The following is a 1,153,433-nucleotide window of genomic DNA, read 5'->3' as shown; positions in this document are numbered from 1 at the left end:
TCTTGTTAACAAGTCTTTACCTTCTCTGGAGGTGGAGGTGGGAGCACAGGGCAGGTAGACTTCAGTCTAGGTATGTTATAACCTTCTCTGAAGAACCTGGCACTTCCTTGCCCTCTTGTCCCTGCAGCTCTCAGAGCCATAGACAAGGGCATAGAGACACCCAGGGACAACTCTGGGGGTATCTGGGATGGTCTAGAGACTACCAATGTTCTAGGACTTTCCACAGTTTTTCAAAGGGTTAGCATATCAAGTCACTCCACTTGACTTGCTTCCCTTAAGACCTGCTCAATGCTTAATACCCCAGACTTGCCCAGACTTTCTTTTTCACTGGTGGTTTCCCAACCTTGACTAGTAAGATCAAAAAGAGATGCAGAAGACAAGTTGTCTATCATAGCACGCTCAGCCCCTTGCAGGACAAGGGCCATGTATCAGAAATTTTATAAAAACTGAATAGTTTCCCAAAATGTCCTCTAGTTTTTTTTTTTTTAAAGATTTTATTTATTTATTTGACAGAGAGAGACACAGCGAGAGAGGGAACAGAAGCAGCGGGAGTGGGAGAGGGAGAAGCAGGCTTCCCGTGGAGCAGGGAGCCCAATGCGGGGCTTGATCCCAGGACCCTGGGATCATGACCTGAGCCGAAGGCAGACACTTAATGACTGAGCCACCCAGGCGCCCCATGTCCTCTAGTTTTAAATGCAAAGAGAGTTTCTTTAAAAAACCCTCATTTATGGGTTTGCTTTGGAACATTCTCTTGGGAAGACTCGGGGGTGGGGGAGTCTTTGTGTTCAGATTCAACCCTTCCCCAGAGATCATAATGAGGAAGGAAGGGAGCAGATGTGCACATCCCATCTGCCCAGCTGAGGCCAGTCATCTTCCTCCTTCTCATTACCTAGCGGATGTCCAACGGCATGGGGCCCATCCCTTAGCAGATGTGCTGACATAGAAATAATGCATTAGGCAGATCTGTTCCTAATATTTGAGGACTGGAGCAAGAGTAAAAAAGAGCCCAAGGCCAAGCTCCCTCTTTGTGCCACCCCTGATTCTGCCTTGTACCTTGAAGGGCCACTAGCACATGTGTTTGTACTCCTCAGCCTGCAGGTCCTAATGCTGTCCCATCCTTCCCCAAAGAGTTACTCTCTGAACCCTCTTTCTGACTAGAGATGCACACACCTGCCATGTGGTCCTTCATTACTACAGACTTGAGGAAGAAGGTTCCACCTAGGATGGTCTAGTCAGGGAATTCCTGGGTCCCAAGAACCTGCACCATGATCTAGAAGGGGAGAGGTGCTGAGTGGGCACATCTCCTGGCCCAGGACTCCTGGAGTAGAATTCTCTAGAGCAAAATGCTGCAGGCAGAGACCCTGGATGCCTGAGTCCAAGGGCTAGATTCAGGGTCCTCTGAATTCAATGATTCCTCCCATGACACATTCAGTTTCATGATATCCCTGGGACAATATCAGCAAAAGTCATATGCTGTGTTTGTACTTTTCATAGACTTGAATGTTGTCATCTTTGATAGCTTTACAGAGCTTTAAAAGTGCTTTTCCAGGTTATCCATTTTTTATGGATTTTTAAAAAAAGTTTATGTCTTTCCATTATGATACAGTTGCCTTGGTTTCCACTGTTGGTTCACAATCTTAGGAGCTCCTCAAGTGAAATCCAAAACTGGTCCCCATACATGGAGAGCATGGAGAGACTGAAGAAAGAGGAAGACAACTCCAGATTGGTAGTTGGCCATTTTAATAAGCAAGGGAGTGTATGTATGTGGCTTGTCTTGATGGCTGCAAGAAGAATAGCTCTCCCCACCCATGAGCCAGCATCTTCAGAGTTTACATAAAGGCCTTAATGGGGTCCAGTCATATACAGTCCAGATAGTCTCAATAACATATTACTCTCTCAAGGTTGCATCCTTAAAGTGGTTCCTAGTGCATCAACAGTGGGCGGAGTGCACATTCCAAAAACAGGGGAGGGGTGAGAAGCCTCCGATTGCCCAGGTCCAGTTCTTGGGTCAACTGGTGATCATGTTCTCTTGATGATCTCCTCCAACATCTCAGATGTCCTATATCCCAAGATGTGGCTCAGGCCACAGTCAGTAGTTTTCAGGGGAGGATGCATTTAGAAGATATTTGTGAATGAGACCCATTCACTTCCGTAAGAAAGGCCTTGGAGAGGCTACCAATGTATTTTCATACTAGCCTTGCCTCCAAATTGTTCTCCTGGCCCCATGTGGTTTGTCCTAGATAGCTCTCTTTATTTGAGCTGTTGACTCTCATCTTTCTGAGTTCCCAAGTACCATGGCTCTTCAGGATGATTACTGAGGTGCCTCATCTATGACTGGCTTCCATGATGGGATTAGACCTTTCTTTTTTTAGGTTGTCCTCTTCCCTTAGATTTCATTCCCTCAAGGTCTACTACTGTGAATGTGTCAGTGGTTGTTAATGATTCTTCCCATAACACATTTGCATTGTCATAAGTAGTTTTGGAATTATGCATTATATCAAAGACATTACTGCTACTGATTTTAGGCATTGCAGTGTAATAGTAGAGAGCATATTATTGGAGAGGGTGGGCCCTTGGTACTTCTGCTACCTGGGATGGAAGAGGCCCAAGGTGATAAATTATTCAGAAAAATACTGGTATATTGCAACTACTGTCCTTCTGACTCATTTCACATCTCTGTAAAGACCTCACTAAAACTGGGATGTGAACTTTGGTCATGCCTCAGTTCTAATAAGGCCACTACATTATTCATCTGGCCAGGGAGTAAGGGTGCTGGTGCCAGGGAAAATTATTATATGGTGAAGTATGTTTTTTTACTTAGTGGATTAACTCACAGTCTAGTTTTGATCTACAGATTTTAACCAGGAAGAAGGAATGAGGCACTAGTATCTCAGAAGCCAGGTTGATTGAGAGGGGAGGGGGGGGGTGTCAGAGGAATGTCACAACGCAAGGATCTCATTGAGGTGTGCTGAGCAAACAGTGCATTAGATCATGTGAGCAGGGAAAGACTTCACTTATCAGCCACCTCAGTGTGTCATTCAGGTTCCAAGTCCTCAGAGAAGCTGGCTCAGGCTGGCAGATCACATGGTCTGTCTGGGTTTTTGTTTTTTCTTAATGGCATTTTTCCCTGGCTTACAAACATAGCCATTCTACCTCAGCAATTCATCCTTCCCAGAAAGGCTGGCTGGAACCAAACTCCAGCTCTCTTGTAACCCTTTAACAGGTCTCATCTGGTCCTAAATTCTAGGCATGCCATGGAACATGCAGGCTTTGACTCTACAATAAGCATTCAGGATTTTTTCTTTTTTTAAAGAAAAGTTACTCTAGATCCCAAAGGTATAATCAGATCTATTCTTAACCTTGCTTTGAGGAAGGACAGGGGTAAAATCCAGGCCAGCAGGCACTTGAGCGAGCAGGTTATGCATCCCACTTGGTACTGCTAAGGCTTTGATGCCCCTGGAATTTTACCTGGTTTTCTTTTGCACTGCATCTTGGTTAAATGCCATACCTTTGAAACCTCTGGGTACCAGTCAGTGTTTGTATTTGTAAGCAACAGAAAACATCTCTGGTTGATTTAAATAAAACTGACCAACGTACAGCTACACAGCCTGGAACAACATCCCAAACAGTGCTGCAAAACTGGTCCCAGGAAGACAGCTCTACCGCCATTGCTAAAATAGATGCTGCTCCTGATTCTGCCAGCTCCAGACTCTAGAGGCTGCTACTTGTACCACTGCTGTTGTGGCCCTGGAATGCAAACTTTGCCTAATGGCCACTCTTTCCAGTTCCATCTATCTGAAGCTGCTAGTTTCCCATTCAAAGTCTTGGGGGGAGAAGGTCCATTTGATTGCAGGAAGTCAGAGCCTTTGCCACAGCTACAAGAGATGGATAGAGAGCTACTGATATCTTCAGCATCAAGAATGTGAGGTAAGCCTGCCTCCCACTGAGAGTCAGAGAAATTCTCTAGACATCGGAGGAAGGTTCAGATATTGGGCAGCCAAAAAGAATAACAGATGTCCACTACACTTTGTCAGATCTTGCCTTGACTGCCATGTACTTATTCCCAGCTTGAAGACATTCATTCATTCAACATACATTTATCAAGTACTTGTTACGAGGCAGGCACTGTGACTACTTTTGGGGAGGAATATACAGGTAAAAGAGAATGATGTTCTTCTCAAGTAGCCCCCAGTCTCGTTGGGAAGGTAAATAAAACAGAAAATAAGAAAAGAACAATAGGTATTCGACATAAGTAAGCACTGGGGTACCTAATCAGAGGATCTGACACATAAATGAAATCTTGAAAAATAAGTGGAAACTGCCAGAGCAAAGGTGGGTAAAGGTGTTTAAGAAAGAGACATTTCACTATGGCTGCATATGGCTGCATGGAGGAACCTGGTAGGGAACAGGAGTGGAGTGACAGGCAGAACAGATCATAAAAGCTTTGCATGCCTTACTAAGGAGTTTGGATTTTATACTGAAGATCATAGAAAATTACTGGGGAATTTTAAGGAAACATCACTTTATCATGGGAAATTAATTGTTCGGGTAAGGAGACCACTTGGGAAGTTCCTATAGAAACCTAGGGAATAAATAATGATAGATTCAATAATGCTATAATTAAGGAGATGCTTTGGAGATAGAATTGATAGGACTGAATAACTGATTAAATGTGGCATTTATAAGGGAAGGAGAAGTTATAGATGACTTCTGGCTTAATTGGTTGGGCAATTATGGGGAAAGTGATGTTATAGATTTGGGAGGGAGAGGATATGTTTGAATTTGGACACGTTCTGATTTTGAGGTGCCTATGAGGCACTAGTGTGGACATGGCTGGGAGGCAGAGGAACATGTAGATATGAATTTTAGGAGGGTAGGCTAAGCCAGAGATAGAATTTGGAAACCATTATTGTCTTGGTCATTGTTGAAGTCATGGAGTGGCTGGATCAGTTAGGGAGAATCTGGGCAGATGGATGAAGAAGGTCCAAGGACACCACCTGGGCATGGACCACCAGCATTTCAAGCACAGGGTAAAGAGACCCTGTGAAGAAACTGAGAGGAGTCAAACTAACAGAGGAAGAAAGAAAACCAGAAGAGTGTGAAAGCCAAAGGAAGAGATACTTTTAAGAGGGAGGGAGTAGAAAGGTCAAGAGACAGAGGACTAAAAACTGTTCATTTGATTTTGGTAGAAAGACATCTTTAGTGACTGTTGTCTCAATAGAGTGGTAGTTGCAAGGACTACAGTGAATCTAGGAGAGAAGGAAGGTTAAACAGTGGAGATGAGAAACATAGAATATTTTTCTGCAAGATTGACTATGAAAGAGAAAGAGAGAGAGAGAGAACGAGCACAGGAACTAAGGAGTGATACAGGATCCAGGGAGGAAATGCTAAAATTTGGCCATACTACCAATCCAGCATTTTATTACCTGGCCAGATACTGATCTCTGAAAGCATGAAATATACTGTCCCTCTTCACTTTCTCTCCCATGATTCAGACAAGGGTGAAAAGAGAAACAACTCATCCAACCTTAAAAAATATTTAGTGAGCACCTACCATATTCCAGGCACTGTTTTAGGTTCAGCAATGAACAAAACAGATAGTAATTGCTATTTTCATTAAGCTAAGGTGGTCCCCCTGGGAGTGTAATAATAAGTAAATTATATAGCATGTTAGTGATAAAATGCTAAGGAATAAAAGAAAAAGTAGTCAGGTAAGGGTGACATGTGTTTGACATTTTATATGGTCTGGTCAGGGTAAGCTTCACTGAGAAGTGACATTTGAGCAAAACCCTGAAGGTGAGTCAAGTCCAGGAAAATTTCTTTTTTTTGTATTTTTTTAAAGATTATTTATTTATTTATTTATTTGACAGAGAGAGATAGCAAGAGCAGGAACACAAGCAGGGGGAGTGGGAGAGGGAGAAGCAGGCTTCCCGCCGAGCAGGGAGCCCGATGCGGGGCTTGATCCCAGGACCCTGGGACCATGACCTGAGCCAAAGGTGGACATTTAACGACTGAGCCACCCAGGCACTCCTCCAGGAAAATTTCTTAACTGTCACTGGACAGGTAGCAGAAATCAAAGAATGGATGGAGGATCACAGTGCCAGTGCTTCTACTGACTCAAAGAAGACCACTGACAAAGGTGCTCTTTTCATTCCCGAATCTCAGTAGCAATGTGTCTTTATTCAGCTAATTTGTCTTGGGCAGTGATTTTCATGTCTTTTAACTTTTGTTTTTAAGGAAAATTAGTGAAATGTCCTTTTCAAAGGAAATTTTATTTGAAACCCCAATACATAAAACTGATAAGAACAGAGCCACTCTTGGGATTCAAAGCTCCCTTTGTTGCCTATCAAGCTCCCTGGGGAAGTGTATCTCAATGCTAGCTCTCTAAATTTGAAGAGCTTCTATTCAGGTCAAGCTTCCCCTTGTTGGTTAAGCTATGTCTTCACCTGGAGATATCCTGCCCATATTACTCAATCCTGTATGGTGCATGTGTCTTTATATTTCATGGACTCAGTTCTTTTTGGGGAGGAAAGGAAGAGTGGTGAGTGGGCTCTTTGACCTCTTTCTCAAAACATGACCATCAGTTTATTAAACCAAAAAAGAAGAGAAGATCAGTTTGGTGGGCCTACAGAGAGAGTTCTTAATTACAACCAAGATCAATAATGCACTTTATTAGCATTAACCGATGTCAAAACACACATTGAGTCTGGTGCTGAGATCCAGGTTCTTTTCACTGTCCAAACTTCTTTGGAGAAACAGTTAAAATATTGCTCAAAGATGATTCTGTAGCACTTGTTAAGCCATACAAAATTTATTCAGAAAGTTGGGGAGTTATGTGTGGAAAGAAGAGGGGAGGAAGAATAATATCAACTTGTCACATGTGACATCAGAAAAGAACTAATAATGCTAGGGTCCAGGTTTAAAGGAACTAGTGGGTTTTCAGTAACTATATTTAAAGAGGACTCTTCTCATGGAATCCGTGTTTGGTGGGGCAGAGGGTGCCCTCTGGTTTTCCTGGAGATACAGAGATTCACATCTCTCTCCACTATGTTTGCTTTTCCTAACAGACTTTTTTGTAGGCTAGTGTGGTGATCAAACTGGATGCTGTCTGACCTAAAACACAGAGCTCCTCTCCTCCCTAGTTCCCTCCTGCCCCCTGGGGGATGGAGCAGACAATCCCCTCTTGTAGGCTCACTCTCCTTCCATCTCCACATCAGAGCCTGGCTAGAGGCATCACTACTCTGACACTCTAAGCTTCTCCTATATCCTGATATCTGGCTTTTGCCTTGTTCCTTGGGCCTGATTGTCTTGACAGTATGTTCAGTACTTCGGCTCCTGCCTTGCTCTTTCCATTCTCTAGTCCAGAGTCCTGCCCCTGACTGGGCACACTGATTCTGGCTGACATATTTTCTGCTACTTCTCTGGTACCAAAGCCATGGGGAGCCCTACCATAGTGATGCCTGGTTGCTGGGAAATCCTCATATCCCATGCTGACTGCTGTTGGGGCTCATGTCACTAAACCGACCTTCATGTCAAGATCTATTAGAATTTTTTTTTTTTTTAGAGAGATTGTGAGTTAGCAGGGTCAGGGAGGGGGAGAGGGAGAGAATCTCAGGCAGGCTCCACACTCAGCGCAGAGCCTGATGCAGAGCCCGACACGGGGCTCCATCTCACAACCCTGAGATCATGACTTAAGCCAAAATCAAAAGTCAGAAACTTAAACCAACTGAGCCACTCAGGTGCCCCTCAGAACTTTTTTTAATCACAAGTGACAGAAAACTAACCTAAGCTTGCTTAAGCTAAAAAGAGGATGATTTGACTTGTAGCTTATTTTTTATGGCAATTTTAGGTTTTCAGAAAAATTGAGCAGAAAGTATAGAGAGTCTCCATATACCATCTCTTACACCATCTGTCTCCTGAATAGTTTTCTCTATTATTAATATCTTGTATTAGTGTGGTACATTTGTAACAACTGATGAAACAATATTGATACATTATTATTAACTAAGTCCATAGTTTATCTTAGGGTTCACTCTTCGTGTTATACTTCTATGTACTTTGTATATAGGAGATATATATATATATATATATATATATATATATATATATATACACTTTGTATATAGTATATGTACATTCTATATACTTTGGCAAGTATATAATGACACATATCCACCAATATAGTGTCACACAGAATATTTTCACTGCCCTAAAAATGTCCTATGCTCCATCGAGTCATACCTTCCTTCCACCCGGCACTTGAATCACTTTATATATAGTTTTGCCTTTTCCAAAATGTGATATAGTTGGAATCATACAGTATGTAGCCCTTAGCCATTTCATATTGGCTTCCTTCACTTAACAATAAGCACTTAAGTTGCCTCCATGACTTTTTGTGACTCTACAGCTCATTTATTTTATACCTGAAAATTAGTCCATTGTATAGATGTACCATAGTTAATTTGTCCATTTACCTTATATTAAAGGAAATCTTGTTTGTTTCCAATTTGGGGCAATTATGAATAAAGCTGCCATAGACATTCATGTGCAGGTTTTTGTGTGAACATGTTTTTAACTCATTTGGGAAAATGAGCAAAATTACTAGATTGTACAGTAAGACTATGTTCAGCTTTTTAAGAAACAACCAAATTGTCCTCCAAAGATGGCTAGCCATCTTTGTACCATTTTGCATTCTCAGCAATGAATGAGTTCTTGTTGCTCCACATTCTTGTCAGCATTTGGGGGTGTTGGTGTTTTGGATTTTAGCTAGTTAGTTGAATAGTCTAGGGGATAGACTAACTTTAGGCACAGCTGGATGTCAAACAGTGTCATCAAGACTCTGCCTTTCTCTTTTCATCTCTCAGCTTTCCTTTCCACTGAGTCAGTTCCATTCTGTTGCAGGGATTTACCCTGTGGTGTCTCAATAACTTTGTATTACATGCCTAAAATTCCAAGTCCAGCATAAGGAGGATACCTCTTTCCTAGTCATTCTAGAAAAAGTCCTACAACTTGAATCATGTATCCCTGAAACAATCCTTGTGGTCATAGGAATGCAATCTTTTTCTTTCATTCATTCATATCGAGCACCTACTATGTGCCAGGCACTGTTGTAGGCACTGACGATGTCTGAAAGGCCTAAATCACATATTTGAGGGGCAAAATCGGTCCTCTATCAAAACCACATGAACTGAGAGCTGAGGAGGTCAGGTCTTCTGGCAATAGAAGAAAGCTGGTTGGATCATGAATGCTAGGCAGGTAAAACTGCTAAGCATGCCATACCCAGTAGGTAGTTACAGTTCTTTGTTCTAGATCATTCCACTTTCTCCAAATCCAATAGTTACATGGCTCCTTTCTGGCCAAATCTTGAGGTAGGACATCATGGCAGATTGACACTTTTGCCATTGAAAGGTGGAAGCTGTTTCCCCTCCCTTTGAATCCAGGCTACTCTGTGATTACTTTGACTAACAAGGTATAATAGTAACATTATTCTACTTCAGGGCATGGCCTCTAAGAGTACTAGCAGGTTTGTCTTGGTCTTTTGGAAGCTACCTGCCATGTTAGAGGTATGAATAACTTGACACCACCATGCTGGAAGAAGTCTAAGGCACAGAAAGGGGCCCAAGTGGAGAGAGACTTCAGACATGTGGGTGAGAAGGCCATCTTGGAAGGGTATCCTCTCGCCCTAGCCACCCCAGCTGATGCATGTGGGTCAGAGTTAAACTGCCCATTCTAAGTCCTTCCCAAATTTCTGACCCCACAATTGTGAGCAAAATAAATAGTTGCTTTAAGCCACTAGTTTTGGGATTGCTTGTTACACAGCAATAATATCCAGAACAGACAACTAGTATAACAACACAATCAACTGAAACTTAGCACACCAACCCATTCAGCCCTAATCATTTGTTAGTTTTAATGTTCAGACACCCAGCAATCACTAGTCCTACAGGCAGTCCTGTAGGTGCTGTTGACCTAATTTTGTATTTTTGCATCTAACCTCCTTTTTCAGATGGTGTGTGACATGCTTCAGGCTACCCAGAAATAGGCTACCACTGGGAATCCTAAGGGAATGTTTTGGGGCTGAAAGGGCCCTGAGAGCCCATCTCATTTTACAGATAAGATTTGAACAGACTAAGGAGGTTAAGGGGCGTGGCTGTGGTCAGGAGAAATAGCCTGGCCTGGAATCCAAGAAAACCATCACTTACGTCACTTTCTAGTCAACAATCAGTTCTCTATACAAATGCATGTGCTCAGTGGTAGTGTGGATAATTCCAACTTTGCTTTGAGATACACTTTGTCTTTCCCTAACTCTCCCTCCCAACAAACTCAATATTCTCACTGCTTTATCTCAAACCTGGGCTCTGGAGTCAGATGTAGATTCAGGTCCGTTTTCAGCCATTTATTACCTTTGTAATAAGTTGATTACAATTCCTGTGTTTTAGCTTCTTTAGCTGTAGAATAGGGAAAATGTCTTTCCTGGTCGTTATACATTTGTATGTATAAATATTGTTAAGTTCCAGCGAGGTTTTGTGTGTAAATTGTTTCTCATAATACTGGCACATGGTAAGTGTCCAAGTGGCGGCACTAGCTGTTGCTGAGTGTCAGGATAATTAGGTTCTCAGAGATAGAGCTTTTGTCCACAAACAAGTCATGTTCCAAAATGTTCAGCAAGTTTTACATCACCATCAGTCAGTGGTGTAAACTGCATTTTCAGGTGGAGAAAAAAGATAAGCCGAACTGGTACCTAGTCTAAGTAAAGTCAATGAGCTAGTTGGAGAGAGCAGTACTCCACAGGGATGGACTGGCCTATTGGCCTGGGGAGCATTTTCAGAGAAGTCTCTTGGTTGGGGAAGATAAACTTATCTTAGAACATTTCCCTGTGGAAATAAAATGCTTTTTCTGATGAAAGGAGGTGATTTTCTTCATTCTTATCCCCTCTCCTCTCTCTCTCCTACTTCCCTGTTTTCCTCAGATCATCCAGACTCCAACTCTGTGATATATGAATAAAAAAGAAACCATATGAGCAAAACAAAAGGGCCTACTGTAAAGCAGAGATGAATGGAGTCTCTTTGCTTTTTCTCAGAGCTCTGACAAGATCTCTGGCTCCATAGTGCTCTGGAAATTCCTCTGGGCTCATTTGCTTTATTGCCTCCTTTATTTCTTCTTCCCTTATTCCTTTGTCCTTCTGTGAGTTCACAGAACTTCATGCTCCTCACTCTTTCTCAGGCAGTGAGGTCTTTCCTCAGGCTGTCAACAGAGCCTTCTGGTGCTACCTTCCTATTTGAGGGCTGGGGGATGACATTATCAAGGCTCCAGTGGACTCCTCTGCAGATTTAAGCCACAACATTCACTCTGTATTCTACTGCCAACATTTCCTATTGATTCATTTAAAATATTTTTAGTTGACCCTTTCAACATTACAGCATTGACTATCCTGAAATAATATTGCATACTTGCAAGTGAAAATAAATCCCAGCAATAGTTACCCCTGGCTGGAGTTAAAATAAATTTTTGGAAATGAACAGTTAATGATTTATGATGTTTGTACCTAGTAAAGGTTTTTAGTGTATCTTGGACTTACAAAATAGCACTGATTTATAGAGCCAGTGAAGGAGAATTGAGTGATAATGGGGTTTGGGTTTTTTATTTTACAGCAGACTTACTGTACTTATATAAAGGATTGTTCAATTTAGTGGAATAGGAAGATTATACAAATAGATAGTCTTAGAATGCTATCCCAAACAGTTTGGCTTGTCCCTTAGATGGTGGGAGTGGGGAGTGGGGACTACTCATATCACCAGAGACCTGAAAATAGGTTGACAAATTTATGGCAAGATATTATTTCTTTTAACTTCCAGAAGCAACACAGTAGAACATGAGTTTTGTATTCTATCATTCATTCATTTAACTATTACTATCTCTTTGCTGTTTTATTTATCCTTCCACTAATTTATCAAACCAATCAATAAATATTTATTGACTAGTGCCAAGTACTGACCACATAAAATAAGTTATATAGGAAGACTCAGTACTATTGAACCACTGGCTGAGCAAGTAAGTCCCAATACTTCTTCAGCTATTTTGGCCTCACTTTCTGATTCAGTTGTCAGAAAGATAAAGATATAAATATTCTTTGGCTGTGTCAAGACCCCCCGCCCCAGTCTCCTCCGAATCCTATTTTCTCCCCACATAGCTTCTTCCCTTTACAATCCAACCTGGATTCTGGGGTATATAACTTCTGGCTTTCTCCTGCCAACACCCTCAACATCCCCATTTCCTGAACAAAGTCTGCATCTACCTGGCAGACTCACAACTTGGATTATTCCAACCAACCATCCTCTTTCTCTAGCTCTACATGTGAGTTTCTGAGAACTGCTGAAGGAAGTGACAATTGGACCACAGCTGTCACTGAAGTCATACATTCATTCTAGAATGCCAGGCATGGTTTAAGCACCAACGTGCAACAAACAAGGCATATGAATTCCCTGTTCTTATGGAGCACACATTCTTGTGCAGAGACAAACAAGAAAGAAAGGAATAAATAAAAATATGATAGCCATAATTTCCCTGCAGAGAATTATACTACATTGTTGTGAAAGCTAGCGACCAAATGGCTATCCCAAATTCAGTGTTCAGAGAAGGCCTCTCAGATGTAGTGACTTTTGGATTGAGATCCGAATGAACAGAAGGAGCTAGTCATGCAAAGATCAGAGGACTAGCATTCTCAGCTGAAGAATAGAACTGGTACCAATGCCCTGGGAACGAGCTTGGTGTATTCAAAAAAGGAAGTCCAGAGGCAGCTGGAACACCATGCACAGGAGATAAAGATTCAGAGGTAGGTAGTGGCCAGATTAAAAAAAACCAAAAAACAAAAAACGGGGGTGTGTAAGTCAGGAAAGGAGTTTAGACTTTATTGGAAATTTGAAAAAAAAGGTTTTAAGCAAGCGAATGATATGATGTGACTTACTTTTCTAAAACTTTGGCTCCTACGCAGAGAAGGAATTAAGGACAAAAGTAATGGGGTAGAAGGTACGATAACAGTTACATCTGGAGCTTGAACAATTAGGTAGGTAGCAGTGGCATTTATGATGTGGGGAAATTCAAGAAAGATAAGGTTTAAGGGGAAATATTGAGGATCTCCCATGGCATAGCAATTCCACTTCTAAGAAAATATCCTATAGAAATGAGTGTTTATAGCCAACAAGAGACATGTATGAGAATGTTCATAGCAGCTTTATTCATAATAATCTAAGCTGTAGTTAATCTAAATGCCTATCAACAGGAGTATGGATAAACACACTGTGATATATTCATATACAGAATACACAATATACACAGCAGTGAAAAAGATTACACAACTGATACATACAACAACCTGAAAGAATCTCACAGACATTAGGTTGAGTGAAAGAAGCCAGACCCAATTTATAAGAAGTTCAAGAACAGGCAAAACTAATCAACAGTGATAGAAATCAGAAAAATGATTACTTTTGGAGGGGCAGAGTATTGACTGGGGAGAAGCATGAAGGAATATTCTGGTCTGATGGAAACATCTGAATCTAGGTGGTGGTTCTACAACAGTATAATTTATCAAGTTACACACTTGATTTGTATTAACTATATAAGCTACATCTCATTTTAAAACATACTTTTTGGGGGTCCATGTTAAGTTTAAGATACTTATTAGACATCCAAAGATGTCAAGTAATCGACTGGATACAGAAGTCTGTATTCTAGTAAGATGTCAGGGTTGGAAATAGAGATTTTTTTTTAAGTTAACTTTACTCAGGTATAATTTATATATGGTAAGATTAACCCATTTTAAGTGTACAATTTACTGATTTTTAATAAGTTTGCCCAAGTTGCATAACCACAGTCCAGTTTTAGAACATTTTCATCACCACAGTAAGATCCCTCATGCCAATTTACATTAACCTGTGTTCCCACTGTTAGCCTCAGGCAACCACTAATCTTTCTATTCACAGATTTATCTTTTCTGGACATTTCCATATAATATGTGGTTTTCTGTGTCTGGTATCTTTCACTTAGCATGATGTTTTTGAAATTCACTCATGTTGTAACATATAACAATAATATCAATACTTCATCCTTTTTTTATTGCTGAGTAATATTCTATTGTGTTGCAATGCCACATTCTGTTTATCCATTCACCGGTTGATAAACATTTGTTTCTACTTTCTGGCTATTATGAATAATGCTGCTATGAACATTCACATACAAGTCTTTGTGTGAATATATGCTCTCATTTCTTTTGGGTTGATACTTATGGATCACATAACCTTACATTTAACTTTTTAGGAAACTGTCAAACTGTTCTTCAAAGTGGCTGCATCATTTTTTATTCACACCAGCGATGTATGAGCATTCCAACTTCTCCACATCCTTGCCAATACTTGTTAATGTACATCTTTTTAATTATAGCCATCCTTCCTAGTGGGTGTGAGCTGGTATCTTATTGTAGTTTTAATTTGTACTTTCTTAATGACCAATGATATTGAGCATGTCTTCATAGGAAATAAAGATTTGAGGATCATGAGCACAGAAATATTATTAAATATTAAAAATAATGTTATGATATTAAAAATCACAAAGCTGGATGAGATCACCTAGGAAGTGGGTAGCTAGAGAAGAGAAAGTGACAAGGACAGAGTGATGAATTCCCCAACATGTTAAGGGTCAGGTGGAGGAGACTGCAAAATCACTGAAAAGGAATGGCCAAAGAATCTAGAGGACAATTTCCTTAGCCTTCTAAAAGGTCTCCAGTCTTACAGCGCACGCTTCCCACACCACTGTATTATTCCTTATGAAATATAAATCTGACATCTGTCTTTCCTTAAAAGTCAACATCAAATTCCTTAGTGTGGCAATGTAAGGTTTTCCATGATTGGTCACACTTACATTTGCAGCTCCATCTCTTGCCACACTCACATAAACATTCTAGGCTACAGTAACACTAAACCACACCCAAGAGTATATTGCTCCTTTATGCTTCTGTGGTTTTGCACATATATTTCCTCTGGTGGGACCTACCCTGTTTATTGTCATCTTGTTCCATCCCTCACACTTAATATAGTTGCTGGCAAATGGTTTGCACTCAGAAATATTTAATGACTAGCTGAATAAATTTATCATTGAATAAAAATAGTGAATGTGGGTGTATGACTTGCCTTCTAATTTTAAATTTTTCTTGGCTTTTTAAAAATTTTACTGTCAGGGGCGCCTGGGTGGCTCAGTCGGTTAAGTGGCTGCCTTCAGCTCAGGTCATGATCCCAGGGTCCTGGGATCGAGCCCCCACATCGGGCTCCCTGCTCGGCAGAGAGCCTGCTTCTCCCTCTCCCTCTGTCTGCCGCTCTGCCTGCTTGTGCTCTCTCTCTCTCTCTTAAAATAAATAAATAAAAAATCTTAAAAAAAAAAATTTTACTGTCAGTCTTACTATCACTATCAATAACTATTTTTTCCTACTTATTTGTTCTTTAAAACTAGCACTTAAAAGTTAAAATGATGTATACAATATTTTTCATAGGGCAATAGGTTAAAATGATTTCTTGATCACTTATAATCAGTTTTATACTCAGGTTTCTGGTAAGAATGAGGTATGAAACTGAAAGACATGAGGATTATAAGGGAGACTGTGGACAAGTGGAAAGAGCAGAGGCTTGGGAGTTATGAGACCTGTGTTTTTGTTCAGTTATGCCTCTCTCTTGACATGTGAATTTGGTCTGATCACTTCACTTTTATGGGCTCATTTCTTCACTTGAAAGTGGGAGAGTAAATTTGATGATCTCTCAGGTCTCTTTTAGCTTCTCCATTTTAAGGCTGGCTATCATAATATATTCTAGAGGCACAAACATGCTTTGCCAAAGAGAGGAATTTTTTTTGAGGACTGCCATCTTTGCTCTCTGGTCCCTCTCCACACTGCTCCCCCTCTGGGCATAACTAAAACCTCTTGTAGTATTTTATTACATTTAAATTATAATCATGCCCTACCTTCCTCCTAGGTTTCCTGTAACAATAAAATATGATAATATATATAATAGTACTTTGGGAAATTAGAGAGTAATAGGCAAATATTAGATGTTAACATTACTACATTTCTGAGGAAGGGATTCTAGAATCCTATTAAGCTAGATATTCACAGATCTGTGGAAGTTGAATATGAATGGCATTTCAGTCCATGCCTTGGTTCAGAGAAGCTTGGCAGATCATTAGATACCCTTTTTCTTTAAACCCTTTGTAAAGGAGTCTTCCCAATCTCCTCTCCCTGAATAATGCACTACAGTGTCTTACACCCTTGCAGTTGAGGAATTTCTCCTATAATCATTCTAAAGCACACTGTCTTTTGCCCCAAATTTTCTTGCTAATTTTTTAATGCTTTATTTCTCCTAAATGGATCTAGAATTCAAGTTATTTTTCCTTTACTGGGCAGACAGACATCCTGAGGAGCCATCAAACCAGCCATCATCTGCTTTCAGTCAAGGCCACCCCTAAATAGCTCCAACAGATGTGTATTTGGCCCATCATGGAAGGCCACTGGATTTCGGGGGATGAATTCCAATTATTTTTCCTGCCAGCACATACAGGACTTCAGAATGACCAACACTGAAATACAACCCAATTTTGCAATACAAGCCTTGAGATAGCAGGTGGGCAACATCTTGCTGGACACTAGCCTGCACGACAGCCAATATTTGCTGGCTCAGGACTGAGCTGACTTGGCAGGTTAGGCTGGGACAGATGGGCTTCCATGTGCCACAGGGGGAGATGATGTGTATTAATTTGTTTTCTTTGAGGGATTTGTAAAACTGTACCCACTATATTTCACTACTAAGGTACCAGAAAATGAACTATTTAAAAGCACAGAGCTGTAAGGAAATGGCCAAGAGCAGGGGTAAATCTACAGACTCAAATTGTTACTCAGCTTGAGCAATGCAGATGTGTCCTAAGCTTTGGAGAACAAGTCCTGCTAATTCTTAATAATCACCTTTACAATCATTTAGTAGATGCTTCTAATTCCCTATTGGTCCAGAAGGGCCAATGTAAGAAAAGTGTAATTGGGCTATAGCTTGTGTATGACAACGTTGGTGTCTGTGAGTGCTCTGGAAACTCTTCATCTTGCCTTTTGATTCACTTTTCCCCCATTGTTCAATAAGCAATAAAACAATGGACCTTCGACTATGTATGGCAGGACATTTATTCTTCTTGTTATCTTAACATTTTAATCTCATTGCAAATTAAATAGTGTTGTTTCCAGTGAAGAAGACTCTATTGAAATGTTTATGTGCGTGTGCCTGAATAAATCTAGTCCCAAATTTATGTGGCTGTGGCTAGCAGTCCATTTATTTAAGTCAATGGCTCAAGTGATGACAACGTTGGTTTAGCACCAGTTGTCCTTGCCAAAGTCCTCTATAAACACCAGGTGACCAGAAACTTTTCAGGGACTGTGATAATTTTATGTGTCAACTTAACTGGATCAGGCGATGTCCCAATATCTGGTTAAACATTATTTCTGAGTATGTCTGTGAGGGTGTTTGTAGATGAGATTAACATTTGAATCTGGATTTAGGAAAGTAGATTATTGCCCTCCCCAATGTGGGTGAGCATCATCCAATCTGTTGAAGGCCTGACCAGAACAAAAAGTCAGAGGAAAAAGGAATTTGCCCCCTTTTCCTGCCTCACTGCATGATCTGAGACATCTCACCTCATCCTCTGCCATTGGGTGAGGATTTAAATCAACCTTGGTTCTCAGGCCTTCGGTCTCAGACCAAATTACACCACTGGCTTTCCTGGGTCTCCAGCTTACAGATGACAGATTGCAGCAATTCTCAGCCTACATAATTGTGTGAATCAGTTCTTCAAAATAGGTTTTCTTTCATATCCTATTGATTTTGTTTCTCTAGAAAATCCTAATATAGGGATATCCATTGAAATTAATTCCAAATGCAGTTAATATAATCAAATTAGACATCTACTGAAAAAGAAAATGTTGACAAACATTGTGGTTTTCTGGAAAGAACATGAACTCCAGAGTCAGAAAGACTTGGAGTTGAATCTTGGCTTGGCTACCTGCTGTTTGATGTTAGGTAAGTTGCACAGCCTCTCTGAGCTGCAGTTTTCTCATGGTTAAATGGGAATTATAAAACCTACCTCCCAAGGCTGTCAGATAAGTGAGCTAATAGAAGCTGAATTTACCAGTTTGCCTTATCATTCATATGAACAAACTTTCTCCACTGTTATATGTATCTACTCTAATATTTCAAGAGCCCCATGATATATCACTTGCTAGTGTAATTTCCTGGTCATGACAGTCAGACTGTTGTCACTATACTCCTTATATAGGAATTAATTTGTCATCATGTGTAAAACAATACTATCTTGGTGAATATCATTTTTGCTTAACATATATTTTTGCTTAACTTTAATCAGATTCGTATGAAACTTGATGGCATTTTGTTAACAAAATACCTCAGCGATCTCTGCATGGGTCTGACAAAGTTGAAAGAAAATGTGATGTCCATTGACAAAACTAAAGTAGATATATTAGATGGCCTCTGGGGCTATTTTATTTCAGAAAGTTGGGTGAGTCTGACTACATGAACTATATCTTATATTCCTTAATGTGAAAGAAGTTGGCATCATGGCTGTGATTAGTTAGAACACTATATGTGATTTCAGTAATTTACTCTACTTCTGAATATCTAACACTATATATTATACAAAATATATTAAATACCAGATTTACTGGGGCACCTGGGTGGCTCAGTCAGTTAAGCACCGGACTCTTGATTTCGGGTCAGGTCGTGATCTCAGGGTCATGAGATTGAGTCCCCTGTGGGGCTCCGTGTTGGGAATGGAGCCCACTTAAGATTCTCTCTTTCCCTCTGCCTGTCCCCTACCCCCTGAGTGCTCACTCTCTCTCTCTCCCCTTCTCTAAAAAAAAAGTAAATAAATATCAGATTTGCTCCTAAATTAAATGTTATATAAAATAATAAATATTTTAATATTACTATACATGCCATCAAAATATTTGTACTTTACACACAGTGTATGTTTCTATCAGTAGGAATCATAATTTGGATTAACCATGTCAATTATAATATAAAATATCAAGTGTATTCTACTTTCATATTTATAATACTTTACATGTGTATGGCACTTTACAATTTAGAGATACTTTCACATATATTTGCCTCTCAAAACAACCCTCTAAAATAGTCCAGGCAGGTATTATTATCCCCATTTTGAAGATAAGGCCACTTATTAAGGCTCCAGCAAGTTTAATGACATCTAGTAAATGGCAAAGCCATCACTGAAAACAGCTCTTGGACTCCTGGTCCAATCAATATTTTCCCACTACACAGCACACTGCCTGCCTGACAAGTTGATTAATTGTCCATCTCTGGGAGAGACTGGTTTATAGAGTGAAGAAATAGATTTGCCTCATTTCCTTGCTCTTGCTCATGGTGTGTTCAGAATGTAGTTAATACCTGCTGAACGATGATGTCTGTGCAGAGAGCTAGCCATTATAAGAAAATGAACACAGAAAATCAATAGTGCGATTGAGGTGGTATAGACAGGGTAGTTATTGTTAGGTCTTCACATAATTTACCATAGAAACTGGGGCACTTTTGAGAGTGAAAGGTGTCATTATTAATAATTACATTGGGACAGCAGAAGTATATTGGTAATGTTCCAGGGAAGCCAGATGTTTGGTCATCTTAGATATAATAGCATTACAGGGGAGCAATGTGGTGAAAACAGTATATGAGTTGAGAAATAATTTTTTTTTGTAAAATTATTGATTTAATTCCTCTGTCCCACTGGACGGAGAGCTCCATAAGGACAGGCATCCTCTGTCCTGTTTTTTTAGTGCCTGCCATCTAGTAGGTGCTCAATAAATAAATGAATTGACTGGTATTTGGGGACCATTATCCTCAGTTTGGATTTTCTCTTGGGTACTTGAAAGTGAGCATGTTCAAAAAAAAAAAAAAAAGAAAGAAAGAAAAGAAAGTGAGCATGTTAAAAAAAAAACTGTAGGTGAATATAAGTAGAGTTACATGATGACTGGATACTTTAGAAAAGGATCTGTATCCTCCTCAGCTGATGGCTTTGCAAGCTTGTCTGTGATTCAGAATTTCGCAAATAAATCACCATGCAGTGAAAGGAAAATATGACCTCCCAACCCAATATCCTAGTCTATATGGATACATCAGGATGGTGAAGCTGTTGACAAAGAAATATATTTCTTAAGGCCCTCAATGATGGATAGCCCACATAAATTACCCCTGCTGGCCCAGCTGGGCTTCCCCACCACTTGGAATTGATACCCTGGGGGTAGTTCTCTTCTCCTTTCTCCTTCATCTCTATTTAGTGTGCTCTGCCTTTATATTCCTCACTGGTTTTACTTTCAAGTTATGACTTCTACCATTGGCAGTTAAAAAGAAAATGTGTGCGTATGCACGGACACACACTAAAAACCACACCATCAAAGAAATAAGCAACCAAAAAGGGAGAAAGATAATTGTTGATTATTCTTTAAGAAAGTTGGTACACTGAAGTTAGTTTTGATCAATGGAAAACCTTTGCTAAAGAAAACAGTGCAAATGCAATTGATCTTAAAGATTTAAATAATAAACCAGGCCATGGCTTTGGGCTCAAATCTCAGACCACCCAGCAGCTCACAAGTGTTGTGTTGGCTAGACATTTCCTTTTACTTTTTGGGTTATTTAGTAAGGCTTCCTTGCTCCATAACTATATGAGGGTGAGTGTGGCAATGAATAAGCAAACAGGGGCAGGAGACACAGAGAGAGAGAGGGAATGATGACAGAGGTTGCCCATGCTTAGCCAAGCCCTCTTTACTTTGGAATTTAAGAGTTTGCTAGAGGGTATTTCATCTTCTTACAACTGCTTGGAGCTTTTAGATGTACCCAAAACTTGCTGTAATCACTTTCACTTAAGTGATTTAAGCCTCTTGCTTAAGATTAGGAAGTGAGGTGGGCTGCTAAGCATGGAGATTTAGCTAAGCATTTTAGTGTAGGTTTTCCCCAGAAGCCTCAGGAAGAGAGTGGGGAAGTGATCCAAGTAAAGGTAGCCTAACACTAAATTAGCCACCACAGTGGACAACTGGAGTTTAATACCGTGGAGAGTCTGGGAACTGTGTCAAACACATGCCTCACCACAATCCCATTGAGGACTGGGGGAACTGGGTTATTTATACACGAACTCCCAAGAGTCATCAGTTGAGAGCTGCTAATGAGAGGTGTTAATTGCCTGGTACCTATGGTGTGCTGAGTCTCAGGCTACAGTATTCTTTAGTTCTAGGAAAAGCCCCATGGCACAGAGATGCAGCTACTGACAGCTGGAAGTCCAGGCTGGAACAAACTGTTATAGTTAAGATTGAAGAAACATGGCTCCGGCACTGTGACCAAAGCCCAAAGCATGATGGTACTATCTCTAGAATAATACATATCTGTTTTTGAAGATCAGAGAATGATCAGAGTTTAAAGGACTTTTTTTATGTAGGAAGGCACAAGATTGCAGCTAATAATTTGGGAAGCCTGAACAGTCATTTAAGCTGCATTGGTCCTTTTGGGCAGTACCTCCTGCGTAGGGTCAAGTCATTTGCAAAAAGTTGTACAGATTTCTAGCTGCCATGCAGGTAGACATGGTTTTTAGGGGGAAGCATGACACTATTGTCATTAACTGCGGAATATTACCCCAAAAATGTACCCCCAAAGATCTAACAAACAACTGTCTTTTCAGTTTGGTTCTATGTTATCCTATGCTGTGGTTTCATTCCTTTCTTCCTTTAAGCATGGTGCAGATATCCAATCCAATCCTGCTATATTTTCCTACTCAGCTCTGACGCAGTACGCAAACCAAACCATTGTACCTGGTTTTTAACAGGAGATGCCTCCCACTGAACATTTTCCTGTGCTCACTTTCTCTTCAGATTTGACTGGGAGCTGTTATGGACAGAATGTTTATGTCCCCTCAAAATTCATATGTTGAAATCTTAACTTCCAATATGATAGTATTAGGAGGTGGGGTCTTTGGGAGGTAATTAGCTTATAAGAGTAGAGCCCTCATGATGGGATTAGTGCTTTTATAGAAAGAGACATGAGAGAGCTTCCCCTCTCTACCTACCCTCCTGCCGCCCCTCCCCCACCTGGACCCCAGCCATGTGAGAATACAATGAGAAAATGGCCATCCGCAAACCAGGAAGCAGGTCTTCACCAGACACTGGATATGTGAGCCAAGTCTTCCCAGTCTCCAGAACTGTGAGAAAAAAATATTTGTTGTTTAAGCCACCCCATCTATGGTATACTTGTTATGGTAGCCCAAACTGATTAAGACAAGAGCATTGATTGAACATAAAATCCAGAGTAAAAGATATTCTGTGGTTCATAAACCTTGCCTTTTAAGGAGTAAATCTCAATCTCTCCTTCTCCACCTCTCCCACCTTACTGTCTTAAGAGACCCCCTAAGTATCTCTAATTTCAAGTAAAGATTCTAGCCTCTAGAAAACCCAACCAAGCTTCATTACCAAGACCAGTGAGCCTGGATCTGCAGGGAGCTAGGATGTTGCTCAGGGCCTGAGAATCTCAACTCTTTCTGCAAGGCTTATGGGTTTACAAACACAAAAGCCCACACAAAGGCATATGGCCTTCAGGTGCTATTTCTATTCCCTCTGTGGAGCTGGGTTTATTTTTCATGGAAATCTAAATTATATGTTCCTGTTTCACTTACACCAAATTCAGAGCAATGTTGTTTCCTTGCAACCCTCTGAAGTTATCAGAGCCCTATACATGGATTCCACAAACGTTTACTTTTGTGATTTCTTTCTCAAACTAGCTTTAAAAATGTCCGTGCTTCATTTTCTCAGGCAAATGACCCTGAAATGGAAGAGACTAGAGTCTGTTTTTGAGCTCAAGGACTTCTCTACTCTTCAGATGTGGATGAGTTTCTGTCATCTTGTCTTCCCCTTTAGTCTTTTTTCTGTCTTCACTAGTACTGGGCTCCTGGGAATTTGTGTAAAGACGATGTGAGGGCTGATTTTTCCTTCTGGGAGGATTCTGGTCGAAACTTCCCATCCTAGAGAATACTCTCCTCCTGAAAATTAAATGTGAGTACATGCTCCAGACAATTTCTAGAGTTGATCCAAAATATCCAGTGGAGCTAGCATTCTGTGTCACTCTAAGAGATGAACTATATGACTATATGGGATACCCGCAAAACTAGGCTCTAGGTCTCTGAGCCCCTGGAGGCTAAGGACGATATTTTACTAACCTTTATGTTCTACTATGTCCATACACTGCCTGGCATATTGTAGGCATTTGATGTTTAAAGAATGAACTGATGACTACCCAGTAGGTAAGAGAAATCCATATAAACATGAATGACTATAAATACATATTCATGCATGTGCTTATGCATGTTAATCTCTCAACATGTTCCAATTAGCCCAGGTTCTAAGATAAATCAAATTTCCTTACCTCCTTCCACTCTTCATCCCTTTCCTTCTTTCCTTCCTTCCTCCCTCCCTTCCTTCCTTCCTTTTTTCTCTTCTATTTAGGAAAAAAGAAGACTTTCTCCCTGTATAAATGCTACTATGGTCTGAGTATTTGTGTCCTCATCAAATTCATATATTGGCAACTTAATGCCCAAGGGCCTTTGGGAAGAGAACAGGTCATGCGGGTGGAGCCCTCCTGAATAGGATTAGTGCCCTTATAAAAGACATCCCAGAGAACTAGCTAGATCTTTCTACCAAATAAGGACAAAGCAAAGAGTCTTTGACTTGGAAGAGGGCCCTCACCCGACCTGGCACCCTGGAAGCTCTCAGACTTCCAGCCTCAAGAACTCAGAGAAGTAAATTTCTGTTGTTGATAAGCTGCTCAGTCTGTGGTATTTTGTTACAGCAGTCCAAATGAACTAAGACAAATGCTCACTGTAAAACAATCCTGATTATATAAATATTCAGGGTTTGTAAAAGTGAGAGAATTAGGATAATGCTAGCCTCTGAAACAAACATTGAACTTTCAGAAGTTTAACAGTAGAGTTTTGTCACTCATATAACAGTACTGATAGAAGAGGTCAGCAGAGCGGTTTCCTGCCCACAGTTGTTCAGGGATCAATGGTGATGGAGGCTTTGCCATCTTTAACTCTCTAGAGGTTAAACTATATTCCATCCAAGAAGAAATAAGGGTATGGAGAGCTCCACAAAGTTTTATGAGCAGCCCAAGAAGTGGCATCACTTCTGTGGACACTCTATTAGTGAACTCAGTTACATGGTGGCACCCAGCTGCATGAAATGTGGTACCTGGCAGAGTGGCTACTTTCCAGTGATAAGTCTACCTTGGGAAAGGGAGCATGTGTTTTGAGGGACGACTATCTGTCTCTCTGGGAAGAGCCAAGAAAAGTTCAGCCCAAATTCCCAAAAAGGATGGTAAGCTAAGTACCCACTTTCAGAGTTAATAAAATCTAAGAGACAAGGGCTTAGAAATGGATCATACCCAGGGACAGTCCATCCTCCCCTCCCCAGCACTCCCAGCCTTGCACACACTGCAGCAGTAGGGAGCACAGGGGTCCATCTTTGAGGTGGTGGGGAGTGTATGTTTGTGGAAGGAACTGTTCCCTCTGGGATATGCAAAGTGGCTCATGCTTAATGTTTCTGCTATTTAATAATATTGAGAAGCAAATCTATAGCACATTATTTTCTCTTTATTTCTAGAAAATGTTTTTAATTGTAAGCTAATGAAAATGCTGAGGATAAAGTAAAAATGCTATAGGCCTGAATTTTCAAAATGACTTTCAATGATTCTTTCTGTGTCCATGATCTCCAAACCCACACTCTGATCTAGATGAATATTCAATAATAAGTGGTAACTGGAAGTGGTGGCTGTCATGATGGTTATTAGACTATAAAGACTTGTTTCTGCTTCCTCAATGACTTATTCTTCATACACAAATATTAAATAACCTGTGGAATGTGAAATAGAGACACAGAGCTCATATGTGGCTAAGTTTGGTAAGTTTGGTAATAATAATAATGATGATAGGAGCTAACTTTTATTGTGTATTTGCCAAGTGTCAGGCACTAAATTAAGTACTTAACATAGATATGTCTCTTCGTAAGTTAGGTATTCAGGATCATTTTACAGATGGGGAAATTAAGGTACAGAGAGATTAAGTAATTTGCTACAGGTTACACAGCTAAGAAAGCATGACCCGAATCCCTACCCACTTCCCACAAATGATTGAGAAAGGCAAACTAATGCCAATTGCTGTGGGATAACAGGAAGAAAACACTCAAGCAACAACAGACTTGTGGCATTAATAAAATACAGATTTTGTTTTACTGCAGTATTTTTTTTCTTTGCTTAAATTTCAAATCTTAGTACTATATATGCTTTATACATTATGGAACACCCTAAATACTTTTCTAAGTAACTTAACTGCTTTGTTCAATCTGAGGGAATAAGCTAGTTAGTGGGAAGAGATCAAATGTGGTAGCTATTTGCTGTCATTTTCATGGAACTAAAATCCATTTGGAGTAGTAGAGACTAAAAGATCTATGGGTTAGGGCAGGGCACAAAAGTGTATTCGTTTAATAAAACATTTTTAAAAAACTAGGAATAGGAGGGAACTTTATCAATGTGATAAAGAGAATACGAAAAATTCACAGCTAACATCATACTCAATGGTGAATGACTGCTCTACTATCAGGAAAAAGACCAAGATGTCTACTCTTGCCACTTCTATTAAACATGGTACTGGTTGTTCTAATAGGGGCAATTAGGCCAGAAAAAGAAATAAACAGCATCCCTACTGGAAAGAAGTAAAATGATCTCTATTTGCATGTGACATGATACTGTATATAAAAAAATCTCTGAATCCACTAAAAAACTACTGAAATTAATGAACAAGTTTGACAAGGTTGCAGGTTACAAGATAAATATATAAAAATAAACTATGTTTCTATACCCTAGCAATCAACACTCCAAAAATGAAACTAAGAAAATTATTCCATTTAATAAGAGCACCAAAAAAATACTTAGCAATAAATTAAACAAAAGAGGCACAACATTTGTACACTGAAAACTACAAAATATCATTGAAAAAAATTAAAGAAGACCTAAATAAATGGAAAGACATTATGTTCATGGATTGGGAGACTTATTAAGATGGTAATACTTCCTGTAGTGGTTTATGGATTCAACACAATTCAAAATTCCAGCCACCTTTTTTGTAGAAATTGACAAACTTATCTTAAAATTTATATAAAAATTCAAGGGACCTACAATAACAAAAACAATCTTTTTTTCCCCATTCCTTATAACTTTAATTTATTCTTTGTGCTGAAAATGACCTTCAACATAATTTTGTGTGGTTTTTTTCAAATTTTTATTTAAATTCTAGTTAGTTAACATATAGTGTAATATTGGCTTCAGGAGTAGAATTTTAGTAATTCATCACTTATACACAACACCCAGTTCTTAACACAAGTGCCCTCCTTAATACCCACCACTCATTTAGTCCATCCCCTGCCCACCTCCCCTCAATCAACCCTCAGTTTGTTCTCTATTATTAAGAGTTTCTTATGGTTCTCTTCCCTCTTTTTTCCCCTTCCCCTATGTTTGTTTTTTTTAAGATTTTATTTATTTATTTGAGAGTGAGCGAGAAAGGAGGAGCGGGGGGAGGGGGCAGAGAGAGAGGGAGAAGCAGGCTCCTGGCTGAGCAGGGAGCCCCAAGTGGGGCTCCATCCTAGGACCCCAAGATCATGACCTAAGCCAAAGGCAGATGCTTAACTGACTGAGCCACCCAGGCACCCCTCAACTGTTTTGTTTCTAAATGAATGAAATTATATGGTACTTGTCTTTTTCTGACTGACTTATCTCACTTAGCGTGATATACCCTAGTTCCATCCATGTCATTGCCAATGGCAAGATTTCATTCTTTTTGATGACTAATATATATATATATACACATACATATATGATATATAATACACACACCACGTCTTCTTTATCCATTGATCAGTCAATGGACATTTGGGCTCTTTCAATAATTTTACTATTTAACTATTGTTAATAATGCTGCTATAACATCAGGGTGCATGTGCCCCTTTGAATCAGTATTTTTGTATTCTTTGGGTAAATACCTACTAGTACAATTGCTGGGTCATAGGATAGTTCTATTTTTAACTTTTTGAGGAAGCTCCATAGTGTTTTCCATAGTGGCTACAATCTTTTTATGAAAAAGAATACAGCTGGAGGGCTCACACTTCCCAATTTTTTTTCTTCTCATCCATGAGCATGGGATATCTTTCCATTTGTGTTATGTTCAATTTCTTTCATCATTGTTTTATACTTTTTGAAGTACGGATCTTTCATTTCTTTGGTTAAATTTATTTCTAGGTATTTCATTCTTTTTGGTGCAATTATAAATGGTGCTGTTTTCTGAATTTCTCTTTCTGCTTCTTTGTTATTGGTGTATACAAATACTACCAATTTCCAGGTATTAATTTTGTGTCCTACAACTTTACTGAATTCACTTATTACTTCTAGTAGGGCTTTTTTTTTTTTTTTTGTGGTCTTTAGGATTTTCTACGTATACTATCATGTCATCTGCAAATAGTGACATTTTCATTTCTTCACCAATATGGATGCCTCTTTCTTTTTCTTGCCTGATTGCTGTGGCTAGAACTTCCAGTATTATGTTGAATAAAAGTGGTGAGAGTGGACATCCTTGCCTTATTCCTGATCTTAGAAGAAAAGCTCTCAGTTTTTCCCCATTGATTATGATGTTAGCTGTGGGTTTTTCATAGATAGCCTTTATTATATTGAAGTATGTTCCCTCCAACCCCAATTTGTTAAAGAGTTTTTATCATGAATGGATGTTGAATTTTGTCAAATGATTTTTCTGCATCTATTGAGATGATCATTTGATTTTCATTCTTTGTTTTGTTGATGTGGTGTATCACATTGATTGATTTGCAAATATTGACCCATCCTGCATCCCCAGAATAAATCCCACTTGATCATGGTGATTGATCTTTTTAATGTAGTATTGAATTTGGTTTGCTAATATTTTGTTGAGGATTTTTGCATCTATGTTCATTAGGGGTTTGGCCTGTAGTTTTCCTTTTTTGTGGTGTCTTTGTTTAGTTTTTGTATCAGGTTAATACTGATCTCATACAATGTATTTGGAAGATTCGCTTCCTCTTCTATTTTTTGGCATAGTTTGGGAAGAGTAAGTATTAACTCTTCTTTAATGTTTGGTAGAATTCACCAGTGACTCTGGTGAATTGGACTTTTATATTTTGGTAGGTTTTGATTACTGATTCAATTTTGTTACTTCTATCAGTCTTCAGATTTTCTATTTCTTCCTGGTTCAGTTTTAGAAGATTGTATGTTTCTAGGAACTTATCCATTCCTTCTAGGTTGTCCAATTTGTTGATTAATTTCTCATAGTATTCTCTTATAATTTTCTGTATTTCTATGGTGTTAGTTGTTATTTCTCCTCTCTTGTTTCTGGTTTTATTTACTTAGGTCCTTTCTCTTTTTTCTTGATGAGTGTGGTTATCAATTTTATCTTTTCAAAGAATTGGTTTCACTGATGTTTTCTTTCTTTCTTTTCTTTTCTTTCTTTTTTTAGTCTCTATGTCATTTACGTCTGCTCTTCTTGTCTTTTACTCACCTTGGGCTTTGTTCTTCTTTCCCTAGTTCCTTTAAGTGTAAGGTTAGATTGTTTATTTGAGCTTTTACCTATTTCTTGAGTTAGGCCTATGTTGCTATATATTTCCCTCCTAGAACTGCTTTCGCTGTGTCCCAAAGATTTTGGGCCATTGTGTTTTCATTTTTATTTGTCTCCAGGTATTTTTTTAAAAAACTTCTTTGAGTGTTTTCTTGACCCACTGGTTAAGTATCATGTTGTTTAGTCCCCATGTATGTGTTTTTCCCAGTTTTTCTCTTGTGAGTTATTTCTAGTTTTATACCCTTGTGATCAGAAAAGATACATGTTTTGATTCCAATCTTCTTAAATTTACTGAGGCTTGTTTTGTGGCCTAATACGTAATCTGGAGAATTTTCCATGTACATTTGAAAAGAATGTATATTCTGTTGGTTTTGGTTGGAATGATTTGTATATATCTGTTATATCCATCTGGTCCAATGTGTCATTCAAAGACATTGTTTTGTTGTTGATTTTCTGCCTGGATGACCTATCCATTAATATAAGTGAGATGTTAGAGGCCCCTACTATTATTGTATTACTATCAATTTCTCTTATATCCACTAATATTTGCTTTATGTATTTAGGTGCTCTAATGTTGGGTCACAGATATTTACAATTGTTATATTCTCTTGCTGAACTGATCCCTTTATTGTTATGTAATCCCCTTGTCTCCTGTTACAGTCTTTGTTTTAAGTCGTTTTGTCAGGGGTACCTGGGTGGCTCAGTTGATTAAGTGTCCAACTCTTGGTTTGAGGCCAGGTCATGATCTTGTGGTTGTGGAACTGAGGCCCACATTGGGCTCTGTGCAGAGTCAGCTTCAGATTCTTTCTCTCTCCCCTTTGCCCCTTCCCACTCACATGGGTGCTCTCACGTGCTCTCTCTCTCTCAAATAAACAAAATCTTAAAAAAATGAAGTCTATTTTGTCTGATATAAGTACTGATACCCTGGCTTTTTTTCTCCTCCATTTGTATGATAAATGTTTTTCCATGCCCTTACTTTCAGTCTGTATGTGTTGTTAGGTCTGAGGTGAGTCTCTCATAGGCAGCAGATAGATAGATCTTGCTTTTTATCTACTGCTACTCTATGTCTTTTCATTGGAGCATTTAGGCCATTTACATTTAAAGTAGTTATTGATAGGTGTGTACTTATTGTCATTTTGTTACTTGTTTTATGGTTGTTTTTGTGTTCTTTGTTCCTTTCTTCTCTTGCCCTCTTTCTTTGTAACTGATGAGTTTCTATAGTCTTATGTTTGGCTTTATTTTTTTGTGTATCTGTCATAGGTTTTGGATTTGTGGTTACCATGAATAACCATCCTAAGTAAAGAGCAGTCTATATTAATTTGATGGTTATTTTTTTCTTTTCTTCAAGAATATTTTTCTTTTCCTTTTTCCTCTTCTTTTCCTCTTTACTCCCTCCTCCACACTTTATGTATATGTTGTCTTATTTTACTTCTTTTTAGTCATAATTTTCTTATGTTCAATTATGATCTTTTTTTTCCACTTAAAGAAGTGCCTTTAACATTTCTTGTAAGGTTGGTTTAGTGGTGATAAACTCATTTATTTTTTGTTTGTTTGGGAAACTATTTATCTCTCCTTCAAATCTGAATGTTAACCTTGCTGGGTAGAGTATTCTTGGTTGCAAGTTTTTGCCTTTCAGCACTTTGAATATATCATGCTACCTTCTTCTGGCCTACAAAGTTTCTGCTGAACAATCAGCTGATAGCATTATAGATTTCCCTCGTAGGTAGTTACCTACAAAGTATTCTTGTTTCTTTCTTGCTGCTTTTAAGATTCTGTCTTTACCTTTTTACATTTTAATTATTATGTGTCATGGTGTGGATTTCCTTGGGTTCATCTGATCTGTAATTCTGTGCTTCTTGGACTTGGATGTCTATTTTCTTCCCTAGGTTAGGGAGGTTTTTGGCTATTACTTCTTCAAGTAAGTTTTCTACCCATTTCTCTCTCTCTTCTTCTTCTTCTTCTGGGCCCCCTATAATGTGAATGTTTGTTCACCTGATATTGTCCAAGAGATCCCTTAACCTACCCTAATCTTAAAAAATCCTTTTCTCTTTTTGCTGTTCAGCTTGGGTGCTTTCCATGATCCTATCTTCCAGATCGCTGGCATGTTCTACTGTTGATTCCCTCTAGGTGTTTGTTTGTTTGTTTGTTTAATATCTTTTTTTTTTAAAGATTTTATTTATTTATTTGACAGAGAGAGTGAGAGAGCACAAGCAGGGGGAATAGTAGAGGGAGAGGGAGAGGGAGAAGCAGGCTCCCTGCCAAGCAGGGAGCCTGATGCGGGGCTCGATCCCAGGACCCTGAGATCATGACCTGAGCCAAAGGCAGATGCTTAACCATCTGAGCCACCAGGTGCCCCTCTAGGTGTTTTTTATTTCAGTTATTGTATTCTTCAATGTTGACTGTTTGTTTTTTTTTCCTATCCCTTTATTGAAGGTATTACTTAGTTCTTCCACTTTTCTCTCCAGCCTGGTGAGTATCTTTAAGATCATTACTTTAACTTCTTTATCAGACATATTGCTTATCTCCATTTCAGTTAGTTCTTTTTCTGAAGCTTTTTTCTTGTTCTTTCTTTTGGAGCATATTCCTCTGTCTCCGATTTTGGTTGACCTTCTGTGCTTGTTTCTATGGATTAAGCAGAAGAGCTACTTCTTCTAAACTTGAAAGAACAGTCTTGTGTTTGGTTGTCCCCTATGCAGGCTGTGTGTACTCGGTGACTTTTGCTGGCTGGCTGGAGTTGTGACTGGCATGTGCTGGGGGTTCTGGGCTTTCCACATAGTGCATGCCCTGTTAGGACAGCTAAAAGGGGGTTCTGTGCACTTAGGGCATCCTAGCAGGACAGCTGAAGCTGAAATAGGTGCCAGCCAGAATGTTCCAGGGTGCTCTGTGCAGGGGGTGCCTTGATGTGGTGGCTGGAGCTAATGTGGTATGTGGGCCAGGAAGTTCCTGAGCTCTCTGCACAGAGAATGCCCTAGCAGAATAGCTGAAACTAAAGTGGAAGCCAGCCAGTGAGATCCAGGCCTCTACATATAGAGGGCACCTAGGCAGGATAGTTGAAGCAAAAGGGGATATAAATGAGGGGATATAAATGTTCCTGGACTCTCCACACTGAGGGTGCCCTGAAGGGGCTGCTGAAGCTGAGGTGGAGTTCAGGGTGCAGGATGTCCTAGGGTACTCTGCATAGGGAATGTCCTGTTAGGACAGCTAAAGCTAAAATGGGCATGGGCTAGTTGGGTCCCCGGGCTCTCCATGCAAAATGTGCCCTGATAGGACAGCTGAAGCTGAATTAAGTGCACACCGGGGTGTCCCAGGGCTCTCCACACTGAGGTTGACCTGGCAGGACACCTGAAGCTGACTTGGGTGCAGGCTGGAGTATCCCAAGGTGTTCAGCACAGCAGGTAGCCAGGTGGCTGGAACAGAGGCCAGCATGGGAGGGAGTGTTCCGGGGCACTCTCCACAAGGGGTGCTCTGGGGGGGTGGCTGAAACCTATGGAGGCACAAGCCTGGGGTTCCTGGGGCACTCCTCACAGAGGGCACCCTAACAGGGTGGCTGGATCTGAAGAAGATGCCAACTGAGATGTTGTGGGGTGCTCTGCACTGAGGGAACCCTAGCAAGCTGTCTAAAGCCAAAGTGATAATGGTCCTGGAGTGTTCTTGGGTGCTTTGTGCCTGTGTCACCTTGGTGCAAAGGCTTGGGCTGTAGCAAGTGCTAACCAAGGGTGTCCCAGTGTACACTGCCCTGTGGCCACCTTGGTGGGACAATTAGGGCTGGTGTGGGCGAAGGCCCAGGGTTCACTGAGATGGCAGGTTGGTTAGGGTGCCCAGACTATGCATTGGCCTGTGCTCTCAAGGTGGAAGGGGAGTATAAACCATGCCCATCTCCTCCTACCTAGAGAGCAAGAGAGCCCCAAAAATGTAGATGGGGGAGGAGCAGAGAATGAATCTGAAAGTGGGCAAATGACTTGTGTGGTTCTCCAGAGCAAATTACTAGTATTTTTGTATCTTTCATACTCTACAAAATATTTATGTTAATGGAAATAATATTAATTTCTTTTAGGTTCTCAGAAGAATAAATGCATCATTGAAGGCAAAGTATTATTATGTTATATTAGAACATTTATAAACACATTTCTAATTTAATTTAAAAATATTTATCTCTTCCCTGAGGACAGTCTAACAAAGTAGGTCAGGATTCTTATTTTAGAGACAAGAAACTATGGCCAAGAGAGAATGTGTCCCTAGCTAAACTGAGGCCTAAGGCCCAAGCCTGAGCGTATGTCATTGCGGCAGGCTTTGTCCAGTGAACATCAAATCAGAGGGCCAGAGACCCTGCTCTGATGCCATCATCTGATTGTGAAGACTCATTCCCTCCTATCACGAGCTAAGTGCCATGGGATGGGAGGTGATGGGTGCTGCACTGGACCCTGAGAAGACTGAACTCTGGTCTTAGTTCTGCACAAACAAGTGTGATTTCAGGAATGTCACTTCATTTTTTGGGGTTTCTGTCTCCTCATCTGTAGAACTGGGAAAGAGAGTTTCAATTCTTCCCACTTCAAGGTTGCTGATCAAAAACAGTAATGGGTGCATCAGGTAGGGGAGGCATACACAAGCCGAAGTTGGCATTATGACTAATGTAATTCATTTACCCCAATAATCCAAACCAATATCATCACAAAAAGCTGTACTGTTTTACTGTGTCCCACATCACTCTGATTTCATTAAAGCCAGGTAAATTATAAAAAGAGAGATAGATGCACTTCGTTTATTGAAGGGTGGATGGGGAACCAATTAGGCCTATATTTACCAGTCTAGTCTGACTGGGGAAGTTTTGACTTAAAGATGGTTGATGACTTCTTGCCTCTCACTAAATCATTCTGTTATTGACTCTGCTGTGAGGTTGGAGATTCAAACATTTTTTTTGGCAAAAGACCTCCCAAGAACTAACAACCAAAACATGACCTTCACTAGCTGAAAAGTTTCATCCAAATCCATACACCCATATACCAGAAGATTCTTCTTATGGGCTCTAGGCAGAATTCTCATCATTATTCAGAAATGATAGAGCACTGCATTCTAATTATTTAGCTGTTGATTAGTGTGGTTGTCCAGAGGGAATTCTGCTGTTTTTCTGAGCTCTGGTTTGGGTTTAGCCAGGACTTCAGAATAAACCACATCCTTTCTATTTTTCTCAAAGCCATCACAATATTAATAACTGGGCATCTACCATGTGCAAGTCACTTTATTTATTCTCAACTCATCAAAACCAGGTAGAGGGGTGCCTGGGTGGCTCAGTCGTTAAGCATCTGTCTTCGGCTCAGGTCCTGGTCCCAGGGTCCTGGGATCAAGCCCCACCCTGGGCTCCCTGTTTGTCGGGAAGCCTGCTTCTCCCTCTCCCATTCCCCCTGCTTGTGTTCCCTCTCTTGCTGTGTCTCTGTCAAATAAATAAAATCTTAAAAAAAAACAAAACAAAACAGGTAGAGTGGCAATATCATACCCATTTTAGAGAGGAGGGAACAGAGGAGAGATTAATTTGCTTGAGGGGGAGCCAAGATTCAGGCCCATGACTGTCTGACATTGGAACCTCACCACACCACTGCCTAGCAAAACTGTGAGTCCTGTCATGACCATTAAGCCTTTCTAGCATTCTCTTCCTGGGTCAGACTTAGTGATTCACTTCTAGCAAGCAGAATGTGATGCAAGGATCAGTATGTTATTTCTGAAAGGCACTGCAACTTCCTACTTGCTCTCTCTCTTGGATTATCTGCTCCAGGGGAAGACAGCTGCCATGTCATGAGGACATTCAAGCAGCTCTATGCAGAGGTCCACATGACAAGGGACTGGACTCCCTGCCAATAGCCAGCAAGGAATTGCCCTGTGAGGGAGCCATCTTGGGACTGACCCTGCTGCCCAGTCAAGCCCTTAGGTGACCGAAGTTCTAGCCAACATCTTCACCACAACCTCAAGACAGACCCCAACCCAGAACCACTCAGCTAAGTTCTGGATGACCTACAAACACTCTGTGAGATAATAAGTGTTTATTGTTGTTTTAAGCCACTACATTTGGGGGTAATTTGTGACATAGCCATAGGTAACTAAAACAGCCTCCTAAACTGATCTTTTTCTTACGCTTTTCTATCCTACTGAACTTTCTCCTTCTGTTTTATTTCCTGTGAGATATCCTTAATTTTATCTTCTGTTCTCTTTTAATTTCAGCTGTCATATTTGTAATTTCTAAAGGTTCTTTCTTAAGCTCTGATTGTTCCCTTTCTACATATCATCTGTCGTTGTTTTAAAGATCTTTTCTCTTCTCTCTGAAGATGTTAAGGATTTATTTCTCCTCTACTCTTTGTATTATCTGATTCTTCTGAGTACCCCCTCCCCCTTTTTTCTTGTTTCTCTCTCACATTGTAAGTTCTCCTCAAATGTCTGCTGAGCCTTGCTTGTCCACTCATATTTAAAAGAGCAGTAAAATGGAAGTCAGAAACTCTTTTTGTGAGATCTGGAGTTTGCCAATTAGTGATTTCACTACAGGACCACCAGCTTTGTTTTTTAAAACACCCCAACATCAATAATGGATGTTCCCTTCTTTGGCTTAGGTCTCTGAAGAAGGGTCCTCCAACCTCCTGCCTTGAGGGTAACTTGGCTATCTGGTAAATGTAGTGGTTTGAAAATTTAACACAGCACTCCACAGATGAGCCAAGAAATGTCATTTATTTTCCATTATTGATCTAATCTGGCCTCCAACACTATTGTAAGAAGAAAATGAAAATTCTCTGTTTTTTTCTGGATTAAGTAGTCCCATTCAGGTCAGTTTCTTTGAATAAATGTTCAGTTTCCAGGTTTCCTCCCTGAGTCTGAGTCTGAACTTCTGGCAGGAAGGGTGGAGTGGTTGGTTTAAGGCTTTGGATCCATGTGCTTTGATTTGTCCTGGGCCTGATGTCTGTTGAGCTGTGACAGTCTCTAATGGCCTTTGAGGCCATTATGTGGCTCCTACAACTGGATTTCCTGGTACCAGCCATTTGCATCTTATCTTAAAGTCCCAGCACACTATCACCTCTGTGTCCTGAGCCAAAGCTACTAGCCCACCAATACTCTGTGCCCACATTAAGGCACGTAGACAGTTGTAAAGTCCTGGGCTAAAAGAGACTGAGGCAGTCCAGCAACATGTCCTTGGGGTACCCCAACAGCCCCCTTCGACCACCAATGCTGAGCTGGCAGCACTCCAGCCCTATGGGGAGATTTGGCTGAATAACCTTCTCCCAGATGATTTCAGGAGCCCCGGAGCCAGTCAACCATGAACCCTGATGTTCTGCTCTTTCTCTTCAACCCATTTAACAAGCCCTGCATCAGAATTCTGGTGCAGAATAGGGAAAACAGAACACCCACATCTGCCTATCCCTGCCCCCCTCCCCTCCAGAGTTCCCTACTCTCTTTCCCTCTCCTCCAGAAATAGCAAATGATTTGCATTATTTCTTCCTGCTCAAAGACTTTCCCTGTGTCACAAATTCCTCCAGCCCTAGGTGGCATTCTCTCCATCCTCTCCTTGGGACCATGAAGGTGAATGATTACGGGGAAATTTTTTGCAGAGTAGTCCCCTATAAAATATTTTCAAAATGTTTTCTGTGTAACACTATACATGCTGTAAAAAGAACATCCTTATAGATAAAGCTTTGCTGACATTTATGGAATTGCAGGGCCAAGGGACATGAGCAATATAGAGGCTTTTGATGCATACTGTCAATTGTGGAAAGGGAGTAACATAATAGCCCATTATCCCCCATTATGACAATGTAGTTAACTTAATATGATTAGCCAGAAGAGACTGACGATTTGAGTGAGATTCCAAACCTGTCTGTAGAGCAAGTAGCAGCAGGGTGTCCACTTCTGGGGGAGGGTTGAGTGGGGGGCAGGGACCCTGAGGCTCAGTAGCCAAGACCAGGGCTACCCCAGAAACCTGGAGTTTAGGAAGAGAAGTCCAAAGAAACAAGAAGCCCTAAAGTGAAAGGGAGGCACACTTCTAGTCTTAGTCACCACTAAGGAAATCCTAGAAACTGTAGCCCAAAGCAAGTATGAATTTTGGACTCAAGTTCTAAAACAAAGCCCTTCCTAGGAACTTCTGAGAAAAAGAAATTTAGTATAAAAGCCACTTATCATCTGAAACTCTGACCATTTTGTTCCTTAAACCTTTTTACAGCAATGATTTAGAAATCATTAAGCCTCAGACTCACTGTACCAATGGTCTTGACTTCCAATCAGTCCCCCTTACTTCTGTGACTTCCTAAAGTATCAGTAAGTATGTGTACTTTTCTAGGCGATGCTGATGGGCTAGTCTGGAAAATCATGTCTTCCTGACTTGGTAACTTGGGGGATTTCTTGCTCTTTGGCAGGAAACTGTGGATTTAAGCCTAAGACTACTTTGGGGAAACCCATGTGTCAAATCAGAATCTCTGGATTGGAGCCTAGTAATCAGCATTTTTAAACACTCCCCTATATATATTTTAAGTTAATAAACTTTTTTTTGGATTAGTTTTAGGTTTGTAGAAAAACTGAGTGGAAAGTAGAAAGTTCCCATAACCCCCCTCTCTGCCCAGCCCAGGTCCTCTAATTAACATCTTGTATAGATGTGGTACCTTTTTAACAACTGATGAGCCAATACAGATACATCATGTTAACTAAAGTCCACAGTTTTACATTAAGATTCACTCTTTTGTGTTGTACATTCCAGGAATTTTGACAAATCCATAATATGTATCCACTATTATAGTATACAGAAACTTTCACTGTCCTAAAAATTCCCTGTACTTCACCTATTTCTCCCTCCTTTAGAAACCCTGGCAACCACTGATCTTTTTATTATCTTCAGAGTTTTGCCTTTTCAAAAAGGTCATGTAGTGAAACATACAATATGTAACCTTTTCAGATTAACTTCTTTCACTTAGTAATATGCATTTAAGATTCCTCCATGTCATGGCTTGGTAGCTCATTTCTTTTTATACTTGAATAACATTCTGTTATGTGGATGTGACACAATTTGTTTATCCATTCACCTATTGAAAGACCTCTTGGTTGCTTCCAAGTTTAGCAATTATGATTAAAACCACTATAAACATTCACATGCAGGTTTCTATGTGGACATACGTTTCCAACTTATTTGCATAAATGTTAAGGAGTGCAATTGATGGATCACGGGGTAAGAGTTTGTTTAGTTTTATAAGAAACTGCCAAACTGTCTTCCAAAGTGGCTGTAACATTTTACATTCCCTCAAGTAATGAGAGTTTCTGTTGCTCCACATCCCCGCCAGCATTTGATGTTGTCAGTGTTTGGATTTTGGTCATTTTAATAGGCATATAGTGGTATCGAACTATTGTTTTAATTTGCAATTCCCTGATAAAATATGCTAAAGTATCTTTTCATGTGCTTATTTGCCATCTGGATATTTTCTTTGGAAAGGTTTCCGTTCAGATCTTAAGATCTTTTGCCTATTTTTAAATTAGGCTGTTTTCTTATTGTTGAGCTTTAAGAGTACTTTGTATATTCTGGATACCAGTGCTTTATCAGATAAATGTTTTGCATTATTTTCTCCCAGGCTATTGCTTGTCTTTTCATCTCTTAATAGTGTCTTTTGCAAACATTTTAAGTTTCAATAAAGTCCAACTTACCTATTTTTTTTTTTTCCATATATACTGCCGGGCTGAGATCCAATGCCCAAAGAAAAGAGTAAATATGGCCTGGCTGCCTCTTGGCTTTACCTCTAATCTGAAAGGCTGCTTCCCTGGGAAATTCAGCTCCATAGATCATGAAATAGGTGGGAATCACCCTAACCATATCCTTTCTGCAGATGTCTATCTGAAATACCCATGAAATCATAAGAGAGGGAAATGGTCACCCTGATCTGGGTTCAAACTTCCTAAGGTTAAGAGACTGGGCAATCATAAAAAGTGACAGCAAGATGGGAAATGGAAGGGAGAGTGGGACACAGTGGGCCTCAGCTGGAATGTTTGTCAGCAATGCCAGGGGCTGAAGGCCCTGCCATTCATAGCCATTAACATGTGCTGTGCTTTCCACAGCCTGGTCTGAATTTGTATTTTTTTTTTTCTCAAAAGCTTGCTGTCTCCTCCACAAGATGGGATTCATTGAGAGACTTGTGAATTTTTTAAAAATCCTAAGTGTATTAATATCTCATTATTATGGTAAAGTGAGAGTAGGGAGCCATGTTTAAGGATGGAAAAAGTAAAGTGATTTTAACAGAATGAAAAATGAAAAAGAAAAGTAAAACAAATATGTGGGCCTCCTACTTACAGCAGTAATATAGCTCCTTAATCTATTCCAGCTACCACAGCTCACAGAAGGGAGGGGAGTATTTGTCCTGGGAGACTGGGGTTCCCCGAGTTGCAATAGCAGCCCATGGAGATCACAGCCCTGAGAGCAGAGCCTTTTCCTTTGCAGTAATAGGTTCACTTCTCTTCAATCTCAGGGACACTCTGCTGGTGATCACTGATCTTTTTATCCTGATTCCAAGTAGAGATCTCCTGTAACTAACCTGGAAACACAAACTCTCTGAGCTGCTCCATGTAATGAGCAGCTAACCCAGAGGTCCAGTCTCTCTGTATCCTTCAGGAGGATCTCATTGTGGGAACAATGAAGGGAAACAGATGAAAGGTAGATGTGACAGCTTATGAACTCACTTAAGAGGTGGCTGTGACAGGATCAGAGCTAGACGGTTTAAAATCATTTTTTAAACTCCTTTATTGTGGTAAAATATAGCCAACTTAAAATCTACCATTTAAACTACTCTTAGGTGTATAGTTCAGTGCCATTAAGTGCAATCACATTGTTTTGCAACCATAACCATCATCCACCTCCAGAACTTCTTCATCACCTTAAACTGAAACACATTACCCATTAAACACTAACTCCCTATTTCCCCTTCCTCCTCAGTCCATAGCAACTGCCATTCTGCTCTCTAAATTTGACTATTCTAGGTACATCATATACAAGAAATAATATGGTATTTGCCCTTCTGTGTCTGGCTTATCTCACTTAGCATAATGTCTTCAAAGTTCATCTGTGTTGTAGCATATGTCAGAATTTCATTCCTTTTTAATGCTGAATAATATTCCATTGTATGTATATGTCACATTTTGTTTACTTATCCATTGATGGACATTTGGCTACTGTGATAATGCTGCTATGAACATGGGTGTACAAATATCTGTTTGAGTCCCTGCTTGCAATTCTTTTAGGTATATACCTAGGAGTGGAATCGCTGGGAAATATAGTAATCCTACATTTGGCTTTTGGGGACCCACCATATTGTTTTTCACAGTGACTACACCATTTTACATTCTCACCAGTAATGCACAAATGTTCAATTTCTTTACATCCACACCAACATTTGGTTTCTTTGATTATGGCCAGCCTAATGAGTGTGAAGCAGTACCTCATTATAATCTGATTTGCATTTCTCTAATCATTTATGATGTTGAACATCTTTCCATGTGTTTATTGGACATTTGTATATCTTTTTGGAGAAATTTCTATTCAAGGGCTTTGTCCATTTTTGAATTGGGTTGTTAATTTTTGGTTTTGTTGTTGTCATTGAGTTGCAGAAGTTCTTTTTATGTTCTGGATATTAAGCTCTGATGAGACATATGATTTGCAAGTATTTTCTCCCATTCAATGGATTGTACTGTTTTGATTTTGCCTCAGATATGTCCAGTTTAATTTTTAACCACCCAACTGGGCCAGATGTCCCCTGTATTTTTTCCCCGATTTTGTCAGGAACCTGTCTCTAGGTAGATCCACTTGTCTGAGGATGGGCTATAATGTCTCAACATTTTTAGAGCAAATAGTAGAGAACCATTTGTTAGCAGATTCTCCCATGACTTCTAATACCTTGTTAGCTATCAGTTCAAACCTGTTACTTTGTTTAGATGATTCATTTATTGTACTTATTTTGCATAGCAATTTACTGAAACCTTTACCATTAGTCTCTCATTATGTTTACAAATTTAGAGAAAATAAAGTGACTGGATTTCTCCTTCTAAGCCTTAATATCTCTTAAGTCCTGATTCAAGGAGGTGGACTTCATTCAATCATTTAATGTTCTTTGAGGATCTACAACATAAAGTTGATCACATCTGGCCTAGGAAAAATGCTGAGCATAAGAGAGGGTCTTTAGATACACACACATACACAGTGATATACATTAAATGTACATATAATATTGTGTATTATTTAACCATGTATTTCTTTGTTCCTTAAGAATATTTTATTAGATGCACTTTCTGTAGGACCGTCATAATTCTTGCACTTACTTATCAGTGTATCCTCTATTCTGCATTTGAAAAGAAGATATAGAAGAGTTATTTTTTTTAATTATTTTTTTTTAAGATTTTATTTATTTGTCAGAAAGAGAGAGAGAGCTCAAGCAGAGAGAGTAGCAGGCAGAGGGAGAAGCAGGCTCCCTGCTGAGCAAGAAGCCAGACGCGGGGCTCGATCCCAGGACCCCGGGATCATGACCTGAGCCGAAGGCAGATGCTTAACCAACTGAACCACCCAGGCCTCCCAAAGAAGTCTGCTTTAAAGCGCTGCTGATAGTATGACAATTGTTTTGTTTCGTTTGCTAAGAACTACATTTGAGTGTGCTTACCTACTCCTTACATCTCTTCAACCCTTCTCCTTAAGGACCCGCTGCGTTGTGCGTCTCAAAAAGCCACCCGAGGGACGAGTCTGTAATGGGCTAGTGCTGCCGAAGGTCACCACCACGGCACCACACAATTCCCTCTTCCCTCACATTTTTTGTTCGAAAAATAATAATAATAATAAAATTCCTTGCTTGGGGTCAGCCATGCCGTCTGGTCTCCCTTTCCTCATGTGTAACCAGAGCTGATGGGCTGGAAGGCCTTTGCCTTCTTCTCTATTCCCACATTCCATGATTCTGCGCAAGACACAAAATACGACGGGGCTGTTGTTACCACTTAAAATGGAGGGCTTGGCCTGGCACGAGGCTTTTTAGAAGCCAATTTGTTAGCTTTACCAGATTAGCGCACTGTCAGGGAATGGAAGGTCAAATTAAGACATTAAAGAATATTTTAACAGCAGTGGCTTCGAATGAGAGGAACTCGGTGCTTACTTCCAGAAGAAATGAGCAGTAGAGGGCAGTTTTCCATGGAAAATATGACTGGATTCCACTTCCGGCTCTCGTGTGGCGTCGGGACGAAGCGCTTGCTGGTTTGGAGCACGTGAGAGAGACCAAGTCAGGAGCGAGGTGGGATGTGGATGCAACTACGTGCGTGGGTGTGCGTGAGTGCGTGTGCGTGCCTGAGTGCCTGCGTGCGCGTGCGTGCGAGGGTGCGCGCTCCCCACGTGTCAGTCACAGCCCCGGAGCGTTCCTGTAATCCACATAAAGGTTGTTAGGCCGCGAAGTTTTTGTGCCCGCTCCCAGTGCCGTTTGTTTCCTTCCTGCTTGTAGCATCCAAGTGACCAGCTGGGCCTATAGTTCATCCAGCGCTGGTGTGATTTCAGATAACTTCGGCTGTCAGAGCTGCCCCTGGAAAGTGGAGGTTATTTAGTCGGTTTCGACATCTGGGAAGGAGAATGTCATTGTTGTTTATGGCAGGAAATGGATGCCCTGGGAACTGCAGCAGATTGTGCATCATGGATCCAGTTCAGGATACAGAGATAAGCTCAGGCTGGGGCTTTGTGTGTGTGTGTGTGTGTGTGTTTTCTTTTTTTTTTTTTTTAGCTTCCACCCCCTTCCTTACCTTCATTTGTATTGTTATTTCAGAATCAGGACATTCATCTTTTTATTGGATCTCGTCTGATGTCAGCACTAATTACTCTCCCTACATTAAATTCTCTGCAGACACTGAAATGTCCCCAGGGCTTCTGTATGGAAGGAAGCCATCCGCTCCATTTTTCTGGAGTTCTGAAAGTTACAAGTCGGGGAGCCAGACGCTCCTTTATCTCCCAAGGTGCCCTAGGGGGTGCCAGGCTTAATGGCCATTCATTGTGATGGTGCTTCCCTCCAGCTTCATAAATTGCCCAAAAAAATGGCTTGTCTTCAAAGAAGAGTCTTTTCCACTGGGGATTATTTCTTGACTCTTGGTTGATTTTCTCCTAGATTTTGCTTGACCTCATTTAGTCTGCTATCTTCCTGCATCACAGTTGTCATTACTGTCTTTTTTTTTTTAATGGACTCTTCGCTGTCCTCCCCACTTACAGACTCTCCCCATGCCAATCCAGTCTGCACACTGTTTCCAGACTAATCTTCTGGATGGGCAATGGTTTTGCTCCAATGTGGGCCTCCCACAGCCTTGAGAATTAAATAAAAAGCCTTAGGAAGTACTCAAACACTCTGCCATGTGGTTCAGCTTCCCCTGCAAATGCTCCATGACCAGAACCTGTGTCTTATTATTCTCATCACACACCATAGTTTCCTGGCTTTTCCTCATAGCATCCCTTTAGTCTGTGATGTACCCATTCTACCTGCCCACCATGTGCCCAGTTTCCATGCTCCAATGCAGACCTATTTCTGTCATCAAGATTTTCCTGGTCCCCCCAAAAGGTATGCTTATATCCTTTACAAAACCTCCACAGCATGTACTCATGCCACTCTTACAGTGATCACATCTGTTTTGTATTAAAGTTATTTGTGTTTATGTCTTAGCCTCAAAGAGGGCAGGGCAATGCTTTCTAATCTGTAATTCCCAGAAAGCTGGCATACACGTGTCTGTTAACAGAATGCAGAAGCAAGTCAGCAGGGATAGAGTGAAATAAACCCCACTCTGAAAAACAGACAGATCTGGAGTTGAGAATTATGATCTTGCTCATGCCCCATAATAATGTTTTTGAGCCCCAGCACGCCCAAGTGTAAAATGAGTATGACAGTATTTTCCTTGAAGGGCTGTTAACATAGGTCATGTGAGATGATGATATATGTGAACTATCTTTTGTAATTGTAAAGTATGATACACATATAAGTGTAAACAGTAAGTATTTGATGAATTAAATTTAAAAGTTTACAGATTGTTTCCAAAATTCTGCAAGGCAGGTATTCTAATAACCCTCCAGGGATTGCATTAGCATCACCTACACATAACATTATCACTTCTTTCTCCTTTTACTCAAATAACTTTTGATTGAGGCTTCAATTGCTAAATTAAAAAGACACAAGGAACTGCCCACAGTAGGTTTCTGCCTCTCTCCTAGCACTTCCACCATGATTTAACTTGGCTTAGGAGTACTACCAGAGGAATGATTTGTTTTCATGGATTTTAAAATCACTATGGACATTATTTTTAATCTTGGTATTTGTGTTTCAAGATCAAAAGTTGAACTGGGGCTGGGCCAATATGTGGCAAATGGCCCCATAGCAATAAAGGTACAAAATTGTAGAAACAGTCTAGATGAAAGTACATTGAGATGGACGTCACAAACTCTATGTACAAACAGTGGTTGCTCACACTGAAGCCCACAGGCAGCTCTTTTTGCAGAGGGATGCAATAGCTTTCAAGGACACCCTTACATTTTCCCCTAGAAGTGAATGCATCGGAAAGTGGCTATTTTCATTTGTCCCTCCTCAGTTCCTCTAAAGCTGTTGTTAGAGGGAGAAAAACAGATTCTGGAACACAGTACTTTATAAAATTTTTGGCACCCAAATTTGAATTTGCCCTATAAATAATTCTTGGGCAGGCATGGCAGACTTTCCAATCCCATGAGTGCAAAGCCCCACATTATTTAAAAAACCTATGGTTCTTGCCCTGGAAATGATTCCAGATTCCAGCCACAGAAAATCTAAAGGAACTTCTCACTGTCATTTCTGGGACTCAGTTGGGCTTGGAGGAGGCAGGGTTGGGGGGTCTAGGATGGGGAAAAGAGGAGGAAAGGAGCAGTCACAAGCAAATGAAGGAGCAGATGGGCCAAGGCAGCCTTTTCCAGTTTATCCATTAAGTGGCTGAGGTATTATATCCTTTCTGTCCGCAGCCTCAGTAGAGGCCTAAGAACAGGATCAGCTCCCTTCCCAGGCTTTGGGCCAAATATTATGACTTTGGAGACTTGTTTTTTCGTTCTGTACTCCCCATCCCTTTCTCCCTCTAGACTGATAATTTGTCAGACATCATCTGAATAAAATTGTTAGGCCGGGTTGAGGAGTGGGCTTTGGAGACACAGTTGACTTGAGGCAAGAGTAAACAAGACAGAGGAGCAGACTGTGACAGTCTTTAGAGACACTAAAGAAACAAATCCCTGGATCCAGTCATGGTGCCCCTGGTTATAGCCGACAGGCCCTTGGTGTTGGGGTCCCCCCATCCCACCCTTCTCTCTCAAGTCTACTGATGAGTTGCAATCCCCATTCAGAACCAACTGCTGAATCCAGGATGGACAGCTTTCTGAGGTTTGTTAACAGGGCACTGGGACCCCTGGATATTTTGTTATGGTAAATGCAGGCAGACAGGCACTGACCGATCAGTAGTTAGAATTCCACTTGATAAAAGGCTTGAGTCTCCAAGCCATTATCAGCTCTGTCTCAGAGACAGAGATTCTCTCCCTCTGCCCCATTTCGTCTAGGTTAAGTTGCTAGATTTCCCCAAAACAACAGAGGATCCATGGGGAATATTGACTGCAACATTGTGACTTTCTTATGGCTCTTTATAGCCCCTGTGTGCTAAATGATCTCTCCAGATTGTTTCTGGCTCCAAGATCTATAACTTTATGAACTATTTCTACTTGTTATTGGTTGTAAAAGTCACTGGCCACATGTTTTATTCCCACTTGGCACATAAAGGATCAGAGAGGTTAATTGAGTAATCTAGGTCCATGCAACGAGGTAACACTCATTCTGAAACCAGACTTGGGGTATTTGAAGCTCAGGGTCCCACTGCCTCACTTTCTTTTATTGATCAGCTACATACAGCAAAGGTAGAGTGATAATTTATCATCTAAAACCACACTTTTGAGAGTGAAAGGGGACACTATTAATAATCATTCCGGGACAATAGCATAAGCCATGATAGATAGGTACTTAAGGTACAGGGGGAAAGTAATTCTTCAAAATTTATGGGTTACTTTAAATTTACAAGCATTTGTATTGCTCGCCACTCATAAAAACCCTCTTGTGTGGTTAGGTGGGTTGCCCCTGTTCTCGAAGGAAGCATAGGTCAAAGCTGCTCACCCCCAGCCCCAGTGTAGCTAATCACAGGTAGAACAGCCTTAAATTTCAAATGCGTCCCTTACCACCCCTCCCATTGACATGCTAAATCTCTACTACCTCCACAAACTAGTAATTATTAGATAGGTCAAAGGAAGCCATGGTCTCCACAGAAGCAAATCTTGGTGCACCCCTGGGTACGGCTTGTCTAGTTTGCCCCTTGACCTTCTTTCTAATCCCAGAGCAGATTGTTAGCTGAGCTCTGATTCTACCATGCAGAATCAAAAGGAGATCCTGTAACGTTGGTTCCCCAGCCCATTTCTCACTGTGCAGATATAATAACAGAGAGTAAGCCAAAATTGCAGGATAGCTCTTTGCCTTCAAACCTGTAATTGTCTCTTATTCACCAGACACTCTCTGGTCTTGGCTGTGAGTTGTCTATTCCTGGAAAAGACGATGCAGCAGAGTAGTGAAGAGGAATGGGCCTTGGATACAGACTTGGGTTTGAATCCAGATGAGAACTAGTACTACTAACTGCTTAATGTTTTAAGCATCAGCTTTCTGCAAAATGAGAAAAACCATGCCTGCTTTATAGGGGGTTCTGTGAAGAATAGATTCAATACTGTACGCAAAGCTTCCGCTGCCCGGCTCATGGTGAGCCTTCATTATCACCATTGAGGCCTTTGGCCCCAAAGCAGCAGACTCACCTCTCAGCAGGCGAGGGTGTGTTACCCATAGCATAACCTACAAAATGTAGATCTGGTACTCGATCGTTCCTTGGACTTTCTCCACTTGCTTTTCTCTTTTATTGACTTGGACTTTGGAGAACAAAGCTAGACTAGAGTATGAACCCTAAGAGTACAGATTGCATCATACTCATCTTCCCCTTGCCCATAGCTATTGAGATCATATTTTATGAGCTCCCAATTAAAATACATCATCTGACCATAACAAAAAATGTTGTAACGGACACTGTCTCATAAAATACAGAAAGTGTGATTTCCTTACCCATTGTCTGTTTCACATAGTTGGCCATCAATAAATGTCTGTGGAGTAAATGAAAAATCAGACTCCATCCCTACCATCACGCATATATGTACACACATATACGTGCTCGCACACACTCATGCATGCACGCTTATATAATTTTTGCATCCTGCTCTCCCTGATATATTTGCTATTTGCTCTATCATTCAAGATCCCAACAGGAAACAGATGGCCCTCCAATTAGAATAATTCAAGGACAGCTTAATAAAGCAACTTTTGTAAAGTGTGGGTGGGATGTAGAGGAACCACAAGGGATACTAGTATCCATATAAGAGCTGTTACTACTCCTAAACCCAAAGCGATCAGGGCAGAGAGGAAGCCACAACAGGAACCTAGAAAAAAGAGCATTTCCTAGAGAAGACTGCCTTGATGGGAGAGTGGGACAAGAGCCTTGACCTGACTCCCCTCCCTCCCACAGACCTCCTGCACCTGGTTCCCATGGACTGAGCCCCGTGGGAGGCCAGAGGGCAAGGGAACCCGTGATTTGTCAGCAAGCGGGTGGAGAACGACGGGGCACATGGGCTATCTCTCAAATACAAGGTGTAAATATACCTAAACATTTTTAAGAAGAGATTGAAAATAAAAAATATCATCAGAGGGTTTTGTATCTTGAAGCAGTTCCCTACTAGGAAAACCACCACCTCCTCTGGCACGTAGTGCCATCTGCCCTGCGAAGTCTTCCTGCTCCTTCGCTCTTGTCACCTGCTGACTGCTGAGTCCCTTCCTCTTTACCCTCCCTAGCACTTCTCCTGTTCTAATGATTGGTTTCCTCCTCCAGGGGGTCCTTGAGGGCCAAGGCTACGTGTTAGTCCTCCTTGTCTCTTCCACACCGAGCCCAGTAGCAAGCACACAGCGGGTACTCAGTCACTGTTTGTTGAATGACTAAATTTCCCCTGAGATGAAAGGAGGCTTGCCTTTTGACGACAATACTTCTTCCCTTGGTTTTCTAGATTAAAGCCCCATTTTGGCCCTTCCCCGGTAAGCACGTCTCTTCTCCTATAGAGGAGTAGGCAAGTGAAGACCCACAGAAATTGGGAGCACTAGGAGGACTGTACATCTGGAGCACGTCTGCAGCGGCTGTGGGAAGCATCCGCCAGCAGGAAAGTGGGTGGAGGGGCGCTCAGACTACGGAGCAACATCTGGAAGAAGGGAAACTCTGGTTATTAATTCCTTGTAAAGGAACTTTGGCCATTGCTTAAGTTAACACTCAAATTCCCAGTAACTCCTCTTCTCTTTCTGGAAGCTCTGACAATAGAGGTCTATCCAGACAGCATGGATCCTAATACGAAGACCAAAGACAGGGACAGGAGGTGTGGCGAGGCTGAGCAACTGAAGCATCTCATTACCAGCCTTATTCCTTGTTGTGCTGTTCACTCTGTGTAGGTTATGTGCGTGTTTATATGTGTGCTTGTTTGTGTATGTGCATGCATACATGTGTGTGTGCGCAAATGTGTATGTGTGCATTTGTGTGTATGTGTATATGTTTATATGTGTGTATGTATGTGTGTGTTTATATTTGTGTGTTTGTGTGTTTGAGTAGTATGTGTATGTGTATTTGTGTATATGTTTGTGTATGTGTGTGTTTGTATATGTGCGTTTGTGTTTATGTGTGTTTTTGTATGTGTATTTAAGTATATGTATGTATGTGTGTGTTTATATTTGTGTGTTTGTGTGTATGTGTGTTTGAGTAGTATGTGTATGTGTATTTGCATATATGTTTGTGTATATATGTGTTTGTATGTGTGCATTTGTGTTTATGTGTGTTTTTGTATGTGTATTTAAGTATATGTATGTATGTGTTTGTATGTGTGTTTGTGTATATGTTAGTGTATATGTGTGTTTGTGTATGTGTTGCATTTGTGTTTATGTGTGTTTTTGTATGTGTATTTAAGTGTATGTCTGTGTGTTTGTATGCATGTGTATATGTGTGTGTTTGAGTTGTGGGCATATGTGTGCATTGGAGTGTATATGTTTGTGTATGTGTGTTCGTCTATGTGTGTGTTTGTGTGTATGAATGAGTGTGTGATGACCTTGACCTTTATGGTCTAGGAGTGGGTCTATCAGGCTTTATCTACGAGTAAGAATTGGGCAGAGAAGCATTTATAGGCAGAGAGGTATGAAAATGGAAGAAAAGAACTCTGGGCAGCCCTTTTCATTTTTACCTGCCCTCCCCCACCACTTGTTCCTTCTCTTGCTGAGTTTTCTGTGCATTCCAAGCAGACCTGCAATTGTCTGTATGTGAGGTCAGCCCACAAGCCATGAATATTCGCTGAGTGACCACTGTGTGCAGGGTGACAGAATTCTGTCCATTTGTGTTGATTTTGTATTTACACAGAAGTGCCTGGGTTTTGATGAAGCAAAAATATACTGACCTTTTTAATTCTGTCTTTCCAAATAACACGAATGTTGAACCTTCTGTTATGTAAGAGAAATCGGGGTGCTTTTCCTGCTCCCTCTCTTATTTGATCTGGAAGCATTGCCATGACATGGGGAAGGGCTGCGTTTCTGTCCATTTTGTTAAGGAGGAAATGAAGCCCAGGGCAGTGTGAACTTGGTCAGCTTCACACAATTATGTGGGACTGCCAGGTGGCTCTTCTGACTCTCATTTCCCATCAGATGTCACTGTCTTTCTAAAATGATGTTAATGAGGACTGGTGGAAGAATATGATTTTCTTCCAAAAATTCTCTTATTGGGACCACAGCCAGAAAGCTGAGAGGTATATATTGAGCCAGGAAAATCCTTAATCCTCTCTGGCTCTGCAAGATCTTTTTTTTTTTTTTTTTTTTTTAATTTTTTAAAATTTAAATTCAATTAATTAACATATAATGTATAATTTGTTTCAGGGGTACAGGTCTGTGGTTCATCCATCTTATATAATACCCAGTGCTCATTATAACACATACCCTCCCCAATGTCCATCTTTTTAAGCATAAAACTTCTGTGAGGGAAATTGAAAAGCCTTGCATTCCATGACATCACTGTAATGAAAATAGCTGATGCAGGGCACCTGGGTGGCTCCATTGGTTGAGTGTCCAACTCTTGATTTTGGCCCAGGTCCTGATCTCAGGGCGGTGGGATAGAGCCCCACGTTAAGCCCCCTGTCGAGCCCCATGTCCCACGTCCAGCCCAGATTGGTCTCCAAGCTCAGCACAGAGTCTGCTTGAGATCCTCTCCCTCTGCCCCACCCATGCACACAGGTGCACAAGTGTGCACGTTCTCTCTCTCTCAAATAAATAAATAAAATCTTTTTTAAAAATTAAAAAAAAATAAAAGATCTGGTACAATTGTATTGAAAAAATGATGTTGCTTTAAAAGTGGTTTTAAGAGCTATGCTTAGTCAGGACCCTGCCTAGTGCTGGAGCCCAGGAGAGGGCAGGAGGCAGGACAGCAAGTCACTGGCTCTGTCCTTCCCTCCCTCTCTTCCATTCTTTAGTTGGCATCAAGCAACCCCAATTTAGCATTCCCCCCCCACCGCAGGATGAAGCTAGACAATATTTTAAGTTCATTTGTGCAATTTATAAATAGTACTTTATGTCAATTCAAAGTTCGTGAAAAGAGGTTGGCTGCTGGACATTGAGTCTAAATTTCTTTACTACAGCTCCCGCTTCCGCTAGGACTAGAAAAATTTAGGTTTGCCAAAAAAAGTCCACCATCACATTTCTACTTATTCTGGAAGGTTCTACAGGAAATCGAAAGAGTTGCTGGGTGTCACTGTCTAGGGTGTAACCTCTGCTCACAGACATAATTCCAGCTTCCGCAAATGTCTTGGCTTAGAATAAATCCTGAAAGTGAGGCTGATCAGGACATGAATCCAGGGCTCGGAAGTCACTCCAGAATTCTCGGGACAGCTCTAAGAACATGTTCATGCTGGTGCAGCATGGGTCTCTGGCAGCACTACTCCTCCTTCTCTGCTTTTTGATCCCTACCAGGAGACCTCCTATATTCTGATCCCTCTGCCTAAACTCTGAGGGTTGGACAAGAGCACTGGAAAGTGTTCCTTTACCGGCGAGTGAACAAAGTGTCTGGCCTTACCTTTCTTTACAGTTGTGTGACTGTGGGCCCAAATTCCTTATGTGGAAAATGGGCATGTGAAATAGTAAGAAAGATATACATAATATTGGTCTCTGCCCCCTGTTCCTGACACAGAGCCCCTAAAACCCTTGTAGATAGGGGTGGTAGAAGAATTTTTGTTCTAATATTTGGTCTTTGACCTGAGTTCTTGACACAGAACTCTTACATTCTTATACTTTCCTAAGTGGTAGGAACATCTGGCACAGAGCTCCTAGATCCCTTGGAATCTCCTGGCTGATAGGAGCACCTTTTGTTCTAATGAGGCAACACTAGCTGAGGTCCTAGATGGGGACTTGTCATCAGAAAGACCAAGCCATGATTAGAAGCTTGGGAATTTCAGCTCCCCACCCCCCACCCCACCCCCAATTCTCCAGAGAGAGGAGAGGGGCTGGAAGTGGAGTTAATAATTGATTATGCCTATACAAGGAAGCCTTCATAAAAATCCCCCAAGTACAGGTTTTGGAAAGCTTCTGGGTTGGTGAACACATCTACCTGCCGGGAAGGTGGTACACACCAGCTCCATAGAGACAGAAGTTCCTGCACTCAGGACCCTTCCAGACCTTACCCTACATACCTCTTCATCTGCTTGTTCATGTATATCCTTTAAAATATCCTTTGTAATAAATTGGCAGTAGTAGGTACATTGTTTTCCTGTGTTCTGGGATCTCTAGCAAATTATCGAGCCCAAGGAGGGCATTGTGGGAACCTCCGATTTGTCACCAAATTGGACAGAAGTTGTGGGTAACCTGGAGACCTACGAGTGGGGCCAGTCTTGAGGGGTCTGAGCCCTTAGCCTGTGGGGTCTGTGCTAACTCTGGTTAGTGTTGGAAGTTAATTGTGAACACTGAGCTGGTGTCAGAGAATTATTCAGTGTGAGAGAAAACCCAAACATCTGGGTCAGAAGTGTTATAACTGTGAGCAGAGGAAACAGTGCATTTTCCCTAGACAGGAAGATAATGCTCTGCTTACCACACAAAGTTATTGAAGGAGTCAAATAAACCATGTATTGGACAACTCTCTATAAATTGAGAGGTACCAGGTGGATATGAGATATTACTAATTTTGTGAACCAATATGGAGACAGACTAAAAACTGGTACCCCGATTTCCAACAGAAACTCCTTCTGTCATTCACAGTATATGTATGAAATCCTTTTGGCACATTCTCTCTCAAACTTGTATCCTCTTCCAGGGTTATTTAGCAGTGTGCCTTCCAGTGATATCCACACATAGCTTCCTGAAGCTCCAGTATTACAGAGAAAAAAAGAGATATTTTGGAAAAACTTTTTCTTAAAAAAATTATTCATTTATGTATTCATTCATTCAGCAAGTGTTTATAGTGTGCCTATGGAGTAGAATTAGATGCTGTGAGTAGCTGAAGAGTTGTAGGGTTCTCCTGTCATTCATTCAAGCTCTGTAATACAAATCTATATGCAGGATGTAGAATAATCCTCAGCTAATCAGGGTCTTAGTCTATTCAGGCAGCTATCACAAACTACCATGGATTGGATGGCTTAAACAATAGCCATGTATTTTTCAGTTTGGAGACTGGAAGTCCAAGATCAAGGCACCAGCAGATTGGGGTCTGATGAGAGCCTGTTTCCTGGTGCATAGACTCCTTCTTCTCACTATGTCCTCACAGGTGGGAGGGGCAAGGGAGCTCTCTGGGGTCCCTTTCATAAGGGCACTAGTCTCTTATAAAGGTTCCACCTTGGGGCGCCTGGGTGGCTCAGTTGGTTAAGCAACTGCCTTCGGCTGAGGTCATGATCCTGGAGTCCCAGGATCGAGTCCTGCATCAGGCTCCCTGCTCAGTGGGGAGTCTGCTTCTCCCCCTGATCTCTCCCCTCTCATGCTCTCTCATTCTCTCTCTCTCTCTAATAAATAAATAAAATCTTTAAAAAAAAGAAAGTTTCCACCTTCATGACCTAATCACCTCCAAAGACCTCACCTCCAAATACCATCATTTTGGGGGTTAGGATTTCAACATATGAATTTGAGGGGGGAACATTCAGTCCTATGGCAACATGTAGAGGCCACCAGTTTTATCACTTCCATTCCCTCAGGAGTCTGACAGTTTATTTTATTTCAACTATTTTTGCAGTCATTATGCAACTTTAAATTTTGGACAAGTGTACTGAATTACAGCCGTAAAGATTGTGTCAAACTTTCTTACGCTTCCGGTTCTGAAGTTTCCACCATGTGACAAATGTTGTTTTGTTCTGTGGTTTTCTTGGCCTGGAGCTCTCTAAACCTTGAAACACACAATGGCGCAGCTTCGAAAGGGCCTTCCTTAACCATGAGGAGCAATTGCTCATTCCTCTGCAATGTTCTTCCTTAGCCAAAGTTCTCTTCAGTTAGTCCTTCCACTAAGTATAGCTATTCAATAACTAGCAGTCCTTTCCATTTAAGATTAAAATTTCTAAAAATAACATCATCAAGGAGGAAACGTGTGGTATTGCTGAGAGACGAGGGGCTCTGACTCAGGCAGATCGTGTGGATTCTTGCCCCCATTTAAAACATGCGTCCTTAGACAAAGTCCTCAAACTGCCAGCGCCCCTTCTGTGTAATGGGGACAGAAATATCAACATTGCAGTATCCCTGACAATGACTTCTGGTCTTGTCTACAGGAGTACTCCCATGTCATGGACTCCGTGTCCAAACTCTTTTGACATTCCATGGTCACCCTAAATATTTATGTCTGTTCTACGTTATCCTTCTGCAAGGTACCAGTTTTGGTTTAATATACAAATGATGTTTTTTCCCTCACAAATCTTTGAGTGAAATGATGCTCCAGAGAGAGGTTTGCATACCTCTAGCATGTTACAGCATACTTCCTAGATGTACCTCTAGTTTAGAAGTGTGGTTTATAAGATGATACTGAGGGCTGAAAATATTCAGTAGGTATACATCAGTAAGAATATGTTGGCTATTCAAACAGTAAAACACTTTGTATTGACTGGAATATAACTGTTCTCCAACCCCTAAGTGGCATCCATGTCCCACATTACCTCTTTCCTTGACCTCTGAACTCTACACAGTCCAGGAACTAAAGGGTTAAGGCCTGTCCACCAGGGTCCTCCAGGACCCTCCCCATTCTCATTAGCTGGTAGCTAATCCATGCAGTTAAATATTTTGAATATCATCTCATATTACACGTAACATACATGAAGCTCCTGGCCCATGCTAGGCACTTAAGAAAGCAGTAGGTATTTTTAGTCCTGTGGCTTTGGAGAATTCAGCCTAGAAGTATATATTTTCAACAGTAATGTGGCCAGTATCCCTTCCTCCCCCACTTCAGGACACAGCCTTCCTTCCTTTAGGGAACTGTGCCTTTCTGTTTTCTGAGGTTCTGGTGAGGCTTCCAATTACAGTAACCGTCCCTCCAGCAGCTCTTGAGATGGGCAATAATATGGGTCTGGAAAATCATAGTCCCCATTCTCTGATAGGCATGTGCTGAGACTGGAGACAAGTATGTGAACCAAGATGGACCAATCAGGGTCTTCCTCTAGAACTCTGAATGTGAATGCAGGGACTAAGACACTCCTTGTCCCCCTTTGAAACAGGAGCTGAAAGGATGTGGCCCCAGGGCTTCTGGTGGTCTTGGCTGTGCAATAAAGTAGCCTGAGAAGAGACACATAGACAGAAATGGACAAATGAAGAGATATTAAAAGAGAGGGCTCCTATGATATTGTCTGAGCACCAGGCCAAATTTCCATCCTTTACAACAGTGATTCTCACACTTGGGTGTATATCAGCATCACCAAGAGAGCTAATCAAATCCACTTAATCATGATGAAAAATAAAATAAAATGATAAAAAAAAAGACAACCTATGGAATGGGAGAAGATATTTGCAAATGACATATCTGATAAAGGGTTAGTATCCAAAATGTATGAAGACATGATATAACTCAACACCCAAAAAACAAATGATCCAATTAAAAAGTGGGCAGAAGATATAAACAGACATTTCTCCAAAGAAGACATCCAGAATAGCCAACAGCACATGAAAAGATGCTCAACATCACTCATCATCAGGGAAATGCAAATCAAACTATCACCTCACACCTGTTAGAATGGCTAAAATCGACAACACAAGAAACAAGTGTTGGCGAGGATGTGGAGAAAAAGGAAGCTCTCTTACACTGTTGGTGGGAATGAAAACTGGTGTAGCCACTCTAGAAAACAGTATGGAGGTTCCTCAAGAAGTTAAAAGCAGAACTTCTCTGTAATCCAGGAATCACACTATTGGGTATTTACCTAAAAAATACAAAAACATTAATTCAAAGGGATACATGCACCCCTACATTTATTGCAGCATTATTTATAATAGCCAAATTATGGAAGCAACCCAAGTGCCCATTCATAGATGAATGAGTAAAGAAGAGGTGATGTGTATATGTATTATATATATGGAATATATATATTGGAATGGAATATTACTCAGCCATAAAAGGAATGAAATCTTGCCATTTGCAACAACATGGATGGAGCTAGAGAATATAATGCTAAGCAAAATAAGTCATTCAGAAAGACATACATACCATATGATTTCACTCATATGTGAAATTTAAGAAACAAAACAAATGAGCAAAGAAAAAAAAGAGAGAAAGACAAGCCAAGAAACAGACTTAACTATAGAGACTAGATGCTTGCCAGAGGGGAGGAGGCTGGGGGGATGGGGGAAATAGGTGAAGGGGATTAAGAGTGTACTTGTTGTGATGAGCACTGAGTAATGCATAGAAGTGTCGAATCACTATATGGTACACTTGAAACTAATATAACACTGTATGTTAACTGTAACGGAATTAAAATTAAAAACTTAATAAAAAATTTAGGCTATGTTAAAGAGAAAAAATAATGAGTCATTAACATGAGAAATTTTAGTCTGATTGTTAGGGAACTTTCCAGACAGTGAAATGAACTGAACTGTAACCATGTACCTAAAGTAAATTAATGAAAGTCCTTTGTATATGACATTTTGGAAACTGGCAAATACACAAGAAAACGGATTCACTTGGGGATGTCAGATGCTCCTGACATCTTTCCATCTGCGCTGTCATCTTTCAGGGATCTCTTTAAGGACCACAAAAGGAGACAAAACACCGGATTTTTAAAAGCATTTGTCAGAGGCGACTGGGTGGCTCAATCAGTTAAGCATCTTGACTCTTGATCTCAGCTCAGGTCCTGATCTCAAGGTCGTGAGTTCAAGCCCTGCATTGGGCTCCATGCTGGGCATGGAGCCTACCTTAAAAAATAAATAAAAGCATTTGTCAGTATTTATCTAAGCACAACTAAGCAGTTGACTATGGTCCTATTCATGGAGACAATGAATGGATACAAGAGCTGACACAAAACTGTCCTTATGTAGTTGGTGCCTTTGCAAGAAGTCACTTCCCTAAAAGAAGAAGCCATCAGCTGCCAACACATGCCAGGCACTGCTCCACTTCTCACCCACTAGCAAACTCACCACACCACCGCTCTCTAAGGGAAGTGCTCATGTAAGCTAGTGTAAGCTAGTGTGAGCTCCACCGTCCCACAAGAAAATGGAAGCACAGGTGACTTCAGGAACTCACTAAAATCCCATGGCTGGTAAGTGGGAGAGCTGGGATTTGTATCTCATTCATCGGACTCCAATGTACGTGCTTATCCACTGTGATAAAACACTATAAATAAAGCACTAAAAAAAAAAAAGGAATCCAGAGGCCCAGTCTTGTCCAAGTGGACAAGGGCCGGATCCTTCTCAGTATTTCTGCCATGTCCTCCAAGTAATTTGGATATACACCCAAGTCTGAGAACTACAGTTTTACAAGCATGGGATCTAATACTTCTCCTTTTTGTTTTTTGTTTTTTGTTTAGTTTTCCTACAAGTAGAGATGAAGAAAAGCACTTAGTGCGCTAGGGCACCACGTAGGCCGTGAACGAACCAAGTCTCTGATCAGTGGACCAAGTCTCTGATCAAGGTCCCAGAGCCTCCCCGATCTTGAGTCACTGAGTGAACTGCAGTGTTTGCTCCTGAAGAATAGCCTCTATGAATCCAATGGTGGCTGGAGCGAGATGCTGCTGTGGTTGGGAATGACACCTTCCATCTTCTTGCGCTACCCTGCATCTACAGTTATCTGAAGGGCATTCCCGGAGGGGCAGCTGAAACTAATAGAAATTTGGCAGAGGAATATAGAAATAAATAATAAACCACAAAATAGGACACAGGGCCACCATTCATCATAGCTCCCTCTCTGCCTTTTGCCTCTGCTTCTCATTGAGCATTGGGTTCATTCTCTTGAGTTCTGTCAGGGTATGTGTCATTAGTTCTGAGGCTCCTTCCTAAGACTGTAAGACATCCACCAACCAAGCTGAGAAGTCCCAGCCAAGTCATGATAACTAGCCTAAATTAAGTTATATCCCCTTGCCTGGATTAATCCTGTGGCCGGGAGGTGGCAGCTCTTACTGGAAGGGCTGCTAGAAGAGCAGAGACCACCCCATCCCACATTAAGTGACTAGTGTGATATTCTTATCTTATTCATTTAACCTTTGCAGCAATCCTGTTAGGACATCAAGTGATGGCCTTTCCTTTTTGATGAGGAAACTGAGGCTCACAGAGTTCCTTACAAGGCAGAGCCAGGATTTGAACCCTGGTCTCCCTAACTCCAAGGCCCACATCCTTCCACCACCCTGTGGGATGACAATGGGTTTTGCTTCTGTCTCCACCCACTTGCTCTATAGTTCTTGGCACATTTCAGAATAGTTGTATCTGCTGCCTTAATTTTTTAAAATGACAACTACATGCCATGTCTTAAAATTGACTAGATGCTTCTACCACCTACGCTGCCTATTGGGGTCCAGAGTCACTTCTTTGAAGGCTCAAAGATTTGTTTAGAGCTTTGGAATTGTGTGTTTGCCCACCCAGAAAGAGGAAGCTAAGGACATGGGTGAGCTTACTTTATTTATGGTACCCTTCCCTCTCTCCTAAGTGCTAATCAAGCTCTTTCACTCAGGTTCTAATATTGAAATTCTCTGTACTCTTTCTCCTACATGATCTATACACTACACCACATGAAGGGGTGGGGGGGAGAAAGTTATTTGTTAGAGTTAGGATTTTTCTTTCCCTAAGAAAATTAAAATCAATGTCATCTGTTTCTCCTGTGGTTATGAGTTCCTGGAGGTCCAAGATGATGTCCTATTCACTGTGGTATTCCGCACATTTTCTAGCAGAATGCCGTGAACATAGAAGTTCCTCAGCAAAGTATATTGATTTAAAGTGAATTTTGCGAAGCTCTACATAGTCAGGAAAGAGCTCTTGGTGAATGACCTCTAATCCTCTTCTTTGTGGTCCAGTGGGAAAAAAAAAGGACATACAAACCAATTATTTGTTTACACTAGGGGAAAAGGAAAGGTGCACAATATATATTCCCTCTGCAGCAGGCATTGAATAGATGCTTTACATATTTTATCCCCACAACAACTCATGGACATAGATATTGTTATCTCCATCTCCAGATGAGGAAATTTAGAGAGAACAAGTCATTCCGGGTGGAGAGGTGGTTATGAGCATAGATTCTAGACTCAATTGGGTTTTTTTTTAAGATTTTATTTATTTATTTGAGAGAGAGAGAAAGAGGGAGAACACAAGCTGGGGGGAAGGGGCAGAGGGAGAAGCAGTCTCCCCACTGAGCAGGGAGCCCGATGCAGGGCTCAATCCCAGGACCCTGAGATCATGACCTGAACTGAGGGCAGACCCTTAACTGACTGAGCCACCCAGGCATCCCTCAATTGGGTTTGTCTTCAGGCTCACTTATTAGCTGTGTGACTTGGGGAAAGTTCCTTGATTTATCTGACCTCTTTAAGTTTCCTCATCTGTAAAATGAGGACAATAATATTTGCTAAACAGATTGTAAAGCTCTATGTTACATAGAGAGTTCAAAATGTTAGCTTAAAAACACTCACCCATAGGGGAACTTGGGTAGCTCAGGTCGTAATCCCAGGGTCCTCAGATTGAGCCCTGCGTCGGGCTCCCTTCTCAGTGGGGAGCCTTCTTCTCTCTCTTCCTCTGCCTCTCCCCCAGCTTATGCTCTCTCTCGCTCACTCTCTCTCTCAAAAAATAATAAAATCTTTAACAACACTCACCCATAATTAGGATTTCCTTTTATCATTATACCATATTTCTAAAGCATTTTCAATGCATCAGAAACATCCAGAGGTCATTTAAATAGCAGATAGCAGGGCCACACTCCAATTAGGGTGATCAACTCATCTCAGTTTGCCAAGACTTCCTTAGTTTTAGCACCAGAAGTCCTGCATCCTGGAGAACCTCAGTCCCAAGCAAATCAGGATGGTTGGTCACCCCAAACCTCATACGTAGCAAATCAGCATCTGGACTGGGGCCCAGGCACCCACAGTTTTAACAAAGGAGAAGCATTAGTATTAAGGAGGGAGTTTAGTATAGTGGTTTACATCATGGGGTTTGGACCCAGGTAAACCTGGGTCTAAATCCCCTTTTGGCACTTCAAGGAAATGTTACTTTGGTTGTGTTGGTGGGTTCCTGGGAAGCTGACTCTGAAACGGAGAGTAGCACCTACAAGATTTATTAGGGAGTGCTTTGGGGATCAACTCTTGTGGAAGGGAAGAGAAGAAAGCAGGATTAGGCAGAGGGGGATAAGGGGCTACAATGAAGTTTCTCAATGAAGTCCTCACCAACCTCACAGGCAGCTCTGGAGTGAGGAGGGCCCTTCAGAGTTGTCTTGAGATGGGGTGAAGGGATTGGGCCTCTCTGCCCTCAAGTCAACAAGTCCAAGTGCCACCTGCGCTGGCAGCTCTCTCCTAGGATGCTGACAGCTGCGTGCTATTAACCACATTTCCTGTAACTGTGACAATCAATCTTTCAGTCCTAAAGGGGCCTCCAGGCAGCACATCACAGTATCCACTACAGGGTGAATGAGCCCCACTGAGCCTCTGTTTCTCCGTCCATAAACCAGGGCTGATGACAATAAGGTCACCTACCTCCAGGAGTTGTTGAGGACTAATGAGCTCTACACATACCACACAGTTTGACACATGGCAAGCACTCAAGAAACGGTCGCTGACTGTACATCTTAAATTTTGAATGGGGTAGAGTTTGGGATGGAGACGGGGGCTGCTTCAAGAAGGCCTTCTTGGAGAAACTGACCCCTGATCTTTGTTATCAGGAGGAACAACACTTGACTTTTTATTGTGGGATGTGTTACTAGGTTAAACATTAAACAAAAATGTAAAGTAGGCAAACAATTGAATCCATTCAACATTGTTTAACAAACACCTGTTGACAAAGAGGGTAGAGCCTGAATGAAACTTGAAGAGGAAGCATAGTTTTTGTCCTGGAAGATCCTATAATGTAGTGGGATAGACAAGGCTTAGATACTGGATTTCATGGGAAATTAAACATATATTTATTAGTAGCAATGCAATGCAGTAAGAGACTCTTGGCACTGGAATATGGTGAGTGTTGGATTATCTGTTTCTAAAATTACCTCCAATAGGAGACTCTTCCTATCCATCAAAATATGGACATTAGATATTGCTAGAGAGGTTGTAACGAAACGGTCACATTTTAACACATTAATTTGTTGAAATATTTTTCGGGGGAGTTTTATAGTCTGTATCAAGAGCCTCAAAAACATTCATGACCTTTGATCCAGAATCCTACCCTTGAAACATTAATCCAAAATAATCTAAAATAATGAAAATCCTTACATTGAAAGATGTTCTTTGTAGTATAGCCCATAATAGAGAAAACTTGAAGACTCCTCAAATGTTTGGTGACACAGAAACAGTTATTTAAAATTAGAATTCAACTTTCTTGGGAAGGAATGGTTATATTTGGGATCCATTTTCCAAATGAAGGAAGTTGAAGCCAAGAGTCAGTCATGTACTTGGTGCAACAGGTGGAGATAAATGGGACCAGATCTCCTTAATTCTTGGTCAAGAATTCTATTTTTCTCTCAAATTATCATTGTGTTTCTAAACTCGCTTTCCTAGAGTGAAATGCCAGCAGCTAGTGTTGTAAAACTATGAGGCCAACTTAAACTGACTTGAAGTATGTCAGTGAGGTTATATTGTTAATGTTTTAACTAATTAGTTAATTTTTTATTGTTTTTGTTTTTTAACTATTATTGCTCAAGCAATGAAGCCAATGATCAAGGCACCCCACTCTGGCTTCCCAGAGCTGAGGTGTATCAGCTGGTTCTGTTAGAAGTGACAGAAAACATGATAGAAATGGGTTGTGCTTTTTTTAAAGATTTATTTATTTATTTATTTATTTATTTATTTATTTATTTAGGGGGGGTTGCTGGGGGAGGGCAGAGGGAGAAGAAGAGAGAGACTCTCAAGCACCTCCACACTGAGCACAGAGCCCAATGCTGGGCTCGATCTCACTACCCTGAGATCACAACCTGAGCCAAAACCAAGAGTCTGCCACTTAACCAGCTAAGCCACCCAGGCATCCTAAAATGGATTATTTTAAAAATCAACATATTTTTTAAAAACGTATGACTATAATAGTTGACTTCGGCTGAAAAGGCCAAGGTTAAGCCTGCTTCAGGCATGCCTCGATTTGGGGCTCCAATGGTTTCACTGGGACTCGCTATCAGTCCATCTCTTGGCTCTGCCTTCCTTTGTGTGGACGGCAGCAGTTCCAACCCTCATAGCTGTTTCAGGTTTCAGCGGGTAAGAATAGGAGTCAAGTTCCCAGACTTCCAGAGAAAATCTCTCATTAGCCCTGATTTGGGTCACATGACTACTCTGAACCAATCACAGGGAAATGCGGTGGACTGATGGGCCTAGCCCTGGGGCACATGACCACCCCTGGCGGTGGGGAGGGAGAGGGCATGGGGCTCTGGGATGGTTTCATAGGAACAACAATTGGTTAAGTGTCAGAAGAGAAGACTTTAAAGAGGAAATCAGGACACACTTACTAGATAGAGTGAGTGAGTGCCAGGCAGCAAAGTCAACAGATGTCTACTACAGTTGGACTGTTGTCATTTTATTCTAGCTTTGCTGGGAAAAAACCAGTAAGAACGAACTCAGCAAATCACAGACTTGCACTGAAGAGAAGAAATACAAGAATCTAAGGAGCTCGGTCTTTTTTCTCTAAATAGAACATAGTTTACACTATGGAAGACAGATGCTTGTTTATTCTATGCTGAGCGCTTTCCAACCCAGAGGATTCCAAATATCCTTCCATCTGCAGATCTTTCCAGGGCTTTGCAATTTTTACTATTTAATGAGAAAATTGGGGGAGGGGCAATTTCAAATAAAATAATAAATATGTCTGGAGGAAAGCTAAAGAGCTACATTATTTCACAATTCTGGAATTCAGGGCAATAAAAAGTAAACAGTCTTATTGGCTCAAAGGAGAATCCTTTCATCTATGAAACAACTTTATTTGGTTATTTGGGCATCTTGAGAGACTTCCCCTGTGGCTGTACTATAAAATAACTCCTTATGTTTTCATTATATACTGTCCTATTGGGCCTTGTGAAACAAGAAATTATTTGCCGCATTTTGTTTCTGTATAATGGGGCTTTCTATCATTTACATGTCCTTTGGTATTGTATTAATTCACATCCTTTTTAGAAATATAATTTTGGAAGAAATTTTCATTAAAAATTTCTTACAACATATAAATTTGAGATAATTGAACTGAAGGCTTGTTTACCCAAATTGCCCATGCCAATGCTGTAATGGGTTTTAAAAGTAGGACTAATTTTTGGAACTGGTCCCTGATGAACATTTGAAGAGGATTTTTGATCTCTGGAAAAACATTTGTTCTCAACACAGGTGAAATCAACTCCCTTATAAGTTGATACTGATGGTGACTTAAAAGAAACTATTCTTTGTGAATTGAATAAAGCACTTCTTCATCTTACTAACCAAGCTTGAAGAGTCTGGTGGATTCTCATGTGGATGAGACATTATTTAGGAGGTGCAAACTTAGAACAAATTGGGGAGTGCTCCTACAATGTATATCAATTTTTGAGTTCATTTGTTCCACTTTGCTTACAGAGTATCCTCATTTACCATTTATGGAACTCTGCACCCACATACTTTATTGTGGTCCAAAACATCTTCTATTGGGCTAAATTCTTTTGAGGAACAAAGTTTGGGTAGAAAGTGTGCCAGTATGGGAAGGAAGCTGAGTAGGCATCAGTGTAATTGAAGGGATCTTGCATAGAAATTAAGGTCTCACAGAAATAGCCCCTACGAGGCACTCAACAAATATTTGTTCAGTGAGGGAAGAAAATAAATGAAGGAATCAGCATAAAGTCATCTTGCAGACAAATTTAGAAAGACACTGTGTAGACATTCCTCTTAATTTACTTCCCTCACTCTTAGCTGGCTCTATTTTATCAATGCCACAGGAGTTACAATTGTCATTAAAGAATATCGTACCAGAACTCAGAGAAGAATGTGTTCACTCAACTTGCCAGAGATCGAAATAACTGTGAATTGTGATAGAATTTAAAAAATACAATGAATCAGCTCTTTGAATCATGAAAAGTAAAGCATAATTATCTCTGTTACACCACGCTGGGAGAATTTCTGTCGCATGGAGAAACCCACTGCCGCTATGTCTAAGTCATTGATGCTCCAACCTTTTAGTCACAGAGGGCCCCTGGATTGTACTGCTTCAGGGACAACATCCATAGACAGTTTCCTGTGAATGACACCGTGGAGTTTGTAACACGCTGTAGTTATTCTACTCAACATCTTCTGTTGAATTTGTAGCTTGTCCAAAGCTTCAGTTCATAAGGGCTTGGTCTAATATTGTCAGATCTCGCCCTCATATTAATTCAGTAGGTTTGCAGAAAGTGTTGCCGTAAATTAATGCATATTTTTACTTTCTCCCTATTTTTCTGGTTTGTGGGACTGGAACTCAGGAAGAAGAGGAATCCCAGGAAGAACCTAAATGCCTCGAGTTGGGACAGAAGATGGCATCAGGTAGAGTACATTCAGTGTGACACCTCCTTTTCTGGGTTGCTGTTGCTGCCAGCAGAGCTTACAGCATCCAAAAGCTTTGCATATTGCACAGGAAAGTCTGTGTGTTCCAAATGACTGGAAACACGACTAGAAATGTCACTGGTAATGGATTCCAGGCACAGCATCTAGGCAATCTGGTTATGATGCAGAAACTAGCTGCTTCTCTTCTTTCTTTTATTGATTACAGTTCTTGATGAACAAATACTTGCAATTAAGTAAATGATGATAATGATGAAGAAATTTCAAATTCGGGAAGACTAAAATAAGTAGTGTAGATGTTTACTGAAATATTTATGATTACCTTGGAAAATGTTCTTTAGATGCATTTGCTGGGTTTCTTTTTATGTTAGTGTATAGTGAAATATGCAGCTTTGCTAAAGCTATTTACCCCATAATAGGACTTCCTATGAGATAATATGGAAAGAAACAGTGATGAGTGAATTTATAACTTAGTTTCTGACTATAATCAGTAACGATAATGACATGTAATGGCCATAAAAACAAACATTAGTTGAATGGACTTAACAATAATGAAAGCAAAATCTTGATACTCTCTGCTTCTATATTCAAATGGCTTTTAGTTGGGTGTTTTAGATATTAAGGGGTTAGAAGAGAGCTCCATATGTGTTTGCTGCTGGCAGAGGCTCGTGTTCTTGGAATTTAATGGAAGTCGGGGAGCAGAATTGAGAAAACAGAGATGGTAATGAAAAAAATATGCAAAGTGGGGGGAAAGGTGGCACCCTGCTCTGATAAAGATGGAGAAAGAATTAGCGATTAAACAGCTCCACCATCTCCCTATGTACCCCTCCCAATTGTCTACCCCCAACAATAACAAACATTGCTTTATTTTGGTGCCTCTCCGTAGGACACTCTCCCCTTGTAGATCCTCGCATGACTTGGCTCTTTCTCATCAATCAGGTATCAGCTGAAATGTCTAGTCTCACAGACTAATTTGTCATTCTGTCAAATCACTCTTCATCTCATTGCCCATTTTATTTGTTTCACAACTATTATTAAAATCTAAAATTATCCTTTCATGGATTGGTTTGGTTACTTATTGTCCCCTAGAGAGCAGAAACCTTGCCTATCTTGTTTAATGGTATCTTAGCACCTTGGACAGTGGCTGGCACTTAGTAGTCATTCAGTAAATTCTTACTGAGTCCTTTGTGTCCACTATATGCAAGGCATTTTCTTTCTCTGATCTCTTTCTTTCATCTCTTGATGTGGCCAACTCTATGACTATTTTAGATTTCTGGCCTATAAAAGAGAATAAGACATGACCCTTGCCTTCAAGAAAATAAATGTCTAAAGTGTAGATGTGTTTGGAACATGAGAAATAATGTGAAAAGATTGACACAACCCAAATACCACTGGGAGCATTGAGGAAGTAGAATCTAAGAAGTTTCCTTGAGTTGATGTTGCCCAGAAGGAGATTTGGAGTTGTTTTTTTGTTTGTTTGTTTTTTAAGATTTTACTTATTTATTTGAGAGAAAGAGAGAGAGAGGGAGAAAGAGAGAATGCAGAGGAAGAGGGACTAGCAGACTGAGCATGGAGCCCGATTCAGGGCTCCATCTCACAACCTTGAGATCATGACCTGAGCTGAAACCAAGAGTCGGACGCTCAACTGAATGAGCCACCCAGGCGCCCTAGGAGTTTTGGAGTTTGAAAGTTTGAAATAGGAGGGCAGATTTGGAGCTTGCATATTATACCCCTGAAAATTGTTCTGAGTGCCACTTTTTTTTTTTTTTTTAAGATTTTATTTATTTTCTTGACAGAGAGAGACATAGCGAGAGCAGGAACACAAGCAGGGGGAGTGGGAGAGGGAGAAGCAGGCTTCCCGCGGAGCAGGGAGCCCGACGTGGGACTCGATCCCAGGATCCTGGGATCATGACCTGAGCCGAAGGCAGACGCTTAACGACTGAGCCACCCAGGCGCCCCTGAGTGCCACTTTTGCACACTTACTCTTGATTTTCAGTTCCTCAGCTAGAGAAGGCTGGACTAAGGGCCATTGCTGGGTCAATGCAAATTTGGCCAAGAGATTTTGAGTTTCCCAGTTGCTGTTGTAAATAGTATCATTTGCTCTTTTGGCAGAGTGTCCACAAGATTTTGAAGACATCCAAAGCCTTGATTATCCCACATGTTGTGAAGACACTGCTACTCACCAAGGCTTTTCTAAGACATGAGTTGACTCCAACAGGTCCTACTATGACATCTCTGAGAGAGAAATCAAGGATCCAATTCTCAAACACTCTTCTAGCATCCCAGATCTTTAAGCCCTAGGAGTGTGTGACTAGAAATGTAGTATAGTGGTAGAGATTTCCCTCCACAATACATTTGGAGTCAGAGATCCAAATGAACATAATTCCGCAGAAAGAGGGGCACTGTTTAGTTAGAAATCTATAATCCCAATTTCTTTGTGATTTAATTGTATGGCTTTAGATTTTGGATTATGAATAGATGGCTTATTTCCCTATTTTTTTTTCAAAAATACCTAATAACCCTACTCTCTAAGTAGAAATTTCAAACAGAAAATGCAAAATTTTCTCACTATTTCTAAAAAGTGAGTTGGGTTCACTTGGATTCACTAACTTTGGGACTTGCTGCAAAGTCCCTCTTCTCTATTCAGGATTTACTCCAAACATGTGTCTCTACACTGTGGCATTAGTATAATTGTGTGTCTAGTTTTAGTCCATTTAAGTCAGATTTACTGTGTTTATTAACCATTCTTTGAAATCCTGTTATGTATTAAGTTGTGTCTGCCAGGTTATTTGAAAAGTATGAACATATAATACATTAACTAAGAAATGTTTATTGAATACCTACTATGTGCTAGACATTGTGCTAGGAGTTATGCTATATTTAGAGTGGTAACTAGGACAGACGTGACTCTATGTATCTTGGAACTTATGGGAAAATGATAAATGCAGCCATTAAACAAATAAAAGGAAAATGTAAATTATAGAGAAATTATAGCCTTAGATAAGTAAAATATAAGTTTTAGAGAAAGCAGGGTTCTGTGGAAGTCTTGCCTTTAGAGCTTATAGTTAAATAATGTCTCTAAAACATGGACACAGAAAACTAAGACAACAGGTAGGATACAGTACATGCTAAAACACAGGCAGGAGTGGTAGGATGAGGAACCAAAGAGACAAGAGAAACTCAATTTGGGGGATCCAGGAAGTTATCCAAGGGTTTGTGGCATATGAGCTGGGTCTTGAAGATAGATATGAAATCCTTTTGTGAATAAAGACACATTAGCCAGGATATTTATAAAGTGAAAACCAAATACCATGAATTGAATCTAAAGTGATACCTATTTGATATCTGGCCCCTTTTTTGGCTGATGACTGAATCCTTAAGCATCTGTTACTTTATCCTGAGGCCGATAATTTCTACTTGCAGGGTCCACCCAGGGGCTATGACAGGTTAACTGGAAGTGTGTTTAAATTTTACCACCATCATTGCCTGTCCCTTGTTGTCTAATAATTCAGTGTCTGTACATTTGAGGGTTTTTTTAGTAAGTGACCTGCCTGTAATAGACGGAACCCTAATACTTATTCAGAATCAGGTGGCACTTCCCCTTGACTTCATGGATATATTAGCTGAGTGGACAGGGTAGCCCATTTATAATAAGTCCTTTTTGTGATGTGATACACCATGGTACACCATGAGTTGCTGTCAGCTGGTGCTTCATTTCAGCATGACCAGTGCTAGGCAGGTTCATCATCAGATAAAGTTTACCTTTGCCTCAGCCTGCCCTTTTTGTGCCCTGCCCCTCCTCAGTGGGGTTCCCTCCTCACTACCTTCAGTCCCCAGCTTTGCTACCATCAAAAGAACATGCACTCAGGCATGTATATCTTGGTACATAATTAATTTACATCATTATGTTATGCCTGTTCTCCAGCCTATTGTTATTTTAAGCTGCAAATCCACCTATGGAATGAAAGAATTCAGTGGCTGTTAAAGGGATTTTTCAACATTAGCAAGCAGGTAAAGAAGAGGGGGCCTTTCTGGCTGTAGTCACAACGTGTGGTTAGCCACTTTCTTGACCCGAATAAGGCCCTGCAATCATGGGGGCACTCAATGAAGATTCCATCAGGCTGTGTGTTCCTTAAAAACAGGGGTTATGTCTGTTTACAAGTAAGGTTAGATCTTTTATCCAACGGTGCCATTTTGGAGACATCTTGCATCCTTCTCCTATAACATTATGCTTATAACTGCACAGGAAAAAGGAAGAATGAAGTAATGGACCCATGAAAAATGGTGATACAAGTGGAAGTATTGTGAAGGAAAGATTTCCAGACATAAGAGTTCCTTTGAGGTGGCCATGAGGTTGTCTGAAAAATAGAGGAAAAAAACAATGATACTTCACTAATAGTGACAAGAAGGAGGCCATAGTTCCAAACAGAAGGATCTATATGTCAGCAAGAAGGCATAATTGAAAGCCTGACGATATGACCCTCTGAAGATGAGCCAGTTATTGGAAGTAGCCGAGGACAGGGGAAGAGTTTACATGTTCTCACCTGGGTTTATGCCTCGTTTCTCAGCAGCTGCTACATCAAAGTTGGCAGACATTTGGGTCTGCATGGCTCATATGGCCACCTGCTCCCAGGTCTTTCTTTCTGTGGGTTTTCTTTCCTCTTTGCATTGCCATGGGATGTGTTCCTTTCCTAGAGCTTTTTGTGGTTGCCCTGATTTGTCATTTTAGAGAAGTTTTGTGCTGAGGCTTCATCTAATCTCTTTCCGTTCCACTAAAGGGCTCTTGGAACAAGCCAAGCACCACACATACTCATAACAGCCTGTTAGGCATCCGTATTGAACAAGGTTGAAACTGAGCAGTACCTTTTTAGTGCAGAGACTCAGGTTTATAAGCTGATATAAAGAAACTACAGATTCTGCCCAAACTAATCTTATCTCTAGCCAAATGAATAGAAATTATGGAATACCAATTTTGGGAGAAAGAGAGGGAGGTTAGCACATCATAACTTCATTTATTCATTCACTCTCTTATGGACAGGGAGACAGATGAATGGATGGGCCAGCTACACTTTCTTGAGAGAATTTTTTTTTTTAAATGAATTGCACCCTTTCTGGTGGCTATGTTTCAAAAAGAAAGTAAAATGTGTTTGTAAAATGTTGGCTCAATCATGCCATTTTTCTTGCCTGTGCATTGCTTTAGACGCAGGCCAAGTATTTTCGAATGCTGAAACAACTTTCAAATGCGTTTAAAATTCAAGAAGACTTTGCAGAATCATTTTTATCTTTTAGCTTGCACTTAGCCTTTGCTGTTGGGGCCCCATGATTGCCACACTCTGATCGTAATGGGAGAGTCTTGTAAGTTGATGCTATTTTATGACAGTCAGAGTGTCTCACTGGAACACTCACTTTTTGCTAAAGGTCACCTAAGGCTGAGTAGGGCCCAGCACACTTTCAGAGTTGGCTGTCTGTGTCATCTGCATTTAGTCAAGTTTTCATTTCCTGTGGTTTGTACGTTTCTTATGTGTGAAGTAAACCCCAAACGGTTAAAATTCTTCAACTGAAAATGAAAACAATCAGGACAAAATATATGTATTGAGGAAGTGAGACCAGGGTTCCATTGAGCAGCTTCTTAAGCAACATCATGTCGCTGTGTGTGTGTGTGTGTGTGTGTGTGTGTGTGTGTGTGTGAGGCTGGCCCCCTGCGGGGAAGCGACACTTCTAGCAGGGAGCCTTGAGAGGTGAGAAAAGGACCTATTGTCTGGTAATTCAGACAACTAAATGTTTGCTTTTACTTTCAGGTCATAGTAGAACAGTCAAAATGAGGTCTCTACCCCAGCCAACTGTATTTTGGTCATACCTCGCTTTGTGCAAAAAAAGTGATTTATCTTCCTCAACGATTTTTCTGAGGCCCTGGCCAAAGAATGAATAGAAAACTGTTCAGGTAGGGAAGTTGGAAAACAGAAGGTGGTGGACTTCCTTTATCCTGAGTTTCTTTCCATCTCCTTAACCTTAGAACAGACCATCTGAAGTCCTATGAGGCCTTTTATTACAGAAAATGTTGCTTGGGGCTGTAGATGTCTTCCAGCAAGGACCTGATCCCTAAATTTCTATATGGGATGGATGTCTTGGTCTGCATGGCTTTCATCCCAACCTCCTGTCAGGTCTCTGCCCTCAGCAAGGCTTTCTCTGACCACCCTGAGCAGAACTGCAATCTGTCCTTCAGCTCTTACCTCCTTGCCCCATCTTGCTTGTCTGAAAACCACTTACCACTCTGATGCACTATGTCCTTTCCTTGCTCTTTGTGTGTCTCCCCCCTAGAACATAAGCTCTGTAAGCTCCACAAAGGCAGTGGTATTTAGAGCATTTTATATGCCGCTGTGTCCATAACAAATGCCTAGAACAGAGCCCTGTGTAGAGGGGATGCTCGATAAATATTTGTTGGACAAAGAAGGAATGCTTGCTCTTCTCTTTTAAACTCTCTCTAAAGCAGTTAGCTCAACCAAAATCTGAACACTGAGTATCTTTTTCTATTCGGTTTTTTCCCCAGCTCCCAGCCCAATGTCTGGAATATGGGAGAGCTCGAAATAAATGGTTGGTTGACTTAAGTATAAATGCATGCATGAATGACCAAGTCTGGTCTACTGTACAACTATGATATAAAAACTGTGTTCAGTTGGGACCTTAACAAACTTGAAGAGAACCACACTAACCCCTGGGGAAGTCAAAGATGAGGGCGACATGGGTCTTGCCTTCAAGGAGCTAAATGTACTTCCTTTACCTGAGTTTACCTTCTTCCTGTTCCCTTGACTATAGGACTGTCTGTGGGTTCGGGGGGGGGGGGTGGCTTTTATTAGAGAAGATGCTGCTGAGGTTGCAGATGACTCCAGTAAAGTCTTGATCCCCAAACTCCTGTATGGAACTTAGCGACCATGCTTTTATTTTAGTCCTAAGGTGTCCCGCTATTTTGTCTCTACTTCAAAGAATAGTTGATTGGATGTTCACTATCATGTAAATTCTTCCCAAGAAGTGAAGGTCTACCAGAGGAATACACCTGTGAAAATGATATATTGCCCATTCCAAGAACTAAAACACCACTGGACGGGGTAGGTCATGCATAGGCTCTAACAGGTATTCATAAAAAGGAAGATGTTTCTAGAATTTATTCATAGATCCTGCATTATGAGTGTAAGTAGGAGAAAGTCATGGGCTGGGCGGAGAGCACAGCTAGATTTTCTTCACTGTTAAATCAGTTGGCCTTGCCCTCGAATCCAAGGAGATGCTTGGGGTGGGAGTGTGAGTAATGTTTGTCTTTGGCAGGACAAGGCAGCAAGGGTGTTCTTTCATGCAAGAAAGAAGACTTCCTAGCCTGCCCACTAAAGATGTACCAATCTGCTCCTAGCTCAATATTATTTTGCATTGAAAAGGTGTCAGACTAATGAAGTCTGGTTTCCAAGTTCTCAGCTCTGTCCTCGGCAACATCTATTAAGTGATATTACCATCCACATCTCTGAAACCACAGCCTCCATCCTCCTCAGGGTCACCCAGAGAGCAGTTTCTGTTTTTTCTCCTCTCTCCGTGGGCAGAGAGCTAATGGTTTCCAGATTGTTTTTATTCAGGAAATTCAATAGATCGCTTATTGTTCATAAATGAGAAAACACAAATAAATAAAAACGAGAGTTTGATTTAGTCCTCCATGTTCAAGGTACGCCTGATGTGCTGTTGACTGACCAGGCACCTGTTTCTTGAAGAGGAGCGGAAATGCACCTGCACAGCAAATGTTTGGTTTCGATGTTGTGCCCGGGTGCTACATGAGACGCCTTGGTAGCCCTATCGAGTACTACTCTTCATCCGATCCTAAGTCCCCTTAGCACCCCTGGACGCACAGGGCTTCCCAGAAGTTTATCCAGGTCATAAAATGAATCAGTTACTAGGAATGAAACTTCCAGTGTGGCAATACTTGGAGCAGAATTGTATACTCTGTGTGTGTGTGTGTGTGTGTGTGTGTGTCCCGCAAGATGTTTCTATGCTATTTTATTTTCTTCCATTATTTCCTTGTTTGTTTAAAATTTGTTCTCCAGCCGCTGTAAGAATCCCTTAGAACAGAAAGAATCGTGAAGGCAACACTAATATACACAAGCGGCAATAATGAAGCAGCACTTAGATTAAATAAGTGAAACCCTAAACCGATGGTCTTGGAGTGTTTCCATGCCAGAGGAATCTCTCGCCCCACTTCTACTTCTCACTTCCTGTCCCCGCACGTGAGTAGAAAGCTCGAGCTTGCGCTGCATGCTGTGCATTTGGACGCCCAGCCCACTCTCTCCCTGGAGGGTACCCTTCCTCCCGTTCTCGGGACACGGACAGGGGAAATCATCATGTAGAGGTTCCAGCTGGTCACTGTCTCAAAAGCCCTGAGGTGGGAGCGAAAATGGGAAGTTTCTGAATCTCAAAGGTTGGTGGTGTTGTTGCTCTCGTTGTTATGTACCCATGTTTCCCTGCAAACATTTAAATGAAGTGGCTTTTGGGTCCTAGGGGTCCCCTGAGTAAGCATCTTTATTCCCCTCATGCCCACACCTCAGTTCAACTTGGCTTCATGGCAGTCATGCCCTACTACCCACTTAGGTGATTCCTGGTGGGTCAGCCACTGTTCTAGAATTTGTGTCCAGGAGGAGCACAGCTCAAGCCATATGGTTGAAGAGACAGTCCAGGACTTGTCCTCAAGTTGTTTTCGTACAGACTTCATTGAGAAAATATCATTGTCCAGATTAGGGGAGGCAGGACCGATGAGCTGGAGGGTGTGACGGCCACCATGTGCCCCTGCTTCTGCTTCCATGGACACTGGCCCCCACTTCCTACACCTGCAGGTGTCTGAATCAGGCTTTCTCTTCCAGAACCTGCTCTGACCCCTCTTGGGATTAGCCCTCAAGCAAGCACTGCTGGGACCTGGTGAATAAATACCTCCGCTCGCTGGCCCCTTGGGGAGGCCAGCTGTGGGGCACGTGTTCTGTGCTGGTGCCCAGAGTTGCCCCCGAGGGTTAAGCCACTGAGGTAGCTGGCTTATCACCCCACTGACCCCCTGCTGTTGCCCTCACCTCCCATATAAACCGCTTCTGGGAGAACCCATAATCAGAGACGGTCCCTTGGCACCATCACTGCATTCAAAGTTCAAAAGAATCAATGAGCCTGATTGGGAATCTCAAAAAAAAAAAAAAAAAAACCCTTTGAAAAAAATTTTTAAAAATGTAAATGCAAAGTAGCTGCTCTGATCACTACCTTATTAACTGGTCAAAATGGTGGCATTCCTAAGCTTCTCAAAAATTCTCCAACCTATTCTGAATGCAGCATTCTGTCCTTACCCGTTCATTGGGGGATGTTAAATGAGTATGAAGAAGGAACGGAGACTTTTCCATCTTGATGTTGGCTATCACAGAGCATATTTGCTTAGAGACTGCCATACTGTGACTCATTTTGAACTTGCTTCATATGAATTGAGGGGTGGATTTGAGTCACACAATCATTTATGTTTGAGCCCCAAACATGAGCCCTAATGTTCAGCTTAGTTACTGATTAGATCTGGGCGAACTTGAATAGCCATTTACCCTATATTGAGCCCGTTTTTAAAAACAGCTTAGAAAAGAACACCTCTGGATTCCTTATCCTTCATCACAGAGAGATGATGAGAAAAAGAGACCAAGAAAAATACAATAGTAAAGTGTTAATGAATTTTCTCTAACGCATTATGGCTGAGGATTGGTATGTGGTCTGTGTTCCACCCAGATATTCAAAAATAGTGGCTAATTCTGAAAACTTGAAAAGTGATTTTTAACATTTTAGGACTGATGTTACCAACAGGGCAAACTTGGACACATTCAGTTTGGCCTGCAGTCTTCAAAATTTTACAAAATTGGCTGCCAATGTTTAAAATCTGGAAAACTTCCTGTAATAATCTATGTTCCGATTTCTCTTGAGGAATTGTAAAAACTGGCAAACCAGGGCTGCATTCCTAAGGGATGTGACGCCAAGTGACATACATTTATTAATTAATTAATAAAGGTTAGTTACCTCCCCATCCTGCCTGTGTCTGAGGAGCAGGTGAGATTCGTGGGGGGCCGTTGCCGTGGAAACGGGAGGAAACATTCGCTTACATCAAGCTGCTGAGCACTGACCTCGGTCAGTGATCTTTACCTCGTTCTCTGGACTTGGAGCAGTGATGGGACCACAAGTGCTTCCTGAAGCCTTTCCCTTTCACGGGAATGAAGGGGTCACTGTATTCTCACTGAGAGGGCCGCAGGACAGACTTCTGTTTCTGCTCTTGCTCAGCAAGACTGATGTAAAATTTCCTTTGTGAGCATTTGCCCGTCTGGCTGTGTGCCTGGCACCTTTTAGATAGATTTTGATCAAGCATGACTCCAGTGTGTATAGTAATCATGGAAAATTTCAGCTTTCCTATCCAAGGAGAAACAGACAAAAGGGACAGACTGCCCTTGGCTTTTTCCAAGCCGTAGAAGCAGAACCAGATCAAGGACTCAGAAAAGTCAGGGTGCATTTGGCAGAAGCCCCATGCTAGTCTGGCATCTGACTGTGGCATTAGATCAGTTCATTTGGCTACATGGTTAACTTGTCCGTGTTTTCAAAAGAATGTGTGGAGCCTGCCCTCTCTGCTGGGTGCTGAGAGAGGGCCGCAAGTCTCGCCTTGTTGGTTTTATGCCCTCAACCCTAATAGCCATGTTTCCAGAAGTTCAGGCTTGAACATTTTTTCTGTGCCCACATTCTTTTCATGCCTGTCCTGCTCTAAGTGGGTTTATAGTATGTAGTTCTCTCCAGCCATTTGAAAAGACTTAAAGAAAAATGGATCGTTGTTTTATTTCCTTCAGGTGACAACTTTCTCTGCTCCTTACCACTTACCCCCCATTGATTGGATCCTGAGTTCATCTAGTCCAGCTGCCATTTTTGATTTGAGCACGTTCAGGATCACATTATCTGAATTGTTCTTTTCTAACAACTGAACACAAACGTCTGGTGAGCATGCTTGCCAGATACTCTAACAGTAACACTAGCTAACATTTAGTAAGTCCTTGCAATGCATTAGGCGCTACGCTAAGTGCTTTCTGTGAATTTCTTAGTTAATCCTCTTAACAGCCGTATGGGGTTTATATCATCCCCACTTTGCAAATAAGGAAACTCAACCTTAAAAAGTTAATTCATCCCAACATAGGCCCAGTTGAGTTCCAATGCCCTATACTCTTAACCATTCCAGCAACCCTGCAAATACTGGTATGTCTTCTGGACAGAGCTGAGAATTTCTGAGCAGTACCATATGGAGAGGGTAGAATCTATTTGCCTCTGATTTGAGCACATTTATCAGCAGGAATCTAAGATCTGGTGCCCCTTAGAAAGGCTAAACCTCCTGGTTTCCTGTAAGCAGGGCGCGCGGGGGTGGGGCAAGTTCCTGGAATTTGCCCTGGGCATATAAAGTCATTGAGATGATTGAGATGAAGTAAAGAAATGAGTCTTTACTTTTCTTCCCCCAAGATTTGGTGAAATTTAGTATCTTTTGTTTTTAATCTGCTTCACTCTATTAGGATATTATGTTGAAATCTGGTAGAATCAAAGACAAAAACAAACGCCCTCCAAACTTGGCTCTTTTTTCCACCTGTATGATTTCTGTTTATGGTGTCACCCTCCATCTTGGCCTTCAGCTTCAAGGTCATGTTGCATTGCTACTTTCCATTTAACCTCTATATTGAGTTTCTTTGCAGTATTTCTTATATCTATTCCAACTTTTCCTGTCTTGCTGTCACACTCCGGTTTAGGTCAATATTCCCCACATGCCCAAACTATTTTCATAGTTTCCTAACTGGTCTTTCTGCATCTAGACCTTACCTGCTCTTATCCATCCTACACACCACTGTCAGAGTACCTATTCATCTATTAAAATTGTATGTAGGCTTGAAGGTCCAAGTCAAATTCTGTACTCTTGATAAAGTCATAGAGTACATATTGGAGAAGTAATCTCTCCAATACCTCTCTTATGGCCTATAATTTACAATTATGTGAGGACATGTCTTATCTCTGCCAACTGTTTATCCAATATTTCTCTTCTTTAGCCACAGGATCCTGATTTTGTTGGGTACAGTTTACGCCCAGCTATAAAACTACATTTCCCAGCCTCCCTTACAGATCAGGCTGGCCAAAGGTATATAAGCTAAGTTGTTAGGGGATCCCTTAATTTGGTTTCCTCAGAGGTAGATCCTGGGATAAGGATTCTAGCACCGCTTGTTGGGAGAAGATCCCAGGAACGGATCTCCTGGAATAGCATAAGGCAGGCAGTCAGTCAAGGGTTGGTTATTAAGAAAATAATCCATTTCCCAAAATTGCTGTAATAAGATGCTGTAATTTTCATAATGAAGAAAATGAACTATATACAAATAAGACTGATTTCACACCCCTCAAACAACAACCTGAGGAGGGGAGGGCTTTACATTTTTTCAGAGAAAGACGTCAAATGCTGTGTCTACTACTGTGGGGCTTCTGGAAATCTCCCTCAAGAGAGCACACTCTTCCCCTCCTTCCCGTCTGGAACATTGGCAGGATATCATGGTGGCCATCTTGGATCACAGGTGACTTTGAGGATGAAACCATTATCTAAGGATAGTGGGGGCAAAATACAGAAACTCGGGTCTCTGGTGACCATGGGGCTCCATACCAACTCTGGACTGCCTCCCTGAGGCTCCTTTTATGTGTAAGAACAAAAAACCCCCAAAACTTTCTATCTTATTTACACTGCTGTTATGTGTGTTGCTAACATTTGTAGCCAACCCTCAGCCTCACTCGTGTTTCTCTTACAAGACCAGGAAGCTTCTTGAGGGGAGGAATGTATGTGTTCATTTTTGTCTGCCTCAGAGCACTACACACAGTGCACAGAGAACCACGTCCTCAGTAAATCTTTGTGAAAAGAGGAGTTGAATTCAACTCACACAGAGAACTGAGGCTCATGCCCTGTGTTGCGTGATGTCCGCATCTGAAGATGAATAAAACCTTGTCTCTGCTCTCAAGGAACGGATAATAAAGTTGCTGTGTGTGCTCCTGTGTGTGCGTGTTGTCGCTGTTTGCCCCTGACACACCTGGGCAGGGACAGAGGAGAGAAGGGGGGTCAGCCCCCTGACTGTCTGAATAAAAACAAGATGCCCATTCACTTCTTGTCCTCTCCCGGCATCCTTGGCTCTTCAGTGTCTGCTGGAAAAGCCAGGCCTTGCCTGGTGTTACCATGACGTCTGAGCTCTGAGAGCTGTTTCCTTTCTTCCTAAGCCTAAGAAAGATTATTCTGGTGATATCTGAATAGCTTGAGTTAGCTGTGTATGAGCACAGAGGAAGCGGTTCCCTAGCAACGGGAGCCTCTGAAAGCCTCCGAGCACTCAGCGCTTCTCCCTGCTTTTTGTTTTTTCTCCTCCATGTTGCCTGTCAGCAAACGGCTAGAGTGATTGCACCTGCTCTGAATTAGGGCCAGTCACTTAAACTCCAGCAGTTCAGTTTTCTAAGTCAAGGGCTCTGTTCCTCTTTTGGTCAAGCTTCCTCATGAGGTCTGGGGCCTCTTTTGCTCCTGGTCAGACCATACTTACTTCAGATCATACTTCCTTTTTTTTTTTTTTGATGTTCAGGTCTTGACCAGAAATGGAAAATATTGAGGTTCCTGAAGAAAATGTTAACTGAGTTTGGAGGTGGGGGGAAATACTTTTTGTCCATTTTTTTCAAATGGGCTAAATCTCCTAGGAAAAAGTTTAGCGGATTTTTTCTTGCTAAAGAACTTATTCTCGCCCCATTCTTTGTTTTTCCACAGAAGCCAAACAAATTCTTCATTCCTTATATATGTCAGCATCTCAGTGTTGTAGTTGAGTATGCAAGATGATTGGGGCAATAATAAAGTATCTTCTTACGACATTGCCTCAGTCTAGCAAAATACTAGGTTCTAGAAACAGATATCCTTACTGGGGGCACTGATCCTGTTCTTTTTTCCCAGCCCCAGGGCCATATTTGAGAAAGTAAATCCGCACAGACCATACCACCGTAGAGTCAGAATTACGGTGGGAATTCCTTGTTTCCTCTTCAAACAGCAATCTGGATAAGAACAGTGATCTTATAGGGGGTGGTTATATGGCCTTACCTACCAATTGGGTGGTATCAATTGGCAGCATTGAATGTCTGGCCAAGACTGCTGGTGATGAAGGACAGCATGTGCCTATTTATAACTGAGCCTACCAGCTCCTAAAAGGCTTGTCATCTACACCTACTAAAATATTTTCATTTGCTCATTTGTTTAATCAACAAACATTTATAACCAATCGTCTCCTATGTGTGTCAAGAGACCATGCTGTGTCTTGTGGGAAAGACATGAAGGACGTTGTCTGTAACCTTAGCGAGGTCTCAATCTAACAGAGGAATTAAGATGTGTACCCATGCAACCATCAAGCAAGATCGTAGCCTAAACAAAGATAATCCGTGCAATTCTAGACATTCTCTTGAATCGGCTCTTTCTATGAGGGGCAGTGGTGGAGGTAGGGTGAAGCCACCTTTCTGAGTAATCAAGTAGAGTGTAAGGAAGGGGAGATGAGAAGGTACATCTGTTCTGTAGATAAACAGAGGATTTGGTCTCCAGGACTATTCATTTAGGTCTTTTTATTACCCTTACACTTATTAAAACAACAAAATGAAACAGCAAAATCCCCTCATGTTGTGATAGTCTGTTTCCATCCAAATGGTCTATTTTTAATCAATGTTAAGAGCTTGACATATGTCAGCCAAAGTGACATAAAACAGAAACCAGGAAGAGAATTTATCTGAGATCTGGGAAAAATAAAAAATAAACCCTAGCTTAGGGGAAATTTGAATTGCACTGTTTATCTTCTTTTCCTCCCAGGCATTATTTTCCACTAGTAATTGAGAAAGGACGAAAAATGCATCTCGGTAGCCAAACCCTCTGGGATCCAGGCTCTCTCGTTAATAGCCATATCCCCCCGACAAGCTGAGGAGTCCATCCAGGATAGTATGCGTGGTCATGACCATGGTCACGGTTAACCAGAAAAAATGAGCTATAAATCACTGGAGATGCGGGGGAGGGGAAGAAAGCCCCCAAGTCAGACAGCCGTGGTGTGTTCTTTCTCAGGCTGGCTTAGACTAAAGGAGGGCGGAAATCTAAAAGCCATTCCTAATATATCCAGGTGACAGGCCTTTGGGGACCATTTTAGACTTACTGAATCAAGCCACTGCCTTCTGTGACGTTGACACCGATTTAAGATTTATGAAGTAGGGAAGGTGAGACAGGCAATAAAAGAGTCTTTTGTAGCCAAATAAGTGATTTGCACCCTAGGACGGAAAGGACAGTGAGGTGCCAGCCGTGACAAGAAGTGGGTTCCCCAAGGACATGTCCTGAATCCTGAGGCTAGAGCTCTGATATAGCTAAGTGACTCCTAGGGCATAGCTCCCCCTCCCACCACAGTCAGGATTTTCAATTTTGAACCTAATTGCTTTCGGGAAGATCATGGCTGATTATTAGTTTTAGGATGTTGCAAACAGAGTCTTCCCGTGGCATTTAGTGAGTGTGTACCAGGCTGCGTTAGCTACGGTTCTCTGAGAAACAGTACCAATAGGATATATCCGTCTATGCCTGTATCTGTATCTAGGGAGACACAGAGAGAGAGGGAACAGACAAATTTAGTAGAAGGAGTTGGCTCATGTGGTTTGGTAGGTGAGCAAGACCCAAGATCAGAAGATCTGCGGGATAAGACAGGACACCAGAAGCCAGAAGAGCCAATGGCTTAGTGCCAGTCCAAAGGCCAGCAGCAGGAGACCCAGAAAGAGTTGACGTTTCTATTTGAGTCCAAAGGTAGGAAAAAAATTCTCTCTTGTTTAGGGAAGGGTCAGACTTTTTGGTCTCTTCAGACCTTCAACTGATTAGATGAGGCCCACCCACATTCAATAGGGCAACCTGCTTTGCTCTGTCTACTGATTTAAATATTAATCTCATCTAAAAACAACCTCACAGATTGTTGAATCACTATACTGTACTCCTGAAACTAATATAACACTGTAGGTTAACTATAATGGAATTTTAAGTAAAATAAAATACTGAAAGAAAAAAAAAAAACAACCCACTCTCACAGAAACACCCAGAATAGCACTTGGCCAAATATCTGGGCACCTTGTGGTCCAGTCAAGTTGACACATAATTAATCATTGCACAAACTTTGCCTCCTATGCTCATTCAGGCCAAGCAAGGAAATTAATATTTATTGAGCACCTACTAGACCAGATGCTCTACATTTATTCCTTCTTATAAATAAGGGGTAATTTAATGCCAGCTTTGCATAGCTGGTCATGAAAATGATGGGAGAGAAGAAGTATATAAGAAACACCTCTCCTGTCTGTCAAAGAAAAAGAAAGGTTTTTGTATTTTGGTTTGTATATTGTAGTAAACACAATCATACCAATGCCTGTCCAAAGGTCAGCAGACTGGACAATATGTACAACATTCTTCATAATTCTTTCACAATATTTTATTGGATCTGTCATTAAAATACCTTGACAGAGTGGGACAGATAAAATTTTCACTGTACAGGTAAAGAAACTGAGTCACAGAGAAAGCAAATGACTTGCTTAAGGTCACTTGGCAAACTTGAAGCAAAACCAAGATGAGACCCTCACATTTTCTGGCTTCTAGCATAGAGGAAAACATCAGCCATGTTTACAGTATTTATGTCTGCTAATGTATATGGTGCTCACGCCTTCACGGTGGCAGGCAGAAGTGGGACAGCTCATGAGCTCCCAAATCAGATGAACCAGATATGGGTCCTCGCTCAATCTCTGGTTTGTGGTTTGACTTTGGAAAATTTCCCAAGGTGTAAAATAGGAGAACTAGGACTATCTCATTAGCTAGGTATGGGGAGAGCACTAGGTCATACCAGGAATGCACAATGCCAGGTACACAGTAAAGGACTTAACAGAGAATTAAATGAGAATATAGCAAGCATGCAATAAATGTTAGCCATCATTATTACTATCGTTGAATCATCATGGATTCCCAATCTATGTTGGCCTCTCCCTTCACAGCTCTGCCTTATTGCAATAATAGGATCAGGTAGACAGAGGGAGAGAGAATAAGAAGGCAGAGAAGAGGAGCTAATATTCTTCTTCCTTATACTTGATCTCTTCTTGTTATTGGCAGCATTAGGTAATTTCCAAATAAGGAATATGAGAACAGCTTCAAAAAATCTTCCATTGAACCACTGTTTTTTTATGCCTTTGCCCAAAGTGACTTTGAATCGCCCTCTGTAAAAAGTGTATTGAACACGTACTCTCTGGAAGGCACTTTACCAGGCAAAGACACACAGAAGTAAAGCAAAGCAGAGAGAAAATACTGCCTGCGTCTAGACATGCGATCATGGGAACCTCCAGTAAGGGGCTGGTGATAGCCATGAAAGGAAGAAGCGGATGTGGGAAGTGTTGTAAGGATAAATAAAGAGCTCTTGGCTACCAACTGGGTAAAGGGGTGAGTGAAAGGGCATATTGGAAGCTGATTAAGAAATGATCCATCTGAAAGACTGGGGGGGGGGGAGGAAGTAAGTTGCCTTAATGTCAAGATAAGACTTCTAAGAGAAAACTATTTCTAAAAGGCAGAGGAAAATATAGATTGGGGTTCTGAGGGAAAGGTTAGCATTTGAGATAAAAGTTTGAGCATCTTCCCCAGACAGGTCATATTTGAACTTTGGAAGTTGATGCATTTTCTGTGGAAAGAATATAAAGAGAAAAGAACATGATGCATCCAGTTTGACTGGAAACCTCTAATGAATCCTTCCATTTCTAACCACAAGGAGGACTATAACCCTGAAGCCATCTTGCTTGAAAACAAACACAATTTTATTTTATTTTAAAGATTTTATTTATTTATTTGACACAGAGAGAGACAGCGAGAGAGGGAACACAAGCAGGGGAGTGGGAGAGGGAGAAGCAGGCTTCCGGCTGAGCGGGGAGCCCGATGTGGGGCTCGATCCCAGGACCCTGGGATCATGACCTGATCCGAAGGCTTAACGACTGAGCCGCCCAGGTGCCCTAACAAACACAATTTTAAAAACAACCTAAATATGTTGCATCCAAAGTAACAAAGATTTTTTTTGTGAACTGTTAGAGAAAATAGCAGAAAGTCCTAGGAGCCAAAGCAACAAGCAATTGGAAATCAGATGGCCATCTTGTAAATCGGTGTGGCTGCCCTGGGGGCGGAGGGTGTGCCGCCTGTATGAGCTGGGGAGGGGATGTTAGTTATCGCTCACTGGGTAACAAATTACACAGACTTGGCTAAAAACAACACACATTTCTTACCTCACAGTGTCTGTGGGTCAAGAGCCTGAGCTGGTCAGGGCACCTGAGTGGCTCAGTGAGTTAAGTGCCTGACTCTTGGTTTCAGCTCAGGTCATGATCTGAGGGTCGTGGGATCAAGAGTCCCAAGTGGGGCTCCCTGCTCAGTGCAGAGTCTGCTTGAGATTCTCTCTGTCTCTCAACTAAACAAATAAATCTTAAAAAAAAAAAAGCATTTGAGCTGGTCCTCTGCACAGGGCCTTCAGTGGTTGCACTCCAGGTGTCAGCTGGGCTGAGGTCTCCCCTGGGGTCTTCGCTGCCAAGCCACACTTGGCAGAATTAAATTCCTGTGGTTGTAGGACTGCAGGGCTTCAGGTTTTTCCTGATTGTCAGCCAGAGCCTACCCTCATTTTGCCATGTGGGCTCCCTATTATAGACAGCTTGCTTCCTCAAAGGAAGAGAGTGTGAGGCTCCCGCAGGACGGGTACTAGACTCTTACACGTGTAATCATGTATGTCTAATCACATACATTTAATCTTGTATGTATACCATTGTTACCGGTGGGAGAGTCTGCTGTGTGTGAACGGATGTCTCGGTTCTAGGATTCCTTGTGTAAGATTTATGTGAGGATCTGAACTGGAATAAAGATAGCCGGAAGGGAAGTAGCAAGCACAAGCAGTTTATTTTTTTTATTTATTTTTAATTTTTTAAATTTTTCTTTTTTTATTACTATATACTGTATTATTAGTTTCAGAGGTAGAATTTAGGGATTCATCAGTTGCATACAACAACCCAGCACAAAGCAGTTTGTCAAGGACAGTAGCTCTCAAGATGAGAGAGTAAGCAGGCCCAGAGGTGGCAACTGCCCTGAGGCTACTGGGGTCTTGGGTCATGCATGGGGTGGTCTCTAATGGCAGCTGCTTCCAATCATTTGGGGGACTCTCCCACAGGTTGGGAGGGGGAGTTTTTGACCCTGCAAGGTTTGTACCAGAACCATCATGACAGCCTTCCCCCATTGTGGGGGGAATCAAAACCACAAGGCAAATGCATTATAATGAGTCAAGGGGTTACCCTGGGGCAGAGGGGGAAGAGGGGAGCACAAGTTCTGCACCTGTGGCTCTTAGTCTGTTAGCCCCAGGCTGTTGGAAGCCACAAGGCCAGGATGTTGTGTCCCCAGGCTTCTACTTATCACTGCCCTTGCCTACGGCTCATGTCTACCAGCTCTATCACCATCACCTTGCCGTATTCTGGTGGCCAGCAACAGGCACAGGTCCTGCGATACTCAAGGGGAAGACAGCACACAAGGGTGTGAACACTAGGAGGCACAGATCATGGGGGACTACCCCAAGAACTGGACTGTCACAGGGCAAGACCTGACCCCGTGAGAGGCATAGTGTTGGAAATGAGACCCCCTCAATAAGCCAGGACTTTGAGAAACCACACCCTCGTTCAAAGGGAGATGCCAAGGAAAATGTCTGTTCTGACACAGACTGATGGGGAAAAAAAAATCTCCCCCCTAGGAATTCGTGATTGCAGGCTACAGGATGCATGGGTTTGAGATGCAAGCTTACTGTGACATCCGGTGACTCTCCAAGTTGAAAAATGAACATAAAACGGTCCTGGATCAATAAATACCCAGGGTCCTGGCAAAAATAAATGTGAATCCTCTTTGGAAGGATACTCACAGATAAAGCTTCATTGAAGATAAAGATCACCATTTTAAGTCATAAAATTTATGAGAAGCTAATTCATTATGAGTTAGAGGTAGTAGTCTCAAGCTGCAGGATTAGGTCTCCAAGACCTAAAGGAGAATGATATATGTTGCGGGCTTAATTGTGTTCCCCAGCTCCCAAATCCATAGGTCGAAGCTCTAACCCCCAGTATTGCAGAATGTGACTGTATTTGAGCATAGGGCCATTATAGGGGTGATTAGTTCAAAATGAGGCCCCTAGCATGAGTCCTAATCCAATCTGAATGAGTCCTTATAAGAAGACAAAATTAAGACACAGACACGCAGAGAGGAAAGACCATGTGAAGACAGAGGGAGAAGACAGCCATCTACGAGCCAAGGAGACAGGCTTCAGAGGAAATCCACCCTGTCAGCACCTCGATCTCAGCCTTCTGGCCTCCAGAACCGTGAGAAAATGAATTTCTGTTGTTTATACCACCCAGTCTGTGGCATTTTATTATGGCAGCCCTAGAAAACTAATACAATATGGAAAAGACTAAAAAAGAAGAATGTTAAAAATGATTAAGAGCATAAACAAAGGAATAAAAATGTAAGAATTAGACAAGGGAAAAAATGAATAGGTACATTTATTAAAGAACCAAATACAGGGGTGCCTGGGTGGCTCAGTTGTTAAGCGTCTGCCTTCAGCTCAGGTCATGATCCCAGAGTCCTGGGATCGAGCCCCGCATCGGGCTCCCTGCTCTGCGGGAAGCCTGCTTCTCCCTCTCCCACTCCCCCTGCTTGTGTTCCCTCTCTCTCTGTGTCTCTCTCTGTCAAATAAATGAAATCTTAAAAAAAAAAAAAAAAAAAGAACCAAATAGAATCCTAGAAATGAAACATACTGTTGCAACAGATGAGTTAACAAAGCAGATTTTATTATTAAGGAATTACTGAATAGTAAGATAAATCTGACGAAATTACACAGACAGGATAGAGCACCGAGAGATGGAGGGATGTGAAACGTGAAAGAGGGGTTAAGAGCAAACGAGAGAGCCTGAGAAGCTAGAAGATACATCTCATAGTCTTTCCGTACTGGGCAGTGGAGCATGGGGGCATTAGATAGGGCTGAGAATCTTCCAGAATCAATTAAAGACATGGATCCTCAGATGCAGGAGTCAAAAGAAGTCCTAAGCAAGGTAACTAAAAGTAAGCCCACGCCTAGGCATATTCTAGTAAAAATGCAGAACAGAGTGCTAAGAGAATAAGAGAAAGCAACTGTCAACCTGGAATTTGAATCTCACTAAACTGTTATTCAAGTGTGAGGGTAAAATGAAGACAAAATATAGAGACACTTTTAGGCAAATAATGACAGTTTACTGGTAACAAACCAGCATGGAAAGAGGAACTGGAGGGGTTCCAGGGAAAAGGAAATTAAACTGGAAGGAAGATTGGGGGTGTGAGAATAAGAGGAACAGGGGCACCTGGGTGGCTCAGTCAGTTAAGCCTCTGACTCTTGATTTCAGTTCAGGTCATGATCTCAGGATCACAGGATCGAGCCCCAAATTGAGTCAGGCTCTGTGCTCAGCTGGAGTCTGCTGGAGTCTGCTGGAGATTCTCTTTCTCCCTCTGCCCCTCCCCCAACTTGCACTCTAAATAAATAAATAAATAAATAAATAAACAAACAAATAAAATCTTTAAAAAAGATTACTTTAAAAAAGAATAAGAGGAATGAGGAAATTGATAAACATGAGGGCAAATTTAAATAACACTTGACTATTTAAAATGAGATTGATGAGTTGGGAGAGAGGTAATTGAGTTAAGCTAAGAGGTAACTGATTTAAGCTGAGAACTTGATTTTGCAGTGTTCAATGCTTTGTTTTTCTACAATTCTTATTTTTAGGACAGGACATGATTACTTTGAGTTATTAAATAGTTCACATACTTTTCCTCCAAAAGGGCTGGAGATACGTAGAGGAAAGGCAGAATGTATTATATAAGTTTAGTCCTGTGGGCATCTAATAGTAAATTTCTCTCCTCTATCTCTCTATCTGAAATATGTACTTGGGCTGTTGTTTTCTTTTTCGGAGTGTAACAATGTGGCAAAATCCTGACAGCATAGCTACTCTATCCTGGCTGGGCATGAGATGCTGCTCTTGGGTGTTCAGGATCAGAGGGGATGGCCAGGTGAACTGGTGAAGGTAGCTGAGCTTTGAAGCAGAAGCAGCATCTAATACATAGATATGTTCCAAGATGTGCCAGAGTGAGTTGTGTGAAATAGAACATCAGAATGTATTTTTGCATGGAAGCGATATTATAAGTAATGGTATTATTTCTAGTCCTGGTTTAAAGACCAACTTATCTTGCACCTGAATCAGAATTAACCATCATTCATAACAATGTTTCACTAGGACAATACATGCCAAGTTCTAACTAGGGAGGTCTGAAGCTTCTCTGAATCTTAGAGCAGCACTTAAGGGGGCGCCTCCGATGGGTGTGTGTTAAAATATACATAACATAAAATTCACCATTTTAACCACTATTATGTGTACAGTTCGGTGACATTAAGTACATTCATATTGTGCAACCGTCACACCACCATCTCCAGACATTATCCCAAACTGAAACCCTGTACCCGCTGGACACTAACTCCCCATTACCACCTCCTCCCAGCCCCCCGCACCCACCATTCCACTTTCTGTCTCTCTGAATTTGACTAGTGTAAATACCTCATGTAAATGGAGCCATACAGCTTTTGTCCTTTTGTGTCTGGTTGATTTCACTCAGCATGATATCGTCAAGGTTCATCCATGTTGTAGCAGGTGCCAGAGTTTCATTACTTTTAAAAGCTGAACAATATTCTATTGTCTTTATAGATCACATTTTGTTTATCCATTCATCCATTAATGGACACTTGGGTTGTTTCCACCTTTTGGCGATTGTGAATAACGCTGTTATATACACGGTGTACAAATATCTGTTCAAGTTTCTGCTTTCAGTTCCTTTGAGTATCCACCCAAAAGTGGAATTGCTGGATCATACATGAAAGATGCGTTAAATGTTGAAGCACCATACTGTTTTCTGCAGCAGCTGCAGCATTTTACATTCCCTCCAGCAAGGCTCAAGGGTTCCAGTTTCTCCACATCCTCACCAACACTTGTTATTGTCTGTTTTTCTAATAACAGCCATCCTTTGGGTGTGAAGTGGCAACTGACATTTTGAGTGAAAGAACACTTTGCTGTGTGGGGCTGTCTCTTACATGGCAGGAGGTAATATCCCAGCTATTCCCCAGCCCACTCACTGGAGAACCACTGGCAGAGGACATTGATTTTTTTTTTTAAGATTTTCTTTATTGATTTGACAGAGAAAGAGAGAGAGAGAGCACAGCAGGGAGAGTGGCAGGCAGAGAGAGAGGGAGAAGCAGGCTCTCTGCTGAGCAAGGTGCCTGATGCAGGACTCGATCCCAGGACCCTGGGATCATGACCTGAGCCGAAGGCAGACGCTTAACTGACTGAGCCACCCTGGCGGCCTGAGAATATTGATTTTTTGTTTTCAAAAGTAGTGAGCAACAGCTAAAGTCTCCGTTTAGTTCTTTCAGCCTTAGCGGGGCAGCTTGAAGTCTAACGGTGCGGGCATAGCTCAGACGTCAGCCCAGAGGTTAGGGGCAGAATTTATGCAGAGAAATTCTCCTCCTGCTTTCCTTTCTCCGATTTCTCCCCCTCACTTTCCAGCTGCCGTGGCTCCCCCACCTCTGGCCTCTGGTTCTTCGGGCCAGAAAGACTGCAGGTGTCTATTGGAGGTTTAGCTGCCTTCTCCCTCCTGGTCACCCCAAAGGCACCATCTGACTTCAGGCTAACCGCTGTAAAAGGGGGAAACTCAGCTAGTGCCTTTCTTTTCCCAAATGAAGACCCCTCTCCAGGTTACGCCTGCTTTTTGGTTGCTCACCAAGCCTTCAGGTGGTTGTTGGTTTTGGATTTTCTTTGAAGTTTACTGTTGTTTTCACTGGGAAATGTGATGCCACCATTCCCAGAAGCAGAGCCTTATCGGCTCTCTCACTACCCACTCCCGTCCTCTTGAAAAGCCACTCCTGCTGTGTGAATCATCCTGGCTGGTCTGCTTTGTATCCAAACTTGGAACACTGAGCATATATTTTGAAATCTTAATAGCTATTTTGTACGATTTTTAAGAATCAATAACAATGCCTTAAAAGTGTAATTCAATTACAGAGAGGTGTCCTTACTTCCGGGCACGTGAGCTGAGGCCTCAAATCTTTCAACTCATGTCATCCCTTCCCTAACTTCTATTTTTGCTCTGCAAAGTGGCACAATGATTGGCCTAGAAAATTTCTTGCTGTTGGAAGTAGAAGAAATACGAGGTTAAGACTGCAAATCAAATGTCTTTTGAATCAATATTTTCTCTGGCCACCTTGTAACGGAACGTTGTCAGGTTTCAGACTGGAAAATTAGAATCCTGAGATTTGGGGGCTAATTGGGGATTTGTCTGCGTTTACCCATTTTATTCATTTGCTTAACAAATATTTGCTAGAGCTTTCTTATATATTATTTAATTGCATTTGTTTAGTGGAAGCTAATTTAGTAATTAGTGGATTAGGGATTAACTGGTCAGTTCACGCTTTCATTCATCAATAAATTAATTCATAAATTTAATTGAGTTAATTTATGAATCCATTAATGAAAAAATGTAATTCATCAGCGAACTCCTAATGATTTCCTATTCCAACACACTGCAAGATCTCATTGTGCCTTCTGAAATATCAAGCTGATTGTTTTTGCTTGGGCTAGTTTTAGCGTCTTTATATCTTCTTGAATTATTATTGAGAACCAGGAGTCCACATGTAGTATGCATGTAGATTCTCTGACAGTATAAAGTAAAGCTTTTGTCTGTTGGTCAGTGTCACAATTAAAGATCTATCTAAATTACCTGTGATCTCTTGAAGAGAGCCTTCATTCACTCAGGTGCTTTTGACTAGCAGTATGATTTTAAATCGGCTGTTTATTCCTGAACATTGGCCTCCAGCTCTTCTCTGAAGTCCTCCCTCTCTGGCCCTTCTTGTCCTGCACCCCCTTGTCTCTATCTTCTGCTGGCCAGGTTCTCCATCCCTCTGCTGTCTTCTCTGTTGATCCCTGCTGTCTTCTCTCTCCCAGCCTTTTTTTTTTTTCTTAAAGATTTTATTTATTTGACAGAGAGAGAGACAGCAAGAGAGGGAACACAAGCAGGGGGAGCGGGAGAGGGAGAAGCAGGCTTCCCGCCAAGCAGGGAGCCCCATGTGGGGCTTGATCCCAGGACTCTGGGACCACGACCCAAGCCGAAGGCAGACGCTTAACCGACTGAGCCACCCAGGTGCCCCCAGCCTTTGTTCATACCCACCCTTTCCCTAAGAAAAAGTTACTTTTGGATTTCCTTTATGTAATAACTTTTATATGCAGATTTCAGAATCCTATGGAGGGGATTCTGATTCTTATGGTCAGGAATCTGCGCTTTTCTTCATGGGGATATGACCTGCATAGTTGGATAGGGACCTGAACTTAGAAGGGCCCTGCACTGGGCTTCATGCAATGCTGTGGCCCTCTTGAAAAGCTTCATCATTTTTTTTTTTTTAAACAAGGGGGCCACATAATTTCATTTTGTACTGAACCCCACAATGTATGTAGCCAGTCCTGCATTAGAGGTGCTCAGTAGGTCAGGATTTGTGTGATTCACTAGGGAGGGAAAAGGGACAATCAGGAGTATTTATATGTCAGTAGGGTGGGGAACCAGGACGTTGTGGAAGGAGGAAAGATGGGCTCATCTGTCAGTAGTGTTCTCCTTGCCCTGGGAATCTCCTTAAATCGCAAGGACGGAGTTGGAGGGCACGGCGGTAGTCCTCTTGTAAAACAATCAGGGAACCGTTCACAGGATCATAGTCAATTCTGATTTACTCTTGAGGAATCCCTGCCAAATTCTAGAAAATGATTTTACCTCTAAAAAATGGATTGATTCTAAAAGCCCTGCCATAGAATTCACACACTGGCTCATCTCTTTCATCTAAACAGGTAACTTACTATAAAAGACAGACAAGTTTATCCCAGGAACCCCAAGTTTATCCCAGTTTTTCCCATGAGCAAAGAGTTGTCCTGAAAAAATTAGAGGTGGCAGTAAGGAACTTTTTATGGATGCTGGCTATAAAGAGATGTGGTGGTTCAGGAAGCAAATCCTGGGAGAGTTACCTGGGGAGAGGATCGTGAAGTGGACCTGTTAAAGAGGTGCTAGGATGGTGGGCAGGCAGAACACAAGGAAAGACATTGAGATTCATTAAGTGAGAAGGAAACAGAGGAACACATGAGAGATCATTGCAAACTGTCCCAGAAAAAAAAATTTTGTCTGTGTTGATCTAAGTAGAAAGGTCTTTGTAATAATCTGTATGACAAATAGGACGAGAGGCAGAGTTGAGATCGCAAATTCATGCCTTTCTGTGTCCTTTTGTTCAGTTGTTTTGCTGGTTCTCAATAAATGTTAAATAATAATAAAAATCCATCAGGTAAGCCATTTCAGACAGACTAGACTCCATTAAATTTCAGAGAATTTCAAATCAGAGCATTCAAAGGCCATTTTCTGAAATTCTTTGTTTTCTTTTCTTTCTCATTTTATTTGAAGTTCTTTCTTTGAATACACAGAATGGACTGCTCTTGAAGAGAGTGCACAAAGGGGAACTGAGTAAAATATACATATGTAAAATTTAGCTCTGCCTGGGTGCACTGTTTTACTGTTTCTTTTTTTTTTTAAGGTTTTATTTATTTATTTGACAGAGAGAGACACAGTGAGAGAGGGAACACAAGCGGGAGAGTGGGAGAGGGAGAAGCAGGCTTCCCACTGAGCAGGGAGCCCCATGCGGGATCCCAGGACCCGGGGATCATGACCTGAGCCGAAGGCAGACGCTCAACGACTGAGCCACCCAGGCGCCCCTGTTTTATTATTACTTTATTGGGATTCTTTGGGAGCAATGGGCATTTGTAGGCAATCATATATTTTGCTAATGATTACTATGGTCAGCCTTGCAATTCAGATATTTTTTTGCAAGTCTTTTTTCACTGAGTCTTTTAATACTGAGGGAGAAGTGATGGTGTATTGAACTCAACAACCAAGTTTTAACTTTGCATCTGGGGCATAAAGTGCTAAATTTAATACAAACTGCTGACGTGAGCAGGAGATGTGCATTTTGCATGTTTTCTTAAAAGTCTTGATCATTGCCCTGAGCTTGAGGTACAGAGAACAGGAAATTCTGCAGCCAAGGAAACCCCTATCCATAGGCAGTATCCTGCGGAAGGAGATAAAGCTCCATCAAAGAGTTTCACCATCATACATGTTGTTCATTTACAGTGAAACCTCAAAGAACATATCTTATGTGTTTTCATGTATCTTGGGTAAAAAGATCATTTGCATTTTGCAATTTATGTGCTCTTTAATATTAATACTCGATTTAAAAGAGTAAATTTAAAAGTCATGATTTTTCCTTGAGTTTATAAATCTTATTTTGCAATATATAATTTCTAAAGATCACTTTAAAGGCTCTTCAATTAATCTTTGGTTCCATTTAAACCCTTTAAATTGCACTTATATTTTCACTGTTTATGTATTTAGCTTTATTTCTCAGTCTTTCCCTTGTCTCTAAAACACCAAAATCTTCCTAAAACTTACTTATGTGATATAAATCTAATACATATAATATAATATGTAAATTACATGAATAATCTTAAATTCTTCTAAATTTTTTATACTGTTTACAAACTGGGTTTTACCTTGCCAACTTAAGAATCATAAGTCTAAATCAGTTATCCATGCTAATTATTCTTTTAAACAATACAAACATTTCAAATACAAGGTACACAAAATTTAACAAAAAAATTATAAATACTATGAGTTATACTTACATAGTTATCATTAGACTTAGTTCTAAGCGGGCCTGGGGTTAAAATAAACGTATCCACCTAGGAATCCATTACAGTATCCCACATTGATGTCATTTTTCTTTCCAAGTATTTTTTTCTAAGTATTTTGGGGAATGTTGTTCCAAGGAAGTGGGATTTCCATTCCAGGTGCATTGGGGTGACCTTCTCAGAGGCTGACCACACATAAACTAGAGAGACTGGCCTGGGCGTAAAATGAAAAACTACAGACATTCAGCTAATTTTTCTATATTGAGCCTTAAAAAAGAGAGGTGAAATTCACGTCACATAAAATTTACCATTTTAAAATAAAAAATCAGCAGCGTTTAGTACATTTACACACTTGTACTTACTTTACTTGATGTACTTGCGCTTTCATACTTGCACCCTTGTACAACCATGTCTTTTATTTAGTTCTAAAACATTTCCATCACGAAAAATAAAGCCCAATATTCACAAAGAGTTACTTCCCATTACTCGCTACCCTTGGCGCCAGGTAACCACCATCTGCTCTTTATTTTTATGCATTTACCTATTCTGGATATTTCATATAAATGGAATCATACAATATGTGAACTTTTGGTCTGTTTTTTTTTTTCACTTAACATAATGTTTTTAAAGTTCATCTATGTTGTAGCATGTGCCAGTCCTTTTTTCTTTTAATGGTTGAATAATAGCCTATTGTGTGAATATACCATACTTTGTGCCTTAATTCCTCCATTGATAGACACTTTTGACTATTGCAAATAATGCTTTTGACTATTGCAAATAATGTTGCGATGAATGTGCCTGTGCATGCATCTGTGTGGCTACCTGTTTTCAATTCCCTGGGGTACATACCTAGGAGCAGAATTGCTGGGTCATGTGGTGATTCTATGTTTAGATTTTTGAAGAACCACCAGACTGTTTTCCATGGCAGCTGAACCATTTTACACCCCCACTGGTAACATACGAGTGTTCTGATTTCTCCATATTTTCACCAGCACTTGCTAATTTCCATTTAAATATATATATATATATAGCCATCCTAGTGGGCAAGATGATATCTTATTGTGGTTTTGGTTTGCATTTCAAATGACTAATAATGTTTGAGACTTTTTTTATTAATGGCTTCTGCCACCACAGACTCCAAATCGATGTCCTACGTATGCTCTAGGTCCCCTGAATTCATGCTTATTCTTTTCTAATTACTCTCAGTTGTGTCCTCTGATTAAGTCCAATGATATGTGAACTTTCCTCCAAACCCCAATTCTGTTCCCCTCTTTGCTTCACAACCCATTTGTATTCAACCAATCTGTTTAATGTAGTTTTATACTCTGAATTCTTTGGGCATTCTTTCTATCTGGCAGAGCTGCTATGTTAAACAGATATTTGGATGACATCCTTTAGATTCCAGCATGTCTCTGCTGTCTGTTTGGCTATGTGATCAATTTCTAAAGTCATTCTAATTATAATATTCTAAATATAATATTAAATATAATTGGGAGGTAGGACATTTTGGACTGTGATAAAAATATTTTTGGTAGAATCAGATTGCTATACTTTACATATTAATAACCATCCATTTAGGAAATTTTCCTTTTGAATCATATGACCACAATTTAGACTACAGTATTTGAACAATAGCAATTTATCTAAATTGCCTGGGTGATAATTGGTGCCTTCTTGGTAAATTTCCTTTCTGAAGCTCACCTTCGGGCCATGGTCATATCTAATTAGGAGTGTCTTGTGGGGAGAGAGATGCTGATGAGAACAGGAAGCATAGGCAATTGGTAGAAAAGAAAATCTGTGTAAGTGAGGATTTATAATGTGATGGCTGGGAGATGGAGCGAGGTACAAACAAGTCAAAATTTGATCTGGGAGCAGATCAAAAATGAATTCAGAGGCCAATGATCCTGGGCTCAGTGGTACTTTTTATGCACAGCCCAAAGAGCTTTGCGGAGATAGACAAAGACTGACAAGTCACCTAAAGCTATAAAAGGATCCATCCCAAATGCCACCATCTGTTTCCATGAAAGTCAGGTCCAATGATAACTGTGACCCCAAATGAGAAACCAAATAACAGAAGTGTTGGAGGGGAATATGCACTTTTGTATCTAAATTTCATTAACAGCTCTTGGATAATACAATACAATTGAAAAGTCTAAATTGCCATTCAAATCTAAAACAGCATTGGTTTTATTGTTCCCCTAATGAATTGTATATTGAAGACAGAGGAGAGGGGAGGGGGACTTCGGTTAATTCATGCTACAAGAAGAGTGTTGTATAAATCCAAGGCCACCCAGAGACTGGCAGTGGCCAGCAGTGACCAGCCCTCAAAACACTAAATAAAATCATCACCATAACAGGAGATTGCTCTTCTCTTCTCTTCTGCTTTGCCAACTTCAAAACAACTGTTGTCTTAAAAGAGTCCCAAGTGTACTTTTGGGGACCCTATGTCCCCAGCCTCCCCTTGGCCCTAATGAGAGAGGAGGATGTGCTTTGCTTTGATGTACAGCCGTAGGTTTTCTAATGAGGTAGGCAAGAGATCAGATTCCATTAGGACGTCTCCTTTTAAGCCTTGATTATTCAGCAGCCCTGTTGAAATTAGCTGTTCATTTATCCATGAGCAGCTGCATGCAGGGCTGGACGATTTTGCTTGTAGTGTCAAACTGAGTGGGTCTGGGCTAAAGCCCTCCTGAATATTTATTTAATTCAATTATTCTTCTGTGCCGATATTTTTCTTATTGTAAGCAATAGCACTAGATCCTGAAACTAGAATTTCACCATAAAAATTGACCAGGAAATTTGATCTGGATTGTAAACCACAGCTCAGTTCTCATATGAAGCAAATCCTTTCTGTCCCTTACGCCTGCTTCTCTTCCACGCGACATTAATGTCTATTTTGGCACATCATGTCACAGCTGCAAAGCAGGGCTGGTCCCTCCTGTTTGCCTGTTCTTATGAGCTCCCTGCAGGGCTGCCAGAACAGTCATATTTATGACTGTCAGGCCCTGGCGGGAGTGGTTACAAAGTCCTTTTTTTCAGAACAGGGGCCAAGTTTCGCTCACTGTCCTGGGGAGGTGTGTGGAGCTCCAGGAGGCTTTGTCGGAAGGTCAAAGAAGAAGGAATGAAGGATGACCCTGAAACAGGGCAGAGATTTAGTGCCAAGCTGGAAAATTGGCAAGGCTAGAAGAGATTCACACAGGGAAGTGACATTCTGAGCAACAGAATTATTGTCGTGCATCAAGGGCAATGGGCCACCAGGAACAAATGTTTCTTACTCTTGAATACAGACTGATCAAGAACTTTTTTATGTATGTGCTTTTGGTTTATAAGACCTCCGTGTTACTGATTTAACAGTTCTACCATCCTGTGTTCTTCTCCCCACATCGTCAGCTGCTTGAGTTACTTTACTACATTTGTCATACGTGTAGCTTATCCCAAATATGGAAAACTACTCAGGGACCTTTGAGCTCCTTGGGAGTTGACCCCCATAGTTTCTTTTTTTTTACTTTGAGATAAAGCAGGCTAAACCACTGGTTCCACCATTTCTTCTCCAGTCTTTAAAAAACCATGTTGGAATTCTTCCATACTTCTCACATCTTCTGGTGGGTTTCATGGTTGTATCTATTATTCTTATGACCACTAGATTGTTGGCTTTGTTGGTAGGTCTCTTTCAGCACATCCACTGTTTTTTTAATGATCCTCCATGTGTTTTCTGAATTGGGTACCAGCTTCACCAGCCTCTACATTGTTTGATGTTTGCTTGGAACCATTTGGGGCTAAAGACCATGGTAGTTGATATGGGCAACTGACATTTTACAGTACTACGTTACTCAGAAGAATGCTTTGTAACTGATGTTGGCAAGTTCATTAAAAACAGTGTCCTCAGCAACGTTGAGTGCTAATATTGAGAAAGGTGAGTTTGACATTTTTGTTCAACAATAGAAGTATGAAGGAAAATGGACTGTTTTGTATGCCTCTAAAATGCAAAGCCCAATCATGAGATATTTAGTTTGAAGTCTGAACCCATCATCACCCTTCACATGTCTTTGTGTTTCTCTTGTGCCCATCTCCATATCTCTGGGCTGCTCACTCTCCTTGGGATGTCTGTGCCTTTTCTGTAGTAGATATCCTTTCAGTGAATTTCCACTTAGCACCTCGTGGATGAACTGTCACTAAATTCTCCCTGTTAAATATACAGGGTCAGTCCCATGGCATGCTAGACTCTTGCAGCTGATAAGCTATTTTCCACACACTTCTGCTTCTACTGATTGAGTTATTTGCTTACTGAGAATAAGATGTGTTTGCTTCAAACTTGTTTACGCCTGACATACTTATTATTGTAATACTGTAACATAATTAAACATTAAATAAGTCAAAAAAACATGAGTTCCAAAAGAAAGAGGGTTATTATTGTGAAAATCAAATCAAATGCTTGGAAAAGAACGAAGATGAGCTGCTTAAGACAAATTAGGTGTAGGCAAGAGAATTATATAAGACGAGCAAAGTAGTAAAAATCAAGCCTTCTTTACTCAGATTTCTTTGCAATTCTCTTCACATTCTCTCTCCCATTTGAAGAAACAAATTGGAAATTGTGTTGTTAATGCAACGTAGGCATGATTTGTGTGGGAAAAAAAAAACAAGGGAACTCCAATTGGAAGGCTTACATTTAGAGGAAAACTTGACCCTACAATCAAATCAATGAGTAAGCAAATGCCTAATACATGTTTACATTAAATTAAATGTGTAAGGCAAAGATTATTTTTATATGATTTCCTGCACTGATCAACTGACCATCTACCTGAACCAATAGCCAATAAGAGGCTTCCTAGTGTACAGATCCTTTAACATACTTCTTATGTGCTATATCCTTCTGGAAGCTTACTCTGACTCTCCTCTTCACTCTGGATTAAAAATTCCTTGTCCTAGCCCCTCAGCTGTTCGTCCACCACAGCATTTTATTACTTCATAACTGGTTTGCTTAGTTGTCTATCTCCTCCACTGAACCATGAGCTTGCTGAGAGCCTTGAACTCATTTGTAATATTCTCCATATTTGTATTTAATATTATTAAAATACTCTCATTTTAATATTCTTCTGAAACACTGCATGACCTCTGTGTGGATGCACAAATGTTCATTGAATGAATGTTGAAATGTAGACTTCATTACAGGTGTTTATGAAATAACCAAGATTAAAAACCAAGGTATTACTTTATGAAAAAATTTTGTCGGTAGAAGGGGATTGTTTCTCTGGTATTTAAGATGTGTTATGTAATGAGCAAGAAGAGAAATTACCTGGGGATCAGGTAGTATTTTACTATTTTTACTGTTTGTTTACTGCTTGTTTAATGTATTTTACTGTTAGTGTGCATTGTATTGACACATCTTCTCTTAACTGCAAGATATTTTTGTATGTATTTTTCACCCTGCAGGATTTTTCCTCCTCTTTTTGCTCTCCCTGTGCCATACTGTTTCCAGCAGCTAACAAGCAAGTTGTGGAACTGGGCTGGTACCACCCCACATCAGCTGGGAAAACCTCAAAGAATCTGAATCCTTCCATTTCAAATATTGTTTATTCTCCTTCTCTCTTCCCCAACTTCAAATCAACACATGCTTCTAGTCTGGGAATCTAGGGGAGTTCTCAAGGCCATGTATCTGTTTCCTTTAATAGACTTGTAGCCTAATTAAGCTAAGCATTAGCTTACTTTTTGTCCTTTACGTTCTTTAATTCCTTGGTCTTCACTCTTTAATCAAATGTCTTGCTTTAATTTCCCCGGCCCTGTGGCATTGGGCTTATGTCTAGCCACACAGTGTTCCTTTTTGTATACATTTTGAAAAGTGGCCCACAGGAGGAAATATTTCATCCAAAGTGAGCATTACAGTTTGAACACTTAAGAGCTTGGAACTAAAGAGTCTACAATAGGAGTCAGTCATAGACACAAATGTCACAGGCACAGTTAAGAGAAAAATTATAAAATTAATCTATGTGATATAAGCAACAGTTTAACATGTGCTTTCAAAGCATAGCAAAGTGGAACGGATCTCATTCTTCTCATTTGCCCCAGGCAGGTCCCCTCCCCTGGAGTCCCCTGAAAGCAATTGCAAATTGAAAAAACAGAGACCCTAAGAAATGAAACTCTCTTTATTGCAAATGACTTGATTATCTACATTACAAATCCCAAAGCATTCTCAGAAACAACTAAGGGAACTAATATGAAAGTTTATCACATTCATATCACACTAATATGAAAGTTTATCACATTCATAGGATACAAAGAAATCAATTGTATTTCTATACTGGTAACAAATAATAGACAATTGAAACTGTAAATAAAATTTACAATAGCATCAAAACCATGAAATACTTAGGGATAACTTTAACAAAATACGTGTAAGTTTTATGTGCCAAAGAATATAAAACACTGAGGAGCGAAATCTGAAAAGACTTAAATAAATGGAAATATATACCATGTTTATGGATTATAAGACTAAATATTGTGATGATGTCAGTTCTCCCCAAATTGATCTGTAGATTTAATATAATCTCAGTTAAAATCTCAGCAAGTTTTTTGAAAAAAAAAAACTTAGCATAACCAAAATAATTTTGCGAAAGAACAAAGTTGGATGACTCACACTGACTGATTTTAAGACTTAGTATAAAGGCAAGACAAAATATTATGGTATTAATGAAAGGATAGATATATAGACACATGGTACAGAATAGAAAGTCCAGAAATAGACACACACTTATATAGTCAGTTGATTTTCCACAAAGCTACCCAGGTAATTCAATGTATAAAAAATTGTCTTTTCAACAAATGAAGCTGAAACGATTGAACATCCTTATGCCAAAAAAATCTCAAAGCCAAAACAACAACAACAACAACAACAAAAAGCTCACCCTTACCTAGCACCGCAGACAAAAATAGATCATAGACCTAAATGTAAAGCAAAAACTAAAAAAAACGTCTAGAAGAAAACATAAGAGAAAGTATCTGGGACCTTGGCTTGGGCAAAGGTTTTTTAGCTAAGACACAAAAACACAAACCACAAAAGGAAAAAAAAAAATGAATGAATATGACAACAAACTTAAAGTTTTTACTTCTCCGGAAGACCCTGTTAAGAAAATAAAAAGAGAAGTTACAGACAGGGAGAAAATACTCGCAAGACATACACTTAATAAGGGATAAAAAATTTCTTACATCTTAATCTAAACTAAGAAAACACACAGCCAATAAAAGCTGGATAGAAGATTTGAACAGACGCTCCACTAAAGAAAATATATGGGTGGCAAATAAGCACATGAAAAGATGTTTGACATCGTAAGCTATTAGGGAAATGAAAATTAAAACCACAGTGAGCTATCATTTAACCTGTTAGAATGGTTAAGATAAAAAACACTGACAAGACCAAGTGCCGACAGAGCATAGAACAACCAAAATTCACACGCATTGCTGGTGGGGATGTAAATACAGACACTAGCAGCAGCTCCTATAAAGCAAAATATACACTTACCACATGGATAGATTTCCTAGGGCTGCAGTAATAAAATATCACTAACTGAGCGGCTTAAAACAACCGAAATTTCAATTTACTGTGTTATCGTCTCACGCTTCTGGTAGCTGAAAGGGTGAAACCAGGGGGTCAGCAGAGCCGGGGTTCCCTCTGGAATTTATAAGGGAGTATCCTTCCTTGCATCTTCTAGCTGTGGGTGCTTGCTGGCAATCCTTGGCATTCTTTGGCTTATAGATGCTTCACTCCAATATCTGCTTCCATTGCCGTTTCTGTGTCTCCTCTCCTCTTAGAAGGACACTAGTCATATTAGGTTAAGGGCCCATCCAAATCCAGTATGAGCTCATCTTAATTAATTACAGCTGCAGTGACTTTGTTTCCAAATAAGGTCACATTCTGAGGTACAGGGGATGAGGATTTCAACATTCTATTGGGGGGACGTAATTCAACTCATAATACCATTCAACCCAACAATCCCATCCTTAGGTATTTTTTTAAACATTTATTTATTTATTTTAGAGAGCGCGCATGAGCAAGCAGGGGAGAGGGGAAGAGGGAGAGAGAGAATCCTGAAGCCAACTCCCCGCTGAGCGTGGAGCCCAATGTGGGGCTCGATCCCGGGACCCTGAGACCATGACCTGAGCTGAAATCAAGAGTCAGCGGCTTAACTGACTGCGCCACCCAGGCGCCCCTCCATCCTTAGGTATTTACCCAGGATAAATGAAAACAATGTCCTCACAAAGATCTGTATGAGATGTTTATAGCAGCTTTATTTATGGTCATCCAAAATAGGAACCAACCCAAACAGTCATCAACCGTGAATGAGTAAATGTGATACCTCCATACAGTAGAATTCCACTTGGCAATAAAAGGGCCAAACTCCTGATACATCCAAGAGCATGGGTGGATCTCAAAGCTTGATGTTAAGTGAAAGAAGCTGCACAGAAAAGACTGGAAACTACCATTTACTCAACAATCTGGAAAAGGCAGAGCTATGAGGCAAAAAGCAGATGAACCAGGGGCGCCTGTGTGGCTCAGTCAGTTAAGCGGCTGCCTTTGGCTCAGGTTGTGATCCCAGGGTCTTGGGATCGAGCCCTGCATCGGGCTCCCTGCTCCGCAGGAAGCCTGCTTCTCCCTCTGCCACTCCCCCTGCTTGTGTTCCTGCTCTCGCTATCTCCGTCTCTGTCAAATAAATAAATAAAATCTTAAAAAAAAAGCAGAGGAACCAGACATGGGAAAAACATACTGATCCCAAAGTCACAAGAGGGGACTTTTTCAGATGATGAAAATATTCTCCATCATAATTGTGGTGGTGGTTATATAACCGCATACATTTGTCAAAAGAGTAATTTTTACTGTGTGTAAATTATACCTCCATAAAACTGACTTTCACAGTCTCGGGTACTGCATTTGCAAATCAAAAGTACTTAAAAAAATAGGACCCAAGATTCTTTGAGACCTCACTGTAGGTGATCTGTATATAAACTTTTCTAATTCGAGGAATTAAGGTTTCTAACAAAGATTGTTACACATACTAGGATTAATTGACGTTAGCAAACATCAGTATCGCTTCCTGTGGCTGGAGATCAAGAAAGGAAATCTCTAGAGAGCCAGGGTCTGTCCTTTGGGGGAATGGCCCCCAGATCACTACAGGGAGATGCCCGTAAGACAATTAGATAGTTAGAAAGCCATCATGGTGAGAAGCAGCGAGGCCTCCAACCCCACCTCCTGCGTGTACCTTGGGCTCTTTCCTTGGCATTGACCTGAATGTTCCCCACTTAGTTCTCCTGACAGCGCTTCTCGGGACATGGCTGTGCTCTGCCCGCCCTAACAGGACAACCTTCTCTTGGTTTTCATCTGACCTGCTCTGAGCTTATCGTTCTGTTTTTGTCTGCACTCAGATATGGATAAATGACTTTCGTGTTTCCTACCAATCGTGAAATTATGGTATGTTAAGCTTCACATGATAGAATGTATAATTTTATGTGAAATCATATTTGATGTGTACCAGATTTTTTTTTAAGACTGTGTCTCCTGCAGAGCATGACCCCTTTCTGAACAAGACCAGGGCTCTTTCTCACTTTGTGTTTCAAGGTTAAGAGTCCTGTGTCTTCCCCAGAGGTCAAAACCAGAGAGGGCCTTACCTTCAGGTGCAACCCCCCCTCCCTTTACAGATACGCTTCTCTTAATACACAACAACTGCTTAAGAGGAACATAACAAGGGGTGCCTGGGTGGTGAAGCCGGCTAAACATCCGACTCTTGGTTTCGGCTCAGGTCATGATCTCGGGGTGGTGAGGTTGAGCCTCAGTTCAGGCTCCATGCTCAGCAGGGAGTCTGCTTAGGACTCTTTCTCCCTCTGCCCCTCCCCCACCCATCTCTCACACGTGCTCTCTCTCTCTCTCAAATAAATAAATAAATCTTAAAAAAAAAAAAAAAAGGAACATAACAAGAATCACACACATGCCTCAACAGGAAGGTTTGTTTCCTGAGGCTTTCATTCATGGTAAAAACCAGGGATTGACCTTCAAAAAAAAATCTTAAAATATCCCGTGTCTTTCTCCCTGCCAATTTCCTTTTCCTCCCCGCCTCTCCATTTCCTCTTCTTCCCTGCCGCCCCATTCCTGTCCTAGTTAGCTCTTTCCTCTTCTTGCTCCCTTTTCTCCATCCTTCCCTCTCCCCTCACTTCTCTTCCTCCTCCTGCTCCCATCTGCCCACCTGACCATCTTCTGTCTACTTGATATTTTGTATTTTCCCTGCTCTCTTTGCAGTGAGACTGTGACGAGGGACCCAAGTGTATTTTTCATTAATGCTGTTCTTATTTAATAAGGTTTGGTGTTCTCCGATAAGCCTAGCAGAAAAACTCTACAAACTTGCCCACAGTATACTCACTGGGGGCTTCCACTTTCTTATGCCAGGCAGATGTAGGCAAGGAACAATACCCTATACTGGGTCTTGGTGTGGTTCCAGCTCATGCATATTCATATTTCCTACCTCATTAGTAGTCCCCTGGGCTTAACTCTGTGTCATCAGGAGAGCCCTGAGAATTGTGGAAATCTCAATTAAGACAATGCTCCTTGTCTTTTCATTGGCCTTGATATTTTTTGAAACACAAGTTTCCAATTGCTCCACAGAACTGCTAATCAGATTTCATTTCTATATATAAAAGTAAGTCTTAAGAACAGTTATTCCAGCAAATGTGCACTGTGCCCTAAGTTCAGCTTTATCAAAATTCCCAATAAAGACACTCAGTTCTGCATTCCACAAGAAGATTAAAATCATTTAAAAAAAATAATGTCTCTAAGGACCTTTGCATAACACAGCAGGGAAATACCTAACATCTTTTAGAAAGATTTAAAATAATGACTATAAAAATGTTTGGGAGGGAGGCGCCTGGGTGGCACAGTCAGTCAAGCGTCTGACTCTTGATTTTGGCTAAGGTCATGATCTCAGAGTCGTGAGATCGAGTGCCCTGTTGGGCTCCATGCTCAGCACAGAGTCTGCTTCAGATTTTCTCCATCTCCCTCTGCCCCTCCCCCCTGCAGCTCCCCTTGCACTCACTCTCTCTCTAAAAAAACAAAAATTGAAAAAATTGAAAAATCAAAATATTTGAAGAAATAATCTGTAAAGCTAAGGTTTTTTTGTGATTATGTCATATAATTGGGAAGTGATATAATAATACTTTAAGTCATTTTATCATAGTGATTTTTAATATAATTCAACAAATATCTAAAGCTCCTGTTATGGAGCTAAGCCCCGAGGGAATGAAAATGGCGTCTGCCCTCAAGATTTACAAGGGAATCAGGGAAAAAAGATATGCACAAAAAATCTTAATGTACAACAGATAACAAGTTTGTTATCTTCTTGAGTGTAGATGTTGTGCCTTTCATTTAACTTACACTCCTCTCAAATCTAGCTCAGTCCTTTACACACGGAGATACTTAATAAGTGTGTTAGAAAAACTAAGTGTTCTAAAAAGGAAATAATGCAAGCAATTAATGCAGATTACAAATGTTAGGGAAGGTCTCACGGAAGTAGGACTTGAGCTGAAACTTAATATATGGGTAAAATTTAGATCTGTTCAAAGGGAGAGGCAGAGCATTCTTGCCGGAGGAAAGAGCATGAATGAGATTCAGAGGTGGGAGCAAGTGTGCTGAGCAGGTGTGAGAGAAATCGGCTGGAGCAGAGTGTTCCCTCAGGGTTTAATGTTTAGAAAGCCAATAAACATAATCACTAATCCTCTCAATACAGGATCGTTCCCATCAGCTTAGGAAGAGCATACCAAGAATTACACACAGGCCTCAATAGGCCATTCATTTCTTCCACTTTAAAACCAAAACCAAACAGAACCTTTCTTGGCTCTATATTCCCCTCTCTAAAAAAAGTTGCCTCTAAGTCCTCTCCCTGAATCTCTCTTGAAGTCACCCCAGTAAGGCTCTCATGCCCACAGCTCCACCAAAGATACCTGGGTGGGTAAATCCACCCGTCAGGTCCCAGCCCCCAGCTCTATGGACCTGGACCTTCCAGCAGTGTTTGAGACAGGTGCCTGCTCTCTCCTCCTTGAACCACTGGCCTCGCCTGTCCGCCAGGACCATACTGTCCTGGTGTTCACTTATTCCTTGGCCATTCCCTCTCAGTCTCTTGTGCTAGTGTCCACCCATCTCCCTGACCCTGAAATGTGGGGGTGGCCCAGGGCCCGGACCTCACTCATTTCCTAGGTGATATATGCAGGTTGGTGTTCAGTATCATATGCCCACTGATGACATTTAAATTTATAGATCTGGCCTGGCGCTTCCCTCCTAGCTATAAACTCATATCCAACTACTTGTTGGTATCTTTGGATCACTAAGGGCATATCCCAAACTGAACTCCTGATACTCTCTCCCAAAGTGGTTCCTCTCAATAGCTTCCCCTTCTTAGAGAAAGGGAATTTCACCCTTCCATGGCCTCAGGCCAAAAACTTGGGCATCACCCTTGACTGTCTCTCCCCCTCCTTCCACATCTAATCCATTAGCAAATCCTGTTGACTCTACCTTCAAAATATTCATCATGTGGCCACTTCTCATCACTGGTTCAAAGCACCACCTTCTCTCTTCTGGATTAATACAAACGCCTTCTTTAGAAAAATTTATTTATTTATTTATTTATTTGAGAGAGAGAGCGCGAGAGCACAAGCGGCGCGTGTGGGGGGAGGGGCAGAGGGAGAGGACCCCCAAGCGGACTCCCTGATGATCACAGAGCCAGACGCAGGGCTCCATCTCAGGACCCATGAGATCACCACCTGAGCCAAAACCGAGAGCCGGACGCCCAACCGAACCACCCAGGCGCCCCCAAAGCCTTCTAAGCACTCTTCTACCTTTGCTCTCCGGCATTCTGTTTTCAACCCAGCAGCCTGGCGATCCCTTTAAAATGTGCATCAGACCAGGTCTCTCTTCTGCTCCCAACCTCCCAGTGGCTTCCCAGCTTATTCAGAGAAAAAGCCAGTCTCTTCCTGCGCTGGCCTATGGGGCCTTATATCATCTGTCCCTCCCGCCCTCCCACCTCCCCTTACCTCTCTGACCTCATCATCTCTCATCCCTCCTTGCTCAGGCCCTCCAGCCACACTGGCCTCCTGCTGTGCCTGGACTTTGCCGAGTGCGCCAGCCGCAAGACCTCTGCACCTGCTATTCTAGTAGCCCAGAGAGCTTGTCCTCCAGATGCCTGCACAAGGGACTCCCTCACGTCCTTCAGGTGTTTGCTTAGATGTCAGCGTCTCAGAAACCTTCCCTTGCTATCCTGTTTAACATTACACATTCCCACCACTGCTTTCTATCCCCTTCTCAGCTTTATTATGTGTTTCTATAGCATAGCAATAATGACCGCTCTCTGCATACTATTTGCTTTTCTATTTTTCTTTTTTCTTCCTTCTTTTCTTCCTCCTTTCTACCTTTCCTGTTTGATTCTCTCTTCTAGAATATACATCCCATAATGGCAGCGATTTTTTATGTTTTGTTCACTATTGTATTCTCAGGGAGTAGAACAGTGCCTGGAACAAAGAACGTGCTTGAGAAATATTGGTTAAATAAATGAATTAATCTGCCCTTTACTAATGAGAAAATGGAGTCTTAGAGAAGTGAATAATTTGGCCAAAGTCACTACGCTTGTAAGCCGGGGGTGTAAGATGCATAATAACGTCTGTTGGACTATGGACCTAACCATTGTAATATCTGGCTCTCTGTAGGCAAAGCAAGGATCTTTATCTTATACAAGCCATGGCACTCTTCTCCAAAGCATTTTGTATCATCTTATTTGAATTTCTCTATGACAATGAAAAATTTGATTTTTTCCCATTGTTGAGAGTTACAATTTGCTCAAAAGTAAATAAGGACTACAAAAGAAAATATTAATTCCAAATCCACATGATGATAGATTACTAAAAGTTTTACTTTTTGATTCAGTTCTATTTGGATAAGATAGGAAAAAAAATCAGGAATTAAATTAATCATCCAAAGTAGTACAATAGATCAAAAAAACTTCACAAAAGAAGAAATATCGTGAGTAATGTTGCAGTGAATGTGGAATACATATATCTCTTCAAGGTACTGATTTCATTTCCTTTGCATATATATCCAGAAGAGGGATTGCTGGATCATATGGTATTTCTATTTTTAAGAAATACATTTCTTAAAGAAAGAAGTAACTGAATTTTATTTTTATTTTTTTTGAGATTTTATTTAGTTATTTGACAGAGAGAGAGATAGTGAGAGCAGGAACACAAGCAGGAGGAGTGGGAGAGGGAGAAGCAGACTCCCCGCTGAGGAGGGAGCCCGATGTGGGGCTCGATCCCAGGACCCCAGGATCACAACATGAGCTGCAGACAGGCACTTAACCATCTGAGCCACCCAGGCACCCCTATGAGAAAATTCTAATTGCTGATCCAATTCATTGCAAGTTTATGGGACTCTCCAGGTTTCCTATTTAATCCTCTGTTGGTTGTATTTTTGTAGGAAGGTTTCCATTTCATCCAAATGTTCAAATAAAGTGGCTCATAGTGTTTCTGAATTCACTTTTTAGCCTTTGATTACCGATAGTTATGTGTCCATTTTCATTCCTAGTGTATTTTTTACTTGTTTTCTGTCTTTCTCTGTCTCTCATCATTTTGGACAGAGATTTGTCAATTGAATTGGTCTTTTAAAGAGAAAGATAGTTTCTTATATTTTTACAATTCCTTCTTTCTTTCTTTCTTTCTTTCTTTCTTTCTTTCTTTCTTTCTTTCTTTCTTTCTTTTTTTCTTTCTTTCTTTCTTTCTTTCTTTCTTTCTTTCTTTCTTTCTTTCTTTCTTTCTTTTGTCTTTTTAACTAGTAGTTTATGCTCTGATGAGGATGATAGCAGATGGTATAGAGCAGTTGCTGTAGAGAGGAATGACCTGGGGAAAGCAAGTGCGTGTCAAAGTACTGTTTCCTGCCATGTGCCTCAGCTGTTGACTTGCAAAAGGGTGGTCATTAGGGCAAAGCTGGAACCAGGACAGGGCAGGTTGTCCTGAGCAATGAGGGTGGCTGGCTGAGAGGTGAACGGGCAGAATTACAAAACACTTCCAGAAATTGCCTTCAGTTGCCTGAGAAGGACTCTGTCCTGTTATTCATTCTTCCTCTCTTTTTCCTTATAAAGTTTAACTCTTTATCAACATTATCCAGCCAAAGCTAACATTGTTAGAATTTTAGTTCATGTTAAATTATGGTGGGACAACTAAAGGAATGTTATCATTCAAAGAGCGTTTTTTCAAGCCCAGTAATCCTTAGCATTTCTAATGTGTGGGTGATACAATTCTCTAAGCAGAGTTAATAAGCAAACTTTCTCTGGCAAGATTTAACATTAGCTGCAATTTGGACTTTAGTTGTAAGCTCAGAATGGATGGAGCAGTCCTCCTCTCTAGCCAAGCCTGGATGGCAACAGAAATACTATTAATGCTATAATTTCCATATAGAAGAAACATGCACCTCCGTATATATGTATATACAAGTGCCATAATTTTTTCCCAAGTTTTAATTTAAATTCTAGTTAGTTAATGTTTAGTGTAATATGAGTTTCAGGTGTAACATTTAGTGATTTGACACTTACATGTAATACCTAGTGCTCATCACATTAAGTGCACTCCTTAATCCCCACCAGCTACTCAACCCATCCCCCTGCCCACCTGCCCTCTGGTAACCATCAGTTTACAGAAGATATAGATAGATATAGATATGGATAGAGATTGCTATAAAATCAGTAACTCTTTTTTTAAAATATTTTATTTATTTATTTATTTATTTGAGAGAGAGAGAGAGAGAGAGAGAGAGAGAGCAAGAGCAGGGGGAGAGGCAGAGGGCAAGAGAAAGGGAGAAGCAGACTATCCACTAAGCAGGAGCCCAACATGGGGCTCAATCCCAGGACCCTGAGATCATGACCCTAGCTGAAGGCAGACGCTTAACTGACTGAGCCACCCAGGCACCCCTAAAATCACTAACCCTTAAATCCGGAGGAGACAGCCTGCCGTGAGTTGAATATCTTGCCCCAAATCACAAAGCTAGCTGGTAGCAGAGCCATGATTGAAATCTCTTCTGTCCTAGCCTAGTCTTTATTCCATTGCTCTATGAACTTCTGTTACTGCATTGCTTAAAAGGTAGATGAGAATATTAAGTGGCATTCAACTAGTTATTACCAATGCAAGAGTTTTAAGGAATACTTTCTGTTAACAGAAATGTATGTGTCTGGAATGCATATCAGAAAGAAGAAAAGAAAGTTGGAGCGAAATGTAGAACGTTGTCAGTGAACTGGTTGGTTTTACACGTTAGTTATTTGAATTAGGAAACATATAGGAATTACCTTTATTGTGCTCAAATATGAGATGATGGTTTGTTTACTCATTAATATCTACTATTAAGATACCTTAGTATTTTTGATAGGATGAGGGTTTAAAAGTTTTTCTCCCTCTCTTTGCTTTTTAGAGATTTTTGTTTTCATATACAGGAAGACCCTCAGGAAATCCTCTTTTCTGGTGCTGGATTCATGTGAAGAAAAAGACATAAAACTCTATCTTCACATCATTCAGGAGTTCTTTATGTGGCTAACAGCTGTTTCTCTTGATTCTTAGGTGATATTTAGCTAGATTTTAATCACTATTTTATAGAGTCCCTTTGATTTTAAAATTATCAGTAAAAAAAGCAAGTGTTTTATAAAAACTAAATTAAGCATTTTAAGCAACACATTTATTATAAATTTTGAAATTAGAACTCTTAAACTTTAAACTCCCTAGAAATGGCAGAGTGTTCAGTGACGTTATGAATTATAGCTCTGTTGTAGAGTTTGCAAAATGCTTTGTAGCAGATTAACTACTAAAGGGGAGAAAACTCATTTTTATTATTGGTGCTATTAGCGTATTTAATGAAGTGGCTCCACTCTTTTGCTCACAAATGCTCATGCAAAGAGGCTATTTTAATATAAGTGCTCATGATGTTGCTTATAGCACATTCTTTTTGATTTGGGTTTATCTTCTGATCCTTTCTAGATACTACTCATTTTATTTTATTATTATTATTATTTTAAATTTTATTTATTTATTTGTCAGAGAGAGGGAGAGCACAAGCAGGGGGAGTGGGAGAGGGAGAAGCAGGCTCCCCGCTGAGCAAGGAGCCGGATGTGGAGCTCGATGTGGGGCTCGATGTGGGGCTCGATCCCAGGACCCTGGCGATCATGACCTGAGCCGAAGGCAGATGCTTAACCGACTGAGCCACACAGGCGTCCCGATACTACTAATTTTAAAAGGTACCTACATCTAGGTATGCTGTGAAGAGATTTTGCAGAGGTAAGGAAGAGATTTTGCAGAGGTCAAATCAGTTGACCTTAAGATAGGGAGGTGATCTGGGTCAGGCCTGGTCTAATCACCCTAGCACTGTAAAGGAGTCTAGAGGCAGAGATGGAGGAAGATAGAGGAGGAGGGAGACAGAGATAGGAAGCATGAGAAGGGTTTGATGTGCCTTTGCTGACTTGATAATGGAAAGAGCCACGTGGGAAGGCATGTGGGCAGCCTTTAGAATCTGAGAGAGGCTCCTAGTTGACAGCCAACAAGGAAACGGGGACCTTAACCTTAATCTTAGAGACTGGACAAACTGGACAAACAAGGAACTGCATTCTGCCAAGGGGACCTTTGTGCTCCAGATGTGAGGAGCCAGGGCTCTGCCAAGTTCCTGATTTTGGCTTTGGGGGACCTTGAGCAGAGAGCCCAGCCAGGCCATGCCTCCATAAAGCAAAGATGAGCTGATATATTGGTATTGTCTCAAGTTGCTAAGTGTGTAGTAATTGGGTATGCGGCAATAGATCATACACTGATTTGGAATTTGGTCAAGCTTAGCTTCTTTAGAGAGCTAAAGCCGTTTTTCCCTCCAGTCTCATTCTTAGCTGAAAGCAAAAATGAATAAGCAGAAATTATGTCTTTGCTTTGCCAGTACCAATTTATGGAATCTGTTGTTTTGAGCTTTATGTTCCATTGCAGGTGGCTTTTCGCTTGTTTATAAATCAGAATGATTTCCCTTGAGACTATTGTTCTCAGCTGTCACAGTTACCCTTCACTGTGTAGTTCCTCAGCTCTGATTCGGGGCGGGGAAGATTATTTGCAGGGATGACCACCATGACTCCTCCTATCCTAGGATCCGGGTACTCAGTTCCCTTTGTAATGTGACCCCTGCTTTTACTATCAAGGGGTGGAAGCTGTTTTGCCTGAAGCTCGGATTAGGGCTGGCTCTGTGCTATTTTTGAATGATCAAGTGTCTCAGAATGACCTGGAGGCTAGACCTCCTGGGGCCTTACAGCTTTCCTCTTCCACCCTCTTGGATATCGCTGCCCCGTGAGGAAGTCCCAGCAATCCTGCTGAGAGGCTATGTGGAGGGCATCTGAGGCACACAAGCAGACAGCTTCAGTCAATATTTGGACTTTGAGGCCGCCCAGGACAAGCTGGTCTCTGGCAGGCCTCCCATCTGACGGCAAACACATGATAGAGCCTAGCTAAGACCAAATGGAGCTAATCCCAGCTGGTTGTGGTCCACATTGCCAGCCCGTAGCATTGTGAGCAAATCATTTGTTCTTATCTTAAGCTACTAAGTTTTGAGGTATTTTTTCCTATAGTAATAGTTAACTGATACAGATAGTAAAGAATATGACTTTAAAAATACTATTTTAAAATTAAAATCTTACTTCTTTTTTAAAGATTTATTTATTTATTCCAGAGAGAGAGAGAGGCAGAGGGAGAAGGAGATTAGCAGGTTGCCTGAGAAGGGCTCTGTCTCCCAATAGGGAGACCACGACCTGAGCTGAAATCAAGAGTTGGATGCTTCACCGACTGAGCCACCCAGGCGCCCCTAAAATTTTATTTCTTTTTGAATGGATTGTCTGTTCAAACGTCTGTGTACACAGCACAAAATTTAAGATACAAAAGAGTATACACATAAAAATGAATCTCCTGCCCCCTGGGCACTGTGAAACCTTTCTCACCTCTTTGGAGCCCTTCAGGCTAACAGGGCATAAAGTAACAATTCAAGATTGTGCCTAGAGAAAAGAGACCAAAGAAGGAGATAAAGACAACATATCTTATTCCAAATTGATTTGCTTTGCTCTACTTTATGTCCCCAAATGTACATCCCTGCTTTCTTCAGTTTTCCTTAGGAGTAACTTTAAAAGGCCTCCAGATGTCAGAGCAACAATGAGGTTAAAGTTGAGTGTAGGGTGATCTTGTGGGTGAGTATTATAGGATAGGAAATTATCAACTATGTTTTCCAGTAATGTCAGGTTAGGGACTCTATCACCAATAGACTAAGTGACTCAAAACCTTTCAGAGGAATATTTTCTTGGTATTGTATTTGGAGAAAGCGAGTGAGGAAAGGCCCTCCATGCCACCTGATAATCCATGTCAGCCCAGGAGCAGAAATCCAAGCAGGGCACAGTAGGTGCCTAGGCCACTGACCTTTCCTGGAGTCCTGTCCACATCCAGAATGTGGAATCTACAGGACATCAGACTCGGGCTGAGAGTTTGGTGTTACCTGACCTAACCCTGGGAAGTCTGCTCATGCCCTGAAAATCTAAACGCATTCATTCTTCAAACATCTACCATGCACCTACTATATTCCAGGCACTGTTGGTACATGGTATGAGTACAAACATAAATATCACTCTAGTCCCTAACCTTAAAGTTCTTCTGGGCTCTACCCACAGAAACTCCAGGAGCCCCAAACCAAACTGGATACTTGATCCTACCTGGATCAAAATTCCCCTAAGATTCCAAGAATGTGAAATATTTAGCCCCAAATAGTGGACTCAGTAAATGGGTGTGGGTGTCTTTTCTTTTAAGAAGGCTTTGACTCAAGAAATTCAAAGAAAAGATTGATCTCTTCTTACTGGTTTTGTTTAAATTATGTTTCCTGATACAAGGGCAGGGTAATGACAATGAAACTGTGGACATGTATACCCCAGACTATGGGAAGAGATACATATTTCCATTCCTCTCAGAGGGCAGGGGAAATACTATGTGGTCACTTATCACATCCAGACACTCTGCTCACTGTCCTGGCATCACAGAAGTTTGCCCCAGGTTGCTTTAAGGGGACATTACAGGCTCACTGGTGGGTTAGTGCTTTTCCAAGGTTAGAATCTAGAATTTAATGCATGCTTCTTATATTAGTTTGCTCAGGCTGCCATAACAGTGGCTTAAACAACAGACATTTATCTTCTTACAGTTCTGGAGGCTGGAAGTCCAAGATTAAGATGCTGGCAGGGTTGGTTTCTGGTGAGGCCTCTTCCTGGCTTGCACATGGCTGCTTTTTGGCTGTGTCCTCACATGACCTCTTCTCTGGGTGTCTTAGAGAGAGGGAGAGAGAGAGAAATCTCTGGTGTCTCTTCCTCTTCTTATAAGGTCACCAGTCCTACCAGATTAGGTCCCCACCTTTATGACTTCATTTAACCTTAATTACTTCCCTAAAGGCCCTATCTCCAAATGCAGTCACACTGAGGGTTAGGGGTTCAACATATGAACTTGGTGGAGGGGGGGACACAATTCAGTTCCCAACACTTTTTATATGCCAGCTACTATGTTAAGCAGGAGGTGTATATCATTACATAATGACATATGTATCAAGTGTAAACTCTGTTCAAGGAGGACATATATTTATAATACAGAGCAATAATTACCAGGCTGTGCTAGGCATGAGAGGGGCAGAAAAGGTCCATCCAGTTTGAACAAGTCAGGGAAGGCTTCTCAGAGGAATGGGTGTCAGAGAGGAGAGGAACCCTTGTGGGGGCAGAGTGGGGTGAAGGTATGCTAGGCAGAGGGGAGGCATGTGGAAGAGCATAACAGGCGACAGATTCTTTCCTCCAGTCTTTCTATTCACAGAGCAGGGCCATTTAGCAAATATAGCACTCTGGCTGAGTGAGGCCGTGGGCGTCTGGGGGATGAAGAACATACGGAAGAGGTCAAGGTGATATCAAAATTAGACTGCCCCTACAGGATACTGTAGCAACGAGCTTGGACTTGATTATGTAGTAGGAATTGGGCACTTGTTCGAGGGTTTTAACTTGAGCAGATTTGCACTTGGAAAGTTCCCTGAGAAGTAGTTTGGAGGAAAAGAGTGTGTGATTGGAAGCTGGGGAGAGTTGGGAGACCACAGTGTGATGGCAGACACAAAAGGCCCACTGTGGCAGTGTTGGTGGAATGGGGAGATGGGTATCTAGGCCTCCTGTAGGATTTCTAGGACTTGGGATTGGCTTCCATGTGGGGAACGAAGGTAAAAATCTAGGCTGGATCCCAGGTTCTGGTCTGGGAACAGGCAGACCCTCAGTTAATTACAGAAACAACAACAATGCAAGGACAGGGAGAGAAGAAAGATGTGTAGGAAAACACTATGGATAAAGTTCACACAGGTTAGTTTCTTGGGCTGGGAAGGAGCTTCTTTCTCTCTAAATCCGGTGGCAAGTGATTCCTCCCCTCGATGGGCTTCAGGGATGTAGGGATGGTCAGGCCCTTAAAGAGTTGTGGCTTTAGAGTATCTTTGGAGTAAATAATTTGCTTACCGAAAATCATAATTGATATGACTGTTCCCTGTGATCATAACCCAAGCTGTTTTAGTCAGAAAAACTTCCCAATAAATAAAGCCTTATTCATCTCTTGCCAAGAAAATTAAAAAACTTTTGATCTAAAATCCACCAACCAGCTGGCCTCGTTTGCTACTCTGAATTAGATATTTCTCATTTTTGTTCGATGTCGTGATTCAGGTACACGGTAATCTGAGTTTTAGGGTTGGGCAAGAAGCAATTTGCGGTAAGAGAGCTGTAAAAAACGAAAATAAGAGAGGGGAAAAAGGAGGTGAAAAACCTTTCCTCCTTGCGCACAAATTAAATCTCCAATTACTCTTTGATGAATGGGGACAGGGAAGGAATATGAGTAAATTTCCAGGTCACTGGGTTTCAAGTCCTGGTTTGACAGTAAATTTATACAATTCCAACAAATCTGTTTCCTTTTCCTCCCTGATTCCTTTTGAGTTTTCTTCTGTGACGTATTTGCAGGATTTCAATGGGGAGAGTCTCGCTAAGCCTCACAAGCATGGAGTGGAGATGGGGGCCAGACACCCACCAGCGAGTACGTGAGAGAGACAGAGACAGATGGGGAGAGGGAGGGAGAGAAAGATCTTTAATAGTGGGCCTCGTGATCCTACTCCTGCCACCTTGGAGTCCCCATTTCTGTCTCTCATCGGGTGACACTTAGTATTTTTCTTCCAACCTTCCCTCTCTTCTTTCCAAGTTTCTGAAGCCAACCAAACTCAAACAACAGAAGGAAAACCTCCCGGAACCGAATCCTCCGACTTTCTCCGAGCTCCCGCCTGGCCTGGCGCACTCCCCTCGAGGCCGCGGCGGTCCGGAGCGCGGAGCCCGCAGCCAGCGCGGCGGGGCGGGGCCTGGGCGGAGCCTGGGCGGGGCTTCCGCAGTCGCACCCCGCCCCCAGCCCTGCCCCGCCGCTTAATTCGGATGCGCGGGGCCGCGGGGTGTGAAAGAGCCGCCCTGCGCTGGACGGGCCGCCGCTACCGTCAGAGCCGCCGCCCGTGCCGCCTCGGGGCCGCCCTGAGCAGCCCGGCCGCTGGGCGCCGCCGCGGCCGCCCGGAGCGAACGCCGGGGAGGGAGCCGCGCGCCTTTGTGAGCGCGCCGAGGTAGGTTCGCCTCCCGCACTTACTTTGCACACAAAGACTGGGAGCTCGGGGTAGGCGGGTATCCGCCGGGGAGACTGCGCGGCCGCCCGCCCAGCCCCGACCCCCGGCCCGAGGGACCCCAGGGCGGAAGGGGCCGCCGGCTTTCCCTCCCCGCGGCCGGCCGTCAGCGCGGCGCGGGCGGTGGGGCGGGGGTCCCTGCGTGCGCGGGAGGAGGACGCGCAGGGGGGTGGGCGTGCGGGGAGCCCCGGCCACCCCGCGCCGTGCCCGGGGAGGGCCTGGGGTGCAGGGCCGGGGCGTGGCAGGGCCCGGCGCCGTGGCCCCCGGCCCGAGGGGCGCTGGGGAGGCGGGGGGCGCTGCGAGGAAGGGGAGCCCAGGCGGCCGCTCCGCTCGGCTTATTGTTGCTTCCTCGGCCCTGAAAATGGAGAGACCCTGCCTGGAGCTGGTGCGCTGCCCACCCGGAGCGCCGCGCGCGGCCAGATGCCGAGCCCTAGGCGCCCGGTTCGCCCCTCGCTGCGCGGGCGCGCTCGGGGTGGTCGGAGCGGGCTCCGGGGTCAGAGCGAGCCTGTGCCTGGGCAGACAAAGGAGGGGCCGCGGGGGGTTTTCCCCACTGGTTTAAAGGTGACTGTCGCACTGTTTCCAAACAGTCTGCAAGTAACTTTTCCATTTTTGACTCTTTTACGTTCCCACTCTTCCAGTAAACCCAGCATGTTGGGTGGCGTCTGCAACCCGAGAAGTCCTAAAAATTGGGTTCCCATAATTTCTCTCCAAGCATCTTCGGGTCCCTTGGGGATGGCACGGCTATGTATGGCCAAGTTTTGACATGCTGCGTAGGGGATGGTAACAGCCCCCTCTGAAATGTGGAGGGAAATGCTGTTGAGAGGGTAAATTGCAGATCTTTAATCTCTGCAGCAAGGTACCATACCCTTCCTTCCTCAAAAAAACAAAAAACAAAAAACTTCAGTCAACGATAGTAGAGCTACGTTATTTGAGTAGAATGAGTATGATATTAAAGGGAAATACAGAAAAACGGGATGAGGCTTGTTAAACTTTACATTCTTTAACTTGAGGATTTCTTGCTAACAGGTATGTTAGTTTTTTCCTCTTACCACGTCCCCCTGGCCATTATTTTGGAGATACTAGCTGTCCAAGTTGATTTAAGTTGAAATAGTACCTCAGGTGCCTGTCTGGAGATTTCTTAGTGGTAGGAGTTTCAAGTTTTTTAAAACTTAAGTATAGAATGATGTATGTTTATTATAAAATTGAAAAAATACAGAAGAGAAGGTCACTTATGCCTACCACCCAAACACACCCTCAGGGTGAAGGCATCTTAGCTTGATTTATGGCTTGGCAGCCGCGGTATAATTGTTTGAGAGAGAATCTGTGTGTGTGTGAATAAATGGAGTTACTGGTTCTTAATCTTCACCAGTCACATCAGACTAAAATATACCAAATAACCATAGTCTACCATAGTGGTTTGCCACTTTAACACAGGATTAATACCAACAAGTTGTCTGAAATGTATTTTCTTACAGCCTTAAAATAACTACCTGTACAGAAGGCGGAAGGGAAGAAATAGGAAAAACAAGGTACTTTCCACTTAATTTGGAAGAATAAACCAACAGAAAAGTTTTAGGGATTGTGTTCTTTAGATTTCAGGAATAGTTTTGGATTGACTATTTTTTTTAATAAAAAAAATTTCAGCTTATAAAATATTTAAAAAGCAAAATTCTGCGATTGATGAGAAGTATGTGATGGAAAGACACTCTTTTTTTGTAGAACAAGGAATGACAGAGGTTTTATAGCCAGATATATGTTTACTTCTGAAAGTAAAAAAAGGATTTCCCCTTGAGTAGCGAGTGGTTTGGAGTGTGTGTGTTCTGTAAAAAAAAGAAAGCCAAAAAATAACACATTGTTCAAATGTAGATTTGTCACTGAGTGCTTTTGTTATTACATACCCTTATTTTCCACTTGTAAAATTTTCGGACGTTTCATTTCTCCAATTTCCACTTGTAAAAGTTTTGGACATCTTCATTACTCCATGCAAAGTAAAAAGAGGTCTTGGAGGCAACTGTGTAGAAGTAGATCGATCCTGAGGATGATGCAATCAATACTTTTCTAAGTCAGAAGAATTTACAAGAAGGAAGTTGTGGCTTTGTACTATCAGGTGCAGTCTTTGTTCCTGTGCCTGACTTGGGGCTCCTTAATCTGCATACAGGCTTTCAGGGAGCTTTTGCCCCTGTAAGTAAGTAGTGACTTGTAAGTCCCGAGTGTGAAGTGTATGGTGCGAAGTATGTCGTCTGCTGTAATGATTCGCGTTCCTTCAGAATCAAGGGGACCTTATTTATCAGAATTTTTAGATACTGTTTTTCAACCCTCCTGTGGCCTTGGACACCATAAGCACTGTAAGCATTGTAAGCCCAGCTGGAATAGAGGTCAGAGTTGAGTAGCTTTGCCTTTTTTCTATGATGTTGCTTCGAGGGGAGGAGAGAAAAGTTTGGGGTTGGTCCTGTGTCGTGGACTTGCTATGGCTGTTTGTGACGGCCAGCGTCTTGCCCACCTCCCCCCCCCCCCCCCCCCCCCCCCCCCCCCCCGTGGACTGCAGAATCCATTCTTGGGCTGTTTAAAAGGAGACTTGGTTTGCGTTTTCGAGAAGTGCTATGAGAAATCCTGTTCCTGAACTGTGGTAGGGTGGATGCTCTTACTCATTCCTTTCTTTGTTTTCTTAATTGTTTAAAATGTCACAAGATAGAGGGAGAAAATTTATACTGATTTTCTTTGGGAGTGGTTGAGGGGTGGAAGACTTTTCTCTGAAAAGAGGGACCCTAGTAGATTAGTAATGTGGCTTTAGTGTTATTAGTGAGGTCTTGTCTGCACCTTCTCCTCTCCAGGATTCTGTGCACAGAATGTGTTTTAAAATGGGTCAGGAGGCGCGCCTGGGTGACTCAGTTGGTTAAGCGTCTGCCTTTGGCTCAGGTCATGATCCCGGGGTCCTGGGATCGGCCTTGGGCTCCCTGCTCAGCGGGGAGTCTGCTTCTCCTTCTGCCCCCCTCCCCCCCACCTGCTCGTGCCTCCTCTCTCTCTCTCTCTCAAATAAATAAATAAAATATTTCAAAAACTTAAAAAAAAAAAGTTGTTTAATGACTGATGTTAAGAGCTGTGAATTAAGGTAACTGAAAGAATGATGGAAATCACAGCTAAAGCTGAGGGGTCGGGTTTCTGACTAAAAGGTGAAGGCTGGGGAGAGGCCCGGGAGGGAAATGCACGTCACTTGCTCAGGGCTGATCAGTTAAGAGCCTGGTGGTGGTAGGGGTGTGGCTGAACACAGGAAGAGGACTGTTCATTTTTGTCTAGAGTGTGGCTTTCCAGTGTGGAATCCAGGAGAGACAGGGAAACTATGGTATTGTTTTCATGTTCTTGCTGGAGGTAAACCTCAAGGCCAGGGGCCCTTGGAAGCCGGTTGTGGTGGGGACACGGGGTCCTGAGCTGTTCTGAAGGCTTCCCAGGAGCTGAGGGCTAGTGTCATGCAGGGGAGGGGGGTAACTGACTACAACTATGCCTAGCAGAAGGTCTGTTACAAATGAGAAGATAAGACAGGGTTTGTGGAGAACTTGTGGAAAGACTTCCCTCATGTTTTTCAAACTCCGGTGAACTGTAGGAAGGAGAATGGAGGGGAGAGGTTCAGAAAAAGGAAGGAATGTTGCCTTAACAGCAGGTGGACGCTTTAGCCCGTCGGCCGAGGATTTCACTGGAGGGGAAGCAGTGGGCCTCGAGTGTGGTAGAGCTGTACCCCCAGTCCGTGCTGTGTGGTGCTGTGTGCAGGGGGAAGTGGGAGGGAGGCATGGTTTGGTGACAGTAATGTTCCCCCCACACAGCCAAGTCTTGGGGTTCTGCGGTGTGAAGAAAACGCCCATTAAAAAAAAAAGAACCCCCCCACCCCTACCCTTTAGAGGCCTTGAAACATCAAGGGCCTCTAGGCTGTCCACAGTGCTTTTCCTGCTTATGCTACTGAATCATAAATTCAGTCATTAGACCCAGAAGTCTTAAATGGGGGGATGCCCAGCCTATGCAACCTTCTGGGTTGAGTCATGTGTTGTGAAGTCTCCTCCAGAAACAGGATTGAGAAAATGCAGGTTACAGACCAGCTCTCTGCTTCCTGGCTGGTTGTAGGTAGATGTGGTTTGGAGGGTTCTTGGTTATCCTTGTTGTCAGTGCCGACTTGTGTTGCCCTGGAGCGTCTACGGGGTATTGCCCTGCTCAGTCCCAGCCTTGGGCTAGAGAGTGCGACTGGGGAATGGGATGCCTTTCTTAATGTGGTGCACGGGAAGCCAGACACCTGTGAATCAGAATCCAGGCCCCAGCTTTGTGACCTGCAGCAAGTCGCAGAACCCCTGGGAGCTCCAGTATTCTCATGTGGGAGATGAACTTAGTAAGACCTACCTCCCCAGCACGGCAAGGGCAAATGCAAGGTCACGAAGGCCCAAACATACAGTTCCCGAGACATGGGCATTAGGCTGTTGTACCGTTGCCCACAGTCTTTACTCCAATTTCTAGTAACTCCGCAGCAGTGGTGCCAAGATGCTGACGAAGGACACGTAGGGAAGGGTGAGGGACTTCTCCCCTTCTCTCTTCGCCTGGCTCCTCAGGATGCCGTCATATCTCAGGAGTGTTGTAAAGATAACCTGGCTTTGATATGAGAAATGACACGTTCTGTTACATCCTTGGACACAAGGTTTGTCATAATAAAGTGTATAGGAGAGACGGCTGTGACTCTCATGTAAACTTTTCTGTCATTATTAACATTTAAAACTCAGCACACTCCATGAGAGTTAAGGTTACAACTCACATTTTATCTGGGCCTGTTGCATGCTAAGGAGCTTACGAAACTATACAGTCGTATTATAAACTCCTGCAGTATGAATAATCAGAAGTTGTTTATGAGTGTCTAATGTGGATGACTTCAGATTTCCATGTCCTAGAGGAAGTTGTGGATATGTATATGTAGAAAGACTTTCTTCATAATATTCTTTTCCCTTGTAACTTAATGGCATTTAAAATAGCTAAAGCTGTGGTCAGAGTTCTTATTTTTCTTGCTGTTTTTAATGGATGCACAGAGTAATATAGTGTAGTGTGTGGGGGGGAGAGAGACCTGGATTTAAAAAATTTTCAGAATCTTAAATGCAAGCTCCGCATTAATTAGTATGATTTTTTGAGCAGGTCATTTATGTCCGGTTTTCTACTTCCTCATCTGTAAACTGGACGTAATCACCCTTGCTGACCTCTTAGAGCTGTCTTGAGGGTGAGGTGAAGCTTGCACGCTTTATAGCTGGTGGAGTGGTCCCCTGATAAGTTGTCATCCAAGGGACTTCCCTGTGGTTCTGTGGCACCCGGGCCACTCCTTTAGGACAGGGGTGGATCTTTGAAGGCAGAGGAGACAGAGAACGGACAGTTAGGGAAGATCAGCTGCAGCATCCTTTAGGTTTCTGCCGAAGTGAGAACATGTTACTCTGTGCTTGTGGAAAGGAGGCATCTTGAAGTACTAAAGTGTCACACTTAGAGTTCACCCGGGTTAGCCTGTCGACCTAGGAGGGCTTCCATATTCTTTTTTTTTTTTTTTAAGATTTTATTTATTTATTTGACAGAGAGAGAGACAGCGAGAGAGGGAACACAAGCAGGGGGATTGGGAGAGGGAGAAGCAGTCTTCCGGCTGAGCAGGGAGCCCGATGCGGGGCTTGATCCCAGGACCCTGGGATCATGACCTGAGCCGAAGGCAGACGCTTAACGACTGAGCCACCTAGGCGCCCTGGGCTTCCATATTCTCATCTGTGAAATATAATAACAGTAAACATAGTAATATTATTTTTATTATTACCAACTTACAGTTCTCGAGGACTTCCTACCTGGCAGGCATTGTGCTAAGTGCTTTATGAGATTTCTTCATCCAGCAAGTATTTAACGAATTTTCCTCTATGCCAGGCTCTGTGCCAGACTCTGGGGTCCGTGGCTGGGACAGTGGGCAGGACTGACGAAATCCCTGCCTGCGTGGAGTTTTCATTCTAGCGGGAAGACAGACAGTGTGTGATTCCAGGGAGCGTCAGTGCTATAAAGAAACCAATCAGGGAAAGGGGCTGGAGTCTAGCAGGGGAGGAAGTGGTGTTTTTCATAGGGCAGGGCCCATCTGGGGAGGATAAGTTGAGATCTCAAGGAAGGAAGTGATGAGCCTCGCCCCCATCCGGCTGTGTAAGGGCAGGTGCAAATAACAGCTCAGAAGCAAGAGGAGCTTGCTCTTGGGGAAGGGCAAGAAGGCCCTGGTGGATGGAGCCAGTTGTGGGGGGTGGGGTGGGGAGGAATATGAGGTGGGGTCCAGGATGGGCATTGGATCATGTGGGGCCTGAAGGCCATGGTCTGGTCAGTCGTGGGAGGGCTCTGAACAGGGGATGGTAGAGCTTGGCCTTATGTTCTCTACATACCTCTTTGGCCTGGAGTGCAGTGGTAACTGCAGAGGGTCCAGAATGGAAGTCCAGAGACTCCAGAGTGGGAGGCTTTTGTGAGTCCCCAGGGATGTTGTGATGACTGGGATGGGACTGGTGAGAAGTGGTTGGGTACCTGATGCAGTTTGAAGATGGAGCCATCGGGACTCACTAATGGATTGGAGCTAATATTCGAGAGGGAGAGGAGTCATGAGGGACATCCACACTTTTAGCCTCAGCAGCTGCATGAAGGGTGGCACCATTTATTGATATGGGAAACCAGGAGGGGCCAGGGGAGGGTGATGTAACGCTCACAGCAGCCTCTGAGAGTAATACTGTTACGATTCCCCTTTCACAGATATGGAAACTGACACTTAGAGAAGTGAAGAGTTTGCCCTGAAGTGAATGAAGCTGGGTCAGGATTGGGATCCAAGTCTGATCCTCGCCCAAGCTCGAATTCTCTACCATTTCTGCTGTACTCTATAAAATACCTGAATTCGCTATTATCACGGAGTGGTATGAAAATGCCTGTGTGAACACTCTGGAAACACATCTCTTTTTTATGTCAGTGTGGCTTTATTGAGGTATAATTTCCATTCCCATAATTCACCCATTGGCAGTGTGCGGTTCTATAGTCTTTAGTAGATTTACGCAGTCGAACAACCATCACCCCAGTCCTCTTGGAGATTTTGCAGTTGGTTCCTGTTCCTATCCCCATTCTTAGGCAACCACTCATCTTCTGTCTCTAGAATTTTGCTTTTTCTAGAAATTTCACCCTCAGAGAATCATATAAGATGTGGCCTTTTGTGTCCGGCTGTGTTCGTTTTAACAGAACGTGTTTTAGTTCATCCACTGTTGTGCCATGCATCCGCTTTTGAGGAATGTGTTTTTCCTTTTGTCAGGAGGAGGTGCTCTGTGCTGATGAGAATGATTTCCATGAGATGGGTCAGTAGTATTGCCTGGCATTTACTGAGCATTTACTATTATGCGGGGCGTGGCAGTGTTCATTGTCTTCTCTGATCTTCCAAGGGACTCTTTGAGGCAGGTAGCATTATTAGTGTTGGATAAATGAGACACTAAAGCACAGAGAGATTAAAAAGCTTGCCCAAGGTTACCATGAAAGCCGGGATCACACTCGGGCCTTCTCCCTCAGAACCATGTCTGTGTTCCCTGTGTCGATACCGCGTTTGGCTTCTTAACTTCAGAAGGGGTTTGGGAGTAATGCACTTGCCAGGTAAATCCAAAATTACAGTTTTCAGGAGAATATTCATACTGCGTTTTTATCTTTGGCATTACCCTATGGAAATTATAGCGTCTTAAAGTGATTCATTTGTGAAGTAGCTTTCTTTTAGGCATCACATAAAGATGGCGCCAAATTAAAATCACATAATTATGTCATGAGGCAGAGCTTGTGTATTTGAGTAGTTTTAATTATTATGTTTACCAGAAATGCCATTTTTGTACAAACTATCCCCAGGCTATTGCCTTATTAATGGATGGAATTTAATTAGGCATGATGCATTTTTCAATGTTTATATAATTATACATTAATACATTTTTCCCTCTTTGTAACAATTCTGTATTCAAGCAGTATTTTTTCCTATTCACATATAATCCATATTGGGAGATTTCATATTCCCTATTGAAGAGGAATTCTTTGCGTATCCCCAATATTCTGAAAACTTTCAAAACATTTTAAACACCTCCTCTGTGTTTTTCTGTTTACCTTTTTTTTTTTTTTTTAAAGATTATCAAATAGCTTGGTAAGAGCTGGTTATATAATTTTAGCCATCTTGAGTGATAGCCCCTTTGGAATCAGGACTAACTTTACACCAGGATGCTGCCCTTGGTTTCTCGTGAGACACTGTACTGGCCTCACAGCTTCCGGACTTTCTGAAACAGAATTATGGCATCGCTAAACTAACTCTGTAAGTGTGGTACATCTTTCACTTTTTAGGGATTTTTAATTACGGTCCCAGTTTACTAGTTTACTAAAATAGCAAACGGAAAGAAAAAGCTGCTCTTTATTTTAGAATACCTGGTTTGAAGAGTCAAAAAATTAACAATTTTGCATTATGATCTACAAAGATCTCCTTCAGATCTTTAAAAACTCTCTATACAGTTAGAACCGCAGGGGAGTCTGCTGTGTTTTAAAAGAAGATTAACCAGTGACATGGCAGGTCTTCGAAACTGGTGAAAGGAGACAAACACCGTTCCACAGCCATTGGGGCAGTTTGGGGAGCGGCGGGTGAAAAGCCCTAGGACTTGAGCTAGAAGCTGTGGGCAAGTCCGATTAGGGGGCAGAGTTCGAGCCCCGCAGGGGGCAGTAAAGGAGCCGTATCTTCAGTCACCATCGCCCTCTGTTCACGTTGACGGTTTGCATCCTGGCTGGACAGCACGTTTCAGCTGCAGAGGCCACCAGCATGTGGACGTGGACGTTGGAAACAGGTCCCAACCTGTTTCTTTTCCCATTCCAGGCGTGCTTCTGACTGGCCCCACTCGCCTTGAGGAGAGGGGCTGTTAGATTGGAAACACAAATCAAATACAATGAAAATCGTAGGGAGTGAAGAGCAGTGGGTGCTGTACGTGTGAGATGTGTGCCCTTCCCATTATGTACGTTATTACCTCCGTTAGATATGTTTTAAAAAAAGCAAGACAGGAAACAAAAAGAAACTCAGGCAAACTCTCCGGGGAATGAAGGCGGGCGGTGGGAGCGTCGCTCAAGAAGGCAAAAGCGAAGTTGCCACTTGGGTGTTGCTCACCTCTTTTCTCCCGTTGCACAGGTAACTTGCTTGCTTCAGATGCTGATTTTCCTGCTCGGAGCAGTGATTTTATGCTCTTTACGTGAATGGGTTTCAGATGAAGCTGGGGCCTGCTGGAAACCTATTGGCAAATTTGTTAGCAGAGGATCCTATACATTTCCTCTCTAGGTCACCCCAGAAACTAACTGCCTCGTGTTCTACTGAATCTTCTGAATCTTCTTACCTGAGTTTCCCCTTTCTGTGCGGGGCTGCGTGGGGCCCCGCCGCCCGGACCCCCATTTCTGCTGATGGGCCCTGCCCTTTCATTGTGGGGTGGCTGAATGCAAGGTTCCAGAACATAAGATGGCAAGGTCTGGGGGAGGGCAGGGGTCTGTAGAACTCCCATCAACCCAGCGTTGACTTCGCTCCCATTAGGTTTCTTCAGACTGGCATCGGAACAAAGCCCACACTTAACTGTCTGATTGTTACGCTTCCTGAAGCTTTTTAACTCTGGAGCAGCTCTTCTTCCCAACCCTTTTCTCCAGAGCTGTTGATTTGTGGAAGAATCAGGTCAGTTGTCTTGGAGAGTGGCCCACATTCTGAACTTGGCAGATAGTTTAAACCTGTTCCACTAGTCTCTGTAGGTCTGTAAACTGGAAGTTAGCCCTAAAGCTCGATTAGATCCCAGTCCAGTTGTTTGGGTAAGATCAGTCTGTTGATGGTGGTGTGTACTTCACGTTGTGTCATCTGAGGAAGGTGTCTGGGTGTCTCCCTTGCGGTGATGCTGAGGTGGCTCACTGAGTTCACGGGGTGGCCGCTTGATCCTTTCATTGTGAATTTCCTCATCCTCCTTCCCCTGATGTCTGTTGGCGTCCCCTGAGGACTGTTACCCAAACTAGGGTCTCCGGAGAGGTTGTTGATTCTTCTTTCTTCAGGAACATGGTTAATGAGAGTGAGGTGGAGTTTAGACTGGCCAGGGGTCCGGGAAAACCAGCGATGCTGATGCAGCTTAGGGACATCTAGAGTGTTAATAGAGAAGTAAAGACTGGTCTGGCTCTCTCCAGATATCGTGAATGCTTCCTATCATTAGAGCTAATTACCACTTGCACAGTCTTTTATGACTGTTAACTGCGTCAGGTTAATTTTATTGTAAGCCTGGCTTAGCAGCAGCGTTAAATTCTCTCCTGTTGTTTGCGTAACTCGGGTGCCTGGCCACCACCTAAATTAGGAGATTATGACGTGGGTTTATGAGATTGAATCCGGTGTGATGGTGTGCACCATGACAGATTATCTTTTTCAATAATCATTTTAAATCTGACAAGTAAGGACGTTAAAGCCCTGTCTTTCCTTAGAAAAGGTGTCGCTGATGAGTTTAAAACAATGGGAGTGAGAATGATAAATCTGGAAAAGTTTCTGTTCCGCCCGGATTTAAGAGCAGTGGACCTTGAGTGACAGCTTTTTGACTTCATTGTTAAACTGGAAAGGATAGATTCTTGCCTTGTTTTCAGCAGGAAGTAATTGAGAGCTCCTTTTATAAAGGAGGGTGGTTACAGCAAATGAATTTAATTTACATATGCTCCTTCCCTGCTAAGCCTCACCTGGACCTACTACACCAGCATCCTGATTTGGGGACAGCCTCAACCTTTGAAAGCCACTGGAAGGGAAATATATTGAGTCCTCCTATCACAGGCAGGCCTTCCTTTTGCCACCGTGTGTTCCTGGAAACCACTTGTGAGAGGGATCATCACAAAGCAGGTTCTAGGATTCCCATAAGCACAGTCTCATGATGAGGAGTTTTGTTTGTGACCACACACTTGGTATCAAATCATGGCTGTGACCAGTAAATCCTAAAAGAAAGGTGTGGGTACTAGAGGCCTAAAGGAGTTTGAAATTGTAAGCCACATGACGTTGTCAGAGAGGGTTTGAGCTTGGGCAAGCCATAGAGATCAAGAGATGATCTAACCCAGACTCCTCATTTTTTAGTGAATAATCCAATGCTCAGACCTGGTAACTAGCTGGCCTCAGACCACCACAGCTAATCACTGGTGGAGTTGGAACTGAACTTGGTCCAGAAGGAGGGTCACTAATAATTAGTGTGTTTCTTGTGCACATGCTGAATGCTCTATGTGCGTCATTTTTTTGATCCTCATCCAATCCCATGACTATATTTTACCAAAGAGGACACTGGTATATAGAGACCTTCAATAACTAATCCAAGATCACACAGAACTCATATACACTCGCTACAGAGAACGTGTGCTTGTCCACCTTGGGGCACTGTCTTTCTCTTCACCCCTTCTTTCTTTTCCTCCTTCCTTCCTTTTTATTATTTTTTAAACTTTGTTATTTTTTACTAAAGGGTTGCACTCTTCCTTATGCCCCATGAACATGGCCATTCTAGGACCTCCATATACTCTAAAAATCTATATTAAAAATCTGTAAGCTCTAATTTATTGTAAATACGGTCAATGGAAAATGAAGCACTCACCATAAGAAGTATTTAAATAAGTAATTTGCTTATTTAACAAGTAGTTCTACTTGGCTTCTTAGCATGTTGAGCTCTTAGGTGATAGATGGTTCAGGACTCTTAAAAGAGGTCTAGGTAGGTTTGAACGGATGGGCTTTTTCTTTTGATAAATACCCTGTACCCAGCCAAAGCTTGAAAGACATAATTCCTTTGATCATTACTGAAAACAAATTGCCCCTCATCCTTTAATTATTGGGAAACATGCCCGAGGCCCTGGCTGGTGGTGGGGTCTGGGAAGCAGAAGTTTCTGGGATGAGCGCCTTGTCCTCTTCTGCTCCTCCTCCTGTTTCTCTTCTCCTTTAGTCACACCCTGGGAGTCCTATGGCACAGATTTCATCAAGAGCAAGTCTTGTGGGAGCCAGTGGGCCGAGGGGTGGTGCGCGGAGGGCAGTGGAGGTGAGTCGTCAGGCTCCTGGAAGCGGGCGATGGTGTTTGGTGTTGGTTTTCTGAGCATTAGCTTCTTGCTTCTTAGGACTGGAAGACTCAGCTTTTTCTCTGTCCACGCCGTCTCCACAGAGCATGGTGTGGGTGCAGCGGGGGCATTTATTAGACCAGTTGGTCTGTGTCATGTGAGTACACAGGGAGGGGAAATGTGGAGACCCTGGGAATGTCCAGGGAAATGTCCACTTGGATGTCTCTTGTACTCTGCTCTGTTGGGGACTTTAAACAATTTGTGATAAAACAAAAACACAGTCAGCTTTGCAGCTGTCCATATATATATGCCCAGACTAGGTCTTTTTTTTTTTTTTTGGTTTTGTTTGATCTAAATGCTTCTAAATTGCATTTTTCATGAGCTTCCTGTTTGATTTGTACAGCTGAAATCTGTAATGATTGGATCTACCAAGACTGTTTTTTTGTTTTTTTTTCCTTTCTCCATTTGCGCTAGAAACAAAACAGCTTACAAATAGAGTCTGGAACATGCTGCATCCATGTGCGTCTCCGTGCGCCCGAGCACATAGCTGACTAACTTCATATACTCCTATTTATAGCCTCTTCAGAGTAAGTGTAAAACGTTAGATGTTCCCTCTACGAACCTCATGTCGATTAACACGACTCTTTAAATGGAAATAAATGAGTTTTTACTCACGGATGAGTCACTTGATAATCTCCTTTAAATGCACACCCGCTGTTTCTCGGGAGCGGATCGCTCCAGTCACGAGCCGAACTGTCAACAGGAGTGACGGGGGCGGGTGGTGGGGGGGACGGTGGGGATGAGGCCTCACAGCGTGGCGCTCTCGCTCGGCACTGCTGACTAGACCAGCATCTCCCAGCTCCTTCGTGCATGTGCAGGACTAGAATTCTCTTCCCTCCATCCCTAATTCAGTACCGGTTCCTTTGCTCTCACCCTGCCTACTGAGTGTCCTGGCAGCGGCCGCCCCAGCGGAATGTGAACAAAAACCAGATTCAAAACTTCCGAGTCACAGGGATGATGGTGACACTTTCATTGCAGAAAAAGAATGATGTTAGGAAAAAAGCCACTCACACCATTCTGTCATCGTAAAAAACTGCCTTTTTTTTTGGATGTGCAGGTTCTTTGTTCTTGTTCATACTGACAGAAGGTCTTAAAAACCTTAAAAGTAGTTACTCATAACACCAACAAAAGCCTAGGGATTCATTTGAATGTGTGGGAACTATCTTTGCTGACTCTCGTCTGTTAACATCTTGACTTTTAGTGCAAGCAGCTTCCTATGAGTGAATACATATGTGATTTCTTTCTAAATAAATATGTAAGAATATATTTTGGTAAAGAAATATATGAGAATACAGTTCTCTAAGAACAAGTGTTGAGTTTTCCCCGTGATTGTGGAAGGATGCTCTTCACCTTACCAGTCCCTGCAGGGCTTTTTAAAGTGTTGGTTATCATTTATTCCAGAAACTGGCATGCTAGAAAAAACGTGCGCCTTATTTTAGGTAGCCTTAGTGGTGTGTAGTAAATTCTTTTAAACTCTGTGAGCTCCAGTTTCTCATCTCTGCAATGTGAATATTAGGCAGGTAATGCAGGTTAAGCCCCAGGCACCGTGCCTGCATGTAGGTGGTAACAAATGTTAGGGTTCTTCCTTTGCATGCTTCCCCCAAGCTGGTGTCTGCATATGAGATTAAACGTGATTGTTTTCACTCACCCAGTGGAATAAAACTGTTCAGCTCCACTGGACTCAATTAGAGTCTGCCCAAGGTTTGGGATGAGTGCCCACTTCACCTGTCCCATCCTGGTGGGCCTTCTATACTTGAAGTGCTGAGCCAGTTTTATAAATAGTGGTAGAATAGAGGGATGCGTTAGGAAGCTCTGAGTGAGGGGTCAAACCTGGGACTCTGGGGCCTTATGAGAGAGTGGAAGAGAGAACAATGGACCCAGTATGGATATGGTATTTCTCATAGTTCTGGAGGCTAGAAGTCCAAGATCAAGGTGCTGACAGATTTGGTGTCTGGTGAGGGCCCTCTTCCTGGTTTGCAGATGGTGGTCTTGCTCACATGGTATCCTCACATCGTAGAGAGAGAGGTCATCTCTCGTGTCTCTTCTTCTAAGGGCACTAATCCCATTCACGAGGGCTCTACCCTCGTGACCTAATCACCTCCCAAAGGCCCCACCTCCAGATACCATCACATTGGGCATTAGGGCTTCAACATAAGAATGTTGGGGAGGTGTAAACAGGCAGCCCCTACCAGTGGCCAGTGTGGACAGAGGTTTAAAATCTGTGGACAGGTAAGGTTCTTAGAAACAAAGACATGTTCTGCAGAGAAGGTCGGATTTCGGTGGTCCGGCGTGGAAATGGAAGTAAGGAGGTTATGATGAGTGAGTCAGGAATCTCAGCCAGAGGAGAAAATCAGGTCAGTAGGTCACCAGCACCTGGGAGTTGCAGTGATGGCAAGTTAGGGTTCTTGCCTGGTTCACTTGTGGGTCATGGGCTCCTGTAAATGCAGGGACTGACTTGTTAGGTGAGTGGTCCAGGGTCAGTGGTTAATGGTAGGAGAGCAGCCCACCAGGTACCTCATAGACGGGGATGGTGTACCTTCTGTTTACTTTGGGATAAGCTTGGTGTGTGTCTTTTATGTCATGAATAATTATTAGTAGAGCCTTCGTCCAGTCTCCACAGTGACCTGGTATCACTGACAAATAATTTAGCTTTCCTTGGTACATATCCTTGGTTGCAGATACCTGTTTCTTGTGTGTTTGAATAAAGATCCTTGATCAAAGGTTTGACTGACATGAGGTTCTCTGGGAAGCCCCAGGCTTCCTGCCTCACTGTGGGGAGCTTGGCTACCATCTCTCTGCCTGCTTATTATTTGCATTCTGAAGAACATTCTGCATGGCATTTTTCTGTGTTCTTTTCTCTCTGGGTGTATGTTTTCGGTGACTCTCGGTTTTGGCTGTGATCCACTAGTGCTGCACCCTATAATACAGTCACCTAGCAGAACCCTAATTGCGCCTCCTCGCCTGGACCTCCTCAGGGCATAAGCTCCACCTAATGCCTCAGTGGCAGGACTAGTGAGAGGCAGAGAGGAGGAAGAGAGGAGCGAGAGGATGCTTGGCCTTCTTTTACTGGTCAGCCTGATTAGAAGGGCTTTGGGAAGTCTTGGCTGCCTGGCAGTTGGGGCGTGAGGTAGCGGCGGGAGTGGGTGGGGTAAGTGGGGCTCCGGGCCATCTTGGTCTGTTGATAATGCACCCTGTGTTTCTTGTTCCCCTTGACATGGGCTCTCTGTCCCTTCTGGTGAGAGCTTCATTCCCCAGAAGAAGAGTTGATGTTCTTCCTTGAAGTTCCATGAGCACTACTACAGCACACAGCATACTGTCTGTTTTGAGACTGCTCGGTTGGTGATGAAGTGGGGTGAAAGGCTCCTTCCCCCTGGGATGAGAGCGCGGAACTCACCTGCACATCGTCCCCCGCCGAGAAGTGCCTTTCCTCGTTTGGGTTTCTCTGTGGTCACTTGATCACAGATTGCACTTTTCCATCTCTGATCCAAAACTCGGAGGATGGAGATCTTGACCTCCAGAGTGCTTTTTCCTAAGTTCTGCTGCCGCTCCGGGTCGGACTCCGATGGATGGGGTTCAGACTGTGAGGAAGCTGGGCTGGCTTCGGTCCTGCCATTCAAGAAGCGCATGAAGAGTGTGCGGCCTCTTTCTTCAGCCTCTGTTTCAGATTCACTGTGTGTCAGCATCGAGATCTGCACAAGTCCGAGGAGTTCCTTTTCATAGGGATCCGTTTACATCTGGTTTTGTATCATTTTAGTCCCATATTGCTGAGCTTAAAACCCTCCTTCTAAGGACTTGCCTTGAAACCCACCCCCGTCTCCCCAACACCACCACCACCTCCAACAGATCCTTTTAGGGGAAAGCACGGTCCTGTACTTGAGGCTGTGTCCCCAGGCCCCGGATCTCAAGAAGTGGCCTTGTGATACACTGCAGTGTCCCAACCACATCGAAACACATATGGTTGATCCTCCTAGTGAGCGGACGATGTGTGTCTGTGTGTTCCCCTTCCCTTTGCTTCGGTTGCTTGCTTCCATTATGAACTCTTCCCCATCCTTCCTGGCAGCTGGTGTTGGCAACTGAAGGTGCCGGTTGGTGGGGCTGAGCCTCTACTTCTTCCTCCGTCCCCACTTACCCTGTCTTCGTGATTTCGGGTGGGTTGGCACGTCAGGCCACAACTTCCGTGACCCCTTGTGGAAAAAATAAAATAAACGGAGAGCTACACAGCAAGCTTGTGGGTGGGTGGCTGCATGCCCAGGAAGGTGAGCTTGCATCCTGTTTTGGGAGGTCTGTGGTCCATACTGCGATTCTGCATTTCATGTCACTTGTCACTAATGAGCAGGAGATTCTTTCTCTTCTTTCTCTGTAGTTTGTTTAGTTCTGGGTTACGTAGATCTCCCTAAAGAGTCCTGACCCTGGATCTTAAATAAGACACAGACCGTCTTTTTAGCTGAATTGAAAAGGACATGTCCTCCCCTCCCTCCCTGGGTAGCTTTCGCCCAATGAGTCCTTTTTCACCGTTTCTTCAAAGAGAGGCAGTGTGATTTGGCACTCTCCAGGATCAGACTGCTTGGGCCCACCCTCTGGGTCTTTAGTTTGCCAGCTTTCTTGTAAAGTGGGGATAATAATAGTGTACACTCGAGAGAGTTTCACAGAAATACCAGCAGTGCACGAGCTGCATGCCTGCATGTAGTAAACACTCAGGCACATGTGAGAAAACATGGCTGTGTTCTTAATAATGCATCCTTCACCATTCGGGTGTCCTCGAGGTAGGGCCACTATCTGTTCTCTCATCACGACCAGAGTAAACTGTTTTGAGAACAAGGCATGCCTTTCTGGGGACGACAGGGGAGAGTATTTGAGGTTGGGAGTGTCCCAGAAAATCCCATCTCTTTGGTAACCTGTGGCAGGTGGGATGACGATGACGTACTTTATGACCGAAGACAGGGTTTTATTCTAACGCACCATAAGCTGGAGTTTCAGCTGCTGTCACAGAGAGCCAGCTCTGAAACTCTCCACCAGGGCGGGGAGCCTACACAGTCTCCAGCATTAATCCTGAGCGCCCTACTGTGTGTCTGCTTATGGGAACTGGGCCTTGGTTGCACAGCCACCGCTGGTGTGGACACCCGCAGGTGAAGCCGCAGTGAGACAGTGCCTGGAACCCTCCCGATGGCTTTATAAGGCTGGGGCAGCGCATCACTTTAAGCATCGGCCAGTTGTTCCCTTGCATTTGGTGGCGTAGGACTCTGATTCCTGAATCAACCATTTCTCCAAGTGTTGGAGTGAATCAGAAGCTGGTCTGGCCCCTGCCACCTCCCTGACCTAGTTTCTAACCGCTTTCCTCTTTCCCTTGCTCCAGCCACATTGGCCTCTTTTCTGTTTTTCCTAAACAAGCCAAGCACACGCTTGCCCAGGGCCTGTGGGGCTCTCCAGATCCGCTCTCTGGAAAGCTCATCTTAGATATTCAGAGGCCTCTCCATCACCCCTTATGAAATCAGCCCCCTGACCTTCTGCACCCTCTTACCCTGGTTTATTTGTCCATCAAATAAACATTGCAGATGCCTCGTAGGCTCGTTTGTTTCTTGCCTGTCTTCCCCTCCACTTGCACCACCAGTGGAACATAAAGTCTGTGAAACGAGTGTTTCCAGCAACAGGGACTCTGCTTTGTTCTTGGTTTGCTCTAACCCCAGGTGTCCTTCCACTGGATGCGACGCCTTCTCATGCTGTCCAAGGAACACAGGATAAGAGGTCCTTAGGTTTTAATCACTGAGTATAACTAAGTCATTTGTCTTCTCAGCAAGGAAGGAAATATTTGGGAAGAAAATTCTGCAGAATACATTACTTTAGGTTCCATCTTGGTATGAAGTCAGGATCTTGAGAGGCCAAGTATGAGGATCACGTTAGCATTTCCTTTGGTAAATTAAGATGAATTAAAGGCCAGTGAATTAAAGGCCAGGCATAATCCTATGCCTTTGGCCTTTAACAGTTTTTTTTTTAATAGAAAATAGCCATGTGTTCCGTGTGCTTTTTTTTTTTTTTTGTGGGTAAATGAATGAGGGATATTGTTCACACTGTTGTTCATTGTTCGTACTTTTGCTGTTTCTTTTTTAAAAATTTTTATTTATTTATTTGACAGAGAGAGACACAGCAAGAGAGGGAACACAAGCAGGGGGAGTGGGAGAGGGAGAAGCAGGCTTCCCGCCGAGCAGGGAGCCCGATGTGGGGCTCGATCCCAGGACCCTGGGATCATGACCTGAGCCAAAGGCAGACGCTTAACGACTGAACCACCCAGGCGCCCCACTTTTGCTGTTTCTTCTGTAGTGTGGCCTTGACTTTTAAATTCTATGTATTTAGTTGCACGTAGGACTTATTTTGAGGTACCCCATATCTCTGGAAGGAACTAGGGGATGACAAAACAATTTTATCCCTGTCTTATCTCCTACTGAGAGGTATTGAGTAGCCAACTTGGTTTTGGAGATTCTGTTGCCTCTGTGTGTTTTTACATGGGCAATGCTGCTAACAGAAATTCCTGTTTGCTTAGGTAGTTTCCATTTCTTTGGCTGATAAGCTCGCGGAAGCAATTTTAGGGTGGTGGCTAGCCGGGTAGGGGGGTAGGAACTTGTAAATAATCAGAGTAGGGTTTTGAGGTGAATCTCTCACTGGTTTTATCTGGTTTATTCCAGTTGCAAGATTTTGGTTACTTTGCAGTTAGAAGGCTTTAAAAGGAGTATGCACTGTAATAGGGAAAACAGATAACTAACTGGCTTGTGAATATTAAAATACAATTCCCTAGGCATTGCTGTTTCCAGAGGATTTGAGTCTTTTTATTCAGTAACTTTGTCTTCTGTGTTCAGAGGTTTACACTAATCACCGCGGCTGTTTACAGGTGGTGCTTAATAGCAGAAGCTACTTCTGAGAAGCGTACATTCTAATAAATTAGTTTTCAAAGTTGGTGTGTCAGATCGGTAACCATTTCAGAAGCAATTAAGGAAATATCTTCCCTCTTAGAAAATCAGTTAATTTACTGCCTTGAGCTTTATGCATCATATAAAGAGTGAGTCTTTGCTTGGTGTTTGGTACCAGAGTTTTTCTGAGACGCTTACAGAAATTAATAGAAAGTGAATGCATTTTTTGTTTTGTTTTGTTTTGTTTGCTTTGTTATAATTTTGGTAAAGTCTTAAAATTTGTGAACAAGGCTGTCCTTTTTAGCCCCCATCTGAACAAAAACATTTTCACCTTTGTGGAGAGTGTGATTGGAAAAGGCACTTAGGATGGTGGTAAATCACGGGTGACTTAAATCCCTGCATTCTTGGAGTTAACATGGTTCTGCCAGTGTTAGTTATCATCCCTGATTTGTCAGGCATGATGTGCATTTTCCTCTTCTGCCCCTCCCTCATTCGAATCTCTTCTAAGATAGTCATGTTTGTCTTGTGCTTAACAGGAATTCCCAATACTTTGTTCTGGTGACTGAGGTGCAGTTTGGGTTTTCTTGCCTTATCAATGGCCCTTAGTTGCTCCCTGACAATGGGATACAGATCTGAAATGAAGAATCCTATTATTTATAGCATGGACCAAAAAGTGAACAATTTGGCAAGATCCCATCTCTTACCATGTTCGAGATGGATTCTTTTTCCCCCAAGTAAAGACCGGTCATATTTATAAGCTGGTGGTATTCTTTCAGAATCTTCAAAGGAAATGTGTAGCCATGTTAGTGAAGGAACTTGTTTATTTTAGATTTTTCTTCTGTATATTTCTAATCTTGAGAAAAATCACTCAGATTTGGCAAAGTAAGAGATGAATAAAAATGGATTGTTTGTGGAGTGTATTAATTAAACTTATGTTTTTTTTTTTTTTTTTTTAAAGATTTTATTTATTTGACAGAGAGAGACAGCGAGAGAGGGAACACAAGCAGGGGGAGTGGGAGAGGGAGAAGCAGGCTTCCCGCTGAGCAGGGAGCCCGATGTGGGGCTCGATCCCAGGACCCTGGGATCATGACCTGAGCCGAAGGCAGACGCTTAACGACTGAGCCACCCAGGCGCCCCTAAACTTATGTTTATTAAACTCCTAATGGAAGACCCAGTGTCCTGTGCACAGATAAGTATGTAGGATATTTACCCTTGGGGAGTTTGCATCTAGTTTGGGCCTGTACTTAAGGTTAACAAATACGTTATACAAAGTAGTTGCTCATTGGAAGTGAAGTTGGTACCGTGTTGCTTATTGAACTTTCCTGATTAGAAGGCTTTGTACAAAGTACATGCACTTGGCCTACTTGGCTTACAGACGGAGAGCCCTGTGAAGCCCTTTTTAAACATAAAAGTAGGACAGAGTTCATTTGGGAAGAACTGAGGAAAGGAGCCACCATTCTTAGGTATGGTTAATGATAGTACCTTTAATAAAACTTGTTTAACTCATTGTATCTCCTGGCCCACTGCAGCTATCAAAATATTAATCACCCGAAAATGCTTATTTAGAGGGGGAGAAAAAAGGCTTTAATCTTGGAGTCATATGTGAATAGAAAACTTTGGATTATAAGTACATATGTTTATTTACATTTGTGAAAGAAACAGGGGGCCCCCTTATCCAGAGTTCCCTCTGTGGACATGTGTTGTCGCGTTATAAATGTAGTTTTATAGATCTGAGTTTAAAGGGCTTGGTGTTTGAGGACACCGGATGTGAAATTAGGGTAAGAGAACAAGGTGCCTTCTACGATTTTTGAGAGCTGCAATCCTCAGCTCTCAACTTAGCAAGGGCAAACACTGTGATAGTAATCAGCGTGTCTTTGAAATAAAAGGAGTTTTTAAAAAGAAACAATCTTTTGATCGAAAAAGACCTTGCAATGATTATAATCCTTTTGAACTGCTTGAAATCGGTGTTTATTCTTTTTCCTGCTTTTTAATAGAGGTGACACATTATTGATCCCAAAATACTTTGGGAAGATTTAGTCTAATAAAATACCCTTTCTCTATTCAGTGATGTGATAATTTCTATTTTTCTTAACTAAATTTTCATAGTGTTCTCAACTTTTCATCAACAAACTTTTTTTTTTTTTGAGCATTGCAGCTCTCTTTAATTTAGTAGTAAACATCCTTATTCCTCTTTTATAGTTAGAAGAAACTAAGGCTCCTCAATAGCGTAAGTGGAATACAGTGTTAGGATTCTAGCTGTTTTAGGGAAAAAAACAAAAAACCAAAACCCAGCCCAGCTTCTCCTCCTGTGGTTGTCTTTTATTCGGACACACTGCTGGCGCACTCAACACTTTGGATACCATGTGTGTGGGAGTTTGTCCCTACCAAGCATTTCTCTGTGACACCAGCTGGGTGCCCTGCAATTTAACTCAGTTCTGACACTTTCTGCCTGGATGTAGTCTCACGTGACTGCCAGCCCCCCACTCTAGACCCCAGTAGGTTCTCAGGTTGCCCTCACCTTCTGTCCTGTTTGGCTACACATTGGAGGTGCCCTTGACCTCCTCATCCTTGGAGCTGATTACTTGTTAGAATGGCTCACAGAACTCGGGGAAACACTTTTTACCAGTTGATTGAAGGATATGATGAAGGATACAGATGAAAACCCAGATGAAGAAATACATAGGGCAAGGTCTGGGAGGGTCCTGAGTGCAGGAGCTTCTGTCCCCGGGGATTTGGGGTGCATTACCCCCCTGGTATATGGATGTGTTCGCCAGCCCAGAAGCTCCCTAAACCGTGTGTGCTGGGGATTTTTATGGAGGCTTCCTCATAGAGACATGATCAATTATTAACTTTCTAAGAACTGAGGGGTGGGGCTGAAAATTCCAGGCTTCTAATCATGGCTTGGTCTTTCTGGTGACCAGCCCCCATCCAGGAGCCCACCCCAGAGTCGCCAGGTTAGAACGAAAGCCTGATGCTCTTACCACTTTAGGAATTTACAAAGGTTTCAGGAGCCCTGTTCAGGATGGGGTCAAAGGCCAACTATTAGAACTAAGGATGCTCCTAGTGTTCTTTTTTAGGAATGCTGTGTCAGGAACCAGGGGCAGAGACCAATATATATATATATATATATTATCTCACACTAAATGCTACAGAATTCTACTGGAAGTATTATTTCCCAGATGTGCCAATTTCATTAATACCACATAGCATAGGAGGCTTTCATTCTTTAGGGGAGTTTCTCAGTTGTTGACTGCTTTCTAACTCAGTGGTTATTTTTTGTTTTTTTTATTGTGGTAAATTATACATTACATAAAATTTGCCATTTTTAATATCGTTTTTTAATTTTGAGTATAGTTGACACACAACAATTTTAACCATTTTTAAGCTACAGGTCAGTGGCATCAGGTACATCACAATGTTGTGCCACCGTCACTACCGTCCATCTCCAGAACTTTCTCATCTTCCCAAATGGAAACTCTGTCTTCATAAAACACTTAATTCCCCGTTCTTTCCTACCCCCCAGCCCTGGCAGCCCCCATTCTACTCTCTCTATATAAATTTGAGTATCGTAGATACCTCATGTAAGTGGAATGATACAGTATTCATCTTTTTGTGTCTGGCTGATTGCACTCAGCATAACGTCATCAGGGTTCATCCCTGTTGTAGCAGGTGTCAGAGTTTCCTTCCTTTTAAAGGCTGAATAATATTCCACCGTATGTTTATACCACATTTTGCATACACATCCATCCTTTGATGGATCTAACTCTGTTTTATACTGTGGGTCACAATTAGTACTTTTATAACATAAAACACAATAGGAAATGTGTGCCATATTAGGTATCATTACCATTTTGTGAAACGTGTGTGTGTGTGTGTTACACTAAACCTTGTTGGTTTTCCATGTTTTTCACGGGTGGAGTGGAGCTGAACTCTTAAGCATCTACCAGGTCCTATGACATGGGGAGGTGTGCAGTGTTTCCTGCGTTATGGGCAGGGGCAGATAGAAAGAAGGATCAGGAAGAGCAAACTTACTCATGTCCACAGTGATACACTTGGAAGGAATTCTAGCGAGTCAGATATGAGCCAAGCAGCATGATTTGTAAACAGTTTTCAGGGTTGTCCATGGAGCCTCTCTCTGTCCTGCCTCTCGGGTTCTGTCTGTTTCACTGCTGTGTGTTGGGCTCGGTGCAGGAGCAAGGGTACCGTGGGCCAGTGCTGAAGTTAGCTCACTACATATGTCTTGTGGGCGCCTCTGCAATTATAATCTCACACCCTGTGCCTTGGTCTAGATTTGATATTTCTGAATAACTTAACAACAACCTAGACCTAGAAGGAAACTTCCCTTGGTTTAGAGAGGTGGACCCTTCCCAGACCAGAGTTTCATGCAGGTAGTTGGACAGAATTGGGACCAGAGCTCAAGGCCCTTCTTACCCTGGTTGTGGTTTTCCCATTATATGAAACACTTCCCCACCAAATAGGGAAGGTTCCCAACATATTTCATAAGTGGACCATAATGTCCTGAATTATGATCCTTAGGAGTGCACGTTTTAGTTGTCTTAAAGCATCTATGCTGTAAGTATGGCGATGACGTCACATTGATATTAAAGCCCAACCTCTTGTAGTTGGAGAGGGTATTTATAAGCCTTTGGAAAGGTGACTTGAGCCTGATTTAAGGTGTGTGAGTGTTGGGCTGGGGAAGGTGCACAGGCATTGACTTGTTTATATATGTGTATTTTCGCAGCACTCAGAGAGGGCGCTGATTCATGGGTGGAAGTGTTTGCTTTTGTTACTTGATTTCAGGGAACGGGAGTAGAGGGTATTTGCCTTCAAGCAGAGGAGCTGATCTTTTATGCCCTTTCTGCTTGTGCTGCCGGAGACAGCCTGTTCCATTGGTCTGGAAGGTCAGTAACTGGTACCAGACTTGGAACAGTTTGTTTTGCATTGTTTACTCTTGTTTCTATGCCTCGTGAGGTCACTCATTTGCACACAGATGGATATGCCAACTTTCCTGCTTTCTGGATTTACTGCAGCATCTCCCTTTGAAGCTGAACTTTGTCTTTTTTGAGTTCCAGAGAGAGGGCCAAGGCACTGCTGCTGTCGAGTTTAGCATTCATTCTCAATAACCTTTTGTCGCTTATGCCTTGATTTTGTGGGACAATTTCCTGGGCAAACTTTGTCTTACTAAAGGTTGATTTTTCAAAGCTTTGAATGATCATAAGTAAAGCATAAACAAGAAAATGTATATCTGAGGTAATAATAAACCTTGAGATCTCTCCATGGGCCACTGAACAATCCAGTCCTTCAACTGTATGAACTTGAACTTGTGAGTTTAACACAACAGCAGACCTGTATGATACAAGGTTAAATAAAAAAACACATCTTGTTAGAGTTTTGGACATCATGTCTTTGTTAGGGGGAGAGCTCCATAAGCGGCTATCTCTCTTATAGTTATAAACTTTTTCCCCTAAGATTTCTTCAAATGTCCAGCCATCTCTGTCATACTCTGGATGAGTTGTACTTTGCTTGCCTTTTCAGAATACCTTTTTTGTGTCCAGTAAGTTTTATCTTCATGTATTTATCCATCCTCTGTTCTACATTTGGGATCCTGAGGATTAAATTGTACAATTTCTTTGAAGATACACACTTCTGGTAAAAATGGGACTATCCAATGAAAATTATAGGACTGATAAGCATTTTGAAGTATTTCATTTTAGCAAAATAGCACTTGATTTGAAATTGTTTTGCTCATTGCCTTCACCCTCTCCCTAGTAGTTGTGGATATAAAAAACACAAGTGCGCAACAACAAAACACGCTGATACGCTCTGAGTTTCATTTGCTTCTTATTCCCTAGTTGGGATCAGGAAAGATGGTTTCTTGGGTGTCCATTATGAAACCGTATTATAAGAAAAGGGATGTAAATGCTCTCCTTCATCGTGGTGTAATTTTAACAGTGGCTTTGACTTGTCATGCTACCTTGTGTCTTTCGCCACATTCCTGCCTGCCATAGGTGTGCACAAACATTTGGTGACAACATAATGTTGGTAGAGACTCACAGATCTCTCTCCCATACACACACCACCCCCCCTCGCCCCCCCCACACACATGGTTTTTCTGTTTTTTTGTTTTTTTGGGTAGGTGCATTTGCAATGTCTTTTCATTTGAGAAACAATATGGGAGACCCTAATTAACATAGGATTGTCATCTGCCTTGGGCACATTCATATTTATTTATATATAAATTTTGAATAGCAGAGATAAATGACAGCTTAAGTAATACTGACTTAACTTTTGAAAGCTTTAATTTATAAAAGAATTCTCTTTCTGTAGCTAACGAAAATGATTTAGAAGTACTTATTTATTGGTAACTGCATTTGTAGGCAGTGGGTCTAGTTGGTGGGGGTTTTTGCTCCAGTTGTCTGTGCTCTGGTTTTTGATGAGCTCTGCCTGTGGTTGGGGCTGGGCTGAGGCTGTCTTGGGAAACTGTAGCTGTACCCTTGTGAAGATGGGAGTAAAGTCCTGCTTTCCTTCATGAAGCCTGGCCTTGGATTGAGAGAGAGAGTGAGCTTGTTTGTGGGCTATGTGAGGGAGGAGGCAAAGGGCCCTTGGTTTCCTTCCCGGGCCCTACCTGTTGAGTAACCATCGTATCTCCTGGCACCTGTGAGCTCACTGTACTGTTTTGTTTGGTTAGCACCCTCCCCCCAAGGCCTGGATGAACTCTGTCTTGTCCACAACTTGAAAGCAAGGTTAGACTGAACAGAAGTACTTGAGTTGTTCCTGAGTTGAGAGAATTTTTCTGCATATATATTTTTATAAACAATGCTAGAAAGTTTTTGCTGAAACGGTGTTTTATTGTTGAGTCTTTCTAAACTTGCATAGGACTTAGATCTCCAGGTGGTATACTCTTAACACTGATGCGTGCATGGATGTGTGCATACACACACACACACACGCTCACTGAAAAACACAACTCCCCATGATAGAACACAACACCACACAGCACATACCCTCTCCTTCGTTCCGTGGTGATGTGATAACTTTGGCATTTGTCAAGAAGTATATTCTGTACTCTATTTCTGTATTAATTATTGGCAGCTACATCGGTTAAATCCGTGACGATTTTCTGGATTCAGGTAACACACAAGTTATTAGTGAAATGGGAGAGATTTAAGGAGAATCTCAGGGTTGGGTGAAGGTTTGAATATCAGAACAAAGATGGTTATTTGTGAAACAGACATCAGAGAATTGAGTCCCAAGAGGAAAGGACTTTCAGACGAGGACCAGAGGAACCCATTCTGGAGCTTCGAAAATTCCTAATCTCTTTTCTTCAGGATAAATGTGTATCTTTATACCAAACAGCAGCCTCACTGTGTTAAAGTACATCTGTGCTTATGTCCCACAGACTCTGGGGCACCAGCTTCTTTTGAATGCCATTCAGGATGTCACCAGCCAGCCACCCCACAGGCCACATGAGGTTACCTCCCACCCCCTTCCCTTTCTCCCTGCAGTTACGTCTGTGGGCTCCTGTAGCCCTGGGCCTCCAGGGACTTTCCTCTGAGGACTGCTCTGTCCTTCCCCTTCTGACCCTAGATTTCTACACTTTCTACATACTGTGACTCTTGATTCATGACCAGCCCGTTTCTCCCCCAGAAGTCTTTACTCCTGGTCCTCATTGAACCCGGCTCTTCAAGTTTGCTGCCGTCTCTCACGCCCTTGCGGGTGGAGATGGCACTTTCTTGCACACCCCGGGGTAGGGCCTTGGCTCCTTGGGGCTACCCTCCCATCCTTGCTCTTTTCCTCCCTGTCCCTTTAGGCTCCTGACAGTCATTGTCCCCTGCTCTCAGTGCTGTCATTTGCTAGTTACAGCTACTCATCCACGGAAGATTTTGGCCCCTGGGTGGCAATCTTCTGCTCCAGGCTTCAGGAGTTGTTAGAGCTCACCAGGTGATCCCAGTGGCAGCCACTGTGGGTGACCAGCAGACCTGCTTTGCCTGGGACCGGGGGCTGGGGCTTTCTTCAGTGGCAGACTCTCAGTTTTAGAACCATCCCGGTTTCCCCAGACGTGGGACTCTCAGTGCTCACACTGGAACAAGTGGTTCGCCCTCAAAGAGTCACTGTCCTAGATCTTGCTAATACTGGGAGCTGCTTCTGATCTGAAATTCGCAGGTTCCACTTGCTGGCTAGAACTTCCTATCTAGTTCATCTGACAGACTGTCCCAGGTAACATCAGAGATTCGCACTTCCAGGTCTAGTTCCAGCCCCTCGCCCCTGTTTCCACCCTGAGAGTTCATCGTGGTGCCTCTACTGTCTGATTCCGTGACCAGCGTTTTACTGCACACTTCTTTATACACCGAATTCCCTTCCACCTGCTCTGTTGGCACATCCCAACCCTGGAGGATCAGGCAGCCCGCTGGACTGTCTGGACTGCCAGATTCTTCCAGAACAAGTCACAAATGCCACTATAAGATGCTGGTCCCCCACCTTCACCAGGGACTCAGCACTGCCCGGAAGTTAAGCTCTCGCTCTCCACAGTGACTATATCGAACCTTCTCAACATGTAAATCTCCAATTGTAAAGTCAGCCACATCCCTCCTACTTATCCTTCTCTCTCAGCAGATCATCTTCCCACCACTAAGAAAATAGTCATGTGAAGGCCATGCTCTCTTCTTCCCACTGCCCCTCTGCACATCTGCTCATTTCTGGATCCTTTTCTTTTTTTTTCCGTTTATAGTGTAAGAAGTATCCCCCTCACTTTCTGGAAATCAGTTTCTCCACCACCACTCTCTCCCACCTTCTGTTTCAACCTCCATCCTTGTGTTCCTTTCTCATAAGGATTTTTGAATACTCAAATCTCTTCCATCTTAAAAGCAAAACAGAGAGGCTCCTGGGTGGCTCAGTTGGTTAAGTGTCTGCCTTCGGCTCAGGTTATGATCCCAGAATCCTGGGATCGAGACCTGCGTCATGCTCCCTGATCAACAGAGAGTCTGCTTCTCCCACTCCCTCTGCCCCTACCCCCACTTATGCTCTCTGTCTCAAATAAATAACTAAAATCTTAAAACAAAAACAAAAACAAAAACAGAACAAACACCATGAAACCCATGCCTTCCCTGATGTCCTCCTCTTTTGGCTACTTCTTTCTCTCTCCTTCCCTTTGATTAAACTTCTTGAGAGGATATTCTCCTTTCTGGTTTGTACTAGTTATCTACTGCTGCATAACAAATTATCATAAACTTTAGTTGCTTAAAATAACATGCATTTATCATCTCACCATTTCTGTGGGTCAGGAATCCAGGCACAGCTGATCTGGGTTCTGTGCTTCAGGCTCTCACCAGACTGAGGTCCATGTGTGCATAGGGCTGTGGTCTCATCAGAGGCTCAACTGGGGAAGATTGCTTCTAAGCTCCTTGAGGTTGTTGGCAGAATTCATTTCCTTGCGGTTGTGGGACTTAAGTTGCCCTGTGTTCCTAGAGGTCTCTTGCCCTTGCATGTTACATGGGGTTCCACTGACTTCATGGCAGCTCCCCACAGCTGGCAAGAGAGAGACACCAGCAAGATGTAATCTAATGATACCCATTGCCTTTGCCCTGTTCTGTTGGTTAGAGGTGAGTTACAGGTCCTGTTCCCACTCAGAGGTAGGGGGTTATTAGAGGGGATGAGAGGTGGGAGACAAGGTTAGTCTGTCCATCACACACCACATGTCTCACTGCCCAGGTGAGTTTTGAATTCTCTTCCTCTCTCTCTCTCTCTCTCTCTATATATATATATATACACCCCTGCTCTCGATCCCCTTCTTCCTTTTTCTGATTAAACTTATGCTCAAGATCTGTACTGCCACATGCCCACAGAGGGCTGGCTGCTGGGCCTATATTTCATCCTGATGGATGTCTGCAGCCTGGTCTCAGGATTTCCTGGGCCGCTTCTCTTAAAACCCAATGCACTTCATTGCTGCTGGTTCGTTAGTTAGCATAGTAACCTCATGAGAGCCAGAGCTTTGTTTTGTCCTTGCTTTATCCTTGGTGTTGAAATGTGCTGGGCATCTGCTACACACTCGATAAATAAATATTCTAATGAAAGACTTTTCTATATTCAACCTGATTTTTTAAAGTGCGGTCACTTTATTTCTTTGTAGAACCTGAATGTTATAGAAGACCGGGACAATGGCATAGTAGTATTGCGGTTCTCAGGGTACTAGGAATATCTATAATGCTATAATAGTTTTGGGGCTTTGGATTGTTGTTGATTAGAAAGTAACATTGTAACAGGAATTAAGTGGATGTTTTCTTATTTCCATGGAGTTCTGGGCGCTGTTGGTTGGAAGGGTGTATGTGTGTATAATTTAGTCTCTAGAATTCACAGAATTGCCTTTGTAATTTTGGTAAGAGGAAGTAAAAACAGATGATAACAGTGTGTTATCAGGTACCATCATGTGAATCACTCTGTTCTTACCCCAGATGTATTTTGATAATTTTTTTTGTTTGTTTTATTGTGTTTAACCAGCAAGTGGAAGGTAATTGTTGTTAGAGATCTACGTCTCTGATTCTCTGGGGTCCTGTTTTCTTTGCACTGTCTGCTTTAAGAAAGTGTTTGGCAATAAAATGCTGAAATAGATTAAGTATTTGGGAGCCTAGTTATTTAGATACTCAGTGTGGGCCAGGAGAGGAAGAATTCCACCCAACTCAGACACGATGAATCTCTCAACGGTCTTGGAGTGATCTCATTTTAAGCAGCAATCAGTCACAAGCAAACAAAATAAAACCTGGGCTTATTTGTTAAAGAGATCCTTTATTCTGCAGCCCAGGATTCTTAAACTTTTTGATCTCAGGACCCTTTTGCACTGTTAAAAGGTGTTTGAGGATGCCTAAAGAACTTTTTCTGTTGTAATTTGTATTGATATTTACTGTGTTAGGACTTAAAACTAAAAAAAAAATGTACTTAAAAATGACAAAGAACAATGTACTCCTTACATTTAACAAAAAGACCATTTGTAACGAAAATAACTTTTCTGAAACAAAAAAAGTAGTGACATGAATTACATTGTTTTACATTTGTGTAAGTCTCTTTAACGATTATTTTTAATGAAAAATAACTATTTTCCAAACCCCCTAAAAAATTTAGTGAGAAGAATGGCACTGATTCACATTGTCTGCATTCTGTTTCATAACCAGCTTTAATAGAAAGTAGCTGGGTTCTCTTGTCTACTTTGCCCTGCAGTGTGTTGACAGGTTGGGTCAGAGTGGGCAGAAAATCTAGCCTTGCACAGATGTGTAATTGTGAAAGGTAGAAGCATTGAAATAACCTTTTCAGATAATTATGGGTATTTTTCTTTGATACTACATAAAAAGATGACTAGTCGTAGTTTTTTAAAGGTTAGGCACAATGTAGATTCTGAAACCATAACAGAGATCTTTACTGAGTCTGTTACTTTAAAATTCATTAATTTATCTTGCATTCTGAATAGGACAGAAGAGGGATGGTTAAATCAGTTACCAGACATCTGTGTAATGGAATATTATGCAACCATATCTAAACAGTATTTTATCACGGATGAAATGCTTACCATTGTAATAAATTGTCTAATCCTAATTTTGCTAAAGAATGAAGATGTGTGTGTATTAATTGAAAGGAAAATATAGCAAAATATGGATATGTTTAGTGATGCATTCATGGATGATATTTCATTTTCTTTATACTTTTCTATATTTTCCAAATTTTCTACAATCCGCACATTGCTTCTAAAACCAGGGAAAAATAAGTTGTTTTTATTTTTTAATAGAGAATAAATATGTCTGTTAAACTATTTCCCTCATCCCAAAGCCACCTTTTACAAGAAGAGCCCCAATATTTCCAGTTGGAGTGATAGCAAGATCCACTTTTTCCCCCTTAAATTTTTGTTTAACAGACTAATGTAACCTTTCTTTGGCTGTTTTAAGCCTAAGAACTTTTCCTCTTTATTTCAATGGCAGTTAATTGGTTTATTAGAGAAATTTTATTCAGGAATTATTCAAGAAAAGTATTAGTTGTTGAACTTTATAGCAGGGACATAATTTGCTTTTTCTCATTTCTGTTACACCTCGGGCAAACGCTATTTCTTATCTAAGTAGAATGGCAAAAGGATCTTGTCTAGGTGATGGAGCTTCTCTCACAGTTGAGAAATACCCTGGAAATCAGCATGTAATTAACCTCTCATTTGCTGCCTCTGAGTAGTTTGTCAGTGTTGTGTTTATCGCATTTTTGTCTTTATGGTTTTATGGCTAGAAGTTGAAGTGGCTCCAGAGAAATACGGAGGGCAGCCCACGTCTGGGGATTAGTTCCCTGCTTGCGCCTGGATTTAGAAAGGATGTTTGCTCACTATTATGTCCCTGACATTGTATTGTCCTAAAATATTGCTGCTTTAAGGCTTTTTGTCCTCAGTCTGTGGACAGCAATCCAAATCTGCTGATGGTCTGTTTTTCTGAAAATGGAGGACCTCATCCTGTTGGCATTTTTTTTGTTTGTTTTATGTTCCTTATGATATAATTAAGTGATTATTAAGATGTCTCCAGAAGCTACCATGCATCCACAAAGCAGGAAATTACAGTTTTGCATCCTCCACTTATCATCTTAAAGATGAGAACATCCCTTTGATATTTCCAGCTGAGCATACAGTTCTGTGGCTTTAGTTAATATGTTAGTGACGTGCAGTGTTTGCAGTCTCTCCCAAGACTGTTTACTAAGGCACAGCTCGCTTTGAAGTGTAAACTGTGATGGGGAACTACCTAATTGCCTATTCTAATACTGTTTTACATTAAAAGACCATTCTATCCTCTGTCTAAAACTGTGGAGAATATTCTACTTGGGGGCATCCCTGATGGTTAAAGCCATCACTAAGTTTGGAAATATTCTGATTTCCATCAGATTTTATGAGTTGAACATTTTGGAGGCTAGGGAATACTCTCCAAATATATGGAGCGCTTTCTTCACTTTATTATTGAAGCCACTCTTTGCATTGAATTTATTTTTTTCGGATCTGTCCTGATCTTTTGTGTAATAGACCAGACTTGGAAGGATCTGCAGATTCTAAGTAAGGAAGGAGGACTGTTATTATCACCGTATTACCATAACCATAAACTTCCTAAACTGCAGGGGCGCTTTACCCCTGCCTACCTGTGGTATGTTGCCATACTCTCGTTCCTGACCGCTTTCCCATCTCGCCTCGCGCTCTCTCCCAGTGCAGAAGCTCCCCAGGCCTCTGGCTGTCTGCTCTCAGCTTCTGTACCTGCCCGTGGCTCTGCCTGGAGTGGAACTCTTTCCCCACATAGCAGCCTGGCTGGCTCCCTCACTTCATTCAGCTCTTTGCTCAAATACCACTCAGGTGTCCGCTCTCTCCTTGATGCAATCTTCCCCAAATACCCACAATAGCACGGCCTGTTTCCTTACCTGTGTGTGTGTTCCGTAGTACTTACTTCCTGCCTGATAAATACGTACCTTTCTATTTGCTTGCCCACTGCCTGCCCCCCCAACCCCGTGTTGGCTTCATCAGGGCAGGGGCTTTGTTTCCTTTGTTGCTACTTCCACACTGTTTGTAATAGTGTCTGGCGCTTAATAGACATGAAATAAATACTTCATGAATTAACAGAGGAATGAACTCACCAGCTTCTCTGTTGTGGGCTGCTGAAAACAGATTGTATTTGCTTTCCAGAGGTCATAACTTCTTTGAAAGACAGGGAATGAAAGGCTTGCTGTGTTATACCTTGGTTCAAACTGTGCCAAACACCGTGCCTGACAGACAGTTGATGGTCACATGTTATGGAACAAAATTCCACATGGACGGCCAGATAGTTGTTTATGCTCATGTCTGCCCGTGGCTCGCAGACACCAGTGTGCCCTGCAGATGGTGAGGATGGAGCATGAGAAAGCCCAGGAGGTTGGTGGGAAGCATTTTTGATTTTCTATTGTGTAAATATTTGGACTTTGGCATTCTTCGACTTGATTTTTTAATGGTAGGAATGGGAGTGTTATGAACCACTTTGATGAGGTTCTTGTTGAAAATAACTGGTGTGTCAGATATTTATAGGCTGAGTTAGAGTTAAAGACCGCTGTTTTCTCTGTGAGCCTAAAACAGTTTCCATCTCAGCCATACTACTCCTCCTCCTCGGGGTCCTGCCACACCTGTCTTACAGTGTCCTAGGGAAACCCCATCTGGATGCAGAGCCCCGTGTTAAGCTGTCCCTCCTACCTTCTTTCCTGCCACTCACCTGATGAGTCCTCCTTGATTCAGTCAGGCTGGTGTGTCCCCATTATTTCTCTCCTGTCTGGCTCTTGGTGCTCCTTAAAATATCCTGCTTGGTCATTGCTGACTCTGCCTGGCCAAACCCTTCTTTGAGGGCTCGCTTCAGTGGAGTGCTCACACTCTGACTAATCTGTGTTCCCTCCTCCTATACAGTTTAGTTCTGAATCAGTATGTGATATTAATATGTTATATATCTTGGTTTAGTTTTTACGGAAGAGACTAAACACTCTTAAAAGGGACTCCTGTAGATCTTTTATATTCCCCAAGCCTAGGATAGGCAATGAAAAAAAGAGAAACTATGAGACCCAGGATGTTGAAGGACAAACTTGACTTTGTACGGTTCCAGTCACCCTGTCTGAGGATGTGGGGTGCATCAGGGGCACTGAGGAAGTAGTGTTTGATTGTCTGGATCCAGCCATTGAGTAGAGCAATGTGGTGGGTGGTGCCTGGTCGGCCAGTTGAAGCTCGGCACAACGCAACAGACACTTCTGAGGACTGAATGAGAAGCTGGGGGCTAAAAGGACTTTAAGACTGATGGAAATTGCTTGGGGGAACCTTTCTAGCTGCACCCCCCCTTTTTAAAAATAGGGTAACTTAAATCTCCCCGGTGTGATTTCACCAGAATGGAAGCTCCTTGAGGGCAGGTCTGCCAGTGTGGTCTGCCATGTGTCTCTGGCACTCAGTGCTGGTACAAGGGGTGCTCAGGGAAGGGTAGATGGATGGGTGGTTGGTTCAGGTGGTTGGTCTTGGAGTTGGAAGGAGAGGAGACGTGTGGACTCATTGGTTCTCGCAGTCCTGACCAGCCTTCCCTCTTAACGTGGTTATGTTGTGGCCCAGACCCGTTGTAGGTGTGGCTGACCGTGGTTGATTCTCCTTCCGTGGTTCTCTCCTGGAGCTAGACACTGGTATTGTGTTTTGAAGTTCCACAGGTGGTTCTGGTGTGCAAGCCAGGGTCATAAACCACAGCTGTGGAGCGTTTGAAGGAAAAATGGAGGTTCACGCAGTCCACATGGTTCACATGTAAATAAGCAACATCAGCATGTCCTGTTGGGGGATGTGTTCTTTTGCTGCTCTTTAGTTGGAGTCATACAATTCAGTAGTTGAAGGGGTTTTTTTCCCCCCTACATCTTCATCTGCTACTTTGGGCTTCTTTTCACATTTAGCTCTTGGCAGCTTAAGAATTCAAGCTCCTTGGGCACACTTTTATTATACCTGGCAGAACATATTATTAAGGTGTTGAAGTGTTTTTTAAAAATTCAGCAGCAAAGTGTAGGTGGTCTCCAGCTGCAAACACTGGATTTAGCATCTCCCTGCTCAGTGCCCCTCCCATAGCCCAGTTTTCTAGTCCTCCCTGTGTTCTCCCCAGAAGTACAGCTGTGAGCAGTGTGGACTCTGGGTTCAGAAACGGAGGGCGATAGATAGGAAAATCGCAATCAGGTGAGTGGTTGCCGGTTGGCCAGCTTGATTTCATTATCATCCTGGACACTTGAAAGTTCCACCTAATTTTGGTCATTTTCAGGCTGTGTAATAATTCAAACTGTACTTTATGAACAAGTAACCTTTTATGTTATGCATTTTAGCATCTCTAGGAAGGTCAAGGAGTTATTTACCTCTTCTTACACCTCAGGATGAAATAGTTTACCTTCTGACTTGTAAGAGCTAGAGAGAGCAAATTGGAGTTTGGACAGGGATTTGCATGTATGCATGTGATTGTGTGCTTAACACTCACATGCGTGCACAGGCTGGGGCAGAAAGTACTTATGGACTGTGTGATGAATTCCAAAGCATAGAGATGCATAAAGGGGAGGTTCAGGGAAGTAGGAGGCACTGGGAACAGGGAAGGCAAGCTGGAGGAATTAGGATGGAATTAGCTGGACTGAGGCCGGGTGGGTCAAAAGATGAATTATTTTTTCCCTTAAAAACTTAAAAAAATAATGGCCTGGTTCCAAAATGAGGAGAGACAGCTCCACCTTGTCTCTCTTTCCCCGAGGAGTAGATTGCTCTAGGAGGGACAGAAGATGGGGGGCAGTAGTGAGGGGGCCAAGCTCCGGCAGCACCCCACCCTGCTGACCCACCTCTCCCTGCTGCATGACCTTGAGCTAGTTGCTAAGTCGCTGTGCATCAGCTCCTACCCTGTCAGTAGGCATGGGAAGACCTCTCTCATGGAACGGTCTTGGAGGTTACATGAGATGAAATACACAGTGTTTGATCAGTGCCTGGAACATTTACTCAGTAAGTGCATACTGAATAAATGTTTGCTAGTAGGAGTAGTATTTCTGTGGATTACCTGAGACCCAGCCATCACTGATAACATAGTTTCTATTAGAAATTTCAAATGATTTTTTAATCCCATTTTAATCAGGAGATTTCAGTGGAGTGCAGACCCAACCAAGGGTGGGTATTTAGTAGGGAGAAATAGAGGAGAAATTAATTTAGCCCATTACCAGTGAATACATTTTTTTTGTTTGTTTTGCACCACGACCAATTTAGGACAAATAAAAATGTTTATGGGCTGCATCTCTTCTCCATGCAAAATTTATTGAGATATTGAATCACTTTAACAAATGATAATGGAGCATTTAGGATATTCTAAGCCCTGGAGATACAGTGGTATACAAGAGAAAGGGCCCAGGCCCTCAGGTAGCTCCGTATCTAGAAGGGAGATGATCGAATAACATGTATCCAGCAATAAAGAAAGAGTTCCAGATTGTGAGAGCGGGACGCAAGCTCAGGACAGAGACTGACGGTGAGGGGCCCGGGTTCGATGGGGTGCTCTGGAAAGGTGACGTCAGGGTAGAGATGAAAGGGCGAGGATGAGCCAGTGTAGGGAGAGGTTGGGGATGGGTTGGGAGGGAGTGCTCTGGGGTAGGGGGAATGGCCAGTGCGAAGATCAGCCAGGTGAGAAATGCAGGATGGCCAGTGTGGCTGGAGTGTGGGGAGCAAGGGCAGGGGAGAGACTGGTGTGTGGGGAGTAGGCCCAGGTCCAGTCAGGTAGGGAGTGAGGGCCGCTCCAGGGGTTCAGAGAAGCTATTGTGCCAGGCACCTGACCTGATTTACATTTTAAGATAATCACCTGGGAAGAATGTCCATTCTTAGTGCAGGTGTCCTGCTTTGACGTTTGTCTTTTTAATAACGAAAGCGTCCGTACTGCCTTTTTTAGCCATGGAACTGTTGGTATCTGGGTATGTCTGCGAAGTGGCAGGGCCAGAGTGGCCTCCTCAGATTTTACCCTGAAATGGCATTGCAGCCAGGGCATCCAGGCTGGTGGCTGTGGCCCAGACACAGCCTACAGAGTCCCACCGAGGACACACAGTGGGTTGCTAATCAAGCTGGAGGTTCTGTACGGCTTTGTTGTGTCAAGAGCAGAACTGAGTCAGGGCTGTGACAGAGGGCAATATGTGACCGGGCTGGTATCTGGTATGCTGAGCGCTGACTGGGGTATTTCCCTCTTCAGTCCCAGCGTCCTGGCTGAGCCAGGAACAATGCAGAAACTCTGTGATCAGCGCTTGGAGATCTGTGCTTGGGGAGGAGTAATGAGGGACTCCTTGATTGTAGATCTCTGATACCAAATTACCAACCTTCAAGTCAGTCAGTTCTGATGACACTGAAGGACTCTTTAGGAAGGCCATTTTAAGTCATTGCTATTAATCAAATAGTGTTTTGTTGTTGTTTGTTGTTTACACTGAGTATTGAGAAAGGAACGTAATGCTCCGTTACTGCAGATTGCTTTCTGTTGCTGCCTGATCACCTCTGTCGAAAGCCCCAAGGTGGCAATGAGGGGCTGCATTTCATACTCAAGCTTTAATATGCATTCCTTATGGGTCATGGATATTTTAGGGGTCACCCTATTAATTGTATAATAGTTGCAGATAGGTAAAGAGCCGATTTCTCACGTTTGCCATTTTTGGGGGGATGGGAGAATGTGTGTGGCTTTGAAAGACCTGTGTCATGGAGCCTGACTGGGTTGCCCAGTGCAGAGAGAGAGAGAGTGTGTGTGTGTGTGTGTGTGCGCGCGCGCTCAGGCGCACACCCACGGAAATCTCAGGTTTAGATCAGACTGTCCTGACTATTGAGAACCTCTGATCTCCTGGTTCGGGGCTCACTGATCCCAAGGGGCATGGTCATTTTCTGAATGCACAGAGCCTGTGGGGTGACAGATTTGGGAATAGGACCTGGCATTTCTGAGGCTTGGGCCTGTGCCCTCTGACAAATCATATTTAGTTAATTGTAAAGGAGAGGGTCAGTAACAGATGTAAGGAGGAAATAATGTCCAGTTATCCCAAGTTGCAGAGTTAAATCTTTTTATCTCTGCAGTGAACCATTTTAAGAGAAAACAAAATTTGTTTCTTACTAATGAGGTGGAAATAAAATTTATTTTAAAACAAGCATGAAAGGCAAAATAAAAACTAAAGACAGAAATAAAGTCTAGGATACTTTGTTTTATAATCAGGTATTAAATTACAACTTCAGTAGGAGTGACATTGATTCTAAGCTAACAGTGTCATTCGGTACTTCATTTAAATAAAATAGTAGATGTATTTGTAAACTACTTTTGTTAGATAATACTATTTAATCTGGCAGTTAGTTTCAGTTAATTTTTTTCCAGTCTAAAAACAAACATTGTATCTCTTGAGATTATTAAATAGCTTTATAGTAACAATGTCTTGTTTTCTGAACATTCATAAACTTTTATGATTTTTTTTTTTTTTTAATTTTTAAGTGTGATGTGATTTCCGCTTCTCAGTGCTTTTTTTCCAAGTCAGTCTTACTGGTTGTATTCCCCCTTGGTTTGGCAAGCTAGTGATAGCTTAATACTTGGAAGGTGGTTTTTATAAGAAGTAGTGATAGATGTATAATGCGAAACAAAGAGGTAAATTGCTAACCACCAATCTGAGCAGGACTTGCTGCTGCTGTGGCTGTAACAACTACCAGTCGAGTCTGACATTCGTAGCTAACTTGTTATACCAGAGGAGCATATGTACTCACGCAGTTACTCTCTATTTGTTGTAAAAAATGGCCTGATTCAGTAATTGGGTGATGGTGTATTACTGGCATGTGTTTCAACAACGTGGTTCAATTAACTTGATTGCTGTATTTTGGTTAGGTCCATTGAACAGCCTGTGTGTGCCTCTGTTTACCCACTTTTTTGTGTGTGAGGAAATTGGGGGGGATGGCATTTGCCAACTAATGTGGACAGGGAAGAAAGGGAGAATGTAACCCTATTTTGAAAAATTCTGTCGACACTTATTAGCGACTTGGTACTGGTACTTCCTGTTTCTAAAACTGATGTTAATGCAATCCTGCTTTGCATTGTGAGGTGGTTTATTGCCCTCAGCAGAATTCCTGGCATATTTGAGGCCCTGCCCTCTTAATTTCTGCCAGATCCCCGAGCCACAACTGGCCCAGTCCTTCCCACTCCAGCACTACCCGCCTAGGCTCCCCCCCCCCCCCCCCCCGCCTTCATTCTGTTGCGGGGAGAGACCTTCCTTGCATAACCCTGATGATTGTTCTGGCACACTCCTGCTGCGCTGAGTCCCAGCCTCTGTAGCTCTCTGCCTGTCATTGTCTTGGCTTTGAATTAAGCCTGACAACTTTGCCCTGTCTTACAAACATTAGATACCTCCCTTCCTTCCTTGAGTAAATATACTCATGATAGGGCTTATGTTGCTCTCCTTCCAGTACCTATTTCCTTAGGTCAGTGAAAGGTATGTGTGGGGGAGGTGTGTTTGAGGGGTGGGGCAGTGAGAGGGTAGAAGAAAAAAAAAGATAAAGTTTGTGACTCCGACAGGTGAATTCCGCTTACCTGAGACACTCTGTGCCCAGTGCTGGTGGCGGGTGTGCCGCTGGATCTGGCTGGTCACGAGTCCTTATCTGACAGGCCGGAGGTGTTAATCCACACGCAGCTCTGAGAGGGAAACATAAGGGAACCAGGGCTCCGAAGGCAACCCCACAAAGGCTTGGGCTGTGGTGGGCAGTGTTTGAATTCTGGCCTTCCTGTGACTAATTGTATGAAATTGGACAAGCTTCCTGGTCTCTCTCTGGTCCTCAGAACCTACCTCAGAGTGTTGTGAAAATTCAGTGAGTTGGTGGGTGTGCGCATTTAGGACTGTGCCCGCCCACAGCTAGTATTTATTGAGTGAATGTGCTTTTATTGTTGAACTAAGGTCAGACAGCTAATGTGTGGTAGAGCTGGGTTTGAGTTTCTCAGATGCTAAAGCTTAAGCTCTTCTACTGTTCCATCGTACCCTCACTGTTACCTTATCACTGTTGACCAGGAAGAAAAATAGATCAATTTTAACTTCTCCCATACATTTTTCTGCCCAGTTTCCTGTATGGTGGGGCTAAATGGCCTTTGTTTGGGACAGAACCCTTCCTCTTACTCATTGTTGACTTTAGTTCCCTGGGTGGAATTTTTGTTCTGCTTCTTAAAAGATTATGCAAATAGAATTATTATTTTCGTATTAAGAAACATTATCTGAGTTATTCTGTCATTTTTTTAAAAATAGGCAAATGCCATTCAAGTTAGTTTTAAATATTGATGTACTATATCTATAATTTTATTTGTGGATAGAGAAATTATGGAAACTGCTTTTTAAAAATATTTTAAGAAGGGGAGGGGTGCCTGGGTGGCTCAGTTGGTTAGGCATCTGCCTTTGGCTCAGGTCATAATCTCAGGGTCCTGGGATCGAGCCCCATGTCAGGCTCTGTGCTCAACTGGAAGTCTGCTTCTCCCTCTCTGCCCCTCCCCCCACTTATGTGCTCCCCCCCTCAAATAAATAAAACCTTAAAAAAATAATAAAGTCTATAAAAATATTTTTAAGGGGAGAAAATACAATACTTCCTAGGTCATCTCTATTCCCCACGTTGTCTTAAGTAGGGAAAAAGACTTATCAACAGAATTCTCTAGGTAATCTTTAATTTGTATTCCTTTACTTATTCACACACAGCTAGAAGGATTTGAGGTTATTCTTTAGTGACTGGAGTAAGGATAGTTTAAAGATTAGGTGGAAGAGAGGTGATGACTTTAGTATCAGCAATACTAGCCCAAATAAAACTTTTAAAAGGTAATGGATTTTAAGTGTTTTCTCTTTGGAAGGGATGATGACAGTTGGCATGCAACAGCTTATCCAATTTACATTTCTTTCTGTTGGAAGTTTTCACGTGCCTTCTCTCCTCTTCAGAGTGCTGCTAAGTTATTGTGGCAAGTTTAAATAAATGAATCAGGGCAGGATTTCTCAAGCTGTGTCCATTGGTGGGTCATGAAATCAATTTAGTGGGTCACAGCCAGCATTACAAAAAAATGAGACAATGCAAATATCAGAGTGTACAGCGTATAGTAAAGATGGCTTATTGCTTCTGGAAACTTCTGCTTCAGCTAATTTTAGTGCGGGTGTTTATTGGGTCACTGAGTGTAAAGAGGATTACAGCCAGAAGTTTGAAAGCCATTGATCTGAGGTATTTTAGAAAGTTTATCAACTTTAGAGCAAGTCTGATGGTGCATAGAAGGAAAGTGCTTATAATCATCTTTAACATTGATTTTTGTATATTGCTATCGGATATAAGGAAATTTAGGAATGGTAACAGATCTTTTCTAGAACTAATATATTTTATAAAGTGGAAAGAAAGTTTGGGACTTCATTCTGAAGATTCACAGATGAAATTAGGAAAATAAAGTTGTTAGTGGCCTTCCTAATTACTGTCACATGCACCATTGTGTTTGTAGATTTTGTACCATAAACTCAATTTTTAAATGAGATAAATTTCACTCTCAAATACTTGGAATCTTGTTCAATTTGACATTTGTAAGATTACATACTAAAGAGTATTTATTTCTATATTTTGTTCTTTGAGCCCTGAATTGCCTTGAAAATTTATTTAAAGAATTATCTCATTTTTCATGGCCCTTTGGCTGCATTTAACTTTGAAGACTTAATCTAAGTAGGTAAAACTGTCCTATCCTTATTAAGCTTTTCAGATTAGTTTTTTTAAAAGTCATAAGGGAAATAGTTAGCTATCATGGTACATCTGTAGTTTCTTGTTAGAGAGTGATTTTATAATTGTTCTTCTGGAAGCAATTAATGATTTCCTTTATAACCAGCTGTAAGTAAAAGACAACTTTTCATTATGAATGTGTTGACATGTCATTTGTCCTTACCCTTTTCATTTAATTAAATTACAGTAGCTACTATTTGTGTGGATTTTAAAACAGATACTGTTAAAGTTCTGAACTTTTTGACAGGAGCTGTGAGAGAAGTCAAAGCTGATGGGAAGTTTCTGGATGTTGAGTTCTTGAGCAATGAATCCTCTTGCAACAAGAGAAATGAAAACATTTAAAACTTGGGTAACTGCAGGGAGAGAGAAGCAGGGTTCTCCATTTTATATGGAACTAGTGTTGGGCAGAGTACTTACTGTTACCAACCTGCCCTGTTCTTTTACTTAATCACTATTGCTGCTGTAGGATTTAAGTGGCTTGATGGTATGGCAGGATTGGGGAAAACATCATTTGACTGTAGTATTATTAGGTAGTAATAGATTGGATTGAAATGCCAGAATGAGTAGCCTGATGGAGGATATGTTGGGACTTGGGGCCCAAGTCCTCATCCCTGGTGGCTGAGGCCATGAGGGTTATAGACAAAGTGGTAAGTGGTTTGAGTTTTGTGTACTTGCATAGGGGGAAGGAGTGATTCACTTTGGGAGAGAACTTACTTACAGGTGAAAGCTACAAAGTAAATAGGAGACTGTTGCAGTCCTTATAAATTGGTCTTAAAAGCATCCTGTTTGAATGAAAATGAATGAAATCTTTCAACTTCTATAGGATCTGGATTATGACTTACATATCTCTTCCTCACTACTAAAATTAACGGATTATTTCTTTAAGGCCTCTACTCCAGAAATATATGCATTTTTGAAATCTTGAATATTTTCTAAAACAGTGATCCTCCTTCCTATTCCAGTAAGAATAAAGGCCGTTACACTTTTTAGACATTGTGGCACCTGAGGTCTGCTCATTTAAATGTGGGCTCCTTGTTTTTAGGCTTTCATTTTCCTGTGTTCCTGGTTTGCCAAGTAGGTAGCTGTTGTTTTTTCCCCATTCTCATTTTGAAAGTTTCCCTCGGCCTATTACTGTACATAGAGATAGTCAAGGCTTAGGTGTAGCCCTGGTGGGTGGAAGGAAGATGCTTTCTGAAGCTGGGGACACCGTGTTTTGTTTTCCTGTGACTCTGCAGGGCAGCTGTGGGAAATAGCAAGGTCTGGTGTCTTAGAATGACAGGCGTCCAGAGGGATCTGAATCAATGTGCAGAGTTCAAGCAGAGAAAGTTACCAGTCAGAGGAGTTGACTCCCTTGTTCCAGGGCCCACACCCACTACAAATGTGTTTATATTTGAACTCTTGCCAAACTGCCTCCCCCCCCCCCCAGTTTGATAAGGGACATTTTGTGTAGATGGAAAAGCTAAGGATAAAAGCGTTTCATTAAAAAGTCTCCTGTCTTTGTTGCTTGTTGTGGCTTTTACTACCGATGCTGTGAGGGCTACACACTTTAAAGAAATGATTGTTGCTGGGGTTTCCCTTTCAGCTTTGGAGCTGAGGTCCAAAGTAGCTAAATGACCTCACCCAGAGGGGCCCAGCGAGCCTCTTGTCAGGGGGTTGGAGTGCCTTTGAAGACAGTTGAATTGAGGATATGTCTTAGCTCGGGCTGCCGTAACAAAATACCATAGTTTGGGTGTCTTTTTTTTTTTTTTTTTTGAGACAGCGTGTGAGCAGGGGGAGGGGCAGAGGGAGAGGAGGGAGAGGATGGAGAGAACCCCAAGCAGGCTCCACATGGGGCTCAATCATTGACCACGACCCTGAGATCATGACCTGAGCCAAAATCAAGCGTCTGATGCCCAACTGACTGAGCCACCCAGGAGCCCCCACAGTCTGGGGGCCTTAAACAATAGACATTTCTCTCTCACAGTTCTAGAGGCTGGCAGTCCAACATCAGGGTACTGGCTGATTTGGTTCCCGCTGAGAACTCTCTTCGTGGCTTGCAAATGGCTGCCTTCTTTCTCATTGCCCTCACGTGGTGGGGGAAAGAGCGAGCTTTGGTGTTTCTTCCTCTTGCAAGGACACTAATCTCATCATGGGGTCTCACCCTTAGGGCCTCATCTAATCACCTCACAACGCCCTACCTCCAGGTGTCATTACACCGGGAGATAGGGCTTTACCATATAAATTGGGGGGGCACATTCAGCCCCTAACAGTCTGTGTGTGACAGAAGTGACAGAATTGACTGTCTACCCAACAGTCCCTGCTCTCGGCCCTTTGCTGCTGAAGTGCCTGTTCCCATTTTCCCAGCTTCCTTTGTGTGTCTGGTGATCACATGACATAGTTCTGGCCAATCAGATGCAAGCAGGCCGCCCTGGGGGCTTCTGGGAGTGACTGCCCTCAGACAGAGGGAGAAACTTCTTAGAGGGGGGAGGCCTACCCAGCTGTCCTTCCTCTGGGAGCTGCTGTATGGGGCTGCTAAGGCAGGGCACCGCAGCAAGAGCCGAGGTCGCTAATAAGACCACGAAGCTCTGAAGCAGCCCTGGACGATCTGACGTCAGGTTCTTGTGTGAGTTAAAACGAGCGCCTGCGGCTTCAGCTGCGTCTAGTCAGGTGCGGTCACATGTGTCCCAGAGCGTCCTCACTGGTGTGTGGAGTCTACAAAGAGAACCAGGAGTCGGAGGGAGGTAGTCTTGAGAAGCACCCACCTCTGAGACTTCCCTCAAGGCGTGGTACCACACTGTATTTAGTGTGTGTACTTGTCTCCCCCGCTAGCTGTGAGCTCGGGCGTCAGGGACCGCGTCTCGTTCCTCTCTGGGTCTTTGGGGCCCAAGCCGAGGCTCATCCTTAGGGGGGACAGGGCCAGTGTTTAAGGACACGAGACAAAACGCTTGGCTCTGGTCTTGCTGGCCACCGTGGGTTTAATATTCCCGTCTTGGTTTTGGTGTCTCCCAAAACAAGACCGGCTAATGCTGTTGTTCACAGAAAGCCCATGAGGTAACCTGAAGAGAAGTAAGTGGGAAAACAGACTTTAATTAAAAGTACCTGGGCTGTGTAAATAGCTGCTCTCTGGGGTTTAGTTAGAGCCAGACAGTCCTCTGAAGAGCCAGACGGAGACTTAGCTCCATTTTTATTGTGGAAGCAGAAATCAAATAAAAGTCAACTTATATTCTTATAATTATGAGACATTTTAACCATCCAGAAAATACACATAATTGTAACCATTGTTTTTGGCATGACGTTCTCCCCCCCCTTTTTTTTTTGAGAATGAAAAATGGAAAAAATTTCCAGACAGGCTGCATCAGTGAAAGGGTAAGTTGAGTGAGTGGAAGCCAGAGCACGTTCTTTCCTAGAAACAAATCTGTTTGACACACAATATGGCTGAAATTTAGCAGATCTGAGATGAAAATGATAGGGTTACTGGCTGTCATTTTATCAGTAAGGAAACAGACCCAGAAAAGTGAGTGTCAGTTTGCGGGCTTTTTATTTGAGATTCTTGCTGCTCTGTCACATGTTACTGGTAACTTATTAAGACAAAAGTGTGTTGCATCTCATCAGGCAGCAACCACCAGGAACAGGTGTAGTCATACCCAAGTGTGGTTCATTTAGCTTGCTGTCGTAGGTGAACATAGCCCAGAGGAACGTTGAAATTCTCTTGGAAAGCAGAGTTCGGATTGTGCTTGGGCTGGGTGTTTTGAAGCCGGGACTGGGGGAATAGGGCCAGACCTGGGTTGGATGTTGTTGTCAGGAAGCAGGCACAGTTCAGTGATGGGTTGTATTAACAGTATTTATCTAGGAGGCAGGAGATGAATGTGTTGTTAGAGCTTAGTAAAAAGTTAGCTTAGTAAAAAGTTAGCAATCGCATCTGTTAGTGAGATCAGAAGGATGTCTTATTGTTTTCATGGTGGCATTGTGGGCTCGACTGTGTCCCATTCTGAGCATTCTTTATGTTCTGGTGGCAGTGTTGGGGACGGCTTGTAAGGTTGGTTTTTACTTCTCTAGTTGTCAGTAGGGCTGATTTTCACTTTTCCGGTAGTTTTTTACTTAATTTTATCCTGAATCCTGATGCTTGAGGAGGGATAGGATTTAACAGAGGGATGAGGTGGTAAATGAGGAATCTAGAGGGGATGTCTGAAGTTACTGTGTCTGTGCAGTCACTGGCTTTTGATGTTTTTGTTTGTTTGTTTTTTAACATTGTAGTTGATCAGTGCTAATATCTCCGGTTTAAAAAAGGGCGGAGGGCAGGGGTGCCTGGCTGGCTCATTCAGAAGAACGTGTGATTCTTGATCTCAAGGGTTGTGAGTTTGAGCCCCATGTTGGGTGTAGAGATTACTTAAATAACTAAAACTTTTTTTTAGAAAGGTCAAATCAGTAGTTTCTCCTACCTTGAGAGGCTTTTTTTTTTTTTTTTTTTAAATCCTCAAAATGAATTTGTACTCTTCTGGAATTTGGCAGGATATAGAAGGAGATAGAGTGTGGTGCTGCTATTAAAGTATACTTAAGATTTAAACATATTAGGATCTTTAAAGATGCTATCCAGTTATTGATCAAGTAGTAATGTTAATAGCGGTGCTAGAGATTGCGCCAAATGTGTAGAAAATACAGAAAATCAACCGAGAAAATTCAGTATAGTCATCAGAAGTGAGAGAGCCAGTGTGGAACACCGCAGTGGGGACCAGTCAGATATTGGTTCTAGTTCAGGCATTGTCCCTTTCTCTGTGAACTTAGCCAAGCCATTTCCTGGGCCTCAGTTTCCTCATCTGAAATAACGAGGAAGTTGTACAAATGGCCTCTGTGCTCCTTTAAAGTTTCTGTCCCTAAGTCCTTTTAAAGATAACCTTCTCTTTTGAAAATATTTGGTTGGTTAGTTGGGCCAAGTCATAAATTTTATGAAATTATTATTCAGCTCTTGAAGACAGGAATATTTGAGGACTTTGACAGCTAGTCCAGCTGGATGTTTTTTGTAGTCTGTGTAGTTTCCTTCCTCTGAAGACTGATGAGGCCTAAATCAGTCATCTTCCCAGTGCACCCCCTTTGTGGTTTCCTGACGTGAATGACTGAGGTGTTTCTTCCTAGAAAATAACATACAATGAAAGTGCTGAGGGAGGCCTCTTCACTTAGGAACTTGCAGTTTGGGAATAAACTCTGGTAGCCTTATTTTTCAAACCTGAATTTTGTGAATATAAAATAGTGTAATATAAAAATGTGTTACCTGCAGATTTTGAAATAATAATAGAAACCGGAAGAGTAAAAGAAATTGATCAAAAGTTGCATCATTTCAAAAATGGTAAGCCAGGTGGTTTGTAGAATGTGTGTCTGGCATTGCCACGTGACAGCTGCATTTTAGCTGCCAGTAGACAGGCCTTCTGTGTTTAGTTGTCACGGCCCATGGTGTCTGTCGCTGGTGGGCACTGAGGTTTCTGCCCATGTGGGCTGGTGTTTAATGTGCACTGAAATCTAAAGATCGTTCTATAGCCTTCAAAGATGCCAAGCAGGTGCTCACCAAGAGGTATGTCCGTGGTGGTGCCAGTGATAGTGCCCAAACACCCCTACCCCAGTAGGTAGCTTTGTAACAGAAGTGCTAAAACACAATGAAGAAGACAGACCAATAGGTGGGATGCATCATGCTGTTCATTTAGGGGAGAGAGCATGGAGCATACTTCCAAACATGAGTTCATCTGGAAGAGGCTCTAGAGCAAAGTGGTTAAGAGCGTGGACTCTGGAGCTACCTGGGTGCTGCTGCCCACTTACTAACCTTTTAGCCCTGGGTGAATTACCCAGCTTCTCTGGGCCTCAGTGTCTCTGTGCCTCCGATAGGGCGAATTTCAGTATCTTACCTCAGAGGTTGTGTGGCACACAGTGAGCATGAAAACATAGACTGCTGGGCCTGCCCCTAGCAGTTCTGATTCAGTAGCTCTCAGACTGGGCATTTGCTTTTAGCAAGTTCCTGGTGCTGATGCCGCTGCGCCTTGCATGACGTTTTGAATATGCGCAGATGCACATACTAGGAATTAGGGGACATACTGTTTTGGAACCTGGTGTTTTTCTCCTATTTGATACATGGTGAATATTTCCCCTTTTATTGTTTAAAAATATAATGTTTAAGCCACATTGTAACCCAATATTAGATATTTAAGTGGTTTCCATTTTTTTTTCACTATCATAGATTGTAGACAGATGTTCTTGTGCAATACATTCTTGTCTGCATCTCTGATTATCATCTTGTAGTAAATTCCCAGAAGTGAAATTACCATGTTCCAGGGTGTGTACATGTTAAAGCCTTTGCCACAGACTGCTAGCAAATTCTTCAGAAAGGATGCGGCGAAAATTTATCTTCTGACAAATGGTCCATGAGAGTAGATACTGATTTTCTAAATGTAAGGGAATGAGGAGAAAAAACTGTCATTAACTTCATAAAATTCACAGGTATTTGGGATTTGGTGGAAATAAGCAAGAAGAATATCTATGGATTTGTAAAGAAGACAAAGATGCATAAAGAGAAACTAGGTGGGGAGTAACAGGGTGAACTGTGGCATGATTCTGAGTAGTTTTTCGGATTCATACGAATTTATTCAATTATGGTGCAATATATACTTGATATAGGAGACTTTATGCCAAGAGGAATAAATAGTTTTTTATTTACCCTCTATGGTACATGTGTGTTTTTTCACTATGATATCTAGGAGCTCCCCTGGATTTGAAGTTTTGGTTTAATAAAATCTGGTCCATGTTCCTTTCCTAGGTGCATGTCTCTAGCTCTGGGCCAAGCAGTTGAGACTCTTTTAGGGGGACTTGGAGTGAAGGTGGCTGCATCTGGGGAAATTCAGTATCACTACCAGAAAACCTATTCACTGTAGATTTCATGTGGAGAAGTCCATGGTGTTCTTGGGAACAGGGCTGAGTTGGAGTGGAGGCCAAGGTGGGGGTATGTGTGAAATATCAGAGGAACACCTTCTCCTGGTCCATCTGGCTCTAATGATGGGGCCAAGCTCTGCAGCCCTTGGCTCTAAGCCCCTGTGGTTGGGAGCAACTGATAAGCTGGACTCTTCTGTATTATCAGAATGTTAGAACTGGTAAGGGATCTCAAGGGTCATCTGGTCCAGCCTTCTCTTTTTACAGATAAGGAAGTTAAATAATTTATTATTTTCAGTTAAACTTTACCTCATAAGTTTTTAAAATCAGATAGTCAACCCTGGAATAGAATTGGCTGGTTATTCTTCCCTTGTTCTGGAAGATCTAAGCTTTTGAGAACTGAAGCCGCCGAATAGTAGACAATAAAGCCGATGGCAGGGGTGACTCTGGTCCTGTGGCTCAGTCCTGGGACACTGAACTGATTGAAAGTCAAACCTGCACTACCCCTGAGTCGCAGGAGCTTCACTTGTGCCTCTCTTCAGATCTGTACACTGTTGTACGGTCCCCAAGGGCTTCAGAGTAACCTTTGGCTATAGGGTGGCTCTCTTCTTGTACCAGCCCCATGTTTTCCAGAATTTACACATAATAGTTTTCTTTGTGCAATTCAGAAAAGTGGTTTTCTTTTTTCCCTTTTAGTAAACACGTGTGACAAGTGCTTCTTTTTAAAAACAACAGCTGCTCTGAACACAAACTGTGTCTGCTACCACTGGGTGACACTGTTAGACCACAGAACAGTCTTCTCTGGGAAAAGCAAGGGTCCTTGAACTTCAGATCTTATCAAGCTGCTTTATGTAGGAGAGAGAGAAGCTCAGAGTCACTTAATGGTCATGTATCAAATGTTATTTGATGAGTGTAATTTATCTGTCTAAGGCAATTTTAAGGCTAGTGACTTTAAGGTAATCAATTATTAAAGAAATCTGTTAATTGACAGCATTTCAGTTGCTTAGAGGTTTGTGCAGATTAATGGGCTGCATATTAATGAAATACTAATTACTTTATGGGAATTTTAATGTAAGCCAACATACTAATATTTATTTCTCACCAGACAACAATTTGAGTTATCTTTTTGTGGCAAAAGACTCACTGCTTACACACAGCATTTAATGTTACAGACTTTTAGTGAATATTTTATTGGATCATTTTGTTCAGGAGTGAGCATAATCTGCTGGGTTAGAAAAATGGACATTTGGTTCCCTGTACTGATCTGTATCAAGAGAAGAGACTTGCCTAGAACTCATTCTGGGCTCCTTCAAAATCAAATGAAGGTGGAGAATGTGTTCAAAGCAAGGGTTGACCTCCTCTCCCACCCCTCCCCTGTTTGCCCCCTTTTGTAAATCTGAGCTCTATACTTCACTTGACCTGCATATCACCTGGCCAGTTTTAGTTGAACAATATGTGGAAAGCACACTGAGATGTTTCTGGGGATGAGAAATAAGTAAGAATCAGGCTTTTCCTTTGTGAGCTTAATGTGATGGATAAGAAAACTTCAAATATAGGGTTTTTTTAAAGATTTAATTATTTGAGAAAGAGCAGGAGAGAGTGTATGTGTGCATGAATGCAAGTCAGGGGTAGGGGCAGATGGAGAGGGAGAGGGAGAATCCCAAGCAGACTCTCTGCTGAGCACCGAGCCCGATGTGGGGCTCGATCTCATGACCCTGAAATCCTGACCTGAGCCGAAACCAAGAGTTGGACACTCAACCGACTGAGTCACCCAGGCGCCCCCAAATAGTTTTAATAGAAGTAGACTTCAGTAGCCTAAGAAGAACATTAACAGTGTCCCATTGGGCTGGAGGTGAGGGATCCCTCATGAGGAGTCAGGAAAAGCGTTGTGAAAGGAGCAAGTCTAATCCTTCAGTGTTTGCCCCCGTCATTCCGTACATTTTATTGAGTGGCCGTGGTGTGACACAAGCATGGTGCTGGGCACGCAGCAGGGAGTGAACCCAGATCTGTTGCTGACCCCATGGTCTGCAGCAAAGGCACAAGGAATTGGTGGCCCCGGCTTTCTCCTGGTCCTTTTGCATTATGTAGTCACTGTGTGGCTTCCTCTCCTTATGGCTTATTTTTGAGGTATTGTGCTAGAGCTGTGGGATGGTTTAAGTCAGTCAGAGGTCTCTTCCCTGCTGAAGGGATGAACATCTGTTCTTGAAGGGAGACAACATGGATATATAGGAAAAATTAACTCATGATAAGTGTCAAATTCGTGGGTAAAGGGGGAGAGCGAGCAGAATTGTCTGTATCAGTCCAGACGAGAGGAAGATGGCTCTTGAGAAGTGGCTGTGGGAAGATTCGTGGTGAGGTCCGCTTTGAATTGGATCTTTGCGAGGTGCCTGGACTTTTCACTGGCTTTGATGACGGAATTCCACCTGGGAAGAAATCAGGAACAGAGGTGGAGTTAGGAATGTGTATGGGTTTTGTGTGGACTGGTTTGTCAGAGTAGATGGTTTATGCTGGAGAGTGGGAGCCAGAAGTTTGCAAAGGTACTTGAGGGCCAGATTGTAGAGAACCTTAAGAACCAAGCAGAAAGTTAAAATTTTATCCTGGTGTGGCAGTGATACTTGGCCTGGCGGTTCTTGATCTGATTAAATAGTCAGTGCATCATCAGATTTGGCTGGGGTGCAGCTAGATTAGAGAGAAGAGTGACGGGGAGGGGTGGAGGCCGGTGAAGAGCCAGCTGCTCGGTCCTGAGACTATGGGATGAAAGCATGGACTAGGATTATAGCAGTGGCAGTGGATGATGGTCTCAAGGACATTCATCATGAGAAAGAAACGCTGACTGTTCGATTACGCATCAAGGCTGAGGCCTAGCACATTGCAGAGATAACATCAGTTTGAAAGCTGCCTAGCTGATGACAAAATAGGAAGTTAAGGGAAGGTGATGGGATTATTTCTGACAGCGGAAGAATGGTGTGTGTGGTGTCCTCTCTATTGCTATTGAAAAACAATAATTTCAACTTAAATTTGCCTGGGATGGTTTCCACTAGAATATAAGGGGTTTGCTCTCTCCTGTTTAGTGTTCTTATCTGGCCCATAGGGGGCACTCAGTGAACAAATCAGTGAGGTTGAGCTCAACTTTAAACATGTTGCTTCAGATGTGAAGTATCCAGTTGGCACTTTGGAGTTTTTGACCCGGAGCTTGGGAAGAAGGGAACAATCTTCACATACACCTCAGAAATGGCTCACATAGCAAAAAGGCCAAGGGCATGTGGGTCACCAAAGGCAAGAGAATAGGGCTAGGGACCTGTTCCTGGAGAACAGTGGCAGAGAGTGGAGGGAAGAGGATGCCTGGGCAGACAGGTAAGGGAGAACCAGGAGAGTGTTGTCCAGGGGCTGGCTCTCACATTGAGGAGGAGATGGACAACGGCTTTGAATGCCAGGGAGAGGCTGAGGAGAAGCCCGGAGCCCGAGGAGCCCTGAGGAGCCCCTCTGTACATGGACTGCAGTGCAGATGGGAACCTACTGTGGAGGCGGTAGATGATCACTGCACAGAATTTGTTTTCTGTGATCTGTTAGTGATCCAGTGGTGGCTTTTTGTGCCTCACAGATCACCGTCCTTGTGGACAGACCTGAGAGCTAGAGCACAGGACCTCTTACCAGAGAGAACATCGGACTGAACCTGCGGCACAGTCAGCCTGGTGGATAGCCGCCGAGAAGGAGGCCCACTTCTCAGGTTGAAATATCTCTGGATTCGAACTCGAGCCCAGCCATTTTCTTGTACTTGTTGGGTTGAGAAACCATTCTGTGCTTTTGTGCTTCAGGTAGGACTAAGTAGCTGGGACATGCAGAGCCCAAAAGCAGAGCAGGCTCTGACATGCCCTGTGGTATGGGCTGTCGTCATGCGGCTGTGCTGCGGGTCACTACCCTTGGCGGTGACGCCAGTCACTTGGTTGTCCCTCTCCTTTCAGGTGCGTGCTGCCCTTGGCCAGGGCAGAGGAGCATTCCCCTCCCCCCATCCATCATTCACTACTCACAGAAGTAGGGTAGTACTGCAGGCCACCAGAATTCTAGAATCTGCCCTGGAGGTACAGGGAGGGAATGTGCAGAATTCAGGTCTTATCTGAAGGGCCACGGGAGGTTAAGCAAATTGAACGTCAATAAGGTTGTCTTGATGTTTGAAGAGTAACTCTTTTTTATTTATTTATTTATTTATTTATTTATTTTAATTATTTTTTTTTTTTAGTTTTAGATGTAGTGTTCCATGATTCATTGTTTGTGCATAACACCCAGTGCTCCATGCAGAACGTGCCCTCTTTAATACTTTATTTCGGGCCAAACTAGAAGATGTTTTGTTTTTGTAAATCCCTTATTTTTATATAATTGCTCTGTGCTCAGAATAGTTATTTGCAACAGATTACTGAGAAATCGAGGAGAAGTGGCCACCCAGTTTTGTAGATAAGAAGACTGAAGCATAGAGATTGGGAAATTACCTGGATTTTCAACGCCTTGGCAGGCTCAGGCTGCAAGCTCCGCTCTTGCTTTCGCTTTGTCTATCAGGGATTTTCATCGCCCCCCTCCACCATCTCCCCCCTCCCAAGTCCCTCTCTGTCACCTAAGTCCAAATTGGAAAGATGAGCAGAGCAGAGACCATGATTGGGTTTATCCATTAAACTTTGTCTAAACTAGTAAACTTGCAGTGCATGGCTATCCATTTTCACTTCGAGAGAATGTTAGTTAATGGAGAGTAGATTAATGAACTAATTTATTGGAACTATTTAACTGTCTAATTTATTGAGCGGCTGCTGCAGGGGCAGGTATGGTGTATGGTGGATGTTTTCGGTAAGTTTTCTTTCATGTTTACAACCACTCAGCAAGTGTAGGTATGTGAGCTCTGATTCACAGTTGAGGAAATTAAGACCCAGATAAAGTAATTTATACAAAATCACCTAACTGCTGAGTGACATAACCAGGATTCTAATTCAGGATCAATGGTCTTCAAACCTGGTCTTCTTTTCCATTATACTGTATTACTTCTTATGGCCTGAACAAGGTTTAAAATGGATAAAATAACAAAATTCTAATAACATAGCAGCAACCAAATGATCTCTAGATAGTAATTTTAATAGCTATTTAATAGGTACTGTATTTAACCTAGTGTATATACAGAGAAGGGCATAAGCCAAAAAGCTGTACCGATTAGTGAATTTTCAGAGTGAACAAACCTGTATAACCAGGACCTTTATCAGGAAACAGAACATTATCAGCACCCAAAAGTCCCCTTTATCCCCTTCCACTCCCAGCCCACTCCTGAGATGCTCTTTATCCTGACATCTAACACAAAGATTGGTTTTGCCTGTTTTTGAACATTATATATGTGGAATCATCCAGTATGGACTCTTTTGTGTCTGGCTTTCTTTGCTCAATACTGTATTTGTGAGATTCAGCCTTGCAGTTGCTGTCTGTTCATTCCCATTGCTGTGTAGTATTTCACTGTGTCAGTGTACCGCAATGTATTTATCCATCCTACTGATAACGGACATTTGGGTCACTTCCAGCGTGGAGCTGTTTAAGAATAGCACTGCTGTGAACATGCTTATAAAAATCTTTGTATGTTTTCAAGAAAATGTGTCTTTCCCGCCTTCTATCCTCACTTTAATGTGATCTTCTGCAAGATGTTTTCGGTTTGGTGTTTATAAAGCTATGATGTTAGGAAGCTTCTAAAATCTTTTCAAGAGATAGAGAAAATCATCCTGTTAAAGTGAAACGGAATTCTTCCCCCCATTATCTCAGTCCAGAAGAATGGAATGCTCAAAGAGCCTCCCTTTGGAATCAGACCCAAGTTCAAATCCTAGTTCCGTTCTTTAGTAGCTGTGTGACCCAGTGCAGCAATAACAGTGTTATTGTTACTAATTGTTTTTTATTGCCAGTGACAGTGCTAATAACAGATGACATCTACTGAAGGTTTATGATTTCTAGTTACTGCCTTTGGTATACATTTCACATTTATTCTTCCTAACAACCCTAGGAGATAATCTGCCGTTCTTTTTTTTTTTTTTTTAAACTAGTGAGGTAACTTGCTCAAAGACAGACTTAGAGTAAATGAGAAATCTGGAATTTCGACTCAGTCCATGCGATCTAGACTCCATGTTCTTGAAGCTGTCTGAGCCTCCTTTGTAGGTCATAGGGAATAGTAACCCCCCACCTCCTAGGGCCTCATCGAGTATTAAATGATGGGGAGAAGCTTAGGTACACCTTCCAGGGCAGATACATAGGGACTCTGAAACAGATGTCTTTGTGGCATATCTCTGTGCTTTCAGTGTATACTTCTGCTAACTGTGCTGAGGGCCAGGGTGAGGCGTCCCTGCTCTTCTGCCGGTTGTTGTTAGGAAAAACGGACACCTAGTTATTTGTGGAGCTGTCGCCACCTTCTGGTTGGTCACGCCTCAGCCAGACCTGCTTAGCTCTGATAACGGCCTGTGTTCTGTCTTCCTGATGTTTCTTGCCTCCTTTCCCATGTTCTAAATATAAAATATGGGCCTTTTTTATAAGAATACATTTTTAGGGAATGAAAAAACCGATGAGAAAATGAGTTTGGTATTTTCCCAAGGGCGTCACCGTCTGGCATTTGTACAGCAGCGTATTTGCAGCCAGTTTATTGAGTTTGCTGTGGCGGCAGTAGTGGGGCGGGCAGAGCTGAAAAAGTAGTGTCTCTGTGCCTGTGCACATGGTTCTGGTTGGCCGCCATTTCTAAGCCTTCGTTAGCTTTGTGGCTACAGAGGTCGTCCCTGGGCTCTCGTCTAACGCCTTCGGGTACCAGATGGCCTCACTGTCCCTGATGAATTTGTAGGTTCACCTCAGGGCCAGGCGAATCAGGAGTTTGTCAGTGAAACCCTTGGCTGTTGGGAAACAATTCTGGCCTTAACTCACTCTCCACTCTCTCAACTTTCTCCTCACAGCCCACTGCCCATCTGGGAATGGTGGGTGCTGAGGGCGGGCTTCCCATCTTCAGCTGACCCAGGCCTGGAGTTGGCCTGTCTACAATCTCAAGTGATTTTGCTCTTTGAGAATATTGTCAGAGGGCTGCTGGAATCTCTTGGAGAGAGCTCCTAAAGAATGCTATGGAATTACTTTTAACTTGCCAGAAGTGTTTGTAGCAATTCACAAGTTTCATTGTTTCGCTTTGATTGGTTATAGTACACCTGTAACCTATAAGACACGTGCATACGTTGCCATGTGTCCAGTATTGTTTAAAAGGCTTTGATTATATTAAGTTAATCAGAGAAAGACATGTATCATATGACCTCACTGATATGAGGAACTCTTAATCTCAGGAAACGAACTGAGGGTTGCTGGAGTGGTAGGGGGTGGGAGGGATGGTGCGGCTGGGTGATAGACATTGGGGAGGGTATGTGCTATGGTGAGCGCTGTGAATTGTGTAAGACTGTTGAATCACAGACCTGTACCTCTGAAACAAATAATACATTATATGTTAAAAAAAAAGAAGAAGAAGAAAATAGCAGGAGGAGAAGAATGAAGGGGGGGAAATCAGAGGGGGAGATGAACCATGAGAGACTATGGACTCTGAAAAACAAACTGAGGGTTCTAGAGGGGAGGGGGTGGGGGGATGGGTTAGCCTGGTGATGGGTATTAAAGAGGGCACGTTCTGCATGGAGCACTGGGTGTTATACGCAAACAGTGAATCATGGAACACTACATCAAAAACTAATGACGTGGGGCGCCTGGGTGGCTCAGTCGGTTAAGCGTCTGCCTTCGGCTCAGGTCATGATCTCAGGGTCCTGGGATCGAGCCCCACATCAGGCTCCCTGCTCAGGGGGGAGCCTGCTTCTCCTTCTACTCCTCCTCCCAACTCGTGCTCTCTCTCTCTCTCTCTCTCACTCTCGCTCTATCTTAAATAAACAAAATCTTTAAAAAAAAAACAAAAAAACTAATGACGTAATGTATGGTGATTAACGTAACATAATAAAAAAAATACTTAAAAAAAAGCTTTGATTATTAGTGCTTCTAGGTAGAATTTGATTTTAAATATTTAGGTAAACATAAAACTTAGCATAATCTCTAAATTTGATTTTTAAATCTCATAGGATTAGGTTTTAAATTTTATCTTTCTGATGTAGAAACGTGCAGATGAACTACTAGTGCCCAAAATAGTATGATGAGGAAACTGCAATATGATGCAAGGAATATTTGTTTTATTAGTCTTGTTGTGAGATTTTTCTGTGGGAATGGTTATTTACCTCTGGAAAGCAATCAACATAGGATACCTGGAATAGGCATGGAGTGGGCCCAGAATCAACCTTCCATAGGGAAAACAATGAAAGGCAAGGACTCAAAATCCATCTATAGTGTTGGGATTTCTTGTCCTCTGGGATAATAGAGTTTCATAATGACTTCTATTGATTTGCAGACCTTAAAGGCAGAATCTCATCAGGTGGTGGTTTTCAGTGCATGCTGTTTGGGCTTGTGGTCCTCCAGGCTCTTGTCTAATGCCTTTGGGTACCACATGGTGTCACTGTCTCCTCCTGGCCCAAGACCACGTTTTTAGGCTTGCCTCAAATATCTAAGATGCAATTCTGTTATTATTCAACTCCTTTTTTTTTTTTAAGAATTTTTTTTTTAGATTTTATTTATTTGACAGAGAGAGACAGCGAGAGAGGGAACACAAGCTGGGGGAGTGGGAGAGGGAGAAGCTGGCTTTCTGTGGAGCAGGGAGCCCGATGCGGGGCTCGATCCCAGGGCCCCGGGATCATGACCTGAGCCAAAGGCAGACACTTAATGACTGAGCCACCCAGGCTCCCCATTACTCAACTTCTTAGAGTATTGCAGCGCGTCCCCTTCATCTCAGAGCATCCTGAAAGGTCCTTGCTGTCAGGCCTATTTCTTGCTGTGCCCTACACTCTGACTAAGCCATTCAGAACGCCACGTAGCACCTTGCAGCTGTGCTAGACGTTTTTACACTTTTCAAAAGGTTCTTAATATTGGTAGCATGAATGGGTCTTAGAATCATTGCATGTCATCAGTGAGAAGGGCTGTGGGTCATTTAGTTGTACTCCTATGTTTTTGAAGAAATCAAGGCTTAGAGAGGTGAAGTTTCATATGTCAGGTTTCTCAGACCTCTAAATAAACTCTATAATGGTGTTGGTCACATAGTTCATCTAATAATAGCTTCGATTTATTGAGTTCCCATAGACATGCCAGAGATTGTACGGAGTACTGAAATCTACATTTCAACCAGTTCTTACAACACTCAATTTAACAGAGGGGAGAACGGAGGGTCAGGGAAGTTGAGCTTTATACAGGATGTCAAGCCAGTTTTATTTCTCCTTTATCGACTTGAAACTTAAAAAAAAAAATTACACATCAGTTTATTTAATCAGGGTAATGAATATGACAAAAATGTCTTCATGTTTATTTCTGGAAGAATGTTTCAATAATAATACCCATGTACAAAGTACTTTTCCTTCCAGCAGTTCTGTCTCATCTTCTCTGTCTGTCAGGCTTCTGGATTACCTGATGCTTAGGGAGGAAACCCTGACCTCCTACTCCACTTTCAGCTGGTACACACACCTTGTTACTAGGACTTCAGACAGCTCAGGGGCTCCCTCTACTGGTAGTTAACCCAGGACTCTGTTACTTAATCTGAGTACTATTTATTGACCCAGTCCAGGGAGTCTGAGGAATGTGAATATAGACCAGATACGGTCTTTGCAGTGAAGAGATGATGATTTCTATACATATTGCTGGAATACAAGGTGGGGATTGGTGAGTACTAGGAAAAGGGAACAGAGAAAATTCTTTTGTTGTTGAGAAGTCAGAGTTTAATCACAACTGGGGAATTAGGAAAGGTGGTATGGAAGATTTGACATTTATCTGGATCTGAAAGGATGAGTGAGATCTGGCTTTGTGGCAATTCAGAGATAGGGTAGGAAGAGGATCAGCATCTCTGCTGGAGGGAATGGTGCTGGCAAAGGCATGCTGGCAAGGAAGGCAGGGAAATGTGAAAAATTGGGGGGTTCATTTCAGTTTAATTGGAGGAGGACAGGATCTGTGAAATGGAAGAGTTCCCTTAGGATCAGGATGGCATTTTCCAGCCTTGGTAGCAATGAGGAAGATGGTTGGGAGAGGGAAGAAAGTTGAATAAGAAGGTCATTTAGATTCCATGTGTTGGTCATGGCTCCAGGGTGGAAAGTTGCTGAGAGGTGGCCAGAATCCAGATTCCAGATCTTTCAGCAGCCACTGCCACGAGGACTGGAGATTCACAGAGGTTGCTCCCTGCCAGTCCACCCCCTTCTTCCTAAGTGACGTTTTCCCAGGCTCTGGCATGGTCTACTTCATAAGGGGCTACAAGGACTCCTTTAGTCTGGTCCACAGGCGAGCATCAGAGCTACACTTGATTCAGGCTTAGGGCCTTCCGTGTTCCCTCTCCCAGCCCCAGTTGTGAAGAAGTGCAAACCAGTGAGACAGAACTGAAGGGAAGGGTTTGCACCTTCCTCTGCGGCAGAACTCGTCCAGCCCCCACCCACCTGCTCGGGTGTCTGCCTCAATCCAGCAGGAGACACACTGCCACCTTACTGCACTGGTCCTCGGGGAGCAGATGAACTTCCCAGATACTACATCTAAAGAGAAATCAGGAAAAAATTCCAAGCTAGAACTTGTTTTCTAGATTTAGAACTGAAGCTTTTTCATTCTGCATACTGAAAGCTCTACCCAAGTCTTGGCACCAAGGCCCAAGATGGTGCCTGTACCCGGTGCTGACATTCAGGAAAGACTGGGCTGAGCAGCCTGTGTTGCCTCTGCTTGTGAGAATGGTGGGATCGGAGGGGTAGAGGACGGGAGTGGCTGATGGGAGAGACCGTGGAGGTCAAATCAGCGAGACGAAGGAAAGAGTCACCCAGGGTTTGAGCCCTGACCGCCCTCGCCTTCTTGCTGTCACCACTTAGATGTCTGTCCGGCAAGTACCTCCTCTTCATGTCCCAAGCGGAATTCCTGGTCTCATCTCCTGTCCAGCCAGCTCTCCTCACAGCCTCCCTGCCCGACAGTGCTGGCCTTCTCGTTGCTCAGGCCAGGAACCTTGGAGTCACCCTTGATTCTCCTGTGCCTTTCACACCTCAGATCCAGTCCTTCAGGAAACCCCAGAGGCTTTCCAGTCAATCTAGCCTGACGCGTCTGTCCTCCCACCTGCGCTGCAACCATCCTGGTCTAAACCATCTGTCACCCGCATCACAGCCAGAGCTCCCTGCCCAGGTCTTTCCCTGCCTGCCACTGCTGTTCTAAACCGAGTAACTAGAATGGTCCTTTAACAATAGGAGTCTGATCTTGTCACTTCTCCGCTTCAACCGCGAGGGGCTTTTGTGCTATCTCCAGAGTAAAGGCCAAGTCCTTACAGTGGCCCTCATGCGCCCACAATATCTGGCCCTTCCACCCCCAGCCCCTCCCTCAGCTGCTACGTCGTTGTCCTCACCAACACTCGCCTCCAGCCACATGTTAGTTACTCCTCATGCCGCTCAGGCACGCTCCTGCCTTGTGGCCTTTGCACGAGCTCCTCCATCCGTCTGGAGCGCTCTTCCGCATGTCCACAGGGCTCACCCTCCCCCATGTAATACTGACCTTAGGAGGCTGTAATCTGTTTTGATTTGGTGTCATGGAGATTATCCGAGGCTTAGAGCAGAGAAACAGATCCTTTTATGGAATCCTATAGGCCTTCTTGTCTACTGATTAACGAGAATGAAACTGCTGTTGGCTTTTAAAGACAACTGGGACTGCACAGAAGTGTGTGTGGTGCCTTTCACATTTCAACCAAGGAGCACATTTTTGTGTGGGGCAGCGCATGAAGGGCAGGCTGGCTCTGATGGGTTCACTGATTCGCCATATGCAAGGTTTGTAATTCTCTGTTCAGTGATGGTTGCAGGCATTCTTATTTAAAAGATCAATGCAAATTGTGTTCAAGGAATAATTTGTTATACATGTCTCAAAGTTCAGTAATTTTGAGCCTCAATTATGCCGTTAAACCTAAAATACATAAACGAATAACACATCTATAGTTTTTCTGTTTTAGCTGATTTATTCATTCTTTGGGTTTTTAACCTCTTTATTTTCACATTAATCTTCAAAAGATTTTGCTATAAAAATAGCAGATTTGGTAGACAGAACATGGGTTTTGAGACCAGAGGACATTCATTTTAGTTTGAGCTTTACCTTACTGGTGATTATTAGTATGGAGAAGTTATTTAATGTTTGTCTCTCCATTTTATTCTCTGCAAAGCGAAAATTCTAGTTCTTCTGCTCATTGGGTTGTTGCTAGGATCAGATGTGGTCACGTATTGGCTCTGGGTAATTGTTGGCTGCCATTTGGAATATCATTTCCCATTGGACGCGGAAGAGTACACCAGTGTTTTGGGATCGTTCAGGGTTCAGGAAAACATCTTTAATGGCTTTGAAAGCAAAACTACTGCTTGTAGCTGACTGCTACAGGACCCATTTTTTGTTTCTGTTTTAAAAATTTTAGTTGAAAACACATCTTTATTCTTTCCACTGTCCACCCCACACCCCCATGTCCATGGAAACACACAGTTTGTTCTCTCCTCCCTTCGTCCAGCCCCCATGTGTAAATACGCACACATTTACTTAGATATTTGCTCGGTGCGTTGATGTCATGGGCAGAAATAAAGATGGAACTTGTCTTCCATTGAGGAGCTTATCCCTGGAGGATCTCACCACTTTTTCAGTTTAGACCAGATTCGATTGAGTACAACTTTTATTCAGCTTCTACCATGTGCCAGGCACTTTGCTGGACTTGGGGATTTGAAACTGTAAAAGAAGTGGGTCTAGCTCTTGGGGAGAACAGACAGAAACCTAGGGTTACTCTATGTCAGGATGCATTTCGTGACAGAAGTACATGTATGCTACTGCTGGGCGGTGATTATTATCTTGATGTCCTTGGGGAAGTGGGGGAAGGTGGCAGTGCTGGGTGTGAGCCCACTCACACATGGATCTCCCTCCCAACCTTGCCCTGTTCTGTGATCACTGTTCCATTTAGGGGCATAAAACTGGCCAGAGGATTAGTAAGTGTGTTCTCTGGACTTTGAGGAGAAAGCCCAATGTCAAATACTCTGCCGTAGTCAGGCTCTGCATCTCATTTTTGGTTTGGGAAACAAAGTCAATATACAGGGACAGGGAAGCATAAAATGGCATGTTAATTATCTTGAAATATTGGCCAGATTTGTTTTGGAGGCAGGGGAACAGGATGGAGGTCATCAGCAAGAGAAGAGCTGAGGGGTGGGGTGTACGGCAATTGGGTGCCGGCCAGATGGACCTGCGGGCAGTTGCCAGCATGATGCTTAGTCAGCCTGCTTCTTCCCAGCTCTTGCCCTCACTGACTGTGTTCTTCTGTCTCATTAAATATCACATATATTCATGGAGTGCCCACTGTGTGCCGCACACTGCCCCCCGATAGTTACAGGAGTGTATGCCCTGCTGTCCAGGCATGTCTCTTATTGGGGAGGACACATAGATTTGAATCATAGGATCAACAACTAGAATTGAACATGGGGGAAGGGACCCTAGGGGTTGTCATCTGTTTGTTTCACTTTACTGATCCGGAGTCTGGGCCCAAAAAGGCTATGTGACTCTGCTCAGGCATTACATCACGTTTTCCTTCTGCTGTACTCCAGTGACTGCCTGTTCCTCCCTGCTAAAATCCCGTGCAGATAGGCTCTTGTTAGAAGGATCCCCCCACCCTCCTCCCTCTTTCTTCCCTCCCTGGAACTTCCTTCCTTCCTGGCACTCTTCTAGGGCAGCTGGAGAGGGGGTAAGACAAAAGTCTTGCCCTCACGAGCATTTGCTTTAGAGAGCCGGTAGCAAATAAGCAACATCTGCAGTCTAGACAAAGCAAGGAAGGGCTGGGGATGGGATTGCGGGTGTAAGCACGGTGGTGAGAGGTCAGACCTCTCTTGAGGAGGGGGCATTTGAAGAGGGAGCTGAGGAGATGTGAACAGGGTGCTCACGTAAGGGGAGGGAGACCCGGCCAGCGGCAGCATAAGGAACAGTGCTCTGTGCTCCAGAAACCTCTTGACATTGATGGAGGTCAAGGGTCTGCACATTGCCAGTGCGTATTCATTTGGGGAGGCTGAAAGAAGCAGTGAAGGACCTCAATCTGGTGCCCGAGGTGCTTGTTATGGGCTTAGTTGGTCTTTAGACATGTTGGTGAGAAGCATCCTGTGTGACCTGAAACTCAAGGTGTGAGGAGTAGTGACCAGAATCAGGTTATGGGACCCCTTTGCTTTACTCACGGGCCACCCAGGACAGCAAGGCCATTCTTCTCCCTCTTGGACTCTCCCCGTTGCTTTCACAAAACTTCAGATACTTTTCAGCGAAGTAGTGAAGTGGTCCCAGGAGGATCCCATGTTGTAACGCGCCATACGGTGTGAGACGTCTCAGCGGAAAAGCCTATAGATGATCTCACCTTTCCATTTCAGACAGCCCATCTGAGGATACTGACCTTAAGGACACGTATCTCATCCCAAGAAACATCATGGCTGAGCCAGACTACATAGAAGATGACAATCCTGAACTAATTAGGCCTCAGAAACTAGTCAATCCTGTCAAAACGTCCCGCAACCATCAGGATCTTCACAGAGAACTTCTCATGAATCAAAAAAGGTACAGTGATTTCTTGAGCAAAGTTTTCCTTTGGGGACTTTGACTTAAGAGATTTTCTTTTCTTGACTGTATTTAAGACTGCCTTACTCCTTCTAGTGTGAGCCAGGGCATCCCTCCATGAAGTCAGGTCATCTGCAGGCACAGCCGCACTGCCGCTCTTACTCCATGGGCTACAGAACTCTGTCCTCAAGTGGACACGTGTTGTAGACTTTGGGGGGAAGGGTGTCGATTAAGGATGCAAGAGAGTATTCTAAGTCAAAAAGAAATACATTATTTCTTGGATTTGAAAAATTCTGAATTTGCCCCTTACATTTGGGGAAGTGTGGGAATCCGAGGTAAATACTGCCGGCTTTGGCATTTGTGAGTGGCAGGGAGAAGTCTCTAGAACTACCTCAACTTAATAATAGACAAGAGCCCTCTTTTTTTATTTTAAGTAACATTTAAAATTATTACTATGATCATTTTTATTATTAATTTTTTTGGAGGGGAGAAAACATTTACCTTTTTATCTTCTTTGTAGACCATTTGTTAGTGCCATGTGTACCATAAACATGTTTGACTGTTGGGTTGATGTAGTCTGCTCTTTAAGTGATTTTGGGCAGGGCCAGTTGACTAGGAGAGCTCAGGATACAAAGTTACTTTTATTTATTAGGACACAGAGTTACTTATATTATTTGAGACCTATTAAACTTCCCTGAGAGCTCTTCCCATTTCTTCAGAATGAAGCTATTGATCTGAATTGTTGGACCACAGGTTGATCATACCCCCAGTCTTTGCCAAGCCCTCGTTAGCTCTCATTGAACTGAAGGGTATATAGACCAAGTTAAGCAGTAGGGTCATGTTTTAGAGGGAAGGCCTAATTTAAATATAAAAATAAAAACATTTAAAGAGGTGATGAGGGAGCAGTCCTCCTTCCCTAGTGCACCCCTGCCAGAACTCATAACTCCTGTTGAGGAATTCAGTGTGAATCCACCCTTCCTCCAGGCCGGGAATGTGCCTTACTGCCTTTTTGTTACCAGCATGCACTAGTATGCTGTTGGATTCATGCTGATTAAATTGAATGCAAGTTTGATCCCTTCTGAATAAGTGCTTAGCTTCTAACTGTCTTTGTCACATAAAAGAAAAAAAATACATAGATTTGGTATCATCGTGCCCAAAGCAAAACAGAAACATGTATGTTCCTAAATAGGGCCACAGAATTTGGAGGCAGTCTTGCCTAGGAAATGATGCCTGCATTTTGGTAGGAAGATCAGAAGTTTGATGTAGGGGCGCCTGGGTGGCTCAGTCAGTTAAGTGTCTACCTTCGGCTCAGGGTCCTGGAATCGAGCTCTGCATCGAGCCTGCTTCTCCCTCTGCCTGCATCTCCCCCTGCTTGTGCTCTCTCTCTCCCTTTGACAAATAAGTAAATAAAATCTTAAAAAAAAGTTTATACTCCAAAAGAGTAGCAGTCGCCACTAACTAGTTTTTTGATTGTCTTCCTTCTTGGACCTCCATTCCCTTATCTGTAAAATGGGAGTAGGGGACATCTCTGAGGGACATTCTAGCTCAAACTGGGTTTTGTTTGTTTTTCTGTTATATCTATGAAAAGGCTCCAAGTCAGAATAGAGGCAAAGGTAAAACCAAAATGGGCAGAAAACTGTACTCTGAATTATAGGCTACAAATTATTCCACAAAAATATATTTAGCACCCTGGGTTATATCTCTCTAAAACATATAGGTTTGTATAATTGAATCTGTTGCCAGATTTTCTAGAATAGGCACTTTCTGTGAAAATGGACCTCCCTTCTGTCTGATTTTCTCTGGCCCATGATTTCTTTTCCTTGTTTATTATACAGCTGACTCTTCAGTCAGGCCTAGCTCAAGTAATTTGGGAAAATGCTGTGTTCCCTCGAGTACCATAGTGTAGAGAGGATGTCCTTTGAGCTTAGAGGGAAATCATCTAAATCCTGGTTTGCCGTTTATCTTGACCTACCTTTATGACCTTGGACAAGGTCCCCCTTCCTGAGATACGTGTCTTCATCTATAAAGTGGGAGGTAAAAATACCCTTCTTCTAAAACTTAAATAATAACATGTATGAATGAATACCTACTAAATGACTGGTGTATAATAAATGCTCAGTCCCATCCATGTTCCATTTCCCATGGAGCATCATCAGAAAATTCCCATTGCTTTCCCCCATTTTTCCCTGAAGCGTGCTGGCCTGGCTTTTGAAGTACATCAAGAAGAGAAAAAAAAAAGAAAAGGCAGGAAGAAGGCAGGTTTCAAAATCAAATGAATATATCTCATCCTATGTTTTGGGGTTTTCAAGATAAGATCTTAGTTTAGTGGGGTCCTCTCATTAGAAATACAACTGGTTTGTGGAATGAAACCTCTCAAGCAGTTTTTTTTTTACTTGCTAGAGACTGTGGGGTTTTTATTTCTAAATTTTCGTGCCAAATGACAGGAAGTTTCACATGGATAATATGTATGTTTGGTTAAAGGATAATTGTACTTGATTACTGGTTTGTATCGTTACCAAAAGTCTGCTTGCTTTTCTACAATTCGTAAAGGGCCTTCCCGTATTTTATCTTATCCAGTGATCTTTCCAGTAATCCAGTGTGTGTTATCTTGGGGTCACCCTTATTTGACATGTAAATAAGGAAAAACTCAGAGAATAAACATAAAATTCAAGGTAGTTCATACAGATAAATCAAGTAGAGTAATAATATCAGTCAGAAACAAAGCAGAGAAGAGAGAGGGAGACAGCAGCGAGATCCACCTGAAGCAAGTGTTCTGTGGAGCCCTGTACCTTTGCTCTACAGAGGCACTAATTTGGCTCAAAGCCCTGGAGCAGTTGGTTCACAGAGCTTTTCAGGTTACATTTTATTTTTTTTCAATTATTTTATTTATTTATTTTTTTATTACGTTCAACTAGCCAGCATATAGTACATCATTAGTTTTTGATGTCGTGTTCAACGATTCATTAGTTGCGTATAACACCCAGTGCTCATCACAACACATGCCCTCCTTAATGCCCGTCACCCGGTTACCCCGTCCCCCCACCCCCCCGCCCTTCTGTAACCACAGTTTGGTTCCCGGAGTCCAGAGTCTCTCATGGTTTGTCTCCCTCTCTGATTTCTTTCCGTTCAGTTTTCCCTCCCTTCCTGCCCCTGTGGTCGTCCCTGCTATTTTAGAGATCATAAGATAAGAGCAGAGTCACTCTGCTTTTTAGACCTATTAGGAGAACAAATACTCATAGGTATTTTAACTCTGAAACCTACACACTTTGAAGGATATAACTCTGTTCCTCTACTTAGCATCTTTGGACCTAGCCAAGTTTCAGATTAAAAGTCTTTACATTTTGAGCTGGTTACAGTCTGCCATTAGGTGTGATTATGAGGACCGTTGGTCAGGTTCTCCAGTGCTGTAGGTGCTCCCAGGGGCATTATTTCAAGAGGCATTATTTTTTGTAGCTGCAAGATGAGCGTTCAAGAGGTCTTAAAAAGATAGGGATATTTCTAATATAACTTAGAGAGATTCTGTCTTCTCTACAAAGAGTTCTTTTGGCCACAAATAGAGAATACCCAGTCACTTAAACACATCCCTAAAATTAGTTCTTTGGCTTATATCTTCCAGTCAGTGGTTTCCACTTCCCTGTGTTTTTAGTTGCTCTTCATTTTATATGCTTTGCTAGACATAGAGTTCTTCAATATGTACTTGTTGCTCTACCATGTGGGAAAAAATATGGGAAGCTGAGTTAGAAGTATTTGCATTTAGAATCCACGCAGGTAGAAATGACTCAAGCCAAAAATGTAGATAAGACAGGCCATAGCACAGTAACCTCTTTGACATCGGCCACAGCAACTTCTTTCAAGATACATCTCCAAAAGCTAGTGAAACAAAAGCAAAAATGAACTTTTGGGACTTCATCAAGATAAAAAGCTTCTGCACAGCAAAGGAAACAGTCAACAAAACAAAGAAGCAACCCACAGAATGGGAGAAGATATTTGCAAATGACACTACAGATGAAGGGCTGGTATCCAAGATCTATAAAGAACTTCTCAAACTCAACACCCAAAAAACAAATAATCAAGTCAAAAAGTGGGCAGAAGAGATGAACAGACACTTCTCTGAAGAAGACATACAAATGGCTAACAGACACATGAAAAAATGTTCATCATCATTAGCCATCAGGGAAATCCAAATCAAAACCACACTGAGGTACCACCTTACACCAGTTAGAATGGCCAAAATGGACAGGGAAAGAAACAACAAATGTTGGAGAGGTTGTGGAGAAAGGGGAACCCTCTTACACTGTTGGTGGGAATGCAAGTTGGTACAGCCACTTTGGAAAACAGTGTGGAGGTTCCTCAAAAATTTAAAAATAGAGCTACCCTATGACCCAGCAATTGCACTCCTGGGTATTTACCCCAAAGACACAGATGTAGTGAAAAGAAGGGCCATATGCACCCCAATGTTCATAGCAGCAATGTCCGCAATAGCCAAACTGTGGAAAGAGCCTAGATGCCCTTCAACAGATGAATGGATAAAGAAGATGTGGTCCATATATACAATGGAATATTACTCAGCCATCAGAAAAGATGAATACCCAACTTTTACATGAACATGGAGGGGCCGGAGGAGATTAGGCTAAGTGAAATAAGTCAAGCAGAGAAAGTCAATTATCATATGGTTTCACTTATTTGTGGAACATAAGGAATAACATGGAGGACATTAGGAGAAGGAAGGGAAAAATGGGCGGGGGGAATTGGAGGGAGAGATGAACCATGAGAGACTATGGACCTGAGAAACAAACAGGGTTTTAGAGGGGAGGGGGGAGGAGGGATTGGTTAGCCCGGTGATGGGTATTAAGGAGGGCACGTACTACATGGAGCACTGGGTGTTATACGAAAACAATGGATCGTGGATCACTACATCAAAAACTAATGATGTATTGTATGGTGACTAACATAACATAATAAAATTAAAAACTACAAAAAAAAAAAGGCCATAGCAGAAGATTCCAAGATTAAAGAAAGGGCTGGAAATCCAAAGGCAACCCTCCCCCTCCACCCTAAGAAAAAAATTGGACCAGGAGATGTTTGGCTGGGTGTGTGGGGAGCTGTTCTTGGGGTGGAGGTGGAGGGAACGTAGACCCTTCTTTCACCTTTGTGAGCCTGATGCATCTGGGGTGGAGGCGGAGTGAATGTAGACCCTTCCAGGCGGCCCCTGGGTGTATTCAGTGATTTATGTGAAAGGTAAAATGTAACTTTAAAAGTTGTCTGTACATTTCTGTCACTGGTGGTGGAAATATAAATTGTTGCAGGCTTTTTTGGAGGGCAGTTTGGCAATACCCATCAAAATATAAAATGTGTAGAAGCTTAGCCAGCAGTTCTACTTCTATGAATCTAGCCAACAGAAATACTTACATAAGAGTGTAAGTTTACATGTACAAGGAAGTTCATTGCCTCATTGCTTTTAATAAGGAACGATTGGAAACAACCTAAATGTCTGTCAGGGGAGTGGGAAAATTATGGCACTTCTGTACTGTGAGGTCTTGGGCAGATGTTGGGAAGAATGAGGACGAACTCTGCAAGGCTGTAGAAGGTATGGAAGAGCACAGACCGAACTCTTAGTTATCTCTGGGTGTGAGAATGGGAAGCGTCATGGGGCCAGGGCCTCTACCTTGTACGATTCTGTCCACATAGAATACAGTGTAAGTGGTGCTCCCAGGATTTGTTTAACAGGAGGAGTTTGGGTGTGCTTTACTTTTTATTTTACATATACATATATGTCACCTAACCCGTTATTTTGTAAAGAGCACACACTAATTTTTTAAAATTTATTTTAGAGAAGGGGGGAGGGGCAGAGGGAGAGGGAAAGAGAAACTTAAGCAGTCTCCATGCTGAGCGGGGATCCTGACGTGGGGCTCGATCCCATGACCCCAGCGATCTGAGCCAAAACCAAGAGTCGGACACTTGACCAACTGCTCCACCCAGGCGCCTCTGGAGCACGTATTAATTTTTAAAATTGTCTTGGCCTTCTGATTTAACAGTTACTCAGATGACTCCTAGATGCTGAGACACATTGGTTGATTGACATAATTTAGGGAACAACCACTCATCAGGTCACAACCACAGGAAGCAGACTCAGAAATAACTGTTGGTGTTGAGTGGTTCAAAGCCACCAGGACTTGAGCACCTGTCAGTCATAAAGGAGTTGAAAGTACTTGTTAATTATATATGTCACAATTGATTAAAGCGAATCAGCTGTTAACCACACACAGAATGACACTGTAGTCTTTGTGAGATTTGGAGAGGCTCATTTCTGTCTTTGGGCACTCTCTGTAATCTGATCCAGTTTTTGACTCAGAATCATATGGGCGGTGCTTGACTTTTTCCATTCAGCACAGAAAGTGAAGTGATCTGTTGTGATAAAATATTAACTAAATTTGTATGACTTTTTGACTGCTGTTAAGTGCAGAACATTTATCAGATAAGCACCATTTTCCTGAGCCTTCTGTGACTAAATATTTTATCTTACTGCCACCATTGTGTAAAATCTTTGACTAGAAAATGAATACTGGATATTAGTTAAACCCATTCATAGGCTGCAACAGAATGTCATCTTAGTGTTCATACATTAAAGTTTGTTCAACAGCCTTTGCATAATCCAGAAGAATTTAATAACCGTTGAGGTTAATTTTGTCAATGAAATAAAGGGAAAAGAAAATGTTTGAAGTTTAAATTATGCAGATAGCTAAATTCTTAATCCTAAAATTTAAATCCCTTAATTCTGTCTGTGCTGTCGTACTGAGGCATTTTAATAATCATGAAACGGAGCAGGTCTCTACTCAGATTATTTACAAACAAATTTTCCTACATTTGTTGTGAGCAAAGTACCATAAGCAGTTTTTATTGCACATAGTATTTAATTTCCAGAATCGTCTGTCCATACTTCTGTCGACATCATAAGAGCTTAGTAACTGCAAAACAAACTAACTAAATTATAAAAGTTACACTTGTCTTTTGCTTCTTTTATTTTGGCTGAATTTTAATATTTTTCTTTCTTTTTTATCAAAAGTTCTAATGAAAATTGGGAAAGTGGAGACATGTATGTTATTTTGACTATCCTTTATCTGTAGTGATGGAATATACTGATCTTTAGTCTGTAAACAACAACTTTGAAAAATTTGTGATTTAAAAAAAATGTAGATAGAAGAGATGCCAGAATTTTTAAAAATTATAGTTAGATAAATGAAGAAGTGTGAAATTGAGGATTCATTCACAGATGTCATAGTGTGAGCTTGAAAGAACATTGAGATGAGTGTGTTGTTGAGTTTCTTACAACCAGAGCACACACTTTGGAAATTGTTGTTAGATTTAACAGTTACTCAGATGACTCCTAGATGCTGAGACACATTGGTTGATTGACATAGTTTAGGGAACAACCACTTATCAGGAACGTCTGATTTATAGACTAGCAGTCACCATTAGCAGGACCAGACGGTGCATGGGAAGGTGCCTGGGCCAATCTCAGTCCTGGGTGGATTCAGCAGGGCCCTTCCTGCTGCCCAGAAAAGCCTGGTCCCTGTGGGGTCAAGTGTGCACGTGTGGATGCACGAGAGTGAATATGCCCACCATCACTTAATGCCCTGTGTTGCCTGAAACTGACAGTGTTCTTCCTGTTTTCTGGTTTCATTTTTATTTTAAATGCTCTTAGTAAATGTCAATACCAAATTGAGATGACTTAAGAGCTAGGAGAGACTTGCTACAGAGAAAGGGAAGACAGGAGGAGATAGGCTGGCAAAGCCAGCACCTTGAAAGCCTGGACTAGAGAAATCTTCAGGAAATGGTAGAAAACTATAGACAAGGAGAGTCCTAGCTAACAGTTAAATACGACTTTCCATCTAAGGAGATGCCCTTGACTTACTTCAGAGATTTTGGGTGGAGGGTTGCTAGCGAATGGTCTAAGCTTTGGTTTTGTTTCTCCCCATCTCAAGAGATGGCAGCGTAATTTCTCTCTCAGAAATGTAAAACTTCCCTGCAGCCTGATGTCTGGGCATCGTCAGTAGTAAACAGCACATCTGAAGTAGTTCCACTGCGAGGAGCACTGGGAGTCTCCGGAGCAGAGTGCCCCGTGGGCCATGCACCCCCAGGAGCTGATGACATCTGAGACGTACCTGTACATATTCAAGAGCCCTCTGACAAATCTGAGAATTTTGGAAGAGGAGTCCACGGCCATTACGCTATTTAAATTTCTGTACTAGCCTATCTCTGGCTACCTGTATACATGGGATCAGGGGCTCCATCTTGGGAAGCTTCCTCTAAAACTTCAAGTGGAAGCACCTCATATTCTGGTCATCTCCATCATCACCATCTCCACCATCTCTGTCCTCTCCATCTCTGTCATCTCATCTTCTCCATCATCTCCATCTCCGCCATCTTCTTCTCCATCTCCATCATCATCATCATGAGTGATCATAATACCCGTTGAATGAGCATGCTGTTCCGACCTTCCCCACCCAAACCATTCTTACTAACCTTTGTATAGGCTAGTATCTGGCACATAGTAGGTGCTCAATACATTTTTATTGAATGAGTGGATTTTGCTTACTCTTGGAAGTTGTTCTTGCCCTTTCTTTCATGCTCGTGCATTTCTGATACCACCTGTGTTGACTAACTGGTAGTATGCATCATAGTAATGCTGATTTAGTAGTCTCGTTTTCTCTGGCTGATACCTTAAATTTCTGTTTATGAAGGATGTATCCATTAGATTAAAACTTTGTTTTCTTCTCTTTTCTTTTTTTTTTTAGATTAAGACATTCTAATTTTGTTCTTATTTATTTATTTTTTGCAGGGGTCTTGCCCCTCAGAACAAGCCAGAATTGCAAAAAGTGATGGAAAAGAGAAAACGAGATCAAGTAATAAAGCAGAAAGAAGAAGAAGCACAAAAGAAGAAATCTGACTTGGAAATAGAACTATTAAAACGGCAGCAGAAGCTGGAGCAGGTAAGAGTGATGGGGATGAAAGTTGTCATTTCCTTTATTGAGATATATTTGACATTCAGTATTGTGTAAGTTGAAGGCGCACAGCGTGTTGACTTGGTACATTTTTACTGAGGTATGTTTGGCCCTGAGGCTTAGCTAGCACCTCTGTCACATCACAGAGTTACATTTCTTCTGGTTCTAGAACAGTGAAGATCTAGTCACTTAGCAAGTTGAATGTCCATAGTATAGTTTTGTTGACTGTAACAACTGTCCTGTGTATTAGGTCTCCAGGACTTCTCTATCTACTGGCTGCAAGTACATACCCTTAAACAGCATCTCTCCCATTTCCCCAGCCCCTGGGAGCCACCATTTTACTCTCTGCTTTTACAATTTTGGGGCTTTTTTAGATTCCACATACAAGAGAGATCATGCAGTATTTGTCTTTCTTTGTTTGACTCAACTCAAAAGTTATCTTTTCTGTCCTGAGAAATAAGGATGTTGGACCAAGCAGAAATTGCCAGACCTATCAGATGTAAATGTTTATTGTACAAAAGGAAAATATGAGACAGAATGTCAGCAAATGGGCTAAAATACATTCAAGGTAAAGACAAGGATTCTACTGAGGACTCAGAAGAGATTCAGGAGGCAAAACCCAAACTGGGGAATATCCCTGAACTCACAGCAGAGTGTTGGGAGCACAAGCAATTGAGTGAAATTCAACTTCACTGAAACTGCATGCAGAGCAGACTGTGCATTGGTCTCAGGATCTTTTTTCCTTAGCCTTGATTTTGGGCTCTCATCGTCTATGCTGTTGATGGTAGTACTAACCAGGGAGTTGCTGCCCCTGTGCAGGACGGCTGCAGGGCCCATACACATACGCACATGTGTACATGTAAGATGGAGACCAGGAGCGAATGTCTTCCCCTGGGGGATAGAAGGTGTTAGGGACTTTGGAAAGTGAAGGAATGTTTTGGAAAGCCTCTCAGTATGTAAATAATTTTCCTGTTTCTGAATTTCATTTAGCTTGAACTTGAGAAACAGAAATTGCAAGAAGAACAAGAAAATGCCCCAGAGTTTGTGAAGGTTAAAGGCAATCTCAGGAGAACAGGCCAAGAAGTGGCCCAAGCGCAGGAGTCGTAGGCCCCGGCGACAGAGACCGCGTGCCCAGCCCACAACGCGGGGAAGCTGTGAGCAGGCGCCTCCTCAACCAACGCTTAATCTCAGGGCCAAAGCCCCTGGAGAGAACCCCAGCCAGCAGAGAATTGTTACTTTAAAAAGGATTTGGTTTTGGTTTTCCTACAATCTGGGTGGATAAATGATCTGTGACAGTTGCAATTCCTATTCGCCAAACGAAGGACGTTGACCAGCACTTAAGTTGGGATAAGTTGAACCTGTGTTCAAAGACTTTAAAAAACAAAAAAACAAAAAAACAAAAAAACCCCACAACAGCAAAAAAGAGGACACTGGAATAAATTCTAGAGAGTTGCACTACTTGGTTTTTCTTCCAGTCCAAGTTTAATGGGGCACAGAGCCTTTTTTCTTCTAAAATCTAAAGAAAATGTGTTTTGGTTCTTCCTTTAGTTATCTGTTAGATAATTTAGATCACATAGGATGATGTTTGACCTGTTACATCCAGTATTTGTAAAGTCCTTTTTGAGAATCTAGAATTTTCTTGTTTCATTTTACTTTCACCTGTGTTATATTGACACCCAAGAGTGTTAATGTTGAACACAGCTGTTACCTTTTTTGACATTAAGATTCAGAAATAGGGTGAGAAGGTTTAAAAATATGGAAAAAAATACATGTAAAAGATATAGAAAAACACATAAATGTTCATCTTGATCTTATTTTAATTCCTTTTGGTTCTCTGATATTAGAATGTGCTATGGTGACATTCCAGTTCGGAGAAGGCACATCATACAAATCCACCTATTGCTTTGATAACTGTTAGAATTTTGTTTGGTTTGGTTTTTGAATTTCTTGCTGAGCTAATCCTTTTATATGAAACAGTCTCCCAGTCCTTCGGAGAAGAAAAACTAGTCCATATTACCCAACTTCAGTGTCAAAAATAGAGGGTGCAAATCTTTGAGAGCAGTCTGGGGAACGCTCCCAAACTCCTCCAAAGAACAAGGAGGAGTTCTTTGGGTATTTTAACGTGAAACAAACGTAGGTTGGTCTCCAGGAGGCCTAGCTGGAAGGTTGGTAGCATTTGTGCATTTTGAGTATCATTAGAATCCAAGTTTTGGGAAAATTTCAGATGAAGGATCACATACTGCTTCGCTTTTTTTTCTTGTGAAGAAAGATTGTTCCCCCGCTCTGTTGGAGGTGATGACTACTGTACAGCATCTCAGGAAGCACCAAGGTGAAGGGAGAGACTGCCCAGCTTCTGCACGCTAGCCAGCTTGCTCCCCGAAGTGAAGTCCCAGTCGAGCAGCAAAATCCTGATGCAAAATGCATTTGATTACTGCTGGTATGGGCAGGGGTATATTCTACTTGGGGTGATCTGGAAGAATTTATGTGGATTCAGTATGTTCTCCGTCAAGATGATTCAGCCAGTCATTTCTACAGTGAAGAGTCTTCTTAAACTTCCTTTAAAGGCTCATAGAAAACTGGACCCCAAGCTTTTAATCCTAATAAGCATAGTAGAAATTAGCTTTCTATGGGAATGCTTTATGTTTTCATAGTTGACAGGCTCATATTCAATCCTCATGTGAACAAGGTAAAGGTAAACACGATGACAATATACTGCTAGTCAGAGGACATGTTGGTTACACCTAAAATGGGTGGTTTCTCATCAGTAAGTATTAATAAAATATGAGATGCTTAAGATAAAATGTTGCTCTATAATAGTTTGCTTTTGAAGGATGGTGGTAACTGTTTTTTTCCCATCCTTCTAGCTTTTGAGAGAAGAAAATATGTTAAATGATCATCTTGAAAGTACCTTTCTGATCACACATTGATTGGAGTGCTTTTTTTGTGTATATGGGCTGATGATGAAATTTGCAAAATGAAGATTCATGACTGGCTCATAGCTTCTCACCTAACTGGATGTTGGATCTTAAGTCCTGTGCCCTTGAAGCAATTCTGCCACTTGATAAAATTCTCAAGGGCCCTGACAGGCCCCGTTAACAGGACTGATTCTGTTCCTAGAACTTACCTAGAATTCATTCTTCACTGGGAAGAAAAATTACAAAAGCATTTCCCTCCCAATCGCACTCACCAGTCTGCACAATGACGTGTAGTGAGTAGTACAAAGTCTGGCCAAAAGACTTGTAAATAGTGTGAAGTGATGTCTTATGACCAAACAGTGGAATGTACAGGTAGAGAAGCTCTCTGAAGTTGTCAGATTAGCTCGGCTCACAAGCCTGAGTTTCAAAGGGCGCCCGTCTCCCCTCCACACATTAATACTGTACAGTCCAAACTCCTAGGACTCAACGAACATCCGAGCAGTTTTGTGCTTTGAGCCACTTTTTGACAAAAATGGCTCCATTTTTCCACTCTGTGGTTTTCTTAAACTAGTTCAGTGTTTTATAGTCTCCTGGTAGTAAAGTAGTGTTGCTTTCTAAGCTACAACAAACGGTTGACTTTATTCTTCTACTCTGAAAAATCTTGACTTGTTTGAGTGTATATAGTATATATAAAGGGAGCCTTAATGGATTTGTTTTCATAATTTAATATTTTTTGTATTTGCTCTTGTACAATTGTTTTTAATGGAAAGTATTACAGAATTGAGGGTGGAATTCTTAGAACCAAAGTTATTCTTAATAAAAATCACCAAACGCTTGGACCATGAAGCTGTGTCTGTCTGATCTGTCGGAGATGGATGTCTGGCACTGAAGGTGGGGGCGCTGTGTTCAGCTCAAGGAATAGAAGGTGGTTTTAGGGTCTCCTTTGGTGACTGTCCTCTTTGACAGCCCCCCCCCACCCCAAATTAGTAATGTCCTCTGCCTTGTGTCAGTCAGGCTGACAATTCACTGTGTCAAGCAAATTCATGCCAAGAGATCACGCTACTTTTTGTATAATGTGGTATGTTAGCAGTCGCGGTCAGTCCTTCAGATCAAAGTATTCTGAATTTTAGGTCACTTGGTAGGACAGTGGGAAGTATATTTTGGTAAGGGCCACTTTTTAATGCTGTGAGCTAGTACGTATGACATATCTGAAGTGTGACCATGAAATTATTCTATTTATTCTGCTAAATTAACGTAATCCTCAAAAAGTTACCTTGGGAAACTCTACACGTGATGACGTTGTACTATTATTTAAAATAGTTACGGAGATTCTGGTCTCTTTGTGCCTTTATTTTCCAGCCCCCAATTATTACTCAGCTTGATGACCCAACTGCTAGTGTCTTTGGACTCTATTTTGAAAATCAGATCTCCTCAGGGCAGTGCAGATTTCCTGCCTCTAAGGGTATACTGTGAGTTCTAAGGGCCAGTGCAGAAGATGGGCTCCAAAATGATTTGTGCGGTAGCTTCCTTCTTGGAATGCAAGCAGGCAGCTTCCCAAGGGCGCAATTCCGAGGCTGTTACTCTGTTTCCTGGAGCCACTCTATGCTTGTTTGTTTCTTAGAGTAATAGTAATAGATTTGAAAAAAGACAGGGCAATTAAAGTGTTTGATAACATTTGAAATGCCAAGTGCACCTAAAAAGTATTAGAATAAAACTGCCAGGCTTACATTTACTAGTATAATGAGAAATGGAGTGTTTTCTTTCTATGGTCTTAGGGTAAATAAAATCTTTATGAGGAAGCCTCACAATTACAATTTCTTCCTTTTTGTTTCCTCTTGAGAAGATGCAGTCTGATTATCAACTGGGGATGTTTTCAACATCTTCCCACTTGTTCCTAGATACCCTAGCAAGATGATAATTGCCAACCAGAGTTCGGTAAAAACGACGCTTGGTTATTTATTGAGAGTATGCTGATTGCTGCTTGGGTGTTGTTGCTCCCAGGCCCCTCAAGGTTTACATGGACACACACAATATCTGTGTGTGTCCATGTAAATATATATTTACACATCTGCATTGGTATTTATTTTTATATCTCTAGTTACTGAAAATCATGAGTTCATATTAATACTCTCAAATCTAACCTAATAATACTTTCTAGCTTTCCTGTTTCCATATTTGTAGCTCCTTTCTCTAGCAGCGAACTCCTCCTCCATGTACTTATTAATTTCCACAACCACCCCCCCATACCTAACCCACCTCCTGCCTTCACTCAGCACCATCCCCACTCTGGTCCCGTCTAGTGGCTTTGTGGCTGAATTATCAAGGAAGGAAAGAAGCAAACATGTTTTTCTTGGACATTTGAGCATTTATTGTGAATTTAAACTAATTAAATTGTCTCAAACCTCTTAAACTGCAGATTTAGTATGCCTGCCTATTTTGTACCTTTCAAAACTCAAACGTACGTGAACCATGCTGGATGTGTCAGTTTGCGTTCTCTGGAGAAACAGAGCCAAGAAGAAATAAGAAAGGTTTAGTGAAATATATGATTGATTGATAGGTAGACAGACAGACTTAGGAGGAATTGGCTCATGCAGTTATGGAGGCTGAGAAGTCCCACCATCTGCTGTCTGCATCCTGGAGACCCAGGAGAACCAGCCAGTGGTGTGATTAAGCTTGAGTCTGAAGGTGTAAGTCTGAAAGCAGGAGACCCCTGTTCCGGCTCAGAAGTCAGGCAGAGAAAGAGAAACGGAGTGAAACCTCCTTTCCTTCCCCTTTTGTTCTGTTCACGCAGGCCCTCCGTGAATTGGTTGAGGCCCCCCACCCTGGGGAGGGCAGCCTACTGAGCCCACTGATCCAAATGCCAGTCTCCTCTGGAAGTACTCGCATGGACACACGCGGAAATAATGTTTAGTCTGGGTACCCTGTGGCCCAGTCAGGTCGACACATAAAATTAGCCATTGTACTCGAATACAATGGTTAACACAGTATTAAAAATAACTTACATAAACCTATTTTACAAGTCAACTTTTGAGCTTTATGTCCCCAAATTTTTTACTTTAAAAATACTTTCCTACTATTATGGCTGTATTTATTTTCATATCATCCTAGGGGTTCAGTCATATCTTACTCTATTTCCTGGGCTTGTAGTAATCTTCTACCAAGCCTAAAAGAAAAGGAATTCCTCAGAATGAGAGCACCATCGAAGGACAGGGAGCCTGGCCCCATAGTGCAAAGCCGATTGAACCATGAGCCACAGGCCTTGGATTAAGTCTTTTTATAATTACTTCTTACTTGCTTTGTCATGGGATTTTTAATATCTTACTATATATATTGCTTTAATTTTTTGGAACTTGGTGTCTTTTCCCAGAAATGAAGTATTCTTTAATTTTGCGCGGTCGGCATTGCCTAACTCGTCCTGCCTTTACGCTACATTGATCTTGTCTATTAGCATTACTGAAAATTAGATATGCCTTATCGATATCCTATAGGATCAGTAGGATTATATTGAGGTTAATTAGTAGGATCATGTTGAGATTTTTGTCTGTAAAGAATCATCAGGTATGTGTGGTGAATTCTTTGAGACATCTGGCTATTATCTTGGGCATACTGTTCTGTCTATTTAAATTTGTTACTGTGTCTCGTCAGTGACTCCTTTTCTTCTTGGTTATTATATGTGACATGTGACCACTGATGACAGTCAGTCTTCCTTCTTCTTGTACTACTTTTTCGAGTTTCCTCTATTTATTCTTTCCTGTATAGATAGCTAGAAGTAAGCACATGCCTGTGCTTTATGAAAATATGTATTCTTAGAACAAAATACTCTCATATAGAATAATTCTTTAAACATATCCATCCTTAGTTTGTATTAAGATTCATTTTTCTCTTTTGGGTATCATGAATCTGGCCTTTTGTAGATTCAGCTTCTTAGAATTTTTATCTCCTTTTTTTTTTTTTTTTGGATGCTCAGAATTTTATAACTTGGCTAGTGGCAGCCCCTCAAGGTTATTCCTATGTTTTCTGAGTTTTATAAAATATTGCTTCTGATAGGAAAACATCCTTACTTTGTTACAACAGTAGGATGTTTCAGACCATCTTAATTTTTTTTTTTCCTGACATGGGACATATATGTGCCTTTCAAGGAGTCCTGGTTCCTCTTGATGCAGAATGGAACATGGGGATCACCGTCTGGCATGAGGGGTGCACAGGAGAGTTAGTGGACAAAAGTGCTACTGCACTTTTAGTAGTGATAGATCTAGAGGATGTGAAGTCACCCTGGGTTTTCCATTTTAACCCTTTAGGTGGTTCTATCATTTTTCTTACAGTATGAGTCTCCTTGAACCAAAAACCTTTCCATTACACTTAGATTTACAGAGATATTTTCCTTTAATTTAAGAATTATGAAAGCGGGGGGCCTGGGTGGCTCAGTTGGTTAAGTGTCTGCCTTCGGCTCAGGTCATGATCCCGGGGTCCTGGGATCGAGCCCCGCATCTGGCTCCCTGCTGAGCAGGGAGCCAGCTTCTCCCTCTGCCCCTCCCCCCACCTGCTCGTGCTCTCGTGCGTTCTCTCTCAAATAAATAAAATCTTTTAAAAAATAAAATCATTTTTAAAAAAGAATTATGAAAGGCGACTTGCCTGTCTAAATATCAAAACACACTTTTAAGCAACAGTAATTTGGGCAGATACTGCCCCAGAGCAGACAAATAGATCAATGGAACAGAATAGAAAGCCTAAAAGGAGACTCATTTACATACTGAAATTTACTTTATGATTGAGGCAGAATTTTATTTCAAATCAGTTAGGAAAAGATAAACAATTCAGTGAAAAGTTTTGGGGCCATTGGAACCAAACAAATACGTATTCCTCTATCTAACACCATATGTAAGACTGATTGCCAAATTTATGAAAGTGTTCACATAAAAATAAAACTATAATTCTGAGAATAGGAGGGGCTTTCCTAAGATCTTAAGACGACTAACCCAAAATCTATAATCAAGAAAACTGGCAAATACAGCTAGTGAAAATGAAACATTTTTGTACAAAAAAATATTTTTAAGGGTCAAAAGGCAAGTAACTCAGATATACTACATGTACAGCAGCAAATGAATAATGCCTACATTACATACGTGTCTGCAAATGTCAATCCAATAAAAAATGAACAAATAGGTAACAGGCAGTTCACAAGAGAAATACGAATGGCCCATCAACATATGGAGAGATGCTCTAGTGTCACCAGAATCAGCAAAAGGCAAATTAAAATGAGACAGTTTTATATAAATAGAAAGCAAAACTCAAATAGATTAATAATAGCTATTATTGGTGAGGGTGTGGAGAAATAGGTGCTATTAAGTAGACACCTTTGGTGGGAGTGCAAGTTGGTAAAGCCACCTTTAAGACACACGTGCCTTCACACCCTCTAGAATGAAGATAATCAAAAAGACAGGTGTTGACTAGGATACTGGTGAGAACATAACACTGTGCAGCCACTTTGGAGAAGTCCGGGAGTTTCCGAGAATGTCAAACATAGATCTATCATGACTCAGCAATTCTGCTTCTTAGTATATACCCCAAAAAACAAAGTCTTGCACACAAATGTTCATAGCAGCATTATTCATAGTGGCTAAAAAGTAGAAATGACCCAAATGTCTAGCAGCTGGTTGGTGGATAAGCAACTGGTTGGTGTATCCCTATAGTGGAATATTGCTGAGCAATAAAAAGGAACAAAGTACTGATACATGGATAAACCTCAAAAACATCACGCTAAGTGAAAAAAGGCAAACACTAAGGACCGTACAATGTATGGTTACATTTATATGCAATGTCCATAATAGATACAGGAAGTACCGTAATGATTGCCTAGGGCAGGGGGCGGGTATGGTGGGAATGGGGAGTGACTGCAAATGCGCATAAGGTGTTTTGGGGTGATAGAAATTATTTAAAAGAAAATCATGGTGATGGTGGCACAATTCTTTATACTAATAATCATGTTAATATAAATATATAATACCCACCTAAAACTTTTATGGCGTGTGAGTCATACATCAGTAAAGCTTTTTAATATACGCATATCCTGTGACATACCATTACGTGTCTAGGAATTTGGCTTTCAGGGATATCCATGTATGCAAAGGTCAAAGATACAGCTGCAGCATTTCTCAGGAGAACAACCCAATTGTATAATAGTAGCTTACTAGATTAAGTAGAATACATCCCTATTTGCTATTATGGACTATTATATTACCTGTTATATAAGAAAAGCAAGCTTGTAGAACAATACATAGTATAATCTCATTGACATGAAAAAAATTAAAAGTACATGTATATATAGCCATAAGTGTATTTAATGCTTACAAATAGGACTGGAAATTTATTGATCCTGTCAACAGTGGGAAAGGGAAGGGTATTGGGGTCAGAAATAAAAGGGAGCTGCCATGTTTTATCTGTATATTTTTGTATTTAAAAATTTTTGTACAAAAAGAATGTGTTCATGAGTCCCTAGTTTAAAAGGGCATAAGAAGCAGGGGCACCTGGGTGTTGCAGTCAGTTAAGTGCCCGACTCTTGGTTTCGGCTCATGCCGTGCGTGATCTCAGGTCATGAGATCAAGCCCCACGTTGGGTTCCATGCTCAGCCCAGAGTCTGCTTGAGATTCTCTCTCCCTCTCCCTCTGCCCCTCCTGCTCGTGCTCTCTCTCTCTCTAAAATAAATAAACAAATCTTTAAAAAAATAAACAGAAGGGCATAAGAAGCAAAGAAGTTGGAAAATATGTCTGCTTTATGCAAGATTATCTCTTAGAATTTAAACGCTATTCATTTCGTGATTATTTGCATGTAGAGCACAGGTATGGTGAGAAATCACAACAGAATGATTTCAGTATTCCAAAATTGCAGAGTAAAAGTGAATCTGTTGTAAGAATCTGTCAAGAATCCAATTATTTTAAGCACACAGACTTATAATTGATGTACAGTCAAAGAGAAAAAGGGTCCAGGGAAGTCATAATGAGAAGCTTGGGCTCCAGAATGACAGACAAGGAAGGTTTCAGCTCTTTGTCGGCCCCGTAATGACGGAACAGAGACCTGAGCCAGGGCTCCTTGGAAGGGATCCAGCTATAGGCTTCACCATGAAAACAACTCCGCCCTTTAAATTTCTGCTCTGCCACCGGAATTTCAGGTGATGTGGTTACAGGACTAACTACATTTTTCCTCCTGTTATTTTTATTGGCCAAGGCCAAGGTGCCTGGCAGTGTGAGGAAATGCAGTTTGGCAATGAACTTTTGGCGCCCTGTGCACACAGGACCTTGGGGGAACTCCCGGTTAACCAATCAAGGTCCTCCTGGCACACATTCTCTCCTGGATGATAGTGAAACTTGTGTTCACCTTCTTCCCTGATTCCAGATGGGGCCTTCATCATATTGCTAAGAATACTTTCATTTCTCCTTCTGCTCCTGGATGATGCTTAAGATTTAAGCTTGGAAAGGGATCTAGCCAAGGACCGAGGAATGATGACTCTTGGCCTTTTATGAAGACCTAGGAGAAGCTGGGATAGAGGTGGGCTGAGGATGGACCTCAGCACGGAGAACATAAGTGGCAGCGTTACCCGCTCTGATGTCACCATTGAAGCTTGGGGTGCACTCCCCTGGATACCTCCTTGGTCATCTGCAGATGGCTATTCATTCGAGAGATTCCAGGAAACCCCTGCACCTGTGTCAGCCAAGTGCCAACGGGGAGGGAAGCAGCATGATTAAAACATCTGCTGCTAACCAAGAGACCAGAATCTTGCACGAGAAACTGTGAGCCAGTACCAGGCTTCAGAGGTAGACTCTCCGGAGTTAACAGCCATCCCAGGGCCTTAACAAGGAGAACATTCCCTGTGTAAACTCAAATGAGCGAAGGTGATTTTCTGGCTACTGTAAATTAGCTTTAATTTGATGAGTTGGTGCCCTTGTTATCTACAGAGGGCTGTTCCTGTGTGTGCTCTTTCTTTTCATTCCCCTTTCCTTCCTTAATTTCCGTGTTTCCCAAGGATAAGCAGCCAGATCAATCAACTAAAATTACTTACCAAATACGCGTACCAGCTACCTCGCGAGGAGCTGGTTCCAGCCCTGGAGGTGTTTATAATCTTGTTCAGAGATAAGGCATTGCATAAGATGTAATAAATAATAACAAACACTAAATAAAATGCCACATCAACACCTACAAGATGCAAACCACAGGAGCAAATTAAGAAAAGAAAATAAACACACTAAATCCAGTGGTTCCAGTGCTGCATTAGATGGTCACATAAATGTTCTCTGAGGGAGGATGTGGAAATTAACAGTTGGGATGTTTGGAATTAAATGTGAATCTTATTTGTCCTTGATCTTCCTCTCTGCTTCACAGACTCTTCCTTCTAAAACTAAGACCGGACAGTTTGAAACCCGTTTCTTGTGAATACCAGCAGTGGGAGAGAGATTGTATGTTGGGGGGGCAGCTGGGGGATGGCAATCAGCCCATAGCCTCCCCCCCATGATGGTGGTGTCCCAGGTGACATCTGTCCTTGCTGATTTCCACAGACCCTCCTGCGGTGCTTGAGGTTAGGCTGTGGGCGAGTTGAGGTTTGCTATCCTGTGGCAGGCTGTCCCCCCTTCCTGAAGTGGGCGGGCACACAGGCGTGAATGGGCTTCTGGCAAAGTGGGCGTTTCCTGCCCGGGCTGTTGGTCCACACTTTATCACAGTGCTCAGTGCTGGGGATACAATGCTGAGCACAATCATACTCGGTCCCTGCCTTTTTGGAGCTTAAAATCTAGTGAGGAGGCAACTATTTCTCAAAGAACCACACAAACGAATAGAAATGACAGCCGTGGTGAGTGCTCCGAAGCGCCCCCCCCCAAAAAAGGAGGAGCCCCGAAAAAGCGAGTGAACCCACAGGATGGGTCTATGCTAACAGATGGAGCCAACTAGAAACCCAGGACAGTCAGGAAGGCCACGGACAGGTCTAACCAGTACAGGATGGAAGGCAATAGGCGCCCTTGCTCTCCCACATTGTATTTTTCAGACAAGGGGATTGAATCTATAATCAAGACCTGGATAAATTCAATTAGAAGCTTTTTGTTTACCTTTACTGATACACTATGAGTCTTCAAAAATCAGTCTCCTCTCCTGTTTCTCAATACAAGTCATTGTCTTTCCCACTCTCTTTCCTGATTGTCCCTTCAATCTTAAGAGATAACTGCTGATCATAAATTACTAGGCAGGTGAGTTCTTTTTTGCGAACCTGGAACCTCAAGGCTCTAATGAATCAACATTTCTTTACCTGATTTTCTATAATGGCCTATGTTTCTTACACACAGATCTGGAGGCATCTTGCCAATGTCCTATTTATCCAAGCTGTGTTGGCTTTTTCTGCAGTGCTGTTTAATTTTCCTCCTATCTTACTTTATACATGGTGGCTTTTGGCTGTGGTGTGCGTCCTCACACCTCCACCCCCTATTCTGTGCCAGAGCAGTGAGAAGGGGCCTCCCGCCGAGCTGCAGAGATGCCGGGTAAGGGAATGGCGGGTGAGGGAATGGCCAGGTTGGAGGGCAGCCGGCCCAGGCAGTGGGAGTGGCCAGAATCCAGAGAAGACTCATTTTTTCCTGAGCCCTCTCTCTTCTCCCTACTGTGTGCTCACACTTTATTTTGTGTCCACTAACATTTACTGAGCTCCCACTGTGTGTGCTAGTCAGCATGAAGAAGATAAAACGGGACTAGAACAGGGTCCCCATTCTTGAGCTTATACTCTTGGGAAGACTCTGCCAGTAAACAAGCATCCCCCACACGCAAGGAGCCTCCCATATGTTGACCTTGACAAAGGTGGATATGGGAAGTGTAGGAGCTATGAAAAAAAAATTTTTTTTTCTATGTATGAAGCAAGTTCAAATTCAGGTGTCACAAGGAAGCGCCATGGTCTTGTCTGTGTCCCCATATGAACACAATTATAGGCTCCCACACACTGTATTTTAAAGATTTTATTTAGGGGCGCCTGGGTGGCTCAGTCGTTAAGCATCTGCCTTCGGCTCAGGTCATGATCCCAGGGTCCTGGGATTGAGCCCCGCATCGGGCTCCCTGCTCGGCCAGGAGCCTGCTTCTCCCTCTCCCACTACCCCTGCTTGGGTTCCCTCTCTTGCTGTCTCTCTCTCTCTCTGTGTCAAATAAATAAAATAAAATCTTAAAAAAAAAAAAAGATTTTATTTATTTGAGAGTGCTCGTGCCAAGGAGGGGGGAGGGGCAGGGGGAGAGGCAGACTCCCCGCGGAGCAGGGAACCTGATTCGGGGCTCCATCCCAGGACTCTGGGATCGTGACCTGAGCCAAAGGCCGCCGCTTAACCCCTTAACCCCTTTCCATGCACGGCGTTCGCAGTAAGAAGATTGGTGACATTAGGCTTTTGCAACTCGGATTAGCTCCTTTTTGCTAAGATATTTTAATCTTTAGTATTGAGTGGTCGAGCAGCTTAAATAAACTACATTCAAGCCCTTGCCTCTGTCTACACAGCCCCTCCAGGGAGCGTGCAGTTGCTGCCCTTTCTGTCCTGGAATCGATGCGAGATGCTGCCACCTAGTGTGCATTAGCAGGACTTTTAAAACTTTTTAATTAGAATTGTAATTCATTAATTATATTATTATTATTATCATTTCCTCTGTCGGACTTAAGAATTTTTTTTCAGTACCTTAATCTTCCGTTCTTGGTCTCAGGTGAACCAGTGTAAACCCACCCCCCCCACCCCATCCCCCCACTCCCACCCCACCCCCCATTTGATATGCCGGCTTCTCGGGCTCCAGGGCCGCCTCTTCCTGTGGCGCAGCAGGTCACTGAGCCGCCTGACAATCAGTTTTCCTCCTCCGGGAAATGGGCAAACCCTACGCCGCCTGTATTGTGAGGCTCACAGCTCCACCCATTCGTTCAGCCAGCCAGCAGTCCGCAGAGCAAGCGGCTGCCTTCGAGCTCCGGATCCCCAGGTGAGTGAGGAAGTGGGGGCGCTGCAGCTAGGGAGCCCGGCATATGTAGATATAAACAGAGAGAGAGAGAGAGAGAGAGAGACCCGCTGTCTCCCTGCAGGGCCGGTGCGCGTGCCTTCCGGCTGCCACCTGCGGAAATCTCCTGACTGCTCATGACCCCGCTCAATTACCCTGCCCACCAGGCCGCTCGTCACAGCCACGCTCCGCTCCTGCTCTGCACAGAGGGGTCCCACGTGTGTCATGTTCTGTCATGCACGAAGAGGTGGTACGTGTGTCTGCGTCCCTTGACACAGTGCAAATGTCTTGAAGACATCGGCAACAGTCTGAACTAAAGGCAGTTTTGCTGATTTGGAGTAAGTGAACAGCACGGGAGAAAGCGCTCTGTAAATGGTAAAATGCCATAGAAACCTAAGTCAGCGGACGATTTGAAAATGTCTTTATAAAATGCAAATGGATTTAGAATATAAAATATTCATTTGTTTCCCTGCACGCTCTTTTTGATTTTAGCCCACTTTCTATACCAACAAAGGATTACTTCGACCCTTTTAACCAGGGGTTACTACATGGGGAAATAGTCCTTACTGAGTAGTCTGAAGTAGTAGTAGTACCGAAATAGTCTCCTTACTGAGAAAGAGATTTGAACCCGTCCCTATACAGACTTTACACAAAAGCAAGCCTGGGGGCGTCTGGGTGGCTCAGTCGGTTAAAGGTGGGACTCTTGGTTTTGGCTCAGGTCTTGATCTCAGGGTTGTGAGATGGAGCCCTGTGTTGGGCTCAGCACTCAGCAGGGAGTCTGCTGGAGATTCTCTCTCCCCCTCCCTCTGCCCCTCCTCCACGCTCTCTCTCTCTCTCTCTCTCTCAAATAAAATAAATAAATAAAATCTTAAAAAAAAAAAAAAGCGAGCCTGACCTTCCCTGCAGAGCTTCAAGAGGCTTCAGTGAAGTGACTCCAACTGGGGGAAAACCTTGCCAGGAAATGGAAGGGAACTGGCCTTGGCTCAGGTACTTGGTTCTGCCTGGGGCTTTGCCTCTCACTGAGGCAGAATTTCATTAACCTTCTCAGCAGAACAAAGGAGCCTCAAAATCATTTCTGAGGTCCCTTCTGGTCCTCAGGTTCTTAGATTCAGATCTTGGCTCTGTAGCCTCATTACTGAGAGTTTCTTAATTGATTTGGGAAATCAATTTCCTTGCCTATAAATTAGAGCTGGTCTAACTCATTGGAAAATCGTGGGCAGTGCAGAGAAATATGAATGTGAATTGCTCATGCAATTTAAAATCTAATAAATGCAGGGAAGAATGGAGGAGCACAGTGTTGCCAGAGGAAAGTCAAAAGGGATGGCTCCCTAACAGTGGCTGTTTTCTCTTTTGGGAAGATGAATTAGGTAGATGATACCTGAAACCTTTTTTCTTTGGAATGATAAACAGATATACATAATCTACGACATCAGAAACCGTGTCTCTTGTTCTCTAAGAAAGAATGTCTTCCTCCTTCTGTTGTCTCCTGTCAGACTCTTCTGCCCTTCCTGTGCAACAGTCCCAGACTCAAAGGTAGTCAAGCTCAAGGCCTTCTTCTGCCTGTGCTTTTGGTTGCTAATAAAAATTGCTTTATATGAAATAATTTGGAAGTGGGGGGAAAATATTACATTAAAAGACCAAAATACTCTTAAATAATACTACATGCTTAAAAAACACTGAACAGTGATCAAAAAATCTTAAAAGTCCCTAGATAGCTTCAATGGCAAGTTTTATCAGATAGTTAAAAAATAATTCCAATTTTACAGAAACTATGCCTGAGCACAGCAAAGGATAAAATCTATATTAGAAAACCCGAAACCAAACCAAACAAAAATCTGGCCACAGAAATCATTATTAATGGTGAAAATATTGCTTTTGAGATAAGTAATGATCAAAGGGCTGTCACAACCTTTAGTCATTTTTGTACTGGAGGTCTTGGAAAGTACAGTAAGGCAAGAAAAATAAATAGAAGTATAAGGATAATAAAGGAAGAAATGAAATGGTTATTTACAGAAATTGTGATTGTATATATGGGGAATCCGAAAGAGTCTATGAAAAGTTTACTAGATTTAATAAAAAGTTGTCAAAATTGTAGATGTAATATTAATATACAAAACATTATATTTTTATATAGTGGCAAGAAAAATTTAGAAAACGAAATGAAAGAGGTGTTATTTATTTTTGCTGTGAACCTAAAGCTGCTCTAAAAAATAAAATTTGTCAGGGCGCCTGGGTGGCTCAGTCGTTAGGCGTCTGCCTTCGGCTCGGGTCATGATCCCAGGGTCCTGGGATCGAGCCCCGCATAGGGCTCCCTGCTCTGCGGGAAGCCTGCTTCTCCCTCTCCCACTTCCCCTGCTTGTGTTCCCTCTCTCGCTGTGTCTCTCTCTGTCAAATAAATAAATAAAATCTTAAAAAAAATAAAAATAAAATTTGTTAATTTTTAAAAGTTGCTATTTAGAATAGCACTATGTATATATTGCTATATATACATTTTTATATATATGTAAAGTTGCTATTTAGAATAGCACTATATATATATTGCTACATATATATAGCAATATATAGATATTTTATACATATAAAAAGTTGCTATTTAGAATAGTTTTATATATATATATATATGGTAATCTCTACACCCAACCTGGGGCTCGAACTCACAACCCTGAGATCAAGAGTCAGGCACCCCTAGAATAGCAGAAACATTTTAAAAATTCTAAGTATTTATTGAAAAATATGAAAGAAGTTAAATCAATGGAGAAATATACTGTGCTCATGGATTAGAAGATACTCTTTCCAAACTGATTTATATTCTCAAAGCAATCTCAGTAGGTTTTTGTGTGTGTGCGCAGGCACACGGGTGTGTTTGTATAATTCAATATAAGCAGATTCTAAATTTATATGGAAGTATAAAGGGCCAAGTATAACGAAGGAGAAGAGATCAGCCTAAGAAGGCTAGCCCTACCAGATATCAAGACATAGTATAAACTAGACAATTGCCCCTTGAACAACACGGGTTTGAACTGTGCAGGTTCACTTATATGTGGATTTTTTTTCGATAAATACAGGGCAGAACTATAAATGTATTTTCTCTTCCTAATGATTTTCTTAATGGCATTTTCTTTCCTCTAGTTGGCTTTATTATAAGTACACAGTACACAATACATTTCATGCAAAATATGTGTTAATTGACTGATTATGTGATCAGTAAGGCTTCCAGCCAACAGTAGGCTATTAATAGTTACGTTTTGGGGGGGAAAAAGCTATACGTGGATTTTTGACCATGCCCCTAATCCCTGCATTGTTCAAAAGTCAAATGTAGTAAGATTGTGTGGTATGGATATAGAAATAAAAAAAAAAATAGAACAAGAGAACACAATAGTGTCCAAAAAACAAATCTGCACAGATATTGTTGTTGGTTATACAACATAGCTGATATTACAGATCTGGAGGGAGGAGGATTGACATTTTAATAAATGTTGCTGAAACAATCATTTATCCAGGTGGGAAAAATGAAATTGGATTCTATATCATACCATACACAAAAATCAATTCCAGGTGGATTAAAGAACCTAAATATGAAAGCAAAAGTTGAAAGCATTTAGAAAGGAATATTTTCCAGGCTTTGGAATAGTGACACATTTCTTAAGACAAAAATCATAAGGAAGGTATTAGCAATATAATAATCAACAAAGGGCTCCCATCCAGAATCTATAAGGAAATCTTATCAATTAATAAGAAGAGACAAAGAACTCAACAGAGAATTGCATTAAAGATGTGAACAAATATCGCACAAAAGAAGGATCATTCAATGGCCAGAAAGCATATGAAGCATGGCCAGCCTCATTAGTGATTGTCAAATGCAAATTAAGACCGTAGCGTGATGCCATTACACGTACACTAGATTTGGAATTTTAAAGGACTGGCAATATCGTGTTTTGGCAGGAATATGGAGCAACTAGAACTACTGTACCCTGGGGTGAGAGTGAATATTGCTGCAACTTTTTGGAAAGCAGCCAGAATTCCTTTGTAACACCGAGCATGTGCGCGCACTCTAGGACCTTAGCACTTCACTGGTATGGATGCTATATTCGTTTTCTAGCACTGCGTAACAAAAACCACCACAAATACAGCAGCTGAAAATATCACACACTTCTTAGCTCAGAGCTCTATAGGTCAGAAGTCTGATGGGCTGGACTGGGTTCTCTGCTTCAAGCTTGCCCAAGGCCAAAGTCAAGGTGTCAGCTGGGCTGGGCTCTTGTCTTCAAGCTCATTCAGGTTGTTGACAGGAGTCAGTTCCCTGTGGTTGTAACACTGAGGTCTTGTTTCCTGTTTGTCGTCAGTGGTGTGGGGGACCACTCACAGGACCTGGAGCCCTCTCTTTGGCCAGCAAGACCGCACCATGTCCTTCTCCTACTTTGCATTTCTCTGACCTCTTCAGCAAGCAGTCAGAGAAAACTCGGCTTTAAGCCCTGTAAAGGTTCCTTTGATTAGGTTAGGCACCCTGGGATGATCTGCCTTTTTGATTAACTCAGAGACAATTTATTAGTAATCTTAATTACATATGCTGAATCTCTTTTGCTATGTAACTTAACATAATCATGGGTGTACGACCTCCTGACTGTCACAGTCCCAGGGAAAAGGGTGGGAAATCTGGGAGCTATTTTAGAGTTTCCCCTACCCCATATGTATCTATGAGAAACTATTCCACATGTGTATGAAGAGCCAAACATAAGAATGTTCATAATAACCCCCAAATGAATACTCACCAATGTTTATTGCCATTAGATGAAAAAATAATGATATAATCAGAAGATAAAATTCTGTAGAGCAGTAGAAATAAGGGAACTGCAACCACATTCATCAACAGGGATGAACCTCACAAACGATGTTAAGCAAAAGAAATTGTTTGCAAAAGAATGCGTATAGTTTGGCTCCTTTCATATAAAGGACAGATAGAGGCAAAAGGAGACTATTTTGTGGCAAAATCTAGTGAATAGTGATTACCTAAAATGTGGTAAAACTATTAAAAAGGGAATGAAAGTATTCTTAGAAAAAGCAGGATGCAGTTACCTCACATACCTCTCGGTTTGGGAAGGAGGATGCATCAGGGTGAAGAATGAAAGAAGTTTCTAAGTTATTCTGATGTTCTACTTCATAACCTGGGTCATGGCTGTATGTGTTTGCTTTATAATTATTTATAGTGTAGGCATATGTTTTATACATTCTTCTATAGTATGAAAATATTTCACATTAAATTTTTTTAAAGGGCAAATTTTCTTTTTTTCCTCTTTTTTTTAGAGGTGGGGGAGGGACAGAGGGAGAGGGAGAGAGAGGGTCCATGCTCAGTGCAGAACCTGACGCGGGGCTCAATGTCATGACCTGAGCCAAAATCAAGAGTTGGATGCTTAACCAGCTGAGCCACCCAGGTGCCCCTAAAGGGTGAATTTTCAATGAAATGTTACGAAACCAGGAGGCTTTCACAAAACGATGGTCCCAAAGGAAAGGATCTCTAGTTTCACCTCAGAGCCGGGCGCCCTCCCCTGCTCGGCGATCGTATCTGGCCTATCCACCAACGCTCCCAGTGGGCCCCGGCAGCTGCCCGTACATAGTGGCAGAAATACAGTTTTACTGTTCCAGGAGAAAAGGGGAGACAGTGAGGGTGCCCTAATATGGCAGCAAAGCGTTTTAGATTAGATTTGCTTTACCTGTTCGTTTTTTAAAATCAGTCCCACTGGCAACAACTGTAATAAATCTGTAGGAAGTATACTGGCCTTCCCTGTTTGTCATTGCAAACCTAAGACCCCCTCCTCTTCATCTCTTTTTACTGGCCCCCTATCATGAGGCTGAGAGAGAGTGCAAGCATCTCCTTATAGGAAATTTCTTTTTTTTTTTGAATATTTTATTTATTCATTTGAGAGAGAGAAACTGACAGAGAACGAGCAGGGGGAGGGACAGAGGGAGAAGCAGGCTTCCTGCTGAGCAGGGAGCCTGACGGGGCAGGGAGGGGGGCTCCATCCCAGGACACTGGGATCACGACCTGAGCCGAAGGCAGACGCTAACAACTGAGCCACCCAGGCGCCCCTCCTTATAGGAAACTTCATTTGTATTTTCCTTGAAACACCAGATCCCTCTAAAAATGAAACAAACAGAAGTGAAGGGGAGGAGGGCCATGCCTAACTGTTGCTCATTACGTTCACTTTATCCGTTGTCATTTCTTTTGGCCGTAACCTCTATTTCCATGTCTCAGGTAAGTGCCCAGGAGACTTTTCTGCCTACGAGGTCTCTGAGGCACTGGACCTTGTGGCCATTCAAAGTTGGAACTTCCTTTGTTCTCTGAGGGTGCACTTTGGATGCTCCTACTGGAAATTTGGCAAAGGGCACTCAGTGTATACCATTTGGGGAGATAAAATCCATGCAACGATGTCTTAATTCAGTCATTTCCTTGTATCAAGGGTTTCGCCGTTATTTTATGGAATGAACGTGTTGCTTTGAAAAGAGCGCCATGTGAGGAAATGAATAACTATCGAGTAACTATCGAGTAAGTAAAATCTAAATTCATTCTAGTAACAGACTTTATCACACAGCAGTGTGGCGCCCCAGTGCCTGACCCAGCAGCTAGCAGGGACTCGTTGGGTCACGGCGAGGGAGTTGAGCATTAGGCCAAGGATCCAGGCTTTGGTTAGTGCTTTGTCCAGACCACACTTTCAGGATCACTGGATCAAGAGACTTGCTTTCCAGCGTGTTATTTTGTGAATTTTGAATGAAGAAAAGTAACAATTTTTTTTATTATGTTTGATTAGCCAACATATAGTAGTACATCATTAGTTTTTGATGTAGTGTTCAGTGATTCATTAGTTGTGTATAACACCCAGTGCACATCACAACACGTGCCCTCCTTAATATCCATCACCTGGTTACCCCATCCCCCCACCCCCGCCCTTCTGTAACCTGCAGTTGTCTATTGCACCAAGCAGGAAGGCCATAAAGCCCCAAGGCTTCAGTTTATGGTATTAAGATCTTGAAGACTCAAGATTCTGTTTGTATCAGAAATGAAAAGTTGAGTTGTGCTAGTCAATGTGGAACAGCACAGCACGTATCTTTTCCCATAAAATGAGTTTATTAAATGAAATGTTGATACACTGGGTGACATGGGATGGCCCATCACGCTAATTAAAAGAGATAGCCTGTACTATTAGGCTCCAGAACCTTGTGTTAGGCCTGAAGGGGGTAATAAAACCACAAAACTTCCCCTTGATGGTTGTAAGAGCAAATTCCTGTGTCATGAGTTAAAAACAAACAAACAAACAAACAAACAAGCTGTCTGTAGCGGTCGCTCCTCATATCTTTAACCACAGAGTTCCATAAGATAAAAACAGAAGAATCAGAATTTAAGGCAATGTGTAGTCAGTGTGATTATTATTATTATTATTATTTTTGGTCTTTTTGTTCAGTTTCTTGTTCTGAAATGAGTCTGCCAGCCTCCCAGGCCCACGGATCTGGCGCAGCCCAGCACAGATTCTCTTCTCAGAAGCACAGGTGAAGGGCCTGGCTTCCGCCTCCTGCTGAGGGTTGTAGTTCCTCCTGGGCTGCTTGAGAACCTCCTTGGCCCCCCGACATCCAACTGCCCAAGAACCAATACCTGTGCTGCTCCACAGCACCCGTGGGACCAAGACCCAATTGCATCAGTGAGTAAACTTCCTAGAGAATCTAGAAAGTGAGGCTGCTTCCCTGCCCTCCTTCTCTCTCTCTTTTTTTCTTTTTTAAGTAGGCTCAGCGCCCAGTGTGGGGCTTGAACTCACGACCCTGTGATCAGGAGTCTCACACTCCACCGACTAAGCCAGCCCAGTGCCCCATCGCATGCTCCTGCTTCGATTCATAAAGACGAGAGTGTTGTGGCTGAATCTTATGAATCTTTTTATCAGAAAAATGGCTTCTAGCCAGCTAGCGGCTCCTGGGGTACGTGGCAGGGAATGTGAACACGAGAGTGCATCCCACGCCCGAGGGAAGAGGCATGGGGCCTGCAGGCTGTGGGAGGTCATGCTGTTCTAGGTAAGCAGATCTAGACTTAACCCTGCTTCATTTATGCATCCACTCAACGAACATCTGAGTGCCTACCATGGGCCAGGTTCTGTTCTAGGCATTCATGCTATATCTGTAGACAGATAATTCCTTGACTTTGCAGAGCTTGCAAACAAGCGGAGGGAGCATGTTCTAGACAAAGCGAGTAACTTCCCGGATTTTGTGTTTGTTGATTCTGGGAAGTACCACGTTTCACTTTAGACACTCTGAAGTGGAGATGCCTTCCACAATCACTGGAGTGCTCAAATTTCTGTTGGCTGGGCAGCTGCCTCGAACTCTTCGTCATTGCCCATCAGTCTGCAAGCCTGCGCAGAGCTGTTCATATCGTTGCTACTTTAGTTCAGTTACGCACGGTGTTGGTATGCGTAGGACTTAATTCACCATTTAGCATGTCTTCACAAAAGAGTCCATGATGACTTGGCACTAAAATGAAAAGTTATCATGTCCCCAGAAAAGTGCGGAAGCCAAGAAGCAAATATTCATTCCTGAAAGAAGGACCACAATTCCATATTTCCTAACAAACAACCAGCAGTACTTCCACACCATAGGAAGGGAGGGTGGTACCCCCAAGTGAGGAGAAGCTGTGTCATGTCTTATTAGCTATATTTGCAGAAGGATTGACTATCACATGCCAAGGAATGCAACGGAAGGCAAGAAAAGTCTCTTAAAACCTCTGAATTGCTAAAGGAGACTTGAGAGGCTTGACCTCACGGGAAGGCCATGAGTCACTGGCAAGTCTCAGTGACACACGACATCATGGCGTGCCTTAAAATTCATGCTGCCTTAGCTGAAATCCGATATTTTGAGTGTCATTTGTGTCGTGCAGGAGAATGCAACAGGGGTGAGGTCGGGAGGGGGTGCAGTTTTCAGTGGTGTGGGTGTGTGTGTGCTCACTGAGAAGGTGGCATTCGAGCAAGACGTGGAGGAGCTTGAAACAGCCTTGCTTCCTTCCAGGGGAGGACCGTTCTGGGAAGAGCAACTGGAAAAGAATATTTACTTAAGGCTGTCCTGCAGCCAACCTCAAAATAATTTAAAGCCGTCACTGGGCTGTAAGCTCCACGGAAGACAGAGACTTTGTCTCCCTGTTACTGCTAGATCTCCATGCAGGGCACATAGTAGGCACTCGCTCTGTGTTTGTCAATTAAGTGATTAAACTCAACAAAGGGAAAGAAATACAGTGAGCAGTGAAACTATTAATACTTGAAGTTACATTTAAATGATTGCTGTCAGTGTAGTTGTGAAGTTTAATACTGTTGTGGTCTGAATATTTGCATCCCCCCAGATTCATATAGTGGAATTCTAATGCCCGAGGTGGTGGGATTAGCAGGTGGGGCCGTCAGGAGTACTCATGGGTGTGGTTAGTGCCCTCACAAAGAAACCCCAGGAGCTCTCTATGCTCTTCTGCCATGGGGGGATACAATAAGAAGTCTGCGACCCGGAAGAGGGCCCTCACTTGGCCGTGCTGCCACCCTCATCTCAGACTTTCAGTAGGTGAATGGATACATTATCCGTGGTACATCCCCCGCAGTGGAATATTATGTAATGCTGAAAGGAAATGAGCTATCAAACCATGAAAAGCCATGGAGGAAACTTACATGCATATCACTAAGTGAAGGAAGCTGTCTGAGAAGGCCACCTACTTGATCATTCCAACTATAGCCCATTCTGGAAAAGGCAAACTATGGAGACAGTAAAGGATCAGTATTTGCCAGAGGTTGGCAGGGGTCAGGAGGGGTGAACAGGCAGAGCACAGAGGATTTTTAAGGCAGTGAAATTATTCTATAGGACATTCAATGGTGGATCCATGTTGTTAGACATTTGTCCAAATCCATAGAGTACGAAACACCAAGAGGGCCCTTGAGGTCAACTAATGATGTGTCCCACTCTGGTGGGGGGTGTTGGTAGTGTGGGAGGCTGTGCGTGGGGGGGAGGTTAGGAGGCAGATGGGAAATCTCTGTACTTGCCCCTCAATTTTGCTGTGAACCTAAAACTGCTCTAAACAATAAAGTCTATTAGAAGGAAAAGAAAAAAGCAGTATGATAAAAGGCCCTACCAATAATAATTATAATTTTAAAACTAAAAATCTACATTATTCCAACAAACCCTAAGGGCCAGGGGCCATTAAGAAGAGGAGGGGTTATAAGAAGTTGTGAAATCTCATCTGGTTTGACTCGGAGAAGTTATAAATACTATTTAATTATTGATGTTGCTAAGAAAATGTAGTTTGAGTTAGTTAAAAGTTGAAGTAAAACTAGTAGAATAGAAATAGAATGTAGAACTTCAAAAAGAGTACAGAAAAGAACAACAACAAAAAAACCAACCCCTAATGAATCCAGTATATGTTAGGAAAGGAAAAGAAAAACACTGGGAAAATAGAAATAGAAAACATAAATGGGGGCGCCTGGGTGGCTCAGTTGGTGAAGCGTTTGCCTTCGGCTCAGGTCATGATCTCAGGATCCTGGGATCGAGTCCTGCATCAGGCTCCCTGTTCAGTGGGAAGCCTGCTTCTCCCTCTGCACACACCCCCCACATGCACGCACTCTCTCTCTCTCACTGTCTCTCTCAAATAAATAAATAGAAAATCTTAAAAAAAAAAAAAACATAAACGGAGCTGGAAAGAAGAGCATGACACCTAGCAGAGCAAAGGTGGATTCCCCTGATCAGGGGCTGCCTGGTTCTGGGTGTGGGGAGAGAGGAGGGGGCTGCATGGGACGTACTTTCGGGCCTCCTGGAGTGGGGTAGGTACTGGCAGGGGATGCTCTGGGGGCCAGCCCCCTTCATCCGAGGACGCTTGCAGAAAAGGAAGGGAGTTTTCAAAACCTGGTTCATTCCTTCCCAGCCACCTGTCTGCTTGGGGGTCTCCAGATGTTTTGAGTGGCGGGAAATCGGGAAGGCGTTAACACAGAAGCAAAGACTTCATCCATCACCTTTCCCTCTTCTGCAAGCTTTGGGGCACGCGGCTCCTCAAGGCTCACACTGTCTGGCTCGCTGGCCCCCCATCGATGTTGGGAGACCGTCGGGCAAATCCTCTCCTCCCCGGTCAGCTGTGCGCCCTGCAGGAAGCTGAGGGTGTGGACACAGCGCCTGTGCAGTCTCGGTCGTTGTTTCTGTTTCTCGTCCGCTCAATGTCCCTTTGGCCCAGCCTTGTCTTCAGGCAGCTGGGAGCTCGAGGACTTGGCAGGACCATCTTGGGAAAGTGCTTCTGCTCCTCCACGAGGCCGTCTTTCAGTCCTGCCCCAGCCGCTGCACGCCGTCCGCAGCGCTCTCTATGTTTCTGGCCTGTTGATGATCCTCTTTGCTATTTCCCAGCATTCTTTCCTTTGCACGTTTTTATGTTCTGTGTTATTTCAGTGGAAGTTTGAGAGGAAGGGGATATGAAGGGCAACCTGAAGATGCAAGTTGCTGTTGCAAAATGGCAACCTTGTTACAACGAGTGTACTCTGCTTACTTTGAGGGTCAAAACACTCACTTGGGGGTACCAAATCAGTTACAATGTTTGTTAAGAAACAAAGCCCATTCTTTTGAGCACAAAAGTGCTTCCCCAGGGCCTTTGTGTGACTCTTCTCACTGCTGGGCTGGCCCTTCCCCCAGATGCTCATGTAGCTTTTATCCTCTTCACTCAGTTCTCTACTCAGATGTCCCCTCCTCAGAGGGACAGTTCCTGAGTACCTTTACCTTCTCTCTCCTTCCTTGCTTTATTTCTTAGCACTTGTCACTCCTTGACTTTGTATTATGTATTCATCTGTTTGCTTTTTGCCTTTCCTCTCAATAGGTAAAAACTCCAAAAGGACAGGGCCTTTGCCAACATCTCTCCCTAGCACCTAGAACCGTGCCTGACACACAGACCTACTCTATCGGTATTTGTGATTATAAGGCTCTGTGATCGTGGAGAAGGGCGACCGGTCCAGCTGGGTTGGCTGAACCCCAGTCTTCACTTCCCTTTCTGTAATGTCAGATTCACACAACAGCTTGCCTTATAGTTTTAGTTGTTTTTCATATCTGGATTAAAAAAAAATACCTCGCATTTCATTGCATAGTAATACATCGACATTCTGGTTAACAAAGCAGCCCTCTGTGATGTTGAGTTACGGAGCCTGGAGATGTCACCATGTCAGAAGTCTACCCCGGCTGCCAGTCTGCTTGGTGTTGGTGGTGTCCCTCCGAGTATAACCTTTTGTTTGTGAGCACGTAGCTCGGATCTGCCAGCTGGACCATCACTCAGATAATAAGGCGGTATAGCAGTTCCCAATGGCTGTGTTTGCTTGGGTCTGTCCTCGGCTGCCATGATTTTATTAATACCAGCAGTCACTCTTTACCATTCTATTATTTTCCTGGGTGATTAATGGTAAGCCTATGGATGAAAGGAGCTTTACAATAGTAAACGATTACTTAAGTCATGCTTTGACTACCTCCAGCTGCCTGTTCAAGTGGAAACCAACTGCTCAAGGAGGAAAGTAATTGCTAGATGTAGAATTTAAGTACCAAGAAGTGTTAACGTAGGAAACAATGTTCCGAGGAGGACCGAGCATCGTGCGCACGGCCGGCTGGCTTCCAGAGCGGCGGTCAGGCCGTGGCCGGGATCAGCTACCTCATTAGCAATCTGCAGGTCCTAAAGTCCTCCAGGAGAGAGACATAAGCCAGGAACAATAGTTGTTGTGAGGAAAGAAGGAGGGAGCAGTGGACAGTGTGTAATTGGGATCAAAACAAAGTGGACTGTTGTGCGCCCCTCCAATCCATCGGTCATACAATCTCCAGCTTTTATTTAAACAGTGAAAATCTTACCATGTTACCTCCTGCCCCCTCCTCCAGAGTTCTGAAAAAAGGTCTCTAGATGTCCACATGGGGACCTCTGTCTTGGTCCCCTGTAAATCCATAGTTCTCACTGGCCTTCAGGAGAGACCCCAGGCTCCTGAGCTGGATTCTGATCAGATGGAAGCATCTTTCGTGGCGCTTGCAGACACTGGGCATCCCCAGAGTCGCCCCCTCCATCTCCCTCCCTGTCTTTGTCCACTTCAGGCACTGCCGTTCATCTTTAAGGAACAACCCAAACGCCACCTCCTCTGAATCCTTGGCTCAGACTCAGCCGGTCACTCCCTCTGTTGTGCCCAGCCCTGGGCGTCGCTCTCTGGTTGCATTCATTTCATGGGATAGTGGGTAGTGGCTTTCCTGTACCCTTCCCCTCTAGATTGTGAGTTTCTGAGGTGTTCAGACCACGTCTTGCTCATCTTGGGGGCCTCTGTGCAGGCCCCCAGTGCCTGATCACAGAAGATGCTCAGCAAGGTAGTTGAATAACTCAACAAATGACAATCATTATCACATCAGAGATGTGGGATGCACCTCTCAGGACCAACCTCCCTTCCCACCGTGCCCTGTGGGAAAGCTGATGTCAGCCAGACCTGAGCACGGCCCATGCCTTGCTCGCTCCAGCGTGCTCAGGACTTTCACTCCCCCAGGCCTGGAGTATCCTTCCCCTTTCCCTGGCCCTTCCAGCTCCCACCCATCTTGAAGCCCTAGCTAGAAGTTATAATGTGTCTGTTCAGTCCTAGTTGTAATGTGTCTGCTTCCCTTGATTATCTATGGACCCCTGAGGATAGACACTTTATCTTTCATCGCTGTAGTTTGGAGCCTGGTTGAGTGCATAGAACATGGGATTTATTCCATAAATGGGCTGTGTGTGTGTGTGTGTGTGTGTGTGTGTGTGTGTGTAAATGAAAGATATACACTTAATGTTCTCGTTATTCCTTTGGGACTTACTTACTCCTGGTATTTTAGTTGCCTTTTTATATCTTAGACTTCTCGAAATTACCTTCAGTACCTATCCCAGGCCTGAAGATTTACTAGGCCCTTAACAAATATTGTTTGGTTACTCAAGGCTTTCCCTAATATTGTGTGTCACCACTTATATTCTGTCATTATTAAATTTCGTAACGTTATCCCAGAAGCGAAAAACAAACACTTACTTTAAACTTTAAGTCCAGGCTTTCTCAGAGAAGCAGTATTGTGATAATCCTAAATAAATAGATAAACATGTAAGTAAATAGAGTGCTTGCTGCTGGGTGGCAGAAAAGTAGCTCAACACTAGAGGTCCCTCTCTCCATATCATCCAATGGCCCTTCGCAGGTCCCTCGCCAGCTTTGGCTTGGAACAAAAAGTAAGGAGCAAAGGAAATTTGAACCAGTGAATTCTCTGTGGCATTGCAAATTAGATCTTATACATCAGGCCTGCATCGCCGAGGCTCTGGCAGAACCACAAGAAGAGTACTATTTTCTGCCCCCAAATTCTAGCCCTGGTTTAATTTTATTCTATTTATATCTGGCTCTTGAATTAGCCATGGGACTTTATTTAGCTCTTTTTATCTCATCCCCATCTGGAAGGCAATCTGGGTTTGGTTGCTAGTTTTATACTGAATTCTCACTGTGGAATATCTGCAAGGAATGGTGTTCCCCTGTCCCTCATAGTGGCATGGCAAATGGCAAAGCTGAAATAGTTCGGTAATGAGATGGATGTCTTTACTCAGGGGAAACCATGGTTGGGGGAGTAGGGTACCTCACAAGCTGCAGAGTGCTCTTCCCGAGGGATTCTGGGCAAGAGCAAGTTTTATAGTGTTGGAAGAGGCAATGTGGAAACAGGTCAGGGATTCCTTTTCAGGCTTGCAGGTCCTGCTTTCTAGGGCAGGGGGAGCTAGCTCGAGCTCTGAGGGAGTATGGTGACTGGCGTTATGTTAGCTTTCCTTGACTGCTGTGACCTGTAAGCCAGGCTGACTTAGGTTTAGATCTGTGGTGTGGGCCAGGCCACTGGGGCAGCCTCCATTTCGTGGGCTCCAATATAGGAATTAACTTGATCAGTTCCCCCGCTTTGAGAGTATTGATCAAAATGTAAGATATTGGTGCCATTCTGAGCTGTTGCTTTTTGTTGGTGCTGGAGTCAGGTTGGATCTCCAACTGGAAATCACAGGTTAGGATATCAAGGTCTCGGGCCCTTAGTTGGCCTTTTTTTTTTTTTCATCTTGTTTTTGGCATTCTGAGTGAAGGGAGATGATTTGTCTGGTCACCAGCGGCTGCCATATGCATTTAAAGCTTTTGAGAGAACACAGTGTACCAGGGAGACTATTAGAATGAATGACTATAAGCAGGACAATATCCAACGTTTGGAGGATGGTCGGGAGCCATGATCCCCATGACCCAAACTAACTTAGATCAAATAGATCAAAGAAAGGCCCCGTTGAAGGAGTCACTTTTTGTAAGCCAAGTGATTTCATTTAGCTGGCTCTCAACTTTCCCAGAAGTGTTCATTTAAGTGCAGCAAGTCAGCTGCAAAGAGAGTCAAAGGCTATGCTATTATCAAGAGCAGCCCTGGCCAGAGAGGGTAGGGGTTTTTGTTGGCCAGCTATTGCAGTAGCAGGAGATTCTGCAACACTTTCAAGAGTTAAGGAGAGGTTCCTCATCATAGCCTCATGTATGCTTACTTGGAGCCAGGGTAGTAGGGATCTGCCAAAGGAAGCGAATTTTTTTTTTTTTTTTTTTTTTTTTTTTAAGATTTTGTTTATTTATTTGACAGAGAGAGACACAGCGAGAGAGGGAACACAAGCAGGGGGAGTGGGGGAGGGAGAAGCAGGCTTCCCGCGGAGCAGGAGCCCGATGCGGGGCTCGATCCCAGGACCCTGGGATCATGACCTGAGCCGAAGGCAGACGCTTAAACTGAGCCACCCAGGCGCCCCGAAGGGAAGCGAATTTTGAATCCTGAATGCCTCCTGATAATTCCCATTTGAGCCTGGGATGTCGGTTGAGAGGGGCAGCCCGCCATGAAGGTTTGGTTGTGGACAGCCAGGTGTGCTGAAGTAGCCCAGACCACGGCTCCCAACCATTTCCCATCTATTTAAACATCGAACCGCCCATCAGTGAGGGGGTACGAGTCCTCCGCAGATAAAGAAAAGCCCAGGAGGAGCACATTGGCATTGCTAAAAGTGATGTCCTGTGTGGAGGCTGTTGGAACAGTGGAGTGCATGGCGACCAGCCGAGGCTCTGACCTGGAAAGATGATAGCCCTGGAGGCAAGTCAGACTGAAGAATCTAGAGACAACAAGAGGATATTAGACTAATTTCTTTTTCTGTTGGGCATTGCCTTGCAGGCTCAGGGTTAGGGAGTCTGACGCTATAGAGAGGGGGCTTAGTGTGGACAAGGCAATCAGGCAGTGGAAAGAAGCAGAGAAAAGTTTGTAACTGGGAGAACTACAGGATCCCCAGCCTCATGGACTGACCGGGGTGTTTGATGGCAAACCCATCAATCAGATAGGTTTCTCCCTTTCCATGAACTCCAGAAATATGGATGATAGCATTATTTTTCCAAGTGGCAGTAAGAGAAAGAATGGCAAAGCAGATACCAAGGGTCTCGAGAAGGGGTTTTGTGATGAGAGGGTAAAGGACCAGGATTCTTGTTCTAATGTCTTGGGTGGAAGCAGTCTACTTTGTGATTTCAGTAGATTCTTGTCCCAGTAAGCTTGATTTTGAGGACTCCAGTGTTTGAACAGGATGCAGAGTCATGTGGAGCCTTCTTCAGTTGTGAAATATGCACCTAAATTTCAACATCTTGTAATTTGGCAGTGGTGTCTGTGCCCAGGAGTTCTTGGGAGGGTTCTTTCCATGAATCTCACTTTTGCAAAAGCATCACATTAAAATAATAATTGTCTGTAAATGACAAAAGACTTAAAAATGCCCGTGGTTAAAAATCTGCGGAGAGTTCAGTTGATAAGGAAATGTTGTTATTTCTGTGGCATACAAAAATTTAGGGTAATAATTAAACAATGAGAATGTTGACAAATTTCTAGACTTAAACTAATTTTTGGAATACCTGTATTAGTAACATATATCCAAACACATGTAACCTAAGGTTTATCATCACTTCTTATCTGACAACGCTACCCACATACTTCAGCATACCAAATAAACCTAATTTAACCTTTCTCCTTTACAAGGTGAGAGACAAATCCTTTGAAATTTCCCAGGAATTCTCTGGGAAATCTCAAAGTTACTTTGAGGCCATAAGACTCCATTTAGAATTTGGTTTGGAGGACTTGTCAAAATGGCAAAAGGTTTGAACATTTGACTGAGTAGAATCACAAATAATTAGGAAATAATACTTAATTATCTTATTTCACCAAAGTGACAATGGAAGATGTTAAAGGCAAATACAGAAGGTTACATAGTGATGAACAAAACTTACCTCATTGAATATTGAGAAGACTGGGTTTTCTTAACTAATCCTACCTGATAAAGACAACAGGAAGCACAGTGAATTATTTTGGTAAGACACAAAATTTTTGCTGTCCAAGTAGATTACTCAAAAGTTAAAAAAGAAAAAAAAAGCTTTCACAATTTCTTATGAAGAACAGACCAACAGTCCAAAAAAACTTTGTCCTTTTAACAGAGAGAAAACCAAATTCTAATTTGGTTCCAGTGTACTTTTTATATTAAAACTTATTTTTTAAAAACTTAAATCCATTCCAATCTTGGCCAGTTTAACCACACCTAAAATTCCTTTCCCAAGATTTTTTCTCATAAATACTTTACAATATTTTTTATATCCATTCAAATTTGTCTTAATCCCCCCCTTTTCATTCTGGATCAATAATTTTACTTTAGCACAAAATTACTCTCCTTTTCCCTTAATAAAAAACACACCCCCAGACCTCATACTTTTTCTTACAAAAACACATCCTACTTTCTTTTCATAAAGTTGTTAGCTTTATTATTTCTAGTAGTTTTAATTACATATATTGATTAGAATTCTTAACCCTTAGAATCATTAATTTCTAGTGAAAACCAAGAAGTAAGCATTTGTGGACTGTCAAACTACAATTCTGTGGATTGGCCAAACTATATATATATAATTTCTAGAAGTATATTCTTCCTTGTAGTGAATTTTTCAATGTGGCATGAAACATGTTTATGAATAGACTCAAATATCTTTTAGTCCCTCTGTAAAAGAAAGCCAAAAGTGGACAAACCTATGTTCAGTAATTAATGGTTCAGTATTTTATTTCAATATTTTATCAGTATTCAATGAATATTCATCATTTGACTAATTTTAGTATGACTTTAAGGTTTCAAGTTACCATATTTTTTTTTAAAGATTTTATTTATTTGACAGAAAGATAGACAGCTTGAGAAGGAACACAAGCAGGGGGAGTAGGAGAGGGAGAAGCAGGCTTCCCGCCGAGCAGGGAACCTGATGTGGTGCTCTATCCCAGTACCCTGGAATCATGACCTGAGCTGAAGGCGCATGCTTAACAACTGAGCCACCCAGGTGCCCCAAGTTACCTTATTTTTTAAGTAGACACGCCATGAACGTAATTATTGTTGAAAAGTTTATAAACTTGTATCTTACTTACATCTATTTAATTTACTTGTTCTTAATAATTATGTTTACTCATGAGACATTAAACAGCTAAATATTTTACGTCATCCTTCTTGCCAACAAATTTTGTAACAGAGATAACATGAGCTTATTTGACTGTTAGTAGACCTAAGTAGAATAAAAGTTTTGTGCAGGATTGTATTTAGTATTGATAGCTCTAAAGAGCTGTCAAGAGTTTTTGTTTTTGTTTTGTTTTTAAGTAGGCTCCATGCCCAGCGTGTAGTCCAATGCAGGGCTTGAACTCAGGACCCAGCTCAGGTCTTGAGATCAAGAGTCAGAGGCTTCATGGAGCCACCCAGGTACCCCAAGACATGTCTGTTTTAATTAAACTAACTAACAAACTAGTTTTTATTTACTGAATATTACCCTAGATCATGAAAACTTAAACAACATTTGTGTTAGTTTCTAAATTTCTGAGAGTATACTTGATTTATATAAATGCTTAATTTTCTTTAAGCTAATCAAATAGAATTCTTTACAAAATAATTTTGACAGTACCAAGGTAGAAGAAAAATCACATAACACACACACATATAGACATACATAGTATACAGACAGATAAAAAACAGATCCGATAGCCTTTGTTTTAAAATTTTAGCCATTTAGGGGTGCCTGGGTGGCTCAGTCGTTAAGCGTCTGCCTTTGGCTCAGGTCATGATCTCAGGGTCCTGGGATCGAGCTCCGCATTGGGCTCCCTGCTCAGTGGGGAGCCTGCTTCTCCCTCTCCCTCTGCCCCTGCTTGTGCTCTCTCTCTCTGTGTCTGTCTTTCTCTCTCTGTGTCAAATAAATAAATAAAATCTAAAATAAAAATAAAATTTTAGCCATTTAGATGGGTACGATAATGCAAAACTCACTAATTTATAAAAGAACAGCTGGATCCAAAGTGTGTTTCTAGCAGAAGGAATAAATTAAGCTTACCTGCTCAGATGGCTTCATCTTTGTGAAGATTTTTCATTTTCCTAGTTTCCAAATTGCCTTTTCCTTTTTTCTTCTCTTTTTTCCTTCCCATAAGAATTACCTCTTTGAAGTTTGCATTTCAAAGAGATGGCCCTCAGTTCCTGGAGAAGACTAGGTAGAACATTTACATCTCAAAGGCACAGGGAAAGAATGCAAGTCCCTCTGAGAAGGATTTTGTTTCCTAAATTCAGAATTTTACAATACCTCCAGGCCTTTATAGATGAATTGGGGAGGTTTTAGGATTGGTAAAGAGGATAGGTGGGCTTTGAATTGCTTTTTGAGCTGAATGTCTGTTCTTGTAAAGGCTCAATTTATAAGATAAGGACAGTTGTTTTTAATTTCTCAGAATTGGGTTTTAACCTGAGTGACCTCACAGGCTGGCCTGCCCATTCAACTACATTATCTTTGGTTTCCTTCTTTTTTTTCTTTCCAGTTTGCTTCTTTATATCCTTATACCAGGGAGAAGATCTTCAAGTAAGATGGAAATCAAAACATTCCCCATGTTCTAGATTTAGAGCTCTTTGTCTTTGGAATGTTTTTCTTTCCTTCTGGGTACACAGTTTCATTTAGCTTAGGGGAGGAAGACATAAAAAAAAGTTCCTATCAGGCTCTGAATATCAGCTTTCAATTTGGCCAATTTCTGACCACAGAGCTGCTTAAAAAATCCCTTCAAATATCTTGTCAGGTTTCACCCAAGACAAACAGTCAATTTTCCTGGCAGTGTTGAACAGCCCCCTGGATGCACAGGTGCCCCGCAGAGGGTGCAAAAGATCGTACCCTCTCAAGATCCAGAGCCCCTGCCAACGATCCCCTGGAGAAGGAAAGATTTAGACAGTTTCTCTTAGAACTGGCAAAAGTTGAAAGGACCCCAGCCACAAATGGAGTGCAACCCACATTTCTTTTTGGCCATATCTAGCTGCAAATGGGCTGTGATCTGCATTTCTGTGTGGCCATATTTTTAGAGCCCCCAACGGGAAGTTTGCCAAGCCAAGTTCTCAGGACACCACATGAGACAAACAAGAAGGCAACAGTTGTTGGGCGCCTGGGTGGCTCAGATAGCTGGGCGTCTGCCTTCAGCTCAGGTCGTGATCGCCAGGTCCTGGGATCTAGCCCCCCAGTCAGGCTCTCGGCTCAGCGGGGAGTCCGCTTCTCCCTCTGCCTCTTCCTCTCCCCCCTGCTCATTCTCTCTCTCTCAAATGAATAAATAAAATCTCTTTTTAAAAAAGAAGGTAACAGTTGTCTCTGGGAGAGAAAGGATCAGTAATCAAGGGGTCTGGATTTGGAAAGGAAGGGCCATGAAACTTTACCTTCCTCTTGATTGGGCGCAGCAGAGGTTTGGGAGAGCTGAGTCTGGTAAGGATTCTCACCCTTTGTCCGCTTCTGCCAGTTTTCCTAGGATCTCACCTACAGGATCCCAAGCAAGTGGGGTTTAAAGTGGAGAGTGTAGTCCTGGTATCTACCAGAATTTGGCAAAGTTTTCCATTAATTTTAATTTTAGTTTCCCCGTGGCTGTTTAAGGGAATAGCTGGTAGTAGTTACAGGAGAATCCTTTGGATCCTGTCAGTCTGAGAGGGGCCCATATGGAGGCCTTCCACTGAGGGTAGATGTTGGGTGTCTGTAAGACCACTAACTTGGCAGACTTTTGTTTATAGTCACGTAGTCTCTTCAGAGTAGAAAGACAGTTCAGATAGAGATTAGTAGTCCCTAAGTATTCAGGTAAAGGAGGATAAAGGGGAGTAGTGGGGCTCATCACATCAGCCTTATGGTCTTTTAGGTACCTCTGTGTCTAATTTTTCATTAGCTTTTTGCAATGAGTGTTTCAGTGAAGCTCTTTCGGAATTTTGAAGCCCTTTGGAGGCTTCTGAGTGCCAGTTAAAATAGATACCCTATTCTGTTTGTTGATTTGGGAACAATTTATTTTTTCACAATACTTAACTTAAGGGGCCATTTTCCCCCCATACGAAACCAATAACACCAAAATTTTACATTCTTCCAGCAAATTAAAAAGGTAATCAAGGTCATGTTTTGGGCCATCAAAAATAATGTAAAGACCTAATTTAGCATTTTGCGGCTGAAAAGGATTTTATTCTCTATCCAATATCTCCTCTTATAGATAGGGAAATTGAGGCCCAGGACAGTTCAATGGGTTCCCTAAGTCCATACAGTCAACTGGGTTAGAAGGCTTAAAAGTTTAGAAATAAAGTTAGGATTAAGAACTGGGTCTCCTGATCCCTAGGAAATTGCTCTACATTGAGCAAAAATGACTTGAGAGCTATTTGTGTGGGTTGGCTTATAGATTCATTGTGGAACCAAGACTCTTTCTGCTTTGTTATGTTTCTACTACTTTCAGCAAAAGATGAATACTTTTTTAAGTCACTGGCCACTTTCTGATTCATTTTCTCTCTCTCTCAGTCCACTATAAAGAAATTTTTTATCTTAATTTTAAAGCATCCCTAAGCTAAGTGGAATTATTTAAGAGAATAAATTAGGGTAATTTAAGTGGTGTTATTGGAAAAAATGTAGAAAAACCTTTTAGTGAAGAAAGTGAATATGTAAACTGGTGAGGACCTGAACAATGTCAATGTCAAAACAGAAGACGAATATACAAATTCACTTGACAAATGTAAAGAGAAGAAAGGCCAGAAAAAGCAGAATGGAAGTCTCACAGAATATTTTATCTCTCATCTTCGTTTGAAAAATGGCAGGAGGAAAATTGTAAGAAACTATCATTAAATGAGTCAATCTATAAAGTAGGAAACAAACAAAAAATGAGCAGTATTTTGACTGCAACCCACTCAGACCAGCAGTTGCCATAAGACAGCTGGTGTCTGAGTATAACCACCGCCCCTTTTTTAAATTGGGGTATAATTGACATATAATATTGATTTAATTTTGGATATACAACATAGTGATTCAATATTTGTATATACTGCAAAATGATCACCACAATAGGTCTAGTTAACATCTATCACCACACATAGTTACAGCATTTTGCTTTTGTAATGAGAACTTTTAAGATCTACTCTCTTAGGGGCTTTCAAATATACAGTGAAGTATTATTAACTCTAGTTGCCCTGCTGTACATTACATCTCATCACTCGCTTATTTTATAACTGGGAAGTTTGTACCTTTTGACTCCCTTCACCCATTTCACCCCTGATCCTGGTCTGGCAACCACTGATCCATTCTCAGTATTTATGAGCTTGTTTTTTTCTTTTTTTAAAGATTCTACATATAGGTGAGATCGTAGGGGATTTGTCTTTGTCTGACTTATTTCACTTAGCATAATGCCTTCAAGGTCTATTCATGTTACTGCAAATGGTAAAACTTCATTCTCTTTTTATGGTTAAATAATATCCAATATATATTGAATAATATATTATTGATATATAATATTAAAAATATTGTGTATATATGCCACATTTTCTTTACCCATTTACCCATTGATGGACACTTAAGTTATTTCCACGTCTTGGCTATTGTAAATAATGCTGCAATGAACATGGGGGTGCATATATCTTTTTGACTTAATGTTTTTGTTTTCTTTGGATAAATACCCAGATGTGAAAATGCTGGATCACATGGTAATTTTTAATTTGTTGAGGAACCTCCATACTGTTTTCCATGTGGCTGCACCAATTTACATTCCCACCAACAGTGCACAAGGGTTTCCTTTTCTCTACATCCTTACCAACACTCTTTTTTGTCTTTTTGATAATATCCATTCTAATAGGTGTGAGGTGATATCTCATTGTGGTTTTTATTTGCATTTCCTTGATGATGAGTGATGTTGAGCATCTATTCAAGTGCCTGCTGGCCATCTGTATGCCTTTTTTGGAATAATGTCTATTCAGATCCTCTGCCTATTTTTTAATGGGATTATTTGGTTTTTTAAATATTGAGTTGCATGAGTTCTTTATATATTTGAATATTAACCCTTGTCAAATATATGATTTGCAAATATTTTCTCCCATTCAATAGGTTTCGAATGCACTTCTTAAATGAATGATCTTGTCTAATTGGAATATTCCCCATAATAGCCATTTTAATTCCAGGTTGTCCAGTAAGATTTTTGCCATTTTTGTAGACATCTATAGCTTCCAGGACCGTAGTTTTAGACATAAAATAAGCAGTTGTGTTCAAAAGTGGCATGTTTAATTCTTTGAAACTTGGGAATCACATTTCTTTAGCCAAGCCTTGGGTATCTTGGACCAAATTAATATGTAAGGGGATGTGTCCCTGAGTTAGGGATTTTGGGGTGTTTTACAGTGTACCTTGTTGTACAGAGATTTTCTTGAGATTGGTAGGTGACCTACTGTCAGTCTAACCCATTTCATGAGCAATTTATCCTGGCACGGGAGCTTTAAAGAGTTGGATGGTGAGCACTCTAACAACTTTTAAGTGGTTGACCCATGACCACCAACTTTGCAGCTTTGGCTCTCAGAGTCCCATGGGTAACAGATCTATTATGTCTTTCATGAGATTTCTTTATAGTGGTAGATGTTCTAATGGCTATTAATAGTCTTGACTTAGGCCTACTTAGATTTTGATGTGGTCAAAAAATCCAAATTTCTCCTCTAAATTTATTTCTCCAAGTCCCCAGCAGTTTATACTATGGACTTCCCTCCAGGCCCTGTGAGTCTTCTGATGACTGGCATCTTGTTTTCTTAGACTGAGGGGTGTACCCATTATCTTCCTTGTTGAAATAGTCCTCCCTCATTCAACTAGATTTACTGTTTCTGGCTGCCTGTGCACAGTTTCTGAGATCTGTCAGGACCCCCTAAAGGCATTTACCTTGTAGATGAGGTTCGACACAAACCCAAATGTTGTGGTTCACAAAGTCTCACCTGGAAAATCTGGAGTCGGAAGGATTAAGACAAGCTCAAGGGGCTGAGAATACAGAGTTTGATCTGAGAGAAGCTTTGAGAGATCCTGGAGAGCAGCCTAAAAGGCAGAGAATCACAAGGTACCTTCACCTGGATCCAGGAGAGGTCTCCAGGATCTTTGGCAGCCGTCCCATCTTGCCACCCAAACTGTCCAATGACAAAACTAAAACAATTAGTAATGAGTTTGATGTCCTTTATTCAAGGGAAAACAATCCATGGATTGGGGAGTACAGTGTCTCATAAACAGAGGAACATGCTTCCTGAAGGATTCTGGGCAAGAACAAGTTTTATAAAGTGTTAGAGGAGGCAGCATGGAAACAGGGCATGACTGGCTAGTCATCCTATTTTCTACAGTAAGGTGAGCTAGCTAAAGCTGAGTCAGAGGGTTGTGATTGGAGTACGTTAGCCTTCCTTGACAGGTGTTTCCCATAAGTGCAAGTTGACTTATGTTTAGGTTTGTGACGTGGGCCAGGCCACTGGCAGGGCGAGAGCGGAGGGCTCCCATTTGTGGGTCCTGATATCCAAGTTAGCTTTCTCACACATGAAGGATATGAGAATGAACTCAAGTACCAGGGTCTCACAGCTCAGGCTGTGCCTTTTCCAGGGCTGGCTTCACACCTCAAGGGTCAGGGCTCCTCTCAGCCATGGAGCACCTTCATTATTCACAAGCGGCCTGAAGTGCTGCAGAGGAGGCTCTAGGTGGGCACGTTATTCTTTCCACCAAGGATCAATAACTCATAACAAATCAGTAGAGGAGCTGGGGTAAACACTGCTTTGAAATGAGAGACAAATTTTCACTTGTGTTACTAAGTTTAGCTTATGTTACTAAATAATAGGAAGACAACTTTCAAGGAACTAAGAAAATTAAGTTTCAGCTTTTTGTCATGGTGCTGACAGAGTTGTGAAGAAGAGGAGGCGAAAGGTGGAGGGTTCCCTGTAACCTCCTTGTCGCTAAAGCAAATATAGCTTTTTCAGGACCAATTTTGTATGATCTCCCAACTACAACACTGCAGACCCAGGCAAGAACCCGCCGCCCCCTTCTCTATCTGTATCACGAGGAGCCTCCATCCCTTCCCCTGTGAGCACCTGCCCCTTGGCACTTTGTTCCCCGGCGATGCACACAGGCAGCATGGGCCACCCTACATGGCACAAACTTGGGGGGAGGTTAGTGGTGGCCCTGGATGGAGGCTCTGGGCAATCTGATTGTGGAATTCTGGGGTCAAGAAGTGGCGGGTAAGCTCTGGTTATTTGGGGTTGGGGGGGATATCCTCTCGGCCTTGCGAACTCCTGCCTCTAGCTAGAGAATGACCAGCTCAAGGCCTAGGACCCTGGTTGTCCAGACATAAGGGTGATCTCAAGGTCTCCATTCTTGGTTCCTTTGTTTTCTGGTTCTATGTTCAGTGCTCCCTGAGCTAACGCCTTCCCAACTCAGGACCAGGGAATATCCCATGACTAACCACATCCTGTGGCGAAGTTCTTAAAGATTTTACCAAATCCAATGGCTTTGGACTTGGCACAAAATGTATATAGCAAAGGAAATTTAAACCAGCAAATACTTGGTCAAGGCAAGCTTTCTTCTGGAGAGTTGAGATGGGGTTGGAAGTGGTAGAAAATGATACAACTTATCTATGCACTTCTACATCCGGGCATAACTCATTTTATTGCACTTTGCAGATGGAGGTAGGGGCAAGGGCAGGCCATCGGAAGACAGGTCACCTTGGCAGGAACATTATTTGGAGTTACAAAGCAATCAAAATCAAACAGATTCAGGAAAAGCTCTTTGCCTCCCCTACAACTGCCTAAAAATAATTTAGATAGAGGACCTCCTCCAGGAAGAGGGCTATCACCCCAGATCACCACATTATGATGTGGAGCAGGTATGGCGGACAGGGAGGAACCTGCTCAATCAAAATCCTCTCTTTGTCCCATAGTTTCTGAGTGGCCCAGCAAGACTTTGTTTACCATTTATTCTTTTTTTTTTTTTAAGATTTTATTTTTATTTATTTGACAGAGAGAGACACAGTGCGAGAGGGAACACAAGCAGGGGAAGTGGGAGAGGGAGAAGCAGGCTTCCTACTGAGCAGGGAGCCCGATGCGGGGCTCGATCCCAGGACCCTGGGATCATGACCTGAGCCGAAGGCAGGCGCTTAACGACTGAGCCACCCAGGCACCCCTACCATTTATTCTTTTTCATCTTCCTGTGAATTGCACGTCCCTCCTCTGAAGTCCCAGACCCCTAACCTCTTCTCCTTAGTTCAGGATGACACATACACTTCATTTTACCTGATTGTCTTTGGAATTTCCATATCTGTGTGGATTCCCTTGTATGTATGCTATGAAATTTGATTTTCTCCTGCTAATCTGTCTCATGTCAATGTGATTCTTAGTTCAGCTAGAAGGACCTTGAAGGGGACAGGAATTCTTGCTCCCCGACACAGATACTGGTTTTTTGGTTTTATTTGTTTGTTTGTTTTTACAAGTTGAAGGTTGGTGGCAGCCCTGCATTGAGCAAGTTTATTGGTGCCATTTTTCCAACAGCATTTGCTCAATTTATGTCTGTAGGTCACATTTTAGTAATTCTCACAGTGTTTCAACTTTTTTGCTATTACATTTGTTATGGTGGTCTATGATTAGTGATTACCCATCACTCGCTAGAAGCTTCAATGATGGTTAACATTTTTTAACAATAAAGTATTTTTAAAATTAAGGTACATACGTTGTTCTTTTAGACACAATGCTATTGCACAATTAATAAACTACAGTATAGTGTCAACATAACTTCTATATGCACTGGGAAACCAAAACCTTCCTTTAACTTCCTTTATTGCGACACTTGCTTTATTGCGGGGGTCTGGAACCGAACCCGCGGCATCTCCAGGATGTGCCTGTACGTTACCAGTGTCCCCACTTGCTCCAAAGTGATTCTTGACTACTTTCAGAATGGGCTACCCCCAGAGAATGCTGAGGGTTTTAAACCAGAAGGCCAAACCCCCTTTGCTGGGAGTTTACAAAGGGTGGAGGTGGGGGTGATGTCACGGACACGGCCTCCCATTGGGAAAGACTCTACAGATGTTTCTGACATCTCACTTTCAAAGGCCATGTGTCAGATTATAGACACGTTAGTTTGCCACCTTGGAATTCCGCTTGGGGTTTTGGCAGAGAGCGTCTTAGCTGGCTGTGACCTGGCCACAAAGTGGGAGGAAGTTAATGTGTTTTGCATGTTATTGGCAACTCCGGGCCCTCCTCCGGTAGTGAAATAACTCAGGAAATTCTTTTGCTGACTCCTTACTGTTTTCATTTTCCCCACAGAAACACAACTCAGGGGCCTCTGTGATTTCCAAATCAATGAGCAGGAACACCTGTGAATCGCCAATGGCTTGAAACTTTGGGGAAACAAAGCTCAAAACCTGACAGTGGCCTTCTGATTAATTAAGGGAGAGGCAGTGTGCAACCTTGGATCCAGAGCAAGCTGCATTTTCCCAGCATCTTGTCCCTTGTTTGGTTATGAACACGTCCAACCTCCTATGAGGTGCCCAGATTCTGAAATGGAATCCAATTAACCTTTTGCAGAGTTTCAGCTGGGAGGCTGTACAGCACATTTGTTTCCCTAATTCTGCCGTCGTCATGATGCTAATCGATGATAGCACATTGAGGGACCTAATAGTCATTGTGTTTTTATAGCCTGGCAATTAACTTCTCCATTTTACTGCAGCCTGGAAGGCTGGAATCCCAAGGCAGGATTCTCCCTCACAGCTTCCCTTGCTTCTGAGCTGTGCTGTTTGTGTATTTGGCAGGTGCCGGAAAAGCGCCCCTCCATGTACCCTCCCCTCCGTGGGATTACAGCAGAACAACAATTAAGCTTCACTAAGAAGAATGTCAGTTTCAAAACATTACAATCTCTTTCTATATGGAATGCGTTTCTTTGGGAGATGTAGAGCCTCTACTGGGCCAGTAATTTAAAAATAAGTATTTCTGAGAGATTGGGGTATTCTGGTTATAAATTGCTGTGTTGCAAATGACACCAAAAACTTTAGTAGCTTAAGGCAAAAATATTCATTTATCGCCACCGTATAGGTGTGCTAAGTGACCATAACAAAGTACCGCAGACTGGCGGCTTAAACAAAGAAATTTATTTTTTTGAGGTTCAGAGATCAAGGTGTAGGGAGGGTTGGTTTCTTCCGAGGCCCCTCTCCATGGCTCTTCAATGGCCATCTTCTTCCCGTGTCCTCACATGGTCTTCTCCTTCTTGTCTGTGTCCTAATCTCCTCTTCTTATAAGGACACCAGTAAGACTGGATTAGGGCCCACCCTAAAGTCCTCTTGTTAACTTACTTACCTCTTTAAAGGCCCTACCTCCAAATACAGGCACATTCTGAGGTCCTGGGATTTTGGACTTCAACCTGTGAATTTGGGGGGACACTTGTGCATCTACCATTTGGACAGAGGTCAGCAGAGACAACTCATTTGTGCTCCCCAATATCTGGGGCATGAGTAGGGATGACTGGGGCAGCTGTGGCCATCTCTCTCTTCAGTGGCTCTCTCCCTAAGTGCCCTCTCCATCACTGGCTGCTTCAGGGTGGCCGACTTCTTACTTATGTGCTGGGTCTGGGATCCAAGAAAATGAGGCAGAAGAAGCTACAAGGCCTTTTACAGCTCAGTCTTAGAGGTCATTGTTAGTCCTCCTTTATTCAATGGGTCACACAGGGCCAGCTCCAAATCAGCATGGGAAGGGTCTGCAAGCATGTGAATTGTGGGAGGTCTGGATCACTGGGGCGCCATCTTGGAGGCTGGCTCCCACAGGAGAGAAGATGGGCCTAATGCACATTGCTGAAAGGAGGATAGATTCTTGGGAGAGTTGAGGTAATCATGAGTCTGGTCGTGGCAACAGAGAGAAGGGAGAGATTTGAGGAATGTTTTAGAATTAAAAATGACAGGGCTTTGCCACTGGTTTGGGGGTGAGTTGTGGTGGTGGTGATTGTGTGTGTGTTGTGTGTGTGTGTGTGTGTGTGTGTGTGTTGGGGCATGGTTCTAGAATGCTTTTTCATGGACAAGTCTTGGTCAGACATCCAAATGGATGTAGATATCCATGGCATGGTCTCCATGATGTCCAGTTGACATCATATCAACAAAATCTACATGGAACACTTGGGGCCAGATTGGTTTCAATATTGAAATTACGCTAGGACCCCAGAGGTCTCCAGCTATGGAGAAAAGAACCCCAGTGCTGTGACAATGACCACTTGGCAAGGCTTTCATGAGCATTAAGTGAGGCTTATTTCATTTCTATGAAGGGCCTGGTAGCTGGTAAGTGATAAGCCAAAGTTTATTTCTTTTCCTTTATGGTCTTATGATAATTTATGGCCTTAAAATAATTTCTTTAAAAAATAAGATTTTAAAAATAGTAATTCCACTTCCCTAGCAATTTCAGAAAGTTTATTTCAGGCTTAGGCACAGTTTCTAACTCTGTATAATAGATGAACCAATACACTATAGTTTAGCGGGAGTCAAGCCAACACAATCACCCCAAAGGTATTTGAAACTAATTTGTGACAAATCTTTCCATGATTATAGCAACTGTATTTTTTTTTTTAAGTTAGGTGGAAAACAAGTCCCAAGAAAGTGTGCAAAGCTGTTCCCAGAGAAACGATAAAATCCACAGGGAAGGACATCAAGAGGCTGTTCTTCCAGCTGCCAACAAAAAAAGAATAAACACTATGGTCCGCCCCGAATCCAAAGCACAGCTTTTGGAAAATAAAAATTTATGATCTGGATATAAACGGTGATGAATCACTTGGCAATACATGTTTTCTGGCATAACCTGTCAGAAGTAACGAGCCGTAGTCTGTTCCAAAGTTCATCTGGTTGTAAGTGTTCCCTATAAAATATGGAAGAGAGTGGGACACAATTTGTCTGAGTCTTTGCACGACTCTCCTCCAATTACTGTACTTGTGTCCCTGTCACCAGTGAAAATAAATGGGCTGATAATTACAGCCTCAGATACAGTCTCACAGCCTGTGTTTCCCTGGGCTTCACCAGCCTGTGTGTCTCATGGGGTCACATTACGAGTCATAACTCAAACTTTATTGTCTCCTACCAATGCCCCCTTGCCCCTCTGCTCCCCCACTGACCTCCATTTCAGTGCGAGGTTCTCCCCTCACATCTCAGGCTCTCCCTGGGGCATGCCTCACTTGCCCTTGGGTAAGTCTGCTCCTCAGATACTGTCCCTGTTCTGGGCACGTGGTGTCCCCCTGGGCGCATCTGATGTCATACTATTTTTGCTGGGCCTTATGGTCTTCCTCTTTTACCACCACGTCTTGTTCTGGCCCTAATTCCTGGGACCCTCCTGGTGCCAGAGTTGTGTGGTGGTCTGTGGCAAGACAGGGTAGAACCAACACCTCTCTCTTGTTACTCTGTGTTGTGCATGCATGCGCATAGGCATGGGTGCCTGTAATCCATAACGCTTGCACCGTAAAGTTTTACAAATACATGAATGAAAAAGCCTATCTGGTTTTACATGTCGCCTTCTTTCTCCCTCAGAAGCAAGTAGGAGGCAGTGTGCCCGTCCTCCAACCCTTGCTCTCCATGCCTGGCTCCTTCTCCCCTGCCTAGAATGGACTCTCTCCCGGAAACACCTCGGTTCCCAGTGCAAATAGTCTGTCCTGCTGGTTTGCCTTACAAGTTCAACACCCATGAATCCCAGCTGAAGCTCAGGCTGGGACCTGGATTGCATTTTCTTTTTAATGAAATATTTGTAGTTCTTTTGCAAAGGTTTTCATGGTTACCCATGAATCCTTTCTTGGAAGGTGGAGAAATGAGCCGTGTGAAAATTGGGGGTATCGGAGCATGTTTCCTGGCTGGCTCCCTGGATGTGCTTGATCATTTGTGTGAGACCTTGACCCTGGCTGTATTGCTCTGTCTGTCCGATAGGTAGCTGACAACACCCATTCTCTTTGATCTCCTGCTGGTTCTGTTAGAAGTGCTGTGTCCTAGGAAAGCCACTGTGAGCAATTACGGGTTCAAGACGTGGAAATGTGAGGACAGAAGAAGGCCTTCTTGGCCTATTCTCATTTTTATTGCTTTTAGATCAATTTTATTTATTTATTTGAGAGAGAGAGAATGAGAGAGAGCAAGCACATGAGAGGGGGGAGGGTCAGAGGGAGAAGCAGACTCCCTGCTGAGCAGGGAGCCCGATGCGGGACTCGATCCAGGGACTCCAGGATCATGACCTGAGCCGAAGGCAGTCGCTTAACCAACTGAGCCACCCAGGCGCCCGCTTTTAGATCAATTTTATTTGCATATCTAACTTCAGATAATGGTCTTTTTTTTTTTTTTTAATTATGCATAGGGAAATTGAGGGGGGCGGAAATCCAGGAAGTTCAAAAAAATTCTGAGCCCTGCCAGGGCATCTTTCTTAACAGTCGTCAGTGACCTGCCCTGGACATGAACTTGAAGCAGAGATGGAAAAGGGAGAACACATTAGCACCAAAGCAGACTGATACCTGTTCCCTTCTACAGTTTGGGCCCCATTCCAGGATTTCAGCACACACTGTCTGTCTTCTTCCAGAATGACTTCATGTCATACTGTTGGTTTTCACGAGCCATGAAGGACACCAGTCCAGGTCACAGATGGCTGGTCCCAGTGAGTCATGCTCGCAGTTCCAAGATCTCTCCCTGTGAGCGTGATTGATGGTAGCTTGGGGAAGACTGCACTTCACCTTTCCAGAGGTTACCATGGAACCAGCTAAACTCAACTGAGATTAAAAAAAAAAAAAAACACTCAAGGTTTTTTAACAAGGTTATAATAGCAGTAACAGAGATTTGAACAAATAAGCACCCAGAATCCCAATATACCAATAAATAACGATTTTATTTTTTCTGTGTTCACCTATAGTATAAGAAGCAAAAAAAAAAAGAAAATTGTATAAAGGGTGATTGAGGCTTTGAGTGAATGTACAAAATTGATTAAATATACATATAAATGGACCTCCTTGGGTAAAAGCTATAGTTGTTACTGGATACTCCTAATTTATTCAAAAAGATAAAAAAAAAAGAAATGAGAAAGCTATATTATTTTCACACATCCTGACTGAGTTCCCTTTTGTCTAAGAGGAAGACGTGTCTTAATGCCTTTTATTTTTATTTTTTTAAAAAGATTTTATTTATTTATTTGACACAGAGAGAAAGAGAGAGAGAGAGAGAGCACAAGCAGGGGGGCAGCGGAGGGAGAGGGAGAAGCAGGCTCCCCACAGAGGAGGGAGCCTGACACAGGGCTCGATCCCAGGACCCCGGGCCATGACCCCAGTGAAGGCAGACCCTTAACTGACTGAGCCACCCAGGTGCCCCACACCTTTTATTTTTAAAAGAAAACTATCAGTTTATTACTTGTTAGGAACTTACAGTAACAAACTGTACATATACTTATAAAAGTAACATACACTTATGGTAGAAAATCAGCAAAAAAAATAAGAAGAAAGTAGGTGCGCCTGGGTGACTCAGTCGGTTAAGTAACCAACTCTTGATTTCGGCTCAGGTCATGCCCCGCATCGGGCTCATGCTCCGCCCTGAGTCTGCTTGAGATTCTCTCTCTCTCAAATAAAATAAATAAATAAAATCTTTTTAAAAAAATAAGAAGAAAATAAAAATCTCTTGTAATTTCACCACCAGGGATGCTCTACTTTGTTTATATTTTTATGGTGTCTTCTCTGCATGTATGTGTACTTTAAAAACTAAATTTAGTCATGCTCTACTGACAATGTTTATTTCTTCTCTTTTCACTTCTTATGTGCACAGCATCTCCTCAATGCCATTAAATATTATTTGAGGGCATCACATTAAATGGCTGTATCATCGTCCATCACAGAGATTCTTGTATCACTGAACGTTTGATTCCAACATTTATCATAATCACTTCAGTGAACAAGTTTGTACATTGACCTTTGCTTGGGTTTCAGAAAAAGTCCTTAGGGAAGATGCTCAGAAAACATCCTGCTATTATTAAAGCATGAACAGTGACATTCTTTGTTTGTTTCATTCTTTTTCTTATCATTTTGGTGGTTATCTTAGGTTTTACAGCATAATCCTTGACTTCTCAGAGGTTAATTAATATTTGGTGCTTTTAGCTCTCTTTGGATAAGACAAGGTCCTTATAACACTTTCCACCTCACAGGTGATCATTGCTGTCTATTTTAATTTTCTATTTTCTATCCCACAAAACTTTTTTGGGTTCGTAAATAATCAAAAGTTACTCATATGTCCCCACTGATTTACCCTTTTCAGTGTGCTTCATTTCTTCCGGAAACAGTGAACTTTATCTGGGATCACTTTTCTTCTGCCTGGAGAACTCGCTTAGTGTTTCTTGTACCGTGTGTGATCGGATCTCTGCTTCTGTTTGCACGAAATGTCTTTATCTCACCTTCTGGAAGGATCCTTCCAGTGGGCATAGTTGGCACTTCTCTCATTCATTTGCTTTCTGTCTTCCTTTTCTTTTTCATACCGGTCTAAATGTTGCTCCTTTAAAGATAATTTGTCTTTCTTTTCAGGCTGATTTTAAGATTTTAATTTTTATATATTTTTTAAAAGTTTTACTAATATGTACTCCGATAAGCATTTTTTTCTTTTTTCTTCCTCCCTTCTTCTCTTCCTCCCTTCCTCCCTTCCCCCCTTCCCCCTTCCTCTCTTCCCCCCTTCTTCCCTTCCTCCCTTCCTCCCTTCTTCCCTTCCTTCCTTCCTTCCTTCCTCCCTCCCTCCCTCCCTCCCTCCCTTCCTTCCTCTCATTTGGAATTTGTAGGGCTTGAATTTTTAGCTTCATATCTTTTCTTAGTTTTAGACAATTTTACCCAAATATTTCTTCTCTCCAGCTTTTTTTCAGTCTCATTCTGAGACTCCAGTTACACTGCTAGACCTTCACCCATCACCCTATATGTTTCCTACCCTTTTTTTTACTGTATTTTTTAATCCTTCTGTCTCTGTGGTTCATTCTGGATCTTTTATTGTTAGCTACATGTTATTTGTTAATTCTTCCTCCACTTATCTAATCTGTTAATCCCACTCTTTGAGTTTTTAATTTCAGTTATTACAGCTTTTAATTCTATAATTTTAATTCCCTTTCAAATATTTTCACATTCCCTGTTGGAATTCTCAGTCTTGTTTATTCCCTTGAAGATGGTTATTATAAAATCTATGTCTAGTAACTATAATTTCTAGAATCCTATAGGTCTGCTTCTCTTGTTTGTTATATCTGCTTATTTTTATTCATGTTGCCTTATCAATTCATGTGCTGCGTTATTTTTGGTCGTGAATTTACAAAATTGTTTGCAGAAATACTTAGGAGCTCAAGAGCGATTGATTGTATCTTCCTTTGCCAGTAGGCTGGAGGGCATGAACCATCTGAGATTTCCTTGATACAATTTCAGGGGTTGATTTATCATTCAGTTGCCTCCAAGGGCCTCAGGTATCTCCACCTTATCCTACTCCTAGGATGGAGCTCTTTACAGCCCTCCGTGAAGAAAGGCCATTCACCAGGACGTCCCCATTGTTGGAGTCTAGATCCTAGACCTTTTTCTCTGTCAGAAGCAGTACTCAGTCTTTCAGCAATGGCTGGAGAAATTGGCAAATACTTCTAGGGGAAATCAGTGCTAAATGACAGCTGATGTCCCTGGACCTCTGTCCTCTCCCAGGTCCCAGCCCAGTAATTCTTCCCTGTCTCATCACTTCCCTTTCCTCCTACAAGGCCAGGAGGAGAGCTCGCAGGGCCCAGGTGCAGATGGGTCCCTCTGTCTCCTTTGAGTCCCAGGAGAGCACCCCGGGAGGCCACTGTGACAAGCCGATGTCACCACCATTGACCCAGCACCGAGACAGAAAACCCGTTTCATTATCTACCCGAAGTAACTTATCTTCTTTCCTTTTGAATTTCAAGTTTTATTGTTGCTTTTCTTTTCCTGCCTTAAAATGAAACCCAGTGAAATGCCGTTCTTGATGGCAATATCATGATGCTTATGTCTTCGTCAGATCTGCTTTGAGCGGTGGGGGAAATTTCTGGTGAGGCTTGGGTCCTTTTTCATCCTCATATTTATTTAGGAAAGAGCACCAGATAAGAACCCAGGATAGCTAAAACAGAAAGTGTGAGGCCAAAGCCACAGCTCCCGTTATCAAAGCCAGCCATCTCCGTGGTTGATCTCAGTTCTGATGTGTTCCAGATCCTGAAAATACCACGGCTTTATTTTCCGCCATGCCCAACAGCCAAGTCTGACCTTCAGAGGGACAGAGAAAATAAGCATACTCTCCAGAAAGGAATGATGTCAGCTCAGGTCTCTTTGTTGCTTTTCATCCCTGGGGGGGGGTGGGGGGGGGGCAGGCAAAACACAGCACATTTCCCAGAAAACCACACTGGCTTCCCAAGCTTTACAAATGCTAGGGCCCCAGAGTACAGAGCTGCCCGCCATCTTAGGGTACACAACCTGACTCCTTCTCTCACTTATGCTTGATGAAATATCAGGCTGTCAATGGGAATGAAAGGAAGAAAGTAAAAGTTAGAGCAATTGCATTTTTTTTTTTTTTTTTTACTCTGCTTCCTTCTCTTTAACAACATTTATGCAGCTAGAAAGGACCAAGTGGAAGCCGGGAGCATGCAGGGCTGGCTGGAGAGGCTCGGCCCCGTGGGGGAAGGCGGGCGTGATGATGTCTGAGGAGCTACGTTGCTCCAACCAGAACTTTCCTTCCCATGCCGCCTGGCTTGGTTCCTGGCCCTGTGGCAAGTGCCTGACAGGAGGGTAGTTTGCGGTGTGGGGTGCACTGTGTAGGGTGGAGCCCGTCCTAATCATGGGGGGATGGAAACAGAGGTCATGGCGGAGGTTTTCCAACGGTGCTCTTCATTCCTCTGCTTCTAGACCGAGGAACCTTGCCCACGTCCTGGTCTCCATCTCGTTCTCCATTAGTCCCTAACTAATTGTTAGTTGACTTGAGTGGAATCTCTGTGGAACAGATATGTTGTGACTGTCATCTCTGTCCAGCGCCCAGCTTCTGCGGTTTGCCCGTAGGCAGGTGCAACCATATAGCCTCTAGCATGTGGCAGGCCCGTGCTCCACACCGGGGTGGGCGTAAGTGGGCAAGATGCTCCCGGCTTGTACATTCTAGTGGGAGAGACTGACAGCAAGTGAATAGGAAGGATATAGGAAGTGCTCTTAGGACACACGGAGTCCTCATGGGAGGAGGAGTCATGGAAGGCTGGCATTTCTACAGGGAGGTCAGGCAGGGCTCTCTGATAAGGCCACATGGGAGCAGAGACCCGAGGGGAAGGAGGGAGGCAGCCATGGACATATCTGCAGGGAGAGTGTTCTAGGTGAGGACCTGAGGCAGGACCATGTCTGGAGAGAGGAGAGGCTCTGCTGGGAGCTGGTGGGGCCGGAGCAGGATGCGAGTGGTGGGCTGAGAGGCAGGCTTATGGGGTCCGATGGCACAGTACCCTGAGGGCCACAGTAAGGAATCTGAATTTTACCATGCAAGATGGCAAGCCTGGGGAGGGCCTTAGATAAGGGAAGGACAGGATGCAGTGTGTTAAACCAGCTCGTCATGGCTGGTGGCTGGAGAAGGCACCAGTGGGCAAGAGCAGTGGCAGGGACACCAGTTGGGAGATCGTTCTGGTAGTTTGGGAGCTCCAGCTTTCTGGGAATCAGCATCCAGTGACTTTGCCTGCTAGTCCCAATGATTGCATTCTTTTCTTGTTCAAATCCTGCCTCTCCTTGATTCTCTGGGTTCTAGGAACTGGCCCTTTCTAGGACCCTGTGCCCGAACACTATTTTTATAAATTTCCTGGAGCTACAGGGCTTCCTTTTCTTACTTGTCTCTCCTCCCCACCCTACGGGGGAAGCCTGTCTCTGGAGCCCAGGCCCATGGTCCCAGCATTCTTCCTGCTCCTCTGTGCCAGGCACTGTGCAGGGAGCCGGGAACTCAGAGCTGGACAGGACAGACACAGTTCCCGTTCTAAGGGAGCTTACAGTCCCACAGGGCAGAGGTAACATGGAAACATCAAGGAAACTAACAAATACACAGCTGAAGCCAATAAATACCTTAATTACATGTTTATGAGCTATCTAAGTCCTGGGAAAAAACCAAAGAAACATGAGAGGGTGGGTGTATTAGTCAGGGTTGTCCAGAGAAACAGAATATATACATATATATATATATATATAAAATAGATAATATATATTAAACATAAAAATGTATATAAATGCATTTAATATATAAATATAAATATTTTATGTGTATGTATAGAGAATATTTTATATATATGTCATATATATATTTATATATATGTTATATATATTTATATATATGTTATTATATATATATTTATATATATGTTATAATATATGAAGGAAAGGGAGAGGGAGAGAACATATACATCTTCCATATATATGTTAGATATGGATGTATAATGTATATACTATTGAGAGAGAGATTTTAAGGAATTGGGTCATGGGATTATAGAGGCTAGCAAATCCAGAATCCACAGAGCAGGTCAGGAAGCTGGAAACTCAGGCAGGATTCCTATGTTACAGTCTTGAGGCAGAATTCTTTCTTTTCTGGAGAACATCCGTCTTTGCTCTTCAGGCCTTCAACTGATTGGGTGAGGCCTGCCACACCATGGAGAGAAATTAGCTTTACTTAAAGTTAATTGATTGTTAATGTTAATCTTATCTAAAAAAACACCTTCACAGCAACATCTGGACTGGTGTTGGACCAAACAACTGGGCACCATAGCCTCGCCAAGTTGATACATAAAATGAACTTATATGGGGGAGTTTACTTTAGTAAAGTGGGCTTCCTTTAGACAAGGTGGGTGTGGAAGCCGTCTGGGAGGAGGGGACATTTATATGTGGATTAAAAGAATGAGAAGGATGTAACCATGTGAAGGAAGGGGGGGAAACTTCCAGGGAGGGGAAGTCATGAGCACAGGTCTTGAGGCAGAGAACCTGATGTATGCAGAGCAGTGGGAGTGTATCTGGACACAATGGGAGAACAGAAGTATGGTTGGAGAAAGGGATGGGAGCCAGGTTACTCAGAGCCTCACTTATGCCGGCCCCTGTAGTCCCAGGTACGGAGTCTGAATTTCATTCAAAGTACAATGGGAACCTATTGTGAGGTGTTAGGCATTGGAGTGCTGTGATCTTACTTAATTTTGAGAGAAGCCATCTTTCTGCTCTTCGAGGAATGGAGTGGGTGGGGAAGGCTGGGATTTGGGTGACGTGAGTGAGGGACTTGCCTCAGGTGTAAAACTTAAGGAGACACAAAAAAGCTCAGTCATTAGGATAAATGATATTTTGATGCACTAGTTTCAAAATTCAATATTAATGCAAAAAAAATCCATGATGAGCAATGTGTCCAAATTTTAAATAAAGACAGGATCCAACAGTGCCGTGCTGAGCCATACGGAGGCCTGAGGCAAAAGAGAAAACATTGCTCTGTTATATATGTTTTTATATTTTTTTAAATAATTAATTTTCCAGGACATTGTAGTAGTTGAAAAATACTGAGAAATGGCGAAGTAGGTATGTTAAAACTCCCGTGATTATTTTTGATTGAAATATTGGGAAAATTTATTGATACCTTTTGTAAAATTTAACATTTACTGAACATACTTTAAAAGTTACTTTCTCCCATTGGTTGTCACTTAGAACTCCCAGCTGAAAAGAAGATGGACAAAGAAGTAGATTTTGAAAATACTACTGATTCCTTCCATTATATCCAGGAAAGCAAAATCATAATAAATTATTATTTTTTTAATTATAATAAATTCTTGGGGCACCTGTGTGACTTAGTCGGTTAAGTGTCTGCCTTTGGCCCAGGTCATGATCTCGGGGTCCTGGGATCAAACCCCACATCCGGCTCTCTGCTTAGCGGGGAGTCTGCTTCTCCCTCTCCCTCTGCCGCTCTCCCTGTTTGTTCTCTCTCACTCTCTCTCTCTGTCAAATAAATAAATAAAATATTTTTAAAAATTATAATAAATTCTGTTTGGGGTATAAGTAAAATACTTAAAATAACATTGTAAGTTTTAATTCATCTACTTTTCAATTTTTCAGTATTCTCAACTACTTTAAAGTTCTGAGAAACATTACTATTAACACGTTCCCTAAAAACCTGTGGCTAGAGGTGCACATTTTTCCTTCCACCCCAGGCTCCAGTGTGACTTTCGTATGGCACTGTTGCATCATGTCTTTATTTATAATTTTGGTATTTTGTTCATCACAAATACATTTGCATTAAATTAGATTTTTAAAAACTGAACGAGAATTTATCCCGATTCCTGCATTTTTCAGTATATTTTGCACCTTTGCACTTGGCAGGGGAACACCGGCCGCACCTAATTTGGACCCTGCTGGGAAGTGGGGTGGTCAGTGAGAGCCTACTGTGACAGCCCAGGGGAGGGTGTGCTCGCTGGGGCCGGGTGGTGGAGGTGGAAAGGGAAAACAGTCTGGAAAGTATGAATGAGTATAACCACATGGAGCGTAGTATTATGGTTCCTTGTTGCTATGAGGATAATCATTTGCTGCTTCTTACTCTTTGTCTTCCCTGGCAATGTGGAGTCAAGATGTAGTTTTGCCTTAGTGGGGTAGTTTTGCAAAAGCCAAATTTCAACAATTACATAGTCGTTTTTCACGTTGGGCCAGTGTTCACACCCACAAAGCCAGCCATTTTCTTTTAACATTTTGGACATGGGAATTGGAAGGAAATATATTCTGTAGGCAGTTCTCTTTCCTAGCCGGGTGCTGCAGATGGAATAAATACGGCACTGAAGGCAGCTGACCATCATCACATAAAGGAAATAGTACCTTCCTTTAAGAGACCCGGGCCAGGAATAAACCGACGTGGCTTCTGTGTCCATACTGGCTCGTCTCCCGTCTGAGACTCACAGACGTGGATGGCAATTCGTGGTGATTGCTACGAGCATCTGATGAGTGATTTTTATTAAGTCTTCTAAGTTTTCAATAGTGACAGGTGAGGGAGATACAAGGATGATACAATGATGATACTTTGAGAGTAGTTCCCAGGGATAGGATCGTTCTGACCTGGATTGGGAAAGTTTCTGGTGATGTTTTTTTTTGTTTTTTTTTTTTCTGAATGTCTCATTAATTTTCTTTCTTTCATTTCCTTTTTAATTTTTTTTCAAGGTAGCTTATTCTCGTTTAAATGATATGCTCCCAAGGAAAGAGCATGTGCAAATTTTATTTTGTTAGAAATAAAAGGGCATGTCATGAATGCTTTTCCACCGTAGGGTTTCAAAGAATGCACTCACTCTTCTGGACAGAGAAATAATTGACTCTGAATTAATTATGCAATGAAGATTAAAATGTAATTTTCATAGCAGGGGTCCTTTGGGTACTTTATCTTTCCATCACAGGTGAGGCAGAGCTGCTGGGTTTCCTTCTCTCTGAGCTGCCATGTATTGATATGGGATGTGTGTAGAATCCTGACAGGGTGTCATATTTGGGGGTCATAATGGTAGTTATCAAATTGACAGTGACCACATTATTTGATTATTCTACACTCACTTGGGATCTAGTTTTGGAGCTAATGACCATAAATACCCTAAGTATCGTGTCTTAGAACTGGTGCCATTAAACGCCTCTTTATTACGTTCGTTCAACAAATATTTGTCATGTGCCCACATGTGCCCTGTGTGGTGCTAGAACTGAAGGTGTAATACTTAAAGGGGTGTTTTATTAGACACCTGTGGATTTAAAACCTTAGGGTATATGTTTTGAGTGGGTCTTTTAGACTGTGCCTTGTAGGGAGAATCCTTGGCTTCCAAATGGCAGAGAGATCCCCATCTTAGTCAGCTCAGGCTGTTATAACAAAATACCACAGACTGGGAGGCTTAAACAACAGACAGTTATTTCCTGGTGCTGGAGGCTCGACATCCAAGATCAATATGTGGGCAGACTTGGTACTTGGTGAGGACCGGCTTCTTGGCTTGTAGATGGTTGCCATCTTGCTATGTGCTCACATGACCTCTTCTCTGTGTGTGAAGAGAGAGGGAAATCCTCTTCTTATAAGGGCATTTATCCCATCATGAGGGCCCCACGCTCATGCCCACATGTAAACTTATTTTCTCTCGAAGACCCCATTTCCAAATATCTTCACCATGGGAGTTTGGTCTTCAGCATATGACCACTTCTTTGCTCATAAATCCTTTTACTTCTCTTTCTCCTTCAGCTATATTTCCAAAAGGAAGGAGTTACTCTGTTATCTGTTAGAAGGAAGAAGCCCTTGCAGAAATGGCGCAACTCCATGCCCCTCCCTGGGCAAGTGCTGACCTCAGCACTGTCCTTCCCGATGCCTGTCTCCTAGACGTGCCCCTCAGCTTCAGCATATGAATTTGCGGGGACACAAACCTTCAGTTCATCACAGTTCCCTTGGAGAAGGAACCAGCTCAGAAAGCTCATGAAGCAAGCTACGTTTGATCCCTGCCTGAGCTCAGAGGAGCCCGAGGAGTGGAGGTAGAATTGTTCTGTGGGCAAACCCCTTCCTCCCTCTGCCCCTCAGATTACCCCCCACCCCCCACCCCGAGCAGGGCTGTTGACAACTTCAATCCCCAAAGGGAGGAGATTTAGTCAGGGGCATGCTCCCAGGCCCAGGCTTGCTGATGGCTAGAGTTTTCTCTTCCCTCATTTAGTTGAAGTACATTGGGCCACTCTGTGCTCTGAGGTGACATGTCAGCTACACACTAATTTCCCCACACTTCCACTCAATCCCAGCTGACCACTTCTTTGCTCATAAATCCTTTTACTTCTCTTTCTCCTTCAGCTATATTTCCAAAAGGAAGGAGTTACTCTGTTATCTGTTAGAAGGAAGAAGCCCTTGCAGAAATGGCGCAACTCCATGCCCCTCCCTGGGCAAGTGCTGACCTCAGCACTGTCCTTCCCGATGCCTGTCTCCTAGACGTGCCCCTCAGCTTCTTTGTTTCAACTTCCTAAATCTGAATGAGGCCACAGCCCACGTGACTGGCACCCTTTTTAACAGAACACCGGGATCCTTGCTTTCAGCAGCTGTCCTGCTTGCTCCATTCCCAGAGGCTTCCAAAGAGCATCTCTGTTGTGAGTGAGGGACACTAGAAGGGGAGCTCCTGCTGTTGGCCTGCATCCCTGTGTGGTTCACTCTGCACACGATCGCGTTCTGTTCAGGTTACCTCTCAGGCCCTCCCTGGCACGAGGAGAGTCGGTAGCTGGAGGACTTGGCGTGGACACCTGTGGTCCTCACCACAGTGTCAAGTGTCTCCTGTGCCCCAGGCTGACGCTTTAGCCTTTAATATCTGAGGTACTCAGTGCCTTGATTTTAAGTTCACTTCTCTTTCGCCTCATGAGATAGAAGTAGCTCAGAATAGCGGGAAATACACTAGGCTGGTGCCCGAAAGTCCTGGCTGCCTGTCCTAGCTTGGCCACTAATGGGCTGTGGGGTCTTGGGCCGTGTCTCCATTTTGAACTGCCGTGGTCCACGGGGGCATGCACATTCCCGTTCTTTGCCACGCAAGCCCCTTTCCCGCTGGATGTAGAATCCTTCAGAAAGCTGTACCAGTGACTGGATTTGCTCACTTAACTGAATCCTATCTGTCCTGCCTCTCCTCATATAAAACGAGGCATGCTGTACATCACTGGTTTTCCAACAATTTTACAGCAGAATTCTTTCTTCAGTTGATATCAGTTGTGAAAACCCTTCACACAAGTACAGTCTTCCTCATTATTCATGGATTCTGTATTTGCAGATTTGTCCACTTGCTAAAAATGTATTTTTTTTAAAGATTTTATTTATTTATTTGACAGAGAGAGACACAGCGAGAGAGGGAACACAAACAGGGGGAGTGGGAGAGGGAGAAGCAGGCTTCCCGCTGAGCAGAGAGCCCGATGCGGGGCTCGATCCCAGGACCCTGGGACCGTGACCTGAGCTGAAGGCAGATGCTTAACCATCTGAGCCACCCAGGTGCCCCGCTAAAAATGTATTTGTAACCCTAAAATCAATTGGTTGTTCACAGATACTCACGGAGTGGTGAGATATTTGAATTGCCCTATGCATATGTTCCCAGCTCAGGTCACACAAGGCTCTTGTTTCAGCCTCATCCAGAGATGACCGGACGATGGACACAGATGGTGGGGGGCAGGGCGGGCCAAGGGCTCCTGAGGCCAGTCAATAGGATTTGAATCCCAACTCTGGTTCCTGTTAGTGGGGCTGCCTCAGGCAACTCAGTTAACACTCTGAACTTCATTTTCTCTTTTGTAAAGCTGAGACAGTAGAATCTACCAGATGAATTTTTTCTAGGATGTAAGATTATAAACTGCGTGACGTATGTGTATACACACACACACATACTTCTCCTAGAAGCAATGAATTAGTATTCACTAATTCAGAGGTCAGGCGACTTTATAGAACATAACTCCTAGGAAAAACCAGAACTGACTATAAACCAAAATGCTGAGCTGACCCGGAGATCTGTCAGCCGACCTCTCTCAACCTGGAAGAAGGGTGCAAGGAAGCAAATGTGACAAGCCCTGGGCGTGTGACTCTAAGGAGCCCCTTTGTGATTGTTATGCTGGGGGGCCTGGACCCTCCTAGTCTGAGGGGGAGACTCCCCTGGTCGAGCCAGGCAGGTAGACGGCTCCACTTGGAGAGTTGTTCCTTCCTGAAAAAGATTTCCCACACAGTTCTTCCAGGGAGGTCTCGGCTGAATCAAAGGGACCCATGTCTATTCATGTGGTTGGGATATCAGATCCAGAAACTCCTCTGCATTTGGCTTTCTTTTCTTTTTCCTTTACTGGAATGAAGTGAGATTGAGCATTAAATATTGCAGCATGTGTGTATGTGCATATTTATGTGTCGTTGTGTGTGGGTACACGTGTGTCCATGCATGTGCTTGTGTGTTTATGCATGTGTATTTGTACATTTGTATATGTGTATTTATGTGTATGTGTGTACATGTTTGTGTGTACATGCATTTATGTGTGTATATGTGTTTCTCTCTGTGCATGTGTGCATGCATGTATATTTGTGTGTGTTATGTGTGTATGTATGTTTATGTGTGTTTGCATTATGTCTCTTTGTGTGTGTGTATGTGTGAATGTGTGTGCATGGGTGTGTGTGTGCGCTTACGTGTGTGTGTGCGCGCATGTATGTTACTGGAGGTAGAGTGTTAATAACGATTCAAGGTGGGGGAAGGCAACCAGCACAAGTAGTGAATTTAAAGGCAGCAGAGAGACATGAATTTCTGCAGTGAGGCAGCTTCCGGGGCCGGAACTAACTTAAAAGATGTCAACATCCTTTCCTATCTCTGCGTTTGAACCCCTGCCCAGATGGTGTCCCCAGCATGATCAAAAGGAGACGGACGCCCTCCCCTCCCTTTCATCGTCCCTCTTGTCTCATCCTCCTGAACCTCTCTCCCCCTCCGGCACTGCTTCCTCCACAGTTCCCTCTCCCACCCAGGTCGTGACTAGAGTTCTTTGTCAGTAACTGTGGCTTTAAAGCCAGCTCCCGCCACACATCCCTGTCCCCATGCCCAGCCTTGCTGACCTTTTCCATTTGTAGAGCAGGAGGACCTGCACTCATCCCCAGCAAGCCAACGGGGGTCGTGGGCCAGTGGCATCGGTCTCCCCCCTTCCTTCCCGAGGCTCTTGGGACCATCACTCAAAGCTGACTACACAGGAGAAAGTGGCTGGCCCTAAGGTAACCCGAGAAAATGAACACATTCAGCATCCTCAAAGGAAAGCATCCTCAAATGAGAGCACACCTGCGTTGACACCACAGTGTGAAAGGACATAGAGGGAGTCCTGCTCTGATCCATTTTTAACACTGCAGATTGGCTCTGAGAGGGTCTGGGTGCCACGCTGGGGAGCGGATTAGGTCCCACTGCTCCTTCGGTACTCGTTCGTTTGCTTAGTTATTTGTGAGAGATGATCACTGCATGCCTACTGTGTGCTTGGCACTGTTCTCGGTGATCAGGACCCTGACTCAGCCACTCAGCCTTGGAGAAAAGGACTGCATGTTTGGGAACAGCAAAACATCGTAACATTTGGGATCTGACGGCGAGGAAATCCCCCGACACAGGCCCCCCCTCACCGTCAGCAACATGCATGGTCAGGATCTCCAGGCTGCCAGGGCTTTAGGCGAGATGATCAGTCCCCCTGTCAGGGCAGGGGCTGAGCTAAGTGTCCCCAAATCGTCCATGCTCCAGCCAGTGTCACTCAACTTCTATTGGATTTATTAACAGTTTGCCAGACTGCATTGCACAAAGAGTTCTGGGGTTTGTTTTATTTTCTTTTGAAAGATTACTTACTCAGCTTCAGATTTGGGAGGAGACTTTCTAAGCCCGAGGCAACGTCTAACCTATGGCAACTTACTTGCCTTGGTTCCGCCTCATTTATTTTCCTAAGGATAGTTAACAATTGGTAATAGCTTACATAGCTATCCCTTTATATATTCAAAATAATTTATATACAATATGTCAATAGGTATACATTTCCTTTTTCTCATGGTTGTAGCAACAGTGGACAAAACAGTGGTTGCTGTTTCTGGAAGAAAGAGTGCAGAGCAGGTCTAAATGGATGGTTTCTGTGAAATGACTAGAGTAGGCTAGCAGGACATATTTTTTCCTGTAGCCCTCATTATTGAAAAAGAAGTCTGTATACATTTGGGCCTTCAACATATCAATAATTAAACAGGATCATCAAATAAATATTGCAGCCATCTCCCCTTTCCCCTCTTCCTTTTCCACACGGGCGCCCTGACACCCTGCTGTCGGAATGGCGGACAAATCTGTTTACCATTGACACATAAACTGCTTTTCCAACCCAAAGGGACACCCCAACAGTGTCTGCTCTTATAAGGAGATGTAAAATATATATTTTGATTAAAAGAATATGTCAACAAGGGGAAATACTGGGCTTTTCTCCTGACTGCAACCAGTAGCCCTGAAGCAAAGGTTGAGACCATGAGAAATTAAAGGTAATCTACAGAAAAAGCCCCAACCCCAGAGCACTTTGTAGCAAAATATTCTGAAGGTGTACTTTGTACAGAAGCAAAACTTTTCTGATGCATCTAAGTTCCAAAGCTATTTATTTCCTCCTTCATTTAAAAAACATTTTTGTTTACTAATTTAAAAATTAGTATGATATAGTTTAGACATAAAAAGAGATTTTATGTATCTATGTTTAAAATATGAAGGATGATTAATAACCATATACTAATCACCTAGCTTAAGAATATTATGAGAACTATATGACCACATTCCTCTCCATTAGCCCCCAGCAAGAAACACTGTTTTAATGTTTGTGTTCATCATGCCCTTGCCTTTTATTATAGTTTTATTACCTAAGTATGAATCCTTAGACTAGATGGCTTTGTTTTTGTCTTTTTGACCATTATATGAATAGTATCCTACTGCTTTTATTCTTCTGTGACTTTTTTGCATTTCATGTTGCATAGTTGAATTCCTTTAAAAAAATCTATTCGTGTATGTAATTGTAATTAGTTAATTTTAACTGATCCATATTCCATAGAACGAAGGGGCCACCATTATATTTATCCATTTTCTTATGGAAGGACACTGATTCTAGTTTCTTTGTTTTTTGCATTACAGATAATGCTATTATGAATATTCCTGAGCCTGCTCCCTGGGCTCCGGCGTAAGAGTTTCTCTAGAGTAGATTTCCTAAGAGTAGAATTGCAGGCTCATGCAGCATTGTACGTCTTCAACTTTACCAGATAATGTGAAATTGCTTTCCAAAATGTAACAATTTACACCCTATCAGTATTTAAAAGTTCCCATTGCTCTGCAAACCTCCAACACTTGATATTTTGTATCTTTAAAAACGTTTGCCTCTCTGAGGGGTAAAAAATTGATATTCATGTTGTTTTAATTTACATTTCCTCCGTTAGTATTAAAGTTGAGTATTTTTTCATTCTCAACCATTGGTCATTTGTGAGAAAATGTTCTGGGAAAATGTTCCTATCTTTTGTGCATTTTTCTGTTAGTTGTCTCTTTGTAAATATTGTATCAGTTCTTTAGAGACACTGGGCACTAATTGATTGCTAGTTACATGTGTTGCATATCCTCTGGCTTGTGGCTTGATGTTTAATATCTTTAGATTGTTGTTTGATAAAGAGATCATCTTAATTATAATGTCAAAATTGTGTTTACTTTATGGTTTGTTCTTTTTGTATATCGTATCAGAATGCCTTCCCCACCCAAAGCTATGAAAATGTTTTCATTACAGTTAATTCCCTATTTCATGTGGGATTAATGTTTGTGTATATTGTGAAGAATAGGTCAAATGTTATTCCCTAAATGGATAACAGTGTTCTACCACCATTTTTGAATAACCCATTTTTGTCCCTATGATCTGCAATATCATGCCTGGGTTTTCTTTTATATTCCGTTGGTTTATATCCCATTCCTACTCAAGTACAAAGGATGTACTCAGTTCATGGCACATGATTATTATTGGCTCATCCAAGCTCCTCTCTTGTCTACCTCTCTCTTCCTCCCTCCTTGTCTTCCTCTTTTTCTCCCCCCTTTTTTACTTCCACTTTCCACTCCCATTAGCCTCCCTTTCCCATAGGCAATCTTCCTAAACAACATAATGTGTATGCTTTTACTTTGTTTGTGTGTATGTGTGCAATCAGCTTTATTGAACTATAATTTACTTATAATAAAATTCACCCATTTTAAGTGTACAGTTAGATGAGTCTTGACTAATGTATAGAATCATTAACTATCACCACAATCAAGATACAAGATGTTTCTATCACCCCAAAAATTCCTCCATGGTTCTTTGTACTCAATCCCTCCCCTGTTCCCTAGCCTCTGGCAATAGCTGATTTGCTCTCTGTCTCTATTTTTTTTTCTAGAACTAAATAGAAATGGAATAATATTACAGTCTAGAGTGTCTGAGTTATTTGTACTTTGCATGATGCTCTCAAGATTCCCCCGTGTTATCATATGGATCAGTAGTGCATTCCTTTTCTTTGCTGAGCAAGATTTCATTGTATGGATACATCACTATTTGTTTGTTCCTTAACACACTGGTGGATGTCTGGGTTGTCTCCAGTCTGGGGGTGGGTGGTGCTACTGTGAATGAGATAGCTATCAATATTATGTACAAGACTCTGTGTGGAATATATTGTCATTGTTTTAGGTAAATAGCTAGAAGGAGGTTTTCTAGGTGGTATGACAGGTGTATATTTAACTTGATTAAAACTTGTCCATGTATTTTCCAAAGTGGTTGTGTAATGTGAATTCTCACCAGCAAAGAATGAGTGTTCCAGTTTCTCTGCATCCTCACCAATAACAATATTGTCAGTCTTAAATTTTTGCCATTCTAATGGCATGTTGTGATATCTTCTTGTGTTTTAATTGGCATTTCCTCAATGACTAGGGATGTTGAACATTTTTTTTTTCATGAGCTGTTTGCCATTCTTAAGGCTGTGAAATATTTGTTCAAATCATTTCCCTATATTGTTTTTTATTAGTTGATTTTCTTGTTGTATTATAAAAGTTCATTATATATTCCATTGAAAGTCCTTTATCAGATATATGTTTGGCATATATTTTATCTCTGGATGTGACTTGCCTTCTTATTTTCTAACAGTGTCTTTCAAAGAGCAAAAATTTTAATTTTGATTTGTCTGGGCACCTGGCTGGCTTAGTTGGTAAAGCGTGTGACTCTTGATCTCAGGGTCATGAGTTTGAGCTCCATGTTGGGAGTGGAGCCTACTTAAAGTTGTTCTTTGATAGTTTATGTTTCTGTCCTACCTGAGAGATCTTTTTTTTTTTGAACCCAATTTCACAAATAGTTTTTTCCTACGTTTTCTTCAGGAAGTTCTATACTTTGAGCACTTACATTGTGGTCTTTGATTCATTTTGAGTTTTTTTTTTTTTTTTTTAATGGTATGAGGTTGAGTTTTAGATTCAGCCTGCTGGGATTTTGAGTCAGGTATGCTGAAGAATCTCCTGCAGAAGACTGATACATGATTTTCATGTTAATTGTAAATCTAAATTCTCTCTTGCAGGGGAAATGTATCCTGGTTCAATTTGCTTTTTCTTTAAGGAGATGATATTGCACTTAAACTTTCCAATCCTTAAAGCTCAAACAGCACAAGTAATTTTCACTTTTGAAATTAAATTTTTTTATAATGTAAGTGCACGGTGAAAGGCTATATAACAATCTTGCATTTTAAGATAAATATTCTTTTGTTTCTGTTAAAGCAAGTATAAAATTATTGTTCCCTAGGCGACAAACTGTTGCTTATAACTACAATTTAATTTCACGTTAACCAAATACAGACAGTGAAAAGACAACTTTGATTGTGAGGATCTAACTAAGATAACAAAATAATTTCTGCAAGGAAAAAACAAAAAAAATGAGGATGCTTTTATGTATTTATTTTAATAGTTGTCAATAATTTTTTTAGCTTTATCAAGGTATAATTGACAAAATTGTAAGATTTTTTATTTTTTAATTTTATTTTATTTTTTTAAAGATTTTATTTATTTATTTGACAGAGAGAGACACAGTGAGAGAGAGAGCACAAGCAGGGGGAGTGGGAGAGGGAGAAGCAGGCTTCCCGGTGGACCAGGGAGCCCATGCGGGGCTCGATCCCAGGACCCTGGGATCATGACCTGAGCCGAAGGCAGACGCTTAACGACTGAGCCACCCAGGCGCCCCAATTGTAAGATTTTTTAAATTAAGCTGGCTCTAGTTGGTTTCTCCTGATCACTGAAAGTGTCCTACAAATGGTCAGGGGAACACTAGTACTTTATGGAAGGGTAAGGTTGCTATTATGCTTCCAGGTAAGTCTAATCAGAAAGCTCCAGGAGTCTGAGGATGATGGAGAAATACAGTGGTAGGAAGATGCCAAGCATTACGGGCTGAATGTTTGTGCCCCTCCCAAACTCATATATTGAAGCCCTAATCCCCAGTGTGATGGTATTTGGAGGTGGGGCCTTTGGGTGGTGATTAGGGTTAGATGAGGTCATGAGGATGGAAACCCATGCTGGGTTAGCATTGAGAAAGGGCCATGTGAGGACACAATGAGAAAGTGGCTGTCTACAAGCCCACACAAGAGCCCTCCCCGTGAGTTGAATCTGCTGGCACCTTGATCTTGGACTTTCCAGCCTCCAGAACTGTGAGAAATAGATGTCTATTGTTTAAGCCACCCCGTCTGTGGGATTTGTCATGACAGTCTAAGCTGACTAGGATAGCAAGTCATATGCTTTCTGCTCCATTCACGCTATTTAATCCTGTCCAGACCAGTGTCTACCCTGGGGCGGCTCTGCTGGGCATGCAAGTGAGCAAGGCCAAAGGCAGGATGCAGCAGAGGCAGTGAGCAGGAAGGAATACAACTAAACAGTCTGCACACTCACTGCCTTTCCACCTGCCCGTCTTTTCCCCTTGCTTCTCCCGGTCCACACCTCACTGGTCTCTCTCAGCCTCACTGTTGTCCTTCCTTTCCCAAAGTTGCAGGTGCCCACCCCCAGTCACACACCACCTACACACAGCCTCAAGCCCCACTCCCCATCCACGCCCCTCCTCCCCTCCCCCGCCCTCCAACTTTGCCAACATACCTCCAAATGCCGTAGATTGTGGTGATAAAGAAAGGCTCCATTTACGTCCCCCAACTTTATTAAAATATAAAGCGATGAAGATTAGCTCAGACAGAACATTTACTTCCAACTTAATTTTTTCTTTGCAGGAAATCCTTGATGTCTTCGATTTCCCTGACCTGGCTCTACCACGTCTGGCTTAGATGGCTTAATGCAATGGTTTCAGTCAAAGTAGGATGTCCCCGTGGTGCTTGCGGCCAGACTTGGCCTAATTCATTGTTGTTGCTCTGAGATCAGCCACCAGCTACCAGATCTTGAAAATTTGCAAGGAATCAAAAAATGCCTGGAGAAGAAAGTCAAGGAAAATAGATGTGTCCTCAGATGGCCTTTGCTCAGTCCATCTGACAAGTGTAGATTATGTTGTTTGAAATACTTCCCAGTCTGCTAGGAAGTGTCCCCTAGTGGAGTCTATGAAGGGAATAAAGTCACTGTATTGTCATACACTGCTCTGCTATTTATGAAATGGCATAGATTTGAAATGAAAGGCTTATTAAGTCATTGGGTCCACTGTGGAAGCACAGACTTCTTTCTTGCTAGTACTTCATTCAGCCTGCAGTGTTTGGCTATTTCATGCCTCTAATTACTTATAGCAAAGTAGTACAAGGCCAGGGTTGAGTCCAATTCATCTTTGGATCTCTAGTCCTTGGTAGAGGTAACTTGTAGATTAAGAAATGTTTGTTGAATGGAATTAAATCAATATTTTATCTAAAGCCTCGTCTTTGGCATATTTAATTTTTCTAGTTTGTTTATTGATTTAGCATTTACTATCTGCAACAGATGAAGCACTGGTTACCTATTTTTTGACATTTTTTTGATATACGCATAAAAACAGACTCATCCATCTTCACAAATAAGATAAAACACATGGTACAATGGAATTCTTAGAAACTGACCTCATGCTGTTTAGCTAAAAAAAAAAAAAAAAGAATCAGCTCTCTTTTAAAAATGAGAGAGAGCTGTGTGTAAAGAATGTAAAACAGATTCTGTTTTTGTCTCTTTTTTCTTCTAAGAGCACTAGTCTTAATAGACACCACAGGCAAACAAACAAAAAAGACTAATGAGAAGCTGAAAACTACTGAACTTTTAAAATGCTCTTTATGATATGACCAATCTTATAGAAAAAGAAGATATAACAGACTCCTAATAAATGGAGAGATTGAAATAACCAAGGGACTTAAATTTCGTGCTGTACATTATTGCTCAAATTTTTACCAACAGGATAAAAAAGTTTTTTTTCAAAAATAATTTTGAATTTTAGCAAAAAGGAGTTAAGAAAACATCTTAACATATGCCATGTACAGACTATTTTTAAAGACATGCTTATGGGCAATGTCTGCTTTTAGGTTCTATGATTCTTGAAGACTAATCTTACAAGGGATTGTTATAAGGTGACTTCTCTGTACTCAAGTTGTTACTTTGTGTATTTATTCCTCTCTGGAAATGGTGAAGGAAGAAGTAGAGATCTTTAGTAGACCACACTGAATAAGGAATATGATTAAAAAAAATTAAAAATTGCAAAAGCAGAGACTGGCTCACATGTTAAATATCCCAGAGCTATTCAGCATTCCTTTAAAATCCTCCGTGGTGTTGTTATAAAACGATGCCATCAGTTTTAAAGAGAATTCCTTTCTTTGCATCAATGGCTTTCCTCAGAGCCCCTGAAGGAAAAGCACATGTCCTCAAGAACCATAACCTCTCCCAGAACTGCTTTCCTTTTTGCTAATTAGAACCCAGTTGGTTTCATCTACAACTTCAGTTCTTTTCACTCTTGCTGTGATGCCATTTGCAATCTTTGGTGATATCTGGTCCCACCACTTGCTTTTAGTTAACAATGCTTGGGAAATCCAAATCCTTAAATCATAAGCCCATGTCATACTTCATTTTTAATCTGAGTTCACATTGAATATTCTGCCATCTTGTTTTTATTTGTAATAAGAAACGTTAAGGGAGAAAATGTCTCAGTGCATTACCACACAGGGCTGGCTTCATGGTCACTCTCCCCGTATTTCTCTTAATGCTCTGTTTTGCCATCTTGCAACTCTTCATGCTTATTGAACAAGGGATCCGCCTGTTCATTTTACTCTGAGCTTCTCAAATGATGGATCTGCTCCTGTCACCAACTGCCCTGATCTGTTTCTCAGACAAGCAGAAAGCTGGATTTGGATGAAACACTAAAACACACTGCCTCAGTGGGGCTGAGAACACAGCAGATTTGCGGTATTTGTTCATATTTGCTGAACATAGCATCTTGGGGGAAATCCCAATTCTTCCAGGGAAATGGAAGTGGGGGTTCTTCAAGCCACTGGCTGTTCTTCCTTACAATGTACCTGAAGTCTACATGTGTTCCAGGTGGCATGAAAGGCAAAAATAAACAAAGAGAGATGCATAGGAAAGCAGGGTGGTGCGGGAGGTGGCCCAGTGTTGTTCATGTTGCCATACTTCTCCCAGACATTTGGCTTACCCTACAGCACAGAGTATAGCCAAGTATTTTAATGCACTTTGTGTTCAATTGTGATATTAAAGTAATTTCAGGGGCGCCTGGATGGCTCAGTTGGTTAAGTGTCTGCCTCCAGCTCAGGTCATGATCCCAGGGTCCTGGGATAGAGCCCTGTGCCAGGTGTCAGGCTCCCTGCTCAGTGGGGAGTCTGCTTTTCCCTCTCCCTCTGCCCCTCCCCTCCATGCCCCCCTGCCCCCTTGCTCATGCTTGAGTGCTCTCTCTCTCTCTCAAATAAAATTCTTAAAAAAAAGTACATTATATCCATGTTTCTGAATCATTTATTCCTAACTCATCAAGATATTATTCTTAAAGGCCCTTTGAGGTCTAGAAAAATCTCAGAAGTTCGTAGATGTTTTCTTAACTCATTTTTGCTAAAATTAAAAATAGAAAATTGAGATGTGGAGAAAAAGGAACCCTTGTGCACTGTTGGTGGGAATCAAACTAGTGCAGCCACTGTGGAAAACAGCATGGAGTTTCTTCAAAAAGTTGAAAATAGAACTGTCTTAATGATCCAGGAATCACACGACTGGGTATTTATCCAAAGAATACAAGAACCCTAATTCAAAGGGATACATGCACCTCGATGTTTACAGCAGCATTATTTACAATAGCCAAGATACAGAAGCAGCCCAAGTGTCCATTGATTGACGAATGGATAATGAAGATGTGGTGTATATATACAATGGAATATTATTCAGCCATAAAAAAGAATGAAATCTTGCCATTTGCAACAACGTGGATGGAGCTAGAGAGTACAATGCTAAGTGAAATAAGTCAGTCAGAGAAAGACAAATACCATATAATTTCACTCATGTGGAATTTAAGAAACAAAACAAGCAAAAGGAAAAAAAGAGAGAGAAAGAGACCAAGAAACAGACTCTTAATTATAGAGAACAAACTGATGGTTACCAGAGGGGAGGTGGGCAGGGGGATGGGTGAAATAGGTGGTGGGGATAAGGAATGTATTTGTGATGAGCACTGGGTGATGTATGGAAGTGCTGAATTACTACATTGTACACCTGAAACTAATATAACACTGTATGTTAACAAACTGGAATTAAAATTAAAACTTAAAAAATAGAAAATCGAAGATTATGCCACATAACCGAAAACAAGAAGTTACAGAATGTGGTTTGGAACTCAAAATGTGGCCAAGCATTTTCAGTTAACCAAGGTGTCTGACTTCATGCTCTCCTGCTTTCACCTCCAGCACAAACTGTCACTTCCTGCAAAAACGTGACCACTCTCTTTAGCTCTGGCTGATTGCACTGCATGTAAATCAAGATAACCCTGTCACCTCCTTCAAGATTGCCTTCTGTTGTAGAGCATAGTTCTCAATGGTAGATCTAAAGAGAGAGATTAATATTTGGTCTCTGATGATCAGATGACAGGCAGTATGCATTTCATTTCTGCCTCTGGATTTGTGGTGGCCTTGGGTGGGTCTTCATTCTTCTAGTACCTTGATTCTCAGGACTAGACTTAGACGATCTTCCATCCAAACTGCCACCAAGACTGCCATTTGCTCTTTGATTCCAATTTTGGTCCCCATGGTGCACACATCTGAATCACAAGCACACGCTATGCAATTTAGTGGAGGTGCCAGAGACAGTATGGTGTCATCCAGCCCTCGTAACATAGAGATGACAGTATTTTCCTTTGAAACCATGGTGTGGGGGTAACCACTAAAGGGTAAGTTTGCAGCTATGTCTCCCGTATGTTTATATCCCCTCATACTTGTTAGTGTAATTCCTTACCATGGAAAACTCTCTCACTCCATATTTCTGGTATGAATACAATGCTTTTAATACCACGAGTGGAAGCACAGATGGACTGCTAGTGATGATTTCTAAGTAAGTGCCAGAAAAAATTTTAAAACTCTTTTGAAATCTTCAGCACTAAGGCAACATTTTCTGCGAAACAGAAGTAGGTCAAACAATCAAAGGGCCTCTGAAACAATACTTCAGAATTTCTTCCAGAATGGAAGCTCCAGGAGAATAGGGATATTTATTTTGGTCGCTGAATGTGTTCTATCAGCTTGACAGGTACTCAAGGAAAATTTGTTGCATGACTATCATTAGGAATGGGTGGTGGACATTTCTAGAAGCCATGGCTTTTCCCCAAGAATGAAAGCTATGATTCACCACCTATCTATCTTAAATCCCTTTTGCCCTCATCCCAATTAAAAAAAGAAATCTTTTTTTTTTAATTTTTTTTTTTAAGATTTTATTTATTTATTTGAGAGAGAGAGAGAGAGAGCACATGAGAGGGGAGGGCCAGAGGGAGAAGCAGACTCCCCGCTGAGCAGGGAGCCCGATGCGGGACTCGATCCTAGGACTCCAGGATCATGACCTGAGCCGAAGGCAGTCGCTTAACCAACTGAGCCACCCAGGCGCCCAAAAAAAGAAATCTTTAAAGAAAAAGAATCTCCCTATGCTGTAGACCAGGATAAGCAGGTCAAAGGCGGTCTGTGGACCAAGCATATAATAGTTTGGAAAATGTTATAATTATTAATGAAACATAACTCCTTGAATTCATAATTAGTTATAGGAAAGTGAAGTAAGGAAGGGATTGAGGCTTGGGAAATATATTTTGTTTCTCAACAGGGCCCAATTATTTTTTTCTGATACATATCCACTCATGTCTGAATCAGTCTACTGTATAATTTATACCAAGATGGTCACTGGTACCATGCATACATTGTCATGTAACTAATGTGGCTCTGAGGATGAGATTTCTTTCACCATCTTCTAGCTACCATTCCCTTCTCAGCCTCTTCATTCATTTTTCCAAATAGAAGTTTTTAAAATTCAGAAAAGAATTACAGGACTGTTGGGGCACCTGGGTGGCTCAGTCGTTAAGCGTCTGCCTTCGGCTCAGGTCATGATCCCAGGGTCCTGGGATCGAGCCCCGCATCGGGCTCCCTGCTCAGCGGGAAGCCTGCTTCTCCCTCTCCCACTCCCCCTGCTTGTGTTCCCTCTCTCACTGTGTCTCTCTCTGTCAAATAAACAAAATCTTTAAAAAAAAAAAAAAAATTACAGGACTGTTAAGAGCTCAACTGGATTCCCCATCCCCTTTATTCTTATTGGTTTTGTTAATCTTTTTTTTTTTTTTTAAGATTTTTTATTTATTTGACAGAGAGAGACACATTGAGAGAGGGAACACAAGCATGGGGAGTGGAAGAGGGAGAAGCAGGCTTCCCGCTGAGCAGGGAGCCCGATGCAGGGCTCGATCCCAGGACCCTGGGATCATGACCTGAGCCGAAGGCAGGCACCTAACGACTGAGCCACCCAGGCGCCTCTGGTTTTGTTAATCTTTTTTTTTTTTTTTAATTTTTTTTATTGTTATGTTAATCCCCATACATTACATCATTAGTTTTAGATATAGTGTTCCATGATTCATTGTTTGTGCATAACACCCAGTGCTCCATGCAGAACATGCCCTCCTCAATACCCATCACCAGGCTAACCCATCCTCCCACCCCCCTGGTTTTGTTAATCTTAAGATAAACTTTACATCATCTAAATGTAACCTTTGTCCCCCAAATATGATCATTTGGGGTTGTAATTGGGGGGCCAGTGCAACAGTGACCCAGGAATTAGGGCAGGGATATATCGCTGCTGGCATGCATGGTTCTACTCTCCCTTCTAGTGCCCATGGCAGACATTGCCATTGGGCCTGGCTCTCCCTTCTACTGCCAATGGCCTCAGACTCCTACGTATAGTATTACACTTGCCCACCAAGTGGCTGGAGTTGGTTATTTGCCATCTTTACTTGGGATCTTTTCAAAATACCACTCTGGTGAACACATCCGTTAAAGTCATTTTATATGATTAGGGTTCATTTTAGTGGTGTTAGAGGAGATTGTGGAAATTCTATAGATGCTCTGGTTTTAGGCTGGAGTACCTGGAAGTTCTATGCCACAGAAGCATACTGAAAAAGGCTCTTCCTGTTCATTTTCTCTTTGAATGGGGCTCTAGGATGTAGTGAGGATGAGCCAAGCCCACCTACTTGAGGTCAGTACTTACCGATTATTTCATCAGTTCCTTTATGTTTCTTAGACCAGTTTGCAGTTAGGGTGGGCCACGTGACTAGTTCTGGCCAATGGACTGTGTCACCTCTGGGCTAGGACTTTCAGGAATGATCCCTTTCTTCCGCCCTGGTACAGTGACCTCGCCAACTTTACTGAGATGGCAGCACCATAAGTATATAGCAAAATTCTTAATCCCTAGGTCACCAGGCGAAAAAGAGTCTCCTGCAACCTGCAGTGGTCCTTCATTACATTAAATTTCCGAGGCTCTGGACTTCATCCTTTGATGCCCTCAACGTGAATGTGCTACGTGAGTGAAACATCATTGCCACATGAATGGGAAGGATTAACCCTAAGTTCAATGTTTCACTGATCTATATCTGCCAATAGAACTCATCACAAGTATTGAACGTGAACCTATATTGTATGCCTTAAAAACAAGGAACAGCGTAAATACCAAGGGAGTGAAAGACACCTGTACACCCAGGTTCCCAGCAGCATTAGTCACAGTCGCCAAAAGGAGGAAGCAATCCAGGTGTCCATCGACGGAAGAGCAGATAAACGAAATGTGGTAAATACATACAATTGAATATAATTCGGCCTGCAAAAGTGATGAACTTCTGATATAAGCTGTGGTATGGATGAACCTCGTGGGCATTGTGCTAAGTGAAATAAGCCAGTCACAAAAGGACACATAGTGCTTCCTCTCATACGAAGTACCTCGAGCAGGCAAATTCACAGAGATGGAAAGTACATTGGCCAGTGGCAGAGGGAGGGAGAAATGGAGAGTTGTTTGACGAGTAGTGAGTTACATTTGAGAAGATAAAAAAAGTTCTGGAGATGGATGGTGGTGACGGTGGCACAACAGTGTGAACGGACCTAATGCCATTGACCTGAACACCTAAAAAGGATTAAAATAGTCAATTTTATGCTCTGGATATTTACTACAGTTAAGAAAAAGGTGAGAGAGAGAGAAAAGAAGAAACAGAGAAGATTATTTAACTTCTGTTAGGGGGGAGAGCTCTTTGAGTCTTTACCCTTTCTGGGCCAGTTAGTTCTCTTTTTCTCAATTCTCCTTCCCAGATTCTCCACACATTCTTTTCTTATAAGCCTCCTCTCCAAGGCTGCCTCCTCGTTTCTGTGACTAAAAACACCGGGAGGACAGGGACTGGATCTGACTTGTTTGCTACCATGTCTCTAGAAGAGTATCAGCAGGGAGGCTTGGGGGGCTCCTTTGTGTAATTACGCATCTGCCTTTGGCTCAGGTCATGATCCCAGGGGCCTGGGATGGTGTTGCTCAGTGGGGAGTCTGTTTATCTCTCTGCCTGTCCTCCTGCTTGTGCTCTCTCTCTCTCTCAAATAAATAAATAAAATCTTTAAAAGAAAAAAAGAAAGAAAGAAAGAAAGAAAACCGTGTCAGGCAGAACCTAGAACACAGCACTCCAGAAACCCTGTTTGAGTGAAGGAACGCGGGATGCCCTTTCCCCTCCATTTGTGCTGTCAGAAAATACCAGGTGGGGGCAGCACTGCTCCAGTGAACTCCTTGGTGCTGCTGGAGGTGAGGCCTACATGAGTGAAATGGGCCACCCACAACTGTGGACCCATTTGGTGGAATTATGTCTGTTTTTCATGGTGTCAACCTCCAAGAATAAAGGAGCTATCTTAACATCATCAGCCTTCTTTAATTTCTTGTAAGGGATTTATTATGTATTTATATATCTGAATTATTCTTCAATTCCTTCATTCAGTAAATATTTATTAGGTGCTTACTATTCTCAAGTACTCTTCTGGGCACTGGGTGAAAAAACAGACTATAAGTCCCGGCCCTCAAGGCGTTTATAATATGGGGATATGGCTCCCACCTAGACAAGTAAATGAATGAACACATAGTGAGTGTACCGAGGGGGCATGAAAACTGTGGAGAATGGAACAAAGAAGAGGACAGACAGTGATCATTTCATTAGGGTCTTTTTCCGAGGTCGTGTCTTGTACTCCTGTTTGGAACACATTTCTCTGTTTCTTCATTTTGCTTGACTCAGTCTTGAGAGAGTGGCCTCCTGGAGGAGATGAACCTCGTCATGCGCCCCTGCGCTGGCCCTTGGTTGACTCACAGGCTTTTGCGATTGTCCACGCAGCCGACTTCACTTCCAGTGGCTCCCAGTAGTGGAGGGTGCGCCAAGACCCCGCAGTGTCCCAAGCGGGGGGATCTCTGTCAGCACCTGGATTCACGCTGATTGGAAGCCAGACACTCAGCCAGCAGCATTTATAGTTTACAAATAGGTGTCGACCCAGCGTAAGTCCCACTGGCCACCAGAGCCAGGGGGTCTAGAACTGTCCTCTGGGCCGCAGTGGCAAAAAGCGGGCTCCAGAGCTGGCCCCAGGCAGAGCGAGAGGGGCAAAGACGGCACTCGCTTGCCATCTTTGGAGAGCGCTTTAGTAGGTCCCTAGCTGTGTGTTAAATTAGGTGCCTGTCCCTCAGACCCATGCTTGAAGATAGGCAGAGACACCTCTTTCAGAGAAGATCTGGGCACTTTTCAGCGGCCACCTGCCTCACTCAGCTAGTCGCTGGGTTATTTTTCTGAGGACATTGCTCTCTAGGCAGCTGTAGGTTTGGCGTGTCTGAGGGGAGAGGTGAGTTCAGGACCCTCCTAGTCGACACCTCGAAGGGGACGGAGACAGTGATAAGTTCCAGAGCAGCCATATTTTATTTTATTTTATTAAAGTAATTTCTACCCCCGACGTGGGGCTGGAACTCAGACGGTGAGATCCAGAGTCGCTGGCGCCTCACACTGAGCCAAGTGGCCGCCGCCGGGGGGCACCATCCTGACTGCGCAGGGATGAGCGACCTCGTGGAGCAGCTGGCTTTCCACAGGGCGGCGTGAGGAAGGTGAGTGAGCGGCTGGAGGCCAGGTGGAAGTGGGAAGAACAAGTGCACGGTCCTTTGTTTCTGAACTCTATTCCTATCTGGACCACGGTTCTTACGGACGGCATGTTACGGAAGCAGGAGCACCTGCTTTCACGGTCTAGGAACTCCAGCATCTTCCAGCGAGCGCCTTGCGCGGCAAGGGCGCAGAATGTCAGCTTTCGGCGATGCCCTGAGCCTTGGCATTCCAGAATCGCGTACAGGAGTGTGTTCACCCTATTGTCCTCTTTCTGAGGTCATGAGCTTCCAGAGCCGCTTCTCCTAGCCCCCCTCCTCAGGCCGAGCCCCGTTTTCTAATTCGTGTCCGTCATGCGCCCTTTAAGGAAGGCCAACTCTACTGTCTGCCTGCTGATTGTTGTTGTCATCACCCACTTTCAGGGCAGGATTTCGTGCAAGGCTAGGAGGATAGTATCTTAGGCTTCATTTTCAATCATCCTGCCTGATGAGGCAAACAACAGCATGTTTGCTTGCTGAGATAGATAATGCATATCGCTGAGCTGAATGCTTCAGGGAGGAATTAAAAGGAGTCCGGTCTTCTTACACATTAGCCACCATCTTCATCAGGAATTGTTTTAGTGCAATGAATGGAAACCAGTTTATCAAGGTCTAGATCAGTGGTTCAACCATGGGCAGGCTTCTCCCCTCCGACCCTGGAGTCATTTGGAAATATGTAGAGGGCATTTTTAGTGGTCACAATGACTATGGGTACTCTGTCATTTAGTTGCTAGGAGCCAGTGATGCTAAGCATCCTGCAGTCTACAAGACAGTCTTGAACAATAAAGAATTATTCTGTTGAAATTGCTGTTAGAAACCTGTTGAAAAACACTGACCTACGAACGAGAGTGCAGTTTGCCATAACCCAAATAAAACTGGGCCTTCCTGTGTCTGGCTAATAATAGGATATCATTATGAGAGGAATGCAAGTCTATTTCCTTAGGAAGTCCTGGGAAATAAAACAGCTTGCAGAGTTCCAAAGCAGTATTCCACTTAAACAAATAGCCGAACTTTGTAAAATCTTTCCTAATATCTCATTCAATCCCTTCAATTTTATTTTATTCTCTCAACATGTCTACAACTTCTTCCCCAGTTTGTTCTGAGTATTTGTCCACTCTTGTCCCCTACGCTGAGCAGCCCTCTTCTTTCCTAATATAAACCAAGTCTAGTTTTTCTGTCTTCTTCAATTCTGTACTAGTTACATGTGCCAGAATGTCTATGAATGTGTGTGTGTGTGTGAGAGAGAGGGAAAGAAAGAGAGAGATCATGAGTCTATAAACACACATATTTATCACTTTTACAAGGGCAAACCTAAGTGGGGGCATTGGTTAAGACTACAGGTAGTCTTTTAAAGCCCAATGGCCAGGGACGCCTGGGTGGCTCAGTCGGTTAAGCGTCTGCCTTCGGCTCAGGTCATGATCCCAGGGTCCTGGGATCGAGTCCTGCATCGGGCTCCTTGCTCAGCAAGGAGCCTGCTTCTCCCCCTGCCTGCCACTCCCGCTGCTTGTGCTTTCTCTCTCTCTCTCTAATAAATAAATAAAATCTTTAAAAACAAAACAAAACAAAAAACCCAATGGCCAGAATTATAGCAGTGTGTCACAGGACCTAGGAAGTCATAGGTGTTTGTTGTCTCCATCCTGTTCTTTGTGGGTCCACTTATCCATTCCTATCTTCTCTCTGCATTTTTTATGGTCCCTACTTGGTTAACCTGATTTCTCAGCCAGCCTCCTAGCTTTTGCTCTCTGTAGTTGCAATAGACTGAATGTGTCCCTACAAAATTCATGTGTTGATACCTAACCTCCAATGTGAGGGAATTAGGAGATGATTAGGTATTGAGAGGTGATTAGGTATTGAGAAGTGATGAGGTCTGGAGGATGACACACTTGCATGGGATTAGTGCCCTTGTAAAAAAGACAGTAGAGAGCTCCCCCACCCCCTTCCACCATGTGATGTGAGAAGGCTGTCTGTGAACCAGTGGCTCTCACCAGACAGTGAATCTACCAGCATCTTCATCTTGGACTTCTGGCTTCCAGAACTGTGAGAAATGAATTGCTGTTGTTTATAAGCCTATGATATGCTGTGGTAGAAGCCCAGATGAACTAAGACAATAACTTCGCTAATATTTAACTTTCGCATGCCATGTGAGTCTAACTTTACATGAACTTCAGCTCCAAAGCCGTCTGACAGAATCAAACTCTGTTTCTCAGTTCCACACACATTTGTGGGAGGAGCCGATGGCCATAGATCAGGTTCTGCCTTCCCCAGTAGAGTGACATCTTCTGAGTTGTGATGAGGCAGATTCTTTAAGAAGGGGCTGTTGATGGGGAAGGACTAATGGGTGTCTTTGGTTCAGCAACACAAGTCCGTGTAGTTCATGGTGACACTTAGTCAATATTAGTAAATTCCAGCTTCAGGTTAAGACATTATCTTGAGCTCATTATTCTTCTAAAGCAACTAAACTAATCCTAGCAGATTAGCATGGAAGTAGAGAAGCTTAACGTAATGCACTTCATTTATTTTTGGCCCTTTATGATCATAAAGCAGGTTCAAAGCTGAGTTTTAGTCTTTGTTTTGAGTTTTTCTGGTTTTCACCTAGCTTGGTCAAAATATTAATATTTAACTTATAATGTCAAGGATGGTCTAATCATAAACTCTAAGAAAATTTTAGAGATAGTGCAGACTCTCAAAATGGAGATGAGCCACTTATTTTGCAGTGATGCATAAACTCCGGGGCATTGGCTGTATTAATTACTTTTAATAGCTCCAAGGACATTAATTAATATTTATTGAGAGCCAGGGACGTTTATTCAATTTGGCACAGTGTAAAAAACAATAAAATTCTTTGCTTCTAACTAATATTTGTTGAATGTTCATCATATGAGACAACAATCATTGCCATCACTGAATGGGGAGTAAAAGCAAAACTGTTTTTATGTAGATGGGAAGTTTACGAGTCTGTTTTTGTAGTTGTTATTCTCTTAAATCAAACTGAGGACTTACCCCTTAAATCAAACTAAAGACTTCAGAAGTGCTTCTAATACAACTAACATTCTTTCATTGGAATATAGAAAGATAGAGTTGATTGTGACCTTACAGACCTAATAGTAGTCCCTGGTTTTTTTTAAGAGCAAATTGAAACCTAGTGAAGGGGCTAAGTAACCCATTTAAAGTTACATGACTAATGGGCTCTCTTTCCTTTAATGACTGTGGTGTGAGCTAGTTAGATGCTCTCTAGGTAGAGTGGAAAGTTGCTTAAAAAAAGGTCCCATCAATATTGCAAACTGGAGACATTGTTTCCATTTTATGTTTGGTGTTCCCTTAATTAGATATTTTAGGATTCCAAAAACACTGGATGACTACGAACTTTATATTGGTTTTAAGAAATCTCTATAGTAGTGTGTCTAAATGTGCTTGAAAATTTATGTACTTTTTATGTTCTTTTAGGTTTTTATTTTGAAGTTTCAAACTGTGGGTTTTCTCCCCCCAGAAAAACAAAACAAATTCAAATGGTTATCTGGGAATTCTCAATAATTTAAGCTGGAACTAGTGGGAACTAGTATTTATATATTAATCAAATTGATAAAATAGGTTCAAGAATAAAGGATCACCCCCTCCCCCCCAACAAGAGTAGACAAAGGGCCTTCTGAATGGAGAACAAAGCAGATTTTCACATAGATCAGAAGTGTCATGCTGTAATCATTTACTTTTTTAAAAATTGAGGATATTATAGATATAGCAAAGTATAATACTAATCTGAAGTGTTCATCTGCATGAATCTTTGTACATACATAGTGTGTGTCTCTCCATGTAACCACTACCGAGATCAATACCTCCTGCTTCTGCCAAGATGCCCGTTCCCAGTCTATACTTTATCCCTACTAAGGAAACTACCATCTAACTGCCAGCATCATTGGAGCATTACACTTCTTATCTAAAAGAAATTAAAGTTTTAAAGTAGGAAATTACCATAATTTATTTGCCATTCATTATTTTAACAAATATTTAATGACTATAATGAGCTTTACACAGGCACTGGACATCACTGGTGAAAATGACAGAAACCGTTTCTCATTGTAAATAATGCTGTGATCATTCTTACTGTATATTTTTTTAAGATTTTGTTTTTTTAAGTATTCTCTACATCCAATGTGGGACGCACACTCACAACCCTGAGATCGAGAGCCACGTACTCCACCAACTGAGCCAGCCAGGCACCCTCATTCTTACTGTATTTTGAAAGTCTTTTTTTCTTTTACATTTCATTCTAAACGTGTATCTTTATGAAAGATATTGCATGTATCAGTTTATCTTTTATAGCTTAAATATGGTTTGAACTTTTTAAAACTTTTTTTTTTTTTTTTGAAGTGTAATGAATAGAAAGAACAATGAGAACAGCAGGCTGCAACTTTCTCAGTTGACCTACTGGGAGCTCTGGCTCACCTTTATCAACTTGGGGCAGCACATCCTGGTGAAGGCAAAGTGTTCAGATGGAACAAAATGCACCAATCTGTGAATTATGCCCTGAGTCACTGTGCTATAGAAGGAGAGGGACCAAGGCTGGTTGTAGGAAGATGAGGATGGAATGTCCCAGGGAAAATGCATGGGCAACAGCTGTCTGTGGGTGGAAATGATCTCCACAGCTCATTTCATTTTTGAAATGTATTAGTTGTACTCTAAGGGCAAAATGGGCAGGTGAATTTCTTTTTTTTTTTTTTTTAAAGATTTTATTTATTTATTTGACAGAGAGAGACACAGCGAGAGAGGGAACACAAGCAGAGGGAGCGGGAGAGGAAGAAGCAGGCTTCCCGCCAAGCAGGGAGCCCGATGCGGGGCTCGATCCCAGGATCCTGGGATCATGACCTGAGCCGAAGGCAGATGCTTAACGACTGAGCCACCCAGTCGCCCCGGTGAATTTCTTTTTTTAAACTGAAGTATAATTAACACTCAGTGTTGTATTTCAGGTGTACAATATAATGATTCAACAATTCTGTACTTTACTCAATGCTCATCTGAATAAGTGTAATCCCCTTTATCTTTAACCATCCCTCCCACCCACTTCCCCTCTGGCAACCACCAGTTTGTCCTCTGTATTTGAATCTGTTTTTTTCCTTTTTTCCCCTTGTTTGTTTGTTTTGTTTCTTAAATTCCACATATGAGTGAAATTATATGGTATTTGTCTTTCTCTGACTGACTTATTTCACTTAGCATTATGCCCTCTAGTTCATCCATGTTACTGCAAATGACAAGGTCTCACTTCTTTATGGCTAATATTCCATTGTACATATATATCACATCTTCTTTATCCATTCATCTGTGGATGGTCACTCAGGTTGTTTTCATATCTTGGCTGTTGTAAATGATGCCACAAAAAGCATATAGGTGCATATATCTTTTCAAATTAGTGTGTTTATTTTTTTGGGTGAATACCTAGCAGTGGAATTACTTGTGCATTGTTTGTGGGAGTGCAAGTAGGTGAGTCATGGACTGTTGTTTCAGAAGTCTCCCTACAGTTCCCATATATAAATGATGCCTAAAAGCTTGTTGAGTATATTTCCTAGAAAGAAAGACACTGCAACGGCTTCTATTAATTACAGGTACTGTTCGGGTCAGTGCTCTTGGATATTTCAGCCCTGTCATAGGGAGTCAACTTATGACTTCCGTAATTTAGAACTAAATTTAGAGACAGTTGTTTTTGGAAAGGGGAAACAAACTTTTCAGTTTTATAAAAACAATCTTAAAAGAGACGTCCACTTTCATTCTTTCTAATAAACAATTGGCACAAGTGAAAGCAAACCAATCTATCTCCATAGGAAATGGCTTGTAGAAAGTGGGTTTGATCTATATAGATTTATGGGATCTCTAAATGCAATCGACAGACAGCCATTTACCGTTTACCAAAAGGCTTGGGAAGGAAATAGTGGATAAGTTCACAGACTAATGTCCCAAATAGCTGTTGAGTTTGCTGTCTCTTTTTTTCTTCCTGGAGGGAATGGGAGACTTCCCAGATGAACGTTTATTTCAGACAATTAAATAGAGGGTCATGATTGACATGTTTTCATGTTATTCTTTCTTGGTTTGACATAGAAAATCTACTGGAATCAGGCTAATTTACAAATGAAGGGGTTTATTTTCCCTTTGGTTTGTGGGCATAATTGTCTCCATTAGCTTTAATGGGAGTTTCAGGGCCTGGTCTGAAGGGAGAATGGATGGTTTATGGTAGACTGCTGGCTCTGTGCTATTAAATCCATAGGGAAGAAATGCAGTGTATATATCGACACCCAACTTCTACACCGTGCAGAAAATAGAAACTGTTTGAAAGCATTCACATTTTTCTCTATCAGTGCCTTAAAAAGAAATAAAATGAAAGCCCAGTGTGCACAAGAACAATTTTATGTGACCATTGAAAAGATTAAGGATCATCTTAAAAACACTGCAAACATTTCATCTTGAGTAATGGGGATGTGTGTAGCAAATAAATGCACAACAACAGGGAGTCCAATTTCTGCATCTTGTAACCAATGCAAGTCCATATCCAAAAGGTCAGGTTGGCCAATAAAAACTTCCATAAAATTCAGACATTGTCAACCTAATCCCCTAATCCCCAAATTCCCAAATGAATATGAGATATTATCAGGGAAGTATTTCATAGTGAGGGTCTCTGTTTCACTCTTTTGAGAACCAAGAGTGCAATAGGCATCTGGACAAGATACTGTTGTGTACTATGTGAAAATGACAAAAGGGCTCTGGATGAATGGACCTCTACTTAGGATTTAATTCATTCTAGAAGTGTTAATTGTCTTCTTCACTGCCTGGCACATATTTGGCACCCAGGAGTATTTGTCGAATGAAGAATGAGTGATGGAGTGTTTACAATCCACTCTCTTAATCAAGAGAATCAAATAAGGTCCTTGCTCTCAAGAAACCACAGCTTAATACATACGCATATGCAACCAGAGTGTCCTTTTTTCAACTCTAATGTCTAAATCCAAATATAAAGCTTATTATCCTAAGTGCAGTATTTTTAAAAAAGTATAATCCAGGTATAATGGGAGAACACAGAAGGGAGCGGTGAATTCTCTCTGAAGAGATCTGGGAAGGTTTCACAAAGAAAATACCAGTTAGCCTCGGCATCCTATGATAGGGAGAAAGAGGGATGAGCAGAGGATCAGAGACGTGAAGATGCACATCCTTTCTGGGGAATAACAAACAATCTAGCGTGGACAAAGCTAACTTCTGTGTAGGAGCACAATGGTAGGTAGAGGCAGGTAGCTGAATTTTAGAAGGATGACTCTGACATCAGTAAAGACAGTATATTGAGAGGGAAAAAAAGATTGGAGACAGTGATGTTCCTTATAGTGGCCATTGTAATTTGGTGATAGAGACAGTGATCTGAGCACGATAACATCAGTGGCACTGGGGATGGTCTGCCTAACACTCCTCCACATAGCCACCCACCCATCCATCCATTCATTTACTCAGTAAATATGAAGTGCTGGAGCCAATCAATACCTGTGCTTCCTTAACAGCCACTTTGTCTCCTTAATTTTCCTAACAAACGTTGATTTCTTTCTGATATTTGGTGGCCATGTGCTTTTGGAGAGGCTGGGCTCTTCCTCAGTCCCAGGCAGTTGATATCAGTTAGTGTACGTTATTCATTCATTTATTCAGTAATTACTTAGAACCTTCTAGGTACAGGTACTCTTTTCAGAACTGGGGATATACCAGTGAGATGAATAATTATGAGTCCTCCAATTAAGATGCTCACACTCTATTGCTGGAGACATTTACCTTGATTAGAGTACATAAAAATTAGCTGCAGTCAGACTTGTAATACTCATCCATATCTTCAGCTCTTCTCCTGGATGCACACACTCTCTTGCAGTTAGGCAGGACCAAAGCGACTAATTATTTCTTAGCTGGGATCACTGAGTTTGCATGGAGGACCAGTATTCTACTCACTATTACCTGAGTAGGCCTTGCTTGACAGGTAAATAAGCCTCTGCCTATACAATAACTAAGATTTTCAGAGTTGACTGTTACTGTAGTATAACTTAGCCTAACCCAACTGATAAAATGATTAATGCTAGTGTTCAGGTCTGAGCTAAGTGCTACTGAAGCCCAGGGAAAGGAGAAAATTATTGGGAGTTAGCTGAGCAGGTAGGCAAGCAAGAGGCTTCGAAGTAGTGGAACCGTCCCCGGCATGGCTTGGGGGCTGAAATGGCCTGACAGGTCAGATGACGTTACCTGCACATAGAGTATGTGGCCACGAGAAGGGCTTTTGTCAGGCCAGGGGTTGAGCTCATTACTTGGAGAGTGTGTTCCCAGCACTACGATTGTGAATGGTGGAAGACAGCAAGAGTCCCAAGTACAAGCAGTAAATCAAATGTCAGAGCTTTTACTAAATCATGATAATTAGGGGTAGAATTACGGGTTCCCTTTCCACTTCAGACTTTCAGCCTTTGCTGTCACTAAATACCGTTAAATGAAGTGATACAACCTATTAGGGTCTTTCAGACAATTCCCTTTGGGCCCATGGAGATCTCTTCAGAGAGATTAAACTTTGGAACCAATGGTGTAAATAGGAATTATCCAGGCAGAATTAACAAGAGTGGGCGGATGCCATTTGAGTTGTATATATTTATAGTCTAAAAAAGGAAACCTAAAAATACCCTTAGAGCAGTGACATGTTTTGTGGCAGATTTAATTCTATAGAGAGGGACAATTACACCATTCACCAGGCGTAATTATTTTTAAAATGTCTTCTCTATGGCTCACAAACTTTATAATAAAGAAATACATGCTGTCATAGAACTTGTTAGATGTTTCAAGAAAACCCATAGGCTAGAAAGTACTCTTTAGTCACTTCATAAAACTAAAGAGAATTTAGTTTTTCCCTCTTTATTTCTTGACATAAAAAAAAAAAAAACAACCCAATAACTAATAAGGGATTTTTTAACACTCAAGACTTATAAACTCTTCTACTTGAAGGCAGAAATGTGCTAGTTATTTTTATATTTCTCCCAAAGCCTAGTGCAAGACAATAAAATAAGTTAATTTATTCAGTTTCACAACAAATACTTACCAAGTGCCTACTCTGAGTCAGGCAGTGTTCTAAGTGCTAGGGGTATAGTGGTCCACATGCTGGACTGATTGCTCCCTGAGGAAACTTGCATTTAAGTGGAGGAAGAGATTATAAGCAAATAAATGAGTAAATGTAAATGATGTCAGATGGTGGTAAGGGCTATGGAAAAAATAAATCAGGGAAGGGGTAGGGCATATTGGGAGTTGTTTGCTATTATATATAGAGTGGTCAGAGAGGGCCTCACCTTGGTAAAGTGACATTTTTGCAGAGACCTGGAGGAAATAAGGTAAAGACCATGTAGATATCTGGGGAAAGACAGATCCAGGCAGGAGGAACAGCCATGCAAAGACCTTGAGGTGGGGTGTGCTTAACACGTTGTAGGAACAGCAAGAAGGCCGGTGTGGCAGGAGTGGAGTGAGCAAGGATGAGATTAATGGCATATAAGTTCAGATTGGTCTTGGGATCAGATCCTATAGGACTTGCATGTCATGCTAGGAACTTTGGCTTTTGTGCTGAGTAGTAAGGGAAGCCACTGAAGACTTCAAGAGGAGTAGAGTCTGGCTCTTAGAAGGGGCTGAATTGTGTCCTCCTGAAATTCATTTGTTGATGTCCTAGCCTTCCAATACCTCAGAATGTGGCTGTTTTTGGAGCTAGGGCCTTTAAAGAGTTAAATCAGTGTTAAGAGTTAAAAATCAATGTTTTTGTGAACTAGTCACACTTGGTTCAGTGTGACTGGTATCCCTATAAGAAGAAGAGATCAGGAGACAGATACAGAGGGAAGACAATGTGAAGACACAGGGAGAAGGCAGCCATCTACAAGCCAAAGAGAGAGGCCTCAGGGGAAACCAATCCTGCCCACACCTTGAGCTTGAAATTTAGGCTCTAGAACTGTAAGAAATAAATTCCTGTTGTTTAAGCCATGTAGATGGTGGTACTTTGTCGTGGCAGCCCTAGCAGACTTAAGCACTGACCTTCTTTTTAAAACACATCATTCTCTCCTCTGTGTGAGTACAGAATGTGGGGGCAAGGGCAAAAGCTGGAAAAACAGGTAGATGCTATATTAGTAATCCAGATGAGATTTGCTGGTGCTCAGTTCTGTGAGCTGGAAGTGGAGGAGGTGTGAAATGGTCAGATTTGGGTTATATCTTCAAGGTAGAACCGAGGGAATTTGTTCTTGGCTGAAGTGCTGGGTGTGAGAAGAAGACAGGAGTCAAGGCTGTCTTCAAGGTTCAGCCTGAGCAACTAGAAAAATGACATTGCCATTTACTGAGATGGAAGAGACAGGAGGAGCGGGGTTGGGAGGGCGGTGTGGAAATCAGGGAGTATGATTGGGGTGTGTGCGTCTGACATGTCTATCAGAGAGCCAGTAAAGCATCTTCAGTGCCAGGTAATGGGAAAGAGAATTTCAAGAGCCTTTGTCTACTGACCACTCTGTAGGTGGAATTATACAAGGCTCATTGGATAAATGAGTAAATGAATTTGAAGATGAGGATTTTAGCTGTGCTTTTTTTGGCTCTGGGAAAAGCTATTATATCTCTGCTTTTGAAACAATGTGAATGCTACTGCAGAGATATCTTGCTGTGAGCTTTTTTTTTTCTTTTTTTACAAATTATATGATGGCAGCTTAGGGGGATTCACATTGTAAAGATATGTGCTGCATATTGTTTTAAGGGGATTTTCCAAATGTATTTAAATGGGGCATATGATCTGAATAACAAAATGTTTGATATTCTGTAACCTCTCTGGGATAGTGCTTGGTCCTTTCCTCCAGTAAGTGTTTAGTCCATCCTGTCCCCTCAAGTCTGTCTACATCCTGGCCTCCAGGAGAAGGCTGGAGAAGTACTACCCTACACTGACATGGCTAAGAGTGGCCACTCAGTGATTCTCCACATCTCCAAGATGATGTGTAGTGTCCTGTAAAGGAGATAGAGCAGGTTAGAGAAATTTCAAAATTCCACCTAGTGGACACACTGCAACACAAATATTTGTGGATTAAATTTTTTCTAGCTGTGACTTCTTCCTTGATACTATTTTGATGACTTTTCAAACTTGGAGAAAAGTTTCAAGAATAGTACAATAAATTTCTGAATACCCTTTGCCCAGAATCACCGATTGTTTCCAATTTCCCTATTCCCTCTTTGCCTCTTTCTTTCCACGCACGCACATGTGCATTTTTAAAAATTATGTGAGAGAAAGTTGGAAACACCATCCTCTTTTATTCCTAAATACTGTAGTATGTGTTTCCTTAAAACATGAATATTCTGTTATATAATCATATGTTGTCAAAATCAGGAAATTTACCATTTTTATAATGCTATTATTTAGTCCATAGTCCAATCATGCTAAAGTTTTTCATTGGTGACAATAATGTTCTTTATACCATTTTCTCCCCTAGCCTAGGATCTGATGATCCAAGGACACAGATAGCCTTTATTTGTCGTAGCTTCTTTGTCTTTAATTCCTCGGCCTGTCTCTGTCTTCTTGATGGTGACATTTTTGAAAAGTAGAGGTTATTTATTTTATAGAATGTCTATTTGGCTTGTTTCTATCTCTTCATGACTAGATTCAGGTTCTGCATTTTGGCAGGAATAGCACAGAAGTGTTGTTGTGTCTCTCTCAGTGCACTGTATCAGGAGACACTTGTCTCTTTGTCCCAATGTTGGTGATGGTCATTTTGCTCACTTGTTAAAGTGAGGTCTCTCCCTTGTAATGTTACTTTTGTTCCCTTTGCAGTGAATAATGTCTGGGAGATACCATGAGACTTCTATAAATGTCCTGTTTCTCATCAAGCTTTTGCCTGCTAGTTTTAGTATCTGATGATGAGTTTCTGACTTGAGTTGAAGGTTGATTGACTTTCATTGGTTATCCATTGATGAGTTTATGTCTTCAGGTTGATTAGACTGTAGGACATCTATTGAACTAGGCATTTATAAGATTATTCCTTTCTAGATCTGTCTGTGGAGCTCAATGGATCATAACTGAGGCACACAAGTACTCATGGCCTTCTTTGGTCACGAAGGTCATGATTAATTAAAATATTCTAGCAAGGTGTCATAAAATTACTGGACATCCTGGGAAGTCAGAGGGGTTTGTTCCAGCACTTATTTAATATTATTTATATATTTATGTAATATATATATTTATATAATTTATATAATAATATTTTTTTTAAAGATTTTTTTAAATTTATTTATTTGACAGAGAGCACAAGTAGGCAGAGTGGCAGGCAGAGAGAAAGGGAGAAGCATGCTCTCTGCTGAGCAGGGAGCTCGATGCGGGGCTCGATCCCAGGACCCCGGGACCATGACCTGAGCCGAAGGCAGCCGCTTAACCGACTGAGCCACCCAGGTGCCCCAATAATATTAATATTATTTAATATTCTAAGACCATCTTATAGAATTGAAAGTCTGTCTATATTCTATATGTAGAATGCGTATGATCTACATGACTTCTGGATGGTATAGAATAAGTGTTATAAAATAAATCCCTGGTATGAGCCTTATTTTCATTTACCTTTCCATTCAAAAGTGGAATGAGCAACATTCCAGTTACTGAAGATTTCATTTATGTTTTAATAAGTTAAAGTATCGCATAGCTAAATGTAAAAAGACCACTTTCCAAGCAATTTTAGGAACCTTTATTTCTTACGACAACATGGAAGTTTATAGATGTTGTCACCACATAAATGAGACACCTTCCTCCTCCTCTTCCTGTTATGTAAGTTTTGTATTATAGGGCACATGCATTATAATTTTCTTCTCAGTTTTTTCATGAATAACAACCATGCACTACCTCAAAAACAGGGCGCCTGGGTGGCTCAGTCATTAAGCATCTGCCTTCGACTCAGGTGATGATCCCAGGGTCCTGGGATTGAGTCCCACATGGGGCTCCCTGCTCAGCGGAGAGTCTGCTTCTCCCTCTGCCCCTCCCCCTGCTCATGCTCTGTCTTGCTCTCTCTCTCTCTCTCTCAAAAATAAATAAATAAAATCTTTAAAATAAAAAACCCTCAAAAACCAAGTTACAGTATGAATTATTTGTTTAAATGGTAATTCATACAAAACAGTGAATATCATTGCCCCAAGAACATTGGATCAATTCATAAACAATGTCATAGATAATAAAATCTGTAAGTATTCAGCAAAACGAACGAAATACTCAGAAGTTCCCAGTCTCCTGTATATCTCAATGGCTTCCAGGTTACCAGGTTTTCTCTGTGATACTTAAATGTTAATTCTGTTAATTCCACCCTAGCGTGGAGCCCAGCTAATTGGAGCAGTCCTAGCCCACTCCAGGATATGTTCATCAAGATCTGACCCCTTCCCAGCTCTTTCCAGCCCTCCTAGATACCCGTACAGACTCAGGGGCTTGCGGGAGACATCTGAATAAAAGAAAGAACAGAATAAGGATTTGCCACCATGGGTAGTAAGTACGGTGTGACTGGCCGCTCTCACCCTGCCATTTACTAATGGCTTTCTGCAGGACCTCATGCTGGGAAAGCAGAACCAAGTTTCCGTTTGCATGCTGTTGTGAGTTTTAGAAACAAGTCTCAGGCATCACTTCCAGTGAGGAATGTCAGAGTCTTAGAATTTTTAATGTGCTCTTATATTGCAAGCCAAACTCACAATCTGTTCAGAGATAGCAAGAGACAAGTTATTAAACTCTGATCTTTGTTGTATATGCTTAAAATGAGAACTCCTTGGTTTCAGTTTGATTGTAGTGGAAGGGATGGGAGTGTTGAAACCTACCAAAGCAGGGGGGACTTTCATTATGATGATGGTCCAGAGTTACATCTTTTTGGCGATGTGAAATCCCAGTAAATTTTTAGAGGGAGTAAACACACAGACCTTGACCTCATGCTGAGATTACCACTTAAGGAACCCCTAATCTCCTTGGCATGGACTGAATATTATTGTATTGCAAAAGGCTTTCTTTCCAATGTGTTCTGTACTTGCCATGCTTTATTTACAGGAGCAGCACATCTAGCACCACATGAGTGAATTACTTCTATTATAATATTTGACATGCTGCTGGGACGTTGAGTAGCCCATAAGATGAATATGCTCTCTTACATATGGGTATTTATACTTGGTAACATTTTCAGCAGTGTTCTTGAAGCTTTCAAATGTTCACTGCTATTTAGAGGAACTAAGAATTCAATCACGTGGTCATTTCTTTATGCAAAGTCAAATGAAGCATCTATAGATCCAAAGTGAAATCTTAATCCTTTTTGGGAGATGCTCATGGGGCCAGGGGAGTCTGGCTGCCTCGTGTTAGTGTGCCCACAGATATTGCTCCCCTTCAATGCTTGTTTATTGAACTAGTGGGCTAATAGGCCACTGTTTTATTAAGTAGAAGGGTTTATGGGTAGTCAGATGGTCAATAACATTGACCATTCATAAATCAAATAAGTCAAATGAAGCCCACACAAGGTAAGCTGACAATTATATAGAAAGTAACTTCCCAAGGGCACTTCAACTGGTACAATTTATTTTGCTAGATTTCAGGTTATTCTGGGTTTAGCGTGGAGTGGTAGTTTTGGTTTGGGGAATGTGTAATAATACACACAGTGCAGCCTGTACCTGGGTATTTGTCTCGATTCCCCCACTACAGTGAAATGGTGCTGTCACAGTTAGCGAGCTGTTCATCCCCCAAGGGCACTCCTCAAGGTTCTTCTCAATCTGCCAGGACTCAGACAGAAAAACCAAAGTCACCACACATACTTCTCATTACTACAGAGCTTTACCTGTTTCCAAGAGGAGTTCTCACTGGCTGTTTCTTCTAGGGAAAAATAGGAACGTTCTCAGAGCCTTCTCTCATTGTCTCTCCATGGCAAGATCAAGGACAGGAAATTGGAAAAAGAAGAACTACTGTTAAACGGTGCCATCTTTAGCTTTAGAAATCATAATGATAATAATGCTATATTTGCCATTTATGAAGTGCCTGTGACGTACCAAGCATTGCACTATAATCTTTGCACACCTTGACTCAGATACTCAAAACAGCCTTCTAGGGCAGGTAGTGTCCTCCTATAACAGATGAGTTGGGCTCTGAAAATAAAGTGATAAGACTAGGATTTAAACCTGGATCAGACTGCCCTCAATATTTAGTTGGAAGAATAAGCCAAGGCCAGGTGACTCTGAGGGTGGAGTAAACCAACTTCTCTGTTGGTTTACATTTCTAGGGCTTATGCCTGAGCTGGGAGTGTGAGTAAGGGATGCTGAGCTATAGAGATATGAGTTTCACAGAGCTTTGTGGTTCCAACAAGACAGTAACCACTACTCATGCAGCGCTTAGTAGGTGCTGATCATTATTCTGAGCTCTTATGTATATCATTACACAATGAATCCTCACCATGATCCTATGACATAGGTACTGTTAGGATCCCAGGAGAAAGAGATTACCATAGGCACGAGGAGACTTGGGGAGTGATGAGTATGTCCACTTAATAAAACAGTGGCCTATTAGCCCACTAGTTCAATAAACAAGCATTAAAGGGGAGCAGTATCTGTGGGCACAACTAACACATCTTCGTAGGTAACCAGCAGTCTCCTCCTCAGTGCTCCGAATCTTGATGTGGCAGTAGAAACACACTGAAATCTGACAGGAGTGAAAACAACAGCTTTTTCTGCTGACTGTCCTTATAAATTCCATTTGTTGTAACATTTTTGGATCAATGTGTGCATTGTCTGATGAAATCTAAGACAACTGTCTGTTATACGCATTTTGAATTTAACATTTGTTTTGATTGCAAGCACGATTTAAAAAAAAAATTTTTTTTTAATTTATTTATTTATTTTAGAGAGTGCACGCAAGAGAGCGCATACACATGTGTGGGGGGATGGGCAGAGGGAGAGAGTCTCCAAGCAGACTCCCCACTTCAGAGCCCTACTTGTGGGATCCCTCAACTCATGAGATCCTGACCTGAGCCAAAACCAAGAGTCAGAGGCTCAACCAACTGAGACACCCAGGCGCCCCTGCAAGCATGATTTTTTAAAAAAATAAAGTAATTAAAAAAAATTTCTAACCAACAGCTTTTCAATGGGAGGGCATGGAATCTAAGAAAATTCTTGCTTCTGTCAGGTCATTTAGAAGAAATCTGAAGGAAGCAATTGCATCTCAAATGTCTGCTCAACACTGAAATTACCCAAACAGACGGAATCATTGCTGTCAGTGGGGATTGTTCATAGGCCTTTAGTTGTAGCAAAGGGAACAAACAGGCACTCTGAATGCTCTTGATTAAAAACTGCTCTTGGGGTGCCTGGGTGGCTCAGTCGTTAGGCGTCTGCCTTCGGCTCAGGTCATGATCCCAGGGTCCTGGGATCGAGCCCCACATCGGGCTCCCTGCTTCTCCCTCTCCCACCCCCCTGCTTGTGTTCCCTCTCTCGCTATCTCTCTCTCTCTCTGTAAAAAAATAAATAAAATCTTTTAAAAAAATTAAAAAAAAAAAACTGCGATTCTATCTGAGTTCTGCAGTAATGGGAACACACCCTAGATGTCTGAGGGAGATTCAGAAGCCAGTAGCAATTCACTTGTCAATAGGTATAATAATCAAGTTATTAATTTCCTTAGAATAACATATAGTTTAGAATAAGAGAGTGATGAAAAAAACCCACAGACAGCTGTTATCCAAAAATTTTAGATATTATAAAAACTGTCATAAAATTTTTTTATAATTTATTTTGAATTAGAAAATTCAAATAAACAAGAAGAATATTTTTTTTATTTGTCCATAATCCCCTGACTCAGAAAAAATCTTTGGTTGTTTTGTTTCATGGTTTTATTTCCAAGGACATCTGTGTTTTTCTGACACAGGCTAGCAACCATGTGATTCTGTGGCTAATTACTATTGCTGGTAAGGTGCTGTCCTGATTGCCACTCACTCCCAGTGATTTCCCTGCTGAAGGTGGCTCAGCGGAAGGTGGGATGGTTGTACCATTTTTGCCAAATGGAAGGAGAGAAACAAAATGAGAATAACAAATGTATTGGTACTTAAGATGATCTAATTCAGTGAGATAAACTGCTGCCTGTAAAGTGAAACAACACGTCAAGGACAAAGCTAGGGCAAACCAGAGCCAGAGACTCTATCCTTCATTGCTTGTTCTCCACCCTCTTGGCTGACACCGGGAATTCTGGCAGTGACAAATTCTTCAGCGTGGCTTAATCTCTCTTTGTCTTCATCTCAACTCAAAGCAGTGACTTTCTTGCTTCATATCACAGGTCATCAGAGGAGTGGGTTTTCTGCTTAGGAGCATCTGCACTTAAATCTTTGGTGTTTTAAGCCAAGAATTTTAGGTGAAATGTAGCTTGTGTTTATATTTTTGTTTTTACTGCCCATTTTACCTTAATTCTCATAGGAATAATTGAGGGGGCTGGGGTTTTTTTAAAAAGAAGGAATGAACTAATGACACAGGCAGCAACATGGATGAATCTCAAAATCATTAAACTGAGTCAAAGAGGCAGGAGAAAGAGATTACCGTGGGGCACGAGGAGACTTGCGGGGTGATGAGTATGTCCATTATTTTCATTATGGTGGTGGCTTCACGGATGTATAAATGTGTCAAGGAATAAGTGAGGGACATAGGGGTCACTTGAGGGGACAAGACCAAAGGGGTAGACAAAAAGAGATGGTCACCCACAGGAGGTCAGATGGGTTGAAGACCTTGGATGGGGTGAAGGGCAGGGAGGTGAGAAGCATTCATAGGAGTGGTGTGAGGGTAGAAATCAAGGAAATAACCACAATATGGAAACAAAAACTAGCAAGAAGCCAAACGAGAGGGTCTGGGCTCAAGAGAATTCAGGTCAAGACTTTTCTTCCATTTAGTTTTATAATTTAAAAATAGCAGTAGGTTATTGAAAAAAATTGGGGGGAGCTGTTTATACACACCTAGGACTGACTAGTTGTCATCATCTCCCTTGCCAGTTAACATAATGAACAAATCTAAACTTTCTATGATATTTTTAGTCTTCAAGCTTGTTCCCTGTGGTATAAGTGTGTTTAATAACAAATATTTTCATTTTATAAAGTTCACTATGGCTATACAAAGAATGGAAAATATGTTTTCAGTTAAGTTAAGAAGGAAAAGGAGTCCTTGATCAAATAACTGTTAAAATATAAATAAGAATTGGAATGAAAAAAAATCCAGAGAGGGTTGTAAAATGTACTGTGTTGGCAATGATGCTAGTTATGATTTTGAAGGCCAGGAAAAAATTACAGTGTTTCTCATGCCATCCAAGGGCTAATATCACAATTTATGGACCATATAACATGTTTTATTTAAACTCCTGGGAAATTTAAAAACTATATATACCAAGATGATACTTGAGAAAATAAAGAATTTTGTTTTAATTCCATAAGGTGGTTTAAACGTTATTAATGTGTGAGCGTTCACAGCTCCCTGACCTTCTCCATCCCTGCTTTTCCTGAGGAAGAAAAGGACAAAAGCCACACGCAGAGGTTTTTGTAAAAAAAATATTTCTTGGAGGTGGTGGGAATAAAGGCAGTTTGCATGGAGAAACAAGGAACTGGGAGTGGAGATGGGGCCAGGATGGGTAAATTTGGTTAGGGTGAAAGAGGGGTGGAAAGAGGGGAGATTTGGTAGCCATTTAAGAGTGGCATGGACTAATTTTTTGACCTACCTTAAACATTTAAGAGAAGACTGAGGATTGGAATTCCCATCTGGTTATTCTTCTTTCATTGTGACCGCAATCCCCACTTATACACTGAGGAACGGGGCTATGTAAGGATTGTTAAGGCAAAGTGACAGGAGACTAGCTCTACCCTAAGCTAGATCCATGTCAGAGGACAAATGCCCATTGGTTCCAGGTTTAGTGTATTTAATGTATATAATCTTCATAACATCTGTCTAGTGCTGATGCCATTTAATCTCATTTACAGGCAAGGTAATAAAAACTTACAGAGGCTGATTAAGTTAACCAAGTGCTGACAGCTCATATCCCACACCCAGTGTCCAGTGGGCTGACCCCACACTCTGACCCCTTTCCTCCTGTCCTAAACAGCCTTTCAGTTCAGGATCACTTCTCAGTTCTTTCCATCTGGGGCCCAGTGACAAGTCTCTCCCTTCTGCCCTGTGAGATGTTCAGCAGAAAAGGTAAGTAACAAAATGCCGAACTTAGGTGTGGCTTTGCTGACTGGCTTGTTTGAACTCAGGGGGCTTAAAATCTCTCAGATCCTCCAAGGCAAAAAACAGACATAAGAACATTGTTATTCTCAGTCCCACAGAGAGTTTGTGAAGATTAAGAAGTCAAGGCCTACATATAGGGCATCATTGGTTTTTGATATAATATTCAGTGATTCATCAGTTCAGGATAACAGCCAGTGCTCATCACATCACATGCCCTTGGCTAATTGAATTTAAATTAAAAAAGAAGAAGAAGAAGAAGGGGAGAAGGAGAAGGAGAGGAAGAGGAAGAAGAAGAAGAGGAAGAAGAAGAAGAGGAAGAAGAAAAAGAGGAAGAAGAAGAAGAGGAAGAAGAAGAAGAAGAAAAGAAGGAGAAGAAGAAAAGGAGAAGAAGAAAAGAAGGAGAAGAAGAAAAGAAGGAGAAGAAGAAAAGGAGAAGAAGAAGTCAAGGCCTGCTATAAAAACCCCTCAGGAGAAAAGCACTTGCTAGAGTCAACCAGAATCAGGGTCCTTCCCACGATCATCCTGAGGTCTTGCTCATAAGACCTCAGTAAATGAGTGCCGTGGCAAGTCTACAATTGATTAGGACTTGGGTTACATTGCTGAGGCAGAATTCAGAATCTGAGTTGCATTTCTGCTTTGTGAGAATTGGAGGTAAGAAGGGATGGGCCCTGAAATGCTTTCTCAGGTGTCTACTTAGTAGGTAAGGTTCTTTGAGTTAGCACCGTGATTTGTAGATTGGAGTATCAGACCCCAATAGAATGAACCCTATCTGAACACAGATTCATGATTGGATGGAGCCTGCACAGGGACACCTGTCATATTACACACATAAGTAATCCTTTGTTAGCTTCCTCTCCCTGGGATAAATGACATTGGCAGTAATATGGAATTAAATTCTAGACCTTTAATCAAATACATTCAGAATGAACTCTCTTGCCCATATTGATTTCAGAATAAACACACATCCAGCAAAGGAGCATTCTTCCTTTGTGAGCCTCCCTGTGATTCAGGGACTGCTTGGAAGGTAGTGATTCTTTTGATGCCAGGAGTTACTTAAAACTCATCTTAAAATAAGGGAACTCAAAATATTTGGCAGAGGGAAGGCCACCAGATCTTGTCTTTGTGGTCAGAGAGCCATGTGGTGGTAGATTGCCTAACTTCTCTGCAGCCATTTGAGACCGAGAACTGAGAAAGTAAAGCCATTCCATCAGGAGAATAATAACAATTTGAAAGCTTCTTTGCTTTTCGTTAGATCTGATCCATGGCAGATTGGATCCAAAAGAAGGGATGTATTGATTTGGTATCTTCTTCCTGAGTGTGGTGACATAATGAGGGTGACCTACCAAGTGTGCTAGACCAGATCCTGGTATTCCAGCCAAAGACAAGAAAACAAAGCAATAGAACAGCATCCACGTTGACCCCAGGCAATCAGTGGGCAGTCTTGGGCATTTTGTCCTGGTGAGGGAAGCAGTTCATTTCAGACATAGCGTCCTTTCTTCAGGGCTCTAGAAACTCTCTCTAAAGGGATACTTTCTCTTCTAGACCAGAACCCTCTAACTGTCCTACAGGCTGACTTTGTGCCTGACCCTAAGAAGGGAACATTGATGGTAAATTCAGTGTCTCCTTAAATTACCCCTTTATTTAAACATTTAAATGTGTTTCATTTGTTATTGTTGTTGAGTAGTTATTTTTAAGCCAGAATGCATCTCCATCCTTACACCATCTATTTTGGGCACCCATGAGATAAGGAGCAGTGTTAGAAATCAATGCTGGCTGTGGCTTTCTAAATTAGTTTAAGGGATCCAAGAATCCTTATGTGCCCTAAACATTGTGTGTTGCCTGGGTAATAATGACTTATGTACATATGGGAGATTCGTGGGTTTTATTGTAAGAAATAAGATACAAGTTTGTTTATAAACATTATTAAATTTACAGTAGCTTTTTGCCTTATTCAGTGTGTACTGAGAATATAGTGATGATCATGTATTTTTTGGAAAAGTACAAAGGGATTCTAATGTTGAAAAGGATGGAAGTTAGTGGAGCAGCAGATGAGATTCAGAATAGTACCCTAGTTCTCCAGACCTTCTACCCCTTCATTTAGTTCCTGAGAGTAGAACCTGTTTCCCTTCCAGGAGCCAGCCAGGACGAACCATGAATGGGATCAAATGACCTGCATTTGAATTCCAGCTCTACTCCTCCATTCTTAGCTATGTGACCCTGGCAAAGTTCTATGGCCTCTGCTTGCCTCAATTTTCTCATCTGTAATATGGGGACAATACTAGGGCTACTTAAAGTATTTATCATAAAGCTTGGAATGTAGTTACTATTCAATAAACAATAGCTATTTAAAAAAAATAATAGATGCATCTTTAAGAGGCCAAAACTGTGCAATTTCAATTTGATTGGTCAGAAGCCCTGTTTGTGGTCAAGTGCTCTCATGAGTATGCTTTGCCTGAGCTCTGTAATGGCGAATTTCTTCTGTGGAGGGATAAGACCCAAAGGATAAGACACTAAAATGATGCCCAGGAAACAAAGCTGATTAAAATATTTAGTTTTGTTCTAATTGAATGAGCTTAGCCCATGTTTAATAGTTCCATTATTTTTATTTTATTTTATTTTATTTTGTAGTTTTTAATTTTATTATGTTATGTTAGTCACCATACAATACATCATTAGTTTTTGATGTAGTGATCCACAATCCATTGTTTTCATATAACACCCAGTGCTCCATGTAGTACGTGCCCTCCTTAATACCCATCACCGGGCTAACCAATCCCCCCTCCCCTCTCCCCTCTAAAACCCTGTTTGTTTCTCAGGTCCATAGTCTCTCATGGTTCATCTCTCCCTCCAATTCCCCCCGCCCATTTTTCCCTTCCTTCTCCTAATGTCCTCCATGTTATTCCTTATGTTCCACAAATAAGTGAAACCATATGATAATTGACTTTCTCTGCTTGACTTATTTCACTTAGCATAATCTCCTCCAGTCCCATCCATGTTGATGTAAAAGTTGGGTATTCATCTTTTCTGATGGCTGAGTAACAGTTCCATTATTTTTAAAAAGAAGTCAAAGTCTTCCAGATAGATAAGCCTGACAGAATGGAATAACCAACCAAGGGTGGCCCCTGAGCATCCAGGCTCCCATTGGGCTGCCTGCCTGTGTCCTTCGACATTGACAGCAGGTTCTGGAAGACAACCTGGCAGCCCTCACAGTCCATTAAGACAGCAGATGCAAACACACTCAGAAGCCAACTGCTGCAATCAGGTTAATTTCAGCCTCGTCCTGCGGCTGTCCCCTCACAGCCAATGCCAGCTCAACCCAGAACTGTGCAAGGTTAGGTCATGGTAAAGCTCCCGCTAATGGCATTTCTCAGTGGGGTGTGTGCTAAATAAATGCAAAACTGGGTGGCTGCATGGCTTGTTTGGAATAGAAATTGCCAGCCTATCATTAGGAGATGAAAGTAGGGTAGAGCATAGATGATAGGAGACAGACAAATCACAGAAGAGGAGTCGGGTGATAGGAAAAATCTTCTACCTGATCTGTGTTCATTTCCTAGAAGATAAGATTGTTTTAGGAACAGTGGACTTAAGTGGGTTATGTGACTGAACTTTTTATGAAGCAATAAGGTTTATTTGTATTTTGCCATTGTGACAGTAGTGTGTCCATGTGGAGAAACAAGAAGACAGAATTGAGTAATTCAATGACCCCGCAACAACTGAAGTTGGATTTTAGATCATTTGTCCTTACCTTTTTTCTCTGTACTCTCTTTGGCCTACTTGTTGACTCAGGCTTGTACTTAACATTGAGAAAATTTGCTGTTAGGCTTGCTCTTTGTGTGTGTATGATTTAGAGTAAAAAATGAACTTTGGGAAAATGAAAAAATTTGAAAGCTGCCATCTTTCTGGTAACAGTCACTTTGCCTCTTAGGGAAAATGTTTTTCTATTACTGGAAAGTAAAATGGTGTGCTTTTTCTCTCCTGCCATTAGATTTTGGATGATTGTGGTCCTCTCATAGGCAGGTCCCCTGCCTGCCTTCTGTTTACCTTGGTGGTGGTGTCCCTACTTCTTCTCTTCCTTTTTTTCCCATTGCCCAGTTAAACTCAAAAAATGGCTGTGTGCACCTGCTCTTTGCTGGGCATGTTTCAGAACATTGGGTATACGAGATAAAGAAGTCTGATCCTTGCCCATTAAGAGTCCAGAGTCTAGGAGTGTAGGACTTGCTACGTCCAGAGGACAAAGGCACAGCAAAAGGAGCGGGAGAATCCCAGGCTCATGCTCTTTGCTTTGCAGTTCTTACCTAGAATGTACCCTAGGCTCCTGAATGGGTATAAAAGGTGAACAGAAGCTTGTTTAATTGGGCATTTTTAGGAGTGATGGTTTAAATAGCAGTGCTGCCCATGGTTAAGAGTCTGGGCATTGGAATTAGAATAGATAGAATTGGAATTCTGGTGTTGCCATTAACCATTATGTGACCTTGAAGAATGTACCTACCCTTTCTGAGCATCAATTTTTATATATGTCCAAACAAGATAATAATACTTCGTTGTGCTATTGAATGACATATAACAAGTGCTTAGCAAACTGACTTGCACATAGGAGGTGCTTAATAAATGGTAACTGCTATTATCTTCTAGTTATATATCTCTGTGGATGAGTTTGTTAATGTCTGTGAAGCATAGGCCTGCAGTATTGGGAGGAGAGGGTAGCTGGGGCAGGTGACACATGAGCCATGGATGGCTGCCCAGGAATCAAGGTGGGTGTGAAGAGGTGGGGGACATTGACAACATCTTTGCTTTGGCAGCAGCTGGGTTTTCTCTTATGGGAAGAAAATGGCATGTTTAGCCAGCCAGATAACTAAGGTGCTACCATCAGAGAGCCTTTAAAACAGAGCTTTGCAAATGTGTTCCATGCAGCCTCTAGTAATGAGATTCATGCTCCTTCAGGGGTAATCCTCTACTAGACAGCATTTTAAATCTTTTCCTATTTGGTGCACAGAACTGAAGTCCAGGATATACGTATTTCCAAGTGTCATTTTTAATTTAATGCATGATTGAACGTATTACCACTGGCACAGTGAAATAGTTAAACGAGAATCCATCAATTTGTCCTGAACTGTTGACATGCAGGGTAATGCTACGGTTAAATTAAATTTAAATATAAGAATGAGAGGCAGCTTGATTTCCTGGCAATCCTAGGGCCTGCTTTGTCAGTGAGGCCTGGCTGCAGTGGAAGAAGGACATTTTAAAATATGAGGTGCATTTCTCCCCTCCCCTCCTTATGGCTTGGAGCATTGCTGATTCTTTTGCATTTCTGGTTATTTTCCCTGAGTGGCAAAGCAGACCAGGTGTCCAGATTCTGGCAGGAGGGCATTGTGCAAATGTAAAAGCAAATCACTGTTAATAGGAAAAACCTGGTTTGCAAATCATAACATTTCAGAACTAGAACAGATTTGGGAGACCCCAGAATGTCAGAATCAGGGAGATGGGCCAGAGCTTTGGTCCAGCTCAGAGAGGCTGGGAAACCTGCCCAAGGACATCTGAGATGAGAACCAGGCCCTCCAACTCAGAGAGAATGTTCTCTCCTCTGCATTTCTTTGTGCAAAGATGTGGCCTAGTGTGCTCTGCTGCTCATTCCTATGAGAACCTGGGCAAGTGAATGAACCATTCTGAGCTCAGTTTGCTTGTCTGTATAATGGAGAGAACATCACTAGCTACCTCATAGGATTGTCAAGAAGACTAAGTGAATTCTAGGTATGAAATGGTTAGAATAGTGACTGGTACTTGATAAGAGCTCAATAACTATAAACTGTCCTGTTTTGTTATACAGTAATACTCAACATTTTCTCTAATTGGTTTTCCAGGAGTAGGGGCACTTGGGCCACCAAGGGTATATTCTTTTTTTTTTTTTAAAGATTTTATTTATTTATTTGACAGAGAGAGACACAGCGAGAGAGGGAACACAAGCAGGGGGAGTGGGAGAGGGAGAAGCAGGCTCCTGGCCGAGCAGGGAGCCCAATGCGGGGCTCGATCCCAGGACCCTGGGACCATAACCTGAGCCGAAGGCAGACACTTAACAACTGAGCCACCCAGGCACCCCATCAAGGGTATATTCTGTAGCCTGGGTCCTCTGGTATTCCCTTTGGAAGTATTTAAGATGGCCTGTGCATTAGTCTTCTAGGGTTGCCCTAAGAAATTACCGAAAAGTTGGTGGATTAAAACAGTAGACATTTATTCACTAATAGTTCTGGAGGCTAGGTATCCACAAGTCATGGGGTCAGCTGGGCTGTACTCTTTCTGAAGGCTCTAAGAGAGGATCCTTCCTTGCCTCTTCCAGTTCCTGGTGGTTCCAAGAATTCCTTGGTTTGTTCTCACATCACTCCTAATTCTCTCCATCTTCACATGGCCTTCTCTTCTCCATGTGACTGTCCTCTGTGTCTCTTATAAAGACATTTGTCATTGGATTTAGGACCTACCTCAATAATCCAGGACTTATTTCATCTGTGATTTTATTGTGAGATGCTTAATTTAATTACATCTGCGAAACCCGTTTTTCCAAATAAGGTCATATTTACATTCATAATTTTAGAACATGGACATATATTTTTGGGGAACCACCATTCAACTTGCCTCAACTGGCTCTTGTTGGGGTGATATCTAGGTATTGGAAATGAAACAAAACTGAAAGGGATTAAACCCTTAGACTTGGTTTTGATTGAACTTCATATTAACCCACCATAGTCTCTGGTACCTAAAGGGATGAAAAACAGTAGAAAGAGAGAGATGATGTAACTGGAAAGACTTCATTTGACTGATCAAAATGAAACATGTATTGTGACCGGTAAGTTGGGCCCCCATTCATTCATTTATTCATTCAGCAAATGTGAATTGAGGACATACTACGTCCTCAGCTCTACTATGTGCCACATGTCAGAGATAGAAAGATGAAAAAGGACACTATTTCTGTCCATATGGAGCCAGTAGTCTGGAGAGGAACAGACATGAAATTAAAAAAATATAAAACAATAAAATGAGTCCAAAGCTTTAGCTGTTTTCAATGTAGTATAAGTATAGAGAGGGAGTGGGGTGGGGTATAGGAAAGAGAAGGTTTGAGTGGTGTGTCTGTTCAGGCTTCCTGAGGGAAGTGACTGTAAATGAAGGAGTCAAGTTGAGCGCAAAAGGTGCCATAGAGGAGAAGGTAGGAAGAGTGGAAGGGCTTACCACGCATGGGGGACCAATTGCAAAGGCAATTGGACAAGTCAACGAATATAGGGGCCAAGGGCCAATACAGGGTTCTTAGAGCACAGAGAGTGTGACAGGGAGTACTTGCTGCATCCACAGAAGTAGGTAAGGGCAGATTGTGGAGAGCCTTGCTGTGCTAAGTGTAGAGCATGGCATTTATCCTATAGGTTATTCTTGAGGGTTCTTGAGTATTATAAGCAATGTAGAGTCGGATTTGCTTTGTAGAGGACCCTCTTGGCTATGTAGAAGAGATTGAAGGCAGGGGGCAAGAACTGGGGGAGGAGACCAGTTAAGGGTGATTTTGTAGAAACTCAGTCAAAAGATGATAAAGACCTGAATTTAGCTACTAAATACTGTGAGGGAAAAGGAGACATAAAAATTGCCTTCCGTATCTCCATCCTGGGTGACAGGAAGGATGGTGGTGGCACTGAATGAATGAAGGGTACAGGGAAGAACACATTTGACAGGAAAATCCTGACTTCTCTTGGGTATGTCCACATGTAGGACAACCAGGTTGGAAGAGCCAGGTGAAAACAAACAGAAGTTGGAAACATGAGTTTGGGGCTTGGAAAGAAGGCTAAGGTGGTGATAATAGTTTTGTGAGTTACCAGCATCTATATTAGTTTCTTACAGCTGCTGTAACAAACAGCCATAACCTTGGTGACTTAAATCAACTGAAACTTACTCTCTTATGGTTCTGGAGGCTAGAAGCGCAAAATCAAGGTATCATCAGGGTTAGTCCCTACTGAAAGCTCTAGAGAGAACCTGTTCCATGCTTTCGTGCTAGCTTCTGGTGTTTGCCTACTATCCTTGGTGTCCCTTAGGTTATAGACTCATCCCTTCAAATCTCCCTCTCATGGCCTTCTCCTCTATATATGTACTTCTTATCCTTCTCTTATAAGGATACCATATAGGATTTAAGTCCCCCACCCCAGCTCCATATGATCTCATCTTAACTAATTATATCTGCAAAGATGCTATTTCCAAATAAGCTCACATTCTGAAGTTCTGGGAAGGATATGAAATTTAGGGGACACTATTCAACACAGTGCAGCATCCATGTAGTATTTAGAACAATGGGAGTAGATTAAACCATTTGAAGACAGGAGTAGCAAGTTGAGGACAAAATACCTACTTTTTAATTGAAGTATAATTGGCATACAATGTTATGTTAGTTTCAGGTGTACAGCATAGTGATTTGACCTTTGTGTATGCTGCAAAATGGTCAAATCAATAAGTCTAGTTACCATCTGTCACCATACAAAGTCAATACAATATTATTGACTATTCTCCCTATTCTATACATTACATTCCCATGACTTATTTATTTTATACCTGGCAATTTGTACTTCTTGATCCCTTTCACCCATTTCATACCCCACACCCCTGCCCATGCAATCTTCCTCCATTCTGGCAACCACCAATCTGTTTTCTATAAATCTGGGTTTAGTTTTGTTTTGCTTGTTTTATTTTTTAGATTCCACATATAAGGGAAAATGTGGTATTTGTCTTCTGCCAGACTTATTTCACTTAGCATAATACCCTCAAGGTCCATCCATGTTGTCACAATTGGCAAGATTACATTCTTTTTTATGACTGAGTAGTATTCCAGTGTGTGTGTGTGTGTGTGTGTGTGTGTGTGTGTGTGTGTATTACATCTTTTTATCCGTTCATCTATTGATGGACACAGGTTGCTTCCATATCTTGGCAATTGTCAATAACGTGCAGTGAGCATAGGGATGCATATATCTTTTCCAATTACTGTTTTCATTTTCTCTGGATAGATACCTAGAAGTGGAATTGCTGGATCATATGGTAGTTCTATTTTTAATTTGTTAAGGAACCTCCATACTGTTTTCCACACCAATTTACATTCCCACCAACAGTGAATGAGGATTCTCTTTTCTCCACATTCTTGCCAATACTTGCTATTTTGTGTCTTTTTGATAATAGCCACTCTGACAGGTGTGAGGTGATACCTCATTATACTTTTGATTTGCATTTCCCTGATGATCTGTGATGTTGAATATCTTTTCATGTGCCCGTTGGCCATCTATATGTCTTCCATGGAAAAATATCTACTTAGATCCTCTGCCCATTTTTAAGTTGGACTGTTTGTTTTCTGTTATTGAGTTGTAGGAATTCTTTATATATTTTTTGCATTAATTCCTTATCCAATATATGATTTGCAAATGGCTTCTCCTATTCAGTAGGTTGCCTTTTCATTTTGTTAATGATTTCCTTCCCTGTGCAAAAGTTTTTTAATTTGATACAGTCCCATTTGTTTATTTTTGCTTTTATTGCCTTTGCCTTTGGAGTCAGATCCAAAAAAACATGGCTAAGACTAATGTCAAGTAGCTCACCACCTTTTTTTCCCTAGGATTTTTATGGTTTCAGGTCTCACATTCAAGTCTTTATCCATTTTGAGTTAATTTTGCATATGGTGTAAGACAATGATCCAGTTTAATTCTTTTGCATGTGGCTGTCCAGTTTTCCCAACACCATTCATTGAAGAAGACTGTCTTTTCACCATTGTATATTCTTGGCTGCTTTGTCATAAATTAAATGACCACATATGCATGGGTTTATTTTTGGGCTCTCTGTTTTGCTGATCTATATGTCTGTTTTAATTTTAATACTGTACTGTTTTGATTACTGTAGCTCTGTAGTGTAGTTTGAAATGCAGGAACATGATGCCTCGAACTTTGTTCTTTCTCAGGATTGCTTTGGTATACATGGTCTTTTGTGGATCCATAAAAATTTTGGAATTATTTGTTTTAGTTCTGAGAAAAATGGCTTTGGCATTTTGATAGGAATTGGGTTGAATCTGTAGGTTGCTTTGGGTAATATGGACATTTTAACAATATTAATTCTCCAAATCCATGAGAATGGAATATCTTTTAAGTTATTTGTGTTGTCTTCAATTTTTTTCATCAGTGTCTTGATCGTTTTCAGGGTACAGGTTTTTCACCTTCTTGGCTAAATTTCTTCCTGTTTTATTCTTTTTGATGCAATTGTAGATGTTTTCCTGATTTCTCTTTCTGATAATTCATTACTAGTATATAGAAATGAGACAGATTTGTGTATATTAATTTTCTATCCTGAAACTTTACTGAATTCATTTATTCTAACAGTTTTAGTGTGTGTGTGGAGTCTTTAGGGTTTTCTATATACAATATCATGTCATCTGTAAATAGTGAAAAGTTTTGTTTCTTTCCAATTTGGATGCCTTTTATTTCTTGCTTAATTTCTGTGGCTAGGACTTCTAATACTATGTTGAATAAAAGTGGAGAGAGTGGGCACCCTTTTCTTATCTGATCTTAGAGAAAAAGCTTCTAGCTTTTCACCATTGAGTATGATGTTATCTGTGCATTTGTTATATATGGCCTTTCTTATGCTGAGGTACATTCCCGCTATACCCACCTTGTTAAGAGTTTTTACCAAAAATGGTTGTTGATTTTTGGCAAATGCTTTTTTTTTTGGCATCTATTGAGATAATCATATGATTTTTGCTTTTCATTTATTAATGTGGTATATCATGTTGATTGATTTGTGGACACTTAACTACCCTTGCGTCCCAGGAATAAATCCCACTTAATCCTGGTGTATGATCCTTTTAAAGTACTGTTGAATTCAGTTTGCTAATATTTTGTTGAGGATTTTTGCATCTGAGTTCATCAGGGACATTGTCCTGTGATTTTCTTTTTCTGTCATGTCTGTGTCTGGTTTTGGTATCAGGGTAATGCTATCCTTGTAAAATGAGTTTGGAAGCATTCTCTCCCTCTCTTTTTGGAAGAGCTTGAGAAGAATAGGTATTTAGTCTTTTTTGGATGTTTGGTAGAATTCACCAGTGAAGCCATCTGGTCCTGGACTTTTATTTCTTGGGGGGGTTTTAATTACTGATTCAATTCCCTTACTAGTAATTAGTCCATTTAGATTTTTTACAGTGATCTCCCCTCCTCCATGGTTTTATTGTCCACAGTTTTAGTTACCTGCAGTCAACCACATTCCAGAAGCAGATCCTTCTTCTGATGTCAAAAGGTCAGGAGTTGCTTAATGCTACGTCACAGTGCCTATGTCTTTCACCTCACTTCATCTCATCACGTAGGCATTTTGTCATCTCACATCATCACAAGAAGAAGAATGAGTACAGTACAATAAGGTATTTTCAGAGAGAGACCACATTTGCATAACTTTTATAATAGTATATTGTTATAATTTTTCCATTTTATTATTATTGTTGTTAATCTCTTACTGTGCCTAATATATAAGTTAAACTTTATCATAGATATGTTTGTATAGGAAAAAAAATAGTATACAGAGGGTTTGGTACTATCTGTGGTTTTAGGCATTCACCAGGGGTCTTGGAACATATTTTCCCATGGTGCAAGCAGAGGAGCCTGTGAATGAGAGAAAGAGAGCCAGAGGACAGAACCAGGAGAAGTCAAAATGGAGAGGTTCAGAAGGATGAGGATGGGAGTGGGTATTGTCAAGCTTATTAGTGAACAGGGCTATCCTCTGGAATTGTTACTGAGGGGAAACAAAGTGGGCCAACAAGTAAAGGACTGATTGACCAAGCTAAGGACCCTTTTCAGGTGTAGACCATGACATAGTAGACACACTGTCCAGTCTTCATTATTCCTAGCTGTTTCCTTTGGTGTTTAGGAGCAGAGAAGGTAGAACATAGTACGAATGCAAGGATGAGGGCTTTGGGGGGTAAGTGGGCAAGAGGGACTGGGTGAGAAAGAATTGAGTGAAAGAGAGGAGAGGAGCCATGAAGTTGAGACTGGATAGAGAGGAAGAGGGACTCATAGACACTGATAGACTGGGGAGAGAAAGGCAGCAATTGATTAGATTATGAAATGTAGCACAGAGTTCCTAAATATGGGGTGCTAAATAGTTATTAACAATAACTTTAATTTTCTCATTTCAACCAAGGTGACATTTCACAAATTCTCTATCAACCCCATGTTGATGAAAAGGAAACATGTAAGCTGAGTGAAGGTGTTGTGGCTCAAGGGATGTGGGATAGGAATATACATGAACCCATAAGGATTTTTGATGCCTCATAAAACCTTTTCTTGGAACAGAACTGACTTATCCAAAGGTACACAGATAATCAGTGATGGAGCAGGGGCTAGAACTCAGAAACATTGATGTCAGTCACGTTGACTCACGTATACAATCCATCATTAAACCCTGATGACTATCACTTCTCAGTACGCCCTGTCACCCACCCCATTTCCTTTCTACTATCTCCACCTTACTTCACAACCTCATCATCTTGTGCTAGACTTGACTAGGAAACATCTAGGTGTTGTCCATACTTCAGTCTCCTCTGTCCCTGATTTTGTTTCATATGCCATAGAATCATGGAGTTTCTAGACAAGGATAATGGGACTTTCAACAGGCCAGAATATCTCTAAGGACTCTATACCTTTCCCCTGTTTAAAACTCTTTGTGACTCCTCATTTTCTACAAGGCCTTTGTCTGACTTTGTGTTAGAGAGTAAGATAGGCTGAGTTATAAACCTCCTTGCATAAGTTGGTAACTGTGAATTTGAGTAAACCACAGGGCACTTACTATTGTTTCACTGTTTTGTAGGATTTAAACTCATCTCCCCTGCCTTCATCCCAAGCTTACTAAGATCAGATGAGGTAGCACATGACAATGTACTGCTTGGTAAAATGCCTTCACATGTTAGGTGCTGAATAAATTACTGGAGCTTCATTCAGAAACTTCCCTTTGATAATTATAAAATAACTGATACCCGGGGGCGAGGGGCCACTTTTATTTCCCATGTGGCTCATAACACAATAGTTGGGCAAGTGAAGTTATGCCCAGAAAACACCCACAAGGATGGTCTGTTTTAAAGTTTGTGGTTTTTTTTAAAGATTTTATTTATTTATTTGACAGAGAGAGTGAGAGAGCACAAGCAGGGGGAGTAGAAGGAGAGGGAAAAGCAGACACCCCCGCTGAGCAGGGAGCCCGATGCAGGACTCAATCCCAGGACCCTGGGATCATGACCTGAGCCAAAGGCAGATGCTTAGCCATCTGAGCCACCCAGGTGCCCCTGTTTTAAAGTTTTAAAAGAAAATGGACTCAGTGTGTTTCATTACTAATTTTCTTTCACTTGTTTGCCTGGTGCCAGCTACTACAAACAAAGCAACCTCTGCTTACATATCTTACAGAAAGAAAAATTTCAGTTACATGTTTTCATAAAAGTGAGCCAGAAGTTTTACCAGGGTCCCTGCAGGATTTTTCAAATCCAAGCTCCTTCAGGACGATCCTATAGGAAAGTCCAATATTTGGATTGCTCATGAAACTGTGCTAAATTCTCTGGGTTTTGCACTGTTTGGATTTGTATCTTCATTTCTTTTGAAGCCCAAACTCAGTGGGTGGAGGAAAAAGAAAGGTGAGGCCCATCCAAGGCAGCGACATCAGATGCAGCTGGCGGCCAGTCTTGCCAGCCTCCCTCAGCCTGCTGTATGCAGTGTTCCACAGCAAGGGAGGTGGCTGGCCAGCTCCTGGCATGACATTATCAGCCATGCAGCTGTGGGCCTGGCACATCATTGCTTGAGCGTGGTGGTAGAGTGCCAGCCACTGAATAGCTGGTGATTAGGATGAGGTGCCCAGCAGATGGGTCAGATTTAAGCTTGCTGCTTGTGGTCACAGCAGCCATTTTTATCTGTCCTATTGATGCAGATTTTAAAGCACTCAAGTGATTTCTTAAATTTTTTGGCCCTTGGCCTTTAAGATGACAATCACATTTTGTGAGACCTCGACACTTCTCTTTTTATTGTCTGTTTCCCCAGGCCTGTGCTCTCTTTCTATTCTTCTCCAAAATGAGAGGGAACCATTGATGCCATAAGTTCTGGGACTGATTATGCCACGATTAGGATCCAAGGAACTTTGGAAACTTTTTCTTGCTATCCTTCTTCTGTGATGTCAGAATTTGGGGTGTTCCAGATCTTAGAGGGAATTTCAAAGCTGAGATAACTAATAAAACTGTGAGTTGGGCTGATGAGGGAAATAGATACCAGACAAGTCAACATGAGGATGATAAGAGTATGGGGTCTTCTGAAGCACGACGTCAGGGTCACCTAGATATCCATTCATGGCTACCAGGTCCAAGAGTCTGAAATTTGACCAGCAGAGGATTGTTCTTTTGACTTAAGCCTGTTCTTTTATCTGAAGAGCGAGGGTTCCTGGGAGGGGTGGCTAATTCATCTGTTTTCAGACATATCTACCTAAATGAGCGTGAGTTTATCAGATCACTTCCTGAGATTAGATTTTGTTGAAAGGATGAAAGAGGGAGAATGAGGGCACTAGACATCTGAGTGATGTGAGGAATTGGGAGAGGGGCTTCATATATATTGCTAGGCTTGGCACTGTGAAAGAACAGAATGGTGGAAAATCAGGAGAGTTTGATGGAATATGATGGTTAGAATCCTGCTCTCCTGGAGAGAGACAGGGAATCATCCAGCCCCTCATTTAAAATGCAGCGGTATGTTGATTGGGTTCCAGGGGTCCTTTATTGTATAATTTTTTTCTGGGTGTAAAACACAGCCTGATACTTTTTAATATATTTTCCCTTTCCTTACTTCCCCCACCCCCGTACCACCCAACAAAGAATTTCATAGACCATTGCTGGATACTTAGTCCCCTTTCTCAGCTCTCCTGATGCCACATGAAAGTCAAACAAGACTTTTCCACAAAGTCATGCTATATGGGTTAATTAATAGAAAATACAGTGTTGTATCTATATTTAAAATAGTAGGTGTGAACTGTTCTGTAGCCCTTAGGCTGTAAATACTATCATGTCTCCATTATTTCCTCAAATTAAATTAAAACTAGCCTGTGAAAATAAGAAATGATCAACTTAAAATTACATTATTGCAGTCTTGGTTAAAACTAGAAATAGAAATAAGGTTGTAAGAATAAGAAATAAGGTTATGGTGGGTTTGATGGGGTCAAAACTTGAAATGGAATAAACTTTGTTGATAAAACTTATTCAAGAATTCAAAGTGCTGGGCTAAGCAATTCCATATCTCAGCAAGATATGAAAGACTGAATTAAGCAATGCTTAAATTTGGTGGTTCATAAAATACAATGGACCAATGACCCTCAGCAAGGGAAGAAACCTTGTCTTTTTGTTTAAATTTTCACATGCTCTGACTCTTGTAGATATAAAGATGGTTCTTCCTAAAATTTGATTAATGAAGGGCATCGAATCCTTTAGATGAGATCTGGCTTCTCCTTCAGAGATTATTTTTGGATAATTATCACCTAAGGTTGGAACCCAAGATCATCAGCCTGTGTAAACCTCAAAGTTTAAAAATAGTCATTAAAGGAAGCGCTATTTGTTCCTTTACTTATAAATTCATTTACTCACTAATAACTAAACTTTTATGGTTTTACTGGCCACAATTATATAAACTAGGTAAGTTCTCTTGCTGGTCAGAAAAATATTTCAGAATCAACTTCCTTGAATCCAGAATTTCCTCCTTGAGCGTCAACTACATAAGTAAAATAACATCTTGTGTATGTCCACAATCATAAATGCTCATATTTCACAGGTATTCCCTCTCCCCAAGGTAGGTGGGAAGTCTAGTGTTTCCTGGGGGTACTCCCCTCCCCTGGATGATAGGAGAACCTAGGAGAGTTTACACGGTTTAAGAAGAGGCCTGTCAAATCTTGTTCTTAAGCCTGCATGAGAGTACTTTACTTCTAGGATGCATTGTGTCATCAGAAAGCAAGACGCTGATACCTGGTTTTATGACTGTCATTGAGCAGACATGGGGAACTGAGGAAAGGCATATACTTCCTCTTAAATCAGACACAATAACTTCACTGAATGCAGTGAGTTTAATATGTGTAGATAGGTCAATTGTATATCTGCATCTAACTAGAACTCTGATTGATTTTACCTAAATTAAAGCAGGAAGCCAAGGTTATGTAATAAATATAGGGCATTCGCTATAATCAGCTAACATCCTTAGGGCTACCATGTTGTAGACCTTTTAGCATAAATATATCCTAGTAAATAGTGTGTGTGTGTGTTGGTGTGGAGTGAATTCCTTCCAGTACTCATGTGGTCCTCAGGTTTCAATGTCATTTACGCAGTGCAGTGCTCATTCTGAATTCTTGACTAATACTCATCAGGCTTACTAACAAGTGATCATTACCAAAAGTTGGTATCTTAATTCTCTTGATGAATTCAGTTCAGCAAAACATATCAAGACATTCTTTGTTTACCTTGAGCTGCTGAAGATATACCAAACTGGAGAAATATGCAATTGACAAACATCAAGTTGAATTTTTGACTCATAACTGTCAACGGACGCTTCTCATTGAAACTTGTCAAGGTCAGTGACCCAAACCAGCCAACCACGTTCTGTTAACATTTTTTGGATCTCATGGTCTAGAACCAAGGGTTTGTGCTATATCTCCTCACACTAAATGTTCCCCTATTTGAAGAAACCTCATAAATCATCACCCCCCTTTTATGAAATGCTATTGGTTGATTTATTCATTTATTCATTCAATTCTTTATTTAAGAAATAATGCCTGCCTTATTCTTGGCTGTTAGTCCAGAGTTCGTTGACATATACTTTTTAAGCTCTAGGGATAAACTAGTGAGAAAAATAGACATGTTTTACACTCTCACAGAGCTCATAGTCTAGCAGGAAAGACAGACATTAAGCACATAATGGCAACTAATTAAATGTATGATTACAGGTAGGTGAAATGCTATAAGGGAAAACTGGGTGCTCTGGGAACGTCTGACAGGGAGACCTGAGTCAGGTGAGTCAAGGAAGGTTTCCTTGAGGAAATTTAAGCTGAAATTGGATGGAAGGATCTGCATATTGGTTTGTAGGATGGATACTGTTTCTAGTGGGTTTTCAGATGTGCCTAGAACCCCAACTCTGTTACCATGCCCTTGGCCACATGAATTGGTAATAACTGTTTCACTTGCCTCTGCATTTCAGGACGCCAGTGATTCCATTGGACACACATGAAACTATGAGGCCTGTGCCCAGGTCACAGGCTGGAAGGAATCTTACTTCAACTTTGAGTTATGGCCCTTATGGATTTTATCCCCGGCTATCCTAAGTTTCAGGACAGTCAATAAATTAATGAAGAACCTTCCTTTCTACCCTAGTAGAATTCTACCATAGGGTAATTCAGTCTACCATAGCAGTCTGACAGGGGACATGAAGTACACATGTGTCTTATAAACAAGAGCTTCTGCTTAACAGCTCCCTCTGTGAACACAGCCCACACATCCTTCCCATCCCAGCCAGGGATCTGTGGGTCTCCTCCATCTACTTCTGAGTGCCTGTCGGAGTTCTTTCCTGATTGTCCTGGAGTGATCCCCTCGTTCTTCTTACTGTGTGGTTTCTCTCTCTTTTTTTTTAAAGATTTTATTTATTCATTTGAGACACAGAGATACAGAGAGAGAGAGAGAGAGAGAGCACGAGCAGTGGGAGAGGCAGAGAGAGAGGAAGAAGCAGACTCCCCGCTGAGTCAGGAGCCCCAGGTGGGACTCGATCCCAGGACCCTGGGATCATGACCTGAGCAGAAGGCAGACGCGCAACCATCTGAGCCACCCAGGTGCCCCTACTGTGTGGTTTCTTAACTGTTAGAAGGTGGAAGAAGGTCAGTAATCCTCCAGACTGAGAGGGCACTTTAATACTGAAAAACAAAACAAGCCACTCCATGCCACTTCCACAAAGTTTTATTCAGGGTAACTTATTGACAGAGATGGGCAGACAAACTACCCAGGTTGTACTATGCAGCTATTCTTCACCCAGTCCAGACCTTAATCCCCTTTTATGGAGCGAGGGGCATGGTGGTGAGGTCACAGGGTAGTTATCTGAAGTGGCACCCTCTGTGCACCAGAGCCTCTCTCCTAGTTATCCAAAACGGAGCCTTCTGTGCACCAGTCATCACTACTGGTTATCTAACATGCAGCCACCCGTGCGCCAGAGGGGGCGCTCTACTGGTTATCTGAAGTGGAGCCATCTGTGTCCTAGAAGAGAGAACAGGATGGAGGGCTAAAGACGGAGTCAGTGTTGTCAGCACTCCTATACTTAAAACTGTGTTGTTACTTTTGCTAGGTAGAGTGCTAGGTGGTGCTTTAGTATTTTGATGTTAACTCGGATATATATTTCCTTGTTTTGTTGATACATGGCAACCATGTGCTTTGGGTTCCTGAGGAGAGCACCCATGCTTGTAGTCCTCATTCCTTTGAGTCAAGGTTTCATTGTACAACAATCAACCCACCACGCCTCCAGAAACTGTACAACTCCTCTGGGAAAGAAAGAGAGAAAACAAAGCAGCAGTGTAAATGATCCCACCTGGTGCTGCCCACCTGTGGGCCCCTTTCCCACCATTGCGCTCCTAATGTGTACTTCTTGAGTGGCAATGTGAATTCTTTAGCTTGGAGAAAGAAGTTCAACCCAAATGGAGGAATATCATGTCTCTGAATTCAATGCAGATAATTTTGGGGAGGAGGAGCCCAATCTATTACACACAAGTTTAAAATTTCCAAAGCTCTGTGTGGGAGTTGCTGTTATAAATCCTGCTATCTGTTAATGGGATTTGAGCCTGAAACACCCACGTGCTGCTTTGAAATTTTGCTCCATCTGTTCATTTCTGCAAAGCTTATTTATTTATTTAGGACAAGAGAAGTGGCCTACTAATGTTGCCAGCAGAACAAGTGGGATTGTAGATCTGAGGAAAAAATAAACTGCTGAGGGTTTCCTGACATTTGTCTTCTTATGCCCACTCCTCTGGTATCTTGAGGTGAGAAGTTTCTGGTAGAAGTGGAGTAGATTAACGGTAAATTAGTGGTAGAAGTCACTCTTGGTGACTTATCTATCCTCAGGATGGGGATTCCTACAGATTAACTGTGTGGTGTCAACATGGTCACTGGAAAGTGCAATAAATGGGTTTCGGATCACAACACTGTGTAGACTGAGAAGTGATAGGCAAGAGCTCTCCAAGCGGCTTTGGAACATACGATCAAATAAATACCTAAGAGTCTCGGTTGTGAATTGACCCAATTTAGACCTAGTTCAGGACTTTGTTCCTTAATTCGCTTTTGGAAAATTTCACCATAAATGTTGGCTTTTTTTTTTTTTTAATTCAACTTCTGAAATCTTTCTCTTCTTTCTTTTTGGTTATGAGTTGACTAAACCTAGGGGCCTTCCCTTCCCTTTAATGCCAGGTGGGGTTTTGGCTCTGATTTCCACTCTCAGGCTTTTTGGCCAATGTCTTGAGCTACTATGGACAAAATGAGGCCAAAGCTTCCAGAACCCTGGCCCTTTCAGTTGTCTGCTGCTCTTGGCCATGACACTTCTATAGACCCAGTTTTGTTTTTGTTTTTGTTTTTGTTTTTTCCAGAAAAAAATGGAGAACTACGTCTTATACCTGTTTCATAATTATAAAGAACTTCTGGATTTTTTTCCTTTAGCAGATATTTACTGAGTGCTCAATATGAACCAGGCACCTTAGGGATACAGAAGCAAAAATACAGACAAGGGGTTTTGCTCCCAAGGAGCTATGGTTGAGTGGGAGAAACCTACATGAAACAAGGAAATATGCATATACATATAATTTACTATTGCAGACAGTGTTATCAAAAAGAGTAAAGGGAGAGATCAAGACTAGGGGGACTGATGAGAGGGGGTGTTTCCCAGAGGAGATGACTTTCTGTTATGAAAGGCTTCACTTCTTCATTTGTGTTACATTTCAGTTCCACTTCCATTAAGGACTTAATTGAGAATTAAAACAACTTTTGTCACTATTAAAACCCAATTTGGCTGGGTGTTGCTTTCCATCCATGTCACCTTTGGTGCTTGATTACTGAGACCATGAAACTACAAAACATCCAGAGATAATTTTTTTTACATCATGTTTTCAGTGTCTGAGCAGCTCATTTGGAAAGTGCTAGATTCATAGTTCCACACATCAGCCTTTTGCGGGGAGGTGACGAGGTCCCTGGGGAGGGAGTAGGCTAGGTAGAAAAGTAGGAGGAAGATAAGGTGCCAAGCAGCCAGCAAGAGGGGCTTTCTCCTCCATTCCTTCAAGAAATTCTGGCTGCCCTATGGTTCGGGGGTAGGTGATGGAGGGGGGCTGATGTAGAGGAGAACCTGTGGTAGTAACTGGATTGGGGGTCCACCACGGAAAGCTTTGAGATCAACTCCTCAGAAACCCCAGGCCTAGATGACCATTTTCCCAAGACTCTGTGAAGAGGGAAAAGTCTCAGATAGGAGATAAAGTGCTGCCATATTGACCACCTGGCATGGGCCCAAGAATTTGTATTTCCATCAAGTTCCTGGGTGATGCTGAAGCTGCTGATCCTACAAGTGACCTCCATAATCTCTCTTCTGGTTTCTCTCCCTGGTCCCTCTCTGCTTCTCTCAAATTTCTCATGTGTCATATGGACACTTATTTTTCCCCATACTTCTCATCACTGTTTCTCCTCTCCATAATTTTACCTGGTCCCAACCACCATCTCAGCTCAGAACCTGGTCATTTCTGAAATGAGTCAAACAAGGAGTGGATAGTCTCCTTGCTTTCCCTGTAACACAGACATTACATCTGGAACTTAGGGGAGGAAGTAGGGCTATCCCATATCTAGAAGAGATATCCTTTCTTCTTGGGTCATTCGTTGTCTCCATCAGGATTGTGTCAGCCTTACAGTTCTTCCATTGCTTCAGGTGTTTTCTTTCTCATAAATAGTATCAACCTAACACAAACTGTTTATGAAACAAAACTGTTTAGTGTCTACATGGGCACACATTTATAATGAAGTCTCATTACAGGTAATTACACTTTGGTGAACCTCTTTCGGATTTATTTGACAATGAATGTGAAAAACTCAAGGAAGGATGTAGAAGCAATGATTTATGTATTTAGTATGGATTATGTAGCTGGATTACAGTACAATGATGGCACAGAATGGTGTGGTCCATAATGCAAATCACATGTGCAATTTTAAAATTTTCTAGTAATGACATTTAAAGAAGTACAAAGCAGTATGTACAAATAGTCTTAATAGTATATTAAACTTACATCTAAAATGTTATTTCTACCTGTAATCAATATAAAAATTATTAACATTGAAATCCAATGTGCATTTTATGTTTACAGCATATTTCAATCTGGACCAGCCACATTTCAGGCACCCCATCACCACATGTGGTTAGTGGCTTCTGAATTTGTATGGATAGAGCTTTGTTCTCTATTTCTTCTTTGGCTTCCCAGATTTAAATAATGTCATTTTATAATTAAAAGTCTTTCAGTACTGTTTAGCCCAAGTACCACTTTTTACAGATAAGAGATTTGAGTGTGGGAGAAATAAGGTGAGTTGCCAGAGAGTGTACAGTGAGCTAGAGACTGAGTGGGCCCTGAGTCCATGTCTCCTGCACTGCCCCCCCGCCCCCCCCCACCTGCCGTCATGGCTCTTTCCAGACCATTTCCATCCCTGAGGTGTGGTGACTCATGAAACTCATCTAGACAAGGAATAGGCCAAACTTTGCAAATGATTAATTCTGTGCTCTGCCTCTGCCTTGAGAGGATCAGTTCCATATCCTTTTCTTGACAGATTCACTTGCTCACTCAATTCATTTGACTGTCTACTATATGCTAGGCGCTAGGAATGCAAGTACACCCTGGAAAAATTCAGTGTGAGGGGGACAGACAGCTGTGACATCTGTTGCAGCATTATGACACAATGTGTTAAAGAGTTCACCATAAAGGTGTGTAAGTTTTACAAAGCTGGGGGACCATCAAGGAGAGGACTGATGAAGACATGTTCTGTAAAATGGCAGGAGTGCAGAGGAGAGTCTAACAGAATGGACAAGCGCCACTGATACCTGGGCTGGAATTTAGACCTTTATTCATTCACTCAGGATGTGGTATTAAGCTTGTATTTGGCAGCAGGAAATAGAGTAACAAACAAGACACATGGTTTGCATATCTAGTGGGAGAGACATACCAAAATCAGTGTCTTAAAATGAATAAATTACAAAGTATGAAAAGAGGAAAAGAAACAACATGATGACACAGAGAATGATGGAGGGGTAAAGGTTTTTGTCATTGGGCAGAGAAGACCCGAGATTTGTATTAAAGATTACTGTTTTAACCGTAGTAAGAACACTGCAAAATATATAATGGCTCAAAGACAAGGTGGTTGTTTTTTTTTAATCACTCACATAAAATCCAAATGACTTTATCAGCAGGTGGCTCTTTTCCATGCAGTGATTCAGGAACCCTGGCCCTTTCCATCTTGTGGTTCCTCAGTTTTCAGTACAGCTTTCACAGGTCACTGTGCTCTTCTGCATTGTGGTTTTCTCATAGGGCGTAGCAAGCCCATAAACGATGTGTGCTATTTGTGCCCACTGTCATTTGACACATCTAACTACAAGGGAGGCTGGGAAATCAGGTCCAGTTCCGCACCCCGGAGGAAGATGAAGCAGCTTGACAAACATCTAGCTACTTTCTGTCATATATTCAAAGATTTAAAAGGACTTCTATCTGCAAAGAATAGCAGGAAGAATGTTCTTGACAGAGGAAAAGATGTATGCAGGCTCTGAAGCAAGAAAGAGGTTGGCATGTGTGAGTTGCTGAAATAAGAATGGGTTGCCTGAAGCATGGGGTGCAGGGATGGGGCAATATGAGAGAGTGGTGAAGAAATGGGTAGAGGTCCAATTAGGAGAGGAGTTTGGGGTTTTCAGATTTTTTATTGTGGTAAAATATACATAACATCAAATTTATCATTTTAATCATTTTTAAGTATACAATTTGGTGGCATTAAGTCCTTTCACATTATTGTGCAGCCATCACCACCGTTAATCTCCCAAACTCTTTCATCTTCCCAAACTGAAACTCTGTATTGGTTAAGCACTAACTCCCTATTCCTCCTCCTCCCAGGTTCTGGCAACCACTAGTTTACTTTCTTTATCTATGAATGTGACTACTTTAGGAAACTTGTATAAGAGGAATCACGCATATTTGTCCTTTTGTGTCTGGCTTATTACATTCAGCATAACGTCTTCAACATTAATGTATGTTGTAGCATCTATCAGAATTTCATTCCTTTTTAAGTTGAGTAATATTCCATTACATGCATGTAGCACATTTCATTTATCCATTTCTCATCTGTCAATGGACATTTGAGTTGTTTCTACCTTTTTGCTATTTTGAATAATGCTTCTTTGGACACTGGTGTACAAATATGTGTTTGAGTCCCTGCTTTCAGTTATTTTGGGTATATATTAAGAAGAATTGGTGGATCATATGGTAATTCTATGTTTAATTTTTTGAGGAAACACCATACTGTTTTCCACAATGGCTGTACCATTTTATATTCTCACCAGCAATTTACAAAGGGTTCAATTTCTCAACATTCTCAACAACATTTACAATGTTCTGTTTTTTTTTTTAATAACTGCCATAGTAATGGGTGTGGGGTGGTATCAAACTATGGTTCTGATTGACATTTCTCTAATGATTAGTGATGTTGAGCATCTTTTCACATGCTTATTGACCATTTGTATATATATGTTTTTTTATAAGTATATTTTCTCTTCTAATTTTCTTTTTTTTATTATGTTCAGTTAGCCAGCATATTGTACATCATTAGTTTTTGTTGTATTCTCTGGAGAAATGTCTATTCAGATTCCTAGCTGATTTTTGAATTGGGTTGTTACATTGTTGTTGAGGAGTTTAGGATTTTATTCTAAGTGCAATAGAAAGGCATCCTGGAGATCAGACAAGGGAGTGACATTTTAGGAAGAACCTGTGCCTTTTTCTGGGTGATTGCGTGGCATTCTTCAGCAACATTGACTCCTGGGTCCAGAAGCAGTGTGGGTGGATACTGATGACATCATTAACCACAAGAGTCCTTGTTCACTATGAGCTAAAAATGTAGCGTAACTAGGGCAGAAAGCCTGGGTTCTGTTTTTCCTCCCACATCCTTCAGCAATGGCCTATATTTTCATGCTGCTCCCATGGTGTCCCATATTTCCCATATACTGAGGCTACAATGGGGTTGGGTGGGGGTGGGGCTGAGACAGTTCTGAGCCTGTGAAAGGTGATTTAATTTCCAGGGCCCATTTAGTCCTGTGATTCTTAAAGGACCTGACAAGGGCAGCCCAATTAGTGCCAGCAGTGATAGTGGTTACTGTGATATGGCAGAGAAACCTGTTCCTTGGGAAGCTGGTGACATTGTGAATTCGTTTCACACCATCCTGACAGGAACAGCTGGATCAGAAGAAGAGATCAGTGATGGGGAAGCAATAGGATTTCTGCTCTCCTGGGAGCCAGTTCCCCTCACCTCCCGATGTTACTGCAGTTTTATACAGCCTGATACATTCAAGTCAGGACTCAATATTAGACTTAACATGGCACTTGACAATTTTACCCATCCTTCGCATGTTTTGTTCTTCTCACAGTCTTCTGTTTATCCACTAAGGCAGCAGTTCTCAAACTTTAGTGCATCAGAACCTCCTGGAGGGCCTGTTAAACTATAGAGTGCTGGGCCCGATCCCCCAAAACTTCTGATTTAATGGGACCAGGGTGGGCTCAAGAACTTACATTTCCAACAGGTTCCCAGGAGATGCTACCGCTGCTGATCTGGGCATGCTCTTTGAGAATCTCCACACGAAGACACTAAGCATAGCTCTTTGGGGTCATTGAGCAAGCTGATTTAGAGTTCTTAAAATAGCAGTAATTGCAGCTGCTATTTACTGTGGCCTGACAATAGACTGCCTACCTTCTTTAGTGAGCTTTTTGTCTGTAGCCTACAGTATGCAAGGGTGTGTCACAGACATGTGAGCCCATGACCTCTGGGGTTTCTTCAAAGACCATTGCTTTTCTGTGCAGAAACAGCAGTTGAAAAGTCCCGGCCCTGATATGGCTAGGAGAAAATCCTTCTTTCTATTGTTTTGTGTGATCAAAAAGAAAAATAATATTGTCTCTATTACTCAGGAGTACATGGTAATTAATTAATATCCATTAAAACTTTGATTTCCTGCATACAGCTCATTAAAAATATTAATTGAACATCTATTTTATGTTATCTTTGTTTTGTGTGCTAGAGATACAGCAGTGAACAATGCAAAGCTCCTAACGAAGTGGAACCTTTTTTCTAATGGCAGGGATAGGAAATAAAGAGAAAGTTAAATACATTGTATGTCCAATGGCGATAGATACTATGAGGGAAAAAACATTAGAGTACGGGAGATAGGGTGCAGTGAGAATGGGGGAATTTGCTGTGTGTGTGTGTGTGTGTGTTTGTGTGCGTGCACACACACACAATGGTCAGGGAGGCATCCCTGAGAAAGTTGCATTTGGGCATAGACTTGAAGGAAGTGAGGGAGTGAGCCATGTAGAAATCTGGTGGAAGAAAGAATAGCATATGCAAAGGCCCTGATGTAGAGCACCCTTGACATTTCAAGTAATAGCTAAGAAGTTAGTGTGGCTGGTGTGGAGAGAGAGAAATTCAGAGAGTTAACCAGGGCCAGATTGTGTAGCACCAGGTAAACCATTGTAAAGGTTGTGGTGAGGTGTGTGTTGTTGGAGGATTTTGAGCAGATGAGGGGAGCAGTAGGATTTGTATATTAAAAGGCTCTTCCTGGCTGCTGAGTGGAGTGTTCATGATAGGGGAGGGATGGGGGAAGCAGGAAGACACTCAGGATGCAGTTTCAGTAACTAAGGCAATGGTGATGGTTGACTGGGTCAGAAGGTAGGGGTGAAGGTGGGGATGAGTAGTGGCATTTTGAAGACAGAGCCAATAGAATTTACTCATTTAGATGTGAGGCAGGAAGGAGAGGATCCGCCGTGACTCTGGGTGTTTTGGCTGGAGCAACGGAAGCAACAGAGTTGCCATTCACTGAGATGGGGAAATCTGCAGAAGGAGCAGGCCTGTGCTTTAGCTGTGTGCCCAGGAGAAATTGGAAATGTAACAATAAAAGGAAAACAAAAGAGAATATAAAAGAAAATCACCCAAATCCTGCAACTTCAACAGAGCTGATATTTTTTGTTTTTTTCATGATTCTTTCCATTTCATATTCATATCCGTGCCTAGTTTACAAGTAGGAATAGTTACCATTATAGAGTGGTTAATATATGACAGGGACTGTAATAAGCATTTCTCACACAGTATCTCATTGAATCCTCACAACACCCCAGAATAAAGAAACTAGACAAGTTGAGCAACGCCCTGCTAGTAAGCGGGGGAGCTGGAATCTCAACCAGGACTGTCAAACCCGAAAACCCCCTGTTATATTGTAATACAATACTATTATCACATATAATAAGTCTTACATCCTTTCCTTTCTCTTGTACTGCGGGAATTCCTCATCTTCCACAATATTCCTGTGTACTTTCAAGGATTGCTTTCCCTGGAATGTTGGAAATAATAAAGCCAAAGATCACCAGGGATAAATGTGTAGTTCACAGGGAGATTTGCTGACTTGTTAGAACACGGGGGAGGGCTCCTGGGGAACCACAGAGGACCTCATCAAACAAAGGAAGCTGTGAGGTTATAACAGGACTTGGGGAAATGGTAGGATTTAGCTAAAATTGAAATAACACAGGGTTTGGATGGGCTCAAAGCAAAGTAGGGCTGTGTGCAAAGAAATTAACATCAGCCTGGGCTAAGGAACAGACAGACTCAGTCCTGTCTCCTTGGAAACTACAGGGTTAAGAGAAATGCAGAATGTTGTATCCAAAACCACTTATCGGCAGCTCTGCTCCTGGGTTGGAAATCTAGGCTGCTTCCAGGAAGGGGTGGGATACTTCATTCTTACTGAAATAATCTCCAACAGAAAAGTTTCTGGAAGTTAATAATTTTAGAAAATAAGTTTCTTTTTAAAAATTTTACTTATTTATTTGAGAGAGAGAAAGAGAGAGATGAGTGAACAAGCAGGGGGAGAGGGAGAATCTCAAGCGGACTCTGCCCTGAGCATGGAGCCAGATCTCACAGCCCTGAGACGATGATGCCAGCTGAAATCAAGAGTCAGGTGCTTAACAAAATGAGCCACCCAGGTGCCCCAGAAAATAAGTTTCTTAATGCTATGTCTTTTTGCTTATTAACAAAAGTAGTTTTTCATAGGTTCACAGAATGAAACTGGTATTGCTGTTCCTGACTGTTGTTCCCATGGCTCCCGTTTTTCTCACCAGCCAAGCTTGCCCAGTTGTGATCTGGGGTCTCTGCATACCCGTGTGCATCTAACATTGGGCTGCCCATGCTTGCTTTTGTGTTTGGGGTCACGGTGTGGGATTATAGTGCAATGAAGATGACATGGTTGCCCTGTCAACCTGACTGTCTTAAAAATCGTTTCCTGCCTCAAGGAAATTGCCCATTGGCCAAGTCTTGCTTACTGCTGTTTCCTTAGGATTCTATCCCCTCTTTGGGACTCTTCATCTCCTAGCTCTCCTCCTTTCCCCTGTTTTGGGGTTTCATACTGTTCTGCTCAATGCAACATTCTCAAATGTACCCCAATTTCGTATGCAGAGCAGTTCCACTTTCTTTCCCTTCTCCTTCTAAGTCATGACCGGGTGGCTGATGGCTCTTCAAGTGGAATGCCGGGGCACAGGCCTGGCTGCACGGGCTCAAGAAGGCGAGGGAGGGGAGCTCAAGGCTCTCTGATGCCAGTCATGCCACGATAATAGTCTCCCAAGATACACACACAGGTGTAGCAGGTTTTTATTGAAAAACACAAATGCTTTTCTTGGAGTTGCAACGGCATCATATTGAAGGGGTTTACCTGGAATAGAATTGATGAACCTGGGATGCAGATCTGGTGTCTTTCATCTTGAAGGTAGACTTAGGAATAATGATTTGGAAAGCTCGAGCCATGGTGTTTTTCACCTGAGCAGGGAGCTGGGATCTCTCATGCTCGGGCACATGCTGGACTCCATAGCAGAAGGACTCCAGCGGGGTTGCTGGGCCAACCTAACCGAGGGAAAGCTGTACTGCGGCACTCTGCCAAGCTGCTGCTCATGTACCGAGTACGGCTTTTACTGAGGGGTGCTTCCTGCCAGGCCCTGTGCTAGACTCCTGGGCCGAAAGGTGATGGAAATATAGACTTGTCCTCAAGAAGTATCACTTGTGGGGCAGACAAATAAGAAAATAAGCCATTTAAATAAAATGCACAATGAAAGTGATGGGAAAAAAGCTTTAGTAGGTATTATGTCCAGGAACAACTAGACATCGGAGAAGGAATGGGACTTACCCCGGGTTAAAAGGTTGGTGTCGTCAGGAGATGGGGTTTGGACTGAGGCTTTCAGGACACCAAGGGAGTGAGGGGCAGAGGGAATGGAGTGACCCCAGATGGCCATGTGGCTGGGGTGGTGGACGAGAACATGGCTGGAACCAGGCAGGATAAATGAGCAGGGGCTGCTTGTGAAAGATCGTGGGGGAAGCCAGTAGCCCTCCTCATGCTGCCCTCCTTGAAGACAGGAATGTCTTTGATTCCTCCTTAATATCCTCTGCACCTCGCTCAACACATGTGAAACTGACCTGAGGTGAAGGAAAAAGTCCCATTTGTCCTGGTAATTCTGGCTGCATGGGGATGAGGTACCTGAGGCGACATGGGCAGCTAGGTGAGGGCTGGGGGAGCTTGCTTGGAAGCAGCGGTGAGAAAACTGGAGGAGACAGAAATGAAAACACCAGAAAGCTCATGTGAGTAGGCGAGAGTGACCACTGGGAACCTTGTGGGGTAACCAGGGCCTCTCAGAGGACAGGAGCCAAAGAGTGAGGTCAGAGCCACGTGCCACGTCCCCAGGGTGCCACTGGGAGCTACTCCTCAGCTGCCCAGGTCAAGGCTGGTTCAGGGAGACAGGAGAGATCATGTTGGGGTTGTTTTCTGTTTTGTGGGGCTTGTACGTGCGACTTGGTAGGTGGACTTACTTCACATTTTCTGTTTCCGATGTGAAGTGCGAATGCCCTTCCGGGTGTGACTGAAGCTCTCCATTAGGCTGCCTGGGGCTATAAAGGGGGTTCAGGGGTATGTGATTAATAACTACTAATGGCTCTATTACAATGTACACTCAAGAGTAAACTGTCCCATTTATCTTCACCACATGAATAAGAAGTACCATTTAATGAGATACTAGGAGAATTTACTGAGAGAAGTGCCCACGATGTAGTGTGAGGAGGAAGAACAAAAGAAGAGTTGGCTTTTTTTTTTTTTTTGGGTACCTGATATCACTTGTTCACTCAACAAATATTTATTGAGCACCTACTCTGTGCCAGGCACTGTGCTAGGCCCTGGAGATAAAGCAGTGAATGAAGGAAATGAGACTCCTTCTGATGGAGCGGACACTTGGTGGAGGAGGCAGACAATCAAAAAGTAACAAGCAAGATAATTTGCTGGTGTTAAATGTAGTGAAGAGAATGAATTAACAGGGCTGCGTGATATAGCATGTTAGCAGGGGTGGCCAGGACAGGCCTTTGGATAAGGTGATACTGAGCCCAGAAGGGTGCGCTGGGGTCTGCTAGTGAAGAACCAGTGGGACAGATGCTCAGACAGAGGACCCTGGAAATCTAGAGAGCCTCGGAGGGATATGGGTATGTTCTAGAGCAAGGCAAGAAACAGGGACATTTGAGGGGAAGCAGAGGAGGTGGGCTCTAGATTGCAGTGCCCTTAACATGCTTGTGAATGTTAGCTTTATTCTCAAGGCGATTAGGGGCCTTTGAAAGGGTTAAGCAGAAGAGAGACCTGGTTTGCACTGTTAAAACGTCGCTGTCCTACTGAGGGAAGAATGAATTGAAGGAAAGTAGGTGTCAGAGCAGGGAGCTCAGTTGGGAGGCAGAGGCCGTTGTTCAGAGCAGACCCATTGGTGGCTTGCATTATGGTGGTAGCCACAAACACAGGGAGGAATGGATGAGGTTGGGAAATGTTCTTGAGGCAGAGTGGACAGGGCCTGTTGCTCAATTCAGTGTGCAGTTTGGGGTAAAGAGGGATCCTGGAATGCCCCTGAAGTTGAACTTAAGCATTTTGGGTGGAGGGTGGCATCATTTACTACAATGGAACATCCAGGTAAGGTGTGAATAATCACGCATGTAGAACGTCTGAAGTCTGAGAGGCCCCTTGGCTATCTGGGTGGAGACATTCAAGAGGCAAAGTTGGGCTGTGAGCCTGTCGCCCAGAAGCCAGGACTGGGACAGGGATTTGAGGGCCTCCATATATAGATGGCTTCATTCAGACTGTAGGACTGGGAAATAGCACCTCACATGGAGAGGCCCAGAGAGGAGGATCCCTCCAAAGAGATGGAAGAGAGGCCAGTCAGGGCGAAGGGGAATCTGGGGAACGCAGCACACAAAAAGGCCTGAAAGGAGAGGACTTCTGGAAGGAGTAGATGACATACTGCTGACACGGCAAGTCAGAGGGGGTGCTGAGACAGAGCAGTGGATTGGCAACCGGGGACAGTAGGTGACTCGGTGCAGAAATTTAGCTCTGGCACCCCTTGCTTAAAGAATGCAGGAAATGGCTGGACTTAGAACTTTTGTTACATTTCAAATTGATAGTGGCGCTCCAATCTCCCTGGGCCACGGATCAGATGAATGTAAATAGTTCAGTAACAATGATTGGGGTAGGAGCTGGGCATGCCTGGTTATCTCTATTGTGAAACAGATACAGGGTTTTACTACCATTTCTGTCCTTTCTTTAAACAAGCCTCAGAGCAGAGAGCAAAATCTGATTTCAGAGTGGGTTCCAGAGAACCACTGCCCCGCATTCATCCAAATAACAGTTCCGATCTGACTGTTAATTTGGCTCAAATTATGGAAGTCTCCAAGGAAGGCAAGTTGGAAGCTTTGGTGTTCTCGGCTTCAGGCAACTTTGATTTGGAATACCATCAGAGCGCATAGAATGATCTTTCTGTGTTTGCCCCTTTCCATGTTCCTACATTGCCTAGGAGTGTGTAGACCATATGTAGGTATATGTGTGTATATATAAATATAAATATAAACATGTTTATATTTCTAAATATATTTTATGATATCTATTATCATTATATATATGATATAAATTATATATTATTTTATGATAAAATATCAGCCATTAGGTCACTATTGAAATGAAATATTTTGAAAGTGACTGTCATCTGGCCTTGATGTCGAATACAGACCAACTAGGACAGAATGGTGGAAGTAGTGGGTGAGGAAAACGTTCCTTGTGCTCGCTCATGAAGGCCACAACACTCAAGCTGGTGGGTTTAAGGCTTGTTTGTGGCAGGGTTGGAGGCACTGACTCTCCTTACATCTTTCTAGATCTCAACACATGTTCAGCTCTGGTCTTTTTGAGAACTTGGACATGCTACTAAATGTATGCATTCCCTGAAGACCAGCTTTTGTCAGGAGGATGTTGAGCTGGTAGTCTCTGTGCTTGTTCAGACAGGAGGCAGGCACTCTGAACTCACAGAAGGGTGTCTGTTGGGTAGATGCCGATGGACATGGGCCGCAGCCTAGCCCCAGCACATTTGCTGAGGTCCAGAGAGGCAGCTCCTGTCCCTTCCCACCCATGGACAGGAAACTACAGATGGCCCAGCAATTTGATATGCTGTGATGTTTTCAAAGCTCCCAGAGTGGATGTGTGGCTGCATTGCTTGCTTGCAAGAAAGTGCCTCCAATGTGGGGAATTTGTCATTTTGTCTATAGCTCCATTAAAAGCTTTGTAGTGGTACAAACCCCAGGCAGAAATGGCCTTTTCATAAATGCCAAGAAAATCACTGGGTTCAGATGCACTGTGTTTGTAAAAAGAGCAAAGCCAGAGTGATTTTTCACACCTGGTGCTTCCTGTGGTCCACTGTGAATGTGACATAACATTCCACTGACAATGATATAATTTGCCCAGGCTATCTTTATGATCTATCTACTTGGAAAAGATGGCTTTTTAAATGCACAGAAGATGACCTTCAGGTTTAGGTTTGTTTTTTGTTTTTGTTTTCTTTTAGTTTAAGGATGCTATGCCATATTAGCTACACAAATGACAAATTCATTTGCCCTTTCATGCAGAATTCCCACTTTGGGAAATTATTTTATAGGTTTACTTCCCTGTATACAAAATAACCTCTTCATATTTTTTTTTTTAAGATTTTATTTATTTATTTGAGAGAGAGAGAATGAGAGAGAGCACATGAGAGGGGTTAGGGTCAGAGGGAGAAGCAGACTCCCTGCCGAGCAGGGAGCCCGATGCGGGACTCGATCCAGGGACTCCAGGCAGTCGCTTAACCAACTGAGCCACCCAGGTGCCCCAAAATAACCTCTCCAGCACCACACCCACAGAGTGGGAGCCTATGCCACTTAAAGAGGAGTCAGGATGTTCTCTTTTTACTGACCCGGTAAGAAGGCTAGTATATGTTATTCAGTGGAAGAAAGAAAGAAGCAGAACAGTGCTAATGCTTGTGTGGGAAATGGAGGAAAATCAGCATGTATTCATATTTGCTTGCATATGCATAAAGAAGCACTGGAAAGTAGAAAGGAAATTAATAAAAATGGCTCCTTTGGGCGACAAAATGGAGTAGATGGAAGACATAACGCAAGACACCTCAGTGTATTCCTTTATTAGAGTTTCAATATTAGAGTCATGCAAATGTATTATCCCCACAAAAAAAATTTTTTTTTTGAAATAAGGAAAAAGTTTTTTTGAACTGTATCTAGGCCCCAGTGGCTCACAGCTTGGCTTCTGACAATGGCATGCGGGTGCAAAGAGTTCTGATAATTATATAAATTTTGGACACCACCTGCGTCTTGCAGGGACTGGGTCAGGGGCTCCAGAGGGAGAGGTAAAGACCTAGGAGCTGCCCAGGAGGTATGTGTGCAGGAAGAGGCAGGTGAATAAACAGCTGGTGACAACACATTGTACTTGACAGGAGAGGAAAGTACTGCATACTCTGATGCCCAGAGGAGTAGTAGCCAGTTGTTGGCCTGGGGTTGGTGTGCTATCAAAGACAGGGGACAGGGGACCCAATCGTAAACGTCCTCATTTGTCTTTCTGTGACAAATGGTGCTCATTGTGCTATGAATATCCTTTGTCCCTTTATCTACTCTCCCATTTTTGCTTAGTGTATGGTCTCTTGGAACAGGCGATATTACCCAGCCTCCTTTGTGCATGGGTATAGTCATGTGACTAAGTCCTGAATAACCGATGTAAGCGGAAGTGATGTGTGCAACATCTAGGAAGCGCCCTTCAAGGGAGGGAGTGTGCCTTTTTCTTCCTTTTCTTCTTCCTGATGGCTGGAATGCAAATACAACAGCTAGAGCTACAGTATCTAACTTGGATCAGATGGAAAACACATATAGAGGGGCGCCTGGGTGGCTCAGTCGTTAAGCGTCTGCCTTCGGCTCAGGTCATGATCCCGGGGTCCTGGGATCGAGCCCCACTTCGGGCTCCCTGCTCAGCGGGAAGCCTGCTTCTCCTTCTGCCACTCCCCCTGCTTGTGTTCCCTCTCTCTCTGTGTCTCTCTCTGTCAAATAAATAAATAAAATCTTTAAAAAAAAAAAGAAAACATATAGAGGTGAGTAGAGCAAAGACACTTAAGTGCCTATGTTATGTAAGAGAGAAATACATTTATGACCTAGTTTAGTCACTACAAGGGTTTTCCATTCTATGCTGCTAAATCCAATACCAGTTAACCTAGTTAACCTGGGTTTTAAATCTTCACTACATATTATTCTCGGTGGTTTGGGACTGTGTTTCTCAATAACTAACATCCCTTGACTAACTCTATCTCAAGCTAGGAACCCTGACTTTAGCCTGTGAATATTTCTAGTCTGCAAAATGCATTTGAATGAACATCTCCTTATCCTTCCTATCTGTTTGGTACATGTTTTTGGATTCATTGAAAACCTCCTTCAAGCTTGATATCATGTGTTTAAATCAGTTACAGAGTGACTGAAAGTGACCAGCTCTGTGATGTCAGATAAGTTATTTGTTCTCATTAAGTCCCAATTTCCCATCTTAAAATGAGGAAACTGGTAGTCCATTCTTTATAGCCCTGTTAAGAAGATCAACAGACAAAATGTAGGAAGAGCAATTAGCACAATTCCTGGTGCTTGGTAACTGCCCAATACATATTAACTTTGCATTTCTGGTCTTCCATTTTTGAGAATCTCTAAGCATATTTCAAGCATAGGCTCATCAGTATGCACAAAGCTCCCCTCCCAAAGTCATGTGAGTAAATTATGTTTATCCCTTCTATTTATAGGTATAGAGAAGTAAAATTGTATTTCCCACAGAGCACAGACAGAAGTAGAAATCAGATCTAGTTATGTTCTCAGATTAAAGCTAATGCATATGAAACAATTTTGCTAGTTGTTCAGAAATTTATAAGGGAAAGATTTTGGTATTATTTCCTTTTCCTTGTTTTCTGCATCATAGCACTTGCCCCTTCCCTCTTACACTTAGGCTACTACCTCCCTTTCCCCATCTGGCTTCCTGGATGACAGAAGCTTTGCAGGAGGAGAGAGGAGGCACTGCGGGCCCCCCCCCCCCCCAGCTACCCTCACCACCAGACACTGAGCTCCCATTCTGTGCCACTCCTTACCTGCCACCCCCAGAATTGGTGCAGTAAATGGGAAGAATGATCCCTTCTGCATTTGCTTTCATTGGCAGGAAGAATGAGATGAGTATCAAGTATTCATGATGTAATTACAGGGCTGATCCTGTATGGACGTGTCTCACAGCTGACAGGCAGAGTGCAAGAATGGACCTAGAGGGTTTTTGCATATGCTGCCCCTCAATTTAGGACAACTATTGACGAAAACTATGGGTTCTGGAGTGAGACTGCCTGGATTCAAGTTCTGGCTCTGCACTTTCTTCCTGTGTGAATTTGGGCAAGTTACTTAACCTTCTCTGCAAATGGGGGTGACAACCCTGCTCTGACATAGAAGATGTGGTGATGGGACAGTGCTACACACAAAGTTTGCCCTCAGTGTAGTGCCGGGCCCTGTAAAACACACAGTAAATGTTTGCTGGGTTGAGTAAGTGCTCTCTCTCAAGGACAATTCAAGTTTCCCCTCCCTGAGTGCTTAACCGTCATTTGACTCTAAGCCATAATCCAGTGTGCTTCTTTACATGCACAAATCTTTCTCCTCAACTGGATTATGGGCTCTGTAATTTATTTCTTCTTTTATTAGTCTCAGGAGTCCTCTGCAAAGCCTACCATGTACCTGCATCAGTTACCTTTTGCTGCATAACAAACTACCTTAAAAGCTTATTGACTTAAAGTAATAACTGTTTATTGAACTCATCATTTTGCAGGTTGGCAACTTGCACTCAGCTCAGTTGGGCAGTTCTGGTCCAGGCTGGGCTCTGCTGATCTCAGCTGGGCTCACTCATGTGTCTGTGGTCAGCTGGAGGGCCAGCTGGGGAGGGCTGGTTTGTCACAACCCTATGTTGGACAGCTGGCTGACTGGGGTCCCTTTCCAATGGTGTCTCATCCCCTAGCAGGCTAGCCTGGGCTTGCTAACAGACTGGTTGCAAGGGCCCAGGAGTACCATAGAGGAATTAGCAGTCTCTACTCCTTGCTTCTGTAACATTTTTCTATTGTCCCGTTATCCAAAGCAAGTCCCATGGCCAACCCCAGAGCCAATGTGAGAGGAGATGCCTGAAGGCATGGAGACAGGGAGGTGTGAAAAAATTAGGGCCCATTACTGCAGCAGTCTATCATGGTATTTCAGAGTAGTTTTCGTAACTGCTTACTAATTGGGTGGTTACAGTCTGGCCCTTTCCCAGCTGAGTAGCTATCAGAAGCCACTCGCTTTCCCCTTTATTTTCTGAGGCCAGCATCCTAGTCAGCTCTCTGTAGCATCAGACCTGGCTGCCAGTGAGAACTGTCTGTCCCTCTTGTTAGCTCTACCTAAGAAGAGAAGGTGTATCCTTCTCCTCTTGGAAAAATCCGGGGATCCATGTATCAAAATTCCAGAGGTGCTATTTACTTAGTTTTTTGTATGAATAGACTTCCTTAATTGTGCAGTGCACAGCCTGTGCAACCATATGTGGCAGGCCTCAAGCAAAATCTCTCTGGTGGATGTGAAGGTTCTCAACTCTAATGGAGGAGCTAGGTCACTGTATAGTCAAGAGGGAGAGGGAGTTTGCTTGGCCACAAATTCTTATGTTTTAAGAGGGGGTTGGTGTCGAGAGGCCTCATCTATGTGACCTGTTAACTAAGCAGCATGTGCCAGAGACTCTCAATTCGAGTAAGAGTCTAACCTTCTCAGTCATATGTTAATTATACCAGTTAATGCCACTTTATTTGAAAAGAAGGAATGGAAGGGGAACTAGCCTTTATCTAAGGGCCTATTAAATGCCAGACACTTTATATATAGGTTATCTCATTTAATCTTTACACCAAAAAGTCTGCAAGATGGGTACAATTAGCTCAATTTTTGCCGAAATGGAAACTGCAATTCAGAGAGGTTGAGCTACTTGCCTGAGGTCACACAGGTGGTAAACAGCAGGGCCAGGATTTGAACTCTGGTCTCTCTGGCACCAAAGCACTTTCCCCTCCAGTGCACTGTAGCAGAAGCCTCATGAATAGCAGTCAACTTGTCTATGACATTCTCCCTAAATATTGTGTGGACAGTTGCAGATTGCCCACAGGGAATTGCAGTTGTGAATATCAGAGCTGGCTGGGAATGGGGGCCTCCACCATTGGTAAGGCGCTCTGGCGAAGCGTCTCGGAGGAGGAAGGAGCACAGCTAACTAGTGAGGCTGGAGGGCAGATCACTGACTGGAAGCTGACTCTGTTCAGGGGAAATTGGCTGTTTACTGGAGATAATAAAACAGGAAATATTTCAACATTAAGGTATATGAGTTTTGGCAGGGAAAGATTTGATGACTTAATGACGAGCACTGGAGGCTAATTTGAAAACAGCAGATACCTCTATCTATCCCTAAAATAGCCGGCTGAGCTCCATTAAAATGGAATGTGCCGACAAGCCTGGAGACGGTATTATTTAAATTGGATGGGATGGAGAAAGCTCAGCACCAGATGATGGCTTTTATTTCTATTTAGGATTAATGATGTGGTGCTGGGCCTGTTCAGTTTGGTGGCCTGTCTGTGTGGGTGGCACATCCTGAGGGCTCAGTTGACGGGAAGCAGCTGTCAGTCCTGCTGGAAGCGTCCTCTGTCTTCAGAAAGGGAGGGGAAGAGCTGGAGCGATGAGCAGCTCCATGTGACCTTCTCACATCTGCATGCCCCCTTTCCTAATCTGCTTCTGGAATCTAGACAGCTAACTAACTCCCAGTTACCTAAGTTGAGGAAGAGAGCTTGGCCAGTTCACAGAGAATTCATTGTTTTGACCAGTGCTATCGAAGTACCAGTATGGGCTTGGTGCTGGGGTGTGTAGTGGATTAAACCCCTTCCTTACCTTGACCCTGCCTACAGTTTGGTTACAGGAAGAAGACAAACAGGCAACTTCAGTGTGACATGCTAAGTGATTGGATAGCGCCAAGCCTGGGGAGCTGGGGATGGGGATGCTGGTCCAAACATGCATCGACCCGTAGGGTGTCCCGTGGAGGCCACAGTTCCCACACTGGACAGGTGAATGGGATGCACTGGCTGGCAGTGGGTGACTGTGTCCTCAGGGGCCGTAGGGGTTCCTACCAGGAGGCATAAGGACATTTGCCCACTTGGGTGCCAGAATTGTCACCAGGGCAGTCACCTCCCTTACCACTGTCCAACCCCGCTCTGGCTAAGAAGCCTCGTAGGGAGAGGGAGCTTAGGGTGGTTGAGGTGGGGGCACTTGGGGGTCCCGGGGCAGCAGCTTTTTACCAACCAGACAGTTTAGACACACATGATCTTTTCACTGTGTTGCAGCTGTACCCATGCATTCAGGCTCAGTGCCACACAGGAAGAGCACCTAGGGCACTGGGAAGAGAGAACACACAGGACAGAGGTGAGACAAGCATTCTAAGGGGATATTGGTTTATGAGAGCCACAGGGTTGGTGGGCACTGTGATTGTGACAGACGTAGAGGGATGTGATAAGGCTGAGGACGCGGGGGGCAAGCGTGGAATGCCATTCAAGGGAGCTCAGAATACTTTCTGTTGGTGATGGCATGCTCTTTAAGGGTTTTAAGTAGCCAATCATCATCATTATCATCACTTTGTGCTCTATAATGTACTGCTTCCAGATTTAATTCTGGAAATAACTTTGTGAGTTAGGAATTGCTGCTCTCCATTTTACAAAAGAGGAAACCAAAGTACTGATAAGTCAACCTTCTATGGTTTATGTAGTCAGTGACCAGAAGGCAGGGATTTGTCTCCAAAACCCATACACATAGCTAGTTTCCTATGCTACCTCAGGCAGAAAAGGGCTTAGACTGGACCACGATACTTGCAGTGTGGATGGTGAACTGAAAGAGGACGAGAGTGTAAGCTTTCATCCACTGAGCCTGTGCCTGGCCATTGGTAGGAACTCACAAGGAATTCATTAAAAAAGGAAGTGATCGGAGGTAGGGGCCATTTAGAAGGCTACTGTGAAAGTTCATGCCAGCGAGGAAGTCCTGAATTAGAAGATCATCACAGGCATCTGGACAGAGTGGAAAGATTAAAATCCCTCACACCTTGATAACTGTGTAGTTAATGAGAGACCTGTTTTGGTCACAACCAGGTGCATGTGGAGGAGCTGAGGAAAAATGTTCAGTGCCCCCCTGGGGACACATGTCTGAAGTTCACAGGGAGGTGAAGCTGCAGATGGAGACTTAGGATCATCAGATCTAAGGTTAAAATTCCATGGGTTTCCATGAAGAGGACTAGAAAGAAAGGCCAGGAGGTCTGGAGAGGAACCAGGAGAGTGACGGAGCCTGAGAGGGAGAACATATCAATAGGGCATCGGAAGTCACCCATGGCTGCCTGAGGGAAGGAGGATTACTTTGTGTTATGCTCTCAGCATGCCAAGAGCCACATCAGCCCTGCTGTGGCCTCTGTGGGCTCAGCAGGGCTCTTGGTCATCCCTTGGGAAGCTACCAGATGTTGAAGGAGGAGCAAATAAATAGAAAGTATGCATAACTAATTTTTTAAAGTATCTCTTTTGGAAGCCATGCTTGGGGAAATCTGATGTTCCAGCAGTTTCCGTGGGTTTCTGCTGACTCATCTGTCACATCTGGGTGTAGTCTTACCACATCGAAGATCTTTTACAGTTCGAGCATCCTGATTGATGTGCAGTACTAGCCTTGGCGGGGAAGTGGATCTTCAGATGTCACATTAATACATTTGTCATGTCCTCTTAGTTACATCAGAAGAGGTACTAGCAATTAACCCTTCTAAGGGGTGTTCTTTTAAAGAACTTCTGACCTTAGCTCCATTCTCTTGACTTCACATTAGTACCTGATGATGGAGAAAAAGAGCAGGGATGGAAAACACCTAGTATGCCTTATAGTTAAGACTTGGATTCAAATTCTGGTGAAATTACTTTGATACTCTCATTATGACCCACTTTCTATCATATGACTTACTTTCTATCATAGTGACCCCCAGCAAATTGTTCAACCTCTCTCAGTTTCTCCATCTATAAAATGGGTATAATGATAATAACTAGCATTACTGTTGTAGAAGGCATGTTACACCAATTAGCTGGTGAGTCTTTGCACCAACCCAGGAACTTTTAGTACCTATCCTCTAGACAAAACTGTTCTTCACAATAATCCTAGGATATCTTTGCCTTTTTCACTATTATTTTCCCATGAGTGTATGGTGGAGTTTTCCAGAAACTATGTGATGGGTGGTATGGCAACTGATAGAATGCAAAAGCAGATAGGAGAATTTAGCTGTTTTCTTTTAAGCCAGACATTCAAGAGTTTTTGCAAAAAATGTGAAACTGTAATAAAACTGAATAATAAAACTAAAATATTAAATATTGAATAAATAAAACTGAAAAGTTTTTAGATTGAAAAATATAGTCATTTGGGTAATGGAAAATTTTCATTATTATTTTAAGTAAATCAATAAGTAGCTATTTTTAAACATTTCTCAGTTTTAAGCTCTATTATGGAAAATATTGATAGATATGACACACATAAACAAAAGTTCTCAAGGTCCCTCAGTTATTTTTAAGGTGTGCAGAGGGGTCCTGCAATGAAATGAAATGTTCGGGGGTGTGGGTTGATAACACTGAATTTATTTTTTATTATTTTTTTAAGATTTTTATTTATTTATTTGAGAGAGCAAGAGAGTGAGAGTGCAAGAGCACAAGGGGGCGAACATCAGGCAGAGGGAGAAGCAGACTCCCCGCTGAGCAGGGAGCCCAACTCGGGGCTTGATCCCAAGACCATGAGATCATGACCTGAACCAAAGGCAGCTGCTTAACCAACAGAGCCACCCAGGTGCCCCTACCGTAGAGTTTAAATGGATGTGTTTGCAGAGTGCTCTGACATCATCTGGGATATGGCGGCTCTCTAGCCGTGGTAGTAGTGGAACCAGAAGCAGCAGCTCTGTGACAGTTACTGTGGTGGGGACTGCTGTTCTGCAGCCATGCTTTGTTCCCTGTCACAGCCCGGGTGGGACCTGACTGAAGAGCAGCAGAGAACCAGCCTTCGCTGAAAGTGGAGCATTCAACATGCAATACTTGGGGCTGCCTAGGTGTATTAGTCAGGGTTCTCCAGAGAAACAAAACCAACAGAATATGTAGAGATTTATACAGAGAGATTTATTATGTGAATTGGCTCTCATGATTACAGAGGCTGAGCAGTCCCACAATCTGCATCTGCAAGCTGGAGAACCAGGAAAGCCAGTGGTATAACTGAGTCCAAGTCCAAAAGCTTGAGAACCAGGGGAGCCGATGGCATAATTCCCTGTGCAAGGCCAAAGGCCTGAGAACAAGGGGTGGGGGCCGTGGCACTGGTATAAGTCCCAGAATCCCAAGGCCCAAGAACCAGGAACTCCAATGTCCAAGGGCAGAAGATGGACATCCCAGCTCAAGAAGAGTTTGTCCTTCCTTTGCCTACTTGTTCCATTCAAACCCTCAATGGATTGAACGATGCCCACTTGCATTGGGAAGGATTATCTTTACTTGGCATACCAGTCCAAATTCTAATTTCTTCCAGAAACATCTTCACAGACACACCCAGAAATAATGTTCTACCGGTTATCTGGGTAGCCTTCAGCCTAGCCAAATTGGCATGTAAAATTAACCATCATGTGAGGTCCTTATCTGCACTTATGACTTGGGGTAGTGGAAGCAGAAGAATGACAAAATAAAGAGAAGTTATAACCCCTGATCTTATGAATTTTGGCAAAGTTTAAGTAGGTCTTGGATTAAAAGGAGGAGGAATATGTTTTCATGTGTACACACAATGAGTGTGCATATATTTCCCTTAGTAACAGGTGTACCTTGATGTTAGAGTTAAGATGTGGGTGGGAGGTGGAGAAATAGAGGTCCAAAAATTTTGACAGTAGGGAAGAGTCATGATGTGTTACACCAAATGGGGATGGCACAGAACGTTGTCTTCTTCAAGAAAATGCAACAGATGACAGTGCAATCTGCAGAGTTCAGGCTCCACTAGGAATGATGAGCCCCTTTGAGATCCAGATGGCTTTGAACCCAACCTACAGGTGGAGAGGCCAGTGCTGAGGCCCACATCTGCTTTAGGATAAACTACCCTCCTGTTAGAGTAAACATGCTGTCTGCAAAGTAAATTATGACTTAAGTTCTAGAGGGAAGCTCAGTTGCCATGGCATCATTGTGGCAAACCCCATTTTAAAGCAAATGATCCTTTTGGACAAATGCCTACTTCAGGTTTCATGCCCAGTCACATCACTCGCTGCAAATCCATGGAGAGAAGGCCTCATTCTTTGAGGCATGACAGGGGCATGTAATTCAGAGTTGGTTTGTAAAACACTGCTCTAAGTTAGAGGTGGAAGTAGCAAATCAGAATGTGTTGATTTATTCGGCTTCCAATAACCTCCTGGTAATGACTGCAATAAAGACAAATCCAATTAGTGTGCCAAGGTGGCTCCTCTTTAAGATGCAGATGAGCTGAGTGAGAGATCAGAACATTTCCTTCTCTTATAATTGGGCCCCAGGGAGGGGAGGGAAGCACAGTAACAAGCCAGCTAAATTAGGGGATCCAAACTGGGGAGGTCCACCTTCCTGCAGACAGCTCAGCCTCAGGATGCCTCTGATGTCCAGGTGAATCACCTGCTCTTGCTTTCAGTTCTCTAGTTTCTGGGCAGCCTGAAAGGCAACTGGGCAGCAGAGGCTATAATGGACTGTGGTTCTCAAATCAGGGCCACAAGCTTAGCTCCTGTGTATATGGGATTCTGGTACATGGGAGGTTTTGTTGCCCACATGTAATAAGGTGTTACAGGGACAATTCAAGAGGTTAGGTCAATGAGAAGGGGTTGATAAAATGGGAGAGGGGTAATGTCCATTGATACGAATTAAGGAGGAATTTTGGTCCTAAATGAATGCAGGATTGAGACAAACTCTCCCAACTCAGGGGCTGTCACTCCTTCTGCACTAGACTGAGGCTCCTGAAAGATAGTGGCCAGGTCTTTGTCACACTTGTATCCCCCAGGCTTGGAATGTAGTAAGTTGTCTATGAGGGTTTGTTTGCTAAACTCAAGTAGGACTTAATTTATCTTTTATGTGGAAATAATTTTGAACTTACAGAATAGATGCAAGAGAAAGTACAGAGAATACCTGTATATTCTGGATTCAGATTCACCTCTTGTTTGTTGGTATTTGCTTCATCATTTGCTCTCTGCCTCTCTCTGCCCTTACTCTCCTCTCTGTATTCATAATATTATTTTTTTCTTGAGTCATCTGAGAATAGGTTGCCTATATCACTGTATGTGCCCTGAAATACTTCAGTATATATTTGCTAAGAATAAAAATCTTCCCTTCAAAACTGTACAGTTAACCTCAGTAGATTTGACATTTATATAGTCCTTGCATCTTCTCTACCATTAGCATTTCAGTTTTCTCAATTATCCCAATATTGGCCTTTATAGTTTATGCCCCCTCCAGTATAGGATCCTGTCTAAGATCAAGTGTGGCATTTATTGTCATGTCTCCTTAGTCTTCTTTGTCTATAACATTTACACAGTCTTTTTTGTCCTTTATACCATTGATGTTTTTGTAGAATACAGTCATCAATTCTGGATTGCTGTGGACATATATTGTAGATATATGTTTGCCTTTTCTGTATGTGGTGTCTCAAACATTGCATTTCTCCAAGGGATTCCCTGGTATCTGATGTATTGTCTTAGGATCTTGAGTAACCTTAGAACAAGGGACCAATTTTACTGCAAAGGAAGCGACCCAGGATCCATTGGTCCTGCTATCCTGAATTGGCCAGAGATTGCCAGCCCAAATTTTGGTATGGTCCTTTCAAGAGGCAGCTAAGGTACCAGCTTGGAGATGGCATCCTGAGGGTTTGGGGTGCTCTCCTTCAAGATGCAATATGTACTTTGAACCAATGGCTATTATTTGTTGCTCTGTCCTTGAAAAACAGAATCAAGAGTGGATGTAGAATCCATCCCTCTCTTACTGTCAATCCCGATGACCCACTGTGGGATGTCCTTCCTATCCCCACAACTTCAGGCTCTTTTGGGAGTGAGGGCCTCTTCTTCTAGGACACACCTGGAAAGGATACCACTAAATCTAAAGGTATGGCTGCCTCCTGGTCATTTTGGGCTCCTCCTGCCAGTAGTCCAGCAGGCAAAGAGTTACTATACTAGTGATAATTGACCCTGATTATCATGAGGAGATAAGGTTGCTCCTACATAATGGGATAGGGGGGAAAAATGGGATGGAAGGGTATGTCTGGAACTCAGGGATTCACCAGGCATCTCTTGGTGCTTTTGTAATTGGTGATTACTGTAAATAGACAGTTGTGACAACCGCAGCCTGACAAGGTCAACCACAGCCTGACAAGGGCTCAGATCCCTGTAGGGATGAAGGCCCGGGTTGCACCCCTCCCCCCCACAAGTAAACTGGAGCAGCAGAAATGCTGCCCGAAGTTGAGAGGAATCTAGAACAGGTGGAGAAGCAGGGAGAAGATGAAAATTAGTTTTGAGACCAAATGCGATGAGGTTGCATCTTGTCCTGATAATACATTGAAACCCTTTTCTATTTTTAATTGTGAGTGGCCACCATCTTAAGAGCACAGTGGACTTAACGTGGTTTGAGTGGATCTGACTGATGTAAATGTTAGACTGAAGCAGACACTCTTAGTGAAGCACCGTATCCCTTGGCATTCCTCTATACAACAAAGGCTGCTTACAGACTCTACCTGAACACTTCTTCCTGGTCCTGGAGGCACACTCAGTCTCCTTTCAGGCAAAGCCAGAAATGCCAGAGAGTTAATGGGCTGGGGAACATCTCTGAACCCATGACAGATGGGGAGTTGGTGATAAAACACTGGCTGTCTTGCCCCTCACTATCTCCCACAGTACTCTCTGGAACTGAGCTTTGGTTGCTCTTATACCTATTTTGATAATGGGTCCTTTATTGGTTTCCTTCCCTTCTCTGTCTCACTTCCCTATTCCTTTATCAGTGTTTCCTGGGTCCACTGCCTAAATATCCCTGACTCAGGGTCTGCTTCTTGGGACACCCAAATTGATATACCTGGGGTAATTGCTCTAGGCTCCAAAGTCCTCATGACCATCCAGGTAGGTCCTCCAAGTTTAGGGACTTTTGCTTCACAGTATCCAAGAGGGCTATTGAAGAAAAGAAATAGAACTTCTTGGGGAGAATATTCATAAAGACAAGTACACATAGCAAAGTATGTAGCTCATGAATTTTCCTGAAGTCAACACCTAGATTAAGGTCCAGAGTATTACCAGGCTCCCAGAAGTGTTTGTGTATGTTCAACTTCACTAGATACTCTGAAATGGTTTTCCAAAGTAGTTGTATGAATTTATATTGTCTTCAGCAGTATATAAGGGTTCCACTTGCTCAAAATCTTTGTCAGTACTTGATATTGCCTGTCTTTCTTGTTTTAGCCATTTTGGTGGGTATGTAGTGACATCACGATGTAGCTTTCACTTGCATTTCCCTGACGACTAGCGGAGGTCTACACTTTCAGTACATTTCCAGCCATTTGCAATTTCTCTTTTGTGAAGCATTGGGATCCAGTCTTTGACAGTTTTTCTATAAGGTTATCTGTCTTTTTCTTATTGATTAGTAAGAATCCCTTATATATTCTGGATGTGAATCATTTGACAGATATATGTATGAAAAATAACTTCTCTCTGTGAATTATCTTTTTACTCAATGGTGACTTTCGATGAGCAGAATTTCTTAATTTTAATACAGTCCAATTTATCAATTTTCCCTTTAACTTCAGGATCTTTTGTGTCTTATTTAAAAAATCTTTGCCTACTCCAGGTCATGAGAATGTTTTCATGGGGCTGTATATATAAGGGTCCATCGGGACATTCTGTTCCATTGATTAGTTTGTCTATTCTTGTGTCTCTTCTATTCTTATATTATCTTAATTACCATAGTGTGTAATAGGTCTTTTTTTAATTTAATTTAATTTTTAAATTTTATTATGTTATGTTAATCACCATACATTACATCATTAGTTTTTGATGTAGTGTTCCATGATTCATTGTTTGTGCATAACACCCAGTGCTCCATTCAATATGTGCCCTCTTTAATACCCATCACCAGGCTAACCCATCCTCCCACCCCCCTCCCCTCTAGAACCCTCAGTTTGTTTCTCAGAGTCCATAGTCTCTCATGGTTCGTCTCCCCCACCGATTTTCCCCCCTTCATTTCTCCCTTCCTACTATCTTCTTCTTCTTTTTTTTTTTAAACATATAATGTATTATTTGTTTCAGAGGTACAGGTCTGTGATTCAACAGTCTTACACAATTCACAGTGCTCACCATAGCACATACCCTCCCCAATGTCTTTCACCCAGCCACTCCATCCCTCCCACCCCCCACCACTCCAGCAACCCTCAGTTTGTTTCCTGAGATTAAGAATTCCTCATTATCAGTGAGGTCATATGATACATGTCTTTCTCTGATTGACTTATTTCGCTCAGCATAATACCCTGCAGTTCCATCCACGTTGTTACAAATGGCAAGGTTTCGTTCCTTTTGATGGGTGCATAATATTCCATTATATATATATACCACTTCTTCTTTATCCATTCATCTGTCAGTGGACATCTTGGCACTTTCCATAGTCTGGCTATTGTGTACATTGCTGCTGTAAACATCGGGGTGCATACCCCTTCGGATCACTACATTTGTATCTCTGGGGTAAATACCCAGTAGTACAATTGCTGGGTCATAGGGCAGCTCTATTTTCAACTTTTTGAGGAACCTCCATACTGTTTTCCAGAGTGGCTGCACCAGCTTGTGTTCCCACCAACAGTGTAGGAGGGTTCCCCTTTCTCCGCAGCCTCGCCAACATCTGTCGTTTCCTGACTTGTTAATTTTAGCCATTCTGACTGGTGTGAGGTGGTATCTCATTGAGGTTTTGATTTGGATTTCCCTGATGCCAAGCGATGTTGAGCACTTTTTCATGTGTCTGTTGGCCATTTGGATGTCTTCTTTGGAAAAATGTCTGTTCATGTCTTTTGCCTATTTCTTGAATTGGATCATTTGTTCTTTGGGTGTTGAGTTTGATAAGTTCTTTATAGATTTTGGATACTAGCCCTTTATCTGATATGTCATTTGCAAATATCTTCTCCCATTCTGTCAGTTGTCTTTTGGTTTTGTTGACTGTTTCTTTTGCTGTGCAAAAGCTTTTTATCTTGGTGAAGTCCCAATAGTTCATTTTTGCCCTTGCTTCCCTTGCCTTTGGCAATGTTTATAGGAAGAAATTGCTGCGGCTGAGGTCGAAGAGGTTGCTGCCTGTGTTCCCCTTTAGGATTTTGATGGACTTCTGTCTCACATTTAGGTCTTTCAACCATTTTGAGTCTATTTTTGAGTGTGGTGTAAGGAAATGGTGCAGTTTCATTCTTCTGCATGTGGCTGTCCAATTGTCCCAACACCATTTGTTGAAGAGACTGTCTTTTTTCCATTGGACATTCTTTCCTGCTTTGTCGAAGATTAGTTGACCATAGAGTTGAGGGTCCATTTCTGGGCTCTCTATTCGGTTCCATTGATCTATGTGTCTGTTTTTGTGCCAGTACCATACTGTCTTGATGATGACAGCTTTGTAATAAAGCTGGAAGTCCGGAATTGTGATGCCGCCAGCTTTGCTTTTCTTTTTCAACATTCCTCTGGCTATTCGGGGTCTTTTCTGGTTCCATACAAATTTTAGGATTATTTGTTCCATTTCTTTGAAAAAAGTGGATGGTATTTTGATAAGGATTGCTTTAAATGTGTAGATTGCTCTATGTAGCATTGACATCTTCACAATATTTGTTCTTCCAATCCATGAGCATGGAACGTTTTTCCATTTCTTTGTGTCTTCCTCAATTTCTTTCATGAGTATTTTATAGTTTTCTAAGTACAGATCCTTTGCCTCTTTGGTTAGATTTATTCCTAGGTATCTTATGGTTTTGGGTGCAATTGTAAATGGGATCGACTCCTTAATTTTTATTTCTTCTGTCTTGTTGTTGGTGTATAGGAATGCCACTGATTTCTGTGCATTGATTTTATATCCTGCCACTTGACTGAATTCCTGTATGAGTTCTAGCAGTTTTGGGGTGGAGTCTTTTGGGTTTTCCACATAAAGTATCATATCATCTGCAAAGAGTGAGAGTTTGACTTCTTTGCTGATTTGGATGCCTTTTATTTCTTTTTGTTGTCTGATTGCTGTGGCTAGGACTTCTAATACTATGTTGAATAGCAGTGGTGATAGTGGACATCCCTGCCGTGTTCCTGACCTTAGGGGGAAAACTCTCAGTTTTTCCCCATTGAGAATGATATTCACTGTGGGTTTTTCATAGATGGCTTTTATGATATTGAGGTATGTACCCTCTATCCCTATACTCTGAAGACTTTTGATCAAGAAAGGATGCTGTACTTTGTCAAATGCTTTTTCTGCATCTATTGAAAGGATCATATGGTTCTTGTTCTTCCTTTTATTAATGTATTGTATCACATTGATTGATTTGTGGATGTTGAACCAACCTTGCAGCCCAGGGATAAATCCCACTTGGTCGTGGTGAATAATCCTTTTAATGTACTGTTGTATCCTATTGGCTAGTATTTTGGTGAGAATTTTTGCATCCATGTTCATCAAGGATATTGGTCTCTAATTCTCCTTTTTGATGGGGTCTTTGTCTGGTTTTGGGATCAAGGTAATGGTGGCCTCATAAAAGCCATCTGGCCCTGGGCTTTTGTTTATTGGGAGATTTTTGATGACTGCTTCAATTTCCTTAGTGGTTATAGGTCTGTTCAGGTTTTCTATTTCTTCCTGGTTCAATTTTGGTAGTTGATACATCTCTAGAAATGCATCCATTTCTTCCAGATTATCTAATTTGCTGGCATATAGTTGCTCATAATATGTTCTTATAATTGTTTGTATTTCTTTGGTGTTGGTTGTGATCTCTCCTCTTTCATTCATGATTTTATTTATTTGGGTCCTTTCTCTTTTCTTTTTGATAAGTCTGGCCAGGGGTTTATCAATCTTGTTAATTCTTTCAAAGAACCAGCTCCTAGCCTCGTTGATCTGTTCTACTGTTCTTTTGGTTTCTATTTCATTGATTTCTGCTCTGATCTTTATTATCTCTCTTCTCCTGCTGGGTTTAGGCTTTATTTGCTGTTCTTTCTCCAGCTCCTTTAGGTGTAGGGTTAGGTTGTGTATTTGAGACCTTTCTTGTTTCTTGAGAAAGGCTTGTATTGGTGTATACTTTCCTCTTAGGACTGCCTTTGCTGCATCCCAAAGATTTTGAACAGTTGTGTTTTCATTTTCATTTGTTTCCATGAATTTTTTTAATTCTTCTTTAATTTCCTGGTTAACCCATTCATTAGTAGGATGCTCTTTAGCCTCCATGTATTTGAGTTCTTTCTGACTTTCCTCTTGTGATTGAGTTTTAGTTTCAAAGCATTGTGGTCTGAAAATATGCAGGGAATGATCCCAATCTTTTGATACTGGTTGAGACCTGATTTGTGACCTAGGATGTGATCTATTCTGGAGAATGTTCCAGGGGCACTAGAGAAGAATGTGTATTCTGTTGCTTTGGGTTGGAAGGTCTGAATATATCTGTGAAGTCCATTTGGTCCAGTGTGTCATTTAAAGTCTTTATTTCCTTGTTGATCTTTTGCTTAGATGATCTGTTCATTTCAGTGAGGGGGTATTAAAGTCCCCTGCTATTATTGTATTGTTGTTGATGTGTTTCTTTGCTTTTGTTATTAATTGGCTTATGTAATTGGCTGCTCCCATGTTAGGGGCATAGATATTTACAATTGTTAGATCTTCTTGTTCGATAGACCCTTTAAGTAGGATATAGTGTTCTTCCTCATCTCTTATTATAGTCTTTGGTTTAAAATCGAATTTGTCTGATATAAGGATTGCCACCCCAGCTTTCTTTTGTTGTCTATTAGCATGGTAAATGGTTTTCTACCCCCTCACTTTCAATCTGGAGTTATCTTTGGGTCTAAAATGAGTCTCTTGCAGACAGCATATCGATAGGTCTTTTTTTTTTTTTTATCCAATCTGATAGCCTGTGTCTTTTGATTGGGGCATTTAGCCCATTTACATTCAGGGTAACTATTGAAAGATATGAATTTAGTGCCATTGTATTGCCTGTAAGGTGACTGTTACTGTATATTGTCTGTGTTCCTTTCTGGTCTATGTTGCTTTTAGGCTCTCTCTTTGCTTAGAGGACCCCTTTCAAGATTTCTTGTAGGGCTGGTTTCGTGTTTGCAAATTCCTTTAGTTTTTGTTTGTCCTGGAAGCTTTTTATCTCTCCTTCTATTTTCAGTGACAGCCTAACTGGATATAGTATTCTTGGCTGCATATTTTTCTCATTTAGTGCTCTGAATATATCATGCCAGTCCTTTCTGGCCTGCCAGGTCTCTGTGGATAGGTCAGTTGCCAGTCTAATGTTTCTATCATTGTAGGTTACAGATCTCTTGTCCCAAGCTGCTTTCAGAATTTTCTCTTTGTTTCTGAGACTTGTAAGTTTTACTATTAGATGTAGGGGTGTTGACCTATTATTACTGATTTTGAGGGGGGTTCTCTGTGCCTCCTGGATTTTGATGCCTGTTTCCTTCCCCAAATTAGGGAAGTTCTCTGCTATAATTTGCTCCATTATACCTTCTGCCCCCCTCTCTCTGTCTTCTTCTTCTGGGATCCCAATTATTCTAATATTGTTTCGTCTTATGGTATTACTTATCTCTGTAGTTCTGCCCTCATGATCCAGTAGTTGTTTATCTCTCTTTTTCTCAGCTTCTTTATTTTCCATCATTTAGTCTTCTATATCACTGATTCTCTCTTCTGCCTCATTTATCCTAGCAGTTAGAGCCTCCGTTTTTGATTGCACCTCATTAATAGCCTTTTTGATTTTGACTTGTTTAGATTTTAGTTCTTTTATTTCCCCAGAGAGGGTTTCTCTAATATCTTCCATGCTTTTTTCAAGCCCAGCTAGTATCTTTAAAATCGTCATTCTGAACTCTAGTTCTGACATCTTATTAATGTCTGTATTGATTAGGTCCCTGGCAGTCGGTACTGCCTCTAGTTCTTTTTTTTGAGGTGACTTTTTCCGTCTTGTCATTTTGTCCAGAGGACAACAGATGGATGAGAGAACAAAATGCTAACAGGGTAACAACGACCCCAGAAAAATATACACTAAACAAATCAGAAAAGACCTGAAACCAAGGGAAAAGAAAGGGAAAGAAAGAAAAAAGGAAAAAAAGAAAAAGATTAAAAAAAAACTAATATGATCAAATACGATCAGGCTGGTGCATAGATCAGTGCCACACACTAGATTTTGGGCGTATTTTGGTCTGTTAGAAGAAAGTGCCTCCCAAAATTTTAAAGAAGGAAAAGCTTATATATGTTCAAAAATAAGGGTAAATACGATGAAGGGATGGAATATGACTGTAAAGATGAAAAGTATAAAAGATTTTATAAAAGGAATTGATAAGATAGGAAATTGGTTGAAAAAAGAAAGAAGAAGAATTAAAAAAAAAAAACGAAAGGGAGAGAATGTGATCAGGCAGGAGACTAGAACAAAGCCATACACTAGAGATTTAGGGTATATTTTGGTCTGTTAGAAGAAACTGTATCCCAAAATTTTAAAGAGAGAACAACTTATATATATACCAAAAATAAGGTTAACTACTATGAAGGGATAGAATATGACTCTAAAAATGAAAAATAAAAAAGATTTTTAAAAAAGGGATTGATAAGATATTGATTGAAAAAGGGAAAAAGAAAAATTCAAAAAAAACCAGAAAATTAAAAAAATTAACTTTGAAAGACTAAAGGATCATGGTAAAAAAGCCATGGATTCTATGTGCATTATTCCCCTAGTGCTGGAGTTCTGCCGTTCTCATTGATCGGTAAACTTGGTCTTGGCTGGCTGTTCTTGCTGATCTTCTGGGGGAGGGGCCTGTTGCCATGGTTCCCAAATGTCTTTGCCGGAGGCGGAATTGCCCCGCCCTTGCCGGGTCTGGGCTAAGTAATCTGCTCGGGTTTGCTCTCGGGAGCTTTTGTTCCCTGCAAGCTTTCCGTATAGCTTTGGAGGAAGAGAGTGAAAATGGAGGCCTCCCAATCTCCACCCTGGAGGAGCTGAGAACTCGGGGTCCCGCTCCTCAGTGCACCCCCAGAGAAAAGCAGTCAGTCACTCCCGTCTCCCCGGTCTCCGGCCGCACTCCGCGCTCACCCAGCCTGTGACCGAGCATTTCTATCTCTGGCACCCGACTTGGTGTGGAGTCTCCAAACCCAGCAGATCCCTGCAGTGCGCTCCCGCGCTGCTCCTCCCAGGGGAGGAAGGGGAGTCTCCCCGGATCTGCCGCTTGTTGGGTCCCTGCTGGAGGAGCAGTGGCCCGACTGTGCCGCAGATCACGGTTTATGGCAACCCCGAGCTGAGAGCCCGCGCCTCGGCTCCGTCTCTGCAGCCGGCTTCCCCGTTCTGATACCTGGGAGCTCTGCCGCACTCAGGCACCCCTGGTCTTCCTGTGACCCCGAGGGTCCTGAGATCACACTGTCCCACGAGGGTTCCACCCCCCGCTTAGCCACTGGAGCGACGTCCCTCAGCAGAGCTGACTTCTAAAAGTTCCGATTTTGTGCTCCGCGGCTCTATCACTTGCCAGAAGCGGCCAACGGAGGTCCCCTCCCCCGCCATCTATCCTCCCGAGTATCGCCTCGGATTCACTTATCCGCACGTCCTACCTTCCAGAAAGTGGTTGCTTTTCTGTTCAGAGTTGCTGCTATTCTTTTCTTTGATCTCCTGTTGAGTTCGTAAGTGTTCAGAATGGTTTGATCCCTACCCAGCTGAATTCCTGGGACCAGACGAAATTTAGGTCTCCAACTCCTCTGCCGTCTTGCTCCTCCCCTAGTGTGTAATAGGTCTTAATGTCCAAGGGTGGAAATTGTGTAACTTTGTCTACCTTCTTCAAGACTGCGTTTGTTCTTTTTGGCCTTTTGTATTTCCATGACAGTTTAAGGATCAACCTGTCAATTTCTGACAAAAAATAAAATTCTGGGATTTTGTTTGGGATTGCATTAAATCTATAGATTCGTTAGGGGAAAAAATTGATGTGTTTATAATATCATGTCCTACAGTTCATGAACTAGCATGCCCCCTGATTCATTTAATTTTTCTTTATATTCTCTCAGTATTATATTTTTAGTTATCAGTGTAGAGTACCATAGGGGCTTTTGAAGGTCTGAGTTGTTTCAAGGGCAACAAAAGGATAAATTGAGATAAGAGATACATTCTACTGAGTGAAAGTTGAAATGGTTTTCAGTTAACTCAGCAACCACCAAACTACACACCCATTACCACGGTAAGGTTTCAGAGTAAGCTGCAAGCCTCCCTTCCAAAGGAAAAAGGACTGATGTGGGTTACATTATCTGCCCCCAAAAGATATGTTGAGGTCCAAACCCCATTTACCTGGATGCAGGAGAGTCTGAGAGATGCAGTTTTTGACATTTGAGTCTCTGCAATACAGGAAGGCCCACTAAGAAGCAGGAGTGAATGTCGAGTGATCCAGGCTGTGGCATCTGCTAGAGGTGGGAGGACATTTCTCCACTGCCGTGGCTGGTGTCAGGAAGGGAAAACCTTCCAGGTCAATTCCGAGAGACTTCCCCATCTCATCTGTAGTTTCTTCTGTTGGCATATTATTAAATTCCACCTACCTCTTACTCCTTGCCCTCTGGTAGTCTTGGGTTTTGAGACTTAACCCTTTCCTGCCCTTTGTAAAGGTGACAGCACTCTGGTTTCAAAAGCTCTGGCAAATTCTAGTAGCTATTTTCCAATCCATAGGAGAAGCTACCAGAGAGTTGTTTTGTCTGTCTTCCCAACATGTTGGGGGTAGAAGGTAACTCTTGGAACCTCCAGGCGCCACTTTCCTTTGCTCTCGCTTTTGTCCTCCCAGTTCTATTCCTGGGACTGGCTGCAACTCTAACAATAGCAGCACATGGCATTCTGCCTCTAGATCTACCTCTGATTGGCAGTGCATTTTTGTCTCCCCTGGTGCAGCTGACTGTTGGTGCTTATGAAATAGGATCAACAACACATGCTGCTAGTTGGCCCTGGTACACACTCACGCATATGTCATGTGTGTGGTCTGGCCACTTTCTCCCACTGTGGTGACTGGGGCATGCACCTTCCAGCATCACCCTAGCACAGCCGCGGCTGCCAATGGGGTGGGGGTGGTCTCTGGCAGTGGCATCCTTGTGATCTGGTGAGGGGGAGTACGAGCTTATGGTAGTGCCCAAACCCACCTGCCGTCTTTCCCCTTCTCTTCGGGGGCGGGGGTGGGGGGGTGGGATGGCAGATGAACTGACCCTGCATTGTGTGAGGTGTGGAGGTGGGTTTTCATGGGCTCTTGTGACTCTTGGCCCCCCGCTTTCCTGAAGAACAAGCCGCACTGAAAGCTGCACTCTGATCTTTTCTAAGCTCTTTGCCAGATATAAATTTGTTGTTGCAGCTGCTCAGATCATATTTAATCTTGGGAGAAGGAGGCCCTGGCACTTGCATTTGATAACAGGGTATGACTAACTGAGTCACACTGGCTATTGTTTTCCTCCTTCCTCATCGTGAATTTGTCTTTACTATGTGTATTAATCAGGGTCCTGCAGGAAACAGATGGAATAGTCTGATGGAATAATTGCATAGAGGTAATTAAAGGAACTTTTTATAAAGTTGGGGTGATGGTGGTAAAGGGGTAGCAACCAGGGATGGTGAAGCACCCTTTGGTGAGTTGGAGCTTTTTTGGCCTCTGAAGGGACAAGGAGAGGTCACCATTCTGGGACCGTGGGAAGAGCAGTTGTAAGGAGAGGACTGTATGACCAGAGATCAGTACAGAGTTGTAACCTTTAGTTCAGAGATGCAGCCACTCTCTGGCCACCCAACAGGGGGAGTGAGGGATAAATACCCTAACCTCATATTCCTCCTGCCCTGCTCTCCCCTCTTACCCTTTATTGACCCAACCCAGCCAGAAACCTGAGGGCAAAGGAAGCAGCCTACATAGTTTGGCCTCCTGGGGTATCAATGAAGGGTACAAAGTGTATGTGGAGAATGGAAAATCACCAGCAGCTATAGTAGGAATGAATTTACCCCACTATGCTTGGGTCTAAGAAATGTGTCATTGCTTTATTTTTCTAAATCAAGATAAAACTGGCTCAATATGCTATTATCACAGTAGATCACAAAGCAAACATCAGTCATTAGGAGGCTCCCCTGTATGACCCCTCGGTCACATAAAAATCCTGGCTCTTTGTGACTATGGGAAAAATTGGAAGGGGCCTTTTCCTTGGTTCATAGGGCCCTATTCATAGTGGACACCTGCGGTTTTGCCAGCCTGCTCCCTTCTTTTAGCAAACAGCTTATAATGTTTATTTGGGAAATGACTCCCCATCAGTTGTATTCTGCATGGTGGGAGTGTCAACTAACTGTCCTGCTTTTCCTTGGCCAAAGGGAGGCTTCGAACCCACTAAGCCAATCACACTCAGTTTTCTGGGAGTTTGAATTGGAGCCAAGTATTCAACATCTGAACAGAAAATAGGTGGAATGAAAGCATCCCAGTAGTAGAGCTCCATGGAGAGAGGACATTGCTGGTTATCTAGATATCCTGAACTGCCTTGATTTCTATCCTTTCAGAGACCTGGTTTTTCAGTTTTTTCTTTAATTATGTGAGACACCCTTTATCCTTTTTAATCACCAGTGTTGCTTTTGTTGCTTACAACCAAAGCACCCTGATGGCTACACCATTGTTGCCATGGCTACGTCTGCTACACGGTGCCTTTGCTGCCCTTGTCTCTAGACAGCTGCTTTGGGAGAGCTGCACGCAGATCCTCACTGAGGTCTTCCCCCGACCACAGGCTTGGCCACGGGGCACCTTGCTGCAGCTGGTACTGCTGTGGCTTTAATGTCCAGCCTCCCTGCCATCCTGTCTCCAGGGAGCTGCCTGGGGACAGAGGGCATGTTCCCACACTTATGCAAAGTGCTCTCCTTTTGTGCTTCCTCCTCCCCTCCTTCCTTTCTTGGGAAATTGAGACTGGGTTGGGCCAGGTCCTTCTCTTCCAGTCCTCAAAGCTCTCTTCTTTTTGGACGAGTCACCCCTTTTTATCTTGGTAGCCTACATTAAAAAAAAAAAAAAAACAAGTCTGTTAACTCCTCCCAAGCAAGATAAGTGTTGATTTCCAGGGTTCAAACACCTTGGACCCTCTGCTTAAATGGTGGAGTTGTGGTAGGAAAATTCATCATTCTGTTGTGGGAAAACTTCAGTACGAAAATAAAACAATACAAAAAATAGTTAATTTCTCCGTTTGTCCTATAGATCTAAAGATCAAAATCACAAATGGAATATAAACTTTAGATCTAGAATGGATCTAAACCTACGATATGTGTGTCTGTGGGATCTCCTCTCCCTCTCTCTCTCTCTCTCTTTCTTTCTCCCTCCCTCCCGGCCTCTCCATATTTAATTGTCATGAATGTAATTTACTACTAAGCTGTAAGGGGTTTCTCTGTATGCAAATGAATGATATTTATTCATAATTGGGTACATGTATATAAACAGTATTTCTATTCAAATTGCTAGAAAAATGAATAAAAATAATATCTACAACAAATGAATTCCACTACATCACTAGCACTGACCTTTAATGATTTTAGTCAACATAATTAAGACTGAAACTCACTGTTTTCTCTGACTTCCCTCATTGTACCTGTTTGTCATCACTCATTTATCTGGCTACAGAGCTCATCATAGTTCCCTCTCAACAGTTCATGTAAGCCTCTCTTTCTGGCTGAGTAATCTCTCTCTGGTAAACCTGTTGTTCTTCCATTCTTTTTCATGCCTAAGTCATATCTCACCACTTGTAAGAACATTTCCAAGCTTGATGGGAATTTTGTCTTTATGTAATATGAATATACGGTATAAATTCAAATACATGTTTACCCTCTCTTCCATTCGTGTATTTATGTTTGTCTATAATCTATCAATCTCTTTGTTATCTCCATGCTTACATAAGCAGAGAATATGTTCATGTATTAAAAATTATGAACAAGAACCCACTTATATGTAAGCAGAAGAAGCAAATGGAAGACAAAACTTTTCTTTGCATTGAATATTCTAATTTGCATTTATTAAAGTTTAGACAAACAGGAATAATTTTCTCTGATTTGTTTTTTAAGAAAAGGAATTGAAACCACCATCTATAATAATTTAATGGTAACAAATTAAGACTCTGTATTGACTCAAGAATCACGAGAGCGCAAAAGGGTGCAATGCCAAAGGTAAACAAAGTTGATCTAAAATGAGTTTATTGTCATAAGGAATTAGTAATAATTCTGGTAGTCTGGAGAATTGAGAAATTTCTTGAATTGCTGAAAATTTGAGTTTGTATTGGGAGAAGACAAAGAATATTGTGATTTATGGTTATGAATCATAAAATGTCAAATTTCAATGTAAAAGAGAGAGAAAATTAGTTATGTTTATGTTTTATGTCCCAGGAAGCAAAGAGTAATTTCAGTTTCTTTGTGGTTTATGTCCCTCAAGTACATTTCAAAGGATGCTTATACATTTATGCATGTCTGCAGAAGTTGATGAGGCCCCAAGGAAAAGAATTCCAGGTACAAAAATTTCTTCTTTACTACACTCAGGTATCACAGAGATTGAAATTCTATTACAAGTGATTCTTTTGAGTTAAGTGTTGTCCATTTTTTCATGTGTTTATTAATTTTGCAAACCTTTATTGAGCATGAACATCTTCAGGGAACTGTAGGAGATCATAAAGATGCAGAAGACTTGGTTCTGTGAAAAGATATACAGCTTGGCAAGCTCCATAGGCATGTTAATAAAAAACTATTCATGGGAAAACAGGATGTGTACTCCAAGAGGATATAAACACAGTGGTGAAGGAGTGAGCTGAGGGAAGGAGTGAGGCGTTCCCAGGGAAAGAGCATCTTCAGGGGTCCTGTTGCTGATCAGCATGACTGCCTGATGCTGATCTCCTGCATAGGGACTTGGCAAACAATGGAATCCAAGGGTCAGAGAGTCACCAGAGCACCGGGGACACTGTGTCTTCAGCAGACTTGGCTTAGGATTGATTTTACAAAATCACAAATGGAATATAAACTTGTTGTGAACACATGCCGTAACATTTGAAATCTGACCTTCTTGGATGGATTTTTAGGGACCATCACTATGTTTTTTGAGCCTCCCGAGTCCAGAAGTAGAGGTGTCAGTAGGCAGTCTGGCCTATTGAGTTGGCAGTTTATTTCACTGCTTCCCTTTTGCTCCAGAGGCCCCGTTCCTTTCAGCACCTTTGTGAATTAAATTTGAAGGTTCCTTCTTACTGCCCCCACCTCTGAAACTTGTCTCCATTCTAAAATATCAGTGCACTGACCACCTAAGAACCTGGGGAAGTTAAGCAGCACTGCAGATAGCTTTTATTTCAGGTCACTGGTTCCAACCCCATTGAAGATACTCCAGCTACTTTCATTGCTGCCCACTGTATGTGCCCTGGAATATCCCTGTCACTATAGGAATCCATACCAACAAAAATGGGTGAATCAAAAAAAGAAAAATCAGTTATATTACATTTCTTATAAGCCCATTGCCCAAAGTCTACCAGCCCATCAGTAGTTCTGGGCCTTCAGGCCACTGTTTCTTTTTATATTTGGGTTAAGGAGTTGCATTTGGACCCTGGGAATAAGGAGGGATCTGAAGCACAGCACTGATTACTGCAGCAGCGAAAAGGATACTGTTTAAATTTCCACAGTACCGCCAGGATTGATGACTCAGCGGTACTGGCTCCTGCCTCCCATTGAAAGCTGTGACAAGGGTCTTGTCCTGGGCAGCGAGCCAGAACACCACCTGACTGGCAGATGCCCTTGCCCAGAGCTCTTCACTTCTCTCCCCATGCAGAGGGGCCATGGTGTTCCCAGGAAGAAGCAGTTGCATGACCCAGTATGTAAATGAAGTCCTTGGAACAGACTTTGGAGTCTTGGCGGTGCTGTCCCTTTGCAGGTTCTGAAAGAAAGGCTAATCTTTTTTAAAAAGTGTGTGAAACTGGGAATGACTGTATAGGGCCCTAAAGAGCAGAGAGTTGGGACATAATGAGACTTATTTGGTCATTTTGATGGAAAATGAGAGAGTTGGATAGATATTGTAAAAAATTCATCTATATCTTAATCACATTCCATTCACATACTCAACACCTATCCCCAACAGCAGCTACTAACTAAATGGACAAAACTCTACTAATTAAAGCAGAGTTCTCAACATTTATGTATTTTATCTCATTTTATGTGAACAAATGGTATATAGGACCATTAATATTTAAACTAACTGCATGATTAAGACTATTTCACAATAATTGGCTAGAGGAGTCTGATATTTGCCATCTAGATATTGACCTTTTGGGCATTTGGTGTTAATTATTTTATGTTGAACATTCTCTGCATTTTTTTAGGGCCTAATTAGGTTGCATTTATGTTTCCATTTGGGAAACCTGACAGGGGGAGGGGGAATTTACTGGGCATTGTTTAATTCATTCTTTTAAAGCTCTCCTTCTAGCAAAAAAATAGGATGTGAAGATATCCCCATTGCCTTCCAGTTCTCTCCTCAACTGTGTTTTGTTCTTGCCTGGGGCCAGGTGCAGGGTCTCTGAGGCCCCTGTTGTTAGCAACGCAGCAGAGGAATGAGGTGCTGGCTGTCAGCAGCTGGTTTGACGATTTCTCAAGTAAAAACACAATATCTAAATTCCATATTAACACTGGGCCTGCCCATATGCAACCCTGGGAGAAATCATTACTAAGACAGGAATTAGGTAATGAAAAACAAGTGAGAAACATGGAAGTAAAGCACTTAAAGGCAACTATTTCCTAAGACAGTGTGACTCTTTAGGAGAGAAGGAGGAGAGCTACACTGTATTTTTTTTTCTCTTGGATTATTTATATTTTTAGGTTAATTTCCCTCTGGTTTCTATATTACTTGAATAATTTTATGGGTTTTTTTTTTTTTAGGATTTATTTATTATTTGAGAGAGAGAAAGAGAGAGAGTGTGGGGCAGAGGGGCAGAGGGAGAAGAGAGTCCTAAGCAGACTCCTTGCTGAGCGCAGAGCCTGATGTGGGGCTTGATTCCAGGACTCTGAGATCACGACCTGAGCCGAAACCAAGAGTCGGACACTTAACCGAATATACCACCCAAGCACCCACTGTATAATTTTGTTTTTAAAAATATTTGGAATAGAAAATTTCCCCATATTGCATACAACGAATTTATTAACTAGTTTCCCCCTGAATATTTTCAGTATTCTTAAGTAAACTTCTTCTTGAGAACTTTCATAAAAGTATCATATTTAGTATATTCCTATGAAAAGCTAATGTTGCTATCTTCTTATATTAGTAAACATTTAAAATATAAAAACATGTCTTAAATAGGAAGTCAGCAGTGGTTTGCTCATGATCAAGGAAGCTAGACCTTTGGAAATAACTCCCAAGATTCATTCCCAAACCCCTATGCTCCCTCTTTTACATTAAAACACATTGCTAGGGAATGTTTGGTTTCATTTCTCCTGTGAGGGAATATTGGAAGTCGACCCTGAAAGATACAGACACGGAGAATCACAGTTTAGGGATTTGTCTACTTAACTTCATAGTAATGCTGAGTTTATGAACTCAAAATTTTCTTTGCTTTCAGCTCTTTGCTTGACTTTTCTATCTTGATATTAGCTCAGGGTGAGGGGTAAAGAGTGCTAACTTCATTCTGTGGGTTGTTTCTCTTCAGTTTGTTGACCTGATAGGGCCCAACCCTTTTAGTTCCCATGGGAAAGTGATAGACTGATCATTTATTGTCCAGTTGCAGGAACTTGTCCTTCTAACTGATGCCCTGTTTGCGATTGTGCTCTTGGGGCCAGAGCTCTATGACCTTTCTGGTTATCACGAGGTTGGCTGACACTTGTTCCCTAGGTTGGTCTTTGGTTTGATGCCACTAGATACACTGTATAGTTGGTTGTTTGTAGAAGTAGGCGTTGCTTTAAGTAAATATACTGCACAAAAATCAAGCTTTACAAAGAGAAAAATCTAATGGTCCTATATTTTACAAAGAGATCATCAGGGTTTTTTTATAAGATTTATTTATTTATTTGTCAGAAAGAGGGAGAGAGCACAAGCAGAGGGACTGGCAGGCAGAGGGAGAAGCAGGCTCCCCACTGAGCAAGGAGCCTGATGCAGGACTCCATCTCAGGACCCTGGGATCATGACCTGAGCCGAAGGCAGATGCTTAACGACTGAGCCATCCAGGCATCCCAAGAGATCATCAGTTTTGAACAAATATTTATCATTCTATTTTTTTTAAGTGGGATCTCTATCTGTTCTTCATTTACCATTCCACTTATCAGAATCAGTGTTGTTATCTTATTTGTTTGAATTTTTATAAAGATAGGCTACTTTCACAAATATAAGTAACATGGAATAGTAAGATAATCATCTAGATAATTCAAGCCAAAAATTACTTTGATATCTTCAGAGAATCCAGGAGGAAAAGAATACCGAAATCCATATTACCACTTATCTGTAAAATATCTTATTTGAATTTTTACAGATAGGTTTGGAACTTTTTTTCAGCATCAGTTTTGAAAACAAATCACAATAATACTTAATATATTTGGCCAAGTTATAGCCATGTTCACAATTCTAATTTTTAAAATAAACTTTTTAGGAACCCACCTGGGTGGCTCAGTCACTTGATCATCTGACTCTTGGTTTTCGACTCAGCTCATGATCTCATGGGTCCTGGGATTGAGCCCTGCAACAGGCTCCATGCTCAGTGCTCAGTGGGGAGTCTGCTTGAGGATTCATTCCCTCTGCCCCTCCCCCCACTCATGTGAGCATGAGCCCCCTGCGTGCATGCTCTCTCTCTCTCTCAAATAAATAAATCTTTACAGAAAATAAAATAAACTTTTAAATTTTAGAACAGTTTTAGATTTACAGAAAACTTGAGAAGATAGTATAGGGAATTCTCTTATAGTCCACACACAGTTTCCCCTATTATTAATGCCTTACATTAGTACAGTACGGTTGCCAAAATCAATATTGATACAGTTTTTTTTAAAGATTTTATTTATTTATTTGACAGAGAGAGACACACAGCGAGAGAGGGAACAAGCAGGGGGAGTGGGAAATGGAGAAGCAGATTCCCGCGGAGCAGGGAGCCCGATGCGGGGCTCGATCCCAGGACCCTAGGATCATGACCTAAGCCAAAGGCAGATGCTTAACGACTGAGCCACCCAGGCGCCCCATGTTGATACATAGTTTTAAATAAGGTCCATACTTCATTGAGAGTCCCTTTGCTTTTACCTAATGTCCCTTTTCTGTTTTGGGCTCCCATCCAGGGTACCACATTACATTTGGTTGTCATGTCTCCTTAGGCTCCTCTTGACTGTGACAGGTTTTTTTTTTAGACTTTCCTTGTTTTCAAAGGCTTTAACAGTTTTAAGGAGCACTGGTCAGGTATTTTTTAGAATGTCCCTCATTTGGGATTTGTCTAGTGCTTTTCTCATGAGTAATATAGGTTTTTGGGAGGGAGACCATAGAAATAAAGTGCCATTTTCATCACATTGTGTCAAGTGTACATATTATCAGCCTGACTTATCACTGTTGGTATTGACTTTGATCACCTGGTTGAGGTAGTGTTTGGTAGGCAGAGTACTCCTATTTATGTATGTATGTATTTAGTGTTGTATTGGTTTCAGGTGTATAATACAGTGATTCGACAATTCTGTACATTACTCAGTACTCATCTAGATAAGTGTGCTCTTAATCCCCGTCACCTATTTCACCCATTCCTCTAACCCACCTCCCCTCTGGCAACCACCAATTTGTTCTCTATACTTAAGAGCCTATTTTTTTGTTTGTCTTTTTTCTCTGTTTGTTGTGTTTTTTAAATTCTACATATGAGTGAAATCATATGGTATTTGTCTTTCTCTGACTGATTTATTTCACTTAGCATTATACCCTCTAAATCCAGCCATGTTGTTGCAAATGGCAAGATTTCATTCCTTTTTTGTGGCTGAGTAATATTCCATTGTGTGTGTGTGTGTGTGTGTGTGTGTGTGTGTACACCACATATTCTTTATCCATTCATCTATGGATGGACACTTGAGTTGCTTCCCTATTTTGGCTATTGTAAACAGTGCTGAAATAAACATATTGGTGCATGTATCTTTTTGAATTTCTATTTTCATTTTCTTGTAGTGGAATTACTGGATCATATGGTATTTTTATCTTTAATTTCTTGAGGAACCTTCATACTGTTTTCCACAGTGGCTTTACCAGTTTTCATTCCCACCAGCATTGCTCAAGAGTTCCTTTTTCTCTACATTCTTGCCAACACTTACTTCTTGTGTTTTTGACTTTAGCCATTCTGACAGGTGTAAGGTGATTGTAGTTTTGATTTGCATTTCCCGGATGATGAGTGATGTTGAGCATATTTCATGTCTCTGTTGGCCATCTGTATTCTTCTTTGGAGAAATGTCTATTCAGGTCCTCTGCCCATTTTTAGTTAGATTATTTGGGGTTTTTTGGTGTTGAGTTGTATAAATTCTTTATATTTTTTGGATATTAACCCCTTATCAGATACATCATTTGCAAATATCTTTTCCCATTCAATAGGCTGCCTTTTTGTTTTGTTGATGGTTCCCTTTGCTGGGCATAGCACTCTTTTAAAAGGCAATTTTGCATTGCATATTTGAAGGGTGATAAAGAAATTTATTTATGTGCCACCTGTCAGGAACACAGGTTTTACCTGAAACAAATTATGGCCATAATGTTTATTTTGGGTAGTGAGAGATTAAATGGACATGGAATGAACCAAAACTACCTAAAATTGACAAAATATTTGAATTTCTGACCAGGTTAAGATTTCATTTGATTTTCAAATATTTGCAAGTATAAGAACAGCTCAAAAATATTTCTTTTTTTATTATTATGTTCAGTTAGCCAGCATGTAGTACATCATTAGTTTTTGATGTAGTGTTCAATGATTCATTAGTTGCATACAACACCCAGTGCTCATCACAACATGTGCCATCCTTAATACCCATCACCCGCTTACCCCATCCACTCACCCCCCTCCCCTCTGCAACCCTCATTTTTTTTCCCCAGAGTCCAGAGTCTCTCATGGGAGACTCAAAAATATTTCTAAGCATTCTGAATTCTATAGTATTCTATTCTGCAGTAAAGATTTTTACCACTGAAGACAAAGGCTAATATAATTTATTCATTAAAATATTTGAACACTTTGGGGTGACTGGGTGGCTCAGTCAGTTAAGCATCTGCCTTCAGCTCTAGTCATGATCCCAGGGTCCTGGGATGGAGCCCCGTGTCGGGCTCCCTCTGCCCCTACCCCCCTCCATGCTCCCTTTCTCTTTCTCTCAAATAAGTAAATAAAATCTTTAAAAAAATATTTGAACACTTTTCTGTGCTGGAATTACAGATAAGCACATTAGAATTGGCACCTGCATTCTACTTCTTACTTGTGGGGCTATTTGTAGGAAATGATAGGGAATAAGGAAGCTGCCAGATGTTGGTAGAAGAGTCAGGAAGTTAAAATCAAGGAGGCCAAAAGAAATTATAATTCTGGGCTATGTAATATGACTGAAACATTATCTGCATAAAACTAGTTGTTGATAACTGGAACTCCCATCAACTAACCCAGACAGTCATTAATCAATGTTATGTACACAAACAAGACATATTTACAGGGGTCAATTTGAAATATGTCAGCAAAGCATTTTTCTCTTCATCTTGGTTATTTTTCATGCTGGCTAAATCATTAGAATTTCCTCTTCTTTGCTCTCTAGTGGATCAACCATTGGCCTGCATCCATGAAAAGGCAGTAAGCCCAGTGAACAATATATCCAATATTTTTAAGAATATCCCTAGAGATTAATTTCATTTAATCATTCAAGGGAGAAATGTTTACTGAAGTGCATTAACCCCCTGAAGGATGGCGTGCTATATAAAGTTACACCTGTCTAATGGAGTGTTTAATAAAATTCAGCACCAGTTCCTAAGTAAAGCTATGAAAATAAATTATTCTTCCAAAATGTGATAAAAAGGGTCCACTTATTTTTGTATTTTTTATTTTTTAAATATTTTATTTATTTATTTGACACAGAGAGAGAAAGAGCTAGAGAGGGAACACAAGCAGGGGGAGTGGGAGAGAGAGAAGCAGGCTTCCCACTGAGCAGGGAGCCCAATGTGGGGCTCGATCCCAGGACCCTGGATCATGACCTGAACTGAAGGCAGACGCTTAACGACTGAGCCACCCAGGCACCCCGAAAGGGTCCACTTATTATCATAGGTAAAAATCATACTGAATTTTGATATATTCAGAGTGATTTATCTATAACTTGATGCAAAACATCAGGTGTGCTTTCATTCAATACAATTATTTATTGAGCACCTACTTCCTAATACTGAGGATTAAGTAATGAGCAAAGCAGACAGAAATCCTTGCACTCTGAATCTTATATTTTAGTTTAGTTGGGGGGAGGGGTGGAGTGGGAAAGAGATAGGTAGGGGGATGAAAAATAAGCACACATCTATAATGTCAGATGGTGAAAAGTGCAATGGAGAAAAATAAAGCAGGAAAGGCTTAGGGACAAGAGAGGAGGATGTATTTTTAAATTGGGAGTCAGGAGAGGCCTCCCTGATGATCTGAAATTTGAACAAACGTGTAGAGAATATGAAGGAGTGACACATGCAAATGCCCAGGGAAGAGCTTTCCAGGCAGCCGTAGCAGCAAGTGCAAAGGCCCTGAGACAGGAACAGGAATAGTAGAGCCTATTATACCTGGAAAAAAGTTAATGAGCAGAGTAGGTTAGATGGATGGAGGAGGTAGACCATACAGGGCTTTGTAAGAAACTGTTAGGACTTTGGACAGTTTTGAGCAGAAGTGTTACAATTTCTGACCTAAATTCTCAGAAATCATTCTGGCTGCTCTTTTGGATTGTGATTAGGAGGCAAAACAATAATCCATGTGAGAGACAATGGTGGCCGAGAGCAAGGTTGTAAAGCACAGATGGTGAGAAGCGTTGGAATTCTGGAGATATTGAAGGTAGAGTCCGCAGGTTTTGCTGACCAATCAAGTGTGGATGTAAGTTTCCTTTCATCGGGAGCAGCAGGAGGGATGGAGAGACTGTCACAGGGACTATTTTGTAGAGATTTATGTTTTCTTGTCCACATAATAACGTACAAAAAAGAAATGAGCTTTAAAAGGAACCCCATTAGGAAACTATGATTATACACCTAGAAGAGCTAAAGTAATCAACCAGAAGCTATTAGAGATAATAGAACAGTGGAGAAAAACTGCTGGTCAAAAGATAGAATAACACAAATCAATCCTATACTCAAATACCTTTATTATCTAGCTAAAAATATAATAATAAAGACTTCCAATTTATAATAGTCACAAAATTGAATTATATGTTAATTAAACGTGTGTGAGGGCATATAACACCTATCCAAAAAAATCTACAAAATTTTAATGGTGAAAAAAGGCCTGAATACCTAGAGAAATATCCCCTACTCCTGGATAGGGATAATGAATGGAAGTGACAATTGTTTCTGATTTAATTTGCAGTTTTAACACAACTTCAGCTAAGATACCAATGATGTCATTAACATTATATAGAATTCAAAATCACTGATTCTACAGAATACTTGGAAAGATGGATAATATTAAAGCATTAATGAAGGAGTAATAATTATCTCCCAAAACAGACTGTTTTTTAAAAAACAATAACTGAGCCAGTGTAACACTGGATTAGAAGGAGAAATGTAGCCCATTGAAATAAAATAGGGCATGCATAAATAATTTTAAGTACATATGAAAATATAATATATGGCAAGCGAGTATAATAGAATTACAGAGAACATAATTATTTTATACATGCTGCTAGAGTAACTTTATTTCAATATGGCAAAAAACAAATTTACCTCAAGAAATTAAAGTAGAAAATTACATCATGTACAAAGAGATTGTTTATTTAACCAAAGAGGGAAGACATTTTAGATTATTAAAGAAGTTATGAAGAAAAGATGGGCAGAGGTATTTAAATAACATTCAAACATCTTTACAATTAAAATAAATTACAAACAAAATAGTGGCAAAATAAAGAAAATATTTTTATTTTGAGTACTTGCAGAAAGTCCAAAAATGGGCTCAAATCCGGTGCCTGGCTGGCTTAGTCAGTAGAGCATGAAACTCTTGATCTCCGGATTGTGAGTTCTAGCCCTACGTTGGGTGGAAGGATTGCTTAAAAATAAAATCTTAAAAAAAAAAAAGAGTTCAAATCAGGGGACATACAGATAAATCTTAAAGAAAAGCTGCCTCACATAAAAGAAAGGACACTGTAAGTGGGTTCAGTTCTTCAACAGGGCAATATTTTAGGCAGCATCAAAGTATTTTTAGTGTAACTCTAGGAATCTCTTTATGGGGGAAGTTTTTGTCTGAAAATGATTTAGAAGAAAATAAATGTTAAGTCTGCAAAGGTGCACTGTAGTGGGACGCCTGTGGTAGTGAGCAATGACTAGAGACCAAACAGATGGTCAACGGTTGGAGATTGATGAAGTAACCTATAGTTGAAGTAACCTATAGTTGAAGTAACCTATAGTAATCTTATGCAAGACTGTTTATTATGATTCTGAGATGGGAAATTAGAAAAATATTATCAGAAAAGGTTTATAGGGAAAAAGAGCCAGAACACGAAATTTTGATCATAATCCAAATACTGGATAACATTTACCTATGGTTAAAGATGGGAGATGTTATCGAGAAGGGTAGTTAAACTAGGTGAAGGAATTTGGGGTGTAATTTGTGTAAAAAAGAATGAGTATAAACATCTACATGTGTTAATGGATTAATTGGAGGTTTTAGGATGTTACAAGAAATGCACTCATTTGCCCATTTCCTATGCTTTGACTTCCTTAAGCAATGTTGCTTGTTTCGTTTTGGAACTGGAGTGGGTGAAAGCACCTTCATTCTTTGGGCCCTTGGAGTGGAGGGATCCTGGCCATGGGGCGGCTGGGGAGGGTGACCCAGGCTGCTTTGTTGCATGGGTGGCATGTGACCTAGGGTTTGAGGACACGATTGGAATCTCTTGTGGAACTGGAATGCGGGGCAGAGGGCAGAGGCACAAGCCGGTCATATGGATTCAGCTACCCCAGCAAGAAGGTGGCAGAGGAAGGCTACAGGGACCAGGTCCCCTAGGGACATTATAGGATTCCAGTGAACAACTTGCTCTGGTTTATAGCTGAGAAGATTGTGTCTTCTGTAACCCTCAGTGGGGAGCCCCTGGGGAGGCCAGGGGTGGGGCTCCAACCACAGTTCTGCTGCAGAGGCATTATATAGAATTCAAAATAATTGATTGTAACCCTCAGTGAGGGCCCCCCTCCCCCGGGAGACCAAGGGTGGGGCTACCATCCACAGTTCTGGTGCAGAGGAACAGGCAGAGACCCGTGTTTGAGCCTGGGTCCGAGCTGCAGTAGGACGGTCCAGGCTGTGGGCTGGGGCTCTGAAGTAAGGTAGAATGCCCAGGGAAGCCTGGCCTAACACAGGACTTGCATGGGGCAGACATCCCCTCTGGAACCCTGTGCATTCATGGTTGGTGTCCGCTTGGAAAGAGGGGCCTGGCATGGGGGAGGAGGCTGGATGGGGGAACCAGCAGCTGCCAGGGCTTGTTATTACATGGTGAAATGGAAGAGAGGGACAGAAACATGAGGAACATCTACCGAGATCAAGACCCTTGAAAGAAGGTGCTTCATGCCCTCCTTAATAGACTACAACATCTGTTTGCACTCCTCCATGCTTTCTTAACATTTCTCTGCATTTTTACCTTTCTTTCCTTTCTTTTCATTTCAAGGGAATAAGCTCCCTCTTCTGCATGAAAAAATAACCCCTCTGCCTGGATTCTATTCTCCCTCCACCCTTTGGTGTTTATAGAATCTTTTTGTCTTTTCATCCTCCTGGCTTCTTGTTATATGCCTTAACATACACCCAGGCTCTTCTGCTTTCGCCAGCAACAAACATCTTCTCCTGACTCTACCAGCTCCTCAGTCTGGACTTTTCTTCTTATTTAGGTAATAAAGGATTTCTATAAACATCGTTATTTTAATTATTGAAAATATGATGTAAGGACAAGTCAAAAATTTGAAACAGGGAAAAATCACTCAATTCTACCTTCTAACAGAACTAATTTAATTTTTTTAGTAATTATCATACCATCTGTGTCCCTTAAAAAACAGCTTTATTGATGTAAAATTGATACACAATAACCTGCACATATTTAAAGCACATAGTTTGGTAAGTTCTGACACATTTATGCAGCCATGAAACCACTACCATGATGAAGAAAATGGACATACTCATCACTCCTCAAGTCTCCTCGTGCCCCATGATAATCCCTTCCTCCTGCCTCCTTGACTCAGTTTATTTTTTTAAGACTATTTATTTGTCAGAGAGAGAGCACACAAGCAGGGGGAGCAGCTGGCAGAGGGAGAGGGAGAAGCAGGCTCCCCTCTGAGCAGGGAGCCTGATGTGGGACTCGATCCCAGGACCCTGAGATCATGACCTGAGCCGAAGGCAGACGCTTGAACAACTGAGCCACGCAGGCTTCTGTCCGGGTCAGTGACGCCTTTAATGATTTTGAGATTCATCCATGTTTTTGCCTGTGTCATTAGTTCATTCCTTCTCTCTAAAAAAAAAACAAAAAACAAAAAACAGTATTTTAGAGGTGTAATTTACATACAATAAAATTTACCCATTTTAAGTGTACAGTTCAATTGGTTTTAGTAAGTTTGCAGAATCAAGCAACCATCACCACCACCCCGTTCTAGAATACTTTTACCCCTCAGAAAAACCCCTCGTGCCCATTTGTAGCCAGTGTCATACAGGCAATCACTAATGTACTTTCTGTCTCTACAGTTTAGCCTTTTTTGGATGCTCCTTATAAATGGAATAAAAAATATGTGGTCTTTGCATCTGGCTTCTTCCATAGGCATAATGTTCTTGAGGTTCATCTATATTGTAATATGTATCAGTGCTTTATTCATTTTTAATTGCTGAATAGGATTTCATTCTATGGCCGTACGGTTTGTTCAGACATTCACCCATTGATGGACATTTCAATTTCCAGGCTTTGGCCATGACAAATAAAGCTGCTATTAACATTCATGTACAAGTCTTGTATGAACACGGGTTTTCATTTCTCCTTGGATGGCCGATCATAAGGTAGATGTATGTTTAACTTTATAAGAAACTGCCAAACCGTTTTCCAAAGTAAGTATACTATTTTACATTCCCATCAGATCATCTCATGCTGCCTAATACTTGGTATCGTCAATCTTTTTAATTGTAGCCATGTAATAGGTGTGTTGTGTTGTCACTATGATTTTAACTTGCATCTTCCTTTTTTTTAAAGTTTTATTTATTTAAGTAATCTCTGTACCAAATATGGGAGCTTGAACTCGTGACCCCGAGATCAAGAGTTGCATGCTCTTCCCCCTGAGCCAGCCAGGTGCCCCTAATTTGCATTTTCCTAATGACTGATGATATCAGGCACCTTTTCCTGTTCTTATTTGCCGTACATATATATTCTGTGAAGTGCTTATTCAAATCTTTTGTATACTTTTCACTGTGTTGTTCTCTTCGTATTGAGTATTAAGATGCTTTTTATATATTCTGGATACAGGACCTGTACCAAACATATGCTTTGCAAATGTTTGCTGCCATCCTTTGGGGTGCGTTTTTGTTCTTTTAATGGTGTCTTCCAAATAGCAGAAGTTTTAATTATGATGAAGCCCAATTTATTGATCTATTATCAGTTGTGATTTTGGTGCACGTCTAAGACATTTTTGCTCTACCCAAAGGATTTTCTCCCCCATGTTTTCATCTACTGATCTTATAGTTTTAAGTTTTGTGATTAGGTCTGTGATAATATTTTGAGTTAAATTTTGTGTATGTTGCAAGGAATGGATTGAAGTTCAGTCTTTTACATATGCATATCTTATTATCCCACCACCATTTCTTAAAAAGACTATCTTCAGTGAATTGCCTTTGTACCTTTGTCAAAAATCCATTGTCTATTTATGTATGGATCTCTTTCTGGATTTTCTCTCCAGTTTTGTTGAACTATTTGCCTTTCATTATGACAATACTGCACTGTTTTTACTACTTAAGTTTCCAATCTTTCAGGTAGGCAGAGTTAGTTCTCCAATGCTGTTTTTCTTTTTTGAAATTGTTTTGGCTATTTTATGTCCTTTGCATTTCCATATCGATTTAGAACCAGCTTGCCAGTTTCTGCAATAAAAGCCAGATGGGGTATTGATTGGGATTCTGTTGAATCTCTGCATCAATTTGGTGAGAATAGACATCTTAAGAACGTTGAGTTTTCTGATCCATGAGCCCAGTCTATCTCTCCATTTAAGTTCCTACGGACTCTCAGCAATGTTTTGTCCTTTTCAGTGTACAGATCTTTTATATCTTTGTCACATTTGTCACTAAGCATTTCATATCGTCTGATCCTATTGTTAATTGCACTTTTTTTAAAGATTGTATTTATTTATTTTACAGAGAGAGAGAGCCCGAGCAGGGGGAGAAAGCCCAGGAAGAGGGAGAAGCAGGCTCTGTGCTGAGCAAGGAGCCTGATGTGGGGCTCAATCCCAGGACTCTGGGATCAGGACCTGAGCCGAAGGCAGACACTTAACTGACTGAGCCACTCAGGCACCCTGTTAATTGTACTTTTAATTTAAATTTCCTACTGTTTGTTGTTGGCATGTAGGAATACAGTAGATTTTTGGATATTGATCTTGTATCCTTCAACTTTACTAAAATTTCTTATTCTAGTAGCTTTTTTGTAGATTCCATCAGATTTTCTACATGAAAAATCACGTTGGCTGTGACTTAAAATCGTTTTACTTTTTCTTTTCTGATCTGACTAGACTTCCCAACCCCCACCCCACCCCGGTCCTATTACACTGTCTAGAATCTCCCGTATAATGTTGAAGAGAGGTCCTGAGAGTAGATATCTTCGCCCTATTCCTGATCTTTCGGGGAAAGCATTCAGTCTTCTACATTAAGTATGGTAATAGCTGTGATTTGTTGTAGATGTTCTTTATTCGGTTGAGAAAGTTCTCTTCTATTCCTAGTTGCTGACATTTTTTAAAAATCAGGAATAGATATTGAATTTTGTCAATTGTTTTTTATCGGTCTATTGAGCTGATTGTGTGGTTTTTCATTTTTTAGTTTGTTAATATGGTGAATTCCACTGGTTGCTATTAGGATGTTAAACCAACCTTATATTCCTAAGTCCTACTTGGTCATGATGCATTATCTTTTTAATATATTGTTGGATTTTAGTATATGTGCTGCCGAAGCGAGCACATATTGTTGGATTTTATTTTCTATAAGTTTGTTTAGAATTTTTGCATTTTAATTCATGGCTATAATGATCTGCGGTTTCTTTTTTACACATTCTTAATCTGATATTTATGTTGGCTTCATAAAATGAGTTCAGAAACACTTCCTCCTCAGTTTTCTCAAAGAATTTATGGAAACTCAGTATTATTTCTTCCTTAAATATTTATTATAACCCACCGCTGAAGCCCTCTGGGCCAGGAGTTTTCTTTGTGGGAAGTTTTTCTTCTTCCTTTCCAAGGTGTTTGCCTTTTATTTACTTTGTATGTCTGAAAAAGTCTTTATCTTGCTTTTATTTTTGAAAAATATTTTTGTTAGATTTGGAATCCTAGATTGATGATAATTTTTCCTTTAAAATTTTTTAAGGATGTTTTCATACTGTCTTCTTGCTTATATGAGTTCCAACAAGAAATCTGTTGTCATCCTTATCTTTGTCCCTCGATGTGTGATACATATTTATCCCCCTCTGGTTGTTTTCAGAATATTCTCCTTATCACTGATATTGAGCAATTTGATTATGATGTGCTTTTTTCTTATACTTAGAATTTGTTCAGTGTATAATTTGGGGAATTCGGCCTTTATTTCTTCAAATACATTTGTGTCTCTCTTTCTTCAGGGATACAAATTACATTGTACATTAGGCTGCTTGAAGTTGTTCCACCACTCACAGGTGTTTTATTTTTATATTTGTTTATAAAAACATTTTTAATCTCTGTGTTTCATTTGGAATAGTTTTTGTTTTCAAGTTCACTAAGTTTTTCTTCTATAATTATAGTCTAATCTCCATTAATCCCAACAAATGTGGGGTTTTGGTTTTTTTTCCTTTTCATGTTTGACATTGTAGTTTTTCATCTTTGGAAGTTCAAATTGGTTCTTTTTTTATATCTTTCATGTCTCTACTTAACTTTTTGAACATATTGTGTAAAATTATAATAATTGATTTAATGTTCTTTTCTGCTAATTCTAAAATCTGTTAGCACTGGTTGATTTTGTTTGATTTGTCTTCTATTTAGTGGTCATATTTTCCTACTTTTTTCTGTACCTGATTCCGTATCTAATTTTTATTTGATGCCAGACATTGTAAGTTTTACCTTGTTTGGATGTTGGATATTTTTGTATTTCTATAAATGTTCTTTAGCATTGCTTTGGAACACAGTTAATTGGAAACAGTTTGATCCTTTCAGGTCTTGCTTTTCTAATTTGTTAGGCAGATTTAGGGGAGTGACCAGTCTAGTGCTAATTATTCCTCACGCCTGAGGCAAGAACCTTCTGAGCATCCTATCTAATGCACCATGAATCTGTGAGGCCTTCCAGCCTGGCTGGTGTGAACAGGTGCTATTCCTGGCTGTGTGTGAGCACCAATCACCAATCTTTTTAATTATTTTAGGTGGTTCTTTCCACCACTTCAGATAGTTTCTTCTTGTGCATGTGGTGATTAGTACCCAACTAAACGCTCAAAGGGGAGAGCTCTGAAGTTCTTTCTCTCTGTACCACTGTGCTCTCTGGTGCTCTGCCCTGTGAATTCTATCCATCTTGGTCTCCCCTGACTCTAGGTTCTGCTCCTTAATTTAGAGAATCCACCTGATTGCACCTGGGTTTCCCTCTCTATTCTGTGGCCTGAAAACACTCTGAATTCAATAGTCTGGGATTATTTTAAGTCTTATCATTGTCCTGTGTCCAGTGTCTTGAAAAGTATTGCTTTGTATATTTTGCCCATTTTTTGTTTTTTTTAGGTAGGAGTATAAAATTTGTCCCGTTATTCCATCTTGGCTGAAAGCAAAAGTTCCTTCATGTTCTCTTAAATACAAATATTTACATGGTTGCAATTAAAGTATATGTATCATTTTATGGTCAAATAAACACTGTAGCTCAGACTGACAGTTTCCATATTTCCTAAATAGTTTTCATAATTGCCATTTTAGTAGCTGCAAAATGTTTCACAGTGTGCCAAATTTATTTGAGAGTAGTTTATACATTAAAGAATGATGTATGTTCTACCTCTTTCCAAAAAAGAATTTCAGATGGCTTACTGACAAAAAAGCCTACTAAATAAGACTAATACATTATGAATTAGAAGGGAAAACAAGGTTGAGGAAAAAACCAAGGAAGTAATAATGCCAACTATGATAATATCTGCTATGGGTATTCTGGCAGCCAAATGTGACAACTGTGATCAGTTCTGTTATTTTCATTATCAGAATGAAAGGGAGACTTCTAGGGAATAACAGTTATTGAATGCCTACTATGTGCAATTTAATGAAAGGTGTATTTGATTTTTACCTCAGTCTCATGGTACTTGCCCTGGGGCACAGAGTAAATGACAGAATAGGCATTCTGGTTCCCAAGAGTAAAATGGCACAGCAGGCATTCCGAGGATAACGCCATCCATCCTCACGCTACCTCAGGAGGGACAGACATCTTCCTGGTACTGAATTCTGAGAGAAATTTCTCACATGGGGCAATTTATACAGGCAACAGTGAGTGATGCAATGATCAGTGTCTTCACAATAGCTTCATACTAAATACAGAAGTTTTTAATAATTTTTTTTGGTAATGACTTTTGATAGCTGTGACATTGGACTGCCCTTCAGTTGAGGAGCTACACTGAAAGGAATTATGTGTCTTTCTTGGGCGTAACACTAGCCAAAGATGGAATTTAGTTCCTTAGAGGAAAGGACTGCTTGCTGTCCTGCACCCCTTCTTCTATGATCTGGACTGCTCTTGGATGAGGTTTTGAAAAGAACTAGAGGGCTCCTTTCTCACTGCTTTTGTTTTTGTTTTTTGAGATGAGTCTATTTTCACTAATTAACTCCTAATTAACTCCTTTTCCTCACAAACTGCTCCATAATCCTTTGCACTTTGACTTCTTTTTTAAAAAATTTTTTACTTAATTTAGTTAACATATAGTATATTATTAGTTTTAGGGGCAGAATTTAATGATTCATCAGTTGCATAGATCCCCCAGTGCTCAATACATCACCTGCCCTCCTTAATGTCCATCATCCAGTTACCCCATCCCCCCACCCACCTCCCCTCCAGTAACCCTCAGTTTGTTCCCTAGAGTTAAGAATCTCTTATGGTTGGGGCGCCTGGGTGGCTCAGTTGTTAAGCGTCTGCCTTCGGCTCAGGTCATGATCCCAGGGTCCTGGGATCGAGCCCCGCATCGGGCTCCCTGCTCGCCGGGAAGCCTGCTTCTCCCTCTCCCACTCCCCCTGCTTGTGTTCCCTCTCTCACTTTGTCTCTCTCTGTCAAATAAATAAATAAAATCTTTAAAAAAAAAGAATCTCTTATGGTTTGTCTCCCTCTCCACTTTGACTTCTATGTCTGTAACTCTACTAAAAGCTCTAGGCATCTTTGTGGAGCCACCATTGTCACTGGAATTCTGGGGCTTTCTCCTTCTCTGTCAGCCTGTTACTTTTCCTCACAAACTCCTTGTGTTCTACCTGCCCACTCCCAGCACTGGGATGCTGTCTTTGCCCCTTTCTCCTTGTACTTAACATTTTAGCACCTTCATTAGTGCCCAACTTGATATGACTGAGTCCCATTTCTCTCTGAGTTTGATGCTCAGAGCTACAGGGGTGCACAGAGACAAATGATACCTAGTTCTGACATCAGGTTGCTCACTCTCTAGTAGGGCGATAGTAGAAGAAAGTAAATAACTGTTATAAAAAACAGCAACTTAGAAGTACAAATATGAATATGCAAATATGAATACCCAAGTAGAAAAACCAGGGAATATTTCATTGAGGATATAACTTTTGACATTGTGAGTAATGTATGTAAACATACACACTTGCACCAGACTCAGTTCATCTACCCTCCACCCCAAGATTTGCTTGCCCACCTCTCACCCCCCAACTAGCCCCTGGAATTTAGCTATTTGCTTGGTGGGACTCTAGGTCCTGTCACTGTCATTTCAACTCCTGGCACTGCCAGCCATCCCAGACTTCTCCAGAGTGTAGGCTGGGCTTTGGGACAATTTTCATAACATGCACTGGGGACGGAGCCTCAGCAGCTCCAGGGCCGAGGTCCTATCTGACTGACCCACAAAAATCTGTGGCATCTCCTTCCATTTCTGGCTTCAGATGCCATGCCTTTCCGCTGTTTCTGCTCTGGTGTATTATGCCAGATCCTGGCATAACATGACTCAAGTGCAGGGAAATTCATGCCGTCTGGGGTCAATCTGACCAGCAAGATTCAGCTGATAGGCAGGAACAGGCTAGCAACTCCCTCTCTCCCTGATGGACTGTTCCAAGGAGTAATGTTCCATGCCTGTCTGGAAGCGTTTCCTCGTGACTGAGCAGCTGTACTGTGAGCAGCTCAGTAGGTATCACCTTGTACCTGCTCTCATCCCTTCCCTGCCCCTCCTTCCCAGCTCCTTCACTCCTTCACTCCTGCCGCCCTGAGAGGGCACCTCCCAGTAATGTCTTCACACGTGAGATCCGCTGCAGGCTCTTCTCTCTAAAGGATCTGGGCAAAGGTTCGGCAAAGTACAGAGAAAGAAGGGCAGGCGCTGAGGCCTCACACCGGTGGCTGACAGAACACCTCGCAGGGCTGCCTGTCCCACCTGAGCGTGTCCTGCCCTCCGGCGCACCTGGCACTGCTCCTGCCGGGCCCTCTGCGGCACACCCTCCCCTGCCCCCCCACCAGCTGCAGTAGCGCGGTATTAACTTCTTGTGCTTTCTGTGTTTTACAAGCTCACGGGCCATGTAGAATTATAAAACACAAGTCATAAAAAAGACATTCTGCTTATTCCTCAAGTTTTGGCTTAAAAACTACCGTGTTCTTGAAGCGAAAAGTAAACTTTCTCTACTCTGTTCCGCCCAAAGTTATTTGTTTTTAAGTCACTTTCTAGCATTTATCACATATTGTCTTGTATCATAGATGATTGTTTGGCGTCACTGCATCTGTCAGATAAAAACTCCTTGAGGGCAAGGGGCATGATTTAGTTTCGCATCTTCTACAAAGCTTATCATAGGGCGCTGCACGCAGTAGGCACTCAGCACTTCTCAGTTGGATACATTTAGAAAGCTCTCTGCAAGGTGAAAGTCATACTGTAGATATGTTCTTTAAATTATAGTCAAATAATAAATTATTATAATAATAAAAAATTCTTTTGAGAAACACACCAGCAAGTCTAGAATATTCTGACATCTCAGTTCAAGGACATATTCACATGATCATGCTGTGAATCTCCAAGCACCTGATAGTAGGAGATTCTCAGAGGTTCCCGAGGTCAAGAGCATTAGAATCCCATCGGACAACATGGAATAAAGGTTCAACCTCATTGGGCCACAGGATAAACAATGAGAGAGGAATCTTTTCATTCATTCAATGAATATTATTGAACACTTACTTTGCGATATTCAAATAAATGCTTTTAAAATATGAATGATAGAGGGACAACAGCTGTACTTGACCATGGGAACATGTGAAGGTGATTAATTTCCTCCCCCAGTTTCTTACTTAGAGTGTTGGTTTGTGTTCTTACATTTCACACTGTCCAGTTAATTTCAAGGAATTTTTGGAGTCATTACAACAGATGAGTAAAGGAAGAAATCAGAAAAGAACATGAAAACTATTACCAGAAGTATTAGTAATTGCCATGTGTAGTTGAATAATTGTACTCCATAAGAAGATAGAAGCTGGGTGGTGCTCATAAAAAAAAAAAGTGTTTAGTTTTCTTAAATCTTTGACTCTGAGAAGCCTTTTCAGCCACTCATTATATAACAAGACTGGGCAAGCTTCCTTCTTCTTTTTTTTTTTTTTTTTTTTTGCCATTGACATCTTCCAAGGAAAATGCTGCATGATATGATTTTCAAGGCTAATTTGCCTTTTTGTCTTAAACAGTGTCTCTTGCTACAAATTAGCCTCCTGTACCTCCCTGAGCTAGAGAGGCTCCTTCAAAATTCCTAACAGGCAGCCTGGTGGAGAGATGGGAGGGAAAGGAAGGGAGGGAGGAAGGGCGGGAGGAAGGGAGGGAGAGAGGTAGAGGGTGCCTGTCTGCTGCGTACATGTGGTACAGGCTGGGAGATCAGAACGCTAACAGAACAGGCAGTGTAATTACATGTTTCTTGTAAGTATGTTAGCCCCACGGGGAACTAAGCTGGCCAGTCCACTTGGAGAGGAAAAGTAGATTTAAGGATGGTAGAAGGAAGGGGTCATTTCATAACTGACTTATTACTCGGTTATGATGAGGGCATTTGCTGATCTCCAGTGACTGCCTGGTGTTTTTGGTCAGGCTCGGCTCTCTCACTCCCAGATACTTGATTTTGCAAAAGGGACACACCTTTCTGCAGGAAAAGAAGACACTGACCAGATTGCAAGCGGTAGGTTGTGACATGCAGCATGTTTATGCAGCAGAACTGCTGAGAGATGGGGGGTGGGGGTGGTAGTGGTGGTGTTTGGGTTGGTTGATTTATCTGCAATAAGGAATGTTTTATTTTAATTTTCAGTTAAAAGAAGAGTTGCTGCCTAGGCTAAGGTATCAGTTTAAAAATTCTGCGTTCCCAGCTTTTCTATTTGTGTTAGATGTGATTTCTGTGCTCATGCAGCTTAGTGAAGCTAGGGAGGGCTCACCTTTAAATAACCTGCAGCTTCCTATTTTCATTCTTTTTTTTTTTCATCCCTAAGCACTGTTCCCACCCCTTCTTCCCAACATCCGCCTGACCACCCCCTCCACCCCCCACCCCCCATGTGAGATGTGGCCTGTCTTCGTCTTGAGTCTTTTGCACCCTGAGTCTGGATTTCTGGCTGGTTTGCCGCAGGTATTTGTGGATGCCTCGCAGTGAGCCAGGGCCCAGGCGAACTGACTGTGCGTGGGAATCGGAGACCATGGCCGTGCAGCTGGTGCCGGACTCAGCTCTCAGCCTGCTGATGGTGAGTGCTCCGGGAGGAGGCGGGGCCCAGGCAGCGCCCAGCTCCAGCCTCGCCCGCCCGCCTCGCCCGCACAGGGGGCTGCTGCGGTAGCTGCAGACATGCGAAAAATCGCTCTGTTTTATCCTGCAGGCTTGTTTGAAATGATTCCTTGGGTGAGAGTATCAGCCATGACAAAGCACTCTCAGAGAAAAGAAGCATTAGATTTGCCGTTTTAGAAACTTGTTGCTTAATGCTATTTTGAGAGATGTGCTTGCAAACAGGTGCTAAGAGCCCCTGGAAATAGATTCCCACCAACGCCTCCCCCTGGCTTATCAGCATCCTTTCCCACTGCCTTTTGCATTGAAATTGAGGTGATCGTGTTTGTTTATTTGTTTTTGCATCTTCTCATAGCAACTGTGGAATTTTTTGCCCACGGAGCAGTGGAATAGGATCTTCTTTCTAGGTGCCCATGTGTCTACTCAGATTTCCCCATAGAAGCTGCTGAGGAGGTTGTTTGTGGCCTTTTCTAACACTTGGACTGCAGAGCTCACCTCCCCACTGTGACTGCTGGGGAAACACTAGCAGAGGCCTCGTCCAGGCACTTGCCAGCGTGTGGACCACTGACCTGCTTTCAGCTTCTCTATGATTTCCATCATGTTAAGAAGGCCTCCACTCTTAGCATATCTAAGCAAACAGGGACACTGGCATCACCTTGTTTTAATCTGATTGACTTTTTGCTAGATTCTAGGTTCAGAGTTTGCTTTTACTGTCACGTTGCTCCCCCTCTCTTCACTGAGTAGCCCATAGGCCAGGGTAATGCTGACGGAAGTAGCCCGCATCAGGCTCGGTGTGTGAATGCTCTAATAGTTGCACAGGAGATTTTACGAACAAAGCATAATTGCTTCTGCTGTGTATATTGATCTATGTTTTCTGACTAAGAAGGGGAAATGCAGCTTTGTGAGGCCTGATGAGTTTATTAAGAGCACTTGGAAGAGGAGCCAGTGGGGAACCTGCCTCTGGAGTGGTGAGGTGGGTCAGGTTAAGAGGGATACATATCATGGTTTCTTTGTTACCCCAAATGTCATTTAGGCCACAGAGCCATTTGAAATGCCTGAGGTCTCATGGGCTTCTGCTGACTTTCGAGTCCACTGGAGAGAAGTATTCAAAAGAATTAAAATTGTTTTCTGGAGAAATTATCCTTGACTCGTTTCCCTTCCTCATAATTGTTTTATCTAATGACACTTTATCCTCCATTGTCTACCTGTGGTCACGCATGTGGATGGTAAAGTTCTGAGTATTTCTGACTGTGGCAGGCGATGCGGTGGCAGTATCTATGAGGACCAAAAGACTCCAGGAAACTGGGAATCTGAGTTATTTGCAAAAAAAAAAATATAGGCACATATGCCCCTATTCAGGTATGCATATGCATATTATCTAATATTGTTTAATAGAAATAAGTCTTGCATTATGTTACTATAGAGAAGAAACGTGTTTTTAAAAATCAGCTTTAGGGAGAGCCGGACCTGTTTGCCTCCAGATTGCTGTTCTGATTTCTTCCCCATGCTTCTGAGCATTCAGGTATGTGTCTGTGTTACTGGGAGCTCTAAGGACAAATCCTCGGTACCCAAACAGAATGCAGCTCAACATCCTGGTCCAGCTGCTCCTGCCATACATACACTCAGGTTCTCTTGTCCCTGGTGCTCCCAGATATTGTGGTTGCTGTCCCGGAGGTGTCTGCAGCCCAGACTTTATCCTCTGTGTGTCAGATCTCTGCCCTCAGATCTATCCCTAGCGCTCACGTCCTGCCCGGATTAAAGGATTGCGTGTATGTCTCTCTCAGAAGCCGGGGAAATAGCTCTTGACACCATGATGGACCATTAGATTAGAGAACCTTGGAGCATCATGTATAACCGTAGTCAGTGCATGTTTTCTGGTTCATGACTGGTTCAGGGGAATTTTCCCCTATGGACTTTGTTACTTTTCTCATTTTTAAGAGTAAACCTCAAAATAATTGCTTCCCGACCTATTACATGATGAGTCTCAAAATGTATAAGCAAGTCAACAAGGAAGAAAGGAGGAAAATAAGCCACTTAGCAGAGTTGCTTTGGCTGTGAGTTCAGGAAGGAAGCTGTAAACATTATTATTTATTAGCTAATCAATCAGCCAATCAGTTCTCAGTATTTATGGAGTGCCTGCTGACTGAGGAAAGTAGCATAGTATAAGGGTCAGAGCGAGAGCTCATAAACACCTAGTTTGGGGAGACATCAATATCAGGTAGCTTGATTGCAATTCTGCAATTTTATGCTATAAAGTTGTTGGGCTGCAGGGAACTAGGGGAGAGCAATTGACCACACCTCTTGGCTTTGAATAAGGAGGCAGCCAGACGTTATAGTCAGTGTAGACTCTAGATGATTCAGGGCAGAACAGATTAATTTTGTTATGCAAGTGGCAACAGATCTGGAATTGGAGAGTCCTGTGCTCTGTTTCCAGCTTTGCCACTCACTGGGCGATCGTGGGTGACCAGGGTGATCCTTTCATTGTGCTTTAGTTGTGGCATTTGCTTTCTTAGGGGGCCATGCTCATCCGTAGGGTCCCTTTAAGCTCTGTTAAACATAATTTAAGACCTCTAGGAATAGTGTCTAGAACAGAGGTCCTCGAGAGGCAACTCTAATGCTTTATTCAGCGTTACGTCTTATTGGTACCCTACAATATGGACAGTGTTGCTTTTAAGATGGTGGAATTTGTTCCCATCCGTATGGCTTTTACGCCAGAAGAAGTGTTTGATATTATTTGCCAGAAGGGGTGATCATTTGGGTTTGTTCACACTCTGCTGTCTGGAGTCCTTCCCCATGGGAGCCTAATTTATTCCATTGGACTAGAGCAGGTGACTTTTGGAAAGTACGTAAGGTGACTTTCTAAGCTGGTGCAGGGTGTGGGGCATCTGGCAGGGGGCCTGGGTTGTAAGCATGTGCTGACCATCTTGAGGTGGGTGGATTTCACTGATTCTTTCAATGAAGAGTTAGTATGGGGGGATGATGAGCATCCATGCAAGATGGAGGTCCTCAAACAATCAAGGAAGGGTGGATTCCGAGAGAGGACAGGTGCTGGTGGTAAAGACTACCTCACAGGCCATTGAAAATCCTGCCTCCTCATCTTTGCAGAAATCTTGGGAAGCAAGAAAAGACACTGTTGTGTTCACCACATTGTTGGGAGCCTCCAGCCTGATGTGACTAATTATAGAGCAGGATGCTCTTGGCTATGTGTCATTTGCTGAAATCACATGAGTTTAGGGAACTCTTTAAGGGCTGGAATGTGCTAGAGCCAGGGACTTGATTATTTCTCTAATGATAGCTTAGAGATGTATAACCAAGAGGATACAGAGGTGGTATTAGGATGTTTTGGCTCTTAGATTCTGAAAGCTCAGACAGCTAGATTAAAATATTTTTAATGTAACTTAACTAGCTAGGCAATAATGCAAATTATGCTTTTCTACAAAGTATCTTTACATATATTATCTCACTTAATCCCTTCAACAATCTTGGTTTTAAGACAGAAATTTTTGATAATCAGAATCTGAAAAACTGTCAGTGATCACACAACTGAAATTGATGGGGCAAAGTCTCAAAATCAGGGTCTTCTGAGTCTCAAGCCAGGGCTTTCTTTGATACCATGTCAAAGCTCAAGAACTTGACCACCAGGATCTTCTAACACTTTGGATTAAGCCCCTCAAGGGGACCTCATTTCTGAGCCACTCTGCACTTTTCACATTTTTAGGTGAGTAGTGCTGTCTTCTTATTTATCTTTATTCTTTTCCATGTTGCAATTTAAATTAAAAGGTGATACCATACATTTGGCTCAAGGCATCTGGTTTGATTCTAGGAAGAAGAAATATTTTTATATCTATGAGACTTCCCATATTTTCAAGGTTCCATTCTCTTGGACTCTGTTTCTAAGAAAACTGCCAAGAATCAAGTTTTATAGTAGGAAAATTAAATATGTAAAAATTTCCATTGATAAGTCAGAGAAATTAGTGGGTGATTATTCTCAGTGAATGAAGGATGTGAATTAAATTATCTTGAAGATTCTTTCCATTTCTAAAAATTTGATTTCAGATTTCTGGGATTCTTTTGAATAGACTAGCTCTCTGGTCTGTTTTGAATAGATTCCAGTTGATAATCTGCTCTTGTAAAACTTTATCTCTCTAGTTTCATTTCATTTTATTATAGATTCTTCTTTCCTCAGATATTTTCCTCATTTGGAAATTTTCTTTTCTTTTTTTTTTTTTTTTAAAGATTTTATTTGTTTGACAGAGAGAGACACAGTGAGAGAGGGAACACAAGCAGGGGGAGTGAGAGAGGGAGAAGCAGGCTTCCCGCCGAGCAGGGAGCCCGATGCGGGGCTCGATCCCAGGACTCCGGGATCATGACCTGAGCCGAAGGCAGTCGCTTAACGACTGAGCCACCCAGGCGCCCCTGGAAATTTTCTTTTTTAATTAACCAACAAATACTTGCTGAGTATCTACTCTGTGCAGGAAGAATACAAGGCAGTCATTAGCTTTAGTGAACTTAAAAACTAATTGGAAAGACAAAATAGAGACATGTGGAAATTATAACAACAAGGAATTTATAGAGAATCACATAAGAACTGCAGAGAATCACATAAGAACTGCAATAAGACAGTGCATAATCCATAACCAAGTAAGCCCTAGGGTGCACTGCCTATCAAAGTGGGAAAACTGGTTCAAGCTTAAGTAACATGTTGAGGGGTAGATGAGAGTGAATCCGAGGTGAGATGAGTGAATGAATTAGGATGGAGTTCAGACTATGTTGGGAGACAGAAAGTAGACTGTTTGGACAGAGTTTCTAGAGGTGACAAAGGCTTACATGGTCAGAAAAGTGGGTTAAGGGTGTGATCAAGTCCTAGTTCTATTACTATAACCTTATTTTCCTCTAAATTTGACCTGTGACCAGTCTCTATTCAGAATTTCTACTAAGACCGTGGATTTTTCTCCAGATTGCAAAAGGCAAAAGGCATAGGATAAAATTAAAGTCTGTCTTGAGGAATCTTGCTCTTGAGTTAATAATAATAATCCTTATATTTTTCAAAGTGCTTTTGTGCCTGCTGTCAGGACAGGTACTATGTCTTTCTATTATATACTGTCAAGCTGAGATCCAAAAATACTCAATGGCTTGCCCAAGATGACTTGGCTAATTGTGGTGGTTTCCATAATGGTTAGCTCATACATTTGAAAATGTAATATTGACCACCTTTATGGAAATTCAAAGAATAACAATTATGTGTTAATAATTACGTGTTAATCAGATGGCATAGCCATCTAAAGCACTGTGCACAGAGTGGGACTATCTAAGCTTGGGACCCAGACAGGGGTTCTAGATGTTCAGGTCTATAGTAGGATGGGTTCTTAGTATCATTTACCTTTCTTATTTATTTAAAGTTGGATGATTGTCAAAACGTCCCTGGAAAATGTTCATGTAATTGTTATATCTAAGTCAGTAGCTAAAATCCTTCTTAAACTCAATTGTCCATCTTCTAAAGTGCAATTTCTGAGTGAGTATGTCTGAAATCTTGATATTAATAATATTTGTAGTTCGTGTTTAATGTACAAATTTATCTGTCTCGGTGAAATTTAAAATCAATGAGTCATACTCCCTCTCTCAGATAATTTTTTGCTGATGTATTTTTATTTCATTTTATGTCTTTCTAATTTTAAGTGACAGAGTTCAGCTCACACCAGCATTAACAAGGAGGGGAAATGTATTGACTGATGTAAACGGGGAGTCGAGGGATTGAAGTGGTTCCAGGAGAAGCTGAACTGAGGACTTTGGGTGACAGACTCCAGACCCTGTTTCTCTGCCTCTTTCCATGTCTTTAGGCTCTAGCAGATTCTTTTCTCCAGCAGCTCCAGAATTACTTGTCCTTAGAGCTAGTGGGCCCAGATAAATGAGCGGGACTTTCCTTATAAAGTCATTTCTTAACATCTGTTTGGCCCTGTTGGGTAATAGGTTTTGCCCCTGGCCAATCACTGGGTCCAGAGATGGATTCTCTGACTGAGCAGGTTGGCTTCTATGTCTAGACCTGTGGGGAGAAAGGAGGTGCGTCAGTTGGCTGATAACTCCACCTGAATCAACCGGGAGTGGGAAGGAGAGGTTCCAGAAGGAAAAGAGCTCTTTTACCAGCAAGGAGGAAGGGATGCTAGCAAGGTAAACACAATAGATGCTCATTAGTGGTCTTTACAACTTGGGTACCATTATAGGGCTCCTATAAAACTGGTCAGGTGGGTAAAACATCAGTGAATCCTAAATCATTGGTTTAGTTTCCCTCAAAAAAATATAAATGGAAAAGCCCAATTGTCTAGTTTGTGCTAGATTGAAAATGTCTCACCATCTGTAAAGTGGGCTGATAATACCTACCATGTAAGTTTTGGGAAAATTCAATGAGATATGCAGGTAAAGTACTTAGCACTGTTCCTGGATCAAAGTAAATACACAGTAAGTATTAGCAATTGTTTGCATTATGTTAAAATGATATGAAACTACCATCCACCCAAGCTCATCTCATTGGACTCCTGAATGAGCCAGAGTCAATCTAAAAGAAGTTGCCCAAACCTCTCAGCATCTCAGTGTTTGAACAGTCAGTGACCACTTTGGACAACCAGCCAGTTGTTTTAGAAAAACAGATGCTCCTAGGATCAGGTGAACTGTTCCAATCATGAGAAAATTTAAATTTGCATTCCTGTCTTGACTAACAAAATTTTCTTACCCTCTGAGGGAAGATGACTAAAATATGGGCTGCGATATGTTCTCTCTGGCAAATGCAAAATGCATGCCATCCAGGCTGCTCTACATGATTGGGTGGCTCTTAGTGTATCTCTGCTAAAAATTAATTGTATGGCTGCTTTGCAAAGTTTAATAGTCATTTGGAGAGCATATGTTACTGGTGCAGGTAGCAGTATCTCATTGAATTCTATGCCAAAATACGAAGTCAAATGGAACATATGGTATTTAGCCTGGTCATAATAAAAGGTCCTGGAAACATGCTTGACTAAAACCATGGGGTATATAGAGTGTAAGAAGACTAAATTCCAATGTCAAGGTAACATTGGCCTGCAACTCATGTTTCCTAGTCATGAGTGCTCGTTATAACCCTGGATATTGAAATGTTAGTCTCTCAATCCAGACCTGGAGAAGGAATTTCCTGAGCAGTAGATCCAATTCCACTCCCCAAGCAATGTCATGCATGCCCATGGTTTTAACTCTCATCTGTATACTCACGACTCCCTAATCATGTCTTTGGCTCAGGCCTTACCCCCAAGTTTCTCATGACTGGCAATCCAAATGCTTATCAGATTTATCCTCCTGTTTGTCCCATAGATGCCTCAAACTCAGTTCACCTCAAAGAGGGATTGTGACCTTCCTCCTGGTCTACGTGTCTTTCACTGGTGGTGGTACCATTTTGCCTGTCATCCCAGAATTCATTGTTGACTCCTTCTTCTTCCTCATCCACTTTGTCCAGTTATCTCCAGGTTCTGTTGCCTCTGCTCCCTCATTTCTCTGTAATCTTGCCCCTCCTCCCCATGCCCCTCTCCCTGCCTAGTTCAGGTTTACAATCTCTCACACCTGGATCTCTGCTTCTACTCTCTTTTCATTATGTCTATCCTCTATACATTTTCCAGAGTGATATTTATAAAATGAAATTCTGATTTCGCTACTAATTAGATCTACTATTTTCTTCTAAAATGAAGGTCTAAAATCCTCTGATTATACTTGATTATACACGGATAAAGCTCAAGCTTTTATTTTTTTAATTGAGGTAAACTTGGTATATAATAGTATATAAGTTTCAGATGTACAGAATTATAACTTGATATCTGTGTGCACTACAAAGTGATCAAGCTTTTTAACATACACGTTAGTCACTTCAAGCTCCAACCTCTGCCTCCCTATCCAACCTCATGCCCTGCTGTATCTCCCACCACCCCTCAGAATTGGTACCTTAGCAGTGTTGGGCTGTTCCTGCTCCCCAGAAACACCATGCTGGTTCAAGCCTGTGTACTTTTGAATATGCTCTTTCCACTTCCTCACTTTTTCCTTTATTTCACTTATATTTATATTTTCTATCATTCCACTTACTGATAACACTGCTATATGGTATTTGACTTTTGTACCTGTTTTCCTTAATAGAATATGAGCACATCAACAATATAGAGTATTTCTCATCCATTCATTCAACAAATATTTATGGAACCCCTACTATCTTCTTGATCCTATTTTAACATGAGGGATATAGTAAAGTGAACAAGACAGACAAGGTTTTTGGTGTTCTTGAGCTTAGCTGGGAGAGATTTTTTTAAAAAGTACATTAAAAATACATAGAAATATCAGGGATTGGTAATTACTCTAGAGCAAATTATAAATGATGATGGGGAGACAATGCTTGGGTGACAGCTTTAGAGTGGGTGATCAAGGGAGCCTTCTCTGAGGAAACTAAAGGGTGACTGGCAAGAAAGAGATAGTGGTGGAAAGTTGTGGGCAGGGAATTCCAGTCAAGGTAGAAGCCATAGGACCTGCAGGAGTTTATTGGGTCCCAGCACCTTGCGCTGGGTGTATTGTACTCAGTATATTTGGTAAATTAAAGTATTGCTCAGTTACTTCTGGCAGTTTAACACAGGACCATGCTAAGACACGTGGGTCTTGCTCCAGAGCTTACATATCACCAAAGAAATATACCTAAAGGAAACATTGAGGTAACACCTCATGACCTTGTTAGAGGAAACAGCCCCAGTTATAGGGCATGGTACCAACAGTGTGTGGGAAGGAATTCAGAGGAGTGGTCTGGGAGGGATAGGGGAGGGAGACCTAGAGATCTAGTTATGACAGGGTCTGTGGAGGAAAAGGACATTAAGCCATTTAAAGGGTGCAGATTTCCCCCTCTATTGATATGATTGATGTGTACATTGTGTAAGTTTAAGGTGTACAGCGTATTGATTTGTTACACTGACATATTGCAGTATGATTACCAACTTAGCATTAGCTAACATCCATCAGGCACATATTTACCATTTCTTTTTTTGTGCTAAGAAAATCTAAAATTTACTCTCTCAGCAACTTTCAAGTATATAATACAGTGTCGTTTAGTCACCAGAATTAGATTAGATTAGATCCCCAGAATTTATTCATCTTCTAACTGCAGGTTTGTACCTTTGACCAATATTTCCCCATTTACCCCACCATCAGTCCCTAGTAACTGCCATTCTACTCTCCGTTTTCTATAAGTTTCACTTTTTAAGATTCCACATACAAATGATACCATACAGTATTTGTCTTTCTCTCTCTGACTTTTTTCACTTAGGAAAATGCCCCCAATATCCATCCATTTTGTCACAAGTGGCAGAATTTCCTTCTTTCTTGTGGCTGAATAATGTGTGTGTGTGTGTGAGAGAGAGAGAGACAGAGAGAGAGAGATCTGCTTTATCCATTCATCCATAGATGGACAGTTAGATTGTCTTGGTTAGGAAACGTCTTAGGTTGTTGTGGTTAGCCAATGTCTTGACTATTGTGAGTAATGCTACAATGAATATGAGGATATAGATATCTCTTTGAGATCCTGTTTTCATTTCCTTTGGATATATTCTTAGAGGTGGGATTGGGGTACATTTATTTTTGATGGGGGAGGGAAGAGAGAGAGTATCTTTCTGGGAAAAGAAGCAAAGTGATGAGGGAGATTCAGGAGGAAATGATTATGAACCACCGTGGTAGGGATCAGATGAGGGCAGAGGTAGGAGAGGATTTGCATTGTGGAGGAGGAGGAAATCTGGTGGAGCAAGTTGGGACTAGATGAAGGAAGACATCACAAATGGTCCCATGAGTACCTGAATTGGAGCCACAGGCATTTATGAGCCTTTCTGCATTCTTGGATGGGGACTGACTTAGCCAGTGTGGGGGTTAGGAAGTTTAATCTGGTGGTGGTATGCAAAGTGCACTGGGGAGACAGGAGGGAGAATGCCTGTTCAAATGAGTCAAATGCATAAATTCAGGTGGGGGGTGAAGAGGCAGCATTGTGGTAGCTGTGGGAAAAGAGGAAAGCGGATAAATTCAAGGGACATTCTGAAGGCAGTATCATCAAGACCATATGATGGATTGACAATGGGGCCCATGGACAGGGAGGAGTCAGCCAGGACTACAGAGTGTTGGATCTCAGAGCTGCAGGGAGTGGTACAGGAACACCATCAGGGTGGGAAATACAATTTGCAGATAAAAGGGCTGCAATTAATGTGGGACCACCGAATTGAAGGCACTGAGGAAATAATGGGATTTCCCAGCAGAGATGGTTGATGGGCAGTTGGAGATAGTGATCACTTAGGTCAGTGATTAGATTTGGAGGGGCAGATCTGAGAATGAGACTAGAAGCCCAGGATTCCTGAAGAAAGACTGTAGAGAGAAAAGAACAGAACAGAAGACCATGCCTGTGCAAGGGGAATTCTAGAAGCCGTGGTCAGAAAGAGTTCTTATTATTTTGTGATACAGGCCACATTTGTACCAGGTGAATGCTACCTTGATATGGGCATTAATTTTCCCCACATTAAATGTACCACATGGCCTAACTGAAGCAGCCTCAGAGCTTTTTTGCTAGATGCAGGTTGTTAAATGCAGTTTCATTAGAAAACTGCACCTCCTCCCAGGTTCTAGGGGACAGCTGGGCTGGGAATGTGCACATGCCACCTGTTACCAAACACCATATCTATTGGGTGTGTGTTCTGCTTACTGCTTACCACTGCATAGCAACTACTTCACACTCTGTGGCTTAAACCAGCAATTTTGTTAGGCTCACCAATTCTGTGGGTCAGGACTTCCAACAGGTGGCAGTGGGAATGGCTTGTCTTTGCTCTATGAGGTCTGGAGCCTCACCTGGGAAGAGTGAAAGTCTGGGATGACTCGACAGCTGGAGTCTGAAATCTCCTGGAGGCATCTCCACTCATGTGTCTGGTGCTGAGTGTTGCTGTCAGCTGGACCACAGCACTTATGTAGGAAAACTCTACGTGACCTGGGCTTCCTCACAACATGGCTGGTTCAAGGGAGTTAGACTGCTTACATGGTAGCTCAGGGCCCAAAATCGAGTATGTGAGCTAACAAGGTAAAGCTGTATGACCTTTTATGAGCTAGCCTCAGAAGTCACACAGACTTGCTTCTGCTGCATTTTCTTTGTTACAAACAAGTCACTAAGGCTAGATTGGAAGGGAGAGGATATAGACCCCTCCTCTTGTGAAAGGTACTAACATATTTTATGATGTGTTTAAAGCCACCACAGTGGGTGTTCATCCTATGTAATTTAATTTCATGGTCTTCGAGGGTCTTTTCCTTTTTGAATTACTCACAACTTGGCTATGGGACTTTGCTCAGAGGAAGCATTCCATAACTATTGATTGAATGGTAAGTTGGTATCAGAAGAATTCCATTTTTTATTTTTTTGCCTTTTGGCAAAAAGTTACCTTTGAGTTTTTAGATTTTTAGCCAAACTCTAAACATCTAGGAAGTAACATGTTTAGTGTTTCTCTGTTATGCCTTCAAAGAACACCCAGAGAGGGTATGAATCATGAATAGTCAGATCTGCCTCCTCTGTGACCTCCAAGTTTCTCTGGTTTAGTTCCCACTGATGATTGGGAGCTAATAAACTGGTAGTGTTGCTTCCTTTCCATGCTTAGTGTTTGGACTCACAATTTGTTTTGTATCTTTATTGCCCGTGTGTCAAAGTAAAAGAAGCAACGTAGCTTGGTATTAGGACTGAAATGCTTTCTTTCCTCATGAGGAGTGTGAGCATAATTGAGCTGTAATGAACACAGCTGAGGTCATTTTCCAGGGATTAATGACGAGGAGAATGTGTTCATGGCCTGAGGCTTAGTCTTTGGTCATTAACCTAGCTGGTCATTAATATTGTCTGGGAATGCTTTATGTTAGGCCATTACAACTACTGCCATATGCTGCTGCAATTGGGAACATGAACATTACCTGTATTAGGAACTGTTTGTTTCCTCCCCATTCCCCATGATTATTGAACAAAGCAGCCTTTTTAGTACACACTCCAAAGGCATGAAGCACCAAGAGCAGGACCTATTTGAAGCTTCCCTTCCCTCCTCTCTTTTCCTTCCATCCCCTTGTCTTCTTTTTTAAAAAACATTTATGGAGGGTTGCAGTCAGAGAGACATTATGGGAAGCATAATGAGGATATGTAGACGTATGTGTAAATACCACCTGGTCCCTGCTCTCAAGAAGTTTGGAGTTTAGTTGGAAAGGCCTTAATAAACAAACAAACAATTCCAACACAGTGAGATAAATGTTATGACAAAGAAGTCGTCAAAGTGCTATAGAGTGCGAGAGCACAGAGCAAGAACCTCTACATGGCACTGATGTTTCAGGTAAGTTTTGACGGATTAGAGGTAGATAGGTGGATGATGGTGGTAGGGAGTTCCAGGTACAGGGAAGAGCATACACAAATGCAAATGAGAGAGTTGCATGTTCCAACAACTACGTAACATTTTTTTGAATGGGAAAGGTAAAAAGGAATGGAGGAGAGGAAGTCAAAATCCTGGCTAGGGGCAGACACAAAGTGTTTTCTAAATAAATAATGAGTTTGAACTTTGTCTCGAACTTTACTAATAGGCATGAATGATTTGAAGCAGGAAATGACATGATCAGCATTGCGATGTAGAAATATCACTGAAGAGGTAATATGGAGAATCGATTCAAAGAAGGGATGACCTGAGGAGAACCTGTATAAGAAGATATGCAAGTCATCCAGGCCAGCAATAATGTGGGCTTGAACTAACAGTGGGCCAGTGGGAATGGAGGAAAAGGCAGGATTTAACAGGATTTAAAAATAGGGAAATTCTTTAGTTCATATATTAAGTCCAGAGGTGAAGCCAATTCTAGGGTCTGCCTCTGGTCCCACTCTCACCCCCAGCCCCCTTAAATCTTTGGGTTCTGCTCTTGTCTGTGGGTTTGTCACAAGATGGCTGCCAACAGCAACAGCTCAATATGCTTCTTTGTTCAAGTCTGGGGAAGAAAAGAAATGTCTTCCCTAAAATAGGAATCAGGAATTCTTCCTTTCTTTTTGAGTGGGCCAACTCAAGTGATCTCTCCTCTCCAGAGGAAAGCCAAGCACTGATGGGCTTAAGCGTGAGATCCTGAACTAATCAGTAGCCAAGAGGCATGGAGTCACCATGCTTGAGTGGATGTATCAGTATCTACTGCTGAAGCTTGGAATGGGGTCAGTTCCTACTACCTCACATAAAAGGGGAGGAAGAAGGTGAGCATGGTTGCTGCATGGACAACCTACAGTATCTACAACTGGAGCACAGAATAGGGCACTCAACCCACTCAACCCAGAACTGGAGGATGAGGGAGGTCAGTATGTAGATTGTAAGTTTCTTTAGAGCAGGAACTATATCTCATTCACCACTGATTTTTTAGCCCTTAGCTCAGTGCCTGGCACATAGTAAGTGCTCAGTAAACATTTGTTGAATGAGTAAAGGCATCTAAGAAGTGGTATCTGAGCTTGAAGGCACAGACCAGGTGATAAAGTAAAGGAAGGGCTTCAGGCGGAGTTAAAAAGTATTGGTAAACGTAAAGGATCATACAGTTCCATGATACATTTCAGACAAGTCAAGGAGTTAAGAAGTTCTGGCACTAAAATCCAAGGTGGGGACAGGCAGAGGACAAGGTTAGAGAGGTAAAAAGGATTATACTCTGCTGAGGAGCTTGAGCCATATCCTGTAGATCCTGGAAGACATCTGAACAGTTTGGGGCAAGAGAATGAAATAATCATGCTGCATTTGTATAAATCACTTGGCCAATGCTATGTAGAAAACTGCTGTAGGAATATGAGTAAGAAATGATGAGGTGAAATCAGCAGCTGATTAGATTTTGATTGGATATGTGAGAAGACAGGGGAGGAGTCAAGGCTGACCTCAGATCTTGATGTTGGGTAAGGAAGCAGGTGGAAATCACAGTGGAAGAACAGGTTTAAAAGGAGTAATGACACCTTCATTTTGGACAGGTTCATCTCGAGGGCCTGCAAGACATTCTAGTGGAGGGGTTTAGCCACGGTTGGATGTATGTGTGTGAAGTTGGGGAAGATTTCTGGACTGGACATACATATTTAGAGTCATCAGTATGCAGACAACAGAACAACAGAACAACATGAAGATGAAAACCACCTAGGGAGTGTAGATCAGGTTAAGCCATGAACCGTGGATGAGGCAATGGAAGGGTAGGGAGTGGAAGGAATGCCCACAAAAGAAGCAAAGAAACAAAGAGAGGTGGAAGGCGGTCCAGGAATGTATACTGTCTTGGATGACAAGAGAGTAGAGAATTTCAAGAAAGATAGAGGAGTGATGATCATGACTATCAAGTGCATCAGAAAAATTAAGGAAGTTAAGAAACTGAAAAATAACTTATCAGATTTGCCAGTCAGGATGGCAGCAGTGACCTTATGGTAAGATGCTTCATAAACATGATAAAATCAGGAGCCAGGTTGCAAGTGGATGAAGAAGGAATAGGAGGTGAGCAAGTAAACACAGAGAGGAGAACATAGGAAATGGGGAGAAGCGACATCGGATAGTAGCCTGAGGAGTGGGAGGAAACAAGGAGGGTATTTCAGAGATGGGGAAAGCTTGAGGATTGTTATAGACTCAAGGAAAGAGGTTCAGAGATTTTTATTTTTATTTTATTTTATTTTATTTTTTATTTTTTATTTTTTAAAGATTTTATTTATTTATTTGAGAGAGAATGAGAGCGAGTACATGAGAGGGGGGAGGGTCAGAGGGAGAAGCAGACTCCCTGCCGAGCAGGGAGCCCAATGCGGGACTCGATCCAGGGACTCCAGGATCATGACCTGAGCCGAAGGCAGTCGCTTAACCAACTGAGCCACCCAGGCGCCCGAGGTTCAGAGATTTTTAAAGGTGAGCAGTATAAGGGGGTGGGAGGGAATGTGGGCAGTGCGTCCCCCCACCCCCACCGGCTCCAAGATGGCTACTGCAGCTCTAAGCTTCACATCCTTTATTCCTGTGTCGAAAAGCAAAAAGAAGAGGAGCAGTTAAGAGAGCTCTCCTGTGTTTCTTTATTTCTATTAAGGAGGAAAATTTCTCCCAGAAGCTCCCCAGAACACATCCCATTATTTTTAATTGGCCAGAACAGAGTTACTTATGTGATGTGTTGCAGATTGGTTCACTCAGCCCCCTCCCACAAGCCCTCTCTAGAAAGCCTCCTAAACTGTAGAGGCTGGGGATCTAAAACATGCATTTCCCAACCTCCCTGCATGTGACCTGGCTTCCACCAAGCAAGCTCACTGGCACCAGACCAGGAAAAGTGAAGTGAATGACTTGAAGTGGCAGTTGCAGATCAAATGTCCTTGAAAGCAAGGTGGCAAAGTATTAGGTCCTTTGGGACCAGCTTTTTGTGGAGGTTCCGGTGGTCAGTCTCTAGGGTCAGAGGTGGTAACTCAGTGATGCTATGGGGTCTTTGCCATAATGATCTCGAGGTGTGCTTTGGCATTCATCTTGGTCTGTGGGGAATGACGTTGGTTATCCGGTTTTCCCATACATTCTTAAACTACCTAACACCCTGTAATATATCCCTTTCTACTTACGCTAATTAGAGTGGATCTTGTCGTCTGCAACAAAGAATCCTGAAAATACACAAGACCACTCCAGCTGTAAGGGAGGCTAGGGAAGAGAGTAGCTGGCATTTTTAGGCTCTTGCCGTAGAGAAGAAAGCTCAGGGTAATGGCTGCTATGTAGAGAACCAAAAGATACCTGCTAAAGGTAAATGTGGTCATAGACAAGTTTGTAAAGAGACTAGACTAGGTGAGTGTTTTATTTGGTACATGAGGTTTTTAGGAGAATATCAAAATATTTAAAATATAACTATCATTCTACAAAAGTGGCCTATGTGAAAGAGCAATTAGTACAAAACCTAAACCTATTTCATCCCTGTTGTCATTGCTGACAGCAGCCTCTGAAATACCAGTCGGGCCACCGGCCCAAGTCCGAGGATGACAGTTATGAAATGAAATCTGGTGAACAACAGGGGAGGAAGGAGGGATGGAATAAACATTGTGTCTTTTTTAAATATCAGAATCTCACTTATGATTATATAGACAAACAGGCAATATGGTGAAGATGTTTTCAAAGCTCTTGGTAGATATCTGGCCATTCGATTCTTGGTTCTGAATCCTTTCAATTACTAACACCATTTTATTTGCAAATTAATTTTTTGGCTGGTTTTTAAAAATAAAGATACCTTTACATGTTATATACATACATGTAAATAATTGCCTGCCACCCTAGTTCCTTAATCCTTTAGATTCTCTCGGGGCGCCTGGGTGGCTCAGTTGGTTAAGCCACCGCCTTCAGCTCAGGTCACTATCCTGGAGTCCCAGGATCGAGCCCCGCATTGGGCTCCCTGCTCAGCAGGGAGTCTGCTTCTCCCTCTGACCCTCCTCCCTCTCATGCTCTCTGTCTCTCATTCTCTCTCTCAAATAAATAAATAAAATTAAAAAAAAAAAAGATTCTTGTGTATCCTTCTGTACATATATGCGCCATCTTTCCTTGTCAATCCATATAATGCTACCTCATTCTTTTTGAAGGTTGTATAATATTATATTGTATGAATGACTCAAAATTATTTAATCAGTCTCTTATTGATGAACATTAGGCTATTTTCAATATTCTGTATTTACAAACAATCCTGCAATGAGCATTCATGTGCATCCATTTTTGTGCAGATGGCTTGAGTATCCCATAGAATATATTCCTAGGTAGACAGTACTGAATCAAGGGTAAGCCACTTAAAATTTTTATAGATATTGTCGTATTACTATTTTCAAAAGGCCACTATGTAAATTTGTTTTAAAAATTTCTACCTTCAAAGCCCTAGGAACATAAGAACCAATTCTTATCTGCTGGTAGGGAATAGAAGGATTATAGGAAAAGTTAACTATTCTCTAAAGGGTATTTAGAATCTTACTGTATAAACAATTATAGCATTAAATGTCTGCAAAATTCAAGTGGCAAATGAGCAGTGAATATCAATTACGCATCTGCTGCATCTCAAAGGCAGATGGCCTTTTAATTTTATATCCCAAGAATTACACCCGAATTTCATTCCATTCCCCAGATTGCTCCCCCCTCTTTTTCTACTTCCACTGAGAAAATGGCTTATTGCACTTCTCACATATTACATTAATTTTAACAGGAAGCACAAAGAAACCTCCTTACACATTTACTAAGCAGATACCTGGGATTGGGATTTAACCCGTTGATATATATTGAGTTCTGATAATTGTTTAACACTGAGGAGGGCCATACAAGAAAACTGATAAGACAAGCTCCCTACCTTCAGTGACTTTACAATCAGTTTGAGAAATCAACATAGAAAACTTGAATGGTTAAAGGCCAAATAAAAAGGAGTATCCAAGTGCTAAGCTATATAATTTACCTATTTTTTAAAAAATATTTTATTTATTTATTTGACAGAGAGAGACACAGCCAGAGAGGGAACACAAGCAGGGGGAGTGGGAGAGGGAGAAGCAGTCTTCCCGCCGAGCAGGGAGCCTGATGCGGGGCTCGATCCCAGGACCCTGGGATCGTGACCTGAGCCGAAGGTAGACGCATAACCGACTGAGCCACCCAGGCGCCCCTATAATTTACCTATTCATGCTTAGCAATACAAAGCCCCCAGTGTGAGACCTGTCAGGGACTTTAAGAGACATGTGGGTGTTAGCTTGGTGTTGAAGGGCAGGAGGGAGAAATGGAAGAGCACTGGGCAGCAAGGAACTGAGTAAGGGCTGGCCGAGGGGGAGAGAGCCTGTGTGGGAGATGCCGAAAGCAAGGTTGGGTGGATGTGGTGGGGCCACATAACAAAAGGCCATGCTTGGTAGGAATAATATAGGAAATAATGGAAAATGAGTGTGATATACTGGAAGGAGTGTTTGGGGGAAAGAAGATATGTAGTTTATGCAGAATAGCTCTGTAAAACCAAGAGGGCTCATGCTCTGGGCTCTCACTCAGCAGTTTGAATTTGAGATGGACCCTTTTTAGTGTCCCACATACAAAATGTCATCTTTCTTATGTCCCAGAGCTTTGTGAATTTATCTAATTTTGCGAAGCCTTGAGAGGATGAGATAGCTGTTTTCCAGGACCTGGACAGATACTCAAGAAACATTTCTTGATGAACAGTGATGGGAGGAGGGGATTGGAACTGGGGCAGTAGGTGGGGAGCCGCAGACGGTATTCCAGGCACATGGCTACAAAAGGCTCATGGTAGCAGTGCACTGATGGACACGGACAGCACCAATGGAACTCAGGAGGTTCAAAGCCAGTAACCACAGGTCTTGGTGATCACAAAGAGGGGGAGGGGTGAGTCTGTTAAACAATCCAGTATTAGTGGGGGGTCTGCTGTGTTCAGACTCCATGCTAGAGGGGAGGAAAAAGCTGATAAGAGATCTGCTTCATTCAAAGAGGTACAGTGTGGGCAAGTTGAGTACATAAATCCAGAAAGGACAAGGCCAGATGAGGTGAGAGCCCAAGTCAGGTATCAACAAAAAGCTGCAGAGGTTCAAAGAAGAAACAGATCCTGGCTTGCTGGGGGACTCAGGCTGACATCTGAGGACACTTTGGTGGGTTGAAGAAGAGGAGCAGGGGGAGGAGACATCCACTAGAGAGATGAGCAAGAACCAAAGGATGGATGTGGACATCAATGGCATTGGAAGAATAACCTGTCTTTCTGGGAGTTTAGATAGATGGAGTGCAAGGAAAGGTAGGAAATCAGGCCAGAAATCAGTCTTTGCGTTCTGGGCTGAGAGTTTGTTTTGAATTAGGTAACTACTACAGATTCTTAAGCAGAAGGTTTTATTGGGGTGGGGAGATGGTAGTGAGCCAGTCAGTGGGGAAATTATCACAGGAGTTCTGAAAGACTTAAGTTACCTGAGTAGTGAAAGCAGCGTGACCTCTGTTGGGTATGGAACCAGAAAGAAGGGCCAGGGCAGCTGGACTTGGGAATGCCTGCCCATGAAACCCTAATGACAGTAGATTTTGACCTGCTTTGGAGGTTCTCAGAACTTTAGACAACCCAGTCTCAGGGCCTTCACCTCTGAGATTCTGATTCTCTGGGTCTGGTATGGCTCCATAAATGTGAGATTTTTAAAAACCATTCCAGATGATTCTTCTGCAGGTAGCCCAAGAATCACATACATTGAGAAATTCTCTGTACCCTAACATGCTTATCTGTGAACGGACTGTGGTTTGAATATAGGCTAGTATAAAGCACTTTTTTTTTTCTTCAAGGAAGAAGGGAATGGAAGGAAAGGCAGGTATCAGAGGGGAAATACTACTGAATCCTTAAATAGCTCCTCAGGTACATAAAAAATGGGCATCTGCTGAATGAATTTTCGTAGTTCTTCCCAATATTAGCTGTGAGATGACATCTTATAGGATGATCGATCTAAGGGTGATTTAATAGGTCACATTATCAATTAATGTGACAACAATTTATCTGGTTTCTTTAATCCCAAACTGATCTTGTCAGTATCCTGTAATTATGGGGTGGTGGTCTTGTGCCTGTCTCCCCCAGAACGACACCAAGGTATCAGGGAGTATTTCATGCAAATGGTGGCGATGGTCATGAACACACTTCCCACCAACGCTTGAACCTTTTCAAAGAGTCTATTTGTTTGTTGTTCAACCTGAAAATCAACTTAAAAGAAGTACAGTCCCTACTCAAAGATGAAAGATACATGCAGAGAGAGAACCTTTGAATTTTAAAAAGAGGTAGCTATTTCATATAAAAGCTGAGCTACGTTTCCTCCTCAATCTGCTCCTGCATAATTTTATCCTACTTTCTAATTATGGTAACAGAACAAGAACAATCCAGACTGCTGTTCACATTCTCACTACTTTCCTCAAGAAAAAAAAAAAAAAAAAATCCTCATCAGTATCTATGCCAGAGAAAGGGAAACAAAGACAGGATGTAAATTTTCCTTGTGTGAGTTATCCTTGGCATGTTTCTCTCCCTTGTCTTCCTAAAGTCATTTAAAGGAGTGACACTCAAGTCCAGTTAAAGGGATTTGGATGAGAAACTTCAAGTTTACAGTCAGTACCAATCAATAGTAGAATTTGTCCATCAATAGACTTTGAATGCTATTCAAAAATAACTGCATTTAACCGTGGCTAAATGATTAGAAAATGAAATTTCATTGAGCAAGTTCCCCTTTGTTTGAAAGACTGAGCTTCAGAGCCCTGAAAAATCACCTCCTCCCTTGATTATTTGTGTCAAAGTGTGTTGATTGGGCAAGGAGAAACTGTGTTGGATGCATCTTGAATACTTTCTACCACAGGTTTTGCCCCTGGTTTTAACCTGTGACTTGTAATGAATCCTGCGTAGAGGAGAAGTGAGGAATTGGGAGTCAGGACTCCAGTAAAGAACTCGGAACCAGGACTAGAGTTGATTCTAAGATGAAGGCAAATATGTCTTTCCTACCCAGACAGTATGCTCCAACCTAAGGCTCCATTAAGACTAATTCCTTATGTTCTCTGGAGTTTGGGAAGGCAAATAAATGTTGCTAAACAAAAACTGCCCATGGAATCTCTCCCACATTTTCTCCTCATTTCTGAAAGAACCTGAACCTCAGTGAAGTCAGTGGCCCCCGCCACACAAGTTGTCACTCTGGGAAGGGATCCCTTTTGTTTCTTCCCTTTGGGCTTTCTCCTGTAGTTATTGGCACAGATGTAGCAGGTGAGAGAGGTGTTTTCTCACCCCCACAGGAGGGACAAAGGATAGGACAATAGGATTTGTAGTTCTGGCTCTGGAAGGTGTGGAATTAAAAGCAGAAGAAATAGGTTTAGCATTTGCTCTTCAAGATAGATTCCTTTTTTTTTTTAAAGATTTTATTAATTTATTTGAGAGAGAGAGTGAGCAAGAGAGAGAGAGAGCACAAGCTGGGGGGAGAGGCAGAGGGAGAGGGAGAAGCGGACTCCCCGCTGAGCAGGGAGCCCGATGCGGGACTCGGTCTCAGAACCCTTGGATCATGACCTGAGCTGAAGGCAGATGCTTTACCAGCTGAGCTACCCAGGTGCCCCCAAGATAGATTCCAAAAGCACTGTGTAAATGACACTAGTGACAACCTCAGACCAGAACAAGTAGGTGTCTTACACTCCTGCTCTTTTTCTTTTCTTGACTCATTTTTGGGGAGAGTGATTTCTCACCTGGGGCCATTTTCCTTGATTGGCATATTAGTTCAGGCTGTCATAACAAAATATCACAGACTGGGGGTGCTTAACTAACAGAAATGTATTGTTCATGGTTCTGGAGGCTAGAAGTCCAAGATCAAGGTGCCAGACCGCTGAGTTTCTGGTGAGAACTCTTGCCTTGCAGATAGGGCCTTCTCCCTGTGCCGTCCTCACGTGGCTGGGAGAGAGTGAGAGGGCTCTTGGCCTCTCCTCTTCTTGTAAATATGCTAATCCCATCAGATTAGGGCCCCACCCTTACAATCTCATTTTACCCTGATTGCTTCCATGAAAGCCCCATCTTCAAATATAGTCACTTTGGGGGTTAGGGCCTCAACATATAAATTGGGAGACATAAGCTTTCAGTCCATGACAACTGGGTAACACAGCCCTGCAAGGCCCAGCCCCTACCTGATGTGTTGATTTTTTTCTTCTTTGTGTAATTGTGCCTGATTCATTGTTGGGTTCAAATGCGTAGCTTAATGAAGTGTATTTTGTTTCTAGTGACAAATGGATGCAGATGTTTTATCAAAGAGAAGTGTCAGAAGTCAGAAACTAAGAAAGAAAATTAATAAACCATGTTGATGGCTAGTAAGTGTCAATGAATTTGTAAATAGCAAAAGCGTTTTGCCTTTTACCAACATGATCACATTTAAGGTATTTTGTTTTTTCCTGGCTCCTGCATTAGTCATAAGAGTAGGGTCTTACTAGAAGCCATAATTTTTGTCTTTAAAGGGTTATGATTTTTGCTAAATGTTTTTGGTCATTCTCCCTGGTTCCCCAACCCTCCTCCCTCCTCTGCCCCCACATATACACCCTGAAATTGCTTTGGGTTCAGAGTTTCATGTGTTTGAAGTAAAATCATGGCTTTTGAATAATGGACAAATCATTTTACCTTTTAAAGAGCTGTAGAAATTGAAAATAAAAATTTTAACCGCTGCACCTTAAACAGAGGAGACTCTACTGAATGTTTATTAATTGTTACCTCTATATTGGTACTTTTTTGTGACATGTGCTTCCCCTCTAGGGGCATAGGTTCAAATTATGGATTTATATTAAAAATATCAGAACAGACTCCCTTAACTCTTTTCCATGGAGAAAATGAGCAGATGCCTCTGCTCCTGTGTACCCCCATCCTGAAATTTGGGATTGGTTGAATGTTACGGTTGTCTGCTATTATAATGGCCATAACCTTGAAAGGGAACATTGGATCTTTCCTATGTCTTCTCAGTTTGCTCAGCTGTTTGCTACATTACAAGCACTAACTGGTTACTATTTCTGTCACCTGCTTAGAGCAGCCACTGGGTTTCTCTTGGGTAAAAGTTTACTTTCTCACAAGGATAGCACTGATGACCACTCAGTGTCAGGAACAGACATTTCCCATCGCCTTTCCCTCTTTTTCATTCTGAACTTGGCTAATTTTAATTTTCACTCTCCTGCTTTAAAACATGAATATAATTCCCTTCAGGAAGAACTTTTATGTTTCTCATATAACAGTTGCTTTCCATAGTCTCATTCTCTATGGAAGAGTTATGAACCAGATATTTACGAAGGTATGGCTACCCACCAAGGGGAATCCAGCGGAGAGAACATCTGGCATTCAGGATTCCATGATTACTAAATGTGTTACCTTATTACTAGAATTAAACTCGATGAAGACGTTTCCTTGGCATGAGATATATGAGAGTTCTAATACATGCCACATTGTTGTACTCAGGACTCAAATATTTGTAATAGGAAAAGGTACAAACTCTATTACTTAAATACGTAAGCTAAACCGCTTTGCTATTTTTCATCCATTTCCAGTGTGCAGTGTGCTACCTTGAAGTATTAGAGGTAAGTGTATGGGACATATGAATCTCCTTCAGACACATGCATATTTTGGAGAAATGCCAAAAATGGAACCTGGTAGATTGGTTAAAGAAAAAGAATAGACTCTCTTGAGCATTTTCACAAACCTAATAATCTTTAACTAGCTTTTTTTCATGCCAACCAAGATTAGCCATGTGCAGTTTACAAGTATTTGTAGCTGAAAGAAATACAATATTGCCTTTATTGATTTGAGTTCCCCCAGAAACAGACCCTGAGGCAAGGATTGGAGTATGGGTTGTTTATTTAGGAGGTGACTTGAGGAAATACTTGTAGGGAAGTGGGGAAATAAGGCAGGGAAGGAAAGGCAGCTAGAAACCAGTTTTCATGATGAGCATCTGCCACTCAATGGGGAAACTCTTGGAGGCCGTGTGGAGGGCACTTTGGAGTTATCCCAACACTGGGAGAGGCAGCTCGGGTATTGATCTACCTGCTCTCCATTCATCACTGGTGGAGGGCTGTTCTGGGGTCATTCATTCTTTAGCACTTTCAATATGCTCTGTGGGGAAAGAGGATTCTCCCACTGCCAGGCACAAAAGCCCATAGGCAGAGTTTTTAAGTAGGTAGCAGTGATTGAGGAGACGGTCTGGTGGGACACAGACAGTGACTACCATAGTATCAGTGAACAGAGCAGACACTCTGGCTTAGCTGGACTCAACATGTTCTTGAGGCCGCAGGAGAAGAACGGCATGTGTCCCTAACTGATTCAGTCTCAGCCTGGCTGGAAGCTAGGACTCAGACTCATGAGTAGTAAGTGATGAGATGCTGCCTGTAAATGCTGAGAGGCATGTTATCCATTTTTATTAAAACTACTGCTGTCAGCATCACAAATCATTAAGGAATGCAAGTCAAAACCACAATGAGATATAACCTAACATTCATTAGAATGGCTACTATTAAAAAAAAAAGAAAACAAGTGTCGGCAAGAATGGAAAAATCGGAATCCTCGTGCACTGTTGATGGGAATGTAAAATGGTGCAGCTGCAGTGGAAAACAGTGTGGCGGTTCCTCAAAAAGCTAAAAATAGAATAACCATAGGATCGAGCAATTCCATTTGTAGATATATACCCAAAAGAATTGAAAGCAGGGTATCAAGGCGATACTTGGACACTCATGTTCACAGCAGCATTCTTCACACCTGCCAACAGGTGGAAGCAACGCAAGTGTTATCGGCAGAAGAATGGGCGAACAAAATGTGGTGTAAACACACGATGGAATACTATTCAGCTTTAAAAAGTAAGGAATTCTGACACCTGCTACAATATGGATAAATCTTGAGGACATTATGCTGTGTGAGATAAGCCAGTCACAAAATGACAAGTATTGTGTGATTCCACCTCTGTGCAAGTACCTAGAACAGTCGAATTCATTGAATGATGGCTGTCAGGGGAGAGGGGAGGAAAAATGGTTGCTGTTGCACACCTAGTTCCTCTGCCTTTTTACTTTGAAGTCTTAGATCTCTTCATTCCGACTACAGATGCTGCCTGTGTCAGCCGGTCTCTGCTGCCCAGCCCTGCACAGCTGAATTCACGAATTGCCTATGTGTGCAACCTCAGACCTACCCCAGAGTCCTGACCATCCTGAGAAGCACGTGATGGATTTCAGTGCTTCTTCCATCTCGTCCAGTAGGGCTTAGGATCAAGGCACACTTCCCAGTCCAAGGCCCCAGAAGCTAACTTGCAATTACTCTGCACCCACTTTGGGCTTCTCTCCAAGCACTCCCTGTGTTGCCAGATCCTAGCATCCATAGTCCACTGACCAACAACAGCATCATCACCTGGGAGCTTATTAAAAATGCAGAATCTTGGGTCTCACCCTGACTACTGAATAAGAATCAGCATTTCAACAAGAACCCCCAGTGATTCCTGCGCACATTAAAATTTGAGAAGTAGTTGGGTAGACTCTAGACCAGTGGTTCTCAACCCTGGTTACCCATTAGAGTCATGGGGTTGGAGGAAGATTTTTAAAAATTGCCAGTACTCTGAAACTCTGATTGTGGTTGCCATGGGATACGGCATAATAATTGCTTAACCGTTTATTGAATAGTGATTATGTGCTAAGCACTGTTCTACGAAGTCCATATGTGTTAAGTAATTTAAGCCCCACAAAAACCTATAAGGCCGGCCTATTATTATTTCCATTATTTACTGGAGGCACGACATAGCGCAGTACTTTGTTCAAGGTGGTCTGTGGCAGAGTTGGAATCTAGAGTCTGACTCCAGAGCCCATCTTCTTAACCATTATGCTATTTTTGAATAAAGGTTCTTTACTACAAAGTGAGAAGATCTCTGTGAATACATTACATGCAGGCAGGCAGGTTTTACTATGTGGCTCATTTACTCAATCCAGGTTGACTCTGCATAACATATAAGTTTGTTTTTTAATGGTTATATCATGTCCCCACCCCCATCCCCAAGCCAGCTAGTTCAGCTTCTGGTGGTCAAGATCTGTCATTGTCCTAGAACAGGCTCCAGGCAAATGAGGAGTCAAAAGAATCTTAGAGGGAAACCAGTATTTAAGGAGAAGTTCGGAGAGGATGAAAATCCATGAAGGGACTTAAAAAGAAAGATCACCTGATGCACCGAATAAAAGTCAAAGCTTTTCCTCCTTGGTGAGGTCTGTTCTATAGCCACTTGGCCTTTGAAGCAACCACTTCACTGCTGTGTTTCCCCGCATATGTCTGGAAAGCACTCCTGGGAATTACTTTCCTCTCTCAAGCCTTTCCTAACTGGCATCCCTGGGTCAGTTGATGCCCTGCTTTTGCTACTCACTGAGTTCTTTCAACCTACACCCAATCATTCAGGATTCTACCTCCTACTTCTCCAGGCAATTTCTAGCTGCTATTTTTAAATAATTGGCTCAGTTCCCCCTTTTGAATTACCTTATCGATTTTACCGCCTGTAAATCTTTTCTGATCCATTGTGAATTTAGCATTTCTAAATTATGTTGGAAACATGAAGATGTTTTCTTACAGCAAAATGAAAAATGTACATTGAATGTGGTTTTATTAATAAGTCTTGAGATTGTAGAAAGTCAAAAAATGATAGAATTCACTAGGCACTATTTTTTTATCGTAGTCAATATTAAGTCAGTTGAGTAAGAGTGAGGCTTGGGGGTACATAAAGAAAACAATTATGGCTATTAAGAGCAAAGTCACCCAATACTAAAAGTAAAATAGGAGGCATCTGTCTCACGCTCTGCTCTCTGCCTCGGGGACTTTTCGTCTTTTGGCACCTGGGAGAGGGACAGTCCCCACAACAGGCCATCCCAATTCTGACAGGAATTGCAAGTCAAAGTGTTCCCCAAACCACACTTCATTTCAATAATTCTGTAGTAGGACTCACAGAACTCACTGCAACCTCTTTTACTTATAGTTGCGGCTTATTATAGTGAAAGGAAACAGATGAAAACCAGCCAAGGGGAAGAAGCACATAGGGCAGAGTCCAGGAAAGGTACCAGATGTGGAGCTTCCATTGTTCTCCCTCTCCTCACCCCCAACAGCTTTATTGAGATTTAATTACATACAGCATTGTGTAAGTTCAATGTGTACAAGGTGTCGATTTGATACCTTTCTATATATTGCAAAACGATGACCACCATAGTGTTAGCTAATGCTTCCATCCTCTTGCATAATTACATTTCTTTTTTTGTGGTGAGAACATTTAAGATCTAATCTCTTAGCAAGTTTCAAGTATATAATACAGTTTTATTAGCTCTAATCACCATGCTGTACATTAGCTCGCAAAACTTGTTCATCTTGTAATTGGAAATTTGTACCCTTTAACCAACATCTCTTCATTTCTCCCACCCCCCAGCCCCTGGAACCACTACTCTATTCTGTTTCTCTGAGGTTTTTTGTTTTTCTTTTATTCCACATATGAGTAATATCATACAGTATTTGTCTTTCTCTGTCTGACTTATTTCACTTAGGGTAATGCCCTCAAGATTCACCCCAGTTGTCATAAATGATAGAATTTCCTTCTTTCTCATGGCTGAATAATATTCGTGTGTGTGTGTATAAATATATGTCACATCTTCTTTATCCATTCATTCATTAATGGACATTTAGGTTGTTTTCTTATCTTGGCCGTTGTGACTAATGCTGCCATGAACATGGTAGTGCCCATATCTCTACAGGATCCCGATTTCAGTACTTCTGACTGTAGATCCAGAAGTGGGATTGCTGGATCATATTCTGTTGTCCTTTCTGTAGTCTCAGGACAGCTTTACTCTTTTGGTATTGATGTTCAACAACAGCACAGAGTACTACCAGCTAGGGCAGATCACATGAGCCATTGGCATGCAGAGGTTATACTGGGGCTCAATCACGTATTTCCCACATGGCTGACCTTTAGTCTCCAATGCTTCCAGAGGTAGAACTAACACAGTGTGGCCCCAAGCCCACATCATAATCATATTGCTGGACTGTCCAGTGGCCAAAGCCCACAGGCAAACAAGGCACTACTATCAAGCATGACAGTCCAGGGGCCTGGATGGACATCACTTCCCAGTAGCCGAGGGCAAAGGCGAGACCTCTTTTTGGGTAAGGGTTATTCTTCACTGCATGGCACCTCACTCCCTACTTAATATCCAGGCCTCAGTTTCCCCATCTTTTCTTCAGGAAAGACTTTCTTTCCCCTCAGACTGAGCTGTCTTTTTTTTTTTTTCTACACTACATTCTTTTCCTTTATAGTATTTCATGCCATTTGTCATCAATGACTTGAGCAAGCATCACATTAATATCTGTCTTTCTCATTGGATTATATATCCCATGAGGCCAGGGCCCAAGCCTGCCTCGGGCACCAGGACCTGGCTAGCTTTGAGCACGGTGCTGGGCTCGTACAATGACCTAAGAAACAAATAATTATAGTTTGAGGCTGATTTAAAAAAACAAACCAACAACAAACAGGGGCACCTGGGTGGCTCAGTCAGTTAAGCGTTTGCCTTTGGCTTGGGTCATGATCCAGAGTCCTGGGAGCCCTGAGTCGGACTCTCTGATCAGTGGGGAGTCTGTTTCTCCCTCTTGCTCTGCCCCTCCCCCTGCTTATGCGCACACTCACTCTCTCTCAAATAAATAAATAAAATCTTTTTTTTTAAAAAAAAACAATGAACAGCAAACAACGTTTCAGACTGGCTCACCACTTACTGTGACCTTAGAAGGTAAATAAAGGACTGACGTTTTATGCAGTGCTTGGCACAGGGCCCGGCAAAATGGGTGTTTACGTTAGCCCTTCATGTTTCCAAGCCTGCTTTGTCATGAGTCATTGAGAATTTATGGTAGATAGAATAAAGCAGTTCAATGGCAGTTGTGAGAGACCTGGGGAAGACCTGGAGCCTGGAGAGACAAGGGAAAGACCTTGAATATCATACTTTGCTAAGGAAATGTGTTCCATGTGGAAAAAAGAGAAAACAGAGCTGCTGAGCTTTCATACTTGCACTGACTCTTGTCAAGGAGATCTTTCTGGACTATGTACACAGCATGGGTGCTAGACCGGGTTCCTCTTCCTGTTCTGGGGCAAAATTTGTCCGTTGGAAGATCGCTCTAGAACCTTCCCCTTGTGCTTCCAGTTTCTCCTGTCTTCCTCTCAGCTATGCTTCCTTCTGCTGTAGGGAACAGAAAGCCCATCCATTCTGTAATGACTTTGCTTTCTTGCTCCTCCCTGCCCCCAGCCTCTCCCTACCTCAGTCTCAGCTTAGCCAAACTATACGTATTGAATTCTTCTAATCTTTCCTGACAGATCAATCCTTCTCAGCCCTTAATTATTCATGTGGCTCTCCTCTGAATTCCCTTCAGGCTACTGGCTCTTTACTGGCAGTTGACAAGTCTTGTCTGAGGCAGTTCATTTCATTCCCAGGAGGTGGGCATGATCAGGACCCCCAAAAGGACAGAGGAGATGATGACTAGGCAGTGGGAGGTAAGATGTGCTGCAGGAGTAGGGGTTAGGATGACCCTCAACTTAAATTTTGGCACCCACACTTAATAGCAGACAAGTCACCTCTTCTGCTTCCTCACCTGCAAGATGGGACGAAAATAATACTCTATATGGGTTGTCATAAATATAAAGTGAAGTACTGAGCCACAGCAAATGCTCCCTCAGTGGGAGACTTTATTATTATTAGCAGTGGAAAGCTTTCCGTCTTCTTCCTTATAGCTCCCTGCCCGGTAGCTCCTCCGCTGGCCAGCCATATGCCCACGTTCCTGCCACTAAATCTGTGAAGTCCTTCAGATAAGAATTTGCCGCCAGAAGGTCCTGGTTAGAATGTACCTGCAACAAGGCGTAAGCAGAGAAGAGGAGTTCGTTCCTTCCCATGAAAACTGCCAGAAAGTTGCCTCTCAGAACAGAATGGATTGAAGAGTTCTTAGTTTAGGAGTCTAGTCCCCTTGCATCTGGACTAGAGTCGGAGCCTCCAAGCAGGTCTCCTTATCTCTCTCTCTAAAACCGAACAAATGTCCGTTTTCCCAGGACTGTCCCAGTTTAAGCACCAAAAGTCCTACGACCCAGGAAACTCCTGAGCAAACAGGAACAGCAGGTTATCCTATAGTGAAGCCCCCCTTTTCCCAAATAGCTTTGATAATGCCACCATAATACTGATCTCGAAACACCATTTTATCATCTGAATAACCCAGAGGCTCCCCCTTGTTTAGTCTGGCAATTGCAGCTCTTCCCAGTATGGTCCCAGCTTGCCTCCAAGCCTCATCTGAGTAGCCTCACCACCCGCACTTTGCTCCCGACAGCCCCTCCCTGTCATGTTGCTCCATCCCTAGGCCTTTGTTGGGCTGGCCCTCCCAGTTTCTGAAGTGCGTTTCCCTATAAAGCCAAACACAAATCCAGCCAATCAGAGAATAGTTAATGCCAAGGTCATAAGTGTCTCCAGTGACTTTCCATAAATCTGGTGTATTTCGCTGATTAATGTTATTCGTCTGATTCATGTAGGCATTTGAGCCTCGGGAGTTACGATCTAGTACCGGGGTTGGCCTATACTCCCTTAACCCATCTGTCTCTGTCCGCTGTCACCTGCAGCCAAGAGAAACAAAACTAAGTGAAATCAGGAAAACAATGCACGAAATAAAATGAGTTTAATGAAGAAATAGAAACCAGAGAAATGAACCAAACAGAAATATTACATCCCTTAAAACCTAAAGTGTTTATAGCTTTGTGGACCATAAAGTTACTGTTGCAGCAACTCCACTCTGCCCTGGTGGTGTGAAAACAATCAAATAGTATGCAAATGAGTTCATATGGCTGTGTTCTGATAAAACTTTACAAAAACAGGTATCGGATTCGATTTGGTCCTTGGGCTCTATCAGTTCCTGATCTAGTTTATTTCCCTTATTTTACAGATGAAGAAAGCAGAGAGATAGCACCAGTTGCTAGTTTGTGCAGAACTGATGCCAAGATCTTAGCTTTTCAGCTCTTAAGAACCTGATACAAATACTTGCACTTCACGTCACTGTTCACCGGCTTCTGGGTCAGCCTCCTTCCTGAGCTTTAATGCTGCCCTGCTGGACACAGTGACATGATTAGAGCGGTAGGAATAAGGATGGAAGGCGGAGGTGGGTGGGTTTAACAGAGCACGGGATAAAGTGATCTTTCTCCCCTTGGGACTCTGTAACACCTTGACCTTATGGTGCCTTCGCTTTTGCTCTGAGTATAATTTCTTAAAATGGAGGCCTGAGTGATATGCATATTCTTTACATCTTCTTTACCTTTCTAAGAAAAACAATTTAGAGAAAAAATATCTGAAAAGAGTATGGAGAGCTGCGGTTCTCTGTGTCTGGCAAAACGGTAGTTGTTGGAGACAAGGGGGAGATGGTAAATAGGTTTTATGTTGTAGGCTGTTTCTCTGCACTTGTTCCTGGATGCCTGCAGCACTGTGATGGGAAGTGCTGTGAAGTTATCTGGGCTCAGAGAGAGAGCTCTGCGATCGACCAGGAATGCCTGCCATGGCACAGAATGAGGGAAGGGGGCATGCAGGCTACATGTTTCCATCACTAATTTAGGACAAGAAGATAATTGGAGAGTGAGAAGTTACATTAGCTGTCTTCCTCCTTGCTGTTCCTCTATGGGACAGTAAGGAAGACAAAGCTGTAAGAAGGAAGAGGCTGTGATGGAGAGACAGAGGCAAGGAGGAGAGTGGTTGTAATTTATGGTAGTACCTCCCCAGAACGTAAATGAAAAGGTGAACAGGAATTCATTGTTAATCCCCTTTTGGCATGAAGCACTTAGTTTCTCTTCTCATTTGGTTTCCATGTTAGATTTTATATTAATAAGCAGCCAGAGGTACTAGCCCATTTTGTTGGTACGTCTGAGAGCATTTGAGTGTTACAGGCATTGTAGGGAGATGATCTCGCTAATACCCGAGGGCAGATGGAGGCTGATAACAAAGGTGTGGGGATGAGAAATGTGACCTCTGAGTGAACAAAGCCATAGGCCTGATGAGGCAAGGGCAGGAAAGCCTTTCTGAGCAGATGGCAAGCGGGATGTGGGGGAGCAGAGAGTTCCTACTTCAGGTCAAAGGGCACGTTGCACCCGACGTCTTGGGCAGGAGGTCAAGCGTTAGCTCTTTCTCTTGAGCACTGGCCCCTGTTTTTCCATCTGCATGTTCCCACCTGTGAGTAGCCTTGTCAGGTCAGGCCAGGATTTTATTGCTTTGGCTAAAGGCCTTCACAGGAAATATTCTCATCTGCCAAATGTTTATGATTTTGTACACATCACCCACTCCCTCTTGGCACCATTTTCCTTCTGTGGGGAGCAGGAGGTGAGGTATGATTGCAGGAGTCCTGCTGACTTGCCAGGTGATTCAGTTTTGCATTTTCTCTTATAAAGATACTTCTTGTTAAGTAATTTAAACGTAGAAATAGTAATCAGGGAAAACAATTCTTAATGAAGTGCTTAGGCCCAGAGAAGTATAATATGCCGCTGCACTTCCACAAGTATTATTTTATGTTGTTTATTTGGACCCAGTTTAAACTGTCATATCATATCCCATTTTCTGAAATTATTTTCAAAATAATAGAGCTTTTTGAAAGCTTACTATATTGAGTTTATGTACATTTTAACATATGCATAGGCTTTCCACATTGAGCAGTAAATTTTATTCTTCAGAACATGAATTAAGCTAAAATTTCTGTATCCCTGCCCACCACCTCCCTCTCCCAAACTCGTAAGAGAGAGCTGTCCGTTCAGGGCCCCTGTTGCAGCCACAGTTTATATGCTTTTCTGTCTCCTCTCGCCCCCGCCCCACCGACAAGGGGTCGCAGAGTTTAGACAGTGCCTTGTGACGTGTGACTCTGATGGGCCCACCACAGACTGTGAGCTGGGTGCAGCACATTCCTTGGTCTGGGATTGGGAAGCCTGAAGAGGCTGAGGCAGCAGGAACTGAAGTGGAAAGTTTGAGTAATATATGGGGTCAGAGACACTACATGGGGCCTATTCTTTGCACCCAAAAAGCAAAACAGAAACAAAATCAGCTTGTATTTTCCTCTTATGTTTTTTTTAATTGCTTGACTTTCTAGAAAAATCAGAGCTTTCCAGTTAGTTAGAGCCTCAGTGGAAGTTAGGTGTTTCAGCAACTAGAGTAAATCCTCCTAGTCAGCTAGGGCATCACTCAGAGGCAGGTGTGAAATCCTGGGGCAGCTTTCCTACGTGCCTGATGCCATCCCAAGGGGCTCAGTCCCAGGGGTGTCCTGGAAAGGTCATATCATGTTGATGTTGGCCTCTCCTCATCTCTTCCACTCTACATCATTTTGTAGATGAGCCTGACCCTCCTTGGAATTACTACTTTGAGGAGAGAGAGAATAATCTCATTACTAAAAATACAGTGTGTGTGTGTGTGTGTGTGTGTGTGTGTGACTCTATTTCCCCATTTACAAAAAGCAGGGAACCCCGGCTTCCCCCATCCCCGTGTTGCCAGGGTGGATAGAAGATGAACAGGATACGCTGAACGATTCAGAGGGCAGACGCTATGCAAATGAAGGCCACGATAATAGCCGTGCTCGGCACACCTGAGCCCACAGTAACCTTTGGATGGCCTTTTTGGAAATAAGATGAGAGCTGATATTTAATAAAGCTTATGTTTTTGAGAAGATTGTGGGGGGGAATCTTGCTGAGCAGATTTAGGCTTTGGGGACCTTTCTATGCCATTACAAATAGTGTCACCAGGTTAACGCGATGCAGAATGTGCTCACTGTTGTAGAGAAAAAACCTTTATGTCTTTATTAGACTTTTTTTTTTCTTTGCAAGATACTAAAGGCTTCAATTTCACTGGGTTTGTCCTTTTGAATCTGCCTGAATTTGGGGCCAGTTTCCGCTATGCATGAAGGGAGTGTGGTAATCATGCCTATATCAAGGGTCAGTGAACTATGGATTGCAGTGCTTTGCAGAGATACTGCATTTACTGCAAAGCCATCGGCATGGCCTTATTATTTTATCCAGAGGATGTAAAGGACACCTAATATGTTTGTTTACTTGTCCTTTTTTATTAGTCCCCACTAGGCCACTTGGACATCTGGTCTTTAAAGCACTGATTTTTAGCATCCCTGATGGCTTAAACCAAAGCATGCCTATTCCTTTTATTAAAAAGTAGGAACTAGATCATACATATAAAAGACTATGTGGAAGTTATGTCTAGTTTAAAGAAGAATAATATAATAAACATCAGTGTATCTACCAGTCTGAGTAGGAAACTAAATAGCAGCCCTTAGAAGTCCTGGGTGCCCCTCCTTGACCACACCGTCTCCTGCCCAACCTGGGGGTATCAACCTGTCTGCATTTTGTTATTCATTCCATTGCCTTTCTTTTTTTTTTTTTAATTTTTTTATTGTTATGTTAATCCCCATACATTACATCAGTAGTTTTAGATGTAGTGTTCCATGATTCATTGTTTGTGCATAACACCCAGTGCTCCATGCAGAACGTGCCCTCCTCAATACCCATCACCAGGCTAACCCATCCCCCCACCCCCCTCCCCTCTAGAACCCTCAGTTTGTTTTTCAGAGTCCATCGTCTCTCGTGGTTCTTCTCCCCCCATTCCATTGCTTTTCTTGGTGGTTGTGCTGTGTAGCTATTCCCAAACAATACGTTCATTTTTGCCTATGTTTGAATTGTATATAAATGGAATGATCCTGTATGTATTCCTCTCTGACTTCCTTCTTTATCTTTGAGTTTCCTTCACATTGATACAATGTTCAATTCTGAACATGCCACAGTTTATTCATTGGACTGTTGCTGAACATCTGGGTTGTTCTGGATTTTTGCTAGTATGACACTGCTGCAGGAACATTCTCAAGGATGTTGCCTGGTGCACACTTGCAAGAGTTTCTGCAAGGTTCATATCAAGGAATGAAATTGCTGGGGCTCAAGATAAACACAACGTATGTAATGCAAAATGCTTCCAATGAGGTTATAGTAATTTAACCTCTAACCAGCAGTAGACAAGCATTACCTTTTTTTTTCTGTATCTTCATCAAAACTTAGAATTACCAACCCAATAGTGTGAAATGATAACCTAACTCTAAGTGTGACGTGATTTTTGTTATTTGCCTTATTGTCAGTGCAATAGTTTATTTTTGTTCATTGGACCATTGCATTTCCTCTTTGTAAAATTCCTGTTGTCTTTTGCACATTTTCTATCAATTGCTTGTCTTTTTCTTATTACCTTTTGTCAGTTTGTTACATGCTCATAATACTTATTCTCTGTCAATTATAAGTGTAATATCTCCATTTGGTGGCTTATATTTTCACTCTTCTTCAGATAATAGCTTTGAGTGAACAGCAATTCTTGATTCTAATCTAGTCAAATTTATAAATCTTTTATGTATTACATATACATTGGTGTCTTTAAGAAATTATATGTGGCGGTCCTGTCACTTCTAAAAATTTTACCATTTTCCCTGTGAAATTTATTACAATCTACCAGGGACTTGTTTTTGTGTAGCATGTGAGGAAGGTATGCAGTTTACTTTTTTTCATGTGGAATGATGATATTCCTGCATCATTTATTGAATTGTATATTCTTTCTCCATGTGTCTTCAGTGCCCTTCTGTGATAAATCTCCATATATGCTCAGACATATCTCAAAGCATTCTCTTCCATTCAGTTGGCCTGTTTCTCTTAGCCAGTGCCAATATATTACTGATTGCTATATCTTCATAAAAAGTGTGATGTCTGCAAGACAAGTCCTCCTTCCAACTTGTTCTTTTGGAGCATCTTGGTTATTCCTAGCCCTTTATGTTTCCACATAAACTGTAGAATCAGCTCATCCAGTTCCATAAAATATTCCTTTTGGTATTTTCAATAGTATTACATTGAACACTTGGGTCAATTTGGGGAAAATTAACATTTTTACTACTCAAGTCTTCTTATCCATGAATTATTTAGGTCTCCATTTATTTTAAGTCTCTGAAGTCTTTCATTAAAAATTTCTCATTTTCGGATGGACCTAGAGGGTATAATGCTAAGTGAAATAAGTCAGGCAGAGAAAGACAAATACTGTTTGATTTCACTCATATATAGAATTTAAGAAACAAAATAAAATGATCAAAGAAAAAAGAGACAAATTAAAAAATAGACTTTTTTTAAAATTTCACTCATATATAGAATTTAAGAAACAAAATAAAATGATCAAAGAAAAAAGAGACAAATTAGAAAATAGACTTTTTTTTTAAGATTTTATTTATTTATTTGACAGAGAGAGACACAGCAAGAGAGGGAACACAAGCAGGGGAAGTGGGAGACAGAGAAGCAGGCTTCCTGCTGAGCAGGGAGCCCGACATGGGGCTCGATCCCAGCACCCTGGGATCATGACCTGAGCCGAAGGCGGATGCTTAATGACTGAGCCACCCAGGCACCCTAGAAAATAGACTCTTAACTATGGAGAACAAACTGGTGGTAGCCAGAGGTGAGATGGAAAGATGGGTGAAACAGATAAAAGAGATTAAGAATAAAAGAAAAAGATTTCATTTTCTTTATAAAGCACCTATACGTATTTAGATTTATTCCTGAGGAATATGTACATGTGTATAACTATTGTGATGGTAGCTTTAACATACAACATTTTAAAATTCTTAAATTTAATATGTTATTTAATATTTTACTTATCATTATTAATCACTAACTAATCATGTATCTATAGATTCTTTTGATTTTTATATCAGTGGTAAGTGATGACAGGTTTGGTGTTTTTTATTCCAATTCCTATGTATTCTTATGTATGTGTGTGTGTGTGTGTGTGTGTGTATGTGTGTGTGTATATATATATATGCACATTATATATATATACATTATATATTACATATACATTATTTTATATATATATTTATATATATATTTTTTATCTTACTGTGTTAATTAGGACGTCGAGTAGGAGTAGTTATACTGGGAATTCTTATCTTGCTCCTGCTCTAAACAGTGTAACAGAGTACTTCTTCTTTTTTTTTTTTTAAAGATTTTTATTTATTTTTTGACAGAGAGAGAGACATTGAGAGCGGGAACATAAGCAGGGGGAGTGGGAGAAGGAGAAGCAGGCTTCCCTGCCAAGCAAGGACCCCGATGCGGGGCTCGATCCCAGGACCCTGGGATCATGACCTGAGCCGAAGGCAGACTCTAAACGGCTGAGCCACCCAGGCACCCCTAAACAGTGTAACAGAGTACTTCTAACATTTCACCACTTAATGTATTATTTACCAAGATCCTATACAAGATTTTTGTATAGATATACTCTATTAGGATATTAGGGAAATGAAATTCTTTTCTATTCCAAATTTGCTAATTCTGTTCTTACCATGAATAAATGTCAAATTTTATTAAATTATTATTATTTTGCCATCTACAGAGGTGATCAGATAGTGTTTATCCTTTAAGTTGTTAATGATGTCAATTACATTAATCCTTTAAACCAACCTTGCATTCCTGGTATACAATCAAGGACACATGACGGGACACATGACATCCTTTTTAACACATTGCAGGGTAGTAGAAAGATCCAAACCCTGCGTCAGAGAATGTAACATTTATAAGTCTTTCTCTTGCTTACTGTTTTTTATAATAAAGGCCATGTCTCAATGATGTTGTTGGCCACCAGATTTTAATTGAATAGTAGTTTTCCTCTCATTGTCAGTTTTCTTATTTGTAAAATGTTAGAGACTTCATTAAAAATTGTAGATGGTGCTACAAATATATGTAACTTGTATATCTTAGAATTCATTGTATTTTTTAGATTACCATTATTCTGAATCTATGTCCAGGAAAAAAGTGTCCACATTCTTCATTCTTACTATCTCAATACAAGTTGAAAATAGCAAGAAAATCACTAATTTAACTTGTGTCTTCCTTTTCTCTAAGTCTCACACAAAAGAAGTAAATGTTGAGTGTAAAATATCACAATCTGGGTTTTATTTCTCTTCCCATGTTGCTGTGGATAAATTACACATTCCTGAAGCCTCAATTATTTGCTATGGAGTCAAAACTCAATTTCACTAGTAGTAATAGATATCTTTCATTGTGTTCCTATGGGCCAGGCATTGTACTAGGAATTTTTCATATATTTTATATATTTTGGAACCCACAACCCTGGGGGCAGTTGTCATCATTACCATTTTATAGAGGAGAAAACTGAGTTTAAAAGAAGTTGAGTAACTTGCCCAAGATCCTATAGGATGGAACCACATAAGACTATCCTTCTTCCACAACACAATGCTACTTTTCTCATTTTATTGGGGTATTATTAATATAAGGTGACGGCTTGCTTAGACTGTGGAAAGTCTACATTCCCAGTGTAAAACTACATACTCCCTCTTGTATGCGAAATTGTAATTTAGATAGAGCAAACCCCTCTCTCTCTCCCTCCTTCCCCCCAACTCTAGACACACACATCAGTACATTGGAAGATGGTTGGAGACTGACTTTACAGTAAAATTTTGTGATTTCCTTTTGGGAATAATGGGATATCCTACTGCTTCACTACTGGGAAGTTGGACTTTGAGCTTTGTTATGAATGCCCCTATTCTTAACTACTTCTTTACATACTCCAGGTCATACATTTCTTGAGAAAAGTAATAGTGCAGATGAAAAGGTTGATGAAGGAGGTGGGTTGGCATAAGTCTCTTCTTTTCAGGAACAGTCTTTTCATCCCTACTTCTTCACTGGAGAAAGTCATTTCATCTCAAGAATCAGTTACATCTGAAAATGGAAGATAAACACTCAGCTTCTCCATGGGAGTCTCAGGAGGATTCCTGTGGTTAGTTTTTAAGGCACTTTGAGCTTCTCGGATAAGAGTTATTCTGTCATTTCTGATACTAAAGAATTATCACCTCAACATTCTGTTTCTTTTCAAAGCTGACATTTGCTGTTCTTCCCAGTTGCAAGGTCTTTGCAAAGGAAACCTCAAGAACTGGCAGAGTGGAAAGCCTTAAGTTTGAGAACACTGCTTCATCAGGGTGGGTGGTATGTAGCAAGAGAGGGATGAGGGCAGGTGTGAAGAGGGACCTTGTTTCCTCATTAGTGAAAGGACACATATCTTTATGATAATGACTATCTTATTTTAGAAGAGTTGTTGGTGGCCACCAGTAGAATTGGGTCTAAGAAGGGGTTCGGTGGGGTATCTTGCCCCCACTGACCAACAGCTCACTCTTTGGATCCTAAAAGTTTTGTGATCCTTTGTAGTCTCTTTAAAAATGTTTTTATGCGGCACCTGGGTGGCTCAGTCGTTAGGCGTCTGCCTTTGGCTCGGGTCATGATCCCAGGGTCCTGGGATCGAGCCCGGCGTCAGGCTCCCTGTTCGGCGGGAGGCCTGCTTCTCCCTCTCCCACTCCCCCGCTTGTGTTCCCTCTCTTGCTGTGTCTCTCTCTGTCAAATAAATAAATAAAATCTTTAAAAAAAATGTTTTTATGTCTGAGAGAAAATATACCGAAGGTGTTATCAACTATCTTATCCATTTATTCAATTGTTTTTAAAAATTGTATTCAGTAACCACTAAGTGCCATAACTAATGCTAAGATCAAGGGATATAAAAAGGAAGAAAACAGAGCCTTCCCCTTTAAGAACTTCATTTGCTGGTGCAATACATACAAGAAAGCTATAATTATAGCAGTAAGATCAATGTCTACACACACACACACACACACACACACACACACACTTTCTTTAGAATCATAGAAGAGGGACATCATAATGACCAGTCTGTTGCTCAGCAGGGGGACCTGAGGGCCATGGGGAGCATGAATGGGTGGCAGAGAAGGGAGGTCAAAGGACAAGATGACAGCAAGAAGAAAGACTGGGACACTGGTAGGTGAAACTAGAAGATAAACTTGACCTGCTTTGCAATTTATTAAAGATTGACCCTTACAGGAGAGAACCCTGAGGGCAACTTGAAATACACCCTTTGTGAGAATGAAAATGTGCTGTTCCTCTTGCTGCACAGGAGGCTGTGGGACCTCCACCATTTCAAATTTTTCACTGTCCCCACCAGTTTGGGGAACCAGATTCTTGTCCCTTGACAGTCCTTGGCAGTCTTCCCATGTAGACTGGGTCCCTCCCACCACCTCCTTTGGCTTCATCCCTGCCTCTGAACTAAACTGATTTTTTGAAGGGTTCATTCTTCAGGCATATTATACTCAGAGCAGATCAGGAGCTGTCCATATTCTCTGTGCTGGGGATAGATGGTGGCCTCCAAATGACCCACTTGCAACAATGGAAGTGACTTGTGGCATTGAGGCAGGCATGCTCCTGGGTTTGTGCTGAAATAATGCAGCTGCCCGACTTCTGGGCGCTGTGAGACACACAGCCTCACTGGGAAGTGGAGAGTTGTGTTTCGCTTCATGTAGTTCTTTCCCCACCATAAAAATTTTGGTTTTCCTGGCACATTGTTTTCTCGAGCTATTACTTAAGAGAGAGCAGTATGAATATGAATAATGCAGTTTGAGCACAAAACTTGTAATGGCAAGAGTCTGAGCTTCTGAGGCTCATTCAGCCTGGAGATTTGACAATATTGCTAAAGAACACAGGGGTCCTGCCCGTGATTTCATTTAAGAGACAGTTAGGAAATAGTTGAGTGAGAAGAGAATCCAAAGCTATAATATCCTTTCTTTCTCTTTTTGACCATTTCACAATGTTGAGAGGATGAGAGTAGAATTGAGCATTTACAGTTCCTTTTCTCAGCCAGCCAAATACAAGTCCATGTATTGAGTCCAAGGAGAACTGGGGCTTCGAGGAGAATGCCAACACTTTGAAAAGCAAAATACGGACGGACAATTTCTGATCTTAAATTAGCACCCTGACACACAAGGAGAATTCTAATGATCCCCATGCTGGGGTGCACAGCTTTATTGTAGGAACTCTGAAGTCCTTTCACGGGTCTGCCATTTTGTGTTTCTTATTAGATTTATAGGAAACTAGTATTTCCAAACCCAGAGAATTACTTAAAACATCATTGCTATCATTTGATTAGTTTACTGGTTCTTGAGGTAAATGGAGACTGATCAACTAATTGCCAATTGGCGGGCACTGATTCGTGATCTTAAACCATGAGATGAGAATTAGAGGAGGAAGAGATTCTCTCTTCAGAGAGAAATCTGGTGTTGGAGGAAGGAGAAGAGCAAGGGAACTTTACTATTTATTGAGCATACCCAGTGCTATGTCCTACAATAGTTGCCTGATGTGAAATACTTTCTGTGATCCTCATGACAGCCTTGAGATGTATTATTATCCCATTTTACAGACGGTCAGATAAGTTGAATAAGTTGTTTGTGGTCTCACAGACAGCATGTGGTAGAACGAGGGGACAGATCAGTGTCACTCTGAAACTACCCTCTTTCTACTACACTGAGGCAGAAACAGGAGTAGCAATATCACCCAGGATTCAGCTTCCCATGTGCCACCATGTGTGGGCACTGTGTCCCTAATGAAACCTTGTCAAATTACGTTCGGGGTAAAGGAAGAGCCCACCGCAGGGCCTCCAATGTTTTCTTCAGGTGCCCCAGTTGAACCTCACTCTTCAGACCAGTGTTTACCACCCACATTCTTTCTCATGTCTAGAAAAGTGGCAGCTGCTAAAGTATAATCCTTGGAACCCCAGTGTGACTCTGAACCCTAGAGAGGGCTTTGTAAAGACAAGGATTTGGCTCAACAATGTGAATGTGGAAACTAGGCAGGTGAGTTGGGGGAGCCCTGCTGGGTGGATTCGCTTTGAGGGTCTACAGTATGCTTTGCTCACCACTCCAGTCTGACTCTTTGCCGTAGCTATACTGCGAAGTGGCATCTGTTATTCTAAAGTGGAAAGTCTAATGAATGTTAGATTTTGCAATACTTACATTTTAAACCCCATTTTATACTACCTCAGATATTCAGGTTATTGGAATTTAAAATCAGTACAAAGTATTCCTTCATTAAATAAACAATTATTGTGTACCTTCTGTGTATCAGTTCCCCTGTTGGACCTTGGTATCAAACGTTTCTTAAGGTGTAGTCCCTGCTCTAGAGTACCATCCATGGGGTTCTGTAGTAGTGTGGAGGAGAAAGCAATTCCCTTCTGTGGGTGGAAGAGAAGGCTCCAGAAGAAAGAGCACTTGAGATGGGCCTTGAAGGATGAATAGGAGTTTTCCAGGAAGAGAAGGGAGGAATGAGCACTGGAGATAAATTACCATCACACAAGCACATAGAATAAGTACTACACAAGTGCATATAGCACCATTCAAGTTTTGTAGTCACTACACATATTTTATTGCTGAGAGATCCTAACATATTTAACTCTGCCACAGTATGTTATCATTGTTTTTTTTTTTTTTTTGATGCTATCTATTCCAGTTACCACCATCACTATCTAAAATTGTTATTTGGCATGCCTACATTAGGTTCAAGTAAGTAGAGTTCATTCAGTAGTGGTATGCATTGTGACAGTTTTGGCCACCTTAGTAGGGTGTACAGTATTAGCAACTTAGTATTTACTGAGTACCTACTTTGTGCCAGCCTCTGTGGGATTGGTTACATATATAATCTCATTTAAATTTTACAACAATCCTATGAGCTGAGTGTTTCTGCTTATATTTTACAGTTGAGATAAGTGGGACAAGATAAGAGGTCAAGGAATACAATTGGACCTTTCGGGTTTAGATAGGAACTCCTCACCAGCTATTTGACCATGTGCAAGTTCCTTAACCCCTTACCCCAAATATCAGTTTCCTCATCATAGAACTGGGAATAATATTTGTATACTGATCAAAGGGTTGTGGAGGGATTAATTGACCTTGGCCCAGTGCTTAATGAAGTATAGCTATTTTTAGTTATTACTACAGAGGTTAAGAAACTTGCCCAGAATTGATCACTGTTCTGTCTGATTCCAAAGTGTGTACTTGCATGTTTTCAAATTAGAGCTCCTATAAGGATATTTGCAAAATAAACAAAGTTGTTGAAACAACATATCTCATAAATAAGGAAATGAAGGTCAACATTACACACAATCAAAAGAATCCCTGTGATAATGAGGTGGTGAGGAAACAGATGTGAACAAAAGAGAAAATAAACACTTAAGGGTTTTGAATACCCATACACAGGACCAATCCCCAAATCTTCCCTTCTTGGATTCTTTTTTTTCTAGTCTTTCTGTTTGGTTTTAAAAAATTTTTCAGTCCTTTTCATCTTTACCCCGGATATTAGGGATACGTAGGGTAAAGCAATACTATAAATCAGTAATTAGGTATATTATGTAATTTCTTTTATATCTAGCCTTATTTCCTTTCAACAATCAACTTTTTGGCTATTACCAATCTGAGCTCCGCTGCGTTAACAGTTGCAAAATTTGGCAGAAGTCATCTTGATTGGAAGCCATTCGAATTCTGAAATCTTTTTAGGTTAAAGTCAGCTCCTACTAGGAATCCAAATCTGAGGTCAGGAGATTAACCTGAGAATTATGGTTGGAGGAGGAGCTTGTGAATGATGTTTAGCGAGTGCTGCTGTTTGCTGACGCTGCTGTTTGATAATCCCTTCAAATTCGTGAGGTTGAAGTGAAACTCACGTGAGACAATGACATGGTTTGAAAACACAGCTGTTAGGGTCCAGTGGCAATGTTCTTTGGATGTTAGCTTCCACATTGCCTTCTGGAGACATGCACTTTGATGTTAGGCCAAACCCCAAGAAACCACCTTTTCTGGTTGTGGTTAAGGCAAGCAGTGTCTCCAGCTCAACAACCTAAAGAAGGGAAGGAGAGGAGGACCCGCTGGTCTGTGTAATAAGTTCTGTCTGAGAGCAATAGATGGAAGGGCGGAGGTCATGTATATAAATTTTTGCTTGGAGAGCCCTGATTTCAAATCCTCAGCACCACTGAATGATTGATCAAATGGTGAACAAACTTGTACATATCCCTTTTCAGATGTGTTCTCATCAAACATGTATCTTTCCATTTATAAGGTTCATATGTGACCTCTAGTCTGAGCTCTGTCGATTTCTCTGTTTCTTTATATAGTTCATTTCTGCGCTTTGTCCTGGAAACTTCCCATACTTTCTTGGATTGTGGTTACTTCATTCAACTCCATCTAACACTAGGAGTAACCAGCGAGGACCTCGCCTGTGACAGGGTTGTATCAGAATGCATTCGCTTCCCCGTCTCCCCTACCTTTACCTAATGTGCTCAGTTGTAGCTGTTTTCTGGTGGCTAAAGCAAAGGCAATTACTCATTTTATTAGAGTACTTGCCTGCAGACTACTGAGCCTTCTGGAAGGATAGATGAATCAGAAATGCCAGTTTATCTTATCTGCAAGCAGGAGAGTTGACTAAGCAGGCCATGAGCTTCTTGGGATCAGGGTCTGGATCAAGCCCCAATACCTTTAAAAAGGACACTTCCTAGCCCCTAATAAGTATCCTCACACATATTTCCTTTAATTTATTAACTAACCTGTTCCTACATGTCCCCATGCAAGTTTACCATTCTGCATGGGAATCAAGTGTGAAGCGGTTGTGCTGACTCAGACTGTCGCACTGCATATGGTCAAGAATAGATCAGAAAAAGGAGTTAGTGTTTAATGGGAACAGAATTTCAACTGGGGAAAAGGAAAAAGTTCTGGAGATGGGTGACGGTGATAGTTGTACAACAATGTGAATGTACTTAATGTCACTGAACTGAACATTTAAAAATGATTAAAATGGTCAATTTTAGGTTGTGTGCATTTTACTACAGTTGTATTTGGGCTGCCATAATAAGGTATCACAGACTGAGTGGTACTTAAACAACAGAAAGTCATTTTCTCACCATCCCAGAGGTTGGAGATCCAAGACCAAAGTGTTGGCAGGATTCTTTCTTCTTAGGAATCTGTCTTTGGCATGCAGATGACTGTCTTCCCCTTGCTTCTTCTCAAGGGCTTTCCTCTGTGTCTTCATCTCCTCTTCATAAAAGGACACCAGTCCTACTGAAATAAGGCCCACCCTAATAATGTCATTGCAACTTAATCACCTCTTTAAAGACCTAATCTCCAAATACAGTCTCATTCTGAGGGAATGGGGGAGGGGGTTAGGACTTCAACCTATGAATTTGACGAGTCACAATTCAGCGCATAAGAAAAATAAAATTTTAAAAAGTAGATTGGATTGGTTATCAGAAAGAGTTTACAACTTTTAATTTCTAACTCAGTGGTTCTCAAATGAGGCATAATTGCCTGTAAGCTTTTTTCAAAATTCACATGCCTGGGGACTTTTGGAATCTTGACACATAGGCCTAGATATTTTGAAATACCTCCCTGGGAGCAAAGTCTAGCAGGACAGAAAGGAAGAATGGATCTAGTTGCTTACTTTTATAGCTCAAACTAGAGCTATTTGTCAATGGAGTCTGTTTAGAAATGATTGTTGTAGTTAATGTAAAAAATTGATTTATATAAATTTAGATTATGTTGTTTATGCATGGAAGACACTTAAGTAGTAGGTTTGACCTTTGTAGGTCTGAGAGAGAAGGTATTTCATAATGTGTATGACTAAGGTCAGGGGGGAATAAAGCCAACCCAGCAGGAAGTGGTCTCCATGACCTTTTGCACCAAGCTGAGGTTCTAGGGGAGGTGGACCGCTCCCTCCTTACCCATCTGCTTTGCTCTGCCACCCCATTGCACTCTCAACCCCTGGCAGTACTGTCCTTAAAAAATAAATGATGAATTATGTCCTGGGTGGGCCACATTCAGCTCAAGGTAAGCAGAGTTGTCAGGAGCCCTGGCTGGTGTACTCACTCTACCACTGATTAACATGGTGATATTGAAAAATGGCCCCTCTCTGGGCCTCAGTTTCTTCATTTGTAAAGTGAGGGACATGCACTAGTTGGCAAGAGTATATAGTAGGTATGAGTGTGGGCTTGAGTTAGACAGACCCGGGTTGGAAGATTATGTCAGCTTGAATAAGTCACTTTGTTTCCTACCCTCAGTTTCTTCAAAATGGGGAAAATAACAGACTCTTCAGGTGGGGTTATTGTGAGGATGAAATGCGATGATGCCTGTAAACTCTAGCATAGGTTAGGCACCATTATTATCATCAACATCACCATCTGGGCTCCCACTCCCAAGTTTGGAACGTCCTGGTCCTGTATTAGAATTCAGTCTGATTAGATGAGTAACTGTCTCTCTTGAAAGAAGTATGAAGAAATAACATTATAGGTAGTAAATTCGGATCCTTTGCCTAAGTTTTATAAAAGTTGAACAATTCTACTTCCTCAGGGAGATAGTTCACTCTGATGGTGAGTTTGGGTCGAATCTATCTCCCACTTTCTACATACCCACAGAGCAATGCCAGCAGGTACGCTGTGATGGAGCCCAGGCCAGGTGGTCCGCACACCCTGAAATGGCTCGGACCCTGCCAGGTGCCCATGGCTCCCTGAGCTGATGAACCAGGGACACCAAAAACTAAAGGAAAAAGGGAGAGTTATGCCAGCAGAGCTATGATTAGCTGGGGAATATAAACCCATACATTTCATCCCAAGAACACAAAATCAAATGCAAAAGCAGAAAATAAAGATTGCCCTCCCATTCTTATAGTTGCCTGTCTCCCATAACAATTGTCAGACAGGATGGAATCAATGGCTTTATTTGGCCAGCCACAAAGCTCCGGGCGCTGTAAGCACTGCTCAGCCTCTTTTGCATGGTCAGCCGGGAAACACTCCAGGTCAGGGCGGGCAGGATTCTGTTCCCAGCTTATCCGAAGAACCTCTTGACGTGTGCCACTTCTTTGGGCCTTCATTTCTGTTTCTAAGAAAATGGAGTCTGGCTCTACTTATTTTATTTCAACAAAAGGTTGTAAGAATAAATGTTTCCCAAGTTGTTTAGAGGAGTAGCTAAAATGTAGAGTTCTGTGAATGTGGGGAGATTATTGAATTTTCATATTAAGTTATGGTGACCTTAGGTAAGTATTTTCAAAATATTGGGGAAACAAAGTACATGTTGCCCTTGAAGCCATATTCAAATCTGGGCCTCACCTGCCCACTGGGGAATGTGGAGGTTTACTTGGATGTTGAAGGGGGGTAGTAGTGTGGTGGGGGAATTAAATCTTGATTTGGGAAATTATTTGTAAGTTAGAGGAACAACGTAAAGTAGAAAAGGATATCTATAAGTAACTTAGTTTGGCTTTCATTGGTTAAGTCCCTCCAAAGACAGCTTTTAATCTTCATTCCTTGAATTCAGTTACTAAGTGACCTGAGAATGGGGACCCAACAGCGTAGACCTCTGCTCAGGGGATCCCCAATTTCAAACTCTTAGAGCCTCATAACTCATTTGAAATGTAGGGACCCAGCCTGTCAAAGAGGTCCCTGCAGTGAGAATATTACAAAAAGTGATTGACATTATGGAGAGGGCCCAGTTGGTGGAGGCTGAGTGGGCAGATGGTCAGGTGTTCACTGAGGAACATGCATGGGGTATTCGGGTGCCATTCCAGAACTGGCAAGTCATGATATGCTCCCTTGGTGTTGAATTTAAACTGCCAAGTTTACAACCAAATGGCAGTGTTCGTGGTGCTGAGCTTAGGCCACTGTGAGGAAATGACCTTGAGAAGTCAGAGAAGGCCTGAGCTTTCCTATCTCTGGGCCCTGCTGGGCTGGAGCTCCCTTCCCTGGCAGGCAAAGAACTTATGACTCAACGCAGAGTGTCCTCAGTAGACAGTTCAGCATGTGGGGAGGAGAGACTGGAAAGAGGACCAGATGGAGAATATGGTAACAGCATGTGGGTAGGGCCTGCTTCCTCATTTACCTCATTTCTTTCTTCTTCCCAGCACTCAGATTCAGATTCTGACCTTCCTTCCTGATGACTGCTAGGCCTTCTGAGAATCTCAACTGGTCTGGATAGGCAGCATACAGTGCCTTAGCACAAGTGAGGGAACTGTGACAGGATGAATGGAGAGGGCAGACATACTGCAGACCATGTCAGAAGGGAAGGTAGAAGCTGGAAACCATAGAGAAGCAAACATACAAACAGAAAAAAAAATAAAGCCCTCTCTTGCTCCTGCGATGTGCGGATTCTCACCTCTTCCTCCTGCCTATGGGGGCCCATGACACAGGGGCAGCTTTCCTCACACGATTTTATACAACTTCAGACTTCCCTGATCAGGAACGCGAGCCAGAGGCAGCGGGCCAAAGTGGCAAGCCGGGCCTTGAAAATGGGGACATGGAGTTCCTGCGCTGAAAGGCCAGAAGGCTGGGGCCTTCTCATTAAGAGATTCTGAAGGGAGCTCTCTCCTTGAATGGATTTCCACGGGTGGGGAGGAAAGCAAAAAGAGGGAGGCAAGGTTTGAGCCAAGTGGCTCTTTGGGCGGTCTTGGGAAGGCTCCACAGAGGAAGTGTCCAAGTTGAATCAAACTGGGCCAGAGTGTGAAGGTGGCCACATTTAACTTCTGCTCCACTGATTTCCAGCTTTCAGGGCACACAGCATCCTCGGATGGCCACTGTTTCAGGCAGTGTTTGATACTCATGACACTGAGGCATGAATTGTAGAGCTCAAAGGGTCCTTACAGGGTAATTAATATAAAATACTGTTTTCTGGTGGGGAAAAAAATCCCCTCGAGGTTGTGTGACTTGGCCAGTGTGAGACACCAAGGCCAGAGCCAAGGTCTCTTGATGTCCTCCGCCATTTTGTACTTTTGAAGATCGAGGATGGACTCCTGATGGGAAAGACAACATTTTACTTAAATACCAAGATATTTACATTTAATCAACTTTATCATCTAATGGCAGTCTGGTTGTCTATAAGAAAGGCAAAAACTTCAGAATGCTCTGAAACAACTTTAGAAATATCACCTACAAGTATAAATTGGCTTGACTCTTGCCTCTTGGACCTTCCTTCCTTCCTTCCTCCTTCCTTGTTTTGTCCTTTCTATATTCCCCATCTTTGCATTGCCTGACATCTTTGCATAGGCTCAACATATTCAGATAGGCAAAACCATGTATGAAAATACAAGTTGTATTTGAATATTTTGGCTAAAAAGAAAGGCAATATTGCTGTACACACTTCCAGTATATTTTGTCCATTGATGCCATATAACATTGTGCATTTTGATACTTTCTTTATAGAATTTAAGAGGATTTTATTATCTTTAGTCCTATTGGGAGAGACTGAGACTTTGGCAATCACTATTAACTGTTAGTTAATTTGGTTGCTAAGACCTGATTGTTAGTCTGGGAGGTCAGTGATCCACAAGAGGTTACCTTGATAGTCCCCATGGCCTGGAATGGGACAGAGAGCCTGGCACGCAGGAAGTCAGACCCACCCTCCGGGAGACAGGGTGGAACCACTTGGCACCATTTCCTTATCTGTAAAATGAATTTACCCATGTAAAGTGCTTAGGGCTGAGGTCAGTCCTCAAGAAATGATGGTGATCATAATCTGCAAGGAGATGGGGCAGAAAGGTGGTCCTCAAGTTCTGCCATTCCCTCTAGTAGTAAACTGCTCACATATGGCTGCTGCAGTCTGAGTTGACGGGCCAGCTGACACTACCCTGGCTTTGTGTCACCAGCCTCTGTCCCCACCACTCTTCAGGGAGCACTCCCCATTTATGCACAGGACTTCCCTCTGGTATTCTCTGCAAATAGTACCCATGGCAGTCAGCATTATTCATAGTTATTTTACTGCAGTTTATCTCTTCCTTTTTCCATCTCCCTTAGCATCTTTCTCACTAGACTCTAATGTCGAAAGGTCAGGATGATGTCTTTCTTGTTCATTGTTGTAGAACAGATTTCAGCACAATGTAAGGGCACTAGTAAGGGCTCTACAGTATTTATTGAATAACTGAAGAAATCTCAAGTTTTCTATGAGACAGTCTGAATCTTGAATTCAGAGATTTTGTCAAAGGACCCAGAGTCCCCATCCCAATTCATCCAAAGGACATAGAATCCTTTCTGGAGTTGACTCTAACCACCCAGAGCCCTGGGTCGAAGGTATGTGGAGATTAGGTTGTACCATAACTCTTGCCACATCTGTGTTTAGTGTTTGGATTTGGAAGGGACAGTGAAAAGCTAAGCATTGACTTTTACCTTTAATCTAGGCTCTGTTTCAACTTAAAAATGTGAGCAGGGAAGGGACACCTGAGTGGCTCAGTCAGTTAAGCGTCCTACTCTTTATTTTGGCTCAGGTCATGATCTTGGGGTCATGGGATGGAGCCCTGTGTTGGGCTCTACGGTCAGAGTGGAGTCTGCTTGAGATTCTCTCTCTCCCTCTCCCTCTGCCCCTGCTTGCACACATGCACTCTCTCTTTAAAAAATGAGTAAATAAGTCTTTAAAAAATGTGAGCAGGCGGATGACTACTAAATTCATTCACTCAAAAAAGTCAGAAGATTATGTGAGCTGATAAATTTTATATCACCTATTTTAATTTTTCATTTGCAAAAATAATTTTGTTGAATTTTGTAGGAAGCAAGTATTATAACTAAGAGACAATGATTGAAAGTTTGAACATAGATCAATAGGATAACAAGGAGTCTTTAACCTGGAGAACTGGCATTTCTGCATCAGGCTATGTGACTTCAAATCATAGTTCTCTAAGGTGGTGGAATTGGTCACTTCATTGCCCCCAGGAAAGGTATGTTTTGAAAAAGCAACTGGAAGGTGTTTCAGAGTCTGAGATGTCTATTTGAATAAAATATTTGCAAATTAAATTGATCAAAATATTAACTTCAAACACCTGGGAAAGTGGCATTCAGGTCCCTTTGTGGTGTATAAGCTTCGAGTGAGTCAACATTATTGACCATCCTAAAAGTAAATTCAGGGAAAGACAAATGAAGTGGCTTTAAACTGTCAGTCACAGAAATTGCCACATCTTTAATGGAAATTAGTCGTATTAGACAACCTTGAGAGACTCTGTCTTAGATATAGAAAATGATCCTACCTTCAGAAAATCCTAGAACTGCAAAATGGTAGAATACTAATGGAGGTGTTAGGATAGAGGGTGGCTTGGTTTTTTTAGCTACAGATCACTTTCACTTCTACTTCCATTTGCTCACCTTTCTTTTTTTCTTAAGATTTTATTTATTTATTTGACAGAGAGAGAGAGAGATAGTGATAGCGAGAGAGAGAGAGAGAGAGAGCATAAGCAGGTGGAGCTGCAGGCAGAGGGAGAGGAAGAAGCAGGCTCCCCACTGAGCAAGGAGCCCGATGCAGGGCTCGATGTGGGGCTCGATCCTAGGACCCTGGGATCATTACCTGAGCCGAAGGCAGATGCTTAACCGACTGAGCCACCCAGGTGTCCCATTTGCTCACCTTTCATAAGACAAAAGAAGTCAGTGAAAGGATGAAGGTGATAGAGTAGCAAAGACAATTAGCTCTAATCAAATAACCCATCCGCACTCCCTTCTGTTTCCAGCATTCTCTGAGGTCCAGTCAGAGTCATATGACTATTTCTGGGCAGTGATTTGTGAGAGGAAGTGACGTGTGTCTCTTTGTAGCTGAGGGAATTAAAAGCAGATATGCTTCCTCCATCTCTGTCCTCCTGCCTGTAACAACCTCGGCAAGCCTGCTTTCCTGATGGTATAGCTAGCTACATGATGGGATGAAGTTACCTGAACTGCACTGGGCTCTTTATTTTATTAGTTTTTTTTTTTTGAGGTATCAATATTTATTAGTTTTCATAGCATAGCTTATTCTTTTTTTATAAAAAAATTTTGGGTGGGGAGGGGCAGAGGAAGAGGGAGAGAAAGAATCTAAAGCAGGCTTCATGCCCAGTGCGGAGCCTGATAGGGGGCTCCATCATGACCTGAGCTGAAACCAAGAGTCAAACGCTTAACCAACTAAGCCACCCAGGTGCCCCTAGCATAGCTTATTCTAACCTGACCAATATAATAGGTCTCTTTATGACTTTTCTGCCAAGCAGTTTAGGTAAAATATCAAATAAAATTTTAATTATTAGTTACATTTAATTATTATTAGTTAAAATTAATTATAAATGTACTAATTAAGCTAATTTCTAAGTAACAGCCATAAGAATTCCACTGGTTAGTAATGCCATGATGTTGGCCACTCTGCAGGTTCCAGAGCAGAACAGGTTAATTTTACCTCAGTTAACCACTTTTAAAGAACATTTTTAAAAATGCAGATCATGTCAGAGAAAATCAGGAAAATGCCTCACTGCTCTCTCAGCTTAAAATTTTTTACAGATGCTGATCATTAAATAAAACAAAAATATAATGCAAAAATATCCCAACCAAACCCAATATTGTAAAAAGATGTTACTTTTAAAAAGAAAGAAGGAAGTTGTAATAAAGCATAGCTATATTCTAATAATTGTCAGGAGAACCCGTTGAGAATTTGTTATATAAATTATTAATAGTAATAATAATGGGTTCTCAGGGTTAATATGCAGCAAGCAAAATTGCTCACTGCACTGGGTGGGAGGGATTTCCCATTAAAGGGGATGGGTGGGTAAAGGATTTGGGAATTTTCAGATCATGGACAATTTTAGTAGGCAGGTTAATAGCCCCCCAAAGATGTTCTTGTCCTAATCCCCAGTATCTGTTAATATGTTACCCTCCATTTGCAAATATGATGAAGGTTAAGGACCTTGTGATAGGGAGAGTATCTTATATTATTCACATGGACCCAATCTAATCACAGTAATCCTTAGAAGTGGAAAACTTTTCCTGTGTCTGAGAAAGAGATGTGACCACAGAAATGCGTCAGAAAGATGCTTCTTTGTTGGCTGTGAAGTTGGAGGAAAGGGGCCATGAGCGAAGAAATGGAAGACTCTAGAAACTGGAAAAGGCAAGGAAACAGATTCTCACCTAGAGCCTCCACAAAGGAACATAGCCCTGCCAACACCTTGATTTTAGTCCCGTGACACCCATGTCAGGCTTTGGATCTACAGAACTGTAAGATAATAAATTTGGGTTTTTGAAGCCACTGAGTTTGTGGTAATTTGTTAGAGCAGTGGTAGGAAACTAATATAACTGTGAAAGATTTTAAATCTGCTCATAAAGCAGCCAGTCCCTAATCCAACTAAACTATGATGTGGTTGCTATTTCAAACATACTCTTTTTTTTTTTAAAGATTTTATTTATTTATTCATGAGAGACAGAGACAGAGAGAGAGAGGCAGAGGGAGAAGCAGGCTCCCAAGGAGCAGGGAGCCCAATGCAGGACTTGATCCCAGGACCCTGGGATCATGACCTGAGCTGAAGGCAGACGCTTAACCATCTGAGCCACCCAGGCGCCCTCAAACATATTCTTTATTGAGTTCACAATTAATGTGGCATCAGTGACACTGCCCACCTGCTCTTCTGTCCTTCAGAGAGAGCCCTCACCCCTCCACGGCCTTGCCCAACCACCGGCATCCATAGAGCTATTGTGGTATGACTTCAGGGCTCAGTAGGCAACCATCTAAACACAAAGAGAACAGAAGTTTATCCGAGGTCTCGTTCCCTAATTCCTTTAATCAAACCTTAGTTTTGTCACTAACTGCCTGTCCTATTATCCCAAGGGATATGCTTAGTGAACAACTCTTACCTAGTGGTTGCTTCAAATATGGGGCTATTTTTAAATGCAATTGCTACTTGATTTAGAGCATTTATAAACGGAGGATAAGCACAAAATGTGTAGAAACTGAAAAAATTAGCTTGGCTCCCTCGATGGTTTGACATCACAGGAAATGCTGACTGGCTTCTATCGGCTGTCGGCTTAGCTTGGGCAGAGCGTTTCCTTGGACTATCTTGTCCATGCACATGAATTGCAAATGAAGAGCCACCAAGCTTTGCATTTCCATAGGGATAGCGTGTAGATTTCATAATGCATCAAATATTTCAGACTTTAAGTGGTTTTCTCCAAATATTAGTTAATCTTCACTAGTTTGTTGGAGCCCTTGGCAGGTAGGTAGCTCATGAAGAACTATAGCAATTTCATTGCTACGTATTTTTTTTATGAAGATGAATGAAAAAGTAAATGCATTGAGGGAGTCTTACAATATATTATATTTGCAGTGTTTAGGCCTATTTGCAGAAAATAAATAGATCTGGGGCTGAAGCATTATGGATGAAGAGAGTCCGAGCTGTTCATTGATTACATGAAGACATTTATGAAAAGAAATCACGTTCAGTGATCTCTTGTGCATATCATTGTGGGCAGTAAAAGTGGCCTATAACGTTGGGAGAAACTGTCCTTTGCTGCATGCCATTTTGATTGACAAGTGTCATTTTTTCTTAATTTATAGCTATGCCATGAATTGACAGTTATATTTTAGACTTAAAACACAAACCAAACAAACCAAAACATATATGTAGCACAGTAATTATTTTTTCTGTTTTTAGTGGAAAACACACATACACATTTAAGTAACAATATTAGTAATAATGGTACCCTTCTGATCATTTTCCAAAGCACTTTACATATGTTATCCCATTTGATATTCCTATCAGAATTGTGACAACATAGGTAGAGTACTATTTTACAAATTATGAAACCCAGACATATTATCCCACTGATAAATGGCTAAATCTGAGTTAGACACCTAAAATACAAGCATCCTCTGGGGCGCCTGGGTGGCTCAGTTGTTGAGCGTCTGCCTTCAGCTCAGGTCATGGTCCCAAGGTCCTGGGATCGAGCCCCGCATAGGGCTCCCTGCTCCGCGGGGAGCCTGCTTCTCCCTCTCCCACTCCCCCTGCTTGTGTGTCCTCTCTCGCTGTCTCTCTGTCAAATAAATAAATAAAAATCTTTATTAAAAAAATAAAATAAAATACAAGGATCCTCTTTTTAATGTTAGATTGTATTCTAACATTTGTGAATCAGTTATTTAGAATCCAGAATGCATTATTTCATATAAAATGATCCCAAATAGGGGCGCCTGAGTGGCTCAGTCGTTAAGCGTCTGCCTTCGGCTCAGGTCATGATCCCAGGGTCCTGGGATCGAGCCCCGCATCGGGCTCCCTGCTCGGTGGGAAGCCTGCTTCTCCCTCTCCCACTCCCCCTGCTTGTGTTCCTGCTCTCGCTGTGTCTCTCTCTGTCAAATAAATAAATAAAATCTTTAAAAAAAAAAAAAAAAGAAAGAAATGAAACAACATATATTAAAAAAAAAAAAAAAAAAATGATCCCAAATAGTGATTAGGTATCTAGACCAGGTCACAAATGACTATTACGTCATAAAGCATTTGAATCTCCACAAGATACATAGCTAATAAATCAAAGAGCCAGGTTTAAATCTAAATTCTAAAAATGTGTTAATCTCCAATTTATTTATGCTGACACATACATGATTTATAAACATTTAACCTAGATTATTTGGAGCTTTAGAAGAGGTTATTTGTTAACTTGAATGAATTCCTCATTGGCTGATTGCAGACACTGAAAGAAAATGAAGAGAGTAGACCATTCTCAAAATGAAAAGAGATATTTTGGCCAGAGAGGTTACTTTAAGTGGCTTATGAGTATGAGGAGGACCTTGAAACTTGACAGAGCTGAGCTTGAGCTGTGGCATCTTTGTTTTATCACTTGCCATTGGACAAGTTACTTCCTGGGCCTCCAGTTTCCTCATCTTTAAAATGGGTCAATAACACATACTTCCCAGGGACATTATAAGGATTAAATGAGGCAATACATGAAGTCCTTTGAGTTTTTCCTTCTTCTCTTCCTTCTTTTAAACCTCCAGACATGTGTTCACAAGAACCACAATGCACACAGAGCTGCATTTGTCTGAAAGAGATGTGTGATACATAAAATAATAATTTAAAAAATCCTAAGGTCTTAACCTCTTACCTTTTTTAACCTCTCTTTCTCTCTTCAGCCTTAGACTTGCTTTGTAAAATTCTAGCTGAAGTCTTCTCTGTGTGCTTTTGATCTGACTCTGTTAACTACATCTATCTGCCTGCCCCAGGCATTGAGTCTCTCAAATAAAAAGTGTTTTGTCAATGCACAGTGCTAGCAACACTAAAACTTAAATGCTTCTTAGGAATTCCAAAGAAGAAATAGTTCCGTTCTTGATTACTTCCATGACACAGTGTGGGAATTAATTTTATTTAATACTAGCTCGATGACATAAATTGTATATTGACTACAACATGAACATATCTATTCACCCTAAAATTCTTAGTGTTCCCCAGAGAGTAGTAAAAGGATATAATTTATAATAATGTAATTAACTTTTGACAGTATTTGCAATTACATTTCTTGGAGTCTCTTCATGATAAGAAAGAAAATAAAGGCAGTTCAACTAATGTGTACCTTCAAGTATGAAAATGATTTTTTTCTCCTTCCCCATTTTTTTCTCTTGTATGAATGTATTCTATTTATGTCATTAATCTTTTGTGGAATATTTTTCAAACAGCTTTTTCTGCTTTATGATTTTCTGCTTGTTGTGTAAAACAGTCCTGCATAGCCTTAACACACACACACACACACACACACACACACACACAGTTCTAAGCATCAAATGAAGCAGAAATAGGATCATTTAATTCAATAGTCCAATGGCATTTTACCAGAAAATATCATTAATAATCTTAAGGCCCCCTCCCCAAACTTTATCCGACTTGGAGAGAAACTACTTTTGAGAGATGATAAGCAGTGGTTTTCAATTGGGGGCTATTTTGTCCCCCAAACTGCCCTCCTCCCCCAAGAAGACATTTGACAATGTCTGGAGAGATTTTTGCTTGTCACAACTCGGGGGAAGGTGCTCTTGACATCTAGCCAGTAGAGACAAGGGTGCTGCTAAACATGCCACAATGCACAGGACTACCCGTTTAGCACAAAGAATTAACCCCAAATGTCAGTAGTGCCGGGAAACCAGCTCATGACCTGCAGCTGATTCAATTCATGGGTTCCAGGGACCTAGCGGTATTTATATGGGCTATCTGAAGTTTATCTTCTTTGCTTGAAAGTCTTAAAACTTTTGCTGCAGGAGACGTTGTGGGTGAGATCTCAAGATACACTGCATACTAATGTATTTTCAGAGTATATCATAACCTCCTCTCCACATCTCCCTCCCACCAACTGCCGCTGTCCTCCCCATTGACAGCTTGATCATTCATTGAATTATTATATGTTATAGGTAAGGTCTGTTATTCATCATGCTCACCTTTTTTTTTTTTAGACTGAATAAATAACTTCTGTTGAAATAATAAGGAGAGATAGACATAGCACAACTCAACAAAACTGTTGTTATAGTGGCTTTTGGGCAGGTAGAGATGAGGTTTTCACCTCAACATGAGTAGAGGATGCTGGGGCAGCGTCAGGTGGGACTTATGATGAATAGTTCTCTTTTTCTTCTTGGCTCCTCTGGCAACCAGCAGCACACACAAGTGAAGTCACGTTCCCAACCTACCTGGAGGGGACTGACTGGGGATTTTGATATGCAGATATGAAATACCTCTACTTCCTAGAATTCCATCACTGCATCCTATCACTTAGCACCACCACTATATCCTTGTCGTGTTGCTAATGGGCCAGTCTTAATCCTGGTGGGATTATCAGAAATCACTATAGGGATAATCGGTTTTGTTTTTCTACCCCGAGATTGCACTGAATCTTTAAAATATACTCATATTGTTTCTAGCTTCTACTATTTCACATATTTGGGTCCTTGTTCCAAAGTTTGTATGATTTATTTTTAAGGTTTTTAATCTAATAAGTGATGGATTTTTGTGAATATAGCATAAATCCAAATCCCCATGGAACCTAGGGGAAGGGAGGGAAAAATAAAATAAGACGAAATCAGAGAGTGAGACAAACCCTAAGACACTCTTAATTATAGGAAACAAACTGACGGTTGCTGGAGGGGAGGTGGGCGGGGGGATGGGGTAACTGGGTGATGGGCATGAAGGAGGGCACGTGATGGAATGAGCACTGGGTGTTGTATGCAACTGATGAATCACTAAATTTTACCTCTGAAACTATGTTAATTAATTGAATTTAAATTTTAAAAAAGGAAAAAGATTACTGTTTTAAAAAAGGCAAAAAGATGCCCTACAGATATAACTAAGGATAAAATATCATCTGTTCATTTTAATCAGGCATAACCTTAAACTAAGGGCACTAAGTGAGACATTTTTTTTTTAAAGATTTATTTATTTATTTATTTATTAGAGAGAGAGGGAGGAGAGAGCATGCATGAGAATGTGGGGGGAGGGGCAGAGGGAGAGAGAGAGAGAGAGAGAGAATCCCCAGGCAGACTTGCTGCTGAGTGTGAAGCTGGATGTTAGGGCTCAATCCCAAGACCCTAGATCATGATCTGAGCTGAAGGCAGACGCTTAACCGACTGAGCCACTCAGGTGACCCTGGGTGGGAAATTTTTTAAGAGGAAAGTAATAATGAAAATTAATATATTTTGTTGTAATTGTGTAGCACGTTATAATTTAGAAATCATAATAACTTATGGTTATTTTAGGAATATTGGATCAGGCACATGGAGCATTTTGTGTGGATTACTTAATTTAATCCTCACCATGTCATGAAACACAACTGCCTGGTCTGTTTTAGAGATGAAGAAATTGAGGGCTTGGAGATGTTAAGTGTCTCATCCTAGTAATAGGTGTTGGTGTCAGAACAGGAACCCAGACCCATCTGATCAGATTCTGGATTCTCAGCCACATGCTTTCACAAGCACCATCCCACTGTATTAGGAAAGGCCTGGAATCAGGAGCAGCCACTTCAGCTCCCACAAGATATACCTAGGTGGCCTCCCTCCATCACACCTGTCTGTTTTCTTCCTGACATGTATCCATCTGATCTCTGCTCCCCAGAAACTTGACATCCATGGTTGATGCCACAGGCAGTGATGTCTACATTAATGGGCACCTTTGATCTCTGGGCCTCTAAATCTGATCCTGAACCTTAACAAGATTCCCTCTAGTGCTGGCTCAGATCACCCCAAAATTGAACATAGATGTCATGTGGTAGTATAGGCCCACAGTACCCCTCCAACTGTATCCTCTAAGCACATCAAGGCACCAAGCCAGCTGAAGGTGGGCCATGAGCTTGATATTTGTTTAAAGTCTTGTGCTTGAGTTTACTCCATAATATGGCCTTGCTTGTTTTATTAGGAAATCAATATTTTAAATTACTTACCAAATAATTTACTTAGCTTCTACTTACTGAATCTTTGATAAAACCAGGCACCCTGGAAAGTTGGACAGGGATTCATTGGAGGTTTCCTACCACCTTAAGGTTTCCTACCCCTGAGGGCTGCCTGCTATACTCTGGGAACCAAGGGGAGGGACCCCTACTTGCTCCAAGAGCAGAATTGGCTACATAGTAAGTTCAGAACCAAACGGGCAAAAGGCTCCTTTCTTTTCCAACACCTGGGATAATGTTGATAGATTATAAGTGATTAGTTCCTTCTTTGTGTCAACAAAATTTAGAGGATGCAAAAGCTGGGGACAGCAGAAATATGAAACAATAAGCATTTTAATTCTATAGGAATCCCCTATATTTGGGTTAAGTAACCTTACAATAAAAATGAAGGGGCATCCATGTTATTTTTTATTTACTTATTTTTTATTTTTTTAAACTACTCTTTTTTTTTTTAAAGATTTATTTATTTATTTATTTGACACAGAGAGAAACAGAGAGAGAACACAAGCAGAGGGAGCAGCAGAGGGAGAGAGAGAAGTGGGCTCCCAGCAGCGCTCGATCCCAGGACTCTGAGATCATGACCTGAGCCGAAGGCAGACGATTAACTGACTGAGGCACCCAGGGGCACCTATTTTTTAAAAACTGAGTTAACACTGAGTGCAGTGCATGGTATAATGTTTGAAATATAGAATGTGTTCAGTAAATATCTGTTGATTAGATTAATAATTCATTATTTTGAGTATGAATTGGTCATTTGCAAGAGTCTAGCAATACCTCAGCTATAAGAGTAACTTCTTTTGGGTAATGACTGTTATACAAGGGAATTGATCAGTAATTACATGACATGAAGATCCAGCCCCTATATTTTCTACCCTGTTCAGGGATACTCGTATCAATGGGAGGCTGGGCCAAGGGGAAAGACAGGGATAATGTAGCTCAAAGACCTGTGCTCTGCTGTGCGGAACAGGAACGGCTCTGGTGCGCCCAGAGGCACCAGGCAGTAGCTTCATCTCTGCTCAGTTACCCCATCTCTGAACTGGGCATAATAATAATTACCAGCTTCACAGGAGGGCAATGTGGATTAATGAGCTAATCTTGTAAAGTGCTTGGCAGGTGAAAAGTTCTGAGAGGTGCTATGATTGTGCTCATTAGTTCTCGCAGATATTCCAGGAGTCAATCTTCAGCAAGGAGAAGTGTAATTAATGCAGCAGCTCTTTGTGGTTAGCGTGATGCTCACTCAGGAGAGACGAGCCTGATGCTATTTGACCAGTTTCTTCCTTTTGATGTCTGCTGACTGCTTTTTCCCCAGCTCCAGTCTACTCCCACATACCTTCCCTGGGTTGTCTTTCCTGACAACTGACCTTGCTGCTGGAGTGTCTTAATTAGATTTGAGATTTGCTTATTGTCTTAGTCCGTTCAGGCTGCTGTGTAACAAAGTACCTTAGACTGGGCTCAGCGGCTTATAAACAACAGATACTTATTTCTTGCAGTTCAGGAGCCTGGCAAGTCCAATGTCAAGACACTGGCAGGTTTGTTTGGCGAGGGCCTGCTTCTAGATTCATAAATCACATCTTCTCCCTTTTCACTGTGTCCTTACATGGCAGAAGTGGTGAGGGAGCTCTCTGGGGTCTCTTTCATAAGGGCGCTAGTCCCATTCATGAGGGCTCCACCTTCATTGCTTAAGCAGCTCCAAAGGCCACACCTCCTGATACCATCACTTTGGGGGTTAGGTCTCAACATATGAGTTTTGTGGGGACACAAATGTGCAGTCCATAGCACTTTTCGAGGGTAGGCAAGAGTCACATGGAAATTAAGTGTCATATAGCTCTTCTGATGATCCTAAGGGCCCCCTTGAACATTATCCCCATTCTGCCCACACAGAACTCAGGAACGTAGCTGGCCCTGGCATCTAAAGATCCTACCCATTGACAATGGCACTTCCCGGTCAGTCCCAGCAGCATCCGTCTGGGCAGTGGGCACGTGGCGTGTGGTGCAAGTACAGATTCAGGAAGCTCAGAGACCACTGGGAGCAGGGATGACATTCTGGTGAAGGGTAAAGGAGATTTGCAGGAAACAACCTGGATATTTTGAGGTTCCAAAGCAAGTGGAATAGATCTACTTATTTAAAAAAATTTTTTTTAAAGTTTGTGAAATGAAGGAAGAAGGTGGAAATGTTGGGCGATTATTAGCAAGCCTGTCCAGTAGCTTCACGAGTGATTTATGTGGTCTGGCTTCGCCTCCTCCTAAACTGGCTGAAGTCAAGGCCAGGTGCTCTGTTTCTGTGCAGCGGTCTTGACTCTGCCAAGGAGCAGCTTTGCTCTGATGGGGCTGGAGGGGAGGGAACCAAGCTGGGCCATTGGGCTGCAGGGCCAGCTCATAAGAGTGGACATCAGTGTCCTGCTTTCTCAAATCAAGTCGATCCAAACTTTAGGGCTCTATCTCCTTTAACACTGCCATTAGGAAAGAGCACATGGTCCCCTCCAGGCCATTTGTCCTACAAGGAAATTTCTGAGCAAGGATGGGACAGGGATCCAGGCCAGAGGAATACTGTGCTGGTTTATTTACCCCTCTTGCTAGCTCTGACTGACAGAATGAGAACAGCATGCGCTGGATTTGTGGTTTACTTCTTTTATGGCTTGCCCTCCGGTTTTCCTGATGAATTAGAAAGCTATTCAGTATGCTGACTTGTTTAATTAACTTGTAAAAGAAAATGTTCTTTAGGACAGGCCACTCCTCACCACAATGCTTAGCACACCTGAGGTCCTTATTAAATAACACAGGGGTCTGAGGCCCCAGACAACCACCCTTGGGTTTGTGATGTGCTGTCTGCAATTTTTTTCCCCATCACTGGAGCATTATCATTTGTCTCTCCACCCCTCAAAGAAAGAGAAGAGACTCGTTCCAAATTCCTTCTGGGGCTCACAACCCAGGAGCTTTTTGTGTATTTGTAAATCATGAGCTCTGGCAAGGGTCTGAGGAGAATGAGGTGAGGGCAATTTAGCTCTCTGAGGAAAACACTCTACTCCTGCCCTTTTATGCCTGTCTGACCATGCCAACAGACCCATACATACTGCCATTCCAGAGCCTTCTGGATAAGCTTCATTATACAAAATATCATTATTAATATTTACACATAATAATGACCAAGAATTTACACTGTGCCGAGCACTGAAATTTTAACACAACAACTTGATACAGTAGATATTTTAATCCCATTTTACGAACCAGAATTCAAAGAATGATGGAACTGCCTAGAGTTACTTAGTGGTGGGGGCCAGGAGAAGAAATAACCAGAGTAGGTAAGTAGTGGAAAGCAATTTCTCCACCCAGAGTTCATGGAGAAATTTGGAGAAAGCCATGGACATCTGTCTGTGTTTTGTGGCTCTTTCACATGAAGATAAAAGATTTTGTTTATTTATTTGTCAGAGAGAGAGCACAAGCAGGGGGAGTGGCAGGCAGAGGGAGAAGCAGGCTCCCCACTGAGCAGGGAGCCCGATGAGGGTCTCGATCCCAGGACCCCGGGATCATGACCTGAGCCGAAGGCAGCCGCTTAACTGACTGAGCCACCCAGGAGCCCTGAAGATAGATTTTCCCCAGAAGTCTTTCCACTTACAAATCAAAGACTACTCTTGAAGTTTGGAATTGTGTAGAGGTAGAGGAGGTATTTTGAAGAATGATAAAAAGAGGAGAGAGAGAGAAGTAGAGAGTGGGAACAGGGGAGATGAAGGTGCCGGGGGAAGAGTGTGAATGGTTGCCTCTCACCAGCCGGATTGGAACCTTGCAGTTACTTGGCTTTGGATACAAGTGGGCACAAAAGAACCTGGAAAACTGGGTATTAAAAGATCTTTACAAACTACATTCATGTTGAAAAAAAGATCTTTCCTAGCTCTTCCGCTCAGGTTATAGATGAATGCAGAGACGTTAAATGACTTACCCAAGGCCACACAACTAACTGTCAGTAGTGCTGGAACGAGAGCTCAGGGCTTCCTCATTGCCCGGTACCTGCCGTCTCCCTCCCGGGGGCCTGAAGTCCACCAGGTTGAAATGGGACAGGGTTACATTGCAATGGCATGCTCCCTGGAAGGGAAAATATCTAGAAAAGGCAGGTGTCAGGAAGCTGCTTCTCTGATAGCTGTTTCAGTGATGGACATGGTGGCTTTGATTTGAGTCCTCAAAAGGGAAGACGTGGACATGAGGACCTTGCCCAGTAGGTCAGTTTTCCCTTTGGGACTGCCTGGATGGGGAGATAAGAGGGACACAGTGTGACAGTCAGTTTTGCAGCAAAATCCACTCTGGGCACATGCAATAGCATTGTCTCATCACTTTCTAGGCCAGTGAGCGGGGAAAAGTAGTCACTGGAAAAGGATTTGCTCTAAAGTGACTGGAATGTCAGACAGGCACTTCATGGTGCCATGGGGATGTCTGTTCCCTCCGAGCTTCCAGACCTTTTTGTTTCTTTTTGTTTTCCTTCTTCTTCTAAAAGTGAAGCTACCAGATGGAGAATAGTATTTGAAAAGAAGTATCTCCTCCCCACCCCCTGAGATGTGGGAGTCCATGATGGCAGGGCTAATGACGTGTACTTATAAGTGAGAGTGTCTGGGTTTGAATCCTTGCTCTGTCTCTTACCCTATGTGCAGCTTATAGTTGTTTCTACTTAACTTCTTTACCTCACTTTTCCAGCCTGTAAAATGGGCATCGGAATAGTACCTACCCCATAGGATTTTTTGTAAAGATTAAATAGCTTAACAATTATAAAATATTTCAAACTATGTGAAACATAGCAGAGATCGGCATGTGTATTTGTTAAATAAACAAAAATAATTAAGAACTAAACACCAAACAAATGCAGAGGAGGTGTTAAGAGTCAAATGTGGGTAAAAAATTCATGTGATTATGACACGGTCTCAGGTTCCCTTAGAGAAATTGAATGTGGCCCATGTGCTGGCAAATGCTGCAGCCATGAAGATAAATCCACTCTTTTTGACAATTTGGGTGAATGCTCCAAATAGCATGGCACATACCAGCCTCATATTTGTAAGTACTGGTCACTTCTTTTTGATACCCATAGTATGAAGGCATGAGCTTTCACCAGCTTCATAAATGGAATTAGCTCTCCTTGATCCTACCTCCTAGATGTCCTAGGAGTTTCCCCAGAGAAGTGCCTCCCATGATCTTATAAACCTGTCAGTCCCTCCCTGCTCCCATGCATCCACGGCTGCTGACCTCAGAGCTGCTTGGAGCATCCTCATTCCCGCTCCTACCCTTCATGGGAAGGTGAATCTCCATGCTAAAATTAATCAGTCCATATAACTAAAACCAGGCCTGATGGGCAACAAGTGCTCAACAAATGCACACTATTATTAATATTAAGACCATTATCCCTGGGTGCCTCTCAAGCTTCCACTTCTCAAAGTGCTATAGCATGGTCAGTTTCTCTGCAGACCTGGAGAGAATGGATGATTCCTGCACAGAAACCCTTATCTTCTCGGTGTGCTATGCCTCGCATTTTATAAAGTTTTTCTTGAATACTTGGGCCCATTTCTGGCTCAGCCCCTCACTAGACTCTCATTAAGTCTCTCCTGAAAACCTTCTCTAGCTCTCCTTTTCCTGACCATATGGGCTCAGACTCAGTCCAAGAGGCTGGCCGTGGTAATAGCCACCATTCACTGAGCTCTTACTGTGCACCAGACAGTCTTTTAAATGCCAGGCAACAGTGATATTTAATCTTCACAAGGATGCTATCAGGTTGAATTATTAGCACCCATTTTACATATGATGAAGTTAAAGTCAAGAGCATCACTTTCCCATGGTTACCCAGCTAAGAGATGATGCAGTGAGAACTCAAACCAGTAATTAGCTTCTGGATCCCAGTTCCTAACCAGTACACACCCTGATGGGGAAGAGATGTCATGCTACCTTCACCAAACTCTGGCCCTTCTCTCCTTCCTACCTGGTCCAGTGGTACCAGATTTCCTTCTTCACTTTTTAGTTCCAGTATGAATCTTTCCCTGTATCTCAAATTAACATAAGCATTTACTGGGATGGGTTCAGGTGGAAGAGTTGGTTACACATTTGGAGCCCCAGCTAGCCAGTAAAACTATCTGTTAATAGGGGCTGGTGTCAGGAAACACAGATAGTTGTTTCAAATGGCAAAGATCTTAATCCCAGAATCCAGAATTGTGTGAATACCTTTTATATATTATCCTTAAAGACTATGTCAGTTCCATATGTATCACTGTGCTCATTTAATAATGATCTTGTACTGTTCACTGAGCAATTACTACATATCTATTAGTAAGGCTTACTAAAGACCTGTTCTTTCATGTATTGTTTTTTGCTAATGCCCAAGTAGGCAAGAGCAATAAAGTTCGCTACATTAAAATGTGGTCCACAGATTTTGCATTTCATTTGTTCATACATTAATTCACCAAATATGTTTTTAGCCCACCATGTGTAAGGAATCCATAAATAAGCTTATAAGCAAATGTAATTGTGATAATATTTCCAAATATTTAACTGGTATGTTTTGATGCCCCCCTTAAATCATGATTGCATGTAGCCTCTACTTCCAAGGCTGAGTCATGAGGCATATTGCCCTAAGGAAGGAAAGATTGGACACTAACTAGAACAAAGAGACCATGGACCACTTTTATGGCTCAAGACCAGGCTCTAGCCTTTCAGTACCATGTGTCTATTGACCAGATGCCATCTTGTATTAGACTTCTAACCAGGTGTTTAGGCATAATGCTTTAGAGATCATCTAGTTCAACACCCTCATTTTACCAGTGAGAAAGCTAAAGCATAGACAGATGAATGAGATACCCAAAAAAGTTAATGGCAGAACCAAACTTGACCCCAGAGCTCTACTTGGAATCCAACATTCTGAATGACTTTCTTTGTTACTTGGGGAAATGTCTAGGTTGTCACCCATATTCATTTAAAAAAATTTTAATACATTTTTATGGTCAAGAAAATAGTTTGCTTTGATAAAATCCATGTTTTGTTATTGCTGGGTGTTTCTCTCAAGAACAAAGGTGAAGATTGTGAGCATGGCTGTGAATGTTTTCATCTGTTCTACCAGTGGATTGGAGGTAGCTAGGGGTGGCCAATTTGCAGCGGTTAAGACCAGCCTGTGCCCTGAATGGTAATCATTCTGGCTTCAGTTCTAATCTTAAAAAATGATTCAACATGGTCATTGAGATGTCAGGCCATGAAAGAAAACCCTCTTCACTTGTGATTTAATGAGTATTTAGGACAACTGATAATCCTCAGATTGGATCAGTGTGTGAACTCTGAGCCCAGGAGGACATTTCATGCCTTGTCTGTGTTGTTGCAGCTGTTCTGCAGCTTGGCCCATTGACACAGTCACTGTTTGGTGTCAATATTTGCAGACTGGACAGTCTCCTTCTGCTAGATGGTCTGCTTTGTGGGGACTTAAACTCCTTTATTAGTTCACTCAAGGATAAATAGATCTCCATTCAAAACTTGGTTTACTCTGAAAGCAAATGAGAGTCCATTTAGTATAGGAGGGAGAGAGAGTAATAGTTCGAAGTTGGATCATGGTGGGCTGGTCTGGGGCCTTCCATGATCTGCTGAGGTCTACTGTATCTTACCTCGCCTTGATTCATTCCACTGTGTTCCTCTTTCTGCAGGATGTCGGTGATAATCTGCCCTTTAAGTCTGGGTTAGCTGCCAAGAGGACAAAACATGGACTTTTTTTTCCCCATCCATGGACATAAAGATCCTTAGAGATTAGTTTTTTCTTGAGAAGCTAGTATTAATGTCCTCAGAGACTCGAGACTCCTGGCAAGAATCTGAGTGGTGTTAGAAAAAGGCTGATGCATATATGGTGGAATAAGCTGGAACCATGTGACTGGGAGATGATAATGGAGCACTGTGGTTGTCATCATGGTGTCCATTTTATGAGCCATGTGGAAGAGACATCTCATGGTGACAGTGATCCCATGGTGACAATGACCACGGGAAATGAGCAGTCAATAGGGAGGGAGCGGGGGAGACCTGGAAGGTACAATCTACTCTTTGTATATGTATATTTGCAAAATTAAGCTAATTCACATATTTTCCATTTTATAAATATTTTCTCTGATTAAAAAAATGTGTGGTTGCTGTTAAAAATACACAGAGGAAATTATAAGGGGAAAAATTAAAATGACTTCAGGTTGCAACACCTGGAGATATGAATACGTTAATGATATTGGCAAATGACTTTTCTGAAAAGTTTTTCCAATTACATTTCCATTGATTTGTGGATTATGAATACTCATCTCACCCTATCAATATCAGCATTAATCATTAGGTTTAAAAAATGCCATTTTTATAAATGAGAATTGGCAGGCAAATCATTTTTTTAAATATTGTTATTAATATAATTATTGAAAATTTGCATATTTTTCCATTGTGAATGGTTTGTTTACACTTTTGACTTTTTAATTCACTTATCTATTCTTATTGATTTGTAAGGGCCACATTATATGCTTGGTACATTAACTACTATATGTCATTGTTATTGAAAATACTCCCCCCTTATTCTTTGCCTTTTACTTTTTTTTATAGTTCTATTCTTTTTCAAAGGGTTACTGAAGTATAATGTACAATAAACCGCACATATTTAAAGTATACCATCACCACAGTCAAGATAATGGACATATACATCATTCCTAGGAGTTTCCTTGTGCCCCTTGCAATTCCTCTCTCAATTCCCTCTCCCTGTCCCCACTAACCTCTGATCTACTCTCTATCACTGCATCTTGGTTTGCACTATCTTGAATTTTATAAAAATGGAGTCATAAAATATGCCTCCCCCCCAGCTTCTTGGACTCAGCATAATTATTTGAAATTCATCTATGCTGTTGTGTGTATCAATATTTCATTTCTTTTTATTGCTGAGTAGTATTTCATTATGTAGCTGGTTATGCCAGAGTTTGTTTTTTCAACCATTGATGGACATATGGATTGCTTCCTGTGTGTAGATATTACAAATAAGGCTGCTATGAACGTTTCCTGTTCAAGTCTTTGTGTGAACATAGACTTTCATTTCTCTTAAGTAAATCCCTTGGTACAGAATGACTGGGTCACATGGTGGGTATAGGTGTAAAGTTTTAAGAAATTGCCAAACTGTTTTCCAAAGTGATTGTAACATTTTACATTCCTACCAGCAATGTAGGAGAGTTCCAGTTGCTCCATGTCACTACCACCACTTGGTATGGGCGGCCTTTTAAATTTTAGCAATTCTAGTGGGTATGTGGTGATATCTCACTGTGATTTTTAATTTGCTTTTCCCCAATAACTAATGATGCTGAACATCTTTTCATGTGTTTTTTGGCATTCTTATATCTTCCTTGGTGAAATGTCTGTTAAAATGATTTGCGCATTTTTTTTTGTTCTATTATTGAATTTTGAGAGTCCTTATATATTTTAGATAAAGTCCCTTTGTCATTTATGTTTTGCAAATATTTTCTCCCCAGTGTGTGGCTGCCTTTTATTTTGTCATGTTTCGTAAAGAATGTAAGTTTTGGGGCGCCTTGGTGGCTCAGTCGTTAAGTGTCTGCCTTCGGCTCAAGTCATGATTCCAGGGTCCTGGGATCCAGCCCCGCATCAGGCTCCCTGCTCAGTGGGAAGCCTGCTTCTCCCTCTCCCACTCCCCCTGCTTGTGTTCCCTCTCTTGCTGTGTCTCTCTCTGTCAAAAAAATAAAATATTTTTTTTAAAAAAGTAAACAGATTGATAATAGGTAATACTATTAAAAAAAGTGTAAGTTTTAAATTTTGATGAAATCAAATTGATTTCTTTTTTAATAATCTGTGCTTTTTGTGTCCTATTTTAGAAATCTTTTATAAACCCAAGGTGCCTACAATTTTCATCTATGTTTTATTATAAATGTGTTACAGAACATGATCCATTTGAGCTAATTTTTATATTATAGTATAAAGTAAGCATCAAGTTTTATTTGTTTTTCCACTTGGATATCCAATATTTCTAGTACCATTTGTTGAAAAGGTTTCCTTTCACCCACTGAAGAAGATTTCCTTTTCCCCATTGTATAAGGGCACCAGTCATATTGGAGTTAGGAGCCATCCTATTCCATATGAGCTTACTTTAACATAATTAATTTCATCTTCAAAGGCCCTGTATCCAAATAAGTTTATATTCTGAGGTTTTGGGTAAACTTGACTTTAACTCAGTACCAAATTACTTGGGTACTTTCGCTGAAAATCATTTGACCATATATATAACTTACACTCTGTGGTTGGGCTCATTGCATTACACTTCAAAACTCCTTGCTAATCTTGAGGTCAGTTTAAATATTAACCTCTGTTTTATTCCAGTTTGTTAAATGATTTAACCTTAAAATCTGGAGTAAATTTTGGAATAGGGTATATGGTTGCACTGTAAGGTTTTTTTTTTTCATATAACCAATTTCCTTCCTTCCTTCCTTAGTATTTATTTTGTATTTTAAATTCTAAAGATATATACATAATTTCACATAAATGCATATACACAATCACATATACTTTAAAAATAGCCATTCTCCACTTGTGGGATAATTCATCTCATACCCTCTTTGTTGCTTCCTTTAAGTTTTTATAAGCATATATATATGGGGTGATTTTGTTCTATTTTTTTGAGATTTGTGCTAGTGCTAATCATAATGTTATAATTAGCTTTAATAATTATTAGGGAAGATCTCTCACCACTTTCATTTTTCCTGCATATTCTTCATGATAAACTTCAAAATAATTTCAAAATTTTTAAAGTCCATTGCAGTTTCTACTGGACTAGCATTGTACCAAAGCATAATTTTGAGGAGATATGTAAGTCTTTTCTATTTTTCATTAAAGCTTCATCATGTGGGCTTCTAGCATACATTTCTTATTAGTGTCATTTCTGGATATTTTCTACTTATTGTCTTCTATTATATATGGAGTCTTTATTTTTCTTATTATATTTTCTAACCAGTTTCTGCTGATACATAGGCACATAAATGCTTTTGGTAGATTTATATTTAATCTGGTTGCTTACTAAAACTACTTGTATTAATTCTGTAATTTCAAAAATTACTTTCATCTCCTTTTGGACTCCAAAATTTAAACTCTATTTTTTTTTTTATTTTGGCATCTTTGATGATTATTTTCTGATGGCTGGGTTAATCTCCTTTTAAGACCTGCGATTTTAAGGCAGGACATTCTTCCAGTGTCTGGAGAGTGTTATTCTACTGGTGTGATTGCCTCCTGCCTTTGCTGCTTTGTTCCCTGAAATTCTCAACATTGTGGTGCATTAAAATGTACGATTTCCAATAAGCAGTACTACCAGGGCTCTTTTGTCCTGGTCTGTCTCTCCTTTTGGACATCATACTTTGATACAATGTCCCAATACAGTTTGCATGCCTATCTGTCTTCCTGAGAATGGCTCTGTCCAGTCACGTAGAGGGGAGATGGTATGGACAGAATTATGGCTACCTTAGAAAGTAGCAATTAGACAGTAGACAGATTTCTGCTCAGCTTTCAGCTTATTTCAGATTTATAAACAGAGAAAGCAGACAATGGGAGAAGCAGGAATGGTTTTCCTCCCAATTTTAGGAGGATGGCTTGGTTCATTTGCTAACATTTCCATAACGCTTTGCAGATAATAAAAATCTTTCCTAGATTTTAGCAACAAATTGATGGCCACTTCTAGTTTTGAAATGGTTGTAAGTTCTTAAGTTCTTCTCCTACAAATAGGTATTTCAGCGGAAAGCTGATGGAGGTTGCTTCTTGGGCTATAAGCCAGATGCCATTCTTAATAGGAAGCTAAGAAGTTTGGAGGCAAATGAAGTAAAACTTTGGAAACTAGTGTTCTGTAGATTGGGATCTTCCATCAAGAAGCCTTCATAGAAAAAGGAGAGTTTTCTCAAACATTTGTACAGGCCCTTCCTCACACACCTGCCCTTCCCCCTGAAGCCTAGGCTACCATCCTTATAAAATTTATTCAGCATTGTGGAAAAATACAAATCACAAAGCATTTATTTGACAGCAAGTGTCAGACAAAGAAGGTGACAAGAACCCTCATATCCTAAAAAAGGTGGTAGGTATGTCTACAGGAAAACAAGGGACTGAAACTGCTCCTTCTACTCTAGCCAGATCCCACTTCAAGTCTATATATGAGAAGGCAAAATTGAGATGTTGAGGAAGTCAGGATTTCTTTGGAGAGTTGTCAGGTTGTCCAGTGTTTTCCCTCCTGAGAGGGATGTCCTTCTTCCACCCCAGACCAAGTAGAGGGCACTTCTAAAGAGTCACTTGTAAAGAGCGGGGTTATGGTCTGGGAGAAGAAACAGACGCATCATCCTCATTAAATGCATTCTGAACTGGAAAAACCTATAGGTGCACCCCAGGGTGTGTATGATGAGTTTCTGGAAGAAATTGACTTTGGTTCCTTGGAGTCAAGGTAGGAGAAAAGTACCATTCCTGCAAGAAGGTCTAATGGTGAAATTCCAATTGGAGCTCAATGAAGGGCTGACTGGTGGAAAATGGTTTCACCAGCATTTGGGGGCAGAGACATTGTCTTCTCTTGAGTCGTTGGGTGTTACAGAAGCCAGCAGAGGAGCCTAGTCATGAGAGGTTAATGAGAAAGTGCATCGCCTTAGGAGAGAAACTGAAAGCTGGAGGTGTCTGAAATGGATTGTCTCAAACAGACCCAGAAAAGCACCTGAGAGGAGAAAGAGTTGGCATTTGGGCAGCTGCCCCACGGAGGACACATAGCTAAATTACATTACCAGTCCAGTAAGATTTTGCTCACTCACCCGTCTTCTCACCCTTGGTCCTACAGAGAGCAGAGGGAGCAAAGGCAAAACAATGAGAAGAGTGATAAGGAAAAGACCAAGATGAAGGAAGAGTGAAACAGACTAAATTTTCTTTCCCCTTCTGCAGGTCAAGGATGTTCATGTGTTTATTCTGAGCTGGGAAAAGAAAGAAGCTTTAAATTGAATGAGGGACTGAAGTGCTTATTTCTATTGGAACTTGACTTTTCGGTGCCTTAATGAGGTTCTTCTAACACCAGAAAGGATGGGCAAAGCTGCAGATCTGTTCAGGGCTGGGAAAGAGAAATTAGACAGAATTTTTTAGAAGAAGTGGTTTTTAAAAAAATTGTTTTCCCAGTTTTCACCCTATGAATGCAGTCCATTCTCTATGTTAATTATACTTGTACAGAAATCTATATGAAAGGGTAAAGTCATGTTGGAATTCTTTTCCAAATTGTTGATAAAATATTGGGGTAGAACCAGGTTTCTTAAATTCTTAGAAGAGATGCCCACTATTTATCTTGAATGCTCCTTACTGTCATGTTTTGCAGGAACGATTAATAATAATGCCAACCCAGTTTCTCAGTCTTCAGGAGTACTAACCTCAACCAGAGGATAGACAAAGACAATGAAAAATTCTTAACCTGAGCAAAATCTCTGCTCTAATAAAAGAAAACAGACCTGTGTCTTTTAAAAATGAATGTATCTTTTCTTGGTCCATAAATCTTGTCAAAGGAATCTATTTGACTTAGAGCTGTTCAGATTTATATTTGGTTTTAATAAAAATTATGGATAGTAAAAGATTAATACGGTTAGAATCTATGACTCTACACTGATATAAATGAATGAATAAATAAATAAATGAAGAAGGAAGGAAAGGATTTTCCTTAGAGTATAATGTCAACTAAAAAATATAAAATAAGTTACAGAATTAGAAAAACACCATTTGCCAACCAGGATAGTGGTAATTGGTTTTAGCATAGTGGATCAAAGTTCAAGGAATGAAAGGATATTTACATAGGTTCAAATTTTATCCTCCACAAGCTACTTTTTGTTACAAAGAGTAGAATAGTAACATTAGAGTTACCTGGTAGACATATAACCAATGATCAAAGCTAACATTTCCAGAAATGGCACTGATCAACAGCATGTGCTACCTGATACCATGCAGTGACAACTCAGCATCATTTACAGGGTATTCCTACCAAAAATTGTAACTTGAATCCCATTATGAGGAAACACTGGACAAGCTCAAACAGGAATATTCTCTAAAATAACTAGCCTGTATTCTTCAAAAGTATCAGTGTCTTAAAATACAAAAACAAAAAGAGAAACTGTTGTAGATTATAGAGACTAAAGAGACATGACAACTGGACACAGTACATGATCTTGGGTCTTCTTTTGCTGTCAAGGACATTATTGGGACAACAGACAAAAAAAACTCACGGTCTATAGAGTAGATGATAATGTTGCTTCAATGTTCGTTTCTCCATTTTGATGATTTCCTATGGTTATGTAAGAAAATTTCTTGTTTTTTGAAAAGACACACTGGAGTATCTAGGGATTACTTTTAAATCAGTCTGAAAAAAATATAAAAGAGAGAGAAGGCTAAGGCAAATAGAACAAAATGTTAACATCTGAGGAATCTAGAAGAGTATCTGATCATTCTTTTTTCTATTTTTGAAGTTTTAATATAAATCCGGTTTTGTAAAAATAAAATGTAAACAAAAAATTTAAAAATACATATCATACTGATGTCTCATTTTTTATTATCATGTTTTAATAGTCATAATAACAAGCATGTATATGCACTTACTCTGCCAGGCACGGGTGTAAGCCACACACACATACACTCATTTGATCTTTAGCCTATGAGCTAGGGGGTATTATTATTATTATTATTCCCATTTTATACCAGGAAACTGAGGAAGAGTGAGGTTAAATAATTTGCTATAGTTACATGCTAGTAAATGGTGGAGCTGGGGTATGAACTCCCAGGTATATGGATCCAGAGTCCATGTAAGGACTGAGTGAATCAGCTAGACTTCTTATTTTAAAACTCATTAATACCATCTGGAACCTCTTTTTGGAAGTTTCTATTTGGAGTCTGTATTAGTTATGTTACATGGATTAGTAACACATTACCCCAAAATTTAGTGGCTTAAAACAACAGGCATTTAATATCTCACAATTTTTGTTGGTTAGAAGGCTGGGTGAAGCTCATCTGGGTGCCTCTGGTTCAGGATCTCTCAGGAGGCTGCACTGTTGGCTGGAGCTGTGCTCTCATCTGAAGTTTCGATTGGGGGATATTTGCTTTCAAGCTCACTCACTTGGTTGTTGGCAAGCCTGGGTCCCTCACCACATGGGCCTCAATAGAACTTCCTTGTGACATGACAGTTGGGTTTCCCTAGAGTAAGGAGAGAGAGAGCAAGAGAAAGAGAGGATGTTCAAGATAGAAGCCACAACCTTCTTATAATTGAATCTCAGAAGTATTCCATCACTTCCTCTGTATTCTGTTCATTAGAAACAAATCAGTAAGTCCACCCCACTCTTAAGGAGCAGGGATTATACTAGGGAGTAAATCCCAAGAGGTGAGGATCATTCACAGCCATCTTAGATGCTGCCGACCAGAGTTTACATATTAGTTGTGTATACGTGGGTTTTTTTTTTTGTTTTTTTGTCTGTTCTCATTTTTTTATCTGTTCTCATTGTTCTCTTGAAAGAGCCAGAAACCATGTGGCAGGGGTGTGGAATGGTAGCTTTCTAAGAGACAGCATTGCTTCTACCTGGCAATGAATACAAATTAGACTCCTATTACCTTTTTCAATCCAGTACAATTAGCTCTCCAGGTACTGGACATTACTCCCAGATACCAGCAAGTGACCGGCTGTGACTGTTGGGCCTCCCCCAGAGTGTGCCCATTCCTGTTCTGCTCACTGTGTCCACGTCTTCATCAGCATATCTTTGCTGGATTAGTGGACTCCCCGAGGGTAGGGAATGTGCCATTTTTGCTAAATCTGTTACTTCCCACCTAGTACAACCCTGAGCCAGGGACTGGGTTAAAAGAGCACTCTAATTCTCTAGGAGAGCTCGCTTGATTTTTGGCCATAGCAGAGGGTCTGACATATGGCCAAGTGGTTTGTACACTTAGTTGACTCTGTAAGACAGGCTATTATACCTGTGCGGTTGTAATAGAGAGACCAAACAGATTTTGGGCTGGATAACTTGCCAGGATTACAACCTTAATCTTTTCCCCTTAATTGGAAAATCCTTTTGCAGGGCAATACCTTTGTGGAAGTAGAGTAGGCAACAGTTTATGAAATCAGACACCATTTTCACCCAGGAATTTCTCTTGTCACTCCACGTGGTACATTTCCTCTTTCTTTGCTGCCTAATTCTTACTGTTGGACTTACTCTTTTGGAAGAGGCATATTTTTTGGAAGGTGGGAGACAGAAAAATACAAATAAGAAAATAACCATCTCATTTAATTCCATCACCCAGGGATTAACCAAGTTAACATGTTTTTCCTTCCAGTCTTCTTTGATGTATATATACAGTTAAGAAAACAAAACTAGAATCCTATTACACAACTTCTCATTTTTTCCACTTAATAGTTCGTGAATGTTAAACACGGCTGCTTAGCATTCCACTGTGAGCATATAGTTAGTTTGACACAACCCTCACCTTGGATGTTTAGTGTGTTCTCCCTTAAAAATAATGCTATCATGAATATCCTTAGGCTAAATCACTGTGCACCTTTCTGATTATTTCCTTCAGTTAAATTCCTGTAAGTGAAATGATGGAGTCAGAGGCAGGAGTGAGAATTGGCATGGATTCTGAGAGCCTCAGGGAACTTCTGGAAAGGGAATTGGCTACAGAAAGTGGACATGGGTCAGAGGCCACATTGGGAGACCATGGGCAGTGCAGTTGGTGGGTTCAACACATGGCCTCCTGGCCGGCAGTCCTAGCTAGGCCTTTAAACACTGTTATTTAAATACCAGGTCTTTGATCTTAACAAAGTTACTTCAACTTCTTTTTTTTTTTTATTTAAAGATTTTATTTATTTATTTGACAGAGAGAGACACAGAGAGAGAGGGAACACAAGCAGGGGGAGTGGGAGAGGGAGAAGCAGGCTTCCTGCAGAGCAGGGAGCCTGATGCGGGGCTCGATCCCAGGACCTGGAATCATGACCTGAGCCGAAGGCAGACGCTTAACGACTGAGCCACCCAGGCGCCCCAGTTACTTCAACTTCTGAACCTCAGTTTCACGATCTGTAAAATGGGGTTAATGGTGTCATGTAAATTAGAACACAGGTACAAGGACTTACCAAAATCATCCCTTAGAAAAGAAGGCATATCCAAATATGGGAATCCTTACAAAATGTCTTAAATTTTGGGATGCTGTCTTGTTTATTTTAACTGAAAAAAACATGGCGTTGTTTAAAGAAAATACATAGGTCTGAAATGAGTTCAATCAGTCAGTGCTGGTTTGGGATGCTTGCAGAGGCTTTCCGACAGAATCAGTAAACAGAAAGGAGGCAAGTGAATCCAACACGGATTTAGCAATTGTTTCTGGGAATGTGACCTCCTGAATGCAAATATCAGATCCATTGTAAACAGACCTTCTGAGGATTCCTTTAAAAGACAGTGCAGTGAATGGTTACATTGCAGAGCTCATCAGTATACACCTGTAGTTTGAATAAACGGAACAACTGTTCTAATGTTATATTAGTGGGTATTCGTGGCTTGGGATAAAATTTCCAGTGACAGTGTGCTGCATCTCAAAAAACCGAGATGGAAATGAAGATGATGTGTCCTGGAAAAGATGAACTGAGTAACTCCAAATTTGGCTCTAGAGAAAAAGAACACATCGGTGAATAAAATTGTGTAATGATCTGTAAGACCGGAAAAAAGCAATATTTCTACATTAATATATAATTTAAATAGTACGTGGTTTTAAATATGCATGTGCAACTGAATTAATAAATTAAATTTTATATTATTAAATTAAAGTAAATATGTCATATTTCAGCTCCAGCCCTAAGATTGTTTATATAATTAACTGGATAAAAAGTGGTATTTGGAGGGTCTTTTCATTGAGTAAGATGGGTCTCCTTATATCTGGGCAGTTATATTGGTGATCTAACTCATAAAGTAGTGTGAGAATACAAATGTGATCTTTATGAGGTGCTTGGCCCTCTGCCTGGCACATAGCACATGCTCAGTTCCTGTTGGCTCATGTTATGTCGGGGGTCAGACAGCAGATGTGAACTCTGATGAGCACCTATTAGGGTGGTGGGGTGGGAGGGGCAGGAGGCTGACTTTACTTACTTTATCATTTGGTTTAAGATAGGGTTTTACAGTGTACCGTGTACAGTTGCCTGTTTCCAAAAATAATTGTTTTTTAACTCATGAAAATGATATTTCGTATAAGGGCCCAAGAGAGCTTTCTGACTCTTGCACAATGCTTGGAAGCTTTTTAAGAATTACAACCAAGCTATTCTATTTCCTCACAACAAATATAAGCATGGAATGGGAGCTGGGCTTCAGTGCAAGGGTGAGACTCTATCATTCTGAGCAGGTCCAGTGTTCCATGAGGCCTTCTACTCCCTGTCCTTGCCTTTATTTGAATCTCCTTAAATGGGACTGATTTCACAAGGTGCTCTGAAAGGAGGAGAATAAATGTGTCTTTCATACCAGTGAGAGAGAGAGAGAGAAAGGGAGGAAGGGAAGGAAGGAGGGTAGGAGAAGGCTATCTGCATATTAAGCTAGCTAGTTTGGCAGAAAAAGGAAATGGCAAGAATTTTAATGTGATCTTATTTCTTTTGACAGGCGCTATGAGCTGAATTTTCAATTTGCTATTGTTTGGGCACTGTGTAAATGTCTGTATTCCAGGGACCTGAGGTCTGAATCCCGTTCTTTAGGAGCAGTGCTTAGCAGCGGGGGCCATTGGGGAGATAACTGAGCGTCGTTCTGAAGCTCTCTCTCGCTGCATAGGTAGCACACTGCCTTCCACCAGAGAATGGCCGTCCAGTCTCCCTCTGGTCTCTCTGGGTCACTGGAACCTTTGTGTAGCTAGCAGTTTCTCTATGTGGACGCCAGAGGCGATCAGCTGTTCATATCGCTCCCCAGCTCACATTGGTGCACACATCGATGGAGCTCTACACAAAGTGAAGTGGAGAAGTGCCATCTCCGTCAGATCATTTAGAAGAGCCTCCATATAAGTTTCTAGGGCTGCAAATCCTTCTAAAGGCTTCCCAGTCCCTCTCGTGCTTACGTGCCTGTGACCTGTCTCCTTTCCATGTCCCCCTACCTGGATGCTGTCCTCCCTTCCTGCTGTTTCTTCTCCTACAAGTTTTTAGTCCCTTGCTGTCACCACATTGTCTCTCTTCTCTATTGCCCTGGAGGAGGGTCCTTACCTCCCTTTCTTCACTTTTGGCACCATATTGTCCTTTGGGAATGGCGCTAAACGTTTCTGTCTAGTGGACTTGGTGTTTTGTCAAAGTAACTTAATTACTTACGGCTCAGTAGAGTGCGTGTGTGTGTGTGCGCGCGCGCGCGAGTTGTTTCTGAACCAGCACTTCTTAGGTGCTTGAAAAGTACTTTCCTAATACTACTAGCATTAGGTTTGTGTTAGGCTGTGACGTAAAGTTTCTTCCTGATAAGTTGACTTTGCCTCCATTTCTCTGTAACACCCCTAAATTGAAGACATACCTCTGTGATTAGACCTGAGAAAACCTTGGCGATTTAACAAGAAAGCAAGCATTGGTCAACAGTTTCTCCAGGAGGTACCCCTGAACCTTGGACTCTGGGGTTGGGGAGCTGAGCTGGGGAAGCTCCTGGGAGAGCCCGTGAAGCCCCCCCTTCACCTCAGTTCACAGGATGATTACAGCAAAGGCAGATGAGAGAGGGGGTTTCTCTGAGGCTGCCGTGCTGCCGTGTCCTCTTTAAGCCTCAAGGCAAAGCCAGCTTTGGCTGTCCAGAATCAGCTTCTCATGAGGCTTGCAAAGTTCCTCTGGCCACAGCACCCAGGGCTTGTATAGCTTGCAGGGACTGCCATAGTAAAGAACCACAGACTGGGGCGGGGAGGGGTGGGGGGGCGCTTAAACAACAGAAATGTATTTTTTCACAATTCTGGAGGCCAGGAGCCCAAGATCAAGATGTCGGCAGGGTTGGCTCCTTCTGAGTTGTCTCTCCTTGGCTTATAGATGACTGTCTTCTTCCTGTGTCTTCATATGGTCCTCCCTCTGTGTCTGTCCTAATCCTCTCTTTTTATAAGGACACCAGTCATATTGGATTGTGGCCTGCCCTAATGACCTCATTTAACTTAACTACTCTGTAAAGACCCTATTTCCAAATAGAGTCACAATCTGAAGTACTGGGGGTTTAGGACTACAGTATCTACGGTATATGAATTTGGGGAGAGGGATACGATTCGGCCCATAGCAGAGTTAAGGCAGCTTCTGAAAAGCACTTACCTCTCTTCTAACGCCAAAAGTACTGATTCAGATGTTCTTCTCCATGCTTCTCCCTGGCTGTTTTATATGTAGGAACTGATTTTCTCCATATAGCAATCCGTTGGGGTAGATATTACTTGTGTCCCCGTTTCACACACGGGGAAACCAGGGAAGAAAGACAACCTGCCTCAGAGCTGGTACTTGGTTCATGAACCAGAGGCCTGACTCCGGTGCCCGAGCTCTTGTCCCTGGGCTGATCTGCCTCCATGCCTCGGCCTCCTTCCCTCCAGCACCTCTACTCCTGACTCTGGGAGCCTAAGAAAGACTCGTGACTTAACTTCCTCCGCAGGACCCAAGCTAAACTCTGGTTGTGCATCGTCTGTGACGAACTTGTCATGAGAATGAGCACAGGGGTTATTATTGTCCCCACTTTACACGTTGGGAACTAGGATGTTGAGCCTTTTGTGCAAAATTCTAGAGTTAAGGGATTTAAGAGCTCAGAAGGTCTCTGCCTACCAAAGATTGTTCTTTTGGAAAGGTGGTACTTATTTAGATGTTAATAAGGTGAGGCAGAGAAATCATCTTTTTTATCTTGAGGATGAGGAACATTATAGCCATTTAAAAGTGACAGAAAATGGCTCAATAGTCAAATGAGATACGAATGTTGAAAGAACATTAGATTACAGTGAAGGAAAGCAGGTTTTGGAGTTTTAAATGTATTTTTTTTTTTTTAAGATTTTATTTATTCATTTGAGACACAGAGATACAGAGAGAGAGAGAGAGCATGAGCAGGGAGAGAGGCAGGGGGAGAGGGAGAAGCAGGCTCCCCGCTGAGCCAGGAGCCCGATGTGGGGCTCGATCCCAGGACCCTGGGATCATGACCTGAGCCGAAGGCAGACGTTTAACCATCTGAGCCACCCAGGCGCCCCAGGTTTTGGGGTTTTAATCATAAGTCTGCCTTACTGGGTGTGATGTTTTAGCCTCAGTTGCTTCACCTGAAATATGGGTGTATAATATCTCCTTGCAGGGTCATTGTAGGATTTTAGATTATATAATGCAAAGTGCTCGGTTCAGTGTCAGTTTGTTTGTTTGTTTTGTTTTGTAGCAAAAATAGGCTAGGCTAAATAACTGTGGTAACAAATTCCCTCCGCCCCCCTTTTAATCATTTATAATGGCAAACATTTAATCTCAGATAGTGTGTTTACCCAGGACTTCTCATTCTGACAGGAGAGCCACCATCACAAGCTCTACTGGTCACCACAGATCTCTGGAGCATCTTGCACCAGCAATTAAATGCTTTGTTTTGGAAGTGACACATCACTTCGGCTCACGACTCACTAGCTGGACTTAGTGACATCACGCCACTTAACCTGCCCTGATGTGCAGACCTTCCAGTACCTGATGGTGGAAGCCAGGGGTAGCTGGTGGAAACAGTAATGACCTTTCATTAGTTTAGAGTAGGCGCTCAGTAAATGATACCAGCATTCTTATGACCTGTCCTGCCTTTTCTGAAAGTGATTGTATTTTGTCTCATTTGCTCTCTTTCCAGCAAGACTTAATTAATTCTAATTAAGTGTACTAATTGATTTAGTCCGATGTCCTCTTGCCCCCTGACGCTTGGGGAAAATTATCTATGAATATCCCAAAGTCGATTATTATTCTCTGAGCTGTCATGGTGGAGCTGTGTAGATTCATTTATAGAAAAAAAAGGTATTTTGACCTTATGTAGAAAACAAGACTGTATGTGGAATTTGGTACTGACCAAATTTTGTGTGTCTCAGGCAGGGGGTGGAGTTCAGAGATGGTCATTTTTATTCGAAATGTACAGCTGAGGGCCACACTACTCTTTCGTCACTGACCTGATTATACTTAGGCTGCAGCCTCCGTACTGGCTTTTCCCTTTCCCCCTTTTTAAAAATTTGTGGTAAAATGCTCATAACATGCAATTTACCATTTTAACCATTTTTAGGTAATTAGTTTAGTGGCATTAATTACATTCGCACTGTTGTGCAACCATCACCACCATCCATCTTATAGGGAAGGAAAATTTCTTTCCATTCTAGGTTCTTGGTCTAATAATCAAATTGACATAAGACAGATGAACAGCAGCAAAACAAGTTTCTTACATGTGGGAGCCCAATAAAAATATGAGACCCAAAGGGTGGCTAGGAGATTGCGGTTTGTGTAGCAATCTGAGTCAGGGAAACAGGCAGGGGTGTGGGGATACAAAGGGGTGGAAGGCCTTTCACAGGAAGGCAGAGGAGATGTTTGGAAATCAAAGGATGCCCTGTTATGCAGATAAGATTCTTAGATATCCCTGGTAATAACTCTCTTCCAGGTACAGGCCACCTTTCTAATGTAAATTAAGGCATTTGAAGGGGAGGAAAAGACCTTTTCCTGAATCTGCTGGGATTTGATTGCTCTTAGCTCAAAATAGTTCTCATGCCAAAGTGGCACATTTCTGGGGTGATAAATTCTTCTCCCCTTCAGTCCCAATTTTGAAACTTCAAATAAGGAATTTCATAGTCCGGAATTTTAAGTTGATCTATTGCTCTATATCTTATTAAATCAGTCTCAGTCTTGAGAAGTGTTCAGGTCAATTAAACCGTTGTGTCTCATTTCAGGAAGCAGTGATGCAGGTGGGATCCCAAAGTTAGGCCTGTATTGTGCAAGCAGTAAGGTACTTAACAAGAGACATTTCTATAGAAACAAAAGAAAAACAGTCTTGAGTCCCAAGAGCTGCCAGTTGAGATTTCTAGACGTCAGGCTTGAAGCATGTTCAGATGGAGTGAAGGCAGGCAGTAGCAATCTTGATGTGGTTTTGGAATATAGGTGAGGTTCCGTGGGGTTGAGTCCAGGGTCGACAACCAAGAAAGATTTCTTGAGCGTCTTTGGTACAAAATGGTGGTTTAAGAAAGCACAGGGACAGGACCCGAGGGCAGAAAGAGCTGCTGCCCCTGGGTTGTGGGGGGTGGTTGGGGAGGGTAAGGGAATGGGAGGTTTTCAAAAGGATTTTCATATGTTAAAGAAGATTCACAGGATACTGGTGGACTTGCCATTGTCAAATTAAGGTTGTTTTTCCCTCTAGCAAGGCATTAACATGAAGATAGTTGGGAGCTTCCTGGAGGAACATTATACTCTCCCTGCTTCAAGTATCTGTCAGTGGGCTGCAGGTTATAAGGACATTTCATTGTATCTACATTTCCTTCTGAAAGCTAGGTTATTGATAGAAATGCTTTGTTCTTGTAGATCGCTAAGACATTTGTAAACTGAGGGAGACCGATGTCTTGCAGGATTGTGATCTCTGTAAGTTGTTTTTCCTTTCCTTAGCTTTAGGGCAGCCCAGGAGTGCCTGAGGAAGGTCACATATATCCCATGGTGGGGGGGCGGTTGTGAGGTGTCAGCTTCTGCTCTGTCCTCGGCTTGCCTTCTATTCCCTCATCAGTTTGACAGATTTTCCTGGTTTGCAGTTCACACATCTCTGGTGATGTCTTTGGGTGCACCAGTGAGGTTTGTGAGTGGCCCGTACAGGACCAGGCATGCAGAAGACTGGCTAAAATGAGGAATGGTGGCTTCCATTTTCTCTGAAGTTTGTATCTAGTCATCTAGCTTCAATTTGCAGGGCTTCAGGCAAAAAAGTAGTTTTAGTTGTCAGTGATTCCAAGTCAAAGGATGAGAGAAAATTGGAAATGTTAGCTTGGAGATTTGTAGCCAGATGAGGAAATTAGAAGAATTTAGGATCCAGTCCAGTTTACAGGTAAATGGAAAAACCTCAAAAACAATAAACGGAACTTGAATCTGCTATCCACAAGTGTGTCTTATAGTTGCTGTTGAGACCTATTTTTTTCTCTATACAATCACCCTTATTCCTACCAGAGATAGCAGAATTAAAACTAATTTGTTTACAAAGTAAGCCTCATTTCAATAAATTTGGCGTGATTTTTTATGTCAGTGCAGCAAGAATAGTGATTGATCATATAGGCTCTTTTTTATTAAAGATTTTATTAATTTATTTACTTATTTGACAGAGATACAGAGAGAGAGAGAGAGAGAGAGAGGGAGCTTGAGCTGGGGGAGGAGCAGAGGGAGAGGGGGTAGCTGACTCTGCCTTGAGTGCGGAGCCCAGCAGGGCTTGATCTCACCACCCTGAGATCATGACCTGAGCCAAAATCAAGAGTCGGATGCTTAACTGACTGAGCCACCCAGGTGCCCCAATCACATAGGCTCTTTTAAATCTGCTTTGCTGGAATTTTTCATAAGGAATCACAAATTGAACTTTTAAAAGCCTCTTGAGGCTAGGAAGCCAAGCCAAGGACTTGCCATCAGACTTTCCCAGCAGTACTATAGATTTTGGTGAATTCCTCTTTTCTTCTGGTCCCCACAAAATCCTGAGGTTTCTACACCTGCCAGTAAGTCACCATTCTTACTCACCGTACTCCCCTGGTTAGGCTGATAATGATGAGGGAACAGAAGACAAGCCGAGGACAAAGGAGAAGCTGACACCCCACAACCCCCCCCCCCATGGGATATATGTGACATTCCTCAGGCACTCCTGGCTGCCCTAAAGGAAAAACAAATAGTTAAGTTATAGAGATCACAATCCTACAAGACATGAGCCTCCCTCAGTTTACAAATGTCTTAGCAATCCACAAGAACAAAGCATTCCTATAATTAATAACCTAGCTTCCAGAAGGAATTGTAGATAAAATTAAATGTCCTTATAAACTGCAGCCCATTGACAGATAATTGAAGCGGTAGAGTGTAATGTTCCTCCAGGAAGTTCCCAACTATCTTCAAGTTAATGCCTTACTAGAGAGGTAAACAACCTTAACTTGACAATGGCCAGGCCTCTGGTATCCTGTAGGTCCTCTTTAGCATATGAAAGCTCTTTGGAAACCTCCCTTTTTCCTTACCTCCCCCAACCCTATAGTATATAATCAGCCATCCCTCACAATGCAAAGGTAGCTGCTCTTTCTGCCCAAGGGTCCTGTCCCAGGATGCACCAAAGATGTCTCAAGAGTTCTTTCTTGGTCGTCAGCTATGGACTCCACCCCACTGAACCTCACCTATATTCCAAAACCCCATCAATGGGAATCCTATGAACAAGGTACTAGGCTTTTTTTCTAAGAGACTTTATTGGCTCTAAAAAGTCAATCTTAGTTCCTTAAAGCTGTCTGGCATATCTGATTTTATGCACATCATTATCAAATATGACTTTCCAGTCATATTACAACAGTGGTAATGTTACGGAACCTGGACTGGATCGCCCGACGGAAAAACCAAGCGGCACTTGGAGATCTTGGAGGATAGGTTTATTTAATGCCGGCGGGCTCAGAGGAGAATGATCTCCTAAGGTCTGAGCCCCGAGCACAAAGTGGGTATACACTTCTACTTCCGCATACTTGGCACTTTTGGCATGTGTGGGAAGTGGAGCAGGGAGAAGAACCTGGAAGAGCCCTGGGGCAGGGACTGGGACTTCCCTGCTGGCTCAGCCAGCCATCTTAGGACACATATATTTCCTCTTCATTAATTTAGTCAGTGTTTCCAGTTGTGTCCTATTACAAGGAGAACAGATTCTTACTGAACTTAGCAAATAAATGTATTGAAATAAGAACACATACTCACTAAGAGTTTCCAAATTCTGGAGGGATCAGGTAGGGAGAAAAATTGTTTCATATTTGTTTACGTAAGTACGCTTTACCAAATTGTTGTAAGTCATAATTAGCTTCAGAAAAAAGAGAAAAAGTTTCCTTAAATCTGGAAAAACAAAACATTAAAGAACTAGCAATGTTTCAAACAAAAAGTCATAAAAATTATAGTCATCATAGTTCATTTGGTCCCATTTAATTAATTCTTGTTGATCTTTTGTTAACAGCTTTATGAATCCAGGTTTTTCATGGGAGTTTCATAAATTTTTATCTAGTTCAATGGTATGATCTTAAAGTGATCCAGAAACCTGTACTCAGAGTTCTTTCCATGAGTCTTACTAAAGATGAAGCACTTTTGCAAAGGCATCAGAGTAAAGCAATAACTAAATGCCAAAAGACTTAAAAGTGGCCATGGTTAAAGATCTGATGAGAATTCATTATAATATGGTTGACAAGGAAATTTGGTTTTTTCTATAATGTACATTTCAAGATAATAACTAGAATTACAAGTGATAACAGTATACCAGGACATGTAAGATTTCTAGAAACTTTAAACAATTTCTTTCTTTCTTCTCTTTCTTTCTTTCTTTCTTTCAAGATTTTATTTATTTATTTGACAGAGAGAGACACAGTGAGAGAGGAAACACAAGCAGGGGGAGTGGGAGAGGGAGAAGCAGGCTTCCTGCAGAGCAGGTAGCCTGATGCGGGGCTCAATCCCAGGACCCCAGGATCATGACCTGAGCCGAAGGCAGACGCTTAACAACTGAGCCACCCAGGCACCCCTAAACAATTTCTTTATACAATTTTATTAATAATGCTTACGCACCCAATATAACCTAAGAAGACTTATCATCACTTATTTGACAATGCTTGCCATGTGATTTAACATACCAAATAAGCCTAATTATTGTAACATTTTATTGTTGAAAGGAGAAAGAACAAATCTTTTGAGATGATCTAGGGACCCACCTGACAAATCTCAAAATTAGCTCCAGGTCAAGCAGACTTCTTTTAGAATTTGATTTTGGGACATTTGTCGAAAATATCAAAAGGCTTAGACACTTGACTAAATAAGGATCACAGATCATTATGAAATAATCCTTAGTTATCTATTTAACCAAAGTGGCAATAAAATATTTCAAAGGCAAATACAAAAGGTTACATAGTTATAAGTAAAATTTAGCTCTTTGAATATTGAGAAGACTTAGTTCTTTTAAATAATCAAAGATCAGATTAAGACAACATAAAGCATGGGAAATTATTTTGGTAAGACATAAAATTTTTGTTTTCTAGACAGATTACTTAAAAAGTAAAGAAAAATCTTTCATAATATATTATTATCAAGGGCAGACCACTGGTACAAGGAAACTTTGTTCTTTTTGCAGATGAAAGAAAATTGTTATAGTTTTACATAAGTGTACTGCTGATTTTAAAGCTTCATTTTATAATCCATATAATACACTCAATTTTTGCCAAGTTGATCACATAAGGTAAGATTCTCTCTCTCTCTCTTTCTCTTCCCAACTTTTTATTTAATTGTGTCCTTTATTTTCCTCTTTCCCATTTTGAAATAATAAATTTCACTTTAGGACAAATATACTTTATTTTCCCTTAACAAAAACACATTTCCTTATCTCATACTTTTTCTTTGTCCAGAAACACACCTCTGTTTTCTTTTCATACAGAATTCTTTCCCTTAGTACTTTTTGTAGCTTTGTGCACATATTTTAATTGGAATGCTTAACCCTTAGAACTACTATCTTTACACCAGCATTTTGTAGATTAGAAAATTTATGAATATATCTCGTAATTTCTAAAACCATGTTTCTTCATAGCCCAATCTTTTAATGTGGCACAAGACATGCTTACTAATAGACCCAAATATATCTTTAGTTTCTCTGTGATAAGAAGCCCCAAATCAATAAGCCTATGTTCAGTAATTAATGTTTCAGTATCTTATTTGGAAATGATCTAGACATTCAATGAATTTTCTATCTGTTGCTTTATTTAACTTAACAAAACTTTAAGGTTTCAAGTTGCCAAAAAGATTTGAGAAATTATTTTTAAATACAATTTCATAAAATCATAATTTGCTAAAAAAAGTTCACCTAAAAATTCTTATCCTACTTATATCTAAGACATGTGCTTTGAACAGTTATGTTCCAGTTACCCATGAAACTTTATGAGACATTAGACAGAGTCACCCATCATCCCACACTATTTTTCTTGCTGACAAATCTGTGAGATAATATGAAGTTGATTAGCAAACCCAGGGAGTTATTTATCTGAATTATAACTTCAGAGTTCATAACTCTGAAGACCTACCTATTTTAATTAAACTAACAAACTTCCACTAGCTTTTATTTACCAAAGATTATCTCAGATCAGGTGGATTTGAAAAACATTTGGTTTAGCTTTAATATTCCTGCAAGTTTTAGAATACCCAATTCTTATATAAATACTTGTTTGTTTTTAAGCCAGTTAAATAGAGTTCTTTTATAAATTACTTTTGGCAGTACTGTCTGGAGGTAGAAAAATAGCACATATCTACAACATACATATATAGACACAGTTAAACATACAGGCAGAGGCAAAGAGAGATCCCCATAGCCATTCCCTTAAAATTTTAGCCAAGAGTGAGACACAGTAATACAAAATTCACCAGAACAGTGGGATCCAAATTTTGTCTTGGCAGTTGGAATAAGTTAAGTTCACCTCTTCAGATGGCCAAAGCCCAATTTCCAAATACTGTCCTTTTCTTTTCCTCCTGAAGGAAATCATTTCTCCAAAGTTTGTATTTCAAAGAATGGCTCCTTGGTCCTAGAGAAGGAGAGTTTGAAAATCTACATTAAAAAGGCATTGAGAAAGTATCAAGTTTTCTCCCAGATGAAGTTTTTGGGGAATATTTGCCTATTATCAGAGGTCTAGAATAATTTAAATTTTTCCTCTTAAGTTCAGGACAATTCTATTTTTAACATCCCACTATTGACAAGCATTTTCAGATGAATAGGCAAGGTTAGGGATTGGTGAAGATAGATGTGATTTGAATTGCTTCTAGAGTCATATTTCTGGTTTTGTAGAAATTGGTTGTTTCCAGTCCCCCCCAAAATTGAGTTGTCAACTGAGTAATTATCAAAAGGCTGACCTGCCATCCAACTACCTTTTCTTTAATTTGCTTCTTTATCTCAGGAAGATTTCCAACAAGGATGGAAATCAAAAGATTTTTTATGTTCTAGAACTTTAAGATTTAATGCATTATGTCTTTAAGGTATGTATAAAATGTTTAACAATAATCTTCTTTCTGAGTGTACATTCCAATCTTGGACCAGGTCACCTTATGGGGGGAGTCCTCTGCCATTGTTTCTATTGGCCCCTGAACATCTGCCTCCAGCTGAGCTATTTCCTAGTCGTTTATATGAGGGCCTGGGAGAAATTATGGCCATCTGTTTTCTCTGTGAGGTGGTTTTTTTGGGGGGCCATCTGGCTTACCTGATAACTGTTGTATATTCATGGATGGGAAGAACACCCCATAACAGCCAGTCTAGGTCCCTCTAAGTGGAGTTGTGAATGGCCACTAATCTTTTTAACTTCTCTCTAAATTTGGTCGGATCTTCTTTAATTTTTTTTTTTTAAGATTTTATTTATTTATTTGTCAGAGGGAGAGAAAGAGAGGGCGAGCACAAGCAGGGGGAGCGGCAGGCAGAGGGAGAAGCAGGCTCCCTGCTGAGCAAGGAGCCTGATGCAGGACTCTATCCGAGGACCCGGGATCATGACCTGAGCCAAAGGCAGATGCTTAACCAACTGAGCCACCCAGGCGTCCCTCGGTAGGGTCTTCTGAAAGTGGAAGTAGAAGGACTTTTTAATTTGCAAGATCTGCTGCTGTCCAGGAGACATGCATTCCTTGCAGTGGGGATCTAAGATACATCTGCAAAGAACATTGTATCAGAAGGCCTGAAGCGGGCAAAGCCTGATTACAGAACCCTGAAAAGTTGGAATAGTTATAAGGAATAGTAGAAAGAGCCCTACCACCTGTCTTGGGTGTTTCTGTTAAATTCACTTGCTGACTTTCAACATTTACACGAGTAAACTGTATACTCTGAGCCTAGAGATTAGGCTGGAGTGTTCTGTGTAAATCTCATAGGGCAAGGGAAATTAAAACAGGCAAATGGGGCCAGATTTTGAGAAGAATAGTTTATGTTGGATGTGGATTTTAATTTTTTGTTCTAAGTCTAATTTCTGTCCTTTCATTTTGTTGACGGAATCCCTAAAGCTAGCTGTTATATTCCTTTGTGTCCACTTTTTAACTTGGTGTTTCCATAGGTACCAATGGGACAGTTGTTTAGGATGAGAGCTCTCTAATTTTTTTTCTTTTAAATGTAGCCAATTCAAATGATCCATCATCTGGCCATTGATGAGTAATATCTTATATTAATCTCAATAGCGACTCAATCCAATAAGCCTTTTATAGTTTAACCACAGACATAAGAGTGTCCAAAAAGAAGGTGCAAAAATGCAGCTCATATAAGGGCCAGAAAGTTCACTCCCAAAGATAGTCTAAGAAAGTAAAGCCCCATCCTTTTTTTTTTTTTTTAACAGGCAGTAAGAATGATGTCAGTGAAAATGGTGTCTTTGGTTTCCCACAAGAACGTGAGATGCCTCCGGTCATAAACTCACTAATCTGTGACGCTGAGAAGGCACTACTGGGATGGCACTTTTCCAGTACTAACAGAACAACAAAGATTGCCTCAAAACAACAAAAAAGCCCCTTATGGACCAGGACCTCTTATGACAAGCTCCCTTGAGAGCTGGCATGATCAGATGGAGAGAATGGTCTTGTAACTTCATGTTGTGCATTATTTGTACTCCCCAGGTGTACAAATATCTGTTCACGTCCTTGCTTTCAATTCGTTCAGGTGTATATCCAAAAGTGGAATTGCTGGAGCTTATGGTAATTCTGTTTTTAATTTTTTGAGTAGCTGCAATATTGTTTTCCACAGCAACTGCGCCACTTTATCTTCCCACCAACAATGTCCCTTTTACTCTTTGCTCCCTGGCTGGCCTCCCCATGAAGAGCTTGGGACATTAGTTGCTTGTTTCACATTGATGTACAAAGGACAGGGTCTCCTCTTGCAGCCCATCTATCATTATTTAATTTGGCATTTATTGCCTCCTTATCCTTGTTTTACTTTGTAATTTTGTTCAGAGGTCATGGGCTAGAGGCTTAGGTTATACTTTAAACCCTTACAGAGAACATGTGAACATGGAAGTTATCCTTTGTATGTCTTTATTGGACTTCTGTCATTTTTTATTAGCATTAATATACTACCTATACCTCTGGGTTATCTATCACTGAATTTCTCCAATATCCTTAACAATGACATGTAAGAAATATTTGCAAAAGCTAATATAGAAATGCAGCCCCTCAGAGATTTGTGGGAATAAAATTAATTGTAGGGATGTATTTGATGTTTGGTTAGGGTCTGACTTATAGGTGTACTAGATATGTCTGAATACATGCTATTATATTGGAATAAAAACAGTTGAGCACTACAGTGAAATCTATAAATGGTCTCCAACCCCTTATGCACTCTCCATGACTTCAAATGATAATAAATACTGGTCAGTGGAGTTCCTCCCCATTTTCTCAGTATTATTTCTCCCTTTCGCTTTTGAAATGTTGGATTTTTCCCACATCTCTTAGATCCCAAACCCAAGGGGGTTGTAATTTCCTAAGATTGTGGATTTAGCCTGTGAGGAGAGGTACGAATGCTTTAAGGAATAAGAGAACAAATAAAACAAGTTCCCCAGCGTTCTTTCTGATACTCACCTCTGCAAGGCAGGCTCTTCTCCATCAGCACTGTCTTGGCCCCCAGCAATCCCCTCCTACCTGTGTGTTCATTAGCATTCCAAGAAAAGCAGCTTGGTGGTGATGCAAGCTCAGGAAAACAAAAGACTTTCTAACTATGGCCTTGCTTCCTAAATCACCCAGAAATCCCTTCATGGTTGGTCTCCGAGTCCTCAGGAGGCCCTCTTCCCTTCCTAACAGGCAGAGGCACATACATGCGAGTGGCACTTCTGTTATTTTATTTTTGCAGTTTCTGTTCCTCATACCACCTCTGTTTTAATTCTTTGTTGGCTTTTTTTAGGAGAAAACAAATCCCCTCCACTACTCTGTAGGAGGGGATTACAATCACTGCTGGCTAATAAAGTAATTTGAATGTAAATTACATAAACTCTGAACACAAGTGTCTGAACTTACGGTGTCCTTCAAACCATTGCACTTTTTGTATTTCTGCTCTTAGGAATGGAAGACTTTTTTAAAAAAAAAAACAAGAATTAAAAAATAAATTCATAATTGAAATCTCTTTTATGCTAAATAGGAATCTTAATTATTGTTGAATAATCAGGCTCACCTAAATACAAGGTTATGCTAAAAATGCTGACAGTAGCAAAAAGGTTCTAGTAGCTACTTCAAGTCACAGGTTCAGATAGTTCCAACTGAGTCGCTATTAAGTTGTTTTATATAAAGAGCTCAGGTCACAGTAGAATTTGTTTGATATACATTCTTTTTTCTCTGAATGGGGACTGACTGGCTATTTTATAAATATGGTGACATAAAATTAAATTTTATATTATCTGGCTGTTTATTATAGGCTACTTTTAATATAGGCAATTTTTTAGGGCTCTTTTATCATATACCTTGAAGGCATGGATTTTGGTGGAAGATATTCTATGCTCATTAGACCTGCAGAAATCTATGTAGACTGAATTAATAGCCAAAGGAACTGGGGTAACTGCTTCTTCATTTGCAAAATGCTGAGCCATTAGGAGGATCAATCAGTAGGGGGTGGTGTAATCCACAAACACAGACATGCATCTGAATGCAAAATTGTTCCTTTTTTTTTTCTTTTTGAAATGCATTAAAGAGAAAAGCATCCCAGCAGGGGCTTAATAAAGGACTTTCTTCTTCTTTTTTTACTTTTTATTTTTATACCAGGCTTCACAGTTTGGAAACCATTTTGAAGTCAACATTGTGAATATTAAGCAGGGAAGGGAATGAGGCCAAGCTGTTACCTGGTTGTAAAAATCAGATACTAACCCTTTTCCATTGCCTGTGTGGAAGGTGTGATAAGCTCAGGATGACCGTTTTGATCTTGTTAAATTGGCAAATTTAGTAATAATGGTTAAACCTTATGCAAGCACAAGGGGGTGTTCTAACTGGTATGGATTTATGGCAGGACCCTAATCTCCAGGGCATAAACTTGAACCTCCCTCAGGAGACCAGAGCTGTCCTGTTGCACCGCCTTGAACTAAACACGCTGGCGTTGCCCCTAACAACAGTTGCTAGGCGACCTTTGCCGGCAGGTGGAGGGGTGGGAATCGCTGCTGATCGCGGCCCTATTTATCATCATACACCAGCAGTCTTGTTTAGGGAAAGGCCCGACACAGATATTGAGTGTGCCACATGATAGAAATGTCATACACATACTGGGAAAGGAAAGCATTTGGAAGAGGTCTGAGAACTCAGACGTAGCGGTCATGCAACTGGTATCTCAACGCTCCCCGCCCCCCGTGGTTTCTGACTGTAACTTCCAACCCGACGTTTCAGTTGCATGACAGTATTAGATTTACTCTGTGACCAGCCTGCCTCTGTTGGGGGAGGCTTGGAAGGGATGGAGAGAGAGGGTGGGCAGGAAATAATGAAGATGTCATTGCTCTATCAGTATTGGGATTGTAACTCTGGTAACAATCAACATCCTACCCTATGTTATCAATGTACAGCCCAAGTGAGGATATATTTGGAGCGTTTTCTAAATCGGTACATGATTTGATTGATAAATCATCAAGTATCTCATGATGTAATTCACTTTCTGAGGTGCAAAGAGCCCCTACTGCCAGACTAGTTACTCTTTTGAAGATGTTACATCTATTCTAGCACAAAACATCACGGCTGTTCATTGAACAGATTAGCTCAACGCAATCAGAGCCCAAGTGGGTGTTTCCCAAAATCACACCACTCTTTGAGTTGAGCAAATGCTTGGAGCAGCATCTTCTTCTTCTCCTGTTCTCTATCCATGTGGCCAATCTGTGCCATCTCAGCAGCTGGGTTGGGATTCAAGTGGTTTGAGTAGTTAGATTGCAGATCAATAGAAACCTGCCTCATCCCACCCTACTTTATCAGTTTTAAAGGAGCAATTCTCAACCAGACTTTTTCTTTCTTTCTTTCTTTTTTTTTTTTACCAATTAAAAAGCCATTTTAAATTAGAGCAAATTAAGGTGGTTCATAAATATATTAATGCCTGTAGTGTTACACAACCAAGTAGCATCTCTGCTTCAGGGGCTTCGACTCTTAAGTGATCCAGCTATGTTACCACAAATGAAAAGAAAAGGAAGCATCTGCAGGACATTTTTCTGTGAATGTGCCAGATAATTAAAAGGACAGTAGCTTCGGGGTGAAATGTTGTACCTGCCTTCCTATGTCCTCAGAACTAGAATCACATTTTAGAAGACATTTTTATGGGTCACCAGGAGGGAAGAGTACAAGTAGATCAACCAAAAAAAAAGTACATTTTGCCCGAAAAAGAAGCAGGGAAATGAAACAGATATTTGAAAGATCCTCTGGAGAAGTGATGGGTGAGAGAATGTTATTATATCCCCAAGGAAGAAATAAAGTGGGTGACGATCTGAGTTCTGGACAGACTATCACATAGTGGTTCAAGGCTCTGGATCTGGGATTGAGCCTGGATTCATTTACTGTCGCCACTTACTGCTGAACCACTTTGGACAAGTTTTTAAATCTAGATGAACTCCTGTTTCTCCCATAAATTTAGGATAGTAATTATATATTACAAGTATATGATATATAAACGAGATTAGATGACACATAGTATGTAAGGCATTCAGTATAATGCCTGGCACACGGAAAGCTTGCAATAGATGAAAGGGTAGCTCATGCCTTATTTTTGCTGTAAATTGCTGGGAAAGAAGATCTTAAGTCAGAACTCTAGAAGGGAGCAGTGAGTGTTATTTGCATGTGGGGAGTGGTGCCTGCTGCTTGTCCGTCCCATTAGAGACACTCAGCTGAAAGGCTGGTGGAAGGGTCCTGTCCATGGAGAAGGGAAAAAATGCTCCTAAAGCAGATGAAACCAAGGCCACATCTGCCTCACTGGTAGGGGAAGCTGTCAGGGGTACCTTCAACCAATAACCTTAGCAGCCTCATGGTGTTCAACGCTCACAGACCCAGAGTAAATAATGGATTCCCAGAAGGGACTGTAAGTGGTCAACATAATGAAAAGTATTTGTCCAACACTTCATAGCTCCTCACATTATCCTATTTGATCCTAGCAACAGTCCTATAACACAAAGAGAGCTGAGACTCTTTCCTTCCCCTCTCTCTCCAGAGAAAAATTGATCCTCAAAATCTGTGACTTGTCCCTGATTAAAGGAGTCAGCCTAAGAACTATAAGGCCCAGGGCCTAGCACATGTCTTCTGCCCCCAAATCTCACATCCTAGAGTCTTAACTTACTGTGGCAATGTTTGTTGTGCTCATTTCATATCCCTTTGTCCCATTTGGCTTCAGTGCAGCTGTGGGGAGAGTGCCTACATGTGCCCATAAACTCACTTTAAGCATAGAACCTTGGTTTCTCTCCGTTTCATCTCCAGGATTTCCCCCAGAAGCCTCCTGACCTTAAAGTAGGAAAGTTAACACCCTTAGAGGCAACCCTCAACCAATGGAAGTAGGAGTCAGCGGACAGATGCCCCAGCTTCTTCTGGTGCCTAAGCAGACAGTTTGGGGAGACATTCTATAAGACTCCTTAGAGGGTCCCCCCCATGAGCCTAAGCTATTCTTATCACAACAGGAATCAACTTAATAATAAACCTTTTTTTAACTTTCCTTCCTTCTGTCTCACTTGCCTGCCATCTCACTGCTAATTCTTGAGATTTCCTCTCAGATAAACTACTCACATCCTGCATTCAGGGAAAACCCAAGCTAAGATAGCTTTGAAAACCTTTAACAAAGAAGCCCTCAACCAACATAAAGCTTTTATAACCAGGAAGGACAAAAGCCATATCATTAGGAAGGTGCCCGTTTAATATTCAGAGCTGCTCTTTTTATACATTTTGGAAAATTGAAAAAAAATCTGTTAGAATTCAAAATTCAACTGGACAAAAGGCAGACTGGTTTTTGTTGTGGATTGTTAAATGAGATTGTCTTCTGTGGAACCAAGTGGCCTGTATCCTTGTGGATTTGCTGTCCCTTAACTATGGTCTTGCCCAAATGCAGGATGTACTGGAACACTGCTCAGGGCCCTTTTGGCTTCCATAGAGTCAGTTCCTTTTGCTGGATTTGCACAGAAATGTAAAAGGTCTTCACCCACCCACCCTAACCCCACCCCCGGGAAATCCCACCACAGAGCTCTGGGTGGAAGGACAGCAAGGGCCAATGGAGGATCAGGGAAGGCTGAGGTCCCAGATTTGGGCACCTGCCCCTGGCTGGGCTCTTCATCATCACTCAGTGGGATGCACATGGCATGTACACTTAGAACTTCTGGGTTTGTGTTCAGGATTTTTTTCCTGCCCACTGTGTGGACATGAGCAAGCCACTTAAGTCCTCTGGGCCTCAGGTCCTCATTTGTGAAAAAGGAGCTATGATAATAAAGATGTATGTATATACCCTGGGGGATTGGTGTAGTCACAAAGGTGGAGATATGCATATGAACGTGCACAGAAAACCAAAGAGAATAAACAAGTGTTAGTTATTAATTTTTAGAGGTGGGGAGGGTGGATAGGAGAAAGAAGGAAGAAGGGTGACAAGAATCCTGCTCACTAAGTAATTTCCATCTCCTCAGGCTGCTGGTCCTTCTGCCTGACCGCTCCCATCTCCCCTCCACCTCCAACCCCCTTTTGCCTGGCACACTCCTCTTTCCCTGCAGGTCTCAGCCTAAAGGTCACCTCTTCCAGGAAGCCTGTGCCAATCACCCCTCCACTAAGAATCTGACAGGTGGCTCCCTGCCCTTGTGCTGCCCTGAACTTGACCCGTCAAAGCCCTTCCTTCATTGCCTGTGGTTTGTCTGTATTCTCTATAGAACAGTGTGATGACAACGTCTCCATCTGCAGCATCCCAGTACCTAACCCGGTGCTCAGCACACAGCGTGCTCAAAATAGGGGACACATGACCAGCGTGAAAGTGGGTGTGTTCTTTTCATCACAGCATAGTTGAGATTTTGGAGACCCAATATAGTTGGTCTGAGTCACCTTAACCTTGTTAGTAATTAAATGCTACAGTTACCAAATTACCAGAATGCAAAAACCATTGGGTGGAACATTTTTCTAGTAGAGGAATAGGTCATTTATTTATGTTTGGGCATTAGAGTTCTTTATTCAAGTTCAGAATGAGGAGCTCCAGCTTTTCCTGACGTCTGAGGAAGTGCATTCCTGGAGGTTTGTTCTGTGGTGTACACATGGCCTATTGAAAACATGTCAATATACGAAACAAAATGCCATCCACAACTTATAAAGTAAACTTTATAAAGTAAGTTCCCACTCCATCTAATTTCACTTAGTGGAAGGAATATTTCTCCTTATTTAGTGTGAAAGGTACAATTAGCATTATGAGAATGAAAGAATCTTGGGGAATTTTGGTGGATACGTCATACGTATCTTCTAAAAATATCTGAAAATTTAAATTTGGAAATATTATGACTCTGTGCTTAATGTCCGAATCTTTTTACAGATTTCCTTTAGGGCAAGTCACAGTGCAATTACAGCGTGGTAACCAGTCTCTGCCACGATGGAAGGCACACCAATGCTTTCTCGTAACTTTCACGTTTGTAGCTCATCCTAATGTTGTACATAAGATGAGTACTACTAATGACGGAATTACACCTAATGATCTTTACTGTCCAACTAAGTAACAAGAAACAAGAGAGATGTGAGGTGAGTCATTGATGCAGCTGATGTCCAATTATGATTGGTGTGTATCACGAAAGCCTGGGAAGCCTCCAAGTTTTATTTTTTTTTACTTTTTTTTAAAAGATTTTTTATTTATTTATTTGACAGAGAGAAACACAGCGAGAGAGGGAACACAAGCAGGGGGAGTGGGAGAGGGAGAAGCAGGCTTCCCGCGGAGCAGGGAGCCCGATGTGGGACTCGATCCCAGGACCCTGGGGTCATGACCTGAGCCGAAGGCAGACGCTTAACGACTGAGCCACCCAGGCGCCCCGAAGCCTCCAAGTTTTAAATGCTTATAGCTCAACTCCTAAGTTCATTGCAGCACTATTCACAATAGCCAAGATGTAGAAACAGTCTAAATGTCCACTGATAGAAGAATGGATAAAGAAAATGTAGTATATATGTACAACGGAATATTATTCAGGCCTAAAAAGGAAATAAATTCTGCCATGTGCAGCAACATGGATGAACCTGGAAGATATTACGCTAAGTGAAATAAGCCAGTCACAGAAGGACAAATACTGCATAATTCCACTTAAATGAGTGATCTGAAATAGTCACATTCATAGCATCATTGGTGGAATGGTGGTTGCCAGTTGCTAGGGGGATGGAGAAATGAGGAGTTATTAACCAACCAGCATAGTTTCAGTCAAGCAAGATTAAAAAAGCTCTAGAGATCTGTACAACATTGTACCTATAGTCAACAATTATGTATCATACATTAAAAAATATGATTAGTGGGTACATCACATATTAAGTCTTCTTATCGCAATAAAATAAAATTTAAAAACAAATAACCCTACCTCACGGTGGGCTGCAAATATGAAGTGTTTGGGTAATATTTGGGATTTGTAATTCCCTGTGGTCATTCTTTATTTTCCTTACCAACACAGAGAAGCAGGTTTAGAAGAAGGAAGAGGGTATCCAATCAAGAGCTCTGTATTGGTTTAAGATGCCTGTTGGATATCCAAGTGGCAGTTATGCACACAGCTGGATGCATGAGTCCAGCTTAGGAGAGAGGTCTGGGATGGATAAAAAAAATTGGGTAACATCAACATGCTCATGCTGTTCAGAGTGTAGGCTGGATGAAGGAAGGCAGCTCAGCCAGGCACTCTCGCCTTCAGCATCAGCCAGGGGCTACTGATGCATTCTGCCCACCTTGACGACTCTGCTTAGCAGGAGAGCTTCCCTTGAAACTCAGGGCTCCTCTCTAGTGTGGAGAGAGATCAGGGTGTTCCCCAGTACAGTAACGCCAGTGCTGGGTGGTTAGTAGTCAACCACAAGCCAGACACAGTAGTTCTGCTGCCGTGGGAAACTTTGCTCCAAAGATCGCTCCCAGGACCAGCAGGGTTGGTGTTCCCTCAATCCTCCCCTGCTTTTGCTCCTGAATATGGAGGTCTCTGAAGCACTCCACATCTACCTTGCTTCCATTTCATCTCTATCGGAATACCCTGGCCACTGCAGTAGGTGGGGCGATGGCTGTCCTCTGGCTCTCTCCCACTCCCTGCCACTGCCTCGTTGCTTTGCCTCCACTTGGAATTTCCATCAGAGATCCAGCCTAGCACTGGAAGCAGTGTGACCACCTCATCCCAATTTGCCTGGAAGGTCCTGCCTTCTAGGGAACCCTTTTGGTCCAGGACAAACTGGGACTGTCAGTCACCCTAACTGGAAGGAAACCCAGAAAATAATTACCATCTTATAAGCAATTCTTAGGTAGGTACATCCCTGGCTAGGACCTAAGCCAAGGACTCCAGCGTTCCTCCGTGCTCTCCAGCCACTTCTTGTAGAAGGTCTCTTCCCTCTGCCCGTCTGGCTGTGGTTGTAGCCCTCCACCCCACCCCACTCGCTCTCCTACCCCTCAGGGCTCTGGAGCTCTTGTCTTGCCTGTCTCTTCAACAGCAGGCTGGCCCAGGGGTGGGCAGTTGGCTGAAGAAATCTGTCCCAGACTCCACTAGCTCTACTCCCTTATTCTGCCTCAAACTCTCCTACCTTCTCAGCTCTGTGCTCAGCCATATCTCCCTGCTACATAGTGACAATAAAAACTTACGAGACCTTCCAAACCCGTCCTTCCCCTCTCTTCCCAATTCCTCCCTTTTATAGCATGTGCCATATTTTTGTCTTCAGATCATGCATTTTTGCTTCTAAGTTCTATAGAGAAAGCAGATGAGCCAAACAGGCTCCTTTCTTACCACTACCCTATTTGGTGAAGTCATTTTTCATGTTCAGATAAGAATAGTAAAGCATTGTTGATGTATGAACTCCTCCTGTGGGCACTTAGTGCACAGTATCTCTAAATCTCATGGCAACTCTTGAAACATAAGCTTTATTATCTGTACTTTACTGATGAGTTGACCAAGACCCTGAAACCCTAACTCATTTGACCAAGGTCGCACAGGAATTAAGTGGATTTTCCTAGAAACATTAGTTGTCTTTGTTGTTAAATATCATCTGTCCTGGATGTTTGCCTCTTGGATTGTTCATTTTTCATTGATGGCCATCATCTGAGCTCCTGGCCCATTTAGGGGATTCTCCCACCCAATATGTAAGACAGGGTCCCACTGCTCAGGGTGGAAGACAAGCAGGGAGAGATGTTTCCTCTCCTCACTCTTTGGCAGCTAGGTACGGGCATGTGACCCGACCCGTCTGACCAGTTGTCCCTGCTTGCTTTTTTGCATCTGAAGAGCCAATGCACCAATGCAGGGACAGTTAGAGATTGTTAGAGGTGCTCCAGGTTTTGGTGGCAGGATCAAACAGGCAGTGGTATGGGGCCAGCTGTCCTAACTGGCTGATCGTGGGGGACCTTGCCTGTGTCCTTTGCCACCCAGACCCCTAGCTCTTGTTCATTCTCTAACTCTGGTCCTCGACCCCCCTCTCAGTTCAGTGCACTCCCCCATATCTTTCCAGTAATGCCTTTTTTTTTTTTTTTTTTGCTTGAATCAACCAGAATTACTTCCTTGGATGACAACCAGGAACTCTTCATCTATGCTGTCGAGAAATTGAGGCCGCATTCTACTGATTTGTGTTCTGCCCAGGGAAAAAAATGTTCCCCTGAAGATCTGTCGACAGGGGTGAGGCTGTGGAATGGAGTGGGAGTGAGGAAAAGGGTTCTCCTTTGCTCTTCTTCACCGTCAGATGAAAGGCAAGTAGAGCAAGAAGCGCAGCATTCCTTTAGAAAACCTAAAGAATATGAAAGAAAGATTCAGAGAGACCCCATGGAAGACAGTCACACATGAGACTAGATGGCGTTCTTTCTGGTGCATCTTCTTTCTAATGGTATTCTTCCTGGTGCACCTTCTTTCTAAGGCTCTATTGAATTCTCGGTGAGACTCAGATACTCTCTTTTTTGTCCGAGTTGTTGTATCTTTAGTATGAAAGGTTAGCTTTGTTGCCTGATTGTTAGAAGAGAGAAGGATGAATATAGTTTGGAACAAAGACTACCATCTCTGCTTATTCTATACAGTGCTTCCAAATTCACCTGAATCATTGCCTTTGCCTACCAGATGGCAAACCTAGCACCTAGTCCCCCGGACAGAAGAGATCCTGCTGTACTCTGGGATTCTCCATCCATTTCTGTGATCTCTGCCACAACACAGCTGTCTCAGGCCGACTGGACAGTGGTTGGTAGGAAGCTTACCTATGGCGCAAGTGGCAGTGGCTGGTCCTGTAATACATGTGTTTACAGGCATAACAGATGTTCAATAACAAAACCCCACTGAAGCAACACATGTGCAGGTGTTGACGTTGGTCTGGAAGGTGGGTTATGGTGTGGTACTGGAAGTACGGGAAGTAACTGTAAAGTAAAGCACTTCCTCACAATGCAGAGATGGGCGTGTATGGGAAGATGGGGTTGCTGCCAAAAGACAGCTTGTGTTGCCCAGAAATCCCTCCCACCGAAGCAGAAGCCCCATAGACCCAGAAAATGTCATTGTAGCGAGCACAACCACAGGTGGATGACTGCTAAGGGGAAGGGAGTTACACCTTCCACTCCTGTGTGTATTTCTATAGTAGCAAATAAGACAAAAGTAACCAGAGCTACGTAGGAACAGTACATAAAGGTAAATAAAATGCTTCAGAGCCTGAGCTTGGAGCTGGTTGGGCAAGATGCTGAAAATTCCCCGTAATCCATGGGTTCTGCATGAGACACAGAAATGATATCTAACATAGAGCGATGAAGGCTGTTAGCAGATGTGGGACAAGGAAGGCTGCAGAATTTGTTCATAAAAGAAAATATGAGCACACCCAGCACAGAGACATTTCCCTGGCTGCTCTTGGCTGAAAGTTCCAGCCATCTTAATGAGAAAGCAGTGGTCTTTAGCATCAAGGTTCAGTTATTGAGTTCTGTTTCTAGAACAAGATGAAGGCCCTTTTGACTGTGGTGCACAGCCCACGTTCACAGGCCACAGCCCAAATCCAGCCATCTGTGGCTCCTTTCTGGGCCAGGAAATCTGAACAGCCCTGTGTGAGATGGGCTCCTTTCTGCCTACGAGGAATCCCCGCGTGCCTAGTTCATGTTAATCCTGAGATCTCCCTGAGGGCTCCAGAGGACCAGCAGAGAGGAGGAAATTGCTGATAAGAATTTTATGTGAACACAGACGTAAAACACAACCTGTCTCTGATGTTTTGATCAGGGGGATGGGCTGCCTCAAAACCTAAAGAATTTTCATCAGGGTCAGATCCAAACCCACCCAGAAACATAGGGTTGCAGTGGTTTGATTCAACCAGTGCTGCATTTTTCCCCTTTCTCTGAAGTCCTAGCAAATAGGCAATCAATATACTAGACGCTTATCTTCAGAGCTGCTCTGTCAAGGGTTCAGACAAGAAAGATGCATTTCATTTATCTGCTTGTCTGCTCCTGAGGACAGTGAGAGCACATAGTGCTCGGGGCTCAGTCTCAGGAGGGAATACCGTAGCTTTCTATGCCGTCAGCCTGGGATTTCTGTCTCTGCTCTGCCTCTTGGCACAACAGCAAAGAGGAGCTGCTTGAATTCCCAGCAATGGCAAACCGTCGCCTCTTTAGAATCTTTTCCATGTGTCACATTGATTTATTATTTCAGACTTACGTTCAAAAAACATCTTTCCAGCCTTTAAGTGTTGAATTAAAACCTGAAACGGATTCTGATTCTGACTTTAGCTCTCCAAATTGCAAAAGCCAATCAACTGCATGACTGTGCGGCCCATTTGCAGCTGCCTCTCCCCGTGCTGAGTGAGTTCTTTCCTAAGGAGGCGAAGCCAGAGGGTCTCCTTCTGCTGTTTTTCTTCTTGTGAATTTGCAAAGCTCTTATATCCGATCCTGAACTGACTAAGGTCACAGAAGTGCGCATGATAGTTGTGTTTTATGTGAGGGCAATGCCATGAAATCAGATGGTTGTGAGGACATATATTTTTATGGCTTGTTGGAAGTAGAAGAACTAATAACATCAGTAGCAATCATTTAATGAGTGCTTACTCTCATTGTCCTGATTACCTTTTTGTACATTACCTTTAATTAACAACTACCCTCTGAGGTAGGTATTATCCCCATTTTACAGATAAGGAAACCGAGTCTCAGAGAGGTTAAGAAAGTGGCAGAAGGTTGCATAACTATTGTTTATCACAATTATGTTAGAATATAGATGTGGCTTATCACAAAGCCTGTATCTTTTTTTTTTTTTCTTTCTTTCTTTTTTTTTTTTTTTTACTACTCTACCAGTCTATATAACTCAAAAAATATTTGGGATGAGGAGTGCCAGTGATAACTCTTATAAGTAGCAATAAGAGTAGCCACAACCAAAACAATAATAATAACTAGTATTTATTGAACCCCTACCAGATGCCAAGACCTTTGTGATTTATATCCAGTTTTTTTTTAAAGATTTTATTTATTTATTTGAGAGAGAGAGAGGGAAAGCACAAAAGGAAAGTGAGAGGGAGAAGCAGACTGCCAGCTGAGAGAGAGCCCAACATGGGGCTCGATCCCAGGACTCTGAGATCATGACCCGAGCCACAGGCAGATGCTTAACTGACTGAGCCACCCAGGCGCCCCTCTATATCCAGTTTTTTATTCCTGTTTTATGAACACAGAGAGACTGAGTCCTGGAGCAGCTAAGGAAATTTGTCAGGGACAGCTTTAGTTGATAAGCTTTATACCTGGATCTACAGTATCCAGATTTGAAGTTCTTAACCATTTCTCAGTGAACAAACAGGCAAAAGTGTCCCTACATTAGATGTTTTTGTCCCATGCTGCCTGGAAGAAGAGGGTCCCACATTTCTAATTTATCTATAGATTGTAAGGGAGAGCTCCGTACCTTTGCTTGTGCTTTCTTCAGGGATGGGTACACAGTGCTGCCAATGGAAAGTCAGCAGTGACTGTATTTACAAGAACCTCTCGGAGCACTTGAGATCTGAAACCTCTCTGACAATTAGATCAGCCTGTCTCTGTAGACAGGGGTGGAATGAAGCAAATTGGATTTTCCACCAATTCTCAAAGGGCATGAACTCAACTTTTGCAGTTCATAGGACAATTCAAGTTTTGATTTGGGGTGGAATGACCCCATGTAGAGAGGACAGGCTAGCTAGATTGTAGGAGCGTTCAGTTCCTTTTCAATGTGGGAGGTCTGGGGAGTCAGAATCTTAGTTTTATGTTTTATATAGAACCCATTGACATTAAATCACTCGTTTTTTTGAAAATAAAAATGAGTGTGTGTTTATGTACGTATTTAGGATTTACTATGACAGCCCTGTGTAGTTGGCCTTAAGAAAAACATAGGATATTTGAACGCATTTTACAAGAATGTGTAAGTTTCGCTGGTTGCCGTATTTCCATACCTGATTTTAGTTTTAAAAATGGCACCACTTAGGGCACCTGGGTGGCTCAGTCGTTAAGCGTCTGCCTTCGGCTCAGGTCATGGTCCCAGCGTCCTGGGCTTGAGCCCCACATCGGGCTCCCTGCTCAGTGGGAAGCCTGCTTCTCCCTCTCCCACTCCCCCTGCTTGTGTTCCCTCTCTCGCTATCTCTCTCTTTGTCAAATAAATAAAATCTTTTTTTTTTTTTAATGGCACCACTTAAAGAAGTGCAGTATTTCGAAAAACACAAGTTTAAATGGTGGTGTAGACACATGCGTGCAAACCGCGCCCCCCCGCCCCCCACATCTCCACTGATGTAACCAACTTGGCCTTAAGTTAACATGTTTAAACCCTGTGTTGATGCTTATGCAGTAGTGAGTCTTCGCTTTATTACCTCTATTAGGTAATTTACTTCTCTGAATATGCTTTTAAATTTTGAACTATGTTGATCAAAAGATGACAAAGTAATTTTATCCTGGAAATGAACCTGATCTACCTCCTCTCATTAAAAAAGGTCCATTTTTAACATCAGGACATTTTCCCAATATTGGTAATATGGAGGAGGATAAAGACAAGGAAAATCCACATGAACAGATAATCTTACCAGTGCCTGTATTAGGCTGGGGGGGGGTTGTGTTTTCATGCTCATACTACATGGTATGATGGTACTGATACTCTGGCATACTCAGCACTTGAAACTGAATCATAAAGCGATCTCAGGCAATCTGACGAGGGAGTTCTAGAAGATAGACATACATCCCTGTCCATCCCCTTCTGCTTTTGAACTGTGAGGGTTTGGTCCTAATTTATCTAAATGTAAGAAATTAATTGGATGTATTTCTCAATGACTAAAAACAAAAACAAAAACAAAAAACAAAAAACCCCCTCAGAATTAGTGGTTTGTATGAATCTGAGACCTAATCTTCTTTAACTGCATTACTCCTAACATGTGAATTTCCGTTGGCCTGATCACAGGTTGACTCAAACTTGTTTCGTTATTTGCTTTACGACAAAAGTCTGCATCTTTACAAATCTTAGCTACTATCACCCTTTTGTTTTTAAACCCCATTTTCTCAAACAAATCTCATTCTGTATTTTGGACCATAGCTATTTACTTTCCCCTAAAAAAGCAGAGTTAAGAACACACTATTTTCATCTACAAAATGAAACGTTTGTAAACTGGCTTATGAGTAGGTGACCACATAATTAATCACCCAAAGCACTGCCTCGTGAGAGTGAATGGGAATGTTATTTTTTTTTTTTTTAAAGATTTTATTTATTTATTTGACAGAGACAGAGATAGCGAGAGCAGGAACACAAGCAGTGGGACTGGGAGAGGGAGAGCAGGCTTCCTGCCGAGGAGGGAGCCCGATGTGGGACTCGATCCCAGGACCCTGGGATCATGACCTGAGCCGAAGGCAGACGCTTAACGACTGAGCCACCCAGGCGCCCTGAATGGGAATGTTATTAATAATTATGCTGGAACAATAGGCTTAAACCAGGTGGTTCCAATCGAATGGGGACGTATGGTCACTGCACTGGTGTGAACATATTGTCATGAATACTGTCTGTGAGTATATAAATGGATTTGAATTCCTAGCCCTGGAGGTTTGCAACTGAAACCACAGTAGAAGTCTTCAACATTATTGTCTACTTGGAATCCAAATTGATTTGATTAAAATTTCTAGTCAGAAAGCTTTGTTAGAAAAAATAGTTAGAAAGTTATTATTTTCAAGAAATATCTAGCAGTGCTCTTTACTACGTGCTATGAGCCAGGAACCTGTGCTAGGCACTCCAGGGATGAAACTGTGTGCCAAATAGATAGAGTCCAGCTCATCATGAAGCTTATAGTCTGTGCAGAATGTAGATGAGTACGTGGACCATGTCAGTATTTTAAGATGAGTGAAGAAAGTGGGGCACCTGGGTGGCTCGGTCATTAAGCATCTGCCTTCAGCTCAGGTCATGATCCCAGGGTCCTGGGATGGAGCTCCGTGTCGGGCTCCCTGCTCAGTGGGAAGCCTGCTTCTCCCTCTCCCACTCCCCCGCTTGTGTTCCTGTTCTCGCTGTGTCTCTCTCTGTCAAATTAAAAAAAAAAAAGAAAAGATGAGTGAAGAAAGGATGTCAAGAGAATATACAAGGATGACACCTGACACCGCCTTGGTGTAATACCCAAGCAGAGAGTTCATGGGTGTGCAGAAATTAAAAGGGTGAAGGGAGAAGCAAGGTGTTCTAGGCTGAGGGAAGAGTATATTCAAAGACCAGGAGATGAGTGAAAAGTAGAGGGAGAGGTGGGTCCGTCTTGCTGGGTGTGTAGCCCTGGGTGAGGGGTAGTCTGGCAATGAGGCTGTGTAAGTGGACCCAACCTTAACAGCCCTTAAAAACTCTGACAGGGAATTTTAACTTTATACTGAGGGTAAGGGGGGCACCACTGAAGTACTTTAAAGGCAATAATAGCAAGTGCTTTAGAGAAAGACCTCTCAGTCGAGGTGGGAAGAGTAGATCAGGGGTCTAGTGGGGGGAGCAGGAGGGCAGTAAAGCAAACCGGGAGGCCTAGAAGAGAGCCTGGCAGTGATGGACAGATGCTTAGAGTCAGCAGGACTTGGTAACAGCATTGATGTGGGGGCAGGGAGTTAGGATTTTCTTCCCCCAAAATTCATATGTTGAAATCCTAACCCACGGTGTCCATATACACAGGGGAAGTTTAGACGAAGACCTAGAGGAAAGACCATGTGAAGATACAGGGAACAGACAGTCCTTACAAGCCAAGGAGAGAGTCCTGGGACAGATATTTCCCTCAGAGCCCTCAGAAGGAACCAACACTGCCAACATCTTGGTCTTGGACTTGGAGCCTCCAAAACCTTGACGCAATACGTTTCTGTTGTTTAAGCCACCTGGTCTGCGCTAAGGTGTTGCAGCGGCCCCGGGCAACGAATACAGATGGCTACGCAGGTTTTAAGCTTGACTATGTGCGTACTTGTCAGGAAGTGGTTTTAAGCAAGAGCAAAGGAGCAGAAGCCCATCATGGGGGATGGGGTGACTCAGTTTTGACATGCTGGCTTTGGGGTACTTGCTGGATCTCCACGTCAGGAGGTCCACCTGGCTGTTGAACAGGCAAGGCGCAGTAGAGAGAGCAGAGCTGGAGTTGCAGATTCGAGAGTCATTGTGTGCAGGCGGGAGCTGGCCCCACAGGAGGGGACGTCAGGGAGAACACGGCAGGCGAGGTAAACTGAAAGTAAGCCCTACGATTACCTTGATACTGGACACTTGACTCACACATCAAGTAGATGAAAAAGGCTCTGTCGTATGTTGTTTTAAAATACTTGCTTGTAGGAATTAGCATGAAAGGAGTTTGCAGGGGCTCCTGGGTGGCTCAGTCGTTAAGCGTCTGCCCTCGGCTCAGGTCATGATCCCAGGGTCCTGGGATCGAGCCCCGCATTAGGCTCCCCGTTCGGCGGGAAGCCTGCTTCTCCCTCTCCCACTCCCCCTGCTTGTGTTCCTGCTCCCGCTATCTCGCTCTCTGTCAAATAAATAAAATCTTTAAAAAAAAAAAAAAAAAAAAAGGAGTTTGCAGCAAGACTGGGGTATCAAGTAGAATGGCAGCCACCGGGGGGCCAGCCTTGGCTACCCCTTGGATTAAGGAATTTCCCCTTTGAGATGGTCCCAGAGCAGACTCTGAAATCCTGACTCAAACTCACAAAGCTTAGAGAGACAATATCTAGCACTCAAATACCAAATTATTAATTTATAATAAATAGAACTGGCAGGTGAAACAGCCTCTTCTATCATTTACAAAATTGCTACAAAGGGAAACAAATTATCAGAAGGCTGTTTGGTACACATGGAACCAGAACAAGGGGATTGGTTTAATGATTTGAATTAGTAATGAGATCAGGCTCCAGTCACCTGATGTGGTGGTTCCCATGAGCAAGAAGGGATTGCCAATCCGACTGTGGACTGTAGCCCATCCAGCCCATTCAGCCATCAGCCATCAGCTGGCCGTGCCCCCGCCCTGAACAGTACTTGGGAAGAACTGCCAACTTTCACCTCTGCAACTTTCCTTGCTTCTGTAGATGATCCGCTCCATCTTAAGGAAAACACGGTTTGTCTTTGGAATATGAATAGCTTCAATGAGATTAAAAACTGGTCTCGCTGCCCTAGGACCCATTCACTTTCTTTGAAATAACTCCACATTTTGCTTTCACCCATCTCGTGTGAATTTTAAAGTTTCTTTTCCCTCAATTCTACATTCTTGGCCATGGGAGTGGGGATGGGTGTTGGAGATGAGACTTCGCTGAGGCTCTCATTTAAACTTTTTAAGGAGGAATGGATATAATATTTTCAATACAGTGACTTTGGTAATGATTATTTCAGGAGAAATGTTTTTCAGCAAATTTCTGTAGATGCTAATTTGTAAAATATTATTAACTTAACTGTTTTATATAACATTTCACTCTTACCAGTAATTCTAACAAGAATGCCACGCTTCTTTGGAGTCAGGTGACTTACTGTGGGGGCACTTCTGCTATTAGGACTTTTTATAATTAAGATGACACGGTATCATGCTGGGGAAGGCAACGCACATGTATTTGAGGTTTGTCATTTCTTTGAGACCTTTTGAATATTTTCCTTTTACTTTAAATAGGTAAGTAGTGTTTTCCTCTGCGGCCATTCTTCATCAAGTGCAAGTTGGACTTGCAAGTAAAGTTGACAGAACTTTGGGCCTCTCTCTCCCCATAGCTTCAGGCCCTTGAAATTAAATTAATAGGGTCTCTCCTTTAACACAGTCTGTCATCAAAAGTGATATGTTCTATGGAGATAAACACGAGTCTCTTTTATACTTGCTCTCTTTCATCTTTTGCTGTTTCTGGTGGTGTTCTGAGTAGGGCCCTGGATGGGCCAACCTGACAGTTGGCATTTTATCCATCTAGGCATCTAGGCTTGCTTGCAAGATGAAGTTCTTCACAGGAAAAAGATTTCAAAATTGAGTCAAGGTGCCATTTTCACAGTCAAAAATGTTTCCTCCTAAATATATTCACCGGTCTTTAAATTGGCCAGGCCCCCAAATCCTTGGAGGTGAGGGAAGAAAGACCAAGCGAAATAAAACACAGTTCTGCTCCCAAAGGGCCCCTGATCTGCTGGGGAGACAGACACATATTTACAAGTAGCAATCACACAGTGACAGGTGTTCTCAGAGAACCAGAAGATGTTGCAGAGGAAAAGGATGTGTAGAGAAGCCCATTGGAGGATGGGGCAGTTCTGTGGGCGGGTGCCACACATTTAGAAACAAGGACCTTGATTCGTAAGACACTGCTATTTCTGTGGAGTTGGCTTTCTGCACACTTTTGGGAAGGCATGGATTTGAAAGAGAGGGGTGAGTTCTTTCCATCAGAGGGGGCAGAGCAGGAATGTGAGGGGCAGAACAATGGATAGTGAATGGATAGTGTACCGGAGTACATGCCAGCTTTCCAAAGGGGGCAGTTTGAGGGGAGGCAGGGGGCGAGCCCCTGCTGTAAATAGTTTCAGAGAGGAGTTCCCTAAAATCTTCTCAGCTAGCCCCTTAGCAGGAATGAGTTAGTGGTGGGCAGGGAGTCCATGCCCCAGGTGTCTGTGGGGTTGAAGAGGAGAGTTCAACAACAGGGAGGTAGAGGGTTGCCAGGGTGTCCCCTCCTGGCCACAACTGCCTCTGACAATATATCCCATTCAGCTCTTTTCAACATTTCTCCAAGAACCCCAAAGAAAATGCATTGGAGTCTGTTGCCTTCCAGTGAGCAATACTTCCCAGAGATAAAGCATGGATTTGGTCTCCAGCCAAGGTTTAGGGGAAAGATGGAGGAAGGTTCTCCTTGCTCCCCACACTGGGGGCCAAGCATCCCTTGTACCCATGGAGAAAAGGTGGTGCTCAGGAGAGGATGTTATGCTGACCATATTGAGCACTTGTGCCTGATCCCCTGGGAAATGTGGGCCATAAAGGTCTTCATCTCAGAGGAAGTAAAAATCACCAGACTAATGGTTCCCACCAGTTTATTAATTTTGAAGCCCCGTTGCAATCACCAATAGCCAGAAGTGCCACATGAAAGCCATAAGAAAATAATAATGTTTATCTTCTCAAGATGTTTTCACTCCAGTGAGTTGCCATTTCACTCCTGGACTTAGCTATTTCAGTGTCGTGGTCTCATTCTGTAATAGGGGTTGGGGGGAGTGCGGAGGAGCACGAGTTGAATGGGAAGGGGTCACAAGTGATAAGAATCCCATTTTGAATGTCATTATCAGAAGTAGCTTCTCATTTTTAAGTATCTGTTCCTACTCTTGATTTAGAACATCTGCTGTTATAGATGACTTAGTTTGTCTCTCTCCCTCTAATCAAATCAGATTCTCCTATCTTCTGCTCTCCAAAGATGCTCCTGATTATTTGGGAACTGGATAACCATCACATAACCTTTTTAGGTGTGCTTCGTGGTGGGCACAAGCCGAGCTAGGTATTTTGTGTGCCAGGGAGCATCCAGCAAAGCTGTGCTCACGCTGAATAATGAGACCTTTTGCTAAGTGCAGCTTACCGAGGTTTGTTGATAATTATTCTGCGCTGCTAGTAAAGAACCCAAACACACAGGAGTTTTGAATGATTTCACAGCTGATTTATATGCACAAAGAATAATTAGCATCATGTAATTTTCCTTGCCAGATTGATTCTCATTTGAATATCGAAAGATACGTCATTTAAAAATAATTTCATACTTCGCTGATGAACTAAAATTGAGACATTGGGCACATATGGTTTGTATGTGCTAGTGGGCAAGTGAACAATCATCCTCTCTCTTAGGAAGCAGGGACAGCAAAACCCACAAAAAGTAATTACCTACCTTGGAGAGAAGCAACCATCATTTCTAAGAAAGCCTGTTAACTTAAAAAGGGAACCTGGACCTCACAGCTCAATAGCCAACTGTGCCCCCTGCGATATTACAGAGGAGTTCGGAAATAAAACCAATGCCATCAAAACTCCACAAATTAAGAAAGACAGTTACGGTGAGGGTTTTCCCCTCATCTTCTTTTTAAGAACTTTTCTTTTTTTTAAAGAATCTCATTTATTTATTTGAGAGAGAGAGAGAGAGAGCGCGCACGCACGATTGGGGGGAAGGGGAGAGAGAGGGAGAAGCAGACTCCCTGCTGAGCAGGGAACCTGATACAGGGCTCCATCCCAGGACCCCGGATCACGCCAAAGGCAGATGCTTAACCAACTGAGCCACCCAGGCACCCCTTCCACTCAACTTCTTAAGGGCAAATGACTTTAGAGCTATAGCGGACTGACTTGACTTTAAAGAAGGTAGGGTGTTGAGAGTTCTCTCCCCGGATCCTGCCATCCAGGGCCTGCCCTGATATACTTGGATTGGAGAACCGTGCCTGCCCCCATAAATACTTTCTTGGTGGCATTCTGCCCAACTCCCAGGGTTCCTCATCCACAGATCTCCAGACTTTGAAATTAGGCCGCCATCGCCACTAAAACACCCTGCTTGGCTGTCCTCTGGAAAGCCCCCCAACCCCATGCATGGAGCAGTTAGCCCTGACTGTGCAGGGCAGGCCCTGAGCCAAGCTCAGCTATGTTCATCTAGTCAAGAGGATTTAAAGCCCCACAGGTCAGCAGGGCAGCACTGCTGCATGGGCTTAGCCTCACCTCTGCTCCGTCCCATCTAGGAGCCCGGGTCAGCTCCTTGCTTCCCCCACGCCTGAGCCTTGCCATCATTGGCCGCATGATCCTTTGTTTTTCAGGAGGTCTTTCCTCAGCTTGCCTGCCCCTCACTCCAGTCCATGTGATGGAGTTCCTGCTCCATGCCACCACCATGTGCGTCTGCCTGCCTCAAGCTCCAGAACCTCCCCCGTGCAACTCAGCCCGCCCCTCTGCTTGCTTCCTGTGTGCCAACCACTCACTCGGGACCCCTCATCTGACTGGTCTTGTGTGCAAAGACCTCGGGTTCTGACACTCCCACTTCCTCACTGAGTTCAGCGAGTTTCAATGTCACTTACTATAGAATCAGAATGCTTTTAAGGTAAATGAATTTTCTCTAATTGGTGGGATTTCAGGGTACAGCAATGAGAAGACTTTCCTTCTGTATAGATAACCCATATGTACAAAAAATCAGGTATTGACAAAAAGTTGGGGGTAGATACGGACCCCTCTTTGGAGAATGGGGGGACATGACTCATTGTGAATGTCACTTCCCTGAAAGCCACACTCACATTGTCCTTCCTACAGTGAAGTTAAAAGAGTTCATGTTGGTGACTGATTTTATTTTTGAATGGCATGACTACTAATATTAGTAATATGGTCAACAGTGCAAGCAAAGTTAAAATTATTTTCTAGAATTTGGCCTTATAAACAGGGCATTTTGAGGCTTGATTTGATGAGTTAATTCCTATTGACCTGGTGTTGGGGGCCCCTTTGGACAAGGATGGTAAGTTGTAGTTGGTCAATGTTGGGCAGTTTGGGCACTTAGGAGGACAAGAGCATACTGACGTGAATCACTACAATATTAGTTCTGGAACAACAGCAGAGGAGAACCAAGATCCAGGATCTTCAGGGCCAGGTGGTCATCAAGGACAGTAGCCAGCCTGGCTTGAAAACCAGTCTCTCGCTTCACAGACGGTCTCTATGATGAGGTTCTTAGCAGATCATATAAAAACTTATTCTAGGAATCCCTACATTTCATCTCTTTTCTTGAAATAAGTGGAAAAATACTTTTATCACTCTCAACTGCAGGCACTTGCATATTAGGAAAGACTGATGTGATTAATCTTAAGAATTCAGGCCCTGACACAAACTGAATTTCCTCCCCGCCGCAGTTAGGTGTTTCCTAAATGAGCCTGGACTGTGGGTGTCCTCAGGAGCACTTGCCCACTTTCCTTCAGCACTTCCGAAGTTCTCAGAGCTCCTGTCCAAATATTCCATTTGGCTTAGCAGTTTGCTCCTAGGGCCTTGAAAAACAAATCAAAACAAAACAACAAAACAAAACAGAACAAGTTATTAGAGGCAGCCAGGATACCACGGGGTGGCACAACTCAGTAAAAAGAGCAAAAGTCTGTGGCATGGTATTTGGTGGAATCCCAGGTTGGCCACTTCCTAGTACTGTGATCTCAGATGTCTTACTATCTGTGGGCCACAATTTTCTCAGTGAATAGGAATAGTGATGTCCAAATACAAATAGGAGTAGTCATAGTTACTTTGCAAATTTATGGAAGGATTAGAATGTGCTCGGTAAATATTTGTGGAAGGTGGTGGATTAGCTAATTTCACACACATTGGTTGGGATATATGTTCCAGGACATTTAGGTCCTCATTAAAAGCATCAGGCAGAGAGGACAGAGGGGTGTCTTTGAACAGTGAAGCCGAATATCTGACCCTGACAAAGGGCATCCAGAGACTCAAGGTGCCCATGGTCACAGAGAGCTCACCTTTGTGCTCTGCCAATGCAAAATAAAACAGAAACATCGGCTTTTGAGATGTCTTTATTTCTCTGTTTCTAGTTCTCTTTTTTTAAGTAATCTCCATGACCAGCGTGGGGCTTGAACTCACAACCCCGAGATCAAGAGCTGCATACTCTACTGATAAGCCAACCATGCACCCCTTTTTCTAGTTCTCTTTGTCACAAAGTCTGAGCTCTGTATGTCTGGCTTTCTCTTGCTTTTTCTTTGGCTCCTTCTCACCTCCTATTTTCCTGGCCCCCTTTCTTATCCTCATTTCCATCACGAGCTACTCCATCTTAATCCAGCCCTATGACCTATCACAACTTAGGTGATAGCTAAACTCCATCTTAATCCAGCCCTATGACCTATCACAACTTAGGTGATAGCTAAGCTCCATCTTAATCCAGCCCTATGACCTATCATAACTTAGGTGAATTGCATGAGATTCTATATACAAAAGTACTTGGTAAGCTGTAAAATCTTAAATATAAAGAATTGTGATGTTGGTGGTGGGGATGATGCTTGTAATGATGACCAAAACCCAGTGGGTTAACCCTAAGGTTGATAACTCTGCAGCTTTGAGTTCTAATCTGGGGTAGTTAATGAACATTTAAGCAACTATGCCTACTGGGTGAAAGAAAAAATTAGTTCAATAATCAATTAAATTCCCTGCTGGTGTGAATGAGCATGTGGATAAAAAGGAGATCAGTGTGTATAATCTTTAGGAAAATCTCCAACTGTATTTCACACTAGTTTCAACAAACTGAATCATCATGGAATTGGGAAATGATTGGATGTAGATTGCAAAAGGAGACAGTAGAGATAAATGATGACTATTTTGGAGGAGACCCTGCATGTCTACAAAGCACCTTCTCCAGAATTTTCAAAAGGTGGTCCTTCCTGCAAGTGGAAGGAGCCCTGTCCTAGGAGAGGGGGCTCAGACCACAGAGCCAGCTGGAGTTCAGTCCCAACGCCACTGGGACCAGGCACTCTCATGCAGGCCACCACCTGTCAGTCCGGAGTGGGAGCCACTACAGATGGGTGTTTGGGATTATTTCATTTGACATCTTTTAATATCATCCGTAAGAGAGAGTGCATATTCATTTTGAAAACTTATTCTGTATAGTAAAATGTTGAATCAAAAAAGAAGAGTGCAGCCAGCACAATGACAGAAAAGTGAGCAAGTGAAGGGGGCTCTTGAGTAAATCACGTGGACCCATTCTCACGAAGGGATGAGCACACTCCTGTGTTCCCAGCAGCCGGTAATGTTTCAGGCACGTTGCAGACACTTAGGAAATTTATGTGAAAGAACTGAAGGAAGAATAGGAAATTGGGAAAGGGGAAAAAATAGAGGAGGTTCTGGATGCTAAGCGTTTAAGGATTTGGTCCCTGTCTCTGGGATTTCATGATCTCAGCATGGAGTAGGGCTTGTTGGTGAGTAGCTGGTTGGTGCAAGACTGACAATTTGCATCCTCTTTTTTTTTTTTTTTAAAGATTTTATTTATGTTTTTGACAGAGACACAGCAAGAGAGGGAACACAAGCAGGGGGAGTGGGAGAGGGAGAAGCAGGCTTCCCGCTGAGCAGGGAGCCCCATGCGGGGCTCGATCCAGGACTCTGGGATTATGACCTGAGCCAAAGGCAGATGCTTAAATACTGAGCTACCCAGGTGTTCCGCAAAACAGGATTTTAAAAAGGAAAACAAATCAAAGCATTTTTTTTTTTCCTCTCAAGAAGAAAATGGAATGATCTGGTCAGGATGGTAAGACTTTCCAGCCGAGGCTGCAGGGCAGCCGGGAGGCGTGGGAAGTAGCAACAGGGACTCCCATGACTAAAGCCTTAAAAAGTGTGAAATAGTTAATTTCACAGGAGGCTTTCCTTGTTCTTTGGTAAAACCCGGTGAATTTACCGACTGATTTGTTAATATAGACTGTCGCTCACATGTTTGTACTATTCTTTCAAGCTTTCCACCCAAGCTCTTCAAATAGAACCTCTAAGAAAAGCTTTCAACATGAGTGGGAGAAACAGCTGAACACCTTGCCGAGTATTCTGTGGGGAATTGTATTATTATACTCAGTTTTATTAAATTTTCTTTTCTTTCCACCTAATGCTCTTTTTCTCTAAAAGAGGGAAAGCCAAAATCACTTTTGTGACTTTTAGTTTATAAAGTTAAAAAAATTACCATAAAAAAAGAAAATCATTCTTTAATGCAGTGGCTAAAATTAGGCATTCTATAGTCTTAATAATTATATTCTAGTGTTAAATTAACTTTTGAACAATGCTCTGCAATTCAAGTAGCAGACGGCAAAGAAACCAAATTGCACGTTATTTCATTTTTTATGAGTAAGAAATATTGGCCCCTTTCAAACCTGAGTAGTTCATATTGATGGCTTTAATTATTTTAGGGCCTGGCTTGTTTTTCACTTAAATGTACACATGGAATTTAAAATAACTTTTGAGCCCCTGGAATGTATTTATTTTCCATGGATTTCCCATTAACGTCAAGACAATGGCTTCTAGAGTTAATGGCATCTACCTTTCTCCTACTTAACTGGCTGCCCTCATGCCATGTCAACAGTCCAACTGCTGGCATTTTTAAACTTCACATTATTTTATCTTTAATCTAATTAAATGGCCCATCTCCTCATGCTTGCTCTAATTCAGCCACAATAATAAACTGCAAAAAATTGGGATAGTGTGCTTTTCATTACATGCCTGTTAGCTTTATTGGTGTGATTCAGTCTTACAAATTATGATATTAAAGTGTAAATGAACAAGAGGCTATTTCTTAGATAATTCTTTGTTTACACTTAAGGCACCATACAAAGAAGATTTTTAAAAATCACAGTTGGTTTCCTTCCTTTCTGTTTTTCCCAGAATGCTACAACTTTGGTTCTATCCATGTGGTGCAATGATGGTGGACTTGTAGGCACCTGGGAAATATGTCAAATATCAGGTTATCTGTGGACATTGGAATGCTGAACATCAAAACTCAAGGAAATATTGACTGAGAATCTAGAGAGATCCTGCCTCGAAAACGCCCACATTTTTTAGAGAAATATGATAGAAATAGAGATCTGTGGAAATAATAATGCTGTATAAGATAATGTATGTTAAGCACTACGTCACAAATATCTTGAGTTCAAAAGTGACAGGTTATAAAATTTTAGAGCTAGCAGGAAATTTAGACTCAGCCTAATCCCACTCTCTTATTTTGCAGGGAAAAAACTGAGGTCCAGAAAGGTTAAATGATTTGTCTGGGATCACTCAACATGTACGTGGCAGGGTGGAAGCTAGATCGAGTGTTCACTAACCCCCAGCCCAGTCCTTTATGGAACACTACCACCTGCTGTCGCCTCCAAAGGGTGATCAGGGAACACTTCATAGCAGACATAGGATTTGAATTAGGCTTTGAAAACCCAAATTCAGGGCCTCTCAGGTAGAGTTGTGCAGGTTGGGCCCTGTACATCTCTAGCAGGTGCCATTCCCATAGGTTTGGATGACCACCTCTCAGAGGGGAAGACATAAGGCAGGATTTATAGAGGCAGGGAACAGGAAATAGTGGTGTGTTGGGGTGCCTTGACTGCCTCTGGCTCTGCTTTCCCTGAGTGTGTTTCTGTTTGAGTAGACCACCTGAGCCCGGGGCAGCCTCAGGGAGAATCAGGTAAAATCAATATGGCCTCACTTCAAGTGCATTTCAGGAATCCTTGGCATTACTAACACCTTGACTAGGGCTTGAGTCCTGACTTTATTGCTTACTGTCTGTGTGACCTTAGGTAAGTTACTTAACCTCTCTGAGCTCAAAGATAATGGTAGCAGCTACCTCACAGTGTTGTTGTGAACGTTAAATGAGATCGTGTTTATAAAGCCATTATCAGAGCACCTGGTCTATAGTAAGTGTCTTGGTTCATTCCTGCTGCTGTAACAGAAATACCACGGACTCCAAGCCAGCTTAAATAGCATTTATTTGTCACAGTTCTGAAGGCCGGCAAGATCAAGATCAGGGCACTGATAGATTTAGTGTCTGGTCCACGGATAGCTGTCTTCTCCCTGGGTCCTGCCACAGCTGAAGGGAAGTGGGAGCTCTCTAGGGTCGCTTTTATAAGGGCACTAATCCCATCATGAGGGCTCCACCCTCATGACCTAATCACCTCCCCAAAAGCTCCACCTCCTAATACCATCGCCTTGGGGATTAGGTTTCAGTATGAATTTGGGGTTGAGGGTTGGGATAAGCAAACATTGGGTCTTTAGCAGTATGAAATAACTTCACTATTTTAACCATTAGGGTCCTAATCCACCCTGAAATTCTGCATCCAGACCTTGGTTTACCCTGAGCAATTCCTCTGAGGACTCGGAGGCCTTGGGGGAAATCAATTCCACGTTCTTCCTTGAGGCAACAAAGTTAAAGGCATGTATCTGGGCCATCGTGAAAAATGCATTTATGAGCATAGCCCTTCTGGCATCTCTCCCTCGGCGACCATAAAACACTGTGCCATTTATTCAAAGAGCATTAAGATCGTTACAGTGTTCAAATTTTGAAATACCTTCTCTAAAAACAGCTCGCCATGTTGCCCATGACAAGCATCTATCAATAAATTACCAATAATCATTCTCCTGCTCTCCTACTCTGGTTTCAGAGCATCTTCATGTGCTTTAAGGATATATATATAACCTTTATATGTATATAAAATTTCTTTTGCTGGTATCCAGTGTCCAGAGTAGAAGATCTGGCTGAGCTTGCGGCTGGCATCGCAAGGACTAAGTGATTTTCAGTATCAGGAGTGCAGATCTGTTGTTCCATTAAGGGGGAAATAAGATCACCGGATGCTAGGATCTCAGAGCAGACATCTGATACATTCCCCTTCTTCTCTGATAAGGTGGCAGTGTGGGTGCGGGGGGCATTTAGGGGAAGCTATAAGGACAGCTGGAGCTGGTCCATCTCTCACTAGAAGCAGGAGGTCTAGAAAGGCAAAAGGGTAATGATGTGCTGTCTCTTATAATTAATATTCTCCCAAAGGCTTTCTTTCCTGGGCTGTTAATACAAAGACCTCAGTGCCTCTGAATTTTGGTATGGATGCTGCTGAGCAGCCCTTGTTAGTGGGGGCTCCCTAGGGAAGGCGGGATGGGGGGTGTGCTTTGGAGAAGGGCCCGCCCCCTTTCTCCTCCTGTGGGAGCAGGGCCAATTTGGAGCTATCCTGCGGCACTTCTTCAACCCAAACAAAGACTTACTGTCTGGAAGCATCAAAGGGAATGTCTATTTATACTCTAGGTGTCATTTTGGAGCTTGATTCTGCTTCATTATACCACACGGGTTTCCGCTAGAGATGAGGAAAATCCGGCAGCCCGTTTCCCTGTGCTAAGGCATCACTGAGATGTAAAAGTCGGGGCTTTTAGGCACTTCAAATTTAAATCCCTTTCATGGCAGCCTGTCTACAACTTCCATTAGGAAATTGGATTATAATATGTTGTAATGTCTGACAGTTTTTCATTCACTTAATTTGACTCATTTTTGTGGTCCTTACTTAAATGTTAAATCCCAGCTCTAAACACTTTGTGGTTTGGGGAATGCCGAAATTCATTATGATCCAGCCTGGCGCATAGCAGACACTCAGTTGTCATCTGCTTTCTCAGGGACAGTTGGTGAAGCTTCAGGGGGACCCAGAATAAGTAAAATACAGTCTTTGCCTCTACAGAACTTACCATGGCAGGGGAAAGAAGGGGGGTTTAAGAGAAATAGTAAGTGGCCCTTTACAAGCAATATGCATAATTTGGTCTGATTATTATCACCGCTCCGTAGAAATATCTGTGAACCTTGGTTTCCTTGTCTGGGAAATGGAAATTGATCCCTTAAGGAGCTATTGTAATAACACAGTGACTATGAACATAGTAATTAAGAGCAGAGGCTCCCAATCAGACTGAGTTCAAATCCCAGATCTGCCACTCAGATCTAGCTGCTCTGAGTCCCAGTTCTGGAACCCCGAGTGAGTTACCTTACTTCTCCACCCTTCTGTGTGCTCTCCTGTCCAGTGGGGTTGATGGCAGAACCTGCATCAGGGTTGCTGGAAGAATTAAATGACCAAAGTACTCAGAATAGATTTGGCACAATGTAAGCTCCTGATGAAAATTAGCTATTGATATTATTCATGTTCTCACACGTTATACATTAATTTATTTCACTAGTACTGATGAACCAGAGAAGTGTGGCTGGAATAGGAATCCAGTGCTTCTACGCTAAAAGTCCCATGTTCTTTCCCCCATATAAGAACACTTCCCTGAAATACAAATAATGATGGTGTGAGACCCAAAATCAGCACGGTCAGGTGGACATTGTACAGACCTGCTGAGGAGTGCGGACCCTGACTTCACTGGCTGCGTTTCTCTAGAACCTACCACAGAACAGAGGTTAGCACATAGTAGATGCTCAGTAAATGGTATGAAGGACAAGACTGTTGAATATGAGCAAATAATAAGGAGGCAGGACATTCTGTGGCATGTTCAGGGATCTAAGCTCAGGATGTCTTGAATTTCAGGGTTGTATTAGTTTGCTAGGACGAGAATGGATTTTCATGAGCTTGGTGTTTGGAGACAGAGTATGAAACTATAGGGGAAGAAGAACTCTTTCCTCTACTCCCTTAGGTTTAGTACCTGGAGCCCTGTAAGTTAAGTAACAAAAGGCAGATTAACAGGAGAAGAGGCATAACAATTTTATTTGATGTTAATATTTAGTTTTTAGGTGTACACAGGGGTCTCACAAAAAAAGGAAATGAAAACCCATAGAAGTGGTTAGGCCTGAAAGCTTATATACTATTTTAACAAAGAATGATAAATTTGTGGAGGAATGACAGGACAAAGGAAAAGTGTTTTGGGTTTTCAAAGGGCAGTAAATGGTGAGAAAGTAAATATATGGAAGGAAACCAATGGAAGATAAGGATTATCTACTTATAGGGTCTGTGTGCAGATTCAGGTCGGGACCATCTTCAGTGATAAGAGTTGTCTCCTATTCCTGGAACAGGACAGAGGGAGGAGGACACCTCCACAGAGGGAAAGTGTACCCTGCTTTTATGCAGAAAGCAGGGGAGAGTTGAAAGCTTGTTCTGCATCTGTGATTTCTCACTTGCCTCCAGCTCCAAATAGTTTGTAGGGCAAAGTGCTATATATTAGAGCAGTGTAGTTTGATCCCATTCAGAACCAACTTGTGTGCAAGCTTGGTTCCTCTTGGATGTTCAAGGGACGAATCCTTCCTTGCCTCCTCCAGTTTCTGGTGGCTCCACATTCTCCTTGCCTTAGGACCATATCACCCCAATCTCTGACTCTGTCTTCACATGTCTTCCTCCTCTGTGTGTCTTCTCCCTTACTCTTCTCTTACAAGGACAGTCATCTTTGGATTCAGAGTCCACCCTAATCCATGATGATCTCCTCTCGAAATGTCGAACTTAATTACATCTACAAAGACTCTTTTTCCAAATAAGGGTACATTCACAGCTTCTGTAGACATATCTTTTGAGGGACTACCATTCAACCCACTGCAACAGTGTTTAAAAGCATCACAGATTCAAATTATTATGTAAAATAATTGGCTTTTTTTTTATTGAAGTATAGTTGACATACAATGTTGTATTAGTTTCAGGTGTTCAACACAGTGATTCAACAATTCTATACATTATGCTGTGCCCGCCATGATAAAGGTAGTTACCATCCGTCACTATACAATGTTATTACAATATTATTGACTATATTCTTTATGCTGAACTTTTCATCCTTGTGACTTATTTTATTTTATAACTGGAAGTTTGTACCTCTTAATCCCCTTCACCTGTGTCACTCATCTCCCCGCCCCAGTGCTCTGGCAACCTCCAGTTTGTTTTCTGTATTTATTATTCTGTTTCTGTTTTTTGTTTTGTTTTGTTTTTTAGATTCCACATATAAGTGAAATCATATGGTATTTGTCTTTTTCTGTCTGACTTATTTCACTTAGTATAATACCGTCTAGGTCCATCCATCTAGTCACAGATGGCAAGATATCATTCTTTTTTATGGCTGGGTAATATTCCATTGTGTGTGGATGTGGTATATATGTATCTGTAGTGTATTTTGTGGATGTGGTATATATATATATATCTGTAGTGTATCTTGAAATATGAGATTATAATACCTCCAGCTTTGTTCTTCTTTCCTAAGATTGCTTTGGCTATTCAGGGTTTTTTGTGGTTCTATACAAATTTTGAATTATTTGTTCCAGTTCTGTAAAAAATAATATCGGTATTTGATAGAGATTGCACAGAATCTGTAGATTGCTTTGGGTAGTATGGACATTTTAACAATGTTGATTCTTCTAGTACATGAGCATGATATATTTTTCCATTTGTATCATCTTTAATTTCTTTCCTCAGTATTTTATAGTTTTCAGAGTACAGGTCTTTCATCTCCTTGGTTAAACGTATTCCTAGATGGTTTATTCTTTTTGGTGCAATTATAAATGAGATTGTTTTCTTAATTTCTCCTTCTATTATTTTGTTATTAGTATATAGAAATGCAGCAGATTTCTCTACATTAATTTTGTATCCTGCAACTTTACTGAATTTTTTATTAGTTCTAATAGTTTTTTGGTGAAGTCCTTAGAGTTTTCATATATGGTATCATGTCATCTGCAAATAGTGTCAGTTTTACTTTTTCCTTACCAATTTACATGCCCTTTCTTTCTTTCTTTCTTTCCTTTCCTTTCCTTTCCTTTCGTTCCTTCCTCCTTTCCTGTCCTCTCCTGTCCTGTCCTATCCTTTCCTGTCCTGTCCTCCCTCCCTTCCTCCCTCGTTTCCTTCCTTTCCTGACTGCTGTGGCTAGGACTTCTAGTACTATGTTGAATAAAAGTGTTAAGAGTGGACATCCTTGTCTTATTCCTGATCGAGGATGATGTTAGCTGTGGGTTTGTCATATGTGGCCTGTATTATGTTGAGGTATGTTCCCTCTAAACTCAACTTTGTTGAGAATTTTTATCACAAATTGATGTTGAATCTTGTCAAATGCTTTTTCTGCATCTATCAAGATGATCACATGGTTTTTATCCTTCATTTTGTTAATGTGGTGTATCACATTGATTGATTTGCAGATATTGAACCATCATTATATCTCTGGGATAAATCCCACTTGGACATGGTAAATGATCCCTTAAATGTATTGTCGAATTTTGTTTACTAATATGTTGTCGAGAATTTTTGCATCTATGTTCATCAGGGATATTGGCCTATAGTTTTCTTTTCTTGTAGTGTCTTTGTCTGGTTTTGGTATCAGGGTAAAGCTGGCCTTGTAGAATGAATTTCAAAGCTTCCATCCTCTTCTGTTTTTTGGAATAATTTAAGGTGAATAGGTGTTAGTTCTTCTTTAAATATTTAGTAGAATTCACCTGTGAATCCATCTAGTCCTGGACTTTTGTTCATTGGGAATTTTTTGATTACCAGTTCACTTTTGTTACTAGTAATTGATCTGTTTAGATTTTCCACTTCTTCCTGATTCAGTTTTAGAAGATTTTATGTTTCTAGAAATTTGTCCAATTCTTCTAGGTTGTCCAATTTGTTTACATATAGTTTTTTTTAGTATTCTCTTACAATCTTTTGTATTTCTGCGGTGTCAGTTGGTACTTCTCTTCTTTGATTTCTGATTTTATTTGTTTATTGAGTCCTCTTTCTTTTTTTCTTGATGAGTCTGGCTAAAGGCTTATCGAGAACTAGCTATTGGTTTCATTGATCTTTTCTGTTGTCTTTTTAGCTCTATCTTATTTATTTCTGCTCTAATCTTTATATTTCCTTCCTTCTACTAACTTTGGGCTTTGTTTCTTCTTCTTTTTTTAGTTACTTTAGGCAAAAGGTGAGATTATTTGATTGTTTCTTGTTTGTCAAAGTCAGTCTGCATCACTATAACCTCCCCTCTTAGAACTGCTTTTGCTGCATCCCAAAGATTTTGGACCACTGTGTTTTCATTTTCATTTGTTTCCATGTATCTTTTATTTCTTCTTTGATTTCTTAATGGTCCATTGGTTGCTTAGTAGCATGCTGTTTAGCATCCAAATGTTTGTGATTTTCTATTTTTTCTTGTATTTCTTATATTTCTATATCTCTCTATATCATATAATAATTATTAATATATTATTAATATAACATGTATTATATAATATATATTGTATATATAATCCAACTCTTATTGAATTGATCTCTTTTTGATTATGTAAAGCCCTTCTTTGTTTTATGTTACATTCTTTGTTTTAAAGTCTATTTTGTCTGATACAACAAGTATTGCTACTTCAGCTTTTTTTCTTTTTTCTTTGCTTCCTTTTGCATGGAATATTTTTTTCCATCCCTTCACTTTCAGTCTATGTGTGTCTTTAGGTCTCTTATAAGCAGCGTATAGATGGGTCTTGTTTTTTTAATCCATTCAGTCACCCTGTGTCTTTTCATTGGCGTATGTAGACAATTTACATTTAAAGTAATTATTGACAGGTATGTACTTATTCCATTTTGTTAATTGTTTTCTGGTTGTTTGTGTAGTTCTTCTCTGTTCCTTTTTTCTTCTCTTGCTCTCTTTCCTTGTGATTGATGACTCTTTAGTGTTATGCTTGGATCAAATAATTTGCCTTTAATGTAATTATCTGTGAAGTTGGAAACTGAGCACTTTGTACATGTACAAGAAGTGCCTCCTTCCTAACTTCTTCTCCCCCCACTGCCCCCTCCCTGAACTTCCATGAAAGAATCACCCCCTCCAGAGTGTCTAGAGATTCCTGTTAAATATTGAGGACCTCTGGACAGGGAAGGTGGGAAAAATGCAACTTGTTGGTGCCGATTACCCTTCACTATCTCACCAGCATGGATCTTCCAAGGATCTGGGAACATGGGACGGGACAGAAGAATGCGGATAAAAAGAGACCAGAGTCCCAACCTGTGCCTTTTCTGGGTAGGACATTCTACTGCATCAGAGACGAGCATTTTTACAGGAAAACAAACTAATAATATTAGACAGAAAATTTATCAGGTCCTTACTATGCCCTGGGATTTCTTATGAGCATTTAATCCTTATCACAATCCTTTGATGTGTAGTATTATTATCCCCATTTTATACATAAAGAAACAGGCACAGAGAGGTTAAACAAGGTCACATAGTCTCAACTAGTAAAGACAGAATCGAAGTCCAGGAAGTCTGAGTTTAGAGCCCCTGCTCCTACCCAAACTAACAAGTAGTAACTTTAATAGAGGGCACACAGCTCAGCCAGAAGAGCCCCTCCTCCACCACCATCCTTGTATATAACCTGTAAGCCTGGGGTCTGACATTTAGTCCATTTGTTCCTATATTCATCCATCCTTTCTTCGTCTTTCATTCAGTGAAGTCCTACTATGGGTGTATTGACACAAAAGGTACAAGTGAGTACTTTATTATCCTCTCCCACATATGGAAATAAATAACTTTGCTCTCTGCAGCCTTGCTGGGCAGTGGAGGGGAGGGTGTCCCAGATCATCCCCTCTCTGAATAGGAAGAGCTAGAACCCGTAGTCTGACCTTCCACAAGGTTTTTTAGCTAAAGAGATGTTCACGTGGCCTCAAATATTAAGTCATTTGTTTTTGCATCCTTTTTGTTTTCTTTAAGAAGATCTTAAATTTTTACCATTGAGGGCTGGAAGGTCATAGGGTGGCGTCCCTATTGCTAAAGCGAGAGCCTGGAGCCCCGAGTGGTGACTGACCACAGTCACAGGGCCATTCCCTGCAGATGGCCCAGAATCATGTGCCCCCATGATGGGGGAGGGAGGGCGGCCCAGAAGTGGCTATCAGCAGACACAGATGCTCGCGGTGCTGCCTCGGGGTCCTGAGGTCCTCTTCTAGGCTTCCTAGTTCCTTGATTTAGGGGGATCTGGGGCTCCTGGGGGAGGTGCTGCAGCGGAGGGTGGGGCGCTCAAGTCGCTGGCTCTTTTCCATCCATCCTGGGAGGACTTAGTATTTTAACACCAATTTGGCAGTTTCCCTGTGGGCTGGCTGAATGTCAGCCTTGTTCTGAGCTTCGGTTTCCTACTTGTAAAAGGAACGTTCTGGGTTTGGGATGACTAGGAGTTGTTCTGACCTCCACATTCCCAGCCTGTAGGCCCGATGGGCCCACTGGGAAGACGGGGGCCGGGGTGGGAGAAGTGGGAGAGGCAGGCGAAGAGTGTCACAGAGGCACCCCTTCTTCATCCCCCAGGCAGGATATATCAGAGCGAGCTGTAGGCCTTTAGGCTGTTGGGATTAACCAGCATCCTCGCAGTCGATAAAATGAGAATGAACGAGTGTGAACATGAACAGATACGTGGGCGGGTCTGTGAGCATGTTAATGAAATTCCCTATTATGATGAGGTGGCATCCCTCATCAGAGACCCAGGGTCGCCAAGGGCCAGGGGTGGCCCAATCACATTTTATTCCTTCCGCAGCTATGACCAGAACCCTCTCCAATATAGCATGTGGTATTTAAACAGCAATTTTATTATATTGCGGTGAGGTTCACACTGTCTTCTTCAGATTACAAAAGTAATATATGCTCATTTTGTAACACTGAAAATGCAAACAGTGTAAAGAAGGAAATAAAAACCGCTAGTATTCTCGTTGTCTACTGATACTTTGTGTGTTGCTAACTAGTCTCTCTCTTATGCGTGTGTGTGAATGTGTGTGTGTATGTGCGTTTTGTCCCATAAGATGACAATAGCTAACATATGTGGCTCACCTGCCAGTGTTAAAGACCGTGCTAAAAATTTATAGGACTGTTTCACTGAAACCTTACAGAAAACCTAAAGTAAGGGGTACCATAATTAACAGCATTTTACCAGTAAGGAGACTGGGGTTCAGTCTCCACTGAGTTCACGTTTCATATACAGATTTATATTATGCTTTTGACACTTAACAAAATAACACGAGCAGCTTTCATGGTATATTAAGTATTCATGGGAAGCGTGATCTTTAATGGTCGCGTAACATTCCAGAGTGTATTGTTCACGTAGCCATGTCTCTCTTGAATATTTCTGGTGCCCTCTCCAGCTTCTAGCATTATAAATAACACGGTAATGAACATCCCTGCACATAAATCTTTGTGGGATGTCCGATTGGGTCTTTAGTTCCCCCAAAAGTAGATGTATTAGGTCAAAGGTCGTGAGTGATTTTAAAGCCATTGATTGGTCTGGGTGAAACAGCTTCTTAGAACTATTGGACCATTTGGATTCCTATCAGTGTAGCATGAGCCTGTTGATCTTAGCTCCAGTGTTTTATGCAATTAAAAAAAAGTTTTATTTCTCCTTTTAAAGACTGGGTTTGAAATAGCTTTTTAATATGAAACATTTGGGCTTACAAATAAGAGACAGCAAAGAGAAATGGGGGTGAAAGGGGGGAACCAAGCATACAGTTGTTGAATATATATTAAAATTCAAAACACAGGCCTCTAGTCCAGAGGAGACAGCTGCAATCTTTTTTTTTTTTTTGAACATAGGTGGTAGATTCTTCTTTTTTCTCCCAATTTAAGTGCTGACTGGTTGTTATTTTGTTGCTGGGATGGGAAGAAAAAATGCACTTTCGTTTGAGAAGGTTATGAGAACTTGTGTGTGTGGTTTTTTTTTTTTTTTAAAGATTTTTTATTTATTTATTTGAGAGAGAGAGAATGAGAGAGAGCACATGAGAGGGGGGAGGGTCAGAGGGAGAAGCAGACTCCCCGCCGAGCAGGGAACCTGATGCGGGACTCGATCCAGGGACTCCAGGATCATGACCTGAGCCGAAGGCAGTGGCTTAACCGACTGAGCCACCCAGGCGCCCTTGTGTGTGTGTTTATGTGTGAGTCTGTTAAGTCATTCTGAATATTTAGCCTTGAGAATAATCAGCCAGTCGGTTGCTGGGCTTCTGTTAGCAGTAGCTGGACAGTAAATGGAGACGCAGACCGATCACTGACATGAGGGCCGGCCTCAGGGAAAACCAGCCAAGATCCAGTTTTGTCTCTCCGAACCCATTCCCTCCAGACTGTACTGTTAAGTCATGGCAAGAAATAAGAGTTCCAAGAAGCGACAAGTTCTGGGATTAGTCATTTGCATTGTAAATAAATGCATAGTAGATCCAAGTGATCCAGACCAGATGTGACACCCTGCTTGTCCCCCCAGGGAACTGTCCTACAGGCCAGTGGCCCCAAATACTCTTTACCCTTATCCTATTCATCTGTGGCGTTGTCTTTGTTGCATTTCAAGGACTGGAAGTGTGAACCCTCCAAGCACTGAGCATTAGCTGGTGCATAGGCTCTTTCCCAGGTGAGAGGCCTGCCTATGCTCTATGTTTGGGAGTTGGAATTGGCTCACGTGATTACAGAGGCTGAGCATTCCCGTGATCTGCATCTGCAAGCTGGAGATATAATTCAGTCCAAGTCTAAAGGCTTGAGAACCAGGGGAGTTGATGGTGTAACTCCCTGTTCAAGAGAGGAGAAAGTGAGATAAGATGTCCCAGCTCACGCAGGGAGGCAGGGGAAAGAGGAGTGAATTCTTCCTTCCTCCACCTTTTGTTCTCTTCAGGCCTTTGATGGATTGGATGAAGCCCACTGACACTGGGGAAGGTCACCTGCTTTACTGACTTCACTGATTCGAATGCCAATCTCATTTGGAAACACCCTTGCAGACACACCCAGAAATAATGTTTAATCAAGGCGCCCCACAATCTAGTCAAGTTGACACACACAATTAGCCATCATAGGGATCATGGGAAGCTGCTTTAAAGATTAGGAAGAGAAGTTTCCTTTTGCGTCCCACATGAAGCAGAGGCCTCATAGTCTGCAAGGCTAAACAGTTTCTAAATAACCTGAGTCACCTAAGCCCTGAGGAATTCCTGACATCTGAGCGCCCATCTGTAGGAATATCAGGAGCTCTACCAGGAAGCAGGTAAAGCAGATGCTCAGAGTGTCAGAAAGCACATAGGAATATAAATAGTTACATCCTGGAAGTGGAGCCCCACCATCTTTTCATTTCCTAGAGAACTTTCTGCAGTGACGGAAATGTTGTGTGGACACTGCCCAGTCCAGTAGCCACGAGTCACAGGTGGCTGTCGAGTACTTGAAATGGGGCTGGTGCATCTGAGCAATTGAATCTTTACTTTTATTTTATCCTAATTAATTTTTTTTTTTTTTGAAAGAGCATGAGCGAGGGGTGGGGAGGGACAGAGGGAGAGAGAGAATCTCAAGCAGGTTCAACAGAGGGCTCGATCTCACGACCCTGAGATCATGACCTGAGCCAAGATGAAGAGTTGATCTCTTAACCGACTGAGCCACCCAGGTGCCCGTATCCTAATTAACTTTAATATAAACCCTCACCGGTGGCTGTTGGCTGCTGCATTGGGTAGCACAGCGGTTACAAATAATAAAAAGCTTTTTAGTTTTATGGCTAACAATGTTGAAAGCCCAAATCCTGTTTTAGGAAAACTTGCAATTTATACAGCCTCAAAGAAGTAAGGTGTTACTATTTATTCAGAAAAGAAGGACGAGCGAGCAGAACTTTAATGGAACGAACGGGGGGGCAGAGGTGCATCACAGGGTGGATAGACAGTCATGAATTTGTTTGAAATGCAGCCGAGGTCTGCGTCACCGTCTGTGCTTTGCTGGGGCCATTTATTCCTTTCCTTCCTGGTTAAAGCAGTTATTTTGGTTGGTTCAGTGCTTTCGTGTTCAATAGACTTGATTTTTCACACAGCTGGGTTATCTCGGGCATGAAAGCTCTCTACTTAATCTTCTCGATTTCTCCTTGCTCATCCTGGCCGCACAGATGTGAGCGTGATGTTTTCATCTTTCTCTCTGGGTGCTGATCAAGTATGAGAGTTTCTATGATGTGCCCACATAGGAAAATATAAAAATGCAACTTTACGAAGGAAAAAAGAAGGCCCCGCCAAAGGAACCCAATGGCCCCAAATGCGGTTTCTCTCCCTTCTTCCTTGGTGAAGTGGGGCCTCGTTTGCACAGTTTGCAGCTGTGGGAGAAAGGGCAAACCCTGACTCTGGCAGCTCCCCTTGACATAGGATCAGTTAGCCTGTCATGGGTTTCTATGCTTACCTGGAGCCTCATTATCCTAATTAGTCCTTATTTCTGGGTGGACTTAGTGACATCATTAAAGGAGCCTCCCTTTCTTCTTCCCAGTAATTTTTCAAAGCAAAGGCACCTGGTTAAAGGAGAAAGTTGACTATCCAAAGTATAACACTAGTTTCCCCATTGCCGAAAAGACCTCTTGCAGCCGCTACTACTCCCAGTAAATGCAAAAACAGAAGAAGGGGGGAAATTGCAAAGGTTTCTAATGATGATGGAGCAGAGCCAAATGGCAAGATGACACACAAGGCATGTGACGTCTGTGGGAATCACTTACTGATTCAAAACCCAAACGATCAGGACCACAAGGAAATGGAAGTAAATTAGTGGAGTTAGTATCTGTTCTGTGTGTGATCGGAGAGTTAGCAGAAGCCCCTTGGCTCTGTTACTTTTGATTAACTAGTATCATCGCCGCTTACTTTCTAGGATCCAGATGCTTTCCAGAATCTAGTATGATCTTGAGTCAGATGCTCATTGGATGCCCCCCCCCCCCCCAGTCATGGGTGTGATAGTGCGGAGTTAGAAATAGCCAGTCCTGAGCTGCATGGTGAACTGTTCGGTCAGAGCCAACCAGGTGCTTGGGGTGAGGGGACGGCTATCCTTCCACAGACACCTCAGAACAACTTTCCTGCCTTCAGTGTCCCCAGGGCATCACCACCTGCTGCTTCCGGACCAAAGTCGGGCCCTGGCACAGACAGGAAGGCTGGCCCCCGGCTGCATGCTCCTGCCCACCCCTGCCTTGCCGCACACCATTGCCTTGGTTTCCAAAATCCAGTGGCTCTCTGTGGATTTCAAAAACATGCAGGTCCTCCTAAATGGAGAGGTTAGTGTGAGGTGTTGGGAATAATCATGTTGCAGTCCTGCCACGTGGCACCTGCTTGGAGAGAACCTTAGCTCCCGGAGGTCATGACCAGGAACCCCCTTGTTTTTCAGGGTGGCTTCAGGGGCAGCTGCCAAGAAGAGCAGCAGCTCCCTTGGTTTGGTGAGGAGCCTCTCTCCTCTCAGACAATGCTTTTTGCTGGACGTAATGAAAAAGAAGTTATAAGGTCATGGAAATGAAAGGTAATTAAGGGACAGGCAATATTAGGATAACTGAAACGTGGCTGTCACTTTCTGAGACACCTGTATGACTTTTTCCCCCCGCACCCAACCCTGAAGCCATATTCAGAATTGTTTGCCTTGGGACGCCTGGGTGGCTCAGTCGGTTAAGCATCTGCCTTTGGCTCGGGTCATGATGCCAGGGTCCTGGGATCGAGTCCCGCATGGGGCTCCCTGCTTGGTGGGGAGTCTGCTTCTCCCTCTGCCTCTGCCCCTCCTCCCTTGTGCTCTCTTTCCATCTCTCAAATAAATAAATAAAATCTTCAAAAAAAAAAAAAAAAAAGAGAGAATTTTATGCCTACTTCCCAAGATGAAAACGTGCTTTTCATACATTAGTAAGTGTACCAGTCTGGTTCCAGTTAGGGGACAGAACCCACATCAGTTATTTTAACAGTGAGAATGTGACATAAAGAATTGTTAACTGAGTGACTTGGAGGGCAAGGAGGGGAAACAAAGAGATCAAAGAGGTGGCCATTGCAGGACACAGCTACCATTCCCGGGACAGGGGAGCCAAGGGAGGAGATGGGATCATTAGTCTGAGGAGCCTGGAGGCAAAGCTCCCACGGAGCTGAAACTGGGACCTCCGAGGAGGGAGCCCTGTGGTACCAGGGTGTCTGGGTGCTAGGAGTGGGGGGGGGCGGTCTGCGGTCTTGGACCTTCATCTCTGAGGAGGGGCATGGTGTCTTTGAGCTTGTCATCATGAGGCTCATTCTGCCGGTGCTGGAAAAACTGCAAAGTGGATCCAGCTGCAGCTGCTATAGCTGGACCCAAATGCTCTGGCAGGTGGACGCAGCTGGACGGCAGCGATGCAGACAGGACAAGAGGCAGACGGGAAATGAGCCCTTCTGCCCTCCAGCGTTGCAGGTTTTCTCTGGTTTCCCAGGTGCGCAGAGCCTCCAAGAGAAGCAGAGGGTCAAGCAGCCCAGGCGTCAGGAGGAAGTGTCTGGAGGGGTGGATTTGAAACGGAGAAACAAGAGATTAGTTACTGGCCTGGTGAATCCTACAGATCTTATTGAAGGTTCTGTGGAGGTGTCTGAGAGGGGATTTACACTGCAGAGGGGGCAGCACTGTGTGATTCCCTTCCGCCCAGAATAAATACCTGCGAAATCTCTCTTTCCCTTGGCCAGTATCTTCGCCCTGGGCCCCTTCTACAGCTGCCTCCTCGGTTTCAAAACTAACCACACCGTGTTACCTGCTCTAATCTTGTATTCCCTCACTGTTGCCCTGCCAGTAAAAATGATCGTTCTCTCCCCTAGAAGGTGGGAGGAGTTGACACAATGTATTTTTTTTCTGTCAAAAATGATATATTTTGGGGCTTCTGGGTGGCTCAGTTTGTTAAGTGTCCGACTCTTGATTTCGGCTCAGATCATGATCTCAGGGTCATGGGATCGAGCCCTGAGTTGGGCTCTGCACTCAGCGTAAAGTCTGCTTGAGATTCTTTCTCCCTTTCCCTCTGCTACTACCCCTCCCCGCACACTCTCTAAATAAATAAATAAGTAAAATCTTAAAAAAAATTGTTTCTTCACATCAGTAAAAGATAATAAAAAAAATGGAAGGTTAAGATTAAAATTAAAAATTGCAATAAGAATAAATTAAAAGAAATAAGAATATAAGAACAGAGAAATGTCTAACTAATAAGAAAATTAGTGAAATAAGCCAGACAAAGGCAAATACTGCATGGTATCATTTATATGTGGAACCAAAAAAGAAAAACACATATGAGTCTAACTCATAGAAACAGAGTAGGAAAGTGGCTGCCAGGGGGTGGGGGAAACAGTGGTAAAATAGGACAGACTTTCAGCTCTAAGATAAATAAGGTCTGGGGGCTCCTGGGTGGCTCAGTCAATAAAGTGTCCCAGTCTTGATTTTGGCTCAGGTCATGATCTCAGGGTCGTGAGATTGAGCCCCATGTCTGGCTCCGCACTTAGCAGAGTCGGCTTCTCTCCCTCTCCCTCTGCCCCTCCCCATGCGCTGTCTCTTTCTCTTAAATAAATAAATAAATAAGTCTTTTAAAAAATAAGATTAATAAAGTCTGAGGAGCTCCTGTAAATCAGGATGACTGTCCTTGATAAGACTGGGTTATATAATTGAGATTTGCTAAGAGAGTAGAACTTCAATGTTCTCACCAAAAATAAGTAAGAGAATTAAAAACCTAATACATATTAGAGTTAATGTAAAACAACAGGGATAGGGAAAGAATACTAACTACCGTTTATTAGGCATTTAAAGAATGAGTGACGGGCCCCGTGCTGTGTTTTCAGTGTAGTGTTTCATCTACATCTCCCGCGGCACCGTGAGGCGGGCATGCTTAGACCCCATATTTCGTAGGTTGGAAACTGAGACTTAAGAGCATCATCACAGCTCATAAAATTATGGAGCTGGAATTTAAATTCAGGTAGATCTGTCTAGATGCAGAGCCCAAGTTTTGTAGGCAAGCTCTGAGATAATGAACGGTAGAAAGAGGAAGAAACACATTAATCAGTGCCTATAATGTTGATGAGATAACAAAGTAATGACGAGTTACCAGTTTGTTCAACGAAACATACTTGTGATAAGATAAAATGATGGCAAAATCAGAGAAGAGGGCATGGAGGAAATGGGAGGAAACAACACGACAAAAATCAAGGATGTGGGGAATTTATAAAATCCCCTGTGAAACTGGCTTGCTCCCCAGTGGCCTCGCTGTCCCTGCCGTTGAGACCCCTGGTCACTAAGAGCCTTGAGCGTCTCCTCTGCCCTTTGCCTCAATCTTAATGAACAGGCGTGGGCCCCTTAGTTAGGCCTTGCTCTTACCGGGCCTGACAAAGAGGACTTCCCAAGCAGCCTTGGCCCGTCAGCAGCCTGGTTTGACTTTCGCGTGTCCCACTGCCTCACAGGGATGGCAAGACCCTGCCTCAACATCTCAGACCTCATCAGCTGATGAGGCCATCTGCCATTAACATTCACGTCTTCCTCGCCCCAAGACTCCATGCTCATAGGGTCCTGGCAGAGATCTGCTCTTCTAGGAATCCCAAGGGAAAGGATCTTCCCCGTGTCCAGGCAGCCATGGCCACTGGCACCTGCTGCTTCAAGCTCTGCCACCATGTACCCTCTTACACTTGGGGGAATACTTGGGAAGTCTGCTGATCCCAGGACGCTCTGCAGGCACATTCCCTGAAAGGCTGTGTTTTGCCGGACTGAAAGTGAGCATCAGGAAGCAACCACACCACAATGGCATATTCTGTCTTACAGACTCCCAATTCACCAAAAGGCCAGAGTAGAGACATCAAGATACAAGTTTGAGCAGGCACGACTTGGGTTGGGTGGTGAATAAGTAGGACTTTTCTGTCTCTCTGAGATGGTTTGGGGCTTGCATCCATGATATGCTCATTTTCTAGGGTTAGTAAGCTATAGACACTCAGGTATTAGCAGGAAGTTGGCACTTTAGACAGCAAAATTTACATGTATTACAAATAACTTCAAAGCAGTATCATGGTCCTAGGCAGGTATGGGCCCTGGGGGGCTCCACTAACTTTCTCTGTCCTGCTCAGCATCACTTGCTCCTTCTCTCACTGCAAAATAATAAAAAATAAAAATATAAAGATAAAGCAATATAATGGTATAAGATAATAGTAATAGTAATACTATATACTTTGCCATAACTCGGGTGACTATGTATCCTACTTGCTGAATAATCCTACTGAATAATTTTGGTTTATTTTTTGCTCCATTATTATAGTGTCTCCTTTCGCCCTTGAAAGTTATCATAACACAATAGCCATAACACAATAAGTGGGGGTCCCAGTTTGTCGAATGTATAAAAGACGAGGTTCCTTACTTGGGAGGATAATGAATTCAACAAATGGGGAGCCAGACAGCTGGGAGTCTGAGTTGGGCTCTTGGTCCCAGTCTTGTTGTGGCGCCACCTGGTGGCAGCTTTCTGAGCTGACTTAACTATCCACAGGGACTGTTCTGAGTATTGTGACGGACTGAGACATAAGACAGTAGTAGCAATGCTAGGATTCTCCCAATTAGTTGGTTTCCAGTTCATGGAGATTGGGCTGGCGAACTCCTGGGATTGCATCCACCCATCCTAGACAGGGTTGCCTGCCTTTGCTGCCTGGCCGTGGTGTCCCTTCACCATCACCCCTCCCCTGGACAAGAACGTTGTCCACCCCATTTAGGGAACTAGGGCTGGACACAGAGGATGGAGGTGAATTACTACCACTTTGTATTTGAATTCAAGTTATCGTAGTTAGCACTGCTAAGCACAGTAATAGTTAACATTTACTAAGAGGTTTCTTTGGTCAGCAATTTACATTAAGAAAGGCATTTCTAATCAAATACCAAATAAAGATAAGCCGAAGTACACCATAGACTCTGCTGTGATGCACACTTTCCAACCCCACTGAGGTCCATGTCTCTCCATATCTATGATGTACTTAGAAGATACTATTTTGGTTTGTTCTTGATTTTTTTTTGTCCTTTTATAAAAATAGAGCCTTCAGATTTTGATTTAAATTGAATTTTAAGCTTTGATTCGAAACTTTCATGTTTGTCATATGCCCCAGAGTTGTTTGATAATAGGCACATTTTAATGTTTTGCAACCTGTCTGGAACTGGTGAAGCTTGGGCTGTTGGGTTCATGGCTGAAGACCAGCCTGGTGAGAGACTCTGGGATCAGTCCTTGAAGGGGAGGTCATGTTTGAATAGATTAAGTTTGAGTTGTTGTGAATTCCTGGTCTCGGTCGACTCCAGTTATCCCAGGTTTCTACTAATGAGATTCCTGCCATATTCCTCTTAGGCATGTGCATGTGCCCCTGTGTGTGTGTGTGTATGTGTGTGCGCACGCACACTCATGCAGGTGTGTGTGCGTGTGCACTCGTCATGCTTGAAGGCTTGGGTTTTTTGGAGAGAGAGAGTGTGCATGCATGGTGTGGGGAGGGGGAGAGGGAGAGGGGGACCGAGAATTCCAAGCAGGCCCATGCCCAGCACAGAGCCCAGTGCAGGGCTCGATCTTATGACCCTGAGATCATGACCTGCGCCGAAATCAAGAGTCTGACGCTCAGCTGACTGAGCCACCCAGGTGCCCCTTCGCTGGAAGGCTTTTAACATTAGAATCAGAATATGTTTTTGCAGTTCCTGGCCATATTGACTGACTTGCCTTCCTTGGGAAAGTCTTTGTTGAATCTCTGCCTCTACTCATCTTTCACACAAAGCTAATAGACAAAATAGCTGCTCTCTGAATATGCTGAATGAAAAATGTCAGTGTTGCAAAGTGGTAAAGAACAACTTGGTTCAGATTCTTAGTTTGTATTGTTCCATGTAGGCACAAGAAACTATGGCAGTGTAGACAATCGCCACTTTCCTCTGTGTAAATTCTGGGCTGTACGCATGTTAGAGGATGCACCTCATTCAAGGAGTTGCTACTATTGTTTTTATAATTGGATACACCCTCAGAAAAGGAGCCAGTTTCACTCTGGCCTTTTCAGTCGTGAATATTACCACCTCCGTCCTTGGCTGTTGTGTATGAAATTGACTGGACCCAGCTTGACTCCACCTGCAACACGGGACACCTGGAGATCTCGCGGCAAGAAGAGTGAGACTTGATGTTCAAAACTGAGCAAGTTTATTTATTATCTGAGGAGAGAACAGAATAAATGGAGAACCTTAGGGAAATAATTTTTACAGGTAGTTTTCAATCCATAACTGCAGCGCTGAGTCCCTCAGCTATTTCCTGATATTTTATGCAAGGAAGCACAGGGGAGAGGTTTTACTTTTGTGAGAAAGATTTACTATCTCATGCAGATACGCTTCTCTCCTAGGTATGTTTTTCTTTTTAAATTTCACTGAAATGCTGGGCCAGATTTTGGAGATTTGGTTTCCTGTTCTTGCTCCATTTCTAATTTACTGAATTATAATAGGCAATATTCTTAAACCCTATGGGCTTTTCAACTCAAGCAAAAATAAAAATTAGGACACCTAGCCTACATAAAAAGGAATGTCAAGGGAATATGGTAGATTATTTTTGATGTTTGGAAGAAACAAATAACAGATACTACTACTAATAATTCTCACTGTTCTATTTAAACCTGTGCTGAGAATAAGAATCGCTGTCTTTAGGGAGTGAAGGAAAAATAAAAGTGAGCAGAGAGATGATTTGATTTGAGATGATTTGACCAAGCTAAAGTAGAGTAGGGGCATTCCTCTACAAAACCAGGTGTGGTTCATCATTTTCATGGAGCAGTATCTACACCACCGGATGAGGCATTTTTCAAAGGACATTTGAAATATAAATAGAACAATGTTTTTTGAGAACAAAAAGAAGCTTTTAACTTTTGTTTAAGGAGATGAGAGAGGGGATCATGAAATACAAGATTTCAGAAATGTCATCCTCTTGACATGTCAGAAATTAAAAGTTCCTAAAACTAAGATCCCTTCTAGTTTTTTTCACCATCCCTCCCACATTGCCCAGCCCAGCTCTGTGAGAAGAGAAAGAGCTCAGTATGTGCTTGATGAATGAATGAAGGAGGGTATAGATGGATGGATTACTGAAGAAACAAGTGGATATTATGGCATCATCTCTGTGCTTTGTTGTTTGTTTTTGTCCTAGAATTTCATGGTAGGAAATCTGGAAACTGGAGATAAATATAAAAATGAAAAATAACAATCACAGAGGATCCCATTGTAAATATTTTGGCATATTGCCTTCTGTTTTTCAGACACATATGGATGCAGACACATCCACTCACACACACACACAGACACACACATATGTGAGTGTTTGTGTATAAGTCTATAACGTTTGTGTAACTTGACATCATAATATGTAGTTGTGATTAACTGTTGCTTCAATTAATATTCTGTCATGGGTACTTTCTCAGATAAAATCATGTTTAAAAGTTGGTTGGATGTACCTTAATATCATTAAATTTTCTTGCAGGTTGGACATTTAAATTTTCACCATGAAAGTAATTCCATAATAATTTCCCTGTATGTATATATTTATGCCATCTTAGATGACTTCCTCAGGATAATTTCTATACATCAAAGGGAAGGCCATTCTTGAAGCTTTGATTGACTTTGCCACACATTCACTGACCTCTTGTATTTTCCTTTTACCTAGTCATGGCCTCTGCCTACAGGTGCCTGTTTTACTAAGGGAAGATGAAACTTACCTCTCCTGTGAGGAAGTGCACACCGCTGGTTCTGTCCCCCTGGCACCTGCTGGGGGAGTAGGACAGGTCAGAGAGCAGCTTTAGAAATCTACATAAGATTTCCTGGGGCTCTCAATATTTTCCAGCTTAAATGTGGCTATTTGTTCAGTTGTTGTGGAAAATCATTGGGTAGTTCCTCAAAAAGTTAAACATAGAATTACCCAATGACCCTGCAATTCCACTCCTAGATATATACCCTCCAACACTGCAAAAAAGTATTCAAACAAATACATGTACATGCGTGTTTATAGCAGCACTATTGACAATAGCCAAAGGCAGAAACAACCCACATGTCAACTGCTGATTGGATAAACAGATTATGGTATATACATATAATGGATATCATTCATAAAAGGGAATAAAGCCCTGACGCATGCTATAACACAGATGAACTTCAAAAACTTTGCTAATAAGCAAAAGAAGCTAGATGAAAAAGGGTCACATATTATATGGTCCCGTTTATATGAAATGCCACAATAAATGAACTTTTAGAGACAGAACACAGATGGGTGCTTGTCAGGGTCTGGAGGAATATGGAACAGCAGCTTACTGGGTACCACATTTCCTTTTTTTTTTTTAATGGTTAGGAATCCTATTTTTATTTATGTCTAGGCTTAGAGAAGAAACTAATGAGAACAACTATTATTCTGTTTTCCCATGACTTATTATTCAATACTAGATTTCTTTTTTTATTGAGATATAATTGACATATGACATTTTATTAGTTTCAGGCATGCTACATAATGATTGTGAGATGATCACAATAAATTTAGTTAACATCTATCACCACATGTAGCTACAACTTTTTTTCTTGTGATGAGGACTTCTAAGATCTACTCTCTTAGCAACTTTCAAATACACAGTACAGTTTTATTAACCATAGTCCCCAGGCTGTATGTTCCCATCCCCTGGAAGTTAGTACCTTTTGACCCCCTTCACCCATTTTATTCACCTCTTACCCAACTCTGACAACCACCAATCTGTTCTCTGTATCTGTAAGTTTGGTTTGGCTTGTTTGTTTAGATTCCACACGTAACTAAGATCTTAAGGTATTTGTCTTTCTCTGGCTGACTTATGTCACTTAGCGAATGCCCTCTAGGTCCATCCATGTTGTCGCAAATGGCAAGATACACATTTTCTTTACCGGTTCATCCACCGATGGACACTTAGGTTGTTTCCATGTCTTGGCTATTATAAATGATGCTGCAATGAATATGGGAGTGCAGACATTTTCAAGTTAGTGTTTTCATTTTCCTTGGATAAATACCCATAAGTGGAATTGCTGGATCATATGGTGGTTCTATTTTTAATTTGTTGAGGAACCTCCATACTGTTTTCCATAGTAAGTTGCCCCAACTTACGTTCCCACCAGTGCACAAGGATTCTCTTTTCTCCGTATCTTTGCCTTGTTATTTCTTGTCTTTTTGATAACAACCATTCTAGTAGGTATGAGGTGATATCTCATGGTGGTTTTGATTTTCATTTCTGTGATGATTAGTGATGCTGGGCACCTTTTCACATACGTGTTGACCATTTGTATGTCTTCTTTGGGAAAAATGTCTATTTAGATCCTCTGCCAATTTTTTAATTGATTGTCTTTTTTTTTTTTTTTAAAGATTTTATTTATTTGACAGAGAGAGAGATAGCGAGAGCAGGAACACAAGCAGGGGGAGTGGGAGAGGGAGAAGCAGGCTTCCCGCCGAGCAGGGAGCCCGATGTGGGACTCGATCCCGGGACTCCGGGATCATGACCTGAGCCGAAGGCAGACGCTTAACGACTGAGCCACCCAGGCGCCCCAATTGATTGTCTTTTTGTTACTGAGTTGCACTGCTTCCTTTTAGGGTGATGAAAATTTTGGAACTAGAGAACAGTGGTGGTTACACAACATTATGAATATACTAAATGCCACTGAATTGTCCACTTTAAAATGGTTAATTTTATGTTATGTGAATTTCACCTCAACAAAAAGAAGAAAATCCAAATGCTAATTATGTACCTAAGAGATCACAGATCAGTCTAACAGCAAACTGTGAGGTTGGGGCACTTGGCAGGGACGGAGGTGATGCACGGAGGATTGAGCAAGAGGATGGATGAGTGTATGAAATGGGAGCACGGTCCATTCATTTATAGACAGTAGAAATGTGTTTAAAAATCACCTGAAGCAAGAGCATGTTCTTCACCAGATCATGATTGCCAGAAATCTTATTCAAACACCAAACAAAATTAGCCATGGTTGGCCCAGAGTGAAATTTCTGAGCACAGCATTTAACTTGACCTAGATATTGACAAGGACAACAGTGTAGTCCTTGATGTTGAAATCAGCAAATCAGGCTGTTATTCTTTTTTTTTTTTTTTAATATTTTATTTATTTATTTGACAGAGAGAGACACAGCGAGAGAGGGAACACAAGCACGGGGAGTGGGATGGGAGAGGGAGAAGCAGGCCTCCCGCCGAGCAGGGAGCCCGATGCGGGGCCCGACCCCAGGACCCCGAGATCATGACCCGAGCCGAAGGCAGATGCTTAACGACTGAGCCACCCAGGCGCCACCAGGCTGTTATTCTTTATCTCTTTCTGTGGCATTGCTCTCTGTGCAAATATGTTTAGTTCATATTGCTATGTACCTGCAGTGTACTGGGGGGTGATTACAGATGTGCTAGTAAATAAATAAATCATCCTCTGGAAGATTCTTGTGGCTCCTGGAAGAAAAAGTTGACTCAAAAATGCTTAAACACTCTTTCCAGGAATTCATTATGCTTTTAAATTCAGTAACACAGTGGCAGAGATGTCAGTTCCTGGAAAGTCACAGATGAAAGTCACACCTTGGTAATGCCACACTCACCGATGTGCCAGAGCTTATTGTCTAATACGGTGGAGAGAGCAAGAAGGCACTTCTTTGGAGAGGTATAAGAGGGGAAGAAAATAAATAAGCCTAAGGCATCCTGAAACTCCCTTAAGGGGTTCAAAGGAGAATACTCTTACATAGACCAGAAGCTTTGAAGAGGCTGGTGCTGGATGAACAAAAAGGATGAGGAGGACACTTACCACAAAACAGTGTACTAACTTAACAGCCTTCCTTGAGCAGAATTTGTATTCCCTGGCTCTCTATTCACAATTTCCCTTTTTCTTTCTTCTAAGCTAACTAGGTTGTAAGAGTTGTTCTCTTTAACAGCCGATCAATCTCTTTTAACATCTTTCAAACAAGATAAACAACATATTTGTGAGCATGTGTGTGTGTGTAGACACTTATATCCAAAATGTGGCATATACAGAGTTAAACAAAATCCTGTTAGCAATTCTCCTAGGGGAAAGTGGAAATGACATACCTATTATTCCAGATCCAGAAAAAGATTTTCTACAAAGGGGGATGGTAATGATAAGGGGATGGTAACTTGAGAGATAAAGAATCACCAGGGAAGCAGCTATGCACCTTTGGCTAGGGCTCAGAACTGTTCATTATTAGCAGCTAAGGCTTAAAATGTGATCAGTTAAAACCAGTGGGGATTAAAACCTGGATGACGTTTCGACTAGGGATATGAAACATACAACCAGAGAAAGTCTGGGGGACACAGCGATAGGCAGCCAGTGAGAAAATAGTTTTAATTATAGAATAAAGAGAAAATAAATGGCACTAGTGAAGCAACATCTAGGAAATAAGTATATAAAGAGCTGCAATCACTCGTAAGAAGACAGTGCATTTACCAGAAGAAGAAAAAAAATCCAGCTAGTTGAACTGAAAAATCCCATCTAAATATGAAAGCAGGGAATGTATTCTGAAGCTGGAAATACTCATCAGTGTGTTAAATGTCACACATTCTAAAAATATGAGATAGATTTCAACAGCCCTATAGTTAAAGACTGATGATTGGAATTTTGCTTTTATGATGCCATAGCGATTCAGATGGTTCTGAGGTTTCCATGGCAACAGCCTGATGCTACTTTTTGTTCTGTGTAGTCACATGATGCCTGATGTACTGCTGCATAGAGAAGCAGTTGGTTGCATTTCCTAATTAGTGACACGGAGACCAGGGGCCACCACGAAGGACTTCTATTCCTATTGGTTCTGAGCCTTATAAACAAGAGCCATGTAACGATCATCTTTTTTCTGCAAGTTGGCACTTCTGCTGGGTGTCAACTTTGCCTGGATGAGCCGCTGTTCTATATCAACAGTATTATTGTTTCATGAATTGCATATCCATCTGGATAAAATTCCCTGAAGCAGATGACCCCTTCTACTTGTGATGCCCAATTGTCTTAGAAGTTGCTGCCAATATATGAGTGGAGGTCATTAGCCATGAAAAGTGTACCATTTTCAGCCCAGGATGAGCAGCAGACTAGCCTGCGAGAGCCAGGGCATACTATTGTGTCGTGAAAGATTAGACAAGTCACTGCAATGATCTGCACCCCATTTTTACCATCTATTAAAGGGGAGTGATGACCAAAGTGATGACCCCCTTCTTACTCAAAGGGTAATATCTATACAACATTTAGACAAGTTTTGTCAAACATGTTTGGGTGGGGTGGTACATGTCGGGAGAATCCCACCTGCCCCAGGTTTATGTATGAGAAGTACCAAGGGGCTACATGGCTTCACTTAGAGTCAGGGAGAACACCATGAAGCTTGCAAGCATAAGTAAGACAGATAGAAATCTCTCCTGAGCCGTCATTAAATTTGTGTTTTCTTACTGAGGCAAACTTAGGTGTCCAACACTTTACCATCACGCTCATTAATGAGCATCAGATTGAGTTAAGAGCCATCTAAACCAACCTTGACATGGGCTGTTTCTCAGGGGGAGTCAGAAGTTTATGGGTTCTGGTCCTAGGTGATGACAGCAACATTTGTTATCCTGGTTGAATCATTTCACCCCTTTATGTTATTTTTTCTTTATATGAGAGGACATTTATAAAAGAACAAAAAATGGTACCTTGTATAAGAAGGTAGCCAATAAATACTTGTTCACCTTCCTTCTCTTATCCCTTTCTTCATCGAAAATTCTTGCATTTCTGGAATTTTGCTGTGTGGGAGTTAAAAGGTAAACCAGTGATGTAAGCATGTTTGGAGCTAAGGACCACATTCTGGCGACGCTACAGTATCATCATCAGTAAGCTTTTACTGTCTATGGGACACTGTACCTAGTGATGGAAACGCAGAGCTGCACACAGCCTATGCGTGAGGGTTACAATGCAGTTGAAGGTCACGAGAGAACAACAAAAGGTAACATAAATTCCATGTCCAATAGACATTACAGAGAAGAAGTGGACTGGATTGCTGAGGAGAAGCTTCCTGCAGGGAGAGGAGTGCATGTGGACTTTGAAGGGACCGTTTAATATTTATGAAGTCCTTATGAAGTCATGGGCAGTGGGCCCTGTGTCTGCTTGATCTCATTGATTAAGGGGGAAATTCTTGATAAGGGAGTAAAAGTGGGAAGGTGGGAATGGTGGTCTCCAAGTGATCGAATGAGTTTGGCAGGAGGGGAGGTAAATAGGAAAGAAGATGTCAGATGACTTTGAAAGGCAAATTAAGGAGTTTGGACTTGACTGTCGTGTTTGGGGAGCCATTGCACATTTCTTAGTAGGGAATGCTGTGTACCCCATTGTACAATTTAAGAGAGAAAACTAGTGAAAGCAACCACGGAGACCACTGACACAGCCAGGCATCCGGTCGTGGACCTTGGCACAGGAGTGGAGGCAGAAGGCAATGATGGCCAGAAGAATTATTACCATTGATGACAGCATTTGGAAAGTCTGGAGAGGGAGCTCATCTGGGAGAAAGAAGGTATAAGTTGAGTTTAGGGTGTATAAAATTTGAGGGAACTACAAACATGTGGGGGTATCTTTCCTAGGAAGTATTAGACATGAGGAACTCGCATTATGGGGAATGCGCCCCCTCACCTTCCTCGTGGGCAACTGGGGAGCCCACAGCCACACACGGCCCATGAGGCTAATGGCCCTATTATCTTAGTGCCATTAGCAGACATGATCTTCCCTCTTCAGGGAGTAGAGAGGTTGGCCACCACTGGAAACTACCTTCTGCCTTCTTACAGGGCCAGAATCATACCTGGCTTTCATTTTCTGGCCAATGCGCTAGGGGAGTGTGAGTCATATGTTTCTATTTAGCTTCATCTCTCTGTTTTATCTTTCTTTTTTTCTGGCAAATTATGGACTCAAATAATAACCAAACTGTCTATTGCTAACCTCCAAATATGTCATTCAGCATGTGTTCGTTGACTACTTCCCGGGGACGGGCCCAAGTCCTCGCCATCACTTCTGCCCACCACACCCACTTGGCCTTTTCCCTACGTGAACCAATGGTGAGTGGAGGAATTGTTGGATGCAGGTCAAAGCAAATGTCTGTGGAGAGTTTCTAAGTCATTCCATCAGCATTTGTAAGTCTGGTCTAAATAAAATACCTTTATTTACAGAGGACATATAATAGCGTGCTGGAGGAAAAAGAATGTTGGATTCTTTGTGACGACTTATATAATCTTAGGAGATTCACTGAACTCCCTAGGACTCAATTTACTTATCTGGGAAATGACTGGATAAAATACTTGATAGAGAATTCCACTCTAATATCCTATGGTTTTATAGCATGGAGTTTGGCTTATAATGCCTTTGAGAGGTAGCATATTGTATTTATAGACTATAAGCTATTTATTGTAAATTATTCTTTGAGAGTAAAACTGATATCCAAGGGCCACCTTGACCAGCTGAAGGCCACAGCTCCTTTTCTGAATCCTCTGGTCCAAAATCCTGGGCTTAGCCCAATAGCGGCAGCATCAGAGGCTGAGTAACCCTGTCCTCCCTTAGGAGGCTAGGAAGATAATTAAGAAGGAAGAAGAAGCACAGTCTAGTCCCATGGGTCACACGTGGGTAACATTGAATAAAAGAGCAGCAGGGTTTTCAGACCATCATGTTTCCTTTACTCGATCACGTGGGCCCCAGCCCACACTCCTACCTACTCCATTGCTCCATTGACCATGGATTCTGTACAGCCAGTCCTCTGGCCCTGCTCCTGTCATTACCATTGACCCAGGTAACTGCACACCCTGGCTTTACTTTCACCTGCTGCTGTTTTGGAGCCATCGCTAAGGCTCTCTGTGCCTCACTGCTGTTACCATTCTGTCCCACTCTGTGGCAGAACCTGGCCACTCCTGCTTCGGCTGGGTCTAGCTCAGCTCAGCCCACACCTTCCAAGACGAGTCTGGATTACACTTCCCTGTTGTTTTGACTGGTACCAGCCTTCTCTCCCGTTGCCATCATCACATCCCTCTAGAACTGCTGTAGATGCCACTCCCTTATGCCTTGCTCTAATGTGGCTACCGGAGATACTCCACATGGCTGCTAACTGCGGATGCTGCTGCCAACCATACCTAGGTCTGACTCTGGTTCCTACTCTGCCACCACCAAGGCCATCCTGTCACCTCTTTTGGCAAGAGCATTCCGGATGTGTGCGCTCACAGCAATGCAACGGCTACTATGATCAGCCTCACCGGTAATGCTAACTGCTATCCCCACAGCTTCTTACCCATGGGCGATACTCCTTCTCCCTACATGGAGCCTTTTTTTTCCTGCCACAATAGGCCTGCAAGGTTTTAGTGATCTAGTTCTGCTTTGGTGGACTTCTCCTAAGTCCTCAAGAGGATCAGGAAGACTGCACACAGTGGCAGGACTTGCCAGGGTTAGGGAATCTGCTTCTATTGCAATGTTCTGATCTTCAGTACCTCTCCTTCCACTTAGGGTGGTACCTCTTCCCCCAAGAACACCCTACAGATGTTGAGGTTAAGTTACAAATATCTCTCATGCAGATGTCTAGGACTAAATGAGAAAATGAGAGGAATCCATCTCCAAATCCTTCTTTTAGGGTCTCCCAGGAAGCAAGAGCCTTGTTATACAAATGGTGTCTTCTAGGCTTCTTGAAGCCGACATGCAGATTAGATCCCACAGTGGCTTTGGGCTACACCATACAATACACATATGAGGAAAAGGTGGGCGGAATGTTCTTGCTGAGATATATGCCTAGGAAAAACCTGTCCAGACACAGACTCTGGCAAAGGAAGGTCAACGTGTGTGATGGCCCCCAGTTAGTTTAACAAAGAAAAAGTAAGCAAAATCCAGGCCCAGCGACCCAAATTCAAAGCATTCCTCTCTCCTGGGCATTGTTTTCTTTCATTCCAAGCTCTCTGGTTGTGTAACTATCTAAACATATTCAGACAGGAAAGGGAGACACCCTACACTACGTTAGTGGTCATGTTTGCTTATGCTCCACGGTGCCCGCAGAGTTGCATCCTGGCCATCCATGCACAAGGATGCAGCAAGGAAATCCAGCATTTCCTTCCAAGAAAAGAGAAAAGAAATGTGGCTCCATTCCCCAAACTTCTCTCCTTTCAAGTCTGACACATAGCCTGTGTGCCACGCATCTGAGCTTCTTTGGAAAGAAGCTTCAGGAGATATTTATTTCATGGAGAGGTAAAAAAGAGTTTGTGTCTTGCCCAGCCTGGGCTTGTGCTTCTGTGAATATTCAGAGTGCCCCCTGGGAGATGGGCGTGGTGCCTTGCACAGAGAACTCCAATCTTTGTTGAGCAAATGAATGTATTTAAATTGGAAAGAAAATACCATTTTTTTCAGGACGGTTTTGGAACATGTGAGAACGAGCGATTTTCCCATTTTACATTTAATAGACTAGAAAGTTGGCCATGAGAAGCTAGGAAGATAATCAAGATCAGTCGGTAAACTAGATAGAGAAAACGAGTTCGGGTAGAAGAGTTTTGATGATCTGGTCCATTTCCTTTCCCCACACCATGGCCGGGTGATCATTCCGTGACCACGCTCAGAAACCATAGCAAAGTTGTCAAGTAAAAAAAATTTTTTTTTTTTTCTGCAGCTGTGTTCCATACGTCCTCATTTCTCTTGGTTCTTGTGATTAATTGCCATTATGCTTGAAGTCGATACCATTCACATTCAAAGTTGGGTTTCTCAGGTTCAGGCAGAGGTTCTGAATCAGAAGAATCATGTTTTATTAGAACTGAGGCAGAAAAATTCCTCATGTCTGATTGATCCAAATGCCAATGACTTCGTGACCTCAGGCACTGGTGCCTTTTTTTCCATTTGTGGAAAAACATAGTTTCACTTCTAAAGCACATATTTAGATATCAAGGTTAAGATACAGTTTGCGAAACAGAGTGTGCTTCCAGGTTTTTGGATAAAAGAGGCCCATCAATATCTATCAATAACTTCATGATTTTGACACGTAAGAAATTGAGTTGAGCAATTATTTTCCTTTGTGCCTCAGGTCAGAACTGGCCAATGAAATTTAAGATGCAGGATTGATTTGAAAAACTCCTCAGAGCTATGAAAATAATGCACATTCGGGCACGTTTATTGTTTGAAAGGTCACCTTCCTAACATAATTCCACTATTAAGTAATCCCATTACTGTTAATTAAAGAAACAAGCAAGTACTGCTCAGGTATGCACACTTCAACTTGTAATTAAATAAAGAATGAGAATTCATAATATAAAAGAATTTCCTGCAGAAGTTTAATAAATTAATATGCAACTTTTCATAAGAACACTGACAGTATAAAGTGAACTATGCCTATTATTTGTGCATGGTGTGTAGATTTTTTCAAATAAGGAAAGTTGTGAATTAAGTTTTAAATTAAGAAAAATTGACGTCTGAGGTCCCATACCCTGGAGATCATTATTAGGACTCTGCCCACCTCAGTGTTCTTACCTGTCCTCAAACCTCATGTTACTTTCTGCCTCTTGATTTCCTTTGTGTGTGTTTCTCTGCCTGAGATCCACTCTTCAATCCCACATTTCTCCATGCCCATCCCAACATCTTAACTGCCCTAAGCCCCAACACAGTGACCTCCTCTATGTGGCCTTAGAGCCACAAGAATAGCCCCCTCAGGGAAGACTTACTCCACAATGCCAGGTGAATGAGTACTTCCTTTCACTTTAGTTGTCCAACCTCTGCGCTAGATCTCCCTCCCCAATTGTTTAAGGGATTTTCATCTTCAATCCTTGGAATTCTTCAAGAGCCATAACCTGTATTCATGACCTTGGGAACCTCAGGGCAGAGCCTCTGGCTGGGCCTGACATATAGTAGGCTCTATCGACTCAATGTTTGTGTGACCCCAAAATTTGTATGTTGAAACCTGATCTTCAATGTGATGGTATTAAGAGGTGGGCCTTTGGGAGGTGATAAGGTCATAAGGGTGGAGCCCACATGATGGGATTAGTCCTTAAAAAGAGGCCCCAAAGAGCTCCCTTGGCCCTTCCACCATGTGAGGAGACAGGTAGAAGGTGTCTGTGGACCTGGAAGCAGGTCTTCACCAGATACTGAATCTGCTGGCATCTCGATCTTGGACTTCCCATCCTCCAGAACTATGAGAAATAAATGCCTGTTGTTTATAAGCCACGAGTCTATGGTATTTCTGTTATAGCAGCCTGAATGGACTGAGACATTTCTTAACATAGATGTGTGATTTGAAAGAACCCCACAGCAACCCGGTGCCAAGCTTAGATGAGCTCCGTGGTTAATGATGTGCTTTTAGGATGTAAGGCCTCAGATTGCAGGATGGGCTCATTAGAGAAAAAAGTTTTCTGTTTACACAGCTTGAGGATTCCAAGAAGTCTCAGAAGCAGAAACACGTGGACTCCCATCTCTATTGATCATCGTCATTTTTGTCGATCCAAATGCAGGGGTTTTTTTTGTTTGTTTGTTTGTTTTTTAAAGATTTTATTTATTTGACAGAGAGAGAGAGAGATAGCAAGAGCAGGAACACAAGCAGGGGGAGTGGGAGAGGGAGAAGCAGGCTCCCTGCAAAGCAGAAAGCCTGATGCAGGGCTCGATCCCAGGACCCCGGGATCATGACCTGAGCCGAAGGCAGACGCTTAACAACTGAGCCACCCAGGCACCCCCCAAATGCAGGTTTCTTTTTTTTTTTTTTAAGATTTTATTTATTTATTTGAAAGAGAGAGACACAGTGAGAGAGGGAACACAAGCAGGGGAAGTAGGAGAGGGAGAAGCAGGCTTCCTGCCGAGCAGGGAGCCCGATGTGGGGCTCGAGCCCAGGACGCTGGGAATCATGACCTGAGCCAAAGGCAGACGCTTAACAACTGAGCCACCCAGGCACCCCCCAAATGCAGGTTTTGATAAATAATTGCAGGCCAGCTTTTGGAAGTGACTTGTCTGAGGCCTGACCTACCTGAACATTTTGAGGGAGAAAAACATCTTCCTTCTTCATGATACCCTTCAGCACCTTACTGCCTTATTTGAAGCTTTGAAGTAAACACCATAACAGAAACAGGATGCCTTAAAAATGTTAATTGAATGCCCTCTTTTGGGGAGGTGGGTGAGAGGATTAGAGGAGCATCTGAGTGCTTCCCCCTCTATAGGGACTGGAAGGAAGGAAAGTGCTAGCATCTTCCTCAGTGCTTCCACCTGGATGCTTCTCTCAGCTTTTTCCTTATCTCTGCTCCCAGAGGTCCCCTATGCAAACACTGGAGTAATGATCTGAGGCCAGGGCAGCTGTTGGTTGCCTGCCTCTTAACAAAAGCACTTAAACCAAAAACCTTAAAGAAAAGAAAGAAATGTAAATATCTCTTTTCAAGCACTTTGCAAAGGAATGTCACTTTGTTCTTTATACTTTTTCATAAAACACGGGAGTAGGTAGAGACCCATTTCTAGCTTAAGCGCGCACAATACAAAAAAGCAGTTTTATTCTACCCACTGTACGGTACTCTTTCAGAAAGGCAAGGGCTGCTGAAGGAAGTCTCCCAGGGCTAGAATCCAATTAACTGCTGTACTGATTGCTGATAACTTTAGGCAATCACTGTTCTTTAGAAAATGGGACAGAGAATCTGAAAGATCATAAAAACAAGATGACTGATCAACCAAGACACAGAACCTAACACCACTCTTTCCCCTAGTCTTCCACAGTTTTTGAAAGGAGATAAAGGAGGAAGAAACACTGGGAATGAAATGCCGTAGGTCTTACACTTGGTGTTTAGTAACATAAAAGTGTTAGTCTGTGTATCTGCAAGCTCAGATTCTGATCTGGAACCCTGGAAAATACTTGAATAATCATAAAGTATTTCCATCACTCTACATGACTTGCTCTCAGAGCTGTAGGAAAGTAGGAAAACTTGACATCTTTGAAGTTCTAAGTCCTGCATGTAGGGTTCTGGTTCCCGTGTTATGGTTTAGGAACTCTGGTCTTGGATTAGTTATTGTATCCAGTAGCTGTGTAACAATATACTGCCTGGAGCCACACCATGGTAGATCTTGGATGTTCACAAGTTTGCTGAGTTTCCCTGATCTATTCTGGGCTTAGCTTCTCGGCTGAGCTTGCTCAGAAGTCTGTAGGTTGGATCTTCTCTCATCCTCCTCCTGGGATCAGCAGACAAGCTGGGCTGTGTCCTATCAGGGACATTTTTAACCTTCTATTGGTACCATATTTGTTAACATCCATTCCATCAGCCAAGAGTAGTCACATAGCCATGCCCAGAGAAAGTGCGAGAGCATGACCAAATCTGAGTGGCAAGTGGCCTGGATGGTAACATGCGTGAAAAACAGAGACTACATGATGCAATCCACTGCAACACTTAATTCTCTCAGCCTCAGTTCTCGCAGCTGTTAAATGGGAATAATAATACACCTTTGAGGGGTGCCTGGGTGGCTCAGTTGGTTAAGTATCCGACTCCTGATTTCTGCTCAGGTAATGACCTCAGAGTTGTGGGATCGAGCCCTGCGTTGGGTTCCGCTCTGGGGCATGGAGCCTGCTTGAGATTCTCTCTCTCCCTCTGCCCCTCCCCCCCAAATAATAATATACCTTTGAAAATGAGATGAGATAGCACTTTAAAGTACTTAGCTCAAGGCTGGAACAAAGTCTGGTGCTCAGTAAATGTTACTTTCTTCCTATTCACCTCCCAACCCTTGAAAAATGGAAATTAATACCTGCCACACATAACAGGATTATTGTGAGGTTTTAAAAAGATAACACATGTGTGAGCCCTTTGAAAGAATGTCAGTCACTGTGTAATTTCCGTTTTATGGTAACTTATGGAATGCTTATCCTTACACAGATACAACTATAAATTCAAGCACTGGGAAATTGAATCACAATTTTCATTGAGTGCTTTAGTTTAGCACCTAGTAAGTGAAAATTTTCTCTGTGATATGTTTTGATAGCTGCATTATAAAGCAAAACAGATACGTGTGGCCTAAGATGAGGGGCAGAGGCAGGGGAAATCGAGAGTGGGCGGAGATTTATTGCCTTAGCTAAGTAACTCTCTTAGTGTTGCCCAAGATACCTGGAACCAATCCAGGAATAAGGTCTTTTCTATCCTTTATCACCCCAAAGCCTAAGTCTTAATGAGGATGTTTCCCAATAGGAAATAAAGAGTGATGAGTCACAGAGGAAAAGACCTAAGTGGTTGTCAGGTTGTCACAATCCTCTTACCTTAATGAATCGAACACCATTTATGAAGGAAGGCAACCCAATCCTCATATAATGAACCTTAATTGTGCAACTGGCTGTCATCCCCAGAGGCTACAGGGGGCCTAAGGAAATTAACCTTGAGGATGGTGAGATGTGGGAAAGAAAGGGTCAGCGTTTTCATGCAGGAAAGATGGGAAATCTGAGCCTCTGACCATGACCTATCTAATGGCCTTTATGACATTTCTAAGTGCTCCTGGTCTAGAGAGGTTTAATATGAAGTTCATTCATTCATTCATTCTTCTTCTTTTAGTGTCAAAATAGGGAAGAAGAATGGCTCAAAGGACAAGGGGATTTGCTAAGAGAAGTTCCTTGGTACAGGGACATTCCCTCTGTAGGTAGGTCAGAAACCCCCGCCACGCAGTGGAAATTCACTGAGTTGGATTGCAGCTAAGACTCCCTTTCCCTGTGGTGCAAACTTAATTGATATTTCACGTTTCTATACATTTGATATTCATTGACATTTTCTTCCAAGGCTGAGTGAATCCCAGATTGTAAACTCTGCCCTTTTTGAAGCTGAAGAGACTCTCTTGAAACATGAAGTTACAAGCTGAGAGCACCCCAATATAAAGAAATTTGGGATGTAGAAATGTGAGTGAGTGTTCCCACTTCTAAATATTTTGACAACACTGAGCATTCTCAACAGTGTTAGGATGCCTAATGATCCGATGATTATTCTTCACTGACATCGCACATCTGTTGTGTAGGTTAGAGTATTTCCTAACCTATTCCACCACTACCTCCTCTCCTCCTGCCCCCTCCCATCACTAAATAAATCTAACTACTTTAGCTGTAAGAGATGGAGTAATCAATAGTTAAGGGACTTGGAAACAAAGGTAATAAATTGACTGGCACATTCCATTTTATAAATAACTGTTTAATAAACACAAGACTTGTGCTTGATAAGCATCTTACATGGTACCAGGCTTGAGATGGATGGTCAATGAATATTGGTTCTTTGAACAAGTAAGTGGATGAGGTACCAAAAGTTAACATAATGGCCTAAAATAATACACTTTCAAATGCTTAATTTGAAGCCCCTGACTAACAAAGAACAGATCATTAAATATGCATTTAACTCTTTATATGTTGGTGGAAGAATCTAAGGGCCTGGGGACAAAGGCTTTCTTTACTCTCCACTGTGTCACCTGAAACTAAAATGTCCTGGCACACAGGATATGCATGCTATCTATTTACTGAATGACTGAATAAATAAAACAAACAATTAAGGGACCCCAAACATTAGGACACTGAGTAAGAAAATGTAACGGTTAAGCCAATAATAAGGTCCAGAGGCCCCCCAGAAATGGCAGTGACCTTTTATATAAGGACAGAGTGCTGCACTCAACTCAAGGAGCCCTTGAGGATTTGTCAGGTTATTAAGACTCTGGTCAAAGGAGGTAAGCACCTGGTGAAGTGAGAATGAGGTTGCAGACATGCACCTAAGGTGTAGGAGAAAAAGGTTAAGAATAGAAAACTAGGGACTAGCCAAGGAGATGAATCAGGGTAATGTAGTTGGTGTAGAATCTGAAGTTCTTTAGAATGCTGCTGAATGAACTAGAGAAAACTTGAATCAATCAAGGGTTAAGAACTTGAGGAAAGGACCATCCTGTGACACCATCTGGAAGACAGGTGTAGATTGCCCCATCTTGAAGACGTCTTGGGAGATAGGCATAAATGTAGCAGATAGAGAGGGACAAGTTCCATCCAAGGAACAAGGGGCACAAGGTGTCAGCCTTAAATATCACTGATGAATTCACATATCGTGTGTGTCATGTATATAATGTGAAAGCCTTGGTAATGGTCTAGATGTTCTTAGCTACAGGAGTCACGAGGTGAAGTAGAGATGTTGAATTATTTCCATATAGAGAATTCTTCAAGCATAAGAAAGTTCCAGAAAAAAAATCTTTTCTTTCCAACTTCATTATGCCGTGTGACCCAAGTCTTGGCAATATTTTCTCACTGTCTACTTTTTACAAGTGACCAGCAATGCTGAATGAAATAGTAAATTCTGGTTTATCTGGAGTCCTGCACAGCACACACGCTTATTATTTTATGCTCAGCTGTTAGGAACTGAGTCTATAAATCAGTTTTGAAACTTTTCCTAGGAAAAGAAAAGGGTCTGCTTATATACTTCTAAACATCTGGTCAGACAGAAAAAAAAATAATAAAATCCACTTAACTATCCAGATGCTATGTCAACAACTGGGCTAAACAAATGAGTATTTAGAAATATCTAAGAGGTGAGATTTCTTTTTCAGGTTTCTGAACACAAATCAGAAAAACAGCTGAGTAATGGTGGCAACTGGATCCACTGCTCTCAGGGTCCTGTTTCTTAAAAGAGCAATGAATGGGTTGCTAAAGCAGTGCCTTCAGCTGTCAGCTCTGGAGAGAGCCCCTGCACAGCTGAACCCCGGGAGCCAGGAGCCGAGGATGCCCAGGCAAAGCTCAGCCCCCCTCGCCTCCTTTCCTGGGTGAGCCGCCCCTGTGGTTTGCTTCAGATCACTTTTCTTGGCTCAAATGCGGTACCTAAGACAGGGATCATTTGTCAAGTGAGCGCGGTACACAGGGAGCTCTAGGCAGATTATGGAAAGAGAGGGAGGAAAGGGAGGGAGGAGAGAGCTCGGGGGAGACAGAAGCAGGAGAGGGAAGAGGGCGAGGAACGGAGCGGGCTTCTCCAGAAACCGCGCTTTCCAGGCACTGGAGATTCAAGTTAGACTGGGTGACGGTGCCGGGGCGCCGCCCGGGAGCGGGGAGAGACTGGCGACTCCCCGCATGGCTCTTTTCATGTGGGATGCTTAAGGACGGCACACAGAGAGAGTAACTTGGAGAGGAGAGGAACTGGCATGAGGATTCCACCAAAATGGAAGGGCTCCTGTCTCCGATGAGGACGAAGGTAAGGAGAGTGAATCTCGATTTCTTTTGATTCTGCTTGGACGTGCAGAGAAGGCAGCTGAGGTGCCCGGAGCCTCTGTGAATAGGAGGCTCACTAAGCTTTTGTCTTGTTTCAGAACTAAGGCTGGTGAATGCAACTGGATCTCTGAAAGAATAGGCTAGCCTCAAAGGCAGCGCGATCTGTGGGAAGGGGAAAGCGGGGCGGTGGGGGGGGGGGGGGGGAAGAGAACCATCTGTCAGTGTGGACAATGGGAATCCTAGTAAATGAGTCCTCTTGCTTGATTAGACAGCCATATTTTAGCAGGATTTCCAATCACTCTTTTTGGAGGCTGTGCAACCCTTGGAGCTGTTCGTCGCAGGAAGTACCAATTTCTCTGCTGCATTGCCGTTTAGCAGGAGGAGTAACACGTTTAGAGCAGAGCATGCCCAGCTCCTGCTTGAAATATCCTCTTTCCTCCTCCTCTTCTTCAGAGCAAGAGGGTCAGGGACTCCTCGGTGGAAAGTAGGTTAATGCATTCTGGAAGCCAGTGTGTTCTCAGCTCCCAGACCTGCAGAAAAAAGTCCAGAGCACCAGACTCTCCTGACATCTTGAACTTGGTCCTGAAACATTTAGAGACACTCCCAGGGAACTGCTTACAGTCTCCTAGAGGCTCTGGGAACTTGTTCTCCTTGGCTGGAGTTGGCTTTTTTTCACTTGAGAAAGGGATGCCTTGGAGCTGGGGTTTTCCATTAAAAGCTCAGATGATGGTGAATCTATTTGCTTTTGCTGCATCCTCATATAACTCTAAATGGGTTAGCCAAAAGTTCTAAATAATGCTAGGAATAGTACTTTCTTTATTCAGAAATTAAAAAAAAAATCAGGGGGAAATTGGCTTTATAACCACACAGCATAGTTAAAGCCAATAGAGTAAGACTTTGACTTACCTCGTCTCTTTGATGCTCTATTCAGTGATTCCAACACAAACAGGCTCTTTTGTTGAACATTTTTTTTTTCCTGCTAGTTAATGAGCATGACCACAATGTTTTAAGAGAATGTTAGAACTAAGGTCTTAAACATGAAAGCGTCTCATCCTTTGGGAGGATTCCTGATCTCCCTGTCGTCTGATAATCATTCTGGAAGGATCACCCCAAGAGAGGGTTTGTTACCAGAGGTTCTAATTCCAGGCCCTCAGCTGTCTGTCTGTCTGTCTGATCTCCTACGAGATCCCCTCTGTGACCTGTTTGCTCTCGCTGAGTATGTAGCTGAAGTCATGATGGTTGCAGGAGGCATATCTCAGTCCAAGGGGCTGTGGAAACGGCAGGTACCAGTTCATATATCTTCTGCCACTGCAAAGAAAATGGCAAATGGCACCCTTTATTAACAGTATATGAATGCCTTGGGAGATGGCATTATAATCTGTTTATTTGGCTAGCTTTTGAAATTGCTACCTCAGACACTCTATCCTGGTACCGTGCACTCTCGGGCTTCCATCAGATCAATGGATCTGAGCTCATAACCTTACGCGAGTACAACTCTCATAGACTTGGAGGGGAGTTCCCTATGCAAATGAATCAGGACCCAGACGCTGCGTAAATCACTCGGTGGGCCGATTAAAATGGCACGCTCTAGTAGGGGAGAAATAGATGTCAGGGGGTCAGACTACTCATACATTATATTTATCATTTAATTCACAGCACGGCTTGTTCCTTAACCATCTTACCATCTAGCGAATGTCGAAACTATGGGGTTTGAGTCCCACCGAAGTTCAAACATAAAAATCTCATATAGGAAACTGACTCTCATTCAAACCCTTTAATTTTTAGATTTCAAGGTATGTGTGTGTCTGTGTGTTAAGTTGTTTCTGTGGATTCTTCTTTCATCTCTTTATTTCTGATGCTGGAAATTTATATTTCCATATTGAAGATTCAGATTACACTTGAATTTGGCAACCTACAGTATCATCATTACTCAGGGAACAGGACCTGATTGTGAAATGAGATCCCATTGGTGAGACTCAGCTTTAGTTCCTAAATTGCTATGTCCTGTGTTGTTGAAATTACCCAGTGATTTTTGAAAATTTACCCAAAGATTTATATTAGTGGCAATGTGTTGTCATTTTTAAATTTTATCCCACATTATGCCTCATAAAGCCTATTCTAGAATATTCTCCTCCTTTAGTAGGGATTGAGCTTGAAGTTTCTGGTATCATGATAGGCTGGACAAAGAAAGCCTCCTAGAGCTAAATTTTGGTGTGTTATGGTTACTTAATAACTTACTAACAGTTTAAAGCAAGTGTTGAGGTAAATTGGACATCATGCAGTAATTTCATTATGCCATGTAATAGACTTAACCAGTCTAAATCATGGGTGCTTAATGCATTTTTATCTGGGGATTTGCATAATTGGCACATAAATATGCATGAGATTAACTGCAAGTGGCAAAACAGGGTGGGCAAAATGTTCACGAGTGTGAAAATGAAGGCGGTTGCCAAGGGGGCACCTGAGCACACACTGTCTCCTGGGTGGTGGCCACATTTGACGTACCTAGAAACAGACAGGGCGGCAGCTGGCCTCCCCATGTCACAGGCAGTGTGTTGTCAGTGAGACACGGGCTTAGCACGGCTTCTGGCTCTTGGCTGGATTCACTTGGGCACACTACTTATTCTTTCTTTTATATATAATGCAATCTAGAGAGTCTCCAGGCTGATGGATATACTTCTGACTGGCCTCCTGGCAGGCCGCGACGCGGGCCTCAGGATTCTAACCATAACAAATGGTGTTCGCAGAGGCAGGCGGAAAGAAAAAGGAAAAAAAGAGAGCCGCTGATTGAGTCGTTTCTCCTATGAGGGCAAAGGAAGGACTTCTTATAATTAATCATCTATGTGTACTTTTTAAAATGTGTCCTTTTCTGATTCGATTTTTAATCCACCAACCTTCGTAATTCTCTTTAATCCTCTGTGCATTGCCTCCAGCGAGGGAGGCTGGCAGAACCATCCCCCTCATTTTCGGCTCCTGTGATTCCTGCCTGCCAATGCTTGCTGCAAAATTTGCAGTGAGCACCTGGCTAAGGCCATGTGCAATTAAGACAAGTCTGTACTCTGCATGGAGTGTGTTCTGGATCTACCGCAGCAACAAGAGGATGAAGAAGGGAGGGGGAGAGAAAAGAGAAGAGAAGAGGAAAGGAGACGGGAGAAGGAGGGAGGGGAGTGGGGACAGGGAGGAGGAGCTGGCTTGGTTGGATGTCCATCTTTTTCTCTTTCAGTTTTATTGAGATATAATTGACATACGGCACCAGATAAGGCTAAGGTATACAAAGCCATATAAGTTTATTTAACATCCATCTCCTCCTATCATTACCAAAAAATACCAAAAGTCTCTTTCCTTGTGATGAGAACTTTTAGGATTTACTCTCTTAGCAATAATCGCGCCTCGGATAAACCTCATTGGCTACGATACTGCCACTGCGCAAAGCTAGGATTTCCTCTCTTAGGAACGTTCAAGCATACCGTATAGCACCATTAGCTACCGTTGCCATGCTGTGCATTCCATCCTCAGGACTTACTGATCTTATCCCTGGAAGTTTGCACCTTTGGACCACCTTCCTCCAATTCCCTCACCCCATCCTCACCTCTGGCAACCACAGATCTGATCTCTTTTATTATGAGTTTGGTTTTGTTGTCTGTCTTTTATTTGGTGGATTCCACATATAAGTGGGATCATACTGTGTTTGCCTTTCTCTGTCTGACTTCTTTCACTTAGCATATTGTCCTCAAGTTCCATCCATGTTGTTGCAAATGCTAGAGTCTTCTTCTTTATGGCTGAATAATATTCCATTGTATGTGCACACAATTTCTTTATCCATTCATCCATCGGTGGACACTTGGGTTGCTTCCATGTCTTGGCTATTGTAAATAATGCTGCAGTGAAGATGGGGACACAGTTATCTTTTTTAATTAGTGATTTCATTTCCTTCAGATAAATACCCAGAACTGGAATTGCTGAGTCTTATGGTGGTTCTATTTTTAATTTTTTGAGGAACTGGAGGTCCATCTTTATATCCAAACAAGGTTACAGATGTTTGTTTGTTTGTCTGTTTATCAAATGCTTGCACAGTAAATGGAGAGTGGACCTAAATTAACCTCTCTAGAAAGACTGGAGTATGAACTTTTACAAAGTTTAACTTGGCAATTCAGTAACTATTTTGTGTGCTAGCTAGGCTTTTTAGGTAGTGCACTGTGATACTATTGTCTTTAATATCTGTTCTCCATTTACAATTATCTAAGTCCCCAGAGAAGATGCTTGGTTTCTGTCCGAACCTCCCTTATTGCTGCCACAAAGACATCGTGTCTTTATAGCACTTCAGTTACTTTCTCGAAGGAATGACTTCAGCTTTGTGGCATAAAGTCGTTTTCCAAGGGAAGTCTTCTGAAAGGATCATCCATTTATGAAAGGGACATTTACAGGGAACTGGAAGCTGAGAGAAGCAAGAATGAGCATTTGAAATGAACATCAGAATTGTGTCCTGCGAGTCCAGCTCTCGTGTATCCACAGTAAGGGCCACACGTAGCTCTGGTGAGTCCAAGAATTATCCTTCTTCACCACACTGCAATTTAGGGAGCACATCAGATACAGATGTAAGGTGGAAAAATTCTAAAATTACAGACAATGTAGATAGCAAAAGACAGAATCAAAAGAGTATAGTCAAAGGCTCTCTGGCTCTTTAGACCAATAATCATACAGTACATGAAACCCTTACAGTCCTTTAGAATTATGCCAAATCTGTTTGAAACTTTGCCAAGACTCCATGGAGTGTAGTGGCTGAAATAATGCATTGTGTTCCACCTCCTTGATACGTGGATTCTGATAAAATATTGGACTCTCCCTTCTAAAGAGCTCTGTGAACTAGGAATCATTAGGGACAAAAGAATGGTAAACCTGAGCAGGGAAGACCAAGGAGGGATTGACAATTACTTTCAAACACATGAAATATCCACAAGCTTATTCACCAGCTAATGACAGGCTATCCTTTATCTTCACGGAGGCTTAAATAAGAGGAAACCTGTAGAAGCTGAAGCCTGACAGGTTTAGATTAAATTTAAGGCACTGTTTCTTGACATCAAAATGTTTTCCTGAGAAAGGTTGATATGGTTTCTAATTTGGAGGCCTCTGAGACAGGTAAGGATGATCCACCTTGTGAAGCCAGAAGGCTTTAAGACATTCCATGTTTTTGTGGTGCCGTGAATTTTTACCAGAAAGCCAATAAAACCAGAAATAGGTTTGTTTACGAGGCATGCATCAGATTCCTTTACAAAGAGCTCCTGTAATGCATTTATTGAACCACTGAACTCAGTTGCGTGCAAACAGGAAATGACTTTATTCGTTTTCAAACAATCCCTTTCAAGGCAAATGTGAACTGAGCAAAGGAAGGTGAGGAGTGTAACCCAATTTATTGGGTTAATGTGGAAAAGGAGATGTGCGAGCCACCATAGCCCCTCCTAATAAGGCTACAGACTGCCTGGGCTCAAACCTTAGCTCTGCCCCTTCCTGGGGTGTCACTCTTCTGAATCTCAGTTTCCTCATGTGTAAATGCATACAATAATAGGACCTGGGTGACTCAGTCAGTTAAGTGTCCGACTCTTGATTTCAACCCAGGTCATGGTCTCAGGGTCGTGGGATCGAGCCCTGTGTATGGGCTCTGCACTCAGCAGGGAGTCTGCTGGAGATTCTCTCCCTCTGCGCCTCCCCCCACTTGCTCTCTCTCTCTCTCTCTCAGTCTCTCTCGTTCTCTCTAAAGTAAATAAATAAATCTTTTTAAAAAATAGGATCTGGGGCGCCTGGGTGGCTCAGTCATTAAGCATCTGCCTTCGGCTCAGGTCATGATCCCAGGGTCCTGGGATCAAGCCCCGCATCGGGCTCCCTGCTCGGCAGGAAGCCCGCTTCTCCCTCTCCCACTCCCCCTGCTTGTGTTCCCTCTCTTGCTGTGTCTCTCTCTGTCAAATAAATAAATAAAATCTTAAAAAAAATAAAAATAAAAAACAGGATCTATATCAGAGGTTGCTGAAAGAAGTAAATACGTTATTGCCTACAAGTTCTTGGCACATCATAACAAATGTTAGCTATTACTAGTATGAAAGTATAAGCAAATATATAAATGAATATATGCAGAAATACAAGTTTCATGACAAATGTTTGGAATGAGTTGACATTGTCATGAGTACAAGTGGGGAAAGCAGGCAATCTATTTTCAAGATGCTGCTGCTAGCTGAGACTCAAAAAGAGAGTTCCTCCCGCTGCAAGATCCCTGTGAACTGGGATCCTCACTTTGACAGGTGCAGCTCAGAGAGCTCAGAATAAAACAGATGCCTCTGTAGCACGAATCCGCTTTCATTATAATAAAGCCTTTCATGACAAGTAACTATGGTAAGTAGATTGTTTAGAAGAAAGGACTGTAGACTCAGCTTAAGCCAAAGGGTTCCTCTCCAGGACCTCAAGAAAGCCACTTTCCCCCTTTAGTCCTTGGTTTTGTCATCTCTTAACTGACATCTTAGTAAAAGAACAATCTCTCTTTTATGCTTTGGATCTTGCAAAGTTGAACATACATCATCTCACGTGATCTTCACTACAGTAGTTACAGTCCATCGGGGAGGACTGGGGCCAGGCAGCAGCCAGGAGGCCCCTCTGGGTCTCCCCAGATAGAACAGCTCTTATATTTCCCAAATGAAGGCTTGGCCCTCTAAGACTAGGCCTGGGCAAAGACAGGATGCAAAGCTTGCTCCACGCCCCAGAAGGCAGGTAAAAGAGCCAGGAACAGACCACAAGTATCAGCCTGGTAAATGTTGGCCTTTCAAAGCCATGGTTGGTTTAAAGCCCTTTCTGTCATGTGCCAACAAAACTCCTTTTGGCCCAGAAGATTTTATGAAGATGTCTGGATGGCCCTGTGGAATGAGAAGATACAGGGGCCACTGGATTTGTCAGATGGGCCCCGGGGGGCCACGCCCAGGGGCTGGGAGGCCAAGCTGCACTTGCAGGGGGAGATATCCAGTTGGGAAAAAGAAGGCGGATGAGAGTCCCTAAGCCACTGACCTCATGCTGTATAATTAAACTGGAATAGGAGTGTGGCGGATAGAGCGTAACATAACTGAGGGAAAGGAGGGGGTGGCATGAGGATTTTTGAGGATTTCTGATATATAAAAAATTAGGGAGTTGATTAATTTGTGGCAATTCTGTTCATGTTCTGGTCAGATCTGTTTGCTACATCCCAAGCAGGGGAGGAAGAGAACTCTGAGCAGCAGAGCTTTTGGGCAGGAAAAAATAGTCCGGCCGTTCTTCTATCTCATTTACTTATTCATCCAGGGAGGATTTATTAAGTGCTCATATCGAGTGTCAGGCAATAAACATTTCCGTCTGTCAACATTGTACAAACAAAAGGAGACGTGTTGAAGGGTCCACAAACAAGACAAAGCAACCCAATCACTTTCCCTTGAAAACAAGTCAGAGTGCACACTCTAGGAGCTACAAGCAGGAGAAAATGATTTTTCCAAAGGCCACATTCCTTTTCACTAAATGTGATGCTTTTAATACAAGAAAATGATAGCAATTGGGTAAATTAACTTCGCATTGATATTCAAAGGGAATTACTTTAATGGTAATAACCGAGTGTCTTCAAAGGAAAAAAAAAAATGCCCGAAGGAGGATCCTATTTAGTCTTGTAAGGTTTCCTTTATTTTACACAAAGAGCATGAACTTGGACATATTTCCTAAATGAGGAAACCTAAATGTAGTAATTTCTCCTAAGATTTCAAAGTAAAACACTCTATTTTAACACCAGGGAAACCAGGTTAGAAAACAGTATAGGAAACTATGGAATTATATGAAGACCAAAGTCTTTACTTCAACAATTAGCTTTGAGAACTAGAATAACCCCAAGCACATACATGTACTTTCTACTGTTCTTTAGTCTTTACAGATTCTTGGTAGAAGATTCATATCTAGTGTACCTGCGTGCACACACACACACACACGCGTGTGTGTGTGTGTGTCTGTCATTCACTTCCAAAACTGATGCTTCTGAAGTTGATTCCGGTGCCAACCCAGTCTTTATGGTAGGAACAGAGCAGGATTTAGATATTACACTACAAGCCATAAAGCAAGTCTCTATTTTGTGGGTGGAGTAAATCATGGCTATCTCTGGGGCAGAGCTCTTGGACATGTCACAGGTAGATTGGAAAGATATTAACATTTACTCTAAGTTACTTTGTTTTCAGTTTGGGGGATAAATAAGACAATGAAGCATAGTATTTGCCTGAGGATACGCCTAGTATATGCTGACTAGTGAAGGATATTTAAACTCTTTAACTCAGGGCTGGCCAGTAGAAATATAATTCAAACCACAACGGGAGCCACATGTATAATTTTATATTTTCTGGTAGCCACATTAAAAAAAATTAAAATACACGGGCATAAGTAATTTTAATAATACATTTTATTTAACCAAATATATCCATCATTATCATCTCCCCATGTGATCAATGTAAAAATTATGAATGAGCTATTTTACAGTCTTTTTTTTCATACTGTCTTCAAAGTCTGCTGTGCATTTTGGGCTTATAGCACATCTCAATCCAGACTGGCCACATTTCAAGTGCTCAGTAGACACACATGGTTAGTTGGCCACCGTGTTAGACAGGCCAGCTCTACCTGATTTATTGGTACAACCAAAGAACCCATAAAGCTGGGATTTGTCTAATACTAGTAAATTGCAATTGCTCTCCTAATAGCCTGTTTAGACCATGTAGTCTCCCCTCAGTGGTATTTTGTCGTCGGGATTTTGGCACAGCCCGGGACCTCTGGTACAAGCATATTTGGTCGGATGAATGCCCAGAGCGTTTTGACCTCTGTAGTGAAAGCTGATGATCACACACAAAGAATGAATTAGCTCAGTGCTCCCATTGTGCAGGAGGGACATAGGGTCAGGTCAGAGGGCACATGTGGACACAGGGGACCGGAGAAGTTCTAAGCAGTTCACTTGGTTGTTTTCCACACTTTCTTCCCAGTCGATTTAACACTGATCCTGAGCTTCTCTCAATCTCTCTCTCTCTCTTTTCCAGTCCACGTGTTGTTTCAGATCTTTCTCTTTTGTTTAATTGCATGCCTGTGGGGATTTCCTAAGCTAGTTGCTGCAGATACTAAGGCACTCTGTGTAAAGGTATCGTCAGCTGAGGGGGCATTTCCCTCCACTCTCCCCAGATTACTGGGTCCAAGTTCTTGGCCTCCTGACAGCTGTTATGTGAGGCCTCCAGAAAATCTGCCCGCGGTGTACAGCCATCTCAGGTTTCATGGCCACAGCCCCAAGTCATTGTTTGCTTTTGTAGTTTTCATCAGCCCCTGGATATATCCCAGAGACATGTTTGACTTAATATAAGCATGGACTTATTGTTATGCCCCTGAAACTTCTCCTCTCTCTGTGTCTCTTATCTCACTGAGTGACAGACCTCTCTATCCGGGCCCATGCCAGACACTTGGGTCTTTACACCCCTCTCCTCGTCCCTTACCCTTCATATCTCACCAGTGTCCACGTCCTGTTATTTCATCTCTCCACTATATCTTGTGTGTTTCCCTTCCTCTTCATCCACATGGTCACAGAGCTGGTGCAAGTGGCCGTCTTCTGACTGGATTCTTCCCATAGACTCCTAGCTGGGCTTCTGGTCTCTGCGACTCACTCCCTCTGATCCATCAATTCATTACTGATAGAGCCCCTGTTCTAAACCACAAATCCAATCATGTAATTTTTCTCCTCAAAATTCTCCTCTAGCTGCTCCCATTGCCTATGGGAGAAAATTCTACCCTTAGCGTGACACTCAGGTCCTTTGTGATCAGTCCCTGCCTACTGATGCGGTCTCTGCTGCCGCCACCACCTTCTGGGACGTTACGCTCTAGCATTACTGGTGCTTCACCATGGGTCCATGACTTGGACATGCTGAATCTTGTGCCTAGATTCTGCTCTCCTCCTTGTTCACCTGGAAATTCCATAGTCCCCAGAGTTGACTCAAATGTCACTTCTTCCATGAGGCCTTCCCCGATTTGAGGGGCAGACCTATGTCTCTTTTTCCCATGTCCCCACTGCCATGCCCATTACCTCCAGTACACGCATCGCACCTGCTACACAAGTCATTCACGCGGTGTTCAACAGATGGCTATTGAAAAGACAAAGCCATCATCTAAGGATTAAGCCCTCAGGCTTGTCCCAAATAGATGGGAAGTTTGGCTAAATGCAGAGTTAACATTTTATTCATGAAATATCTGCCTCATGTCCTGTGCGTGCCGTACCATAGAAGGTTGATACCCACCTACATGCCAATTGTATAGAATCAGGTGGCCTTCACCTCAGGCAGAGCAGCAGGGCTCACCTCTAGCAGGAACTCTGTGGATGCTGGTTTTCGCTGGGCTCCAGAACGAAGGGGACGATGATGTCATCTGCTGAGTTTTAGCCACTGTTACTCGTGCATGAGTTAGGTATTTTCATTCCCATTTTAAAGCTGAGAAAACTGAGGCTCAAAAAAGTCAGGTGATTTTCCCAAGAAAGTTCCACAGCCATAAGGGGATAGAGCCAGGATCTGAACCTTGTTTGGCCACAAATCCCACACTCAGTCCTTTCATTAATCCAAATGTCTCCCAAACCTATCTTGTGGTTTTTGGTATTCTGATTATGATATACAGATGAGAGAGTTCCTCAGGAAGAAGAATGAAGGATGAGCCAGATGGTAGGGGGTTTTAGGCCCTACTTGGATGCAGAGATAGACAAAGAGCGATGGAGAAGACTCAAAGACATTCTATGCAAGATCCATGTCCCACAGTGTTGGAACAATTGCTGAATGCCCTCTTTTGAGATTAGTCTGACGTATGGCACCTCTTTTAAGAACCACAGGGAGTCTTTTTCAACTTGGTTTTAGATTCGGTTTAGACTTTTGCTATAACTTTCAGGCCTGAACCCCAAGGCTCCCAAAGGGTGGCAAGTTTTGTCAGTGAAAATATATGTGTTCCTTTCCTCTGCTCCTGGGAGCTTTTTCTCTATCAAGCAAATGAACCACCATGAACAATAAAACCAACTACTTTAACATGGGCACATTTGCTTTAAGAAAAACACTTATCCAGATTGCTGCAAAGTTTCTTTTACTTTATGACTAATGTTTTCATGTAGAGAGTCTTGATAGAATAACAAGAGGGTAAATAAGCCTTTTTTGATGGAGAAACCCAATGAGCTCATCAGGCAAGTCTTGTGCTCAAGTTTACAAGCTCTGTTCCAGGCATGTCTAGGAGTCTATGGAAGCTTCAAAGGTTTCCATTAAAGTGTTTTCCAAGTAGAGTTGAGTTTTATGTAAGATGACTGATTTGTTAAAATGTTTTCTTTATCATGGCTTATTTCAGGTACACAAAAAACACATAAAGAGTACAGACCTCTCTCTCTATATATATATATGTATCACTCAGCTTAAGAAATAAAACTGCTGATACGGTTGAAGCCCCTGTGTACCTTCCCCAATTATACCCCTCACTCCCCTCCCAGAGGTAATATCTATCCTGAATTTGGTATTTATTATAACATATCATTATTTATATTTTTATTATAAATATTTGGTGCCTAAGTGTATGCATTCTAAGTGTACGAATCTTCTGCAACTTGTTTTTTCCACTCAACAGTTTGTGTGTGTGTGTGTGGGGGGTGGGTCAAGAGCATGGATGTGCACAGTTGTAATTCATTCATTTTCCCTCCTGAAGGAATTGAGCACAACGGTGCATGAATATACCATCAGTCATTTATCTGTCCTCTTGTGGGTAAACATCTCTCTCTCTCTTTTCAATCATTACAAACAATATTGCCATGTCCATTCTTATACATGTCTCTCTTATGCGTTTCCCCAGCATCTATACCTGGGAGGGGAATTGCTGGACTGTGAGGTATGAGCATCCTAACATTGACTAAATTGCTCCCCAAGGACAGTGACTATTAAAACATGTTTTATTTCCCTACGCTACACCTCTGTTTCCACTGGGTTCTGTGGCATGCGTATCTGCGCACAATTAAGGATGCTAGAAAATAGGCACTGTAAATGTTCCTGTCTACATACAGAACATTTATTATACTTCCTATATAGCGTCTTGAAAATGAGAGTAAGAGAATTTGATTACTTCCCTCCTAAACCTCTATTCACTATCATTCCCCTCAAACATATACTTTCAGTATCATTCCAATATCTCAGCTCCTTCCCTGATGTTCATTGCATTATCTGTATGGCATTGATATATGTCACTAATTAATGTATTAATTAATTAATATATGACATCCATCAATATGGCCTGATCAGGGATCTCTTGATTTTATTGTCCTTACGCAAACTTCATAAAACTGCAAGGAAACCTGTTAGACTGTTAACAAAACCAAGCCCTCATCCTTTAAGGCTGTCAAAGGAAGGAGAATCTCCATGGGGAAAGGGACAGGAGCTAATCCTTTGAGCTTCCCTTCCCTTTCCTTGAGGTCTATCTTCCCTGGCGATTGTTCATTATTATTACTAGCATTACTAGGCTGGCCTCAGGGACAATATTCTTATTTCCTAGAAATATTCCTATTTCTCAGGGGGCCTCTATAAGAATTTTTATTTTGTGTTTTAACACAATAATCTTAAGACACAAAGAGTAGAAGAGGAGTATGCACCATCTGATGACCACTTCATGGCTGAGCACGGCCCATGATTCAGCTGTCCACCATATTTCTTTCAGACTAATGAGGAAAGAGCAGAGATTTACTTGGTAATAAATGATGTGGTTCTGTCAAATGTAGGCCAAGGGCATCACCTTGTATTATTAAAGGTTGTACAGAGGTTTGAGCAGCAAGAAAATGGTAGGAGAATGGACTCCTTATCCAGCACATGGTAATATAGACATGCCACACTCTGAAAGAACCTGCTGTGTGGGAGTCAGAAACGTATTCAAGCAATTTTGTTTCATTAAAAAAAATTATATATATATGTCATCAGGTTAAATCAATTGTGTTCATTTGGATTTTGTTGATTTTTTAATATATGTATATATTTATAAATTTGATTTTATAGTTATGTAAGAATTTAAGCATAAACAGATTTTCTTCTGGTGGTACACATTTAAGTAACTAAAATTACAATAAAAATAAGTTAAGCCAGCACCAGAAGCCTGAGAGTAGGTTGTGCTTGAAAGGGGTCCACACATTTCTGAAGTGAAATCAAACCTCTCAGTACAGCTGAGACCCAGCTGGAACATTCCCATATGACTTTATAAAGTCTCAGTGATATCAAAGGGAAGCAGACAGGGAAGCAGACAAATTTGCAATGGTAATCTCTGTCAGGAGGGGTAATTTCTCCATCTCCAGCTTCCAGTCCTCCTTGGGTCTACCGTTTGCCCCTTTCTTTGTCAGAGGCCCTCCTTCTTCATACCCAGCAGTTCCTACAAAGCTGATAGAAGCTCTCAAAATTCATATCGTAGAGCTTGAAGTCAAGAGAGAACATGCCTGCCCAGCCTATCTGGGGTCGTTTCCTGTTTCAGTCAGGCTCCAGTCAAGAATTTCAAACACAGCTAATTTCAGACAGGGAGTTGGTTGTGCAGGTGCTGGGAGAGCTACGAAGCCCAGCAGGAGATGGAAAAGTGACAGCAGGAGCCCACTACCCCCCAGAAGGCTATAGGGACACAAGGAGGAGGGGAGGTTACCAGAAAGTACCAGCCTGAGCCATCTGTTAGGAGTTAGCATCATGGCAGGGGCTTCCCGGTAAGGGCCAAGCTCATGGAGGAAGAGACAGCCCAAAGGGGAGGCAGCACTACAGGAAGTAGAGAAAAAGTCTTCCCTCACCACGTCACATTGAGCAAGCCAGCAGCCAACAAGCCTGGGAATGTACTTCCCTTTGACACAGAGCTCAGGGGAGGGGAGAAAAATAAGAACATGAAGCCATGCCCCCAGGTTCTGTTTTCTTGTCTGATGACCCTCCGCTCCTCTCAGATGACTGACACTGGGAATGACCTTTATGAATGACTACCTTCTACACACTGGTATGACCTCACCCTATGGAAGGAAAGGCAAATAGGATTTCTATTTTGTATCAGTTCTCATTGGTTGCTGTGGCTGTCTGGAGCCCCATGTTGAAGTTCCTGTGATTCTGAGTGTGTGTAGGTAATTTTAATTTTATTGAATATATATATATATATATATATATATATATATATATATATGTATATATAGTATATAACAAATATATTTAATTTACAATGAAAAGTATGATGACTTAATTAATAATGTCTGTCATGAGTGCAGAAAGCGAGTATCAGCAGTCATATGTGGTATATACCATCCCTATTTTCTGGCTTCATCAGAAAAGTCTTTCATGGGACGCCAGGGTGGCTCAGTCAGTTAAGCGTCTGCCTTCAGTTCAGGTCATGATCTCAGGGTCCTGGGATGGAGCCCCAGGTAAGGGTGGTCCCTGCTCAGTAGGGAGTCTGCTTCTCCCTCTCCCTCTGCTCTCCACCCCCACACCCCCCGGCTCGTGCTCGCATGCTCTCTCTCTCTTCTGTGAAATAAATAAATAAAATCTTAAAGAAAAAAAAGAAAAGTCTTTCAGGAGACATACAAAAGTTAGCATCTATGTAGCACATGTGAATCTTAGTCTATCTACAAACACAGGTGTGCAAGAATGTCTATTTCTCTATTTTCTTAAATGGAATTAATTTGAATCTAAGTCTTCATCCCTCTGGATGGGTGAGGATTTTAATCTTGTTATTCTTCTCATATGGTGCACGGAAAATGGGTCAATATCTCGCCATTCCTGTCCACCATGACACCACTGACCGCTCACTGTCAAGCCTGCGTGGGGGAAGTCAGGTAGTGCTCTACTTTCCCTCCTTGTGTGGGGCCCAAGACTCTTTGCCACAGCCTGGACCCTTAGTGCCCAAGGTCCAGCATTCCCAGGAGCCCCTTGCTGACATTTTCCTCTTGGATTGTGTCTCTTCCTGCGGCTCCGCCAGAGAGTAGGGTAAAGATCTCTACTGCTCATGGAACATGGAACCACCTGACCTCTACCCCCGTCCCAGGCTTGGGGAGTCCCTCTTCTCTCCATTCTTAAATACAGGTGCTCAACAAAGGGGGACCAGAAGGAAGACATTTGTCCTCAGGTGGCCCCTTGGTGGGCGCAACATGCTAGCCAGATACTATCTTTAGACTTCTCTAATGTGAGTACATGAATATATCCTGGTTTGTGTGTATATATATTTATATATTTATTTATATTTATATATTTATATATTTATTTATCTATTTTCTGGCAAATTCTAGTGTATTGAGAGACAGCATAAATGCATTACATTGCCTTCCCTTCATACTACTCGAAGTCCCACTCCCTCTCATCTCCCCCTGTGAATCCTGGCAACATCTTTTCAATGAGCTTCGTTTTAGGAAACTAGAGCTGGGTAGGAAGTGTCCCGTGAGCAACTTCTACCCTTGGTCTGGGGTGAAAACTTTCCTTAAGTGAGGGGCACAAGGGCCTGCTGCCTTTGTAAAGAAAAGGAGAGAAAAATATGAGAAAAGAAATTAATTAAACACCTCCAAAAATTAACCTACAACATTTCTAAGAAATGCACCCTGGGGGTAGAAGGAGGGGTGGGCTGTTCTCACTGCAGAAGATTCTGTTCCTTCAATCAGATATTCCTTCTCCTGCAGCGGGCACAAGGGGTATACCAGCAAGTAAACTACCAGAGCTACCTCATGGAGTTTAGGACTGGGAAGTCAAGGCATTTCAGTAACCTCAGTCTTGGCCTCTGAGCAGCATGAAAATCCCTGCGCATATGACAAATCCAATACTTCTGGTATTGGGTATGATTCTAAACTGAGATTTGTCTAGAAAAAGCCCATAGTCTGCAATTACATTTTTTCCCCATGAATGAGTATGAAATCAGTAGAGTAATTTGTAGAGTAATTTTTAAAAGTGCTGATGTCTTTTCACCTTGTTTCACTAGCTAAAGCTTATTGGGAGAGGAGGTGGGGAGTAAAATGGAAATGTGTAGTTTGGGATTCTGGCTGTGAGTGTGTCTCCTAGGAAACCACGTGTGATGGAGTGCCATAGGCTCTCTGAATCTGTGAGAAGAGAAGTGAGAAGTAGGAGGGTGAATATGCGTGGGGAAAGGAAACAACAAATCATTGGCTGAGTCCCCCAGTCTTTAATTAATAAATAAAGTACTATGTTCTTAGTCAAATCTTTTGGAGCTGCTGATGAGGTCAAAGCAGGGTTTGGGTGGAGGAAGTAAAAACAGGTGGATTGGCTGGACAGGAATACAATCTTGCCCCATTAACATGCAAAAAATTAAGCAATGTACAAATGAAGTAATAACATCATGTCTACTTCAGCCGTGCAGTGTGAATGAAAATACCAATCTAATTATGCTCTGACAATGAAGCTGATACTACTTACTCTCTATCATCAAGTCACGGGCATCATGGTTTTGTTTTTATTTTTTTTAACCAGCGGAGACCATGTATTGAATGTGTTAAAAGTCTGTGCTTCTTCATGTACTTCTTTTTATAGTTAACAGTATGGACCTAGGACTTAAATGAAAGAGAGCTGGCTAGGACTGGGATGTCACTTGGGGACCGGAAGCAGCATGCCTCCTTCTTCCACCCTTCCTGAGGGTAGGAACTGGAGCTGACTCCATATTTAAGGTGATGAGGGGGACTATTTAAAAGACATTTTGATCAAACCCACTGGATATTTTTATACCTCTAGTATAATTAATATTGAAATATTAAGCATCTTATGGGAGACATCCGATTGCCTGATGAATATTTTACTTCATTTTTCAATTGAAATTCTCCTATGATGTGAGTTTTCTGTGAAAGAGCACACTTGAGCTCTAAACAAGTACAGCTTGGTAAGTTTTAAGAACTTGACTTTTGACTTGCTCATGATGTTTATGGGTTCCTGGAATCATCCTTATCAATATTTTGTCATTTCTATGCTTTGGTGTATGAATTTGGTTTTTTTTTTTTTCAATGATGTGTATGTATGTAATCCTGTATTATAGCTTGTTTGTAATTATAAGCGTGTGAGCATTTGCATATGTCTGAGTATGTATGTGAGAAGTAAAATCTTAGTGTAAACCTCTAATAATGTGAAAAACACATTAACACTATAAGATCTTGATACAGCTCTTAAAGTTGAACATTCTTGGATCTGTAAGTCCTCATGGAAATGGGAGAAAAATGTTATTTTCATTATTTCTTTTAAAAAAAGATTTCCTCTTGATTCTTAGTCTCTTTGATATTGTCTTCTTTGTTTATTCACTGTTTGCAAAGGAGAATTCCTGGTTGAGCCATGGTCAACTCATGACCATGAATTTTGGTCAACTGTTGAAAGATGGTAGCTTCTATAAAACAGTCATGACATGTACACTTCCTGGAGCTCATCAATCTGAAACTGAGGAAGGGCAGTTAAAATATTTTATTCCCTTTCAACATCTGACTATGTCTCATGGAATCCAGAATGGTAAACAGAGTGTGTGCACTTGTCAAATGCATGGTGGGTCTGAGTTTCTCCAACACCTTCCCTGTAACACTGTACCAGTAGCATAATGCACATTTATATAGAGTGTACCTCTTAAGGGAATGATAACAGCCAAAGGGTTCTGAGACTTAAACACCTTGAGGAAGGAATTATTTAGACCATCCACTCCTTTACAGACAAGAAAACCAAGACACAGAAACATTAAGTAACTGTCCCAAGATTCTATAGTAAGTAGAGGAGCCAGACTGTGAACTCAGACAATGTAGGTAAAGAGCCCACAGTCTTAGCAATGCTCTACTGGCATCTTGGGTCTGGAGTTGTGGTTTGGCCCCAACATCTACAGCCAAATGACTCATCTTGGGAACATAACGAAGGCCCCTCTGGGTGTTGGCTCTAGACCGTCTCACCTCTTACCTGTCCTGAAGACTCTCACCTACTTTGACTCATAAGTTATTCTTCAACCACAGGTTTGCCTGAGAAAAGACAAATCTGTATCTTTTCCAAAAGATAGTAAGTCCTAACGCTCCTAAATCTGCAAAATCCAGACCATCTTCAATGAACTGGCCTGTCTGGCATTTTGTTTATTTATAATTTATACCTGAAAGGAGTTGAAGCAGCTTACAATAAAGACATGTGTACATGTGCTTATGAAAAAAACCCAGAAATTGCAAACCTGAAAAGGAATTGAAGCAAATACATGATTATATTTCCTGTGATTCAGCATTACTAGTTATTACCTAGTTATTACCCTGTCATTTGCCCCAACTGATCACAGAACTGCATATCTGTTTTCACCTCATCAATCGACTTATTTTTCTGAGAACCTGCCATGTGCCCTACTAGTGCTAGGTACTCCAGGTAATTCAAAGATGTTAAGACGTGGCTGGATGCTGACATTTAGCCTCTGGGACAGTCTGGCCTGAGGGCTGGTAGCTGGGAACTAGATCACATCTAACGCAGTGTCTTATTGTGTCATAAATGGTATTAGTAAGGGTTCTGAGAGGTTAAGAACCAGTCAGTGTGGGCAAGCTATTCCCTGGATTTTCAGGATTCTCATAGGTTTATCAGTGACCCCATCATATATTGATAATGGCCACAATGGGAGTCAACAGCTCTATAGAATAGAGCGCTGATCTCACGCTAGATGTGGGTTTGCTATGTGTTACATTGTGTTGTGTAGCATTGAACTGCATTGTATTGTGATATTACTGGACTCACAGATCTTAGGAAGCAATGCGCCTCCTGACTACCTTCCACACTTGGTAGGAATCTTTTTCTTCCTGTATCATTGCTGTCCCATGATTGTCTAGCTGCCACAGTCAGCATAGCAGAGGGATGATAAAAAAGATAAGAGCTAATGTTGATGGAGCACTTTCTGTGAGCCATCTTTTAAGTTCTCCTCATTATCAAATCAGTCCTTACCATAGCTCTCAGACTGGTCCTGCTGCTAGCCATACTCCTGAGAAAGGGACACAAAGATGTTAAGTAATTTGCTCGAGGTCACACGAGCAGATAGCAGAACTCTTAACCACCAAGTCTTTTTTTCTAGATTATATGGTTAGGAAAATGTTTTAAGGTTCCTCTGAAATCTGCCTTCACGTTTCCATAATCCACTGATCCTATTTTATTAGATGAGTAGAGAAAAAGCCCATTCTTCTTCCAAAATGAAAATGCTGCTAATCCTGTGTCAGACACCTTAAGTCTTTGCCTCTAAGGAAGGTGAACACAATCCCCCATGTTTTGGATTAGTTTCTGTCTCTCAGGCAGCTTAGTGAGAGACTGAGAGCCTGTCTTCTGGGCCCAGGTAACGTAAGTTCAAATCCTAGTTCTGCCAACCATCAGCTCTGTGACCCTGGATATGTTACTTAACCAATCTGTGCCTCATTTTCCACACGTAGTAATAATAAATACAAATTCTGCAGATACAATTACTAAACTAGTGAACTACTAAACTAGTAACTGTATCTGCAAAATAACTTTGTAATAATGTGTTAATCATTTGTCTAAGTAGAAGAGGGCCCAGCACAAGGCAGTGGGTGTCATTAGTGCTGGGACCCACCCCCCTGAACCTGGGGGACAACCTCTCAGAGCAGGACTCAGAACTGGACACAGGGTCCAAGACAGAGTCCCTCAGTGACCTATAAATAGAACCCATTTTTGAAATCCATGAGCATTAGTTAATTGTATACATCATCTTGTTCTGAAGAAGAGAATGATGAGTTGGATCTGGGGGAGGTTAATTAAGTGACTCTTCCAAAGCAACTCAGTAAATCAGCGGTAGAATTAGGATTAGAAGTCTACTTTCCTGTGGCTTTCTTGCTTTTCTAGCTTACCGAGCAGTTCTGCTCTGTGGTCGTCAATCTCTTTATGTTTCTTCCCGTTGTCCTTGTATGCGCGTATTTGCTGTCTTTCTGTTTCAGTGGAAGCTTCTGTCTGTCCATGGTAACACCGTTCTTTAAGTCACCCTGGAAATGAACCTTGCAGTGACCTTGGGTTCCTTTCCCTTCTCTGTCACCAAAATCCACTAACCACCAGCAGTTTCTCCAGGCCTCAGTAAAAGGAACAACACTGGATGGTTTCAAAGAAACTTTTAGTTCCAAAAGTTTGTCTTGCCGAAGAAAACTAGAGCTGGACAGTAGTTAAAGCAGTAATGCACATTTTTATCAGGGCCTAAGGCAATACGGGAAAAGAGACCTGGGAAAACGGAACTGGGCTCCATTCTGAACACAGCACGGGTCAGTGGGGAATGAGAGCCAAGGAGCAGGGTGGGGGTCAGTGGGGGGGAAATTACTAAGAGGAAGCACAGGTGTGGGAAGCCAGGGTCATGAGACATCACCTGGGGGTGGTGAGGAATATGGAATTTGATAAGATATGGAGGATGGGGATTCTGTGTAAACCAGCTTGACCAGATTCTTGCTACAACTGGGCGATGCAAGCCCACTGAGGACACCAGGACAGAACCCGGATGTGGAGGCCTAGAGGAGCCTGACTACAGTTTAGTTTCCATGTCTGTCTTCTTCCAGTCACGCCCACCTCTTGTACCCATCCCCTGTGCCATTTCCCCAGCCCATTCCATGTTCTGCACCATGTAGCCCAGAGCCAAACAGAACAGGAAAGAGTCTAGGTTTTTCTCTTTCCGAAGCTACAACCTGTTCCACTCACGGCTTGGGAAACGGTCCCTCCTCCTTCAGGCTCATAGATGGCCATTCCATCCATTGGAACAAATCCCCCCATGGCACCTCCGCACGATAATACCCTTTGAGTGACACAAATTGCGCTGAGACAGTACCAAACATACAATAATACCACCAACAGCAGATAAAAAACTGCTGGGTTAGAGCAGAAACCCATGAGGGTTCCATGCTTTTCAATTTGGGAAATATAAATTGTGTATGATGCAGAGCAAAGATAATTATCTGTACTATTTAAAAGATTCACCTGAACACAATAAATTAAAAAAGAAAAAACAGGAACAAGAGAAATAAGAAAGAATTCTTTGAGTTATTAGACACCTGGTTTCCCTCCCTTCTCCCCCCTCCCTGCCTCAGAACCAGTTCCTAGGGGAGTCCCCAACCCTTTTCTCCAAAGGAAGGCACCAGTGACCATAACTGATTGTGCCAAAGCTCCCAGGAGCAGTGCTTATTTGCATTTTCACACAACCTCCAGTCAAATGAGTGAACTTCCAAGGAGGAAGTTTCAAGAATCAGCAGGTGGGGAGGACTTTGGGGGGTGGGGGCGGTTTGCGTCCTCCTCTTCCGCTCACTTATGTTGCTCCACATTTTAGCACCTTTTCAGTTTGAGCATTTTATTGCAGTTCTTTTAAACACTCACTGTTTGTCCTCACTTACTGAAAAAGATACATATATTCTACCTTTGGGCACCATTTTTATTACACCAACAACATCACCTGGGCAGTTAGATGTGGCAGGAAGATCCAAGCTCAGATATCTCTAATGCTTGGGTTTTTATTCTATCGTTCAAAATACTCTCCGGCTTTAAGGACTTCTGCCTCCATTCTCAGTTTCCCTCATCTGTAAAGGTGGCTGTTGGATTATATTATCTCTCAAGGTCTCTTGCAGGTTTGGAAAGTCCTTGATGCTAGTAATGATTCAAACACCGGTTTGGGGCAGCTTATTATGCAAATGCTTCAAATCCATGTCCTAGAGCCAGATTTCTAGCTAAGGACGTATTTCTTAGTGCTTCTGCTTCTTTCAATTCTCTTAGGGTATGTGATGGGTTTTTGACAGTATTTGTACTCTGAGAAGCAGTCACCATGAGATTACAGCTTCTGAAGGGTCAGCATTTTACTAGGTCACATTTTCTGCTTAAATTGCTTGACAGTTTCCCTTAATAGCAGAGAGTACACTTTACTTAGGAAACCTGTGCTCAACAATTTAGAGAATGTCACCAGAACATGTATATAAATGATGCACACATCTTGAATAACCATTATGGCATGACAGAGAGGATGCCTACTCAAGGGGTAAAAGCTGAGAAAGCTGGAACTTTCTGACAAAAAAATCTTTTCTGTTAATTAGCACCTTTGTTTAAAAAATACTTTTTTCTGTTTCTTTTATTGTCTTCATGTATAATAGAGCTTTTATCATATATTAGCGATTCTAGTAAAGGCAGTCACTCCAACCCTGCTTTTCACATGACCCTTCCTTTGTGACAATATAGCCTATTATGACAAATATGCATTTCTCAAAGTTTCAAGGGAAGTGAGATTTTTCAGTCAACCAACCTTTATTCAATTCAGTCACTGTGCCAGGCATCAGAGAATCCAGAGACACAAGAAGCTGGTGATATGGTGGGTCACACATGCACACCAAACTTGAAACCAGAAAGACCACACGGCGAGAAGCACTGGAGAGAAGGAAGTAGACGCAAGCAAAGGTGATGAGGAAGTGTGGAGGAAGGAAGGAATTGATCTTGCCTGTGGGTGGGGAGGATGAGGAGGACTAGGAGGACAACAGGGGAGGCTTCACAGGAAAGGGAAGCTCTGAGGTGTTCCTTAAAGGAGAAAGGGGATTTCACTAGGTAGATGGGATGAGTACAGAGGTGTGGAGGAAGGGGTTATGGGCAAGAGGAGCAGCTCCAGGGAAATAGAACAAATTGGATGTGTGTGTGTGTGTACTATACATATATTATACATATACATCTATACATATGTGTGGATATATACATGCCTCAGTATATATAATAAACACGTGTGTGTGTGTATATATATATATACGTAAAGAGATTTATTATAAGGAATTGGCTCATTCGGAGGCTGACAAGTCCCAAGATCTACAGGGTGAGTCAGCAAGCTGGAGATGTAGGAGAGCCAATGTTATAGTTCCAGCCCAAGTCTGAAGGTCTGAGAACCAGGAGAACCAGTGCTGTAAGTTCTAATCCAAAGGCTGGCAGGCTTGAGACTCAGGAATAGCCAGTGCTTCAGTTGTAGTCCAAAGGCAGGGAAAAAGCTCATGTCCCAATCTAAGGAAATCAACCAGGAAGAATTCCCTCTCACTCTGGGGCGGGTCAGCCCTTTGTTCTATTCAGGCCTTCAACCGATTGGATGAGGCCCACCCACATTACAGAGAGCAATCTGCCCTACTCAGTCTACCAATTTTAATATTAATCTTATCCAAAAATACTCTCATAGACACATTCAAATAATGTTTGACCAAGTATCTGGGCACCCCATGACCAGTGAGGTTGACACATAAAATTAACCGTCACAGACTGGGCAAAGGCAGAGTGGTGAGTAAATGTTCAGCATGTTTCAGGATGAATCCCTTGAGGGAGAATGCTGGATGATGTTAATTTTATGGGAAGAAATGGGAGATAAGGTTGAATAGGTAGCACAGGGTCCTATTGTGAAGGGGCTCCAGTGCCCTGCTCTCTGGGCCTCTTTTTCTTACTTATAAAATGGTGTTAAAAATGCTTGCCTCACAGCTGGTGTGAGATTTCAACGCAATCCCTGAAGTGGTTCACGCAATGCTTGGCACTTCCTGGGTGCTCACTAAATATCCGTACCTTCCCTTGTGTCTTCTGAGGGGCACTGTTCAAGGCTCCTTCTCTACCCGTTCCTGGTAGAGGAATATATCAGATCACCACTGCCTCTTAAGCTCAGAAAACATATCCAGACTCCATGTCTTTGGAATTTTCCTCCTCCCTGGAGTCTGTCTTCTTGCTAGAGCCTGCACGCTGCACTCAAGCCCCTTCGGACAGACGCTTCTTTGGGACATTCTGCCCAGGCTCTCCCATCGCCCTTTGTGGCGGAGGTTCTGCTGTCCCGGGACACGTGCAGGCCAGTCACCTGTCATTTAGCCTGATCCAGTCCCCAGGGAAACCACACTCCTAGCCAGACCTCAGCACCGCTGAGCCTCTGCTCTGAGTGGGATAGTGACAAACCTACTTCCCTGAGGAGCTCAGGCCTTATTCTGTGGAAAATGGGGGAATTTGAAGGATGTTGAGTAGAACAATGACATGATTATATATTTATATATAATGAGGGTGATGAAGTGATGGCCATTCCTTTTCATTCCCATAAATGTTTGAGGGAATATATATCAACACACAGGGGGAAGATAAACCCACAGTGAGGTAAGGTCTAAGGAGAAGACTCTGGGGCCACCAACATTTCAGGAGAACATGCCTGGGTGGCTCAGTCAGTTAAGCAACTCCCTTTGGCTCAGGTCATGATCCTGGGGTCCTGGGATTGAGCCCCACATTGGGCTCCCTGCTCAGCAGGGATCTGCTTCTCCCTCTCCATCTGCCCCTCCTCCCTGCTCATGCTCTCACTGTCTTCTCTTTCAAATAAATAAATAAAATCTTTAAAAAAAAGAAAAGAAAAGAGAAACTCAGAATGAATGCTCAGAGAGGAGAACCAGGGCTGGTGCCAGGGAAGAGAAGGGAAGAAATATTTTTAGGGAGAGGGCTTGATGCCGGGTTCAGAGGTCAAGTATAGAGGAGATGTAAAATTTAATCTCTCAGATCTTCATAAATAATAATGGGAAGTTAATGCCCATCTCAACAGGTTATAGTGGGTATTAAATAACATGTCCAAAGTGCTCAGAACACTCACTGACAAATGGTAGATTCTGAAATCTGTGTTGAAAATTTCTTTATGTGAATCTGGAACTTTGGATTTAGGTATCCTTCAAAATATAGGGGCATACAGTTTAAAATGAATAATAAAGAAAATAAGCAATATGTTTGTTAAAATCTATCTTTCAGTCGTAGGGGCTCTTCTTTTTTTCAGCGGTATGTGAACATATACAAGGAGTGAAGAAATGGAATTACAGCTTGTGCAGGAAAGTCATAGAAATTAGTATCTGGGGCGCCTGGGTGGCTCAGTCGTTAAGCGTCTGCCTTTGGCTCAGGTCATGATCCCAGGGTCCTGGGATCGAGTCCCACATCGGGCTCCCTGCTCGACAGGAAGCCTGCTTCTCCCTCTCCCACTCCCCCTGCTTGTGTTCCCTCTCTCACTATCTCTCTCTCTGTCAAATAAATAAATAAATAAAATCTTTAAAAAAAAAAAGAAAGAAAGAAATTAGTATCTGAAGGGTTTCCAGCAGGGCTGAACCAACTCTGATGGCCAAGAAGACAAGAATGACAATATGTCTTGTAAGAAATATGTTTTTGATAGAATTTATTAACTTTTTTAACCAATAGAGATAAGAGTATTGTTTAGTCCATGACTTCAGTGACCTTTAATATGTGCCATTTAAGAAACAGAATGATAGTTGACTCAAACACACATACTGTGAAACAAGTTATACTCTTCAGATGCGGCATATTACACGACCATTGTATCTCTGATGTCCTACCTTTGTTACAGCTGTACTTTGATTGCCAACTTCCAAACAACCATTGGCTTTATTCGACAGACACATTTCTTCCTGTTTCTGCTATTTGCACATAATTACATACAGGTGATTACAAAAATGTCTAACAACCAACAGGACATGGGTATTTGCCGCTGAGAATGGTGGCTGTTCACAGCATTGGAGCCAGATCCCAGAGGCCCTAGCCATCTGGATCACAGGTTCAGAGGTCCTGGAAAGGGGCAGAGTGGCTTGACAGCCCAGGTTACGGGGACAAGGACACTATGGCAGTCCAGGCTATGGGGCTCAAGGTCACGGCTTGGGAGATGTGTCAGTATTTTAACGACCAGTGTAACCATAGTGATTGTACCAGCTGAATATCATGGATGCTCGTAGGTAAGCTGAAATCACCAGGCCTCCAATTTTCTACCGGTTCACTCTCTCAGCAGCATCGGGAAGTTAGGAAAGCAAGTTAAATTTCTTTATTTTGTTACTATTGTCATCAAACATTTACTGCATTACTAGAAATAGATCATTATGTTAGGAAGAAGATGAGCTATAAAGCTATAGAGATTCTTTTCCACTAGACAGAGTTGTATTCAGCCACTTTGTCCTACCCACCATATTGGAAAATCCTGGATACCAAAGGCACGTACATCTTAGTCACCTTGGTGTATTCAACACCTAACACTGAGCTAGGCACGGAGAAAGTGATCAATAAAACTTTGCAAATGAATGAACACGCTTGTTCTTGATTCCTTCAGAATTCAGAGCTAGTTGAAAACTTGATGACCTGGTTTTCATTCCCTTCAAGTAAATATGTTTGACACCACTTAGTCCCTTGCCTTACCTGCTAGAATGCCGAGGTGGTCTTTTGTACATAACAGTTTGCTTCTTACTGTGAAGAGCTTGCCCACGCTTGCTTACCAGTGCGAGTGCAGAGCAGCTTTCTTCAAAGTATACTGGTGTGCCCTGCCCCAAAGTGCTTCCCAGAGAAAAAACACTTGGACTTAAATAATTCTATCTTACGAGAGAAGGAAAAGAGACAGGTATGAAAATGTGTTCAGACAGAATTAAAATTAAATTAGGGAATGGAGAGAGGGCAGCAGAACATCCTTGCATATTCAGGGGTAGAAAAAATACATAAGCAATTGGCAGCTAATGAGAAGAGAGATGATCAAGGGTAGGCAAGGAAGCTGGGGGTAAGGAGGGGCAGGGAACAGGGAACCACATCTCAGAGGTATTTATATTCAGTGAAAGCAGGTTTTCCTGGGCTACGCAGCATGAATTTTTATCATGCCTCTCTACTCATCTCTACTCAGCTTCAATCACTTCACTCATATTAGGCAAACAACTTCTTGATGTCAAAATCAGCGTGAGCTGCTGGCTCTCTAGTCATGAGGCGAAATTCAAAGGGTGGGAGTTTCACTGGGAGAGGAAGAAAGAGAGAAAGGCACCAAACCAACTCAAAGCTTCCGTTCAGTCAAATCCAACACCTTTTTGTCACTTTTCATCACTTCAAAACCCACACATTCCCAGACAGAATTAAAGCCCAGCTCAAACAGCTCAGTGTTCCTGCACGTAGACTGCAAATCTTATTTCAGAGTCCGAACGCGTCCTTCCACTGGGGAGGGGAGTTATTCCCGAAGAGGAAGACAATTGATTTTTAATGACTTACGGTCCAAATTATACTTGTTCCATTCCAGTGGAAGGGAAACAAAGCTGAATTAGCAAGACTCTCCCTGTAGGAGCCACCTTATGAAAATTCGTCCATGTGTGCTGGCTTTTGGGAGATCAGAATAGCAAGACCCTCCGTGGCTTCACCTAATGACACAGCTCTTGTTGAGCTGCCATAATGGGCAAGTGCAGATAGTTGAGGGGGGAGGGGAGTGACAGTAAACATGACCTGTTACCTGGCAGGGAGGTGGATGAGACAGGCGCATCCCCAGGAATCTCGCTGAGATCCAGCATTGCTTCATCTGTCAGTGCCTGATCTGCTCTTGCTCTCACGCTCCTGCAAAATGCGTGGTGCTAATTATGAACACTAGAAACCCACCATTTCCTAGGGATTAATTACCAATGAGGTGATAGGAAAGCCTTGAGTAGCCTGGCTAGAAAGGGCAGCGAGGGGGTCAGGGCTGACCTTGATGACTAGGGAATCAGGGTTGGGGGATGGGGTGAGGAGGGGCGCAGGGTATATTCACAATCACTTGAGCATTTGGAATTCATCTCTTGATGGTGTACCTCTGAGAACTTGAAAAAATGAATCTGAAAGTCAAATTTTTAGTTTAATACTGCTGATAGACAGAGTGCTTGTTTTCTTATTTTGTAAAAACAAATATCCATGGAAATAGAGTGGCAGATGACCTGTGTAGCCTCTAGTCCTAAAAAAAATAATAGCTCCTCAGAATCTTTTTGATTTCCTTTTTACGTAATCGATGAGGGTCTCGTGTTCTGGGCCCTGCTAGCACCAGGCTTGTGACCATGTGTCTCTCACCTGAGTTGAGTCCTCAACCTCAGTTCACCTAATTTTTCTTTTATTTCCCTTGTCAACAGCCAGACAGGGGTAGTGTGCACTCTTCTCCTCACTGCCTAAGCCTCCAGCATTATCTCCACTTCATTCAGCCTTCTGTCCACATGCTTGTCCAGCCATCCATCCAGTCATGCTTTCCAAGTCTCATCTGCAAAAGATTTCAAGACATCTTACAAAGCACATGCCTTACAACAGAAAAGGAACGAAGAAAGAAAGACGAAGGGAAAACGGTAAAAGGAAGCCCAGGATACAGTGGCCCAGCCACGGCCATCAGACTCTCCCCATATGGCCCATGGTCCTATTTCTTGTTGAGATGGCCAAGCATCTAGAGACAGTGCTGCCTGGGTGTGAGAGACCCACGGATGCTTTGAAAACATATGGCCAAATGTCCACCTCATTTTTATATTCTCAAGCATGGCTTTGTCACCTAAAATCAAACTGTTCCATTATTTACTTAATTTTCATAGGCTGGCTTTATACCTAAAGCCTACAGACTTTCAGAAACTGGTATTTTATTAGCCCCAAATAGCAATATACCAAGGACCCCTTAATAAAACATCATCTTTTCCTGCTAATTCAATATCAATTAATTCTACCATATGCTGAATCGAAATCACTTTTGTCAGCAGTGTTGTTCCTTCCACAGCCAAAATTTTGAACCCAGTCTTCTGAAGTTTGGTAAGAATTAACTTACTCAAATTTTGGTGATTTTTCCCCCTACATATTCTGATCTCACTGATCAGGGCATAAGGATAAAATAGGACTAGCTCTTCATAGATTAGAGAACCAGGATGGCTGCCCTGCCTTTAGAGTTCTAATGGTACAATGATATACTTGTGCCATTGGTGAATCTACTTGGAACTATGATAGGAGCTCAACTCCTGTTCAGTAGGTCACAGTGGGCCCACACTGTGCCTGAGGCAGAATAAACCCAGTTTCCCTCCACCCATAGTGTGACTCACAGAGAACAGGACTGGGCTGGGGATGCACCTCACTTCCCACAAGTGGGCCCTCACATGGTTGAGCCTGCGACTGAGCCCCAGGATGGCCATGGTGTGTCCTGCTCCTCAGCTCACCTGCCCTCCTACCTGCCATGTGCAAGTAAAACTCTCATATCAAATGGAAGCTTTTAGAAGAGAGGAATGGAGGATGGTAGAAAAGATGCAAGGCCCAGCTGTCTTAGCTCAGGCTGCTACCAAAAAATGGTCATAAGCAGGGAAGTTGAAACAACAGACATTTATTTCTCACAGTTCTTGAGGCTGGGAGGTCCACGATCAAGGTGTGGGCAGAATCAGTGTCTGGTGAGAGTCCTCTTCATGGTTTGCAGACACCTGCCTTCTCATTCTGTCCTCACATGGCTTCTCTTTAGTGTCTGCATGCAAAGAAGGAAGGAGGCGGGCGGCAGGAGGGAGATGAGGCAGAATTTTGTGTCTCTTCCTCTTTTTATAAGGACATCAATCCCATCACGGGGTTCCTGCTCCCATGACCTCATCGTACCCTAACCATCTCCCAAAGGCCACATCTCCAAGTACCATCACATTGGGAATTAAGCCTTCAACCTATGAATTTGAGGGGGATACAAACATTCCACCCAGAGCACCAGCTTTTGTCCTCCAACTCTGCTTTGTCCTCCCTCCTTCCTGTGATGGGAGCCTCACTGATTGCCCAAGTGCCCGTGGGGAGGCAGACAGGGTCCAGTGTGGCGGCAACCACCCCAGCATGGTCGGAGACATTGAGGTGAACGCGGCCGGCTGGCAGTTCCCGTGAGCCCCTGGCACGCCCCGCTCTCCACAGCACCCTTGCTCCGTTCTCCTTTTCCCTCAATAGTTCTTGGTCTGTTTGGTTGACAGCTTGAAATGCGTGGCTCTCTGGGAACTCCCACCTGACTGTGTGTTTGAGTTTCATGCCCCACCGGTCAGGATAAGAAATTGGACATTGCCTGTGTGCCTGCAGACCAGAGGGTCACTGCCAGCGAAGCAGGGGTCTTCAGACGGGAGAACGGAGACAGGGTGCTTTGATCGGGAGTGAAGAGGTCATTGCAGTGGTGAAAGGGACAGGACAGAGGTCCGTGGTTTTTCAGCAGCCCCATTCCCAGCCCTGACAGCATTTTGCACACCTTGCAAAGGAGGCAGAAGGAGCTCTCCCGGGTCAGTAAAGTACAGAAAAGGATCCTATCCATCTTGTGGTGCAGCGTGTTGTTTGCCTACATCTCCCGAGCCAAGACTACAGTGTATTCTCGTCTGTGCCCAAATGGACTGACGATGGATCCAAGAGTTGAGATGAAAGCCTTAGACATTTGTTACGGGAGCCGGGGCAGCACGCAGCTGAGCCACAGACACTTCACTAAGTTACGCTGTCTGTTTTGTTTATGCTTTGGATCTGGGTCCTTTCGAGCGGTCATGCTTAACTGGACTGCGAACCCAAGGCTGAATACTGAGCCAGCATGACCCAGGAAAGACGCCATAGAGGAGGCAGCCGGGTGTCTGGGGCCGGGGACCGTGGGCATCAGACCTGGCTCAACAGCCAGAGGTCGGCTCTCCGTCGGCACCTTCCAACCTCCAGCCTCCCTGGAGCTCCCCCAGTGCGGCCATATCATCAGCCTCCCTTCTCTCTGGTGGTTTTGCCAGTCCTGGTATTCTGGGTGTGGCCTAATTAGAGGAGAAATTTGTCAACTCTGCAGTTCATTGTTTCCTTTGTCCTAGCAAAAGTATAATTTGGGGCTTATGTGTGGGTGACTTCCATATTACAGATGCTGCAGTGAGCCGCTTATGGCGTAACAGGGCCAGTTCCAGACCTGCGGCCTTGGCACGTGAGAATGTAGCGCTGTCCGGTGCAGCTCACCCCCTCTGAAGGAGCGGCCACCCTGCACTCTCGTCAGGGGCCAGGCGTCCAGACCAAAGAGGCCAGATCCCACCTGGGTCCGTCACACCTGGACACAAGCTCGAGCCCCGCTGACCTGGCAACAGGTTGTAAGTCCTATTGGAGAATTTAGAAATCGTGGAGGCTTGATCCCAGGCCAAACAGACTTCAGGGCCTGCTGGGAGCCGGAAGTTGGGAGTTTTGAGATAAAGGTGTAAAGCCGTGTTTCCTATGTCAAAGAACTCTACACGTATTTACAAATGTGTGCATGCGGATAGGTGGTCATGCCTATGCCCGAGCTGTGCAGCTGATATATAGTATTTAGACAGGCGATCATCGCACCGCTTTTCTAATGTGAGCGAGAATCTACAGCACAAGTCGTGTGTTGGACCGCGCCTGATAATACCTGCAACTGCGCACAGACCAAACAGTGCAGTAAACCCCAAGGGGGACACATAAAAACTAGGACTATGGCAAGTGTCACAGGGAGGGGGCTCTGGTTTGGTGGAGCCCAGAAGGTCTCTGAATTATAGGAAAGACAAAAATGGGAGGCATCTGGGAGGCGGGGGTCGAAAGGCAAGTTAGCGACAGCAGAGGGCCATGTGCATCTGTGGTTGTCAGCAGGGGCTCAGGGAAGAAGAAACCTTGGGCTGGAGAGCAAGCAAGGCAGGTCCCCGGGCCCTGAAGCAGCCTGGGTGCAGTGGTTGGAGCACAGCCCAGGGAAGCTGGCAGTGAGCACAGGCCCCCGCCTCCCCAGGAGCCATGAGAACCGAGAGGGTGTGCGGCAACACGGAAGGAGCTAGACAGAACGTCTCTCCAGAGCTTCAGCCACAGAAAGCCAGCTACCAGGTGCCCGCAAGATGGAAAATTTGGCAGCATGTGGGCAGAGAGGTTTGCCAACTTCAAATATCAACCACTGAGTTCCTGTTGTTTAATGTTAATGAAAGCTGTTAATATCACCCCAGGGTAAGACTTCCTGTCTTATATTTTAGATGTTTCCTGGGAGTGCTGAAACATGAGGTAACAGGACTAGGTCAATTCGGCAGCAGTATACAGGATTGACTAGCTAGGGAAATCCACACACGGCGTCCCCGGCTGACATGTTAGAAGTGACCCTCCTTTCCGGGCTGGTAGTGTGCAGATGACTCTGTTTCCAGGGACTGGCCTCCTGCCCAGCAAATGGGCCCCCTGGGGACCTCCTTCCTAGCAGGGCACCATCTAAAGTCAGCCTTCTGTCCCAAGTTCTAATTCCACTCTGGTATTGATCCTCTCTGTGCCCTCAAGCTAGTTTTTAAATTTCTGAGTCTAAATTGTGTTCTACAGTTCGCATACATCTAAGAATAATAATGGCATTGTTGTAAACCAGTGGTGATTTTCAATCAGTAAGCAACCCTGTGGTTCTTAGAGGAACTGTTTTTGTTTTTGTTTTTGTTTTCCGATTTAAATCAAATGATCAAAGAAAAAAATGTCTCTATGCTTTGGTTCCTTGAATTATTAACTAGATACACTATAAGATGCTTCACTATCATTCACAGTGGTGAAAAAGAGAAGGATTGAAGGCTCCTGGGACGGAGCTGCTATCAGTAGGAAGTCCATCCCTATCAGGCAAGGCAGAGGTTTGCAGAGGACAGGCCAAGGGAGGAGGAAATTTGGTATTTGGGGGGAACACCTGCACTGTCGATACGCAGACTTGCAGATGCAGCTTATTTTCTCAGCTAGAAAAGGAACAGTGTAGCTTCCATCCACACACCACGTTTTCACATTGGATCCTATCTGATGCTCACGATCCAGTGATGAGGCATGTAGGTCAGGTGAGAAATGAGGCTAAAGGGGCGCTGGGTCCCCCTGGGGATGGTGTTGGACCTGAAGCTGTGGGGATGGTGGCGGTCACGGAGGTGGTGTTGATGATGAAGGTAGCAATTAATATGCACGTAATGCTTCACCATCTGCAGAACCACCACTACGTTTTCTCATCACGAACAGGAGGACTCATCTGCAGTAATGTTGGCAGCACTGAGTTGGGAGGCAGGAAACCGTAGATCCTGAATTTGCTCAGCTACAATATGCAAAGCCATGTCCGAACCAGCAAATTTACTTTATTTTCATGGGGAAGACATACCAACATTTGCATCAGATTTGAGTGCCTAGGATTTGGGGGAATACAATGACTATGCAAATGGCACTTGCCCTCAGTGACATCGCATTGAAGTAGAGGGAAGAATCACACGTGCCTATAACCATACAAGAAAGTGAGAGATGAGAAGTGACAGGAAAAATGGCCCTGTGTATAAAAGTGAGCCTAGAGGAGGTAGAGATGGCTAGGGGTAATCAAGGAAGGCTTTTGGAAGTGGAATTTGAATCAGTTTTTGGAGGATGGGTTGGATTTCTATAGGAGGTGATAGCAATTATTTTGGGGAGAAAAGATGTCTTGAGCAAGGCAGAGAGAAAAACATGAGCAAGTTGAAGGAGTCATGAGTGATCCAACTGGGAGATCATAGGAAAGTGGGTTCTGAGTAAAGGCTGAAAAGGTAGGCAGTTGGTCCAGTTGTGAGGGGCCTTGGAAACAGAGGCAGATACTATCATTATCCCATTTTACAGATGAGAAAACTGAGGCACCGAGAGGCCACAGTCATAAAGCCAGGAAATGAATCTGGGTAGTCTGGCTGTGGAAGCCATCCTCAAATTCACATGCTAGGGCTTCTTACATGGGTGCTTGAAAACCCTTCTCTGTCTTTAGCTTCCCCAAAGTGTGGTGAGGCCTGCTCTCTGCCTCGTGGGATGGTGGGCTCAGTGTCTTCTATTTTGCTTTTGGTGGCAAGAGACCCCAACTCAAATGAGCTTAAACAAAAAGAAAATGTATAACCTCACAAAACAAGAAGTCCAGAGGGTAGACAAGAGCCATCACTGGTAAATGCAGCAGCTCATCAGTAGTTTCAAGAACCTAGGGTTTCCCTTCTCTCCACTCATGGGCCACCTTCCTGGGTCAGCTTCCACCCCCTGCCTCGTTACCTTCCCGGTCTCAGCTCAAGTGCTCCCTCTTCAGGGCAGCCTTTCTGACTCTCTCCTGGCATCAACTCTGCTTCCAGAGGCTCCTGTAGTGCCCGTGGGTCTCCTTCCTGTAGCAGGGCTGCCCTTTCCCTTCTTATGTGATCCTGTCATTAATGCCGGTCCTCTCTGGTCGACTCCAGACTCTGTGAGGGAAGGAACTCTGTGGATTTTTGTTCACTGTTGTGTCCCTAGTGCCTGCCACTTAAATCCTTGCCACATGAATAAATGATAGCTTTGTGTAGTGCCTAGGAACTCAAGAACTACAATAAATATATAATATGGCAAATTACTAATTATGATTTATTCTCCTGTGGTACCTTTTCCCTGAGGGAAATAGCTATTGGTTTTTTTCCCCAAGAAAGCTTTCTCTTCTTTCTCCTTCCTATAAAACCCATGTTTTGTTCAGACATCTACACAATCCCCTGTTCTAGAACCAGATTCTGATTATTCTACCACCTTGTGGTCTTTCTCTGGCAATTGCTGTTGACTCAGGAGTGGCCCATGGCCTAAGCTGCCCAGGCAGACCGAAGGAGGGAACATATTCTTGTAGGTGAACAAGGCTGCTGGTTGCCCCAGCTGCTGGTGATTGTCTTATGGCCAATGTAGCCCTAGCAGGGTTGGAAAAAATGGGGAGAAATTTAGCAGATAAAAGTGAATAGGACTTGATGATGTTTAGGGACATGAGTTGAGGAAGAAGATAGCCTTGGGGAAGAATCCTCATTTTCCAGCTTGGACCTCTGGCTGGACAGATGGAGGCTCCAGTCACTGGGATGGAAAACGCTGGATAAAAGGATAGTCGTTCAGACCAGACTTTCATGCAGTGTTCCATACTTGGTTCCATAAATTAAAGTGAGTCAGAATTCATCTCCACTTCTTGTTTGCCTCCATTGTACTCTGTTGGTCCCTCTGTTGTCCTATTTATCACAGTCCTCCTTGTATCAGACTTACTAACTAATGTTCACATTTCCTCCTTGGACCAACCCAAGAGCGCTAGCATTGCAAGAGATATGCTGGCACATGCACGTATGGTGTGTGTGTGTGTGTGTGTGTGCGCGTGTGTGTATGAGAGAGAGAGAGAGAGAGAGACTGCATTCCCAATGGCAAATTCTTGTTTTGTTCCCAGTAGGTGGTGGATAAACATTTGGTGGGTTTAGCTGGCTATAGCATTATAAAGATCAAATAGCCTCACGTTGGTGGGAAAGTTGCCTTCTAAACTTGGAGCCGACAAAGCCCACCTTATCAGCAACCCTCGCTCTTGATCATGCTTCCAGTGGTTGCATGTTTACAGAGTTCATCCAGCAAGCTTCTTCAAAATGCGGTTGGACCTTTGCAAGCCTCGGGCTGTTTGGCAGGATGATGGCATCTTTGAATGTCCTAGAAGGAGGGGGTTTGTTACCCTTTTGTCTTTGAAAAGTAGGGGCATATGCTGCCCCCCATCCTTGTTATTAGGTTTCCAATTATTTGGGCAGATCTAAAATAATATTTCAGAGGCAGTGAAGGAGCAGCTGGGGGACATTACTTGTAATTGCTTAATATTGTTATCACATTTGCTTACAAGAAAAGAGAGGCAACTGGCCATCAATCTAGGGAGGGAATATTCATAGATGGTGATCATGGTGCATGCTTTGGAATGTCATGGCAACCGTCCCACAGTCCTGGGCTTGATTACTTCCTGCTGCATTCCCCATCGTAGCTGCGTTGCTTCATTAACTTTACTTTCTTCAACCTCATTTGTAGAAGGGAAGCTGGAAACAGCCCTACATAGGGCTTCATGCTTCCCTGCTCTGAAAAACTGATGTTACAAAACAAGCAGCACCTCTTCTCTTTCTCTGTCTCCTCCTTTTCATATGGTCTATAATTGTATTCAGAGGCTCACACGTCCTACTTTGACCACCAGGAAGGACCCAGCCAGAGGGGACAGAGAATTCACACCCTCTCCACACCTGCCTTTTTTGTGCGTAGGGAAAATGGAGCCAGGAAAGGAAGGTGCTGGTATTGGATAGAGTCCTGTTGGTGATCAGCTACCCATGGTTTTAAAAATCCTGGCCCCGTTACTTATTAACTGTTAAACAATTTCACTCCCTCTGACCTTCAGTTTTCTACTCTGTGAAATGGAGATATTAACGTCCACCTTGGAGGGCTGTTGTGGGAACCACAGATCAAGCAACAACGATAGTACCTTGCACAGAACATGTGTTCAGCACTAGATATCATAATTATTATCCTATCTAAAGGCACAAAAGGAGTTTGCAGAGAGGTTGGAACTGAAATTTGTGTCTCTGGAGTCTGATCTGACTAGACCACACCGCTCTGCTTGAGTAAAGATGCCCTGCAGTCTCCTGGGTAAGAGCACTTGTAATATCAGCTCAGGAAACAGTTTCACTGACTGAAACTCCAGAGACTAGTATTGCCCAGGTTGCAGGAGGATACTGGTGTGGATTCGTGGTCTTTTGGTCAAATATTTGCCCTAAACCCCCCTCTCTGTAGCATTTTACAGAACCCTTCGTATCCTCCTAAGGCACACTGGAAGAGTAAATGGATTGTATGGTGAGTTGCAAATAAAATGGCCCATCAGTCTGAAAGACACGGGGGCCACCGAACACAAGCAAACCTCAGCAAACACTGAGCACGAGGAGGAGAAAACATGGTTCACAAGGTGTAGTAACAACAATGGATATTTAAACTTAAACTTCAGCTCCCAAATGCCCAGTGGCCTCTCCTAGGACAGGAAGGAGCCAAAGCACATTCTGGAAGGTAAACGGGATTTCTAGCACACACAAAGCTTTTCCACTGAAGAAAGGCTGTATGAGGAATGCTACTGAGAAAGCAGGCCCAGCCCAGGGTCCCTTCACAAGCGGAAATAAAGACGGGGGAGACATGGGGGAGAGCCCAGTAAGGTGGCCCTAGACACTAGCAGAGGATGCTGGCTCTTCCAGAGACGTCCAGTTTCCGTATGTCAGGAGAGGACTGGAGCTCTCCGGTCCTGTGGGTTTTGGTTGAGTTTTCACAAAGTTATTCCTCCCAGCTGTTCAAAGAAATGGAATTGGACACAGCCGCTGAAAGGTCCATGCAGAAACGCAGAGATGCTGGTGCGAAGGAAAGCTTCCGGAGCAGAGCGAGGGTACGGGGCAAGCCTGGGCTCGCAGCGGTGCCTGACAGGCTGGCTCGAACCTATGGTCGCTCCGCAGATCGGAAATGTTGCGGGGAGGGGCCCCAGCTGACTGCCTGCTCGGCAGGGCAGGCCAAGAGCACCACTGAAATCCGCCCCGTGTCACGTGCGTCGTTAACTCATTGTAGCGGCAGCTACCATGGAGTCCTGTGACGCTTTCTGGGCATTTTCTCATTTAGTGCCCGGGCATCCCTGTGAAGTAAGTGCGGTGACTTCCCTTTCAGCGGATGGAGACCAGGAAGCTTAGAGAGGTTATCTGGCCAGGGACAGAGCTGGTAAGGTAGATGAGCGAGGATTAGAACCCAGGGCTCTCTCCCTCTGAAGCCCGCACTTGCGCGCTCTAATCATGTACCAGCGGCAGCTACCTTGGACACGGACCACACTTGCCGTGCATTAAGGTAGTGCTTAAGACCACCTTGTAAGGGAGATACTATTACAGCATCATCTCCGTTTAACTCGGGGGGAAATGGAGGCACCCGGAGGTTAATTTGCTCAAGTTTGCCCAGCAAATGAGTGGCAGAGCCAGGTTTCAAAGCCGGCACGAATGGCTCCCAAGTGCACGTTTTTAGCCACGAAGCTAGTGGCTCTCAGCACGTGGTACCTGGGACTGCAGCGTGAACATCACCTTAAAACTTGTTGGAAATGCGGTCTCATCTTCGCTCCAGAATACCCAGAATGAAGGCACCAAGCAATCTGGCCGTGCCCTGTCACACCCGTAGGTGATATTCTCTTTAGGGAATACGCGATAGTAGTTGAACCCTCTTTCTTAAATTCTGGGTCCTCAAAGTGTGGTCTCTGAACCAAAACATTGGCCCCACTTGCGGGCTTGTTAGAGCCGCAGAATCTTGGGCTCCACCCGGATCTACTGAATCAGAACCTGTGTTTTGATTAGATCTCCAGATGACTTGCATGCACATATGCACAGGCGGAGAAGCACTGACCTAAGCTATAGCAGAGTGAGATCACACCGACGAAACTGCTCTCCAATCACACCACATCCAAGACAGGGACGAGACGGAAGTGACTTTCTCCAGCGTCACAGGAAGGGACATCAGCCAGGAGACACTGTCCTTGGCTGATGTAAGAGGCTGGTGTGTCCATGAAGGTAACAATAGCTGTTGTGACAGATAAACTCAGTCTCCATGACATAATGTCATGGATATTTACTTCTCAGTCATGCAAAATCCAATCAGTGGGGAGGGCTCTGCTCCCCCAGCAAGCTAGAAGTGATGTCCCTCCCCTCCCCCCTCTCCCTCCACGGCCACTGCTCACTGCAAGGGAAGTTGGAAAAGGTGGCATTAACTGCGTGCTCAGGAAAACCAGTTAGTGAACAGCCACAGTCTCCACCACAGTTCCCTGGAAACTTTTAGCTCTCAACTGTTCATTTATTCATTCCGTATAATACTGAATAATGGATTCGATTCTTGTATGCACCCATTCATTCTTTTCTTCATTCAACGAACATTTGTTAATGCCTGATACGTGGAGGAACTTGGGGTAACAAGGTGAGTAAAACTGTTCTTCACAAAAAGCCCAGCATCCAGAAGGGAAGATGAGCAGCCTGATGACTGGAGACTGTGGGTGTGAATAAGCTCCTCTGGGAGCACAGGAGAGGGTATGGGCGTGAGGCAGGGATGTCAGGGGAGGCTTCCTGGAGGAACCACCACTGATCTGAGTTTAGACATATGGAAGGAATAAACGAGGCAGAGAGTGAAGTTTGAAGACTCAGGACTGCAGAGCAAGCAGTGTGTGTGAAATGGCGGACGAACTCCTTTTGGGAGACGAAGATGTCGTTCAGCTGATCGGTGGTATCAGGGAATGATGAGGGATAGGAAAGAATACAATGCAAAATGGCTTTGCTCTGTGTCTTCTGGGAGTTGGGGGCAAGTGGACCCATGGTCTGGCCCATGCTGGAAGGAAAAGATGCAGATAGCTCTGTCCACGCACTTGCATGGCATCCTCATGCCTAGTCGCCCAGAAGACGACACACACCCTACAATGAGCTTCCTCACTAAGATGCCCTTTATAACTCTGCAAGAATGGAGGTGCAAGCCGCCTTAAATTACCCCACATTTTATATTCCTGGAACAGCCATCAGCTGCCTTGCCCTGGGGAACTCATTACTTGAAGAGGGATATGCAGATTTCATACCTCCTTCCAGCCTTGGGTGGTGCTGGGCTTTCAGAAAAGCTGGAAGCCGTATCTCCACCAAACCGTCAGCCCCAAATATGTCCTTTAGAAGGTCTGTGGGACAGGAGACAAAATTCTGTCCTTCATAGTTAAGGAGTGATTAATAACTTAATCAGAACAGAGAGCAGCCCACACGATGTCACTTCCTCTCATTTGCTGGGCTACGGGCGTCCATTAATCACAGGACATCCCGAATGTAGAAGAGACAGGTTGATTTGAAGCTTAGCATTGGGGTAACCTCGCCACTGCTCCCTGATCTGCTTCAAAAACGCTGCCAATATATCACAGCCAACATCACTGTCACTGGCTCAGCGTCTGCTCCTGATGAACATCACGGGCAAGGGAATGTAAGCTCTGCATGTCACGGAGGCGGGCTCCATCCCACCTGCTCCCCCTGCGGGTCCTGAAAACTGCCCAACAGCAAATGCACCAGTCAGGGAGTTCCCTGGGGTGTAATCCCACCCAAGGGACACAGAGCTCTGCCCTCGCTGCCTGTTGTCTCCTGCAGGCTGTGGGGTTTGTACTGTAGGACCAAGTCTTGTCGGAAAGGATCGTTCTTTCTTTTCCGACCATCCCTTCCTGTCCGAAAGATGGTCCTGCAGAAACCTGTAGCTCTGGTGTCAGCAGGAGTGAGGATGAGTCGTGCTCTGCTGCGTCTGTCCCAGCACTCCCCTGACTTGCCCTGGCTGCTAGAGGCCACCTCCCTGGGCTGCATGCTCAACCGGAAACCGAGGCCTCCTGCCACAAAAGACGACTTCAGTCGACAGGGGTGCTTAGTTCTTACTGCAGAAGCACATCTGGCGGATTATGCAAGAAGGAAATCTGTTAAAAGTGAGGCCACTCAGGAGCTTACAGAATTTCCAGAGAACCCAGCCAGAGAAATGCTGGTTTTTAAGGGTCATGTGGGCAGGAAAGAAGCCCCACATCCCACCACCAAATGGGTCCCCTGAGGATCCCACTGCCTCCACACCAAGCCCGGATGCTGCAGCTTGCACCCCAGAGATGCCAGCCCCGGAAACCAGATGTCCTCACTAGGGTGACCCAGGACCACACACTCTCCCACTAGGGTTGCATCTCGGTGTCCAGGGCTCCGTGACACCAGCCCCTGACTCCAGGTCTAAGGTCAGTGCGTGTGCCCAGGTCCAGTGCCCACACCCTACAACAGGGAGGCTGGCAAGGCCAGTGAGTACCATCTGTTTTCAGCTTTAATGGCAGGAAATTACCTCTGGCCCACCGAGACTCATCCAGTGGGCATGCCCCAAACAGGAAGGAGATTAGTTGTTGGGCTATTTCTCTTTCATGCCTCTGTGGGATGAAATGAGGCTTAAATCTATCAACACTGGGGCGGTCTATAACATTATTCATAACAGGCAGTTAACACTGTCAGACTCTGACAATGGGTCCATTGTCCAACCCTCCTGCCACTTTACCAAAGTCTTTGCTTGTAAACATCTGCTGTCTTTCTTCCTACCTCCCTGCTGATAGGGGCTGGTGGCCTCTGACACTCTGGGCATTCAGAGGAAGAAGGGCCTAGGAGTTTTGATTCTTTTCAACTCACAATGGAAGTTCTTTCAGTTAAATTTCTGGCTGGAATCTCTCCTCTTTTATGGTTTGCCGCCAAAAACGGGCCTTAACTCTCTCAAGATCACCAGTTGTAGTGTCTTTAACAGTGGTCATGTGGACTACATTTAGGGCCAATAAATTTTTGGATGCATGTTCAGATTCAGATTCCTGGGCCCTAGATCCAGAGATGGTGGTGTAATAGGTGTTCAGCGTTGAAATGCTTAGGCAACTTCACCATCCCTCCTTGTGGCCTCATCTCTTAGGCTCTGCATTCACCACTAACTGCTTGAATATTTAGGGCATTTGTGCCTCAGCCCAGGTTCTAGGCAGGTCACACGTCCACAGTCAAGGAAACACACCGCAGCTGCCCTAGACTTCCAGGTTACCCTAATATGCCCCCGGGGGTCACAAGAATGCTTTATGGGGGTGAGTCAAGGTCTCCACTGCATCAGTAGATGCTCACACGATTCACATTGAGATAGGAGCCACCTCCTCAAACTCTCCTTCTAGTCTCTCCTTCCATCCTCCCTTCCCCAGGGTAACCAACCTATTTCACTTGGATTTAACTTCAGCCTTTACTTGGCAATGCTGGCCTCTTGATGAGGCCTCCTTTCTCTGGTCCCACTAGGTAGAAAGGAAGTGCTCATTGCCTGATGCCTTAAGAACATGGAGCTCAAAAAGTAGGCTGCTTAAATTCTAAGTTAGAGTCTCAGAGACCCAGAATCACTGCAGCCCCCGTGGCTTTCGAAGAAGTCCCCATCAACCTTCAGAAAATGGGACTTCTGCTTCCTTAGGTGTGGAGGCAGTGGCCCCAGTGATAAGGAAGTCAGCAGACTGTCACTTGTACAATGTCATAAAAAGATTCATCTTCAGAGCTAGGGCTACCTCTTTGGAGTGTAAGGGTCTCTCATTCACTAATTTATTTAGCCAATATGACTTGAGTGCCTTCTGTGTGTGAGGTCCTGTTCAGGCCCTGCCTTAGAATGGACTTGTGACTTTTCTTGGGTCACTGGAAAGGAGCCTGTGAATCTAGGTCTTGCAAGAAGAAGGCACCAAGACCAGGTTACACAGCAAAGATTTTATTAGGGGAATTGACTGCATTAAAGGAGACAGGGAAAAGCTAGCTGGGAGAGGTTGGGAGAGCCCTTCTCCAAAGAAAATGTAAGTCTGACCTTGAGTGAAGGGGAGGGCACCCTATGGTCTGAATATTTGTGTCCCCCTCCCCCCTCTCCAAAATTCATGTGCTAAAATTCTAACCCCAAAGGTGAGGATAGTAGGAGGTGGAACCTTTGGGAGGTAATTGAGCCGTTAGGGTGGAGCCCTCATGGATGGGATTAGTGCCTTATATATGAGGGTCCAGAGTGACCTCCCAGCCCCTTCCACCATGTGGGACCACAAGAAGAACTCTGCGACCCGGAAGAGGCACCTTGCCTGGCCTTGGTGGCAACCTGATCTCAGACTTTCAGCCCCCAAAACTGTGAGACATAAATTTCTGTTGTCCATCTGTTATAATAGCCCAAACAGACTAGGACAGGAAGAGAAGTTTGGGTGGAAGCATCCTGAGCTGCATGCAGACATGCAGAGTGCTTAAGCCCTTGGGAGTACTGGAGCCTAAACCTGCCATAAGAGAGTCCAGCATCATCGAGCAGTGGGTCTATGTTAGTACCTGTGCTGGACTCCGTCACTGGTCGGGAGCAACCTGTGCACAATGAGGACTCAGTGCAAGCACAGCAATGGACTTTGACACACAGCAGACGGCCCCCCATCCCATGTGCTCTTGGCCGTAGGGGGTCTGCCAGGTCCATTCTCCTGGTGGCCGCAGAGCCATGCTTTTAACCTAAACCAGAATGAGAAAGGGAGCCCAAGTAAACCTTGGCATGAAGTCAGATCTAATGTAAGAGCAAGTTACATCCATCTCCCTGAGATGCCCTAGGTCTGCTTGGCCAAGAGCCATTACCTATCTTCTAAAGACCAGGGGTAATTGACAGCGGGTGGCTATTAATGGTGGCAGGTGCTGGTCTGAGTTCACTCTACTATTTATGTAGGGAGGGTGAGCTGGGCAAATGTTTTTATGAGATGGCCTTTGTTGATTGCTTGTTTACAAAGCTGCAGTAAATGGGGCCTTTGCACGGTGAGGAAGCTGAGTTCAGGGACTGCAGGGCTTCCCTCTGCCTCCGAGTCCTGCCATCTGAGCTTCTCTTTCTGCCACCACGGCTTCTTTCCGTATAGCATCAGAGCTTGGGAGATCCCATTATTGGGGTAATTTTCAATGTCCGCTTTCAGCCAAGGTAGCAAACACAAGAGGCGGAACACGTGATTAAGTTCGTTCAGCCCATCAGGTCCAGTGGGTCCAATTTGATCTTAACAGAGGAACGATCATGCAAAAACCACCCACGGTGGGCATGCTTCCCTTGAATCCGAGGCGAAAAACAAGCTGTTGTGTAAGTGTTCGGGTCTTCCTAACAGATCCTGCACACGCTTCCGGGGCAGAACCTGTCCCTGCTTTTCTGCATCAGCTCTGGTTCCTCACAGGACAGAGCAATGAGGCAGGGCATGAAATTGTCCTAACCAGCCCCTCCACTTACATGCACTAAAGCGGTGCTAGCCTGGGGAGAAAAGCAGCTAATGCTCTAAGATCTAAAGTGTTTCTGAATATTGGTGCTGTTTTCCTGGTACTTTGAAATTGATAAGTGTGGATAACATTCACAAAACATTTCTTCAGTCTTTCATTCAAAGATATTTATTGAGTGTTTATTATGGGCAAGGTGTCCCCCCCTCTTTTTTAAGAGAATACCATAACCAGAGATGCTGATAGACAATGGGATGAAGGTCAGGGGAGCTAATTGGAATTTTATATTGATTTCTGTGAATGAGGTAGAGGAGAGCACAGTCATATAAGCAATACCTTAATCTATGGTAGAAAGATGAAAGACTCGTCATCGTATATGTAATTAGGTAAAATAGTAATTATTTATGATTTTTCCTAGGTAGTTTGTGATTTTACAAGGGCTGCAATATAAGCTACAAATGGCCCAACCAAAGATGGATTGGGACATTTGCATATGCAGTGATCGAGGAGTAACCAGCTGTGCCTGGACCTGCGTGCATGGTGCAGTGCAGTAGCTACTCGCACACGTGGCTGCCATACACTTCAAAGTGCTTCATCTGAACTAAGGTGCTTTATGTATGAATTACACACTGGATTTCCAGACGGAGCTGCTCTAGACTATAAGCTTCCGGGAGACAGATTCTCGTGCTGTGTCCCTAGAATACAACACAATTCCTGGAGTGTACAAGGTGGTCTAAGATGTTTGCTGGGTGGGTGAGTGCATGAGTTAAGTATACATCCAGACTGTCACAGATAGGTAGGCGATTATTTCTTGTCTCACTCTGCACCTATCCATTCTTCTTCCGTAGTATCTTTGTACCTTCTGACAAGTTCACTCAGAGCTTGCCCTAAAGCATCCAGTGTGCAGATGACCATCACAGATCCTGTGCTAGTCTTGGCAGCTTCAACGGGGAGTTGGTAAGCCGGGACACCTGCCAGGGGATCCATGGGATTCAGAAACTCTCTGAAGGGGGTTTCACTCTGTATACTTAGATTTCCCTCCCTGCTCTCTTACCTCTTCTATGTCTCAAAAATTTTAGTTGACCCAAAGAAGTGTGTGGTCATCCTTTCTTTTATCTGATAATTATATGACTGTCGTTCCTGTTTGGAAACATTCTTCTGGCTGTTCCCACATTATCAGTGGTCATTCTGCTCTTCATGGGTCTGTTTCTCCTAAATAACAGGTTATAAGTGGATAAGAACTAAGGAAACAAAAAATGGGCTTTTTAGAATTGTGTTTAAACATAAGAATAAATCGGTTTCAAGTGAGGGCTTGAGGAGCCCCCCTATAGACATAGGCTTTGGAGCACAGACTTAGGCTGCTTCTGTTGGTTCTTCCTAGGGCTCCTGCTTAGTGCTAGTCCCTGGCTTACATTTGAGGCAAGTGTGTGACCAGGGAAGTGAGCTCTGAAAAATTAGGTTAAGGTGTATCTGGGATAATGCAGTATTTGGAAAGTTAGAAGCAACTGGGGTAAGGTCAAGCCAAGTATTTGGCCAGGGCATTAAGATCTACCCAACCACACCTCTGAATGAGTGTCTCTGGGAAACCATAAGCACAGAGAACCAAGGACAAAGGAGGAATATCTCACTGGGCTCTCCTATTCCACAGCAGAGCTCCAATAAGCTGAGTCAAATGCCTCAGAGGACTCTCATACTCAAGCCAGGCTGCTGTGAGTGGTGTCAGACGAGAACAGGCCCGGATGATGCTGTCAAAATCTGACCTCCATCTCAGAGAGTGGGACCCAGCTTGTGGCAGACCAGAACTCACCTGCAGAGAGAAGAGCTGAAGAAAAGAATGAGGGAGAACAGGGAACGAATCTCCCCAAGGCTGAGGGGAGCTTGCCCAAGCCATCCTCCCTGAATCTTTGTTGGGGCACACAGTAGGCAAGGGCAGGGGTTAACTTTCAGAGAAGCCAGGAGGACCAGACGGCATTTCCCAAGGAAGCCATACCCAAGCATGCCATGCCTTTGAAAGCACCACCCACTGAAACTGTAGCCCAATCCACACTCTGGAGTCTGGCCAACCCACAATAGCCCTCAGCGTCCTTGGAGATAGGATGAGTTGGGGGTGGTGTGTGGTACGGAAGAACAGACCTTCTTCACCCTGGAAGTCAAGGAGCTCTGATTCCCAGACTATTACAGTAAGAAAGAAGGGTGATCTCTTCAGTAATAGAAACCTGCAGAAAAAGTAGAAGAACTAGTATATACGTGCACATATACATATATGTGTGCATTTCTAATTAGGGCTTTACTAATTAGTCTTTGATTTGGATAATTTGAAGAAATAGGCAACACATGATTCTGAAAATGGGTTTATTATGTATAGTTGTATTTTTTTAAAGGAACATATTTTTAAAGGAACGTTTTATTCAGTAACAATGATGCCAATGAAATGAAAATCCAATGCACCTCACAGCATGCTCTGAGCTGGTTTTCCCTGAAAGTATGGAGAACATAAGTGTCATTAAAAGGGATTTTAAGTGCAAATCTCTTCGGATATCGGAGCTCCTCTCCCCCACCGCCACCCCTCCCCACGACAGGTCGTTCACGGCCGCCATCTTGGTGTGTATTCCACCATTAGCACACACACACAGTAATGCCTTTGTATGTCTCCTCAATTATAATAATGACCCCCATTGAGTGAAGGTGGAGATGGAAGCATAAAATGGGATGTCCTTTTGAATTTGGAAAGAAATAAAGTTTAATCATTCTCTCCTGTGAGCCTAACTCAAAGTGTAAAGATGGTGAGGTCCCAGCAGAGCCAGTGTTCTCTCTTCAAGACCATCTCATTCTTTTGAAATGGACTGAGAGGAAACACAGACATGGTCACATCTAGATCACCACAAAGAGTTCTTAACTGCTCTGTCTTCCACTCTCTTCTCTGCACTAATCCATCTCACATACCTGCCAGATTAATTCTCCTAAAATGCCACATTAATCATGTTACTCCTGTTCACCCATCTTCATAGCGCCTAATTACTTAGATAATTAAATTCAAAAACAGATTCGGCTGCTCCAAGCCCTCCCCTGCAGGGCCCACATTCTCATATCTGACCTTCGTCTTCGGCACCTTCCTTCAGAAAAACCAGTCTGCTTCCTGTTTCTCAAATCATTCATGAACTTTCCCACACCAAGCATTTCCTCACGCCATTCCTCAGGCCACAAATCTTTGACATCATTCTCTCTGCCTTTTCAAATCCTCACCTTCCTTCCTGCCTTGAGCAATCCTTGAACACCTACAATGTGTTAGGGGCTGTGTGTGAGCCCTGCTCTCAACTCTGCCTGCCTGCAGGATGTCCTCCTTCCCTAGAGCACACAGCACTTCATTGTTAGTTAGTCGTAGAATCCTGTGACAGTCTCTTACGCTCTTAACTGTAAACTGTCTTTGTCCATTCAGGCTGCTATAAAAGAATACAATCAACTGGGTGGCTTATCAACAACAGAAAATTATTCCTCACAGTTCTAGAGGCTGGGAGTCCTAGATCAAGGTACCAGCAGATTTGGTGTCTGGTGAGGACCTGCTTCCTGGTTCATACACAGCCATCTTTTTGCTATGTTTCCATATTGCTGAAGGGGCAGGGGATCTCTCTGGGGGATCTCTTACAAAGTCACTAATCCCATTCATGAGGGCTCCACCGTCATGACTTAATCACCTTCAGAGGCCCACCTCCAAATACCATCACCATAAGGTTATGATTTAGTGTATGAATTTTGGGGGGCAGCAAACATTCAGTTTATAACATATACTTTTTTTTTTTTTTAATTGTGTTACCTGTCTCTCAATAAGATTTCCAATTTCTCAGTGCAAGGATCATGCCTTATTCTTTTTGGTTCCTGACATAATGGTTTGCCTGTGGTAGGTATGTTCAGTAAACAATTTCTTCTAATGGATTGATTTTATTAAAATTCTGGCTTAATGGTTTCCATACTCTGATATTTCCCATAGTAAACCCAACCATAGCATTTCAAGCTTAGGAATCCATCCAGGGAAGATGCAGCAATGCTTTATAAGTAACTCTTCTCTTGGAGGAAAACCTATGTAAGGCTCAGGTAATCCCTAAGCTGCACATGTGTGCATTTTATAACTACCCTGTGGCAACAACAAAATCATGAGCCAGATCACAGCGTAGTATATTCTCTCATTATTCTCAATGGATCCATGCCTCAGGGAAACCCATGGCATAGAGGCCTGTGATTTTATAAAGCAGAAATAAATAAGAGTTAAAATATTGCCTCTGCACTTGGAGGATGTTATGCTAAGTGAAATAAGGCAGCCACAAAAAGACAAATACTATATGATTCCACTTACATGAGGTTCCTAGAGTAGTCAAACTCACAGAGACAGAAAGTAGAATGGTGGCTGCCAGGGAAGTTGTAGGAGGGGGAAATAGGAAGTTGGTGTTGAATATGTACAGAGTTTCAGTTTTGCAAGATAAAAATAGTTCTGGAGATAGGTTGCACAACAATGTGAATGTACTTAACACTACTGAATTGTATGTTTAAAAACAGTTAAGATGGCAAATTTTGTTATGTGTATTTTACCAGAGTTTTAAAAAAATTTAAAAAACCATCAAAAAGAAAAAAGTAGCTGCTCATGAGAATTCTAAGATGTGTGTCTGGCAGATTAAAATCACTTCAACAATGGCAAAAAAAAATTTCCTATTTATTGATTTTCAGCATAACAAAGAGATTCACAAATATTTTTCAAAATAAGTGATAAATCTTCTTAAATATAGTTCAGGTAAATGATGGGCCCTTCCTTGGAAGGTCTTCCAGTCTTGCCTTTTAAAAAAATAGATGCACATTTCAGTTGTCCAGAATGTGTATTTCTGTTTTCTCTTCTTGGATAATAAAAAAGAGGAAAACCTTACAGACCACTTTACAGTTTATAAAATCTCTCACATTTGCTGTTTTCAAAGACAAGAATGTCCCTGACATCTTCAGCACCTCATTTCCATGTTTGATCATGGGCAAGAGACATTTTTTCTTTCTTTGAAATGGATTCTTTTTATAAGACAATTTCTCCTTACTTGGTCTTTTAAACTGGACTGAAAGATCTTAGCAGCCTTCTCATACTGTCCTTGTACTTATACATTTGAAAGCAATGTTTGTGTGTGCATAGTTGTTTTTGTTTTGTTTTGTTTTGTTTTGTCTTTACCACATCTACTTTTGATGACTTTCAGTGGCTCATAGGTTAAACATTTAGGAATAGAGAAAAGACCATTTGTAAGAATTAAAAATAGTGAAGACCTTTATGCACTTACCTTGAGCAGTTTATGCCAATTGTCAAAGAATTTTGCTACAAATTTTCCTGGCAGCTTAGACACAAGGGGAAGCATCTGATTATGTGTTTTGTTTTTCAGTAATAGAATATGTTCAAATTTAAGTGAACTTGAAAACAGTAATGGGATACCTCCTACTTTTACTTTCTTTAGAAGAGACAAGTATAATTCTGTTTGCCTTTCCTTATAATACTAATTTTCCATCCTTTTGTTAAGCTCTCCTCCTCCTTTACAGGTCTTTCACTTTCTTTGTAACTTCCATAACACAGTGAACCAAACTGGACATTATGCTCTGCTAGAGTTGACTGTATAAGAGAATCAGTGAAAGGATGTAGGGTATAATGTCTCAGCCTGTGTAGGGTATAATATCTCACCCATGGTTATGGCCTCCAAGGCTTTTTATGAGATGTTTTTACTTAACCAGCATTTTATCATCCCATATTTGCTATTCAATTCAGAAAGCACATGAATGCCTACTATTCTGGAAGCTGTGGAGCTTGAAGTATCTTACACTTGGTGGGAATATAAATTAGTGCCACCACTATACAAAACAGTATGGAATTTCTTCAAAAAATTAAAAATAGAACTACCTATCATTTAACCCAGCAATTCCACTTCTCGGTACATGTCTGAAGAAGATGACCTCACTATCTCAAATAGTTATCTGCACCCCCATGTTCATTGCAGCATTAATCACAATAGCCAAGACATAGAAACAACCTAAATGTCCATTGATGGATGAATGGATAAAGAAGTTGTGGTATATACATATACAATGGAATATTATTCAGCGGTGAGAAGAAGGAGATCCTGCCATTTGTGACTTCAGGGAATTATGCTGCTTGAACAGAACTTCAGGGAATTATGCTGCTTGAAATAAGTCAGAGACAGACAAATACTGTATGATTTCCCTTATATGAGGAAGCTAAAAACATCGAATTCATAGAAACAGAGTGGAATCATGGTTCCCAGAGTCTTGGGGTGGGGTAAGGAGATATTCTGGTGTACACACTTTCAGTTATAAGATGAATAAGTTCTGGGGATCTCATATACAGCATGGTGACTATAGTTAATAATATATATTATATACTTAACAGTTGCAATGAGAGTAGAGCTTCTGTGTTCTCACCATAACTAAAAAACAGGGATTATGTGATGCAAAGGATATATTAATTAACCTTATTGTGGTAAACATTTTGCAATACATAGTGTATGAAATCATCCCACTGTACATCTTAAACTTACACAATGTTATATGTCAATTATATCTCAATAAACCTGGAAAAATTGTTTTAAAAGAGGGTCCAAAGAAAAGAGATAACTGTAAAAACTCTCATAAGAACACTCTTTGCTTTTAATATGACCAGTTTCTTATGGGTCAGGCTTCGTGGGGGTTAAGCAGGACATTCAAGCTGAGACTGTAAAGATGAGAGGGGGTCAGCCATGTGAAGAACTGGAGCACTGGGGAAGACAGCCCATAGGGAGGGCACCCCGTGCCCACAAGTTATGTGGAAGGGCTTGGTGTTACCGTGGTCAGGTCCGTTAAATCCTGAGAGCCCTTGATAGTCCCCCCTCAAGATGCCATCTGAGGACAATTTTCTCAGCCCTGCTCCTATAGCACATGCAACTCAATCTTTTAAAGATCACTGTTCTGATAGGATTGTGTGAGATGATTTTATTTTATCCCTTACAGGAGAAAAGCAGACAGTACAGAGTTCAGAATACTGAACCACATGGAATTGCTAGCCTCATGGGTCAACAGTGGTTGGCTATTGGCAGTTTCACACGCTCCAACCTCATCATTCTGAGTATTGGGACTGGCCTGTGGACGTAAGAGTGGTCAGGGAAAGTCTCTTGGCTTTATGTCTTCCTTCAAGTTTCTGCACAGGCCAGCTGGGGTTACTTCACAGACTTGGGGCCCGGGCAGGAAGAGGAAGAAAAGGAGGAAGGAAGAAAGGAAAGATAGGAGGGAGGGAGAAAGGGAGGGAAGGAAAAAAGGAAAGGAGGGAGGGAGGGAGAAAGGAAAGGAAGACAAGGGAAGGGAAGGAAGGAGGGAGGAAAATAAACATCTCATTACTTTCTAACCATGCCAATAAAAATTCTGGTCAATAGAGCGGGCAAACATGGTAAGGCAACCCCCCCACCCCCACCCGAAGTGCTGCCTTAATTTAGCTATTGTGTACTAATTGGAACCTGATATTTGAAAGACACTAATTATACCAATTAGGTTGGCATTCCGCTGCATATAATAGAAAAACTAAGGCTTAGCAGGGTTACTAATAGTGGCCTAAATAGGATAGATCTTGATTTCTGTCTCATGGAAAATCTATCTGCAGGTAGGCAATCCAGGACTGGCATGGAGGCTCCATGGTCATCAGGGACCCAGGCCTCTTGTAATTTGGGGTTCCATCACCCTCACCATCCATATCACCTCATGGCCCCAGATGGCTCCTTGAGATTGGAGCATCACCTCTGTTTTCCAAACTGCAGTAAGGGAGAAGAGGGAAAAGCCTATTTAAGAAGACTTTCATTAGCATCTCACTAGGCAAAGCATAGTCACAGAATGTACCTGCATGAGAGCACATTTGTATACCCGTTTAGATGAGCTCATTGCTGATCTGATTAAAGTGTATGTTTGTTACATGGGGAAGAGGATAAAGTGTGTGGGGGGGACATGGCTTTTTCCATCACTTCTGCAGTGGAGCCTGCTGTTGTCCAAGTCATGTTGTGTAAGGGAGAAGCGAATGTTATGAAAGCAGATATAAAAGACACCAAGTAGAACAAAAAGCAAATCATTATCATGCCTCACACCGCAACTTTTAAAAAATGCTCTTGATTTTCTATGGGCTGGGTTTAGAATTTTAGAAAATAAAGCTTCAGGAAGTAGCTGTGACAAGTTGCCCTGCGTGAAACCTCCCGTGCATATAATCACTGTACCGGATATAATTGGGAGCTAATTTCATATTTCCTGCATATCATATTGGAAAATTGAGCTGTCAGATCTATTTAAGGGCTACATGCCAAATGGGAACACCCAAGCCCTGCTCTCTTCAAGAATACATTTCTGCAAGACTTTCTTTTTTTTTTCTCTCTCTCTCTCTTTAAGACTTAACAATAATATTGTACTGGAAGCCAAATCCAGTGGAATAAGCCTTTGAAGTTCAGGTATTTGCTGTGTATAAAATTTAGAAAACTTAGGTAAGTCAATGTAACTGAAGGAAATCTCTGAGATATCCTGTTCTGTATAAAGTCTCTTAATTTCCAAGGCTTGAAAAACTGTGGATTGTAATATGGTAGGCCGATGTCTTAAGCGATTATGTGAGGTTCAACTGGGTCTTGATAATCCGTGGTCAGGGTGCCCTGATATACCTATGTAATCAAAAGCTTGGTTAATGAGAAATGAGCAGGGCATGATTCAGTCTTTCTCTTGAGAGAGATTGAGGTACATGCTGTGAATGTTTATTACCGAAGCCTCACTGCTAGTGCAGGACCTTCGCTCTGTCACTCATCAAAGAATCTTCCACTCAGTGGACTGCTCCGCCTGTGTTCTTTTCCCAACATTTTTTCTGAGCTCTTTTGCATCTTGCATTTTTTCCCGAATATGCTTGTTCTTGAGCTGTCAGAGGAAAGGAGGAAAGGAGAGGAAATCTGCATCTTCTGTTCCCCAAAAGCATGGCAGTACATGGATTGGACTTAAATCCAGTAGAAGCAGCTTGATTTTCTCATTCGGGTTCTAGAAATAGTTGAGAGATGATGGTCATCAAATATCTGGTGAGATACGCTTTAAATTAGGTAATATAATCTCAATGAAGAAGGGAAGAGGAAGAGAATCCACTTCTGTGCTTTGATCTGTGAATAGTTTGTGAGCATTATTCCTCGGGGAGAGTGTGTTGCGTTGTGTTAGTCTTAAGTCTTGTAGATAGAAGTTCTCAAGCCAAGGGGATGGCAGCCATACTGACCAGGTCCAGATATGAATAGGACATGAATTAGGTAAAAGGCATCACTGGTGTCTCCTCATCCCCATTCTTCACTATTTTGCCCTTCACCTGATGTCCTTTCCCCTTTGATTCCCTGTCACTTTTTCCTCCCTTCTCAAAAAGATCTGCTAAAACCAATTCATACCTAAGTTGTAATAAAGGGTAAGTAGGTTTCATTGGAATTTCAGCCAATGGTGAGTATCTGAGGAAGGTTCTTTTGAGTAGCAGATTCCACAGGCCTTTTTTTACCTTCTTGTAAGACTAAATGTGCAGCAAGGAATTTTAAGAAAACACCTGGAAAGAGTTTTAACAAAATTAATGATTGCAGGTCAGTTCCACTGGTTTCATTGCCCACCCACCCTTCCCTCCCCAAAGAAGGATAAGGGTAGGAAGTTCTGGGCAATCCTATAGCCTGCATGAGATCTAGTATGGACAAAAGGATTATAAAAATCACAAGTGAGAAGCTATCTAACTTCACTGAGCTGTCACCTAGCCCAGAGGTTTTCAGATGTTTTTGGTTATAAGTGGAATATTTTTTAACAGGCACAGTATGGGGATTCTTACCATGTAAAACAGAGCAGATGAGGCAGAGCTGTTTTGGTAGAAACCTGGTTGGATATCAGGGGGTTGGGGGAAGGGGAAGGAAAGCCAGAGGCTCTTGCAGGAACCACTGGGATTTGGGGTCAAGAGTCTAAACCCCACTGGACTATCCAGCCCACACACCATGAAGATCCAGAAGCTTGGGCCCTGAGATGCTTGAAGACTTACCCAAAGTTATACGACCCAGAGGGGCAGAGTCAAAACTGTATCCCACACACCACACTTCTAGTTCAGAGTTCAATAATGATAAGTAAATGACTGATTTTCCCTTAGACATTTATCTTTTTTCTGATTATTAGAAAACCTGCAAAGTGTAGGACATGTGGGGAGAGGGAGTTAAATCCACCTAAAATCCCATCAAGCCAAAAAATTATATGCTGTATTTCCAGCAAAAAATAATCTTCAATAATTTTAGCTTCAAGATCTTAAAGAGATTTAGATTTTCTCATGTTGATTCAAATGTGTGGCGGATCATGAGGCCCACTAAGCCTATAAAACCAAATGTCCCAGATCTTAGATGGTAACTGCATATAGAAAGGTTGAGTTATTTCATTTATTCTGATTTTTTTTTAAAGATTTTATTTATTTATTCATGAGAGACAAAGAGAGAGAGGCAGAGGGAGAAGCAGGCTCTCCAAGGAGCAGGGAGCCCGTTGTGAGACTTGATCCCAGGACCCTGGGATCATGACCTGAGCCTAAGGCAGATGCTTAACCATCTGAGCCACCCAGGCACCCTCATTTATTCTGATTTTTAAGGAAGAAAAATATATGGTAGGACAGTCTTCTTAAAATACCTCATCCTAAAACCTCCCTAACTAGGTTTCCCAGAACCCAGACCCAGCCTGTCCTTGCAGATAATGACAGAACAATTGGAAAATGTGTGCATCGGGGAATTTTCCTCAGCCTTTCTCCCAGGTACACAAGCTCTGGCTACACCTGAATGTTTCTAATGAATTCTTTGAAGCTCTAGCACGGCTGCTACTTCAAATAAAAAAAAAAGCGATAGAAAATGATATGCTTCCCTTACCCCGTGCATTCAATGGTTTTAAATTCATGAGTTCAGGTGAATCGAGATGAGAGTGGGAATGAGGATGACCTAAGTGATAGGACAGTCCAAGCAGCTGACTTTGCTGAGCTGACTATAAAACAAGGACCGGATGAGCCACCCAGGGCTGGCACGTTTAGGGGTGACAACCAGAGATCTATGCTCTACCCGAGAGTTGGCATCAATGACAGGGACAGGGAATTGAAGGGACAGACAAACAGTGGATGGAGAGAGAAGGTGCTTGCCCTAGAGCTAGGCCGCCTTGGTTCAAATCAGGCTGTCACTTAAAAGTGACTTAATGTCTCTGACTCTAAACATCCCCTATCTACAAAAGAAAGATAATAAAAATTATACCCATCTTTTGAAGATTTATTAAGTTATACACCTACATCACCTAATGCAGGGCCTGGCACATAGTGTTCAATGAATATTAGCTGGTTTGATCGTAATTATTATGCAACTTTCTGATTTTTACCCTCTTCTACCTCCCCTCTCTCCTGACTCTGCCCTGTGAATTTAGACTATAAAGACTGTTTTCTTGGATGCATCTGGAAGACCAAGGGAAAGCCGAACCATAGATGTGGGCTTGGGGCTTAAGCCAAAAGTCAGGCCTGAATCCGACATGAATGGAGTATGAAGCTCAGATGAAATAGAGCAAGGCCTACATGTCTAGGTACCCCCTGAACACAGATCTAAGAAAGGCCAGAGAACCTCCCAAGGAAAATAAAAATGGCTTCCATTTACTGAATACTGTGTGTAAGGCACTGTGCTAAGTACAACATGTCTATTATTCCATTTGACGTTCTCAACAATGCATGTTTTCAGATGAAGGAAACAAGGTTTAGAGAAGTTACATAACTCATCCAAGATCACACAGCTGGTAGGTGCCAGAGCTGGGATTCCAACCCAAGTCAGTCAACTCCAGAGCTCATATTCATGCCCACTATGCCCTACTGCCCCCCAGAAGGCAGGCCAGACTGGGTCCACAGCGTGAACAAAAGTCCTGGACTTTTTGAACATTGAACAAAGGTGTTCAAATTGATATGAGAGATGCAATAATAAGACATGAGCCTGGATCATGGGGTCCTTGAGCACCATATTCAGAAGTATTTACTTTATTATCAGTCAAGTGAAGAGAGCCATGGAGAGCTTTTGAATATTGGAGAGAATGATATGACTTGCATTTTAAGAACATAACTCAAAATAGCAGCTTCTGGGGATGGCTTTACTGGAGCAGAGATAGGAGTCAGCAGTCAAAGGTGACCAGTTGAAAGACTCTCTCTATAGTCCCTTGAGGGTTTCCTGGGCTAGGAAAATGGGAATAGAAAAGAAATTTTATATATGTAACTAAATATATCCATAACTATGACAATTAAGGGCACTGACTTTGGGATCAGATAGTTCAAAGTTTGAATCTCCGTTCTGTCATATATTCATTGCTTAACCTTGGACATTAAATTTCTTCCTTTGTAAAACAGAGACAATGATTGTCCTAGCAAGTTCGAGCTGCTATAACAAAGTATCACAGACATAGGCCTAAGTGGCATATAAACAACAGACATTTCTCACAGTTCTGGAGGCTAGAGGTCTAAGATTGGAGGGTCAGCACGGCTGGGTTTGGAGCCATGCTACAGACTGCCAACTTCTTGTCGTACCCCTTCACGGCAGAAAGAGGGTATGAGAGCTCTTTGGGATCCCTTTAATAAGGTCCCTAATCCCATTCATAAGGATTCCACCCTCAAGACCTAATTACTTCCCAAAGGTCCCACCTCCTAATACCATCACGCTGGGGGCTAGGGTTTCAAATATATGAATTTTGGGGGGACACAAACATTCAATCCATTGCAATGATATTATCTTAAAGGGTATTATGAAAATGAAGTTTAAAAAGATGAATGACAAAAGGAATTATAATCCAGTTGCCTAGCGCGTAGTTAGTGCTCAATAAATAGTCGCTACTCTATTGTCATTATAGTAAGTATTAATACTCCTCACTGCCTTAGTCCTTCCTCTCCACCAGAGAACAAAAGTCTGCAGAGAATCAGAATGGAGTTTTTGAAATTTCATTATGACCTCATTTCAACAATTAAAATTTTTCAAAAGTTGCATTTCTAACATTTCTTATGGACCAGTAGGGTAAAGAGTCTGTGGTGGGTACCATGGTGTCTTTCACAGATAGACACATTTTTGTCCTTTAGTTGAAAGATATAAAATGCAACACAGCTTGTTTTGCTAATGACCTCCACTGGCTGGGTGATAAATCGTGTGTTGCTGTTATGTTTCTGTTTCACTGCCTATTTGGCTCAGACCTGTGTGTCCCTCCTGGGTCCCCAACTCCTAGACAGCAGAGTCCAGATCTGCCTCTTTTCATGGCCAGAGTGAGTCCCACACAAAATTAGTTGCTTAAAGCTTATTCTCTTTAAGTGAATTATCTTTCATTACTTTGGAGGGAAATATCTAATATTTAAAAATTTATTTATTGGCAAAGTTGGTTTAAAAGTAATTTTTCCCAGAGTTGCCCAGAAAATTTCTGTCAAGTCAACTCCCTACATCTAGTGGGATTTGGAGATCACAGAATCCCTCTACGTAATTGCTGCTAGGGAAAGAACTAATTAAAGCTTGGCACTATTTTTCCCCAAGAACAGGATGGTGAGGGTTATTTTTACAGCCTCTCTCAATTGGGCACAGATGATCCAAATTCACGGCAGTGCTACAGTGTTCTAGTTTGTCATTTTTACTCCCCAAATCTTCCTGTTCTCTTGGTTTTATTGATCCGTGGAGAGCTAGTGTTCTGGCCATTTTGCATTGGTGCACTTTGAGCTTGCCCTGTGGTGGGACCACCAGCCTCTGGAAGAGGCCCAGTGTCATTAAGCTCTGGAGAAGTTGGTTATTGTTTGGAAAGCATATTGGCTAAGCTTAATTATATGCCACGTCATATATGGGCTAACACCTACCCATGTGGTCTTTGTTTCATTACTTCATATTGAATAAGGATTTGACCCACCGTGTGGGATAGGAACAATGATTTGGAGAAATGGATCCAGTGAACACACCGGCCCATAGACTGCAAAGTGCTAACACTGAAATTATGTTTAGAAGTGCATATGTAGAATAATTCAACCTGAGTGATCTCCTGCGATATGGTTAGGCTCTTTAGACATTGCTCTATTAAAAGCTCATGTCCCCACGTTGCTCTATTAATAGCTTATGTCCCCGTTGCCCTATTAATAGCTTAGCAAGCATTCCAATTCAATTGACAACTGTAAATTACAATACAAATAGCATCAAATCAGTGAATGGCCCATGACAAATGATATCACCATTTTTTCGGGGTGGCAAATCTCTTCTGAGTGTGAAAGTGAGGGCTCCCCGGAAGCACTCAGTTACAGGCAGAATCTCTAAAACGTGAACAAGTTCCTAGGGAGAAAAAATTCTTTTCTGGAGGATGACTGGGAAAAAGACATCATGAGGTGAATGGTCAGTGATCTCCTAAGTGAGCAAGTTTCATTTTGGTCTCATTTGATTATTAAAATCCTTGGGCTCTTTTTCTTAGTTTCTGAGCTAAACAGCCTTACCATCTTCTCAACTATCATGGGCACTAAAACTCACCCTTCAGAGACAGTGTACAATAAGACAATAAAAGACTCAATGTCATCAGCCTCTTACTTGGTGTTCACACACATGCATGCATGCACATACACACGCATGCACACACACACGCATGCACACGTATACAACCATGCACGTGCATGTGCATTCACACACACACACACACACACACACACACTCCAATGGCAGTAGCCACTGCAGAACTTCAGTGTTTCTTTCCAGGGACCAGCACAGGTATTACTCCCTGAACCTGAGCAACCCACTTCTCCAGCTTGTGCACCGACACTGGGCAGGGCTAAAGGCTGTCAAATAGAGAACAACAAGGTAGATTCAGGAACAGACAGCTTACTTCCAGGATGGCCAGATGGGGCCATGCGACGCTCCCTGAATTAGCACCACGCCCACCTGTCTCAGGCAGTTTTGTGTGTGGAGCGATGGAGGAAGCGCAGGGTGACTCTGGGTATGGGGAGCAGAAGCTCACCCTGGCCTGCTCTCGCTTTACGAGATTACAGCCTTTGTGTTCACAGTGAAGGAAGGCTGGCCAAAGACAGAGTTGAGGATGTAGGAAAGCCGCACGTTATTACATTTCCATTCTAATTACATTTCCTTCACTTCTGTGATCATCCCCCCAGGGGGCCTCGTTAACATAGTTTTAATGTCTCCCGTGCACACTGGAGCTCCTGCACAGACAGCCAAACCCCCTTTTTCTATACCAAGTCCCTAACATCTGCACGGGGTGGCCAGCGCGACAGGTTGCCCCGCATTCGGGTTCAACCAAGAGACAATCAAAGGAGTGGACTGATTCTGTTGAGCCAGACCGTCGTGATCAGAAGCCCTGTGTTGTCACGGCTTGCCGGCTTCAATCCGCACTTCTCAGAAGCCCCCACTGGACGGTTCGTCTATGTGTTCTGCTCCTGCGGGCTGACTTCATTACTCAGCCCTGGCCGTTTGGCAAGAGCCTCCACCTCTCTGCACTCAAATCTGCAATTGAAGTCACCCCTTAAAGCTGGTGCCTTTTAAAAAACATTTCCTTTCCTGCGATAGTTTCTTTCCCAAGTAAATTCACTAGGTGGCAGTGAACAGGAGGGAAAGAGAGCTGCTCCGGAAAGGCATTCAGAGGCAAAGTGCCGTCAAACATTCCAGGATATCAAATGGCGAATTTAAAAAATCCTTCCTCGAGCTGTGGGCTCTGACACACATTCCTAAGAGAAGACCAACTGCAGCTTAAGGGGAACACCTAGTTTTCACTAATGATGAAATGCAAGATTTATTGGCAAACCTACTCTGAAAATTCTGCTGATCATTTCTATCCCGGTTGTATTCATACAACTGTCGAAACCAGAAACATTTTATTATTGCCTATAAGCGTTTTTCCTTTGCAGAAAATCGTGGTTACAACTAGGTCCTACTCATTCAGAAGCAATTTTGCGTGTATGCGTGTGTCAGTGTGAGTGTGTAATTGCATGTGGGTGCATGTGGGTGTATGTGCGAATGTGCGTGCCTCACGATGACTTCAAGGATTTAAGTGTCATTGTTCTTTGATTAATTTCTCCATATAACTGTCATCTCCCTTTATCAATCAAGAAGGACACTCCTTCCACCCTATTAAACTCAGGGTCGGTTTTCTAAGCAGGTAAAGCCTGGAATCTCACGGCCTCGGCTTTGGGAAGACTCTAAAACTTCACATTTATGAAAGGACACTAAAATCTGAGGACATACACTGTCAATTAGTTTATTTATTTGCTGCCTGGTTTTTAACCTAGATGCACTCTGTTCAGAGGGGAAGAAAACAGTTGTAAATCAACCAAAAAGGCCCTTTCTGTAAACCGCTGAGTCTTGCCTGCAGCTGAGAGTTGACCTCACGGGGACCAGGAGGGCAGGCACTGTCACATCATCACGTTGGCCCCCTACCCCACTGACTCCCCATCCACGGTGCTACTCTGGCCCTGGCCCCAGGACCTTAACGGAAGTGGTGCCGGGAGCTCTATTTCTAGCACACATTCTTGGACACAGCGGCATTGTTGTGTTGTTATGTTGCTGTTCTAACCCTGATCTCATACTCCAGCTCTCATGGCTGGGCTTCAACTTCTGGCTTCTTCTCCACACCCAGGTCTCTGCCATTCTCTAGACCTGAGCCCCCATCCTGGTAACCACTTGACCCCCTCTAGTCCCGCCTTGCTCTTGCCAGATACCTTCCAAGGTAAAGTGCTACCTTGGTAGCCCTGCCTGGTGGTCCCAGGACCCACTGTCTGATGACAGACTCCCTCCCCCATGCCATCTGCATGCCTCTGATTGCTGAATATTGTTAGCTTCCCAGTCCCAAGAGTGTCCTCCACTGAGCTATTTGGGAGCCACACGATTCCACGCTGAGCCCCTCCAAAGAGGATCATCATTAAAAACTGCAGCTTTGCTATGTTTGCACTCAATGACTCATACTGTGAGCGAGGCTCCGAGCTGGGTACAAGAGATACAGTGCACATAGGGCATGGTCCTTGTCACCAAAGAGCTACCCCTTGCCTGCAGATTTTGTGTTCTGCCTCAGCATCTTCTCCCAAGACTGGCAGCAGAGTCTGTTGCCACCCTGCCCACCTTTGCAGGAAGATGCTTTCCCGGGCCACAGTCCCACCCAGTCCTGTTCCAGTAAACTGGGCCGTGGCTGGCTGTGTCTGACGTCATCAAAGTGTCCCGTCTTGGTTTCAGGTAGAATTCTTTCCATAGCTGATGAAGGACAGGTTGGAGCCAACTTTATTCAACGTGAGAAAAAAATCACAGTGCCCAATACTCCGCTAGTCACTGTCTTCCTGGGTCCTCATGGTCTGCTGCCCCAACAGCAAATACAACACAGAACAGACGTGAGGGACCTGCCTGGCTTGGGGTGTGAAACCCTGGACCACTCACGTTCTGCCTGATGCACTTGCTGTAAGAGAGATGAAATGTGTCAGGAATGTAAAATCACCCTGCCTTAGCTTTAATCGTGTAAGTGATCAAGAGATCTCGAGGTGGTGGCGAGCAGAAGACAGGCCAGGAAGTGAAATCATCCGAGGTTAAGTGTCCACGTGTAGCGGACAGTTGTACCTTCTAGAAAAGCTGTGCTCTTGGTACTGTGTTAGTTATCTTGTAAGTGAGTGGTGTGGGGTGTTAATAACAGTGGCGATTCCAGTTGGGGACTTAAAGATAGACTTTGTAAGTCTTAGTGATATAGTAGCTGGAAAGCAAATAAGTAAATGCCAAGCTCCTCTTTGCTTCTCCCATTGGAAGGAGGCAAACATAGATAAATTCCCTAATAGGGAAAGTAAGATTGGAAAAATCAGCTTAGGGAAAGATGCTCTTTAGAAAAAAAAATCTTTACTTGCACAGTGCATGTTTTTCATGCAGCTGTTTTCTCTAAAATTGAATTACGGTACTGTTTGTTTTTTTTTTTTTTGAAAACTGTATGCAAGATACATTTTCTCCTGTATGTACACACACACACACACACACACACACACACACCAGCTGATTGTTTTTAATGTATTTTTAAAAGATAAAATTACTTAAGAAATTAAGTATATAAGGAAATCCTTTGAAGAAGACTTTTTTAGGAGTCTAAACTTCTTCCCTCGTTTCCTGGAAGTCTTGTGCTTGCCTCCATGTTCTGATACGTTCGGTGTCGTTTCATGTTTTTCTAGTCTCTGCTCTCAGAACCCAAGGGTGATGATTTCCTTGCTAATAGGTATTTAATTTGGGTACTTCTCTTTAGTAAAACCTGAAGATCGAGAATTTAAAATGATGACAAAAAGATTTATTGCAAAGGTACTGAACCATGCTACAAAGAGCACTTGATGCAGTTCATAAATTTAGAAATACAGAAAAAAAAGAGTATCCAGGCCTAATCAAAGGAAGATTCCAGGATTAGCTAATCACCTGCTTTCTGGGCAGTGGGTGAAGACTTTAGTGCAGAGTGGCTGGGACAGTACATCCTGATTCGGACCCTTATCCCCTCTCTCCTTGACCCAGTTCTACATTTCCTGCCTGTGCTCAGGTCCCTGCCAAGTAGCCCCTTCCTGATGTCCATTATCATGCTGATTGTGGTGTCCTCAGGCTCTCTTTCTGCAAGTCTGCAGTGGGTGGCACAAAATTCCCTAATGATGCCCCTGATAATCTTACCACTTCCTTCCTGTTTCCAATCCCTGTCCTATCTGTGCAGCACAGAGTCCCTGAGGTATGAATTTTGTGCACTCTGTGAACAGAGCAAATATTCCCTCCTGGGTGTTGGTGGATCCGCAGCCCTCCAGGACTTCAGACAGGAGCAAGAATGTCTTCTAGATGGAGTGCTACCTGGAAGAGCGGTCTCTTACTACTCAGGAGGCTTTCCCGTTACAGTGATTCCCAGGCCCCTGCTATATACATACCCTCTCAGCGGCCATCTGCGCCCGAGACCAGGTTTTACTATTTATGCTTGCTGTTTGGGGTGACATAACCACAGTTCTGCCATCCATTCTGGATCCCCCCTCTCCTAGAGAGTGTCAGCCCAGCTCTGTCAGGATAGAGCAAGATTTATTCTAGTTTCATGAAAAATCTGTGCAATTTATATATACTATGCAGTCAGGAGCTTGTTGTCTCATGAGGTTTAATCCTGGACTCCTCTGAAGAGGATGGACGAAACAAAACAAGGTCTGGAAATTACCTAGACATCTGCACCATCCGTGAGCTTCTGCTCTGTGGATCAGGGCCAGTCCCCTCCCATAAATCCAAACCGATGCTGATGGCATCTCTCAAGAGGCCAAGTAGATATTTTCCCACAAGTGAAAAATTTCCAGTAAAACTATAGCCTGCATTTTTTTCCCCCTTTTTAAAGCTTGTGAGGGTGAATTTTTTTTCAATCCACCATAAATAAGGTGTTTTGAGGCCAAGACCCTAATGAGATAATCACCACAAAAGCTGCCGCCGAAATGAGCATGTTTGGAAACTTACTGAAAACATAAAATGGGGCTGGCCCTGTTCCCAGCGTACTGGGTAGAAGGTTGGGGGAGAGGGTCTTTGTTTTCCCTGGAAGAGGTGACAGTTCAGAGTATGAGAGCCCATGCTCTCTGGGAACCTGGCTGATACGTGTGCGCCTGGGGCCAAGGGGCCTGTCCGGCAGGGGGTAAAGAATGAATAACTGGTGGGAAGTCGGCCAGAGGCAGTCACCCTGCCCCCTGTGCTCTCCCTGAGGACACAGAACCTCCAGAGAGCCCCTGCCAGGGGCCTGTGGGAAAAGAGGTAGAATTTGGAACTTTGTGACAGTAAAACCAGCTGGGGAAGTAAATGGACTTCAAGTGCTGGGGGCTTTCCAAGAAAGAGGCTTTGAAGTGGTGGTGACCAGAGTTGCTGGATGAGCCCCACTGGCTCCCTCATAATTGAGACTCAGCTTACAGGCCTTTCCCAACACCTCCCAGCATACCCCTGCTCCTCATCAGGGCCCCACCACCAGCTCCCTTCCGGGCCTGGGTCCCCGCTTTCCCGCATCCCAGCTGTGTAAGTTTGCGCCGTGACTCAGCCTTCATGTACCTCCATTTCCTCATGTGCAAAACCGAGTCTCTCGGTTGGGCCTCCCAGAAGCAGATCCTGAACCAAGGACCCCAATGAAAGTGATGAATTTAGGAAGTGCTCCCAGGAAAACTAGGAAAGGAGGAGGTAAGCAGGATAGGTGGGCGAAGAAGCCGTTTGAGGGTTGGACTTCAGGGGAAGTCCCAGTTCTGCCTGATCCTCTGGGGAGCTCTTGAGTACAAATTGCATCCCTGAGTTCGCCCCCTCTTGAGGAAAGGGATCCAGGCCTCTGTACCTTCTCAGCAGTCAGGTCATTGCAAGGGTGGTGGGGTAGACTTCGATTTCCATGCACCTCTGGCTCTCTGTCTCTTTGGCAAAACAGCTCCAGCAGTCTGAGGGCAAGTCTCTGAAGCAGGTAGCAGCTGTCAGCTGTTAGCAGCAAAGCCCGCAGAGCCTGGGCGTGGACCCCAGAAGAGGTGTCTGCTACCCAGACGAGAATAGTGCCTATTTCACAGAGTTGATGTGAGGACTGAGCGCCTCCCTGGAACTATCCACATAGCAAACTCTCTGTAAGTCTTTCTTTTTTGCCCAATGAGCATCCTGCTTATTATGCCCCAGCCTCCCGCCCAGCATGCTGGGAACAGAGCCACTCCAGTCTTTGAGTTCACATGTGCTGGTTTCCGTGGCAGCATTCATGGTGATTAGCTCGCTTGTGGGACCACTCCTCAATCAGGAGATACCATTGGGTAGATGATTCAAAGCCGGGAGGATGGGGAATCTGTGGATGACAGGAGGAGCATCCAAAGGGCCCATAGTAGCTGGAGCAGTGGGTGAGCACGAGAGAGAAAAGCTAACCACCCTGAGTGTGCAGGAAGCTGGGGAAAAGGCACAGAGGACTCAGCCAACAATATTCTCCCCTTGAGTCAACGCACAGTTGAAACTACCAAAAACATCATACATACAGACTTTAGCTCCACTGCTAGAACTATAATTTTTTTAACTCTACAAGTAGTGGTGCTGTCTGAGTCCAAGCTCACTCGGCTGTCTCTGGAGTCATGAGCGGTTCCTGCCACTGCCCTCGGGGGAAGCATGGGCAATCGGGAATGTGTCCTTAGATGAGAGGACATTGAAGGCATCAGGGGTGGTCAGCCAGATAATAAAAGCCTAGGCAGGAAATGTCTTCAAATATTCAAAGAACTGTCATATGAAAGAAGATGTGAAGTTAGGAAGGGAAGGCCTGATGAGAGAAAATTGTGTGGAATTTCTTTGTGAACTTTCCTTCCATCAGAATTTTCCAAAGACTACCTAAACTCCTGGAGGCTTGTCAGGACAGACATGTCCTCAGGACACTTGTGCAGGTGCTGACAATCAGTGGAGGGGACTCCAACATGCAAGGGAGACCCCTTCTTTCCCCCAACTTCCAAGAGCCATGTTTATCAACGGTCAACAAGGAATAGGTATATAGATGATAGGTAGTCAGATTGATAGGCAGGTGGATTGATAAACATATAGACAGGCAGGCAAATAGACAGATAGATGATGGTGATTATTATTGTGATAGATACATAAAGAGACAGATGGATAGATGGAGAGACAGAAAGATAGATAGTTGGATGGATGTAGGACACAGGTTCCAACAGAAAGAAATACAAAAAGGTCTATTGTAATTAGCCTTGCTTTGGGGAGACAAGTGAGTGGGGACTTAGCTGTAGCTTGCATAAGGTTTAGGGCTAATCATGGCGGAATAGATGGATTTGAGCTCTGGGCTTAAAACGATGTGTGAGCAGGTGCGAGGCAATGTCCTGAACGTCCAGGCTGTGTTTGGTTTACACGCGTTTGTTTCGGGTTCTACTTTACAATTATCCTTCCAGATACCAAGGCGACTTTATGAAAGTAACGGAATCCAATTTTCCCTCTTGTAAATGACAGACAGTCCCCAGCTAGCATTTGCTATTCACTCTGCAGCAGAAACCACTGCAACATGAGCCTTCAGAGGGAATTCACTTAGACTCCTGTTTCCTCTTCTGTTTAACAATGTGGCACACACAGCCCTGTTGTTTAGATTAATTATTGATTGTAAATTACTTTGAAATCTATGCTGTGTATGGGCTGTTTAAATCACAGCCATCTTCTAAGCTAGGACTATGGCACCATCTGAAATAGACTTTCACATTTCATTCCTTTTTCTCAGAGAGGTAAGAGGAGACAGGGGGACCAGGGTTGGTTCTTGTTCCAACCCTTCAACTCAGAAGGCTTGCTTTTCTTTCTGGATTCCACCAGGACCCACAGTACTGATGAAGCCATTATGCCTTCTTGGGATGAAATGCTTCTGCCTCACACACAGAATTGCTGTGAATATGAGAAACAAATTGTGGAAACGCTTGAGAAAGATAGTAATAATAATATTATGTGCCAGGTCACAAGCTAGTACTTTACTTATATAATCTCTTTCCTTCTCACCTCAGCCCCCAAGTCAAAGGCCATTAGTAACACATCGTATAAATCAGTGCCTGTGCTCTCACACTCCCCACTAAGTAGCCAACTTGTCCCACTTGGGATGAGGACTTTCCCAGTGGTCCCACTAAAAGTTCTAAGTCCTGGGAACACTTCTCAGTTCGGGACAAAACAGGATGGTTGGTCATCACATACATGGGCGCACGCACGCGCATGCACGCGCACACACACACACACCACTAGTATAATACATCATGTACTTCCAGCATTCTGGAGTTGGGGGGACCTCAAGACACACCCAAGAAATCAGAAACCTGAGGTGGAGGGCAGTGAAATCACGTATCCAGTTCCTGCTGCATAGTGGGGCTAAGGATCTTCTGGAGTCAGACAGAAGACCAAGAATCAGTCCACTCAGGGATGTTCTTTATGCCATGGTGACCACTCATAATTCTAAGAAAATACAAATATAAATAAACTCATAGGGGATTTATGCATAACAGATTGTCAAGATAGGCTTTGTCTGTGACTATATGCTGGTCGAGGAGGGCCACAAACTTCGCCTAAAATGGTAGATCCTGAAAGAATGGTAAATCCATTAAATCAATGTTGGAAATAGCCATCTCCCGTTCAGCTGAAAGGGGGCAATTTATGATAAAATGCTTTTTAACAGAAACTGACTGTCCCAAATTTTATTAGTGGGAAATAGCCCTGTTTTCCACTTCTAGAAGGTATGATACAAATCATTAAAAAGTAAACTATGAAGAATTTTTTTAAAAATTAGTTTTTCTAGCCTTTGTTTAGAATACATAAAAATTGATGCAAGTTTTTTTGTATTGGCAGACTTGATGTTCGTATTCATGAATCTGAAGCTGAATTATCAAAGATTAATCAAATGTTCAGTCCACTAAGGCAGAAAAGCAGCCTGGTACATTTGAAAGATTTTTTTGTTAAAGTGATAGAAACCAAAATGAGCTTTCTGTCTAGCCTTTAAACAGATAATTAAATTAATCAGTATACCCCAATCTCCAAGCTACCTAATTAGTTTTACATCTAAGGAGTTAAATAGGAAAGTATAGCACTTTCATTTATTTTACACTTGTACCAAATGTATACATTTACTAGAGAAATATATATCTAGAGTGGAAATATGTGCCTTTAAATATGATGGAGGGCTCTTGAAAGACCTAGATATAAAAGGATTACTGCCAGTCACATTAAAGTTGAAAGCAAAGGATTTTGCAAAAAAAGACAAAAATTGGTTTCAGTGCTAATCAAAACACCAGAGTCCATGCATGCCTGCTGCAATCTGAAAAAGGTGCAGATTCTCGAAGCTGTGAATTGAATTGATAATTCCTCTTGCTGAAATGAACAGTTAATGCAAATCCGTCCAAGTTCATGAATCACATTTGGGACTGGGCAGATGGTCCATCCCCAAAATCATGACTGCACCAATTTCACCGAGAGGAGGTTTTCACAGGACAGTGAGCGCAAATGAATAGATGGGAAGATAGCTACCCACAAGTTCCCACCCTGTTCTGCAGGCTGAGCTCTCGCTGGCGTGTTGCGGTGCCCAATGTGTGAGACAGTCTTTTTTCCCAGCATACCCAGGGGCATTGGGTTGAAAGGCAGGCTCTCTGAATATGAGCTTCTGAGATTTGTGCAATCTCTTTGCTGCAGAAAGAATTTATGATAAGGGAGCATGCTCCCTGCAAGCGTCAGAGCCTCACCCAGAGGTGGTCAAGAAATTGTACCAGGACTGTTGGTTGGAGAAAATAACTGCTAAAATCTACCCTTCATAGAGTAACCCCCCCACCCTAGGAGGTGATGTTCACATCGGCATTTACAGGTGAGAGAACAGAGAGGTAATAACTTGTCCCAAGTCATACAGCTAGTACATAGGAGTTCGAATTCAACCACTTTTCTGTCTCAAGCATCCATACACTTAACCACGGGCCTAGCTTGGCATGAGGTCCCCTATCTTGTGAGAAGGTTTTCAGAGCATTTGACGAACACTTCTTATACAAGCAGATGGGGAGCAGGTGATTCCCTTAGTAAAAAGGAGGAGGATTTCTTCTGGCTTTTAGTAAGGACATGTTTCAAAATATACCTGGCATTTTGTTTTCATTGAGCTTCAGTGAAGCCAACATCAGGAGATATCTGTGTCGTTGGAAAGAGAGTTTGTGACTCACAGTTCCCAAGAAGAGGGGGCGGGGCGCGCCATGCAGGGCCACCCAGGGAAGCATCAGGGTTGGCCAGGAGGCAGAAGGAGCAAGGAGAAAGCGTGGGCCAAAGCCTTTATTGTGGTTTTGTTTTTTTTTTTTCTTCACAGAAAAGAACAGACAAGTCAGGGTAAGTAGCTGAGCAGGTTTAGGATTGGGTGCTTTGAGTAATTTGGGCAAGCTCTGGGCTATAGAGGCGGTCCCCAGTTGTCCTTTACCTGGCCCTGAGCTGATTTAGGGTAGGAGGATAGTGTCCTGGCCTGTAGGAGCCTGATAAAAGGAGCTGGCTGGGGGTAGGGACTCAGAATTGGTCAGTTTGCACACCAAGGTGTGCTTGCAAGCAAATCGTTTGCTATCTCTAGGAATGAGCTCACCCTGGGAGAAACAGTCTGTCCTCAGGTCCACGGGGTGCCAAGATGTCAAAACATCATAAAATGTAGAAAATAAAAAAAATATGACTAATACAACGGAACGCTTAAAAAACCTTCTGTGCCTGTGCCTTTTTTCACTTTCCCCCACGACAACGTAAGCAGCAGTCGTGGCTACAGATATTTTATGGGACGCTTTTGACATTGGTGGGACACACTGTGTCTGCACCGTTTGCAAGTCCATGAGGACGGAAACGGGCCCCTGTGCTCCTCTCCTCTGGGCGTAACCTCTCCTAAATGGGTCTTTATTAGCTCCAGTGCTTGGGTCATGGAAACATTTCTTTAGAAATATGATCATCTGCTTCTTTAACAGCCAAAGTTTTCATTACCTGGAGTTTCAGCCGGGCAAGGTGCGGAGGAGGCACTTAACCAAGCTATTGATGTCATAGTATGAGCTCATACTTAGTTTTTGTTTTATTGCTGTCTTTTGCAATTATCTGCCTGCTTTTGCGCCCATAAACGAAGAAACTGTGGCCGAGAAAGGAATCTGTTTGAAATGTCTGCTCATCCATTGGTGGGCATGGAACAGTAACAGTAATGTGGCCATCAGAGACACGGTCCCACTCCTCTGTTATTTCCCTGCTTAGCCTTGCCCTCTGCTATGTCCCTAGACTGAAGCCACGTCTGGAGGGGCCGCCTTTGTCATGTGGAGGCGCCTGGGGACCCAGTTCCTTTTCAGCTAAGACAGAACCGCATGGAGACAGTCACAGCCCATCACACCCCACTGTTCCTCCTTACTGACCTTTTGCAGAGCCTGATGGCTGAAAACAAGCAGCATGACAGGTGGCTCCAAGTCTTACCTACCCAGTGACCAGTGCTGGTCCCCTAATCTCTCTGTGCTTCAGGGTTCTTTGTTCCTGATCTCTAGAATGCAGTGACATGATAGAGCCTATTTCATAAGTTTGGTAAGAGAAATGAGTTAAATAACCTTTCCAGGGACAGAGTATGGGCTCAAAAATGTCAGCCACTATTAATGATCTTTTGAACAGCATTGTATGTGTGGGCCAGGGTCTACCTGCAGCAAAATCACCTAAGAAGCTATGACAAGGGTCCTACAGAATCGCAGTTCCTAGGGAAGGTTCCAGGATTCTGCACCCCAGCTGGTTCTTACATATACTCAGCCCACTAATGCATGAGAGCCCCATCTTAGAGTGTAGGGTGGCACAGTGGGCGGGATAAGGACTTTGCAGGCAGCCACATCTACCTTCAAAATTTCACCTTACCTCTTAGATAGATCTGTGTAATGCAGAACAAGTTACTGGCTTTGGCTTCTGAGAGCCACCGTTTCAGTAAATTGAGATATTAAAATCTATCTTGTTCAATAAATATTTGTCGGTGATACTATGTATAAGATACTCTTCTAGGTGCTGGGGATAAAAGAGTGACCATTCTTGAAAAATCTGTTTGTTTCAATCTTTGTCAGATCTTTGCAGGTCACTCTAGTAAAGTCACAGTCAAACTCACCCAGATTGGTGACTACCTGTCATGATCAGTGCTAGATCTGAAAATGCGCTGGGAGAGATGACTTGAAGAGTTAGCTTATGGGCTGCAGAGCTACTCTGTTTACATTTTCACAGTGCCCATAAAAACCAGTTACCAAGTCAAACACACTTGAGTTTCAGATGCCTCTTTCTCACCCGGGTCAGCCCCATCTCAGCCACAGTGAAATGCCAGAGCAGTGGGCCACTGGCCACGCCACTCAGCCCAAGAGATAGCGTGGCATGGAGGAAGGAGCACCGGGGGTAAAGTAACTAGCCCAGTTCCATCACCAACTAGTTGGTCGCAGTGGATACAGCACTGCAAACTCCGTGAGCTACAGAACCTTGTTCTTTTTTTTTTTTTTTTAAGATTTTATTTATTTATTTGAGAGAGAGAGAATGAGAGAGAACACATGAGAGGGGGGAGGGTCAGAGGGAGAAGCAGACTCCCTGCCGAGCAGGGAGCCCGATGCGGGACTCGATCCAGGGACTCCAGGATCGTGACCTGAGCCGAAGGTAGTCGCTTAACCAACTGAGCCACCCAGGCGCCCTGGAACCTTGTTCTGTACCATAAGGATGTTGGATTCAGAGAACTCTATAATCTCTTCTGATTTAATGGCTCATGGGCAATCGATTCCAAATGCCATTAGGAATTCTAGGCCCTCCTTTAATAAGTGGTTACCAGGATCCCCACCATCTAACCCCTCATCTCCCACCCTCCAAGTCCGTAGGCTTCTAGTCACTCTTGGGAAAGAAAGGTTAACTTCTGTAGGAAGCCTCTGGCATTGGCTGTCAGTAGAGATGGCACATCTTTTGCAGAATCTGTGCCTGGAATATTAATAAAAATATGCCAGGCTGTATCTGTGTTTTTAACAATTAGTAGAAAATCTTTTAAATATATGGCTCAAAGTAAGAAGGATTTACTTTAAGAAAAATTGCATGTTGAGTGGTCTAGGGCAACACCATGGCTGGAGCCAGATGACCAGCCCCTGAATCTGAAAACAGATTCTGAATCTGCCACACGAAGCTAGCTGCGTCACCTCAAACAAGTTACCCACCTGCTCTGAGCCCGAGGAGAATGATGTTGCCTCCTAAGAGCACTGTAGGGATCTGGGCACTTGGGTGGCTCAGTTGGTTAAGCGACTGCTTTCAGCTCAGGTCATGATCCTGGAGTCCCGGGATCGAGCCCCGCATCGCGCTCCCTGCTTAGCAGGGAGTCTGCTTCTCCCTCTGATCCTCCCCCCTCTCATGCTCTCTGTCTCTCATTCTCTCTCTCTCTCAAATAAATAAATAAAATCTTTAAAAAAAAAAAAAGAGCACTGTAGGGATCAAGAACAATAATGACCGTCTAGAGCTTGGCACACTGCCTTGCATGGTAGAAGACACTCAGTATATAATAGCTTTTTGCCATTATTATTATCATCATATTATTGCACTTTTACAGTCTCCATGACATAGAGCTTGCTACTCAACTTTTGCTTATTTTATTTTCGCTTATTTTATTTTCACTGTATAGGGTCTGCAGAGCTGGTATGATTTTTATTATTTTTTTTAAGATTTTATTTGTTTATTTGACAGAGAGAGAGAGAGCACAGGCAAGGGGAGCGGCAGGCAGAGGGAGAGGGAGAAGCAGACTTCCCGCTGAGCAGGGAGCCTGATGTGGGACTAGATCCCAGGGCCCTGGGATCATGATCTGAGCTGAAGGCAGACGCTTAACCGACTGAGCCACCCAGGTACCCCTGGTATTATTTTTAGATGAGAAATCACTTGCTGGTGAGCCTTGCTTCCCACCCAGTTCTGGTTCAGAGGATCTCACACGGAGGTGGCTTCCCTGTCTGCTCTTCCACCTGAGCTCTCCAGCTAGGCACGTGCCCAGAGCCCAGGAGCGAGACACACCAGCCTGATTCCAGTTGCCTAATGTAGTAAGCTGACGACTGTCTCGTGGCCTCATTTCTCTTCTGTTACGGGCCCTTTCAACTTCAGTGCACACACATGTGCAGAAGGAAGTTGATATCAGAAATGTCACTTCAGCACAGACCAGAAATTGACTACTGTGGTTTTTACAAGTCATGGAGAGTTTATTAAAAATTAACTTGACAGCTAAAAAGAACTCTGACTAGGAGAAGCCCATAAACTTAATGGCATTTATTAATTTATGGGCTATTATTATAAAATAAGTGATCATTCTATAAAAGCAGCGAAGAGCTGTGATTTCGTTAGGATGACGCTCGCTGTCTCCCCTCGCACAGATAACAACTATCCCCACCCTCGTCTGAGCCGGCTTGGGCGCCCAGCAGCGCGCTCCCCACTTCAAATGAAGTGCCTCTTTCTCTAAGCCTCTCTGTCACTTGACGCGTCTATCTCCTTGAGATCAGTCCCTAATTCTGACGATGAAGCCTGGCAAAAATGATCAAGAAGACAGCAGAAGAGGCATAAAGGGATCCCAACTGGGCACTGACCACCCCGGGTCCTTTTCCCAATTCAGCCTCTTGCTGGCAAGACCTGCCCCCTCTCAAGCTTCTGTTCCTTTACCTGTAAAATGAGGGCTTGCATAACTGGCTCCTGGTATCCTTTAATAATTGCAAGCCATGCCCAGGATCCGAAAGGTCATCTGGTCCAGTAAAGTGTTGGCAAACAACCCCCAGTCCAGGTGGGACTCATCGTCTTGGCCCTGGAACCAACATGGCATGAGGAAAGAGCAAAGCACCAACAAAGGACACTCCCTGCTTGTCAAATCGCTATTCCCCACGAGTCCAGTAAGATGAAAGAGGGTGTGAGGTGCTGGGGGGCTTAGGACATTGTGGGTGTGGGGGGTGCCTTTCTGGACTAATCCATGCATAGGTGCCAGTTCCAGTGTCCACAGGCTGGAAAAATATGGAAAAGAGAAGGGGATATAGAACATCAAAAAAGCCTTCAGTTGGTACCTAAGGAACAAATTAAAAAGTGCGAAAAGTAGCAGAGAGAGCGGATGCTTTGGATATAAATGTCTCTCTCTAGGACACTGCAGGTGCAGGAGATGGAGGGAGTACTCGAGCTGCCCAACACCAAGACCACAGTCTTACCGAGTGTAGAGGTGTTTGAGGTGTTGAAGGATGCACAGAAGCAAGTCTACACAGCTTGTTAGTCTCTGGCCAGTAAACATGTTGTCTAAAAAGCACTATGTATTTCACCCATGTCATTAAATACCATTACTGTCAAGGCTTGATTACCTGAAAATTAGTGCTGGATGTTAAAAAAAAAAAAAAAGGTGGAATCAAGAACCATAATTTTCATTCATGGAAATATTAGAAAATTCTTTCATTTTTATCTCATCTACTTTCCTTACCTTTTTGAGATATAAATATGCCTAATGTTTATTGAATGTTTATTTGATACCGGCCCCTGTTTTAAGTGCTTTCTGTGGCGTTGTATGCTTAATCTTCATGTGGACCTCATAGGTGTTTGCTATTATTACCACCGATATGTAGATGGGACAAGTGCAGCACCCCAAGTACGTACATGGGTGACGAGTAGTAGAGATGGGATTTGAACTACCGGCGAGGATCTACTCTTAACCTCTCTGCCACACGAGGGACAGGGGCTGGGCCCCTCCTACACTGCGGTGCCTGACGACTGGGGTCAATGAGAAGGAAGACGAGGCATCTTGGTGCCCTGCCTTGGCACTCCAAGATGACCAAACACTGGACTGTTCCAGTCTCTAAGGGAAATTCTTCAAGACCTAGAGGTAGTCTTGTTTCCTTGTTCCTGTGAGGAATTCTTAGGACTCATTCAGAGTGTGGAGCCTTAATTCAAGCAGTCAGCAGGGAGAGGCTGAATGCGGACGTGTCCATCTCCACAGAGAGGGATGACAGCCCAGGGTGGCAAGAGGTTCATGTGGTGGAACAGGAGACATGGGTTTGGAGCCAGAAGACCTGAGTTTGACTTTCACTGTCTTTGGACTGTGGGTAACTCACAGAACTTCTTTGAGCATTTGTTTCTTCATCCATAAGATAGGGGTCCCAACCCCCAGCACATGAGAAAACAGATGTCAAGCACTATAAAATGCAGCATGTCTCAAAGAGCACCTTGCACATTATAAGAGCTCAATGAATGTTGAGTGAGGCAGTCTCCACTCTGGCCTCAGGTCACCCAAGGCACAGCCTGGGTATCCTCTGGGAGGGAGGGCGGGGAGAAAAGCCAGCTTACTAAAGTGTGCCACTGAAAACGGGTCTCATTGCCTCTGGCCCTGACTAAATGTAAGCTACATGTAAGATGCGACACACAGAAGACTTCCTCAGAGCCAGAGTTTTAAAGCCTTGAACTTGTTCTCATAGCCATATCAAGGTTTTTCCCACCCCATTTGGTTTGGTTTGGGGCAGTCTTGCTGGGAGACAAGGGACAAAGCAGAGTGATCCTCCGGGTCCTTTCCACTGTTGGGATTCCAAAAAAAACCCCAAGAATGCTACAAGCAGGGCTGTTGTCCCCTCAGGGTCCGGCAAAGCAGAGAGAAGATGAACCTCTGGCTGCTATTTATTAGAATTATCCAGTCAAAGAAATGGTCTCCCGCAATGAGATGCTGTCTGCCTCTGAAATCTAATGACAAGGCTCATTAATCCTTGAAGCTATAGTGATCGTCAGGTGGATTGGGGCTTTCACCATTGTGTTCTATTTTGCACAACTGGGTTCATTTTATATGATCTCTTCCCTTCCATCTTTTCCTTTCCCTACCCTACGCCCTAGACACATGTGGGTGAGTGCACAGGAGCAGGCCCATCCCCATGCCAGGTGACACGTGTGTCACCTAATAACAAGCAACAGGAATATGTGAGATATCAAGCTTCTATGAGAATGGGACTATTTCTGAGTATTTCAGAAGATGAAATCTATTACTTAATTTTAAAATCCTCTGAACATTAGACATGAAACCTCAGTGCAAACAGGTCTGTTCACCTTGTGTTTGCTTCTGAAAATTAATGCATTCATCAAACTTTATGAGGATGCAACCCACAAGGTGCAATATTAAACTCCCATGTTTCAAAGGACCTCTGTGCACTGACATGCGTGACCTCCTAATGGCAGGGCGACGAAAAGGCTTTCCATTCAGATGGAAGGGGATGCAGAAATTGACATTTTGCCAATACAAATCATCATCACTGCAAATACTGAGGGCACACTTTAGAGTTTACGAAGCACCTTCATGTGCGTTTTCCACTTTGAGCCTCATAACAACTGGGAGAGGTCGGTGGACTAGACAGTATTATTACTATGATTACTGTTCTTACCCTCATGTGATGAATGAGAAGGTCAAAGCTCAGAGGTTGCATAGTCATGCTGCTGCAGAGGAAAGGCCTGCCCTCCAGCTGACTAGGCTCAAATCTTACATCCCAGTAAGCAAGAAGAGTTTTGAATAGGAACAACAGTTTGGGGCCCAGAGGATGACTCTTCCAGCATGTATTTCTTGTCTCATGGATCGTCCTCAGTCCCAGTAGCATTTTCAGTCCATTACAGTACCTACCTCGGTACCATGCATGGTAGATCCCTGGATCCCTGGCATCTCCTTGCTTCACTGAGTGTTTGAGAGACCCTAAGCTGGCCCTCATGAAAACTGCAAGGTTCTCCTAGACCCAGGCTCTGTGGTAAGAGGGTCCAAGTGGGGAACTCCAAGGGCTGCCTTCCCAGAAAGCCCCGGACACTCCCCTCCCCTCTACGCTGGCTGCATGGTTCCCATCTCCTCACCCAGCCCCTGCATCTCTCCATCACTGCGTCTCCCCTCTGCTCCCTTACTTGGGAGCTCAGGGAGGACAAGGCCCACATCCCATTCAGCTTTGCATTCCAGGGCAAGTTGTCACATTCAGGGGATATGTGTAGAATGGACGTATGAAGAAATCAATTAAATAATTAATTATTAGGGGAAAATACAGACAAGTGTAGGGAAAGGCAAGTTAGCGGATTTTACCCATGTTGATACTTTGTCCCCGCAAAACAAATAGTGATGTGTTTTAACAACCATTCACCTTTTAGCTTCTTAAAATGACGGTTTTAACTCATCTGTGCAAATAACAAAGCAAACCCAAGCACATTTCATTCCTTGGCCATCCTCAAAAAGTTCCAGGTCCTTAGTAAGCATGCAGGTAACCCAGTAGAGACTGGAAGGGATTCATACACAAGTCTTCATGACACAGCTGCTGGGCTTGACCCACACTGGGTGGATGACTAGGTAAAGGGGTACGTGGTGGGCTGGCCTCATAGTCATGGAGCTCAGGAGTGGCAGATGGATTTAAGCCCAGGTAGCCATCCAGTTAAAGTCAGATTCTTCTAATAAGTATGAGTACCCTCCTGTGGTTAAAGATAGGGGGTGTACAACAAGGAAAACAAGTCTTGGGCCAAATTCTGCCCAACATACATTTATCAGTAAACAGGCATAGACACAGAACAGAGCCTTTTCCTATAACTTGGGGAAGTCCCACTCTCTGTCTTTACAACAATATGAGAACATCGCTAATGCAGGCTTGTTATTTAATGGAACATATATTTACATAATTTATTTAATGTAATATATATCATATACAATATACATTAATGTTTAATCAAATGTGAATACACATACTACATACACACACATGCACACACACATATATATATAGCCAATATTTAAGAATTTTGTATCATACATACCCAGTGAAACTTCACTCATTAATAGATAAAATATTTTAGCCCAAGTTGGGCTAAAATACACTTTTCCACTGTTGGTTTAGAGAAGCAACACAGTATCCTGAGAGGAGGCATGGTACTGGAAGCAGATAGACATGGGTTCCAGAACTGTCTCTGTTCTTAGGGGCCGGGAAAACTACATAAACTCTTTAGGCCTCGGTTTCTCAATTAGGAAAATAGAATTGATAATAAGTAATGCATAGTGTTGTTCAATCTGATAATGGAAGTAATGTATTTAATAGGTGCTCGGATTGATTAGGTACAAAGGAAATAATGTTTCTTCCCGTTCTTGCCTCTCCTCTTCCCAGTGTAATAAAATAATCCCATGATCAAGATTTCATGAGGACATAAAGTACTTACTGGAGAGGAGAAACCATTGTTTGAGAGATGCAGACCATTTATTGTTTGCATGCAAATACGAGTATAATTTCAAATAAGCCGTATCTAGTCACCACAGATGACCCTGTAGAACCTTTTCCTGGCAAGTCTATTAGCCAGAAGTTGGCTCTGGTAACCAATTATTAAGGGCATCTTTCTCTGACTATATTCTATGGAATAGTAGACTGTCACCTAATTCTGGGTAATCTCCTCTACCTTTCTGCAGGATTTGTTATATTATAAGCTTCTACAGGATCGAGATTAAACCATCTAAGTCCCTTGAATTCAAGACCTGCAAGCTTTTCTCTTACGCAGCCTTCCATCACCCCATCCCCTGTGGTTAGCCAGGGCTTACCCGTGTTTTCTTCATAAAATCCCCTCCTACCCTGTGTGGGTCTCCTCCTCTACCCCGGTTGGAGTCACCTCCATTCCAGCTGTGTGCAACCGTATGTAAGCAGATGGACTGATTCTTGGACACTTCCCAGAATCTATAGGGACTCAATAAATTTTTAAGGGGAAGGGACTAGTTTTACAACCAAACCTGTGTACAGATCAATCCAACACCCTGCTGGCTGAGCATTTCCTCTTCTATGTGTTCATTAGGCATGGACTCTGAAAGCATTATTTTCCAGGGGCACAGAAATGCTGTTGTTCCGCATAGCACTTTATAGCTTTCACAATGGCTGTGATGTCTTCTCAACTATTGGTTTTGGTTGCTGTTGTTTTTTCTCATCTGTGTATATCTAACATTTTGGCCATGAGACAGCTGATAATTCATTTTGTTGAAGATCAGGTCTTAAACATTTGTACTGCCTGAATCTGATCCTCAGTTTCTGGACGAATGGAAGATTGGAGCACAGAGCCTAAATCTAGGGGCAGCTGGTATAACTTTGAGGCATATGCCCGCCCCACCCCTTTCACTGCTCCCTGTTTTACTCTGTCCACTGAGACCCTATTCTATAACCTGCACCCTCACAATGCACCTTGACTACATTCTGCTAACCATCTGAGTACTTTGCTGTTGTCATGGTACTAACTACATAAAATGTAAAAGGAACTTTTGATGACCCAACTTGTACAGGGCAACTTTCAGTCTCCCAACACCTGAGTTTTCAGGGACTTCAACTTGACCTTTTGGGTGGTCCTAATAGCATCATGAAAAACCCATGAAGATAGCTTACTCTTTTCCCTGAACTGCCCCTCACTCCATCCCCTCCCCTTATAACAGCCCTTGCGCAAGCTAAGACATCACTACATTAGCCTTCATCCAAGATCTTTCCCATCATGGATACCAGCCATGTAATATCTCAGCTTGGGTCCCAGTTATATATTCATTTTGGAGGGTACATTCACAGTCTTTTGTGCTTAGTTTCAATCACACAACCACAAAACCAACCATGCAAAGATGATAGGCAAGTCAAGTGAATCGCCCGGGAACTTGAAGAATGTTACATTTCTTGCAGAGAACCCAGTGGATTTAGAACACTTCTTTTTATACCAAGATACTTTCAAACTTTATCTCCTCTATCTCCTTGCAGCCAACATTCATGTCATTCCCATTCCCAGCCTGCTAAAGGAATTATAAGAAGTATATCAATCGGCAAGATCCCCAGGAAAAGCATATGAATAGAAGATAATGCCTAGCACCAACATCTTGAGCTAAGAGATGGCGACACCCTGAGTTTTAGCCTGGGAAGTTGGTATGCGTGCTGGTAACGGAGTATCCTCAAGGAGCAAGCCTTGTCCTTGTTTCTCTTCTCTTTTTCTAATACTATGCTATTTTTCTTTAATTGTTTTTCCTTTGGCTCTTTCTCTCTTTCCCTTCATATAAATTATAAACATATGTATATATTTTCCTAGTAATCAGTATCCCTAGCTATACTTTACCAAGACTGCATTGAAGAAACAAGTCTCATAACTGGGAGGTGCAGGGTTAGGGAAGGGTAGAAAAGCTATTTTCCAGAAGCATGTTTTATTACTTCTGTGACTTAAATATCTCTATCTCACCTCATTTTCCTTTAAGGGTAAATATGTAGCAAACTGAGACACACTGATAGGGGATCACAGTGAGAAATGAATGCAGACAAAAAACTTATTAGCATAGTTTCCTCTCTTCTAAAAAAAATAAAATCCTCCCCTTTCCCAAAATAACTGATAAATGATCCTTTTTGGTGATGGTTGTGGTGCTACTTTTACTGCTATCAAATGCCTACTTCACATCTTGCTGAAAATTAGAGCTTCGCAGATCTGGACAGCAAATGTGGATGATTGAAGGATGGGGTAAGGCCACTAAGGCTCAGAAGACACTAGACTTTAGAAGACCAGTTGACTTCAACTCACAGAATTTAAATCTTAAAAATATTTTAGAATTTTTCTTTTTCCCAAAGAATGCTTAACAACTTAGAAGAGTTAGGGTTATGTGAATCCTGTATTATGCCAAAAATCGCATAGCCGCAGTTATTGTATTTGGCTTCCTGGTATCTCCTTCACTGGACATTATCCTGGAGAAAGAAAAACTTCTGACTTCCCAAGGCCCCACTTGTGCCCAAACTCAGCCCAGTATCTCCTTGACCCCAAATTGCCTTGCTTCTTCTTATCTACTTGGCCATCAAACTCTGGTTGTTCAGCTGATCTCCACTAGATACCCCGAAGAAAGCAGTCTTATTAAACATTCAGCATAGAGAATGAATGGTCAATGGACTCAAACCTTCCCAAGAGAATTTTTATTTTATGGAGGAAGTTGTTAGTATATATCAGTGTCTAATGGATAGAATATCAGGTGTAAACACCCACATTTATTGAAAGCTTATTAGATGTTGGTCACAGTCCTTTGTGCTTTGTGTCAAAGCCACAAAACTAAGAGAAGCGGCCTTGTAACACAGGGAAAGAAGTCCTTCCCAACACTTTACCCTCTTCCTCTCACCCCAGCCACCAGCTCCCACTTATCCAGTGTCCACCCCAGTGTCCACCATCTCCTGGTGTTCTCACCCAGTCTTAGCCTCCTTCATTCAATGCTTACCTTGGAGAAGTGCTGATCTTCCCACACATGTGTTTGGTCATCCCCTCTGCCCCATTATCACCCATATCCTAAGGCACCAAGAGAACCCAAGTTCCAGTCGACTCACCTCCTAACAACAGAGTTTAAGGACAATAATAATTTGGATGTTACATTTTGTTTCCATCTGATGGCAGAAAACCACTGGATCATTTACAAAGAAAATTTTTCCATTTAAAAATTTCTAATGTAATTCATCCTAAAACCAAAATTTTCTCCTGTGTTTTGGTAACATAGGCATGAGGTATAAACGGTGTACTTACCTTTCAGCTAAAAAAACAGGATTTACACAATGGCCAGTGTTAATATGAACTTTGTTTAAAGGTTATGTTGCATTAAATAGACTTCCACCCCAGCCAACTCAGATGCCAGCTTGATTTAATTTTGGTCTCTGTGAATATGGCATGGAGGGCATCTGTTTCGGGGGCACTAACTCAGCCCTGGATTTATATTTGCTCTTGACTGGTTTCTGAGAAACTGAGGTCTCAATGCTCTTACAGGTGGAATGGCCACATGGAGCAGCAGAAAGGCAAATCAAGAAAATGATGAAGACACAAGTATTCAGGGATCTGGGCTTTTTTCTTCGAAAGGAGTATATGCTCTGGTACATCAGTGACCTCAGTTTATGCCTTTTGCTAGAGAATAATTACTAAAGACTCACTGGTATGGATCTTGTCTTGCAACCCTTCAATTCCCTTTGATTAGATGCATCAATCTTGGTCTGAAATCCTTGTATCTCCTTTTAAGAAGCTAAAGAAACTTCCTTGGGCAATGCATCTGTCAACTCATTGATCTGAAACATACCCTTCTCCCTAATCTTGCTGATTCAGTGTCAGTCTGAGCTGCTCACCTTTGCAGAAACCATGTCTGTGTTTGTTCATTGTGGCATGCCCAGTGCCTAGTACAGTGTCTAGTGCACAGCATGCATTCAATAGACAGTTGTTGAATAAATGAATGAACCCAGATATAGCACTACAGCATGGATAACAGTCTCAAGGCACTTCAAAGACCCGGGGTAGATGAGTTGTCCAGTACTCCTGAAGACCCAAACCAACAGCGCTCTCTTATCAGGTCCATTCTTGCTCAGACTGAAGACCAGCTCTTCACTTCTCTACCTCTCTTCATGGCTTACCCTCTTTGACCAGATGTTTTACCTTCATCCAATTCTTCTCCAATGAGCTGCCCTTCTATACTGCTAATAAAATGTAGGTAGAAGAAGGAGGCTAGGGGAAAAAACAAACGAAATGAAAGATTAAGGATATCAGGTGTAAACATCCACCTGATTAAGGATTAAGGATATCAGGTATAAACATCCATCCAGATTAAGGATGAAGAATGTAGTTTATAGTTGCCATTTTCTTTTCTTTTCTTTTCTTTTTTTTAAAGATTTTATTTATTCATTTAAGAGAGAGAGAGACAGAGCACAAGCAGGGGGAGAGGCAGAGGGAGAGGGAGAAGACTCCCTGCTGAGTTGGGAGCCCGACATGGGCTCGATCCCAGGACCTGGAGATCATGACCTGAGCCGAAGGCAGATGCTTAACCATTTGAGCCACGCAGGCGTCCCTAGTTGTCATTTTCAAGTCTCAGTTCTTTGAACTGTAACTTCTGTTACAAGTATTTTATCTTCCAAAATTCTAGGAAGACTGCTTGGGGAAGGAGGAGGCAGTGGAAAGGAGGTAGGTTAGCTGCTGGATCACACCCCATGGGGATCTGCCCAAGTTGGAGGGTCTCCAGGGAGGAGCAAGGGATGGGACATGGCACCATGCTCAGAAGGGGGTAGAGAAGGCAGGGGGAAGTTGGCAGTGCAAGGGCTAAGGGAAAGAAGCTGAGCAGTTCTGCTGAACATGAGATCTGAGGGGAAGAAAAGTCTAAATGCACTGTGATTTGTGTGTGAGCCATCCCTTGAATAACACCTAAGGTGAAGACCTGTTTGTTCTTCGAGGCTGATGACTATTGATTGGTATTGAATAGGCTGGCTCTAGAGGCAAACCAATGATACTTGATTAATATTATTCTCAAAATAGCCAGAGACAGATAGCAAAAGTTAGAAGGGAAAATAAAGGCCAAGAGAATCCTCTAGAAAAGCTGTAATTCCCAAATACTCAGTTTCATGAGCCATGAAAATATTAATAAATTTTTTGAAGCTAACTTAAATGTTGCCAAGGGAAGCCACTGGGGCAGGGGGATGGGGCTCTACCCTACATTAACACTATCATAAGTTAAACACCAACAAATTGGAAAATATATACTTTTAAAATGAAATGCAGTTTTTAAAACTAAATACATTTAGCTATGTGGAAACTCCTTTACAACTGTCCTTTTTTTTTTTTTCACATTTCATCATGGACCAATGAAAATTCTTCATGCGTCCCCAGACCAGTGTTTATGAACAGCCGCCCCAGAGGCTGCAGGGCACACAGGTTCCTCTGACCCCAAGGAAACTTAAGAACGCTCTCCCAAGAAAACACATATACACACACAAGCTTTTGCAGAGAACTTCAGGGAGTCATCTCTAAACTAAGTACTTGTGCCCCAGAGAACCCATTGCACTAATAGAGATCAGTCATTTGAATTAAAAGTACCATTGCCGGTAGTTTTTGCAATCTTATCTTAATTTTATAGCTGTGCATACTAAGGCATGACAGTTCAATAACTTACAGTCTATTACCATGTGAATTAGTGGCAGACCAAGGAATAAAATTCACATGACCTAAGTTCAACATTGACTTAGCCAAACTACCTAACACTGAGAATATAACATAATGAGCAAATGACATTTCCCCAACAATGCAGAAAAGTAAATCAGCAAATCTACTTTCTTACTACCCTGGAGGCAGGAATAGGGATTGGGAGTGAGGGATGGGGGGGAAGAAGGTAATTGGAAACAGTGACAATAGACAGAGAACAAAAGCCTAGCACTTTCACATGAGAGAATAATATAACCACAAATCATTCAGGATGTTTTTAAGAGAGAGAACTGAGTAAATCAGATAGCTTCCTTCAATTCGCTTTGCCTGAGGGGTAGAGGGGGGATCCAGGAAACAATTCCAATTAACCCTAACAAAATTAACATCCTAATATGTGAAAATCCTGAGTTCAGCTGCTACCCAGAAGGCTACGATAATGCATGTGTGAGAATTTTGAGCTCACACATATGGAAGTGATATCAAATGTAAGGTATTATTATTTCTGTACTATGTAGTCATTTTCAGTGCTAAGGAAAAGACAATTCCCCTCCCACCCTCCCTAACCTTTTAAATTTTTTTTATTTTTTAAATTAATTTATTTTTTATTATGTTCAGTTAGCCAATGTAGAGTACATCATTAGTTTCTGATGTAGTGTTCAACGATTCATTAGTTGGGTGTAACACCCAGTGCTCATCACAACACGTGCCCTCCTTAATACCCTAACCTTTTTTAGCTCCCAAGATTGAGAACTCCGAGTATAGCTACTTAGCACAGTCCAAAGTCAGATTTAAATATAAATATAATGAACAAAATACAGTAAATGTACCAGATTATATATAAATGTGTATAGAATCAATCAAAGCTTTATTGAACTAAATTTTTCTGTACCACACTTGAGTGATACAATCACAGGAAAACAAATAAATATTGGAGATCTATTATATATTATTTGTTTTTCATCATAACTGGTTCCCTCTCCCAAACATTCCCCTCAGATATTTGATATAATCACAATCTAGAGAAGCCATCAGTGAAATGACACACTGTTCCTTCCATTGACACCAGCAAAACCTTCACTCCTCCCTGGGGCCTGAACCTGGAAAAGGTGCACTTTATAATACCTGGAATTCCTGCTGAGGTGTTAATGACTTGATTCAGTACTCCTCTCAGGTATCTTTAGCCTCCGAAAGATGTGCCTAGAAAGTACATTGCTTAATGTATTAAAGTGAATTTCTAATGGTAGAATCTCGGATGAAAAACACCTGGTTAGAGAACATACTCGCAGTGGAAGGAAACTTTCCCAGCACAAGTTAAATCTCGCTATATTATTTTTTGATATCTAGAATTGGCCTCAGCCCTGCTACTGCTATTACTAGTAATGAGATGACTCTGTTTATGTATACATGTATGGGTGTGTGTCTATACCAGTGTTGGTAATAAGGCAGCAAGCCAGGGGACTGATACATTGGTGTTATTTCCTATTTCTGCTATTATAAGTAAGGCTGATTTTCCCAAGCTTAACTTTTTTTCTTTCAGTTTTGTTTTATAGAGTTTTAATTTTTCTTTTTCTACCCTATACTGGTTTTAATGTTTAAAAATTTATTCACTTCCATGAGAGATTTACTGAGATTTTCTGTGTGACTTACTGTATCACAAGTTTTTGTATGGACTCCTGAGAAGGAGGTGTATTCTTTGAAGGACAGAAAGTTAGATGTATGTCTGTTGGTACAGCTCTATGATCGTTAACATCCTTCCATAGTGTTATTTGATTTTATGTATTCGATCAGTCGTAGGCTGAAAGATGTGCATTTAAGTCTCTCATAACAATAACAGTCCTGTTTCTCCCAATTTCTCTTTATATTTTTTAGTAGTTTTGCCTTACGTATTTTTATGTTAGGTTATTTACTACATAGAGTTTCATAACTTTTGATGTCATTGCGGATTCTGTGTCCTTCACCAATATACTTTGACCTTCTTAGTTTTTTGTGAGCCTTTTTGCCATGAATTCAGTGTATAGCACACAAGATATAATCTCTGCCTCTGAATCCCTCAAATGGTGGTTGCTCCCTATTGTACTTCTGTGTGCTTTTTGTATAGTTTTCTCTCTTTTTCTAACACACACATATATGCAATTTTTATCCTCCTTACTCATCCTCTCTATCCAGACTCAGCATTGCCTTGTTTCTTTAACAAATATCAAGTGCCTACCTGAACTACAATCAGCCAGATTCCTGATCTTAAGGCACTGAGGAAATAGACATGCACCTCCGCATACCCTGAGCACACAGGTTGGCTCCCCAGTCATCTGCATCAGAAGAGGCATTGGCTCAACTGTCCTTGCGGGGAGGTCAGTCCCCCATTTGGATCTTCAGTAAGAGCAGCAGTTTGAAATGCAAGACATCCCATCCAATTCCTAGCGTGGCTCTCCTGTACCAAGATGTGTCTCCTCCTCAGCTGGCCAGGTTTCTGCAACTCTGACTCAGTGCAGTATTTCTGAACATTCTCTCCCCGTCATGTATCTCTACCAGCCCACACCCATTATACTTCACATCCAAAGGCTGTACCGTCCAGATGACACTGAGCTACCACCAGTCTCTTATCCCCATCCCAACCTCCCCCAACACATACACACATGTCCTACATTCCTCCCACTTCACATTTCCTCCTTTGTTGTTTCCTGGAAGTCACAGAATGCTTATGCCAGTATAATTATGTTAGGGTCAATTAGGGGCTAGGAACCTGGTCACCTCTAAATTAGTCCATTAGCAGAGAGTACTAGAGGGGCACCCGGGTGGCTCAGTCAATTAAGCAGCCAACTCTTGATTTCGGTTCAGGTCATGATCTCAGGGGTCATGAGATAGAGCTCCACATCAGGCTGCATGTTCAGAACAGAGTCTGCTTGAGACTCTCTCTCTCCCTCTCCCTATCCCCCTCCCCCTGCTCATGTACACACAAACTCTAAGTAAGTAAGTAAGTAAGTAAATAAATAAATAAATAAATAAAATCTTTAAAAAAGAGAGAGAGAGAGTACTATAACCCTTTTCATGCTTTATTCAGGCCCTGAGTCTGAGCCAGGGGGACATGTAAAGAAGAGGGAATGATGTGTCCTTATCTTTTTTCATGGGGATAGGGCTTCTTTGTTTTATAAAATTAAGCATGGCTAGGTTACTGTTTATTTTATTTTAATTCCAACAGCCTTTCTAATAGTGGAAATTTCTCCCAGATTCTGTTTCTTGAGGTTCCAGTTTGAGGCACTTGAGTGAGTTCTTATTCTCTGTGACTTAGGTATCTCAGGGGGAAATTGGAGAGGCTGCACTGAGGCCTTTGCTTCGATGCTACTTCAAATGTGAACCAGAAAAACAAAGTTCAGCTGAATGAGGCAAGGCCACTCTTCTCCATCTGCATCCTTCTGTTACTGGTAGAATAAAACAGCAGTGATGAGTGTGAACAAGGATCCAATAAGCCAACGACATGGGTTTACAACCTGGCCAGCCTATTCTCCCACTCAAATTAGGTAGTGCTATGAAAATGCTTAAAAACGGTATGACATCCAGTAAATATGTGGTGGCTTTATTATAATATGTTATTATCACTGCAGTTTTGCCTTCTAAAATTGCCTCTGCTGCTATGTCAAAGAATGATCCATTTCCTCAATGTTAAAAATAAGCAAAATATTCTGATTGCTGAAGCTCATCAGAGCACAACAGTCATGGGAACCAGCAAAGTGCCTTTAAAAGTTCAGGGGCAGAAGAAATCATACTTTCCTGAGAATAAGCATTTCTTGTTTTCCAAAGGCTAAAGAGAAGTCTTCCCCTCTGGTGGCCATGGCAATGTCGGGCGCGGGAATTGGATACTCGGATGGCAGCCTTCCACAGGACCCTGTTTTACAATAAGAAGTATTTCTGGGAGGCCTGGAAGTGGCCGTAAGGGCATGTAATTTAAAAGCACTATGAAAGGGAAAGTGGAACTGTGAACACATGCATTCTTTCAGCGAGGCTGTAGTTAGGGAAAACACCAATATAAAAATAAGCTATTTTTAGGACCTCAATATCTCAGCTCCGTGAATGCTTCTGAGTCATATTTTAAGAGGACGACACACTTGGTACTGTTGGGCCACAGCTCCCATCCAGCTGGGGGGATTAAGTGGCATTCCATTGTGGAGCACTTCCCAGCAAAATTGCTAGTGAGCTTCTGATTGCAAAATCTTTACCCTTGGTATTGACTTAAGTAGCAGGAAGAACATGACTTGATTTTTCAAATCCCTGGTTGATAGGCTGCTGTTATTAAGCTTTTGAACCATTCATCCCCCACCCCCCCATGCCAAGGTCTTGGGGAAGCTGTAAAATTTCTCTTTCTGTTTCATAATTTTTTAGTGAGCTAAAAACCTGTGGGGCAATTTTTCAATGGCACGCATATAGCAAGTCAACGAATTCTCATGTTTTGACTACAGTGTCTTTTATACAGAGGCAGATAGGAAACTCTAAGTAGCTCGGAATGCACCATCGGGAGAATGCATACCAGCTGGGAGGCAGCTAAATTCACATACAAGATTGTGTGCTTAAAGCAGTGATCCCCAGTCTATCCTAATTTGATTGGATAATGGCCAGATAGTTATTGAGCTAGAACTACATGCTCAGCATTTGGTTGAAACCTGGTGCGTTTCAAAAGAACAATAAGGAGTGGATCACTAAATTAAGGATATGCAATTAAAGCTTATAATGTAAGACTTTTTTTTTTTTTTTAAGAGAAAAGGGAATATGGTGGAAAGAACTTTGGCTTTTATCTTTAATTTCGGATATGTTATTTGAACTTTCTGAGCCTGTTTCCATATCTGTAAAATCTCCCAAGATAATAAAATAAACCTAATAGTGTTGTTGAGAGAATGATAACTTAATAAGTATAAATAGCATAGCGAATGTCTGGCTCATTTTGATGAGGCACATCAGGACTAAAGCTAGAAGAAGCATCTGGATCTTGCCTCTGCTTTGAAGAGTCAGAGATTGACTCTTGTCAATTTCCAGAGTAATGCAGGCTGGAGAGATAGACACACAGTAATCACAGCACTCAGGAGACTGAGGTGGGTCCTAAGGTGCTATTAATTTGAATGCATTTTTATAGTTTTAGATTGATTACTTAGAATGGAAAAATAAGTTCAAAAATAAGTACATCTGCAAAATAAGTATATTCTCTCCTTCCTATGTGCAAGGCTCTTAAAATAGTGTTTGGCACATGGTAAGTGCTTCATTAGATAATAACTAGATGTAAGTTATTATCAGAAGTGCTTGTAAACAGGAAACATGCAATGTCTGAAAGATCAGCACATTATGTCCCTGTAGACAAAACCACTGGGGATTAAAACAAGGAAGTTGGAGTAATAAAATAAGGACCAGCGCAGTGAGTTAGTGGACACTGTGGAGTGCCCACCCACAACTCAAATACCTCCCCCACTTTTTTCTTAACATTTTGGTCAGGTACCGACCACTCAGGAAAAGCCAACCCAACCTCAGTTCTGTTGGAAAACCTAGGTAGGCGAGGGCAATGCTATCCTTATCCCAAGCAGTTAATTCAAGTGCAGCAGTAGGAATGTGACTAATGGTCATTGATGAATCAATCACACCGCAAGTCCACTCTAACTCAGGACTTGAGTTAGGCAAGATAATCATTTCCTCACTGGTTAAAGTTGAGGATTCTGGAACTTGCCACTGAAGGCATCCGGCCAGAAACAGAGGACACCGGCTCCGATGGATACACCATCTCACAAGAGGAAGTCTTGCCAGTGAGACCAGAAATGTGAAGTTCCTTGGCTAAAATGCCTTCTTCTTCTTTTTTTTTTTTTTAAAGATTTTATTTGTTTATTTGACAGAGCAAGAGGAAGCACAAGCAGGGGGAACAGCAAAGGGAGAGAGAGAAGTAGGCTCCCCACTGAGCAGGAAGCCTGATGTGGGGCTCGATCCCAGGACCCTGGGATCATGACCTGAGCTGAAGGCAGACGCCTAACTGACTGAGCCACCCAGGCACCACTACAATGCCTTATTCTTATCCCCATCTTAAAGATAGCTTTGCCATTGGTAAAAAACCTTGAAGTCCAATGACCAATACTCACTTTCCCAGGAGCAATGGCCTATCAGACTCTGCCTGTGTTTGTCTCTGGAAGGGTCTTTTCTCTATGCATCTATGGCTTAACAACCCTACCCTTAACCCTCAATTTGGTGAATATCCTTCTACACATCTCTTTAATCAGATATACATAATCTTATACAAATGACATCTTACTGATGTATGCTCTTTTGTAACCTGATTTTTCCCCTAAACAATATGTCTTGAATAACATTTTTTGTCTGTAAATATAAATCTGCCTCATCATTTTTTTTGTTGCATAAATACATTGTGTATTAAACCAATTTCTCTTTGAAGGGCATTTAAATGGTTTCTGAGTTTTTCACTGCGTATAGTATGTTGTATATACTCTCTTTGTACTTGTCTAGTTATCTCCTTGTGGTGAAGCTCTAGAAATTACATTTTAGATTCAAAGCATATACACATTTGATTCATTTTGTCAAGATTCCTTCAGTTACAAAGAATAGGAGTTCCGATTAAAGAAATAAAAACATAAGGAATTGAGTATAATTACATAACAAGAAGTTTGGAAGTTGGGACATTCTAGGGTTAAGTCAGCAACTCAGTAATGTCACCAAATACAAGATTTTTTCCATCCTGTTCATCTGGTATCTTCAGTGTACTGGTCCAGTTCTCAAGCTTATCCCTCATGGTTACAAAATGGCATCAGAATTCCAGGCATCACATGACAACACCTGTAAGAAGAGGGGCATTTCCTCCCATACATCTCTTTTTACCCAAGAACAATGTTTCCCAGAAGCCCCTAGCAAATTCCCTCTTGTATCCCTTAGCCAGAATTGGCTGGACACCTAATGTGATAGCTAAGAAAAGTTTAGGGATGAGGAGAATACTGACAAGGTGTTCTCGGAAAGATTGTGTCCACTGTATTTTCACCATCAGTACCTGTTTTTCTGCCTTTTGTCAATCTGATAATACATAAAAAAGATACCTTGTTTTTATATTTATCTACTTATTGAATATCTTTTCAAATATTTATTGGCTGTTTTGTAAAACTGCCTGATTATATCCTTTGCCCTTTGTTCAAAATTTTTTTTCTTATTGGTTTGTAAGTGCTCTGGGTACATTAGGAAAAGTAAGTCCTGTGTATTAGGATCCTAGATGCTGCTAATTTCTCTGCTGATTGGCTATCTGCCTATTAACATTCTTTACGGTGAATTTTGCCATTCAGAATTTTTAATTTTTATGTAGTCCAATTTATCACGCTTCCCTTTATGGTTTCTGGCTTCATTATTAAGTTTAGAAGTCCATGCCAACTCAAAGATCAAAACACATTCACCTGTGGTTTTTTTTAATATTTCTTTTAAGTGGTTATCCATCTGTCCCAGCAAACATTAAATAATTCACCTTCTCCCCAGTAATTGGAGAACGCCATCTTTATAAGATACTCATTCCCTTATATGTAAATTATTTTTGTACACCAGTTTTTAAAATGAAGCACTCAACAGATATTTACTGGTTTTTTTCAATGTTGAAAGCACCTTGCTTATGGATGAAAGTAGAAACAGAGATGAATCAGACCCAGTGTTTGTCTTTAATCATACCCATGCCTGTTATTAAAAAGTACAGGTACTGGACCAAGAGTGATTGGTTTGATTCCCAAGTTGTCCACTTACAAAAAGTTGTAACTTCATATGACCTGGAGCACAATACTTTGCCCCACTGTGCTTCAGTTTTCTCTTGTACGAAACAGGATAATAATAATAGTACCTATTTCATAGAATTGATGTAATAATTAAATGAGTGAATTCATGTAAAATGCTCAGAGTGTGGCACAGAGGGAGGGCATAATAAATGCTAGCTATTGCTTAAACTTGGAGGTAGGGCATCATAACGTTAAAGGCACACACTCTGGACTCACAGTGCATGGGTTGGAATCCTTCTTCCAACACTTACCAGTTGGGTTAGTTACTTAACCTCACCATGCCTCAGTTTTCTCATCTGTAAAATGGGGATAGTAATGATAGTACCTACTTCATAAGGTTACTGTAATTATTAAATAAATTGACACATGTAAAGTGCTTAGAGTAACACCTGATACATAGTAAGCGTAAAATACATAAAAGCTATTTTTATTATCCAGGGGATATCTTCACTTGATTCCAGACAATTTCAGATCCTGACAATAGAACTAAAGGAAGATGGAAAATGATTTTGGGGTGCTCATGGGGACCTTGCCTTCTTGAACCACGCAACTGAATAAGCAGAGGGATAGTTTCCAAGAAATTCCACCTCTAGCTTCTACATTTTTCTGTGTTTTGGAGTAATAGCATTGGAACTGTAGCAGAAATGCTAGCCACATGGTTTCATCTACACACAAACATTAGACTGCACAATGACTTTCACAAAACATCATTAGATTTAGACCAGGTTTGCTCTCTCTTTCAATCCTGATATGATTTGAAATTATCAGAAAGTAGGCATGCATTGAGTTTTGTTTTTGCTTTCTCCTCAATTATATCCAAATCCATTATTACTGCCTTGACTATAGGAAACATTTTTAGTTTGACCAGGGCATTTTTCTCCTGCTCCCACCCATCTTCTAAACCAAGGGTAGGCATTATACATGATTATGGCAATCTAAAACTCCACATGTGGCCTCTGAGCGCTGCACATTGCATTTGGACCTGTGGTTTAGCCGGTGGGTGTGTGTCAACAGGCACAGCCAGTCCACTCTCTGGAGACTCTGCAATTGCAGGGAGCTCTGTGGCACGTTGCTTCACCAAAGGGCCGCATGCTGCCCTTGAAGACTGCCATGCTGGGGGGTCCACAGCACTGTAGTCAGCCCATCCCCTTCTGGTCATACAAGGCGTGGAGAGAGGGCCATGAGAATCCACTCTATGCTCACAGGGATTAGGTCCTTGGTCAACAATGAATGTCTGTATTTATCCTTTTTTGTGAAATGAAATCAATTTTTTTCCTCCAATTTCAACTGTACCATAGAAAATGGCAAGTCCTGGATATGAATAGTAACATAGATGTTAAAAAAAATACTCTACCTTTTTTTTCTTTCTCAGACTCTTCTATTTTCTGCCAGTGTTTTTATTGATCCAGATTAGACAGTGTTCCTAATGGAGAAAGGGGAAAAAGATTCTTAAGATGAGAAATGAAGATTTTGAAAGTGTGTATTTCAAACTGCATTTAGCTAGCTACAATTTGTCCTTTAAAAAAGGCAAAAGGTATGTAAGTTCAAACTTCAGATTGACCCTAAGCTGATGAATTCTATGAATTCAGTATGAAAATAGCCAAATCCCCGTGCTTTCTCATCACTGAGGACTGAGAAAAGAAGGAGAGGAAGCTAGCATTTGGGGATGGAGTGTATTTGGAAAGAGGAACCTACCCTACCCTCCACCACCTCCCTCAACCAAGCCCATTTGTTCTTGCTTTCACCCACCGATGGAACCTGAAAATACTCCCATTTATGCTGAGCTCAACTTAAGACCTAGGTGAAGGTGAATGGATTATTTTATCTGTAACTAGATATTACTTCTGTCATGAAAATTACTCTTTTATTTCTGGGTGAGTTTATTTTTTTAATAACATCCACCAACACAGTCAAGCAAACTGAGTTTGGTTCTAAGAGATTCTGATACATCAAATGAGAGCAAGAGTATAAATAAACCCAGTGGATGGGAAAGGAGTCCTTTGGTTTCAAACTTGGCTGCAACATACATTGCCTTTTGTCTTGTTTGATTCATGCCTCTCTTTCCTTGAAATTTCTCGAATTAAAGCAATAATATGAAACAGCCACAGAGCCTGGTATTTATTATTTTCTTGTATTTGTCAACATGACATGTCCTTATAAATCCAGCTCGAGGGTGAAGATGATGTGTGAAGAAAGTACTATATTCAGATGGTGCTGAGTAGGAAAAAATAAAAAACCCTCTGTTTTATTGCTTTCATTTAATTAAGAACTTCACTGTACTTATTGGAATTTGAAAAGTGAAGCACCAGTGTGTTCTCTGCTTGTGTTGCCTTATCCAAGAAAAAAATAACTTAAGAGTCTAGGGTCTTGGGGCACCTGGATGGCTCAGTTGGTTAAGTTGTCGGTTAAGCTCCAACTCTTGATTTCGTCTCAGGTCATGGTCTCAGGGTCGGAGATTGAGCCCCTCATCTGACTCTGTGCTGCGCAGGGAGTCTGCTTGGGATTCTCCCTCTCCCTCTGCCCCCCCCCCGCCCCCAATGTGTGCGCATGCTCTCTCTTTCTCTCTCAAAAAATAAATAAAGCTAAAAAAGAAAAAGAATCTAGGGTCTGTATTGACAATATTACATTGCATAACTTCCACTGACCTAAAAGCAAAATGCCTTAATTGCAAAGCTCTTTGAGTCCTCTTCCCCTAAGCCTGACTGAAGAAGATTCTTGCATTTCTATTGTCTGCTGCTTCTTAAATATGACAAGGCCAAAGAGATACAGACGTGTCAGTCCACTTATGGCTTCAAGGTTTTATGACAAAACATCATCTGCCAGACGTGGCAGGGCTGAATATGAAAAACTCACTTGCTATTTGGGGAAACGTTGGGAACAGTTGACTGTTTTTCAAAATATCCCATAAGCAATACCTTTCTTTCTCTTTTGATTGTATGAGGGGCAGAAAGCAAGAACTCAAGAAAGCAAGAATATCAGCTCTTTTCTCTCCCTAGAAGAGACAAAGAAGCAGCAAAGAGCTTAGCTTGCATTTGAAATGACTAAGTATTTGTGCGTGAATGAACGGGAGCAGATGGTGGGGAGGTCTCCCAGGGAATGTGGGTTTGGATAGGATGGAGGATGTGTGAGTAGCAGCTTAGAAAGCCAATAGCAAATTAGTGACACCATACACACAGTGGGGGTCCAGAGAAATGGTAATTGGGACAGAGACTGGTACTGTAGAAATACTGGAAAGAAATACTTTTAATTTTTTTCAATTTGAAAAAGCTAATGAATTTAGCATGTAAAAACTGAAAAAAGCAAATATCTTCAGAATGGAAGTAGGCATTATTTACAGTCTTTTTAATCCTTCAGTTGTTTCAGAAGCTTTGTGACAAAACAAACAATCTGGTGATCATTGAGTGCCTGCTGTGTATACAGGATCCATGATTTTAGGTCTTGAGTGTGTGTGTGTGTGTGTGTGTGTGTGTGTGTGTAGCATAGGGATGGAGGGTACAAGAAAGTCAGAAGAAAGGGAATACAACCCTTACTCTCTATTACTGAGAATCTTATTGTCTAGATAGGAGCACAGATGTCATACAGACATGAAGATGAACATTGCATCTGAAAAGAACAGGTCTACTAATACATATTCATGATGCAACCTGATAACTTAAGCTTCTTGCATCTTCCTTAGAAGAAAATGGAGCACTGATACATTAATTAAGTGAGTGTGGTTGAGTTGCTGGGGGCAAAGGACTAGATGATGCTATGTGGCTGGAGGTGGGTTTTTCTCTGGAGTGAATCCATACTTTCACTGTCTTCCTGGGAAGAGGCAGAAATTGAAGACCCAGCCAAGTGGACTTGAGATGGTGGTAGAGGGAATTACTCCCTCTCATGGGATCCAAGAAGGCAGTTTTTCCTGAAAATGAAGCCTGGAAAGATTTAGACAGCCTCCCTCATCCATGGAAGACTATCCAGGCATTAGGTGGGATACTGGTTGTGTAGCAAACTCTGGGATGGGTCTATACTTGTAGAGCAATTTTAATTTTTCTTTTAGTTATTGCTGAATCTTCAATAAAACCTTATAAAAGTTTCAGCTTTGTCTCAGGGTAGTTTGGGAAATTAGGACAAGGCTTGTGTCCATTCTTAAGACAGGTTTATACAGGGAAGAAAGAGCAATATCCCGTGTCTTAAAACTAGAATTGGGGTAGCAGCGGCCAGACCAGGAAAGATAATTTCTTCAAGGCCACCAGGGACAGATGAGATGACAGGGGCATAAGCAGTTGATGGAAGAGCCAAATCCAAGGGGCCAGAGCTGTTTGCCCCAGAACAAACTGAAGACAGAGCTTCAGGAAGTGCTCAGAAACAGCAGGGGTCTTTTTGATGGAGGCAGACTGATACCATAATAATCTGGGTATAAAAAGCAAGTGTAACCTTGCTTAGAATTCAAAGGAGGGTGAGTCCTAAGCTGTGAGGGTCAAAAGTCGACAACTAGAAGTAAGTACTCAGTGTCATACACTGAATGCTGTGTCCCCCCAAATTCATATGCTGAAACTCTACCCCCCAATGTGATGGTATTAGGAGGTACGTTGGGAGGGAATTGGGATTAAATGAGGTCGTGAGGGTGTGGCCCTTACGGTATTGGTGCCCTCTTGAGTCACAAGAGCACTGGCCTCTCAGCTCTCTGCTGGGTGAGGGGATAAGGCTAGGTCTGCACTCTGGAAGAGAGCCCTCACTGGAACTCAGTAATCCTGGCACCCTGATCTCAGACTTCCCCCCCTTCAGAACTGTGAGAAATAATTTCCTGTTGTTTTAAGACACTCAGTCTATGGTATTTTTGTTATAGCAACTGGAAGAGACTGAAACACTCAGAGAACGTAGAAGAAAGGAGTTGCCTGTGTTGGATGAGGATAGTAAGCTAAGGATCATGGGAAACATACATTTGAAGTAGAATTCTAGGGACATAAGGGCCGTGGAAAAGAAGAGCATTCCTATTTCCAGCCAGGGGAGATGTGCAGGGCTGGGCTCTGCTGATAACAAAGCCATATGATTTACATGATTTTCAGTATGTGCAGGGTGCTTCCTGCATACTCCGACCCCAAGACCCTCACGTTTTACAAGATGTCCCTTATGCAGGTCCAGAATTACTCACAGGGACCTGGTCCTCTTTCAGTGCAGCTAATCAGCCATACTCTGCCATCATGGATCAGTGGTCACAAGTCACTGTGGTGAGAGATGCAGTTCCATGACCTCGTTTCCCTCATAGCGCTTATTAGCTTGAGAGAGAAAACAGAAATCAAAGAATAAAAAAACAATGTTTACGTGGTTCTGGCTCCACACTCTCTGTAGGAATCCTTCAAAATGTTTCCCCATGTACTTTGGGAGTGCTCAGGAAGAGGTCTAAGATGTGCATATTAGTTTCCAAAAGCGGTCATGACAAATCACCACGGAGTGGGTGGCTTGAAACAATAAAACTGTCTCTCTTACAGTTTTGGGGCTGGAAGTCCAAATCTGAGGTGTCAGCAGGGTTGTTTCCTTCTGGAGGCTTTTAGGGAGAGTCTGTCCCATGCCTCCCTCCGAGCCCCTGGTGGTTGCCAGCAACCCTTGGTTGTCCTTGTGTTGTAGATATATCTCTCCAATCTCAACCACCATCATCACATGGCCTGTTCCTCTCTGTGGGCCTGTCTCTGAGCCTCTTCTTCTCTTTTTACAAGGATACCAGCTGTGTTAAGGGATCACCCTAGCATGACCTCATCTTATATCTGTAACAATCCTATTTCCAAATAAGCTCTTGTTCTGAGGTCCCAAGGACATGAAGTTGGTGGAGGGCCACTGCTCAACCAGCACTGCGTGCAAGTGAAACGTTCCTCTCAGCAACTCCCTGGTGTTGGTTTCCTTCCAGCCCTGCTCTGGGCCCTCTCCCTGGAGAAATTTTATTGCCAAGGCCACTGAGGCTCCACTAAGCTGCCGTTGCCCTGTGCAAACCCACACCACCCAATGCATCCACTGAAAGCTGAGATGCCACCCCCTCCCACAGTGCCAATCCCCTTCCCCCTGCCACCCCACCCTCCCGTGACAGAGCCTGTTGGGCTCCTCCCCCGGCTGATGTCAACCAGGGAGGTTTGAGGGAAACTGCCCTTTGAGTTCTGACTCTCTTGCGTTTCCAGCTCCCCTCTCTGGGACCCAAGCGGGAGTCCTTGGGATAGAGGCACTAGGGCAAGCCGAGTAGCAGACTTGCAATGCTCACACTCAGCCCACCCTCCCAACGCAGGACATGATGTCTTCTCTTGCACGACATGATGCTCTCCTCCTCTAGAGTTATTTACAGGAGGCTACACGTACCCCCTCAGGGACATCAGGCATTGCTACACCATGGATCCTCCCAAACATGCTCAGATGGGTCTAAGTCCTCACATGAACATGGAGACATAGTTGAAATAATGTGACCATTGAGCAGGCACACGTGACCTGGTCATGGGAATGCAGAGATAGGGATGGGGGTGAGATGTTCAGCAAGGAGAATCCTTCCAAAGTGGAAGAGATGAAGATTCAGTTCAAAAAGAGAAAAAGAGAAGACACCTAGAGGCAAGAGATTTAGGTCAGACCAATACTTCTCAATTTTCGATGCTAAAACACCAGCTAGGTGTCCAACAATTCAGTTCAATTCTACCACTATCTACTGGAGTTAGTGTCAGATCCCACAAGTTAAAGTCCTCAGTCCCACAGATGGCCCTCACTTCAGATGCCAATCACAGGTCCCAGGCCTCCCATACTTCGTCCAACTGGCTGTAAATCAGCGGGTCATATGACACCCTCCTCAAGTTCAGTAATTCATAAAACTAACTGACAGAACTCAGAAAAGCACTTTGCTATGTTTACGGGATTATTATGAAGGTTATAACTCAAGAACAGCCAAATGGAAGAGATGCATAGGGTGAGGTTTGGGGAGGGGAGAGTGTACAGCTTCACAGCTTCTACTACCTCTCTTGGAGCACCCTCCCAGCACCTTGACGTGTTCGCCAATCCAGAAGCTCACTGAACCTGTTGTTTAGTGGTTTAGCAAGGTTTCATTATGTAAGCATGCTTAATTAAATCATTGACCTTGGTGACTGAACTCAATCTCCAGCCATTCTGACATCCCCAAAGGTCAGAGGGCGGAGCTTAAAGTTCCATCCCTTTAACCATGGCTTGATCTTTCTGGGGACCAGCCCCATCCTTTAGCTATGTAGCCCCTACTCCCCAGTAAACCATCTCAGTAGCATACAAAAGAATAAATTTGAAAGGTTTTATTTTTTTAAAGATTTTATTTATTTATTTGAGAGAGAGTGCAGGAGTGAGAGAGAGCGAGCGAGAGCATAAGCAGGGGGAGGCACAGGGGCAAGGGAGAGGGAGAAGCAGGATCTCCACTGAGCAAGGAACCTGACATGGGGCTTGATCCAGAACCCTGGGATCATGACCTGAGCCGAAGGCAGATGCTTAACTGGCTGAGCCACCCAGGCGCCCCAATTCCAAAGGTTTTAGAAGCTCTGTGCCAGGACGCAAGGACTAAGACCTAATATTTATTTTTTAATTATACCACAATACTATTTTATATTTTCTTATGTTACTGATTACTCTTTGATGACTTCTGCTAGTCTTTCTAATAACTAGAGCATCACTTAACTTCTGTAAGCCTTAGTTTCATCATCCACAAAAGAGGATAATAATAGTACCTACCGCACAGGGTCCTCGTGGGAATTAAGTAAGTTAATTCATACAAAGTTCTCAAGATGGCAGTGCCTGGCACCAGGGAATGGTTCAGTACCGGACAGCAGTTTCTGCTGAATGTGCCTTTGATATATGTTCTGAGTGCTTTACATGTATTAACTCATTTAATCTTCACAATTCTCTGGGATGAATAACCTTAGTCCCATTTTACAGATGAGAAAACTGAGAAATTAAAGAAGTGCCTGACACAAGGCAGTTTGTAGGCAGTAAAGACAAAGCCTCTGCTCAAAACCATGACTCTCTTGTCTCCACATAGTAGATGCTCAGTAAACCCTTGTTGGCATGAGGGTCTAGGCTACCCAGAGGTGTGCTAAGCATGCAGAAGGACAACTGTGAACACACAGCCAACAGACAAAAGCAAAATACTTCCTCATGTTTAACAAAATCCTTACCCAATGAGGCCCAACTTAAAAAAAAAAAGAAAGGAAAGATAAATCCAACAGCCCCTAAGGAAATTTGAGAGGAAAAAAAATTTAGAGCACTATGAATTATGAGTGGAAGGACACAGTTTTGGCTGACCTCTTTCCTTATGCACCAACAACCACACTGGGGGATCCTAGTTTTAAAAGGCCAGTGTCCGGGGCTCCTGGATGGCTCAGTGGTTAAGCGTCTGCCTTCGGCTCAGGTCATGGTCCCAGGGTCCTGGGATCGAGCCCCACGTTGGGCTCCCTGCTCGGCGGGAAACCTGCTTCTCCCCTTTCCACTCCCCCTGCTTGTGTTCCCTCTCTCACTGTGTCTCTCTCTGTCAAGTGAATAAATAAAATTAAAAAAAAAACAAAAACAAAAACCAGCATCCACTTGTGGTTCTTAAAGTTCTAGAATGCTTGCCAGCACGTGTCTTCAACTTCCTGTCCTTATTTTAAAGACTCTATCTAGTGTGAAACTCTACACTTCACCATAAATTGCTTATTTATACGGACAATTACCTCCTCACCCCAAATTCCCCCATTGCACATTTGTAATTCTAATGAGCTTAATTGCTCTGTTTACTAGCTTTAACCTTCTTTACTTGAAAAAGGTATGAGAAAGGTCTCAGGTACAAATTAAACCAGCACATCAGTGAATCAGGAATGCAGCACAGGGCAAAACCAACACTTTTTTCCCAGAGGGACTGCTTCTCACCTTCTTTTCACATCATTCTGTGCGTCCCAGATTGTTGTTTGACACAAACCCTGGTAGTGTGACTATCCTGCTTTTTGAACTACAAGGTGGTTCTCCATGTTCTGCCAGGAAGAGAGTTTGTTGTTCAGGTCAGCTCTTACCACATTTCCGAGCGAACTTTAGGAAATGGAGTGAATGGAAATCTCCAGGTGTCACAGAACTAAGGTGAGTTCGCTCCTTAGTGAGTCAAAGATACACTGTCTCAGGCGAGTTGTCACAAAGGAAGAGATCATGGGGCCAATAAAGAGATCATGGGGAATGATAAAGAGCCAATAAAGAGATCATGGGGAATGACTTCCAAAGCCATGATTCCTCGACCAAGAGTGAATGGGTTCCTTCTATTTAGGGTTAGGATGAATATTTAGATAGGGACAATTTGCGTGGTACGTAGAGGCGGGCCTAAGGTCACGCATGCGCCTTATGGAAACATGCCTATACATACATGGTATGGTATGTAAATGAGGCTTGTGCTCTTCCTTGGGTGGAGATTTTAGTGTTTTAATGAGATAAAGGTGATTGTTAGTCATTCCAGAGGTCACTTCACGGTCCACCTAAAGCAGGGGCGAGTCAGAGCTTTAACTCAAGCTGGTCTGGATGGTCTGGGCCACTAGAGTTGGGCAGTCATTATTGCTGGTGGGGTAGTTTCCGTTCCCATCATGGGACGTTGTGTCCATACTGTCCTTTGCCTGAGTTAAGAGATAAGCTGGAAAGAAGAGCTTAAGGAAAATTGCAGGACGAGGTCAGTGGGTCCAAGCAGGTAGACAGTAAAGGTCAGGTATTGGGATCTAGCTGGTGACACAGGGCCAGAAGGAAAGAAACAGCTTTGTTTTAGTAACAACCGGGGAGAGTCCCATTCTGCTAACAAAAATTACTACTGTTTTTATTACTGTAAAACTCTGCCATAATGTAATAAGTGGGGAGTTTACCAAAAAAAAAAAATCAGTTGCGCAAAATGGAGGGAACTGTGCTATTTAAGAGGCAAATGCCACGAATAAGGCAGTCTCGCAACACTTTCCTAAGTTCGTGATTCACCATCCAAATCCATTCCAGTCCCCTGGCTCCGGCTTGAATGTGCACAGGGATCCTTCCAAGTCTGCAGCTGGCCAGGACTTTCAGGGCAGTGGCAGCCATCCTAGTAATATCTTGGTAGGCTGGTTCATTCTTCATCCTGATCCAAGGCCTTTGGCTACTGCCTCGTGCCCACCCACCTCCCCCAACACACATACATCCTTCCTTGATTTCCCCTAACTTCCTCCTCCTCCATGAGGTCTCTACTTCCCTCTTGCATTATCTCGGGATCCTACTGAGAAAGAACACAGAAATGATGTCTGTTGTTTATAGAGCAACAATGTGGTAGGCTGTGCGCTAAATGCCTCATACATTTTCCATTAAGTGGTCAGAACAGCTCTATGAGGTGGGTACCATTGTCACCCCTGGTGGAGAAGGAAGCTGAGAGTTGATTTCGACGGTCTGCCACAGGCCCCACAGTGCGGAAGGAGCAGTACCATGATTCTAACTCTGCTCTGCATACCTCCAAAGCCTCTTGCTATTTCATGCTGCTACCTTGCCACTCACTGGTATTAAAACCCCAGAGTCACATTCTCCCGTACTTCTTGGACATGGAAATTCCTCAAAGGGGAAATTTCTAAGATGGGAAGTACTTTCCAAACCTAAAGTTTCATGTTTCATGCTATAGTCAGTTTTGCTTTCTGTTATTCAGCACTAGTACAATGGGGTTTTTCTTTAGGTGTTCAGAGCATAGCCAGGAGAGACATAGACAGGAATGTTGAAATCAGCTTTCCCATCCACTGATAATCAGCTGATTAAAGACTGCAGAGGTTAAAGATGGTACAGAGCTCCCATCAACCCCCTTGACTATCTGGTTTCTGAAATAACCAAAACTAACTACGCCCCAGTTTGAAAAACTGAAATGAACACAATGGCTTCTCTTTCTTTCTTATACATGTATTCACACACATTTTATTTACAGTCTTTGAGGCTTCCCAGTCCTCTTGAAGCCAAGGGTTCTCGAGGTAAAAATTCCTGTAAAGATGATCAACACTGAATTGGCAGTTTTTAAAAGGAGAGGCTCCAAAAGCCATCAAGTGGTCAATCTTAGACTCAGGCAGTGGTTATGGTGGACTCTAGCTTTAAGACCCTCTTTCTCTCCCAGCAATTTGCAAAGCCAACACCAGATTAGTCATCTCAGCCTTGGGCTCCAGAAGACTACCTTCTACTTTGTCCTAGATGGTTGGGATGTCTAACTCTGGGCCACCCTCCAGTGTGGTCTGCAGTGCTTAAGGCCTGGACCTTTTGCCTCCTGCAGACCCATTTGGCTGCCACTCCAGATGTTTCCACATAGGCCAGTTCATACAGAGCTCCTTGAGGGTCAACACTCCATTCTCATCAGGGGACAAGAAGAGAGCAGAGAATGCCCATAGACTACATGCTGGTAGGCAGGCATATGAAGAACTTTTTTACCTGGACAGCCAAGACAGTTGGTATTGTATGGGAGCTTTGCTATGAGATACTGGTCTACTACAACCAAACCATATCAGAATCTGTGGGCAACCTTCACTCCTAAGGAACCAGGGAGCTGTTCTTCACATCATTTCCACCAGGCAAGGACAACAATAAAAACAAAATTGCAAAGGATAAAGAAATTGAAACAAAGCAATTTGCAATGATGTATTTCCACCACGAAGAATCTATTCCTTACTCAATGGATCTATTTAATGGAATTAAAATTTTGACACAAGTCATCAAAATTCTGTTCAGATCAAGACATCACTATGCTTCACAGAGGGTTATTCCACAACAGTCTGAGAGTGATGTTGGAGATGGAAGCCCAATGCATCTCTTAACAAATCAGAAGGAATATGGATAGCATGGTCCACAGTTCATAAAGATCTCACTCTTTCCCTTCTCTCGGTATCTCCAGCAACCAGCCCTGATAAACATGCTTCCAAATAGTGGCAGTTATCACTTGGTGGGATATGATATCTCCACATGTGGATCAGTTTGGATTTTCCTCATTAGCGCAGCCACAAAACCATTCCCTTCCCCAGTGTTTAGGCTGCTCTAGGCCAAAGCCCGGCAGGATACTGAAACCTTGCTCATCAAAGTGTTCTAGCTGTGTGCTCCAAGGTCAGGGCCTTGATCATTGCCCTGAGCAAACAGAAATGATTTCCTCTCTTGAGTCAGGAATCAGAAAGGCTGGAGCCAGGAGTAAGATCACCAGAGACACCAGTAAAGCTGAAAATGACCTCCACTTTGGCATTAACAAGTATTAGAATAATTCTGCCTTTCATTTCCTTAAAATATGGTCAAATTAAGCCCTTTGGACTCAGTTGATCTGGGAAAAGACTTTTTCAAAAAAAGTTACAGAACAGCCTTGCATGTTGCCCTGTGTCTTTTTAATAATATGTCGAAGGGGCATAGTCAGTTGAGCATCCGACTCTTGACTTTGGCTCAGGTCATGATCTCGGGGTCTCAAGATTGAGTTTTTGGGGGCGCCTGGGGGGCTCAGTCCATTAAGCAGCTGCTTTCGGCTCAGGTCATGATCCTGGGGTCTTGGGATCGAGCCCCACATCTGGCTCCCTGCTTGGCGGAGAGCCTGTTTTTCCCTCTCAATCTGCCTATCACTCTGCCTACTTGTGCTCTCTCTCTGTCAAATAAATAAATAAAATATTAAAAAAAAAAGTTTGAGTCTTTGAACACCTTGAAAAAGTAGCACAATTTCAGCAGGAAGAAGTCAAGGGGAGAAGTCCCGTCAAACATTGTGCACGTGGGGTGGAAAAGGCAGGTGGATGCTGGGAAGGGATGAAGCAGGCGGATTTGTTGGCTGTAGCAGAACTCACATGAAGTTATAACAGCAGAAGGAGCAGAGCACACCACCTGACTGGTAAAGGCATCACTGAGATTAAGCTGGTAGACAAGAGGGAGGCATTGAATGTTCTGGAAGAGAGAAGTATTATGGTAAAAAGCAGTGTTTTGTGAAGACTATGGTGGTAGCTTTATTTCTTTATGAAGACTGCCAGAACAAAGTACATAGCTGGGTGGCTTAAAACAACACAAATTTATTCTGTCACAGTTGTGGAGGCTGGAAGTGTGAAATCAAGGCATCGGTGGGGCTGTGCTCCCTCTGAAGTCTCTCGGGGAGAATCCATTGTGTGGCTCTCTTGTAGCTTCTGCTGGTTGCAGGCAATCTTTGGCATTCCTTGGCTTGTAGATGCTCCACTCCAATCTCTGTCTCTGCCTTCTCATGGTATTCTCTCTCCGTGTGATAATGTCTCCCCATCAAATTTGCCTCTTCTAATAAGGACACCAATGGTATTGGATTTGGGGCGAGCCCTACTCTACTTTGATCTCATCTTAACCTGACTAATGTCGGCAATGACTGTTTCCAAATGAGGTCACATCTGCAGGTTCCTGGTGGGCATGAATTTGAGGGGGAACACTATTCAACCCAGTCAAGTAGCCAAACACAGGAAGAATTAGCATGAGGAGAGCCTTGCAACAGAGAGATAAAATGACGAAGGTCTAAGATGGTGACAACCCTGTGGCAGAGAGGAGAGAGAATGTAAAAGGCAGAGTTGGTGTCCTTGGGTGACTAGTTATTAATGGTGAGGAGGGGAGTTAAAGGTAACCCAGAGATGGGGGGCCGGGAACCTGGGTGAGTGGTGGTGCCACCAACCCAGATCACCAAGTAGAAAGCCACAGCTAGTTTAGTGAGAAATGAGTTTGATTTTATGTTTATTGCATAATTTTGGCAAAAGATGTAGCCATGTGCGTCTGACCAGGCAGCTGGGCATTCGAGACCAGAGTGCTGGACAGGCGCTAGGGCAGGTAGTGGGGATTTAGGAATAATGCAGCCGAAGGAGGTAGAGAAATTATCATCAGAGTAGCTAAAGTTCCAGATGGCAAGGGGATGCAGGGGGAAGGCAGAAGATGGGACTGGGGAGAACAGCTTAATTGCACATCAGAGAAGAAGAGGGGGGAAGGAAAAGGCAGTGGGAGAATTTAAGAGGCCAGTGGGCAAGAAGTGAGGTGGAAAAGGGAAGGAAAAACTAGTTCTGTGGCTAAAGCTTGTGATTTAATCCTCTGCTAAAACATAAACGTATATTCTCGGACAATTCCTTTGAGTATTACCTTTGTATCCCCACAGCACAACAAATTTGAGGATTTCTTCACAAAGTAACATAGAATATATGGCGGAAATGACCCATAAAAAGAAAGTCTGTCAGAAATAGATTTGTAATCAGTCCTCAGCAACTTCAATATTATACATTCAAGGTTTTTGATTAAGAAAACATTCTTTTCAATATGCAGATGACATGGTAACATATTGCAAGTAAAAGTATCCTTTTGAAAAAAGTTTTCTAAGTCTTATCCCGTCTCTATGCCTTTAAGATTTTCAGTGTTTTTGAACTTATATGTAAATATAAACGCACTATACGTTTTATGTCTAGCTTCCATCAATCAAAAATATATTCATAAGATTTACCCATGTTCTTGAATATAACAGAGGTTCATTCATCTTTATTGATATATTTTATCCCATTACATGATTATTCAATATGAATATACCATGTATTTTTCTCTTCTATTTCTGATGGGCATTTGAGTTGTTTTCATTTTGGAGCACTTATGAATAATGCTGCTATGAAAATCCCTGGCATATCTTTTGGTGCTCATATAGACACATTTCTTTTGGGAATATGCCTGGATATGGGACTTACTTGCAAATGTTCCTAATTTTAAGTTTTGTTTAACAAAATAGCTCAGGTATGAAGATGATGATGTGTTTCCCTTTGGGTGCAGAAAACTAATCGATAAACAGACAAAAGAACTTCCAATTAGTTGGAATTTTAAGGATGGAAAGTTAATCTGTAGATAAAATGTTGAAATTTTGGAAACACTACAGCAAAGCAAGGCTTTTTGAGAAATGTCATAAGGAAGCTGGTAGGCTTCCTTAAGAAGCAGCTCTGAAAAATTGGAAGGACAGAAAGAGCTCTGTTCCATTTGGAGAAAGAAGAAGTGTTCTAATTGCCCAATTTCAGCACCAAAACAAAACAAAACAAAAAAGGAATCGAGTGTAACTCCATATAGTCCATGACTTTTTCAAAGTACTGCAAGTTGCTGTTTTAAAAGCTTAATTATGATAAAATAACTCATTTTGCTTTCTCGCAAGGGAGTCATATAATTCCTTTAATTAAGAGGAAGCAAAATAGTTATTCCACTCTGAAGGCCTGGTACGTGCTTCTTCGAAGCCCAGAGAAGTGTATTTATATAGGCTTGTTGGTGAGACACCTCACCATTCCCTCTTCTCACACTCCACGCATTTCTGTCTCCACCACCTTCCCATCAAGACCTCGGTAAAGAAAACACCTGCATGAGGAAGGCAGAACCCGCTGTACCCAGCACACGGCTGAACCCCATCTCTTGCTCACCTCAGTGCCTGTGAAGAATGCATTTGCAGAGAGCAAAAAGAAGACGCCTGAATTAATCTGTGGTGTCTGAGGAGTCCACAGTCCTCTTAACCAGGGGTGGAGGCGAGAGCACAGGAGATAAATAACAGAACATCTGGACCTGGGCCACTGTTTCCATGCTGGCCTTAGGCAGACAGGCCAACCAAGGCCAAGGCCCCAAGGGCCTGTTCCCTCATCTCTAGTCCCAAATGAACATTATACTCCTCCCCCAACTTCAAGAATTACATCACTGTATGTTCTTTGCTCCAACATTCACTTCAACTAAATTCCTTTGGTACCATTATTGAATCTCTCCATGACACAGTAGAGATGCTATTAAGAGTATCTTGTAAATGGATACCAGATATTTTCCAGCAAACCCCCCCACCAACCACCACACACACTTTGTAACCAGCTCTGCTTCCTCACGAGACCTCTCTCTGTTTCATTCAACAGAGGAATGATTTTCCCTCAGTGACAGGGGACAAGTGATTGCTCACAAAACTAGAATGCTCTACACACACAGGCCCAGTGTATGGGGCCAGGAGACTTGAGCTCGTGTTCAGACAGCACCATTGAACTGGCTGTGTGACTGTGACCGAGTGACTTAATGTTTCTGTTCCTGAGTTTCCCCATCTGTGAAATGGGATGGAATGGGATAACCACTTAGTTGGGCTACTGTGAGAATTAAATAAGTTCATATTTTTAAGGCACTTAAAATAGTGCCTGGTGCAGAGCAAAGATTAGATGGGTGATAGGTAGGTAGGTAGGTAGATAATAGATGATAGATGAGCAAGGGAGCAAGCAATAACATCTTACTTAGAAATTAGAAATGCAAATCTTTAGATGTGAAAGACCTGCTTCACCAGTTGTATATACAACATCTACCCCATTGTGAGCAAAAAGGATATTATTAAACAACAGTAGAGGTAAATGGCCTCAGTACAGGTCATGCTCTATAAAATAGTCTAACAATTCAGGAGTCTAAGCATTTCCAGCCACAGAATTAAAAGCTCAGGGCTGGCAGTATATGAAAAAATCACTACAACCTCAATGCAAACTCTATAGAAAACAAGCTCGGTGAATATTTAATATGTTAAAATTAAGTTAAATGAATTAAATGAATTATTTCATGTGTCGACTGCTGTTCTGTAATGATTTCTTACACGCCCAAGAAATCCACGGTGTCTACACTGTCCCTTTCAAAAATGCCCAAGAAATGGTATTCTGAAGGTCAGTGTTTATGATCATTTTTCCAAACACAGCTCGTGTGACCTGGAGAATAAGTGGAAACCTAAGCAGATATTAGCCACGGAATAAAATAGAGGCCCACCATGAGGTTAGTGAGGCAGGAGGCTCATCCTTGCCGATACAAGCCATGGGTAACAGGTCTGCTCAACAAAGCCACAGGGAAACTGCAACTGTACTTAGAAGTGTTGACGCTCATATATCTCGGCACACGGTGGAAATGCTGAGGACCTTTATTGCCTACCCTACTGATCCTCCATGAGATTAGCTTCTGAGTTTGGGAGATTCGCAATTGAGTACCTGACAAGTGTTATCAATTTCGTCCAGTCCACATCTGACCAGGTGTCATGGTCCAAAGTCTGTCAAGATTCAACCTTTTCGTGGTTTTGATATCTCTTCTCAAGGCCAAAGGGAAATTTTACAAAGGGGACTATTTGGATGAATTACCCTTTGTTCTTGCTCAGGGTGGTTTTAATTTTCATTCATCCTAACAGGTGTGTTTGGGGGTATGTAATACAGAGATGCATAAGGGAACCATTAATAAAGATTCTCTTAAATTGCCTTTAAATGTGGACTTCAGTGGGTAGATGGGTCATCTTGTTGCTGATCATTAGTGTATGCCCATCATTAGAATGTTTATGAGACACTGCTGGACCCATTTGAATCAATGAAGCCTTGGTTTAAAAAAGGGAATTAGTATTAAGGAATTTTTGTGAACAATATTTTCACTTATTAAAGGAGATTTTAAATTGAAGTTTAAATTTTAAATTTTAAATTGAATTTCAACGTGATGCTGTTTTTCACATCACATCGCCCAAGGTTCAGAAGCTAGCTATCGCACCCTGTGGCTGAGGGTGTCAGGAACCAGGCACTCTCCATTTTGTGGGAGTATAAATTGGTACAAATGCTACAGAGAGTAAAAATTACAATATCATTTTTTTTAAATGCACATGATCTTTGAGCCAACAATTCCACTTCTAGAACTCTTAAAAATATTTTCACACCTGGGCAAAATGCATTTTCATGTTGCCTTAGCAACCATTAATAGCGGATAGGTTAAATGAAATCTTCCAGACAATGAAATACTATTTACAGTTGTAAATAATTACAATATATATATTATATATACATATCACATACACAAATGGTAATATTTTATGCCTGAATCTGATTGGAACATCTCCGGAAATAGTAAAGGGTTGCCTCTAAGGGGAACTGGGTGGCTATAAGTCAGAGGTATAAAAGAGACTAACTTTTTAGTTGTATTCTCTTATTAATTTTTAATTTTGTATCATCTGCATATACTACCTATTCTAAACCATTAACAAAACAAGTTTCAAAAAAGAGGGCCTCGGTCTTGTGGACAGAATTCAGGTTGCTCCCTCCCAAGCACTCGCTTGGGGAAGAGTCTTCATCATGGTGAGGGCTGTAGCTCCCAGAGAGCACTGCCCATTCCAGTACAAGCCTGCAAGGATGTGCGTTGATCGAGAAGTGAAATAAGCGTCACTCTACTCTCCCTTGGTCGGCTTTCGTTCCTTCTCCACACCTCTCAGGGTGAAGGCAGAGTGTTTATTTAGGCTTTCCTCTCTGCCTTGCTGAGGTTGTTCTCAATGCTAAGAGAGCTGGTGAGGGGTTAAATCACATGGATCTATCTCCAGTGATTCGCCTATCAGCTCACTCCTGCGTGTCTCAGTCTGTTTTAGTAGCAGTGAGGATGTACTGAAAACTAGAGATGAAGCCACAGGCGTCAGGGCTGAATTGCAGCTGAGGACCCTCTCATCCTCCTGTTCCAGGGCCCAGTCCCTGATCCGCACAGGCCTGAAATAAAGTCCTTGGAGCATGGCAGAAAATACACACAGACAACAGAGGGACTTGGCCATCCAGCTGACTTCCTTCCACTTTAGAATTTGAGATTATATCTCTTCCATTTTTGCTGTGTGTTGAACTGTCTTTTCTTTAATAAAATCATGGTGATGGCAGATGATAATTGGCTTGTTTTTGTTATTTTTTTTTAATGCCCCAACTTAGCATATTGGCAATCCCAGCTTGGTCCCCACAGTATTTAACTTGATGTGCAAATTGTACTGTGCCATAATGCCCAACATCTAGAAACCTTTGTCTAATCTCTGCCCGGAATTGGACCCAGGCGGAAACTGAGCCAAAGAGGCTGAGATTCTACAGTCACAGACTGGGGAGCCCAGCGTTGCTCCTGCCTCGGCTGCCCTAGGACAGCCTCCCTGTGCAGGGAGAAGTACACACTGCCCTGTCCTCACTGTGCCTGTGACTTCCAGTTCCAACCAGCCAGCCCACTGGCAGCCACGTGGAAAGCAAGTTACAGCAGATCCTGGCTGTTTGTGAAGCAATCCCATGGAATTAGCTCTTGGGTCATTCGCTCTCCATATTAAGCCAAAGGTCCTATGCAAAAAATGAGAGAAGCAATATTAATTATGGAGACAGCCCTAATAACTTGGGACAAGTCACGAAGCAAGTAGAAACTTTCATCTTTATGTATCGTCATTAATAATACACTCAGTAGAGCATCCGTTACTAAGGTTTTCACACTTTAATGCCTTGTTGTCTTGATGTGATCAGTGGGTCTTTCATCTTACCATATTTTGAAAAAGATTCACTCTACTCTGATCGTTGCATAGATTCAGAAGAGAAGCAGAACTCTAAGACACCTGAATGCTTTGGACTCCATTTCAAGGCTGAGGAAGATCAGTGAAGAGCTCCTCCGTGCCCCTGCCTTAGCAGGCTCATCTCCCTACTATGAAATCGCCCCAAGAGCTGTAGTTGTTGTGGAAATGTCAGAGAACCTATGACGCAATGAGCCCTCCTCCCTTCAAAGACGGTCCGAGTGAGGATGTTAGGGCCTGGTCTCTGGAGCAGTACTGCCGTGGCGAGATACATTCACGTCATTTCAACTCCTTCTCTCATCCGGGTTCGCGCTCTAGCTAACCTTGGCCAGGGCGTTGTCAATTGCCTCTGAAGCTTAGGTTTTTCTCATTGATTAGGGCTGTGAGGTGTGGGTAGAGGCCACCCAAAACCCAAGATCCATACCCCTTCAGAGTACCTCTAACAAAAATATTGATCTTGTTGTTTTGTGGAAGCTTCATTTTTCTCAGTGATGGGATTATATTAATCACACAAGGGTTAAAGGTCAAGAGCCATCTTCCCACTGCAATTATGTAGCCGGCCAAACCCAGAATGCTCTTCCAAGTTCTGGAGATCATATATGGAAAACACAGGGCTGTGCCCAAGGAAGGACGGAGCAACAGTTAGGAGCCAGTGTCTTGGGATTCCGATCACCTATGAGCTCTTAGAGAACCTCGTTCATGTGATGCCAGCCTGCCACGGTCGACTCACTGGGCCCGGTCATCTCCCCTGCAGCTTGAGGAGTAAGGCCAGGACATGCAAGATACAACACATGCATTTTGATCAGCCCCTGGGAAAAGTCAAAATGAAAAGTCAAGATCAAGTGCCATAGCCTCTTGGCCTGTCCTTAGTGGAGGACCCTAAGGTCCAAATGGAAAAATGTTCAAGTTACACTAGATCGTTCTTGCTATGCAAGGACATAGTATCTCAAGAATATACTGGAGATGAGTAGATATTCAGCTCCATTCCAGGCCTGTCTGGTAATTTTTACAGCCTCTCAAATCACTCTTGAGTTGGTCTGGAGCAATAGGCTACTAAGTTACTAAGACTGGTCAGGACATGCCTGAGTCCCAAACACCATTCTCTTCTGCCCAAACACTCACAGCCATATTTCCTTCCATCCAGATTCTCTTCTCTTCTGTTACCACTGGTCAAGCCCAGGGAGGCTGTCCCCCAACAACAGATGAGAGAGGAGGGGTGGGGGGAGGCTGACCACCACACTGACATCATGGAGAGCAGGCTGATGTCAGTTTGCATTTGGACCTGTTGCGTTCACAGTGATTAAGTGATCGGTTCACCATGTTTTCTGTGTAGTTGCATTATACAAAGACTTTTATGTATACTGGTATGTGTTATTTCATTATAGATTACTTTTGTTTTATTGCTTCTTTACGTAGCAGAGAGTTGTGTTGATATTTTTTAAAGATTATGTGTAGGCAGATTACATTATCTATGATTTCACTTGAGGACAGTAAGGAACATTATAAAAGATTCATTGTAACAAAAGACCATTGACTCTGAAAGGATTAAGAGTCATTGATCATTCTAAGGCAACATGAGGAAGGCTTTTGGGGAGAGAAAACCCAATCCAAGTCAGTTACTCAAGATGGATGGTGGTTCTCTTACCACCAGCAGACTCACTCATTTGGGCAATGACATAACTGAGCCAACTTGTCACTCATAGGTCCCCAAAAAGGAACATATGTAACAGTAGTGTCTCAGTCTGTTCAGGCTGTTATAACAATATACCACAGACCAGAGCCTTACAAGCATCAGAAATTTACTTCTCATAGTTCTGGAGGCTGGGAAGTCCAAGATCAAGCGCTGGCCAGGTCAGTGTCTGGTGAGGACCCACTTCTGGCTTCATTGTCCTATCACTTCTTGGTTTGTAGATAACTGCCTTCTAGCTGTGACTTCACATGGCAGTAGCAAGGGGCAAGAGAGCTCTCTGGGGCCTCTTTTATAAGGACACTAATTCCATTCATGAGGGCTCCCCCCTTCATGACCTAATCATCTCGCAGAGGCCCCACCTCAAAATAACATCACATTGGGGGTTAGGTTTTTCTGCCTATGAGTTTTGGGGAAACCTAAACGTTCAGTCCCCAGCAACTAGTAACCATCGTGTAGTTCCTGTGTGCATAGCTTCTCATTTCGGACTAGCTCTAAGTGCTTTACCTTTATCATGTTTGTTCTCAAAACAACCCTGGAAGGCATGGAAATCTTTTAAATCCCATGCAACTTTTGTAGATGAGAAAGAGTCATCAAAAACATCCGTAAAAGATTTGGGAGAATGTGGTAAGGATCTGTGTTTCCAAAACCTGCGTTTGAACTCTGGAAAGCGAGGTGTCTTTAGAAAACACAGGTGGCAGAGCTGAGGTGACTGTTCTTGGCACATCCCCACTGTGCCCCGCTGGTGCTGGCTTCAGAACCCCCACAAGCCTCCTTTACTCACCGTGGTAGAGCACATGACAGGTGGCAAGACTGAGAGATCAGGCGAGTTATTATGTGTTTCTGTCCATCATGAGCCCAGGGCATCACTGAATGTGCCTGACACGAATTTCACTGCCTGTTGGCTTTGAAAGTCTTGAAATTCTTCCTTGTGACTGGGCGGGGGATGCGGGTGGGAGAGACCGGCGGAGTGGGGTGGGGGACAGATATAGAGGAATAGAGCCTTTGTACTTGTCAGAGAGGCTGTCGAAATTGAAAATGCATTGTGAGCAGGGAAGACAAGGTTGGTTGTGTTAACCATCCGACACCAACACGGGAAGGATGGGCAGACACTGAGAGCGTGGTCTGCTGATAGCCAAGCCCTGACCCACGGCTGTGCCAGCCTGCCAGGGGCCCTATAGAGACAAACCTTTAAATTACCATGTCTGTCGTCCAAGAGGCAGACAGGCGAGCCTTTATAACTAGACCCAGACAGGCAGCTGTCTGTTAGGGCCATCAGAAGAGTCTGGTTTACTTAAACAAGCGTGAGTACTTTAAAAACCCTCCCTTTCTGGTTTTAAGGCGAGGCAGAAGCTTGACAGACAAGGTCATCAATAGGACATTAATATTAGTTGCTTTTATACATATTGGTGGAGGTGTTTTGTATTATAAACTGGGTCTGTGGGACACAATTGAGTGATCAAAATAAAAGTCAGTGATTTTGCTTTAAAAAAATCTCAGTAATTATTTCATCATTGGATCAAATTTCTGCTTAGATTCACCAGTCAAGGCACTAAAATGGTTACTAAGTTATCTCAATGACCGATTCTGATTGACCTGACGGTGGTCTGATCCGTCAGGTGCTTTGTACCTGACCTTTAAATAAATGGTTTTACTGAATAGAAAATCACTGCTCTAGGGTGGAAAGAGAAAGACCTTTCCAGGAAAACATTTTTGCCTATCCAATTGCCTACTGCCTTGGGCTTGCTCGTCATTGTACTTAATAGAAATTGTTTGATATGAATTGGACTGTGATCTAGTTGAGCCACAGACCTTACCTCCATCAAGACTCAGGCTTTTGAAGTAGACATTAATTTTCAGGGTTGCAGAAAACACAGTACTCTCTAGAAGGATGGTTTACCCACAGCTCCCCTGGGGACACTGAGGGAGACTGTACAGGGAATTCGGTCAAATCCCCACTTTCCAAAGATTTTCCTTTTATTGAGTTCTATCACCAAAATGTTGAGCCTGCTGGGGGGATTTTTCATAAACAAGGGAGAAGAAGATGGTCACCCAAGATTTAAATAGGAAGAAACTCGAGATTTAAAACCATACACTCCAATGTTATTATTCAAGTTGAAGAACAAATTCTAGCATTTACCTCCTGTATCAGGTGTGTTGCTAACTCATTGTTCTCAATGGGGAGCCCCAGCACGGTGGTGCATGTCAGATCCTTCTCAGGTGGCCCAGAAGCTTTGATCAATGGTTAAAGTGTATTTTTTTTTCTCAAATGAGATTATACCATCAAAGGCATGTCTGTGGGATGATATCAGGATCCTGTGTTGTGAATCTTGAGAACCTGGTTGCCACCTTCTCAAATACAGTGGTCTTTGGGCTCGGACCCCTAGTCTCCATCACTGCCCGCAGCCATGCCCCTGCCACTTATTGCTATAAATCCATCCGGGGGTGGACTCTGCCTCTCACTTATTCTTGCTCATGCCTTTCCCATAAGGTGGGCGTGATGTTCTCCCTTCCCCCTTTATCAGTGAGCCCTCCCTCAACCCCCAAGTTCCAGAGTAAGTGCCCCTGACAGGGAAATATACTCTTTTTTCATAACCTCAAAAAAGGAGAGTATAGAATTACACCAGCACATCTTTCCATGTATTCTCAAGACTGTAAGGTCTTGAAGAAAGAGCTGTGTCTTCAGCTTAGCAGCACCGGCACCCATCGTCCCACTCTCTGGGCCAGGTGCTGAACAAGTTTTTGTAGAAAGGATGCATGAATGAATGAACAAATAAATGTTCAGAGTTGACATTAGCATCAAGAAAACGTCTGTCATTAACAAAAATATATATTAATTAGAACAGAGTTACTAAAAAAACTTCCACCTTCAGTTTACCAAAGCCATCCTTCACCAGATTCTCATAAGCACTGATGCCAGTGAACTTGCCTTAAGTATCAACAGTTTCCCTGCCTTAAGGCTGGTGTGGTCCTGCTGCCTCGAGGGAACCCGCTTAACTCCACATGGCTCATATCATCCACTAAGATTGGAACTCATAATAAATGTCTCTTATGGGTGACATCCACAACTCACTACCAGTTTACGTCTTCTCTTCATGCTGGCTCCCTTCTGGTCGATTTCTCCCCTTTGGAGACTGTTAAAGCCATTTTGTTCCTAAAAGGAGTATATTCTCAACACATCCTCCTCAGAGCCCTAGTTCCAGAATACTAACTACTCACATGGCTCAAATTATGCACAGTTTCTTGTCCCTGAAGTTTGCTGTTTATATTCTAGAGAAGCCACTGCCTGTTCCCTCAGACCATGTAAACTCATTGCTGGGGCTGGGAGACTGCCTGCCTTAAATGAAAAATATTCACTCTTCTCCACTGGTTCATGCCTTGTCCATCCCAGGAAGAAAATTAATGAAAGAATCAAGTATCCTTTTTACAAAATTCCAGACATTCAAAATACTTCATCCAAATTTAATTCATAAAGAGAGCAGGTTTCAAAACCTGATTTTGAAAGCCCTCCTGAGATGGCACACCTGTCTTCCCCAGTAATCTTCCTGATCATATGGCCGATCGTTCACCCAACGCTCTCTTTCCTGGTGAGAGAAGGCACCTGGGTTTTTGAATCTCTGCTGGACAGCCCTAGTTTTAACAAAACATGACAACTACCTGGCAAGAAGTTGACTTGTACTGAGTCTTTGTTGATGACATTGTTTGCTCTAGTCATTGTACCAGCCGTAGACACGGCAAATGCATTCGCTGATAGGAAGTGCTGTGACTATGAGTTCACCCACCCAGGAAATATATTTTCTGTACATTCTTGGCTATTGGAGCCGTTCATCACAGCATCGCCGCCCCCTCCCTGGTGCCTTTGCCTAAACAGAGATGCTTGTCATGAAGCCACTGTAATTCCTCTATGAGAGGCCCCAAAACAGAATCAAAACCATAACTCAAAGAACATTTATGGACAATTTATGACCAACTGTCAAGCTAAAACTAGTCTGACAGACTCCAAATCCGCTTTAGAAATAATATGATGCTTTTTATCAATTTTTTCCTTGTCCTTTACTTTATGGTTGCTTTGTTTAAATGTTAAATGCTGAATTAAGTGGGTCTGGATCTCCTTTGGGAAAATGAAAATTCATGGGAAGATACTAAATTGGACAGTTTCAGCTGTTCCCAGTTTCAAGAGCTCTGACAAGAAGGGGAGAAGTTTCATCGTAAAGCAGAGATTTTTTATATTTCCTCGACTTCACGTGGGGCCCCCTCTTCTTTGGCATCAATATTGACTGTTAAGTGGTCACACCCTGTTTGGAGTCAGAGACTAGACTTTTCATGGATCATTTGGCTTGGAAATTGTTTAGGGAACAGGACAGCACTCACTTGCAGAGCAAAGCTGTTTTTGTTAGGACAGTCACGGCAAGAATGGCCACTAAAGACTTGATGGCTAAGTGTCCCTGAGAGACTTTCTCAGGACTGAAAAATTGTCCAAAATGGGGGTCTTTCTTAGGATATGAGATTTCAGCCTTATAAGGGAAAGCAATTCTGACATACGCTATAACATAGATGAACCTTGAAGACACGCTAAGTGAAATAAGCCAGACACAAAAGGACTTGGTACAAAATACTGTATAATTTCACTTATATGAGGTGCCGAGACTAGTCAAATCCACAGAGACGGAAAATGGAATGGTGGGTGCCAGGGGCTGGGAAGAAGGGGGGATGGCGATTTGTTTAATGGGTACAGAGTTTCAGTTTTGCAAGATGAGATTAGAGATGCGTCCTACAACAACGTGAATGTACTTAACACTACCGAATTTGACACATAAAATGCAGTGAAGATGATAAATTTTATGTTAAGTGTATTTACCACAATTTTACAATATTTTAGGCAAGAAAAAAAAGTCAAATTTTGAAGACCAAAAAGGAAAAATGACATTTGCGAGATAGAGTGGATATTCTTTACTGGCAGAAGCTTGAGGAGTTGACACAAGAGATTAAATTTTTTCCTTGATGTTTATCTACTCTCGTAGAGGAGGGGGTGGGGAGGACAGAGACTGGGGGAGAGTGTAAGGATCTAATAATATTCCAAGGAAAAATTTAGTACCCCCACGACTTTCGTTTCCTTGTTTTTCACAAGACTATGTGCTTTTCTGTCATCGTGTACAGAACAAGGTCTGATGGGTTTTTGACAAAGAACCATTGATGGCGTGTCTGTGTGAATTGCCCTAGCCTTGGTCACAGCCAACTTCTGTGGGACCCACTGCCCCCGCTCTACAATACATCCCAGTGTGCTTGGCCATTTATGAAAGGTCAGAAATGAACTGAGAAATGGGCTAGAGTCAAAAACATGTGGCCCTATAAATATCAGAGTCAGACGGCTTCTTCCATTCTCTCCCTGCTGCCCCTCACCGTCTCCCCGGTGCCTTCTCCCTCGCCCACTGTTGGGGTTTCCCTCGTTTTGCACAGCACCTCAGACCAGGTTGCTGCAAAGAGCAGGCCGTGGCTGCATTCTTCACCTGGTGACGTCTCTTTGCATCAGGTCTGATCCCCCTGTGCCATTAATCTAGCTTTCTCATTAGCCCTTGGAGATTTCTGGCTACAGGGCTCTATCCGTGCCGTCTGTGATGTTCTAGTCCACGTCCCGCTAGCGCCATTCCCACCTGTGGTTCCATCTGACACCTGCCGTGTTCTCTGAGCTGAGGAGCTCGCGGGCGTGGGCCGTCAGCGGGGCCTCATTGCACATCGGAGCGTTCGCTATGACCTTAGCTGCCAAACTGGAAGACTTTGAAGTGACACTGGAACATCTCCTCATGGATGTGTTTGTAAGTAAAGGCTTTCCCTTATTCTGCACAACAGATCCCCTTCTGCACCCCCAGAGTCTTCAAGACTCTGTCCCCATTCCCGACAAGGATTCTGTTCTACGATGGTCCAGTGCTCACACAGTGGCTTTATGTATGCTTATGTGCCTTGGGGGGGCAAGACTATAAAATCGCTAAATGCCTGAGTGGTGCGGAATGGTCTGTGCAGATGACCTAGCAGGGAAATGGCTTCTGAGAACAAGTAATGTCCAGGAGTCTGAATGAATGGGATGAAGAAATAGAACACATCTGCCCAAAGAGACAAAAGCAGCTTCAGTAGGTATTCCCTGGGAGACTCGGATCTGTTGGTGAAGTGAAGTGATCATTCCAGAAAACAAAGGGGAGGGTGGGCTCAACATACCGTATTTTTCCCACGGGGAATGCTGAGGGTAAGGGTAGAGAGAGCACATCACTCTGTGCAGAGCACCAGCGCCTGGATCCTGGCCACTTTCCTAGGGATTAGGTCACCATTGCTTTCTCAGGAACGGATTTTATGGGATAAGGCTGTTTGAGTGACTGTTTTTTAAAGAAGGGGCAGCTGATAAGGATACTTTCATTCCCGTGATTTTAGAAACACAATCTTTGAAAACCCCTGACATCCATAGGAACCTAAACATCGTTTCTGCCCTAAACCAACCACAGCCGTTCTTACTCTTTTCTCAGGGTTTTCTGTTGGTGACAGGTCTGTTTTGTATTACTGATGGGGGTTCAGAGAGCTACAGACTGGGTGAAGCATGCCGGCGGTAATACAGCTGAAAGAAAGGTGTTCTCTTTCCAAGAACAACACTGGCGCTCCCCCGGGAAAGGCGGTGGTGGTACATTTTGAGGACCAGCCAGTCTGCGTCTTGAATCTGGAAAAGGCTGCGGGGGGTTGGCTTTTTCACTATACATCACTAAGTCCCTTTCAGGAACCTTACAGGGAATGGTGTGTTTTGGCAGACGTTAGAGTCTGGCGCTTTTTTTTTTCTTTATTAATTTATAATCTGTCGTCTAATTGAAGCAACATTACACTGGCAGGATTCCCAGATGGAATCGCCCTTTCCAGGCTGGATACCGGGATCCCCAGTACCTCACATTCATTCTGACTGGAGGGTCAGGAAGTTATGCGTCAAGAAGGGAGAGCAACCTGGATTTCCAGTGATGGGAGATTCATGGACAGCATCGCTATTTTCTGAAGTATAAATAGAGATTGAGCAGCAGGATGGGAAGTTTCTTTGACAGCTGATACCCTCTGCCCAACCACCACGGTCTGCCATGGTGGTGGCTGGTGGTGGGTGGCTGTAGGGTCTTATGTGGGGGCAGTCTGTGGCTTACCAAGGGGTTGGTGTGAGCTTGGTCACGTCAGGGAAAAATTAATTAGGAAGTTGTTTTATTGAAATACCACAAAGTTGTTAATGTAGTCCCCTTCTCTCCTTAACTGCCCCCCCACACACACTATTTTCTTTTTTTTAAATTTTTTTATTGTTATGTTAATCCCCATACATTACATCATTAGTTTTAGATGTAGTGTTCCATGATTCATTGTTTGTGCATAACACCCAGTGCTCCATGCAGAACGTGCACACTATTTTCTAATACTCCCACCACTATTATCTTGTTTGGGAACTCCCAGATACACTCTCTCCTGGAGGAGAGTGCAGTCACATAGTCCCTCCTTTTCTGTAAATACAACCCATAATTTCATGGCCTCAGTTTAGGTCCTTACTACCCCTCACTTGGACTAACCATCTAATTATTCTCCTGTATCCACAATTTCTCCTCCAGTTCATCCTAGATTATCATCTCCAGATCAACCTCTTTACACTCTATTAATTACTAAAAAATATTTTTTTAGCAAAATTGAGTAGAGAGGACAGAGATTTCCTATATACTCCTGTTCCCACACACTCACCTCTCCCACCATGGACATCCCACAGTAGAATGATACATTTATTGTAATTACTGAGACTATACTGACACATCGTTATCACTCAAAGTCAGTAATTTACATTAGGGTTCACTCTTGGTGTTATACACTCTAGGGGTTGACTGTGTGTGACTGACATATAATGGCATGTATCCACCATTGTAGAATAATGTAAGATAGTTTCACTGCCCTTAAAATCCACTGTGCTCTACCTATTGATCACTCCTCTTCCCTAATGTCTGGCAACCACTAATATTTTTACTGTCGCCTTTACTATTTTGTCTTTTCCAGAATACCATATAATTAGACTCGTATAATATGTAGCCTTTTCAGAATGGTTTCTTTCATTTAATGATATGCATGTATGTTTCCTCCATGTCTTTTCATGGCTTGATAGCTCATTTCTTCTTAGCGCTTAATAATAGACTGTTGTTTGGATGTGCCAAAGTTTATTTATTCATTAACCTACTGAAAATATCTGGGTTGCTTGCAAGTTTTAGCAATTCGGCCATAAACATCTGTGTGCAGGTTTTTGTGTAGACATAGGTTTCCATACATTTGAGCTAAATACCAAGGAGCTCAACTGCTGGATTGTGTGGTAAATGGTTAGTTTTGCAAGATACCACCAAACTATCTTCCAAAGTGGTTGTGCCATTTTGCATTCCCACCAGCAGTGAACAAGAACTCCTGCTGCTCCACAACCTTGCCAACATGGATTGGTGTTGTCAGTGTTTTGGAATTGGGCCATTCTAATAGGTGTGTAGTGGTACCTCATTATTGTCTTAATTTGTAATTCCTTAATGATATATGATGTTCAACATCTTCTCATATGCTTACTTTCTATCTGTATCTCTTCTTTGGTGAGGTGTCTGTTAAGGTCTTTTGTCCACTTTTTAATCTGGTTGTTTATTTCCTTATTGTTGAGTTTTAAGCGTTCTTTGTATATCTGGGCTATCAGCCATTTGTCAGATACATCTTTTACAAGTATTTTCTCCCAGTCTGTGGCTCTTCTCATTCGCTTGGAAGTTTTTCCAGGGGAGTTTTTTCATTTCAATGAAGCCCAGCTTATCAATTATTCTTTCATGGATCTTGCCTTGGTGTTATATCTAAAAAGGTATCACCATATCCAAGGTCACCTGGATTTTCTCCTATGCTATCTTCTAGGAGTTTTATAGTTTTGGTTTTACACTTAAGTCTGCAATCCATCCTTAGTTAATATTTGTAAAGGGTATAAAGTCTGTGTCTAGATTCTTTTTTTTTTTTACACGTGAATATTCAGTTGTTCCAGCACCATTTGTTGAAAAGACTGCCTTTGCTCCATTGTACTTCCCTTGCTCCTTTGCCAAAGATCACTGGACTATATTTATGTAGATCTATTTCTGGGCTCTCTATTCTGTTTCAGTGATCTATTTGTCTGCTCTTGCACAAATACCATACTGTCTTACTTAAAGTAGCTTTATAGTAAGTCTTGAAGTTGGCTGGTGTCAGCTCTCCGGCTTTTTTCCCATCAACATTAAATCAATTAATCTGGATCTTTTGCCTTTCCATATAAACTTCGTATCAGTTTGTTGATATCCCCAAAATAACTTGCTGGGATTTTGACTGAGATTGTGTTAATCTATAGATCAATTTGGGAAAACCTGACATTTAGACAATATCAAGTCTTCCTATCCATGGACATGGAATTTCTCTAATTATTTAGTTCTTCTTTGGTTTCTTTCATCAAAGTTTTCTCATTTTCCTCACACAGATTTTGTACATATTTTGTTAGAACTATATATACGTAAATGTTTCACTTTAGGGAGTGCTAATGTAAATGGTAACATATTTTAATTTCCAGTTCTACTTGTTCATTGCCAGTATATATGAAAGCAGTTGAGTTTTGTATATTAACCTTGTATTCTGTAACCTTTCTATAATCACTTATTAGTTCCAGGAGTATTTTTGTTAATTCTTTCAGATTTCCTACATGAATAATCATGTCATCTGGGAACAAAGACAGTTTTATATATATTCTTTCCCAATCTGCATATATTTTATTTCTTCTTCTTGTCTTATTGCACTAGCTAGGACTTCCAATAGGATATTGATAAGCAATGGTGAGAAAGACATTCCCTTGCTCCTTATCTTAGTGGGAAAACTTCAAGTTTTTCACCATTGAGTGTGGTGTTAGCTGAAGGCTTTTGAGGATATTTTTTCTCAAGTTGGGAAAGTTCCCCTCTATTCCTACTTTATTGAAAGCTTTTGTCATGAACAAGTGTTGGATTTTGTCAGATAGTTCTCTGCATCTATTGATATGATTATGTGATCTTTCTTTTTTAGCATTTTTGATGTGATGCGAATCAATTGATATGATTATGTGATTTTTCTTCTTCAGCATTTTATTCATTGCATTTTTGTTACATTATTTAATTTTTTAATGTTGAAGCAGCCTTGTATACCTGGGATAAATCCTACTTGATCATGGTATATAATTTTTTATGCATTATTTTACTCAATTTGCTAATATTTTTTTGAGAATTTTTGCCTCTGTGTTCATGACATATCAGTCTGTAGTTTTCTAGTAATGTGTTTTCCTAGTTTTGATATTAGAGCAATGCCGGCCTCATAAAATTAATTAGAAAGCATTTGCTTCTATCTTCTGGAAAATATTGTAGAAGATTGGTATAATTTCTTCCATAAATGTTTGACAGAATTTATCAGTGTACCTATCTGGGCCTAGTGCTTTCTGTTTTGTAAGGTTATCAATTATTGATTCTGTTTCTTCTTGTGTGAGTTTTGGCAGATTGTCTTTCAAGGAATGAATCCATTTCATCTAGGTTATCAAATTTGTGGGCACAGAGTTGTTCATAGTGTTCTTTTGTTATCTTTTTAATGTCCAAAGGATGTCTCCTCTTTCACTTCTGATGTTAGTAATTTGTGTCTTCTCTCTTTTTTAACTTATCCTGGCTAAGCACTTACTGCTTTTATTGATCCTTTCAAAGAACCAGCTTTTGGTTTTATTGATTTTCTCTATTGATCTCCTATTTTTAATTTCATTGATTTTTGCTCTAATTTTTATTTTTTTCTTCTGCTTACTTTAGATTTAATTTGCTCTTCTTTTTTCTACTTTTCTTAATGGGAAGCTATTATATTACTGATTTTTAGATCTTTCTTGTTTTCTCTTCTAATTTATGCATTCAATGCTATAAATTTCCCACAAGGCACTTCTTTCACTGCACTCCACAGATTTTGATAAGTTGTGTTTTCAGTTTTATTTAGTTCAAGAAATGTTTAATTTCTCTTTAGATTTTTTTTTGATCCATGTGTTAATCTAGAACTATGGTGTTTAATATCCAAGTATTATCTATCTTTTTTGTTATTGATTTCTAGTTTAATTCCACTGTGGTTTGGGAGAAGACGCTGTATGATTTTTAATCTTTTACATTTGTTAAGGTGTGTTTTATGTCCCAGAAAATGGTTTATCTTGGTGAATGGTCCATGTGAGCTTCAGAAGAATGTGTATTCTGCTGTTGTTGGGTGAATAGTCTATAGACGTCCATCATATCCAGTTGATTGATGGTGTTGTTGAGTTCAACTATGTGCTTAACTAAATTTATGCCTACTATATCTGTCCATTTCTGATAGGGGGGTATTGACCTGTCCAACTATAATAGTGGATTTATCTTTTTCTTCTTGCAGTTCTATCAGTTTTTGCTTCACATATTTTGACACCCTGTTATTAGGGGCATATATGTTAAGAATCGTTATGTCTTCTTGGAGAATTGACCCATTTATCATTATCAAGTACTCCCTTTATTCCTGATCGTTTTACTTGAAGTCTGCTGATTCTGAAATTAATATAGCTACTCCCACTTTCTTTCGATTAGTGTTAGCATAGTATATCTTTCTCCATCTCTTTGCTTTCCATCTATATGTGTCTGTGGATTTCTTATAGAAAACCTATAGTTGGGTCCTGTGTTTTGATCCACTCTGACAATCTGTCTTTTAATTATGTATTTAGACCATTGACATTTAAAGTGATCATTGATACTGTTAGATTAACATTTCCTATATTTGTTACCATGTTCTATTTGTTTTCTTTGTTCTCTGTTCCTAATTTTGAGATAAACTGTGAGAGACTATGGACTCTGAGGAACAAACTAAGGGTTCTAGAGGGGAGGCGGGTGGGGGGGTGGGTTAGCCTGGCGATGGGTATTAAAGAGGGCACATACTGAATGGAGCACTGGGTGTTATACGCAAACAATGAATCATGGAATGCTACATCAAAAACTAATGATGTATGGTGATTAACATAACATAATAAAAAAATAAAATAAATAAATTAACAACAACAACAAAAAGAATGAGTAAAATTTTATTTTACTATCATTTATTCATTCTCTGATGCTCTTCCTTTCTTTACATAGATCCAAATTTCTAATCTATATAATTTTCCTTCTCTCTGCTGAACTTGTTTTAACGTTTCTCACATGGCAGTTCTCCTGGCAACAAATTTCCTCAATATTTGTTTATCTGAGAAAATATTTGTTTTTCCTTCAACTTTGAAGGATAATTTCCCAGGGTACAGAATCCTAGGTTGGTGGACTTTTTTTTCTCTCAACACTTTAAATATTTCACTCCACCTTCTACTTGCTTTCATGGTTTCTGAGGGAAAGTTGAATATAATTCTTACCTTTGCTTTATAATAGGTAAGAAGTTTTTTTCCTCTGGTTTTTTCAAAACTTTTTCTTTATCTTCCATCTTCTGAAGTTTGACTATGATATGCCTAGAAGTACTTTGGAGGGTTTTTCTATTTGGGGCTTTTGTGGATTGTTTTTGTTTGTTTTTGTTTTGGGAGGGGCATTTATCTGGTTTGGTGTTCTCTGAGCTCTCTGGATCTGTGGTTTTGTGCTTGACATTAAATTTGGGGAAATTTCCAGTCATTATTTCTTCAAATATTGCTCCTGTTCCTTTCTTACTTCTCCTTCTATTCCCACTATGCATATGTTTCCCATTATGCCTATGTTATATATCTTATAGTTGTCTTGCATTTCTTGGGCATTCTATTCTGGTTTTTTTTTCAGTCTTTTTTTTTTCCTTTGCTTTTCAATTTTAGAAGTTTCTTTTGGCATGTCATCAAGCTCAGAGATTCTTTCTTCGTCTGTGTCCAGTCTACTAATAAATCTATCAAGTCACTCTCTTCTCTTACAGTTCTTGATCTCTGGAATTTCTTTTTGATCCTTAGAATTTCCATCTCTCTGTTTACATTATCCATCTATCTGTTCTTCCATATTGTCAACTTTTTCCATTAAAGCCCTTAGGATATAAATCTTAGTTAATTTTTTAGTTCCTAGTCTAATAAATCCAACTTTCCTGCTGTATCTCATTCTTTCTGATGCTTGTTCAGTCTCTTTGGACTGTGTTTTTTGCCTCCTAGTATGTCTTGTTAATTTCAAAGTGGATATGATGTACTGTGTGAAAGGAACTGTGGGAAATAGGCCTTTAGTAATGTGGTGGTAAGGTATGGGAGGAGGAGAGGCATTGTATAGTCCTATGCTAGTTCTCTCAGTCTTTTAGTGAGCGTGTGGCCTTGGGGTGTGAACTACACCAGAGTTTCTCAGGGTGCTTTTTTCCCTTAGGTGAGACAGGATGGGTCGATGGGCTGGAATCAGGCATTTCCCCTCCCCCACATGGAAAACTAGAGCCAGCTAGAGTTGAGTATTTCACTTCCCCAGGGAGGCTCCCCAGAAAGGCTTCCCTTCCCCATTGTTTAGGCTTTCATAAAATAGTTTCTCCTGAGGGCAGGCCTTGTTAAGGACAGAATGCTCTGACCCGTTTCCATGTACACATCCCTAAAAAATATTGGAAATGAGCTTTAGAGTCACATGAGCAGCCCAGCACCAAGTCTCAATCCCAGCTCAGCATCGTGTCCTACTTGCGTTGACTGTTGGCAAGCATTTAATCTTTCTGAGCTTTGATTTCCTTATCAATAAAGTGTAGCTAATGCTACCCAGCTTACAGGATCATAGTGAAGATCTAAAAGAGGTAATTTAGTGCAAGTGCCGAGGGCCATGCCTGATGCAAAGGAGGTAGTCATGAGTTAGTCTTCATTTTCCTTTGCCTTCCCCTAGAAAAGGCATCTGTTTCAAACCCTGAACTGCAATAAGTCATTTTCTGTTTCTCTACCCCTAAGTTCTCTCTCCCTACTCCCACTCAACCTTCTCCCTGGAATTAGCAGGAGTTTGGTTCTGTGGAAGCAAAAACATTTACTCCTGGCCTCAACTTCATCAATCTGTGGCCGTTCTCCCTGCCTGCTCCCAAAATGCAGGAGCTACCTGGTCCTGAGCTCTGCAGCCAACAGGGGCATGGAGCCCTGGGGACTGGCCTGTACTTGGCTTCTTCTGCTCTCCAGCTGGGTTTCCCTAGTGGAGCCTCTGAGCAAGGTGACTTTGGACTGCCTTGCCAGAGCCATCTCCTGGGAGAGAGCCGGAGAAAGTGTCCAACATCCCACAGGGCTTGGGGACTTGACATCTATTAGGTCAGTGACTCTCCTCTCAGCCTTGCTAGGGAATATAGGCTTTCTCATGTGAGTCTAATTGTCTAGAAAAAATATTTGCCTCACAGTCCCATTAGCCTTGGGTTTCCTCTGTTGCTCATGGCATGCTCATTAGGATGTCATCCCACTATCTCAAGAACAGCTGTTTGCAGATTGGCACTTCCTTTCCAGGATTACAAAGGGCCACTGGGGGATTTTGTGGGAATGCAAGGCTTCTGCAAGATTCGATAAGAGGGACATATCAGACCTGGTGTTTCATAATTAGTTGTCACCACTCTGGGGCTCCTGTAGCTGCTGCAATACTAGAGGAAATAACACATGTGCGTGTGCAGGAGTGTATTCATGCAAACACACACAATATCACACCAAAGTAAAGTGCAGAGAAGGCCCAGTCAGAGTGCACAGATGACTCTTCAGAACTATCTCCAGAATTGTCCGCAATGCCCTTGGTGACATATTTGGCCTGCTTCCTTTTGTCCGTGTGTCCTCAACTAGTTTCAAAGGATTTAAGGTTCTTCCTTTCCAGGTACAGCGTGGAGGCTTCTCTTTCAACAGCCATTTCAACAGCAAATCCATAGACTAAGAGCCCTGAAACATACACTGAAGGAAAGGAAAACGGAGGAGATCAAGCAGGGCTCCTGAAACATTACTTGTCAGATTCAATAACCCAGGATGTAGACTCAAATCTGTCCATTCAGAACGAGGCCAGGCGGCTCTAGCTCTCTGTCCTGCAGCCTGGCTTCTGTTGTCAGCCCTCTGTGCACACTTTCTCAATGCCATCAGTGACCCTTGAATGCCACACACTGCTCCCAGCCCTCATCTGCGCGCACTGCCTGGAACATTGCTCCTCTGTTTACAATTCAACTCATTTTTAGCAAAATAATACATGTGCATGGCAATGTTCATAACATTTTAAAGTTGAAGAGTACTATAAAGACTAATAAGGAAAAATACCAGGCTTCCAACCCTTTCTCCCAATCTCTGAGTCTTCTCCCCAGGGACATCGCTTGAAAGATGAGGCTTTGACTTACTTAAATCCTTGCTCCACATCCCTAAAAATACCCATGTATCTCTTTCCCTCGATCTTTACCAATATATCAATATCACAGTTTAAATCAAAATTCAATCTTATTATGACTACCAATCCATTGTTTACAGTGGGGAAACAGTGTATATTATGATTACATACCCTGGATTTTACAACTTTAGGTTTTCCTAGGTGGTACTAGTTGCCTGGTTTCATTGGGGGCTTGATATTCTGTATACCTATCAATCATTTTTCTTTGAGAACTTTAATAGAGCTTTGTATCTCCTTTCAATTTGGCACACTCATTAGATACTCAATCCATACATTTTTTTTCTTTTTTTGAGACCCCTCCTTCCTGGGCCTCTCCAAGTTCCTGTACCACCTGGGCTAGCTCCTCTCTGAGTCCCTTGTGTGACTGGGTCCTTGGGGCTCCTCTCTTCATTATTCCAAGAACTTCCTTTTCAGCTCTCCTGGGATTCATTCTCTTTTTCTTAGAATTCAAATCCCTTCTTTGTAGGTTTAACTTTCTTTTACTGGAGACTCTCTTCCAGTAAACTCCTGAGACAAGGTGCGTGAGAAGTCAACGTTTGTGTTCTTGAATGTCTTCCCTTACACTTAATTAATAACTTGACTAGTGGTTCCTTGTCTGAGGTTGAAATCCAAAGCTGCATTTCCAGGCTTTACTCCCCTCTTATGTTACAGGTCAAAATGTTTGGGCACCAGGAGCTCTGTATGTCCAGAGCTACTCATTATCATCTCCCCAAACCTGCCCCTTCTCTTGGGTACTTAGCTAATAGGACCATCCTTCCTCTACTCCCTCATGATAGAGGATCACCGTATACATCCCTCTAGCATTTATTGTTCCCCAACATCTTATATTCAGCCTGTCACCACTGTCCTAGTTCTGGGCTTAATCGCCACTCATTTGGACATTTGCAGTAACTTTGCAACCTCTCTCCTGGCTTCAGATATATCTGGGCTCTCCATTCTACCACTCAGTCTTTACCACTCAAGCTCAAAAAATTCAAGTTAGATGGGTATCACTTCCTTGCAAAAAGTTACTTGTAATGACTCCCTGTTGCTCACAGAATAAGGTCTAAAATATATTTTTCTATAGGATGTATGTCAGAACCTGGCTCTGATGGCATTTCTTACTGCTTTTGTTCCCACATATGTGATTCTACTGCCTCACTTAATTTTCTCAACAAGTCTATTACCTGCATTTGTGCTATCAAGGTTTAAAATTCAAATGGAGTAGGAAGGGAAAAGTGAAGAGGGGAAATCGGAGGGGGAGACGTACCATGAGAGACTATGGACTCTGAGAAACAAAATGAGGGTTTTAGGGGGGAGAGAGGTGGGGGGTGGGTTAGCCCAGTGATGGGTATTAAGGAGGGCATGTACTGCATGGAGCACTGGGTGTTATACGAAAACAATGAATCGTGGATCACTACATCAAAAACTTATGATGTATTGTATGGTGACTAACAAAACATGATAAAATAAAATTTAAAAAATTAAAAAATTAAAAAACAAATGGAGTGGAGTACCCCATGCAGATAGTAGCAGTGAGCATCCCCCAGGCATCCTCATTTACATCTCAGCAGGTGTCCATTGTACATATTTTGCCTTGTTACTGGGTAACCCTTTCTCATTTTGACTACTGGGATGTTGGCAGCCTTCCAGGGCACACTCAAGATAAACCCTATTCTCATGATGTGAGATTTCCCAGTACCTATCTTTTTATCAGATCAAGTGTTTTCCTTCCTCACCTTGGGAAAATACAGGTCATGTGGCTTATCCCAGAGACCCCTGGGCAAATGGGCACTTGCCCTTAGGAATGACATGGTCCTGGGCACAGTACGGAAAGCAATCTGATGCCCCAAAGAAAGCCATCCTCCTTTGCAGCACCAGAGGGATTACTTGAACCAAGACAACCATTCTCCTATTGAAGGAAATTACATTAAACTTCTCCTCCTGGAAAAAGGAAGCCTGGAAATTAGAAGCAGATTTAAAAGTTGATCATTAGCCACCCAGTGCTTATCTAAGACACCTGAAATTTGAGAGCTGAGCCTAGTAAAAATCAAAAGTCAACATCCATTGACTCTGTTTGGAGGTGTACTATATATATTCAGCTAATCCTGGGTAATCAATACCATAGATAAGAACATTATTTATTTTGCCATTCTGGGTGCAATTACACAGTTTACCCTGTGCAAACTGCACTTCATAAAAATGGCAAATCAATGCTAGTTATCAAAATCCATCCGCATGGATGGATAGCCCATGAAAAAGAGCTTTGCAAAATGGTCTCGAAAGCCAATCTACACAGCCAGCCCCACACGGGTCAGCTTATTACCTGATTAATCACACAGGCATCCTGGCAATCTTATCGATTCCTCAGAACCTGGACATGACATCACTTCTAATAGCACATGCAATAATCCATTACCACCATGCAGAATAGCCATTATCCCGGGCTGCAGCCGTTGATTGCCTGATTTAGCCTCATGCTGGGAAGGGCAAGTGGAGCTCTGATGGGGGCAAATCATATCCAGGGCAGATGTGAAGGACTTTCATATGGAGGAATAGAATCTGTCTGCCACTTGCAAGCAGGATGTCTCCCTGCCTCTCCTTCTCTGGGTGGATAGTTGAATAATCCTGCCAGCATGCCGATGACCTGGAATTTGATGTCTGTGAAGCAAGGGATGCTAAGACAATATGGACTAATCCTCCACACAGGCCATTAATATTTTCCACTTGACATTCTCTACAGCATGATCATTGCCAGAAAGATTGAATGAGATTCTGGGATGCCCAATTAGCACGTGAGGTTTCCATGCAGCAAATGCTGTATTTTTTTCCCTACCTTGGAAGAATGTAGTCTGGTTTCCTTGTGATGGGATGTGTATTGTTGAGTTGATGGGGATGGGGGTCTTATTCTGGGCTAATTAATTCTCTACTCCTAGTTACTCCAATGAAACTACTGAACAGGGTGTTCTCAAAGGTCCAAGAAGAAGCCTCGTTACCACCCAATGTATGTAGCTAATTTGCACAACCTTTAAGGAATGCAGAAGGATAAAACATGGATGTCATAGGGGAATATGTATGAAGAGGCAGAGAGGTGGATGGTGAGATCCACGAAGGCTGTTATGTTGAGGCAACAGGAAAACAGTGTGCAGAAGTGAGAGTGGAAAGTGTGTGTGTGTCTGTGTGTGTGTCCCATTTACAAAGAACTTTGACAAATTTCATTTCATCCTGTTGGGTAGCTGTTCAGTACACTTCCAGGTGTAAATCAGGTAAAAGGTTGTTTTACTTCTCTACAGATACCTCATCACAGGGGGAACTAAGTGTGAGGAACAAAAGCAAACTCTTCCAAAAAGCAGAAGCTCCCTTGTATCCTCAACTCCTGGCCCAGCACCTGATACATAGTAGTTATCTAGCAGTTAATGGACCCCAAAACCTTTTGCAGTGTGACCCTGGGCAGGTTACTCCATTTCTCTGTGCCTCAGTGTCTCCATCTTCCTCTAGGGAAAAGGAAAGTACCTTCTTGGTGAGGTGTTATGAAAATTAAAGAATCAATACATCTAAAAGCCTTTAGAATAGGGCCTGCAATAGACTGTGCCATGTAAGGGGGTTGCCATTATTCTGTTAGACACTCAAGAAAGTAACTGTTGAATGAATCATGCAGAGTAAGCAATAAAAGGATATTTTAAAAATTGGTTTAGACAAGGGCAAGGCCAATTGCGTAGAGCTTGGTATGGAATACAAGAAGAGCACAGACAATGTAATATCAGAAGCAAGTAGCAGACTCATCCCAGCCCACCAGACCTCTACCAGCAACAACAATTAGGAGTCAAACTGAACAATTCAGTTCAATCTTCTTTTATTTTCTTTGTCTGGCTGGTCATGGAAGAGAACTATTAAATAAAGCCCAGAATGTAGACCAAGTAGACAAGGGAAGATTGAAAGAGGAAGGGAGGAAGGAAGGAAGGAAGGAAGGAAGGAAGGAAGGAAGGAAGGAAAAGGAAAGAAGGAAGAATGAACGGAAAAGCAGGGAAAGGAAGGAAGATTTTATCTGCCTACCCACCCTAGCTGTAATTATACCTACAGTTTCTTTCAAATGCCCTAAGAGGAGAAAAATCTGTCCAAAGATGGACGATGTCAACAATGCACTTCGTCAGTGCAAACCTGTGTTAAAACCAAGAGAACCCTCAACTTTCCTGCCCCAGGGGGGACTGTGAATAATCTCACAGGCCTTGGGCATGTGAGGTCTGGTGATAACTGTGTTGCTTATCTTCCTCCTGCTCTTGGGGATATTGGGTTTCGTGTTTGGCCTAAATTCCAGCCACTTTTCAAATATAAAATTATGGATGCAGGCAGCATTTATGTTTGTATAACCTCAGTCAGAGCTTACTCTAATAAAAGGTGACATGAATGACCCAGGTTAGCTGAGTTAGAAGCTAATGGGAAGGGTGATGGGGCTTTTAAAGAAAGACAGAGCTTCCCTTCCCAACTCCCCTCACCCCTACTCCGGGAATGTTCCAAATTGCTGAGGAGTTCTTCGTGTGTGTCTTTGGTTCAATCTCATCCTGTTTATCCTCCCACCTGTTTTATAGGACAAGGAGTATATACCCCAAACTTCATTCAAAGCCTGTCTTCCCTCCCTCGGCTCAGGGCTGCTGTGGGAAAGGCTGGCATGTGGCTCCTGGCTTCCTCCTCCATGTCCCTCCCCATGGGCCCTGCTCCCTGAGCTGCCTCTAGCACGTCTGGGCTCTCTCTGTGGGGCTGATGGATGTCTAAACCTAGTGTTTAGGTCCTTGTGGAGTGGAGTGCCTTGTGGGTTCTTTGAACACCCTGTCCCCTTCCCACCACAGTTCCCTGGCACAAGTGATGTCTTTTCTTCTACTTAGTCATTTAAGATCCCTTCTTGCCCCACAGCCCCAGCCCCTTTCTCCTGGGGTTCTGTAGCCCTTCATACACCACACTGAGCACCTGAGACGGACCCAGACCAGCTCTCTTAGGCACTCGTAGCTGACCCAAGATGATGGGATGGAAGTTACTTCCCCTACACCATTCTTCTCTTCTCTTGGCTGCCACCCATGCTCAACCGGGCCCTATCCCCTAAAAAACTTGCTGTACCCCTCCCAATAGGCTCCTTCTCGGAGCCCCTCGCTGGGCCTGAGGTGAGGGGGCAGCAGGTTCCCACCCTCCTCGTTCTTCTGACTCCTTTGCTGACAGCCTGCAGAACCAGGTCAACACGGACCTCAAATCTGGTCTCAGACTTTCCTTTGCATGCTTCGAGAAGACGCGGAGAAGGAGGGAATGGTTGGCACCTGTGGTCTTCAGACCTATGAAACCGAGAGAGTCCCCTTTGAACATGCTGCTAAATTTACAACAAATAATGGCTTGAGATGGACATTAGAAGAGGCATTTACACTGTCAGCTTTGTATCTGTGTCCTTAATGTAAGTGGTATTTCACCTTTTACCAGAGAGAGAATGAAAGAAGACAAGGATACCGTTTCTTGAAATGCTTCTGTCCTTATTTTCCAGAAGGGCGCTTCAACTCACTTTCCCAACACTGCTCAGCTCACTGCCCTTTGCCCCTGCCCCCCCCCCACCGCCACAGTGGCCCCAGGCTGCCCTCGGGCCAGGAGCTTCCTTATGGCACCCCACTGTACCCATTTTTGACCTGTTACCTCCTTCCTCCCACCCCAAAAACCTGGCCCAAACCTCTCTGCCCCGTTATCCCTTCTCTCCGGATTCTGGCAAGTGAACAAAATAAAGCCGTGCAGACGAGTTTACCTAGTACCAGTGATTACAAGTCTGAGGTAAGATACGCATACACGGGGAGCTTCGGGGGGCCAAAGGGATGAGACTCACGAATGGTCATTTCAGGCACTGGGCCACAGTTGGGATGAACGCTGGAGGCCGGTAGTCCAGGCACAGTCTGGACAAGAGGCTGCAGTGACCAGTGTCCCCGTTTCTGTGTCAGTTCTCAGTATCCTATCAGGAACCCCCCCTCCACCCCCCGCCAACCTTCCCATGGCTTCTCAGCACATGCCAGCTCAGTCGCTGGCCTGATCTGTGTCAGCTGCCGTGCCCCTGTCCACACACTCAGCAGCAGGTCTCCCCTCTCCTGCGGCTGCCCCCCACTAACTAGCTCTGGTGTTGTCACGTGCTTTTTCCCTGACAGGCCATTATCCCCCAAGCCCCCTCTTCCACCTCCTGCTATTTGTGACCAAGAACACCCATTGGATTTGATACATCTTGCTTTGGTGTGTCAAGACCATTGATTTTCCTGAAATATGGTTCAATCGATCCCTATGCATTTTCATTCCAGAGTTTGAATGTAAACATTTTCACTGAGATGGGAAGGAAATGTTCAAAATAAACAAAAAAACTCCACCAGGCCTGGGTGCTCTCCTCCAAGAGGCATCAAACACAGCAGCTACAGGGGCTCTAGAGCAGAAGCGGGTCTTTTCCATCCCATCTCCTGGGGGTTCACTCACTGCATCCCCGCAGCAGGCTCCCCATCTGTCTCGTGGGCCATTACACTGTGCCCTGGGTATGCGGGGGACCTCCATGCCCACCATCCTGGCAAAAACATGCTTTCTGTAAGTAATACTCTGTTCCAAATATTTCCCCCTTGCTTTTCTGTTGTCTTATAGTTACTCTTTATTCACCCTTTCCCAGTCCTTTATTCCCAAGTCTCTGGTCTCAGTGCTGATCTTGGGCATCTACCTTCAGATCTCCTCTTCCTCTTTCCCTCCCCCGCCCCAATGGCTGTTTCCAGGGCTCCCGGTCAACTGGCTGGCATCAGTGCATGAAGGATGCAGCGAGGAGGCTGGAGGGGAGTAGAAGGGAGGAGCAGGGCCTTCCTTCCCCTCCCCCCTGCCCCCCACTTGGCCTTGGCCCAGGGCTCCAGCAGTGATCAGGTCTCACCCGTGGGTCCACAGGGTTCCAGCCTCTACAAGGTGACCCGGGCCCTAGGTTCCTCCCTTTACCCCTCAGGCCAGGGGCTGTCCTGTCTCCCTAGCTCCTGTGGGCTTCTTTGCTCTTCTTGTCACCCATGCTCCTCACCAAGGGAGAGCAGAACAGCAGTTCCGGAGACTCTAGAACTGCTCCTTCTTATGCCATTTCCTGGCTTAAATTCTCTCTTTTTCAAAGCCAGGGATTTTTCACTTTCTCTGTTAGGTCCCATGGATATCTGTCCTTTCTGGATTTCTAACCTGCTGTAATCTGATGAAGTCCTCTGTGTCACGTGAGAGTATATAATGGGCCAAGTCAGGCCCTGAAATCAAACATCTTGACCTTGGTTTCATCTTAGATCTGACGGTTCTAGCTGTGTTACCTTGGTCAAATTATTAACCTCTCTGAGCCCCAGTTTCATCAACTGTAAAATATGGACCCCGAAGCTCATTTCTGCGTTGAGATAGCCTTGGGTCACCTTCTAGCACGCTGCCGGGCAACTGCTAGGTACGCAGTAAACGTTAGTCCCCCTCACCTCTCGGAAAGTGGTCAGATCTGCAAAGGTGTGAATGCATATCCCTTCCTGGGAAACAGATCTGTATTATAACAGTGGCCTTCTGAAATTAAATGCTTTTGTCTCAATAACTAATTTTAAATGTGTAAATCTTAAACACCTACAGCAAAACCATAAAAAAGATAGTTTTGGACAAGCTGACCTTTGAGAGCCTTCAGATCTGTCTGAGGAGGTGGCTGGCTACTCTGTGGGGACTGCAGAAAGCTCCAGAGCCAACCTCCTCCTCCCCATTAGCTGGGAGAAGGCACTGGTGCTGATAGAGAAATGATCCTGCTCCTCACCCTCCGGGGGGTAGAGTAGATGGGGCTCAACTGTGTGCGAGCCTGGCTCAGGGTTATTTTTGTTTCCATTAACATTCTCTTCTATATGTATTTTAACCTTAATCAAATGCATATGTTTTTGTTTTATTTGCACTTAGTTCATCAAAGTGTCCTTTATGATCTGAACTGTGCCATGAGGCCTTAAGCTCTTCAGTGAAACACTCATTAATACCCCTGGGAAACAGGAAATTGCATTTAGTCAAATATAAATAAATTCAGTTCCCAGGGGCTTTGCCCTGGTCCGGGTCAGGGAGGAGAGACAGTGACTTCTCAGCTGATGTGGTCCAGCGCCCCCTCTCAAACCGCCCTGGAAGGAAGCAGTCCCAGGACTCGCGACAGATAAGTGTTTTGAAAATGTGCCTGTCCTTTGTTCAAAACGGTTACGTAGTCGAGTGGGGTTTTATCAAGGAAATTCGACGCATTTGGCCCAATCATTGGGTATCATTCCAGATCTATTGCCACCCCAAAATAGTTTGAAACCAGGCAGTGCAGGAAGGAAGCGAGAAAAGGGGGAAAAAGGTATATAAACCTCAACCACCTAGCCAGAGACGCTCCGCAAGTCTCTCCTTGTTGCTGGCCTTCTCTCTCACCCCCTCACTGGCTCCCCCATGCACATATGGAACCAATTACGAACAAAGCCCGATTGTTGTATATTTGGAATTTCCCACATCAACTTGATGCTTTCTTTAACTGCCTTTTAATGTGTGTCTGCACTGGGTGACCAGACCCACGTTTCCATCCTTCCCACCCCACCCCCACCAGCACCCCCCTTCTGAGAGTCTTTCCTGGTTCATTTTCCAGCATGTAAACCTCCACTTCTTCCCCCTTGCACCCCGCCCCACTTCCTATTAGAATCTTTGAATAAACAGAACTTTCTTTTCCATGGTTGACAATAAACTGGTCTGCAGAGAGTAAATAAAAGCCGGATCCCAAAGCATATAAGTGATATCAGGCTAACACCAAAAAGCATGAATTACTACAAAGGAAATGGCATCCCTTTCACAAAACCCAGAATGGAGAGGAGCAGCTGATGTAGAAATACATTACAAAAAAGAAAAAAAAAAAACCCTCCAATTCTGGAAGCCCCTTACTTGTTTTTCTTTATTGTAATTTTCTCTGCTATAGATAAGCATATTTGGAGGGGGGAGCAGAGAGAGGGGACCATAGATGACGAATATATCAATTACAAAATATTACAGAAAAGTTAAAATTTTAGGCCATGTGTACCATCCTTCAGAGGATTATCTGATCTGGAATTACACGCTATTTTTAGAAAAGAATAGGCAAACGTGATGGATGAATCTGAACTTAGTCCTTTTCAGAGCCTTGTAAAATCAAACAGAACTTCTTCACATTTACTGACACACATAAAAATAAATGTTCTATAACACAAACATTTAAATGAAGAGATGCCAAATGCGAGTCTGTCTCTTATATTCGATTCATCTAGACCACGTGATACCCCAACATTTTTTTTTTCCCTTCTCTCACACTTTATCTTTGCGGACTACATTCACATATATAATTAATTGCACTCCTACATTTATTTTTCTATGCACTGGAAAGCAGGAGAGAAAAACCAGAGAGGCGCATCTGATGCTCAGGGTCATACGTGTAATTTATGACCGTGAGGAAGGATCCCTCCAAGTCCCCAGTGCGTTATGTCACGGGTCTGCAAATATTTTTCCTGTGTTCGGAAAAGAGTGAAATCAGAATGCAGGATTTCACATTAATCTCCACACCAGATGGTGATATTCCAAACAGTCTTTTTAAGGTGAGCATGTGACCTACTGTATGGCCGAGGGGCTTTGGAGTCACGTGATGGAATGAATAATACGACTGATAGCTCTTCGATTAGACAACTGACCTGGTTACCGTCTGTAGCCACGAGAAGCAAAGTTGCCATTTCTGGATCACTCTCCCCAGAGGCATAGCTTGCCAACTTCTGGGACACGCAGTCTCACCGAAGGACTGACAGGCAGGGACAGACAAGGGGCGGCTAACGCTGTTGCTGAAGGCGGGCTGAAGTTGGAGAACTTGGGCTATTTTTCTGCTTCCCCATCCCCCCGCCTCCCGACGAACCACATCTTGACTCATATGGTCGAAAGAAAAAACTCTTTCGGTTATTTGATATTTGGGAAACCTCCAGGAGACCATAACTTAGTTTGGAGGAAGCCTTGTCTCTCACTTTGCTGGGAACACACGCACACGCACACACACACACACACGCACACACACTCACACACAGGAACGCACACACACACAGGAACGCACACACGCGGCTCTACACCATGGTGGTTCAGGCTGCAGTGGCCCCGAACAGATCTCAAAGACTTTTACTGAAAATTCCTTATGGATCTCTGAGAAGACGCAGCGTGGAGAGGGTAAGCGACGTGGCGGGCTGTTTGTTTTGCGTGGAGCAATTGCTCCAAAGAAAAGGAGTTGTTTGTTTTCATTGTACATAGCATCCCTTCTGGTCGCCCTGTTTTCCTGAAAAATTTGAATTCCTGGGACGGTAGAATACTAGGTCGTGGGTAAATTTTTTTTCTTAACAGAGGATGATGAAAAAATTTGAAACAAATTTTTGCCAGGTGTGCATGTTGGGGGTGCTGTGAGAGATGAGATAGGAGGGTAGAGACTGGGGTGGGGACTTTCCTTTGGAATCGGGATGGGAAGATGTGAGTGCCTGGGGAGAAGAGCAGGGGCTGCAGGCAGATGCATTAGTACGACACAGCTGCAAATTTCCTCTGTGGGGTGACCGTGTCTTCAAGGGAGGCTTTGATGCCTGGGGGGTTTAAATTATGCCCCCATTGAAGAGAATCCCCTCTGTTGTGTTGTCGCTGTTTCACATACCTTGCTATCATTTTGGATTTTTTTTTTAATGCTATGGATTTAGGCTCGAAATGACTCTGTTAATTTTCTGAAACGTGCTTACTTTATGGCAACCCTTGGCAGAGATGATCCTGTAAAATAATAAGGATTTGTCCTTCTCCGGAGTGACTAATGCACTTTTGGGGATGACTGAAGTTGATACAAAGCTAGCTGTCCTTGGGATGTTGGGCTCGTTCATGGAGGGACAAATGCCTACACCCCTGCAGGGGTGGAATGCTTTGTGGGTCTCAGAAACCCCGAAGTTCCTGTTTGAATCACGGCAGGCCCCTCTGTGGGCTGTAGAGTCTACTTAGACATCCTGGTTTAAGGTGGGATCTAACAGCCATAAGGCAAATAACTTCATAAAAAGCTCTCTTGATGGATAAGCAACGTGCTGCATCTTATAAAGGGGAACAGGGTTGAATTCGAGTCACTTTTTCTGGCTGGTATACTTAGTACTCAGTGATTTTTAAATGTAAGGAAAGCACAGTTGAAACTTTAAAATATGAGGGTCTATTTAGAATGCAGGTGGGCTTGATCTCATGACGTGTAATGAGGGTCGTTCTTTCTGCCACTTGAGTGCTGATGAAGAGAAGAAAGCTTCACTTCCTATTCTGTTTGTCTGTAGGTCTTTATTTTGAGACATATGTCTTGGGCTCAATATCAGAGTCATCAACTAGTATACAGTAAGTGCCTATCACATGCTCCCTTCTATACCAATAGCTTTAGAGCATAGGACTAACAGTTACGGCAAATGTTAAAAGTATATCAGGCTTATATTGGATATGATTTTAGGTTTTGTTGAGAATTTCCTGACCTTTGCGGTAACTAAGTTTATATCATGTGTTCTGTGCACAACTAGTCATTTAGAAACATGAATTGTACACGCTGGAGTTCTGGAACCTGGCAGTACTTAGGAGAGAGTTATCTGGGCATAGGCACAAAAAAATTCCATAGGAACCTTTATTTAACCATTAGAATCTCCAGATGGATGTTTGATAGATCGTGGATTTTTAATAAATCCAGATGTATGCAGTTACCATTTCTGTTATTCATTGTTAACCAATTTAAGAAAAACGGACAGCCTATGAACACGGTGTCATACATAAAACATTGTCACATGTGTTGGCATCTACTTACGTTCAAAACACACAGACCTATTTTCTGCCCATGGGCACGCACCCGTGTTACCTGCGTCTTAGATCTGCAAGCTGCTGGGCCCTTAGGAGAAAGCACACATCACTGGAGCATCAGACATCCTATTCATCTCAGTTGCTAGAGGTGAAGCGATGGGGCTGGGACACCATCGCTCATAGGAAGAGTGCCCCTGCATTCCTTATGAGCCGCCCATCTCCCCTTCCACTCTAAGGGAGGTTGACACTAATTGGAACCTAGGATGAATGTGTCAATTCCAACTGGGCATTTTATACTGTTGCCGACTTGATGACAATTTTCAGAATCAGAGTCAAACATTTGTGTAAAAGGAGGGCAGGAAAGGTGAGACGCAGCATCTGCTTTAAGGGCAGATACTGAGAACCAGCACTCTTTTCTTGGGACTCCCTGACTTAAAAGCAGTGGCCCTTTTCCAGTTACATCAGCAGCCTAGAGGGTGACAGACATTCGGGTTGGTTTCCATTGTCTCGCGATATGTGATGATCTTAAATCTCGCGTCTGTACTGTCTTTACTCCAATGCACTTTTATATTCGTTACTTCGTATTACGATCCTGAGTTGCTGGCAAGACACAGAGAATGGGGGTTATCACTCTTGTCCTGTAGGAACAGGGAAGCCAAGGCACGGAGGGGTTTAATCTTCTGTCCAGGGACATAGAGTCGACCACAGAGCAGGACCCATGTCTAAGGACCCAGTATCTTCTGTCCCTGTTTCATCACCTTTGCTCCCTGGGGGAGCATCAACATGGTAGCCTGCCCCCAAGCAAAGGATTGTAAGCAACTTGTCACCAGGACTTCCCATGAAAGGGAATATAGAAGACTCACGACCGAGGAGAAAACGATTTCCAGGGCTGGTCATGTGCCCTCAGGCACCCAGGAGTGCATAGTTGTTCCTGTTTTCCAACTGCCGGTTGAGTTGAAAGAAAAGAAGCACACCTTTTTAACTATGCTGTCTAGACCTCTATCAAATCCTCATTCAGAAACACTCACTCGGGCTGCAAGACCAGGCTCAGTTTTTGTTCATGGTTTCACGGACTACCACGAGCCCATCACGGAGCTAGGTGAGGTGGGAAAAACAGCAGAAATATAAATACTTTGCTTGGTAAGACAAGAGAGATTAGGGATACAGGTTTACATAAACAAAACAGTATTGACATAACAGGGCACGAATTTAGCTACAAAACAAGAAATGAAGACAATTTAGGTGCTACCAAAAGCAGGAAGGTGGGATAGAAAGGGTAGGGCTTGCAGTCACCGGGTCCCCAAAACTGAGAGCCTCACCCTTTACTAATTGTGTGTTCTTGACCAGAGTGACCAGACTTACTCAGTGTTCTTAGTTTATACATCTGCACTATCCCCCATTGAGGGCAGTTGTTAAGGATTAGAGGGAACGTAAATAAGGACCTAACACAATACCTCACATATAGAAAACAGTCATTAATGACAGAGTATTTTTAAAGTTTGCCTAACTTTGAGTGGAGGAACACTCAGCTTGTATTTTTCATAGCTGATGGCCTTGGTCATCACACTCTTGGTCACACTTCACTGTCACCTGGAGAGGTCCTTTAGGGATCTTTACCAAGTAAAGCCAAGACAGACAGGATTTCCTGGTGATAATTTGCCTTGGACTCCCAATTTTATGTAAGACACTTAGAAAACAAAATGTTTCAAATTCATTGCACGAAAATGCCAACTAACTAAACTTCTCAAGCCCATATGCTTCCATAGGGTCCCTTCCTTCCAAAGCCAGATGTTGTTACTCCAGAGGTAAAAATGAACTTCATGGAAAATTCTCATGAATCTAAGAGCACAACATGTAAATGAATTAAGGAAAGAGTAAATGTGGACCTTTTTCCTGGGAGTTTGCCTTGGAGCGGGGTTAATGTTTTTATGAAACTACTATGACCCTACACCATGAGGAAATGTCATCATGTTGGAAATTATCTTTCTTTAGAGTTCCAAAACCCAAGAATAAGTAGGCAAAGCTTCCTGTGGCCCAGCCCGCTGTTTCAGATGTGTGTTTATGAAGGATGCTCCTCTTCCTGCTGATTTATCCTCTCTAGCATCCAGACCCACATATGCCAGGAAGGGCTGGACATCTCTGTTCTCCTGAATGCTGCAATACCTCAAATTCAACATGTCCAAAATGGAATTGGTCATCTTGCTCACAATCCTGCTCCTCCTTCAGTCCACCAGCTACCTGAACACCCCGAGCAGAACCCAGGTGCCCTCCCTGCCTCCTCCCTCCTCTTGGCTCAGGCCACCATCATCTTTCACTTTCCAACAGTTGCCATTTGTGTTCCCCCAAGTCCATGCTCTGTGTTGCAGCCGTGTGATCTTTCTTTTTTTTTTAACAGAATTTTTTTTTTTTTAAGATTTTATTTATTTATTTGACAGAGAGAGACACAGTGAGAGAGGGAACACAAGCAGGGGGAGTGGGAGAGGGAGAAGCAGGCTTCCCGCGGAGCAGGGAGCCCAATGTGGGGCTCAATCCCAGGACCCTGGGATCATGACCTGAGCCGAAGGCAGACGCTTAACAACTCAGCCACCCAGGCGCCCCAGCCGTGTGATCTTTCTAAAACAGAGGCATGGTCGTGTCCACTCATCTACTTAAAACCCTTAAGTGGTTCCTGCTTCAAGATAAGTACTTAGATGAATGCCTAAATATAATTACAAGGCCTTCATGATTAGGACCCTGCTACCGTCTCCAGCCTCAGTTCTCCCCCTACTTTACCCTGAGAGTGCTAGACTCCAACCACACTGCACACGTCTGAGGCTCCTCTAAACCACTATGCTCTCCCTTGCCTCAGGACCTTTGCATGTGCTTTGGTCTGCCTGACACACACTGCCTCCTCCCTCTACCTCCTTAACTTCCCAGTCACATCCTTTCAGCCTAAAATTAACACCCTTGGGAAGGCTTTTCAGAAACCCTGCCCCCTCCCCAAGTCTGAATGAGTGCTCTTCCTCTGGGCTCCCCTACGCACTGCATTTTCCCCTACCCACAGCAACACAGATCACACTGCACTGAATCCCCCTGTTTCCATCCTATTTCTGTCATGTAAAATCTCCACATGATGACAAGCTCCTTGAGGGCAGGAAACACATCTTGGTCTCGGGCTCATAACAGGATTGTGATAAATATTCACTAGATGAGAAAAATAAATGAAATCTGACAGTTTTTTATAAACTTCCCTCAGAGAGAAAATTTGGGAAGAAGAGCAGAATTAAGAAATAAACAGAAACAGCCTCATTTTTTTTTACATTAAATTACCCCATGCCCAGTTATTGCTGACGGGAAATGTGTTTGCTCTTACGTGTTCATACAAACTGAGGAGACAAATGCTCTAAACTCTTAGACCATACCATGTGTCTTAAAGTAGAAGGAAGCATGTGTGTGAACAACTGACCAGACTCAGCTTATATGTCTCTTCACAGAGTAATGTAAATTTGACATCTTTATTGGGTGAAAAAAAAAAAAAAAGAAACAAGAAAGCATTCTCTTTTGCCACAATTATTTGAATATTTAAGTGAAAGGATTTTTTTTTTTTTTTTTTTTTTGTCTTGGAAAGACTGAAATGGTGTGATATTTCTGGAGCAGTATTTTTAACGCAGTATAAATTAAACCTCTTTGCACCCACATTATTCATTATTTGATGTGTTATTTCAGGTTGACGTATTGCCAGTCTATTATTTTGCAAACCATTACATTATCACAGCTGCTAAACTGCATAACTTAAGGATTCAGAATACAACAGAGTCTCTATAGTCGAGTGTGTGGTGCTTATATTCTGAATGTATTCATGCAGGGAAGTGTGAGACTTTACCAGAAACACATACAGCAGACGGCTTTTAGTGGATATTTATTACCATTGAAAGCAGACAGCCAAGAAACTGTTCAGACAGATCAGTGTATTCACACATACTATTATCCAACCCCCTCATCCTGCATAAGGTTTTGTTCCTTCTATAAATATAGCGCTCTCTGGAGAAGAACATGGCCTAGCAGGGACTCCAGTTCTCTGGTTCACAGGCCGAGTGGAAGGCCCTTTCCCCCCATATTAGTTAGTCCTGTGCAATTCTAAGTGACCCAAACTTGGTGAACTGACACTGATTTTATTTCTTACAATAGCTTATGTCAGGTTAAACCAATGACTTCCCATCTTGGCCAGAATGAGCTCTTCAACCTGCTACATTGCAGCTAAGTCCTCAAAATCAATCATGTAATCTCTGAACACTTTCTGTGGATGTTTTGAAAACAGATCTCTTATAAATTGCTCTAGCAGAGTGAATACTATCCACCTGTGTAACATTAGAGTTTCTTTGGACACACAGTTAAAAACAGTACACTTTTGTTTGTATTGATTCATTAATGCACCTCTGAGAACAATATTATCTTACGTGTATAAAACAATATGGAAGAAACTATGGCCATGGACCTTTGTCTTCTAATCTGGGAGTGGATCCACCACATCTGTGGATTTTTCATTCTTTCTTTTCCTTTCTGGTCGCTCAATAGGTAACTGCTTCAAAGGACTTGGTCAGTTTTTCTCCTAAGCTCCAGAACCTAGAACAGTGCCTGGCATGTATATTGGGTGAACAAATATTTATTGAATGAATGTGAATAGATGAATAAAAAGAATGTCTTCATTGTCATAAACTCAGTCCTTTAATCAAATAGAATTGTCACCCGAAGGATAGGGTTGCAAAGTGCCTGCCTTTCTTATGCAGATGAGTATCTGTGTCATTGTTAGTCCTAAGAGGTGACTTATTTTAGGATGCTAGCTCTTCTTGGTAGAGAACTTGCTCATGAAAAACTTATTGAAATTCCTCTACACAATTAACACTTTTGAGTGTGTGGGCTGTCCTCCTCCTTCCCAGTCAGAATCTGTATATGAGTATTTTGAGATAGTCAATAAATATGTCTCTGATCCTTTTCCTCTACTGCTTGCTAACTTCTCGCAAAAATGCCAAGGTCACATTTCCACATGGATAATGCTTCCACATAGTCCTCTGATACCTCTATTGGAACATTAATCAGGAAAACCAATAAGGCTTAGAAGTATATTGATCATTTCTGGAAAATGTGGTCCGAGTTCAATCAGATCAGTCTCAAAATACAAATACTGCAGGGAATGTAATACTTAGGACCCAATACATTAGTTATTAATTCCACAGATTTTTATTTAATACCTACTACCTGCCAGGCAGTGCTCAAGACCTAGGAGGTGTAGCAAAGTCTCTTAAGTGATGCTAAGGCCTCTAAGGAAAAATAGAGCAGGGAGGTGCTGCAATTTTAGATGATGTGGCTCTCGGTAAAGATGTTTGAGAAGAGACATACAGGAGTTAGGGGATGAGCCACAGAGCCCTCTGGGGAAGGACTGTGCCCAGGAGAGGAAACCACCAGTATATAAGAGATGCAACTCCAGAGCATCCTTGATGGGCTTGGAAACTAGTCGGGGTGGGGGGGCGGGTAGCTGGAGCTGGAGCAGAGTGAGGGGATGGGGTACATGGAACAGAGCAGCCATCAGGGAAGTGCTAGGAGCTCCGGTGACAGAGGGCTGTGTGGGCCATGATAAGGACTTGGGGGTTTTCCTCTGAGTGAGACAGAAGACCAGTGGCCTGGGGACAGAAGGGTGACATCAGCTGACATGTTTTGAAAGAATCCCTGTGGCTACAAGGCTGATAGGAAAATGGACGGAAGCAGGGTGACTCACTAGGTCATTAGTGTAATAATCCTGATGAGGGATGATGATGGTTTAGATCAGAGGATATTCTGGAGGTGCTGAGAAATGAGAAATGAATGGATTCTGGATTTATCTAGAAGGTAGAGTTGACAGGATTGGCTGATGGATCGGGTGGCAAGTGAGGAGAGGAAGAGAAGGGTCAAGACTGACCCCTGGGCAGCTGTAACCTGGAGTCGACACTAAGATTGGAGACACTGCCGAGAGGCCAGTGGGAGTGACAGCAGAGGCGGGGGGATACTGAGAGCTCTATTTGGATGGAGTGAACTTGAGATGATTAAAATTCACATGGAGGATATTAAGAATATAAGTTTCATGTGCAGGTGAGAGTTCCGGGCTATGGAGGTAAATGTGGACATCGTCATGGGTGCCCTGAAGCTGGCTCGTCCAGGCTCTCAAGAGCTGATTGTGCGCATCTCTTCCCAATTCCCCATTCAGTGGTGACAGGTGGGCAGCTTGAGATGGGTCATGGTGGGAGAAATGCACCATACAAATTAGCAAACATTACAAATCAGGCCTTATTTTTTTCCTAGCGAGTTGATAGTTAAACTAGGATACCGCCAGCAGATGGTGTTTAAAGCCGCAGGACCAGGAGATGTCACCTGGGGAATGTATGTGGATGGGGACAAGGAGATGTCTGAGGACTGGACCCGAGGCCACTCTAGAGTTTAGAGGTCAATTCCATGAGAAGGATCCAGCAACGAAGACTAGTAAGGAGCAGCCAGTGAGGTAGAAATAGAATTGGAGAGAAATTCTCAGAAGGGACCGTCAGGCTATCCAATGCTGCTGCTAGCCATGGAAGATAGGGACTAGGAAATCACCTCATTACACTGTTATCAAAAAGCCTGTGTGCAAACGGCATGCATCAAAATTGCTGGGCATTTTCTAAATCACAGAGGCCTAGTCTCCAACCCAGACATACTGAATCTGAACCTCTGGGCCATACAACATGGACTCAAGTTTGAGAAACAGTACCTGACGTATAGTTTTCCAGAAACAGAGGCACCAGGGAGGAAGAGAAGAGCGCACAGCCTAGGAAGGGGGAAAGAATGCAGACAGGAGAAGAGAGAGTCTGGGGACAATTTTCACTCCACCAAAGTCAATCTCGGACACAGCAAGTAGAGGCTATGATGGGGAGTAACGAGGGGAAGGAAGCTTATGACAACAAAGGCCACGAGTGAGTCTTCCTCCTGGTGGCACCCTAGAAACACAGTGTTCCTATTTGACATCTCCAACCCCCGCCCCCCCCCACACACACTTAAACCACCGTATCAGAAAGGTAGAACTGCATTGTCCCTTACAGCTTGTCCAGCCATAAATAAATAAATAAATAAACCCACAAAAAAGAGGATGACAAATTTCAATATCTTTTGTTGGTCACGTATATCAAAAGCGAACATTCCCCCTCGAAGTTTTAGCTTTCCTAAGATCTATCTGAAGAAGACCTCTTTTGTTTTGTTTGGCTTCTGAAATTTTTTTAAAAAAATGGATTGATGTAATCATGTGTCAGGGCTTCCTAACCCAGCCAAGTCCCAGAATATATTTAGAAAGTATAGTTTAGGGTTGAGCCAGCCACTGAGGGACTGAAAAGAGCAAGTCCTAATTTGAACTCTGGATTTAAGGCCTCGGAGCTGGCCTGCAAAAGCAAATGCGTTTGAATTGAAATGGAAGAAGTTATGTCTTTGACATCAGGCTCTGTTTCACTGGGCCTTCATGACGTTCTTGTAGAAGAAAATTGCGCTCTTAACTGCCAGTTGGGTTGAAGGAAAATAACAGCCATTAGCGATGCGAACACAGTCCTTGAGGTAGATCCCATCAGAGGGTTCACCCAGTTCCAGCGTGCAGATTTCCCTTCCCCATCACCGCCCATGTTCCCCTTCTAGGTAAGGAGGTGCCTCTGGGAGTGTGAACTACCAGTGTGAGAACTAGTGTGAGAACAGTTTTAATAGCAGACGTGTTGTGGGTCCCTCCCAGGATTCTGAGCTGATGATGGTGGATAAGACTATTTTGTTTGTGGAGCGGAACTGGTGGGCCTGGGCACGGGTGAGCTCAGTTGTCAGTGCTCGGAGCACACCCTTCTGCACACGAGCAGTAACACCCTTGCTCTTGCAGGGCTGTGTTGCGTGGCCAAGTCCGTGCGTATAGGCAGCAATGCGGGTGCGAGGTCCTAGAACCCCTGTTGTGAAAAGGTCAACCCGCTACTTAAGGAGAGGGAGAGGGGAGGGCACACCTCATCCTGCTGGGCTCCGGCTCTGAGTTTTCAAGCAGCAGAGCTTTTAGGAAGAGGAGCTGCGAAAGAAAACTAAAATCCTCCAGAAACACTTACTGATTTGAACTCAGCAGCCCAGAGCGATACACTCACGTGATCACTTCCAGTGGCAGCTGGGCAGTCTCTCCCAAGGACCGGTGTCCAAAAAGCAGGAGCCAGGCTCCCTAGGCCATGTGCCATCCCATTCAACGTCTTCTCAGTGCGATAATACCAATATCCTGTGGCATTTTGTTCAGTCAGGGTCCATGCTCAGAGCATCTTCATTGTCCCTTATTTCTAGTACAATTCCTTAGACGTGTGTGTTCTGCGGTCCCCTCTGGACAGTAGTGAACCAACATGCCCAACAGCAGATAAAAGTATCTTTGAGACTTTGTGACTTCCTTTTTCCTTCAATCAAATGGCCTTAAGATGGCATGAGAGAAACGTGTGTAATGTGCAGGCCAAGACTTTCCTGTCCCTTCGGAGACTCACCAATCAGAAAATGGTTATTTTCAAGAGCTTATGTGTATTTCCTATGGTACCCTTGGGACCTAATCCTTCATGTTAATCCTGGAATGCCTCTATTCACATTCAGTGTCCTGTAAAGTAAGGCCCCATCCGGGCATTACAACTCAAACCCTATACGAGCCAGGCAGTCAGAGAACTAGGACAACAAGGAAAGGGGCCCTAGCAAATGGGGCCAGTACTACTCAGCTCTGCCACCGGGGAGACAGGGCTTGCTGGTCCTGCACTTCCGACTTTTCCAAAAAAATTTTTGTGCAATTTTTTTCTAAGTTAAGGGAAAATGTCTGTGTGTGTGTGTGAGAGAGAGAGAGAGAGAAATATCTCAATTTTTTTATGCTGGCAACCAATCCAAGCTCAAAGAAAAGCACTGCATGCCAACAAAGCACATTTGTGGGCTACATTTGGCCCACAAGATGCCAATTTTTCACCTCTACAATAAAAAGACTGCCACCCCAACCTAAACATCTATGTATTCTCTCTCCCCAGTCTTGAATTTCATAAAAAGGAGACATCTCAATTAAAAAACAAAACAAAACAAAAAAAACCCTAATCCCGGAATAGATCCTCAGGCCTCCCAGCTGGCATCATAATCCTACTGCTAAATCAGAATTTATTTAAAAAAAAAGAAAAGAAAAAAAAACTCTTTTGACAGGTTAAATGCAAATTTTAAAATATATTTAAATAAATTGAATGCATGTCCTCCAGCTATAGGAAATAGGAAGACAGCATCCTCTTCGCTGAGAGCATAGTTTTATCACCTAGCAAGGAGAAAAGAACTGGGGAGCAACTGAACCTACAGTCCAATTACTGCCTGATAGGACAGCTTAGCATCAGCCACATTCTTCTGCTTTCAGCAGATGTTCCCAGTGTTAAAGGAAACCGTATCGAACAGTTTCAGCCAATGAAGCCATCGCCCCACCACCCAGAGGTCTATAGTTTGCCGCTAACCCATATTTACAGACCAGCAGTGTGTGGTCCAACTCAAAACCAGAGGCCACATGAGAACCAAAATGAGGTTCTTTTATGATCAAGGTGGTTGACTGGTAACAGCTGAACTAAAACCTTTTAGTTCTAAATCACTTCTTTCATGCTAGATGGAAGGGAGTTCTGGGGTCTCAGCCAAGTCCCCGGGGGAGAACTTGAACGGATTCACAGCTCCCTTTCTGAGGAACGCGTTGGCTCTTCCCATCAGAACTCCTGATCCTAACCAGGTGGAAGGGTGCTCCAGGCTGGAAGACAATGCCAGTCTCGCTTCCTAACTGTCCCTTCTGAATAGCAACACTCACTTGTCATATTTGCAACAGAGACGTGTCTCTTTCATTTTCATCTCAGAATAGCTTTATTTCTGCCTCTTCCTAGATGTGGTCCCTGTGAACTGACTGCCTTCTAGCACTTAACCCAAGGGTTCCCAAGGACATCCGTCCCCAGGAAAAGCAGATCAATGGAACTGTTAGCTATTCATTACTTTAATTCCTTCGTGCTATATCTTTAGGAAGTTAAATAATCAAATATCAATATACCTGGGCCATATTTTCTCAACACTCTGCAGGGAATATTTTGAGTTAAGATTTTATTCATCTTTATTGAGGCTCGATGTTTAGCCTCCTTTTTTCCGACAAGCAGCAGCTCATTCTGGGCCTGAACCCGGCCCCAGACCTAGGTCTCAGGCAGGACACGGAGCAGAGGGGGCAGGAGTTTCAGAAGATAAAACCAAGGCCAGATAAGAGGGTTTGCTGGTGCCTATGATCTCTGAAACAAGCCCCACAGACAGGTGAATGGGGCATGAGTCTTAAAGTGTTAGGGCTGGAAGCATTTGCAATCAAATAGTCAGACGGAGGCCGGAGAAATTAGAGAAGTAGATTCAAAGCAGAAGGTGGGAGGAAGAGCCTGGGCGAACTGAGTGAAACCCTTACACAGCTGTGATGTGTCTGAGCACAGGGAGCGGGTGGGGAATGGACCACCTTGATCAGAAAGCCAACAACACAGGGGCGCCTGGGTGGCTCAGGCGTTAAGCGTCTGCCTTCCGCTTAGGTCATGATCCCAGGGTCCTGCGATCGAGCCCCACATCGGGCTCCCTGCTCGGCGGGAAGCCTGCTTCTCCCTCTCCCACTCCCCCTGCTTGTGTTCCCTCTCTCGCTGTATCTCTCTGTCAAATAAATAAATAAAATCTAAAAAAAAAAAAAAGAAAAGAAACATACAAAAATGCTTCTGAGGCTTTTTCAAAATGACAGTTAAAGATATTGCTCCTTGGGGCACCTGGGTGATGCAGTTGGTTAAGCGTCTGACTCATGGTTTCGGCTCAGGTCGTGATCTCAGGTCCTGAGATGGAGCCCTGCATCGGGCTCTGCGCTTAGTGCTGAGTCTGCTTCAGACTCTCTCTCTGCCGCTCTGCCACCCCAGGCTTGCACTCTCTCTGTTTCTCTCTCTCTCTCAAATAAATCAAGATATCGTTCCTTACATTTTTCAGTATCCCTTATATAAATTCCACCCTGTTCATTCCTTTTAGGAGATGATAAGATTTGCTTACCTTTTTTACCTTTGTTGCCAGCTAACAAATGGGGCAGCTCATTCCAGAAGCCTTTTCACATTTATCCCACCCTTTTAAGTAGCTCTTTTTTCTTTTTCTATCATCCTTCATTTCCTAGTTTACTCTTATTTTCCATGTATTTATTCATATGCCTATATTTTCCATCCCTGCCAAGCAGCAGAGAATCCTGTAAGTTCCCCTCCTGTTTGTGTTCCTTTCTGAAAGGGAAACCAACACAATGGCAACACAGACCATTGAGAGTAAAAAATAGAACAAAGTATCCTACTTTCCTTCTCTTGGCAGAACTAATGATCCCAACAGGTGTATCAGAAATGCTTAAAGGTAAGCTGAGACATGGGAACATCGCGCTCTGAACAAGGCAGTTCTTTCTCCCAGAAGGAAATGAATGCATTCGGAGCGTTTAGCCCCGACAAAACAGAGCTGCTCCATTTCACCCCATTGTGCGTTGTGCGTACCTGGTGACTGAGCACAGCCCCTTGGTGGCAGTTGAAGGGGTGTTGCAGAGAATACACTGGAGATGGGTATCCCCAGTGGAGGGTCAGGAAGTGCGTACTCCTGTTTGGAATCTCTGCGTCTGACGCCCAGCTTCCATACAGGCTGCAGCTAGGCCTGGCAATGACTTTTCTATAGCGTCTTAACCCGCCGCGCAGAGGGCCAAAAAAGAGGCAGTTTCTGCCTCTTCCAGGATGTTGGAAGCCTCCGTTTTGTCCTTTTCACCCTACACTACTTTTTTCCTTTTCTTTCTAAATGTTGCCGTCAGTGTGCTCTGCTGTAAACTATCAGATACACAAGTAACAATAGGTTCCTGGGAAAGATTTGCTGCTGCCTGCGATGGGTCAGTGCCAAGAAGAGGAGTAAAGCCAAGAACGCTGTTTTAGGGAAACCACAGCATTCAGATAGCAGTTTCGGGATCATTGTTCAATTCCATTAGGGATTCTGAGTCAGCGTCTACCTCGGAACCTGGCTCCATGATCTCCTCCAGGGGGTGAGGGGGACTTTGAGCCCCACATGCTTCCAGGTACCTTGGCTTTCTTGTTTTAATGTTCAAAAACAGTCCATTACTGGAATATAGTCTCGGATCTTGCGGTTCACGGGGAAGAAAGACGGTAAGAAAAGCTTCAAGACAACGAGGCTTCATTGGTGGGTCAGGTTTACTCCGAGAGGAAGAAATAACACATCCCCGAACGCTGGCTCCGGGATTTAGCAGCTTTCTGAGAATTTTTTACCTTGAGATAGAAGATGTCACTGTGCTAGGACTTGTCCACTTTGCCAGGCAATTGGCTCTCCCATGGCTCAGCTAAAGTGTCGAGGAAGCTAGATCTCGCTCCCTGATGGCTGAGACGTCAGGCCAAGAAGTTCTGGCAAAGGAAGGCCTCTGCATCGTGCTTCCTTCCATCCTGCAGTGAATTAGCCGGGTCAGCCAGGGTCAAGGAGCAAATATCAAGTGACACATTTTCCTCCCTCCTTCCCCAGCACATCCCCAGATACAGCCCTCTGGGAACAGGAGGAAGGAAATGCACTGATCGGATAGACGCGCCGGCCAGGCCCCTGGGGACCGAGGGGAGAGCACCTCCTTCGACGGGTTTTCAGGCACCTCATCTTCCTCTCCCTCCTCAACCTTTCCACACTGATCTCAGGTCTCCGAGAAAATGACCGGGAGCAAAGTCAGAGAGAACGTTGCCGAGACCCGGGAGACTTTGACCTGATAGCCAACAATGTAAAGTACAGTTATGCAATGAGCAGGTGTGGGTGTGCATCCCCAGTGTAGAGCAGAGAAGAACAGCTGGAGAGATGAAATCATGGGCCCAGGGTCATACAGCCAGCAGTGGCGGGTCTGGGATTGAATCCAGGCAGTTTGACTCCAGGGATCGGACTGGGGTCTAAATTAGAGTGGGACTCTTGGGGCCCAAGCTGCTGAGAAAAGTGTCCTTGAGGGAGGAACCAGGATGGCCAGCTTCGGCAAATGAAAACACAGGACACTCGGTTACGTTTGAATTTCGACAAATAGCTGCTTAGTGTAAGGATGCCTCGTGTTGTTTATCCGAAATTCAAATTTAACTGGGTGCCCCATATTTTATCTGGCAGCCCTGACGATCGGGGCCTCTTCCATTTCTCCTTCTCTCTGTCTCTCTTGTTTTCCTCTTGTATTCAGTGTGCTATCCCCCTGCTTTCCTTGATTTCTCCTCCTAGGTCCTTCTGTGCAATTTCTGAGCTCGACTTTGGTGCATCATCTTGCTTGAAAATCAGTTGTTAATGATCATCTACTATTGTTTGAGGGCCCATAAGATGCCAGGGCTTCGCTGTTGTTCAGAAGACTCCAAGTGGTGGTCTGCGTTCTCTAAGCCATAGATGTTAGGGTACGTGCGCTGGGAATTCTCCCTGCCCCCAGAGGAGAAAAGCAGGTGCTGCACAGAGGTACGGGGGTGGGAGGTGCCACGAGGGCACCGGGGAGACTTCGATTCCCCCAGCCCTGCCTCACAAGAACACTTCTGCCATCGTTCTTGTGTTTCCCATCTAAGATTTCATGTGGGCTAAGATTTCCGTAACTTACAAGTCACCAAAAATCACCGTTCTCCGTTCTAGGCTGTTATGTTCAAAAGCAGGGCTTCTCAAACCTCAGTGGACAAGGGATCACCCGGGAATCTTGTCAAATGCAGATGCTGATTCTTTAGGTCTGGGGCGTGGGGCAGGGCCCGAGCATCTGCATTTCTAACCAGCTCCCAGGTAGTGCTGAAACCAGGGTCCGCGCAAGACACTTTGAGTAACAAGACTCTGACGTATCTTAACTGATGCACATGGACGTAGATTATTTTTTTTCCTCTTCTTTATTTCAGATATCATCTATCATCCATCTCTTTGACTGTCCCTATACCTATCTATTATCTTTACCCTGACCATATTATGCAGACATATGGGCAAGATCAGTGTGAGTGTCCAATGCACTCGACAAGAAATGAAATCCTCCTGGTGCAGGAGGTTATAAGAGAGAAAGGAAGGAACACAGCACACTGAGATGTCCCTTTCTGAAAACATTCCTTCCTTGCATATTGCGGACACTTAAAATACAATGCCCTCAGAAATAGCCTCTCCCTCTTTGACATCCTCCCAAGGTCAAAGAGTCCGCTATGAGACTTTTACATTTGCCGAATTTGGAACTCCTACAGACCTGAAACAGTCCTGGGTCTTAAAAAAATCTGTAACCCTTGCATGACCAAAAGGGAATGTGTATAGGCTGTGCATCATCCTTTTAAAAAAAGTCCCCTGCACAGATGGAAGGCAGATCATGGCCTTTAGGCAGGAAGGAGATTATTGCATCTCTCTCTCTGTTTTGTACAAGTCGGAAATAAAATAAGTAGGCCTGAGACACCAGCCTTTGTCTATTGTCTGATCAGATATTTTTCATTTTCTATCATATCTCAAATGTTTTGTTTCTGTTAAATTTAGAGCTCCTTTTTTAAGAAAAAAAGATGAAGTACTTATTTTTCAGCCACAGATGATAGCGAGTACTCCTGCCTTGGAGTGATTTAATTTTTTTTCCCTCTTCCTCTACAGCTGTAGCCTTGTTAATTGTAGGTGGGAAGCAAACTCTGAAATCATTTGACTTTCTGCTTTGCTTAGAAATCTTGCTCCATTAAATTGTAGGATATCCTCCTTAACAGGAAGTCAGGTTCTGCGATCAGCAACATTTGTGTTCTTTGTGCATCGAGATAAAGAAGAGCAAGGGTGTCGCCTGCAGTTTCCTCACGGTTAGGGGAGAGTGGAGAGAGAGGACAGATAGACAAGAAAATGACCCAAAGATGAGTCACTCGTTTCTAAAACAAGAGTCTAAATGCTCTTTGTTGACGGCAGCTTGTAACCTCTGAACATTCTGGTCTCCCAGCCGCAAGGACAAAGGAGTGAGTGATTCAGGGTCTCAGTTTGACTGCTTCATTCCTGCCTTTGGGGAACCCAAGGACTGAAATATCTCGTCATTAAGAAACCATTTTAATTTAGAAATAAACACGTGTTACTAATACTCAGGCTTTTCAAGTCAGTATGCGATCCTTGTGATGGGAGGAAACTTCCATTTCTTTTACCAAAACATTTCTTTTAACTCTTTAATTATTCTCTAGGAATAATTAAAGCAATAGTTGGGTGGAAGGTCTTTAACTGTTGATTTTCCATCTCGTGTATGGGGAAAAGGTCATTTATGAGCCTCTACCCCGGACCTGCTACTCCACCAGAGTGCTCCTTCCCGTGATACTCAGAGGCAAGCACAGGGCTTTTGGAGAGGCTGTTGAAGAATGCAACCCATACACAGTAAACTGACTTGCACAGCTCAGTTGCATTGCTCTCAGTCACCCTGACTGTGAGAATTAAGGGCTATGGCAGGCCTAGATCAGTGGCTCTCAAAGCGTGTGGTCTCAGGGCCAGAGATTCAGCCTTAGCAGGGACTGTGTTAGAAATGCAGATGCCCAGGCCCTGTACCCAGTTTACTGAGTCAGAAACTCTGGGGTGAGGCCCAGATATCTGTGGGGTTTTTAAAAAAGATTTATTTATTTATTGGAGAGAGAGAGAGAGAGCAAGCAAGTGGGGGGAGGGCACGGGGGGAGAATCCTCAAGCAGACTCCCTGCTAAGCCCAACACAGGGCTCAATCTCACGATCGATGAGATCATGACCTGAGTGGAAACCTAGAGTCGGATGCTCAACTGACTGAGCCACCCAGCAACCACCCCCACCCAGAGATCCGTGTTTTAAGAAACCCTCCTGGGGATTCTAATGCAGGCTACAGTGTGAGACCTGGTAACCACACAACTCAAAGGAACTTGTCTGCAGGACAGAGACCTCCATGCTGCTTCTTTTCCTTGGCTGCCCGTTAGAACCTCTGGCATGCTTTTTAAAAATATCAATACCAAATCCTTCCCCCAGGTGGATAAAATTGGCATCCCTAAGGGGGGGAGCCTGAGTCAAAACATTTCATGAAAACTTCCCTGGTGACTCTAGCGAGCCGCCGGGGTAGACCACCATGAGTGAGTCTGCAGGAAAGGAGGGACCAGGTAGGAGAGGGTGCTGATGCCCGGGACAGGGAGCCTGCAGTCCATGGGTCAGGGTCCGGGCAGGACCTGCACACTTGCCATGCCAGGCCACAGAGCTGTGGTGGCTTTCCTGTCATCAGTGGGCACAGTGGGGGTGGGAAGGGGCTTCACTAAGGGCCAGGTGGCAGCATCGTGTCAGAGGCCACCTCTCTAGCCCTTCCCAGCTGCAGGTGTGAAAACTGTCAGCCTTGGCCTTGAAGCCTGGCATCCAATGGCTTAGGGTGTGCCAGGGACCCACATGTACCCAGGTTGTACATGTTTCTTCCTAAACCCAGGCCAAACCGGTGGGTTCGGGCCCTTGACCCTGACTTGCGTCTGCTTTCCCACAGAGGTTAGAACCTGCTAGGCCTCTAGTTCTAATGCCCTGCTTCGCTATTCCTAACCCTGCTCCCAGATGGGGGCCCTTCTTCAAATCGGAAAGGGTCCTCATCCCTGTCTGGTAGTTTCTCACATCCCAATGCCTGACCCTCACTCACCACCACTAGCCTATGTTCAGGGTAATTTACATGGGGCCACAGCCTCAATCAGCCCCAGACACCCTAGACCAATGTGATTTGTTCAGTGGGCCCCAGCCATTCCTGACTTCCTTCCCTTTCTCCAGCCCTCAGCAGAGGAACCCGCCTGCCTGACCACTAAAGCCCTATGGGGCATGATGAGGAGAGTGGCCAGCACAGCATGTCCCGGAGGAGAGAACTGTGAGGGCCACGCAGAGTGCTTGGCACCAAATACCTGAGCTAGAGTTCAGAGCTGGACCCCAGGTCCAGCCTAGGAAAAAGGATGCAAATCCAGCAGACATGGTAAAGGTTAGGGCAGGCGGAGGCTCCTGCATGCAGAGAAGCATAGGTCTACCTCAGGGCCACCTAATGAACAGGACTCACTGGGACAAACAACTCCTAGATGTCAGCGGCTGTGTGCCCGTCGGTGGGCAAAGTCCTGTTCTGCCTCCGGAAAGGCCTAGGAACGGACAGGGTAGCGGCAGGAGATGGAAAAGATGAGTACGGAATGGAATGGCAGTTCCTCAAAAAATTAAATATAGACTCACCATATGATCCAGCAATTCCACTTCTGGATAAATACCCAGAGAAATGAAAGCAGAGAACTCAACCAGGTATTTGTACACCCATGTTCATAGCAGCACTATTCGTAACAACTGAAAGGCGGAAACAACCATAATGTCCACTGACAGATGAACGGGTAAATGAAACGCCGTCTAGCCTCATACAGTGGAATATTATTCAGTCTTAAAGAGGACTCAAACTCTGCCACCTGCTACAACATGGATGAACCTTGAAGACGCAATGCTAAGCAAAATAAACCCAACACAGAAGGACAGATACTGCATGCTTCCGTGGTACGCTCCCACTCACAAGACGAGAGCAGTCAAATTCATGGGGACAGAAAGTAGAATGCTGGGTGCCAGGGGCTGTGAGGAATGGGGAGTTAGCGTTTAATGAGTACAATGGTTTTGTTTTGCAAGATGAAAAGGGTCCTGGAGACGGCTGGTGGTGATGCTTGCACAACACTGTGATGTACTTAATATACTTAATGTACACTTAAAAATGGTCAAAATGGTAAATGTTATGTTATATATATCTTACCATAATTAAAAAATAAATAAATATCTGAAACCTGGAGGATTGGGGGTGTGAAAGCCGACAGGGGAATGCTTCCACGAGTCCCACTGGAAATGAGGAAGGGGTTATCGACCTGGGTCTGGGCTCTGAACACAGGTTCGATGTCACAGAACCTCTGCCGTGTGGGCTGCTCTGGTTTTCGCATTTTGAAATCCGTCCTGAGTTTTGGTGGAGGAGGTGGAGTGCTCCCTTGAGAGAGGGCCTCAGGCCGCTTAATTGTGGTCAGACTCACCGAGGAGAGCTCAGACCTGACTATTACTGGCGCTTAATTATCGAGGAGCCTGGTCCCAGCTGCGGTACAATGAGGCTGTTGTCCTGGGTTTATTAAGAGACACAAGCAGAAGGCGCTTAGCTCCTCCGCATCCCCTCCCAGCTGAATCTTAAATCATCACCTTTGTTTCTGCAACAAGGGGGAAATAACCAATACCTGGATCCAATTTCCTTCTTCTCTCCTGGAAACTTACCTCAAATTGTAACACACAGAGACTTTTAAAAAAAAAAAAAAGGGAAAAAATTCATTATATTCTATTTTTCGTGACAAATCCAACAGTAAAGTCTAAGCTAGTTTTCCTTATAGATTTTCAGTTGCTTTCATGGCCGGCACGGGTGTAATTACATTTCTTCTCTTGAATCGTTAAAAGACATTATATTTCGTTTCATCGGTGGTTTTCCTGGTTCACCGACTGCAGGGTTGCTGAAGGACGAAAGGGGCCTCCTGCAGTTTCGGGGACATACTGAGCCTTGGGTTCAGTAAATATTTCACCTAGCCACTCAGAGACTGGCAGAACATAGGAGAGATCCAAACGGGGAATTTGAAGCGGTTGACAGAAGTACCTGGCAGGGCCTCCCCTCTTCCTCATTTGCACACCTGCACTTTGGGTTCAGCCTGCTTGGCTCTCCTTCAGTCTTCCAACCAGCCATGGCCCCCCTTCTGGATGTCTATGACCACTGTCCTGATTTCCTAACCATAATTTGCCCAGACCTCCCACCAACCCCAACAGAGTTCTTGGTTTTCCAAGCTCTGTTGCTAAATCCTAACCCACCCCTACAATCCTCGATCAGCCATGGATGCAGAAAAGATCTTGCTACCTATAGTCTGGCTAATTTAAATGGTTCCAAAAGGCAGCACTCCAAATAATACTTTTACCTATAAGGGATCTTAATGAGAAAGGGGTGCCTGGATGGTTTGTCAGTTAAGCGTATGACTCTGGATTTCAGCTCAGGTCATGATCTCAGGGTCGTGAGATCGAGCCCCACATCCAGTTCCGTGCTCAGCCGGGAGTCTGCTTGAGATTCTCTCTCTTTCCCTCTGGCCCTCCACCTGCTCTCACATGCTTGCTCTTCCTCTCTTTCTCACTCTCTCCCTCTCAAATAAATAAATCTTTAAAAAAAAAGAGAGAGAGAGGTCTTAATGAGAAAAGTACAGTATTAAGTTCTTCCATGGTAGTCTAGGCAACTCACCACATCAATAAACTTATCCTAAAACAGGCCTAACTTTGTATATATATCAAAGGATTTGCTTTTTGGCTCACTTGGAATTTGTTATACCAAAGTCCAGCTCATGGACTAATTAATCCAAACCCCATTGACCAACTTGAGTAAAGAACTCATGCTTGCTTTTTGTTTGGTGTTGTGCGTTTGGGGGTTTTCTATCATTGTTAGGGATGCTTTTTCATGAGAAAACTTTTGTAAACTTCAGAAAATGGGATGGACTAGAATAGAATAGATTTTCTGCCGCGGTCCTGTTGGAATATGGTCTCTAGAATCAGGCGTAGCTCTGGGCTTGTTGAAGTCCTGACCTCTGGACTCCATGATACTAATGATATGGAGCCCTGGGGTGGGACAATGTGGTTGTCAGCGGATAGTCTCCCAGCTGGGTTCTTGGGATGGCCAGACCTCTTTTACATCTCTGCTTTCTTTTTCTCCCTTGAGAAAAGCATTCTAAGGAAGCAAGAGAAAAATGTAACCTTGAAAATGGCTTCCCAAAGTCATTAGCTCGCCAAAATTGCCTCTGACCCACAGAGCTGCATTGACCCTCCGTACATTAGGAAGGCATTCCATTCCCATTCATCAAACCTCCTGCGTTGTCTGTGTCATAGTGTGTCATGTCTTCAGTACTGAATAAGAAATGGGGATGGAGGGCTAACCCTAATATGCCTGCTCCTTGAGCAGCCAAAACAAGAACAACAGAACTTCCTGTTAGGAAACTTAAGCTACTCCAGAGTAGATTTTATGGAGGCAGGTCACCCAAGAGCAGCAGGAAAAGCCACAAGCCTAGGCTTTTACATAAAATGCACATTTTTATTCATTCCATAGTCATTACATTTCTATTAAGTTCAAACACTAAGGATTTTTTTAAAAAATAAGATTGCTAAATTGGAAGGAGCTTTAGAGAGGAAATAGACTTTCATGGAAATGAATAACACATTATCTTAAAAACCTCCTAATATATTATAAGTAACGCAATATGATAAACAATGTAATACCCACAGCTGAGTGAAGGGTTAAAAGGAATATAAGCGATAGGTAAAAACTGTTCTTATCCTGGTTTATGTCTTACTCAGTTCTACTTGCTTCCCTTTACATCTGGAGGAGAAACCTTAACTTCCTCCTCACTGAGTTATCCTCAAACCTCTTCACGGCTTCTAGATACGAGTTTTCTAACATCTTCTCAATTCCCACGTGGAGGGCAAGTGTTGATGATCTGTCAACAACTCTCCTATGAGAATTAGCGCATCTTCCTGTGTGAGAGCAGATGGAAGGGATTCTCAAACAGGCAAACCTCCTGTTTTGTGAATAGGACCCCCAACCTTATACCTTCACTCCCAACAGGCCCCAAACCATTGTCCTGGGAGTCCTAAACAAAACAAAGCATATGTTTTTTCATGGAAGGCCATGATCTCATAAACACACGCTTGCAAAATTTGATGCTCAAAAATTACCCTTGGCCACTAAGTTCCATGGAAACCAAATAATAAGAGATCAAGAAAAGAGGAGCCGAGAGCATTTAATTTCTCATTCAGGGCCTGGATTGATTGAATTCAGACGGCCCTGATTGTATTTCTGTTGGGGCCTGGCATATATATGAAAACTTACTTTCATAACCACAGTAATTGATAGGATGACATCACTTTTAAGGCCATAGGACCACTTGTATAATGGTTTGTGGAGCGTGGGGGAGATATTTCTAAACATAGCTCTTGGCGTGCTTTTCTGGAAGCGCTTAAGCCAGAGGGCAGTTCCTGCCTCTCTTCTACTTTCCCAGGGACCCAAAATATTTTTATATACACAGCCAAGCATTTTTTTTAAAAAATCATGCTCCCAAATGAACAGAGTGAGCTCCCGAGCTTTTATATAAATGGGCCCCTTGGGTTCTCAGGTTGAGGAATGATGATGCAGTGATGACTCTTTGTCAGAGCTGGGATATCTTCCAGACCCAAATATGGGATTAAATATGTTAGTGGGCGGCCCTGAAACGCCTCTGGATTTCAAAAGATTGTTTGGGTTTGGGTTTTGTGTGTCGCCCACTCACTTAACCATACCAATGCTATTTCTAAATACCCTTTTCCCAAAGAGCTGGTGCTAGGACGATAAAGGGACGAATGAGGACGAAAAGTGTTTGGACTTCTTGCCCCTGATGGTGGGCGTGAGAGGGTCAGGATAGGAAGGAAGACATGGTGGAGGGAGCAGTCGAGGACGGAAGAGGAAATGCTGGGCTTTCCGGCACCTTCCATCTTGTTTCCCCAGAGTCCATCTGCAGCAGCAAACACGGGGCTCAGTCGGTCGGGGGGGGGACAGCAGGTAGCCCCTGAGAGGCACCCTTTCCATGTGCTGCCACATCCCTCGACTCAAAGGCATGTCATAGACTTTGATTAGGAAAGCAAGAACACTACTGCTTCACACCCACTAGGATGGCTCTAATCAGAAAGACGAGCACTAAGACGGTTGGTGAGGATGTGGAGAAATTAGAGCCCTCACACGCCGCTGGTGTGGCCATCTTGACAACACCGTGGCAGTTCCTCAAAAGGTTACACGTAGAGTTACCACATGATCCCGCAGTTGCTCTCCTAGGGATCTACCCAAGAGAACCGAAAAACATACATCTACACAGAAACTTGTCCGTAAGTGTCCATAGCAGCATTATGGCTGATAGCCCAAAAGTGGGAACGACCCAAACGCCCATCAATGGGTGAACAGATTAAGAAAATGTGATCCATCCATGCGATGGAATGGTATTCACCAAGAGAAAGAAATGAGGTGTGGTACGTGCCGCGACATGCACGAACCTTGAAAACATTATGCTAAGTGAATGAAGCCGGTCGCAAAGATCACATTTACATAACATTTTCAGAAGAGGCACATCTATGGAGACAGGCAGTAGATGTGCAGTTGCCGGAGGCTGGGGAGGGGCTGAGAAAATTTGGAGTGCTGATGCCAGCTAATAAGTACAGGCTGTCTTTTTGGGGTGATGAAAATGCTCTAAATTTAGATTGTGGTGATCGTTGTAGAGCCCCGTGAATATACTCCAAAAGGGTTGAGTTGCACAGTTTAAATGGATGGAGTGTATGGTCCGTAAATTATATCTCAATTGTTGGGTTCTTTTTTTTTTTTTTTAAGAATACTAACAAAGGGGGCGCCTGGGTGGCTCAGTCGGTTGGGCGTCTGCCTTCAGCTCAGCTCGTGATCCCGGGGTCCTGGGATCGAGCCCCGCATTGGGCTGCTTGCTCAGCGGGAGGCCCGCTTCTCCCTCTCCCTCTCCCTCTGCCTGCCACTCCCCCTGCTTGTGCTCTCTCTCTCTCTCTGTCAAATAAATAAATAAAATCTTAAAAAAATAAATAAAAAGAATACTAACGAAGAAGTATGGACCACCTTCACTTAAAGAATAAAGCTTCCAGCCCTGCCCCCGATCAGCATTTTGGTTGCACATGGGGATTTAATAACAAGCATTCAATAGAAGGAAAGAACAAAATGTGCAATACATTTAAGCCCAAGTTTGAGTCCTGTTGGAAGTCAGGAGGCGAATGTAGAATTAAAATGTGAGTTAGTAGCTGAGAACTGAAAAGGTCCACATGTGGCACAGAAATGGTAACTGCAAAACCAAAAGGAATCTGCTTTCTACAAAACCTGGAAATAGGGTTGACGGGTGTTTCTGAAAATGCCCCTGCTTTCCCCTCACTGTTGTGGATTCATTTCTTTTCCTGCACCTTGTCAGGCTCACTTTGGAGTACATTGCTCATTGATCCCTCTCCTTCCAAGAGAACAGATCTGGTTGGAGTAAGGCCTTCATTCTGGTTGAAATGTCTTGGTGTTGGAGCTCCACTGGACTGGGCTTTGATGTGGGAGCAACTGCCCTTGACCTTCAGATTCTGTTAGTAAAAGATAAGAAAACGCATCCAAGAGAATCTTGTTAAAAATGGTATTTGTGCCTCCCATCAGCTGACTTTCACCTGACAGAGAGCATAGGAGTTCTCCATCCATCTTAGGGCTGACATTTTCTAAAATAGATGGCAATAAATAATCACTGAATAATTAAGATGGGTTACATTAGAATGCATTTCTGAATATATTTCTTGGGCTGCTATAAATAGACTGTGCACGCAATTTCATGTATCTTTATGTATTTGCAAATTTTGTTCCTAATTGTGCCGCATATTACTTTCAACTTAGAGTTTTTCCAAGTCCTTCTCGAGGCGGTAATTATGTCTGAAAACATCCCTAGAGTCAGGCCAAGGCATTCATTGCTTTGAAAAGAATTCCTCTGTCTTTACAAATACAGTGAACGAGAGTCTCTACGCGCAGGGACAGAAAACCCAGAGGCGGAGGTGGACAGTGCCCCGCGGTGGCCCTGTGTCCCGTGCAATGCCCCACCTGCCTCTCCTGCCATTGCCCTGGGTGGAAACTCTTGGCTTCGCCACCCCGCCTCCTTCCCACAGTCAGCACCTGATTTAGCGTTTCCAGTCTCGGTCCCTTCCCAAATATGGAACCACAGGATCGAGACTTCTGCTTCTCCTTGCGATGTTCCCCCAGGGCAGACGGGAGGCCAGCACCCAGCAACTGAGCCAGTCCTGCCAACTGACTCAGTCCTCAGACTCTCTTCACCCCAAACATGAGCAAAAAGTCTCCTGAAAGGAGAGGTGATTCTATAATCGCTCTTTCTGACGCCTTCCTGGTATCTCAAATGCTGTTAGTCACCCCTTGGGCACCCACAAGGCCACTGATTCATCATTCTTTAAAGTTCTGTGAGCAACTGTCTAAGTGCTACACTGTCCAGAAAACCCCGATTTTCTATTATTTCCCAGGAAAGAGTAAAGAACGTGGTTAGAAAGAGGTAGGAGTAAGGCAAATGCAGGTCCTTCTTTTGCCCAGTGAGCCCTGAGGTCCTGTCCCCGTCCCATCACAATAGGCATGGGGTCTGCGCGGGCTGCTGCCACCCTCTGCACCGTAATCTCCTCCCCCAGATGCATACGCAGACCCACGAACTCAGACAGATACGCAGATATACATACATACATGGACACACATGTACAGACACACAGACACGCACAACGACACACACACACATCTGTGTCCCATTGCTCTGAGCATTCTAAATCGCCTTCAAAGCACAGGGCTTCATGGTCAATGGTAATGGTGCTGTTTGCATGTACAACCTCCCATCTGCCGTTGGGGAAGCTGCCCTGTCAAAGTCTGAATGATCGACCTCAGATCTAGGGCAGAACCAGAGACAGCTGAAGACACTGGGCAGTGTCCTGCACCAGCCCATCTGCTAAAGTTACCAGGCTCCTCAGAGGACGTGTCTGTCCCCAGGAGTGGTAAAGGTTTCAGGGCAGTTTGAGTAAGTCTTGCTGTTCTCAGGAACTAATATGTTTATATTCAGGCATGTTTTTAAAAGCTTATTATGGCACCTTTATACTTAAAAGATTCCTAGACCATAAGCTAAATATATATATTTAACTTAAAAAAATTTTTTTTAAGTCACATTGTTTAATCATAGAGTAAAACAGCGCCTTTAAAACTGTCCCTATCTATTCCATAATTACATGCTTCGGATAAGAGCCTGGTTCACAGCCAAAATCCCCAGAGGATGGAGACCATGAGCTCGGGGACACAGGCAAAAGCTAACTATGATGTAGCTTGCCTTTGTTTTTTCTTGAGAATTCCAAGGTGGTTAACTAATGTTAATGGAGCAATCATTTTCCACATACTATTTGTTTTTTAACTTTGCTTCTCTTTCTTTCCTTCCTTCCTTCTTTTCTTTCTCCTTCCTCCTTCCTTCTTTCTGTCTTAATAAAACAATCTGCTGATGGCGTGTTTGTAGAAAGGCAAGATTCCTTAGTATCTCCTCACCTTTTATGACAGACTGTGTGGAAATAAAGGAATAATATACAGGAATGAAATCATGCGTAATGTTTTACCCTAGAGCTATTACTCATGGTGATAAAATTCATCAAAGAAGAGTTTAAATGAAAATGGTCTTCACATATTAATTAATGAATTCATTTATCCATAGCAAAAAGAGAAAAGGAATTAAGAGAAGATGATTTAGAGAAACACAAAATTTTAAATCATCACAAGAGTTTTGTGTCATCAGTGGTAGGCATGTCCTTGACTTGCCTGATCATGGTTAAGTGCTCAAAAAAAAAAAATTAAAATCAGCTACATGCCATACCCTGTGTTACCCACTTTAAGTATATCACCTCATTTGATCTTCACAACAACCCTGTGAGGTCATTATGATTTTCCTCTTACAGATAAAGAAATAAGTCAGAGAAGTCAATTAATTTGTCTAAGGTCACACAGTTAAGTGGTAGGTCCAAATTCAAACTCAGGTACGTCTGACTCCTGGACACTCCAGTAGGTTAGTGAGTTAGGCTTGACTATTTTTCTGATGACATGAAGGTTTTGAATTAAAGAGACAAGATAATCAATCAATTAATCCGTGGGAAGGATGTGCAGAACGCAAATATGCCTCAGTAACTACTATGGTTCTTCAGGACCGTGGAATCAAAATTTAAGACTAAACACGCCTCTTCTCTTAACTGTACAGCTTGTGTTGTGACTGAATCTTCCCCTACACCTTGCCTGCCCTTCCCACTTAGGGATCTCATCTTTTGGCATATAACCAATTGAATTCGGATGCAGATGCCCTTCTGAAACAAGGTTAAAAATGATCAAAACTTGGGGCACCTGGGTGGCTCAGTTGGTTGAGCATCCGACTCTTGGTTTTGGTTCAGATCATGATCTCAGGGTCGTGAAATCAAGCCCCACATCGGGCTCCGCACTCAGCGCAGAGTCTGCTTGAGATTCTCTTTCTCCTTCTCCCTCTACCCCTCCCGCCACACTCACTGGCCCTTGCTCTCTCTCTCAAGTAAATAAAAAAATCTAAAAAAATGACCAAAACTCAAAAAACTTAATAGACATGGCAAATAGCTGTACCCTGTTTAACTGGATGTCTTTCCTTGGGTTAAGGTCTTCATGGGGCTTATCCAACACATAATAGAGTTGCAAGAGCTTTTGCAGAAAATGCCCCGTTATGGGGAGAAATGAGATACATTGCCTTTCCTTCTTTTATCTGCTTTCCTCCAAAATCACAGATGTTGATACTAAATCTGATAGATAGGTTTTCTTGCAGCCCTTTTAATCCTAATGTAAACTTGGGAAATGTCCAAAGAAAATGTGGGCGTTTTTGTAAAGTGCCCCCAGAAATAGTAATCTCTCCAGTGTTGATACAAAGTTGGACTTCTTGCTTCACCATGCAGAAAATCTTTGGTTCTCTAAGTTTTAAAGAGTTAAGAGAAGAGATGGAATGCCTTGGGAATTTTGGCAGGGCAAGCCAGAGCTCCGTCCCCTTTGCTTCTCACCCTGGATGGAATCTCGAAACCACGAGAACCCAGTGATGACTCGGGGCTGATGCTTTTCCCTCGATTTTGGGTGGACCTGCCCCCAAAGTCAGCTCTGTGTCCGCAGCAGTCCCCCAACAGGGAGGGATGTACGATTATCTGCAGGGTGAGAGGCTTATTTTTACCTTGTCCCTGGTTAGTTCCCAGAGACAGGGAGAAAACATTTTGATTTAGGAGCTATTTGCTAATCCTTGAGGGAAAACAGTCCCTGCAGATTAGTGAGGGTAGAGGGAAGGTAGGAGAGGAGAGTGGGACAGAGGAAACAGAGTTATTTTGACTGCATTTTTCCCTTACCCGATTAAATCTTGGTGACATTTGAACTTTGTGTTACTAAAAGAACACAGCCCTGTATGTGGGGCCTGGGACCAGAGGGGTAAAGGCGGGGCCTGGAGCTGGCATGGCTGCAGGGCCGCTGGGCTCAGAAGACCTGCAATGTAGCTGGGACCGTCCCGTGTGGGGCCTGACTTCCCGGGTGCTGAGGACGTGTCGAGGGGGACACCTTCGTGTCCTGCAGCTGATGCTGAAACCATGGTGCATCTCCAGGGCTGTCTACCAGGTGGGATCTGAAGTTCCTCTTACGTTTCTTTGCAGCAGAAGAAATCAGAGGGGGATGGTGGGGAAGGAGCGTAAGCTGCTATCACGTCTAGTGCTATGAAGCATGTTGTAATAGTGGGGAAGGGGCTAACATTAATTGAGCATCATCTTCTAGATACCGGGCACCGTGAGAGGTGCTTTGTAAATAGGATGCAATTCAGTCTTCCGAACAAAGGGGTAGAATAGGTGCTTTTGTCACCGTTTTGAGATGGGGTTATTGAAACTCAGGGAAGGTTTATCATTCATTCAAAGTCACATGTTAGTAAATGACAGAGCCCTGTGATTTAAAGCAAGGTTTTTCTGGCTAAAAAGGCATGGGTTCATGGTCCTCTCACAGAAGAAATGCTGTTTTCTCAAAAGATTTTGTGTGTGTGTGTGTGTGTGTGTGTGTGTGTGTGTGTGTGTGTGTGTTGGGGGTGGTGACCAGCTGGTAAGGAGCAGGTGGCCATGGGACAGGAGACAAGGAGGGAAGAACACTGAGAAACAGTACTGAGTCTCTGTCCTCACCTTCCTGCCCTTTGGTGGCTTCCTCAGCAGCCTCTGAAGTCAGACATCCACACGCAGCCTCTTTTTCTCAAGAGAGAACATTTTCTGCAGGAGGGTGGCCCTTCTGAGTCCACTGGCTGGGGGTGCAGAGCCCTTCACATGGAGGAGACGAGAGGGTCTGGTTTCCCCATCATCCATCCGGACTGATGGCATGAAGCCAGGTCCTGCTTGCCACGGGGACTTCCCCAGCCCAGACTGAGAGAAAGGACTCGGACCTTACTGGGGGTTGTGAAGGCAGAGTAGTAATGGGCAGCTCTTCCCCTGACTGCTTCTCGAAGGGAATGTCACTAGCTCTTCCTCCGCTGATGGTTTTTGCAACCTAGTTTCCCTCATTAAGTCAACTTGAGTGGGTTTTGCTCTCTCAGTTAGCTGGCTCACCGCACTGCTTGGAACCAAGGACATACAGCTGGCCTTTGTATTTTTAGGCGTAATTTGGCAGCATATAGTCCCTTAATGAACTGTAATGGCTGAACAGTACAGGGCCATGTGGCCACCCCTCCCCTGACCCCACCTCATGGAATGTCTGGACTTTCCTTGGAAAGGGACGTTTCCTTGGAAGACATGCCCAAGAGCCCTGTGTTGACTTCACAGAGGGACATAACCCTCCAGGACTCCCAGTCCTGCTTCTTCATCACCTTGTTGGCAGATGGGGTGAACGTGGTTCAAGTGGTTTCTGGGAATGAGATCTTTTTCCAGAATTCTTGTTTTTGAAGGGCACATACCTGGAGTTTTACTACAAATAGCAAATCTATCTGTAATAGATCATAAAAGAAACTTGAGAGCAGTCTTCCCAAATTGGACAGCAGTCTGAAAAATGTATACGGTATTTCCAAATGATGAGTTGTGAATCTGAAAGAATTCTGGAAAAAATCTCCCAGATGGGAGATTCAAGTAGTCATGTGGCTGGTTTGTCCATTTGAAGCTTTTCCTGAACCCCTGGTTGGCGTTTGGTATAATTCCTTAGGAAAATTCTGTCTTCCCAGTTGTTACTGTGATTGCGCATGAGTTTGGGGGTCCTGACCCCTTACCTCGGTCTCCCAATTTACCTCTTGTTTGTCTCCTCTCATGTCTCATCAAGTTGTATAAAAACCAAGACTCTACATCAGGGAAGCAGGGTGGGCTAGCCCCACCCAGGGGGCTTTTACAGAACTTCCTTTAACATTGTGAGTGTCCTGAAGAGAACATTGGATTATTGGCCACCAGGCCTGGGAAAAACAAATTGTCTCTGCTCAGCCTCAGGTCAGTTCACCAGCCCTGTGAGAAGCTAGCTAATCGCACCTCAGCCTCATTCACCGCCTGTCTCTGGCTGAGCCGGGCTGGTCAGCCCAGGGGCAGATGCCTGTAACCCGCACAGCCTTGTCCACAGCCGGCAGGTAATGCCCACACGTACAAGCGGAAACCAGTCACTGAGGGGAGAGCCAGGATGGCAAGTCTAAACAGTTCACTAACCCAGATGTCCAAGGTGGCCAGTCAGCAGTCTGCAGAGCCAAGCTAAGGAGTAGGGAGTAGGTAGGGGAGCCCAAAGCCCAAAGCACCTGGCCGGAATGAGTTCCAGACAGGACTTACCATCCCCCTGTTCCCAGCCCCCACTCACGTAGGCAAGCAGGGTTGGTTTAAAAAGACATTTAAAATAAAATACAGGCTCATCCTCCAAAGGTCCCAGCCTCCTGGGGAAGAGTCGAGAAACCAAATTTTGTTTTTGACTAATAGAGTCTTCAAGGGAAGAGCAGAGAGAAACTAACTTTGCTCAGGGAAGACTTTACCAGAATATCTTTTATTCTCTCATAGCCTTTGCTTCCTTCCTTCTAGAGCAGGGATGATAGTTCAAAGTGGTGCGCGGATTGAGTAAGGGCACGTTCATGAGAGTGTGTTTCACATACGAAAGCATATACAAGTGGGATGTGCTGTTTTTCAACAAACTGTCCTCTTACTGTTTTCTATCTTGGGAAAAAATTGATCGAGATTGTCTTTATTGGTGATAAGGTGGCTAATGGCCATTCCTATATATTTTGTTTAGTTAATTGGAGAAAAGTCTGTGTGTTCTCCCTTATTCACACCCTGCTACCATCCTCATGACACTCTGGTACCAGGGCGGGGTGTGTTTCACACTGAGCAATCTGGACACAGACTCCCCAGGTGAGGAGCTCAGACCCACAAAACCGCCCCCACGTGAGATGCCAGTCACAAGTAGTAGGTCCCAGGTTCCCCAAGACTTGGCCACAAATCGGAGGTTCCCTGGACCCCCTTCCTGGATTCCATCATTGCTAGAACAGCTCACAGAACTCAGGGAGACACTTCTTACGTTTACCAGTTGATGATGTGATAAAGGATGTGACAAAAGATGATGAAGAGATACACAGGGGGTGTCTGGGAGGATCCCGGGCTCCTGTCCCCTTGGAGAGTTTGGGTTGTGCCACCTCCCCGGCAGGTAGCTGTGCTCACCACCCTGGAAGCTCTCCGAACCCCAGTACTTTTGGGATTTTAATGGAGGCTTTTTCAAGAAGGCTTGATCAATCATTAAGTCCATTTCCAGCCCCTCTCCCCTTCCTAGAAGATGGAGGGGTGGGGCTGAACATTCCAAGCTTCTAATTATGGCTTGGGTTTCTGGTGAGCAGCCCCCATCCAGGATCCCACCCAGAGTCACCTCATCAGAACAAAAGACACTGCTACCACCCAGGAAATTCCAAGGGATTTAGGAGCTCTGTGTCAGGAACCAGGGTCAAAGACCAAATATTAGAACAGAAGATGTTCCCCGTGCTCTTATCACTTAGGAAAACTACAAGGGTTTTAGGAGCTCTGCGCCAGGAAGCAGGCGCAGAGACCAATATATACTTTTTTCTATTATTTCATAGCAATGGTTTCATGGTTTACAGTCTCTCTGTGGCCCAGAGTGATAGCTATCAATCCTGGCTGAACTTTAGATTCAATTAGGAAGATTTAGAAACTCCCCATACCCAAGCCTGACTCCCAGAGATTCTGATTTAATTGATGTGGGGTCTGGGCATTGGTATGTTTTTAAAGCTTTCCAGGTGATTCTAATGTGCTAGAGGGTCCTTGAGCAGAGAGCCTCATTCTACTGTCAGAGAGTAAGCAGAGACTTGCAAAACCTCGATAAGCAGCAGCAGAATCACAGGGGGGCCACTTTAAAATATACACACACATACATTAATTTCATGAGACCCACCTTAGACTTAATGATTCAGAATATCTAAGCACAGGGGCTGGCACTCTGTATATGATCCACGATACTAGTAGGAACCACTAATGGAAGACAAAAAGCACTGTGACCCCTAAAAAGTGAGGGTTATAATTAAGGACGAGATCATCATGAGGATGAACTCAGTTCAAATTAAGCCCATTGCTTGGCACATGCAAAGCACTCCGTAAATGTGAGCTGCTTTTATTATTCCAAGAACGAACGTGATCACGTGAGATCACGCAGAGGGTATGATGTTAGTCAGCATGTAGTGACCCCATCTAGAACAGGACTCGACTGCAGTCCCTGGGGGAACGCCCCTCATTCCCAGATCCCCATCATGCTCCAGCTCGAGGTCACACTGCTGGGAGCACCGGGCTCTTCCCCGCAGGGACCTCCGCCTTTCAGCAGTGGTTGGCTCCCAGCACTTCTTTCCCACATCCCTCTCTCGGACAAGGGTTCATCGTGGAGCCGACAATCGATATAGAATCTATAATTCTGTAATCGGAGGGGGAGGAGTTTTGAAAGAAAAATGACTTAAAAATGATGCAAACTTAGGTGTGAATGGAAAATCACAGCACACTCAAATGGAAGGCAGCAGACAAATACCGTAAGCATCACAAAATCCAGAGAAATGACATGTCTGTTAATTAACTGCCTGACACATCGCTGTTATCCTTCTTTGTCCTGCATCTTTTGACTGCCTCTTTTTTTTTTTTTAAAGATTTTATTTATTTATTTGTCAGAGACAGAGAGAGAGTCAGGCAGAAGGAGAAGCAGACTCCCTGCTGAGCAAGGAGCCCAATGCAGGACTCGATCCTAGGACCCTGGGATCATAACCCAGACCGGGGGCAGACGCTTAACCAACTGAGCCACCCAGGTGTCCTGATTGCCTTACTCTTCGATCTCTTCTTCACGAGGAAATCGCTCTGTCTTCCTCTCGCACAGCGGAGCAGAATGTGCCCCCCATTACTGTTACGTTAGAAATGTTTCAGGCACACTCGTTATTGGAAATAGTGTGCAAATTTTTAGAATTGCTGTCAAATTTGGAAAGCCTTCTGCCAAGCTTCGTTTCCATATGATCTGTTACCTAACATACTTGTTTACAGTAAGAGCACAGGTGTGTGCCCTCTAAACACAGGAATTCTGGGAAAATTCGATTACATCCTATTCCCTTTGATAAGAAAAAAAATTATAGGGTGCTTTTGTAATTGTGTATGTTGTATATTATATAAACTTCTTACAGGGGGAAAAACTTCCACTTTCGACTAGGTGTTATGAGAAACAATCTCTTTACTTATAATTTTACTGGTCTGGTGGTTGGAAGGTTTCTCCACAGACTAGCTTCTGGCTCCTAGCATTTTATTTTATTTATTTTTAAAGAGAGTTTATTTATTTATTTGAGAGAGAGAGCACAGGCAGGGAGAGGGGCAAAGGGAGAAGGAGAAGCAGACTTCCTGCTGAGCAGGGAGCCCCCACCACCACCACCACGTGGGGCTTGATCCCAGGACCCTGAGATCATGACCTGAGCCAAGGCAGATGCTTAACTGACTGAACCACCCAGGTGCCCCTTGCTCCTAGCATTTTAAACCTTATTTCTCGTGTGTGGGTGGAGGTCATATACCTGTCCACAGCCAGGTGCTGTAACATGGAGTAATATCTGCGTAAGGTCTCTCTCTGGACTGTCGTGAACAACACAAGATGTCGGCACTTAGGGGTGAGGAACCTGGCTGGAATCCATTTCCACACTGGTGCAGCTCACTTCCATCTTTTCATAGCTGGAAATGACTATGAACCTCATACATACATCCCACTAAACTCAAACTACGAGTACCTCAACTCAACTTTACCCTTAGCTTTATTCCAAAAATGCCCACAGCCAGTTGGATGCTACCTGATCAAGAGGGGAGGTTTAACAGAGGGGAAGTCAGTGAGGAAAGAGCCATGAGTCATAACTGATGACAATTAAAATAGCTCACTTATGCAAATATGAGTAGGTGCACATATTGCTAGGAATTGTCCCGGAGACCTAGGAGAGACCAAGAAGCGAGGAACCCTGGAGTTTAAGCTTCGCGATGAATGCATCCCTTATCCTCCCAGCCACCCCCCCAACCCCCCGGTTGTGCAGTATGAATTATAGGAAAAATAAAATAAATAAGACCAACAACCTGAATTATTGCCGTGCCATAAATTGCCTCTGGCCCCGAAGATGGGGATCACATATGTATGGCATGTGTGAGCCTGTTTTAGATTGTGATTTTTTTTAAGTTGGATGTCATCAGTTTTAAAAATTTTTTTTTATCTTTTTATTTTTGGTCTATTTCTAGAAACTGCACCCTTCATGAGAGTTGTCAACTTTGTTTCTGCTTTTTATTTTCTGGTGCCTGCTGAACAAAGCACAAAAAAGGCCACATACTTGGTCCTCCTGATTTTAGGATAGAAGCTGTATCAGAGAAAGTAGGAGTAGAAAAATGTCCCAGGGCACATTCCCACCTTCCTCTGAGAAGTGTGCTCTGTTCCATGGTTTTCAAATTATCTGTATTCACCCATCACCGCTGCTTCTGGGAGGAAATATGGACCAGTGGCTCTCATGACCACCCAAGTGTCAGGAATCGGGAAAGAGTCCTTTTTAAATTATATGTACCAGTTTCATCCCAGGTCTCTACCCCTAACTCTTTGTGGCCCAGAGTCAGGCCTCCAATGACCTGGATATACACACACACACTGTCAACTAATCCACAGACGGGCCCTACCATACTGGGATGGCGTTCATTGTCAGCGAGAAAGCTTCGTGTGTCTTCTTCCTAGTAGAAAACATGTTTCTGAAACTGAGAGGTTCTAGAAATTGAACTATTTTTTTTACTTTTATTTTTTTATTGTTATGTTAATCCCCATACATTACATCATTAGTTTTAGATTTAGTGTTCCATGATTCATTGTTTGTGCATAACACCCAGTGCTCCATGCAGAACGTGCCCTCCTCAATACCCATCACCAGGCTAACCCATCCTCCCACCTCCCTCCCCTCTAGAACCCTCAGTTTGTTTTTCAGAGTCCATCGTCTCTCATGGTTCATCTACCCCTCCGATTTCCCCCCTTCATTCTTCCCCTCCTGCTATCTTCTTCTTCTTCTTTTTTTCTCTTAACATATATTGCATTATTTGTTTCAGAGGTACAGATCTGAGATTCAACAGTCTTGCACAATTCACAGCGCTTACCAGAGCACATACCCTCCCCAGTGTCTATCACCCAGGAAACTGAACTATTTTGAAAGTGCGATGTTGTCCGCTGTCCGCATGACTAGTTATAGTGAGGACAGTGCTACGTTCTCCTAACGACGCGCCAGTCCTCTCAAAAGAGATTGGGTTTTCAGTGATTCATCTGTATCTTCTGAAACAACTAACTCAACCAATCTGGGGCCAGTGGGTTTTGCCGTGATTCCAGCAAACGTTTCCACATGTGGAAAGTTAGGCTTTGATTCTCAATTTGCTATTTTTGCTGTTCCCCTTTCATCATTGTGTTATGGCAATGTATGTTTTCAAAGGGCTGTGCCCTTTGTATTATTTAATGCCTACATATGGCGTGGGGCTTAGCCTTTTCTCCAGTGATCTATACCATGTGTTATGGGTAAAGGAGGGGAAAAAAAGGAAGGCTTTCACCAAGAAGAACAATTAGCTAATTTATCCTATGTCTTTCTAAGTTTTGTCAAGTCTGCCCATTTGTGTGTTTTAACGTATTCTGCCACTCACTGGTTGGTGCTTGTCAGTAAAGGATGATGTGTTTGCATTTCCACCAGGGCTTGAATGTCACACACCCTGTCGTTTGCAACAGTATGTTCTTACATTGACACGGAAGCACGTCTCTGCAATCAGACTGGGAGCACAACTCCCATTCTTGGCTTTTCTAATTCTTTGATGTGGACAGAATTTGCAAACAATGTAAGAACTCGATTTTTACTTTGTTCATAAAATATTTCTTGAGTCTGACATGGGGTATGTTTTCATCCTCCTGGAAGGCATTTTCCTTGGTTCCAGTAAGAAAGTAATACTTTGGAGGTTTAAAAAGCCATCAGTTACTACTTCAACCATCTCTCACTTTGGTTCAGTCCCTCCCAACACATGCTAATCTACTTTCAAAGCACTGTGCAAATCAACTCAGAATTTTAGCATTGGACCAATATCAGACTACCCTTGGACGACGAGAGCTTCTAAATTCTACCTAGGTGGGGCCTGCGGATAGTAATCCCATTAGAAGGGGAGTAGCCAATTTTTCACTTAAATTGTATATTTGGGCGTCTCTGGGTTGGGGCTGATGGAATCCAGGGGGGCCCTAGTTTCTCTGCCATCGCCATGAAAATATGATATTTAACTAAACAGAGATTTTTTGCCTAACATCCTCAAAATGTCTTATTCTTCACAAACTGATGTCTTTTCAAAATCCCATCCTTTGAGAGACAATTTTTCACACTTCTTACCTTTAAGAGAACTACACAGGCATATCTTTTTTATAGTTTACCCAGTGCTTTCAAATGCTTTCCCTTCTTTTAGGTTCTCCACACCACTGGGAGGTGTTATAAGTAAAGGGCATCACATCGAGGCTCAGGGAAGCTTGTGGCTGGCCTCTTTTGGGGAACGACCTCAGGAGCAGTGCTGGACATTTGCTCTGGGGCAATGCCCAGCTATGCATATTTGAGCTGATTCTGAATAGCCCCTTCAAGAATCATTTGGAAAACGATGATCAGCAGCAGCTGCTGGAGCCAAGTCTTCTAAGTTACATTTCCAGCTTTTACAGTGAATCTGGGTATGGCCTATGTCTGCCTCAGTTTCTCCACTTATTAAATGCAGGTTCACTCATTCATTCATGTGTTTGTCCATCCATCTAACAAATAATGAGCAAACACCTCCTATGTGCGAGGTATTGGCTATGTTCTGGAGATGGGGTGGTGAACAAAACCAAACATGATTCCATATTCTTATAGAGGTTGTATACCAGTGGTGGAGATCTGACAATCATTCATTCACTCAGTAGTGCTAGTGTAATAATTATAGAAACTCAGGTGAAATTACACTTGTGGTCAATGCTCTGAGGACAAGGTACCTGGTGAACTTGCCTGTTCTTAGATATGTTCAGGGAAGTATTCCTGAGGACATAACACATGAGCAAGTGGGAGTGAACAAGGCAAAGGGGTAGGAGTGAGACAGGCAGGAGTAACACCAGCTACTGACCCAAAGTTGCTGCAGTAGGCAGAAGAAGAATACTGAATTGGTTAGGCCCATCAATCACATGCCCTTCTTTAGTAAGTGCAATGTGTTTTATATCATTTACAATAACAGTGACCATACAGCTTGACCAGTGTGGTCACTGGATGCTCTTCACTTACTGTTGTCCTAACCCACTGCTGGACCTTCTGAAAACCAGCTCGACTATTTGGGAAGCCCCACCGACCAACCTCAGCTGGAATTTTTCTTCTTTGTCAAGACTATGAGCTCATCCCCACACCAGATGGGTTCCCAATAAATGATGATTGTGCAATCTGATTATTTTCATGTCATGCTGACTCCCTTTGGAAGATGGAAGCAGGGTACGTGGTCCCTATCATCTTTCCAAGTGAGAGGAGAATTTCCTCATTGGGGCTGTACACCCTGCAGATTGAGAGAAAGCATGCACTTTAGAACTATATGGTCATTCTGCCATATCTCCACGAATAGTAAAACTTTTTAACTGTGGACAATCGATTCATTTTTATCGTAGGGCACATCAGTTAAAGTAACTTGGGCTTCTGCAGCAGGTAGCTTGGAAATCTAAGCGACTTGACATGGCAGAAGTTTAGTTCTCACTCATAGTAAGTCCAACAGTTCCCTGGTTGGTAGACAGCCTTCCGTGGGATCACTCAGGGTAATCTTGGGACTTTGCCCTCCTCTAGGGGCCCAGTGACCTATTCACTTACCAAAAGAAGACAGAAGGGAAGCACCCATCAGACTTTTTTAGGTGTCAGACCTAGCCGTGGTGGTCTTCCCTTCTGTTCACATCCCATTGGCCTGAACAGTCACATGACCACCCCCAACAGGGACGCTGGGAAGAGCAGGTGCATGGGCAGCTGGCCCACCTACTGCAGAGGGTCAGCTTAGCCTGGGTTAAGGGCATGTCCCCTGGAGTCAGTGTAAGTCCCAATTTTTAGACCAAACCTCCTCTATAAAATGGAAATAAAAACTCTGGAATGAGGCATTATATATAAAATACTTAGACCATGCCTGATAAATAGTAAGGGCTCAGTAAATATTAAACCATTATTATCAATGTATTCATTTGCTACAAAATAGAAGCAAGTTTGCGGATACCCAGTCATGTTGTATCAGCTCATCTGAGAAGTGAGTGGGGATACAAAACAATATTTCTTAATTTCTCGAAGAAAGAAAAAAAAACCCTCAATTTCCAAAATGTGTATAGGATTGTGATTCATGAGCTTCCTTTTAAGTTTCCAGGGGAAATTTGAGGAAGTCTCTTGACGGACAATTCTGTCGGAAAATAAGCTGCGACCCAAGCTTATAAGCAGGCAATTTGGGTGTTTTAGGTAGCAGATGCCACTGGGGACTCAGAGCCGAATGCAAGTCACAGGGTAGTGGGTCCTAGGAATCTGAAGGGCCCTCTGTTCTCTCCTCCCCGAGGAGCCTGGATCCAAGCTCGGGGGCCGCGTCTCCCACACCATGTGGCTTTGTTGCTGTTTCCCTAAGGGAGCATTCTGTTTGTGATTTCCCTGTTCTGGGGAGGCCGCTGTGGCTTTTCCACAGCGTCTCCAGGTCTGGGCCAAATAACCTGCCGTGTGTTTTCTCTCTTGGCCAAGAGCTCAGGGCACCCCCAAGCATTTTCTGAGCAAGAGGAAGTGCTTATTGATATTCTGCCCTGGGGGGCAAATTGCAGCTGAGGGCTCTGATCCAGGCATGGTAGCAGACAGGGGATGAAATGCCAGCTTTCACTGTGTGCTCGGGGTCGGAATCGGGGACACGGATGAGGTTGGCGTGGCCTCCTTTTAGCAACCGATGTTATATTTAGTTGGCCTCCCACGCCCATGAAGCCTTAGGTAAACCCTTGGAAAGAATTGGCTCAGCCGTTGCGACACGGCCTGGCCCTCCTCCAAAAGCTCTCTGCAGGGTATGCAGAGCGTATCACCTGCTGATAGCAAACCTTAAAGGAAAAAAAAGAAATTCGCAGCTTCTGAATCTGGATCGACGTTATCAGATAACCATGGCAGGGAGGGAATCGCTGAGAGAGGATTCTGAGAATTCCAGCCAAAGCTGCCTAATAAAATTCCCATATTTAATCCACTTTATAGAATAAAACACTTGGGGTACTGGGGAATCTTGTTAGGGTAGTCTAGAGTGAGCCCTTCTGTTCTGTCAAGGCTACATCACAACCACCCAAGGGAAATACTTGTCTAGACTGGTTATAACTATAAAAAGTAAAATAAATTAAAGGTGTTTCTTTGGTTCCAAGTCCTTTACATATACATTAATGCTCCCAAGGATCCTCTGAGGTAGCTACTATGATTACCGCAGTTTACAGAGAAAACATGGAAGTTAGGTCACCCAGCCCCAAGGTCACCTAGTGACTAAGAAACAATCTCAGGCCAGATTTGCATCGGCTCTTCATCACTGGGTTTAGAAATTGTAGAAAACGCCAATAAATACACTGCAATATCAACCGTGTACCAGCAGGAGGACCTTCCTGATGCCCACCCTGGCTGTCACCTCGGTCATGACGAGTTTCGGGTCAACATGGCAGCTGTGTATTCGGTAATCCTTAAGACACGGTCTTTGGGTTGCCTTTCTCCTCTTCTGAAACTACTTGTCTGCACTTTCTTTGTTGTGTTAGGAATGGAAGGGTAAAAATAGAGCTCTTTCCCAAAAAAATCCCTGTGAAATACCCAACTTCTGCCTATAAGCCTAGATTCAATTGCTTTGGTCTAAGTTAGATTTTATTTATTTCAGAGAGAGAGAGAGAGAGAGAGATTGAGCGTGCAAGCATGTGGCGGGGGTGGGGGTGCAGAGGGAGAAGCAGACTCCTCGCTGAGCAGGGAGCCCGATGCGGGGCTCGATCCCAGGACTCTGGGATCATGACCTGAGCCGAAGGCAGGTGCTTAACTGACTGAGCCACCCAGGTGCCCCAAGACATTCTGGATGATAATAGCTGACATTAATTTATATGAGCACTTTTCATGTATATATTGAATCCTCAAGGCAAACAAATGAGGGAGGTACCATTATTTTTTTTTTTTTTAAAGATTTTATTTATTTGACAGAGAGACACAGTGAGAGAGGGAACACAAGCAGGGGGAGTGGGAGAGGGAGAAGCAGGCTCCCCGCGGAGCAGGGAGCCCGATGCGGGGCTCGATCCCAGGACTCTGGGATCATGACCTGAGCTGAAGGCAGACGCTTAACGACTGAGCCACCCAGGCAACCCCGGGAGGTACCATTATTGTCCAATGCTATGCACAAGGAAGCTTTAAGTCAGTCACTCAAGATCAAACAGCTAGTGAGTCATAGGGCCAAGATTCAAACCCAGTCCATTTGAGTTCGGAATTCAGGGTTTGAAGCACTCAGCAGTGCAGCCTACACGGGAATGCAACATGAGAATCTGCTGCCTACAAAGCTCTTGCTGAGGCGTGGAGTCCTCACATTATCTCCCTTCTCCTGTTTTAGTTGCCTACTTACCATTCCTATGGCCTCATGAATCACAAATGCAAATGTTCCCAACTTGTATCGTTGTTGTTTTAATCAATCAAGTATTTCTTGATTGGGGCAGGGGGACATGGGAGTGGAACCATAAAGGAAGCTTAGAGCTCTAGGGCTACATCTCAGTTTTACCACCTGCTAGTTGTATGACCATTATCTTGTTAATGAACTTCAGTTCCCTCCACTGTAAAATGAGCATAAACGAGACCCCAAAATGTTGTTGTCATGAGTGAGATATTGCATTGCAAAGCTCTTAGCATGGTTCTGGGAGACAGTATGCATTCAATAAAAAAAAAAAAAAAGGTAGCCACTGTGTTGACACTGTTTTACCGTTCAATCAACCAACATTTATTGAGTTCCATGCCAGTCAGTGTGCTGATACTGAGGGAGAGACACAAAAGAAGAGGACAAGATATTTGCGGCAACTTCCAAAGCAGCTGGGGAAATCAGTCAGGCAAGTGGGGGAGAGGTAATGGCCATGCCTGGTAGGAGTCGAAGGAGGCCAGGAGAAGGTCAGACGACAAACACTGCTGGATTTCCGGGGTGCTCAGAGCAGGATTCAAAAAGAAGAAGAGACAGGATTTGTCCAAGCTGTAGTTCAGGGGAGGGTTTCCACATAGAAGAACAGTGCAAGCAAAGGGGAAGAAGCATACAACATATCCATGTTACCATATAATGATCAACCTCCTAAGTGGCTTACGGTAGGGGTGGGGGGTGGGAAGGGGGGCAAAGAGATACAAGGACACAAATCGGAATGAATGGAACGAGGAACAGAAGGCAGAAAAAAGCTTATGATTTGCTCAACCGTATGAATTACTATTGCAGCCAGAAATAACACCAAGGATTCCCAGTTCCCAGCTAGATTCTCCCTAGGAGACACTGTGCGTTCCCAGCAAAGGAGGGGTTTACACTACCTCCTTTTTCTCTGGACTCTGCTTGTGATAAAGTACAAACCAAAAAGAAGGGGTAAGATCCATAAACATCAACAGTCGGACAATATAGCCCGTCAGAGGTACCTGCTTGTTTGTTTAATCTTTCAGCTTCACGACAGGCTTGCCTTTGCACACACACATCTGGGCGGAATCAAAGCCATCCGCTAGAGAGGGCTGGTCTTGTCATTTATAAACTGTTTGGGTTACCCTCTGGTTCAGGGTCTGCTGACTCTTTTCACAACTTTCCAAGCCAGTGATTTAACAAGAATGTTCTGGACAAGCAGACACTCAGTTCTCAGGCCTGGAGGAAGTGCCCAGTGTGGAGGCGGGAGGGAGGATCAGAACCGAATGTGGAGTTCCTAGTGAATCTCAGTTTTCAAAAATGCTCAAAATCTCCTGCTTTCTGCCCCTCCCAGGCATTTGCTGAGGGCCAAGACTTGGGAGTAGTTCATTCGCTTTGTTTTCTCATCCATCTTTGTGCTGTTCCCCAAATTGCTCATGCTGGTCAGAAATTCATGTGAATTCATTTGCATCTTAAAACTCACTGCCAAATCAATTCACAGTTTTCTGTGCCACTGGGAAAAATACACAGCCATACACTCACAATTATCTTCTTTTTCCTAGCTAGTGATTTTATTTTTTTTCCCAGTTGCATTGAGATATAATTGACATAAGTACTGTATAAGTGTAAGGTGTACAACACTGTGATTTGACTTACATATATCATGAGATGATTCCTACAATAAGTTTGGTTAACATACATCATCTCATTAGAAAAAAAGAAAGAAAAAGGAAGGAAGGAAGGAAGGAAAAGAAAGAAAGAAAAAGAAAGAGAAAGAAAGAAAGAAAGAAAGAAAGAAAGAAAGAAAGAAAGAGAAAGAAAGAAAGAAAGAAAAAGAAGTGAGAGAAGGAAGGAAGGAAGGAACGGAGGGAGGGAGGAGGAAGGAAAGAAAGAAAGGTTTTTTTCCCTTGATGAGAACTCTTGGGATTTATTCTCTTAACGACGTTTCTATATGCCGGACGGCAATGTTCACTGTAGTCACCAGGTCGTACACTAAATCCCCAGGACTTTTAAATCTTATCACTGGAAGTTTATACCTTTTGACCCCCTTCCTCCAGTTCCCCCACCCCTTATCCTCTGCCCCTGATAACCATAAGTCTGATCTCTTTTGCTATGAGTTTGCTTTTTATTTTGTTTTTAGATTCCACATAGAAGCGAGATCATACAGTATTTGTCTTTCTGTGTCTGACTTATGTCACTTAGCATGATGCTCTCAGCGTCCATCCATGTTGTCAAAAAGGCAAGATTTCCTTCTTTTTTCTGGTCGAATAATATTCAGTTGTGTATATATACTACAACTTCCTTATTCATTTATCCATTGACGGACAATCTGGTTATTTCCATGCCTTGGCTATTGTAAATAATGCTGCAAGGAGGGGCGCCTGGGTGGCTCAGTCGGTTGAGCGTCCGACTCTTGATTTTGGTTCAGGTCATCATCTCAGGGCCGTGAGATCAAGCCCTGTGTCAGGCTCCACGCTCAGCAGGGAGTCTGTTTCTCTCTCTTCCCTCCCCTCTCTGGCCCTCCCCCTGCCTGTGCTTACTCTCTCTCTTTATTTTATTTTTTTAAAGATTTTATTTATTTGACAGAGAGAGACACAGTGAGAGAGGGAACACAAGCAGGGGGAGTGGGAGAGGGAGAAGCAGGCTTCCCGCGGAGCAGGGAGCCCGATGCAGGACTCGATCCCAGGACCCTGGGACCATGACCTGAGCCAAAGGCAGACGCTTGACGACTGAGCCACTCAGGCACCCTACTCTCTCTCTTTAAAACAAATAAATAAATCTTTTTTAAAAAACGATGCTGCAAGGAACATGGGGGTACAGCTTGTCATTTTAGCTTAGCATCATGCTGTACCTAAAACGAGCAGACTTTGGGGTCGAACCGATACATGTTCACCTTACCTGTCTCCACCAAATACAGGTCCATCATATACCTGTTGCATGAATCTGGCAAGCTCTTTAGTTGTTCCGAGCCTCAGTTTCCTCATCTACAAAATGGGGGGATGAAAATCAATTTCTTGTATGATTGTTTTGAGAAGAAGATATCCTACCTAAAGCACTTAGCATATTGTATAGCGCACCCAAGGTGCTCAGTAAATAGTGGTAGTTTCATTATCAATTCTTCATTCATCATTTAAGCACTCCTGGAAGTCTAGCCTCGCTTGGAGGGCCCTTGGCAGCAGCTTCAGGGAGGAATTTGAAAGGGCTTACAATAAAAACCACCTTGATATTTTTCACATGCATTACCAATTTCAAACCAAGAGTGGGAGAGCCTGGAAAATATAGAAATGGTCTTCACATATACCGCTTTATGTGTTAGAACAATGTCCTTCTTCCCCCTCCCAGCGCTGACTACGAAACAAAGCCCCTCCTTCCCTTCGCCTCTGCTTTTCTGGAGGGCTGGGTATCTCCACATATGGAGAACAGTTTCTCTGTAGGGCCTTTAGTACACTAGAGATTCCAAAACAAAGTAGACCCCAGTAGGGTACGGGCTCCACTTTGGTGAATCAGCCTGCCATCAGGCACCATCTCTGGTATTACCATGTGGTTTGAATTAAGGAAGAAACTGCAGTCCCAGACTTCAAGGGTTAGCTCTTAGCCCTGTGCAAAAGCCCATGGGCTGGTAATACCACTCATGGGCAGAATGGAGAGACCCTGAGCCAGCGAGAACCTTCTCCACCCCTGCTGAATTGTCAGCCTCACCAGCCTCCAGATCCTTCTTTGTGCATTTACACTTCAGTAACTTGGGTTAAGAGTACGATGGATCGATGACCCATTAAATGGCATTTAAGAGCAGTTATTAAAACCAGGTTGGAAGACTACCTCACCCAATTGAATATGATGTATGCTTTGTTAAGATCCTGTGGCATTTGATAAATGGGGCCTGTCCGGGAAAGAAAATTGTGTCTGTGGCTCAAAGAATTAAAGTCAATGTCCTTCATTAGAAGAAAACTCACATCGCTTTTAAAGACAATTGCTGATTATTTCTAGCCTACCAATGATCTAAAGTATCACCAATTAAAAGGGTAACGACAGAGTCAGGTTTGTGTGCAGACCCTGCGTTTCGCACGGGCACTCTGAGGGTGGGACATTAGTGCAGGGTTTTGGACCCAGGACCTCGTGTCTGTGATATCCTCCAGGTGCTGCCCTGGAGGAGTTTGCCCATGACCCCAACGATCACGTAGGCTGCCAGCAGGTGGGGATGGGGAAATGCCACCCTGGGCCCGTGAAGCCAGCATCTGCAAGGGCTGCCGGACGTTGCTCATGCGGCGTCCCTTTCCTATTACTTGAACCGCCGGCGCCACTGAGCATGTAGGAAAGGGGACTCTCCTTCTGTGTTTCTGCAAACACAGCCCAACCAAAAGAGAGGCAGCGAAGACCGGGTGGAGAACTGGAAACCGGGTACGTTTCAGTCTGTTTCTTCACTGACATGCTGGCACAGTGCCGGATCCTTTGTTTTCGCTTCTCATTTGTTTATGTAAAGAAGGAATAAGGACCGGCTTCTGCCCTATGACGATTCTTTGTAAAGTGAACTCCTCGTTTGATGATGACAGGCGGAGTTCTGCTACTTTCCAGAGGGTGGTCGATCCCGCCAGGTCATGACAACAAGCAGTTCTTTCGAGCTGGGGGAATCATGCCGTTGCTCACCTTAGGATAACAGGAAATGTTGTAGATGTTATGGGAGGGTGTTCACAAGTGAATGGTGTGTGGGAACAAAAACAGGATACATAATATTCAGACAAAGCAATCCCCATTTGGTAAGGGGCAGAACATCTATATGTTCAAGGAGTCAGGTGGAAGGCGCTCCATTATCATACCAGCAGACACTTTTGAGGTACCAGGTGTATGTTCTGGAGACATTATACAATCTAATCCTCACCACAGCCCTGCTGGGCAATGACTGTTACCACCGTCTCTATCTTATGCAGGAAGACACTGAAACTTTACACTTTACGTAATTTGCAACTATCCCTCGGTAGGAAGTGATGGAGCCAGATTTGAACCATGGCGGGTGCTTCTAGAATTCCTGCTCTTTGCCACCATGCTGTATTAGAGCAGTTATTTCTGGGTAGTAGAAATACAGAGACATGTTAACACCCTTTCACTTTTCTGTGTTTTCCAATTTTGCTTCTGACAATGAGCATATACTACCTGAAAAATTAAAAAAATAGAAAGCATAAAGAGGGGGTGAAAAACCATATACATTGTGAAAAAAAATCCTTCATCTCAGAGATGTTCGTTAAACCAGATTTAATTGGCTCTAAAACAAGGCACTTCTAATTTAAGATGGAAAATCTGAAAGAACATCTTAAGAAAAGAACTCCAAAACTTGGAAACCCAAAGCGAACAGATAGTCTCACCTACCACTTCTCTGCAGAGTTTTAGGTCATAATTCATGGCCATCCTCAGCGGGTTCTTCCTGTAGATTAGGATGACACTCCGGGCTCCAAGCCTGGCCCTAACCTTCCTCTGTCCCCTCTGTCTCTCCTCCTCCTGAATCTTCCAGCAGCTTTTCCTGTAAAAACTCCCCCTGCTTCTTTCATCCTGTTTCCCCTCTGTGGTTTTTTCTTGGTCTGCATTCAAACTCAGACCTTCCCATCTATCCCCAAAGCAAGTTCTCTCAAGTGGCTGTGTTCCCAGGATAGCGCACTAACTTTCCTTCCTTGCCTACCAGCAAGCAGGGGGAGTGTGCTGTTCTTGGAAACCCACATCCTCACCACCCCCTCCATAAGCCCTCCTGATCTTGGCCCCTGCCCCCACTGCTCCTGCTTTCCTCAGAAGCCACCAGTGACCATTCACTTGTCACATCCAATGCCAGTCTCCCATCCTCTTCAATGGGATCAGCTTCTCGCTTGGAGGCGCCCAGTACCCTTGACTTCTCTCTCCCCGTGCTACCCCCCTCCTCTTCCTTCTCAGCTTCCATTGCTGGTGTCTTTTGTTCTTCATTCCACCTAAATGGATGAAGCCGAAGATCAACTGCCAGTCTTGTTCTCTTCTCTCTGTATACAGTTAACCCTTGAATAACACGAGGTTGAACTGCACGGGTCCACTTACATGTGGATTTTTTTTTTCAGTAAATACAGTATAGTATTATAAATGTATTTTCTCTTTCTTATGATTTTCTTAATAACATTTTCATTTCTCTAGCTTACTTCGTTATCAGAATACAGCATATAATACATGTAACACACAGAATCTGTGTGAATCAACTGTTTATGTTATCGGTAAGGCCTCCAGCCAACAGTAGGCTGTTACTAGTTGAGTTTTGGGGGAGTGAAAAGTTATACAAGGATTTTTGACTGTGTGGGAGGTCAGCACCCCCAACCTTTGCATTGTTCAAGGACTAACTGTACTCCCTGTGAATTTCAGTATGTTTTGAGCATGTTCACCAACATAATTTATTCACAGCTCCCAAATATATATGGGAAGCTTACATTCTGTTGGACAAGAGGACAATAACTACACAAGCAAGATAAGGTCATCAGGAGGGGCTTTCTGACATAATGACATCTGAGCTGAGACCCAAACGATGAAAAAGAATGAGGCAAGCAAAGTTCTAGAGGAAGAACGGAGGGCAGAGGAAAGAGCAGGTGCAAAGGTCCTAAGGCAGAAAAAAATATGGTATGCTCTAGGAAGAGAAAGAAAACAGCATGGCGAGAGGGTGGTGAGCAAAGGAGAGAGTGGAAGAAAGAATGTCTAGAAAGGTAGATTCTTCCAGGAAATGTTAAATTCCTACATCATTTGGCAATTCTCTCACTGTTATCGTTCTGCCTTGTCATGGCATTATTCACATAATGTCTTACATCTCCTACTGTAGGCCTCTCAAGTGGAAAGATCAGATCTTACTTGTTTTTCTATCCCCTCCAGCACTAGATAAACACAGTATCAAAATTAGCTGAATGTTAGCAAAGGAGATAAGACAGAAATGGAATCTGCTAAGAGACAGACTCTCCCCAAGTTAAAAACCAGTCTTCGAATCACTCATCAAAATGGTGCCAGAAATGACATCACACTGAAACATCCGTGAAAGGTAGCCAGAACGACCGCGCCAAGTGTCCCTCTCTCTTCTGTCTCCGCCTGCCTGGGAATTTAGCATCCCCCAAAGCCACTCATCTGGGACAAGATTTCAGGGCGTGTGCCTGTTTTTCATCTCCGCAGGACCAGCTGTGGGTGGAGGAGAATTCCTAACACAGGATAAGGTCGCACTGAATTGACCCAGAAGGTTTTCCTGGGGAAGCAGTCTGCACGTTGCAAAGCTGGTAACCACTGCGCATTGAACGTTCTCTGGGACGTTGCGGTCCGTCAGGAGGAGGGTTGACTCGAGATGACATGGAGAATGACTAGTGTCTTATTTCGTGCATTCCACGGAGACACACGCACAGATGTGGATGTCTGCTCTCCGTAACCATCACCTCTAGAACAAAACACCGAGAAGTCTCGGCAGTTCAGGGTGCAGCCTGGCGTCGGAAAATCTAGTGTGAAAGGAAAGCGCTCAGGTTCCCCCCGACCCTCGGTAGTCGTCCCAACACTGCTGTGCCTCTGACACCCAATGTGTGACAGGTCAAGCCATTCTGCAGCACCAGCTGACTTATAGTTTAAGTCATTCTGAATTGTCCACCCGAGATGGTGTCAGATCCCACAGGTTGAAGACCCGGTCCTACGAGACCATGCCCCCTCCAATTCAGATGCCACCTGCAAGCCCAAGTTGTCACCTGGGCTTTTGACCAACCAGCTATAGCTCGGGGGGGGGGGGTCCCAAGAAGCCCTCCTCGGGTTTGATGGATTTGCTAGAGCAGCTCACAGAACTCAGGGAAACATTTTACTTACTAGATCACTGGCTTATTATAAAAGGATAGGACTCAGGGAACGGCCAGATGGAAGAGAGGATAGGGTGAGGTAGGTGGGAAGGGGGTGCAAGTTTCCATGCTCTCTGAGAGCACCACCCTCCCTGATTCCCTACGTGTTCACCAACGCAAAGCTCTCAAAGCGTCACCGTTTTGGTTTTTTTATGGAGGTTTCATTATGTAGGCATGATTAATTAAATCGTTGGCCACTGGAGACTGATTCAACCTCCAGCCTCTCTTCCGTCCCTGTGATTGGGAAGTTCCACACAGTTGGATCTCTTGGCTACTGCCCCCAACCTTTGGGGCTTTCCAAAAGTCACCCCGTTAACATAAACTCAGACGTGATTGAAAGGGGTTTGTTATGAATAACAAAAGACAACTTTACCACTCTTTCCATTTAGGAAACGCCTAGAGTTTTGGGTGCTCTGTGCCAGGAACAGGGATGAAAGCCAAATATACATTTCTTATTATAAATCACAATATCACACCTAGGTTTAGTTATCAGCTTGGCAGGCTTTATTAACTGTCACTTACCCACCCTGGGCCTCAGTGTCTTTATCTACAAAATAGGGATTTATAAAATCTAGCTAATATGGTTGGTGTGAAGATCACAAGTTTGTGAAATTGCTTTGTAAGTCCTGAAAGGACCTAGAACATTTAAGTATGTTTGAAGCTTTTGAGAAGTCCTGGCGGTATCCATTCTGGTCTTCATTATATGGAGCTACAAGAACGAAATATGCCCAGAGTTCCTTTTGATTAAGTCTGGCCCTAGATGTGAGCTCCTAGGACCCATGCTGTATTTTCCAAATCAGGCAGATGAGCACACCAAGAAAACTCAACTTGAAGTCACACACTAATTTCCACATGAGCGAAATTGCTGTGTAAGTAAGCAAGGCTGTACCTAAAAAATTAAGCTTTAGAAAATACAAGCAGAAAACCTCTCATTTAGAACATACAAAAGCCCCTCTCATAAACTGCCCCGTACTAGGACCAACAATTTGTACCCCGTGGCAGACCTGCTTTGACTGAGTTAACTGATCTGGAAAGTGAGAGGCCTTTAACAGCGGCTACATAGTGATGGAAGATCGTTCGATTCCAGGTTTGGGATTATATTTAATTCAATGAAAGACTGAATGAGTCCTAAAAATGAGCAAGTTCCAGTTCCCACACCACAGCAGTTAGCCATCCTTTAGGGGACGCATCTATTGCAAATGTCAGAAGGTGTTTGAACAGTCAAATAAATTATTCATATTTTACCTTTTAAAAATCCTCTCTTTCCACTGGCTTATCAATTCTGCTGGTACTGTCTCCCCATCTCTACCACCTGCCATCTTGTTCGACCCTTTTCCCCCCAAGCTTGTACCTTTGAGCTGCCCACTCACTGCCCTGAACTCCTTCCCCAACCTTATCCTACTGTCTTCACCTGTGTTTGTTTCACCCACCACGGGATACGTCCCTTGTCTGCTAAAGTACTGGTACCTTCAGTGGTTCCTGTTTGCCTCTTTCCAGGGCCAAGCATTGCAGCAGCGAAGCACTTTTTTTATGTGGAATTATCTGCTCAACTCCCAATGTATAAAGCAGGTTTGAAGGAGGACATTTTAACAGCATAACCGTACAGCATCAGGCTATGACAAGGCCATTCAATGGGAAAGATATTTGGTTGCACAAGAAAAAAAGAGCCCTACAACACTTGGATAAGTCCTTTGTGGACACCCACAGGTCTGATGAAAAGGCCAATACAGGGTTCGTCTTGTTGGCTCTTGATGGCATGAAGAGTCACTTCACCAGCAAGGCATTTCCGAAAATTCTAAACAGACCCAACGTGTCAAGATAGACACACCAACTGACTGACTAAACACACCACTCACTTGGCAAGTAATCTACTTGGCCGGTTCTTTGATATGCAATTTTTGGAAAGGCTTTATTTTTTTTAGAGCGCTTTTAGGTTTACCACAAAATTGAGAGGAAGGTACAGCGATCTCCCACATACCTCCACCCCCACGCACGCATAGCCTTTCCCGTCATCAGCATCCCCGCCAGATGGTACGGTTGTTACCAGAGATCAAGCCACGTGACACATCAGTCACCCAAAGTCCACAGTTTACCTTAGGGTTCACACTTGGCATCGTACGTTCTATTTATCATCCCCATAGTTGTGCTTTGTGTGGCTCATGACATATGACAGAGACAGGCTGCCATGTTGATTTTTAACCAGTCAATTACTTTTACAGCTCAACTGGGAAAAGGGTGTAAGAGAAAAGAAGTGCAGGTTGGAGGGTGTAAAACAAAAGACAAGAAGCATCTGGGTGGTTCAGTCAGTTAAGCATCTGCCTTCGGCTCAGGTCATAATCTCAGGGTCCTGGGATCGAGCCCCGCATCAGGCTCCCTGCTCTGCGAGAGCCTGCTTCTCCCTTTCCTCCTCCCTCTGCTCATGCTCTCTCTCTCTCTCTCAAATAAATAAATAAAATCTTAAAAAAAAAAAAAGAAATGAAAATGTACTCAGTGAGTGAAAGACACATCTGTGTGATTAGGGAAATGATATGAGGCACACAAACAAGTGACCATTATAGAGGAGCACCTGAAGTCTTTGCTGTGATGAGAAAAATGCTTACTTCTCCTGAGAAATCCCCTGACTCCTGAGGAGAGCAGGGGATTCTGGGTAACCAGCCCGTCTCAGCTCCCCGATTCCAGGCTCAGATCTTCAACCCGTCAGATACAGTCCTTTGTGTTCCGGGAAGGGCCTGTCTGGAAAGTTTGTTCTTGTAGCTCTGAAGTTCAGGAAGGATTCATGGGCCTCTCATTTCCCCGGCCGCCCCTCCTCTGTTCTCCCTGCCATGGCCAGGCATGCTGGCTTCGGCAGGCTTAGAAGCAAACAGTTAGGGGTATTCAGGATCCCTTCCTCTGCGCTGTTCTGTCCCAACTCATAGTTGTGGGGCCCCAAATTATTCTGCACCGGGGTCCTGTTTTTTACCTCCCTAAACCACTTGGCATGTTGCTCTGGGAGAGGGGCAGGCAAATCCTAGAGGATGTGTGATTTATGGCTTCAGTTGCAGCCAGATAAAAGGGAAACTGGAGTATCTGCCCCCTGGCCTGGTCTGGCTTCTTTCTCAAAACCTGGACTAATGAGCAAGGAAATGAAAGATCTAGTTGCTGGTGATAAATGGATAAGAAGGAGAAACAACAGACAAATGCACGGTTCTCTTCCTTGTTTAAATGTGGGGGTGGGGGGTCCAGATTTCCAGGGGAGACCCTGGGTGTAGCATCGAGAAAGCTTTATGGAATGACTTGTCACGCGGAGCATGTCAAGTCTCCCGGCTCAGTTTATATAACTCTCCGTTTGAGAGGCGGAAACCAGTTCAGATTGAACCTCCGCAGAGCCCCGCCTGGCAGACTTGCAGACAGCCGTGCCCAAGAGACATCTCAAACTTTACGACTACATATTTAAGCATTTATGAGACTTGAACTGTGTTCTGTTAAAATGAAGGGGGGAGGGGGAGCAAAGACAAAAAATCCTGAGACTTCCAGCAAGGGTAATTAGCCCCAAATGTTTCATAAAGAATTTGATAGCGTTCTGGTTTTAAGTTCCTTTCCCAGGTCTGCTGTAGGAGGGAAAGAGAAGAAAGGAACCTATTAAAAATTCACCATTGCCTTAAAAAAAAGTCTTATGACCAAACCAAGCATCTGGACTCGTCATGTTTAGAAGGAGACTAACCACACAGACCTCATCATCCCGAGGTAACAGATAAAAATTTTACTGAAGAGAAAGTATTTAAGACACGGACTTGGCAGTTTTCACTAGACCCACCCGAGAAATGCTTTTCTTTTTGCTCCCTCGTCTACTTCACTCTACATCTGGTCTGTTGGTTCTAGGTTTGGGGTTAGGGCAGCCTGGTGCCTTCCCAACTCCCCGCCAGCTCAGGTGTATTTCTCCGTTATTCCCACCGCACCATTGCTGGTGAAGAGGAATGGAGGGGGACACAGGGTAAGGCCAATGCCGAGCCCCACTCACATGACATCACATAATCATGGCCTCACCTGATAAATGCTGACCTCCCCACGATGATATCCATACCCCAGGACTGTCCTCATCAGACTGGGTCTCACAAAGACTCAGAGAGTCAATGGTCTTCATTGGAAGGATAGGGGTCGCTTCCTGTTTGCTGCTGCACGCACAGGCAGAGAAAGCACATCATCAGCGTGCATTTATTAACCCTTCCCGTCTTACAGAGAAGTCATTAGTCAGCAACCGAGGCAGCGTTGGTCTCCAGAAACAGCTACAAACATAGCAACAGGGGTTTTCTGTCTAACCAGGGAAAACACCTTGAACATGAAGCAGACCAAATAGTGTCATGCTCTGTCAGACCCTAGCGGGTGTGTGGTCCCCATCTCATAAAAGATCCCCAAGAATAAACAGACCACCCTGATGGTTTCAGTGTTCACCTGCCTGAAGGGAGGTCCTGGCCAGATGGCCTCTTCTGGTTTCTCCAGCTCTTTAATTCTGTTGTCTCTAGGTGGAAGAAACATTTGAGATTTGAGTGTTCTCACGTATGCTCAAGTTATTTATGACCATATCCTCTCACTGCCATATGGAGTGTGCTTTTCTTCCCACCATAGCAGGACCCCCTGCTCTAGCCTCTTCTGAATCAGACTTTCAACAGCAGTTTAACCCATAAATGCCAACCTTCTTCCGTGTCAGGCACTTTTAAAGACAGATCATTGGCTTCTGTATTATCTGCAAAGAATAAAAATTATTGGTTTATGGTTATACATAAAACATTACTTTTGATTTAGGTCTATTTTCACCAAATTAACTATTTTGATAAAAAAAATTAGGGTTGGCTTCGGGGCGCCTGAGTGGCTCAAGTCGGTTGAGCATCTGACTCTTGATTTCAGCTCAGGTCATGGTCTTGGGGTCGTGGGATTGAGCCCCACCTTGCGCTCCACGCTCAGCGTGGAATCTACTCCAGATTCCCTCACTCCCTCTCCCTCTGCCCCTGTCCCTGCTCTCTCTCTCTCTCTCAAATGTAAAAATAAGTCTTTAAATATATATATTTAAATTTAGGGGCACCTGGGTGGCTCAGTCATTAAGCGTCTGCCTTCAGCTTAGGTCATGATCCCGGGGTCCTGGGATCAAGACCCGCATCGGGCTCCCTGCTCCGCGGGAAGCCTGCTTCTCCCTCTCCCACTCCCCCTGCTTGTGTTCCCTCTCTCGCTGTCTCTCTCTGTCAAATAAATAAATAAAATCTTTAAAAATATATATATATATATTTAAATTTAAATAATGGATATAAATTTATATTTATATAAATTTAAATTATATATTTATATAAATTTAATATATATTACATTCTATATATATATGATATATATGTATGATATATATATATTTTAAAGTTAGGGTGGGCTTTTGTGTTCTCCTGGACATTTTGCCATGTGAAAAAGCACAGTTATTTGCAAATGTCGTAGAAATTTTCCATATGAAACATATAGCCCATAGTTTTAGAATGACTTAACAGCATTTTATAATTCATGAAATCCACGACCCCCAAATGATCAGACATTTTATGACATAAGCCACACCACACCTTGTTTCTCTCAAGGAAGATAAAAGCAGAAGAGAACTTTCTTAACCATTTCTTTGCCATCTGGGAAGAAGCTCTCTGTTTTTGCACAAAATTCAGAGATCTTTGTAAAACAGGTGTGAAACAATTCATTCACACCTTTTCTAGGCATCTTGGTCAGAAAAATTCAAGCCGTATGTCTTCATCCGTTCGGGCTGCTGTAACAAAATACCACAGCCTGGGTAGCTTACTAACAACAGAAGTTTGCTTCTCCCACTTCTGGCAGCTAGGAAGTCCAAGATCAAGGTGTCTGCAGATGCTGTGGTGGTGAGAGCCCTTTCCTGGCTCATGGAACACTTCCTTCTGTGTCATCACAAGGGTGGAAGAGCACTAATCCCATTCTGGAGGGTGCCCGCCTCAGGGCCTAATCACCTCCAAACTCCATCAACTGGGGGGCAGATTTTAACATATACGAAGTGGGGTGTGGGGCACGGCATCCATCTATAGCACTGTATGTCCTGAATACTGTTCTAAGAGGAGAAATCCAGGCCAGCCCTCAGCCAGCCCTGGGAAGCCTTGGCAGCCGTAGCTCCGTGACTTTTTCAGTTGCCTTCAGGATGGACCTGCCTTTCAGATGAGAATGCTGCCTTTGTTCGTAGAGTTCCACCTGAGTGAGTCTGCTCTCCCACGAAGAGCACAGGGGCCCAGCGCTGCTGCCACAGTGTTGGAGAAGTCAAGACAGCCCCGGGAATGAAAGGGACAACTCATCAGTGCCTTTAATGAGCCTTTCCCAGTTTCATTTGTGGCTGAATCAGAAACTTTCTGACTCATTTACCCTGTCACAGAACAGTTTTCAGAGAGGGTCACCCCCATCAGAAAGGACAGAGTTCCTCCATCACAGAGATACAGTGATGAAAATTTAATACGACCCAGAACGGAGGTCACACTGCTGACCTGGAGATCCCAGGCCCCTGCCTTTAGCTCTGCAGGCTTCACTGGCAGCTCCCCTGAACAAGCTAAGGGTGCATGGTGGGCATGCCGGGCCCCTCTCTGCCGCTTCCTGTCACATCTCTGGTCTTCATCTTGAGTGCACGTGTTCTGATGGCCCTGGAACAGGGTCTGACGTCTCCAGGGACCCACATCAAGCTCGAGTCATGGTTCTGGAACACCTCAAACCTTTTCTGGCATCACCCTTTGTCTACCACTTGGTTCCCCTCATGTGGGAGCCTCCCAGAAGCAGGGAGGTTCCAGGCCGGGGGAACACTGATTCTATCAGTATAGTAGGAGAGGGCTCATTCTATTCCAGGGGCAGTTATGAGCTTGTGGTGACCTTCCCCAAAGGACAAGCACACATCCTTGCTACAATTCTACCAGCCTGAGCTTCTAGGTAGCAGAAAGCCTCCCCTGGGTAACCTGTCAGGGGTCTACCACCTGAAATTCTCCCCTCATGCTTTAGTTTAATTTTGTTTTGTTTTTTGAGTCTTCATATTCCTTAGTATGCCATTTTTTTTTTTTTGAGAAAGCAGAGCTATATGTTTTCTTTTCCATCCACACTTCATATTCAACAAAATTGGGCTCTTAAGAGTCCCATGGTTCTTAGACACTGGAATTTCAAGTCTTTGGTCTCCTTCTCCAACCTTCCTGCTGGTCCATCCTGCTCCCTCGCTTTGTAATCAGTGGCAGTGTAGAGTAGAAGGCCGATGGCAACTTGGCCACTGGCTGCCTATGTAATCATTGACACGCTTACCCACTCTGGCCCACAGTCTTCCTGAGCGGTAACCTTCCACGAGCCTATGGATAAGGTAACAAGGTCAGGCTCTCGGAGAGGCAAGCGGGATAGGCCCCATCTGGATGCTGTTCTCCAGTAGCAGCAATCAGACCCTTGTCCTGTCAGCACTCTCTTCCCATTACTGCTCCTGTCACCCTCTATCCCTCAATCCCTCAGAATCCACCGAATAAGAGAGTTAATACAGTGCAAAGAAGGAGAGATGGAGCCTTTCCTCCTCCAGACTCACAGTATCCGGGTTGAGAAAGAGAAATGTTCCCAGGCCAATAAATGGACATTTCAAAGAAATCTAATTTTAACACAAGGACACATTTTTTTTTAATGGAACAAGAAATGATGACATATATGGCACTACATTAAATTTAAAGACTCCTATCTTTTGACTATGAAATCAATGTTACACTGTAGGATGGCCTTTCTTGGAAGTGGACCAGTAGGAATGATCCCACATCTTGTGCCTTCCAATTATGGCAGTTTGCATATTCTCAAATGGACATCTAGGGAAGGCTAAGAGGGCGGGCTTTGGTCACAGGACTTGAAGAAGCTGGCTGCCCATGGGAGGAGTCAACCCAGGACCTTGGCCTGAGTTGACACTGCTCTGAATGAAACAGCGTCAGTCCCTCCAGGGAAGGAAGGATATTGCACAAACTCCTTCAGTTTCACCAAGCAAATGGGAGTGGTAGTAACATTTCTCTCTTTCTAACTCATAGGGCCAAAAGGCTTGTGGTGGACAGGACTTGAGCAAGTATCAAGTAGTTTTCCCATATTTATTTCCGTCAAAGGGCTCCATTGTTTGCTTTTTAACACGTTGGAAATTAACACATGGATGAGTCTTACAAGTGTGTATCCCTCTACAGTTTACAAAGTACTTCTGCTCGCTGTCAGGACATTGGACCTTCGTTTCCAACCAAGGTGATGAGATGGGAAACCCTTTTGCTGCCAAGGTGGGAAATCTGCTTGAACGTGGGCTCTATATCGACTTCCCTTGTGACCATCCTGTTGAAAAGACATGTTGCACATTTGGAAGTTGTCAGGCAAGACAGTCACTTTGCAGCCCTGTAGATTAATCTTGTTGTTTTTGGCTCCACAAAGTCATTGGAGTTTATTTCATTCTATATTTAGTCATGCCTGCTATGAAATTAGGAATACTTTTATATTGTTGACATTTGACACATAGGCATTTTTCTGGAGGGGGAAAAAACATTCATGCTCTCACATTAATGTTGGGAAAGTACAGCTCCCCCAGAATGTGGTAGTTTCTCAAGTCAATGCCAGGGACTAACCAGCCAGAAGTTTATATGACAAATAAATCACACTCGTTATGCCGGGGAAGCCTATCAAGAGGCTGACAGTGAAGCTGGCCAAGCCAAAGTGTTTCCTGAAAAATTAGAATTCCCAGATAATGAATTACAGCTTTTTACCTGATGAAAAATAAAGGCAAATTGGGTTGGTAATCTCATGATAAAATGGGAAATAAATCCAAAATATAACTAAAATCATGTGGTTAATAATTTTCAAAACCTCAAGCGATCTCCGGGGCGGTTGCGCTCCCTAATCTCACTCCACATTGATTAATCCCATGAGACTCTGAACAATTGGAACCACGAAGTCGATACTGGGGTCTAATTCCCCACAGCTGTTTCAGGGGCCTTGCTTTCTCATGTGGCCCCCACTTCCTCCTAACCAGGGCCTTCTCAACCTGGGCGATACTGGCATGTCATTCCAGATCATTCTTTGTCACGGGGGCTGTTCCAAGCACTGGAGGATGTTTAGCAGCACCTCTGGCTCCTACCCACCAGATGCCAGTAGCCCTTCTCAAGTTGTAGAGATTAAAAATGTCTCCAGATGTTGACAAATGTCCCCTGGGGTGGGGGGAGGGGGGCGGGGGGGAGGGGAGGGAGGGCAAAGTCTCCCCCCCCACCCCTTGCTGAGAATCACTGTTAACTCCTCTGTGGCCACTACAAAGCTTTGCCAAGACTTAACCTGAATGTGTGCGGTCTGAATATGTTATCATGATTTATTGAGACTTTCTAAGAACAGAGCAAAAGGCAGTACATTGAAACCACCACAGGAGTGATTTCTGAACACAAGAAAAAAAAAACTTTCAAATATTGAGATTAGTTGCTAATGACAGATATTCAGTGCCACTCCAAAAATCTTTAAAAATTAAATTACAAGGCTATCTGTAGTGGGTGGTTTAGGGAGGGGTGGGTAAATAGAATGGAATTTCCTTTAAGTCTTTTTTTCAAACTTCTCGTTTGGTTTCTTTCACATTGAACAAAAGCATAAACAGAAAAGTGTGCGAGTACACAAGAATACGAGAGAAAAGTAAATTATTTCACGAGAGGCTTTTTTCCTTCTTTAATGATGAAGTAGGCATACAAGGGAAGAAAGAATATGCCTAAGTGAGAAACACTGGAGAATGAAATTGAGAGATTAGTGGATCATTCATAACATAATATAATGGTTACAATTAAGAGATTTGCCTTCCGATAAATGTTTCAGAACATGCATGATACTAACCGCTCTTCCATCCCTTTTGCTGGAAATGGAGTTACAGATTGAAGAGCTTTTTAAATTTTAATTTTAAGTCCCCTTTTTTTATTTCAGTTTTATTAATCTTCATCATAAATATTAATTTATGAGCACTGATGCCCAAAGGGCCTTGGAGTATGGCTCACAGAAGATAATGAACGTCACTACCACAGTTAACCAAAAAGCAGCATGAGCATAAAAGAGCCTGATAATTTGCTATTCAATTCAAAGCAGGTCTAAACCTGAAAGACACCCCTCCTCATCCATGACCACAAGTAAAGGAACAGCACCCTAACTATAAGTAGGACATTGAAAGGCTTGGCACTGGGTTGTGGGGGGAAGGGTTGTGGTGTTGGCTTTCATTGTTCAGAGAGTGACCCTAAAGCTATTTTTCAGTGTATCTGCTGACTATGATTTTACCTCTTCCCCTTTCTGCTTCCCTACGTGCATTCTCCATGGGGTCAATTATCTCAGATCTTGCTGGAAGCACCTCTGTAATCACAGGAGGAGCTCCTTTACAACCCACCTGAGATTTGCTATTATCAAAATGAGAGTTATTCTTTCCTCTCTCCAAAGACACGTCGCTTCTGGGGATGGCAAGCATTTGATGCTTTCCAGAGAGTAAAGAGGGTTACTCGCCAAAAGGTTTGCAAAAATGTCACCCGTGGAGGACTTTTTCAACCTCCCTTTTGCCATCATGAGTCTTCCCATCTGGCTGAGAACCAAAGGCTCCTGCGGCTAGCCCATCCAAAGATGCTGTCGATGCCTGTCTAGTCATTGGTGACAGAGACCTCCGCAGTGTTTATTAAATGGATCAGATGCAGCACAAAGAAACGTCAAAACAATTCATTTAAGGGGAAAACTTTAGTTAACACATGGGTGTGCTGCATAAGTGATGAAAGCATAACAAAATGAGAAAGATTTTTCTTAATCAAAGTAGAACGTAGACGCTTACATCTTTGGGACTCAAAGCAACCCACGCATCTTTGGCTCATCTCAGCATTTACAATGAAGAGCCATCTCAGTCCACCAACGTGAGTCAGAGCCTGGGCCAAGGAGCCCCATTGGGTCCTCAGACTCTAGCTCTGGGCCATTCTTGCCATGTCACCACCCCTCGGTGACTTCAAACAATGACTACTGTCCTGTCAGAAATAAGGAGTCCAGAAGCTCTTGATTTTCCACTAAGCTCCTATGCTGATCCTTCTGTGATGCTTTCCTGGATGTGTACATATGTGTACTAGCCCCTTCAGGATAGGAATGATACCCATTTCCTTATATTTTGTTTACAGTGTCTAACCCAGCAGCTTGAACAAAGGAGAGTGTGAAGAACTACTTCTTGTGCAAACACATTTCCCCTTATTTACACAAATCTTCTGTGGCAGGTCAAGGGGGCAGAGAAAAGGCAAACATCGTTGTCAGGACAACCTGTTATAATGGGAAGTACATGGATCCCAGAGGCAGACGGACTTGGGTTCAAGTCATGTTTTTTCCACTGAAAAGACACATATCTTTAGGGACTCTGTAGACCTCCCTAAGCCTCAGTTTCGGGTCTGTAAGTAGGAGTATTACAGTAGCTGAGTGGGTCCTAGTTGGTGTGAGAATCAACAATCGGGAGATCTGTGGGAAGGGAAGATCCATGGGGACACAGCTCCTGGCAGTAGGGGGCGCTCACGAAAGGGCTCCCAGGGCTCTTGTCTAATGACGGCTTTGCTGGACTTCACCACTGAAAAATAAATATCAGAGATGAGAAACTTGCTTTTGCCCAGTCTCTAGAAAATATGGCACACTTTATATAAAACTATTCTACTCAGCGCACTGCATGGAGATCATCCTGGGATTTTCTTGAATAACATCAATGATTTGGTATCACTTCTGGAATGAGGGCTGCTCTTCTAGTCTTGAGTTTACACGGTCCCCCTCATAACCTGATAACGAATTTTTAACAAGGTAACTGGCCCTTGGTCCATTTCTGGTTTATCTGGAAGAAAACACAACTACTATTTAACATTGTAAGCTAATGTGATGTAAAAATGTTCTGCAAGTCACTGAGAGCAAAGCGACTGAGTATTTTATTTCAGCTAGTGTGTAGTGAAAGAGCATAGACTCTGAGGAATCTTCCATATTTACCAACACAGATCAAGTGGGATGCCCCGCAAAACTGGGTTCCCTCTGCCCTTTGGCCAATAAACATTAAAGAACAGTCAACTTCTTCAATTAAAAAAAAAAAAATTTAAGTGGATGGCAAGGACACTTTTAGAACCCTGTTTTTCCAGCTATAAAATCAAGCCTATGTATCCAGCAATTAAATGAATATATTCAAGTAGATCCCTAGATCTTTGTTGAGGGAAAGAATTCAGACTTTTCTCCAAATTCTGATGTCCAGATGTTGAAACAAATGGTTTTCTCTGTTCTGCTGGCTGGCGTGATTAGAAACTAGATGGCGACACCTTGCTAGAATCTGTTCCTTGTTCTAGCAATCATTTGATTTAGATATAATAAAATAAATGTGTCCCTAAAACTAAGCTCTTTCCAGCCCTTCTCAGCACCCCTTCGATATTTCTCACCACCCTCAAAGCTGTCATCGTCAGTGGTTTTTAGGCATAGAACTCATATATTTTTTCCAAAGTGTGAAAATTTAATTAACCTCGCATCCAGGTGCTTGCCAAATCCTGTAGTACTTTTTTTGATCACGTCTTTTTAGATCTTCATTCATAATGGTTTTAATGTTTCTTTACAACCTTGGATGATTCTGGGTGTTGCTATTTTCTGCATAATAGTTATCGAGCTGTCAAGGATGCTATATTTCCCCACACAGTTACACTGGTGATGTTTCTATATTTTGCTCAGTTACTCCCAGGGTTGGGCTTGCCTGATGGTCCACAGAAATGAGCCTCTCCTCTCCATCTGTTTCACCACCTGCCTCCCCCTCCCTGACCACCTCATCTGTTGCCCAGGTCCTTGGGGATGCCAGGTCCTCTCTTTCTGTGCCCCAAGGACCACCAGGGAAAGAGATACAGGAGACAGGCAATCACTGGCCATGATTAATGAAAATACCAGCAAAACAACCAGACTTCTCCTTACATCGAAAAACTGGGAGGGAAAAATTTAAATGTGGACAAATCTGACTTTAAAAAAATAAGGGAATATCTGGTTCCTATACTGCCTTAGTGCCTCCCAGTTAAGTTTCGAGTGTGACTTCTAGTACGTATATAATTTAGAAGCCCTTCACTCTTCTAAATGTAGTCAAAATGGTTTTGTAGTTACAGTGAATAAAATCAATTCCATTCTCCGCATTCACACACATGTCTATTGCAATGTATATTCCACTATCACTTTATTGTTGTTCCTAACTTCTCCAGATAGACTATAAGTTCTTTAGAGCAGCTCTTTCTAAAAATACATGGTGCGCTTAGATGAGTCTATGTTCAGATGATCCGAAAGTGGTGTCCCGCGGTTAAGGGAGCCAACGCGAGCTTCAGTCTTGTTCATAGAAACACAGGGATCAGCTCACGGGAGGAATGAATCGGACTGGCCAGCCTGCTCCGTTTGGAGCATGGTGTCGCCTTACAGAGCGACCAACTCAGCAGAGCTTGAAGAACCTGTAGTTGGCCCAGAAGAGGCATTCAGGTGATGAAGATTCTGGAAACCATGAGAAACAGAAAAAAATGGAGATGTTTAGCTTGAAGAAGAGAAGCTACAGGGACGACGGGACTGATTCGATTATAATGAATGCATTCATTCAACTTCCATTAAACAAACCTTTGTCGAGCATCTTCTGTGTGCCCAGGAAGGAAACCAAGGGCAACAGGAGAGGGACCATGTTGCTGCTTTTATAAAACTTAGAGTTTGTGGGGGAAACCCCAACAAAAATGTTTTCCAAAGGGGCAATATAGTTTGACTTAGGAACCCCCTCTCTACAATTCTATGGGGAAAAGAGGCCATTTACCTCATCTTTTTAAATTGAGATATAACTTTTTTTAAATTTTGTTTAATAAACTGAGATATAATTGACATATAACAATGTTCATTTCAGGGGTACAATATAATGATTCTAATCTGTACCTATTGCAAAATAATCACCGCATCAAATCTGGTTAACATCCTCACCACATATAATTTCAAAAATTTTTTTGTTGGGATGAGAACTTTTGTGATTTGCGCTTGCAGCAACTTTCAAATACACAATACAGTATTACTGACTGTGGTCACCATGCTGTACATTCCGTCCTCGGGACTTACTTACCTTATAACTGGAAGTGTGGACATGTGACCGCCTCCACTCATTCGCCCCCACCCCCACCCCCTGCCTCGGACAACCTGGACCTGTGAGTTGGGTTATTTATTTATGTATCTTTCTTTAGATGCCACATATCCGTGAGCTCATACAGCATTTGTCTTTCTCTGTCTGACTTATTTCACTTAGCACAATGCCCTCAAGGTCCATCCGCGCAGTTGCAATGGCAAGACTTCCTTCTTTTTATGGCTGAATAATATTCCAGTGTGTGTGTGTGTGCATGCGTGCGTGTGTGTGTGTGTGTGTGTGTGTGTGTATGCCACCTTTTCTTTATCTGTTCATGCATCGATGCACATTTAGGTCATTTCCACATCTTGGCTATTGTAAATAATGCTTCAGGGAACATGGGGGGCGGGGTGCAGATATCTTTCCCAGCTAGTGTTTTCCTTTCCTTGGAATAAATACCTAGAAGTGGAATTACTGGTTCATAGGGTAGTTCTATTTTTAATTTTTTGAGGAATCTCCATACTGTTTTCCATAGTGGCTACACCAATCACATTCCCACCAGCAGTGCACAAGGTTTGCCTTATTGTTTCTTAATTCTGGATCTTTATGTTTCTGTGTAGCTGCTTTTTTTTTATTTTCTCCCTCAGGCACAGGCAGTCATAACAGGTGTGAGATACGTGGTGATGGAGGGATGATGGGGGTTTTAGAAGCACGGGGAGAGGAGCATCCCACCAACACTCCCAGGGAATGATGTGGTGAAGTCTGAGCTCTGAAATGTGAGGAATGCAGAGGAATTAATCAGTAACCAGGGCCATTGTAAAGGATCCTAAGGGTGCAACAATGCACAAAGGTGGGGAGGAAAAATGGATTTGGTTAGTCCTGGGATGAAGCTCACCCTTGGCTGGAGCTATCCCGGTCCTGAAGGGTCATGTGGAGACAAGGGGTTGTATAGAAGGCCCAGAGTGAGAGGCCAAGTGCTCTGGATTCTAGTCCTGCCTTGGCTGTGATTAAGCTCTGCAGCCTGAGCAACTCGCCAGTCTGTCCAGAGTGAGCCCCTTTCCTGACAACAAATCAATGAACTGGATTACCTCCATCCCCTTCTCCCCGCTGACCTCTACTAGGCTCCATCACACCTGGGGTCTAAGGTTAAAATGTGAGAAAGCTTCCCCGGGAGTGTACACCTAGTGTATCTAGGTGAAGAACATCTGCTCTGGGATTCTGTGGCAATTAAAGGGTCCATTTACCTTATTATTAACTCTGCACTGTTATGTTTCTATTTAAGTGTTCTTTTGCTCAAACGGCATTATTCCCTAAAGCTGGAATCCCCTTATCTGCCTCTTTCCCCCAGCACTTCTGGAACTATCTGGTAGTGACTCTCTTTGCTTGTGACTGGATTTTCTAGTAGATTAGAGAGAATCGTCTTGTACACCGTAGGAACAAACCGTCCCTCGTTGAAAAACAATCCACAGGCCATTTGCCAGCCTCCACAGGCACCAACCAGCTTCCTTTCTCATTCCTTGGAAGGCTCACAGAGGACAAGAAACCCCTGTGGCTTATCTAGCATAGACCAGCATTATCAGACTCTTACCCGAGCAGTCAGATAGTGGCAGGAGCCTACACTCTTGTCACTCATCACCTCTTTATTCCAGTTCTCAGCCAGAGCTGCACAAGCCACCAGATCCAGAGGACTGTCTCTGCTTGAAGGAGGCTATGATGAGGAAGGGAGGTAGCCCCTTGAACACCTGACTTAGCCTCCTGGAATTTTCACTGGAAACACTCCACAAACACATAGCTCTGTGCACCAGTGAAATCCTCTCTGTCTTCTTACTAATTTTGAGATGCTGTATTATCTGAGGAAACTCTTCTTCGCTGATATTCCAAGGATTTTGCTTGGGAAAAAAAGGATGAATTCTCACTGTATGTGTTGGCATGGAATAGTAACAATTATAGTCATCACAGCTAACGTGTATATGTAGTGCATGCTTTTTATGTACCAGGCTCTGGTCTGTACGGTTCTCATGGAAGATCTCATTTAATCCTCACGACGGCCTTATGAAGCAGATGTTGTCCCCCTTTAATAGATGAGCAAACTGAGGCACAGAACAGGTAACTTAATTTGCCCCATCATAGAGCCAGTAAGCAGCATGGGGCCAAGACTCACACCCACAGAGGCTGACCCCAGATCTTGCCTCTTTCCGAGACCTTCCCACCATTTTTGCCTACAGAGAATATAAATACGGAATTTATAAAAAGTGTGCGTAAGTTCCCACTTGGGAATGAATGCCTTCGTGCCCATATCCTCCAGCTTTGAGGAGCTCTGCTCCTCTCCCCTCTCAAGTTCAGGTAGCAGGATCAGGCTATGGGCCAGTTACATTATGTGATCCAGGTTCCCCTTCCAAAGACTGCAGTTCTCATGTTCCTATATTGGTCTTCACTCTGGAAGTGCCCAACACTTCTCCCCACCAGACTGGGCCATTGAAAACCTTGAAGGGGCATCACTCCCATGAACAGGTGACCATAGACACGGGTGGGCTTGGTGCCAAGGGGCCTCCAGGCCCAGCCCCAGCCTCCCCCGAGGGCCTCCAGGGAAGACACCTGTCCCCGTCACTGAGGATTGTCTTAGGCAAGAGCCCGTCATGGAGAACGCGTGAGGGAGTCTGTCAGCCCGTCTGCTGATCATCCATCTGCACAAATTGTGAAGCATGGGCTGCCACTGTCTCTGTATGATTACGGAAAATTTACATTTTGTACGTCAAGTGGTAACCTCGTTTAAAAATAAAAAATTGCTGCGGGCTGCCTTCCCACCAATAATTTGTAGCTTGCTGGGCAGCCAAACACGTCTACAAATAATAAGGAAGGAAAACGTGAGAATAGCAGGCTGGCTTGGCCCGGGAAGAAAAGGATCCCGAGCATGTCCAGTTACTTTCGGACTAATTCTAACATGCCACCAAATGTTCAATCATGTTTGGAACAAACCGGAGGCTAAATTAAAAATTCCATGTACCATTATTCCAAGCAGGCCTCCTGCTTCTCGTTATTCTGTTGCACGTCTCTGAGAAGGTGGAAGAGGAAAAGGGAAAGTGGAGAAAGTCCTCCATGACGTGTATCCTCCCGGGTGCTGGCTGAGTGTCCAGTGGGTCCTTCAGCCCTGGGTGGATGAATGGGGATGGGGCATCATCCCCGCGGGAGCCCCCGTGCAGCAGCCTTGGCCACATATAGCTAGGCAGCCTTGCTGCTGGGGAAATCACGGAGAACGCTATTCAGGAGACTATATAATCCCTATTTATCACTGAATGTAAAAAGAAATGAATTGGAGCCACTAAAAAAAACAACAAAAAAAACCCAACAAAAAAAAAACAAACTGCTGCTTGTCTTCTAGAAAGAGTCTTTATTTTTTTTTTTTTAAGATTTTATTTATTTATCTGACAGAGACAGACACAGCGAGAGAGGGAACACAAGCAGGGGGAGAGGGAGAGGGAGAAGCAGGCCTCCCGGCGAGCAGGGAGCCCGATGCGGGGCTCGATCCCAGGACCCTGGGATCATGACCTGAGCCAAAGGCAGACGCTTAACCGACTGAACCACCCAGGCACCCCGAGTCTTTATTTTTTAAATCCACAAGTTTTTTTTTAAAAACTGGGCATTTAGATCATTTGCCTCAAGCCCAAGATATAAATGCCAATTCAAATACTTGTGCAAATAATTCAATTTTCATTGATTAGAATCCACAGTTCAGGGTTGTTTTTTTTTTAAGTAGAAGAGAAAAACTCAGTTGTGAAAGCAGCTAAAGATACGTTAAGTATAAGCATCCTTTTTCTTCCAGCTGAACTTCTACTTTTTAAAATAGATCATTGAGCTATAATTTTAAATCCTGAATATAAATTCAGCCAAAATCTTAAAATGGACTCTAAAAATGATACTAGAGAAAAAAATGAATTTCATTTCTTAGGATCTCCGGCTTAACTTACATGTTCCCAAAGAACTTAAGTTTCTGGAATTTCAAGCACTGCCAACTATTTTAAAATTTAAAGATCAAATTGTGTTCACTTTCCATATGTTGTTATGAGATTACAGCCTTCTTTTTTGTACTGACAGTCTGTCCACATGTATAGAATTTATAGTCTCTGCGTCATGATCATGTTAGCTCCACTTGTAAAAGAAGACAGCCGAATGGAAATAACTTTTCCTGATCCTTTCCTGCTGTGGAGGATATTTCTTGGCTCTTTTAAAAATATTTTGCTGTTCCTTGTGATACTTGTGTCCAGGTAAACAGAAGAACCCAACTGAACCCCACTGACATTCAAAATGTTTACTTTTTGAGTGGTATGAGAAAAAATCAGCTACCAGTATATGATTCACTATGCTGTAAAAATTCAGGCAGAAATTCACGGGCAGACATGAATTTAGGGTAAGGCTAGTGTTATGGTCTGAATGTTTGCATCTCCCCCCGCACTGTGCCCCAGAATTCATATGTTGAAACCTAGTCCCCAAAGTGATGGTAGTAGGAGGCGGGGCCTTTGGGAGGTGTTAGGTCATGAAGGGGGGAGCCCTTGTGAATGGGATTAGTGCCTCATAAAAGAGACGCCAGAAAGTTCCCTTGCCCTTTCTGCCATGTGAGGACATAGCGTGAAGTTGGCTGTCTTCAGCCCAGGAGAGGGATCTCACCAGAACCCAACCATGCCGGCACCCTGATCTTGGACTGCCAGCCTCCAGAACTGTGAAGAATAAGTTTCTGTTGTTCGTAAGCCACCCAGTCTGTGGTATTCTGTTATAGCAGCCTGAATGCTCTAAGACTGCCAGGTTCTAGGAGATTTTCCATTCTCATAGAATTGGTCTTTCTGACTAGATGGTTTTCTGTGCTAGAAGGCGAACAATGACATTGGGCTTACGTCTAAATAGAAATCTTAGAGATTTATGTGGAACTCTGGACTTGGGATCATTTGACCATGCTACTACCTTCTTTGGAAAGGTGGGAGATCCAGTAAGTAGAAATAAAGGTGGAGATTCCTGGAGTGACCCTATGGCAGCTATTTATTTCTCTCTTCTAAAAGCATCCGGGCCTTGGTGGTGCTTCTGGGTGTCTTTATTCCCTTCATTTTGTGTATCCTCGTGCATTCGGACACCGAGCGCATTTTGCTTACTCGTCCCTGTAAGGAAACGGCGTACCTAGAAGAGGACACGTGAAGATAGGCATGCTCAGTGGGCACTGAGTGAGACAGCCCCCACCCACCCCCCTTACCGCTGCAGGCAAAACGGCGTCAACAGCACCTGGTGGGTCACAGAAGAAATATTATGCTTTATGATAAATAGAAAAAGATGACATTAGGAAGCCTACAAATAGGGGCACCTGGGTGGCTCAGTCGGCTAAGAGTCTGACTTCGGATCAGGTCCTGATCTCAGGGTCCCAGGATCGAGCCCCGCATCAGGCTCCCTGCTCAGTGGGGAATCTGCTTCTCCCTCTCCCTTTCCCTCCGCCCCTCCTCACTGCTCATACTCTCTCACGCGCTCTCTCTCTCTTTCTCAAATAAATAAATAAAAATCTAAAAAAAACAAAGGAAGAAGAAGAAGAAGCCTACAGATATTCAGGCTTCCTATCTTTACCTTTGGCTTCTAAATTGCTGGCTCCTTATTGTGTAGGGTTTTTTTTCCCGTGGACTGGACTTGCTTTGGGTATTGTCTTGGCATTAATCAATACCCATTACGAAAGGGAAGCCTGTTAGATCATACTCACCCCTCCCCATCCCTGTGCCTTCAGGGGCCAGACAGCATTATTCCCTCCAGTAAAATCTCAAGTATCTGGAGCAGTCTGGATGCACATGACCTCAAGAAGGAGGTTTTCACTGGCTCCCTGGGGATCTGTGCTCAGGATCTGCCTGGGCAGGTTGAGAAATGTTTCCCGATATACAACCTCACTTTCTCCTCTGTTCTATGTCTTCATGTAATTCCCAGTTAATGCCCAAGATGCAAAAGCAGAGACAGGTCAAAATTGAATATATTCCTTCACTATGGTTTTTAAATCTTCGTAGCATGAAGTAAAAGGGAACCTGTAAGTAAATAAATAAATAAATAAATTTCACGACAATGGACCCTTTCATTGTGTTATACTGAAAGTGTGTTTTAATAGAGAGAAGTTAAAAACTGAAAAGCACTGATACCCTTCCTCTGGTTCAAATTAACTTTCCCAGGAAAATGGTCTGAATAAACAGGAGTGGGAAGTGATCCGATCAGTGAGATTGAATTTTTATACAAAAATAAACATGCAACTGCTTCTGACTGCCTGTAACAATTGCCATTCGAAGAAATTCTTCGTGTGATGTCTGTACTTCTCTCTCTCTCTCTCTCAGCCCCGTGGTCAAATCCATTGGTGCGGTGACTGACTCTCAATCCTGACCAGGGATGAGGTCAGTCGCAGCCAGCCCAGCGATCTCTCCAAGTGGCTGCAGAGCCTCGCTAGTTGCGTCACCAGGCAGCCTATGTTCAATGAAGAAATGCTCCAATTGCATTGTCTATTAGGTCATTCTTTTGACAAGTGGCTATTGACCACCCACTATGTTCCAGATGCTCCTCAAACATGGGGGAGAAAGTGGAGAACAAAACATACCCTTGCCACTCTCACGAAGTTCCATTTTGTGGGGGCCCAGGGTAGACAGAAAATAAGTTAGGACTGTGCCAGATGCTGGGCGATGCCATGAAGAAAAAGAAGGCAGTCGAAGAGGATAGAGAGTAGAGGCTGGGGCAGGAGTGTTAATTAGACTGGGTCATCAAGAAGCGTCTCTCTGAGAGAAGTCCTGTATTAACCAAGAGACTACGTTTGGGGAAGAGAGTTCCAGGCAGAGGGGATGGAGGACGATGGCCTGGAGGTGGGAGCATGGCCGGTCTGTCGACTGGAACGAAGGGAGGGAGAGAGAGGAGAGTGGGAGGAGATGCATCCGAGCTGGGAGAAGGCATTCCAAATGCTGTTAGTCACATTTAAGCTGGATTAGTCGGAAGTCTTGGAGGGATTTGAACTGTGGCATAATGTGATCCTGGTTTATCATTTTAAAGGGTTGTTCAGACAGCTAGCTGCCTGGAGGAAAAGCTATCAGAGGCCAGGCCCTGTAGCCCAAGTGGTCTTCAGTCATTTCCTGACTGGCCAAAACAGAAAGTGTGTTCGTGAGACTTGCAAATAATACAAAGCAGGGACATTACCAGAATCAAGATTTTAAAAACATGTCTTCTTAACTCTTACAACCCAGCTAAATAGCAGCCTCCTCTGTGAAGCCCTTCCTGCTCACCCCAGACTCAGCCGCAGACTCACCCTCTGCCCGGGGTTAGGCCTCCCAGGTGCTGTTCCGTTAAGGTGGGTGCCTGCTTCTACCATCAGCTCCCTCTGTGACTTGTGAGCTCCGTCCTCTCTCTCCTCTTCAGCACCGAGCCACCCTTGAAGGCAGGATAGCGGTGCTCACTCGCCTCCCCATTCCTCGGTGCTGGTGCACGGTAGGAATTCAATAAAATGTCTTTGTAATCAGGGCGTTCTTTAGTAATTGTTCAGGACTGATTAGCACCAATAAGATGAAATATATTCAAAATCAGCTGCTTATATATAAGATAGATAAGGTCTACCTTTACTACAGTTCAGGTGGAAAAAAGTCTGATTTTTAGCAGAACTTGAACTCAGTGCGAGGCATACGTGGGGTGTAGCTGCTTCTAAAAAAAGTACATTCTTAGGGGGCGCCTGGGTGGCTCAGTCAGTTAGGCGACTGCCTTCAACTCAGGTCATGATCCCGGAGTCCTGGGATCGAGCCCCACATTGGGCTCCCGGCTCAGTGGGGAGTCTGCTTCTCCCTCTGACCCTCCCCTCTCATGCTGTTTCTCTCTCTCTCTCAAATAAATAAATAAATAAATAAAATCTTTTTAAAAAAAAGAAAATTAAAAAAAAAAAGTACATTCTTAGGACTCCCAGGGGGCTCCGTCGGTTAAGCGTCTGACTCCAGGTTTCGGCTCAGGTCGTGATCTCAGGGTCCTGAGATTAGCATGGAGTCTGCTTGTCCCTCTCCCTCCGCTCCTCTCCCCTTCCTCCCCACCCCGCTCTCATGCGTGCACACTCTCTCTCACTCTCTCGCTCGCTCGCTCTCTCAAATAAATTTTAAAAAAAACTCTCTAAAAAATAAAAAGTATATACTTATGGTCTAAGCAGGTTGGCACATTTACATTTACCCCACACCAAAGCCCGGTGTGGGGTACGTGATGTGGTACTAACACTCCTGGTTTGGATTTGCATGTATGTGTGTGTCTGTATTTGTGTGTGTGCATGAGTGTGCGTGTGTGAGCAGGAACTTCTTCTCTTTCATCAGAATAAGGCCCTGGCCAGCCTGCAGGACCTAGATCTGAAGCCGTGATACTGGCAAGTTTGGAAGCAGAAAGGTCCACACTCAGGAACACCTGTCCGGTGGCTGGGTACGCTATGTTCCTTCACATTTTAGCTTGGCCTCAGGCTTTGCAGATACCTGAAGAAGGAAGCCATGTATTTACATGTACACTGTATTTATGCCCATGTACATGAGTTTACATGGATGTCTCATCTCCCCTGAGGTGAAAGGGAAAGCCTGAGTTAGTTAAATATCGCCTTCAAGGAACCGTGTGTGGATGCTTCTAAAATTCAAACAGGTGGACATTTTTGATAAGATTGTCCCTGGAAATCTTCACTCACGTTGACTTCCCGCTCTAGTCTTACACCATACTATTTATTCTGTGTCCAAGGTGTTTATTCCCTGTTATTCCTCTCGAGAAAATATGTGATTACCCTAGGTTATCATTATAGATGGAGTGCATTTTATTTCCTTCCATTTTCTCACTTTTGACGAGCATAATTTAACCAAAGAACGAACTACTCACAGTCGGTTATAATACTGAATAACAAATCAGTCCTGCTGTTTGAATACAGTCTATTTATTACTGACAATTACTGTAGTTTGAAGAAGTCATAAATAGACAGACATGACAGAAAGAGTCAACATTTCTGTCACAGGTCTCATTGTAATGATTCACTTCTACTAACTATGTCCTAGAGAAAGGGAAAAAAATTAAAAAGCACTGAACTTGTTGGTTTCTAAATAATTTTTAACTGGCATCATATGATTCCAATTGCATCTCATATTTTGGCTTTTTCTAGTCAGAAGTGGTGGGATCTTGTCATTAGAATAATGAAACAGGAATCGTACTTACTACTTTGAGTCTAGGTAGGACAAGAATGAGAGCTTTTTATTTTCAAAGCAGAGTCCACTTACCTTATAGATAGAAAATAATCTTCTCTAACCCCACAAAATAGACAACCATCTGTCTACTCCTTGTACTAATCTCTTTGTGACATGGGGCAAGTCACTTAAGTTCTCTGGGATTTACTTTCCTCTATTCAATAAAAGGGTTGGACTCCATTGTCTCAAGCAAATTTTCTGGCTCTGCACAATTCTTTAATATTTGTTGTAATACATGTATTCACATTGATCTTAAAGACCATTGTCTACCTACTTACTTTCATGGTACCTTGATTATTTATTCTTCTCTGCACATCATCAGTATCAGAGGTAGACAGATGAATTGTCACTGTCTTAGGCAGGAGGGGCTACTATATAACAAAATGCCATAGACTGGGTGGATTAAACAACACACATTTATTCTCACAGTTCTGGAGTCTGGGAAGTCAGAGATCAAGGTACTGGTGGATTTTGTTAGTACGTGGTAAGGACTCTCTTCGTGGTTTGCAGATGGCCGCCTTCTTCCTAGAGCCTCATCTGGCAGAGAGAGCTCTGGTCTCTGGCATCTTCTCTTATAAGGACACTAATCCCATCATGGGGGTCCCGCCTTTATGACCTCATCCAAACCTAATCTCCTCCCAAAGGCCCCACCTCCTAATACTAACACCTTGAGGGTTAGAACGTCAACATATGAATGGGGGCAGTGGGAACACAGTTCAGTCCATAGCGGTCACCATATAAAATTCCTAAATTCTTCACATATAAGGAGGCAGAGGTTGCTATGAGAAATAATATGGAATAAAGTAAGGACCCTAGAGCCACACTGTCTGAGCTCGAATTTCACTTCTGGCTCTCACAAGCTCTGTGACTGTATCCCTTATCTAGAAAATGGAACAAAGATTAAGTGAATTGAGGTAGATAAAGTGCTTGGCCCAGTGTCTGACACACAGGAAGAATTTCTCAAATGTTCTTTATTGCTTTGCTATGGGAGCACCCGTACATACCTGGTCCCATTCTAAAAGCTCCAGAGGGATTAAAAAGATAAAAAGAACACTATGCATTGAATATAAAAGTTGGCTCCCAGGCCCAGACAAACAATGGGTGTAAAAAAACTTTGGAATAATAATGAAGGGCACTTGCCTCAAATAGAATGCTCCCATGGGAGAACCCAGTGTTGAATTTCTGACTTCCTGCTGATGTCAAGGAAATACTTAGGTATGGTGGTTTTTCAATACATATCTAAATTATTAAAATTCATGTTCTGAGAATGTGCTCAAATTGGGATGCAACCAAAGGATAGATTGTATTGTAGGTTCTTACGTCCTGGAAAGAAATCCTATAATCACCTTAAATGTCTGCCTCCTGGATGAAAGAGTTTAATGTTGGCTAAATAATCGGGCAGGAGTGTGTGAGGACAGGCGGGATGCAAAGGAGCCATTGCAGGTGTTTGATAAAAAAGAACCTCACCGTAGCTTTGAGGACAGCATTGCAGTATTGTCCTAACAAAGCCTACACATTTGGATGGAAAGGATAGCATTCAGTCAGTAGCTACGTAGTTTTGCTTCCACCACAAAAATGCCCGAGTGTTAGAGAAGTGCTAACAGGCCTGATTTTCTTTTTCTTCATCTAACTGGTTTCATAAAGATTTGGTGCGATTCTATAATCTCTTCACTCTTGAAGGCTTTCTTCAGTTGATGTGAACTCTTTACTGCTTTGCAGATCCTGCTCCTTTCCTGAGAGATAGGACAGATGTGGGACCTTGCGGGGGGGGGGGGGGGGGGCGGGTAGTTTCTAGAGTTTTCATTGGCTTCCTTCACGGTCCCTATTGTGTTTCATACGTCAGGTCAGATGTTCATGTAGGAGCATAGTTTCAATCCAAAGTTTTAAAAAATTACTTGGGTTCCAAAATGGGTATTCTTCCACTTAATTGAGACTTTTAAAATTTATTGGTGTTTTTTGTGTATATATATACCATTGTGAAGCATTTTCTATACCCTCAATCCAGTGATAATGTGTTATTCTTTGAAATCTGTGTACCACAAACGTATTTCTAAAAGTTCTGAGCTGTTTCTAAGTTTTCTTTCCCTCTTGGGCCCTTCCTTTCAAACCATTCTTTCTGTCACTGCCCAGAAATAAAGTGGGGCACATAATTGGAAAATACGGGCATCTGGTTACTTATTAACTCATTAGGACAATGATGAATGAACAGCTTCCTGAGTAAAACGATACCCGACTGCAGGATAAACAAAGTCACAGACAACTGACTCATTTAAAAGTCATCACATGAGAACAGGGATTTTCTTTTTAACCTTTTCTGCTGAGGAACTTTTTTGCACATCAACCACACTTACTAAGGTTATCATTTAAACCCGCAGAGCTCCAGTAATTGCAACTATTTTAGAAGTCGGTGTGGAAGAGACCAGAGAATATAGTATCTTCCCCTCAGCATCCAACCAGATGTCACTCTGGGAATTAAAACAAACCTCCTAAATCTAAAAAGAAGCCACTAAAAGCAAAGATGTCTGTAAATGGGCTGTGAAGACATCAAATAGAATGATCCCTGGGAATTAGGGGTACTTGTCGTTTCAATATGTATTTGACATCATTTTTTTTTTTTTTACAAAGCCCATCTTGCTTTATTTTATAATATTTTTTTTAATCAGAGAGAGAGAGAGTGAGCACAAGCAGGGGGAGTGGCAGGCAGAGGGAGAAGCAGGCTCCCTGCTGAGCAAGGAGCCTGGATGTGGGACTTGATCCCAGGACCTTAGGATCATGACCTGGGCTGAAGGCAGCCATTTAACTGGCTGAGCCACCCAGGTGTCCCATATTTTATAATATTCTTGATTATGACCCACACTCAGCATGGTTCCTTCATTGCCTAGCCCAAAGCTTTGTACATAGTAGATGCTCAGAAAAATTTATGCATAGATGAATAAACCATTATTAAATCCTTCGTCCAAAGCTCAAGTTCCTAAAACTATGATCTTGTGACATTTTATTCATGATATCAGAGCTGGGGGCTAGCATGGGGATTATTTAGACTAGAAATATCACTTGACCTTCATACAGTCAGTAAGAATGTATTGAGCCTAGTACGTACCAGGCATTGTTCAAGGCTCAGGGACACAACAGAGAACAAAACAGATGAAAACCATGTCTTTGGGGAAGTCACCTAATATGGGGAAACAGACAATGGGCAAATAAAGAAAACATGGGTCATTTTAGGAAGTGATAAGTACAAAGGAGAAAAACAAACCAGTGATGGGGAAGAGAACCTGTTGTGGGCAATTTTACATAAGAGATCTCCTTTTTAAGAGCATGTCAGTTGAATTCTCCCCACTGGAAAGAGTCTGTTGACTTAAAGTAATGGTAACCATTTTTTGCAATGCTGTAGAGTTCACTATGGACTCCCACATGTGGACCTCATTTGATCCTCTCCGCGGCCCTGTGAGGTCTCCAGAGTCCCCATGTTATTGATGATAAAACTGAGGGATTACACAGCTTATCCGTCTGCCCAGTGAGCGGTGCTGTCTGCACTGGCCGGGATCTCCCGTCCTCACTGCCTGGTGATGTGGAGAGAGCGTCCATCTGCATCCCCCCTGCCAATGGCAGAATGGGGAAGCCCACCATGGTGCATCTGTGTTCCGCTCAGAGTTGCTGTTTCATGGAGTTTGACCTTTAGTTTCTGGGTTTGGTGTCTGTTTGTTTGTTTTCTCCCTAGGGGGAACAAAAGTGCAGTGTGTGTTTATTATTAAATGAAATCTGTAAAGAGTATTAATATACAGCAAGAGAAAGGAATCAGGTAAAACTGAAGACTCTCCCAACAATCTGCGCCTAAACCCCCTCACCCATCCCGAACTTACACATCTTGAGGGAGGCACAGCTAGGAGCTGCTCTCCCTACCACGTTTGGTACTGCGTACGTTTGTCAATGGACCATCACCTGACTTGTTAGTCATCAAAGGAAAGCCAATTCCTGGTGATGAGAGTCCGTGTCAGGAAGTACGAGTCATCCCTGCTATCCTGAAAACTTTGTTAGTTTCATTCATAAATTAGGTTTTGAGAGCCAAAACTTCTGTAAACCCACAGAGACAATTTTTTTTCCTACTTAGAATTATCCAAGTATAAAACCTCAAAGTAAATCTGTCAAGCAGAAAGCTTTCATGTGAAATGTGCTCAGCCACTGTTTATGTAAAAGTCGTAAGATCATGGCCTTTTTTTTTTTTTAAATGAGTGGAATATTTTTCTTCATCCCCTAAAAATAAACAAATGGCCAAAAAAGAAATAATCAACAAATAGTTACTGAAAATCTGGTATAGTTTTAGTACAGTGCTGACTCAAAACTAGGGAAAAATGTGGATCTGGGAGGCAGACAGAAGATAAGATTCTATCTGTGCTCATGGAGGAAGTGAGCAAGTTACTTAGCCTCTGAACTTCAGGTTCCTCTTCTATAAAATGGGCATAACATCTGCTCTGAAATGTCATTATCGGGACTAAATGAACTATACACCCTTTGAGTCTAGCACATAGTGGATAATAAATGACACTATTGTGGGGCTAATGAGTGCCAACCACACACCCATTGGACCTTCCCTCCAGGGCGTAAAGACCTTGACTTGGGCTATGGTCCACAAAATCCAGAGGCGGGTAGACAGGGCTGAACCCCAGGAGCCAAAGGAGCAGTGAAGCATAGGGGCTGGAGGAAGGCAGCCTCAGGAAGCGAGGCAGTGCCGCAGAGAGAAGGCAGAAAGCAGAACCCGAGCGAACAGTCTACGGCGGTGACCGGGCAGATTGGCGTAGGAGGCTCAGATGGCAGAGCTGGGAGAGGGGCTTCCTGAAATAGTCCACTGGAGCAGGAGGATGGGATAAAACTTCGTAAAGGACTCCAGGGCTCACGTATGGGTGGGTCAAGCCGGGCTAGGCAGCCATAGAGGGTGCCAGCACACTTCTATTTTGGAGAGATTTGCATTTCTAATTTACTTGCAGCCAACACCATTCCAGATAACGTTTACTTCTTAAAGCCCAGGCTTCAGTGCTGCTTAAAATCTGGCAATGTTGTGTTTGTTCTCTGAATAGGAATGACTAGTGCTGGGAACCCCCATGCCTGAGCCAACCAGCCAGCTGGAGCTCTCAGTGGGTGCGGTTTGCTCCCAGCCTCTGAGAGCCAGGGGGACGTCAGGAGTCCAACGACCCCCCTCCAGGGGCAGGGGTTCCTACCACTCATGTTCACAGGTGGTGAGCAGCCTCTGCGGGGACACTCCCGGTGACAGGACCCCTGCCCACCACCTCACAAGAAAGCCTTCCCCTGGATTAGCAGCTCTGAGTCCTCCCGAGGGTAAAGTCTGGCCCCTCCCCACGTAGGGGTCCTGGTTTCGGGCACCAGTGCTCAACACACCTGCCCTCCCTGGGAACAGCTCTCCACCTTCCACCTTCGCCATCTCTTCCGCCAGTGAAGTTGGCCCTCAGAGCTTCCCCATCCTCGTTGTTCATACTAATTGTTGACATTGTTAAATTTGCAAGCATTCATCTTAAAACGTAGCCCATGAAACTGAACACAGCAAATCATTTATGTTCTGAATCCATTGGTCCTGTGAACACCCTTGTCAAGAACACTGTGATTTATTTTGTATACTAATGTGGCACTAACTGTTGGGTCCACCACATGACATTTTAGGCTCCCACTAAGTGTTGTCAAAATTCAGCTGCATGTATACAGAGACAGAGAATTTGGGGGGGGAGATCTTTTTTGTTCACTAACTATATCCTTAATACTAAAAATAGTGTCTGACTGGTAGGATCTCAATAAATGTTCGTTAGAATAATAAATAGGGCTTGTGTACTTGAGAAGATTGTTTCCAGACTTTTTGTTTAGGACAATAGAATCCTCCAGTACCAATAGCAGAGAAGACCAAAGACATTCACTAGAACCCGGGTATAGTGGCCATAATGAAAGCTGGATGCTAACAATTCACAGGCCTTGTGATGCACCCATGAAAGTGTACAATTCAGGGATTTTTAGTATATTCACAGAATAATGCAATCATCACCATCATCAATTTTAGAACATTTTTGTCATTCCCAAAAAGAAACTGTGTACTCATTAACTTTTGCCACCCCACCCCAGCCCTTAACCCTAGGCAACCACCAATTTATTATCTTTATAGGTAGATATGTCTATTTTGAACTTTTCATATAAATGGAACCATAAAAAATGTCTTCTTTTGTAACCGACTTCTTTCATTTAGCATTATGTGTTCAAGATTCATCCATGTTGTATCATGTTTCAGTCCTTAATGTCCTTTTTTGCCCTTTTGTCCTCACTTTATTTTTTTATTAAAGTATAATTAACATACAATGTTATATAAGTTTCAAGTGTATGACATATTGGTTCGACAATTCTACATAGGGCTCAGTGCTCACCATGACAAGTGTAGTCACCATCTGTCACCACACAATGTTATTACAATATTATTGACTCTTTGCCCTATGCTGTACTTTTCACCCCTGTGGCTTATTTATTTTATAACTGAAAGTTTGTGTTCCTTAATCCCTTTATCTATTTTGCCCATTCCCCCCACACCCACTTCCCCTCTGACAACTGCCACTTTGTTCTCTATATTTGAGAGTCTGCTTAGTTTGTGTGTGCATATGTTTGTTTATTTGTTCATTTGTTTTTTTAAATCCCATATACAAGTGGAAACATACGGTATTTGTCTTTCTCTGTCTGACTTATTTCACTTAGCATAATACCCTCTAGGTCCATCCATGTTGCTGCAAATGCCAAGATCTCATTCTTTTTTTATGCGTGAGTAATATTCCATTGCATACACACACCACATCTTCCTTATTCATTCATCTATGGATGGATACTTCAGTTTTTCCATAGCTTGTCTACTGTAAATAATGCTGCAATAAACACAAGAGGGCATGTATCTTTTCGAATTGTTTTCATTTTCTTTGGGTAAATACTCAGTAATGGAATTATTGGATAGTATTGTCTTTTTGTTTTTAGTTTTTTGAGGAACCTGTTTTCCATAGTGGCTGCACCAATTTACAACAGTGGCCGAGGGTTCCTTTTTGTCTACATCCTCACCAACACTTTTGTTTCTTGTCTTTTTGATACTAGCCTTTCTGATGGGTATGAGGTGCTGTCTCATTGTGGTTTTGATTTGCATTTCCCTGATAACTTAGTGATGTTGGGCATTGTTTCCTGTGTCTATTGGCCATCTGTATGTCCTCTTTGAAAAAAAATGTGTATTCAGATCCTCTAACCATCTTATAGTCGTATTGTTTGTTTTTGTGGTGTGGGGTTGTGTAAGTTCTTTATGTATTTTGGATGTTAACCCCCTATCAGATCTATCATTTGCAAATATCTTCTCCCATTCAGTAGTTTGCCTTTTTGTTTTGTTGATAGTTTCCTTCATTGTGCAAGAACTTTATTTTGGTGTAGTCCCAGTGTTTTATTTTTGCTTTTGCTTCCCTTGTCTGAGGACAGAGATCTAGAAATATGTTGCTAAGTTTGATGTCCAAGAGATGACTGCCTAGGTTTTCTTTTAGGAGTTTTATGGTCTCGGGTCTCACATTAGGTCTTTAATCCATTTTGAATTATTTTGTGTATGGTGTAAAAACTGGTCCAGTTTCATTCCTTTACGTGTAGCTGTCCAGTTCCTAATTCCTTTGGCTGGCTGACTAATATTCCAGTGTACGGATGGAAACATGCGTTGTTTATCCATTCATCAGTTGAGGGACATTTAGGTTGTTTTCACTTTTGCCTATGGTGACTAATGGTGCTATGAACACTCACGCACAAGTGTTTGTGTGATGTATGTTTTCATTTCTCTTGGATCTAGACCTAGGAGTGGCTCATATAGTCACTCTATGTTGAACATTTTGAGGATACGTCAGACTGTTTTCCACAGCAGCGGCGCCATTTTACATTCCCGCCAGCAATGCATAAGGGTTCCAATTTCTCCTCACCAACACTGGTTATGGAAGGAGCTTCTTTTTAGTCTCATTATTTATCTTGCATTCCTTTTAAATGTTGCATTCCTTTCCATGATATAAAGGGTTCATTTCCAGAATTGAAATTACTTACCATCAGGAAAAATCAAGGAAAACCAAAAATGGGAAGTATTTAAATGGTGCCTCTTCATCTTGGAAAGCTGAGCTGTGTGAAAGAAGAGTGAAGAAAACGAAAGCTATCAGTTTCAGTGTCCAGAGAGTTTCCCTTCCTTGTTTTGGTGCCTTCGCATTTTGAGGACGTGGATGCCCCTACATATGTGAGCAGAAAGAGCAACATTTCTCACCCTGCTTTACATACTATGCCAGCATAATCCCTAAAGATTCCCTGGGATGCTACCAAACTATGGAGCATTTTGAGGCTTCTGCATATGGAGATGTTAAAAAATACATCTTCTTGCATTTGGGGGACTGAGAGCGTCTCTGGTCCAGTAGTCAGTCTCTTAAATTCCTGGCTATCTAAGGCTTTCGGTGAAGATGACTGAGAGTATTCTTCTTTATTTGACCCTCATGGTGATCGTTTTCATAACATGAAATGAATTTAGGATTACAAAAGGCTAATTGTTCCCCATCAACTCTTTGCATTCATTTGTAGAACTTCCTTTTTATAGAAGGGCTCTTAACCATGTGCAGGAAAAAACATTCATAGCTTTGCTTAGTACTGGTTATTGGCCAAGACTTCCTTCTTCTTAGTTGAAAAATAATAATAGTAAGGTGGTTTTCCTTCAAAATGTGTATAATGGCATCTTCAATGTCCCTGCAGTCGTGATGGGTTTGTGTAATTTTTGTTTATTTTCTTACATGAGAGATACCATGGTTTAGGATTGTTTTCACATCCATAAGAACTAAGCCATCTTTTAAATAAGCACCTAAGGACATCTGAAACCTTTTGGATTAACGATCACCATTAATTATGAATTCACAAACTGTAATTCACTACTGGGAAATTTATGTTTTCACGCTGGTTTTAACTATTGCTACAAAATTAAAGTTATTGTATTTTCAAAGAGAAGGGGAAAGGGAGAGAGAGAAGCAAGCATGCAAATATGGGGAAATGGGGACATTTAGACATGACTGATGGGAATGAAAATTGGTTCAATCACTTTGAAGAGTAGATTCGCAAGCCCTGGCGAAGACACATGGCCTGCAAAACACAATTCCATTTCTGAGTGTTTATCCTGCAGAAGTTCTCAGACATGTGCTAAGGTGACATCTATGATCTCTGCATGTTTTTATTCATTTATCCATTCATCTAGCAAATATTTATTGAGCACATACTGTGTCCCACGTATCTATTACGGATATAGCAGATGACAAAAGAAACAAAAATTCCACCTTCAGGGAGCTTATGTTCTAGGGCAGGATGACACGAAATAAGCAAACTAAGTAAGGAAAATATATGGCAGGTAGATTGAGTGGTAAGTGTTATGGAGAAAAATAAAGAGAATAGGAAGTGTTGGGAGGGGATTAAAAACTTCAGTAGGATGGACAGGGAGAGCCTCACTGACAACATGACAATTAGGGCTGCTGGAGCTAGCAAATAAAAATATAAGACACCCCCCTAAACTTGAATTTCAGATAATCAGTGAATTTTCTTTAAGAATAAGTATGTCCTAGGAGCACCTGGGTGGCACAGTCAGTTAAGCATCCAACTCTTGATTTCAGCTCAGGCCATGATCTCAGGGTTGTGAGAACAAGCCCTGCATCCGGCTCCATGCTGGGTGTGGAGCCTACTTAAGATTCTCTCTCTCCCTCTGCCCCTCTCCTCCCTCTCAAAAAACAAAAACAAAAGCAAACAAAAAAAGAATAAGCATGTCCTGTACAATATTTGGGACATTCTTCTACTACACACTTACTCCTTATTGACCTGAAATTCAAATATAACTGGGTGTCCTGTATTTTATCTGGCAATCCTAGTGACAGTTGAGTAACACCCTGCAGGAATAAGGGACCAAATCAAGTGAACATTGTGAGAATGTTGTTGAATGAACGAGTAACTGGGAGGTGAGCATGTCAGGCAGAGGAAACAGTAGGGGCAAAGGTTCTGGCCAACTGTAATAGTGAAAACTTAGAAGTAACTTGCTCCATAGGAAGAGAAGGTTAGTTTGTGGTCTATTTGTACAATGGAGTCAATTGGATGGACAAAATCTACATGTGCCAATATTGATAAATCTCAAAAACATTATCTTTTGTGAAAAGATAAATCTGTTTGGTTGTATTTCTGTAGGGTTTAAAAACACACAAAACAGTGTATGCTGTTCATGGCTACATCCATATGTAATCAAAGGACAAAACAATCATGGGAATGATATACAGGAACTTTAGGAGAACCTCAGCCTAAGGAGGAAAGAGAAAAATTGAGAGGTGTGGTTCTCGTTCTCTCTCTCTCTCCCTCTCTCTCCCTTTCTCTCTCTCCCTCTCTCTCAGTAAGATCTACATTTGGAACAACACAGATGGACCTTGAGGGCATTAAGCTAAGTGAGATAAATTGGGCTAAGAAAGACAGATACTGTATGATGCCTCTTACATGTGGAATCTAAAGAAGATAAACTCATAAAAACCAGAGTAGACTGATGGTTACCAGAGTGTGACAGGTGGGAGAAGAGGAAAAATGTTGTTTAAGGGCACAAACTTACAACTAGTTAATAAGTAAGTTCTGGAGATCTAAATGCACAGCATAGTGATTACAGTCAACAATATTGTATTATAAACTTCAAAGTTGCTAAGAGACTAGATCCTAATTATTTTTGTCACAAAAAAGAAATAATACTTAGGTGACATGATAGAGGTGTTATAGCAGTAATCAAATTGCAAAATATAAATGTATCAAATCAACCTGATGGACACCACAAACCTACACGATGTTCTCCGTCATTTATATCTCAATAAAAAAAAAAAAAAAAGCAGGGGCGCCTGGGTGGCTCAGTTGGTTGAGCGACTGCCTTCGGCTCGGGTCATGATCCCGGAGTCCCGGGATCGAGTCCCGCATCGGGCTCCCTGCTCGGCAGGGAGTCTGCTTCTCCCTCTGACCCTCCTCCCTCTCATGCTCTCTGTCTCTCATTCTCTCTCTCTCAAATAAATAAATAAAATCTTTAAAAAAAAAAAAAAGCAATCTAAAGCCTATAAGGCTGAATGTTCCATCTTAATGGTAGTTATTCAATGCTTATGTGTTCTATTATTTAAAATACTTTTTGAAGAAGGACAGCAAAAGTTAAAGAAAAAGAATTTTAGGTACCTTTGTATTATGAGGAACTCATAGTACAATAGGAAGTAACTTATGAGTGTATAAATATTTGATCTAGCAACAGCCCTATGCAGATATGGGTCACGAGGTGACAAATATCAGTGTGCAGTGCTCATGACCTAGTGTGAGAAGCGTTCTGTTCTAATTCGGAATGTCCCACAAATTCACTGGGAGCCCTGGGGCTGGCTAGGAACTCCTTAGCACCTGTTTCCTCATCTGTCCAGCAGAGGCGCTGACAGAAGCCTAGGACTCTCAGCACGTGGCTGTGAACGATGAACAGGACCATAGCCGGGCAGGCACTGTAAGTGTCCCAGGAGGGACCGGTCAGGGCATTTGGTTTTGTCTAGTCTGGAACCCCCATTGGCTTTCCTACTGAACTGGAGATTGAACAAATTTATGAAAATCAGGCTCATTTCCTCCTTCCCACTACAGAATTTGTCTTACATAAAATGAAATTGAATTTAGATTCCTAAGAAATGGGATATGATTTTGGAGGCTCTGCCTCACTTCACTGTTGCTCTCACTAACTTGCTGAGTGACCTGGGGCTACAAGGGTCTGAGCCAGCAGAAGGAAACAGCAGTCCATATGTGGGTGTGGGTATGCTATACCCTACATCTGAGGAGGAGATGGAGTGACCCTATAGGGGTAAATGCTGTGACTGATCATCATTCCTAGGGGCATCCATTTAAAGCAAACGTTGTAGCCTCAACAGGTGAGCAAAGTCATGGGCTCCGTAAATGGACTTGAATCCCTCTTAAGTGAGTCACGGATGAGCAGGGTGAACACTCTCTACAGGGAGAGGGCATGCAATGTACTCAGAGGAAAGGAACGGAATTCAGGACACAATTATTTAGGGCAAGGATATTTCCTATGATTTATTTACAGGGGCTTAGTTCACCTGGGATCTCATTAAAGCTCACAACACTTAGGTATAGGGCTTCAACCAAGAATCAACATCTAAGATAGTGGGCAAAGGGGCATTATGCAGACACAAAAGCTGCCAGATTTCATGCTTTTGGATGACGCAGATAATGCAAGTAAGAATATTAATAGCATATGTTTTATTAAACACATGCTCCGTGCCAAAAACTTCACATACATTATGCAGTGCAATCCTCAGAGGAAACCTATGAGTGGGAACCGGGGAGAAGTTTAGAACTCGTTCGCCCAAAGTGACCCAACAGTAAGTTGTTGACTTGTGGTTCAAAACCAGGCAGTCTAGTTTTTCCTGGTCTGCACTCCTAACCACAACACTGTCGCTCTCGGCATCTTGGGGCAGGAAAGTGGACCGTAACCCCAGTCCCAGCCTGCTAGGTAGACGGATAAGGAAGGCCCTGCCCCAAGACTCAGCTGACCCGTTCAAAGCCCTACAGGGATGAGGAGCAGAATCAGAGATGTGACTGTGCTAACCACAAGGATCATGGTGAAAATAGAATTCTTCAATAACTGCTGTAATAGTGTATACCAAGAATTATGTCGGGTTAGCAAACTGGGGGCCAGCAGTGACTCAGTTATGCCCACCATTGGACTTGGTCCCACCGGAAAATACCCCCGTGTGTCTGTAGAGCTCTGCTTAGGTGGGGATGATTTTGTTGGCCAGGGTCAGCAAGGGGCAGTGATCAGCAAAAATATCCCATAGCTGAATATTATCTTTGGTGCTTCCTGCTTCCCTTTCCTTCCTTGAGCTCCCCCTCCACCCATCCACAGCACTCCACTAGAAACCATCCCAAGACGCTTCTTCCTAAGAGTCCTTCATTGAGCAATTTCTGCTTTTGCTCAAAATTAAGCCTCAGTAGACAGAACACGCTGGAGGCTTGGAAGACAGACTCCAATTCAAATCTGCCTCTTTCTGGGTGTGGCCCTTTGGCAAGTTCCTTAATGTTTATGAGCCTCAATTTCTGGTTGTGCACAACAGGAATGAATCATACCCACTGTGCTGTGTTGTTGTGAGGATTGTAGAGGGCACACGGGATGTGCCCAGCACCACTCAGTAAAGAAGAGCGATGAGGATAGTGATGATGATGATGAGTAGCTAGTCCTAGTTTAGGTGAGAACCATTTGCAAGGGAATTTTCTTTGTAAAGGCACAGGGGGCCATTCTCTGAAGATTTGAAAGATACTTTCCTTTCTCTCCATTATATATCCCCTCTTCTACTGAACTCAAGACCAAAATTACCCTCAGGCCTCCTGGCCTCTACTTAGGATCAGCTGTTCCGACCTTAATGTTTATTTGCTTTGTTTTGGCTTTTGGGGGGCACTGAAAGCGGTAGGATAGGAGAAAAAACCAGGGGAGATCTTCTCAAAAACATACTTGAGAAGGTGAAAGAATATAAACAAAGGGAAATCCTTAGGCTTCTGCCAGCCAACACCAGAAAAATGTAGAGTCACTAAGTAGACACTAAAAAGAGAGATGGAAGGACAACCATTTTAAGATAGAAATTATAGCTGCTGGGTTATTAAGTGTTTTGATTAGGCCTCCACAAGCACAGGAATCTTTAGAACATATTGCAGGCATTCCAAAAAAGCTGGGCTTTGGTGTTGGCATGTACCATCGCGAAAGGCCCAAGCTCGTTTATGAGAGACAGTTTCAGAGTGGCCATAATTTGGGCCGCCTTTATTAAGACAATTATATGGAATTGCTTATAAACACTGGTCAAACGCTGTTTTCGACCATCACAGGCTCTTCTCCTGTTTTTTATTAGCAAGATGGATTCAATTATAAAAATCTATGGGGTAATTATCACAATGCTTGGCCAAAAGAAAGTGATAAAGCAAAATTAAATACACCATGTACAGATTAATACATCTGGAGGACTTGGAACACAACACAATTCTGAAAACAAAAACACACAAAGCATTGCCATGATTTCTACCTGTGAGGAATTGCCCGTAAAGTGATGAATACAGGCACGTGTGCAAATACAGATGATAAAGTGCTACGCATACAGATACACATGGGCTCTGCTGGAGGGGGGCCTCTGGGAAAGCTTCCCAGAAGGTGAGTGTGAAGAGTGAGGGGTGATGGGTGAAGGGAGGGGAGGGAGGCCTCCTGGGTAGAAGCGCAGTGTGAGCAAGTCGGGGACCTGCATGTGCTTCTCGCCCACTAGGAGGTGGCAAGCAGGCAAGAGGCTGCACAGGCAGGAGAGGGTGGTCAACAAAAGAAGATAGGGACGTGCCCTGCCGTGTCCCAGCCCCACCCAGTACCTACTGATGAATTTATACCCAGGCAAGAGCTTTACCCCTGGTGCAAGAGCAGGTGTTTTCAGAATGGAGCAACATGTTTGTATTTCATTTTTGATAGGGAGGCAACCAGTTAGGAAGGGTGTCCATCAGAATTAGATTCTTTTTTTTTTTGAGAGAGAGAGAGAGAAAACGTGTGCCTAGCACAAGTGGGGGGAGGGGGAGGGGCAGAGGGAGAGGGTGAAGCAGATTCCACGATGAGCAGGGAGCCCAACTCAGGGCTTGATCCCAGGACCCCGGGATCTTGACCTGAGCAGAAGGCAGATGCTTAACCCACTGAGCCACCCAGGTGCCTCCATCAGAATTAGGATTCCTAAAACCACAATTCTTCATCTGAGAATGTTCATTCATTCATTTTATTCATCCCTTCAATGAATATTTATTGAATGTTTAATATGTGCCAGGGACCGTTCTAGGCTCAGGAGAGCCAGCAATAAACAAAACAGACATAAATCCCTGCTCTCCCAGGAGAGACAGGTAATAAAGCACATAAGTGAGTAAGTTGTATACAGTCTGTTAGAAGGTGATTAGGACAATAGAGAAAAAAACAGGGAAGGGATTAGGGAGAGGGGCAGTGGCAGGAGGGCAAGTGGGAGGAATTGCCATTTTTAAGGAAGATGGTCATAGATCAACTGTGATTTGGAGCATGTAAAGAATTGAGTGATATAATTATGGGGGAAAAAAACTTCCTTCCATTCCTCTCTACTAAAAAGGAAAAAAAAAAAGATCTCACTAATAAGGTAACATTTGAGCAGGGATCTGAAAAAGATGCTGGCTTGATTCCTCCTGATATCTGGAGAAGTACATTCCAAGCAGAGGGAAGTGCAAAGCCCTGGGGCTAGAGAGCCTGAAGAGTAGAGACTACAGCAGGGAGGCCAGGGTGCCTGGAGCAAAGTCAAGGTCAAAGTGGAAGATAGTATCCACTCAGCTGACCAGGAGAATCAATAACCCAGGAACTTGTTAGAAATGCAAATTCTTACACTCCCAACCCCCTACTCAGACTATGAATCAGAAACTTCAGGAGTATGGGGGGAGGTGAAACCCAGCATCCTTTGACAGCCTTCCAGGTGCTCCTGATGCAGGCTTGTCTGAGAACCACTATCTTAGAGCTGAATCCGGAGCCCTCCTCTTTCCCTACTTTCCTGGAAAATCTTCTTAGATGATTCCATCAATTTCTATAGGTTTCAATGTTCTTATGTTATAGGCATTGTCAGCTTTTTTTATTTTCCAGCCAGGTATCTCTTTTTGAGTTTTTTAAAAGATTTATTTATTTATTTGAGAGAGAGAGAGAGCACCAGCAGGAGGGGTAGAGGGAGAGGGGGAGAGAACCTCCAGCAGACTCTGTGCTGAGCTCAGAGCCTGATGCGGGGCTCGATCTCACAACCCTGAGATCAGGACCTGAGCCAAAATCAAGAGTTGGACACTTAACCGACTGCGCCACTCAGGCACCCCTCTTTTTGAGTTCTAATTGTATATATCCAATCCCCATCTCAACGAAGAGCGAACCAGCTTCCTATTTGGTGAGTGAGAACTCTAGAAATTTGCTACACTGAACTCACCAAATGTATAATGTGTATTATGACCATTCTTTGCCATAATAATTTGGGGTAGGTCGGATTTGGTTTTGGGGGATTTGATTTTGAAGAAATCATCATTTCACAAGCATGACAGCTTCCAGCCCCATCTCAACTCCAAGAAACTGACTTGCCTTTTTCTCCCTGGGGCTCCGGGGTCTGTGTTCTCATAAATCCTGGGGGCTCTTCCTCCCACACTGACTCATCATTTCAATATCTTCTTATTGCTTGCCTGCGAGATTGATTGATTGATGTCACCTGCGCATAAGCTCCCACACTATTAGAAGTTACAACTGAAAACAGAATACTTGCTGAATTTTTTTTCCATTCAATCTCACAAATATTTCTGTCTTAATTCCCTTTTGTAATGAGGCAGTGGGCTGACAAATAAATAACGGGTATTGAGTGCCAGCTGACAAACACTGTGCTAGGCACTGTAAGGAATGCAAGCCTCTACATAGCCCTGAATTTGGCAGGTAAGATGAGTGAATGTTACTAATACCAACTCTGAAGTCAGGTGGCCAGGGTTTGCTAATTGGCTCTTGCCTACTTGTCAGGTATAGGACCTGAGGTGGGTTATAAAACCTCTCTGTGCCGAGGCGCCTGGGTGGCTTAGTTGATTAAGTGTCTGATTTCGGCTCAGGTCATGATCTAGGGGTCCTGGGATCGGGCTCAAAGTCTTCGGGCTTTGCACTCAGTGGGGAACCTGCTTCTCCCCCCAACCCCCCACCCCTCCACCTGCTCATGCTCTCTCTTTCTCTCTCTCTCAAATACATAAAACCTTAAATAAATAAATACAGCCTCTCTGTGCCTTAATTCCCTTTTTCCTAAATGGGGTTAATAATAGTACCAACCTCATAGGGCTGGTGAGAAGATTAAATGACTTCTATGTAAAGCACATAATCAGTTCGGGTGCCTGGTAAGTGCCAACTGAGTGTTGACTGTGGTTATTAATGCCTATTTCTGAGTGTAAATAAATAGGGTTTGGTGAGAGAGCTAACCTGCATATTAGAGCATGCTTCTAACGTACACCAGTTTCATACTGCGGTACTCACTGTAATACAGCTGCTCCCGGGGGCTCCAAATTACATTAATTAGCTTGTGATGTTTTGATTGATTCTTGTCTGTGTTTCAGAAAGCCTTGCCCTGGGTTTTTGTTGCTATGAGTTGAGGCAGTCAAAACCATGATCCCAACCAGGAAAAAATAATAAGCAATAATCTAATGTAACGAGAACATAACAAGATTATAAAACATAAGCTATTAAAAAAACGATATTGCTATTTAAAAAAAATAATGAAATAAAACACAGCTATTAAATGATTTCTTCATGGACCCCAGGGAACGTGGTCTTAAGTACTTGCTGTCAAGCCATGAGAGGAGATGGAATTCTTTCTTTTTGATTGAAGTGGTTCAGAATTGGCCTTGAATTGATCTGGGAGTGAGGAGAAAGAAGGATTGGGTATAAAAATATAATAGGGTTCACTTAAAATCCATCAAGCACTTCAACCTGCTGCAGAGGGGTCTCTCCCTGTCCTCAAAATCTGGTTGGAGTATGGAAGGAAAAGACGCCAGTGTCCCATAGTTAGGAACTAATGTATCAGGACAAGTTACGGTCACCTCCCCTTGCTCACTGTGATTGCCCATATATATATATATATATATATATATATATATATATGAGTCAAGCATGAAAGATGAGGTCTCTAAGTCACAAAAGGATGACTTTCGGTTCAAGTCCAATTAACATAGTGGCCTCAGCAAGTTACTTAACCTCTTTAAACCCCCAAGTGCCCCATCTGTAGAAGGGAAACAAAAATAGTCTCCATCTCATAGGAATCTTGGGATGATGAAATTAATGAATGTTTTGAGAGTTAGCACTGTGCCTGGTACAGAGTACATATTCCTAATAATGTTAGATATCAGTTGTATGGTTGTGAAAATCCTTAGTATGTGTTGAACCCATAGTCTTCATAGGGCTGAAGATATAGATATTATCATCAGGTCTATTATTTTAAAGGTGAAGAAATGGGCACCAAAGAGTTAAGAGATTCCTTCAAGGTCACACTGGACCTTCCAGGTGGGAGTCCAGGGCTATCTGAAGTTACTAGAAAGGATTATGTAGCACAGACTCAGACCCGCTCCCACACTGGCGTCTGTCCTCAGCGAGGCAGCTACACAAAGGCAGGAGTGGGGGCCATCTTTCTTCACCAGTCGTGATAGCCTGGCCAAGATCTGAGCTGAGGAACTTTCTGCTAATGGCCCCTTTACCGCCCAGAACTTGTTTAGGAAAGCTGTGACTTCAGATCTCGGAATTAAGAACGTAGTACTTTTCTCACTAGTGTAGCAGGGATAATTTTTGCTCTGCAACTCTGGGCATAACAAACATCACACTAATTTACTTCTCTACACCCAGTGAAATCTAACTACATCCTCACTCACGAAGGTTGTAGGAATTTACTCATTCTTTCCTCTCCCCCAGCTCACACTGTACCTTAAGACCAGAAAGTGGTCTGCTGTTTATCAGTCCAGCCTAGTCGCCACTGAGATGCTCAGCACCCAAGAACTTGAGGTCCATTTGAAAGTCAAAGACTCCATCCCTCAGAGACCAAACCCCAAGATCCTTTGCTGTGCCAAAGATACATCTCTTAGAACTTAGTACCCCCACCCAGTGTCCACAAGCTGCCCCGTCAGATGTCTGGCGCCTTCTTGAGGCAGAGACCAAGTATGGGCCTCTCTAATTGCAGATGTCACTCCTTTCCTTCTGGGGGTGCTGCTACCTGTCTCCATCCCCAATTTCCAAGCCTCAGAGCACCTCTCCACCCTTTGGGAGTTCAGCTCTTTTCAAAATAAAGCTCCCTAACTCTGGGTAAGAGGCAAGGGGAACCCTAGACATTCAAGTTTCAAAATCCTGCTTGCCCTGTGGAAGGGCAAAAGGAAAAGTATTTCTCCTTCTTTCTGAATTTCTCCAGCAGCTGAAGGAAACACAAAGGCAAATGTCCAGAAACCAGCCTGCCACGTTTCTTTTTCTTTTTTCGGAGTTAAGACTCTTCAAAAAGTATTAAACTCAGGCTGAAAATGGAAACACTGTATTCTTTCATCAAGACTGCATGTTAGGACTGGCTGATGGACCAACACTTTGCAAAGATCCTTTGATTCTCTGTGCCTTTGCAAGTAACTGCCTGAATTCTTGGTGGGGGAATCAGCTGCTCTTCGGAAAACAAACCATTACAGAATTCCAACTGGCAAAGCTTGCCATCCATCAACTCCCAGGATCGCCACTGGTGAAACAGAGGATATATTTCCTTCATATGTCCATTAACTTCCAGATAATTTAAATTTGAATTTTATCTCATTCATCAAGTTTTACCATGGCCTATGTCTCTTGGTACTTAAATTCTTCAGATAAAATTTTTCTTCCCTAAATTTTTATCCATTCTTAGTCTGGGCCCCAAACATATAAGGTATAGGGGGTAAAGGGATCCTGTGTCAGGACTAGCCCAGGCCATGAGGACAGCCTCATGGGGCTTATGCTTATACAGTGAGGCCCTGTCCTAAATGTTTTACGTACATTGATTCATTTCATCCTCATAACAACCTTATTATTCTCACTTCCTAGATGAGAAAACTGAGGCACAGAGAGGTTAAGAAACTTGTCTAAGGCTACACAGCTATCAGGTGGCCAAGGCAAGATTCAAGCCCAGGCAGTCATAGCACAGGGCTATGAATATAGATTGTGGTTAAGTGTTAACAAGGAAATAAACAGGATAATGATACAAAGGCTACCTGGTGGGGCAAGGTGGGGGGGGGGGTACTTTCATTGTGTTGATCAGGAAAGGTTATGGAGGAGGCAGCATTGTTGAGCTGAATCCTGAAGGATGACAAGGAGCCAGGAGGGTAGATGAGTATTCCTGACAGGAGGAAAAAGAAATGCAAAAAAAAAAGCCAAGCGAGGAAAGAGTCTCTCAAGGGCAGAAATGTGGCCCATGTGGCAAAGCATAGCGGGGGGACAGGGAGAGGAGCATGGGATGGGCATGGAGAAGATGCTTTCAAGAGCAATGAGAAGCCACTGACATGCTTAGTCACAGAGATCATGACACGATGTGAGTTGTTTCTGAAGTCACTGGCTGCTAGGTGACAAGGGGATGAGTGAGAACCTGGAATAGAGGGGACTTGGAAGAGGGTTATGTAGCTGAGGGTGACATGGACCCTGGTGGGGCCAGGTGGCAAGAGATAAGGCTGGATGGAGCAGGAGGGCCTGGTGCTCAGGACATTCCGGCCATCTGAAGAAGTGTGGCCTTTATTCCTAAGAGCCAGAGAAGCCCTGAGCAGGTGGAAGCAAAGGAGTCCTGTGATCCCATCTGAGTTCTAGGAGAATGAGTGGAGCTGGTGTGGACAGTGTGTTGGAGGGACAAGCCTGCAGTCCAGTCAGGAGACTGCTGGAGACCTCCCAGTGAAAGGTGAGAGGGACTCATGAGGCCCGGGGCAAAGACTAACATCACCAGGGCACTGTTGGACCAAGTCAGACAAGGGGCTGCTCTCAAGGAACTTTCCAGAGCCATTTATGAGGACAGGCTTGATGATAACCGGAGTGTAAGGGATGAGAGAAAGGAAGGAGATAAAAGACCCCTCTATACCTGTTTCTGGCATTTGTGGCGGGGGGGGGGGGGGAGGGAGGAGGGAAGCTGTACAGGAAGATGGGGAACCTGGAAAGAGAATTTGCCAATGGGACAAGTTCAGTTCAGGACAAATTAACAATTCCATCGGCCCAGGTGGAAAAGCAGCAGGTAGATGTAGAAGCAATCCAATGACTCTTCAAAGGATGGGAACTAATTACCCCAAGAGAAAGGTCCAAACACTATCACCCCTTCACTAGCTGGTGCAGTCAAAACAGATTAGCACTGGAAATGCTCTTCCAAAGAAATAGCGCTCCCTCTGAGTGCTCCCCCAACTATATGAAAGAATGGGGCTTTGCATTAAAACGGCTTTCAGGGACTCCCAAGGTACAGAAACCTCCCATTTAAACACGGCTTCCCATGACTCAGATTCAGATAATCAAGTCAAGTCCCTCAGTCACAAGTCTGTGATGACAGCAGGTTGAAATAAGATATATCATCCTTATCACAGGTGTTCGTTCACCTTTTTCTCCAAGGCTATAATGAAAACAGAGATTCCCTTCTGTTGACTGTGACAAGACCTCCTGAACTGCCAGAAATTTTCACCAAAGATCTTTAGCGAAGAATACACGAACTGTGTCTGGAGTTAATCTTCAACCATTGGGAAGGAAGAATATGCAATGTTTCTTTTTTATTATGAATTTTTTAAGCCTTCACTCCTGCCAGTGTCAGGGAAATAACTGCGCTAGATTTAACAGATCCTTCAACTATGGTGAAAGGGGAAGGCATCTCTCCCTTGAAGGATGGATGGATGGATGGATGGATGGATGGATCGATGGAGAGATGTTGGGATTTCAAGCGATGAGTGAGTTTTAGAGAAAGATTTTACCTCTGAGACAAACCGGCTTTCCCACCCACGATAAGCGGGTGCTCCTGTCTGCTTCTCTTTATTTTATCAAGCCATGTTTTGACAATTCGTGGGGGGGAAAAAAAAAAGTGTGTCTAGGGCAAATTGAGCTGCTGAAGCAATAAACATTTAGACACATAATGTGAATTGAGTTATTGTTCTTGGTAGGGATATTCTCTGAGTTTCTCTTTTTTGGAAAGAGAAAGTGTCAGCCTGTTTCCCTCCCCCGGGTCTCTTGAAATGGAAGTCTCCTTCGCCGTAATTGTTGCGAATCCTTGACAATAGCCCTAAGACTAGGTTATCTCGCAGGAACTTCCATTTCCAAAGAGTTGAGGGAGATAAAGACTCAAAACAATTGGACGACGTCGAGGGCTAGGAGCTGCATCTTCAGGCCAGTTCAGCCCAGGTGGCCTCTCTGGGCGGCTCACAGGGTAGGAGAGGGCCTCCCGCGGTGGATCTGGTGGGGTTTGGGGGGGGGGGCGGGGTGGGATCCTCCGTTTCAGAATCCCTGCTCTTCCTCTCGCACGCCTGACTCCGCACAGCCTCTCCCGGTTAGCAGGCGCGTGGGGACCTAACTTCGTCCTGGCTGCGCGTGCAGCGGCGAGGGAACGCGAGGCTTGGCCAGCTCGGGCCGCCCCCGGCTCCCGCGGCGTGGAAGGGGCCGCGGCGCTACGTCCGCGGGGCCGGGCGCTCATTGTTGTCCGGGCGCGGGCAGCGCGCCGGGTCGCGCGGGACCCGCCGGAGCCCGCCTTCCGCACCACCCCGCGGCCGCCCGGCCTCCCGCGGCCCGCCTGCCCTCTTCGGCCGCGCCGGGGCCAGCGCGCAGGGGGTGCGGCGGGGTGCGGGGGGGGCGCCGGGGGGCGGGGCGGGGAGGCGGGCAGGTCGCCCCGCAGCATGCGGCGGGCCGGGCGCGGGCGGGGGGCGGGGGGCGGGCCGGCGGCGGTGCGCTCTGGCGCGCGGCCAGGCTCGGCGTGAGAGGCGCGAGCGGGCGATGGGCTGACGGCGGACCCGCGGCGGGCGGCGGCTGGGCGGCGGGGCCGGGGCGGCGGCGGCGGCGGCGGGGGCGGGGGCGCGCCGGGACCCGGCGGGGCGGCTGCGGGCGCCGCGGAGGAGGCGGAGGCGCCGGGCGCGGATGCCGCCTGCTAGGCCACGGGCCTGCGCACCCCGGGGCGAATGGGACGCCCGTTTCGGTGGATCCGCCGCTGCAAACCTGAAGTTCCTCGGCTCCTAGCGAAGCGCAACAAATAAAAGGTAATGTGTCTTTGTTTCGCAGCCGCGACTGCTGGGAGGCGGTTGATTATGCCGCACTTGTGTGTCCATTTTTAAATGCTGGGCCGGTAAAAGGGACATGACACTTCTTTACTGGAAGCGTAGAGTATTTAATGTCGTGGATGTGACATTTTTTCAATGCAAACCCCACGTGCGGCACCTACTACACTCCCTTCTGCTCCCCGCCCCCTCCCCCCATACACTTTCTCTGGCATCTCAACCTCACACTGTCTGAATTTACCCAGGGAGAAAGGAAAGGACATTGCAGAAAGCAGCCCTGGGTGGGATTTGTTGTTGTTGTTGTTGTTGTTTTTTAAGAAAAACGATTTTTATGGAAGTGACAGGGGAGTCCTGTCGTTTGGGTGCCCGAGGGTGGCAGGAAGCAGGCAGATGATCCTGCTAAAATACACTGCTCTTTTACACTCCAAATGGCTGCAGCAAGTTTGATGCATAGAGAAAGGGGGAGGAGAACAGGAGGAAACCTTTAGTACGTGGTCATTTAAAAATGACCAAACGCGTTGCTTCTATGTTGCAGACAGATGCCCACACGTTTGTGCCTATTGCCTTTAGAGAAGATTAACCAGTCCTGCACTCTGAAAGCCGTGTGGGCCGCCCCTGTGTAATCAGGAGCCCGGTGCCTTTCTCCAATACCTTGTGAGCAGAGTAACCGCTCAGTAGATTCAAGCAAATTCTGCAAAATTTCCGAGGGGTGGCCTTTCTAATAATAGCGCTGGCGGTGGTTTCCTAATAGACATGCTCATTCTGAATGATGCAGCCATGCCCGGCTGCCGGCAGCTCAGCTTGCTGAGCCGGGCGATCCAATGCCGGCAAAGGACTCCCTGACCCCACCATGAATGGATGAGGCTCTCTCTCTCCCCTATGAATGGAACATCCCGATAGAGGCTGCCGCTCTTCTCTTCTGGCGTCTTGCAGTTTGAATCCGCACCGCCTCGCATGAAAGGGATTCTCAGAACACCTAAGGCAGGCACATTTCTAAATCTGAGCTCTTCAGTGCTGTCGGCCTCTTCAGTATGGGAGTAGCTACCAGTGTATTTTTAGACACCTGGTCAGGCTGACTTGATCTGCGTTTACCTGATTGGGTTTTGAGCAGCTGCTTAGACACCCCTTCCGGCTCAGCATCCCCTAAGTCTTGTCCTTTTCCAAAAGCGTGACTGCCAGGTGTGGGAAAGCACCAGCCAGAGAGCCAGGAGCCAACTTCTGACTTCATCCAGGGAAGCCACTGCCAGCCCTGGGGCAATACCTCAGGAATTGGATGCAAAAATCTTTACCTTACACTTACTGGAAGTTAGCTGTGTGTGCCATCTTGAAAATATGGGACAAAAGTGTGGGGGTTAAGGAGACAAGGGAGGACACATTTCACTGTTTTGTTTCTGGTCTTTTCATTGTTTCATGTTCATTCAGAGCATCTGACCCCATTTCTTTGGGGTCTGACTTGGACAAGGCCAGAAGGACAAACCCTCAGATCAGTAGAAACCTGATTTTGATTCTCAAAGTGTCCCTTAGCTCCTGCAACCCAGAGTACCAGAGGCTGAGCCACTTCTGTTGGCTGAGGGAATCACGCTGCTGGAAATGAAATCTGGATTTCTTTAAGGCACGACAGGAATGAGGGTCATGCAGCAAATAGATCAGAATCCATTTGGTCCTGAGTGGTTAAGTAGCCACAACCTGAGTGGTTAATGTAATTGGAAGCAATATTTGGACGTGCTTTGAAATCAATACTATATTGTCCTGCCAGTGAATAGAATGTTGCCGCCTGATAACTTGGAATGAAGTTTTGCCTGATGCGCAAAGTTGCATGGGTAGAAGTAACCTTTTAGAAAGAAAAAAAAAAGGAAAGAAAGATTAAAGTCTTCTTGTATTAAAGGGAGGCACTGTTAAGAGAAATGAGGATCAGAGAATCCCTCCACCCTCTTTTGTTCTGACCAAGTGTGATCTGCCGCTGGCAGAGCTATATTCTCTTTGGCACTTGTCTTGAACTAATTTTATTAATAAGACTTGTTATTTATGGCATAGGGCCTCTTGGTGATTTGTAGACGCTGTTGCCAAGTCCCCGGATAGCCTGGCAGGTGGCTAGTGCCATTAGCATTATCTTGTCGTTGGGGAAACTGAGACCCCTTGAGGTTCGGTGAGTCACCGATTTCATAATCCATGAGAAGTGCACCCCAGATGTGTACAGTGCTCAGTTTTATTGGAACAGCAAAGTCACAGGCTGAGGTCAGAGAACAGGCCAAGAACAATGAGTCCTTGCTTGGGTTCTGGAACTTGGGAGAAGGCTCTGTAGTGGATATGCCAGCATTCATGCAGGAAGCGGCTCTAGAATCAACTTTGATGAGTCGAGGGAAAAGTGTGATGGGTTTGTGATGGGAAAGGCAGTGAAGAGATGAAGGTGCGGGAAATCTTGTATGAGGGACCTGCTGGGTACCTGGGTGCTTCAGTAAGTGTGGGGAGGAGTGAGACCCCCTCCGCGGGAGATCACTACCGACTTTACCGCATATGTGTACCACTTGTGTTCACATTATTGGTGCGTGTGTGCTTGCGTGCGTGCGTGTGTAAGATACTTACATTTCTACTCCCGGGCCATACACTTGTCTGTTAGAAAGGTTGCGTTTAGCCTGATACTCAAAGAACAAGTGATTCCAAATCTAAAGCGTTGTTCTTAGGTAATTTTGCATATAAATACTTCTTTTTTTAAAAGGAAGGAACAGTGCAGTTTCTGGAGAACTTCTAGTTTAATATGTCAAAATGAGAAGTAGACCATGATCACGGTTAAAGAGCTCTTGAAGTTATGTCATCCACTCTCCACACAGTAGCAGAATGGATAAGTCCAGATCCAGTGATGACTTCTGTTCACATCTTTTATTTTCTAGTGCCACCCGATGTGTCAATAAAATGTGTGGCAGTTCTCTGTTTAGGTTTACTCATAGTGAAAATCCCAGCACCTCCATTAGAGATGATTTCTGAGACCTCAAAGGAGCATAAGCCTTGGGATAAAGATCTTCCAATGGTTCTTCTGATCTAAATTACCCAAAACTGTAGTCCCCTTGAGCAAAGGTGCCTCAGGCTCACATCCCCTCATGACCTCCCCAGGACATGGTGGGGGTCTGTGTACTCCACCTTCCCGCTTCTGATTCTTTGCTGTCCATCTCTCTCTGAAATGTGATGAAAGCAACAAAAGGCAATATTGGAGTTGAAGTGAGAAAAGGAGTAACAGGGACCATTCCATCAGTTGCATAGGATACACAGATACTTGAACTTGTCCTACAGTAAGCAAAAGCAGGACCATAAAGAATCTGGGGCAAAGTGGGCACTGTTGAGGAATGGTGGGATCTGAGTATTTTACCTTGTGTTCATTTGATCCCTAATCAGACTCTAGTACGTCTGTAGTATTTCCCTTTGTTGTTTTTCCCAAGACGTCTCATCTGAAAAGCTGGAACAGTAGCTCTTGGAGCTCTGGGCTTCAGGGTCCCCACTGCACACACAGGCCTGCTGGTTTCACTACCGTGTCCTGCAAGAAGTTTTCTGAATCAGCATAAATCCAGCTTATCAAAAATTCTCTCCACAGCAGTTTCCTCTGGTTCCCCAAACCCATCAGCTCCCACCCTTTTCCTGTGTCCCAAGGGATCAGCATGTCTTTCTCTTATAAGGAATAATTTAGACACACCCTTACATTTATGGCAGTCAGTTCCACCCCTAGAAGCATCATCCTAAAAGTATCGATCGTTATGCCTCTCTTCCTCTCACAGAAGATGATCAGAGGTGTTGCTCCTATTTAGTGAATCACATTAATGCTTATTTGGGGTGCTACTGAGTTTGTGCATGAGTATGTGTATGTGTGTTCCGTTCTTTTTTTTTTTTTTTTTTTAGAGATTTTATTTATTTATTTGACAGAGAGAGAGAGAGAGAGTACAAGTAGGGGGAGCAGCAGAGGGAGAGGGAGAAGCAGGCTCCCCGCTGAGCAGGGAGCCCGATGTGGGGCTCGATCCCAGGGCCCTGGGATCATGACCTGAGCCGAAGGCAGCCACTTAACTGACTGAGCCACCCAGGCGCCCTGTGTGTGTTCAGTTCTTAACTGTATCAGTGGAAGTTAGGTATTTTCCCCCAAAGAGAAATGCTTTTCCCTTTGAAGATGGAAATTACTGCCATGAATAAAGACTATGATTATTGGAAGGAATATGAAGGATATAAGGGATCTGGTTCAGCTCAGTGGCCTTATTACTACCAAATAAGAATCAAGGAAAATAACCAAATAAAAATCAAGGCTGGTAGCCTCGGTCTGAACTGAGTGAGTACACACGGGCATAGCTAACTCTCATTCAGACATGGAGAATCTAGGATCTAGCTTGTTATGCTAGATCTCTATCATCTGTGGTGGTTTCTAGTTTTTTCTTTTAAACTTGGAACCCTGGCCATTCCATGATGCAATACAAGAAGAAACTAGTTGTCCATGGTCGAGAATATCTGTACATACACACTCTCCCCCCTAAACTCTGACTACATCCACTTGGGTCTTCTGGTCTCCCTCTTACTAGCAATTCCTTGCCAGCCCATGGTTACTACATACTTCGTGTTCACTTAATGTTCACTGCATTGAAGTCCCTGATCGTGATGGGCACACAGTATCCTACCGGAATAAGTAAGTCACCGAGTGACTTTATCATACCATGCTCCCGCATGGATGTAGTTAGGCATCTTTAGAACACCCCATGGCCTAAAGTGAGATGTACCCTGTGAAGTCATCCGGTGTCTACCTTGTCTTAGTCTATACTGTGGTGTGGCCTTGCTGACCTTAGGGCCAGAAGTCTCGGTATGGATGAAAAACTCTAAACCTTCTAATAATAATTTTCACTTCAAATTAGCCAAAAGCTATCCCTCCCAAACTTAAGGCGATAGCTCCACAGTTTCCATCAAGACTAGCCTGTTCTTCTCGTGATTCAGTCTTCTTTGCAGGGCTTTTGCCTTTCTTTGTCCTTGCTGTAAGAAGAATGCATGAAAAAAATAAGGCGTGTAATGGGGAATTAGATTGATAATGCATGACAGCGAATGGAAATGATGATCGGAGAGTTGCCAGGCTGTGCCGTTCATAACCATAAAATGCACAATTATGCTCTCACCACACGCCTGTGAACAAGTGTATAGATGTGATAAACCCAAACTCGGAAACCGAATGGTGTGGAGCCATCTGGAGCTGGGCGCCGTACCTACACACTGAGCTGGGGAAGGCAGTGCTGGCTTACCCGTTCCTCTGCTCCCACTGGCTACCCCCAATAGATATCAGATACTCATTTCACTGTCTCAGAGAGAGCGAGCGAGAGAGAGCAGAAGAGAGGAGAGGGTGAGGACAAGAACCAGATTGGAGCCGAACACAATGGAGAGCAGTGTTCTGCCTTCTCAATCCCCTTTTATTGGGATGGTCGAGTGTTTTGTAACCGAGTAACTGCAGATTGAGCAGTGGCGCAGATGTAGCTTGCAGGTCTTGGCTGGAGGGCAGAGGCCTCGAACCCGGTAGGGTAGTGGGGGCTGACGTCACGCTGAATGTTCCGTGCAGGCTGTGAACCACGCACAGGCGGGATTTGGGGGTTATCAGTCAAGTCAAAGATTTCAGATGGATGGAGTTCTAGGAATGAGAAGGGGCATATAGGTCATTTTAACAGAGGAAGAGAGGCTTACAGATGCTCAGGGACCTCGCCGAGGCCTCAGTCACAGCACCAAGCCTGGAGTCCCCATCGCCTGGCAAGGACTTAGATGGGCTGTGCAAGTGTGGTGGACAGAGAGTGGAACCGTAGCATCATCTCGTGTGGCTCGGATTCCCGGTTCTGCCTCCTGCTAGCTCCGAGGCCTCGGGCAAATGACTGCATCACTGAATCTCTCGGAGCTTCAGTTTTTTTCATTGACAAGAAAAGTTACATTCAGAAGAGCCAGTGAGACACCATCCGTGAAACACCTAGCACAAAAATATGAGAGACTCTTAGAACAAGTGATGTTGTCTTTGCGTCCTCCCCCCCGCCTTCCAGTGTGACTTGCTTATGCCACCGGAAGGCTCAGCACGGCTAACTGCAGGGACACGCAGTGGGGTGTGAGAGGCCACTGGCCGTGGAGACACGACTCAAGGAAGTCGTACCTCCTCACCTCCAATCCTGAGATGCATTTTATAAAGAGAAAGTAGCATAAGGGAAACAACTGTTCGCTCTGATACTCTGTGTCATGTGGTCTCCCAGAAAGACTTCTGCCGGTAAAGGCATCCCCCAGCAGTCCTCTTGTATTGGATGGAAAAGACTTGTGGGCATCCTTCCGCATGCGTCCGCATCCCTGAGACTCTAGTGAGTCCTGGAACGCTAATATGGGGAGGATTGGTTGGGGGAGGGGAAGGAAGAGAAGAAGAGATGATTTTGCTTTTACACTGAAAAGCAGAGAGAGAATTTGAATTCTTCAGTTTTGAAAAATGATAAGGGAGGGCTTTTCTCTTGGAAAAGAATGCTAGAATCAAAACAAGAATTACGAAGGTTATGCCAATCCATGGTAATGCCATCTTCTTCTTCACAACAGAGGCAAAAATCCAATCGCTGGGTAACGTTCTTTGATTACTTCCCATTCGTTGCCATTATTAGGAAGATTTTCAGCTTCTATTCACTTATTTATGTTTCACTCAAGTAATTACTGCAGAGAGTTAGTAGCAGAAACAAGCCTAGAAGCTGAGTGTCCTAGATGCTTGTGGGAGGTTTTTCTCATTGCACCCACCGCCTGACAACTCTGGAAATATTGAGTTTCTCTGTAGCATGAGCAGTCAACATACCGATTTGCATAATAACATCGGAAATTATTTAAGCACTTAATAACCTTCTTGGTGTTGGATAAAATAAATCGGAATGAGAGATGGTCCATCTTCTGGAGACAGATTAAACAGGCACAGAATAGCCGTATGCAGGACAAGGATCTATTTTAGATGAACCCTCAGGGACAGTTTATGGCAATAGTTTGCCTGGACAGGGTGGAGTGAGCCAGTCATTTTCTGGAGAAAATATAAACTGACACTTGTTTGTGGTTCTTTCTTTCTTTCTTGTGGAAAATATGGTTTCTTTGTCCCTGCACAGTGTGGTTTGTCTGCCCCCCTGTTGCTAAGGTTGCAACTTAGCCAATAGAGATTTTATACTCTTTAGATACAGAGATCTAGAACTTCCAACTTGGAAAGATATCCAGATACTCAAAGAATATCCAAACCACAGGGGGTTTTTTGTTTGTTTCTTTCTTATACAGCTAGATTCTTCTTTTCCTCTTGCCAACAGGACTGACCACACTTTTAGGGAACTGACAAAACCCAACGGAAAAATCCCATAAACTCTTGAGTTTTATCTTGTTTTCGGTTTCACATTGGAAATGGAAAAAAGTCAGTATGTGAGCACACGTGCTTATTAGCATGGAAGACAGGTGGGAGCGAGGATGCTCGGGTTCCTGCAGTTTCCCCGTGACAGTGACAAGGAGGCGAGCATGAGAACAGTGCATAGCCTTCGCTCTTGCCCTTCTCTTCAGACCCTCACTGAGGGAGGGAGGCTGCCCGTCAGATGGGCTTTGAAATGGCCAGTTGTCCATTTGGCTATTTATCAATTTTCTCGCAATGTGACCCCTCAAAGGAGCACCCCCTGACAGTATTCCCGCATTAGCGAAGGCGGTGCCGCGTCTCACCTCTGACTACTCTGACCGGTGGTGTCTGGGGACCTCTCTCCCTCCTCCTCCCAGGCTCAACAACCATTGTCCTGTGGTCAGCGAGTCACTTGTCCGCCTCGCTCTTCCTCTTGGTTGCATGACTGGGATTAAGCTCTTCAAGCCTTTACAGTGAATTTCTGTAACACCTTGCTCCTATGTTTCCTTCCCAAATTCCTTTGGGGTGAGGTGCCCATTCATAGTTCAGCACCTCCCCGTTCTTTCCTGGGTGATTATAAGATCATCACAGCTTACCCCCTTGCCGCCTTCCTGCCACACACACACACACACACACACACACACGCGTACACACACGTATGTGCAGTGCACGCACATCCCCTCCCCAGCCTCTTTGCCCCCCTCCCGCCTTCATTTCCTATAACCCACAGGACTTAATATGGACTAGAGGGACCCAGCACAACCTGGCAGCTCCTCATTTCTTAAACTTCTTTTCTTACACTAACTCTGACGCACTGTGTCAGGCTGTTTGGGTTGCCACAAAACAGCATAGGCTGGGGAACTTAATAAATGACAGACATTTACTTCTCATAGTTCTGGAGGCTGGGAAGTGTCCGGTGAGGGCCTGCGTCCTGGTTCATAGATGGCTGTCTTCACACTTGTCCTCACAAGGCAGAAGGGAGGAGGGAGCTGTCCGGGCTCTCTTTCATAAGGGCACGAATCCCATCCCAAGGGCTCCACGCCATGACCTCATCGCCTCCCAGAGGCCCCACCTCAAGAAACCACCACTTGCAGGTTAGGACTTAACACAAGACTTTCTTGGGGGGGGGGGGGCGGTGCTTGGGGAAGCAGCACAAACGTGTAGTCTCTTGTACACAGCCACACCCCCCTTGCCTTTCCCCAAGCACATTTGGCCTTTTCTGCATGTCAGCCTCTTGCAAACGCTCATCCTGGGGATTGAGCAGCCCCTCCCATCCCTCCTGTGCTGGGGACACCCCTGCTCATTGTTGAATTCAAACCTCCAATGCTACCTTCTCGTTTTCCTCCAAGCAGAGCGGCTCTCCCTCCTTTATTCGCCCCAAAGCGTCCTCACAGCGCCCAGCCCCGGGTTTCATCTCCTGAATTGGAATGACCTGTTTCTGTAGGATTTCCAGCTCTCTAAGAAAGGACCGTGTCTTTATTAATCTTTGATTCTGCAGCACCTAATATTATGTCTGGCATTTGGTGGGTGCTCAAAAATATAACTGAGTAATTATTTGTCACATCTTGTGGTTTCCCGTTTCTTTGCTTGTTTGCAGATAGCTAGAATGAGTTTTCCCCTGCGTAAGCCTGGTGTCCTTACCCCATCTGTCAGCTCTTCTCTCTCTGCTTTTCAGCCGGGATTTCTCTCTCTGGATGTGTCCATGTCAGAGGGCCAAGAGTAAAGATGGCACAGGACAACTGTCATCCTCTATATGAGGGCTGGTCTTGCAAACCCCAGCTGGCGGGAAGTACCTGAGCTCCCCAATTCATTCATTCAGTCATTCAGTCAGTCGGTCAGTCATTCAACACACAATGGTGTGCCTATTATGTCCCAGCAAGGTATCTATGAACAAAACTGATAAAAAGTCTTGCCCTCAGGGAGCTCGCGGTCCAAGAGGAAAAGGCAGACAGCAAACCTAGTAAATTATATGGTGCACTAGAAGGTGGCACATGCGCTGAGGAAAACTAAAGCAGAGATCAGAAAGTCTGGCAAGGTTGCCATCTTAAATACAGGATCAGAAGGGACACTGTGGAAAGGTGATATTTGAGTAGAGCTTTGAAGGATGTGAAGAGGTGAGCCATGGGGTTGTGTGGGGAGACATTCCAGGCAGATGAAGGAGCTCATCAGAGGCTCTGGCTGGGAGGGAAGAGTGACTCGGAGGGAACAGTAAGGAGGTGAGTGTGGAAGAGCAGACTGGGGGGAGGGGGCGCGTAGTGGTGGGAATCGTGTGGGGCCTTGAAGGCATCGACTGGGGGAGGGGGGCTGTTGGAGAGTACGGATCTGGGGAGTATCGTGGCCCCCCTTGGGCTGCACAGGGATCTGGGGAGCATCGTGGCCCCCCTTGGGTGCTGTGTGGGGATTAGACTGCGAGGCAAGAGGTGCCAGGGGGGTGGCCATTGCAAGAATTGGGCAAGTGAGAAAGTGATGATGAAGTGTTCAGGGTCTGGTTATTTTAGAATCAATGAGGTTTTCTGCTGTGGTGGGTGTGGGATATGAGATGAAGAGAGAAGTCCCCCAACTGGGGCCTAAAGAATAGAACGTGGTGATGGAGTGGCCGTTACCAAGAGGGGAAAGCCATGGGTGGAGTTGGTTTTGGGAAGAAGACAGGTCTGCAGCTCTGTTTGGCACATGCTGAGCCTGAGATCCTAACAGATAGCCAAATGCAGATGTTGAGCGGGCAGGTTTAGGCAGAATCACATACAAGCTTGGGAAAGGAGGAATTCCGGGTGGAGGTGCAAAGTGGGGCTTAGCCACCTAGAGTGATGCATAACGATGCCAGACCTCAGTCCTGAATATGACAACATCTGGGGGGAAACCGCAAGCACCAAACGTCAAATAAAAAGAATATAAGATATAAAGAAATGAAGTGGGGCACCTGGGTGGTTCAGTGAGTTAAGTGTCTGCCTTCTGCTCAGGTCATGGTCTCTAGATCCTGGGATTGAGTCCTGCATCGGGCTCCCTGCTCAGTGGGGAGTCTGCTTCTCCCTCTCCCTCCACCTCTCCTCTGCTTGTGCTCACTCTTTCTCTCTCTCTCAAATAAATAAAATCTTTAAAAAAATTAAAAAAAGAAATGAAATAATTCCTTGAAGTGTGAAGAACTCTGTTGAGATGTCCCACTGCAGGTGGAGCTCTCCATATCCTCTGAGGGTCTGTCTCTTTTTTGATATGTGAAAAGAGTATCTCTAACCTTCATACCTGAATCAGATTTGTTGATGGGTCATTGACATACAATAAACTGCACATATTTAAAGGATCGAATTTGATCAGTTTTGACACATGTCTACACCGTGAAGCCATCACCACAATCAAGAACCGTTAACTCCGTCCTTTCAAGCAGTGATATTTCCTGAGACTCTGGTGTATTTAAACCTCTGTGCCAGGCAGTAGGAAGGATCTAAACTGTAGACACTACCCTTGCCCCCTTTATTTCTGATGCAACATCTTGACTTCCCCTACGCAGTTCTCTCTCCTAAAGCCTCTGCTGGAAGTACGCTTAAGTTTGGTGTCCACAGGGTTTGGAATGTCATGTGTAAACCCTTTCACACCGGCGCTCCTGGTGAAATCAGGAAAGAGGAAAGATCAGGAACCCTGCCATCCTTTAATCAGTGCTGGTACAGGCAAAAACCCATCCCTCGTTCCTCCTTCCACGGAGACAGCCCAAACAGCAGGCTCAGCTTCATCCTGATTTCTGTGTGTCATCAACACAATAATTACCTCCTGCCGAAAGCTTTGAGAAATTGTTCTGTGTCCAATTAGAATTTTTGATTTGACTCACAGATACAACAGAACGTCTTTACTTCTGTAACTGCTCACTGATGAATATTTTTAGATCTACCATTTGCCAAAGGGCCACTGAGTTTCAAGGCACTGCATTATTTCCTGCAACAGCGTTTCCACTGAGAGGCTTGTGGACCGTGGGTGAAAAGGAGAGGGGAGGACCCTCTTTGGTTTCAGAATCCTCTCCCTTCCTCCTCTGCCCACCCCCCTTCATTTCCCTTCCTTTTCCGGCCTCGTGCCCACCCCCATTTTTAAGTGGTATTCAAGAAGAAGTGGAACAGCTCTAGAAACTCGTCCTGCGCGTCGTGCTGTGGAAGCAGCATCAGGAGCCCCGTGAGCAGGTCTCCAGAAGGGCCTGGGGTGGTCATGGGGCAGCCAGCCAGTGTGGAAACCTCAGACAAGGTGAACAGAGGCAGGGAGCCACCGATGCAGCTCGGGCAAGTGGGGGTGGGGGTCCCTGCTAGGCCTTCCAGCAGAGCCCTTTCCAGAGAACTCTGGGTATGTAAATATCCAGGCAGCAGCCTCCAGCCCAGATGGACCGCCCCGTACAGATGTCAAAGGTAGCTGGAGAAACTGCCCTCAGTGCAAGCACTTCCGTTTCCTAAGTTCTCCCTACACCTCTTTATTGGGGCGTTTGGCCAGGGAGGGCGAGGGCTTAGGACCGTCTCCAGGAGCTGGGAGCCACCCTGCGGGACTGTAGCTTTCCAGATGGAGCCATCCATGGCCTTCAGATGTGCTTTGCTGGGATGCCACTGGAAGTTCGGTCTGATTTAAGCATGAATCTCAAAAAGGGTCAGCTGTCAGACTAGAGTGCTTCCTTCCACACCTGGAGGACTTGGCATCTGAGCACAGGGCCCCTGGACTCAGGCCTGACAGGCGCAAGTGGCGGCTTCGTACCCCACGTAGGTTCTGTGAAGGCAGGTGGGCCGTTCCACTGTCTCAGGCGGCTGCCTCCCCCTGTGCTTCAAGAGTCACCTAAGAATAGAATCGCACTAGCTTGCTGACGGTCTTTTCTGCCCCCCCTCCACATCCCCAGGGATAATGGAGAGTTTGCCTGTAGTTATACACAAAGGGGATTGTTTACGTGAAGGAGAACCCATTCCCAAACTATGTGGCAAGATGCCCCAGCTACCAGTGATTGAAGATTGACAAGAGTCCTACTCATTTCACGCTTGGTCCTCTAGCTACAAAGAACGCATGTGTTCCATAGCCTGGGTGTGAGGGTATGTTCCTACAGAATAGGCAAATTAAAAACATCTCACTGAATGCAAATTAAGTTGTATAGTACCTAGATTTTGGAGTTGTCCTTGAAATGGTATATAAGGATGTATGTTATTTGGATATATATTTATTAATTCATGTAAAAATACGTACTGAGTGCCTGTTATCACAGTCGGGTCATTCTCTTTCGATCACACATATAAAATATCATTTTAATGTCAACAAAATATTTTCAGTAAAAATGGGATAACCTGTTGCTTCATAAGACCCATAGTTGTAACAGTGTGATCTCATCCCACTAATAACAATATAAGCAGAAATTGAAAAAAAAATTTTCATTTAAAATGACAGATTGAATTAGACATTGGAGCAAAAGAGGCAAATTCGTGTTACCAAGAAAATGTCATTGAGGTTCTTGGTTATCAAATACGTGAATACCAAACCAGTAACAGATGCATGTAACCAACCACTCCACAGCATTATATTTTAAAAAGAGGACATTTGCTTGCATATTTTTTTTTTTTAAGATTTTATTTATTTATTTGACAGAGAGAGACACAGTGAGAGAAGGAACACAAGCAGGGGGAGTGGGAGAGGGAGAAGCAGGCTTCCCGCAGAGCAGGGAGCCCGATGTGGGACTCGATCCCAGGACCCTGGGATCATGACCTGAGCCGAAGGCAGACGCTTAACGACTGAGCCACCCAGGCGCCCTGCTTGCATATTTTTTTAAAGATTGTATTTATTTATTTGACACAGAGAGAGTGGCAGGCAGAGGGAGAGTGAGAAGCAGGCTCCCTGCTGAGCAGGGAGCCCGATGCAGGACTCGATCCCAGGACCCTGGGATCATGACCTGAGCCGAAGGCAGACGCTTAACCGACTGAGCCACCCAGGCGCCCTGCTTGCATATTTATACAAAGGAAATTGGTAGGGAAAAAAGTAGAATGATGTGTTCATGCCTACCAGTCTGTAATGTGATTTTTTAAAAAAACTCTTCTGAAGCAGGAAATGGATGTTGCAAACATTTGGTTCATCAAATGTAATATTGTAACAGAAGCATTATAAGTAAATACATGAGTTATTGATGAATTTTTTTTTTTTTGAATTCTTGTCTGTGGGTGAGCACATATATCCGTAACATATCTTACAGTGTGTCTGTCCCCCCATCCCCTGGAGTTCAACAGTCCTTTCTTACACTGTCCCTGGCTAAAGGTCTTCTGGCCCCTTCCTGATCACGTGTGGTGGTGATGGGGCAACACATTCCATTTTGAACAACGATGCTTGTTTGAAAGTTCTTCCCTCTGTTGAATTCAGATGTGTCTTCTGGAACTTTTGCTCATTGATTCCATTTCTGCCCACCAAAGCAAAGTTCTTCTCCCTCTTCATTAAATTATTAAATGTAATCATCAGATTAGCATACAATTATTAAATTGGCCAGTCCCCACATCCAGGCATGCCCCATTGGATTTATATGTTATCTCCATGAAATCAATAACCGCTTCCCTTCTCCCTCCCTCACGTGTCTTGACATGGACAATAGATGATATAGGGTTACCCTTCCACGAGAGCCTTTGCTGTTTCAGCTGGTATGTGGTTTTCCTGTCAGTCCTGAGAAGACATAGTGTCCAGATCTTTACCCAATCTGATTACTCTTCTTTGCCTTGCTCCACTCTCTTTCGTTTCCTGTGTAAAATATGGTGCCCAGAATGAACACAGATTTCCAGAAATGGTTTAACCATGGTGGAGTGTGGGAGGCTTCTTAATTCCATTATTCAGGAAGTTATGCTTCTAGCATGTGAACTAAGAATAGGACCCCAAACTATAAATAATAGGATCCCAGCTGTTAAATTTTGAAGCTACCATCTAAACCTCCCTGTCAACTGTACATTTGGTCAGCACAAGTTCTTCGTTTAGTTATAAGTCATTGGGGGTCACGCAGATACTGAGAAAGACAGCTTATATTTAGTATTTCCTTACGGTTTTCCAAGTGCATCTGTATCTTTTTAGGCACTGAGTTTCAACACTTGCAGTTAGAACCCTCTTTCCAGACTCCCCTCATTTCTGCATCAGTTAGAATGAAATTGATTTGAAAATGATGTTCAGGGGTGCCTGAATGGCTCAGTTGGTTAAGTGTCTAACTTTGGCTCAGGTCATGATCCCAGGATCCTGGGATGGAGGGGGCTCCATCTCTATGCCCAGCAGGGAGTCTGCTTCTCCCTCGCCTTCTGCCCCTCCCCCACTCATGCTCTCTCTGTCTCCTCTCAAATACATAAATAAAATCTTAAAAAAAAAAAAAGAAAATGATGTTCCGTGGCTCCTTACTATTTCACCAGTGAGTGTACTGCCCTCAGGCCATTGAGTATATGGCTCTCTTGTCATCATAAATAGGATTCTCTAGCTGGTTTTCTCACCGCTCCTGGTCCACCCACCACTCTCTGCTCCCACCTCTTCTGCACAATTGATGTTTCCAGAACATGCCCTGTTCCCTCCCATCCCAGACCTTCTTACATCAGGCTACCTCTGCCAGATGTTCACATCCCACTTCCTCAGCTGAGTATTGACCGGTCCCTCCGGTGTGAGTTAAGGTCCCTCCCACCCTCTGCCCAGAACATTTTATACCCTCCCTGTTGTCACACAGAATACCCTGTAATGGCCTGTTAACTTCAGTATCTCCTCTGTGGGATATACAAGCTCATTAAATATAGGAACAAAATCATGTTCATCATTGTATATCTAATAAGATGCCCTGCATATAACACTATACCATAAACACTTGCTGAACACACACTATGGTGGACATTATTATCTATCACCCTCTAACCTCCCCCCTCCTCTCCCCACCGCTTATTCCATTAGGATGGGTTGGTCACTAGATTACTTAGTCTCTAGAGTACTGGAGACATGGATACATGTCTTCTCTAGAAGAGAAATTACCCAGCCAAAGGAACTTTTTAGCCACTTGCTGTGTAATTTTATTTCCTGTAGGGTGTTAGTAACCTGCAAATTAATTTGTAATTATCTACTAATTAAATAATTTTATCTTTAATACATTAACCCCTCATTGTAGTTGTTATCACCCTCCCCCAAAATTTGCAGTTGCTTTTTCTTTTTGCTCAGGGTGTTCATGAAGTAAAATTACTTTTTTTTTTTTAAATAGAAGTATTTTTAAGGTAGTCCAGTGTATATTTTCCCCTTTGGGCTCACTCATTGCTTTCGTGCTTAGAAAGCCCTAATAAATAATTACCTATATTTTTTAAAGATTTTATTTATTCATTTGACAGAGAGAGAGAGCGCACGCACGATCACAAGCAGGGGGAGGAGCAGAGGGAGAGGGAGAAGGAGGCCCCCCGCTGAGCAAGGAGCCCCATGTGGGACTTGATCCCAGGACCCCGGGATCACGACCGAAGCTGAAGGCAGATGCTTAACCAACTGAGCCACCCAGGCACCCCAATAATTACCTATTTTTAATATTCACTTTATGAACACTGGGAGGAATTTATTTGGGGGAAGGAGGTGCAGTTAGTTTATACTGTAGTAACTAGCCCCACCATTTCCCTTCTTGCTTCAGAAGATTGAAACCAACCCAGAACTGAGTAGTTCAGTTCACCTTTTAACAAAAATTGATCTGCCCCAGACAATGAAAATATTCCTTTCCTCTCTCCTCTTGCTTGAACCTATCTTTAAAGTTCTTTGATTGTTCTTAAACTTTCCTTACTTCGCATGTCAGCTTTGGTTTTCCAGCTCCATCCCTGTCAGTCTGTGACGCACTGAAAACATTCCTCATATTTGTACAGAGTACGTATAACGTGCCGTGCACCCTTGACACGTTGCATATATTATACCAAAATCTCGTCTCCTTTGGGAGTTTCTCTGCAAATCACTCTGTGTACTTTGGACATCTCACTCTTCACTCTCTCATTCAATTTTACTTTTGTTAGGTTATGAAAATTTTACCTGTAAAGTCTCCGTCTCATAAAAACAATATTCTCTTAGGTCCATAGAGTCAACCTTTTTATTTCTTTTCCTAGACTTTTAAAAACTGTTTCCCCTGTGTCTGGGGTCCTTGTCTGACAACACCGTCCTCCTTTCCTACTATAAAAATTCCAAGTACTGGGGCGCCTGGGTGGCTCAGTTGTTAAGCGTCTTTGGCTCAGGTCATGATCCCAGAGTCCTGAGATCGAGCCCCACATTGGGCTCCCTGCTCAGCGGGAAGCCTGCTTCTCCCTCTCCCACTCCCCCTGCTTGTGTTCCCTCTCTTGATGTCTCTCTCTGTCAAATAAATGAATAAAATCTTTTAAAAAACAAATTCCAGGTACAGTCATCAAAGCCAAAGAAAGAGATATTTGCCTTTTCCTTTGGAAGAAGCATCTTCGTTCCACCCCAAGACTCTGCCACTAAGATACTAGGTCCAGAACTCCACGTGACTGAGAACATATGTCATTTTCTTGCATCTGTCCTTACTTCAGGGAGCACAGTGGAATGTTAGCTGGGTACGTAGGTTCTTGCTGTTTCTTTGCCTGTTATGTTTTATCAGGGTTTATACCTCACTCAGCCGCCTTTAAAGGTTGTCTACACGGACACCTGTGCTGTGAACAGTGACGATTAACAGAATAACACCCTGAACCTGCCCAGAGGAACAGGTGCAAGAGCTCTGATCTCTTCCACTCGCGCTGCCGACTGTGGTCTGGCAGTGCCCACTGTCCAGCCAGCCCACAGGTCAACCCACAGGTCATGCACTGACTTTCCTCAACCTCCTTTCTTTGGCCTTCTCCACGTTCCCTATATCGGCTCTCTGTTGGTGATGGCCGGCTCGCACAGGATGACTCTGGGAGCTGCTGCGGCTGGGGAGAAGGACTGGCTGTCCAGGCCCCCTATCTGGATGAAGCGTCCCCTCTAGGGATGGCCAGGCCCCCACAGAGCCCTGCTCCATGAAGGCCGGACGCTTGCTCAGGGCAGGAGACTGCCACCCAGATGAAGCCTGTCCACACCAGCCTCCCCACCCACCCTGCCACATAGCAAAAAATCTTGTGTGAGTGGACAGAAGGCCTCAGCCTCACCTGGGGCCATTCTGGAATTGGGGTGGGGGTGAAGGTACATGGTCTGCTGCCTTTCTGACACTCCTGCTCAGAGGAGCCTTGAATTCCTGGACTGGAAACTTCTAAAGGTAATACTGATCGAGAGCCTTCTGTGCACCAAGCAGAAATCCACACTCTTTACCTGCATTAACTGAGTTACTCGTCACAGCAGCCCCACGGGGGTGGCACTGTGATTGTCTCGGTGACATAGACCAGGGAATGAGGCCCGATCAGGTATTTCAAATGCTCTCCTCCTCCCTGTCGAGAGGCTTAAGTTTCTCTGTGTCTTCAGAGACTCTGTTGCAGATGCAGAGTGTGGGCGGCAGAAGGCTGCAGGTGTGTGGTGAGTGAGGGGAGGGAGGGCTCATACTCGGAGATAAAGGAGAGTCTGTCTGCAGAAGATGCTCCAGCAGAACCCAAGTGGGACCATCCAGTTACTGCTCTCTAGGCATCCGGCTAGTTGGAAGGAAAGGCAGAAAGCTCTGGGTCTTCCAGAACCCTGGACGCTTCTTGCACATGAGTTCATGGAAGTGAGCTTACTGCCCTGCTCACCGGCTTGGTGTCCGTGACGCACAGCCAGCCTGCAGGGCCCGTGTGTTCGGGTCTCCCGGCGCCCGTGTCCCGTGGGCGTACTCAGAGGGGTTGGCCTCAGACAGAGGACAGTGATGGCCTGTCCCACAGTGGCCCTGTGTGGCACCCACTCCGCCTTGTCTTTCCACATCTGCAGCGGACCTGTCCCACCTCCACATCAGTAGCTTGTCCTCAAATTGCAATATCTTGTTGGAAGGTGGGAAGGATACCCTTCCTCCCTTCCTCCTCCACAGTCCGCAGCTTAGCGCTGGCTCACAGCTCCACTGCACTGGGATCACAAAGCCCATCACTGGAGCTCCCTGGCTGTCCTCACCGCTTACCTGTCTGGGTCCATTCCTCGTCTTCTAAACTTTAGGCCCAGAGACTGTTAGTGTTTCTTGACCCTCTGCCCTGCAGTACCATCTGGAGAGATTGAGATGGATTGTCCTCCAGGACCTGTGGCTCGATCACACACGGCAGCGGTCCTCCGGGCAGTGGGGTCCACCCCAGAGCAGCGGCCCCGCGCAGCCCCCTAGCCCCGAGTGCACCCATGACACCATGACTTCTCTCCCCGCATTATCAGAGAACGCTCCGGTTCCTTGTGCTGAAGGCAGAAGCGGGATCTGAGCAACCGCGGCCCCAACACATGCTTTCCCAAGATCCTCTGGTAAAGCACCGGCCCCGCTTGTGACCTCATCAGATGCAAACTTGTGGAAGGTTGAGCTTGGGAGAATGCAAGGCTTTTTCAACTTTTATAATCCGTCGGATCGCCGCGTGAATGTAATCACTTTCATCTGGGTTTGATAAGTTACAACTGTATTCAGCAGCCAAGAGCCTCAAGGACGTGCCTGTGTGTGTCCTTTTACATCCAGGAGACTCATGGTCGCGACAGAGGTGAAACAATCTGCCAGAGGACATAGGGCGAAACAGGGACAAGGTCATTCTCTCTGAATCAGACTTCTGGTGTCTAGCACCATGTGTCTCCTTCCCCTGTCATGTTATTTTAATATGTCACTGAAAGACAAAAAAGGTAGGCTTGAATAGGGGGAAAATTATTATAAAAGTGGGCAAAATACCTTTAACCTTTAAAGATTATGGGCAGAGGCTCATACGATGTTATAAAATTACATTATAATAATTTATTCTGTCTGGCATCTCCATGGTACAAGTTAAGCATGAGCAGCAACAAATGGATGCATATTTTCAGTAAATTTTAATTTGCCCGAAGTCCTTTCTGTATATTTACTGTGAGTTGCATTTCTTGAGACCGCTGTGAACATATCGCATTCATTCATCTCCTGGATGTGATAGCTTGATGATGATTGAGATCTCGTGAGCCTGTGACCTTCTGGTACCTTCGTTGGGTCGTTGGGCCTTCATCAGTCTGAGAGGAAACCGAAGTGGAGAGAGGAATGTCAGTCACATGTTGAAGTGACCCCGAGAGCAGAGGCTCCAATAGTGAGCTGCACTGGGAAGTTGTAGTCATGTTTCTGGAATTTCCTTCTGAGCCGCAGAACGGCCCAGGTCAGAGGGCGGATTGTGAGGTGCTGCCGTAGCACATCCGCCCATCCGGCTGCCTTGGGATGCTCCGGGGTTTAACGGACCAGGCCAGCAGGGGAGGCTGGGCTCTGTGGTCGGACCTCGGCTTGGATGCTTTTGAAATCTGAGTTTTCTATTGGATGGTGGAATTTTAAAGGATAGGATTTCAGGTTTTGGAGGGGGGAGTATTAATAACTTTTCTAAATAAAGCATGTTTTGGAAATTTTAATTCTTCCCTTTATAGAATCCTAGTGAGGCTTTAATATTTCTTATTTTGTTGTCTCAGAAAGTTACCATCTCTAAAATGAATATGAGTCACAAGACAGTAACTTACTGTGCACAGAGACAAACCAAGTGGGCGTGTTCAAAGCTGTGTTTGCGGTCTGTGAACACTGCCTCCCCTCCCGGTGTCCACCCTGCCCTCACCCCATTCCCCGGTGCCTCAGGGATAACTGTCTCCATATAAATGTGCCTCAGGAAATACAATAGTAACGTGCTGATGAGATGTTTTTTAGTTTTTATTTTTGAAAGCCACATGCATTGCTAAGCTCGGAATCAGTGACCCTATAGTCATTTGTACAACTGCATTAGATTTCAACAAAAATGTCGTCCACAGTGGAACTAGGTGTGTATACCATAATGTGTAACTTATTTGGCAAAGGACACGCAGTGGCTAAGAGAGAGGGAGAGAGGGAGAGAGAGGGAGGGAGCGGTGACATGTAGAGAAAAGGGTCATAATACAAAACATATTAAAATGGGGTTTACTTAGTTTTGAATTTGAAGACAAAATGTTCCTAATAAAATGTATTTGCATGGGCTGAACTTGGTAGCCTGCCCTTGTCCATGTAAAGCATCTGAAAATCCCCATGGAGGGGGCATTTGTCATTGCTAGTTAGTTATTATTTGTTTTTTACCAATGAGGGGGGACTCCCCCACCACATTTGGACAGTGGTTCCTTCCACCAACAGGAATATATCAGGATAGTGGAGAAAAGATGCCCTCAGACATAGATATTTATAAATGCCACCCCTTTTCAGGTTCTGTGCTCCCTGAGCAACTTCTGATCACAGTTGGCTTCCCATTAACTCCACCTGCCTGGAGAGACTGTGTCAGACCTTCCGTCTCCAGTATTCTGACCTGTGTGACAATTGTAATTCTCAGTTGTAAACTAATAAACTTGATTTGATGCGTTAAAAACGTAGGCAATCTAAAACAAAATCGTTGGGAACGAAGCTTCTCAGGATCCATTTCCTATGGCTGACCTCAAACACTGTCATTCATTTTTCTAGATAAAGTTTGTTTTTATACATTTTTTTTTTACTGAAAAAAATAAAAGTTTAAGTCATAATTGGATGGGATGGGAGGACACTACCCAAAAGCCTACTCCCCTAGCATATCAACTATTTTATTTTTTTGCCTCCCAATTCCTGTCCAAGTGCACGATAATTTTATTGGCTGTCTTGATAGGACACACATAGCATTTCATATTCTGCTATGCTCCCTTAAGCTAGTATCATAAATGCATTTCTCTGTTTATGAATAGTCTTCCCGATTCAGTGTGTGTCTTAACAGCAAAGTTGGAGCGATGGGGTGGACACCTCACTTCCAAAATAACACTTCGCTGTATATTTCTTGAGAATCACAGCGCCTTCGGCAGGCCTCTGCTTGGTATGGAATTGCATTGTAGCGAGACGGTTTATGTCGGAGTGGTCGCCAGCTGACATCTACCAGAAGCCCTGCTCTCCGAGAGGATTTCCTCTGAGGGGGATGCCGACGCTGCAATTGTGCCTCGGCCGCTGAAAATGAAAACAAGCAAAGCCGTATTATTTTACAATTGTTAGCATTCAAAAGAAAATTTCAGTGTGCCTGGAAAGCCAGACAAAGCTACAGATGTCCACTCTTTCCCGGTACACACCCAGGAGGGTAAACCTTTTCTGAACTGATGAGAACAGGACACTCCAGTCTTCCTTCAGTCAGGAAGGACAGGCCATCCCCCCCTTGGAGAAAAAAAACCACAGCAGTGCCGTCCAAAGAAAGGCGTACTTTCAAAAACATGATGATTCAAAGTTGAGTTTCTGTTTGGACGCACTTCTCTGGGCTGCTTTTTTTTTCAGGGACATTGTGCCTTCCCAAAGGGAGGCAGCTTAGAAATTCCCTGTTCAAATAGGGAGCGTGCTTAGAAATAAATTCCCCGGGACTGAAAATTGAAGGCTTTTTGGAAGAGAAGAATGAACTTGGAAAACTTTGAGTAGATCTTAACATCTTGATGTATAGTTAATTCCTTCAACTGCTGAGCAGATAAGGTGAGATTATTTAATGGAATGAGGATTTTATTTTTCAGATGAAAATGAGAACCTCACAGTAAACTCCTAGGTACAGGCATGAACTCAGTGTCACGTCACGCGTTGTGTGCTCTGAAATATTTTGGGAAAATGATATCTACCTCTTTATTATTGCAGTTAAAACTTCTTTGATACAGTAATATCTTGGTGATACCAATTTCCCTTTATTTTTGTCAAATTTATTGGAATGTGGATAAGGAAGTCAAGAATGTGTTTATATCCTTAGCCTTTTACGATAAAAGGAAGCTCAAAACTTTGTGTTCTAAAGATGCTAAGGACCAGCAGCATTTTTTTTTTTTTGAATTCTCCTCTGTCCCCACCCTACAGAGAATTTTCTGAAACCTGTAATAAATGTCTTTAAAGGAATTTCAAAGTAATATGCTGGATGGTTGTAGCACTTTTCTTCCTTGAACTTCCACTATGTTAACCTTGGGTTCTTTCCATTAAGAATTGAGCTGCTGGAAATTTGTACGTTTTGAACTTTGGACCCACTTCACCGATTTCCCTCAACCCCCTGACCCTCCAGCTCTGGCAACTACCAATCTGTGCTCTGTATCCACGAATTTGGTATTTTGTTTATTTGTTTAGATTCCACATATGAGATCATTTGTCTTTCTCTGACTTAATTTCACTTAGCATAATGCCCTCAGGGTCCATCCATGTTGTCACAAATGGCAAGATTTCCTTCTTTCTTATAGCTGAATAATATTCCACTGTATATATACACCACGTATTTATCCATGTATCCACCCATGGACACTTAGGTTTCTTCTGTGTCTTATCTGTTATACAGAATGCTGCCTTGAAAATGGGGGTACATTTATCTTTTTGAATGAGTATTCTCCTCTTCTTTGGATAAATACCCAGAAGTGGAATTACTGGATCATATGGTGGCTTCGTTTTAATTTTTAAAGGACCCTCCATCTGTGCGAGGCTCCCCTCTTCTCCACATCCACCTCTTGTTATTTCTTGTCTTTTTGATAATAGCCATTCTAACACATATGAGGTTGATAGCTCATTCTAGTTTTGATTTGCATTTCCCTGATGATGAGTGATGTCGAGCATCTTCTCATGTGTCTGTTGGCCATCTGGATGTCTTCTTTGGAGAAATGTCTATTTAGATTCTCTGCCCATTATACTAGGATTGTGTGGGGTTTTGCTATTGAGTCATCTGAGTTCTTTATATATTTTAGGTATTAGCCCTTTATCAGATATATAATTGACAAGTATTTTCTTTAGTAGGTTGCTTTCCACTTTGTTGATGGTTTCCTTTGCTGTGCAGGAGCTTTTTATTATGATGTTGTCCCACTTGGGTATTTTTTGCAGCTGACGGATTTTTTAAATGAAGTCAGTCAGCTAGGATGACTCCTATGTGCACACTTGGTAGATTCTAATGGGATTTGAGCCCTCTCTCCTTTTAAGGCAGTTAACACTGACAGTTAAGAGTCCAAAGAATGAATAAGGACTTGTCATAGACCGGTCTCACATCCATGGCCGCCGGCTTCGGCTTATATGTGCAAAATGGCAGACCTTTGGACTGAAGGCTTCCTTGGGTTTTAACTCTATTTTAACCTCTGTTGGAGTGCCTGTGGGTATGTAAAACTTCTCTTGGTGCTTTTTCTCAGAGCTGGGGACTGCTGAGTCATTCTTCTAACTCAGATTCAAGAGACATTTCTTTTGGCCCCATCCAAGCAGGGTGTGCCGTATGGGTTAAGATCCCATAACTAGGGAAATTTGACTCGATGGTAGTTGGAGGGGTTGGCTTGTTCTGAGGAAGGAATAAGAGGATTTTCCCACCAGAGTCCATGCCAGCTTTGGACATGCTGATGGTTAGAGGATAATCCCTGTTGTACAGGAAGAGAAGATGATCTCTATTGCATTGTTCCTGGAGAAAGCGCTCATGAGAAGGGACTGTGATGGCTGGGCATGCAGATGCGGCCAGGATCTGCCCACCTGCTTCCCTCCCCTTGATCTGCATGAAGTGGCTGCTAGCTGGGCAAAAAGAAGGTGGTTTCAGTGGCGGCTATGGAGTCATAGAAAATACGAGGGCTGGACAGAACCTTCTGGGTCTTCTGGTCCAGACAGTGGTGTTGGAGCCAGCTCTTACCTGTTGTGAGAGCCCGTTGGTACGTTTTTGGGAATTCTGTGTGCCAGTGGTAAAAACAGAACCATTATTAAAATTAAATTCTATAAATTTAGAGGTAAGTACCTTACATTAAAAACAGAGGTAATAAATACTCAAAACCCATCACTCACGGATGGAAAATTTCCTGATTATTTGACTCTACTATCACCTTGCCCCTGGGGCTATTTAAGGTTACCGTATGTGTAGGAGATATGTTGTCAGGACAGTAGCTTGAAATCAGAACCAGGGAAGCTATCTGGAGTGTAGCAAGACAAGTTTCGGTTAGAGTGGTGGCCAGCTGACATTGAAGGGAAGCCTCATTCTTCAAAGGATTTCCTCTGAGAGTGTCGCCAGGGCTCCAGCAAATGCTACAAATGAAGGCTTCTTCCTTACAGAAAGCCAGCGATTAAACATTTCAGCTGCATTTCCCTGGGCTCAGCCCACTCGCTTTTGTGTATGAGACGGGGCTGCAGAGATGAACGCACCCAAGACCCGGTGGGGCCACGACCCAACGATGCCTGTCCGGGCTCTCTCTCTCTCTCTTACGCTGACAGCAGTGTGTGCGTAGCAAAACGTGCAAGGGTGAGGGGTCAGGTTTAGCCGTGAGTGTTTAGCTCCCGGGTTCCTCTGTCACCGGGGAAAGCACTGTCGGGACTAGATAATAAACGATTAGCACAGAAATCCTGTGGAGAAAGAAGCTTCACAGAAATCAGATGCAATTGCCAGAGGGGTGCTCGTCTGCTCCCAGGTGCTCAGTAAGGGGGACACGGTGGCAGAGCCTGGATACTGAAATCTGTCCCTAATGTGTGTGATGAAATTATTGAATGGGAGATGCGTCAGGCTGTCAGACTCTCAGTGACCATCATTTGTCTTTCTTCGTAGATGACGGAGGGCCGTCGATGTCAAGTACATCTTCTTGATGACAGGAAGCTGGAACTGCTAGTGCAGGTAACTGACTTTTGGCCAATGTTCTGAGTTTCTTCCAAGGCTTATGTGGTTTGGACTTCGATTCAGCTGATGGGTGGGGGACGATATAAACAGTTTTTAATCGGTATCTGGTAGAATCTAGGAGAGAAGGGCAGCACACCATGGTATTTTTGTGTGTGTGAGTGCTATTTTTGTTCATTCTGTTTCTTTGTACACCACGCCTAAGGCATTCAAGGCCAGATGTATATCTAACCTATTGTTGCAAATCTCTAGAAAAGGAAATTCCGCAACTGCCATTAGCAATTTCTACTTGCCAGAGTTAACTCGAATATAATGTAAATAACTCTTGCTGCAACTAGAACTGATATGGTCATCTTTCCTGCTCAGAGAGGGGTGGAAAACCATTTGCTGTTTCCAAGTGAATCTTCTGTAAGTGTGGGGAAAGAGAGGCAATCTCTTGGCTCTGTCTCCCCTTCAGGGGCCGAGTAACCCCCATCCCACGTGTCCTCGTTGCATCACTCTTGAACATCTATGTGTCCCTGGACACGCAGGAAATCAGTCAGTCCATCTACAAATTTTGCACCCACTCATCAGAGTCCCAAAGAAGTCAGAGCTGTATTAGAATCATAGATCCTGGCCTCGTTCAGCTTACTCTCGAAAGAAATCATCATTATACCTAGAGCCCTGAAGAATCGCAGAGTTGCCCAACTTGATTTAAAGAACTTAATTCCAAATCTGTTGTTTGACTCCAACTTTCAGAACTGTATTTGCTTGAAATCTTCAAATGTCTATCAAACTCTTAGAGCAGTGCTCCTCATTATCCAGAATATTTTGCCAAAGAATCTGTAGTTCTTTGGTGGTAGGTTGAAATGACACCTGCATGCTCATTCACTGGGGGGGGGAGGGGGGGACAGACGATACTGTCACAATGGGAAGATATGCGTAGAAATACTCTTATCTCACGTCCCCTTGTATATACTGCTTGGATTTGGAAAATGTTCAAATTGCTAACCTGAAGGAGTTAATACTTGAAATTAGATTTAAATTATAAAGGCAACGTAGGAAACAAAGTAGGAAAAAGCTCATAATCACAGCCCACTCATTTACCTATTAGTCTCATTTCAGCAAATTTCTTTCCAGCATTTTTCAGATTTCTATTTCTTACATGGTTATAATCATAATGCATGTAATTCTATTTTATTTTTCCACCTAACATTGTCTTTCGTTGGCATTTTCCAAGTTACTATAGGTTCATCTTTGTTAATATCAGCATAAAGTCCAAAAACGGATATACCATTATTATCTAATCGTTCACTCATTTGGGCACATTTAAGGCTTTTGTTTGTTTGTTTTACGGTTTTTCCGCTACTATCAGTAAACACTGTCATTAATTTACCCATGGGTACAGAGTTCTATGTTTTGGATTATGTCCTTATTAGGCTAGATTCCAAGACTTACAGTCTTATTAAGAGTCAAACTTGTGGTTTGGATTTGGGGGGTGAGGTGAGGCAGGAGACAGGAACTGTAAAGTGAGCAAGATCTCTTCCATTAGCAAAATCACTGACAAAGCATTTGGAGCTTTCAGTTGTTAAGAATCAGCATGAAGAGTTTATAGGTGAGTGGTCCAGTGTTTTTAAGATGCTTTTTTAAAAAAATATATATCAACACTTAGAGGCTTAGAAAGTAGCCACTCTCTGAAACAGGAAATGGGACCTCAAGTGGCAGTGAAGTTATAGTCTGTCGGCCAGCCTCCTCCGGGAAGATGTGAACCAGGGCATTGGAAGTGAACCTGAATCACAGAAAAGATATTTAGTTACTGCTGTGCGCAACTTTGGAAGGCTCATCCTCAGCCTTTCACAATCCAGAAGATGTTGAATTAGGCCAAGCAAGAGAAGTCCTACTCTGCCCACACAAGTCACGTGTTACTTCCTCTTTCTAGAACTCTGCTTCTGTTTCTGTTAAGCCTCCAATTCACAGCTTAGAAGACACTGCGCCCCCTCCCCCATGGGTCCCTTTCACTGCGCTGTCACAACTCAGTGTCACAGCTCACTGTCCCTGCCTGTTTATTCTGTTGCCCAGAGCTGCCAACGGTTTGAGGGCAGGGTCTGCGTCATGATCCCTGTGTATCCCCAGCACCCAGCCCAATGCCTGGCACAAATGTCACTAAACAAATCCTTATGGAATGAAAGAATGGGCTAATCCTAAAATGCCTTGGTATTATTTCCCCAAAGGACTTTTTGTCATAGAACCAATTGCTTGGCGGGGGATTTAGTTTCGCACAAAAAAACTATAGACAAAAAAAAAAAAAAAAAAGGAACACTTCTAAACTCCTTTCGGCATGATTACAAAGCGGACCTCAGCAGAACATAGAGGAGCAAGGTTAAAACTATTGGACAAACACCAAGTTAAATATGACTTTTCTTTCTCCTCTACAAAGTTCCCTTGTCCCGGATTATGTTCTCTTGACAAAATCCTTTTCTAAAGGGAATCCCTCTTCTCGAGTTCATTTGGACCCATGCTAGGTTTTTCATAGAACAAAGCATTTGGATCCCATACTTCTCTTTTTGATACCGTGTAAGTCCACAGAGTGACAGCCTTGCAGATTCATTCATACTTTAGTCACCAAAGTATATTAGGTGCGGAAGGTTTTACTGTTGCTGCTCTGAAGAAGAATTTCAGAGTATTTGTAACAAGCCTTGGATGAAGAAACACCCTTCTCAGTCTTGTGATCTGGAGTTGCAGAGATGGGGCGGGGTGGGTATTGACCCGACAAGGTTTGTAAGATGCACAGGCAGGTTTGGAGGAAGTGTTTCTCTCCCACAGAGGGCAAGCGGGTTTACACAAGAGTGGCTGACATTAGAAATAGTGGCAGAGGTGGGAGGTCGAGTTTTTCAGCCAGCATTAGGGTAAGAGATGCATCAAAGGCCACACCTCGCAAAACTCCAACAGCCTGAAAGAAGAGCAAGGTGACTTGGAATCAACACCTACCAAGGATTCCCTCCCCCCAGAAGGATTCTGGTAACCAGACACCCATACAGATCATTTCCGGTGGTGGTGTAGACCTGGTCCCTGTGACTATAGCATTTCCCTTCTTCGGGTTATAGAGCAAAATGGCCATAATCCCAACATTTAATGCTTCTTATAAAGCCCTTTGAGATTACTGAGCAGAATCTATGCTTCCAAATCCCTGACTGCCCTGAGTAAATCCCACATTACCCTTACAGGAAAAGGGAAAAGGTCAAGCGTGCACGTACTGGGATTTGATATTTGAAAGGTTCATCTCAAAATCCACAGCCAGGTCCCTGGTACCCACAGTATTATCACGTGACTCCATAAGTCCTTAAATTCCACTTAAGGACAGTGGGAACGATGATGGGAGCTTTCAGCAACAAAACCAAGCCTCCAACCTCGGTCATCTATGTGCGGCAGGTTCCAGCCACATCACCCTCCCATCCAACGTGAGACAGTGTCATTTGCCCTGTCACCCAAAATTGTTTCAGCCAATCATAAATGTACTCGAAAAAGCCTGCATCAGAATGAGAGAGGCTGCCGTCATGCATGTCTCTCTGTCAGCCTCTTCCTGATGCTTCTGTAGCCAGCTAGGAGGGTGTCTTGAATGTTTTGTAGTAAAGTAAAATTCTCAAGTCTTATCTTCCTATGGCTATTTCTTTAAAATAAGTTTCTCCATTTTTTCCCCTGCATATTTAGGCGAGCATTTTGAAAGCCAGGAAAGGGAAATGTGCGTTAGCCTTAGTGAGAATAATTGAAGTAAGACCAAGAAGAATTTCCTGACAGTGAGGGACAGTAGATGGAATCCTGGAAGCAGTTAATAAGGAAGATCCCGGGCTCTTTCTCTTGAATCTCTTAAAAATAGAATAGATTTTCACTTGATTGGAATGGCTGAGGTGTGGCCCTTCCTTATTAGGTTTCTTGAGGCTTATGACATTACGTGGCACCCTTTCTCACAGGAAGACAAGCTAGCATGTGAAAAACAGACGTGTGCCTTCTCCTCGTTTCAGGGCTTTGCCCCAACCCCATAGATGAGTAGATGTTACGCTCTGTTGGCAGGAATTCTTCCCTCCGATGATAGAGCTTTGCAAATCAGAATCCTCTCCACCCCCTACTGCCTCAACGAACCCCACTTTTTGTTTTGTTTGGGAAGCTGCCCCGTGATGTCACCAGCATCCTCGGCCCGCCAGGTCTGACCCAGTCTCTCAGTGGCCATTGGCAGCCCTTTTATCATCATCCACTGCTGTTAAAATAGAGGAACAGAGTGTTCTGTGATTCTGAGAAGTGGCGCAAACCTCAGCTTTTTTCCAGGAGAATGAGAGGTCGTAGCTGGGTTATTGTTGTACATGACACGGTGTCCTTAATTCTGAGAAAGCTGGTGGGACAGAAACATCAGGAAGGATCTGGAGCTGGACTGTGTCATGCAGCAGCAGCGTTCAAAACGTGGGCAGTCCACACTGACCCGAAGCGTAAAATATACACCCAATTCTGAAGGTCGCCTATGAAAAACAAAAAGTAAAACATTTTATTAACGATTTTTATATTGATGATTCCATGTTGAAAATGAAATATTTTGGGGTATAATAATTAGGTTAAAGAAAATACATCCTTGAAATTAATCACACCTTGTGTAATAGGACTACTAACACATTTTTATTTCATACTGGGCTCACATTTGTGGCTGACATTGTATTTCTGTTGGACAGCTATCTCTAAAGGGTGGAGAGAAGATCACTTAAACAAGAGAAAAGATTGTGGATACAGTCAAATTACCCAGCTTTAATGCTGGATGTCCTCCGCAAGAAGGACCACATTTTATAGTTCCTCATAGAGTGTCATTGGGGCGTATCTTATCTAATTTTTATGTCGACTGTGTAAAGCCGGCGCTAATTCAGATGAGGAAACAGAAGTTCAGGAAGGTCAGATAACCCGCTTGAGGTCACATAGTCGTAGTAGTGGTATATACAGCTTGAACGCAGGGTACACCCTGACCTTTTTGCTCTGCGCTGTAATAAGTATGTATAATATAGACCCGGGACGTGGGAGAGTCCGCCTGTAACGTGGCCACTGTGCTGGCCCCCAGCACCAGCATCAGAAACAACTGGAATTAAAGGCTTCGACCCCCATCTCAAGTCTAGAACCGAAGATGGGCTTACCCAGGTCATTTCATGTCTCTGAGCTAAGTTCCTCATCTGTCTGGTGAAGATCTGAACATGGGCGCACGTGGTGAAGGATTTCCACATCAGGTGTCCGCCTCGGGACATCAGGTGTGGAAGAAACAAGCCACAACAGATGGAACCTTCTGATCATTTTTCTCTGTCTGACGGCCGTGCTGGTGATACTCCCGCTTAGAGGTTCAGTAAGATACTCTGGTCCCTGAGTCAAGCAGCATGGAGGGCAAAGTAAATATTCTGGCCTATAATGGGCTTTAAAAAAAAAAAAAAAAAACCCAACGGTAAAAAATCTGGTACTCTAATAGTGCTACTAGAATAAATGAACAGACTCGGGTTCTCTCTATGTGTGCACGCTCACCCTCACACCATCCTCCGCTGCTTCCGTGGTTAAGGATGTTCTTCTGTTAAAAAAAAAAAAAAAATACAAGGGACTGTTTTCTACCAAGTAAACCAGGGATTCCCCCAAAGCACGTGTGGCCAAGAAAAAAGAAAAAAGCAGAGCCGATTCCCTATCTGCGCAACTGGGAAGGGTAGCCTGCTCTGCTTGCTGGCCCAGCCGCTGAAGCGTGAGCCGGGTCTACCATCTGCTCCTGTCTGGTCTGACTTCAGCAGGAGGGATGGTGTCAGCCACGAGTGGGGAGCCGTGTGCAGGGGCTGGAAGCAGACTGAGGGCCTCGGTGGGAGGAACCTTCTGCCAGGACCTCCCAGGCCACCCGGCCGCCTCATGGAACGAGAGCCAGAAAGGTGTCGGGCAGCACTGCTTTGGGCTGACCTCAGACTTCACCACGATTGCTATCATCATTTCTTCGGCTCTTTGCAAAGCCGGGTCCTCCCCCAAATGAGCCAGACAGATGTCTTTCGGGCCCCTGCGGGTGGCCAGTCATATTTAACATTTTAAAGGCACAGGACAAAGCAAATCAATGCTAAGGTATAGATTAGAGGCAGATACCACAAGCCTAACTCTACATGTAATCCAACGTTCATTTAGTGGCCTGGCGGAATGAGAAATAGTCCATGACACACAGCCTTGGGTGACACAAGCAGCTAACGAGTCTCCCTCTTGGCAAGGACGGAGGGACCCGTACGTCTCCCTTCGCGCCAGCGAGGGCTGTGATGGAGAAATTGGTGAGCTGTGCTCTGGATGAGAACAAAAGAGACTCTCAGTCTCCCTGTGGGGCAGTGATGGAGGGAGGAGTGTCAGGGTCTAGCAGATTGATGCAGTCATCCAGGGACCCCCACCCCCAACACACAAGCACACGCAGCTCCTGGACCAGACAGCTCATCCCGGCACGGGGTAAGGGGAAGAGGCCGTCTGGGGCTATGGTGTGGTGGGGGGGGGCGTCCAGGCTCTGGTTGCTGAGCAACAACCCCTTCTCCACTCCCCTCCCCCACCTGACCCTCCTTCCAAACACCCCCCACCCCCATTCTCCCTGGATGCTAATTTTAACCAGTTTGAAAATGTATCAGCTGGAACCATTTGAAATGGCCGATTAGGGCCCAACTTTGTCCTACGGAAGGGACAGTTCCATATGGCTCACACACCACATGGGATGGAGAATGAGGAAAAGGAGAGGGAGACAGTGCAGCTCCTGGCCTTCCAGGGACGACCCTCCAGAAAGCCGATGTTGTGTTTTCACTGAGTTATTTTTTTCTTTGATCCCTTTACAAAATCGTTTCCACATATTCTCCGTAGCAGCCCCGTAGGAGTGTTGGCAGATAAGGAATCTTGGGAGATGGCTGTAAACCACAGGCTCCTAGTTTTTCGTCTCTCTGCTCAAGGGGGATGAGAAGGGTGGAACAGGGTGGGGGGGTAGAGGGATTAGAACAGATTTAACACACAGTGCAGTTCAGCAAAATGGGAGTAGCTGTGTTTCTAGGGGAAAGACACACATACGTGCACACACCCCCAAGAAGAGTATGGCTCTGGAGAGAAAAGGGGCCATCTGGGAGGGATGGCATCACAGGAATCTGGGAATTAGCAAATCTGGGTGTTTTTGGTTTTTCATCCATAACTCACAGATTGGTGTTCGGCACACTGCTCAATTCGGATACTTGCTCATTTGGTAAATCTCTTTTGTTTGTCTACCAGTGGGTGCTGCAGACCTGAGAGCCTCCCTTTGGGGCAAGAGGTTCTGTCTAGAGGGGAGAAATTATTCAGGTCGTAAGACTTTTTACACATCCAGGGCTGGGTGGTTCCTCTTCCTGCGATGGGCTGCGTGTTCTCTTTACCTCCCCCCTGTGCCTGTGCCCACCGCACCCTGTCCTCCCTTGTAAGGAGGGTAGATCTGTTCATTCCCGCAGCCCCGCGGCTCCTTGTCCCACCCCGCCCGAAGACCGAAGGAGGGCAACGGCTCTCCTGAGAAATAGAGCTGTAGGGCAGCCAGGGGCGGCGGAGCAAGGAATCAAAAAGTTGGGGGCAATCTCAGCTGCTGTATATTTTTCTAGGACCCTTCCGCCCCTGTGGGCCTTCCCCGGAGCCCTTCATGCTCTCTGCTTTCCTGGTCCCTCGCTAAGCCCAGCACAGAACTAACAATTTCGCCGTCCAGGCAACACGGAAGATTTCCAAACCTCGCCCAAGCTGCCAGCTGGGTGTATGTAAGTGGCCAGCTAGGGGGCAGCTCGTGTCCCACACCCCCAGCCCACACCCCCCCCATCAAGCCCACGTCATGTTCTTCTCGCACCTTCTTTGAACGCGAGCCCACCACTCTCCCAAGGCAACCAAGCTCCTATTTTGACTTATTCCTCACTCCATCCCTATCTTGAAGTGTGGCCAGGTCTCTTTCTTTCTCCAGTTCTCATGACCCTTAGATAGACAGTCACCACCACCCGGCTTTGACATTGTCACCGCTGTTTGCTTGGAGTCCTACAGCAGCCTCCTCACTGACCCCCGTAATGCCACGGTTTGGCCATTCCAGTTGGTCCTACTCGACACAACCAGATTATTCTTCCGAAAGGACTGCTTTGTGACATGTCTCTGCTCAGAAGCTGTCAGTTCATTCTGTTTGAATTCCTCTGTTGGACTCTCACGTCCCTCCATAATCTGAATCGTCCTTCTTATAAGAGCAGTATATTGAAGCCGAGAAGAGTGTTGTGTTGTCCCTCACTGTCCCCTCTCTGGGTGTGCCCTAGGGGGTCGTAGTCACCAGCCTCAGCCCAGCAGAGCTGATGTCCTGCGTTTTACAACTGTGGGGACTTATATCCATGGTCCCATACAGAAGCAACCACGTGACCCCACAGTAGTCCTTGAAACCAGTGGTTCTCCAACTTCTCTTACGTGTAGAATCCTCTATCCAGTACGCATAAGTGGAGGAGGTCTGAATCCCACCTGCCGTCCACTGCCTCTTACAGCGATTCCCCTGAGGGGTCTCCGTAGACCCCTCAGGGCTTGGAACTCATTATTCTGGAAAGAAAGCAGATGACAAAATATAAGTATTCCTTGCTCTATGCAAATGCATGCATTCTGGAACAGTTAAGTGTAAATCAAATTTTAATTACATAAGCCATCTTTTAAATGCTATGAGAAACTTTATAGCTTAGTGATTAATCATCGCATTAGCTAATTGAGCACTTCTTTCTGTCCCAAACTCTGTTCTAAGTGCTTCCTACATGCTAAATCATCAGCTGATAATCAATCACTTCCACAACTCTAGAAGCTGGGTAACTGTCACTGTTCCCATTTTGCAGATGAAGAAATTTAGGCACAGAGAAGTTAAGTAACTTATTCAGAGTGGCCCAGCTAGTTAAGAGTAGAGACCTGATTCAAAGTCAGGCCATGTGACTCCAGAGTAAGAGCGACTTCAGCGTGCTGAGAACACAGGCTTTGGAGCCAGATGGCCTGGCTTCGAAACCGGACCAAAAGTCAAAATCAGCCAAAGCCATGGGGTTCCTAACTCCAAATCTCAGTAGCTCTGTCACCTTGGCCAATTATGCAACCTCTTTGACCTTTGGTTTCTTTATCTGTAACCTGGGAAGGATAACGGCCTCCAGTCTTCCTGCTATAATTTTATCTGTAAATGAACACTACTGGCATCCTCGTGTTCTGATTAGGATTCATAGATTAGAACATGGAAAGTGCTCAGCAGACTTCCTGGCACCTCATAGGCACTGTCTTAACGAGGCGTCGGGTGCCCAGGCTAGACTACTTAGTAGCTATGGTAATCTGGACAAGCCAAGTGCCTTTGCCACCTCATCTGTAGAATGGGAACATAAACTACCTCTGCCTTTTGGGGGACATGCTGCATAATTTCCTGTGCTATCACTCCTAATAATTTGGTCTTCACTATGACTCTGTGCAAGGCTTTATGGTGTATTTGTGGATTTCATGTAAGTTCACATGACTGTGATGGGTTGACTCTCAAATGTCTTCACTGCTTCACTGTCCGGGCTTTCCTACACGTCATCCCCTGATGTTTTCATAAACACTGGTTAGCAATGCTAATCCTCCCAATGTCATCCATAACTCATGACAAGGTCACATGAGGACAGGCAGGATGTATATGGACGTGCATTCATGCAGAGTACCGATAACCACCTACATCAGTGAATTTGGTTTTGACCTCCAAGTATGTCAAAGCATGTTAATCACTTACCATTCTTGGAGATAAAAATAGAAAAAAAAAAGTTTTTGATGGTTGCGGCCCAGTATCTAATGAGTGACCCTATCCTTACTGCTTTACCTTAAAGTGACGCTGGTGCATAATTATATACAGATGGATCATATTGGCTGTGATATGTGGGAAGGTAGGACCGAAGGCACATTCTTCCCCTTGTACACAAGTTAGTGATTGGTTTCCCAGCCCATTACTCAGAACTCAACTGCTCTCAAGTTCACGTATGAACTCTTGCTTCCCATTAGGGGTTGTATCCTTTGCAGAGGTTGCGGCCTGCTAGCCAGATTTTGTAGTGCACAGCAGGTGGACAGTTTGGGGCATTTAGATGTGTTCAGTGCAACTTTGCGAGGCTCAGAAGAACACGTGCCTCCCCAAGCCTGCTGGATCCTAGCAGCCTTTGATGAAACCCGGGAGAACCTCATGGCTCCCGAAAGGCCTGACTGCCAGTTCAAAACCGGTCAAAATTTTATTCTTTAAGGGAAGAAGATTATAACATCCCATGCAGAGCCCTTTGAGGGTGGCATAGAGCCAGACAATGATTCTTACATTTTAAATTGTGGACAGAGCCTAGGACATATTACAACATCAAAGTGGGCCATATGTCGGCCTTATAAAAATCCTGTGTCAGCCTTCCTTTACGTTAGCCTTCCTTCCTTACTTCTAATAGGGTTCGTGATTTATAAAATAACAGAAGGTATCATTGCATTCCTACAAAGGTCTGTATGAACCGCACTGATCCTGCAGCTGACCTCAGTTCTCTGCATCATTTTACCACAGATCCATAAGAACCAGAGAGGTGTAGGGGAGCCACCGCCTTCTCACCCGCCTTCTGGGGACTAATAAAATGATATCTATACTAGTGAATACTGTGATATCAGAATGCCTTCAGCAGTCAGTTGGCTCTGTTAAACACGTGCATACATACACCCACACAACACGTAAATCTCGGGGAGGGGCTCTGCCGTGGACAGCTCTACGTTCCACAGCAGTGTCCTCACCAGATTGTACTCAGAAGCATGAAGAGAAATACTAATTTTTCCATTCAGCTTCACTTTGTTTGAGCACAGTGAAATCAAATGCTCTCAATTCTAAGGAAAATCTGTGGGCTCCTTGACTTGTGTCCTTCCCAGCCATAGTTAGACTGGTCATGGCCTGGCTGCCGCCACATCTTCACACAGCAATGTTGGAAAGCAGGAAGGGGAGTTGCTCCTCTCATTAACTCTTTTTCTCATGGGGGATAAAGCCTTCCCAGATGGCCTTCCCTGTCCCTCATGTGCCTGCTCCACCCCAGACCACAGTTGGTTCATATTGCCCTGTCTGGACCAGTCGCTGACAAGGGAGGTAGGATTCATGGGATTGGCTTGAGTAACTCAGTGATCTCGCGGTGTGGTCCTGGATGGGCAGCATCAGCATCGGTCAAGAACATGCTATTAATGCAACTTTTCAGACTCCACCCCGAACAGAGCCAGAACGTGATCCAATAGAGGCAGCCTTTGGAGCTTGTGTGTTTTCCCAGCACCCTGGATATTCAGGCAGTAGTATTGAGGCTCACCTTTCTGGAGCTTTCCTCTGTGGCCCACAGCTAGGGCCACTGTGATGCAGTGGTTCCCAGACTTTGGCATTTAAGCAACCAGAAAATTTAAAGATAAAGGGAAAGTAGGACTGGAAGGTTTGTTTTGTGCCGAGTAAGGGTATGAAAAAATATTGCAGACTGCTTTTATCTTAATTTGCATAATAAAAAGAGAAACATACCAAAAGAATAGGAAAACAATAAAAAACTGTCTTTAAATAGGATACATTAAATGTATAAAAAACTTACATATATTAATCTTATTTTTCTTGTCGTACCACTGACCTGTGGACAGATGTAGTGGGGCTTAGGAGCCACTGATGTGATAAAGCTCACGCCTAGGCTAAAATCAGATCCAGGTTTGAATCCTGGCTCTCTTTTCCCATGCAGACGGTATGTGGCCTTGGGAAATATTTACCTTTATGAACCTCAGCTTTCTCGTTGCTAAAATGGGAATTATAGTATCTACCTTGCAGGACTGTGATGAGAAGTACAGATAACAGAGCCAAGTACCCTAGCCATGGGTGTCCAGTAAATGGTAACTGCTGTCACCAAAAAGTGGACCAATGTTGAACAGATGAACAAATGTATGAATAGACATCAAATGAAAACTTCTCCTTTCTTCAGTTTGTGGCCTCTGTCCTCATTTATTTGGACAGAAGGAGCAACCAAACTATTTTTCAGTGAATCCAAATGTATGAACTGGGGGATATTCAAAAAAAGAGAAAGAGGAACGTAAGAATGGGGCACAGACTCACCAGTGATTATTCTTGGGATAATCATTTAATTTCCTAAAGCTCAGCCAGCCTTGGGGCTGGTTGTTCCTTGGCCTCCCAACACCTCTGTCTTCACATGCTCAGCTGCATAATAATAGCCAGTCTGTAACTGACAAATCACAAGGTGATACAGCGCCCCGTGCCAAGCGAGCGGGTGAGAGTGGATGGGTGCTACACGCTGGATTGTGATTCTGGCGCTAAGCACAGGGGCTCAGTGCAGACTGCACACATTCCCAATCAGATGACCCTCCCTCCAGAGGCCAGCTGCAAGTTCAAGGACCCCCACATCCCCTGCACTTCTGACCAACTGGCTGTAACTTTGGGAGTTCTTGTGACCCCCAGTTTGATAATTCACTAGAATGACTCACAAAACTCAGGAAAGCCTGATTATTTATGGTTATACAGTTTTATCATAAAGAATATAAACCCAGACCCACCAATGAAGAGACACAAAGGGTGAGGTCTGGAAGGGTCCCGAATGCAGAGCTTCCGTGCCCTCTCCCCAGAGATGCATCACCCTCTTGGTGCATCAATGTGTTCACCAACCAGGAAGCTCCAATAAGCCTCAGTGTACAGAGATTTTTATTAGGGTTTCATTATATAGCCTTTTTTTTTCTTTTACTGAAATATAATTGACATATAACATTGTGTAAGTCTAAAGTATACAAGATGTTGATTTGGTACATTTATATATTGCAATATGGTTACCGCTGTAGTGTTTCCTAACACTTCTGTCATATGACATAATGACCATGTCTTTATTTACTATAGTCACCCTGCTGTACATTAGATCCCCAGAACTTACTCATCTTTTAGTTGCAAGTTAGTATCCCTTAACAACATCTCTCCAGTTCCCTGACCCTCCAGCTTCTATTAACCGCTATTCTACTTCCTGTTTCTATGAATTTGGCTTTTTTAGACTCTCCATGAAAGTGAGAACATACAAATTTATCTTTCTCTGTCTGGCTTATCTCACTTAGCATAATGCCCTCAAGATCCACCCACATTGTTGCAAAATGGCAGGATTTCCTTCATCTTCACAACTGAATAGTATTCCATTATGTGTGTGTGTGTACATACACCACATCTTTATCCATTTTTCCATCGACCAACATTTAGGCTGTTTCCATGTCTTAGCTGTGGAGAATACTGCTGCCATAAACATGGGAGTGCAGATATCTCTTTAATACCCTGTTTTCATTTCCTTTGGGTATGTACTCAGGAATAGGATTGCTGGATCAGATGGGAAATTCAGTTTTTAGTTTTTTGAGGCACCTGGGTGCTGTTTTCCATAGTGGCTTTACATTCCCACCAACAGTTACATAAACATAGTTGACTGAATCGTTGGCCGTGTGATTGGACCCAGTCTCCAGAGGTTGTAGGTTGGGCTGATAGGACGCAGCTCAGAGCCCCAGCCCTCTAATCATGTGATTGGGGGTGACCCACCCCAATCTGAGTCATCCCATTAGCATGAAGTCAGGTGTGATCCAGGGGCTTGTGAATATCCAAGACACTCCCTTACTGGGGACATTCTGAGGAATCGGGGATAAAAACGAAATCAAATTCTTTGTTATACAATAATAGTTGATGAGGCAGCCATCCAGAATCTGAAGGCTTGTTCTCAGATTGTTGAAACAAGACCAGAGTTAACGTGTGAGGTCTCTACTGCCCCCATGCATGAACTTAGACATCAGACCACTCTTTAACTGTGTGACTCCGTTGGTTGCTGAGGCTGCCATAATGAAATACCCACAGACTGGGTGGTTTAAATAACAGGAATTTATTTCTTCACAGCTCTGGAGGCAGGGTTGGTTTCCCCTGAGGTCTCTCTCCTTGGCTTGCAGATGGCCGTCTTTGTGTTTCCTCCCATGGCCTTTTCTGTGTGAGAGCATCCTTGGTGTCCCTTCCTCTTATAAGGACCCGGATCCTACTGCATTAAGGCCCCACCCTTAGGATCACATTTAACCTTAACTATCTTTTTATTTTTATTTTTATTTTTTTTAAAGATTTTATTTATTTATTTGAGAGAGAGAAAGCATGAGAGGGGGGAGGGTCAGAGGGAGAAGCAGACTCCCTGCCGAGCAGGGAGCCTGATGCGGGACTCGATCCTGGGACTCCAGGATCATGACCTGAGCCGAAGGCAGTCGCTTAACCAACTGAGCCACCCAGGCGCCCCCCTTAACTATCTTTTTAAAGACAGTCACATTGAGCGTGAGGGTTTGAACAGAGGAATTTGGGAGACACAATTCAGTTCATAACAGTGATTTTGACCTCTTTAAGCCTGGGATTCGAAATCTTTTTTTTTTTTTTAGGAAAGTAAGTAAAAGAAAATGAAAGTAGATAATGATTCTTTCTTTCTTCAAAGGGCAGTTGTGAGGCATAAAGCAATAGAGTGTGTAGAGCTGCCCACCACAGGTGTCCTGAGGGGATGCAGCAGGCCTCCTGCCGTTGTCTGTATAGGGACACCCTGGGGTGCTGCCTGGGATGAGACCCTGGCTTCTCACCTGGGAAGTGAATGTTTCACGAGACCACTTCTCTGTTGCTAGCTCTGAAGGCCGCGGTCGCTCTCCGACAGGGTGTTTCCCAGAGGGAGTCAGATGCTGGCTGACTCAACACATGCCCAGCTGGGACCCGAGCCGTTGCTCTGGTGGTGGTGTCTGCTACTGCCTGATCTCAGTCACCATAAAGCATGGGTGACCGCTCCTCAGGCTCCCCGCCCCTCCTTCCCCCGGTGAGCCAGGAAACTGTATGCCATGAGCTGTGATGGCCTGGGTTTGATGCGCATTGAGCCAGCTGTCTTTGACATAGCCATCTGGAAAAGCACACCATCTTAATCTTGAACCCTCGTGTTCTATAAACTTAAAAGGGGAAAGAAAAGAGGAGAATGTTAATTGTGCCCAAAGCCAAATTATCTGGGACCTCACTGAAAACCTTAGAACTTTACAACTATTTCTACAGACTCAGGTTTATCTCAGTCGGCATTTTAGGGCAGGAAGCCTGTTGGCTGAGATGACCACCGAGGAGGGTGATTTAGAAAGTATTTCCTCAGAAATAAAATTCCCTTAGTCTTCTGTCCAGATGGATAACTAAATACACGGTGACCTCCTCAAAATGTCTTGAGAAATGGTTCTTCCAGCTGGCCCTGAAGTTATGTTAATCATTGTGTTTATCTGTTTCATCAGTGGATGGCTTTATTCAATGTCATGGTCATGGTCCATATTTTGGATGGTATCATAAGGAAAATCGGCACTCTCTCCATCCCCTGGGAGCTTACAGTGTAAAGAACAGTCAGATACGTAGAAAACAATTCAGAGAAGAAGCAACAGGACTAACCAAGAAGCACAGCACAAAGAGATGAGCTTATGGAAGCAGACCACGATGGTACCTGGGAAGTCAGAGATGTTTCCCATGATGTTTTGATGAGCAGGATGAGCAGAGAACAGGTTACTCTCTGTCTTTCCCGGAAAGGATGATTTCCGGTGGCATTAAGTGTGCTTTCCTCTTCCATCCTCTTTAAAGGTGCTCCCTGGGTGGGTTACCATAGAGGCCAGAGACAAATTCCTGACTGCTCTGCTGTGGTCCGAACATGAAGCAGATCGGAGAGTGAGGAAGTGGACAGGAGGTCCCCGGCGGTTCTGTGTGACCAGAGTCATGTCGGTTGTCGGAACACCTAGCAGAGAGTGGGATGGGGATTTGAAGGGAAGAAAGCAGGAAGTCAAGATCGCACCACACTCACACATTTCTTACCGGTGAATGCAGGGTTACACGGTCAGAGTGGGAGCACCAGCTGAACATGTGTGTTAGGCCAACATAGGGGTGAAATTAAAGAATAATATTACCCAAGGATATAAAAAAAGCAGAAGCTGCCCATTTTGACCAACTGTTGGAAGAAGGACGGTGGCTGCAAACGTGACCCTCTGATCCTTTGCAATTATCCGCGTTCCCCACTGCTGGCATTCTGATTTATGGAAATCTCTGAACAGTTCTGTTAAACAGGGTCAAGAATCTTGGCTGGAATTCTTGGATTCTTGGTGTGTGATACGGGGAAGTGGTGATTCAGAGCCCAGTTGGGACTCCAGAATCCCAATGTCAGGGCCCTTGGTCCTTGCTGGGCTCAGCCCACTGTGCTTCAGGAGAAGTTTCTTTCCAGTTCAGTGACCATATTAAGGGAAAGAGAAAGGAGGCAGTTTGGTTGGTTTAAACTTGTATTTCTAATTTTGGATGGTCCCTTCAAAAGCCCACCCCCCTTGAGGAAACCATTCCCTGAACTAGCATTCCCTGAGATGTGCTCCATGGAACGTGAGGCCCAGAAGGTTCTCCCAAGAGGAGAAGGTTCTATGTCAAGTAAGTTTGAGAACTGCCTTACAGTGCGTTCCCATCTGAGATATGGGCACGTTTGCTCTGAAAGTCATTGAGGAGGCTTGCTGTGGAGGTACTTGGTTAGTCAGTCTTCCCAGGACTCTGTCTAACACTCTGAGAAATGCTCCATCTGACTCCACTCCAAGACACCTGTCCTCTCTGAGCGCTTCCAGTCCCAAATGTGATGCTCTGGACAAGCCACTTGGCCTTCCTGTGCCTCACTTTCCCCCACAAAAAATGTTGATTTCTATACTACCTCTTTTTCCTTCCCCAGAAACTATCGAGATCAAGGAAATGACAAAAAACAAAAAAATGTTCTGAAACTTTTAGGAAGATGGTGCCACCAAAATGTCCAATAAACGTCATAAGAGTTCCCTCCAAGAAAAACTGACATCCATTCCTTAAAGAAAAATTCTGTACTGAATTCTCTACTGAGCCCCGTAGTGCCAGCCCATCATAGGTACTCTCTAGATGTTCACTGAATTGTTGAATAAAAATAATGATATGTAAAGAGTATGTAGCTGTATATAAAAGTATGTAACAACATATTAAAATTGAGAATATTTACATGCCAGGCACACTACTAAATACAGTTGTATGTTTTTACTGATCATGACAACTCTGGGAACAGCTGTTCCAATGTCCGTTCTGGTGTTGAGGAAACTGAGTCACAAAGAGTTAAGTCAATTGCTGAAGGTCACACAGCTCCAGGAGTGAAGGAACAGGGCTCAAACCCAAGTTTGTCTGGTCCCAGAGCCCTGCTCTCAGCCATTATATTTGCTGCCATGCCAAATGAGTGCATTTTGAAAAGAAAGAGACCGTATGTTTCTTTCGAATTGGTTCTGGTGACCTCCATCTCAGGCCCCCTCAGCAGCCCAGCTCCTTGATCTGAGATGATGTTCTGTGCACACAGCCGTCACGGGGATGATCTGATTGTCTGCGAGTCCCTTTGCCAAAGTGGAACTAAGGAAAAAAGCTGAGCAGAGAAGAATTTGAGAGGTGAGAGTGAGGTCTATGTAGTCAAGAAGAGAAATGTTAACCCTGTCTGCTTAAAAAGCCATTTGGTGCTCCCTCGAGCTCATGTAAATCACCCTGTCTTAATGGCCTTCCTGGAAGTATGTCATACGTTAGCTTGGGCCTATCTCTTTTCCCTGTTCCCCTCCCGTGGCCCCCCATTCCTTTCTCTATTGATGTTCTTTGTAACCCTGAAGACTGTTCTCCGGACCAGAAATTTCAGGCACATCAATGCAGTCTTCTTTATGCCCTGGGGGATGAAGTCAGGCTTTTCAAAAGTTTTCTTTTTAACGTCAGGCTTTCAAATTCTGGTACCCTTTGACTATTCAAAAATTAATACTTGGAGGAGCTGAAAGGAGCCTCAGGGGTAAGAGGTTCGATAACTCCCCATTTTTCTTCCTGAAGAAGAGCACAGAGGGTTGAGCTCATGTCTGCAGGCAGAGTTATATTTTAAGGAAGACTAAACGAATTTGTGTCCAGACACTGGTTTCTTAAGAAAACCCGCTCTGCTGCCTCAACACTTGGTATTTTTCGAAGCAGCTTCCACATCCTCAGGGAGAACTTCCCACTTTGGGTTTGACGTGTAAGCACCCAGCGCCCGCTTTTGTGTCTGAGCATCTGTCTGAAAAATCCCTAGAACCGGGGGCTTGGAGGTCGGGGTAGTGGGGAGGGACTGACTCTTCACTGTGCATACCTTTTACTGTGAATCATGTCCATCTTTCTGTTGAAAAAGCAAAGTCTGTAAGTAATCTTTAACAGCTTTATTGAGGCATAATTGACATATATCAGAATGTACATATTTAAAGCGTGTAATCTGATTGTTTTGACGTGTGTGTACACCCTGGGAGCCATCAAAAACCCCTCATTCTGCAGCCACAACCAACAAGCACGTCTCCCCCGGGCCCACCCAGCACCCCGACCTCCCCCCTGCCCTGGCACTCAGTAGCCCTGCTTGATGAAGCTGATGGACGCCACACCCCACCTTGCAGTCCATGGATGGCTGGGCCAGCAGATTATCACAGCATGCTCAGGGCTCTCTGGAAACCACAGTACAAATTTTTAGGGGCTCTGTGAAGGAAAGGCAAGCATTTTTTACTTTTCTATGCCTCTACCCCCAGACTTGAAGCCCGGGTGTCCTGGCCTTGAAAAGCTTATGGGGACTGTGAGGGTGAGGAGTGAACCGTTGGCCACTTGTAATCTGGGTTCTAGAGCACACTCAGCATGGGGGAGCGTTTCACTTCCTCATCGGCACCAAGTCAGGAAGACAGGCAGGAAGAGTCCTAGGATTGAGGCATTTCAGCAGGAACCAAACCCAAAATAAATGCTGAAGGGAGGGCACAGACAGTGAGGGCGGGGGTGGGCATTGGGGGGTGGACACCAGAGCACATGTCAGTGCGAGAATTAGACCTGCTATGTTTCCCAGACTGTCCCATGGAGCCATCCACCTTTCCACCCTCGTATCATCCAGGTGTATAGACAAGAAAAAAAAAAAGTAAAAATTACCAAGGTTCTGTTACTTTTAAAATGTTGAGTTATGAAACTTTTATTTCAAACATAACCCACTTTATTCGTGCCTCTGACATACAAAGGCAGTTATTTGAAATCCAAGCATAGGGACACCTGGGTGGCTCAATCGGTTAAGCGTCCACTTTCGGCTCAGGTCATGGTCCTAGGGTCCTGGGATAGAGCCCCACATTGGGCTCCCTGCTCAGTGGGGAGTCTGCTTAAGAGTCTCTCTCTCCCTCTCCTTCTGCCCCCCCCACTCGTGCTCTCTCTCTCTCTCAAATAAATAAAATATTTTTTTAAAAAAGAAAAGAAATCCAAGCATAAAAGGTTATATACCCCACGTTGAAGAGCATGGACATCCTTCTTCACGGATTGAGTGCAACACACCAACATCCTTAGGGCTTTGTCTGCATCCCATAGTTTTGTTAACAGACTTAATCCAAGGCATGTACATAACCTGTTGGAATTACGATGTACCATGTACCCTGTCTGTTATGCATCATGGCATCTCGCTCCATGAAGATTCTAAGTTTGTTCCTGTGGCTTGCTCTTCAATTGTCAGGGTTATGATTTATTCAGAAAGAAACGGGTAAAGGTAAACTGAGGGTCAGACCTTTTGCCCAGTCCTGTGTCAATTAAAACTGAAAGACAAATAGAATCTGGGATGCATGAGGAACAGGGGTGCTGCTTTGAGCAACACATATATGTTGCTTGGTTCCCAGTTCAGCCCAGGAGGAAATGTGACCTGGTGTCTCAAGTCACTAAGGGTTGCCTTTCAGGACTGCTCTGATAAAAAAAAGAATTTTTAAAAAAATTGCACCGTTTTCAGATTCAGTTTTAACAGCATGAAATAAGGGAAGCCCTTGGTTCCTAAAGTGTCAATGAGCTACAAAGTTCAGATTCTTAGGGGAACTGGTGTGTTTTCTCCACAACTGGAGTTTCATATTTATTGAGAATCTTTACTTCTTACATATTTAATACGCTGTGTGTGTGAAACACTGGAGTGAAGGATGAGGCAGTAGGAAAGGAATAGATTATAGAATTTTGAATTTGTGGTATATGGAAAAAGACCTGTAGGTTTGTGTACTTTACCTCCATGTCTTCTTTAGGTCTTACCCCTCAATTTTTAAAACCGCGCTGATTTAATTTTCCTTCAAATATAATAGACTCGATACCTTGTTTAGTAGGTACAGAGTTTCAGTGTCACGGAATGAGAAGAGCTCTGGAGGTTGGTTGCACCCCAGTGTGAATGCTCTCAACACTCCTGAGCTATACACTTAACAGATGGTTGAGATTGTAAATTTGGTGGTATGTCTTACCACACCTGAAAAAGCCACAGCCTTCTTTCTTAGAAAGCATTTGGGTAGTCAGAACCTTCTTAGTGAGGGATTTTTTCGTGCCCGTGTTAATTTTCTCAGAATTTCATGTCATCCCCTCTTTCGGGGAAAGAAAGAGATATTTAACACTACCTGTACAGTGTGCTTTCATCAGCGCTAATAGGCTTAAAGAGTAACCCTGCTTAACGTTCCTGACCACTTGATGCTCGAAAAGAGAGGAGAAGGGGGCGGCTCCCCAGAGGCTCTGAGGCCCCCTGGTTGGAGTTCCAACCATCTTTCCTCCAGACCTAGCCCCCAAAAGTGGCCAGATTTGCCCACTGCCCAGAGGGTGCTCCCTGGAGAAAGGCGGGAAATCCCGAGGAGAACTCTGCCTCTCCCGTGATTGAACCAACTCCCAGGAAAGGAGAGTGGCCAGGAGATGCTTCTGGAACGGGGGACGTCAGGGAAGTTCATGGTCAGAGACTGCTGCCTCCTCTGCTTCCTCTACTCACTGTCCCTCCAGAAAGCACAGAAGATTCCTGGTGGGTCCTGTTTAGGGCGGTGCCCTTTGACTTTCTGGAACGTTCTGCTCCCAGCTGAAATCTCAGACCTTGGCCATGGGATACCACCTAACCTACTGGTCTCCCAGACGGTATGCTAAGGTATTTAGGGGACCCTACAGGGCATTAAATTACAGCTTCTCTTCGGAATGGGAGTAGAGGTGTCTTAAACTTTCCCCGCTGACAGGAAGCAGTATCATACTGTGCCTGAGACGTGGCTCAGCAGTCTTTCTGCCCCGGGTTGAACTCCGAGTCTGCCCCTTGCTGGCTCTGTGATCTGGGGTGATCCATCTGACCATGGTGCCTCAGTCTCTGGAGCAGTTCCGTTTTCTCAAGTTCCTCATAACTGTCGTGATAGCATCTGGTCATGTCATCCGCCCACCTAAACCTGTAGAATCAGATCCCAACCTGTGACAGGGCTCAGAGGCCCGTTCTCTTCCCTAATAGGCCCCTCCTGTGTGGGCCCCACCCATCTTTGGTGTGTTATCATTCACCCAACCAGGCTTTATTGAATCATGGCTGGCCTGCTTGTCAGATACCCCTCACACATCGGGTCACATTTAGTGGGCAGTCTGTTGGTTTTTTGCTTGTTTCTTCCCCGCAAACAGCACCGGAAGCACCGAGTCACGGCCTCCCCGGGTAAAGGCATGAGATCTAGAGTCTGCCTGCCTGAGTTTGAAGCCCCGGGTACCCCATGACAGTTGTGGGACCTTTGCTGTAGGAATAAAAGTGACAACAGTACTTGTCTCATGGGCTTGTGGAGATGAACTGCGGTAACGTGTATATCCCTGAGCACTTCTGACGGCCTTGTGAGATGCCAGATGCTGTTCTAAGGTCTTACTTGCTGCCAGGCTTTTAACCCTCACAATGTGAGGATGAGTAAGTGCTGTTATTTATCGAGAGGTTCATTTAACTTGCCGAGGCCACGTAGCCCTGGAATCGGGGCTCTCCGCCACGCGGCCTGTGGCGGGGGCCCCATGTGTTGGGAGTTGGGGCTGCTTCCCTGTGAGTTCCTGTCGCATAGCCCTGCGCCCAGCACACGGCCCAGCACAGAGTGCGTGCGTTACGAACGCCACGCCGCTGTAGGGGAACATATATGTGAAGACAGTCTATAAACTGAAAGGTATCAGGATTCTGATAACACCACAGGTAAACGTCCCCCCAAGTCAGTGTTTCTTCCTTTAGAATCTCAATCCCGGTTGCACATAAGAACCAGCCGGTTCCTGGGCCCCTCCGAGACCCGTTCAGTCAGACTCTCTAGACTGGGGCTCAGGTGGCTCTGGCTTTTCAAACTTCCCAGGCCATCTTCCTGTGCAGCCAAGGCTGGAAATCACGAATTTAGAACAACATCCCAGGTGACCTTTCTGCCCACATTTCCTGCTTCCCGTTCTAGAACCTCCAGCTCTGAACAAAGCACCAGGTTCTGTTTGAGGAACAGATTTGGGGAGTATGGTGGCTCGTCTTTGAGGGCATTTGAATCATGTAGTTGGAAAGGCCAGCCTGGGATATATCTCCGAAGAGGTGTGCAGGGAGGGAATCAGCGTCCAAGCTCGCTCTCCGGGGAGCCGCGTAGGAGAATTGGTTCTCGTGGTCTAATTTGTCACCCCACGTGCACTAGAATGGAAGTCAGAGCGGGGCTTTGTTTTTACTTTCGCTCTGTTTCATTCTTCCCTCTGCTCTCTGACCGAGGAAGTGAAAGTCTTGAAGGGTACGCACCAAGAGGAGACTTTTCTTGGGCTCAGCTAAGAAGGTCTGGGGGTATCGAGCGGGCTTATGAATTCTGATAAAGGTGTGCATCCACACACACACGAGGCCCGTCCAGTGTACCTCAGCCCCAGCGAATGTTGTCGTGTTCCCTGGTCGTGACAGTCTTGGGGAGCTCCTAGGCAAAGAAGGCAGCCTGGGATGAGGATGTCGACATAAGCTGGGGTGTGGCAGGGGAAGCGCAAAGAGAAAGTGTGTAGGGAATTAATAGGCATTCTTTCATAAGCATGTGTCAAGAACTGAGTTACATTTTGCACATACGGTCTTATGTCATCTTCACAACATTTGTAAGGTCAGCGATATTAAACCCATTTCACAGAAAGGCAGCTAAAGCTCTGAGAAATGAAGCTACTTGGCCATGATCCCACAACAGTTCATGAGCCCCGATTCCAATCCAGGTGTCTGACCCCAGGCTGCTCCTGTTTCTTAACCTGAGAGATCCTGGGTCCTTAAGGCCCTGATCAATGCCCAGGACTCCAGCTGGCAGCTCACGGGGTCAGTTTCATCCAGGGAAGCTCTACTAGGGTATCAGAGAAGGCACGTTTGGTCTAAAAACCTGGCAAACTGAAAGCGAGGGTCCCACCACTCTCATGCCTCTGTGTTCATCTGAGAAGCATCATGTGGAAGAACATCGGTCTGGAGTAATTTTTAAAAATCAAAAGTCACTGGGGCGCCTGGGTGGCTCAGTCGGTTGGGCATCCAGCTCTTGGTTTCTGCTCAGGACAGGATCTCAGGGTTGTGGGAGTCAGGCTCCGCACTCAGCAGGGAGTCTGAAGATTCTTTCCCTCCGCCCCTCCCCCAACTCACATCATGGGTGCGCACACTCTCTCTCAAATAAATAAGTCTTTAAAAAAATAAAAATAAGTAAAAAATCAAAAGTCATGATATTGAGGGCAGATGTGCACGCGTGTGTGTGCATATGCACATGCTCACACACTGTATGACCCTGACCATGAACTTGCAGGGTGAGACTTTCCTTTTGGTATCTTATGAAGTGTTCAGTGGCAACGCTGGAGTTATGTTTCTCTGGAGCCTCGCGCTGGTTCTGCAGGGGATGAGAATAGGTGAAATCAAGCAGTGGGAAATCGACTGCATATCCCAACCCCTCTGCTCTTAGAAGCACAGAACTCTGGGGCAGCAGAGTCGGGAGAAGCGCCTGGAACTCTGAGCTGGGCCTGGGACTCATCCTACCACAGCAAGGACTTTAGAGAAGCTCTGGGATGAAGATGTGTTATATTTGCATTGCCTTTTTTTTTCACCTTCTCATTCAAATGCTACGGCCAAGTTGAATCCTTGATTTCTTTGATGGAGACTTTCAGAGAGGCTTTGAAAGACAGCAGCCCAGACAACAAAGTCTCCTTTGTGCCAGTGACTGGGGCCCTCGTCTGACCCTTCCCTCCTAGAAGTGAAGGAAGGAGGGTCCAGGAGTGACAGCTCCCTGCCCAAAGGACACCCTGCCTAGCAACCAGTGACACTTGCCGCCGTGGGGTCACAACCTGGGATGGTTTCTCTCTCTCTCCAGATTGACACGCTATTATGAATGTAAAGCGTATTGACTGTGCGCTGGGAAGGAGAATGTGAGGACGAGTTGGAGGAACACACGGGCAGCTCCCCAGCTGAGCCATTGCTGGACGCAGACACCAGCAACGAGCGGGGTCAGAGGGTCCCCCACACTGCACACACATCATCTTGCTGAAAGTCTTCAAGTGATATGTTGCAGGTGGCCCGGCCAGGCCTCTGATTCAGTTTGATGAAACGATTTTGACACGGAGAGACAGGCAGGTGGCAAAAGCAGGCTGGGATGAGCACCCGCGTCCTGACTTTTCTTTATTCCCATTGTCAGACCATCCCCATTTGCTCAGCTGCACTTCGTAAGGGTGCTGGGGGCTAGCAGGCCCTAAGCCAGCCCTTCTCTGGAAGAGTCCTGCTGAACTTAGTGGAGATCGCAGCAGTTGCTGGTGCCTCTGATGTTGGGACACACTTGAATTTGGTGGGCGTTCGAACCAGGAGAAGAGATGAGCTCACGCAGGGCTCGTGTGAGAATTGAGGGGCCTTGACCTGGGAATGGAACCCAGGGGAACACTTCCCGTCTCCCTGCCTCCCTGCTCACTCATCCATGGATTCTTCCATCCATCCATGGAACCCTTTACCCCTGGCCATGTAGGCCGAGCTTAACAGAAAGGAGCATGCGACACCATTCCTGCTCCCAGGAGGTGGTCATTCTTGGAAAGACACAGATGTGAACAAAGATGAAAGTGTCAGAGGGCAAGTGCATCAGGAGAGGCAGGGGTACCTCCCGGAGCGGAGCCAGCCGTGGAGCACTGGGGCGGCAGGGGGGGCGCCGGAGGGAGTGGTGTGAGACGGAGACAGCTGTCTGCACGGGGGTCAGCACGCAGGGTCCCCAACGAGAGGTGGTCTGGGCAGTAGACAAAGAGCAAGGGGCCCGGAGGCTGCGGGAGCAGATGTGCAGAGCTGAGCCGGGCAGTCAAGAGCAGAAGCAGGTGGGAGCAGAGAGACCCCCTTCGCCCTCCCTCTCTCCGACCCGCCCTCCTGGCCATCTCTTAGGCGTGTGCCTGTAGACCTGCCCTAGGGGAAGGGCGGACCCAGGCCATTCCCTGCCTCCTGGCCCACGACCAGGGCTCCCATCCATCCCTCTGGGATCCAAGAGCACTTGGCTCAGTTCACCTGCTTTCACTTTTTTGAACGTGGTTTTTTTAAACACGGTTCCTTCCTCTCATCTTATCGGTCTGCAGGAGGCTGTTTCTCTTTGCTTGGATGGGGACTGACTTCGCGTTTCTTAGGCGGCTTGGCTTTCAAATCAAGACAGAACGTCCATGCCAAACTGCTAATGTCTGACATTAGCATGTGTTTAAAATCTAATAAAATATTGCCTCCAAAATTTTTGGCCAGATTCACTTACGACAATATCTAAGGCCTCTCCCAGAATGTAGCATCCAGTAGTGAGAAATGGCTCTAAAGTCCGCTCCAAGCAGCAGAAACGGTGCACGGTGCCTTGTCAGGAGCTAAATTAGCAAACGTGAGCTGCATTTCTTTCAGTCCCAGAAGCTAGGTGGAAGACATGCTCTCTGCTGGCCCTTCCGTGCAGGACTGTACGGGGAATTCCTTGTCTGGTGTACTTCCAGGGAAGGAAGTGTGTGGGACCTTCGCCAGCCTCTTCAGCCTGCTGATGAACTTGCCCGTGTGACCTCGTCAGGTCTGCTGGTGGCCGGAGTTTGTTTATCTCCTATGCCCCATCCTCTGCCGTGGCCTCTGTCTTCTATATGTCCTTAATCCCCCCTATTTTATACCATTTAAAATGTTGTAAGCCTTCTCCAAACCTGGAAATGGTTGGGGGGGGGGCTGGTAAATAATAAAATAATATTTTTGATCTGAGAACGAGGATATTACGAACGCACAATTTTTCTCTGGACCCTGCGGCGGATCATCTGTTCTCATCCACTTAATTAGCATGGTGGGGGGGGGGGCCTGTGGTGCCTTTGGCATTGCTGCTTGTCTGACTTTAATGAAACTGCTTTTCAGGAATAAATATTTTTCAGCAAAGTTGATCTTTGCCTCCCGGGACACCCGTACCTGCACTTTTTCATCGCTCCCACCCCCAGGGGAGTACCGTTTTAATCATATTGAAAATGACATCATCAGCAGAGCATGGACTGTCTCTCCAGCATGTACCTGCCAACAGTTTGCAGGAGCAACGGGGGGAAGGATCCACAGGGAGGAGGCTTGAGGAACTTCCAAATAAAATGCTGACAAACAATGGAAAGCTGGTGCCTTGTCTCCAGGCATCTCCCTGGAGCTGGAGAGACACTTCTTTTTCTTCTAGCCGATAAGTGTCATTTTAACCCTGCAGAAGTGGGAGGCGGGGACAGATGGGAGGAGGTAAAGTACTCCAGGGAATGAGGCAGGTCTTACTGAGCGGACACGGGAGTGGAGAAGGCGTGCCATTTAGGGCAAGTCTCCCCAGATAAGTTGCTTTCCACAGGAAGTGGTCTGCTTTCTGGCCTCCTTACTTCGTACTGCATTGATTCATGGTTCCTGACATAAAGGGTGTGACAGTTCAATCAAAAAGAGGATTGAGATTCTGATCAGAGTGGGTTTCTTGGCGAAGTGATGAGAAGTTCAGTGATTTGTGTGGGGATTCAGTTACTGGTCGAAGGAGAAAAGGGGAACCTGCTTTTCTAGAGCACCTTTCATGCACCAGGTTCTTTATAAACGATCCTGTCTTGATCTTCACATTGTCCCCATGTTTCAAAGCAAAAGTAAAGGCCGAGCAGCATACACATAGGGTACAATTGTGTTTCCAAGCCCTGTGGTCTGACTACAAGCCCACTGCCCAGATATCATGAAGGGACACTTACACTCCCCCCCACCACCGGAGACTCTCCCCCCCTCCCACCACTGTCCTACTAGAAGGCGGGTCACCTTGTTTGAACACCAGCCACACCCAGGGCAGAGGACTACCAGCGCCACTTCTTCTCTCCGTGACATTGGAAAGGTAGCAGATCAATTACCTACCCCAGCAAATGGTTCCACCTCTGCTGGTCCTCTCTGCCCTATGGCCATACAGTGCCTTCGCTGACAACACTCCTAAGAGCTCCTAGCCACTGCGGACCATAAAAGTGATGGTTGGAATGATTGAAGCCGGCCTGAGGCTTCGTGGCCTCTGTATGTACCAGAGACAGCCAACTTCAAAGATCCAGTTTCGTGCGCTGTTGAACATCGCTCTTCTCCACACTTCCCTGAGCATCAAGCAAAGAGAATAGGTCAGCGTGCAATGTCAGAAAGACCTCAAGTTCGAATTGGGTCCTGGTACCTTTTGGCCGACTGGAAAAGTAATCTGCCCATTTGGTCCTGGAGAAAACTCATTTCACCTCCCAGTGAATGTATGGGCAGTTTACACCCCAAACTCGTGACTTATTACTCACTCTCAGACAAGATGGGGTCAAGACGAAGTTGTAGAGCCGGCTTCTTTTTAAAGGAAAAAAAATACAAGCAGTAGACATGATGCCTGTGGAGGATGAAGCTTGAATCCCAGGAACCTCGGCATCCCCCTCTTTGCTAGAAATATCTCAGAGTTAGGACTGCAAACTTGACGGCCCTCCCCGGAAGAGCCAAGTTGACGACTGTGTGTCTTTTTGTGTTTTCGTCTCAGTGAAACAGTTATTTCATTACTGCAAAGAGGCTGCCAAGGAGAGCCACCCTGGAAGAACAGTCCTTGTGACATTGCCGTGAGCGGGCTGGAGTCTGGGGGTTACTATGTGAATCAGCAGGCGCTCCCTAATGAACACCTGCCCACCCTCCCAGAGTCCCAAGGGGGGCAGAGCCTGACTAAAGCAGGCTCCCCAGCCGGCTGGCAGAAGCACTTTGCATTTCTGGAGGAGCGGTAATTATGTACGCCTGTCAAAGCCTTCCCATTGGGCATCATTCAAATGCAGGGATGAGAAGGACGCAGCTTCCCAGACGGATAGCGGCCCCAACTTTTCGGGGCCTGAGACCAGGCTGTCTCTCAGCGAAATGTGGAAGAAACCATGTGGAAATAAGAGGAAGAGAACAAGGGGATAAAATAGTATTGTAGAAAGAATGCTCTCCGGGAAGTGCACAGAGGTGGAGGGCTGTTGCTGGAGTCCCCATCTCCGAGCTAGTGGCAGAGTCTGTTGGCAGGAGAGGGAACAGGGAAGGCGGGGGAGGGAGGCCATTAAAGGAGCCGGTTGTGACCTAGTGGGCTAGTGGGCATCAGGGAGGAGTCAGGGTAGGAGGAAGAGGTGCACTGAAATAGGGGTTAGGAACACGGACGTGATGCATCCCTTCTTGGGATTCTTCTTGGTGCAGCAACGCAATCTCTGCCTGGCAGATCTGTGCTTGAGAGAGTATGTGGGTGTCCTCTCCCGCGGTCCGCTTCCCCGCCAGGCTGCTGTAACAGTCAACCACGCGACCCTTCAGTCTATCCCAGTCCACCAATGAGAAACCTGTATTAGGCACCTGCTGTGTGTCGGGCCCCATGCTGGGGTGCAGGGCTACACTATTTCATAAAAACCTGATCCCTGCCCTTCAGGAACTTATTGTCTGGCAAAATTCTATTGCATTTGGAAAAAGCAGCTCAGTCCCCTCCTGATGGCACTGTTGGTTACTTGCTGGATCCGTACCCAGTCGTTAAAGCCAAAAGCTTTGGAGCCACTCACAGACGTAAGCTCTGCATATACTCTGTGCCCTTGGGGGGTTGTGACCTTGGACACACTAGCACTTGTAAGCCCCCGTGTCCTCCTCCAGAAACTACTGCAGGATTGTTCTGAAGATTAAATTAGATGATATAAATGCAGCTTGCAGCCCAGAACCGGGCAGGGGAAGGCCTGCCGAGAAGGACAGTGTTGGGGGGCAGAGGCCAGGAAGCCAGCAGCCAAGGTGAACTCCCTCATCCTTGGATAGGCTTCTCCACCCCGTGACCCTTCGTCTCCTCCCCTCTAAGTTGAGTGGGGTGGGTAAATGGTCTCCCGTGCTCTTTATACGACCCAGCCTTCCAGAGTGACCTGCACTCACTTGCTGTAGGGTTAAGATGTGCCGGTTACTAGGGTGGGGGGTTGGCCAGTTACTTCTCTCTGTGCCTCAGCTTCCTCCTCCCACCAAGTGGGGGTGATAGCGGCATCTACTCCTGGGCTGCTGGTGAGGACTGACCCATCGGTTTGTGTAAAGCACCTCAGGCAGTGATGGGACAGAAGCCACACCCGTGGACAGAAGCTGTTAGTCGGCCGTGTCCACGCTAGCTTTGCAGACAAGTTGCGTTGCTGGCCACTCCTAAGCTGAAGATACAGCATTTGTCTCATATCCTCTCGTGGATTGGGGTTCAGGCTCGATGGGGACCTCTGAATAGAGAGATGCTCTCCCTGGCAGGACCAACTTAACTTCAGGACCCCTGCTACCTATGGGGGGGGGGCCTGGAAGCCCCCAGGCCCCATTGTTCTTCACATCAGCCTGCCTAAAGGACCCAGCCTCCCTTTGCCCCTGTCCCAGAGCCCAGGGCTGTGCTCTGAGCACAGGAAGGAAGCCAGCCTCCCACCCAAGCTAATCAGCCAGAGCATCAAGAGGTGACTGGGGAGGGGAGTGCTGCCGGACCCTTGTCCCCGTGCAGAATGACCTCATGCTTTCTCTCCATCACGGGCGCCCCCTCCCCAGGAATAATGGGCAGCCAACAAGCGCTTGCCTGCTTATTGCAGAGCCCCCGGGGGCAAGGGGAGGGCAGGAGACAGGCTCCCAGCTGCTCGGGAACACAATAACAGGCAGGGGCTTCAAAGGGGCGATGAGCTCAGACGTCATGTATTCGGAGCTGCCCTTCTGCACCCCTCTCTCCCTCTAGATTTCCACTGGACTTTTTAGGGAAGCAAGAAATGACATTAATGATGCATAAAATAAAGGTGGATGTTTTAAGGCAGGAATCCAGTTCATGGACCTAGTTGGCCATTTTAGAAATGGGCACTCTGAGGCTCAGAGAGGTGGTACGTTTTGTCTAAGAGCATCCGTCTGGGATGTAGCCGTGTTAAGTTCATAGTGATGGTAAAATACCATGTGGGAAACTAGAGAGGAGCCAGGGTGCCATTGGTCATCCAGTTCCTCTCTCTGGGCTCTGCCAAGGCGGCTCACGGTGATCATCTGGAAGGATCATCACCTGGGGACATCCCTAGAGCAGTTCATAGCCCCCCCTCTGTGTGAAGTGTTCTTTTGATCATGTCCCACCTTGGAAGGCAGACCAGGCATGAAACAGGGTCTATTCTGGAAGCCTGTGTGTGCTGGGAATGAGCACATTTCCCCCTGGAATAGTCGAGAGCCCTGGGGAACTCAAATCTGGGTGGTAGGGCCACATTGCAATGCCAAAGAGCTACTCTGCCCTTTTCCCTGAAGAATGTGACCAAAACCCAGGTTTCTAAGCTCTGTTAGCCCCAGAAAGGCCATCCTGCCAGTGTCTTGAGCAGCTCCCATCAGGCAGCACATTTCGAGTGGGACATTTATAAAGAGATTCTATTTGTCAAATATAAAGAGGAATAAAAACTTAGAAGGACAAATGGAAAAAGAATCTGAGAAGAGAAAGGAAAATGAAAAGGGAGAGACTACTGAGCGAGCGTAGTTAATTACAGGCTGGGAGAAAGTCAGTCTGAAATGTACTGACCTCCTGGGGCCAGGACAGCACCCGTGACCCAGAACAGGCTGCTTCTAACCTGAGACACGCTCAGCTTGCCCAGTGTGTCCAGTGGAACTTGATTGGGCCACCGGCTGCCTTTCTGGCCGCGCTCCCAGCCTGGTCCCTGCAAAGCCCCACAAATGTTTATAGCACAAGTAACTAGCAAACTGTAATCAGCAGGATTCTGTAAACATCCCTTGAAAGTACATAATGGCATAAAGCTTTCTGCTTACCCAGCAACTTTCTCTAAGTGAGTTGAAGAAATGTTCGGAACAATGTAGTTCATTAATCACTAGCATGTCAAGGTGGGATATTGTCTCCGTTTGCAAGATCGGGAAATCACAGAGCTGATGCCTTAAGTGGTTTTTAAACCAACCATACAGAGAATTAAAGAGTCATTGATATGGTGCCTGAATCAATCAGGATAGGCGAGGTTGTGCTGTGAGGACAAACCACCCCAAATGTCACAGTGGCTTAACCGCTCACTCTACACACCTGTCAGGTCAGTGGGAGCGGAGCCCTCCCTGCCAGCGATCAGCAGCTCTCCGCCGGGCTGTCACCACTCACCGTGACAGTAGAAGGAAGAGTGTGGCTTTTCAAAGGGCATGAGATTCAGAAGTTGTAACCTCAGCGTCTTCTGCATCCGCTCTCTTTCCCTTCAGTGCCTTTATCTGCCTATTTGTAAATTGTGCGTAATAAATTTAGGCTTTTCTTCACTGAGAGTGGTGCATGTGACCCATCATAACTGTCGTGTAAAGCAACGGGACTGACCTTTTTCATTTTTTAACCGAAGATGAGCATTCAGATAGGTACAGTCCTTTAAAAGGGTTAGTTTGAGATGATAATGTATCCAGTGGTGTTGCTGTTGCTCAGTTGAGGAGTCACCAAGAAATTTCGTTTTCCCACTGTAGATAGGGTTGTGGTTCAGGCTAAATCATAGGGCTCTGTCACCACAGAGAAGCCAGAAATCTGTCTCCATGAGGCTCCTGGAATGGCATCCATTACTCTGGTGATTTCTTCAGCATGTCGAGTCAGTTCTTAAGCTCTGCAGACTCAGAAACATGACTTTTCATCCTCGGGGGAAGACCCACATTACTCAAGTTCAAAGTACCAATGTGTAAATCCATACTGAGTGTACTGGCTTCCGGTGAGCGGCACAGCCCCCACCCAGACGGGGCCCTCGGGGCACGTGATCCTTGACCTCCCGCCCAGGAAGGAGAGTCAGCAGGGGCAGGATGGCAGAGGGGTGATGCGCATGGCCCTTGAGTCTGGCCTGACTTTGTCTGGAATCCTGGCTTTGCTGTGAGAGCGAGGACTGCCTGCCTGCCATCTCTAAGTCTCAAAATCTCCACTGGCAAAGGAACGATAGGATCTTATTCTAGATGGTAAGGCGATCGTATGGGAGAGTGCTCAGCACCATGTTTAGGACATAGTAGGGCTTCGGTGAGTTCTTTAGAAAGCATGACGTTAGAAGGAGAGTTACATGGATGAGCATTGCCTATGATCAGCTAAAGTAGCCCCCTGCCTCCATGTCTGGCCTATAAGAGGCCTTACCGCTGGGGCCCCAGTATCCAAGCCCTCTTGGCTAAGACCCCATTTGCTTCCCCCTTCTATCCCTCTCCCCCCACACACCTTCCATTCACCCCACACCTTCCATAGAATGATTACTATACTTAATGACGTTACAGAAAAACTGTACTAGCCCTGAGAGTAATTCTTTCCCTTCCTGGGTGAGTTTATGTGTCTCTGATCAGTTCCATTGAGATGTTGGCTTTAATATTTAATCTTAAAGGGAAGGAAATCTGGTTTCTGTCATTTTCAGTTTGGGGTCAGAAACCTCACCATAAACCCCAAGAACCCACAATAATTACCTAATAGTCACACCTCATTTTATAAAACCAGTTGGACCACCTCCACCTCCCCCTCTGTCCCACTCACTACACTCGACTTTAAGTAACTTTTGCCACTTAGAAAAAAAAAAAATCAACTCCATTCTGAGTGCAAAAAGTTTATCACCAGTGAGGATGCTTTTACAAATATGACATGAGCTTCAAAGGCAACCCAAAAGATTATCAAAAATGTTTTAAGAATTAGCAGGCATCATAGGAATACTGTGACTACTTTGAAAGGAATAGCAATCATTTGGATAGATAAAGTATGGTGCATTGCGATTTAAAAGTCAGCCTACCTACCTTACCTTCGGTCACGACCTCTGCATTAAATGCTCTGTACCTGGGCAGCCAGGGACCTTCTGGGGCGGGGGCGGGGGCGGGGGGGGCTGGAGGTAGTGCTGAGCCTGCAGCAAACACAGCCCGCACCCCACCCCCCTTTGATCTACTTTGTAATTGATTGGTGACATCCTGAGCCGAGCCACGTTTACCCCACCGCATCCGGATCCCCACGGTAGGCTGTCTACCGTTTATGAAGGAGGATCTTACAGAAAATCTTGAATTCCCTGTTGGTTACAGGGATTACTTATTCACTTTTTCACATTTTAGCATGAGCAGAAGTATAATATATTAGATAGTGTTAGTTTATCGTAATAGATTCTCCTGTTGATTTCCGGCTTCCAGGGAGAGGACGCTCTGCCCTAGCTTCAAGCCCAGTCCTGTCGTTTCCAGTTGCTTTTATTGGTAAACTGATGGTCATGGAGGCCCAGACCCTGCTACCCTGTGAGCCCAGGAGTGAGACAGCAAAGGAAACTATCTGCTTTGGCATTTTAAAATGAACATGAGCTCGTAGGCTGTGCCCCTGATAAGCGCTCCTTATCGGCAGGTGCTATGTGCCACTTACTTCTCTGTGTCCTGCAGGATTGGCTAGGTGCCCTGCACACATTAGACAGTCGGTAAATATTTGTTCAATTAAAGGGAAGTGTACCTGAATTAGTCACGTTGGGCTGCCATTACAAAATATCACAGCCTGGGGGGCTTGAGCAACAGAAATTTATTTTCTCACAGTTCTGGAGGCTGGAAGTTCGAGACCAGGGTGCCCGACCTGGGTGGGTTCTCATGAGGGCCCTCTTCCTGGCTTGCAGACGGCTGACTTGGCCCTGTGTCCTCACATGGTGGAGAGGGAGAATGTGAGCAATCTCTCTGGTGTCTTTTCTCGTAAGGTCACATCCCATTCGTGACAGCGCCACCCTTATAACTTCGTCTAACCCCAGTTCCCCTCCCAAAGGTCCCATCTCCAAATGCCACCACAGAGGGGATTTAGGGCCTCAACATACAGATTTGGAAGGGGACTCAGTGTGGTTCATAGCAACACTCAGAAAGTGAAATAAGACATTAAACTGTCATGGTGCCTGGGTGGCTCAGTCAGTTAAGCGGCTGCCTTTTGGCTCGGGTCATGATCCCAGGGTGCTGGGATCGAGCCCCGCATCGGGCTCCCTGCTCCGCGGGAAGCCTGCTTCTCCCTCGCCCACTCCCCCTGCTTGTGTTCCCTCTCGTGCTGTGTCTCTCTCAAATCTTAAAAAAAAAAAAAAAAATATGGACCTCGACAGTGGTTTCATGCCTAAATCTCTGGCACACTCCTTTAGATTGGCAGAGGTGTTTAAAAAAGAGTTTATGATAAAAACACTCTCACATAAAGACTGTTCTTCTCCTTTGGAAAGGCAACTGGAGGGTGAATTTGTCATTTATGCTTAAATTCCAATCCCAAGGTTCTTTGGCCTTAATTTTAACATTCCTGGAGGAGGGTACTTTTAATGTTTGTTATTCAGAATTATGGAGTGGATAGAGTGGTCAAGGGCAGAGTCTCTGGAGCGAGGATTCAAATCCCAGTCCCAACACTTGCTTAATCTCTGGTGCCTGGTTCTGCCCCATATGACAGAGTTAATAACAGGAGCACCTCCTGGGGTTGTGATGAGGAGCAGAGATTCTGGTATTTGTGTAATACAAGTGCTTAGAACAGGGTGTGACATGTAGCACATACTATGTGTCTATATATTACGTGTATATACATAAAAATATATCCATATAAGGCATCTTCCTGTTGGTGCAGCATAAAATGTTCTCCTGTGTGGGGAGAAGAGCCGGAGGGCTTGACAACCTGCCAAAGAGCAGGTACCATTTGTTCTAGAACAAACTACCAGGGCAACAAGGCGGAAGGTCTCCACCTGTTCGTCACCCTGTGCTTGGCTTTTTGCTCGGAGGCGTCCTCGTTGCCTACTCCTGTGGGTTTTCCAAAAATCATTTGTGTTGATGTACTTGAGCTTTGAGACATCCCATTTAAAATATTCTATCAACCTGAGATTGCGTGTCTTAGGAAAAGTCACTTCTACTCACTTGTCCTTTCTCCCCCTTACTCTTCCTCCAGCCCAAGCTTTTGGCCAAGGAGCTGCTGGACCTCGTGGCCTCTCACTTCAATCTGAAGGAAAAGGAATACTTTGGAATAGCCTTCACAGATGAGACGTAAGTGCCGCCACGGGCCCTCCAAACCTGCAGGGAGAGTGAGACCCTGACATTGCGCTGTCCCATCTGTCAACAGTGCATTCAGCGGGCCGCTTGGGTCCTGTGCTATGGGGTCGGTCCAAGTTCATCGTCCGAATTTCAAAGACCTTGTGATCATGCCTGGAACAGCCAAAGGATATAATTAGAGCAATGCTCATATAAAATTATTAGGTAAACTGGTTCTTATAATCAAGCAGGTCCATGTTCAGAACTGACATGTTTATTTTTTTTTTTAAGTCGATTTTGTATGGGTTTGTTTCCTATTAGAGTTAAACGAAAACTTCTGGAAATTAAATATTTCTCTCCAATGTTAAAGTAACAGTAACAGGAAATGAATTTGATGATAAACTCAAAATGAAAAGTATCTACGCAGTTTCACTGTCTCGGCTGAAAGAGAATATAAAAATCGAAAATTCGTATCATTCATCTGATGAAAAGTACATTTGTTTTCAGTGGTTTTCAATTTGGCTCTATAAAGTGGCGTTTTGTGACCCAGGCAAGGAATATCTTTGCTAAAATTTCAGTTTCCTTCTTAATATACTGTTACCAAAGAGTACGTTGAATACCTGCACAGATTCCTAGATAAAATGCAAAAAGGAAATGTTTCACAATTTTTTTCCTTTGTGTACACTCTCTCTCTCTCTTTCTCTCTTTCCAAATGCTTAGAATTACAGAGACAATTTCCTAGAATATTAAAGAGAATGGTTAGGTTAGTGGCTGGACAAGACAGTACGGGGAGGGGGGCGCGTGCCCCCTCCATCAAGATGGTGCCATCGAGGCAGGACAGACTCAGACACGAGGGCAGGAGGGGCCCACATCGGACAGTTGGAAGGGTCATCAGATGTACCTGCACACGGGTGCACTTAGCCTCAGGAGCTGCAAGTGGGCAGGGTGGCCATCTGATTGATGTCTGCCCTGGGACGGTGTGAGTAAAAGGGCACGTAAATGAGGACTGTCTTGGATGAACTGGAACATTCACCCTCTAAATTAGCAACGTTCCACGTGGTGGTGTAACCAGGTTGCAGGCGTGGGGAGCAGAGCTCTGTCTTCCTCAGGAAAGCCAGGAGGGGCCAGGTCGGCCTCGGGAACTGGGCAGGAAGGAAAGCAGGAGAGTTGCCCTTGTCTAGAATGATCACTGTGCCTACGAGTAGGGCCAGTGAGCACGGCTGGGAGCTGGAGGAACCTGGTGGGAAGGAGCCAGCATAGTAAGAAAATAAATGCTTTAAAACAAATATACATCGCAACTCCATTCACAGACGTAGATGTTTTCTACCCCTTTCCCTGAGAATCACGGTTAAACCCTCTAAATTGCTAGTCATACATTTCACTAATTAGAAGGAAACCAGAAGTTTCAATTAATCATATCCCATTGTTCACATTGCCCGAGTATGTTTACTCTTGTAAAAGATCCGTGCACCCTGCGTGAGCCCCAATTAGACTTCCCTTTTGAATAAACAAGAATCAAAGAATGAGCATGTTGTCCCAGGCCAGCGAGGAAGAAATACGCCTGCTGAATGGTGCACCTCTCTGCCTGAACAGCACAGGCCAGAACGAATCAGCTGTAAGGTAGGAAGCACCCTCAGGGCGCCTGGGTGGCTCAGTCGGTGGCGTCCGACTCGTGATCTCAGCTCAGGTCTTGATCTCAGGGTCGTGAGTTCAAGCCCCACGTTGGGCTCCATGCTGGCGTGGAGCCTACTTAAAAACAAAACAAAAAAACCCAGCCTGTGTGCCGTCGATCTTAGTGCTCCCGGTTCTCTGGGCTGGCCAGGAAAGCGTGAGTGTGCCCCTGAGCACGCGAGTGTGAGGCCAGGCTGCCAGGAGGCGTCCTACTCCCTTGAGTGATGGAACTGGAGGTGTGGAGGGCTCTGTGGGGGGAAGTCATGGGAGGATGGGAGCCATCCTCTGGCAGGGTCCAGGGAGAGTGTGGCCACCCCCGTCCCCTTTACCCCAGGCCAGGCGGGAGGATCCGTCCAGCAAGTGTCAGAGCAGCAAAAGCTGATGGGAGCTCAGTGGGCAAAGGCTGCAGCTGCCAGGTGGGCCCGACTCACGGGGACCCGGCTAGTGTCAGGGGCCCCGCAGAAATCAAGAACCAGAGCCCCCAAGGGACTAGCCAAGGAGACAGAAACAAAGGGGTGGCCGCGACTCAGGGCCCAGTCAGTTGTGGCCTGACAACCCCTGGGGCCAACAGATGTTGGCTGATGGCCTTGTGGGTCATCTGAACTTTCCTCCTTTTCCTGGTAGGAGGGAGGAGGACAGTTGCCACCATGAAGTTGTGCCTGCAGCTGAGCCCCCGCCTAGGTTGGTCGTTGCGCATCAGTGAGCACTTAGCCTTGCGATAGGCACCTCTGGCCCTCACTCTGGGCGCTGCCAGACTCACATACAATCTTTTATTTCTTTAAAAAGATTTTATTTATTTATTTATTTGAGAACGAGAAAGCAAGCACTAGTGGTAGGAGGGGGCGGAGGCAGAGGGAGAAGCAGGCTCCCCGCTGAGCAGGGAGCCTGATGTGGGACTCGATCCCGAAACCCCGGAATTGTGACCTGAGCCGAAGGCAGACGCTTCATTGACTGAGCCACCCAGGCGCCCCCAACATATAGAATCTTTTAATAGCCGTGTGTTCAAATTGTGCGTGTGTACTATGATGTGCGGTGTGTGTGGGTGAGGGATTTATGCAGGTGCAACACTGCCTCCTATAATAAAAAGAAATTGAAGTTCCATCTTTTATTACAGCCCATGGTGTACCTTGTGGATTTGCCTATTTCCTAATGCACATCAAACAAGACTAACATTTGGAAAGGGCTCGTGAGCTGTAAAATACCGAACAAGTGTACGATCCCCCCAGCAGTATCAGATTCCTTATAGTAGACTAGATGACTTTAAGGTCATCGATGGCCAGCAAGGCCTTTCGTACTAACTGCTGTTGATGACATTTTGTAGGATCTGGATGGGGCTGGAGACGAGGTCTATAAAAGCAGAAGGAAGACAGGAAATTGGAAGGTTCTCTAAGCTTCTCTCACACCATCAGGTTATATTCTTTAATAAAGTGCCTAAATCCACCAGGCACAACTTTGGGCCCCAGGATATTTAATATCATTGGCTAATCCGCAGTTTTGCGGCATTAGTACTTGCTTCCCCTGTTTTAATTTCACTTTTTAACTTTTTATTTTGAAATAATTAAACTCACAAGAGTTGGCAAAAAGAGCAGAGTTCCCCACAGACCCTCCACCCAGCTTCCCGAATTGTTATAGTTTACAAAGTGTGTGACGTTTTTCAAAACTGAGAGATTAGCATGGGAACTAGTAAACTCTGATACTATTGGTACTAAACTGTAGACTTCATTTGAGTTTTACCGGTATCTCCACGAATGCCCTTTTTTTTTCTGTTCCAAGATCCGATTGCATTTAGCCCCCTCTTATTTTTAATAACTAATACAAAGAGACATCAGTGGTCATCTGTAGATGGTCTGAATGCTGGTGGTCCCTGCAAACAATGACATTTTGGCAGCCTTTAAAACATTCTGAAGCAAAGTGAGAGCTGGTATAAATTTGATCTTAAAATAATTATGTTTTGCTAGAGTCGCGGTTCTCAGCCTTGACCGCACATTGGCGTCACCAAGACATTTTATAAAATACCAGTGCCTGGGACCTACCCCCTGAATTCTGACTTATTTGGTCTGGCTGTGGCCTGAACATCCAGATCTTTCAAAGCTCCCCGACGGATCGTAATGAGTAGCCAAGTTTGAAAAGCCCTGTTCTAGAGGGAGAGGGGAAAGTTGGAGGGAATTTCTTCTGCATCCTCCCTAAGATCCAAGAAGGGAAGCTGAGTTCACTCAAACTTTGAGTATTTGGGGCCAGACATGACCAATTATGTCATGAGACACACCGGGGACCTGCGCAGTTACGGACTCTCTCCATTTTGGGGAGAGTCAGGAAACCTAATGTTTTGAGAACTAGCTCAGATTTAGTGTTTCCATGAGCACATATGGTATAACTGAAATTTTCACTTACCCATCATTGGCTCCCATCATTGAAGGAAAGTTATTTGTACATTTTATTTTTGAGATATTTCCATGGACTATTTGGTTTTAACACCCAAGTTTTGTTTTGTTTTGTTTTCAGAGCCCATGGTTCTGGTTGCATAATTTAAATCAGTAAAGCCCTGTTTGTAGTTATCTGATCTATTCTCCATCATCATTTTGTTTCCTCTGTTTGGGTTTCTTTTTTTTTTTTAAGATTTTATTTATTTATTCGACAGAGAGAGAGCGCACATGCACACGTGCACAAGCAGGGGGAACAGCAGAGGGAGAGGGAGAAGCAGGCTCCCCGCTGAGCAGGGAGCCCGATGCGGGGCTCGATCCCAGGACCCCGGGACCATGACCTGAGCCAAAGGCAGACGCTTAACCGACTGAGCCACCCAGGCACCCCTGTTTCGGTTTCTTTTTAAAGGAAAATGCTTTATTGAGGTATAATTGATACACAAAGAACCATGCATATTTCATGTGTGCAATTCTATGAGTTTGGACATATGCAAACACCCTTCATAGCCAGGTGTATAATTTTTTGGTTAAGTTTTTAACTGTTGACAGAGGATCCCATCATCAAAAGCTCTAAATAACTTTTATCCTAAGGGTGCCTGGCTGGCTCAGTAGGTAGAACCTGTGACTCTTGATCTCAGGTTCGAGAATTCAAACTCCACGTTGGGTGTAGGGCCTACTTATAAAAGTAGTAATAGGGGCGCCTTGGTGGCTCAGTCAGTTAAGCGTCCAACTCTTGGTTTTGGCTCAGGTTGTGATCCCAGAGTCCTGAGATCAAGCCCCCTGTCAGGCTCCGTGCTCAGGGTGGAGTCTGCTTAAGAGTTTCTCTCCCTCTGCCCCTCCTCCCTGCACGCACGTGTGTGCTCTCTCTCTCAAATAAATAAATAAATCTTTAAAATAATAATAATAATAAAAATTGGGGCACCTGGGTGGCGCAGTCGGTTGAGCATCTGCCTCTTGTTTTCAGCTCAGGTCGTGATCTCATAGTCATGGGATCGAGCTCCATGTCAGGCTCTGTGCTCGGCGTGGAGTCCGCTTGAGATTCTTTCTCCCTCTCCCTCTGCCCCTCCCGCTCATGCTCTCTCTCTATCTCTAAAATAAATAATCTCTAAAAATAGTAATAATAAATTTTTTAAATAACTTTTAGTCTATTTAACAGAATTAGTCAAACACACCGCAAGTTGAAGTAATGATTTTCATAGTGTATTTAGATTTTAATTTGAATCTCCTATTAAAAATGTGACGAATTGTGTGTCAGATGCTGTAAATGAGTATTCATGTAATGAAAACCTTGAAGAAGTATTCAGAAAGCTGAGGGAGAAAGAAACTTGTTTAGCCATCATTGCATATTTTAAAAGCCAGGTACAGCTAGAGTGTATTTTCACATGCCAATTAAGAAAATGACTAGTTCTTAACCTCTTATTTAATCACAGAACCCTTTGAAATTTGTTAACAGGTTACGTTCCATCACCTCCACCAAAATTTTCACACATAATAATTTATGCTCAAATTTTAGAGGGTTCACAGACACCGTGAAGCCAGAATCCTAGCATAAGAACCAATTAAGGATTTTTTTTTTTTTTTAACAACATGCTATGTTTCCATTGATCGCATCATTGATTGGTACTATTTGCAGTCTGATTTATCCAAATAACTTAAGTCCCGAGCGCCTCGTACTGGAAATGCATCCGTAGTCCAGTGCCGGGACAGTGGGGAGAACCCTCTGAGTCCTTGCTCCCCTCCAGGAGAAGCATGACGAGCAATGGCGGAGGCATCTGAGAAGGGCTTAGGTGGAGAGCATTCCCAGTCTCAAGCTTATCTGCAATTTGAAAATAACGTAGAAAAGCAGTTTTCCCCTTGCAGGAGAAACAACAGGAGGATACGGCGCTGGGAAAGTAATTTTAGAAATAGGTTTGGGATTTCCATTCATGAAATGCTCTGTACCAGGAGACTGGGGAGGAAAATCGATGCCAAGACCTCCGTGCCTGGGTCGTAACTGTTGCTCCTGGGAACATGGCATTCAGCGCTCAGTGCTACCCCGGGGACAGCCCGTGTAGACATCCAGATGTCTGGCAAACCACAGTACCTTCTATTTAGTGACCAGAGAGGGGGTCTAGGACTCTTCCTGTGTGCAGCTGAGATAAATAAAAAAGAATGCGGCCATCTGAGGAGGCCGGAGGGATCCATGTCTTCTGACCTTTTCATTCCTAGTGTGAGCGAGATGGTGGAGCTCAGATCCTGGAGTCGGTGAGCAGTGAATTTTCCCCAAGTATGGAGACCATTTAGGGCAGGAGCTGTATCTCTACGTGGATGGCTGTCATCGCCCCGGCAGCATTGATCGATGGAGCATATTTGAAGCTGATGTATTTGTTCTTTAGGCAAGGTTTATTTATCATCCGCTGTTAAGCCCTGGAAATAGAGAAATGACTAGCTTTGACCCCCTGTAAGGCTTGTATTTTTAGTTCAGGAGGTAAATAATCAGATATAGTGTAGGAGGTGTTATAAAAGAAAATTCAGAACAGCCTTAAGAGAACATAGTGGAGCAAACAGTTCCTCCATAAATAAAAAATTAAAGCCATAAAGTCAGTGGGACCAAACAGCCATCTGTTTTCCTCGATACTCATCTTTGTCTGTCTGTCTGTCTCCCTCTCTGTCTCTCTCTCTCTCACACACATGCTCTCTCACATAATTGAAGGCCACTATTTGAGAGTTTCTAGCTAAATCACTCTCCCTGAGCTGTTCTCAATGTGCCCATGTATTTCTAAGGACATGAACTAGCTAAACATTTTTCCCTTTGAAGAGCACTCTGCCCAACCCCCTGCCCCCCATCCAGTGACATCCATAAGAATTTTCATGCTCTTGCTTTGGCTTTCTTTGGAAATTCATTCCATAGGAAATAACCTATCTACCATAAAAACCTCTAAAAGGCACAGCGTTTTGTTCCCCCTTGGGGGTCCAAGAGGCGATCAGCTCAGACAGACTTATCACATACCTCCACCCTCCGGTAGCTCCCTATAAACAAAGCTCTCCTTAGGGCCATCTCTATTGAAGGTGCCAACACTCAAAACAAAAATCTATTTGTATTATATGTAGAAGTTAAAAGCAATCTGTTAAATAAATGCATCCAATTTCTGTTGCCCGGAAGCAATTGCATATTTATTACTAGCCCCACAGTTTGACCTATTGCCACCATAAACCCAATGAGTGTTATCTTGCTCAGCTCTAAAGATAGTTATCAGTCAAGCAGTAGCACAAATACTCTGAGTGTCAGCTGGGGCATTTTTTTATTTTTTGCTTTGTTATTGGTAAATGCACCGAGGTGAATTCTCAAATGAAAAATCAATGAGAATAATGAAAACTGAGCTATCAGGCATCTCTTAGTTAAACTGAATAGAGAGGATGCTCCTTTGACCTGTTCCTTTCCCATCCCACCCAAACGTAAAAAAAAAAAAAAAAGTATTTGAGGAAGAGACTTGGTGCTGGGACCGTGGGGTGTGATGCAGGGAAGGAAGCGTCCTGTGTGGTGAGGGACCCTTGACGCTGTTGGCTATAGCAGATGTGACTTGGAGCCACATACAAGGAGCAGACAATATTTTAACAAGCCCAAAGTACTGGAGTTTCCAATTGGCATTTCAATCCATCTCTTAGCTTTTGACCAGATATTAGGCAGTTCTCATAAGAGACCTTGGATGAGTCACTTGTCCCTTTGGTCTTTGCCTTTTTTTTTTTTTTAAGATTTTTTATTTATTTATTTGACAGAAAGATAGACAGTTTGAGAGGGAACACAAGCAGGGGGAGAGGGAGAGGGAGAAGCAGGCTCCCCGCCGAGCAGGGAGCCCGATGCGGGGCTCGGTCCCAGGACCCTGGGACCATGACCTGAGCCGAAGGTAGACGCTTCTCGACTGAGCCACCCAGGTGCCCCTGGTCTTTGCCTTTGTGAGCAGCCTGCGGTGAAGAGATTTTTGCAGGCGTGCAAAACGGAGGGGGCCGCTTCCTTCCACCCGAGTCCTGAGACTCCGGGTGTGGGGAGTCCACCTGTCCATGGTTGTCAGAACCCTGCATGCGTGTGTGCGTCATGCCATCCCTCACAGCCCTCAGCTGGGGGTTGAGGAGTTCAAGCAGAGGAAGTGGAGAAAGGAAATTCATTTTTCCTCGGAGGCTAGCTATTTGGGGTGATTCTGGCCTCCTGGTTCTCTCTGCTTCCTGATCATGTTCTCACTGTCTAAATATTTCAGTGTTTGGTAAATGCTAAACCAATATATGGCTGCGAACAAAGGAATTTCCAGTTAAATAAATTTATTATGAAACTGTCATTCTTTAAAAAAAATTTTTTTAATTTTTTAAAGATTTATTTATTTATTTGAGGGGGTGCAGAGGGAGAGGGAGAGAGGGAAACTCAAGCAGACTCCACACTGAGCACAGCCCGACAGGGGGCTCGATCTCACGACCCTGAGATCATGACCTGAGCCAAAGCCAAGAGTGAGACACTTAACTGACTGCACCACCCAAGTGCCCATCTTTAAAAAAATTTTAATGTGGGGAATGAAATTCTCTAGAGAGGGAATCTGTTCCTCTTCTCTTCTGTTCACATGGATGAAGAAGAGCAGTGAGCACCCCGAACAGAACAGAGTAGCATCCAAGGGACACATATGTCTGTGTCCCGTCATGCACAGTGTCCTCACCTGGAGGTTCTTCACCAAGTGAATCATGCCCCCCAAAGCCCAGGTCGAATCCCCAGCAGTCCGTGTGGTCAGTAATGTTGGGCCATTGGACTGGGCTGTGGCTTTCTCTTGTGACAATCATAAAAAGGTTCTTCCTGCCAGACCCTTTATCACAAATTATCGTCAGGCAAGAGATTAAAATTTAAATCCGCATGGTCATTGGATGGATTGCTATTCGGAGTTTTCTCAGATTCTCTGTTTACTTGGCATCCATTAATTCCAAAGCCAGACGAACAGCTGAAGCTGTTTACATCTCCCCTCTGACCCAGAGCCCATCCTCTGAGCCACCTTCTCTATAGGGCTGCCCCGGCCCTTAATCAGTTCAGGGCCAGGTACCATACAGCTGGGGGCAGCCTACTTATGCCTCAGAGCCTGCCAGGGTCATTAAAACTAGCTAACCCTATGCTGTTTCCCCTGCCTTGTCTTGTCTTTCCTGTGGAAACCCCAGTAAAGGCTCTGACCTTTGCCTTCTCCTTATTCCTTCTCAGCCTCATAACCAACACTGGCGCTTCCCCTATGGCCCTGTGTGGTGTGGTGCACCTCTCATCACTGGGGAAGCTCTGGATAACATTCAGCTTTTCTTTCAATAGCATTAACCTCTGTGTTGTCACTCAGTCACTTTCATAAATTGAGATGCAGGCATACATCTGTTGCTTCTGGTGGCCAATCAATGAGCAAGTCCTTTTGAGCAGTGTTGAAAACGTAACATCTTAGACGGGTCATATTCTTTAAATAACAAGTTGTACAAAATATGCTAAATGCTCTGTAGATGACACACACACAAGCCTGGAGAAGTTTGAAAGAAACCCCAGACGGAAACAATGAAGGATGACTTCTCTGAAAGACTGGAACTCAGCCTTGAACAATGGCTAGCGTTCGGATAATGAGGAGGAGAGACTATTCCAATTAGGAGAAACAGCATGATCAAAGGCACAGCATAGAGCATGCATGGGGCATGTTTGCAAGAGGCTGAGCCTAAAGAGAAGGCTCTGGAAGATTTTGGACCTTTTCAGAGGCAGGAAGAGAGTGGCTGTAATTTATTATCCAATAATTAGGATAATTATAATATTTGTGTTAATACCTTCCATTTGATCAAGCACACACTTTCACCTTATGAAGTAGGTCTCTGTTTTTTAGATGTAAAGGGTCTGCTAGGGAGACAGAAAGCATACGCAGGGGACGTTCCACGGATGGTGGGGAGCATGGGAGCAGGTGTGCCTGGGGTGGGTGCCGTGAGGGTCCAGAGAGGTGCCCAGCCCAGGCTGGTGTGTGGTGTGGGAAGGTGGGTCAAGGAGCGCTTTCTGGAAGAGACACAAGAGAGCCAGGTCTTGAAGGATGGTTCAGACTTCACTTGGTGATGAAGGAGGGGAAGGGCATTCTAGGCAGAGAGAGCAACATGAGCTCAGGCACAGAGATCTGAAAAAGTATGACCCTGTGGGGCATTCTCGGCATTTCCAGTACAACCAGAGACCAAGTTGGCACTCTCTGCTTCCAGATCCCGTGTTCTAGTTGGACGGGAATTTATCCCACCTTTCTGGAAGAAAGTGATCCAGTCGTTCATTTAGAAAACCTTTTTTCCCATTATTTTTTATCGTTACTATGTTCAGAGAAGAATAACCAAACATGAAAGGTAAAGTTAGTAGAAAAAAAATATATTTTTCTAGATGGAGATTCATTGAAGGAGGAAAAAGAACCCGAGTTCCTCAGATGGACACTCTCCAGAAGCAGATCCAAATGCCATCTCTAGAGCCACATTGAAAGAGGGATTTTGTGCAAAAGGTGCAGCTTGAATGAGCCTCAAAGTGGAGATGAAAACCTCTAGCGTCTTTTCTGTCTTGCATTTGTTGGAGGCAAGCATGTGCTTGGAGGAGCAAACATTCTAATGCAGTGAGTCAGACACATTTTGTCTCCCATTATCCACAGACCAATGCCAGCATTTCACACGTGCGTATACATTATGAACGTGTTTCATAGCATCAGGCACCCAAGGAGGCTTCGTGTATCAGTTGTGTCTGTTCAACATGAGCCTCCTGAGTAAAGGGGATTATAGGGCTTGGCCCTCCGGGCTGCTGGACTGAGATTGGGTCAGGAGAGGAGAGGAAAAGGCAGACTCCTCTGCTCATACCTGTCCTGTGGTTTTGCCTCACTCGGCAAAAACCATCTCCTCAACGTGGCCTCCCAGACCCCAGCAGCTGGTCCTTGCCCTCTCCAGCCTCATCCCTCTGTACTCACACGACACCAACATGCCATACTTCTCCCTGCCTCAGGGCCTTTGCACATGCTGGCTGTACTGCTTAGAACATAGTCCCCCTTCTCTTTGCTAAGTTAACTCTTATTGTTCTTCAAATCTCAAACACCAGGCAGTACTTCTGGGCCCCAAACTCAATCAGGTCCTTACATGTTCTCATTATTCATGGTCCTTGTACCATAAGTGTTAGGTCCTAATACCGTTCTGATTAGTAATTCTTTTTTTTTTTTAATGATTTATTTATTTATTTATTTACTTGACAGAGAGAGACACAGGCAAGAGAGGGAACACAAGCAGGGGGAGTGGGAGAGGGAGAAGCAGGCTTCCCACTGAGCAGGGAGCCCGATGCGGGCCTCAATCCCAGGACCCCGGGATCATGACCTGAGCCGAAGGCAGACACTTAACTGACTGAGCCACCCAGGCGCCCCCTGATTAGTAATTCTGCCATTAATTGTGGGAATAGTGGTTGAGTGTCTGTCTCCCTACAAGACTATAAGCTCAGGGGAATCGGGATCGTGTCTATTTTGTACACTGCTGCATCTCCAGACCCTTTCTCAGAGAAGGCGATTAATTAATATTTACAGAAGGAAAGAAGAGAGGGAAGGAAGAAATGCATAAGCCACTCCATTTGTATATCATCAAAGGTCTCTGTGGTTCATTGTTTAAAATAGCTTTCGTGAGGTAAAATTGACATACAATAAACACTTGGTAAAGAGTACAGTTTGATGAGTTTTGACATGTGTCTACACCCATGAAACCATCACTACCATCAAGATAATGAACATATCCATCACTCCCAAAAGTTTCCTCTTGCCCCACTGAAAGCCCTCCCTCGCACCCACCCCCCAGACAACCACCGATGTGTCCTCTGTCAGGATAGATCAGTTTGCACCTTCTGGAGTTTCATATAGATGAAATCCTGCAGTCTGTACTCTTTTGTCTGGCATCTTTGACTCAGCATAATTACTCTGAGATGCATCTATGTTGATGTATGTACCAATAGCTCACTGTCTTTTTTAGGGCGATAGTATTCTGTTCTACAACTATATCATGCTCATTCCCCTATTGATAAACATTTGGGTTGTTCTAAATTTTGACCTGTTACAAGTAAAGTGTCTCTACACATCTGCGTGTAAAAAAGTCTTGGCATGGACATAGATTTCATTTCTCTCAGGTAAATACCTCGGCGTAGAATGTCTGGGTCATATGGTGGGTGTGAGTTTCATTTTTTAAGAAACTGTCTGTGATTCACTTTCCACCCTGTCTGCTTCCAGCAAGATGTGAAGATTGCTAACATTTCTAAAGTGGGTTTTGAGTCTTTGGGAAAAAAGGCACTCAGGTGGGTGGTGGTAAGGGGATTCAGGACGAGAGAGAGGGTAGGATTCCATTTTAGTTTTAGCACAATCGAGGAAATGGATAGCAGGTCGCGAACCCCAGACTTTCTGATTGTCATTCCTCTCCTTCATGTCACATGGTATCTGCCGCTGATTCAGTATCCCCCCCAGATGACTCCTTGAGGTTCTTCAAATACCGAGAACTTAGGAGTGAGGGAGCGGTCCACATTGATCTGCGATCCGACATGTTCTGCTGCGCACATGCCTTCGTTGCAGAAGCTTCCACAAACTCCAGAGTCCTAACCCATTTGTCTCTCTTCTCCTCAGGGGACACTTAAACTGGCTTCAACTAGACCGAAGAGTATTGGAACATGACTTCCCCAAAAAGTCAGGACCAGTGGTTTTGTACTTTTGTGTCAGGTATGTACGCCTTGTATCCATCCTTTTACTTCTTTGTTTTTTCTTTGTCAAGAAGTCTGGGAGGGCAGCGTGATTAAAGGAAAGGGGAATCAAGTTCGTTGTGGTCCATCTGTCTCAAACATCTGTCTCAAACTAAACGGAGTCTCTTACAGTAACACAAATCCTGGGGTTATTATTATTATTATTGGTGGCGGTCATTTGGAGCTACATCACAAATGTCTGTGTCTTCTTTCCTTTTTTTTTTTTTTAAGATTTTATTTATTTGAGAGACAGAGAGAGCACAAGCAGGGGGAGAGGCAGAGGGAGAGGGAGAAGCAGACTCCCCGCTGAGCAGGGAGCCCGATGCGGGACTCGATCCCAGGACCTTGGGATCATGACCTGAGCCGAAGGCAGACGCTTAACCGACTGAGCCACCCAGGCGCCCCTGAGTCTTTCCTTTTCTCACAAGTGACACTTGGCCTCTTGAAACTTGCCTATTTTATCTTATTCCAAATAGGAATAGTTGAAATGCAGCAGCAAACCATAGTTCAATGCATTCCCCAGGAAGGGAGGATACGGCTTAATAAAATACCAGAAATGATGGGCATTTTCTGTTCACTAATCTATTATAAGAAGTTTTATTCTGTGGCTGCAGAGAATATAATTTGCTCCTCATGGCTCACATTTGCAAACATGAAGTCAGCTGGACTTACCACTTTCATTTGCAGAAGGTTTTGGCAAGTCAGAGAGGGGGGGTTGTGTCTTGGGTTCAGGGGCAAAGCCAGGATCTGAGCGTCCAGATCCAGCGTCTCCCGGAGCACCCCGTCCTTGGAACCACCAGGCAGTTTTTGTGCAGAACCTTCATTGTGCACAACTGCAGGGGCATTTAGGCCCGAATGCCTCCGTCTTCCAGTGGACACCAGCACTCGTACCCAATACACGCACCCTGTCCTTTTAAAATATGTTAAAGTTCAATGGGGCGCCTGGGTGGCTCAGTCAGTTAAGCGGCTGCCTTGGGCTCAGGTCATGATCCCAGGGTCCTGGGATCGAGCCCCACATCGGGTTCCCCGCTCAGTGGGGAGTCTGCTTCTCCCTCTCCCTCTGCCCCCCAACCCCGGGTCATGCGTGCGCTTGCACTCTCTCTCTCAAATACATAAATAAATAAGATCTTTAAAAATATATATATATGTTAACAAGTTCAAGAGCAGGACACAAACAACTCACAGTTCAGTTCTTCCTAAAGAGCATGGTCAGGAATGCAGTTTTAATCTTAGCCATCCTGATACCATGGAAAGCGTCAGAGAGCCTAATAAGAGTTAAAGGGTCCATGTCCCAGATGAGAACATGTATCTTCACCTCTGCTGGCGGAGCAAAATTAAACTTGAATTTAATGCCCTTTTTATTTGTTTAAAAGCTGCAAGCCTATCAGAGCTAACCTTAGCCATTTCCATTACTGATGGGTGTGATCTTGATGTCACAGTCTCTTTAATGGTGGCTCCATTTTCTCAGATAAATGGAAAGGTAACTGCATAAAGGAGAGTTCACAATTCCACTGGGGGGGCGAGGGGTGGTGTGGGGGTGCGGCAACGTCGGGCAAGGCTCAGTTGAATTTAAGTGTTTCATTAACCTGTAATCAAAGGTGGATGAGTCCACTTGCCAGAATACATCAGGATCTCCACTCCTTCCTGCTGCTTTTCACCAACATTAATCAAGAAGAGAGAATACCGGGCTGGTTGTATATTAGCTGCTTTTTGCAAGGGTCTGTTATGAGCTGAGTTATTGGTGGGTTTCGGGAACCGAGCCTTGGAGGAAAGCTTGGGGCGCCACGAAATTGTCACTGAGGATATGCTGGCCGATCCAAGTCACTCGTGACTTCTGTCTGTGACACCAGATACACAGAGGAGAGCTGCAGAGGTAGGGCCCGGGCTCACAATATGGAGAAGCAGGAATGAATGCTTCTGCCATTTGCCACCCGTTTTCCTAGGTGGCTGCAGTAGGCATCTCAGAGAACACGTTGCCCAGGGAAAAACTCTCCTGGGCCACATTTGTGGACAGACCCCTAGCAGAATATTGTCACAAGGCGGAGCTCCTTCTGTAGCTCATTGCAAAAGCTGCTCTTTCTGCAGAGCCTCGGGTTTCTGTGTCCAGCCTTGGCCACCTGAGTGCTTCTAACTCAGCAGCTCCAAAGCCAAACTCATCATCTGGACCTCCCCAGGCCTTCTGTGGTCCCTCAAATCTGTGATGTCGTTATCCATTCAGTCCTGTAGACTTTAACCTTGAAGTCTTTCCTCTTCCTCAGATTCTTAGGTGCATTAATTCTCTCTGGCTACTTCCACCCTCTGCCCTATCCTCCCCTCTCCCCATCATCTGTCACTTGAACTATTACCACCTTCCAGGGTGGGTGTCACCTTGGCACCCATCACAGAGGATCCTGGCTCCCAGACCCCACTCTCCTGAGTCCCCACTTTGCAGCCAGCTGAGCAACACAGAAGCAAAACACCAAGAGTCTGTTTTCTCCAAGAGAGGAGACAGATGCTCTCACGTAGGTGAATTGTGCATTTTTACCTTGGTGCCTGGTCAGAATTCCCAGCTGTGCCTCGGTGCCTTTCCAGGGGTGCCCGCAGGCTATTTTCTCCAAAGGAATTGCAGGATGAATTATCTTCATAAAGGACTCAGACCTTGGACTATGCCGGGGTCCATAAAGGAGCTCCCGTCCGGCTGGGCGATTTCCCCATGAGCTCACTGACCTTCCTCCTTTCTCAACAAGAGCGCGGCAGCCAGAGCAGCCCCAGCCCAGCCAGCAGCACACGTGCGTGCCTGCAAGCGGTCTCTCTAGCCGCTCCTAGCCTCTCTCCTTTTGTTTAAACATCTATAGATTCATCCCTGTAACACGTGCACCGTTAGCCTTCGTGAGAATAAAAGCACCCAATAAAAGACCATGGAAAAGGCTGACTGCTTTAAGTCAAGTTTTGGGAATTCATCCAGTGGAAATATTAACCACGTATCCCTGGGGATCTAAAGTTGGGCTGCCATCCCAGCATGGCTTACTATTTGGCAATTATATATTCTCTTGCTGTAATGCATATTCGAAACATCTGTGAGAGAGGGGGCAGAATTACCACTTCCATTCAACCGATGATGAAAAATAAGACCCCAATATATTAAATAACATGAATCTGAAATCGGGGAATTCTGCTTTCTCCTCTGAGCATGTCCTCAAAGGGCCTGAGGCTGGTGTCGTGCTGCTGGGTATTCTCAGCATGGCGGGACAGAGGACTGAAAATCCGTCTTCACTGACCCATGATTTAGCCTAAAAAGGACCTCCCCTTTCCTCCTTCTGAGTCAGATCACCAGGAGTGATCACAGAGCCTTCAGAGTCTTAATAATGGTCTAAAAAGGGAAAAGGTCTGAGGGAAGGGAACTATCCATTATTAAACATCCATCCATTATTCAGGATGATTGTAAATCTTCACAGCCCTTGAATCAGGTATTATTACTCCTAGGTAAAGAGAGGGAGGTGAGGGGTGGCTCAGTCAGCTAAGCGTCTGCCTTCGGCTCAGGTCACGATCCCAGGGTCCTGGGATCGAGTCCTGCATTGGGCTCCCTGATCAGTGGGGAGCTTGCTTCTCCCTCTCCCTCTGCCCCTGCTTGTGCTCTCTCTCGCTGTGTCTCTCTCTCTGTGTCAAATAAAATCTCGAAAAAAAAAAAAAAAAGAGGGAGATGAGGGCCCAACATGCTGATTCTCCTCCCAATACCGTGAATAAATTGCCACCTCTGTTCAGTTAGATCTGACTCCAAACTTCGGGCCCTCCCCGCTGCACTATGCTACGTCTCTCTCCACAAGTGAAATGCGACCCCATGATTGCTTCTCAGAGACTCTGGCCGGGCCACAGGCCACCAAGTCAGGATCAGTGACTTTGGGCCGTCTCGTGTTCCACACTTGGCCGCGGCTGCAGAACCAGGGTCCACCCTCAGAGATGGCGTCAGGCGCGGATGCACCCCCACTGGAGAGAGGGTGCGGAGAGCAGTAGCCCTCCCAGGCCTGCCATTCCAGGTCTGGCACTACTCAACTCCGAGTGGCCTTGGCAGAGAGCATCCCATTGGCGGGGGGACATCCTGCAGTCGCAAAACTTGGAGGCAGGTTGGAACCTCCATAGTGGCGGAGGAAGGGGCCTCACACATGGTAAAGCAGGAGTTTTCAGAAGCCGAGGTATGTGTTGTTAGCCCCACTTGAGAACTTCTTGCCATCTGCTAACCAGGGTGAACACCAGTGGGAAGGCATTCTCCCCGCACCGTGCTCTTCCCTCTCATGTAGGAAGATTCCACGGTCCCGTCAGCACCCTGAGCCGCATCACTACAGGGCCTGGAGAGCCAAGACCCACTCTCATTCGAGCTCTGGAGAGTGAGTTTCCCCCCTTGGGGACACTGAGCTGCACATTCACCGTTGGCAATAGGTTCAGTTACTGATGCACAAATATCCACCAGGCACTGACCGTGTGTTGGGCATTAGTTTAGGAGCTAAGGGTAGAGCGGGGAGCGGAGCAGACGAACCCCTACCCACGTGCACCTCTGCATCCATTTCCCCTAATTCTCAGGCCCTCTCAGCCTGCCCGTCCTCATCTCTGCCGATTCAGTCCAATCCGTGTTACCACCATTGCAACCAGCCCTTCCCCAGGACCCCCTGCCTTTGCTGCCGGTCACATGCCTGCATGCCCCCTGTGCGTGCTCGTGCACACACACGTAGGATGGGATCCATCCAGTCACCTATTTCTTTTATTTCTGCCTCTGAGCTGCCGAGTGTGGTCAGGGCCAGGGGAGGGGGGTCACACAGCTGCAAGTTGGTGCACGATTGCTTATGACCAATCTCACACAGCTCATCAGTGTTTCTAGCCACTTCTGTCCATTGCACCTGCTTGGGGCCCTCTGTGATGCCCATGGTGGCTTTTGCTCCCTGCCACAGACTCCAAACCAGAAGCTCACTCCTTTGCTCCAAGAAGGTGACATTGCTTATGATTCTGTAGAGAAAAGGAAAGCTGGCCCAAGGGAGCTTCAGCTTCCTGCTCCCTTACTTAATTGTACCCGCCCCTTCTGTGGCCTCCTTGCCCACCCACTGCATGCGTGCCCACGCACTCACATGCACACCCCTCAGAGGGAGACTGACCCTTAGCCCAGCGTCCAAGGCCGGCCAGGTCCACATGTTCCAGCCCCTTCCAGCACCTCCAAGAACTCCCTGCCTCCAGTCTCCCGTCTTACGCTACCCCTTCTCCATGGATTCTTCCCCCCATAACCATGACTTTTCTACCCTGACAAAAGAAAATACTCTCTCTGACTGTATCTTCCATCCGCTCCTGCCTCCTTGCTCCCACCGCTGTCCATAGCATAGATCCGGAAGGAGAGTTCTGCCCTTGTCTCCTTTCTCCCCATCCCACCGGCTCCTCAGCTTGTGGCTGTCCCATCACGGCCATGGTCACTGGCCGTCTCTAGGCCCCAAACTTCACGGGCGCTTCTCTGCCCCCTCTGCCTGAATCAATGGCGTCTTCATCTCTCTGCCCCCCAAACTTCCTCCTCTTCCTGTGGCACCTCCTTATCTCTGTGATTGGCCCCGCCACACACCCAGCCAGAAACTGGGGCGTCAACCTTGACTCTCCTGCCTCCTTGCCTTCTTCACTCACCAACTCCTGTTACTTCTGTGTCTTAAATAGGTCTTAGACCCACTGCTGACTCCCCATGAACACCCCCTTCCTGAACCACTCTCCTCGCTGGGGCTCCTTCCATTCTCCTCTAGGTTACCACCGAGTAGCTTTCCAGAATTCTCATCTGCTCCCCTCCTCAAAATGTTCCTGGCTTCCCGTTATCACGCTGCGGTTATGCTTTGCATGTCCCGTCTGACCTGATTACCTCACCTCCTGCTGCTCCCTTACCCCCCCCGACACACACACGCACACACACACACACACACACACACAGACACACACACACACAGACACACACACAGACACACACACACACACACACACAGACACACACACACACACGCACACACACACACAGACACACACACACACGCACACACACACACACAGACACACACACACACAGACACACACACACACACACACAGACACACACACACCGACTCTACAACCAGCCCAGCGATCAGTGTGTGAGCAAGGTCACATCCATCTGCAGACCACCGCTTGGGACTACGAGACAAGCTCCCCAAATCTGAGAACAGTGACCCTCTGACCGTATTCACCAGGCAAGCTTAAGAAATAGGTCAAGAAAAATTATAGGAAAAATTTCCCTACACACCCAAGGAAATCTCTGGGTATTTCTGTAGGAACACGTTTGTGCTCCGAATGGTTCCCTCCACTCCTGGGCTGGTCCTTCAGTCGTGTCGTCCTCAGCCAAGTGGCCCCGCAACGCTGATCATCTCCAATGTTTGTAGGAAGATAAATAGAGATTAGATTTGTCTCCTCAAACTGAGGTTCACCAACAGTAAACTGAAGTGAGCACTAGGGAAAAAAAAGAGGGAGAGAGACGATCCCAGGAAGCTTTATTCCGGGAGTGGGGATTTTATAGCCGAGTTTATGGCCTGACTGTTGGGGTCTTTCGTGGCTGGTTGAGATAAGCAGTTGCTCTTTCCTGTCACCATAGTAACAATGAAGGCAGGGATCCTAAAATGAGGGGCCTGCTAACCAGAACTTGCTAGATCTCAACTGGGTGCCCCACTGAAGATTTTTTTCGAGCTGGTGAAATTCTAAAGATCAGAGATATTCGGCCCCAGAAACTCACAGCAGCACCAAATACCCTTTTCATTCCTGTCGCTCCTTTTTGCTACTAAAAGTCAGCATTCCAAATGTGACCCTTGTGTTCGTGACAAAATGAAATCAGCGGTCCATTTAATTAACACTTGCTGGAAAGATTCGGTGATTCCCCAGTGCCACAGGGTGGATGTGGGAGGGAAGAGGAGGAGCGAGCGGTTCAGAGGAGGAAGGCTGATTGCTGCCATCCGAGGCGTCCGCGGGTTACAGGGGACGAGACTCCCCAAGGCCTCAGAGCCTCTTGATTATTTTATGTGCCCAAACACGTAGGAACATAGCACATATTTATTCCTGCTTCAGAGCGTCAGATACAATGTCTCAGGTCGGTATCATCTGGGCCAGGTTGGGTGTGACATTGCTGATGGTTTTCAGGGAACAGACTTAGCCAGCTTTGCCCTTGGCCTAGGGCAAAGGTTGGCCCTTTGACTCAAAAAAAAAAAAAAAAAAAAAAGCCATCAGATTCAGTCCTGCTAAATGTGCCCAAAGAGCCCGTTTTAAAGTGTAAGTTTTATTATTACTCCGGTAGAGGTACTCAGGGACAGGTACTCAGGTACTCCCAACACATCAGGAGATGGTGGCCATGGAAAAGACAGCTTGCTGCTCACAGTTCCTAGGAGGAGGGGGTTACGCCACACCAGGCAGGGCTGCCCAGGGACAGGGACGTTGGTCAGGAGGCAGAGGGAGTGGGGGGAAATGTGGGGAAGAGCCTTTGTTTTGTGGTTTCTGCAGGAAGGAATGGGTGAGGCAGGGTAATCAGGTTTAGGCTTGGCTACTTTGAATCATTTCAGCAGGCTTGGGGGCATCGGGGCTGTCCAGAGTTGTCTGGCCCTGGCGCGGGCCCTGGGGTGAGAGGGCAGGAGGGTCGTGACCTGGAGGGTGAGAGCCCCACAGAGGAGCAGGAGGGGTGTGTGAGCTCTTGATTGGCTGGTCTGCATATGAAAGGCGAGCTCACACCTCTAAGGAACTGGTCAGCACTGGGAGGGGCCTTCCCTCCAGAGCCACCAAGGCCCCAGATGTCAAAGCACCAGAAACCCATGGTTAATATGGAGCCAGACTTGGAACTGCCCTTGCAGACCCTGTGAATCTACAAGAAAGCATTCAGCTCCTCGGCTTTACCCAGAGACCCGGAATTTTCTTTGTGAACCAGGTCTTTGAGGAAGTGCTCCCCCCGCCCACCTGCGCACTGGTAGTTAAGGAAATGCAACATCGCCACCTACTGGCAAAACGAGGAGCTCTCATGAAATAAAAAAGAACAGAACTGGTTTTAAAAAAAAAAAAATCCGGATTTTGTACCCAAACCATCAATGTTTCCCACTTCCCCAGAAGTTTCTGCTCCCTGGTGCTCCCGTAGCTTGCCCTGAGCCTCGGTGTGTGGATTGAGATGTCTGGGGTCTGTTTTTCTCTGGGCATTTTGACTCACAAGTTCCCTAGTGCGGATGGAAAGTTCAGGATGAGTTAAATATCCAGGGTTACAGAATAATAATATGACAGGCCTGGAGCTCATAAGTTTTCCAGGCTGCTTCTTGGTGATAAAGGTTAACGGGAAACTGCTTTCCAGTTTCTGTCAAGAGTTGGTGGTTTATTTTTCCTCATCTCAGAATAGGTTATTTTCTCTACCTTCCTGCCTCGTGTCCAGCCAGACCCCGTGGAACTCCGGGGACACGAACACTGTCGCAGAGAACAGAACCTGCCCTGTCCTTTCCAATTTCCGTTGCTGGGGGTGGAAGGGTGTTATGTTTCCTTCTTATACTATTGAGGAGAAAATGGATGGCAGGGGTAGCGAATGTTCTCAGTCCTTAATTCTCAAGAATTGAAACAAATGCAGGAAAGACACAAGGTGTTGCTTTGAAAATTACATGATTTCGGACCCAACAGATTTAGACTCAGAGTGATTATTGCAGAACTGAGGTCAAACTCCACAAACTTAGGCTGTTGTCCTGGCTTTAGGATTCGAGGGGAGCAGTGGCTTGCTTGTGCAACTTTCCACGTTGACAGTGAGTGAAGGGCAGGGGGGCAGGGCCCGGATGCGGAATATGAGCCCCCCGACCGGGGATTTCGGGACATGGGTGGGAGGTCACTTACCTCCTCCCCCTCCTGCAGTGCCTTCGCTGCCCCCTCACTGTCCCTCCTGAGAGCAGCACCCAGCAGCCCGCGGGGAGGAGGGAAGCTGACAGTCTTTCCCTCCCAGACACTTACTAAGTCCACGTGTGTGCCAGGCACTGTATCAGTGCTGGAGATAAACAAAAATGAATGGGATTTGGCCTCGCCCTCCAGGAGGCCATTCACAGCCGAGAAAGAAGATGCCCTAGGGAGCAGAAAAGTACAAGACCCTGGGGGAGCATGGAAAGCAGAGGAGGAGCCTGGGGGAAGAGCTCTTCCCTGGGGGCCATCAGCAGAGCCCAGGAAAACATGGTGTTCCTGAGTGAGGGCAGAAGGGAGTAGGAGTGGTTTAGGGTGTGGAGGATGGTGGTTTCTGTGTGGAGAGCAATAGCTTGAACAAAGGCACGAAGCAAGATTCATCTATAATGGGTCACACCTGCAAGTCGGCCTCCCTCGCTCCCTTTCCTCCTTCCCTTTTCCTTCTTTCCCTCCTTCCTTCTTTCCTTCCTTCCTTCCGATTTTGCTATTCTGATTACCCCCAGTCAAAAATCCTTCACAACAAATGTGGATTTTTTTTTTTATTAAATCCAGTTTAACTTATTCTGCTTGTCTTATAAGACCTAGAGTTTACTACTGCATTTCTTTTTTTTTTTTTTTTAAGATTTTTTTTTTGAGAGAGAGAATGAGAGAGAGAGAGAGCATGAGAGCGGGGAGGGCCAGAGGGAGAAGCAGAATCCCCGCTGATGCATACAGGACTGGATCCTGGGACTCCAGGATCATGACCTGAGCCGAAAGCAGTTGCTCAACCAACTGAGCCACCCGGGTGTTCCTTTGGGACCACTGTAGACCCTTTATGGAGCCTCCATGACCTAAAATACCTGCTCCAAAAAAGCAAGAGGCAGGTGCTTCTTTTTTTTTCTTGCAGGGAGAGACCAGGTGGCAGAGGTCCACCAAGGATCCTACTCATTCCCAAGCTTTGCAAGAATGAGCGCCATACTGTAATTTCCAAACATTTTGTAGACTCTCACCTGGGGGGGAAATTGTATTAATACCTGTTGATTGAAAATATCTGCTAGTATCTGAAGTTACTCTGGATTCACTCACAAGTTTAAACGAATCTGTATGATATTAATCACAGCAGCCTCTGCACACCCACACTGGAAAAAATGACAGAAAACATCCGTCTGCGGACAAGAGGTTGCAAACTGGTGGTCTGTGGGCTTGTCCTTGCCTAGGGGTGTGTTTTATTAGCCTCATGCAATGTTGGTTTGTTGTTTTTGTTGCTGTTATTGTTGTCTTCATCCAAATGAGTTTCCAATATTTTACAGCCGTAGACTTCTTAGGTGGAGAACCACTGACCGGGTCCCGCGGTCTTCTTTTACAGTCTGGAAAACAGAAGCCCAGAGAGATGAAGTGATTTGCCCTAAATCATACAGAGCTGGGACCAGATCGCTGGTCTCTTGACTTCCTCCCCAGGATTCTTTCCATCATACTGTAACGCTGTTCTAGAAGGACCTAGCCCTTATCTTCCCGTTACACCTGCCACTGCCACCTCTGGGTAGCCCCAGTTTCCAGGAGGCAGGTATCCGGTGGCCCCACTCAGGGCCTATTCCCTGGCAAGGTTCTGCCTTCCATCACCCCCTCCCTGCACGCGGCTGGTCCCTAGACAAGTACAAGTGCCTAATCTGATTACGTGATTTAATAAACGCCAAAGTCGATGCATAAAAGGGTGAATTAAATGTAAACGTAAATAATTTCAGCATGTCTCATCATGAAAGAAATCTATAAGCTCCATCTGGATAAAAATCCAATTCTCATTTGGCTTAATATGCATTAATACCACAGCGTTAAGAGCACTTACCACAGCTCTCTGGATTCGCAGAAGTCAAATCGCACCTCACCACCTTTGGGAAGATAACGTCATAACCGTTTTAAAGAGAAATAGGGCCTCCTTTTTCAATTGAGCAGAAAAAATTATCTTCAAGAAATCCAACTCAACAGTGATTAGGACCAAAAAAAAGCGATGTATGAAAATCCAATAATGTTATTTAAAAATTGGAAAGCGGCTCAAGAAAAAGAAAGGAGATGGTTGAGTTTAACCCCCTATGGTGGGAGTCCCAGCTCCCTGGCTCTGGGCAAGGTTGTCAAGCATGGCAGTCCTCATGTGCTAGAAAGGGGCTTGAAAAACTCTGCTTTCTTTCAAAAAGGAACCATATGAAAACAACTGATGATACCTTTTTCTTTTTCATTTAGGATGGGAAGTTCTGGTCCTCATGTCAAATCCTGTAGCTCAGAAAACAGCTGATTTTCAGCTTGATCAGTTGCTGCTTCTATGGCTCATTAGCAGTTTTTCTCTTTCAGGTTCTATATAGAAAGCATCTCATACCTGAAGGACAATGCTACCATCGAGCTCTTCTTTCTGAATGCTAAGTCCTGTATCTACAAGGTAAGAACTTTCCTCCTGTTCAGTTTTCCACTGAAAGCCAAAAGTATCATTTGAAGCCAGAAATCCCAAGTTGTTGCCCCAATGTGATTCTGTTGATTAGTAAACGTAATTTATAAGTGGATTGCTATAAATAAATGAGAACGTCCTGAAGCAATACTACCCATTTAACTACAGGACTCCTCCTGATCCCATCACTAAGTTTTGGCTCCTTGGAAGTGCGCCTTTGCCTGATTTTAGGGGTCCCGTTCCCCTGGCAGCTGAGACAAAGAGGATACATGGACAGGGAGGGCAGATGCACTAGTCCATGCAGATAGGTCTCCTAAGGATGAGTGGACTTTTTTTTTTTTTTGCAGAAGTCTGTTTGGTTTATTCTTCCAGGTAAATGTTAGAAATACATTGTCATATGTGGCCAAACAAACAAACAAAAACAAACACACACACAAAAAAACTTAATTGGAATTGTATCGAATGATGGAGAGAAATTTGGAGGAGGAGGGAGAATATATAACTTTCAAACATTAACTCTTCCCATTCATAAGTATGAAATGTTTCTCCATTTAGTAAGTTGTTTTTATGTCCCTTAATTAGGTTCTATAGTTTGTATAGTTCTTTCTTTTTAATTAATTTATTTTAATTTTTTATTTAAATTCAATTTAGTTAACATATAGTGTATTATTAGTTTCAGGGGTAGAATTTAATGAAAACAGAGATGGAGACAAACCATAAGAGACTCTTAACTCTAGGGAACAAACTGAGGGTTGCTGGAGGGGAGGGGGGTGGGGGGATGGGGTAACTGTGATGGGCATTAAGGAGGGCATGTAATAGAATGAGCTCTGGGTGTTGTATGCAAAGGGTAAGTGGACTTCTTATAACCAAATGCATGCATTATCTGACTATTTTTAGATATTCTAGCAATATCTCTCAAAGGGATGCTATTGACACTTTAGGTGGGCAAAATTTTTTAATTATACTAAAATACACATAAAATTTATCATTATAATTACTGGTAAGTGTCCAGTTCAGTGATTTTAAGTGCATTCACAGTGTTCGTACCTCCATCCATCTCCAGAACTCTTTTCCTCTGCAAAACTGGAACTCTGTACCCACTAAACACTAACTCCCCATTCTACCCACCCCCAGCCCCTGGCCACCACCATCCTACTTTCTGTCTCTATGAATTAGACTATCCTAGGGACTTCATATCAGTGGATCCTATAGTGTTCGTCCTTTTGTGACTGGCATAGTTCACTTAGCATTATGACCTCAGGGTTCATCCACGTTGTAGTGTGTGTCAGAATTCCCTTCCTAAGACTGAATAATATTCCATTGTATATAGAGACCGCATTTTTTCATCCATTCATCTATCAATGAAAACTTGGGTTTCTTGCACCTTTTGGCTATTGTGAATAATGCCCCTATGAACATGTATCTGTAAATATCTCTTCAACTCCCTGCTTCCAGTTTTTTTGGGTATATACCCAAAAATATGGTAATTGTATATTTAATTCTTTGGGGAGCTGCCGTATTGTTTTCCACAGGGACTGCACCACATAATATTCCCACCAACAGTGAGTAAAGGTTCCAATTTCTCAACATCCTCTCCAACACTTGTTATTTTGTGGGTTGTTTTTTTTTTTTAATAATAGCTATCCTAATGGGTGTTGGGCAGTATCTCATTGTGATTTTGATTTGCATTTCCCTAATGATTAGTGTTGCCGAGCATCTTTTCATATGCTCATTGGCCATTTGTACATCTTCTTTAGAGACATGTCTGTTCAGGGACAATTCTCAGTTGAGTGGGACAGTCCCTTGCACTGCATCCAGTTCGCCCATCTGCTTGCAGTGTTTCCTTTTATTGGCCAACCCAAAACGCCCACATACGTTTCCAGCACACAGCCCCTGCCTGGGGAGAGGGGCTTGCAGACACCACCGGGGCTGAGCTTCTCTACTGGGAGAAGGTATTTGTTTGTTTTATTATGTTCCGTTAGCCGCTGTATAGTACATCATTAGTTTTTGCTGTAGTGTTCAGTGATTCACTAGTTGCATATAACACCCAGCAATTTCACTACTAGGTATTTACCCCAAAGACACAGATGTAGTGAAAAGAAGGGGCACATGCACCCCAATGTTCATAGCAGCAATGTCCACAATAGCCAAACTGTGGAAAGAGCCGAGATGCCCTTCAACAGACGAATGGATAAAGAAGATGTGGTTCATATACACAATGGAATATTACTCAGCCATCAGAAAGGATGAATACCCACCATTTACATCAACATGGATGGGACTGGAGGGGATTATGCTAAGTGAAATAAATCAAGCAGAGACAGACAATTAGCATATGGTTTCACTCATATGTGCAACAAAAGCAATAGCACGGGAGAAGGTATTTGAAAGAAACACCCACACTCTTTCCCTTGTGTGTCATGACTGCAAGCTTCAGGGCAACACCTCAGGTCAGCTCATTAACAGCCACAGAGAAGCACAGCCTATCCCCCTATGGCACGCTAGGTGCTGAGTGCTTTCTGTAAGTTGTGTGGCTGAATCTTCCCCACACTTAGAGGTGAATATTACTTTTTATCCCTGTTTCCCCTGGGAGGAAGATGAGGCACAGGGAAGTTAGGAGATTCGCCTGAGGTCGCAGATCTACTGAATGGCAATGTCAGTGGGGGCTGAAGCTGGCAACCCGACTCCAGGTCCCCGAGCTCAGCCACGGCGCTGCTCTGAGCTCCAGAGGGCAGGCTCTCCCCCAGAATGGAGAATGCCCCTGCAGCCACAGAGGACTTCAAAGCTAAGCACACTCGTGGTAAAGTGGTCAGTGGCTGAGGAAGAAGTCTGAAGAGATCCCACGGCCTATATTTTCAAGTTTAACTAAACCCTATTTTAGGGGATTGCCACAAACCCACCAAACATTAAAACACACGCACGAGTTGGATTGGTACATCAGCCATCAGTTTTTCTTCTGCAAGTTCTTCAGCACGTTCATTGCACAGAATAGTCCCTCCAAATGCAAATGTCCACAATAATAGAAGGCCTGGTAGGGATCAAATTCAATTCTGTGAAAGGACCTCACTTGGTGACAGTTGCTGAGCCAGGACTTAAACTGGGCTCAAACCCAGACCGCTCAGACTGCAGTATTTTGGGTTTTTGCTGAATGGGGGAAAAAGACACCAAATGCAGTTCCAGGAACTTGCAAATTCCTTCCTCTCTCTAAACGCGTTTTCTCATTCTAGCGTGGAAATAAGACCAGCTTGCAGATTGCAAGAGTCTCTGAGGGTTTTTGTTTAAGAATGTGAAGGCACATTGAGAAAGTTAGGGAATAAAACGCGAGACTGTCCACCAGGGGGCATACTGGGGCAGTAAATGTCTGGAAATTCCAGTTCCCGAACTGATGAAATCAGCTCAACCAAGTAAAAGGTGGCCCCAAATCGTGCTTGTCCAGACGCCGGGGAAAAGGAGAGAAACAGTTTTTCACTCAAAGTTGTTCAATTCATTCCAGTCACAAATGCTTACCCGGAGCTGAAGGCTGCGGTGTTTCTGAACACCGTGCTCGCAGAAGACTCTGGGATTCATAGAAAATGAAGAAGGAGAAGAAATCCTCAGAATTTAATATTACAGGTCCTCCAGGGGGAGGTGGCCTGCCACATCAGCCTGCCTGCTGACCCAGCTGCTGTCTGGCTTCCAAACCCCAGCTGGCTCTTCTCAGGATCCGCACTAGAGCTGGCTTCCCTGAAGTTTATGTAGGAGACCAAGTAGGGTCACAAGACCGCCTGTCTCCCTCCTGTCATCAAAAATAATATTTGCATTTGCATGCATTGGCACTTTAAGCTTCTTTAAAATTGTCACATATATTTTCTTATTTGAGCCGAACAGGGAAGTAGGGCCAGAATCGTTAGCTTTACCAAGAAAGAAACTGGGGTCAGAGAGGTTAAGGGACTTCCTCAAGGACCAAGGACCGGAAGTGGTTGAACAGGCAATGCGGCCCTGTTTGGAGTCCCGCACACCTGGGTTCCTGTCGTAGCTCTGCTTCATCGTCCATGCAGTCAATGTGGATGCCTTCTTTGATGTCTCCAAGCTTAATTTTCCTCTGGTTGAACAAGGACATTAAAGGACCCGACCCAGGGCGCCTGGGGGCGCACTCGGTTAAGCATCCGACTCTTGGTTTCGGCTCAGGTCATGATCTCAGGGTTGTGAGATCGAGCCCTGCATCCAGCTCTGTGCTCAGTCTGCTTGAGATGCTCTCGTTCTGCCCCCCCTCACCCCCAACTCACTGGCATGCGTGCTCTCTCTCTCTCTCTAAATATATGAATACATCTTTAAAGGACCCGACCCACACCCTTCGTAGGAAGATGAAGCAAGATGAAGCATGAATGTCGTTGGTTAACCCTGTGCCAGGGACATTATGGGCTCCTGCTGTGGACATACAGCTCACTTGGATCCAGACCCAAGTTGTTCGTCTCGGCAGAGGGTTTCTGTGTGCCACCCACACCACCCCCCAGCACTTCGGGGGCCTGGAGGAGCCCAGAGGGCAGTGCTAGACACACAACCTGGACATGATGCTGGTAGACGGGGGCTTCCGTTTACCCAGCGCAGGATTCATATATCAGCTCCCTCCCTGTTTCTCCGGGAACGATCCCTGCAGTGTACCAGAATCTGAATTGTTCAGATAAATGAGCTCTTTGTTCCTGCTTCCTCCAAGCGCTGTTTCATTCACTTTTTAAAGCATTAATACTTTTTTTTTTTTTTCAGAGAGAAGGAGACAGTGCACGAGCAGGGGAGCGGGTGAGGTGAGGGGCAGAGGGAGAGGGAGAAAGAGAATCCCAAGCAGGCTCCATGCTTAGCACAGAGCCCAACATGGGGCTTGATCTCATGACCCTGAGATCCTGACCTGAGCCAAAACCAAGTTGGTTGCTTAACCTGACTGAGCCCAGGCGCCCCAAATTAATTAATACTTTTATCACAGTAATATGTGATGCAGTTTAAAGTCAGATGGTTTGGGGCGCCTGGGTGGCTCAGTTGGTTAAGTGACTGCCTTCGGCTCAGGTCATGATCCTGGAGTCCCTGGATTGAGTCCCGCATCAGGCTCCCTGCTTGGCGGGGAATCTGCTTCTCCCTCTGACCCTCCCCCCCCATGGGCTCTCTCTCTCTCTCTCTCTCTCTCTCTCATTCTTTCTCTGTAAAATAAATAAAATATTTAAAAAAATAAAATAAAGTCAGATGGTTCTAAGAGGCTTATTATGAAAAAAAAGCCCACCCCCAAGTCCCACCACCTTCAACAATTTTAGCTGTTTCTTCTGGGTTTTGCCTCTCTATATCCAAATAAGTTGGCACAAGGCATTATTCCTTGAATATATCCATTTTAGATTTATTGAATTCCAACTGAGATGGGTGAAGATTAAGGTCTCCAATACAATCACCCACACTTTCCTGTTTCCCATTTTCCCAAAATGGTGGTAAGCCCAATTCTGGGTAAAAGCCCACAGCCGACAGCATTACATTAGTATGACTAATCCAAGCAGCATCCTCTGGTTGTGATTCCCATTTTAGACAACCCCTCGTTTTACCTAAAGGTAATAATTGCCTTGCTGTTACTTGTTTAGTTTCTATGGGCCCATCATTTTTTTTCCCAAGACCTCCTACAGACTCCCAAATGAATGCGCACGTCAATTTCCAAATGCATCGAGTAATTCATCCATTCCTCTCTTTGGTTTGGTTTTTATTGTTGCCTCCTTTGTAGTTTGTCCTCGGACCTCCCTGTAGCCACCGTCCATCCTCTCACTCCAGTCTGGACCTGGCCTCGTCCGCAGCCCTCAGCACCGGACCCCCCTCCCCATCCCGTCAGTCCCTCACCCAGCTCTGGAGTGTGTCCTCTGTTTCCTGGATCCCGAGTCTCCCTGTGTTTTGTTTTATGCCGTTGTTTCACTGGAGAGCATCCTCCCAATAAATCCAGGGAAAGTGCATATGGGAAGTGCAGTGTTAGGGTCCTTGCATATCTGAAAAAGTCTTTCTGCTACCTTTATATCTGATCGATAGTTTGAGTAGATATGGAAATACCGAATGAAGACATCTCTCAGAATATCAAAGGTGTTGCTTTAGAGTTTGCTCCAGAGAAGTTTGCTGTGCTGTACATTGTATGTGGACCCTCTCCCCCTCTCCTGCCACCACCCATGGTATCTTTTAGGATTTCCTCTTTATTCCTCTTCATCTGAAATTTTAGGGCGCTATGCCTTGAGATGGGTCTTTTTTTTTTTTTAATATTTTATTTATTTATTTGAGAGAGAATGAGATAGAGAGAGAGCATGAGAGGGGGGAGGGTCAGAGGGAGAAGCAGACTCCCTGCTGAGCAAGGAGCCCGATGCGGGACTCGATCCTGGGACTCCAGGCTCATGACCTGAGCCGAAGGCAGTCGCTTAACCAACTGAGCCACCCAGGCGCCCTGAAATGGGTCTTTGTAAATCCGCTAGGTTGTGTATTCATTGGGGACTTTTAGGCTGGAGATTGGTATTCTTCTTCAGCTCTGGGAGATTTTTCTGTACTATTTCTTTGATGATGTCTCCTCTGTTTTCTCTGTGCTCTCCCTATGGAACTCCTGTTAATTAGATGCTGGGCACAGCCTCCTGCTTTGATACCTTGTATCTCCTATTTTCCATCTCCCTCTTTTTATTCTACTTCCTGGAAGATTTCATCAATATGATGTTTAATCTCTATTGGCTTTTTAACCTTTGCGTTACATGTATACATTGTATTGTCTCTTATCCTGTTACTGCCTTTAAATTTAACATTCTTTTATTGTTTCAGTATTAATTATGCACGTTCTGTGTCCTTTCTGTTTCCTTTCGGTTCTTTTTTTTTTCCTGCCTGTGTATTTCCTAGTTTGGTCTCTGTCTTTCATATAGGAGACTTGCCTCAATCGTCTGTTGATCTTGGTCTATCCATCCATGTAGAAGAGTGAGGCGCCTGGGAGGGGGTGGTCTCCTGGTGGATAGCCCTAGGGACCGATCCACTGGCAAGCTGGTTCTTTCAGTAGGAAGCCTGAATGGCAGTGTTTGGGTGCCCTTTGTCGTGGCTCTTCATTCTCTCCAGAGGAGAATCTTCCCACTTCCTGTCTGGGCCCGTCCTCCACTTCCAGGGTAGGGGAGGGAACCCCTCCACTTGGGGAATAGACTCCCTTTCTAATCCTGGTGCTTTTGATGGGGGCCTCATTCCAGCTTCCTGTTCATCTTCTTCAGAGAACAAACCTCTGACCTTTTCAACAGCAGAAAAGTGAGGAAAGATGTTTCATTTTGTTTTGTTCTGTTTGTCATTTTCCCCAGACTAGGAGCACCACCTTCCTGCCTTCCACTCTTTCTTCACCAGAAGGCAGAACCCATGACCCAGTGGGTTTCTCCCTCATATCCCCTTGCTTTATACTTTACATTCCCGTGTTTTGTGCAAAAAGAGCAGGAAAATATAGTCATAATCAATCCAAGTTGCCGAGGATTAGAATATGGTCACGAGAGAACAGGGTTCTAAGCGTGAACTTTAAGTGGAGCAGGATGAGGTACAGAATGGGGATCCCTGACACCCCACACAGCTGCATGCTCAACAGCATTTCTGATGTGGTTTTTTTTTTTAATATTTTATTTATTTATTTGACAGAGAGAGGGAAAGAGAGGGAGAGAGCATGAGCCAGGGGGAGGGGCAGAGGGAGAGGGAGAAACAGACTCCTCCTTGAGCAGGGAGCCTGATGCGGGGCTCAATCCAGGAACCCTGTGATCATGACCTGAGCCGAAGGCAGATGCTTATTAACCAACTGAGCCACCCAGGCGCCCCTCTGATGTGTTTTAACTCACGAGGAAAGAACATTTATGACCAGGGGATGGATAGAACTCATTTAGAAATGTGTGTCTTGTTCGGTGGGAAACTCCCATGGGAAGTCTACCCTTGATGTTGTGTGTTTCCTGGAAAATCACACAAGAAAGCAGAGCACTCCTGCCAAGGCTTCTGTCTTTAGAAGTGGATTCCCATGCCAAACTGAAGAAGCCCATAGGCCAGCCCCGCAGGAGGCGGTGGGCTTGTCCCACCCGATGGGAGTGATTAGGTGGATATAGATTCTGATCTCAGCTCTTGCCCCACCTTTGGGCTACGGGACTGAATCCTGCCTTCTCTCCACTGATAAAGGGAAATTGCTGTCAAAAATTAGTCACCACAATGATTTTCAAAAGTCTTGCAAACCACAAGTGCTAGGTCATAAAATGTTAAAATTTAACAATTTAAAAATTTAAATTTAAAAATTTTTAAAAAGAAGGAATTCCAAAGATAATATGGGATTGACCATCCACTCTTAAATATATATGTCACACTTAAATGCTTGATCTCAACGCTTATCCTGTCCAACAATGATAACCAAAGAAACAGAACACATGATCACCATCTAAAGATGGACCGCAGTGTCCCTCTTTGGGTTGGAGGGAAAGTTGGCATGAGCGTTCTTCAGCGTGAATTTTTATGATCACCTTCCATGACCTATCCACTGAACTAGGCATATAGACAATGCTCAGGAAATTGTTCTTAATAGATTGCTTTCCAATCCCAGGGAGCAAGGATTTGTGTATTTCCTATGAAATTAGCAAGTCTGGTGCCTGCATGTACCCACTGAGAGCAGATCATGTCAGAAAAGAAAAAGCTTGGGCGCCTGGGTGGCTCAGTTGGTTAAGCGACTGCCTTCGGCTCAGGTCATGATCCTGGAGTCCCCGGATCGAGTCCCGCATCAGGCCCCCTGTTCAGCGGGGAGTCTGCTTCTCCCTCTGACCCTCTTCCCTCTCGTGCTATCTCTCATTTCTCTCTCACTCAAATAAATAAACGAAATTTAAAAAAAAAATCAGTTTAAAAAAAAAAAGAAAAGAAAAACTTAAAATTCCTGCTTTATGTGGGCTGGGGGTCTTGCTCCTTCTTTTCTGAGATGTCCACATTGGTCTGGGAACCTCCCATGTTACTGAAATTTAAATAAGCATCCTTGGGCCACATTTGCTATGTAGGGCGAAACACCATCACTCTTGCTGAAATTGAAGTAAGTGGTCTTTATCCAAGATCTTCAAAGAGCTTTGCTAGTGAGCAGATTGTATCATCTCATCTGAAGATGAGAGAAACAAAGCCCGCAAATCAGGCCCCACAGGACAAAGGACCCAACATAAGTCTTAGTCTCAGACCTTCAGAATCCTAGTCCTTATCTCTTAGTTTGATTATTACAGGGTTAGTGTGTGTGCTCATATGACAGGGGGTGGGAGGAAAAAAAGGACAGAGAGGGACTTTTGTTTTCAATTCTAGAAATAAATTCACTTGGGCTCATCATCTTGGTGGTGCCTGTGACCTCTACAAGAGAGACTCCCCGGGGTCACGGCCCGGGCTGCAAACAGGAGACAGCAGGAGGAATCACTGTGCCACAAAGTGAGAGCATGGGCGCCCGGCCTGAGTGGCATGTACCCCAGTGGCTCATCAGCCAAACATGAAGTAACTTGACTGATGAAGCACTGGCAAAGGGCTAAGGAAGACGGTTGTGCAAGACCGAGCCGGTCCTGTCCCTCACCGCAACCCAGGTTTGCTCGAGGCATCTTCATGCTGCCGTTATGGGTTGTGCAATGACCTGGGGTACGCATACAGGCACAGGGAGGCCAACTCTGGGCATCAGGGCCACTTGGGTGATACACTCACACTCGTAGACACACACCCACACAATGCTGTCCTCCTCTTTAAAAAAATATGTCTTCCCAACCATTCCTATAAATACTCAACAGTGCTCAAGAACAGAGGCAACACTGGGGAGGTCAGATTACAAACCCCCGTGTGCCCAAATAAATACTACAACCAGGATGTTTGTAGTGTGTCTTGGGGTTTCCAGATCACCCCTCCGTGTCCTCACCAAACTCAGTAAAATAATTGGAAAAGAAATCGTGATCCCCCTTCTCCTGATGAGGAAAATGAAACTCGAGGAGATCCGTTGATTCATTCAATGTCCCAGAGCTGTTGGGGGATGGGAACTAGAACCTGGAACTTTCCAGAGAGGGTAGAAATGATCTTAAGGAGGATGGCAAGAAACTGTAATCTTTAGGCATTTTGTGGTAAGAAGAGGGGTGGTAGCGGTTGGTGAGGGTTGACTGAGAAAACCCTTGGGCTGACTCTGCAAATTGTTCTGGATGGACTTGGTATAGATCATCCTCACTGAAATCTTGTCAACCTATCGTATGGTGGTTAATCACGTTTTCTGTTACAATTATCTTATTCATCTTATGTGGAAAATTGGAATTTCTGTTGTTCAAATCCGACCACGGAGGAATGCTTTTCATTAAGATCCCTGAGCTGTGTGAAGACCACCACCAAGCCCCTCAGAGCAAGGGGATCGTGAAGAGGACCTCCAGTGCTCGGTACTTTTGGAAAAAGTCTTTAACACCTGCCGCTCACGGTTCTCCTGGGGCCATTTATTTGGAACTCTTGGAGACCGACAGATGGAAATCTTTCTGAGAATATTGTTCACAGTTACACTGCTGATAAATGACCTCAGGCCTCTTCTCTCGGCTAGTGAATCACCTGGGATCAAACAATGCTGAGTGGGAGGAAGTGGGGCCATCCTCCCCAACCCCGCTCTGAGCGTCCAAGCACACACCTGCGGATAGCCACGTTTTGTCTTTCCGTGGCATTTTTCAAAAGATCAAAGAAAGCCAAACATGTTACTCAGTAGTAAGTAAAACAGATGCCCAGAGTACACCCCGAATGGCCGTAATAACCAGAAGGCATCACATTCCCTTCTACCAGCACCTTCTTCATACCCGTGCATCTAAGGTAAAGTTCTTACGTGCCCATCAGACCACCCTGGATTCCCAGGCAAGATTGGAGCTCAGCAAACACCCCGAAGATGTGCCTCTCCAGTGGCTCTGAGAGCCTCAGGGGCACAGAGGAGGGTCATACCCTGGCCTCTGGGTCAGGCCAGCTGGGCAACACCTACAGCTCTTCCCTGACGCGTCTTCTCCCACTCCCCCTGTCCCATGCTGTCCTCAGCTAGGGAAAACCCAGCGCCGACTTGGCATGCCCTCTTTGTCGTCTCATGTAGCTTATTTTCTCTGCTGGAGCAGAGACTCGTGAAAGATACCACCTCTGGATTGCCAGAGAAGTCATGTAAGAATAAGGCAGAGTTGTCTTTTGGATGGTTAGGTGGCAACATCATGTGTGACTGGAGGGGAGGATAGATGGAAAGATGGAAACATCTATCCACCCCTCCACTCGGGAAACTCAACTTGTAGGTTGTTTTTTTTTTTTTTCTTAAGATTTTATTTATTTGTCAGAGAGAGAGAGAGAGAGCAAGCATAAGCAGAGGGAGAAGCAGGCTCCCTTCCGAGCAAGGAGCCCGATGCAGGGCTTCGATCCCAGGACGCTGGGATCATGACGTGAGCCAAAGGCAGACGCTTAACCATCTGAGCCACCCAGGTGCCCCCAGCTTGTAGGTTTTGAGGCACAAGAGGAAACGTGTGGTGTGGGCAGAAAGTCTCGAACGCTGTTGCATCGCAGTGGATTTTAAAGATTAAATCCCCCTGGGAGGGCCAGGTGTCAAAGTGGGGGGAGCGCATTGTGAGCAGGAGACGTCGGGGAATGGGGTAGAGGCTGCACGGTAGGAACGAATGTTCTTCACAGTTCGGAACATGTCCTCCCACATTCCTGCATTGGTTCTTCCACACACCATTTAGATGTCTGGGCTGACTCCTCTGAGGGCAGACAGCAAGACGATTCTGGAGCTCAGTCAATATTAACTAGAGATGGGAAGAAGTAATGATGCAGCTCTCTTCCATCGGGTTGTGTAAGCATGCACGCTGTCTGAGCCACTTCAGTCTTTAATCCTTTTCCCTCTTCCTGGCCACGTTTTGACTCGCCCTGTTTTTTTAATATCTTCCCTGGGAGACGGTCAAGGTCGGAGAAGGTGAAAACTCACCCCAGTTGAAGGGTGAGGGTGCCCAGTTACCCTGAGGATGGGTGCGGTGAGGGAGAACTTGGGTAAATCGGGGCAGGCCTTGAATCATGCATTTTTGGTAGGTTTGACTCTGAATAATGGCACGTTCCAGTTCACGTTCACCACCAGGTTTGTCTCTGACAGACTCTCCTGGAACTTTATAACGGGCTGCATAAAATAAAATGAAATTTTCAAAGACCTTCCTCTGCCTTTGCTAACCTGCCCCTCCCCCCCGGTACATTTTCATTTAGCAGATGAGTCAAATAATGAACTAAAAGCTATGTTCACACTTAAAAGGGTTGTTCCTGATGGCTGGTTTTGAGTTGCATGCTACTTATAAGCCTCTCCTTGAAGGTTAACGATTAGCCCGCCATCGACCATTAGCTGCACTGTGGGTGTAAATGTTTGACAGGAGAGCACACATCCCCGTACGGGACCGTGCACGTGAGCGCTCAGCATGTCCTTGGTGGGAATGGAAAGGAACGGCGTGTGAGTAGAAATGGGCCATTGTGGAAACCCTGGACAGTGTTCCTGTTAATTTGTACACTGTTAAATGATTTACATTCTGATGGGATCTGGTAATCCCCGAAGGGCAATTGCACGCATTCTCTGTCTCCCAGCCCTGACAGTCTATATCAATTATGGTGGCCGTAAAGCTCTCTCGGCTGGTTACGCATAAAGAATTATTGTGCCCGATTCTTCCATCTGCTCTCTCCTTGGTTCTCTTAGCCCACACTTCTAAGGTGGTTCGGGAGCAAATATGATTATCCATCTTTGTAATTACTGAGCCTGAAAGAGCCCAAATGAGATCCCTCCTTCAAAAGATACAGGCTTGCTTGAGTGTGTTGTTTTGAATTCCGTGATCCAGTTGTGGACCACAAAAAGAAATTAATTAGAAAACCATGAGTTTGGTTTATAATTCAAGGGAAAAGTAACTCTAGTTTTAGCTAACTTTGATGATAGATACAGTTCTGAGAACATGTTGGCTGAGACCAAGTCCTTATTTTTTTTTACCAGAAATAGAATTGACATAGTAGTTTCAGGTGTACAACATAATGATCCAATATTTGTGTACCTTGTGAAATGATTCCCATAGTAGGTCTAGTTAGTATCCATCACCCCATATATACATTTTTTTTCTTATGATGAGAACTTTCAAGATCTACCTCTCTTAGCAGCCTTCAAATATACGGTATAATAACAACTATAGTTACTGTGGTGTATATTACATCCTCAGGACTTACTTATTTTATAAACTGGGAAGTTTTTACCTTTTGATCCCCTTTACCCACTTCTCCCACTGCCACCCCCCCTCCTCTGGCAACCACCAACCTGTTCTCTGTATCTATGAATTTGAATTTTCTTTCTTTCTTTTGGATTCCACGTATAAGTGATATCATATAATACTTGTCTTTCTCTGTCTGGCTTATTTCACTTAGCATAATGCCTTCAAGATCCATCCATGGTGTTCCAATGGCAAGATTTCGTCCTTTTTTATGACTGAGTAATATTCCATAGTGTGTCTATCCCACATTTTCTTTATCCATTCATCAGTTGATGGGCACAGGTTATTTCCATGTTTACAGCTGGCTGTCATAAATAATGCTGCAGTGAACAGGGGGGTGAAGATCTTTTTTCAAGTTGGTGTTTTCATTTCCTTTGGACAAGTACCCAGAAGTGGACTTGCTGGGTCATAGGCTATTTCTATTTTTAATTTTTTGAGGAACCTCCATTGTGTTTTCTGTAGAGGCTGCCCCACTTTACACCCCCACCAAGAGTGCACAAGGGTTCCTTTTTCTCCACATGCTCACCAACACATGCAATTTCTTGTCTTTTTGATAATAGCCATTCTAACAAATGTCAGGTGATAACCCCTGAATCCTTATTGACTTAGGCGAATGCATGCACTCCGGGAGGTCACCTGCTAGACAAGAGGTTGCAGGATTGTTTCCAGCCTCCTCTTAAGGCCTTGTGGCTTTGGGAGAGTCCTTTGACATTTTTGGATTTCTGATCCCAATAAAAGCAGAGGGCTGGGCTAGCTGGTGTCGTCGAAGCCTCGCTTAGCTCTGACGTGCTGTGGTCCCGTCATCCGCTGTAGCATCTAGTGATACGAGAGAGAGAAAAAGAAAAAAATGGACATTTCTACTGAAGTTTCAAAACAGAAGTACATTAGTTCATTTGTTTATTATTTTTCTGTGCTAATGGACTCCAGAGTTCCCTCTGTTTGTTTTTTTTAAGATCTTATTTATTTGACAGAGAGAGAGAGCACAAGAAGGGGAAGCAGCAGAGGGAAAGGGGGAGGGAGAAGCAGGCTCCCCGCTGAGCAAGGAGCCCCACTCTGGGCTCGATCCCAGTATGCTGGAATCATGACCCGAGCGGAAGGCAGACACTTAATCGACTGAGCCACCCAGGCGCCCCAGAGTTCCCTCTGTTTTTAAGATCTAAACTGTATATGGCAATACAGTGTCATGCACTTAAAATCTATGAAGAGGGTAGATCTCATGTTAAGTGTTTTGTACCACGTGGTAAACACACACACACACATAAAGGGACACGAAGACACTTCTGGAGGTGATGGATATGTTTATTACCTTCAGCGTGGTGACGATGTCACAGATGTTTGCACACGGCCTGACTCCTCAAATTGTATATATTAAACATGCAGGGTTTTTGTGTATCAATTACACCTTAAATAGGTGTTTAGAAAACAGATATGAACTATATACATATTGAAATATATATGTATTAGATTTTTTTTCAAAAACCACAGAGAGGTTTATGTCCTTTTAAGACCATATCCATAGATCATGATTAAATATTTTTTTTAAAAAAGATTTTATTTATTTGACAGAGGGAGACACAGCCAGAGAGGGAACACAAGCAGGGGGAGTGGGCGAGGGAGAAGCAGGCTTCCCGCTGAGCAGGGAGCCCGATGTGGGGTCCGACCCCAGGACCCCGAGATCATGACCTGAGCCGAAGGCAGACGCTTAACGACTGAGCCACCCAGGCGCCCCATGATTAAATATTTAAGGAAAGAAGGAATAGGAAAGAAGCATTTTTAAACTTAGACTCTGTGGGGCACCTGGGTGGCTCAGTCAGATCCCAGGGTCCTGGGATGGAGCCCCGCATCGGGCTCCCTGCTCAGCGGGGACCCTCTCCCTCTGCCTGCCGCTCCCCCTGCTTGTGCTCGCTCTCTCTGACAAATAAATAAATTAAGTCTTTAAAAAAATAAAAAATAAATAAATAAACTTAGATGATGTGGCAATGCTGGTCTAAAGAACAGTCTGCGATGACGGAAGTGCCCCGTATCTGCTCCAAACCCGTGGTAGACAACAGCTACATCCAACTGTTAGTGCTTGAAGCAATGAGGCCATTGCGATGAGAAACTGTATTTTTAGTTTCATTTCCTTTTAATTTGAAGAGTTACAATCCTGTTACGACTTTTTTTTTTCCTTCAATAAAGCCTTACTCCTGGTTCTAAGGTAGAGTTTACAAAGAAAACACAATTGGATATCAAGTAACCTTACTCCATTGATGAACCAGATTAACAAATTTGTAAAACACTCGGGACTGGCCCACAACCTGCTTTCTCAAGATTTAAAAGATAAGGCCTTTGAGGTGACTGAGAAGGCCCAGGACCACTGGGTCCCTTCTGGCTAAAAGCCGTGAATGGGATGTCAGGGAGCATTTGGGGTCAAGTCATTCAGACCACAGATATTCTGAGGGTTTGAGATTCTGGGGGATAGCTCAGAAAAGGAAGACCGGGCCTTTTTTTAAGGAGATGTTGTGAAGAAATCAGTAAAAGTACCAAACTTAAGTTCCTTGTTGATTTTTCCTTTCAGGAGCTGATCGACGTTGACAGTGAGGTGGTATTTGAATTGGCCTCCTATATTTTACAGGTAGGTTGTTCTCCGTCATCTGTGCATCCCAGAGCCAGACCCAGAAGAGACAGGAATAAGATTTAGCATCCACAGCTAGCTGCCACATCCTCTCCCTATTCATCATCTTCATTATCTGTAGCACTAACGGGAAGGAGCTACGCCGTAGCAGTAAATAGGAGCTTCTGGTATTCCCAAGTTTTATGACGGTGTCTCTCTGCAAAGGAAAACTGTGTCTATATCATTTGAGTCTGGGGGAAACTGAGATCATTCAGTGACTCCATTTTCTTCAGGTTTGGTGCCCTCCCCGCTCTGGAGAAAGCCAAGTCAATAGCAGAATTAATTGTCAAGAGAATCATTTCATACCGCATGGAAAGGCAAGGAGAGACCGTTAGCTTATGCGTAAAAGAGTTATCAATGAAAATTAGCAACAATGACAAATTAGTCTCACTGGCAAGATGAATTGAAAGGAGGTCATTAATTTATTTCTCCCAGAAAGCTTTATTGAACGACTACCATATTCAAGGCCTGGTGCTAGATTCATTAAAGTTTCCATGGTTCCTCTGTAGTGTAATCGGGAAGGAGCCCGCAGTACACGACAACACAATTAACTCGAGACAGAGACAGCTCTACCCAGACACACCTTCCGACTCCGAATCTTTAAACTAGAAAAAGGTAAACCAGGGTCCGAGAAGGCGAAATGTGCGTTTTGCCATTATGAATCGCTTTCTTTGTATATAACTTTCTAAAGTGTAATTTAGTGTCTCGGATTCAGGTGGCAAACGCCTGGTCTTTCCTCGTCGGCTTCCTGTAGCAGATAGGACAACAGAAGTAGTAAGCTGAGCTTCCTCAGTAGAGAAGTTGTCGTGACCAGGGAATGTGTTTGAAAGTCTGGCACACTGGGCTGGAACGTTTCACTGACGTTGACTTTTTTTCTTCTACAGGAGGCAAAGGGAGATTTTTCTAGGTGAGTTTACAAAAGGTTGGGGGGTTTTTTGGTTTTGTTATTTTTGGGGGGTCATGTGCTCTGTTACATCTCTATTAAAAGAAATTATTCTTTGGATCCTTTGTAGGAGGACAGTGCTTTCATATTATATATTAATGATGAGATCCAACTACCTCAGGCAGAGGAAACGTAATAATAGCGAGGAGGATCTTCTGTACTAAATGAAAAGCCTAGAGGTGACTAAAAGCTGAGAGTCGCACCCAGTGTCACCCATGGCCATTGTCTAGAGGGTTGTCAGGTTGCCCAAGTGTGTCCATGGAGTCGGGAATCACCACTCTGGTGTGAATAGGGCTTCAGATAACCCTGTGATGTGGATATCTTTTTTTCTCTCTCTCATTTTTAGTCCCCTGACCCTCCAGAGGACAAATGCTATCCCATAGGGAGATTTCCTTCATAAAAGTATTACAGTCCTCCGCTTCTACTTTTCTTCCTTCTCTAGATAGTACATTGGAGAGAATGTCAACACTTAACCACTGGGGACACTGTGGGCTGCTTATTAACCCCGTAGAAATGCCAGCTTCAGTCTTGCCGTTCATTCCCTGAGGCATCGCCTGCCGCCCCATGTGGTTGCATTTCCTCTCAGCTTCTCATGATCGCGACTGGAGCCTGTACAGAATAGGGAGGGGGGCCCCCCACCAACAGGACTGTCTGCTCAAAGACAGACGTGACTCCTGGTATTCCGTGTTACTGAACTCCCTGCGAGATGTCTGGGATAGCCTGTGTGTTAGAATCAGGGTCTAAAGGTCCAAGAAAACAGAGTGTCAGGGCGTAGCATTCTGGCTTATCGATAGGAAATTAGCAAAATTGGCATTAAAAAGAAAAACAAATCCTGCCTCTACTCCTTGAAGGAACTTGTGTGTGTTCTCATGCTTTGGTGGATTTGATCTGTAACGTAAATATCTTGGGTTTTGCAGGCCCTACAATCTCTGTTGTCATTACTCAGCTCTCCCTTTGCAAATGTAAAAGCAGCCATAGACAGTAGGTAAATAAATGAACGTAACAGTGTTCCAATAAAACTTTATTTATAAACTTGGAAATCTGAATTCTGTATACATTTTCTTGTATCATGAAATACTATTCTTTTGATTTTTTTTTTTCCCTAACCATTTAAAGAATGTAAAAGCCATTCTTAGCTTGTGGGCCATATAAAAACAGGCAGAGAGGGCTGGATCTAGCTGGTGAGTTGCAGGGTGCTTACCCCGGATTCTAAAATTAGTCCCTTCAGCTCAGTTTGAATATTTGCATAAGGAGACCTCCAGGCCCCTTTTATTTAGGCTTCCCAAGTTCTTGCTATAAAGCAGAGATAGTCAATTTTTTTTTAAAACTAAGGCTGTTTTACAGCCTGAGCTGGAGACCTTAAACATTGTAGGTGGCCAATGACCATTGACCAAATTTGTTGAATGAAACATTTTCTATATCCTGAAGATATCCTGTTTTTTATAGTTGTTACTTTTTTATGCCCTTCATTTAGCATTGGAATTGGGGGGGTTGATAAGTGCAGGGTCATTATACTTACAAAGGTTTCTGGTCTCATGAAAAATCGTTTTAACAACCACAGGTCCAGTGGATTCTCTGAAGGTACTTTTCTCCCCTTGGCTTTCACGAGCTCTGAACTCTGCTGTAAATATTATTTATTTTTGAGAGTCCCCTGACAGGATGGAATGTGAACTGGGACCAGCGGAGTCTGGCCCCCCAGATCATGGGAACGTGTGGCCACAGGGATTGCCAAGGAGGAGGATGTGTAGGCCTGGCCTCCCAGTAATTCATGGCCCCCTAATGAGCGTGTGGAATGCCAGCTTGTGGGCCTCAGGGAAACAAAGGATCCTGCTTTAGCTTCATTTGTCAAAGCGCTGCCTCTCGGTTTGTTTGTCCCCAGCTGTCTGGCGAGAGAACTAGCCGCCAGGGGAGGGAGAGGTCAGACAACTTAGCCCAGAGGTCAGTTTATCTGCCAGCCTAGCACTCCCATCATGGAAGGTGGAGGTGATCTATTATGTGGGGTGCCCTGATAAACACCCGGTGTCTGCAGCAGGCCCGTTTGGAGGCTCCCGGGGCCTGGAGTTTGGGAAAAAGAGAAGTAATTCTAAATTCCTTGTTTGGGCCTCTTCCCACCTGGAGTTTGGGAAGAAGAGAAGTAATTCTAAATTCCTTGTTTGGGCCTCTTCCCACCTATGCCCAGGGAAAGCCCCAGAACATTGACGTTGATCATATTTGGTTTGGTGGCTGAACATTAGGCATGTTAGATGTCCCATTCTCATAATTGAGTATTTTAGAGTTATCTTTTGCTCTATTAATAATTAATGCAGGGCTGTGCCACCTTAGTTGTATTTAACTGGAAGACCTCGACTTGTATACATACCCTGTAAATATAATACGTCTTCCTGAACAGTGTCAATAAAATGAGATGTCGGTTTAGAATACAGAGAACACCACAGAAGGCTTTTAATTTTTTTTAAGATTTATTTATTTATTCATTTATTCATTTATTTGTTTTAGTTTATTTATTTGACAGAGAGAGAGCAAGAGCACAAGCCGGGGGAACAGCAGAGGGAGGGGGAGAAGCAGGCTCCCTGCAAAGCAGGGAGCCTGACGCAGGGCTCGATCCCAGGACCCTGGGATCACAACCCGAGCCAAAGGCAGACGCCTAATGACTGAGCCACCCAGGCACCTCAAGATTTATTTATTTATTTTAGAGAGAGAGAGAAAAAGAGAGTGTGAGCAGAGCGTGAAGGAGAGAGAGAGAATCCCAAGCAGACTCCCCACTGAGTGTGGAACCCCACACGGGACTTGATCCCTGGATCCTGAGATCATGACCTGAGCCGAATTCAAGAGTCAGACGCTTACCTGACTGAACTACTTGGGTGCCCCTGCAGAGGGCTTTTAAATAAGGCATGATCCAGGGCTTAAGTCTAGGATATTCTAGAATCTAGAGGCTTAAAGAACCTTTTTTAACTAATGGTCACACATGAAAGACAAAGTAACACTTTCATAACCGGAGGGTCCTGAATCTAACTTCCTAGAAGGCTATTTTGCCCCTGGGGGTGCTATTATTCTATATATTTACGTGTCAGTGAATATATATGAATTACATTGAGGGGAATGAATATTAAACATCTACAAATTATGGGAGCAGTTTCCTTGAAATACAAGAGGAAACGGGTTATTTTTACAAAAAGGAGAAGTCAAAAGTGCTGATATACTTTAATAGAAGGAGAACTGTGTATGGACAACCCAGAATCAAAATCCTCACAGGCTGTTGTTTCTTCTTTTGGACTCATTTTGCCCAGCAGACCCCTGAAGGCTTATTCTTACATAACTCCCTTTTCTTTCCAATGAGTGGAAATGCTCACCGTCCTGTCTTCTTGGACTTGGCCATGAAATGCTGGGTTGAGCATTGCTGAAAGAAAATGACCGGGGTCTAGATAGATACGAAGCATTGTCCCTGGTAGGAAGAAATCTGTGTCATACATGTTCATATTCTAACATAATGGGACAGATTTGTGAGATAGCATTAAGGTTTAGGAAGTGGTCTTATCTAAAAATAATATTTTCTCACTTGTATTATTTTCCTTAGCACAGCATGATAATCGTACTTCCCTTCCTGGTGTCTGTGTACAAAAATGAGTGTCCATCAACAATCCGGAAATGTAGAGTTGGCATTTCTGTTTAAAAACCATTGAATAGCCTAAGAATTGCTAAGCGTGGCGGCTCTGTAGGCAGATGTTAGGTTGAGAAGGATCAGCGCTGTTTAAAAACAGAAAGTTCTTATTTGATAATCGCTCCTGGACATTGGTCAGCTAACAAATACTCCCCGTGATTTATACATACTTTATGCATCACAAACGCTGCAGTGGTTTGAGCACTGAACACCGATATTTCCTATTTAAAAAATTAAAGAAAAAACCTTGAGTTATTATAGGAAAATAATAATCTCTTCCTTAAAAAGGTCAGTGCCGGAACACCTCATTGAATCAACTGAACAGGACATCCAGATTGTATAGTTACATTCTGATGTAATTTAACAGAAGACTTCTTGCTACATTGTATGCAAAAACTTGATTTTTTTTTTTTTTTTTCTCTAAGGGGACCTTTACTGAAAAGCCTCGTGACCAGTCTCTTATCTTGATTTGGAGAATCACCTCACATTTTACTTTCTATCAGCCCTTTTGATACTTCCAAAAGGGTGCCACGAGAAAAGGAAAGAAAAATCGTCTTAAACATTTTATCAAATCAGTCAATTGATTAAAAAATAGCTAATGCTGAACAGCACAACTAAATGCCCAAATCACACTACCTTTAATATAAAGAACCATCCAAACATTAACAGGGACTAGTGAAAAAACATCTGTTATATAGAATTTTTTGTTAAGATTTATTGAAACCAGATCAGTAAAGCTCTGTTACACTGGGCTGTCTGTTGGGACCTGGAAATATCTTTGTTATAGAGGACCAGATGTACTGATGCTAATCATTAAAACAGGATTCTACCAGTATAAGATTTATCAGGACCAGTAAGCAAACAGCACCTGGAAAACACTGATATTAACATTTCACGTAAAGGTCTGTGGGCCACATTTTGCTTACCTGTTCTGCCGAGCCTGTCATGTGCCTAAGGGGCAGGAGGAGGGAAACCTACATCTGCAGGCTTTCTGTTCCAAAATAAACACAGCAACCACAGGAAAAGAAGTGAAGCTGTGATCGAGTACTTGGGGTCAGTTTATATGACATCTGTACAAAGTGAAATGCAGGTCCAAGTATTAGCTCAGCAGAGTTCAGGAGTAGGTAAGAAATTTCACCGTGTCCCGTTTAGCAACCTACAGGCTTCTAATTCCATTTCTTAAAATAATAATAAGATATTAATAATAGAAATTATAATGTTTTCTAAAACAGAGCATTGCATTACTCAGTCAGTACTAAGGAGTGAGCAGTCCTCCATCACAGGGGAAATTGATTTTTCCCTCCCTTTCAGGAGAGGTGTTGGAGTATTTATATGTGCTGGAAAATTCCCTTTAACTTTCACAGGCTGCATGTTCTCAGGTCTCTGGGGGTATAGTTAGAAGCAAAAAAAAAAAAAGTAATGACCTTTTAATATTTTATCTTCTGTAAACTGTGGGACCATATGTTCACTAGTCTGGAAAGACAAAATGAAATTTCTGTGACAAAAAAAGTATACCCTCTTGATTTTTTGTCTTTTGTTTGAAATCTTTTCTGCCTTTTCAACAAGCATTGCTGCATTAACGTAAATGAAGCTTGGCCCTCTGGTGTCTGAAAACTCCAGGTTTGTGGGCCTTTTTGTCAGACCAGAACGAGACCTTTCAGGCAGTCATAAGTTAAAGGCAGAATTTTAGAAGATCCACAGGAAAAGAAGACAAAGAGCTGGTTTTCTTCGGAAAGACTTTTTTAGTAACATAAACATTAGTGTAGATTGCTATCTTTACAAAGATGACAATGTTATTTTCTTGCCCGGTGTTGAAAGTTGATTAATCTAAGGCACCAGTCTGTAAATCACAGTTCCCAGTCCACTGATATCATTACTTTGCATTTCCATAAATTTTACTACTACTAAAGCAAGCTTGGCTTTAAATCATTATTAGGGCATTTGATCATTTGGCATATGTTTTCCAGCAATTTTTTAATTGGCCTCTTGAAAGAAACAGACTGGTAGTAATCATAGAGTGAGCCAAATAGAGTTGCTGAGACTCTTAGATAATTAGTCTCAGACAGTGGTGTTTGGAATAGTCAACATTTGGAATATAACTGATATAACCTCATAGTATCTTTAATACACCAAATTTGCAATGTCCCTATTGGAAACTTTCTAGAAAATTTATCTGTTAAGCTTGAAACACATCTGTCAGCCCAAAGAAGAGTTTCTGTGGGAAGAATTTAAATTTATATAATTCTCCTATATTATTTCACAGGAAGGGAGAGAGAAGGAGAGAGAGAGAAAGGGGTGTGTGATGTTTTTCCCATGATTTAAGCGAGAAACAGCCGGAATCTTTCACGCCGGCAAGGCCTTTTGAAAGGAAGAGAATCTGTGAAAATTTGAAACAAAATGTTCAAGTGGAAAAGTTATAAATTGTTACAGAAATCTTTGTTTTAAGCACAAAAGGCCATTTTACTGAGCTTTTCAAGTGTGTAATTCACATTTTCTGAGCATAGAAAAGTATTCAGATAGGGTATTTTGCAGGATGTTAATCTTCAAATCCTGTGGGAATGGTTTAGATCTAAAGTAAGGAGGAGGTTTTATATTATGATAGCTGTCTCTTTTGTGAAGCCTTTATGTAATGTCAATATCTTTTTTCGAGTTGACCTTGTGAATAGCACAGCAGCTCATGGCTTTAACACGACGTCAGTTTTTCAAAATTAAGATGCCCACTCTAAAGGGTGATGTAGCAAATTCATCAGTTGCTTCTTCTTGTGCTATATAAGATTATTGTCTTCAATTGTAGACTTACAAAAATTTTTAAAAACTGGTTTTGAATGTTACAAGTTTACAACTATGTTAGGAACTCACAAAATGTTTTGCATCACCCTAGGAAGCCAAACTCACTAGTGAAGAAAAAAAAATCTTTACTTAGATATATTAGTACTTAGCATCAGAAATAAAGGCACATAATTCATAATGTTTGTAATTTTGCCCCTCTGTACAGTGTGGCCTGTGTATCCATGATCCATGCCCATGGATCTAGAATCTGGAATCTAGAATCTAGAATCCCATGCTAGAGAAGTCTCGGGGGGGGGGGGGGCGGCAGGTGCTTCCGTTTGTCTGCAGATGGTCACACAATTGCCAGGAGAACCTTTACAGACAACATCCCAGCTACAGCTTTTCGAGCCCTCCCTACACACCTAAAAAAAAGTAGGTGATAGGAAGGAGATCGGCAAGTGTCTCATTTTCTTTGTTATAACATGGACTTGAACTTGGTTCACAAGGAAGAAGGAGAAAGAAATAGTTCCCTGCATTTTTTTTTAAGATTTTATTTATTTATTTGAGAGAGGGAGAGCATGAGTAGGGGGAGAGGCAGATGGAGAGGGAGAGGCAGACTCCCCGCTGAGCATGGAGCCTGATTTGAGGCTCGATCCCAGGACCATGTGATCATGACCTGAGCCAAAGGCAGACGCTTTTTGTTTGTTTGTTTAATTTTATTTTATTATGTTATGTTAATCACCATACATTACATCATTAGTTTTTGATGTAGTGTTCCATGATTCATTGTTTGCGTATAACACCCAGTGCTCCATTCAATACGTGCCCTCTTTAATACCCATCACCAGGCTAACCCATCCCCCCAGCCCCCTCCCCTCTAGAACCCTCAGTTTGTTTCTCAGAGTCCATAGTCTCTCATGGTTCATCTCCCCCTCCGATTCCCCCCCTTCATTTTTCCCTTCCTACTATCTTCTCTTTTTTTTTTTTTAACATATAACGTATTATTTGTTTCAGGGGTACAGGTCTGTGATTCAACAGTCTTACACAATTCACAGCACTCACCATAGCACATACCCTCCCCAATGTCTATCACCCAGCCACCCCATCCCTCCCACCCCCCACCACTCCAGCAACCCTCAGTTTGTTTCCTGAGATTAAGAATTCCTCATATCAGTGAGATCATATGATACATGTCTTTCTCTGATTGACTTAAAGAACAAATAATCCAATCAAGAAATGGGCAGAAGACATGAACAGACATTTTTCCAAAGAAGACATCCAAATGGCCAACAGACACATGAAAAAGTGCTCACCATCGCTCAGCATCAGGGAAATCCAAAGGCAGACGCTTAACAGACTGAGCCACCCAGGCGCCCTCCTGCATGGCTTTTAAAGATCAGCAAAGAAGGGGCACCTGGGTGGCTCAGTGGTTGGGCGTCTGCCTTCGGCTTGGGTCATGATCCCAAGGTCCTGGGATGGAGCCCTGCGTCGGGCTCCCTGCTTGGCAGGAAGCCTGCTTCTCCCTTTCCCACTCTCCCTGCTTGTGTTCCTGCTCTCGCTATCTGCTATCTCTCTCTCTGTCAAATAAATAAAATCTTAAGAAGAAAAAATACACAGCTTCCCTTATTAATCTATCTCAGAGGTTTCTAGATTCATTGTACCATCGAATAAAGTTGTTGAGACCCACAGTGCATGTCTGAAACTTTAGTCCCTGTGTTTCCAAATTCAGAAATTTGTAGGTTTTAGACAGTGATTCGGGGTATTCCTGCACACCATGTCAGCGTCTGGGGGGGCACCGGGAGCCCCGTCTCTTACCGTGCCTGCGCCAGAACATGGATATGTGCACCACGTGGAACAGAGAAAGGTCAAACATTGCCTTGTGTGAAAAGTTTAGGTTTGCCACCAATTGGGTTAAGAAATGTCCATTTCTTAGAGCTTTTCAGACTTGGGAATTGTGGATCATGAGGACTCTTTTACTTATGAAGTCCCTCCCCCTGGGGAACTTGAGCTTCATGATGGGAGGCATGGAGACATTAGTGTGACACGAGCATCATGTTGCCTTTTCTGAATTTCAGGGCAGTGCTCCCTGTTTAGTGCTCTTTAGTGTTTTAGTACCATGTGCATCAAAACCCCTGGATGCAGGAAGAATTCTGCCGCACTAAGCATGTTCTCTTTGCCCCAGATTTGTCCCGCAAATTATGGACATCTCCTGAAAAAGTATTTCCTCACTTTTTTTTTTTTAAAGGTTTTATTTATTTATTTTGACAGAGAGAGACACAGCGAGAGAGGGAACACAAGCAGGGGGAGTGGGAGAGGGAGAAGCAGGCTTCCCGCTGAGCAGGGAGCCTGATGCGGGGCTCGATCCCAGGACCCTGGGATCATGACCTGAGCTGAAGGCAGACGCTTAATGACTGAGCCACCCAGGTGCCCCTCCTCACTTTTTTAAAGGAAAACAAACCCGTGTGGATTTTGCTGATTTGCTCTCAGATTTGATTTTTGCTTCCTTGGCTTTATGGTGTCTTTGTTAAATTTGTCGTTGCTGTTATTCAGGCAAATTCCCTGTTTGATGTATTCCTAGAAATCTTAGAAAGTTTTCTTAGTAGATCATTCAAACTTCCTATGTTTGATGAGCAGTATAGGTGGTAGAAGAGAGACCCATCATCTCAAAAAGCCCCCTAAACCAAAGACTGGCGCAGCATCGGGAGTCCCCTTTTTTGCTGGCAACATTAATAACTACCTAAAAGTTTTTAATAGAATCTGGTTAACAGGGCACCTGGGTGGCTCAGTCATTTAAGTGTCTGCCTTCGGCTCGGGTCATGATCCCAGGGTCCTGGGATCGAGTCCCGCATCGGGCTCCCTGCTCAGCAGGAAGTCTGCTTGTCCCTCTCTCTTTCAAATAAATAAATAAGTCTTTTAAGAAAAAGAATCTGGTTAATGTTTAAAATAAGAAAAACTTTGGTTTTATTCTCAGTTTAGCAAATGACTCTCCAAGAGACCATTTTTCTTTTTCTAAAAATGAAACATGAACTGTTTTCAGGTGTCTTCTAAGTTAGCATTTATCAGGTGCACTGAACTCTGGGGGAGATGTCCAAGTCAGTGGAAGATCCTGAGAGAGGAAGCTGGGAACTTCTAGCATATTCATTAGGTTTTAGCTTCTCTGGAGATGGGGTGACCAGGTCTCCCATCGGGGCAACTGTGTGATACACGGCCACAGAGCGGGGCCAGATCATTCCACAGGGCTGACTACCTCTAAGTTAGTGCAGATGTTTACGGACAGCAGAAAGGCAAATAGAACATTTCTACATAGTTGTCCTTTGGGAAGGATTAAGAGCCATGGATCCCTTCCAGAATGTAATGGATTTGGATGGGCTTCACGCCTTAGTGATTTCTTGTTATATTTGTCTGTGTAACCTTGCCCTGGGGGAGAGCTGGAGAAGCCCCTGCAGGCTCCAGCAAGGAAGTCAAGCCTGTGATTGTCGTGGGGGAAACCTGTTTGCCAACAAACTAGTGTTTGGTGGGTAAGACAATCCCTTCCTCCTTGAGTTCCTTCCTTCCCCAAATATACTCTAAATGGGATGAGTGTGAGTAAACCCAAATTCCAGCTTCAGCTTCACTGCTTCTCCCACAGCTTTGGCCAGTAAAAGTTCATCCCCAAAGAGTGCTTTTCAATATTTACAGAGACTCAAATCCCTGTTATCGGGGTGCTTGTACTTAAAAGGGGAGAGGTAAGCTCCAGAAATTCATCATTTGGGCTCTCCAGGGTTTGGTGAACTGAATATTTTACACTATGCCTTCATAGCGTGGGAGTAAAAATTTCAAACTCTGCTTGGGAATTGAATTGTCCTGAACATGGGAAGCTTCGCTGTTTGAAAACCTCCAGGGACTAACCATTGCCTACTGGATGCGTTTGAACTCCCTGAGCCTGGTATTGAAGGTCCTCACAATTCTGTGCCTGATCTGCCTAGCAGTTGGCCTTATTTCCCCTCACCACCCCCCCACACACACACTCCAGTCGATCTTCCTGGCTCAGTGTACCTGCCACCACACTCCACTGTGTCCTATTCCTAGGAATATCCTTTTCTCCATACAAACCCTGCCCCAAAGCTTGCTCTTCCCCAAGAGCCCAGGGGGCTCTCTTTCCTCCGAGCTACTGAATTCGTTGAGTCAACATGATCAAACGCTGCCCTTACATTCAGTTACCTTTCTGTTCGCACGTCCTGCCTGCCGACTAACTCATGAGCCCCTCTCGGATGAGGACTGTGGCTTATCATTTTTGCATCCCCTGCACTACCTTCCCTACAGCAGGGGCTCCCCAAATACCTTCAGCTTCTCAGTGATTGGTTGATAAATCCTTGCCTTAGCACTTAGGTGATAACAGTTGAAATACTTGGATTTATTGATTCGAGCAGTAGCAAGTTGAGCCTTCCGGTTGGTTGGTTCAAAGCCAAGGACTCACAAACATCGCCCGCACTGTTTCTCACTCCACTTGGGAAACGCCCTTTCTGCGAGCGGCTGTGTCGCCAGCCAACATCCGTGTGTTTCTTTGTCACGACATCGATGAACTGAAAGTATTGGAGTGGTTTTGCCCAGTGGCACGGGGTATCCCCAGGGGGCTGCTGATCCATTGCCGAGGACGGCATTCCCGGCTGGGTGGGATCTCACGGAGGGCGCATCCTCCGGTGAGCAGCATGGGTGTTGGGGGGTTTGCTGTGCAGATGCCTCGGGGGTTCCCCGTCTGTGACTGTGCTTCTCCTTCCTCCGTATCTATTTACTGAACTCCTAACTCATTGCTCTTCTGATGTTACTGCCCAGTGTCCCAGTGACCAAAATCTGCCTTGCTTTGTGTGAGAGCACAGAAGTTAGAACTGAGGACCAAGGCGGGCTCTGTGGAGTGAGCCTCTGCCAGCCTCGCAGGGGCCATGAGACGCTTGCGGGACCTCTAAATACCAAAACCGCCCCGGGGCCGAGGCCAGGGATTGCGTCTGGAGGTAGAGTGGGTACAAACGGCAAATGCACTGGCCCAGTGGGGCTGCGGGGCTGCTGAGTGTGGGGACTGGAGTGAAGGCTCTGAAAGGCACTGGGTAAAACCCAGAAGAGTTTTAAGTGTCCTTCAAACCTGAGAACATGGGAGTCTGGGGGGAAAAGGATTTCTGGTGCCAGGACCTCCTACCGGTACCAGATAATCCACTTCCCACTCTCAGAGTCATTTACAGGCCTTATCAAAAGCAAAAGTTATTTGTCATATTTTGATCAACAGTTTCCAGCGTGTGGTCAATCCAAGCCGAGAAAACTAGCATTGGGTGTCAGCAAGGGAAACAGCTCTCAAGGAGAAGCAGTCCATTCTCGGAGGCCCTTGAGCCCCTGCCGGATCCCTGGGAGCTTCTCCCACAGGACCCTGGTGACCCTTCTTCTCCCAGATTCGTGCCACTCGGGGGGCACTGGGTCTGTGTCCCGCTCCGTGTAGCCGCCTCCTGTGAGCAGTCTGCTCTGCCCTATTCCGCACCCCAGGGGAGAGGGCCGCTGGGCCCTGCACCCTGTATGTTCTCTTTCCTCTTTAGTAAATTAATTAATTAAAAGGGAGCACCTCTTCCTCCCCCCGCCACTTTTCATTCAAAGGGAACAGATATGGGGTCTCTCGGCCAAGGCTCCTGGGTCAGGTCAGATCCCAGAGCACGCGGTGGCTTTCTTGGACGGAGGGTGAGCCATTCCTTGGCATTCTCTGTCCCCTCCCTCTCTTCCAGCAATGAGGTGGTGAGGAGTGACTTGAAGAAGTTGCCTGCGCTTCCCACTCAAGCCCTGAAGGAGCACCCTTCCCTGGCCTACTGGTAAGCTGCACCCCCTCCACACACCCCTCAGGAGCAAGCCCGCGCGGGGCGCCGGGGGCTCGGGATGGCCGAGGGTCAGGCTGGACCCCAGCCCGACCGACTCCATCTTGTCTGAGTGGCTTGGGCCTCAGTCAGACCATTTCCCGCATGTATTTAGATGCCATGGTTTGCGTGAGACCTCCTTTTTCTATTTTCTTTAACAAGAGGAAAAAAAAAAACCTTCTAAAATTTCACTTTAGATGCTTTGCAAACTCCTTGGAGACCCTTTCATGTGCTGCTCGAGTTTCGTACTGGAATCCTTGTCATTTGATGACAGGATGTGTGAGGTTTTGAGATGTGGGAGGACTACGGGGTTGTTGTTTTTTTTTCTTCGCAGAAGAGAGAGATTGATTCTTTGATTTTCCCACAATGTTTCATATCTCCTGATTTGGCTGCCATGTAACATTCCGCCCTAGTTCATCTGCCAGGCCCTGAATTACTGATTCTGAACAAAACGGGCATGCGAAAGGGTCCCGGATTACGGTTCTGGTCACAGTGGAGCGGGGCCTGCATTCCTGGGTGATGTGTGCAAACTCTGTGTGCACGGGCCCTGGCCGCTGCCCACCCCCCCGACAGGCAGCATGCCGCGTCCCTCATGTCCCTCTGACTTGCTGTGAGCGTTGACTGCTTTTATAAACAACAACAACAATAATAAAATAGTAAGAATAAATAAATAATAATAATAAAACAACAATAATAATAAAACAAAAATCGCAGAACAGGTCAATCCTGATCAATTGTATCATGTGACTCTTCTAAGCACTTCTTTACTCTGCTTTATGAAACGTACGGATTACTAACATGTCATCACCTCTGGACACGTATGCAGTCGGCACACTCGTGGCTCAGCCATGCAGGTGGCTCTGAGAGCCCCCTTTGGCTGGAATGGGACATGCTTCGAGGGCATGAGCCGGATGAAACTCCAGTGCAGAAGTCGGTTCTCCTCAAGAGACCACATGATGGGGTAGCGGGAGCAGAAATGAGAAGCCGAGTCCTGGGGCAGAGAGCTCCCTCCAGGCTGCTGGCCCGCCCCGGTCTCATCTCTCTGAGCTGTTTTTTGCCATTCGTCCTTTGCTAACACAGGTGTCAATACGCTGCGGCTTTATAGAATTATAATCTACCCCCAGAACACAATCTGTTTAGCCTGCCACTGTGCCTTCTTCCGGCTTGGCTGTCTGCACGTGGGAACACCAACAGATGACACTCTTGTTCCCTTGTCCCTGGAGCCCTGTTGCCCTCTCCCGGTCCCCTACGCTCCTGGGCCTTATGTTCTGTGCCCCCCCCCCCAGCTGTTCATGTTTAGGGAACCAATAGTGAAGGAGCTAGAGACACAAGACTATAACTCTGAAGACCAATAGTTCTCCACCAAGGGGCTGTATTCACCGGCTGGGGGCTGTGACGTTGCTGGGTTGTCTGGGGTCAAAGTTGCTTCCAGCCTAAACCAGCCCTCAACCGTCTCCTCATTCAGTTGTTTCCAGACACTTTGTACACCCTGTGCTTACCAACTCCTTCTCTCTCAATCTCCCTCTCGCTCTCTTTCTCCCTCCCTCTCGATCCCTCTCCATCTCTCTCTGGATTTCTCTTTAATTATCTCCACAGTCGGCTCCATGCTCACACGTTATTAGTAATACAGAAATGCCTTTCTTCATGGTCCTATCTTCTCTTGTGTCAACATGAACATCTTCATCTTTACCCACATCTATACCTATCTTGCCAGAGCATCCCTCTGTCTCTGTGACCTGGCCGGCACTTTCCCTGGGCCTCATGTAGACCCAGGGGCACACTCACAGAGAGGATGCAGAACTTGGGGGGGGGGGGCATTTTTGAAGCGGGTGCCCCCAGGCTCTACAGCCCAGCTGTATACAGACAAGCCAGCAGCATGGACCATCCCGTTGATTCATTGCTAGAAAAACACCTTATTTCGCTGTGGTTGGCTAGTTGTAGTTGGCCTTCATATTCCAACCCACTTATCTGGACTTTTAAGAAAGCAGAGATTTCAGGAAGGGATGAGTGATGTTCGTGCTTCATAGAGCTGGCAGCCAAGCATGTTCAAAGATGTCCCTTGGCCTCAGCATCATGCATCTCTATGAGTAAACATGACCCCTTGTTGGTGGAGGAGACCTTCACTTGCCCTGACATCACAATCTCTATCCAGCTGCCTGCAGCCCTGATCATCCCCGAATGGAGGACACAGATTTGCAGTTCTTCCAGGCTCTCCCGCTCTTGCTGGCCTTCGCAGATGTGGCAGACAATCGTCAGGCCAGAACAAGCCATAGGGAGCCCATCCACACTAGCCAGGAAAGGCATTACAGCCTAGAGAGAAAAGCCGTGGGTTTTAGAATCCCAGCCACGTTTCTGAACAGTGGGGTAAAGACAGCTCGGGGAAGCTTGAATTACTTCTCCGCTGCCTCAGTTTCCCAGCTATAAAACGGAATTAACCATACCAACTCAATCCAGACTGTAATGAAGAGCGGAAGTAAGAAGTCATATGATGCAATTAGCAAATAGTGAAAGGTACATAATAATGTTGAGTAATCGTGCCGTAATCCTTTCTGCTAATTTTCCCCAAGCGTGTAACAAGCTTGGACTTCTACTCCACGGGATTTCCCTATCGGGAGGCATCTGAGGCAGAGGTTAGAATTATGTGCCCAGCATATTGAACGGAGCACTGGGTGTTATATGCAAACAATGAATCATGGAACACTGCATCAAAAACTAATGATGTAATGTATGGTGATTAACATAATAAAATAAAATTAAAAAAAAAAAAAAGAATTATGTGCCCAGGGCCACAGAACAGAGCTGTATGAGGGCCCTGACCTGGATTACTTTCCAGGGCCAAGTTTGCAAACGCTGAACGCCCCCCTCCCACACACCACCCATACCAGGTATGCAGGGACACCAGCCTTTCCTCCAAAATCACTGCCCACTGCAGGCGATGGCTCCCCCAAGACAGGAAACCATATCGCCATCCCCATGTTTCCTCCTAATCCCCCATGCATTGCCTGGGCCCCTTGCCTGCGGAGAGATGACCTCACTGAAAGACTATGGCTATGGCGAGTCACAGTCAGCCTTAATCACCTGTCTTTTTCCTTCATGCAGCACAGTGTCCTCCAATTAGTGTTTTGGGGTTCTGTTTGCTCCGGCTGGTGCATTTTTTTATAGTTATTCCACTGAGTCCATACCACAGCTCGGGGGTCGCTGGGAAACTCTGCAAAGCTCAGCGCACTTGAGCCATCTGTAAATTCCAGAGGAAGTAGGGGCAGGCCTGGGGGCAGAGCGGGTTCTCAGTCAGCCTGGCCTGTGTATCCACAGGATGGGCCCACGGTGTTTCGATTGGGCCCAAAGAAGTGGGAAAAGCTGAGGAAGGAGAAGCTAGATGTGGTGCCCTCACCGATGGAGGAGCTCCAGGGGGCAGTGGGAGTGGCCGAACCCTGCAGCTGTCGAGCACTGAGAAGACTTTAGTCGGGAAGCAGCTAAACAGCTGCCTACCCGTGTTTCTGACTTTCCCTGGTGTTGGTCTGAGCCTCGACTGTGTAGCTGGGAAGCTACGGCACTACACTGATTTCGATCTCCCTGGCCCAGGCCGGGGATCCTCCCTTCCCAGAGCGCTGAAGGGAATCGGCTCAGATCTACACTGAGTTGCTTGAGCCTGGATCCAAGAGTTGACCTCACAAAATGCTAGATCCTATGGTAGAAACATCCCAACGCAGCCGTTGATTGAGTGGGTGGGAGGAGAGCAAGCTAGGAGAGCAGCCCCCGAATGTCTCGACATGACCCCGAAGGTCTGGTGAGGTGGGGTTCTCCCCAGGCAGGACGCTGCTGGAGAATTCTCTCGGGAGGGGGCTTTCTCACACTCCGAGTAGAGCGTCCAGGGTTGCCAGGGAGCCGAGGAGAAACAGCTGCACCTGCCCCTTTGTGAACAGAGGGGGTCCAGACCCCATCCAAATGACTCTGCAATGAGAGAAGGGCTCCTTGTAGCTAGCCAGTTCCTGTTCTGGGTGTTTGTAAGGACACTTGCTTGTGAAGAGTCAGATGATCATACACACACCAGATTTCAGAATACTAAAATGAAGAGACAGCCATTAAAGATTAAGATAATAATTGGCAAAACAATAAATGACCCCCAAGTAGTAGTTAGTGAACATATAGGACACATTACCCCCCAGAAATGGCCTTTTTTTTCCTAAAAAAAATGTTGGCAAGAAAAGGCTTTAGATCAACTCTGGGATACTAAATAATAGGTAATGAAGGCCAACCAGGGAGGTCTGGAGGGTTCATCCCTAGGGCTGCATCCTGCCACACTACCAGGAGCCCACTGGCCTGAGGTGAGGGAGGCGTAAGGCAGAAGGTGGAAAAATGGGGCTCCTGGTGGTGTGGCCGGGTCGCAGAGGCCCAGTGGTTTGGACTTGACTTCTCAGCAGGTGGGATGTGCTTCCAAAGCCAGCGGCCATAGCTCCCTGGGCACCAGAGTCACTTCTCAAGAGAGTCCCTTCATGGCCTCTGCCCTGTCAAAGAGCCGTTTGGCTGGCCAGTGTCTCCCAAGGCACGAGCTGGTCTCTTGTTTTAGAAGTAAGATTTCAGGAGATCAAGGTGTTCCCAGTTCACTCACTTATCGTAGCTGGTTTGTTTCCCAGTGCTTCTCTGGGCCTTTTATTGTCTTGTGGTTTGTGTTAGCCAGACCCAGATTCCAGAACTTTCCCATCCTCCTTGGAAGCCCTCAACCCTGACCACTAATTCATGATAGGGAAGTCGTGGGCATTCTGTTGAGGTCAACGTCTGCCCCACCCCATCCCCCGCCCCGCCACCGTGAGGCCCTGTGCACACAGGATTTGGGAGATGAGGAGGGCAAGGAAGACATGTGGGCATTCAGAACATCCGCCCTGATCCCCAGTCTCCCTCCCGTCCCCTGTTCTGCGTCCCTCTCCAGTGACACGCATGCTCACTGCTGCTTCCTCACCTCACATGGTAGCATTTCTTACAGGGAGCTGACCCCAAGGAGATCTGTAGCCCGAGGCACCTCACTTAGGCTGAGTTCAGAAATGCCACGCAGGATAAATCCTTTCTCCAGGAGCTGTTGGCTCCTTGGAGCTTCTCCAGAGATTGCTCAGGCTCGGAAGAAGTATCTCCATTAGCTGGGTGCTGGCCGGTGACCTAGGGACCATATATAACAGAATCTTTGTCTTGTAATTCTAGCGAGGATCGAGTAATTGAACACTACAAGAAATTGAACGGCCAGACCAGAGGTCAAGCAATTGTAAAGTAAGTGGCCCGTCCTGGTGCCTGTGAGGTTGTGTTTGTGTGTGTTCCCACAGCATGTGTCACGGCTGTTCGGTTCTGCTCGCAAAGACCAATCTCCGGGGGGCAATGAATGGTTCAGGGTCATTTTCAAGTAAATCATCACTCCGAGAGCTTTTTCATGCACACACACACACACACACACGTATATGATTCCAGTTCTGCTGAATAACCACCCTCGTGTGTGTGTGTGTGTGTGTCTGTCTGTCTGTCTGTCTGTCTTCCCAGCTACATGAGCATCGTGGAGTCTCTCCCAACCTACGGGGTTCACTATTACGCAGTGAAGGTAAGTGCCAAGCCTGCCCTTAAAAAAAACATACAAGCAACTCTCACTTTTTTCCTTTTTAATCTGACTGAAGATGTGGTGGGGGGCTGGAGATGGGCGTGGCGGAGGACTGGGTCAGGAGGATTGTGTGCTGGGGCAGCTGGGGCACTGGAACTTTCCCCTGTGTGGGAAGACTTGATGCAGTTTCTCTTCAAAACTCATGTTCCCTCCTGTAAAGTGGGTATAATAAATCACTACTTCCTTTTAGACTCAGAAGAATCCTGGGAGGTCGGGACTGCAGAGCTTCTGGGTGTGGAAGTCCAGTGGAACATGGACCCTATTCCAGACTCACTTTAATTTTATCCACAATGCCCCTGCCTGGGATCCCTTCCCTGAAATAATAGATAATGATGTGCTGGTGCGCCCTTATCTATGATGAGAAAGGATAATTTTCCTCCCTCCACTTACCCCAACATGAGAAGTATAAGTCCTTGCCCAAAGTCCAGCCACAAAGAGCAGAAAATACTCCTGAATGCAAGACGGTTCCCCCCAATCCAAACTGAGAGTCTCTTGCTCGTTGGCTAGTTTTTTTCCCCATGTTTCCATCCAGCTGTATTTTTAATTCCTTTGGGCCAGAACGTGCTCCGTGTTTCCTGTATCTTTGTGTCCCTCATGGCAGCCCGCACAACACTTTGCGTAGCCTTGGTAGGGTAGATGTTCGGCTATAGACAGAGTGGAAATCTTGGAGCAGAGACTTCATCCGGTCTTTTCCTTGTGTAAACGCATGTCCCATCTCTTTGTCAGCCCCGGGGCCTGACAAAAGGTGGCGTCTGATGTATGTGCTCTCTGCCTTACAATAAAACTTGAGAAACAGGCTCTTTTGCAATCCGTGAGAGCAGAAGCAGACCTTGTGATGTGCAGAGCTCCAGAAGTGTGTGCATGTTTGGCCCTCGGAATCTCCGGGCTTAAGCAACTGCGCTCCTACTTATTTGGAGAAAGAGCAAGCCCACACCAACTGTCTCCAGCCTCGCCAGTTGGTGGCCCCGCGATGTCACAGATGCCGTGTTCTGTGGCGTGGTGACCACTTACCTGGTCACCCCGGAGCGGCGGTGGTCTTGAACCCCCCCCTTGTGCTGCTCTCTGGAACTGTTGCAAGACACACAGGCACTTTCCAGAGACAGACGTTTTATACCTTAAAAAAATTTTGTAGGAAATCATATACCCTGAAACTTTTCTAAAAATTCCAAATGTATTTCCTTGCCCCTTTTTATCTTTGTGCCTACCTTAAGATAACTCATGGGTATTTGAAAAGCACGAAGCCAATTTTGAGTTGCTAAGACATCTACAATGGGGTGAACTAGGTTATTCATGGTGTGGCAATTAGGACAAATGTAGGGGGGAGGCTGCTTCCTATGCCCGTTCAGCTCCTAGCATTCAGGAGCTGTAATTAACAGCTCAGAGTCATCCCTACCTGAATGTAGGATCACAGTTTACGATCTGGTGGCAAGAGGTCTCTGTTAAAGGAATAAAGAGAGGGACTTGGTGTTTCTAATTCAGGTCTCGGAAGATCTAGGCTTCGATTTTGCTACTTTTGTCTGACAGCATGAGCCACTCAGTCCAGCGGATCCCTCAAGATGAGCAGGACCACATGGTGGCCCCTGCCATTGGCCTGCTGGAGAGATGGGGTGGGTCCTGAATAGAGCAGGACCAACCCTTTGCTTTGACTTCTTTGTCTTTAAAATTGGAGGAATCTTAAATGCATATTAGTGAAAGAAGCCAAGGTGAAAAGGCTACATACTGTGTGATTCCAACGATATGACATTCTGGACGAGGCGAAACTGGTTGCCGGAACCTGGGAGGGGGAGAACACAGGATTTTTAGGGCAGTGAAGCTACTCCGCGTGATATTATTATAATGGTGGATACACATCATTATACATTTGTCCAAACTCATAGAGGATTCCACACCAAGAATGAACCCTAATGTAAACTCTGGACTTTGGGTGACCATGATGTATCAATGTAGGTTCATCAAGTTATAAGAAATGTTCCCCTCTGGTGGGGATGTTGATAGCAGGGAGACTCTGCAGGTATGGGAGCAGGGGTGTATGGGACATCTCTGTACTTGCCTCTCCCTTTTGCTATGAACCTCAGAATTCTCTAAAAAAAAATGAATAAAGAAAGTCTTTTAAAAAGTTTTTTAGAGGAGTCACCTTCTCCACGGTCCCTTCTAGCTCTGATAGTCGATGACGGTTTCTCGGCTCAGAAGGTCATTTTATTAGAATGCTCTCAGCTTTTCTGTTGTGGTGAAACCTGGAGTCTTAGAAGGAGGACCAAGAACAAGGCATTTGTCACTTACTCCTAAAGGGGGACGGGGAGGATCACGGTGTGCTGCTGGTTAGGAACCGAGCTGGGTCCCCGCCCCAGGGCATGTTGCATGGCACTTGTTCATGTAACTGCGCGTCATCTGATGATGTGGCGCATCTGTTAAGGTGAAAAGGAGAGAGGTGGGCTCCATCCGTATCAAGGGATTTGTATTTTCCTCTGTTATCACATGAGCCAGGAGGCCTTCCCTTGGTTCCCATGTGTGTTCTCTGGCCCTGTATTTACCCGCGCTCCTTTCCGTGTCCTAGGACAAGCAGGGGATACCATGGTGGCTGGGACTGAGCTACAAAGGAATCTTCCAATATGACTACCACGATAAAGTGAAGCCGCGGAAGGTAAGCATTCTCTCCTCCGTGGGCGGATGGCTCGCAGAGAGAAGTGAGTAAAAATATTATACCGTGCAGCCTCAGGGCCTCCGGGCTCACCAATCCTCTGCTAATTTGAGTGTATACAAATTACTCTACAGTCATCCAGTCTGAGTTCCCGGGTAAATATTTTTTCTCCCGGTCACTAGGGAAACCTGAGCTGTTGTGATTATTTAAGGTAAGGAGACGGGCCCAGCTCTCCCAAAGCAGATGGGCAAAAGGGCTTTGAGGGACTGTCCTGTTCCTTCATTTCCTGGCCGGGGAGGGTGGGGGTTCCGTGCCCTTGGGAAAGGGAGGGAACATCTCTCTTCAGTCCTGAGGCCAATCTGAGCTTTCCCAAAGCTTGTCGGTGCGCTTTGTTGGGTTTTTGTTTTGTTTTGTTTTGTTTTGGGGGTCTTTTTTGGGGGGGGGGTTGGTGGCGGGGAGCTAAAAGAAGAAATTGTAGGTCAAAACAGGGTGAAAATTAAAGAAGAGTCAGAGGCGTTCCTGCAAATCGGGTAAATACTTTATGGCATATTAGAAGTGATCAGAAATCTGGAAAAAATAAGGTCATTTGCCAAAAAAAAGGGAAGCAGAGCGGGGTCTGCAAGGCCATCATAAACACAAAACAGAATGTTTGAAGGGGACACGGTGCTTGACTTTTCTCTGTTTTCATTTACACACGTTTTTCAGACCAGAACAAATTGAAAAATTATAATGGAAAAATATCTCTGGGCTACCGCTGTCATTCAGATCCTCTGGCAGAGAATAATGGAGAAGACAGTATGCAGTTCAAGCCCCAAAATACATATTAAAAGTCTATCAAAACCACACTTGCTGTGGGAGAGAGAAAGCAATATTGGTCCATTATGTCATTCTGGATTGCTTTCCAAAAAGCTTCTTTATCCACGAACGGGATGGAAATCCATGCTACATATCTGGGCTTATCATAGGCTGTCTGCTTAGCATCTGCCTTAGCCAGCTTCTTTATTAAAATGATAGGGGGAAAAAATGGCCCTTGGCTAGGGAGGATTTTCACTCTGTTGATCAGTAAGTCAGTTAAGTTCAAAGAAAAGATCCTGAGCAAGTGAGGGGGGTGCTCTCCCTTGGGAACAGTGCAGTAGGGACCTGGCTGTCCAGGGGCACGTGGTTCGGTGGCTAAATCCCAGATCTCTCCAGTTGCCACTCTATGCTGCAAGACGTGCATTGGGCCCTGTGTGATTGGTTCCTTCTGTGTTTTTCTCAGTCGCAGGGTCTGTGCTTCTTCCACACTGTCTCTTTTCTTCCGGTTTCCCCTCTGCCTCTTTCCCACATGGCCTTTGTATGTTTCTGTGCCTTTTTTTAAATTTTTATTTTCTTGCATGGTCTCTTCCCTCCCTCCTTCTTTGGACATCCACTCTCCTCTCTTTGCAACTTGCCTGGCCTTTTTTCCTGCTTGCAAGAGCCGAGAACCCTCCTAGATCCTCTCAGGAAACCCTGGTTCCAATCCCTCAAGCTCCCAATCATCCACACTTGGTGGAAGACCAAGGCCGACGTGCATAGTTGCCAGTGAGCAGAGTTTGTTCAAATGCAGCAGAAGTCTGCTCTCCCTCTGAGGGTGGAAAAGACATGCTAACATGTATTCTTTGGCATTTGGTTTTATTTAGTAATAAGTGTAAGCTGGTTTCATTTCTCTAATTAAGGTACTAATGAAGATTAGAGAATTAATGAGCACCCAATAGACGGGAGACTCAGGGCGGACACATTGCAGGGACTCCATCAATTGTCGCTGTTCCTGTAGGACTCTGTGACAGGCTTCAGGATCTGGAAAAGTACGAAGCCAAAGGTGTGGATAATCAGCCATTGACTGAGAGGATTTACTGTCATTTGTTGAGTTTATCCAGGTCAGCAAAATAAAAATGTTAAAAGGTCAGGATATTTATTCAGGGCATTGGCTGTACTCAAACCGAGTTGTTATGTAAAATAACTGATGTTTCTGTGGCCTCTGAGGAAGTAGTTACGAGGTGGGGGTGGGGCAGAGAGAGAGAGAGGGAGAAGCAGACTCCCCGTTGAGCGGGGAACCTGACCCCAGGACTCAGATCTTGACCCGAGCCAAAGGCAAAGGCCCAAACAACTGAGCCACCCAGGCGCCCCAGTAGTTGAGTTTCTTGAGTCTGTTACTAATCGAGGGGCAACCAAGCCACCAAAGTCACCGTTCATTTGCTCATTCAGAAAAATGTTTATTGCATACTCGTTATGTGCCAAGCCGAGCGGAAGGCTCAGAGGATACAACCCAAGACCCGGCCAGGCCCTCAGGGAGTAAAGTGTATGATAATTGCATCGGTGTCCCCAGGTGCTCCAGGAGAGCTCTGCGTGAGGGTCGGTGGGGAATTAAAGGAGAGTCACTGGGTTTAAGGAGGAAAGAAAAGTCTTCACAGGCGGCAAAGTGGGAGCAGGAAGCATGGGGCAGGTGGGCGTGCAGGCCTGCATGGAAGCCCCGTGAAGGGGAGCAGCGTGCCAGGTGGAGAAGCACACAGCCCCACTGGGCTGGAAGCAAGGGGCAGAGGAAGCCAGCCAGAGAGGAGGCTGAGAGGCCCCAGCGGGCAGCTGGGGGAGCCCTGAAGGCTCTGTGAAGGGGGTTTCATCTTCGAGGCAGTGAGAGCCACCAAACATTTGACGCGGAGGAGGGGCCAGATCGGAGTCTCCCTGTCCTAGAAGCAGCGCTCTGGCAGCGAGTGGAGGATGAGCTGGAGAAATACACGGCAGAACTTGCAAACTGGGACGTAATTACAGTGGCATAGGCCAGAACTGGCAGGGGCGCAGGGTGTCAGTGATAGGGTGATGTTTAGAAGGGAGGTGAGATTGATCAGTTGTATGGGGCCAGAGGGTGGCAGTCAGAAGACGCTTCCCAGCCAGAGTATGGGATATAAGGGCAGTTTAGGACATGCAGAGTTTGAGGCGTGATGGGACATCTGGGTTTGCTGTGACAGGTAAGCAGTTGGGTATTCAGTGGGAGCTCCAGAGTGTGCAGAATTTCCAAAGCATAACTGAACCAGAGACTGAACGGGCAGTGGAGAGGAGATGGAGAGGGAGTGACACTTGGCACACCAGAGAAATTTCCAGTAGCTATGAGCAGACTTGGGCTGGGTTCCCCACCATGACATTCACTGTGTGACAGAGGCGGGACCAGGTGGTGCAGCCTGAACCCGATGACATTTGGGGAGCCCTCTTTAAGACATTAACGGATAGTCTGCACATGAAATGAGAATAGGCCGGGCGCCTGGGTGGCTCAGTTGGTTAAGCGGCTGCCTTTGACTCAGGTCATGATCCTGGAGTCCCAGGATTGAGTCCTACATCGGGCTCCCCGCTCAGTGGGGAGTCTTGCTTCTCCCTCTGACCCTCTCCCCTCTCATGCTCTCTCTCACTCTCTCTCTCTCCAATAAATAAATAAAAATCTTTAAAAAAAAGATTTAAAAAAATTTAAAAAAGAAATAAGAATAGGCCTTTGCAAGGGCTGGAAGACGAAGAGATGCCTGAGTTTCATTAGCCCGAGGAGTGTCCTTGTCTGCAAAGACGCGGGGTGGGACCTGCAGGAAAACCAGACCTAAACCGGAGCCATGGTTGAGGAGCCATGGTTGAGGCGCGGCGGCAGGAACATGGCAGGGAGCCTCTTCCTTCTCACCCCCAACATCAACACCACCGTCAGGAAGAGGCCGTCTGTTATGTGGAAGGCACTCGTGAGTCTCTGGGGACACGGGCTGCACTCCTGGCACCTGAGCTGTGCGCGCACGGAGCTGCGCGGGCCAATGAGGAGTCACACAGAAAGTGCCCGAAGTCGGTCTGCACTGCTCCAGGCCGGCCTTCTGCAGGTGCCACAGCCGCCCGGCTCCACTCTGCCCCGTCTCTGGCCCGGCCAGTTCCCCAATGCAGCCAGAGTTCGAACCGGCAGCCAGCTGTGCTTCCCTTGCGAACTCGCGGAAGGTAGCTGGGCTCGGCAGGTACGTCTGGCAGCGCCTCTGCGCGCGGGGAGAGCCGCAGGGCCCCAGAACCCAGGGCACGAGGCAGCCGGCTCCTGGGAGGGCGGCCTTCCAGCAACACCACGACCCCTGCTCAGGGCCCAGGCTGACGGAGCTCCGCCACGGTAGGCCCCCAGCGTGGCTCGGGAGACTGGGAGTGGCGCCCAGTTCTGCGCCCGGAGGCCCTTCTCTAGCAGCAGCTGCACCTCCAGCCCCGGCAGAGGCCCTGCCTGACACTCTGACCCAGTTACCGCGGCTCCGTCACAGGCGCCGCCATCCTAAGAGCCAACGTTCAAGTAGAGGCAGCGACAGGCTGAGCCTGCTGCCTTTCCTTCCGACGGCCTGGAGGCATCCTCTGGTATGCATCAGCAAACCATCCACACAGCCCAGGAACTCAGAAGCTGCCCGTGAGAACCCACTCAAGTGTTTCCATATGATCCACTGGGAAAGGGGGGGTGGGTAGCTGATCGCTGTCCAGAAAGGGGTGGGACCCTGGCTCATTCCAGCGTCTCTTGTTGGGTGCGCTTTGCCATTTGTGGTCACAGAGTCTCCCCTAAATTGCTTAATCGTCACTCTGAGCCCCTGGTGGCTTTGGGTGACATGGAGTAAAACAGAGAGTCCCTCACGGGTGGAGTAGAGAGAACATGGAAGTCCTTTCCTAATCACACGCTCCTACCTGCTACCTGAACCTTCTACACAAATGGGCTCCGGCTTGCAGAAGCACAGCCCCAAATACAAGCTGTTGCTGTTTATCAGGAGAAAACCAGCTTCTTTGTCCTCAGGGCACACGTGTCAGGAGCAGCTAGACACGTGGGGACACCTGAAAAGGGTGTTTTGGCTTTTGTGTGTATGTTCAGAAGCTCAAGACCAACTTCAGAAGTTTTTTTTTTTTAATTTTTTTAAGATGTTATTTATTTTGAGAGAGAGAGAGAAAGCACGCACATGAGCGGGGTGGGGTACAGAGGGAGAGAATCTCCAGCAGACTCTCCTGCTGAGCATGGACCCCACCCCCACCCCCGACATGACACACGGGGCTTGATCCTAGGACCTCGAGATCACGGCCTAAGCCAAAGCCAAGAGTCAGAGGCTCAATCACCTGTGCCACCCAGGTTGCCCCCAGAAGTATTTTAGAACTGCATGTGCAGAAGAATAGCCCACCAAAAACTAAAAAATCCACAAATAGAACGAAATCAAAATAGAAATCTACAATACATTCACATATCCCAGAACATGAGCCCTTGCTTGCATTTATGAGTTCTTTTGAAAAGCTCGGGGAGCACCCCAAACAGTATCCAAAGCTAGGGATCCAGATTTGTGACAAGCTCTTAAATATCCCGCCACAACCTCTCAGCAAATCCTTCTGCTTCTCCCGTTTCCCCAGTGATGTGTTCCCTCCCACCCTGTGCCCGCCTCCCACTCCTGAACTCCAGGATGTTCACACTAAAATACTGTGTGACGCTTGGAAACATCCCCCTGGTTGCGTCAGCTCCCCTCTCTTCCCACATTATGGTTTGACAGTTTGTATGTACAGTCGAGAACGTGGTTTCCCTGTACAGGAACCGCAGTGTCCACGCATCTGCCAGTGTGGCTTTGGCACCGTTAAGAGAAGGGGGAGGAGGGTCACAGTGGTCAGAAAATAAAATCTTGCAGCTGCAGAGATTATCTTACGCCATTTCTCCTAGCTACGTTTCATTTTTGCATGTGCCCCCCTGTGTAGCAAGGGGGCGCTGCCTAAGGAAGAGGTTCTTGATTTGAGAAGTTACCCTCAGTCCTCATGGCCTCAGGGAAGAATGAAACACGGTCAGATTGGCGTTTGGGCAGTTGAAGTCAATCTCGAGCTTCGTCTTAGTTTGCATTTACAGCCAAACAAAGAGACCTAATCCATCAAAAAAAGACTGAGTGCCAGCTATGTAAAGGGACTCTCAGTGGTGACCTGCCGCAGACATCATTTGAATGAACATTTGAATGAAAATTACATGATAGATCTTGAGGAGGCATTGGTTATTAACTCTCAAGGAACTGGGTCACACGGGGCAGAGATGAATAGGCTGGATGAAATCTGTTCCATCGGTTTCTCTCTTTTTGAGGAGGACCTTGCATTCCTTAGAGCAAAGCTGAGGAAGTCTGAAAGCTGGATCTCTGGGACAATCTGTCCCTTCTTGGGAGCGCGAGGACCAGAGGTGTTGGGACACCAGGCTGCCCCACACTCAGGACTCCGCTCCTACCCAGTGCCACGCTGAGCTGCTTCTCTGCCATGCTGCTGTAGTTGGTGCTCCTCAAACCCGTGGACACCCCAGCCACGGAACCCTCAGAAGCCATCATAAATTACAAGAGGAAAGGCTTTCTGAGTGGGGCGCCAGGAGGGTGCGAGTCATCCTTCCTGCGGGCTGTGTCTGAGGCATTAGAGAACAAACAGCATGAGACGCGTGGCTCCAGAACCTTCCCCAGAAGGGATGTTCAATATCTGCGCCTCATCATTTATGGCTGCGACCCACAGCCCAGCCCACATCTGATGAAATCTGCCCACTGGGGAGGAATGGCAGTGCGCTCTTTGTTACGTAGTCAGCAGACAGCATTTACTTATTTATTTGATATGCAATTAGGGGCGCTTTTATGTACACTTAGATGCACAATTAGGAGCCCTGTGGGGGCCCCTCTGAGACATTAGGAGAAGGAACCGGAGTAAATGGTCTGCCCCGTCCCGAGCAGCCAGTGGGGCTTCCTAGGGTTCCTGGGAGTATTTCAGAAGCAGGGGCATTAGCTCGGGGAATTGATGCATTACTGTCACCTCCCCCGATTAGTAAAGATTTTTGATGATGAGACAGGAAGAGAAAATAATATTTACAGGAAATATTCCATTAACTGTGAACTGACTCCCAGTGGAGCTAGCCTGCTTCCATTATTTAGCCATAAGTGCTCCATTAAGTGCACTGCCGACTTCTTTTTCAGCTTCTGTTTGGATGCACTTGACTCATTTTCGGGTTGCTGAGCCCTCTGCCTCGGCGGGCCCTGGGTGGGTGCCTCCCTCAATTCCACTGTCGGTATCCCTCTTGGACACCACAGCCTGTGCACTGTGCGGGAGAAGAACCCCCGCGTCATGCGTTTAGCATTCTTCAGCCTTTGCTCCTTCCCAGTGTTGGATCAGAGGATCCTCCGGTTGCCCCCTATCGGTCCTCCCTTGGTGCGGAGCCAACCCAGAAGGGTGCAGGGACTGTAGGCGACGGGCCCTGGCCATGGGTCATCAAGAGGGGCCTGCCTCAAAGCCGCGGAGCAGGCCTGCCGGGAGGGTAATGGGGGTGGGGGTGAGGGGCATAGAGCGTTACCAGAGCCTGCCATCTGAACTCCCCAAGAGAAAGGGGAAAAAAGCAATTGTCTTCTAAGGAAGTTGAAATACCCTTCGCAGAATATCAATACAAGACCTCCTGTTCTCAAAGCACCAACATGAGGCATGGCTGAATTCTCTGTCTGGAATGGGAATCACGGTCTCTCCTCCTGCACGAGAACCGAAGTCACCGGAGCTTTGGAACTTCCGTCGAGGGCGTCAGATTCGAAATCCTCTCCAATAAAACGGTCCCCATTTGAGAACTGCCTCTCTTGGGCCAGGTGCTGCTCTAGGGCACGAAAGAGGCCCCTGCTCTCCCAGCACGTACTGCCCAGTGGGGACGATGGTCCGATGGTGACATGAAGGCAGTCTACAACACACTGTGTCAGAGTCTCCAGTTCCAGGAAGACAACAAGTCAGTCAGAAGAGCGGCGGAGTGGCGGATGGTGAGGAGTGGTCTCTCCAAGCAGGTGACATTGAAGTGAGCCTCCCTCCGAGAAAGGGCACATCCAGCTCCCTGGGAAGCAGCGTCAGAGGCGGATTCGCACGCAGGAAATACTCTGGGAATCAACGCCAGTGGGGAAGGGGAAGGAAGCAGGTCTACGCAGACAGGGAGGCTGAGCTAGGATGCAGGCTTGGACCAAGCTCTGGAGCTCGGAAGGAGCCATCACTCTGAGACAGGTGGGCCGAGCTTAATCCCCAGTCACCAGATGCAAGGGACCCACAGGGAAGGGGTCATGACCTTGGGCAAGGTGGCTCCCTACCGTGGAGGGCGATTCCCAAAGAGGGGATGAGTCCTTCAGTCCCGAAGGGAGAGGCTAGACAGTAGGGCATGGTAGATTTTATAGCCGTGGTTCTCAGAGCGTGGCCGTGGACCAGCAGCATCCACCCTGGGAACCCGTGAGAAGTGCACACTCCATGTCCCCACCTGAGCCGTGCGCTCAGACACTCAGAGGGTGGGACTCGGCACTCTGTGTCCACAAGTCTTTCCGGCATATTCAGAAAACTTGTGATAACCCATTCACTCTGTGGGCCTCTCTTCTTGTATCTGTGAAATGGAGACTAAGCCATGAGATAAGAGTCTGATTTCCTCCATCTTGAATGTTTACTTCTGAGCTGTATCTTCTCTCTAAAAATGCTGTTGCCCTTGACATTGCAAGTATCGGTGGCCTCTTTTATACCGGGCCTGAGCGGCAGAATTGCCACGAAGAGCAAACAGTCTCTCTTTGTTAAGAGGACTGAATTTTTTTCTTGGTCATTGGATCTGGGAACCCAAGGTCCCTCTGTTCCCACAAGTCCCCATGAAGGCCATGTTGGAACCTAGTCCTGAGTTATCCAAAACTCCAAGGACACCCGCTTGTATCTTGTTGCATTCTTGTTGGAACTGTCCCAACATGCTGGTGTCAGACTGTCACTTTTGCAGAAGATGATGTCTGTGAGCAGAAAATAAAAGCATTGCCCCATCCAGGTGGGTCATCCTTAGAAAGAAACTGTCATGGGAGAGCAGTTTCTCGGCAGCACTACAGAAGGAGAGGAATATAATTATTCCTTTAGGAGAGGCAGCTCCAAATCTCTCCTGGGGTGATCTGCTGGAAGGCACCTCTTGGAGGTGGGTGCACTCTGCCCTGAAGATTCCACCCAGATGGTCCCCAGGGGGACTGGTTGTGGGGGTTAACCTCCAGGCCTGGCATAACCCTTTGGGTACCACATTCCTGTTCCTACCTCCTACTGTTAATTGTAGTAGGAAGATAGCTGTTATGATAGTCAAGACAACTAAGTCCTAGCTCTAGGGTTGCAAGACAAGTCACTTCTCCAGGCCTCAGATTCCTCATCAGCAGGGCGGCTAATATAGACAATCGAGACTCTTGAGGTGGGGAGAATCAAGAGATTAAAAACAGTTAAAGAGAATGAAGCAAGGGGCGAGCTCGTCATAAAGCTAGAAGGGAGCAATTAACAAAAGGAAGAATGAAAGGCAATATTCTCTCAGAAGAAAGTGGTAGAGGGAGAAAATGCCCATTTCTAAGTAGGCGAACCCCTGTCTTTGATGGTTGCCCAGTTTGGACAGAGCCCAAGGGAGACCTGATGAGATGAGCAGAGGCAGCTCTTCTCCCTGAGTGACACACCCGTCCCTTTTGTGAAGCGTGAGGTCTCCCAGGTCTCAGCCACTTCCCAGAGCAGTGCCTGGTCTCAGGCATCTTTTCCTCCCGACGAGGACGGGTGCATGTGACAGCGTGAGGGAGGCTGTATAAACATCCACAGTGATGGTGTGGAGAGTAGGGGTCAAACACAAGCTTAGGTATTCGTAGCACGCAAATAAACACCCAGCCAGACAGGCCAGCAGCCCCCTGGAGACTGTCTTCTAAATAAGTCACAGAAACAGATTCCCGCTACTCAGGGAGCCCCACTGACCTGGGATGCAAGTTGAAGAAGCAAATCAAAACCAAACGCTATTGTTGGATCCCAGACCTCTGCTAAAGAGCATCCAGTAATCTCACCCACTCCAGAGGAACCATGAGCCAGCAGGGACTTAGCAACAGATTCGGTTTCTCTGGCTTATGAAAACTCAAAGACTTTGCTAGTCTAACAAGAACACTGATCACCTGGGACTCTCAAAGGGTAAATCTCTTTTATCTCACGCTGTTTATTAAAAATGGGTTCTTCCCTAGATTAAAAACAGGGGCAGTCCTGTGACTTGTTGGATCACTTCCAACTGTTAAATACAAAGCCTCATGGTCACTTTGAGCAGCAAAATTAATTTCATTAAGTAATTAGTGTCTAGTCCTTTCTAACAACCAAAGCTCCAAGCTTGGCTTAAAGTTAAATCTTCTCCCTTCTCCCGCTCACCTGGCCAAGCCTGCTTCTCATTGTTTCAATTTCTGGAGCAGGAAGGAGTCAGGCAGTGGTTTTTGGTTCCCCTAACTTCGGGAGGCACCCCTCAAGCTCTCCCGGTGCCCCTAGTGAGCTCTCTCTTAGTAGGTTTACAGAAGGCATCCTTCACTTCCCTCCCCAGGTACGGGAGGCTTACAGCACACCTCTCTCCCCCTAACATTCTCCCTCAGATTCCACCTCTCTAAAGCTTCTTTTCTTAAAGATTTTATTTTATTTATTTATTTATTTGCACAAAAACAGCAGGGGGAGGGGCAGGGGAGGGGGAGGGGCACAGGGAGAAGCCGACTCCCGCTGAGCAGGGAGCCCGATGCAGGACTCGATCCCAGGACCCTGAGATCACGACCTGAGCCGAAGGCAGACGCTTCACCGACTGAGCCACCCAGGCGCCCCCAAACATTTTATACCCCAATTGAAAGTGAGGAGTTTCAAGTCATCTAAACTGGTCCAGTTCCTTGGTATTAAGTATATCCATGTTGTAGTGCAGCCAGTCTCCAGAACTCCTTCATGGTGCAGGACGGAAACTCTGTCCCCCTTAAACAACCACCTGCGCCCCCTCCCCCCAGCCCCTGGGACCCACCGTTCCACTTTGTGTGTCTGTGAGTTTGACGACTCTGGGCACTTCATCTGAGTGGAATCTTAGACTATTCGTATTTTTGTGGCCACAGGGTTTTCATATCAAAACCAGGACACTTCAGATGGTGACTGACAGCACCGGCGAGCAATCACACCACGACATCAGACCAATCAGGGCTGTCCCAGCAGCCCAAGGCTCGTGGGGGGCCTGTTGAGCCTGCCCTTGACCCTTTTTTGGCCTCCACTACTGGGTGGTCTGCTCACTGGTCCCTCTAACAAGAAAGATCATCTTAAAGCCTCAGCTGGTGCCTCCATTTCCATATCCCACGTTACGGCTCTGCTGGAACATTGTCACCCCCACACAGCATAGCTCGTCACAAGCCTGTGTTGAGCCAACACCTGGGGCGACTCCAGAGAGCCCTGGCCGGTGAAATCCTGGACCATCCGCCACCCAGTTCTTTCCAGCATCGCCAACGGGTGTTTCTGATGGCTCCGTGGGGCTTTGCAAGCCCCCTCACCAATCCCTATAATCATTCTAGAAAGCGTAAGCTACCATCAGATGTGGTCCATGGACTCCCCTTGACCAGAGCCGACTGAGCCTCCTTGTGCTGGATATTCTGTCCTGGCCTTTTATCGGGAGCACAAAGAGCCAGGGGAGCTCTGACTTCCCGTCTTTCCAGGCCTCTTGTTTGACTGGAAACCAAAACCCAGCCCTGGCTGCAGAGGCCTTAGGAGCCCCAGCTGAGGGAGTCGCCGCTGCGTGGCTGCACATGTGAATGTGTTTAGGCACATCATTGACTTTATGCTCGAAGCTGTGGGGCTTGAAAAGCCATAAAAACCAGATCCCTGACCAGCTTTTTCACCAGCCAACTCCGGGAAGGACTACGGGTCCTGCAGCCACTGAGGAGAACACCCCTCACCCTCTCCCCACAAGATGTCAGAGTTGGGGGAGGTCCCTTGTCATCTGCAGAGGCCACCACAGAAACTCCAAGAGGAGGACCCTGGTAGGAGAATCTTCCGACAGGTTGGGAGTGCTTCTTACAGAGAAAGGGCGCCACCAGGGATTAGGGGGCCTTTATCTTGGACTGCTGGCTCCTTTTAAGTAGTTAGCTTTATGAAGTTTTAACCAAAGAGCATCCTGGGATTCGTGATCAACCCAGACTAGGACTGACCCGTCAAACGTGTAGAAAAGCCACAGGGAGCTCTTGGTCACTCCCCGCATCACCCCCTGCCAGCTCTACGCACCCTGAACCTACTTTCTGTTTCTGTGGATTCGCCTCTTCCAGACATTTCATATGAGTAGAATCCTAGAATCTGTGTCCTTTGAGTCTGGCTTCTTAGAAGAATGTTTCCAAGGGTCATCCATGTTGTAGCATGAATTAGGACTTCATTCCTCTTTATGATAAAGAGTATTCCATTGTCTTCTCATGTTTCCTTCCATGTTTTCTGCATTAACGTAGCAAACGCACACCCACAAGGGGTGCCTTGGGCCTTTGCACTCACCATATCCTCGCCTAAGGTAGATGGCTTTGCCCCCAGTTTCCTTCTGAACGCACTGCAATGGCGTGCCAGTGACGCCTTCCCCCACCACCTTACTAACCGTGGCAGCCCCGCCCTATTGTCTGGCTGTCCTTGGAACCTATTTTCCTTGGACTTCCATACTGTGTAGTTTTATTTATTTGCCCGCCTCCCCCCTCAGAAAAATGCAGAGATTTTGGTCTTTATTTTTTCCCAGTCCCATATGTGTGCTGCCTAGCACACTGCCTGACTCGTGGGAGATACTCCGTAAATAGCTGCTCAGTGAGTAAAAGCAGGGCCGAGTATAGCGTGCTGCGTCCCACCGCCGGTTGCGGGGACGTGTCCGCGTGCGTGCGTGCACTGGCCTCGTGGACGTCAGCTCCTGCAAGGAAGCTGCACGTCGCTCCTGCAAGGAAGGGTTCGAGGGTTCCAGTGAGAGCAAAGCCCTGGGTAAGAGGGCGGAGGGAAGTACCAGAGCTTTTCACAGCTTAGGTTTGTTGATCGGAATATGAAAAGCATAGGAGTTCCTTCCATCTGGACCATCCCTCGATTTTATTTTTCTGCCTCTTGGACCAAAAGGACCCAAAAAGCGAACAGTACTTGGACATCAGGGGTGCATCGCTGAAATACTGCAGACAGTGGAGCCGGGCTGGCAAGGCTGGAGGCCTTTTCTTTCTCAAGCAGGAAACCCTCTGCTGGGAAACCTTGCTTGTTGACTCCAGTAACCTTCTCTTTGTCTTGGGGAGAACTTTAGCAGCTTGTTTCTGCTGAGCCATGCGATAGGGAGCTCTGAGATTTTGGGGGTTTTTTAATGAGCATGATTCTAAGGGGAAACCCAGGCTAACCTCACCTTCCTGAAAGTGTGAGCCTGTTGAACCCCAAATGCTGGCATAGCCAGAAGAGTATCATGAGGCCCTCAGGCCTGGCTCCTTGGGGCTGCACATGGGCACCTGCAGGTGGGGTAGAAGACCCTACGGCAGGGGGCCCCATGTTGAGCCTCACAAAGAGCCGACTTCAGGCAGTTTGTAGGCAGAATGAGTTGTGGGAATCACTCCAGGTCTGGCGAATTCCAGCTTGCAACTGTGGACTTCCCTGGTTGACCGTGGAATAGAGTTTAGCTCAGACAGGGCTGCCAGGAGGGGGAAGGGCTATGGTTCCTAGGTTGCAGCTCTTGGGCTGGCCCTCACTGTCACTTCCCTGTTGCCACATGCCTTCCCAGTTGAGAGATCTATTTGTAACCAGATGTCTAGGTCCAACCCCTGAGGTTCTTCATAGTGTGGACATTGCCTGGATGTTGAGCACACAGATAAGTGATGGGAGCTGGGATCTGGACCCTTATCACCTGTGTGACTTTGAGAAAATGTCTTAACCTCTCTGAGCTTCAGTTGCCATAATACCTACTCCTAAAGCTCTTCACTGCCCCAACAGACCATTGTTGGAGTGCCTGATAAGCCCCAGGCACTGTGCTAGGTGCCAGGAAGGTACCTTCAGGAGGCTTACAGTCTAGTCGAGAAGACATTTGAGGAGAAGAAAAGACCCTTGCGATACAGGATGGTCATTGCTTTGGCAGAAGTACACACGTGAATATCCAGAACAGGCTGGGGGTGGGGAGAGCCTGGTAAGAAAGCCCAGGTAAGAGCAGGCTGTTGAGTCCAAGTATCCGTTTCCTCCTCGGCTCCCCCCACCTCCCCTAAATGCACAGTTCCCCCAAACTGACCTGCGCACTTCAGAATCTACAGAAGAGGGGATAAAAGGGGAAAGACAGAAAATCTAGAGTCAAAGTCCTCACCTCTAGGAAACCTCCTGTCCTCCCCCTTTCTGGGAAGGAACACGGTGGTGCAGGAACAAAACTGCTCCAGCAAGAAGATCCGGAGGGAGAAATCCCCACAGTCCAGCAGGGCCCCCACCCGCACCCCGTAGGGCTGGCAGCTCAGCCCCGGGCCCTCCGTGCCTCTGTCCACGGGAGGGCGCAGACCCTCCAGCAGCCAGCCCGGCTGAAGTGGGGCAGTCGCCGGCTCCCCGCCTCTGCGGGCTGCAGTCCCCACTGTAAGACCACACGTGTTCTCAGCTGCAAGCTGCCTCGAAAAGCAGGCTGCCAAGCCCTGGTCCGGTGCCCGCTCAGCCGCAGCTGTAAGACGCTTCCAGCCAGGAGAGCCCGGAGCTCACGCCTGAGCTCCCAGCAGCTGCCCGGCTGCCTCTCTCCTGGAACCCGCAAAAACCACGGTCTGCAAGACCTCCCCCCTTCCAAGGGGATCGGCCAACTCTGGAAGCACGAGGTGTGTTAAAGTGCACATAAGCTGCTCTTAGTTCTTCCCCAAGAGCCCTTGCTGCCTTACTAATCTTTTTTTAAGGTAGAGGACTGTCATTTTGGCTTTTTTTTTTTAGCTTGATTAACCCGTTTTAGTTGTGAGAGTCTACCTTTCTTTCCATGGAGAACGGCTTGCCAACCCGCTCTTCTCTATCCTGTCTCCATCTTCATGGAGTCAGAGGCCTCCACCTGAGAAATCAGGTGTTACTGTGAGGCCACACCTCCGGACAGAGCCACCAGGCATAAGAGGACTGATGACAACCAGCCCCTCTCCCCCCACAATAGAAAAATACAGGTTTTCCCCCAAAGCAACCAAAAACCCTTCACAGCAATCCAGAGGTCTTTGCCATTGCGGGTGAAAATGCTCATCTTTTTCCCACCAGATGTACCAGATGTCTCATTAATTCCCTCTATGAAGCATCCCATTGACAGAAGTCAGGGCAGGTGTGATTAGCCTTGAAGGTTTGTTTTTTTAAGTTTTTATTTTCATTTCCGTTAACATACAGTATAATATTAGTTTTAGGTGTACAGCATAGTAAGCCAACACTTCCCTACATCACCCTGTGCTCATTGCGACAAGCGCACTCCTTAGTCCCCATCTCCTATTTAACCCATCCCTTCCACCCCCTGACCCCGAGCTTTGAATGTTTCTTAAAGGAAAGCCGGGAGCTCAGAGAGGTTGAGCTACACAGAACTGGGCCACAGTGCTCATTGCTTAAAAAGAAAGAGAAAGCAAAGCTAGATCTAGATATCAAGAATCACTGGCCAACTTCTCCATTCAACACTAACCCTGAAGTATCCCCCAGAAACACACTCTGAGGAGGGAAGAAATTACATCAGGAGGCCAAAGATAAGAAGGGAAAAACACTTTCACCTTCTCTTTAAGGTTTTTACATTTGCCAAAGCTTTCTGGTAAGGTCTTTTCTTTAAGAAAGACCAAAGTACACACAAGAAGATAATAGAGATGCCCCCTCCCCCACCAGGGAGAACAATAAAAGGCAATGTAGTCCAATGGGGAAAAGAAAGTGGCCTGTTTCTCTGGGCCTGTTAAGTACTTGTTGACCCTCTTTCTCTCTCTGCCCCTAGTAATGACGCTTAAGCCAAAGGAAGCTAAGAGGTTTCTGATGGGTTAAGAAGAGGTCATCCATTAAAGGGTCAAGGCCTGGCGCTCTGGGCATCTGTCACTGAATTAACCAAATCAGTTTCGAGCTTATGGAGTCTGACAGGAGTAGGCAGCCAGCTGGGGCGACATCTTGATTCCATTACGTCTGGCTGCTGAGAAAAATTAGCCGCTGTTTTCCTTGCTGGCTATGTGGCCCTCCCAGAAGAAGATAGAGGTCAAGGAGCCCTCCTTCAGTGCAGGTAACGAAGGCCATACTCCTGTTCACTTCCTAAGCTCATTATCTGTGGACCTAGTTTGCCTATGTTGGAGGGCCTGATTTGGTTCCCAGTATAGCCCATTCCATGTAATACTCAGCCGGATTATGGTAGGATGCTTTCTTCCCAGGGTTAATGTTTTGAGCTAATAAGTTATAGTAGGTAAATGGTCAATACTGACTCTGGTCAAAATTGCAGTGGACCTGGGAATTGGCTGGATAACTGGAACCAAAGAGCCCAAAGAGAAGATAGCAAACGCCAACTGGAAGGCAATGAACAAGAGCCCGGGTTAGGCTGATGCTTGCATTGTGAAAAATCCAAGTAACAGAAAACAGTTTTTAGAAGGTTAATGACACCATTTTGGACATCTCTTTAAAAAAAAAAAATTACATGACCTGTACTTTGAGCTAATGTGTGTTCAGAACTGTATTTTGACGTGAAGACTGCTACTGGTTTGTAAATGATGGAGAAGAGAGAGCATAATGATAAGTAGTATTTTTTGCTGTTTACTGGACACCATGTTAAGCACTTTATATCTAGTCATTAATACAACAGCTCTATGAAAAAAAAAAAACTTGTTAGTCGTAGTATTTCAAAGATGAGAAATCTAAGACCCAAAGAAATGACATCGCCGGAATATACAGCCAGTGAGTGGTAGACAGTATAGCTTTGAAAACCATGCTTTTAATCAGTATTATTCTGTACGGTTTCAGAAGTAGGAAGTGTTTAAGACCAGCAACTTTATTTTTAAATTCCAAGGAGTAGCACTAATATACTGCCTGGATTTACAGTGCTGACCTTCAACCCGTGCATAGGATCTAGGAATGCCCATGTGCGTGCACACACACACCCCGTTTTATGGTAAAGGCAGCTAAGATGTAGAGGGACATAGAGTCAGGACTATCACGAGGCCTCTTGACTTCCAAGCCAGAGTTCTTGCCTCTAAAAATGATAAACTGAAACAGAGAATAAGCGATGGTCATGAATATTGATTATCTGAGGCAGAAGCATGAAACCTATCTGAATAAGGTGTGGTGCCTCTGTAGAGTTTTAAAAGTCTAACCTAGAAACTGTAGATGATTTTGAGCACCATCACGAAGTTAAATTGCTGTATCATTGCTCTACAGTCTACTTTTTGTCTGGCTTGTCTTCCCAATGAGATTGTGAGCTCTTGACAAATATAAACATGCATTAGGCATCATGTCCTTCCTCTTTCCTATTAGCGTGGGTTGGCACAAAGTAAGACACCCACTTCTCGAAAGATTGGAGAGGGGTGGGGATTAGATGTGGCCTAAAAGCCCAGGGCCTCAGCTCTCTTCTTTATAAAGTAAAATATATCGAATCCTTGTGCAACTGCTGTTAAAAACAACAACAACCCTGATAGATGGTGTGAGCCCACCATGTTGTGAGTGACAGCCCTGCTTCTAGAAGGCGAACAGAGCAGAAATGAAACAAGGAAGCGAGATTTCTAGTTTGTGTGTTTCATTCTGAGCTCGGAGATTATTCCTGGCCGTGAGTCTAATTCTTTTTAAAAGAGAACTCTTTGCTGATGCTTGGAAAGCATGCGGGATCTTGACACTGTCTTTGAAGAAGGGATCATTTCCGATCATGTCCTTACCCATCGGCTTGCAACAATTTGGTTCTCGCTCATCCTCAGGTCTTCCTGGTGTTAGAAAGAGCCCAGGACGACCCAGTCCCAGGATGAGTCCTGACATCAGCTGCTTATTTAACCTCTGCCCGGCCCCTAACCTCTCTCCACTGGGCTTGCTTTATCTGTGGAAGGAGGACGCCAGAGCAGATGGCTGCTGGAATTCTGTAGAGTTCCCCCCCCCCACCCACCCCCAGTAGAAACAGGAAGTTACTCAGAGGTCATTAAGAAGCTTGGTGACTCAGCCTCAGGGACAGGAGGAAGACAGGCTCCCTGAAGTCCTGCTCAAGAGTTGGAGCCATTAAAGCAAGCTTCCTGTCAGGCCTTTATGTCCGCATCATTTCGAGAGCTTGTCCACCACCCCACGTGCTGTTCCGGCACTCCGTAAACACTTGGCCCTGCCGTGCCTTCTCCCACCCAGAAGGAACAGGGCTTGGGGGGAGGGCAGGTGTGGGCAGTGGACATTAGCTGTTTTCTGCCCTGACCTTCAGCGATACACAGGATGTGGGAATCCAGCAGACTAGCTAATAGGATCCAGTGCCCGGGTCTGCTCAGTAAGTGTTTATAGTGGACCCTGTTGCACTCAGGGCTCAAAAGCGGTATTTATTAGCCACTCTTGTTTGCTCTCCGTGGATAAACTTCTCCCATCTCCCTGTTTTCTACATTAGAAAGTAGAGGTGGAGAGCCCGTGATCACTTGGAAATCACATGTCGGGGTCAAAAACTACAAATCACATCTGGTACCAGCTGTGGTCCCCACAAGGGTGATAGACACTGTCTCAGTGAAACCACCCCTGGACAGTTTCTCTAAGTTTTTGTTTTCAGGGCAGGCCCAAATTATTAAAGGCTGTTCTTACTCCTGGTTCTTGTTGTTTGTTAGTCCTTGATGAACCGCTGCAATGTACCGAGGCTTCACTGTACATAGGAAACCAGAGAAATCAGGTCTCTATACGAGAAGGAAGCAGTACTTGTGATCATGTACAGCAAAACAGGAAAGAAAAGCCACCATATAGGACTAAAAAGATTTGGTTTTATACTTCCTCCTTACAGTCACATTGCTGCTCATTTGTAAAAATAATTCCACTCATAAAGTTACCCAGCCATTAGTGAGTCAGAGCTGTTCCCACTAATTAGGGGGCCCATGTGGAAAGAAGCATAGAGTAATGGGCCAGGTGCCCTTGACTCCTGCTTCTGGTTCCTTCACTGACTTGCTGTGTGGCCTTAGGCAGTGCCCCTTAATCTCTCTGGGCCTCACTTTCCCCAGGAAGAAAATTTCCCACTCGTTCTTCTTGGGAGGATGCTGAAAGATCAAAGAAGTGATGTTTGCAGAGCTTTAAAGATGCCCAGGTGCATTAGAAAGGCTTTGATTTGATAGGTATTAATTAATAAATCCTTTGATTATTGATAAACAGTATGTTAGCTTTTAATTAGCTCCATGGGCCTCAGTGGTCACAGAGGTCATGCAAAATCATAAAGGAATTAGCTGAGCCATAATGATTGTGTGTGTGTGATGTGTCTTTATGTGGATTCACAAAGCACATCGATGGCTTTAACTGGTAGCTGGGTTAGGACAGCTGCAGCAAGCCAGGAAGGCTCTCTGAAATGACACAGATGATCTGGGGCCGCCTCCAAAACCAGCACATCAGAGCCCAGTAGACCCTGTTTACAAAGAGGAGGCGAGGTCGAACATCTTCTGTTTGCTTGCTGCTTGTACTCTGTCAGCTTCAGAGTGGAGGGTTTAGCAGGCTGGACCTCGGAGCTGTGGGGCACAGGGGCCTGGGGACAGAAGAGCCTAGCCCTCCAGGAAGGGACAGTGCATTTACAGCAAGGGGTGAACGCCCTAGTGGCCAACAGCTGCCTGGATGCACAGGGAGGTCAGGGGACGTGGAATATGTTTAGCTGCCATCGTACCCTGGCCCCTAGCCCTTCCCATTCCCCCCTGCATAAGGCGAAAAGGATCAGGCTAGTGTTTCCACACGAGCACCTCCTCTTCCGTTCCTGGAACCCCGTTAATGCCCCAGTGCATTCTGTCCAAAAAAACCTGTCCATTCATTCACCTCGCTCCCACCCTCCCTTCCCATTGTTTGATTTGCAAACAGACTCCCTGCTTAGAACAGACCTGAAGGAAAGCTCCCGCTCTGCCCCTTGTTAGAAAATGTCCACAAGCATATAGCGTCCCAGAGAGATGCCAGGAGCCAGGCCACCAGGGTCCATGCCGGGAGCAGGACCACAGCTGAGCCCGGAATTATTTTTACAAATGAGCAGCAATGTGACTGTAAGGAGGAAGTATAAAACCAAATCTTTTTAGTCCTATACGGTGGCTTTTCTTTCCTGTTTTGCTGTACATGATCACAAGTACTGCTGCTTACGTTGGGGCCCATTGGCAGAGTGGGCAGGGGTGAGGCACTCCACAGCACCAGCAGCTGGGGAGGCTCGGCTTGCCTCCTGCTTTACAAGGAGAGGGAGAGAGGAGGTGCCAGGGCACCAAGCCCTCTGAGCATGGGCTCTAGGTTTCTCCGCCCGGTGGGAGGGGGCGTCACACCAAAAGCCCAGGTGAGGTGTTCAAAAGCACAGGTTTGTCTTCTTTCCTCATGACCGGGAGGAGAAAGCCCCTGGAAGTCCCCCCCATCAGATTCCAAGAAGGCCCCTTACCCTAAGTGCTGCTCTGCCCAGGACCGAGTCTGGGGTCCCAGCACCAGCCAGGACCAGAGACTGGGACCAGCAACACAACTTGCGGGGCCGCTTGATCAAAGCTTAGTGGGCTGGAGACAGCCGAACATCAAACCAAGCACTGGGCTCTTCTGAGCACATATCCTCACACACACATGAAGCCAGTTATGGCCAAGATGGGTGCGGCGCAGGGGCCGAGGCTGCCTCTGAGGGAACAGCCCCCTGCCCTCCACCCCATTTTTCAGAGAGGAACAGGAGGGGGGGCAGGGGAGTAATTCTGTACACTTCAGTCCAGGATTTCCAGCATGCAAATAATCAAATTTTATTTTTCTTAAACCCTGATGTCAGCTCTTGAGTTCGGAAATTTAAGGAAAACATTATTTTGGTAATTCTCTGTTATTTGCCAAGATTTGGGAGAAGGGAGAACAGTTAGGAATCCCATTAAGCTGAAGTTCATGGAGCACTTACTTTGTGCTGACACCGTGTGGAGGATCTGTTGCTTCTACTTTGGAGGGGCATTATTGCCATTTTATAGATGGGGAAACTGAGGCTCGAGGAGTACAGTCACTTGCCTAAGGTCAAACAACTTGGATGTCGGGGACCCTGTATTCACACCGATGCAGTCAGACTCCCCGGCGTGTGTGCCTGGCCATTGGGTCCTGTATACTTACTACCTCCCGTTTAGGAGGTCAGTGTCTGCGGTCTGTTAGTTCTGGCGTTTTTGTGTCTGTGGCTACGTTCAGGTGTCTATATGTCTATAAATATATGTCTATAAATGTCTATAAATATCTAACAACAGGGGAGAGGGTTGGTCAGAGAGGAACTTAAGGTATTTCATTGAAGGATTGAGCTTAGCAGAGCATCCGACAGGAGCGTGAAACTCAGATCTGTGACTTGAGTAATGGGCTCTACTCAGGGGGCATTTCATCCATGACCTCACACAAAGCTGTCTGAGCCAAGGTAGGGCTTTGGGTCACTTGCTTGCCTTGAAATGTCTCTCTCTCCCCCACTTGGAACCAACGCTAAAGGAAAAAGAGAAGTACAGTTTTCCTTGGGCTTCAGAGCAAAATGGTCTTTGAACTGTGGACCAAAGAGTCATAGGAGTAGATGTCCTCCTCCCTATTATGCAGACAAAATAATTGTAACATTGGGCAGAGCAGGTCGTGAAAAGAATGCAGCCATTCTTGAAAGAGATTTTCTTCCAGCCCAGTTTGACAAAGGGGTGGAGTCCTTTGGCCAAGCCGTGACTAGCTGGCGTGTCTGGGTCTGGAAGGGCAGGGTTGATGGGGCACAGGGAAATCACTGTCACATCTTTTAAGGAGACAAAAACTGGGGTAGGTCAGGGAGTGTCAGGAGCCCCAGCTGAGAGGACTCTGGGGCTAGGAGGAGACCCTGAAAAGCATATGCCTCAATGCAGTGCGCAGAGAACGGGAAGACCCCAGAGAGGCATCAGCTGCTCCCAGGATGAAGAGGAACGCAGGATTCCCATTTTACCCTACTTTGGGCAAAATCAACTCAAGTTCTAGATGTCTAGAAGGGGCTGCGAAATGTATCAAATGTAAGCATAAATAATAGAAATACAGGCATGTGTGCATACAACTTTAACCTCTTTTGACATTTTCCAGAGGGTTCAGTAACTTTCTTCCGATGAAAGGGCCCCCTCCCTCCCCTGCCAGCAACGGCTGCCCTAATCACTCCCAGACCTTGCAGTCAGTTTCCTCGTTAACAGGCTCCCTCCTGCAAGGCGGGGTGCCCACCAGAGCCCGAGGGCATGCATGGGGCAGCGGCAGGAACTCGTCACCCCCCCTTCACAGAACTGCCTCATTTCTACCTCCCCCCTCTCTGATGGCAGCCAGCCCCTGGCGGCAGCATCCCGCCAGCCGGACTCTGGATTTGCTTTGTGCTGCAGAAAGAAGCCGGGGCTTGACAAGCTCATATTGTTATCTCGAGTTGCCTGCCCCCGAAATAAGGTTCCAGCAGCCCCCGCCCTTTGCGGGGAAGCTTCCCGAGCCGGATCGCCAGGGCGAGTCCGAGCTCTTCCACATTAGTGGGCAGGAAGTGGAGTCCCGATGGGAGGCTGGGAATTTGACCGCCTTCCCATTTCAGCACTGGAGGGAGGAAGCTCAGTTGAGCGCTGCGCAGACGGCTCCCGCTTCCCTCCTAGAGCGGGCCCTGCTCCCCGCCCGGCAGCCCGCCCTCCTAGAGCCCCCGCTCGCCCCCTCTCTTTGGAGGGAAAAGTCCGCGGAGCTGGGAACCGTCTGGGTCTCGGATAATGCAACAAAGGCAAAGCGGAGGAGACCAACTTGAAAAGAACTTGTTTTGTTCCCGTTAAGAAACCTGCAGGAAAATCCACACCCACATTGGAGAGCGGCGTGCGTGTGTGTGTGTGTGTGTGTGTGCGTGTGTGTGTCTCCAGCAAGAGGCGGAGGGCGTGCAAACAACTGTGCAGTCTCTGCTTTGATAAGGAAGCGGCTAGCTGGAGAAGTTAGGCTGCAAAGACGACGAGAGCCCTGAGCCAACCACTCCTGAATGTAAACCGCATTGTTTTCTGTCCAGATATTCCAATGGAGACAGTTGGAAAACCTGTATTTCAGAGAGAAGAAGTTTTCCGTGGAAGTTCATGACCCCCGCAGGTAAGCTAGAAAAGTCCTTTCCTTCTGGGAGTGCGTGGCCCAGCCGGCATGTTAGTTATATGACTATTTTCGTGCTGTCGTTGTTCATTTTGGGGAGCGGGAGGAGGATAGTTGCCCGTGGGGAGCATACGCCAATCTGACGGTGAAGCTTTGTTCTCTACTAAATATGTTGATAGATGCGGAGGGTTCAAGCATGCTTTGCGTGTGCGTGCACGAGAGGAATTGGCAATTCCGTGATTCTCTCCTCTGGCTACATGTGTTCGGTGTTCATGTGTGGTGTTATCTTTGCATGCCGGGGCATTCGAGGGCAGATGGATGGCACCTGGTAACAAACACCACACTAGACTGGGTAGTGTTCCGAGTCCTTTCCGGCAGCTTGTGCCAGAGAAGTCTGAAGGATGGCTTGTCAGAGCTTCTGAGAATGTTTCAGGGAGGACAGTCGGCACCGAAAGGAATCTAGACCTAAAGCAGTTGTGTGAAGTTGTTTGATTCCAGGAGCTGTAATTTTTGGGTGTTGGTGTGGGTGGATGTCGAAAGCAAGAGAGTTCTTTTTCTCCCCATCTCATGTTGTGTCCCAGGGAGCACTAGTGTGAAAACCAGGGCTCTCTAAGTCACATGCCCAACAATAGGGTCCTGGTTTGGAATGCAGCAAGCCCTGCGTGGAAGGTTCTGGAAGGTTCTCAGGCAGCACATCCCGGCTGCTTTTCCTCTCTTTGTCTGCCGGCAGGTCCTGGACTTAGAGGCAGCTCAGAAACAGCAGCAAAACTCCCTGAAAACAGGCCTGACACCTAAGGATAAATTGCTCTCAGTAGGTCCAAAGTGGATTTACAAGAAAGTAGCCCTAGGAAGACAGTGAAAAGGTCAGACCCTATAGAGGAGCCAAGGGGACAGTTAGGCACCGTTGATGCCCCAGCCCCCCTCACACATGTCCTCTGAGCAGCAAAACAAGCCTCTCTGCCTCCCAGGGAGCTCTCAGAGACCAGGACGCCAGCCCCCCAGTCGGAGGGCTGAGCTTGGGCAGTGTCCCTGCTCCTGCCGCCTGCGATAACCCAGCAGGGGTGACAGGCCACTCTGCCCCGCCGTGTAATCTGCGTGAGACAGCCACTCCGCAGCGGGGAAGAGCTCGGCCCACGCCCCACAGCCCCCACACGACCAGCAAGTGGAGAACACTGTGGAGACCCAGTGGGCACAGTCAGATGAAGGCGGTGACGTTGGCGGAGTAATGACCTGGCCAGCGTTTCTCGGGGTCTTGCGGAGGGTCTCGGTCTGGAGACCCTGCCTCCGCAGAGCAGGAACCCATGTGTGCGGGGCCCGGTGAGGGAGAGCCAGATGCTGAGAATAATACTCCAGCCAAGCTTTTCCAGGTGAAGCGAACCAGACCAGTCTTAGAAGCGTGAGGAGAGGGAAAGCCTGTGTGTGAAGACTGAAATGCATGTTGCCACAGTGAGTCAGATGCAGAAAGGGGCTGCCTGACAGAATGAAAACTGGGGATTAGATCATCTAAGGGGCTATGCCTCAGGCCCAGAAAGAGGTCCTGCTAGCTTCCTGTTCTACGTGTGGGGAAACTGAGGCACCCAAGAAACAAAGTCACCTGCTCTAGGTTATAAAAAGCTGGCAAGTGGTCCAGGAAGGATTTGAACCCAGGGAGCCTGACTGCACAGCTCACAGGCATCCCGCTACGCTCCACACAACACACCGGGGCCCGAGTGCCGGATGGCGTGGACCATAAATACTGAAGGTGGCCAGAAGCCAGGCTGGTTGGGACAGGTTCCTGAGAAGGAGGGATTCTGAGCTGAACCTCAAAGCATGACTAGGATTTCGAGCTGAAGGTCGGCCCTTGGGTGGGGGGGGGGGGGATGAAGACTTCGTCAGGTGGGTGTCAGACAGAGGAGGGAAGGGAGGTGCTAGAGGCAGGTGGAGCACAGAGTGTGATCACATCTCCCCGAGGAAAACAGCCCTCTACCAGCCTAGAGGCAGGCAGGCGGAGAGGGGGCGGGGCGGGGAGGGAGGCCAGGGGGGTGTCTGCCCTGATGCTTTAAAGACACCTTTTCCGTGTGTGCACTGAGGCAAGCAAAGGGGATTGCTGCAGGTTAGCTCCCTGGCACAGTGCCTTTGCTCTGCCCTGAACCTCTTCCCTTCCCACGGCCGCAGGGCGCTCCTTCCATTACCCGCTGCGCCCAAAGCTGTTGCCGTGTTATTTGGAGCAGGGAAGACCAGTCTGGTTGACTCTACATTGGGGTGGTCCCAGCCAGGAAAGGGGGTCAGAACCAAAGTGATGGGAGGGCAAGTGAGGAAGAGAATCATGTCCTGAAGAGGCCACCGGTGGGACACAGTGGGGACTGGGCATCAGCCCAGGCAGAGGGTGCCGTGTGTCCTGGGTCGCCTGGTCCCGGGTGGGACCATAGAAGGTAACCTTGGATCTGTGTTCCTATACATGGACCCCCCAACTTGATAGCCACATGGGTTCGGTGGTTCTCCGGGCTTGGCAAATACTCCGTTTCTAAAGTTTAGGCAAAACAGAGAAGTCAGTGGGGTGGGAAGAGCCTGAAGGGAAAGATGCCGAGAAGAGATAAATGAATAATGGAGCAGGAGAAAACTCCCAGTGTCTGATGTGGTGTTCCTGCAGAACCTCCTAGACCTGGCCAACCTCCTGAACCCTTCCTCCCTCCCCTCCCTTACAAACACAAGCACCTGGCCCCTACCCACTCATGCTTTCACTCAGACACACGCCCAGTTACTTCTCCTTTCTAATTCAGCTTTTCTGGGAGAAAAGATTGCACGTATTCCCAGGAGCAGCCACGGCTGTGGAAGCCAACGTGGGAGTTCTGATCGGTTTCTTTTTACTTCTACAGAGATCGGTGGGGTGCTCCTCCTAACTCTCTTGCTGGCTCCCTCCCCATTATTTTCAACCATGTTCTGTCCCATGAGCTGACGTTTTCTCCTAACTTAACTAAACGAGGAATTACTGTGCCTAGAATCAGTAGCATTAACGAGCCACCAGATTTGAATTTCTCCCTAAAGGTGGGTCTGAAGAAGACCCTCTGTTCGGTCTTTAGCCCCCAAGGAAAACTGATGGGAACAGCTCTAGATTTTCTTCCAGGGAAAATGTGTCATTAAAAAAACAGTTATTCATGAGTCCTGATGACCCAAGTTTCTTCCAGATTAGGTATCTTAAACCTGAGAACACACTCTTCTCTCCTGATGTTCACATCAAATACCCTGGGCCCCACCCCAGTACCTTGCCGTGCACGCACGCGCACACACACTCAGACACACACACGCGTGTGCATGCAAACACATGTTCTCAGATTTCATTTGCAAAATCATCTGCCTAGTCTATGGAATACACTTCACGGAAAGCATGATCCTATCACTCTGTTTTTCCCCCCAACATCATGGATGTGGTGAATTATGTTGGAACCCACATTTCCCACTTTTCATTGATTTTCATTGGTTGCCTCTGTGTACCCCAGATGGATATATGCCCTAGCTGCTCTGTAAATGTGTATGTGTCGGTGGGTAGTGCGGAAGATTGGCTGCACTCCTTTCTGTCATCCCTGTTTTGATTCCTTATACCCTGCCTGCCGGCTGACTAAATTTGAGATTGATAACCAACTCTTTCAAGGAACACTGAGTTAGAGCAGTGTGAGAAGTCCGGACTCCCTCGGGACATCCCACAGGCTGTGGCCTGTGCTGGTGATTAGAACAGAATTTACTTATCCTTCACCATAGGCAGCATTGCCTGCTTAATAAAGGACATTGTCAAAGGCTTTTCCTGTTTCTGAAGTTTGTCTTGGCCCAGCGCCAGGAGCTGAAGCTCAGAAAGGACCGTCCAGTGACCTAGAATGACCCATCTTATCCCAGATGAGGCAGAGGATGGACAAATTCTGAACCCTAAGGAGCCAGTAAATAAAAAGAATAGCATTATTCATGATAGCCAAAATATGGAAACAACCTAAGTGTTCATGGAGGGATGAACAGATAAAGAAATGGTGATGTGTATATGTACAATGGAGTATTATTCAGCCGTAAGAAAGAAGGCGGTCCTGACATTGGCAGCAATGTGGATGAACATGGAGGACATTATGCTAAGTGAAATAAGCCAGATGCAGGGGTGAGGGGAGAAAAAGAACTGCATGATCTCATGAATATGTGGACTCTCAAAAGTCAAATATGTAGAAGCAGAAAGTAGAAAGGTGGTTACCTGGGCCAGGGAAGAGAGGAAATGGGGGGATGTTGGTCAGAGGTACAAAGTTGCAGTTACATAGAACAATAAGCCTATGGATCTAAGGTACAGTGTGAGGGCTATAGTTAATGATGCTGTACTGAATAGTGGGAATGAACTAGGAGAGTAGATCTCAGGGGCTCTCATGACAGATATGTGAAGATATGATCTCTGTTCATTAGCTTGACAGTAATAATCATTTCACTATATGTATATCAAATCCTGTTGCACACCTGAAATTTATATAATTTCTTCAACTTAAATTCAAGTTACCATTGAGTGCAGCACTGGTTTCAGGAGCAGAATCCAGTGATTCATCACGCACGGGCAACACCCAGGGCTCATCCCAAGTGCCCTCCTTAAGGCCCATCACCCATTTAGCCCACCCCCCACCCACCTCCCCTCCAGCAACCCTCAGCTTGTTCTCTATTTTAAGAGTCTCTTATGGTTTGCCTCCCTCTCTGATTTCATCTTATTTTTCCTTCCCTTCCCCTATGTTCATCTATTTTGTTTCTTAAATTCCACATGTGAGTGAAATCATATATTTGTCTTTCCCTGACTTACTTCACTTAGCATAATACACTCTCGTTCCATCCACATTGTTGCAAATGGCAAGATTTCATTTTTTTTGATCACCAGGTAATACTCCATTGTCTAAGGAGACAAGGGAAACAAAAGCAAAAATGAACTATTGGGACCTCATCAAAATAAAAAGCTTCTGCACAGTGAAGGAAATAACGAAAGTAAAAGGCAACCGAGGGAATGGGAGAAGATATTTGCAAATGACATGTCAGATAAAGGGTTAATTTCCGAAACATATAAAGAAATATAAACAAATAATCCAATTAAGAAATGGGCAGAAGACATGAATAGACACTTTTCCAAAGCAGACATCCAGATGGCCAACAGACACATGAAAAATGCTCAACATCACTCATCATCAGGGAAATACAAATCAAAACCACAATGAGATACTACCTCATACCTGTCAGAATAGCTAAAATTAACAAGTCAGGAAACAAAGGTGTTGGCAAGGTTGTGGAGAAAGGGGAACCCTCGTGCACTGTTGGTGGGAATGCAAGCTGGTGCAGCCACTCTGGAAAACAGTGTGGAGGTTCCTCAAAAAGTTAAAAATAGAGCTACCCTATGACCCAGCAATTACACTACTAGGTATTTATCCAAAGGACACAAAAATGCTGATTTGAGGGGTCCATGCACCCCAATGTTTACAGCAGCAGTGTCCACAACAGCCAAGTTGTGGAAAGAGCCCAAAAGTCCATTGATGAATGGTTAAAGAAAATATATACGATTTTTATTAAACAATTAAAAAGATGGCCTTTGCTAGCTAGTTTCCCTAAGTGTGTGTGTGTGTGTGTGTGTGTGTGTGCGCGCGCGCGTGTGTGTGCGCTCATCTGTCCCATTTATGCAAGGGCTTTTAAATCCCATGGGGATCTCAGTAAAAGCTGTCAACCAGTCACTGGAGTCCCGCATCATCAACATGGTTGAACCTTGTGATTCTTGCCATCCCAGGGCTTCAGTGACAAGGAGGACATTTGGACACAGCGGCATTGCAGTGCATACGTGGTATGCATGTCCGGCTTTGATCAAGTCCATTTGGGCTATGGCCATTAGCCAACACCAGTTCTATCTGGACAGAAAGCAGAGTAAGGTAAGTCCTTCTCCGGGGCTGGGAGGGACTCCACAATGACCGGCCCTTTGACCACACCGCAGGCTTACCTAAGGGCACACGAGGGCCCGTGTCTCCTAGTTGAGGGATTGGGAATTGGGTGGGTGGGGGCAGCCCCGTGTCCCTTGCCCCGAGATGTGCACAGGTATGAAAGAATTATGGGAGGGAGGAAGGAGACGGGCTCTTCCAAAGGGCACGTTCCACGCAACTTGGTTAAGGGGCTCGGGCCCAACCACGGTTGCAGCCTCTCAAACCGTTTACTGTAGCCAGGTAGGGCCCTTTTGAGGAATTCAGAGCATGCTTCTGAACCTCAGGAACCTCTCCCTGGAACAAGCCGTGAAGCCCTGTATGGTGTTTAAACAGTGGCATATTGTTTGCTTTTTGAGAGAGGAAAAAAAAAAAAAAGCAACCGTTTGCAATTAATAGACACCATCTAACTGTTCAGGATAATTGCTGTGAAAGCGCTTCAGGCCTTTCCAACTGCCACCTCCATTTTTTTTTAAAAGTCAGAAGTGGAAACATTAAAAAAAAAGTAGCAGCAGCACCCAACCCTGTTTCCCTAAGGTAGGCCTGGAGCCTCGGGCCTTGGTAAACAATCATCCTCCAAGGGAGATTTGACCCAGCCCCAATGCAGACACGCAGGTGCATTTTCTGGCGGGTGGGAGAATGACGTCTCCTTGGTTCACACACAGCTTATATCAACACTCGGCCCCCTCTTCCTCCAGCCCGTCTTCTGTGCTGCCTTGCATCCCCCCCACGAGCCATTCTCATTCGTTAGCTCTCTGCTGAAGAGCCCCATCAGGATGGGTCTTGCACCTTTCCCAGGATCCTGCTGGTGTGGGGGGAGGGGCTGCAGAGCTATGGAAGGAGCTGGGCGGTGGCCCCTGGGAGGTTTTGTCCCATCATGTGGGTTCTCGGGAGGCAAGGAAGTGGCCGGACCCTAGGCTTACTGGACCCAAGATTCATCAGATCGGTGCCCTCTTGGATCCTTACAGCTTCTTCTTCTGCCTCATTTTCCGTCTGGATGGGGTTGCTCTTTCCCTGGCTTGGGAAGGGGAGTGGAAGGAGTAACCTGGGATCTAGCGGGAGGAAGGAGAAAGATATTACAAAAATAGGAGAAAAGGAAACAATCTCTCAACTCATAATTCAGCTTCAAATCTGAGCCCTTCCTGGGTAGCTGTCACTTTCTTCTCTGTAACATGTTTTTCTCCTCTGCTAAGTCTTCTTCCTGACCCCTTTTTTGGTCATTTTCTGGGGTGAATGGGCACAGAGTGGAGGGGTTTTTTTTTGTTGTTAGGCATAATGGGAGCATTCCACAGCTTTCCTGGTGATGATGGACATTGGCACAGGGATTTGAAGCCCGATTAGATCAAAAGAAACAGGGCCAAAGCGTTTTGACTCATGCTTTAGATTGAGACAGTAGGTGGGTGTCAGCATTTTGCCCTCGGGTCTCGGGAGTTGGAGGTCCAAACCTTAAAACATCGATTCCATCCTCTGCATTGTTTGGGAATGGGTGGTAAGGGGTAGAGACCTTGGCAGCCCTCCCAAACCCCACTGCCAGTTCCTCTTGTGGGCAGACCCCACACACACTGACGGCACAATTTTGAAAGGAGAAGAGACAAAGTGTATCTCACCCTTAGGTTAGTACATTAGCGGTTTGAGATCTACCCCTCCCATCCCCAACCCCCATGCTCGTTCTTTGCATTGAGGGTCTCTTGGGCAACGCAAGAGGCCGTTCAGCAGGGCCTTCTTCCCCGTTCTCAAAGATGGTCTTACTCTGCAGTTGGAGAAGCCTTATTGGCCAGGCTTACAGGTCAGCCCTCTGATGCAGCAAGTCAACTTCAAAAAGTAATTATCAAAGATCATTTATTAACAGGAAGTGTCTTTTAAAAGGCCAAAGCAGGTGCCCACAGCAATAGGGAAATTTCAGCCATCCTTCTCGGTGACCCTTGGGGGACGGAAGGAAATACACATCCACCCAGGAGCAGAACTTCCCCCAGTAAGCTCTGAATGCTCACGGATGCTCCAGAGCCCTTCCATTTCTCATAGGAACCCATTCCTCAACCCACAGTGGCAGGTGAGCAACCAACTCTCCCACGTGGAAGTCCAGGGACTCCATTTCCAGTTCTGTGACCCTGGGCAAGTCTTCCATTGCTCCTGCTTTGCTTTCCCGATTAGAGAACAAGAAAGAAAATACGGAAATTATTGATTGGCCCGATGACACAGTGTGTGTGAAATTGCTTTAGGAGATATGTGCTATCTTTTATCATCATCATTAATCCAACATACTGTTCCCCGGCCAACACTTGTGTAAAGGTTAAGTTCTCTCAGAGTTTCCCAGATGAAGTCAGAGATGATAAAATTCCCCTTAGGAATTACGTTACGACACCTTTCGCTTCTGGAATGTCATTCTCTGTACAAGGGTGATGTGATCCGTCTCTGATGGGCAGAATGACCTCTGGTGAGTGACGGCTGAGAGACCTGGGACGGGCTGCAAAATATTTCTAAGTAGCCGGTATTGGCCAGCATAGGGGCCATTGCCCCACACCCTGCTACACCAGGCCATGCCATCCATTCCTTTCTCTGAAGGGCTTCGGCAAAGCCCAGGCCTCCCAGGTGATGCTTATCAGCCCCAGAGACAAGTGCAGTCTAGTGGTCTGAGTCAGCAGGAGTGGGTGGCCGAGCAGTCTCAGGCTCTTCCCTGGCGCTCAGGCATTTTCCTCTTTCAGGATCCTTGTGCCAATCCTGTAAGAACAGCGTCTCTCTCTCTCTCTCTCTCTCTCTCACGCACACACACACACACACATACACACACCAACACCTTCCATCACCAAAGACAACAGAAAGAGCCCCTGTTGGTTGGTTTCCTGCGGCTCATGCAGAATGAGAGGCTGTCCAGGCACCAATTACAACTGGTAACTTATATTTGCTGACCCCAAGGATCCCAGCAACCTCTGGAGCCCAGAACCCAGAGCTAAGGAATGTCTTGTTGACTTGGGAGGAAAATAGTTGAAAGCTCAAATTGTTGAGAGTAAACATTAGACACCTCTCCTCTGAACTCAGAGTGGGGACTTCTCAAGTTGGCCTCCAGTCCAGACATCTTTCCTTCTTCTTAATTGTTTTGTTTTTTTTTTTTTTTTCTGATCTGTCTTCTGTTCTTCATTCCATCTAGATCAGAAGCAGAGTGACAGCATGGTAGGGGACAACGCAACCTTGCTTGTGAGATAACAGTAATAAAACTCAGTAGGGCAAGACCCTCAAAGCACAATGTTCAGAATGTTGGAGGCTCTTTTGTGTTGTCCCAAAGACTCGACTTTTCGAGAAAAGAATCTCCCCATCTGTACTCATTCCTCTTAGCATCGCTCTCTGCACTGGGTCTTTTTGGTCATTGTCCTATTTCCATTTGGAGAGAAGCTAGTAACTTCCTAAAACTTCGACGAATCTAGTCTCCCTTGGGAAGGATAGCTGTTGGTCCCTTTTTCCATATTTTGGTTTTTGCCTCTCAGACCGATGTGTGGCAGGAATGGAGGTGGGGTGGGGACAGGTCTTCCGTGTGATTAATGAGATTCCCCCAAGTACCAGGTTGAGCCATCAGTCTCACCTCATTTAGCAAATTACTTCCAGGCCCTGATTTGGATCCTGTTCCTATTTCAATTCCAGTGGCCTCAACATTATATTATCTAATTTAGTCCTTATCACAACTCTGCCATTTGGGTTTTAAGAGCTCCATTTTACAAGCAGGGATCTGAGTATCAGACAGGTTGAAGGTCATGGCCAGACAGTGGTGAACTGGCCAGAGCCAAGATTCCAGTCCAGATCTTTCTGACTTCAAAGCATGGGCGCCTCCCCACCACGCTGAGTTGTTCTGTGTCTCCATGAGTCATTAAGTAGCTGCAAGCGACAGCTCTTTTTATTCGAGCGTGGGTGTTGGTAAAGAAGAGTGCTGCAGAAAGTAATGGGTGTGCTCCCTCTGCTTGCTCAGAGGGTAAAGCTCAACCAGATGGGCCCTGTGGACATGCGCTGTCCATGCGAAACAAAAGGCACTTCTTGCTTCTGCCCCCCAGCCCCCACACCCCCAGCCAGAGTGCTGTGGGGGGCCCTGGTGGCCAGGGTTATATCCTGAGCAAGGAGGCCCTGACCTGAGGAAGGTGACCTGGATCTGAGTGCAGGGACATTCAGAGTTGAGGTCAGAAAGGAGACATCAGTCAAGGAAGGACCAATGAGATGATTGTTCATACCCAGAGAACAAAACAAGCAAAAACACTCCATGTTTCCTTGATCCTAGACTCTCTTATAATAAGAGGAAAGTGCTCAGCTGTTGGAAGACATGGTCCTTCATCAGTGTCTGCATCAGTGTGGAGGCCAGAGGAAGGGCAAGGCCATGGGGGTTCAGAGAGCCTCTGCTGGACAGCGCAGGGCACCTGGGCAGAGACTGTCAGTAAGGAAGAGAATGGGCAGCGTCTACCCACCCGCCGTGGCCCCCGTATCCGCCCTCTGCCGGCTTCTCCTGTGTGGGGGACAGACTTGGGTGTGTGGGGGCGGACACACATGAAGGGACTGAAAATCTTGGTTTAGGACATCACCTAGTTCCATCGTTGTATGGGCTATAGCCAATGGCCACGGAAAGAAACCTCAGCAAATGTGTGGGTTCTACTAGCATTTACAGTGTTTTTCATTAAGTTCGTGCTGTGGGTAAAGTCTATTGCCTTAAGCACGATCACAAAAATTGATTTCCTGAAGAAGGGAAAAAAAAAAAGCAAACATCAAACACATGTGTAGGCAATGCAAACCCATTTTCATCTACTGAGGGCAGTAACTAAAAAAGGTAGCTTTGTGAAAAACGAACACTTTTAGGAATAGGATTGTGATAACAGAGTACTTTTCTAATTAATCCAGCCCGGTGTTACTGTTAGCCAGGGCAGGCCAGTTAATATGCAGGATAAATGGAGTGGAGCGTTAACTATAATCTGAAGACTTTGGAGCACACAGGTATCAAAACAGAAGCAGAGCACGGTGTCAGACGCTTATTGGTGGGGCCTGGGCGTCCAAACGAGCAGTTGTTCAGTGGCTTCTACACATGTAGACATGCTCCTTGTATGTCTAGAGCACCATCACGTGCCAAGCCTCTAAACGTTCCATGGCCACGGGGCTAACACTGGAAGGCATTTAAATCCCCTCAGAATCTATGGGGACTTCATAAATCTGTTTCATATACTTCTGTCGTTCACAAAGCTGAAAATTATTTTTTTCCTCCTCCTTTAAACACAAAATATAATCACTGCTATTTATTGAGAGCTGTGTACGAGGGGACGGCATAGGGGAGCCCTTCACATGCCTTACTTCCTTTGACCCTAACAGAACCGTCAGTGGTAGGTAGTGTTTTTCCCCATTTTATAGCTGGGAATCATGAGGCTCCGTGAGATCAAGGGACTTTCCCCAAACCAGGACTCCGACCAGGTCCGTCTGATGCCAGAGTCCCTGCTCTGGGCACGGCATAGTAGAGCCCATAGAATAGCTTGGAAAACGCATCACTCATGTCCGCTCTAGAGCCATACCTCCTGCAGGGAGCTTCCGTGATTAGGGACGGAGCCGGAGAACAGAAACCTAAAAGTGCTGCAAGCCAGGACAGTAGTCCATTTGCTAAATCTCAGGACCCCAAGCCCGTGGGTGATAAGCGTTCTCTCTCCGAACACCTCTTTATAACCCGGCTGTCTTTTCCATTCTAGTCTAAAATCCATGCCGCACGAAGCCTGAGTGAGATCGCCATTGACCTGACCGAGACGGGCACGCTGAAGACCTCCAAGCTGGCCAACATGGGGAGCAAGGGGAAGATCATCAGTGGCAGCAGCGGGAGCCTCCTGTCGTCAGGTAAGTGGGCTTTTCTTGGAGAGCCACCATGCAGGGAGCCGGGGAAGAGGCTGTGGCTGAGGGTGGCTTCCACCCCACAGTGGCTCCGGGGAAGGTCCGGGAGTGGCAGCCGCTGAGGACGCAGCTTGGCAGGCTCACAAGGAGCTGGCTCCGGTTGTGAGACCAAGGTTTTGAGCCAAATAGGAATCTGAGAAAACCGCCAAAAGTGCCAAAGGGTAGGGGGGTGGAATAAGAAGCAGCAGAACCATGCCGTGTGGGAAGGACTGTTGGCTCCATACCTCTCCTCAGGCACCCTGCAGAGCCTTCTGAATGCTGAAGGCCGACTGTCAGGAATGTCAAGTCCAAGGACGAAGTGGGGTTGGTTCACTTGTGTGTCCTTAAACGAGAATTAAACTAAGGAGGGGCTGAAGGCAGGCTCGTGGTGCTGAGCAACACTGCATCCTATTCGCAGGGGAACTCTTCAGGACTTTAGAAGGTACAGAAACTCTTGGCCTTCGGCAAGGAGAGTCTTGGTCACGGAATGCGGTGTAGCAGATAAGCGCCTTTTGCAACTGAGTCCAAGGCTCTGATTCCAAGCTTGTTTCTAAGAGCCCTGGGCAAGTCATTTTGTCATTGGATGCGGGAGGGGCGGACAAGCTCTGAGGATTCAGAGGAGGCTGATGTCCAGAATAGGGAGGCCCTTTGCTGCAGTGACAGGAAGAGGGGGAGGTTTGAGGAGTGCAGGAAGAGGGAGGGAGGCGATCATTGTTTGGAAATGTTAGAAAGTATAACTAATGCAGGTCACTCCCCAGGCCACACCATCAAAGGCTGATTGTTCCTGGGGACAGTGTCCCTTGCCTCCGAGCCATGAAAGAGAAGCAAAAAGTTTTCGTTTGCCCTCCCCCATCTTCCAGAGTGCTTGCTCTTTCTTCTTCTTCTTCTTTTTTTTTTATTTTTAAGATTCCTTCCTGCCCTAGCATTCTAGGAGCTGTCTCTGAATATTACGTCCTTAGCGTCACCTTTGTTCTACCCCTGTTGGAGCATCCCTCCATCTGTGATGGCCCCGCCCCATGTGGTCCAAGGAGGCCCCGCACCATGCGGTCCACGGAGGCCCCGCCCCATGCGGTCTACGGAGGCCCCGCCCCATGCGGTCCACGGAGGCCCCGCCCCATGCGGTCCACGGAGGCCCCGCCCCATGCGGTCCACGGAGGCCCCGCCCCATGCGGTCCACGGAGGCCCCCCACCTTCACACCCAGCCTTCCCTTCTCTGCTGCCCTTTCTTCCACCCTCTGCTGACGGGGGAGCCAGCACGCCTTCATTCACGGAGGCATCCTGCCTGCCCGGATTTTGCCTCCTGCCTCCATCGGCTTGGTCTAGATTCTTCCACCCCTCACTGCCCTTCCTCTTTGTTGCACCTTCCCTATTATGTTTCTCTCCTAGTTTTTCATTGTTTTTCTTTTCCCCGGTGCTTCCGTGGTTGTAAAAGGATGGAAGTGAAAATATCACCAAAGAGAAACAAGTAAGCAAGCATGAGCAGTGGAAAGTGATGTCTTCATAGCAATAAAATCCCGTCGGTCCCCGGGGTCTTTCCTGGAACCACGTCTAGTGACTGCACACAGCAGCAGTGGGAGAGAGGGAGAAGGGGAAGAGCCCGCAGAGGGGAGAGGCTGAAGCGTCTAGGTAGCTCCTAGGCTAGCTGAGTGTGGTCAGAGCCAGGAGAAAACATAGACCCGAAGGACGAGGGGGAGGATGTGCCCCTTCAGGACCAGGAGGCCCATTTACTGGGGGGCTAATGGAGCTTCAGCTCAGGGGTCCACACCAGGCAGGCCGTTCAGAGGCCCTGGGAGGGCCCATGTGTTTCTGTGAACATGACACATTTTGCATTCTTTTCTTTTTTACCTTGAAGTGCAGTTGACACATGTTACATGAGTTTTAGGCGTACAACACAGTGATTCATCATCTGTGGTATGCTCTGCTCCCTGCAAGTGTAGGTCCCGTCTGTCACGCTATAACACTAATACCATATCATCCACTGTATTCCCTGTGCTGTCTCTCGCATCCCTGGGACTTACTCATTCCATCATTGGGAGCCTGGACCTCCCACTCCCCTCCACCCAATTTGCCCCTCTCTCCAGCCCCCTCCCCTCTGGCGACCACCAGCTCTCTGTATTTTTGGATCTGTTTCTGCTTTTTGTTTGTTTATTCGTTTTGATTTTTAGCTTCCACATATAAGCGAAATCATACGGTATTTGTTTTTCGGACTTCTTTCATTTAGCATAGGACCCCCTAAGTCCATCCATGTTGTCATAAATGGCAAGAGCTCATTCTTTTTTGTGGCCGAGTAATACTCCATTGTGTATATATACACCATCTTTATCCATTCATCCATCACTGGACACTTAAGTTGCTTCCATATCTTGGCTATTGTAATAATTGCATTCTTTTCCTTAAATGAAGCCACCAATATAAGCTTCATGCCCCACAAAACTTGGATCTCCCTCTGCCAGGTCACCATAGAGTTTACCATAAACCCCTCCCTGCCTCAGATTCTTCAGAATGTTTTCATTAGCACAGCGAACCAAATGATCATTATTTCTGAGACCTTGAGGTTTACAGTGAAAGTTGTAGAAAATGTTGCTGTCTTGTATTGAAGAGGATGTCCTACAAAGCCCCAGACCCCTGCCTCAAATTACAGCCACTCTCAACCCCCTGCCGAGAGGCAGAGGGCAGAGCCAGCACCCGCCCCTGTGTTTGTAGTCTAGACACTTCTGACCCTTGTTAAAGCCCAGGGTCTGAGATTCGAGTCTGGATTTATCTGCCAGCGGTTCTCCTCCTCCAGCCACACATGAGCCCAGCTCATCCTTCAGGCTCAGCGAGGTGTGCATCCCTGCTGTGGTTTCATATCCATTTGGGAATCTGGGTACTTTCCCAAAGGAGTTCTGGGTTCTATCCCAAAGGAGAATGGATTCTTGCAGCCCAGGGCTTCTCAAACTTCTAGGCGCATCAGAATCACTTGGAGGGCAGTTCAAACACAGAGTTGAGCTCCAGCCCCAGGGTGTCTAACTCTGCGGGTCTGGGGATGAGCCTGAGAATTAGCATTTGTAACAAGTTCCTAAGAGATGCTGATGCAGCTGGTCTGGGGACCACACCTTGAGCCACTCTTCCCGCTGAGGAAGAGATAAAAGCCTGAGGTGACAGGGTTGCTCAGTGTCTTCCAGACCTGTGTCTTGGGTTGTCTCCTCTGGCCACTCCTATCTGTCAGCCTCTGGGGCCGCCATGCCAGTAACCTAACAGAGCCACGGACCCGGCTGTGCATGGGAAGCCCAAACCTCCTGACCAGAACGGACATCACTCGGTCATCAGCAAGTGAGATCTAGGCATCTTCAAGATTAGAAAGCAGTGCATCTGTGTGACTGCCGCCAGCCTGATAGAACAGAATAATAGAATAACATCAAATAAGGCATCTTTATACCAAGATATTAAAGTGATTTTCAAATGGGTGATAACTTCGCTTCAGGGGCCCCAGGCTGAGCTGTCTGGGAGTTGCTGGAGGCAGCTAAAGACCTTTCCTTCTCCACTTTCAGAGGGGCAACATCCGTGGCCCCTGACCCCCTGGGTTCTTTCCTTGTCCACCCTCTGCTGCGCCACTGTGCGAGAGGAAAGCCCCAGGAGATGAGAAGCCCAGAAAGTATGAGCCATGCCCCATGACCAGACCAGGCAGCGCCTCAAACCCTGCCCAGTCCTGCCAGCCAGAGCCTGAGGCTAAGGCTGAGGGTCCGTGGGGAGGCCTCCCTCCAGTGACTTAGGAAGACCATGCGGGGAGAGATCCCAAACAGGAAAGAATAGAGGCCGTCAGTTAACAAAGGGAATTTCAAGTGTCCACAGATCTGGTCGTCACTGCCCCTGCAGCTGCTGATCGCTGGCCGTCTGTCTTCTGCCCTCACCTGGGGCACGCCCTCTGCAGCCCCACCTGGAAGGGAGGGTTTCCTGTCCCCCGCAGTGAGGACGTCTGTCTAGCTGGCTTAAATGGCTCCACAGCTGGCTGGTGTCCCACTCCGTTCTTTTTTGTCCTTTGGCATCCTCTTGCCTGTTTCTTGAGCATTCCTTAGTGATGCACTCCCACAGATGGATGAGGCATTACTCTTCCAGGAAAGCCCTGATTTTAAACACTCTTTTTATTACACTTGCCAGACCCCATGTTCTGCTTTTCATTTAGAAAATACGATGCATCTAATTCAGTATCCTATTTGGTCACATGGTCTCTCTCCTTCACCTACTGCCTTATGTTAAGAAAGAAAGAAAAAAAGAGAGCGAGAGAGAAGGAAAGACAAAAAAGTTGTCTAATAAATATTCCTTAAAAATATTTTGAGAAGTGAATTCTCATTTTAAAATCCCTTTTTCAGGGGTGCCTGGGTGGCTCAGTCAGTTGAGCATCTGACTCTTGGACTCAGCTCAGGTCCTGATCTCAGGGTCATGAGTTCGAGCCCTGTGTTGGGCTCAGCTTTGGGCATGAAGCCTACTTAAAAGAAGAAAAAAGAAAATTCTTTTTTCTGCTTATAGGCGAGTGCCTGACATCCAGTAGATACTCCAAACATGATTTAAAAAATGTTTTTTAACATCACATTTCCATGACTTATTTGTAACTGGAAAATAGTACCTTTTGAACCCCTTCACCTATCTCCCCCAACCCCTGTCTCTGGCAGCCACCAATCTGTTCTGTGTATCTATGAGCTTCAGTTTTTTGGGTTTGTGTTTTTTAAGTTCCACATATAAGTGAGATTATACGTACGGTATTTGTTTCTCTCCACCTGACTTACTTCACTTAACACAATGCCCTCAGGGTCCATCTGTGTTGTCCCAAACAGCAAGATTTCATCTTTTTTCATGGCTGAATAATACTCCATTACATGTATATGCTACATCTTTTTCATCCATTCATTGGTGAGGTGTCTCCATACCTTGGCTGTTACAAATAACACTGCAGTGAACGGAGGGGTACGTGTATCTTTTTGAATTCGTGTTTTCATTCTCTCCAGATGAATACCCAGAAGTGGAATGCTAGATCATGTAGCAGTTTTGTTCTTAATTTTTTTGAGGAACCTCCATACTGTTTCCACAGTGGCTGCACCAGTTTGCATTCCCACCAACAGTGCACGGGGGTTCCTTCTTCTCTACATCTTTGCCAAAACTTGTTATTTCTTCTCGTTTTGATTCTAGCCATTGTGACAGGTGTGAGGTGATATCTTCTAGTGGTTTTGATTTGCACGTCCCTGATGATGAGGGATGTTGAACAGCTTTTCGTGTCTATTGGCCATTTGCATGTCTTCGGAAAAACGTCTAGTAAGATCCTCTGCCCATTTTTTAATTGGACTGTTTGGTTTTTTGCTATTGAGTTGTATGAGTTCTTTATATATTTTGGATACTAACTCCTTAATCAGATATATGATTTGCAAATCTCTTCCACCATTCAGTAGGCTGCCTTTTTGTTCTGTTGACGGTTTCCTTTACCGTACAGAAGCTTTTAGTTTGATGTTGTTCCGCTTGTTCATTTTTACTTTAGGTGCCTTTGATTTTGGTGTCAAATCCAAAAAATCATTGCCAAAACCAATGTCCATGGTATAGGGTTATTGAAGTCAGAATTGGAAGACTAGTAGCAAGAATCCTGCACGTGCTGCATTTTAAGGACCTTCTGTGTTCCTGAAGTGTAAGGCATTTTGGGCCTTGCCTAGAACTCAGATACCCACCACCGATACTCTCCCTCGGATTGTCCCGTATCACCGTGTACACTGGCATCAGACCTTGAAAAGTTCATCTAGTCAGATCAGGCTCCTTTTGCAAGTAGTGTGCACCCATGCTGTCTTCCATCTACTTTTTCACCCTGGTCTATCCCCGGATTGTGGTGTGGCTGAGCCATGTAACGACAATGTAATATCACTATGGTGTGAACCCTTTTCCTAGCTCCCAGATCTTGCCTGGTACTATACACAACATTTTACAAAGTTAGAGTCCCTCTCTTCAGAGTGCTTCATACTGTCTATTGATGTTAACAGAGATAAAATATTTCCAAGCTCTTAGTAATGATGAAGGTGATTTTCCTATTTAACTAAAGGCATGTAAATACCTTTAAAATTACTGATGTCCCGTACTTGGCATCTGAGGTATGAGTTGCTAGAGAAACAAAGCAGGGTCATTGCTACGTATGAAAGAAGTCAGAAGTCTACACTCACTAATGCCCTGAGCCAGGGGCTGGCATTTCAGAAAGTAAGGGTCCACATAGTTGAAACCATTTATTGAGGCTTAGGGCTAGGCCCCCTAAATTCTTCGATGGTGATGCATAGGGCCCTCCCGTCTCAGACCCGTAGGCCCCTGTCCTAGTAGACACCCTGAGAGGCGGTGAGATGTTTGAGCCCGAGATGCAAGGCCGGTGTTGGACTAAAAGGCACCGAATGTGATTCAGACCACAAGAAGGCTATGGAACCCGTATCCCGAATCCATCTGTAGAGGGGTCTGGCGGTCAGGCTTGAAAGGATGTGAGGACCCTTGTGCCCAGAACACATCAGCTGAGAGATGGTGCAGTCTTCCCAGAGTCCCCTGGAAGAAGGGACGTCGAGACAGCTCAGGTGCCAAGGCAGGCCACCAGAGCCACACGCCTGGTGCTGGGTGGGCGTCCTCACAAGCTCTGCCTGACTGGGTGCCCCTTGAACCCACTGACTGCTGCAGGGGCAGGCAGCAGGGCCCTCTCTCCACTCCACCCCGGGAGAGCCTGCCCGGTTCCTCCCAGTTTGCCCACAGCCCTCTCGTGGCTCTGGCTCGTCTGTGCTTCAGGTAACAAATCTGTGGAAGTTCAGACAGAGGCAGAGAGGACAGCTGTGAATTCAAACCATTCAGTGATGATGTTCTCCAAGTTCAAAAAAAAAAAAAAAGCATCCGAAATCTTTTTCTGTGGGACTTCCACGGGTTTGCACCTCTCTTCCCTTCCCCCATCTCTTGAAATCTCAAAAAAAAGGTGGGAGAGGAGAAAAAAATGTAGTCACAAAACAAAAACCAAACCAGCAAGGGCGCTTGTCCTGGTAGCTGGCCGTGCACGGCCTCTCCATAGCTTGTGTGAAAGCGGGAGGCAGCGTAGGGCTGTCCTGAGCATTGTTCTAAGGCTTCGCCATTGTGGAGCGGGGCTGAGGCCCGTGGGAGCACAGGGGGCCAAGCAAGATGTGGTTTTGCTCTCCGCCTATTTAAAGAAAATGGTGGAAACTTACTTGGGAAACAACAGTGTTCTGAGGCCCCTGTGGCTTGTCGCAGGAGCCTCCCAGACCAAAAAATAAATAAATACATGGTACTGTGTGTCCTCTCTAAAAGGGATGAAACCATGCGACTGCTGCTGGCCCCAGCCACCCATTTGCTATAAAACAAAGGGCCGTGTTGTGTCTATAAATAGGCTGTGTGATTAACGAGATGGCAGTTGAGTCATCATCGTGATCAGGATTGCGAAGAATGTGGCGAGGGATCTTTGGTTTAAAACACACACACACACACACACCACGCCCCCCCCCCCCCCCCCCCCGTGGTGTGTGATCGTGCCCCAGCCCCGACACTTTCCGTTCTGGGGGAAACATGTGCCGACCTGGGCCCTCACACCGCCTGGGATCTGTCCGCGTTCATTACTCACCCTTTCACACATTCCCCTTCTCTGAGGGCTGGCACTTCCTTCCATTGTTAGGAAGTTTATTAATAACTAATATAACAATGAGGATGCCAGGATCTGACCTCGCTCCCTACGGAGAGGTGATCTGATCGGCATCAGCCAACTTTACGGTCACGGCTATATTCAGCTCAGAATGCACTGCCTCGCGCTGCCACAAATCACATTGTCTTTTGGTTTATTTGGATTTTTGGGTCTTCTTCCTTTCTTTCTTGCCCTCACTCTCTCCTCTCCCTGTGTCTCTCTCCAGCCTCTTAAAGGTCTCTATTACCAGCTCCCTGCCCCCTCTGCTTTTGGGTCTAGGGGTGAGCAGGATTCCAGGGGCTTTAACTTTGCTCATAACCTCAGTGCTCTGCAGGCAGACACAGCCCTACAGCCTCTGGCAGGCCGTGTTCCTGCTGGACTGCGTGACCAGGGAGGGCTGAGAGCTCCCCTTCTGTGGAATGGATATTTCTGGGCTTGCTGGAGTAGGATGGGCCGGCATCGAGACTGAGAAGAAGGGAGAACGGTTTCCCTTTCTGATCGCATATTGGGTGGGTGGGGGGAGCCTAATTAAGTCATTTATAGTGATACATTTCTGCCCTTGGGTGTTGGTGCTAAAGGAATAGCTCTGCCTGATGAAGAGAACCAGAACAGAGTAACCATGGATAACCTAAGTGAACTCCTCTCCAACGGTGAGATTTTAAACTTTGAAAAATAAGTGTCACTGTGACCTCTGCTAGGCACGGCTCTGTTCCCATTTGGGCCAGCCCTCCTGATGTTGCAAGGGAACTAACAGAGTCTGGGAGCTAGAAAGGTAAGCCCCCTCCTTCCACAATATAGGAAAGGGAAATCATACGAGTTACTCATAAACAGTAGTTTCAGCTAGGGATCGTTCTTAGTATATTTTTACTAGAGGCTGCTGCAAATTTTTATAAGCAACTGTTCAGTCCCTTTCCCCCCAACTATATTTGTCCACTTCACCCATGGGCAAAAGTGCCGCTGGGCAAGGAAACAACCACACGGTAAGGCTGTTCCAGAAATGCCTAGTTTCTGTCAGAGGTGCCGCTTTTCCACAGAGCTTTCACTTCACTACTCTTTGAAGTGAACTATTTTATTTTTACAATTTCTGAGCCTGATGAGGAGTCGTCCAAACACACGTTTTTTTCATGTTAAAAATCACATTTAATTCTCAGAGACGGTCTCCAGAGATCATACATTTATCTCAAAATCTGCAATGTGACCTTATTTCGCAGGGTCTCTTAGGACATCTTTTATGTAAGGAACTCATCATTGAGGATTTATAAGGGAAATAAATATCTCTTCATCCTAAGGAAGTGTTCAAACCTTTCACTCATATTTATTCCTGAGGTGTCTGCCAAAACTTTTCCTTACAGCTTTTACAGATCTGCTGGGAATATGCTTCTTCTTCTTCTTCTTCCTCTTCTTTTTTTCTTTTTTTTTTTCCCCCCTGAAGGCTGGAACAGATAGTCATTTCCTTCCCTTACTTTCAGGACAACAGATTTCTTTCTTCTTTGGGGTACTGTTTGTTTCAAATTTCCCCTCTTTTCAAAGAGGAAAGCACCCCTTCTGTCTTCTGAGATCAGCGGGCTAGTCACCAGTATTGCATCTGTGTAAAAACAGATGAGCCACAGTTCCTGACAACATGCTCTTCATAGGATGCGTGTTCATATCCGGTGCTGAGTGGCCGAGGGTCTTTGGAAAGATTGGAGCAAATTCTCCATCACAGCTGAATGAGGATATCCTTCCATCTGTTTGCCAGCTGGAGGGGAGCTGCTGTCCCCCCCCCAACCCACCCACCCACCCACATCCTACCCCCGGCAACCGGCTGCCCACAGGCTGAAGTCTGGAGTTCCCCAGCTGGGAAGTAAGAAAGTCATGGAGGCTTTTTCCTGGAGGTAGCCAAGCAGGTTTTCACCACATCTCTGCCAGTAGCCTCCACAGCGTCCGTACCATAGGATCAGTAGTTCTCTCAGAAGATGTCCAGATAGGCACTGAAAGCGACTTTTTCGGACCGCTGAGCACATCGGTCAAAAACTCTCTGGCTGTGGCTGGATGGATAGGAATTGTCTTCTTTGAGGTCAGGTTTTTTTCCTCTTCCCCCCCTCCTAAATTTAATTGCTAAATTATTAGTGACCTATTTCTAGAAAATTCTTTGGATTCAGATTGAAACATAATAATAAAATCGCCAAAACCAAAAGATGGTATTTTCAACCTGGTGTCATGGAAACAGGTGGTTACTGAGCAATAACCGGGAAGGTTTCCTAGAGCGCTAATGTGACGCGCTGCTTCCTGGCAGTGAGAAACACGGGGGGGTCACCTCAGCTGCTCAGCCTGGAGGGGACCGTCAGCTCTCCAGGTGAATTACCTCGTTGGCCCCCAGGTGATGGGTCCCTCCTGTATGCTGTTCCCTCTCTCATTCAGGTGGCATTGCTCATCTCCCACCTCTTCCTGGCAGGCAGCTTTGCATGTCCCCCACCCCCCCTCACCCCCTCCAGGCTCTCTGAGGGCTGGGCCCACATCTGGTTACCTGTCCCCTCCACCCCACCTTGCTCACAGAGACTCAGTCTTCATTGGTTCATCTGAGGAACCCCTCGGCTCCTCCTCCTTCCCTCGGCCTGCATTACAGTGCAATCCACTCGGGATGTAGAAAGAGTCCGGGCATGAAAGGCAGATACTATTGCACGCTGCATGGTTTTTTACTGTGGCAACCCAGCAGTGTCCGAGACAGAAAGTTCCAGCTCCCGTGCCCTTTCCATTCTGGGTGCAAAACAGACCAGACAGAGCCGCCCAGCTGGAATTCCAGCTCTGCCTCCCTGTGTCCCAGGGACCTCTTCTGTGAAAACAGGGCAATGTTTTCGTGAAGATGATGTGAACTGTGATGTGGCAGCTCCTGTCAGGAGTCTGGGAAAAGCCCCTCCCTCTCCGTTTCCTCCCGAGCATCCTGAGGGGACAGGGCCTGGTGGTCAGTGCCCTTCACCAGCCTGCCGCGCATCTTGCCTGCCCGCTAATGCGGCTTTTTACATTACGGGGCTCCCTGGAATTGGGGTGCCAACTGCCCCTAAAGGCCAGGCACACCATTTAATACAAAAACTACTGATGCCCACGTAGTACTTACTAGGCTCTCTCTTTGGGCATCTCTGTGGCATCATCTCCCCAACTTCTGAAGAAGTCCTGGGTTCATTCTTGTTCTGTAGGGGGAGGAATCCGAGGCTGAGGGAGGTGGGGCCCTGTTGCCAAGTCCCTGCAGCTAGCGCATCGCGGAGCTGGGACACAAGCCCAGACCTGCGGGCTCCAAACCACTCACTGGCTTGGAGACTTCTGTCTCGGGAGCTTCTGGGGCCTGTGTGTTTTCCAAAGAATATTCACTTCACTCCTTCTGTAAATGGGGTGCTGCTTTAAAACTTTGAACAACAATTATATCTTTCAAAAATGCTCACATCACCTCTGTTTTCTCTTTGGCTCCTGCACGAATCCGTCACGTGTGGACAGCTCTTTCCAAGTAGCACTTGGCTACTGTTTTGCAGTCTTACTCCTCTGTCTGCAGCGGAGAGGTTCCATCCGTCTTCCTGCTTCATTAATCCCAAAGACAGCTCAGATTAACCTCTTTTTTATCATCCAAACTTAGACCCATGTGCTTTGGTCTGTTGATGAGATGGAGGGGTAAATCCTTTCAGCCCTGCTTGATAATTAGACATTCCCTTCCAGTTCCAGGCAAATTCTCCCAGTAACTGGGGGTAGGACCAGAGTTGGCAGGGTGCTTGTCTTTTCTGAAAACAAGAATGGTAAAGAAGAGGGAAGCTGACACGGTTATGTAACAATTGTAACATTTGCAGCAAGGATTGCTGGGGCCAAGAGGGAGCTACCTACGTAAGCTGCTTATTAAGCAATACAGTCTCCAAGTTCGGGAGCATCTTGGAGGTTGGTTAATTGGTCATTTTCTGAATGGGGACATCATGGCTCCAAGAGTTCAGTGACCAAAGGAAGGGCTTACACCAATCAATAGCAGATATATGATGGAACCCCAGGTCCCTTCTCTGTCCATCACTGCTCTTCTCAAAGGTAGCAGATTGACATCTTTTTTGATTTCCAAGAGGCGAAACTTACAACCTCAGAGTGTTCAAATAACCAGAAATGGATAAACCAGAGCAATAGAGAACTTCTATACTTTTCACCAAGTCCAGGTGCTGATGGGAAATGATTTCTCCATCCTGCATCATTTCTTATTCACACATTTTTAGTTTGTGAGACTCCTATTGACCTGAGGGCCTTCCCTGATTGGGTTTCTTCCTGGAGTCCCTCTTGGTTAGTTGAGAGTAGCAGTGAATCAGTGCCTCCTGATTCCAGGCCCGCTTGCTGGCCTCCCTTGTATGTGTCCGCCATGATGGTCCAGGGATGCCTGAGGGCACCCAGGGAGGCAATAGGAAGCTGCCTGGGCATCACACTCAGTCACCTCTTCTTGTGGTCGCCATGTTTGCCTGGTTGCAGGGAACAGCCCCCCAGGCTCAGAACCCTTCCCCCCCAGTGCCCTGGATTTCCTTTTAAGAAGCAAAGGCACTGGGAACCTCTTTTCAAATGCAGTGTTTCAAATGCATAAACAGGTGAATGCAGAGCTGCGCTAGCTTGAGGAGCATGGGGGGGGGGGGACCCTGAATCCCTGAATCTCCATGACCCTGTTCCCACCCTCATGTACAGCAGCTCCAAAAGCCTAACTCACGCATTCAAGAAAGAGTTTGAAAATACTGCCTTTGTGTGCAGAATTGCATAGTGAGGTCTTTTCTTCAGCAACAAGGAGGGGTAGCATCAATGGTTTCTTTCTTTCTAATTCTGCTGTGTGTGTGTTTCACTCCTATTAAATCTACCCTGGATCTGAGGATTGATCTGTTCCAGGCACTATGATAAGTATTGTATGTGCATTATCTCATTTAGTCTTTAGGACCAGATTAAGGAGGGCAGGTCATGTGCCCAAGGTCACACAACTAGTGAGTGGTGTAGAGTGCATCAAAACCAGGTCTGTTTGACCTCTGCTCGCCATCGAGTGAGCACTAAAAAAACATCTGCATGGCCAGGCCAGGCCAGCTCAGTTACTTGGTAAAAATTTAACTTGGTACCCAGCACTACATTCCTTATGAGGCAATTTCCAGAATAAAGGTATGAACCAGAGCCAGCCAGTATTCATGGTTTCAGATACAGAAAGGGCCTCTTGAGCCATCCACTCTGTCTTTATGTGGGTTTGGTATTTAGACTAATTATTATAAATAATAATATTTAAGTAGCACTAATGAGCCCTGTAATTCAACACCAAAGCTTAGAGACCAGATCATCCGAAAATGTTGTGCTTTGCCTCCTGGAGTTGAATGTTCTTGTGATTTCTGCCATTCTTGAACATAATGAATCCTTAGACTTAACAGATCATCATTTCCTTTGAGAGGTTAGGCAGGGGTGAAAGGGAAAGCAATGAAATTTTCACTTGAGCTAGAAATCCTTTAATCTTCTTGGGTCCAGTTTTCTCCAGTCCTGTTTTTTAGACCTAAAGTCTGACTTCTTCCCCACATTATGTCACATTGTTATTCATGCTTTAGATGGTGGAACAGAGACAACCCCATTAAGTGTTTCTGTGTCTGCCATTTTGATTGGTGACTGTGGCTCAGAGAACCAGATTAAGATGCACAGTGATTGAGCTGTGGGACCTTGGATGGGTGTAAACTAGAGATGGTTGAGGACTGATAGGTACAGGGTAGTTGACTTACAGAGGTCGGAAATCTGAGCCATATCAGGAGGGGGGCCTGCAGTATTGTCCATTGATGTATTGCATGCGGGCTTCATGTCTGACAACCATGAGGTCACGGGAGCCTTAGTAAGATTCAAGCTTTTGTTCGGGTTTACTACTGAAGTTGGAGTCCTGCAACTAAGCATGACAAAATCCAGGGAAGAGCTACAAAAATTAATAAAAGTTTGGAAGGCAGGCTCTATAACTTATAGGTACTCACAGGTACTAGATTTCTTTACCAAGATGAGCTACAGCTTAATCATAGCATCCAAGAGTATGACTGATGACATTTATGTGTGTGTTTATTCAAGGTAATATTTATTAGCTACTGTGAAGGCATAAAGATGATACATTCCTGCAGTGATAGATATTCTCTATTTCCAGCTAAGATGGTCTGGGGGAGAAAAAGTAAAAAGCCCAAGCTGGAGTCAAAATGTATGTAGCCATTGAGACTTATTGAGTGTTAGGGTTCTAGGAACCTAGTTGCGTGGTAAGAGACTGCTAAAAGACTAAGAAGAATAGTGTATTTAGGGGGATGATTTGAGTATAGCAGAGCTTTTTGATGCAAAGGCATAGAAGACCTTTCTAGCCTATCTGAGGATTCTAGGATGCTTTCTTCACCATTGGAAGAGACAGAACATTTGAGTGTGGCAATTCTGACTGCATTGTTCTCAAGTCTGTCATCTGATCACTGACTTGTCCCAAAAGGTTTCATATGGAAATGCAGTTCCTACCTGCCTCTCCCAAAAAAATCCCACTGGAATTTTTCCTGGAATTGCAACAATTCTCCTGTTTAATGCCTGGAGAATGGATACCTCTACAGCATCAAGCTTCCTATCCATGACCATGGTATACCTATTTTTTTAGGGTTTTTTAATGTTTCTCAGCAGGGTATTATAGTTTTCACTGTAGAGATCTCAAACATCTTTCTCTAGATTTATCCCTAGGTATTTGGTTTTCTTTGATGCTATTGTAACTGGCATCATCATCCGAACCCCTTGAATGCACACCCAGTAACACCCATCCACTTCCATGGGTATGAGAAGCAAAGTAATAATCAGCTTCTCCTTTCCCAGGGCATCATTGGGCCTTGTCAGAACCCATCAGGGTAAACGTGTATAACAGCTTCACTGCTGGAAACCCACTTCAGGATCCAAACGCTGCAGCCCGGAAAGCGTTCTTTTGATCCAACTTAAATTCCTCCAGTTGGCATTCTAGCATATTTTCCTTTTGCGTTTGGTTCACAGTTTGCCTTCCACCACGATTTCATATCTAGCAGTCTGCTGCTTGAATCATCATGCAGATATTTCCCCCCTGAGTGGTAAAATATATAACTTTCATCAGGAGGGAATTTGCTCATGATACAGTATTAAGTTAAAAAAGATACATATATATAATGAAAATCAAATTTTATTTTTAAAATATATGTGCTTACATAAAAAGATCAAAAGAAAATACAAAGCAGTGGTTATCTCTGGGGGACTTATTTATCGACTATTTTTATACAGGTCTCCATTCTCAAAATTTTTATGACAAACATGCATCATCTTTGAACTAAGCCAAAAATAAGCATTCTTAAATAGAAAAAAAATTATTTGTATTTTTATATTTATATTAAAATTACTGGCCTGAATTTTAACTTTCCCCTTCATTGCGTAAAGCCTATTAAGATGTGCTAGTGAAAGTCAAACAGGGGGCACCTGGGTGGCTCAGTTGGTTAAGCGACTGCCTTCGGCTCAGGTCATGATCCCAGAGTCCTGGGATTGAGTCCCACATCGGGCTCCCGGCTCAGCGGGGAGCCTGCTTCTCCCTCTGACCCTATCCCCTCTCATGCTGTTTCTCTCTCTCTCTCTCTCTCTCAAATAAATAAATAAACAAAATCTTAAAAAAAAAAAAAGTCAAACAGGTATGCTACATATCTTCAGATAATCAGGAAAGAGAAACTTCTTTTTCAGGCATGTCAATTTTCCTGCCAGTCCTCTGAGTAGCTATAAATTCCACTAAGTGCCAAGAATGCGCTCCTCACGCCTGGGACTCTGCAGCACCTTGCTTTGTGTCCCCTCCCCTGACTCCTGGGTCGGTGCCACCTCCGGATGTGTGTCCGTCCCCCGTCCGCTGCTCGAGTAACCCCACTGTTTATTGACAGGTTCTCAGGAATCCGATAGCTCTCAGTCGGCCAAGAAAGACATGCTGGCCGCCTTGAAATCCAGGCAGGAAGCACTGGAGGAAACGCTCCGCCAACGGCTGGAGGAACTGAAGAAACTCTGTCTTCGAGAAGCTGTAAGCAGTTCACATTTCGTGTGTGTGTGTGTGTGTGTGTGTTCCTCTGTCTTCACATAGTTATAAAGAGCAAAGGTGGGGATCGCACAGAGCACATCAGCGGGAGGCAGGACGGCTCCTGAAGCACGAACGTGGGACTCCCAACCCGTCCCATGGCCCTGTCATTAACATAGGGGTGGACCTTCATGAAACACGGGAACAGCAGGTGGAGCGGCTCTGCCCGAATCCTTGGTGCGGCCCCACTGGAGACCAAATGACAAGTGTAATGGTGGTCCCTTCCGTGTGCGCGGTGCACCATAGTTTATGAAGCGTCTCCTCCTGTGATATTACCTCCTCGGACATACTGGCTTGCCACCACCTTCCTAAAATTTGTGCCCGAGTTTATTGTCATGGTGGCTTTTGCTTCTCTTGAGGGTATCTTGAGGATATTTCACATGGATTGGTCTTTGGAAATCCTCTGGAGAAGCCTCAATGGGGATCAACAAGGAAACCCAAGATTTTGCTTGATATATAATCCCCTTTAAAACTCATGATCTGGTGCTTCGCTTTTTTTTTTTAAATGAAGTCTCAGCCTAGTGATATTTTTAAATTTTACGCAAAGCAAGTCTTCCTCCAGCCCATGTATACACTGGTCTCGTGTTGCCTTGGGATTTAGACGCTGTGGCCCGCCACTGTCTGTATGTGCTGGAACATCCACTTCTATCTTCTGTTCATTCCGTGACTGTTAGCATGTTTGAAAAGTTGATTTGTTAATGCAACACAGGTGACTGGGGGGGTGTACGCACATGCATGAGCATGTGCTTGCACACGGATACGATGGGGTGGGGGCCCTTGGGAGAGCAGCTATGCTCTGCATAACGTTACAAAGAGCTCTGCAGGTCAACAGTTCAGAATGGGAAGGAAAAGAGGTTCCTGAGCGGAGTTGAAGAGTGTAATCCCCTCCCCCCAAATCCCAGGGCCTTGCCCCAGGAAGAATGAAACAAGGGGCTATAGAATTAGATCGCATTACATTTCAACTTGGCTTAATTAGGCTCTGGGTTGATTTAAACTGGAGCCCGCCCAAAGCAGACCCACTTGCACCAATCCACTCCACTGCAAAGCTTTGGAAAGCAGCTGGCCTGGCCAGGGGATGGGATGTGCTCTGAGATACTCTCAATATTAGTCACCTTTTCATAGGGAATATGCTGAAAGCATTGAAAAAATATGGGCTTGGGTGTCTGCATTTAATAATTTGTAAAGCCTTGTTTTGTTTTTAATAAAGGAAACGTCCCTAAACCCAGCAGGGAATCCGCATCAGAAAATTGGAGAAACATGTCAAGGCAGGGTTAGCATGCATTATAAAGGCCTCCCTGTCTCTCTTGAAATAAAAGCAAAATAAGGAAAACAAAGCTCCCACTTCTTAGAGTGTCGACACCAGAAAACAGAACTTGAGTGGAAGGAGGCGCCTCTCTGGGGAAAGGGGCCCTGGGGGCAGACGGCTTCTGTGCTTGCTCAGCCCAGCTCCCGACACCCCCGGAGTGAAGGGGCGGGATAACTTTCTCAGTAAGTGTTGCGTTCTTTCTCTGGGTCACACCATGCATCCTCAGCTTGGTATCGAGAAGCGCTCTTTGTCTGCTGGGGAGTGAGCTGAGCGTGTGGCTGGATGAAAGCAGTATCAGAACAGAAGGGAGCAGGCCGAGCCCCTCCGCAAGGCAAGAGCGCGTGAGAGTGCTCCTTCCCCTGCGCCTCTTACATGTGAAATCAGATTAAATATGGAGAGTCAAGGGCTTGACTCCAGGACCTTCCAGCGGATGGTGGAAAATCAGGAGCCTCGTGTTTTTAAAGCAGTCGGTTTCAAAACCACAGACACTTTAGAGTTATAAATCAATGGTTGTGTTAGTGTTCCCCTCCTTTTTGTAAGTCTCAAAGTAGAAAGGAGAAGTCTTAACAATATAAAATCCTCAGTGTGTTGTGTTATTTATAGACCGGCTTCTAGGGGAGTAGATAAAAATGTTGTAGAATAAACACATAACTACTCTGGAGACATTTGAACCACATTTTTTTAAAAAACAGGGAAGAAAACTGCAGAGCATTTCATACTCAATAGTTGGCCATTATGTTCTGAAATGCTTACACTAGGGAGTGAAAAGCCCAAGAGTTCATTTCCTGGTGGCCTGAACACAGAACAAGAGAGGCTCAGGAGAGTGAGCGGTGGGTGTGTTTGTGCATGCCAGTTGCTCTCTCTCTCTCACACACATACACGTGCACATATGCACGCCCCAGTGCATGCACACACCAGCACCCACGCATACAGCCTAGTCTCTCACACACACCGCACACACATATACACACATTGCCCAGTGTATGTACACATATATCCCAGTACACACACCCTATTGCACTTACACACACCTCAGTGCACATAGATACCCTACTAATACACCCACCCCAGTGCACACACATACACCCATCTCACACCCAGTGCATGCATGCACACACACACCAGTGCATACACATACACAGCCTGGTGCACACTTGTGCACACACGCACACACGCAGTGTATGGACCCACCCCAGTGCACACACATACACCCATCTCACACCCAGTGCATGCATGCACACACACACCAGTGCATACACATACACAGCCTGGTGCACACTTGTGCACACACACACACGCAGTGTATGGACCCACCCCAGTGCACACACATACACCCATCTCACACCCAGTGCACGCACGCACACACCAGTGCATACACATACACAGCCTGGTGCACACTTGTGCACACACACACACACGCAGTGTATGGACCCACCCCAGTGTGCACACACACAGCAGTGGGGAAAGGCCAGATCCCTCCTCCTATTAGAAGGTGAGTGAACACCTGGAGTCCGGTGTTTGGGGCTTCCTCACCCATTGCACACTCGCCCTGGGCTGCCCGGAACAGAAGGTATTTGTGCGGACGGACAGGGAGCTCTTCCGTGTCGGAGCGGCCCCGTAGGCATTGACTGGGGCCTGGAAACCCAGGGCTGGGCTTTGCCCGTGCCTCTCCCACATGCCTCCGGCCCCTGGAAGTGACTCCGTGAGCTTGATGACTTGGCTCCACTACGTGGATTAGCCACTGACTCAAATCTGATCTTTATTCCCAGACATGATCCCTAATATGGAGCCTCGTTCTAATCCGGAATCACTCCACAGACCGGCGGCTGCCGGGGCCATAGTCACTGTGGTGATCCATCAACGAACTTCACTGTCGTCATATTCACACAATTAGATTTCTAAGGGCTGACAATGCACAACAGATCTTTTTTAATGGCCTTGTCAGTAAAATGGATTATCTTTTCAGTTTCTACTGAAACTCTTATTTGTATACATGTAATGTTTTTTAAGCTCAGCCTGCTCCTTGAGCACCTAGCCTGAGTGGAATAATTATTATTTATGTTCAGTTTCTAATTTATGTAATATGCACCTTTCCTGGCTTTGCCATTTAGATACCACTCCTCCTAAGAACACTCATTTGAAGGACATTTTGAACTTAGATATTTGTGAGGGCATATTTGATGAAGTAGAAACTGGAAAGACCAGAGCTGTCGTGTTGGCTGGGCCCCCTCCTGGCTGTGGGGCCCCACCGGGCGCAGAGCGGGCACGGGGGAACACTTGGGAAATGAACAAATGGGTGAGATTCGGGTTTTATGATGAAAGCCAATGGCGATTTTATTTACCCAAAAGAAATTTACTTTGGGAGAAACTTTCCGAAGCACATCTGCTCTGTAAAGAAAGGACTGCTCTCACGCTTTTTTAGAGAAATGAGGGGCGCCTGGGTGGCCCAGTCGGTTAAGCGTCTGCCTTTGGCTCATGTCGTGATCCCAGGGTCCTGGGATCGAGCCCCACATTGGGCTCCCTGCTCAGCCGGGAGCCTGCTTCTCCCTCTCCTTCTCCCCTCCCCCCACTCATGCATGCACTCGCTCTCTCGCGCGCTCTCTCAAATCTTAGAAACGAAATTGCATTTCAGGAGCCCTTAGACGTATTGCCAGAGCTGACGATGTCAAGTCTATGCACTGAATCTATGCTTTGAAGCACGGCATGAGCACGCATGCGTCCTAGAAGCGGAGCGCGTGCCCTCTTCTGATTTCTGTTCTCGTGCTGTTGCATGTATGCAGGAGCTGACAGGCAAGCTGCCCGTTGAATATCCCTTGGATCCAGGGGAGGAACCACCCATTGTTCGAAGAAGAATCGGGACAGCCTTCAAGCTGGATGAACAGAAAATCCTGCCCAAAGGAGAGGTGTGTCCTTCGTGATGTTGTTGGATTCTCTCACCTTAGCCATATTTGTCCCAAATGTTGGGGCGTCCGGGTTTTCGGTAACAAGGTCTTCATTCTACCCTAATGCCAAAGGCCATTTCCCCTTTCCTCCCCAGTATCTTCCCTTTTCCATTTTAAGTTGGCTGCTCAGTCACTGTGGAGCTCCCCTGGGAGGATTCGTTAGCTTGCATGAGTAGGCATTTTGATTTCTGTGCAAGTTGTTTGTCTAACATGATAGGCCCGTCACAAGTGAGTAAGTGAAGCTTGGGAGACCATCCCAGAGACACTCAGGTGCACCTGTCTTATTAATGGCCTCCAGCTCTTTGTTCCTCAGAGCCCAGCGTCTTGTGGGAGGAAACAACCAAAGGAGAAAGGAAACTCGGGTCATGCCGATGGGCTCAAGGATGCCATTGGCTGGGGAAAGACCGTAGGGCCTGCCCTCAGGGGCCTTCCCTTCACCTTGCTGCTAACTTTGCTGCCAGAGGATGAGCAAGATGCTGGGCCGTCCTGATGTCATTTGTCTGCATTTGGAGGAGCCACTGAAGCATTGCTCATTTGTCCTCTTTGACACTAAATGTGGCTGGGGGCTGGGGCAGGCGAGTCCAGATCTGGGGAGGTGCGGGGACTTGGGTCTCCATCTGGTTAACAAGCTCTTCAGCCTCAGATCAAGAGAGATACGAGGCCAGGCAAACCTTTAGGCCTCAAGGTCACGTCCAGGAAAAGTCTTCCGGGATTTATTCTGAATGAAGTTACTAATTAAAATGCTGTTGACCAGAGGGCTTACAAGGACAGGAATAAAGCCAAGGGGGAAGGGTGGGGAATGCTGTGGCCATGTTGAAATGTACAGTCTCACAAAAGGGATTGAGAGGAGCTGGTGTTCTGTGTCACAGTCGCCGTGGGTGAGTGGGAGGGTGAATTCGGGGTGGGGGACGCACGTGCCCAGCAGCCTACAGCTGGGGACCAGTCTGAGATGGGCCCTCGCAGGGCCCCGGGGGACGGGCGGACTCACCAGAGGCTTCAGCCACACCTCACGCTCTGCAGTTTTCCTCTTCCGGAAGAGGAGCTTCATAATCCTTACGTCTCGGAGCGGTTGCTGGGATTACATGCGCTGGCGTGGGGGAAGCCCTTAGCTTGCTACCTGACACCTGCCTCGCGCTCAGTGAGCATGGGTTGCTGCGAGCAGAGAGGAGACAGCAGAAGCAAGGGTGAGGGTGGCTGGGATTTAGGAGACCATCAGGTCAAGTACTTTCCAAATCCGGCTGTCACCGGGATTGCCTGAGGAACTTCCACTCTCTTCTGCTGGACAGACAGCTGGACTAAACTTTGAAGAGCAGACCCCACCTTAGCGAGTGCCCACAGCCCTGAGTGCCTTCCCACCAGCAGCTCCTTCCCACTCTCCAGTAAGCGAGGCCTCGCCATCCCCGAGAAGTCTGTGTGCACCCCTGTCTCCCTTACCTGTCCCTGCATGTACTGGTCCAGAGTTGGTGACAGGAAGCACCCCCGAGTCGGCACGAGCGTGTGCAGAGCCCCTGTAGGGAGGAAGGGCTCCCCACCCCCAGCTCCGTCGCCGCCTCTGTTTCTCCTGGGAACGCACTTGGCTTCCCGGTCCACGCCGCAGGCAGCCATCTGGACAGCCAGGGCCGGCGGCCTTGTGCGTGTCCGTGCCGGGAGCTCGAACTGGTCCTGGGCTCCCACGCTGGGTCAGGTCCCGGGCCAGGGCCCCCCTCAGTGCCCGAGAACAGCTGCGTCTAGCACTGAAGCCTCACAGACCAGCCTTCGTCCTGGTGCCTTGTTGGTTTCAAGACCCCGGGCGGGAACCCATCCCCATGTTCCTCTCCCTCCGGAGAGTGAGCGCAACCAGCGTTCGAAGGATCTGGAAGGAGTTTATGATCTCCGAAGTAGTTCTGTGTAATCTCCACACTCCCCTCTCCTTCCTGGTCCCTGCTCCCCTCTGGCTTAGGTTCTCAAACAGAAATGAATCTGGCTAAGGGTGCTGGGCTCGATGGAGGCTCCCAGCCTGGTACGTGCTGCCCGGAGGCAAGCCTCTTTTATGCGGCCGGTAACCAGGAAGATCTGCCCGTTCCCCCAAACACGGTAATGGGTTCCCTCGTGGTTTGGTCCGTTCCTGTCAGATTGTTGCAGAGGTGGGCAGCCTGCAGGCCGTCCCCTTTCACCCGCCCAGCCCCGACGGCCACAGCCACATTTCTCCTGGGACCAAAACTGTTTGAGGGCACATCCACCCATCTGCTCCTTCTGGCCAAAGGCAGGGGTGGAGGCCGCAGGGAGGTGCCCGAGGGGAGGACGGAGAATGCCCTGAAGCAGTCCCAGGAGAGGGGCCGGGCTCCTCCGCCCTCCCGTCCGTGCCTCGCCGCCCAGCGCAGCTGCCAGTGGGCAGGTATGAGGACAGCAGGAGCTTACAGAAAGGGCTTCTGAAAGAGGTCCTGGGGGGCAGGGTACGTCCCAGCACGAAGGGCTCAAAATACGAGAGGCAGAGGGCCCATGTGAGCTCCCTACTGCAAACTCATAGGAGCCCGCTCTGGAAGTAATGTTGCATCCTCAGCCCAAGATGGCAAGGAGTCGCCAACCAAATAGGCTCTGATTTCTGCGAGGGTCTGGTCTTCGTGAACCTTGAGATCAAGGAGATGAAGCCAAGTGACCCCCTGCCTCTGGCCTGCAGCTGGGAAGCTCTGCTTCTGGGTGATGCTGCCCGGTAGCGACCCACACTCGTCTCCTGACCCTAACAGGGGCCAAGGGTCTCGAAAGTGGGAGTGCCCAGGGCCTGGCGGGCAGAGATTTCAGGAAAGGGGCCATTGCGGGGCCAGGCAGGATTGGGGCTAGGTACTGGGAGTGCTGGTTTCCTAGTAGGAGAGTCTCCCAAAGAGTAGGGCACGCTGGCCTGGGGGCAGGGGCGGGGAGGACAGTGCCTCCCTTAGCCCCTGGCTCAGTGTCCCCGAAGTGTCAGCAAGCCCCATCTCTCCCTCCCACAGGAAGCTGAGCTGGAACGCCTGGAACGAGAGTTCGCCATTCAATCCCAGATTACAGAGGCTGCCCGCCGCCTCGCCAGTGACCCCAATGTCAGCAAAAAACTGAAGAAACAAAGGAAAACCTCTTATCTGAATGCACTGAAGAAGCTGCAGGAGATTGAAAATGCCATCAACGAGAACCGCATCAAGTCCGGGAAGAAACCCACGCAGAGGGCTTCCCTGATCATCGCCGGTGAGTGCTAAGCCCGCCCCCCCCCCACCCCGGGGCCTCACGACCCAGGCCCACCCCAGGGAGCAGGTCCAAAGCTGGCTCCCTGTGGGACCTGAGCAAGCCCTTTAACTACCCTGGGCCTTATCTTTTTTTTTTTTTTTAATCCGTAAAGCGAAGCTAATAAGGCCTGATACCAAATGAGAGCAATAAAGGGTACTCAGGTCCACCGAGGAAGGAGATTATACAAGTCAAACTGTCCTGATCTCTACTTGGTGCCCCCTTGGGAGACCTGCAGCCCGAGCTACAGGCTCTTCCCCGCCCTCACCAGGAGCCGGGCTGAGCTCACCGTGCCAGTTCAGCCTTGCTGGAGTTGCCCAGGCTCTGACCTCAGGGACCTGATCACCCTACCTGTGGGTGGCCGGGGTACACGGCAGGCCAGCACCCCCGCAGAGCCTCTGTCTTCAGACAGACCAGCTCCAAGGGTTCCTGGCCCAGAGCTGAAGCTGGGGAGTACGGGGCCGCCCCACTCTGCTGTCCAGACCCCTGAGCTCAGGTCAGCAGGGGTCAGGAATCTGGGTGATTCTATTTGGTAAACACTAGAAGGAAATACCCCCGAATCCACCAACACCATCAAGTCCTCCAATGGTTACAATCCTTTTTTTCTATGTTTAGCAGACTCTTTAGAATATATGTCAAGTGTTCTTTCATGGTTTATGCGTTTAAAACACTTTGGCTCTAGGAAGACCAAAAGTGGGATAGAGGTTCCCAGGGGCTCAGAGAGGTGGGATGGGGGGTTAGTACTTGATGGGTACTGGTTTTTGTCTGGGAAAATGAAAACATTCTGGAGACGGATGATGGTTGCACAGCAATGCAAATAGACTTAATACCACTGAACGATACAGCTCACAGTGGTTAAAACGGTAGATTTTATGTTGTGTATATTTTACCACAATTATATATATTATATATATATAAGTGATATATAACATATAAAATATAGTTGTGCAACCTTAGAATATGGGCTTACTAGGGAAGCCACCCTATACCAGAAACTCCCAGGACGCCAAAGTCAAGGTTCTCTGCCCCGTGGTTGCTCACAGTCCACCAAGCAATACAATTAAAGTGACTCCCGAGTTGAGGAAAACAAGAGAGAGGCCATAAACAAATCCTTTCCCTCTAGGAAATTTGGAATAACCATCTTTCCCCATCCTGCCCCATCGTCCTTGGCCAAGACTTTGTCCTTTTGTCGCCCACTTCCGAACAGAGCTGCTGCGAACCCTTGTCTGTGTGATGCCTCTTTAGGGACATCTTTGTGGCCCTCGAAGGCCCTCGGGGAGTCGCGGCTCTGCGGGAGCATCCAGCATGGTCACCAGAGCCGAGCTTGGGAGGGGCACCTGTCCCTGGCCTGCCTGGCGAGGGCTATTCTGTGAGCCCCGCTGCTACGGTCTGTGTTCACATCTGTGTCTGTCCCCCAACACAGGGTCCCATCCAGGTTTGCAGCCATTTTTTTTTTTTAAACTGTTCAAGAACATACCTTCTTTATTTTGCTGCATCCTTGACATCATGTTTCTTCTGTGCCCGAATTAGAGGAATAATTCCAGTTCTCTGTAGTTCCTTAGCCTGGTGTTTTATTTCAAGAGCTAAAACACCAAACGTGGAACTTCAGACCTGGGACCTTTGGCTCCCTTTGCCGGGAGAGCAGACCAACTGCCTAGAAACGACTCCTCCCTAGGCGGGCCTCAGTTTCCCCAGATGTAAAAGAGGGAGGATCATTTGGCTCCCTCTTGGGTGCGTCCTCATGATTAACTAGTATCTATAAAAATAAACCTTGGAGAGAGAGAAGCTGTACTTAGCAGCTTGTTTTCACTAGTAATGACTTGAGAAGTTTATGGAGAAGACATTTATGGCCATAAGAGCAAAGCCAAGTTCCTCACCCTGGTTTTGCGTGTGTAGGATAAAGAGCAGTTAGCTCCCTTCGGTTCAGTTGGAACATGCCCTGAGATTGGGCCGGGACATGGTGCGGCTTCACCAGGCCAGGCGGCCTTTATCCTAGATATTAAGCTACTCAGCACTGCCGGGTCCCGGGAAACAAGAGCACAGACAGACAGACAGAGACCCTGGGGCACAGCGCAAGCGTCAGGTGCGGGGGATGTGCCAGTGACACGCCCCGCCACCCCAGGGACTGTCCAAAGAAATGTCAACCAGCATTTTGATTGTGTTTCATGCCATCTTTCTGATCAGAAGGAGGAGGACATGATGGTCTTAAACGCAGGATTTTTACAGATTGGGCTTTGTCTGGGGGATGTGCGAAACTCGTGGACTTTTGCTTTTTGTCTTCTCAGATGGAAATATTGCCAGTGAAGACAGTTCCCTCTCAGATGCCCTTGTGCTAGAGGATGGTAGGTTGTTCGTTTCCTGCTTCAGAACTCGGGCCCAGATCAGACGGGCTTTAAGCGGTGCGTCGTTGGGCACAGCTTGGTGGAAAGGCAGGAGCCGGGCCCAGGGGGCAGCTGGGTGCTCCGCGAGGCCCTTGTCCCCAGCACTCACTCGAGTGGTTGGGAGTGGGTGGGTTCAAGGTCAACTCATATCTGTTGGAACTTGAGTATCTCCTGTGGCCCAGAGGTAGCGGTTAAGGTGATAGACCGTGAATGGTGTTCTGTGTTGTAGTTGCTAAAACCACATTTGTATCTAAACACTGGGTGCAGTTGCCTTTTGAGTATTCATCATTTCTGGAGGAAAGATGTGGACTTTGGTTGGATCACAAATCAAAAGATGGAAGCCTACTAGGAAAGCCTGGGGGTGGCAGGAAAAAAACCAGCCCTCCACATCATCCTGAGAAATCGTGAAGACGAAAGGGAAGATGTCCCTTTAGATTGCTGGTCAGGCCTTGAAACTGTCTTGCTATTTTCCATTAACCTCTGAAAACCCAGTGGTTATCAGGATATTTTCTTGGGGAGTTCTTAGAACCAGTCCCTCATACCTACCCCCCAACACAGACACACACACACACACACACACACACACACACACACACACACACACACACACACACGAATTCCAGGCACGGGACCATCTCTGAGAATGTTCTGTGGGTTTAAGCCAAAACTTGGAAGGCCAGGACATTAATGATACGGAAATATATTAAGCGGCAGTTAATTTTTTTTGCACTTTAGGGAAACCTCATGTGGGCAGTGCTAAGACGCTATTCAGACAGAAAATATAAAACAGTCTACCCAGCGCAGAGTCATGATGATCATTGCGAGCCTAATAATAGTGCTATTGATGTGGGGAGAGGCTAGCAGGTTATTTACCCGGAGGTCTTGGCCCTGCTCTTAGCAGTCAGGTCGTAATATTTTTATTATCTGCTTCGTTACACGGGTGGGGATGAGGCCAGGCTGCAGGTGAGCAGGGAGACGTTGTGAGCATGGGAGATCCAGCCCTGGTTCTGGCCTCTGTGGACTGCAGTCTCTCCAAAAGAGGGAACACGGACAGTTGTTGAGATTCCGTTGTGAGAGAAAAGTTGGGGAGGAAGGAGCCTGTTGTTGTTAGCTTATGTGGATGCCTCATTGGCGATTAGTCTCCGGAGCCCCAGGCGACCTGAGGGGCATTACTGCCTCACCTGGACCCCCACTCCCACTGCAGGCTGGCCCCTTCTAGGGGCTCTTGCCTTCACTGATTTGAGGGGTGGACACACTGGATATCTCCCTCTCCCTTAACCCCTGCCTCGGCCCTCTCCCGGCCTTGCCCGTTTTGAACCCGGACAGCTGACTGGCTCTCAAACAGGATTTTCATCCTGACGCATCCATGCTTACAAAGTTGCTAAGTCTTCTAATGGCTTTCAGACCAAATCCCCGTTCCTCAGCTGGAATCGAAGGCCCCCTGTGAGCTGGGGCACCCTGCTCATCTCTGGGGGCACAGCAGGTCAGCTGCACTAGCCCCTGACAGGAGCTTCCCCCTCTGTCCCTCCTCCTCCTCACCAGCCACCACCCCAGCCGGACATGGCCCTGGGCTCTTCCCTTCCTCCTCTCTGCCCGTCCGCTGCTGAATTCCCCTCAGCACATGGGGTGGGATAGATCGTGACTCCCCTGAAGGCAAGGAGTAATCTTCCGTTCAGTTGATATCTGTGGCCTGTCTCCTTCCTGAGGAACCAAAGGCAGGTCCAAGAGGAAAACTACCAGGAACACATGAAAAGACAATAGAGATCTGAGGAAAGCAGAGAGGGTGGACACCCAGAGCCACCAACAGATAGTGACACTCAACACGCATACTTTCATTTCTTCTAACAAGTATTTATTGAGCACCTGCTGTGTGCCATCATTCCAGGCACTGAGGTGGTAGAAGTGAACAAAACAGAACCCTCACAGAGCTAAAACTGCTCCGGAGCGAATCAGACGCTTCGGGTCCACGGAAAGACAACTTGGCAGTATAATCAGGGCTCCATTCTGCTGTTTGGTATGAAGCCATCATGCGCTGTGGGTCTTTAATGGAATTCGGGCTCCCCTCGGTCTGTAGCTAATCCAAAGTGAGACTCCTCTCCCCACTGAGTGCCGCTTGAAGTGTCGGTTTGGTTTGTTCTCGTTTGACCTGTCTTGGCAAGTGGGGAAGCCGCGGGGTGCTCTCACTGAGCCTGGCAGGGGTGGGGTGTGGGCGGGGCGGGGCGGGGCGGGGCTGTCTGGGCCGGTGGGAGGGGCCCTTGCTCAGTTCGTCTCTCTCCATCTCTGCGCAGAAGACTCTCAGGTCACCAGCACACTGTCCCCCTTACAGTCTCCTCACAAGGGACTCCCTCCTCGGCCACCGTCACACAACAGGCCCCCCCCTCCCCAGTCCCTGGAGGGACTCCGGCAGATGCACTATCACCGCAACGACTATGACAAGTCCCCCATAAAGCCCAAAATGTGGAGCGAGTCCTCTTTGGATGAGCCTTACGAGAAGGTCAAGAAACGCTCCTCCCACGGCCATTCCAGGTGAGCCGGGTCAGGGAGGCCACAAAAAAAAAACAACAAATAACAAAAAACAAAGGTTGTCCCAAATAGCATCCACAAGTCGCAGGATCGCATCGGGCTGATGCCCGCCCTCCCTCCCCCGGGCGGCCGGTCCGCCGTGCTGCGCTCACAGCGCCCTCTGCTGCTGAACCTGTCGAGGTGCAGCTCGGTTGTGCACAAGGAAAGGGGGTTGGGGCTCACAGTGGGCGTGTCGGCACAGGGCTAGGATGTTGTGCAATGACACGCGAGTCAACGAGCAAGTCGGGGGCAGCACTACTCTGCATGGCAAGTGAGAGGCCACTCGTAGGAATCCCAGAGTGGCTCAGAACCCTGCAGCGTCGTCCGCCAAGATTCTGGAGCCAGACAGCTGCCGTGCTAGCTGTGCGTTATCAGCTCGTTACTCGGCTGAGATTGCAGAGGCATGTTTGGAAGGCATTTTTGGTCCGTTTCTCTGTTTTTCTCGTTGCCTTTAATTACGCCCTTTAAAGCTCCCAGTGGCTGTCCAGACAGGTAAATATTTGTCGGCTGGAAACCAGAAACTGTGGTTGAGGGCAGGGACTATGCAGAACAAGGCTGATGAGGGTGTTTGTCTCACACTGCCGTGGGGATCAGGCATGGGGACCCCCACCCACTTCTGGGGGGGGACAGCTGAGTACCACAGTAGGAATCCGAGGGAGAGGTGGGGCGGTCCTGGGCAAGCTTTCCCGACACCAAGGCTGATGTCCGCGGCTGGGTCGCCCCCTGGGAAGAGGGACAGTTGTGTCTGGCGGTGACCAGCCTGGTATCCTCTGGTTTGCAGCACCCACAAGCGCTTTCCCAGTACGGGGAGCTGTGCCGAAGCTGGAGGGGGCAGCAGCTCCCTGCAGAACAGCCCCATCCGCAGCCTGCCCCACTGGAACTCACAGTCCAGCATGCCGTCCACCCCAGACCTCCGGGTCCGGAGTCCCCACTACGTTCATTCCACGAGGTGAGTGTACCAGGCCTTTAGGCCACTTCCCTCCCTAGAGCGGACCTCCCTTTGTGAGCCTTGGCATCGCTGGCCCCAAACTGACCCAGAGAATTGGTGAACTATGGTCAGGCCTGAACCAGCGAGGCAGGTTCCTATTAGAGCGAGGCAGGATGAAAACCCCAGCAGGCAGCGGGCAGCCCACGTTAGCCACGGGCCCGTTCTTATCCCAGTGGCTCCATCCAGTGGGCGCCAGGAGTCGCCTGGAGAATTCCCCGGCTTCTGGAGGCAGTGGGCATGGAGGGAACTTTCCTTTTTTTTTTAAGATTTGTTTAAAGTTTGTTTATTTAAGCAATCTCTACACCAGACGTGGGGCTCGAACTCACAACCCTGAAAGGAAGAGCCGCGTGCCCTGCTGACTGAGCCAGCCAGGCGCCCCATGGAGGGAGCTTTGCTAATCCACATGGAGGCAGGACAGGCTAGCCAGATTAGCAGGGAAGCATGCTGCACACACAACAGCCTTGCACGGATGCGGGTGAGCTCTATTCTGTAGCCTTCACATAGCTTCTGACTGATGTTTCCGTTTATCCTGGACTTTTTAATGCCTCAAGGTATACATTCATTGAAAAGCAAAAAGAACAGGCAAAAGTGAAGCTGTGAATCACACCTTCTTTTTCTGAAAAGAGGCAAAACCAAAGCCATCATTCCATTTTATCAAAAACTGATTGCCCAGGACTGTGGCTCAAAGGATGGATTTATATAGGGTAAGATTGAGCCCTCCAGGCAAGATTGTCTCCTTCATTCTTTCATGCAACAAATATTTATCAAGTGCCTTTATGTACCAGGGACCCCCGTAGGGGATAGAGCAGTGAACAAAACAGACCACACTCAAGCTCTCAGTGGAGTGACATTTTAGCAGTGGGGAGTCACAAGAAAGAAATATGTCAAGTGGTGATAAGCACAAAGAAGGAAAAGGAATTGGACAGGAGCCTACACAGTGGAAAGAAAGACTCTGTGTGAAGTAAAAGCATCAGGGACAGGGAAGTTCTCTTTAATAAGGTGACATTTGAGCAGAGACCTGAGTGGATGGGGTAGCAAGTTCTAAGGCTGTCTCAGGGAACGGCAGGGTCCAGGCCCCAGAGGCAGGCCCACACTTGGCACGTTCCCAGGAGGCCAGTATGGCCAGAGCCAATGATGGAGAGGGTGGGACCAGAGAGGAAACTGAGGACCGAGTACTGGAGGGCCCCTCGCTGGGGACTTCACATTCTACCCTGAGTGACCGTCAGAACGGGAACTCACCTCTTCCTGTACTTGGCCAGTGGGGCCACCCCGGTTGTCACACCTATCCTAGCATTGTCCGCGCCAGCGACAGAGATGGATGTTTATAGTGTGGACTCAAAAAAAAAAAAAGAGGGGATTGTAGACAAGGTAGTAACATGGTAAGTATTTGCACGGATAATTTTTAAGTGCCCCGTGGTCCAGCAACCTTCCATTTTAGAGTTTCAGGGGAATGGAAATCCATTGTTGTGGGTTTCATAATAGTATTTGGTTGAACCCTGTGAAGTGCCCTCTGTTGGACTGTTTTTTGAGCTACAAAAAGTGGGCATTTCATCTGATTTAACATAATGCTAGAATAGGGATTCTCTTGGTTCTCTTCGTATCTAGAGAAGCCCTTTACCCCATTTAAAAAAAAAAAAAAAAACAGGCCAGGCTACTGGCGTATTTTTTCAGGGGACACCCTTCCGTGGGTGCCCGCTCCTGTCCCACGCCCGCTCGGAATCAGGCATCGCAGGCGAGGCCCCGCTGGCCTCCAGGCATCTGCGGTCCCCTCCGGTCCCTGTGTTCACATGGCGTCAGCAGGGAGCACCCTGACTCCCGGGGCAGTCCTGCTTCTACCCGGGCTCCTAGACGCGTGTTCGCTGGCGGCTCCGACCAGATGACAATCCCGGGTCCGCCCCGCCCCCCGTCCGTCGCCCTCCCCCAGGGCCCCCGACCCACCCGCCGTCTCCCCCCCTTAGGTCGGTGGACCTCAGCCCCACGCGGCTGCACAGCCTCGCCCTGCACTTTAGGCACCGGAGCTCCAGCTTGGAGTCCCAGGGCAAGCTCCTGGGCTCGGAGAACGACACCGGGAGCCCCGACTTCTACACCCCACGGACTCGTAGCAGCAACGGCTCCGACCCCATGGACGACTGCTCCTCCTGCACCAGCCACTCGAGCTCGGAGCACTACTACCCGGCGCAGATGAACGCCAACTACTCCACGCTGGCCGAGGACTCGCCGTCGAAGGCGCGCGCGCGGCAGCGGCAGCGGCAGCGGGCGGCGGGCGCGCTGGGCGCGGCGAACTCGGGCAGCATGCCCAACCTGGCGGCGCGCGGCGGCGGCGCGCACGGCGGCGGCGGCGGCGCGCACGGCGTCTACCTGCACAGCCAGAGCCAGCCGAGCTCGCAGTACCGCATCAAGGAGTACCCGCTGTACATCGAGGGCAGCGCCACGCCCGTGGTGGTGCGCAGCCTGGAGAGCGACCAGGAGGGCCACTACAGCGTCAAGGCGCAGTTCAAGACCTCCAACTCGTACACGGCGGGCGGCCTGTTCAGGGAGAGCTGGCGCGGCGGCGACGAGGGCGACGCGGGCCGCCTGACGCCGTCGCGCTCGCAGATCCTGCGGACTCCGTCGCTGGGCCGCGAGGGCGCCCACGACAAGGGCGCGGGCCGCGCCGCCGTCTCGGACGAGCTGCGCCAGTGGTACCAGCGCTCCACGGCCTCGCACAAGGAGCACAGCCGCCTGTCGCACACCAGCTCCACCTCCTCGGACAGCGGCTCCCAGTACAGCACCTCCTCCCAGAGCACCTTCGTGGCGCACAGCAGGGTCACCAGGATGCCCCAGATGTGCAAGGCCACGTCAGGTGAGCGGCGGGGAGTGACCGGGCCGGGGGCCGGGGGGCGGGGGGAGGCGTCGCCGGGGTGGGAACTGGCGGCTCGTTTCCGGGGCTTCCAGGTTTGCTCAGAGTATCGGCAGTTCTAGAAACCTTGGCGTCAGACAGCTGAGACTGGAGGCCTTCGGGCAGGCCCCCTCCATCAGGCCCTTGGCTCCAGCCCGGGATTCGCCCGGGGCGAAGACCTCGGACGGGGTCGGGCAGCGCTGGGCTAACTGGCCCCCACTTCAGCCTCCGAGGAGGTCGGGGCGCAAACCCTCCGTCCAGCCACTTCTTGTAGGGACAGAGACGCTCCGTGCAGACGGCTCTCAGCCTTTGTCCAGAGACGCTAGTTACAGACCCGAGTGGCCCCGTGCGGAGGGACGCTGGCTCTGGGCTTGGGCGCTGGGGCCCCGGTGTTCCGCGGTGTCCCCTGGGTGGGGCTCAGGGCAGCGGCCGGGTGGAGTACTGGAGGTCAGCTCTTAGAGCTAAGTCCTACTGCTCCCGAGTCCCCATCTCCGTGATGTTAGGAAGGTGACCAGAGGAATTTTGGTAAAGGACTTTCAATACTTGATAATTTAATTATGGAAGGGTTACTTTTTATTCTTGTACTAAGAGCACTGAGCAGAGCCAGAATGGACACACCACCGGTGGCTTCAGAAGCTACTCTCCCTTCCCCGTCCCTCCCTGGGAAAGAACAGTGGTGACAGTGGCCATCAGTGCTCAGCGGTGCCGGGCAGGGCTCTCAGCACGCACAGAGGGGGGCGGCTCGGCCAGGAGGCTCTACTCAGACTGACCATAGGGAAAGAGAGGGGAGGATGTTGAGACATAATAAATTGATTTCTGAAAACGGAAAAATAAAGTGAGAGCGAGTAGCAAACAGAAGGAACTCTGAGTCAGGATCCGACTTGTGACGGGAGAGAGTTAGGTGAGGGTAAAGATCAGGGGAAGGACAGAAAAGGGGGCTCACCTTTGGGGAACCAGAGGGGATTCTTGGGACCTGGAGCGAGTGGAACAAAGAGGAGGGACAGGCCAGCAACCTGGGTGCACCAGACCTCCTGGCTCCTGCCTTCTGTCCCCGTTGATTCATTCATTACGGCCCCTCGACCAAATGACAAGTTCCAGAGACAAGAATAGAAGTGATTCAGGTGGTCATGAGAGAACCATGGACTTGAGGTCCTCGAACCTTCTCCATGTTCCTCCTTCATCTGTTACGTAAGCCCAGGGAAATGTGCCCTGGACTCCCCCAGGCAGATTTTGAGAAGGAACGAATGGATGCATTACATATATTACCATTTAAAGAACACGAGTCTCAGGGTGCCTGAGTGGCTCAGTTGTTGAGCATCTGCCTTCGGCTCAGGTCATGACCCCAGGGTCCTGGGATCGAGCCCCTCATCGGGCTTCTTGCTCAGTGGGAAGCCTGCTTCTCCCTCTCCCACTCTCCCTGCTTGTGTTCCCTCTCTCACTGTGTCTCTCTCTGTCTAAATAAATAAAATCTTAAAAAAAAAATTAGTAAAGAACACGAGCCTCTGTGACCGTGTTAGCAGCCAGCTGACGGGAACGCGAGTGTTTCTGTTCTGTCAAAACTGTAGCGCTCGCCTAGTAGATTGGCTTCCCTGACCAATTTGGTAAGTCTTGGCAAGCGTATTTTCGACGACAAATTCTAAGCGGCTGTATCTGAGGTTTACTGATGAGAAAGATTCCGTTCCCAGGAAGGCAGAGGATGCGTTCAAGGAGGATTTACCTTAGTGAATTTTCCCAGCTAGAAAAATCCTGCCCACATCGATAAACTCCTCGTAGCCAGATTTGGATGAGCTTTCCTATAAAAGCCCTGTGCCTTGGAAGTGTCCTCAAGTGGTCAGTCCCAAGCCTGAAACAAGGAGCAAGTGCTGAGCGCCTTTCTGGAAGTTCTCTGTTCATTGCACCGTTTTAACACTGGGGCCACATCTGAAGATGCCCGGAGGCCTCTCTCCCTGGTGTCTAGAGACAGGGGCTCTCCCTGACTAGCCCGCCCAGGTCTCCCTCCGAGCTCTGTGGGGCTTTGGATTCTGCCACAGTGGGGGCTGTCACCATCCCTGTGGCCACTTGCCAGTACATAGCAGGGATCCGGGATCCCCAGGTCAGCTTGACTCAGAATGGAGCACATGCTTTGGGGGAGAAAATGGAATTGGCCAAACGTGGGGCAAGGGGCAGGTATCTCCCCACTGTGAGCCCGCTGCAGGGTCCTATCCGGCATCTCTGGAAGGAAGCTCCTTCACCTGACCTGTGTCTGACCCCTGTCTCTTCTGCATCCCTTCTCTGCAGCTGCCTTACCTCAAAGCCAGAGAAGCTCAACACCGTCAAGTGAAATTGGAGCGACGCCCCCAAGCAGTCCCCACCACATCCTAACCTGGCAGACTGGGTGAGTCCCCCTTTCAGACCTCTTCCAGGCTCTAGAGTGATCCTCAGCCTGCCTTGTCAGTTAGGAAGGACGTAGTAACAGGTGTAAGATTCTAGTGACAGAAGGGTTTATCAGCAAACACAGGATGCGGGTGTGTTCCTGGGAAACCTCTTCCTTCCCGAAGAAGCCTCGCGAACGCCGTTCCCTCTGACCTGGCTCCTTTCCATGGCTGTCCCTTTAGACGGGCCAGGGGTCTCGGCTCTCTCGACGCTGGTCCCAGGAACATGGGTAAGGTAGGGGCCCGAAGGCAGACTGCACTTCTTTGCTCACAGTCCCAGGCGGCATTTGATTTGGGTTCGGCTTCTCTCAGGCCGACTTGCTGGGCCAGGAGAGAGGAGAGAGGATCTGAGCACCTCGCGCTGGGCGCCGGCCTCACACGCTCCTAAGGGTGTCCCCTCCTGGAACCAGGATGCTTGTGAGGGAAAAGGGCAGGAGGCTCCGGGCCCATCTCGGTCCTGGCCAGCTGCTTGTTGGTAACCAACATGGGGGACCGGGGACGGGGACCCTGAGAACCGTAAGATGTGGCCCACAGGAAAAGTCATGAAACCGGCACTCAGGCCCTGTCCCAGCTTTCAGTGTTGGCGTCGAGCGCTCTGATGGCGGGGACAGTTGGGTGTCGTGACTCCCGAAGCCCAGCAGATACACGTAAGCTGCCGTCCTCACAGTTCCTGCCTCTTCTGTTGCTCCTCACACGTCGCCTCCAACCGGCTGTCCCGTTCTGTCAGTGATGGGGGGAGTAAAGAAGCCGGGGACCCCTTGTGTGACAGCCGTGTGTGAGTGGAGTCATCGGGAAACAGCGGCACCCGGACTGGCTCCGCTGCATTTCCTGCTCCTGCGCTTGGCAGCTGTGTTTTTGTTTCGGTTCATTTATCTGTAGTGATTTTAAGGCAGGCTTCATGGGGCCTCAGGATTTGACGGAAGCGAGGGCAGCTGCTGTTCACTGAGCGCTTGCTGTGTGCTCAGAGGCTGGGAGCGTTCCTGACGCGGAGGGGTCTGTAGATCCCTCACTGCGGCCTCGCAGGGGCAACACACAGATCTTTTGGTTTGACAGATGAAGCCTGGGGGAAATCCGTGCCCTGCCCGGGGTCACGCGGCGGAATGAAGCTGCGTTCTCTGGCCTCGGGGGTCATGTCTTTCCCCACCGGGCTGGTGGTTCTCACAGTGCTGTCCCCAGATCAGCAGCCTGATCACCTGTGGCCTGGGATCTTGCGAGAAATGCCGAGTCCGGGCCCATCCATGACCTGCTGACCTCCCAAATTAGAAGCTCGGGCGTGGGGCCGGGCAGTTGGGTTTGAACAAGATTCTGACACCTGCTCGAGTTGGAGCGGCCCTGAGCTGTGCCCCCTGCTGCCGCGTCCGTTTGCATCAGGAAACCCCACAGCCCCAAGTGCGGGGATCTTGCATCCGCTCCTACTTCCCCGTCGGCCTTTGGGGCAGCAGCTGCCCCCTCTCTGTCCTTACCCCAGGTCATTGGGACCCTCCGTCACATACCAGCTCCACGCCAGCACCACCTGGTGTGGTCAGGAGCTGCTGCAAGGCCTCGGGCCCCAGTCGTGCACCGAGATGAACTCAAACAATAGTGTCAGGTCTGCTGTCTAGATGGCACCCCCAGGGGCCCAACCCTTCCACCCAAATAAGAACTTCAGGTTGCGGCCTCTCTTTCTGGGTCCTTCACATTTTCTGGGTCATGCCCAGTCTCCCCTGATCTGAATGTATGACCGACGGCAGGCCTGAAATGGGTGAGCACAACCTCAATGCCTACGTGCTTGAGCTGGCCTTGAAACCTGGGTCTCACCACAGAGAGCTGGTGAGGATTCAGGACAAATTGGGAACAACTTTGGTCCTTGACGTGAACCTTCATCAGGTTGAGGTGAATGATCATTAACAACCAGTAACTATTCTCCGCAATGTGACCAGATGAGAAATGGGTAAAAAGTACCAAAGCTGCCTTCCTCACAGAACTAAAGAGGTCTTTGACTCACACTCCGGGGGCTGAAAGTTCTGCATGCTGGGATTATCTGTCACTAATGCTGGGGTGTGGAGTCAGCTGATCTCTCCAATGTATTAATAAGCTACTAATCATGTCTGTGTCAGTTCTTCTCTTTAACATGAACTCTCTTCTCTTCCTTCTTCTGCTTTCCTTTGTTCAGAGAAGCAACAGAAAACTCACCCATTATGGATGGGTCTGAGTCTCCAACTCACCAAAGCACTGATGAATAGAGGTACCGTAAGGGAATGTTTGGTTTTCCTAGCCCTCCCCCCTTTCACTGCTCATGAGTTTGTGGTCTCAGATGTGCTGCATGTGTCCCCCCTGCCCATATCGTCATTTCCAGAAGGCAACTTCCGAATGGTGTGGAAGCTGTTATTTTTATGTCTTATTTCTGGAAACATGTGGAGCTCTGTTTATATGTATGTGTGTCTATTGGATGTTAGATATTCCCCATGCTACTTCCCAGAAAAGACCTCAGAATATGTCTTAGCCCTTTCCAGACTCTGCGTACATACTGGTTTAGTGACCATGGTTTAATCCATGGAGAGAAGAGCATCCTGCAGGTTGACATTTCAAAGCACCTAAAGCAGACCGAGTTGACCTTGTCCCCTGAAGAGCACCCATGATTTCATCCAGCATTCCTGAGGGACAGGTGCCCTGCTTTCCAAAATGTGGTCCATCATTATTACCTGGGAGCTTGTTGGAAAACTAGACTCCTGGGCCTACTGAATTTGAATCTGCATTTTAATGAGGTCCCTGGGTGAATCAAATGCATGTTCAAATTTGCGAAGCACTGCTCTAGTGGGCAGAAAACCAGTAACACCTGGTCTGGTTCTGCTTCCAGGGGACCAGAATCTATCTGGCAGACAAAACGTTGAGATTTAAATAGTATTTCAAGGGTCAACTAAAAAAGATAAGGATACCATTCAGAAGCAGATAAAAAGTTGTAAGCTTATTCAACCAAAAAACAGAACCCTATGTTCCAGGAACCATGCTTGAGACCAGAGTTCCAAGAGTTCACGGTCAAATCTGCAGCTTGAAAAATCTAACAGGAGCCAGACAAGGAGAGGAAGGAAGAGCAGGACTTAGGTGTTAACTACTCTGAGACTTCAGAGCATTCCAAGGGGGAGTGGGAGGACTTTGGCTTCATGGAGATACCTCTTGAATCTGGCTTCCACGGCTTGGGGGTGCGGTTGGGGGTGAGGGGGGCAGTTAGGGACGTGGAGAGGGGCCATTCCATGGGCAAAAAACACAGATACAGCAACAGGTAAGGGTGTTGGGTAAACAGCAAAGAACCTCATTTTGTTGTAGAGAGCGAGCCAGACTTCCCCCTAAAAAGCAGGGTAGGACAAGGTCCTGAACAAATTAAGAGGAGACATGGAAGAGTTTTTATTGAAATTCTCCCAAGTTGGCAGATGGGAGACTAGGAAAACAGGGGCCTTTGAGAGGAAGATGGTGCTCAAAAAACAAACTTCAACTGAGGAAATCGGAAAGACTTTATTGGCTTTATTCAACAACTCATTAATCGGGCAGCATTTCATCTGCTAAATGAAAGGAGCTGTACAAGATGAGACTTCTATAAGCAGAAGGGAGCAGGAACACAGATTTATACTAGGCAAAAAGTCAGTTGGTTATTGCAAGGTCACTTTCCTTTAGGAAATGGCAGGGGTCTATCAGACACATGACCTCACTTGGGCTGATCAGGTGATGCCTGATTGACTAGTTTAAGACTCCATTTCTGGGAGAACTGATACACTAAGTTGAGGTCTAAGCTTGGTGACATGGGTCTTAGCATCAGTGACTCTATTTTGGGCCTGGTTTCTTGTTTTTAACAATTCCCTCCTTTTGATCAGACTCTCAGCCTCACCAAGAGATGTGATCAAAATGTAATGCTTGGGAGTTACCACAGGTTTTTGCTGAATCTCTGTGTGGTATTCACAGGTCATGCGATCAGGTTCATTCTTTACGGTGGTCATTCTCTTTGTTCCTTTTCTGAAGTTCTGTTCTTAGGGAGATCCTTTGCTGGGTGGTGAGCGGCTGCAAACATGTATTTAAAGCGTGCACCAGTGGGACTGCTGTCGTTATTAGAGCAGGAGAACGCCCAATGTCTAGAACGTCCTTCGGGGCCATGGTCCCCAGGGCCCAAACCAATTAGAATCAGGTATGTCCAAGAAAGACCCCGGTGAAGGAGTCCCTTTCTTAAGCCAGCTGCCGTGTGCAGTGGTCTTGTGTAGGTGAGTCTCAACTTTCCCAGAAGCGTCTATCCGAGTGCAGCGAGTGGTGTTGGCCACAGCACCACCTCAGCTGAAAGATAATTACGGAACAACTTTGGCAGAGAGCCTAGGAATTTGTGAGGCAGCTCGTGTTCTCGCAGCCGATTCTGCAACATCTGTGAGAGTGAAGGAGAGGTCCCCAAATGCAGCCTCGCTTGCGCTTACTCCTGTCCGGGAGGCGTAGGATCTGCCAAGGGAAACGAGCTTTGATTCATGAATGCTTCCTGGTCATTCCCATTTGAGTCTGTGGCTTGGGACTCAGAGGAGGACAGCACGGGGGCCAGTACAACTCGAAGGTCTGTGGTTTTATTTGGTCACCCTTGCCTGGTGTCCCTTTCTTTGGACAGAGCCTGGATGCAAAGTTCCCTGGGCCTGGGGTTCTTAACCAGGGACTGTGACATGATGGAGAGAGGGGCTGGCTTTGGCCCAGGGAAACTGAAGCGTTGACAATCAGGCAGAAGTTTGGGATGGACAAAACTGCAGGAGCACGAGTATCATGGGACATCCAACAGTCTTTTGGAAGTTAGATTACCTCTCCCTTTGCAGTGGCCTGAGACGGGTGAACAATGGCATTATCTTTGCAGGCCAGGGCCAGGAAAAAGGTGGACAAAAGGATCATGAAGACCTTCATGGAGTAAGAATTAGGGGAAGGATGGTCAGAGAGGGAAGGGGGAATGGAAACTTTCTTATGCCACACCCTGGGAGGAAGCTGTCAACCTTGATGTCCACAACCTCTCTTCTTCGTCAATTTGATTTTGAGGTCGCCAGCTTTTGCACCGGACCAGATGTCAGGTGGAGCCTTCCTCAGTCATAAAATATGCACCCAGGGTTCAGCACCTTATAAATTGGCACCGGTGTCAGGGGTCAAGAGTTCTTGGTAGGGTTCCTTTCCATGAGTCCCAGTTTTGCAAAATCATCAGAGTAAAACAAAAAAGTGGCTGTAAATGACAAAACACTTTAAGATGCTTAGATCTGATTAGAGTTCATTATAATGAAATTGATAAGGAAATTTGGTTACTTCTGTGATATACAACATTTAAAGATAATAACTGAAATTATGAATAACATTGTACCAGGACTTATCAGATTTCCAGAAACTTCATACAGTTTCAAGACCATTTATACTAATAACATGGTTTATACAAATAACTTAAGGTTTTATTATGTGACAAAGCTTCCCATGTAATTTAACATAGCAAATAAATCTAATTAGTGTAACATCTTTTATAAGGGGAGAGACAAATCCTTTGAGATTTTCCAGGGACACTCTAGGGAAATCTCAAAGTTACTTTCAGGTCAGGAAGACGCCATTAAGAATCTGGTTATGGGAAGTTGTTAGAGCATCAACAGGTTTGAACACAGGACTAAACAGGATCACAGATCATTATGAAAGAATTATCTATCTAACCAAAGTGACAAAGGCAATAGTAGTTGTGAACAAAACTTGGGTCTTTTAATATTGAGAAGATGGGAGTTTTCTTACGCAGCCAAAGACTTGATAAAAGACCGCATGAAGCATGGTAAATTATTTCGCTAAGACACAAAATCTTTGCTGACCAGGCAGAGGACTTAAAAGGTAGAGAATCCTTCACAATTGCTTATCAAAGGCAGACCAAAAGTCCAAGAAAACTTTGTCCTTTTAACAGACAAAACCAAATTCTATTTTTGCACCTGTCTGCTTTTGATATTAAAACTCATTAAAAATCTTAAGTCCATTCCCATCTTAACCAGCTTGACCACACCTCAAATTCCCTTCCCAAGATTCCTTTCCCACAAACCACCTACAATGTTTTTAGATCCTTTCAGATTTTGTTCCATTTATCTATTTTTCCCTCATTCTGGAACAGCCATTTTTATTTCCCTTGCCTACTTTTTATCCACAGTCTCCTTCTATTATTTCTAAGTAATTTTAATTACATATATTGATAAGAATTCTTAATTCCTAGTAAAAACTAAAAAGCAACTGTGGATTGTCCGTTACACGAACAGTCTATGGATTAGCAAACCTATAAAGACACTTCATGACTTCTAGAAGTATATTCTTCCTCACAGTAAATTTTTCTGTATGGCACAGAACATGTTTACTAACAGACCCGAATATCTTTATATCCTCTGTAAAAGGAAGTGAGAAGTGGATAAATCTGTGTCCAGTAAGTAACAATTTCAGTACTTTATTTGGAAATTATCTGATACCACTGAAAGTCCATCCTTTAACTTATCTCACTATAGCTGTAAGGTTTCAAGTTAACAAAAAGGTTTTGGAAACTATTTTCTAAGTAGACCTAACATAAGCATAATGATTGTTGAAAAGTTCATTTATAAACTTTTATCCTACTTATACCTATTAATTTTCTTGTTAACAATTTTTAGATGACTCAAAGTCACATGAGTATTTAGACAGTTGTCAAATTATCTTTTTGGTGACAAATTCTGTAACAGAAAATAAGCTTATTTGGCTTTTAGTTAACCTAGGAAGGAAATAATTCCTTATATTTCATGCTGTTAACTCTAAAGACATGCCTATTTTAATTAAACTAACCAACTTAAACTAGCTTTAAGATTACCCTAGATCACATGAACTTGAAAAACATTTGGGTTTCTATTATTCTGAGAGTATGCATAATTTGTGTAGCCCTTGTGTGTCTTTAAGCCAATTAAATTGAGCTCTTGACACATTAATTTTGGCAATACCATCCTGAGGCAGAGAAGACCACACGTGTGTAATATGCATGCATGGACATATAAAATCATAGGAACAGATGCAGACAGAGATCTCACAGCTTTTGTTTTAAATTTTTAGCCATGAGGCAGGTGAAATAATGCAAAACCCACCAGTTTATAAAAGAATAGTTGGATCCAAATCGTGCTCCTGGTAAAAGGTTAAGGTGACATGGGTTAAACTTTTCACTGATATTTATGAAGACAAGATTTTTCATTTGCCTAGTTTCTGAATAACTTGTTCCCCCTGCTCCTTTTCCCTTCTGATAAGAATAACCTGGGTTCCTAGAGAAGACCAGATAGAACACTTACATCCCTACGGCACAGAGAAAGAGCACAAGTTCCTTCAAGACAGAATTCTGTTATCCCGAGGCCAGAATTTTACAGTAACTACAAGCCTTTTGAGATGAAGGGGTTATGTTTGGGGGTTGGTAAAAATGCTAGGTGGGCTTTGAATTACTTCCATGTGAATTGCTGCACTTCTGTTCTTGTAAAGACTCGAGTCATAATAAATCAGGGAAACGGACTCTGGTCAGGATTCCCACCTTTGCCAGCTTTTGCCACTCTTCCCAGGCCCTCACCTGCAGGGTCCCAAGCAATAGGGCTTAAAGTAGAGCATACAGCCCTGGAATCTACCAGAATTGGGCAAAGCTTTCCATTAATTTCCGTTTTAGTTTCCCATTGGCTGTTTAATGGAATACGGTCACAGGTTACCAGGAAACCCCTCAGAGTCCCGTCAACTATGCAAAGGGCTCATACGGGGGCCCACCTTTGAGGCCAGTAACGGGGCAGACTTCTGTTGACAGTATGTAGTCTCTGCAGAGTGAAAAGGCACTTAAGAGGATGAGCGGATCATGAGTACTCAGAGGTAAGAGAGGATAAAGGGAAGTAGTAAGAGTCAAGTCAATGTTACGGTCTTTGGTTTTAGGTACCTCTTCTGTCACTTTTCATTTTCCTTTTGCAATGACTCTTTCTTTTAACAAAGCTACTTTGGAATCACGAAACCTTCTGGAAGCTTCTGCATACCCATGAAAATGGGTAACCCATTTGTTGCATTTGGCAAACCTTGCTTTCAGGTTCACTTAAATGATCTCATCCAACTGGAATGTTCCCAATAATGGCTAACAACCTCAATAAGGAGGTCAACTGAGGTAGGCTCAAATGACCAGAAATGGAGTTTATCTGGGAGTGGCAGAAGAACTGCACTTTGGGAAATGCAGGCTGTAGCAAGCTACAGGTGAGCGTTGAGGGCTTGGGGCAGGCTGGATTTGCAAAGAGGGAAAAGTCTAGCCAGAGACTAAACAAATTCATTGGCTGGAGAACAGGAAGAGATCCTTGGCATATGTTCGCTGGTTAGGCAATAAGTCTCAGTCTTCTGTAAGTCAAGCATTTATGGAAAATCAGTCTCTGAGTTCTTAAGTTCTGTTGTTCTGAAGGGACATGCGTGAGATTCTTCACTTCATATCCTCTGGTTTCATTTTAGATTGAAATCCTTTCACATTCCCCACTCTTGCTCAAGAAAGCATCACTGATCATGTTATTTAGGCATTGTTTTCCCTTTTTTTCCTCCCTTGATCCAAGATGTTGTTAGATGGAGCACAAGTCCCTTGGAGCACAGGAAAACCATCCTCAGGTGTCGTGTACCCCAGAGGAGGGAACTGGAAAGTGGATTTCATTGGCCCCATTTGAAAAGTAGCAATGCCAAAAACCAAACTATGCATATTTGCAGGGGACAGGGAAGTTCAGAAAGGGCCCAAACAGAATTGGCTTTGGGGGATTGGCTGGTGTGCTCTGCTGATTTCTGGGAAGAGCTGTAATTTGTGTTAAGGATAGGTTCATTTTCCTTTATGAGCCTGCAGTGATTGTCTCCATTTTGTCCGACATTAAATGACTCCATTTTGGTTTGGTTCTGCATTTGCCCTTTTTGATCAAGCCCCCATGAGGGGCAGCAATCACCCAATATATTGCTAAGTGTTTTTTGCATGGACCTCACCTTTTGATGATCCATGCTGTTTCTTCGTTGTGTCTTTTTCTTTTATCATACTTGGATCTTTTTTCTTTACCATGTCTTCTTCAGGGTGAGAACAGCTTCGGGAATAGTAGCAAGCAAAAGGCCACACTTCAGCAACTTATATTGGGTCAAGGCAAGGAGACTTTGTCAGGGTATACATGTCAGACATTTGCTTGCCCAAGGCTTTGAAATGCTGTCACGTTTGTTATTTTCACAAAGGCTGGATGGGTAACTCAGTACTTAAAAAATCACAAAACAAAATGACAAATAAGATAGAAAGACCCAATTGTAATAAGCCCAGTCTTGTTGGGAACCAGCTGAATAAATCAAAATTCCAAGATGGGTCAGACTGGACTTGTTGTAACCAATGGGCTTGTTCTCAGACTTGATGTAATTGAACCTCGACTTCCCCAGAAGTGTTAAGCCAAGTCTGCATGTTGATTGACTATGGCGCAGACATCCTGTGCAGCCAAGAGAGAATCAAGGGCTGGCCTACTGGCAAGGACAATTTTAGACAGAGAATCTAGGGAGTTTTGCTGGGTTAGCTATGGCCTTAGCACTAGAGTCAGCAGTTGTTTGATGGGTTAAAGCAGAGTTTGGGGCCCTAGCCTCATTTGCACCCCCTCCTAACCAGGGAAGTAGAGATTGGCCAAAGGAAGCAACTCCTGACTTAGGAATGCTTCCTGGTCTCCTCTAACCTGATAATGTAAATTCAGGGGAGCTGACCGATAAGGTGTCTCAGTTTGGCTGTGGACAGCTAGGGTATAGAGAAGAACCAGAGCGGCTGCCTGCTTATATGCCAGTCCGGGCACTTGTAGGCTCCAGGAGAATGATCACCACCCAGGACAAAGATAAATCCTGTCGGGGTACAGACCACTCCCGCGAAAGCAGCATTGTTCATGGATTCATTGTCACATTTGCTCGTTCAAGCCAGGGGTCAGTTAGGTTTTTGGCATATTCAGGAAATCCGTCTCCCAGCCTGAAATAAAGAGTTGTTCTAAATGCCTTGCAAAAGCACATGCTTCTGCTGAGAGGTCGTTGTGCCGGGGGCAGGTGGGACTCAGACACTCGTAAGAGCCTGGTGACGCCTGTACTGAGGTGCGGGGGTACGGGTACCTCACTGGTCAGGTAGAGGCGGCACTAGGCAAGGGCCCTGGGAAAGCCTGGCTGCGAGACTTTAACTGTATCAGCTGACATCGAAGGGAACTCGGACGTGGTTCACGAAGGAAAAGTGGCCACAGGAAAGCCCAGGGGGTCCCCCAAATCATGGACAGATCAGAGTTTGCGAAGGCAGATCCAGCAGCCTGAGAGGCTGTCTCCCTCGGCAGAGGAAGGTACGGTCTTTCTTTCCAAGTCAAGGAGCAACAGAAAAGAGCAAACAGGAGGAAAAAAACACTTAGGTGGAGGAGTCTGACTCATTTTTGCCCATCACAATTTTCACAGTAAAGGCGGACGGTGATAGAGGCCTGGTCCGACCTCGGGCTAGCCGTCTGCTGCGGCTGGAGCTCTTGCCTTTGTTCCTTCCAGGTCCCGTGACTCCTGGAAGTCGGGACAGATGAATCCAGGGGCAGATGCCTCCAGGCTTAGCTATGCAGGAACTGGCCAGCAGTACCAGAAAGGTCCTTTCACCTCAGGGAAGAGGGAGTCTCTCCCAGTACGAGTATTCTCCGGGATGTGGCTCCTGAAGGGAGTCAGAGATCAGGTTATATTCTTGTTCAGCATAAGCTTCTTGAATTTGTGAGAGAGGTTTCTGGAAATAGTGGCAATATTTTGATAGGTCTTGTTGGGCGATCTGAGGGTCAGAGTACTGGGAAAGAGGCAAATGCATGGGTCTGCCAGTTACTATTTTTTCAAAAGGTAAGGACTTTAGATTCAAAAACAACCAGTGACAGCATCTTGGTCCAGAGAAATCCTAGAGGTGCAGAGAAGTTTCCTAATGGAGTTTTAATGATGCCTTTAGTCCTTTCTACTAGTCCTGGAGATTGAGGGGGACACGGCGGTACAGCCTCTGAGGCGTAGGAAGGACTATGCGTGCTCTGGGATCAGCAGCAGTTATGTTCATGTTAATCATGAAAACTTCTCAAGACATTAAAGTTCCCTTCCTTGCGAACAAGTTTTGTAACAGAGATAACACGAATTCAAATCACTAGCAAACGCAGGTAGAATAAAAGGTATAGGTCTCTCTGAAGACATTCCCATTTTAATTAAACCCACAAACTTGAACTAGCTTTTATTTACTGAAGATTCATCCTAGATCACATGAACTTGAAAAATACGTGGCTTACTCCTGTATTTGTGACAGTTTTAGAATACCTCATTTTAATAAGTGCTTCTTTTTAAGCCAATTAATTAAAACTTCTACAAATTAATTTTGGCAGTACCAACCAGAGGTAGGAAAATGTCACCCACCTGCAGACATACAGAGATCTTACAGCTTTCGTTTTAAATTTTAGCCATGAAACCAGGGTGAGAATACAAAACTGACTAGTTTACAGAAGGACAGTTGGAACAAATTCAGGTTACCTGCTCAGGAGCCTAAAGCATCTGGGAAGAAGACATTTAAGATTTTCATTTGCCTACATTCCAAACAGCCTTCCCCTTCTTTTTTTCCTTCTGGTAAGAATGACCTTCCTGAAGTTTGCACTTGAAAGGGATGGCCTACAAGACAAGTTCCTGCAAGGAGAACCTTCCCAACATTCCTCGGAGAAGGGCTTTGTTGCTTAAATCCAGATCAAGCCTTTTCGGACAAATTGGGAAGGTTTGGGGATTGGTAAAAATGACAGGTGGGATTTGACTTTGCTACTAGAGCTGTATTTGTTCTGATAAAGATGTGATTTATTCTAAGACAGGGACCCCCGTTTTTGATTCCTCAAGAAATTGGGTTGCGACCTGAGTGACGTCACAGGCTGACCCACCCATCCCACTACATTATCCTCAGTTTGCTGCTTTATATCAAGATCTTCAGTTAGGATGGAAATCAAAAGATTCCTGTGTTCCAGATTTTAGAGCTTAGTCTCTGGCTTGTTCTAGTAAATCCTTCTGCAGATGGCTGCAAAATGTTTTTCTTTCCCTCTGAGCACATGGTTTCTTTTTGGCTTAGGGGAGAAAGCCCCCCAAAAAGTTGCTGTCAGGCTCTGATGAGGACTCTGTACTTCCAATCTGGCCAACTTCTGACCATAGAGCTACTTAAAAATCCTTTCGGCTCTCTTGTCAGGCTTGAGCTCAAACAGTAAATATTCCTGGCTAGTACTGAACACCACCACGGACACAAAAGGTGTCCTCAGAGAGGGTACAAAGAATACCACTGTCCCAGAGCCGGAGCCACTCAAAGATGACCAAAAACAGAGGCTGAGACGCTTCCCAAGGACTGGCAATAAGCACAGGACCCCAGCTGTACACAGAGTTCAACCCACTTCTCTGCCTGGCCATATACTGGGAGCCCCAACGTGACGGTGCCAAGCCAGGCTCACAGGACACAGGAGGGCAAAAGCTGTCGCTGGGAGAGAAAGGTTCAGCAACCCGTGGGTCTGGAAAGGAAGGGACGCCAAATTTTACCTTCCTCTCTCAAGTGGGCTACAGAGATTTGGGAGAGAGGACTCTGGTAAGAATTCTTGCTAGTTCTTCCAGGATTCCCATCTGTGGGCTCCAGAGCAAGTGGGGTTTAAAGTACGGAGTGTAACTCCTGCATTACCAGAACTTGACAAGGTGTCCCAGGTTTAGTTTCCCCTTGGCTGTTTGTTTCAGAAATAACTGGTGGCAGTTACAAGAGAATCCCCCAAGTCCTGGGAACTCTTCAAGCCCCGTATGGGGACCCTCCTCTGACAGACATGTCTCTTGCGGGTGGAAGACCATCCAGATACAGGACGAATACCACGAGCACTTGGGTGTAGAAGAGGAGAGTGGCAGGAGTCCCAGCAGTCAGACGGTCTTTTGTTTTAGGTACTGCTTCTGTCTTGGGCTTTTCATTACCCTTTTGCAATGAATCTCTCAGTGAAGCAGTTTCAGAATTTTGAAGCCTTCTGGAGGCTTCTGCGTGCCAATTATAACAGGTATCCCATTCTGTTTGTTTAGGAACCCCTGCATTCACGTGCATTTCTTAAATGAATGAACTTGTCTAACTGGAACATTCCTCGTAATGACCGCTGGGATTCTAGGTTGTCTTCAGTACTGTTGGTCCATGTGCATGAGAGACTGTAACTATTTTTAGTGTAAAACCCCTGGGGTTTTGGGGGGGTGGGGGGCACCCGTAGAGCCTTGACAAGACTGGGATCCCATTTTTGGAGTTTTCCTGAGAGGAAAACTGACTGTGTGCCTTTGATGGGGTATTTCCTTTTCCTGGGGGACAGCCCTTGCCCTGCTTGTCTAAGACCAGGTGTCCCTCATTGCACGGGATTGTCTTGGGGGGTGACAGGTGACCTGGTGTGAAACCTGCCTGTCCATAAGCCCTTATCCTTACACAGGAGTCTTGTGCTTTGCAGAAGGTGGTCTCATAGAAAGGGGGCGAGTGTTCTAGCAGTGTCCATGGTCCCAGTTCACTGGCTTGAGAATGGGGCGAGATCCTGGGCAGGTGTTCGCAGCTCAGGAGAGAAGTCTCATTCCTCTGTAGATCAGGCACTTAACGGGACATCAGTCTCTCAGCTCTTAGGTTCCGGTCTTCTGAGGGCACATGCCTGAGAGGCTCCAGTTTCACTGTGGAGTGAAATCGCTTCCCAGTGGCCACTGTAGTTCTAGCTTGTTCTACTACCACAGTTCTTAGACGCGAAGTAAGGAGCTGTGCTGGTAGGTGGCACACTCCGTTCTTTGGAACCTGGGGATGCCTGTTCTTCAGCTGAGCCTTCGGTCTCATAGAGACAAATGAATACGGATGTGCCACTGGTTGGGGATCTTGGGACATTTCACAGTGTACCTCGTGGTGTGGAAGTTTTCTTGAGGTCAGTGGGAGACCTGATGGCCGTCTAACCCATTCTGTAACCAACTTACCCTAGCACGGGGGTCTTCGAGTTAGGGGGCAAGTGCTCTAACGGCTTTTAAGTGCTTGACCTGTGCCCACCAATTTTGCAGCTTTGGCTTCTGAGGTTCTCACTGACAACAGACCTCTTACTGCTTTACCTCACGGGCACATTAGCAGACCCGTAGTAGCCGAAGAGAGGATACTGTGGGCTGGCCAGGAGGAGGCCGCAGGTGCACATCACCGGCAGTTCCCAGCACGGAACTATGGACGGAACCAGCAACCCCCAACACATGGGCACTGGGGACTAACTGGAGGCTCGGGACTGAGGTGCCAGGTGCCAAGCCCTGGCCTGGGACTGCAGACTAAGCGAGGGCCAGGGACTCTGTGAGAGCCTCCCGTCAGTCCAGACAATGTTAATGCTGGACTGGGAAGCCAACTCGATGGGGAGCCTAACGCAAAAAGAGCAGAGCTCAGAACCGAGAGGAACTTACCCATGGCCCTCGGAAATGCTGACAGAGACCTCAGGGGGTTCACAGGTACGGCTGCCTGTGTTTCATGTTGTCCCTGAAGCTATCTGAGGTCTCCTTGGGATCCCACTGCTGTCACCAAACTGTTAGAAAACAATTCAACTGAGTAAATTTTAAAGATCTTACTGGCCTTTACTCAATCAAGTTGCAACCCCAGTCCTTGAGGAACTAAAAACATGTGTCCCTGTCTTGCAAATTCAGTCTTTACGGCAACAGTCACACAGCTCTGGAAGCAATTCAAAGCCTACCCATAGTTTTTTGTTTATTTTTACCAATTCCAAAACCTCCCCTATTCACCTCAAAAGGCCTTGCAGATATTTTAAAATATTTAGATTTAAGAAACAAAATCCGGGGCGCCTGGGTGGCTCAGTCATTAAGCGTCTGCCTTCGGCTCAGGTCATGATCCCAGGGTCCTGGGATCAAGCCCCGCATCGGGCTCCCTGCTCAGCGGGAAGCCTGTTCTCCCTCTTCCACTCCCCCTGCTTGTGTTCCCTCTCTCGCTGTGTCTCTCTCTAGCAAATAAATAAATAAAATCTTTAAAAAAAAAAAAAAAAAATTCTATTATTTAAAAAAAAAAAAAAAAGAAACAAAATCCTTCTGGGAGGAACTTGCCTTCATTCCCTGTGTCTTTGAGACGTAAATGCTCTATCTGGTCTCCTCCAGGACCTATCCTGTAGGCCATTTCTTTGAAGTGCAAACTTCAGGGAGGTCATTCCTACCAGAAGGAAAAAAGAGGGTAAGGCTATTTGGAACTTAGGTGAATGAAAATCCTAAGTGTCTTCTCCACAGATGCTTTAGCCGTCTGAGCAGGTAACCTGAATTTATTCCAACTTCCAGAAACACAATTTGGATCCAACTGATCTTTTATACATGAATGGGTTTTGCACTATCGTGCCTGACTCGTGGTTTAGGGCACATAGAGCCAGACGTGGCTAGTTCTCTTTCATCTCTGCCTCTGCTTCCTGTTCCCACATACTCCTGGGGTGAAGGCTGCTTGGCCTTGCTTGGGCCTCTGCCCTTCTTTGAAGCAGTCAGTGACTGTGGTTGGAGGATTCTAACTGGCCCACCTGGGGGAGAGGGAAGGGCACCACCAGGACCACAAGGAGTTCGAGAGGGACTGTCTCCCAAAATACAGCCTATGTCCCTGTGGATCCAACTACCTTCTGCCGGAAAAACGTTCTTAGTCCCTCAGGCACATGGCAAAAGGCACTTCTGTCAGGGTGGGTACGTGGGAGTTAGCCCTTTAGCGCTTACGTACCGTAATAGGGACCCGTGGCCGGCATCAGAAGAAAGGGTCTGTATGTCATTTTGCTTCTGAAAGCAGCATTCATTCCCACTAGATCAGGAGTTCCAGGCCCAGGACTCTCAGCAAAGGCCACCATATGCCACCGATGCCTTGGGTTTTCCAACATCCGTGGGTTTTTTAAAAGCCAGATGAGAAACATTTACAAAATCCACAATGCCTTCATCCATTCGTTCCTAGAGAGGTCAGCCAATGAGAAAGATGGGCACGACTGTAGCTTCTCGCTCACGGGGCTGGGAGGAAGGTGCTCGTTCAGCTTGCTGTTCTCTGCACCACACTGGATTAGGATCACGTTCCTTCACCCATCCGTCCCGAACCCTAGCACCAGGCATTAAAGACACATAGACCTAATAACCCGGAATCACAGACCAGTGTCATCCAAGGGACATGTCGCTTCAACACCTGGAGGCTCAAGGCCCCCAGTTTCATCCCTGTAGGAATCAGTACAAATTGACACTCAGAGGGAGCTAGGAGCTGCGCTGGGAACAAAGGCAACAGCACCCAGGGGGCTCCAAGCTGGACCTGCAGTTTAGGAACAGAGCGCAGAGCTCAGGCAGCCAGCCAAGGGGGGGTGAGGGGGCCCTCCACCTCCTCAGGCTGCAGGGGCTGCTCCTGACCTTTACTCTTGCCCCAAAAGAGCCAGTTTGGGATCAGCAAGGGGCTATTTTTCCGAGTACTGAACATGGGCTTCAGCGTGTCTGTGTAATTACCTCTTGGCTTCTCCCCAGCCTCCATGGTGACGCATACCTCAGAGACTTTTTAAGTCTTTTGTTTTCATTCTAGTTTCTGGTATGTTTTCCATACAGTTTCTATAATCAGAAAACAATGCATGTTTAAATAAATAAGACGCATTCAAAAAATTTTTTAGACTCCCATCCAAATAACTTCTCCGTTTCACTTGACGTTTTGAACGTGCTTCTGGGACAGAATAGTATGTAGGCAAAGCTGGGGGCGCCTGGGGTCTCCTGGAGGGCAGCCCAAGCAGCTGTTCTCCAAAAAGCGGAATCCCATGGAAGCCCGGAGCTCTGGAAGCTCCCGTGCTGCGCCGAGGGTAGGGCCCAGACAGCAGGACTTCGGAGAGGTCTTGGCCAGGCGTGAGCAGCCCCGCCTCCATCCTCCCCGCCCCCCACGGGGGCTCCCGCGGCAGGGCTCCTGCAGGTGGATTTTGCCATGCCTGGGAGCAGCTTGCCCTACTGGGCGCTCTGCTCCGCTAACCCGCTGCTCTCCTCCTCGCCCTCCCTGCAGGAGCTACACCGACAGCTGTTTCCTGGACTCCTCCCTCTATCCCGAACTAGCCGACGTCCAGTGGTACGGGCAGGAGCAAGCCAAGCCCGGCACCCTCGTGTGAGCCAGCCGGCCTCGATCTGACCGCCTCAACGCCATTCAGAGATCACCTCACTGCCTCTCATTTGCCTTACCCAGACGCACTGTCACCCCGCACCAGCTTCGGCCCTCAGCACTTTGTTTCCTCCCGTCTCCGCATCCCCTTCACCCTCAAAAACCTGACTGAGGAGACATTCTGGAAGGTTCCGGTCCCACTGTGTGTCCCCCTGGCGCTCTCGCCCACGGAGAGCCAGGCACCAATCCTCAGCGGCACCTTGGTGGCTTCCCCGTGCCGTGACAGCCCCCAGGCCAGGAACCATCAGGGAAGGTGGCGGACATCCAGTTTCCGTGGACAAGTGGCAGGAGAACAGGAAAGGAGACTTACGTACAGGGTGATCCCGAAGGACTGTTCCGCTGTGGCCAGCCTGCGCCCCCCTCGCAGGCCCACCGCGCTCGGTGAGGAGGATGCCTCGCGCGTGTGCGGCGAACACTCAGTTGACACTTGACATGTTCCCTGGGGGAGTGGCTGTTGGGGGAGGGGAAGGAGATTGAAAAAGGAAGCTTCACGTGTCCAAGATGCATCCGAGGATCACAATCAGTTCTATGCTGCCAAAGATTAAAAAAAAAATTTAAAAATAAAAAAAATGAGAGGGGCCAAGAGGAAGACATTCTTTCTGCAATGAAATCTTTTAAATTCTCAACTGCTACTAACTCATCACAGTGAAAAGTCAACCATTTGTAAATTGTTTCCCCTCTTTATCCCTCGCCCTTAACGCCCCACCTTCTCTCTCAGGCCAGAGCCTGGAAAACTAACCCGGTATGATGGTCAAGTGGAGGGAGCCAGAGGTAGCCAGAGGGGCGCCGTGGCCTCGGGTCCCCAGGGGTGTGGACATGGAGGACAGGCCTGCGGGCAGGGAGCAGGGGGGCACTGTCAGCCCGGTCTGCACGGGGGTCCGGTCCAAGCTCACTGCTTTCCTGCTGGGATCTGGAGGAAACGGAAGGTGGGGATTGCCAAAAGCGCTTCTCTCTCATTAAAACAAGCAGTAAAAGCGTGTCCTATTGTTTTGCACAAAGTGTTTGATTTTATTTTTCATGGGAAACCAAGGGAAAAAGCACACTGCGATCCATTCGAGTGTTTAACTGTTGTGGCTCATTTTATACTTGTTAGCACTTGTGTGACAAAGAGCTCAGACCCGACTTCTCTCGGCACCCGGTTACCAATGTGTCACTTATTCCAAGAACCCAACTATGCCCTTAGGTAGGAAGAGTTGACTCCCGCGTCTACTAGCTAGCAGGCGGAGCAGGCTGAAGAGCACGCCAGCTCCCAGAGGGCCCGGATGCCTCCGGCGTCGGCAGCTACCTTGACGTACCACAGTCGTCCGCAGAAACCCAGAGGGGAGGAAAGAGCCGCACGTTTACATGTGTCTTGAGCTATGCTTAAGACACAACTGGAAAGCCATCTATCTTCAAAGGCCTCAAAAATACTTTTATAATCCTAACAAGCGCACACTCTTAGTTGGGTTATTCAAAATGGCACAAACACGGTCTCCACAGAGGTGGGACGCTGTGCTTATTGGCGCAAGTGGGGGGGCGGGGGGAGGGACGGTTTTTCTCACTTGTAACGACTTCCTATTGGAAAGGCATTTGACAGCCAGGGACAGGAGCTGGTTGGGGGAGGGTTAGTTTTGGGGGAAAGCAGAACCACAGTTAGCTTCAGCGTAAAAAGAAAAATCTTCGTTTTTTTTTTATGTATGTGTAATCCAAGAAGAACGAGACTCTACCAGACCAGGAGGGAAGATGGACCCTAAAGTAAGTTTAACAACGCTCCCTCTATTGCAGCTTGGAAAGCGCTGTGGGCTCACGGCACGCTGGGGCCACTCCAGACAATTCAGGGCCTGCTTTCCCCAGGCCTGTGGGCACTGGACTGGTGACACAGCTTGGGGGAAGGGGCGAACGTTCACAGAACACTTGGGTAAACCCTGCGGGATAAACAAAACTGGTTCTAATGTTATTACCAGATCCTGGGGACGGAGGGGTGGTATTTTTGTTGCTGGTATTTTGACGATCAGAGCTACGGCCAACAGGTTTTTTTTCCTTCCCCATTCAGAACATTATACACTGGGCCATTTTTCTTTCACCCCAAAGACACACTGGCTAATCAGACTGAACTGTGTGCGACAGGAAAAGTGCAGAGAAACAGAGGAGGAGACGAGGTCACGTGGCTGCAGGTTACACAGCATGTCCCGTGGTTTCAAATCGGGGCTGCAGTACCCCCCCCCCCCCCCCCGCCCCAGATCGCACTTTTAGCCCAGCTGGGTGACCGGGAATGCGAGATGAAAAATCTTTCTCAACACTTGGGTTTTGAATTCAGGAGGCAGAAAGGAACGGAGAGGGAGGGGAACTACAGTTCAGACAAACGCCACGATAGTCTGGTAGGAAAGACAGAGATGAAGTAAAACAGGTTTTACTGTTGAGCTGCGTTCGGTTACTACAAATGTACATAATGTTAGTCCTTTGAGAGCCACGGGATTAAGGATCAGTGTGGTGGGGAATGGTAGTTACTGTAAACAAGCGCTTGCAAGCTCTTCACAGATCCGTCTTTCTTTCAAGCAAATTTTAAGATGGAATATGAAGCCCCTGGTCTGATATAAAGCCCCTACTGGATTCTTTGGATACGTGTAAGAAGTTGCCTGTTTAGCCTGAAGACTGGTGGGGACACCTACATCAGACTTTGTTGTGAGACAGGTGGATTTTTTTTATTTTATTATATGCAGGTGAGTGTTGAAACTGTTAAAATCCCAATTCGTTTTCATTCAGTGTTAGTTCTAAATAGAGCAGACCCCCTCCAGGTGCTATCGGATGACCAGTTACTGCTTAGTTAACTAGGTGTAAAGTTTTACATATACATTCATGTCAATAGTTTATTACACGTTGTGTAAAATGGACTCTAGTTTAATAATGGGGAGAAAGGATTAGGTTGCTCCTGAAACTGACTGTAGAGCATGGAAAATGATTTTACTGGATTCTGTTCAACTGTAATCAATGAAAAGGATGTATGTTGTAGACAAAGTTGCAGAATTAAAAAGAAATCTGCTTTTAATTTATTCTTTTTGTATTAAGAATTTGTATAGTACCTTTACATTTTGCAAAACAGTGTTGTCAACACTTATTAAAGCATTTTCAAAATGAAAAGATCTCAGTTGCCTCTTGGAGATTTTGTTTCTAAGTGATACAGGCTCTGGAAATCTCTAATTCGAGTGCCTGTGGCCTTGCTGGACTCTTTTTTAAAGTCAATCGAAAGCTGATCTTACTGGCTTGCTAGATGCAGATAAGCTCAGTTTGTGTAGTCAAGGCTAATTCTCCCTTACTCTAATTGCCTTGTTAAGTATACAAAGAGAACACATTCTCTATTATGTATTCCTGCCACAAAAAGGGATCTGAGGTTAGAGGTCAGTCTTTGTCGGGACACTGGCGGTTACAAATAGTTACCCGTATGCAGTCCATGCCAGGCGTGGGTCCCATTCCCACACAGCGGTATGTGGTGGAAGAGACACTGAGGGAATGTGGGCTTCGGAGGCCATCCGTGGGCTCTCCGCCCCCATGCGGTCCCCCGAGGCCTGTGCAGGATGCCGAGGGCCCATCAGGGAGACGGCAGGGTGCTCAGGCTCCTCAGCAGCCCTGTGTTCACCCTACCGCTCAAACCCTGTCCCCCACCACCTGAATCACATCATCCACACAGCAGCCGGCTGGCCCATGGGCACCAAAAGCCCCCACTTAACGACAAGACGGCGACTGGCCTACTTTTGCAGAGACTGCGCTGGAGCTGCGTCCCCGGCCCCCTGGCCCAACAGGCATCTCTTCACTAGCAGGAGCCCAGAAGTCCGGAAGCCAAGAACATCCCCCGGATGGAAAGCCCCTGCTGAAGCATCTGCCACTAGAGCGAGCTAACCCCTGCCCAAAATGAAAACAATCCACGGAGAACGCGAAGCATGTCGGAAGCGAGCTCATTAGGACATTTTACACTTCTAAGCCCTTGAAAGCAACCAGCGGCTCTGTATCTCAAGATGATCAGCGCTCATGTCAAACAGAGATCTTTTGTCTTTTCTGCATAAACATGTCACAGCTCAGGAGATAAATCCACTATCTCCTCATTAAGCTCCGACGATCCCATGAAGGCAACGCAGGAAGACACTGCTTTCCCACTTCTCCCCACCTCTTACAGGGCGCGCATGCACGCACACACACACACACACAGTGCTAACAAAGCAGTTCTACACAGCTATTATTTCAGTTATCAGAGAACACAAACACCCAGAAGCCCCAGTAGAAAGCAGTAAACAGAGCCCAGGCCTTTTGCTTCTTTCTCCCAGAGTACCAGTTCCAAACAGCCCATCCGTAAGACCCTCTGTACGGCGAGCGCCAGAGAGCCACTGGCCAGGGCTGGTGAGCAGTCACGTACTGCACGTCTGGGGAGGAGCCCAGTCTCCAGAAGCTTACGCTCACACACATTAGACACGGACCCACAACCACAGCGTAAGGGCAAACAAAGTCGCCAACATGAAACAGAGGAAAAGATTCAAAGGAGTCCAAAGGGGACGAAATCCCCAAGTGTCTAAACGGGATCTCACTGCTAACCTCGTCCACGGAGCCGGCTGCTGGGAGTCACGGCCGCCAAGAGGGCAAGAACCTCCTGCATTACACCCTCTTTGCTGTGCACAAAGTCTCCCCCGGGGCACAGCCACTGTCCCCTCAGACAGGAGCTGAGGGGCCTGCAGTGCAGGGGTCTAAACAGCAAGCAGACTGACAGAGCCCACACATTTACACTTGTACAAGATTTCTTTATCAGAAACCCATTTCTCTCCCCATCAACTGCTATCCCTACACACGAGTAGGTTCCTTTTGTTTTTCATTCATTCATCCGTTTTCTGTCAAACCCACTCCAGGCCTGCTTTCGTTCCCCCACTCTCCCAAAACCACTGCTGTCAAGGTCAAGGAGGACTCCCACAGTGCCACAGACAATGGTTAATTCTCTGTTCTCAGCTCATGTGACTTACCAGTAACACGACACTGTGGATCCCCTCAGGTCCTGCTCCGGAAGGCCAGGATGCGACGCCCTCTGGGGTTTCCTGCTCACAACGGTCGGGGCCCTTCTTTCCAGCCTCCTTGGCGGTTCTCCTCTCCCCGGCACCCGGGCATCGGCGTGTCCCAGCTCTGTGCTTGGGCTCCTCTCATCGTCCACCACGCTTCTGGTAGCTCTCCCTTGGCCTCAGGGTTTTCAGTGTCATCTAGGAGCTGACGACACCTGTCTTGATCCCCCGCATTCCTGAACTTGTACCTCTTCCAGCCCGGCAACATCTCCCCTGCAGGTCTAACACGCTAACATGGCCAGAGCGGAGATTCTGAGCCTCCCCTCGGAATCTGCTCCCTCACCACCTTCCTCAGCTCAGCTGCAGGCTCTAGAGCAGTCCAGGGTCAGGCCAGAAGTCCTGGGATCGTCCCACCATCGGGCCAACCCCACTGGATGATCACCCAGTCATTCTCTCTTTCTCACCTCCCATCTGCAGCAAACCAGAGAGATGCGGCATCCGTGCCCTGAACAGACTTCTAGGAGATCGGGAGTGCAGGGAGGGGGGAGAAAATAAGTCAGTTACAGAAAGGTGCTAAGAAAGCAGGGTCAGCCTTAGGACAGGTGGAAGAACAGCTTTTCCTCCCAGTAAGGTAAGAAATGTTGCTGGTGAGTGTGGAGGCAGATGGGGCGCTGACAACCCCCCCCCCCAGTCAGCCTGGCCCAAGCAAAGCCAGGTGAGGCCACAGCTAAGCGTGAGGGGAAAGAGACAGCGGGGCGGGGTCAGCAGAGAGCAGTCAGCTGAGAACGGCCCCCAAGAGGAGAGAAGATGGAGAATATCCCAGTATCACTTGGGATCCAGGGGACACTGGACACTTAGTCAACACCATCCGGCGGCTCTGGAGGACTCTGATGGGATGACGCAGCTTGGTTTTTGTAGTGCTGTGGGGCAGCACAGAAGGGTAAGACGAGGGGCGCCTGGGTGGCTCAGTCCTTAAGCATCTGCCTTCGGCTCAGGTCATGGTCCCAGGGTCCTGGGATCGAGCCCCGTATGGGGCTCTCTGCTCTGTGGAGAGCCTACTTCTCCCTCTCCCACTCCCCCCGCTTGTGTTCCTGCTCTTGCTATCTCTCTGTCAAATAAATACATAAAATCTTAAAAAAAAAAAAAAAAAGGGGGTAAGACGACAGGAGAAGGTCCTGGGAGAGTGACAGCAATGATGACAAGGGGAGCCTCAGGGAAAAGCCAAGCCAAGAAGGTCCTGAGGAAGTTGAGGCCACCGCAAGAATGGGCAGGATGTCTTGAAGAGCAGAGCGGGGAGCAAGAAGGGAGGCAGCAAGGACAGGACCTCGGGACCAGACAGCGGGGAAAATACAGGTTCCCCCATGACCTCAGTCAGCCCCTGGGGGTGAATCCTGTCATCTAGGAGGAAAGTCTCGATGTATGTTGATGCACGCTAGTGGGAAACCCATCCGAGCTTGGGGGTGCCAGGAGGAGGACCCCTGCCCTTCGTGCAGGTGCTGCCCATCTGGCTGCCTTTTGGATTGGGAGTCCCAAGACCACGGCCATGATCTCAACAGAGATGATTTCCTATGAAAGGCTGGACTGTCACCCAGATGGTGAAGAGGGGACAGCAAAACGGGACACTAGATCTCAAAGAGGACCCCAGGGAAGCGGCCAGCGCTCAGGGCAGGGAAACAAAGGCGAGGGAATGGGAAAACCCAGAAGCATGAGGAGGTGCCCCGCGGAGCTGGAAGTCAGCCCTCTGAGGAGCAGACTGAGGGGTGCTGCTCAGCTTGGTGGCCGGCTGCCGAGTGCCCCAGGAAGGTGGCAGAACCCGCAGATCTCCCAAGTGGCAGAATGAAGCCGCTGCTCCGTGTGTGGAAAACTGCCCACGGAAAGCAGCTCCTTCTTCAGGAACTGAGGGTCCTGCTGGGCTGTGAGGGACAGAAAGCCAACAGAGAGGAGCAGGTCCCTCTCCCTCCTCCAGCTTCCCGTCTCTCGTGTGCCCACTGTCAGGGGAACCCAATAAGCCAGCCACCAAGGAGAAACGTGTCACAGCCGCCACGGAAGGGGTGGTGGAAGCGGGGAAAGAAGAACCTCGCCACCCACACCCACCGGCCCTCGTGGCCCCGAGCTGTCCCCGTCGCCTCACTAGCAGGCCCACGGCGCCTCGTCAACGCACGGACCCCAAGGCTCTACAAGCAGAGAGACTTGTAAAAGCTACCGCCATGTTAAGAGCAAGCCAATCTTCAATTTTTAGATTAAAAAAATGTTAGATACACAAGTATCTTTTTGGCCCATGGGAGTGTAAAGTGAGTCATGGTCTCAGAAGGAAGAGCAAGCCAAAGCCTATTTTCCCCCAAAATAACGAAGTCCCAATCGTTGATTTTCTCAAGTATGTTTCATATTCGTAACAAGTATTTAGGAGTTTGTCCTCTCAAAGTCATTTCTTACTCTAATGAAGATCTGGGGAAAACCCCTGAGAGGGACAAGAGCGAGATGCTTCCGTCTAATAAGCTGGGTGACAGAATCTTCACGACCCGCCGGAAGCACTCCTCTGGGTCTCAGATACCTGGTTGTCTTTGAACTGCCTTTAACATCGGCCTAATTAAGGGCTTTTCTGCAGCTGGTGACTTGGTGCCAGCATCCACCGGACTCACTCAGATGAACGCGGTTACAGGTACTTTTACCTTCGCAGGATGTGGCGAAGTCCAATCTTAGTCCAGCAGACACAGATGCACCCGTAGAGCACCATCCCATACCTGCCACAAGTCTCAGTGATGTTGAAAGCCAAGAAATATCTGAGTAACGTACATGTTGCTTAGGGACTGAATCTATATATGGGAACACAGTCCTGGGAAATGACCCCACACTGTTCTCATAAAACAGGAGGCCCAGAGGAAGGCAGCTGTGATGGTTAGTTTTGAGTGTCAACATGACTGGGACACGGGGTGCCAGATGTCCAGTTAAACATTATTCTGGAGGAGATGAACATCGGAATCAGTGGACTGAGGAAAGCAGATGGCTCCTCCCAGAGTGGGTGGGCCCTGTCCAATCAGTTGAGGGTAAGGGAGACTACGCGCATGGGCGCGCGCTCTCTCTGCCTGATTGTTGAACTAGGGTATTGGTCTTCTCCTTCCCTCAGAGTAAGACTTACAGACAGCAAATCATGGGGCTTCTTGGCCTCCATAGTCACAGGAGCCAATTCCTTATAATATATATACATTTATGTAATTACATATAGTTTCTGTATTTTAATATATATATTTATAAATTTCCATCATTTATTTTAGACAGATATAGATACATACATACATACATCTCCTATTGGTCTCTCTCTGGAGAACCCTAAGAAGGCAGCTCAAGGTTTATACAGTGACTCCACGGTACCACCCAAGAACTAGCTCTGCCACCTTTAGCATGTCTCTCTCACCATCAATGACTACAGGACAACAGCAAAGCGTCTGAAGTTCAGAACCACCTTCCAGAAAAGAACAGAGAAGGGGCAAAAGATGTCTGTCAGCCAAGTCTATTTCTGTTTCTTGGAAAAGCAATAGCTTTCGGGAAGTCCTACCCAACAGACTCTCTCCACAGATTATTGGCAGAACATGTCACATAACCAACCCTAACATCAAAGGGTCCTGGGAGAGCAAGCAGTTTTAACTGTGCGCATTGCAGCTCTGAACACATTAAGCTTCTATTAGCAAAGAGGAGAAGAATGAAAACAGGGTAAGCCACCAGCGAGCGCTGTCTACACCACACATATATGGTGTACATACTTGCACACCAAAGGAAGAGAAAAATCACCAGGTCTTAAATAATAATCTAATAAAACCAAAGTATAGCAAAAAAATTTTTTAAAGTCACATGATTTCCTCTCTCTCAAATCCTATACCCTTAAAGGCACACCAAGACGATGACATCATTAATCAAGAGAAAAAATCACTGTAAGACTAACACATAATTTGATTTTTGTACAACCTGGCACAGGTAGCAAAGATTATGTCAATATCTGAGCTCATTAAAAGGTTATTTCCCCTTTGCATAAAAAGGAACCTCGCAGAGAGGCAAGCCACAGAGTGGGAGAAGTATTTGCAATAAACGTGTCCAACAAAGGACTCCTAGCCAGAAGAACAAACTATGATCAATAAGAAAAAGGCAGGCAATTAAACAGAAGACATGGGCGGGGCGCCTGGGTGGCTCAGTCGTTAAGCGTCTGCCTTTAGCTCAGGTCATGATCTCCAGGTCCTGGGATCGAGCCCCGCATCAGGCTCCCTGCTCAGTGGGGAGTCTGCTTCTCCCTCTCCCTCCACCTTTCCCCACTGCTCCTACTCTCTCTCTCTCTGTATCTGTCTCAAATGAATAAACAAAAAATTCTTTAAAAAAAAAAAAAAAAAAAGACATGGGCAAAAATAAGATCCTGAATGGGAACGTCACAAAAGAGAATATCCAAATGGCCAGCAAGCACATAAAGAAGGTGCCCACCTTTATGTGTCAGCAGGGAAATGCAAATTAAGGCCACAGCATACCACTTTAACCCACCAGAAGGGCTAAAATGAAAATGACAGAGTATATCATGTGTGGCCAGGATGTAGAGTAGCTGGAACTTCAAATCCTGCCTGGGGGGGTGTCCACTGTACAGGCCATTTGGAAAATTCCTTGACAGTATCTAATATAGCTGAGTATGCACATACCCTATGTCCCAGACATTTCACAACATGGTGTGTACCCTACAGAGATTCGTATTCACCAAAGAATGCACACACAACATTCATACAAAAACTAGAACCAACTCAAAAGTCTATCAACAGTAAAACAGATAAATTATGGGATGTGGCAATGAGAATGAACGAATCACAATGACACGTGATGAGGAGGAGGATCAGAAACCAGAAGAAATCAAACATAAAACAAGTCAAGACCACTGAGTCCATTTACAAATGAGCAGATGAAAAGTCAGGCAAAACTAACCTATTAGTGACTGCTAATGGGTACAGGGTTTCTTTTAGGGGTGATGAAATGTTCTGAACTTAGATCGTGGCGATGGTGGTACAACTCTGAATATTCTAAATCTACTATATACTTTAAATGGGTGAATTGTAGGGTATGTACATTATGGAGCAGTAATGATGTTAGACATTAGGACCATGGTTGTGACCAGAAGGGGGCATGAGGAGACTTCCGGGGCATTAACGACGTTCTTTCCTGACTCAGGTGCTGGAGACTTCGGGGAGATATTCACTTTGAAAAATGTATCAGGATATGGTAGTCTTATTTGTACATTTTTCTATATTACACAATTGCTTAAAAATTTACATAAAAAGGAATGTAATCCAGCCCTACCTCAGCCTTGGGAAGTAATCTTTAAAGGCATGAGCCAACCCTCAATAGAGATTTGATGCACGATACTGGCCTCTATGTATCTTTCTCTGCCTCAACCCTACCTCTGAGCTCCCATCTATTTTATACCTTGGTTCATCTCCCTTTATACAACTGACAGCCAGCATAAGGTGGTCACCAAACCATGCTGCCAACTATATGTTGTGTGTTGTGGTTATCCTGCCCCTGGGGGATAGTCTCTTCATCTGAAATATAAGAACTGCTGCTTTGCAAGTACTTAGCATTGGAAAGGTTTTATAATCTGCTAAACTTCACACTAACCTTGAACGCTGAGTGTGATCTCTGTAGCTCGGTATTTAAAAAACTTTTTAAAAGTAGAGTCCTTCTGGGCGCCTGGGTGGCTCAGTTGGTTAAGCGACTGCCTTCGGCTCAGGTCATGATCCTGGAGTCCCGGGATCGAGTCCCGCATCGGGCTCCCTGCTTGGCAGGGAGTCTGCTTCTCCCTCTGACCCTCCCCCCTCTCATGCTCTCTGTCTCTCATTCTCTCTCTCAAATAAATAAATAAAATCTTTAAAAAAAAAAAAAGTAGAGTCCTTCTGGGCACATGCACCCCAATTAGCAGCAATGTCCACAATAGCCAAACTATGGAAAGAGCCTAGATGTCCATCAACAGATGAATAGATAAAAAAGACGTGATACACACACACACACACACACACATACACACAATGGAATGTTATGCAGCCATCAAAAAATGAAATCTTGCCATTTGCAACGACATGGATGGAACTAGAAGGTATTATGCTAAGTGAAATAAGTCAGTCAGAGAAAGACAATTATCCTATGATCTCACTGACATGAGGAATTTGAGAAACAAGACAGAGGATCATAGGGGAAGGGAGGGAAAAATGAAACGATGAAACCACAGAGAGAGACAAACCATAAGAGACTCTTAATCTCAGGAAACAAACTGAGGGTTGCTGGAGTGGAGGGGTGTGGGAGAGATGGGGGGGCTGGGTGATGGACACTGGGGAGGGTATGTGCTATGGTGAGCACTGTGAATTGTGTAAGACTGTTGAATCACAGACCTGCACCTCTGAAACAAATAATACATTATATGTTATTTAAAAAAAAAAAAAACATGGAAGAGGATGGAGGTTTGTTCAGGACTTAAAGAGTTATCAACAATATAGTTATTCCCCAGCACCCAGTTGTGCCAAATCCTCATACCCCACTTTCAGCTGTATCTCCAGAAAGCACAACCTTCACTGTAATAGACCTTTGTAGTGACCCTGAAAGCCAATACCTGTTTGCCTTTACATGGGAAAATCAACAATTTAGGGGCACCTAGGTGGCTAAAACAAAAAGTAGAGTCCTTCTGCCCTGAATTCATCTACCAGGTTATTTCCATCCTTAACTCTACGGATAATTGGTGGTCTTAATGGGTGGTTTTCAAACTACTGGTCACAGTGCATTAATGCGCCGTAACCCTGTTTGGAGTCACAGCCAGCATATTCTTAAAAGAAATACAAGAGAAGAGTATGTGAGTGCTTTTGTTTCAGTTATATGTGCATTTATGTATGCACACATTTGTTACGGTTATACTTTGAATTGTGGTCAGAAAGTTTCCAAAGCTACAGCTTTAACTCTCCTGCTTCCCGGGAGGGCAGAACCTCCAAGCCAAGCTCAGACTACAACACTAAAGCTTCCCGGTTGTTCCTAAGTCTTAAAGGCAGAGCAGTTGGACAGGAAAGGCAATTTGGCAATGACAAACTGGGAGTTCAGAAAGGCACAGAGAGCAGACTGCCCAAATGACTCTTGCCCATCGTGGGAGGAAGCTCAGTGAACACTTCTGAGGTCACCGATCATACTCGAAAGGAAGCTTGAAACTTCTTAGCTGCTCTCCCCGGTGAAAGTATGTATCCAGCCTGAATGCTGTGAGGGAAGGCTGACAGTATTTTCAAAGCCGGTGCTTATAGGCGGGGAGGCGGGACCCCACAAAACCAAGCCGCCTGCTTCAGCAGAGCAATCCCAACCAGCAATGCGAGGACGGTTAGTTCCAGCAAGCTGTACCAAGGACCCCGGGGTTTAGTACGGGCACAACTGAATAAGTAATCAAAGCTTTCATAATAAGCTCTTTTGGTAAATATACAAAACCTTTTTTTTAAACGAGCACGGCTCCCAGATCTTGAATGGGGTCGGCTCACACCACAGCTGCCGCCAGCCACACTGCCTTCCCCCGAGTTACTCCACACCCCCAGAACTTGTTTTTAAATTTCAAAAGATGTTCAGGATACTGTTAACCATTAAAGTACTAGCGTGTGGTTAGAATTCAGCCAATGGAGCTACTGGGTCTGTGATGAAAACCAGTTGCCATAACAGTGGTCCCGTAGTGACCCTCGGGGGGCTGGTGCTGGCTCCTCACACAGCTGGAAACTCCCACATCAGAAGCCGTGAGGAAGGGCTTGCAGCTCAGGACTCCCAATATGGTCCCATACCATACATTTCTATGGGGTCAAGTTGGCCAGCGAGGGGCTTCATGGGAGCATACTGGGGAGGCACATCTCCAAGACACTCCGACAAAGGCAATCGCGACACTGCAATTTAACGCCCCCCTTTCACTAAAACTGCCCGAGTTCTACCATCTCCTATGTTAATCCTTAAAAGGGGATGACTGTGTGGCTGAAAAGGAGCCAGTGATAACGAATCCCCAAATTCAAATCTACCAAAGACTCTGGAACACTTTTCTGTTGTCTTTTCTAAACTGCTCGCAGAATAAATGACTTCCAAGTGAAAAGACAGTTGTGTTTCTCAAGTATTTACGGGGGTCAAAACCCAGGGCAATCGAAAGTGTGAGAGTAGGTCAGGAAATCACCAGCTGGAAGAACTTAACACCAAGAAGCCCTTCTGCTATCAATCCTATTTCCCATTCCTCCCAATTCTCGATGAGCTCGGAGCAGATCCCTCAGTTCTGTGACTCCTGACAGCTGCCTTCCCAGCTCGGGTCTCTCGGGACCTCCCCCTTCTCCTCAGGAGATCGGGACCATCCTCATTCTCTCTCCCTCAATTGTCTTTGGCCTCAACTTCATTTCCTCATTTTCCCCAAAGACTGAGAGCACAGCCCTGGCTTCCAGGCTGCCACAGGCTCTGTGTTGTAATGCTAAAATCTACTGCTTGGTCTTCGCAGTTGGCAAGAACACTCCCAGAAAATACAGGATTGCTTATGAGAGAATACCAGCATTTTATTAAATCTGACTCCAGAAAGAACTCCTCTGGACAGGAGTCTGGGCCGGCAGTAATGAAGAAAGGGAAGAATGGTTATTTCAGGGCTGTGACTGATTCTTAAAGGATGCCTTTATTATTTTAAAAATAGCTAAAACCAGAAGTATGTCGTATCTGCTGAACTAAAATTTTCATGATGTGGAGAACGCGGGAGGTCACTGTTCTATATAGCCACGTGATTATTTGCACGTAACAGAAGACCTTTAATTTCAGGGAAATGGAAAGCTTTTCTACAAACCTGCTTCCCTCTACCTAAGCCCCAATGGTTAACATTCACAGGACTATAGAAAGTTACCGTTTTTTTTTTTTAAACCTTCTACCCATACAGATCAATTTTAGAAGGTATTGGCGTCACCTGATACAGTTTCTTCTTTATGTGGAGTATTAACTAACAGCAAATGGAAAGACAACATGAAAACAACGGACTGCCATGCTGTGGTCTGATTGTGAATAAAGAGAAGTAATTTGGGGAGTATTCATTCAACAGTATTTATCAACAAGTCCAACACAAGATTACATAACTCAAGTCTAGACTAGCGTCCTATCTTACGAAAGTCTTTCTCTCATTTGCCCTAGAGTAAGCTCTCCTAAGTCCTAACTAATTTAATCATATGAAATGGCTTCCAAAGTGGGGAGTGGAGTAGGGAATAAGCCTAATTCAATTCAGGACGGCGGGCTCCAGCCACCCTGTGCAGAAACCCAGCAGAAATGATCCGACAGGCATGGCCATACACAGGTGACCACAAGAGGCTCTCGAGCCTTCCCAAAGGGGCCAGAATAGGTGACCGTGGAGCTATGGGCAGCTACCCCCACCTACGACTCAGCGGACTCTAGCTCCCACCACGTCCTCTCACCCTTTCAACTCCCAACTGGCTGAAATCGGGAGCAGTCACCGAGCCCAGACACAGTCCCTGCTTGGTAACCGCTCCTACCCCTACGGCTGTCGCTGCCACCCCCCCATCGTTGGTGTTACCCTGACTTGAGCACACACCGCCCCTCGGCACAGGGCTCAGGAACGCTACTGCAGTAACACTCTAGGAACGAGGACACAAGAACCAGTACCCACTGAGCTCTCATTTGCCAGGCAGCGCACTAAGCATTTTATTTGACTTGACCACTACAGCGGCGCGCTGAGGTGTACACCCCAGGGCCTCGCGACCGTTTGCAGACGGGGCAAAAGGGAGGCAGAGACAGGCTGAGTGACGCCCAGGGTCTCGCACTTGTAGGGGGAGAGCTGGGATCTCCAGCTCGGCAGTGCTGACTCGGGAGCACCCCCTTACTGCTACCCGACACTGTCACTCCCCCTGGGCAGGTCGGTTCCATTCACCCACCTTCCTCTATTAACCGAGGCCTCTCAACTTGCAGAGCGCAGCATTTCGTCACCATTATACCATTATCTGCACAGGACACTGTGTGAGATTTGGAAGTCCTCATCTGGGCCAACTCAGACGCATGGCCTACTGTGTCAGGCAGTGACCAGAGTCCCGGCGCCTTGCTCCTATGCGCGGTGGCACAGGGCCGGGAGCGGCGGTCCACCGCGGGCCCTGCAACAGGGAGACTCACAGGCAGTCCTAGTCTGGGAAGAACCAGTGGTGTCACAACGTCCCCATCCTTGGCTGGCTTGACAATCCACTGCCCCACCTTGAACCTTGAGGCACTGGGCTTCCTTAATTTAAACTTCTGTTGGTATAATATACCATCTATTTTGAACTGCGATTTCCTGTTAATTCTTCTGTCCCAAAGAGATGACAAATACTAAAATTTACACTCCTTAGAAGGCAAAAGCAAGCCTTGAAATGCAAGAAAAACAACACTTGAGTTAACAGTAATAACATTTACATTCCAATTCTACTGCAAGATGGCAAAAGTTCAGCAACATTTAAGGACTATAAAGTTTCATTAAATGGTTCCATATTTTTGTTGAAATATATAAAAATATTTTTTATAAATGCTACATAAAAGACAATGTGAAAATTACCGTATTTTACAGAAAGAAATTAAGTCCATCCTCAAATGTTCCTTTTCAATCCTCTAAGTGCCAGCTTGTAGGTCTAGAGGGAAAACGTCATTTTAGACCCCCTTCTGGGACAGTTGTCTACACATTTAAATTCGAGGAAAAGTCTTTAGAACTTAATTTTTTGACTACTTAAAGTAAATGACACAAAAATCAGTTTGCAGCCAGACGTGATAGGAGAGCCAACACCATTTCTTAAAACCGAGAGAGCAGCGTTAGGTAGAACTCAAACACAGGAAACCGCATTATTCTTCCCTCGTTCCTGTTGGAAATTCCAGAAGTCCGTATAGCACGTCCACTTAAGTTTCTCGTTACTTAAGACACCATACACAGATTTCACAGTGCGTTGTACTCCACACATTTTGATGGATCTGTAGGAAAGTGCTTCTGGCAAATGGTCATTAACCTCTTCAATCCCTAAGAAAATAAGAATAAAGACTGGTTATGAATAGCTGAACTATTCTGAATTGCCCTTCACTTTACTCCCGGGTTTACCAATGTCCCCATGGGAACATAGCAGTCCCCAGCAACACCACTCAGATGTACATGGAGAGAAATGTTTATTCACATGCACCCAAGGTACATACAACATAGAGCGAAATTGTCCACAGTAACAACAAAAGTACTGGCAACAACCCAAATGTCCACGAGAAGAGAATATATGAATAAGCTTTAATATGCTCACCAGTGGAACATTTTACAGCAGTAAACGTGAATTAACTAGAACTCCAGCAGGTTCCAACAGAGAGTGAAGCCCCAAGTGCCCCGCTTGCGCACCCACGCTAGGTACCCAGACAGCAGCTCTCCTGCGTATCTAGCAAGTGCTGCGTATGTACCATCCTTGTGAGAACTGAGAAAAGAGCCACTCAAATCATCTTCTGTGTTCATGGGGGAGTTCTGTTGATGAGGGATTCTGGTTGAGAACTGATACACATGCATCTTAGAAACAATGTTGAATGTAAAAAGCAAGTGGCAAAGGCTACATTAAGTATAATGTCATTTTAATAAAACTGAAAATCAACTTGAAAGAGAATATATGTCTTATAAATACACGCATAATGTGGTAGAATTACTTTTGAAAAAGCAAGGCAATGACAAATTCAGACTAACAGTTACTTCTGGGGTAGAGGAGGAAACAGTCAAGGATCTTCAGAATGTTCTAGTTCTTAAGCTGAAACAGGTCTCTAGATAGGTTTTTTTTGTTTCTTTCCTAACTTACATATTACATGTATTCTTTTGTATTACCAAATATTACATGATAAAAACATTCTAATGTAATCGTAAGAACACAATACAACATCCCAAACCTAACCTGGCTAATCCTTCAGAATTTAGTCAAAGGATCCCTGTACTGCCTCTGTTCTGTACCTTTGGCATCTGTCACCAGACTCTGATTCTTTTCAGGCAACTACGACACACACAAATTCGGATCTCACAAATTTCAAGTGCTTTTATTTCTTCTGCAGTTTGGCCAGTTCTTGGCCAATCTGTAACTTTGTAGCAACTTTTTAAATTGTTGACAAGAACTGTCATTATTAGAATTCATTCGGTCTCTTTCAGCTCACCCTTCACAGATCCTTCTGTGATCTTTCAACATCCTTAGCTGGCATTTGGCTTTTAGTTATCCATCTTAGCTTTCTCATCCACCACTGAGCAAACATACCTCTAAGTCATTATCCAAATTCACCAACAAGAGAGGGACAAGAGCAGAAACCTGCAGCAGGCCACTACAGATCTCTCCAGAACAATTCTGGGAAAAGCTCTGCCAGCAGCAGTGAATCCTATCAACTCTTCCGTCTACCAGTCTACAAACTTCTTTGTTTACAAGGAGACACTCTGCCCAGTGTTTTATTGCAATCTATATATAAACCACCACCACCAAGCATAGTGGCACTTAATTTTAATGACTCACAAGGCATTATTTGGCACAAATTAGTTTAAGGTTTCTCACCTTGGGTTTGCAAAAACTGAAGCCACCCAGTCCCTATCATAGTAAAGAGAACAATGAAATCCTATCACAGGCCAAAGGCTGACTATGGTCAGAGCTCTACTGGATGCTGAATATGAAAATGTATACAGCACACTGCCTGCTACTTAACTAGGATTCTCTCAGGATTCATTATCTTTCCTCAAAATGATACAATGAAATAGCATCGGCTCTTTAAACAAGAAAGAGCTTCATGACCTAGCAGGAAAAGCCGTGTGTGGCTATCATTATACAAGGCAATAACAGAAGGGCATATCTGGAAGTCTGAGGAAGGGCAGAACGCAGCCTGAAAAGGCACTGATATAATGGGGACCTAAATCATCGTCAAGCATTTAGAACTCTTACTCCGTAATCACCTAAGTATGCAAACAACGCTTACACTCAGGGAAATCACCAAAAGCAAAACAAAACAACAACCAAAAAAGTCCCTGCAAAACCTCTTTGGTGTCACAGTTAACTAAACACAAATAACACATCCTTTCCAATGTAAACTGAACTATAATCTAACACATTCGACATCCGAGGGTCATGATTTTCAAACATCTTAAAGTCCTTCATAGATTCGAAGAGTGTCCACATTCTGCTACTTAAGAAGTAGGAGTGTGGAGGAAGGTTAGGTTTCAGCTGATTTCCAAGAAGACCTCTGCAGGCAGTGCAGAGAGAGACTGTGTCCTTCGCCTTGCTCCTCATTCACGTGCTCTCGGGGCCAGCCCGAGGATGAAGACCCTTCCCTCTCACAGTCCCACTTCTCCTTCTGGGAGTTCTAACCATGTGTATGCAGACATGTGATCTGTAGCCATGGGGATATATGTGATGGCACTGGCCTGGCACCTGACATTTTCTGAACGAAGAGGTGAGAAGGAAGAGGGCTGAGAAAGCCCGCCCCGCCGAAACACAAGCAGCCTTAGCTGGCCGCAACACAGCAAGAATGATTATGAGCGAATACAAGGCCAACTGGTGTTCAGACTGCTGGAGGCGGTTTTCCCTGTAAGAAATGGAATCTTTGCTGTTGGATCCTCATAGGAGATATCTGTGATGCTTACTTAACCTCACTAAGCAGATTCTAGGATTTAAAAATAAATACCAGTATCCTGTCTGAAATCTTAGTTGCCAAATGGTTGTGAAATTCAACAGTCTGAGTCATAAATAGTTACCAGGAAACACTACGATTCATTTTTGCAGTAAGGACTCCTAGTACGCAGCACAAGTTTTTCAAGGGGCGTAATGTCAGGACAGCATATGGTTATTTTCCAAATGGAAACAAATCTTTTCAATTAGATCTCCCGGGATTTCTGTTTCAAATTGCTTGAGGATGCTTAAGCCAGTAAGACAATGAACTGCTTGGCTTAGCTTACTGCAAATAGCTTCTTAAAAACTGGTGCTACTTTTAAATGTAATTTTTATTCCCATGAAAGCAGTACATTTATTTAAGAAATCTTTATTCAGGGGCTACAGTGTGCCAAGCACTGTTCTAGGCTGAGAATACAGGGAACAGAGCAGACAAAAATCCCCACACTCATTGAGATTATCTTCTAATGAGAGAACACAGCCAAGAAACAAAAGGAGTACGTAGAACACCTAATGTTAGATGATAAATGCTATGGTGAAAAATACAGCAGGGAAGGGGTGTGTGTGGACATGGGGGGTGGCCAGCAGAGCTCTGAGCAAGAGAGCATCATAATCGGATTCATATTTTAACTGCATCGCTCTGGGTGCTGTGCAGATACTGAAGAGGGGCAAGGATAGGGGGTGCCTGGCTGGCTCAGTCAGTAGAGCATGCGACTCTTGATCTCGGGGTTCTAAGTTCAAGCCCCACGTTGGGTGTAGAGATTACTTAAAAATAAAATCTTAAGGGGCACCTGGGTGGCTCAGTCGTTAAGTGTCTGCCTTCGGCTCAGGTCATGATCCCAGGGTCCCAGGATCGAGCCCCACATCAGGCTCCCTGCTTCTCCTTCTCCCACTCCCCCTGCTTGTGTTCCCTCTCTCGCTGTGTCTCTCTCTGTAATAAATAAAATCTTTAAAAATAAATAAATAAATAAAATCTTAAAAAAAAAAAAAGGAGCAAGGATAAAAGCTCAGAGTCCAGACAGGAGACACTGCAGTAACCCAGGGGAGAGAGGCTGGTGGCTGAGCCCAGGTGGCAACAGTAATGGTGTGGAGAAGGGGCCAGACCGCAGATATACTCTGCATATAGAACCTTCAAGGTTTGCCAACACACAGGTTATGGGCTGAGACAGGAAAACTATGCCATGTTTTGTGTATACATAATTATTTTTTTGAAGTCATATATTACTTAAATAATGGCAGTTCTCTGCCTCAGCCTTTCCAATCCCTAATTCTAGCACCCCAGAGGCAACCACTTTAAATCTCGTGTTTCTTCTGGTATTTACTGCCATCTTTCTAAATATTGACAGTGCCTGATTTTTCTTCTGTCTCAAAATAGTCTGTACTGACTTCCTACTGTGAAAGCAGACATTTAATCCTCTTACACCACACCCACTGGCCCTTCACAGGCACACACATCTAAAGGCGTTTCTCTTCCCCACCCTCCCCAATCACAATTCCTGGTGAAGGCAACATTCCGGATTTACTGCAGACTGTCTATACAAATATTATCCAAAGCAGAGTCACGTGGTATATTATGACAATATCCCCTTTCATATTTGTCTCTTTGTGTTTGTTTATGGAGATACCACCAATTCATTCTCCGCCAGCAGACTACGCTCCGTATGACTGAACGTAACAGGTAATATATCTGTTCCATTTTTCTCCTGGAGCCCTCCATATGTTCCAGGACAAATGAATTCCAGATATCTTTGTACTGCTACTATCCTAGAGCATCCCTTCACCTCCAACCTGGCAGTTCCTTTTGATCCACTCTTGTGCTGGATCTTGTTTCCTGGATCTTTTTCGTTTCCCTCCGTCACCGTGGTGGAGCACGTCCTCGAGTAGAGGCGATCTAACACAGTGGACTTCGGATTACCCAGGTTCAAGTCCTCACTCCACCACTTCCTAGCTGTGGAACCCTGGGAACTAACTTCTCCATGGCTCAGTTTCTCTACTTGGAAAACAGAGAAATTGTACCATCAACCTCATATTGATGCTCTAAAGTGCTAAAGTGAGGCACACAGTGAGCACTATGTAAATGTTAGCTATAATAATGATTCCAGAGAAGGACATGTGAGAGGTCACAGTCTGAAGACATTTTGAGACTCGTCTGAAAATATCTGTAGCCTATATTCACACTTAACTGATAGTTCAGAGAAGAATGTTAACTGAGTTGAAAATTATTTTCCTTGCTATGACACAGGTACTCTTCCACTGTCTCCCAGCTTCCAGAACTGTTAATGAGAAGTACGATGGCATCTGAATTCCTGAGTCCCTGTAAATGACCTATTTCTTTTCTCCCAAAGCATTTAAAGTCTTTTTTTTTTTTTAAAATCTTTGGCCTTCCAGTATTTCATTATATTAGGTCTTGATGTGAGAGCTTTCCTGTTCATATGCTATGTATTCAGTGCTAGGATGCTTTTCATTCTAGACACTCATATCCTTCAGCTCTGGGAAGTTTTTCTGCATTAATCTTTATTTCCTACCCTCCAATTTCTCTGTTCGCTTTTTCCTGGAATCTGAATAGTGCAGATCTTTCTAGATGGACTCCCTCATTCTCTTATCCTTCTAACTCTTTTAACTTTTGAATTTCTGCTATAATGTTTAATTTCTAAGAGCTAATTTTGATTCTCTATTCTTTGTGGCATACTGTTATTTCATGGTTACAGCCTTAGCTAAGGATATTAAGCAAGCTTTTAATTGAAGGGTTTTTTTTTTCCCCGTTCCTTCTTTCTCTGAATTCCTTTTTTTCTATGGTTTATTGTGTCACTTTCACACTGTAAACTTTCCCTAAAGGTCTGATGATCCTAGGTGAACATTCATATTTATGAATAAGGCACTGAAGAGCTAAGGGAAACTCCCTGAATGGATAGGGTTTGTCAATGGAGCTTCATTTGGGGACAATATGGCAGAAAGCTAGTTTTTTTTTTTTCATTGGAGGACTACTGAGTGTCAATAACTGCCGATCTTTTCTCTTGAGTCAGTTCAAAGAGAAGAATCCTCTCAATTCCTCAGTGGGAAGGTAAAAACCCGGCTTCCAGCCTCACAGAACCAGGGCAAAATAGGACCTACAGGGCTCATTTGTCAATACACAGGCTCTCAGTTAAGTATACTGTTTTCACTACAGCATTACACCCTTCCTGAACAGTACAAATCCCTCAGGAAGTTAACTAGCTTTCTGCTAGAGAAGGGCCCACTTGGGTAAGGGAGAAGGAACCTCTAGGGTACTTACCCTAAATTCTCAACCACTCCCTTGTTTTCAGCCCCATCCCATAGTCTGGCCTTTTAGAAGAAGTGCCCAACAGCCCCACATCTTGATCCTTCCAGATTCTACCCAGTTTACATTAATGGCTCCTTAAGGACTCCTCCCCACACAAATTTAACCAAACTGATTATTTTTCATCAGTATGTTTCTAGAAAAATATATGCATTTAAATAAAAGTCTAATTGATGAACTGTACACTTAAAAGTGATGAACGCGATGAAGTGAAATTTTGTGTATTTCACAATTTTCCAAAAATCTAATTGAAAGCGTTACAGAATATTTTAGATAAAGTATAAAAATATCAAATACAGATACAGTTTGGTGTAGTATAGCATGTGATACAGGATACAAATTCTACATAATGAAAGCTGCTTATACCCAGATAAATCAATGAACCATAACATCAACTTGCATCCATTAAAAAATTACCAATTTTTTTATTATTGCAGAAAAGAGTAACTTTTTAAAACCGAACTAAACTACAATCACAATTCTTTTGCTAGACTTGCCTTTTCTTTTATAAACTCTCATTAGTTACTAGGACTTGAAGATTTTGTTGTTCTTAAGTAATCTTTGTACTGAAATATAAAGAAGACATTTCATCACATCAATTATTTCTGTCCCTGTCACTAGTCTACACTCTAAGAACAAAGTCTTGAAAATGAAAGTACAGATCTGTCTAGTGATACAGCCCAAGAATGTGAAGAATAAGAGATTAGCTCAGTGACATCTTTTTTTTAAATTTTATTTTATTATGTTATGTTAGTCACCATACAGTACATCATTAGTTTTTGATGTAGTGTTCCATGAGTGACATTTTCTACCTAGCTATTTAAAATTCTGCCAATGAGCTGCCAAAGTTCTAATAAAGGAATGAATTAACATGACACAAGAATTAATCCTGACTTTGGACTGAAGGAATACTCAGTTGACCTGAAATAGAATATTCAAAAAACGTGTACTTAATAATGCAAAGTTAACTTCTATAATTTCAACTAACACCCATAGTTAGGCATAAAATAAAAGGCCCATTCCTTCAAAAACTGTCTACAGGAATTCTTTTCACCCAAGATCATTAAAATCGCATTCATCTAAATAACTCATTCTAGCCTTTTAAATAACTTATCTGGATCTTGCTACTTGGGATGATGAAAAGTCCCACTGCAAGTATCAAAAGTATAAGAATTTCAGTATCTGCAGAACTTAATGGACACTTAAGCAAAACTGGTAACTTGGGACTAACTCAGTCTGCCTTTATTGTTTATGGTAAGAAGCAGAGCTGCATTCATTTTTCCACTTGTCTGAATACTTCTTTAAGAGAACGAATTTCTAAGGGTGCCTGGGTGGCTCAGTCGTTAAGCGTCTGCCTTCAGCTCAGGTCATGATCCCAGGGTCCTGGGATCGAGTCCCGCATCGGGCTCCCTGCTCCGTGGGAAGCCTGCTTCTCCCTTTTCCTCTGTCCCCGCTTGTGTTCCCTCTCTTGCTGTGTCTCTGTCAAATAAATAAAATATTAAAAAAAAAAGAGAGAAACAGAACGTATTTCTAGCTCATAGGCTCACTGTTTCACAGAAAGTAACAAAGTACAATCACAAGTGAGAATTCCATTTTGAAAACAGCACTTGCCTGCTTAGCTAAGTTAGGATTTATACTAAATGACCCATCTGGGAGAAGATTTCCTTTATTTGATTACCAGGCTTTCCCAGTGCAGGATGATCTTTTTTTCAAGCACGCAGTTGAGAAATAGATTTAGTACCCCAACTTAAATGTCTGTTTACAATCAGTTCAGCTGTCAGCTGAAAAAGAAACACGCACTGCTTAAATCAGCATTCCCCAAAATGTGTTTCTACTGAACACTGGTATTCTGTGATATTAAAAGGTGATGTATATGATCGATAAATGCTAGCAGTATTTTTCTCTAAAAATTTAATATGGCAGAAAGTATTAAATGGGTCAACAGTATGTATCATGCAATAACCTGCCTTTAAGAAAGGGTGGATCATAGCCAAGAATGCCAGGAGGTAGCATGAAGCCACATGACCCACAGATGTGACATATACTTCGATGATTAGGGAATGTTTACCAGCTAACCATGAGACTGTATATTCAACATATGGATCAAGTTGTGACCACTCAGTGCAGTGACTAAAGTGTCTGTTTTACCATTTGGGGCAATACATGTATATATTATAAATTTACAAACGTTCCATGAACAAATAAATTTGGCAAATGCTAGTATATATGCCAAAACCTGAAATACAGATTGAAATAACGGAGAGAAAATGTTGGGATGATGTCTTCACTAGAGAATTTAGTAACTTATATTACTGAAAACAACTTGTCAGAGCAGACTGTTACAGGACATTTGCCTTTTATAATAGTGCAACTCTAAGAAAAATTATTCAGAATGAATATTACTCCTTAATCATCTAATCCCCAAAAAAATCTGTTGTAACACGGTACACAGATCAATTAATCTAGATATATCAGGGACGTTTCAGCAGGAAACAAAGAGCATACTCAAACTCGAAAACTTGATGGCAGTAATTCCAAGAACTTCACAAAGACATGGGCTGAGCAGGACATGGGACCAACAGGAGACAGTCTAGTGCCCCAGAGCTAGCAATACTGGGAAGCGGCACCCAGCCTGTGCTCTGAGGGGCAAGGAAGGGGGAGGGGTAGTTAACCGAAGCCCAGAGATGGTAACTATGCAGATGGCCATCTGGGAGAAGCTACGGCCTTCGGCAGGAGGTGCCATCAACCCTCAGTGACCTCACAGGGAGGAAGGTAAGGAAATAAATACCCGAAACCTACACAACGCCTTCCCGTCCCTCTCATTGCCTACCCCAATCGGAACCAAAAGGCAAGGGAGCCTGTCAATAGTGTTCATAAAAGCTAGGTTTCTGGGGCACAGGACAAGGTGAGGAAGAGTGGAGAGTGGACCTGCCAAGCAAACAGCCACCTGATGTGCATTTCAGCTTTTCCTCCTTCTCGTCTTTACAGACAAGAATGCCCAAGACGTGAACCTTTTCAAGAGAGGTCTTTAAATGACTCAATTATGAAGTCTCTCAATAACCAAGAGCTTACTATAATCTGTATAAAAGAAGCTTTACCCAAATCTGGGCCAAAGGTTACATCTGTATTTGGCAAACAAACAAAGTTCTTGAAGTTACTAACACCATTTTAAAATCTAACCCCAGATTTGAGGCTAGCTAATAAACTATACAACTTTTCTTTGATCTGCATGGTGAAAAAACCCTCCCTGTGGTGTGTTTAATTTTTGTGAGCAAGAGAACACTTCAAACAACTTTCACGGTTTAAATTCTATAGACGTTTGCATAAAACCCAAAGATGAAATCATGGTACAATAAAATAGCCCCTTGAATTGTTTTCAACCATATTTCCTAACACAGATATTTCTCACCAGGATTTCTAAATAATTACTCCATACATCCAAGATTCCATTAAATGATGTCCAAAAACAGGCATAATTAACCTATAGGTTAACTTTTGATGGCAAGAGGACTTGGGCTGGGAGAAGGCAGGAACAAACTTCTGGGGTGCTGTTAGAAGCATTCTGTATCTAGATGTTGTCTTCTGTCTTGGTAAATTATGATGCATACCAAGAATCACTGGGCTGTACAATGAAGAAGGAGTACACCTCACACACCCACTGCCTTTTAGAGGTCTACTGTATCTCAATTTAATAAGACAGTTACCCTATTGAAGGACTTCCATGATTACCTACTCAGCCAATATCTTAAGGCAGAAAATGTGTGAGTCAGGCAGTTACCAGAGGGCAGCAAACTAGGGTCCACAGGGCTTCTTTCCTAAGTGGAGCTTTCCTGGAACGCAGCCACCAGCTGCTTTCACACCCCAGCTGTGGGGTCCAAGAGGTGCAAAAGACACCTGGGAAATGCAAAGCCTCAAGTATTTTCTATCTTACCCTTTAAGACAAGTTTGTCAACCCCTGACTTAATCTTCAAATAATATATTTAACAGGAGGAGGACTCAAAAGACAGCAAATTACTCCGTTCATCGCCATCAAGAATTTCATAAAACTCTCACGTGGGGATGGCAGTGTTCTTTGGCCTTGAGCTGATCAGCACCACAGGTTTATGTTAAGACATAAAAAAACCCAGCATTTTATTTGTCCTTACACAATGCTAACTTAATTTGGTGCCACTGTTTTAAAAATAGAATCATACTTTTTTTTTTTTTTTTTAGAAAAAATTAAGATATTTGGCATACTAAAAAAAAAAGGTGGAAGATGGAGCAACACTGACCCCTATCCCTCCAAGAGAACAACGAGCTGAAGTGACTCCAGCACCAGTGAGGGTTAAACACTAGCCTCCACCATCCCCTGTTATGACAGAGTTGAGACAAAATGAAATACTGCTTTGATTTTGCCTATATGAAAGTAGGAAAACAAAAGACAGAGGGTCAAGTGTTTCTTACCACTCAGCTCACTTACTACTGTCATGGGCATGTGAGTTTGCAACCTTAGGTTTAAGCAACGGCCTCAAGGGAAAATGGCAGAGCAGAATCAAAGCTATCCGAGGAGCAAAAAGGGCAAGAGTTAACGTGATGCTTGCAAACATCAAGTGGCAGGGATCTCCCTCACATCTTCCCAGTGGCCCTACTACTGTCTCAGGGCACTTCTGTTAAAAAGCTTTGTCCTATTTTTGCAACCTCTTGTGAATCTATCTGTAATTATTCTAAAAATAAATGTTTAATAAAAAGAAAACTGTTGTTTCCCTACACCGATTAAAAATGTGTCTTCCTTCCTCTACTTTAACTGATCCTTAACTATAGAACAAATTTACTCCCTCTTCTGCCAGAAAGTTCCCCCATTATCTACAGCTCTCTTGCCCAGATCCCCAACAGTCTCCTTTCTCAAAGAACTACAAAAGTAACAAGACTTTCACATTTCTTGTCCTATACAATATTCATTCAATCAGCAAATATTTATGGAGCACCCACCTCTGAGTAAGGTACTGTTCTAGACTCTGGGTATATAACAGTGAACTATGTTCTTGCCTTGTGGAACCTACAATTAGATTATTATGTCTAATAATGTAGCATAAGCTACCATTAGGCTCTGTAGCAGCCGTATCATACTATCAATTTTATTGCATGTATAGCTTACTAAATTCCCTAATCCTTTCTCATATATACACTGCTCAGACTGTATAGTCAAGCAAGCAGGGCACTGGATCCAAATTTTTTTTATGGTCATCCTTGCTCAATATTATATTTTTAGAATCTGTTCTTTCCTTCAGTCTGTCAAGAACTTTTGGAATGCCAATGTCTTTTCCACCTTAACACACACCCTACCCTTGTTGTCCGTAAATCTGATAAATAAACCTCTCTGTAGAGTCAACCAAATCAGTCATTAAAATGTTTAACAGGACAATATTGAGGTAACTAAGAACCCCATGACATCTCACTAGCATCCACCTAGACATGGATCCATTATTCATTCCTCTGCGGCATCCCGCACTCAACCAGCTATGTGTCCACCTGACTGTATTATCAAATTAACATCTGGGCGCCTGGGTGGCTCAGTTGGTTAAGCGACTGCCTTCAGTTCAGGTCATGATCCTGGAGTCCAAGGATCGAGTCCCGCATCGGGCTCCCTGCTCGGCAGGGAGTCTGCTTCTCCCTCTGACCCTCCCCCCTCTCATGCTCTCTCTCTCTCATTCTCTCTCTCAAATAAATAAATAAAATCTTTAAAAAAAAAAAAAAAATTAACATCTGTCCACAAGAAAATTATTGGGTTTAAGTCAAACACCCTCCTAAAGGTTAGTTACTTACCAATTTTCCCTAATCATCTTGGGGGGAAAAGTAGGATTTTTTTTAAATGGGAAGGGAACAGTTAAAAAGGAAGACCAATGGAAGAAGAACAGGTCATTATACAGCTTCCAAAAATAAATCAGAAATCTTTAAAAATGTTAGATATATTTTTAAAAAGAAAATCAGTTTGAGGGGAAGTGGAAATCATGCCATTCCTGAAAAGCAAAAACCTGTTTTTGAGACAATTTATGTTGTTATATGGACTTTTACAGACACACTGGCTTTGGCCATGGTACAGTTGAACACAAATAGCAAATTTAATCATTGGAAACTGTTTTCTGTTGTTAAAAGCCAAACGACTTTCCCTACCACCCCAACCCTCCGCCGAAATAAACTTTTTGCCTTCAATACAGTCACTGGTGGTTATTAAAAAAACGGAAAGGTCTTTGAATTTCAACAAGTATATCTGAACTCTATAAATTCTACAATTCATATTAGGGAGTCAAGCTGAACTATTTGAAAATGCTAATATGTATGAATAAGGCATAAAGCATGACGCACAAGTTAATCTTCAGCACTTGGGATTGAAATCACGTAACAAGATAATTCATGAATATGGTAATAATTGCTCTCTGGCACAAAACCTGAAAGCACGTTATGCATTCTAAGCAAATTTTACATTTTAAGTAAACCTCCTGAATATCATCTTCAAACTTTAGAATTAACATCCGACACAAGTCATTGGACACAATCTGGGATTTTTGACAATTTGGCAAAAGTGGCATTAACAGTTGACCCCACTGAGAAAAGTTTTACCCAACAACACAAACAAGTTTATGTGAGGCACAGAGGACCATAAGAAAATAAACTTAACCCTTTAGCCCTGTTTGTGTCAAGAAGGGTCATTAAATGTTACTGAAAAATAATTAATATTCATTAAAGCCAGGTTTTTACTACTCATACCTTCTTTTTAACCCAGATGTTAAATCTATCTGGAAAATAACAAAATGAGATTTACTGCTAAATAGTCTAAACTTGTGCTTCTTCACCAAACTTCCAAAGCCAACTGAAATAGCATTATTTCAATGCTGAGTTAATTAAAGCACAACGCCTCACCCTGTCTTGTGTCATATATGAAACTTACAAGGTTTCTATTTTATTCTGTGAAGAGGTCTTAAACATAAGTACTTAAAAGTGGACTTGTGTCCTATCATACTACATCCAATTTGCTATAATTCTTCTCTTGCTCTCAAAATTGACAGTTTGGGAATTGTAGAATGTTAACCTCCAGAGCAATTCTTTCCCTCCCAATTGCTTACCTGAATATATTTCCGCTGTGTTTCATCATTTAAAACATGTGCAACATGCTTAGAAAAAATCTTTTCTCTGCCAGTTCTGGCATGGATACCAACCATGGTGACACCTATGGGCCAAGGGGCATTTCCAATGGCCATCTGAAGATAAGCATCATTAGCCTAAAAAGAAAGTTTAAGAGATTAGAAAAGCAAAAATACTGGGTTGGTCCCAATTTGTGAAGTATTTCACAGCCCTTTATGACATAATTTTCATCCATCTCTTGAGCATGTTGAAAGTATTACCATTCCCATTATTCAAACAAAAGAAATTAAAATATGAGGTGATGGACTGCCCTGCCCAGGTCCATGGAAAACCAGAAACCAAAGCTAATCCTGTGAGTAAAAAGATAAACATTCCTTTGCAGCCTTTGTGCACTGGCAACTAATACATTTCAGATCTGGAATTACCAGGTAGGTAATTTGATGCACTGACAGAAACTCTAGTTTGGGTCTCCTCTAGACCCAGTCTTCTCCGCAGGTGGTCACACGCTGAAGATGGAGGCTAACTGGTTTTTCAGAATCCAACCTGCAACTATGTGTGCACAGCCCTGCAGGCCTCTGAAAGCAGTGGGGGCTCTGTGAGCTGGGACTATCATATAGGGTCCACAGCAGAGGTGTAAACAGAGATTAAATACTAACCCTCGAGCCGAATAGTTACAGGATGAGATCGTTTCACTTTGGCCACTCTACACCTCCCACCTGCCAAGAACGTTAAAAGAAAAGCTACAGAATGTAAGGATAGAACCCGATGAAGACAAATCGCTCTTTTTCTAAACCAAGCCTAGCTACCTAGGAGGAAAAAAAATAAAATAGAAATCAAGTAAATTCTGAAAGACCCCTAGGGTTTCAGGGAGGTTCATACAGTCAGGTCTCGAGGAGATTTTAGTTTTGAAAACCAAAGACCTATGTGATTGATATGCAGAGTTGATTTTAAAAATCAGGTATTACAAATAGGCTAACTGGAAGATCATTTCTACCCTGAAGACAAATTTGAATTTGCCCTACTCAGTTTTATAAAATTTAATTTTAAAGAACATGTTACACACTTTTATCACACAGATTCTGACTTGTATCACTTTTCACACTGGATATTAACTGATAAAATGTCCAATATTTAGTTCCCCCAAATTTCTAAAGAAAGCTGTCCAAACAGGTTATTAAAGTTTCTTGGTTCTTCAGCAGTTTACACAAAATAAACTTTCACATTCCTCTCATATGAAAATGCAAAAAGTAACAAGAGGGAAGGCATGCTCACTAGTTGGCAAGTGATTTGATTTCTTTCTGCAGTGACGGTGACCTTATCCATCTATTCCAAGGCAACTGTCCTTACTAAGTACCATGCAACTACTAGAAACTATAAAGGAATAAAATTTATAGGCACAAAACAAAAACATTTCCCTTGCTAAAACAAACTGGCTCTCCAACAGAGGGAGTAAAATCACTACGTTCGCCTCATTAGCCAGAGGCTACAGCCCCCACACGTGCTAGCCCACCCTCTGCTTGAGTACAGAAACTCCAAGCGCAGGAGTAAGCACTGGCACCCCCACTTTTCTGCTAGAGCCCCACCTACTACTCTGGAATGGGCAGCAGAACTGTTGGCCGAAACTCCCTCCTCTTCACTCCTGAGAGGCAATGCCACTAGAAGCTTCCCTCTTGAGACTCTGCTGATGGGCCAGACGCAGGGGCACATTTCCAATCCCCACTACTGGTACAGCAGGCATTCTCTTTACGTTCCCTGCACTGACTGACAGCCTCCCACTCCCCTTTCTGAACTCCACTCCAGGAGCGCCGGGCCACGGGGAGCTCTTTCCTCCTGCCACCGTCGCCTCCTCCTCGAGCCCATTCGGGAACAAAGACACCGGGGCAAGGGGAAAAGTCTTCCCTAACAAGGGGTCTGCTATTGTTGCTGTTCTGAAATGGGAGGGATGAATTCTGGTGGCCTTACTTGGAACATTTTCTCATACAAGTATAAAGGGTGGTTAAATTCCATTGTATCGTTAGTACAATAGTTTATCTATATTACAGATTAAGTAGGCTTTTATAGCTGGAGTGGGAAACTAATCTACATAACATTGCTTCTATGGGAAAATTTGTTCCAAGCCATAATCTTGAACAATCTTTGAAATTCAATCCCATTCATGAAATGAACATTGCCTAGATCCAGTTCATGCTCTGAAGAATCTTCACACCTACCTTAAAAATGACTGAAAAACCAATGTGGTCAGTAAAGTTTATTATCAATGCCTAATAATAAAGTTGACAATGAATTAGATAAAAGGTTTTGGGTTTTTTTTTTTTTTTACTACTAATTCATTTCACATTTATTCTTAAAGCTCCTATGTAAAATACTCCCACACCAAATGAAGGTATTATGCACACACAACCTAGATAAGCTCATAACCATGATACTGATGCCCAACATGGTAATGTACCTTTACATATTCTCTCTGCAACATGAATTTAATAATATCTGTTATGGATTCTTTAATATCAGCAGGAAGATTCTGGAAAAGAAAAAAAAAGCGTTAACTATTTTTGGAAGCTACTGTGTATAATTACAGACTGCCATTTATTCAAACTTTATATATTCTTTTTTTTAAAAAATCAGTTATGTAAAAGCATTTTTCGAGGAACCTTACCCTTTTCCGTAGCTTTCTGAAAAGGGGCCTGAGATAGGACTCAGTCTGTTTTTGAGTAGCACTGTTCAGTTTGCCCTGCACACTGCGCTTCACATAATCCTCTCTGGCATTCAGTTCTTTAGCCCAAACACCAAGAAGAAACTGTTGAAAGAATGCGTAAATTTAGACTACGATGCCACCCAGTGGTTCAAAAGGTTTAAAAGTTATCTAACACACAAACAATATATTATCATATTTAGAGTAAATTTTTTTCTAATTAAAATAGCATCAATATCTAATTAATGAACTATTTCTGCTTATTTTGTCATACACAACACGTATATTTTGTAGTGCTTTTGGCAAGTCACAAACTTCCCTATTCTATATATGTATGTATTCCTAGCTCAAAGATAATCAATTTCCCCCTAACAAGAACTATCAAATTTCAAATTTCATAGGTAACTTTGACAGAAATAAACTTTTACTCGTATTTCTACTAAAATTCAACCCACCTACACTTATTTGCCATAATACCGTATGTGCTGTGATAATTAATCTTCCAAGTATGATGTTATGATACAGGCATACCCCATGGACACTGCGGGATTGGTTCCACACCACCGCATTAATAAAGCAAGTATCACAATAAAGTGAGTCAAGTGAATTTTTTAGTTTCCTAATGCATATAAAGTTATGTTTACACTATAATGTAGTCTATTAAGCATAGGATAACATTACATCAAAAAAAAAAAAACCAATATATATACCTTAATTAAAAAATACATTATTGCTGGGGTGCCTGGGTGGCCCAGTCGGTTAAGCATCCGACTCTTGATTTCTGTTCTCAGGGTCATGAGAGTCAGCCCCCGCGTCAGGATCTGCGCTGGGCATGGAGCCTGCTTGAGATTCTCTCTCTTCCTCTCCCCCTCCCCCCTTAAAATTTAAATACGTTATTGCTAAAACAGGCTCATCATCATCTGAGCTTTCACGTCCTAATCAATGATCACAATTAACCATGACAAATATAGTAACAAAGAAAAAGTTTGAAGTATTGCGAGAATCACCAAAATGTGACAGAGATACAAGGTGAACAAATTCTATTGGAAAAACAGTGCCGATACACTTGCTCCACACGTGACTGCCACAAACCATCCATTTGTAAAAACTACAACAACAACAAAAACCCCAAAACAACAACAAAAAACCACCGAAGAAAACCACATTATCTGCAAAGCACAATAAAACCAAGCACTATAAAATGGGGTACGCCTCTATTTGGACTTTCTGCTTTTGTAGTAGAGGTGATCATTTAGTTAAATATTCCCAATAGAGCACCTGACAAAGGAGAAAGAAGGAAAACAAAGAACAGAAATAAACTATAACCCCTCCACCCAGCCCTGGAAAGCCACCCTAGTGGCCCTTGGGTTTAAATGCATCAAGAACATGGTTTCTAGAGGCAGGTACACAGGGAAGGTAGCAGAGGACATACCCCCCTAGTGGCGTTACCTATGGGTAGCCTCTATAAAGAGAGGCTGTCACTCAGAAAGGAAAATTCTAGTTCACACTAGTTCCCATGCCTATCTAATTCCATGCTATATCCTCAATAGACTGAGAATCTTGACGACTAATATGTTGTTTTTAAATTGTTAATACAAGTAAAAGCACTTCTTGCGTTTTAATCTCTTGGCCTGAACACAAATAGTTTGTGAATAAATGCTAAAATGAATCTGGCATTTACACACACTCTACCTAAACCAGTAAAGTAAGAAATGCTGAGGAGAAAGATGGATTGAGCTCATCATAGCAGGAATATGCAGCTATCTGTAGAACTGAGAAAATGAACAGTCTCTGAAAGGTTGCTGATGGGTTTGCTTTTTTTCACTGCCAAGGTCTTCCCACCTCCTTCCTCTCTTTACTGTCATCACCACTCATAATAGCTTCTGGAACACTCCCCTCACTGCACTCCCTCCTGGAGTGTTTTTAAAAAAAACTTTTTACTCCCCCAACTTCTTGTTCATTCCACTGCTTTGATTCTGCGTGTTTACATTAACAAGTCAGTTTTAAAGTGCAGCAGTGAAGTAAATATATATCTCCTTTGATTAACCTCTATATCCCAGTGCACAGCAATATCATAAACTGTATATGTGCAAAACATGTTTACTGAGGGATTCCCTTTCCAGTCCTTAACCCTTAAATCATCCAAAAATTCAACAACAGTTTTTAACCAACCCAAATGTCCTTTCCTAGCCTAAAAACACATACCTTAAGGAACTTGGTAATGATATCCATGTCCTTATGATCATCGCCTTTTCCTAAAGATTCTCCCAATGCCTGCAGAAAAACAATGCTTCTGTTCATTAGTAAAGACCAAAAGCTGAACAGATGTTCTCAACACCAGTATGAACATGGACCTTTATTACATATACTAACTTCTATTTTTAAAAAACCTAAAGGAATTTCTAGGTAAGTTAAAAAAAAAACAAGAAAACACCGATTTGTCATTGAAATTTAGAGAGCAAGGTATTGTTTATAAATCAAAAGACAAAAAAAGGGGGGCTTAGGGAACTAATGGGTAGATTTCTTTTTAAAGGAACAGAAACGTTCTAGAATTAGGTTGTGATGATGGCTGCATCAACCTGCGAATATACTAAAAACCAGTGAATTGTATATTTTAAATGGGTAAGCTGTAAAGTATGTAAATATCTCAATAAAGCTATTTAAGAAAAAAGAAAGCCCAGAAATGGTTGCTTGCACTATTTCTGTCAAATTTAGGGTCCAAAGAAAGGTGCTGGGGGTGGTAGGAGGAGAGGCACAATTAAAACAACTATGATCTCATGAAGAGCACAGCCAGGAATGAAAAGAAAAATAGCAGTTTATGTTTATTAAGCAGTAGAAGCTTTCAACTAAGCCATAATTTCTGCTTGAGCTAGATATTTAGATAGCACAACACAGCTTTTTAATTAGGATTACATGTATCACTCCACATTCAACACATTGGCAAAAATTAAAAAGCAAGATACTGCCAAGTGTTGGCAGGGCTGTGGGAGTAAAAGGCTCGCACACCCTTCTGACAGGGGTGTAGACTGGTACAGCCATTCCAGAGAGCAACGTGACAGAACCTGGACAAGTTACACATATAAAAATCCAGCCATCCTACTTCTGAGTCCACAGGGGTTACATACAAGACTATTCATCACAAAGCTGTCTGTAGTAATAGGGAGCTGGGAGCAATCCAGCTCTCATTACAAGGCAACAAAAAGTAAAAGGCAGTGAATGCCACAAAATATGAAATGCTATGCAGGAGTTAAAAATCAATGGTTCAGATATACATAAAGCATCAAGGATGGATCTTAAATACAGTTCAAAGTGGAAAAAAGAAATGTAAAAAAAAAAAAAATTCACAGTATAGTATCATTTATGTATATTAAAAACACAAGCATACAAAATACTACTGGTTTTATAAGACCGCCAACAAATAAGAGGATGCACATCAAATATATCAGAATGTGAGTGGAAAATGAGTAAAGAGGGAGTGAATGGGGCGCCTGGGTGGCTCAGTCATTAAGCGTCTGCCTTCAGCTCAGGTCATGATCCCGGGGTCCTGGGATTGAGCCCCGCATCGGGCTCCCTGCTCCGCGGGAAGCCTGCTTCTCCCTCTCCCACTCCCCCTGCTTGTGTTCCCTCTCTCACTGTGTCTCTCTCTGTCAAATAAATAAATCTTTAAAAAAAAAAAAGGGAGTGAATAAATAAAAGCACAAAATTTAAAAAAAAAAAAAAAAAAAAAAAAAAGGTCTTTGTAATGACCACAGACCATAGTAGTGTGCTCTGAACTGAACAATATGATGAACTCAAGCATCTGCCCCAGAGAATGAAGGGATATGATGGGGTAATGAGATCAGGTGGGTGTAAAGATTACCTCTAACTCTTCAATTGTGGTGTTTTCTTCATGAACTTTCAAATCATTCTGTGTGTCTTCCTCTCCAGGTTCCTGACCACCCACAAGCTCATTGAGGTACTGCTGGTCAATCTTATCCAAAGCTGCTTTCAGATCATTCCTCAATCCCTGAGAAAGGTGAAAAAATACACACATTATGGAATTTCACTGATGTTTCCCTTTTGATTTTTCACTACTAATAAGTACAATTCATTTTTTTTCCTCCACAGGAGTTAAGAGCTTAGTAAAACTAGAGACTCTAAGATTTCAATTTATTACGCAGCTATCATCATTGTCCAAAGTTAATTATAATGAACATATTTAAATTTTAAAGAATGTATGCACAATAGCTACTCTGGTCAGAAAAATAAAACATATGTGTTGACCAATCCAAATGAGAATATTCATAAATGCTGAAATTTTCTAATGAGGTCTAGCGCAAGTGACCAGGTCTCCACTAGAGCCTTCAACCCATTTTCCCAGTTTATTTAAAATGTCTAACCTCACTGTAACTACTCTGAATTCCCTTAACATTCAGCAGTGTCAATAATATGAAACTAATGTCTCATCTATATCCTAGGCTTTCACTAGGTTTCTAATAAACCAGCAAATTCCACCATCTATTCATATCCAGTTTGTGACCATTTGGTAAAAACAGAAGAAGCCTTAAAGCTGGACCCATACCTTACACCACATACAAAAACTAACTCAAAATGAATCAAAGATGTACATTTAATAGCTGAAACTATAAAACTCCCAGAAGACAACACATGGGAAAAGCTTCATGATATTGGATTTGGCAATCATTTCTTGGATACAACACCAAAGGCACAGGCAAAAAAAACCCCAAAATACAAAAGAACAAAATTGGACTTCATCAAAACTAAAAACTTTTCTGCAAAGATACTATCAATAGAATGAAAAGATAACCTGTGCAATGGGAGAAATATTTGCAAGTCACTAATCTGATAATGACTGATATCCAGAATATATAAAGAACTGCTACATGTAACAACAACAACAAAAAACCACTCACTAAAAATGCGCAAAGGTCTTGAATAGAAGACCACACATAAAAGGCCAATAAGCAAACAAAAAGATGCTTAACATCACTAGTCATTAGGGAAATGCAAATCAAAACCACAATAAGGGGGCGCCTGGGTGGCTCAGTCAGTTAAGCATCTGCCTTTGACTCAGATCATGACTGAGCTCCGCATCGAGCTTCCTGCTTAGCGGGAACTCTGCTTCTCCCCCTCCCTCTGCCCCTTCCCGCTGCTCGTGCTCTCTCTTGTGCTCTCTCACTCAAATAAATAAAACCTTAAAAAAAAAAAATACACACAATAAGATACCACTTCAAATCCATCAGGATGGCTATGATCAAAGATAGTAGTAGTAAGTGTTGGCTAGGATGTGGAGAAATGGAACCCTTCATTGCTGGAAATGTAAAATGGTGCAGCTGCTGTGGAAAATGTATGGCAATCACCTCAAAAACTTACACACAGTCACACCAAGACACATTCTAATTAAAATATCAAAAGGTAAAGACAAGGAGAGACTATTAAAAGCAGCAAAATAAAAACCATTTGTTGTGTACATAAGACTATTAGCAGATTTTTCAGCAGAAATTTTGTAGGACAAAGGGGGTAGAGCATACTATATTCAAAGTGCTGCAAGAAAAAACTTCAAAGCAAGAATACTCTACCTCACAAAGTCATCATTCAGAATTGGAAGAGAAATAGTCTCCCAGACAAGCAAAACTAAGTGAGTTCATCGCCACTAAACCAGCCTTAAAAGAAATGTTAAGGGGCCTTCTTTAAGCTCAGGGGGTTAATTAGTAATACTACAATATATGAAAGTATAAATCTCACTGGAATAGGTACATATACAGTAAAGGTAGTAGATTAATCACTTATGAAGACAAAGGTAGTAAAAATAACTAACTACAATCATTAGTTAAAGGATGCATAAGAAAAACATGTAAAATGTGACATCAAAAACCTAAGATGTGGCCAGGAGGAGTAAATATGGAGAGCTTTAGAATGCATTCACACTTATGTTATCATCTTCACATATTTCTAATTAGAAAATAAGTCACAGGAATGTAATGCACAGGATGGTGACCACAGTTAATGCCTACTTAAAAGTTAGTAAGAGTAGATCTTAAAAGTCCTCACCACAAGAAAAAAAAAATGTATGGTGACAGGTATTAACTACACTTATTGTGGGGATCATTTCACAACATACACAAATATTAAATCACTAAGTTGTACATCTGAAACTAATATGTCAATTATACCTCATTTTAAAAAAAATTTACAAATGAGAGGGGCACCTGGGTGGCTCAGTCATTAAGCTTCTGCCTTCAGCTCAGGTCCTGATCCCAGGGTCGTGGGATCGAGGCCCACATCGGGGTCCCTGCTCGGCGGGAAGCCTGCTTCTCCCTCTCCCACTCCCCCTGCTTGTGTTCCCTCTCTCGCTGTGTCTCTGTCAAATAAATAAAATCTTAAAAAAAAAATTTTTTTTTACAAATGAGAAACTCTTTTTAGTATCTGGGACAAGCTTGAGCAAGATTAAAATACAGCAGGTTGTAATGAATTAATATTAGTAACTAGGAATTTTTCAAGGAATGAAACATGACTAGTAGAAAAATTAAATCACATACTAATAGTTCACATTAGTATGTTAATACTATCTTTGGTTAAGAAAGGAACTCAGAATATAGAAAATAAATAAATGTTGGTAAAAATGAAGCATTATAAAAACCACTAACTCTAAGAATTTAAGGTTTTAAACAGGACTGAAAATTTTTTGTAAAACTGCTGTGAACATTACAATGGAAGAATATTCTTAATTCATTTATGCTTAAAAGAAGTTAAACGGAGAATGACTGCATGATCCACCAAGTCTACATCTGGGGTGTACACAAAAGAAGTGAAAGCAGGGACTCAAACAGGTATTTGTAAACCTATGTTCGAAGCAGCATTATTCACAATAGCTGTAAGGTAGCAATAACTCAAATGCCCATCGAAGCTGAATGGATAAACAAATTCTCTCCATACATATAAGAGAGAACTATTCAGCCTTAGGAAGGAAGGAAATTTTGACCTACACTATCACATAGATGAACCTCTAAGATATTATGCAGTTGGAAGGCCAGTCCAAGGGAGCCTTTGATGACCTTGGCCACAGTCCACATCTAACTGCAATCACATGCAAGACTCCAAGCAAAAAAAACTGTCCAGTTTACCCCCACCCAATCAAACCACAGAACCGTAAGAGATAATAATAAATTAAGTTACTAAGCTTCAGGGTGGTTTGTTATAGGCATAGAGGACTGAAAAAGATTTTATTTTATTTTATTTTTTTAAAGATTTTATTTATTAGAGAGACAGCAAGAGAGGGAACACAAGCAGGGGGAGTGGGAGAGGGAGAAGCAGGCCCCCCACGGAGTAGGGAGCCAGATGCAGGGCTCAATCCCAGGACCCCGGGATCGTGACCTGAGCTGAAGGCAGACACTTAACAACTGAACCGCCCAGGCGCCCCTGAAAAAGATTTTATAAATTGTTTGAACTCTTCAGTTTTGGGTGGTTTGTTACACAGCCATAGATCACCACACCTGTCTCTCGGTAATTGAGAAAGCAAATGGGTAGAGACAGCAAATTAAGGCCACAGAAGATCTGAACAACACTACTGTAACTGACATTTACCCAATGTATAAAAGACATTTTTTTCAGGAGCCTATGGAATATTCACCAAGACAGACCATCTGCTGAGGTATAAAACAAGATAAAAGCCCTAAAAGCTGTAACTGTTAAGCTTTTAGAGAAAATAAAGAGCATCTCTTCAAAACCTTGGGATAGGCAAATATTTCTTAAGGAAAACACCAAAAGCAATAACCATAAAAGAAAAAAGTGGACTTCATCAAAATGCAAAACTGCTGCCCATCAAAAGACACCATGAAAAGAGCAGGTAAGCCAAAGACTAGCAGAAAATAGTCACAAACCATGTATCGGTACATCTGACAAAGGACTTGTATTCAGAACATACAAAGAACTACAATTCAAAAATTAAAGGGCAAATATCCCAATTAAAACATGAACAAAAGATTTTAACACGCACTAACCAGAGAAATACATGGGCAATAAGTCTATGAAAAGATACTCATTACCTTTAGTTAACAGGAGGCTGTAAATAGAACTGCAATGAAATACTACTACACATACAAGAGAATGGTTACAATTTAAAAGACTTAAAATAACAAATACTGATGACATTTAGAAATACTTGGCATTTCTTAAAAACTAAAGCACACATTTACTCTTATTATTCAGCAATTCTACTTCAGATATTTACCAAGAGATAGACCATATTTACCAAAGAGAAGTAACACAGGTCAAAAACAGACCTGTTTAAGAATGTTCATAGCAGTGTTATTCATAACAGCCCGAAGTTGAAAACAAATGGTGGGATATTCAGATAACTATCATCAGCAATGAAAAGGAACAAACTACTGATTTCTGCAGAAACAATAATTTAAAAAATATGCTCAGCATAAGAAGCCAGACATACTCTTATGACTCCATCTATATGAAATGCAGAACAAGCAAAATTAATCTACAGTGATAGAATTTTAAAAGGTGTTTGTGCAGGCATTGAGTAGAAGGAATAGGACTGGCTAAGAAGGGGCACTGGGCATGTTTTTGTGTGATGAAAACATTCTGTATCTTCCTAAGGGTGGTGGTTACATACTCGGAGTGGATTTGTCAAAATGCACTGAACTGTAGGCTTACGATAGGTGTTTTTTAAAAAAATTAAAGAAAACTTACATTCAGTAGCAGTAATCTGGCAACTTTATTTTTCCATCTTTGCCTGTAATAATGCAATTACTCAAACTCCATACTATTCTTGTTTATGTGGTACAGTAATCTTTCTCAAGTTTTGTTTTGACTTCTTACCTTGTTTACTTCTGGTGTGAGGATCTCTATTTTTCTTAAACGTTGAAAAGCATCATAATCAGTTTCTCCAAACAGTCTGATTGGTTCTCCTCTTTCTCTCAATCTTCTGATAACCTGTAAGAAGTAATAACAATAAAAGTAATTCCAATGTTTTGAGTAACAGTAATTCCTCCTTTAGGTGACCAAATACTTATTCTAAAATGTAGACAGAAAAAGTCAGTTGTGTTTGTTTTTTCTTTAATTTTCCGTGAATGGATATAGTAAGTTACTGTCACACCTTAAGAAACCCTACCATGCTTAAGGTCCTTCGGCTGACCGTTTCAGCAAAGGCTCCATCTGTATCACAGAATACCTAAGAAAAGCATTAAGATGGACGGGAGTGATAACTTTTATATACTTTTTTTTTTATATAGAAGGAAAATAAGTCCGGAGTCAGTTGATAACTCATGGACCATAGCCTGGCATCAGCACTCCAAGACTACATTAAAACCAAACACTTATCTCCCAGAAGAGAAGTGAGTAATGATCAGGGCAGGGCACAGGTCAGGCTTTTGAGGGGCTGATAATACTGTGTCTTGACTTGGGTGATGGTTAATGGGTGTTTGTTTTATAATCCTTCATTATATTGCACATGCATGTTTAGTATGTTATTTGTATACATGTTCCATTTCATAACAAGAAAAAATAACTGAGAAAAATAAAGGCTGATCCAAAATATTCTTTAAGTATCAAGAACTTTATCTGGAAACGTAAATAGTAGCACAGAAACTACTGGTCGAGCTCCACTGAGTTAACCAAAGCTTGGTATTCAAAAGCAGCTTAAGAGGCCATCCGGTGCTATCGCCCATCAATACAGAAATGACCTCAAACACACCTCTACCAGGTCCGTGACTGACAAATGATAAGGACCACATCTCTTCATCCCAGTTTTGGACAGATAGGTTTTACTTCTCACAATAAACTAAAACCTCCCTCCCTCAAAATTCTACCCACTTATCTTAGTTCTACTTTATGAAACCACAGAGAATACGAAATTCTTTTTCAAAATTACAGCTGCTATCAATGGATTTTTTTTTTTTTTTTTAGGTCTCCAATATTCTTCTCTTTGGGCTAGGTATTCCAAATTCCTTCATCCAATTTCCCCATGACAGCGTTTAGAGTCAGCTGTCCTTTCCTCCCTTTCCTTCTGTTCCATTTTTGTTTGGTACCCCTCTGTAGAGTTTGCATTCTTCACGTCACATGAGTTATCTTGAAATTTTTGTTGTTTTTGGCTTTTTCATAAAAGTAATAGTTGATACTGACCAGAGTATAGACGAGCACTGTAGTTAAAGAGTACAAACTGGGACAACAGGTCTACAGAGCCCTGTGGTGATACGTACCCCAAGTCATAGAAATGCACAGTCTTTAGTCAACAGACTCCAGAAACCATGCTTCTAGCAAATTTTCCAAAGGGAACAATCATACATTAGCATCATGCAATGCCATCTGTATAAAGACGTTCATCTTACTTTGATTTACAATCAGGAAATGCTGAAGCAATCTAAATGACCATTATTAAAATAATAGGTTTCTAAATTATGGGAAATTATATTGTCATAAAAAATTATACAGATCTGTATTTTGACCTAGAAAGATGTATTAAGTTACAAAATGTATGTTTAAAATAATTTAGACAAATAATTTATGTATAATTAATATATATATTTTTTTAGAACAATGTGTTTAATTTTTAAAGTTTAGAAAAACATTCTTTTAAAAGTTTAAGAGTATCGAGAAAAGCAGAGATTGGGGCATCTGGGTGGCTCAGTTAAGCATCTGCCTTTGGCTCAGGTCATGATCTCAGGGTCCTGAGATCGAGCCCCCAAGCCCCTCAGCCCCCATGTTGAGCCCCCATGGCTGGCTCCCTGCTCAGCGGGGAATCTGCTTCTCCCCTCTCCCTTTACCTCTGTCCCTACCCCTGTGCTCATGCATGTGTGATCTCTCTCTCAAATAAATAAAATCTTAAAAAAAACCAAAAACAGAGACTAATTTAGAACCTCAAGAAGAAAAACTGGCTAGCTGCACATTAGTTTAGTTCAGTCAGACATGTTATATAGGCAATAATGACACAGAGCTTACTGGAAAGAACTGGAGATAAATGCAAATGCTCTGAAGATTTTTTTTTTTTTTCCATCAAACACCCTACATAAACTTACCTCTTGCCTAGAAAGAGTCATGGGTAACTTTTCCTCTGCCAGTTCAAGTTCTAGCACTGGATTTGAAGAAGTTAATGGTTTCTGGTCCTCCTCTTTCGGCTGTATCTGTATTAATAGCCAAAAGAAATAAAATACAGTTTTTTAAAATATAATACAGCTAATATTTACCATTCTATGCATTAACTGGTCATGGAAATTAAACATGTTTTAAATATTGAAGGTTTTCTAAATGTTCTACCGAGGAAAAAGCTCCTAATAAATGTACATGCTTTTGAAAACTCCTCAAACTCCTCCGTTTGAGAGACACAAGTAGCAAACATGCACACAGGAGACAGCATTCTTGCTACTGAAAAGTGACAGAAATATAATGGTTTCCAAAATCAAAACCTTTTAAAAGGGCTGAAATTTAGACTCCTTTCTCCCTAGACTCTAAAGAGTTTTACTTTTTTCTTAAAAACAATCAACTTGCTTCTCTTCCTTGAGAAAATCATCCTACAGAGTTATCTGATCCTTGCTCTGGGTTTTAAGTGAAGACTCAAAAAAAAGAACTGCTTTCTAAGAAACCTGTGAAGCCTCAAGCTCCTGCTTTTTCCTACCCTCCTTTTTGACAGGTAGGATTCCAAGTGCACCGAAATCACTGCTGGACATGTACAAACACTCTCAAAGCTACAGAGAATCTGCCCCCGAACGGAGCGAGGAACCCTGGGGAAAGAAGAGCACTGCAGCATCAACGACAGCTATAGCACCTCTGCCCTCATCCCACAGAGCGGACATTCTTATGCACAGGGACCTGCAGGGGAAAAAAATCTCTTCATGTGTTTTGCGTCTGCTGCCCAGCTCACAGTTTAGGAAAATTAAGCTCAGCAATTTATAAGCCCCATGGTGTGTGTGGTCTGTAAAAACATACTGAAACATGGTTTCCCATCTGATCATGAGACTAATCTAAAATGCCAAAAGAAGATCAAAAAAACCATAAGAGGTCAACATTAAGGAAAAAACATTCAATTAAGAAAGGCTATATGGTTAAAATTATATCATTTCTGATTCTGTAGTTAATGGCTAAAGATTATGTTAATCGGTGCTGACAGAAAATTGAAGTAAAAAACTAAACTTCCATATTTTCACACACCAAATCGGCACCAAGCCTCATAAATGGTAACTAGTTTTCATAAAGGAATACAAGTAATACATGCTGTATTTTCATTACTACCAAGAAGGAAATATTAAACATGTTTTAGAGAGAAAGCCCTACGCTTTCTTTTTAAGCATAAAAACAGGTATTTCTCCCAAAATCTCAGGATGAAAAGCATTTTTAATTACAGGATGCCAGTTCATTGCTTGTAGGAAAAAAAAAAAAAAACTGAAGATATATTGTCAGCAGGACTCAATGTTACAATCAGGATCTTTATTTTGCTTCAGTGCTTCTCTCTAAACAAGAAAGTACAAACATATCACTGAAGCGAACGAAACAACACAAAACTGCCCCTGTTTTAAATTATTTCCCTACCTTACCAAAAAGTTGAAAAGGTTCAAATTTAGGGATCTGGGAAAGCAACAAGTGAGCACACTAAACGCACAGTCAGTGATTCTCTCTCCAGATCAAGTGTCCCTTAGACAACGATGGGCAAGCAAAAGATGAGAATTCTTCTGAGTATTCGATGGCTATTTACATAAATTGTGTTTTAACTTCCTAAACTGGAAGCGAATGAAACCAATATATTTATGGAAAATATCAAAATACAAATGCAAACTTTCGTATTTTAGAAATCTATCAGAAATGTAAAACTACATTTTTAACACTTGCCCTCTGCCAACACTACAAAACCAAACCAAATTTGCATTCCTCATGCTTCCTTCTAGAAATGCTATGCCAGATAAATTAACTTCTAGAACTTTCCCCATCACATGCACAAGAATATATTATACACATTTCACAAGCAAAAAGTTGATGTCAGATTTATGATCTGGCAAAAATATTTCAACAGAACCTCTAAATTTTGTTTAAAAAATTATCAAACCAAATACTGTCTTCTTTTAAAGTAATTTAAACAGAATTTCACCTCATAACATTTAACCCCTCCCAATAAAAACCCCAAAATATTATTCAACTAGGATAATAGCTGAACAGGATAATAATAGGGTAACCTTAAGGATACTTTTAGTCATGCTTCAAAAATATACAGTCTTCCAGACAACTCATTTGTTTCTAACAAATATTTCTACATATTTTCTATACAATAGACAAGCAGTGTTTGAAATGTGGTACCTTATTACACAAAAGCATATAAATGTATGGCATTCTATCTCAGGCAGAGGTACTCAGCGCCAAAAGGAATTATTAACAATGCAAACATAAAAACAATGGCTTAAAATATTCAAGTGAAAGTGGGGAAAATACCACTGGTAATACCACTGTGATTGAATAAAATGTTTTGAAACCCTTTAAAATAGACTTTTATTGGGAGAGGTGGGGAAAGGAGTGGTGGTGGAGATGAAGATGAGGCAGTATCAGATCCAGGAATTAAAAGAAAAAAAAAAAATTCAAGCTTTGATCTCAAGCCACTTCATGCTGTCCACAAAAAGCCAAACCATTCCAAGCCAAAAGTCATGCATGTATTTTCCTGAATTCAAGATTAAAAAAGAAGAAGAAAAGAAAAAAGCTCATACCTCTCCAGATGGCTTCTCATTTATAGGCTAATGTATAACATTGATAAAGTGAACAGAGATCAATAATTTTGTCACTTTAACAACAGCTGTAAAAATTTAAACTCAGAAATATACAATAACATAAAAGCAGGCAGTCATACCTTGTAGCCACATCTTTCAAAATATGCTTCCTCTTCTTTTTTTGCAAGTTCACTACGCTTGAAATACTTTTTATTTTCCTATTGAAGAAAGAAGTACATTAATAGGTCCCTGGGTAAAATTTCATGTTCCATAGTCAACCTAAAAACACTCTTCAGTTTTTCAAGAGCATGGTCAAGTTTGATTCTATAGAGATTATACTGATTTCTTGAACATGGCACCTGTCCTCTTACCCTGCTCTAAATATGAAGTATTTTTCTTACAGCATCAGTTTAACAGGCATATCCAACAGCAAACAGAAGAAACCAACAATATTTTCCAAATGTTCACATTGTTTTGATTTGATTTCCCAATGTTTGCTTTCAATGATAATTTCTACAAATGAATTCATTACGAACCACATAAAATAGGATGCTTTATTTTCTCCCGACAGAAACAACTGAACAAAACTTAGGGTTAACTATATCTGACAGCTTAAGTCCCATTACCCAGAGAGCTGCAAGGTGTGTCCAAATTCTTCTTGTCACTTGGAATCTTTTTTATCAATTAATTGTATTTGTATTAATCAAGTCTTAAAATTGTATTAATTCTTAATCTCAACATGAAATGGTTTGAAAGTATTAACAAAATCGTTTAAAGCTATTTGTTTTATAAGATTCAGTGTTATGAGACAAGCTCTAAATCTGTAGGAGAAAACAATATTAATTCTCTACTACGTACATTATTCTCATTGTTAAACCTACAGTTCCTAATTTGGACGTTGTTACCGTCTACTGCTATTCCTCTTGGATATTATTCCACTAATGATATAGCTCAAATAAAGCTACTGCCCTACTTTATTAGTAGTAACTGTAATAGTACCTAAGTAATACCTCCACACATGTATTTAGCACCTCACAGTTCCCAAGCTCATTCACTCTGGCAATAATCATGGATGCTAAGTTCATGACAAGAAGGGTTGACAGTGAACACTGGACAGCTCAGGCTGCCACACTTGAAAGCACCGGTCAAGCCTGGCATCAGGAAAACATTATGTGTCCCCTATGTGATACACATAGCATCTACAAAGTATTCTTGCCCAAAAACCACATGTCAATCTAATCACACATTCAAGTCTCATTTTAAATTCAATTTAGTTAACATATAGTGTATTATTAGTTTCAGGGGTAGAATTCAGTGATTTCTGAGTTCCAAATAACACCTAGTGCTCATTAGATCAAGTGCCCCCACTCACCTCCCCTCCAGCAACCCTCAGTTTGTTCTCTATAAGCTAAGAGTCTCTTATGGTTTGCCTCCCTCTGTTTTTATTTTTCTTTCCCTTCCCCTATGTTCATCTGTTTTGCTTCTTAAATTTCACGAGTGAAATCGTACAGTATTTGTCTTTCGCTGACTGACTTATTTCGCTTAGCATAATACCCTCTAGTTCCATCCATGTCACTGCAAATGGCAAGATTTCATTCTTTTTGATGGCTGAGTAATATTCCTGTGTGTGTGTGTGTGTGTGTGTGTGTGTGTGTGTGTGTGTGTACGTACACACATATACACACACATTTTCTTTATCCATTCATCTGTTGATGGTAGGTCTCATCTCTAGTTTATTAGAAATCTAGGGAATAGGGAAATAAGCTAAACACCATCACTGGGAAGCAAACACTGGGACATTTACCAAACTAGCAAGTTTCTCCAACAAGTTAAAGGCATAAAAAAGGGGGGGGGGCGGTGTGAATGAAAATGTTCTTGATTAAAAGAAACCAAGAGTCATAGTAAACAAATGCAATGAGTGGACTGAGTGGATCGGATTTGAACAAACCAATTGTAAAAACATGTATGTATATATTTTAATTCAATTGAGGACACTGGAACATGAGAGGAGTATTTAATGATATTAAGGACCTAACTGCAATTTTGTTGGGTAGGATCACATCTCGTTTATTAAAGAACATGTTCTTATTTTCTAGAGTTACAAGTGTTAAGACAAGGATAGATAAGAGGTTCATTATGTAATTCTCTTTTTGTATATGTTTAAATTTCTCATGATAAAGTTTTGTTTTAGTCTATTAACTCAATGAACATTCACTGATTCATCTACCACACACTAAGCACAGCTTTATAGATGTAAAGTTGAAGGTACTGTCTGGAATAAGGAACTGATGGCATCATCCCAACAGCAATACTACCTGAGAAAGCAATAATATTAATCCCAGTTTAGACATGAGAGACCTGAAAGGGCAGGGGACATTTTCACAATTACTGAGCCTCATGAGTAATACGCACAACTAGAACTCTAGTCCTTAAATCCTTTGAACTGATCCAGTATTGCAAGCTACAGTTCTTCACTCCTAAAATCCTATCCCAGCATCAACTGTTTCTTTTGACTACATAGCATGTAGCTGTTGTATTTTTTTAAAAGCTTTTTTTATTTATTTGAGAGACAGAGAGAAGCACAAGTGGGAGGAGGGGCAGAGAGAGAGGGAGAAGCAGACTCCCGCCGAGTAGGACCCCAGATCCTGACCTGAGCCGAAGGCAGACGCTTAACCGACTGAGTCACCCAGGAGCCCCTAGCTGTCATATTTCATATAAATAAGCTGATAAGCACATACTGGTATCCTCTCAGAAAGAGCGGATAGGTAGGAAAAAAGTAAAGGACTCTCCAGGCCAGAGTCTGTGGTGCAGTCTGCGGTAGCATCTTTTACTAGCACGCCCCAATTCCATGGAATACACCTAAGAAAATCTTAGCCCAGAACACTGATTCTCAAAATGTGGCTCATGGACCTCTGGGAGGTTCCTAAGACCTTTTCAGAGGTTCTGCAAGGTCAGACGTATTATCATAATAATACTGAGAGGTTATGCGCCCCCCTTTTCCCTGCAATCACACCTGCACTGATGGTACAAAAGCAGTGGTGAGGAAAATCATTGGAACCTCAGCACAAATAAAGGTAAGTATTGATCTTTATGTCTCAGAGTTCATTGTATTCTTCGTCTTTTAATATTTGGTATGATGAAATCAAACATATAAAGCAGTTTTGCTACATAATAAAGTAGGACAGTTGTCTCCTGTTTGGCAGACGTTTTCTCAAAACTGAACAAAGCAAGCCTGTTACTAAAAGGACAATGATACTATTTGTTGCCTATGATAAAATTCCATCTTTCAAGCAAAAATCAGATGGTGGCAAACTTGCAGCCATCACTATGAACTTGATGGCTTCCCAATACTTAAAAACTTTTCTGATGAATCAGTGGTGATATTAATGAATGCCATTTTTTAATATCATCTAATGAAATATATCACCATGTAGAAGATCTATGTAACTCAGCAAACTATGACAGTACAAAGGAAACAATTCCAAAATTATGCATAGGCAAAAGATTTATGAGCAGAATAGATCAGAACAGATCTGGAGCATAACAGATCAATAGATTGTAATATACAAAAAGTTCACTGATGGGGCACCTGGCTGGTTCAGCCAGTGGAGAATGTGACTCTTGATCAAGGGGTTTAAAGTTCGAACCCCACATTGGGTATAGAGATTACTTAAAAATAAAATCTTAAAAAAAAAAAAAAAGTTAATTGATAACGGTCAGAATCCATACTCTCATCTTTAAAAAATTTATCATTGTGTAGTTTTAATATAGTATCAAAGAAGAATATCCACAATTATCCGAACAGGCTATTAAAATACTACCCTTTCCAACTACCTAGCTGTGTGAAGATGAGGTTTCCTCATATACTTGAACAAAAACAATGTATCGCAACAGGTTAAATGGAGAAACAGGAGAATCCAACTGTCTTCTAACATGAAAGGAATTAAAAAGATTTGCAAAATTGTAAACCGTCATTCTTCTTGCTAATTTCTTTTGTCTTGGAAAATACAGTTTTCATAAAAGAATTATGTTAACACACACAGGTTTATTATAGTATGAAATAGAAGTCAACATGGAATATAAGTATTTTTAAATTTCCCAGTTTTAATTTTTTAATTCTTTATTATTCTTTTTGAGAGACAGAGTGCACGCATGCACTAGTAAGGGGAGTGGGGGAGGGCAGAGAGAGAAAAAGAATCTCAAGCAGGCTCCACGTCCAGCACAGAGCCTGACACAGGGCTCGATCTCAATACCCTGAGATCCTGACCTGAGCCAAAATCAACAGTCAGATGCTTAACTGATTGAGCCACCCAGGCGCCCCTAAATTTCCCAGTTTTAATTTCTAATCGAGCAATTATCAATAAATACATCCTATATAAACAAAAGCTCTCTGGAGCCATCAATTAAACATGTAAAGGGGTTCTGAAATCAAGAAGTGAGAACCAAGGTCCTAGTAGAATCCCCTCATTGGCCCTCCCTATGCCTTTACCTAGTGTGCCAAGCAATACTGAAACCACTTGGGCCTCAATGCTGCCCACTGATCCTGGTGTATTTAGTTTGCTCTCCTATTCTCTACAATGACCAGTACACATTCTCCACTCTCTTAGACCTCTTATCCCTTCATTTCCCCCTCATTCTCAGCAAATGACTAAGCCACTCTGTTACAGAGAAAAGGAAAGCCATTGAAAGAGAAGTCCTCCCAGTACCAATCCTTACTGGCTCTGCACCAATTCTTTCTTCATTTCAGAATGGAAAAGGAAACCCTCCTCCTGCCTAAGGCCAATCCCTTCCAGGGGCATTCCAGATCTCAAGATCTCCCTGCTGCTCAAGGAGCCTGATGCAGGGCTCGATCCTAGGACCCTGAGATCATGACCTGAGCTGAGGCAGATGTTTAACCGACTGAGCCACCCAGCTGCCCCTGAATGAATTATTAACAATAAAATTAATTTGCTTTTCATTTTGGAATTATAATAAGATAAAAATAATTTGCTTTATACTAAGTGACCATTTATTTTATGACAACAAAGGATGTCTAAAACAAAAGGTTACCCACGTTTCAAATGTCACTCTTTATATACCTTCTATTTAGAAAAAAAGAGCAGTTTGAAAGAGCAACTAAAGGTTCTCTAACTGTAAAACGTTATTTTACAAAGTACACTGAAAATACACTTTGAAATATAAAGTGCTGGGGACACATTTATGATAGAATTAAAATTGTAGAGTATTAAAAGTTAAATATCAGCGAAACAGCACCTTTAAAGGTAACTCAAGCAGGTTAGATAACTTGCCCAAAGTTACAGAGCTATCTAGGGATGCAGCCACAATTAGATTTTATGACTTGTTTATTCATTTTACAAATTTACTTTCCTTTCGAACTATATTCAAAATATTCAAACTCGAAGTTTGTTGAATTAACTACAGAATGCATAATAAAGACCTACAAACACAAAAGTCTAAAAGTGGCTGGTATACATTTTAAGATAGCATATGAACGGATGATTTAAATTTCTTTGGATTCTCTCCTAAAGCACCTAACATTTCTATTGGCCCTGTCATCCTGACAGATTTTAAAAAACAATGTGAAATGGGTATATATAAAAGTGCTTCTCCTTTTTAAGACAGAACCTAATTCCTACATGCTGCTTCACAAATGTTATTCTTGGACTCTATCCAAGTTGTACTTTCTAGATTATAAAACTGAGATTCATAGGTCCGAAGTACAGAAACCTATCTACCATATCACCTGAAATGTCTGCCCACACTAATAAAGGAAAATCAAAATTTAAAACATTCAACCATGACTGGCAACATTTCATTAATTTAAAATCAGCCTTCCTCAATCATGTTAAGGTTTTTAGTGTTTATATATATTAGATACAAACATCATCAAGAGCTCTACAAAAACACACTGGAAAACCAACAAATATACAGCCTGAATATGCAAAGCAAGCCACTATAGGGACACCTGGGTGGCTCAGTCGGTTAAGCAGCCAACTCTTTTTTTTAAAGATTTTATTTATTTGACAGAGAGAGACACAGCGAGAGAGGGAACACAAGCAGGGGGAGTGGGAGAGGGAGAAGCAGGCTTCCCGCGGAGCAGGGAGCCCAATGCAGGGCTCGATCGCAGGACCCTGGGATCATGCCCTGAGCCGAAGGCAGACGCTTAACGACTGGGCCACCCAGACGCCCCAAGCATCCGACTCTTGATTTTGGTTCAGGCCAAGATCTCAGGGTCCTGTGATCAAGCCCCACATGGCGCTTCGAGCTGAACCTGCTTAAGATTCTCTCCATCTGCCCCTCCTCTGCTCCGACGCTCTCTTGCATGCATTCTCTCTTAAAAAAAAAAAAAAAAAAGACACTATACATGAGTTCACCAACCATGTAGCAGGGTCAACATCTTGCTGAAATATGAAAATAAGCCTTAAAATCCCTAAGGTAATATACCAAATGGAAGGACACACAAACACAATCTGAAGAGACACAATGCTACATCAATGGACAGGTCATCGAGATAAAGAAATGATGCCTTAAAACCAGCTGGACGTAACACATACATACGAACATCCCATCCAAAAGCAGAATAGACATTCTTCTCAAGTGCACATGGAACATTCTCCAGGACAGATCATGTATTAGGCCACAAAGAAAGTCTTAATAAATTTAAGAAGAATGAAATCACATCAACCATCTTTTCAAACCACAATGGTATGAAACCAGACATCAATTACAGGAAGCAAACTGGAAATTTCACATATATGTGGAGAGTAAACAACACGTTACTGAACAACCAAAGAGTCAATGAAATCGAAGAAGAAATCGAAAAATACCTTCAAACAAGTGAAAATGAAAGTACTACTTACTAAAATTTATGGGATGCAGCAAAAGCAGTTCTAAGGGGGAAGCTTACCTCAGGAAACAAGAAAAATCTCAAACAACCTAAACTTTACACCTCAAGGAACTAGGAAAAGAACAAATGAATACCAAAGTTTGTAGAGGGAAGGAATTAACAAATATCAGAGGAAAAATAAACAAAATTGAGACTAAAAAGATAAGAGATCAATGAAATTAAGAGTTGGTTTTTTTGAGAAGATAAACATCAACAAACCTTCAGCTACATTTATCAAGTAAAAAGAGACAGTCCACAAATAAAATCATAAATGAAAGATGTTACAACTGATACCACAGAAATACAAAAGATCTTAAGAAACTACTATGAACAATCATATGCCAACAAATTGGACAACCTAGAAGAAATGGATAAATTCCTAGAAACCTACAACCTTCCAAGACTGAATCACCAAGAAATACAAAATCTGAACAGACTGATTACTAGTAAGGAGATTGAATCAGTAATCAAAGACCTCCCAAAAAACAAAAGTTCAGGACCAAATGGATTTACTGGTTAATTCTACTAAACATTCAAAGAATTGATACTAAATCCTTCACAAATGCTTCCAAAAGAGAGGAGGGAACACTTCCAAACTCATCTTATTAGGCCAACATTACCCCAATTCCAAAACCACACAAGGATTCCACAAGGAAAGAAAATTACTGGCCAATATTCCTGATGAATATAGACGCAAAAATCCTCAACAAAATATTAACAAACCAAATTCAACAATATATTTGGAGAACCATACACCGTAACCAAGTGGGATTTATTCTAGAGATGCAAGGATCACTCAATGCCGGCAAATCAATGTGATATACCACATTAACAAAATGGAGGGGAAAAAAATCTTATGATCTCAATAGATGCAGAAAAAGCATGTGACAAAATTCAACATCCATTTATGATAAAAACTCTCAAAAAAGCAGTAGAGAGGAAACATACTAACACAATAAAGGCCAAGTAGGACAAGCCCATAGATAACATCATACTCAATAATAATGAAAAGTTGAAAGCTTTTCCTCTAAGATCAGGAACAAGACAAGGGTATCAATTCTCACCAATTTTATTCAACACAGTATTGGAAGTCCTAGCCACAGCAAGAAAAATCCAAAATGAAAAGGTAAAACTGTCACTATTTGCAGAAGACTTATTATATATAGAAAGCCCTAAAGACTCCACCAAAAAACTGTAAGAATAAATGAATTCAGTAAAACTGCAGGATACAAAAATCAACATACAAATCTGTTGTTTCTATGCACTAATAAAGTATCAAAGAAATTAAGAAAACAATTCCATTTACAATTGCATAAAAATGAATAAACTACCTAAAACTAAATTTAACCAAGGAGGTGAAAGACCTATACACTGAAAACTCTAAGACAGTGATGAAAGAAATTGAAGACACAAATAAATGGAAAGATATTCTGTGCTTGTGGAATGGAAGAATTAGTACAGGCTTATGTTGTTTTACTGCACTTCACAGATATTAAGTCTTTTATAAATTGAAGATTTGTAGCAACCCCGACTTGAGCAAGTCTATCAGCATCATTTTTCCAACAGCATTTGTGTACTTTGTGCCCTATTTTGTTAATTCTAGCAATATTTCAAACTTTTTCACTTTTATTATTCTTTATTTTTTGCTATGGTATCTGATCAGTGATTACAACTCACTGGAAGCACAGATGACGGTTAGCATATTTTAGCAATATTTTAGCCATATTTGTAAATTAAGTTATATTTTTATAGACATGAGTTTACTACACACTTAATATAGTGTAAACGTAACTTTGATATGCACTGGGAAACCAAAACACTCATCTGACTCGCTTTATTGCAATTTCTATTTCACTGCAGTGGTCTGGAACCAAAACCGCAGTATCTCCAAGGTATGCCTATACTGTGAAAACGTCCACACTACTCAAAGCAATCTATAAATTCAACCCCATCCCTATCAAAATTACAACAGCATTTATTACAAAAATAGAATGAACAATCTAAAGTTTTATATGGAACCACGAAAGATCTCAATAGACAAAGTAATTTTGAGAAAGAAGAACAAAGCTGGAGGCATCACACTCCCTCATCTCAAATTATAATACAAAGCTAAAGTAATCCAAACAGTAAGGTAATGGCATAAAAACAGACAGGTGAAATGCAACAGAACAGAAAGCCCAGAGGAGTGACTGGGTGGCTCAGTCAAACATCCAACTCTTGATTTCGGCTCAGGTCATGATCTCAGGGTCTTTAGAGCAAGCCCCGAGTCAGGCTCTGTGCTCAGGAGTGAATCTGCTTGAGTTTCTCTCCCTCTCCCTCTGCTTGTACTCTAAATAAATAAATAAATCTTTAAAAAAAAAACAGCCCAGAAATAAACCTATGTACATATAATCCATTACTTTACAACAAGGGGGCCAAGAATATACAAGGAGAAGGTAGTCTGTTCAAAAAATGGGGCTGGATTGCCACATGCAAAAGAATTGAACTACCCTACTATCTTAAACCAGACATAAAAATTAACTCAAAATTGATTAGAGATTTGAATGTAAGACCTGAAACCATGAAACTCCTAGAAGAAAACATAGGCAGTAAGCTCTGTGACATCTGTCTTAACAAGGAGTTTTTAGGTCTGACTCCAAAAGCAAAGCCAACAAAAGAAAAAGTAAGTGAAACTACATCAAACTAGAAAGTTTCTGCTAAGCAAACAAAACCATCAACAAAATGAAAAGGCAACCTACTCAATAAAAGATATTTGTAAATCACACACCTGATAAAGGGTTAATATCCAAAATATATAAAGAACTCGTACAACTAAATAGCATAAAAACAAATAATCCAATTTAAAAATAAGCAGAGGGTCTGAATAGACATTTTTCCAAAGAAGATGTAGAGATGGCCAACAGACACATGAAAAAATGCTAATCAACATCACTAATCAGGGAAACGCAAAGCAAAGCCAGGAGCTATCACCTCATACCTGTCAGAATGCTATTATCAAGAATTCTTAATCTCAGGAAACAAACTGAGGGTTGCTGGAGTGGTGGGGGGTGGGAGGGATGGTGTGGCTGGGTGATAGACATTGCGGAGGGTATGTGCTATGGTGAGCGCTATGAACTGTGCTAAGACTGATGAATCACAGACCTGTACCTCTGAAACAAATTAATACATATGTAAAAAAAAAAGAAAAAAAAAATAGAAGATAGTAGGAAGGGAAAAATGAAGGGGGGGAAATTGGAGGGGAGGGGGAGACAAACCATGAGAGACTATGGACTCTGAGAAACAAACTGAGGGTTCTAGAGGGGAGGGGGCTGGGGGATGGGTTAGCCTGGTGATGGGTATTAAAGAGGGCACGTATTGAATGGAGCACCGGGTGTTATACGCAAACAATGAATCATGGAACACTACATAAAAAAAATAAATAGAAAAAAAAAGACAAGAAATAACAAGCATTAGCGAAGATGTGGAGAAAAGGGAAGACTTGTGCACTCTTGGTGGGAATGTAAAATGGTGGAGCCTCTATGGAAAATGATGTGGAGGTTCCTCAAAGACTTAAAAACAGAAGCACCATATTGTTCAGCAACTGCACTTCTGGGTATTTATCCAAAGAAAATGAAAACACTAATTTGAAAAGATGTCTGCACTCTCATGTTCATTGCAGCATTATTTTCAATAGCCAAGATATGGAAACAATTTGTCCATCAATGAATGAATGGATTAAAAAAGGTCTCTCTCTCTCTCTCTCTCACACACACACACACACACAGAATGGAGTATTATTCAGCCATAAAAAAATGAAATCTTGCCATTTACAACAACATGGACGGACCTTGAGGGCATTACTCTAAGTGAAGTAAACTAGGAGAGAAAGACAATGTATGATCCCACTTACACGAGGGATTTTAACAACAACAAACCAAGTTCACAGATACACAGAACGGGTTAGTGGTTGCCAGAGGCATGAGTTGGGAGTGGGGAATGGGTGATGATCAAAAGGTACAAACTTTCAGGTATAAAATAATTACTGATGGAGATACAGTGTATAGCATGGCGACTATTGTTATACATTCGAAAATTGAAAAATGAAAATCCTGAGGAGAGTAAAACTTAAAAGTCCTCACCGAAGGAAAAAAAAAGACACAATGCTTTTCAAAATGAAAGAACTATTAAATGCCAATGAATCCTGCTGGCTGTATTTTATCACTGATATCACCAAAGGAGAAAACTACATGAAAATTTACTTTGCACAAATGAAATCTATTCTGTAATTACATATGCTATAAAACATATACAATTATATAAAATTGTATGCAAGAAATAACACCCCATCTTACACAAACTCTTTTAGAAAATAAAGTTAAACATAACCACTATATGACCCAACCATCTCACTCCTTGGCATTTAGTCAAGGGAAATGAAAGCATAAATCCACATAAAAACCTGTACACGAATGTTCATAGCAGCTCTATCGTTACAGCCAAAAACTGCAAACAACCCAAATGCCTTTCAACGGTTTAATTAACAAATTGGGATTTCCCCATACAATGGTGGAATATTGTTCAGTAACAAAAATAATGCAGTACTGATATATACAAGCACATGAATCAATCTCAAGATTATCAGGCTGAATGAAAGGAGGCAGACAAGACAGAAAACATACCGAACAATTTCTCAAATAACTCAAGAAAATGCAAACTAATTCAAAGTAAGAGAAAGCAGATCAGTGGTTGCCTGTGGACAGAGTGGGTATAGGGGGCAGGGAGAGGCAGGAAGGTGGGATTACAAAAGGGCAAAAGGAAACTTTGGGGTGAGATGGACATGTTCACGCTCTTACTGTGGTGAAAGTTTCACAGGTATATACCTATGTCAAAATGCACCCGACTGCACATTTTAAAAAATGTGTAGTTTACTGTATGTCAATCATACCTCAGTAAAGTTGCTTAAAAAAAATATATCACAGCAAGAGAATAAAAAGGAGGAGAAAGGGGAAGAGGAGGACAAAAAAAAAGAAAAGAAAAAAAATTAGTAGTAGTAGTGGTGGTAGTATTGACCTTGCCTGACCTTGAGACTCACCATAACGCTACAGGAATCAAAAGACAGTGTGGCATTGGCATAAAGATCAACAAACAGCTTACAAGAATAGAAGTGAGCACCCAAAATGCAGCCACACTTACACAATTATTTGATTTTTGTCAAATAATCCAAACCATCCAAAGGGATAATTATTTTCAGTAAATGGTGCTGGAACCACTGGATATCCACATGGAATGCAATAAACCACACCACTACCTCACATCATACAAAAAAACTGATGCAAAATTGTTTAGAATTCTGTTTATTAAATAAAAACAAAAAGCTTTTAGAGTACAAAAGAATACCTTGGTCTCTTGAATTACCGCCTAGGAATGGAGGGACTGGATCGTATATAGTATGGGTATGTTTAATTTTTAAGAACTGCCAACTTTTTTCCAGCTAGCTGTACTCTCATATTCCCAGACAGGACACACAGAACAATAACCATTACCAATTGATAAATTAGCTTGATCAAAATTCAAAGTTTTTGCTCTTCAAAAAACATGATTGAGAAAATGAATAGAGGGACGCCTGGGTGGCTCAGTCAGTTAAGCGTCAGACTCTTGATTTTGGCTCAGGTCATGATCTCAGGTGGTGAGATCAAGCCCCGTGTCGGGCTCCCCACAGCGGAGTCTGCTTCTCTCCCTCTCCCTGGGAAGGAAGGAAGGAAGGAAGGAAAGAACGAGAGAAAGAACAAGAGAGAGAGAAAGAGAGAGAAGAAAGAATGAAAGAAAAGAAAGAAAAGAAAGAAGAAAGAAAATGAATAGAAGACCCACAGTCTGGGAGAAAATATTCACAAAACATATCTGACGTATCTGACAGAACCTGGAATCCATGATATATGAAGAATTCCTTCAACACAATAAGGAAAAAACCAACCCAATTAAAAAATAATGCAAGCAATTTTAACACTTTACAAAAGAGCTACAAATGGTCAAAAAAAAAAAAAACCACATGGAAGGCACTATCATCATCAGGCAGATGGAAATTAAAACCACAATGCAGTATCACTAGAATCCTCCAAATGGCTGAAATTAAGAAGACTGACAACACAAACTGCTTGCGCGACTGGAGGACCTCTGAACCCTCCTTGCTGGTAAATGTGTCACATGGTCCAAGCACACTGGAAAAATGTCTGGTGGCTTTTTATAAAAACATGTATGTACTCTATGACCTAGCAATTCCACTCCCCGGCATTTTCCTCAGAGAAATGCAAACATCAGACTTATAAAGCAAGTTCCACAGCAGCTTTCATCTTCAGAGCCAAATCCTGGCAACAGCCCAAGAGCCCAACATCAGAAGAATGGATTCACAAACCGGCTCTATTTATACAATGGAATACTACTCAGCAAAAAAAAGGAACAACTGATCTATCCAACATGAATAAAACGCAAACCATTATGATGAAACACAGTGGAACACAGAAGAGAGCACAGTCTGATGATTACACTCCTGTGAAGTTCTAGAGCAGGCAAAACCAACCAGTGGTGCAAAGAAATCTGAACAGTGGTGGCTCCTGGGGGTGGTAGGCAAAGGGAATCACTGGAAGATGGAATGAGGTAATATTCTCTATTTTGATACAGATGTGATTACACAGGCATATGCATTTGTCAAAATTCACTGATCTGTGTATTTCTTAATATATAAATTTGTGTATACACATAAAAAGACGTATAAATAAACACTGAACGCTCATTAATGATATGCACACCAAATTGTTTAGGGGTAAAGTGTACCAATGTCTGTAACTTAACTTGCAATATATTAAAATCATTAAATTGTTTTCATTACCCCATCTGCAGCTGAGTAACACCTGTCTGTATGGTTCCCAAAGAGCTCCCTCATCTTTGGTCATTTCAAGTGGTGTCCCAGCTTTTTATTGTTAAGCTGTGAGAGTTGAAATACTTAACCTTGTGAGTGGCCCTTCATCAAACTGTGGAGAAGCTACTAAAATAGCCTATCACTGATCCTAAAAAGTTCTGACTGCTATAACTACTCTGAAGTAGTTTCTGGACAGGTACATGATAAAGCAAATAGAGCAAAATGTTAATGCAGGTTTAACTACAGAATCTAGGTTGTGGCATGTGAGTTTCTAACTGTACAATTTTTTAAATTTTTTAAGATTTTATTTATTTATTTGAGAGAGAAAGAGAGAAAGAGAAGTCACAAGCGGTGGGGAGGGGCAAAGGGAGAGGGAGAAGCAGATTTTCTGCTGAGCAGGAAGCCTGACCCACAGCTCGATCCCAAGACCCTGAGGTCATGACCTGAGCCTAAGGCAGATGCTTAACTGACTGAGCCATCCAGGCACCCCTCTAACTGTACAATTTTGAGTTTTCTGCACAACTGAAAATTTTTACAGTAAAATGAAGAAAAAATCTACTCTGCAGATGTCAAAATACGCTATCAACAGGACAGCAAAGTCCCTACCACACTGTTTTTTGGCTACACTAGGAAAAAGAAAAAAACCAAAAAAAGGACCTTTCAAAGGCTACTCACTGACCATGAAGTAAGGAGCTGAAGAAAATTATAGAAGACTATTGGGGCGCCTGGGTGGCTCCGTCGTTCAGCGTCTGCCTTCGGCTCAGGTCATGATCCCAGGATCCTGGGATCGAGCCCCACACTGGGATCCCTGCTCGGCAGGAAACCTGCTTCTCCCTCTCCCACTCCCCCTGCTTGTGTTCCCTCTCTCGCTGTGTCTCTCTCTGTCAAATACATAAATAAAATCTAAAAAAAAGAAAATTATAGAAGACTATTATAAAGAAAAGGATGAGTGAGAAAGGCAAGTTCAAATAACTGAAAAAATGACAAAAGGTTCAAAAGAGCCAGAACTCTGGTGCTAGGGTGTAATGGGCACAGATTTTCACCGGCACAGAAATTACTAACTCTTGACCCTTTTAAGTCCAAGATCCTTTTAGTACTATCATAAAGGAGGAAAGGTGGAGGGGCACATGTAGAAAGAAGACTGGTCAAGAGTGTCAAATGCTGCTGAGGTCAGCTAGAAAACATGGAGGTCACTGCTGTCTCTGATTAGAATGGATTCAGTACCGTTGTGGGGCAGGAACCTTTGTGCATCATGTTAAGGAGCGTGTAGGAATTAAAACTTATTTTAAGAAGCCTAGTTATAAAAAACAAAAACACCCTGTTAAAGGTGGAAGAGACATCAGTATGTTCCAGGGCTGGTGGGGGTAGGCCAGTAAACTGAAGGCACAGGAAGAAATGAGATACGTGACATTCAGGTTCCTGGTGGTGCTAGGATGAGCTGGGATCCAGCGTGCAGGTGGAAGGTTTGAGACAAGCTTTAACAGACACCTCATCCTGTTTTAACGGGAGAAAAGGCAAGGAATATCTTGCATGCTGGCTTCTCTATTTTCTGTGAAACTGAATGCATATTCCTTAAAGGATCAAGCATGACTTTTTTTAATCCTCTGAGGCACAGAGTAGCATATATAGAAATATATAGAAAACATTCAATAAATACTGGGGAGAAAAACAAAGCTAAAATTCTACGCAAAGCCCATCCTCATAATGACAACGAAAACTGCTAATTATGCTCCACTGTTTCTTAAGCCCCCTGGGTTTTCCACATAATGATGCTCTGTGTTAACTCAAGATTCACCAACACCAAGGCCCCAAAGCATTGGAATGAGAGCAATGCAGAGAATACACTTACCTCTGAGTAGTTACACCAGGCAGATCATTTAGGACAGGTGACAGGAGGCTATTTTAGGAGCTTCTCCAATTTAACAAAGAGGCACTCACAGTAAGTACTTACTATTTCAACTCTCGGACTAACAATAAAAAGCTGCGACATCATTTGAAATGACCAAGTTGAGGCAGCTCTTCCAGAAGAACAATGTAACACAGACAAGTGTTTTCCAGCTACAGATAAGGTAATGAAAACAATTCAGTGATTCCCAACCAGCATTTTTAAATCAAACAACCGATTAAAACACGATAGAATCACATGTAGTTAAGGTAAGAACTGTTTCATGAAACTTTTTCCATATACATATCAGAGCAAAACATAAAAATTTCTTAAAGTGACTGGGGCAGTAAAAAATTTGAAAACTACTGATGGATGGTTCGAAGCAGAAAGATAAAGACTATAAATCGTCGATTCTATATAAAATTATATAGTTGCATATAAAAAATGAAATCTTGCCATTTGGGACAATACAGATGGAGCTAGAGGGTATTACTCTAAGTGAAGTAAGTCAGAGAAAGAAATACCATATGATCTCACTTATATATGGAATCTAAAAAAAACAAAACCAAAACTAACAAATACACAGAAATGGTGATGGGGTGGGGCTCGAGCAAAACAGGTAAAGGGGACTAAAAGATACAAACTTCCCGTTATAAAATTAAGTCACCGGATGAAAAGTACAGCATTGAGAATATACTCAATAACATTTAATACCTTTGTGGGTGGCAGATGTTAAACTACACTATGGTCAGCATTTCCTAATGTTTGTAATTGTCGATCACTATGTTATGCACCTGCAACTAATACAATTTATACAAAATTGACATACAGTCAACTAAACTTCAATAAGAAAAACTTGTCAGCTTTAACTTCTAATGCGGTAAATATCGATAAATACATAAACAAAAGCCCTTTGTGATCCTCAGTTTGGAAAAGTGTAAAGGGCTCCGGAGGCCCAAAGCTCTGAGAACCCCTGGTCTCAGTTATTGTTACGCAACAAAGTCATGAACATCTAGTAAATCACGCAATTCTCCTTTTTCTCCTTTTACTCCACTGTTTGTCTGTAACAGTTTTAGCCGTCCTATCAAGCGAAGGGCTGGCCAACAGACTTTTGTTACGTGTTGGGGGGGATGTAATAAAAACTCAGGTTTCAACAGTAGGACGGAGTCACAGATTTTAAATAATTCTGGGCCTGCCCTTACTCTCGTTTCAGCCGGGCACAAACCCTTAGTAAAACGACAGACGTTAACCACCAGAACCGGGGCACGTTCGCAGAATACGGACAGATGGGAGTGGGTGTAAGGCGCAGACAGGGAAACTTCGAGGGAAAAGGGGCAGCTGGGGAGAAACTGCCAAAATCTTGGGCTCTGCTGTAATTCCCCGCCTCCCTAAGACTCCCGAGGGAGGTGTCAAAAGGTGGGTCTAGACAGGCCGCTCCGGGTAGCTGCGGAGCTCCCACCAAGCCTCATCTCTGCCCAGACCCCTTCACCCCTCCTCTCACTCCCAGCGCCACCCACCCACCACACACACACACACACACACACACACGTCTTCGATCGCCAAAGCCCCACGACCCCCAAGGATCCTCACCACCAACAGGTTCCTGTCCTCCACCAGCTGCCGCTTCCGGAGGATCTCCGATTTCAGAACGTCCATCCCGCTGCCCGGGTTTACGCTCGAGCTTCCCTCTCGGGGTCCTGGAACCAAGCCTCACCTAGTCAGGCGCCGCGAACCCACCACAAACACGCTCAAATACCTGACAACGACTGACAAGAACCGCTTCCGGCGGAAGCTGAAGCAAGCGAGAGGAAGGGAGGGAGTGCTCCAGGGCCCCTGTTGTTGACGAAGCCGCTGTAGACTTGCGCCCCCTGGCGGCGCCCTCCGGCAGCGCGCCTGTCGTTTATGTTAGTGGAGATAACAATGGGAAGTAGGCTGAAACAGGAGTCTTCTTGAAGCCTGTGGAGGTCGACCTGCTGTATTTTTAAAGAGAAGTTATTACACCTGCTTGTATTTGCTAGTTCAGAAGCAAAAGCCTCCTCATAGAACACTTCAATTATATTAATTAGGGCCAGATCCTCACTCATTAAACCAGTTCACACCGGAGTTCCTGAAGTTACCTGCTTGCCAAAATGAATGCACTAAAGTGGGAAAACCCTTGGGGCACCTGGGTGGCTCAGTCGAGAAGCGTCTGCCTTCAGCTCAGGTCATGATCCCAGGATCATGGAATCGAGCCCCGCATCGGGCTCCCTGCTCGGCGGGAAGGCTGCTACTCCCTCTCCCACTCCCCCTGCTTGTGTTCCCTCTCTCACTGTCTCTCTCTCTGTCAAATAAATAAAATCTTAAAAAACAAAAAAACAGTTCTTAAAAAAAATAAAGTGGGAAAACCCTGAGCAATACTGTTAGTTCATTAGACATAATAAAGGGGCAGTGTTGATTGCCACCCTGTTAAATTTCCTGTAAAGTTAAGCGACTATATCCATTTAAGTCGCTTCAGAAGTAAATGTCTCTCATTTCTCAGTTCTAAACTGCTTACAAATCTTGGTGATAATTGAACACTTACCCCAAGCTAACTGAGATAATTGTTATGGTCATGTGTTCAGCAATCAAGATTTTCAGTGACATGATTGGAGATGTAATCAGAAAGAGTGTGTGTGTGTGTGTGTGTGTGTGTGTGTGTAAGTCCAACCCAAGAAGAAAAATTAAATTGTGGAGAAAAATTATGTCTAAGATTTTAATTTTAAAAAGACCCTAAGAACTGTTTACAAAGCATTTATCTTTGGTTCTATGCCATTGAAGCTGTTTTTGAAATTCCAGATAAATCACAACTGAACAATATTTGACAGGCTAGTTTTTCCCACTCAAAAAGGAAAGAAATATCATTCAGTTCAGTCGATCAATACTGAGTAAGATGATTTATCAAAATAAAAGATGGTAGAGAACTGTTCGATCAATTTACAAAGTTGTGTGTGTGTGTGGGTGTGTGTGTGTGTGTGTGTGTGTGTGTGTGTGTGTGTTGGTTACATTTCACCCAAAAGATAGCTGACTTTTACCAGAAATAAATCAACATAGGAAGTTAACTCATTCTCTGACCTAAGATGCTGTGCTAATTTTTAGGGCTTTGGAAAGCTTAAAATATTTTACACAGAAAAGGTCCTTGAATTAATAAACACGGCGACCCTCTTATATGGCTATTGGTCTCCCGAGTCACTTATAATTCCCTAAGCAAATAATTTATTAGCATTTGCCTGTTTTAGGGTTAAGAGATTATTACACAGAAACATGAATGAGGGGCACCTGGGTGGCTCAGTTGGTTAAGTGACTGCCTTCGGCTCAGGTCAAGATCCTGGAGTCCCAGGATCGAGTCCCACATCAGGCTCCCTGCTCAGCGGGGAGTCTGTTTCTCCCTCTGACCCTTACCCCTCTCATGTTCTCTCTCTCTCAAATAAATAAATAAAATCTTAAAAAAAAAAAAAAGAAACCTGAATGAAGGACTGACAGGGATGATAGTAACAATAATGGAAGTTTCCAGCAAAGGAACAGGTGGCCAATGGGAGACAGTAAATGCAAACCAGAGAAACAACTAGCTACCAAAAACAGGCTCCTTTTAAATTTCAGACTCTCGCTGATTTCGGTGTTTATGGAAACATGTGCATTAAATCTTGACAAAGGCTTGAGATGGAAGAAAGATGTGTACTTGAACAAGCAAACTGATGAGTAAGCTTTTCAATACAGAAGGGAAAAAAGACAACCAGGAGAGAACCAACCCATCCTAACTCTAAGGGAGAATGTGTTCATTTTCAACCTATGCATCCTGGAGCCACCGGGTGGCTCAGTCGGTTGAGCATCCGGCTCTTGATTTGGCTCTTGATTTCGGCTCTGGTCAAGATCTCAGCGTCATGAGATTAAGCCCCGCCCCCCCCAGACTCAGCTGGATGTCGGCTTCAGATTCTTTCTCCTTCTCCCTCTTCCCCTCCCCCTGATCATGCACTCTAAATAAATAAACAAACAAATAAATAAAACCTTTAAAAAAAAACTGCATCCCATTCCATCACAGTAGTTATTTAAAAAGTGAAATATTGTTAGCAACCCAAATATCCTAAATGGGAGAATGGTTAAATAACTTACAGTTCATACAAAGAACAGAATAATCTAGAACATTAAAAACCATGTTTCAGAAAATATTCAATTATGTGAGAATGTTCATGATATAGTGCTTAATGAAAAAGTAAACTAATATAACTAGAAATCTAGTATATGGTCACTTTTCGATTAGAAAAGCATATAAACTTAGAAAAAAATTATTGGAAGGAAACATATCAAAATATTGGCTTGTTATCTGTCAATAGTAACCACTGGTGATTCTTTTCTTCTTCACACCATAACTTGATACAAGTTCCATAATTTGGAGAAAATATCTAGAGAGCAGTCATTTTCTGTTTTAATTATTGAAATTCTTCATAAATTTTTCCAGGGTAACTACTTTAGAAATTATGTGTGATAAACTTTAAATAATGCCGATAAAAGAAAGCAAGGGATTGGACACTAAATATTTGTGTAAATCTTCATAATTATTCAACCAATATTTAGGTGTCTTCTGCGAGCTCTATACTACTTTAGGTTCTGTGGCCTAAACCAAATACAAAATGTCACCCCTACTCTTGAGGATATTACCAGCTAGCTTGGGAATCAAGAAATAGATCCTGAAAAGTTAACTTATGTAAGATAAATATGATTTAACAGCATAGATGAGGTTATAATAAAGTATTCACAGAAATAAAAGACCAGTCATTTTCTAAAAGAAGAAAGAGTAAAAATCAATATAAGATTGATGAGATTATTGCTCTGCTAGAGTAACTCATCCAAAGGGAGATTGTCATTTCTAAAGACTGGAAGAAATACCAAATTTAATCAGGATGACCTGGGTTTGTTTTGTTGCTGTCCTAAAGAACAGAATGTAACTTTTTTAAAGCTAGATAATCTAGTACAGTGGCCCTCATTCTTCAGTTTGCCTTAGAATAACCTGGAGGACCTTTTGAAACCCAGACTACTGGTCCCCATCCCCAGAACAGCTCAGTCAGGAGGTCTGGAGTCGTGCCCAATAATTTGCCTTTTGAACAAGCTCCCAAGTGAAGCAGCTGCTGTTGATCCAGGGACCACAGTTTGAGAACCACTGATCTAATACATTATTTTGAAATCTCTCCAGGGAGGAAAAAGTGGATGAGTCAGAAACTCAGTCTGCATGGAGTCTTGATAAACAGGAGTGGAGGAGGAAGCAAGTGCCTGTGTATTTGTAACAGTTATGGACTCCTCTGAGGGTGCCCTCCCACGCCCAGTGATGCTTCCAGAAATTTCCTAATGGGAGGGGACAGGCTGCCTTTGGATTCAGCCACATTCACATACCTGCTTTGTGTGGCTATACCATGGGCAGGTACCTGACCCAATCTGGGCCAACCAGAGTCCATTCCCTGGAAAACTGGCATTGGAATTGGGTCGATCTTCCTTTTTTTTTTTCTTTTTTTAAGATTTTATTTATTTATTTGACAGAGAGAGACACAGCGAAAGCGGGAACACAAGCAGGGGGAGCAGGAGAGGGAGAAGCAGGCTTCCTGCTGAGCAAGGAGCCCGATGTGGGGCTCGATCCCAGGACCCCGGGATCATTACCCGAGCCAAAGGCAAATACCCAACGACTGAGCCACCTAGGCGCCCCGGGTCAATCTTTCTAAGATGCAGGAAATATAAATGTGAATTCGAGTGGTGGATAGCCATTTCAGTAGCAAGCTGGAGCCAGACCAGTCTTTACTCACCTGCAAGAGCAAACTGCTAAATCTTTAAGAATTTTATGAGTCAGCTGTTAAGCACGCCATTATTAAAAGTTAAATGTTTATTTACATAAGTGCTTTATAAATACAGGTAATAAATACACAGAACCTATTACATACAATCATGTTATTACATTTTACTATAATTTATACTCTTGCAGTTAGTTTTAACTATTGCCTCTTTGTGGTGGAAATTCCACGTGACGTGCTACCGCACATTTTTCAACAACTCCACACTTGTGAAATGTCATATTGGTAGATTCAATCAGCCACAGTGGGAATATTTACACCACCGAAATTGGCAACCGCTACAAATCTGGACTTGATTTATTATTTTGTTGATTGTCTAAACTTTAAAGAGTTATGAAAAAAATGTTACTAATACAAATCAGGGTTTCTCAACTTTGGAGCAGATAATTCTTTTTAGGGAGAGAGATGTTTGGCATCTATTTATCTATTAGATGCCAGTAACACCCTCCTTCTATAGTTATGACAGGCAAAAATGTCTCTGGACATTGCCAAACGTCCCCTGAGGAGCAAAATCTCTCGCCTGTCAAAAACAACTGATAACAAATGAAATTTAAAAGTGTTGTGTCTGCAGCTGTTGCCTAGTAAGTAAAGAGGAAAAAGACTGAGGGAGATATTCTTCCAGGATTCAAGAACTATTATCTGATTCAATAAAGAAGTCATCTCACATGACAAACAAATGAAGTTCTAATGTGTATCTTTGTTGTTTCACTTTTGCCTTATTCATTAATTTAGGCAAAAATATTAACTAGCATTCATGTCAGAGCTAGACTCATTCATCCTTTATAACCACAGGTTAGCTGGGGATACAAGAGTTCTGCAAAAATCAATTAAAGCATTCTGTGAGAATCAGCTGGCTATATGGAACTCACAGCAAAAAAATATTGTATTCACTATTACCTAATAATTATTATTATTAATTATTACCTAATGTTGTGTCCTCCATATGCTTTATATCGGTAAGGATATCAGTAGGTAATTACATGAATATATATGCACACTTCTTTTCCACCAGAGAGCCAGTTTATATATTCACCAGCACAGTGCTGGCCATCATCCACTTCCTATGTGGGCTTTGCTAAACTCTTCAGCGAAGAAAGTTGGAATATCAAGAAGGAAGAGAAAGATAGATTTTCAAAAAAAAAATCATAAATGACAGACAACGGAGAATAATCCCTGAGACCCTCTGGATTTCCAATTCTCTACTTGGATTCATCGTGGAGTCCAGCTTGCATCTCTATACCAAAAAACACTACTGAATCTTTACAACATATTTCCACCCTTATTTTAAGGTGCACTTTCTTCACAGTTAATGTTTCTGAATTCAGGATGTATCTTACAACCAATGTGTTTATAGTGAATGCTGTGGTGTTGTTCTGCCTAGGACCTCTCTTTAGGACCCAGGCACCCATCCCCCATCAGCTGGGAGTAGGAGGCGCACATCCCTCACTGGGCGAAGCCCCAGGCTGCATGGACCTGTGTCCTCCATGGTTACAGGCTCTCCCAGGCGGTGTCCATGACCAATGACCGAGTGATGTGGGGATTCCAAAGTCCAGCTCATTGCCTCAACTTTGAGCATCTCAAAGGGTCATTCTCACTGCAGAGCTCTCCATGGGGTCACAGGTGGTCTGAGTTGCAAGGCTCTCTGCCAAACCCTGCCTTCCTCATTCCCTTACAGATGCATCTCCAGGAGCAGTATCTAGGAGACCATAAACACTTGCATGCAAAAGAAAGCAATGCATTGATCAGCAGACACAGGTGTTCAGGTTCATTTGTTAGGAAACTATTAAATTGGCATTCTAGCTTTCACATCAGCCATTTCTGTGAATAGGGTTAGCCAGTTACCCCAAAGGCTGATCCAAATCTGGTAACACATGCAAAACTGAAGTTAAGGATGTTAAAATTTGAGAAGAAATGCTTGGATCCTGGTGGATCTACAAACAACGGCCCTGTGAAGCCTAGGCTGAGAGACCAGCTGGCAATCCCCACTGACGTCTCTTTGTCTGGAACTTTCGCAGCGATCAAACGAGAGGGACAGCCCACACACCCATCAGTCCCCTTTCTGTCTTCCTGGACAGTGCTTGTCTGCTGTGGTCTCGCCTTGTATTCCCTTCATCCCAAAGCTTTTGTACTGTTTTATTAGTGGGATGTGGGCACTGAATGAAATAAAGAGTGGGTTCAGGAGAAAAAAATTCAAGATTAGGAATAAGAAAGGAGAAATAACCTAGAGTACAAAAAGCATTAAAGGAAATGTGAGTAATACTACCTGCAACACAATGGCAATAGATTAAAAAACCTAAAAGATATGATTTCCTAACAAAAACTTACGAGAATTGTTCAACTGAAAGTATAAAACTGAAATAAGCAATTACAGCAGAAAGAAAAGGTGATTATAGATCCCCCATTCAAAAAGAACCAGATCCTGAAGTTTTCACTGCATGCAATCTTTAAAGAACAGATTATTCACGGGCGCCTGGGTGGCTCAGTCAGTTAAGCGTCTGCCTTCGGCTCAGGTCATGATCCCAGGGTCCTGGGTTCAAGTCCTGCATCAGGTTCCCTGCTTGGCAGGGAGCCTGCTTCTCCCTCTCCCACTCCCCCTGCCTGTGTCCCTCCTCTTGCTCTCTCTCTGTCAAATAAATAAATAAATAAATAATATAAAAAATTAAAAAATAAAATAAATAAATAACAGATAATTCAAACTTTCTGGCTCACAGCCCCAGCTTGTGTTCCCTCTCTTGCTGTGTCTCTGTCAAATAAAGAAACAAAATCTTTAAAAAAAATAAAATAAAATCACATCCGTTAATATCACCCCCTGAATCTCATCAGAAAAGTCTTTTAATTATTGGGAAGCTATTAAGCTCATGGTGGCAGACACAATTTACTAATTGTAAAATGCTAATTTTCACCGAAAGCTCATATTTTATCAACAGCAACAAATATTGTCAGTTGTTTTCTCTAAGAGACAGGCTCACTTTGTTTATTTGCAAGAAAACATCCGCCAAATACCCAAATCTGAATAACCGTGTTTGTCCACTGGTTGTTCCTTTAAGTAAAAGTAGTGCCCCACGAAGAAAAGGGCTAGTTCAGCTTGCAATTCAAACAATTACACAGCACTGTTCCTGAAGCCAACCATCATACTTCAGTATGCAGCAGAACTGCTATGTGTACTTCCCGTTCCATCACACAGAGTATTAAAAACATGCCTACTCATGCGTCAAGAGTTGGTAAAATTAATTTTTACTTTGTTTAAGAACATTTCTTGAGTGAAACTGGCTTTTGTGTGTGTGATTGCAGGCAGATGATGAATAGGACTCCCTGTGCAATTCAGTGATACTGCTTTGGTTCCTGCCAATGCATCAGCAAACTTGCTATTGCTTTTGTACATTCGGCGCAAATATCAACTTTCGAAAGGTAATATATAAGTTCCATGTTTCACTTATAATATGGAGCAGGGTTTTTGTAACAGGAGATAATGACCTTGAAGATCATAGAGAAGCATACATTTCCAATAATAGTCACAAAAGTGGTAGAAAAGTATAGTGGACAGTTGCTTTTGGCCTGAAGGACTAACTGCTATAGAAACTGCTGTCCCACCATAAACAACTAGAAAAACAGGCAAGATATATGAAACTTAACTATTTTTCAGACATTGGACAACACGCAACAAAGGGCTAGGATTCCTAAGAGAAGGAAAACAAATGAGGTGAGCCTTAGCCCAGGATTACTACATGGAGGCAGTTTCCAGGATACAACGCAGATATAGGAAATCTAAATATCACCCAGTTGTCTCACTGAGTTGAGGGAAAAGTGCTGGCAGATTGAGGAAGCTACTTTTGGGGGCAGAGTACTAGAGAGGAAAAAGGTGTCCAGGGGGAGCTCTCAAGAAATCTGCAGAGGAGACCCTTCAAAAAAATTGGCTGAATCCTGATCTGCATATATTTCTTTATTGTTTTTTGTTTTTTAAAGAATTTTTATTTATTTATTTGACAGACAGAGAGAGAGCACAAGCAGGTGGAGTAGCAGGTAGAGGGAGAGGAAGAAGCAGGCTTCCCACTGAGCAGGGAGCCAGACGCAGGACTCGATCCCAGGACCCTAGGATCATGACCTGAGCTGAAAGCAGACACTTAACCAACTGAGCCACCCAGGCGCCCTCTGATCTGCATATATTTGGATGAAATTCCCAAGACTGAGTAAAGAACCAACATAAAGCAGTGGGACATACAATGCCCAGAGCTCGTATAGGGATGGGCATTTTCCAGACATAAGATGAAGTCTTCAGAAGGGAATCACCCAAGTAGTGGTGCTAAATTATCCTAGTCTGAAGACTGCTTTGATTCACCCTAGCAAAGCAGAAAAGCAAGCCTCAAAAGGATCAAACTGATTCCAGCTAACATAACTGCCTGTCAGATAAAAGGCCAATATTTTTGAAGGAATACAACAAAATCCCACACCCCAAAACATAAAAATCCAGTGTCCCGAGATCCAAACAAAATTACCAGACATGCAGAAAATATAATCCATAACCAGGAGAAAAGTCAATCAATATAAATAAACCTAGAAATGACAGAGATGATGAACTAGGAAAGCTTCTAAACCAGTATTATAAATATGCTCCAGATACTCAGGAATGCAAAGGAAAACGTAAACATAACAAAGAGGGAAAGGGAAGAAAACAAGACCAAATAGAACTTCGAGAGATGAAAAACACAATATCTGAAATGAAATGAAAAAAATATATATATAGCATGAGTGACCAGTGGAACAATATCAAGCAATCTAAGGTGTCTGTAATTGGAGCCCCAGGAAGTCAGAGGTTGCACGGGGCGGGGGGGCGGGACACATGGGGGGGTTGATATTTCAAGAAGCAATGGCCAAAATTTTTCCAAATTTGATGAAAACTAGAAAACAGACAGATCAGAAAAGCTCATGAACCCAACAGAAAACTATACCAAAGCACATCATAATCAAATTTGTGAGACACAGTGATAAAGGAATATGTTTAAAGCTGCCCGCCCAAAAGTCATTTTGTAAAGAGGAACAAAGGAAAGAATGACTAGAGTTCCTATTAGAAATGACACAAACTAGGGGTGCCTAGGTGGCTCAGTCTGTTAAGCATCTGCCTTCAGCTCAGGTCATGATCCCGGGGTCCTGGGATTGAGCCCCACATCAGGCTCCCTGTTCAGTGGGTAGTCTGCTTCTCCCTCTCCCTCTGCCCCTCCCCCCTGCTTGTGCTCTCTCTCTCTCTCAAATAAATAAAATCTTAAAAAAAAAAAAGAAATGACACAAGCTAGAAGACAAAGGAGTGACATTTTTAAAGTACTGAAAGAAAAAACTGCCAACCTAGAATTCTACACTCAGCAAAAATATCCATTAAAAATGGAAATGAACTAAAAAAAATTTTTTAGACAAAAAATGTTGAAAGGATTCATCAGCAAGTCTGTGCTACAAGAAATGTTGAAGTTCTTGGGGCACCTGAGTGGCGCATTTGGTTAAGCATCCGACTCTTGGTTTCAGCTCAGGTCATGATCTCAGGGTCCTGAGATAGAGCCCCACATGGGGCTCAGTGCTCAGGACCAAGTCTGTCCCTCTCCCTCCCTGTCCACCCCTTTCCCCCTCTCTACAACAAATAAATCTTTAAAAAAAAGAAATGTTGGGCGCCTGGGTGGCTCAGATGGTTAAGCGTCTGCCTTTGGCTCAGGTCATGAACCCAGGGTCATGAGATCGAGTCCCGCATCGGGCTCCCTGCTCAGCAGGGAGCCTGCTTCTCCCTCTGCCTCTCCCTCTCTCTGTCTCTTATAAATAAATAAATAAAAACTTTAAAAATATATATATATAAATAAATAAAAAATAAAAAAAGAAATGTTGAGGTTCTTCATATGGAAGAAAAATGTTGCAAAAGGACTAAAAATAGTATGGAAATGCTAAATATGTGGATAAAATATAAAAGATTTTTCCTAATTGTTTAATCTCTTTAAAAGAAAGGTAACAAACTGGGGCGCCTGGGTGGCTCAGTTGTTAAGCATCTGCCTTCGGCTCAGGTCATGATCCCAGGGTCCTGGGATCGAGCCCCTCATTGGGTGCCCTGCTCAGCAGGAAGCCTGCTTCTCCATCTCCCACTCCCCCTGCTTGTGTTCCCTCTTTTGCTGTGTCTCTCTCTGTCAAATAAATAAATAAAATCTTTAAAAAATAAATAAATAAAATTTAAAAAAATAAAAGAAAGGTAACAAACTATTTAAATCAATAATTGCATTAAATATAAATTGCCTAAACAGTATAATTGAAAAGCAGATATTATCAGGTGGATTAAAAAAAAAAAAAAAGACCCAACTATATGATATCCACAAGAATCCTAATTTAAATATAAAAACACAAATAAGTTAAAGATAAAAGGATGGGAAAGGATATATGCATGCTGCCATTAATAAAAAAGAATTGGGAGTGGCTAATATCAGACAAAGTAAACTTTGGAATAAGGAATATTATTAAGGAGCAAGAGAGATTTTATAATGATAAAGATGTTGAAGTAACAAGAGGATAGGCAATCCTAAATGTGTATGTATTTAATAACATAGCATCAAAATACATGAAGCAAAAACTGTTAGAATTGAAAGAAGTAAACAAGTCCAAAATTATAGGTAGAGATTTCCATACATTACTATCAGGAATTGATAGAATAAATGGACAGAAAATCATTAAGAATACAGTAGGCTTGAACACTATCAAAACTAACATGAGCTAATTAAAATTTATAGAACAATCTACCCTGAACTTCAGAATGCATATGTGCTCTTTTATTTATTTTTTATTTTTATTATTTTTATTTTTTTTAAAGATTTTATTTATTTATTTGACAGAGAGAGACACAGCGAGGGAGTGAACACAAGCAGGGAGAGTGGGAGAGGGAGAAGCAGGCTTCCCGAAGAGAAGGGAGCCCAATGTGGGGCTCGATCCCAGGACCCTGGGATCATGACTTGAGCCAAAGGCAGATACTTAACGACTGAACCACCCAGGTACCCCTATTTATTTTTTTAAAGTGAGCTCTCCACACAACATGGAGGTTGAACTCATAACCCCAAGATCAAGAGTCACATGCTCTACCAAGTGAGCCAGCCAGGTGCCCCTACATACATGTTCTTTTAAAGTCCATTTGGAATACGCACTAAAACAGATCATATTCTGGGACATTAAACAAGTCTCAATAAATTTAAAAATATTAAAACCATGTACTGTATGTTTTCTGATAACAAACTAAACTAGTAATCAATAACAGAAAGACATCTAGAAAAATCCCCAAATACTGGAAATTAAACACCCTTATAAATAACCCATAGAATCAAAGATGAAATCACAAGGGAAATTAGATAGTATTTTGAACTGAATGAAAAACAGAGCACAGGGTATAAAAATCTGTGGGATATAAACAGAAATCTGCAGGCCCTGATAGATTCACAAGAGAAGCTACCAAATATTTAAAGAAGCATTAACACAAATTTTGGACAGTTTCTTTCAGAGAATGGAAAAGGAGGTGACACTTCCCAACTCATTTTATGAGGCCAGCATTCCCCTGATACCAAAACCAAAGACAGTACAGAAAAAGAAAACAACAAACCAACATGTCTCATAAACTTAAGATGCAAAATTCCTTAACAAAATGTTAGCAAATTCAATCCAACCATGTATAAAAAGAATTACATACCTTAATGAAGTGGTATGCAAGGGTGTGGTTCAACATCCAGAAATCAATCAATGTCATCCACCATATCAATAGGCTAAAGAAGAAAAAGCATGTGACTATATTAAGTGACAGAGGAAAAAAGCATTTTACAAAATCCAACACCCACAGCAGAAGACAGCAAACTCGGAAAAAGAGCATTTACAAAAAACCTATAGCTAATATCATATTAAATGGTGAAAGACTGAATTGTGCCCCTGTTGGGTTGGGGCACAACCCAAATGTATACCAACTGATAAATGGATAAATAAATTGCGGTACAATCCATTCAAAGGAGTCCTATTCTGCAATAAAAGGGAATTAACAGCTGAGACATGCAACGACATGAAAAAGTTTCAAAACATTATGCTAAGTGAAATATCTTGGACACAAAATACCATACACCGCATGATTCCATGCACATGAAATCTTTTTTTTTTTAAGTAGCCTCCACGCCCAGCATGGACACCAATGTGGGGCTTGAAGTCACAACCCTGAGATCAAGTCATCCTGATATCAAGACCTGAGCTGAGATCAAGAGTCAGATGCTTAACCAACTGAGCCACCCAGGTGCCCCTCCATGCACAGGAATTCTTAAAAAGTTAAAACTATAGTTATAGCAGATTAGTGACTGCCAGGAGCTGGGGTTTGGACTGGCAACTGACTACAAAGGGGCAGGAAGGAACTTTTTTGGGGGGATGGAAATATTACACATCATGAAGTGGTAAAAGAGATACTTCTAGAACCTCCCTGAACTCCCTATCATCTGGTATATCCCACATTCTGATTGCATCCATTCCTTAGCACGCTCTACCATTCTCTTCTCCTGTATGAACCACCACACCCCAAAATATACACACTTCACCAATTTTTCGAGGAAAGCCCTCTTTGTGACAAAAGCTGCTACAGTTCACAGCATCTAAAACAAGGGACAAACATTGCAAGTTGGCAATAGCAGTGGTCATGAGAAAAGCTGGTTATGAACAGCCTCTAAGTGTCAGAAAAATCATTCAGAACACATTCATATACTCTATTTCATCAATTTTAAGATGCTTTTTTTTTTTTTTACACATTTTAACTTCTCTGAAACAGGGATGCATCTCTCAATTGGTGACATCATGTCATTATAATTGGGTGTGTTTATGGGGTGCCTGGGTGGCTTGGTCACTTAAGTGTCCGACTTTTGATTTGGGCTCAGGTCATGATCTCAGGGTTGTGAGATCAAGCCCTGCATCCAGCTGTGCCCTGGATGTGCAAGCTGCTTAAGATTCTCGCTCTCCCTCTCCCTCTGCACAACCCCCCTCACCCCCTCTCTAAAAAAATAAATAAATAAAAATAAAATAATATTTGGGTGTGTTTATTTTTCTTAATAGTAAATTTCTCTTAATGGTGCACCTTATAATTGATGGCTTCCACAGAATCAATAAACTGCAGAATGGCTGGACAGAGGAGGCACAGGTTTTTGTTGTGGCTGACAAGGGTAAGACCAAAGAGATGAGAGCCAAAAGGCAGAATCCAGAGGACTGGAATCCATGCCCTGGGCCAGAGTCTCCATGTTATGTATGAAATTATCAGCCCTGTGGCCACGTATTCCTGTCCCCACTTAAGGCTGAAGAGGTTCCCCGGCAAGCAGTGCGGACAGGAACAGGAAGTCTACTAGAAATGGCTGGAAGAGATAGTGGTTGGGAAAGGTAACAAGAGCAGGTCCCATCTCCAGCAGGTGGCACCACAAACAGAATAGACAAATAGATGCGCTTGGGCCTGGCTTGCTCAAGGAACAGTAGGGTCAGGCAATTGCGTTAGGAAATTCGGTAGCTAAGGACGTTGGGGACCCTAGCTAAGGGACAGAGCATGAGCACTATAATTAATCTGTTTCTGGACTTCAGTTTCTTCATCTGCCAAATGAGGAATAATAATAATAACAACCTAAAAGAATTAGTGTTGATTAAAAAGAGATAACACAGGGGCACCAGTCAGTGAAGCATGCAACCCTGGATCTTGGACTTGTGGGTTCAAGCCCCACACTGGGTGTAGATATTACTTAAAATCTTAAAAAAGAGAGAGAGAGAGGGAGAGATAATTCATGTAAAGGGCTAAACATAGTGCATGGCATATGTAAGTATTCAATGATTTTATGTATCGTTATGGTCATTTCCACAAGTATTTTAAAACTCACCCATTCATTTATTAATTCTTTCAACATTTATTTAGCAGTTATGATGCTAAAACCTGAATAGTTTATTGTAGTTTGTTACTGTTTTTTGTCTTTTTAATCTGCTTAGCAACAGCCAATGGCAAATGCCAATTTCTCCTGACTTAATTATCCACAATATATTTTATTTCCATTCCATCATCCTATCAGTTAGGCAATTGGTTGAATAGGGCTATAGTTTTTACTCTTTACATTAAAACCAATGCTACTGACTCATTGTAAAATATACCATGTCAACAAAGATTTAGAAAGATACCTAAGACTGAAGAAAGAAAAATAGAGAGTGGCTTTGCCACATAAGGAGATGTGACTGTAGGTCAGTCATTTGCAAAATAAAGATAATACTTAACCGGCAAAGATTTTGAGAGAAACAAATGAGATGACGGATGTCAAAATACATAAATTAATATGATAAATGGACTCAACCATAATAGATTTTTGTTACCAAAAATAACATGATACACCTGGAACTGTCATATGTCAATTATACCTCATTTTTTAAAAGATTTATTTATTTGAGAGAGAGAGAGGTGAAGTGAGAGAGAGAGAGCATGAGCAGGGGTTAGGGGCAGAGGGAGAAGCAGACTCCCCACTGAGCAGGGATCCCGATGTGGGACTCGATCCCAGGAGCCTGGGATCATGACCTGAACCAAAGGCAGATGCGTAACCAACTGAGCCACCCAGGTGCCCCAACCTCAATTTTTAAAAAGTAAAAAAAAAAAAAAAAAAAAAAATACACGATTTTCCTTTGATTGATTATAGTATTTAAATGTATTTACATAGTAACTGCCTACTGAAAAATCCCCAAGTTTAATTCACCAAACTCCTGAGAGAGACAAGGGACAGAAACAATATATTACCCTGAGTTTATATACCACTTTTTAATTGTATTGATGAAAGAAAATTTTTTTAAAAATTTATTTATTTATTTTAGAGAGATAGAGAGTGTGTATGAGCAAGCCCGAGCTGGGGGCAGAGGGGGAGGGAGAGGGACAAGCAGACTCCATACTGAGCAGCACCTGAGCCCAATGCTGGACTCTTAATCTCATGACCCTGAGATCATGACCTGAGCCAAAATCAAGAGTCAGACACTCAACTAACTGAGCCACCCAGGCGCCCCTGACAGGAAATTACCCAAGATGTATTAATAGGCATTAGTGCTAAATCTAGAATCTGTGCCTCCTATTTCCCAAATTTGTGTTTCTATCCTTTGATTCTAAGCCCCTTAATCTTTCAAAAGAAAAAAAATATACACATAGACCAGAGGTTTCTCACCCTGGCTGACCATTAGAATCATCTGGGAGCTTTAGAAAAATACTAATGCCCAGGCCTTACTCCAGACCCATTAACCCAGAATCTCTGAATGTGGAGTCTGGATATCAGTGATTCTAAAAGTTTCCCAGGGGATTCTTATGTGCATCCATTGTTGAGAAACACTAGTAGAGAATTAAACATCAGCTACGCAATTTCAAAAGCACATGTGTACCCTTTCCAATGTCAGCTTTTCTCCTGAAATGGTGTTGTTGAGTATATATTCCATACAGGCACAGCACTAAGTGTTGACTGCCACGGCATCCTTTCCTCTATACCCCCTTACCTTTTATTTGTACTTTTCTGGTTGTGGTTAACAGTCTGCCCTGTTGTATGGTTATTTTTGTGCTTATTTAAGCCATCTTTTAGAATATCCCTTTCTTGGGGCATCTGCCTAGTTCAGTCAGAAGAGCATGTGACTTCTGATCTCAGGGTTGTGAGTTCGAGCCCCACATTGGGTGTAGAGATTACTAAAATAAATAAATAAATAAACTTTAGAATATCCCTTTCTTCAAGATAAGAACTATGACCGTGCCCTTTAATGGGAGCCATCTGCTTAATGTTTTAGTTGCCCACCCTTATCATTTCATCTTGGAATGGCCCTGTATCTCACCTTCCCAGTGCTCACTCCTGCCACACCTCCCCTCTGAATATTACACCCATTTTCTTTTCCTATGTTTAGCTCTCACCTACACATACTTTACTTTTGTTCTCAGAGAATTCCATTTACCATTGTCTTCATTATTTCAAATGTTTTATCCCCCAAATATTACCTGAATAACCTTACAATTCTTCCTCTCCCTCCATGGCTCTTCCTGGCTTCACCCAACCCCTCCTCCTATAACTTAACCACTTTTCTTCTAAATTCCCCATAGGGGGTATTAATCCTATTCAAAGGTATCTGTTGTTGATGGGATGGAGCTGGGGTGCTCAGGAGTGGGGTGCTCTAGTCAATTCTGGTGAGGTTTTCAATTAGAACTAGACCCTGAAACAAGGAAAAGAGTAGCAGTTGGTAGAGGAGGACCTGATCATTCCACACTGGAGAGGCAGGATGGAGGACAGGTAAGGGACAGAGAATAAGGGCTATTGTCAAAATGAAACATGGAAGAGGTAAATCAAGAAGAACAGCCAACAAGTTAATGGATTCAGCCAAGAGGAAACAGGTTAGAGTCAGGAACAGACAGATAGAGAAGAAACATAGGTAACAAAGTGCAGATATCAGAGTCCATGAGCAAGACAGTTAGATGAATGTATTATTTACAGCTTCCCAATTGCACGCCACACCTCTTTTTGCTGTACCCTGTCAGTCTTTTTTTTTTTTTTTTTTTAAGATTTTATTTATCTGACAGAGAGAGAGACAGCAAGAGAGGGAACACAAGCAGGGGGGTGGGAGAGGGAGAAGCAGGCTCTCTGCCGAGCAGGGAGCCCAATGCGGGGCTTGATCCCAGGACCCTGGGATCATGACCTGAGCCGAAGGCAGACGCTTAACGACTGAGCCACCCAGGCACCCCAGTACCCTGTCAGTCTTAAAGTGTTCATACCGGGATGGTTTCTGACTCTGTTCTCCATAAACCTTTCCCCTGATTGTTACTAGACGGGTTTTGTGGGGTAAAAGAGGTGAAAAGTGCCAGAGAGTTATAGTCCTTACAGTAGATGGTAGACTGATATGTTAGTTTCTTATATGTGGTTCCTATTAACAGGGCTAGGGTGAAAATACCTGCCATGAGAAGGTAATGTCAGGTGTTATGAGGGAAGGATTAAACCAGGCATAAGTGTTGATTCAAAGAGGTAGAAGCAGAGGTAATCCTAAGGGTAAATCAAAGTCATTGTAAAGAGAAATTAAAAGTTCATGCCCAAGGACAACGCTAAGCATGAGATCAGAGGGACAAGTATATGCCCATAAACAGGAGGTGGGGCAAGGGATCAAGAGCCAAAGGCATTAGAAATATCTTCCCAAAGCAGAATGCAATCCTGAAATAAATATTTGACATTCTAAGCTGTGCACAATGTATTAGAGCAGGAATTCATCTACATTGAGAATTGGACTCATGTGCTAGGAGTAGCTGGCCAGTTTAAGGACACAGACAGGTTAATCTCTTCCAAAATGTCCCTCCTATCAGACAGGATAGACCTGGAGTTACCCATCTAGGTATTCTTGACTAAGAAATGGAGTTGCCCTCTGGGTTGTGTATGAGTATCCTTTAAGCATCTTTCAGTCTGGGCCCCGCCCATTGGGCCAGAGTTAGAACTATTCTTAGAGGCTGTGGCTACATCAACCTCACCAATCACTTGTTTGGGGCTTCATATAAGATTGCTGGGGTGAGTCTTTGGGGTGTGTAATAGAGAACAGGTGCTAACATTTGAGGTAGAAACCTCATAGAGGTTCAGGATCATAGCAGAAAGAGGTGGTGGTAAAGCAATAAATACCACAAAAGGGAGCATTCAGAGGAGGGGGGTTCAGAGAGCTATTATATATAAATTCAGAGGTTATTTCTGGATTACTCACTTAGCTGTTCATCTTTGCCACTATTAAGGTGTACAAAGAGTGCCACCTTCCCAGCCTCCTCTGGAAATTATTATCCTCAATAAATTCTGTAGCTGCCTAAGAGTATCTGGGCACTAGATCATAGTGACTTCCAAATGTCCCAGGAGAGTCATTAATGCAGATGATATTTCAGAATCCATTGAGTCAAAAACATAAGGTCTTTGAGCACAGCCCTGCCCCGACCTCCCCTGAAAGGGGGGAGTGGAAGTTACAGGATCCACTCAGGGGCCAGAGCCCTTCTCCCTCAGCAGCAACTTGGTAAAACTGAGTGATGGCTCTATGGAGAGCTCTTCCTTTCCCTTGCTTCAACTACCTACCAATCCCCAAAGGTAAGTAATATCACCCCTGAGCAAACAAAGACATGCCATGATTACGTAACTTGTCCACAGTCATACAGCTATGAGCAGAAGACCTAGAATCTGAACCCATATTTGCCTTAGTTCAAAGTCTATGATCTTACCAACCACTGCCTCAAGGTAAAAATGAAGAACAGTATTGGAGGACAAAAAAGCACAGCTGAACCCCATGTCAGTGAGACAATGGTTAGAGCTTACTGATTTCAACACTAATTCCCATCACGGCCAAAGAGGAAGAGAAAGTGAGTACAAATTGTGGCCACCTGGTCGTCCAGAAGAGCGCCAGAGCCCAGCTATGCTAGAAATCAATATAAATCCAATGCAGAGATTTTCAGTAAGTGGGTCTGCCTTGGAGTGTCTGGAAAAAGATATTTTTGTTGTTGTTGCTTCTTTGTTTTTATTTTTCATCAATGGCCAAAACCGCTTTTGATAATGAAATGACAACTTTCTCAAAATGGCTAGGCTTCTACTCACTCAAGGCTCATTCCAGGACCTGGGAGACATGAGAACACCAATAGATTTGTCAAAATAATCATTTAAATGAGAGAAAGAATTAGTCTCAATAGGAAGCTGGAATTATAGAATCTTTAAAACTAATATAACCATGTTATAGAAATTTGGAAAATAGAGAAATGAAAGCATACATAATTCCAACTCTACCACCATCATTGTTACCATGTCATACAACTTATGTACATATTTTATACGCATATTTACAGACTTTGTAATAATTGTGTGCATATTTTGTACCCATTTTAAAATTTTAATTCCAGTATAATTAACATACAGTGTTCTATTCGTTTCAGGTATACAATATAGTGATTCAACAATTCTGTACATTACTCAGTGCTCATTAAGGTAAGGGTACTCTTTAATTCCCTTCACCTATTTCCTTCATTCCCCCCCCACCTCCCCTCTGGTAACCATCAGTTTGCTCTACTACATTTAAGAGTCTGTTTTTTGGTTTGTCTCTTTTGTTTGTTTGTTTGTTTTGTTTCTTAAATTCCACATATGAGTAAAATTATATGGCATTTGTCTTTCTCTGACTTATTTCACTTAGCATTATATCCTCTAGATCCATCCATGTTGTTGCAAATGGCAAGATGTCATCCTTTTTATGGCCAAGTAATATTCCATTGCATGTATATACCACATGCTCTTTATCGGTTCATCTATCAATGGACACTTGGGCAGCTTCTGTAATTTGGCCATTGGAAATAATACTGCAATAAACACAGGGGTACAAGTATCTTTTCCCAAATTAGTGTTTTGGTATTCTTTGGGTAAATACTTACTAGTGGAATTACTGGATCATATGGTAATTCTATTTTTAATTTTTTGAGGAAACTCCACACTGTTTCTCACAGTGGCTGCACCAGTTTGCATTTCTAGTATCCTGCTTTTTTTTTTCTATTACATCATAGGCACTTTCACATTTTGATTAATAGCCTTCTTAACAGTTTATTTAGTTAGCTATATAGCATTTCATGAAGTGGGCTACAACCAAAATTTACTTACATCATTCCCCTGCAATGGATATTTGGTCATTGCAAGTTTTTGCTGTTATAAATTATTCTGCAGTGAACATCTTTATGCAAATAGCATTTTATTGGCATTAGGTGTTAAGATTCTTTACTTCTTCTTATATTCACTACCACTCTAGGCCTAATCTTAAACATCACATCTCCAAATTAATAGATTAACATGCTAGCCAGTCTCCCTTGCTTCCAATCTGTCCTGCATAACACTAAGAGATTAATTATCCTAAAATACCACTTTCATCATATCACTGTCCTACTTAAAATATCCTTATTTGCCTGTCTTCCACGTGGTATGATTGGACTACTCTATTATAACCCTTACAGGCCAAAACGTAAAGCGTGTTGGGCCCCCAAAGGCTAACAGGCAGGAACCAGGGAATAAACTGGAGCCAATGGGACTAGATTCACAATACACCAACCCAGGAACAATAGTGGGTCCCTAAATGCTTGTCACAGTGTCCACTGAAGCAAGAAAAACTTGGGTCCAGTTCAAGTTGGATCCACCCAGGAGGTCTTATCCAGCAAGGACACAGCATTGATGGTCACTGAGGGGTGGTAACACACACAGTCAAGCAGAACCAGAAATCAAAGTTCGAGAGAAGTTTATCCAGGTTGAACGAGACTTAGAGTGGGGTGAGCAGTGTCAGATACCCAGGGGTATAGGAGCCAACATAAACTAGACAGGGGATCAGAGCCCAGCCAAATTGGTCTTGTTTTGTGGCATGGTTCCAGAACTACCAGATTACTAGAGTGCAAATAAGGAACGAGGGGAGAAGCCCAGTTGTATAAACCAGGCCCGTGTAAGGGACAGTAGGGAAGTCTGCCTGAAAGCAGCAAGCAGGCTTGTAAGTATTCGGGTTTTGGGGGAATCACCACATGAGATGTCTGGTTGAGAGCAGTGGACTATGTCTGGAACTAGCAGACCTGGGTTCTTTTTTTTTTTTTTTTTTTTTTTTTTAAAGATTTTATTTATTTATTTGAGAGAGAGAGAGCACAAGAGCGGGGAGCGGGAGAGGGAGAAGCAGACTCCCTGCTGAGCAGGGAGCCCGATGCGGGACTCGATCCCGGGACTCCAGGATCATGACCTGAGCCGAAGGCAGTTTCTTAACCAACTGAGCCACCCAGGCGCCCCCAGACCTGGGTTCTTAATGTACTACCCAGGGACTGAGAAGATCTATTTATTACAGGACCACAAAGACTTAGCCTGCTGCTGTCAGCACCCCCTATCTGCAGCTGGCAGACACTGACATCCAGAAAGAGACTCCAACCAAAACTCAAATAAGTGAAAACACATACTGATGTATGGATAATCAGATGCCTACGTATGGTACAATCCACCAACCTTTTAGCCCGAAGGCATTATCATTGTTAAAAAGATATATAATGCCCTATCAACTTCACATAAACAATATCTCAATGTAAATTTTCTATTTCTCCACAAATTGAGAATTAGCTAGAAGTGGATTCGGGTTGAGGGCAGAAGAAGGCAAGAGGAATTCAGAGCTGGCAGTGGACTATTAGACATTGTATTAGTCTGGGTTCTCCAGAGAAACAGAACCAACCGTCTATATGAATATACAGAGAGATTGGTTTTAAAGAATTGGCTCATGCAATTGTGGAGGCTGCCAAGTCCAAAATCCGCAGAGCAGGCCAGCAGGATGGCACCCAAGAAGAGTTGATGTTGCAGGTTTTTTTTTTTTTTAAGATTTTATTTATTAATTTTGAGAGACAGAACACGAGTGGAGGGAGGGGCAAAGGCAGAGGGAGAGAGAGAATCTCAAGCAGACTCCATGCTGAGCACAGAGTCCAATGCGGGGCTCTATCCCACAATTGTGCAATTACAAGCTGAGCCAAAATCAAGAGTCAGACGCTCAACCAAATGAGCCACCCAGGCGCCCCGATGTTGCAGTCCTGATGCAAAGGCAGCCTAGAGGTAGAATTTCTTCCTCTTTGGGGAATCTCAGCCATTTTCTCTTAAGACCCTCATCTGATTGGGCGAGGCCCACATTATTACAGAGAGTAACTGTTTGACTCAAAACTCTACTAATTTAAATGCTAGTGTCATTGAACAAACAACCTCTAAACATGTTTGACCAAACAACTGGGCGCCATAGCCTGGCCAATATAAAATTAACCATCACAGCCACTCAAACAAATCCATTTCTCATTCTTATGTTTAAGTACTTATCTCTCATGGATCCTGAATACAACCCTTCTCTTGTTGAGTCAGGTCAGCTCTGCCTCTTTCTTGTTCACTAGCATTCACCAGTAAATCATGGCCACTCCTGCTGCTGTGAATCCCAATTTCTCTGCCTAAGCAGACCCCTCACTTCCTTCAAGAGTTCAAGTTCACACCAATGCTTCTCTACCAAGACTTCTGCCACGTGTGGGCTCAAACCTGAAGTGGCAATTCCCTTCTGATTAAATCCAAAAGAAAAGATATAATGAGGCATCAGAAAAAAGCCACAGAGGAATGAGAGCTGGAGCTAAAATTTTCCCCTCAACATATTCACTAACCTGAAAGAAGACTAGCCACACAAGGAAATACATTTGAGAGAGCCATTCTCTACCTATTCATGACGCTCAAGAACACTGCAGCATCTCTTCAAGGTCAAGAACACTTATTTATAGCTGAGTCCTGCTTCCTTTAAATTTTTCAGTGTTGCATCATATATTTAGTTGACTACAGCCAAATTAAGCACAGATAATAATACAGAGTTGATTTTTTATTGAGATAAAATTTACATGCAGTTAAATGTATAGATCTTAAGTGTATGGTTAAATGAGTTTTGATTAACATATACACATGTGTAAACATCACTTCCTTCACTACGACTCTCCTCATGGACTTGGCTTTTTATTAAATAGCCTCTTCTCTCTTTATTTTTTCTTTATTTCTTTTTAAATAATAGATTAGGGCGCCTGGCTGGCTCAGTCCATAGAGCATGAGACTCTTGATCTTGGGGTCGTGAGTTCAAGCCCCACGCTGGGTGTAGTTTACGTAAAAAAATATGTATACATATGTAAAATAATAGACTTTCTTTCTTTTTAGGGCAGTTTTAGGTTTATAGAAAAATGAGCAGAACGTACGGAGTTCCCAGATACCCCCTCTCACTTCTGCCCCATTTCCTCCATTGTTAACACCTTGCATTAGTATAGTGCATTTGTCAGAACTGATGAGCCAATATTGATAGATTATGATTATCTAAAGTCCAAATTTACAGTAGGGTTCACACTTTGTGTTGTATATTCTATGGGTTTTGACAAATGTATAATGACATACATACACCATTACAGTATCATAGTTTCATTGTCCTAAGAATCCCTGTGCTTCACCTAGTCATTCTTTCCTCCCACCTTCTGATCCCTAGAAACAACTGATATTATTTTCTCCATAGTTTTGCCTTTCCAAGAATGTCACATAGTTGGAATCATGCACTATGTAGCTTTTTCAGATTGGCTTCTTTCATTTTGCAATATGCAGTTAAGTCTCCTCCATGTCTTTTTGTGGCTTAATAGCTCATTACTTTTTCATCACTGAATAATATTCTACGGTCTGGATGTACCACAGTCCATTTATCCATTCACTTACTGAAAGACATCTTGTTTGCTTCCAAGTTTTGGCAATCATGAATAAAGTTGCTATAAACAGTGTGCAGATTTTTGTGTGAATGTTAAATTTTCAGCTCATTTAATACCAAGGAGCATGATTGCTGGATCATATGGTAAGAGTATGTTCAAGCTTTATAAAAAATACAAACCAGACAAAAACAAAACGCAAAAAAAAACCCGCTAAATTGTCTTCCAAACTCACTGTATTATTTCGTGTTCCCACCACCAAGTTCCTATTGCTCCACATACTCAGTAGCATTTGGTGTTATCAGTGTTTTGGATTTTGGCCACTCTAATAGATGTATAGCGATGTATAGTGGTACCTTATTGTTGTTGTTTTTAAAGATTTTATTTATTTATTGACAGAGAGAGAGATAGCGAGAGAGGGAACACAAGCGGTGGGAGTGGGAGAGGGAGAAGCAGGCTTCCCGCTGAGCAGGGAGCCCAATGCGGGGCTCAATTCCAGGACCCTGGGATCATGACCTGAGCCGAAGGCAGACGCTTAACGATTGAGCCACCCAGGCGCCCCTCTTGTTGTTGTTTTAATTTGCAATTCCTTTTTGATATACGATGTTGAACACCTCTTCATATAATTATTGGCCATTTGTGTATCTTCTTTGGTGACATGACTGTTCAGATCTTTTGTCCATTAAAAAAATTGAGCTGTTTGTTTTCTTACTGAGTTTTAAGAGTTCTTTACATATTTGGATACCAGTCCTTTATCAGATATGCATTTTGCAAAGATTTTCCTCTCAATTTTTGGCTTACTTCATTCTCTGAACAGTGTCCATTGCAGAGAAGTTTTTTTAATTTTAATGAAGTCCAATATATCAATTTTTTCTTTCATGGATCATGCTTTTGGTGCTTTATCTGAAAAGTCATCACCAAAACCAGTCACTTAGATTTTCTATTTTATCTTCTACGAGTTCTGTATATTTAAGTTTATAATTCTTTTTTTTTTTTTTTTTAAAGATTTTATTTGACAGAGAGACACAGCGAGAGAGGGAACACAAGCAGGGGGAGTGGGAGAGGGAGAAGGAGGCTTCCTGCAGAGCAGGGAGCCCGATGCGGGGCTCGATCCCAGGACCCTGGGATCATGACCTGAGCCGAAGGCACACGCTTAACGACTGAGCCACCCAGGCGCCCCCTATAATTCATTTTGAGTTACTTTTTGTGAAAAGTGTAAAGATTCATTTTTTGCATGTGAGTATCCAGTTGTTTAAGCACCATTTGGTGAAAAGACTATTATTTATCCATTAAGTTGCCTTTTGCTACTTTGTCTAAGATGACTTGACTATATTTGTGTGGATTTATTTCTGGGCTCTCTATTCTTCGATTAGGATTGCATTAAATCTATAGATGAAGTTGAAAAGAACTGACATCTTGACATACTGTATATTCCTACCCATACGCATGGACTATCTCTCCAATCACTTAGATCTTCTTTGATCTCTATTTCAATTTTGGTGCTAATGCACATAGTATTATGTTTTTAACTTCAAATTCCACTTGCTTATTGCTAGTTCCTAAAAAGTCAATTGACTTTTTTTTTTTTTTTTAAAGATTTTATTTATTTATTTGACAGAGAGAGACACAGTGAGAGAGGGAACACAAGCAGGGGGAGTGGGAGAGAGAGAAGCAGGCTTCCCGCGGAGCAGGGAGCCCGATGCGGGGCTCGATCCCAGGACCCCGGGATCATGACCTGAGCTGAAGGCAGACGCGTAACAACTGAGCCACCCAGGCGCCCCAACTTTTTTTTTTTAAGATTTTATTTATTCATTTGAGACAAAGAGATACAGAGAGAGAGAGAAAGCATGAGCAGGGAGAGAGGCAGAGGGAGAGGGAGAAGCAGGCTCCTTGCTGAGCCAGGAGCCCAATGTGGGGCTCGATCCCAGGACCCTGGGATCATGACCTGAGCCGAAGGCAGACGCTTAACGATCTGAGCCACCCAGGTGCCCCTCAATTGACTTTTATATATTAACCTTGTATCTCGCAACCTTGCTATGACCACTTAGTTTCAGGTATTTTTTTGTTGTTGATTCTTTGAGATTTTCTACATAGACAGTCATATCATCTGCAACAAAGACTGTTTTATATCTTCCTTCTCAACCTGTTTATCTTTCCCCCCTTTTCTTGTCTTATTCCATTAGTTATGACTTCAAGTATGAGGTTGAATAGGCATGGTGAAAGAGTACATTTTTGTCATGTTCCCAATCAATTAGGAAAGTATCTCGTTCCCCAACATTAAGTATAATGTTGAGTAGGTTTTTTAATATTCTTTATAAAGTTAAGGAAGTTCCCCTCCATTCCTAGTTTTTGAGAGTTTTTACCATGAATAAGTGTCAGATTTTCTGCATCTATCAATATGCAGATAATTTTTCTTCTTTAGCCTGTTGATGTGATGTCATTAACTGATTTCAAATGTTGAACTAGCCTTGTGTAACTGGAATAAATCCCACTTGGTTGTGGTGTATCATTTTTTATTCATTGTTTGATTTGATTTGCTAATATTCTGTTGAGGAAGAATTGATTTTTGAGCAGCAGTAAAACATATTATTTTACAATAATCCACATGTGTTTGTGCAGAAAGAAAATTTTTTTACATTCTTTGTATAGTAGAATGATTAAATACTTAGGTTAATTGGGGCTATATAGTCAAGAATATAAAGTAATAGGATTGGGTTAAAAAATGATATCTACATATTTTTTGTATTTGTCCCCTCTCTCCATCTGCGGCATCTCTCACCAATTGTGATACCCTCCCCTCAACTCTCTACTGCTCCAAATTATAATACCTTTTAGGAAAGCTCAGAAGGATTTCTAATTTTTCATGGTAGATTAAACTAAAGATCAAATTAAAGAAGTATTTTTAGGGGTGCCTGGGTGGCTCAGTCGTTAGGCGTCTGCCTTCAGCTCAGGTCATGATCCCAGGGTCCTGGGATCGAGCCCCACATCGGGCTCCCTGCTCCGTGGGAAGCCTGCTTCTCCCTCTCCCACTCCCCCTGCTTGTGTTCCCTCTCTCGCTGTCTTTCTCTCTGTCAAATAAATAAAACCTTAAAAAAAAAAAAAACAGAAGTATTTTTACCTGCCCACTCCTGAAACCAAACAAAAATAATAGTAAAGAATTAAAAAAATGCAAAGCCACAAAAAAAAAAGAGAGAGAGAGAGAAGGAAAGGGAAGGAAACAACAGATAAGTATTATCAATGAAATTTTAGAAAATGGAAAACAGATGATAGAGTGGAAATTTTCTTAGCAAGACAGGAGAAAGTTTAAAAAAACCACATCCAGACTTGTTGGCAATAGCATACCAACAAGAAGCAATCCAATTCACCTAAAAGAACCCTGGGAAGGCCTGGACATTAGAGGCACCAAATAAGACAGAAGGTGGGTGTGAGAATGGGATTAAAGTGTCTATAAAAAAATCTTTCCCATACTCCATAAACTCCTCTACCAACCCACAGAAGGGATAAGAGGTTCACTGTATTTTTGGAGAAGTTTAACCCTACACTCTGGCCATGGACACTAAACATTGTAGAGGAAGGCAGGAAGAAATGTCCCTGAAACATTTTTGCATGAAAGTCTGCATAGTGAATGATACCATCCAAGGTCCCTTTTCCCACTATCATCTCCCAAGCGTGTACCACCAACCACCACTGCACCACACCACCACCCTTCACCTACCCCTATCCTCCTGGAGAAAATGTGCAGAGACATTTGCATTTGGTGGTATTCCTATAAAACAACTATGTGTCTGACAATTACCCTCCAGCGAAGCCCACCAGACAACAGCCCTATTCATACACATTAAGCTTCTAATTATTATTTTTTAATATCTATTTCTGTAGGTAAAAGGACAGCCCATGATCACTAAACAATTGAGGAACACCTTTAATGTTGTTCTTTTTCAAGAATGCTTTGAATATTTTAAGTCCTTTGCAATTCTATGAAAATACAATTGTCTAGTCAATTTCTACAAAAACGCCTGGTTGGATTGAAATCAATTTGGGGAGAAGTGACACACTGGCAATATTGGGTCTTCCAATTCTTCAATATGGTATCTCTCTCCATTTCTGGAGATATTTTTTTATTTTTTTCTCAAAGGAATTTTGTAGTTTCCAGGATAGGGGTCTTGCATATCTTTTGCTAAATTCTTCCTAAATGTTGTTGAATTTGACATTACTGTAAATGGAATTTAAAATTTTCATTTCCAAGGTGGCTGGGTGGCTCAGTTGGTTAAGCGTCTGACTCTTGATTTTAGCTCAGGTCATGATCTCAGGGTCATGGGATCAAGCCCCATATCAGCTCCTTGCTCAGCTCAGAGTCTGCTTAGGATTCTTTCCCTCTTTCTCTGCCCCTCTCCCACTGCTTGTGCATGCACTCTCTCCCTTAAAAAAAAAATTATTTTCATTTCCAATTGTTTGCTGCTAGTATATAAAGTTAAAATTGATTTTTGAACTGTAAATTCGTATATTGCAACCTTGCTAAATTCTCATCTTTTTTTTTGTAGATTCCTTAGGATTGTCTATGTCAACAGTCTACGATTTAGATTAATTGATACACCTGTGTAATCCACACTCCATCAAGATATAGAACATCTACCTACCCCCCAAATATCCCTTGTGTCCCTTCCTAGTTAATCCCACCAAAGGCAGTAATTGTTCTGAGTTTTTTCTATCATAAAGTAGTTCTGCCTCCTCTAAAGCTTTCCATAAATGGAATCATACAGTATGTACTCCAGTTTTGTTCACTCAGCATAATGTCTATGAAATTCACCCATACCGTTACATGTATAAATAGTACATTTTGATCACTGAGTAATATCACACTGTATGATTATATCAAAAATTTTAAATCCATTTTCTTACCGATAGGTCTTTTGTCCCAGATTTTAGCTATTAGGAAGAGAGCTGCCACAAGTATTCCTGTCCAACTATCCGTGTTGGCATACATTTTCATTTCTCTTGGGTATATACCTAGAAGTGGGATTGCTGGCTCAAAGGAAGGGATAACTTTATAAGAAGCTACCAAACCTTTCCAACGTGATTGTATAATTTTACATTACATCAGCAATTTATGAGAGTTCTCATTGCTTTTCACCCTCCTCTCAACATTTCTATCATCCTTTCTAATTTATTTTAACCATTCTAATGGTGTCTTGTGGGTTTTGTTCCTAAGTGGGTATTTGTTTATTTTGGAAACAATCTCAAACTTACAGAAAAGTTACAGGTACAGTGCAAAGTACTTTTCCTCTTAAACCAGTTGAGAGAAGTTGCTAATATCATGTTCCTTACTTTCAAATACTTCAGTGTATATTTCCTAAAGACAAGGATAGTCTGCATAATCACAACACCATCATCAAAGTGAGGAAATTAACATTAATACAGTACTATTTAATTCTTCTACCACATTTAAGTTTCACCAATTGTTCCAGTAACAATCTTAATAGCAAAAGGAGCCGGTCCAGGATAATACACTGCATTTACTTGTCACGTTTCTTTTGTTTCTTTCTATCTGGAATAGCTCCTTGGTCTTTTCTTGATTTTCATGACCTTGACAATTTTCTGAAGATTACAGAACAGTTATTTTGTATAATGTCCTTCAATTTGGGTTTCTCTGCTGTTTCCTCACTATTAGATTCAGCTTATGAATCTTCAACAGGAGTTATCGCGGAAGTGATGTTTTGTGTGTTCTTCTCGTTATGTTCTAGCAGGCGGTTCTGATTTCAGTTTGTCCCATTACTAGGGATGTTGCCTTGGCTCATTTGATTAAGATGGTGTCTGCCAGGCTTCTCCCACTATCAAGTTACTTTTTCCCTTTGTAATCAATAAGTGCTTCACGAGGAGGTAATTTAAGACTATATAGATATCTATTCCTTCACCTAACTTTCAATTTATTCACATATTTACTCAGAGCAAATGTGGACTCATGGATTCCTGTTTTATTCAACAGCTTACAATTTGTTACTATTATTTATTCTGAAGTCATAGTGTTCCAGATTTCACCAGTGGGAAGCCCAGTCAAGCTGGATTCTATGGCCTTTGACAAATCACCATCATTCCTCAGGGACTTCCTTACTTTTGGGCACAAAATGTTCCAGGCTCATTTTGTACATTCCCTACTCCAGTCCTCAAATCAGCCATTTCTCAACAAAAAGCCTTGGTTCTTTTACATTGAGAAGCATTTTCAGAAATCAAGACTGGGCCTCTAAATACGCTCATAGTTGATGTTTTCAAACCTTGTCAGTGGTCACAGCTAGAAATAATATAGTTGTGTGTATCTATGGGTATCTATGGATACCCACATATACATACATATTCATGGACATAAACACAGGTATATATGCATATATATACACATATTATATCCATATTTATGTATTTACTTACATAAGTAAATTCCAACACGACTAGTTCATTCTACTTTCTACATTTATAACTCCCTTCTCTGACAATAAGAAACCTAGCTCCCATGATCATTAATATACATTAATAATACACTCAATTTGTTTTCTGGTTGTCCACTTTATTCTTTTTTCCTCTCTTCCTTCCTTCTTTCAGGTTACTTGAATACTTCATAGTATTCCAGTTTGATTTCTCTGTTAGCTTTTTAGCTATATATCTTGCATTATTTTTAGTAGTTACTTCAAGGATTTCAATTTACATCTTTATATTACCACAATCTACTTAGAGTTTATATTGTACTACTTCACATAAAATATAGCAACCTTTGAATATCATAGTTTTATTTACCACTCTCTCAACTTGGTGAGATTTTTGTCATATCTATTATACGTACTTACGTTATAAACCCCACAATACTGTGTTATAAGCTGCATTATGCAATCATATGCTTTTTCAAGAAATTAAGAAAATGTGTACATGTGGCGCCTGGCTGGCTCAGTTGGTGGCGCATGTAACTCTTGATCTCAGTGTTATGATTTCAAGCCCCACTTTGGGTATAGAGATTACTTAAAGATAAAATCTTAAAAAAAAAGAAAAGAAAATGTGTACATTCTCTCATGTTTACCCAAATACTTACCATTTCCTGTGCTCTTTATTCCTTCCATTGAATCCAAGTTATCATCTGGTGTCATTCATCTCCCACTTGAAGAATTCCCCTAAGTATTTCTTACAGCACAACACACCGATTCTTAGCTTTAGTCCATCTGAAAACATCTTTATTTTTCTTCATTTTTGAAAGATAATTTTGTAGCATATAGAAGCTGGGTTGACAGCTTTACTTATTTCAGTACTTAAAGGTGTTATTCAATCGTTGTTATGGGTTGGGTTTCCTAGGAGGTAGACTCTGAGGTGGAATTTAGCCAGCAGAATGTTTATTAAGGAGTCTCCTTGGTATCAAAACCTGTGGAAAGAAGGAAGCAAGAGTAGTCAGAAGGAAAAACTGAGCTCTGATGCATGTCCTATAGTAGCCTCAGCCAACGCCTGGGGGAGATCTGGAGCAAGAATGGCCCTTCAGATTTGTCTTGCATTGGGCCAAGAAGGTCAGGTCCTGCACTGATCAACCCCTGGCTGTAGGTATCCCAGGAAGAGGCTTGATCTTAAGTGAGTCAGTACTCTACAGCTGAGGCAATCCCCCCGAAAGGGGCTGAAAACAGAAGGTTGTCTGGTGACGGCACTCCTCCCAGCTGGTGCAATGGGTTTTTCCACTAATGTGAGCTGGGTGTGTATCACAGACTTCTGGTCTCCCCTGTTTCTCAGGAGAAGTCTGCCTTATTTGTATTATCATTTCTCTCTAAGTAAAATATAGGCCTTATTTTTCTCCTGGCTCCTTTTTCTTTGTCTTTAGATGCCAACAGTTGGTCATGTGCCTAGTATTGTTTTCTTTGTATTTATTCTGCTTGTGCTTCACTGACCTTGGATCCATTAGTGTTTTTACCAAATGGCTAAGTTTTCAGCCATTATTTCTTCAAATATTTTTTCTTCCCTACTCTCTTGGCTCCTTCTAGTATTCTAATCACATGTATTAGACTGCTTGAATTAAGAGCTGTGATGGTTATTTTTATGCATCAAACTGACTGGGACATAGGCACTCAAATTAAATGTCATTTCTGGGTGTGCCTGTGAAGGTGTTTCCAAATGAAATAACCATAGCTTTCTGAAAATCTATTCATATTTCTTCTATCTTTTCTCCCTTTTCTTGAATCTGAACAATTCCCATTTATCTGCTTTCAAATTCACCGATTCTTACGCATTCTCCAATCTGCCATTAAGCATATCTAGTAAGTTTTTCATTTTTACTTGCTGTATTTTTCACCTAGAATTTTCATTTGAGTCTGCTATAGACTGAATGTGTCTCTCCCTGCCATTCACATGTTGAAATCCTAACCCCCAGTGTGATGGCATTAGGGCGTGGGGCCCCTGAGAGGTAATGAGGTCATGAGATGGAGTCTTCGTGAATGGTATTAGTGCCCTCCTACAAGAAGCCCCAGGGAGCTCCCTTACTCTTTCTGTCATGCAAGGACACAGTGAGAAGGTGACCATCTATGAACCAGGAAGCAGTACCAGATCTATTGGTGCCTTGATCCTGGACTGCCCGGCTTCCAGAACTGTGAGAAATAAATGTTTGTTATTTAAGCCACCTAGGCTATGGGGTTTTTGTTAGAGCAGTGCAAACACACAAAAATGGACTTTTAATTCTATTTTGTGGCTGTTTCTCCATCTGTTCATTCACCAAGACTACATTTTCCTGTAAGTCCTTATGCATATTTATAATAGCTGCTTTAAAGTCTCTGTCTACTATGTACCACGTAAGGTTTGGTTTTCCTTGATTGTTTTTTCCTTCTTGCATATGGGTCATATTTTCCCGTTTCTTTACACATTTGGTCATTTTTATTGTATACTAGACATTAGGAATTATACATTGTAGAAATTCTGGATTCTATTATATTGCTCGGAAGAGTGCAATTTTTGTTCTACTAGGGAATTAAATTGGCTGGACTCAAATTCCTAAGTCTGTCTCCTCTGTTTTTGGGTGACACCCTGAAATATCTGCTCAATTCTTTCAGTTTCTAGTGGTCACTTTTTCTCTGTACTCTATGTGGTCTCTCCTACTGATGCATATTTCAGTGGCTGGACAAGAATTTGAGCAGTTTATATGGAGATTTGGGGTTCACCACCTCTATGACCCCCTCCCTCCTAGGATATGCCCTCCCAGCTCCCCAGTTGCTCTTCCAGTCCTGAACTCTATACTCTGACACCAGTATTCAGGAGGCTTCATTCTGAGCCACATAATGGATTGGTGAACAACTGTGAGCAAAAACTCCAATCAAAAATCACAATGGTGTAATTCCAATCTTTTAAAGGTAGACTCCTCTCCAATACCTGCCTGCGTCTAGTCTCTGTCAAATATCTTCAAACAGTTGGTTTTTAATATTCCCATCCAGATTCTATCATTGTTACCTGTGGGAAGATTAGCCTGACCGAGCTACACTACCATTACTTAAGTCAAATTTCCCCATATTACTATTGTTCTCCATACTGGAATCATACCTAAATCCTGATTTGTCTATGTCAGTGTTGTAATTCATTTCCCTTGCATCGGTGCTATGTTTAGGAAGGGTCATAGATCAGTCTGGAAACCCGAAGCTACTCTTTGCAGTCTAGCTATAAAGAGCTTTAACACAGGGAATTGGTGGCTTATCCCAAAAAAAGCCTTAAGGGAGCAATGGTTAGAGAAACTGCTACTGACCTTCTCAACTTGGAGTGCTCAAGCAGGTGGTTTTCAAAACTCGCCTTGAAGTTTCCACAATTCTGGCTGCAACTGACTGGAGAGTAATGAACTCTCCGTTACTTTGGCTCAAGGATGCCTGTCATCAATACACTCCAGCCTGGGACCATACAACAAAGGGGAATCTAGCAAATGTAGCTCCTGGCTTCTCTTCAAAGTAAAGGAGACTTTAGAAGGGGTGGTGGTGATGCCAAGTTGATCACAGATAATTCAAACAGGGCATGTGACCCAAATTAGCCAAAGACACAGGAGGGAAAGGGAGCTGCAGAGCTTCTGGAAAAAAGCTATTTGCTGATAAACTAAAAATGAAACAAAACAAAACAAAACAAACCCAAAGACTCACAAGAACAATGGTCGTTCTTCTTACAATGGAGTTTTTTCATGTGATTCTTGGAACAGAGGCATTGATCTTATGATCGTGATGAGGAGCCAGCTGAGATGGAAGCAAATATGGTGTCTGAAGCCTGTCCAGTCTGGACTTCCTGTTGTGAGAATAAGTGTTATTATTTAAGATATTTTCAAATTGGTTTATTTTGTTACTTGCAGCAGATGAGACCCCTTATTTAGATCATAGAGGTAAATCCCAGAAGAAACATTTAAAGGGGTGAAAGTGGTAGCCTTTAAGGAGTAAGACGGGGGTAATGGGATGCGGTACAGTGCACATTGGCTTTTATTCTATGTCTTGTGCTATTTAACATTGTAAAGAAGATACATGCACTACTTGGATAAAAAAAATTAATTAGAAAAAAGACAATCTGACAACTCCTCTCCCTCTCCACATCACAGTTTTCATGATTAACTCTGATCTTAGCACAAAAGGAAATGGCAGCTAAACACAACAATTCTTCCCTGCTTTTATTTCAGGTGATCATCACTTCTAGTTGCCTATTGAAGAACCCCATCCTCATCCCCCTCAATCTACTGTCTGTCACCAAAATTATCATTCCAAAGGGCAAATATGATCACATCTCTCTCCTGCTTAAAACCCTTAATTGGCTTCATTTTGTCTCTATAGGATAAAATGCAAATTCCTTAATATGGCATCCAAGACTCTTCATGATCTGGGCCTTCATGTTCTCTAATGTATATACTCTAGCTATTTTGAAAATCTTGGTTTTCTCCACACTCAGACATCCATTCTTTTGGAGTTTCTTCATTCGGAACATCCTTCCTAAATAATCCACTTTCAGCTACCTGTCTGTGAAGATTTCTTGCTCCTGCAGTTCTCCTGTAGTCTCTTCTTCTAGATGCATTGTCGATACCTATAGCCTCCATCAGCACAACTTATATTACAGCTCAAAAACCACCTACTAGAAAGTCTGAAATCCAGAAAATCTCTTAAAACTGAAATATTTTTGGTAACTCATTTGGTGACAAAACCTGAATGGAACTACTTATATTTATAATCTCAATTTATTCCAATTTGTATTAATATTCATGAATTTTGCTGCAGAAATATTAGTGGGTTTCATTGCAGACTGAAGCCTCAGACCCCACTGGCAATGGTAAGTAACACATACTATACGCACCTCTAGTATGTGCACCATTCCGAAAATGGCTACTGCAACATGTCTCATCCCAAAGTTCTTCTAGAACTTTTACCACTTATCAAGAGGAGAGGTCTATTTCCCTCTCCCCTCTTGAAAATGGGAGTGATTTTATGAATAAAAGTAATGGAGGTGATACTGCTTGACTTCCAAGGCTAGGTCATAAAAGGTGATATGGCTTCTGCCTATTTTCCTTTCCTCTCTCAAAATGCTTGCCCTTGGAACTCAGCCACCATGTTGTAAGGAAGCTCAGCCACGTAGCGAGGCCACCTGTAGCTGTTCTAGGCCACAACCCCAGCCAAGATCTCAATTACCAGTATTCATCAATGACCAACCAGTATCAACTACCAGACATGAGAATGAGTTAACTGCAGATGATGCCTGGCCTTGGCACTCAAGTGCCCCCACTTGTTGGCTGAGTGAAGCAAAGACAAGCTGATGCCAAGCCTTGCCCCAAACATAGATTTATGAGAAAGACAAATTTTGTTTTAAGGTACAAAATTTTAGGTAATGTTCTGCAGCCACAGTGATTGGAATATCCTCCCATTACCTTGTAAAAATGTGAAATATTCTGAATTCTAAAACCCATCAAAGGTTTCAGATAAGATCTGCATACTAAAATCATGTTTGTATATCTATTTTTCTATAGAATTAGAAGTTCTTTGAGGACAAGAACTTAGTTTTCCTTTTTTTTTTTTTTCTTGGTATTCTCAGAGCTACCATTTAAGATTGGGTAGGTCCTCAAGGTCTGTCTATTGAATTAATGTTGAATGTATAGATGACTGAAAAAATAAACACAGTTTCAAACAAATGGTTATTTTGAAATAGTTTTTCAGTAGATTATACTTTTTTTCAACTCAATCCATTCCTCAAAAATAACTTAGACTACCTTATTTTTATAATTATTTTCAGTTTATGAACTATACAAAAAGTCTCATCAATTTTCCTATGTTGTTTTTATCCAGAAGTGTTATCTTTTTTTTAAAGTTCCTTTTTTTTTTAAGATTTATTTTAGAGAGAGAGTGAGTGAGCATGCACGTTAGCAGGGCCAGGGCGAGGAGGAGAGGGAGAGAGAATCTCAAGCAGACTCCCTGCTGAACGCAGAACCCGACACAGGGCTCAATCCCATGACCCTGAGATCATGACTGAAACCAAGAGTCAGACGCTTAACCCACTGAGCAACCCAGGCGCCCCCAGAAGTGTTATCTATTATGATTATGTACTTTATCCATCAAAGCGTGTTCCAAATTAGCCTTGGCTGTTTCTAAAAGTCAAATGCATCCTTAAGGATGAAGATTTCCCATTACTGAAGATAATTTACTTTGATATCTTTATTAAAAATACCAAATTACTTTATCTGACATCGACTCTGAAGGTTATGCCAAAACAGGAGATCCCAATGTTTTTGAACAATGCAGTGTTCAAACACAATGCAACGTGTGGAAATGATGCACAGATGCAAGGATTGCAGCACCCATGTTGACAACGATGGAAGGAAAATACATTAATTTGGAGTGTAAGTTCTATCTTGCATGACCAAAATATAAGTTTATTTCTCTCCTGCTCATATGTCACATATACATCATGTCACACATGTACTTAGCTACATGAGGAAAGGGGAGGAAGGTAGAGAGAAAATCCATAATGTCATAAAGACATGAATAGATAGCGTTGATTTATTTTTTAATGTTCCTGTCGGGAATAATGGTTTTAGCCCCTCCCAGGGAATGGTATAATGATGAAATCATGAGGTACGAGTTTTACAGTTTTGCTGCCCAACAACTGTCTGATCAGAATTTACTGGATCCTTACTGCCCTGCTTTGTCCTCCCTCCCCATGTTGTGTAAATGGCAGAAGCCGGGGTATATGCAGGTGTATTTCAGACCATTCACATTCAGAGGAAATCTCTGTGAAAGCAAGAGCCATTAGATAAAAATAATATTAACCAGAGTCTCTCAAAAAATGCCAAGAGGGGGACAAATCTTACACCCCACGGCACAACTTCCAATCTTTTCTTTCTCCTCTGGTGTTTCATGGAGTCCGGCAGGAACACTGCCTGCAGACCTCCTTCTTTCCTGTCATATTCCTCTAAAATCCCCCTTTCTCACTCTCTCTCCCATGCCCCCTTCCACACACAGAGCACCCTATTCTTTTTCAGCCTACCCCCCTCATCTTCTCCCTCTGTTATTTTCTCATCGTGCTGCTTCCTGAGATCAATCGGACTGGCCTTGGCTGTATTAATATCCTTCCTCATGCATTAACCTGGTCCCATGCAATCCTGGGACCAGGGACACAGAGCAAATGAAAAGAAACTCTCTTTTTCAAGGTGAGGAGGGGGAGAGGCTGTGAATCCTGAAATATGAATCTTTTCCCTTGTCATACCGACATCTTACAGGCAGAATTCCATTTCACTAAACAGAAATAGTATGATGAGTAACCTCAGCCAGATACACTGTGAGGACAGCATAAAGTACAGCATGACCCACCTATGGACTCTAGATGAACAGTTCAAGGACCACATCTTCACCGGCATATATTGCTGCAGACCTGCTGGGGTCTGGATAAATTGATATTGATTTAAATGGATGTGTAAACAGTGTCATGAGGAACTATCTCATCCCTGGGGCTACCTTATTGCTGGGGTCCCTCTCCTTTCACCGAATACCTCAGGTATCACTTTTCTAGGCTTCCAAGGGAGTTTAAAGCCCCAGAAATTACCAAAGACCTGATAATAAAAGCCAAGTATCCACTCTTATTTCCCCTTCCCCCACCTTTGGTCTCTGAACCCCAGAAATTCTGGGGATTGAAGGGTGGAGATGCTGCAAAGCAGAAATTCCCATTTATGATTGCGAAATAAAACACAGTACACTGAATTTCATATAGAGAATGAGTAATTTCTTAGTATGAGTAAGTCCCAAATATTGCATGGGGTATACTTATACTTTAAAGAAAAGCATTCATTCTTTTTTTTTTTTTTTAAGATTTTATTTATTTATTTGACAGAGAGAGACACAGCGAGAGAAGGAACACAAGCAGGGGGAATCAGAGAGGGAGAAGCAGGCCTCCCGCAGAGCAGGGAGCCGGATGCGAGGCTCAATCCCAGGACCCTGGGATCATGACCTGAGCCGAAGGCAGACGCCTAACGACTGAGCCACACAGGTGCCCCGAAAAGCATTCATTCTTTATGTGAAGTTCAAATTTAACTGAGCATTCCTGTTTGAATTATCCTGGAGATCTGGTAACCCTAATTTAGGACAATCAATGAGAAGAATATCAACCAGGAATGAATACGTTAGGCTTAAAAATGGGAATTCTTAGGTAGATACTGTCTCTTGAGTTGCCCATTAAAAATATACCTAGAAGGGTGCCTGGGTGGCTCAGTCGGTGAAGCAGCTGCCTTTGGCTCAGGTCATGATGCCAGGGTCTTGGGATGGAGTCCCACGTCAGTCTCCCTGCTCAGCAGGGAGTCTGCTTCTCCCTCTGCCCCTCCCCCTGCTCGTGCATACTCTCTCCCTCCCCCACACCCAAAAATAAAGAAAGAAATACATACATACATACATACATAAATATATAAATAATCTTTTTTAAAAAGTACCTAAAACATCATAATATAAAAAAAAAAAAAAAGCTCTCTCTGAAAACAACAGGATCAGATATAGTCTGGAGTAGTAAGATGCTTAAGTAGCTGGAAATGTTTTATTGGTGTACTGGAGTTAGAGACTAAGTCGGTTTGTCCTTAAAGCGTTTATGATGCTGTAGCCATGTGATAATTTACTTGTCAGCACAACTTGTAGGGATGAGCTCAAAGTCTCTTCTCAGTTTCTGGAAAGGGAGATGGGAATTGCAAAGCAAACTGCTTGTAGGAACATACAAAAATCTAGAGGAAATCTGCATTGTCCAACTGAGAAGACAAAGAGATCAAAGACACTACAGTAAAATGTAACCATGATGACCTGGAAAACTTAGGGGTGAAGGGTAGGCATCGGCCAAAGTGCTCAAAAGTTCATGATGTTTTTGTCTTAAAAAACGCTAATACAGATTGAGTCAAAAAGTGAAGACTTTCAGAGATAAACACAGTCTAATCTGGTTTATTCTCACTTGCTTACCCTCCAATCCTGCTCACCCTCGTAAGAAAAGAAAAAGCAGTTTCAGCTTAATTCTTCAGAGATTGAAACTAGTGCCCCGTAGCTTCACGGGGGTTGATCATTACTTTCAAAGCAAATACGGAATATATTTACATCTTATTTGAAACATAAACTACTTCAATGAAATTAGCAAAATTTACTAGAATGGTATAACGTATTTACATGGATTATTAATTACTAATAATCAATTTATGAAACCAGATGTACCAGATCACTTAAGTTTTATAGCAGACATCCAGTTTACTTGTTTTGCTTTGCTTTTTTAAAAACTACATGTCCCCCCGGAACTGGAGGGTATTATGCTGAGCGAAATAAGTCAAACAGAGAAAGACATGTATCATATGACCTCACTGATATGAGGAATTCTTAATCTCAGGAAACAAACTGAGGGTTGCTGGAGTGGGGGGTGGGGTGGGAGGGATGGGGTGACTGGGTGATGGACACTGGGGAGGGTATGTGTTCTGGTAAGCGCTGTGAATTGTGCAGGACTGTTGAATCTCAGATCTGTACCTCTGAAACAAATAATGCAATATATGTTAAGAAAGAAAAAAAGAAGAAGAAGAATGTAGCAGGAGGGGAAGAATGAAGGGGGGGAAATCGGAGGGGGAGAAGAACCATGAGAGACGATGGACTCTGAAAAACAAACTGAGGGTTCTAGAGGGGAGGGGGTTGGGAGGATGGGTTAGCCTGGTGATGGGTATTGAGGAGGGCACGTTCTGCATGGAGCACTGGGTGTTATGCACAAACAATGAATCATGGAACACTATATCTAAAACTAATGATGTAATGTATGGGGATTAACATAACAATAATAAAAAATTAAAAAAAAAAAAAAAAAAAAAAAAAAAACTACATGTCCCCCCAAAGACACAGATCTCATTCAAACGTTCTTAAGCAAAGATTCAAATACCCAGGATGCTGCAGAGACAATGAGAGGCCCTTGGTTGGCCCCGTCCTCAGAGTGGACTGGGGCTGTGCTAGTTCTGGGGGCAGCAGCGGCAGCTGGGGGCTCATAGGAGGTTGGGCTCAATGAGGCGATTCAGCCCACATGAAAACAGAGCAAGCCTTCCCCCCCCAATCCCCCGCCCCCCCCCCGTGGGAGAACACAGCAGGGGATCAAGGAGAGGCACTCAGGGTGTGAGCGAAAGAGGATGAGGTTTAAGTGAAGGCCCGGACAACAGGTAAGAGACTGTCCTGCGAGGTCTCCTCTAACAAAGTCCAAAACTTAGGCTATTTTGCTGAAATACGACTTAAGAGGTGTGATGGTTATTTTTATGCATCAAACTGACTGGGACATAGGCACTCAAATTAAATGTCATTTCTGGGTGTGCCTGTGAAGGTGTTTCCAAATGAAATGAGCACTTGACTCGGTGGCCCCGGTAAAGTAGATCGCCCTCCCCAAGTGGGTGGGCATTATCCAAACCGTTGAGGGTCTGAAGAAAATGATAAGGCAGAGGAAGGAGGAATTTGCCCCTTTGGCTTCCTCCCCGCCTGCTTGAGCTGGGACATCAGTCCTCTCCTGCCCTTGGACTGAGAGTTACAGCCTCAGCCCCTCTGGTTCTTTGGCCTTCAGACTTGGACTGAGCTACACCACTGTCCTTCCTGGGTCTCCAGCTTCCAGAATCAGACTGTGGGACTCCTTAGCCCCTGAGTCAATTCCTCAAAGGAATCTCTCTGTGTCTGTATCTATATCCCCTATTGATTCTGTTTCTCTGGAGAGCCCTGATTAACATAAGAGTAAAAACAAGGCCATTAAACATCACAGAGTTCCGGAAATAAACTTAGACCCACCCAACCTAGTGACCTCTTCCTGCACATCCCCTCTCCCCAGCCCCTAATCTGAATTCCATTTCCCATTGTGCCTTCAGTGTTTTAGAAGTGATGGCCCATGTAAAGACAGCAGCTCTTTCTCATTTTAGCAGCTTTCCAAACTGTACACTCACTGAGGTCAGGCGCAGTTTACCACAGGCCTGTATTTCCCACATGGCCTAAAACCTAGCAGCAAGAGCTTTGCACATAAGTAGGAGTTTCAGTGAATTAATGAATGCAATCTCCAAATGGCTAACATTTAAAAACACTAACTAGTATTGTATTATTAATCTCAAAAACAAAACAAAACCAGATCACCCAGAGAGCATCCTGCCTTTACGGTTCTCCCCCAGACGCCTTGAGAAGGAGACCGAGCACAAGGTCGGGGGAAGCGAAGGGCAGACCGAATTCTCCCGAGCTGTGGGTTTGGCACCCTTTACCAGCATTAAATTAGCCATAAGAAAAATGAATGACAGTCCTGTCAGCATGCTATACACTTTGGGGAAATCATATTGACAAAATACGTCTCCTTTTTCTCTAGAATTGTTCATTTGATCTTTATCCCAAAGCTTCTTTGACATGATTAACCAAAGACTAAAAACTGAAGAGACACACAAAAGCTTATTAGATTATCTAGTCCATTTTTTAGGCCACATGTACAATTACGTGTTCCCTATAGAAATATTTTCTAGAACTTTGTCTGCCCCTTTCCCAGTAGACTTCTCTGAATGTCTTGAAGTCTTTTCTGGGGAGCGTGTTCCAGTTAGGCTCATCTTAGACACCTGACAGTTTTTCTGAAGCTTCTATTTCAATTTGTCTTATTTAAATTTTGCCCCATTACTCCTACTTAGACCCTTTTCCCGTCACCATATTGTAGATAGTTTTCATATTCCTTTTTAGGCATAATTTAACCATGCTTCACACATTAACTTGAGTAGACAGTATATGGTATAAATTACACAAAACAGCGATGTGTGAAGACATTCTGTGGTGAATAAATTAAAGCATTAATTTCAGACATATCAAACTAACACTTTTTAAATTTGTGGTTCCTATAATTTTCAGACCTGTTTCTAAAGTCTCTGCAGGGGGGAATTAAATGGAAGAGATTAGCCTAAAGCTTCTCCTTTCATTTCATAGGTTGGAGATCAGCCATTCCCATGAATATTTAAGAGAGAAAGAATTTTTTTTTTTTTTTTAAGAATTTAACACAAAGGTCCTAGTCAGATTTAAGGAGATGTGGCCATTCAGACATACAGGTGAAAAAGATTAGGTTTAGCAAACTCCCTAGACATCGTCACCAACAATCTGGCAGTTAAGAGAGAATTAAGGAAGAGGACATTATTGCCCACAGAGTATATGTGAAACTGGGTACACTGAATCTGAATTGAATGAAGAAGTGCACATGTTTATAGTATGAAGACTAAAAAAAAAAAAAGAGAACCTAACTCCAATTTAACCAGAATTCCTCTGTGTGAAAAGGAAAATTTTCCCACCATAGGCTCTGCTGGGATCCTGGGGTTTCTGGTTTCCACAACTGATACAGAATTGCTGAATGGACAAGGATCTGGCAGCAAAACATACGCACACAGTTCCTTTTAAGTAGTGAGACTTGAGAAGAATCAAGTTTATCCTCACTCCCAGTTTTAATTTTCACCCAAGTATTTACCACGTTTACGTTATTTTTTAGTTTGTTTATTGTCTGTCTCCTCTGGCCCTTACCTAGAATCTAAGCTCCATGAGGACAGAAATTTTATGTTTTTGTCTTGTTCACTTCTGTATTCCTGGTGCCTAGAACACTGCCTGACCCACAGCAGGCAGTTAAGGATTGGTTAAAGGAAGTCACTTATTTGGCACTGATTTCTCCATTTACAGAGTCAGACAGAAAAATAGCATGCATATGTCTTGGCTAAAAAGAACTAGATCCAAAAAAAAAAAAAATTCTTCTCCTATGGCCTATGGGAAGAAGTTTTTTAAATTCTTGAGGGTAGGCTTTGAGATAGTATTATTCCTTAAAATATAAACTAGGAAGTGTCTCAGATCTGACCATGTCATCCAAGGTGCTAAAGATGAGGCTCCATGAGGGCAGACGCAGTGCCGCATTGTTCTCTCTGTATCAGCTTCTGACACAGACCTGGAATGAGGAATAAATAAGACCGGTTGGAACAGTTGATATAGACTATGCTAGCCACTGGTCTAAGCACTCACATGCATTAATTCATTTACTTTTTACAATAGTTTTACCTGGGGACACAATTATTATCCGCAGCTTCTCAGACAAAGAACATAAAGCGTAAGAGAATAAATAACTGCCGGTTATCAATGTACTGTTTCTCAGCTCCAAACCCATCCTCCTTTGCCCTGTTTTGTGAGCTGGGACTGGCCAAATATTGTGTCAACAGAGGGCACCAGAGGGACACTGCAAGGCTGCAGCCCCAGGAAGACCCTCCCCTGCAGGCCCCAGCCCTCCACGTTTGTTCTTCGGCAGGAGAAACCAGAGGCCACTTGGAGGAGTCCCAGCTGTACCTTGGGCCACACTGTCCTCCCTGGCTGCTTCTGCAGCACAGCTCTGGCCCTACCTTCTGGAAAGTCTTTTCCCACCAGCAGGCTGCATGTTCCTGAGGTACCCACAGCTTCTCTGAAGAGGACTGACTCCCAGCCTGGCCCTTAGTTCCTTTATTGTCTCCTCTCCTCAGCCAAGAGGTAGTGGTTGGCACGCAACTTTTACTCCTGTAAGTAGCTAGCCCCTTCTACTAGTTAACAATTCTTTATATTAAATTGTCTCTGGATAGAGTGCTGGAAGGGTACTCTATTATTTCAGACCCCAAGTAGTCCAAGATTGTACCACTAGGAAGCAATCAAGCTGGGCTTCAAACCCAAAAAGTCTGATACCAGAGGGACACTCCAAACTATGAAGCTACACTGTCTCCAATGTTTGCGATAGAATCCAGGTTAACTCCCCCCACAGCCTGGACCCTCTGGGGCTGCAAAAATGAGAATTGCAATCCAGGAGTAAAGTATTGAATTGCATCTCCTCAAATATAACATGGATTAATACTACACAACCCTAATCTTAATATTTCAAATCCCTTTTTTTTTTAAAGATTGTATTTATTTATTTGTCAGAGAGAGAGAAAGCACAGCAGGGGGAGCGGCAGGCAGAGGGAGAAGCAGGCTCCCCGCTGAGCAAGGAGCCTGATGTGGGACTTGATCCCAGAGTCCTGAGATCATGATCATGACCTGAGCTGAAGGCAGACACTTAACTGACTGAGCCACCCAGGCGTCCCTCAAATCCCTTTTATATGCAGAATTTCACCACCAAACAACTATAGAGTTGATAAGGCATATATTACTATTCCTATAAAGAAGCTGAAGCCCACAGATATTAAAATTTTGCACAACTAGTTACACTCAAGTCTTCCAACTCCCAGCCAGAACTTTGTCTATAATATCACCATCTTGCCTTGAGTTTTAGTTACTCTGGAGTGAATTGGACTAAAAGACTGAATAATGGATCTCCAAAAGATCCATGTCATAATCCTTGAAGCCTGTGCATATAACCTTTTATGGAAAAGGGAACTTTGCAGATGTGATTAAATTAAGGGGAGAGAGGGAATGATCCTAGATAATCAGGGTGGTCCCTAAATGCCATCATAAGAGTCCTCATAAGAGAGGGGCAGAGAGAGACTTCACACACGCAGAGGAAAAGATGTTGTGAAGACAGAGGCAAAGATGGGAATGATGTGGCCACAGGCCAAGGAATGCCCGTAGCCTCCAGAAGCTGGATGAGAAAACGCACAGAAAGAGACAAGGAACAGATTCTCCTCTAGAGCCTCTGTAGGGAACACAGCCCTGCTGACACCTTGACAATAGCCCAGCAATACTGATTTCCAACTTCTGGCCTCCAGAACTGTGAGAGACCAAATTTCTATCATTTTAAATCACCAAGTTTGTGGTAATGTCTTACAACAGCCTCAGGAAACTAAAATACTGACAAATTCAAGTTTAAAAGAAAAGTTTATACAGATAGAAAATAATTTCTAAACATGACATAAATAGTTTTACAATATTAGAGTCATTAAAATGAAGATGCCGAGCACCTGGGTGGCTCAGTCGGTTAAGCCTCCAACTCTTGATTTTTGACTCAGGTCAGGATCTCAGGGTCGTGAGATCAAGCCCTGCGCCAGGCTCACGCTGAGCATGGAGCCTGCTTGAGATTCCCTCTTCCTCTTCCTTTGCCCCACCCCCCCAAGTGCTCACATGCACACTTGCTCTCACTCTCGCTCTCTCTCTCAAAAAATAAAATGAAGGATGTTAAGAACATGCAGAATGGGAGTGCCTGGGTGGCTCAGGTGGTTAAGCATCTGTCTTCAGCTCAGGTCATGACCCCAGGGTCCTAGGATCAAGCCCTGCATCGGGCTCCCTGCTCAGTGCGGAGTCTGCTTCTCCCTCTCCCTCCACCTCTCCACCCCCATGCTGGTGCTCCCTCTTGCTCTCTCTCTCTCAAATAAATAAATAAAATCTTAAAAAAAAGGGGGGGGGGAACATTGAGAATGAAAACACAAGCTACATAGAAAATAAAATCTTCCAAAATTGAATCAGGGAGAAACAGAAAATCTGAATAGCCCAATTACTAGTAACAAAATTGAATTGGTAATCAAAAAACTCCCAACAAACAAAAGTCCAGGATGAGATGTTTTCACAGGTAAATTCAACCAAACATTTACAGAAGAGTTAATATCTATTCTCTTCAAACTATTCCAAAAAACGGAGAGGACTGAAAGCTTCCAAATACATTCTACAAGGCCAGCATTACGCTGGTACCAAAACCCAGACAAAGATACTACAAAAAAAGAAAAAGAAAGAAAACTATAGGCCAATATCCCTGATGAACATAGATGCAAAAATCCTCAACAAAATATTAGCAAACCACATTCAACAATACAATAGAAGGATCATTTACCATGTTTGAGTGGAATTTATTCTGGGGATGCAAGGATGGTTCAATATCTGCAAGTCAATCAATGTGACATACCACATTAAGAAAATGAAGGATAAAAATAATACGATCATCATAATAGATGTGGAAAAAACATTTGACAAAATTCACCATCCATTTATGCTAACTCTCAAAAAAGTGGGTTTCAAGGGAACATACCTCAACATAATAAAGGCCATATGTGAAAAACCCATAGCTAATATCATACTCAACATTAAAAGCTGAAAGCTTTTTGTTTAAGATCAAGAACAAGACAAGAATGTCCATTCCCTTCACTTTCATTGAACATAGTACTGTCTATTCAACATAGTCCTAACGACAGCAATTAGATAGGGAAAAGAAATAAAAAGGCATCTGAATTGGTAAGGAAGAAGTTAAACTGTCACTATTTGCAGATGACATGATACTGTACATATAAAACCCTGAAGACCCCACCAAAAAACTATCAGAAATAGTTACAGAACCTACAGAATTCATTAAAAATTCCATAAAGTTGCAGGATACAAAACCAATATACAAAAATATGTTGTGTTTCAGGCACCTGGGTGGCTCAGTCGTTAAGCGTCTGCCTTCGGCTCAGGTCATGATCCTGGGGTCCTGGGATCGAGTCCCGCATCGGGCTCCCTGCTCGGCGGGAAGCCTGCTTCTCCCTCTCCCACTCCCCCTGCTTGTGTTCCTGCTCTCGCTATCTCTCTCTCTGTCAAATAAATAAATAAAATCTTTAAAAAAAAAAAAATGTTGTGTTTCTATACATTAATAACAAAGTAGCAGAAAAGAAATTAAGAAAATAATTCCATTTACAATTACATCAAAATGAATAAAATACCTAGGAATAAACTTAACCAAGGAGGGTTAACCAAGACTTGTACTCTGAAAACTACAAAACGCTGATGAAAGAAACTAAAGTCGACACAAATAAATGGAAAGCTATTCCATGTTCATGGATTGGAAGAGTTAATATTGTTAAAATGTCCATATTACCGAAAGCAATCTACAGATTCAGTGTAATCCCTATCAAAATACCAATAGCAGTTTCACAGAACTAGAAGAGATAATACTAAAATTTATATGGAACCACAAAAGATTCCAAATAGCCAAAGCAATCTTAAGAAGGACAAAGCTGGAGGTATCACAATCCCAGACTTCAAGATATACTACAAAGCTATAGTAATCAAAACAGTATGGTACTGGCCTAAAAATAAACACACAGATCAATAGAACAGAATAGAAAGCCCAGAAATAAACCCACACTTACATGGTCAATTAATCTATGACAAAGGAGGCATAAATATACAATACGGCAAAGACAGTCTCTTCAACAAATGGTGTTGGGAAAACTGGACAGCTCCATACAAAAGAATGAAACTGGACCACTTTCCCACACCATCCACAAAATAAACTCAAAATGGATTAAAGACCTAAATGTAAGACCTGAGACCATAAACTGAGAAGAAAACATAAGCAGTAATCTTTCTGCCATTGGCCTTAGCAACATTTTTCTAGATATATCTCCTCAGGCAAGGAAAACAAAAGCAAAATTAAACTATTGGTACCATACCAAGATAAAAATCTTTTGCACAGCAAAGGAAACCATCTACAAAATGAAAAAGCAACCTACTGAATGGGAGAAAATATTTGCAAATGATACATCCAATAAGGGATTAATATCCAGAATACATAAAGTATACAACTCAACACCAAAAAACCAAATAATCCAATTTAAAAATGGGCAGAGGAACTGAATAGACATTCTTGCAAAGAAGACATCCAGATGGCCAACAGACACATGAAAAGATGTTCAGGGAAATGCAAATCAAAACCACAATGAGATACCACCTCACACCTGTCAGAATGGCTGAAATCAAAAACATGAGAAACAACAAGTGTTGGTGAGGATGTGGAAAAAAAGGAACCCCCGTGCACTGTAGGTGTCAATGCAAATTGGTGCAATATGGAAAACAGTATGGAGATGCCTCAAAAAATGGAGAATAGAATTACCATATGATGCAGTAATTCCACTACTGGTTACTCATCAAAAGAAAATGAAAATATTAATTTGAAAAGACATATGCACTCCAATGTTTATTGCAGCATTATTTACAATAGCCAAGATATGGAAGCAACCCAAGTGTCCATCCATAGATGAAAGGATAAAGAAGATGTGGTATAGATATACCATGAATATTACTCAGCCATAAAAAAGAGATATCTTGCCATGTACAACATGCATGGACCTAGAGGGTATAATGCTGTGTGAAATAAGTCAGAGAAAGACAAATAGCATATGATTTCACTCACATGTGGAATTTAAAAAACAAACCAAACAAACAGAAAAAAAGAGAGAGAGACAAATAAAAGAACAGATTCTTCAAAACAGAAAACAAACTGGTGGTTGCCTGAGGAGAGGTGGGGGTGGGGGATGGATGAAACAGATAGAAGGGGATTAAGAGCACACTTATCTTGATGAGCACTGAGTAATGTATAGAATTGTTAAATCATTACACTGTACACCTGAAATGAATGTAACACGGTACGTTAATATACTCAATTAAAATAGAAAAAAGCACATGTACAAGAATATCCATCAACAATAGAATAGACTAAAAAAAAAACTGTGGTAGATTTAGATGATGAAATAACACATCACAATGGAAAAAAGTGAACTGCCATTATACCCAACATGAATGAATCTCGCACATAGAACGCTGACCAAAAGAAGCCTGACACAAAACAGCATACGCTATGATTCCATTTATATGAAGTTCAAGAACAGGCACATATTGAGGTATGGTGACAGAAGTTAGAACTGTGGTTTCCCTAGGGGGTTATGGGCGGGGGAACCACAGGGGAGCCTGCTGGTGGGCTGGAAATGTTCTGTATCTTAATCTGGGGGTAGGGAATTTACATGGATGCATACCTAAGTAAAAGGAATTGAAGTGTACACGTCAGATTTATATTCTTTACCATATATAAGTTAGATCTTAATAAAAAAAGAACATTAAATATTTATTTCAAAGAAATGACAGAAATGTAGCAAGGTTAATACATCACATTTAAGATCATCAGAAAACCAGTATACCATTCCTAAGTTTCACTTAAAAAAGTTTTAGGATTTTCCTCATCTGCAAAATTGGAATAGTAATATCTTACCAACCTCATACAGCAACTAAGAGAATTAGATAATGTATAAATATCTTTGCACTCCTATAAGAGAAGTCCTATGTCAATATAAGGTAATATTTGTGGAGCATTCCAAGATACCATTTTCATTTAAGTAATCTCTTAGAAATAGTACTTCCATTCTTTTAAAATACAATAACTAAAACCCATAAAGTAAATGAAAGAGGAACCTTGAGTTAGGCCAGCAACAAACTGATAAATTGATAATTGGTACTAAAGTAGAGCTGCCCATTCTTTCCATGACCCTTCTGATGGGCAATTATCATTCAACTGAAAAGTTAATCTTTATCCTCATGTTAAATCTTCCTGAAGGATTCTAGAATCTACCTAGGACAGGATACTCAATTCCAGAGACTCCAATCAAAGATTTATAAAGTTTCAAGCCCAATAATACCATCCTGCTTATCTCCTTTTTTGAGAGTTATTTATAAAACAAACAAGGTTGCAATCATCTCTCTCTATATATAAATAGCATGGTTCAAATCACATAGTTCCTCTAAATCAGAGCTGTCCAGTGTGGAAGCCACTAGCCGTATGCGGCTACTGAGCACTTGCAATTTGGCTAATCTGAATTGATCTGTCCTCTAAGTATAAGATACATACCATTTTCAAAATTTCATACAGAAAAGAACATAAAATATCTTACTAATATTTTCATATTGATTACATGTCAAAATGATAACATTTTTAATACACTGGGTTAAATAAGGTATATTACAATGAATTTAACTGGTTTATTTTTAGTTTTTTTAATGTGGCTAATAGAAAACTTTCAATTCTATATATGGCTTGCATTATATTTCTATTGGACTCCAGAGAGCTAAAGATGAAAATTTTCATAACGCTATTTCTCTCAAGACAGAATTTCCAAAAGAGTTTTAAGAATTAGGGTGAAGATTGCTTAAATGTTTTCTAGCCAAATTACCTGTCTTTGTCAACAATTAAAATCTATATTGAATCTTTATAATCAACTGAGTTTTAGAATGGTGTATATTTGGCCCCCATGAAGTCACAGAATATTTAACCAGGTTTCCCTGAACTTTAATAATATGTAAACCTGTAGTTCTAAAACTTTTCAGGGCTTTATACTGTTGAGGCAAAGAAATAACCTTAATAGATCTCCAACATGATTTTCCAGGACACCCCAACACAAAAGCTACATTCAATTCACCAAAAATGATACTGCTATGAGCTGAATTGTGTTCTCCCAAATTCATATGTTGAAGCCCTAACCCCCAATATGACGGTATTTAGACGTAGGGGCTTTGGGAGGTAATTAGGTGTAGATGAGGTCATGAGGATGGGGTGCTGACGATGGGATTAGTGTCCTTAAAGAAGAGGAAAAGATCAGAACTCTCTTTCTGTGATGTGAGGACACTGTGAGAAGGCAGCCATCTACAAACCAGAAAGAGAGCTCTCACCAACAACTGAGCCTGCCAGACCTTCATCTGGGACTTCTAGTCTTCAGAACTGGGAGAAAATAAATTTCGATTGTTTAAACCACCCAGTCTACTGTATTTTGTTATGGCAGCTCAAGCAACAAATACAGACACCCATTGCTTAAAGCAATCTCTTTTTTATTAAATATCGTAATTAATCTTTACCTAAGGCTATTTATGAATACATACTTTTTGTTATATAAAGACATAGTGAGGGGCGCCTGGGTGGCTCAGTCAGTTAAGTGTCTGCCTTCGGCTCAGGTCATGATCCCAGGGTCCTGGGATCAAGCCCCACATTGGGCTCTCTGCTCAGCGAGGAGCCTGCTTCTCCCTCTCCCTCTGCTGCTCCCCCTGCTTGTGTGCTCACTCACTCTCTGTCAAATAAATAAAATCTTTAAAAAAAAAAAAAAAGATGTTCTACACATATGAAAAATAAAAAAATACATAGTGATTTGCACAATGTGAAAAATAAAAAGTATTTGTTGATTTTCTCTATGTGTTAATAGGACAGGTCTGACCTATGGCCTCTGTAGACCAACTCACTCATAGACCATCTACGTTGAGCCAGGTAAAAGGGTTGGGGAAAATTATTATTATCTAAAAATATTGTTACTTCAAAATATTTCATTCTTTATTATATAAAAAATATTTTCTTCTGTTTGTGGAACTCGTATTTCTATTCTAACTGAAAATGCAAAGTTGTTCATCTCTACCCTAGGGATTTGCTTCTTGGTGTGACACTTTCAATGATTTCACCAGAGTTTAAGCATAATAAAATCTCATTTTATGCTCCAAGGCAGGAAGGATCCTAAATATTCCTCAACCAGTATAGTGCATAACCTTGTGGCTTCGGGGATAGCATTTAAGTAAACATCACAAAAAAGAAAGGATCCCAGGCTAGGGAATAAAATAGTATGCTTGTTTCTTTAGAAACATTCAAAACATCATCAGATGTTTACTGCCTGGTTTTAAAGAAAGAAAGGGGGACGGATGGAAGAGAACCAAGTAACATAGTGGATTTAATCCCTTTTTATCACTTTAGTCTCTTTTGCCACCTTTGAGAGCTCCAAGGGGTCTAAGTGACTCCCAGAGAACGATACAAAATTTTGTGTGTCCTACACATATTTTCTGGGAAAGGGACCCTGAGCTTTGAGCATAATCTCCAAGGAAACAGTGACCCAAAAAAGGTTAAGAACCTCTTGGTTAAGGTTTGCTTAAGGGAAGTGAATGGACATTTCTCCTCACACCTGGCCAGGTATAACCAGCCTCCTCACTTGCCGCCTACCCCCTAAGACCTCAGAAAGCATACCAGGTCCTGCTTCCACTATTTGATTACCTTGTTCCTCGGTTTTGTTTCCTGGTGTGTGTATGCTAGCTGCCTCCAACTTCCCCCTTCCTAAATTGTCCTATTCTGTGTATCCCAGCGAAACAGAGTGGCTGTCTCCTCCTCTGAGGGCGACCCATGGTGAAATGTATCACATTTACCAACATACCCTTTTCCCTTATTCCTCGCCACTCTTTTGGGGGCCACCTGAGTTTGCTACCGTGCTGAATGGGTTGTCCACCTCTTTACTCTCTTTGTATTTAGGTCTAGGAACGGTCAGTTTGGTGAGGTACTTTTAAGCATGTCCGATTATAGTCCTGTACTGCCATTCCCAGGTGGTGTAAAATTCTCTTCCATTCCCACCCTAAAGAGGTTGTGAGAAGGAAACGGCGTACTCCTAGCTCCCCAGAGAAGAATATTACATGAAAGTAATAAAAGCATTCTGTTGCTGTCAATTATTTTGGCACTATTACACCAAGCGGCAGAGTCCCCCGCACCTGCCTTGGCCATCTCTTCCCTAAGAGTCAGCAGAACTATCATCGAGCACCCACTGACGCTGCACCCCTCACTCCTCCCACCCTCTCCAGGCCCCACATTCCAAGTTGTCTCCTTGAATATAACTCCAGGTCTTCCTACAACCCTCTTTGTATTGAGGTAAAGAAAAATTGAAGCTCACTCTTTTCTATACTCTTCTCACCAGTAAATTCTCAAATCTCTTAGTTTCCTTGCAGAGCGCAGAGGGGTAAGTTGTGTGTGTGTGTGTGTGTGTGTGTGTTTTCTAAAACTTGCATAAGCCCGTGAGTGTGGCCCTCCGACATCCTGGATCTCAAGGCAAGGAGTGGGCTGGCCGGAGGGTCCCCGACACCCAGCACTACGTGTAACAAGCTCGGCCCCGGGGAGCGGCGGCGACAGGCTGGCGAGCTCGGGGCGGAGAGCCGGGCCCCGAGCAGCAGCGTCCCGATCCCCCGACCCCCGCGTCCGGCCGGGCCCGCAGTCCCCGCGGGAAGGCCGGCTGGCCCGGCCGAGGGCGCTGCGCCGCGGCCTCCGGCTCCTCCTCAGGGCGCCGCGCGTCCAGGCCGGTGGGTGGCGGCGGTCCGGGCCCCCGGGGATGGCGGCGGCCGCGCTCCGCCAGCAGGTGGCCCCGGGGTCCCGGCGGCGCCGCCTCCTCCCCGGCGCCCCTCCTCCCGCGGGGGCGGTCAGCGCCCCGACCCGGCTCGCACCCCGCCGCCGCCGCCCTCGGCCCGCCCGCCTTCGGCCCGCCCGCCGCGTCCCCGGGGCCGCGCTCGCCGCCGCCGCCGCCGCCGCGTCCGGAGCAGCGCCCAGGCCGGCCCGCGGCCAGCGCGCAGGGCGCCGGCAGCACCCGGCCCGCCGCGCCGCGCCCTCCCCGCCCCCAACTCGCTCCCCAACGGAAAGTTCGGCTCCGGCTGCGTGTGGCACAGAGACCGGGAATGAGAAGGGGTCGGGGGGCGTGCTGAGGGGACCGGGCGGCGGCGGCGAGGCGGGGGCAACTTCGCCCGGGAAAGCGCCTCCTGCCGACCCCGCGAGCCGCAGCCCCCGAGTGGGCTCGAGGTGGTTTTTCCCTTGCCTTTGCCTCCCCCTGCGGATTCAAGACACGGACCTTGGTCCTGGTGCTCCCGCTGCCGGGTGGCAGGAGCCAGCGCCGCCGCCGCCGCCTCGGCCGCCGCTCCCTCCGCCCGCCGGCCGCCCCCCGGCCGCAGCCCCTGCCTCCTGCCAGCACCATGGAGTTCTCCGAGAGGAAAAGGAGCAGGAAATCCCAGAGCTTCAAACTGGTGAGCCGAGGTAAGCGGCGGGCCGCGCCGGGCCGGGCGGGGGGCGTGCGGGCGGCGGAGGGAGGACTTGGCGCCGCGTAAACATCCCCGCGCCCGGCCCGCCGCCCCTCGCCCCGCGCCGCGGCCGCGCGTCCCACGCCGGGGGTCCGGGCTTCCGGGACCCCCGAATCTCCTCCCTCGGGGGCCGCGGCCGCACACGCCGCGCGGCGGGGAAAGTTGTGCGGTGGGGAGGCAGGATGTTATTCAGCGTAAACAAGTCGGAGGGCACATCAGGAAATTAGCAAACAATGACACTTGGGGAGCCGAGAGCCTTCTTTGGTATTCCACTCCTGTGGCTAGGTTGGGGGTTGGGGGAGAACTGCCTCTCCGGCAGGCCGTGCACACACGGATCCCGACCAATGGTTGTGGGTTTGCTTTTTTTCCCCCAAACAGTAGCAAAAAAGGTGGTGGTTCTTTTAAGAACCAGAAAGAAGCTCATTAGGTGTACGAGGCCAAATGAGAATTGTTGACCTCCGGCATCTTTTCTAGAGACGTTATTTGGGTTGGAAAGGTGTTTTGGAATAGATCCCTTATCGGTCAGAAAAGTATCCCTATTTAAAAAAAAAAAAAATTCCAGCCGGTTGCTGACGATTTAACAGGTGTACACCGCGGTTTTCTGGCTTGGGTCTATTTTATCAGGGGAGGGGAAAGTTGAATCGCCTTGCCTGTGTTCAGTTACTTGTCAGAGGCTTTATTTTCCTTACTGGACTTTGTCAGAGACGATGAGAACTTAAGAGCAGACATTAAAATATGTCTCTTAAAATGCATTGTGTCACCTTAAATGAGAGGCAGGTGACTTTTTTCGTCCTAATGTCACAAATCCTGATATTGAGTTTAGAATCACCCTGTTTAAATATCTTCTTTGAGTCAACTTGAGGTCAAAACCAAACCACAGAACCTGTCCTTTTTCTTCTGTTTTATCTAGCGTTGGCATCAGAGAGCAAGGCGATTGTTTCAACAACCTGGGGAAGTCACATGTGAGGTGATGAAAATTAGAGGGGGATTCCAAGTAATAGAGCTTTTCAAACTAAGCTGAGCTAACTATGATGTAGATTGAATAAAGCCTGCTTTTGGCTAGCCTGAAAATGGTTTGACTATAGACATTTTGAAGATCTGCACATATCTGTTTCCCCTGATTTAGTTTGGATACTGTTTAATGAAAGAGGCCTGAAATAGTTTTACGTATTCAAAATATATGGCTCTTCCCTCTTTCTCCGTGTGGATTACTCAGTCATTTGTACTTTAAAAATCTTCCATACGTGACTGGCCTGTTGGTCTATTGATTCATTCAGGAATGTAGGCTGCTTTCTTATTTATGACCTCAGGGAACTTAACTACTTTATCCGAAAAGTGAGAGTAGTTTTGTAGACCTTGTCCTGTCAGGTCTCCTGCCACAAAAAAGGGAATGGCTGTTAAGAAGGAACCTCTATTTTCTTACCTAGACGATCCTACTTTTTAGAAATAGACCATTGGCAAGCCCAGCAGCCTCCGTAGAGAATAAGGAAGCTCATAAAGTACTGTATTTTAAAGTTTGACTGACATAGCAAGTTTTTCATTTTCCTTTTCTTTAAATTATGGGTTTGATTCTTCTCTCTGCTCTGCAGGTGCATTTTTCGCAAATAAACTATTGCATATTAAAGTGCAGTAGTTGAATGCAAAAGATTGTGTGAAAGACAAGAATCTTGCTTTCTTATCTAGACTATACTATATTTGAAATAACAAATCAGTATTTTTCGTGTGTGCTTTCCGGTAAGCTGCTTAAAGGCTGGGATTTTGCTGGGTAAACTGAGAAAACTGAGTGTTGGATTGCCCTAAAGCATGCTATTGATATACTGTACTCATGGAAATGAGTTGTGGAGATAATTTTGGAATCACCCCCTGGCCTATGATTGGGCAAGGTTTTTCTTTCCCTTATAAACATACTTGTCATTTGAAAGCAAAAAGGCCTAGTAATTGGCATCTCTGGGCCAAATTTACTGTGAAAACCATGTGATCAGCAAAGCTGTTTTCTAAAGTCAAGGTAATATTTCAAGTTTGTGTACTTCTTCAGAGTAAGCAAAGTTTTAGGGATTATTAGTGACTACGAATTCGGTGGTTAATCGAGTTATTAGAAATTATAATTTATTTAAGTATAGATTCTACATCTTATATATAATGAGAGTCTAGTTTTTATTGTTTATTCATAACTTGCAGGTCATTAGAATTTTAATTTTTGGTTGTTTTCTCATCCCAGATTATCACCATGAGGTATATAAGATCTCAGAATTCAGCAACGATGTTAATGGGGAGGCCAAAGAGACCCAACCCATTTATTTAGGTAGGTTCCTATGTCAATTAATTTCTCAGCAAAACAGTGTGGCCATTTGCAATTAGGGGGAAGGGGAAAAAAAAAAAAAGATTGTGCCAGAACGGGAAATGTCTGCCATTGCTTAATGTATGACATTCTTTTCAAGACCTTTTATTTTACAGATTGCCAATATATCCCTTATTAACATTGCTAAAAGTTGTAATTTCAGACATAAATGTTTATTAGTGTCTACACACAGCGCTAATTATCACTCACTCCCAGAGCCAGCTGCTGACGGTGCAGGTTTGTCGCTCTGTGCTCACCCCATTTACATTGCATATTCGCTGGCATGCTTCACTAGCAATAGTCTGTGTAATTGGGGTATTACATCTTTGACATCTGGATAACAGAAATTCAATTTCCAGGAAGCTGCTATTTGTTTGGTTTTGCTTCTGCCTTGGGTGGGACAGAGGATTAATATGCTGTCTTATTATAATGTCCCTTCACCTCTGTGGCCTGGTTGCTAATCCTGCCATGACAAAATTAAATTAAATCTACAGTCAAAAAGCGTAAGGAAAATCAAAGTGTGATTGTCCGCCCAACCACCTCTTGAGAGTACTAGCTATCATTTTCCTGGCCTTGTGTGCATCTCCCCCCAATATCTGTGGGCAGAGAGACTAGCCATGCTTTGCTCTTACCCTCCTCATTCCCAGCTCACCTCAGGGACAGGCTGAGCAAAAGCAGTGTCTGGGAGACCATCCGACAAGGGTAGCTGCATGATGAATAAGGAGGTAGTCAGAAGCATTGCCAGTCTCTCCAAGTGCAGCTTTTGGTACAAATGCCGTACATGAGGGATCTTGCATGTGCAGTTTGTTATTTGCAGACCATGAACCCAAAATCAAACAACCTGCGATTTTGCCACTAAGAGTGAAGTACCCATAAAGTAGGAGAAGTAGGAGAAGTAGGAGTAGAGAGTAAACGGTGGCATGTGGCTTCCACCTTGCCCATCCTGCACACTTCCCCACCCCCGGTAGTAGGGTGAGAGCTGGGTGCTGCGCGGCAAGGCAGCAGAAAGTGGGAGACAGGGCAGGAGTGATGAAAAGCAAGGGCCAGCTTTGCCAGCTCTCTGGGGAGTATCGAGGGCTGAAGGAAGTAGGATTGCTGCTCAGACCCAGTGTGCGTAGTACTGCAAATCCCAACAACGTGAAAGCCAGATGGTGGAGTACTCTGTCACCAGGATCTCTCTTTTTGGCTTTGAGGGAGAGAAACGGTGGGTTGCGAAGGACTGAGAAATCAAAACGGATACTTGATAGAGGTGAAACAGGAGGGAAGGCTCAGCATTTCTTACATAAGCGACCACTGAAGGCACGTAGATCTTTGCATCGAGCAGACTGTCACTGAGGCCGGCAACTATGCTCAGCACCTGTTTACGGTTAAGAGAACTAAAAACCAAAAAGTGAATCATCAAGTGAAATGCTACAACCCAGAAGAATATTCTTGGATTGTACTCTCTTCAGTTCCTTAAACTGAATCAATTGGAATTCTGTAGTTTCAGTTCCCTAAACTTGATTGGTTGGAATTCTGTATCTAAGTACCCCTCGTCTTAGTCATTGGAAATGAGGAATTTGCCTATTAGTAGAAAATTTACATTTATCATAAAAATGGAACATCATGTCCTTGGTTGAGTTATTCTTCAACAAAGCAGGCTTTTTTCCCCGCCGTTCTGCTGTGTATTTGGAAAACAGTAAGGATGCTATACAGTGAAGGTAATTCTGGATATGACAGAGTAGGGGGATGAAGAACAGGAAGATGCTGGTGCTCAGAATTCAGTAAAATGCAAACTCTTGAAGGGGGCACACGTTGCTGCTTTCAGTTTTCCCAGCTTGAGTCCAGGAAGATAAGAAAACATTAGCCAAAGACCAGGGTCAGGATAAGCTTTTCAAGTTGCTGGTTAAGACGGCCTCAGACATCAAGAGACCAAAGATTGAACAGTGCAAACGTGTGCCTAGCTTACTTCTCAGTCTTGCTCATTCTGGGGGAAGTGGGATATGGTTCCCAGAGAACATTTGTGTTTTGTGATTTCCAGGTCAATTTTTTTAAAAACTGGAAGAGCAAATGATTACGCTAACATAATTTCTAGAGCAGTTGGGAATAGTTACTGAAAACATAGCAAATTAAGAATTTGGTTGTTGACGATGTTCTAAAACAGGCATTTTTAGTTTATAGGTACTCTTCCCAAAACATAGATTTAAAGCATGTTTGTTTTATAAATTGCTAGAGTCTATCCATAATGTTACTTGCTAGGGTGTAGAATTCAGTGTGAGGTTTATGACATCCAAGGGAGTTTGTTAGCAAAACGCCAGAAGAACTGTTTCAACTATAATCTGAGTCCTAAAACATGGCCCCTAGGGTGTTGTATAAGATTTTCTGTGTTCAAACATATGTATTATCTTTAATATTATCTGCACCTATAAGATTAAAGTTCATGTCTCGGGAAAAGAGAGTGAGTGCTCTGGGTTTTGGCAGAGTTCCCACATGAAATCTATTTCTCTGGAATATTTTTAGGCTGTTGACTAATGTAGCACATCCAACATGGTAGGATAGCTCAATAGTGTGAATGGCTTGGCTGAGTGCTTTGGGAGTTACTCACACATTTTTAAGGTGATAATAGGGCCAGAGGAGGTTACTTTGCCCTGTGGATGTTGACATTGTCAGGATGGCTGTGACGGGCTACCATAAAAATTTGAGCCCTGTTTGGAGAAAAACAAAAAATTGTTTTAATCAATCCAACAGATGTTTTCTGAGAAAAGCACCCAGCGCTTTTCTGGAATGGGAGTGGGGTTGGGGTAACCAAAGAAATGGAAAGGACAGAGACCTTGTTCTCAAAGATTAAGTCCAGTTGGGGAGATGGGACAAGTTCAGAACACAGTTAAGAAGCAATATTCAATAATCATAACAGCTCCAGTCATTGGGCACTCTCCGCGTGCACGGTGTTGACTTGAGTACCTCACATGAGTTATCTCATTTACCTCTCAGGGCAAATCTGTAAGTCATTGTCATCCCCACTTTGTACATGAGACTTGGATGTTTGGTAGCCTGCCAGGGCCTCTCAAGTAGCAAGTGCCATAGCTGGGATCCTAGTGCACATTGCCTGTGCTGGAAACACCCCACTGCATGCCTCTCTGTGTGAATGATAATTAACTGACAAATAGGAACCACTAGGGCAATGAGCAAAAGCTGCGTTGGAAGGGAAGGATCAAATGTAGGGTCAAGTGGAGAGCTCTGGAAAGGCTAGACCTCGAACTTGGGGACGATTTGGATAGGCAGAGGGGAGCTGGAGAAGATCCAGGTGGGAAGGGTGCCAGAAACTACAGCAGAGAGGGAAGGGTCCTTAGAATCAGACGTTAAGTGAGCATCGCCCGTTTAAAAACTGCTTCCACGCCTGTCATCCTGTGGTTTTTACTGTATTCCTGTAAGGTCACTGGGGCAGATGTCCTTATTCCCATTACCTAGAGGACAGAACTGAGGCTCAGAGTAAAGCAACTTGCTCATAAATAGTGGAACCTGGAGTAGACCCATGGCTCCTGTCCAGAGATCTTTCCCCTCTACCATGTCGGGCCAGACAGTTCAGGGATCATCAGGAGACCTTACCTGGTATAGCAAGGCACTTTTGGAAAATATTTTAGTGAGATGGTGAGTTTATTACTTGTAACAATAACACAGACATTTGATAAAATCTCTTTTGAGACATTGGGTTTTGTTTTAGATTTACTGTCATTATATATAAATTTGGAACATGTCTGATTTTCAGGCGTTCGGTCTCACTCATTTATTCACTCGACAAATATTTATTGAGCTCCAATTACATGCCAGGCCCTGGCCCTGTTCTAGTTCCTTTTGATCCTCAGTTCTGTTACACAGCTTTCAGAAGACAAAGCACAGCGTATCATAGCCATGCCAGTTGAGCGGGGTCGAGATGTCTGAATTTTGAAATCTTCTTCAGTGGCTTTGCTGATGACAGCTGCCCCCACCAGGGTCCCCAGAGTCTCCTCAAAGATGACACACTCAGATAATCCCTACCCACTTTTCCAGGCTAGGGAGTCAGCCTCTCATGGCAATGTAAGTCTCCTTCCCGGAGAAGTGGGCAGGTGCATGTGTTAAATGGGGGTGCTCTTTACCTAGAGTCAGGCGGCCTGGGTCCCGCCTGCTTCCTGTTTCCTCCAAGAGGGAAGGGGCCCCGATGTGTCACCTCACCTGTGGCTGGAGTTCCATGAGTGAGAAGCACCCTCAAATAACATGAAGGTCCAAGTGGGCCTGAGTGTTTCTTGGGGTTAGAAACATGGCCAATAATGGTAGGTATCATTTTGGGAGAGCTGGCTGTGTGCCAGGCACTATGGTAAGAACTTTGCATGTTATCCCAGGTGACACGTCCCACCTCTGCCTCCCCACCTCTGCGGGCGTCTTGCACCTTTTAGGGTGTCCTCGTCCCCATGGAAAAACCTCTGGTCTGAATGGTTTCTAAGGTTTCCTACAGCACTAAAAGTAGGCCTGCTCATCCTCTAGGTCCACAAATGGCTTCAAAACAATTGCAAGCAAAGTCAAGGTTGAGAGAGACTCTTGAACACTGATGGCTTCCTTGAATAGAAGCGCACGTGTAAATATGCTTCTGTAGCCGTAGATGCAGACTTAGATGCTATTAGATGTCACTCACTGCCTAAAGTTCAGGAGGTGTTTGCAGTTAGGCCGGTTGCGTACTTGGATTAATCATTTAGCTAATATCTCAACTACACCGTGAGGCAGGTGTTATATCTGTTATGGAGACAGGAAGCTGAGCTCGGAGGTGAAAGTGATTTGCGCAAGGGCTCACGGTAATTAGTAGTTGAGCATGCTTTAAAACCAGGTCCCTCGACGTCCGGTTCTGCGCTCTCTCACCACGTCAGGGCTGCTTGCTGTCCTGCCTTCCTCTGCCCTTCTGGTCACACAGCCTGAGCGGGGTGTGTGACTCCTCAGCCTGTCCGCGGCAGAGCGGGGCTCCAAATGTGACAGGGGGCACCGTCTGGCGGCAGAAGGGAGGGGCGGGCAGAAGCTTCGACTGGGCAGAGCCTAGCACCCACTTGGGAAGAAAGGAAGTAACGTGGCTTGAACATCTGCTGTGCGCGGGGCACTTCCTGTACTGGAGGAGTAGTGTTATTTCCATTTTTAAATGAAAAAGAGATGTCTTTGGAAATGTCAGTTTGCCCAGGGTCAGAGAGCACGCAGAGGAGAGCCTGGCGTTTCTGCTCTGCCATAGCCTCTGAGAAAGCCAGGCCCCCTGTCCTCCTCCTTTTGCTGTTCGTTGTCTGCTCCTAGTTCACCTTTCTAGTCTTATCTCCTTCTTCTTCCTACTAAAAACATGTGCTTATGTCAGCCTGGTCTCTTAGCAATCCTTCTGGGAGCACCTTGCCCTGCCCACGTGTGTGCCTCTCACCAGCCTGCTCTCTCCAGGCGCTCCCATGTCTTCGCCCTTTTCCAGACTCCATCTATTACAGTGCTATCTCCTATTGGTTTCTAAAGCCCAATTCAAACATTACCTAGGCCTGGAGGCCTTCTCAGTTTGTCTAGCACAGTAGAGAGAAGTCAGGTTTAAAGTCAGAAAACCTTGGTCTAAATCTCAGGTTAACAGTTAATAAATAATACCTTGCCCAAAACTCTTGAGGGGTTTTCTTTATCTTCTGTAATAGAAAAGTAATGTTGGCCCTGACCTCCCCAGCAGGTTCCCCTACGGTATATAGGAACCCCAAATGACAAAACACTTTTTCAAAGTAGGAAATGCTGTATTATTTTTATTATCCCTTTGTCCCTTCTCCTTCTGGAAATAGAATTTAAATGTTCTTCTGAACGTCTTAGCACTAAATAATAACATCATTCTTTTATGGCACTTACCATGTACTACCTAATACCTACTTATTTTGTACACGGCTTTATTGTGCTCCAAGTTACCCTGCAGACACCCCCATTCGCCCCCAAACCTGAACAATTACCACATTGAATTGTGGTTGTTTATTTGCACCATCTCTCCTCGTGTAAATTGTAAGATCACAGAGCAAGTGTGACCTGGATTCTTTTTCGTATCCTTTGAAGCACACAGCACAGTGTAATGTTCATAATAGGTACCCAGATGATAGGTACTCAAATATCTAAGTGCATGAATATGTTGGACACTGTCGTACAGACCAATGAAGAGTTGCTTTAATTTATTTTTTAAAAAATTTTATTTATTTATTTGAGAGAGAGAGCACGCACAAGTTGGGGGGAGAGGGAGAGGGAGAAGCAGGCTCCCGTTGAGCAGGGAGCCCGACTCGGGACTCGATCCCAGGACCCTGAGATCATGACCTGAGCCGCAGGCAGATGCTTAACCGACTGAGCCACCCAGGCGCCCCTGAAGAGTTGCTTTCAAATACACCACTCTGTTGAGATTTTGGAGACATTTAGTGAGCCAAACTAAAATATGCCACATTTAACTGGAAGAATCTTTTATAATATATTCAACTAGCACAGAAATTTGGGATTTCTGATGTTGATTTGTGAGATACAACTTGAAATCTTTTTTTTTTCCCTTCAAGTCTAGAAAAGACCAAAAAGGAGAGGCCCTCATGTACGAAAGCCAGCGACATGTTGAAAATCAAAACAAAAATGGTCTGTGCTCTCCTGGCTCCGTATTGTGCTGTAACATTGGTGTACCCTCTTAAGGGTGCTTAAGAGAGGACTGACCTGTTTATCAACTGCTTTTTGGCATTGTCTGGTTCTCAGGTTCCAGAGGAAGCGATTTTCCCTACCTAAATTTCAGGAAAACCAAAAGCCAAGCATTCAAGAGGCCTTGGTGCGGGTCACACCGTGAGGGAGCACACACGCTATGCCCGCTCACCAACCCCCTTACGTGTCCCGAGAAAAAGTTGCTTCTTTCTTTTTCTCTTCAAGACTTGGTGTGGTTCAGGAACCACCCTCGGGGTAAAATGTACCATACGTTGTGATCGTTTGCTGTTCCTACTCTGATCATGACCAAATCATTAGGAAAAAAAAAACAAAACAAACAACCCTCCAAAAAGGACAGGCTCAAAGGAGATGTATTAACAATTTAGCCTCTCTGTTCCCATGGGAATATGGATTTTTACTTTTGGAAGAAAATAACATGGCCATCTATAAGATAAAATAAAGATTTTGGAACAGTATGTTTTGCATCTCCAAGTTAAAAATAGATCTAGGACATTTACAAAGGAACTCTGTTATTCTCATAAGTCACAGATTACTGGAGAGAACGCTACCTGGAATCGAATGTGCCCGAATGCGTGTCTGCAGTAGTAGGGGGCGTGGACCCCGCAAGGAGCAGATGCCCAAATCTGCAGGGATTTATCCAGGGACTGGGCCACTTGGGTTGCTCCTTGCCTGGATGTCTTCATTGTCTGCGGCTTTCAGGTTAGGACTGCGACCCCTAAGCCTGACAGATAAGACTCTGCATGAACTGCCACCTGTATCCTTGGAGCTTATTGCTGACGCTGTCCTTCCAGCTCCCAGGCGTCAGCCATACCAGACCGCTTTCATTCCTGCAACAGGAATCCGTCCTCGCCTTTGAAGCCAGGCACTTTCTCACCCTGGTGGCTGCACGGAAGCCACAGAAATTCCTCTGCTTGGAATTTCACACTTGCATCATCCTCCCTCTTCTTTGCTTGGCTTTCTCTTTTCCCTAAAGACTCCAAGTTGATGTAACTTCCTCCAGGCAGTCTTCTCTGATTCCCCTCACCTCTCCCTCCGCAGCCTCCACAGTGTGGTGCCATCAAAGCAAAGGCATTGCTGGTTTACTTCTCTCTCTCTCTCCCGACCGGGGTGTAAACTCCCCGAGAATCATCTCTGTGTCCCCACTGCCTGGCACCACGCTGGTCACGTAATAATCATCAGTACACGCTCAGGGAATGAGTGAGATGTCCACTTTTAAATTCAAAGTCAAGTGGTGGAATCAGCCACTTGGAAACTTTATTATTCAACTCTCACCTCTAAGTTCCGCCCTGGCTTCAAGGGGTGAAAGTTTACACTTCCTTCTTAGTAGCTAACTGGACCTCACATATCAGGAGTAAAATTTGTCAACACTGACTGACCATAGAAGCTTTATTTTTCATTTCCTATTTTTGTTCCTTTTTGATTAGGTTAATGGCAGGACCCCCTCTTAAAGTTTAACCCTGAAAGAGGATGAACCTCTATGCCTGTGGGTGTATACCAGCCCCCAGCCCCCAGCGCCCCACCGATAGACCATCCTGTGTGGGCATCTCCGGGACCTGCAGTCCTGTGGGCCTGGCGTCTGCCCTTGCTGGGCTCTGCCTGGTATGACCTCTACCGCCCTGTCTCTCTGAGCCTTCATTTGTCCAGTCTCAGCTTGAATTCCTGCAGGGCAAGACTCCGTTGACCGTGTTCCTAGTACACGATACTTGACAAAGTCGATTCTCGGTAACTATTTTTGAACAAACAAATGAGTACCATGTTTAAAACATGTTAAAAATGCAACTTGCTGCCAATTATCAGCTGATCTGAGTGGGACCGTCTATTGCAGCGAGACGGTTTTCTTGTGCAGGACTGTCCCGCATGTTACAAGAGGACTGAATGTTGGCAGCATCAATGTATATAAATGTCAGGAGCACCCGCCCCCTACACATGTCGGCTGGCACGTGGTCCTCTGCAGGCCAAGGCTGTGGGGTCAGTTAGCTTTGAGCAGAGAAACGCTATTGCCTTGCTCTAGACTAGACACCCCTTCACCTGGCTCTCTCCCAGATGCCCGTGTGAAGGGGGTAGAAACAAGGGGCCAAGGTGGACCCACTCAGCCGCATCACCATACCCAGGGCGAGATCAAAGGGCACATTCCATTCATGGTCAGGTTACTGAGCCTCCTTTCTATACAAAGGACACCTTATTACATGCATATTCGATCATACATTTTAAAATCATTAAGAAGTTTAGACAGATTTCCTTTCAGTATTTCAGACAATCAGTATCCTTGTAAATAAGAATCCATATAATTGTTTTCTTAGTATTGGATTTTTTTCCAAACATGTCCAGATATACTGTATCATTTGAATTGCAAGGGTTTTACAATGTTTTTTTACTTAGAAATCAAATTTTATATCTGAAAGGTTAATGGAGAAAACTAATTATGCTATCTGGTAACCAAATGGGTGATGAGACATTTGTCTCTGTAATTAACAGCAAGGAACTTTTATAGTTTCATAAAATCGAATGCTACATAGAAGTATTCTGTGAGCATTTGTTTGGATGAGGTGTCCAAAACAGAGATGTTTATGGATGATATAAAGTTGAACTGAAATGTAACACAGGTGTCTCTGTATCTCACGGCATTTCTCATTGTTGAAATGGAAGCCAGAGATTAATAACTTTCCTTTGTCATGATAAAATAAGTAATGTGTTCTTGGAACAGTGGTACAGTACATAAGTTACTCAGTAATTCCAAGAATTTATTCTGTTCCAGGAATAATATCCTTAACAATTTATTTTTACAGAAAAAGTTGATGCAACATAATAGCCTTATGAAATTGCTTGTATGGCTAATGGAATTATATCTCAAATGTGACTTTACACCTCCATATAAAATGTAAAGAACCCCACAAAAATGCAAGGTTAAGGTACAAGCCAAAAGTAAAAAGTCGGGAGATGCAAAAGTTAAGGTTCTTCTGTTAACATTAACTCATGCTCATTGCACATATATAATTTTTTCAATTACTAACAAGACTTTAATGGGTACTGTAATAAGCATCGTGTGAAATACGGTTGAAAAGGAGTTGCTGCAGGAATGTTAGCCTTAGCTTTCTCCGTACGTTCGTTGTTCTGCTGTTTAGCTCTACTCTGGAAGACAGAGCCTGCTGCCTTGAGCAACACAGACATGCGCGGCCCAGATCTGACTTGCCTTCCTCTGGTCTGCTTTGGTCATTCTGGGCACGCAACTTAGTCTTATCCTTCGTTAAGTGGGGCACGTGAGTCCCTGTCTGTCACCTCTGATGAACTAGGAACACGATGAGGATGAGCTGTGTTCCTTTGGGAAAGCTTTCATAGGAAGACACGATTGAATTTAGGCACCAAGTGGCCTCTGCTTCCAACCCTACACACTCCATGGAAATGAGAATCTAAGACAACACAGATGTTGATCTACGTCTTGACCCGTCAGTGGTATTTTCCTCAACTGCAGCTTCTCGGCATATCTGATCCCAGAATTGACTTATTCTTGTGTTCATTTTGTGGGTGTTTGGTGAGTAGCTAAGAGATTTTGAAGCTCACTAGGTTGCGATAGGGGGATGAAGGATTATATGGGAACACAGAATGGGGAGGGCCTGGCCAGGCCTGGGGGATTAGGGGATATGGGCCTTGAGACATGACATTTCAGCTGAGACCTGAAGGATAAGTGTGGGGTGGGGCTGGAGCTGAGGCTGTGTGAAGGCCAGGAAGTGAGAGCGCTTCCAGACCACTGAGAGACCTTCCTTCTAAACGAAAGCAGAGAGCCCTCCGGCTATCCATTACAGCCACTAATTGGATTGGTATTTAATTGTCCTGAAGTGAGGCCTGGGCGCCGGTATTTTTACAAAGTTGTCTAGGTGATCCTAATGTGCAGCCAGACCTGAGAGCCACCAGTTTAGAATAAGGGAGGTGGGGGTCAGGGAGGGAACGTGGCAAGAGCTGACTGGAGAAATAGGCCAGGAGATGCAGAGCCGGGCTCCTTCCGGAGGTGGCTGGCATCCAGTGAGGTGTGTCATGTAATGAGGTTTGCATGTTTGAGAGGTCACACTGCCTTCCGGGTGGAAGAGGGATTGGAGGGAGGGGCGCGACACTGGAGGCTTTTGGCAGTAGCCCCATCAAGAGACCATGGGAACCGGCAGATGGAGAGAAGTGGAAGGATTCAGAATTCACAATCAGCAGGACTCTGTGATTAATTGGCTGTGGGAGGGCAGGGAGAGAGAGAAATCCCAGGTTTCTGACTTGGATGGCCGGGTTGGTGCTCACGGAGAGTCAGCATTAAATACAGTTTTGGACATGGATTTAAGGTTGCTGTTGCAAGTGGGGCTGTCCAGTGGGCAACTGGGTGTGTGGGTCTGGAGCCCCAAAGTAGGATCAGGGCTGGAATCCTCACATACAGATGGTCACTGGAGCCAGAGAGAGGATCGAGGGTCCAGAAAGGGTGTGGGGAGTGAGAAGGCTGCCCGGCAACATCCTGAAAACCTTCGACATTTAAGGCAGGGCTTTTCAGACCAGTGGTTGTGACCTGTAAGTGGGTCATGAAATCAATTTAGCAGATTGTCACCCACATGAGCTAACAACAATAACAGTAATAATAATAACAAAGATAGAGTAGAATAGAAAATGTCAGAGTGCATTGCTCGCAGGAAGGATAAATTCATGTATCTTTTTTTTAAAGCTTTTTTTTTTTTTAAGATTTTATTTATTTATTTGAGAGAGAGAATGAGATAGAGAGATAGCATGAGAGGGGGGAGGGTCAGAGGGAGAAGCAGACTCCCTGCCGAGCAGGGAGCCCGATGCGGGACTTGATCCGGGGACTCCAGGATCATGACCTGAGCTGAAGGCAGTCGCTTAACCAACTGAGCCACCCAGGCGCCCTTCATGTATCTTTTTTTAGTTACGTATGTAGTGTGCATGTGTGTTTGTGTGTGTGTGTGTATGGAAGTGTGTGAAATCATCATGAAAAATGTATTTCTTGCTATGAACTATGGTCAAAAAAGTTTGGAACCCACTGACTTAAGCCATGATTGCCTTACCCCTGGAGATTTGTCATTAGTCTCACTCGAGAAAGACTACACTCTCCAGGTGCTTTTGGACCCAGACTTAGCGGAGTTCCCTGAAATCCTTGGAAGAAAAAGGTGCTGTGAATATGATCCATTTCTCATCATCAGTAACACTATTTACTTTGAAGATGAGACTATACAACAGCATGTATATTTAACTTGGAATATTTTAAAATTTTAAATGGCTGAAGAAATACAGTATGGCCAGTACTTAATCACGTTCATATTTAACTGATGCGTGATGTGGATGTGTAAATTGACGGCTCAGTGAGGGGAGATTTGCACGTCTGTATTAGCATTCTTTTAGAAATTTTCTGTACAGGAAGGCAGAGGATCAGCATTTCAAATTCTATCAAAAAGGACTGTCTCTTTCCAGACAGTAAATTATGAACATTTTATCCCTTATTGAATGAAGGCAAGATTTTGGTTATGCTACTATAGGAATATGGAAGCAGCTCTTAATCTACAGTCTTGTTATATTTAACCTATGTGTATTGCCACATTCAAAGACTTTTGCTGTGTTTCACAGAATCATGAACATAAATAAATTGATTGCATGTCTTCTAAGTGTTAATATTTGGCTTCTGTAGAACTCACAGGATTCACATGAACCGTGCTGCCAATTTAAAAAGAAATATCTGAACCTTATTCTCCTTCGTTAGAAACTAAGTTGAAATCCATTGTTTCTACCGTATGTTTGTTAACCTAGCTGGGTGGTTAAGGTGCTAACTAGTTCAAACAGCACCCAGTGTGCGTCTGACAGCTTCCTGGATACCATGCGGCTGGATTATTTTGTGAATGGCCTCCTTCCTGCCAGTCAGCCAGTTCCTTGAGCACTTTAGTAGGGTAGCTCATGGACCTTGGCGCCTGATCTACCCAGTTTAAAACTCTAATCTCAAAGTCTCTGTTATTTCCTGGGTAAAATGTATTCATCAACATTCGAACCTCTTAGCTTGTCATCAGGATTGAAAGTTGGCAGAGTTTGCCGGAGGGCCTGGTATATAGTGCGTGCTCCGTGAATGGTGGCTGTAACACTTCCCCCCCACATACTGCCAAATTACTTTAAAAAAATACATGGGTTGGGGCGCCTGGCTGGCTCAGTTGGAAGAGCGTGTGACTCTTGATCTCAGGGTCGTGAGTTCGAGCCCCACCTTGGGTGTAGAGATTACTTATGTACATACACACATACATAAACAAACTTGAAAAAAAATAAAGAATACATGGCTTGTATGAGCTTCAAGGAAAAGTAATCTTAGGCCTGTACACCAAGAGTTGCAAAATAGACCGCACCCCAGCACCCTCTTTCCTTGACTTGCTTCCAGTGCTCTCTCTAGCTACCTATTGCTCATTCCTGTCCGACTTCGTCTTTCCGGGTGACATTGTAAGCTTTCACGTCCAAAGCTGCCACTCTACCCAGCATATCATAGGGACAAGATTGTATATAATTCTCCTAGGTCATTTTTTCTTACAAAGAAATAATACGTATTAATTTCAAAACCATTTTTAAAGTTAAAATTGAGAAAGGTGAAAAAAAGGTATCAAGTAAAAAGGAAAACATCCCGTCCCCATCACACTCTCCAGTAACAATCACTGTTAACAGTAGAGTTGTTTTTGCGTGCGTTACAATGCAAGGAAGATGGGATCATGCTATATAATGTTTTGTAACTTTTTTGCTTAACCGAGTCTCCACTCCAAGAATTGAGTGGCTAGTTTGAGACAGGCAGTCAGCCCTGGATATAAAGTAGTGAGTGAAGTCACTGTGATATCAACTGTCACGAGTTTACAGTTTATCTTGTGCATACCTCCAAATGCCTATAAAAAGGGCTATTTCGTTCTTTACAAGATATGTAAACATACACCATAATTTCATTACACCGACATGCCATGACTCACTTATGTCATGCTCCATTGATAAATGTTTGGATGGTTCCCAGAGTTTCACGAGTACAATGATGCCCTTGTGAATATTTGTATATATGTCATGGGTACTCACTGTGATATTTCTATAGGATCAGTTCCTGGAAGTGGAATTGCTGAATTTCCCTCCAGAAAGGTTCCCTACCAACAGCATATGAGAGTGACTATAACCCTACACCTTCACCAAAAATGGGTTTTATGAATCTACAGTCTTTGCCAAATTAATAGACAAAGAATTTCACATTATTTAATTTTCATTACATTAATAATTATGGAGATTAAGGGATTTAAACTCTTCCTCTTGTGAATTACTTGTTTATGTCCTTTGCCCAGTTTTCTATTTTTGGTGTTTGTCTTCCTCACTATTTGCAAGACCTTTCTCTTGTATTTGGGATTTTAACTCTTCGGCTCAATTATTCTTGAACATTGCTTAAAGTGATGGCTTCTGACCTACTCACTTAATGATGGCTGGAATTACACATCCAAGGAGCATTCAGTTGGGCAGCCATGTTATGTTTATTATAAAATAAAAGTTCATTTTCCATCATATAAGAACGTTTGAGGGAGAGATAAGCAGGCCCTCTCTTGGAATTGGTTGGGGAATTCCAGCTACTTTTTATATATCCTGGTCTCGTGGAAAACCTTTGTTGACTTCCTATCATTTGCAGAATGAAGTAAAAGCATCAAGGTCCTTCTGTTCATTTTACCCACTCAGTGCCTCAACTCCAGCTAAGTTAGCTTATTTACCATTACCCATTTTGTTTTTCTCTGCGTTCAGTCTTTGCTCGATACCGTTCCCTCCTTTCTCTTCCCAGAAGGGCCCGTGGAAATGCTAGCCATCTTTGTTCACCAACTCACATCTCACCATCTTCATGACACGGGCCATAGTCCTCCCAGTTTAAAATGGTCTCTTCCTCTCAATTCCTGAACACTTGTAATTCATGCAATGTCCAAGGCATGTCCCATGTAATCTCTTGGTTTTGTCTGTTCGGCCGTGGACACTAGATGTGTACTCCTAGAAAGTCGCTGGGGGCATTCAAAAGCCGGACTTAAAAAGCTGAGCCGTTGGCCTTCTGTAACCATCCAGCCCTCCTCCCTCTGGCCAGTGCATTTTAAACTACGGACTTGTAACTAGTGCCCAGCGTTGTTCCACAGGTTCCAGGAACCTGTACATCTTGGTGGGTAGAGAGCAAAGTATAGTATTGGCATTCATTTTTTAAGGTAAAATATGAAGACATCAAATAAAATTATTCCTTTTTTTTTTTTTTAAAGATTGTATTTATTTATTTGACAGAGAGAGACAGCGAGAGCAGAAACACAAGCAGGGGGAGTGGCAGAGGGAGAAGCAGGCTTCCCGCTGAGCAGGGAGCCCGATGCGGGGCTCGATCCCAGGACCTTGGGATCATGACCTGAGCCGAAGGCAGACGCTTAACCAACTGAGTCACTGAGGCGCCCCCGCTATAAGACTCTTTTTTTTTTTTTTAAGATTTTATTTATTTGACAGAGAGAGCGAGAGAGGGAACACAAGCAGGGGGAGTGGGAGAGGGAGAAGCAGGCTCTCCGCCGAGCAGGGAGCCTGATATGGGGCTCGATCCCAGGACCCTGGGATCATGACCTGAGCCAAAGGCAGACGCTTAACAACTGAGCCACCCAGGCGCCCCAAATAAAATTATTCCTTACTCCCCTTTTAGGACTTTGCCCCCGAACTTCATATAGGTGTTTATTCTCTTTTGTAGGTGTTCTTTGAGGGACACATTTGAGAAGTAGCATGACAGCCCATTTTTTATAGCTGTCCAATTGGTTTTATTTATTTTTTTGAAGTATAGTTGACATACAACATTATGGTAGATTCAGGTGTACAGCATCGCGAACAGACAATTCTATACATTACACGGTGCTCACCGTGGTAACTGTAGTCACCATCTGTCACCATACAACGTGATTACAATATGATTGACTAGATTCCCTATACTTTTCATCCCCTTGACTTATTTTACAATTAGACATTTGTACCTCTTAATCCCCTTTATCTATTTTGCTCATCCTCCTACTCCTCTCCTCTTGGGCAACCCCCAGTTCTCCGTGTTTAAGAGTATGTTTCAGTTTTGTTTGGGTGTCTTGTTTTTTAGATTCCACAGATAAGTGAAAACCTATGGTATCTATCTTTCTTCGTCTGATTTATTTCACTTAACATGATACCCTCTGGGTCCATCCATGTTGTTGTGAATGGCAAGATCTCATTCTTTTTTGCTTTGAAGGCCTGTTTTCCATCTAGGATCCATGGCATTCTTTCTCGGTACCCGTCCTGGCTTCACATGCTCAGTCTTAGGTAAAAAGAGCTCCAGCCTCCCACCCTGGCTTCAGGTGGCTTATCCTGGGTAAGCCTGCCATTCGTTAGAAGAGGGGCATCGTGTTTTTAAAATCATTCGTACATTCACGTGTCTCCCTTGCTGGACTGCACACTCCTGACGGGGAGCCACTGGAGCTTCTATCTTTTTTCTTTTCCTTTTTTTAGTCACACGGTATCTCATATTTAGTAGTAGTACAGTAAATATTTATTGAATGGATGAATGAACCTGATATTCTCTAAATAGATTTGAAAGGAACTTAGTTGCCCTTTAAATGGAAATGCCATGTATATACTGAGCTGCTTCATTATTTGCACTTCTAACTTTCAGTTTAACAGGGTCCTCGCACACGTGCCAACACACACGCAGTTGGCTACTCCTTACCATAGTGCTTGATTTGAACAATTAAATGATTCTGTAGATGCTCTTTGCCTCCTTCCATCTCAGTGGCATATAGACTCTGTTGTGTGGTGCCCACAGAGTTCCTGAATGCACTCCAGGGACTGGTCCAGGAATGTGGGTTCTGGCATGCTCTCTAAAGCAGGATTTACTCTGCTTTATTTATTGGGGTTCCACTGAAGTTTGCATCAGAGAGAAGGGCTCACTTGGAAACCATTGCTCTCCAAACTAATGCTTTCCAGACCATTTTTGCTGAGGTAGAATCCCAGTCTTGTCTGTCCCTTGTCAACATGGCTCTCAGCCCTGAGGGTGGCCAGGTGGGGACCTTGATAGCATCTGCATGTCAGGATGGGCTTGGACTGAGGGTGTCGACCTCAGGCCTCCCCACAGCACGGAGTCTGCTTCACATTCCTCTGCTCTGAGACCCGTTTGTTGAGATCTGTGCTGAAGAAAGCTGTAGCATTGGCAGGAAGGACCCTGTCCCCTTTTCCTGTTCTCTCTCTCACTGCTGTCATTTGACCAGCTGTGGGTGAGTCTTTTCTACAGCATGGCTCTATGCTGCTTCTACTGGTGTTTGAGAAGAGAGAGTTGGACAATTTAGTATCAGTCCGGGTCATCTTAGTATTTCTTACTGATGCTCTCAACTTTTTTCTCTTTTAACATGTCATTACCTGAAAAATGCAAAGAGTTTTAAAACATTATTTTTTAAGTATATTCAGTGTTGTGCAACCACCACCACTATCAGTTTCCAGAATTTTTTCATCATCCCAAACAGAAAAGCATTCTTGTCCCTCCTTCTGCACATGTTCTCAGATGCGTCTTTGCTGTGTGGTTGGTGTGTATGAGCTGGAAGGGTCAGCTCTTGAAGACCATATGTTGCCCAGCCTCCTGCCTGGAAGCTACAGTTCGATCCATTTCTCCTTTGGTCATAAAGAACAACGTCCTACCTGTAACAACCCATAGTATAGTCGAAGACAAGTCACTTGATAACCATTTATTTCTCAGTGAGACACCCAACTCCTGGAGCCTGTCCTTGTCCCTTTAACCTTTCCTGTTGGCTTTTCATGACCTCCTAAAGACTCTCAACAACCTCTTTAAAATAGTACAAAACTGGACATGATAGTATAACGAAGGTCAACCAATACCGAATATGGTGGAAGTGTCCCTCGGTTCTTTAAGATTCTGTCAGTCCTCCAGGTGAGGCGTGTTTCCACGGGTGGTGGCACCCCTGCGGTGGGCTTGATGTTGGGGGCGGGGGGAGCGAGGGCTTGCAGATGACTCACTTCTGACCAAGGTGACCGCTGCTTGCCCCAGGGGTAGGGAGCCCAGGAGGAATGGGGTGACCCACTTTGCCAGCTTGGAAACAGATGAGCTCATGGCTCTTTTCCTGTTGAGATGGGGGTTTTGCACTGTCTTCACGCTAGATTGATGGGAAACCTGGCATCTCTGTATAAGGTGCCCTTCCGCCCCTGGAATTGTTAGTGAACCCCAGGGGCTTACTCAGTCCAGAGGGCCCGTGACTACTGGTAGTGGTAGCAACTACTAACAGGATGGCTCTGGAGTCGGCTCTATGTCCCAGCCATGAACGCGGCTGCATTCCCACTCAGTCGCCTGCTTATTACGGAATTTTCTTTGTCAGAACTAGGCTCATTATGACCTCACTCCGCAGCAACCTTTTTTTCTAATTCCCTGACTGGTGTTAGTATCCATCAGTCACCCAAGCTAGAAACCTTGGCGTTCTCTTTCCTGGGTTCCCGTCCTTCACCACCCCCACCGTCCCCATGTCCAGCCCAGCACCAGGTCTATCTGCTGAAGCTTCTTCGGGGTCTCTCTCCAGCTGCACCCCCCCCCCAAGTCCTGGCACAGACTGTCAGGTCCTTCACTCAGCCTTCAGCAATGACACTGTAACTAGTTTTCTCTCCCCACGCCACGTTCCCCATAGTTTTGCCAGAATTATTTTTCTACAGGATAGACCTGATTATTTACTATCCTTCTACTGAAAGAGATATGAATCTAAAATTACCCGGAGTAATAACCCAGTATCTCCAGTGTAAAATTATTCTTCCTTCGCCTGGCGTGTATTGCCCTTAATGGGATGACCTCGCTCTACATTTCAACTTCATCACCTGTCCTTCCCCTTAGAGAGCTTGAACCCCTGGCACACAGAACTGCCATTGAGGAAGAAGGGGGAAGAGGCGATAGCTCTGGGGCATCAACTCAGACAAGACTGAGCTTTCTCCTGGGGCCGGAAGTGTGATGTTTTGGGGAGCCACCATCCCCAGCCCCAATGGGAGGTGAACAACTTTCATGCTGGGGCTTCAGGAAAGCAGGACCGTCAGGGAAGGTCTTTAGCTCTAACAGGAAGCAGAATCATCGGCAAATAGTAGGACAGTTTGCTCACTGAAGTCCTGGGGCACACAGTCAACAGAGTTGGGGTCAACAGGCCAGGAAAAATCAGGACTATTTTTCAGAACAACAATCAGTATAAAGCAATCTGGGTAAAAAATGTCAAGAGATTTGGAGAGGGGCTATCTTTTAATTGGTACCAGATGAGACCCAGAAAGTGCTTGATAATGTTTGTTGAGCAATTTATTTCTGCTACTTTTTCACTCCACTCTATTAATATATTGTTTGCTTATAACGTTAATATTACATTTAATTCTACTGGATTCATTCTGGTTTCAAAAAGCCATTTCTTTCATCCACTTAGGAAAGTTTTATGGAATACCTACCATACATCTACATTAGAACATTTGTGGGGCAAAGATATGATGACTGTTCTTCACGAATCTTCATAGTAAGACATTTAGAGATAGACATAAGATGTTTACATACGATCTCTCACTATATGTTTGTACGTTACCATCTTTTTCTTTTATCATCCCAGACTATGAGTAATCATGGTCTGTGTAGCATATTCTTCTCTCCTGGCTAAGTTAAGAGAGATCATGTATGATGACTTACTTCTGTGTTGCAAGACTTTGTATGTATTATTATGCATAACCATCATATGTATAATAGTTATTATTATATACCTGTATATTGTTTATGTAAAAAAAAGTGATCTGGTAGAGTCTGGAAATTTAGCCAAAGTTAGATTTCATTCTGCGGTTTTTTTTAGACCTTGTCCAAACTCTCAAAAGGATTTCAGTTAAGGTTGTTTTACCTTTTAGTAAGATTTCTTTTTGTCTTTCCTAAAAAGATTCAGCCTCTTGGAGTTGAGTGTAAGTAAAGACATAGATAGATTTGGAAAGAAATGAGGAAAGTGCACACATTTCCATATGGAATCATGCTTGTGGAGCTTCCTCTTCCTGGCATTAAACATGGCGAAGACATTGATCCCAACTGGAAAGACAAGTAGAAGTCAACTAACTCTTCCCATCTCAATCTCTTACACACTTTTCACCATTTCTTTTTAAGTCAAAGAACTTGTGTCCCTTCAATTAAAAGAAACAAAAGAACAAAAAACAATGGGCTCCCCTGGGAGGACAGATTAAGCCCACTTTTTCTGAGAAGGATACCTGTGACTTTCACTCTGTTAACCTCTTGTAAACCAGCATCCCTCTGCAGCTGCGTCTGTGTGCCCCTGGCTCAGACCTTCAGTGTATGATTCAGGAAGCTGAAGTCTGGGAGTTGGACGTTAGCACAGTTGGGAAGGGGGTCCAGTGCGGGCCTGTCCACTGAACCACACCAGCACCTGCTGGCCTAGCCTCCGCCCACCCTCCCCCGCTCACCCTGCTTGCTGCGTTCAGCACCCACTCCATCCCAGTTTATGTCTGTTCATTTGGATGCTTTTGTAATCCCTGCTTTTGGTCTCCAGCTCTCATTTCTGACGCTCTGTCCCCTCTGCCCCCACCGGGCAAGACAGCGTTTCCCCTCCCTCTGCCCAAGACCCCCATCGCCTGCATGTGTAGCGGGGCTCCAGGACTTCTTCCCAGGTGGCATTTTCAGGGCTGCCCCCGGCTTCTCTGGCCAAAGGAAGGACAAGTTCAGTTACCCCGACACCATTTGCACGCATCCCTGGTTGTCATCTAGGGACGCCCGGCCTGTCTCTTCTAAGGAGCTTTCTGAGATCAGCCTTCCTCAGCCTTGCCCTTTGATTTCCCCTCATTGACTCCTACAGCTCTGACTTCTGCAGTTCTCTGTCTTCTGTCCTTTGAGATCCCTCGCAGGCAGATAGACTGTGCATGGTCTCCTGAGTGAAGCCCGTCGGGGCTGCCGTGGCCCCGGCTATCCTCCTTCCTTGGGCCCCACCGGTTCCTCATTTGTTGTAGTTTGGTGGGTTTTTGTTTTGACTTTGGAAGAAATGTTTCTAAACATTGCTGGGATGACCCCCAACCAGAGGCTCCCTTTATACTCTCACCTCCTCTTCTGGACTCAGGTCAGATGCTGGTCCTCCACACAAACGTAGAAAGCATGTGAAACTCAAGTGGCCTATTCATTCTGGTAATTTTCAGAACTAAGAGACTCAGGTCGTGACAAAGCACATTTGCTTTTAGCAGGTTCCCGAATCCTGTGACTTTCTTTCTCTCCCCCTGAAGACAGCCCTTTATCGTAGAGCTCGATCTCCAGAGCAGAGGGGGAGCCTTTAGCTGGAGGTGTCAGGGTCCGTGTGGAGAAGTGGGTTGGCACTGGCTGGAGAAGCAGGCTGAAGGCGGCCGAGCGGGCGCCCGGTGGAGGGGATGTGGCAGCCACCAGCCGTGCCCGCTGAGATCAGCGCGCTGCAGCCTCTGATGCGTGCACAGCTTCCCGCAGGGAGAACATGGAGGATGAAAACCCCACAGGAAAGAAGCTTCTTGCCCAGACTGGGCTGTTCCCCAGCCGGGAAAGTGTGTGTTTGGGTGCTGAAACTGACAGCACATTTGCGTGCAGCTTGCCTTCGGGATCCCTCCCCGAGCGCTTCCAGACACAGCCCGTGCCATAGACCTCCTGAGGAGGTCGTCGATTTTGCTGGCTCTGCGTTATTTAAATCGTGCTTAGTCATTCATTCTCATAAAATCTGGACTATCACTTACTGTATCTGTGTTGTCATTTTCACAGGTGTTTGATGTAAAAATAGTTTCATTACGAATGAAAATATTTCTCCTCTCAGGCAGATACCAACATATAACAATATTGTAAAGTTGGAAATCTGTGTCATTTGTGTTCACCCGTGTGAGATATTAAAGGCAGAAGTAATATTTTTATTACCTTTTTAAAAATTGGAGATACTTATTTCAAAGCAGTATATAAAAGTTTCCTTATCTTCAATAATATATCCGTGTATTAATTAGCTAAATATCTAGCTGGGCAACACAAAATACCTAGATTCATTATACAGTTACCAATTCTACAGAGAAATCTGGCTTTGTACAATGCTAAGTGCATTAAAACATCATTATATTAAATGTGCTGTATTTATTTGCAGGAGCTGTGCTTTTCCTGATAGATACTTTCTGTAGGCCTTTTCTTTTTATCATAGTTTAAATTTCAAGCATTTAATGGTGTGACTGCGTGAGTCTTTTATTTTAACACCCAGATTAGAGAGAAAAAAATTCTGGCATAACACTTTCCCTTTAACACCCAGGTTAGAGGAAAAAAAATCCACTCCTCTCAATCTTTGGGAAGACACCAGCTGACGCATAGTGTAAAAAGATAGGATGTTCAAAATAGCTCCTAATAGCATCCTCTAATGTTATTATTTATGGAAAATATTTTATATCTGTATAATTTTAGAGTTTTCTTTAAGTAATATTTATTAAGTACTCCCAGTGCAGTACAGAGATACTTTAGTTCAAAAACAAAATCCCCTTAGGGAAAAGGAATCTTAAAGTCATTGTAAAGGTTCTGGAGATCTGTTGCACAACAATGCAAATATCATTAACTGAACTGTGCACTTAAAAATGATTAAGATGGTGAGGTGCCTAGTGGCTCAGTTGGTTAAGCGTCTAACTCTTGGTTTTGGTTCAGGTCATGATCTCAGGGTCGTGAGATCAAGCCCTTCATCGGGCTGCCCGCTCAGTGGGGAGTCTGCTTGAAGATTCTCTCCCTCTGCCCCTCCCCCCACTTGTTCAAGTGTGTGTGTGCATGCACTCTCTCTCTCAAATAAACCTTTTTAAAAAAATGATTAAGATGGTAAATTTTATGTTACGTGTTTTTTAACCATAATTGAAAAAAAAAAAGAAGGCACGTAGTTACAAGGTGGAGATGGCAGTGGCTTTGGTCTGGGCAGTTCCAGGGATGCATAGTTGCAGGGACATCTCCCCCGTGAGTCAAGGCTGGAGAAAGACAAAGCCCTCTCCTCCACCGCCTTGGATGTCTCTCTGCTCCTACACTGTCATTGCTGAAGTCGGTGCCTCCTGTGCCAGCAGCCCATCCTCAGAAAGCTCTGCATCCCACCCGTGCCACATGTTCTTCCTGGTACTTGCATCTGCCGGCCAGGTTGGTGAGCAGGCCGGCTGGCCTCCACGTCCCTCCCAAGTGAACGTCTGCGGCAGATCCAAGCCCAGGCTTTCGGCCCTGTAGTCCCATCATGGGGGGTCTTTTGCCTCAGCTCATTTTCTTAGGACACCCTCACTCAGAGGGAATTTAAGGTGTGTTCTTCACACCTTAAGAGATGAAACCCGCTCAGAAAAGTTCTTTTATCCTAAGAGAATTTAGCCAGAAAGAAAGTTAAAATGAGATGCACCAGGAATATGATGGGTTTCTTCAGACCATAGCCAGTTTTCTTGCCTTTAATTTTTATAGATTACTTAAGTTTCTGAAAGCTTGCATTTGGACTCAGGAATCTTTCCCATTTCCAAAGAAGGGGTGTGTTTTTTGGCGGAGGATTATTTTTTCTTCTGCTCATGCACAGTGATCTCTTTGGCCCTGTTTCCATTAGGAGATGAAAGCATGGAAATTAAAAAACAAATCACAGGAATGAGAAGATTACTGAATGACAGCACTGGGAGGATCTATCAGCGTGTGGGCAAAGAAGGAGAAAAATTAAAGGAAGAACCCCAGGATTTGGATTCAGTCTGGCCTCCACGTTTGAACTCCTCTGCTGAGGCCCCACAGAGCCTCCACCCTTCTTCACGTGGTGCGTGGAATGAGTTACCACCCCCCAGCGGGCAGTTCTCAGGGCAGTATGGCACCCGCTCTAGAACCTTCCAGAGTCAGCCCCACAGCACTGGGAGCTCCAACGGTATGGTCATGATGAGACATTGAGAATGCTCGTGGGGGTGGTGGTGGGGGGGGGTGTCCAAATGTGTTCTACTTCTAAGTGTTCACCATGGTTTTGAGTTCAAACCCAAACATTAAACCCTCCCCTAGTCCCCTGCCTTGGCTGAGTAACACAAAGAGTATAAAAACCAGAATTGAGAAGCAAGACTAAGGCTCTATATTAGAAATAACGATTTCTTAGAGGGATTTTAGCCCTTTAGAAAGTGAAAGCTATCATTTGCCAACACACCGATACTTTTGTCACAAGAGACTGAACATTAGGGCAGAAGATTTGTCATCAAAGGGAGCTTCTGGTCATATGTGTATCATTAATACATCCTCTTGCTTACTTTTTTGCTTTTCTTCATGATCACAAGGGTTGTGGTGAACGGGGGGCAGGGTGGGGAGACACATATCCCAGCATCCTAGTGACACCTTTGCTTTTATGGCACATTCCAGTAACTGCAGCAGATGATCCTTGTTGTAGGGCTTCCTTCATTAGGGCTGAAAATTATCCCTTTAGAGTAAAATTTCCTTAATTTAAATTCCTAACTGTTCAGAAAAAAAAATTAAAAGGTAATTTTTTTTTTCAAAGCTTAAAAAAAAATTGATAATTTTTTTCTGGACATGTTAACTTACCATCCAGGAACCTTGGATGTTAGTTGTCCCATAAATTTTATATGGATGTGGAGATCTGTAGTTTTCAGAAAGAGAACAAGAAAAAGCAAGACTGCATTTTCAGTTTCCTTGAAAAGTTAAGGATTTTCTTTTTCCATTCATTATTCCTTCAAGAAGAAGAGAACTGTTTTGATTTTTTTTTAAACACAATTTGCAGTAACCAGTTCAGAGGCATGAAAAGCCATCCTGAGACACTGCTGATGAGACAGGAGGGACCCCAAGAGACGTACGGGAGTCTTCTCTTTCTCTCAATATTGCATAAGCCAGATCACATTCATGTGCTGGCATGCTTCCAGGTTAGGGGGACATGGCTCTTTAAAGACTCCTCCATAAAAATGAGAAGTCAGTTCTCCTTAAAATTAGAAAATGATTTATAACAAGTTGGAAAGGGTTGGTTTTGTCCTCTAAAAATGACAAAGACAGTACTTACAATAGTGACTAGGAATATTCTTTAAGGCCCTCCTAATTCGACTGCCATGGAAGAAACGGTAAGAGAAATAGGACACCCTCAGGTGTGTATGAAGTTAATTCACCCCACATCAATAAGTTTTGGGTGAAGAGCATTCTGTTTTCCAGGATGCAACAAGGATGGTGGATTTACTTGGGAAAATGTTATTAACGTTAAAAGTTACAAACATAAATTCCCCCATATTGGTTTGAAACAGATTTTTTGTGTTTATTGTTTGCTTATTTTCAGTAGAAATTCATCATATACAACTGTGACTACTCCGAATTTCATTGAAATTATTTGCAGTTTTAAAAGTTGTAACATCTCAGTTTGCTGCAACTTTGAGTGTAAATAATTACGCTACTCCAAGCATTAAGTTGTCCGTACGTATTTTGTGATTTTGCCGTGGTGAAGTTTTTTATAGTATCCACAAACAATGCATACTGTGGAATTAAAATTACACTTAATGTATAACAAAAGATGCAATTGGATCCATGCCTTCAAACTTTCCCCTTGTGCCTGGGGACACCCTGAGTGACAGCACATTCCAGTTCCCAGTGGTCGGGTTGGACACAGACACCAGAGGGAACGCTGCAGGGAGAGGGATTTTCCAAATGTTCCACTGTATCCCAAGGACAAGGGGACAACCTATGTTTAATAGGATGGTTTTACTAAGGAAAAGATACTAAATTGAAACAGAGATAAGGAGGCTAAAGCGAGGGAAACGTAAGACATGGGGAGGGGGAAAAGAGGTGTGAGGGTCTCCTTCACTAAGGTGGAGAAAAGCCAGCACCGAATATAGCCTCCCATGTACACTCTGCCCCCCCGGCTCTTCCCCACCCCAGACGTCCCACTCCCAGAGTGTTCTAAAAGTTTTAATGTCTTGACAGTTCTAAATTTGGGGAAATACTAGAAAAACTATTTTTTTAATAGTTAGACACATTTGATTTTTAACGTGAGATTTTAGAACGTGCAGCTACCGGGTTTTTCTAGAAGGCCGTTCTTCTCAGAGTTCGTGTTTTTCTGCAACAGAGTGTATGTTTCTAGTGAATTTTTATGGTGCTGTCACCTGAGATGCACTGGTGTGACACTAGGGAGGCCTGCCGTGACCGCGAGCGTGGGCACACGTCCGTGCGGGATCCAGCGTCCCGCGAGACGCACGCACCTTACGGCGCAGAAGCCTGGATAATTAGATCAAGTCGGCCCCCGACATTCAGGTGCTAACAGATATCGGGTACATTTTCCTTAGGCACTGTTTCATAATAACCGCACGTGCTTCAAAATGCTATCAGGATACCTTCCTTTCCCCCCCACCCCCTTTATAATTTTGTTGTTGACATTTGGAGTGTGCCATTCTTTTCTTTGATGCTTAGGAGAACTTCCCACCGTGAATTCGTCCGTTGGATCCAACTGCTGTACTTGCAACTGCCAGTCAACGTTGCAAGCCATCCTCCAAGAACTCAGGACCATGCGGAAATTAATGCAAATTCAAGCAGGTACTGACCCCAGGCCCCTGACTTTTAATGCCTTTGACCTCTTCAGTTGGGCCGTTTATTGTGCTCTTGGTATTTGGTTCTTCTCACCTTGCTGTCTCGCTGTGCTTTTTCAACACGTTTTTCCTTTAGCAAATCTAACAGGTTTCTCATTGCTGATACTACTACTCATACACTCGTGTGCGCGAGCCACAGAAGTGTGGCTGACTCCTCTTACCTCCCGAGGTGCTCCATTTGGGGGCTGCCTGCATGTCAACAACCCCTACGCCCGTCCCTGCCCCTTGTGGGGCGCAGCGTGACAGTAGGGAAGCCGCGCATTGTCGTACAGGTGTTGCAGGGCCCTCTCGGGAGCGTGGGCTGTCCTGGCGGAGACTTTCAAGAGCGTAAGCACATGAGGTGCTGCCTCTTAGGCCCTGCTTGCGGCTTGTCTCCCTAATATTCAGCATATAGAAGCCCGAAGACACCTCGTGTCCTGTCTTCCTTAGTTACATGACGCCTCTTTTGTTCTCACTCGTGTTAGTCAAGTGGAAGGATGGAAGAGCCGTGAGTCTGCAGGTTGGGGTCAGCGTCCCTGTTGTCCTCATGAGGCTGTGTGACTTCTCTGTGCTCAGATTTCTCATCTGGAGCTGGAGCATTAATATCTAACTCACAGGATGGTTTTCAAAATAGAATGAGTTAGTAAATGTAAATGAACTCTGTAAAGCATGATACAGGCAGAAACTATTTCGTTAGTGTTGTTCTAAAGACCAGGAGCGGGTTCATAGAAGTCTGGGTCACCACCACAGCGAGTGTGGTGTCTAATCTCAACTCAAAAATGCAACTTTTTGGTCACAGATCCAGAAAATAATAAATCATTTCATTAAGGCCTCCTCTGGTGAGGGGAGACTGCTCCTTGAGCAGGAAATAGCATAGTCATATGTGGCCAGCATTCCCATCCCTGCACTGTAAAGAGATTCAGGAAGGTCATCGTTCAGAAATCGTACTTGGTGCCATTTAGTGAATTCTAGCAAAATTGTAATATACAGTGATGTGGTTTTGATATAAAAAGCTTAATACGTAAACACACCATCACCCAAGAGCGCAGGAAAGGAAGGTGAACAAAAGGCCCTCTGAAAAGCAACATCTAATTGTATGTGCTGAATTTGGTTTTAGCCCAAGGAAACAATAAGCATTTTGGTGAGGCCAGTAAGCGTTCACTCATCTTGTTCCACCACAACAACCCATGTTCTTATTGACCTGGCAAAAGTTAACATCTCTTAAATGAGGAGCACAGAAAGAAAGTCTCCTTCATGATGTACAGATTCTTTTCCTGGAGGAAGAATTTGTTAGCACTTAAGAAAATATGCATATGAAATTCTAATGATTTATTTTGTTACTTAAGCTCCTTACTACCGAAATGGCAAACTACAAATTGCAACCATTTAAATCTTTGACTGAAGCCCTTTTGGAATCTATTAAGTAAATGCCACTTTGTCACCGTGTTTTCTTTTCTGAACCTTTGCAGATTAGGGCGGTAAATGATTCCAGAGTTTGTAGGAGAGCAGAAAGGATAAACCAAAAAAATTACTCTTCTTTAATTTCCTTAAACTTAAGAATCTGTGTTGTGTGGGTAGATTGACTTAAGGCTTATTGCCTATAACATGTAGATTTAAATTATATTTAGAAAGTTTCACCTTTACTTGAGGAAGAAGACAAGGAATACGATGAAGCCCTAAGATCTGGAAGCAAGAGAGGACTGCTGTGTCTAGACTTGCCAATGGAGGAGAAAAAGTCAGATAGTCCCTGTGTTCTTTAAACCCAAAGCATTTTCACTTTTACTTTAGAATAGCGAAGCTTGGAGAGGCGTGAGTCCTAGACCATTGAAAACTGCTTCCCTTGTCTGTTTGACTTCGGGCGTGGAGACCTGGCCTTGTGTGAAAATCCAGAGAAGAAAAATTCTCCACTCAGGCTTGTACACTGGAATCACTTGAGGAGCTTTGAAAAAGATCTCAGTGCCTGGGCACCACCCCTACAAATTCCAATTCAGTTAGTCTGGGGTAAGGCTGAGGCACAGACTTTTCTTTTTTTTAAAGCTCCCGGGTGATTCTAACGTGCAGCCAAGGTCAAGCACCAATAAACTAGACTAGTACTGCACAGGTGGTTAAAAACCTTTTCAGTGCTCCTATGCAGTGCAAGGAGTTGTTTTCTTTTTTTTTTTTAAGTAATCTCTGCACCCAACGTGGGGCTCGAATGTACAACCCCAAGATCAAGAGTCACATGCTCCTCCAGCTGAGCCAGCCAGGCGCCCCAAGTAGTTCGTTTCTAATACTTGTAAATTTCTTGCCAGTCTAGAGATGCAAATACCAAGTTCAAAGTATAAATAGCCTTTATTTGCAAACTGATAGGAAATGATCCATATTTATATGCATTTAAAGATCTTTAGTTTTCATTTGGCTTCTTTCTATAAAAAAGCAGGCATATCCAATGATCATATTTAGTAAGCCATATTGATACATGAAGATTTAAATAATGATGCCATATTTTTCTCTAACACTTTCCATCAGAATATTTCTAAATGGTTAACAAACATGACTTGCCAAAGTACATCTGTGAAAACTATACTTACTATCCTTGATTTCCTTAAGTGTAGATGCAGTACTGATACTTGGTCTTTGTTCAGTGCTTTTCATCTTTGGAACTCCACCTGTTTCCAGATTTTGCTGGTCTTCTTGACTTGCACAGAACTATGTCATTCCTATTTTTCAGCTACCTAAAACCAAGGTATGGAGGACAGCCTGGTCAGAATGCAGTACTGAGTGCAGTGCTGCAGAGATGGTTTGTGTGTGGACAATATGGGTTTGTGAGGAAGAAGTAACTGGCCCTGATAAATGAGCAGCAGGCTTTGCCCACGGGTGTGCTATCATTCCAGACTCATTCTTTAAAAAATGATCATCATTGCTCAGTCTTAGTCCATTTTGGTGCCTGTAGCTTGCTAGCAGCTGATCAGCTTACCCTCAAAGGATGATTAGATAATGAGGAATAGTGGATAAGAATCAGGTGTAAGAAAATATGACACAGAACGCTGCTGTTTTCATTATATGTTTTGTTCTGTCTTTTTAACCATTCATTTATACTGGTTTGATAAAAATACAAATTAAATTAAAAACATAAAACCAAAAAAAAAAAAAAAAAAGGATGATTAGAATATTCCTGAGTTTGGCTTACCAGGAAGCACGGACAGCTACACCTGAACTTAAGTTCCGAGTTCCCATTTATATAAAAATGTCCTGCGACTTGTAAGAAGACCCTCAGATGTTCTTCTGTGGCTCAAAATTGCTTTCTTCCACAGAACCCAGTGGTAGCAGTAAGTGTGATGATTTACCAGCATCGGGCACAGAGTTTTGTCTGGGTTGCTCTTCTGCATGTAGAACTCGAAAGCACTCCAGAGACGACATTGGTGTCCTACAGGTCCCACGGGAGATTGACTTTGGTCTCCTTCCTTGACTGAACCCCATTTCAGTCTCAGCTTGTGGAACGTGTAGATGGACGGGTGATAACTTCTCCCAAGTAAGACTCAGGTGCCTGTACCCTATTTTTGTTCATTTTTCACAGTTGGAACCCCAAACAGACAACAACCCCCGATTTCCCTTATATGCTCCCAGCGAACTGCTGTCTCACGCAAGAGAAATAAAAAGAAAAAAGTGCCCCCAAAGACTGTTGAACCTCTGACTGTGAGGCAGAAGCCTGGCGTGTTAGAAACGGAGAAGAAGACAGCCGGGGCCTCAGAGCAGCCTGGCTCCCAGGCGGCCGAGGCCCCCTCGGCCGGGGAGAACCACGTGCTGGGATTTGGCATCGTCCTGGAGTCGCCTGCCTCCGATGTAAGTCCATGTTCTCTGGCTACTGACACAAAACTGATGTCACTTGCAGGAATTTTATAGCACTAATACACTTTCCCCTTAGTTCGTTCCTCCCACGAACACTAGGGGAACTTGCAAAAGACATGTGAGAATGAGGAAAGGAAGACCATTAATAATTTCCTTGCCTAGAATTTTCACTTCCCAAAATCTTCTACCTTCTTTATTTGAACGTGCCTCCATTCTTTATCCCTGCACGAAGAAGGGTGATGGAGTAAATAATCTGCTCACTAATTTCTTTAACAGTTTTAATTCTGAAGTGGCCATTTTCAATTTCCTCAGTGTAGAGAGCTAAAAGAACGTAATTAAATCCTTTGTAAATGGGCATAAATGAACAGAACCTTACAGATAAGGTCACACTTTCTAGAAACACAAACTAATAATAAAAAAAGAGCAGTAGTGCTAATTCTGTTTTATAGATGCAAGCCACACTGCAATTAGGTTGCAGTGCCATGCCACTTACTCTGTGTAATGATAGGTTAATGCTCTGCAACGGTTTTTCTATTTTAATATCATAGCTAGAAAGTTGGTGCAGTCCCAGATGTTGGATGACATCTAAGATACCCATCCAACTAGCCATTTTATAGCCATATGACTATAAACTGATGTCTTTAAGAATATGCTATCTTTGTAACTGCGTACTCTATTTACAATATCTTTATCTAAGTACATTGATGCGAACCCCTCTTGTTGGGGGAGTTCTTAAAATAAACAGGAGTGAGTGATCTATTATTATCAGTTTGCATAGGATGAGAATCCTGCTGAGAACACCCACAGGCCTATATGGGATTGGAGTTTGGCCCTACCTTTTAAACTTTAAATAAAAAATAATTGCTATTTTTTAAAAAAAGTGTTCCCTTTCAAATTGCAGAAAGGCAGTTTGCTAGCATGTATCCATGTTGGGTCTTTACCAAAGGGAGGCGACATTTTTAGGCTAGAAAGTCATTTGAACTTTTATCCAGTCCTTAGTGTGAAAGGGTTTTCTTGGTTTTTTTTACCTTTGAACACATGCTAAAATTATGAAGCAGTTCTTCTCGACTCAAAACTTAATTTTAAAAAAATCATTAATGATGATAATGTTCTACCCCAGGCCAGTCCGCTGACTTGATTACATCATATGCTTATTGCAACTAAGGCCCTGGTTTCAAAACCCAGGTAGATCACATATTTGGAAACAGAGGTGAATTATTCCACAACACAAAGTACATTCAATCTTAAGCAGTTTTCATAATACTTTTATATTTTTCTTGAACTTTCTAAGGGTTCTTTTCTGATAGACATTAATGTATCAGGAGCAATCATTTGAATTGTGTAAATCATCTCCTAAATGGGTCACTCTAGTGCTAATAACTTTCTCCTTTATTTTTAAACTCCAAATATACTTCAGAGATAAACTGAGGAAGATCTGATAAAGGCCTTATGTACATTAATAGAATAGAATTTTACTGATATCAGCATTATAATTTTGTTTATATGCCAAATAAAAATAAATTGCTTTTTATTCGTGATTATTTTTGCTAACAAGAGCTGTTAAATGTAACAAAGCACATTCAGAATTGTCCATGAAAACTCAATTAGGTGCTGATTATCTTTGACGGAAGAATAACGTGCTTCTAAAAGCAAAAAATAAAGATAATTATCTTTACCTTATCCAGCTGATACGCCATTTGATTCACCTGTTCAACAGAAACTGTAACCGCACCTAGAGGGCTGTGCAATGAACCCCTTCGTTGGGTGAGGCAGTTGTGTCCACACGTAGTGCTCACTGGCATTAATGAGCCCGCTTCCAAGGTCCCTGGGCAGGGAAGGAGGGGTGTGTGGACTGACTCCCTTAGGTGATGGAACCGTCAGTGCAAAGGCATCCAAATTTAGGTGCCCTTCTATTCTTTATTATTTCTTAGCCACAGTCCTTTTAAAATTTGGTGGAAGTCCAGAGGAGAAAACAGGAAATATTATAATAATCTTGTAGGAATTGTTCTATAAAATGGATTTGAGAAAACGTAATATAACTGGATACATATAAGTGGATGGGAATTCTGCACTTGTGTATTTGAAGATGGGCCCTGGGAAGTACCCAGCATTGGGAGGATTAGGTCCAAAGCTGTAGGACTGGGCAAGTGGTCCAAGGCCGCTGGAACAGCCGTCTGGCCAGCATTGGTAGCTGATGATGATACAAAGGTAGGATGGGGCCAGGTAATGAAAGCCCAAATATGCCGAGCTGATGCCCTTGACCTTCATCTGTGGACACTAGGGAGCCATTGCAAGTTTGAAGTAGAGGAATGATCATACTTGTGTCTTAACAGAGTGGCAAGTGGCATTGCCTTGTGGCTGGTAGAGAGATGGAGAGAAGAAAGTAGAGACAAAGAGACCAGGAGGAAGACAGTTACAGTCGGTCGGGTGTGGGAGGGTCTACACGAGCAGTGAGCCTGCAGAAAGAGAAAGGAGCCATTTAGGAAGTGCCCACACAGAGGACTTGGTGGCTCAGTCGAAAGCAACCCCCCACATTTCTCTCTTGGAAAACCAGGTTAGGTGCTCGGTTAACTGCGGGGGCGAAGCAAGGGCAGAAGCAGGCCTTCAGTTCCGGATGGGAAGCACAAGTAAGTTTAGGATCGCAAAATGGTCCTTAGATGTTTGGAGGGCGAGAGAGATCAGAGCTAGAAGCAATGAGAAAAAGACATGTAAAACCTATGCTTTGTCAGGTGTAAAAATTCACATTAATTTCTTCTAATTCACAGTGTATTAAGTCTTTGTTTTGCACCGTGACTTTTAGGGTCACCCGAATACAGATTTGTCTAGGGGCCATGCAGGGCCTTGCAGGGAGACCACCTGTCATCTGAGCGACAATGATTACCCCTACTCAGATGTGGAAAAATACTGCGCTCTCGTCAAAACCAATTGCACTGACCCTCAGAGTGTTGTAAACACTAAATGATAGAGAGCAGGTGAGACTGTCCTCCTGCAGTGCCTGGCACATAAAAGGTACTCAATAAATGTGATTGAGTCTGCAGATGACAAAGCGTCTGCATTTGCATGAAGCACAATATACAAAATAAACTTTTGAAACTTTAGGTCTAGGGCTCAGCTTTAATTAGAAACCTCTCTTCACCTTAACTCCCCATTTCCTCATTCTCTCCTCATTACCTCTCTCAGTACCCCTGCCCCCCAGGCTCCAACGTAATTCTTTTTTTTTTTTTAAGATTTATTTATTTGAGAGAGAGAGCACATGTGCTTGCATGGGAGTGGGGGGCAGGGCACAGGGAGAGAGAGGGAGAGAATCTCAAGTAGACTCCCCACTGAGCGCAGAGCCCAACGTGGGGCTCAATCTCACGACCCTGAGATCATGACCTGAGCCGAGACCAAGGGTCGGACGCTCAACCGACTGAGCGCCCAAGGTGCTCCCAACATAACTGTCTTTTATAGAACTTTCTATACTTGTCTGTAATTATTTATATGATTTTCTTCCTTCCAGGAAGGAATGCCAGTTTCTCCAGAGCAGGGGCTATATGAAAATAGTGGTATTTGTGTGCCACACTCTGCTCCATAATTTTATATTGCTATCATCCTCACTCTCTGAGGTGTCATTACTGTCCTCGTAGATGAGGACACTGTGGCATAAACGGCTTACGTAGCCTGCTCAGGTTCACAGCCAGAAAGGTAGAGCTGATTCTCACACCCAGGTCTGCAGTTGCCCTTATCCACCGAGTGACACACTTGGGCGTCCGTTCTAGCTCCGTTCCTGTACATGAGCCACGCTCAGTAACCAGTCACAGGATGATCGTTGTATGAGGAGAACCGAAAGGTTGGACTAAGGCAGTTTACTCTGTTTACTTGGAAGGTTCTAGGAGAGAAGTGAATGGTTAAATGTGCAGGCTCTGAAATCAGGCTGCCTGGGTGAGAAGCTCAGCTGGGTAACCCCTTGCCTCAGTTTTCTGTCCATAAAATGGGAATAACAGTAATGCTGACCTCCTAGAACTGGCCTGCGGAAGAGTTAAATGAAGTAATCTACATGAAGCACTTAGAATAGCTCCTGGTGCATTCTATTTATTTATCTATTTTTTTTTAAGATTTATTTATTTGACAGAGAGAGACACAGCGAGAGAGGGAACACAAGCAGGGGGAGTGGGAGAGGGAGAAGCAGGCTTCCCGAGGAGCAGGGAGCCCGATGCGGGGCTCGATCCCAGGACCCTGGGATCATGACCTGAGCCGAAGGCAGACGCTTAACGACTGAGCCACCCAGGCGCCCCCCTGGTACATTTTAAACACTCAATAAATATTGGTTCTTTTTTAAACTGTAGCAGTCCTAGCTAAGTACCTTATAGGGACAAATCTCAATGTTAAATAAACTGAAGTGTACATATGAATGAACAAATACACATGAATAAATAGTGTTTACAAAAATAGAGTGGCCAGAAATATTTCTACTTTGGGGCAAGATTATTTGACCCACTTTAAATTAGCACATTAAATAAAATTCAAGCCTAAATTCCACAGAAGCCAAACCAGGAGCCCAAAACCCAAAACCGAATTTCAAATTTAAATATAATGTTTCCTTCTTTCTTTCACAACTCCATGCTCTCCCCTCACTCAGACAAGGCAGCCATGAATTTTTTGCAGTCAGTTTTTTCCTACTTAGTTGGACATACTAAATTGTGGTTTTCAGGGTAGATATATGTGGCTTAAGCTTGTTTCATTGTTGTTGCTTTTGGATTTGGCTTGTTTTTTGGCTTTGGTGAAACACTCAGATCAATTTTTAAAAATATATTTGTGAGGGGCACCAGGGTGGCTCAGTCAGCTGAGCGTCCAACTCTGATCTCTGCTCAGGTCTTGATCTCATCAGCGTCATGAGTTTGAGCCCTGCATTGGGCTCCAAGCTGGGTATGGAGCCTACTTAAAAAACAAATATATATATATATGATACGTATGATAATTATTAATAGTAGGACACTTTTTTCTCTTTATTGGAATTATTGTGAATATTTTCCAGTAATCCTAGATTATCCAAATTTAAAAGTTATCAGAAGATAAATCTATGGCTACCCATCACCTGAAGATAATTTCATTAATGTTTATACTAAGTCATTCTTCTAAAAATAAATAAAATGTATTGCTCTCAACATAAGTAACTTCTGAAATCAGAATCTGTTTTCTTAACACCTTCTTAGCCCAATAAATACATCATCCACTGGGAACTAGTAAAGCAAATCAGCGGAGCAGGCGACTCTTTATTTGCTGACCCACTGAACTTAAGGCAGTATATGCTTGAGAGAGGAGGTTCCAGTGCAGACTGATTGGGTTCAAATCCTTACTTCGTCTCTAATTAGCTGGATAATCTTAAACAAGTTACCTGACCTTTCCAAGCCTTAGGTTTTGCATCTGCAAACTGGGGATAATAAAATAGTCACTTCGCAGGGTGAGGGTGAAGTTAGAAAAACCCACTTCACCTAGGTTAGCCTAGAGCCTGGAATATGGAGTATCGAGTAAATGTTAATGACATCACCATTTTCCGGGGTGTACCTAAATGAACAAAATAGTCCTTGCCCTGCAAGAAGCATAGGAGGAAAACACATAAGCAATAGTAACAGTATAATAGGACGTTAGCTCTAGTTGTGGCAGTCAGAAGATGGCAGGGGAGCCTGGAAGAGCAGGACTGGCCCTCTGCCAGGAGGGTCAAAGACAGGAGCTCCGAGGAGCAGGTGCACTGGAGTTAGGATGGAAAAAGCTGGATGGCAGTGGCTAAAATCTTACGTCTTCAACATTTGGGCTCAAATATCTTTAGCATAAATCAAGCCATAGTGCTTAGAGCCATTAATTTACCACCTGAGGAAGGAAAAAGCTAAAAACATCTCTAAATGACTTTGGAGTATCTCATTATGCAAGTGCATGGAGAAATTTCAAGGGGTCGAGTTGTATTGTATTTTCTAGTTAAATGCTTAGTTCTACCAAAATTTTGTCAAATAAAAAATCTATAAAGGCTTGGCCCTTTAATGACTTCTTGTCATGTTTATCCAATTCAACCTTAAATATATGCTAGTATATAGACTGTAATAGAACTTTTGCCCAAGCATTTTTTACTTACTACAGAACATCCACCTTACAATCGAGTCTTGATGGGGGCACCTGGGTGGCTCAGTCGGTTAAGCGTCTGCCTTCGGCTCCTGTCATGATTTCAGGGCTCTGGGATCGAGCCCCACATGGGGCTCCCTGCTCAGTGGGGAGTCTGCTTCTCCCTCTCCCTCTGCTGCTCCCCCTGCTCATGCTCTCTCTCTATCTCAAATAAATAAATAAAATCTTTAAAAAAAAAAATCAAGTCTTGATATAGTGCATCCAAGGTGGAGACTCTGCCCCATCGACACTGAGATCCTCAGCTCCCAGCGAGACCTGCTACAGCAGGCCTGCCTTGTGATCTGGTATATTCTTACGAGTACCCACCTCCCTGGCCATGATTGTGGCATTGCATTTAATAAATAGTAATAGTGGTTCCTGCTATATCTACCTGGAACAGACCTGAGTTATAGGAAATGATTTCAGTTCTTCCCAAACAGAACCAAGAGCACGTTTGTGAGCAAAACAAAATCCATTGTGAAGGGGTTTTGTGGTTTTTTAAAATTTCTTTTCATAAACTAAAGCTCATTTTCCTAGAAACACATCTAACATACTGCAAAATAAATACTAAATGAGAATAAAGGATAACTGTATATGAAAGTATTAGGAGCAGAAAGACTAAATTCATAGTCTTTAAACAGTCTTTAAAATTCCGTTATGTGTTTTCAGCCCCAAATCAGTTAGTCTTATTCCACAGAATCCTGCCTCTTCATGCACGGTTTTTCTCTTGAGCCAACTAGCTAGCCAGTGGAGTATACCAACTATTGTGTGTAATTTATTAATTTGCAATTGAAAATTTGAGGTTAATTCCAGTATGAATATTCATGCAGTTTTTTTTTTACTCTTTTAACCAGGAACCACATTTAGCTATTTGCATGTTTTACTGTAATTTGGCATTGATAGTACCTTCTGGAAAATAGCCTCTATCAGATTTGTTCCCTCTGTGATTAATTGATATGATCTCTTTAAAATTGTTTTACATGTTTTTCTTTAGATTATACAGGGAATCAAATGATACGCTTGCTCATAGGGACTGAGGGGGAAATCTTTTAATTTACCTGGTTAGGGGATTTCCCCACCCATACTGGATCTTGACCCCAGCTTCTACTAAGCAAAGGAAGGCCTTGACTGAAATGCAAAGGGGAACAGGAGAGTTAATGCCCACAGGCCTGAGTCCGTGAACATTTTTAAGGGTCATTATGGCTACACGTGGTTTTTGCCTCCAGAGCTTCCCTGGGTGTAAGACATGATGCCACTGCATAAGGAAAATTCAACGTTTGATATACTCTGGTGCTAAGTAGCTGCAGTTCCGAAAATGGGCAAGACATTCATGAAAATCCAAATTTATAGCACGAATTCAGACTCTTAACTCGTAAGATGAGGACTCTAAGTGTCGTAAATTCCGCCCCACACTTTGGATGTTGTCCTTTAAAGATCGAACTACCTCAGTAAACAATAGAATCTGTCAGTGTATTAGCGATCTGTCTTTGCTTGAAGAGCAGAGAATGATGCTGTCAAAGAAAGTCTGGTTTGTAAAATGATATTCATTTGGAATAGTGTGGTTTCTATCACAGGCATCCTTAGTAAGCAGAGAGAGCTCATTTAAACTAGCACTAGTAAACAAAAAGAGGAGATTCAACGATACAATTGGAGTTTTAACCTGTTTTTAAATATACGTGCAGATTATAGCTCATTACATGGTAGTAATGCACGGTGATTTTATTTACAAAACGGAGGAAATCCGAAGGTTTCATAGTGGAAATTTGAGATTAGTTTTCTCTATGTTTCAGAAAATAAAGCGACCCTCTTTTTGTTTTTAAGGAATTAGTTTGTTGCTTTGTGGCACCTGGTAGAGCATTAGCGCTGCGCTAGGAGGAGCTAAGGAATCTGCATAAGAAAAAGGGCCTGGAGAGCAGGAAGGGGGCAAATATGAGTCACCTTTGCTCTTACTGCTATTGCCTCAAGTCCTAAAACCGACTCCTTTGTAAGAGGCTCATAACTGGGCAAGTTCACGTTCCTTGATCTGGTAAGAACACTTCAAAACAACAGTATTTGTCCGTCGGTAGAAAGTGGGCCAGGAAGTACTGACAGTTTCTGCATTAGGAGAGCGTCTCAGAAATCAAGACACTCTATGATCCCATAGGGAGTCTCCTGGCTCCACAGACACCTCCCGATATTTAGTTTTAGGAGTCGCAGCAAATGCTAGAAACACCAACTGCCTCTCTTGTCTCCTAAATCCTGCCGTAAGGCCCTCATAAAATGCTGTCCTGACCCCTCCCCAACCCCTCTCGCCCCTCACCCGCCAAACGCTGCCTAGTGCCCTGAACCTCTCTTGTAGCATTATCGCTTTGTACTTTATATATAGATATTTGTGTCTATATCTCATCCAGGGAGCCCGCCCTGAAACTCCTTGCGCATGGAGTTACACACACAGTAAATACGTCTGGACTCAGTCAGTTCAGTGGTCCCCGAGCAGTCTGCTCCTTGAGTGAGCGTGAGTGCTGCCCCAGGAGGACTGGCACGCTGAGCCACCGCATGGCAGACTCTCAAACACACTTCCTTTACATTGGGCCAAAAGGTCTCTAAATCAATATTGTCTTTGAATGAATGAATTTTGAACAAATTCTTACATAGTGTTTTGCTTATTCTGACAAATACCTATTGGGCAGTGACTGGGCATTTGGCTGAGTACAAAAGAGCGCATATTCTCATGAGAAACACAAACTCCCAACCAAATAAATGCAGTGCGGAAAGTGCTGGAAATATAGTTGGTAGAAAAGACTGAGTCTGTGAAGAAAGGAGGGGCTCATTTTTGCCTGATGTTTAGATGAGGTCCGTAGTCCTCAAACCTGGGTCAAGTCCTCCAGGGTGGGTCCTGGGCAGGTTCTGGAGTCTCAGGTCAGGTGGCTGAGTCTGAAGCACCTGGTTGATGGCACCAGAATTCAGCAGGGATATATAAACGAGAGCAGTTGGTGTCTTCCCCTTTTGACCCCTGAACATTTAAAAGCTTCTATACCCCTTAGCGCCTCATACAGCTACAAGCAGCTGCTTCTATAAAGTAAATTGAGATTACTTTTTTTAATGGCTTTTTGAGTGATACAGGAACACTTAGCAAAAATCTGAGATCAGTAGATTTAGAATAAGGTCTGAATTCAGCCATTGATATGCATAGCAAAATTCTGGTTATGAATGAAACTTCATCTTAGATGATGATGGTAAAATCTCTCCATCTACTATTTCCACATCGAATCATTCAACAAATATGCATTGAGCACCCGGTGTGGGACAGGAGACGAGGGCACAGCCTCTGGCTCCCAGCAACGCCCCTACACACCCTTTACCAGCAGCATGACCCAAAACTCAGCAACCAATCTGACAGCACTCTTCGGTGAGCAATGTTTACCAAGCATCCAGGGACCAAAAGTTGAAAGGCAAAGTGAAGCAGAGAAATGCAATGACTTCGTGGATAATCCAGTCAAGAATAGCATTTGGCAAGGGCAGGGCCCAAACTTCCTGCATCATCTGAATCATTTACACCCTCTTTACTCTGACCGCAGTGTGCTAGGCATTTTGAGAAGCACTAGGACAAACAAAAGTAAAAATTCCTATTCTCCAGGAGAAAAACTAATCCCAGATCCTCTTTTCTAATGTGGTTTTAAAAATCTAAAGTAGCACCAGGTTTGCAAAGTGGTAAGTATGATTATCCAAGAATCAACTTTTATAATACATCTTACTTAAGTGAGATTTTCTTCTTTTTTTCCTAATGAAAGTTTACCGACTACGTTTCTTCATATTAAAGTTATTATTTTAGAGTTATGTTATAATCAACAGTAAATGACTTAATAGTTTAAATTATGACTAATGAACTTCTATCTATTCAAGAATTTATTGAGTACTTACTATGTGCCAAGCCTGAGAGATACAAAGTCTGAGTTGCGGGCATCAGGAAGGGCCACAATCTAATAAATAATTATACAGTATAATAAATGCAGCCATACGAGTATGTCACATTAAGAGCAGTGACAGAGTGCGTGGCCGCCTCCACAGGAAGGCAGGAGTTCGCAAAGGCTTGGAAATGCAAGTGTTCACTGGGTTGCCGGAGGAAAAGACAAGCTAAGTGTCCACAGAGTGCTAACAGTCTATTATTACCATCTGAGCTCATATTCTACTACGTAGAGTCCAAGTTGAACGGTACCTTCCAGGTCTTCTGCTCCAGCATCCCAGGCAGAAAATCCCTGATGGGGAAGCAGGGTGACCAGTGCGTTGGTTTTCGGGTGCTCTGGGACATGGCTTCAGATTCTCCTCCCCAAAATAGGGGCGAAAGATAGAGTTAAACTGCCTGGGGCACCTACTCATCCTTTCTACTTATTTTATGGGTTAGTTTCCATAAGTTTTCACTGGAGGAAAAAAAATGCAGTCCCACAGCTGAAAATCACAGGCAGAGTGAAAAGAGCCATGGGCCTCTGTGGGTAGCCCCGTATTCGTGTGCTTAGGCAAATGAAGTGAAATTATGTCATGTAGGAGAAAGTAATCTGTCAAGTGTAATGCACTGAGTACATTCAGATTATTTTTAAGTCATTTTGTTAGGATCTCTTTGGACCTTAGTTCCTTCATTTCAAAAAAAAAAATGAGGGTATTTCACCCAGAAATCTCAAGTTCCCTGTAGCCCCACAGTTAACATGCGTTTGTGATGACCTGCCTTCTCTTGACTGTTTCTGAGGACAAGAATGCGTTTGCAGCGTGCTCCTGCTCGTTGCTTTTGGAGAGACTTAATGCTGGAATTAGAGCGTCTTATTTTGTAAGAACCAGTCACTGGTTTTATAAACTGCAAATACTGGCACACAAAGCTGAAACCACATCGTTTGTAGGATAAGGACATTGCAGTAGCTAGTGATGGTTTTTTGTTGCACATATGCCCAAAGTCAAATGCTTCAAATGTTGCTTTTAATGAAATATTTATGTTCTTTTGGTAGCCAGAAGTGCAACTTGCTGAAGGCTTTGATGTGTTCATGCCTAAATCACAGCTGGACTCTATATTGTCAAACTACACTCGCTCAGGAAGCCTTCTGTTTAGAAAGCTGGTGTGTGCATTTTTTGATGACAAGACTTTGGCTAACTCCTTACCCAATGGGAAGAGGAAAAGAGGACTCAATGACAACCGAAAAGGACTAGACCAAAATATTGTGGGTGCAATAAAAGGTTGGTCTGCATCATTTCATTTTATGGGTTCTTTGTTGAGCTTTGCCTTCGTTGCATAAAGATGCAGCTGAAACTGTGGTCACCTAACGAGAGGCTAATTGAATTTGCCCTTGGCAGTTTACCCATTGGTGTGGCTTTGGGGCATGAGTTCTGTAACTCAGCACCCCAAATATCACTAGAATTTGGTATTTCAAGGTGACGTTGGCTTGTTAAAATCATGATTTCAGAGCCAGTTTGTTCTGCTGCAGAGCCAAAAAGTTTTTCCTTAATTGTCTCTTAAGAAAAAAAGTATCTTTCCTCTTAGTAATTTCTAACTAAGAACTTCAGCAAAATATGATCTTGACTTAAATTTTTAGTTGTCAATAAGAATAAAGCTATGATGCTTTTTGGAAAATAAAGGAAAACAGTTCTCTCCAAAGTTTGGAAGCTGCTTTACGTAGGTCATGGCTTCTAAAGACATTTTAAATGTTAGTGAGCCCACTGTGAAGCCAAACCCTGCGCATCTCCACCCATTCCTGGCCTGTTCTGCTCCCTCTGTTTCTGTGTGCGGAGTCACGCGAGTTACGTGCAGAGAAAACCGTGAGTCTCTCCCACTCAGCCCTGTGAACACATACCCGAGCTCCACTGCATTACAATAGCCGTGCAGGTGCACGTATGAGTAGCTGTTCATTTATATCCAGTTCCACATCCTTAACCTATTTCTTCACTTTAAAATGTCCTTATGTAGAACTCTGATAAACATAATTTCAGGTAATAGAAGTCCTTATATGTTATTTTCAAAAAAGAACGTAAATGAATTCTCAAATATAAACACAACTACCATGAAAATGGAATTTGAGATCAGGCCTTAATTTACACTCGAATTGCTCGTAAGGACGTTCTTCACTGCCTCAGTCCCTGCCTTGCTTGGGTTGCGGCCTGGGACTGGACGCGGAGAGCCTTCCCTCCCCACTCCTGCTCCCCGTTATCTTGCAAAATGAGTAAATGAATTTAATAGCGCTTAAAGGATACTTGGAAACCCACAATTAACTTTACAAAATAATGTGACTTTTAAATGGAGTTAGCAAGTACCAAACAGCCTTTGTTCGTGGCCAAAAGGACATAAGCCTTCACTAACAGAACATTTCTCATTCTCCAACAGAATTTTTTCACTTAAAGGGACAGTTGAGTTGTATTAAATAGGAAAAGCTACAGAGATACCACAATCTGTGTCATTTCTGAAAAGAATGATTCACCCTGAAGTGACACTAAAAACTAGATTACTGAATTTGAAAAATGGTCAGTGATGTAACTGAGACCAGCGAAAGTCAGGAAGGGTCCCATTTCGATTTAATGTGGCTGGAGCCTTCTAGAAACACAAAGGTCAAGGTTGACGATGCTTTTCATGCTGAAGCTTTTAAACACATTGAAATGTCGCCAGGAATTGTTTTAATTTTCTTTTTTCAGGACAGTGTATTAACAGTATGAAAGTATTTGGAAATTAGGGAACCCATGTTCCATTTTAATGACAGTAAAGGAGTTACTTTAATAATAGATGGTAATGAAATATGTCATTACAAGTAGAGTGATAGGGATTTATTCTACCATTTTCAGTTGAGACTGGTCATCATACGATAGTTTGAAAAAGTATGTTACACGGAGAAATAGAGAATATGCCTTCATTTCCTTCATGGCCCTCCTCTTTAGTTAGAAGTAAAAATGGTAACAAGTCTTCTGCTCCTAATACCCAATAAAGCAGATTATTCAAATCAAAGAAATTAAATTTTCCATATACTTCTTTTATTGTTGCATTAAATCTGGCATTAAAATTCTGTTAAAACAACAAAAACACTTTAAAACGGAGGGAAATCCAACCATAAGCCACCAACTTAAGTCAACAAATACCATATATTCACTTGTTTCCTTGCAGTATTTACTCATAAACGTGTATATTTCGATCTAGATTTTTCCCCTAGTTACAAAACTAGCACATGCTTGTAAAAATTCCAAACCATAGAAATGTATAGAAAGCTAAAAGGCCTCCATAATCACACTCTTCAGAAGTTACTATCTACATTCCTATATTTTTTCCCCCTGAAATCTTTATTCAGAGTTTGACTGTGGTATCAGATTTGTCTTTCTTACAAGGACATTCTGTTTGTAATGGTCAGCCAACATTTTTACCTGGTTTATTCTGATAATTTCTCATAAGCACCCTGAGGACAAGCTCTGTCTTAAATATTTTTTATTACCTTTTGTGCTTCACTAAGAGCTTTACATATAGTAGGGTTTCCCATCAGTACATGTTGGGTGAGTGAACAGACATGGGTTTTTATTTTTATTTTTTTTTTAAAGATTTTATTTATTTATTTGACAGAGAGAGACACAGTGAGAGAGGGAACACAAGCAGGGGGAGTGGGAGAGGGAGAAGCAGGCTTCCCGCCAAGCAGGAAGCCCGATGTGGGGCTCGATCCCAGGACCCTGGGATCATGACCCTAGCCGAAGGCAGACGCTTAATGACCAAGCCACCCAGGTGCCCCTTGGGTTTTTATTTTTTATCTTTGACTTTGGCCTTCATTTATTGACAAATGGCTCTTATACTAAATACCCATCCTTATGTCTTTTCCCAACCAATTTGAAATAATTGTGAATAATGTTGTGAATTTCTACCAGTTAATAAAATGCCAATGAAAGCAAAAAAAAAAAAAAAAAAAGGAAGCCAAAATTCAGTATAAATTTGGGTACAACTCTCTTAATTCCCTAAAACCTTTTTCCTTTACATACATAACCATACTTCCACCAGCTAAAAGTTCATTAACCCACACATTACAATATAAAGTGGTCTTTGAAAGGAGCTAGTAATTGAAGGTCTTATAATAGAACTCTCCCAGTTTTTCATGCTGTTTATTGGTAGAGATAAAAAGGGAAGTTTACTTCCCTAACCCAAGTCTTTTGAATCAGAGTCATCTGGGAAAGTGATAAAATGGCTTCTTGTACATAATGGAGGCAGAACCACTCATGTCATTGCTGGTGTCTGCCACGTACTTTGACAAGATTTTACAAGTATTAAATACTTTCTTCCTCTATCCTTTCAGTGATAATACACCAAATACCGTATTAATTTCAAGAGTCCTACAACCTAGGAATTTACAAAGACTGGTCAATTTTATAAAATATTAAAACTAAAAGTAACAGCAGGGGCTGAATTTTGTTTCAAATGAAGTGATTAGGTTGCTTAAAACAGGAGTGGGGGGGGAAGATGAACGAAAGTCTGTAAAATGCTTATAAACAAGAACAGACATGGACTGAAAAAGAGTTTATTGTGCGATTATTAACAAGGCTCTTTGTAGTGATAATTAATATTCCCCATGAGAGTATCTTGAAACTAAAATATAAGTCTCTTCGTAGAGATCACACTTTTCGCATATTTTCATCTGTTTCCTGGTGGTTAACACTTATTGGTAATAATTCATTAAAAATTCATTTATAAATATGACACAAAGTATCGATGATGAAAGGATCTTTAATTAGAAGCAGTCACCTGAGCACTTTGAGTTTAATTCTGGAAAGAAGCAACTTAACGATCTTATTAAGCGGAGCCGTAGATTTTAGGGCTGAGGATAGTTTAGTATCTTGGATTGAATTCAGAATTGATTTCATGGCCAGAACATAGAGTGGAGGTCAGTACCCAGGTACGCTTTCCTCGCATCATGCTATACCTGCTGAAGATCAGCTAATTCTTGATATCATAGGCCAGGAGACCGTACAGTTTGCCTCAGTGAGAGTTATCTAAATACTGATGTAATCCTCGGATCTCCAACGCTTCTCAGAAAATGGAGTTGCTATAAAGCAATTTTTAGGACCTGGGTTCTAGTTTTTAATTCAGCTTCATGGTGATTAGTTGGGAAAGTTTTATTACTATCAAACTATACTAGATTCTCAAATCTTCTTGCATTCAATGGAAATTCTGTACGCCTGTCCAATGAAAGACCCGACTGACTGCTCTCAGTTTACTCCATGCAAATACGAACACACGTAAACCCAAACTGCGGCTCCCCGGCGGGCAGTCAGCGCTGATGGTAGCCGTGGGGGTCACAGCCTGCCTGTGAGGGAACTCTCCTTGGCTGGTGGTCCTCCAAAAACTTAACTATGCCCCTAGCAAGACTAGAAAGCCTGACCAGAGTCAGCAAAGCCCTCTCAGAGACTCTGCCAAGGTGACCACCAAAACCTCATATGTTATCCCAGCCACTCTGGAGACTTGTAGGGTCTGTAGGAGTCCTTTCAAAATACTTCGATTTTCCATTTTTTTGCAGATCATTCTGCTTTCGATTTGACCCCACAGAGACGTAAATTAATATAGTTGGGGTGGGATTTACCTCCGATTTGTTATTTATTTCTTGATACTTTTGTGTATCCTGAGAACTCTCTGTAAGATCAAGGATGGGCCATCAGCTTGGGTTTGAACACCCTCACTGTGTCGGTGATTTCATCTTCACTTACAGGAGAGGAAACTGAAGCTCTGAGAAATTGAGTAACTTAAGGATAAACCTGTAGTAGGTGGTAGAGCCAGGATTTGGCCCTAGGCCTGTCTGGCTCCAAAGTCACCGTCTAGCACAGTTCTTTCCTTCTCTGAGGAATATCTGAAGGGAAAGAAGGAAGGTGTCCCAATTTTAAATTTCTGTCTGAAAATTTAGCATTTTTGGATTCTTTATAAATTCCACTAGGAAGGTGGCTATACTAGTTATTTAAAATGGCCAGTCGGTTACTGTGTATGCAAAGCATATTCAAAGTGAATTTCTGGGTAAAGGGTTAACTATAGCTCAGTTTACTCAGCAACTTCAAGGGCAGGTCCTCCCTTGAAGCTAGTGAGAATCGGTCCCATCGTTGCTAGGGAGAATCGAAGTGTGATCCCCTCCCTAAGGAAAAGAGACACTTCTGAGACTCTTCCAATACATGGAGCTTGGAAGTCACACTGCATGTAAGTAATTTTTCAAAGTTGTCTGTAAATTAAATTCTAGCGGAACTGTTTGGCAATTGAAACCAATTGATGAATGCTTTAATTCAAGAATCCTTTTGGAAGATGCATAATCATTTGTTAATTTATCTGTTCATATTTTTACATAACAGATCAGCTTAAAACAGGATAAACTGCATAATATATAACAGCAAAATAATGTGTAACAACTCTATAATTATATCATATACATAGCTGTCTCTCGGCTCGGGAACTCTTACGTAGTTGTTGTTGTGGTTGTGGTTGTGTTGTTGTGTGTATTTTCCCACTTTTTATGGAGGCCCAGTGACAGATGGGCAATATTGAATCTTGGCCATTTGATGTGTAGAGCCCTGTATGTTCAACCCCTTCCATAGCGAGTCTCATATTTTAGTATGCATCAGGATTACCTGAGGTATTGGTTCAAAATTCAGATTTCTGGGTCCCATCCTCAGGGACTGATTCAGTAGATGTAGGGTAGTCCCAGAAATCTGACTTTGGACAAGCAACAGCAGGTGACTGACTGTTGTAGGTGGTCTCATACCACCCTTGGGAAGCCACGCCATGGAGCTTCTGATGCTGATGGCTGATTCTAACATACGACAGCCCTTCTGTGAAACTCTGCCTCCTTCCTCTGTTCCTTTTTCTGAAGGTTGCCCTACTTCTCTCTTGGAACAAATGAGAGGAAGATAGCATGTGTCAAAGGCTCTCATCCTTTGAACCTCCGGGGCTGGAAACTATTCGTATCTGTTGTGTGACGCAAGGGTCCCGGTTTCAGATACGCCGGCAATGCCTCCACAGGACTTCCCTGAATAACGGCCTCGTTTACCAAGCTGGCAGAAAGGCCTTTCCAGACTTCAGCACGACTCTCACATCTGGATCACTAAACAAAGCTGTATAGTTTTCCAGACGGCCTTCTCGTTAAGGGCTTGAAGAAAGCGTGGTCTCCGTTCTTGGCAAGCTCGTGGCCCGTCTCCTCGATCATAGGTTTGGCGCACTTGTGTAGCCAACTTCTTTACCATGTGTGACACCGTGGTCCTTGCTGCTTCTCCAGCACCGCATAAGTCACAAGGACACCAGAACCTCCGCAGTATCATTGACCTCACAAACGCAGAAATCATCAGCAGGCATGACATTTCCATTAACAGCACCAGCTTGGGTACCCACCCGCCAGGCGCCAGGAACCGGTGACTTAGACAGGAGTAAGGCATGGCCTCGGACCCTAAGAAACGTGCAGGGCAGTGGAGCTTCAGACACATGAACGGTGAGCCATAGCACAGAACCATGCTCCAGGACAGAACAAAATAAATGTCACAGCACCCACTACTGAACGGAGAGAGAAAGCACAGAGGAGGGACAGCCCTGGAAGAGAAGGCCTCGCCGAATAGGTGACTCTGAACTAGACCATGAAGGATGAGAAGTGTATCAAATGCAAAGGGGATGGAAAGGGTTAACTACAGGATAAGTTTAATGAGGCCGAAATTAAATAAAACATTGGGTGGAAGCCTTCTGCCCCCAGAACTGTTTGAAGTCTGTTCTGAGTTGATGGGCCTTGAGTCCTCACCGACCTGTTTTCCTTAAAGTGTTTAACTCCGTGAATGTAGATGCCAGGGAAACACACCCCAGGAGTTTTCAGCCAGAGCTGCGCTTCTTGAAGTTTCTTCCTGAGCTTCTGAAGGCCTCACCCCAGGCCTGATAAATCAGAATTTGGGGCGCTGAGGCCACGGCAAGTCAGAAGTCTGTCCTTGCTTTGTCACCAGTCTTCCATAAGCTCAAAAAAGGAATCTCTCCTTCCTCAAAATTCCAGATCCATCGGCTTGCTACATGTGGAGCAAGCGGAAATGGGGAGAGATTTGCTAAGAAGGTTGCGGCTTCTCGTGGCTTCATTCAGCCTCTCACAGAATGGACGGGAACTAGTTGTGGGCTAACCTGCAAGGATTCAACTCTAACTCCCAGTCACTGGATTCTTAAAAACCTGCATTTTAACACCGCTGCCTGGGTTGACAAAACCAGCCTCCTGTCAAAAGAGATAAGTTTCTGTAGCCCAAACAGGGCCACTCCAACGTGACTGTGCATTGCACAATGTTACGGGCACCCTTCCCGTTGTTGACATTGCTGATTTGTCTCTTTATTATGACAGTTTTCTGGCAGGCGCAAGTGAAATGTCCCGAGGAAGGGGCGCCTTCCTGGTTTGCACGGCGGCACCATACGGGCCAGCCGTGGCCCCGGAAATAGAAAGCGGTGTTTTCGGCGTGGCCCATCACCTTTTTGTGTGGATTCCTCAATAGCATGGCTGATCCACGATGCTCACCAGCATCATAAGGCAATAATGCCACATCTCTGTTTTCTTTCCCACTGTAGGGGAGAGGACTTGTACGAGAAGCCCACAGTTGGTCAAATTACATTCCTTGTAGCTTTCCTCCTGGACCTGTCGTGGGTGCCAGTAATCTGACACGAGTTTCAATTCCGTTCCATAAACAGTTATTGAGTATCTCATACAAGCTATACCTCAAAAATCTGAGAGACGCAGGAATTGAGACTCGCTTGAATTTCTGCCCTAAAGGTGTGTATGCAAATGATCATGGAGTACTTCTGGTCCCTGTAGTACCACACAAAAAAACTAAGGGTGTATGTCAGCTTCCATTAAGAAAACCCCTTGAAAATCCATAGACTTTCATTTAAAATTGAACTGAAAGCTGTCATCGATTTTGGCCGCCTTTAAGACATCTTTGACTAAAAGCAAGCATGGCTGTGTCTATCCTGTTAAAAGCACCCTTAGAAGAGAGAGAGGCTGCCTCTTGGACTAGTCCAGTCTTCCCACGGGCTGCTCCTGACACTCGAGTCTCCTCTTACACTGACTGTGTTTCCAAGTTCTTCTTTCTTGCATCCGGCTCTTGGTGAGATTTTGATGCCTCTCCATGGCCAGCTCCTGGTATTTCTCAGAACCTTCACCTCTCCTCATCAACCATGTGCCTTTGATCACAGAACAAATCCAGTATTCGTTATTTTAAGTACATCCTTCCCACTCCTCTTCATCACCAGCCAGACCATCAGTTTAGCCATGTGCAGCTAAGTGGGGGCCAGTCCTAATTAGAAATGTGCACAGAAGCCAGGAGCAGGTGAGATAGTTGAGAGTGAGGACGAAGATATGCAGAACATTCCAGCTTACTCGCAGGGCTTGGGGCCTGGCCTGGCCTCTCTTGAAAGAGTCAGGTGTGTCCTTCTTACCCGCACAGCACACCCCCGAACAGTGGCATGGGGCTTCTGACATAACACCCCCTCACAACCACATTGCTGGCAGAGGCATCAACATTCTGCTTTTTATGTTTGAACGCTCAGAATCCTCCTCGGTGCCTTTTTGCCTTTGCCCCTAGTCCTGCCTACTCACCCAGCCCTGTGAGTTCTTTTTGTCCTCGCTCCCTCGTCACTGGTCTCTAGCTTCTCTGACAGCATCCTAATCCAGCCGTGCATCACCTTGTCCTTGATGGTCTGGAAAAATCTCTGTGAATATCCTCCCTGCCCTGCGTTTCTGCCTCGAGTTTCTGCTGTTTTAGCATGTGGCGAAGTAACACTTACTTGTAAACCAAAATGTCCTGCCATTTCCCCACCTGACCCATCTTTGCCCATTAAATCAAGTCCAAACTCGGGCCTCTTCCAGACTCGCCGTTACTGGATTTCTCTCTCCTCGCAACTACATGTCCCAGTGCTCCTTCCTACCAGGTGAGCCAGCCCAGCATTGACACTGTTCCTCAGGCATCACATTCTCATCATGGACTCTTGAGTTACGCTGTGTTCTGGAGCTGCAACACTCTTCTCTCTTCTCTCTAAACAAATCCAACTCTTAGTGGTCTGGCCACATCTCATGACCTCTACTGTGAGACTTTCCCCAGTGTCCCAGCCTGCCCTGATTTCTCCTTTCTCTGCATTCCTATAGCACACACTACCTTTGTGTAGTTTACCAATAAATAACCCTTTGCTTTGCTACTCATGGTTTATGTGGAAGATGACAGTATCATTTATTTCCCAAACTATGACACTTTGGAGAGTGAAGATGGTGCTCTTGATCATTTCCCCAGGAAAACAGGCATTTTGAACCATCCTGGACAAAATAGGATATGTGGTCATCCTATTTACGGTTGGAAATCCTGTCTTCTCAACAAGACTGCAAGCCCCTGTGGGGCGGAGACCACCTTCTAAATTTGCTTTGCATGGTCCTCGGCGTGTGACATGGTGCCACACACATAATCAGTGATAAATAAATACAGGAAGGAAGGAAAGAGGAATGGAAGGAACAAGGCAGTCAACGTATCTTCATGGAAAAAGGTGGTTTCTTAAAAATGCCAACACAGCTCTGCTACATTGGATGTACACGGAGCACAAATAATGGGATAACTACACCACTTCTCCACGACACCTCGGAGGAGGGCAGCTGAAATTCCAGAAGGCAGAATATAAGACTGAAGATGAGAAGAAACAACACCAACAGACAAGTCAGATGGTGCACAATAGTCGAGGCTGGGAGAAATCTCGTCAGTCAGAAGCATCACGGGGATCCCGAATATCAAACCCGCTTTGTCCAGTGGAGGCCCAGAAAGCTCTGACTTGTTGAGTGTCACAGAGCAGCCTCCTCAGTCCGCAGTGTGGAAGCATGTTGTACTTTCATTCATACCAGAGAGCAATCCTCTTCCAGTGTTACGTATAATAATGATATTGTGGGACTGTGATTTAAACAAACCCCACAATGGAACCCATCAGCAGGCTCAAGATGCCGGTTCCTGTTTTTGCCATCTCAGAGCTTCTTGAAACCTCAGTATGCTTATCCACCCGTGTGTCTTTTCAGCACTCATCATCATGGCGACATGGTGCCTCAAAGACAGTACCAAAGAGGAGAGCACTTTTATACTGTCAGCCTCAAAACTCCCCTGTAGCCGATCTCAATTAGAGGGGGTCGTCACCATTAAGAAAGATCGGGAAACAAAAGCCTCTGAGGCATCAGCCTGTCCTGACACCCGGGGTCATCACCCTGATGTCACACCACCACACAACGCCCACAGGCCGGGAGCGGCAGGGATGGTGGCAAGCGTACTGATCCAACGACCTGAGCCCCGTAGGGGAGGCCCTGTCACTACCACTGCCCTCCTAGCTCATCGCTCTTGTTCTTCTGACCTTAGCCATCTCTGAGTATAGGTGGTGGTGAGGAACAGGATGGTACCTGAACTTCCAGAATGTTCCCTAACTTACTCTGGTACTGTGGGTACAGCTTCCGAATTTACTGGCCAGGGTGTGAAGTCAGCACCTCATGGAATGACTTCGAAAGTTCATATTGCATGAAACCTTAGCTTTGTTTATTTTTTTAAGATTTTATTTATTTATTTGAGAGAGAGCAAGCGAGAGAGCATGAGCTGGGGGAGAGGCAGACAGAGCAGGAGAAGCAGACTCCCCACCGAGCAGGGAGCCTGATGCGGGACTCAAAATCCCAGGATCCTGGGATCATGACCTGAGCCGAAGTCAGATGCCTAACTGACTGAGCCACACTGGCGCCCCAGAAACCCTAGCTTTAAAAATTGAGAGAAAAACACAGTACATTGTCCTCATCATTTATATGCAGAGCAAACAAACACCGCAGCGCCCCGTGCAGCAGAGCTTGGGTAGAGGGAGAATCTGTCACTTGCCTGACTTCTTGAACCAATGGTTCTCTCAGGTCTGATCTAGAAAATACTTAAGTGAGTTATACTATTTCCAAGATGCCTTCCAAGTAGAATTTCTATAAATCTGTGATTTTTGAAACATTTTTCTTTGCCCAAAAAAGGGAGTAAATAGTAAAACACCATGACATCAAAACTGGTTATTATCCAGACCTTAATATTTCGCAGATACAATTTATTCCCTTGAAATATACCAAACACATTAAACAAACATGTGTTGTAGCAGCGAGCCAAAGGAAAGTGTTAATCATATCTCCCACTAAGTTGTGTTATAGATGAGCTCTGCTGAGGGTTCTCTTGAATCGAAGTAAATTTAAAATTAACTTTAATTTGAGAAACCACTAAAGGCACTTTCTTTTAGACAGAGATGCCATTGTAGCAAAAGGAAGACAAGGGATATTGTTCTTTTCCCCCAGACTGCTCTGGCCTCAGATCTTTGAGGATCGCTGTGATTAAACAAGATTGCCCAGACCTCAAAGTCCCACCAGTTTGGGGATCATGAAAGGAGCATTGTGGGTGTAGACTCACTCCTGACACTGCCATTAAGGTCTTGAAACACTACCTTCTCTTGGGGTTGGGGGGAGGTGTGGGTTGGCTAATTTTTAAAGTCTCTGCCAGTTCAGAAATTCTATGGTTCAGTAATTTTAGTCCAGATTCTCAGAAGTAATCCTAGAGAATTAAATAAATATAACTGGGAATCAATTTTATGGATACCTAAGGCCCTTTTCCTTACAACAGCCAACTGAAAATTACAGCCCTGCACAGGGATCAGCACTAGGGGACAAAGAATTCGGTGGTCATTATGGTAACCCTTCACTCCGCTTGACCAGCTGACTGCCCTGCAGTCTCCTGCATAGATAATTCGGGAGGATCTTCTCATTTCATCAATGAATGCATTATTGTTTGCATTACTGTATTTTCTTGTTAACTTTAAAGATTTCATCTTTAGGTGCATTAGTCGATGAACTGTGCTGAATCTTTTGGTTAAATGAAATCCCAAATGAACTTGAGGGCTTGGTGTGATCTCAAGACCTGTGGCTATTTACTGAAGAAATTCTCTAGTTCTTTGAAGTGAAGTCACAGACCAGAGAAAACCGTTTCTCAGGTTTATTCTTTCACGAACTGCTGCCTGACATGGGCCAGCCACCGTGCGTGAGGGAGCCACCATCTCTGGCCTTGCCAAGTGCAGTCTTAGTGATCCCTACATGCTGTTATTTTGAAAACCACTGGTTAAGGAGTTCAGGGGGGCCTTGCCTGAGAAGGTCGCGTTTATTTCAGCTGAGAGCGGGGGAGGGGGCAGGTGATGGACTGATGCCTTCCCCCTGCTGCTCTTGGCAGGCAAAGTACTGGCGTCTGGTCGGGGGCTCCCCCCCAACCCCCGAGAGTGGATGTAAGCAGCAGACTTGAGATCAGTCAGAATTGACGTCCCAGCATCGTTCTGGGAGAAACTCTCTGACTGGTTCATAGGCTGACGGAAGAATGGCATTTGTCCTTTGTCCCCATTAGCAGTGGTTGTTAGGCCAGAAGGGGACATAGAATTCCTCTCCATCTTGAATGCGTTGAAGACATTTTCCAAGATTCATTTTCTCTCCACCTTACCACTGAGGTTTAAAACAGATGTTATATTTACTTCATACCCCCCCTTTTATTTTTTAAGAATCAAAATATTCGGGGCGCCTGGGGTTGGGGGGGGCTCAGTCGGTTAAGCGTCCAAATCTTGATTCTGGCTCAGGTCATGACCTGTGTCTGGCTCTGCTTTGGGCGTGGAGCCAGTTAAGATCCTCTCTCTCCCTTCCCTCCCTCTCTCTCTGCTCCTCCCCCTCCTTAAAAAAAAGTGAAAATGTTCTTCTACCATCTCCTTTCTTTCTCCCTCCCACTCCAGAGTAACCTGAAGTTGGTGTGAATCTTTCTCCCTTATGTTTTTCTACATTACTGCTTAAGTGTGTGTCCATAAATCACCTGTACTACTGTCTTGTGAATTTATGAATCTACACGCACAGCCTCATACTGTACTTTTGCAACGTTGCGACCTTTTTTTTCAAGATTTATCCATATCAATACATTATAAATCTTGTTTATTCACTTTAACTGCTAACCACCCTATAAACACAGCGATTTCTTTCTGCAGTCTTCTGTTAAGGGACAGTTGGGTGGTTCTTCTGCACGGTTATCGATGGCGACAGTCACTTCTGCGTTTCCTGCGGCTCGTGTAGGAGTTTCTCTGGGGGATGCACCGGGGAACTGAGGATATGAGCATCGTCAGCTTCATTAAGCATTTTGCCAAATGGCTCTCTCATGTGACACATCACTTACCTATCCACCAGCAACGAATAAGAAATCCTATTTTTCCTCATTCTTGCCAACATGTGATTGGTGTTAACAAACTTCAATTTTTGCACATCTGATTGGTCTCAAGCGGCACCCCAGTGGTGGATTCCCTGATTATTAAGAAGGTTGACCATCATTTCATATTTACTACTATTTGGTTATTGTCCTCTGTGAATTTCCATCCTTTTCCTATCTCTCCAATAGGCTGCTGTAGTCTTATTGACATCTATGAATTCTTTTGTCAGTTGCATCTGTAACAAATGTTTTATTTTCTCACCTGTGAATACTCTGCATATGACCTCTTTTATCACACCAAAGTTTAGATTTAACAACCAGATAGACTACCTTATGCTTTCTTTTTTTTTTTTTTTTTTGGTGCCCGTTTTAAGAAATTCTCCCTACCATGATGATATATAATGGTATTCCTGATTTTTTTTCCCCCAACAAAGTTTTAAAGTTTTATCTTTTATATTCAGATCTTTCATCCCCTTGGAATTTCCTTTTGCCTAAAATGTGAGGGAAGGATTTAATTTGTTTTTCTCTCTGGGCACTCAATCATTTTAACACCATCCTCTTTTTTTACATGAATTGTAATTCCCTCTCAGTGCTATATTGAGCTCGCACTTTCCCTGTTCACACTTGGTCTTTTGTCCCCCTCTTAGCCAGTGCTACAGTTTTCATTAGTTTGGCATTGCAGGAGTTCCTAGTATCTCCTCCCCTCCTCCCCTCTGTGCTCAGTGCTCTTCTTCCTTAGCTATGACCTATAGTAATTATTTGACTGAGGGTCTGTGTGGTGTGTTATTTCAGTCTCTGTTCTGATCATTTCTCTATTTCACCCTCACTGATGAATGATGAGGAGTCCAGTGGGGTACTGTGTTCTAGACTGAGGGTTGTTTTTGCAGAGCAATTTGAAAACATCCCACTGTCTTCGAGATTTTGTTGCTGTTTTCAGTCTGTGGTTCTTTTGTAGATAACCTGTCTTTTCTGTCTAGTTGCTTTTAAGATCTCTTTGCCTTTGGTATTCTCTGTTTTCTTTATTATAAGTCTAGGTATATATTTTTATTAATTTGCTTGGTTGCCTAATTTGTAATTGTGATAGTAGGGCTTGGTAGTCATGTATGATCGATAGTGGATTAAGAATCAGGCTTTGCTTGAGGCACCTGGATGGCAGTAGTCGGTTGGGCGTCCGACTCTAGATTTCAGCTCAGGTCTTGATCTCAGGGTCGTGAGATCAAGCTCTGCATTGGGCTTCACGGTGGAGCTTACTTAAAAAAGAAGAAGAAGAAGAAGAAGAAGAATCAGGCTTTATTCCAGTGTGTATAAAATGTTCTCTGCAAGAAGGCTCTTTTGGTCTCAAAACACAGTGTCACTAACACTCCTTTAGGAAGAAGCTGTTTTGCGAGGCTGCAAAATAGAAACGCTCTTGACCTGCCTGCTCTGCCTTCCTTCCTCCCAAGCGACACTTGCCAGTCTCTCTGACTCCCTTCTCTCTGCACATCTGTTCCGTCTCCTTACCAGCTGGCTTCCTCCACTTGGTTTCTGCCCCCCACAATTCTGGCTTGCAAGGTGTGTCGGGTCCACTGACGCCGTGAGGTCTCAGCTTTGCCCACTACTGCTCAAGCCTCATCCTCTCATTGCTTGCTATTCTGAGAAGCTCATCCTTTTGTGTAGTCCGTGGCCTGGCTTCCCTTAGGCCAAGTGCCCATCACTGCTGTGGCCGAGCTGAGGGCACAGGTATGAAACATTCCTGCCCGCTTTGGCAGTAGGGGCTGGGTCGGGGGGGCGGTTTCCCAGAGGCATCCTTGAGCTTGGCCAGCCCCACACCATCCAGGTGCCTTTGCTTCAACTCAAACCTTCTGTTGAGTTTTTCATTCTAGCACCTTGATTCCAAAAAGTGAGAGTACTGAGTTATGACATCAGATGTTTCAGATACTAGAAAGATAATCCCCCCTTACACATTAATTAATTGCATCGTAGCTTATTGATCAGCCCCTTGTAGGTTTAGTTATTGTGAGCAGGTGTCTCAGGCATGAACCCCTGGGTGGTCTGATACAATCAGAGTTTTGAAGCTACACAGCCGAGAGCCCATTCCTACACCAGTAGAACTTGCCCGAGATCTGGAGCATCAGAACACCATGCACTATCCGCCCAGCCCTTCTTCTAGCTCTTTCTCTTTCTCTCCTACTACCTTAACTTTCCCATTTCTTGTGACTTTAATAAATTAATGAAATGGATATCAAGCCTATGACTTGTGGATTTCAGCTGTCCCCAGGAATTTGGGAAATGAAGCACTATATTATCATCAAAGAAAATATATTCTCTATTAGATCCATATAAAATTTGGACCAAAGTCCTCAGTCTCAGAGTTGAAAATACCTGTAGACCCATCCTCCCCAAGGCCCACTCTCCTTCTCCCTTCCTTGCCTCAGGCCAACCGATCCCTTTGATCTGGAGGGGAGGTGATCTCACAGACCTGCCTTGTCCTCTCCCTTCTTGTCCCCGTGCTTCTGTTTTGTGTAGATGAAAGTAAGACCAATGTTCACAACATTAACTTAGTTATTGATTTGCTTATATTTAGAATTCAATCATTATTCTTCTACAAAATCTATGTGCTCATATATAACTTTAAATTAAAAATTAAATAATTTATGTGGAAAATAATCCCTATTAGCCGTGTGGTCTGGGACCGGTTACTTAACCCGCCTGTACTTTGATTTTGTCTCTAAGGCAGGATCACTACACCTGCACCATCAGGTTACGGCGACCATTAAATGAAATAGATCTATAACGTGCTTAGCTCATGGGAAGCTCCACATAATAGTTTTAAAAGAGTAAAGGGAAGAGGGGGCCGTGGGAGGGTGCTGGTGGTCTTCGGGTTGCTCACATGTGAGGAGGGGGGACGTGGGCAGCCTGCAGGGAAACCTCATCCGCTCCCCCTGCAGGCTGGCCCCAGGGTTCCCTTTCCCTGGCACAGCCCCAAGACCCGACCACAGAGAGAGCTCTTTCCACTCGTCCCTGGCCCCTCTCGTGCTCTGGGAGATGGGCGGGGGCCGGGAGGACCTGGCGCCTTCAGTTTGGCTTGACAGCCACCTTGATGGCCACTTGTCTGTTTGACCATAACTTAAAACTGCGTCATCAGATCAGAACTTGGGCTCTCTCTGCTGGCAGCTGTAGCCTCGTCTGAAGGTGCCACAGAGAAACTGAAGCTCTGCAGGTCTCCTGCTTCTCCAAGTATCTGTGCGATCCAGTGACTTCCTTTAAAAGTCCACCCCATGTTCTGCTTTTCCCAGCATAGGGAGCCAGAAAAATCCAAAGGAAAGGTCCTCTAGGAACCACCGCGTGAACAGATAGCTGTTTGGGGAACGCGGCCAATCTACTGTGTTCTCAGCATGGCACATTCAGACACGCCATACACCAGCTTGTTCATTGGTGATTACATTAAATGCTGCGTTTCCCAGGGAAGGATCTGCTCAGCCACCACCAGCTTATTCATTATTTATATACAATTAAAGGGCACGGTTCACATGAACACAAGCATATGAGAAAAGTCATTATTCATGTACAGATCAAATTGAACATTTGTCATTTCCCTAGTGACTTAACATACTCTTTGTACCTTGGGACCTCAAATTATATTAAGCACAAGAGATGCTTTAACTCTTTTATTTAGTCTAATTGTTGGCTTTAATCCGCTTGCTCGGATTATTCGGACTTGTTTAAAATTAGTCCTTGCTTCTCCTTAATATATGAAAATAGAAAAAGAGGGAAATTTCTTCTTAGTACCTATTGCATCCTAAGAATGAATGCAAATTGTTCTATGATTCTTAATGACCCACCATTAACATAGTAGGAAGCCCAGTGCATTAATGCAATGCCTCTTTTCACATCATTACTCCTAATGGAACTGTTACCAGGATAATAGCTTGACCTTTAGCTGTAGATTCAGACAGCAAAATATATTCTGCTTACTCGATACCTCTATTCACATAGCATATTGAGCATTTTCGGATCAATACAATGACAATCTTTTGGCCTTGTTCTAAGGCCTCATCTGCGCATGTAACAGAGAATAGGATTTCATCTTCAGTAGATAGATCCAAGTTAAAAGTCTCTTTTAAATTTGAATGTAATCCATGAAATAGAATGTCAGTAATACGCCCAGTGGAAATATTTGTTGGTATAGGTATTTTCCGAGAAGCCTAATGCTGTGCCTTCAAAGGTCTTAGACACAGACCCAGAAGACAAAGATTTCCCTGGCTTCTTTTTATTGTAACCGGATAAATTTTAACTGAAAGGAGAAAGAAGAAATAGAAATTACTGCCTTTTTAGCGGGTGACAGAATATTTGAGCCCAAGATAAGCTTAGAAGGATCTGCTTGCAAGTCCCTCACAGAGTGGGAGAAAACATTCCAGAGCCTTCCCTTTGGTTCTCCTAAACTTGGTCATTGACATGCGTGGTTGCTGGGAGTCATTTTGATGTTGGCATAACCCACAGTGACTTTGTAATTTCGAACCACTGTTTTCTAGTGTGTGCTAATTTAGACACATGCATTTCACAATCTAAGAAAAGAGGGGTTGCTATGGAAATTAATTATACAAATAAGGTCACAGGGAGGGAAATGTTTACCTGGTAAGATGATATATTCAGTCATTTTTGTGGTACACATTTTCATATAAACTAACAGTGTGCTAAATACAATTATTTTCTTTCTGTTAAAATAGAACTTCCAGAACCTTTTGGCAGTTCTCTGATCAGCAAATGTTATTGTGGGCATTTGGATGTAATATAGCCTTTTTTAACTGTATTCCATGAATTAAAACTTTCTAAGTAGTCTAAATTCATGAGCTATTGTATCTGCTGCCATTAGAAACAAAACTGGAAAATATGTGTGTTCATCAAATATTTATTGACTTCTTGCTTAGTACAGGGCACTGTGGTCGGTGCTTTGAGGGAGACAAGATAAATGAGGACCCTTGAAGTAGTCTCTGATCTGGTGTAGGAGATTCAAGAGCACACCTGCCCCTGGGGATATCACTTCGTCTGCCTCCCTCCTGAGTAGAGACCGCCAGCTTGCTCATGCCCACAGGCCATATACTGGACAGCCAGGTTGACATTCTCCCCGATCCTCAGTTCTGCTTCCTAATCACCTCCCTTCCTCTGCTCGGCTGGGGCTGGGGTGGACCCTTTCCACCAAGGCTCTTATCACAGCTGCACGCTTTCCTCTCCCTCCCAGGTCCTGCTGGCACCTTGAGTAACTTCGCTGTCCTCAGGAAAGATCCTGACCCCCTAGCTGCCTCACGTCCAGACCTCATCCACAGTGGCCACACCGTAGCATCCTCAGACAGAGCTGCTGTGCCGCTGATGCCTTCCGCTCCAGCGTGATACTCTCAATTGCCCTCACTCTATGACACCTCCTTGCCAACCTCACTGATACTCCATTCCCTGATCCCCTTAAGTTTTTCCAAGCGTCTGGGCCTTTTTCTGGCTTTGCTTCCTTCCCAGATTTGGGTAGGGACGGGGAGTGAAGAAAGCAGAGGTAATGAAGGCCAGCTGGCATCTGCAAGCACTTTATGTCCCTGTCCTCCTGCCAGAACCGTCCAGCAGAACCCTGACCTGGACCAGTCCTACCATCCAGTGGCGCCACTCCTAGCTCGGAGCTGCAAGGCGCCACGGGCCTGTTGCCACCACAGGCGCGTAGGCTTCTCTTCTGCTCGGCATCCTCACGTCCTCAGTCTGCTGCTCTCCTCTTCCTCTTCTTCTCAGAGGCAATCCCAGACATTGCCCACACTCTCCCTACCCCTTGCCACTGAGTCACTGAGGTCCCAGGAGTGACTGCTCCAACCTAGACCACTTCTAAATCCACCCCAGCTCCCATTCCCTCTGGGCACAGAGGGGGAAGTCTTCCTCTTGTTCAAGGGCAGCCCCATTTCCAGATCCTACCACCTCGGTTCTTCCGGCGTGGTTCCTGTGACTGTCTCCTTCCTTCTCCTGGATCCTGCCTTCTCCAGAATGTAAACCATGCTCACGTCTCCCCAGCCTGCAGCGCCCCCCACGGGCCCCTCTTCTCTTCCTTCCCCCAACTGAACCTGGTTTTTCTGGAATGTCATGTGTGGCCGCCCCACTTCTCCCTTGAGGAGCTCCAGTGACACTTGGCAAACGGCTGGGCCTGACCCTCTCTTCTGCGCTTCAGACTGTTGTCCCTTGTCTTCGTTAGGCCACTCACTGGTCCTTACGAGACCGCACTTCCCGGTTCTCCTGACTTCGCCAGTCCTGTGTCTTCTTCACTTTCCGGCTGGGGTTCCCTCTGGCTCTGTGCTTGGCCCAGCACTCTGTTCACTCCATATGCTCTCCCTTTCTCCCGTATTCACCAGGTCACAGGATACCGGGCCAGTCACCCCCACCACTTTCACTCTAATGTTTGAATGGGCCTGGTCCCCACTATTTTATCCATATAAAGTATTAGCTTTTTAACATTGTTTTTCTGAGTTAGTAGATATAAAGTGTGTTTCGCAGTTCTTTGGCTTATATATTGGCTGACCATTTCTTCTAGATACACTTTGTCCATTTGTCTATAGAGCCTTTGGAAGTTGTTCTTTCATTTGAATGAACTTTTTTTTTTTTTTATTTTGGTGGTAGATATTGAACCTCTTTGGTCGTATTTAGCGCATCCAGCTTTTCTCATTCTGATGAAATGCTTCTTTTTCATTCAATAGAAGTTTTACAGTTTTATAGAGTTGAATCTGTCAACATTTTCCCTTGCCCTTTCTTTTTAAAAGAAACCTTTAAAACATTAAAACTGCCAGTATTTCAAATACCACGAAGGCAGGGTGAGTTGACCGCATGCTAGGTCTCTTGCTTGCGGGGAGCGAGTTGCACAGATGGGGTGTGAAAGCGCCCAGGACGGAGGGAAGCAGAACTGTCCACAGCAGCGCCGGGATGGGCAGCCACACACTGCGCGCCTTTCGAGAAGGCCACCGTCCTGTCTCCCTCGTGTCCTGTCACGACCCCCTCCGTGGTCCCCCACGCGCTCACCGGGCAGCATTCCCCTGGGTGCTGGCACAACATGCCAGAGGCTGACTCGCTGTCCAGCTGGGACTCTAAGACACATCTGCATTATTAAGCGAGTACTGACTGAGTTCATGGGAAGCACCATGGGAATGCCATCTTTTTGTGTCATCTTGCATTGTGTGTGATCTTGCCTAAGATTCAATTTACCAACAGTAATAATCCACTGGCTGAATTTTGTCATGGTGTCAGCGGACCCCGAGGAAGCACTTTCTCCTCTGCCCGTAAGACATATATACACGGATGTGGAACAGATAGAAAGAGCGGTTCCATATAGCCAGTTGCGTTCTGAGGCACCATCCAGTGTATGTGAGCGGGGTCCTGCCAGCCTCCATCTTTACCAAGGGAACATCATAATATAGACGTTGAAGATAGCCACTTTTAGAAATACACTTTTTTTTTTCTTCTTGGGATATATTCCTATTTCATATCTGCATGGTTTTATTTGTGAAAGTGTTTAACAATATTTCATATTTTCTCTCAGTCTTCACAGAAAAGTACTGCACTGCTAACCACGTGGATAAACTTCCTGGCCCGAGAGACTGGGTGCAGATTCTGCAGGATCAAATCAAACTGGCCAGAAGAAGGTTAAAAAGAGGCTCAGGTATGGATCAGCTGCTGGAAGAGAGTCACCAGCAGCCCTTTCCTGAATTCTCAGATGTGGCAAAGTACAATCCTCTGCTTTAGGGCACTTTTTTGTCTTTTGTCTTTTGAAGGAAAAATTCTATAGAATGTGCCGTGGTTTTGCATTTTAAAGCCTTACTCCACTGAGTTTTGAAATTCATCTGAAGATTAAGTAGTAAACATTATTATGTCAGGCCATTTACGTTTTACTAGTACAAATGAAGAAGACTGCTCATCTTGTTCATGGCCTTGTGTGTCTTCCCTGTGAGGCTGGGTCTCTCTTTTGTGATCCGCTTCTATTTGCTTGAGTTTTGTTTGTTTGGAGCTGCGTGACTTTATAAAAAGTACCAGTTGCTTGAAGTAAAAAAACAAAACAAAACAAAACAAACAATAATTCTTCTACCAGCAACACCACATGAAATAGACAAAGGGGTTTTAAGTCACATAGATATTTTTCAAATCTGGCTTTGGCAGTTCTGAGATGATTTTACCCAGGAACGTGAATACCAGTTGAATTATGACTATTTACATTTGGTCATTTGAGGTCTCAAATGACAGTGGGCCGATATACCAGTGAAGCATTCCTTTGAGGTCAGTTTTCTGCCATCGTGTAAGAATAATCATCTCTAGGAGGCCACAAACCTCTAGATGTTATTTTTTAAACCAACAGAAGATTCCAGTCAAACCTCAGGCCGCCTGGCCTGCTCAGAGCCTCCGTGCTTCTGTAGCGGGGAGTGCGGGTTTCGGGGCAGCTTCCAGATGCTGCCTGCCACACAGCTGGCTGGTACGGAGGCCCGGAGAAGAGCAGAGTAGCAGCGCGCGTGCAGGGGCTGGGGTCTGCGCCAGACCCCGCGCGTGCGCTCCCAGGGTCCCTGGAACAGTGACGGGCCCCCAGGGAGAGCTCCTGGCACAGGCTGGGAACGCCCTCAGTGCAGCGAGACACAGGCAGCAAGGGACCGACCGAGTGCATCTTCAGGGTGAAAAACCTTACAGCTCTCTCTTCTGTAAAGTAGCTATCAGGACTCCAAAGTATTTAGCCACAGATGATTTTTTTTTTAATTAAAATCTTCCCTTCCTCTTTTTTTCCCCCATTTGCTCCCTTTTACATGCATTGACGCTCTTCATAAAGAGCAGTGGACTACTGACATTTGTCGGCGGTAGAAACGTAGTGTTGCATCAGGCAGTAAGTTGTAGTGGAGTCCAGACCTGGCTTTCGGGTCTCTCCTCTGCTCCTCAGCAGCCCTGCACCTCGGGCAAGTCGCTCCAGCTTCCCAGTCCTCAGTGTCTCTATCACGAAGGGACAGAAAAAGCTTGCTTCGCAGTTGTCACGAGGTTCCAGATGTATGTCCTACGTTAATGTCTCCATAAACAAAACTAGTGTGCCCCGCGGTCCCCCCGCTCCTGTTGTCCCTGTGTAACTGCTAGTTATGCCCTTTGCGCCTGCGCAGGTTTTCGGGCTTGGATAATAAATAAATCATACACTCGCCCTTCCCCCAGGGCTCTCCTTTTCCTCTGCCTTCTTTTTCTTAATCGACAAATCACCGCAAATGAACGCAGCGGGGGCACTCTGCAAAGAACAGGTCTGACTTCCCAGCTCCGATCTGCCACTTCTGAATTCCTGGGACCTTAGCTGAGCCTCAGGCTCTCCATTCGTATAACAGGGCTAATACTTGTCTCAGGGCTGTTTTCAGAGTTAGAATCAGACAATGTAAGTATTGCCACTAATATAGAGCTGACACGTAATGCTCAAAAAATGTTCATGCCCTTACCCTCCTTCCCTTGGCCAACCCCAAACAAAGCAGAACTATTCCTTTATCCCTGCCATTTCTTAAAACCACCACTGTCTCTTTCTCCTGGACGGTGTTGGTCAGATTTCCTCCCAAAGGGTTTGCCTTGCCTGAGTTGGCTTCCCCGTCCCTGTTCACTTCAGAACCCATTACCTTTGCCCTCTGGCCCCACCCCTGTACAGAAACTCCTGCTGCATTCGGGTGGGATGATCAGATTCACTTTCTGTTGACATTAACACTCCACTTGACCTGCTTGTTGATTTTGATTCCATGGGATCTCTTCCCTTGGGCTCTGGGGCCTCCCTGTCTTTGCTTCTCCTCCCCGTTCTCCCGCACTGCCTTTGGGTTAGTCCACAGCCCCCACTTCCTGGGCCCACCTCCGAAACCCAGCGGCTTGCTTTCCATTCTTGGTGCTGTTGTTATTCTAACACCTCACCCAGGACTTGAACCGTCCCATCATCGATGGCTCACCAGTGTGCAGCTCCAGACGTGTCCGTGTCCCAGGACCCTAGACTTCATTCTCTGAGAATTAGATACTTCCTCTAGCTTCCGGTCTTCCCCAGCTACAACCCCTTCTGCACACCCCCTTCAGCATGGCAGGCGGGGTCCTTGACAGCCAGCCCCACCCTCCTTGCCCACTTCCTCCCCTGCCATGGGCCTGGAGGCGGGCCCGGACCTTCTCCTGCCCCCGCCTCACCAGACGCCTCCCTGTTCTTAACCGTGCTGGGCTCTCTGCCTGGGAAACAGCACCTCCTCTTGTCACAGATCTTAAAGGACACTTCCTCCTGGAGCCTTCATAGGTGGCCCAGCTCTTTGGTCTTCTGCCACCAGAATAATGGCACTCCTGTCTCCTCCACCAACCCTGAGATCCCCAGGAGCAGGGTACATCTGAGTCGTGTTTCCATCCCACGCATGTGGCACATCGTGGACACACAAGACTATTTGGTGAATGAACAGAAGAAATCAGTCAGTGGAAAAGAAGAGTCAGTAATCCACAACGAAAAGGTCTTATCGTTCAGCTCATCCTGGTCACATGAGATCTTGGATAATATTCTATCAGTTCCTTACTTGACATTCAAATACTTATTCCATGGCCCCCAGAATCCACAGGATGGCAACATCCCTGAGCTCTGTCCCTGGGGACGAGGTCCCTAGGATTCCTGGGGACCCATGTGGTGCTCACATGGTCGTCCTTGAGTTCCCCTTCTTTCCTCCTCCTCAAGCGCGTTCTCTCATTTCCTTCTCTGCACCCTACCTCCTTAGTCCCCTCATGATTTCCTCTCTTCTCCCTTCCTCCCCCAAAGGTTCAGAGTCTTGAGTCACAGTGGCCTGACCTCACTCAGGGTAGATTCATTGAATAATACTTAGGAAGATTAACTCCCCTGGTGGGTCTCTCACCTCTTCTTATGCTAAAGGTTTTCTGCCTCAGCCTTACTTGCCTCACAAAGGCCCCTTTTTATTACTTCAGCCTCCTTAGACTTTAGGCTCCAGGAAAGGGTTGGGGGGGAACGGGTCACAGTTGAATGATGGGTGTTAACAATGACAACTGTCCAGTAGAGTACACAGCAAATCACCCCTTATTGAGCCCTGATGCCCTGTTGGGTGCTGTGTCTCCTCTGTTTTATATCCCAAGTGAAATTTCATTTATTAAGCCTGAATGGTGTCTTTGCTAGTATACAGTATTAAGTTGGTCTTGTGTTACTGAAATTCTACCTTGGCGATCTTGACTGTTTGGGTATGTAGGAACTTCATTTGCCTATTGGGGAAATTGTTGAGGCCCAAAAAACAGAGACGCTAAGGAGAACAGTCAGGCCTGAGAGAAATCTAAAATTTGCCATAGTGAAGAGACCTGAATTTAATACTCTGTAAGCCCAAAAGAGAGGGGAAGGGCCAAAGAACCCCAGGAACTGGCCACTTGGCTACCTTTTGGTTCTTCCACGCACTGGTCCCAAGAAGGACACCAACTTCTAGCCAGAGGTGGGTTAGTATGTTCGTGCGCCTCAGTTCCTCTGCCTAGAACCCACAGAAGCTGCCTGGTCTCTGCCTCCTCCACAGCGGGTGGACAGAGGAAATGGGAAAACGTGAGAAATACTTGGAGCAACTTGGGAGCTTGAGGGAAAAGAACTGTATGAATCCAGAGTACCGGTGCTACTAATTCAGGAACGACAGAGCCAACTCCGAGGAAGGAGGAAGGAAGAAGAGGGCTTTGTGTTACAGAGCATGTGCCTCCAGCTGAGGAGAAGGATTACAAGTCCCTGGGGGACCTGAAAAGCTTAAGTTTGAAGAGGAACCTTTGAAGGTAGAAGACATGAAAAGCAGGGAGAATATTGAGTATATATCGAGTGTATTCCGGAAGGCTATTTTCAGAGACACAGAAACAGCCTTTCTGGTGTTAAAAGGAGAACCACAGGCCCAAAATGGAGTCTCTTGTACTAGGGCCACATCACCAGACCGGGGCATAGTACCTAACCTGACTGCACTTTCAACCACCCCCGGGAATGTGCTCTTAACTGGTCAGTCAGGAATTTTCTGGTCAGCACCAATAAAGTAATCTGTCACATGGACCCTCTCCATCTCCCAGAGCAAGATGAGGTAATCCACCTAATAAGACCCTTTTGTCCCCAAAGGAAGGTGGCCTTACCCACAATAATCCTTTTTCTGTTTATGACTTTCTCGTCCTGTCTTTTAAAACCTTCATGCTTTGCTGGAGCCCTTTGGAGCTCCCTCTGTTTGCTCAATGGGATGCTGCCTGATTCCTGATCACTTCATAAAGCCAACTAGATCCTCACGTTTACTCAGTTGTATTATTTTTAACCCTGGAAACGGCCTACATGACTAAAATAGGGAGTTTGGTTTAAATTTCGTTTCCTCGTTGTAAGGTAGTGTGGAAACATCTTCAATGTATAGTTTTCGTACCATTCATTTTTTAACAAGGGGAAAATCCATTTGTAAGCTAGTTGGGAAAAAAGTTGATCTTGATATAAATTTATATTTGATAAAAAAAATTTTGTTTCCTCATGCTATATCTTTTATACATAAGCATACCTTTTTTCCCTAGTGTCAGGTGCTGAGACCAATTATGATGAGCTCCCTTCCCTGCCTCCCCCCGCAAACACACATGCACACAGTGGGCACTTTCCTCCACGTTCCTGCTTCTGTTTCCCACAGACTGGCCAGTGAGCACATTTCTTAACCATCCCAGCATCTGTATTAGTAAATCACAGGACACACACATTTCACACAGACACGCCTGCTTCTGCAGAGTGGGATCCAAACTGTGGACAACTCCCCTATCCTTCCCTTCCCGTGGGAGCCTCTCACGGGCTCAGATGTTGTCTGCCCTGTTCCCTAGTCAGCATCATATTCGACTCAGGGCATCTTCACGTCTGACCACTGGGTTTAGACGATCCGCCTAGCTGTTTGTGATGGGCGCCTTGACACTTCTCTGCCTTCTTGGCAAGTTCCTTCTGCATCTGAGAAGGGGAGGTGGCTCCAGGGTAGACCAAGGGACAGCACATCAGCGGTGACCTGCCAGATAGGCTTTCTCTTCCAATTTTGTCAAACACTGTTACACTTCATTCTCCCCAAGCGGCACCAAAGTGGGACCCTTGCCTTTCCTTCCTGAGGCTGATTCAAGGAATGAGAGGCCTGGATCAATATGTTGCTCCTGCTCATGTTTTTTTGTCTTGATTATTCCCAGTCCAAGTGGTAATACAAACAGTGTCTCATAGATGTTCCACATCTTCAACCTTATTTATCATATTGGGCACCATTCCTGGAATTAGGTACAGACTCTAACTGGGCGAGCTCATCAGCTCGCTGTGGCGGGAAGCCCACCCTGCCCCACACAGAGCTGAAAGGGGGTTCTGCGAGTTCAAGTAGAAATTCATTTGGGGCTCTCGTCACATGTAATAATTTCCTCCTGTAACTGGAATGATTCCTTTCCCAGTGTGGATTTTTAATCATTTTCATTAGGTTATTTCCTCAGAGCTTGAAACCACAGTTTTTTATTTGTGTTAGATCCAAGAGCAAAGCTTTCACTGCTATTAAATTTTTATTGGACTTGCTCAATCTTTTCTAAATTTCACAACTTGACTGTCACCTGAGAAGAAAGACTATGAGCTTGTTGTTACAGACAGATGTTATAATTAAATTTAAGGAACACAGCTGTGTCCTTCACCCGTGACACTTGGCCCTGTTCATGCAGCCAGCATGCGCTAATTTGCATACAATAATTTGTATTTTTCAGATGTATACATTCCGTTTTTATTAGAGCACAGGATTGCATAGACCTGGTTTTTAAAAGTGAGGATGGCTAAATTACAAAGGGAGGGGTTTTGTTATAACTAAAGAGAAAGTCATTATACATGTAGAGAAAGTTACTAAAGTATAAAATGAACTAGAAGTTGAAGATTTTAAAAATTGTTCACAGTGATGCATGCAATATATGTCTGGACTGTTAATAGCAAAGAGATTAAGAGCGCAGGCATGAACCTGACTCACAGCCTTGGCTACTTACTAGCCACATTCTCTTAATCTCTCTCTCTCTCTTTTTTTTTTTTTTTTTTATAATCTCTGTACCCAGTGTGGGGTTCAAACCCACGACCCCAAGATCAAGAGCCACACACTCTTCCGACTGAACGAGCCAGGCGTCCTGTATTACCTTAGTCTCTCAACCTCTGTCTGTCTCCTTTGTCTCTGTTGTTTCCTTTGTTAAAACGGGCATAATAACCAACCTACCTTGTAGGATTTTCTAAGAGTTGGATGACATGATGTGTGTAAAGTGCTCAGTAAATGGTAAACATTTAATAAATGGCGGTGGCTCTCGTTGCTAGTATTATTACTGAAAAATTTTTTAAGTCCTAGACGATGATAGGACTACCATGTAGCTCATCTCCCTAATCAAATTCACTCAGGCCAATTAGAAGAAAACAGTGTCTTCTCAGTATAAAGATAACATATGTTCATTATTTCATAAATATATACAATGATTTTTAAAACTCAACAAAATTTTAAATGCCTGTACGCCTTTCATCCAGATTGAAACACTGTTAACATTTTAGTATGTCCTGTATTTTGTCTGTAAGCCTATTTTTAAAATTTTTAGTCTTATCATTTATCCTCACACTTGAATCAAATGTTTTTGTTATTACATAGTCACCTACAACATGATTTGAGAGGAGAAGAGCAGAAACTCTTCTCCAGCCCAAACTGGTCTTGACTATTTTGTCTCCTCTCAGCGTTTTCTCTGCGGTGGATTTAGCGGGTCCGCAGACCATGGGCCTTTCACTGATGCCAGCATGTAGCGATCTGGGGACAAGGTGTCAAAGAATGAACCGGAGTGGAAGCCTTTGAGTGTTTCTAGCTATATCTGCCCCCCCGATTGTGTTTAAAGCCACAGCAATAAAAACAGGAGCGGAGTATTACTTTGGCTTCCCACCGGCTCAGCCTTCCAACGTGATGGCAAATGGCAGCCCCCATGTGACTGGCCTCACACGCACCTGCCAAGGGAACAAGCCCCGGGACGCACAGAGCAACTAGCAAAATTATCCAAATGGCCCTGATGAAATGTTTTGACCTGTTCCCAGCATGCTGGGGAGACTGATGAGCCCATCAGTTGTCGGGAGACATAGGAGCACTTTCTTTTTTGTACTTAGTGGAAGGTTTTCTGTGACTGAAGGAGCTACCTTTGGAAAACTCTTAAGGAGATTAAAACATATCAGGCATGAGCAAAACCGTTTGCATTTTGAAACACAGACGTGACGAATCTTTTGAAGATACACTTATTCCTTCTGATTTTCTTTATGGCTGAACTGATGCCAGTTTTAGACGGGCAGCGCTAGGATCTGAGTTTCCAATCTTCTCCAAAGAAAGGCTGGTTCTCAGAATTTCCTAAGTCTCCCCCACAGGGATGGTTCTGGGGATGACAAGGGAAAATTCTACCACAGGGATTCACTGACCTCTGTCCTTCCATGATCATACTTAAGCAATTCCCCCCAGATTCTGGGTGGATATTTAAGCATAGGCAAACAAGGGGAAATGAACTGAAATCATCAGTGACTGACAGAATTAGGTTCATAAGATACCAAAAAGAAATTTAATGCAGGGAAAAAGATTTTATATCATTATCTTAAAAAAATACTTTAACTACTGGTACTGACGTCTGTAATGTGAACCAACTGAAGCTGCAAAGGGGGAAGAAGGTTGAAACAATCATGCATTACTGGAGTTTTTAAATTGTATTACTGGATTCAGGAAAATGAATGTGTTCCCTGAAATTAATGAGATATGTGTTTTATGTTTGTAACCAGCAGAGGTAGCTGACGGTGATGAAAGACTGGACAGCATTTCCCTACCACCAACAGGTAAAACACATTTACATTTTCATCACCCACTGGAAAATACAGCACATGAAAACATTTGCATTGAAAATGTTTGTAACGTCAGAGATCCAGATGCTTGAGCAGACGGCTTCTGGCCCAGACCCTAGTAATCAGAGGTTCTCAGTGCCCTGTGTTGAGAGATATTTTTACACTGAGTCTGAAAAGCTCCGTTTTTCTCACACTGTCTCATATTCTCAAGAGCCTCAGAACAGCAAGTTCTAAGAACTTAGTGTCACAACATCGTGCCTCCCAAAACCTGTGGACGTTAAGAGGACTTTAACGTGAAATGATATTGCTGTCTAGAACAAGGATCACCAGTTTCATGATAAAATTCATGTCCGGTCTGTCCTCGTCCACCTCCCCCCAAGGGGGTTTTGAGAGGCAGTCATGGCTCTTCATATAATGGGCACACATTATATGAAGAAAGACTGGTTCCTCGCGTGCGAGTGACTGAATAAGCCAGTCCCTCTAGCATGGCCGCGTGATTCCCTGTTCTAGAAGCAGATCAGCCTGCAACATCTGCTACAGCGGGAAGCCACACACATAATTCCAACTTCACAGTATTTGACTCCGACCCCGGCCTCCTGGCTCTGTGTCGGCTTATACCTGAGAGCCCGAGGGACGGAGCCCCATCCCTGGGCCATGCGACAATTTACTCCCTCAGTTGCTGGCAGGACTCTTTATTGACCACCCTCCAAAGTCAACCTGACGATTTTCTGCCCACAAAACCCAGACACCCCAAAAACCTTCTAAGGGAAAAAGCCCAACTCCAGATTTAGGGTGACAAGTTTTAAGTAAAATCCGGCCAATAGAAGTGGAAGAGCTAGTCCTTGTAGGAGCGCTGCTGAGCTGCTGGGTCGCGTGTTCACCGCAGCACCTGTCCCAGGACGGTAAGGAGAGCAGAGTTCCCAGCCGTGGGACAGGCACGGGTCAGGACAGTGAGAAAGCCCTGACTGTGTAAATGACGCCTGGCTTTCCCGGTCACTCCGTAGCTAAGCAACAGATGGATGGTCACATAAAGGAACTGCGGCCCCTAGTACAAAAAAGCCCTGCTTACCTCAAGTCCTTACCAGATGCGGCCCTCATACGAAAGGGAATCTAAAACTCCGCTTGTTTGGCTATGTTTCCACATTTATGAGTTAAGATAACAGAGATGCATGATCTCTACTGTTCCTTCCCCTAATGTCCTTGTCCGTCAGGACAGCTCGCATTAGCCTTGTTCCGATCACACTTGGCCCACTCCCAGCAGACCCACGAACTACTACTCCCAGTAATGGCTCCGTGCATTTCAGGAGGCGGTCTGGAGGAAGCCCACCTTCCTCCCCGGTGCCCCCAGGGCCGAGGTACTGCCCTTCCTCACCATCTTCCTGACCCTGTGGGCTTGGTTATCATTAGCGGTACTGCTGTTACTATTTGAAAGCCATTCCCTTTGAAATAATACCTTTGCATTTTCCTGTCTGAAGATGGAGGCAGAGAGATGTTTCAGATGAGGAAATTGAACCCGGGATGGTAGAACCACCTCATGGAACTGAAAAGAATTTCCAGGAATCTGAGAAAGAAGGAACGTTAGTGATCATCTAGTCCCCTCCCTTCTTTTTATCCAGTCCTTTTATTTTACAGGTAAAAAAGCCTGAGGCCCAGAAACCCTAAATGACTCTCTCAAGGTCTCACAGCTGGTTGGTGGCCTGGCCGGACCCCCGGCCTCTCGACTTCCAGCCCTTCTACCGCATAGCTTTCTCATACCTAAGCCAAAGCCAGCTTTTCTCTGCATGTTTCCTAAAGATCCTAAGAGTCGATGGATGTACTAATCCCTTTAGGATTCCATTCCACTGTCTGTCTTCACAATTAGAATGTCTGTCATAAGCCTACCTGAAGTCCTCTGCAGTTGGAACTCACTCACTGCAGCTCTTTCTCAGTTCTTGCCCGAGGTTGTGAGGTCCTGACGGACACAGTAGGAGTAGCCAGGTCTCTTCACTAGACTCTTGGCGTTTGATGCAGATTACTGCACAGCATGATAAATCATACCGTTTATCACTTAGAAAAGGGGAAAAGAAGTCGCAGATTGGTGCTCAAATGTCACAGTATTGGAATTACATCATCTTGGTTAGAGTAGCGTGTCTGGATCGCCTCTAAAGTAAAATCCCCGGTCTGGGCAGCGTCTCTGCAAAGAGCACCACTGCTGGCCCTCCCTCCTCACCTCTGCCGCAGGAGGCCGCTGCTGAGGCGAAGTGCACCTCTCCTGCACCGGTGGCTTCACCCCTGCATTTGAGACTCACTGGTCAGACCTTCCTTCTCTGGTTGATCTCAGCTGGCGACGGTGGGTCCTTTTGAAAGATGTAGCAACACCTTTTTTATTACCTGTTTTACGGTCTTTTTCCTCCTTCCAAATCCGTGTGTGTTGGGGAGGGGCGGGGAGAGGGGGGTAACCCTTAAGCGCGTCTACGAACCGGGACTGAGCAGGTCAGGGGTGCGGTCAGCCAGGCCGCCGATGTTTGATTCAGTCGCTGCACTTCAGCAACCTTCTGCGGGTCTAGTTTTAACAAGAATAAGAGCGGGTTTTCTTCATTCCTTTTCCCTCACAACCCTGTCAGTAAGCGTGTTGGAGCAGCTCCCAGGAATCAGCGTGGTTAGGTTCTGGAAACCAATACCCGCCCTCAGGGAGCCCCGGGCCTGCGTGGGGCAGGCAGCATGAGCAGCGCGCTCTGATGGCCTGAGACCCGCCCACGACAGGGGGACACGCTCTGCTGGGGAGGAAAAAAAAGTACAGAGAAAGTAAAATTGAAACAGTGCTTTCTAAAATTTACAAAGGAGGCTTCTTCATTTGAAAGAGGGTAGCGCAGAGCTCACCTGGGCCTAGCAATTTTTTTCATAAATTGGCCATCTTTGACATACTTCTAAACAGTTAATGAAAAGTAAAGGAAGAAAATATAAATTAATTTTACCACTCAGACAACCATTATTGGGTATTTTTCCCCAGACTTTTCTATTTTATTTACACAATGGAGACCCAAATACGTAAAATTTTTGTTTCCTGAGGGGTTTTTTTTCCTTTTTTTTAACCTCACAAGCATTTTCCACTTTTCACAAATCTTCATACACATCATTTTAATAGCTGCATCATGTTCTCTCTTACAGGTAAACTGTATTTTATTTAGCCATACTCTATTCCTGGACAGTATGTGGACATACTCCAATAGTAACACACAGTCATGGACTTTCCTGTAAAAATAATCAGTACAAATTTCCAGTGGCTAACAGTGCTCACAACTAAAGCCTTGGCTGAAAAATTAGTGGCTTAAATGTGAAACAGATACTTCATCAGCGAGGGTCTCCACCGAGCCAGCCTCCTTGCCTCTAGCCCCGTCATAGAAGGTGTACAACTCTCCTTTAGAGAAGCGGCCCCCCTTCATTGTCTTGTCTCTGTTGTAGGTCATATATTTGACACCAGGAGAGAAAACACAGAAGACACAGAGCCAGATTTCACTGCCTAGACTTTCCTTTTAGTGACACTGTTCATTAGCACATGTAACTCCTTCCGTTGAATTCCCTCAGAGATCCACGTAGCATTTCAGGTTCCTGCAAAGTGTGGGCGTTCTGTGAAGTTTTCCCGTCACATTTGAATAGTTTTCGTATACTTTCTTTGTCGTATGTGATGATCAAGCCTCCAATTTAGTGTTAAGATTTTTAGAAATCATTTTGAGAGTTGACTCGTTTGTTACCTTTTAAAAGTCCAGCGTATGACCAGTGAGTTTATTGTTCACTAAAAAGAAGTTCTCTCTCGTTTTGTTTTTTTTTTCCATAAGCTGAATGTGAATATATAGAGTTTTGAAGCATACTTATTTTAATGTGCACGCCTTAGAAATGCAGAATAAAGGAGAACAGCTCTTTCCAGTACTGAGGGAGCAGTTGGGAAGGCCAACGTTAATTAGGCCTTCAGCAGCTTAGAAGATGAAAACGCTGTTTTGGGAGACAGGATAGCTCTGACCTATTAGATGAAATCATTTGTAACATCGGTTCCTCCAAAGATAGCCATGTGTAGCTGAGTAAGTGCAAATGATCTATGAACTCTTAGGGAAGAAAGACCTTTCACAAAGACGTGTCAACACAGTGACAAAATGACTAATTAAAAGGCGAGAAACTCAAAGTAACCAGTGACCCACACGACACCTAACAACGGTTTGCACAGAGGATTTTAAGCTGCGGGGCCCAGGGTTTTGGCACCGTGTGGCCACCAGCCACAAATGGACTTAATATTATATATTTCATTTGGCGCCTAGTACACGCGCCCTCCACTTCGTATGAAACCAACATACAAAAATAAGGGTTTATACTAAAGAGATAGCTTGCCATGTGGGTATTTGTTTTATAGAAATATTTACCTCCAGATTCCCTTCTCCAAAAAGATGGTGAATTTAAAAATACCGTTTTACTTAGAAACATTGCATGTAGACCTCATTCACTGTATAAAGCAAATTACCATAAAATCTTTGGCACTTGACCCAAAGGCCAAAAATCAGCCGGAAAGAAATTTGGGCTGTAGACATGCCGAGCCAGAGGGGGAAAGAATTGTTGCTATTTCCCTAGCTCCTGTTTTATGAGGTCCTAGAGCATTAGAGCTCAGAGTTCTTGTAGAGGCACCCTGTCCGAAGGACTCGTGCCGTAGCACACCGAACCGCTCCACCTGAGCTCGGAGGGGAGCTCGGGGGCGATGCAGGGGTCCACCGAAGGCCAGCTCATCAGCCGAAGACGAGAGATGGGAGGCATCCCTGAAATGTGACAAAGCTGGTCCCAGGCGTGGCTTATAGAATCAGTCTCACTGCTAGAGAGCTCCATCCCATATCCGTGTGTCTTTTGCCTTATTTCTGAAGTTACAAGGAAGGTTCAGAGAAATGGTTTCCGTCACATCCTATAGTTATTAGCGTTTTACATTTCTAGGCCTGTTTGGAATCCCTTCCCTGAAACTGGTCCCATTGGTCAGCAAGTGGCCCTGATGAAGTCCTACATCCAGGGCTTTTGTTTTTCTGCAACGTATGTTTTAAAATTTGTCTTCTGCCCCCCAGCAGGAAATATTTCTCAAGGGAATTGAAAAGATTAATTAGTGACCTTTCAACTCTATTACAGTGAGATGAGTATGTTGCCAATAAAGGTAGAAACATTTACCTTACCACTGTGGGATCTGTTAAATATGCATCACGAACCTTCGAAAGCACTTCCTTCCAAGACTGGGTGACAGCTTGGATTTTTCAATACTTGAGGAGGGGTGGGGATTGCTCAACTCACAAGTACGTGCAATGCATCCACAATTTGGAAATACATATCACAAAACTGCAGCAGTAAAATCATATTTTGTACATTAAAATTGTATTTGTGTTTACTTACTGTGACTACTATTCAGACTTTATTCAGAAATCCTTTTTATAGGCTTTCTTAGTAAAAAAAAAAAAAATTCCATATCTATGGATGATGTCTCAATCTTCTGTATATATGTTTTATTAATATGTAAATATTTAGATTTTTTAAAATTACTATGTTCTTTAAAAAGAATTTCAACACAAGGCTAGATGTGAAATGGTGTATAACATTGTGTTGTGATATCAATTCCCAAGATGCTCTTTATGTCCGTTCCAGAAGAATACAATAAATTACTTTAATTGAACGTGCTGTTTTGTGCCTGTGTGCCAGTCCTCCGTGTGTTTATGAAAAGGAGTCAGGGCTAATCATTAATTAAAAGGTATTTTATTAATACTCGGGTGATCTTACACAGAGAGTTACATCTCCTTAGGAAGCTAATTTTTAAAAAATAAACAAACAAACTAGATTGCCACCAGAAAGAGTGTCTTCAAATACAGAAAGTCTCAGGCTGTGCCTGGCAGTCCGGTGAACGGCTGTGGCCGGTCCCCGTGTACCACTTGAGCATTAAGTACGGATAGGCTCGAAGCCTAATTTTAAATGAATGAGGTAGCTTTATAATCTTCACTTAAAAGGTTAAGCCCTGCTTCTATGGAAACAACACATCAGAAGGACAAATCCGTCTTCTTTAGTGCAAAGTGGCTAGTCAAACCTAATTGCTTTATGCTCCTCTCTGAACACAGGAGGGCGCTGCTCCTCATTACCCCTCCAACCTCCTCCCGCCTCCACCCCCCCCCCCCCCCCCGCCCCGGCCTGCAGCACCCCCAGGCGGGTCTGTGCGTTCTCTCCTGGCCTCTCCTCGGGGTCTGGGGCCTGGCTTGGGAGGGCCCGGAGCTATTCTGCAGCTGCCAGCGAGGTGGGCGTGGGGTGGGGGGTGGGCAAGAGCGACCACAGAAGAAAGCAGCTGGGTCGCTGGTGAGAAGGCGGCAGGGCGAGGGGCTTGCAAAAACAAGAAAACCCAGGGGCGCCTGGGTGGCTCAGTCGTTAAGCGTCTGCCTTCGGCTCAGGTCATGATCCCAGCGTCCTGGGATCGAGCCCCACATCGGGCTCTCTGCTCCGCGGGAAGCCTGCTTCTCCTTCTCCCACTCCCCCTGCTTGTGTTCCCTCTCTCGCTGTGTCTCTCTCTGTCAAATAAATAAATAAAATCTTTAAAAAAAAAAAAACAAGAAAACCCAAACTAGAGCCAACTGGAGCGTCTCACGTACCCACACCTCCTGGAAGCTGGGAGCCCGACACCAGCCTGCCCCGCGACGCTTCTAGACGTCCGTGCGGCCCTTTGGGCCGCGGAACGATCTGTGAGGGGCCCCGCATCATGTTATTTGGCCCAAGGCCCTAGGATGCCCTCGCTCCCACACATTTATGTGTCACCCGACCGACTGACAGCCCTGAAGGGTTGCAGTGTGAGGGGCCCAGGTGCACCACGGGAGGCGCCACTGGGAAGGGGACTGTGTCCAGTCCCCGTGGACGGAAAGCTCACACGCTGCCTCAGTTGCGCCCCCCCCCCCCCAAGGAGTGACTGGGAGCGGCGGCTGGCTCCTTCCCCAGCTGCACCTTGAGTCCAGCTCAGCCGTTTACTGAACACCCACCGAGGGCAGGGGCTCGGAAGCAAGGGAAAGAGCAGTGAGAGCCGAGGCTGGGAAGGCTGGCCAGGTGCCAAACATGCCAGGCCGCGTAGACCATCCCAAGAAACTGGGAAGACGCAGGGCAGGAGGGGGTGGGGGACGGGGACCACTGAGGCCCCCTAAGAGATCTTGATCAGATTCATATGCCGTATTGACCTGTCTGGCTGAAATATGGTACACTGACGGGGCAGGGGCAAGCCTCAAGCAGGGAGTCCCATTGAGAAGCTGTGGGAATAGCTAGGGATAGATGGAGCTGCCATGAGGACACAGCCCCAATGCCCAAGCAGAAGAAAGAGAACCAGCGGGACTCGGTGACTCACTAGCTTGGGGTGGAGAGGGAAGTGCAGCTCTAGGGAGGAGGGGGGCTCTGGCTGGGGAACCTCAGTGTCCCTTGTGCTCCCTAAGGTACGGAGCGTGGGGAGGAGCCATCGGGAGAAGAGTGACAGACGCGTTCGTGTGCGAGGTTACTCCATCCATTCATTCATTCACGTGTGTGCTGAACACTTGGGATGGGCCTGGTGCTGTTCTAGAGGCCAGTAGAGCAGAGAGCCAAAGTCCCCGTGTGCATGGGGCCCACCAGGACCGTCACAAAGTGTGAGCCGGGAGGAAACACCAGCAGATAAGGCACAGTGTGCGCCTGAACTGGAGAAGGAACTTGAACTTGGAGCTCAGGCCCAGACTAGAGGCAATCAAGATTTGAAGCACCCTTCATTCAGCGTAATTCGAGTCTCAGCGAAACATCAGCACAGAGCGAGTCCTGACTGGCGGCTTATAAGCAGCCACTGGTCCCCATCAGGTCACAGGCTCAGTGCACTCTTGTCACTTACCACTCTCTGACACTGTCTTGCTTAACGACGTGGTTGTTTATGGCCTGCTTTCCAGAAGCATCTAAGCCTCACGAGGTCAGAGACCTTACCTGTAAGACCATGAAGGTTTCAGGCCCTGGTGAAGACACTTTCAGGACATCCCTCTCCCGGAGAAAGGGTGGACTGTGACAGATGAGGGATGTTGGGTACTGCACTCTCCCTTCTTCTGTCCCGTAGTCTTAGACCCCATGCCCTTCCTCTGTCCCTGTACGGACACTCTTCATCAACAGCGGAGAAACTGTGTCAGTAGTCCCACACAGGACATGCAGGGTGTGGCCCATGAGAATTTGGTAACTCAAATGATTCAGAGCAACGCTTTGAATTTACACAAATCAACTCCGTCTGTACTTTGTAACCTCAACAGTATGCAACTGCTCATCCCCCTATATATGAAAAAGCCAAAGAACAGTCTGGAAACGAAGCCCAGGTGGGATAATCTGCAGTATGCTGTGCGTTACACATACTGATGTTCCAAACAGACTTGATACTTAAGGGCCTTTTTAATTGTGTGGGGTTTTTGTTTTTGGTTTTGGTTTTTTTTGCCATTTTTATCTGTTAATGCTGAGAAACTGAGGGACATTTTAAACCTAAAGTTTGAAACTAAGCTACTTTAGATAATTCCTTTAAAATGCTTTCCCAGAATGCAGCTGATGTGAGCCTGTGAGATGGAGGAGGTGACCAGAAACTAGCTCTCTTGACTTACAGTTGTTCACATTCTCCACCACGACGCCGTAACAGATTCAAAACGTGGAGGGCCCTCGATGTGAATATGGAGTGAAAATCAATTTTACAAAGGAAATTGAGCGTCCTAAATTGGTTCAATTAAGTGGTGGACCAATTGCATATTCTGGTAGGAAAAACAACTCTGTGCTCTACTCGAGCGACGGGGAGAAAGAGAGAATACATTATAATAGATGGCACTTGCTCTGTGTGTTACTGAATGAAGCATCCTCCAAAAGTGATGTGTTTCTAAGCACTGGAGACCAGAAGCAACTCATGGCAAGCGACTCATGCCAAGCCCATCCCCCTCTTGTGAGGAAGACGGTGACAGTGCCCAGTTAGGGGAGCGGTCTCACTGTGTGAAGCACTCCCACCTCCTTCCACTCACTCCTCTCGCCGATTCTCCCTGTAACACAGACCTACAGCCTTGACTCTCATCGTGAAGATTCTGTTTCTGTGGTTTGTGTCACGTATGTTCAAGTATGTCTGTCCTACCACCTCCATCGTGTCGGGGTTCCTTGGGAGCGAGAACCACAGCTCATGGGACTTTGTCCTCATGGGACTGGCTCACCAGTCATGGTGGAGTGGGCGTATTTCAACCCCGGGCTGCTGCCCCTATGAAGGGAGAGGAGCCAAAATGGCCCTCCATCATGCCTCAGCTAGCATTAGAACATACAACTTTAGAAAATAGACACACTCTCAAAGACCAAGAAATGACTTTTGATTGGAGAGTACCCAGTGACTTTGGAGGTGGGAAGGAGGAGGTGGTAGAAGTTGACAAAATTAGTCTGAATTCATTGGACAGATTGAACGCAGGAGAAGAGCCAAGAAATGCTTTAGAAACTGTGACAGGGACTTACTCCCCTCCCTTCATTCCCTCACTTAAACATATTATAAAACTACAGAAATTGAAGCTGTGGTTTTGGTATAAGAATAGATCAATAAACTAGAATGGGAATTTAAGGAAAACCTTGCCTATAGAGACATATACAGCATACATTGAAGGTATTATAATAACAAGAGGCCTAAATATAAAGGGGCTCAAATGAAATACAGATTTTTTTTTTCTCTAATTCAGAATAGCCCAGAAGCGGGTGGGTGGTCCACAGTGTTGGTAGGTAGCTCTGTTCCATGAGTTCATCTAGAAACCCATTCGTATCTTATTGTTCTCTCACCCCCTAAGAGATGTCCAGGTCCATGTGGTCAGAGCTGGCTCACCAGCGGAAAGTCTACATTTGAGCCTATGGGAAGGTGGGAAAAAGTTAGTGGAGGGGCACAATTTCCTTATGAAAACATGATCTTGGGGTTGCATAGATCACTTCTGCTACAGCAAAGGAAGAGCAAGGAAATATATCTCTAGCCGGGTGGCTATGTGCCCAGCTAAAATTTGGATTCTGTTACTACCAGGAGGAGTGGGAGAATGGATACTGGGGACATTGAGCTGTTGGTTCCACAAATGCCATTTTAAATGGCAGGAAAGGACAAATGATTCGGTAAATAGCGTTGAGGACAACTGGCCAGCCATTTGTAAGAACAAAATAGACTCAAAATGGATCTTAGACCTAAATGTAAAAGCTAACACTATAAAACCTGTTGAAGAAAACAGAGAGGTAAGTCTTCACACTCTCGGGGCAGGCAGTGGTTTCTTAGGTAGGACACCAAAAGCACAAGTGACCAAAGAAAAATAGATAAATGGGACATCATAGAAATGAAACACTTTTGTGCTTCACAGAAAGTCAAAAGACAACTCACAGAAGGGATGAACAGATTTGCAAAGCATATATCTGATAAAGAATTTGTATCTAGGATATATAAAGAACTTTTACAACTCAAAAATAAGAAGATAACCCAATTTAAAAAATGGGCAAAAGATTCCAACAGACTTCTCTCCAAAGATATCTAAATGGCCAATAAGCTGATAAGCATATGAAAAGATGCTCAACATCACAGTCATTAGGGAAATGCAAATCAAAACTGCCAGATACCACTTCACACCCACAAAGAAAGCTGGAATCAAATGACAGACAACAGAGTGTTGTACGAACGTGGAGAAATTGGAACCCTCAAACATTGCTGGTGGGAATGTAAAATGGTGCAGGCTCTTTGGGAAACAGATTGGCAATTCCTCAACAAGTTAAACATAGACTCACCGTAAGACCTAGCAGTTACACTCCTAGGAAGAGACCCAAAAGAACTGAAAACGTGTACACAAAAGACTTCTACATGAATGTTCAGAATCCAGTATGTGGATTTTATGTATGTGAATTCTATCTCAACGAAGAGGTCATAAAAACTCCTAATAAAGTTAGACCCTCCTACCTTACCCTGGATGTGGCAATTGATTCCAGGT

The 1,153,433-nt window shown here is 43.6% G+C and overlaps 4 protein-coding genes, 3 long non-coding RNA genes and 1 pseudogene across 31 annotated transcripts; 4 read left to right on the top strand and 4 right to left on the bottom strand.

Moving 5' to 3' along the window:
• Positions 1 to 114,509: 114,509 nt before the first annotated feature.
• FAM107B (family with sequence similarity 107 member B) lies at positions 114,510 to 190,356 on the top strand. Of its 2 annotated transcripts, none has more exons than XM_036114228.2 (4): positions 114,510 to 114,674; positions 177,410 to 177,593; positions 186,433 to 186,583; positions 187,586 to 190,356. In XM_036114228.2, the coding sequence occupies exons 2-4, from the start codon at positions 177,466 to 177,468 to the stop codon at positions 187,700 to 187,702; spliced, it is 396 nt and encodes a 131-aa protein (XP_035970121.1). In that variant the 5' UTR covers positions 114,510 to 114,674; positions 177,410 to 177,465; the 3' UTR covers positions 187,703 to 190,356. The 2 variants fall into 2 exon arrangements, with proteins under 2 accessions (XP_035970121.1, XP_077931296.1); XM_078075170.1 differs by lacking the exon at positions 114,510 to 114,674 and adding an exon at positions 166,631 to 166,650.
• A 9,954-nt stretch (positions 190,357 to 200,310) lies between these two features.
• LOC118549664 (uncharacterized) lies at positions 200,311 to 252,180 on the top strand. The gene is made up of 5 exons (XR_013448504.1): positions 200,311 to 200,831; positions 206,946 to 207,031; positions 207,945 to 208,178; positions 208,262 to 208,542; positions 251,560 to 252,180. It is a non-coding gene; the product is annotated as an uncharacterized LOC118549664 (long non-coding RNA).
• Positions 252,181 to 358,393: 106,213 nt separating this feature from the next.
• On the top strand, positions 358,394 to 954,487 carry FRMD4A (FERM domain containing 4A). Of its 12 annotated transcripts, XM_036114086.2 has the most exons (27): positions 358,400 to 358,490; positions 358,656 to 358,743; positions 358,870 to 358,898; positions 359,182 to 359,293; positions 770,267 to 770,332; positions 805,469 to 805,563; positions 818,267 to 818,359; positions 829,624 to 829,708; positions 845,525 to 845,581; positions 846,505 to 846,527; positions 858,732 to 858,815; positions 864,051 to 864,116; positions 864,381 to 864,438; positions 867,050 to 867,136; positions 890,001 to 890,077; positions 895,833 to 895,971; positions 901,716 to 901,857; positions 917,449 to 917,582; positions 921,723 to 921,845; positions 924,851 to 925,079; positions 927,401 to 927,457; positions 929,785 to 930,022; positions 930,840 to 931,007; positions 933,005 to 933,888; positions 936,202 to 936,298; positions 938,488 to 938,559; positions 953,356 to 954,487. In XM_036114086.2, the coding sequence occupies exons 1-26, from the start codon at positions 358,429 to 358,431 to the stop codon at positions 938,555 to 938,557; spliced, it is 3,363 nt and encodes a 1,120-aa protein (XP_035969979.2). In that variant the 5' UTR covers positions 358,400 to 358,428; the 3' UTR covers positions 938,558 to 938,559; positions 953,356 to 954,487. The 12 variants fall into 12 exon arrangements, with proteins under 12 accessions (XP_035970004.2, XP_035969979.2, XP_035969970.2 ...); XM_036114077.2 differs by lacking the exon at positions 938,488 to 938,559; XM_036114111.2 differs by lacking the exons at positions 358,870 to 358,898; positions 938,488 to 938,559 and having other exon boundaries at positions 358,394 to 358,743.
• LOC118549729 (U4 spliceosomal RNA) lies at positions 516,161 to 516,282 on the bottom strand (annotated as a pseudogene).
• On the bottom strand, positions 604,723 to 618,884 carry LOC144382099 (uncharacterized). Its single transcript, XR_013448503.1, has 3 exons — positions 618,717 to 618,884; positions 608,489 to 608,612; positions 604,723 to 604,777 (listed from the first exon to the last, which is right to left on the bottom strand). It is a non-coding gene; the product is annotated as an uncharacterized LOC144382099 (long non-coding RNA).
• PRPF18 (pre-mRNA processing factor 18) lies at positions 939,806 to 1,016,479 on the bottom strand. 3 transcript variants are annotated; one of them, XM_036114028.2, is made up of 16 exons: positions 1,016,265 to 1,016,479; positions 999,152 to 999,229; positions 999,012 to 999,038; positions 996,345 to 996,449; positions 994,150 to 994,263; positions 989,177 to 989,323; positions 987,523 to 987,591; positions 985,282 to 985,422; positions 985,075 to 985,146; positions 982,607 to 982,762; positions 958,488 to 969,552; positions 954,248 to 954,418; positions 952,066 to 954,039; positions 951,420 to 951,522; positions 950,772 to 950,890; positions 939,806 to 941,538 (listed from the first exon to the last, which is right to left on the bottom strand). In XM_036114028.2, exons 1-11 carry the CDS (start codon positions 1,016,328 to 1,016,330, stop codon positions 969,472 to 969,474), a joined length of 1,056 nt encoding a protein of 351 aa, XP_035969921.1. In that variant the 5' UTR covers positions 1,016,331 to 1,016,479; the 3' UTR covers positions 939,806 to 941,538; positions 950,772 to 950,890; positions 951,420 to 951,522; positions 952,066 to 954,039; positions 954,248 to 954,418; positions 958,488 to 969,471. The 3 variants fall into 3 exon arrangements, with proteins under 3 accessions (XP_035969921.1, XP_035969948.1, XP_035969938.1); XM_036114055.2 differs by lacking the exon at positions 999,012 to 999,038 and adding an exon at positions 1,014,741 to 1,014,847 and having other exon boundaries at positions 952,066 to 954,418; positions 1,016,265 to 1,016,476; XM_036114045.2 differs by lacking the exon at positions 999,012 to 999,038 and having other exon boundaries at positions 952,066 to 954,418.
• A 104-nt stretch (positions 1,016,480 to 1,016,583) lies between these two features.
• On the bottom strand, positions 1,016,584 to 1,069,793 carry LOC144382321 (uncharacterized). 3 transcript variants are annotated; one of them, XR_013448999.1, is made up of 7 exons: positions 1,069,618 to 1,069,738; positions 1,059,105 to 1,059,191; positions 1,053,590 to 1,053,660; positions 1,049,900 to 1,050,038; positions 1,046,848 to 1,047,171; positions 1,028,217 to 1,028,289; positions 1,016,584 to 1,016,647 (listed from the first exon to the last, which is right to left on the bottom strand). It is a non-coding gene; the product is annotated as an uncharacterized LOC144382321 (long non-coding RNA). The 3 variants fall into 3 exon arrangements; XR_013448998.1 differs by lacking the exon at positions 1,053,590 to 1,053,660 and having other exon boundaries at positions 1,069,618 to 1,069,793; XR_013449000.1 differs by lacking the exons at positions 1,016,584 to 1,016,647; positions 1,028,217 to 1,028,289; positions 1,053,590 to 1,053,660 and adding an exon at positions 1,040,183 to 1,040,678 and having other exon boundaries at positions 1,069,618 to 1,069,793.
• Positions 1,069,310 to 1,148,122, top strand: LOC118528358 (BEN domain-containing protein 7). 9 transcript variants are annotated; one of them, XM_078075167.1, is made up of 9 exons: positions 1,069,310 to 1,069,789; positions 1,072,062 to 1,072,145; positions 1,095,470 to 1,095,772; positions 1,098,289 to 1,098,411; positions 1,102,000 to 1,102,265; positions 1,113,377 to 1,113,602; positions 1,134,157 to 1,134,276; positions 1,142,395 to 1,142,448; positions 1,143,930 to 1,148,122. In XM_078075167.1, exons 3-9 carry the CDS (start codon positions 1,095,481 to 1,095,483, stop codon positions 1,143,977 to 1,143,979), a joined length of 1,131 nt encoding a protein of 376 aa, XP_077931293.1. In that variant the 5' UTR covers positions 1,069,310 to 1,069,789; positions 1,072,062 to 1,072,145; positions 1,095,470 to 1,095,480; the 3' UTR covers positions 1,143,980 to 1,148,122. The 9 variants fall into 9 exon arrangements, with proteins under 9 accessions (XP_077931293.1, XP_077931291.1, XP_077931289.1 ...); XM_078075165.1 differs by having other exon boundaries at positions 1,069,697 to 1,069,799; positions 1,095,470 to 1,095,667; XM_078075163.1 differs by having other exon boundaries at positions 1,069,697 to 1,069,799; positions 1,142,398 to 1,142,448; positions 1,144,087 to 1,148,122.
• The last annotated feature ends 5,311 nt before the right edge of the window (positions 1,148,123 to 1,153,433 follow it).

The sequence above is a fragment of the Halichoerus grypus genome, chromosome 6 (genome assembly GCF_964656455.1).
Source record: "Halichoerus grypus chromosome 6, mHalGry1.hap1.1, whole genome shotgun sequence".
NCBI classification, from domain to species: Eukaryota; Metazoa; Chordata; class Mammalia; order Carnivora; family Phocidae; genus Halichoerus; species Halichoerus grypus.
The sequence above is the reverse complement of the archived record's forward strand: the minus strand, read 5'-3'. Positions and strand labels throughout refer to the sequence as shown.

Excerpts from the sequence above, each read along its gene's own strand:
- FAM107B (XM_036114228.2), top strand. The coding sequence starts at position 177,466 with ATGGCTGAGCCAGACTACATAGAAGATGACAATCCTGAACTAATTAGG. Across the intron at positions 177,594-186,432 it reads CTTCTCATGAATCAAAAAAG|GGGTCTTGCCCCTCAGAACA; the intron begins GTACAGTGATTT and ends TATTTTTTGCAG. Across the intron at positions 186,584-187,585 it reads GGCAGCAGAAGCTGGAGCAG|CTTGAACTTGAGAAACAGAA; the intron begins GTAAGAGTGATG and ends AATTTCATTTAG.
- FRMD4A (XM_036114077.2), top strand. The coding sequence starts at position 358,429 with ATGTGGTACAGGCTGGGAGATCAGAACGCTAACAGAACAGGCAGTGTA. Across the intron at positions 818,360-829,623 it reads GTTTTGTACTTTTGTGTCAG|GTTCTATATAGAAAGCATCT; the intron begins GTATGTACGCCT and ends TTTCTCTTTCAG. Across the intron at positions 925,080-927,400 it reads GGCTTCCCTGATCATCGCCG|ATGGAAATATTGCCAGTGAA; the intron begins GTGAGTGCTAAG and ends TTGTCTTCTCAG.
- PRPF18 (XM_036114028.2), bottom strand. The coding sequence starts at position 1,016,330 with ATGGACGTTCTGAAATCGGAGATCCTCCGGAAGCGGCAGCTGGTGGAG. Across the intron at positions 999,039-999,151 it reads TTGAAAGATGTGGCTACAAG|CCTATAAATGAGAAGCCATC; the intron begins GTATGACTGCCT and ends GTTATACATTAG. Across the intron at positions 985,147-985,281 it reads TCAGAAAGCTACGGAAAAGG|AATCTTCCTGCTGATATTAA; the intron begins GTAAGGTTCCTC and ends TTTCTTTTCCAG.
- LOC118528358 (XM_078075159.1), top strand. The coding sequence starts at position 1,069,739 with ATGGAGTTCTCCGAGAGGAAAAGGAGCAGGAAATCCCAGAGCTTCAAA. Across the intron at positions 1,069,800-1,072,061 it reads CTTCAAACTGGTGAGCCGAG|ATTATCACCATGAGGTATAT; the intron begins GTAAGCGGCGGG and ends TTCTCATCCCAG. Across the intron at positions 1,102,266-1,113,376 it reads TGGAGTCGCCTGCCTCCGAT|CCAGAAGTGCAACTTGCTGA; the intron begins GTAAGTCCATGT and ends TTCTTTTGGTAG.